This window comes from Pelodiscus sinensis, chromosome 2 (genome assembly GCF_049634645.1).
Source record: "Pelodiscus sinensis isolate JC-2024 chromosome 2, ASM4963464v1, whole genome shotgun sequence".
Taxonomy (NCBI): Eukaryota; Metazoa; Chordata; order Testudines; family Trionychidae; genus Pelodiscus; species Pelodiscus sinensis.
In genome coordinates this window covers 32,621,048-33,754,468 of record NC_134712.1, presented here as the reverse complement: position 1 = coordinate 33,754,468, position 1,133,421 = coordinate 32,621,048, and the positions used below count along the sequence as shown (strand labels likewise).

The following is a 1,133,421-nucleotide window of genomic DNA, read 5'->3' as shown; positions in this document are numbered from 1 at the left end:
ACTGCATTCTCAAAGCACTGTAAAATGTTAACAGATTAATAGTCATAACTATTTGAGGTATTGCATGTATTCTTATGTTACAGATGGAGAACCAGACAAACATGCTCAAGATAAAATCTCAGCAAGTCAATAGTAGAGCCATATTTTAGACCTCCCATGTTCCAGTGCCCCAGCATACACAGTAGTTGAACATGAGCGACAAGTGCAAAGCTGTAGCTAAGGCAGCAAACATGATCCTGGGAGATATATAAGTAGGGGAATATCAAATAGCAAGAGAGAGGTAGGGAGAAATTATTGTGTCAATGTCTGGTATCCACACTTAGTTTGAAAATTGGTCAGGTGCCACAAAGAAAACTGCAAGTTCTTCCATTTTCATAGCCACCAAACTCAGTGTTTCACATGCAGCCAAGCCTTTTAACTGAGCAAGAAACTTTGAACTGGGAATTGTTTAAATATTCCCAGTTCAATTTCTTAAGTGAAACTAAAAAGCAAATCTAGCTTTCTACAAAGCACCGAAGACTTCAGGAGCTGAATGAAATGAGGAATCGTATTTCCCTTTGAAGCTTGACCACTCACCACACAATCGCATAAAGCCACACATCACAGGAAAATGCTGCATGCATAAACTGGCAGTAGCTGCTGTGCTCAATAGTGCTTTGAAGATGTCAAACTGTGTTTTGTTCAGCTCTGTTTATTAGCAAAAATCTTTGCCAAAACTAGCCTTCTGGCACTAGCGAAAACTTAGAGGACTGGCACCAAAGGTGATTTATGGTGTAGAATCTCACATATAAAATGTTCCTTTCTGCCTGTAGCTGTTTTTGCATGTCAACTTGCTTTCCTCTGTCCCCTTCTCACACTTTTTTATTTTTGTCATTATACAAGCCTTGGACTTCACTGTACAGGCAGTCCCCGAGTTACGTGGATCGACTTACGACGGATCCGCAGTTACGAACGGGGCCCTCCCTCTCCCTGGTCTCCAGGCAGGGGCTTCCTGTAGTCAGCCACTGGTCAGTTTCAGCAGCGGCTGACTTGGGGACGCCTGGGGCAGAGCAGCTGGGGTGCTGCTGGGTTGGTCCAGTAGCGCCCAGAGCGGCGCTACGGGACCAACCGGCAGCGCCCCAGCTGCTGTACCACAGGCGTTCGGAGCAAAGGCGCGGAGCACGGGGGCAGTGGGACAGCCCAGACGCGTCTGGGTTGTCAGCTGCCCGCGTGCTCCGCGGCTTTGCTCTGCTTTGCTCCCCGTCCCCCTGGTCTACAGACCAGGGGGACGGGGAGCAAAGCAGAGCAAAGACACGGAGCCCGAGGGAAGCAGGACAGCCACGGCACGTCTGGGCTGTCCCGCTGCCCCCGTGCTCTGCGCCTTTGCTCCGGACGCCTGTGGTACAGCTGCTGGGGCGCTGACGGTTGGTCCCGTAGCGCCGCTCTGGGCGCTACTGGACCAACCCAGCAGCACCCCAGCTGCTCTGCCCCAGGCGTCCCCAAGTCAGCCGCTGCTGAAACTGACCAGTGGCTGACTACAGGAAGCCCCTGCCCCGGGCTTCCTGGAATCAGCGGCTGATCAGTTTCAGCAGCAGCTGACTTGGGGATGCCTGGGGTTCTTAAGTTGAATCTGTATGTAAGTCAGAACTGGCGTCCAGATTCAGCTGCTGTTGAAACTGATCAGTTTCAGCAGCGGCTGAATCTGAACTCCAGTTCCGACTTACATACAGATTCAACTTAAGAACAAACCTACAGTCCCTATCTTGTACGTAACCTGGGGACTGCCTGTAACATAATTTTGTTTAAAAATCAAAGAAGTCCAGCACCTCCCTACACTTCCCCTTAATCTGTTGCCTCCTTTCAGCTGGCAGCTGCATTAGGAGATACTTTTTTATGCAAAACTAGAGAAATGAAATCAAAATCTGATGAGTAAATTTAAGAGCCATTTTCTGCACACTGCAAATGTATCAGTGTATTAATCCAAGTTCATTTTCTATCACTAATAGGAGTGTTAATCATATTTTCAAATATTATACATTGAAATATAAATTTTTTGACAATGACAATTGAGTCAGACTACTTCACTATGTTTGTTCTCTGCAGTTCAAATTTGTTCAAGAAATAAACCTAAAAACCAGCACGCCTATAAAAAAGGAATGCATATAAGAAGAGGGCAAAAGTTTTTATTTTACTTCACTTTTTTCAGATTCAAGTCTTTGTTGGATGTAGAATATGTTTGGGGCACTATTAATGGTAGTAATGTAATTTACTATATATTTGAGAGAGCTCTTGTACATTTCAAAGAAGGAATGCGGACTTCCGCATACAGCCCGGGGCCAGTGGGAAGTCCCACTGACGCCAGGCTGCACGCAGGTGCCTCCTTTGAAATGTACAAGATTCCCCAGGGGGGGCTCTTGTGCATTTCAAAACCATGGAGCCTGGGGTCAGTGGGGGACTCAGAGTCCCCCGCTGACCCTGGTCTCCATGCTATGCTGCATGCCGTGAGGAGCCTGGGGTCAGCGGGGGACTCCCTCACCCCCGGCTCCTCTGGCGGGGGGGTGGACTTCTCCCACACCCAGGAGCTTTCCCCTCCTTGGCTGTGGCCGCCACCCTTTTGAATCCATGACAGCTGCCCCTTTGAAATGCCACCTCTGGCGTTTCACAGGGGCAGTGCCGTGGAGCCCAGTGTCAGCTGAGGACTCCCAGCTGATCCTGGGCTCCGTGGACAGTGGAACCCGGGGTCAGCTGGGGAATCCCCAGCTGATCTCGGGTTCTGGGGAAATGCCACGCAGAGCCCGGGATCAGTTGGGATGTCCCCAGCTGACCCTGGCCTCCATGGCTGCCCCTTTGAAACGCTGTCTTAGGATTTCAAAGCAGCAGCACTGCACCGCTGTGCAGCACTGCCACTATCTCATATAGGCATCAAGGGTGGGCAGAGAAATCGACTAGTCGACAGAGTATCCGATAAGCAAATGCTTATTGGATAGTTGACTAGTCAACTTGTCTTTAGCATCCCTAGGTCTGAGTAGACAAAAGAAATTGAAGAACCAGTGAAGTACGGAGTCAATCTCACAAGCATCAATGCCTGTTCTCATGCTAATGGAAGGATAGACCCACAGAACACTCTCCATGCAATGATCGGTGGTTTTCCTAGCTAACACAGTAAGGCTAGGTCTACATCGCAATGTTAAATTGGAAAAAGAAACGCAATTTGCGATACGCAAGTTGCGTATCTTTTTCTGATTTACTTTTGAAAGAGGCTCCTTCAAAATTTGGCACATCTACATGGCACCAAATGTTGAAAAAAGTGCTCTTTCAACACATCCCTTATTCCTCGTAGAACGAGGTTTACAGGGACTGTGAAAGGGCACGTCTTTTTTTTCGAAATTTTTTTCAAAAAAGCGGACGCCTTCCTTGGATGCAGTGTCGCTTTTCCGGGATACCTCCAGTATCCTGAAAAAGCAATGCAGTCTAGAAGTAGCCTAACTTTTGTGGGACTGTGTGCAGGAGCATCTAGACTTTAGGATCAGATGAGCTTATTTGGCTTTGAACAGTTAGAATGATCAATATTTAAATAGCTAAAAAGGGGAAAACTAGTGACTGCTTAGGGCTGTGGTTATTTCCCACCCATACTTTTTAACTGCTGCCAGGTGCATTGCCTTTACTCTAAATTACTTGGTACTTATTTACTACATTACATTGCCTAGGGAGATTGTGACATCACCATCATTGGAGATTTAAAAAAGCAGGTTAGACAAACACCTATCAAGGATGTTCTAGATAATATATAGTCCTGTCTTGAGTGCAGGGGACTGGACTAGATGACTTTTCAAGGTCCCTTTCAGTTCTATGATTCCATGATTTTAAATTACTTAAATGTGAAAATGTAAGCTATAGCAATATCCTGCCTTTCCAAGAGAGTAAAGCAAATTTTAAAAGTACAAAGGGTGAAGTTAATCTCTTTGCAGACATCCAGCACTAGGTATGTATTTTGAGGACTTATGTAGAGTATAGGCTGTAAACTCTCTACCCAGGGGTGATTTATTGCATGCGTTGCTTGCTTAGAAAGGGAATATATGATAGTTCAAAATTTCAGATTTTTTTCAAAAACAATGTTACCCACTCCCAGGAGGCCACCCCGAGTTCGGGTACGCCAGCGTCCTAAACAGAGGGCTCGCCTCGTGACTGACCGCCTAGCCGCGGTCTATGGCCTGTAGCTTAGTGTGCTTCGGGCCTACCTGGACCCGAGGGGCCGGGAAGGGGGCTCGGGCCCTCCCACTCTCCGAGCCCCGACCCAGGGCCCTAAGACGGGGACGCCTGTCCCTTGTCAGTGGAGGGGGTCGAGTTCCCCAAACCCTCCACTCGCGGGGTTCGCGGCCCCGCCCTGGGTCCCTTCTTCCCGGCTAAGCCTCAGTCGGTTCCCCAGCGAGGGGATAGATTCACTCGGAGCCCCTTCCTTTGGCGAGGGTCCGGCCGCGAAGGTTCCCTCACCCCCGGCTCCTCTGGCGGGGGGGTGGACTTCTCCCACACCCAGGAGTTTTCCTCTCCTTGGCTGTGGCCGCTGCCCTTTTGAATCCCCCGCCCTTCCGTCTCCTGGGCCGGCGTTGTCCCGGGGTTTAGGGCCCCGCCCTTCCTGGCGTCCCGCCCGTCGCCTCCACTGACGTCATCCGCAGGCGTCGGGCTGACCTGCGGATTGCCAGCCGCGTCGGCCCTTGGCGTGGCTCCCGGACTCCCCGCGGTCCGCCCCCCTTCGTCCGCCCCCCCTCTTAGGCGCTTGTTCCCTGCCCCGGCGTCCGGTTCAGTGCGGGGTGGCGTGGACGAGCCGCCTACCCCGTCACAAACAAAAATCACATTCTAATGAGTAAATGAACTGACACATTATAAAATCATTACATCTGCCAACAGAATTAGTTTGAGTAAATTCTTAAAAGGTTACATGTCTTGAAAAGAGCTACTATACATAATCTTATCCAAAAGGCTATACCCCCTAAATCAGGGATGGGCAATAATTTTTGACCGGGGGCCACTTCACAAATTTTTTAAGTGGCCCGGGCTGCCCCAGAAGGGGCAGGGCCAGGACACTTTCGTGCTTCTCCACCCACAGACCCTGATTGGTCTGGGGGTGGGGGAGCATGCAAAGTCTTTGTGTCCCCCCCCCTATTCCTAAGAGAACCGCCAGCTGTTCAGAACAGCTGGTGGTTCCCTCTAGGTGCCCATGCTGCTGTTAGTGGGAGGAGACTTTGCATGCTCCCCCCTTCTGCTCCCCGGTCAATCAGGGCCTGGGGAGGGGGAGCACGTGAAGTCTCTCATTCCCTCCCCCCACCCTGCAAGGGAGTGCTACGCTTATAGAATCATAGAATAATAGGACTGGAAGGGACCTCGAGAGGTCATTGAGTCCAGCCCCCCGCCCTCAAGGCAGGACCAAGCTCCGTCTACACCATCCCTGACAGATGTCTATCTAACCTGTTCTTAAATATCTCCAGAGAGGGAGATTCCATCACCTCCCTTGGCAATTTATTCCAATATTTGACCACCCTGACAGTTAGGAACTTTTTCCTAATGTCCAATCTAAACCTCCCCTGCTGCACTTTTAAGCCCATTACTCCCTGTCCTGTCCTCAGAAACCAAGAGGAACAAATTTTCTCCTTCCTCCTTGTGACACCCTTTTAGATATTTGAAAACCACTATCATGTCCCCCCTTAATCTTCTTTTTTCCAAACTAAACAAGCCCAGTTCATGAAGCCTGGCTTCATAGGTCATGTTCTCTAGACTTTTAATCATTCTTGTCGCTCTTCTCTGTACCCTTTCCAATTTCTCCACATCTTTCTTGAAATGTGGCGCCCAGAACTGGACACAGTACTCCAGCTGAGGCCTAACTAGTGCAGAGTAGAGCGGCAGAATGACTTCACGAGTTTTGCTTACAACACACCTGTTGATACAACCTAGAATCATATTTGCTTTTTTTGCAACAGCATCACACTGCATCTGACGAAGTGGGTCTTTGCCCACGAAAGCTTATGCTCCTACACTTCAGTTAGTCTATAAGGTGCCACAGGACTACTCGTCGCTTTAGCATCACGCTGTTGACTCATATTCAACTTGTGGTCCACTATGACCCCTAGATCCCTTTCCGCCATGCTCCTTCCTAGACAGTCGCTTCCCATCTTGTATGTATGGAACTGATTGTTCCTTCCTAAGTGGAGCACTTTGCATTTCTCTTTATTAAACCTCATCCTGTTTACCTCTGACCATTTCTCTAACTTGCTAAGGTCATTTTGAATTATGTCCCTATCCTCCAAAGAAGTTGCAACCCCACCCAGTTTGGTATCATCTGCAAACTTAATAAGCGTACTCTCTATCCCAATATCTACATCATTGATGAAGATATTGAACAGTACGGGTCCCAAAACAGATCCTTGAGGAACTCCACTTGTTATCCCTTTCCAGCAGGATTTAGAACCATTAACAACAACTCTCTGACTACGGTTATCCAGCCAATTATGCACCCACCTTATCGTGGTCCTATCTAAGTTATATTTGCCTAGTTTATCAATAAGAATATCATGCGAGACCGTATCAAATGCCTTACTAAAGTCTAGGTATGTGACATCCACCGCTTCTCCCTTATCCACAAGGCTCGTTATCCTATCAAAGAAAGCTATCAGATTAGTTTGGCATGACTTGCTCTTCACAAACCCATGCTGGCTATTCCCTATCACTTTATTACCTTCCAAGTGTTTGCATATGATTTCCTTAATTACCTGCTCCATTATCTTCCCTGGGACAGACGTTAAACTGACCGGTCTGTAGTTTCCTGGGTTGTTCTTATTCCCCTTTTTATAGATGGGCACAATATTTGCCCTTTTCCAGTCTTCTGGAATCTCCCCTGTCTGCCAAAGAGCAGAGTCTTTTATACTGTTCTGAGGATCTTTGTAAGAAAATTAAATATATTTCCTAGCCTGCAGTAAGTTTTAGTTCCTAGAAAGCTCATATTTTGGCTTTCCACCACTGCAGTACAAACTGTTCTTTTTTTCACGAATCAAACACAGAGGCTACACAGTACCATTTGAAATACCTCCCTACTCTTATCGGATCACAACCCTTTTAAAAAACCTAACTTTTACACATTTTCACATACTACTTAGACTAGACATATAGAACATAATGAAGAGAGAAACAAGATTCCCTTATATTTAAACAGTCCAACTACAACACCTAGCCCAGAATATCAGCGAAAACAAATACAATCAAAACAAAACAAAAAACCCCTAAGCTAAAACATGTGATCACTGAATTTAAAAGCATGCACTAAATTCCTATCTACAAGATATATTCTACTTCAACCAGTAATGATGAGTTTGATGCAGGAAGTTCTATGGGTTGTAATATGAAAGAGCTCTGCCTAGAATTATCAAAATAGTTCTCTTTGGCCTTTATTATCTATCTATCAATCATGTAATGCAATGTGAATACTACACCTAAACTGTGCAATGATAACTGTTCTGAGATGTGCAATTAGGTAGCACTTAAGTAAGTAAAAAAACCAAAACACCAAACCCATATGTTATGCAGTCTGTCAGGATTCAGACTGCATTAGATCTGGGAGTGTGCCTACTTTCATTTCTCCCAGATGGCAATCCAGAAAGGCAGACAAATGAGAACTGAGCATTTACAGTAGACTACTTCCTGGAACTTGCAGCATCTCTGATGTACACCATTCTTCACTGACTCATTTTTCTCACTCTCAATGCTCAAAAACATCCAATCTTCCTTAAATAAACTGAACATATGCTGTAAACTTCTTTCAATAGAAAAAAGCTCATTGGGCTGTCAGAGTAAGGAAAAAATTCTGAGTGTTAATGGTTTTAGTTCTCAAGGGTTACTAAAACAGATGAGGATAACATAATTCACAATGGAAATACTTACTTCAACCATGGATGCAAATATTATTAAGCATTATTTAATGCCATATATGTATATAGCAGGTCCACATGAGTAATCGTTCCAAGCCATTACTATCTATTGTTGGCCATTGTGAAATGAGTTGGAGGTTTCAGTGCATTTCCCAATGGCTTATACCTCACAAAATCACCACCCCACAGAGCTCTAATTGTTTTTAGCAGGGCACTATATAAATATGAGGCATACTAAGAGAGAAAATGCAGACTGCCCTGAGGTTCAGCTTTGTTTCTTCATCTGAGCCCCTGACAAACTGATATTTCCTGGAGTCAATTCAGTCAGCCTGAAAAAAAATCACAGACACACACTCTCTCTCTCTCTCTCATGGTTTTTCTTGCATGAATATAAAGCACTGAGACTCCCAGGAGCAAAATCCAAACAGAGCTGGCACTGAGTATCTGAGTCCCGGTCTACACTATTTCAAAATAACTCCTTACGCTATCAAATTTTGAAATAATAGGCTGATTATTTTCAAATAATAACTCCTGTTTTCCATGAGGAATAACACTTATTTTGAAATAGTTATTTTGGCATAGTGGTAATGTGGATGCTCCACTGCTGCTATTTCAAAATAACTACTCCCCGCAGTCATTCAAAGTAATTACTCCCCAGTGCTTACTGGGGCTCTAAGTCAAGGTATCGCATCCACATTAAGGGACCCTGCTTGGACTTAATTTCAAGACTTCCCTGTAGTGTGGACACGCTATTTCACATTATTTCAGGAGTTATTATTTTGAAATAAGTTATTTAAAAATAATTTTATAGTATAGACATGTCCTGAATGTATTTCAGCTAGTGGCATAAACCAGATAGAGGGTAGTCAAGAAGGGAAATGCCTATCCCACAATATACTAAGTCCTCTTTGGAAGACTAGGTAAAGAAGATGTCTTGATCCAACGGTTGGAAAGGCACTGCAGCAACATATTGTGGAGGATGTAGGGCTTGACAAAGCACAAAAGATGTGAATGACTATCAACTGTGGCTAATGAAGCTCCTAATCTTTGGAACCTTTCATACCACTGATCTTCAACTTTACCAGCTAAAACAATAAGATGAGTCCCATGCAATGGTTTTCTTACTTAAAAAGCCTCACACCGAGGCATTTGCAGTATGAATATATAACACTAATGTGAAATATTCAGGAATATTTACCCCTGTGGAAACCTTACCTATATAATCCTACTCAGGCTGCTGTCTGCATGGGTCATTTATCAAGTAACTGTCTGATTCTTCCAGTCCTAATGGGCAGTAACATATAATGTAATTTATTTTGCCTTGGCTTTTATTTCTAATATGACTGAATAATAAAATGTTTTAATTTATGCAATGTGAGATGCTTTGTATTGGTTTCAAGTATCAGAGGGGTAGCCGTGTTAGTCTGAATCTGCAAAAGCGGCGAAGAGTCCTGTGGCACCTTATAGACTAACTGAAGTGTTGGATGCATCTGACGAAGTGGGTCTTTGCCCACGAAAGCTTATGCTCCAACACTTCAGTTAGTCTATAAGGTGCCACGGGACTCCTCGCTGCCTTTGTATTGGTTGTACAGTGGATTTCCGATAATCTGGCACCTTTAGGACCCAGGGGGTGCCGGATTATCAGATATGCCGGACTATCGGAAAGGGGAGCTATGAAGGGGGTGGGGTGGGGTGGGGGGGGATGCCGCTTCCTGGAGTCAGCCGCTGATCAGTTTCAGCAGTGGCTGACTTGGGGACGCCTGGGGCAGAGCAGCTAGGGTGCTGCCGGGTTGGTCTCGCAGCACTGCCCCTCGGCGCTGCGGGACCAACCCGGCAGCACTCCAGCTGCTCTGCCCCAGGCATCCCCAAGAGCAGCTGGGCTGCTGCCAGGTTGGTCCTGCAGCCCCGAGGGGCAGCACTACGGGACCAACCCGGCAGCACCCCAGCTGCTCTGCCCCTGGCTTCCCCGATTCAGCTGCTGGTCAGTTTCAGCAGTGGCTGAATCGGGGAAGCCGGGCGCAGAGCAGCTCCAATTGTCCGGCAGCCAGAGCACTTCCGGGTTCCTGATGGTGCCGGAGCATCAGGAGTTCTGGAGCATTGGATGCCGGATCAATGGAGCTTTACTGTAGTTCTTAGTACTGTGGCATTTCCGTGAGCAAGTAGATCAAAAATACTCAGTGGGAGGCAATATCATGTTATTTCATAAAAGTCTAATTTTCTACTGCTGGGAGAAAGGATTTTGTGCCCTCTACATGCCACACCTGTTAAAATGACATAGAACCTGTCATCTAAACATTTATATTAAGATAGTATTTTCAAAATTATGATACTCATGCCTCTTCTGGGAATCTTTGCTGTAGCTAAAATAGCAAAATTCTCCCTCCTATAGAATTAATTGTGCTGTGAGTTCCTGGAGAAATACCTCAAAGATTTAAAAGCGGAATTGTAATAAAGGCATCTATGTCAGACGCATTATGGAAAAATGGAGGAGATATGAAAAGTATAAAGCATCTTCCAAATATAGACCTATGTGGTAATTTTCTCTGTTAGTCTATTTTCTGCATGGCAGCCATATTGACTCACAGGACAGCAACAACTCCACAAATATATTTTAAAATGTAGTTTAAATATGAATTTGCAGAAGACTTTTGACAGTATCTTTGGCAGACATTTCCAACATTTAAAATTAGTTCATTAATATCATTATATGTTTTTAGTGGTGTGACAGACAAGGGTGGCAGAGTCTACCCAAAAGTGTGAGAGAGGGCAGGACCCCTCATTCCCACCCACTCCTTCTGTTTGAGGCTCTGCCCCTGCTACACATGGTTTCCAGAACCCCCAACTCTCTCACTTCAAATGGCATCAGGAATAAATCAATAGGAACATAGCAAATCTGTCTGATTAAGGATTCAATGCAAGAAAACATGCTTTTGTCACACACACACATAAGCAAGAGGGTTAGAACATCCCAGGTATTTAGCTAACATCTGGAATGGTATTGAGTAATTAACAGCAGGTTTGCCGTAGCCAGTTGCTCACCCTTAAAGGAGAAAAGATGGTATGAAAACTGCCTTTCAAATTGGCTTCGGATGACTGCTCCGAAGTACACTATCTTAGCTAATTTTTTACAACTAACTTCTGCAAAACACGTAGGCTACGTCTAGACTGGCATGATTTTCCGGAAATGCTTTTAACAGAAAAGTTTTCCGTTAAAAGCATTTTCGGAAAAGAGCGTCTAGATTGGCATGGACGTTTTTCCGCAAAAACACTTTTTGCGGAAAAGCATCCGTGCCAATCTAGATGCGCTTTCACGCAAAAAAGCCCCAATCGCCATTTTAGCCATCGGGGCTTTTTTGCGCAAAACAGTACACTGGCCCTCTTGCGCAAATGATTTGCGCAAGAGGGCTTTTGCCCGAACGGGAGCAGCATAGTATTTCCGCAAGAACACTGACAATCTTACATGACATCGTCAGTGTTCTTGCGGAAATTCAAGTGGTCAGTGTAGACAGTTGGCAAGTTTTTCCGCAAAAGTAGCTGATTTTGCGGAAAAACTGGCCAGTCTAGACACAGCCGTAGGTTATAATCATCTTTACTGATTTACTGTTTTTCCTAACTTTCAATAAACTTCTGGTATCAGAGGAACACAGACTCAAGGTTTTCCAATCACCAGTTGTTAGTTTCACTTGTCTAATTTTTTGTCCCCCTCCTCCCATTCTGATGAGCAGAAGCTGTTAACTAGTTTTGACCTTGTTTCTAAAAGCCTGTCTTTAAATTAACCCTTCATTATGTGGTGTTTTATTTCATTACTACATGGTGGCTAAATGCACATAATATGGTTACCATTGGTTTAATTATATTCTGGAATATACACCCCTCTTAAATCTAGGGCAACACTCCCAGACAAACTGGAACAAGGTGGGAACAGTGGATAGGGTTGCCAGATGGTTTCAACAAAAATACTGAACACACTTGACATGACATCACAATCTACATTACATCTCATTTAGAAAATATTGGACATTTATATTTTCTCATTTATATTTTTTCAATTTGTTTCCCAAACAGAAAACTCAAATACTGGACTGTCCAGTTCAAAACTGGACACCTGGCAACCGTAACGGTGGACCCTCCATCTGCCTGAGTTCACAGGGTTGAGAGTAGCACCTGGTCCATGTTCCTGTCCCACAGGCTCCCACCCAGGGCAGGTGGAGGGTCCATAGCACAGCATCCCACGGCTGCCCTCATGGTTCTTACCATGGCTAGGCTGCATCCTTCCAGCCAGAGGCAGGACCAGGTAAGAGCCACACTATGCATGTGGGGAGCTGCAGACCCTCCTGCCCCATGGGGTGGGGACTGCTCTCAACCCTCTCCCAATCCCAGGTGGTAAAGGATCCATGGTGCCCCACAGCTGCCCAGTATCCTCATCTGGGCTCCGATAGCAGCCAGCCTAACCAGGGGATGAGGCCTTGGTGGGGAGGGAGGGAGCAGGAGAAAAAGGGGGTCTGGTGGGCTAAGGTTGCCAGGTTTCAACAGGAATGCTTGGTCGAAAAGGGACCCTGGTGACTCTAGGCAGCACTGCTGATTGGGCGGTTAAAGGTCCAGTCAACAACACGACAGAGCTAAGGCAGGCTCCCTGCCTGTCCTGGCTCTGCACAACCCCTGGAAGTGGCTGGCATGTCCCTCTGACCCCTTGGCCCGGGGTTGATCAGGGAAGCTCCACATATTGCCCCTGCCCCCAGCGCAGACTCCACAGCTCCCATTGGTTGGGAACCTGTGGGCATGGGCAGTGTGCACAGCACAGAGCCACCGGCTGTGCCTCTGACTAGAACAGGGGTGGACAAAAGCCCCTCAGCGGGCCAGATCCTGCTGCCTAGGGCTTTGATCTGACCTGTGCATCTGTTCCAGGCTCTTCCCCCAGCGCGTTGCCTAGGAGCCAGACCCTAGGAGCCAGACCCATGAGCCCTTTCATCTGCTTCTATTTAAAGGGCTTGCACTTTCCCTGAGCCTGCCAGCCCTCACACGCCACCCAACCTGGCGTGAGCCACTCACCCCACCCAAACTCCTTGCCCTGCCCTACTCACACTCCAACTTGCACTTACATTTCTTACAGGGACCGTACTATTGTAATCCCCCTGTCCCTACCTTGTGCCTGCCAAGGGGGGTTGTAATATGATAGTACCTATACAAAATTTAAATTACTTTCACCCCTGGGACTCTCACTCCTGGTGGTACAGTTCTGACTCAGGGTGTTGGACACAGGTAGTACAGTTGTCTGACTCAGAGAAGACAGGGTGCGGGGCAAAGGCAGTACAGTCGTCGGTGGGACCAGGGAGCGCAGGGTGCGGGGCACAGGCGGTACAGCTGTCGGGGGACCCAGGGAGCGCAGGGTGCGGGGCACAGGCGGTACAGCTGTCGGGGGACCCAGGGAGCGCGGGGTGCGGGGCACAGGTGGTACAGCCGTCGGGGGACCCAGGGAGCGCAGGGTGCGGGGCTCAGGCGGTACAGCCGTCGGGGGGACCCAGGGAGCGCGGGGTGCGGGGCACAGGCGGTACAGCCGTCGGGGGACCCAGGGAGCGCAGGGAGCGGGGCACAGGCGGTACAGCCGTCGGGGGACCCAGGGAGTGCAGGGTGCGGGGCTCAGGCGGTACAGCCGTCGGGGGGACCCAGGGAGCGCGGGGTGCGGGGCAGAGGCGGTACAGCCGTCGGGGGACCCAGGGAGCGCGGGGTGCGGGGCACAGGCGGTACAGCCGTCGGGGGACCCAGGGAGCGCGGGGTGCGGGGCACAGGCGGTACAGCCGTCGGGGGACCCAGGGAGCGCGGGGTGCGGGGCTCAGGCGGTACAGCCGTCGGGGGACCCAGGGAGCGCGGGGTGCGGGGCACAGGCGGTACAGCCGTCGGGGGACCCAGGGAGCGCAGGGTGCGGGGCACAGGCGGTACAGCCGTCGGGGGACCCAGGGAGCGCAGGGTGCGGGGCACAGGCGGTACAGCCGTCGGGGGACCCAGGGAGCGCAGGGTGCGGGGCACAGGCGGTACAGCCGTCGGGGGGACCCAGGGAGCGCAGGGTGCGGGGCTCAGGCGGTACAGCCGTCGGGGGGACCCAGGGAGCGCAGGGTGCGGGGCTCAGGCGGTACAGCCGTCGGGGGACTCAGAGAGCGCAGGGTGCGGGGCTCAGGCGGTACAGCCGTCGGGGGGACCCAGGGAGCGCAGGGTGCGGGGCACAGGCGGTACAGCCGTCGGGGGACCCAGGGAGCGCAGGGTGCGGGGCACAGGCGGTACAGCCGTCGGGGGGACCCAGGGAGCGCAGGGTGCGGGGCTCAGGCGGTACAGCCGTCGGGGGGACCTAGGGAGCGCAGGGTGCAGGGCTCAGGCGGTACAGCCGTCGGGGGACCCAGGGAGCGCGGGGTGCGGGGCTCAGGCGGTACAGCCGTCGGGGGACTCAGGGAGCGCAGGGTGCAGGGCTCAGGCGGTACAGCCGTCGGGGGGACCCAGGGAGCGCGGGGTGCGGGGCTCAGGCGGTACAGCCGTCGGGGGGACCCAGGGAGCGCGGGGTGCGGGGCTCAGGCGGTACAGCCGTCGGGGGACCCAGGGAGCGCGGGGTGCGGGGCACAGGCGGTACAGCTGTCGGGGGACCCAGGGAGCGCAGGGTGCGGGGCACAGGCGGTACAGCCGTCGGGGGACCCAGGGAGCGCGGGGTGCGGGGCTCAGGCGGTACAGCCGTCGGGGGACCCAGGGAGCGCGGGGTGCGGGGCACAGGCGGTACAGCCGTCGGGGGACCCAGGGAGCGCAGGGTGCGGGGCTCAGGCGGTACAGCCGTCGGGGGACCCAGGGAGCGCGGGGTGCGGGGCACAGGCGGTACAGCCGTCGGGGGACCCAGGGAGCGCGGGGTGCGGGGCACAGGCGGTACAGCCGTCGGGGGACCCAGGGAGCGCGGGGTGCGGGGCACAGGCGGTACAGCCGTCAGGGGACCCAGGGAGCGGGGCACAGGCGGTACAGCCGTCGGGGGACCCAGGGTGCGGGGCTCAGGCGGTACAGCCGTCGGGGGACCCAGGGAGCGCGGGGTGCGGGGCACAGGCGGTACAGCCGTCGGGGGACCCAGGGTGCGGGGCTCAGGCGGTACAGCCGTCGGGGGACCCAGGGAGCGCGGGGTGCGGGGCACAGGCGGTACAGCCGTCGGGGGACCCAGGGTGCGGGGCTCAGGCGGTACAGCCGTCGGGGGACCCAGGGAGCGCAGGGTGCGGGGCACAGGCGGTACAGCCGTCGGGGGACCCAGGGAGCGCAGGGTGCGGGGCACAGGCGGTACAGCCGTCGGGGGACCCAGGGAGCGCGGGGTGCGGGGCACAGGCGGTACAGCCGTCGGGGGACCCAGGGAGCGCGGGGTGCGGGGCACAGGCGGTACAGCCGTCGGGGGACCCAGGGAGCGCAGGGTGCGGGGCACAGGCGGTACAGCCGTCGGGGGACCCAGGGAGCGCAGGGTGCGGGGCACAGGCGGTACAGCCGTCGGGGGACCCAGGGAGCGCGGGGTGCGGGGCACAGGCGGTACAGCCGTCGGGGGACCCAGGGAGCGCAGGGTGCGGGGCACAGGCGGTACAGCCGTCGGGGGACCCAGGGAGCGCGGGGTGCGGGGCACAGGCGGTACAGCCGTCGGGGGACCCAGGGAGCGCAGGGTGCGGGGCTCAGGCGGTACAGCCGTCGGGGGACCCAGGGAGCGCAGGGTGCGGGGCTCAGGCGGTACAGCCGTCGGGGGACCCAGGGAGCGCAGGGTGCGGGGCACAGGCGGTACAGCCGTCGGGGGACCCAGGGAGCGCAGGGTGCGGGGCTCAGGCGGTACAGCCGTCGGGGGACCCAGGGAGCGCAGGGTGCGGGGCACAGGCGGTACAGCCGTCGGGGGACCCAGGGTGCGGGGCTCAGGCGGTACAGCCGTCGGGGGACCCAGGGAGCTCGGGGTAAGGGGCACAGGCGGTACAGCCGTCGGGGGGACCCAGGGAGCCGGGCACAGGCGGTCCAGGCTGTGACTGGTGCCAGTGCTCAGGGTCAGTGGCAGCCCGCGCCCCGAGGTGCCGGCTGCCCTGGGCCTGTGGCGGGCCGAGCAGGGGCGGGACCCGGCGGCCTGTGGCTCTGGCCTGGCTGCCGGGTGGGAGTCGCTCTGCCGCGTTGCAGAGAGGCTGGAAATTCCTGGCGTCCCCAGGGAAGCAGCTGCGGCGCGGGTCTGTGAAAGGCTCATTCATGCAGCGCGCTGCCGCGGGACGCTGCAGACACTGACTCACCGCCCCCTCCGCTCCCAGCCTGCGCGGCCTCCCTGCCCGGCTCCGCGAGCCCAGCCCCGCACCATGCGCTCCCCGCGCGCCGCCGCCGCCTGGCTGCTGCTGCCCGCGCTGCTGCTGCTTGCCCCGCCGCTCGGGGAGTCGGAGAGCCCGAAAGGGAAGCACAAGCTGCTGCGCCAGAAGGAGGTGGTGGACGTGGTGAGTCCGGCCGCGGCTCGGAAATAGGGGCCGGGGAGGGCATAGGATGGGGCTAGGGGTATGGGACGGGCAGGGCGGGATGGCGGGAGGCTGGAGCGGGGCTTGGGCCATAGGGGCCTTGGGGAGCGGCTGGAGTGTGGGCCTGGGGACAGAGAGTTCTGAAGTGGGGGAGCTGCTGGACAAGGTTAGGGAGATGTGGTGGATCTGAGGGGAAAGTAACAAGTGAGAATCTTCCCTGCTGCTTCTTCGTTCCCACCCAGTCCTCTCTATCCCAGGGAGGGCTAGTCCAGCTCTGGGGTCCGGTCTCTGCAACGTGTCCATTGCTGGGAGAACAGCTCTTTCTGCCAACCAGGACAGTCCTCCTCCCAAACCCAGTTGTAACTTAAAGATGTGAACATAGTCTCAGTTATGCTGGGTCATATGCTGGGGAGGATGAATAATTTGATTTTTTCTTCTTTTCTGCATTATATTGCTCACTGATTGTGATGATGCAGGGAAATGATATCAAATGGATTTGTCTTCATGGAAGATATTTATTTCCAGAGGCAGATGGTGTTTCTTCAGATTTGTACATAGCAGAGTCTGGAGTCTGTGGTTAAAGTAATGCATACCCTTCTCTCCAGTCATGTCCGCAGGAGGAAGCAAGGCCAATTTAATGTGGCTGGACTAAAAGAGTGGACTATGAACTGCTATTCTTCCTTACTTCATCCAAGCAAAACTGAAATTTTAAGCCCTAATTAACTAACTTAGAATAGTAAATAAAGGACAAGATAAAGCTAAAAGGTTACTTTAAAGCTAAAAATCTACAAACATTGCAAAACTCTTATTATATTAAATGCCGTGTTCCCATGTAAACAAATTCACATTGGTGTTTATACATGGCACATTTCTAGATTCTGTTTCATTGTAACTACCAATTATAATTCAATGAAGGCTATAGAGTAACATGCTGTTTTCTTCCCTCCAGACTAAGGCAAGTCTTTGCAGGGACATACTCACTAACAATTTTATTTTCTTTAGGATGGAGAGGATGCTGCTGTTTTTGGTACATTGATAGCATTATCAGCACATGTATATCGACCATATATACTTCAATGTGAGGGCTATCATTGGTTTTAGTCTGAAAGCCATCTGTGTTCCATGCAGCTTTGATGCCATCTCACTTTCATTATTTAACATTTTTTGAATATAAGGAATAATGAGGTAATGGGAAATTAAAGGTGTTAAATCTTGTATCTTAAGCTGTCTGTGAGCAAATGGTTTTTGTACCCTTCATTTTGAATATTTGCCTGACACAACATTCTGCTTTTCAGCCTTGGCTGGCTGAGATCTGTAACTCAGATGACTTAGTGGAAGCTAAGGAAACATAGGATATACTGTGTCAGCTAAAATGACTTTAACACAGAGTCCTTCAAAAGTAGAACCATAAACATGACAAACGGCTGCCTTGCTTCAACAGACACTACATTGTCATTTTGCAACCAGATGTTCGTTTTACTTCAAAAGCATATTTGAAAAAAAGTGATCTGGTCAGTACAGATTCATTTGGCTGAAGAGGAGACTAAAGACCGTGTAATTCTTTTGCATAGGGGAGTTGCTGCGTCTGCAATGTTTAAATCACCATCTCTGGGTCTATTCAAAATGTCTTTAATGTTAAATCTCTATAGAGCAACCTCTTTTTGGCTAGTGCTGCCCCCTGATGGAATCTAAAACTAAAATGTCCAGATCAGTTAAAATATGCTCAAACAGGGATTTATCAACTCATCTATTTACATAGTTTTGCAACATTCTGCATAAAAAGCACTAGTAAAGTCAGTACAAACTAAAATTTCATACTGTAAAATTTTGTTGATATTGTTCTATAAACTATACACTGAAATATAAGTACATTCTTTATATTCCAATTGATTTATTTTATAATTACTGAGGGGCTGTGCCCCAGGCTTGCTATGCTCACCAACCCCCTTTTCGCCGATCGCTTTTGTGGCCAGAAAGCCTATTAATTTTGCACTGAGCCCAGTGTAGTAAGGTTACCAATGTAGTAGGTCACTGATGTAGTAAATCAGGATTTACTGTTGTGGTGTCCTGACAGGCCTCCTGTGCCATCAAGTGTGCCCTGTTGACTTGCGCAAGTAGTCAATCCAGCAGACTCCAAGAAAGCCCCCAAAGACCACAAATCAGATAAGGATCTAAGATGCCAGGTTTATTGTTAAGCACTGTACAGTAATAGTTGTCAGTGACTCTATCAAACCACTACTTATATGTACCCCGTAACAATGGACTCAGCTTAATCAGTGGGAAGCTCCCACTGCCCCCTCAGACTGTCTCCCCAAGACACCACTTTATATACAGGTACAAGCAAATTACACGTCTCTCCTGCTGTGTCAGGTTACCACCCTCTGATGCTACTTAGATACTACCGATCACCCTGTACCTCGTGGTTTGATTAGATCTTCTCGGTTACTGCCCATCTTTGCTGGGTGGCAGCGCTCCAGATGTGCCCTTCCAGCTGGCAGACGAGCTCCTGCTGCAAGGCTGAGACATGCTCTGTGCAGACAAGGCACAATGGAGAGACATGGAACCATGGGGGCGCCCCCAGCTTTACATGCCTGCGCTCTACTGAGAACTAGATTTGGGTCACATGGGAAGAGAGCCTGGTAATCTGGGGCGCTAGACCTTGTCCCAGAGCTCCATGCCCCAACAGCTCACCCTCCTCCTTCCATCCCTATCCCCAACTACAACCTCCATTCCTACATCCCCATCCCCTTACCTCAGTTCCTACAACCACCCATCCTCCCTAACTCTTCCCTCTCCACCCCATACTACATATCCCTCCCCCACCTCCTTCTTCCATTTCTATATCCCCTTTACCCCCACCATCTGACAGAGGTGGACGGAGGGATGCAGGAAAAAAATTTTATATATGGAGAAAGAGAGAGATGGTAAAAATAAGTAAGCAAGACATTTTTCAGTAATAGTATGCTGTAATACTTTTGTATTTTTATGTCTAATTTTGTAGGCTGTTAGTTTCTGAGACTGAGGTGACACTTCGGGGTATATAAGACAAATCAGACTCCTCAAAGGGGTAAGGTTGAGAGGCACGGATTTAAAGCAAAGAATAGCTAAACAGCATATTTTAGTTGTAAGAACATTCTTCTCACACGTTCTAGGTAGGGGGCCCAATCCTGTAAAGAGCTGAGTACTCCCAAATTTTACTAAGTTAAACTTGCGTATTATTTTTTCTATTCATCTGTCATATTAAGAAATCAGAACCAGACATTACAACCAGATTCAATATTAAACGCAAAATGTATCAAATAAATTAGTACTGTAAGAAATGAAAATGTCTTTATATAATTGTGTCTTGCTTATTAGTTTTCTAGATGCCTCTGAGACCACACTTAATAGTCATTGGGCCTTATGTTTTACTGTCATGGTTCTTGTTACGCTGAGATTGGGGCCCTCTAATGCTAAACTTTATTCCAGGGTTTCCCAGCCTATAGGCTGGGACCCAAATATGGGTCGCCATTAAGTTTCAAAAAGGTCACCAAGTGTCTCCCCAGGTACGTCTGCCCTCTCTCCTCCCCCCATTTTTGAATTGCCTTGGGTCACCAAGTCTTCCTGAATTGTCAAAATGGGTCCCCATCTGGAAAAGGTTGGGAACTGCTGCTTTATTCAAATATAGGCTGAGACAGTCCCTGCCCTGAAGAGTTTATAAACTAAATAGACAAGTAAGACAAAAGGAAGTGAAGAAGGAATGTAACACACAAGCAGAAGGAACTATGTTATGATTTGAAGGTGTCATGTTAGTTGCATAATTCTCTTTCCATTGTCTGTGTTTTTGGGTTTGGTGGATGGGGATTGGCTGAACAAAAGAACACAAGGGAGGGAAATAAGCATGAGACAGAAGTTGAAAAAAGCATGAGAGATTAGGTGACTCCTATTGCCCTTCCCTATGGAGGGGTGAGGATTGGAATAAGTACCTTGTCAGCAGATGGGAAAGAATGTTCAGGATAAAAAAAATGTAGTGGACACCAGCAGTGTCTGAAGGTTCTTTTTGTAGCTTCTAGGTATGCTTCTCCTGGCTTTGCCTGCACCCCCACATTGTTTCCTCCCTGGACTTATTACTCCCAATTTGCATGCATAGGAGACAGATGACACTGTGTGGGGTCCACCCTGCACAACTATCGGTCCTAAGAATTGTTCAGGGTTTGGAAGTGGGCGGAGAGAAGAAATAACCCTATTAGGATTTCATCATCTTCTCTACTAAATGTTATGTTTACACTGTTAATAGAATAGTGTACCTAAAATGTTAAAGCAAATACTATCATAGTTTGAGGCCTACAATTGACAATATTAATATTGTAATCTGGGGAACATTTTTGCAATTATTATTGTATTTCCATTGCATTGTTATACACTTTTCCATGTCATTTTGTAGTTAGCACATACGAGTTTTTTCTATTAATGAACTACCATCCTGCCCCAATAATAGCAAATTCAAATGCCAGTTTTAACACATTCATTTAATTGTTACTGTTTGAGAAGCAATGTCATTTCTTGTCACTCTTTCCTAATAAAGGAATTTTTATGGCTTTTTATAGAAGTACTTCTACAAAGTAAGCAATATTGCTTTTGAGCCTTAGAATCAATACACGAAGTGTGAAAAATGTTTTTTTTCCCCAGTATAATGGAATGTGTTTACAAGGACCAGGTGGTGTTCCTGGACGAGATGGAAACCCTGGAATCAATGGAATCCCTGGGACACCTGGAATCCCTGGTCGGGATGGACTGAAAGGAGAAAAAGGAGAATGTATGCGAGAAAGCTTTGAAGAGTCTTGGACACCCAACTTTAAACAGTGTTCATGGAGTGCACTGAATTATGGCATAGATCTTGGGAAAATTGCAGTAAGTAATCATCCATGACGCTGCAATCTGATGTTAAAGCAACATCACAGCAGATAATTGGGTACATCTACACAGCAGCACTATTTTGGGATAATATCCTTTATCCTGAAATAGCATTCTGCACATCTTAACAGGAAGCCCTTTATTTCAAAATACATTCGAAATAATGGGCTTATTATTCCAACATCCTGTAAAGCTCATTGCACAAGGATTAAGGGACTCGTCGGAATAGCACTCTATTTTGAAATTAGCACTATTTAGTCAGCACCAAAATTTCTAAACAGGGTATCTTGATATAAGCTACACAATTTGCATAGCTCAAATTGTGTAGCTTATTTCAGACTACACGCTACTGTGTAGACACATCTATTGATGGATTCACAACAAAATACTGATGGAAACTTTCTTCAACATTCAAGGTTCTTTAACAAGGTTCAAAAAAGAGCTAGATAAATTTATGGAGGTTAGGTCCATCAATACTTATTCTCCAGGATGGATAGGAATGGTGCCTGTTTGTCACAGGCTGTAAATGGGTGACAGGAGAGGAACCACTAGAGGATTACCTGTTCTGTTCACTCCCTTTGGGGCATCTGGCATTGGCCACTGTCAGAACACAGGATACTGGATCTGACCCAGTATGGCTGTTCTTAAGGTTGATCCCATCTAGACTTTTAGTTCAGGCCCATTTCTGTTATATGTAATAACTGTTTGGACACTCCAGGTAGCTTATTTCAATAATAAAGCTTCAGGTGAAAGAGCTGTGCTGTTCTGGGTACATACAGCAAACCTGTATTCAGAAACAGAAATGGAAGCAAGGTTTTTCCTACATGGACTGTAAAAGTAACTGGCTAACTTACTGTTGAGATTGGTGCAGCACTGACAAATCCTAACCAGTTCAATAAAAATATTATGGTACTTATTACAGGCCTCCAAGTATGAAATTTTAAAATGAGAAAAAAATGGAACTATTCATAGATTCAGAAGATAACTGGGAAGAAAAAAAAATCCCAGACCTGTAGCAGCTACATGTCAAGCCTGAAATTGGCACCCTTACTTTGTTTAACTAGTACAGTTGCAGCCACAGTGTTGAGAATCAACTTAATAGATACCATAAATATCTGAATTTCCATTTACTCTAGAACTGCCCCATAGTGGGCCCAATCAGCAAAATATTCAGCAAAGGGTAGGTGGAGAAGCATCAGACTGGACTCACTTTAAGTCACCAGTTTTAATCAAGATATTAACCAGCAGGCAGGAAATCTTGATTTCAATAATTGATTTTAGTGTGTTTGATTTTTATACTATTGAGTCATATTGCTAAAAGTTTATTCTGAGTGGTGGGTAACCATTAAAATGTGTTAATTGGCAACTAAATATACTATTTACATGAAATTTTATAATTTTGCTATTTACATGTAAGAAATTATACAGCATAATTTTTATTTATTCAGATTTTTAATTTTTACATTGTCAGAAATAATGGTGTATTTCTTATTACAAGATTTTTTTTTACTTGTGATTTTAAACTTTACCTGAATGGAAATGGGAATTCAAGTAATACATTCACACATTTTATTAAATAAAACTAGAATAGGGAGCGCACGCACACACCCTCACCCCCAAAAACATGCTTTCCATTTACCTGTTGTTGTTGACGTGATTATTTCTAGTTGTCATGTCCTTCAAAATTTTAGAACTAGGTGATATCTTCTGAGACCATTTCCTTTTTCATAAACTGGAAAAGGAAAACAGGTTTTCTGCTTTTTCTAACTCCTAATCAGCTTCTTAACTTTCAAACAAATCAGTGAATTGAACTAGTTAAATACACTGTAATGAAAATATTCTGTACCTTCAGAAAAGGCTACTGCTGTCACAGGATGGTTTAACACTGCAGCAAACTCTAGTGTCTATATGCTGAGCCAGTACCGGTAGCTGGATGCTTTTTAAAAATAAGTTAAGGCTTTAATAAAACTGGTCATAAGTTTAATTAACTTTTAAAAGCAAATATTTTAAATTTTGAAAATCTGATTTAAATAATCCTTATTATAAAAAAATAAATTTATCCATCCTGTACAGCATCAAGGTAGATTGTCATCTTTCCATCAACCTCTCCTGGCTAACCTTTTGTGCCAAGTGTGGACTGTGAGAGCTGGTAACACTATCCTCTCCTGCAAGGGAGTTTGAAAAAGAAGGGGGAAGGGAAAACCCCAAAGATATTTAGATACCTAGCTTGACAGCATATATTGTCTATTAAAATAGAAGATCTTAACTTCACCCATCTTTTGGGGTGTTTGGAACACAGATCAATCACTGTCTTGTGGCATTGACTTATTTGCCAACATGCTTAAAAAAAAAGGCAGAAGAATGAAGGGGGGGGGGGGAGAGAGGAACAGTGAAGGAGATTAATATATTTTTAAAATATAATTAGTAAGTGGATTCAAAAGTCACAGCCAACAATTTGTTCTTATTTTCCTTAGGAATGTACATTCACAAAGATGCGCTCTAATAGTGCTCTAAGAGTACTCTTCAGTGGATCACTTCGACTCAAATGCAAAAATGCATGTTGCCAGCGTTGGTATTTTACATTTAATGGAGCAGAATGCTCTGGGCCACTTCCAATTGAAGCCATAGTTTATTTAGACCAAGGAAGCCCAGAGCTGAATTCAACTATTAACATACATCGCACTTCTTCAGGTATGTATGTCAAAGCTATGTGCTCAAAAATGGCATTCAAGAAGAAGGTAACAGTGACTCAGGGAACCTCATACGAATCTTCATTTAGAAGTCCAGGGCTCATAAAGGGGAGGCAGAAGTACAGTTGCTAGTTGCTGATTTTTCACACCTTTGTCAGAATTCAGTACCAGTATTAAAAATATAGTAACTGCATTTTTTGTGGCTTTGGGTTTATTACCACTCAATGTTTATGATTTTACTAGATTTAATGTCACTTTAAGTACATTCAACCCCCCTCCCTCAAGCTTTAATATGATTCAAGATACAAAAGATGTGTGTGGCAACTGCAGTATAACTAAATAGCATCGTGCTTTGGTAAGACTGGAATACCAGTGTCATCTTGGACATGTGTTGTCTTTTGTAAAGTTTTGTACATCAGGTATGGAACTGTCTTCCCAAGAATTTTGCATACAAGGCTAATTTCTGCAGGAATTTCCCCATATACACCCATCTTCACCAGTGAAACCTATCATGTTAAAAGTTACCTACATCTTACATGAAGCCATCTTTGAAGAAAAGGGCAAATCACAACGCTTCTTATTGATCTTTTAATATTGAACATAGGGAAAATGGGAGTAACCAGTAAACAAATGCCTATACCACATACCCCCTTTATACCTTGAACTATAGCCAGGGCTACTTGCCCATGGTGAGTAGATTTCAGCCGGTCGCTCCGTGAGCCCCATTTAACAGCGCTGCGCGCATGCGCGATGTCGGTCTGGCGCATGAGCGGTTCAGGCCTGGCGAGTAGCTCTCACCGTGGTTTGTCAAGCTCTGACTATAGCCATATAAAAAAGAAACAGGAAGCAAATGGTCTGGTGGCACTTTATAGACTAACAAAACATGTAGATGGTATCATGAGCTTTCATGGGCACAGCCCACTTCTTCAGTCGACCGTGCCCACAGATGGCTGTGCCCACGAAAGCTCACTTGCTTGCTGTTTGTTTTCTGTAACAGACCAACTTGGCTACCCCCCCTGAAGCTCCTATAGCCATATAGTGAGAGATATGTATATAAAACCAGATGCTGCAGTACAGAGAATATTCACCACACAGCGGCAGAATAGACCACAAGATTTCACAGGAAGACATCTTTTGCTGGTAAAAGGCCATAGGGTATGGGGAAGCTAGCAGCTCAGCTCTTTGCCTATGACAGAAGGCCTCTGACTATCTGGTCTCATTCCCCAGGATAATATTTCTCCACATAACAAGAAAATCCATTAAAAACTTGTACTATGGCCACAGAGCATCAGAATGGGTTTGTTACCATTGAATTCATGTCTCTGATTAGCACTACCATTGCAATGAGGACTGTTGAAAAAGTGAACAGAAACAAGAAACTGTGTCTGGTTAAAAACTACTCCTATAGCAGAAGATCATTAAAAATCAGTTAGTTTATACCGAGGCCCTTGGTAGAATACAATACCTGCTCCCTCCTCCCCCGAAGATTTAAACAGTAGCAACATACTAACCCTAATTAATGCAGTTTCTACAGAGTTACACTAAACTGGTGTTCTTTGGCATATTAACTAAGTCAGGATATGAGAAAAAAAAATCAGTGAAATAAGTGATATTAATTATTTGAAATAACATGTTTGTCTTTAAACAGTTGAAGGTCTGTGCGAAGGAATCAATGCTGGTTTGGTGGATGTTGCTATCTGGGTTGGTACTTGTGCAGATTACCCAAGAGGTGATGCTTCTACCGGATGGAATTCAGTTTCTCGTATCATCATTGAAGAGCTGCCAAAATAGAAGTTTTTTTTCCAAGTTGCTTTATAACCTCCATTGTTCCCAAGCCCTCATATCAATTTTTATACACATTTTGTACAATGTATTTTGAAATTTAATATTTCTGTAAAGCTTTGTAAGCATCTGGCCAGAATGGACAAACGTGGTTACAAGCACCCTCGTTGAATTTTTCCAGCTTAAGTGTTAAACATGTAGCCACATAACCATTAAATATACCTGGCAAGTTTTCGTACCATAGTTTTAGAACAAACATTAGTAACGGTCGTCCAATAATTTTATTATACACTCAATATCTACCATTGTAAAAACTGTAGATTAAATCTTTTTATATCTGTTAAATAAATAAGACATTTTACAAAGAGAGCCAAAAATCCAGGCTAATTTATTGACAACAAAATGCAAAGGGTTTTTACATGGCTGTTATGAACATGTGTTTTAGAGTAGCTTAACAATTAGACATGAAAGTAACAACTATGGGGAAAATACTAGACATTCTTCATTTTAGATTTCAAGAGCATTACTCAAAAGCATTAAGTCACATTATATGAACCTGATTATACTACTGTAGCACCAGATTATTCAACTTTACTATAGTTGATTCATCTTTCATTAATGTCAGAGTGTCAGATCCAGGCCAACAGTAAACATCAAATTGCAGTTTAAAGATTATGTTTGCACCATACCATTTGAGCACTCTTCCCCTGCAGTAAGTTAAATAACTCATTAAGAGATTCTCAACACCCAATTTCTTTTTAGTATGAAGGTCAAAAAAGACTAATAATGGTGAATACAGTGGACAATTTTACTGCAGCAAACATTGATTTACCTTAATTAAGGTATTTCATTTCCCCAACAAAGTAGTTTACATCATAGTCTTCTTAGCCAGTCACCACCTAATTTGCTGTTAAGATAATTATAATTTAGCAGCACAAAATGGAAAAAATAAGTATTTAAAAGTGGGTGTAAATACTTCACACTACATGACCTTCAGAATAGTTTTGCAAGTAGCAGAAGCCAATCGTGCTACAAAAATGATGTGTTCAGTCTTGTAAAACTAGATAAAGAAAATAACCACACTGATTATTCAAGCATTTCTCATAGCTAACTGTAGCATTCCAAGTATTCACTCCCAAGTGCACAGTACCCACAAAAATGGGGTTCTTGTATTAGTACAATTTAAAAAATGCTATGTCGTTAAAAACTCACATTTTACATTAAGGACACAAACCAAAGGAAAAGTCACAAAAGCATGTATGACATGCAGAAATGTAGAGACTAGTTTTCTCTAGAATAAAAAAAAAATCTGCACAGCTTAAATTTGGGTTTTGACCCAAAAATGGCACCCAAAGAGTATCCCATCCCTGCTGAATGCCAGCAATTTCATAATTTAGATATTTATATTCTCAGGACTGTATGAACCACTCTTAAAATTTTGAGCACTCTCAATTCAAACATCTGAACTTTTTCAATGTTCTCATTCTAGGCTTACAAAAAGGAAATCAATTCCTCTACTCCAAATTAATTCTAATGTATAAAGAACTTCTCCAAGTTTAGGTTGGCTTGCTATCAAAGGGTGAGCTTTCAGAATAATCAATTTCCTGAGCAATATACAATGCAAATCAGTTGCAGGGCTCCAAGTTATTTAACTGAATAATTCTTGTATTAACATTTATATTTCCTGCCTCTCATTTGATACTTTGTACAAAACAATTGAATGTTTTCATGGTGTATATACAGGAATAAATCTTCCTGATGCACAGTTAAGAATAACTAATGTCTGCTAACTCTGAAAAGCATATACCTTGATCCTGACCCAGTGCTGACGTTATGACAATCAATATCCTAAAAGGCAAGATGGCTTTTTCCCTTTTATAAAAGGCAGGTTCTCTAATGGACAGTGAAAGACAGCAGAAATGCATGAATTTCTACACAGTGATTTCAAGCAATACTCTGAATAAATAAGACCAACATTTTGAAATATATATGTTTAAAATAAGGCTTTGAAAACTGCTGTTACTTACAAACACTAGTGCAAAAACAGCCAAGCTGTGTGTTAAACAGGTCTGTGTGTCTGTACATGTGCACTGACTTCAATGTGAACTCAACATAGAGTTTATATGTACTCTCCATAACTAAGAGCTAAAATTTGCCTTTCCCTCTAAGAGGAAAAACTGGAGACATGGTCCATAACAGCATGATTTAGGCCTGGTACTACAAAATATTTGCAAGATGCCTTGGACATTACACTAAAGTTGGGAGTTTAGCAAATGTTAATATAATGGTCAGGGTGAACAGTACTTTTCCTCACCTTTCTCCAGCCACTCAGTACCGTGAAGTTACTCTAAATGTTGGTGCAGTCCCCGTGCAATCTCTCCAGTAAGCCAGAGTTTGCACAACTGCAAATCAGGGCATTCATAATTCTGAAACCTGACAAATGACACATGGATGGGATTTAGAAAACTCCAGCTCACCACGTGTTCAAACGTGTACTATAGGGCAGGGGTGGGCAATAATTTTTTGCCCAGGGCCACTTCAAAAATTTCTGAAGTGGCCCCAGGCCACACCAGAACGGACAGGGCCTCAAGCGGAAGGGGTGGGGCAAGAATGCTTCGAGCTTCCCCACCCCCAAACCATGATTGGTCTGGGGGAGCCCATTTATCTACCTCTTCCCACTAAGCACCCATGCCCCTGGCAGTGGGAAGAGACTTCCAGTGCTCCCCCACCCCCAGGCCAATCAGGGTCTGGGGGCGGGGAAGCACGTGAAGCCTCCTCCCAGGAGCACGCGACACTTTGAAATGCTGTGTGCTCCTGGCAAGGCAAAGGAAACTTAGTGCACTTCCCCACCCCCAGACCCTAATTGGCCTGGGGGTGGGGGAGTAGCAGGGCTTCCACAGGACAGATCAACTCGCTTGGTGGGCTGGATCCTGCCCGCTGAGGCCCTTTTGCCCAGGGAGACAACTGAAGAGAGGCCCTGTGTTTGACAGATCTACGATATCAAAAGTTGTGGCAGGTTGTCCTTATAACCCCACTGAATTAACCCTGGATATTATCAGCTTCTTGCTTTGTAGAGGAAAAGCTGATTTAGAAAGATCAGTTCATTGACGGACAGAGCTGTTGCAAGTCTGCTTTTATACAGTCACTGTTCTGTTTTAAGGTTGGGATGGAGATGATGTTTCAGGCAGAGAGAGGCTGCTGATTCAGAGACAAGAAGGGAATAGAGTGGGCAGGACAGCTCCAGTAGAACAGAAGTCCATTTGGATTGTTTTGGTCTTCAAATTCTTGCACTGATTACTGGTGCAGTTCACAATCTCAAGACAGAAGTATTGTACAACAGTCTCACGGATTACAAGTTTCAAAAAAAGGACAGTAAACTCCTCTTGATGCAAATGCCTCACTTTAATTTAATCATTCTCTTTTCTAAAATTTAGCAAAAAATTAGATACATTTTCATACACTACAAATGTAATACAGCAGGCAGGAGTCACTCTGAGTAGATTAGGGATGATTCCTTTGTAAAATCCATGAACTCCTTCTTTCCTTTGGTGGGGAAAAAGGGCATTTTTAAGCACATCTGAATGATAATCACTGAGACAAACGTGGAAGTCTAGGATGCCTTTCCCCACCCTCAATATGCAGTCTTACACGTATTCATTGTCATCAAGGGCTAGACTTTCAAAACACCACTGCCAACCCACTAGAGGGTTTATATAGATTTAACTAAATCCAGGACAGCAATATAGACCCACACTCCTGAGTAATGTAGTTATACTGACCTAACCCTGAGCAGAAACTGCTATGTCAATGGGAGACCTTGTCCCATCAATATAGCTACTGCATCTTGGGGAGGTGGATAACTACTCTGATGGGAGACACTCTTCCCAGTGGTTTGTTAGCATTTTCACTGAAGTGCTGTAGCAGCTCACCACCCTGGCCAAAGAACCTCTGGCATCAGCTAGGCCAGGCAGCCAGGGAATCTGGCCCCAGCTGGGGAACCTCCAGCTATAGTGGGGCTTCTGGTGACAGGTGGCCTGGCTGGGGACCCTCTCTCCTGTGGCAGTAGGGCTGGGGGCAGCAGAGCGGCCTCAGCTGGGAACCCCAGGATATCCCTGATGGCAGCGGAGCCGGATCGGGCAGCACTGGCTGTGGAACCCCGGGCTGAAGCACAGCTGGGGAATCCCAGGGAGTCCAGGCTGGGCAGTCCCGGCCGTGAAACCCCCAGTGGCAGCGGGGCTGGCAGTGGTTGGGTGGCCCTAGACCAGGAACCCTGGAAAACACCATGTGACAGCACTCCTGGCAGTGGCCAGGCTGTCCCATACAGGTACCCCAACGGATCTTGGGTCAATGTTCAGGAAGTAGGGTGGGGAGACTGTGCCAGGTCAGCATTAGCTGGGCCAATGGCAAGGCAGGGAGCCCAATGGAGAGGAACCCAGGAGCAGAACAGCCAGCAGGGAAGCATTGACCTCCCCTGGTCTGGCAAACTCCTTGGTTTGGGACAGCTCAGGTCCTGAGGGTGCTGGACCAGGGATGTCTAACCTATAATAAAAAGCAGTAATAAAAACGCACCACTGAAGTCAGCAGATACAACACTGACTACATACTGGGAGCAGATCTGTTAATTAAGGTGATGTCATTTTCACAGAACTACATTTTTACTTCTCTGTGCCTACCTCCAAGTCCTGCGAATAACATCAACCATTCCAGAGTACCTATTGTGTTGATCCTGAAGTCGGGCTCGCACTACTTGATATGGGTACGTTGCTGACACAGCAAATATTTTGGACAGTGCTGCCATGGTAATGTATTCTAATGAAGTCTAAAATTATAACAAAAGTTACCAATGTTAGTTTAAGTCAAATTATGAACAACTGAATAAAATGCTGGAAATCAAAGTGCTTTCTACACCATAAACAAAACAGTAATTAAGATTTTTTTCCCTCTAAGAAGGGTATTCAGCAGGGGTGGAGAACCTAAGGCCTGGAGTCGGATGCAACCGCTGGCTTGCCTGGATCCGGTCCCCAAGGCTCAGGGCTCCCCCCAAGCATTGGGGAGCCCACACTGGCCCTCCATTCCCTCTCCCCTCACCCCACACAGGGCTGGAACACACAAAATCTATTAGCTTGGGCCCCCCATGGCTCTGGTGTACAAGAGGAATGGGGGGAAGCGGGGCAGTGTCTTATTCCTTTTCAGTCATGGGCCACGTCAGTGAGGGGTTTTTTTTGGTTCCTCTCACTTGTGTGTGGTCCCCCAATTAATTTTTCTGTAGGTCATCAGTCCCCAACCCAAAAAAGATTCCCCACCCCTGGCTTACAAGGTCCAACAAGTATTGATATTTATTACACATTAATACTGGTGTTAGAGATACTTATTTTGATGTAAAAATATCAATACTGGATGTTCTCTTTTATACCACAACCGTAATATAATACTTAAGTAATATACTAAGAAAGTAATCTGTAATATACTTTTAGGATAGTTACTTTTGTATTTGTTTATACTTGTGAAACTATAGTTAATTAAATACAAATTAATTAAAAGAAAAGAAAAAAGGATTTCCCAAGTCTCCAAAACTAGAAATGGTAAGTGGATTTCCGCAACAGGTAAAAACAGTGCTGATGGGCTTGTGATGAGGTAATTTGTTCTAAAAGTTGAAATTTTCTTTACGTGATCTGCCAAAAAAGGTTACCATAACATTAATAGTAATAAAATTGGCAGTTTGTGGCAATTACAAAACCAGTACATTGTCATCTGATAGGCATTCCAGACATACAGTTCAGGATTCCATATACTCACATACTATAATGTACAGATGTTTCTATTTCAAGACAGCTTACCAATTTTGTATCCAATAGTCTGTTTCTATGTTTATTGTATCTCAATTTCAGCTCCTCATATGCCATGAACTGAAGTGCTCCATGTGAAGTTCCAAACAGACCAGGCACAAATCCCTAAAGAATTTTTATAAAACAAACAAACAAGTTAACCTGTAACTTTTGAAAGCTAGACAACCTGATGCATCAGTTTATTCCAACATATGCTCTGCACTCCGCCCATCCCAATACACAACTCATACATTTATAATGTAGAAGAATTTAAAGGCTACAGCCAAATTGGGCTCCACTGTGCTACACACCATACAAACATGGAATAAGTAACAGCCCCTGCCAGAAAAAGCTTACAGCTGTAATGTCCCCACCTCCTTCCCATAAGAGGCTGAAACTTATCCAGGATAGAAGACTGCATCCCAGAAGTGTTGCTGCTCTGGTATCAGGTGACCTTCTCTTGAGCAGAGAGGAGGCTGGAGGGAGGGAACTAAACTAACAGCCCCAAATGTCCATACAGAGGCGAGCGCTGATTGGAAGAGAGAAAATGGGTCTATATCCCTCTGGGGTGACAGTTTAGATCCAGGGTGTCTAATATGCTAGCCACATGAGGCTATTTGGCCAGTTGAGTGTGGCTAGTTCACTACAGCAGTAGCCATTATAGTAGCAGCCATTATAGTAGCTGCTGTTTCAGAACTGGTTGGACACCATGGGTTTAGATGGACAAGGTGGCTGAGGCAGTATCTTTTATTGCATCAACTTCCATGGGGGCGGGGGGAGGGGAGAAACAAGCAGTGTTCCCTGTAAATTGTACACTTGTGCAGCTGCTCAGAAGAGATTCCAATGCCACACAGCTGATTAGCAGAGCGCCTGCAGCTAGTTTTTGTTTCTACTGGTGGTGCACATTTGTATTTGCCTTGGTGCATATACCACAATTTATTCTGCACATGGATCGAAAAAGATTAGAGAGAACATTGGAAACATGCTTTCCATCTACATGAGCTCTTTTAAGTAAAATAAAAATAAACATATTACCACATCCATCTTGTCTCTAATAACCTGGGGTCAGCATAGCTACAACACTGCAAATAGTTGAGAAATACGCTGGTAGGAGGTAGCCCCACCTTTGAGGTGACCATGGAAAGGGCCCTATCTCATTTGACATGGAGCACTAGAGAGGAAAGGACCATCCAGCTCCACTCACAGACTGACTTTTCCCCCCTCTAATTTCCCCAATTCTCATTTGGGAAACTCCATCAAACTGTGTTCCCATAGGGCCTGCCATGCCATCATGAGAGCAGGGACAGGCAGTTCAGCTGGCTGCGACAGCCTGATCGCTGACAGTTATCACATCCAGAAGGAAAAATAGAAAAATCTCATAGCTAAGATTGTTACCCCAGCAGAGAAGGATTCAGACCATTCCTTGGTGCTGAAAAGATATCCACAGGTAGCTCTGTGGATCATCAGATCCCTCAGACAAGAAGGTCATCAGCCCACAGTGCCTTCAACGTACACAAGTACAAGTAGCTGGACGCAGAACTGAAATGGTACGGGGATGACATAATGAGAGTCAGGGAGACTTTGTGGTTGGTTGTATTAAGTGACCAAAAGAAAATAAAGAGGGTTATAGATTCCTTTACAAATAGTGGTGTCCAGATATTTTAGAAATCTAGCCATGTTCATGTATACTTATTTAGTATATCTTCTTCCTGACATTTTTTGTCTTTACAATTTTTATTGTTTAATAAAGCTTACTGGTGTGATTTGGACATTTGAGAATTGTGTACTTATTAAAAAAATTAGGATATCCCTTATTAGGGTGGGTTACCAATCACTTCCCAGGAGGCACTGCCATTGGGGTAGAAGTCTGAATAATCCAAGTCTCTTGTAGGGAATCGTCAGTTCAACACAGTCACAAAGGCAGAATAACCCTGGACCTCAAGAGACCAAGCAAAGTCCACCCCTCCTGAGAGTGACAGCACTTCTGAGGTGCTTGGGTGTGTGGAACAGGGAGGAATAGCAGAATCTAAAAGATAGGACAGGTGAACAAGGCACATAATTGGCCGGGGCAGACAAGATGACAACTCATAGGATGGGTTCAGGTTCTTAGCCAGTCACTAGCAGTGATTACTACTTGCCAGTGCCTGCAATGTCCACGATGCTATCAGGTTGTGTTCTTGTGAATACAACACAAAATGTCTGGCCCTTTAAGGGAAGTAGGGTCCAGCAATTTATTAAGTTTAATCATTAGTTATTTTATACTATTAGTCACTGATGAAAATGTTGAATAGCATTGGGCCTACTACTAATCCATGAGGAACTCAACTAGAAATACTAGTATATTTAACAAGTTTTTCATTGTATAAATACTATATAATTTAAAAAATAAGCACTATATAGCTAGAGTAATGCAAAACCTGATATTGGATTCAGCTGATTGAGTAGTAAAAGATATGAATATAATTAATGCTAGTCAACATGGGTTTCATCTCTGAGATGTCAAGTTTGGTTGATAAAGGTAATTGTGTAGCACTAATTTAGTGCTAATCCACATTTTCAACAGTGACTAATAGTATAAATTGGTGATCAGTACCTTAGAACTTTAGTTGTTCTAATCAAACTACTGTGGAAGAATAGGTTTACTGGCTCTTAGCTACTATGGATAGGTTACTGAATATTCATCTTCCTTATTTGCTGAGGGAAATCTGATCTCATCATTCTGAGACTGTTATAACAGGTAGGGATGTTAGATAGCTTGTAATTGAATAGTTGTGTAACCACATGAAACCAGCCTATCATTATCCAGGTCATCCCATTTGCCCCCCTCCTTTCTAATATTGGCACAATACTAGCACTCTTCCAGTCCTCTGGAATTTCCCTGATATTCAAGGTTTACTGAGGAAAAAAAACATTAGCAGTACAGATTCTCTCAGCCAACTCTTTTAGGACACCAGCAGGCCTGGATAACGTTCACTCAAATGTAGTTATCAAAGGCATTTTCTTTCACAGTTACTAATGTACTTGGAAAGCATTATCTCTGCCAAATACAGAACGGAAATATTTGCACTTCTTCATTTTCTCCCATCATCATCATCATCATCAACAATTATATCATTTCCATAGGTCTATCAACGATTGCTAGGATTTTGTTCATAATATAATTTAAAACACCTTATTGTCCTTCGCCCTGACAATCATCGATTTTCATTGATTTCAAAGAATACAAGGGGAATTGCAAATGATGTAGTGTAGAAGAATTGATAAGGGAAGCCTTCCTTTTCCAATTGTTACATATTGCTTTTTTATTTCTAATTGCTGCTGTCATTTCATCACTGACCTGGGATGAACCTGAAGATGCAAGTTTGGAGGCACCAAGGCCACAGAGGAGATTACACTAGCAGAAGCATGAGAATTAAAAAAAACCTCTGTTAAGGGTTTACATATCCTCTTGACAAAAGAATTTATTGTTAATCAGCAGCTTTAATCTATGGAAAAAACCAAAATGTGCTATGCAGTTGGCATGCTCAAACCAAGTGATTTTTATTTTGAGTTTCAAAATATATTTGGGATTTCTCTTAAAACCCCAGCACCTTAGGGTCTTGTGATTATATTTACTTACTTTTTAATTTTTTATACCTAACGGTTATGGAGAAAAACTAGAGAACACGAATCTTGAAGAAAACTAAAACATTAATATAGGTTTAAAACCAATCGTATGACATTTTGGGGCCAAAATCTTGATTTCTTATGCTTAGGTTCTGGGACTAATATGATGGCTCTTAATACTTGGCAATACCATCCTACTGTTTACTGGGCCTCAATCCTTTCAAACAAAGGAGTTCTGACAGATGAAGTCTCCTGGAGTTTGCTGCTGGGCAAGGCATATTATGTGATAGCTGGACTATAAGAAAAGAGCCGTTTTTGCGTCAGTTTGGCAGTCTCTCCCTGGTCTTTCCACCATAGAAACAACCTAGTGTCCCTTTCTCTGGTCTCTTTACCCAAAAAAGAGCCTAAAAGATGGAATACAGAAAGAAGGTGAACAGAACAGAACAGAACGAACCTTAGTGTCAAGCATCTGAAGGAAAAGGCTTGAGGCAATACAGTAAGGGTGCAGGCGTCAAACCTCGCACTAGGCACTTGAGCTTATTTTAGGGCTGCAAGCTAGGTCAAACGAAGCCTCCTTCACCCTGCATCAACAGAATGACTACTGACTGGGCCTGGGGAGAATCAAGAAACAACACTTTAGCTCAGGGAACACAGGTTATTGAGAAACTCTGTATAAACAGGGAAAATGAACTACCAATCCCAGACAGGGCAGAAAATTGTAGATGCAAAGCCTTCTCTGCAACAGGCTAGAGAGAAAGCTCCTGTTTCAGGGCATGCTTCAGAGCAACTCTGCATCACTGAGGTGTGAAAGATACGCATTTTGCTTTTGGGGTAATTACAGTCCAGATGGGAGATATCTTTACTGTCCTTTTGCTGGAGGGCTAGATTCCAAGTCTCTCACCCACCAGATGATGACTGCAGCCCACAAGGTATAGAAGAGGTAGTGAAATATGAGAAGTAAGAACTGGTTAGACTCAACTATGGAGAATGAGGAAGGGTAACCTTATCTGCAAACAGTTATCTGAAGATAATACTGAATACACATTTGTATTCCTGGATCACAGAATCTCTACTGCATACTAAATAAAGTTTCTTTGCTTTACACCTCATTGTTTTAAAAAAAAAAGGCCTGCAGGAGTCTATATTAGAACAACAGGCCAAGACAGCCTTAATCTCAAGCAAATATTGCTTGGTGTTGATATTTACATAGGTTGCCTGCTTTAGATAACAGCTATTACAGGATCTTTCAAAAGGAAGTACCTAGCTTATATCCCTACTCTTGTAGGTAAGGTTATCACTAAAGGGAGGCATCTAAGATCAAGACATATGCTAAACACATGGAAAATCTGAACAGCAATTCAATGGAACATAATTTAAGAAGTTAAAACAGATGCAAGAAATGAGAACTGATCAACATGGAACCGAACAAACATTTATCCAGGCACACACAAGCATCTCAGTGTCTTCAGGTTAAGTAGTAAGTGATGTACCGTATATTCCGGCGTACAAGACGACCTCTGATGTTAAAAAACATCCCCCAAAAATCGGGGGTCGTCTTGTACGCCGGATGCCCCGCCGCCGGAGCCCCTCCGCGGCTTTGAAAGCCTCGGGGGAAGCCGGCGGCGGGGCATCCCAGGCGCGCATGGGCTGCCCCCCCGCCGGAGCCCCTCCGCGGCTTTGAAAGCCTCGGGGGAAGCCGGCGGCGGGGCATCCCAGGCGCGCATGGGCTGCCCCCCCGCCGGAGCCCCTCCGCGCCGCCGCGGAGGGGCTCCGGCGGGGGGGCAGCCCATGCGCGCCTGGGATGCCCCGCCGCCGGCTTCCCCCGAGGCTTTCAAAGCCGCGGAGGGGCTCCGGCGGGGGGGCAGCCCATGCGCGCCTGGGATGCCCCGCCGCCGGCTTCCCCCGAGGCTTTCAAAGCCGCGGAGGGGCTCCGGCGGGGGGGCAGCCCATGCGCGCCTGGGATGCCCCCCCGCCGGCTTCCCCCGAGGCTTTCAAAGCCGCGGAGGGGCTCCGGCGGGGGGGCAGCCCATGCGCGCCTGGGATGCCCCCCCGCCGGCTTCCCCCGAGGCTTTCAAAGCCGCGGAGGGGCAGCCCAGGCGCTCCTGGCGGCTTTGCTCCCGGTGCCTCTGGTCTGCTGGGGACCATCTCCAGCAGACCAGGGACACCGGGAGCAAAGGAGGCGGAGGGGCGCTGGGGTATAAGATGAAACCCTATCTTTTAATTAAAAAGATAGGGGGTCGTCTTATACACCCAGTCGCCCTATACGCCGGAAAATACGGTATCTTTTTTCAGAGTTACAGAACTTGGCATTCATTGATTGGTACCTGCTATTAGGGATTGTCAACATGCAGACAACTACATGCACTCCCTCCCCCCTTGCTGCCCGTGTCAGTGGCAGTCGGTGTCCATGAGGAACTGGCTTAAAGCTGCCTGCCCCCCTCACTACCCATGCTGCTGCACAGGGAGCCAGCTTTCAAGCAGGCTCCCGACACGTACCGGCTCCATAGACCCACCTTCCCCCCTCTTGCTGCCTCCTACAGAGGCAGTGGGGTTCGGAGGGGCAGGCAGGAGCTGGTACTTGGTAGGGATGTAGCCACTAGTCGACTACCCAATAAGCAAATGCCAGTCCCCCCCCCCCCCCAGCACCATCTCCACCGGGGGCAGGGGAGGCAGAGGGAAAATAATGTGAGTGGGGACTGAAATAGTCCGGCTTGCACTGTCCCGACTGCTGCCTGTGGCTCCTGTAAATTTCAAAGCAAGAGGCGCAGAGGAGAACCTGCTGCCTCTCTCCTTTTGAAAGGTATACGAGTCGCCCATGGCTCCTGTACCTTTCAAAGGGAGAGGCGCAGCCGGGGTAGCGAGTGTCCTCCTTAACGACTAATTGATAGAAATTCCATCAACTACTCAATTAGCCGATTAACTGAAATTTAACATCCGTAGTGCTGGCGGCACTGGTTTAAAAGCCAGTTTCCCCGTCCCCCCCCACCGGCTCCACAGTGCCACTTATCCCCCCTGCATTGCTGCCTCTAATAGAGGCAGCAGCATTGGGGGGGGGGGGGAGGGGAGATAGAGGTGTTGTGTGCAGCAGGGGGGCTGCTTCGTGGCAGCAGCCTCTGTCTATGGGGAACTCGGCTCCCTCGCAGACAAGGGCTACAGTTGCCCCACGCTGCTGCTTCTGTATCAGAGGTAACAGTGCGGGGCGGGAGCCAATTATCGCAGGAAGCCATTTTTTAAAACTGGCTCCCCTCACAGACTGGTTCCCGCCTGACACCCCACACTGCTGCCTCTGATAGAGACACAGCTGTGAGGGGTGGCAGGGGGTTCCCTGGGAGTGGGGTCGGCGTGTACTGGCTGCCAGCCCTGCCCTAGGGGCTATTGAATCATCATGTAATAGCATGTAATTGAATAGTAGTGTAACCACATGAAATTTTAGCCATCTAACAACCCTACTTGCTATATCAATCTCAGAATACTGAGATCAGATTTCTATCAGCAAATAAGGGAGATGAACATTCAGTAACCTACTCATAGTAGCTAAGAGCCAGTAAACCTATTCCTCCACGGTAGTTTGATTAGAACAACCAGCGTTCTTCAAGTCTCTAAGGTACTGATGACTATCCAGTGTCATGACCTGAATGAGGGAAGGCAGAATGAAGTTCAAATCTAGTTTTTATTTTTTTCCCTTAAATAAATTATCACATGGGGAGAATAAAAGAGCTACAGCGGCAGTTGGGTAGCTAGTTGCTGTAGCCAAATTTAAAATTCTACAAAATATTTGGATCTTGATGACAACACTTTACAGGCCTCAATGTCTGTAAATGGGATGAGTGAGGTAACTGTAGTATTGTCCATAAAAATGGAAGGAAGATTAATAACTCTGTTTCAGTCATACTTCATTTAAGACAATGATTGGACATTCACGAGATGTCAGAAAGACAAGCAGAGATGGGACTGGATGTGGGGGAACAGTTTGATCAGTAACAGCATCAATCTGCAGTAGAAATTATGCTCTGTTGCTGACACCTCAGTTCTCCAATGACTAGAAGGAATATTACAGAAGAAAAATTCATGATTATTAAGCCAAAGCAGTTCTGGCTTCAACTTTTCCATTTTAGCTATACTCCTCTCACTTTAGCCCATACTGCTTTTGTCCATACACCTCATAGCCTTCCCTCTTCTAGTTTCACTACTGCTTATCTTTTTGCAACCTCTGCTTACCATTATAATCCTTTTCTGACAGCAGTCTTCTCATGTGGTAGAAACAGGCTTATGAGACAATGAAAGGCAGCTTTTAAAATAACATGTTTCTTTCCAATTCCACAAGAGCCACCGTGCTATTACATCTGTGAAATTCCAGAATTCCTATCCATAATGCTAAATTATATTACCTTATATAAGCCACGTATACCCTCCAGCTTGTATATCTTTATTAGAGCATCAAACATTCCTTTGTACTGGTGCTTCGATGATTCAATGCCAGTATCATATTGTAACACAAGCCGCGTCTTCGTTACCCATATCGGGTTTGTGATACAGAGGGTCATGACTCCTAAGAACAGATGGAAGTTACACTAATATTAACAATGCCAGCTATGAAGGTTTGCACCAGTTTGTTCAGTTCAGTACAACATACAAAGTTCTACTATAACATCCATCCATCCTACAAGAGTACTCAACAAGAAAAATTTAGGCAACCTACTCTTTTCCTCTGGACTTTTGAGACAATAATTTATGGGGTCTATGCAGAGGTGCATGCAGCAGACCACAGGACTCCCTGTGTACCCCCTGCATTAGAACCAATGATATACCTCCTTTACTCCACCCTGGTTCAAACAGTGGAATCTGGACATAAGAAGTTTGTTTTATTTTATATGTGCTTTAATCACCACAATTCATCCTTATGGTACACGAATCTTGTAAATTAAACAAATGTGCACAGAAATAAAATATTCATGTAGTGAACCACTTAGAGCTATCAGAATGATTGACCTGATGTAGTTTAACAGATTATTTTAAGTCATAGGACTTTAATGTAATGACAAACTAATACTATTTAATGAGTGGGTGTCTCACTAAACTAAATATTAAAGCAATATTGTACAGCAACAAGAATTCCTTCAAAGCTCCCAGATTAATGTCTACATCAGAAAAACATATAAAAACATTATGAATGATTTAGACTAAAAATCGCCATAAACAAATAATTGTATTTTGTAGGTAAGATATTTTCAGCTGTAGATTGGACCTGTAGTGTCAATCAGATCTGGAATTCAGATCCTTTTAACACCTGAATAATAAAATTGATCTGAATTCTAGATCTTATTGACACTATAGGTCCAAGTCACCGCTCAAAGCCAATGAAGTTATTGCACTGACTTCAAAAGATGCCTGACTGGATCCAATATCTGTGTGTGTCTTCCAAGTTCTCAAAATGAACTTTAATACATTTAATAATTTTTGGCCTTTTATTTCACAGCTGCATATAGTCTAAGCACTAGTATTTGTATAAAATATTAAGAAAAGAGATCTATGCATCCATAAAACATTTAAGGAGTTGCTGTTTATGAATAAAACTGTAGAGTACACAGCTGTCCAATTAAACATTATTATTTATTAATTTATAAGTGAGTGCAGCTGGACTGAAACACTTGCACTTGCCATCTGGAAGAAAAAACAACATTGACAAAGGCAAAAACAACATATGGATAGGCTGGAAGTAAACATTAATCTTGTTTGCACTTTCCTCACCAGCCTCAGCAGCTGACACTAGGTGTTCGGTTGCACCGAGACTTTCCAGCTTTCTTTCTTCCTTGTAGGCTTTGATGGCATTATAACTAGAAAAAAGTAAAACATAGATAGAAGAAATACATATAATTTAGGAAAAGACTGTATATTTCTTTATTCACCCTTACAGAGCAGAGAGAGTCAAAGGCTAACCTGTCTTAGGAGATGCAATACAAGTTGCTGAATTGTAGCTTTCGGCTATTTAAATATCTTTTACAACAGTATCCTTAAAATGACAGAATATTCCTAGATGACAGAAATGGGACTACACCCTGTAACTTTCATCTGAACTCAAGAATTAGTTTGTATGAATTGTAAAAGACTGCTTCTTCATAAAACCTAGGCTGCAGATATCTTTTCTAGCACTACATTACTTAGATCTGCTGGACTGACCTCATGCCCCCAGTTTGAATTCTGGATTTTGGGTGAACTTTCTCTTGGAGGTTAACACGTAGAAGTCAGAAGAGAATCTTAGAATTCTAGAACTGGAAGGGGCCATGAGAGGTCACTGACTCCAGTCCCCTGCCCTCACGGCAAGAACCAAGCACTGTCTAGATCATCCCTGATAGATAAATATCTCCAGTGATGGATAGATAAGAGCAGGTTGGAGATTCCACAACCTCCCTAGGCAATTTATTCCAGCGTTTAACCACCCTGACTGTTAGGAAGTTTTTCCTAATGGCCAACCTAAACCTCCCTTGTTGAAATTTAAGCCCATTGCTTCTTGTCCTATCATCGGAGGTCAAGGAAAACAATTTTTCTCCTTGTAACACCCCTTTTAGATACTTGAAAACCACTATCATGTCCCCTGTCTGTCTTCTCTTTTCTAAATTAAACAAGCCCAATTCTTTCAGTATTCCCTCATAGCTCATGTATTCTAGACCTTTAATCATTCATGTTGCTCTTCTCTGGACCTTCTCCAAATCTTTCTTGAAACGTGGTGCCCAGAACTAGATACAATACTCCACTTGAGGCCTAATGAGCGCAGAGTAGAGTGGAAGAATGACTTCTTGTGTCTTTCTCACAACAGTCCTGTTAATGCATCCCAGAATCATGTTTGCTTTTTTTTGTGACAGCATCGCACTGGTTACTCTTGTTTAATTTGTGGTCCACTATGACCCCTAAATCCCTTTCAGCAGTACTCCTTCCTAGACAGTTGTTTCCCATTCTGTATGTGTAAAACTGATTGTTCCTTCCTAAGTGGAGTACTTGGCATTTGTCCTTATTTCATCCTATTTACCGCACACCATTTCTCCAGTTTGTCCAGATCATTTTGAATTTTGACTCTAACCTCCAAAGCACTTTAAATCTGTCCCAGTTTGGTGGTATCTGCAAACTTAATAATTGTACTCTCTACGCCATCATCTAAATCATTGATGAAGATATTGAACAGAACTGGTCCCAAATCAGACACCTGCGGAACCACTCATTATGCCTTTCCAGCATGACTGCAAACTGTTAATAACTACTCTCTGAATAAGCTCTAAATAATCAGAACAGTTTTACAGAGTTGCAGCAAATAATTGTTCTCTATTTGAATTAGTTCTGGGCAGCGGGGAATCAGTTGCCATTTTACAGTTAATGAACAAATTTAACACTCTATACATTGAACAAAAGACCCCAAAGGGCAAAAAACCATCACCTCAAAAGAAATTTTGAGAAGCTGACTAGCACACATTGATTTCTTTACACGTCTTTCTTTTCAGCTTCAGTAAACTAACTTACAGTGCCTATTTAATCACTAATATCTATTGAAATTCAGGTTCTTATTTTCTATTTAGCATAAATTATTTCAGGTTTAAGAAAAAAGGATTCACAATGCTTGACCAAAAGAGCTTCCATATTAGGTCAGACAGTAATCCATTTTGCCTACTATCCTATCTCTAACAGAGGCCAGTACAAGAGCTTCAGGGAAAAACATAGAACAGGACAAATATGTTGTGAACTACCCTATTTTGTTCTCTACACTCTGGTTACAGGACTTAGGGTTGGTCCTGAACATGTGGTTTCATCCCTGATCATCTTAGTTAATAGTCATTGATGGACCTATTTTCCATGAACCTACCTATCTCTTTTTGGAACCCAGTTATACTTTTGGCCATCACAACATCCAATTACAATTATTTCTACAGATTAATTGTGAGTTTTATGAAAAGTGATTCCTTATTTGTATTAAAATCATTTATTAATTTCATAGAGTGACCCCTGGTTTTTGCATGTAGAATAGTGATAGAAATGTAGCCGTGTTAGTCTGGGGTAGCTGAAGCAAAATGCAGGACAATGTAGCACTTTAAAGACTAACAAGATGGTTTATTAGATGATGAGCTTTCGTGGGCCAGACCCACTTGATCTGAGGAAGTGGGTCTGGCCCACGAAAGCTCATCATCTAATAAACCATCTTGTTAGTCTTTCAAGTGCTACATCGTCCTGCATTTTGCCCTGGTTTTTGGACAGCATGAAATTTGTCTATTCATGTTCTCCACACTATTCATTATTTTATAGACCTCTCTTATATCCCTACTTAGAAGTCTCCTTTCCAAGTGAACAGACTCAATCCTTTTAGTTTCTTCTCATATGGAAACCAGTCCATACCTTTGATTATCTTGCTATTCTCTGAACCTTTTCCAGTTCCGCTATATCCTTTTTCAGATGGGACAAACAGAATTGGACACACTATCCCAGGAGTGGAGATACCATGGATTTATGAAATCGTAATATATCCCCTTCCTAGTAGTTCCTAACATACTGGGAGACTTTTAGATTGCTGTTGTGCATGGAGCGGAAATTTTCAGAGAACTATCCATGCTGACTCCAATATCTCATTTAATTTACCATTTTGTTACCCTCTGTAACTCCTCACAGTAGGGATGTTAAATAGCATATAACTGTATAGTTGTGTAATCGCATCAAATTTTAGTGGTTACATGAGTATTCGATAGTCCCCAGAGGCAGGGCTGGCAGCCAACGTGCTCCCAGCCCCACTCCCGGGAAGCCCCTTACCACCTTGCGCTGTTGCCTCTCTAGCAGAGGCAGCAGTGCAGGGGGGCAAGCAGGAGCAGGTCCACAAGGGGAGCTGGTTTAAAAACCAGCTCTGCATGAAGACCGACTCCCATCTACCACCCTGCACTGATGCCTCTGATACACAGGCAGCAGCACGGGGTGGCACCAGCTCCTGTCCGTGTGGGGTCTGAGCTCCCCACAGACAGAAGCTGCTTCGCAGCAACCTCCCTTGCCTCCCGACTCTGCGCTGCTGCCTTCACTGTTATACAGGCAGTCCCCGAGTTACGCGGATCCGACTTATATCGGATCCGCAGTTACGAACGGGGCTTTTCTCGCCCCGGAAGACGGGAGCGGCAGGACGCCCAGATGCGCCGCGGTCCGCCGCCCCCATCCTCCGGGGCGAGAAAAGCTGCTCCCCGTCTCCCTGGTCTGCAGGGAGACGGGGAGCAAAGCCTTGGAGCACGCCCGCAGCGGGACCAGCAGACCAGGGAGATGGGGAGCAAAGCCTCGGAGCACACCAGCAGTGGGACAGCTGCTGTGCGCCTGGACTGTCCCACTGCCCGCGTGCTCTGCGGCTTTGCTCCGCGTCTCCCAGGTCAGCAGACCAGGGAGACGGAGCAAAGCCATGGAGGACTTGGGCGGTCCCGCCACCCCCATCTCCCTGGTCTGCTGGGTGGGAGGGGGGTGCAGCTAGTGCCCCCCCCCAGAAGACCAGGCTTTTCTTGCGTACCCCTGGGGTAGAGCAGCTGGGGGCTGCCGGGTTGGTCCGGACCAACCCGGCAGCACCCCAGCTGCTCTGCCCCAGGCGTCCTGATTCAGCCGCTGCTGGTCAGTTTCAGCAGCGGCTGAATCAGGACGCCTGGGGCAGAGCAGATGGGGGGCTGCTGGGTTGCTCCAGTAGCGCCGAGGAGCCGCGCTACTGGAGCAACCCAGCAGCACCCCAGCTGCTCTGCCCCAGGCGTCCCCAAGTCAGCTGCTGCTGAAACTGACCAGCGGCTGACTACATGAAGCCCGAGGCAGAGATGCTCTGCCCCAGGCTTCCTGGAATCAGCCGCTAATCAGTTTCAGCAGCAGCTGACTTGGGGACGCCTGGGTTTCTTAAGTTGAATCTGTATGTAAGTCAGAACTGGCGTCCAGATTCAGCCGCGGTTGAAACTGATCAGTTTCAGCAGCGGCTGACGCCAGTTCCGACTTACATACAGATTCAACTTAAGAACAAACCTACAGTCCCTATCTTGTATGTAACCCGGGGACTGCCTGTATACCTGCAACAAAACTTGTGCCAAGTAGGACACATGGCCAGAAAGCATTAAACGATCTCAGGCCAAATGACCCAAAGTCAACCTGTAGAAACAGGTGAGAAAAGCATAAATGCTAATTAAAGCCATACAATGCTTTAAACAGTGCTTTTAACAATAGTTAAACACTGGAAAGAATTGCCTAGGAAGGTAGCAGAATCTCCATCATTGGAGATATTTAAGAGCAGGTTAGATAGGCATTTGTCAGGGATGATTTATATAGTGCTTGGTCCTACTGTGAAGGCAGAGGATTGGACTTGATGATCTCTCAAGGTCCCTTCCAGGTTTAGTATTCTATGATTCTAGCTAGGCTAGAACTTAGAAATACAAACCTATATTAGAAATTAGAGGCAATACTAGTTATGTGTGTTTATCTTATATATGCTAACCATGTAAATGGACATTTCCGGTCTATTGCTACAACTGATGGTTCAGTGATTAAAGGGGAATATTAACATTTAGATGAATCATAATGTCACTGTCAACATTTTGTGATAAACTGCTTAAAGATTATGTGTAATTACTATGAGGTTACATCAAAAGAGTATTGTGTTTCCCAGGCCAATAGGCTGCTGCTGCAAATATATAAAGGCCCATGGGTCCTAAACCTGTTGGTCTCATATCTACTTGGATGCACCTGAGGAAAGCTGCAAGACATAAGATCTCAGGATACTGGGGTGCCCTGGAAAATTATTATTAATCTGGAGTGTATTCATAAGAAAATGGTATGTATGACATAGGAGCTAATTGTTCTACCCCACTCAGCACTGATCAGCAATGGCCATTGATTTAGGATCCCAGATCTGCTTGAGATTTCATACAGGAGAAACCTAAATCATAAGGACTGAGGTCACAGTCATTGGATGGGAATCACCCCGGGTATGGGTTTTGGACTATGACCATGGACTAAATTCTAAGAGAACTTTTGCAAGTACAAGATCACCATCTCTGTTACGTAACACAATTTCAAGAATTGAATCCGTATCTATAAACATACAGAATTTTTAACCAACACTCGTTCTTTAATACATTTTTGTTTAGTTAATAAGAATTGGCTATAACTGTGGGTTTGAGATAAGGTCTGAAATATTTATTCATCTGGAAGGTAAAGTAGCCTACCCTTTGGGATTAGTTGGGATGTTAGAGTAACTGAATAAAAATGATCTTATCAGTTAGTAGCAAGTTAATGGTGTTCATTACACTCAGCTGGTTGCCAGGGAGGTGGCTTTGCAGCAGCAGGGAAGCTACCTCCCCCTGGATCTGGACTAGCAAGGGCTGGCAGCCCCACTCTGGGGAGGCTTCACTGGGGGCTCTCCAGCATAAAGCTTATTTAACTTTTAAAGTGAACAGCCTGCAGCGTGTAACCACTGAGATTTTCAGCAGCTACATGGTTACCTATTTAACTGAATTTTAACATCCCTAGAGATTAGTAGAACTTTATTTGACAGGAGTGTCTGGGTTATGGCCTGAGACTGGGTACTTTAAGGGAACTGAGTGGTTTGGACTGCAGAGTGATCAATAAGGGAATACAGAAGCTGTTTAGTGCTACTAAATATAAGTTTTGGAGTAACCACCATCTTTGGGGATTGTCATCCCATATCTTGAAGTGCACCCTAATTGAGTCACCTCAGCTGGTGCCCCGGGGACTCTGCATATCACAGGGGGTACACAACTGGTTGAAAGACTGCTCCCAAAAAGTAGTTATCAGTGCTGATGGTCGTACCAGAAAAATATACCCAGTGGGGTCCTGCAGTAGTGTATCCTGGGTCCAGAACGCCTCAACATTTTCATTAAGGACTTAAATAATGGAATAGGGAGAATGGTTATAAAATCTGCAGATTATATGAGGCTGAGATGGATAGCAAGTACTATGGAGTATAGGATTAGAATTAAAAATGACCTTGACAAACTGGAGAATTTTTATGAAATCAACAAGATGAAAATCAGTAAAGGCAAATGATGTCAAAGAAAAAACAAATGCAAGTAACTGCTAGACAGCAATATGCACTCTGGGCCAGCATATGATCATCAGGGCTCGACAAATGATACAATCTACTTGCCCGTGCCGAGTAGATTGTAACCCGGAAGAGCTGGGTTCGGGCGATCTGCGCACGTGCAGAATGATCTGCGCATGCGCAGATTGCTGGACAGCGCGGCTGGCAAGCAGGACTCACCGCGGTTCGGCGAACCCTGATGATCATATTGTCGCAGCTGTGAAAGGATGTTATTATTCTGGAGCATATGAATAGGAATGTAGCATGTATGACATAGAAGGCAATTGTTCTACTCCACTCAGCACTGGTTAGGCCTCAGATGGAGAATCATATCTAGTTGTACATGGCAGGTAATAAGAAAACATGGACATATTAGAGAGAGGAGAGTAACAAAAATGATAAAAGGCCTATAAGGAAGGCTGTGTGTACAATAATAAGGCTATGTGGGTATGTTTAGTCCTGAGCTGGAGGTAAAGAGGGACATGACGTAACAGTCTTCAAATAATAAGCGCAATTATAAAGAAGAGTATGATCAATTGCTCTCCATATCCACTGATGGTAGGAAATTAGTAATAAGCTTAAGCTATAGCAAGGGAAATTTAAGTTAGATATTAAGAAACTTTCTGACTATAAGGAAATTAAATAGTAGAACAGGCTACCAAAGGAGTTTATGCAAACCCTGTCATGGAAAGACTTGAAGAACAAATTAAACAACTATTAGGGATGGTCTAAGTGTACTTGAACCTACACTAGAGTGGAGGGATAGACTACATGACCTCTTGAAGTCCCTTTTAGACCTATACTGCCATTTTCTCTATTTGTTGACTACGTTTTAAAGGAAGTCGAACCACTGACCTGGTAAAAAAAAAAAATCACTGGCTAAGCATCTGGAACCCAAGTTTGCTGAAGTGCTAAACTAGCTTTTAAGTGCACTGCCCCCTACTGAGGGTGCAGAATGACTTTTTTCCATTTTAGTCCATTCAAATAGTTCAATGACAAGTTCAATCAAAGTTAAGAATCTGATTGAGAATGAGAAAAACAAGAACAGGAAAACCTGTTTTCCCTATTCCAATTCATGAATAAAAATGGGATGTGAGAAGATATGCTAGTTCTAAAATCTTGAAGGATTTGGTGACCAGAAAATATGTGTCAAATTACTAAACACAGATAGCATTTCCTTAAAGCAATATGTTTTAAATACATTACGTTTTGATAATCTTTTTCTTATGTATCCAGCACATTTAAGGTAGTTTAATTTAATAAAAGCTATTTTAAAATGCTTTTTGATGCATTTATTTGAATTTCAATTACCATTCAAATATTAGAAAAGATGCAAATAACAATTAATCTAATAAATGCATCATTCTTCGTTTTCTAATAAAATGTAAAAAACCAGAGACACTGAATGTGTTTTGCACTACATAATTTCTTAAGAAAGTGTATAGACATATAAACTACCACATTTCCCATCAAGGTTTTATTTAGCTGTAATTTAGCACTTCTGAATGTTTATATTACTCAATGAGAATGAACCTTTCTTTAGGAAAGCTACAGAAGAAATGCAAGACTATATTAAAAGTGATTTAACTCAAGCCTCCTGCTTGCTAATTGAAATAATTTGATTAGCTGGTTAAATTATGATTAAAACTTTAATTTAATCAATTCAGCCTTTTCACTAGAGCACACTACCCTCTGAGGCACGCACTACAATTTACAAGTCCCTATCCCAAACTGCTTACAGTGTAAATAAGACTTCAAATAGCAAGTGATGACAAAGGGTAACTTTTATGTACCCCCTTCCCCAAAATCAAAGCATCACTTACGATCAAGCATCATTTTGCATAGAATATTAATATTCTACAGATCCACTTACAAGAAAAAGTAGAGTCCCCAGGAGGCACCTGCACCCCATATGTTTGGGGTCACTCCTTTATACAGGCCTTGTAATCCTTCTTGCTTCCAAACAGTGGTCAAACAATGTAGAATTCCATTATATTTTGGTCTCAATTCCAACCCATCACTTACTATTAAAAAAAAATAAGAGATTACATTAGAAAAACAACATTCCATAAATTGAGAAATTGAACTATATAAAACCCACAAGGCAAATACCTTCTTCCCTACGTGGAGTGATAAAGGAAGTTATAGTGAACCTCCCGACATAACTAATAATGGTAGAGCCTTGGACTTACAGGAACGGAGAAACTCTAAACAAAACGTTATGGTTGGTCTTTCAAAAGATTACAATGGAACATTGACTTAATGTAGTTTTGAAACTTACTATGCAGAAGATAAATGCTGCTTTTAATCATTTAAATTTAAATAAAGCAAGCACAGAAACACTTTCTATACTTTGCCAAATCTTTTTAAAGACTTTTCCTTATATTTTAGCAGTTTACATTTAACACAGTGTAAACAGAATTGTATTATTGTATAAAATTGAAGACTAGTATGATCATTAATTAATTGTTATGTTATGATGGTGATGAGCCTAATGTAACCTTGTATCTATCTTGGCTGGGTGTGGATATACATATATAATTATTGTAAGAACACTGCATTGCTGACTTATGTACTGATTTGTTTCATTTTAAAGTTCAAACTGTAAATGAATATTCATCAGCTTAAACTGTTAGCTCGATGAATATTCATAGGAACGGTTGTTGTTTCATTAATATGTAATTAATATGTCCCACAACCAATCATTTTAAAGCTATGCAAAAGAGCATCTTGTACAGACCAATCACTTCAAAACAGAACCCTCATGCATATGCATGAGTCTAACCTATAAAGGCCTGAGCAACACCCGTTTTGCTGTTGCGTCGGGCTAGGTGTAGGTTAGACTAGTGCATGAGAGGTGTATGTGTGTGGTCTAACGTCTTGTCCCGGGTTGTATGAGTGAGGTTTAGCATCATCTACGAGTTAAGCCAAGCGGAAGGCTTGGTCTTATATTCTGATAATCTTACTTAATTAGGTTTAGGTTAGATAGTTTAGATTTTAGATAGATTAGATCTCGTTGTCGAGTCTGTCTGTCAGGCAGCGTCGGTCACAGCACGTCTGCCATCGTCGTGCCTCTTCGGCGGGTGCGTTGCGAGTTAGTTAGGGTATTATTTTAGGATAAGTGTAGGATAGGTTAGTTTAGAGTCTAGTGTCCATCGCCGTTCCAGCTGTGCCGAAGTGCAGGAAGAAGCCTAAGGTCTCAGTGCAGGAGAACACATCGCTCCTGATTCCAGTGCTTCGAGGGACCTCCTGGCTGCTCCTCTCCCGAGGCTTTCAACTAGCCAACGGATTGAGGATGAAAGGTTATCCCATGCAAAGTTTGGTTGCGGTAGCTGTTATAGTGTCCAAGTTATTAGTGCACAAACTTACAAACATTCTCCTTTATATATTAGATATGCACACTAACTGTTGGGTGCCACAGTGGCACACATCCAAACAAGTGCACATGACATCAATATTGGTGCACAGGACAAAACTCACTCTGTTCACAGATGGAAAATCTTAGAGGGAACACTGATTCAGCCTTGATCTAAAGATCAAGCTAAAGCAAACACTGTGACTTCTCCAACTTTATTAAGACTTGGTAGCAATTAGAAAGTCAGGTAAAAGTTTTTCAACCAGAATGGCTTCCTGGATTACAGTACTTTTGCAGCAGAACTAAACTCTTTTCAGAAATGGTAGTCTGGTAACAGAAACACAGAAAGCATTTTCTGTTTATTATATCCATTCTTTGATATGTCTCATGTACATAACATGTGACAAAGACTAAGACTGGGGAAAGAAATGGCTCAGCAAGATCTCAAAATAATAGGGAAGCTAGAGCCTGGAACATATATTAGGGTGGTCAGTGAATTTGTTGTTTAGCCATACAATCTTAAACTCATGTTATCAATATCATTTCAACATTCTCCTAATCACCCTAATTAACTGTAGTTAGATATCTGGAAGATGGGAATTCCTACCCAAGCCTGCTTTAAAACTTTCAGGGTACATCTACACTTGCTCCCTAGTTCGAGCTAGGGATGCAAATGTAGGCAACAGAAATTGCTAATGAAGCAGGGATTTAAATATCCCACCCTTCATTAGCATAATCTTGCCTGCATGTTATTCCGCTCAACAGCTGATTCGAACCAGGAAGTGCACTCTGGGACGTGTTAGTTTGTCAAGCCTCGTGGTTCGAATGAATGCTGCTACTCAAAAAAAAAATGAGGAGTAACATTAGTTCGAACCAAGGGATTTGATTTGAACTAACACATTCCAAAGCACATTAGCAATTTCGGTCGGCTACAGTTGCATCCCTAGCTCGAACTAGGGAGCAAGTGTAGATGTACCCTCACTTTAATTAATAAATTCAATTTTTTTAACCACTCCTGATTTCTGGTTGACAGCAGAGGCTGGAGATTTCTGGGCTCAATCCTGGCACAGATAAATTAAACCTATCACCTCCATCTCATGTACACAGTATCAGTGAGAATCCATCTTGGGGTTGTGGACACAGTTTTGGTATTACAGTCTCAGCCAATCTTTCACAGGGACAGCTCAAATCCCCTTCCCCTGGTTGATTAGTGACATTGTGGGGCTAAAACCCAGCACCTGTAGCCACGAACACCAGAAATAAAGAGATTGCTGGAAATCACCTGGACCATAGGAGTTTTTTAATCACTGGATGAGATTTATGTTTCTTTTTGCACCAGAGGCATCAGCATGCTCCTCCAGCCAATTATTTCTGGGGATTAAAAAAGAGCATGTGAAGGGCCCATGCTGGTGACAGAAGGAGCCCAAGTCTCAGAGATTTGGGATACAAACTCTAGTCACACCATAAAGCTCTTGAGAAACAGCCAGCATCTGAGGTTTGGGAAATCACAAATGCAATCTAAAATGGAACTGTCAAACTCCATGAGCAAAGACGGAATGCAAAACTTAGAGGGGTCTGTGGCAGTTAACAGCTGAGCTCATTTACAAGACAATTCTAACTAGCATTGCCGAATTAAGGCCAAAATGTGATATTAGATGTCATGGAAAGAAACTTACAAGGCAGGAAGGAGACAAAATTTAGAGGAAGGGACATTGTCTTGTTAAAAACATTACTTGTATTTCCAGCCTATTGAAACTAGTTTATTTTTCATAATCTATGCCATCTGCTGCGAGTCTATCAATAAGCTTTTCAATATGGAAATAAATCTTGTCAATTTTGTTTCTACTCAGTCAGTTTCACTTTCCAGTATCCTAATGCTATGCAAAATGCTCCATCTGTAAGTTTAGGAAAAAGTGTTTCAATCCACACCAAAAAAGTATAAGTCCCCTTAAATCCATTAAGTGTTACAGAAAACATTATATATTTTAAAACTCTTCAAAATGTCACAGCTTTTAATTTGAGACTAAATTATCCACAAATCAATTTAAAATAAATGCAAAGAAATAAAGCAATTTTTAACCTGTACACAGACAAAATAAAATAGAGGCTTCAAAAGGAAGAACACATTAATCACACCAACAGTAGCACATCTGAAAGATTCAATGGGTAGACAAGTTAGTCTGTACAGGATAAGCGTAAAACACAACAAATAATGTGGAAGCACTTTAAAGACTAACAAAACATGTAGATATGTCTTTAAAGTGCTACCAGATTATTTGTTATTTGTTCTTGCGTAAGTTTTTCATCTGAAAGAGTATGACATCTTTCCTGCCTGAAAAACTGCAATTCTAACTTAACTCTCTGCTGACTAGCACCACATCCTACAACAACTGAACTAAACTAAATACGTTTGCCACTACAATTTCATGTATTGGTTCTAAAGATAGTAAAACTGCCCAGTTACATACCATGAGAAAAGTTAGTATAACACATATGGAATTTAATATTGTATGCCACATCCAAACAAGATAAATACTTATTATAATGATGTATTTAGGTTAAGTGTCCTTTGACAGCTTCTTAGATCTAGTCAGTGTAACAAGATTAGTTACAGTTTAGTACTACTTAGATTCTCAATCCTAGGACCAGGCTGCTCAAGATTTGCTGTAAACATAGGGCCTTCTTAGCTCCCACTCACTCCCTCTCTTCATCTCTCACAAGAAGTGTTGAGGTGTGGCTGATTTCCAGCACCCCATGGCACCAGAAAAGGAGGAGCAGGCAACACCTTTCCCAGTTAGCTAAAAATATTCCAGCTGCAAGGCAAAAATCTATGCCTAATGGGGAGGTGTCCCAGCCTGTTTGCCAGAAGCTGGGAACGGGCAACAGGAGAAGAATCACTTAATACTGTTCTGTCTCCATTCCCTCTAAGGCACCTGGCCTTGGCCACTGTCGGAAGCCAGGATACTGGACTAGATGGCCTCTTGGTCCAAACCCAGAGTGGGCTGTCTTATGTTAGAAGCAGACTACGAGACCAGGCTAGAATACAGATTGTGACTCAGTTTCCCCAACAGGCGGAGGAGCCACGCAAGGAGGATGCCCTTTCTGCAGGGAACGGGTGGGGGGAGGGGACCAGAGGGAGGCTCACCAGCAAAGCGGATCTTCACCAGGTCCAGCGGGTGCAGCACCAGAGTGGAGGCGACCCCTCCGCTCAGACCCGCCACCAGGTTCTCGTACCGCACGTGTCTGAACAGGGGCCGCATGGGGGGGCCCGGCGGGGACCCTACCGAGCACACCGGCCCCCGCGCGCCCGGCGCCGCACTCATGGCGCCGCAGCAGAGGCCGAAAGGGCGTGGGCGGGCCCGCCGAGCCGGCCACGCTCCCTAGCTGGCGGGTGGGGCCGAGCCGCTCACGTGGTCAGAGGTGAGACACGAAGACCTCTGACTTCTGCCCCCGGGTGGCGGCACGCGGGAGGCTTGAGGGCGTGTCACGTGAACCCTACGCCATCCCTTCCGGTCGTTTTTGCGGTCCATGGGCTCTGCCCCGGAAGTAGTTCGGGCAGGTTCTAGTCCATACCACTGCCGCGAGGATGAGGGTGAAGGTGCTGAGCCGGAACCCGGATGATTACGTCCGCGAGACCAAGCAGGATCTGCAGCGCGGTGAGCGCGCGCGCGCGCGGGGCCGTGGCGGTTGCTTGGGGAGCGGAGGGGGCCTCAGCGGTCCGCGCGACGGGCCGGTGCTCGGGGCAACCCCGGCGCAGAGCCCCGTTCTCCCGGGAGCGCGGGGGTGGGTCGGCCGCGTGTGTGTGCAGCGGCCCTGCCTGGGAATAAGTGCAGACAACAGCGGGGGCAGCGCCAAGCCGACTCCCCACCCCGGCGTGTGCGCGCCAGGGACTGGCCTCGAGTGCTACGCGCCCCTGCTGGTGTCGGCAGCGGTCCGGCCCCCGTTCAGCGTGTGGCTGGGCCGTGCTCTGGCGTCGGACGTCGTCGTGTGTGTACTTCAGTGCACGTGGGGACCCTCGCTCCCTGCGCGCCGCCGCGCCTTGCGCTGCCTCAGGACCTTTGTGCCCCCGTGTGGGTCTCCCCCTTGTCCTGGTCGAGTATCTGGCGCGTTGATGAAGTTCCCGTTCCGCTCGCTGCGTGAGGCAGGGAGGTATCGTGAGGCAGGCGCCACAGATTGGTAAATGAGAGGGAGGATAAGCCAGCACCTCTAGAATCATCCGAAATCCCGAGAGCTTCTATAACTAGATGCCTGTGGCTGTGTTGACTGATGTACAGAAATGCTGAGCACTAATAGTTCCTGTTGATTTCTGTGGGAGTTGAGAATAAGGTTATGTCTACACTGGAAAGATTTGGTGACGAAAGTGCTGTCGACATGCAAAATTGCCAAAACTTAAAACTCACCAACCCTGTTTTTCTGCCACATTGTTAGCTCCCCTATTGACAGAAAAAGCAAAGCAATGTGGGTAAGTATTACACACTACCTGGTGTCACCTTCAGTTGCTAAGCACTGTGGGAATGTTAGGACATAACACTAGGCATTTTGGGAACATGAAAAACATTTTGGCAGTCACCTCATCTCTTTGCTTCCCAGCCCTTCCTGGGTTTCTAGCTGACTTAAGCACCACTTGAATGACAGTCCTTGCTGCAAACTCCAGCATCTGCTGTGAGAAATCTTGGATCCCAGACTTTTCTCACATGTTGTGTTCAATGTGTTTAGGATATTGCACATAGCAGCAGAGCTGCTTACGCACTTAATAGCAGAGGATGAAGACTCAAATGCTGACGACAGCATGACTGTGATAGCAGTGAAGTGGCATTGCATTGGGCTGTCCCAGAGAAGCTCTGCAGAGTAGAACTTTGCTTTTGGGCTAGGGAAACCAGCACTGTGTGGTGTGTTCACATTGTCATGCTGTTAGAAGATGAAGACCATGGCTACAGAACTTTTGGCTGCATAAAGTAACCTTGGAGCTGTGTGCTGAGCTGGCCCCTGAACTGTGGCACAAGGGAACCCAAATGAGAGCTGCTGTCTTGGCAGAGAAGCGTGTTGCAATTGCTTTGTGTCAGCGTTTCCCAAACTATGGGCCGTGGCCCTGTATCAGGCCTCAGGAGAAAATCACTGGGCCTCAGCGTGGTTGCCGGGGTGTTCTGCGCTCCCAGAGTGTCCGTGTGGTGCTGGGTCCCCCAAGCCCTTGGCTGGCCTGGGCGGAGTCTGCAGCCAGATGTTCCGACTCCCAACAGAGTCCTAGCTAGGGGAGGAGGGGAGAGCTGGCCACTGGAAGCAGCACTGGACAGGGGAATCGAGGCAGGGTGGGCTGGGGAGATTGGGGGGCTGGTGGAAGCAGGGCTGCCGGGGGGCATGAGGTCGGTGGTAGGAGCTGGCTGGGAAAGATGCGGGGGGGGGGGGGGGGGGAGGAGAAGCAGCCGCCGGAAGCAGGGCTGGATGCGGGCAGCGGGGCTGGCCAAAGGAGATTGGGAGGAGAAGCGGGGGAGAACTGGCTGTCCGGGAGGGGGTTGGGGGAAGTGGGGCTGGCCAGAGGCGCAGTGGGGGGAGCAGTAGTGGGCAGTGAATCGGCCATATGCAGATCTCAGGGCGCTGCCCCTCTCCCCCTTGATAAGACACTTACTCTTGATAAGACACTTCAGCATTTCATTTTGGTCTTCCGATAGCACAAGAGCCGTGGTCACCAACTGGTTGATTGCGAGCGACTGGTCGCTCGCGAGGGCTCGACCAGTCAGTCGTGAGGCATTCAGGGGGGCCCCCGTCCTCCCCCACCCCTGAGAAGCCCCACTACCTACTTCCAGCGAAAATGGAGGTAGTACCGGCTTCCTGCGGAGTGGGCGGAAGTCCTGCAGCTGCGTGCCACTTCCGGGTGTTCTGGAAGTGTTCTGGCTGCTCCCCTCCCTCAGGTCTGTGGCACCGCGCTGGGGTGGGGAAGGGAAGGGGAGTTGGCCCCAGAGGTGGTGCGCACCGGGCCTTCCCTGTGAGGCGGGAGGGAGAGTTGGTCCCGGAGGAGGTATGCATGGGGGCTTCCCTCCTCTGTGGGGGATGGAGTCCTGGGAGGAGGCTGGTGCAGGGGACTCCCTGCCCCCACTGGCACCCTGTCCCCTGCTGCAGAACCCTATTGCCTCTCCCCGGCACCCTGTCCCTCTCTTCTGTTCCCCCACTGGCACCCTGTCCCCTGCTGCAGAGCCCTATCCCCTTCCCATGGCATCCTGTCCCCTCTCTCCTGTTCCCCGCTAGCACCCTGTCCCCTGCTGTAGAACCGTGCCCTCACCCCAGTATCCTGTCCACTGCTACCCTGTTCCTTGCTGCAGAACCCTGTCCCTTCTCCCCTGGCATCCTGTCCCCTCTCTCCTGTGCCCTGTTGCAGAATCCTGCCCCATCTCAGCACTCTGTCCCCTGCCCCAGCACCTACTAGCACCGTTCCCCACTACCATGTCCCCTGCTCCCACCAGCACAATTGGGGCCACATTAGGAGGGTGGGGGGGGGGGATTTGCATCTCCCTTGTGTGGCCCCAATTTACTTTTCTGTGGGTTAGTAACCCAATGACACAAAACAGGTTCCCTGCCCTTCTCATGAATAAAGACAATGCAGAAACTTTTTGTGTTTGACTTAGTATTTTATTTAAAAATGAAGCCTGGCCAATTAAACCCCCAATTGGGGCCAAGCCCCCATCTGGCCGCAGCATTATAACACTCCTGCACCCCAGCCTGACCCTAGATCTGAGCCATCATACACAGGAACCCCCTGCCCTGAGCCCCTCACATACCTAAACCCAAATTCCTGCACCCTCACAACCACAAGCCTATGGCTTGCTTAGTACTGCAACCCTCCATCTGACCCCAACACTCCCTAGCCTGGAACCCCTTCCCAGAGCTTGCACGTCTCACCCCTTCCCACACCCAAATCCCTTATTCCCACCCCAGAGCCCACACATCCTGTCTCAACCCACTGAGGGTACGGCTAGACTGCAGGAGTTTTTCCAGGATTCCAGAGATATCCTGGAAAAACTCTTTTGCATCCAGGGATGCATTTGTTCTGCTTTTTTTAGTGGAAGAGCAAACATGCTCTTTCGGTAACCCCTATATTCCTCGTTCGACGAGGAATAAGGGAGATTCCAAAAGAAGAGGTTTTTCTAACATTTGGTCCAGTCTAGACAGGCCAAATTTTGGAAAAAACCACTTCCTACAGAAGAATTGGAAAAAAAAAGTGGCAGTGTAGAGTGTATAAGGGCTGGGGATAGCAAGTGATGAAGAGGAGGAAAATAGAAAGGGTGGGGCTTTAAGGAAGGGGTGTGGTCTTAGGATGGGGCGGTAGATCTTTGCTTGTTCTGAGGTTTAAAAAGTGATCTTGGGTGTTAAAAAGGTTGGAGACCACTGCACTAGAGCAATTTACTGCCCTGCATGGCTGCTGCTCACACTACTCCTCCTCCCCTGCTTGCACAGCAACTTATCCTGCACCTCTTCCCTTGCTTCGTGACTCTGCATCTCTTTCCTTACTTCATGCTCCATGTCCAGTTGCTGAGTCCTCATAAACCCTGGGATTTGAGAACAATTCCTTACTGCCTGGCATACAGGTTATTGCTGGATTGAGCCCCATCTCCTCATCCACTTCCATCTCCTCATCAGTAACTTCGTCTGTCTCTGGGCTCTCTCATGCTTCTGACTCTGTATTATGGGAAATATCCACCCAGGATTGCATCCAGTTCTTTATAAAAATGGCATATTTTAGGTGCAGCACCAGAACAGTTATTTGCCTCCGTTGCCTTTTGTTACACCTGCCAGAATTCCTTATCTTGGCTGTGCATTGTAAAGTGTTGCTCATGCCCCTTCTCACACAAGGCTCAAGAAATGTGACCATAAATGTTCCAGTTCCTACAGGTCACTCGCACTTGTGATTGCACCAATTCTATACTCCACACACTGATAAAATCCAAAAGCTCTGGAGTACTCCAAGCAGATGAGCATCTTGAGCCATAACCAACCCCGTTTCCCTGAGAAGATTCTACACAATGAGCCGGACACTAATAAGTGGATTTTAAAATTCCCAGGCTTTGCAGTTGGGTTGGGAACTTTGCATCTGTTTGTGGCTGCAGAGCAGTGGAGTTCTAAGCGCTGGCCAGAGTGGCTAATTGGGCATGTGGAAAACATGCTGGAGTTCAATAAACTCAACAAAAACCCTATTTTAGTACAGTGTATGATTGTCAACAGTAAAGGGAGCTGGAAGTTTTTTGTCGCCAGAACTGGGCACTTGTTGCGACTTTTGTTGCATTGCAATGTGAACATTCTCTGGGTTTTGTCACCAAGAAGTGTGTGTGTGTGTATATATTTTTTGCAACAAAACTTGCTAGTGTAGACAAGGCCTGAAAATCCAGTCCTCGGTGTTTCAGATTAGGTAAATTAGAGATTAACAGTTTAACCAATAAGATCATGCTTATCACTTAATGGTGTCAATTAAACTCAGCCAGCTCTTGGGTAGTTAACTTTGCTGCGGCAGGGCATCAAAGCTCCCTCCCCAGGAGCCCAGCAGACAAGGGCTGCCAGTTCTGCTCCCAAGGAAGTAGCTTTGCTGCTGCAGCAAAGCCGCCTCTCTGGGAGTCAGGTGGGTAGGAGCTGCAGCTCTTACCAGAGGCAACTGTGTCACAGGCAATGGTGTTGAGCCAGATTAATTTAAGGCAGCTTCTCACCAGCTCCTGCCTGCCCAGAGCAGCAGGCAGCACTCTTGGAGCCCATTGTTTGTGGGTAGCCAGCTTTTAAGCTGTCTCCCTGTGTGTAGCGGGAGCCTGCCTGTAACCATGAATGTAACCAATGAGCCTGGGCTCATCAGTTAAACTGTGTCAATGGTTACATTTTCACATTCCTAATACTGGCTTTGCTTTGGTTCTTTGAGCAGGGTATGTTTCATGACAGGCAAGGTCATTCTAACATTCAGTTACCAGCCTGTTCACATGACTAGCATAAATCCAGTGTTTAGGGAAATGTGAGCATTTTAATTTTAGCTCTTTGTGAAATAAAACACAAGGTTGATCTCTAAAAGTAAAAATTAAAAAAAAATACTTGACAGTATCCTAAACTCAAAAAAGCTAGTAGAGTTAACTCTAAACTTAAATAAACATTTCAGTAGCAGGTGATCCCATGTATCACTTTGTAATTATCAACCTGACAGAACTCCTAGTGTTGCAGGAAAATGTATTGTTGCCATCATGGCAGAGAAAATCAAAGGGGAATTAATCTGAGTTCCACTTAATCACTCCTTCTGTGGTGCAAGTTGGTTCTTACAATTATCGCTCTTATTCCAGTGCCAAGAAACTATGATCCAGCATTGCATCCGTTTGAGGTTCCACGAGAGTATGTTCGAGCCCTGAATGCAACAAAATTAGAACGTGTGTTTGCAAAACCTTTTCTTGCTTCACTGGATGGGCACAGGGATGGAGTTAATTGTATGGCTAAGCATCCAAAGAGTTTATCTACAATACTTTCTGGGGCATGTGATGGAGAGGTAAGATATTTATTTTTGCAAATTTAATTTTTAAAATATTTTGTAGATAAGAATACCTGTACTGAGTCAGACCAATAGTCCATCTAGACTAGTACCCTGCCTTCCAACAGTGGCCTTTGCCAAATGCTTCAGAGGAATGAACAGAACAGGGCATTATAGAGCGATTCATCCCCTGTTGTTCAGTCCCAGCTTCGGTCAGTCAGAAGCTTAGAACGCAGAGCATAAGGTTAGCTCCTTAGCCATAACATCATGATTTTAGACTTCTATCATATTCTGCCTAACCGGGTTGTGAATATGTACCCATTTATACAATTAACCAATGAGCCTGAGCTCATTGGTTAATTATAACGGTTACATGCAGCAGCAGCACCCCACCACCCCGGCCTCTGTATCAGAGGCAGTGTAGGGGGACAGGTGACTACGCTGGTGCTCATATGCATGGGGAGGTGGCTTAAAAGAGGCAGCAGTATGTAGAAGGGCAGATAAGCACAGGCTCCCATGGAGCTGCCTGCTCCCCACACTTTTGCCTCTGATATGGAGGCTGCAAGGGAGGGAACAGGCATGAGCCAGTTGGCTCACGGAGAGCTGGCTTAAAACTTGGCTTCCCATGAGCACCAGCTTCCATCTCCTCCCCATCTCATGTGTAAACATGTAGCCGCTCTAAATTTCAGCGGTTACAGGTTTACAAAAAATAAACAAGTTTTAATATCCCTACTGTCTAAATCACCTGTTTTCTAAATTGAACAGTCCCAGTCTTTTTACTTTCTCCATCTGAAAGCTGTTCCATATCTCTAATAATTTTTGTTGTCTGTCTCTGTACTTTTTCTATATCTAATATATCCCCTTTTTAGATGATGCAATCGGAACTGCACACAGTATTCAAGATGTGGGCATACCATGGATGTATATAGTGGCATTATGATATTAACTGTCTTATTATCTATTCCTTTTCTAATGGTTTCTAACATCATTACTTTTTTTTCCATGATCTCTACATGAGTGGATGTTTTTATAAAGCTATTCTCAGCAACTCTAAGATCTTTTTTGAGTTGTAACAGCTAATTTAAACCCCATCATTTTGTACGTACTGCTAGATTATATTTTCCAATGTGCATTACTTTGCATTTATCAACATTGAATTTCATCTGCCATTTTGTTGCCCAGTCACTCACTTTTGTGAAATTCCTTTTGAATTCTTTTGTCATCTTTGCACTTAACTATTTTGAATAATTTTGTATCATTTGCAGACTTTGCCATCTCACCATTTATCCCTTTTTCCAGATCATTTATGAATATATGGAACCACACTGTTCCCACTACGGATTCTTGGGAGACCCTGCTGTTTACTTTTCTCCACTGTGAAAACTAACCATTTATTCCTACCCTTTGTTTCCTGTCTTTTAAACAATTAGGGTATGTCTACACAGCGGGGCTATTTCAAGACCTATTTCGGCATGCCTGTAACACTCATTCCACGAGGTGTGAGGGATGTCTCAAAATAGTGCATTATTTCAAAATTTGGCACTGTGTAGATGCACCATATTTCAAAATATGCTATTTCAAAATTCAATCGCAATTTGTGTAGCACTTCTCCCCCCCCCCCCAACATATTGTGTTCATCTGTGTGTCTGATTATTCTGTTTTTTACTAGAGATTCAACCCTTTGCCCGATAATGAAAGTAGGAATTGCTACGGTTGCTTCTGGAGCCTTCTTTAAAAATTGGCATTATATTAGCTATCTTTCTGTTATCTGGTACAGAGGCTGAATTAAGTGATAGGTTATGTGCAACAGTTAGCTTTGCAGCTTTTTGAGTTCCTTTAGAACGGTTGGGTGAATCCAAAAAGACCTCTATTGGCACATCTGAGGAATTGTTTCCTAAAAATAATGGCTCAGGTGTGGGACTCTCCCTCACATCCTCTGCAGTGAAGAAGAATAATGCGGCCAATTCATTAGCTTCTGTCCAATGCCTTTGTCTTCCTTAAGTGCTCCTTCAGCATGTTGTTTGTCCAGTTGACCCCACTAATTGTGTGGCAAACTTCTGCTGATGATCTGTTTAACTATTTTTGCTATTAGTATCTGTCTTTTCCTGGTTGTTCTTCAAATTCTTTTTTGACCGTCCCAGAGTTTTTGTCTTTGAATTTTTCCTGGTAGGATTTGACTTGAATATATTTGTCCTGAGCCTTTGTTCACAGTTGTCATTTTTAAGCTTCTGCATATAGCAAGAAAGCTAAATATTACTCTCTATTTTTGTATTCAAAAGCTTCAGAGGGGTAGCGGAGTTAGTCTATAACAGGAAAAACTTAAAAAATAATGAATAGACTAGTAGCACCTTAAAGACTAAGGTATTGTATTGTTACAGGTATCAAATAAGAGTACTGGTAACTGTTTTTAATTATTACAGAATAAACTCATCATTTTTCTCCCCACTTGATTTACTTTGTGCTCTGAATCTGTCATGTACATTGTTGAAATTGTTTAGTCATTTTATTTCCCGTTATTTATGAGTATTACATATATAATTATGGGGGCGGGGGACAAAACTTTTTTAGAAATGGTGGGTAGATGAATTGAAAGCACGTGCATAAATATATAGGAAGCATTTTGGGACTCAGTATTGTAGAATGAAAGATGTCTTGGACATTAACACAAAATAAAATATAACCTAAGTACATTTTTAATTCATTTCAGTTGGACTAAAAAAAACCCCTGAAATAAAAATATTTATTAGAGAGAAACAGACGTTGGAGATGTAATCAGAAACTTCTGAGTTAACATGTTTACTATGTAACTGTAAAATTGTAAAAGTATTGTTCTTTCCCATTGAAGTATGAAAGAACTATTGAAATGAAATCGACTTTTTTCCATTGTATCCAAAAGATTATTCTCTTGGATTTCTCCTTTTATAAGATGGCTCTATTTTTCTCAGAAAATTTGTGCATATTCTTTTGTATAATTTTATGTATTTAAAGGGAGTAGAAAAATCCCAATGGGACCTGAATTTCAAAGTAGCTACAACTATTGTGATGCAGTATGACTATATAAGAAGTGACATCATTGGTGTCTTAACTTGTTTGTGGACTGCAATGTAATTACAACTTTTCAAAAATATCACACTCTCGGATAGGAACATGCCCTTTGACATGACAATTTATGACATCTTATAATTAGAAAACTACTAAACGGAAACATGTTTTGGTATGCTATTAACAGGTTAAAATTTGGAACTTGACCAAGCGGGAATGTATCCGTACTTTACAAGCACATGAAGGCTTTGTACGAGGGATATGTGCGCGTTTTTGTGGTACTTCTTTCTTCACTGTAAGTATACTGTTGGTATGACCTGTAGAGCAATATTTCAAGGCATAATTGCATTGTTTGTTTTCCAGTCAGAAACTTACTGTAGTGAGGTGACAAGCTTCTCTGTTATAGAATGTTTAAAATGGCAATAGTTTTTAGGAATAGCTTCCACTAAACTCCATTTATATTGCAAACCAGACCTTTTCTGTCTCTAAACAAAAATATTTTGCTCTACAAGAAGTTTGTTAACCAATACTAGCAATTTTTTGGTATTTTTCTTTTAATGAGGGAAATTCAAGTTCTTTTACTTGTTGGTTTTGTATGTAAACCTGGATTCATTGAAAAACATGAATGGTTGCTATAATTGGTTGAATAATTAAATTAAAAAATGTTACATCAATAAAACTCCCTTTTGTTATTTTATATGAAATATGAGTTCAAGTGCACATAAACTGTGATAAAATATTAGCATTTGGTGTTCAAATGAAAACAGGAATAACATCTGATAGTGAATGAAGTACAGAGAACAGAGTGAGTTGATGGGTGTTCTTGTTAACAAAAATCCCTTATGTCCATCTACAACATTAAAACGTGTACCCACTGCTCTGAAGTAGACATGAGGAAGAAAAGAGAGGTTTCAAAAGTTGTATAATTTAGGAGCTTGATTTGTGTAAATAGAATAAATATGTGTTTAAATAATTGAAAGAGCTAGCTGTATACATTTTTCTCCAATACTTCCAGGTTGGTGATGATAAAACTATAAAGCACTGGAAAATAAATGGCCCAGAAAATGGGGAAGAAGAAGAACCACTGCATACAATTCTTGGAAAGGTATACAAACTTTGTTTTGGTTTCACACTTCTATTCTCTTGATGCAATTCCAAAGTATATTGTGTTACTACTTAAGTTACTTATGCGTGAACTAGTGGGATGGAAGCTGATTAATTATATATTTGGGATTTACATTTCTGCATCTGTTCCTGGCAATATTTATGCAGTCAGAGTGAATCTGGAAAAATTTTTTGTATGTGGACAGGATTTGTGTTTGAGGTGACTCTTGAATTACATCTCTCATTAACATTGCTATGAAGACAAGTCCTTAAAGTGCTCTGTTTAGCTTATACAAAAAAATTGAGATTACATTAATACGATGTGTAAGTTCCTTCATGGGGAGAAAATACCAAGTACTAAAGGGCTCTTTATTTTAGCAGAGAAAGGCATAGCAAGAACGGATGACTATATACTGAAGTCAGACAAATGAAAAATAGGAATTAGGACAGATTTTTAACTGTGAAGGAGGTTAACCATTAGAACAAACTACCTGTCCAAGTGATGGATTCTCCATCTCTTGATATCATCTTGTTGACTGGATGCTTTTCAGGAAGACAGACTTAGCCAAATACAAGTTATTCTTAGATAGGAGTTATTGGTATCAGCACTGGGTTAAATGGGTGAAATTATTATAGGTCATCAGACAGGAAGTCAGACTAGATGATGATGGTTTCTTCTGGCCTGCATCTATGAGATGTGATTGTGGTTTTATTTTAAGTATTAAAAGAAAGTTGGATATATGTCATCCTCCACCCAGTGCACATAGTTATTTGTATGTGATGTATAATAATTCTTTTCAAAATATTCTGAGCTTTAGAGAGAGTTAAAAATTAATTATGGGTAAAGCCATAAGGAAAATTGTTAACAGAAGATTCAGCTATACATATAGGAGACCTATTTGACTTAACTGCCTCTGGAAATCAACTAAATATTTTTAAGTTTTTTTCCTTCATATACATTTTAAATATGTTGTATTTCAGAGTAAAATGATCAGTCAGGCTGGTTTCAAACTGTCTGAGTGGCCTCTTAATATGGGTTTCACTATATAGCATCAAAGAAAATTTACAAAAAAGAACTTGCACACAGAAAATGAAAGGCTACAATATTCTTAAAATGGGTAAATATGAAAGATTGCAACATGTCTGTGCAGCAGGAGGCTACAGTTTGGTTATAAGAACGGCCGTACTAGGTCAGACCAAAGGTCCTTCTAGCCCAGTATCCTGTCTGCCGACAGTGGCCAACACCAGGTGCCCCAGAGAGGGTGGACCGAAGACAGTGATCAAGCAATTTGTCTCCTGCCATCTCTCTCCAGCCTCTGACAAACAGAGGCCAAGGACACCTCTGGCTAATAGCCTTTTATGGACCTAACCTCCATGAAATTATCTAGCTTCTCTTTAAACTCTGTTATAGTCCTAGCCTTCACAGCCTCCTCTGGCAAGGAGTTCCACAGGTTGACTACATGCTGTGTGAAGAAGCACTTTCTTTTATTAGTTTTAAACCTGCTCCCCATTAATTTCATTTGGTGTCCTCTAGTTCTTCTATTTAGGGAACTAATAAATAACTTTTCTTTATCGGCCCTCTCCATACCACTCATGATTTTATAGACCTCTATCATATCCCCCCTCAGTCTCCTCTTTTCTAAACTGAAAAGTCCCAGTCGCTTTAACCTCTCCTCATATGGGACCCGTTCCAAACCCCTAATCATTTTAGTTGCCCTTTTCTGAACCCTTTCCAAGGCCAAAATATCTTTTTTGAGGTGAGGAGACCACATCTGTACACCGTATTCAAGATGTGGGCGTACCATAGTTTTATACAGGGGCAGTAAGATATTCTGGGTCTTACTTTCTATCCCTTTCCTAATAATTCCTAGCATCCTATTTGCCTTTTTGACCGCTGCTGCACACTGCGTGGAAGTTTTCAGAGAACTGTCCACGATAACGCCAAGATCATAGCCAAATTAGCCCCCATCATACTGTACATATAGTTGGGGTTATTTTTCCCGATGTGCATTACTTTACACTTTAAATTTCATTTGCCATTTTGTTGCCCAATCACTCAGTTTGGTGAGATCTTCTTGGAGTCCCTCATAGTCTGCTTCTGTCTTCACTATCCTAAACAGTTTTGTATCATCTGCACTGCTTACCCCCTTTTCCAGATCATTTATGAATAAGTTGAAAAGGATTGGTCCCAGGACTGACCCTTGGGGGACACCACTAGTTACCCCCTCTCCAATCTGAAAATTTACCATCAGTAAATTTACCATAGTCATCAGTACTTTAAATAATAAATGTAAGAACTTGAAAAATTCATTATACAAAGATGAGTTGATCATTCTTGTAACTAAGTTTTTTGCCTTTATAGACTGTGTACACAGGAATTGATCACCATTGGAAGGAAGGTGTTTTTGCAACTTGTGGTCATCAAGTAGACATCTGGGATGAACAAAGGAGCAGTCCTGTGTGTTCTTTGGCATGGGGTGTTGATAGCATAAGCAGTGTTAAATTTAATCCCATTGAGGTAGTGTTTTCTTTATACATATTATATGTCAATGTATGATTTAATCAGTACAAGGACTACATTATGTTGATGTTCAGGGGTTCATATTAAACTTTGTTTGTTCCAAATTAAATTTCCCAGACAGCATTTTTAACACCTGATACATAGCTTTAAGTGGCAATATTGCCTGAATAGTTAATAGTGAAGGAGTTTACTGGATGTATCCATACTAAATCAGTGACCAACATGGTGTTGAGGGGAACATTTTTATTGACTGTAGTAAGTATTTTAAATACCCATTTTAAAAAGTTAATCGGTTAAATTATATAATTTTAATAATCCAACTGGTTAACTGTGGAGGGCTAGTGCAAAGCAGCTGGGCTGCTCCAGGCAGGGGCCCCTGTAGCTGCGGTTCTGCCGCTCAGTCCTCCATGGGAAGATTAACTGGTTACCAGTTAAGCATGCCTGTAAGGCTAATGCTTACCAGATAAACAGTTAACCTTTTACAGCCTTAGAATGTACCATGCTTTAGATTAGATGGTGTATATGTGAGAGTCCCGGGGGAAAATGGATGGGTTCTGATTTCTTGTTTGGCACAAAGTTATTTCTAAAATAGCCCTCAGATTCCCTGTGTAGGTACATAAAACTTTTGACACCAACATTTTTTGACAGAGAAAATTCAAGACTCTGTTCCTGGTCTGTGACTGCCTTTCTTCAGAGAGTTTTATTGAAATATCAAGAGTCATGTGTTAGAAAACAATGGCAATATCTGTACTTAAATTAGCAAAACAGCGTTGATTAGATATTTGGTATAAAATATATACTAATTGAAAATATCTACTCACTGTCCTATTTTTGGTTTGCTTTCATCACTTTAGAAAGTGGTACCTGATATAATGGCATAATTATTTTTTAGACCTATCTTTTGGGAAGCTGTGCTTCAGATAGAAATATTGTGCTGTATGACATGAGGCAATCAACTCCATTAAAGAAGGTAACTTTATTTTCTTTGTGTTTTTGTAAAGATTTGTTCATAAAAGATTGATAGCAGTTTTGGTAATTCAACACTTCAGTAGCATGTTCACATGGAAAGACCCCAGATAGTGTAAAGTTAGTTCTTGGCATAGGGCTTGTCTATATTTGTCACTTAAAAAAGAAAAAACATCTTTTTTGTATAAAAACTGGGAGTTATTGTCAATGAATTTTTGCAGTGAGACTCTGAAGTTTCACCACAAAAAGAAAACCACTTCCATGAGAGGTGTACAGCTCTTTCCAGCGATGCTTTTGTCGTGATGTGCAAGTGAAGAACTATTCTTCCCGTTCATAGAACTTTTAGCCTCCACAGGGTATTCCACAGTGCCTGGGTGACCGATTGCTGTAGCCAGAATCTCTACTGTCAGGTAAACTGAAGTCCGACCCATCTCCTGAAACTTTGAACTCTCCTTTCTATTTTCTTAGCAAGTGCACACTTATCGTTGCTCTCATCAGGGATGGAGGTGTTGCAAATGTAAATACTTTGACGCCTGTGACCCTAAGTTAGTACACAAACCAGTGCTTTTCTTTTACCAGTTCCGTATCACTGGTGAAACTGCTCTGCAAGTGTAGACATAGCCAGTAAGCATAGGGGATTTTGAATGAAATGGAAGTTCTTTGAGTGTGTTCTCTCTTTAATTTGAACCTTTTAACCTAATCTGGGGTTAAGATTTGGGGATTTAAACCATGCAAAGGGATAAAAAAGGGTCTTGTTTTCATATCAGATTGACTGTCATGCTCTCTCTATAACTTGTGCCCAGTCTGACACACATTGACAGTGAGTTTTAATTGATTTTGTTTAATGTAATGCTTCTACACCTAACTTTATTTTTCTTAGCAGAGGGGGAGGCAAAGTAACTTTTTTTTAACTCTTAAAAGATTTTCAGTCGAAAAGTAGACCCAATTTAGGCTGTACTGAAAAACTGAGCTTGCACACATTTATAAATGGAAATACATTTTTTTAGCTTGCTTGAGTTAAATACTGTAGTGTGATCAATACATTTCTACTTAACCGAATAAATATTTGTCAAATAATGTTTATATACATTGTTTTATACACACTTGTCTTTACAAAAATATTTTAGGCAAACCATTAAGTGCAAGATAATTCACAGTTGAGTATTTATGAACAGGTATTGTGGTTAATAGATTCAACAACTGACTCGTCTTGATGACAGTTGTGTTTGTATGGAAGCCCAGTATATACACCTATTGTGCCTTTTTTAAAATACTGGCCTTCTTTAGAATAGAAATCAATTAAAGCATCCAATACTTGTCACAATGAGATTCAATCCTTGATGTAGATTGCCTCTGGAAATTAGTGTTTTGTAGTGCAGAATCTGGACTTTCCTATTGAAATGGTCACACACAGAAATATGCTTCTAAACTTCAAGAGATCCATGATATTATAAATCTATAGCAGTATAGTAAGAACTGGGCTATACATTTATTTTTGTGGCTCTGGTGTAAACTGTGCAAAGTTCAATTACTGTCAGTTAGTTAAAAAGACCCTGAAATTTTTATCCACTAATAACAAGCTAAGAAGAAAGGGAGGGGGCAGGGAGAGTTGTATAGAATAAAAATTAAATACAAAACTTTGACTTGGATTACAGTTAACCTACTGAGTTGTGGAAATTCTGTTTGAATTGCTCACTTATTAATAAATTCTGTGTTATCTATTTAATATGTGGCAGGAAGAATCACTATGTTCAGATAACTCTTGTGATATCGTGGTTGGAAGCTCCATCCCTTGTACTTTCAGCAGAGACCAGAGTTAATCTATTATTAGATAACATTAGATTTTTTTCCTTGCCCCCAACAGTTTCCCAGCTGTCATGATCATTGCAGGACTCTACTTCAAGGTGGAAGAATAGAACATATGTCTTCCTAATACCTTTCATCCAATTGGCTATGAGCAAAGTGTGTGTGTTCTTCCTAGGGTAGCTGTCAGCTACATCCCTTGTACTTTAAGATGAAGCTGGTCTCTTCTGTGGCCATCTGGTTTCCACAAGCTCAGGATGCAAAATTCCTGACTGTTGAAGCAATTTACTGCCAGTGTCACAGGGCCCATTTTTTATTTGTATATCTACGGTATTATAATAATTGCACCCACCCAAAACTGCTAAGAACTTCTTAAAACTAATAAAGACATCATCAGTGGCCTGCAGAATTAATAAACAGTATTTTTTGACATAATACAAAGACATAATAAAGCGGGGGCGCGAGGAGTAGTTGCAGAAAGGACGGAGTCAGTATTAATTTGTTGTGGCTACTTAGCAAAGATTAATCCATTGCATCATTCCTCAAAGGTGACTTTTATGAGATAAATACATTGAATAGATAAGTAGACTTTAAACTGTGAAGTTCCTGTTTGCAGCATGGAAGAAGTGGGTCTTCAGGAAGGCATTTAAAACTAGCTCAATGGACCAGCTCAGGAATGGTATTCCCTGCACATGACATAGCCCTTCTGCGTGACACCTCTCTACAGAGAACTTTAATTGCAGTATAGTCTGAAGGAAAGATCTCCTAATTTAAGATAGAAAGTCCTGAGTCCTAATCCTTGCACTGCGACTTAAATGCTCTGTGGCCTCAGGTATGGGACTTCACCTTTCTGCTTCGGTTTCTGCATCTGAGAATGGAATTGTTTACCTGGTTTCCAAATATATTGGGAGATTTAGTGCGTTAGGAGAATGGCCACTATTTATTACTTATAACAATGTAATAATATGCAACTTTTCTCAGGTTATCTTGGACATGAGGACAAATACACTCTGTTGGAACCCCATGGAAGCTTTTATTTTCACTTCAGCAAATGAGGACCATAAGTAAGCATGATTTCACTTTTTAATTGTCCCTGTTAGTTTATTTACCTAAATCTTACTAGTTCATCCTTATTCTACAATATTTTTATAAAGTCACTTTTCATGTTTGATTCACTTAAATATATGACTAATTAGAGAATTATACGTTTTGTTGTTTTTAAAACTTGTATTAAATAGAATGTCACATTTTCCCTATGAAACAATAGCTGGAATTAATACACTGTCTTTTACTAAAAATTAGCCATCATTTTGTTCTCCAGTGGCTTAGCGCAGCAGTCCTTATTTGGCATTAGTCAGTGAGAGAGTTGAAAAACTGCATGACTTGTACCCTACATTTACAAGCACATACTAAGGAGGGCTGTGGGACTATGTATGCACAAGCTACTGTTGTACAGGCAGTCACCGGGTTACGTACAAGATAGGGACTGTAGGTTTGTTCTTAAGTTGAATCTGTATGTAAGTCAGAACTGGCGTCCAGATTCAGCTGCTGCTGAAACTGACCGCCAGTTCCGACTTACATACAGAATCAACTTAAGAACCCCAAGCGTCCCCAAGACAGCTGCTGCTGAAACTAATCAGCAGCTGATTCCAGGAAGCCTGGGGAAGAGCAACTCTGCCTCGGGCTTCCTGTAGTCAGCGCTGGTCAGTTTCAGCAGCAGCTGACTTGGGGACGCCTGGGGCAGAGCAGCTGGGGTGCTGCTGGATTGCTCCAGTAGCGCCGCTCCTCGGCGCTACTGGACCAACCCAGCAACACCCCATCTGCTCTGCCCCAGGCGTCCTGATTCAGCCGCTGCTGAAACTGACCAGCGCTGACTACAGGAAGCCCGAGGCAGAGTTGCGGCTGAATTAGGACGCCTGGGGCAGAGCAGCTGGGGTGCTGCCGGGTTGGTCCAGTAGCACCCAGAGCGGCGCTGTGGGACCAACCGGCAGCACCCCAGCTGCTCTGCCACAGGCGTCCGGAGAAAAGCCTAGTCTGCTGGGGGAGAGGAGGGGGGCGTACTAGCTGCGCGCCCCCCCCCCCCAGCAGACCAGGAAGATGCGGGCGGCGGACCGAGACACGCCGTGGTCCCGCCGCCTGGGTCCTCCGCAGCTTTGCTCGCAGTCTCCCTGTCTGCTGGAGACCAGCAGACCAGGGAGACCGGGAGCAAAGCCTCTGAGGACGCCAGCAGTGGGACAGCCGCGGGGCGTCTGGGCTGTCCCGCTGCCCGAGCCCCTCCGCAGCTTTGCTCCGCGTCTTCCTGGTCTGCAGACCAGGGAGACGCGGAGAAAGCCCCGGAGTACATGGGCGGCAGGACCGCAAGGTCCCACAGTCCGTGTCCTCCGGGGCGAGCCCCGTTCGTAACTGTGGATCCGACATAAGTCGGATCCGCGTAAGTCGGGGACTGCCTGTACTTCCAACTTTCTTTCTCTAACTAAATCTGTTGTTCCTATATTAACAAGATTTGTCTGTCCTTGATTGCCTGTATTATTTATCTGCACTAAAAGTTATGCGTGATCGTCAAAATGAGAGGGACTCTGTCTGTAGGAAGAGGAAATGGGGATATAAAATAGCAGTTCTTGAGTCATTGTTTTAGCTCACAATAAGAAAAAGTGAATAGATATAAGCATAACCGACAATGGCGCTTGGAAATTAAACATCGATTATTCAGCCACTGGCAATGGAAGTGGTTTTTTTTTTTTTTAAACTTACCAGCGCTCATGAATCCTGCCACAGTGTGCTAATCAGCTATTTTGGCATGAATATTTAAAAAAAAAAAATCCCCTTCTTGATATGTTTCACAAAAAGTTTTAGTACTTATCCTTTGGTAGCTTTTCCTGTCTCCCAAAAGCACTGTTTTATTTTTGGAAGGCACTGGCCACTTGAGTGGTTAATATGATGTCGGAAAAAGCCTTCTCTCTCTCTATTGGTGGTTAAACCCAGAAGCACTCCAGATATACTTCATACCTTTCTTTCCAATGAGCCAGGAGTCCAATAACAGAGATCACTGCTTTCTTCCAGAATGTATTAATGTAGTTATTCTTCTTGAGAATTCTTTTCCAAAGACTTGGTAACTGGCCATGTCCTTGAAAAGGGGCATATATTGGATGTTTTGTTCCATCCTTATTTGGTGATGAAGTAAGGCCTTCTAAGCAGCTTAGTACAACTCTTCACTTGTAGCACCACTCAAGTGAACAAATCTTTGCAAAGTTGGCACCACTATTCATTCCTCTAATTTGTGTTTTAAAAATAAAGCAGGTAACAATTCTTGTGTACTGTTGTACATCTTCAACACTTTGTACAAGCTTTAGTTAATTAAATGGTGGAACAGCAGATGTGAGTGGGAGAATTATGAGAAGTGGTGGCTGCCAGTATATATATTTAAAAAAAAAAAGACTTTATCAGATTAATTCGTTATCTATTCAGCTATAGTGGAGAGAGTGAACATTGTAGATTAAGAATGTTAAAAAGTGTGTTTTGGAGGTTTTATTTGTAAATGCGTGGCCGTTGCAATTTTCAGTATTTACATGTTTCCGCATGAGGGGTGGAGCAGGTGGCTCTATGGGAGCTGGTGCATGTGGGGAGCCAGCTTTCCCTGATGCAGAGGCAAGGGGGTAGGGCGGGAGCCAGTACTCGCAGGGAGCTGCCTGGCCCCTTTTTCCTTGCTGGTACAGACGCAGCAGTGTGGGGGGGGAGGAAGGTGGAGCCACATGTAACTGTTTATCCATGTATCCTAATACATCCCTATTATAGAATGTTAGTCACAACAAATGTTCTGTATCATTGTGAATAAAGCACCCTCGAATGCTGGTGCTATGCATTTTTATAATTCACTTAGTGAGTTCAGGTTGCCATATATCATTGTTAGGTTCTCTCTGTGAAGAGGTCTGTCTTTTATATGTGAAAGAGCATTCTTAGGGCTTGAATACAAAGTAAATTCACACCCTACCTTAATCTAAATTAAAAGTACAGTAGTTCTTCCAGAATAACTCTGTGTAGACAAGCCCTTTACTAATTTCTCAAACCCATTTAGGCAGTGGTTGAAAAAATCTGCTTGCTCATTCTTTTGGGGAACTTTCCCTGGTGACTGGGGAGGCGTAAGCCAACTTCTGCATAACTGCCTTTTTTTTTTTAGTTCCAAATATAAACTAAGCTTGTGTTGGCAGAGCTGCAGTGCCTCTGCTCCTGCTACCTTTTTCAAGCAGCAACAGAATTAAATTAACAAGATTGTTCATTTTTACTGATACTATTCTGAACTTGCAATTCAACTAATTTCCTGCTGTTGTTGTATGTATTAAAGCAGCACTTGGAGTGAACAAAATGCTACACAAAGATTTAGGCAGACAGCCCCTGTTGCATACTATTTTCATTCAAGAAAAGCTCTTTTTAAAGGAAGTTTGTGTGGGGAAGAGAGGCTGGGTGATGCAGTGTTACAAGATGCCTCTATCTGCACATATATATTGAAAACACAAACTAATTATCCCAATTCCAGCTCTGGCTAGTCATTAATGTCTGGTTTCTTACAGGTGACATGGTTAAAAGGGGTTTTGAGTAGGCATTTGAATTAGGAGTTGCTTTTAAGCTGGCTTAAAAGCCGGTTCCCCTCCAGCACCATTTGCAGGAGGTAGAGGCACAGCAGAAACAGCATGAGCAGGGTCTGAAGCAATCCCTGCTTGCGCCACTTCTGCAGAAATTCTACTTTTAAAATGTACAAGAGCCCTGCCAGGTCTCTTGTACATTTCAAAGTCTCAGGTGCCACAGGGAGTATGGGGCCAGAGAGGTCCCCTGCTGATCCCACACTCCCTGTGGGGCTTCCTTTTGAAATGTACAAGATCTCCACTGGGGCTGTACATTTCAAAAGGAATCCCCACGCTCCCTGAGGGGCTTCCGTTTTTGAACTCTAGCAAGAGCCCGGCAGGGCTTTTGCTGCAGTTCAAAGGTGGAGGCGCCCTTATACACTAATTGATGGAAATCCCATCGACTGTTTGATTAATTAGTTAATCTAAGTTTAACACGCCTAGTGGAGAGTTTGTGCTATGTGTCCTGTCCTAACTCTTAAATGGATTGATGGTGCCTGCAAGTCTGAGAAACTGGGCTGAGGGGAGCAGATTGCAAAGGGGTAGGTTGGGGAAAGTGGGTGGGTGGGTGCTGGCATCTTTGCAGTCAGGTGGAGTTGGTGGGGCTGTTGGTTTGGGGTGTCTCCCTGACCGACTTTCTGCAGTTCAGATTGCAATCCTCTCTGTTTTGGTTGGAGGAGGGGCGAGAGAGGGGAGAAGCAGGCTGCATGGGTGGGTGTGCGCATGCTGGGATATTTGCATGATTATATTTCAAACAAAGCTTACGTAGTTGTTAATGGCTTTAGGTAAGAAAGAAAAAGATACTTTAAGAGAACTTTTTTGGAGAGTTGTAGATTCTAAAACTGATCTGAATGATTTTTTTTAATCCTGTGTTACTAATTAATACTTGGTAAATTGTATTGCATTAAGGCTGGATCTCTGCTATGTGGTAGAGTTCTAGCTCTTTTCAGTCAGGAGTAGCAAGTACTAGGTGCAATGCTATTTGTTTTGTAGGACAAAACCTGATTTGCAAGCTCTTTGAAACATGCATCTGTCAACAACCCTCATGCCATGTGTTAATTTGCACTGGGGTTTCTACTCTTTGAGTTAGTAACACACAGAAGGTGAAAGTTTCAAACCAGGAAAATTTTTATGTTTTTACCGGTCTGTTTCACTTGTTCTTGTATAGCTTGGAATCTAAACATTCCCCAGAGAAACTGTATAAGCCTGAGTGAATGCCTTTTACTCTCCTTTCCAGTATCAGTAAATATTGTATTAGTATTTGCAAGAAGAGCATGACTATTTCTAGTTGACTCAAATCATAGAATCATAGAATAATAGGACTGGAAGGGACCTCAAGAGGTCATCGAGTCCAGCCCCCCGCCCTCAAGGCAGGACCAAGCTCCACCTACACCATCCCTGACAGATGTCTATCTAACCTGTTCTTAAATATCTCCAGAGAGGGAGATTCCACCACCTCCCTTGGCAATTTATTCCAATATTTGACCACCCTGACAGTTAGGAAAGATTTGTTTAACATCAAAGATTTGTTTAACATCTTAAGCTGAGCTATGTGTGGTTAATATGCATTTTGGTGTGTTTACTAGCTTGAGTTGTTAGAAAGAATGATGATACATGTACTGCAAGATTAATGTTAATTTTCTTTTTACTTAATTTCATGTTAAATATCATCATAAGCATTGTTCCTTGTTAAACTATCCCTTGTTTTAATACACTCCCTCAATATTGGTATTGCACATAAGAAATTTCAACTGCCCAAAAGAAAATTAAAGCATGGTGTCGTCTTAAATAGTGAATGTTTTTTATTTTTTAATTTTTTTACAGCTTATATACATTTGATATGCGCTTTCTGGAATCACCTGTCATGGTTCACATGGATCATGTATCTGCAATTCTTGATGTGGATTACTCCCCCACTGGGAAAGAGTTTGTGTCTGCCAGCTTTGATAAATCTATTCGCATTTTTCCTGTAGACAAAGGTCACAGCAGGTTAGTGACTTTTTTTTTTCAGGTCTATCTCTTGGGTCTCTTCCCCTACAAAGATGCTTAGCTCTCTATTGATTATACAGATTAATGATTCCCATTGCATACCTTTCAACATAGGAATGAATGTAAATAATAAATCATCTACATGTTTATTAAATGTTTGATGGAAACTACTATTTAATTAATAGTAAATTTTATATTCTAGTTTTGGGTTAAAAATATAAGTGGAATCAAGGATTAATTTTTCTAGCCTTTTAAATCATGTGGTTTCTCTTCTCATTGATATTTCTGGTAGTAAGGTGCCATGGGCAGAAATAATAGTCTAAGTGAATAGTCTAAGAGTATTTCATGTGGAACAAATACCCAGGAGACATCACATCATGAAATAAAGAAGTGTAAGCCGCCTATGTTACTTCCTTGCCAAGCAATATATTTGTTGCTAGCACACCTTTGATTTCTGCTCTCACCTCAGACCTCTACTGCTTTCCAGATATGTCTGTCTTTGAGTATCAATTCTGAATTATAATTCCTCAGTGTATTAGTTTGCATTTATCCCAGCCAAATCTCATTTTATTTCCTGCCTTTATTTCTAATCTGTGTAAGTCACTTTGTATTATGTCTCTGTTATCACTGATGTGTGCAGCACCCAAGGGTTTGTAGCATTTGTCTTTTAGGGGCTGTATTTTTCCTCCTTTGAATGATTACATATAATCAGAAATAAAAGATTCCTGGGAAGGCATTTTGGACACTTCTCCTATCTAGTTCATTTCCAATTACTACCTTTTTGTCCAGGCTTCTTTAACCAGGGGTTTTATCTATGTGAGAGTGTTTGTATAAAAAAAAAATAAGATTTTTTTACGTAAGTTTTCATAAAGCAGCATATTAACTACTGCACAAGTTTAGATTTCATCCTCCGTATACTCCTTTCATTATTTTTTCAACTGGATCAAAATCAAAGAAAGTTGTCAGGTTTGCCTGGCATCATTTGTTCTCCGGAAACCTGTTCTGTTTTGTTTGTGTGTAGTTCCATTATTCTTTACTGCTATAGGTTCTTCCTATTTTGTGTTCTTGCTGCTTTATTTTACTACAGAAGTCTTGCCAAATAGCATTTTCAAGACTTACTCTTTTTTTAAAGATGTCTTTTCTCAAAAGTAGTTGCCAGCGGTTTAACTTTATTAATTATTTCCTCTAGGATGTTGGGGTGAATGTTAACAAGCTTATTATGGGGAGTCTGTTTTATTGACAACTTTGTTAACATCTTCTCCAAATTGTTCATTTGCCCCTTTATCTTATTATAGGCCAGCTTTCTTTCGCTCAGGGTTCTTGATAACTAATCAGTGGTGGAATTGTATTGCAGATAGTAATAGAGATGTAGCTGTGTTAGTCTAGTCTAGCTGAAACAAAAAACAGGACTATGTAGCACTTTAAAGACTAACAAGATGGTTTATTAGGTGATGAGCTTTCATGGGCCAGACCCACTTCCTCAGATCAAATTGTGGAAGAAAATAGGCATGACCATATATACCAAAGGGATACAATCAAAAAAAGTAAACACATATAAAAAGGACAAATCAAATTGACACTTTACGCCGGGGTCTTAATAAAGACGCTAATTACCCTACCCATTACAAAGATAGCTTCCCCAATTATCACCTCTAATATCATTACCTCCCAGACATTTATTTCCCCTTCCCCCATCCTCCCTCTGTTCTGAAATTTGATTTGTCATGCCTATTTTCTTCCACAATTTGATCTGAGGAAGTGGGTCTGGCCCACGAAAGCTCATCACCTAATAAACCATCTTGTTAGTCTAAAGTGCTACATAGTCCTGGTTTTTTTTGTATTGCAGATGCACACTGTAATTCCCTGACTGTTTTTTAAATTTTTATATTGCTAAGCTAAGTGGTAGTAGCTGTTCCTCTTATATGTATGTTTGTTTGTTTTTTTTATAGAAGTTAATATAAAAAAGTGGATATCAAGAGAGAGGCAATTGCCTTTGTGATACATTAGTCAGTTAATATCCCTATTCAATCCTCAGTTGATCGTACAGATAGGACCTTACTGGTCTGGCACCCTTGGGACCTGAGCGATCCTGGATGAGGGAATTTGCCAGACCAGGGAAGGTCCCCTGCTGCCTACCTCCAGTTGGGCGACACAGGTGTCCTGGTCCCGCTGTCATAATTGCTGTTCTGGCCCCACTGTTGGCACGGCGGCATGCAGCCCCAATTGGGTTGCCGTTGCCACAGATGGGCTACCCATGCTGGGCTGCTGTGGCTCGGCCTTGCCGTCAGGCCATGGATGTTGCCCGATGAGAGAGTCCCAGTTTAGGGAGGTGTAACCTGTATTGAATTCTTCGGATTGAATAAGGATCTTAACTGGTTAACGTGCTACAAAGGCAATTTCCCCTCTCTTGATATGTACGTTTCCACATCAGCTGCTATGAATGAACCATTTTCACCCTGACTTCGTTAACCTCATATACATAAGTACCCTCTTTCTTTTGGTGTCCTTATATACACTCATGCCTCTATAAACTTCACTCCAGTTCATTTGATGACGTGTTTTACCCATGAAAGCTTATTCCCTAATAAATCTGTTGGTCTCTAAGGCTTACGCCTACATTGCAGTGCCCATTATTTCAAAATATAATTGGCTCACTATTCTGATGTCCCTGTAAAGCTCATTCAATGAGAAGTAAGCAGCCAAAATGAGTAGGGGGCTAGAGCACATGGCCTATGAGGAGATGCTGAGGGATTTATGCTTATTTAGTCTGCAGAAGAGAGTAGTGAGGTGTGATTTGTTAGCAGCTTCCTGAAGGGAGGTTCCAAAGAGGATGGAGAGAGGCTATACTCAGTAGTGACTGATGGCAGAACAAGGAGCAATGGTCTCAAGTTACAGTGGGGGAGGTATAGGTTGGATATTAGGAAAAACTATTTCACTAGGAGGGTGGTGAAGGACTGAAATGGGTTACCTAGGGAGGTGGTGGAATCTCCATCCCTAGAGGTTAAGTCTTGGCTTGACAAAGCCCTGGCTGGGTTGATTTAGTTGGGATTGGTCCTGCTTTCGGCAGGGGGCTGGACTTGATGACCTCCTGAGGTCTCTTCCAGCACTATGGTTCTATGATTTTGAGACATTTTGTAATAGTGATTTATTTCAAAATAAGTGCTGTGTAGACAGCGCCAAATTTCAAAATAAGCTATTTCGAAATTGATTTGAGGTAAGCTGTGTAATTTGTGTAGCTCAAATAGCATAGCTTATTTCAAGCTACGGGTACAGTGTATACAAACATACCCTAAGGTGCCAGAGGACTCGTTTTCATAGCTACAGACTAACACGGCTACCCCCCTGAGACTGTACTTACTCTTTGCAAGCCCATACTGAAGCCTGTACCACTTTACTTACACTAGAATTATTACCCATGCTCAGGGTTTGCCGAACCACGGCGAGTCCTGCTTGCCAGCTGCGCTGTCCGGCGATCTGCGCATGCGCAGATAGCCCAAACCCAGCTCTTCCGGGTTGCATTATTTGTTGAGCCTTGCCCATGCTAACTAAATTAAAATTGCTATAGATTATGTCTATCCCACATGCTTTCTCTCCTAAATGGGAGAAGAGCCTTTTGTGGAAGACCTTACATGTTCTGAGGAAGCTGTAAGCACTCTCATTGGTGTTCTCAAATTCAGCCTTGAAGATACACGTCCTTAAATGTGTACACAACTCCCGCAAATGTACACAGATATGAAAAGGCAAATTTTATGGCCAGACTCTAAGGTGATGTAAATTGGTGCAATTCCTTTGAAGTTTATGGTACTGTGTTTACACAAGGGCTACCTCTACATTACAAGGTTTTTGTGCAAAACCAGTGGTTTTTGCACAAAAACTTGGGGAGCATTCACACCTCAAATAAGCTCTTGCGCAATTAAATGGGCAGTTACATGGCAGGACAGGGGACTTTTCCCACCATAGGTAAACCATTTTTTCCGAGGCATAACTGCTTTTAGAGCTACAGCTATTGTGCATGAAGTCAAGAAGCCCCTATGGAAAAAAGCACAGGTGCTCTGATGGCCATTCTGTAAATGGATATCAGAACTTTTTTGCGCTTTTGCAATGTGCTTTGAGATGTGGATGTGCTCTTGTGTGAGAAGCTTTTGCGCAAAAGTTCTAGCACAATAGTCTTCTTGCGCAAGAAGCCTGTAGTGTAGATGTAGCCAAGGTGAGGTTGTAGCCCTTGATAGATGATATTTAACTTTGTATAGTTCTTGACCAGTGTTTCCTCTAACATTTTCTATGCTTGGTTGGGTTGAATTTTCTTTTGGGTGGGTTGAAATTTCTTATGTGCAACACTAGTATTGAGGTAGTGTGTGGATGTGCACCACCCACCCCTTCTTTTCACCAATACACACACACACACACACACACACACACACACACACACACACACACACACACACACACACACACATTTTAATCAATCCATATGCATGAAAGAAAATATATTAAAACAAGACACCAGTGTCTAGTTGCTGAGAGATACCCTTAGTGCTGTGGTTCTCAACTGGTGGTCCATGGAGACTTTTTCAGTGGTCCGCAGGAACATTGCCCAAAGCCACACGGCGTGAGCAGGCACTGCCATTAGGCTGTTTTACGCCGTGTTCACACACATGCGGCGCATCATCCATAGAGTCACCTAGGACGCAACCGCATTGTGTTGCCAGTGACTTCTGTCTGAGGCTCTGAGTGTCAGTGTAGCAGCCGCTGTCATGCTGAGCAGTTGCTGTGTCATTCGTCCTGTGCTACATGTGCTGTTTTACAGGTATGGTGTAGTTTGTTGTTAATGTCAATGACAGGAAGAAATGTCAAGCGCAAGTATTCGGAGGACTACAACAAATTTGGCTTCACTTGTCAAGAAAAAGGAGGTGTGGATTTGCCACAATGTATTATTTGTTTCAAAGTCTTGGGGAATGACTCAATGAAGCCGACTAAGCTGAAACTCCATCTTGAGAAGTGTCACCCCAACTTGTTGCAAAAGTATGAAGATTATTTTGAGCGGCGGTTATCAGGTCTGAAATGAACATAACATAAGAGCATAAGAACGGCCGTACTGGGTCAGACCAAAGGTCCATCTAGCCCAGTATCCTGTCTACCGACAGTGGCCAGCACCAGGTGCCCCAGAGAGGGTGGACCGAAGACAATGATCAAGCGATTTGTCTCCTGCCATCCCTCTCTAGCCTCTGACAAACAGAGGCCAAGGACACCATTTTTATCCCTTGGCTAATAGCCTTTTATGGACCTAACCTCCATGAATTTATCCAGCTTCTCTTTAAACTCTATTATAGTCCCAGCCTTCACAGCCTCCTCTGGCAAGGAGTTCCACAGGTTGACTACATGCTGTGTGAAGAAGAACTTTCTTTTATTAGTTTTAAACCTGCTACCCATTAATTTCATTTGGTGTCCTCTAGTTCTTCTATTATGGGAACTAATAAATAACTTTTCTTTATCGGCCCTCTCCATACCATTCATGATTTTATAGACCTCTATCATATCCCCCCTCAGTCTCCTCTTTTCTAAACTGAAAAGTCCCAGTCATTTTAACCTCTCCTCATATGGGACCCGTTCCAAACCCCTAATCATTTTAGTTGCCCTTTTCTGAACCCTTTCCAAGGCCAAAATATCTTTTTTGAGGTGAGGAGACCACATCTGTACACCGTATTCAAGATGTGGGCGTACCATAGTGCAAAAGAGATGGTGCGGCTTGTTGTTGGCGAGGAAGCAGCAAGGAAGCTGAATGATATATCTGTCTCTAGTGACATAGTATCAAGACGGATAAATGAGATATCCCAGAACATCAGTGAACAAGTTGTGGATGAAATAAGGAAGTCTCCATTGTTTGCCGTACAATTGGATGAATCGACTGACGTCGCATTGTGCCCTCAGCTATTGGTGTTCACACGATACATGGTTGAAGGAGACTTCAAAGACGAGTTTCTTTTTTGTAAGACTCTTGATACCACGACACAGGCTTAGGATGTGATGGAAATTGTTAATTTCTTTGAAGTACTTGGTCTGGATTGGGTAAATCTTGTGGGTGTCACCACGGATGGTGCACCTGCCATGCTGGGCTCAAGATCGGGCTTCCAAACACTGGTGAAACAGCATGCTTCAATGGTAACCGGAGTTCATTGCTTCATTCATAGGGAAGCTTTGGCATCAAAAACATTGCCTGATCAACTGAACACCATTTTCAAAGGGTTGGTGAAAGTGGTGAATCACATCAAATAATTGGCTCTGAACACAGACCGGTCAGTTTAACGTCTGTCCCAGGGAAGATAATGGAGCAGGTAATTAAGGAAATCATATGCAAACACTTGGAAGGTAATAAAGTGATAGGGAATAGCCAGCATGGGTTTGTGAAGAACAAGTCATGCCAAACTAATCTGATAGCTTTCTTTGATAAGATAACGAGCCTTGTGGATAAGGGAGAAGCGGTGGATGTCATATACCTAGACTTTAGTAAGGCATTTGATACGGTCTCGCATGATATTCTTATCGATAAACTAGGCAAATATAACTTAGATAGGGCCACGATAAGGTGGGTGCATAATTGGCTGGATAACCGTAGTCAGAGAGTTGTTGTTAATGGTTCTAAATCCTGCTGGAAAGGGATAACAAGTGGAGTTCCTCAAGGGTTTGTTTTGGGACCCGTACTGTTCAATATCTTCATCAATGATGTAGATATTGGGATAGAGAGTACGCTTATTAAGTTTGCAGATGATACCAAACTGGGTGGGGTTGCAACTTCTTTGGAGGATAGGGACATAATTCAAAATGACCTTAGCAAGTTAGAGAAATGGTCAGAGGTAAACAGGATGAGGTTTAATAAAGAGAAATGCAAAGTGCTCCACTTAGGAAGGAACAATCAGTTCCATACATACAAGATGGGAAGCTACTGTCTAGGAAGGAGCATGGCGGAAAGGGATCTAGGGGTCATAGTGGACCACAAGTTGAATATGAGCCAACAGTGTGATGCTGTTGCAAAAAAAGCAAATATGATTCTAGGTTGTATCAACAGGTGTGTTGTAAGCAAAACTCGTGAAGTCATTCTGCCGCTCTACTCTGCACTAGTTAGGCCTCAGCTGGAGTACTGTGTCCAGTTCTGGGCGCCACATTTCAAGAAAGATGTGGAGAAATTGGAAAGGGTACAGAGAAGAGCGACAAGAATGATTAAAGGTCTAGAGAACATGACCTATGAAGCCAGGCTTCATGAACTGGGCTTGTTTAGTTTGGAAAAAAGAGGATTAAGGGGGGACATGATAGCGGTTTTCAAATATCTAAAAGGGTGTCACAAGGAGGAAGGCGAAAATTTGTTCCTCTTGGTTTCTGAGGACAAGGACAAGGAGTAATGGGCTTAAAGTGCAGCAGGGGAGGTTTAGATTGGACATTAGGAAAAAATTCCTAACTGTCAGGGTGGTCAAATATTGGAATAAATTGCCAAGGGAGGTGGTGGAATCTCCCTCTCTGGAGATATTTAAGAACAGGTTAGATAGACATCTGTCAGGGATGGTGTAGACGGAGCTTGATCCTGCCTTGAGGGCGGGGGGCTGGACTCGATGACCTCTCGAGGTCCCTTCCAGTCCTATTATTCTATGATTCTATGAACACCAAGCTGTTCAAAAGATTTTGCCTGGACATGGGCTCTGACTTTGATGTGTTGCTGTTCTACACTTCTGTATGGTGGTTGTCAGCAGGGAACGTACTCAGCAGAGTTTTTCAATTGAGAGAGGAGTTGGATTTATTTCTCTAGGCTCAAGGGAAAGAGGAATTCCAAAATGTGCTGACGCAGTCAAATTTAGAACTTGCGTATCTTGTCGATATTTTTGGAATCTTGAACAAACTGAATCTTCAGCTGCAAGGGAAAGGTGCAAATCTGTTCTCTCACCAAAGCATCATCAAGGCTTTTCTTGACATATTGGAACTCTGGATTGTAAGAGTCGAAGGCAATAATTTGGTTCAATTTCCATATGTGGATGCCATGGTCGGGGGGGAAAAGGAAGCCATTTGGACGCTAATTTTCGATCATTTACGGAAGCTACAAGACGAATTGCAACGATACTTTCCGGAGGTGGACAGGACAAGGGATGGATTATCTTTCATCAGGAATCCTTTTACAACAGATGTTAATAGTGTTCCAGAGGATCTGCAGGAGGAATTCTTGGATCTGAAAAATGATTTTGCAGCTCAAGATGTGTACCAGCATGGGAGTTACCCAAATCTGTTAGCACATGCAGTCAGATTTCTTTTGCCATTTGCATCAACTTATATGTGTGAGACTGGATTTTCGTGTTTGTTGCATGTTAAGCCCAAACAGAGGAATCGGCTTGCAGTGGATTATCAAGTACCACTCCAAACATTGAAAAGTTTGTCAGTGAGAAGAGGATCCAAAAATCTGTTAGTAAGAAATAAATTTCAAACCAAAATGTTCATTGTCTGCTCTTTTTTTATCATGTCTCAAAAAGGAGGTGGTCCATGAAAATTTTTTTATTGACCTGGTGGTCCGTGAACTGAAACGAGTTGAGAGCCACTGCCTTAGTGACTACAGAGGTGCTATACAAAGGTAGGGTATCAGCCTTCTTCCACTCAAGGAAGAGTAGAAGCCCCATATTAACATATGACTTCAGGGTTTGTACACATTTGCATGTTTCAAAGAGCTTGCAAATAAGTTTTATAATACAAAACTAGCATCACACCTAGTACTTGCTACTTCTGACTGATAAAAGCCAGAACTCTGCCACGTAGCAAAGATCTGGTCTTAATGCAATTCAGTTTACCATGTATTAATTAGTAACACAGGATTATAAAAAATCATTAAAATCAGAGTTTTAGATATCTGCAAAACTCCAAAAAAAAAATTCTGTAGAAAGAATATTTTTCTTTCTTAAACCACTAACACCTATGTAAACTTTGTGTGAAATATAATCATGCAAATGTCCTCCTAGCACATGTCCCATGCAGCCTGCTTTTTTCCCCCCCTCCCTCAAACCCAACCTAATAGAGAGGACTGCAGTGAGTCAGGACACCCCAACAAACAGTCCCCTGCCTCCACCTCACTGCACAGATGCCAGCACCCACCTACGCCTTCTTTTCCCCACCTACCCCATGCAGCCAGCTCCTTACCTCCCGCTTCCTAGCCCAGGAGGGTTGAAGAGACTGTTGTGTTTCTGCCTGTCTCTCTCTCCTCTGGCAGATGGAACTCTTCAAGCTCTCCTCTCTTCTGACTTCCCCCAAGCCAATTAATTAATTACTTCCTCCCTCCCACTGGCCACTTATTACCTGCTTATCTCATCTGCATTTCTGCTCTGGGAGCTCTTCAGTTCAGCTCCTCGCCAGTCAGCTGAGCTCCCTGCCTGCACGAGAAGCATTGAACCTCTGGGTGGGGCTCAGAAAATAGCTGTGCAGTTGCATAGCCATGTAGCTTTGAGGGAACTTTGTTCTCGACTTACTGTTTTACATACCCAGTAGTTTGGATTTTAATGGAGGCATCTTGGTTCAGTGTTTTGGATGATGCAATGAGTCTCAAGACCTAGACATAATCTTGGCTCTGCAATTGCTTTCCTGTGTAGCTAGATTAAACCACTTAACTTCTGTGTGCCTAAGGGCTTATCTATGTTTGGAGCTATTCGGGAATACCCCCATTTGTTGTTTTAATTCTGTAGTAAGTGTGCCTTGATGTATTTTAATCTAGCCCAATGGATTAAGTGAAACAGGAAAAAAAAAGGCACTTTTACTTTGGAGTGTGTTTACAAATGGATCTGGTCCAGAATAGCTGTTGTGCCTTAAAATCATACCCTAACTTAATTTGAATTATTTTTTTAAGCATAGATAGCATTTATTTTGACAGTTCTAAAATAGCAATAATGGTACTTAGCCACTACTGTAATGTATTTTGGGCCTGATCTAAAGTCCACTTAGGTCACTAGATTCCCCCTTTTTTGTATAAAAGGCACTATAAGTGTTAAAACTATTTTTATCTGTTTTTTTTGTTTAATTATCAAATATGGATTTAAATACTAAAAAAGTTAGTTTGAAGGTTAAAACATGAAGTTTGACTAAATGTTCATTGTTAAATTATAGAACATTGATACATATAAGACATAGTACAACTTTGTTAAATTATTTATGTATCTGAAATAGATTTATTGCTCTGTGTAAATGTTATTGATCCACTTGTTCGCTTAGTAAATATTGAATGAAATCCAAATTGAAGTTTGTTTTCAATGTAACATTTAGACATTTTCACTCATAAGTTAGCTGAAAGATCAAGTTTGTTGAACAAAAAAAAATGGAGCATTTCTGAAGGTTGGCACTGATTTATTTTTCAACTGTAGCTAGTAATGTTGAAGGAAAGGTTGATTTGTTAGTCTGCAGAAATTGATTGTTAGTTATTCGTTTAAAAGCAACATTGCTGTTCTGAATTATTCACCTGTTTGTCAACAATGGTCAATCACCCATGTGTGCTGAACCATTTTTATTTTAATCTGTTTTCTCCTATAGTTCTGCAAATTCCTCATTGACTGACAAAGGAGGAGGCTAGAGTTCTGGGGGTAAAGGATGAAAATTACAGGGAATAAGTAACTGACACATCTCCAAATTCATATTAATGTTTTGAGATTTCAAACCTCTCTATTCACTCATTCACAGTATTGGTGCCAGGCAAACTAAGTTTATCTCTACAATTCCCATACTCAGACTTACTCAGTATGACATTATACTAATAAATACCATTGAAAGTGCAATTTATAAAGAAATAGTTGTCTGGGATTTGTAATTATTGCATGTCCATATGACAGACTTTGAGAGGCTAAAGACAGCAATTCTTCTGCTAATTAGATGTTATGGAAAAGATGAACCTGTTTAAGTATTATCCAGATGATGTTTTGTAAGTAGAGTCTACGTGGAATTTAATTGGAGAACTTGGTATGTATCAATTTTGGAGACTATTCTCTTCTAAACAAAACCATTTTAATGGGTAATGGTTTATTGTAGACCAAATATTTGGACTTTGAAGAGAGAGAGCTTCATGATATTGGAAAGGCAGCAAATAATCAGGAAAGCAATTATAACACATTTTCTAATGTTTCTTCTTGCTTCTTTCAGAGAGGTATATCATACAAAGAGAATGCAGCATGTCATCACCGTCAAGTGGACCTCTGACAACAAATACATTCTATGTGGCTCAGATGAGATGAACATTCGTCTGTGGAAAGCTAATGCTTCTGAAAAACTGGGCGTGGTAAGATTTTGTGCTTGCTTAATCAGTTATCTCAAGATTATTGGAAAAAAACCCACTGTCTCATATATTAAACTTCTAAAAATTCAGAACTTTTAATCAGGAAAATTTTAATTTTTTTGAAAATTTTAAGATGAGCAAATTAGAATACTCAATGTAGGCAAATATTTCACTTTTTAAATGGAGGTTTACTGATACCTCCATTGTTTATAAAAATAAAGAATCACTCATTTTTGCCCTGTAAAATAGTTCTTTATCATATTTATTTAAGTAAACTGTTCAGCTTTCAGGCTGAACAGGATTTGAGCCTTCTCCCTTTATGACACATGTATGAATTCAGTCCTGGGCAGTAGTGACAGAAGTCAAATTCTGTCTCTCTCACCAGCAGAAGTTAGTCCGATAAAAGATATTACCTCACTCACCTTGTTTCACTAATATCATGGACCATAATGGCTATAACAACGCTTTATGCACATTATGGCTTGACTTACATCCAGTGTAATTACATTAGAGTGGGGTCATTATTTTCCAAAGACTGTTCTGTGGTCTGTGTGAAATAAATTTGTATTCTTTGTCTAGTTCCTGTTGAGGTTTGTCCTATATATACTGGAAACTTGCTGTAATATATCTGAATATCTGTCTAGTTAATCCATGAGAACTCTTAATATAGATGTGCGTAAATCAGTCTGTTCAGTGTAGTAAACTAATCTGTTTTAAGTGTGACTTAAAATGATTTTAACCATGTCTGTTAGAGGTTGATATCAGCATAATTAGACAAGCTTTTTATTTACTTCAATCCAAGTTGTGTAGTGTAGAAAAGGGCAAAAAGCAATGCTACCATAGCTGATGCTAATTTGTATGCTCCTGACCAGACTTAGTAAGAAGATCAAGGTTTGAATGGGCATGGAGACTGAAACTGCCCTGTCCCTCTTTTGGAGAAGTCTGTTCAGATCAGTGGAGGCAAATGAGTAGGACAGTTGAGAGATGCTTGCATGGCTGTTGTTTATTATATATCTTTCTGTAGAGCTGTCAGTCTGGTTTGTTTCAAGGTAATGCAATTTCTTCTGAAAAGTCAGGGAGGGAGGAATCTTAAACTATAATCTGATAGGCAAAAATATGTAGCCTATAAACATTTTATAATTGAAATTAAATTTCAGTTAAATGTCGATTGACCATTTTTCTTCATTTGGGCTGCTGCGGTGGTCATTTTGGTCTGTACTTTGGTGTATTTATAGGGAGTTTTAAACACCCCCGGTTTTGGAGAACGTATGATGTCTACATCGTTCTTGTCTAAAAAAACTGAGGAGTCTGGTGGCACTTTAAAGACAATTTATCGGGGTTTTAGAGCATAGGATTTCGTGAGCTACAGCTCACTTCCTTGATACTGAAGAGAAAAAGAAAGAAAGACAGAAAGAGGGGAAAGAAAGGATTTAGAGATGGGATATATTAATTAGCACTGATGTCATGCTCCCATCTCTTTCCTTCTTTCCTTTCTCTCTGTCTCTCTCTTTTCTTTTTCTTCATCATCTGAGGCCAGGGAAAATTGACATTGCTGTGATTGATCTTCTGGAGTTTGATTTAGCTGGTCTAGTTAAGACTCACTAAATCAAACTCAAAGGGCATCCCTATCAATGGCCAGTGCTCCTGCGAGGAGTAAGAGGAGTAAGGGAAGCTGACGTGAGCGTTTGCTCCCATTGGCCTCCTGCTGTGGGGAAAGCAGGGAAACTCGAATCAAGGTATGTCTACTCCAGTTACATAATAAACATAGCTGGAGTAGCATATCTTGATTCAATCTTCTCCATTAATGTAGACTTGACCTGAGGCAATGAGTTGTAGCTCACGAAAGCTTATGTTTTAATACCCTAATAAATTTGTTAGTCTTTAAAAGTGTCACCAGACTCCTTACTGTTTTTGCTGAAACAGACTAACACGGCTATCTCTCTGAAACCTCTGTTCTTCTCTGTTGCTGTTGATTGTGTGTGGAAGGGGCTCAGTGGAGAGCAACATAACATGTTGAAAATAATTAGTTTATTCCTTTGTTTGCTTATCATATACAATACAGATGCATCCTCTCACTTGGCATCACAGCATGAGCCAAAACTCCATCTACTTCATTCATCTATATACTGAGAAAAGCACTGCATTTACTATCTCCATCCTGCATATGGTTCTAAAACTGGTGCTATTCAGAAAAAGGTTTAATGACCACCTTTACTCTGCCCACTCTTCACACAGTGGGCCCAGATGAGTATCTAAAGTAGTAGTTCTCAGCCTTTCCCTTTCAAGAGACTGATTTGTCTTTCATACCCCAAATTTCACCTCACTTAAAAACTCAGGCTTTGGTTTCAGCCCCCTGTACCAGGGCTTGGGCTTTCTGCAAGTCTATCGCTGGCACTGGCAACCGCATTAAAATGAACTTGCCCACAGTTTGAGAGCTTCGATATATTATATAGAATGGTGTAAACAAATCATTGTATGACATTTTAGTTTGTACTGAGTTTTCTAGTACATTTGATGTAGCCTGTGGTAAAACCAGGGAAATATCTAGATTAGGGATGTGAACAGGTAACCAGTTAATCTTACTGGGTGAGCTTACCAGGTACCGATTAACTGATACCTTGGAGCAGCTCCCTGCACACAGGGCTGATGATTGCTCCTGCTGCCAGCCCACTGTGTAGGGGAGCAGGGAGCAGAAATCTGTCCACCCCTGCTATGTGTGGCTGCAAGCTCCTGCTGCCAGCCCCCCACGTGCGGGGGCGAGGGGGTAAGCTGGCAGTGGCAGCCCAGGAGTCTTGCGCAGGGGAACTGGCAGCAAGAGGTTTAACTGATTAAGAGGATTTTACCTTCCTAATCTAAATAGTACCCCATGGAAGACCTCTGTGTACCCCTGGTTGAGAATCACTGATCTAAAGCATACTGATAGATGTATGACTAACATTTGATATGAATGATGTGGGTATTTTTATTACAAAATGTACAATATTCAATAATCCCTGTTAGGTGAACAGAGGAGCTACGTCTACTCTTCAGGCTTCTTGCGCAAGAAGTCTTTTACGCAAGATTTTGCGCAAGAGCACGTCCACACCTCAAAGCGCATTGCAAAAGCCATGTGCTTTTGCGGAAGAGAGCATTCACGCTACATGGACGCTCTTGCGCAAAAATCCTGTGATTGCCATTCACAGAATGGCCATCTGAGCACCTGTGCTTTTTCTGATAGACTTTTTTTTGTGCAAGAAACCCCTGCAGAGCATCCACATGTGCCTTTTTGTGCAAGAGCTGTAGTGCAAAAAGGAGTTATGCCTCATAAAAGGAGGTTTACCTACACTGGAAAAAGCCCTCTTTTCTGCTGTATTACTGCCAGTTTACTTGCACAAAAGCTCATTTGAGGTGTGGATGCTCCGTAGGTTTTTGCGCAAAAACCTTGCAGTGTGGACGTAACCAGGAAGAATACATGATCTGGAGTAAGGTTATTACACAGAATCTTTAGCTGCAGTTTCTTGGAGCTGTATTTTATTGACTACTGGTGGCCGTGGACTATAGTCTAAGAACTGCTGCTTTGAGGTTTTTAGGAAGGGTACTTTGTTTTAAGAAAGTATGGACAAAAACAGCATATCTTTTACATGTAATGAACATTGCTATGTAAAGCTAACTATTCTGAACTATTTTAAAATAATTGAGTTGTAAGCTTGGTATGCAGTATGTTGTTTTCTGTACCATTTGCATAATTTAATGTAAGGATGCCACACTGATTACTATTTTATCATTTGTATTACTGTACTGTCCAACAGCTTCAGTTATGGTATAGCTACTTTGTGTTGGGTGCTGTACAAACACATAGTATGAATGCCCTGTTGAATTAATATGTTCCAATAATTGTATATTTGAAGCATAAAACCCCTCCTAGAAATTGATACCTCATAGCCTCCCCAGATGCCTCATAGCCCCCCCTTCTTCTTCGAGTGATGTCCCTGTGGGTGCTCCACTACAGGTGTCGGGCTCGTCCCGGCGCCGCAAACAGGAAAGTTTTTGCCAGCAGTAGCCCTCTCCGGAGGACCGCGCATGCGCAGAGCGTCCTGCAGCGTTCGCGCCTTTTCTGTGTCGCGCAGTCTGACTCGCCAGTTCCTCCTAACTGTCCACGGCCGCAGACGGACTTGGAACACGCTCCTCTCCTGAGGAGAAATCGTATCGTTTATTCGTTTTTTCTTTCCCAGTTAGCCCCTTCCTACATAGTGTTAGTTAGTAGTTAATAGTTTAAAAAAAAAATTTATCTTGCCGTTATAACCTCTGAGGGCCGCTCTGACCAGCTCCTCAAGTTCTTTCTTCCCCCGGAGACCGCCGCACTAAACATGTCCGGCTCTCCCAGCTTTAAGAAATGCGCTTCGTGCGGGGACGCCATGCCAGTCTCCGATGGCCACTCCCGCTGTATTCACTGCCTGGGAGAGGGCCACATCCCCCAGAAATGCGGTCACTGTTCCAAGCTGACCGCGTGGACGAGGCGGGACAGAGAAATGCGCCTGAAGATGCTACTCTTCAATAAGGCGCTTCAGCCCCCGTCAGTAGAAGAATGGGAAGCTCCAGCCCCGCATAAGTCCAGGGACGGAAAAAGCTCCGCTCTGTCCAGGAGCCTAAGTGCAGGAGAGACACAAGGCTCATCAGGCTACCCTCCCACATAGGGAGTGGACAAGTTACCCAAAGCCCGTAGTATGTCGGCGCCGAGCCCCGCACTCTCAGTGCTCTCGGTTCCGCCAGGTCGCCCGGAATCGGCACCGAATCTCTGAGCGGCACCGCAGCCAGATACCGTTGCCTCATGAAGACTCTGACTAACCCGGCACCGAGAGTCAACCTGGCACCGAAGCCTAAGCAGGCACCGAAGACTAAACCGCAACCAGTGCAGACACTGGAGATGGCACTGAGAAAGCACTTGGCACCCAGATCAACCCGCCCTCATTCAAGACCTGGGGATGTGGCTATGCTGCACATACAGGGCACGCCTGCACCTGCCCGCACCGACCACCCATTGTGTGCGGCTGAACTGGCACCGTCCGTCGTTTCGGCACCGGCCCCTACGGGCCCACAACCCCACGGCTCGGGGGACGATACGGCACCACCATCCCCATCCTCCGCACTTCGGTCACCACGCCTCCCAGAGGAAGTTTCTGACTTTGCCTCGGTCGTCTCCATTCCGTGTAGTCCAATCCCCAGGGCTCCCCCATCCACGGGGGTACCGACTAAGGCGCAAAGGAAGACTCACCATCCCCGTACACCATCCCCCAGTCCTGACAGGGAAGCGTTTTCCCCTGAGCCATTGCTCTCACCTTGCCAAAGACGGCGGGACCACCATTACGGTTATTCTCCTACATACCGTTGCTACAGATCCCCGAGGCAATCTATTACATCGCCGCATTACCACCGTACGTACTACTCGAGATCTCCATATCACCATTCACACCGCTCACGATCCCCGCGATCTCCTCCTCGCTCCCGTTACTATCGCCACAGGAGCGTCGCTTCTTACTCTCCATAATATTCACACCGTGACTCTCGTTATCGTATGTACACCTCACCCCATCGTGATTGTTCATGTTCAGTTACAAGACGCTCACCCTCGTCTCCAGAGCGGCAGCAATTATTCTCACCATGACCAATGACTCAGGACTCTATTCTGCCGACTCAATGCCCACCGACGCCTACTGGTGATGGGTAAACAGCCTCTGCCCCACATTACGATATCACTCAGTCACCTGTAGCAGAGCAACAGCCCATGGCTTCTCCAACAGATGTCTCTTCCTCTTCCCCGGATGACGCGGTGTTCAATGACGAACCCTCTCTCATGGATGATTACAAACAATTCCATGAGCTTTTTAAATGGGTAGCATATTCACAAAACCTACGTACCTCCGAGGCGCCATAGAAGCAGCATGCCCTCCTCAGAAACTTACAACAATCCAACAAATCGAAACTAGCTCTCCCTTTCAATGCCGCTATCCTTGAAGTAGCTAATGACAGCTGGCAAACCCCGGCATCTGTGCCCCCTACCAATAAACGCACAGACAGGAAATACTTTATTGACGCCAAAGATGCAGAATTTCTTTTTACTCACCCCGCCCCTAATTTCATCGTTGTCGACGCAGCACAGCAAAAGGCAAAGTCCGCGCAATCGAGAAACTCTGCTGCGGACAAGGAAGCTAAGCGTCTGGACTTGCTCGGCAGGAAGGTATATTCGTCGGCAACAGCCACACTGAGGATGGCCAACTACTCCGCCCAACTTGCTAACCACGACTTTGATAATTACTCGAAGTTGGTGCCTTTGATACAACATCTGCCAGACTCCAAAAGGGATGTACTGAAATCCATTGTTCAGGAGTGTTATACAGCAGCCCGTAATGCACTCCAGATATCTCTGGATATTGCCGACTCGGCTTCCCGCACTACGGCGACATCGGTCGTCATGCGACGTGCCTCTTGGCTCCACCTTGCTTCTGTGCCAAAAGATCTACAGCCCAAGGTGGAGGACCTTCCATTTGATCGAGCCTCCCTGTTTGCCCAGAACACGGATCAAGTGTTCCATTCTGGAAAAGACTCCCGAACTACATTAAGAACCCTCGGGATGTACACTCCGCCTTTTGGGTGCAGGAGAGCATGGCCGTATAACAGACAAAGGCCTTATTATTATTATTATTCCACCCAACGCTTCAGGCCCTTCCACCAACATAAACAAAGGCAGCGCCCCCAACATCGCAGCCAGCAGCCTAATAAGCATCCGAATCAACAACAACCTCGGCAGCAAGTTTGACGCCCTTGTCGAGGGTCTGCGTACCATCCCCCTATTGGAGTCTCCATCACGAGTAACCAAGCTTTTCCACCGCCGCCTGAACCCTTATTGCCGCCGTTGGTTCACCATCACCATGGACCGTTGGGTCAGGGAGATCGTAACCTCGGGACTCACCATTCCCTTCTCCACTCTACCTCCCACCAACCCCCCATCCCTGTCCCTTTTCAGGGACCCCTCTCACGAATTTCTGTTACGTCAGGAGGTCATGCACCTACTTACCATAGGTGCGGTAGAAGTAGTTCCTTCCGAGTTCCGAGGCAGAGGCTTCTATTCCCGGTACTTCCTCACCGAGAAGAAGTCTGGCGGATGGAGACCGATCCTGGATCTTCGTGGCCTCAACCGCCACCTGCGAAGACAGAAATTCAAAATGGTTACCTTGGGCTCCATCATCCCAGCACTACACAAAGGGGATTGGTTCGCGTCCCTCGATCTACAGGACGCATACTTCCATATTGCCGTCCATCCAGCTCACAGGAGATTTCTACGCTTTACCGTGGGCAATGATCATTACCAATACTCGGTGCTCCCCTTTGGCCTATCCGCAGCCCCAAGAGTGTTTTCGAAGACCCTGGCAGTCATAGCTGCGTACCTTCGTCGAGCCGGCATCACCATCTTTCCCTATCTCGACGACTGCCTCCTCATGACCCCCTCGATGCAAGAGGCCGAGACCGCAGTTACCGCTACAAGAGGTATCTTCGAGACTCTTGGACTAATCATCAATCTACCAAAATCTTCTCTGGTCCCGTCCCAGTCCATTGTTTTCATTGGAGCCAGACTAGATTCTACAACCGCTATGGCGTACCTACCCATAGACAGAGCCCACGCCATCCAATACCTATCGAGCGTCCTGCTTACTGCCCCAGCAGTCTCATACCTCACCTGCCTGAAACTGTTAGGCCACATGGCCTCCACTACGTATGTCATAGCCCACGCTCGCCTTCGCATGCGGTGCCTGCAACATTGGCTTCTCGCAACCTACAGACCCGGTATTACCAATATCAACAGGCTCACGCCTGTCCCTGCCCGCGTCAAGGACTCGCTCGCATGGTGGCTCCACCCTGCCAATACTCTTGCTGGTGTCCCCTTCCGGGCTCAACCCCCGTCAATCCAGCTTACCACGGATGCGTCCCTTGTAGGCTGGGGAGCACATATGCTACAACACCGGGTTCAAGGCTTGTGGTCCCACCAGGAATCCCTACTCCATATAAACTTCCTGGAGCTCAGAGCAGTTTTCAACGCTTGCCGCCACTTCGTCCACCAGATCCAGGGAACCACACTACAGGTCCTTATGGACAACATATGCACTGTATACTACATCAATCGACAGGGCGGAGCCAGATCCAGGACCTTGTGTGCGGAATCAGTGCGCCTTTGGAACTGGGCGATTCGCCACAGTGTCACTCTCACAGCCTCTTATCTCTCCGGCAAGGTCAATACAATTGCAGATGCACTCAGCAGATCCTTCCAATCCCAACACGAATGGGAACTCCTCGACTACGTAGCCCGCGATCTGTTTCAGTTATGGGGCTACCCAGAAATCGACCTCTTTGCCACTCGCGACAATAAGAAATGTCGCGCTTACTGCTCAAGAGCGGGCATAGGCAGCCAATCGATGAGAGATGCCTTCCTGCTCAATTGGGGGACATACCATCTCCTATACGCCTTTCCCCCGATTCCGCTGATACCCTGAGTAATAGGGAAAATACTATCCGACGCAGCGACAGTAATCCTGGTGGCTCCCTTCTGGCCTTGCCAGACATGGCTGATGCAACTCATGCAGATGTCGCTATCCAGACCTCAACGACTTCCACAGCTGAGCAACTTGATCTCGCAGCAACGCGGCAATCTTCTCCATCCGAACATCGACCGTATGCATCTGACAGGTTGGCTCCTAACTGGCTCCTAGGCCTTGAGCTAACCTGCTCCCAAGCAGTCAGAGACGTACTGGTACAAAGCAGACGTCACAGCACTCAGAGATCTTACCTCTACAAGTGGCGTCGCTTCTATATTTGGTGCCAATCACAAACCATCGATCCTCTCAAAGCACATATCCAATGCATCCTAGACTATATACTCCATTTACATTCGCAAGGCTTGGCAGTCGCTTCCCTAAGAGTACATTTGGCGGCGATTTTGGCCTTCCATGCTCCGATAGAGGGTTTTTCCGTCTTCTCTCATCCACTTACGAAGAGGTTCTTTAAGGGTATTTCCAATTTCTACCCACCGCATAGGCCTATCTCAGAACCATGGGACCTTACCCTCATACTGGACACTCTTACCCGTCCACCATTTGAACCACTCGCAACTTGTGATTTACAGACTCTCACTATTAAAGTTGCCTTTCTCCTTGCGATCACTTCAGCTCGACGAGTCTCCGAGCTCGCAGCACTCTCCGCCAATCCTCCCTATACAGTATTCACTCAACAGGGCGTCTCACTGAGATGTCACCCAGCCTTCGTGCCAAAGGTTAATTCGTCATTCCATGTCAATGAGCCTTTCCTACCTTCTACCCCAAGCCACATGCTACACCTGAAGAAGCCCGCTGGCATACGTTAGATGTCAGAAGGGCGTTGGCATTCTATTTGGACAGAACGCGTCCCTTCCGGAAGTCTCCACGATTACTATTATCAGTGGCGACCCGCTCTAAAGGTCATCAACTGTCGTCACAACGTATATCGTCGCATATCGTTAACTGCATCACTCGCTGCTACACCCTCAGGGGCAGGCCCCTACCCTGTCCACCAACAGCACACTCAACCAGGAGTATGGCTGCCTCCACAGCATTCCTAAAGAACGTCCCGCTACGTTACATATGCCGTGCAGCAACATGGTCGTCCTCATCCACGTTTGCTCGACATTATGCCCTTGACAGTCTCAAAGCTGCAGACATAGCAGTCGCTCAGGCAGTTCTTTCTTCTGTGCACACATAATTCCGAAGCACGACCAGCTGTTTGGGTGATTGCTTCATACTCACCTGTAGTGGAGCACCCACGGGGACATCACTCGAAGAAGAAGAAATTGTTACTCACCTTGTGCAGTAACATCTGTTCTTCAAGATGTGTATCCCCGTGGGTGCTCCACGACCCGCCCTCCTCCCTGCTTCGGAGCTCTGTCTTTCTCTGTTTCAGATGTTCCGGCTAGGAGGAAATGGCGAGTCGGACCATGCGATGCAGAAAAGTCGCGAACGCTGCGGGACGCTCTGCACATGTTCGGTCCTCCGGAGGGGGCTACTGCTGGCAAAAACTTCCCAGTTTGCGGCGCCGGGATGAGCCCGACACCTGTAGTGGAGCACCCACGGGGGGACACATCTCGAAGAACAGATGTTACTGCACAAGGTGAGTAACAATTTCTTCCAATAGTCCGGCTCTGCCCCAGGCGTCCCCGATTCAGCTGCTGCTGGTCCGTTTCAGCAGTGGCTGAATCGGAGACGCCTGCGGCAGAGCAGCTGGGGTGCTGCTGGGTTGGTCCGGTAGTGCCGCCCCTCGGCGCTGCGAGACCAACCCGGCAGCACCTCAGCTGCTCTTGGGGACGCCTGGGACAGAACAGCCGGCGTGCTGCCGGGTTGGTCCCGTAGCACCGAGGGGCGGCGCTACGGGACCAACCCGGCAGCACCCCAGCTGCTATGCCCCCGGCTTCTCCGATTCAGCTGCTGGTCAGTTTCAGCAGCGGCTGAATCGGGGAAGCTGGGCGCAGAGCAGCTCCAATGGTCTGGCTGCCCGAGCGCTTCCGGGTTCCTGATGGTGCCGGACCATCAGGAGTGCTAGAGCATTGGATGCCGGACTAATGGAGTTTTACTGTACAAGAGTAGGCTTCCTACGAGCCTGTGGAATTGAATCTCTGTTGTTGGAGGTTAGATGTACATCTGCCAGTAATGGTCTAAGTTTACTTGGTCCTGGGTCAGTGCAAGGGTCTTGATTGGGTGACCTGTCAAGTGACCGTATAAGAGCTACTTCTGAGAGAAAATTTTCAAAAGTGCCAAACTGTCTTAAATCATAAACCCCATTGCCTTTCAGTGAAACTTTGGAAGATAAGTCACTTAGACCCTTTTGAAAATGTTCTTTATGCTAGTGTATTGCTTTTGGTTAAGATCATGTGTATAACAAGTCAAATAGATGAAGTTAAATTCTGAAGTAATGATAAATTCTAGCTGGTTTGATGCATAGATGCATGATAAAGAAGACCAGGCTTATTAGCAGAAGTACCTAGGTTTTGGCCACGTACTAGGTAGAAGGGCATCACCAAGCTGGCAAAAGAGTTTTGAGCTGTGGTGTGCATATTCTTTGACCTAGCAACAATCCTGCACAGATTTTTTTCTTATTTAGATTAGAGGGTTAATACCTAATGTGCCTCTCAGTGTGGTATCTAAGCATAGGAGTATGTTGAAATTGGAGACACTGTGTGGGTCTCTAATACAATGTGGGTTCTTATCCATATAGTTTTTGTTACATTCATGTGTGACTGTTTGTGGTATGTAGACTAACCAAAATTTGGCCCCACCAGCTTTTGTGACTGAGCTTGTCACTTCAGTGCATAGATGTACGTATCTGTTACATTGCATGAGCAACAGAACTGAGAACAATATAGAAATTCTAATGCTGTTGTATATCAATCAGAAAACCAGTGTGCACCCTCATCTGGAATTTTATGCCACTGTGGTAAAGCAGAGCAGTCCAGCTGGGAGATGGTGGGAAGGTAGAACAGGCTGCTGGGTTGCTCTGCTTCCTGCCATTGCGGTGAGGGTGAGGGTGGGGGAATGATTTCTGCTGCCCCGCCACCACGACTAAGATAAAGGCTCATCACGTGGTCCATAGGATGGTTGAGGTGGCTGTGTCTGATAATTCTGCAAAAAATGTCAGGCATATATGTAATAAATCCTGGGGTGTTGTGGATGCAGTATTTTTCTTTGGTAGGAGGGCTTGATTGAATGATGCATACAAATATCATTCCATTTCAAAATGAGATACTATATTGAACTAAGATTAACATATGCTGCGGAGGCCTTGGTCATTGTGGTGATTTATAATTGCTAATAACAATTTACTTTTTTTCTTATAAAATTCTTCTTTGATTTGTGCATAGTCTTTTACTTCCCATTAGGCACAAGAGAAATGAGATGTGTGATGCTTATTTTGTGGCTGATGAATGTCTGATTGGAAACTTGTACTTGCAGCACTGTGGCTGCCCCACTATTCATCAGTTCTGATATGCATGTTTCCTTTGTTTTGTTAATGCATTTGGCATTGCTCTCATTACGCAAAATCAGTGAAATGTTCACGAATCAAAGCCTCTGCAGGAGCCAGAGGCATACCATGTCTGCACTCCGCTGACAATTAAATCTACGTGATTGTGTATAAGGATTGGAGTTACACTAAACCTAGTTGTTAGAGCCACAGGAAAGATTGGCCTTTTAAATACAATTTTAACACTCTGGTACTTCAAAATAGAAACTAAACTCTTTTCAGTAGCTACACAAAAGTAAATTTTAAAATAGGTCTTTGTAGCTTAAAAAAACATTCACCATAGGCTTCATAATAGCTACAATTTACAATTCAGGTTCTTTAGAGTCCTATTACAGTATAATCTGGAGTACTTCAAGTGACTTCTAATGTAGAGGTCTAGGAATTTAAAGGAGGGGACTGACTGCCTTTAGTATGATTTTGAGAAATAAGCATTTAACAAAATTTACATCTGAGTGAAAAGTGGAAAATGCAACATTAATGGAATAAAATAAATAAGTATATCTTGGAAGTGCTCTTGTTTTCTGAATTATAGAACAGGGCACACTGAATCTTCACCAGCGGTTGGCAACCTTTTCAAACCAGAGAGCCAAACTACATCAAAATTCAGAAGTAGAAGTCAAAAAAGTGCCAGTATAAGAGTGCTTATTTGCATGACTGAAAATACACAACTTAATATTATTGATAATTGACATGATGATTAATAATAGCATAAATGAAACATTATTCTCACAGACTTTATTTAATGGGACTTCTGCTGTTGCTGGGGGTGCAGTTTGTGGGTATGGGGTGCAGGAGTCAGAGTTGGAGTGCATGAGGGGCTTAAGGCAGGGAGCTGGGATGTGTACGAAGTGCAGGAGGCAGGGCAGGGCACTAGGGATGGGAAGTAGAGTATGTGGGTTGGCCCTAAGGCCAGATTATTTTACCTGGCTGTGTTGAGATGTATCAAAATGAATAGGGGTCTGGGATTGACTATACATCAATGGGTAAGGGGTCTAGCCAGAACAAGCGTTGTCATTGCCCTTTAAACATGTTTTTCACCTTTGTTCTGGCAGCCTTGAAAGATGGTTGCACCGAACAGTGTCTTGTTTTGCCTTCGCATTTGTCTGTAAAAACATTTTCAGGGTTGAAGCGCTTTCTCCCTCCCTATAAGCTACTGATTAAGACAGTAAGTAATACTGATTCAACTAAAAACCAATAAACAAGTAACAGGGGTGGGTAGAATTGTATTAATCACCTACTTATTAATATTCATTGTTTCGGAGTTAACATTACTTACTACCTTATTTAGTAGTGATAGACGTGTGAATTAACATACTAAAGTAGATAAAAGGGTGTGATTGGCACCAGGTTGTTGTCACTCGGACGTTGTGTTGAATGTTCCATTTACCCCATCTGCTCCTGGGTTGCCTGTTTCTTCTCTAACCGGCTGAGGCTGGGCTACTATGCCCAGGCAGCAGTGGCTGTCCGAGGGACTGGGCCAGGGTCGCTGTAGCTGGATTGTGGCCTTCCCTCAGACCCATGCCACACAAGAGGGGGGCCAATGCCAGCCCGTCCTGCAGCCAGACGGGGGGCCAGACTGCGGGATCTGCCCCAGGATTAGGGCCAGGGAAAGGAGGCTGTGGCCAGGTGGGGACTGGGCCTTGATTGGGGGCCTTGTTGGCCAGGCAGCTGCGGCTGGATCCCAAGCTGGGCTGCTGCGGCTGGGCTGTTGCAGCTGTTGCAGGCTGCCGTGGCTGGGCTACAGTCTGCCCCAGGAGCATGGTGGCTGGGGACAGACTGGGGCTGTCAGGTGGGCTGAAGCTGGGCCACTGTGGCTAGATGGAGGCATCTGCTGCTGCCAGCCCCTCTCACTATCCTAGCTTGGAGCGTGCATGCGTCCCCTAGAGTGCACCATCTGCCGGCCCTTTAAACGAGCAGAGTCCTGCAGCCAGCTCTTGCCAGAGTGCACTGCCATACTTTCACCTCTGGTTAAAGGAGAAATAGACAAAAAAGGCCATCTTGACATGAGTAATTACACATTTTTTAAATTTTGAATTAATTTTTCATTTTGATTTTAAAAGTTGCATGTATTTTGGAATGACAGGAGAGCCATATTTGGTTCTATACTGAGCCACAGGTTACTGACCCCTGATCTACACTGAAGCTCTGAAGATCTTTACTAAACTTGGAATTGTTAAGGCATTTGGTAACTTCTAATTCAGCAATCCATAAAAGATGAATCTTTAATGGGATTACTGACTGAAGTAAAAGCAGCAGAGCTGGCCTCGGGTTAGTTCTGTTATCTCTCCTATAAATATAAGGAATAGACTGAAAACAGAGCAGGAGACTAACCAAATAAAGTGCTTTTTAGGAATGCTTTGTATTCTGTAAATGCAAAAGCATTAGCGTGAGGAGAAACCTGGTGGCACTTAGGGTTGCTGTTTACAATTGCTATCCTATAGGAGATACGGAATCAGCAAAAAATTGTGATTTAAGGATTGAGTGAGATTTGAAGGAAAGTGCATTTACAGCCCCTTGTTTCTTGATTTAGCAAATCACATTGGCAATCGAGCATTAAGATGTGTGCTTTCAATCAACAGTATCAGTAATTTTCATTTTGTGAAATAAAGCTAACACATAAGTAGTCCTGTGTAGTATGTGTGACGTGCCATAGCTTTAGGAGTGATTTCTTGAGCTTGTGATGAAATGTAAATGTTAATTAGCCACTTAGCTGAAACTTCATCCTGCTGTTTAACAAGTCTGTGTGAGTTGACATTGTTAATCAATTGTCCTTTGACAGAAGGAAAATTTTGCTAAATTGTAAGTAAGCTTTACATCAGGGTGGGCAAGATATGGCCAATGGGCCAAATCAGGCCCACCAAACCATTTGATCTGTCCTGTGGCCTGCCTCAGCAGGGAGGGCGGAGGCAAGAGACTTTGCATGCTTTGCCTCTCCCAGGCCCCAGTTGGCTTGGCGACAGGGTAGCAAAAGAAGTGTCCACCCCTTGCCTGCCGCCACGGGTGGTTGGTACATAGCTGGAACTGTGCGCTGTTCAAAATGGCTGGTGGTCCCCTCTATGCTCCGTGTGCTCCTGGTGGCAGGAGGGTGAGTAGGAGATTTTGTGTGTTTTCCCCCTGCCCGTGGCCAATCATCACAGTTGGAGGCAGGGAAGCGTGCAAAGTCTCTCGTCCCCTGCCAGGGTTGCCATCCTGGTACCATCAGCCATTTTGGACAGCTGGTGGCTTCGTCTATGTGCCATGCGCCGCTGGTGGAGAGCGAGAGACTTTGCGCGCTTCCCTACCCTCACCTGCGATGATTGACCTGAGGGCAGGGAAGCATGCAAAATCTCCTCCTCTACCGCACCAGGGGCATGTGGCATGTCGCAGGAACCACCAGTTGTTCAAAATAGCTGGTGGTTCCCTCTAGATCAGTGGTTCTCAACTCGTTTCAGTCCACTGACCACCAGGCCAATCAAAAAATTTTCGTGGACCACCTCCAGCACATGTAGCACAGGATGAACAACACAGCAACCACTCAGCACGACAGTGGCAGCTACACTGATGCTCAGAGTCTCAGATGGAAGTTACTGGCAGCACAATGCGGTTGCATCCTAGGTGACAGTATGGATGATGCGCTGCATGCTTGTGAACACGGCGTAAAACAGCCTAACGGCAGTGCCTGCTCACACCATGTGACTTTGGACAATGTTCCTGTGAACCACCCAGTGGTCCACGGACCACCAGTTGAGAATCACCGCTCTAGATGCTGCATGACCCTGGCAGGGGACAAAAGACTTCATGTGCTCCCCCATCCCTAGAACTGAATTAGCTTGGGGGCAGGGGAGTATGCCCCCCACGGAAGCATGGCTCTAAGCAGCACATGGAAGGAACCCATGTGGCTGGGCTGCTACAGGAGGGAGCCTGCCTCAGGGACCCCGTTGGACTGCTGGCTGGGAGCCACCAAGGTAAGCAACTCCCGGCCACAGCCTGCCTCTTGCATCCCAGCCTTTGCCGTTTCTTAACTCCCTGCCCCAGGTCCTCACCCCTCTCTGCCCTAGGTTACCCAAATTCTCTGCATGCTGCCCCAGATCACAATTCCCTCCAGACCCTACACCCCCTGCCACACCCATCCCCCAGGTCAAAATTCATTCCTGCACCCCTACTCCTTCCCAGGCCCAGCACCTTAATCCCCTGCCCAAGGTCACAACCCCCTACTTCATCTAAACTTCCTCTGATCCCACACCCTCTCCCGCACATCAATCCCCTACCCCAAACTCACTTCCAACCCAACATCCATCCTAAACCCCTCTCCCAAAGGAAATGGCGTGTGTTGCCTGAACAGCTCGGTCTGTGGCACCCAATAACTTAGTTCCACGGCCTTTCTGCATGGTGGGGGTAAGGGGGGAGGTCAGGAGACCTGGGTCTGCACATCTCTGACTGTGCAGACAGCGCTCTCTGCCCTGGGACTCCCCGCACCCTCCCTTCCCCTCTCCTCCGCACAGGACGGCATCATGGAAGTAAGTTGCTGGAGTGCAACAGCCCCGCTGTTCACGCAGCACGCACACCAGCTGTTTGGGGAGGGGAAATGCAGTCCCACACTTCCTGGAACCCAGAGGTGCTGCAGGATTGCCAGGTACGGGTCCCAGCTGCCCCTGTCCCGTGTCCAGACCCCCCAGGAGTACCCTGTCCCCACCAGTACTGTCCCTAGCACCCTGTTCCCGGCCCCAGCATCCTTCCACCCACCCCAGCAGCACCCTGCTTACCCTGTCCCCAACACCCTGCCATCCACCCTAGCACCCACCATCACTCTGTTCCTTGTCCCAGTTCCTTGTCCCACCCCAGTGCCCAACAGGACCATGTCCCTGACCCCAGCATCCTGTCTCAGCACCCCGCCACCTGTGCCAGCATCCTGCCACCCAGCAGCACCCTCTCCCCGGCCCCAGCACCCACTAGCACCCTGTCCCTTGCCCCCACCAGCACATTTGGGACCACATTAGTGAGGCTTGGGGGTTTTGGAGGGTTTTTTTTGCATCTCACGTGTGTGGCCCCAACTGATTTTTCTGTGGGTCAGTGACCCTTGACTCAAAACAGGTTCCCCACCTCTCTCATAAATAAATGCTAATACCTTTTGAGTTTGACATAATTTATTTAAAAATGAAGCCTGGCCAACATGCCCCCACTTGGGGCCAAATCCCCATCTCACTGCAGCATCATAACACTCCTGCACCACCTGACCCCAAACCTGAGCCTATCATACACTGGAACCCCCTGTCCTGAGCCTCTTACATCCCCAAACTCCTGCATCCCCACATCCTTGGTCTTCTGCCACAACACTCCTGCACCATCTATACATCACAAATCTGTGTCCTGAGCCCATCATACTCACAGCCTCCTTGCCCTGAGCCTGTCACATATCCAACCCAAACTCCCGCACCCTCACATCCACAAGCCTATGACTTGCTCGGCACCCCAACCTTCCCCAACCTTTTTTGATTGACAAACCATGGGGTTCCTTGTAATTCTATGGCCAAATAAAATTGGGAAACACTGCCCTAGATAATCTGGATCAGGTCTCATTGTGCTAGGCGCTATACAAACACATAGTAGGAGATAGGGATGCTAATCATTAACTGGTGGAGGCTGGAGAAGCTCCCTTCCTGCCATAGGGCCTGCCATGTGTAGAGAGCACTCCAGCCAATGGGAGCAGTCCCCATCCATGGTGGGGAGACTGCTTTGCCCCCCCCCCCCCCCCCCCCCGCTCCTGTCTAACTGGTTAACTAGTTAAACTTAACTAATTAAATGGGATTTTACATCCCTAGTAGGAGAGAGTCCTTGCAAACTCTGTAGGGGCAATCTAAACTAAGACAAGATGTAAGAAAGGGGTGTCTCCAACAAATGGAATAGCTTGTGGGCATGGTGGGTAGGTGGAGTCTCAAAGATTTTAAAAAAATCTAATTTGCTGTTTAAATGTCTACTGACTATTAATTAGCTGTAACCATTTGACAATTTGTTATAGGCATTATGGTCAATTTTGAGTATCCTGGCTTTGTGTTGCATCATTCATGAACATTGCTTCATCAATGACAAGTGTTCACAATTTAGGAGGGACTTCCCCTGTGACTGAATGAGGTATCTTTATATGACCCCCGGCCACTTGAAATGGGAGTAAGAAGACACATCTTGAGCCAAAGTTTCTTTCTTGTCCAATTAACTCTGCTAACTCTGGACTAACTCTGCTAGGTAGGTCCATCCATCACTTAACCAGTAACTGTAAATCTGAGCTAAACTAACAAAATCAAATGTTGTAGGTAACAATTGTCCTTGAGCTTAAAGTGTCTTTTTTGTTTTACTCACTTTTACATTTGGGTGCTGAGTCTGCCCCTTAAAAATAATCTGTGTGTAGTTTCTGATGCAAATCAGCCTCTGTGTTTAGGCTTTTTTCTTCATTGTTTATGTTATCAAGGCTTGGTCTACACTACAAACGTACGTTGGTATAACTACCGATGCTCCTGAGTAATGTAGCTAGGCTGACCTAACCCCTGGTGTAGATAGTGCTATGTTGACGACTGAGGGCTTCTCCAACTGACATAACTACTACCTTTTAGGGAGCTGGAGTATCTGTGCCAACAGGAAAAGTTCTCTGTTGTTATAGGTAATGTCTTCAGTAAGTGATGTACACTACTGGTGTAGGGAAGCCCTTAGACTGGGATAGGGATTTAAGCAACTAGTTGACTATCTGATAGGCAACTAGCGTGTCGACTATCCAATAAGTAAAAGCTTTTCTCCCCACCCCCCTTTGCTACCTGTATTAGAAAGAGGCAGTAAGGGGAGGGGAAACGAAGCGGTGCTGGTGGGAGCTGTCTTAAAAGCCAGTTCCCCCAGCTCCAGCAGAAGGGTCAGGTGTGCAGCAGCGGCGTTCCACCTTTGAAATGTACAAGAATCCCCGCTGGGGTTCTTGTACATTTCAAAGCGGAAGCACTGCATGGAGCTTGGGGCCAGCGGGGGGACTCAGAGAGAGTCCCCTGCTGGCCCAGGATCCATTCGGCATTTCAAAGACAGAATGCCGCACAGAACTTCCACCTTTGAATTGTAGCAACAACCAGGCGTGCTCTTGCTACATTTCAAAGCAGAAGCTCCCTTATCAACTAATTGAATAGTTGATGGAAATTCCATTGACTGTTCGATCAGTTGATTAATCTAATTTTAACATCCCTAGATTGGGGTAGGCAGTAATTTTTGATGAGGGAGGCACTCCAAGATTTTGGTAAGTGGCCAAGGGTCACACTTTTCTATGGAAGAGATGCATAGTCTGGGATGGAGGTTGGGTGCAGAAGGGAGCTTAGGGTAGGAGTTTGGGATATAGGAGAGGGTTTAGGGTCTGAGAGGGAGTTATGACCAGGGACAGAGGATTGGGATGCAGGATCCAGGAGGGAGTGGTGACCTGGGAAAGAAGAGTGCAGAGGGTTTGGGTAGTGACCTGGGACAGGGAGTTGGGGTGTGGGAAAAGGTGAGGTGCCAGGTGCAGGCCCTGACCAGGAGGTGCTTACCTAGGCAGCTCTTAGCCAGCAGCCCAGTGGGACTCTCAGGGAGACTCCCTGCCTGCTGCAGCCCCAGTCTTACAGTGGCTGGCTGCTCCCTCTGTGTGCCTCTTGGTGCTGGGGCTGGGAGCTGACTTTGCATGCTGCACCTGCCCCCAGGCCAGTCATAGCAGCCCCTTTTGGGGGCTGAGGCAGTGCACAAAGTCCTTCTCCTCTTCCCAGCACTTGGCACAGAGAGGCACATGGAAGAAGTAACCAGCCACTTTGAGCCTGGAGCTGCTGCAGCAGCCAGGAAGCCTGCTGAGAGTCCTGGTGAGGCGGGCTGGATCCAAAGGCTTGGTGGGCCAGCATCTTGCCCCTGCCTGCCTTAGATGTAGGTCAGATGTACAATAAGTTTCAGGGTAACAAAATAAGTAGCAGTAAATTTAATATCCAGTTAGTTTAATTAGTAATAGGGAATAAGTATAAATAAAAGCGAGCTGCGGTAAGAGCCATTGCCAAAATATGTCTGGTTTCTGATAAATGTTGCCTTTAGAATTTAGCTTTCCTAACCTAAAAGACATTATCTGGGTAGGACAGAGAGTAGTTGAGTTGCCGAAGTCCTACTTTTTTTAAAAGTGAAGTACAAGTGCAGTCGTATTTAAAAGGAGCATGATTTCAGCTCCTTAGCTATTCCCTTTCAACAGAGTGCTTTGGATAAGGACTCTTTTTGAGAAATGCCTGTCTAAATTCTGTGCAGAGTGTCGAGGGCACTCAAAATGATTGGGCTGTATCTCTCATACTAAGGCCATGCCTAGACTTGTCGTGATACAGCTACAGTGCTGAAGCTGTGCCCCTAAAGTGCTGGAGCATAGATGCTTTCCACATTGATGGAAGGGATTTTTCAATTGATGCTGTTAATCCATCTCTACAAGAGGCGGTAGCTAGATCAGTGGACAAATTCGTCTATTGGCCTAGCTGTTTCTACACAAGGGGTTAGGTCAATTTAACTACAGCATTCAGAACATGACATTTTTCACAGCCCTGAACAATCAGTGTAGGGTGGACAACAGTAGAGAGAGTTGATTCTAGGATAGATTTTACCAGCACTGAGAATAAAGATGCCATTTTTAGAGGTTTTTCACTCCACACTTCTGTTCCTAGCAATCACTCCTACAGAAGCACACATTAATCTCCTTCCTTCACTTCCTTCATCACTTATTATTTTTTTTGTCCTTTTTATTTCTCGTTCCAATCGGTTTAGGGATTGTAGAGATTTTTATGGTCAAACCTATACTGGAATTATTTTGCATCGTACTGTTACACTTCTTTTATGAATAGGAGTGGAGTTTTTGTTTGATGAAAATTGATCTTATATTTGCCAGAACACCAGAACACAGTGTCTACACACTGTTGCTGATTATGGATGTGCACATAGATTTGAAGTGCCTTAAGGTAGGACTTGTCACTCATCCATGAAATTGTATACATTCTAATGCTTTAGTCTCTAAACGCTATAGCCCTGGTCCTGCAAGTCTGTTGTGCGTGGGTGGCTCTCTCTCTCCTTGCAGAAAGCACCATGGAAGTCAATGGAATTCTGTCCAGGTTCTGCTTGCAGGATGGGAGTCCATTTGCCTCTTTTTATCCGTTTTCTCTGGTACATGTATCTTCATCTTTGGAGGTCATTTAGTTGTTAATTTTAGCCATTTGGGCATCATTATCTTTGGTGATATGTGGTTAAAGTTGCTATGCATATTATGGAGACAATCATCTACGCTTCGCAATTAGGCAGTACATGTCCAGATATAAGTAAGTGTATAAAAGGCATATAAAGAAATCTGAAAACGATGTAGCAGACTTTAAAATAATTGACTGTGTTTGTATCAATTTTTTTAACATGACATTCTAGATGCTTCATACATTAATTTACAGGATCTTTTTAGTCAGCAAGGTTACACTAAATCAGCAACTATTTGTTCTTCTTAAATTCAATTAAAGAAAATCATTTATTTTAATTAAAATAAAAGCCCATTAATTTGGATTGTGTTGGCAGTTTGCTGCACGGTGACAGTGCCTGAGATTTATTGCAACTGAACCAGCTATTTAGGCTGGCTTAGTAGAATGAACTTGACTTTATGAGGTGGTGGGAGAATTATCCAGTAATCCTGCTGGTTTGCTCACTGATTGAAATTTAGGAAATGATCCCAGATGTAAGTAGAAAGATGTGTTTAATGGATTAGAAGATGTAGAAACCAAATTTTATATTTTTACTACTTTTATATTTGAAAACATGTTTTCTGTTTTAAGACAATGAATAACTGGCAGCAGCACATTTGGCAATCTAGATTATCACTCCGGGGGGGGGGGGGGGATTTTTTGTTAACATAATTAATGAGTTGGAAGCAAGCTATTTCACACTTTTTTGGTCTCAGTCTGTAAGTGAAGTGTATTTTCAGAATTTATTAAACATTTCCTTCTGAGAAATTCTATTAAAGGTGATCTCTAAAAGGGAAAAGAATTGGGGGGGCGGGGGGGGGAAGCGCTTTAAAAGCAAAACCAAAAACATGTACATGGAGGGGTGAGTTACTGTTTATTCTTTTATGTTAACAATTCAGATGTTGTCTGCCCTGGAATTCCCTGTAGTAAGGGCTCTCAAACTTAATTGCACCATGACCACATTCTGACAATAAAAAATTGCTACATGACCCTGGGAGGACAGGGGGATGGGACCAAAGCCTAAGCCCTACCATCCAAGGGTTTCAACCTAGTCATGCCACCCAAGGTTGAAGCCCTACTAGAGAACTAGTGAAACTGAGTCGCATTGAAAGCTGAACAATACAAGCTGTTTACACTATCCTTAATTTTTCTAAAATTTCCCTCTAGTTCTAAGTTGAAATATTTAGAGGGGAAGGAAGGAAGACAAATGTATGTACCTCCTAACAATGGGAAGGGCTTTTAGTCAAACTCTGGGAGAGCTGGGGAATAAGGATGTTAAATTACTGAGTAATTTACTAGTTGAGTAATCGATAGACTGTTCATTGACTACTCAACTAGTCGATAGGGCTCTTGTGCATTTCAGAGGAGGAGTGCGGAACTCCATGTGCAGCCCGGGGACAGTGGGAAGTCCTGCTGACTCTGGGCTCCATGAGGACGCTTACCCTTTGAAACGGGGACTGGTACTGTGCTTTGTGCAGCATTTCCGCAGAATCCGAGGTCATCTGGGGACTCCCCAGTGGACCCCGGGCTCTGCTCGCTTTGAAATTCTGCACTGAAATGTGGGATCAGCTGGGGAGTCCTTAGCTGATCCTGGGTTCCGTGGAAATGCCATGCGGAGCCTGGGGTCAGCTGGGGACTGATCCCAGGCTCCGTGCGGCATTTCCTCCAAACCTGGGGGCTCCACTCAGCATTTCAAAGCAGCAGTGCCATACGGAACCCGGATCAACTGGGGATTCCCCAGCTGACTCGGGTTCCGTGGAAATGCAGCAGGGAGCCCAGGGTCAGCTAGGGAGTCCCCAGCTGACCCCGGGCTCCAGGCTGCACTTCCTCTTTGAAACACCATGGCAGCATTTCAAAGCGGCAGCACCTCACAATTGATCCTGGGCTCTATGTGGTGCTGCCCCTTTGGAGAAAAGACAGCCTCACCAAATCGAGCACTGGCCTTAAAATTGACATGACTGAGCAAATGTTGAAAGAGACTTAACCGAGATGAGCCAGAAAATAGGATGGACCTTGAATAGGATTATTTCTCATTAATCCTTGCAGAAAAGGAGATAAAACAGAGAGAATTTTTTAGCACCGCTAAATCAATATTTAAGGTTTGAAAACTAGAACAAAATGTTATTGAAAACCAAATTGACTGTAGCACTTTTTGTTAAAGCATAGGGAATGTTAAGAATTTATTGGGATGAAGAAACAAAATATTACTTGATGGAATTCTTGATTTATGGACACTAGCAATGCCAGGTAAATCTATTAGTGATAAATAAACATCACTGCATATATGCAATATGATCAAGTTAAAACTTACAGTTCCCAATGGACTAATTCCATTAAAATAGATGAAAATTCTGGGTAGGCCTAGAACATGCCCCATATCCACTGAAGATAACATTCCCGTTGTAAAGAGAGGCTTTAGCAAGACATGTTGATAGCAGTTTCTCCAGGTACAATAGATAAGAACTGAAAAGGCTTTGAATCTTTTGGGTTTCATAACAAAAGCTCATCATTTGGTTAGAGAGAGGTGTTAATATTTTTTTTTCATTTGTTGTTATATACTCCTCATTCTCCCCTAGTTTAACAGGGCTAATCCTTTGCCCTGAGAAATACTAGCAAGTCACTAGTTTCCTTTCCCCCTCCCACCTCTGTGGCAGAATGAAGTTTGCTCATAGAAAAATGTATTTTAACTTTTGTGAAACTTAAAATTATAGTACTATATTCTGCATGCAAGCAGTGGGTAACAAAATAACAATTTAAAAAAATATTTACTAGTATTATAGTTTCTTCTTTTAGGTTTATAACATAGAGAGAAAAATGGCCAGAAGAAACCACTTTAGCTGTCTAAACTTGTTTGTAGAGAAGTTCATGTTATTGCAACCTGTGCTGTTTATAACACATTTATGTCTTCTGTAGCTTGCACCACGAGAGAGAGCAGCTATGAATTACAACCAAAAGTTGAAAGAGAAGTTCCAACACCATCCTCAGATCAAACGCATAGCTCGTCACCGTCACTTGCCCAAAGCTATCTACAGCCAGGCCAAGCAGCAGCGCATCATGCGGGAAGCTTGTCGGCGGAAGTATGACTCTTTTTCTGTCTTTTTTTTTTCTTCATTATGTATTGGTAAAAGAGATGTTACCCCATTGTTGTGGCAACAGTCCATAGGGACTCTAACAAGGGAACAGCTCTTATGAATGACTAGTATCAATTTGGTCAAGCAAATAAATCAGCTATTAGACTGATAGTTAGAGTCTGTGGAGTAGTAAGTGCAGATCCAGCTGCCAGTAGGAGCAAAGACTAGCTTGCTTCCTGGGCCCTCTGAAAGGTTGAGAGAGGACATAAGGTCATAGATGGAGACCGCATCCCCTATCAGCTCTTTTGTGTAGTCATGTCAGAGGAATTAGGGTTGCTTTGGGAGAATGAGGGTGTTCTGGCTCCTTGGCTGTGCTCAGTCTTAGTATCAGTGTGAAAATTTTCACTTTACTGGAGCACCTCTATCGGTTCCTGGGAGTAGAAAGCATCTGTGCATGTCTATTGCCATTGTACTGAAAGAGAAGTTGGCTGACACATGCATGGAGGAATGGGAGGTGCTGTGATTGAACATGTTTGTTACACTCTGGTGTCCACGCTTCCCAGCTGATCATCCTGTTTACAGCTATCTATAAATCAATCAATCAATCAATCTGTGCACTAAGAAAGGAGGCTCTTAAAAATGTGAACTTTAGTAAGTTTTCCAATTTAACACAGTTTTAGATGGACACTGTTCTTTTTTAAAAGGAATTTTTTGTAATACAGGCAGTCCCCGGGTTACATGGATCCGACTTACATCAGATCCCTACTTACAAACGGGGTGAGGCAACCCCACACTAGCTGCTTCCCCCCAGCAGACCAGGGAGACGCGAAGCTAGCGTGCCCCCCCCTCTCTTCCGCAGCAGACCAGGGAGATGTGGAGCGGCTTTTCTCAGCAGACACCTCAGCTTGAGAATAAAGGACTGAGGGAAGTGAGGTGTGGGAGAATAAAACTGAGCTCTGGAGAAATGTTTGGCTAGAGTTTCCCCTATAATATGTACCAGTTCCGACTTGCATACAAATTCAACTTAAGAACAAACCTACAGTCCCTATCTTGTACGTAACCCGGGGACTGCCTGTACTTAATAATCTCAATTGATTTTGATTCTGAAATCATGCATTTTTAGGAACTGTGGAACACTTTGCCATAGTATCCTAAGCAAAAGCTAGAATTTCTGACCTTGAACACCTATTGCTGATATTATCAATCTCACTTTTCTCTTTGTCATGTCTGTTTCCAGGGAACTGAATCGCCGTAAACACAGCAAGCCGGGGTCCTCACCATTTGTGTCAGAAAAGAAGAAGCACATTGTGGCTGTAGTGAAATAACTTTTTTTGCTGGTTTACAGCATTGTGTGTAATTTTTGTATTTAAACAATTAGCTACACTGTACAAAAGTAAGGATCTGCTGCAGACCCAGCCACAAGTGATGTGGCTCATTTTTCTTCTTTGTATCCCCCTCCTCCTATTTCTCAAGTCATTATCCAGTTTGAGAATTCAGAATACTTGGTTTTATAAAGTCCTGTAATCAAACTTGTGGCTGGTGTAAATTGACCCAGCCCTATATATTTCAGTGAAACTTCACTTGAAATATCAGCAGAGAATTTGACTGTTGGGGTGATATATCAGTATATCAGCTCTCTCCCCTGCCACCTTCTCCTACAAAAAAAAAAAAGGTGAACATATTTCATCATTGCCTATGGCAAATAGATTTCCCTGATGTTAGAAATTATAAACTATATATTTTTAATGACAATTATAAAAAAGGAAAAATATTTGTTAGAAATGAAGAAAATGAATATCACACACAATGAGATAAATCAGGATTACATTCTATGTCAGTAAGGGTATGTCTACATTGCATTCCTCTGCCGAGAGAGGAATGCAAAGGAACGAAATTGCAAATGAAGTGCAGATTTGAATTTCCCGCACTTCATTTGCATAATCACGTCTGGGCACTATTTTGAAATACCCTATTTTGAAAAAAATGTTGTCTAGATGCGTTTATTTTGAAAGAAAACCCTTCTTTCGAAATTACCCTTAAACCTCATTTTATAAGAGGAATGCAATGTAGACATATCCTAACTTTATACTGTGCTTATTATTGTGCAGCATATTCTTTTTTTCTCTGATTGAGAGGGATTGGACAGTACTCAGAGCAATGTAAATAATAGGGCTGTTGTATGATGATCATATTAATAATTGTTGAATAAATGTGTTTACACTTCTCTTAAAATTACTCAGTGTATCTCTTTCATCTGGGTCTTAGAAAACCTTGAAATTTCCTTCATGTGAGATGCATTGTAAACCTCTTGTTTAAGGTAACAAACAATTCTTTCATCCCAAAGTTCTTTAATTTGTGTGTGAGTATCACTTCACACCCAGCAGTGAATAGAAGCAGCTTCCTATTGAAATGACAGAATAATTTAGTTGGACAGATTGTAATTTTTCACACTGGAATTCAAGAAGGCTACTTGGTCTAATAGCTCTGTCCTTGGAGAAAATTTTGAGATATTTAACAGCCATAAATATTAATTTGATACTTAAGTTAAAAACATGGTGTTGAGAAGCACTGTGCTGCTGGAGATACAGTACTGTCTTTAGAATGAGTATTAACTGAGGCCCTTAATCTTTTTTGATTAATAAAAATTCTGTGTAAAATTTTCAAAAGCACCCATGTCCCATTTTCAACAGTGACCTAAACACTTAAATATCATTAACTTTCAATGAGGCTTAGGCGCCTCAGAATTTGACTGTGAGGGTCTAAAGATACAGAAGGATGTCTAGAGCAATGGTGCCCAAACTTCTGTTGCATCTCCTCCTTAGGTGTAATGGAACCACTACATGCTCCTCCTCCTTTGACTGCACAATTAACTTATCAGTAGAGCTTGGGCTGAAGGTGAAGCTGGGGGCTGACCTGAGGTGGGACTGCCCACGGGATCAGAGGGAATGAGGGTGAAGCTCAGATGGGCCTAGAGTTGGGATGGAGGCAGAGCATGGGATGTAGTAAAGTCTAGGGATGGAGTAGGGGGGAAAAGTAGAGCTGTGTCTGAGCTGAGCTGGGTTCGGGGCTGAGTGGTGCTCCCCATTTCCCATAGAGGCTGGCCTGGTCTCTGTCATGCAACCTTCCAAATATTCCTCCGTGCTCCTGAGGGAGACATGTCCCACAGTTTGGGGACCACTGGTCCAGAGGGATTTTCAAAAGCATTTAGATACCAGCCACCACTGATTTCAATAGGAGGTAGGTGCCTATGCACTTTTGAAAATTCCAGAAAAAGCCTGCCATTTTTAAAATAGGACTTCAGGTATTTTTGAAAACTCTGTCCCCTCTAACACTTTTTACTGATAGCCTTCAGAACCTGCCATAGCCCCAGTTTGGAATAACTTTATTTTGCTCCCTTTATAGCCTCCTCTTTATTTAACTGTATGGGTAAAGCAGTTGCAAAGTATTTGTCACGAGAATATGAAAAACAGTTACAGTTTAAAATAGCTGAGTGGATAGAGTAGAGATTACTGTTCTTATCCTCAGGACAAAGTAAATATAGTCTTTCAAAGCAAGGCTGCAATCTTGATAGAGTAACTTCTACTTCATGACTTCCAGAAAACATCAAATTAGAAGTGGAACTGAGTAGCAGCCTCCATATACAGGCTGCCTAACACTTTCCATTATAAAAGGTTTTTCAGCCTTTGCTAAGGAGGTCTAATGTACCTGTGCATTATGACAGTCTCTAATTACATGATCATACTGGTTTTGCACTTTCAAAGCTCCTGGCTTAATTGTAGCACAGGCTGGATACCAAAGTGAGCAGAACCAGGGTTGTATGGGCAACTTAGAAGTTTGGAAATGACGGATTTTGAGGGCTGTACTTGGCAATTTAACCAGCATTATAGAAGTTTGAAAATGTACTATATATAGTCACTGTACTACCAATATCTCAGTATTTGTTTGTAAAGTGATTTTGATGGCTACTTCTGAAGATAAAAATGTTATGTGCATGTGTTGATTTACATAAACATTGTATATGGGATTTTTAGTCTTGAGTCCATTCACAAGAACATCACAGTATTTGCTGATCCATTTGAGTTAAATTGCAGATATTAGCCTTTTGTAAACAAAACCAGGATAAATTCTTATTGTTTTTGTAAGATTTGGGGAACTATCAGTCAGGATGCTTGTATTAATGTAGTTCATTCTAACTATCTAATACATCTGATAAAGCTAACCTCCATTTACATATCTAGTAGCCTTTGCAATTGGCCTTTTGTAATGATTGTAAGCTACAGTTGTTGGTTGTGTATTCCAGACTGAGTCCACCATAGTGGACTTCTTTTTCTTTGGAGAAGCATGTGTAACCTTATCCTGGGCAGGGGCCAAGTGGTGACTCCACAAACATGGCAATGGGGGGCATAAGAGGTCATTTGCTCTGTTGGCTGCCCACATCACAGGGCTCAACATAGCAAGGAAAGCTGGCTCTGCAGAGCAACTTGTGGGTGGATGGGAGGGAATGACAGGACAGGATAGGCCCATGTGCCTGAGAATATACTGTGTTATAAACCTGATGCAGTTCACTCCCTACCCAAAGCCACGGTTAATTCAGTAACAGTAAGCTGCCATTGGGTATGACAAAGCCATGGTTCATCCAAGAGCAACTTGTCTGTACAGCCAGTATTAATAGGTTTTTGCAAAAATTATCAGCCTTTTTAATTTGTGTTTTACTTGTAATTTCGAAATTGCCACATAAGAGCATCCCATAGCTCTTTGATGCAAGGACATTTTAGGGTACATTTGAATTCACACCCAGGAACCTGTAGTGATCCTCAAACCCAGTCATCAGACTTTGGATTGTGGGGCTCACACTAGTGCTCTAAATATAGCTGCTTAGATAGCACTTTGATGTTGCAGCTCAGGCTCTGAAGCATAGGGAGGGGGTAGGTTTCAAAAACTGAGCTCTAGCCTGAATCAAAGCCCCATCTACCCAGCTATTTTTAAAGAGCAAGTGCGAGACCCACAACCCAAAATCTGATGATTCAGGCTGGGAAGGCTCACTGAAGCACAGATCATAGACTTATGACATTATGCAACTTTTGAGTTGGGACAGGGGAGTTGTATCTTGACTTGTAGTAACTTGGAAAGGATATATAGAAATCATCCCACAGTTACTAACCATAACATGTTTTCATTCAGATCTATGGTGGAGCTTTGTGTGTTTGGATTTGTCCAAGAATGTAGAATAGTAATAGAGATGTAGCCATGCTAGTCTGATCTTACTGAAACAAAAGACAGGACTATGCAGCACTTTCAAGACTAATAAGATGTTTTTTTAGGTGATGAGCTTTCGTGGGCCAGACCCACTTCCTCAGATCAAATTGTGGAAGAAAATTGCCGTGACCCTATATACCAAAGGGATACAATTAAAAAAAAAAGTGAACACATATAAAAAAGACAAATCAGATTTTAGAACGGGGGGATGAGAGGGCAAGGTTCATGTCTATGAGGTAATGATGTTAGAGGTGATAATTGGGGAAGCTATTATAAGATATCTAATAGCTTCCCCAATTATCACCTCTAACATCATTACCTCATAGACATTAACCTTGCCCCCTCATTCCCCCTCTGTTCTAAAATCTGATTTGTCTTTTTTATGTGTGTTCACTTTTTTTTAATTGTATCCCTTTGGTATATAGGGTCATGCCAATTTTCTTCCACAATTTGATCTGAGGAAGTGGGTCTGGCCCACGAAAGCTCATCATCTAATAAATCATCTTTTTAGTCTTGGAAGTGTTGCATAGTCCTGTCTTTTGTCCAAGCATGTAGACCAAGCTCTCAGTTGTGTGGTTCATTATGGAGCTATTACTAACCATTTTTAGCATAAGGATAGTAATGCAAGTCCCCTGCTAGATTAAAAGTTAAAATAGCTCTTCATTTAAATTCCTGCAAAGTTACTGTAAGCCTCTAATGCCACAGCACCGTACAAACAAAAAAGGCAGTTCCTGCCCAGAGAGTTTACAAGAGGAGTGTCAAGTACTTTGTCTGTCTACCAAAACCACAACTTAAAATAGAAGTAGATTTTTATCATTAGCTCAAGCATGGTGTATTTTTTTAAAATTAGAATAATAAAATATTTATGAAATTGAAACCAAGATGGACGCTCCTAGAAGACAAAAGCCAGTGAAGACTATAGTCTGCTGCCTGTCAACTAATTATTTCAGAGTTTGATTATTGAAGTCATTTGCAAATCTTCCAGTGATTTAATGGGTCAGGATCAGGGCCACAATGACTTTAAGCAGAGAGACTGGGATGATGTGTTGTGTAGTGAATGTTTGCTAATGGATTTTTGTACACAATTTTCAAACTAAAGGGATCATTATGATGTTTTTAGCCATTATTAACTTAGTCAGTTTGCCTATTCCTTTAACAATCTGGTTATCCCTTCTTCCTACATTTTAAAAACTGCAAAAGAGCAAAGGATTTCAAAAGAAGGAAAAGAGGAAATGTCTAAAAGAAAAATGTTCTCATTGCTTAACATTTCTTTTTAATATTGTATTTTTAAGAAGTGATCTTAAATTCTAGTTTGTCACCAGGCACCTGAAATGTGATCTGTTCTTACAGGTGAAAAAATTGTGCCATGGATTGTGTTTAGGGGTCTTGAATTCTTTGTCAGTTTCATTCAATTAAATCCTAGATGCATATCTAGTATTTTATCTTGAGCACCACTGATTTCTTTTTAGAAAGCTCCGGGGCTGCAGCTCTTGATTTCATCACAGCTATTCTGATTGAATGTTATCTGGCAGTCTATTTTCAGTATCTTGCTCCATGGTACAAAGGTCATCTTAAGCTAATGTTCCAATAGAGATGGAGGATATTAAACTAGTGATTGTTTACACTGAGAAGAACTTGGCATTGTTCGCCAATTATTCATTTGTGCACAAGAATAAAATGATATTAAATGATATTCCAGAAATTAAAAATTACTCTTTCAAGTCATGGTCACTTACATGAAATTCTACACTGGCTAAAAGAGACACATGGATTTATAGAATTTACAACTTAAGAAAACAGCAGATTTGTGCAGGTGTGCATGCATACAAATGCTATAGAATATGTATGTCAGCTTAAGTATTTTGTATCTTATTTGAACTAAAAGAAAATGCTGATATCCTATTTCCAGGATTTTGCTATACAGGCAGTCCCCGGGTTACATGGATCCAACTTACATCAGATCCCTACTTACAAACGGGGTGAGGCAACCCTGCACTAGTTGCTTCCCCCCAGCAGACCAGGGAGACGCGAAGCTAGCGCCCCCCCCCCCCCCCCCCCGCGCAGCAGACCAGGGAGACAAGGAGCAGCTTTTCTCAGCAGACACCTCAGCTTGAGAATAAAGGACTGAGGGAAGTGAGGTATGGGAGAATAAAACTGAGCTCTGGAGAAATGTTTGGCTAGAGTTTCCCCTATAATATGTACCAGTTCCGACTTACATACAAATTCAACTTAAGAACAAACCTACAGTCCCTATCTTGTACGTAACCCGGGGACTGCCTGTATATGACATAATGCTTATAAATAAGCAGAACGACAGAAGATATGGGAAAATATGCAAATATCAGCTGAGTCAAACATAGGTGCCTGAATCCTACTTAGGGAAATTTTCTGTATGCAGAATCTAGGGTGTATATATACCATCAAAAGAAGTTACTTGTCAATTGTAGGATCAGTGTTAATGAAGCTATTTAAGTCAGGCTGGATGTGTCTCATTCGCAGCATATAATATGGAGATTTGAATGTCAAAGGCTGAGAAATTGCCTTCGTAGTACATTAACCAGTTCAGATCTTTATTCAAGCCCAAGTTGATAGTGTTGAACTTGAAGCCCCCCAACCCTGTGACTCCTTCATACCCCCACAGCTCCATCCCTTGCACTGAGCCCCTCCTTACCCCCAACCCTGACTGCTGCACCCACCACACCCCCACGCTTCTGCCCTGACTCCTGCACCCTCCACATCTGCCCTGAAGGAGCTGGAGCAACACCAGGTAAATCTTCTAGAAATGTCACATTAAAGGAACTGTGAGGTTGGCTTTCCAAGCAAGTTAGATCCGCATCATTATTCACGTGTTTCCAGCTGTCTATTTTATCCTAGTGAGTTTAAGTAAACTTGACATATTAAAAATAAGCACATTTTTAAAGTTTGAATAAACTATTTTTTTCACTGTGGATGCATGTGTTCTGAGGTTCTGCATATCTGGAACCAAATAAATTGCTACAGAATACTCTGAAAATAATGTAAGGCAGTAGAAGTTAAGGCAAAGTAAACTTCTTCCTTCAAATTTTTGCCAGTATTCCTATATGAGTAGATGTTATTTATTTTGTGACAATATTTCTTTTGCAAACTTAAAACAACATTAAATCAGGGAGGCAAATCCACTAGATTAGAGCTTGGGAACTAATATTCAGATACTCATTTTTAAAATTTATTTATTTCCGTAGAGCTATTTTCTATCTGTGGATCTATCTGTCTATATGTTTTTTCAAGAACTCCTAAACAATAAGAGGTGGGACCACCAAATTCAGAAATCAGTTTGGTAGTGCCAGGAAAATGGGATATGCCTGGAATGGGATTGCTGCTCATACAATCATACAGAAAAGAGACAAGAATCATCAGGCAGGTGAAAAGAGCTGGCTAGGGGCACTCCTCCCCCACATCTGGGACTGTCTCAGCCCCGAGCCTCCCACACCCAGGTGTCCTTTAGAGAGGGCTGAAGCCCTACTCCAATTCATACAGGAACATTGCTGGATGCTCCCCTTCATCAGGGAGCAAAAGGAAAGTGCTCAGTTTGCTGCATTCCTCACTTTGGCTGGGGAGCGCAGGGGACAGACAAACCTGGACTTGCCCCAGCTGGGGGACATGCACCTCTTCTTTGGCTGTGCCAGCTGGAGCTGCAGTGGCTAAAGAGAGGTGCTTCTCAGCTGGCCCCAAGATGCTGCAGTGAGAGAGGGCTGGGGTTTCCCTCTCTCCCCAGGGCAGCCTGCGTCCTGAACCCCTCATCCCTAGCCCCACCCAGAGCAATGATTTAAATGGGAAAAAAAATTAAGTTGAGGACCCAAGCAATGCCTGGTAAATCATCTAGTAACTTAATCTGATGAAGATTTGAATGTGAGTTTCTGTGTAGAATTGGCTTATGATGAAAGTCTCTTTAATTTAGATTGCTGAATAATTAGTGCTAGCTATGCTGCTTAGAAATAGGTCTAGCATGAAATGGATAATGATACAGTAATTGTGTAGGAAAGACAGGTGTTCTTATCTAACCTAGATGTCTTGGTTTGTGTGGTGAAATGGTCACTAGACTTTTTACAATACACATACATCGAGTGTACGTTGAATCCCTACTGAAATTGTGTAATATGTGCAATAAAAGGGAAGGGATGAAAGAACTTATTGATGGATGTGATTTCCATCCAATTTAATTGTCTTTTAGCAAATGCCCACACTGGGAATTCAGAGCCTTTTCGCAACTTGATTATTTTGTCGTTTCACATATTTGATTAATTTACAAAACATTAATGTGTTAACAATATAGAATGAATGAGCATGTATTTATATTTTAATTGAAAGCATTAGCCAGAAAGACTAAGCATATTCTATCCATATTAATGTATTCTATTTATGTTGATTGACTTAATACAGACCAACATAGGCTGGACCAAGTGTTAGAAACAGTCTTCAATGTGGAGGAAGTAATTCACAGGGTAAATTTTAAAATATTTTATCCTAAACAGATCTAGGTTTAATATTTCTCTAAAAAGATACATTTGTAGCCTCATGTGAGGACACAATTTACAGGCTTTTTAGTTACATAAAATAACTATCTAGCAACAACATATTATTCCCATTATTATTTAATTTGGCTGTACAGCCAAACAGTTGTTTTGGAAAGTAATAATCATATTTAGGGAATAAGAGTTGAGTGAGAAGAAATGGAAAGATTTGACATATGGCAAATGCTGTGATATGATGCGTCAAAAGACAGTAAATGCCATTTTCCGTCTGTGTGTGAGTGTTTGCCCTGCACTAGACCTTTAAGGGCAAAGCCCCAGCCCTGAGTGAGGGCTCTTGCTAATGAGGGCCCAGCTGGGGCCTATATGAAGAAGGGCTCCTTGAGGAAAGGGGAAGCTCACTCTTGCTCTGGCTAAAGAGCAGGAGGGGCCTGGCTGCCTGGAGATAGAGCAGGGCTGGGGAAGGAAGGCGGGGCTGGGGAAACTCTGGCCAAGCAAGCCCCCAGGCTGCAAGGCCTGAAGCTACTGGGTCTGTGAGGAACAGCCATGGTAGGCAAAGGCAGCAGGTCCACACCCCTTTGCTAGTGATGAGTGGCCATTACAGACTGCACTTTGCTCCTGAGGCAAGGGCTAGATGAAGTCTGGCAGTGGGTCACTGAGGCAAGGTAGGTACAGGTGACCTGAGTGTTTCCTGGGAGGAGAACAGGATGCCCTGGGGAAGGGAGGACCCTGGAGTGCAAGCAGGATAAAGAACCCCTGCGCTCAGAGAGACTGAGTGGGCACTGCCGGAGGGCAGTGTCCTGAAGAGGATGCTGCGGTTAAGGAGGAACATGGGGAGACACTAGCTAGAGGGAGGCATCTCGTGAGTCAACAAGCTAATTCCCAGAGCAACCAGCTGGAGGCGCCATGGTGGTAAGTCTGTCCCGTGACATGATCTATGGGAATATGACAAAATTTCAAATAAGATTAATGAAACCTCAACTGAAGTTTGACATAAAGGGTATTTCCAGACACATTGGCTATGTCTAGACTACAGGTTTTTTCCAGGATACCTCCTGGAAAAACTGCTGCATCCAGGCAGCTCGTCTGCTCCACTGCTTTTTTTGTGGAAGAGCAGATGCGCTCTTTCAAAAGCCTCTTCCGAAAAAACTATTGGAAAAAGGTATGCAAATTGTGGAGCACAATTTGCATACCTTTTTCTGATAAAGCCCTGTAGTGTAGACATAAGCATTGTGTAGACTGAGATTTCGAAATTCCTCTCCAGGCCATTCTGTGTCCCTGTAGGAAGCTTCTAGAGGATAAAGGATTCAGGGTCTTTTGTGAGATGACCGTGAGTGAGAGAAAGGAGACAAAGGGGGCGGGCTGATGGTGATGGGGAAAGGACAAGAAAGCACAGAGAAGTGACCCAGGTTAGAATGTCCCTATAGAATGAAATAAATTGCCTGAGACAATTCAAAGCCTGTGCTAGCTACTAAGTCAAAGTGTGTGTCTGACACCTTTGTAATCAATATCCAGGTCAGAGCAACCAATCACATATCAGAGGTTCCAAAATTGTGTTTCATGGATTAATTGCTAACAAGATACAGAAATCCAGTTACATGATGTTGGCATCTCCACTTGTTTCCAGCTGCTAAATTTCATTTAAGACAGTTAAAAGTATACTGTCCTAGAATTATTTTTCCAAGTAAGCAGTTGTTAGCTGTGCTTGCCACAGTTAACTTATGTGATTTTGAGTGGGAAAGGAACTGATGCTTTATTAAGATGTGATCTATATGTTTTTGGTTATATTATTTAGCATATAGGAAATACTTACTAGATTCTCCTAAATTTCACTTTGCTCTGATAGCATCAAGCCAACAATTTCTATATTACCATTTGGAAACTATTGCTTTGGTTATTTTCCATCCATCATCAGCTCCAAAACATATTCAAAAGAAAATAAATTAGGGTACATCTACAGTACAGTGTTATTTCAAAATATCTAATTTCAAAATAGTTAATTCGAAATAAGATATTTTGAAATAACGTGTCTACACACTATGCATTTTGAAATAGCATTTTGCTATATCGAAATAGTGCTTCCACACTGATTGGACGCTGAATCGTATTTAAGGGCAGGCGAAACCACTTCTGGCAGGGCATCAGGTCAGGAGTTAAATTGTGTGGCTGCTGCCTGAGGCTGAAGCCTGTGCTTAAAGGGGCCCCCTTGGACAGCCGGTTCTCAGGTTTCCTTGCTTGTTTGCCTACTTCGCTGAGGGACAGAAAAGCATTTTTTTCCTCTGTGAGCTCTGGTTGCCCTCACTCAGGACACCACAGCACTCTGCAGCATGGAGCCGGAGCTGCCCCTGGGCGCACTCATGCTTCTTTTGGATGTGTTGCTGTGAGCTTGGCAGCAGTTTCTGCAGGTTGCCTCACAGCATCTGCTGCAGCCCGACCCCCAGGCTGTCATCCGGACCCTCCTGGGGTACATGGAAGAGCAGCTGCAGCTCCTGGATGCCAGTGGGCTGTGCCCAAGGCCAGATTAAGGGGGGGGGGCTTGCCGGGCAGCTGCCTGGGGTGCCAACCCATGGGGGGGCGCCTGATGGCAGCTGTAAGGTGTGCAGCGCGCTGGGGGGTGGGGCTGTGCAGCACGCTGGGGGGCAGGTCTGCACATCCACTATGCGCCCAGGGGTGGAGCTGCGCATGTGTTGCGTGCCTGCTGCCTGGGGCGCAGGAATGGCTCGAGCCGGCCCTGGTCGCTCTGCATCTGGTGTCTGGACACCAGCAGCAACTGGTGAGACCACATTGTACTGGAGTGCTGGGGAGACCTACAATGGACCCAAAACTTTAGGCTGAAGAAGGACACTTTCATGGAGCTCTGCGAGTGGCTTGTCTCTGCTCTACAGTGACGGGACATGCACATGAGGCCTGCCATTCTCCTCCAGAAGCATGTGGCCATCCATGCCAGATAGCTACCGATCTGTGGGGAACAAGTTCAGCATGGGGAGATCCACTATCTGAGCAGTGCTCTTGCTGGCCACTGTGACAGGAGGGGGTGTGTGCAAGGAGGGGATGGGCTGTCCTAGGGAAATGAGGGGGAGGTGGTGAAAGTCCCCTACCTGGGAGGGTTTGTTCTGTCCCGTCGTGGCCAGATTACAGGGGGGGTTGCTCCTGGGGCACGGGGAGCGGGGCAGTGGCACGGAGGGGGCACTCCCTGGCACCCCAGTGACTCTCAGTTTTGTGTGTCACTCTACAGGTGGTCAAGGCCACCACTAGAGTGCTGCTCCGCAGAGTCATCTGCCTCACTGATGTGGATGTGGTGATAAGAGGTGTTTGGCAGCTTGGGCTTCCCCAACTGCGGGGGGAGGCATACACATCCCCATCCGTGCCCCAGACCACCGGACCTCCCTGTATATAAACCAGAAGGGATACTTCTCCATCATCCTGCAGGCTGTATCTGACCACCGGGGCCACTTCATGGACATTAATGTGGGCTAGTCTGGCAAAGCACATGATGCACGGGTTTACCGCAACTCATCTGTGTGCCAGAGGCTGCACACCGGGTCAGTCTTCCTCTACCTCCACATCAGGGTCAGGGACATGGACATGCCTGTGTGGCTGATGGGGGATGTGGCCTATCCCCTACAACCCTGGCTCATGAAGCCCTACACAGGACACCTCAACCCTTTCCGACAGGCCTTTAATGCCAGGCTCAGCAGGGCCTGCATTGTGGTGCAGGGTGCCTTTGGCTGGCTGAAGGCCTGTTTTACATGCCTCCTCACCCACCTGGATCTCTCTGAGCGGAATATTCCGCACGTGGTGGCAGCGTGCTGTGTGAGGCACAATTTGTGCAAGAGGAAGGGGGAGGCTTTCTGCCAGTTTGGATGGCAGAGGCTGACCACTTGGCCGGCCTGTACATGCAGCTCTGCACAGCTGCCAGCCGGGAGGTCCATTGGGGGGCTGTCCGTGTCCAGGAGGCCCTGCAGGAGAGCTTCCAGATGGAGGAGGACTACAGTCTCCCTGGTGTGCCCCACTGAGGGTTTGTGCCTCATTCCAACCTCACGTCTTTCCACTTACCCCTCCCTAGCCCCCCTTCCCAATGTAAAATAAAGACGTGTTGAAGAAAACAAACTCTCTTTATTGAACAAAACTGGGGTGAGGTGGGGGAAAGAAGGTGGGAGAGAGGAGGCAAGAGGGTGGAAAGGGGAGGGGTAAACATGGGAGAAGGGAGCTGGCAGGGGGAGGCATGGGGAACAAGGGGAAGGAGAAGCTTGGGTTGGGGGTCTTGCTGGCCCACCTGCCTCCCAGCACTGCGGGTGCAGGGGCCTTGGTGTCCCCGAGGGAGTGGAGGAAGAAGCGGGAGGGGGAGGAGGAGTGGGAGCAGGGCTGGAGCAGCAGAAGGCACCAATCTGTGCACCAGGGTCTGCAGGTGGTCACACATGGCATGGCTCTGGGCTAGCGGCTCCTGCCAGCTCTCCCGCCGGAGCTGCAGGTCTTCATGTACCCGGGAATCCAGGGTGAGGTGCTGGCCTTGCAGTATCCCCAGGTGCTGCCACTGGTATTTCTCCTGGTTACAGGTCAGTCTGCTGGCCCTGGTGCGGGAGGATGTCCTGGGCGGGGTGGTGCGCCCTGCACTCGCAATGGCTGTGGAAAAACATGAGAAGTGGTCAGTTATCCCTTGGGACACAGTGGGTGAAGCTCAGCCCCCCTCTGCAAGGTGAGAACGGCAGGTCTCTGCACCATCGAAGCCGATGTGCTTGCACACAGGCCATGTTTGGCATGTCCTGCTATCCCTGGGAGTGGGAGCTGGCCCAGGACTGCACCCATGTCCCTGTGCTGTATATAGTGTGGGAGGGGAGATGTGCCCTGCCTCTGCATAGAGGGGGCTCGTGGAGGGAGGGCATCATGCAGTGTCCCTCCCTGGGGTCAGGAGCATGTCATGTGCCTTCATACATACAAGCGTGTGGGTAACAGGCCAGGGCCCCAGGGTTGCTGGCTCATGCTGGGCCGGGGCAGTGACTGCTGGCTCTGGGCTGGCAGGCTTGCAGCTGGCACAGGCACTGTGGCCAGAGTCTACCCCTTTAAGGGCTCTGGGGCTGTGGGGGGGAGGGGAAGGAAGAGGAGGAGAGGAGTTTTCCTGGTTTGGCCCAGAGTGTCCAGCAGGACACCCTGGGAAGGCTGCACCCATGCCCCTGTCCTGTATATAGTGTGGGGGTGGTGGGGGGAGATGTGCCCTGCCTCTCTGTAGAGGGGGCTTCTGGAGGGAGGGCAGTGTGCAGTTTCCCACCCTGGGGTCAGGAGCATGTAATCTGCCTTCATACATACACGCGTGTGGGTAACAGGCTGGGGCCACATGCACAGGTTGCTGCGTGATCCATGGTCAGGAAGGGCACGCCGTCTCTGGTCTCCCTCTTCTCCCCCGCCCCCCACTTCCCGCATAAGGGGACAGTGATGGCACTCTCATGCCGTTGCCTCCCTGGCCTCGGATGACACCGGTGACAGGCCCGCTGGGACGGCTCAGGGGTCCTGGGTGCATGGCACGCTCCCTCCAGGCTCCTGCGGCTCCTGGGCCCTTCTCCTTCTTCTCCTCCATTTCCTGGTCAGGGCCCTCTGCCCCAGGGTCGATGACCACCTTGGGGGCATGGACCATCCTGCCCCTCAGGATGTGGTCTAGGGCATCAAAATAGGGGCAGGGGTCTGGGTCTGCCCCTGGTTGGGAGATGCCCCCTATGGCCTTGGCATAGGTCTGCCGCAGCTCCTTTATTTTCTTGCAAACCTGCTTCTAGGTTTGCATGTGGCCTTTGGTGGTCAGGCTGGCAACCATCCGCCTGTAGACGGTTGAGTTCCTCCATTTAGTACGGAGATCATGGATGTTGGCGGCATTCCTCCAAACCTGAATTAGGTCCATGATCTCCGCACTGGACCAGGCAGGCGCCTGCCTTTTCCAGCCCCTGGCAGGCTCCTGGGAGCTGGCAGACTGGTCCTGGGGACCGGCGAAGGGCTGGCTGGCACTGGCTGCCTGGTTCATGCTGGGGCCACTGGGTCAGGTGCAGTGACTGCTGGCTCTAAGCTGGCAGGCTTGGAGCTGGCACGGGCACTGTGGCCAGAGTCTGCCTCTTTAAGGGCTCCGGGGAGCCGGGGGAGGAGAGGAGTTTTCCTGTTTGGGGCCAGAGTGGCCAGCAGGGCACCCTGGGAAGGACTGGAGGCCCCCTATTTCAAAATAAGCATCTGCACAGTGCTTATTTCGAAATAGCAATTTCGAAATTGGTGCTATTCCTCATGAAATGAGGTTTACCAATTTTGAAATAAGCCCTCCGCTATTTTGATTTAATTTTGATTTAGCGGTTTGGCTGTGTAGACACTGGTAAAGTTATTTTGAAATAACTTTGCTGTGTAGACATACCTGAAGATTCTGTAAGGAGGGAGTGAAAGTTTCCACTGATGACAGTTTGTGGGAAGTTTGAAGAAGAGCTCTATGGAAGGGTAAAACAAGTTGTGAAGGCAAATGAGGCTGCTGGATTGAATTAAACAGATATGTATGAAAGGACAAACTTAGTTATGGATCTTGGTCATAAGGCTGAGAAGAAATGCACAGAAATCTAGAAAAAGTGAAAGTCGTACTTCAAGTGCTACACACTAAATATATATCAAAACAGATGCAGTTTAACAGTGTGGTAAACATTTTGGTGGAAATTCATACCATGTCTCCTCTGCTGCCCATCCATCAGCCTTTATGTGCTTCCCCTCTCACTGTCCTCTGCCTGCTTTGTTTTTTCATTCCTCCCCTTCCTCCATTTGGTGCATATCCTGCTCCCAGCACTGTGTGGAGAACCAGCCCCTTAATAGAGCACTGAGCTTACCAAGATGCCTAGCCAGAAGGCTCCGTCTCCGTCCTTCTCCCACTGCCTTTGGCTGGGCCAGTGCATCAGGAAAGGCCAAGACCCTCTGGCCTAAGGCACTGACCAGGAAGAGCTAAACCCTGTATATGCTGAAGTCCCGCACAGTGCTGGCATGGGGAAGCCTCTCCACTCGTCAGCTAAACTCTGGAGTGGTGGTGGTGGGGAGAGGAGGTGATTTCCAGCCTGTTCACCTGCAGGCTTCCCACCAGCCCTTAGGACAGAGGCTAACCATCCTCTTCACCCACTCACCGTGCTGAGTCCTGCTCTATCCTGAAGCTGCTCTCCCGTGCTGAGCCACCTCTCTGACTGGGTTCGCTGAAGCCCCTCCTTCAGCGTTCCCTGGGCCCTGGTGTACAATGCCTCCTTATGGCTTAATCCCTTCCTGCCTATGCTGTAGCCAGGGGACAGGAGATGGCTGGGTAATCTGGGGGCCATCAGCAGCCTGAAGATGTTAGCTGCCTTTTGACACTGTACAGGCAGGAACAAGTTGCTTTCAGCCACATTGGAGTTGTGGCAGGGAGAAGAGATGAGCTCTGCTTCATCATCCTTTCTCCCCACTCCTCTCCTGCAGCAGGAAGCAGCTTATCCCTTCCACCCCACACATCCAACCCTGCATTCCCCCCCACCCACATGTTACCCCTGGAAGAAGCTGTGCCAGTTACCAGGAGAGGTGGGTCTGTCCTGGGAGCCCAACCAGGCTTGGAGGGCAGAGAGTGCCATACAGGAAGGATTGGATCAGTCAGTCACGCTCTCCCTTCCCACATGTGAGAGAAGAATATGGGAGTGTAATGATGTTGATTGGCATTAATTATATTACCTCCTTTTCACTTTTTTATTGAGTCCTATGTGTGCCATTCCATTATTATAGCCTGATAGGCTAATAATTACCTGAGTAATCCTATTAATCTTTTTATTTAAATATTGGCAAAACATTAGCTTTCTTCCAGTCTCCTGGAAGATCCATAATTTTCTAAGACGTCTTGAAAAAAATCAACAGTATTACTCCTCGGCCAGATCTTAAAACTCTTGGATGCAAGTTATCTGGACCTGCTGATTTAAAAATGTCTAATTTTGGCAGCTGCTGTTAAACAGCCTCTTGACTATTGAAAAGGAAAGTATTTTTTTGTCGTCATATGATATAACTACATCATCCGGCTTTTTCACAAATATAGGACAAATATTTATAGAATATTTCTGTGTTGTCAGCAGTATTATTGACAATTCTACCATAAAATAGTCTGAGGAATATTCTCCTAAGAAAGGATGATCTTTCAGTTCTTAAAAAAAAAATTCCTGAATATCCCACTATGTGTTTGGTCTTATCTATGCACTTTCAGGTGTCACCCACTATGACTGCTTCCCTGTTACAAGGCAGAGAGAGCCATAAGCAGCTTCTCCCAGATAATTATTTCTAATTGGCAGTGGGGTTGCTGGTATGCAAGTCTACACCAAAGGGAATCAGGTATCTTTAGTGCCATGAGAGGACATCAGGGAAGACAAAATCTGGCATCTAAAACTGGAGGATCAGAGGAGAGAAGAGCCTTATGGGTGGAGGAGTGATTAGCATAGTGCAGCAGTGGTTTTTTTGGCATGCATTGAGGTGGCCAAAAGGCAGAAGTTTGGGTTTGTAGGGCGGTAGGAGTATCAAGTCACAGAGTGGGAGAGAAGGACCATACCAGCAGTTTTTCTCTCTAAATTTGAGCTGTGCTGACAGGAAACATCAGTAAAAAAATTTCTATTACCATCTAAGATAAAATCTTTTTCTAAAGAGGGAGGAGGAGGTATAATCTAGTACTCAGTTGATGGTGAAAAAATTCAATAGTTCAGCTGATAGCTGAGGGTGTATCTATTCTAGACTACACTTTTTTTTAAAGTGGTCTTTATTCGAAAAAAACTTCCCCTGCGTCTAGACTGCCACCAAGTTCTTTCAAAATTAAATCAAAACCTCATTTTACGAGGCTACGTCTAGACTGAAAGCCTCTTTCAAAAAAGAATGTCTAGACTACAGCTAGTACTTTCAAAAAAGCAAACAACTTTTTCAAAAGAGAGCACCCAGGCAGTCTGGATGCTCTCTTTCAAAAAAGCCCTGTTTGCGTTCAAGAACGCCTTTTTTCAAAAGAGCACTTTTGAAAAAAGGCATTCTTCCTCATAAAATGAGGTTTACCACGGTTGAAAAAAACGCCGTGTTCTTTCAATTTAAGTTTGAAAGAACTCAGCGGCAGTCTAGACGCAAGGGACGTTTTTTCGAAAAAAGGCCACTTTTTTAAAAAAAACCACTGTAGTCTAGACACACCCCCAAGGAAGAACGTCTAGACATAGCCTAAAGGTTTCTAGACCAGCTATTTCAGGAATAGTGCCTTCATTGTTTTTGTATCACTTAAAGCAAAATGTAACTTTGGCAAAGAAAACCACCAGCAATACTTGCAGTTGCATCATTGTCAATAGAGAAATTAAAATCAGGAAATATGAGGACATTCCTAATAAACCAGTTCTTTTAAATAATCCTTGTTATGGCTGTCTACAAGAATCCAGCTGCTTCAATACAAATATTTTTTTGCATGGAGCAGTAAATTGGATTAAGATATTTGTGTCAGAACTGTGGAATACATTTAATACAATTGTTGGGAAAGTTCAACTTTGACTTCAAATTATGGTTTAGTAAAGATTTTTTTTTCAGGAATAAAAAGAGTAAAAAAGCAAAATTCTGGTCCAATGACAATTTTTAGAATTATGAAGCAGCATGTGCTAATTTGCTGCATCAAACATCTATCTTTTTTGTTTTTGCAGTTTTATTTTATCCCGTTTATGCCAATGGTATGCTCAACATGTAATTTTACTGAGCTGCAAATGCAGCAGACATGTCCTCATAATGAAGATTGGGGCTGGGTCAAAATGTAACAGGATACACTGAGATACCAGCAAGCTCAGATAGCAAGGTAATGGGCATGGTATAAAAGCCCAGACAGAATAGATTAGACATTTGTCTTCACTAAATGCAGCATACGAAAGTTGTTTTCTTTTTTTAAAGGTTTCTACTAAAATATTGCTTAATAAGCAAGAAATTGATACCCAATTTGGAAAGAGTTAACATCATACTAGAATGCTAAAATAAGTAGTTAAATCTTTTATAGAGAGAGTGCTACTAGAATAAAATTGCAAATTATTTAAGCTCTCATTTTTTAAAATATATATAAAACTCCAGAATAAAGTTGGTTATTTTAGCTCCTGCTATTATTTGCTCATAATCTAAACTTCTAGTCTGGCTTCATTTGGTTTAATTTACATAGGAAGCAACTTTTATGTCTTGCCTTGTGCACTTTTTAAATGTTGTTTTACTCCACAAACTTTTTTTTTCATACATTCTCTGTACTCTTCTGAAGTAAAAGAAAATTCTGACTTATGAAATATGTCTCTACAATTCTTACAGCTGCAGGATGTGTGATTACTAATTTTGTAAGCTGAAACTGTTTTGTCTTTCAACTGATTCTTCAAGAAATTCCTAAAGGTTTTTAGTAGCTACAATAACGTCAACCACAAACACGAGACAGAGTAAATATCAGGCTTTTAAGCATAATATAAAAATAACAGAAGTTGCAGTGATGTCAAAACCCCACAAGAATAAGATCATATGGTTTACTTGTAATTACAAGAAACTCTTAATGGAAGTATAGGCCGATATGTAGTCTATATAAATATAGTCTGTATAAGTATTAGATAGTAGTTTGTATATATAGTAGAATAGTGTTTTGCCTATACATTTTGTGTGCTTCTGTTTTACCCTGCCAGCCACCTTACCTGACTAGCAGGTAGTAACAACCTGTAGGTAAGCGGCATACTTCTATGTTAAGGCAGGAAGAGACCGTAACTTAGTAAGATTGTTTCTTTTATCTTAGATTGGTGTCTCAAACTCATGACCCATGGACCAGAGAATATTTGCAATCCAGTTGGGAAACCTGACAGCAACCAATCCTCAAAAGTCAGGTGGGCATGAAAGCTACAGGCACAACTACAAGAGATCCAGCTCGTTAAAAAAGAATCTAGAGTTCATTGGAGGTAAGAGAGATCTTATAGCAAGACAGAAAGACTTCCACCTGATCTCACAGATGGTGCAAAATAGAAGAGATTCTCCATTTACATGATGCAACAGCAACTTTTATCAATATCCACTTCAGTCCCAAATGTCCTGGACTGTCTATTCTTCCTGAACCTGTCTAAGCTCTATCAGCTTGTTTATAATGTGCCTACTGACCATTTGCAAATCACCCACCAGTACAAGATTATCCCACAATTATCCCTCATTCTACAGCACTGAAATTCCTGAAGGGCCTCTCAAGCTTATTCCCATTTCCAGGGCTTCAATTTTGTTCTAACTGGCTTACTGGCATTGCCCCCATCAAACTCCTAGCAACCTGCTCCTTTTATCACCTATCCACAGAGATGGCATTGCTGGGAGCCGTTACCTTGGCCAGAAGAATCAGTAAAATACATAAGAACGGTCATACTGGGTCAGACCAATGGTCCATCTAGCCTGAATCCTGACTTCTCACAATGGCCAATTCTAAGTGCTTCAGAGGGAATGAATGAACTTGGAAATTATCAAGTGATCCATGCCCTAACATCCACTCCTAGGCTACATCTACACTACAGAGTTTTTCTGAAAAAACTCCACTTTGCAATCGCATTCTTCACACTGCAATCGCATTCTTTCGGAAAAAAAATGGAAAGAACAGAGGTTTTTTTCTGACATTTGTAAATCTCTTTCTGCGAGGGAGGAGCGTTTTTCTGAAAGAGCTCTTTCAGAAAAAGGCATGTGTGGACGGGGAAGAGGGAGTTATTTTGAAAGAAGAGGAAAGAGGAAAAAAGCACAGGTGCCCTAGTTTTTTCAGAAGATCTCTTCCGGAAAAGCTTCTTCCGAAAGAAGCCTGTGGTCTAGACATAGCCCTAGTGTCTGGCGATTTGAGGCCGGGGCACCCAGAAGGTAGGATTTCATCCTGGACCATATTGGCTAAAAGCCATTGATGGATCTATCCTCATGAACTTATCTAATTATTTTTTAACTCTGTTATACTTTGGCTTTCACAACTCCTTGGCAATAAATATCCCCAGGTTGATTGTGTGTTATGTGAAGAAGTACTTAATTTTGTTTATTTTAATCCTGCTGCCTGTTAATTTCATTGAGTGACACCTAGCAGTTGTGTTATGGGAATCATAGAATACTAGAACTAGAAAGGACCTCGAGAAGTCATCGAGTCCAGTCCCCTGCCCTGACGGCAGGACCCAGTATCATCTAGACCATTCCTGATAGATGTCTATCCAACCTGCTCTTAAATATCTCCCAGAGATGGAGGTTCCACAGCCTCCCTAGGCAACTTATTCCAGTGTTTAACCACCCTGACAGTTAGGAAGTTTTTCCTAATGTCCAACCTAAACCTCCCTTGCTGCAATTTAAGCCCATTGCTTCTTGTCCTATCCTCAGAAGCCAAGAAGAACAATTTTTCTTCCTCCTAATTGTATGGAAGTAGTAAATAACACTTCCCTGTATACTTTTCCACATCATTCATGATTTTGTAGGCCTCTATGAATTTCTTCTCCCATCCACAATGATCTCTTCTGTAAATTGAAAAATCCCAATCTTTTTAATCGCTCCTTCCATGGAAACTTTTCCATACCCTCATTAATTTCTCTCTGCCATTTTTGATTCTAATGTATCTTTTTTGAAAGGGGCAACCAAAACTGCATGTAATGTTCAAGATGCTGGTTTGGATATATATAATGCTATTATAATGTTTTCTGTCTTCTCTATTCCTTTCCTACAAGCCTTCACAGTGGACCCTCCTTAAATTATATTCCATACAGACACCATCCACATTTAGGTACCATCTGATGTTTCATATTTTTACCTCGGGCAGTAATCCACCTGCTGGTCTTCTTTAAGAAGTTTCACTTCACTTCAGGTGAGATAAAATTTCACATTCTGGATATGGCAAGAGTTTTATTCTTTATTGGTCAGAACAAAGTAATTTAAAATGTCTCCCATACTGTGTGGCTGTGTCTACACTGCACCCCTTTTTCGTAAAAGGGATGCAAATTAGACATATCGCAATTGCAAATGAAGCGGGGATTTAAAACTCCCTCACTTCATTTGCATAAAAATGGCTGCCGCTTTTTTCCGGCTCGGAGCTTTGCCGGAAAAAAGCGCCAGTCTAGACGTGGATCTTTCGGAAAATAAAGCCTTTTCCGAAAGATCCCTTATCCCTTATCATTTTAAGAGGGATAAGGGATCTTTCAGAAAAGGCTTTATTTTCCGAAAGATCCCCGTCTAGACTGGCGCTTTTTTCCGGCAAAGCTCCAAGCTGGAAAAAAGCGGCAGCCATATTTATGCTAATGAAGCGGGGGAGATTTAAATCCCCGCTTCATTTGCAATTGCAATATGTCTAATTTGCATCCCTTTTACGAAAAAGGGATGCAGTCTAGACACAGCCTATGATTTTACCAGAAAGAAGTATGGGATAATCTATTTCCACCCAGAGATTATCCAAGTGAATCTTCAATTGTATTTAAATTTGCTATCGGATGGCCAAAAATAACTCTATAGGCCAAAATCAGGGTCCATTCTATTAGGAGGCATGTAACCCCAGCAGCTTCCCTAGGTATTTCCCAATAGCTGAAATAAGCAGAGCTGTGAATTGAAATTCTTGTCACCCATTCACCTTTCATTTTCTTTAGTCCAGGCTTCCAGATCAGATGCCAGATTCAGTAGAGCTGTCCTGAAGTCACTCTTTCAACAGGAGCAGGGTGAGGAGTCTTTAGAGGCTACTTGATGGTGATGAAGTGGAATCAGTGTGGACAATCACTCACAACAACAACAAAAACCCAGTTACTTCTCACTGTGACAGGCCCAGGCCCCTGGAATATCACCTGAGGTGCTTGGATATCACTGAGTCCCCCTTTTCTGGCAGCCTGTGTCATAATCAGGAATGCTGACCAGCACCTGGTGCCTATGGGGTTAATTCATGTACCTAGCCAAGGTGTTGGGCAGTCAGCCAATAACAATGCAGGTAAGAAATTCAAACTGGAAAAGAGGGGTTTCTCTCTTCTTTTTTTTGTTTTTTGTTTGAGTTTCAGAGCAGTTTCTCCCAGCTATTGAGGGAGATGGGTGACACTTCTTTCTCCAAGAATGGACTTCTTAAAATGTGTAAGTAAGGAAAAGTTCAGATAGTCTATCAGGGTTTATTGTTTTCCTTATTTGTGGGGTTGGAAATAATGTCTGAGCTTGCTCATTTTTTTTTCTCTTTCGTAACTAAGTCTTACAGCCCAGGGGGGTTTCCTTGAGTATCTATAGCAATGATGGCTCTTTCCACCTAGCCAAATTACTATGCTTGCTTTGTTTTGTTTTGATGATAAAAGTTTTGTTTTGATAATAAAATATTGTGTTTTTTAAATTTCAATTAACTGATATTGGTTGATTGTTGTGTCCTTAGGACTCAGTGCCTAGTTACAAGGTCCATTGTTGTCTGTGGATTCCCTCTGTTTTTCACAACTCCAAGCAAGTTTGACTTTAGGGAGGGGATTTCTCAAGTGATCTCTTCCCTCATTTTCTTGGAATTACTTGGGTGGTGGCAGCGAGTCCCCCAAAATCTGGGTATTAGGATTTTGTGGGAAGAAGTTTTTGTACCAAAGCCTGCAGAGGCAAGGTTTTGGAGTGTTCTTATGGACCCCCAACTTCTGCATGCATTGTGCCAGAGTGGGGAACAGCCTTGACAGCCTGGGATCCCTTTTACCTAGTCTTGCTGAATCAGGCTCTCCAGCCTCTTCTAGAAAAACCCACAGGCAAGGCCACACTCAGTTGTAGATATAGACACAGAGATCAGCTCTGGGAGGACTCAGTGTAAGGGATTTACTCCAGTACCCAGATGTTCACCCCCTCTTTAAGGTACAAACCCAAAATTAAATTATGATCTCTCCTTCCTTAATGTGAAAGAAAATATACACAGCTTCTTGACCCCCTTCTCCAGCTGGAAATTACATAAACTGGATTATAAACAAGAAAAATGTATTAATTGAAAGTAGAAGGTAGATTTTAAGTGGCAATAAACAGAACAAACAAGGTGAATTCAGGAAATAAACAAAAACACTTGCTATCCATAGTACATTACAGAAGTTGGCTGCTACTAATATTTTTCACTGTAAATATTGTTCAAGAAAGATTTTTCACAGGCCAAACAAATCTTTCCAGCCTGGATCAGTAACTGTTCCCTTCCTCAGTCCAATCTTTGATCTCAGGTTTTTTCAGGTATTCTTTTGGGGTGGAGATGCATGAAATGCCTTCTTCCCTCACTTTATACAGGCAGTCCCCGGGTTACGTACAAGATAGAGACTGTAGGTTTGTTCTTAAGTTGAATCTGTATGTAAGTTGGAACTGGCGTCAGCCGCTGCTGAAACTGATCAGTTTCAACCGCGGCTGAATCTGGATGCCAGTTCTGACTTACATACAGATTCAACTTAAGAACCCCAGGCGTCCCCAAGTCAGCTGCTGCTGAAACTGATCAGCGGCTGATTCCAGGAAGCCTGGGGCAGAGCAACTCTGCCTCGGGCTTCCTGTAGTCAGCCGCTGGTCAGTTTCAGCAGCGGCTGACTTGGGAACGCCTGGGGCAGAGCAGCTGGGGTGCTGCTGGGTTGCTCCAGTAGCACGGCTCCTCGGCGCTACTGGAGCAACCCAGCAGCACCCCAGGTGCTCTGCCCCAGGCATCCTGATTCAGCCACTGCTGAAACTGACCAGCAGCGGCTGAATCAGGATGCCTGGGGCAGAGCAGCTGGGGTGCTGCCGGATTGGTCTGGAGCGGCGCTGCGGGACCAACCCAGCAGCCCCCAGCTGCTCTACCCCAGGGGTAGGCAAGAAAAGCCTGGTCTGCTGGGGGGGGGGGCACTAGCAGCACCCCAGCACTAGCTGCACCCCCCCAGCAGACCAGGGAGACGGGGGGTGGCGGGACCGCCCAAATCCTCCACGGCTTTGCTCCGTCTCCCTGGTCTGCTGACCTGGGAGACGCGGAGCAAAGCCGCAGAGCATGCGGGCAGCGGGACAGTCCAGGCGCGCTGCAGCTGACCCACTGCTGGCGTGCTCCGAGGCTTTGCTCATCTCCCTGGTCTGCTGGTCAGACCAGGGAGACGGGGAGCAAAGCCGCGGAGCACTCCCGCAGTGGGACAGCCTTGGGCTGTCCCGCTGCGGGCGTGCTCCGCGGCTTTGCTCCCGGTCTTCCTGGTCTGCAGGGATGTCCCGTCAGATCCGCGTAACTCGGGGACTGCCTGTATATAATTTCCATAAGGCAGGAAACCTTTAGTTGATTCCCCCCACCTGCTTGAGGGAAAAGTACAGAATTCAAGATGGGTTCAAGTATCAGTTAGGGCTCCTGTAGCCATTCTTCCTAGGTTGACCTACACATTCACAGGAAGATTAAGCTCTTTTACAGTTTATTGCTTTGCCATTGTTATACCTGAAGGTCTGATAATAAGCTTCACCTGGCATGAACACATTTGCAGTATAAATCTACAGTTCATATTCCTAACTTCAGATACAGAAATGATACATGCATACAAATGGGATAGTCACATCCAACGATACCTTACATGAGCCATCGTGCATAAAGCATGTCTTAGTTATGACATATTCATATCATAAGCATATTTTCATAAAGCATATGGAATGCCACATCACACTTACTATATGTTTCAGTGTTTGAAGAAACAAAAACAAGTGAAGCTAACACACAAGTCACAAAGCTATTGCATTAAAAATGCAGATCCCAATGTTTTACACAGAGAAATATAAGAGGAAAATATGATTATGCCAAATAACAAGTGCCACAATCAAAGCCACACCAAACAATTTATCAAGCAGAAATAAGATGATAAACAAAACTATGTGAGAGATCTCTAGCCATGTACCCAAACCTCCCTCATTGCTAACTAGATGTGCGAGCCCACTTTTGCTATTCTGAGGAGTCACACAGTAGTCTGTTACAAAGATCCATTTTGGGTATCCTTTGCAGCATTGAAAGGTTTTGAACTCTTAGGCCCTGACTATTGGGTAAGACAGTGAAGAAGGACGCTTGCTCCTCCATGATGGAAACTATGGTGTATTGGCCAACTGAACTACTTTGAGTAACAGTTTGGCAAACTGTGGCTGTTGCTGCTTCCACCTTGAAATGGAGTGGAATATTTTCTGCCGCAAGCAATCTTTATCTGCATAGATGACATCATTTGGATTTGGCGTGAATTAGCTGTATTTTTAAAGGCAGAAATTAGGAGACAAATGTCCTGCAATTTCTGGTTGAATGTTGTTTACTTGAAATGCCAGAGATGATGCTGGGAGAGCATCAGCCTGCCACCTGCACGTTGGATCCATCTGACTTATGGTTAGTGAAAGGAAGTAGAAAACATCAGCTCCATTATTGCTTTAGATCATTGTTTTCTTAGAGAAGGAAGTTTGCCGGCTTCATTGAAACAAGGTGGTGAAACCATTTTTGTTGGTGTGGTCTTGCTAATTTTCAGTGTGTCCCAACCTTCTATCTTTGGGCCCAGGCATTGTAAAATTTGTAGGAAAAAGCAGCACTGTCATCTGTAATCTTCAAACTTGCTTTATCTTTTTAGTCAATTTTAGGCCTGTAGATTAAATATCTAAAGATAAATAGAAATCAAATGTTCTTTTATGTCTGTCAGGAGTCTGTAAACCTTTGACAATAGAAGACTATGAAGGAGGAGTCCCTGGGAAATTCTTGACAGTCCCTGTTAAAATGCCAACAATTATAATTGCTAGAGTATTAGTTGTTCACCACCCCCTATGTGCTTGTCACTATAAGACACAGTGAAAAAGACAGTCTTTAAAAGAGTATACAGTCTGAAAAGAAGATAAGACATGCTGACGGAACCAGAGGAAGGGGAGGTAGTGAGAGCTTTCTTTCTTTCTTGCTCTTTCTCTCCCTCTCATGTACTAATAGGGAAGAAAGGGCTATTGAGGTGGGCTAGGTTTAAGGCATATGAGATACTATAGTAATTTTCAGACATTGTGAGCATCTGAATCATATCACTATAGCAACCTATGGGGTCTAGGATTTGTAAGTGTATAGAACCAGATACACCCACACCCATACACACACCACATTTTGTGAGCCAGAGTAGATCTGCTGGCCATGCCCCAGGCTTCAAAGCCTATCCACTTTTTTTTCTTGTGGTAAACCATGAAACTTGCAATGAATATCTTCTCCATGGTACACAGAAAGCTGTATAGTCTGAGGGTACGTCTACACTTGCTCCCTAGTTTGAACTAGGGATGCAAATGTAGCCGACCGAAATTGCTAATGAAACGGGGATTTAAATATCCTGTGCTTCCTTAGCATAATCTTGCCTGCGTGCTATTCCACTCACCAGCTGATTCAAACCAGGAAGTGCACTCTGGGACACGTTGGTTTGAATCAAACCCCGTGGTTCAAACTAACATTGCTCCTCAAAAAATGAGGAGTAACGTTAGTTCGAACCAAGGGGTTTGATTCGAACTAACGCGTCCTGGAGCACACTTCCTGATTCGAATCAGCTGGCGAGCAGAATAGCACACAGGTGAGATTATGTTAACAAAGCACGGGATATTTAAATCCCCGCTTCATTAGTAATTTCAGCCGGCTACATTTTCATCCCTAGTCTGAACTAGGGAGCAAGTGTAGACGTACCCTGGTGTGCATTGTGTCTTGTTTCGGCCCCCAACCATATCAGAATTTTAACCTCCTTTCTTTGTAACATTCTGTTTGAAGAAATATGAGCCATATAGCTATTCCAATACACTTATGTAGGCTTTATAAGTATTAGTACAGTTACTCATTTTTTTTCCATCTCAAAGAAAACTGATTTTGAAAGCATGACCCACTTTATGTAAGATGCAAAAAGTGCAAGGCAGGCTTTGAAAGCTGGCATTCTGTCTAATGTAATCTCTCAATGATAAATACATCAGTCTCACTGAGACTGAGGGAACTGCCTTCAACTCTAAAGAAAGTTCACTTAAACTTTTTTTAAGATGCAAGTTGCAGTCGCAAAGATGGAAACTGATATTTTATCATCCCTTTTCCCAGTTTCCAAAACCAACCATGTGGACAGACTTCACCTCTTGCACAGAGATAAACAATGTATTCAGGTTACTTTTTAATATCCTGTACAATCAGGAAAGCTGAAAGACAAGGCAAACTCTTAAACCTTTCAACTATCAAAACGAATACTTAAATTACATATTATTTTTAGCAGTGCACAAATCCTAAAGTATATTTCTCCCATAATCTTTTATGAGATTCTAATGGACAGTGTATAATAAAGAATGGTTTGACTTCTCATCTGTACTTATTAACTTTCTTATAATGAATGCAAATATTTCGGTGGAAATAGTATTAAAATATAACCATACAGTGAAATCTTTTGTGAGTCTTTCCATTACTATCTGGCAGGACACTTGTCTGGAGAGAAGTGACTATAGTATTACCATGCATTTGCTGACTCTAATTTGGTCTAATGCAATTTTCCCCTTAGCATAGTAAAATGTCAGATTTGATTAATGCTGGTCTTTATAAACTTTCAAGCTGCACTTTTATATTTGATTTTAATCTGAGGTATGTCAGTGAGCACCACAGGGACCATCTTCAGAAAAAGGGACTAGAAAGTGTCAGATGAGCACTAATGGTCTCTGTGCACAAGGAAAAAATTGTAGTCCAATTAGATATTAACCTTTATAATTCTAATGACTCTGCCTTTGGAATATAAAATGAACTTGTATAATATACTGACTCCTTTCCTCATGGTACACCACGCTAAAATTGTGATGGTGAACTCTTTTTGTTTTAAATACAATGGATTTAATTGTTCTCTTAACAGATCTGCTGCTGGAAGCAGTTTAGCGATGTTTCCATCTCCGACTCCCCCTGTCATCTGAATTAAATGAGGTGCATGATATGTTTTTGTGGCTTCTTGGCAGATGTGGAGTCCAGGCAGGAATGACATTTTCTATTTAGAAATTTAGCTACAAAAATATTTTATGACCGTCTCTCTCAGGTACATTCTCATTGCAAAGAAAACCATATGCCAATTCCAAGAGAGTTAACTTTATGTGAAAACCTCAGATGCTTTAATCAGAATTGATACTGGGATTTGAAATACAATGGACAAATTCAAGCTGAAAAATATCTACCTCTCACTCACCCACAGGCAAAAACATTAACACTTAGGGTGTGTCTAGACTACAGAGTTTTGTCGACAAAAGTGGACTTTTGTCGACAAAACTATACCTGCGTCCACACTACCGCTGAGTTCTGTCGACATAACGTCGACAGAACTCAGCAGTTTTGTCGACGTATGTAAACCTCATTTTACGAGGAATAACACCTTCTGTTGACAGAGTTTCTGTCGACAGAAGGTGTTATTGAATGGAAACTGTCCTTTGCGTCCAGACTACCATGTCGACAAAAGCAGCTTGCTTTGTCGACAGAACTCAATGTAGTCTGGACGCGCTTTGTCGACGGAAGTTTTGTCGACAGTATCTGTCGACAAAACTTCTGTCGACAGAAGCCTGTAGTCTAGACGTACCCTTAGATACATAAATTAGGCATATACACCCATATTAGGTGCCTACATAACTGATGTAATAGACCCCCTATGTTTTATTAAGTTTGGCTTATGAATATAAATATGCATAATTTGAAGATGCTTTAAACAAAACACATGTAACTTAACAATTTTAATCTTACCATCAACTGGATCTGTATATCCTATTTTTGTGCATGAATCATTCTTATATGAAAAGTTAGAAATGTGAAATCTGACACTGTTTATAGTTTTAAATGTGCTACTGACAGTCATTACTGATGTCTCCCAGCCACCCCAGAAGCCTTAACAATTGGGTGATCAACTTAATGATTTGTAAATAGCCTTGTTTGTTCTGTAAGTCCGAAAGTGATTGGATTAATAAGTTATGTGGCCATACCATCTGGTACTGGGATTTCATTTTTGACCAGGTACTCTTCCATGGAAGGGAGAATGTAGAACAAAAGATTCCCCACCTGGGGAGAAGACTATTTAAGAAGGGAAAGTTATCAGGTCTTTGTCTTTGGCAGGCATGACACACTCCAAAAGAGGACTGAGGACCCAGGTCAGAATGAAAGATCATCTTTGACTTGAAGATTATGCCTAGAACAAGGATGGCTCTTCAGGGTGAGAATATGCTTGCAATACAGTTTTTAGCGTAATAAAACTAGCTATGCATTTTCTTTTTCTTTTTAGTAACTTTGATTGGTTGCAAGTGAAAACAGACCTATTAAAATCCTTCAAAAACACTTTTGTTTACTATCAAGACCAGTGTAAATAATTGTTACTTGAGGAGGGGGCACAGGCAATCATTGTACATATTTCTCTTTCATTGATAAAGACGGTGGATATTATCATGAGCTTTCTGTGTGTAAAACTTTTACTCAGAGAAAGACAGATTTATTTGGGGATTTTGATCCCTTTTGAAGTTTGGTTTCCTGGGTGCTGAGCTCTAGAACTACATCCTCACAGAGCTGAAGTGGTTCAGTGTCTGCATTCAGGAGGGCAGTAACCCCAACTCTGTGCCTTGTCTGTGGGAGACAAGAGAATCTGGCCCAGCAGGACAGGGTGATGGGAGCACCAGAGAGTAACAAGGCAGGTGTCAGTGGCATAATCAGCACACTAGGGAACAATCCCAACAGGTATTCTGTGACCACACCCCTCTCACAACTGATTTTCACAGTTACTGATTTTCACAGATGCTGAGCCTCCATAGTTCCCACTGACTTCATTGGTAGCTGTGGATACATAGCACCTGTTGAATGGGCTGGAGTGATACCAAGATAAAGAAAAAAAATCTAATATATATTACATTTCTTTTTAAAAAATAAGCAAGGTCTGAATCAATGCTTCCCTTACAGCCAGCTGGAATGGGAAGGAAATCCTGGGTGTGGTTATGTAAATACAGTTCACTCAGTTTGCTTAGGCCTGCTAGATATTCAACGGTTAGAAGGTGTTTTGCCCATTGTAACCAATTTGGCTGTGGGGTCACAAACTATGTTAATGCTAAATGCAGGAAATGTAAGATATGAACACCAATGCTTGCAGTTATTAGGGGAATGCAAAAGTCAGACTGTGTTTAACTCAGTTCAAAGGAGAGACACTGTCAGTGTAAATACACTTAGATGTTCAGAGGCTCCTCTTCCAAAGCCCTATAGATTAAGCGGGGGAGGGAGATGAGTCAGCAGGCTGCATGTCCTCCAGGAATGAGCCATCAGACTGGTTCATCCTGTTTCTCCCCACTGTTTCAATGAGAAAGTTAAAGAAAGGCTCCATAAGGAGTCTCTTTTGTATGTAAATTTACTCCAGTGGATGCTGGAATCTCTTGTGGCTGATCTGTTCTTTGGGCTAAGAGCTGAAATCACTGAAAGCTGAAATGACTAGGTTTGGCCCAGAGCCAAATCCACCACAAGCCAGCAGGAGATGCAACAAGGAGCTAGCAGGGTGGTGATGGAGAGGTGTGAGGAGAAGCTAGCAAAGCAGCGGCAGCGAGAGGTGACGAATGGTCAGCAGAACGGCACCAGAGGGCAGCGAGCAGGTGGATGGTGATCAGCAGAGTGGATGAAATGCCTTCTAATCTCTCCTACCCCCACTCAGGATGGGAGGTGAACTCTGCAGATCATCTCTGAACTATGGTCTGCCCTGACCAAGGGCAGCAACTGTGAGTGGGGTGCAAAGGAGGGTTGGGTCTGTGAAGAGGACATTTATATTTCTGGACTTAAGAGGAAAAAGACATTGCCCAACCCACTTGAGCTGGGATGTTTACTCGTGGTTTTGGTTATAAACTTTGTGGTGTTTTCCCAAATTAACGCCACATTACTTCTCTCCCCTTTTATTAAAAGGTTTTTTTCCACACTCGGGCTCCGTGCTTGCGAGTAGGGAAGCATTGCCTCTCAGAGGCACCCGGGGTGCTCTGAGAATTTCCAGGTTATTGGATAGGGGCTCAAGCCAATTCTGTGATGGATGGATGGTGGGGAACTCCTTGAAATTGAACTCGGCTCTGGCTGCTGCTGGTGCTACCTGGCAGAAGGGTTACAAATATAATCTGGGACTATAAACATTAAAATGTCTTAATTTTATAGCCCACAAACATAAAAATATGGTGTGACATGGGAGGGGTACAGGAGATGGTAGAAGAGAAATATTAGCTCTAGATTGAGTAAATTTCTGTTCCCAAGGTAAACTAAAAGGAGCTAGTGCAGAACCAGCAGGAACATGCTAGAATCAATCAGGACAATTCAGCACCTGGAGCCAGTTAGAAGATTTCCAGAGTCAAGGAGTGAGAACATGTAAAGCCAATTAAGAACCAGCTGAGACTGGTTAAAAAGAGCTAATCTTAAGTTATTTCAATGTATGTGAGGAGTTTGAAGATAGAAGAAGCTGTGGAGACTCTGAGGCCACATCTATGCTTACCAGTGGATTGACACTCCAGAAGTTGATCATCTGGTATTGGATTTAGTGGGTCTAGTAGAGACCCATAAATTAAATGCTGAGTGCAGCTTTGGCCAGCATTTGGTATTTCTCCTTTGTGAGGAGTAAGGGAAGCCAATGGGAGTGTTCACTCCTGTGGGCCTCCCACTGTGTGGATGGCGCAGAAACATGATTTAAGATACGTACACTTCAGCTACGTAATTAACATAGCTGAAGTTGCATATCTTAATTCAACCTCCCGCTGTAGTGTGGACCAGGCCCGAGAGGAGAAAGGGTACGTCTAGACTACAGGCTTCTGTCGATAAAGAGCATCTAGACTACATTCAGTTCTGTCGACAAAGCAAGCTGCTTTGTCAACATGGCGGTGTAGACGCAAAGGACAGTTTAGATGCAATAACGCCTTCTGTCGACAGAACTCTGTCGACAAAAGGTGTTATTCCTCATAAAATGTCGACAGAACTCAGCAGCAGTGTAGACACAGGTTTAGTTTTGTCGACAAAGTCCACTTTTGTCGACAAAACCCTGTAATCTAGACACACCCAAAGTGAAAGGAGGTACCAGGAGGAAGAACCTGTGGTAAGGAAGATGCTGGTGGGAGGGCTGTTGGGAAGTGACTCAGAGATTCGTAGCTGTCATGCAGCTGTTACCAGAACAACAAGAAGTTCTTTGGCACCTTATAGACTAACAGATATATTGGAGCATAAGCTTTTGTGGGCAAAAAAGATATATGCTCCAATATATCTGTTAGTCTGTAAGGTGCCACAGGACTTCTCATTGTTCTTGCAGATTCAGACTAACACAGCTACCCCTCTGACACCTGTTACCAGAGACATCGCAGACATCTGCTATCAGAGTCTCTGGGCTGGAACCTGAAGTAGAAGGTGGGCCTGGCTCCCCATTTCAGTGCTAGAAAGAGACTGGATTCGGTACAAGGGTTTGTCCTACCCTGTACCACTTGGAAGGGGCTATTGACATTTGGTTTCCTTTTTTTCCCATGCTGGCCAATGATGAGAATAGCTCAACAAACAACAAGTGTCTAAACTGAGGGCTGCTGTGAGCTTCTGAGGCAATTAATATGCCTGAACGTGCAGGACCCGCCAAGGGTGAGGAATAGCTTTGTCACAATGGCTATTGCAAACTGAAACTACAGAGCGGAAATAAGGTTGTTTGGGTACCCTAACTGTGCATTTCCATAACTAAGTGTGGTTGGATTTCTGTTAATTTGAACTTTAATACTGAATTTCCTAGATATATGTTGTTTGATTTGAGGACAATTATAGTATGCCTATGATATATATTAGCCTAGCTTACTGATAAATATTCTTAGCATTATTGTTATTTTTGTTTAAAAATTGATTAATGATCTGGAAATGGAGCTGAGCAGTTTAATAGCAATTTTTTGATGCAAAATTACTTGGGTAAGTAAAATCTAGGATGATGTAAAAATTAGAATAACCTACCAAAGCCTGTAAGCAGGCAATGTAATGGCAGATGACAACTAGAATTTTTCCACCTGGTGAGTTAGTTTGTGGCACGCTGGGGCACCAGCTTGCTAACTCACCATGTGTACTCTGCTAAAGCATAGTGCAAGTCCCACACTGAAGCTTAGCCCACTGCACTTTTTAAGCAGGTGCACTCAGGGGAGCTGACAGAATTGCTGGGCAGATGAGGTAGGGCAGAGGTGGAAGGGGCAGGACCTTGGGTAGAAGGAGCAGGACTGGGGCAGCCAGGTCCCAATGCTGCCTGGACTGTGCTGCCCCCCCCTGTTGCCAGCCCTTAATGCTGCCTGGAGTGTGCCACCTGGAGCTCATGGCTCTGGCCACCACCACTGCTGCAGTAGCAGCAACCAGGAGCTCTGGGCCCCAGTGCAGTTGCCCCTTTGCATGGTAAATTTACCCCTGGTTGCCAAGCATTAATTTGCCATGTAAAATACAAAAGATTTTGTATTTTGTGTAAAAGAGGAATTTAGTTTCCATACCTGTAACCCTGTGGGCCCTGGATAGCTTCTAGACATATTGCAGCATCAGACATGAAATGTTTGCTATAATTTCCTGGATATAGTCCCCGAGGCTCTGGGCTTCCCCTCCACCCGAGCACCCCCCCCCCACCAGCATTGAAGTTCCCACTCTGGTGTTCCTGCCCCTTCCTCCTGCCATTCCTCATGGAGTTGGAGCACACAACATCTACTAGCCTGGGCCCCCCTAGGCTCTGGTATGCAAGGGGAATGTGAGGAGTGTCTTTCTCCTCAGCTGGGGCCCATGCCAGTGAGGGTTTGTTTGGGGTTTTTTTGCTATTTGTGTGCAGTCCCCAACTGATTTTTCTGTTGGTCAGCGGGCCCCAACCCAAAAAAGGTTCCCCACCCCAGCGCTATTGCAATAGAGAAAGTCTTACTGATATTAACTCTAGTGGGCAAAAGTTGGTATAGGTTGCCATTCCTCTTGACACAGCAGAATGCTGGTTCTATTGTTGTGAGAGAAACACAGACAGGTGGACTACATAGTTATGCAGCTACGGGAGGATCAGCAGTGGCTACAAATCTTTTGCACGCTTAAGGCCACTTTAATGGATATTTGCAAATTGAGTTCTCTTGTCCTGAAGCACACCAATACCAGAATGAGACCCGTTCTGACAATTGAGAAGTGAGGGGTAATAGCCCTACGGAAGCTTGCAGTGCTAGATAGCTACTGGTCAGTTGGGAATCAATTCTGAGTGGGTAAATCTATAGTGGGGGCTGCTGTGATCCAAACAGTCAAGGTAATCAATGCCCTTATGCTACAAAAGGTAGTGACTCTAGGAAATGTGCAGGACATAGTGGAGGGCTTTGCCAAAGTGGGGTTCCCTAACTGTGGTGGAGTGATAGAAAAAATGCACATGCCTATCTTGACACCTGACAGCCATGTCAAGGAATACTTAAATCACAAGGGGTACTTCTCAATGATTCTGGAGGTGCTGGAATCAGAAGGATGACATTAACATGGGGTGGTTGGGAAAGGTGCATGACCCACACATCTTCAGAAAGCTGCAAGAGGGAACTTTCTTCCCAAACTGGAAAATTACCATCAGAGGTGTTGAAATGCCAATGGTGATCCTTGGAGATCCAGCCTATCTACCCCTTGCTCCCATGAATCATGAAGTTGTACACAGGCAGCCTTCACCATAGTAAAGAACAGTTCAACTACAGGCTGCGAAAGTGCAGAATGGTGGTAGAATGTGTTTTTGGATGTTTAAAGGGAAGATTTCACAGTGTATTGACTAGGTTAGACCTCAGCAAAAGCAACATTCCTATTGTTGTGGCAGCCTGCTGTGTACTCCATAATATATGTGAAAGTAAGGGGGGAAATTTTATGCCAAGGTGAAGGGGTCAAGACAGAGTGCTCAGCCACTAATAATGAGCAGCCAGACGCCAGGGCAATAAGAAGAGCACATTGAGAGGCACTGCAAATCAGAGAAGCTTTGTGAATGGCCAGACAGTGATATGACAGTCATGCATGTTGCTCTTAACGAAGTGTTCCCCTACATTGTGAGCTTGCCTGTAAACTCTGTATAATGATACACCCTATGCAACACAAGCAGGAAGGTGCTGTTGTTCAGAAATGGTACATTTTTATTTAGGAAATACAAGGAAGCATGAACAGAAAATGAGTTCTGGGTGGGAGCTTTGAGGAAAGGGGACGAAGGGAGGGAGGGAGGAAAGGAAAGCAGTGTATTACAATTCTCCTGTTCAGCAATCACACATGTGTGAGAATGACAGCCTTTTGTTCTGGGAAACATCCTGGTGGATTGAGTGTAAGACTGCCCTTGACGCTCTCCTCTTCCCGAAATGTAGGGCACCTGGGAGAGGAAGCTATGGAATTTGATGAGGAGAGAATGTGGTTCAGACTAAGCTTCATCTTTACAGGGAAGAATTGGAGATATAATTATTTAATTGACAAAGTTACCAGCTCATTTATTGTTAGCTGCTATGAAGAGGTAATGGAAACAAATGTAGGTGGGTCTCTATTAAATGAGGGTTTTCGAAACCAGATTGAAGTTCTGATAATTCATAGGAAGCTCCCTTTGTACAGCAGTGTTGAGGAACCTGAAGACAGCAGGATTGATTTTTCTAGGAGGATGAGACCAGAAAACTTGGATTAATTACTCAGAGTATATACGAGTATACCTTTGGGCAATTGAGATTTGATTCTTTATGGAGGCCACCCAAAAGATATGGAGTATGTATCTGACCACAGTCAGTTGGAGTGAATTTAGACGGAAGGTTATAAATGTCAGGTGAACAAATCCAATAGAACATTGAAAGAGAAAGATTAAAAACTGGGAATCTGATTTTCAGATGTGCCCACCAGTCCAGTTGAAGTAAACAGGAGCAGTAGGTACTCAGGACCTCTGGAAAACAAGCTCAGCATTTTTAGAAATGTCACGAATGAGAGAATAACTAATAAATGTTTCTTGAAAAAGAGTTCCAAAGCTAATAGAACCCAGTGTGGATATTTTGTTTGTTTGGTTAATTATCTATTGCTGTTATTGCTGTTATTCTGGACTGTGTGGGAAGAAGTTTGCTTCATGTCAAGTACATTTTCAACAGTAAGTCATCCAGCTAACATAGTTATCAATAACAGCATGAGAGAAAATTATATGCAAGATGACATTGACATAAATAGATAATGTTTCCCCTTAATTGCAGGAAAATGAGAACAATGATGGCTAGATCTGATGACTGAAAGAGAAAGTAGATTTTTTTTTGAAAACTACAGAGTATTAAAAGATTAAGTGGGACCATTTCTATAATGAGTCATAAAATAATTTCTGTTCTCGATCTTACTTTGCTTACAAAGTAAATACCTGGATAAGGTTCTAAAGATGTATTTGATTTTGGTTCCTATTCTCTGATTTAATTTATAATAATTTTATTGACAGAAGATATGGAAGGAAGAGGTAAAATCTGATGTTTAAACTAAGGTTGAGAATACTTATCAGTAATTTAAGGGCTAAAAAAACCACAGGCATATTGAAATTTTCAAAACCAATCATTATAAACATAGAAAATTTAGAGTTAAGAAACTTAAAAATAAATGTAAACATATCAATGTATATAATGCACACAAACAACCTTAAATCTGCCTTATAATGATATCATGCTTTAACCATAGCTACGATTAATGCAATTTTAGTGTTTGTAGTCTCAGATTAGAGTAAACTGATTTTATAGACATTTTTTCATATCCTTTCTGCCTTGTGACATTGGCAGTTGCTAATACAACATCATGACCTGGCAGAGTGGAGAGAGTTGTCATAGTAGCAGGTTCTACTGATTTTTCAGATTGTTCTTAGAGTGTGGTGATGAGTGATTACTTCTCCTTCCTGAACGCTAAAGTGGAGAATCTGACAGGGACCAGTCCTGTTGACTCTTCTCTTCAGCACTTGCTATCCCATTAAGATCATGAGATGCTATGTGCGCTCACTAATATATTCCCTGTGCTCATGATACTTATCTCTACATTTTCTGTTACTGACTCAGACTCTTATGCAGTGTCTGGAAAAAATTGGGCATTGCAAGAAAGACGCCCAATCTGGAAAGACGAAGTCCAATCTGGAAAGACGAAGATAATGGTTATTGGCAGTTGGAAGTATTTTGAGGATCTGGCAAAAGCTATAATTCTATCATTTGACTGCATCTGCTCAACTAGTCAGGGCCGACAAATAATACAATCTATTCACCTGTGGCGAGTAGATTGTAACCCGGAAGAACTGGGTTTGGGCGATCTCATGCGCAGCTCGCCGGACAGCCCTGAGCATAAGAATGGTTCATAATCAAGGGGTCGTACAGACTCCTTACTATCCCTATATGTTCAAGTCACATCAGGTAACAGAATATCTTTCTTTCACCTAAGGCTGACAATTAAGAACATAAGAAGGGTCATACTAGACCAGAGTGATCTAGCCCAGTATCCTGTCTTCCCACAGTGATCAATGCCAAGTGGCCCAGAGGGTACAAAAAGACTTACTAGGGGAAATTCAAGATATTGGTTATCTTTCAGATAGTTACACTTGAATGGTCTAGGCATAGAGTGTTGAAAGGACAGCTCTGCCATTTTTAACTTACCATAGATCTGTGTACCTTCAGACTAGAACTTAGTTGTCCTAAAGATTTAATGCTTATGAGTGCTGGTAGCAGAATGTTTTGATATTTAGACTATTGCTTTAGAATTCATGCCTTGTGGAAACACAATTAAGAATAAATCTGGCCACTTTTAGAAAGAGACATCATTGTGCTCAGGCTAATCAATGTGGCTACATTTTTGTTTCCTAGCCCAGTAGAAAAGATGCTGGTAGCAGAGATTATACTACTTGGTCTCTTACTGGGATTTTGAATCTCTGTTTAAATTTTTTAATATCATGTTGATGGACACTAAATAAAGCTTGTCATAATAATCAAACTGACCAGGAACACCTTCTATTACACATCATGTGGAAGAATGTCAACTGACTATATTAATGTACTTGTAATAAATATATTGAAAATCAATAGATTTGGACTATGTGATTCTCTAAGTCTTCATCCAGATATGTTGTTTGCCATTTATTTTTGCAAAATGGCACTTTTCACCAACCATTGTTCTTTTCCAAGATATGATTGCTTCTTACAGAAATTATGGGTCAGGGAGAATGAGTATATGGCAAGAGAGCTTTGACAGTCTTGCTCCAGTGTAGTGGTTCTCAACTCTCTGCCCATGGACCACTTGCAGCTCCTCAGCATACAGCTGTAGCTCATGTGACATCCTCAGGACCATACAGGTAGTATTGGATGTAGCCCACATAGCATATTGTGGACTGCATATGTGACCCACAATGATCACTAGGTTGAAACCCTGTGTTTGAAACTTGTTCCCTATCATACAGGAAAGATTCAGTTATGCATGAAAACTTTCACCTCTATGCCCTTTCTTTTCCATTATAATGCCCTTCTGAATTTCTGCTTTTAAGACTCAAAAGAACCCCAAACCATACCTTTCTTGGCAAATCTTATCCTTTGCATCTGCAGAATGATGATCCAATTATGAGTCTGTGGCATATAAAGGTAGTTTAAGTAAACTGAGATGAAGAACCTCTGACAACTGACAGAGAAAGCAAAGCAACTAAAAGGAACAAGGGAAAGAAATAAATTGAAAGTATTAAGAAAAAAAGCACAGTACTATATGTAAAGGGAAACAAGAAAAATAGGAAATTAATTTGAATAAATTAGTATGAGACAGAAAATAGATGTTAGATATATTAATCAAAGCAGAGTATTAAAACGGTACTTAGCATAGTAGAAGCCATGGGAATAACATTATTTAAAGAAACATAAAAAATGTTCCTGTAGCACTTTAGGCTACGTCTAGACTGTAGGCTTCTTTCGGAAGAAGCTTTTTTGGAAGAGATCTTCTGAAAAAAACTTCTGAAAGAGAGTGTCTACACAGCAAAAGTGCATCAAAAAAGTGATCTGCTTTTTCGAAAGCTAGCGTCCACACAATGTACGCTATATCGAATTTAAGCTGTGATTACTATGGACGGAGTGGCCACCACTAGGGCACATGTGCTTTTTCCTCTTTCCTCTTCTTTCGAAAGAACGCCCTCTTCCCCATCCACACACACCTTTTCCTGAAAGAGCTTTCAGAAAAAGGCTTCTTCCTCATAGAAAAAGATTTACCCGTGTCAGAAAAAATCCTCTGTTCTTTTGATTTTTTTTTTAAAAGAACGAGATTGCAGTGTGGACATAAGTGAAGTTTTTTTTTGGAAAAATGGCTGTTTTTCTGAAAAAACTCTGCAGTGTAGACACACCCTTAGAGACAAACAAAAATATATAAATAGCATCATGACCTTTCCTGGGCACAACCCACTTCCTCAGATGACAAATATTTGTCATCTGAGGAAGTGGGTTGTGCCCAGGAAAGCTCGTGATACTATTTATATATTTTTGTTAGTCTCTAATGTGCTACAGGACCATTGTTAGTTTAAAATTATTTTATTTTCGTTACAGACTTTTCGTTACAGACTAACATAGTTTCTCGCTGAGATTAAAGAATATACATTTGTTTTGTTTCATAGGACTCGCTGTTGAATTAATCTTTTTAGTAGGCTACACTGATTCTAGACAAACATCATTATGGTACCTCGGTAACTAAGTACAAATTTGAACTTTTCAGAGTTTGGATTGTGGGTGGGTGGTTTTTTTTTTTCATCCTCTCCTACACTTTTTGTTGGACCTAAGTGATGGGTCCTTGTACTGTTTTTTGGCTTCTGAAGGAGAAAAAATGAAATCAGTAAGAACTGGAACCATCTCCACAAGGACTCCACCATCTCCACGTGTTAACAGCCAGGCTGACAGCGACCGTTCCAGAACCCCTCAGGTCGCGGCAGAGCTCAGCTCAGACGCTTTCAGTAATTGTACTGTTGTGACTCTTGTTATTGGTTATGTCCCTGTGTGTGAATAAAGATAGTGGCGTGCTCCCCTCCATTTACCGGTAGACTACACTCGCCCCCGGTTAGCTCCTATTCCCCTTTGTACTTTCGCTTCACCGCCCTTTAGCCTCCAGCTCTCCTCCTTCCCCAAGGGCTACTGCAGCTCACCAGCTTCCCCAGCCACTTCGCCCTCTCGTAACACCCTTCTCCCTAATCCGATTTCTCTGGCCGCCTTTCCCACTCTCACTCTCTGCCTCCCCGCCCTGCCTCCTAGCTCCTCTCCACCTCCGCCTCTCCGAAGAGCCCGGGCAGCGTCTTCTCCTCGCCTCCTCCCTCCGTGCATCCGCCCCTTGAGCAACTGGGCTCGGTACTCCCAGCGCGTCGCTGGCGCTTGGCTCCTCCTCATCCTTCCTCGCGTGATTTTTATCGCGTCCATTTTTGTGCATTTATAAATAAATAACAGTCACATTAATTACTCTTCCTCCACCTGGCGTCGATTGCCCCGGGAGCCAGAGCTCCGCACCAGGAAGCAGCGTCGCTCCGGGCCAGACGGGGAGGGGGCGGTGCAGCGAGCCGGCAGGAGGATGTGGAGCGGTCTCCCGTGACTCCAGCTCTCAGTGCGGCGATGGGTTAGGCGGCGTGCATCCGGCAGCCGAAAGAAGAGCAGCCGAGCGCGGCGAAGGCGGCGAGGCCCGCGCAGGAGCAGCTGCAGGAGGCGGCGGCGGCCGGTCGCGGCGCCCCCCACACAGCGCCCTCCATGGACCTCCGGGTGGAATTATGAGCCGGCTCCAGCTGCCGGCGGCTGGGACTCGCGCAGCCAAAGGGGTTTGCCCCCGCCCGCTCGGCGCTCTGTGGAGGCGGCTGGGCTCCTTTCTCACACACCTGCAGCCGCCGCCGCCGCCCTCTTCGGACTCTTCCCCCGGTGCCGCCGGGGTTAGCGTAAGCTGGCATCGCGCCTTCTCCTGGGGTGAATCCCGTCTCTCCGCTGCCTGTGTGGCCGGCCCTCGCTGCCCCTGCCCTCAGGTCTCCGGCCGTTCCATTGCCCCGGCCCGGGTCCCCAGGCTGCCTCTTCATTCTGCTTCTGCCCCCTCCCCGCGCCTCGCTCCCCTGGCCCTGCTTCCTCCCCTCCGGAGTAGGCAGCGTGCGTGTGAGGCCGGGCTTCCCCGGTCAGCCCCCTCCCCGGGGCGCTGTTGATTCATCAGGCGGGCCATTGATCAGCCAGCGCTGACTTGTATGTATTGCTCCCCGCGCCGGCGGCTGCCGCTCCTGCCGCTCCAGCGAGCCCCGGCTCTCCTGTCGCGTGGCTGAGCTCCGCCAAACATGTCGGCTCCCCTCGGACCCCGGGGCGGCCCTGCGCCGCCTCCGCCTCAGGCTCCTCAGGCGGAGATGCCCGACCTCAGCCACCTCACGGAGGAGGAGAGGAAGATCATCCTGGCCGTCATGGAGCGGCAGAAGAAGGAGGAAGAGAAGGAGCAGTCCGTGCTCAAGTAAGGGCAGCCCCTCGTCCCCACCCGCTCAGGGCCGCGGAGAGGGCCGGGCAGGCGGTTTCGGCCCCAGCCCCGGAGGCGTTCGGGTGGTGGGCGCTTGAGTCTGCCGGGGGCCTCGCCGCCGGGCGGGTGCCGAGGAGGGTGAGGAGGTGGGGAAGGGAGGCCGCTCGCCTGTGGTATTTGCTCCGTGTCCCCGCTGCCTTGCCCTATTCCTCCTCCCCTCCCCGCTCTCTGGGGGCAGGGGGAGGCGGCTGGCATCGGGCAGGGACTGGGGCTAGGCACCCAACATGGCCGCGCAGGTGCTGCTGTTCTAACCCGGCGCGGGAATGGCAAAGGGGCTAGGCAGTGGGGGAGCGGCCGGATGGCGGGTGAGAGGCCGCGGACTCGGTCCTGGCTGCGAGCCGGGCTCTGAGCTTGGGGCGCGACCCTGGTGCCACTTGCCCCCGCACCCCGGGCCGGAGATGTGTGGCCGGGGCCTATGCTCTGACTGTCGGTTTGCAAGAGCCGCCATCTTCCTCTATCAGCGTCGCCCACCCGCCCCTCTCCGCGGCTCTTCCTACCCAAAAAGGGGTCTCCCCCGGGTGGGGACTGAGCCCCTTGCACCTGTGGGTCCTTAGTGCCCTGTCCCGGCTGCCAAGCACACGCAGGGCGGGGGCCTGCATGCTGCCGGCGGCCGAGAAGCTGAGGAGAGAAGCACGTTTCCACAGCGGCTCTGTAACTTCAGCACCCGGGAGCTGTCCAGATTGGGGCGGGGGAGAGGAGAGGGAGAGCGGTTTATGGCCCTGCTTGCCTTCCTTGTCTCTCCATCACCTTACCCCTTCTGTCTGCAGGCGGACCCTGCTCTCAGCAGTTCTCAGTGGTGGTGGTGGTGGGGGGGGGGGGGGTCTTGTCTCGGAAGGCTTTACAGTTTGAATACATTTTTGTTTCTTGGAAGTGCAGTGTGAAGTGAAGGCTGCTAAGGAAATGGAAACTTTTTCTTGTAATCTTCAGTTATTTTTTACCGAAGGCAGGTGGGGAGTGGTTCATAGCTATTGCTTGCAGGTTAATGTGAAGATTTTGGGTTTGTAATCTGAATCCATATTGTTGTCTCATGTGTCTGCTTAAGAAATACATGTAAATACTCACCAACACCACATTCATCTCTAACAATTTAAAAGTATAAAACCACACTACTGTATATGGTGTTATGTTTGGAAATATGAAAAGGCCGGAAAAGAGCAGGACACTATTTTTCACAGTACCTGGACTTAATGCAAAAAAGAGAGAACTTGACTGGTTGTGAAGGGGCTCAGTCACAGAAGTCCCATTGGGATTGTATTCCAGTTTGCTTATTATGCCACTGATGCCCGCCTCTTTGCTTTACCATGGTGTCCTGCTGGGCCAGATCCTCTGGTCTCCTGTCAGACAAGGCACAGAGTCAGGGTAACTGCTCCCCCTGAAAAGCAGTGCAGACACTGAACTACTTCAGGTCTGGGAGGATGTAGTTCTAGGGCTCAGCACCTTAAATGGGACCAAAATCCCACAAATAAATCCGTATTTTTTGTATAAAATGTACAGAGGGGAAGCTTATCAAATAAGCTCCCTTTATTAATGAATGAGAGATATGCACAGTGCTTGCTTCCCCACCAGGTAACAATTATTTACACTGGATCTGATAATAAATAAAAGTGTTTTTATTAAGTACAAACAGTAGGATTTAAGGGGTTGCAAGTGAAAACAGACATATCAATGTAAGTTACTAATGAATACAAATGAAAAGAAAATGCATAGGTAGTAGGCATGTGAATGGGTAACTGATTAATCTTAACAGGTGATGCTTACCAGGAAATGGTTAACTGCTACCTGGGAGCAGTCCCGTGCCTGTGGCCCACTGTGGACAGAAGGCTGCCCCAGCCTTGTGGGGCTGCTGTCTTTCAGCCCGTGCAGTCTGGGAGTCGGCAGCCTCGTGCAGTGCTGGAAGTGGCAGTGCCCCCACCCTCGGCTGCCCCTTCCAGTCCCATGTGAGGCTGCCAACTCCCAGCCTGCAAGCCTGTATGGGCTGGGAGCTAGCAGCCTTACCCCACCCCGCTGCTGCTTCTGGCCCCTTGTGAGGCTTCTGACGCCTAGCCCACATGGGCTGGGAGCTGGCAGCCCAGTGCAGGGTTGGAAGCAGCTGGCTGAAGCAGCCCCTGCCTGCGGCCCAGGGGCCACTCCAGCCTGCCTGTCCTGTTTATTCAGTTTAGTGGTTAAACTTAACAGTAAATTGGATTTTACATCCATAATAGTTAGTTCTAATTCACTAAGAAACGTATTGCCTGCATAGTCTTACCCTAAAGAACTGTTCTTATTTCAGACCTAATCTTCAAGTCAGAGACAAACTCTTTTACCCTGACTTGGGTCTTCAGCCTCTTTAAAGCTTTCTGTCTCCTTTGGATGTGCCAGGCAGTTTCCCAGGCCAGATGAAGATAAAAGGGGATTGCTTCCCCTTGCTTAAATAGACTCTCCCCCAGGGTGGGAAACTTTTATTTTACATCCCTCCACTTCCTGGAAAAATATCAGATTCAAAATGGATTACAGCAGCAGGTGGTGTGGTCACATGTCTCTCCTGATCAACCACCTTCCAGACTTACAGGACAAACAAGGCTGTTTACAAGTCATTGAGTTGATCACCCAGTCATTAGGCTTGTAGGACACCAGTGATCACTCTCATTAGCGCATTCAAAACTTTAAAGAGACTCACCTCTTTACTAACTTCACATACAAGAATGATACATGCACCAAATTAGGATATACAGATCTAGCAAATTGTAACATTACAGTTGATAGGTTATATGAGGTATTTTGTCTAAAGTATCTTAGAGTTATGCATATTTACATTCATCAGCCAATCTGATACTAAAAGTTATCTCTGGGCCTTAATGCTTGTTTGGAAATGTGTGTGTTTCAGTCCTTGTTTCATTAGAAACATGCCAGTGGAAATTTTAAATAACAGTTATTAAAGGCAGAAGAGTTCTCCACTTCTTAAATCCTTTTCTATGTCCCTCTACTTTAAAAAATTCTTTAATATGTCAATGTTTTGAAGAACACCAGTGTGAATTAAACAGTGAAAATTAAATTGCATATCTAATTTTGTCATTCTAATTCCAAATAATCAAAAGTAATTCAGAGTATTAAATAGTTGACTTTTTAATATTAGATAATTCACACTATTGTGGCACCATATCTTAAAGTAATTAAAAGATTTGTTTTATTTTTTTTAACAAGGCGGTTAATGGTTAACTGGGGGCACTTCGCATAGGCCATTGTTGGCAGACAGGATACTGGGCTAGATGGACCTTTGGTCTGACCCAGTATGGCTGTTCTTATGTTCTTTCTTGGGCTTAATCAGTGAGACTTACTGGTTATCGTTAACTGGTAGGGGCTGCAGCAGTCCCCCACATACTGAACCCCCAGCAGGAGCAGCCCTTGTCTGTGATGGGCCCACAGTGCACTGCTGGTAGAGGTACTCCAGACTGACCGGAGCAGCCACCCATCTACCATCTGTAATTAGTTAATCAGTTACACTTAATGTTTAACCAGTTAACCAATTAGATGGGATTTTACATCTTTATTTCTGAGTAATATGGGAAAATCAAAATAATAGAATGTATATTTGTAATTTAAAAATCTTGTTGTGTTTTAATACATTAACAAAAGTAAAATAAGTTATCAATCATGGGGATAGCTTCAATATATAATAGTGTAGTTGCATTAAAGATTAACATATATTGTCAGCAATTTTGTTTTGGATTCCATATTGGTTGTGTTTTTATAAATTGTATTTACTATAAGAAAGTAAGACTATCATTGACTTTTTACAGTGAACAAGCATATTTAATTCTAAAATCTAAACATATGTTGTATTATGCATGGCTAGGTGCTGGAACTAGTGCTGCTGCACTCCCTGGCTTGGAGTGGTTTCCATTATATACAGTGTTTACAGTTTGGATCTATGGTCTCTATCAAAATTGTTCGACACCGTTGCATGCATGTTTTAAATGTGTTTTATATGCATCTAATTTTTTAGAAATAAGGTTGTTACAAGGCTAAGAATTGTGAACATTAACTCTAATATGAATATTACAGGCAGGGTAATTTCTCAGTATTTTAAGAAAGGGAGATGCTCCAACTAACATCAAATGATTTAAGTGTAAACAGATTTTCTATTCTTTTTTAATTTAAGTTTACTCTGTTATCTGAGAACACATTCAGCACAGAAGGAAGTTTGTGAGGGAAAGGAATGCATGCAGTTGCAAAATAAAGTAAGGTGATACCACATCTTTCGTTACTTAGAACTTTGAAAGAAGCTATGAAGCTTAATTTCAATTTGTTTTCACACTCAAATCTATTGCTGGAGCTATGTCAATTTATACCCGCTGAAAAGCTGACCCAACATCTTCCCATTAAGGAATGTCATTGCTATATTTTCAGCTTTTCACTTGACACGGGAGTGTGTTGATGGTGCAATGGAGGCTGAGAGTTGTGAGTAAGGAGTTGGAAAGACTGTATGCCAAAACATGTATGTACAGGATGGACTGAAACAACTATTTTATAGAAGTATTGTTGTCAATGGGAATTATATAGTGCGGGGGTTCCCAAACTTTTTGACATGGGGACCAGTAAATCCATTCATGAGTTTTTGGAGGATGGGTTACATTCATTTGCATATTTGAATATTCATCAAGCAAATGATGAATATTCAAATACGTTGTTTCTGGTCCTCTCAAAGCCCCCAGTGCCAGCTTTTGATATGGTCTTCCACAATGTTCTTCCCAGCAAGTTAAGGGAATATGGATTGGATAAATGGACTGTAAAATGGATAGAAAGCTGGCTAGACCAGGGTTTCCCACATTTTTTTTACTTTAGTTGGAACCCGTTTTTTTTCAGTACTCTTTTTTGCATCTCAAAAATATAAATGCATATAAAAAAAAGAATTAAAAGTGAATACATTTTCAGTGTTTCACCCGGTTGCATCCTCCGCTCAGCCTTGGCCAGGGCTTGGGGGATCTGGCGCCGCATGGGCACTCCAGGAGGCGGGAGCAGGAGCAGATTGGAGGCAGGGTATCTGGCTAGGAGGAAGGGTGTAAGGTGGGGTAGGATTGCCAGGTGTCCAGTTTTGTACCGGACAGTCCAGTATTTGAGGGTTCTGTCCAGGAAACAAATTGAGAAAAATACCGGACATATAAAATGTCCGGTATTTTCTAATTAGGCAAGTTTTATTATAATTAGATGTATCAGTCTGTAGCTGCAAACTGCCTGGCTTGTAGATGTGCTCATGCTTTGTGAGTGTGTCTACCAGCCAGGCAGTTCACAACTACTCAAGGGAGGCTATGGGCGGGGGCAAAATGAAATCCCTGGGGCCAGACTCACTCATGTGCCCAGGTCTGCATGTGCCTGGGTCAGTCCCGCTTCCCAATTCATTCCCCCCGACATGCTTCTCCTCCTGATCTCCCCTGGCCAGCCCCACTGCCCCCATCCAGCCCTGCTTCCGGCAGCTGGTTCTCCCGTCCTCCTCCTCCTGATCTCCGCCGGCCAGCCCCCCCCCCCCCCCCCGCCCCCCATCCAGTCCTGCTTCTACTGCCCACCCGCCCCAATCTCCACCGGACAACCCTGCTGCCCCCAACCCTGCTTCTGCCGGCCTGCTCCCAGCCCTGCTTCCGCTGGCTGGCCGTCCCCCCGCAATCTCCACCAGAGAGCCCCGCTGCCCCCAACCCTGCTTCCCGGTGGCCGGTTCTTTCCCCCTCGCCCCGCCACACACTTCCTTCCAGCCCACCCCGCCCTACTCCCCTGCTGGCAGCCACACTGAGGCCCAGTATTTTTTTCCTGTGGCCTGGTACTGGGCTGCAGCCCATAGTTTGGGAAACGCTGATATAGTGGATTAATAGTAATTTATAGGACCTTGAAGTAATATGGTTTCATGTAAAAACATTATCAGTGTTATTTTCTAAAGACATTTTATACATTTTATTTAATGTGAAATATGCACTTGATAGTTTCAAAGCACTGTCTATTCTGTATTTGCTAGAAAAATACCATACAAAAACTTGTTCTGCTTTCTTAGGTAAATATTTTGCAGTTTAACTTTGTTGACAAGTATGTTCCCCAATTTCTGAAAGAATACAAGAACATTAATATAGCATATTTTAACTATTCTTATTGTTACGATGCAGGTAGTCAGAATCAAATTCTGCCCTTCTTATTCAATCAAAATTTCCATTGAAGGCAAACTTCCTTCGAAGTGACTTTTGTCTGAGTAAGAAATGCAGGCTGAATCATTCCATTCAATGAAAATAAAACATAGGATGGTAAAATTATGTTGGGAATTCTGAGCTGATACTTGAAGAGATCTTGTAATAACAATATTATTAGAGAGTCAAGGATGTGTAACTGCCACCACGCATATTTGAACTTAGGAGCTCTACAGCTTGAACTATAAAGCCATTTGACTCTAAGCCAAGGCTGTAGAACTCCCTTGTTCTAATCTATCATTGTAAGTGGTCTAAGTGCCACTACATGGAACAGTGAACCACACTAGGGTTATGTCTAGACTGCAGGCTTCTTTCGGAAGAAGCTTTTCCGGAAGAGATCTTCCAAAAAAACTTCTTCCAAAAGAGAACATCCATACTGACAAAGCCCATCGAAAAAGCGATCTTTTTTTGAAAGATAGCATCCATTTAATGTGGATGTTATCTCGAATTTAAGCTGTGATTACTTTGGACAGAGTGGCCACCAGGGCACCTGTGCTTTTTCCTCTTTCCTCTTCTTTTGAAAGAACTCCATCTTCCCTGTCCACACACGCCTTTTTCCGAAAGAGCTCCTTTAGAAAAAGGCTTCTTCCTTATAGAAAGAGGTTTACTGATGTCAGAAAACCTCCCTCTGTTCTTTCGATTTTTTTTCCCTAAAGAACACGATTGCAGTGTGAACGTAAGTGAAGTTTTTTTTAAAAAACAGCCATTTAAAAAAAAAAAAAAACCCCTCTGTAGTGCAGGTTTGTGGGTTACAGATGGTCTTCCTGTAACTTTTGTGGGAATGTATGATAACAATGTCAGTATGAGGGGCTGGCCACTCTCTCCACACTGCTACTCTTTTCTGGAGTTGGGGTACCTGCTGTAGAATTTGTATCTGAAAGAGTTAATTTTGATAAGGTCAACATAAACTCCTGCAGAGATCTGTTGGAAAATGACATATAAAGTGGCTGTTTACTAGATCTGCTCTCTTTTGGCAGGCCCTACCTCATAAATGCACACAGTTGTAGCTATGCAGTATTCCCATGAAGCAGGGGTAGGGCACGATACTGTGCTGCATTTCTTTGAGCCGCCCCTCTGGAAGTTTTGATGCTACTAGTGTGGGGTTTCTGATTTTTTTTATCTCTGCTTTGTTGCATGTTGATTTGATTTAGTGTAAGAGTTGCTGCAGCTGGCCCTTAGTTAAGTTTGCTATTCTATAGTTAGCTTAGGCTATGTCTAGACTACAAAGAAATGTCTGAAAAAGATATGCAAATTGCGAATCACAATTTGCGTATCTTTTTCACTTTTCTTCCAAAAGAGGCTTTTCCAACGTTTGGCCTGTCTACACTGGGCCAAATGTCAGTAAAAAGCCTCTTTTGGACATCCCTGCTTCCTCGTAGAACAAGGAAAAACGCGTCTGCTTTTCCTGAAAAAACGCGTCTGCTTTTCCGAAATTTTTCCTTGGACGCGGCAGGATTTTCCAGGATCCCGGAAAAACTCTGCAGTCTAGATGTACCCTTAGTCTGTTGTGTGTGTTTTTTCCTGATCAACTGTAGACCTAAACTTGAAATTCTTTGCTTTTGGTGATTAGTGTTTCAACTGTTAACCATTTAAACATATATTATTATAATTTATTTGTGAAGCAATGTGTCTTTACTAAAAATTAGAACTATGTTTTGATATTGAACTTTCATTTTAATCTGGAAAAATGCACATTTAAAAATGATCTTTCCATAGAAAAAACACTTTGCTGAGTTCTAACAAAAGTATTTGAATTAATAGGCAAAGCAGTGTGGTATAAAGATACAAAGTTATTTAATTTAGGCAACTTGATAGCAAAAGATTATTGAGCACCGTTTAATATATATAATGTCTATGTAATATTGACAGGCAGAACTGAACCTGGCACCTCTTGAGCTTAGCACATGAGCCTCTACTATATGAGCTAAAATAAAAGCCTGATGACTTTCAGCTAAAGATGTAGAGCAGGCCCATTCTTTGGGCTCAACTAGACTACGCTGAAGTTTCGAAAGAGGATATGCAAATTCCGATCTCACTTTCAAAAGCGGAGTGGTTTTTTTGGCAACCCCTCCTTTTTCAAAAAGCTGTATAAACCTAATTTTTTGAGGAAGAGCAGCTTTTCAAAAAAAGGGGGAAAGGGTTTTCGAGAAAACAACTTGCTTTCAAAACTGAGATAGGAAGAAGATATGCAAAGTCCTCAGGAATTTGCATATCTTCTTTCAAAACATCAGTGTAGTCTAGATGAGCCCTTTCTGTTTGTTAGTGGTATAAGTGCCACTACTTGGGACTAAAAGTCTTAGAGGGGTAGCTGTGTTAGTCTATAAGGGCACGTCTACACAGCAACATTATTTTGAAATAACTTAGTCCGCGACTACACATCCAGCTGTTATTTTGAAATAATGTCAAAATACTGTTGAACAGGAGGATTTCTTACTCTGATTTCTGTAACCCTCATTTATGACCCCAGTCTTGTGTGGTCCCGAGCGTGCTTTAGTTTTCACTGAATTGGTTGGCATTGAGGATACTTTGCAGGATTGGGTCCTGTTTTTAGGAAAAAAAGGTAAATTAAGTCGCTGTATGAATCTGACTTTTGTGTGGAAGAGCAACTTGAGGGGAATGCTCACTGGGAGGCCTTACACAGGGTAGTAAGGGGACAACATTATTGAATAAAAAATTTGGGAGTGGTCCGTAATGTGCTTGTCCAGGTTAACTGCAGTGTCATCAATGGTTGGGAGCTATTTCAGGTGACCAGGCTCTTATGGTCTATAAAAACTGGGATAAAACATTGTTCTGTGTAAAAACCAACAGTAACAGGTTCTGAAAACATGTGTATTGTGTTGTTTCAGAGATATATGGGGACTGGAAGAGGAGGTAGATATGGGTATGCATCTAGAGCAAAGAGAATATATATGCACCAGCAGCAGGACAATCGGCATCAACAGGAGCATCCTCTCAATTTGAATTAGGGTTTCTTCACTAGACCTGCTTATCTGTAGTATAGACATGGCCTAACTGAGCACTGTCTGAAATATGGGTGTTGTCATGCTACTTCCTTTTTAGGAGTTGGGAAATAGAGCCCTAGAAGGATAGAGTTGCTCTGTCATCTTTTAAATTATAGAGAACTTTGTCTGTCCCATTGCTTTGAAGAGGCTTTCCCTCAAATGGGAGTTCCTCAGTTATTGTCTGAACCTCTGAAGGAATTGCAGAGAACTGAAGCTAGGACCATGACCGCCTGTTTATTTCAGTAGCCATGGTGTGCCTTACTGCAGTGGTATGCAACCCATGGATTGCAACCCCCCAAGGGGGTTGTGGATATCTTCCTGGGAGGTCGCCATAGTGGTGGGCATAAGCCCTGGCTGCCCGGATCTTAGTGCCACGCTGCCGCCAACAACTGGGCCCAGCCCCCAGCCAGCCAGATCTAAGCACTGCGCAGCGGGGCTGCTAACATCCGGGCCCAGCCCCTGGCTGGTCAGATCTAAGCGCCAAGCCACTCAAATTATGATGGGGGTCGCGACACGAGTACAATAAAATATGGGGGTTGTGGTTGAAAAAAGGTTGTGCACCACTGCCCTACTGTATCATGTGTCCAGTGAAGTTTGTTGAGATGTTTGATCAATTATTTGGCCCTAAGCTATTTCAGCAGCTCTTGCTGTTTCTTGAGTAACTGATAAACTCAGACAATTTGTTCCACATTAAAAAGCACTCGATAATTTGCTGTTTTCATTTGAAGGCTTGCTGAAAAGATCTGGGTTTATGGGATCTGTTTTCCTTGGGGTGACTTTATTGGATGTAGCTATTTTATTCTCTCCTGTATTGCTTGCCTGATGCAGGATGAGAGTAAGTGTTCAAATCCTTTGCCGTTTTAGAGGCAGTTGAGATGGAAGAATACCTATGCCAGATGGATTTGGCAGGTTCCAGAGGGCCATTTTTTTCCTGGTGTTAGTTAATGCAATATGTTTAAGAGCTTGTGGTGTTTTTCTTGAATAGCCCCCAGGGAAATGTCTAAGATTTCTACCATGCACTTTAAGTACCTGAAAACTTTATTAATCTGCAAAGACAAATGTTGGTAGATTTGCTGCCTCATCCAAAGAAGATGAGGATATTACAGATAGGACTGGATACTCTTTCTCTGGAATATTCTTCAGTACTTTCTTCCCTGCCCCCCAAAAAAAGTTATGCTGCAGGCTTTATTTTGAGGAAGTTCTATGGCTGGTGTTATATTGGAGATCAAAATAGATGCTCACAATGGTCCCTTCTGGCCTTGTAATCTATTAAATTGTAATTGAGGTATATAATAATTTAGGACTGTAGTCAACATTTCTTATTCAGGTAGTATTCCCATGATTTCATTGTGTGTGTTGTTGAGTAGAGGGTGAAAATTGGAGCATTCAGGTTTTACACTACTTGTTGTTTTGTTTTTTGTGTATGTGTGCTGTACAACACTATGTATATGGTGAAAAGATTACTTTAAAAGTAACGTCTTGAAACAGTGGAAAATAGAAAGTACAAGAAAATATAAGAGGAAGGAACTTGAGTGAGGAAGGGCCTGACACTGCTTTTTCCTGTCTTTTTGTTTCTTTTCCTCTTCTCTCGTTTTCTCCTTGATTCTTCCACGTGCCTTTGCCATCTCTTCCTCCTTTCCATAAAGTTTCTAGAACATTTTGGATGCTGGATAAATAAGAAAGCAGTGAACTTACTTTCTGTCAGTGACTAAGCAGAATGTGTTTGTAGATCAGGCACAATCCAAATAGGTAGTTGTGAATAGGAATAGAGAATTGATTTTACAGTGGATATAGTGTTGATGAGACTAGTACTGGAATAACATGTACAGCTCTGATATCCAAATTTTTAAGTTGAAAAATTAGAGAGGTACAGAAAAGAACCACAACAATTATTTGAGGGCTATAGAAAATGAGATGAGAAACTTAAGAGTTAAATATGTTTAGTTTATCAAAGAGAAGGTTGATAGGTGTTTGATTACAAGTGAGTATGTACTTTAACAGGAGAAAATACCAGGTAAGAGAGGGCTCTTTTTTCCAAAGAAAAAGACAGGACAAAAACAAGTGGCGTGAAGCCATAGCCAGAGAAATTCAATCGAAAAATAAGGTAACATTTTAATAGTGAAGATGATTAACATGAAAACAAAATATCAAGGGAAGTGATGGATTCTCTGTCATGTGATGTCTTTAGATTAAGACTTGATGTCTTTCTATAAATTATTTGTTAGTCAAACACAAGTTTTTCATTCAATACAGGGGTAACAGTAAAATTTAATGGCCTTTGATATATACAGGAGTCCTGACTACTTGATCATATCACCCATTTAACATTAACCTCTATGAATATGGTAGGAGACTGGATTGGCTTACCGGGGAAATCCTTGGTGAACTTAAGCACAAAAAGGGAGCTTACAAAAAGTAGAAACTTGGACAGATGACTACGGAGGAGTATAAATGTATAGCTCAAGAATGCAGGGGAGTTATCAGGAAGGCGAAAGCGCAATTGGAATTGCAACTTGCAAGGTATGTGAAGGATAACAAGAGAGGGTTTTTACAGGCATGTTAGCAAGAAGAAGGTGATCAGAGGGTGTGGGCCCCTACTGGATGAGGGTGGTAACCTAGTGACAGATGATGTGGGGAAAGCTGAAGTACTTAATACTTTCCTTGCCTCTGTCTTCACGGACAAGGTCAGCTCCCAGACTAATGTGCTAAGTGATGCAATATGGGACAAAGGTGGACAGCTTTTGGTGCGGAAAGAACAGGTTAGGAACTATTTAGAAATGTTAAACATACATAAATCCATGGGTCTGGACTTAATACATCTGAGGATACTGAGGGAGTTGGCAAATGTAATTGAGGAGCCTTTGGCCATAATCTTTGAAAAGTCGTGGAGTTAAGGAGAGATCCCGGATGATTGGAAAAAGGCAAATGTAGTGCCCATCTTTAAGAAAAGGAAGAAGGACAATCCAGGGAACTATAGGCCAGAAAGTCTTACCTCAGTCCCTGGAAAAATCATGGAGGGGATCTCAAGGAATCCATTTTGAAGCACTTGGAAGAGGGGAAGGTGATCAGGAATAGTCAGCATGGATTCATGAAGGGCAAGTCATGCCTGACCAATCTGATTAGCTTCTATGATGAGGTAACTGGCTCTGTGGATATGGGGAAGTCAGTGGATGTGATATACCTTGACTTTAGCAAGGTTTTTGATACTGTCTCCCACAATATTCTTGCCAGCAAGTTAAGGGAATGTGGATTGGATAAATGGACGGTAAGATGGATAGAAAGCTGGCTGGAAGGTCATGCCCAGCGGGTAGTGATAAATGACTCAATGTCAGGATGGCGGTTGGTTTATAGCGGAGTGCCCCAAGGTTCAGTTCTGGGACCGGTTGTGTTCAACATCTTTATTAATGACCTGGATGAGGGGATGGATTGCACCCTCAGAAAGTTTGCAGATGACACTAAGCTAGAGGGAGAGGTAGATATGCTGGAGGGCAGGGATAGAGTCCAGAGTGACTAGGCAAATTGGAGGATTGGGCCACAAGAAATCTGATGAGGTTCAACAAGGACAAGTGTAGAGTCCTGCACTTGGGACAGAAGAATCCCAAGAATTGTTACAGGCTGGAGACCAACTGGCTAAGTAACAGTGTTGTGGAAAAGGACCTGGGGATTACAGTGGATGAGAAGCTGGATGTGAGTCCACAGTGTGCCCTTGTAGCCAAGAAGGCTAATGGCATATTAGGTTGCATTAAGAGGAGCATTGCCAGTTGATCCAGAGATGTGATTATTCCTCTTTACTCTGCTCTGGTGAGGCCACATCTGGAGTATTGTGTCCAGTTCTGGGCTCCCAATTACAGGAAGGATGTGGATGCATTGGAGAGGGTCCAGCGGAGGGCAACCAAAATGATTAGGGGGCTGGAGCATATGATCTACGAGGAGAGGCTGAGGGAGTTGGGTCTATTTAGTCTGCAGAAGAGAAGAGTTAGGGGGGATTTGATAGCAGCCTTCAACTTTCTGAAGGGAGGTTCCAAAGAGGATGGAGAAAGGCTGTTCTCAGTAGTGACGGATGGCAGAACAAGGAACAATGGTCTCAAGTTGCGGTGGGAGGGGTCCAGGTTGGATATTAGGAATAACCATTTTACTAGGAGTGTGGTGAAGCACTGGAATGGGTTACTTTGGGAAGTAGTGGAGTCTCCATCCCTAGAGGTGTTTAAGTCTCGGTTTGACAAAGCCCTGGCTGGGTTGATTTAATTGGGATTGGTCGTGCCTTGGGCAGGGGGCTGGACTTGATGGCCTTCTAAGGTCTCTTCCAGCTCTATGATTTTATGAATCCATGAGAGAGAAAATTTAAAACCTATTAAAACATTGACTTTTTTTTGCATTGAAACTAAAGCCTCATTATGGTATATGTCATAAGTTCTAAATTGTATAAAACAAAATTGTCTAACGGGATTTAAATAGTTTATTTCCCTCAAACCACTTTTGAAATATTTGTAGTGAACATAACCATTTTCTCTTTTCATAATGAGAAGAAAAATGTAATTAAGTTCTATGTTTGAAATTTAAGGTAGTGGGATTACTTATGTATAAAGGTATTCGTGGGCATAAAGCTTCATTCTGCATTTTAATGGTAGGCACAAGAGCTCCGTGGGAGTTTTTTTTTTCAAGCTGGGTGCCAGCATCCCCTGCTGGCATGCTTGAAATACCAGAGATTATTGAGAGGTGAGCTCGGTACACTCTTTATCATCTCTCTGTTTCTGGAAGGCTGTTTTGCCTTTCTGTGTCTCTTTCTCTCTTTCTAGTCTAGTGGTTCTCAAACTGTGGTAATGGTCTGCAGCTGCCTTACAGGTGGTCTGTGGCTTGAGGCTCAATCCCCTTCCCCCCTTGGAGTGAGGAGCCCTGGCTGGGGCTCCTGCCTTGCACCCACTCTCTCCCCCAGCAAGGTTGGAACACCAGCACCGGCTTCCCATGGTGGGGGGAAAGCCCCAAGCCTCGCTGCAGGATCTGGCTCGAAGAGGGAGCAAGTAGTTCCACACACTGCTGCTTCCCCTCTTCCCGGCTGAGATAATGGCAATGCATGGATGCTCTTCCTGGAGGCTTTTCAGCTGCTTCCATTGGCCAGAATAACAGTGAATGAGAGCAGTGGGAGGTCGTGGACAATGGAAGCGGTGCCTGGCACCCTCCATCTCTCTCATGCCCAGACCTGAACCCCTGTCCCACTCATGTACCCCCTCTCCCTACTGAGACTCCACACCTACAGCCCATTCCTGCATTCTCCCTTGCTCCTGCTACTTCCCTTACTCCTGCACTCTCCTTCCTGGGCACAGAGTCCATCCCCAGACCGCTCCTGTACCCTCTTTCCTGGCCAGACCTCAGGTACAATAGGAGAACAGCAACGTATGGTTTACAACAATGCAATCCTTAGGCCTGGAGAATGAACACATTTGTCATCACCCTGGATTGGTCTTCTGCTTTTATATGTACCAATGATAATCAGGGTGGCATGGAAGATATATCCGAACTGAGCAAAAGTAACAATGATTTCCCTCCATATTGGCCCTGACATCCATGGTTCCCCAGATTTCTTCTGATGTCTGTTCTCCACCCCTGGTCCCAGCCAATCTTTCAAGATTTGATTCATCAGGGCACTTTCACTCACCCTAACCTCCAACATCTGAGACACATTGCATGGAACCTGAATATTCTTTTCTAAACAAGGTCTGTTCCTAATACAAATATATTTCTTGCTCAAATTCTAAAAATGGTCATTGAATCATGCTTGTAAGGAGATTTGGGAAGTGTGATGCTTCTGAGGTGTATGACTATGCCTCTACCAGAAAGAGTTTGGAATTCCTCATAGATGGCTTTTTCAGTTTGGGTTTAACTACAAGCCCTTAGGGTCTGTCTTGCTAAGGAAAAATTTCTGCTCAATGGAGCTGGCACCCTTGAAAGATAGGAAGGATAAGGGGGCTCCTGAAGGTAGTGAGGTCAGGGGGCTCCTGCAGTGGCCCCGTGGATAAGGTATTTGCCTCTGGAGCTGGAGGTTGAGGAGAGTAGATAGTGGCTACTTCAAGCCAGAGGCTAGAACAATGTGGATGAAGCTTGTCCTATCTCTAGGTTAAATGTTATAAATATTGGAGAGAATTTTTCATTTAGATTCTTCCTCCTAAGGAGACAGTTTGTTAAGACTGTGACATAAACCAGCAGTTCAATTAACATTGTAATTTCTCTCCTGAGCTCACATATTGTCATTCTCCCCCTCTGCCAATATCATGTGATAAAGAGATTACAACTTTGGATGTGAATGTCTTGCTTTCTGTAAGTTGGTCATTGCCTTAATACTAACATTATACTGTGGCTACATCACCTATGCACAACCTTTTGACTTTTAGTCTGTTTCTGTAAGTTTAACATGAATACTGCTAAATAAATTCTAATATCTGCAACATCTAAAGGGTAAATTCAGTACTGTGGACAACTAGAAAAACTTGTATCTGCATCTTATGTGGCATGGAAATCAAATGACTTTTTGCCAAATCAAGCCCTCAGACAGTGTTTAAAAATTCAGTATGCTGTCATTAATTTGGTTAGTCATTGTGATTATGATTCACTCCATTCTGTGTAACCAACTGCTGCACAGTGACAGCTCAACTATACATTACCTAACAGCTAAAAAACCAGCATCCTGTCACATTAAGAAGGCTGAGAATTATATTCTACTGAACACTGATGTCTTGAACCAACATAAAAGTAATTAATGAAAATCCTTATTTTTCTAATGAGTGATACACTATATTTGAAAGATAGCTACAAAAAGTTTAATCTATTTTAGAGTAAATATTCCCTTTTATTTTCATGCATAGAATATTTCTTTTTGCTTTTTAATATTTTTTTTCTGCTTTTATCACTTTCATTAGTTGGCTTGTGAAATATCATCAATATTTGGAGGGGCATTGCTAATAAATGTGTTTAAAATATAATACAAGCTGTAGATTCACAGATCTAAATACACCAGAATTGGAGACATTTTCTTAGCATTCATATCTTCTATATGGCATTGGAAGAGCATTGTCAGAGGATAATTCTGTTACCTATCACCTTAATAGATGAGTGTTTTGAAAATATTTGCAAATACATATTAAGTAATGTAGAGGTAATCTGTCTTTATGAAACTTTAAAATTACCCCCCCTCAATGTATTTTGAAAAAAAGTTATATTTTCCCCTAGTATCTATGTGTTAAATATTCCTGTGGAAAGGGATCTGGGGGGGCATAATTGATCACAAGCTAAATATAAGTCAATAGTATAACACTATTGCAAAAGAAGCAAACATCATTTTAAGATGTATTAGCAGGAATGTTGTAAGCAAGCCACAAAAAAGTAATTCTTCAGTTCTCTAAACTCACTAGACCTCATCTGGAGTATATGTCTAGTTCTGGGTGCCACTTTTCAGGAAATAATTAGACAAATTGGAGAAAGTCAAGAGAAGAGCAACAAAAATGATTAAAGATCTAGAAAACATCTATGAGGGAAGATTTAAAACATTGTTTCTGTAGTCTGGGAAAGAGAAGACAGAGGGGACGTGATAATTTTCAAGTGCATGAAAGGTTGTTAGGAGGAGGGAGAAGAAAATTGTCTCCTCTGAAGATGGAACAAGAAGCAATGGGTTTTAATTGCAGCAAGGGCAATTTAGATTGGACATTAGGAAGTTCTTTATAAATGTCAGGGTAGTTAAACATTGGAATAAATTGCCCACCTATCGGGGATGGTGAGATTATACTTATTTTTTTCCTTGAGTGCAGGAGACTGGACTAGAAGACCTATTGAGGTCTCTTCCAGACCTACAATTCTATTATTTTGGCTGAATTATGTTTTTCAGATTCAAAGAAATGCATGACAGAAAATCAGAGAGGAAAGGGCTGAAAGTTTTATGCCTAGTACTGGCATTGATAGAGCAGGTGCTCTGTAGGCATTCAGCCAAGAAGGGATATTTCAGGGTAGAGTTCAGAAATAATGCTTTAATATATTGGGTGGCAATGAGGCATATTCTCTGTGCAGTTTATTAATATCGCAGACAAAAAAATCAGAATTTATATAGGCCTCTGCATAGGAGCAGCCCTAGATGAACTGCTGGCAACTGGCACCCTAGGCGAAACACGTGATCGGTGCCCCTATCTCCAAACCCCTCAATGGCCGTTTAATTTGGTGCCCTAGGCAACAGCCTAGTTCACGCCTATGCACGGGCCACCACTGCATGCAGGCAGTCCTAGGTGAATGGATTATAGAGGAACGATGATAGTTCTATGGCAGCATGGTGGAATATAGCTCTTAACAACTCCATACAGGCAGTCCCTGGGTTACGTACAAGATAGGGACTGTAGGTTTGTTCTTCAGTTGAATCTGTATGTAAGTAGGAACTGGCGTCCAGATTCAGCCGCTGCTGAAACTGACCAGCAGCTGACTACAGGAAGCCCGAGGCAGAGTTGCTCTGCCCCGGGGTTCCTGGAATCAGCCGCTGATCAGTTTCAACAGGCTGAATCGGGACGCCAGTTCCGACTTACATACAGATTCAACTTAAGAACCCCAGGCGTCCCCAAGTCAGCTGCTGCTGAAACTGATCAGCGGCTGATTCCAGGAAGCCCGGGGCAGAGCAACTCTGCCTTGGGCTTCCTGTAGTCAGCACTGGTCAGTTTCAGCAGCGGCAGAATCAGGACGCCTGGGGCAGAGCAGCTGGGGTGCTGCTGGGTTGCTCCAGTAGCGCCGCTCCTCGGCGCTACTGGACCAACCCAGCGGCATCCAAGCTGCTCTGCCCCAGGTGTCCTGATTCAGCCGCTGCTGAAACTGACCAGCAGCGGCTGAATCAGGACGCCTGGGGCAGAGCAGCTGGGGTGCTGCCAGGTTGGTCCACTAGCGCCCAGAGCGGCGCTGCGGGACCAACCGGCAGCACCCCAGCTGCTCTACCACAGGTGTCCGGAGAAAAGCCTGGTCTGCTGGGGGGGAGGGGTGCACTAGCTGCCCCCCCCCCCCCAGCAGACCAGGGAGACGCGGAGCAGCTTTTCTCACCCCGGAGGATGCGGGCGGAGGGACCGCGGCGCATCTGGGCGTCCTGCCGCTCCCGTCCTCCAGGGCGAGAAAAACCCCGTTCGTAACTGCGGATCCGACCTAAGTCGGATCCGCATAACTCGGGGACTGCCTGTATTGTACTTTTGCATTTCTGTTATCCACATAGCATGTTTGAGACATACTACAGTAAACTGTTACTTATATATCTGAAAAATATTCCCAAACACAAATATTCGCTTGTATGAAACTGATTTTATATTCAGATCTGTTTGTGTCTAGGAAAAAAAATTAACCCTTTGCCAGATAATTGAATTAACAATTAATAACATCAGGTAAGGGCACTTTTCTGTTTAAGGATACATTTGTTTGATAGAAACTGGACTTGTAATTATCACAATTGGAAATGCATTTTGATTGATCAGATAAAAATAACTTTTTTTTTAGTACTTAGGCCCTGATTCTGCAAACACTTATGCATGTGCTTAACTTTGTGCATAGGAGTAGTCCTACTGAGTTAAATGGAATTAAGTTTTCAAAGGGGATATTGTTTAACTGGTTAACTGATAAGAGGGAAGGTGGCTGGTGGTGGTGGTAGTGAGGTATGCTCCAGCCTGGCTGGAGCAGCCCCGTTGCCTGCTGTGGCTGGGCTGGAACTGTTCATCCTCCTCCAGCTGTGGACAGAGGCTGGCCAGGTTGGAGTGCCCCTGCCTGTGGTGTGCCTGCATTAGCCCCACCTCTGATAGATGCTGTTCCAGCCGGGCTGGAATACTCCCCACCCATGGTGGGCCCTGTGAGACTGAAGCAGCCCCCACTGGTTAACTGAAACTGGTAAGCTTCACCTTTAATGGTTAATTGGTTAAACATTCACATCCCTAGTGTGCAAGTGTTTACACTACCATGGTTGTAGTCATTTATAAGCTTCTATTTATACAGAGTCTAAAACTGTGGTAGGTATTTTACAGCACAGCATTAAAGAAGAAAAAAATGCCATCACACCTGCTCCAAAGAGCTGTCAATCTTTTTATGGAAGCAACACTCTTAGTTTGATGGTTAATAAGGAGTAGTTTGCATTTAAAGCAGGAATTCAGCCACTTTGTTACAAATGAAGAATATAGCCAATCTTTTCCAAAATTATAACAATTATTTTTTGAATACAGAATGCATTTAATTAATTTAATATATATTTGAGTTTATCTGTGAGCAAGTGAGTGTCTGTCTGTCTGTCCGTTCAAGAACACTTAAATGATAAAAGCTAGGACCACCAAACTTGGTATGCAACTTCCTTTTATCATAAGGTAAAGCAAGGTAAGGGCGCGCGTGTGTGTGTGTGTGTGTGTTGAAGCTCTCCGCTCATGTGTATGGGGATGCATAAATCCATATAGAAAAGAGACAGAATCACCAGGAAGGTGAAAGGAGCTTGCTGGAGGTGCACTCCTGCCCCATCTAGGACTGCCCCGGCCCCGAGCCTCCCACCGCCAAGGTGAGCTTCAGCTCTCCTGCTCTTCCTAAAGAACCTCTCCCATTTGTATGGGAACATTTGCTCTCTATTCCTCTTTGTCAGGGAGCAAGGGGTAAATGCACAGTTTGCTCCATTCCTCAGTCTGGCTGGGGAACACAGGGGGATCTTCCCCAGCTGTGGGATATGCACCTCTTCCCTGGTTGTGCCTGATGGAACTCCAGCAGCCATGGAGAGGTGCTTCTCACCTGGCTCCAAGCTGCTGTGGTGAGAGAGGATAGTTCTTTGTTCCTGGGGAAGCCTGCATACTAAACCACTCATACTCAGTCTCACCACAGATCCATGATTTAAATGAGGAAATCCAAAAATTAATTGAGTTAAGGACCGGAGCAACACTGGTTAAATCGTCTAGTAAGGAATACAGGTTAATTAATTTGAGTACATGGCTCTTTTAATAAATTGAGCATTGATAGAATTTTTTTGTTCTCAAGTGATCTTAGAAACAGAGTAACACAGACTGGCACACTTCCCATAAAATTACAACACATTGAAATCTCATGCATTAGCTACATTGCAAGAAGTTTTCATATGGTTGTTCATTTTTTGCCATTCTTTATAACTGAGAGCTTTTTCTTGAACAGAGGCTGAAGAATAATATTCTATTTTAGAGAAATCCATGAAGATTTTCTTTTTCAAAGTTGGCTGCCTTTTCGTATTGCTCTGAATGAGTGAGGCTAATAAGTCCTCGGTAAAGATGCCTTTTTTTAAACATGGTGACTATTGTTTCCATTGGGAGGACAGCCAATGGCAACCTTTTCTCAGGGAAAATGGTGACACCGGATTCCAAGAGGGAGAAAAAAAAAATGAAAAAAAAATCTAATGTGCCTTAAAAATCAGTTAATCTAAACTGGGATATTTATGTAATAGTCGTAATTGTTATTGCCTGGTGTCATTACTGTGTGAAATTAAATTTAAGTAGGTGCTTTACTTGCACACTTCTATACTTTTTAAACATGTTTGGACCTCCTTTAATTTTAACCTTAATTCTGAGTTTCCAATGCTCATTTTGGTGATAATTACAATACCCCATTCAGTATTTTTACCTTCAAATGACTGATACATATTTCAAACTTAGTTCCAGTTTAATCTATTTTTGTATCTGGGAATCTGAGGTGGTGGCATAAACAAAATGGGGGAAGGCATTTCAACATTTTGATTCTTTGGATTAAAAAAACCCTGTATTGGTTAGCATTATTATTGAACTCTTGCCTGTTGGTCTGAGTAGAGAGTGCCCTTGAATTCATAATTAATTTTGCATTGGTTTAACATGTTAACATTTGTACAAATGAGAACTTATTACATGTATAATACATGACATTCATTATTAACATGTGCATTGTTTTTTTCTGGTGTGGAATAATATTACTGCACACTTCTAGTGCCTTTATTAGAAGATCTTAAAATGCATTGCACACACTAATGCATTTCACAGATGCCAAGGCTGTTCACCATTCTGCCACTTTGAGTGCAGAAGGTGGGGGCCTACAAGAATTTTTTTAAAATTGTCTCTATAGGCTTCTGCTTAAAAACTCCCCAAGATCACAGATTCCTTGACCTTGGGTGGCATGCTGCTACCACCTAAGTGTACAACCCCTTTTCCTGATTGGACGAAGAATTACTTGGGAAATTCTTCTTGTGGGGGTACCCTAAGCTATTTTACCCTCCCTCAAGAGAGAGCTTGAAAACAAAGTATAATTTTTAATAGCTGACCTCTCAATCTCTGGCATGTGTACAAAGATCTTACTGGTTTGTAGGACACAGGAATCAGATAATAGCCTTAAAAAGATGATTTTTACAAACAAAAAATAGCATACTTGGTAAAGCATACATAGTTGCCAGGTGTTCCGGAACAACTGAGAAAACAGATTAAAACACAGGGAATGGTTTACTGGGGATTCAGCTTTAGTTACAGAGTATGGAAGGGGCACATGGACTCAGCACAGAGGAATTGAACTGAACAACAATACAAAGAAAATAACCTCATTGTGTCTGTCTAAAATATTCCTGATTTACTCACATATCTGTAATTCCCAGGTTCAGTCCTTTTCTAGGTGTGTGTATTCCTTTTCAAGACATAGGTATCCCTGCCTGGTTCAGTTCATCTTTCTCCCCTAGAACCTGGTTTGAACTCACAAAAGAACCTGCAGCAGGAAGATTCTCTTTCAATACAAATCTCAAGACTTTCTTCCATTGGTACTCCTGGCTTCCTGTCAACACTTCCTTGATACCCAGTGTTCTGGGTTTAACCCTTTAGTTACTGAATGCTGGGATGTTTAGAAAAGAGTACTACCCCTCCTATCTATCACAACAGAGAAGTAAACGGAAATATAGAGTGATAACGTGATTTGTATTAGAATGATCTGAAAATACAATATGGATAATATGAGGCTCACTTTTTTCAGAACTGGCCTTTAATTTTAAAGGAAGTTAACAAAGAGTAGCAAGTATCAGAGGGGTAGCCGTGTTAGTCTGAATCTGCAAAAGCGGCGAGGAGTCCTGTGGCACCTTATAGACTAACTGAAGTGTTGGAGCATAACCATCAGATTATAGAGTAGCAGAACCATCAGATTACTTTAGTTACATTGTTCTGGATAGATTGTATATGAGTAGAGTAAGATGTATGGCGTAAAATAAACTTTTTCATTTCCTTATAAGGTGTCTGTGTACCTGTCTATAGCACAGATGCTGCATCCATGCTGCATATTATCTAGCACAGTGGTTTTGAAACATTTCCAAGCCATGACACCTCTTTGGATCACTAACATTTTTATGTTTCCCTCCCCAAAACTGCAATCACTGGTAATGATTAGTGATGTTAGACTGACTGAGAAAAGCTGAGGCCAGCATTTTCATAGCTGCTTCTATTTTTTAGTGCTCAATTTGAGTCATTTGTGGTCTCATTTACAGAGATGCTAAATAAAGTTGTCAGTTTCATTCACTGCAAAGTTAGTAGCAAAAGAAAAGAAAAAAACTCTTCTAAAATAAACAACCCCAAACAAGACCACACACCCATGGAAAATGCGAAAGGGGGGGGGGGGGGGGGGCATCATTAATTTCATTGCACTCAATGGCAAAAAAAATATAGAAATGTTGGAAAAAATAAAGGAAAATTGTTTTATTTTGAGTCCTATGAAACAGAAACAACTTATTTTTTTCCATTTTTTTACCGCATCTACAACTGAGGTCTTGTACTTCCCGTTTGACTTATGTCTGGACATGTGGGTGCAAAGATCTTAACACGAGCATTTCAGATTAGAAGCAACTTTGAAAATTTTGGTCTGGATGCAGCATAGTATAGGCTTCTGTGTACTATTTGGGCAATTGAAAGGTCTCTTGCATGTCATGTCTCTTATATAGTGTCATGAATTTTCACCTTTTTTCTTACTCAGTTTATTCCAATATGCTGCTGCTACCATTGTCATTCCTAAAGTTCCTGTTGTATTACCATCCTCTCCACATTTGAATGTGACTTTATTACTTAGATGTTAGAGAAGCCTGAATATTTTGTCTGTAGGATTCTCATTCCTGGGTGTTGACTTTCAAATTGGTCTAGGTTGAACTTCCCACTGTTTTTTATTTCATGGGTCAGTGATAACCATATTAGACTATCTTGACATGCCACTCTTGCAATTTTCAATCATTTTCTTCTTAGCTATGGTCTGTAAAGGAGATGTCTGCAGGAGCTGCACTTGCTCACATACTGTTCTGGCTTTTCTGCATCTAGCCATATAGTCCGAAAGTGTGCAGTTTAACCCCACCTGCTTCAGGCAGCGTTCTCTTCAAAGCAATAAACTTTTTTGACAAACAAATTACATTTATGCTGCAATCCTGATTTGGAAACCACTATCCTTTTTAAAAAGATAAATATGAAATTTCGGTTTTTAGAGGCATTGGTAATTTAGCATCTTCTTCCTATAAGCTCAGATTAGTTTAAAATATCTCATTCTTTTATTGTCAAAATAGAAATCTTAACTCCCAGTGTGTCATGCAATTCCTTTAACTGAGATCAAAACAAACACACACATGCACAATAGCTGTTTTGTAAATACAAAATCCAAATCTTTCTGAAGAATTGACTGTTTTGGAAAGTTGTAGTATAAAGTTATGCTTTTATAATGAACTATAACAGTCATTTCTTGGGGGAAGCTTATCTATCTGCTCCATACATGCAACACCCTGTTCTCACTCTGTGTTGCATGTTAATAACTAGTGTGTAGGTGCACTGGAGTGTTTATAGTAATCCTATATTTTCCTAAGGTTGATATAAAACTCTCCTAGGTTTGTGTGCCTAAATTCTGTGGAAGTCAACAAAATGTAGGGGATTAATTTCCCCCCATTTAAAAATATGTAGAGGTATTGATGTTCAAATCCCTATGTGTATTTCAGTGGTTAGGAAGAGAAAAAAGTAAGAGCTTTGCTTTGAAATGAGTCTAGAATGGTGTTTTTTATTATCCTTATCTGTTTTCATGTATGAGTACTGCAACCCCCTCTCCTCTTCTTTGGCCTTTATTAGGGATCATGGCATTATAGATACTAGTACAGGAAGGGCAGGGTCAGCCCGAGCCATTCTTGCGCCCCGGGCAGTGGGCGTGTAGAACATGTGTGGCCCTGACCCGGGCGCGTGGCACCTGATTAACATGTACAGGGCGCTGCGTCCCCAGGTGCACGGCCCATGTGCAGCCCCGGACACGTGGTGCATGCGCAGCCCCACCCCCGCGTGTGCAGCGCATGCGCGGTCCTGCCCCCAGGTGGCAAACTATGGAGGGGCGCCTGACATGGCTCTTCTTACCACTTCAATCAGGCGCCTCCCATAGGCTGGCACCCTGGGCAGGTGCCCCCCCTAATCTGGCCCTAAAGAAGGGACCTCAAGAGCTCATCAAGTCCAGTTCCCTGCCCTCACAGTAGGACCAAGTGCCATCTAGATCATCCCTGAAAGATGTTTATCTAACCTGCTCTTAAATATTTCTAGTGATGGAGATTCCACAACTTCCCTAAGCAATTTATTCCAGTGTTTAACCACCCTGAGGGTATGTCTAGACTACATCTCTGTTGGCAGAGGGTTGCAGATTAGGTAGGTAGACATTGCAAATGACGCAGGGATTTAAATATCCCATGCCTAATTTGCAGGAGGCATAAGGGATCTGTCGAAAAGGCTTTCTTTCTCAACAGATCCCCCTCTAGAGTGCCACTTTTTGCCGACAAAGTGCTGAGTTGGCAAAACTCGGTGGCCATTTTTATGCAAATTAGGCATGGGATATTTAAATCCCTGCCTCATTTGCAATGTCAACCTGCCTAATCTGCATCCCTCTGCTGACAGAGGAATGCAGTCTAGACATACCCTGAGAGTTAGAAAGTTGTTTCTTAATGTCCAACCTAAACCTCCCTTGCTGTAGTTTAAGCCCATTGATTTTTGTCATATCATCAGAGGCCAAGGAGAACATATTTTTTACCTCTTCATTTTAATACCCTTTTAGATACTTGAAAACTGATATCATGTCCCCTCTGTCTTCTCTTTTCTAAACTAAACAAGCCCAATTCTTTCAGTCTTCCTTCATAGCTTGATAGTTGGGAGATTTCAGTTATCCCTATATTGAGTGGATACATGTCACCTCAGGATGGGATGCAGAGATAAAATTTCATGATACGTTAAATGACTGCTTCTTGGAGCAGCCGGTTCTGGAACCCACAAGAGGAGAAGCTATTCTTGATTTAGTCCTAAGTGGAGCACGGGATCTAGTTCAAGATGTGAATATAAGTGGAAATAGTGACCATAATGTAGTCACTTGGAAATAGTGACCATAATGTAATAAAATTTAATTTTATGTGTTGTTTAATTTGTTGTTAACGGTGCTAAATCCTGCTGGAAAGGGATAACAAGTGGAGTTCCGCAAGGGTCTGTTTTGGGACCCATACTGTTCAATATCTTCATCAATGATGTAGATATTGGGATAGAGAGTACGCTTATTAAGTTTGCAGATGATACCAAACTGGGTGGGGTTGCAACTTCTTTGGAGGATAGGGACATAATTCAAAATGACCTTAGCAAGTTAGAGAAATGGTCAGAGGTAAACAGGATGAGGTTTAATAAAGAGAAATGCAAAGTGCTCCACTTAGGAAGGAACAATCAGTTCCATACATACAAGATGGACTGTCTAGGAAGGAGCATGGCGGAAAGGGATCTAGGGGTCATAGTGGACCACAAGTTGAATATGAGTCAACAGTGTGATGCTGTTGCAAAAAAAGCAAATATGATTCTAGGTTGTATCAACAGGTGTGTTGTAAGCAAAACTCATGAAGTCATTCTGCCGCTCTACTCTGCACTAGTTAGGCCTCAGCTGGAGTACTGTGTCCAGTTCTGGGCGCCACATTTCAAGAAAGATGTGGAGAAATTGGAAAGGGTACAGAGTAGAGCGACAAGAATGATTAAAGGTTTAGAGAACATGACCTATGAAGCCAGGCTTCATGAACTGGGCTTGTTTAGTTTGGAAAAAAGAAGATTAAGGGGGGACATGATAGCAGTTTTCAAATATCTAAAAGGGTGTCACAAGGAGGAAGGAGAAAATTTGTTCCTCTTGGTTTCTGAGGACAGGACAAGGAGTAATGGGCTTAAAGTGCAGCAAGGGAGGTTTAGATTGGACATTAGGAAAAAATTCCTAACTGTCAGGGTGGTCAAATATTGGAATAAATTGCCAAGGGAGGTGGTGGAATCTCCCTCTCTGGAGATATTTAAGAACAGGTTAGATAGACATCTGTCAGGGATGGTGTAGACGGAGCTTGGTCCTGCCTTGAGGGTGGGGGGCTGGACTCGATGACCTCTCGAGGTCCCTTCCAGTCCTATTATTCTATGAAAATTTAACATCCCTGTGGTGGAAAAAACACCTCAGCAGCCCAACACTGTGGCATTTAATATCAGAAAGGGGAACTACATAAAAACGAGGAAATTAGTTAAACAGAAATGAAAAGGTATAGTGACAAATGTAAAATCTCTGCAAGATGCATAGAAACTTTTCAAAGACACCATAATAGAAGCCCAACTTAAATGTATACCCCAAATTTAAAAACACAGTAAGAGAACCAAAAAAGTGCCACTGTGGCTTGGCTTAACCAGGTAACAAAAGCAGTAAAAAGATATCTTTTAAAAAAGTGGAAGTCAAATCCTAGTGAGGAAAATAGAAAGGACCATAAACTTTGTCCAATCAAGTGTAAAAAATATAAGAAAAGCCAAAACATAGTTTGAAGATCAGCTAGCCAAAAACTCAAAATGTCATAGTAAAATGTTTAAGTACATGAGCAGCAGGAAGCCAGCTAAACAACCAGTGGGGCTCTTTGACGATCAAGATGCTAAAGGACCCTCAAAGATGATAAAGTCTTAGCAGAGAAGCTAAATGAATTCTTTGCTTTGGTCTTCACGGCAGAGGATATTGGGGACATTCCCAAACCTGAGACATTCTTTTTAGGTGACAAATCTAAGGAATTGTCTCAAATTGAGGTGTCATTAGAAGAGGTTTTGAAACAAATTGATAAACTTAACAGTAACAAGTCACTAGGACCGAGTTCGGAAATAACTGAAATGGGAAATTGCAGAACTATTAACTGGTTTGTAACTTATCCTTTAAATTGGCTTCCATACCTAATGATTGGTAGATAGCTAATGGGACACCAATATTTAAAAAGGGCTCTGGAGGTGATCTTGGCAATTACAGACCGGTAAATCTAACTCCAGCACTGAGCAAATTAGTTGAAACTATAGTAAAGAATAAAATTGTCAGACACATGGATGGATATAATTTGTTGGGGGAAAGTCAACATGGTTTCTATAAAGGGAAATCATGTCTTACTAATCTGCTAGAGTTGTTTGAGGGGGTCAACAAATATGTAGATAAGGGGGATCCAGTGAATATAGTAGATTTAGATTTCCAGAAAGCCTTTGACAAGGTCCCTCACTAAAGGCTCTTAAGTAAATTAAGTTGTCCTTTGGTAAGAGGGAAGGTCCTTTTGTGGACTGATAACTGGTTAAAAGACAGGAAACAAAGGGTAGGAATAAATGGTAAGTTTTCATAGTGGAGAGAGGTAACTAGTCTGTCCTGAGACCCATTCTAGTCAACTTACTTATAAATGATCTAGAGAAAGGGGTAAACAGTGAGAAGCCAAAATTTGCAGATGATACTAAACTGCTCAAGATAGTTAAGGCCAAAGCAGACTGTGAAGAGGTTCAAAAAGATCTCACCAAGCTAAGTGATTGGGCAACAAAATGGCAAATGACATTTAATGTTGATAAATGTAAAGTAATGCACCTTGGAAAACATAATCCCAACTATATATACAGTATGATGGGGACTAATTTGGCTACAACTACTCAAGAGAGATCTTGGAGTCATTGTGGATAGTTCTCTGAAAACATCCACTCAGTGTGCAGCGGCAGTAAAAAAAGCAAATAGAATGTTAGGAGTCATTAAAAAAGGGCTAGAGAATAAAACAGAAAATATCTTATTGCCTCTATAGAAAACCATGGTATGCCCACATCTTGAATACTGCGTACAGATGTGATTGCCTCATTTCAAAAATGATATGTTGGCATTGGAAAAGGTTCAGAAAAGGGCAACAAAAATGAGTAGGGGTTTGGAATGGGTCCCATATGAAGAGAGATTAAAAAGACTTGGACTTTTCATCTTAGAAAAGAGGAGATTAAGGGTGGACATGATAGAGGTTAATAAAATCAGGACTGGTATGGAGAAAGTGAATAAGGAAGAGTTATTTACGTATTCCCACAATATAAGAAGTAGAGGTCACCAAATGAAATTAATAGGCAGAACGTTTAAAAGAAACAAAAGGACATTTTTCTTCACTCAGTGCACTGTCATCCTATGGAACTCCTTGTAAGAGGATGCAGTGAAAGCTAGAACTAGTTTCAAAAAAAGAGCTAGATAGCCACTGATGGACCTAACTTCCATGAATCTGTTAGCCAGGATGGGTAGGAATGGTATCCCTATGCTCTATTTCTCTGGAAGTGGGTGACAGGGGAGGGATCATGTGAGGAGTCCCTGTTGTGATCCCTTCCTCCGGGGAATCTGGTATTGGCCACTGTTGGCAGACAGGATACTGGGCTAGATGGACCATTGCTCTGACCCAGTACAGGCAATCCACAAGTTATGTGGATCCGACTTATGTCGGATCCCTACATACGAACTGGGCTTTTCTTGCCCTGGAGGACACGGGCGGCGGGACCGCCCAGACGCGCCGCGGTCCTGCCACCCTGCCACCTCTGTGGCGAGAAAAGCTGCTCCGCGTCTCCCTGGTCTGCTGGGGGAGTCCCCCCAGCAGACCAGGGAGATGTGGAGAAGCCATGGAGGACTCAGGTGGCGGGACTGCGGCGCATCTCGGCGGTCACGCCGCCTGCGTCTCCCTGGTTTGCTGGGGGAAGTCCTGCCGCCCGCGTCCTCCGCAGCAAGAAAAGCTGCTCCACGTCTCCCTGGTCTTCTGGGGGGGCCTCCCCAGCAGACCAGGGAGACCAGAGCAAAGCTGCAGAGGACGTGGGCAGCGGGACCGCGAGACGCGCTGCGGTCCCGCTGCCCGCGTCCTCCGCGGCTTTGCTCTGCGTCTCCCTGCTCTGCTGGGGGGGGGGGGGGGGCGCAGCTAGTGCGCCCCCCCCCCCCCACAGCAGACCAGGCTTTTCTTGCCGATGCCTGTGGCGCTACTGGACCAACCCGGCAGCACCCCAGTTGCTCTGCCCCAGGCATCCCCAAGTCAGCCTCTGCTGAAACTGACCAGTGGCTGACTACAGGAATACTGTAGTCAGCCACTGGTCAGTTTCATCAGCAGCTGACTTGGGAACACCTGGGGTAGAGCATCTGGGGTGCGGGGACCTACCCGGCAGCACCCCAGCTGCTTTGTCCCAGGCGTCCAGATTCAGCCGCTGTTGAAACTGATCAGCGGCTGATTCCAGGAAGCCCGTGGCAGAGCAGCTCTGCCTCGGGCTTCCTGTAGTCAGCCACTGGTCAGTTTCAACAGCGGCTGAATCTGGACGCCAGTTCCGACTTACATACAAATTCAACTTAAGAACAAACCTACAGTCCCTATCTTGTATGTAACCCGGGGACTGCCTGTATGGCCGTTCTTATGTTCTTATAGGTCATGATTTCTAGGCCTTTAATCATTTGTGTTGCTCTTCTCTGGACCATCTCCAATTTTTCAACATCTTTCTTGAAATGTGGCGTTTAGAACTGGACACAATACTCCAACTGAGGCCTAATCAGTGCAGAGAAGAGCAGAAAAGTTACTTGCATCCCAGAATCATGTTTGATTTTTTTGCAACAGTGTTACACTGTTGACTCATGTTTAACATGTGGTGCACTCTGACCCCTAGCTCTCTTTCAGTAATATTCCTTCCTTCAGGGTTATCTGAAGAAGTGGGTTTTGCCCATGAAAGCTCATGATACCATCTATATGTTTTGTTAGTTTTTAAGATGCTACTGGACTATTTTTTGTTTTTTAAGTTTTTCCTTCCTAGACAGTCACTTTCCATTCTGTATGTGTGAAACTGATTTTTTTCTTCCTAAGTGGAGTACTTTGCATTTGTCCTCATTAAACTGCATCCTATTTACTTCAGACCATTTCTCCACTTTGTCTAGATCATATTGAATTTTGCCCCTACTCTCCAAAGCATTTGCAACCCCTTCTAGGTTGGTATCACCTGCAAACTAATAAGCGTACTCTCTATGCCAATATCTAAATAGTTCACAAAGATATTGAACAGAACCACTCCCAGATCAGACCCCTGCAAAACCCCGCTTGTTATGCCCTTCCAGCATAACTGTGAACCATTAATAACTACTCTTCGAGTATGACAAGTAGTCCTGTAGCACCTTATAGACTAAAAGATGTATTGGAGCATAAGCTTTCATGGGCATCTGATGAACGCATCTTTGCCCACAAAAGCTTATGCTCTAATACATCTTTTAGTCTATAAGGTACTACAGGACTACTTGTCGCTTTTGCAGATCCAGACTAACATGGCTACCCCTCTGATACTTGTCTCCGAGTATGATTATCCAGCTAGTTATGCACCCACCTTTTAGTAGCCCCATCTAGGTTGTATTTCCCTAGTTTATTGATAAGAAGGTCATGCTAGATCATATCACATCTTTACTAAAGTCTAAGTATACCACACCCACTGCTTCTCCGTTATCCACAAGGCTTGATATCATATCAAAGAAAGCTATCAAAGTGGTTTGGCATAACTTGTTCTTTACAAATTCATGTTTGCTGTTGCTATCATCTTATTTTCTTTCAGATGTTTGCAGATGAATTTCTTAATTACTTGCTCTAGTTTCTTCCCTGGAATAGAAGTTAAACTGACTGGTTGGGTTGTTATTTCCCTTTTTATAGATGGGCACTATATTTGCCCTTTTCTACTCTTCTGGTAACTCTCCTAACTTCCATGACTTTTCAAAGATGATAGCTTAGGTCTCCGGTACCTCCTCTATCAGTTCCTTGAGTATTCTAGAATGCATTTCATCAGGCCCTGGTGACTTGAAGACATCTAACCTGTGAAGCAAATTGAATATAGTGCCCTGGAGATTCCAAACTCATTTACTATGGATTCAAGGACCTGTGGTGAGATCTGAGGCATGGGGAGCAAAATACATATATCTATAAGAGGTCCAGTGTGCAGTAGCAAGGCATATGAGTTTTAGTATTTTTTCATAGGTTGTTTAAGGACTGATGGATATGTTTCTTGATTGAAAAGAGGGATCTGGTTTCTTGGAATTAAATTGCTGGTGGGGAAAATGACCTTTCAATTGTTCCTAATTATATAATGAGTTTTATATTAATGTTTTGTAATGTTTCCTTAATATATGCCCATATATTTTAAATGAATACACATGAACAATTTTTGTTGTAATTTAACCTGCTATCAATAAATTAAAATGGCTAGTTCTGTACATTACAAACCTTATGGATAGATTAAAAATACAATTTAAAAGTCTTGGGCTATAAAATTTAGTATCAATTAATTCAAAACTTTTTATTTGTTTAGTATTTGTCTAAGAATCCCAGGCAGGACCCAGAACCTTACTGTAATAGGAACTGTGCAAATGTATAATAAAAAGATGTCCCTACCCCTTAAAATTTACAGTCAAAGAAATTGTAAAATGTCTAATTGATCTGTTTAAAATTATGGACATTTTTCTTAAGATTCTGGTCTTGCAAACTGATCTGCATAGGTGTTGTGGAGGCCCATGTATAGTTAATAGAAGTATTTTTAAAAATAACTATTTATAGCATAAGCAATTTAAAAAATATCATAAAGCACTAATACATGTACATCATATCATAAGAGTGATATCTCTTTGTATTTCTAATTATTTCTCTAATTTAGTGTGACTTTGCCTGTTCCAGTGGAAAACTATCTATTGTCTAGCAGCTGCTTACAGATGTGAGATTAATTCTTCAGGTCCTTTAGTGAATATTTTCACTGGGAAGCCTCAGTAGGATTACCAAAGATCAGATAGTTTTAAATACGTATTCAACAATTTGTAATATTTGGTTATAAATAGTACCCAATATTCTTTAATAACTAGACATAACCTTTATATATGTATGAAATCATTTCCCTCTACTTTTTAAAATATCTATCCCATGATAATGTTTAGCTTAAAGGTACTAGTACCACTGAAGAAGGGGTCAATTAAAGTTTGGTTTTCTTTTTTTTTTTTTTTTTTTTAATAAGAAATGTTTCTTTGGTAGACAACTTTTCAACCTTATGTATTTCAAGGCTCTTCAGTCTTCAGAACTCTGTGGGTTAAAATCTCAATTATTTGGATTTGGTTTAATTGACGACAGTAAATACAATAGAACTTAATTTTTCCAAGCCTCCATTATCTAGGTGTCTGTTTTAATGGAAATGGATGTTGGGGCTGATAGCCTATGCCCCAATGTGCAAGAATTGGGGCTTTATATATATTCTTTTAAGATGATAAGGAGAGGATATGTTTTCATGCTTTTCTGGGAGGTGTAAGCTAGTTTAAAATCAACTCTGCATCTAAAAATAAGGGAAAGAAAGATCTTTGTTCATTGTTCTGATCATCCACATTTTTTTGGTCTCATCCCCAACTACATGAAAGAAACTTAAAAATATATACCTTATTTCTAGCCTGAATATATATATATATATATATATATAGCTTCAATTGCCAGATATTTTGCATAATTTCAGAGTGTGGAGAATCTAAGCTATGGAGATTATGGTAATAAAAAGTGTTATCGGCAGACATTTCACAAGAGCGATTCAACTTTGGGGGAGTCAAATCTCAAAAAATACTGACTGTACAGCAAAGTATAATATATATAAATTCACAATGAAGGGAATGTTAATCTCAATTTCTAAATTATGAAATAACGGGTCTATTATAAATATTTTCAGATACAGCAATTGGCTTAATTGGATTCATAATGAAAGTAGCTCATCTTTGAATATAATGCTTCTCAGTTTAATTATTGATTGTTAATTAGACCTTCAGTAGATGACATTTGCGTCAGTTATTCAAGCCATTCTTTGTTCAATTTATTCAGGAAGTTTTAATAAAATGCTTGAAAAAGATTTCTGGATTGTAAAGGTAATATAAATCATATTACATCTCTCAGAAGTGGTAATTATGTAATAAGTATTTGACCAACATTTTAATTTTGGTATACAAAAGAGATTATAATCCTTTCTGTTAAGGATAATGAATACTTTCCTAAAAATATGCAATAACAGATGAATACCTTTGCTTTTGCTCTGAGAGCCCTTTTCTCAAACATTTTGGTACCCCAATATATATATTTTAAAATACACTGTTCTCTCTTACTTAATTAGTCCAGTATATAAAAATGGTGTCTGATTGCCTTCACAAAAAACAGGACTATGTAGCACTTTAAAGACTAACAAGATGGTTTATTAGGTGATGAGCTTTCTTGGGCCAGACCCACTTCCTCAGATCAAATAGTGGAAGAAAATAGTCACAACATATATACCAAAGGATACAATTAAAAAAATGAACACATATGAAAAGGACAAATCAAATTTCAGAACAGAAGGGGATGGGGGAGGAGGGGAAGGTAAATATCTGTGAGCTAATGATATTAGAGGTGATAATTGGGGAAGCTATCTTTGTAATGGGTAAGATAATTGATGTCTTTGTTTAAGCTTAGGTGTAAAGTGTCGAATTTAAGCATGAATGACAGTTCAGAGGATTCTCTTTCAAGTGTAGTCTTAAAAGGTCTTTGAAGCAGAATGCAGGTAATCAAGTCGTTGAGACAATGTCCTTTCTGGTTGAAATGTCAAGAAACTGTTTTTTCTTTGTGATTCTGTCTAATATCTGTTTTGTGGGCATTGATTCTTTGGCGAAGTGTCTGAGACGTTTGTCCAATGTACATGGCAGACGGACACTTTCGACACATGATAGCATAAATTATATTTCTGGATGAGGTATATATGGTTGTGACAATTTTCTTCCACTATTTGATCTGAGGAAGTGGGTCTGACCCACGAAAGCTCATCACCTAATAAACCATCTTGTTAGTCTTTAAAGTGCTACATAGTCCTGTTTTTTGTTTCAGCTACACCAGACTAACACGGCTACATTTCTATCACTGACTGCCTTCAGTTATTCTTATCCCAATATTTTATTTCTAACTCTTTAGTATGAGTTCTTTTCCCCACTGGAATGAATGTGGGTAGTAAGGACAAGAACACAACCCAACTTGGAATTAAATACATCTAATTCAATCAAGTATGGTACAAAACAGATAAATTTGAAAAGGAGGTTTTTAAGAGGTACATTTGATGTTTGTTAGCTTAAACCTTTATTTTGTACCCATTTACCAGTTTAGATTGAAATGATGTTCTTCAATACTTATGATGAACAGGCAGCAGCACCAATCAAAAGTAGATGCTGAATGCTATCAGTTTCTGATTGTGTACATGCTCACTCTCTTGTGCTGCTGTAACCTGGCTTTTGCATTCTCTCAAGCTCTCAAAGATGCTTATAGCAACTCTTAGGACTGGTTTCTGGAGCAGTTGTATTTTTTCCTTGGTTGTTTTATTCCAGATACATGAGATCCAGTTATTGACAAGGCAAAGATAGAGTGCAGGAAAGTAAGAAAACATTTGTGGGACTGCTTGTATTATTGTTTGATGGGAATGATCTTGGAGCCCTTCTAAAAATTTCATGCTCTGGAGATAATAACCAGGGAATTGGGCCTTTTTGGCACCTGAGCTTGAAGACTCACTGTGTATTGAGCTTCCTGCTGCTCTAGGGTTGTTACACTCTCTTTTTGTTTCAGGTAGAGTCCAGTCTTCATGTTAATCTAAAATCTTAAAAAAGCCTGCATCTATAAACAGATGGCACCTGTAATAGTAGTATGAAGTGCTGAACCAGAGCAGTCCTTAGGGGTTGTAGGGCCCATGGTGGAAATGACAACACTTGGACTGATCTGTGAGGAATAAGGATCTTGCACAAAAGGTTTTTTTTTTTTGCGCAAAACGGACCTGTCTACACTGCTTGTTTTTGCACAAAAACCTCTTGCACAAAAAGCATTGACAGAGAATATGCAAATGACAGCATGACAAATGCTAATGAGCACTTCATTAGCATACTCTCTGCCAGAAAAGCCTGCAGTGTAGACATAGCCTCACTTCAGGGTCCAACTATGCTGGTCTATGGCATGGGGCCTGGAGCAGCTACCTTGATTTGCCATCCCCCAGGAACAACTCTATGCTGAATACAGTTTAAGGGCACAACCATGCTCTAGGTTGTGCGCCCAGTAAGAGAATAAGTCTCTTCCTACTTCCCTGAAAGGATTATTTATATTGTAGAGTACTGCTGCCTCTTCAGGATTGCCACTCCCTCTTCTGTACAGGTGGGTTTGGAAGCTTGAGGGACAGAAATGGGCTTTGAAGTATTTACTCTGCCCCTAAATATGCCAGCCATCTGAAATGGCATGGAGAAAGAAGTGAACTGAAAGTGGAATAGGATTGGTGTGGATTACTCTTTAACCCCCCTATTCTCTTGCCTCTCCTCTCCACATACCCACTTGTTCTAAATTGGGAATGGATAATTTTTAGTGTGCTTCTGGGGTATCATAACTAAATACGATCTCTTTCCCATGACAAATACAATCTAACTATAAGGTAGCGCTTACATTGTCCTCAGACAGGAGGTCTTTTTGCCTCCCTATTGCTTTTCTATTTATTCTCCCATTGTAATCTATACTTGAGAAAAGATGCCGTTACCTGGAAGTTTCACTGAAGAGATGGGTCATGCATTTTAACCTAAACAGTTGAATTTGGGTTTAGTCTAATGACTTCCGATAAATACTCAAAACTGGTGTCCCAGAGCTGAGAATGCTCTGCACTTGGTCCTGAGAATCTTGCCTGGGATTTCCTTTTCTGCATTGGGTTGGTGGGTTTTTGATTAATCAGAAGAGTCTAAAATAGCAAATTTTGGAATTTTGTCCTGAACTTGAATTTGTAACCATAGATGCTACGTCTAGACTGGCATGATTTTCCAAAAATGCTTTTAACGGAAAAGTTTTCCATTAAAAGCATTTTCGGAAAAGCACATCTAGATTGGCAGGATGCTTTTCTGCAAAAGCACTTTTTGCGGAAACGCGTCCGTGGCCAATCTAGACACAGTTTTCCGCAAAAAAGTCCCGATCGGGGCTTTTTTCGGAAAACAGTATTATGCTGTCTACATTGGCCCTTTGCGCAAAAGTCTTTCGGAAAAAGACTTTTGCCCGAACGGGAGCAGCATAGTATTTCTGGAAAAGCACTGATGATTTTACAGGAGATCGTCAGTGCTTTTCCGGAAATTCAAGTGGCCAGTGTAGACAACTGGCAAGTTTTTCCGCAAAATCATATGATGGAAAAACTTGCCAGTCTAGACACAGCCACAGTGTATGGCAAGATATGTCCTGACAGATCTTTCTTACCTTCTAGGTATGTTGCTATTTGTTGTACAAGCCGTTACTTCCCGTGGCTTTCACTTTCAACCCCAGTAGTAAAAGCAATCTAATCAGGAAGCGATAAAAGAATGAAATATAATACTAGTATCCTCATCTAAGAGGAAAGAATGAAGTTTCCTGGCTAGTTAAGGTTGTAAAGAAGACACCCTTTGTCACTGCTTCAAGCTATGCTTCCTAAAGATGTGAGGAGATCCAGCATGATCTTCAAGGCTCTTCATGATGAGGTCACTCTTAATAGTATAATTTTTCTATTGTAATGGAGTAATTAGTTCTGATCTCACACCCACAATGTTTCATGGTGCTTGGGGAAGCAAATCAGCTGCCACAGGATGTGGTGTGAGGAATGGTCGGAGCTGGGAGTCCTGGCACCTGGAGTGAAAAACTCAGACCACACCATCATCATCACGACCACCAGAACCATTTTGGAAAGGACCTTGAAGGACACCATCCGCTGCCACTATGCAGACAACCTGAAATGGAAGCAGGACCTGAGCAGAGTCTTTGAGGTAACTTGCAAATGGGATGCCAGCAACCTCTTCCTCCCTAGGGGTGGCTTCACCCGGTTCACAAATGGGTGGTTCATCTCCTCAACAGAGCTGTTCATCATGGGAACAGGGACAAGTGGTGCAGGGAGTGTGGCTTTGCCAAGGAGACTCTGCTCCAGGTCCTAATCAGCTGCTAGCTCCACTCTGAAGCTTGGAAGCTGCACCACAATGCCACTGAAGATTGACTCGTCAGTCATCCTGCCATCCCTCAGGAAGATTTCTGTCAACTCTGCCATCCCCAAAACAGCCAGCAATGCCCAAACATCATTGTCATCAACAAGGAGCATCAGGGTGGAGGTCATGGTGCTCTTTGAGAACAGGACCTGGCCTTTTCTTGGGGCCTGATATCAGAAGGTGGAGATGTACCCCCTCTGGCTGACACTCTCAGGTTCTGAGGTGCAAATCCATGCCCTGATCGTTGGAGCCCTGGGTGTTTGGGTTCCTAATAATGAGCTTGTGTTGAGAGCATGTGGAGTTGGTTGATGCTACGTGTGGCAGCTCATGGTGTCTGATGCCATCAGATGGTTGAGGGACATATACATGACAGTCACAGAACATTGACAGTACCAAGATGGATGAGCAGGACTGCTGATGAGGAACACACAGAAGTAGCTCATATTCTTCCTTGTCAGACCATATCTTCCTACAAAGAGCCTATACCAGATACTGATTGACTGAAGGACAATCTGCACCCATTTACATTAAGGATATTAACGGGTAACAGGTTAGCTGGTAAACCTCACCCTTACCACATGATGCTTATTGGACAACAGTTAACCAGTGCCTGGGAGCAGCTCCCCCACCTGTGGCTGTGGGTGGAACGCTGCTCTAGCCCTGCAGGGCCCACCATGTTGTGGGCTGGAGCAGCAGCCCTGCAGAGCTGGCACAGGCAGCAGCCTCCAGGAGTCTTGTGTGTGGCCAATGCAGGTGGCAGCCCACTTGGACGCCTGTTTAATCTATTAACTGGTTAAACGTAATCTTTAACTGGTTAACTGATTAATTGGGATTTTACATCCTTAATTTACATACCTGCTTACCATGACTAAATCTGTAAAATTTCCAATGGATGATGTACCCAAGAACTTATTCACTACCACCTAAAAACCTGCACACTTAAATCTGAGTCTAAACTGGTTATATACTATATGTACCTTGTGACTTTCTAAACATGACTTTAAATGTTTGATAATCCAAGCATAACCCACAACGTATGGAGCCTTTTCTCTAAAACTATGTAACATATACATTTTCATTTCAGACAGTGTGAATAAAAATTTCTTTACTCACCTACTGGAAAACTATTGCTTTCCTATTTATGATCTAAAATTATCCCTCAAATATAGGATAATTGAATGCTTTAATATCCTGTACAAATAGAGACTAATGACTAAATTTTGCTCTTTTCCTGTGCAATACCAATGAATTCAGTGTGGTAAAGTGTACTTGGCAAGAGTACAATTTGTCTCATTGTATGCATAATCTGGGTCTTTCACTGGTTTATCAAAACAATTAAATACAATCAGTCCACACAGCAATAGTTGTTATTCATTCTGACTCGGGTGTATTGTCCGACAGCAGAGTTAGAAAACCTCCAGCCATCTGCTAAATCAAACATGTGTAAAAGAGACAAAAGCGTCCATCCAGATTGAGCATGTGGTTTCAAATAATATCTGTCCATTCTAGCTACCTAGCTATCACTTGATGAAATCAACACTTTGCCAACATGTGACGCTGATAAGACGCTGGGCTAGGTACTCGGGTATGTAACCTGTCTCCTTATCTAAAACTTATAATATTTAAATATTCTTTTCCATTTCTAGTATCAGAGGGGTAGCCGTGTTAGTCTGAATCTGCAAAAGCGACGAGGAGTCCTGTGGCACCTTATAGACTAACTGAAGTGTAGGAGCATAAGCTTTCGTGGGCAAAGACCCACTTCGTCAGATGCATGTAGTGGAAATTTCCAGAGGCAGGAATAAATATGCAGGCCAGGATCAGGCTGGAGATGATGAGGTGATCCAATCAAGGAGGATGAGGCCCACTTCTAGCAGCTGATCTGGAGGTGTGAATTCCAAGAGAATAGAAGCTGCTTTTGTAGTTAGCAAGCCATTCACAGTCTTTGTTTAATCCAGAGTTGATTGTGTCAAACTTAAAGATGAACTGTAGCTCAGCAGTTTCTCTTTGAAGTCTGGTCCTGAAGTTTTTTTGCTGCAGGATGGCTACTTTTAGATCTGCAATTGTGTGTCCAGGAAGATTGAAGTGTTCCCCTACAGGTTTTTGTATGTTGCCATTCCTAATATCAGATTTGTGTCCATTGATTCTTTTACGTAGGGACTGTCCTGTTTGGCCGATGTATATAGCAGTGGGGCATTGTTGGCACATGATGGCATATATTACGTTGGTGGATGTGCAGGAGAATGTACCAGTGACAGTATGGCTGATCTGGTTAGGTCCTGTGATGGTGTTGCTGGTGTATATATGTGAGCAGAGTTGGCACCGAGGTTTGTTGCAAGGATTGGTTCCTGAGTTCGAGTTATTATGGTGCGGTGTGTAGTTGCTGGTGAGAATATGCTTCAGGTTGGCGGGTTGTCTGTGGGCAAGGACCGGCCTACCTCCCAAGGCCTGTGAGAGCGAGGGATCATTGTCCAGGATGGGCTGAAGATCGCTAATGAGGCACTCTTACTGAAGGACTGTCTGGCTATGTGGACTCTCTGCTCAGACCCTACGCCACCAGCACTCCCAGTTACCTTCGTGACACTACGGATTTCCTGAGAAAACTACAATGCATAGGTGATCTTCCAGAAAACACCATCCTAGCCACCATGGATGTAGAGGCTCTCTACACTAACATCCCACATGCAGATGGAGTACAAGCTGTCAGGAACAGTATTCCTGATGATGCCACAGCACAACTGGTGGCTGAACTCTGTGAATTTATCCTCACACACAACTATTTCAGATTTGGTGACAACATATACCTCCAGACCAGTGGCACTGCTATGGGCACCCGCATGGCCCCACAATACGCCAACATTTTTATGTCTGACCTGGAACAACGCTTCCTCAGCTCTCGTCCACTTACACCCCTTCTCTACCTACGCTACATCGATGACATCTTCATCATCTGGACCCATGGGAAGGAGACTCTGGAAGAATTTCACCATGATTTCAACAGCTTCCACCCCACCATCAACCTCAGCATGGACCAATCTACACGGGAGGTCCATTTCCTGGACACCACGATACAAATAAGTGACGGTCATATCAATACCACCCTATACAGAAAACCTACCGACCGCTATACTTACCTGCATGCCTCCAGTTTCCATCCCGGACACACCACACGATCCATTGTTTACAGCCAAGCACTGAGGTACAACCGCATATGCTCCAACCCCTCAGACAGAGACCTACACCTACAAGACCTTCAACAAGCATTCTGTAAACTGCGATACCCACACGAGGAAGTGAGGAGACAGATTGACAGAGCCAGACGTGTACCCAGAAGCCTCCTGCTACGGGACAAGCCCAAGAAAGAAACCAACAGAACACCACTGGCCATCACCTATAGTCCCCAGCTAAAACCTCTCCAACGCATCATTAGCGATCTTCAGCCCATCCTGGACAATGATCCCTCGCTCTCACAGGCCTTGGGAGGTAGGCCGGTCCTTGCCCACAGACAACCCGCCAACCTGAAGCATATTCTCACCAGCAACTACACACCGCACCATAATAACTCGAACTCAGGAACCAATCCTTGCAACAAACCTCGGTGCCAACTCTGCCCACATATATACACCAGCAACACCATCACAGGACCTAACCAGATCAGCCATACTGTCACTGGTACATTCTCCTGCACATCCACCAACGTAATATATGCCATCATGTGCCAACAATGCCCCACTGCTATATACATCGGCCAAACAGGACAGTCCCTACGTAAAAGAATCAATGGACACAAATCTGATATTAGGAATGGCAACATACAAAAACCTGTAGGGGAACACTTCAATCTTCCTGGACACACAATTGCAGATCTAAAAGTAGCCATCCTGCAGCAAAAAAACTTCAGGACCAGACTTCAAAGAGAAACTGCTGAGCTACAGTTCATCTTTAAGTTTGACACAATCAACTCTGGATTAAACAAAGACTGTGAATGGCTTGCTAACTACAAAAGCAGCTTCTATTCTCTTGGAATTCACACCTCCAGATCAGCTGCTAGAAGTGGGCCTCATCCTCCTTGATTGGATCACCTCATCATCTCCAGCCTGATCCTGGCCTGCATATTTATTCCTGCCTCTGGAAATTTCCACTACATGCATCTGACGAAGTGGGTCTTTGCCCACGAAAGCTTATGCTCCTACACTTCAGTTAGTCTATAAGGTGCCACAGGACTCCTCGTCGCTTTTCCATTTCTAGACACACAGTCATTTAATAGAGATTTCTCACTGTTGTTTGCACCTGTAACAAACAACTTTCAGTCATCTCATTTGGAATAAGAATCCTGTTTAAAATCCTCAGAAAATTAATTAGTTATTCCCATGTTCACACAAGAGTAAAGAGATGAATTAAACTGGCATCCCTTTCTGCTTCTTCACCTGATTTAATTTAGATTCTGAGCTCTTCGGGGCAAGGACAGACTCTTTGTCTTCTGTGGGTACTAGTTTAGTAATTGTTTACCTTTCTGATGATTTTATAAAAATGTAACACTAACTTCCTTTTGTGATTAAAATTTTGTGCTCTCTTGTGTGTACTGCTCCCATTAATTTTTAAAACACCCAGAGTAATTGATTCATCGAGAATACAAGGAAAAGCAACAATAAATATTACAATTGAATAAAGAAACAGAAAATAAATGTATTCTTAGGATTAACAGTCACTTAAAACCAATATTATTTTAAAGATGAGTAGTCCTGTAACACTATATACATATTTTTCCTAGTCTCTAAAGTATCATGAGCTTTCATGGGCAAAATCCACTATATACATATTTTTGTTAGTCTGTAAGGGCATGTCTACACTTGGGAGTTATTTTGAAATAACAAGGCGAATGTCCACACTACCAAGCCCATTATTTAAAAATAAAAGGCTTGTTATTTTGAAATAATTCCTGCTTGTGAAGAGGAATAGTGCTATTTCGAAACTGTTCTTTCAAGAGTTATTATTTTGAAATAACCCCTTAGTGTACACACGCCCTAAGGTGTTACAGAACTATTTGTTGTTTTTAAAGTTACAGACTAACATGCCTACCCCTCTGATTCTTTCAAAGAACAGCAGGGTTTGTTTTTCTATGTCTTTAAATAGAATAGACGAATTCTATGCCTTTAAATAATGCTGACTGCCAGGCCAAGGCACTCCCCCCCCGCATGTATCACTGACTAGAATTCAAACAGATTAAGGTGAGATTTTTTTTCTTTTTACTTTTAAATGAAAATACCTTTGTCATTGTAGCAGTTACCAATATTTGAAAATTTTAACCAGCAATAGTTTTCTGGACAAGCTAAGGTCAGAGCCAATGCCTTCTGTCCCCATCTCCACTTTCTTATACCTTCCTCTGCCTTTATGGAGTAAGCTTGATGCGCATTCAGGCTCCTTTCCTATTAATAGCTCAGTGGCCCATTCACATAGTCCTTACTGAATGTCCTTCACTATCAGTAGTATCAGTTCTAATTCTGCCTTTTTTCTTCTGTTATGAACAGTCAAGAAGTGGCTGCAGGAGGAGGAAATGGAGTTGACAGCTATGTATGTCTGAGGGGAAGAAAGAAAAGTAGTCAGGGGCATGATGGAGAAGGCTGCTGAGCTACATGTAAGGGGACTGTTAGCCCCTTACTAAAACTCTGTGGGAGTCTTTGGTTCGCCAGCTCCCAGTGTCAAAAGGGGAAGTGTCCATGAGAAATCAGGGCCCTGAGACTGACAGACTCCAGAGACAATGGAAAGCAGCCAACACTCCAGCTCGGCCTGATTGACAGGTTGGATAGGCCAGTGAGGAAAGTGAGAGGCCAGGCCCTGTCCTCCCCGTGAGCTGGGATTTTTTCTGGATCTCTGAGCAAGGAGAGAGCTGAGAGACAACTAAGAGGAGCAAGCTGTGCTGAGGGGCAGTCCTGCAGCAACAGAGCCAGGCACACACAGCTCAAGGAGTGCAGACCCTGTGTTGAGCAGCAGACAGGCAGTGCTCAGAGAGCCAAAAGGGACAGAGAAGCAACACAAGGAGCTGGAGACTGGCAAAGCAGCACAGCCTGCAGCTGGGTGTGGTGAGCAGCTGGGACCAGTAAAGTGCAGGGAGAGGCTCTGGGCAGGGAGATATCACCAGCCAAGAGGCCCAGCAGGCCAGACTGGGAGAGGGGTCTGGCCACTTAGAGCTTGAGGCTGTGTGGTCACTGCCAGAGCAAGCGTGTCCAGCCTGCAGCCCCCCTGCAGCACATCCAGGACTTCTAAGGGGCCTATAAGGAAGAGACTGTGGACTGTCCTTACACTCTGCAGACTGCTGTTTTGATGTCCCTGTGCTACAGAGCAGGGCTGTGTGTTCTCATTTAACCATTCTAATTTTTTCTTATTCTTTTCTCTTTAATCAGTTGATGTTTAATAAATAGTATTTCCTTTGAACCTTATGAAATGATCACTGGGCCAAGAAAGCATGCAGTGTGAAGAGAGCACCTCGGAGTGGGGACACCCTAACTCCTGCCCCCAGTGACTACAAGGTCGGGGATTAAGCCCCAGGAAACCTGAGCCCAGCCTTGTTGGGGTTTCGAGGACTCTGCTAATCAGGAGAGTGGAGGGGGAGCCCTCAGGATCAGGGAAGCCGAGGGGTAAAGGAAGTGGGAGCGGGGACTCAGATCATTTGGCCGGGGTGGTATAGAAGCCAGGAAAGTTCCCCACAATAGCAGGACCATTCCCCCGCTTACATACAGAGAGATGGACAACTTGGTGAAGAAAAAACCTTCTTCTATACAGTGCTGGGATGTTAGCTGAAACAGCAGTACTCTGGGTTAAGTATTGAAAATTTGAGCCTGTCCTGGCCAAAAAGATTCTGTTGGAAGATGCTGACTTAGGGTATGTCTAGACTACAAGTCACTTTCGAAAGAAAGTGTCAAGACTACAGCCAGTACTTTCGAAAAAGCAAGCTGCTCTTTTTTTTTTTTTTTTTAAAAGCACAGTTTGCTTTACAGAGTGCCTTTTTTCAAAAAGAGCACTTTCGAAAAAAAGGTGTTATTCCTTGTAAAATGAGGTTTTCCACGGTCCAAAAAAAACCTGCCAGGTTCTTTCGATTTACTTTAGAAAGAACGCAGCAGGAGTCTAGATGCAGGAGAAGTTTTTTCGAAAAAAGGCCACTTACTGTACTAGCTGAATGCCTGGTCCTCTGCCCTTATGAGGAAAATGTTCAAGCTCTAAGAGAAGCCTACACTCGGTTTCCCTTTTTCATACCAATAGGAGATTGTCAAGGTGTCCTGAGAAAAGCCACAGCCTTTTCTTTTCCTTAGACTTGTTTATTTAATCAGTTTACCTAAGATCTGTAAAGCCCTGCATGTACACAGATATCTGCTTTATATTCAGAGATGTGGTTGCAGATATCCGTAGCTCATTTTTGTGGACATGGATGCAGTTAACATTTTCTATCTAGAATCCTGCAAATTTGCAGATATCCACTTTTTATCTGCGGGTATTCACATCTGTGGATGTGTCTATTCACAGATCATTTTGCAGGTGCAGATCCCAATTTTGTATCTGCACAGGTCTCTAAAGATATAAGGAATGCCTCCTACATATAATGAAGCAGCCACTTTTTTTGAAAGTCAGCTGGAATCGTGAGCTCTTTTAGAAAGCATTTTATGGGGTGGAGGTTGTATTTCAGTCATGGCTTTATACTTTATGTATTAACCATTTGACTTCAGCCTCTGCATCTGGTTTCCTTGGCAAATCGCAAATAAGTGAAAGCTGTCATGGCTAACTTTTATTTAGTTTCCAACTTCTTGATTGATGCCTTGCTGTTGCCCTGCCCCTTCTACAATGAATACATTCATGAAGAGATGGACCCTCTTGTCAAGGCCCTGATGTCACATGTTTCTGATGAAGAAATTCATCATCTGCTTTTAAAGATGGGAAGCTTCCTTATCAAGGAGGTCTGAGATCAAACTATTTAGGGCCTCTGTATGTAAAAGACTATCACACTTTAACCCAGGAAGTTTTCTTTGCTGTCCTTTTCACCCTGATTTGTTTAAGTCCACAGAGATACCTTGTCTTCTAGAAAAATTTAAAAATGTATCAGAGGGCCTTTTATGCAAATCTGATGGAACAGACCCAAGCTGAAATAGTCTATTAGATTGGCTCTGGAGATTTGATTGTAGGGAAGTAAGCTATCCCTAGCCTCCTCTATTTGAGGAATAGACATTGTTTCTTCTAGCAGCAATGCAGAATACAGTAATTCCTTGCTTAACACGTGCCTGCTTAACACATTTTCGTGATAGCATGATTTTTTTTTTAGGGAACTTTTTCGAACACCACAACCCATCCCTGCAATAACACGATTTTCCCTACCGGCTGGCCGGTTGCCAGCAGCTGTGCGGGGCTTCCCCTGCCTCCTTACAAAGTGGTGGAGGTTCACTGCTCACCACTCCATTTCCCAGTGACCCCTCCTCGCTGGACATGAGGCATCCAGCCAGAGGGGGTCGCCGGGGAATGGCGCAGAGCGGCAAACCTCTGCCGCTTTGCAGGGTGGCAGGAGAAGCCCTGCGCAGCTGCCGGCGACTGGCCAGCTGGGGAAACCCAGCCACTGGCTGTAAACGGGGGGCAGAAGAGAGGGAGTGAAGCATCTCCAGAGGGGGTCGCTGGGGAATGGCATGGTGAGCAGTGAACCTCTGGAGGTAGGGGGAAGCCCCACGCAGCTGCCGGCGACCGGCCAGCTGAGGAAATCCAGCCGCCGGCTGCAAGCCCTCTTCCCTGTCCTTCCCTTCCCTTCTGTAGAGCCAAACACCTCCCCTCCCTGCTATAACCCAGTCCTCTTTCTCCCCCAACCTTATGTCCCGGTCCCAGCTGCCAAAAAGTACAGGCTGGAGTTGCGAGCACACGTGAGCTTGAAACGCAACCCCCACCTTTTCCATTATTTTCAATGGGAAAACTGACCCCTCATAACATGTTTTCACTTAGCATGATCATTTTCCGAAACTTATCTACCATGTTAAATGAGGAATTACTGTATCATAAAGGACTATTGGGCGCTGTCGGTGATCTCTCCAGGATACTTTGTGATGTTCTAGTTTTTCTCATTCCTGCAGACTTGTTCCAATTCTTATTTCCTACTAGACAGAGAAGCAGGTAGTAATGGGGTTTAATCTCCTGGATCCCAGCTTTGTCTCGGACAAGAATTGGAGAATTTTTTGAGGGGAGGGGTTGGTGGTCTTGTTTGTGGTGTTAGAGATAGTGAAGTTTCGATCCGTCCTTAGTCTTGATGTGGCTCATTCATAGATTCCAAGGCTAGAAGTGTCTACTGTGATCATGTAGTTTGACCTTCTGAATTATATGGGACACAGAACGTCTCAAAAATAATTCCTAGATTTTATCTTTAGGATAAACATCCGATCTTCATTTAAAAATTGCCAGTAATGGAGAATCCATCACAGTTATTGGTAAATTGTTCCAATGGTTAATTAGCATCACAGTTAAAAAGTCTATTTCCAATCTGAATATGTATAGCTTTAACTTCCAGCAATTAGATGGTATTATGCTTTTGTTTGCTAGATAAGAGCCCCTTTTAAAATATTTTTTCCCTTGTAGGTACTTATAGACTGTTGTTAAGTGACTCATTAACTGTCTTTCTGTTGAACTAATAAGATTGACCTCTTTGAGGTTATTAGTACAAGGCATTTTTCCTAATTCTGTAATCATTCTTGGCTCTTCTCTGAACCCTCTCCAATTCATCAACATCCTTTTTGAATTGCAGCCACTTGAACTGGACACAGTAATCTACTTGCAGTTGCTTCTGTGCCAAGTATAGAGGTAAAACAACTGCTCTGTTTCTACTTGAGATGCCCCTATTTTTGTACCTCAGATTTGCATTAATTGTTTTGGATATATCAGTAGAGTAGAAGATCATAGTCAGCTTCTTACCCATTGGTCTTTTAACCCAAAGCTCTCTGTAACTTTACTCTGTGCAAGGTGGTATCAGGAAACAAATCTATGAAGACATGGCTGTCCAGCTGATAGATGTTTTGGGCTGTATGCCAGCCAAGAATACTCTTACTTATCGCTCTACTTTTCTTAATCTCAAGCACATGTCCACACCCACAGTCCTCAATAATTATTGAAATTTGATGTGGTGCTCAAGTGGTTAATGGCAGCCTTCTGACTGACCCATCTTTCAGTTACCACTGAGGAATCTAAACTGTATCTATGAAAAGTCCCCTTTATTTATCCTATCAAGTCGAAAATGACATAGACATAAAAAATCTTGTTAGGTATGCAGTCTCAAAGCCAGATGTATGCCTTGAGGCCCTGACAAAACACATTTCAGAAGACAAATTTAGAGACTGTTCTTGCTCTTGTCCTAAAAGACCCCAACACATCAAAGAGAGATGTCATCACCTTAGATTGGGAAAATTGATGTCCATGTGGGCAGGTGACTTCTCCAGATATATGGTATCACATTATCTTTCATATACCTGGTCCTATGGTCTGGGCAATGTGTTTTGCTCTTACTGAACTATCTTCTGGTTCAGGGGACTCTGTACATGAGAGAGCGACAGACCAAGATAATCCTCAAGGCATACATCTGGCTTTGAAACCTTCATAAATCTCAGTTTGATAAGTTGAATGTAAAGGCTGATCCCCTTATAGATCAGGATCCTTGATCTGAGCGAGGTCTCATGGAATTTCCAACCCATAAAGACTAGGGACTTTGTGGTGTTCATTGATCTCTGAGGTTCCCACAGAAGAGGCATCTTTCTGGAGAGAAGTGAGATTGTCTTCCTAAGGCTTCAAGTCATGGGTGGCAAACCAAGTAATAGCAATTTCAGTTGAAAAGACTGAGATCATGTTATGAATCAACAATCAGATCAGCACTAGGAGCAAGAGGTGAGTGTACAAAAATCTGTGTTCCCGAGGAACTAAACACAATGCAGTCTGGTATAGGTCCAGATGATTCACTTGCTTGATATGCTCAGTCAGAGTCAAAATTCTTTCTTCCCTCCCTCCCCCAAATGGGAATTGAGCCAAATGGACTTTTTGCAAGTGCTGTGGCAAGCTATCACTTGATTTGTTTTTGACACCAAGAGACCAATCTTCTCCTGTTTTGCAGTTGCTACAAAAAGGAAATGGCCTGAGTGACCTACACATTTCGGGTATGTCTAAACTACATGGCTCCGCTAACGGATCCATGTAGATTAGTTTATGCGAAAAAGGGAAATGAAGCTGCGATTTAAATAATCGCCGCTTCATTTAAATCAAAATGGCCACCATGCTGTGCCGATCAGCTGATTGTTGGCACAGCGCAGCAGTCTAGACAGGGATCTGCCGACCCTAGAACCCTTCATTGGCAGATCCTTTATGCCTTGTGAAATCTGACCCTAATGGTAAGAGATTCCTGTCTATATCCCAGTATCCTAGGCCAAGGGCCAGTGTGTCTCAGGACCCCAGAAAAGTGATATTTAAAAGCCTTTCTCCCTAAATATATTTCCCAGATTTCTACGTGCTGTTAAACAGGTTACTCTATTTGCTTAAATTCAGAAAGACTTCTGCAGATGGAATCTGACATTTAAAAAAACTATCAACTGCTGGTGTGCCAGTTAAGGGTTGAGAGCACTTTCTGGCTCTCATCCCAATTACTGATATGTATAGATCAGGAATATTTGCAGAGCACTTGGTACTGGTCTGCAGAGTGCCAGCCTGTGACATGGTGTTTAGCCCTCCTGTTGGTTTCTACCTTCCAAATAGCATTACAAAATAGCTGAGATGCTTAAATATGTTGCCAATTTTTTTTTTTACCATTTATGCCATTGGCTCAGGGATGGTACTTGATTGTGAATGGGAGGCTCTATCTATTAAGGTGTAGTCTACACTATCAAAAGCTTTGAAAAGTGTTGTAAAGTGTGAGGAAAGCGAACTAAATATAGAATTAAATATTCATTGGTTAAGTAATTTTAATTAACCAATTAAATTACACTCATAGTTTTCTCAGTTCTATAGATCTATGGTTTAACAGTTTATATTAAGAATCCTTAAGAGTTTAAATTTCTTTAAACTAAATATTACAATACATAGATTAAAAAGGATCTATTTAATGTGAATAAAAACGGTTGATTCTTAATACAAATATTTGATTAATTTTTTAATCAAGCTAAATATAACAGTACAATCTATGGGATGAGTTCGGACCCAATCAACAAAATACTCCAAATTAAGAATTTAAAGAGTTGTGTACTCCAAGCCAACCTTTTCATTCCCATTCATCAACACAGATAATGCAGATAGTAACTTAAAACTATCTTTGCTATAAATAATCACAGATTTCCAGAAATTCTGGGAACTATTTAACTGAAAGAAAATACAGGTATGGCAGTCTATTCTATTTATCAAATACAGGTGGTGTGGAGGTAGATTACACAGATCATCTTAGCAGTAGGCAATGACAAATTCTTGAAGAAAGAAGGAAATTCAGGTCAGGTTTCATCTATGGCATTATTGACAGCTATGGTGGTGTTCTGGAAATCAATAGCAAGTTATCTTAAAACTGGACTCTGAAAGGCAGACAGTAATGATTGATATGGTATTACTATTTTGTAAGTTACAGTTGCCATAATTTGACTTCTTTCTTAGGTGCTTTGTCTTGGAAACTCAGCATCAGTTAAGGAAGTTCTGATGTTACTTAAGATCAGTCTTTATCCATGATGATCACTTTCAGTCATTCTCTGATACCTCTTTCAGGAGTCTTCAAGAATTCACCACAGTTTTAGTGTCATTGGAAATCTAATTTGATCATTTACCTCCTAAATCACAAGACCTTCCAGATTAGTAGGCAAAGTAGCATTTCAGAATATTTTATTTACCATGATCATTTGTAAAAATGACATGGCCGGACATGACCCAATGTACAGACAATGATCTTAGTGTATTTATATTTTGATATATATTTGGTGCTTATTCCAATAAATACTTAGTCAATGAATAGCTATAATAACTCTGCCAAAATAGTTTTAGAAGAGAAATATAGCACTTTCACTTCCCTATTTACCCCCCAACTACCCAAAACAACAACAAAAAAAAGACCCCCTCCACCCAATTTGTTCTTCTATAATCCGCTTCTTTACTGTCCAATTTAACTTGATAGTTCATAGAGATTTTAAACCTTCTATTTAGTGGTTCTCCAAAAGTATGTAAATTGTCCTCACAAAATAGGTGACATATAAGATCACTCAGTTCTGGTAATAATCTTAGTTATGATTTTGACTGACAGAAACAAAATACTATTTAACTTCCAGTCAAGAACAAGTATTTTTCATATAAAACTACCTAAGGCAAATCTGGTAAAATTTGGAAAATTTACCTTTGTTATAAAATTTCCATTTTATTGGTTAGGATTTTGGTAAAGATTTTCTGTTTGCATGAAAGGAGCGATATGGGTGACAATTAGAATACAGAACGTCTATATATGGTTACAGATTACTTCACTGGGAATCTTATTACATTGGTATATGTGCCTATAATTCAGATAACAGAACAGATGGAGGTCTGTTCTTTCCAAGTGTTGTTTTGTTTTAATCTTTCAATAGAAATTTCAATTTTTAATTGTAAATTTGGGGAAATTTGGCATTGTTGCATTTTCTACCATAGAGAAGCTTGTAAAGCTTTAAAAATACTGATATATGTCTGTATTAATTTGTAGGGAATTCTAATTCTAATAAGGGCAGAGCTTGAATACCTGCCAGCCAGGCTGTTTAATCTAGTACTCAGAAATCAATGTGGAAGAGTAGGGTGTTTGTCCTAAGAGTGAGTTCCAGGATCAACAACCTTTTCAAAAGCTGAGGACTCCCACTGTTAACTGTTTGCTGCTGAGAAGGGTGTGTGTGTGTGTGTGTGTGTGTGTGCGTGCATATGGCCTGTTTTGCCTCCATGATTAACTCTTTCCTTTGTGCACTAAAGGTGCACAGGTGGCTACTCCTCTACATGGCCTGGGCATTGTGGCGTGACCATTATCTCTCTTGTGCTTGCAGCTGCCTGCTCTCAAGTCAGGTGCCAACACTTTGACTGGGTATAGCCCACAGCAGCCCAGAGCTGCAATTGCATGGAGAGTCTACTCAGCTCTAGGCTGGAGCATGCCTAATACAGATGTGGAATTTTTGAAGAATTTAGCTACTAAAATACTCAAGAGCATTCACAAACTGCAATTTTTTTAGCAGCTTATCAGTTGGTTAGCAAAAAGCACATAATTGATTCTAAGCATCCCCTGACCCTTCCAAATTTGAAGCCACCAGAATTGTTTAAACATGGGTAAAACATCAAACTAAACCATTTTTCCTTAGGCATGTTCTTGGAAATGGCTGAACCAGTTTACCTGAAAAATATATATTTAAAAAAAAGCCAATCTAAGGCAGTCTTCCAGCATGGACATACTTACCCAAATGGATGTAGTTTAGCAAAAGGGTAAACAACTGAAAACAGGATCTTGCAACATTATTAATAGGCTGCTATTGATCTTGCCTATAATTAAATATATACACACACACACACCAAATTTTTTTGTTTTACTGATACACCATTTGGCGTTTGCATTCTGTTAGTTTTCTAAAATTTTCTATGATAGATCTTAAAGATGCTCATCCTCTAATACAGGAATTATTCTGTGGACCCAAGTAGTATATTTACATGAAGCGGATGAGAAGTATTTAAATGAGAATATTTAAAAAATCTTCCATATATATGCTAGTGGATTGCAGAGGCTAAACATATTAATAATGTTTACTGCAACAAGTAATATATCTACATTTGGTAAAATTCTCCTTAAAGCAACATTAAATGGTGATTTTGAATAAACCTAAGTTTTTACTCCAGTTACAAACAGCATTTTTTTTTCAAAGCTGTTTGATTTTGAAGAAACTGATGGTGGTGATAATTTTAAGTTTAAGTATGCATCTTTTAAACAAGCATGTTTTAGTATAGTTCAAGAAATGTAAATAATTACAGCACTTCAGAGCTTAAGCCCTTCATTTTGTTTTCCCTTCCAGAATGGATATTATAGTGGTTCTGCTTACAAATGTCTTATGTTAGGTTATTTTGTAGTTCTGTAGTGTTGTAATTTCCACTCATAAAAATACATCAGTACTAAGAATATAGTTTAAATGAAGTTTTTAAATCTCTGTTGATTCATTTGGTTTGCTATGAAAGCCCAGTCATTTTGGGAATATAAAACAAGCACAAATATTAAGTTTGTGTGTGATATATTGCCACAAAGAAGATTTTGATTCATAAAAATAAACTGGTTCATCTTTGATATTTGTCAAAACACATACAGGCTAGCTCTCTGCAATCTGGAATATCATGCCTCTAGTAGAGAAGGTTTTGGAACAACTTGATAAACTAAACAGTAACATGTTACCAGGATCAGATGGCATTCACTTAAGAATTCTGAAAAAACTCAAATGTGAATTTGAGGAACTACTAATTGTGGTTTGTAATCTATCCTTTAAATCATTATCTGTACCAAATGACTTGAGGATAGCTAATGTGACGCTAATTTTTAAAATAGGCTGTGGAGGTGATCCTGTCAATTATAAGCTAGTAAGTAAGTCTAACTTCAGTACTGGGCAAGTTTGTTGAAACTAGAGATATCTTGGAGTCTCTATGGATAGTTCTCTGAAAACATCCATTCAAAAAAAGCAAACAGGATGTTAGGAATCATTAAAGAAGGGATAGAGAATAAGACAGAATTGTCAGACATATTGATGAACATAATTTGTTGCGAAAAAAATCAACAAGGTTACTGTAAAGGGAAATCACATCTCATCAATATACTAGAATTCTTTGAGAGGGTCAACAAGCATGTGGACAAGGAGGATCCAGTGGATATAGTGTACTTAGATTTTCAGAAAGTCTTTGACAGGGTCCCTCACCAAAAGCTCTTAAGAAAAGTAAGTTGTCATGGTATAAGATGAAAGATCCTCTCATGGATTGATACCTGGTTAAAAGATAGGAAGTAAAGGGTAGGAATAAATGGTCATTTTTCAGACTGGAGAGAAGTAAGTATCGGTGTCCACCAGGGATCCTTTTTGGGACCAATCCTATTAAACATATTCATAAAAATCTGGAGAAGGGGGTAAACAGTGAGGTAAGCAATATTTGTAGATGATAAAAAACTGTTTAAGATAGCAGACTGAAGAGCTTCAAAAGGATCTCACCAAACAAAGTGATTTGGCAACAAAATGGCAAATGAAATGTAATGTTGATAAATGTAAAGAAATGCACATTGGAAAAAATAATCCCAACACTATAGACAATATGGTGGGGAATAAATTAGCTATAACCACTCATGAGAGATCTTGGAGTCATTATTGATAGTTCTCTGAAAACAAGCCCTCAGTGTGTAGCAGCAGTCAAAAAAGCAAACAGAATGCTAGGAATAATTTAAAAAGGGATAGAGAATAAGACAGAGGATATCTTATTGCCTTTATATAAATTCATGGTATTTCCACAGCTTGAATACTGTATGTAGATGCAATCACCTGATCTTAAAAAAGATACCTTGGCACTAGAAAAAGTTCAGCAAAGTGCAACCAAAAAAAAAATTAGGGGCATGAGACAGCTGTCATATGAGGAGAAATTAATAAGACTGGAACTTTTCAGGTTGGAAAAGAAATGACTAAGTGGGGATATGACAGAGGTCTATGAAATCATAACTGGTATGGAGAAAGTACATAAAGAAAAGTTATTTACTTGTTCCCATCACGCAAGGCTCAGAAGTCACCAAATGAAATTAATAGGTAGCAGGTTTTAAACAAACAAAAGGAAGTATTTCTTCACGCAACACACAATCAACCTGTGGAACTCCTTGCCAGAGGATGTTGTGAAGACCAGGACTTTAACAGGGTTAAAAAAGAACTAGATAAATTCATGGAAGATAGGACCATCAATGGCTATTATCTAAGATGAGCAAGCAGGGCCTGTCCTAACCAATTGACATCCCCAGGCAAATTTCTTTTTGTGGCTCTTACAACAATAGGCTGTGTTAGCCCAAATATTTGAAAAATTTTCTTTGATCTTTAAGTTTGCATATATGGTAATGAAATATTTTAAAGAAGCATTTCAAATTATTTTTATAGATATATTAATTATTACAGGTAGTTAACGTTTGGTCTCGCCCTGGGCGACAAAATTCCTTGCTGTGGCATTGCATCTCATTTTCATTTAAAAGAATTAGAGACACTCACCTACACCTTTCTGACTGTCGGATGAGATGCACTTCTGAAGAATGAGAACTTATCTAGTGTGGTTGATTGATTTGCTCTTCAAAGAAAGGCGACGAAAAATTGCCACAGTGATTTTTATGCAATTAATAGGGTTCCTGTCTTGCAGCTGCTCTTGCTGCCTTGCACCCTGGGCCCGGCTGGGAAATACAGACACTAGGGGGAGCTGTCCGGAGACGTGAGACTCTCCCGGGAGTGTCTGGTGGGGAGGGAGAGGCAGATGTGGGGAGCCAGAGGTGGGTTCCTGCACCGGAGAGTGAGAAGCCGCCTCAGTGCAGGGCAGAGCGCTGGGCAGGGCAGGCGGGGCAACTTGTGCTGTGAGAACACAGCCTGGGGCTGTAGTGACATAGGAACAGTCTGGAGCACATGTTGGGGGAAAGGTACCGCTGAGTGCCAAGGGCTTTGCTGTAGCAGGCACACTGCTGACAGAGGGAAGGGAGACAGACAGATGCTGGGCCTTGCTACTGGGAGTGAGACTTACTCTGTGGGGCAGCGTCTGTCAGGGCTGGATCCCGAACCGCCCTTCCTACCGACTAAGCAAGCCAGCCCGTGACTTCACTTTGAGCTTCCCTGGCAACCTGTTTCATATATTAATTGCTGCCAAGAAAACATGAAAGACATCTGGCCAAAGCTCATGCAATTTTTCCCATTATATATACAATTCATTGTTACATTTTGGCGGCCCCTTGAAAATGGCGGCCCCGGGGGACTGCCCGGCTCGCCCACCCCTAAGACCAGCTCTCTGAGCAAGAATTATGTTCCTATCCTCTATTTGTCAGAAGCTGGGAATGGGTGAGAGGGGATGGATCACTTGATATTTACCTATTCTGTTCATTCCCTCTGGGGCACTAGGCATTGGCCACTGTCAGAAGACAGGATACTACATTAGATGGATCTTTGGTCTGACCCTGTCTGGCCACTCTTATGTACAGTTTTCCAACATGTATCAATGCCATTCTTAATACAGATTCTATTATGTTTGAATATACAATTTCTGCATTATTTAGAAATTCTACAAATGTGCAGTAGAATAAGTGTTCAGAATGACCATTTACTAGCTGGCATGCTGTTATTTCTTTGCATTTTAGTTATGAATTGAAAAAGTATCAATGCTAACAAATTCTAACATTAGTGTATATTTGATGCAGATTAAGTCATGGTGTTCTGAAATGCTGAAAGCCCTATGTTTGAGAAGAAAAGTCTTTGTATATCAGTTTAAATATGCTTAAAGAAAGTTGTGTAAAATCATGATCAACTGGCTATTATGAATTCACTGAGAAATTAACTGCAGTGTGAAAAAACAAATACTTTGATGGTTTGTGGAAGCAGTGTTTTTACTTCCTCATTTTTATTGAGATTGCCATTTTATTTAAACTTTATATGATCCCTGCAGCTTTTTTCAATATATATGCACTAAATACACGAGGGAGGGGTGAATTCTGCACCAAAAAGTTAAATTATGCATTTTTTTAAATAAAAAAATAACAGAATACAATCACACCAGTTTTAATTAGGTATTTTTAAATAAATTACAAAGTATCAGCAAATTTATCTGTAACAATACAAAGAGTAGACAATAAAATGGCAGCAGTTTACTATATTTATTTGTGTTTCTGCAGGTACAGGTGATTGGTGATTGTGGCCAACGGGAGCTGCATTCTCAGCCAATGGGAGCTGCTGGAAGTGGTGCAGACTGGGACTCTGCTTCCTGCAGCTCCCATTGGCTAGGAATGGTGATCCGTGACCAATAGGAGCTGCAATTGCCTGTACCTGTGGAGGCATAAGTAAATATAGCGGCAGTGGCCCACCAGGGGCTAACCAGATCCATCTGTGGGCCAGTATTTGTCCATCCCTGCAATACTGACAAGATAAAGTTTCCCCTCAGGAGTAGAGAGTTAAAGAAACCCCTATGACAACCCAGTTCCTGTTTCTCTGTTATGCTTTTCTTGTGTGCTTCCATCTAGATGTGTCACATGTGCCATATCGGGGGAGGGGGCTCCTATTTCAGACACCCACATCCCATACCTTGAAGAGCCCAGCTTTCCCCAGCCTGTCCCCCCAAAGCTCAGTTGTAGGACATCCCCCTGACCGGACACCTTCACCTCCTGCCTCCTCAAATTCTAAGAATCCAGATAGAAACAGCCTGATGCTAGATCCCAGACTTATCTGGAGTTTATATTACCCCATCTACTTTCTTCAGAATGTGCTGGAAACTCTCCAGCTTCATCTGCCCCTCGATAGTATCCTGTATTGAAAGCAGGAGAGCTAGGCTCTGCTGGGTCCATCATCACCAAGTGATGGCCATCTGCTCTAAAACACCAATTCTGTGGGGAAGAATGAAATTCTGTGTACAACTATATGCAAACTCTGCAATGCACAGTGGTGCCGAATTCCCAGACTCAGCAGTAACTAAATCAAAACTGCCCCAGCACTTGAGATTACTTTAATGGGACTGAAGCCACAGGCTATTTGTCATTCAAGATAACTGCTGTTTTTCCACAGCTGTTGCATGTTGAAGTGAGGAAGGGAGGAAACTGAGAGGGGGATGTGGGCACAGGGGGTTCATGAAGCAAACTGAGAGGGTGCAAGGGAATATGGAAATGTGGAGGGCAGAAGACTGATTAGAAAAGGTCAGAAGTCTGGGTTTAGGTGAATATAGGTAGCCGATATGGATACTTCTGTGGTGTTTAGAGGGAACATGTCAGTGGATCAGGAAGGCTGGCAAGGAGACTGAATACTAAAAGAAGAGATTGCTGTGCGCGCTAGAGATTTGACAATGGTATCTGTAGTTCCTCCTTCCAAAATTTTTTGTATTGGAAGGAGGATCTTCTAGTTTAAGAAATGCCATACTAATGGCGTCTCCTTTTGAAATGTTGCAGTACCCTGTAAAAAATATTTAGGGGCATTTTAGAGGCTTGTAGATGCTGGTTGCTGTGGCTTAAAAGGAAATTTGGTCAACTTACACAGAAGGTAAAATTTTGCAAAACAACAACAAAAACCACTCCTACAATTCAACGAACAGTAGTTCTCTTTACCCTCTACTTTATAAGTATAATCAAGCACTCTATATCCAACACCAAATGCTTTTTACTCTGATTTTAGATCTGTTTTAAAGGTGATTCTTTGAAGTGTAGTTTCAGCATTACAATAGCTCATAAAATGGAAGATTAAATGACTTGTTCATGGTGTGACAGGGTCAGAGCAAAAGTCTATGAAAAAAGGTAGTGGAGGAGAACTATATAAGCCTCAGACTGAGGAGATTTCTGTTCCCAGAGTAACAGGGAGAAGTGGGTTTAAACCAGCAGAGGAGACAGGGGCAGTAGAACACCTGGGGCTAATTGAACAGGCCTGCAGTCAGGACAGCCTGAGCTAATTAGGATATCTTGGAGTAATTAAGAAAACCAGTTCAGACAGTCTATAAAAAACTTTGCCTGCTGTTAGGGTGCACATGTAGCTGAGAGGACAGAGGAAAGTGCTGCTGAGAGTAGGAGGAAAGATGACAACTGAACACTAAAAGGATGAACCGGAGAGAGGGAAGGTACTGGCGAAGTAGCCCAGGGGTCTTGGAGCTGTCTTATAGCAGGTGTCTGGGATTCACACAGGCAGCTACTTTTACAGGAACCTGGGCTGGATCCCGGAGTATAGTCAGGCCCAGGTTCCCCCCAAAACCCACCTCTGCATTTCCACTCCGGGAGAAGGACTGTGGAGTTTATTCTCCATTTTACCATATATTGGCTGATGATGAAAATAGCTCAACAAACAGCAAACTGAAGACCTAAGCATGGTGCCTAAAATTGTGGGCTGCTGTGAGCCTCTGAGGCAAGCAAATCCACCAGGAGGCACAGGACGCACCAAGTTTTCAGAGGAGCATTGTCACAATCAGTGTTCCCTCTAAGATTTTCCATCCATCCTCTCTGATCCTTGCACCTGCCTTTCCCTTTCCCTCCTGTGCCCACTCCATCTCTAGCCCCCAATCCTTCTCCTACCACCTCTCTCTACCCACCTGTCCTGCCTCTCTCCTCTGCCCTCTAGTGCCTGTCCCTCCATTCCACTCCAGTCCCCATGTCTGCCCTTTTGTTTCACCCTCACAGTCCCTCTCGCACCTGCAGCTTACTTTACCCCCTGTACCCTCTCCTGTTCCTTCTCTCACTGCCCCTGCCCTCCTAACACCTGCCCCCTTGCCCTCTTCCTCCCTGGTGCCCACCCCCTCACCATGCTCTGCCCCAGTTCTCCTCACATCCCTCTATGCCCTCACACATGACTTGCTCCAACACCTCCTTTCAACCCCTTTTCTCCTGGCACTGAGTCCTCCCCTCTCCTCTTCCTTCCTCTTGCCCACATTGCCCCTCCCCTCCCCTCTCCTAGCATCACCCTGTCCCCTCCCCACTCCCACCACCACTGACACCTTCCCATTCTTTCCCACCCCCTCTCCTCCTGCATTTTCCTCTCATCTCCTCTTGGCCCCCTGGAATTTGTCTCTTCTCCACCCTGCCCCTTGGTGCCTTCCCCTCCTCTCCTCACCCCCCACTTTTCCTTTAGTTATCCCACTGCCCCTTCCCATACCTTCTGCCTTCCTGAGACCTGCTGAGTGGGGAAGCATGTCAGGTGGCTGCCCTGTGTGCCAGGGCTGGAGCTGGGGCTATGGTGCTATTTTTAGTACTGTAGCCCTAGCCCAGGAGCAACTGCACTGTGGCCCGACTCCAGTCCCAGAACATGGGGCAGCTGCCTGCCCACCTGCCCAGGCCTGGAATAGCTGGGGTTGTAACCACGGTACAAAAAATAGCACCGTGGTCCTGGCTCCCGTCCTGGCACACGAGACAGTGTGTTCCTTGTGCCAAGATTCAAGCCAGGGCTGTGGTACTATTTTTAGTACTGCAGTCCTGGCCTTAGCAGCTCCCAGGGGCTGGGCCACACAACGGGTGTCTGCTCTGTGTGCTGGGACTGGAGCCAGGCCATGGTGCTATTTTTAGTACTGCAGCCCAGGCTCCAGCTCCAATACCTGCCATGCAGGCTGTGTGGTGGCTGCCCAGCTGCTCCTGGGGTGGGCAGTCATCTGCCACGTGGCCCCACCTCTCATTTGCATATATATTCTTTGATTCTCAGGCCAGGAAGGACCATAGTGATCATCCAGTCTGAACTCATGCATAATGTAGGCCACGAACTTCATTGTGCTTTATTGTGCTCCACGCAAATGAGGCCATCCCTCCCATCCCTGAATGACTTCAGCCAGGGGCTTGGGGCTTCCCTCCTACCACCCACCTTCCCCTCCATGCTGCTTTTGCCTGGGGTTTCCCTCTCCCCTCACGTGGCTTTTGCCTGGGGCTCAGGGCTTCTTTCTCCTTCCCCTTCCATGTGGCTTCTATCAGGGGCCTGTGGCTCATGGCTCCTCACCACACCATGTGGAAATGTAATACTCTATACCCTCACACCATCACTTTTGACTAATATCATTTGTGTAAAATATTTAAATTCTAAAGTCTGAGATTGTCTACAAAGTTCCCTTTTGTGAGGTTTGTTTGTATTTTAGTCTTAGTAGATCTTCATCAGCTTTTCAGTGGGGTACAGTTCCCATTGACTTTTGATGTTACAGGTTGAACCTCCCTTGTCTGGTACCCTGGTCCCAAACAAGGGAATTTGCCAGACCAGGTGAGGTCAGGCATCTTGCCTGTCCTGGAGCTCCCTGCCTGGAAGCTGCCCCAGGAGAACCTGGAGACCTGACCTCCTTGGGCCCACCTGCCTGAGTCTGCTCCCCCAGCCCACTTGCAGGGATCTGCTCCTTGTCCCAAGCCCTGCACAGTGTGGTAGCTGCTCCCAGCGGTTCCCCGGTCCGCATGATGCAGCAACAGCTGCTCCCAGGGTTTCCCATGCACGACAGTGGCAGCTGCTCCTGGGGTTCCCTGGACCCATGTGTGGTGGTGGCAGCTGCTCCCAAGACTCTATACTCAGAGTTCACTGCCCCTGCAGGCTGTCACCAACGAAACTGGCTCCGCTCCCAGCCACTCTCAGTGTCTGCTGCTGGGCTCTCTGATGCCAGACCAGGGAGTTCCGGACAAGAGAGGCTCAACCGGTACTCAAGTATTTAAAAATGTAGCTTCTGAGCTGGATGTAGTGCAGCTTGTATTTGTTTGAAACGTCTTTTTTTGATATAAATATGCAAACCCTGCTACTTGTGTGTGTGCATGGGGGGATGGGGTAGGGTAGGGGAAGGCAGGTTTGTATATTGAAATAGGGATTTTATAGCGTAAATGTGTAAATGGCTCATCTCTTAATCTTCATGGTTACATACAGCCTCCCTCTCCCCCCCCCACGCGCACTGCTGCCTCCGAATCAGAGCAGTTATTGTGTTTTCTAATCTTTGGCCAGGTCTTTATTGTAATTTTTATAAGCTTCGGCCAGGTCTTTATTGTAATGTTTATAAGGAGGTGATCCATAGGGGGAACTTGGAAATAATCACTTATTTTTAAGAAATAAATTGCCTGTGTCACTTTATTAAACATTTTTTATTTCCAGGCAAATGCTGTCCATGAACTCTTGGGCCCAGTTTGAAATGTATTTTAATTTAGCGATAGCCTAATATCTCCCTTTGTTTTGGGAGTCCATTTAACTCAATATGTGATGTATTCCTCATGCCTTCCTTCCATAAGAAAGGAGTGTCTGTGACAGTTTCCTCCACCCTGACTTTATGAAATTGACTTAGACACAAATATGCATAACTTGAAGATGCTTTGGACAAAATACCTTATGTAATCTATCAATTTTAATGTCACAATCTTCTATATCTTATTTTGGTGTATGTATCAAATTTGTATGTAAAATTAGAAATGTGGAGTATGTAATGGTTTTAAAAGTGCAAATGAAAACCATCAAGGGTGTTTCCTTCAATGTCTGGGTGATCACTTGTGAACAGCTCCTTGCTATGTCTAGACTGGCATGATTTTCCACAAATGCTTTTAACGGAAAAGTTTTTCCATTAAAAGCATTTGCGGAAAAGAGCATCTAGATTGGCACGGACGCTTTTCCGCAAAAGCACTTTTTGCGGAAAAACGTCTATGCCAATCTAGACGCGGTTTTGCGCAAGAAAGCCCTGATCGCCGTTTTTTGCGCAAGAGGACTTTTGCCCGAACGGGAGCAGCATAGCATTTCTGCAAGAACACTGAGAATCTTACATGAGATAATCAGTGTTCTTGCGGAAGTTCAAGCGGCCAGTGTAAACAGCTGGCAAGTTTTTCCGTAAAAGCAGCTGCTTTTGCGGAAAAACTTGCCAGTCAGACGCAGCCCTTTCGTTTAAGTTTTAGCAATGGTTCCTCTAAGTAAGACATGTGATCACCCTAACTGGTAGAGTCTGACCAGCTAATTTTCCATGGAAGGGTGAAATGTAGAGACATACAATTCCTGTCCAAAAGGTAGGTTATTTAGGATGCAAAGTTTTCAGGCCCTTGGTCTTTGGCTGGCAAGTCACTCCCAAGAGAATGAACCAGAAGACTTTCCCTGGTGTCACAGGACAGACTCACTGCTATGGCACCTCCACCCGGTACTCCTGGGAATTAGCACATCGATTCACTGGATACCTCCCTCTAGCTGGTGTCTCCCCGTGTTCTTGTTTCCCTCTCTAGCCCAGACCCATGTCATTCTTGGACCATGACATTCTCTTCAGGACACTGCCCTCCGGCAGTGCCCACTCCAGTGTCTGAGCCCCCTTCCGGGGTGGGTGTTTATCCAGCTTTGCACTCCAGGGTCCTCCTCTCCGCAGGGGCACCCAGTTCTCTTCCTAGGCAACACTGAGGCTATGTCTACACTGGCGGGTTCTTGTACAAGAACATCTTGCGCAAGAGTTCCTGCGCAAGAATTCTTGCACAAGAACTCGTCCGCATTGCCATGTTCTTTTGCTCAAGAGCATCCATGGCAGTGTGGATGCTCTCTTGCTCAAGAAAGCTCTGATGGCCATTTTAGCCATAGGGCTTTCTTGTGCAAGAAACCCCTGCCGCGCGTCCACACTGCCCTCTTGCGCAAGACGGCTTACACTTGTTAGAAAAGAGTGTAGCTCTTGTGCAAGAAGCCCTCTCTTCCCATGCTTTACTGTAAATCTTATTGTGCAAGAGCAGGCGGGCCGTGTGGACACTCTGTAGGATCTTGCGCAAGAACCCACCAGTGTAGACATAGCCTCAGTTCCTCTGTACCCACCTTGCCTCAGTGACCCACTGCCAGTCTTCACCCAGCTCCTGCCTCAGGGACAAACTGCAGTCTGTAATGGCCACTCATCACTGGCAAAGGGGTGGTGACCTGCTGTCTTTGCCTAATACAGCTGCCTCTCTGCAGCCCTAGTGGTTTCAGGCCTTGCTTCGGGTCCTGCAGCCTGGGAACTAGTTTGGTCAGAGCTTCCCCAACCCCACTTTCCTTCCCCAGCAATGCTCTGCTTCCCTAGCTGCCAGGTCCCTCTGGCTCTCTATTCAGAGCAGCAATAAGTTCTCCCCTCCCTCCAGGAGCCCTTCTTTATATAGCCCCCAGCTGGGTCCTCATTAGGACAACTGTCTGAGTTACCTCTTTGCTCTCAGCCCTCACTCTGGGTTGGTTTTTGCCCTTAAAGGGTCACTGCAGGGCAAGTACCCTGTCACACCTGGCTTGGAGATTTAGCTGAAATAAGAACTGTTTTAGGGTAATTTTATACTGAGGTTTTAGTGTGTTAGAACTAGCTGTGCATTTTCTGTTATTTTAAATTTGTAATTCACTTTGTTCTGTTTTCACTTGAAACCACTTAAATCCTACTGTTTGTATTTAATAAAATCACTTTTATTTACTATGATAGTTACCTGGGAGAAAAATAGGGTTGCCAAGTGTCCGGTTTTCTATCGGACAATCTGGTATTTGCGCCCTCTGTCCGGTAGAAAAATTCAGAAAATACATGTGTAATGTCCGGTATTTTCTGAATTTCTGGCTGGGCGCTGACGGAAGCCTGGCAAGGGCGGGGAAGCAGCTGGGAGGCGGGACTGTGATTGGCGCTGGGAGCCCTGTGGTGGAGTGCAAAAGCAGGGTAGGGTAGGGTGGGGGCAGTGGCTGGGACTCCCAGCCACTCCCCCCACCCAGCTTCTGCACACAACCAGAGGCTCCCAGCACTGATCGTGGCCCCGCCTCCCAGCTAGGAGCCTCTGGCTGCGTGCAGAAGCTGGGGGGGAGTGGCTGGGAGCCACTCCTCCCCTGCCCTCGCCCGGCTTCTACTAGCAACTAGAGGGAGTGCCTGCCGGGGGCACAGCCTGTTGGACTCCAGCTGCGGCCAGTGGCTGCACCCCCCACCCGCTCTCCTTCCCACCACCCTTCCTCCCAGCCAGGCGCACGGGCCCCCCCCTTCCGCCCCCCACAATTAAGTGTGTCCCCCACAATTAAGTGTGTCTGGTTTCTTTTGGGGGGGGGGTCCTACCTGGTAACCCTAAAGAAAAATCAGTTTATACATCTTCCTTTCATTGTTAAAGGGGGCTTACCTGAATGATTTATTTGGGATTCTGATCCCATTTGGGAAGTAGGTTTCCTGAAAGCTGTGCCCAAAATTTCATTGTCCTCAGTTGTGAACAGGTTCAGTATCTATATTGCTCTTGGGGAGGAGGAGGGTGGGGAGAGGGGTAGTGATCACCCTCAGCCAAGGTACAGAGCTGAGACCAGGAGATCTGGCCCAGCGGGACAGGGTGGTGAGAAGTCTCAGAATGCAAAGAGGCAAATATCACTGGATTAGGGGTGCTTCCTGAAGTGCTGCCAAAGGGGTATTCTGTGACCGCACCCTGTCAGTGATAATTCCATTTAAGTTAAAAGAAAGTACTTACATTAACATGAGGTAATGGGATAGCATATAGTATTTTGGGCAGAGTATTCTTTTATTACAGTCCTTTACTCAATAGAAAAAAATCCTATCATTATCCAAGTAGTTATTTCTTAACTGCTGCCATAACAGTTATCATAGAATGTTTATACAAATCCTTTAATTCCATGAAAAGTCATATTCCCAAGTATATAGTTTTCTCCTTTGCTTTTTTAAAAGTGAAATGAATGAGATGGGAATATGTGTTTAGAATGAGAGCTATTAAGAGTCAGAGCATTTTATTTTATCCCTGAAGTATGATGCAAAAAAATATCAGATTTGCATTAATCCTGAGACAGAGAACTCAGCTTTCATTATGCAACCAAACAACTCATCATCACAAAGGAAGTTTGAACCCTTACACATTTATATTGATACTAGCCATAAAGTCAGACACTTTTGGTACTAACTAGAAAGGGATGTAGTGGTTGGTTATATGTTGTGAATGGAGTTAACTGCAAAATGCTTGAGAGAAATTATACAAAGTTTTTACCAGGTTTGAGAAGCTTCTTCATTAAATTTCTGCACTATAGTCATCATAAAATCTCTTTCCACTATGCCAAAACCCTTTTCAGCATCTGTAGGTATAATCAGAAATTGCTTAGCAGAGCATTTCACATGGTAAGATATATTCAATAGCCCTTTTAATGTACTATCAGGCTCTCCCCTTGTGACAAATCCTGCTTGATAAATGTCTACAAGACATTTTAAAAAACCTTCCCAGATAATTTTATTTCTTAACCAACAATCTTTGCAGCCACATGTATTAATGGTACCTGCTTATGTGATGCACATTTGGTTAGGATCTTGGCTTAGCTTTGGTATTAGTGTTATACATGCTTCATATATGGAAGATGGAAGTTAATAACGCTGATTGAATATTCTTCAGCAAAACAGTTTTTCATTGTAAAAAGCATGTTAGTCAAAATCTCTAAACGTTTCTGTGAAACATGTTGAATTTGACAGATATTAGAAGGAATAAATTAAATAAATTATTAAAATTTCCAGATTATGGCAGCTGCTTCTTGTAACCAGATTTGTATGGTAATGCCACTTTTCCAATTTTATATGGATTATTTTGTCTGTTTTGGTGACAAAGAAATGGACTATTTAGGTGTCAATGTTTACATTGTGAAAAAACAAGCACCACATCACTTATTTTGTTGTTTCTTCACTGAGTATGTCTGTCGTAGTGCTGCAACTGCTTTAATATTACCTGGTGCTGCTTACCCCACTGCTTACTTTCTTCCTTCCTTTACTATGAAGCAGTGTTCTGTAAGGAATACTCCCCTCTCCCCCATAAATCAGATAGGACTATCTTCTCCTGACATTTAGATTTTTTTCCTGGGGGTGGGAATCAAGAGGTGATATGTCAGCAGAATTTTTATTATAAAACAAGAGAGGGTATTCATAGGACCTCCTGGGTGAATCTATACTGCACAGTAACTCAAAATAAGATACACAAGTTGAACTATGCAGAATGCGTACTTTCAAATCTATTTTGAAATAGCATCAAATGATGAAATAAGCTATCTATACAGAGCCAAATTTCGAAATAAATTTTGTCTATTTTGAAACATCCCTTACTCCTCGTAGAATGAGGTTTACAGGGACATTGATATAGCAAGCCTGAAATAAAGGACATGCTGTGAAGACACAGGATAGCTATTTCAGGATACTCTGGTATCCTGAAATAGCATTGCAGTATAGATGTAACCCCTGATGCTGAAATGAGCACATCACATGATCCCTTCCCCCCCACCCAGCCTCACAAAAAATCTCTGTTGCATAAATTTAATTGCTGAAATTTTTGATCCAGTGGAAAAATCCCTCCTTATAAAACCTGTTCTGGGCTAAGAATAGCACAAGGATCCTGCTGTCTATTGTGCAGAATGTTAATAAAACTGGAATCATTATATTTTTGAATCAGGAAACTATTTAAGTACTGAAGTCCATTTATTTCAGTTGTTTTATTTTAATCCTATGAAATAGCTCTAGTGCTGTAGTAATACTAAGCCTTTTCAGAAATAGAGAAATTATTGATTAAGCCACAGTGATCTAGAACACACATGAAATTTTAACCAGATTGGCCACCAGTCAAACACTCCCACAGGGCCAGAGGTCATTTTTTCTCTCCTCTCTTAATAGCACTTCAAAGCTGTTTCAAATAATCCCTACAAGAAGCCCCATTTATTTAGTCCTCTGGTACATACTATCCCTCTATGCCTCAAACTCAGGTCAGTGTCTCCTGATTAATCCAAAATAATACAAAACAAAAACTCACAGTCTTCATCCCAGCTGGCCTTTTAAGTCTCTGTACTGCTTGCATAGCATCTCTTACAGGCTTCTGTGCCTGGAGAATTTTTCTCCAATCTCTCCTGCTTCTTAAGCTTTTCCCTTGTTGATTCAGAGCCCTACAGGAACCTTCTTGCTCCCCACAGTGTCCTCATTAAGGGTGTTAAGAGGTGGGTAATTGACTAATCGTGCAGTCAATACAATTTGTATCAAAAACATGATTATTCAATAAGGGAATGCACTCTCAGCTCATGCTGGTCCAGGAGTTACCCCCACTGCAGCATAAATGTAGTGGGAGCTGAGTGCATAGGCATCCCAGCTGCTACTACATTTAAACTGCAGAGGCGCAGCTGGGATAGGTCCCAGACTGGCACGAGCTGGGACTGCTGCAGCTCTGCATTTTAAATGTAGTAAGAGCCAGGCTGCTTGTGTGTTTGGCAGTCTCTTCTATAACCCCCGCTGCTGCCTTTGATAGAGGCAGCAGTCCGGGGTGTGTGTAGGGCGGGTGGCACTACAGAGATGGTGCTGGAGGGAACCGGGACTTAATACATTTAAAATGCCAGCCGGCTCTTACTACATTTAAAATGCAGAGCTGCAGCAGTCCTGGACTGGTATGAGCTGGAACTGAGTTGAGCTGGCTGGAGCAGCCTCTGTTCACTGCAATTGGAGCTGGCTGTGAACAGGAATTACTGCCTGCCTCTCCCTCCTCAACGTCCTCATCCTCCCCTCCTCAATCTCAACACCCCCCCACCTCAACCTCCACACCCTCCTCCCCATCCCCTCAGGGACGCCGAGGCCCCCACACCCGTCGTACTGAGAGACATGTGGCCCAACGAGACCCCCACTCCTGAGTGCTGAGCTTCCCCTCCCCTTTCCTCCCCTTGCTTCCCCCTTCCAGTTCCCTCCTCCCAGTTTCCCGCCTCCTTTCCCCAGTCTCCCCAGAGGTTCATCCCCCCCGCTCTCCCTGCAGTTTTGTTAAATAAACAGAGTTTCTATTTTTGAAAAAAAAAGTGTATTTTATTTGACATCAGGAAGGCGGGGTTTGAGAGGGGTAAGTGGAAGGACATGAGGAAGGAATGGGGCACAAGCCCCCAGTGGGGCAGACCAGGGAGACTGTTAATGCTCCTCAGGGAAGAAGCTCTCCCGCAGAGCCCCTTGGATACTGACAGCCCCCTAATGGACCTCGCGGATGGCAGCCTGCAGCAAGTGCAGCTGGGCTGATGGTAACGACCCCACAAGATGCACCAGCGTGCTATGGGGCAGCTCTGACTCCATGTGGCCGAGTGCTGTGGTGTCCCTAGTGCAGGCACTCAGGGCACTCCAAGACAGGACTGCTTTGCTATCCCTCATCGAGGTAGACAAGCAAGCGGGGAACCCTGAGAACTGTCTGTCCAGGGTGGGGGTAGGGTCCCTTTAAGCACGGAGCTAAGTTAGCCTCAGGCAGCACACCCAACACTAAGTCCTAACCTGATGTCCTGCCGGCACTGGTTCCGGCCAGCCTTAACTTTGGTTCAGGGTCCACTTAGTGTGGACTTGCTATTTCGAAATAGCAAAACACTATTTCAAAATAGTTTGTGTATAGCTGCGTTATTTTGAATTAGCTTAATTTGAATAAACTGATTCAAATTAAGTTAACTCGAATTAACACTGTAGTGTAGACATACCCTGAGACTAACAAATATATCATGAGCTTCCATGGGTAAAATGACATCAGATGAGTTGGAGTGGAAATTATGGAATTTAGAGTATATGTAACAGCAAAAGCAGTTACTTGCCAATTGTAGGACCAGTGTTAATGATGCTAATAAAGTCAGATTGGTGGCAGTTGGGCCACTCAGTTTTTGAAATGTAAATGCGAAATTACTATGGGAAATTGCCTTTGTTGTGTCTTAACTCAGCTTTGATAAGTAGAGCCTACAAACCCTTGGATATCCGGATACACTAATAAGATATCTGCCAATAATTTTTGCACATCATGGACTGGATGCGGATACACATTTTTGTATCCGCAAGACCCCCAACCATCAGCAGCATCATGAGTTAAGCAGAAAGGTCATCACACAACATCAGAATTTACTGGGTTTAAAGAGGGAGAGAGAAAGTTTCATTTATTCTCTGTCTACTTATTTGAAGGCAAGAAGTTTGTTTAACTAACACTTTAAGTACTATGAAGATTTTATCTAAAATTTGCATACAATCACAATCAATACATATTCAAATTTAGCCTTATAAAACAGCAGTATTCACTTACTATAGAAAAAGAAGAGTTTGGGAGAGAAATATTTATCAGTAATGCTGTTTGGGAACACAATCCATGAATTATAAGTGAAAAATGTAGTGCAAAAAGAAGTCAAACAATTGTTTTTAATTTAAATTAAATAGTTCCTGCTTCTCAAATTTTCACACTAAAAATGAGAAATGTAATTTTACATAAAAATTATTTGCAAAGTTTTACATCTGAACAACTAATCACATTTTTCATCCATCGTCTAGTTAAACAATTCATAAAATGTAGAATGTAAAATGTATGGGTGTGTCTAGACAGGCAAGATTCTTCCTGTGCCCACTGCTCCATGATGTGGGTCAGGGCTCTCAGGGCCCCCAGGTGCTTCTCTCAGTACCCCTGCTGTGTTGCGGTCATCCTATGGAGCCCTCGGGTGTGGGAGCATGTCCCAGGGTGGGATGGTGTGCCCTGCGCATACAGCTGGTGTGGCTGTGGAGAAAGAAGAGAAGTGGTCAGTTCTCCCTGGGGACACAGTGGGTGAAGCCCAGTCCCCCTCTGCAAGGTGAGGATGACCGTGCCCTGCACCGTCACAGCCGTTGTGCTTGCACAGAGGCAATGGTTGGAATGTCCGGCTATCCCCGGGAGTGGGAGCTGCCCCGAGACCGCACCCATGCACCTGTGCTGTGTATAGTGCAGCCGAGGTGAGGTGAGGGGATGTCCCCTGCCTCTGTGTAGAGGGGGCTTGTGAAGGGAGGGCATCCTGCTGTGTCCCGCCTCGGGGTCAGGAGCATGTCAGGTCTCTTCACTCACATGTGGCTATCAGGCCACAGCCCCTGTGTGGCACGCAGCTGGAGCCACCTGCCCAGGGGTGGCATGGCATGTGCTTGCACGTGCACAGGTTGCGGCATGATCTGTGGTAAGCAAGGCCCACGTGTGCAGTCCCTGGTCTCCCTCCTCACCGCCCACCCCCCGGAAAGGGGACAATGATGGCACTTACATGATGTGGCCTCCCCAGATGACCCTGGTGACTCCGCTGCTGGGACAGCTCGGGGGTCTGGCTGGTGTGGCATGCTCCATGGAGGTTCTTCCTCTGCCCCCTGGTCAGGGCCACCTGGTCCGGGCCCTCTGGACCCAGCTCGCTGCCCCCTGGAGTGGCATGGAACGTCCCACCCCCCAGGATGCGGTCCAGTGCCTCGAATGAGGTCCAGGTGTCTGCCCCTACTGAGGAGCTGCCCCGAGTGGCCCTGGCGTACCCCTGCTGCAGCTCTTTAATTTTCAGGCGCACCTGCTCCTGGGTGCTCCTGTGGCCTTTCTGGGCCATGGTGGCAGCTATGCGGCCGTAGACAGCAGCATTCCTCTGTCTAGCGCGGAGATCATGGACATTGGGGGCCTGCCCCCAAACCTCAATGAGGTCCATGATCTCCTCACTAGTCCAGGAGGGATCGTGGCGTTTATGACCCCTGGCTGGCTCCTGGGTGCTGGGGGACTAGGCGGGGGACGGCTGGCTGGCACTGGCTGCCCGGCTCATGGTGGGGTCACTGGGTCAGGGGTAGAGACTGCTGGCAGGCCTGGATCTGGCACATGCAATCTGGCCAGACTCCGGGGCTGGGGGGAGGAGAGGATTTTTCCTGGTTTGGCCCAGAGTGTCCACCAGGGGAAACTGGGAAGGGCTGGAGGCCAGCTAATTCAAATTAAGTGTCTACACAGCAGTTATTTCAAATTAGCTATTTCAAATTTGGCATTACTCCTTGTAGAATGAGGTTTACTAAATTTGAATTAAGCACTCCGCTATTTCGAAGTAATTTCAAAATAGCGGTTTGCAAGTATAGATGCTATTAAAGTTAATTTGAAATAACGGCTGTTATTTTGAATTAACTTTGCAGTGTAGACATACCTTAAGGTACCACAGGACTGCTCATTGTTTATAAAGTTACAGACTAACACGGCTACTCCCTGAGTATTTTTAGCAGGATAGCTTGATAAAAGGAGGTGTGAGAGTGTCTCTTCCAGCTGGGAAGCATACCCTCATCTCTATGCGTAGATGTACCCATAAAATAATAATCTGTTCCTGTCCCAAAGATCTGACAAGACTAATTAAACACAGGATATACTGATACAATATATAGCAAAGTGATCCAGGTGATGACCTTCAATTATCCTATTAGTGCCATAATTTTTTCCTGACCCTTTTATGAGTAGTGGGGTGGCTTTGTTTTTATTCAATGCAGTGTTGTTAGAAGTGGAATCACTAGATTACAAAACCAAAGGAAATCAGAGGGAACTTGGAAGGGACAGAAGAAAGAAGAGCGGTATGAAGGGTAGGTGGAGTGAAGCTCAGGTGAAGAGAAACTGAGAGAGAAGATAAAAGGCATTTGAGGAAATAGTCAATCAGTACAGGCAGAAAATGAAGTTAAAAAATGTACAAGTAGTATCCTTGTACTATGGAGAAGGACTATCCCTCTGTGTTGTGATGGCTCTATTTATGTGACTGAAAATTACATTGGAGTGTTTGCTGTCATGTTGCACTATGAGAGACAATGTAAATGAGATAAATATCTTTTAGTGTACCAACATCCATTGGTAGAAGCTATAAGCTTTCAGGCATCACAGAGCTCTTTTTCAAGGTCTAGGTAAAGGAAATCAGAGTTAACTATAAGTTGGGACGATAGTTAAGCATAACGCTGTGGAGACCACTTAAACCTTAATTGCCCGCTTCTTTTTAACAGACTCTGAGGCTATATTGTCTCACTGTAATTTTCCCTTTATTTTTCACACCTAGTGTAATTATTCAAAGTACTTTGCACTCATTTGATTCATTGCCATATTACATCACAAACACTTCAGAAATACTTCGGACATATACTACTAGACCTCCATCTCTTCTCATTTTTTCTTTCTTCTGTGTAAATTGTACCTATCAGTATTTATAATCCACTTATAATCATATAATCAGAATTGTTACACACTTCAAATTATAATCTCTGCCTTTAACACTGCAAGTTTGTTAGAAATTTTTTATAGAAATTAAGGCTGTCAAGCAATTGCAAATTAATATTGATTAATCATGTGATTAATCATGCTGTTAATAGAATATAATGTATTTAAATATTTTTGGATGTTTTCTACATTTTCAAATATATTGATTTCAATTATAACTGAGCAAAAATGCTCACTTTATATTATTTCGATTACAGGTATTAGCAATGTAAAAATAAATACAGGTTGTACCTCCTTTAACTGGTCCAGAAATATCCTGGTCCAGCAATATCCTTGGTCCGTCATGGACCATGGACGTTCCTAGACCACAGAGCCCAGGAACAGGGAGTTCTGGTGGCAGGGCAGGAGAGCTGTAGGTGATTCAGCTGTGAGTGTAGTATGTATGGGTATGTCTACACTACAAAGTTAGTTCGAACTAATGTCCGTTAGTTCGAACTAACTTTCATAGGCGCTACACTAGCGCTCCGTTAGTTCGAATTTAATTCGAACTAACGGAGCGCTTAGTTCGAACTAGGTAAACCTCATTTTACGAGGATTAAACCTAGTTCTAACTAGCTAGTTCGAATTAAGGGGTGTGTAGCCCCTTAATTCGAACTAGTGGGAGGCTAGCCCTCCCCAGGTTTCCCTGGTGGCCACTCTGGCCAACACCAGGAAAACTCTACTGCCCCCCTCCCGGCCCCGGACCCCTTAAAGGGGCACGGGCTGGCTATGGTGCCCGTGCCAGGTGCAAGCCTGCCAGCACCCAGCCAGCAGACCCTGCACCTGGCACGGATTGAGCCACCCACCCGATGCCCCCCAGCCCTCCCCCTCTTCCCGGGACAAGGCTGGCGGCTCCCGGGAGCTTGCCCGGGACCGCAAGAGGCGGGCACCCGCCTGGTCTAGTGCAGACATCGTGGACCTCGTCCACGATCTCCGCACTAGGCACAGGAAAGTGGCCGGCTTGGGCAGGATAGCTGCCAGCCTGGCCACCCAGGAGCAGGTGTGCAAGAGAATCAAGGGCGTCCACTGAGACCCCCGACCCTGAGCCCTGAGCTTACAATGGCCGTCCTGGGTCAGACCAAAGGTCCATCTAGCCCAGTAGCCTGTCTGCTGACAGCGGCCAACCCTAGGGACCCTGGAGGGGATGGACCGAAGACAGTGACCAAGCCATTTGTCTCGTGCCATCCCTCTCCAGCCTTCCACAAACCTTGGGCAGGGACACCACTCCTACCCCCTGGCTAATACCACTCCATGGACCCAACCTCCATGACTTGATCTCACTTCCCTTTAAACTCTGTTCCAGTTCTAGCCTTCACAGCCTCCTGCAGCAAGGAGTTCCACAGGTTGACTCTTTGCTTTGTGAAGAACAACTTTCTGTTACTACTTTGAAGCCTGCTACCCATTCCTTTCCTTTGGTGTCCTCTAGTCCTTCTTTATGGGAACTAATGAAGAACTTTTCTGTATGCACTCTCTCCACCCCACTCCTGCTTTTACAGACCTCTATCCTTCCCTCCTCCGTCTCCTCTTTTCTAAGCTGAAAAGTCCCAGTTTCTTTAGCCTCTCTTCATATGGGACCTGTTCCCAACCCCTGATCATTTTAGTTGCCCTCCCCTCTCCCAGCCTCTCTCTTCCCCTCTCCCACCTCCTTTTCCCAGTCTCCCCCAGTTTTGTTCAATAAAGACAGATTCCATTTTGGAAGACATGTTATCTTTATTTTGTACATCAAGAAGAGGGGCTAGGGAAGGGTAAGTGGAAGGAGGTGAGGGAGGAATGGGGTACGAGCCCCCGATGGGGAGGACTGGGCTGGCTCTGCAGGCTTCTGGGGGTGGAAGCTCTCCTGCAGCCCCTCAATTCCCCCTCTCTCCAGATGGCAGCCTGCGGCAAGTGCAGCCGGGCTGATGGCCGAGTGGTGTGATGTGCCGAGTGTGGGCACTCAGGGCACTCCAAGCCAGGACTGCTTTGCAAGCGGGGCACCCCTGAGAACTGTCTGTCCGGGGTGGGGGTCGGGACCCGTTAAGCACAGCCCTCGGCTAGCCTGAGACAGCATCTGCATGCTCTAAGTCCTCCTTTGATGCCCTACCGGCACTGCTTCCGGCCATCCTTAATGTGGACGCGCTAGTTCGAATTAGCAAAATGCTAATTCGAACTAGTTTTTAGTTCTAGATGCGTTAGTTTGAATTAGCTTAGTTCGAATTAGCGCTGTAGTGTAGACATACCCTATGTGTGTGTGGGGTGGTGGGGAGGACAGATGACATGGTGGGGAGTTCTGGTTCTACCAGAACTCCTTGACCAAAGCAGCCAGGGAAATCTAACCTGGCAATAGCTGTGGAGCTCTCGCTGTGGCCAGGGAGCTCTGACCCCAGTGGCGGCCAGGGAGCTCTGGCCTGAGCCCTGGCCTCGGCTATGGAGCTCCAGCCCCATCCTGGCTCCAGCAGCTGGAGAGCTCCAGCCCCAGCGGCAGCCAGGGAATTGTGGCCCAGGCCATGGAACTTTGTCCCCATTCCTCCACTCGGGCCCCGGCCATGGACCTCTGGCCCCAGCCTTGGAGCCAAGCAGCTACGGACCTCTGGCCCAGTTGTGCAGCTCTGTTCATGGTGCTCTGGCCCTGGTAGTAGTGGGGCCAGTGGCATCTAGAGAGCCTGGGAGGGTCTGGGGCAACAGTGAGAGCAGACTGGAGCCTTAGCCCAGTGGCAGTATGGGCCACGAGGGGAGGGACCTTCCCTTGTCTAGAAAACCCCTCGTTCAGGACCAGTTAGATCTCAAGGGTTCTGGGCCAGCTAGGTCCAACCTGTACTATGTTTCAATTCACCTGATACAAATACTGTAGTGTAATCTTTTTATCATGAAAGTTGAACTTACAAATATAGAATTATGATAAAAAATAACTCAATTCAAAAGTAAAACTATGTAAACATTTAGAACCTAAAGTCCACTCAGTCCTACTTCTTGTTTAACCAAATGCTCAGACAAACACATTTATTTACAATTTGCTGGAAGTAATCATAGAATACTAGAACTGGAAGGGACCTTGGGAGATCAAGTCCAGTCCCCTGCTCTAATGGCAGGACCAAACTCCGTCTAGATCATCCCTGTTAGATGTCTATCCAACCTGCTTTTAAATATTTCCAATGATAGAGATTCCACAACCTCCCTAGGCAATTTATTTCAGTGTTTAACCACCACTTAGGAAGTTTTTCTTAATATCCAACCTAGCCCTCCAGTCTGTTGCTTCTTGTCCTATCAGCAGAGGCCAAGGAGAACAAATTTTCTGCCTCCTCTTTGTAACAGCCTTTAAGATACCTGGAAACTGCTATCATGTCCTCTCTCAGTCTTCTCTTTCCTAAACTAAACAAACCCAATTATTTCAGTCTTTCCTCATAGCTCATATTTTCAAGACTGTTAATCATTTTTGTTTTTCCTCTCTAGACCTCCTTCAGTTTTTCCACATCTTTCTTGAAATGTGATACCCAGAACTGGACACAATATTCCAACTGAGACCTAATCAGTGCAGAAAAAGTACTTCTCCTGTCTTGCTCGCAATACTCCTGTTAATGCATCCCAGAATCATGTTTGCTCTTTTTGCAACAGTGTCACACTATTGACTCATATTTAGCTTGTGGTCCATTATGACACCTAGTACCTTTCTGCAGTACTCCTTCCTAGACAGTGCACTTTCCTTTCTGTACGTGTGAAACAGATTGTTCCTACCTAAGTGTAGTACTTTGCATTTGTCCTCGTTGATGTTCATCCTGTTTACCTCAGACCATTTCTCTAGTTTGTCCAGATAATTTTGAATTATGACCTATGCTCCAAAGCAGTTGCAACCCCTCCCAGCTTGGTATCATCCACAAACTTTACAAGTATACTCTTTATGCCAATATCTAAATTGTTGAGGAATATATATAACAGAACCAATCCCAAAACAGACCCTTGTGTAACCCTACTTGTTATACCCTTCCAGTATGACTGTGGACCATTTATAACTACTCTCTGAGGTATGTCTACCCTACAAAGTTAATTCAAACTAACAGCCGTTAGTTCGAATTAACTTTAATAGGTGCTACACATGCAAACCACTAGTTCGAACTTAATTCGAACTAGCAAAGCGCTTAATTCGAACTAGGTAAACCTCATTCTACGAGGACTAACTCCTAGTTCGAATTAAATAGTTTGAATTAAGGGCCGTGTAGCCACTTAATTTGAACTACTGGGAGGCTAGCCCTTCCCAGCTTGCCCTGGTGGCCACTCTGGGCACAACCAGGAAAACTCTTCTGCCCCTCTCCCAGCCCTGGAGCCCTTAAAGGGCCACGGTCTGGCTACGGTGTTTGTGCCAGTTGCAAGCCTGCCAGCACCCAGCCAGCAGAACCTGCACCTAGCACGGCATGAGCCAGCCACCCGCTGCCACCCAGCCCTCCCCCTCTTCCCAGGACCAGGCTGGCGGCTCACAGGAGCCTGCCCGGGGCTGCAAGAGGCGGGTGCCCGCCTGGTCTAGTGAGGAGATCGTGGACCTCATCGAGGTTTGGGTGCAAGCCTCCAACGTCCATGATCTCCGCACTAGCCACAGGAACGCGGCTGTCTACAGCCACATGGCTGATAGCCTGGCCGCCAGAGGCCACATGCGGACCCGGGAGCAGGTCCGCTGCAAGGTCAAGGACCTGCGGCAGTCCTACTCCAGGGCCCCTCAGCCAGAGGCTGACCCAGAGGCCTGCCCCCACTTTGAGGCCCTGGACCGCATCCTGGGGGCTCACGCCGTCCACACCCCCCGGGTGGTGATCGACCCCGGGGAAGAGGGACCCGTCCTGGACACGGAGGAGGAGGACGCCGAGAGCCAGGAGCCTGCAGGGAGCCTACCCAGGACCCCCGAGGCACCCCACAGAGCACATCAGCTGTGTCATCCGAGGCCACGGAGGGCTCCACATGTGAGTGCCATCATGCTCCCCTTATGTGTACGGGGGCTTGGGGGAAGAAGGAGCCCAGGGACTGTGCGCTTGGGACTTGCCCACCATGGAGCAGCTGCTGGGTGTCATGCAGGGGCTCTGGCCTTGCAGAGGGGGGCTGGGTTTCACCCACCGTGTCCCCAGGGAGAACTGACCACTGCTCTTGTTTCACCACAGCCGCAGCACCTGGAACTGCAGGGTGCACCACCCTGCCTGCAACAGCCACCCGCACCCGGGCCAGCAGGCACGCCAGGAACCTGGAGGACTACTAGCGGCGGCACCTGCGGCTACTGGAGCACCAGATCTGCATCCAGGAGCACTGGGTCCAGGAGGACCTGCGGCTGCGGCAGAGGAGCTTGGAGGTGCTGGAGGAGCAGAGCCGTGCCCTCAGAGGTCACCTCCAGACTCTGGTGGACAGGTTCCTGCCTCCTCCTGCTCCAACCCCTGCGGCCGCCCCAGCTCTTGCTCCTCCTCCCATCCCTGCTCCCCCTCCCGCTTCCTCTGCACCCCCTGTCCCTCCTGCCCCACCCTCCACACCCACTCCCCCCCGACGCCCCTGCACCTGCAGTGCTGCGAGATGGGAGAGCCAGCAGGACCCCCCAAGCCTGAGCTTTCCCTTCCCTTTCCTTCTTCCCCTTCCTCCCCTTTCCAGCTCCCTCCTCCCAGGTTTCCCCCACCCTCACTCTTCCCTCCCCCCACCCCAGTTATGTAAAATAAAAAGAGATTTTGGTTGTCAAAACAGGTGTCTTTATTTGACATTAGGAAGGGGGCTTAGGGAGGGGAAAGAGGAAAGGGGGGAGGGTGGAAGAAGGCCCCAGTGGGGCATGCAGGGAAAGTTCAGTCCTCCTCCTCCACCTGGAAGCTCTCCCTCAGGGCTTCCCGGATCCGGATGGCCCCCCGCTGGGCTTCCCGGACGGCGGCGGTGAGGGGCTGAGCGTAGTGGCCAGTCATGCGCTTAGCCTCAGCCATCCAGGCTGGCAGGAAAGCCTCCCCCTTTCGCTCACACAAATTGTGCAGCACACAACATGCTGCCACCACGAGAGGGATATTGTGCTCGGTAAGGTCGAGGCAGGTGAGGAGGCACCTAAATCTGGCTTTCAGTCAGCCAAAGCCTCCCTCGATCATGATGCGGGCTCTGGTTAGCCTGGCATTGAAGGCCTGGCGGGAGGGGTTGAGGTGCCCCATGTACGGCTTCATGAGCCAGGGCTGTAGGGGATAGGCCGCATCCCCCACCAGGCAGAGGGGCATGTCCATGTCCCTGACCCTGATGTGGAGGTAGAGGAAGACCGACCCGGTGTGCAGCCTCTGACACACGGAGGAGTTCCGGAACACCCGTGCGTCGTGTGCCTTGCTGGACCAGCCTACATTAATGTCCGTGAACTGGCCCTGGTGGTCACACACAGCCTGCAGGATCACGGAGAAGTACCCCTTTCGGTTGATGTACTGGGAGGCCTGATGTTCCAGGGCACGGATGGGGATGTGCGTCCCGTCGATGGCCCTCCCACAGTTGGGGAAGCTGAGGGCGCCGAACCCCCAGATGATGGTGTCCGGGTCAGCGAGGAGGACCACCCTGTGGAGCAGCACTGGGTTGATGGCCTTGACCACCTGCAGAGGGACACAGCAAACCGTGAATCATTGGGGCGCCCGGGTGGCTGGGAGTGTTCGTTCCCTGGCTCTGCCCGCACCCCGCTCCTGGAAGCAACTCCCGCAGGTGGCGTGTAGTACGGCCGGGACAGACGAAACCCTCTGGTGTGGGCACTTTCGCCTCCTCCCCCCCCATTTTCCCTGGGGCGGTCCATCCCCTCCTTGCAGCCCCCCTCCCCCCCGGCCCAGTGGCCGGTGGGTGCTGTACATGCATGAGCACTGCTCCGACAGTGGATCTCCCCACACTGAACTGGTTCCCGACGGATCGGTAGCTGTCTGGCGTGGAGAGCTTCCAGAGGCCGATGGCCACATGCTTCTGGAGGGGGATGGCGGGCCTCATGAGAGTGTCCTGTCGCTGCAGAGCAGGGGGAAGCCACTCGCAGAGCTCCAAGAAGGTGTCCCTCTTCATCCTGAAGTTCTGGGTCCACTGTCTGTCTCCCCAGTGCTCCAGGATGATGCGGTCCCACCAGTCACTGTTGGTGTCCAGACGCCAGATGCAGCGGGGCACGCTGGCATCCGGGCACTGCTGCCGCTCCTCCACAACCTCCGGGGAGGCCAGGGGGAGAGGCAGGGGCCTGATGTGCACCAGGTGGTGCAAGGCAGCCTCCACCCATTGCTGGCAGGCTTGCATCAGCAAGTCCAAAAAGTGCACCAAATAGCCCAGGGTGAGCTCTGGCTCCATGTTGCCAACTGTGGTGGCATCCCCAATGGGAACCACTGACACAGACAGGTGAAGAGAAAAACACTTTGCTGTCCCTCGGTGAGGTAGGCAAGCAAGCGGAAAAGCTGAGAACTGGCTGTCCGGGGGGGGGTCGGTCCCTTTAAGCACGAGCCTCAGACAACAGCCACACAAAGCAACTACTGACCTGATGCCCTGCCGGAACCGGTTTCAGCTGCCCTTAAATGTGACCCAGCGTCCAATCAGTGTGGACGCGCTAGTTCGAATTAGAAAAACGCTAATTCGAACTAGTTTTTAAGTCTAGATGTGCTAATTCGAAAGTGAAAGTGAGAACTTGTTCTCGCATGGCACTGTTGTAGCTGACATTGCAAGATATTTATGTGCTAGATATGCTAAAGATTCATATGTCCCTTTCTGCTTCAGTCAACATTCCAGAGGACATGTGTCTATGCTGATGATGGCAGTTGTTCAATAATAATCCAAAACAAAGTGGACCAGCAAATATGTTCATTTTCATCATCTGAGTCAGATGCCACCAGCAGAAGGTTGATTTTCTTTTTTGGTGATCAGGTTCTGTAATTTTCACTTTGGAATATTGCTTAAGACTTCTGAAAGCATTCTCCACAACTTCTCTGATTGTGGAAGGCACTTGAGATTCTTAAACCCTGGGTTGAGTGCTGTAGCTATATTTAGAAATCTCACATTCATGTTTTGTCAAATCTGCTGTGAAAGTGCTCTTAAAATGAACATGTGCTGGGTCATGATCCAACATGAAATATATGGCAGTTTGTGGGTAAAACAGAACAGGAGACATGCAGTTCTTTCCCAAGGAGTTCAGTCACAAATTTAAAACATTATTTTTTCAACGAGCATCATCAGCATGGAAAGAAGTCCTCTGGAATGGTGGGCAAAATATGAAGGATATATGCATAGAATATTTGGCAGATAAATACCCTGCAGTGTGGGCTATAAAAGAGCTTTGCAAATGCCTGTTCTCACTTACAGGTGAGATTATAAACAAGAAGAGGGCAGCATTATCTCCTACACATTGTAACTAAACTTGTTTTTGTTTAGTGATTGGCTGGACAAGAAGTAGAACTGAGTGGTATTGTAGGCTCTAAAAGTTTTATGTTATTTTATTTTTGAGTGAAGTTACAAATGTAGATCGTTTTGTTATATAAGTTATGCTTTCACAATAAGAGATTGCCCTAGAGTACTTATTTTAACTGAATTGAAAAATACTGTTTCTTTTGTATATTATTTCATAGTGCTAATATTTATAATCAAAATCATAATATAAAATGAACATTATGCTCTTTGTAATAGAAATCAATATTTGAAAATGTAAACATTCAAAATATTTATTAAATTCAATTTATATTCTATTAACAGTGTAATTAATTACAATTATTTTTAAAATCACATTTTATTTTTGAGTTAGTCATATGAGTTAACTGCAATTAATTATCAATCCCAATAAAAAATTTTCAGTATGTCGGTTCTCCTTTTCTTATACTTAATCTTCTACAAAGAAAGGCCACATTATTTGACTTAAGTAAAATTTTCCAGATGCCAATGTTCTGTCTGATTTTTTTCCATCCATGTGTGTATTTTTTCCATCCATTTGTAGAATAAATTTTTGTATGCGCATCAAGACAAGTGCAAGTGTGTGCCACCAATAGAAACAAAAAACCTAGCTGTGGGTCCTCTGCTAATCAGCTGGGCAGCATTTAAATCACTCCTGAGTGGCAGCCCAAGTGTTCAACTTACAAGGAACACTGCTCCATACCACTCTTTCTGTCTAGCCATTTTTATCCTGCCACTTTTGAAGCCCTGACATCAGTATCCCTCAAATAGAGCATAAATAGTATTTTCTTGTACTCTTTGTGGCAGGGTTAACTTCTTGCTGTTTGAATGTACAGTGCCATGCACAATGGGGTCCCAGTTTTCCTTGAGATTCCCAGGTGTTACTCTAATACTAAAAATCAAGTCAAAATGTTGAAAAAAATATTTTTCTGGGAAAGGTCATACAAAATAGGTAAACCTGAAACTAATAAAAGCCTAACACTTTGAGATACTAACACTTTAAAAATATAACAGCAATTTTAACATGTTTCTAAATAATGTATTAAAAAAAAAGTAACTGCTATGACAGCTGTAACAACTTGCTATGTCCAACTATTACCTAGAGGGTTTTTTTTTGTGTTTTGTTTTTGTGTGTGGTTTTTTTAGAATTCGCTTCTAGCAGGTTGAGTTTGATCATTGTTAGCTTACTGAAGCTTTAGCAGGAACTGGGTTTCTGTAGACTTTAAACCAGATTTGCCACCGTGCTGATGCAGCATCAGAAGGGAGATGAATTGTCCCTACCTTCTTAAGGGGCTCCTGGGAAGTTGTGCAAAGCCCCAGTCGGCTCATTCTGAGGTGCAGGTTCATCCCAGGCATACTGTCTTTGGTCACAATCTATTTCTAGTCGACTCTCACTTTCTCAGAACCCTGTCTTCCCCATCCTCCTGCCGTGTTGCTATTCAATGCAGGGAGTATAGTTACAGGTACATTCATATGTCTTGTGACTCTTATGTACTTGGGTAGTTAGCACAAATAGACCATAAAGAAATGATGAATGGTGCCCTGGATCTCTTTGCACAATGGTACTGTCAGAGGGTTTTGATGGGGGATGTCATGCAGTACCCAGCAGGTCTGTTAAAATGCGTTTATTCAGGTAAATGTGTAACTTCTGAAAATGTCAGCAGTTACACATTTACATGTTTGTGCGGGGGAGGCAGCTCCCTCAGAACTGCCCCTCCCCCCCCGGACTGCTGTCTCTGTATCAGATGTATCAACGTGGGAGTGGGGGCAGGAGGGAGATAGTGGTTGCAGTGGAGTCCTCTGCATCTGTATCAAAGGCTGCAGTATGGGAAGCTTGGGAGCGTGGGGGGAGACTACTCCATGGGAGCTGGTACATGTGGGGAGCTGACTTAAAAGCCTGCTCCCCACAAGTACTGGCTCCTACCTGCCCCTCCCCCCCATATTGCTGCCTCCGATACAGAGGCAGCAGCACCAGGGTGGGGGATGAGTGTAACTGCATGTTAATCGATGAGCCCAGGTTCATTAGTTAACCTTGTACACATTTACACTTTTACATCCCCAGTCTCCAGATGTATTACCCTTTTTTTGTATTTGAGGAAATTAAGGAAAGCATCATGGACAGTAGCACTTCCTCATCTCATTTACACAAATAAGAGTTCCCATTGTGGGGAAGGTGCAACAGCTGTCTTATTTTCAGGTAGAAAATCAGCTGCAAACGAAGGCACCTTCCAAGTGCAGATCAATTATACGTGGTTATTGCTAGTACTGTAGAGTGAAGAGGAGGAAATACCTATCTGACACCCATGAACATTAAGATGATGTATTAGTATTTTTGCACATCTTGCAAACTGTATTTAAGGTGTTGCTGAGGAATCCTTACATGACAGCTTTTACTGCTTGTTAATGATCACGTGAAAGAGAATATTTTCATACTTGTATTAAATAACAGCTATTGGAAGAAATAATTTCAGAATTAGGTCAGCTTACACACTAGCCATTTTCAGTAAATTTTGTGAACAACAAATGTTAGAAATGCTTTGCTCACTTATGTATCTCAGTAACAGCTCATTCCATATTAAACAAAGAAAGATCAATGGCATCTGTCACAAACCACCTGTCAGGTTGCCTGGTATTTCTGATTTTAGATGTGTTTTTGCTTTAGGCAAGAACTCGTTTATCGGAAGTATGTTGCAAGTTTTAGTACAAATATTTGTCCTGTTTTAATAAAATTCTACAACCAGTATATTTATATGTTCAATTCCAAAAAACTGTGGCATTAACTTTAAACATAATTGTAATGTTTTCCACACTTATAATTCCAAAAGTATCCTCAACTCCTCTTTGAAAGTGAGAATTGCTAATTTTCAATCCCTTTAATTCTCAGAGAAAATTTCCTACCATCCTCATCGAATTTCTCTGAAAAGATTCATTAACAGTGTTAAAATGCTAACAGTCTTTACAAAATACAAAATAGTGTATTTACTGTTATTATATACTGTGTGCAGCACTGTGATTTCACATAGAATATTATATGACATCAACAAACTGTAATATTAAAAAGAAATGAGTATTAGTCTGGGAGCAGAAGCAGCTACTTTCCATTGAAATACACTTGGAGAAGCACTAGTGATGGTGTTTCACTGGGAAACTGCTGCTTTCTGTCTGAGTCTTAGGCCTTGTGTTCACTACCAAATTTTGTGTCCAAATATTGCTTTTGGATGACAAAACAGTAAGACCATATACACTACAATGTGACTTTTGTCAGGAAACATGCATGGTTTTAGTGACCAAAATTTTCCATCCCAACAAGAAACTTTTCTTTTACCCTTTATTTATTGTTTACAAACTGCCAATGTGGACACTACATCTGCTTTTATCAGCCTCCTCTAAGTATCTCACAATGCCCATGCTGACTGCACTGGTCAGCAGTTTAAGCTCTGCTGCCCTGCAGGCAGGTGAACAATTTGCCCCTACCCCTTGCAAGCTTCAGGAATTTTAAATTTTATTTCCTGCTTGCTGGCTTGGCAGGAGATGTCTCATTGCGCCATCCCAGATGACTATAGCTGGCTATTGCACAAAATGCTCTCCTACTTGGATCACTGCAGAGCTATTGGATTTGATCAGTTTATGGGGAGAGAATACTGTGAAGTTCCAGTTGTGCATTACCCGTAGGAATTGGGATACCTCTGAGCACATTTCTTGAGGCTTGTGCAAAAAGGGCTATGATCAGGACACTACTTAATGTAGAGTGACGATGAAGGAGCTGAGTCCAATGTACCAGGAGGTGAAGGAGGCAAACCTTCACTTTGGAGCTGCATCTAAGACCTGCTGTTTCTGTTAGGAGCTGGATATTGTCCTTGATGGTGACTGCCAGGAGCCCCATGGATACTCCAGTCACTTGTGCAGGTACCAAAGTGGCACACAGGTGAGCTGCATATACAGCAGGGTGGAAGCTGCGAGTATGCAGTAGTTATACCCTTGTTTCTCTGTTTACCCTCACAGTGAGATGTCTCAGGGCTGTAACAAGGGGGGACAAGTGGGGTGCTTGCCCCAGGTGCATCATAATCAGGGATACAAAGATGCATCAGCAAAAATAATAAGCTGCAAAAGTAAAGAGCATGATGCATGCTAACCTAAGGAGAGGGGGCGCATAAGTAATATTTGCCCTGGGCAAACTAATCTGATATCTGAATTAAAAAATTAGCCAGCTAACAGTATCTATAGTAAGTTACAATCAGTCTTGTTTATGTTTTTTATATCAACGTTGCATAAATGAAGCTGATATTAATCTTTTACTTTGCCAAGGGTATATTTACCAATTCATTAAATACAGTATTTAATACAGTAATGGGTTTCTTCATAGATATAAAGGTGAGAAAGGACCAGTATTATAATTTAGTCTACTTCCTGAATAACACAAGCCTTTTTACTTCACACATTAACTCCTGCATCAAATCCAGTCTTTTGAGGCTGATCTAGAAAGACATCAAATCATGATTAAAATATTTCAAGTGGTGGAGAATGGTTCCAGTGTTTAATTACTCCTTCTGTTATATTTTTACATCTTATTTATAGTCTGAATTTGTTTTCCAACTCCAGATTTGAGTAATTGTATACAGGCAGTCCCCGGGTTATGTACAAGATAGGGACTATAGGTTTGTTCTTAAGTTGAATTTGTATGTAAGTCGGAACTGGCTCCAGATTCAGCTGCTGCCACTGAAACTGACCAGGGGCTGACTACAGGAAGCCAGAGGCAGAGTTGCTCTGCCCCCAGCTTCCTGGAATCAGCCTGATCAGTTTCAACAGCTGCTGAATCTGGAGCCTGGGACAGAACAGCTGGGGCGCTGCCCGGTAGGTTCCCACAGGACCAACCCGGCAGCACCCCAGTTGCTCTACCTGAGGCGTCCCGCAACAAAAGCCTGGTCTGCTGGGGGGGAGGCACACTAGCTGCACCCCCTCTCCCCTCCCAGCAGACCAGGGAGACCCGAGCAAAGCCGGCCAGGCGGCGGGGGTCCCACTGCCTCGGCGGCTTTGCTCCTGGGCAAACGAGCAAAGCCGGCCAAGCGGCGGCTTTGCTTGGGTGTCCCTGGTCTGCTGGGGGGGGTCCATCAGCTTTGCTGGACCCCCCCGCCCCAGCAGACCAGGGGGACAGGAGCAAAGCTGCCCAGGCGGCGGGGGTCCCGCTGCCTGGGCGGCTTTGCTCCCGGGCAAACGAGCAAAGCCGGCCAAGCGGCGGCTTTGCTTGGGTGTCCCTGGTCTGCTGGGGGGGTCCAGCGGCTTTGCTGGACCCCCCCCAGCAGACCAGGGGGACCGGGAGAAGCTTTTCTCGCCCCGGAGGACACGGGTGGTGACCCGCCGCCCGTGAGCTCCGGGGCGAGAAAAGCCCAGTTCGTAAGTCGGGGACTGCCTGTATTATGATACTGTTTGCTAAGTTATTTTCCTTTCATTGAGCTTAATAGATCACGCTTCTTAAGTCTCACCATGACAAAGTGATGCATCAGCCAGTGTACTGCTTTATGAGTGGCTGAGGAATTTTAAAGTTTTCCTTCTTTGTGGCCTCACTAAGTAGCCATTCAGGTCTGCTGGTGGTTCCCATTGTTTTATGACTTTGCCTTCTAGCCAGGTCACTTTTTCACTCATCCCTTTGGATATGTCTAGACTACATGCTGGCAGAGGCATGTAAATTAGACTACCTGACATAGTCAATGAAGCAGGGATTTAAATATCCCCTGCGTCATTAAAAGAAAAATGGCCACCACGCTGTGCCGGCTCAGCTGATCGTCGGCACAGCGCAGCAATCAAGACGCAGATTGGTTTGCAAGGAAAGCCTTTGCCGACTATCCCTTATGCCTTGTGAAACGAGGTTTACAGGATCGGTCGGCAAAGGCTGGCAGACGCATGTAGTCTAGACATACCCTTTCAGAGTAAGTCAAAGTCAGGTACATTAACAATCTGGAAGTCTTTTGTCTAGGTAGCAGGCTGACTCTAAGCCCAATAGTCTTTATTGCTACCCATGGACTTAAACTCAAAGCAGTGGTAACTTAGCTGTTTCATTCTAGGCAGTGTCAGAAATAAATCAGCGGGAATGTAGTTCTTCTGAATGATGAATTTATATATAGATAAGCATGCTCTTATCTAAAACTGCTATTTATTAACTTCAGGCAGATACGGGCATAAGCAATAGGTCTAGAACATCCCAGATAAATACCTAAAATTTGAGATTACATTGACTAATTAGCAGTTTCCATGTCAGGGAGTAGGGTGTCAGGTAAATAAGTCTCTCTCAGGTTAGCTTCAAAGAACTGCTCCAATAGTCTTCTATTATTTAGTCTTTTTATAACTAACTTTTACCAAACACATTGTTGTTAATGTATTATTTATAAGTTGTTTATTGAAGTTAGGAGAACTGATTTACCCAGTAGGAGTTGTTATGAACTATCTTAGCATAATAAGCTTCTATTCCAAAACTACCCAAGATTGTCTCTATCCACTTCTTTTCTTTCAATAATCAATAATTTGTTGATTCTTTTCCCCCCTCCTCCCATTGTGATTAGCAGAAACTTTAAGCCAGTAGCTCGTGTTTGACCTTGACTCCAAACGTCCTGCTTGTTCAATTTAACCTTTAACTATGTGAGTTCTTTTTCATTAACTAAGCATGGCTGAATGCACACAGTATGGCTTTGAGTAGCTTGACCTAGTTCTTGGGTAAGACTCCTCCACTTAAAGGTCATATATCTTAATATTAAAAATATGGGTCAGACTGCAAAGCTACCCATGGTGCATCACTCTGAGTTGACAACAGGCTTCTTACTGGGACTGCGCTACTTTGGATAACATTTGATTCTTCCCCGTAGTGAGGACATGGACCTTCAGAGTCTCAAAGTCGGTTGCCAAGAAATCAGCCATGTTAGATTTGACCTTATCTTATAGTGTAGATGTGCCCAAAGACTTTTATATATGTATTATAAGTTCAGTTGGTTACATTTGGCTCAAGTCTCTTAACAAAGACCAAGCAAGAATTTTCTCACTGGCACTCTTGGGATTCACCTTGATTTTGCCTTGTTAAAGACCAACTGCAACTTAGGTACTTATCTTCAGGTCTATAGAATTCCAGCTTTGTAACTGATTGATCTTCCTCTTTGTCCACCATGTTAGTCCTAGGAATACATGTAGTAATTCATACATAATTTTGCATATACACCTCCAAAATATTTTCTACAAAATTCATAATGGTATGAGAAAAATATTTTCTAAGCTAAATATTATTATAAAATAGAGTGAGAAAAATAGCTAGCTAAAGCTGAATGTAAATACACCAGGAAGAAGAGCAGATCAGCTAAAACAATCTATACATATGTAACCGCCCCTCTTTCCTCCTTGAGTTACTTGGGAGCAGGCAATGCTCCCCTGCGTGCCTGGGCATCTGATGAGTACCCCAGTGGTGATGTTGGATAGCTGGGGGATCCACCCCTATGCTGCAGTCCCTTGCTTATTAAGGAATATACAATGGCGGTGCCTCCACCTGGCTGGTCCCTGTACACATTTAATGGTGTGCCTTGAGAGCCTCCAGAAATAAATTTATTCCAGTAATAATCTGAATCTATCCCCAAAACAACAATTATAAATAATATACATCTAATTGATTAAATTAGAATTAACACCTTTACTTAACAACTTAAAGAAACAGGGTTTAACAGACTAAAATTGAATACAATCACTTAACAAAGTACACAGAAATAAATGAAACGTATCTAACTGGCATTTACACTGCCACCATTTGTCTCACCGCAGAGTGTGCACTTCTCTGGATCTCAAGAGTCCCAGACACTCACTTGCATGGGTGCGCTTGAATGTCTGCAGCTGGAGTGGAGACAACACTGTGCAGGTTGTGTGTGTGACAATCCAAGCTAGGCAGTCCAGCAGCTCTGGTTCACTGGGCAGATCACTCTGGCTACATCTAGACTACAATGTTTTATCAGAAAAAGGTATGCAAATTGCACTCCACAATTTGCATAATTTTTTTCTGATAGTTTTGTTGGAAGAGGCTTTTCTTAAATTTGGCCTATCTACACTGGGCCAAATTTTGGAAAAACCTCATCTTTTGGAAGAGCCCTTCTTCCTCATGGAAGGAGGAAGACAGGGTTTCCGAAAAAGCATGTCTGCTCTTCTGTACAAAAATAAATAAATAAATAAATAAAAATGGAAGAGCAGACACATTCCCTGGACACTGTGGAGTTTTTCCAGTGTACCTCTCGTATCCTGGAAACCCCCCCCCCCGTAGTCTAGATCAGTGTGTCTCAACCTTTTTTTATAAAGTACCCCTTTAAAAATAAGTACCCCCCAGTACCTTCAGTTTTTAGACACACTTTTTTTTTCTATCATTGCAACACATTTGTTTAAACAATTGTAATTGTAATCGGGCAGATGATGAAATTTTTGGGTGTAAAAGTACAAAAATAATAAAGGGCAGTCAAACTTAAAACAAAAATTCAGTTTTCTTTAAATTTCAGCTGTGTTGATGTACTCCTCAGACTTCTCTCAAGTACCCCTAAGGGTACTTATATCACTGGTTGAGAAACACTGGTTTAGATGTAGCTTCTGCCTCTCTTCAGACCCAGAGTCTTCTGTGCTCTGTCCCAGGCAGCACTTTCCCAAATAGCCACCGTTACTTCTATGTAGGCTCTTCTCAATCATAAGGACAGCCAGGGTCTCTCTCCTCCAAGAACAATCACACCAACAGCCCCTGAGGCAGCTTGCTAGATCAAAGCCCTAGCAGGTTCTCAGCAGCAGGCTCTAGCTTCTAGCAGCAACTCCTCAACTGGAAAAGGCTCCGCTCTACAAATTGAAACCCACCAACCCTCTCTCTCCACTGCCTGTAAGAGAGCAACAGTTTCCCTCCTTTTTCTTCAAGGCATCGTGGGAGTTGTAGTCTCTAGATTGCAGCACAAAGGATCCTCCCAGTAAAAGTCAGAGGCTCCTATAGTAAAGAGAGCAACACATATTAAAAGGTTCTATTCCGCTAGCATTGCCTCAGTGCTTCCTGGGGTCAGGTTTAGTCAGTTATTCATTTTTCTGATTTTAGCCAGGATTTGAGGAAGCTGGGACATGGTCTGTTTTGACCTAAAGGAGATGAAAAGTTGAGTAACATCATTGCCACTTCATCCTGTGTTGTATCAGCTGAATAATGCAGAAACAAGACTGAGGTTTATAAGATTCCATATGTTATAATTTTAAATGCAAAAGAGCAGTTGCCTATTCAGTTCACTTCGAAGAGAAGAACCTGAGACATTTAATAGTATAACCATACGTCTTGTCAGCCTTTTGGCTGCAGGACTATTTTTTTACTAATAATTTTATGGGTGGCTTGGTTATAAAATGGAAGGATTGAAAACTGGTCTGTGGGCTGCATCTGACCCATCAGCCCTCGAACTCTCACTGGAGAGCTGGGTCTGGGGCATGCCATGGCTCTGCACAGCAGCAGCATGTCCCCCTTCTGGCCAGTTCCTACACCTAGGTACAGCCAGAGGGCTTTATACACTGCCCCTCTCCTAAGCACCATCTCCGCAGCTACCACTGGTTACAGGGGAGTGTCTGTGGTTGTGGGAGCAGTGCACAGAGCCACCTGGCTACGCCTCTGCATAGAAGCTGGCTAGAACAGGGACTTGCTGCTGTTTCCAGGAGCTGTTGGAGGAGGTAAGTGGAGCCTGGAACCTTAACCTCCTTTCCCAGGCCTTTCCCCTCCTGCCCTCTGAAAATGTCAGCCCCAATCTGGAGTGCCATCTTGCACCCCAATCTTCTCATACTCAGCTGCACCCCTGAGCCTGCAAGAGTCCTCACCCTCTCATTTACTCCAACCCCCTACTCCAGGCTAGTGGCCCCCCCTGCACCCTGAACCCTCATTTCTGGCCCCACCACAGAACTTGCATCCCCAGCCTGAGTTCTCACCCCCTCCCACACTCAAACCCTAATACTGTGAGCATTCATGACCCTTCATACAATTTCCATATTCTGATGCGGCCCTTGGACCAAAAAGTTTGCCCACACCTGCTATAAGGTGTAGACTGCAAGGTCTTTAGTAGTTTCAGATTATTCCCTATTCTCCAGGCGTATGGAGGAAGACTTGTATAGTCAAGGAGATACTGAGAATATATTTTTAGGGATTTTATCTATTCACTACTTTCTCCATTCAGGAAGGAGAGGGTCAAACTTGTGGATGGTAGCTGTGACTTCCTTGACTGTTGCTTGTATGAATGGACCAAATTCTTCAAAGGAGTTTTATGTTTTTGGTTCTGAGCTTAACTTGTTCATGGTAGTCCATGAAACTTCCAAGTAGCTTGTGAGACTAGGACTTGACCTTAAAATAGTAAATGTAAACATATGCAAGAGTAAGGAAAGCAAAATGTTAAGCTTTTTGTTGCAATAATAACTTAAGCATATGACAAATTTGTATTATTTTTTTACAAGGTAAGCTGCTTGATATACTGTGTGTCCAACACAAACAACTTAAGGATGTAGTGGAAACTATATCTTTTTCATTTACCTGATATGTGGTTGTAGGCCTGTTTAATTTATAATCTCAGGATGAAGTTTTCAAAAGCATATAAATGACTTAAAAGCACAAGTAGTACTGAAAGGAAATGGAACTTGTCCTCAGAAATCATTTAGATACTTTTGAAAACTCCACTTCTTGGCTACGTCTACACTACATGCTTCTTGCGCAAGAAACCCCTCTGGAGCGTCCACACTTGCCTTTTTTATGCAAGAACTCTTGCGGAAAAGGGAGTTATGCCTCTTAAAAGGAGGTTTACCTACAGCAGAAAAAGCCCTCTGTTCTGCTGTTTTACTCTTGATTTCCTTGTGCAAAAGCGCATTTGAGGTGTGGACGCTCCATGGGTTTTTGCGCAAAAACCTTGTCGTGTAGACGTAGCCTTAGTGTTGAGTGAATGTAGGTTTTTACATGTACTCAATATTTCTGTTTCTCAAAGCAGAAATGATTTTTTTTCTTGCTGAGAAGAAAGAGCTCAACAAATGGTGTTATTCATTATGTGCCAACATCATGCACAGCAGAATGCAGAACGAAGAGGAGCACTTTTCTCCAGGAATCTACAGTCTGCACTAGGGATGTAAGAGTAGTCAATTAGTTGACTACCCAATAAGCCTGGGCTTATCAGGCAGGCAAGCTGATTACTCACAATTGCCTCTGTATCAGAGCAGCAAGGGGGGTGAAGCAGGAGCCAGTGCTGGAGGGAACCATCTGAAAAGTGCAGTGGTCAGTGTGCGGTTTAAAAATGCAGCAGCAGTGCAGTAGTCAGGGAAGACTGTTCCGGCAGCAACCCCTGTCCACAGTGTGTCGCAGCTGAGACCCCCTATGGACAAGTGCTGCTTTGATGAAACAACTCCCCAACTCAACTCCCCTCTGAGACCCTCTGGGGACAAAGGTTGCTTTGCAGGGTCTGGCCATGAACAGAAGCTGCTCCACAGCAGCTCCTGTCCACTGGCCTGGGGTGTGGGGAGGTGTCTCAGATTCCCATTGGGACCATCTGGCCAGGGCCTGCTGGACCTGGCCCGAGCCAGGACTGAGCAATCCTGACTCAGTCCTGGCTTGCACTGGCACCAGGAACTACCTCCACTGTGGCTGTCCAGTTGAAATGTAGTAGGAGCCAGGCTGCCTGCATGCCTGGCTCTTACTATATTTAAACTGTACAGCTGCAGTGAGGGTAGCGCCTTCCCTTATCGACTAATCATGAAGTATCGACTACACGATTACTCAGTTACCCACCTCTTAACATCGTTAATCTGCACTATCTTTGCTTTAATGTGGAGTTGGCATATTTTTACAGAGTCAATCCAGATGAGTTTCTTACACTTACTTTTTAAAAAGGTGGTTTTTAAGATTATAAAAAGTTCTCATCCATTGTCTTTTTTTCTTTTATACTACTGGTGTGTGTTAAAGAAAACACTGAAGTGTGAACTTCAATTTTCTGCTGAAGGACATTTACTTGAAATTGTGAATAATTATAATCATGTTTGTGACTGTAAAATAGTGTTCATTACCGGTGATTTTAGTAAGACACTGCTGATGTCCACATTCTTACAGCTGCATTGAACTACTTGTCTATCCTGCTGTTGATGTCATTTTGTATTTACTGACTTTCATTTGCATATTGTTTCTTCATGAATGATAGTCCTATTCATTGTAAATGCATATCAACTACAAATAGACATGAATGAATGTTTCTAATTAGCTAGTAACAGGAACAGTGAGTCCCTGCTTTACAATAATGATTTATGGATTAAATGATCTGAAGCTGTGACTCAGGATTCAGTTATTAAACATTCAGCATTTCTCTTCAAACAGTTTGAATAACCAACCCATTTTTATACAGAGTGACACACACAAAGATAAATATTGTATAGATAGCATTGTATTTATATTCTGATTGTGGAATAGAAGTAAACATTACAGATAAAGCTGATTTATTAGACAAGGGACATGCAGTAGATCTAATTTATCTGGAACAGGCCCACCACTGCGGGGGAACGAGGAGGCCCAGCAATTCAAAGGGGTATAGGACTCCCAGCCATTACCACTGCTGCTACTGTGGCAGTGATGCGGCTGGAGCCCCAGGCCCTTTAAATGGCTACTGGAGTACTGTACTGCATGCACTGTGCAGCTCTGGTGTGTGTCGGGGCAGGAAGTGCTGTGTTCATGTGGTTCTAGGGTGTGGGAGGGGCGCACTGTGTTCTGGGCAGTGCCCCCAGGCCTGCCCTTTCACCTGAGGCCCTGCTTTTTCAGGGAGCATGGAACCAGCTCCCCCCCCCCCACTTTGTGCAGGGGATTGCGAAGGCTGTTGGAGCCCTTGATCTGGACTTTAGTCCAGACCCAGTAGCACAGGGGAAATTATTAGTTAAATTAGAGAAGAGGGGGGAATAGTACCAAAATTGCAGGGTGATTAAGGAACGGGTTAATGAGAGAACAACGGGTTGTACTGGAAGGAGAACTGTTGGGCAGGCGAGAGGGTACTAGTGGAGTTCCTCAAGGATCAATCTTGAGCACCTTATTTACATTTTATTTAATATTTTCATTAATGACCTTGTCATAAAAAGTAGGAGTGTGCTAATAAAATTTGCTGATGGTACAAAGTTAGAGAACTTGTTTACCAATAAAGAGGAGGATTGGAATATTATACAGGAAGAATAGGTAGCCTATAGGACTGAAAAAGCAGAAATAGGGGGAACTTTAGTTGTACAAAGTTCAAGATCAAAAAATTTCTGCTATAGGCTGGGGACTCTTCAGTTGGAAAAAACATAGGAGTAGAGAGACCTGGGGTATTAATCACAGAATGTCTACAATCAGTCAGTGTAACTTGCCATAAAAACGGCAAATGCAATTATAGGCTGTGTAACGCGTGGCATTTCCAGTAGGGATATCACCATGGTTATGGTTAACCAGCAAAGACTGCAGTAGCCCCCCCACACCTGGCCAGAACAGCCCTCACCTGTAGCAGTGGGGCAGGGGGGCCACTCCAGCTAACCCCTGTTTAATCAGTTAACAAGTTAAACATAATGTATAAATTGTTAATTAATTAAACAGGATTTTACATCCCTAATTTCCACTAGACAAGGGAGGTATTAATACTGTTGTGTAAGGCACTAAGAAGAACTCATCTGGAATACAGGCAGTCCCCGACTTACGCGGATCCGACTTATGTCGGATCCGCACTTACGAACGGAGCTTTCTCGCCCCGGAAGTCGGGGCGAGAAAGCCCCGTTCGTAAGCTGCTCCGGTGCCCCTGGTCTGCTGGAGACCGTCTCCAGCAGACCAGGGGCACCGGGCGGGTTCCCGCGCTTCTGAGGCTTTGCCAGAGCAAAGCCTCAGAAGCGCGGGAACCGCTGCTGCTGCCCCTTGAGACCCGGTGCCTGTGGTCTGCTGGGGACGGTCCCCAGCAGACCACAGGCACCTGGACTGAAGCCGCAGCCACGGGGGGTCCCGCGCCTCTGAGGCTTTGCCAGAGCAAAGCCTCAGAGGCGCGGGGAACCGCCGCTGCTGCCGCTCCAGTCTGGGTGCCTGTGGTCTGCTGGGGACGGTCCCCAGCAGACCACAGGCACCCTGACTGAAGCCGCAGCCGCGGGGGGGTCCCGCGCCTCTGAGGCTTTGCCAGAGCAAAGCTTCAGAGGCGCGGGGAACCGCCGCTGCTGCCGCTTCAGTCAAAGCGGCAGCAGCGGCGGTTCCCCGCGCCTCTGAGGCTTTGCTCTGGCAAAGCCTCAGAAGCGCGGGACCCCCCCGCGGCTGCGGCTTCAGTCAGGGTGCCTGTGGTCTGCTGGGGACCGTCCCCAGCAGACCACAGGCACCCAGACTGGAGCGGCAGCAGCGGCGGTTCCCCGCGCCTCTGAGGCTTTGCTCTGGCAAAGCCTCAGAGGCGCGGGACCCCCCGCGGCTGCGGCTTCAGTCCGGGTGCCTGTGGTCTGCTGGGGGCCGTTCCCAGCAGACCACAGGCACCCAGACTGAAGCCGCAGCCGTGGCGGGGTCCCTGCCTCTGAGGCTTTGCCAGAGCAAAGCCTCAGAGGCGCGGCACCCCGCTACCGCTGCGGCTCTGCTCCCCGTGTCCCTGGTCTGCTGGGGGGGGGGAACGCAGCTAGTGTGCTCCCCCCCCCCAGCAGACCAGGCTTTTGTTTTGGACTCTGTGGCAGAGCAGCTGGGGCACTGCCGATTGGTCCTGCAGCGCCCGTGGGCACTACTGGACCAACCCGGCAGCACCCCAGCTGCTCTGCCCCAGGTCCTGATTCAGCCGCTGCTGGTCAGTTTCAGCAGCGGCTGAATCAGGACGTCTGGGGCAGAGCAGATGGGGTGCTGCTGGGTTGGTCCAGTAGCACCCCAGCTGCTCTGCCCCAGGCGTCCCCAAGTCAGCTTCTGCTGAAACTGACCAGCGCTGACTACTGGAAGCCGGAGGCAGAGTTGCTCTGCCCCGGGCTTCCTGGAATCAGCTGCTGATCAGTTTCAGCAGCAGCTGACTTGGGGACGCCTGGGGTTCTTAAGTTGATTCTGTATGTAAGTCAGAACTGGCGGTCAGTTTCAGCAGTGTCTGAATCTGGACGCCAGTTCCGACTTACATACAGATTCAACTTAAGAACAAACCTACAGTCCCTATCTTGTACGTAACCCGGGGACTGCCTGTAACGTGTAAAGTTCTGGTCATCCATCTTCAGCAGAGATTCAAACTTGGACAGATGGCAGAAAGACTGTTTGACTCTCTGTTTCCCTGATCATCCTATCTTATTAGAGTAGCCAAAAAGAGCTTCTCATGGTTAGCAGGTGAGCCTACAGACTTGCTAGGCCCCTGGGTAAGGGATTTGTGTGTGGGCCCAGTTCCATGCTCCCAGAAGGGAAGGGGCAGGGCCGGGAAGCTGGCCCTCAGTGCCATCCGAACTGTGTCATCCCATCCTCTCAGCTCCGGAGTACACCACCCAGGGCTTTGGTGGTGATTTAAAGGGTCCAGAGCACCAGCTGCTGCTAACCTTTGAATTGCCAGGCCCTGGGGCAGTTGTCCCCTTTTTTCTCCCCTCCTCCCTACCCATTGGTGGGCTTGATCCTTAGTCTAGCAAAATAAAGCCTGAGAGGGGATATGATTGCTCTCTGTAAATACAGCAAGAAGGCAATCACCAGGGAGAAAGAAGAACTATGTAAGGAAAAGGACAATGTTGGCATAAAAACAGATTGATTTAAACAAGCCATGAATAAATGTAGGTTAGAAATTAGAAGAGTGTTCAATCAGAAGAGTGAGCAGTAGAGGGACAAACAACTAGTTTTTGATAAAATTTGACATACGTATGACTGGGTGTACACGATATTCCCTACAATAGCAGGGGCTGGGACTTGATGATCAAGGATATATATATCTTTCAGTCCTATGTTCCTATTAGTTGAGGCCACAAAGCACTTCAAATTCTTCCAGAAAAGGATGATGCTGATGGGGGGAAAGCCTCTGGCACTGTCTCTTATTCCTCTGCAGCAGGGTTTATTGGGGAAGCAACCTGCAGCCCAAATAGGCATAATAGAGTGAGCCATCAACAGGTTGATTTTTATAATTATATTATTTAGCTGATTTTTTGCAGCTAGTAAACAATCAAAACAGTAAAAACTTTAAAAACAACAATAGTCTAGTAGCACCTTAAAGACTAACAAAACATGTAGATGGTATCATGAGCTTTCATGGGCAAAACCCACCTTTTATTTAAATTTTGTGGCTAAGTTTAGTGTTTGAGGAAAAAAGTAATAGATTAATAGTACAAGACTGGTGTTGGGCAAGTTTCTAAACACAGAATCAGGTTAATTTCTGGAGCTGAGCGATAGCACCCTCTACTATTTTAACTTTTGGCCTTATCATACGGATAATGATCTAGGTAATGCCATCTTGGAAACAACCAACATAAGAAAAAGACATATCAATTCATTTTCAGTGCAATCCATTAGAGAGTTTATTTATTACATCTTGAATGAAAAAGTGATAGTAAATATAAAATTATTCTAAGCTCAACAGAAAATGAGAGAATAAAACAAAATAAAAGCAAAAATGTAATTTGTTTTAAAGATATATTTTTATCTGTAAAGGATGTATTTTCATGCCCATCTTTGAATTTTTTGTAAACTTGGAATGGATTCCTATAGAACAGCGGTTCTCAAACTTTTTGGGCTCCAGAGCCCTTTACACGTGTAAAAATGTATGTGGAGCCCCAGCGGTCCACTCATTGTATATGTGTTGTATCTATCGATGTTTCCAGTTTGTCAACCTCGTGGAGCCCCTGGAGATGTCTCACGGAGCCCTGGCTCCATGGAGCACAGTTTGAGAAACACTGGCCTAAACAAATATTTGACTAACCTGTTTCATTCAAAATGCAAGCTTTTTTTTGGAGTCAATTGTAGTAATATTATTGTCTCATATTAAGGATCATATCTGTAGAACATGTTTTCCCCCAAACCACTGTGTCCTGTCAGACATATTAATGAAATCTTAAAAAACAACCCAACTCCACCTTCTGGAATAAATTCTATTTTTATCTACTTTGCTGTACTTAAACAGAAGATTCCTCTATTTGAATCATCTGCAGCAGGACTGGCTTGAGCAGCTCTGCAGCTGCAGCCAGTGGTTAACCAGTTAAATAAATCTTTTAACTGATTAACTATTTTAGTGGATTTATACATCCCTAGTCTGTGGTGCATTAGGGCTATGGGGGGCTCCCTATCTGGCCTTGCTCTGTGTGGCTCCCAGGAAGCAGCTGGCATTTCCCTGCAGCTCTTAAGTACTTGTGAGTGCCTGAAGTACCAGTTCAGTAACTCCCATTGGCTGAGAACCACAATCAGTTATTAGGATTTCTTAAAACATTTATTAACAACAGAGGCACAACAAATTTAAACCAACAAAACTGTGCATTTAACATATATGATTTCTCAGAATCTAAACTAATACAGAGGCAGTAGCACAGGGTGGCATCAGTCGCTGTCCATGGGAGTCTGAGCTCTCCATGGACAGATTCTGTTGCAGGGGAGGGGGAGGCTGCCCTGAAGCCGACTCTGTCCACAGTGGCCCAAGCTTTTAAGATGGCTCCCCCCTAGTGCTGCCAGATGATTTCATCAAAAATACTGGACACACTTGACAGAACATAACAATCTACATTACATCTCATTTAGAAAATACCGGACATTTATATTTTTTCATTTATATTTTCTCAATTTGTTTCCCTAACAGAAAGTTCAAATACTGGACTGTCTGGTTCAAAATTGGACACCTGGCAACCCTACTCCCTGCAGTGCTGGCTCCTGCTTTCCCCTCCTCTTGCTGCCTCTGCATCAGAGGCAGCAAGGGAGGGAAAATGTAAGTAGTCGACCAGATAACCGATAAGCCAAGGCTTATTGGTTAATCAGCTAGTCAACTACTCATTCGCATCCCTAGCAGCCACATTCTTTTTTTGTCTTCTCACCTGTTTCTCTCCCTCACTTTGTTTTTTCATGTCTAAATTCTAGAATGTAATCTTACATTCAGGGCAGAGACTGTGTCTATTTGTATTGTAGTATGGTTTTGTTTTCAATGCAGTATAATTATTGGGCTATACTTAATTATTGTGTAACAATATTAGCAATATTACCATTTCTTACCATGCATTCTCAGTGGAGAAAACTATCAGACAGAGGTACTCCTATAACCTGAGGCCGAAACAGAGTTGTTATTGGGAATACATGACAATATGCTCACTGCAACTCATTTTGGTAGGCCTTCGGCTGGCTGGCCAGAAGAATGGGGATTGTTGCCCCACTGAGTGCTCTCTCTAAAGCTGATCACAGAGGGGGGAAAAAGAGGAAACTTTACCCAGACAGAGATGGAAAGCCTTGACTGGAAAATGGTTGGATCATGCTCAGACAATTCATTGACTTAATGTCTCTTTATAACTGTTATATTTATACAATTAGCATGCATAATTTTCAAATTGAGTACTATGATTTAGCAAGTAACTTAAATTGATCTGTTTTCAAACTTATTTTAATAACATACTGTGAAAAATCAAAAAATATTGACAGAATACCTAATATATGAAGTCTTATTAACATTACAAAGTTTAAATCAATTATACTGTTTGAAAATTAATGTTAAGAATTGAATTCAGAGCTACCCGGATGCCCTGAAGCAAACAATCATATTATCATGCACATAGGAAAGTACAGAGTTGGGATGCCATCTGCTGTTGAAGGAGAGGCACAGAACAAGGAACTCAGAAAATGACATAAATGGCAAGAATTGCTTTTTAAATATTTAATTAAGAAATACACTTGTAATGTCTAAGTCTAACCCTATAGTCTTTTATATGTCTCATTAAAAAACAACTCTGTACTACATCTTTAATAGTTATTGTATATTTTATATTTCTCAACTGATAATTTTTTAATTATTTCAATATACTAGTTTTAGCATAATTTTAAAAATGTTTTAATTTTTTTATACAGAGTTTATTAAGAATTACAACCAGTCTAAAAAAGATCTAGACATAAACACGAAAACATTTGAATTGTTTTCCATGTATTTTTCATTTTGAAAGTCACAGCGAAAAAAATCCAGACACTATAATAAATATTCAGGCATAGTCTTTAAAGCAGTACTTGTAACCAGCAATTTAGATCAACTTAAATAATTGCTATTTATGTATAATAATTGTGTTTCACTGTGTATGCCTATGTAGCTCCCTAATTCCGAAAACACACACACACAACGAAAGGGAAACTCCCTGATTGAGCTGCATTGTACATTCTCAAAAGTGTTTCATTTAAATGTAATATTTTTTTAAAAACAATTCCTTCCTGTGATAGAGTAATATAAAATTGCACACTTTTTGTAGTATGACAACCATGCTAGCATTTTGTTGTGAAAATATCATGACCAGTGAGTTTTGTTTTGGCGAAATTGTGCATAGGGACCTTTTGTAGACTAACGGGTAAATCTACATTACAATTCATAGAGACTGAAAAGTTCATGACTTACTAACATGAAGTTGTTACCAAAGAGACATCAATAAATCAGTGACAAAAAATAAAAGAGACACTTGTATGCATTGCTTTCTGTCATTTAATACTGACACTGACATTGCAGAGTAGGGCTAAATTCTGTTAATCAAAATAAAATTATCTGAGAATTTTCAGTTCATGACGGAGAAGTAATAGTACAGTATAACACCATGAAGAACAGGAGAGACAGGAGTAGGAAGTCATACAGAATCTCTATTGTAATTTCTTTCATATGGCTTGTTAACGAGAAGAAAATTAATTGTAATTGAAACATTTTAGTGTATTTAAAAGTTTTTATTCCTTCTACCTAGAAAGGGTTCCACTAAAACAACATACTGATTTTGATTGGGATCTCCTGTTCTCAAAATTGGAGTAGTTCTATTATGGTTTTCCTAATACAAAAAGTATGTAAATGAACTACTAGGAGCTAAATTTGTAAAAGCTTTTAAAAATGATATTTTATACAATTCAGGAACTATTAGGAGCTTGCTTGTTCTTTTCTGACTACTCACCTGAAGCCCATAAAATGTTTCTGATTAGATCTCTCCTCCTAGCAGGTTTTTCACTGGCATTCTACAAGAAGTTAGTTCTGCTTTTGCCTTTAAAAACGAAAACTAACTGATTCTGAATTTACAATTATTTTTCTTACATAGACATAATGTAAGCAACTAGTAGGTTACAGCAAATTTATCCAGTGAGGATCAGATTTATAAAGCTCCTAGTTAAAAGAAATTAGCAGAGAGGCACAGAATCTGTTATTTATATAACATGAAGAAAAATGTGAAAACATTTCCTTTGTCTTTAATTTCTAAAATCTATTAGTATTGTTTTCATGGATCCTTATATACAATATTGGTTTGAGGCAGCAACCTAATACTCAAGTTACCATTGCTAATTTTGTTTCTTTTTGTGTCATGATTCCCTCAGCGGACACAAGATGCCCAAGTGTGAAGCAGCTGGCATAGTCACCACAGGGTGACCAATTACCATACTGTAATTGTGGAATCTGAAATACCATTGTTATTTGCTAAACTTAGGGAAAAGCTGCAATATCTCATATTGAATAATGTGGTAATTTTTTGGCAACTGTTCCATTTTTTTTAACAGTGACCTCTGTATCTCACTTTCTTTAATGTGTCTTCTTGCTCCCATTTTTTGATGATCATCAAAACTTTGAGGATTGATGTTAGTCTTCCATTTATCTGATACCTGAATTAATTTACTGAAATCTCACATAATATGGTTAACACTTAGTGTGGATTTTGCTTCTTATGGCTGTTGCACTGGTTTCTCATCCGTATTTGTTGACTTGTAAATTTGGCATACATTCAGTAGGTTAACAATCAAAACCAAATTGTGAAGGAGGAATGCTGAAAGACTTGAAAGTGAGAGGGGAGCAGCTCAGCATTAAGAAAGAAGAGGAACTCAATAACTCCTGTAGAAGGTGAACAATCATCAATAGAGCCATTCACTGGTCAGGTGGAAGTATGGAAGGTCTTTTCCCAGTTGCAAATACAGTTCTATCTTCAGTGCTCTGCAATGATTGCAATTTGCTAGTCTTTCCCTTTAGCACCGGGAACTTGGGATGTAGGTCCTTGAATAGTTAGGGTCTTCCACAGAAGGGTTCTCTCCTGATATGAAGGCTTCTGTTATCACATCTTCTTGGAGTGGGCTCTGGTTGAGGGCCCAATAATGGGCAGGTATGCTCTGCGTTGCTGGGTGTTCGCAGCCACCCCAGATCACTTCCTACCCAAATCTTCTTTTCATCCAGGCCATTGACTAATATATTAAATAGGTTAGGACTCAGAAGTCAACCTTGTGGGACTGTACTGGAAACAGACCATTTACAATTACATTTTGAGAGCTATGAGCCATTCATTTAATTCATTTAATGTGTGCCAATTTAATTTTATATAATTCTAAAATTTTAATCATTATGTCATTCAACACCAAGTCAAACTCTTTACAGAAGTCTGGTATATCAACACGATGACCTTTATCAACCACACTTGTAATCTAATAAAAAATGAGGTTACTTTATTAGGAATGATTTTTTTCATAAACCTGTGTTGATTGGTATTAATTATACTAGTCTCCTTTAATTCTTAATAAAGCAAATCCTATATCAACCATGCCATAATCTTGCCTGAGATCGATGTCAGGCTGATAGGCCTATAATTAGGTCCTCCCATTTCAATATTAGCACAACATTAGCTTTCTTCCATACTTCTGGAATTTCCCCAAATACCCACAGATTTCTTTGATCCTTATCTAAAACATGGTTTTACTATGGCTTCTTTATTTTGTATTGATTTTCGTGAAAATGTCTCCACTCCAAAGAAGCTTTTTGTGAACAAAACCTCTTTAAAATAGTCACTAACAGGATGTCTAAATATAAGATTCTTGTACTGTATTCCAACTCGTGCCCACTTCTCTGTTAAACATATAGAAGCAACAGTTGACATAAAGATTTAGACTTGATTAAAATGTAATTGAGAATTGAGTATAATCATAAAAATGAACAAAATTAATTAGCAAATTAATTAAAGTTCTATTATGACCTCTACTGTTCTCTGTAACATAATTAGGAAAATCAATTCAGCTTGCTTTTAAGATTTAAATATCCAGTTAATGTGCCAATTATATTTAACCTACTTCACTCTAGTTTAGGAATAAAACATAATTTATTAAACACTTTTAATTACAACTTTTTACCCATGGCAATACTCAAGTGCTCCTTTTGATATTCTGTGTCTTTTTCTGGCTATTTTTCAACTGAAGAGGTCTCTTCTGTCCAAAAGATAGCATTATTCACACAGGTTTGACTGTGTCCTGTTACTTAGATAAAAATAGTCATGCTAACCTGTCAGATTCAGGAGCAAGCTGTGCAATTTCTACACTTTGCTTGTTAATTTCTGAAGGGAGTTTTTGAAAATAAAAAACAAGCAAGCAAAGTTACCTAGAGAAGATACTAAATGCCATTAGGAAAACTTTTATATTGTCCAATTCTCTGTATGTGTTGTATGCACAACATACATTTAATCTTCAGAAGCAAATAGGATGCTAGGAATTATTAAGAAAGGGATAGAAAATAAGACAGAATATCTTACTGCCCCTGTATAAAACTATGATACGTCCACATCTTGAATACTGTGTACAGATGTGGTCTCCTCACCTCAAAAAAGATATTTTGGCCTTGGAAAGGATTCAGAAAAGGGCAACTAAAATGATTAGGGGTTTGGAATGGGTCCCATATGAAGAGAAGGTTAAAACGAAGTCATGGATTCTGTGACCTGTATGACTTCTCAAGTGGCCAGTGTGGCTGAACCCAGGACTACACAAACAGCTGGTAAGAGGGCCAGCTGCTCATGTGGTCTCCAGGACAACTACACTGGCTGCTGCTGGAGCAGCTCTACAGCCAGCCTTTTGGCTGGCCCTGGAGCTAGCCATAGCAGCCGCTGCTGGAGTGGGTAGGGGTCAGCTGCACTAGTAGGTGTGGTTGGCCCAGGGGACACCTGAGCAACAGTCCCCAGAGTGGCCAGAATAGCTGCAGATCTGGTTGCCCTAGCAACTGTAACAGCTGACCCTGCCTATCCCCCAAGCAATGACCCTGCATAGCTGCAGTTCTCTGTGGCGCCTTTTCGCAGTAGCAATCTCCTGCAATAGCAGTTGCCCCAAAATTTAGTCAGGGGTTTTTACAGTATAAATCATGGACAGGTCATGAATTAAAAATTTTTTTTGTCCATGACATTTACTAAAAATACACTTGACTAAATTGTAACCATAGTTATAACACCTTTTGGAATAATAATACATTTATGATTTCTTCCCAGAAAGGTAAAGTATGAGTTAATGGCTGAGATGCAAACTATAATTCAAAAGACTTGGGTCAAGTCCCTGCTTTACCACTGACTTGGTGTGAGTGGGCGCCGCCACAGTCCTGCCGCACCGCTCCTCTATGTCCCCTTGAGTCCCCTTCAAGTGTTCCCCCAACGTCACTTTCAATGTCCCTTTCGCTCACCGCTCCGTCAATACCTCTGTTGTTCATTTTAGTCTGCTGCCTCCAGCACCGTGCCTTCCAGGAGGCGGTGCTCAGACTCCTTTCTTTTCTCTGTCCTCACTCTGGGGAAGAGGGTGCGAGAGAAGAACCAACCGAGCTTCTTCCTTCTTCCTTCCCTCTCCCCACCACTCGCCTGCCTTGGTGCAGTTTTTGAATGCCGGCGCCATTTCCCACGCTGGCATGCCTCCCAGTGCCCCTGCTCCCCCTGGGTCCAACTGTCCACCGGTTTGCAGGCCTGCTGGCGTGCATTCATGCCGTGATGTTGTCTCTCTGTGCGCCGCCTCTGCACATGCGTCGCAAGCCCAAAACGGCGGTGGTCTGCTGGCTGCGAGTGTGGTGCCGCCAGCGGGACTAGTGAAGGGGCTGAGACCCCCATCACACACCTCCCCCTTTCTATCTGGGTTCCCTTTGAAAAGTTCATCTGTGGGCTAGCACCTTGAGAGAAAATCTGCATTACCATTAGTCGTTTCTGACTTATGTAATTCTACAAATCTATAAGGTTGAAGTGCCAAATGCCATCTCATAATCTGTGGATTAGTATCCTTCATCGAGTTTAGCCATTTTAGGGGTGCATGATCTGTCACTAGCTGAAATTCATTTCTCCAGAGGTAATATAAAGTCTCTATTGCCCATTTGGCCGCTAGGGCTTCTTTCTTTATGGTTGCATACTGTTGCTCTCTGGGCAGTAACTTCCGACTTAAGTATAAGACCGGATGTTCTACCCCTCCCTGTTTTTGGGATAAGACAGCTCCCAGCCCCACATCTGAGGCATCTGTTTGGAGCATAAAAGTCTCGTTATAATTTGTTTGTACTAGCATGGGGGCCCATGTCAATTCCTGTTTTAGGGCTCGGAATGCTTGTTCACAGCGGTCATTCCACCGGATCTTCTGGGGCTGTGTATTCTTTGTTAATTCAGTGAGAGGAGCGGCCAGGGTGGCAAAGTTAGGTATAAATTTCCAGTAATATCTGGACAACCCTAAAAAGTGCCGTGCCTGTCTTTTTGTGGTCGGAGCACTATGTCCCCGCACGGCCTCCCCTTTATCTATCTGTTGTTTCAGCTTGCCTCCCCCTACTACATAGCCGAGGTAAGCTACCTCCCTCCATCCAAAAAAAACACTTATGGGGGTTTGCCGTCAACTTTGCCTCCACCAGGGCCTCGAGTACTGCTCTTAGATGTTCTAGGTGTTGTTCCCATGAGTTGCTGTAAACAATAATATCATCAATATATGCAGCTGCATATGCTAAATGTTCGTACAGTACCTTATCTATTAGGCGCTGGAATGTGGCCGCAGCCCCATTTAATCCAATAGGCATTGTAAGAAAGTGGTATAACCCGAAAGGGGTAGCAAATGCCATCTTTTCTTGTGAAGCTGGTGTTAACGGGATCTGCCAATAGCCCTTGGTAAGATCCAGCGTTGATAGATATTGGGCGTTCCCTAGCTGCTCTAGCAATTCATTTACTCCCAGGATAGGGTATGCATTAAAACGGGAGATCGCGTTCATCTATGGAAATTTATGCAAAATCTGGCGATCCATCCGGTTTGGGGACCAGGACTTTGGGACTTCTCCGTCCACTTCGGGATTCTTCAATCATGCCCATCTTTAACATTCAATCCAATTCCGCTTGTACAGGTTCCCATAGCTTTGTAGGGAGGGGCCGTAGTGCATCCCGCATCTTCTGTCCTGGGAACGTCTGGATATGGTGGTACATTAATGGTGTCTTCCCGGGTTGTGTTGACAGGACCATTGGAAATTCTTGCAGCAGGGCTGTCACCTCTTCTCTTTGCTGTGGAATCAGGTCTTCCCCTAGATTTATGTCTGTCACTACCTCCATGTCGCTTTCCCAATGGCCCAACTCCGGTTCCGAGGCCTGCAAGGTAATCATCATCCCCTCCTGTGCTGTCCATTTCTTTAACAGATTGACATGATATATTTGGATATCCTTACATTTCCCTGAGAGTCTGATCTCATAATCCACGGACCCTACTTGCCGCAAGACTTCGAAGGGCCCTTGCCACTTTGCCAACAGCTTGGAGTCTGCGGTGGGCAGAAGCAGAAGCACCCAGTCCCCAGGTTGGAATGTACGGGGCTTGACCCCCCTGATTATAATATTGGGCCTGCCTTTCCTGGGCCTGTATTAAGCTCTCTTTAGCTATCTCACCCACTGTTTTTAACTAGTGTCTTAAGTCCCAAATATAAGACACTGTGCCTTTCACCCTAGAGTCCTGCTCCTCCCAGGTCTCCTTTATCGGGTCTAATATTCCCCGGGGCTGTCTCCCATACAATAATTCAAAAGGGAAGAACCCCGTCAAAGCCTGAGGTACTTTCCGAATGGCAAAGAGCAAGGTGGAGAGTAAAAGGTCCCAGTCGCGCGGGTCTAGGTCTACAAACCGAAGTCTCATTCCCTTTAATGTTCTATTAAACCATTCTACTAGCCTGTCGGTTTGGGGGTGATACACCAATGTCCGCAGGGCTTTAATCCTTAAAAGGTGACATAACTCTCCCATAAGTTTCGTTGATACGTTAGTGCCCTGATCTGTTAACATTTCTCTCGGGATACTCATGCAGGCAAATATCTTCACTAGCTCGGTCGCCAATGTGACAGCCGTGGTATTACGAAGTGGCACAGCCTCTGGGTAACAGGTCGCATAATTTATAAGCACCGTGATATATTGATTGCCTCGCCGAGATTTTTCCAAAGGCCCCACTAAGTCTAGGGTAACTCTTTCAAAAGGCATATCTACCCAAAGGTGCTAGGGGTGCACTAGGCTTTGTCCCCGGGCCTGCTTTCTGGCATTCTGGGCAGGACGCACAATAGTCTCTGACTTCCCGGTAGATGCCCGGCCAGAAGAATCTTTGTACGAGCTGCTAGAGAGTTTTCTCTCAGCCCACATGCCCCACCCACAGGTTCATATGGGCCAATTCTAGGACTTGTCTCCTGTACTGGCCAGTCACTAATAGTTGCCGGACTTCCCCTTGCCTGCTGGGGTGCCCCTCAGTTCTATACAGTCGATCAGCTCTTACCTCAAACTGGGGTGATGTCTTTTGTCCTTGCCATTCCAGGGAAGGTTCCTCTGGAGTTGTCACCTGCTCCCACACGTTCTTCAGAGTGGGGTCTTCTTGCTGTTCCCAGAGGAAATCCTCCCCAGCTGCGATGCCTTCGACCTCCAATGACCGCATCACCTCCTCCTCCCCTCCTGGAGCTGGAGTTACCTCGGTCCCATGTCCTCTCTCCCTGTGGTTTGGAAGGGTCTCTGTCCTTGCCCTCCCCCCCACTCCCTCATGAAGTGTTTAAATCCGTGCCAATCTCTCCCTAATAGCATGGGATAAACTAGTTCTGGCACCACTACGACCCGGCAGGTGCCGCCACTTCCCCATCATAGACTCATAGACTCATAGTCATTGAGGTCAGAAGGGACCATTATGATCATCTAGTCTGACCCCTGCACAGGCCGCAGGCCACAGAATCTCACCCGCCCCTCCTAGAATAATCCTCTCACCTATATCTCAGATATTGAAGCCTTCAAATACTTTGAAGACCCCAAGATGCAGAGAATCCTTCAGCTGTGATCTGTACCCAATGCTACAGAGGAAGGCGAAAAACCTCCAGGGCCTCTGCCAATCTACCCTGGAGGAAAATTCCTTCCATACCCCAGATATGGCAATCAGCTAAACCCTGAGCATGTGGGCAAGACTCACCAGCCAGACACCCAGAAAATTCTCTATAGTAACTCCTATCATCCCTCCATTGACCTATTTACCACTGATAATGAATGGTCAAAGATCATGTTATCTCACCAAACCATCCCCTTCATAAACTGCCTTTCAGCGGTCTGTTGGGTATGCTTAGACTGATCCCCATCCATTTTAGTCATTCAGGGGAGTATCCTGTCCACTCCCCGTTCGTTCAGTGGCTTATAGGAAACTAAATCTACACACTCCAAAGAAGGGGTCTGTTGGGTCTAGAGTGTCAGACCTTATCAGCAGCTCATGAAATAAGGGGAGTCGTCACTCCCTCACATATCTGCTTGGTCTCGAGGTTCAGCTGACCTCCCTTGTGTTCAGAACTCCCTTGTGGGAGAGCCCTGGTGCGGCTGGAATCAGCTTACTTCTCTGAGACCTGGGCAGCGGCATTCACACTCCACTCATTTCATTCACACTCAGCATGCTTTTCACACAGAAATTTTCCTCCCACATTTAGATGCATCTCTCTTTATGGACCTCGTCCACATTTGGGGCAGCAACCAACACTGTTCCCCCCAGGGGCAGCAAACAACACGTTTTCCCCCAGAACCACAGCAGTTCCCAGCACTGCATAAACCTAGGTGCCTTATGTCCGGACGCAATACAATTTTCTTGCCGTATCCGGGGCGGCACCACCAAAACCACAGCAGTTCCCCAGCATTGCATAAACTTAGGTCTACTCGGGGGTAACAAAACAACCTCCCCGGAACCACTTTGCGTCTGACCTTGTTGTAGATTCAAGAAGTTCGGATGGCGTGAGCCCACAAGAAGCAGACAACCCTACAGGCAGTCCTCCGTCACACCCCAGTAGAGATTTCTCTTACCTCTCATTTGGTGCCCCGGGAGTGAAAGGAGACGGTCTGCTGCCGCTGTCGCTGTCGCTGTCTTCAATCGGGCATTGCCATCCAAATCACGGCATCAAATTGTGGAAGAAAACATTGTCCTCACTCTGCATTTGTAAGCAACAAGTAGCCAGAGGCAGTTTTATTACGAGCTGCTGCAAGGGAAAAACTGGTTCGGACCGGGAGGGTCCTGAGGCAGATCTTCGAATACAAGCAATTATGAAGCAGTTTATATACTATCCATTAGATATAATAACAATAACAATCTCCTTCCCATTACAAACACCAATGGCTAACAGTTATTTTAGTTCCACCCAGATACTCCTTATCTCAAGATCCCTGCCAGAGTCAGCATTCTATCCTTATCTCCTTATGGAGGCGAGAGGCAAAGGCAGCGTCTTATTACAGCTCTCAGGTTGTCAGGCCACAGACTTAGCCTGGCTCTTGTTCTCTTGTTAACAAGACCAAGATGGCTGCACACAAATTCCCTTATTCCCTTTTCCTGCCTCCACACAAGTATGTTGTGCGAGTAAATACTTGTGAAATATTGTGAGGTGCCGAGATACTTTAGTGCTGGGGGGGGGGGGGGGGTCCTATAAGTACCCAAATGACCATACCACAAAATCTTTTAAAAATACCAAGATTATGTGTAAGGATATTTCTTTGACCTTGATTGTTCTTTATTTCAGTCAGTCTTATGAAATCGATAACCTTTCTTTCCATGACTAAATTGCCATTAATGTAGGGGTAGGCAAACATTTTGGCCTGAGGGCCACATTGGGGTTCCAAAATTGTATGAAGGGACAGGTATGAAAGGCTAGGGAAGATCACGCCTCTCCAAATAACTGGGCATGGCCTAGCCCCCATGCCCTGTCTGATCTCCTAATGCAGATCAGCAATCAAGAAAATGGATTTCCTCTGGTGTCCTAGTTCCACTCATCTTTTTTCTGTAGATTGATAGTTCTGCATTGGTAAAGTCAGGCTAATAGAGGTGGCCTCCATTACGGTTTTCATAGTTTAAAAAAAAAAACACCATATCTTTTCAAGAAGAAAAAAATTCAAGATGGGTATGTCCCCTTGCATCTTTGATTTGAGATTTTTGGTAGCAGTGCCCTTTCTTCCTGCATAGGCTTCCTACATATCCTGTGCCTTGTAAACAGGTAATCTGCCCTTAGTTCTTAATCACCTTAGTTCAGAGATGGAGTTGAGCATGTGCTTGTTATCTGCATACCTGTTTTCACCCTTTGTTAGTGTTTTACTACTTTTTAGTAGTACTGTAGTAGGTTTAATGCCATATAGTTGGAATGTTTGTTCCCCGTTTGTTTTCCTACACACGTTTTCCTCCCTCGTTGAGGGTCTTGAACAACTTTTTCTTCTGTTGGAGACACATTGGATTTAAAAGATGCATCTCTTGTTGAGAAACAATCCAGATCAGTGATGTGCAGTCTCACTGCATTTATTTCTTGAGAGATCTCACATTCATGAGAAGTTTAAAATCTGCTCTTCTTTTAAGGGAAGACACTGTAAAACCAGGGAGCTTAAGTATATGCTATTTAGGGCTGTGTTTCTCAAAGTAGGCCCACTTTGAGAAAGCTGCTAACAGGCCTATCCTATTTGTTTACTTAATGGCTTTACAGCCATGGAGAGTAGTGGCTCTCATTGGCTGCAGTTTACAGTTTGCAGCCAAAGGGAGCTGCAGGAAGCATCAGCCCATGCCATGCCCCTTCCAGTGACTCCCCTTAGCTACAAATGACAAACGGTGGCCAATGGGAGCCAGAAGGGTCTGTGGCTGCAAAACCATTAAGTAAACAAACCAGAGTAGCCCATTAGCAACTTTCTCAGAGTGGAGCTATGGCCCACTTTGAGAAACTTTGATTTAGGGTGACCAGATGTCCCTATTTACTCTATTTTATCTATTTTACCCAGCTGTCCTTATTTACCAGGAATATTTCTGGTATTTAGGGCTTTGTCTTATACAGGTGCCTATTACCCCCCACCCACATCCCAATTCTTCATTTTCAAAGTCTTCCAAATGCCTGATAGTCAGCATTCCTGTGCATTCCGGGACAGGCATAAGGATCTTGTGCAATACGGGGTTTTTGTGCAAAAACCCCGTGTGCAAAAAGTAACAGCAGAAAATATGCTAATGATGTCACAAAAACATGTAGTGTAGACAAAACCATAGAGTAAATGACACTCAAGGTTATTTAAGAGATAGCAGCACCAAATTTAAAACTCCTTAGTTATGTTTAGAACGTTCTTTCATTATCTTTATATAGGCATTACAACACTGATTATCAAAAGGTCTTTAAATCATTGAACATTTTTGATAATCATGGACTTGGTTAATTAGGAGAGTCAGAATGAAGTTTCCTCTCAGAGCTTTCATGCTGGCAGCCCTCCTCTTCAGCTACCTGCTGGTTGTTCATTACCATCTGGGTTTTGGGAACCTGGAGTGCAATGCAGTGCAAATTACAAATCCTGAGGACAGTGCTGAGTTTAATCAGCTTTGTAATGCATAATGCATATGTATGTCAAATAATTGGAATGCATGCAATTATGTTTATTACAAACAGATGCACTTTTACAAGTTTTTACATGGAAATCAACATTTGGACAATATTTTCTCAGGCTTCGTCTACACAGCCGGGTTTGCCGGCAGTGAGTATGCAAATGAGGTATGGGTTACCATATCGCCGTTCCCCGTTTGCATAATTTATGCAAGCCAGTTTTGCACAAAAGGTTTTTGTGGGGGGTAAAAAAGTAGTGTAGACGGGGGGGTTTTTTGCACAAAAACTCCGTTTTCCGCAAGATCCTTATGCTTCTCCCATAGAGGCATAAGGATCTTGCACAAAATGGGGTTTTTGCACAACACCCCACCCGTCCACACTACTTTTTTTTCCGCAAAAACCCTCTGCGCAAAACCGGTGTGCATAAATTATGCAAACGGGGAACGGCGATATGGTAACCCATACCTCATTTGCATACTCACTGCCTGCAAAACTGGCAGAGTAGATGTAGCCTCCGAGCTGCACTATTTGGTTCTACAGGGCCAGAGGGACAGGGCTATCTGGGCCCATTAATTTCCTTTAACTCCTTTCAGCTGAGTATGGGGTTTGTAAACCCCATCTCAAATACTTTATGAACTTTCACTCATTTTTTACAGTTTAACTCACATTAGTGTAAATTTATAGGCCTTGTTATCAAAACAGATCTCACCACCTCATTTGTACTAGTAGTATGGTATGTAGTGAATGAGGCAGGGGATTGCAGGAAGAAACAGAATGGCTTCATGGTTTACGTAGTTGAATGGTGCCCTGCAAAACTGATTTCTATCCCTAATTCTGCCACAGAGTGCACATCCCTTTTAATAAAAATTGTTTACTAGTTGCGTGTCCCTTATTTTATTAATGCCCAACTAGAGTTTCCTGAGATCAGATTTGAAGAAGTGTACTTATGATAACAATTGAAATCCACCAGAAAGATGTACTAAATATATAAAATGTAAAATACTTTGAAAAATCAGTTTCTAGGCGGCTCAGATTGTGCATTCAGACTTAGTGTGCATTCAGAATTAGTGGACATTTATATCTAAGTCAGCTTAATTCTTCTGTGCTTCTGCTGCCCATCTGTAAAATGAACATAATTTTATCTTATAAGTACGTTATGAAAATTATTTTGTTAATATTTGTTCTGAGCACCAAAGAAAAGTCCACTTGAAAAGTAATTATGAGGTATTCAGTGCAGAGATGGCATGTGAGAAAAAAGGCTTGAACCTTAGGTTGAATGAGGATGGTAAAAAGAAATATTGAATAGCTACCCATTTAATGGGCGCTATTCATTCTGGGCACTGATCGAGGCAGGGTTCTTGTGGAAAAAGTAGTATTTGATCATCTGAGTAAAGACTTCTTAAGAATGCATAAATACACTTCACTAAAAATATATGGGCTGAATCAAAGTTGCACATGGGAACGTTAGTACAGACATTTCCTAGTTTGCATCTGTATGCTTGATTGTTCAACTGGAACTTTCTTTTAAGCCATGTCTAATATTGTGATATACAAAAGAGGAAAAGCCGTGATAGGACGTTATTGATTCTGTGTGGTATGTCATGTCTCTGATGTAGTAAATGAATTATTTTTAGAATATCATGTTCTAACCTGATGTGTCACTGGCTCTTCTCATGGACCACTCTCCTAGTTCTGTTTCTTCTGGATATTCTTTGAACTTTTTTCACAGTAGTAATTCACTATGGCATAATAGAAAGCAGGAAACAGTGTGAATTTTTGGCACCAGTTATAGTAAACTTTTATGACTTTCTGTAGTTCAGAAAATGAGACCATAAGGGTGCATCTACACTGCAGTATAACTCAAAATAAGATACACAATCTGAGCTACACAAATTGCGTATCTTATTTTGATGATATTTTGAAATAGCTTATTTCGTCATTTGGCACAGTCTACACAGTACCAAATTTCCAAATAAAGCGTTATTCCAAAATGTTCCTTACTCCTCATAGAATGAGGTTTACAGGGACATCAGAATAGCAAGCCCAAAATAATGGGCTTGCTGTTAGACATGGGATAGCTATTTTGGGATATTCTGGTATCCCGAAATAGTGTTGCAGTGTAGACGTAGCATGTGTATGTGGCCCTTGTTGTGTGAGATGGGAGTGTAATTAGGTGTTGGTAGAGCACTGACTAGCATACTCAAATCTAAGCATGTACGTCAACTGAAATGTTTGTCAAGGATATTTGTCCTTATTAGAATAGTCAATATATATTGAGGGTAATAAATAGCTATTAGCCTTTTTCAAGTACTCCTAAGTTTTATACAACTAAAACTGGCTGCTTTAATTTTCATAGCTGTTCTGTACACTAATGTTTATGAAATAGTGAAACAATCTTCTAATGTAATCTATTGGTTCAGGAAACTAAATTTTAAATAATTGGTTAAGAATGTAAATTCATTTTGAATTACAGTCAGTAAGAATTTAACTATATATGTAGATCGTGAATATTTGTATCCCTCAGATATATAAAAAGTATAAATATTAATATATTATCTTATGATTAAAAAACCATCTTTTCCCATTTCGTAGGTTAATATATTTCTAAAAATGTTCAAATGTGCTAAATTATTTTGTCTAAAAATTAGGAATAAATCACAGTACATCACTCTACTCATTTTCAACAGAATTTTAGATATTAATATTACCGGGGTTTTTTTTAGTCTTAGTGGAAGTTAATAAAGAAAAAAGTTCACTACAAATATATGGGCATGTATCAAGTAAATCTAGTTTAATAGAAAATTAAACTGTTTTGCCCATTGGATATAGATTATAGAACTGCAGGTAGAAACTGTTTTCCAGTACATTGCACTCAGTTGTGCAAACTTATTTTTTTAGGATCAAAGAAGAGCAAAAACCACAGCTGGCACAGTAAGTAAAATATCTTAAAAGTGCAGTAGGCTTGACTTTTCTACCTTTGCCATGTTCTGCTTTCTGCACCTTTGATGGTATTAGCTTTCACTAATACCTGATAGGCTGCAGCTAGTTTGTCATCTGCTTACTGATTGGCTTGTAAGAGAGCTGCCTGCAGCTTCTTACTTCATCCACATGTTAGCTGGATGTAGTTTCCTGCTGCCTGCTTGTGGATTGGTTCAGTGCAAAACTTTATATTTCCCTTACATCCTTAGTGGCTGATTTATTATTGCAGCTAACATTCCCATTGGCTATAGCTTTTCCGCCTGTATATTTCTATTATTATTGGGTAAGAAAACATTTAAACTAGTATGATTTATTTGGTTATTCAGTCACATTATTTGCTTATTTAAACAGGTGGTTTCCCTTTAGTGGGATCACTGAGCTGGTAAATAACGTTCTTCAGCCACAGCAAAAACAACAAAATGAAAAGGAGCCCCAGACGTAAGTAAGCTGCTCTCTGCAGACTAATTAATGTCTCTGTAGCATTAAAACATACTGGAGAGTATGTGTAAAATACTTTCCCATTCATAGCATCCTTATAAGAACATTTACAAGCTGACACTAACTTTGCTTTCAGAGCTTTGATTGGCAAAAAAAAAAAAAAAATATGAAAATTAAATGAGAGCCCACTTTTACCAGTCAGTTAGATTAGGGGAAAAAAACTTAGGAACTCTCACTGCTCCATTTAAGGCCTTTCCCTGAAAGTGCTCTTTGGAAAAGCTTCCAGTGAAGTTAACGTGAGTTATGTGCATGGAAAGCTTGAATTACCAGACATGTAGTGTTATATGTAGCATGTCTATGTTGATACACAACATTTATAATATGGGTCATGCATAGAATGCTATAAAATATACATAATACATTTGAAGAGCTGGGAAATTTCCATTTCATTTTTTCATTACATTGAAATATCTGTAAAGTTTTTGAGCTTTGATAGATATGAGGTGAAATCCTAGTGCTATTGTAGTCAATGAGAGTCTTACTGTTGACTTCACAGACCAGGATTTCACTGATTGTCTTTTTTACAGAGCCATGCCATGATGGATTTCCTTTAAAGAGAACCTTATGAGAAATTAACTGTTTTTGCCATTTGAAAATTTTAAGCTTGAACAGAACCTGGCAAAGCTAGGAGATTCAGACTTACAGTTAAACTTAAATCATGCAGCTGCAAATACAGTGAAAAAAGTTAAGAATAACTTTAATTTCATAGTTCCTAGATTTTCTAAATGTTTCAAGCTTAATGTTACCCAAGTATAACTTTTTAATTTGTGGAGCTTTATTTTGTTTTGCTTATTTTATGGAAAAAAATCTTGTTGATTTTTCTAAAGAATTTGTATACTTTTTAGGCACATCAGTATGTGGTTTTAAAATATGCATTTTTATTATTATAAGAATATTTAAAAAATTGCACAGGAGAACAATTTATGGAATTGGATATACCTGCGAGTGTATCAGAAAACTAATTGAGTGCAAAATGTCATGTGAAACTTTAAACATTTCATCCCGAAATTTTTTCAAGGCAAGCAATAGCCTCCTACAGGGAGTAAATAATGGAAATGTTGACAACGTAGACTACAGCAGCAGCAGAAATGTTTTATTATAAAGTTATACATTTTTATTACTTATATGTTCCCACACATGCACTTTATTTCAGTTTTATTCATAATTTTCATTGATTCCTGAAGTATCTCATTACTGTATCTAATTTTACTTAATTATACTGTAGGCTGTATTATTTTGCAGTGATCAATTGAGTAATATTCACTTGTAACTGATTATTATAGTTGGCTGATAAATAGCATGATTTAGTATATGCCATTAGAATCAGAAAAAATGGGAAAATTAGAAAAATAGTCATCATAATCCAACTATGATAGGTTATCCATTAAAAATTTCTATAGAATAGTGTCTAATTTGTAATACTAAAACAATACATTTTGGTAAAATGTATAGAAGATGGCATTATTTCTTCATGGAATATAACTGTTTTAGTTACTGCTTACATTCAGCTCACTTTGCTTAGAGATTACTGAAAACACTGAGACATTTATCCTAGTGAACATTGAGCCAAATTCTATTCTGGTATATGTGCAATTCCCATTGAAACGGCATCATGACAGCAGAGCTCCTAGAACTCAGGACAGAGCTGGTCAAAGAGTTCAGAAAAAATTCTGCAACATTTTTGAGATTTCAAAGTTGTTTTCTGTTTTATAGGGTTCAAATTTGTTATTTTAAATTTGTTTTTAGCCACAAAATATTTTGGAAAAAAATACAAAATTTTGATTTTTTTTTGTTTCTCCTCCATTTTTCTTTTTCTTGTCAATGAGTACAATAAAATGATGTCCTGGTGTGCATGCATTTTCTCCACTCTGCAACTTTTCAAAGGTGAGAGAACTTTGAAAAGTTACAAAATGGCTTAAAGAAAGAGAAGAAAAATGAGGAAATGGGGGGAAAAAACCCAAAACATTATTCATTCTGTTATATTCAGTAATGAAAATCAAGGAGGATAAAAGTGTGAAAGGCAAAAATGTCACAATTTTCAATTTAAATGAAAAAGTGGAAACTTTTTTTAAACCAACACAAGTTTTCATGAAAGTTTTATGTTTTGGAAAAAGGCCATTTTTCAGGACAAAAAAAGCCTTAATTAAGAGTAAAATTTGGTGACAATCTATGAACAAAGTGGTAAAATATAAATATTACATTTTTTCACTATTTAAAAGATGTTCTTTTGATAGTGACAAGTATCTTCAGACAAAATAAGCTTACAAAATCTGATAGAGGATAACATTTTTAAAATTCAGTTATGTCGTGAAAACTTTGTATGTGATTTCTTCAGATATTCAGTAACAATTATTCAGAAGTCATAGAAGAATCTGATCTTTTAACCATTATTTAGCTGAGGTTAATGGGATTACTTGGATGAATTAGGGCTGTTAGTTTGATTGTAATATGTTTCTTTAACAGGAAATATAAAAAACTTTAGAAAGTCTACTATTTTTCAAGACATAAAAGTACTGCATTTTGTATTATTTCAGAAACGTTATTGAACACCTTAGTACCTATAATATCTGAAAACCTGTGTATAAAAATACTACAGTTAATCCAGTTGTTTTTGGCAAACAGGGCTGTGTGCAGATAGCAAACAGGGGTATGTGCAGATGAGAAGAGGGAGAATTAGGGGGCTAAATTTATTTCTGCAGTTCCTAAGATGAAATCAGTGGGGAAAGGGAGAAAGGTGTAGCAGAGGCACTGAGGGTATGTCTATACTACCCCGCTAGTTCGAACTAGCAGGGTAATGTAGGCATACCGCACTTGCAAATGAAGTCCGGGATTTGAATTTCCCGGACTTCATTTGCATAAGCGGGGCGCCGCCATTTTTAAAACCCCGCTCGTTCGAACCCCGTACAGCGCGGCTACACGGGGCACGAACTAGGTAGTTCGAACTAGGCTTCCTAGTTCGAACTACCGTTACTCCTCGTGGAATGAGGAGTAACGGTAGTTCGAACTAGGAAGCCTAGTTCGAACTACCTAGTTCGTGCCCCGTGTAGCCACGCTGCATGGGGTTCGAACGAGCGGGGTTTTAAAAATGGCGGCGCCCCGCTTATGCAAATGAAGCCCGGGAAATTCAAATCCCGGGCTTCATTTGCAAGTGCGGTATGCCTACATTACCCTCCTAGTTCGAACTAGGAGGGTAGTGTAGACATACCCTGAAGGAATTATCCATTTCATTAGGGTCTGAATTCCACTTCTGTGTCTACTGGAAACATATACAGGAAACTATGGGAATGGGGAAATGCAGACTAGATGAAGAAGTCAGTAAAGCATTCCATGCATGTATTACAAGCAAAAATAAACTGCCAAAATTTATATATGCATAAAATACTCTGTAACTGACACTTAATATAGCAGTGCTATTCATAAGTGCTACATAATGTTCTTCTGGAGCATATGGGAAATAATATACAGGTTGGATCTCCCAGGACTGACACTCTCCGGACCTGACTGGTTCTGAATGAGGGAATTTATTGGCCTAGGGGAAGTCTCTTTCCATTGGTTCCCCAGCCCGCCACCAGCTCTGATTCGAGTTTACCTGGTCACCATGCTAATGTCCCCAGCCGGGCTTCCTGCCACTGGCCCCTGCTACCCTGCCAGGCTGCCATACTGCCCCAGTCCCAGGACCCTCCAACTGGGCTGCTGCACTGCTGTGGCCCCACCTGGTTTCCCATGCCGGGCTGCCATGATCCTGGCTCCTCTGCTGGGCTGCTGCGGCCCCGGCTCCTCTTCTGGGCTGCTGTGGCCCCAGGCCTAGCTCTGCTGCTGGGCTGCTGCTAGCCCCACGGGCCCCAGGCTCCCAGCTGCTGGCTCTCCTACTGCCTGTCTCCCGGCTACCAGGGCTCTCTGGCCTGGGAACATTCACAAATGTTTCCAGATCAGAGAGTCCCAATTTAGGGAAGTGCAACCTGTAGAAGAATTTCTAGATAAACCAGTACATGAACATGATGATTTTGCTATGCTGCTGTATATGAACTAGAAGTACCATGGCCTACAAACAAACTTTCTCATTTGAACTAAAAATTACGGTACGTCTATCAGAGATATCCCAAAATAGCTATCCCATGTCTACACACGCTGCCCGTTATTTTGAAATATTTTTTAAAATAACGGACATGCTACTTCACCATCCCAGTAAACCTTGTTGTACGAGGGTTAAGGGATGGCTTGAAATAGCTCATTATTTCAAAATTTGGTACTGCATAGATGCGCCAAATTTAAAAATAAGCTATTTTGAAATAGATTTGAGATAAGATATGCAATTTGCATAGCGCAAATTGCGTATCTTATTTTGAGGTTAGGATGCTGTGTAGACACACCCTTAGTGGATAAACTGAAAAAAGGAAAATCCAATTGAAACTTTACTTTTCTCATTTATTATTGGTAACATAATTAAGTTAAAGTGTTTGGTTTGTGTTTTTAAACTGATTTTTTTAGTTGACAGGCATTTTTATAAATATAGGTTAATTTGCCTGGGTCAATATGTCTTCTCTGTGAGGGCTAGCTCAAAAAAATAAAAACAAAAACAAACCCAGACTCCCCCTTCAAAATGACTGACTTAGGTTGTACCCAGTGTGCTATGTTCTCCCTAAGACATATCCCAAACTACTCTGTCATGCCAGCATAGAGAGGTGGAGAAGAAGAAATAGGTGATGTGCTCAGAATTGGTACATTTGTGAAAAAGTTAATGTAATCCTGTATAGAAATGTCTTGTTAAATGGGAAAGAGAAACCTGCAATGTTTTCTCAGTTAGAACTGTGGTAAAAGGGGAGACATACGGATTCCTGAAAGGACTGACATTATTAACACTACAGAATTCTGACCATGGTTACATTCCATGGTTCAATTCTTACATTCCATGGTTCAATTCTGAGGCATAAGTAGTAATGCCAGCATTTCAATTCATGTTGATTCTATTACTGGTATAACTGAGCTGGGTTCCTTAACTTTTTTTTCTGCATATTATTCTACAGATTATTGTTATAGCTGGAGATTGATGGGGGAACCTGGGAATTAGCATGGAGCTGGCTATGCTAACTCTGTCTAGAGTTTTTGACTAATGCATGCCACTGTAGTATCTGAGCACCTCATACTGTACCAAATTCTGCTGCTTATGTATCTGAGGCAACAACACAAGGATGGCAGCCAGGTCACTGGGGGCAAGGGCTTCAGGCAGGAGCTGGTGTGTTCTGGGAGCCAGTTTATAAGATTTTCAGAAGTTACACATTTACCCAGGGTCGGCCCAAGCCATTTTGGCATCCTGGGCCCCAGGTGCATGGTGCCGCCCCCGGGATGCACGGCCCCACCCAGGGGCAGATGAGAGTGCTACGGGGCCCAGGGATGTGACGCGGGACCCCGGGCAGCGAAATTTCGCGGGCCTCCCCCTTTGACACGGCGCATGTGCGGGGCCTCGGGAAGCGCAGGGCCCAGGGCAGCCACTCCACTCGCTCTGCCCTAAATCCGCTGCTGGCCCACCTCCAGTTGCACGACGCATGCGCAGGCCCAGCCCTGGGGCATGTGGGCAGACACACAGTGCATGCGTTGCCCAGTTGGCCCGCCCACCGCCGATGGCACACAGCCTGGGGCTGCCTGCGGCGGGCTGCTCCTGGCCGTGCAGGGCCCTGAGGCTGCAGGGGGAAGGGCGCTGCTGGCCGGTGCTGCGGGGGTTAACACGGCCCCCCCCCTGGGCTGCCGCTGCAGCCCACCGGGAGTCGGGCGCCCCCCATAGGTTGGCACCCTGGACAGCTGCCCGGCTAGCCCACCCCTTAGTCCGTCCCTGTGTTTACCCAATTACAGTAAACTTCCGATAATCCGGCACCTTTAGGACCCAGGGGGTGCCGGATTATCAGATATGCCGGACTATCAGAAGGGGGGGGGGACTATGAGGGGTCTGGAGTGGGGTGGGAGGGGATGCCACCCCAGGCCCCTCATAGCCCCCCCTTACGACAGTCCGGCTCTACCCCAGGCGTCCCTGATTCAGCCGCTGCTGAAACAGATCAGCGGCTGATTCCAGGAAGCCCGGGGCAGAGCTGCTCTGCCCGGGGCTTCCTGGAATCAGCCGCTGATCTGTTTCAGCAGCGGCTGAATCAGGGACCCCTGGGGCAGAGCAGCTGGGGTCCTGCTGGGTTGGTCCCACAGCGCCGAGGGGCGGCGCTACGAGACCAACCCCCCAGCACCCCAGCTGCTCTGCCCCAGGCATCTGGATTCAGCCTGCTGGTGAAAGTGATGCTGCTGGTCAGTTTCAGCAGCGGCTGAATCCCGACGCCTGGGGCAAAGCAGCTGGGGTGCTGCCGGGTTGGTCCCGCAGCGCCGCCCCTCGGCGCTGCGGGACCAACCCGGCAGCACCCCAGCTGCTCTGCCCCAGGGGTCCCCAAGTCAGCCGCTGCTGAAACAGATCAGCGGCTGATTCCAGGAAGCCCGGGGAAGAGCTGCTCTGCCCGGGGCTTCCTGGAATCAGCCACTGATCTGTTTCAGCAGCGGCTGAATCGGGGACCCCTGGGGTAGAGCAGCTGGGGTCCTGCTGGGTTGGTCCCGCAGCGCCATCCTTTGGCGCTGCGGGACCAACCCGGCAGCACTCCAGCTGCTCTGCCCCAGGCATCCCCAAGAGCAGCTGGGGTGCTGCCGGGTTGGTCCCGCAGCTCCGAGGGGCAGCGCTATGAGACTAACACAGCAGCACCCCAGCTGTTCTGCTCCCGGCTTCCCCGATTCAGCTGCTGGTCAGTTTCAGCAGCAGCTGAATGGGGGAAGCCTGGCTGGCTGCCCCAGCACTTCCAGGTTCCTGATGGTGCCGGACCATCAGGAGTCCCGGAGCATTGGATGCCGGACTAATGGAGTTTTACTGTACTTGCTTTTTACATCCCTAAATGTCCACTTATCATGAGTATGGCCAAGTTTTTCACAGTTCTATAAAGTTTGTTTACAGCCACCAATCTTGGCTTTCAGTGTTCTGTGCTATTATTTAGCTCTAATTTTCCCCAAATGTCTTCTAAGAACCCAGTAAACAGTGGAAGTATTAGTAATGCTGCTTGCTAGATAATATTGACCTCTGGTGTTCCAGCAAATTCTCTGGTTCAGCACTCGTTAGGTCATGAGAGTGCCAGACTAGAGAGGTTCAACCTGTAATGGAGTCTATAGTGGACTGCATGTCTCTTGTTCTCTTCCCTTTTAGGAGTAAAACTGATCCAACTTCTGGTGCTGTCTATTTGGGGAATATATAGTGTTAATACTGTGAATGTCATTCTTGTTATGTTGTAAAGGCTTTTTCTAATAGAAAGTTTTCATAGCATTTTCTAAACATAGTCAAACTACGAATTTGCTTGCTTGACCCTAGGAGTTTATTGCCTGCCCTCTTGTCTGAGAATGCTTTGTACCCCAGGTCTCACATACTTCATCTAGGGTTCTGTGTTTTGCATTGTCCCAGAAGTTTGTATGTCAGCCAAGAATTTTTCATACTGAAGACATCATCAGCTGCCCAGCTAATTCAGCTTTATGGCCTCCCTTTCACCTTCAGCATATGGCTCATTGTTGATTAATGCAAATAGATTTAGTGTATATATTCTGTAAAAAGCATATTAATATGTTTGACTTCACTGGGAGTTGCAGGTACTCAGTATACCTTAAGATTTGGGCCTGAGTTTACATGTTATGTAATTGTATTCTGTAGTAAGCTCCCTTCCGAAAAGAAGGTTTATGAAATTTGTTTCTTAAAGGAATGTTCAGAATATAAATATTTTATTTCTTCATGTGGACATGTTGGTTTATGTTTTGTAGGGTTGCATAATATATTCATTATTATTTTAGTAAAGCAACTTGTATTATTAAAGACAATTTTAGAATATAGTAATGCCATATTTTAAATATATTGAGGTGCCTAAATAACATTTAAGGTTAAAAAGTACGTACAAACACTTTAACAATTTTCAAAACTATTTTTTGAAATACGTAAATATATTTTTCTTTTGGTGCACATGTGTAAAACCCACTATTACTAAAGAAAGTTTAGGAGTAGAGGAGAATATACACTTAATCAATGACTGAAAAAACTTAAAACATAACAAATAGTCTTGGAGCACCTCAGAGAATAACAAAAATGTAGATGGTATCATGAGCTTTCATGGCACAATCCACTTCTTCAGATGAATAGAGTTTTGGGGTCCAGTTTTGAAATAAATAGCAAAGAAAGAGAGGGGATGGGCGTGGAGAGAAGGAAAAAGAAGGGGGGGAAAAAAGTCAATTAGAGTGTCCATGCTAAATGAAGCTGAGAGAATGGAGACTAAGTCCTCTTAAGTACCCTGTACTTGTTTTTTTATGTCATTAGGAGGTGGAATGTAGCAGGCCATCCATTCAAGGTCTTTGTTTAGACCTCTGTTGCAAGTATGAAACTTGTAAATGAATACGGTAACTTTGAGATCTATTAATGAGTGTCCAGGCAAGTTAAAATAGTCCCCCAACAGGTTTCTGTGTGTTACCTTTTCGAATTTCTGACTTGTGTCCATTAATCCTTTGTTGTAGAGACTGTTCAGTTTGGCCAATATACATGGCAGAGGGGCTTTGCTGGCACTTGATGGCATGATTACATTGGTGAATGTGCAGTTGTATGAGCTTCTGAGGTGGTGGTTTATGTGATTAGGTCCTGTGATGATGTCACTTGTATAGATATGTGGACAGTGTTGACAGCAGATTCCGAAGTGTGACAATCTGTAGACTCAAAAGTCAGTTGGGTTAGTGTGAAGTGATAGGAATTGCTACAAGCATGATTGGAGGTCTTTTTGATCCGAATATTACCAGGTTCTGTCCAGGGGATTTGTGGTCCCTGGTATTTGTGACAGCAAAGCATATATTGATGCCATGCGATAAGTTCTAGACCGCTGGGATATCATAAGTAACTCAACCAATCATTACCCTTACTTTACAGTTAATTTTCATGCTACAATTTCTTTGTTGTATTTATTATTTGGCCCAACTGTCACAGTTCTTCAGAATTATCTATACAGTAGCACATACATTAATCCCAAACACACCTCAATACAGTATACACCCCTCACTCACCAGCTCTAATGCACACAACTCTCTCAGCACCACACAAACCACACACAGACTAACACAACTACCCACATAAGAGCAGAATCCATACACACACACAGTAATCCCAAATATTACATTGAATTCTAGAATGCATGAAGAGTCAGTGTGAACCAATGAAAATTGTGACAAGCAAAGTCGAGAGTTCTTCTTTATTAGAATATCACTAGGTTCAATCATCACACATGGTGTGTTGCTATCTGATTTTTAAGTTTTTGGTTATTTTGAGGTTTTTTACTTACATGATTTCATGAATTATATCTGTGACAGGATTTCAGCTACTAGTTTCAAATAAAACCTCTGTCAGAAGGCATTATGAATTATTTATGTATATATTTATTCATTATCTAAACAATTTGACTCAAGAAAGTATTTTCTTGTACTTGTAAGATTAGTTTTGAGCAGAGGAGGGTAGTTAGTAAAAGTACACTAGGTATCACAAAACAGTGACCGCATATGGAAAAAGATTTCTCAAATCAAGCTTGTTAAATTCCATGCTTTCTGTCTGCTTATAACAATAGTATGTTACTAGACAGATACCTTGAGTTTTTTATGAGGTTATTGTTACTTTTGTAGGGAGATGATGATGGATGAAATTTGTTACAAAATGAGATGTTACAGGATCTTAATTTTTCTACAAGATAAATCTCCACAAACCAAGGTAATTCTTTTATTATTAGCCAAACCCAATATATTATAAAGCAAATATTTTCAGTAAATGTTCATTTATTAAATATTTGTGCTATCACTGGCCAAGAACCTTAAATAAGCAGTTAGGGGATTGTTTATTAATTTTAGTTTTGTTTCTGGAAATAAACTAAACCTTGAAATAAATGGATGTTCAATCACTCCAGAATGATATAAAAGTTTTTCTAGGCAAGTTTTTGAGTAATATTTGATTTCTACATACATACTCATTCACTGAGATCTGCTGCTCACAGTCTTACACTTTCATTATGTGTATCCTGCCCTACTGGAATAGAGTGGCCTCTAGTTATAGTGTGAAAAATTTGGGATTATAAACATTTATCTTATAGTCATTATGTACTGTATCTGTACAGCAGACAATATCATTATTTCATGGATCTCCCTCAAGTCCTGTTGCATAAAATAGATCAAAGAAGTGAAATAAATTATACATCTTAAGAAGCTATAACATTGCTTCAGTTTATGACCTCCATGCCATCTTATTAACCCCCTTGCAGAACACTTGACAAGTAGAGATTTTTGGTATGATATACATCATTTTCTGTGTAAAAGTACAAAATGGCCATTAAAGGAAATGATGGGAATATGTTTATCAGTGTCTGAAAAAATTCTTTAAAATAGATTGCCACATTGATAGTTAAAGTAAAATATATCAAAAAAGATATATTGAAATGTCTCAAACAATTAATAGAAACAAATGGTTGATTATTGTTTGAATTTTGGACATGATGCATAAGTGTTTTCATAACTTTCAAATAATTGGGAAGTCCACCAGTAGATTATTTATTTCAAGAACAGAAATAAATGAACATAGATAACTAATAAATGATTGTGGTGTATTTTATTGATATCATGTTTAGTTCCTGGAAAAACTGGTTTTCAATAGCAATGAATTTTCACTGCTTTTTAGTAGCACTTTATAAAAACAGCACTTAAGTTCGTGTACTCCCTCTGCGGCAACTTTTCTTAAGAAGAAAATGTGTCCGTTTAGCTGACATATAAGATAGTACAAATATGCACCCTTGTTCAAATCCATTGTTTACATTTGCAAATAAAAACTACATTAATATTAAGGTAAAGTTGAAAGTAAATATGAGTAATTCACAGTAAGACAAAAATACAGCGATGTTCTAATTATCCCAAAAATGAAAAATATATGACATAGAGAATTAATCTTAACTTTAAAAGAAATCTAAACATAACATATGGAAATGCAAATATAAACACTCAGACAATGATTGCAACACATCTTTAAGTGCGAGTTGGTATTGTCCAGCTTGCTGTGGTGACGCTGACTCATCCCTAGTGACTAGAAAGGCTGGAGAATTGAAAAGGGGCAAGCCTGGAAGGAGAAGCCCTTTTTCCCCAAACCAAGTGGAGTAGTATACACCATTCCTCTCCTTAGAGAAGGCACAAATACCAAGTTTAGTCAGGACCTGTTGTGGACATCATGCCAGTTTTCTAGAGAGGCTGGGAAGGAATTTTTTTGGTGACTACTAAATTGGCCAAGGTTGGAGTAGGATTTTTTTTTCACAGTCCCCTCAGAGGATTTGGAAAGACTCTGCTATGTTGAGTAGGGAAGGGAAGGGAGTGAGGCTATGGCAGGGGTGGACAATAAGTTTTTTGCTGGGGGCCACTTCGGAAATGTTTGAAGTGGCACCGGGCCTCATAGGTAGGGACAGGGTATTAGGCAGAAGGGTTGTGGCCAAGATATTTCCAGATTCTCCATCCCCGACAATGATTGGTCTGGGGATAAGGGAGTGCCTTTCCCCCTACCCCATGTTCCCCCAAGAAGCCCATGCCCCTGGTGTGGGAGGAAATTTCCCTCGCTCTCCTGCCCTTAAGCCAATTAGGGCCTGGGGGTGAGGGAGCACGCAAAGCCTCCTGTGCTCTCACCCCCCACCCCCTGCAAGCAGGACATCAGTTGTTATAATTTACTCTTATTTGTTACAGTCATAAAATATATACACTTCTGTATGCCATTTATGGATTTAAAGAATGCAGTAAGTCCAACAATATTTGATTTCAGGAATGAAAGTTTTGGAAAATTAAAACATCTAATGAATAACATCTGATTAAAAGAATATAAAATCCCCACAATAGGAAAAACCTGAAGAATCTTAAAACACCATAATTGCTTAAAATAAAATAAAATAAAATAAAAAAAATAAAAAAAAATAAAAGGCAGTGTGGCTTTATCAGGAACTGCTTGAAGATTAAAAGAAAAGATAACTTACACTGAACATGGAAAAAGGAGGAGATAACCAAGCAATAATACTCAGGTGAGACTTTCTGTAAAAGAGAGGAAGAAAATATATTCTATTCTATTCTATTCTATTCTATTCTATTCTATTCTATTCTATTCTATTCTATTCTATTCTATTCTATTCTCAGGAAAATGATAAAAGCAACAAAAAGCAGAATGAGTTAATCCTAGCTTCCGTAGCATAAGAAAGGTTTTTATAAATAAAATAAAAGTTATACTAGAGAGAGAAAATAATTTCATTAAAGAACAAGACAGGACTGAAATGTGTCATTTTAAACTGTCTAATATACCAAACTCATTATTAACTATCTAAAAACTTAAAAAACAGTGAATAGTCCTGTAGTACCTCATTTTGTGAGGAGTAACGTTAGTTTGAACCAAGGAGTTTGGTTCGAACTAACGTGTTCCGGCGCGCACTTCCTGGTTCGAATCAGTAGTGATTCGAACTAGTGCACCGGAGAGATCATGGTAATGAAGAGTGGGATATTTAAATCCCCACTTAATTGACTATTTTGAATGCCTGCATTTGCATCCCTAGTTTGAACTAGGGTACAAGTGTAGACATACCCTTAAAGACTAACAAAAATGTAGATGGTATCATGAGCACAACCTACTTCTTCAGATGAATGGAGTTAAGCGGTCCAGGGTGCAAATAAATAGCAGAGAAAGAGAGGGGATGGGGAAGAAAAGGGAAGGGAAAAAAATGTAGAAAAAAAATGGTCAAATAGTGTCCATGCTAAATGAGGTTAATAGAGTGGTCTCTAAGTATTTCAAGTACCCAGTACTTAGCTTTTTATGTTATTAGGATGTGGAAAGTAGCAGCCCATCCAGGTCAGATGTTTGTTTAAACCTCTATTCAAGGTGTTAGATTTGTAAATTAAACTAAGTTCTGCAGTTTCTCTCTCCAAGTGATTTTTGAAATTATTTGAAATAATATAGACACTTTTAGATCCATTAGTGAGTACCCGGGCAAGTTGAAATGTTCCCGATCAGGTTTCTGTGTGTGTTACCATTTTGAATATCTGATTTGTGTTCATTAATCCTTTGTCATAGAGACTGTCCAGTTTGGCCAGTATACATGACAGAGGGCATTGCTGGCAGAGGATGGCATAGATCGCATTGGTGAATGTGTATTATATGAGCCTCTGACGTAGTGGCACAGCCTCAAAAACAATTCTAACATTATAATCAGAGGCTGATAAAACTACAAGGGTGCTGTAGTTACCATGAACAGAACAGATTATGAACAGGAGACTCGCAGACAACTCACCAACACCAGATTCTGCAGGCTTCTCTCTTTTGATCCCACTAAAGAATACCAAAAAAACCCCAAAGCCCACCTGCTCATGAAACTTCATGCTACAACTCAGGACCAAATCTACACAAACATGCTCCCCAAAGATAGGGTATGATCTTATTGATAGTGTTTAAATGCAGTCTCATCAATACAATAGTTTATAAGTTGCTTGTCTTTTAGAATGTTCTAAGGATGTTGAAGACTAGTCAACGAGTTGACTATCTGATAAGCATTTATCAGAAACTCCAAGGCAGCAGCTGCATTGCTGATCCTCGGATCAGTTGTGTGGCGGGATGCCCCTTTAAAACACCGCCTCTGTGGAGATTTAAAGGAGCAGCCCTGGAGCCAGGGGTCAGCTGGAAAATCCACAGCCGAGCCCGGGCTCCCCTCCTGCCCTTTTGATTCACACAAAGGTGGCATTTTAAAGGGGTAGCCTGCTGCACAGTTGATCCTTGGATCAGCTTTGCAGCAGGCTGCCCCTTTGAAACTGCTGCCTCCACATGATTCAAAGGGGCAAGAGGGGAGCCCAGGCTCAGCTGGGGACTCCTAGCTGACTCCAGGCTCCCCTCGGCACTTCCCCAGGACCTGGGATTAGCTAGGGAGTCCCCAGCTGACCTCGGGTTCCAGAGAAGTGCTGAGTGGAACCCTGGGTCAGCTGGTGATTCCCCAACTGATTCTGGGTTCACAGGGAGACTGGGATCAGCTGTGCGGTGGGCTGCCCCTTTAAAATGCCACCTCCATGTGAATCAAAGGGGAAGGAGGGGAGTCTGGGGTCAGCTGTGGACTCCCCAGCTGACCCCAGGCTCTCCGTGGCTTTTCCCCAGCACTTGGGATCAGCAGAGGAGTCTCTAGCTGATCCTGGGTACACAGGGAGCCCCGGGGTCAGCGGGGGACTCTGAGTCCCCCGCTGATCCTGGTCTCCATGGCTTTGAAATGCACAAGAGCCCACACTGGAGACTTTTGTGCATTTCAAAGCAGGCACCCGTATGCAGCCCGGAGTCAGCAGGACTTCCCCTGGCCCCGGGTTGTACGCGGAGTTCTGCATTCCTCCTTTGAAATGCACAAGAGCCTTGCTGGGGCTGTTGTGCATTTTGAAGAAGGAATATGGAAGTGCCTATCCACTAGTCGACTAGTTGATGGAAATTCCATCGACTAGTCGACAAGTCAATTATCCACATTTGAACGTCCTTAGAATGTTCATTTGTCTCTAATTTCAAATTCAAGCAGATCACTAGAGGGTCCTTTAAGAGCAACATTTAAAATGAACTGATATTGAGAGCAGCGCTTGACACAGAAAAATGTCCAAGGGTTGTGGGTAAACAGTATTTCACATAGTCATCTGTTCAGCATCATATGACGTATACTCATCACAGTGTTCTTGATCCCCCCACTTGCATACAATGCCTGCTATTATCTGTGTATTAATTGTAATGGATCTTGGGTAACAAAAGGCATGTTCAGCAGCCATAGTGGTTGCTCAGTATTGCAGTCTTACAACCCTCACATATCCTTAGTGATTGATGAACTTTAATTGAGAGGTAAATGGATTAAGTATATAACTGGATTTTAATCCTATCTCTGCTGCCATTTTGGGGTTGGCTTGGACAAGTCATTTAACTGCTGTGTCTAGGTTTCTGTATTTGAAAAATTATGATCATACTTTTCAGAAATACTGTGAGATTAATGTTTACACAGTACTGTGAAGATTTAAAGCAGTAATTACTAATTATTCAATTCCTACATATTTTGATTTGGCTAAAATAGAAAAATTGTCACATATCTTCAATTTATTTTAATGTGTTCATTTAACCGAGTAAAAGTTGGGAGTGAGGGATCACTTTTGGGATAAAAGGAAGGTCCAACCTTAGAAGTTAATAACAGAACCAATTGTTCCTCACCTTACTCATGCAAATAGTCCTACTGAATTTGAATAATGTGAATAGGATTTTCTGCATAGTCACCAAATCCCTTGCTAATACAAAAATGTAATTTCTTTAATTTTAATGGCAAAATAAATGGTTTGAATTGCATTTTCACTTTATTTACAAAGGTTTATTCCTTTTGACTTACTGGAAGATCTTGTTATAAAAACAAATGGTGTGTTTATGTGCATACAGCCTGTTTTAGGAGTATGAACGCTAACAGTCCCCTGGGGATGATTTCAGGAGCTCTCTCACTATTGCCCTACAACTAGTGTAGCTCCACTGCTGCAACAGTAGGAGTTCTGGTGTAGACAAAGCTCAGGCCTTCTTTAATTTCATGAATTCTTTAATTCATGACCTGCTCTGGGCAAGGTTAAACAACAAGGTGGTACTTCTAAGCCCTGTCTACACTAGGGCTCTTAATGTTGCCCACACTTCTCTCATGTTCATTAAAAGGAAAACCATCAAGATAAGAACAATACTGTCACAGTAGTAAAAGGATAGGGGTTACTTAATAATTGAAAACTCTCATGAAAGTTGCAAATGATGTGGAATGATGTCAAGGGGCGTTAAGTTTCAGAGCTAAAATAGAATGACCTACTACTTTGTACACATTTATTTCAGTTATGTTAAATAAAGTATTATAGAAAGTTTTGTATACAATAGTAAGGGTAAAAAAATCTTTAACACAGCAACTTTGTACTATTGTTTGTTTTTCTAATAATATGGACACAATGGTTATAACTAGCTAATGCACATCTACAGATGATGCAAATAAAGTAACCTGAGTGACTTCTTAGAAATATTATCTCTGGTAGAGAGTCTCTTCATGAATGCAATAATGTTTCAATGTACTTAAGAGTCAGAGACTCTTTGAAGTACATTTTGTAAATATTGTATGCCTCTTAAAAGTAACTGTTACTTTAACTATTATGTAAAGTAAATAAAAAATATAACTTACTGAAACAGGTAACTGTGGCCCTTTTGTATGGGGAGGCTTACAGAACTATGATGATAAAGCAATAAATGGAATAGTTGTAAAGTAGTGAGACTGAAATTTTAAAAAGGAAGGTGTAGTAATTTAAACCGTGCCAAAAAAGAAACTTTTGCATGATGAAACTTTTTCTTGCTCTCTTTATCTGAAATAAAGTTTGATTATTTAAAGATAAAGTTGGTGTTAAATTTGCCAACACAGGCTAAAACCTTCTTCAGCCTGTCTAGTTAAGGTCCTGCTTTCTTGATTGCCAAGATTCAGGTGATTATGGAATTCAATAGGACGAGTAAAATCTAAAAGGATCAGACAGGTGCTTTTATTACTGTCTTAACATTTTAATTATAAAATACGTATGACCAGAGAAGTGTGTGTGTGTTGTGAGAACTGGGAGTTGGGAGGAGCACATATAGTAATGGTCATAGAAGTAAAAAAGTTAGGATTTATAAAGGCAAGAAACATATTGATGCCATAGATATGCCCTCATTTGTGTTCAGTTCTGGTGACCCCATCTAAAAAAGACATAGGAAATAGGAAACACTTAAAGACCTTTTACCTCTTGGTGAGATGTTGCACACACCAATGGTCATGCTACCTGGATAATACCCAGCAGTATGTCTCATTATGCAGAGGCAAACCAGTAACAAAAAGCTTTCAGAAAGACTAGAAGGCATCAGCTCCTTGATTAAGTATAGCTGGCTCAAATTAAATCGATGCAAAACTGTGGTGAGACTGTTTAGAAGGAGAAAATGCTTTGAGTAGTTAGATAGGATTCTGTACTGTACTTCCACTGAGACATCTGCCCTCCTTTCCCAAATAATCGAAGTGGTATTAAGCCTTAGAATTCTGTCCAACTTTATCCCTAAATCTAGATGATCAGGGTGACACGACTAACAATATCCTGGATGAACTGTATGCAATTAAGATAAACTTTATTGAATTTAAGCTTTACAAATTAGGTATAATACATTTAGCATACATTGTGTTAAAATGCAATTATGTACCTATTTTTGAGTAATTATATGTAACTACTCGAGGAAGAAGAAGGTGCTCATGTAATTCCTCTAGTTATCAGCCCTTTGAAGTCATCCCCCTGGAGAGTTTGGTATACAGTACTTCAAACTTCAGGGACCAACTGACAGATAAAGTATTTTTGGATAAGTAGTCTGGTTTTAATCAGTCTCAAGACCTTGTTCCTGATCCAGCAAATGCACTGGACTTCTTGTCCATGGAGAAGCACAATCCTTAGGGGAATGAGTTGGAATGACTTGGTCTACTGAAGTGCCATAAGGTTGTGTGTTGGCTATGAGCTAAAGCTGTGATGAACTTGATATCACAAAGAAACCCGTTAGGTGATGTATTGAAGAACTGCTCCTGCCAGAGCCAGTATTAGGTTTGGGTGATTTCTGGTAAGCATGGTAGCTTGGTTCCTTTATTGTATTTAATACATTTTCTCTGAAGTGCCTTTAGCTTAACAATAAAACAGGCTTTTAAAAAAAGAGCTGTATGATAATTAACTGTGGGCAGTACTTCTTGGGCAGCCTCTCTCTTCTGGGAGTAACACAGTGAAGGCAGGGAACTGTTCATCCTGGAGATACCCTTATTTGGAGCAACTGACGTGCTTGTCTCACTTAAGGCGGATGACGGCCAGGAGAATCAGAAGCCTGAGAGTGGGTGCCCTTGCTGTAACATAAAGGGTGAGTACAGGTGTGGTTGCCCTGAATGGTGACAATCAGTTAGCTTTCAGCAATAATAAGCCATTAAGGCTCTTTCCACTTGCAGTTTGCTAGGAAATTCTAATCCTCCTTCCTAGAGGAGGAGCTGGCCAAAACGATCCATGAGCTTTGTCACTTAGAGTCTGGACTACTGTAACTCAGGGCTTGTCTCCACAGACATTACATTCAAAACAAGCTTCAGTGTGAATCTATCAAGCACTGACTGACCATGTGGAGCTTGCTGACTCACACTAGCAGTTCCTTAGTGTGCTTTGGTCTACCCCACTTTCAGTGTTTTACTAATAGCAAAAGGAAATGGGTAAACTAACCTATACTAATCTCCACATTCCTCAAAAGAGAAAGGGGTTTATCCACATTTACCCTCTACTTACTACAATCCTGCCTACTTTGAAACGGGAGTAGATCAAAGCTCACTAAAGAACTGTTAAAACAAAAAACAGGACTGTGTAGTGTTACACAGTCCTGTTTTTTGTTTCAGCTGCACCAGACTAACACGGCTACATTTCTACCACTAAAGAACTGTTAGTGTGAACCAACAAGGTTCACACCTCCTTAGTGAAACAAATTGTTGTGAGCACATCACCTCTCAGCTATGGTCCCTCCACTTTCCTGTGTTGGTCCTGATTATCTTCAAAGGCAAGAATGATTCAGTACTCAACTACATCAGCAACCCACCAAGACAATTCCTTTGGTACAGTGCAGCTTGCAAATATCATGAAGTAGCATGTGAAGCTGGTAATAATGGATTTTCAGGCAAGGGAAATTGGCTATGAAACAAGCTTGCAGAGTTTCCTGAAATTGGTCAGATACTAGATTTTCCATTTAGAAAAAAAAAAACATTTTCACTATACCTAACATGATGATTATATAAAGAGAACAAAAAATGTCCAGAAAACATGCCTTATCTATGAGAAGAAGAGGAGACAACTTCTTGAATTCTGTTAGGCTATGTCTATACTGCAAGCCTCTTTCGAAAAAGAGCATCTAGACTGCAAGCAGTACTTTTGAAAAAGCAAGCCACTTTTTCGAAAGAAAGCAGCAAGTGAGTCTGGATGCTCTCTTTCTAAAAAGCCCTGTTGGCATTCAAGAACGCCTTTTTTCGAAAGAGCACTTTCGAAAAAAAGCGTTCTTCCTCGTGAAATGAGGTTTACCACCGTCGAAAGAAAAGCCGCATTCTTTCGATTTAATTTCAAAAGAACACGGCTGCAGTCTAGACGCAGGTGAAGTTTTTTCGAAAAAAGGCTACTTTTTTCGAAAAAACCCCTGAGTCTGGACACAGCCTTAGGGACAACATGTAGATTTAATTTACCTGGTCAATGCTTAGATAATAAAGTAAGAAGAACTATTGAGAACTCTACTACAAATCTGAAAGGTCCAGAGATGGATGTCAAAATGACTATTGTCTTGAAAATGCATCACACATATGCCTAAATGTTGCTGAGAGAAAGAGGCATTTCCATTGGCACCCCCCACTGTTTCAAACCCGTCCATAAGCTCTTGAATATGGCTCCTCCATTTAGTTAGATTTCAGTGCTGCTCAGCTCCTGTAGCACAGGAATTTGGAAAATTCCCTGTGCAATTATGAACATTTCCCTACATTAGGAAATTATTTGAAAATAACAAAATTTGACATAACTCCTGATTTAACAACATTGAAATAGTGTATCCTCACTGCAGAGAAGTATCAAAATTAGTGAGAATCATGTTGAAATAGTGTGTCCATACTGATAGGAGCCTGCCTCAGCCTTAGAGCCCCTAGAAGCATTCTGGGCACCAGGAGGGTGGAGTCATCCTGTGGTTGCTTGGTCAGGCAAGCTGCAACACATGCTTATAGGGGCTCCTCTATAAAGCAGCGCTCTCATGCCACTCCTCCACAGCTTTCCCCTCATGAAACACAAAATGGATGCAGTGTGCTCTGGTTGTTGCAGCACTCACAACATAGAGCCAGAGCTGCTGCAAAGCAGCACTAGGTTCCCAGGCCTCGTGCTGCACTTCATGGCACAGTTCGTCCAGACTGCCCTCATGCTGTTTCAGCAGGACAAGGACCAGCCTGGACCACAGGCCCTGCTCACCCAGGTTCTGGCACTCCTGCTGCTGCGCATGCCCTTCACTCCCCTGGACACTGTGTAACACCGCATCTGGTGGCGGGAGACTAGTTCGGGCAGGTGGGATCACATCGTCCTGCAGCTATGGAATGACCAGCAATGGCTCCAGAACTTCCACCTGTAGAAGGCCACCTTCCTCAAATCTGTATAATATATACTTTCAAATAGAAAATATTAATAAAGGAGAGAGGCAAAACATATGGGCTGTGTCTAGACTGCATCCCTTTTCCGTAAAAGTGATGCAAATTAGACAATTGCAAATGAAGCGGGGATTTAAATCCCCCCCGCTTCATTTGCATAAACATGGCTGCCGCTTTTTTCCAGCTCGGAGCTTTGCCGGAAAAAAGCGCCAGTCTAGACGCAGATCTTTTGGAAAATAACGCCTTTTCTGAAAGATCCCTTATTTCTCTTAAAATAAGGAATAAGGGATCTTTTGGAAAAGGCTTTATTTTCCGAAAGATCCGCGTCTAGACTGGCGCTTTTTTGCGGCAAAGCGCCGAGCCGGAAAAAAGCGGCAGACATTTTTATGCAAATGAAGCAGGGGGGATTTAAATCCCTGCTTCATTTGCAATTGCGATGTGTCTAATTTGCACCTCTTTTACGGAAAAGGGATGCAGTCTAGACACAGCCATGTTGTTTAAAGTACATATAGTTGTAGTTTCATACATGACCTTGAAACAAAGTTAGAGGTGATTAGTAAACCAAAGTGTACATATGTATGGCAATGCAAAAACTATTTGCATATATTTGAATTATGGAATTGCAAAGGGATAATGGCTTTTACGTAGATAAGAATAAATCAATAAAACCACTGACGACAACAACAATATAATTAATAATAATGCTCTGCACATTACAAAGAAGCACAATACTTAATGGACTAAAATATACACTCAAGGTTAATTGTAAATAACACATTTTAAATAAGAAACACAATGTTTGGCAGGAATAAAGAGGCAAGCAAGCTCTCAAAGATTGCATGTGTTATATGGAAATGTGCAATGCTGCTAGTATAATTATAAACTATACTTCCAGAGTTAAATTCTGCTTTCATTTACACCCATGCAGCTCCACTGAAATCCAGTATTCCATAGACTGCATTACTGTGTGTGTGTGTGTGTGTGTGTGTGTGTGTGTGTGTGTGTGTGTACACATTATCATAACTTAAAATAAGGTAAGGGTATGGTTGTGCCAGGAAAATGGGATGCTCCTGAAATGGGATTGCTTCTCATAAAACCGTACTGAAAAGAGACAGATTCACCAGCCAGGTAAAAGGGGCTGGCTGGGGCACTCCCACATTCAGGACTGCCCCAGTCCCAAGCCTCCCACCCTTGGGATGAAGAGGAGGTCTGAAAGTTCCTTCCCCCTTTCCGACTCCTTTTACAGGAACATTGCTGGCTGTTCCCCTTGGTCAGAGAGCAAGGGGAAAGTTCACAGTTTGCTGCATACCTTGCTCTAGCTGGGGGACACAGGAGACAGACAAACCTTGATCTGCTGCAGCCCGGGGACATGCACCCCTTCCATGGCTGTGTTCTCTGCAGTTGCAGCCGCCACGGAGAGGCACTTCTCACCTGACCCCAAGCTGCTGTCCTCTCTTCCTGGGGCAGCCTTCATACTGAACTCCTTATCTCCAGTCCCACCCCAGAGAAATGATTTAAATAAAGCATGTACATTTTCATTTTATTTAAAAAAATAATTGAGTTTAGTACCTGAGCAATGCCAAATAAATCTTCTAGTATTTAATAAAAGAAAATTTAGTTCATATAAAGTCTTAGAGCAACCACTATGGCAATTTTATTCATTTACTATCTTTACAATTCAGGAAAGACATTTGTATTAAAATTCTTGGTGCAACTAATTTAACATGGAGTTTAATATGCTTGTGAACAGGCACATCATATTAACTATATACAGGCAGACCCCGAGTTACGCGGATCCGACTTACGTCGGATCCGCAGTTACGAACGGGGCACTTCCTCTCCCTGGTCTCGAGCAGACCAGGGAGAGGAAGCAAAGCGGCGGCGGAACGCGCGGCCAGCTGACAGCCCAGACGCGTCAGCTGGCTGCGCGTTCTGCCGCTCTGCTCTGCTCCGCTCCGCTCCGCTCTGCTCCGCTCTGCTTCCCCTCCCCCTGGTCTGCAAACCATGGGGGGGGGGGGGGGGGAAGCAGAGCGGAGCACGCGGCCAGCTGACAGCCCAGATGCGTCTGGGCTGTCAGCTGGCCGCGCGTTCCGCCGCTCTGCTCTACTCTGCTCCCCCTCCCCCTGGTCTGCAGACCTGGGGGACGGGGAGCAAAGCAGAGCAAAGCCACGGAGCCCGAGGGCAGCAGGATAGCCACGGCGCGTCTGGGCTGTCCCGCTGCCCGCGTGTTCCGCCGCTTTGCTCCCCGTCCCCCTGGTCTGCAGACCAGGGGGACGGGAGCAAAGCAGAGCAAAGCCACGGAGCCCGAGGGCAGCAGGATAGCCATGGCGCGTCTGGGCTGTCCCGCTGCCCCCGTGCTCCGCAGCTTTGCTCCGGACGCCTGTGGTACAGCAGCTGGGGCGCTGCCGGTTGGTCCCGTAGCGCCGCTCTGGGTGCCACTGGACCAACCCAGCAGCACCCCAGCTGCTCTGCCCCAGGTGTCGCCTAGTCAGCAGCTGCTGAAAATGACCAGTGGCTGACTACAGGAAGCCCCTGCCCCGGGCTTCCTGGAATCAGCCGCTGATCAGTTTCAGCAGCAGCTGACTTGGGGATGCCTGGGGTTCTTAAGTTGAATCTGTATGTAAGTCAGAACTGGCGTCCAGATTCAGCCACTGTTGAAACTGATCAGTTTCAGCAGCGGCTGAATCTGGACGCCAGTTCCGACTTACATACAGATTCAACTTAAGAACAAACCTACAGTCCCTATCTTGTACGTAACCCGGGGACTGCCTGTATGTAACAACAAGTATCATCATTTTCTGACTTTTGGGATTTAAACATTTTCATCTTTTGTTTTTCCCCTCTCAATGAATATTGGTGTAGAAATGCACCACGAGGAGTAACAGTAGTTTGAAATAGGAAGCCTAATCTGAGCTACCTAGTTCGTGCCGCGTGTAGTTGCGCGGCACGGAGTCCGCACTAGCGGACATTTAAAAATGGCGGCACCCGGCAATATGCAAATGAAGCCTGGGAAATTCAAATCCCAGGCTTCATTTGCAACTCCGGTTGCCTACATTACCACCCTAGTTCAAACTAGGGTGGTAGTGTAGACATACCCAATCTGCGTTATAGGGTAAAATCATGGCTCCATTTAAGGTAATGGGAGTTTTGCTGTTGACTTAAATGAAGCTAAGATTTCACTCCTAATATTCAGGTGGAGCTCCTCTGAAAATCATATTATATGTGTAACTAGTTAGAAATCTTACGAGTCAGTGTAGTTCAAATTTACTGAGGTGGTAATGTTTTTGGAGTGCAAAAGTAGAAAGATTGCTGTTTGTGTTGTAGTGACCAATTAATAGATCCACTTTGTTGATAATCACCAGGATCCAGGCTAAAAGAAACAGATTTTAAAAATAATAATGGTAATAGTACTTAGCTCTAGAATTGTAGTCCCTGGACTAACTGGTTTGCTTCTAACCCATGTTTTTCATTCTACTTGTGAAAAAGTTAGGCAGTACTATTTTCAGAAGGTGATGGAAGGTGTGTATATCATCCCTAGAATGGCTCTTCTTTCTTCCTAAGAGCTGAAAAGAATTTTCTTGGGACATCTTAGTCCAGTTGAGGGCTACCAGTGACTTTGCAAAAAAATAAAATAAAATAAAGGGTCTATGTTTGTGTGTGTGTTTCTGAGCTAGTGAGCTGAGCTGCACTAGGGGTAAATGTTTCCTTTGGGTGGCAGGTTTCTCCCCATAGGGGAAGCAACCAAGCTAACTGAATGCTTGAGAACAGGCTGGCACCTATTAGCTAGTGTAGCAAGGCAACACTTCTGAAGAGGAGGCAGGGAAAATATTCCCTTTTTGTATTATTAATTTGTTTCTTTTGTTTGACTGAAGAGTGGTGTTTGGCCCTACTCTGAAGTAGGGATGTTAGATAGCGTGTAATTGAATAGTTGTTTATCTGCATGAAAATTTAGTGGTTACACGACTATTCGATAGTTGCTGCGGGCAGGGCTAGCAGCCAGTGTGCTCCTGGCCCCACTCCTGGGGAGTCCTCTACCATCCCATGTTGCTGCATCTCTGAGAGGCAGCAGCGTGGGGTGGCAAGCAGGAGCTGGACCATGAGGGGAGCTGGTTTGAAAATCAGCTTCCTGTGCAGTCTAGCTCCCCTTGCCACACTGCACTGATGCCTCTGTATCAGAGAAAGCAGCGTGGGGTGACAGCAGCCCTGTCTGCAGGGAGTCTGAGCTCCCCGAGGGACAGAGGCTGCTCCAGCATGCCATAGAGGCTGCTCCATGGGATGCCAGAGAAACCTGTCTCCATGGGGAGCTCGGATCCCCGTGGACAGGTGCTGGTGATGGGGAGCAGCCTTTGCCCGTGACAGTTTCCCCTGCCCGCACCGCGCACTGCTGCCTCTGCTAGAGACAGCAGCACGGGGAGTGGAGGTGGAGGTGGCACTCCATATCCGGTGCTGGGGGAACCGGCTTTTAAGTCAGCTTCCCCGAGCTCCTGCCTGCCCCCCACTACTGCCTCTGTAGGAGACAGCAAGGGGGGACAGGTGGGTTTGTGGAGCTGGAACACATGGGAAGCCAGCTTGAAAGCCAGTTCCCAGCATATATTGGCTACTGCCTGCCCCCTCGTTCTCTGTGCTACTGCCTGTCTATCACAGGCAGCAGTGCAGAAGTAGTGGTGGGGAAGTGGATCTGGTGCTCACGAAGAGCCAGCTCTTCACAGGCATTGTGTCCCATTTTCTCCCTCCCTTGCTGCCTCGGGGCATGTCTAAACTACTTTTTTTTCTGAAAGAAGAGATGCAACTTCAGTGCTAATTTGCATATCTTCTTCTGATCACATTTTTGAAACCAGGTCTTCTGAAAGTGAAAGTAGTGTGGACGTGAGTTTTTTTGGGGAAAAAAACCCTTTTCAAAAAACCGCGTATACCTCCTTTTTTTAGGAAGAGTGGTTTTTTTTGAAAAAGGGTTTTTTTTTCCAAAAAAACCCCCGAGTCCAGACTACTTTCACTTTTGAAAGACTTGCTTCCAAAAATGTGATCGGAGAAGATATGCAAATTAGTGCCGAATTTGCATTTCTCCTTTCGGAAAAACAACAATGTAGTCTAGACTTGCCCTCGCTATCAGAGGCAGCAAGGGTCGGGGGAGGGTAATGCGTGTAGTCAACAAGATTAACTTGTAAGTCCAAGCTTCTTGGTTAATTGTGTAGTTGTCTACACGATGACATCCCTATTCTGAAGCCCATTTCGTAAATATTGAAAAATAAAGCAAAATGAGGAATAAAACATTCTAAGGAGGGGAATTGACTTACTTTAGGCTCTGCCTCTCCAAACAGCAGAGGGAGAAATGCTAAGCCCAATGAGGCAAAGGAAGTGCTTAGCCACATACTTGAAGCCTTAATTTTTCCTACATTATCTATTTGGATTGAAAAAGAATTGTTATTCAATATAAATAACCAAATGCAGTTTTAGGTGTTATTTTTCTCTTTTCATATAATGATAGTGGAACCATGAAAGCAGCAGTTAGAATTGTATCTTAGGGTTTTATTTAGTCCAGAGCAGAGGAAATAGCCATGTGAATGTCTGAGACGCCTACAGGAATTTTCAACTGAAGTTGTATGATAAAAAACTATTTTATTTTGGAAAAGGATTGGAGTATTTTGGATCAAAGTATTTTGTATCATTGATTTATATCTTGATATTCAATGGCAGTTAAGGAAATTAGTCTCCCAGATTTAATTTCCTCTTGGAGACTGGTTATATTGCTCTGTATTCTGCTTCATGTATATTTGTTTTATAATCTCATCTGTGAAACGTCTGAGAAAGATAAAGAACCAAACAAATGTGAAGCTTTCATATACATTCTTCATTTTGCTTAAACACACTATTTTGTATGTTTTGGATTATAAACTTAGTGGGACAGAAACTATGTCTTCTTGTGCACTTGCAGAGTGCCTAACACAATGTGGTCTTTCAGGAACACATATAATCAATATTAATATATTACCTGCATCTTTAGAAGCTAGATACAAAACTCATTCCGCTGGAGTCTAGGTATCCTTGGTAGCATCACTTAAGCACCTGCCTATGTATGGTTTCTTTTTCTTCTCATTGGTTTTACAGAGCAGGAGTCTATCTAGTCTTGCTTTTTATGGTCACTTGCTTGAACACAGAAAGGCTTTTGACTTCAGGGGGGTTACTTCTATGCTAGAGGGTTAAGCAAATGCTTCAGTACCTTGTTGAGTTTGGGCCTATGTAAGGATGATCATGTTATATATGTGCACTTTGAGACTTATTAATAAATGCAATGTATAAATCAAAATGGCAAAGTAAAAACAATATGTTAGTATATTCAATATCATTATTGAATTAGCGCACATTGGCACTTTATAAAACCCAGATTAGACAAGGGCCAGAGTTTTCTAACCTGAGTGCCAAAAGTTAGCTTCTGAATCACATTTAGAATCACTGAAAACCTGCAGATTCCATTTTCTTCTGTGTGAGCTGCACTGTGAAAGAGAGCACAAAATTTCCTCCTTAGGGTTTAATTTAGTTAGATACACTACAAATAACTAAGGAACAAGCTATATTTTTAGCCAAAAGAGGTGAATTTATAGCAAGAAAGAATCAGTATGAAAAGAGGCCTGAAGATGAAAGTGTGAGAATACTGCACTGAAGAAAGAGGGTTAGCAGAAGAAATGAGAGTTGAAGCGTTGTTAGGGGTGGAGCTGTACAGATCCTTAAAGGTGAGGACAAGGAAAAAGAGTCAGAGTATGAAAGTGATTCTATGAGGAGGGAGGATGAATGGCGTGAATGCAGAGACAGATTAATCATTGTTCAGTAGACCCACAATATTTCATAGTAATGACTCAAAACATCTTAATAATACTACCGTTGTAACTGTATTTGTATTGTGATTATAGTGTTTTGGAGCAGTACTGTAGAACAATGGTTAAGTGCTTCCTCTGGATTCGCAACTCCCAGAATGCCCCCCAAAATCATCCTGCAATGCCTCACATTTCACAAATCTGTGGGATAGAGATCATGGGAATAAGCAATGGAAGACTTTTGGGTGTCTGGAGTGGGACAGTTTCTTCTGCTGTCAGGAGATAGTGTTGCTGAGTACATGGAAAAGCTCCTGTGGGCTCTTTCGGAGGTGGATGGGTGTCTGTCAATGTGCTTTTTTTTTTACCATGAAAATGAGCATTGTATTGTCTGGAAGGCTCAGCAGCAGTAGAAAGCTACTTCTGTAGAATTCCAGAGGATTATTTTTCTTCTTTTAATAAGCATCAGACCTCTTAACTAGAGTCCCTTGTAGCTGTTGGATGTCAGCTAGGATATGCAATTTCCAGTCTACAATATGCAGCCTTATCAGGGATATCAGATGCCTAGTCATAAAGTCACTAGCCAGTCATACCAAACAAACTCTTGTTTCTTTCTGGCCATTTGTATGAGTGTGTGTATGTGCATAATATATACTATAATGTTATGTGCTAAAACAATCCAGTATATATGCACTGGGTATGACACACAATTGTCCCTCCCCTTACACGGCATACATATAAAATGTACATAAATGTTGTGAATGACAGGAATGAAGCAGATCTGAATAACCTGGCAGCTCTTGGGAGATGCTTCCACTATCCATATCTTCTAAATCCTGTTTTTAAATACAATTTTTTTAACACTTTTTCTGCATGGTATTGATTTACTTGGTGATTCAGAAATATTGTGTACAAATCACTATCATCTCCTCCTTTTTCTACCACCAACTTTGGGTAGGACTGAAGTAATGAGCAAATTCCATCCTGTTTTGAGCTGCCATTTGAGCAGGCATTTGGAGGGTTGCCTATACTGTGTCGTACCTGTTTCTTTGGACAGCCACAGCCTCTCTCACTGTGCACTCTTCCATACAGAGCTATTTTAGGTTGTCAGTGTGGGTCCAGACTAGCAACATGGCCAAACCTGTAGTTGGCACCTTTTAATGATTGTAGCCACACTGCACATTGTCTTTTATGAGTGTCATTGTTTCATTTGTCATAGTGAATATGATGGGGTAGAGTAGCCCGGAAGCCCTGTGTTGGAGACTTGTAACACCCTGCCTCAGGGAAAAGAGCAGAGGAGATGACCTTCAGGCAAGCTAGAGTGGCTGCTTCCACTGTAGCCAGTCAGGGCCCAGCAAGCCAGTATAAAGAAGCTGCTTGGGTCAGGGCCTAGCAGTTCCTCTCTGGAGCTCAGGATAGGCAAACCCAGGGATTGATTGACTGACCGAGAAGGCAGCAGTATATTGGATAGCTCAGTGTGTAGGGTGGATTGCAGATGCAGCTGAAGCCCAAGACTGGTGTCTGAAAACCATGTGTGGTGAGTTAAGGAGAATTGCAGGACCTTTGACAAAGTGCTATGAGGACTTGGAGATAAAGCCCTGAAAGTGGGCAAGATTGGAACAGATTCTTGGGCAAGTAGTGCTGGGAGCAAGTAGCAGTGGACAGTAAGGACACTTAGGATGTGTCTACACAGCAAAGTTATTTTGGAATAATGGCCGTTATTGCAAAATAACTATGGGTATGTCTACACTACCACCCTAGTTCGAACTAGGGTGGTAATGTAGGCAACCGGAGTTGCAAATGAAGCCCGGAATTTGAATTTCCCGGGCTTCATTTGCATAAAGCCGGGCACTGCCATTTTTAAATGTCCGCTAGTGCGGACTCCGTGCTGCGCGGCTACGCGTGGCACGGACTAGGTAGTTCGGACTAGGCTTCCTAGTCCGAACTACCGTTACTCCTCGTGAAACTAGGAAGCCTAACCGCTAGTGTGGACTCCGTGCTGCGCGGCTACGCGTGGCACGGACTAGGTAGTTCGGACTAGGCTTCCTAGTCCGAACTACCGTTACTCCTCGTGAAACTAGGAAGCCTAATCCGAACTACCTAGTCCTTGGCACGGAGTCACAATGGGATGTTGGAGAGAGGGTAAGCCCTTTACAGTGGCTGTGTCTACACTGGGCCACTTATTCCAGAAAATCAGCCACTTTTCCGGAATAAGCTGCGTGCTGTCTATACTGGCCCTTGAATTTCTGGAAAAGCAACGATGCTTTACTGTACAAAATCAGCCGCTATTCCGGAAAAACTATTCTGCTCCCGCTCGAGCATAAGTCCGTATTCTGGAACACTGTTCCGGAAAAGGGCCAGTGTAGACAGCCCCGTAGTCTTTTCCGGAAAAAAGCCCCAATCGCGAAAATGGCTATCGGGGCTCTTTTCCGGAAAAGCGCGTCTACATTGGCCACAGACGCTTTCCCGGAAAAGGGCTTTTCTGGAAAAGCAGCCTGCTAATTTAGACGCTCCTTTTCCGGAAAAACTGAAAAAGGAATAGTATTCTGTTTTAAGCATTTCCGGAAATTCATGCCAGTGTAGACACAGCCAGTATGTTTAGCCTTGTCAAGCTTAGAATATGGTGGATGCCCCCGCCCATTTCAAATATTTGTAGCTTTTGCTTCAGGTACTAGTAAAATCTACCATGTTTCATTGGAAATTCTAGTGGGAGATAATGATGACAGCTTGAGTATTATTGCCTGCTATGTGCTTCTTACTCCTATGTGAATGAGTTTTTGAGCAAACATATTGCCAGGGAGCAGGAAACAGTGAGTGGAGCAGGTCATTATTGCCCATGCCTAGAGAGCCATAGCATTTTTGTGGGATTACTCAGTGTATTTTGTGACATATACATTTTAGAGTGTAATGATCCCTTTTATCTTCTCAGAAATAGGGATATAAGAGTTTAACTGATTAACCAGTTAACCGACAAGCTGATCCTAATGCTTATCAGTTAAACTCGAAGGCAGCCTGTGGGGGCTGGTGGCCAGCAGTCTTCCAGCATCTTTCCCTCTTTAGGCCTGTATCTCCAGGTAGCAGCAGTGGCAGCCAGGAGCCCTGGGCCCTGAGACAACTGTTTCTTTTGCCCATCTCCCTCACTGGCCTGCAGCTAGCCCTTTTTTTCTGATTTCACTTTCAGGATATCTCACTGCTGTTATATCCAATAGCTGGTCACACATTAGAGCAGTGTTATTAATCAGTGAAGCCCCCTTTACAGTAGCTGGACTTACTTGTTATGTATTTTGCACATGATCACTGCTGAGAGTCCACAATCTCAGCCCTTATGTTTAGTCGTGTTAAAATGGATGATGTAAGGTATAGCTTTGTGTAACATATGAAGGAAGTGCGTTCTGCTAGCCATAAATTAAATCTTTTCAGATTTTCTTTACTGTAGTATTTCTTATTTAACCTTTTTTGAAAAGTTAAGCACAAATTTATGCATGAACCCGAATAAAACTTTTCATTGATCTATTTCCTTTTGCAGGAAATTGCATCAACAATTTGAAATGTATAAGGAGCAAGTGAAGAAGATGGGTGAAGAATCGCAGCAGCAGCAGGAGCAGAAGGGTGATGCCCCCACCTGTGGTATTTGCCACAAAACAAAATTTGCTGATGGCTGTGGCCATAACTGTTCATATTGCCAAACTAAATTCTGTGCACGTTGTGGAGGAAGAGTATCTTTACGCTCAAATAAGGTATGGAATTTATTTATAATAAGTATTGCTGAATTTTTCTACCGATGTTGCTTAATGTAAAGTGTGATGTAAGTTGGTATAGAAGTTCTTTGAAGATTATTATTGTAATTTGTGTATGGTTAGTTACTTTAGTTATAGAAAATATATCAATAGAAAAAATGGCTCTCATAGGACATACCTGTGCCTGTCCACAAGTTTGATATCTGTTGTTCAGAATCATTAATAATGCCTTTTAGTTATTGTACAAACAACTTTTCCTTCAAGGAGGAAACTTCTTTAAGACTTTTGTTCCTTTGAGATAAAATCTTCATTAGAACTGTGGTCCACCTGTGGATCAGTGAATATATTTTTTTCAATTTATTACCTAATTCAATTTTGCAAATGGATAAGAAGGCCATGCTGGGTCAGACCAACAGTCCATCCAGCCCAGTTTCCTGTCTGCTGACAGTGGCCAATACCAGAGGGGTTATCCCTCCCCTGTCACTCATCTCCAGAGAAACAGAAGCTAGGGACACCATGCCTACCAATCCTGACTAATAGCCATTGATGGACCTAACCTCCATGAAACTATCTAGCTCTTTTTTCAACCCTGTTAAAGTCCTGGTCTTCACCACATCTTCTGGCAAGGAGTTCTAGAGGTTGACTATGCAGTAAAGTGAAGTAAAACTTCCTTTTGTTTGTTTTAAACCTTCAGCCTATTAATTTTATTTGGTGACCCCTAGTTCTTATACTGTGGGAATAAGTAAATATCTTTTCCTTATTCACTTTTTCCATACCAGTCCTGATTTTATAGACCTATATCATATCCTGCCTTAGTCTTCTCTTTTCTAAGCTGAAAAGTCCAAGTCTTTTCAATCTCTCTTCATATGGGACCCGTTCCAAACCCCTAATCATTTTGTTGTCCTTTTCTGAGCCTTTTCCAATGCCAATATATCTTTTTTGAGATGAGGCGACCACATCTGTATGCAGTATTCAAGATGTGGGTGTGCCATGGTTTTATATAGAGGCAGTAAGATATTTTCTGTTTTATTATCTAGCCCTTTTTTAATGATTCCTAATATTCTATATGCAATTTTGACTGCCGCTTCACACTGAGTGGATGTTTTCAGAGAACTATCCACAGTGACTCCAAGATCTCTCTCTTGAGTAGTTGTAGCTAAATTAGTCCCCATCATATTGTATGTATAGTTGGGATTATTTTTTCTAATGTGCATTATTTTACATTTATCAACATTAAATTTCATTTGCCATTTTGTTGTCGAATCACTTAGTTTGGTGAAATCTTTTTGAAGCTTTTCACAGTCTGCTTTGGTCTTAATTGTCTTGAGCTGTTTGGTTTTGTCTGCAAATTTTGCCACCTCACTATTTACCGCTTTCTCTAGATCATTTATAAATAAATCGAATAGTATTGGTCCCAGGATAGACACTTGGGGGACCCCACTAGTTATCTCTCTCCACTCGGAAAACTTACCATTTATTTTCACCCTTTGTTTCCTGTCTTTTAACCAGTTATAAATTCATAAGAGGACCTTTCCTTTTATCACACGATAACTTACATACACATGGATAATTGTTCCTCTGTGGATCCAATCACAGAATCAGGGCCTAAATTTGGAAGGAAAGAAACTTATTTAGTTACAATCATTTTGAGGTATACATAGTTAGAAGTTAGAGTAAGGAATTGTTCCTGGCTCTGTCTGACCCAGATTCATTTGGACAAGCCTTTTAACTTTATCTTATCTCAGTTTGGTAATGGGTATTATCAGGGCTCGATGATCATGGCGAAAACCACTCGTCAGCCCCGCACTACACATGTGAGACCTGCACTGTGCATGCATGGACTGCCAGTGAACGGGGAGACTGGCTGAAATCTCCTCGCCACGGGCGAGTAGATTAGCATATTTGTCGAGCCCTGGGTATTATATTTACATACCTCCGTAATATCAGTTGAGGGAGCTATTTAAATGATGTTTGTAAACTACTTTTTTCACTGCACTGCTGCACATTTAGATGTGGCCTTAGAGTAGGGGTGGGCAATAATTTTTGGAGGGAAACCACTCCAAGAATTTGGTAAATGGTCAAGGGCTTCACTCTTCCATGATATTAATGGAGGAAATGCAGGGTGTGGGACCTTTGGTGCATAAGGGAGCTTGGGGTAAGGAGATTGGGGTGTAGGAGGGGGTGTGGGGGTGTGGGATCTGAGAGGAAGTTTAAGTGTGATATCAATGGGCCTTATGCATGCATCTTGAAAGGTGTGTTCTGTGGGTTTCAACAATTGTATTAGTGGAGATGTCATCAAGTTTTGCAACTTTTGTTCTTGCAGAATCTGGTGCTGCTTTGAGTAGGAGTGTCTTGGTCTGTCGGGATCTTGCTTCTGATAAGGTTAGAGAGGTTGGGGGTTGTTTGAAGACCACAAAAGAGGGATCAAGTACAGCTTATAGTTGTTTGGTGGTAGTCCGTATGGGTTCCAGTGTGGGATGGTAAGTGACAACTAAAGGCATACTGTCAGAGAGGGGTTTATTTCTGTATTGAAACAAAACTCCCTCCGACCACACACTGCTAATTTTCACAGGAAATGATATGATACAAACATACCATATCATTAGTGCATGAACACTTTTCACAAAACAAACCTTCTTTATCAGACCGAGCAATCCATAGTCTCAAAGGAAATGTTCGCAACACTTTCAAAAGTGGTGCCTAAGAGCTTACATTCATAACTTTGTTAGACACTAAAATTCATGGTCTTAAGACACTGGATTTATGGTTTATTACAATAATTGGTAACTCATTAATCCCCCCTTTTTGTCCTGTTACTATGTGGGTGCTAAAGGGCCACAGCATCTCAAAAAGTCCCTTAGAATTTGCTAATTGTGTATGTTAAATGATGTGTTTGATCATGTATTTAGCTGAGACACTATGAGTGTCTTTACCCAGATCTGTGGAAAAGCTCTGTGTAGATCGAAAGCTTTTCTCTATTGCCAACAAAAGTTGATCCAGTAAAAGATATTGCATCACCTGCAGTGTCTTTCTAATATCCTGGGACCTTCATGGCTGCAGCAACACTTTATACTTCTTTTAGGTCATGTCTACACTACAGATAAGATTGAAGCAGCCAGAGTTGATCTTCTGGGCTATGTCTACACTCGCGGCTTCTTGCGCGAGTAATATGCAAATGAGGCTAAGCGTGGAATATTGCCGAGCCTCATTTGCATACCTAATGAGCCACCAATTTTTTCAGAAGAGGCTCTTGCGCAAGAAGGAGCGTCCCCTTCTTGCGCAAGAAAAACCCTCTTGCGCAATGCTGTTCTTCCTGAAAAGTAATAGGTGTAACGGCATTGCGCAAGAGGGTTTTTCTTGCACCAGAAGAGGCCGTGTAGATGCTCCTTCTTGCGCAAGAGCCTCTTCTGAAAAAAAAGGTGGCTTATTAGGTGTGCAAATGAGGCTCGGCAATATTCCACGCTTAGCCTCATTTGCATATTACTCCCGCAAGAAGCCGTGAGTGTAGATATAGCCCTGGTGTTTGAATTAGCGGGTCTAATGAAGACACACTAATTCAAATTGAGAGGGCGCTCCCATTGATGCTGCTAGTCCTGCTTTTACGAGGCATAAGGGAAGTCTAAGGGAGAATGTGCTCCCTTTGACTTCATGCAGTGTGGATGGTGCCAAATTTTGAGTGAAGATACTTTGACTTAAGCTACGCAATGAATGTAGCTGAAGTTGTGTATATTAATTCAAACTTGTTCCCTAGTGTAGAGCAGGCCTTAGAGTGGCCACAAAGGGCCACTACAGCCTAAAAGGCAGATGATTAATGGATATGAATGGAGCATGCAACGTGATTGGAGAGTATGCTGAAAGTATTCCATGGAGCAAACCTTTCAGTAAACCTAGTCCTTGTATTGTGTAATTTTATTACTTTTGCCTTCATTCATCTAGTGATAGTCATGCTCCCTAGTTGCCCTAATGTACATTCAGGGAAGAAATTGTCTCCCTATGTGTACATACAATACCATGTATAAAGACCCTCCTATTCTATTTGTGGCCTTTTGGGCATAACTGCAATACAAATGAACTTAAATTAGCTAAAGACATAAAGGGTAACAAAACATTCTAGAAATATATTTATTTATTTTGAGTTTCACCAAGAGGGTTGGTAGTGATTGGATGCCTAAGATAGGGAATGTCAGTGAAAATGAAATAGATTTAGAAGTTTTAAAATAGTAAAAAAAAAAAAAGTTAAAAATTACTTATACATGCTAGATGTCTTCAACTCACCAAGGCCTGATGAAATGCATCCTGGAATAATCAAGGAACTGACTGAGGAGATAGCTCAGCCATTAGCTATTGGTTTTTTAAAAGTCTTAGAAGAGGGAAGAGATTCCAGAAGACTGGAAAAGGGCACATATAGAGCCCATCTATAAAAAGGGAAATAAGGGCAACCCAAGGAACTACAGACAAGTCAGCTTAACTTCTGTGCCAGGAAAAATAATGGAGCAAATCATTAAGGAATCCATTTGCAAACATCGGGGAGAAAATAAGGTTATATGTAACAAGCTAGCATGGATTTTTAAAGAACAAATCATGTTAAGCCAACCTGGTAGCTTTCTTTGACAGGATAATAAGCTTTGTGGATAACAGGGAAGTGATAGATTTAGTATAACTAGACTTTACTTAAACCTTCCATACAGTCTCACATAACCTCCTCATTAAGAAGCTAGGGAAATACAACTGAGATGAGCTCCTACAAGGTGGGTGCACAATGGGTTGAATAACCATTCCCAAAGAGTTATCAGTGGTCCAAAAGATATTCTGGGAGGGCATAATGAGTGGGGTTCTGCATGGATCAGTTTTGAGACTAGTTCTGTAGAACATCTTCATCAGTGATTTAGATAATGGCATAGACAGTTTGCAGTCAATACCAGGCTATGAGAGTTTGCAAGTGCTTTGGAGGAAACTTTGAATATTCAAAATGATTTGGACAAACTGGAGGAATGGTCTGAGCTAGATAAGATGACATTCAACTGGGATAAATGCAAAATACTCCACCTAGGAAGGAACAATCACTTGCACACATACAAAATGGGAAATGACTACCTAGGACAGAATATTGCAAAAGGGACCTAGGAGTCATAGTGGACCACAAGCTAAATATAAGTCAACAGTGTGGCATTGTAGCAAACAAAATAAACATAATTCTGGGATGTATTAGCAGGAGTGTTGTAAGTATGGAAGAAAACAAGGTCCTCACTCTGCGTTTAGCAAGCAATAAGCCAGAGGCAGTTTATTTTGTGCAATTGCAAGGGAAGCTGTGACTGGACAGGGGGAGGGGATCACCCCCTTCCCTGGGCAGATCTTCCAATACAAAGAGTAAAAGCATCAGTGTTACAGTACATACAACAATGGCTAGACAATTATCTCTTAGCTCCTCCCAGATGCTACCTTATCTTCAAGGTTCTCACTGGAGTCTGCATTCCATCCTTATCTCTGTATGGAAGCGAGAGGCAAAGGCAGCGCTTTTTACAGTTCTTGCGCTGTCAGACTACAGACTTAGCCTGACTCTTGCTCTGTTACTGACAAACCTAAGATGGCTGCACACAAATCCCCTTTTCCCCCTTTCTCTGCCTCCACACTCCCCCCTTTTGTGCTTTCAGCACAACTACCTGTTTAAATCTCTATATTCATTAGGTGTGGTATTTGTTTTCAAATCAATGGGATTGGTCTAATAGATTTTGGTTGGTTGCAATGGCAATACATGATTAGTATAAACATAAAACTATTTCTATTATTACACCTCTTACAATAAAATGTGCCTAAAATAAGTAAAAGCAATAAAATCATTAATATCCCCAATATAATTTTATGATGGGGTTATTTCCTAATCTTAATAACATAACACAATAGATCATAACTAGTACACAAGAGAGATGTTCTATAGACTGTATGGAAAGCATGCTTCTGAATTTGATATGCGTTTTGGAGTACATGAATTTGACCTTGTAATTCAGAGATTTTCTGGACCTCTGGTAGGAGTGAAGGCAGATTTTGGAATCGGTCAGGTATTAAAGTAATCTAATTAAAGGGTATTGGGAACCTAAGGATTAATTGCATTTAAAAGCCAATTGGGGAGCCAATTAATTGCATTTAAAAGCCAACATGCTGATGGTACCTGTCCATAAGCACAGAGCCCGGACCCTGGAAGAAACCCAAACCACCACTCAATATCACATTCCCAAGATCAGACCCCACAAGTCTCTCCTTGTCAGTGTACAATACTTTGCCTCTTCCACCAGGGCCAGTTCTTAATGTCTTTTGTAGACAGAAATCTCTGGGTTTTGGTGGTGTCAGCGGAGCGGGCATTCCTTCCTCTTTCCTGGAGTAGTTGTGGTTCAGCATCATGCAGGGGAGAGGTTACTAGCACATCACCCTATAATATTTTGGTTCTTCTGGCAGACATCGAATGTATGGTAATTCTGTCAGTGGATAAGGGAGAGGTTACTAGCACGGGAAGTAATTCTTCCCCCGACTGTGAGCTAATTAGGTCTCAACTGGAGTATCAAGTCCAGTTCTGAATGTCACAGTTTAGGAAAGATGTGGACAAATTAGAGAAGTTCCAGAGAAGAGCAAGAAAATTATAAAAGCTCTAGAAAACATAGCCTGTGTGGAATGACTGAAAAAATTGGGCTTGTTTACTGTGGAAAAGAGAAGACTGAGGTGACATGATAACAGCTTTAACTAACTAAAAGGTTGTTATAAAGAGGAGGGTGAAAAACGTATTCTCCTTAACCTCTGAGAATAGGACAAGAAGCAATGGGAGGTTTAGGTTGACCATTAGGAAAAACTTCCTAACTGTCAGGATGGTTAAGCACTGCAATAAATTGACTGGATGCTACACAGCAGCAAAGATTTATGAAGTACCCTTGGCATGTATACCCCACTTTATCAGCATAAGTGGTACACCCCATACAACCGTAACAGATATGGACAGTATAACTAACCACCACAAAGGTCATACAAAGACACCTGACCAAGACAATGTCCATATGTAGGATTGGGATTTTATATTTATATTTCAGGTTTAATAATGTAGTAATGTATGACTTAATTTCATCCTGCCAGCCACCCTTTTTATTGGGTTTGAAGGTTTATAAATCAGCAAATATTTTGCCAATTTGTCTTCCAAATCGGCTATGGTGTGGCCATCAGGTATTGCTTGTTCTGTCCATGGGCTGTGGCCAAACTTCTGTAAGATTTGTTTAAAAGGGGTAGTCTCTTGTACACACGGCAGCTTTTTCAGCTCCACCTGAGCATTGTCCTTAGGGGACTACTTTCGTCTGAACATTTTGTATTCATGTTCTTTGGTTGTTATTTCTAATTATTTTAAGATCTCGTATTTGCCCATGCCAGTGCCAGGGCTTATGATCTTAACCTGTTCTGGGCCAGAGGGAGAGACGTTAAGCTTCCCTCTGTATTACTCAGCCTACTACCATCAAGGGTTCATACACCAAACATAAAAATCCCTCCCAGGATCAGAACAAGAAACACTAAGGGTATGTCTACACTACAGCACTAATTTGAACTAACTTAATTCGAATTAGTTAATTCGACTAAACTAATTCGAACTAGTGCATCTAGACCTAAAAACTAATTCGAATTAGCATTTTGCTCATTCGAAATAGCATGTCCACATTGAGTGGACCCTGAACCGAAGTTAAGGCTGGTTGGAACCAGTGTTGGCAGGGCATCAGGTTAGGATTTAAAGCGTGGAACTGCTGCCTCAGGCTAGCCGAGGGCTGTGCTTAAAGGGACCTGAACCACACCCCGGACAGACAGTTCTCAGGGTTCCCCTCTTGCTTTTCTACCTCGATGAGGGACAGCAAAGCAGTCCTGTCTTGGAGTGCCCTGAGTGCCCACACTCGGCACATCACAGCACTCGGCCATCAGCTCGGCTGCACTTGTCGCAGGCTGCCATCCGGGGGAGTCAATCGGGAGGCTGTCAGGATCCAGGAGGCTCTGCAGGAGAGCTTCCACCCCGAGGAGCCCGCAGAGCCACCCAAGTCCTCCCCATCAGGGGCTCATGCCCCATTCCTCCCTCACCACCTTCCACTTACCCCTCCCTAGCCCCCCTTCCTGATGTAAAAAATAAAGGACGCGTGTGTTCAAAAATAGAAACTCTCTTTATTTAATAAAACTGGGGGTGGTGTGTGTGGGGGGGATTAACCTCTTGGGAGATTGGGAAAAGGAGAGGGTGAAGAGAGGGGAAGAGAGAGGGTGGGAGAGGGGAGAGGGAAACCTGGGAGGAGGGAGCTGAAAAGGGGAAGCCAGGGGAAGAAGGAGGAGGGGAAGTATAAAACTATGGTATGCCATGTCTTCAGTACTGTGTACAGATGTGGTCTCCTCACCTCAAAAAAGATATTTTGGCCTTGGAAAGGGTTCAGAAAAGGGCAACTAAAATGATTAGGGGTTTGGAACAGGTCTCATATGAAGAGAGGCTAAAGAGACTTGGACTTTTCAGCTTAGAAAAGAGGAGACTGAGGGGGGAGTATGATAGAGGTCTATACAATCATGAGTGGTGTGGAGAGGGTGAATAAAGAAAAGTTCTTCATTAGTTCTCATAATAGAAGAACTAGAGGACACCAAATGAAATGAATGGACAGCAGCTTTAAAACTAATAACAGAAAGTTCTTCTTCACACAGCACATAGTCAACCTGTGGAACTCCTTGCCACAGAAGGCTGTGAAGGGTAGAACTATAACAGAGTTTAAAGAGAAGTTAGATAAATTCATGGAGGTTGGGTCCATGGAGTGCTATTAGCCAGGGGGTAGGAACGGTGTCCCTGGCCTCTGTTTGTTGAAGGCTGGAGATGGATGGCATGAGACAAATCGCTTGGTCATTGTCTTTGGTCCATCCCCTCCGGGGTACTTAATGCTGGCCGCAGTTGGCAGACAGGCTACTGGGCTAGATGGACCTTTGGTCTGACCCAGTACGGCCATTCTTATGTTCTTATGTTCTAAGCTCAGTGCTCAGGGTCAGGGGTCTCACTGGACCAACTTGATTTTCATGCAGACCTGCTCCTGGGTTCGCATGTGGCTTTGGTGGCCAGGCTGGCAGCTATCCTGCCCTAGATGGCTCCATTCCTGCACCTAGTCCAGAGGTCGTGGACGTTGGAGGCCTCCACCCAAACCTCGATGAGGTCCACGATCTCCGCAGTAGACCAGGCGGGCGCCCGCCACTTGTGGCCCCGGGCAGGCTCCTGTGAGCCGCCAGCCTGGTCCTGGGAAGAGGCAGAGGGCTGGGTGGTAGCGGGTGGCTGGCTCATGCCATTTCAGGTCCAGGGTCTGCTGGCTGGGTGCTGGCAGGCTTACAGCTGGCACAAGCACTGTAGCCCTACCGTGCCCCTTTAAGGGCTCCGGGGCTGGGAGGGGGGCAGAAAAGTTTCCCTGGTTTGGCCCAGAGTGGCCACCAGGGCAACCTGGGAAGGTCTAGCCTCCAACTAGTTTGAATTAAGTGGCTACACAGCCCTTAATTCGAACTACTTAATTCAAACTAGACGTTACTCCTCGTAGAATGAGGTTTACCTAGTTTGAATTAAGCGCTCCGCTAGTTCGATTTAAATTCAGACTAGCGGTTTGTATGTATAGCTGCTATTAAAGTTAGTTAATTCGAACAGCCGTTAGTTCGAATTAACTTTGTAGTGTAGCCATACCCAGCATTCTCCTTTTGTGCTCAGTCTTGCTACAGTTGAGAGTGTATGCACCTAGGATATTTTTTGGTTTGGAGTGAGGATCTCTAAGTCCTCCTCCTACTGCCCAACCTTGCTACGATCGGGGGTATACCCACCTTCAATTATTCTGCCTCCCCCAGCAGTCTGGGGTAGAGAGAGGGATGCTAAACCTTTCTCCTGTTACTCAGCCCTGCTATGACTAAGGGTGTGTATACCTTGTAATAAAAAATTCTCAATTCATAAAATACCAACAACGAATACAATATTGATCACAAATGGTTTATTGACCGGTATCTCTATGACTGGGGGTGTGCATGCCTGAATGATCAATCACCTTTAAGTATATGGTATATCTTTTTAGCAATATTGTCAATAATTACAGCACATATTCTTCCCCTTTTTGCAATTCTCCACCAAAAATTTTATGCTCATACAAAGTACACAAGATCTTTTATAGTGGAGAAGGCAGCACGCCGCATTTATCGAGAATACAACAGTTAGCATCTGCTTTTCAGTCACCCACACATAAACACACCATGCACATAATCCTGCCAGTCGAGCCTAGATCAATCTAGTGGCCAGCCAGATTGATCGCAGAGGGGAGCTGGACTTTGTCAGTCACGATCTGATGCTCTTGGAGTTGGTGGCAAGACGAACCCAAAGTCTCATGGCAAAGCACCTCTTTTTATAGTTCTTTTTTTCTGTTGAAGTCTATGGATTCTGCTGTCAGTTTGTGACTGGTTACTCCTTAATTGGTGTTATCTTTTGATGTTAACATTCCAAAACAACTCCGAGAGGGTAATCCTGTCCTGGATTGAGTTAATCAATTGTCTTTAGGGGTGCCAGCATTCACCTTAGGGTCGTCAGTCTGCCCTTCCTTAATCATGGATGTGCGTTGATGGTTCTCTGGCATCGATAAGTCTCATTAATTTTCTTCACCCTTCCTCTCTTGACCATCTGGTTTTAACAACGGCCTTCACACCTTATCTTTTTCTGATGCATACATTCCTCATTCACACAAACAGTCTTTTACAGAGACCTTCAAAGGTATACCAACAACCGTGTTTTATACTGAGCAATAAAAAAGCATTGTAAATTAAACCATACTAAATCTTGTAATCAAAACAGTTCACATTGTGGCCTGGGCCTTCAACATTCCTCTAATCTTATTCACATAGACACAATACAAGATCCTGTCTCTTACTTACTAAACCTTAAAACCAAGAAATGTATATTTAACTAAAAGGCCTAATGGTCTGTCCCTGCCTTAATATTAGTACAGATACTGGCAGTCTGTCACGTGTTTCTACCAATGCCCCAGAGTGTCACAAAAAAGGGTGGCTGGCAGAATGAAATTAAGTCATACATTACTACATTATTAAACCTGAAATATAAATATAAAATCCCACTCCTATACACAGAGGAGGCGTTCTAACCGGGGCTGCCCTTCTGGTACCCAGTCCCCAAAACAGCAGGTTTGAGGGTGTGGTTGAGGATCTGCACGACCTCACCATTCAATGCCATCACAGCTGTGCCATCTTTTTTCTCACCAGTTATGCCCCTTTCTACCACACGGGGGCTATGTCTAGACTACATGGCTCCATCGTTGGAGTCATGTAAAATAGTTTACTCGGCAAAGTCAAAGAAGCAGGGATTTAAATAATCCCCGTGTGACGGACTGGGCCATGTCTGGGCACAGCTGAGGGCGCCTGCTCAGGGCGAATGTCTCAACTTTGGGGCTCCTTACTGCCCCCAGACTGGTGACCTCTCCAAACAGGCCACAAACCAGTCCCATAGAGCGCTTCAGCAACCTGCCTGAAGCCTCCCGAGCAAAACCCCTCCGACACCCCAGCAATATCCGTGCCTCAGATGGCCCCGGGCCTATACACAGGTGGGGGGGTTTTAGCATCCAATCCCACCTACCCCGAACAAGTTCTGTCCAGTTCCAAGAAACCAGCCACAGATCCTTGGTCAATTTACCCTCTGGACCTTACCCACGCTGGGCCAATCCTTTAGAATCTATATCTAAAGGTTTATTATTACAATAAAGAAACGCATGAGAGTAAGGTTGTTAAAGAATAGTATGTTACATGCACCGAATCTCCCAGTTCTCGATGCAGGCTCTAGCAGAGATGTTACAGCTGCTGGTTTAAAAGTTCTTGTTGCACATCCTAGGGTCAGGATGGGTTCACAGGTCTTCCGGGCTCTTCGATCCCTGCAGTGCTGCCTCTGGGATGAAGTGCTGAGCTGAGAACAAAAATGGCATCGACCACATGGCCTCTTTATACCCCCTTCCTGGCCTCTTCTGGTCTCAGCCGGTCACTTGGTCCTCAACCTCTCTCTGCTGGCAGCTCTTAGGTCTCCGCCCTCATGCTTTAGGTGTGTCTTTGGCCCATCAAGTGCCATTGTTCCACAGGGCTTCGCTAATCAGCCTGTCCATAGCAATGCTCAACCACATTCGGAGAAATATTCAGCTTCCACACGGATTACAGATTCCTATCTACACACACAGACATTATACACTCACATAAATAGCGTACACAGGATCAGCAAACAACAAGTTCCATTCAATACCCCACATGGCTCCCTTTTATACCAATTTCTGGGGCCAACACCCCCACCTACGGGTGCAGCAGCGATCTGGCTGCTTCCCTCCAATTCGGTAATGTGACACCCCGCTTCATTAAAATAAAAATGGCCGCCGTGCTGTGCCGACGATCAGCTGAGCCTGCACAGTGCGGCAGTCTAGTTGACCACACAGTCAACAAGGGAAGTCTTTGTCTGGTATCAGGTCAATGTATGAGTGGGAGGCAATGACCCAGACAAAATCCGTCACAACTGGATAGAGTAGCATTGGTCTACAATCCATCAACACTGGAAAGCATCGATCTACATTCCATCGGTCTACACTCCAACTCTGGATAGCATTGGTCTACACTCTACACAAGAGAGTTACTATGCTCCTAGATGATCTTCTGTCTTTATGATGGTGGACGTGAGCAGACAATCTTCTAATAGGGATCCCCTTCCACCAGCCCCAACCAATGGTGCAAATTACAAAGGATGTAACCCTTCTGGGATGGGGTGCCCATCTGAATGACCATTTGTCCAAGGCAAATGGTCTCCACATGAGACATCGCTGCACATCAATCTTCTGGAGCTCAAAGCAATAAGAAATGCCTGTGCATACTTTTCTCCCAAGATTTCCAACCGTACAGTCCAGATCCTCACGGACAATATCTCCACAATGTTTTACATAAACAGACAAGGTGGTGTGCGTTCTTGTTCCCTATGTGCAAAGGCCATCTGCTTGTGGAATTGTTGCATCCGTAATCGTGTTACACTCGTAGCATCATACCTACCTGGGGCCAACTATACCACTGCAGACTCTGATCTGCAGTTTCTCCATAGATCATGAATGGGGAGCTGCATCATGATATCATAACCTCAATCTTCTCCCGATGGGGTTGGCAGCCCAAAGACCTCTTTGCTTCTCCCCAGAATGCTAAATTCCCCCAATTCTGCTCCTGAGTAGGATTTGGAAAAGGCTCCCTCAGAGACATGTTCCTAATCTGTTGGAGCACCCTACTACATTACACCTTTCCCCATATACTGCTTATTCCATGAGTCCTCCACAAGATCCACACAGACAAGGCACGTGTCATTTTAATAGTCCCATCTTGGTCAAGACAAACCTGGTTTCCATACCTGCACCGACCATCAATTCAATCTTCCCTACCCATTGCCACGCTGTTGTGACCTCCTCTCTCAGAATCGTGGGATGATGCTGCATCCCCAGCCACACACTCTTCATCTTCAAACATGGCTCCTATCTGGTTCTGGAACTTAGAGACCCGATGTTCCCAGCAGGTGAAGGATGTTCTCCTCCACAAGAAAGACTTGCCTACAAAAATGGGCATGCTTCTCTCTGTGGTGCCAGAGGTTGCTGATTGACCCTTACACATCCCCACTCAATGCCATCCTGGACTATATATTAGAACTCGAGACATCGGGGCTATCACAAAGGCTATCACTTTCTTCACTAAGGGTATGTCTACACTACCCCGCTAGTTTGAACTAGCAGGGTAATGTAGGCATACCGCACTTGCAAATGAAGCCCGGGATTTGAATTTCCTGGGCTTCATTTGCATAAACTGGGCGCCGCCATTTTTAAATCCCTGCTCGTTCGAACCCCGTGCCGCGCGGCTACACGCGGCACGAACTAGGTAGTTCGGACTAGGCTTCCTAGTCCGAACTACCGTTACTCCTCATTCCACGAGTAGTAATGGTAGTTCGGACTAGGACGCCTAGTCCGAACTACTTAGTTCGTGCCGTGTGTAGCTGCGCGGCACAGGGTTCGAACGAGCAGGGATTTAAAAATGGCAGCGCCCAGTTTATGCAAATGAAGCCCGGGAAATTCAAATCCCGGGCTTCATTTGCAAGTGCGGTATGCCTACATTACCCTCCTAGTTTGAACTAGGAGGGTAGTGTAGACATACCCTAAGAGTCTACCTCTCGCAATAACAGCATTCTGTGCTCTTGTTGACGGACTCTTGATATTTGCTCACTCTGTCAGAAAAAGATTCCTTAAAGGTTTCTGGAACCTGTACCTGCCTCATAGGAACCCACCATCCCCATGGGACTTGAACTTTGTTCTAAATTGCTTGACCAGGCCTCCCTTTAAACCTATGGCCATCATTGCACTTCCCTTCCTTTTTATGAAGGTCTGTTTTCTGTTACCTCAGTAAGGAGAGTTGATGAACTTGGGGCCTATGGCAGAGCCCTCCTATGCGGCCTTCACAAAGGACAGAGTTACTCTAAGACCGCATTCCTCATTTCTATCAAAAGTTTCTACGGCATTTCATGTGAATGAACCCATCATATTGCCTACTGTCTTCCCAAAGCCTCATGCATTACCTACAGACTTGATGCTGCACACATCTGACGAACACTGGCCTTCTTTTTAGAGAGAACACAAGCCTTCCATAAATCTCAATGACTACACCTATTTCATCCCAGCATTTCTTGAAATGGATATCGACTTGCATAGTCAAATGTCACACTATCGCCAATAAGCCTCGATAAAACCCACTATGAGCACATACTACTCATGCTACAGTGGCCTCCACGGCCTCCTTGAATAATGTTCCCCTCAGAGACATTTACTGTGCTGTTTTGTGGTCATCAGACCATACTTCCACCAAACATTATGTGATCCTACCACAACTGGCATCTGAAGACTGCTACTGCAGTCTTGTCCACCACCACTAAACACTGACTCCAACTCCCACTATCCAAGTCAAACACTGCTCTCTAGTCACCAACAGTGGAGCACCCGCAGGGACATAACTCAAAGAAGAAAAGGGAGTTACTCATTTTGTGCAGTAATGACTCTTCTTCGAGATGTGTGTCCCTGTGGGTACTCCATAGCCCTTCCTCCTCTCTACTTGGAGTCTTAATTAGTTGAGCATAGATGAGGAACTGAAGGGGAGGGGTTGGGCCACGCACATCAGGCGCTAAGGCGCGAACGCCACAAGACATCTCCTGTGCATGTGCAGCTCAATGAGGTAAACTGCTTTGCAAGGATCTGATCTGCAGCACTGGGCAACCTGTCACCAACAGTGGAGTACCCACGGGGACACACATCTCTAAGAACAGTTGTTATTGCACAAAGTGAGTAACTCTCTTTTCTGGATCCTGACATGAGTACAGGAGGCTGGCCTTGATGAGCTCCGGAGGTGCCTACCCTGTCTTTGGTCTTTCTGTTGCTTCTGATGTATTTGTAGAATGTTTTCTTGTTGCCCTTTATGTGTCTTGCTAGATTGAGTTGATTTTGTGCCTTAACCTTTCTAATTTTGTCTTTATATGCTCATGTTATGTGTTTATTTTCATCCTTTGGAGTCTGACCTAGTTTCCACTTTTTATAGGACTCTTTTTATGTTTAGATAATTCAAATCTCCAGGTTAAGCCAAGGTTGTCTCTTGCCATACTGCCTATTTTTCCTACACAGTGGAATAGATTGCTCTGGTGCCCTTAAAATGTTCTTTTGAACCACTGCCAACTATCTTCAATTGTTTTTTCTCTTAAACTTGCTCCCCATGGGAACTTACCTACCAGCTTCCTGAGTTTGCTAAAATCTGTCTTTTGCTGTTTTTCCTGCTACCATATCTTAGAATCATGAACTCTTATCATTCCATGATCAATTTTACCCAAGGTACTTTCTACTTTCTCAACCAGAATTTGTTCTTTGACCCTTATCTTTTAGAGGGAGGAGAGATATTTTTGTATTACACATAAAATATACATAGACTAGAAAATTTACCTGGTATTGCCTGGATCTCTCAAAGCAGGGGCCTGGTGGTGTGGGGGATGCAGGGCATGTGGGGCTGTGTGTGCAGGAGGTTTTGGGTGGGGTGTGTGTTTGGGAGTGAGGGTTGAGAGTGTGGAGAGGGTCAGGGCAAGGGATGGGAGGTGCAGGAGTCAGGATAGGGGATGAGGAGAGGTTCAGGGCAGGGGATGGGTATGGCCGCTGGCTTCTCCTCCAGGGGTGGCCCATGGAAGCAGGGACAGCACACACCATCTCCTGGCTCATCCTCGGAGGTCAGCAGGGGCTCTCACCCATCTCCCTCGTCCAGCCCTGTTTGGAGAGTGCTTTCTCCGTCCTCTCCCGGGCTGGCAGGGGCCATCTTCTTCCCTGGCCCCTCCCTGGGTGGAGGGAGGCTCTTTTCCTAATCCCCCAGCCCTTCCTGCTGTGGTCCCTGCTGTGTCAGCTCTAGCCAAAACTGCACTCCTGGCTGGGGCTGTGCTCTCCACCACCATCCCCAACTGGGGCTATATTCCTCACTGCCAGCCCAGCCCCTGAACCTCTCTGATCCAGCAACATCCATGGTCCTGCTGGACTATGGGTAGATTACTTCTGTATATAGATATAAAATATATGTACGTGTGTCTACAGTTATATGTGTAACATACACTGTACAAAAATGTTTTTAGTTTTGTACAGTGCCTATTGCAGTGTTTGTTGTTACTTTGGGACAATATTCAAGCTAGTAACTATGAAAGAACAAGATTTTTGTAGAGATGGTGTACCTCAAGGTTTCAGCTAACTACCTGGCAGGGATAGGATGTTTCCCCTCAAATGTATTCTGTTACTTGTTATAATCTCCTTCCTCTAAATCCTATGCTTCACACGGGTTTCTCACTCATCCACCACAGTCTGAGATTGAAGGGATATTTCTGAGATGTTGTGTTTTTCCCCCTGGATTCTATTTGTGTATACTCCTAGCTATTTCTTGACCAGTTTCCTTTATTGAAACTAAAAGTTGGACATTGTTGTGACCTCTTGATTCTAAAATGGTTCAGCATCTCATGGAATGATCTGGTCACCAAAGTACAGGCAGTTGTTGGTGTGCACCTTTTGTAGATTTACCACTGTCATTAAGAGGGTTAACATTTTTGAGTTGTGGAAGTTTCATTCTGGAAGCTACAAAACCAAAAGGAGACTGCGTGGCACATCACCTCTACCATTAAGTTGAATTTCAAGAACTAACTTATTTAACAAATATTACACTCTTTAATATATTATCTATCTTTGGCAGGCAGGTTTATTATGAACAATTTTGCATTCTTTAAAGAATTAAACATGTCATGCCAGTTGTGAATCTTTTCTGTCATTGGTTTGGTCTATATACAATAATGCTATTTTTGCTCATCTGTATTGACTTTTCTCCTCCTCGTTGTGTATTATGAGTTATTCTTCTTGAAGGTGAATTTAAAAAAATATTTTATCTAAAAAAAACTAGTAAATGTGAAACACAGATCAACAAAACAATTAATATTGTGAAAAGGTACCATGTTCTAATTGTGTAGTTAGGTTGATATATAATTGTTAAAATATTTCACAGTTAAAAAATAGAAAATAAATGAAAATTATTATAATAATCAGGGCTCACCGAACCACGGCAAGCCCTGCTAGCCAGATGCGCTGTCTGGCGATCTGTGCATGCGCAGATCCTTCTGCATCGCCCAAACACGGCTCTTTCAGGTTGCAATCTACTCGCCATAGGCGAGTAGATTGCATTATTTGTCGAGCCCTGATGATAATCATATTTTTAAAATAGGTATCTGAGTTTGGCATACATTTATTTAGGCCACTGGATATAATTTATGTTGGCTCTAACTTTTGAAATAAACTCAGGTAAGAGTGAGAAAATAATCCATCTTGGTTGTAAGAACAGACTTCATAAACATATATACATGACCAGACTCAGAGACTGATTAAAAAAACTGATAGTCTAATGGCATAGTATCTTAAAAACGGAGGGCATGATTCCAGGTTACCTCAAAGAATTGTCTGTGCAAATCATAGGCAAGGTGGGACCCTTATTCTCTTTAAGAGAAAGTACTTTCAAAACTCTTATTCAGCATAATTTCCAGTCAGTTTCTGGAAATATTGTTATAACAGTAGCACATTCTCCTGAATCTCAGTAGAGTTCATGTACTGTAAGCAAGAAGAGTTCTTTTTAGTGATGAATAGGGAAAGATAAATGTACAAAATGAGAAATTAAAATGTATTATTTATTTTATTTTTAAGTAGCAATAAGGAAGAAACAGTTCTACCTCAACACACATTTATAGTCTGAACCAAAAGAATAAACTGTAAGGCCTGGTCAACACTAGGACATTATTTCAAAATAACACCTCCCCTCAAGTTCGAATTTGCAAGCAGTACATCCACAATACCAACTCAGTTATTCCAGAGTAAAGGGCTGCAGATTTCTGTACTCCTGCTTTTCATGAGGAATAGTGTTAATTCTGAAGTTATAAGTCCAAAATAATGTTAGCGTGGATGCTCTGGTGCCTCTAATTTGAAGTAATTGGCCTCCAGGAAGCCTCCTGCAGCTCCCCAGGGTGTTTCCTGCGACACTAAGTCCGAGGTAGAGTGTCCACATTATCAGAGCCTGCCTTGGTTTATGTTAGATTCTTCTCCATAGTAAGAACATGCAAGTTTGAATTTGTAAAATTGGGAGTCCAGAAGTCGAATTTAGTAAATTTGAAATAATCTGCTAGTGTCTAATAGGTCTAAAACAAGCAGATTATATATGTGAATAAACATGAGCTCAAACATCTTGTTTTTTAACCTCTTTCCTTTTTTATTTTTTTTAAATTTTAAACCTTGTCCATCCATTTTTTTTTATTTCCTAGCCCTTGTCATTAGTTTATTTTACGTTTTAAAACCATTGGCTATCTTTTCAAAAAATATTACTCGTATATGTTTTACATTTTTGTATATTACTTTTGGCCTTTCCGTTTTTCTGTTTTTGCACAGGTTTAACTTTAACCATTCCTTATGCTTTAAATGTTTAAAATTAACCTTTTAGGTAATTAATTAGTCATGTCAAATTTCTATTTTAAAATTTAAACTCATCTCCCTCGCACCTATCTATTTCCAATAACTTGTGGTTTTGATTTAATTCCATTTTATTATTCGTCTTCACTGTCACTTGTCTGTTCAGAATATTTCACTTGTGGCTGTCACAGAAAAAGAATCCAAAACCAGTTGGCACTTTAAGGTTCCTTGTGTCCAAAGGTGTGCATGGCCTTTCCTAGTCACCCTGAATCTCGTTGCTAGAAGCTCCTGGCATTGTTCATGTTCCTATAAGGTGGGGAGTATCTCTTTGGGACTCAGTATTGGAGTTAGGACATCCTAGGTATGGCTACACTGTGCTTTTTTCCTGAAAAAGGTATGTAAATTGCACTTGTATTTGCATATCTTCTTCCAATTCTTTTTCTGGAAGAGGATTTTCTGATATTTGGCCTGTCTACATGAGGCCAAATGTTGGAAAAATCCCCTGTTTCGGAAGCCCCATGTATGCCTCGTTTTACGAGGAATAAGGGGGCTTCTGAAAGAGGGCTTTTTCCGAAATTTGGCCTCGTGTAGACAAGCCAAATATCAGAAAATCCTCTTCTGGAAAAAATCAGAAGATACGCAAATACAAGCACAATTTGCTTACCTTCTTCGAAAAAAACCCAACAACCCACCGTGTAGCCGTACCCCCTGACATCTCATAGGACATCCACATGGTTTCTCCTTTCCCAATCTAAATCTCTCCACTCAGGCTCCTGTGAGCCAGGGAGTCCTGCCATGAATCCAGGTCAAGGGATAAACATGGCCTTTTGCAGTACAACAGATACAGTAGTCACACTTTAAAAATTCTATATTTTAAAAGTCTTTATAATTTTCAGTGATATACCTTACCTATATAATAGGGAATACTACTAGAAATAGTTAAATCTTTGAAAATATTTAACATTTAACCTGCCATACATTGACATTTTCAACAGCTAGTATATAAAACAAAACTGTTTGTATACTGATGCCTGAATGAGAGCCCTAATGGAACAAATAGAAAGTGTCCACCTATTTAACTATGCAATTAAGTGCTTAATAGCATACCTAAGTTTAGATTATGGGCAAGTATAACTAACTTGAGTTATCAAAAAACTTTTCATTTATAAAGCTTTGTTCTCTTTTCACATCAGTTTTGATTGAAATAATTTTGAATACTTTTTATTTTCTAAAATGTCTCACCAAGAATAATAATATGGCAATATTAATACAATCATATATTTTCGTAAGTCTGCAAAGGAAAAAAAGCACAAGACAATATAGAGTAATGTATATCCAACATAACATAATAAACAGCTGGAGAAAATGTGTCTTAATTATATCTAGGATTTAAACTCTGATTTTATGATTGATATGAAGTTATGTCACTGTCAGTCTTTTATTTGCAACTGCATTGGTCTATAATCCTTCTAAATGATTTTCCCACACAGATTCCCATTGACTTCAAGCCAATGGGCTTCTCTGCAAGCATGCAAGGGTTCCATCCATGCTGATCATTTGCAGGATTAAGACTTAACATATCTGGGCCAAATCCTGCATTCTGTATTCATGTGACTGACTAATTTGTTTTAATAAAGCAGGTGGAATTTTACTGTTCAGTTGCTTTTATTACAATATTTTTTTCTTTGTGCATGTATATATATCTCAACTTTCTTTGAAAATGTATCCTAAAATAATTTGAAGAAAACCAGTAAAGTAACATCCCTTTCACCATATACTTTTCATGATTAAAAGAAAGAAAAAGCTGTATATCAGTCAATTTTTTTGAAATTCATTTATTTTATACTAACAAATACTAGTGCTTGGTTTCAATATGAAAATAACTATCTTTCCTTCTTTGTCTTTTTCTGTCCTTTCTTTCTTGCTTTCATGGATATGAACTCCAGGAGGACAAAGTGGTTAGAGCCTTTTTCTGTCTAACATTTATTTTTATGAGTATTCTTAATGCTTAAAGGCTAGATTTTGCCTTCAATTTAAACTTTAAAGTGTTGTAAATACTATGCATGAAAATTCTTTTAAGAAACCTATGAGCATGCACTTGTTTTCCTTTTTTAATTTTTCAATATGATATACCATCATGTGCATTTTAGAACAAGAAAAGGGTTCATTGAGTCAATATTTATATTTTTTGGTCCAGAAGTATTTTAAATAGTTTTACAACTTCATAAATTTGTATTCATAAATGTGATAATATCAGTTTTGTTCACAATGATAGCTTGGATTACATTAAGAATGCCCCCACGATTAACATTTAATTTTTTATTTAATTTTATCCTTCTCATTTTGATGGAATGACAGCTCAGTAGTTTGATTTTCAGAGTAATTCAAAACATTAATCATCAAGTATTATCAACAAAGCATATCTGTCCTAAACTTTGAAGAATGAACAGCTTATTAGATTCTATTTAATCACTATAATATTGTGGAGTTAAGAATTAGCAGATAATTTATATTTGCCCTTTAAACTGTAAGCACAAGTCCTGCACATAATATTTTGAGCGTAATGTTGAAACAATGTTAAAAGTTATGCATGCCACTAATACATTGCTAGTTTGTTTTGTGAATACTAACCCTAAAATATCCTGTTAAAATACTGATTTTATTATAGTTATGCTTAGGAGAGGGTGCGTAAGAGTATACGAATATGCCTGAACAGCTTTAAACATTTATTGAAATGAATTAAATTTCATTTAAAAATACAAACAAAAAATCTTGACTAAACTAAATCTACTTTTACAGGAGAGTGACAGCAATGCATTGTAAACTCAACTGCCAATATTCAAGCCCATGTTCTCTGGTGCTTAGCAATTAAATCTCTGTCAGTTGCAGACTAAAAAGTTCTTTACAGTTTACACATGTCCAAATGGGTACACATAGAACAAATTCTCCCACTTAAATAAATAGAGGTTTACTTCCACTGTTCATTGGGAATTGCTTAGGACCCACAAATTATGTCTACACTGGGATTAAAACACCTTACTGTCCTATGTGAGCTGACTAAGCATGATGGGGCTTGGGCTATGGGCCTGTTTAATTGCAGTGTAGCTGTTCAGGCTCAGTCTGAATCCAGGCTCTGGGAACTTCTCTCAGAAAGTTCCAAACTTTGGGCTTTGGCCTGGGCCCAAACATCTACATAGCAATTTTACTGCCTGTCACCGTGCCTCTGTGGGTCACAGCTAAGTATCAGATTTGGGATAAACTGCTAATAAATGAGTCAGACTCACCTCAAGTGCTTATTCTTCCATAACATATACCAAGCCAGTAACAAAAGTAAAGATCTGTCTCATTACTGTAGTCTTCTTTGGCATCCCAGCCCTTGTTTCACCACCCAGACATTAGATTTGATGTGTGTCTATATAATACCAAATTCACCAGACAAAAGGTTCTTTTAATCCAAGGAGATCAGGCACACAGCCAGGTCAATATATAACTCAGATCTTACCTAATAATCAATCCCTTAGAATCTAATAACTAAAGGTGTATTTATAAGAGAAAAGAAAGAGAAGTCAAGGAAAACTAATATATACAGGCATTGCAAAGTTTTTGGATTGGGATTGTAGCAGTGATGGAATCTTGATCCATCATTTACAAGTTACATCTTGTAAAATTTCTCGTAATTTACAAAAGATTGGAAGGTCCTTAGTCTATTGGTTGGAATGCTCCTTTTACTGTCCAGAGATTAGTTTAGTAAGGGTATGTCTACACTACCACCCTAGTTCGAACTTGAAGGCATTCAAAGTTGCAAAGGAAGCCCGGGATTTAAATATCCCGGGCTTCATTTGCATCTTGCCGGGTGCCGCCATTTTTAAATCCCCGTTAGTGCGGACTCCGTGCCCGCGGCTACACGCGGCACGGAGTAGGTAGTTTGAATTAGGCTTTCTAATTCGAACTACCGTTATTCCTCGTGGAATGAGGTGTACCAGTAGTTCGAATTAGAAAGCCTAATTCGAACTACCTACTCCGTGCCACGTGTAGCCGCAGGCACGGAGTCCGCACTAACAGGGATTTAAAAATGGCGGCACCTGGCAAGATGCAAATGAAGCCCAGGATATTTAAATCCCGGGCTTCATTTGCAACTTCGAATGCCTACATTAACCACCCTAGTTCGAATTAGAGTGGTAGTGTAGACATACCCTGAGATAGTAAGCCTTCATTTAAAAAATGCTGTGAAGGGGATACCCAAATATCTGAGTTTATGATGTATGTATAATGATGGTTACATTTCAGGAGTAAAGGGGCTGTGTGTGAATTTTGGGAGCAGTTACTATTTAGATTACCTTTTAATAAGTGCATTTTAGATTGCTTTAAGTATCCAGTTCTACTGATTTTAGAATTGTATGCTTGGAAATAAAGAAGATATAGAGCTGAATGCATATTTTGGGAAAGACACTCTCTGTTCCAGAGCAGTGTGAGTCTAAGGAAGGGTACAAGAAGCTCTCCTTCCATTTACATCTGTGAAGGGAACAGCAGTAATCTTGGTTTTGTACTCTGTACCATGAAGAGAGCTTCTGTATTCCTTAGAGTCTTGCACTAAAACATCCACAGAATGGATATCCTGTATAATGTTTGGTGTTTGTGACATAAGAAATGGATTATATCATTATTATTATATCATTATTATTATACCGACATGGAAAAGTCATATTATTTGTTGTCCCTCATTTTCCAGTACTACACGAATGTGACATAAAATTGAGTTAAGTCCAACATCTTAAGGGTCATGTTCTGTTTTTGGTAATGATAATATGGTGTCTTGAACCCAGAATATTCTTAAATATAGCTATAGATACTGAGGATAGCTAACATTGATTGAACACTGACCATATGTGATGTGCATCAAGAAACTCCTCCCATAATTTAATCTGCAGCACCCAGATCCATGCAGAGATGAGAAACAGAGAAATAGTTTACCCAGCCTTGTGCCATAGGGATCCTGTCAGCAGTGACAAGATTTCAGGAGAAGGATTGGGGCACTGTTCAGTGTGCAATGTGCGTAGAGGTAGGCTGTTGATGGTAGCATATGCAACAGTTAGATGGGGACTGCTCATAGCCTCTGGGTGTCAAATACAATGCCCATTCTATTATTGAATGTGTATGATTAGGATTTAGTTAGATGCACCTAGTAAGACACTCACATACATTAAAAAATCCTGCTTTGCTGTTCATGTGGAAGGTTTCTGTGCACTCCTCTTTCTTTTTCTTACAGCACCCCTCTTGCTTTAAATCATTGTTTCTACATATTTGTACTTCATGTGCACATTTCTGCTAATGTTAACAATGATGATGATGTTGGTTTGATGAAACAAGTTAAAAAACAAAACCAAATCCCAGCCATGCCTCAGTATTGTATAATTGGATATAACAAAATATGTTTGCCTAATGGAGGACCAAACTTATAAGGAAAGAAACAATCTATTCTTCTTTGAGTGATGGTCCCTAAATGGATTCCAACATGGGATCTGGAAGGTTTAGTTGATGCACATGTGAGTAGTGGAACCCCTCTTGCTCATAGAGGAGGATATAATGGATTGTGCAGGTCAATGCCTCTCCAGTTCCCTTTTAATGTTACCTGACTAAAATTGGAACCCCTGTTCCTTTCCTCTCTTAGCTTTACTAAGATAGTGACTTTGTCTGTTTTGCCTTCCCTGTATGTAGTTAAATTTTTGTCTTGTTTTGTATCCTGAGTTTAGTGTTGAAGTTAGGTTCTTCATCAAGTCATGTCTCTATGGGTGCTCCAATGTAGGTATGGTAGCACTCCTGCACCTGGGATTAGGGGAATCTTCGGTAGCAGTATCTGTTGGACTGCACCTGTGCTCTTCCCCATTTCATGCTATAACTGTGGCTATAGAGTGCTGTCATTCAACCACCCTCAGTTCCTTCTCAACTGCTCTTGGAATCTCTAGCAGAAGCCTTCATACACCTGTAGAACCTTTAGTGATAATAGTGCCTTTGTTGCAAGTTCTTAGTAAGTACACGTTACCTTTATTCTTTTCTCCCTTTTCTCTCATTTTTTTTCTTTTGCTGTTTCCTCCCTGTTACATTTTAGATTAGCATAGGTTTCCTTTTCTGCACCTTTCGCTATTGGGAAATTCTCCCTACGTGGGGTTATGCCAGGATCCTCCAGGGTTAGAAGGTGCCTCTTCTGTCCTGAGGCCATCTCTGTGAGTGGTGGCTACTCACAGTGCAGCCATTGTTTGCATGAGGGGCCTGTATCACAGAAGTGTACCCTTGTCTCAAATTGAAGGCATGGTCCAGGAAGGACCATGAATTGAAAAGAAAACCTTTACTGATGGAGAGCTTGTGACCAGCCTCACACTCTGGCCCCAATATCTTTCCTCCATAGTGGTCCATCAGCACTGGCATTTGCTGACCCCCAACTACAAAAAGAAAATTTACGCTGTCACCAAGAGTATGGCTAGACTACATGGCTCCGTCAATGGAGCCATGTAAACTAGTTTATCTGGCATAAGCAAAGAAGCGGGGATTTAAATAATCCCCGCTTCATTAAAATAAACGTGGCCACCATGCTGTGCCGACGATCAGCTGATCCGGCACAGCACAGCAGTCTAGCCATGGATCTGTTGGCTGGGGACGCCTTTGCTGACCGATCCCTTATGCCTCGTGAAACAAGGTTTACTGGATCGGTTGGCAAAGGCTTCTCCAGCCGACAGATCCACGTCTAGACTGCCGCGCTGTGCTGGATCAGCTGATTGTTGGCCCAGCACAGCGGCCATGTTTATTTTAATGAAGTGGGGATTATTTAAATCCCCGCTTCTTTGACTATGCCTGGTAAACTAGTTTACATGGCTCCTTCGACGGAGCCATGTAGTCTAGACATACCCCAAGATGAGAAGGGACATATAAAGACAAATTAAAAATCCCCAAATTGGTGCCAACTGTTTCAACAGAACAAATGACTTTGAGAGTATTGGCACCAATGACACCTCCAACATAAGCATAGCACTTGGTGTCATCTACTAGTCATTAAACAGAATGCACTCTAACTTTGACACTGTCAACATCCAAAACATCTGCACCATTACTTAGACCTTCCACAGCACCCATATACAGAACCACCAGTATCTATGATCTTATGCCAGTACTGCAAGAGTCCTGCTTTCCAAGAGTCCTGATTGTTTCTGACATTCCATAGTCTCTGTTCCTCTGTACTGAGCAACCAATGGTTAATGCCTCTCCAGGACTAGCCATAAGGAAAATGTTGCTCTTAGCAAAATGTTGGTGCCCAGAGTGGTTGTGGTACCCCTCCTATTGCATATGGCCTCATGAGCTCCCCAGACTCACACCCTCTTTTGCCTCTAAGCTGTGTCCCCTTTGCCTCAATCCTAGGGTACATCTAGACCACAGGCTTTTGTCGACAGATACTGTCGACAAAGCTTCTGTCAACAAAGAGCATCTAGACTACATCCGGTTCTGTCAACAAAGCAAGCCGCTTTGTCGAGATGAGAGTGTAGACGCAAAGGACAGTGTAGATGAAATAACGCCTTCTGTTAACAGAACTCTGTCGACAAAAGGCATTATTCCTCGTAGAATGAGGTTTACCACCATCGACAAAACTGGCGAGTTCTGTCGACGTTATGTCGACAGAACTCGGTGGTAGTGTAGACAGAGGTATAGTTTTGTCGACAAAAGTCCACAGCGGTATCCGTGCATTACTACTCCTCCCCTCAATGTTCCTCCAGTAACACAAAGCAGGGAGAAATCTGTCCCCTCCCCCATGCAGTGCTCCTTTGCCAAGTGGGAGCAGTTTCTGACCTTCTATGATGCTGCATGATGCTTGACCATGGTACCCCTAGGTGGTCACCCGGGTGACCAACTCCAAAGGTCAGTGCTGGAAATTCAGCTTATACCATACCATTCTCCTTCACTGTCCAGGATGACACCATTCTTATCCAGCAAGGAGGAAGTGAAGGAATACTCAGTTGTGCCTCTCTCACCCCACATCATACTATGGGGCTCTCTCTACACAGAGAATTATACTCTCAAACTTGATATCCAGAGACCAGAGGGTGAACCAGGTCCTTGGTATGGGCCTCATTGATATAACCCCATGTGCTTATTCCCACACATTGGCCCTGTTGGGCAATAAACCCATCATCCCACTACTTCCAACATCAGTTGATGATTCAGGTTCGAGAATTGTTGCAAAGGATTGCTAACTCTCTTCAAATTCCACTGTAGAATGATAGAGAGCAACATCAGAAGTTGCTTGACATATTGCAGGCTTCCATGTTGGCAAAGATGGTACTTCCAATCAATGAGGCCTTGTTGTATCCGTGCAAGAACGATCTGGCAGAGCCCAGAATCAATATTGCCTACTTGTAAGTGAGCGGAGAAGAAGTATGTCCCTGCCAAGGATATGGAATTCTTACACTCAGATCCTACTCCAAACTCCCCCATGGTCAATGCAGTGCACAAGAAACTGTGCTACTGTTGTCCTAAGATAACTATATGACAAGGACTGCAAGACACTAGACCTCTTTGGTCACAAGGCATATTATTCAGCTATGCTCTAGTTTCAAATAGCTAATTATGAGGCACCTCTATTCAAATGTAATCACATGAACTATTCCAAATTCAATTAGTTTAGTCAACATCTCTCAGAGGACAAGAAAAGCAGTTCCAGGCACTAGTGACAGAAGAACAGTTGGCATATATGATGTACAAGCCTCTTTGTATGCTGCAGATACAGTGGCCTGATCCATTGTGATATCTCTTGTAATGAGACGGGCTTCATGGCTTCACCTCTGCAGGGAAATGCAGACCACTGAAGGAGCAGAAGTTCGACACCGTATAGATTCAACCACAAGGGCTTATTACGCATAGCGCTTGCAGAGTGTCACTTCACTTATTAAGCTCAGTGAGACTGCCAAACAATGGATTACTATAGATTACATAGAGTGCTAATGGGCGGAGAGAAGCAGGTGGGAGTTCCCGAGTCCCTGAATAGGTCCTAGCAGCAAGACATAATGAGCACAGTAAGCCAATAATCTAAAAGGTTACATCATTGCTCCATCCATAGCTCAGGTTAACGTTTGCTAATACACAGGTGTTATCCCTCAAAATTCTCCTCTTGCAACGTGGAATTTAAATCCTGATTTCAGGTCCTTAGAAATGACGGTGGCACTTCCCAGATGGGTTGGCCCACAGGTACATTCCTAGAGGGTTTTAAAGCAAAAAGAACAGTAAACAGTACATAGCAATGACAATTGTGTAGAGTTTATCAATGCATCCTCTTGAGCTTGGGTTGGCATCTGTGAAGGAGGATGCCATAATTCAGGCTGACTCTGGTTGGCATTCAGGGAGTATGTACTTGTTATCTCTTTCTGAACCATGAGACTCTGAGGCCCCTCTCTGTGAATTAAGTGCCCGTAACTCATGATAAGTCCCCAATTACTGCTCCCCACCTGGGGTTGTGCTGTCTTAGCTTGTTTATGGCTGGTTAAACAAACATGTCTGTTTCTTACTTATCTCAACCTTTCTTTAGCCATGTATTGTCCATTGTTAACTAGGCCTCAGACCAGGCCTGTGGAGTTTGTGCATATGTGAAAGATTCTTAACAGAGACTGTGGTCAAGATCTTACATATATATTATTGGGATTTTGGTCCTTCAGCCACTGCGGAAGATCTTCTGTTGGAAGGATTCAAACTCTTTGCCGAGTACACCGATGAGTCCCTTCATTAACTAAAATATTACAGAGCCACATTGTGCTCACTCAGTATCTATACACCAGCACTAAAGAGAGAAAATAAAGGTAGATATCAACCTGCTCCAAGATCTCAGCATCCCACATTTCACCCCTCAACAGCATTATGATTTGCATTGCAAGTGACAGAGACCTCCTCTCAAACTTCTCTATCCTTTTTTAGAGATCTTTCTTACAAGTACAGGAGACGAAATAGCCTACCTTCTGTAACTGGGAGCCATAGAACTAGTCCCATTCCAACACAGAGGGAAAGGCTTTTATTCTTACCATTTTCTAATTAAATCCAGTGGGTGGAAACCTATCCTAGATTTGAGGAATCTCAACAAGTTTGTCAAACTACAATGATTCAAGATGGTCACACTATCAACACTGGAACAGAGGCACCGATTCTCAGTCCTCAACCTTCAAAACAAGTATTTCCAAATTACCACACACCTTTCCCACAGGAGGTTCCTCAGATTTGACTTGGAATCTGATCATTATCAATACAAGGTACTATCCTTTGGCCTCTTTACAGCACCCAAAGTGTTTTCCAAAGTCCTGGCAGTGATGGCAGTGCACCTCCTCAAACAAGGGATTATAATATTTCCATACCTAAAAGACTGCCTCATCAAGGCTCCATCCAAAGTTGGCAGGCTTGAAGCCATAACAAAAATGATGGGCTTTTCTCAAAACTCAGAATCCAGATAAACATACACAATAAATGGGACACCAATTTAACAGCAAGAGGCTCCTACTTGATGCTGTAGAGGCCAGAGCTTCTACTTTATTGAGGCTCCTACTTGATGCTGTAGAGGCCAGAGCTTTCCTCCTGACTCAGATTCTACACAATAATCAGTCTTACCTCCACCATGAGAACCAGTCCACAGATCTTCACCAGGAATTGCCTATACTTGCATGCTTTTTGTCAGTGACCAAATTTGTGCCAGATTACATATGTATTGCCTCAAGGGATGTCTTCAAACAGCTTGAACAAACTTCTCTCTATACATAGCTTGAACAAATGTCTCTCGATACAGCTCAAGGTCAAGGAATTATTAGAATTGTGAACACAGCCCCAGAATGGCTACATATGGATTCCTTTTGTCCAACCTCCACCGCCCTTGATACTGATGCATCCCTGCTAAATTGGAGAATAGATCTACAGATCCAAATAGTATAAGCCATGTAGTCCATATCACAACATATTCCTGGAGATTCTGGAAAATAAATCCACTCACCACACTCAAAATCACCAAATATGCACAATTCTGTTCAAGAGCACATCTAGGTCACACATCTCTGGGGAATGCCTTATTTGTTACATGGAATGCACTCCTTTTCTACACATTTACACCCTTTCCTGTACTATTCAAAATTATTCATGAGATGCAAGTGGAACAAACCAACGTAATTCTCATAGTCCCACCACAGCCATGACAGGTCCTTACATCTTGTACATCTTGTACACGATGGTTTGTCCACCTACGATTGATTTCATACCTTCTCTTGCAGGATTAAAGACAAATTCTCCAATTCTCCATCTGAATCTCTACAATTCCTCCATCTAAAGGCCTGGCTCCTTCATGGAAAGAATTGGGTTTGTTTAGTTTAGAAAAGAGAAGATTGAGGGCGGACATGATAGCAGTTTTCAGGTATCTAAAAGGGTGTCATGAGGAGGCGGGAGAAAACTTGTTCATCTTGGCCTCTGAGGATAGAACAAGAAGCAATGGGCTTAAACTACAGCAAGGGAGGTTTAGGTTGGACATTAGGAAAAACTTTCTAACTGTCAGCGTGGTCAAACACTGGAATAAATTGCCCAGGGAGGTTGTGGAAGCTCCATCTCTGGAGATATTTAAGAGTAGGTTAGATAAATGTCTATCAGAGATGGTCTAGTCAGTACTTGGTCCTGCCATGAGGGCAGGGGACTGGATTCAATGGCTTAGTATTCTATGATTCTGTGATTCTATGATCCAGAGGTGATCTGTTTAAAAGAATCACCTTTATTTCTTCTGAATAGCAGACATTCCACAAGACACTATACGTACCTATGTAAGTGAAAACATTCTGGATGTGGTATGACAATAAACATGTCTCAGAAATGAACACTCCTTTACCACTCATTCTGGATTACATTCTAGAGCTCAAAAAATAAGCGCTATCCATAAACTATATTCACATACAAACTGTCTATTATTGTATTCCTATACAAGACAGAAGGTCATTTGGTATTTAACCACCAAATTACAAAAAGATTCCCTAAGGGCCTTGAAAACCTTTATCAGAAATATGAGATTCCATTTCAACTTGGGATCTCAGCCTAATTTTATACTGTCTCACCAATTCCCCCATTTGAACCTATTGCAACCTGCTGCTACACAGACCTGTTCATGAAAACAGTCTTTCATAGGCATTACATCTGCCCAAAAGATAGAAGAAATAGGTTTACTCATGGTGTATCCCCATTCACAATTTTCTAAAAAGTTAAGTTCATATTACAACTAGGGCTATCAAATAAGTAAAAATAATTTCGATTCATTGCAGTTTTAATCGCACTTAAAAATAGAATAATACCATTTATTTAAATATTTGTGGGTGTTTTCTATATTTTCAAATGATTGATTTCAGTTGCAACACTATGCAGAGTGTACACTTGCTCACTTTATATTTTTCTAACAAATATTTGCACAGTAAAAAGATAAAGAAATATTATGTTTAAATTAATTTAAAACAAATACGGTAGCGCAATCTTTTTACTATGAAAGTGCAACCTACAAATGCATATTTTTTTACATAACTTCAATAAGAAAAAACAACAATGTAGAAGTTTAGAGTCTACAAGTTCACTCAGTCCTACCTCTTGTTAAGCAATCACTAAGATAAATAAGTTTAACTATAATTTACAGGAGGTAATGCTGCCTGATGTTTGTTCACAATGTCACCTGAAAGTGAGAACAGGCATTCACATTGGACTTTCGTAATGGTGTTGCAAGGTATTTGCATGTCAGACATCTTAGCTGTCAGATGACCTCTTTCTTGTCTTTTACATTGACAAAACCAAATTGTTCTGAGAATTGCAACATGTATGCCTCTCTGGGTACATCTAGACTGCAGAGTTTTTCCGGGATACCTCAGATATCCCAGAAAAACTCTGCCACATCCAAGGAATGCGTCTTCTCTTCCGAAATTTTTTTCAGAAGAGCAGATGTGTTTTTTCGACATCCCTGTAAACCTAGTTTTATGAGGAAGAGGGATGTTCCAAAAAAGTTTTTTTTTTTTTTTTCTGACATTTGGCCCAGTATAGACGGGCCAAATGTCGGAAAAGCCTCTTCTGAAAAAAGAAGCAGAAAAAGCTACACAAATTGCAGTTTGCGATTTGCGTATCTTTTCCGGAAGAACTGTGTAGTCTAGACACAGTGTCTGTTGCTGAAAGATCAAAGGGATTGACCAAATCTAAACAAAAGCTTTCTAAATGAATCTCAGAGTGCATCCGTTTTTGCTACTGATGACACAAACTTCAGCCTTCACTTGGAACTCAGAGGCATTCCACTTGATCACTATCCATGTTGATACTAATAATGTACCTATTATGGACATTTATAAGGCAGCTACTTAGGTAACCAGGGACACCTTCCAACACTATGCAATCATCTACAACATGGTATTAACACCCTACTAGGACTCAGTGTCTTATGCTCCTTAGTAGATGTTACTTCAAAGTCCCAACCTTCCAACTAGGGACACTGTTCTACAGTCATCTACAGTGGATCTCCCATAGGTTTACTACTTGCAGAAGAGAGGGTTATTCACTTTGGCTATGTCTACACTAAAGGGTTTTTGCGCAAGAAAATCTACAGTCAGTTGACAGAACAGAGGGCTTTTTGTGGTGTAGGTATACCTCCTTTTACAAGGCATAACTCCTTTTTGCACAAAAGTTCTTGCACAAAAAGATGTGTGTGGACGCTCATCAGGGGTTTCTTGTGCAAAAAGAGCCTATCACAAAAAGCACAGATGCTCTGATAGCCATTCTGTGAATGGCAATCAGAACTTTCTTGCACAAGAGTGTCCATGCAGTGTGGACTCTCTCTTGAACAAAAGCACATTGCTTTTGTGATCTGCTTTTGCGGTATGGACGCGCTTTTGCACAAGAAGTTTTTGTGGAAGTTTTTGCACAAAAACTCTGCAGTGTAGACAAAGTCTCTGCAATTATTGAGGTTCTTTGAGATGTGTATTCCTGTGTGTGCCCCAGTACCTGCCCTCCTCTCCTCTACTTCAGAATTAAAGTGTTAGACTCTGTGATACAGTGGTTGAACCTACAGTGCTATATAGCCATGGCTTACAGCACAAGACTAGGAATAGCACTTGTGCAGCCCAGTAGATACTGCTACTGAAATCTCTGATTACAGATGAAGGGATGCTTCTACATCTGCAAGTGAGCACCCATAGGAACATAAATATTGAAGTGCCTGTAACTGCACAGAGTAATCCTTTCTTAGCTCAGTCCCAGAGTATTTCACCTACTGGGACACCTTCCCTCCTGAGTATATGCTTCAGGAACCCAGATTTTAAAACTGACTCCACCTGCAGGCACTATGCTTGCAACTCCCATTAATCATGATTTTCAGCTAATGTGAGCTGTAGAACTGGAGCCTGAGGTGGAACTGAGCTAGCACCTAGATGATATGTCTAGACTGCATCCCTCTGTCGGCAGAGGGATGCAGTTTAGGCAGGTCGACATTGCAAATGAGGCAGAGATTTAAATATCCCGTGCCTAATTTGCATGAAAATGGCCACCGTGTTTTGCCAACTCAGCACTTTGTCGGCAAAAAGCGGCAGTCTAGAGGGGGATCTGTCGAGAAAGAAAGCCTTTTTCGACAGATCCTATAAACCTCCTTGTGCTGAGTCAGAAAAATGCGGTGGCCATTTTTATGCAAATCAGGCATGGGATATTTAAATCCCTGCCTCATTTGCAATGTCGACCTGCAGAGGGATGCAGTCTAGACATACCCAGAGTTAGTTGCCATTTACCAGGAGCAGGGGTAGGGAACCTACTCAAGTCCTGTCAACCTTCACCTTCAAGCCATATCCCTCCTGAGCATCTGCGATACCCCAGGGCCACCCACATGAACTGCATCCTCCCCAAGTTTTAGTCAGGGGTATATAGCAGATGTCATGAACAGGTGAATTTTTGTGTACTGCCCATTACCTTCCATGATATTTGCTAAAAATACACATGAGTAAAATGTAACCTTAATGATCAGCACCGATGGTGCTTGTACTGCCTTGGTGAAGCTCACATGACTACCTGCTATTCCATCAGCCACTCATTCCCATCCTGGATGTGGAAAGCCAGGTAATTTAATCTCTAAAAGCTCCTCATGGAGCAAGCTATGTGTCCATGTCTGCAGTCAGATCCAAGATTGTCCTGTCAGAAGAGAAAAGCAGTTTTGCCTCCCCGACCCATGACTGGCCAGGAGCGAAGTTGTATGTTGACCTCACTGCTCAAAGTCTTAGGATGCCCTTGATAGAGTGTAAAGTCAATCACCAGCAAGATCTGCTGGCACCACCCACAGTTCTGGTCATTGCTCTGTCATAGCCACCATTTGCATGGCCAACACCACCCAGACCCTGTGAGCCTGGATGCCCAACCACATGGAATGGCTGATATAAATTGAGGAGTTGCTCTTGCCATATCCAAGTTTCCCCTCTACTGTCCAGACCAGTCACTGCTGTCATGTCATCTCTGGAAGATGAACTGTTGCTCCTTCTGCCCCAGAGGCACATCCCTCCCATCTACTTTGGACTGCTGCTACCAACAGCTCTGCCTCTTCTGGACCCATCCTCCAATTTCAAGGACTTTTCAGAGCAGAAGCCTTTGTTCTCACTAGCCTCCAGATGGAGTCCAGGCTCATGGAACAGACCACCTAACCTCCTGGCAAATGACACAACACACCTGGGTGATGCCTGTTACTGCCCTTACTGGCTGTCTTGGGACCCCTACTGTGTTCATGCCATTTTGTCCACAACATCATGCTATATAACCCGGTGCACCCCAAGGTGCTGTTCATCTATAAGAAGGAGGAAGAAGTGACACTGGTACTACCAGTGCCCACTGCAGCACTTTCTTCCTCAGATGAGGTGCTACTTCCAGCCTATCTCTCCCCACTGACAATATCAAGAGCTCCTGAAATGTGTTGGTGAATATCGCCCTCTCTTTGTGATATACCTTTGGAGGTTAAGGACACCCAGCATGAGTTGTTGGATATCCTCCAGCCTCAGGGACTCTTGTCTATGGCCCTCCCCCTTACCAAGGGTGTCCTCTAGCTGACCAAGACAGTGTCACATATGTACAATCTCCAAGGCTGTGTCTATACTGGCACCTTTTCCCGGAAATGCTTAAAACGGAACAGTTTTCCGTTATGAGTATTTCCGGAAAAAGAGCATCTACATTGGCAGGATGCTTTTCCGGAAAAGCCCTTTTTCTGGAAAAGCGTCCGTGGCCAATGTAGACGCGCTTTTCCGGAAAAAAGCCCCGATCGTCATTTTCGCGATCGGGGCTTTTTTGCGGAAAAGACTACTGTGCTGTCTACACTGGCCCTTTTCCGGAACAGTTTTCCAGAAAAAGGACTTTTGCCCGAGCAGGAGCAGCATAGTTTTTCCGGAAAAGCAGCTGATTTCTTACAGTAAATCGTCACTGCTTTTCCGGAAATTCAAGGAGCCAGTGTAGACAGCTCGCAGCTTATTCCAGAAAAGCGCCTGCTTTTCCGGAATAAGTGGCCCAGTGTAGACACAGCCCAAGAGTACAGAGTGATGATACTTTGTTCTTACCAAAAGGGCAGAATTTCTCATTACCCATCTAATCCTTTATTCCTTGGTTGTCCATGCCAGGGTGGAGCAAAACTGTCAACACCCCCACAAATCCACTTCCCTGGACGGGGCAGCCAAATATGTGGACTTGCTTGGTTGCAAGATATACTTCTCTGCAGGCTTTCAGTTCAGGATTGCCAGTGACCAGGTTTTCCTGGCAAATATGATTTTAATAAACTTAATAAGCTGGTGGAGTTTAAAGACCATCTTCCACTGGATCAGTAGCAACAATTCCAGGTTCTCCTTGATGAAGGACACCTGGTGGCCAAAGTGTACCTATAGATTGCAGTGGATGCAGAAAATACAGCCTTCCATTCACTGGCTATTGTTCTCATGGGGGACTTTAATCACCCTGACATCTTTTGGGAGACCAATACAGCAGTACACAGACAATCCAGGAAGTTTTTGGAGAATGTTGGGGATAACTTCTTGGTACAAGAGCTGAAGGAACTGACCAGGGGCCATGCACAATTTGATCTGCTGCTCACAACAGGGAGGAACTAGTAGCGGAAGTAAAGATGGGTAACAACCTGGGAAGCAGTGATCATGAGATGATAGATTTCAGGATCCTGACCAAAGTAAGAAAGGAGAGTAGCAAAATACACACTCTGGACTTCAGAAAAGCAGACTTTGACTCCCTCAGGGAACTGATGGGCAGGATTCCCTGGGATGCTTACATCACGGGGAAAGGTGTCCAGGAGAGCTGATGGTGATCAGAGAGGGTGTGCGGCCCTTATTGGATGAGGGAGGTAACCTACTGACAGATGATGTGGGAAAAACTGAAGTACTCAATGCTTTCTTTGCCTCGGTCTTCATAGAGAAGATCAGCTCCCAGACTAATGCACTAGGCAATGTAGTATGGGAAGGAGGTGGACAGCCCTTGGTGGGGAAAGAACAAGTTAGGAACTATTTAGAAAAGCTAAACATACACAAATCCATGGGCCTGGATTTAAGGCAGCCGAGGGTACTGAGAGAGTTGGCAAATGTCATTGTGGAGTTGTTGGTCATTATTTTTGAAAACTCATGGAGATTGGGAGAGATCCTGGATGATTGGAAAAAGGCAAACGTAGTACCCATCTTTAAAAAAGGGAAGAAGGACAATCCAGGGAACTACAGACTAGTCAGCCTTACCTCAGTCCCCGGAAAAACCATGGAGGGGATCCTCAAGGAATTCATTTTGAAGCTCTTGGAAGAGAGGAAAGTGATTAGGAATAATCAACATGGATTCACGAAGGGCAAGTTGTTCCTGACCAATCTGATTAGCTTCTATGATAAGGTATCTGGCTCTGTGGATATGGGGAAGTGAGTGGATGTGATATACCTTGACTTTAGCAAAGATTTTGATATGGTCTCCCACAATATTCTTGCCAGCAAGTTAAGGGAATATGGATTGGATACATGGACTGTAAGATGGATAGATAGCTGGCCAGACTGTTGGGCCCAATGAGTAATGATCAACAGCTCAATATTGGGTTGGCGGTCGGTTTCTAGTGGAGTGCCCCAAGGATCTGTTCTAGGACCTGTTTTACTCAACATCTTTATTAATGACCTGGATGAGGGGATGGATTGCATCCTCAGCAGGTTTGCAGATGACACTAAGTTAGGGGGAGAGGTAGATACTCTGGAGGGCAAGGATAGGGTCCAGAGTGACCTGGACAGATTAGAGGATTGGGCCAAAAGAAATCTGATGAGGTTCAACAAGGACAAGTGTAGAGTCCTGCACTTGAGATGGAAGAATCCCAAGCATTGTTACAGGCTGGGGACTGACTGGCTAAGTAACGGTTCTGCAGAAAAGGACCTGGGGATTACAGTGGATGAGAAGCTGGATATAAGTCAACAGTGTGCCTTTGTAGCCAAGAAGGCTAATGGCATATTAGGGTGCATTAGGAGGAGCATTGCCAGCAGATCCAGAGAAGTGATTATTCCCCTTTATTGGTCTTTGGTGAGACCACACCTGGAGTATTGTGTCCAGTTCTGGGCCCCCCACTATAGAAAGGATGTGGATGCATTGGAGAGGGTCCAGTGGAGGGCGACCAAAATGATTAGGAGGCTGGAGCACATGACCTATGAGGAGAGACTGAAGGATTTGGGTTTGTTTAGTCTTCAGAAGAGAAGAGTGAGGGGGGATTTGATAGCAACCTTCAACTTCCTGAAGGGAGGTTCCAAAGAGGATGGAGAAAGGCTGTTACCAGTAGTGATGGATGGCAGAACAAGGAACAATGGTCTCAACTTACAGTGGGAGAGGTCTAGGTTGGATATTAGGAAAAACCATTTCACTAGGAGGTTGGTGAAGTACTGGAATGGGTTACCTAGGGAGGTGGTGGAATCTCCATCCCTAGAGGTGTTTAAGTCTTGCCTTGACAAAGCCCTGGCTGGGTTGATTTAGTTGGGATTGGTCCTGCCTTGGGCAGGCGGCTGGACTTGATGACCTCCTGAGGTCTCTTCCAGCACTATGATTCTATGGTACTGTACTCCTGGCTGCAGCCCTCTGGTCTCCTCCACAGGGGGCTTGTCTTTCAAATGACACAGTCTTTTTAGAATCTTAGAAAATTAGGATAGGAAGAGACATTAGTAGGTAATCTAGTTCAAACCTTTGCTTTTAGTGACATAACTGAGTCTTTGCACTTTTTCAAGGAGTCCTGTGCCACACTGCAGTCACTTGTATATACACTCCTATGGTAAGACACTGCCTGCACTGTCAGTCATACCATCCCTGTTGGCCAGACTCCTACTCACTTTACTGTCAGTGCCTGTAAAAGGAACTGAATTGTTGACAGTACTCCCAAAGGCAATGCTACCCCACTGTTGCCATATCTTTGTCTCTCCCTTAGCAATTGCTTAAGTTTGTTTTGTTGACCATGTTGGGAACTGCAACCTTTTCCCCACTCCTGTTATGGTGCCTCCCATGTTATTTTAGCAGGCCATCTTGCCCTTTTCATCCACCGACAGATTACCATGGATGGTTGGGTATTGGAGATCATCCAACTTGGAGACCTGTCCCTCTTCCTGGTTAGGGATGAGCCTGATTTTATTTCTGTTCTTAAAACTGGGTAGCATCCACCCAGGGGTGGCCCGTGGATTCAGGCAAACTTGGCAGTTGCCTAGGGCTCTGCATTCAATGGGGCGCCCAATGATGACGTCCTGCCATTGAGGGCTATGGAGGTGGGGGCGCCGATCGCACATTCCACCTAGGGCACCAGCTGCTGGCAGTTCAACTCGAGTTGTCTTCCGGACAATGGTTTTTCAACGCTTCAGCCCTCTAACTGAGTCTCATACACTGTGTTTCCAGGGTTTGCAGTATTTTTTTCATTGCCCTGATATAGAGCTGTAAACACTGCCACCTTTAACAGCCCAACAGGGCCCCTTCTCAGTACTCTTCATAGGTGTTCTTTCAGTAACTCTCACCTTGATCAGTCTTCAGCCAGACCAGCATGACCTGTCATGGTACCCTTGCCTGGTCTAGCTAAGTTCTGGGCTCAGTCTGCTTGCACTGTCCTGTCCAAGGTCCTGCTACTCTTCCAGTCAGTCAGGCACCAGGGCTATGTCTACATTTGCGGCTTCTTGTGCGAGTAATATGCAAATGAGGCTAAGCGTGGAATATTGTCGAGCCTCATTTGCATATCTAATGAGCCACCATTTTTTTCAAAAGAGGCTCTTGCACAAGAAGGAGCATCTACACTGCCCCTTCTTGTGCAAGAAAAACCCTCATGCGCAATGCCGTTACACCTATTACTTTTCAGGAAGAATGGCATTATGCAAGAGGGTTTTTCTTGCGCAAGAAGGGGCAGTGTAGATGCTCCTTCTTGCGCAAGAGCCACTTCTGAAAATAATGGTGGCTTATTAGGCATGCAAATGAGGCTCAGCGGTATTCCAAGCTTAGACTCATTTGCATATTACTCGTGCAAGAAGCCGCGAGTGTAGACATAGCCCAGGTGTTTGGAAGAGGTTTAAAAAAAAGCAAAGAAAATAGCAGCCTCTCAAGTGCAACACTCGTGGATTGCTGTATTTATAGGGCAAGCAATAATGCAGCCATGGATGTGGCTGATATTCTCATTATGACCTTTTCCTGCCTATTATTTTTGGGAAGATTAACAAGTAAACAACCTGCAATAATTTCTTGATGTGACAGAAACTTCAAATATCGGCATTATGAGTAGTTTCTGTAAGCTTTAAAGTTCTGATTTCACGTTATTCGTTAGCACTGTAAGTGGCATCATCCCATAACTTACTTGTTAATGAATTCTGAACATGCAAAACACATTTATGTGTGTTCCTGACTCCCACCGATTATGCTAATTTTTGGTTGAAATCTGGCATGTAGTTAATTAGGGTGCAGATGTGAATATCTTCTCACAGCCAGATACAGATACTGGCATTATGCATTTGTAATAGCAAAGAAATAAGAAATACCTGGCCTGATCATGTAGGGAACTGAACCAACCAAACAAAAAAGGGATCAATGGAAAGCCTCCTTTAAACAAAATTACTGCTTTTAATATTAATAACTAAACTGCTATTCTGCTGGAAAAAAATTCTAAGCACTGAGAGATTTTTTTAATTACCAAATTACAAAAAAAATATGCATGTCTCTTCCATATTTCTTCAGGTTATTTTAAGATGTTGCTTTGTTACTAAAAAATAATATAATATCATAAGAACATATATAGTTAAGTTGCATGTGATTTTTTTCAAATGTAGAGATCTTTGCAATTATAGAGCAAGAAGTCTAAACAGTTCTTGAGCATTAAGTTATATTTGCCACCTGTTGCAGTATTCAAGAAACCATATCAAGTGCGATTAAGTTCCAAGTGTAGACCTTTATCAAAGTTAGTTCAGCAAATCCCTTGTTTCAGTCACAGGTGTGTAACTGCACACCTAGGATTCTTTGAGCACAGTTGGACATTATGGCACAGCAGGAGACTCTATGAATATTTAATCAGCTAAATTTGGCTTCAGTGGCTGGAAACCAGCACCTATATATATATAAATAATGAAGTCATTACTAGTAATAGAGTAAAGTAGAAAACATACCCTCGTTTTCTCTTTTTCTTGAGCTGTTTGTTTAGAGCTTTATTTGTATAATGTCTGCAAGGAGTACTTTGCTGATAGTCTGAGGAATTAAGTGAAAAAGGTTTGACTTACACTTGGAATAAGATTTCTGATTTATACCAAGTCAATGTGTTTGCCTTTTGTTTCTAACTGCTGTGTGAAAATAGGAATTTATGTGTCAAGCACATCGTAACTGGAGAGGCAAGTGCAATAGCTAATACAAGTGGCTTTATGCAGATTTCTGTGTTTTAACAAGGTTTTGCCAAAGTTTAAAGAATTAGGATTTGAAACCTACACATTCCTTGGCTTTTGTAATTATGGAGATAACTTCATTCAGGATAAAGGAGCTCCACGGAGAAGCCTGGATTTCAGGTAGTTAATTGAATTTCCGTCAATTGATGTGTTCTCATGTTTGTGGATTCTTGTAAACATAGTTTCAATATAGTTAAGATATTTTTGTCACTGTCAATCTTTAATACATTAACTACATAAATGTTTTAAACAGTATGCATAAGATCAATAAAAATCTTGAGTCATTCTGGTGTAACAAAAAGCACCTTAAGTATAAATATTACTAAAAATTTGTAATTATGACAGTCATAAATGTCATCTTGTTACTTGAAATTAAAATATTAACTATCAATGTGATAAATTTGCCACTAATATGTAGAGGCATCTACCACATATCTTTACATATTTGAGCATCTTGGGAACCATTCATCAACAACCTTCTTTTATCTGCTCATCTTCCACTTTACCTCAATAGACCCATACCTTTACGGTCATGACTGGTTAATTAAGGCATTCCTGCTCCTAAACATTTCAATCATGTGAATAGCAAGGGGTATTTTGAGTATTATTACCAATTTTTTTGCATAGCTTTCATATAGTTTTTACATAGGGAAAATATAAATTATCTATAGTGTCTTTCCCAAAGATCAAATCAGCTTCTACAGTGTTTTGGGAGTTCAGGTTTAAATAACTTTTTCACAGCTTGTATAGTAGTGCATTGATCTTGGGTTTTAAATCATCTTTAGTACTGTAAACCATGTGGGGAAACTTACATATTCACTAATAACTTGTTTTTTTTATTCTGTCTATCAATAGGAAAATTGTATTGCCTTCCTAAGTTCGTCTCAGGTGTGGTTTTGTTTGTTTGTTTGTTTTTTGGCAGACAGTACAGTACTGGGAAAGTTAGAAAAAAACTGCTACATATCAGATATCCTGACCTTAATTGTTTCAATAAAGGAATATTGCTACTGAATGGATGTTGTAAACATACATGCTTTTAAAGGAACAAGTAAAATTGGCTAGTCATTTATCATATAGGTCCATCAACCTCACTATTGTATAATATATTTTAAAGAAATATCCAAAACAGAGCAAAGTTAGTTTACTTTTCCTCTACAGGTCAGAGTTGTACTTTTGTTTTTGAATGAGAGGCAAACAAGATTTACTTTTTGAGGTAATCCAAATGTGCAGGGTTTCTTAACTTATTTACCTTAATTGCATGTGTGGTTGATTAGTAATAATCATAATAATTAATACATAATTAATAATACTGTGATCCAAGAACTTTAGACTTATTTTAATCTAATTATGCCAAATGTTATTTTTGGACAGTATGTTTAAACCACTTTGCAAAGAACGATATTGAGGCAAGTATACATTGATCTCATTATGAATTAAAAGTTGCCTGCAACAGTAACAATTTAGAAACATTTAATCATTTATTTTTATTATTTTTTATTATTGATAGTCATGTATTAATTATTTTTAGTATGCCCTTCCTGGTGGTTTCTGGGTGCCTCACAAATTTATGAAGCAAACTAGATTTTTAAAAAATGACCGAGTCATCACTGCTTCCTGTTTTAGTACATCACTTCTCAGGATGAATTATAAAGAGGTTATTTGGGAAATGACTTTGTAAGTGGATGCATTTTAATCTGTGTAGTAAAGATGAGGAGACTTGGATTCAGCAATATGCGTCATAATATATAATACTTACATAGGCATGTATCTTTATTCAGAAGTGTCCTGCGTCTCATTTCCAGACAGCTAAACCTGATTGTGTCACCTTTTGAGCACAGTTGACATGCTGATTAACAAATCTTGAGATAGTCGCTAAGATAATTGGGTCTTTACCCAATGTATTGAAACCCAACATAGAATCTGGAACAATGTTGTACAGTGATGAGGTTAACTCAGGAGATGGTTTTCTGCAGAGTATACCAACTCAGTTTTCAGTCATTCACTGGTAGAAATCATTGCAATTAGGGATGTTAATGATTAACTGCTTAACCAATACTCCTTATCTTTAATGAGTGAGGCTTATTGCTTACATTTAACCAGCGAGGGCTTGGGTGGACCCCCTGCCTGCTGCGGGCAGGGGACTGCTCCAGGTGCACAAAGCCCGCCACAGGGAGCGAAACGTCTATAATAGCCCACTTGGTGCTTGGTTGTGGGGGCGCGATAGTCTCTCAGGGCTTGCACCTTATCTATCACTGGCTTAAGTTTTCCTCAACTTACCGTGTATCCTAAGTACGTAACTTCTCCTTGCCCCAGGTGGTACTTCCCTGGGTTAACCGTCAAGCCGGCATCCCCGAGGGAGGTTAACACTGCCCTCAGGTGCCTCAGATGGCCCTCCCAGGACTCACTATAAATTATAATATCGTCTATATCGGCCGCTGCGTAGAGGTTGTATCCTGGGAGGACCCGATCCACTAACCGTTGAAACGTTGCTGTGGCCCCATGTAGCCCGAAGGGCATCCTCACAAATTGGTATAGCCCAAAAGGGGTTGAGAACACCGTTTTCTCTTTGGACGCGGGGGTTAATGGTATTTGCCAATACCCTTTTGTTAAGTCCAGTGTAGAATATAACGGGATCTCCCTATCCGCTCTAGCAGTTCATCTACCCTTGGCATGGGGTAAGCATCGAACCTGGAAATGGCATTTACCTTCCTAAAATTGATGCAAAACCGTATTGCCCCCCCGGGTTTTGGCACGACGACTATGGGGCTTCGCCACTCACTCTTTGACTCCTCGATTACCCCTAATTTGAGCCTGTTTTGGACCTCCTTCTGTATGGTCTCCCATAATTTACAGGGCAACGGGCATATTTGATCTCTAACTTTCTGCCCCAGCACGGTTGCTATGTGGTGGCTAGACCATCTTGTATACCCGGGGGTCTCTGATATCACCCGGGGGAATTCTTGCAGGAGCTGCATTATTGCCTCCTGCTGTTGCGCCTCTAAGTCTTGCCCCACATCCACCTCAGGACGAGGCCCCTCCTGGCTGGCTCAGGGACCCAACTTGGGTTCAGGCGGATGCGGCATGATAAACAAGGCCTCCCACGGATACCACCTTTTCAACAGGTTCACGTGGTATATTTGGGTTCTCCTACATCTCCCTTCTAACTGGATCTCATAATCAACAGGGCCCACCTGTCTAACCACCTCGAAGGGTCCCAGCCACTTTGCTAACAGCTTTGATTCCCTGGCGGGTAGTAGTAATAGAACCCTATCTCCGGGTGCAAAAACCTGCATTTTGGCTCTTAGATCATAATTTCTCGTCTGTTGTTCTTGTGCCTTTAAGAGGTTTTCCTTAGCATACCTCCCTAGTTCTTGGAACTTTTCCCGCAGCTGCAAGATATACTGCACTGACCCCGCAACCCTTGTCTCTTGTTCCTCCCAAGACTCTTTTAAAAGATCGAGTATACCTTGGGGATTTCTCCTGTATAGTAGCTCAAAAGGGGAAAAAACGGTCGAGGCATGGGGGACCTCTCTGGTTGCAAACAACAGGGCTGGCAACTGCTGGTCCCAGCCCTTCTGGTCTTCCTCTACAAAACGCCGCAGCATTGCCTTCAAAGTCTGGTTAAATCGCTCCACCAATCCATCTGTCTGTGGATGGTAAACCAAGGTTCATATCGTCCGAACGCTTAACAAGTGGGCCAACTCTGCCATCAATTTAGAGGACACATTTGTCCCTTGGTCTGTTAAAATCTCCCTGGATATGCCTACTTGGGAGAAAACGACCACTAATTCATTAGCTATCACTGATGCCATCGAACTGCGCAAGGGGATCGCCTCTGGATAATGGGTGGCGTAATCGACAATCACTAATATATATTGGAACCCATTCTTTCCAGGGGTCCTACCAGGTCTAGCCCGATCCTTTCGAACAGGACGCCCACCACGGGCAAGGCCAACAGCAGCGCCTTGTGGGGTGGGCATAGATCTGCCTGCTGACACTCCAGGCAGGATTCACAAAACTCCTTAACCTCCCTATGGATCCCCGGCCAAAAGAAACTCCGGGTTATTCATTGGAGTGTCTTTTCCTGTTCCAGGTGCCCAGCCCAGGGGTTCGTGTGTCCCATCTCTAAGACCGTCTGCCTCCACCCCTTCGGGACGAGTAATTGGGCTACCTCCTCCTGGTCTTTCTGCCCCCTTGTAATTTGATAGAGGCGGTCTGCACGTGCCTCGGGCCTGGGGGTCTCTCCATGGGTCACCTCCTGGCTAGTGGTTTGTTCCCATGCCCAGGTTAAGCTGGGGTCCTCTCGTTGTTCTCTCATGAAGTCCTCGCCTCCGTCGGTCAGGGTCACTTCCCTCAGATCCCCAGCATCTGAGCTTTCCCCTGCCAGCCCCCCTTTGGGTGGCTCCCCTCGGCCCTCTCCTGGAGGGCGGACTTTACGGGCACCAATCTTCTACTGCCTGGAGGAACCCGGGCCAGTCCCGTCCCAGCAACACTGGGTACATCAGGCATGGGGTCAAGGCCACCCGAGCTAATCTCTCTACTCCATCCACCGCTATCATAATCCAAGTGGTGGGTTAGGTTTTCATGTTCCTGTGAATGCACTGCATGTGGACTGGATCCCCCGCGGGGCTGGGGTGCTACACTAACTCAGTGCGTACCAGTCTGGCTACTGCCCGAATCTACTAATGCGGGTACCTCCTTACCCTCTATCTTTACGTGTACCAGCATCTTTTGGAAATCCAGGGGTCGCGCCCGGGCTGCTACAGTGATGGCACGTACGTGCAGTCCATAAAAGCGCACTCCCGGTGGAAATGTCCCTCTTGGCTGCACTCGTAACAAGCAGTCGTTGAGGGGGGGTTTGCTTTAGGGGCACCATCCCCCTCAGTTGCGGGGGGAATTCTGATTCTCTCCCTCTCTCCTACGGGGGGGCTCTCCCGAGGCCATCCCAGTCTTCGAAGTTCCCCCTTTTGCCCGTTGCCTGGCCTGCTCCTACCTCTTGAGGCCCGCCTGTGTAACCCTAGGCTTTCCTTACCTCCCTTGGTTGGGGCTTCCCTACCTCCCCGCCCTCTCCCATCCACATCTTCGGCCACTAAATAATCCTCCATTAAGGTCACGGCCTCTGGGAGGGTGGTGGGGTGGTTCCGCTTTACGAAGCGCTGGGCCTCTGTTGGGAGGGTCTTCACCAACTGCTCCAGGATGATAGCTTCTGCCACCTGGGCCGCAGAATGCTTTTTGGGTTCTAGCCACCGCCAAGCCAGTTCCTTAAGACACTGTGCGAAAAGTCGGAGGCGTGTCCCTGCAGTATAGTGTTCTTGTCGAAATTTCTGACGATATGTCTCGGGCGTTATCTCGGTCTGGTCTAGGATAGCCTCCTTGACCTTATAATAATTCAGCACCTCATGTTCATCCATACTTCTGTAGGCTAACTGGGCTGGCCCGATCAGGTACGGGGTGAGGATAGTAGCCCACTACTCAGCTGGCCAGCGGGCCGCGGTGGCCACCCACTCAAACATCACCAGGAAGGCCTCAGGTTCGTCTTGGGGTCCCATCCTTGCAAGCCATTGGGGGAGGCAACCCCGGGTCAGATCCCTCCTCCTCTACTATCTGCGCTCCTTGGCTGGATCGGGACATCGTCATCCACTTCTGGAACCACTGGTCCTGCTGGGCCCTTTGTTGTTCAGCCAGCTCACATATCAGCTGCCTCTGTTGCTGGGCTGCTAGCTGCTGAAATATCTGGGCCTGCTGACGCTGGTTCTCGGTCATCCACTCTAACACCTTCGCGGTATCCATTTCCCCCTGTTCCTGTCAAGGAGGGTGTCTATGTCCCCGTACCCCTTCTCGTCAGGGTATGAGATCGATACCCGCATTCTCCACCACATGTCGAGGGGCGTGCCGCGGAGGTTCCACCTACCTCCTCCTGGCACCGCCTCCCTTTTCCTCTTTCCCTCTGGGCAGGTGGGCAAAAGGGGCATGGGGGGGCCCAGCCCCCCCTCCCTATGCCTCCTGATCCCCTGGGCATGCTGGCTATTCCACCAACCCTTCGACCGTGCTGCCCCTGCCTAGTGGGTCTCTGTCCGAGGGGCCCCCACCCAAGGAGGGGGGTATTCTGCCCAGTGTCCCAGATGGGCCATCACACTCGCCGCGGCCCCTCCAGGTCACTCCGCTCCTTTCTGTCTTCCCTCTGGGCGAGGGAGGGGGAAGAGGAGTGGGTAGGGGGATCCGGGCCTGCCCTCACCTCCGTGCCCCAATCCAGGGTACTAGGGGTCAGAGAACACCGACTCTTTAAGGCTGGAGCAGGATTCCACTCTGCAAGTCTCCAGCCACGCGGGACAAGCCCGCCTTGGGTTCCTTCCTACCCCTCCCTTTCTCTCAGACTGGGGTACCTGGTTCTCTGGCGTCTCCAGCTGGGACGCCGTCTGCTTCCCCAGGGGGGCGCTGCCTCAGCCCATCGCTCGGCTGCAGGCTGCTCCTCTCCCGGCCAGGGGGTCAGACCGCTCCCCCCGACAGGTGGACCCACCGGCTCTTTGTGCTGCCGGTAGGGTGCCTCCTCCGTCGCCTCCGGCTCTCCCCTGTCTCCTGCTCCAGAGGGCAGTCCTCTCCACCTTCCCCCAGTTGTGCTGCCGGCGTTTAAAGTGCCCGGCATGTGGTGCGATCATGTGCCGCACGTGTGCGGGGGAGGGGCCCGGCAACCAGGATTCCCGGCTGCTGCGTCTGCCCAGTGTTGGGGCGTCCATGCTCCATCACACACTGTCAAATTAAGTGTAAAACTGTAATATGAAAAGCAAGAAAAGATTTTGAGGAACAGCTAGCCAAAAACTCAAAAAACAATAGCAAAATGTTTTTTAAGTACATTAGAAGCAGGAAGCCTGCTAAAAAACCAGTGGGTCCCCTACACAATCAAGATACAAAGGAGCAATCAAGGATGATAAAGCCATTGTGGAGAAGCTAAATGATTTCTTTGCATCAGTCTTCATGGCTGAGGATGTTAAAGAGATTCCCAAACCTGCACCGTCCTTTGTGGGAGATGAATTTGAGGAACTGTCCTGGATCAGTAGAGGAGGTTTTGCAACAAATAGAAAAACGTAATGTTAACAAATCACTGGGACCAGATAGCATTCACCCAAGGGTTCTAAAGGAACTCAAATGGGAAATTGCAGAACTGTTAACCATGGTTTGTAATCTATCCTTCAAATCAGCTTCCATACCTATTGACTGGAAGATAGCTAATGTGACACCAATATTTAAAAAGGGCTCTAGAGGTGATCCTGGCAATTACAGACCGATAAGTCTAACGTTGGTACAGGACAAATTAGTCAAAACAATAGTTAAGAATAACATTGTTAGGCACGTAGAAGAACATAATGGCTGTGTCTACACTGGGCCACTTATTCCGGAAAAGCAGGCGCTTTTCCAGAATAACTTGCCAGCTGTCTACACTGGCCGCTTGCTTTTCCGGAAAAGCAATGACGATCTACTGTAAAATTGTCAGTGTATTTCCGGAAAAACTATGCTGCTCCCATTCGGGCAAAAGTCCTTTTCCGGAAAAACTATTCCAGAAAAGGGCCAGTGTAGACAGCACAGTAGTCTTTTCCGCAAAAAAGCCCCGATCGCGAAAATGACGATCGGGGCTTTTTTCCGGAAAAGCGCGTCTACATTGGCCACGGACGCTTTTCCAGAAAAAGTGCTTTTCCGGAAAAGCATCCTGCCACTGTAGACGCGCTTTTTCCGGAAATACTTATAACGGAAAACTGTTCCATTTTAACCATTTTCGGAAAAGGGTGCCAGTATAGACGTAGCCAATTTGTTGGGCAAAAGTCAACATGATTTCTGTAAAGGGAAATCATGTCTTACTAATCTATTACAGTTCTTTGAAGGGGTTAACAAACATGCGGACAAGGGGGATCCAGTAGATATAGTATACTTAGATTTTCAGAAAGTCTTTGACAAAGTCCCTCACCAAAGGGATAAGAGGAAAGGTCCTTTCATGGATTGACAACTGGTTAAAAGACAGGAAACAGACCAGGAAAATGTCAATCATGATAAATTGTATGGGTTCCTATATAAGTGCTGGCTCCTATTTCTGCTATACCCATAGTTGTACCCCATTGACCAATCTGTGAACAATTGTATCTATGAAATCACACCCTATACAACATTGTAATAAATTTTGTGCAAAATATGCCTTGTGAGGTATCATGAAAATTCATAATTTGTTGGTAAGTAATATCATAGTTTAATGTAGAAACATTAAATGTAAAATTATGAACATAAGCAGAAATATGACTGAAATGTGTTTATCAGAAAAGTTTGGAAATGAGGTAAAGCTGTTATTCAAAAACAAAAGATAAGCTGATCCTTCTAGCCAGGTGTTATCAAAGCTGATTGACCATCACCAGTCAAGTGACTATTTTTTGGCAGTGAAAGTGACAGGAATAGCAGGAAGTTAGCTTTGCATTTTAATAAACAACATGAGCCTTTTTTACAACAAGACTCTATGCCTTCCTCTTTACATCTGGAAGGAACTTTATCTTGGGTAAGTATCAGGAAAATACATCTCAGAGGGTGACTGGACTAAAACAGTGAGGTCCAAAACACCCGAAGTATTCTCTCTCTCTTTCTTTCACTCTCACTCTAGTTCTTTCAACTAAGCAGACAAAAGAACTAGCCCTGTGGACTTTGAGGACAGATGGGGTGTGTCTAGACTACCTAGTTTTGTCGACAAAAGTGGACTTTTGTCGACAAAACTATACCAGCGTCTACACTACCGCTGAGTTCTGTCGACATAACGTCGACAGAACTCAGCAGTTTTGTCGACGCTGGTATACCTCATTTTACGAGGCATAACACCTTCTGTTGACAGAACTCTGTCGACAGAAGGTGTTATTGCCTGTAACATTGTGTCCAGACTACGGAGTTCTGTCGACAAAGCAGCTTGCTTTGTCGACAGAACTCAATGTGTCTGGACGCTCTTTGTTGACGGAAGTTTTGTCGACAGTATCTGTCGACAAAACTTCCGTCGACAAAACGCGGTAGTCTAGACGTACCCATGGTGACTTGAGTATTTAGTCAGCAATTTGCTGGGAACTTGTGGTAAGGGAGTTTGCCTTGAACCAAATCTAGTTTAAATTTTAGCACTAGAAAACTCTGATAACCATTTCTGATTGGTTTCTGATGTACTAATTGAAAATCTTTGTAGTTGAATAAATTTATTTAATTCTTTAATCAGAGCTAATCCAGTGATCTGTTTAAACTGAATTGTTTGGCAGTTCCAATTAAAGTAGTATACACTTGTGCATTGACTCGCTAGAGGCAACAGACTTCTGACTCCCAAACTGTCCAGGGAAGGACTGCAGAACACATGTTTTGGGGAAAACTCATAACTGAGAATGTGCTGTGGTTATGCTGCAAGTGGTAATGTAGGCTGCTAGAAGCCAGAGTGTAACTAAGGCACAGCTGGCAGATACTCAGGTATGACCTGCATGGTTTTTGGCTGTTCATTAGGGGCCCAGGTTGGGAGCTACAGCAGTAAAATTTTCAAGGCAGGTGGTGACACAACCCCTCATTAGTCTGGATTGCACCCAAGTGGGATTGATTATTAACCTGCTTAGAATCACTGGATGCCTTAATCAACCTGTGCATCAAGATCAATTGCTTAACCAAATGCTCCCAAGGAAAAAGATGATCTTCCAGATTCCTGCCAACTCTGATTGAGTTCTGCCTCCGTTGCTCAAACCCATGCAAGTTGATCAGGCCCAACCCGACCTCTGTAATGTGGAGAAAAAATGATGCTGAGTCAATCTATGCATTTATTGTAGGGAGCCAGAACACTGCATAAAGCTGCCCTGCTGAGGTCCGATCTGTGCTCTGGTCAAGAAATGCCAAGCCTGAGTCTTGATTGGTGTGTATGTGTGTGTGTTGGGCTGAGTGGTGTTCATTCTTTCTTCAATTATGTTTGACGCATGCATGTTTTACATCCCCAGGATATTCCAGAAAGCCTCTGGATGACGTTAATTCTTGAATTTTATCATTTTTTGGGTAGTCAAGGTGTTGGCAATAGCTCAATGTCTGAATGAGGGTAATTCCAATATAAAATGGACTGTGGTCAAGTAAAAGGTGGACCACTGAAGTACATTTTAAGTTACACTTTGGCCTCACAGGCTATGTCTACACTACAAGGTTTTTGCACAAGAATGGCTGTTTTTGTGCAAAAAATGGCAGAGCGTCCATACCTCAAGCTCGTTTTTGTGCTCCCCCCCCCAAAAAAACCAGTAAATCGACAGGATAGAGGGTTTTTGCCAGTAGAGTTATTCCTCTCCCCATGAGGAATAACTCCTTTTTGTGCTACAGCTCTTGCACAAAAAGACATGTATAGACGCTCCCACGGGGGGTTCTTGCGCAAAAAGACCTTATTAGAAAAAGCATAGATGCTCTGATGGCCATTCTGTTAATGGCAATCAGAGCTTTCTTGTGTAAGAGCTTCCATGCAGTGTGGACGCTTTTTTGTGCAAAAGCACATCACTTTTGCGATACGCTTTTGAGGTGTAGATGCGCTTTTGCGCAAGAAGTTTTTGCAGAAGATCTCTTCCACAAAAAGCTTCTTGCGCAAAAACCCTGCAGCGTAGACAAAGCCACGGTTTTTCAAGTGACAGAGTGAGGGTTTTTGAAGCACTGGATTTCAGTCACCAAACTTTGAAATACATATCAAGTATCCATGAACTTTTCAGTGGCCTTCAGAGAGGATGCTTGCACTGAAAGCCCAATGTCATCTGCATAGGTGAATTTACGGGATAATGTGAATATATGGAATTTTGCTGGTATAGTGCAGGCACTAAAGTGGATCACTTCAAGAAGCTGTATTCAATCTCCATCGTTTGCACTATGGTCTATGGTGAATTTTCTGTTACTCTGCATCTTGGTGATGAATCTGATAGTTGATTGCCATGAGAAAACTAATACTAACTTTGGCAGGAGACCTTTGCACCATACAGTTTCATGTGTAGAAGAAAGATCAAAGAATGCTGCTGCTGTTTTTAATTGTTGCTGAAAGCCAGATTCTATATACGTACCTAAGCTAACACCTGATCACAGCAGTTGTGAGCAGTTCTAAATCTGGCCTATTCTTTGGAAAGTAGTTGCTCCAGGATCATCTGTGACCTTTGAAACAGGAGCTGTTCCAATAGTTTATAATGACTGCTAAGGAGGAAAGATGGGGCGTGTGGCTTTTTGGCTTCTTTTTCAGGCTTTAATATGGTTGATGTTGCAGAGAGAGTCTGCCAGTCACCTTCTTGCATTAAGACCAGAGTTCTTCAGGAAGTTTAGATATATTCAATTCATTCCTTCTGCTTTCTTAGACTTAGTACTGGAGACAACTTTGCTCACTTTATCTATTGTATGCAGGCAGAAAGGAATGAAGACAACTGGCACTGATTCAGTGTTTGATAAAGTTGGTTACGGACTTGCCACATAATGTTCTCCTTATCAGCTGCCTCATGAAGCATGGATAATGACCATTGACATTGTTCAGTTTGATGCTTTAGCAGTCATAAACCACTGGTTAGCATTAATCAGAGAGTGCCCACTAAAAAGTAGTATTTGTTTCCCCAGTAATTCAAACTTTTTTTTCAAGCAATCTGTGTACAATAGGTTCAGAAAAGGGCAACAAAATGATTAGAGGTTTGGAAGGGGTCCCATTATGAAGAGAGATTAAAAAGACTTGGACTTTTCAGCTTAGAAAAGAAGAGGCTGAGGGGGATATGATAGAGGTCTATAAAATCATGACTGGTGTGGACAAAGTGAATAAAGAAAAGTTATTTACTTATTCCCACAATATAAGAACTAGGGGTCACCAAATGAAATTAATAGACAGCAAGTTTAAAACAAACAAAATGAAGTTTTTCCTTGCACAGTTAACCTGTGGAACTCCTTGCCAAAGGATGTGGTGAAGACCAGGAGTTTAACAGGGTTCAAGAAAAAACTAGATAGATTCATGGAGGCTTGGTCCATCAATGGCTATTAGCCAGGATGGGTAGGAATGGTGCCCATAGTCTCTGTCTGGAAATGGATAACAGGAGAGGGATCACATGAGGAATACCTGCTATATTCCCTCCCTCTGGGGTATCTGTATTGGCCTCTGTTGGCAGACAGGATACTGGGCTAGTTGGACCTTTTGTCTGACACAGTATGGCCCTTCTTATGTAATATATTCTGAAATTAGTTTCCTCAACCACTATAAGCAAACTTGAGGTCAATAAAAATATGAAAATTCTTTTGATTCAAAAGGCTTCTTAAGGTACATGCTTGTGCACTACAGGAAAATACTGAACACTTTATGACCTCTGTCTTGCACCAATAGCATTAGAATGTCCAAAGCTGCTGGTATGTTTCTGAAAAGCTCTTGGAAGCTTCAGTGTCTTAGAAAGAAACTGAGGACTAGTCAAAACAACCTTCTCAAGAATAATAGATTAATCTCTCATTTTCTGAGTCAGACTATGTCCAGAAGTAACCCCTGCCAAGAGAAACAGAGGTTAAACAATCATTCACAAAAATCCCTTATCATTATTTTGAAAATGTGCAAAAGAGGAAAGGCCCAGAACAGTTTGGAATCAGAGAGAAGTATGGAAAAGTTGACCCAGTTTGCAGTAGGAAAAAATCAGATATGTCCACTTTGTCCAATGTAACAGATTTGAATTTATACATAATCTTAACGTGTTAAGAGACTTTTCTTATATCCTCCAAGGACTGTCCTGAAGCAGCTGACTCGTGCTTCTGAGTCCCAGTGCTGTTTCAGCAGTTTATATTTCAAATTTCCAACAGTGACCAAAACAGAAATTGAACTTGTCAAAGAAACCTATTTTTCATAGGATGACTTCATTTATTGTGCTATTCCAACATGGCATTGACTCCTTTAGCATCAATAATAGGTAAAAAAGACTGACATTAGTAAATCTGATTAGTAAAATTGGTGCTTGGCCAACTACAAGCTCATCTAATTGAAACTAACATTGTAGACCTGGCATAATCTGGATTCAGGCCAGGTTTTCCTGTTTAAATAAGTGTTTTATCGGGCTGGAATATGATGAGAAAATAAAATGTTTAAAAAACTTTGCCACATTCTGGGAAACTCCATGGCGTATAAGCAATAAACAGCACATTATTTCAACCTGCTCCTGGCACCTGGGATCCAGTTTTTTGGCCTAAAATCCACCTTTAATTTATTTTTATTATTACAGCTAAATTGCCTAAATACTGCAATAACGTTATAAAAATAATTATACCAAATAAAAGGTAGAAAGTGTTTCTTGTTAAATAGATCCAAAACAGCTTTTGTTAAATATGGTTTAGCTTTATTTAAGTACCTAATTTCTGCTACAAACATACAGGGCAAGTGACAAACTCAACATGTGTTTGGCCTTTTTAAAGATAAATTTTCATCTCTTATTTAAATGTAAGCAGGTTATCTGGCCTGATTGTTCTTGGAATATAGGACACCTATGATCCCAGTCAAACTTGTAACTAGAACACAAACAAATAAAAGATCTGTGGTTTTGGTTATACCCCTCTATTGATAATCTCAAATATGTTGAAATTATTATAAAACCAATATTTTTCATATAATTTAATGTGATATGTTCTGTATTTTTACTATTATACTGCAGAATAGCAAATGGCAGTTATTTGTAAGATATAGCAGTCTTAACTTTCGTATAATTATTGTAAAGATATAAAATAAAAGTGACTTGGAATTTCAATCCATTTGATTAAATTTAAAATGTCTTTCTATTTTAAAAGAAATCTGGAGGCAGAGATTATTTAAAAATAAGCAATATTTTATGTGTTTCAATTACAAACAAATTTAAAATAGTGGATATGTTTTGGTCCATTGCTAAGAAGAATTAGTATTACATACTGCCAAGTGGTAAATTGCACTATAAGAAAGTATATGAAGTTCACAGGTCTTAGTCTAGCTATGTCTGATATTGCTACAGCTGTGTCACTCTAACCCTTTATGCAAATATTCACCGTCCTTCTTCAGACACTGGCTGATATTAGATACTAGAGTGATATGTATGTCTTTGGGGGGTCTGCTTGTATTTCTAATTATATTAAAATAGTTGCTGTGCGAGTAGGGAATCAAGTTATTTATTCAAAAAGCTTGATGCAAATGTAGAAGTACTAGCAACCAGTGTTCTTCAGATGTGATGATAATCAGAATCTTATCCTATTATGTCCATTAAATATTGATGGAGTAAAGGAAACCCCATGCAAACATGGTTTTTTTTTTGGTATAGTTAAGACTATATAGTCCAAATAAGGTAGAGATTTGAGGTAAATCTATATCTGAACTTCAGTTTTGGCAAGTATTTGGCTGAAAACAGGTAGTTATGTACAAAAAGAAAATATATTTTGAAAAATAAACTTAATTAAGAATTAATAGTGAAATGTCATCTTTGATAAATCTTCTGTAGTTATTGACAAGAATATCAGCAATACCTATTGTAGGCACTAGATGGTGCTTCAGCCTTTAAAGTGAATTAATATATTTCTGTTTCAAAAGAGACCAGCAACCTTTTAGGATGCAAGTTTTTTTAATAATTTCCAAAAATGTTAATTATTAGAAGTGTAATAGAGCAGAGTTTTGTTTTCCCCCCATTTAAGATGGACACTGTACTAGTATTTTATAATAATTCACATCCCGAATCTTCCATTGTGGTATAGAAGATAGGCAGACATTGTTTTCTTGTTTGTGTTTTTTCCCAGGCTGTTGTTAATCAATGGATAGAGAAGTTAAAATGTAGTTTGCAAATTGTCATAAGATTATGATTTTATCAAAGTATTAATCTGTCCTCTTTAGTTTTAAAACAAAATATAATCTTAGCATATTGTGTGTGCTACTGTAATAAATATTTAAAATAAATATTATATAAATAAATATATAAAATAAATATTTTTGTAACAGGTATCAACTCTCTCCTCTAATAAATCACAGCCATAGTGTCTTTGTGTACGTTAAAAGTATGTTTGCATATGTGACAGTGACATTTTGTTATTTAATGTTATTTTATAATAATACTGTAACTACTTATCTTAACAATCTGCACATCCAAATATAAGAAGCAGTTTGCCTCATAAATAAATTATAGAATGTATTTTATAATAAGGGTTAGTTATAGCTGGTATTTCTCATTAGCACTCTTGTAAAATGATGAAAAACGTCTGAAAAAACAAAGGTCTATATATTTTGTTATGCTGTATTTAAAAGTTTATTTTAGAATGGAACTTTAATATAGCTTTTTATTTTCAGTTTCCTTTATTTTCATGTTTTTTAGTTTTTTTTTAACATTTATAGTGTAATTTCATTTAGGTCTGTATCATTTTTCTGTGCAAGTCTATAAGAAACATTGTGAAATATCTTTGGAGACAGTTGGATTTTGCTGAAAGTCAGCTGTATATGTTATGATTGCTTCCCTGGAGTGTGATCAGAAACAAAGGAGCTGATGCAGTCTCAATGGCCGTCTGTGAAAAACAGATTCCAAACTTTAGAGATGAAAATAAAATGACAAACCAGGATATCACAGATTCCTATCTCTAAGGTTGGGTGGTGCCTTTAAAGAAAGGGGCAGATGTTGATCGAAATTTTATCATGAAAATAGCTGTTTCCTGAGCTGTCTAGTGGCATTGGCAACTGTTCTGCCATGTGCTGAGCTAGGCTTTCAGTTACACAGTGCAGTAGAGGGTGGGATTACTGCAGAGATAGCTCATTAAATTACAGAGGGCTATAAGGGAAGAAATTTGGTATGTTTCTAACTGACAGCCACTCTGGCTAACCGGAACACAATGGATAACTCCTGGAGGGGGCAATCTCCAACAATCTTCCATTGAAAGAACTCATCACTATACCACATTGCAGAGGTTCCCAAACTTTTTGACATGGGGACCAGTAAATCCATTCACAAGCTTTTGGAGGACCGGTAACATTCATTTGCATATTTGCATATTCATTAAGCAAATGATGAATATTCAAATAAGTTGTTTCTGGTCCTCCCAAAGCCCCCAGTGCCAGCGTTAGCAAAGCTTTTTATACAGTCACCCACAATATTCTGGCCAGCAAGTTAAGGGAATATGGATTGGATAAATGGACTGTAAGATTGATAGAAAGCTGGCTAGATCAGGGTTTCCCAAACTTTTTACTTTAGTTGGAATCCATTTTTTTTCAGTACTGTTTTATGCAGCCCAAAAATATAAACACATATAAAAAGAAGAATGGAAAATGAATAAATTGTCAGTGTTTCACCGGGGTGCATCCTTCACCCAGCCTAGGCCAGGGTTTGGGGAACCCGTCGCTGCATAGGCACTCCAGGAGGCGGGAGCAGGAGCAGATTGGGGGTAGGGTATCTAGCTAGGAGGGACGGTGCAAGGAAGGGTAGGGTTGCCAGGTGTCTGTTTTTGTACAGACTGGTATTTGAAGGTTTTGTCTGGGACACAAATTGAGAAATTACCAGACATATACAATGTCCGGTATTTTCTAATTAGGTTTTATTATAAATAGGCGTATCAGTCCTTAGCTGCGAACTGCCTGGCTGGTAGATGTGTTCATGCTGTCTGAGTGTGTGTCTACCTGCCAGGCAGTTTGCAACTACTCGAGGGAGGGTATTTTGGGGGAGGGGGGGCAAAATGGAATCCCTGTCCAGACTCACTCGTCTGCCAGGGTCTGCAGGGTCTGCATGTGCCCAGGACAGTCCTGCTCCCCCCCTTCTCATCCCGATCCAGCCCTGCTGCCCTCGTCCAGCCCTGCTTCCGGCGGCTGGTTCCCCCCACCCCCCACCAATCTCTCCCGGTCAGCCCCACTCCCCCAACAACCCCCCGGACCAGCCCCGCTGTCCTCGTCCAGCCCTGCTTCCGGCAGCTGGTTCTCCCATCCTCCTTCTCCTGATCTCTCCCAGCCAGCCCCTCCGCCCCCCGGACCAGCCCTGGTTCTGCCGTCTACCTTCCCTGATCTCCGTTGGACTGCCCCACTGCCCCCAACCCTGCTTCTGCCACTTGCCCGCTCGCCCCTCCACCCCATCTCGGCGGGACAGCCCTGCTACCCCCAACCCTGCTTCCACCGGCTGCCCACCCAGATCTCTGCAGGACAGCCCCGCTGCCTCCAACCTTGATTCCGCCGGCCGCCAGCCCCCCAGCCCCGATCTCCAAGGGACAGCCCTGCTGCACCCAACCCTGCTTCCGCCAGCTGCCCACCTACCCCCCATCTCCGTGGGACAACCCTGCTACCCCCAACCCTGGTTCCCGGTGGCCGGTTCCTCCTCCCCACACCTCCTTCCAGCCCTCTCCACTCTGCTCCCCTCCCGGCAGCCATGCTGAGGCCCGGTATTTTTTTCCGGGCCACGGCCCATAGTCTGGGAAATGCTGCCACATTGCTTTGTGGCAAAGATGAAAATACTAGTCATAATGAAATGCCTCTTTTTATATGAAAAAATGTAGCTAGGAACTAAGGAATTATATGATGAGTGGTTCATCTTGTGCTACTTTGTTTCAGTGACATTTAAAATTTTTGACAATACCAACAAAATATTGTGAGAAGACTTTCAAGGATCAGATATTGCAGCAGGTTACTCATTTAAAATTGCCACTGACTTCTATGCCTGATTAATTACAGTGTCATACATTGGAAAAATGTAGTGCTTTATTCGGTGGAAACACTGCCTGTGCAGAAGGTAGTAAGACACATTATAGCTATTGCTGGGTGGAAAATGGTTTCTTTGTCGAGTGATGTCCCTGTGCGTGCTCTGCTCTGGGTGCTGGTACATCCTTGTGCCAGTGACCAGAGATTTTTCTAGCAGTACCCTGCCTTGCTGCACATGTAGGGTATGTCTAGACTGCGTCCCTCTGTCGGCAGAGGGATGCAGATTAGGCAGGTCGACATTGCAAATGAGGCAGAGATTTAAATATCCCGTGCCTAATTTGCATAAAATGGCCACCATGTTTTGCTGACTCAGCACTTTGTCAGCAAAAAGTGGCAGTCTAGAGGGGGATCTGTTGAGAAAGAAAGCCTTTTTCAACAGTTCCTGTAAACCTCCTACCGCAAGACCATTTTTATGCAAATTTGGTGCAGGATATTTAAATCCCTGCCTCATTTGCAATGTCAACCTGCCTAATCTGCATCCCTCCACCGACCGAGGGATGCAGTCTAAACAAACATAGAGTCTCCTCATTCCTTTTTGGTGTCTGTTAGGTGCGTGCACGGTGCCTCAGTTCCTTCTCTACACCCTCAGCAACAGAAGGAGCTCTCGGTCAGTTGCCATTTTTGCACCTGAAATAACAACAACAAAAAAAATGGTTAAATTCCTAGTTTTCTCTCATATCCAAGTTTTTTACACCTACTTTACCTGTTTGTTTCCTCAAAAAAAACCCCAAACAAACTAAAAAACCTGAACAAACAAAAAAACCCACCTCAGTTCATTCATCATTCTTTGTTTCAACATGCCCAGCTCCCCAGGTTTCAAACACTGCAACTCCTGTTGAGAGGCCATGCCAATGTCGGATCGCCATTCTTCCTATATGAAGTGCCTGGGAGAGGCACATATGGTACAGAAGTGTTTGCACAGTTCGAACATCACGGCCAGAGCTAGGCGGGATCGTTCCAACAGGTTCAAAACATACTTGTATGAGAAATCACTAAAACCACTCCACAATTACTTTCCTTCTAGGACCAAGGACACAGACAAGGCCAGAGGTATGGACAAAAATCATCCCGCTACCTCTTTGGATGAGGCAACAGTGAAAGGCTGGGTTTCTCTGGCTAAATTACTGCCTCCAGCATTGAGCTCATCCAGAGTGAGTGTAGGCGACAAGCCCAGCACCTCAGGCATAGCACTGCCTAAACAACTGGGGCTGCATACAAGGTCTCACTTTAAACCAAGGCACCTATGGCACAGCCATCCACCATACTGACCAAACACCATAAATTGGCACAGAAGATGGCACCAGAGACAGTGCTGGACATGGCACCCAGGAAACTCTGCACTGACATGCCTCCTCTTTGGGTGCCAACGCTGACCCCATCTTCGGCACTGTCGGCACTGCCACGTGACTGTTCCAGGCACTCTACAAGATTGGCAACCCACACTTCCTCGGCATCACCTTCACCAGCATCTTTGGTGCATTCAATACATTTGCCTCAATCACCAGTCCCATCGCTCTCCCTCAGCGAGTTAGACACAGGTCAATAGTTGTTTATCATCTCAGAACTCTACTCCTACCCAGAGGCATCCCCCATGGGAGTCCCATTCCACAAGACCACCACACGGTCCACCACCACCTCAATGATACTGTCATCATTGGCCTTATCTACTGCCTCCATACCTGGGTCAGTGGAATCCTTGGGACATGTGGTCCTCTCTAGGAGCCACTATAGTGCTCTGTCTACACAAGCCAAAAGACCGCCACATTCTCCCAAGCCTACACCTAGAAACGTGGCACTGAACTCCCCTAATGTCTGCTGTCAGAAGAGGAAGACTCTCTCTCCGAGGGTGTAGACAGATCTCCACTTCACAATTCCTCTTCATCCCTAGACAGGTCATCATTCCTACCACCCCACCACCAACAGGTGACACCAAACGATTCCAGGAACTGTTCAAGAGGGTGGCTTCAGCACAGGTACTGGATTTACAGGAGGTTCACTCTCCAACCTGTCCCTTGGCCAGGAGTGCTCTTCCTATGGATGAGGCCATCATGGATCCTCCCAATAATATCTGGCAGGCAGTAGCATCTGTCATGCCCACCAATAAAAGGGCTGACCAAAAATACTTTGTCTTGGCCAAAGGGATGGACTTTTTATATTCCCACCCATCACCTAACACACTGGTCATGGACTCAGTCCGACATAAAGTGAAGCACCCAAATATGAGGTTTACTCCCCAGGATATAGATTATAAGTGCTTAGACATCCTGGGTAGAAAAGTTTACTTGTTAGCGACTTTACAACTCAGGGTTGAGAACTTGCCAACCATGACTACTCTAACTATTCCAAACTTCAGGAGTGCTCTCAATTCCTTTGTGAGCAGAAAAGAATCGAGCTCAACAGCATTATTCAGGAGGGTCGTACCATTGCCTGCACTGCTTTACAGTTGGCAATGAACGTGGCAGACCCATCAGCTTGCACTACTACAACTGCCATTGTCATGAGTAGAGCCTCATTGCTCCAAGCTTCAGGAATCCCACAAGAGCTGCAGCAGAAAGTAGAAGACCTTCCATCTGATAAAAAATAACCTGTTTGCAGCTAAAATAGATGAAGTTTTACACCCCCTGAAAGATTCCCAGTCAACTTTAAGAACCGTAGACATGTACACACCGCCTAACAAGAGACTCAAGTATAACAACTATCCGAGACCCAGAAAGCCTTACAGACAAGCACCATGATATGACGTTAGTCAGAAATATAGACCTCAGAGATGCAAACCTCAGCATCAGCAACAGTTGTAGCGATCCAATTTTCATCTTCCAAACAACAAATCTGAAGGTTTGGTTGAGTGCCAGAGAGAAATCCCCACTGCTTCAACACCATCATCTTCCCATCTACAATTTACCCACTGGCTTCAGTCCTTTGTACACCAATGGACAGAGATAACATCTGACCACTGGATACTATAGATCATCAAAGTGGACTATTCCATTTCCTTCATTTCCATGCCCCCAACCTCCCCCCTCCTTCTCTCTCTTCAGGGACCCTCTCACGAGGTCCTGTTCCAACAAGAAGTTCAACACCTCCTGCAAACAGGAGCCATAGAGCTGGTGCCATTGTTTTTTGAGGGGAGAGGGTTCTGCTCAAAGTATTTCCTAACACAGAAGAAAACAGGCAGATGGAGACCCATTTTAGATCTCAGGAAACTCAACAAGTACGTAATGTACAGGAGGTTCAAGATGGTGACACTAGCAACAATTATACCTGCATTCGATCATGGGGATTGGCTCTCGACCCTCAACCTTCAGGATGCCTATTTCCACATAATGATTCATCCAGTGCACAGACAATTTTTACTTTTCATAGTGGGCAACCAACATTATCAGTACCACGTTCTCCCATTTGGTCTCTCGACAGCACCCAAAGTTCTCTCAAAAACTCTGGCTGTAGTAACTGCACATCTCCACTATCTCGGAGCAATAATATTCCCTTATCTGGACAATTGCCTTATAAAGGGTACTTTGTTCTAGGAAACTCAGGACATGGTCAACACAACCATTTCTCTTCTACTCAACCTCAGATTCCACATCAACTATCAAAAATCCATGCTCCAGCCAACACAAACTCTTGAGTTTATAGGAGCGTGCCTTGATTCTACATCAGCCACAGCAACATTACCTAGATAAAGATTCAAGGCCCTCACAGCCCTTACAGCTGTGGCACACACAATGCTGACTATGATAGTACACTAATACCTCCAAATTCTAGGTCACCACATATGTGGTGAGGCTGGCCAGACTGCACATGAGACGTTTACAAGCCTGGCTCACCACAGTCTATATCCCTTCCAGGGATTCCCTACACAAAACTGTTACCATGCCACCACATGTCTTCACTTCATTGCATTAGTGGATATAGCTTCAGAACATGTTACATGGAGTTTCCTTTCAACAATCTGTTCCCACAGTTACTGTTACAATAGACACATCTCTCATAGGATGGGATCTCAACTTGGGCCTCATATGGTACAAAGGATGTGGTCCTTCCACGAACAACCTCTCCACATCAACCTTCTCAAGCTCAGGGCTGTACATTATACCTGTTGCCATTTCCCTCCGTTCATAACCCAGAAAAAGATCAACATCATGACAAACAACATAGCATGCATGTATTACATCAAGCGGTATGGGGGAGCCTGATCCACCTCCCTCTGTACACAGGCCTGTTGAAACTGTGGGATTGGTGCATCACACACTGCGTTGACCCAATTGCCACGTACCTACTCAAGGCACTCAGGCTGTGTCTAGACTACACCCCTCTGTCGACAGAGAGATGCAAATCAATCACGTCGAAATTGCTAATGAAGTGGGGATTTAGATATCCCGTGCTTCATTAGCATAAACATGGCTGCCGTTTTTTTCAAAATGGAGCTTTTTCGAAAAAAACCCGGCAGTCTAGATGTGGATCTGTCGAAAAATAAACCCTTGTTCAACAGATCCTGTAAAGGTTTAAACGGATTTATTTTTCAACAGATCCACATCTAGACTGCTGGGGTTTTTTTTCTGAAAAAGCTCCATTTCGAAAAAAAAGCAGTGGCCATGTTTATGCTAATGAAGCATAGGATATTTAAATCCCTGCTTCATTAGCAATTTCACTGTGCTTGATTTGCATCCCTCTATCAACAGAGGGATGCAGTCTAGACGTAGCCTCAGTGTGATGGTGGACAACCTCAGTTGCATCTTTTCAGACTAGCATGAGTGGGAACTAGGTTCTCAAGCCCTTCAAGATATCTTTTGCAAATGAGGACAACCAGACATAGACCTGTTTGCAACCAGATCTAACTGAAAGTGCCATCTATTCTGCTCCAGAGTAGCCCTGGGCAGGGGTTCTCTAGGAGATGCTTTCCTCCTATACTGGGACACTCCTCTCCTATACGCGTTCCCACTGCTACCTCTTATCCACCAAGTAATAATGAAAATCAGACAAGACTGAGTACAGGTAATACTGGTTCCACCAGCATGATGGAGATAGACCTGGTTTTCTTAGGTTGGTGGCCACAGAGCTTCACACCTTTCCTCCGCATCAGATCTCCTGACTCAACATCATGGCAGAACTCTCCATCCTGATCCCGGGAAACTTCCCCTGAAGGCATGGCTCCTCCATGGCTCCAGGATGCTGAAGTTACCAGCTCAGACAGGGTAAAACAAATACTTATCAACAGTAGGAGAGAATCCACCAGAAAGACATACGTCTACAAGTAGACGGGGTTCTCCCAATGTGTAAGACAGAACCACTGTATGTCACCTGACACTATACCTATTCCAATGATATTAGACTACCTTTTGGGACTAAGGGAAGCAGGGCTCTCTTCAACACAATAAAGGTTCATGCAGCAGTGATAACAGCCTTCCACAAAACCACTGATAGCACTTCAATTTTTGCACATCCCATCACCAAGTGTTTTCTTATGGTACGCCCACCAACTCCTATATGGGACCTGAATCATGTCCTGAAGAGCTTAACTAAACCACCCTTTGAACCATTAGCAATCTGTTCCTGGCTACATCTCTCCACGAAGGTGGCCTTTCTAGTGGCCATAACTTCTAGCGTGAGAGTGGGTGAGTTAGAGGCATTAATGGCTGACCACCATACACGATATTCGCTAAGGACAGAGTAACTCTCCAACCCCATCGCAAATTCCTCCCTAAGGTCCTAACTCCTTTCTATATCAGTGAACCCATACACTTACCTGCATTCTGTCCCAAGCCGCACACTGATCCATTGCAGACAGCATTGCACTCCTTAGATGTCCAACGAGCACTTGCCTTTTACCTCGGCTGAATGAGACCCCGAAGGAAGTCAACAAAACTCTTCTTATTGTTTGCAGAGCACTTCAAAGGTCAAGCTGTCTCCTCTCAATGAATGTTGAAATGGATCTCGTCTTGCATTCATACTTGCTATATCATCCAAAACAAGCAACTGCCAAGTATCATAAATATATCACTCCCCCAGAGTGGTTGCTTCTACAGCTTTCTTTAACAATGTACCTCTAGAGGACATTTTCAAGGCAGCAACTTGGTCATCTGAGCACACTTTTGCAAAACACTACACTCTTACTTCCACTATTGCTCCATCAACATCAGTGGGATAACTGGTGCTGTCCACAATTTCAGGGGCAGGGTTCCAAACCTGCCTCCATGATACGAACACTGCTTTGTAGTCACTCAGAGTGGAGCACCCATGGGGACATCACTCAAAGAAGAAAAGAGAGTTACTCACTCTGTGCTATGGGGGTTCTTTGAGCACCTACGGGGACACACGTCTCAACTTCCCTCCCTGCTTCCCCTACTCTAGCCCTCTTTGGGGGCTAGAACCAAGGTAAAGAAGGAACAGAGGTGCCACACCATGCGTGCACCTAACAGACACCAATGGCATGAGAAGACATTATTGCGCATGCATGGTGTGGCAGGGCACTGCTAAAAAAATCTCCAGGCACCGGCACGAGGATGAATCAACTCCCAGAGGAGCACACATCTCGAATAAACCCTGTTATTGCACAGCAAGAGTAACTTTCTCTTTCCCATTCCATGAACATTTTTAGTTTTTCCCCCTCTCTGTTACGTTGCCGCAATGGAAACCTTTCTGATTTTTTCATGAAAAAAAACAGAGTTAGAACAAGAAGATCCCATAATAACCTAATGGTTAGTATAGTCATCTGAGTTGTGTAAGACCTAACTTCAAGTCTCTGCTCTTTCTCATTCTGTAACTATTTAGCTATTGTAGGCCAGTGGCTCTCAACCTTTCCACACAACTGTACCCCTTTTAGGAGTTTGATTTGTCTTGCATGCCCTCAAATTATGCCTCACTTAAAACCTACTTGCTTGCAAAAATAGACATGCAAATAAAAAAGTGTCACAGCATGCTATTACTGAAAGACTGCTTCATTTTTTATTTTACCATATAATTATAAAATCAATTGAAATATAAATATTGTACTTAAGTTTCAGGGTTCAGTATATAGCACAGTATAAACAAGTCATTATCTGTATGAAAATGTAATTTGTACTGACTTTGTTAATACTTTTTATGTAGCCTGTATAAAACTAGGTAGATATCTAGATGGGATGATACCTCCTGAAAGACCAATGCATATGTCCAGGGGTTCACATGCTTCTATTTGAGAAGCACTATTCTAGGTGGTCTCTTGTACTTTCATTCATTTTGACTAGAAATTCTAGCTCAGACTTGAACAACCTTCGGGACAAAAGTTTCATCAAATCTTTCCCATAAAAAGTTTTGATTGATTGTTTTGTATTTAGAAGACAGTCAAATCTGACAGGTCAAGAGATTCACTGGTATTCATTGTGGGAAAATAATGCCTATCTCAAACATATACCTGAGGGAGTTCATCTACTTTTGACACTTTGATAAGCTTCATATAGTTTGTCATGTCAATAAAATCCCACTTAGTTGAACTGAAATGAGTTCTTAAAACTTGAATATTAATATGGGGATAATGCCACAGTCAAAATGAAAAGGAAACTCCTTCATAATGAAAAGGAAAAACTATCTTTTCAGTTTGATGCCTTTCTCTGTACTGGAGCTCTCTACTTGACTAAAACAGTGAGGGTACATCTACACTACACGCTTATTTTGAAATAAGCTATTCCAGAATAGTCATTCTAAAAGAGTTTATTTTGAAATAGCACATCTACGCTCCAAGAAGCCTTAAAATTAGTCTGAGGCAGGTTTCCCTAATGTAGACGTACTATCTCAATTTAGAGCCCCAGGAGATACTGGGAAGGAATAACTTATAATGGCCTTGGTCAGGGGCTATTTCGAAATATCTATTTTGGAATAGGCATTATTCCTCATAGACTCGTAGACTTTAAGGTCAGAAGGGACCACCATGATCATATAGTCGGATCCCCTGCACAATGCATAGAATGAAGTTTACAGATTTTGGAATAAGCTGTCCATTATTTCGAAATTATTTCAAAATAATGGAATGGCTGTGTAGACGTTCGCGTTGTTATTTCAAAATAATGCTAGTTATCTTGAAATAACAGTGCAGTGTAAGCGCACCCTGAATATTATACCTTACTGGTTTGATCATCTAGTTAGTTACATTTACTAAAAAACTAGTTAAGAGCGTTAAGCAAGTTCTGGTTGAGTGTGTTATTGTGCAAAATAAAAATGAATGGCAAATCAAACTATGGTTAGTGGGGATTATCAGCCATGTATACGTCTAGGTGTGGTTATCCTGAAAAATATCTACATTACATATATAAAAATGTCAGCACAAATACCACAAAATAGGAAAAGGAAGTGTACAAAAAAGAAGCTGATAGTTGAGACATATAAAAAGAGGAAGGAATTAAAGACCACATTAGTGAATGAGTACTATATAAATGAATTGTTTAAAAAAATCTGAAACATATGTTATTATAATGGGTTTATAAAGTATTACTTTTGGTTTTACTCTTTGTACCAGTTCTGCCATATAGATGTACATGTTTGCTTTGTACTGTGATAAGATTAGGTCCAAATTACTAAGTGCTGGAAATGACCTGAACTAGTGTAATCAATTACAATCTCAAGACCCTGTGGGCAAGCATATTTTATTATAACAAAAATAGTTAAATAATAGTTATGTAATCGTTACATAATTGAGAAGTTTCAATAAATTTTTGACTAATCAGTTATTAATATAAAACAAGTTAAATAATCTCTTCACTTCATTGTTAAAAATCATTCTAATAAATATTGACTTTTTACCTTTGTGTCTATTAAATCAATTTAATTTACAACAGTTTAAAAATCAAGTCAGATGCCCCATTTAGCCCTAAATTAAACATAGAGGTCCAAGTAGTAAGCTTGTGACATTGGCATATCAAAGCTGAAGTCCGTCGAATTATATTTATCTGCACATCTGAAGATCTAATCTAAAGTTTGTAACCCTGATTTTTCTTTAATTTAATCAATTTTCTTATATTTTATCCCCTCTTATTGCTTCTATCACTTTACCTTTATCACTTAATAATAATCCCCCCCCCCATTTTCACATTTTACAAATCTATCTAGCCTCTTTCCAATTACTGTAAATGCAAAAGCAACAATGAAAGCAAAAATAGTTTCTTTCATAGTATTTTACTGAAGGAACTTTTCTTTCCACATTTGTCAGAATATATTTTAACCTTTTTTTTAACTTGTTTGTAACTTTATTTTAAATAAGTGAAGTTATACTTATTTTTTGTACTAACAGAACTAGCAGCTCAAGTGACACATGCTTGACTTAAACATTTTTATTTTTGTATTCTTTGAGAAAACTGATATGTTTTTCATTACCTTATGCACAGGTAATGTGGGTATGTAATTTGTGCCGAAAACAACAAGAAATCCTCACGAAATCAGGAGCCTGGTTCTACAACAGTGGATCAAATACACCTCAGCAGCCTGATCAAGAACGTATTAGAGGGCTGCGGAACGAGGAAGCACCTCAGGAGAAAAAAGCAAAGCTGCAGGAGCAGGCTCAATATCAAGGACCCTTAGGTGATATAACCACACCAGCTTTGGACAAAAATAGATCTCAACCACTCACAAGACAAGACTCAATTAAAAATGGCTCAGAAATGAAGCACCAGGTTGCAAGTGATATAACTTCGGACAGGTAAGGAACTGTTTCATTTTTATACTGATAAGAGGGTTCAGATTGTTCTTTTAAGCAGTTGTAATTGGAATTGGTAGCAACTAAAGAGCCTTTCACTGTGTTCATTAGAGTGCAGACATCATGTTTTCTTCTTCATTCTCTTCTTTAAATGTATGAGCCAAAAAATGATAGTCATGACACGCTTGAAAATGTTATGCTGAAAGTGCACATTGTGCTTAGGTCATTTTCCCTGTACAAAACATTCTTTGTATACTCGTTATAAAATATTGAGTCCAAAATTTTGTGTGATCACTAACTTTCTGGCATTATTATTGTGATTATTGCCAGTATTTTAAAAGTAAGGCATGACAAAGTGTGTTGTTTTTGGAAGTTAGTAGTCATTCAGATTGTCAGGATGTTATTTTGCCTAATGCCTGCTGTATTTTAAATGCAAGATTGTAATTCCTTTGAGTGATGACATCAGTACTGCATCTTCTTCAGATTTTCCAACCCCAGATTTAAACCTCATTTCCCTTTGTTAATTAAAAAAGTCATGATTCTTTCATCTTAGTGTCATCTATTACAGGCTGAAACGATAACTATTTTAAACATTAATATAATTATAACTTTCTTCCGACCCACCTCACCAAATTCTTATTCCTATTTTCTGTCTTGGTTGAAAAAAAGTTAAATATAATTAACTAGATCTTTTTGCTTCACCTATTCTTGCTGCTGCCCTTTGCTCTGATTTCAGTTGACAGGTTCAGCGCTGAGTGGCTCCAAGTGCTCCTTAATTATATTCACTGTCTCTGAGCTGCACAATACTGAAGCTGGCAGTTGGACTCATTGCTAAAGAGCAGCAAGCACAATGGGAGACAAAAAAAGAATTATTCTATTTCTGTTTTTTTTCTTAATGATTCCTAGTAAATGAATTTATGCATTCCTTATAGCAGTATAAGAAGAGAGGTACCCCATCTCTTCATGTCTAAAACTCTAAGTATAGGTATAATATAAATATGCACAGTTCAAAATAAAATAGACCAATAGAAAAAATACTCTGTCCTTAATTTTCATCCATTCCCATTAAAGCATCAATACCCAAATTGCTGATTAACTATATGGTGAATTGCTTGACTACACTTGCTTCATTATAAAATATATTCAAGAGACAAAATAATCAATATCAGTCATGTTTATTGCTAAAAGCCATTAATAATATAGTGTGGGGAAAAAGGTTCAATACTATACAAGTCTCCGGGAAACTGTCTCACACAGTGTTGTTACATTTACCTTATATGGAAGATATGCTCTCAAAGTTAATTTCAGTTAGGAGTGTTTATAAAATCCATTTAATCCCTTCCTCCTGATCCCTTAAATTTTCTGTTCCTTTCCTTATCTTGTTTTAGCATTCCCGGTTCTGGTCCATGAAGTTACTTCCCCCAGCTTGTACCAAATGTATATTGATTTTTTTCCAAGTTTCCTCTTTCTTATGCCAAATACTGAGCTATACTATTGTAAGTTATTATGAAATGTAGCTTACCATAAGTGAACAGAACTCTGGGGAAAAAATACAGGCCCATTCAGCTTTTATTATTGCAGGCATTGACATTGTGGTATATACTAACCTAATGTGTGTTGGATGACAAACACTGCTCTTCAGATACAGTCTCCTCTTTCAGTTTTATTTGGATACTTAGTCATTCTATTCTATCTTATTCTATTTTAACTAAATACAATCGTGTGTAACAACCACACCTAAAATTGTATCTATGATAAGTGCTGCACACTCTTAAGTTTTAGAGGGTCTTCTAAGTATGGAGAAAATCTCCCTTAATTTTTCTGTGATTGTACCATCTTCATGTTCATTGAGACAGTCTTCCTTCCATGAAAGGAATGCTTGAAAAAGGATACCTTCTGATGCATGAACATTTCTTTCCTGAGCTGGCCAGAGTGTCTGTTAGAGAAGGATGCCAGTCTCTTCCTCTGTTAAGGTCTCTAAGAGGTGCTGGGTTAAAATACAGGGCCTGAACTAAGTTTCAAACATGAATCTTTATGTGACAGTGTGTTGCATTACTAATGTAACAGTCTTAACAGTATCAATTTTTCTATAAGGAAGTATTATTTTATTTAAAACAAAATATTAAAAGTAAAGGCTTTCATTTCATTTCATTTTATTTTACATTTATTTTTTTATTAAAAGAGTATTTAGTATTTTATTAATATTCAAAAGTTTTTTAAATTATAAAGTACTTTGGGGGTATTGACCAATGGAGCAGTACTTATTAGCCTATAAGTATTATTTCTCCTTTTTGATTGCTGATCATACTCTAAGAACCTCTTTCCATCTTCTAATCACTCCTAGTTTGGTAAAGCTAGCATTTCCAAAATATCAAAGAGTGTGGAGCTTGATTTTGTATCTTCTATTAAGAATATAAATTAGAATGCTGAATAATTAAGATATTGTATCTCTTTAATAGCAACTAAAAGATCAAAATGACCAATCACAAGGTAAGCATATGGATGTGATATTATCTTGGATAGACTTTTATTGTAAAAGAGCTCAATCAAGGGAATGAGTTTTTCCTGACTAGAATGACAAGCTACTTTCGTTCCTTTCCACTTTTCTGAAAAAGATAAACCCAAAAGAGAAAGAAACAAATCAAAATGACCCCACTGACAGTGAAGTAGCAATAATGGGGCCAAAATTTTAAGAAGGAGACTTGTATCCAGAGCACAGTAAGTACAGTAATCAGAAAGTGAACAAGAATATAAAAAATATCACAGTATGTTTCCTGGCTTTTTTCATTGTCTCCAAATTTGTTAGTGTGTTTACATCCAGACTTAATTTTCTAAAACAATAAAATAAAATAATTTATTTTATGTGTGAGAAAACGTTCATTATCCCTAAAGAATCCCCAAGGCTGGGGTGCATTGTTGCTTTCTTATGAACCTGACATAGTGTGCTGAACTATTTTCAAAATGCTGCATAAGAGTTATAGGTACCCTTTATAAATAGGTACCCAACAACACATACAAAGGCTATACAATTTTTTATTTTCTTAAAATATTAATTTGTTAGTGTAGACTGATGTATTGTATGTAATTTTAAAGTGTCAAATGTGGATTTTAGTTTGTGAGAGAGATTTGGTTCATTATTTTTCCTGTATGTACAGTAAGTAGCTAGTACAGTATGGCTGAGGATATGAATTTTATACTGTCTGTTTCTTCATAACATATAAGAAAGAACAGGTATGCTTACCAGATGATTATACTTTTCTAGTTACGTATGAAAATTGGTGCCTTTAATTTGTTTTGAGTCTTTGCTTACGGAGACCCACAGCATCCATTAATCTCAGTTGCAGTAGTCTGCACTTAACACTTGAGTATTATCAGGCTCCAGTTGTTTCAGTTTGGGCACCCAGAAAATGAGGACTACACGGTTAGTGGCCTTCTGAAAAAATACTATTGTAAGTGACTTGCTCAGCATCATATGAGAAATCTGTGGCTGAGTTAAGAATAGAGCTGAGCTCTTGTGTGTAGCATTCACCTTCTTAATCATGAAACCATAATTGTTTATGCCTTGTTCTCTATCACTGCCCAGTTATTCCTTTCTCCCACCTTTCATCTCTTTGTCTTTCTTCTTTGGTTGCAAGTTCTTTGAAGTAGACATCATATCTTCTTGAATATCTGTTTATGTTTTAGTGCTACTGCGATAGTAATAATCTTGATTAAAACAATAGTCAATATTAACAGTACCTTGACTAATATTTTGTTCCTACGACATGCACAAAACTCCCATTTGATATCCATGTGTACACTGTGGCTGTAGGAAGAGCTAGGAATTGGAGTGGAGATGCTGTTTTATTGACTCAAGAGCAGAAGTTTGCCTTAAAACTCTGAGATGGGTTTTAAGGCAACATTTAGATTTGACCTTCCTCTGGACTGTTAGGAAAAGTGGTTTTAGTTTGGGACCATGCCTATCAGAAACAGAGGTGAATGTCTACATACAGAAAATTGTACTTGTCACCACAAGATCAGTCTTCCATTATTGAATCTGTTTCTAGTCTATATTTGGTAGTTAGTTTAAGGTATGCCTTAAAGTATTTTATGTTGTTGTTTGTGAAATAAATCTATGGAAAAGTTAAAGCCAGAAGGATTATGATTGGATTCAGTATGGCATTGGTTTGGATCAGTGATCATTCATAAATGCTAGACTGACATTGTTTGTGTTGTGCAGAGATTTTATGCAACATGCAGACAGGAAGTATATAGTGTTGAAAGATTTAACCAGATTTTGAGCAAAGCATAGGTATTGGTGGGGACAGAGAGCCATAGCCTTGGAAAACTAGGGAGGAATGTGAGTCTAAGAAAAGTAATCTAAAAACGTTAATAGAATCTAAACAGTGACAGCAGAAGGTCCATTTTGAGGTCTGCTGTGCACAGATGGGTTATTTATGCTGCTAAACATTGCAGTTATTCAATTTGTATTATCCATTTTATTATTTTCCGGGATTAATCAAAAGGTTTCTTTTTTATTTTACTTTTGTTAACAGCACTATGCAGTCTGTCATTGTCCTCCAAACCAACTCTAAAGGGCTACGTCTAGACTGGCATGATTTTCCGCAAATGCTTTTAATGGAAAAGTTTTCCGTTAAAAGCATTTTCGGAACAGAGCATCTAGATTGGCACGGACACTTTTCTGCAAAAGCATTTTTTGCGGAAAAGCGTCCGTGGCCAATCTAGATGCACTTTTCCGCAAAAAAGCCCCGATCGCCATTTTCGCGATCGGGGCTTTTTTGCGGAAAACAAATCTCAGCTGTCTACACTGGCCCTTTTGCGCAAAAGTTTTGCTCAAAAGGGACTTTTGCCCGAATGAGAGCAGCATAGTATTTCCACAAAAAGCACTGATTTCTTATAGTAGGAAGTCAGTGCTTTTGCGGAAATTCAAGCGGCCAGTGTAGACAGCTGGCAAGTTTTTCCAGAAAAGCGGCTGATTTTCCGGAAAAACAGGCCAGTCTAGACACAGCCTAGCTGTTTTCTAATATAATGTATTTCCATCCCTGCAATTACTATGATCTTAATGCCATCTGGATAGAAATACTTTCCTTTTTGAAGCAACCTGTAATAGTTCTTCATTAATCATTTTGCAGTGGACATTCAGTCTTTCCCCTCCTCTTCCAAAACCAAGACATATCAAGATAACACTCTGCAATTAAAGAGAAGGGAAGGGAGGTTCTTGTGTTTGCTCCCAAATTCAGTCTGTGTGCATGGCACCACAATCTTGTTTGTCTGGAGTTCAGACATGGAGTTATTCATGTGGAGTGAGTAACAGATGTTTTATTTGAATACTATTATGAGCATGAAATAAGAAGCTACGCCTCCCCCTGTGCCGATACGGAAAACATAACCTTCAGAGATGACATAACAGAGACTCAGCTACTCAGTAGGAATGGGTTATTTAACTGAGACAAATAAGAGTTGGCTACATACTTGTTCATCCATTGTTCTTTCCATCCAAAAGCCAAACACTTTCAAAGGTTTGAATAAGATTGGTTAACTTCTTTTAAAAAATATTTCTCATATATCTGTACTTACTGTATCTGGCCAAAATACTATAGGGAAGGCTATTCTGAGACTATATCCTACCTAGTTCAACACAGTGAAAATATCGTAAGAAATTTTTTCATGAAATTTCCAGTGTTGAATTAACTTTGCTTTTGCAGCATCCATTTAACAATCTGCCATGTTGAAGAAAGAGAGAAGGTGTTTATTTTCTGGATGAAGTGGGGAGTTATCACGGTGAATTGGTTTGGAGAAAGATTAGTAGATTGGGTTCTCTGTCTCTTTTTCACGCTAACAGAAGGGAAATAAAATGAAATCAGTAAGCCAAAACACTTTTTTTTTCTGGAGTGATCAAGCAACATTATAACAGCAGTAGCTGCTTTCCAGGCCAACAGACATAGATAGCACAAAACCTGTAGTCTTTCCCTTCACATAAAAACAGATGCACCTGTATTCTTAATATACACTGTCTCTCTGCTTCTTGTTTTTCTGCAATAAAAATTGATTGCTCATAGTGGCTTTCTTTACTAGGAGCCAAAGGACAATGTTTACATTCCGTTGTCTACATCAGGCAGCTGGGATAACTGAACCTGTCTTCTACATCCCAGGTGAAGGCCCTAACCTCTGGGCTACAGGTTATAAAAGGAAGCATCCAAAATCATGTTTTATTTGACTAGACATGGACATTTTGACTTGAGTTTTTTTCAGTATTTCATTTTTTGTCACTGCAAGCAAATTTTAAAAATAATCCATTATTTATTCATCTCTACTGCTAAAAGGCTCAGCAGTCATGGAGCTTGTCCAGTCTTCATGTATACTGGATTATGGTATATAAATAAATAAATAAATAAAATTTAAAACAGCACCCTGCCTTGCAAGTATAAAATGAGCAAGTAGCCTAGCCTATCTAGTAGGAGGTTCATAAAGTACCTCAGAAATTTTCTGTGTGGAAGATTATTTAAGTTTCTTTGTTTCTCAAGTATCACCAAGATCAGCATAAGGAAACTGATGATAGCATCACATTTCTCATAGTTATGATGTTCCTGCTGGTGCTAGAGTAGGGGTGGGGAACCGTTTTTGGTCGGGGGCCACACAAGTGAGAAGCAAAAAAGAAAAAACAAACCCTCACTGATGTGGCCCCTGGCTGAGAAGGAGAAAGACACTCCTCACATTCCCTTCACACATGAGAGCTCAAGCAAGCCGGGGGCTGCATCCGGACCCTGGGACTTGGGCTCTGATGCACCTTCTTACTAAAGTCTGAGGTCCTATGATCTAGATCCTGAGTGCTTCCTGACCTGAGTCATATTGATTTGTGTGTGGCTATAAGTTGGGTTTGGGCTGAAACCTGACTCAAAACCCAGGCTTCATTTGCAGTGTAAACATACCCTTTGAGCACTCTGAGCACATTCTGTAACTTAAAACAAAATCCATAAAAGCCAAATTTCACCCCATATCCAAGGTTTTTCTTTTTCTATTCCTGGGTCTCAGCAGATGTGTCAGACTCTTCTGAGTTAACTGTTATTTTAAAACCTTGTTCCCTGGGATATTTTAGAGGCAGATACAATACATTGCAGCTCATCTTTAACCCTGGGAAGATATGAAGAATGCAAGATCTGCAGACTGCCATAGCTCAATTGTTACTATGTGATCTGATGAGGTTCTATAACCCACACATCTAGACTACGTCTACACTGCTGGTTTTTTGTGTGTGGCAGAAGTTATGCAAATCGTGCTCTCATTTGATATCTTCTGTTGATCCTTTTTGTGGAATATGTTTTGCTGCTAAAAAGCCCCAGGTAGACGGGAACATTTGTTGGGGAAAAAAAATCCTTTTGTGCAAGAGCCGTTATTTCTAAAAAATGAGGTTTACAGGATCTTGCGCAAAAGGTTTTTTTTTTTTTTTTTTTTTTTTTTTTTTTTTACAAATGGCCCTTTCTATACAGATCTCTTTAGCGGCAAAAAGGAATGGCAGAAGATATACAAATGAGAGCACGATTTTCATATCTTCTGCCTCAAAAAATAGCAGTGTAGACATAGCCCGTGTGGTTCACTGTCCCATGGTAGTGGCACTTAGACCACTTACAGCGAGAGTTAAGAACAAGGAAGCTCTACAGCCTAAGCCAGGGGTCTCCAAACTTTTCAGCCCGAGGGCCGCATTAACTATCAAACAGCAGTTCGGGGGCCGACTACACTCTTGAGGTCCAAATAAAAAACAATCAAAACATGGATGTTGTTTTTAATTATTTATTTAATATTATTTTATTCAGTTATTATTTAATAACACATTGATACACTACACATGAACACCTGTATTAGTGTGAATGGTGAAATTGTTTCCTGGATGCCAAAATAGCAGACATTTCTGGCTTTAGATTTGTTGTCCCTAACATCAACAGTGACCTGAGATTATCATCGGACAAGTTTGTTCTCAAATTGTTCTTCACGTATTTCATTCTTGAAAATGTTTGTTCACACAGGTATGTTGTTCCAAAGATTGAAAGGTACCTTGATGCAAAAATTTGACTGTGAACGGAAGTAGAAAAAGTAAGCAGCGAATAAGGTTTTGCAATGTAATGATCGGTTGGAAAACATAACGCACTACTGCGTGCCTCTATTTTAATTCGGTAAAAACATAACGTCCACGTAAGCGGCGGCTGATCTTGGCAGGATACACGTAAATTTCCGTAATTTTTTTTCCGTGGACAAAAAGGTCTCCACGGGCCGGATGAGAGGGCCTCGCGGGCCGCATCCGGCCCGCGGGCCGTAGTTTGGAGACCCCTGGCCTAAGCTGAGAGCCAGCTGGCTTTATAGCTCAAGCTGTAGAGGCGCCTACACTAAGCTCCAAAGATCCCAGCTTCAACACCATCTGGTGGTGGTTACACTTCCATAGTGTCATATTGGCACAGAGAGAGACATGGTAAGAAGGAGAGGGCCAAGAATGTGGCAGAAGAAAGGGATAATTGGAGTAACAGAATAGAGAATGGTACTCAATAGCTTTATGGTGAAAGAGACTGCTCGTGTGAGGGGGACGGTTAAGAGTCAGAGAGCAAATGTATTTTGAAGAACTGATCAGTATTCTGTATCGGGTTAGGGAACTTGGTGAAGGATCTGGCTGAATTGAGGAGGAAAAAAGGGGAAAATATGAGTAATTATAGAGAAGGGTGGAGGAGGAATTATAGAATCATGGAATATTAGAACTGGAAGGCACCTTGAGAGGTCATTGAGTCCAGTCTCCTGCCCTCTTGTCAGGACCAACCACTGTATAGACCAGGGCTACTCAAAATGTGGCCCATTTGTTTGTGGCCTCCAGTGCGGTTTGGGTTTACGCCAGGCTCAACATGCAGCCCGCAGATGGGATCCTTTGAACATGGCCTCCACTGGGAACACGCTGCACAACGGTGAGTCAATATACAGGCAGTCCCCGGGTTACGTACAAGATAGGGACTGTAGGTTTGTTCTTAAGTTGAATCTGTATGTAAGTCGGAACTGGCGTCCAGATTCAGCCACTGCTGAAACTGATCAGTTTCAACAGCGGCTGAATCTGGACGCCAGTTCTGACTTACATACAGATTCAACTTAAGAACCCCAGGCATCCCCAAGTCAGCTGCTCCTGAAACTGATCAGCGGCTGATTCCAGGAAGCCCGGGGCAGGGGCTTCGTGTAGTCAGCCACTGGTCAGTTTCAGCAGCGGCTGACTTAGGGACGCCTGGGGCAGAGCAGCTTGGGTGCTGCCGGGTTGGTCCAGTAGCGCCCAGAGCAGCACTACGGGACCAACCGGCAGCGCCCCAGCTGCTGTACCACAGGTGTCCGGAGCAAAGCCGCAGAGCACGGGGGCAGCGGGACAGCCCAGATGCGCCGTGGCTGTCCTGCTGCCCTCGGGCTCTGCGGCTTTGCTCTCCTTTGCTCCCCGTCCCCCTGGTCTACAGACCAGGGGGACGGGGAGCAAAGCGGCGGAACACGCGGGCAGCGGACAGCCCAGATGCGTCAGGGGGACGGGGAGCAAAGCAGAGCAAAGCCGCGGAGCACGCTGGAGACCAGGGAGAGGGAGGGCCCCGTTCGTAACTGCGGATCCGACATAAGTCGGATCCGCGTAACTCGAGGACTGCCTGTAATGGTCTTTTCTGTTGATATGCGTTTTAGTAGTTGAATTCCTGGACTGTCATTGCTCATTAAAAGTGATATCATATGAGTGGAAATTGGGTAAATATTGCATTTTATTAATATGAGCAGAACTGACTTAAATGGGGCCTGCGTATTGTGTAGTCTTGCCTTAATCTTTCACACATGTCAGTGTGAAAGAAGCTATTTGCATATATTTCCATGTATATGCAACCATATTTAAATTGCAGCCCTCAGCATGTGCTGTGAGTATTATTGTGGCCCCCGGGGCTTCCAAAGTTGAGTACACCTGGTCTAGACCATCCCTGATAGATATCTATCTAATCTGCTCTTAAATATCTCTAGAGATGGAGATTCTACAAACTCCCTAGGCAATTTATTCCAGTGTTTAACCACCCTGGCAGTTAGGAAGTTTTTCCTAATGTCCAACCTAAACCTCCCTTGCTATAATTTAAGCCCATTGCTTCTTGTCCCATCCTCAGAGGGCAAGGAGAACATGTAGGCTGCTCTTGCGAAGTCATTGTTGCTTGACACTTACGCCTTTTATTAAGATCTCACTAATGATTAACCAGGCAAAAGTCCATCACAACAGATGGACCTGAACACTGGGAGCTCAAAGTCCACGTATGTGCAGGGAATATGGTGTTGTGTGCAGAATCTTGCATAACCTTCATGCATCTGACGAAGTGGGTCTTTGCCCACAAAAGCTTATGCTCTAATACATCTGTTAGTCTATGAGGTGCCACAGGACCTCTTGTCATTTTTGCCTAACCTTCTCATTAACGAACTGGGAAAATATAGTAGATGGAGTATATACTATAAGATGGGTGTACAACTGGTTTTATAACCTTTCCACCAGAGTAATTATCAATGGTTCATAGTTATGCTGGAAGGGCGTAATGAGTGGGTATGGCAGGGATCAGTTCTGGGACTAATTCTGTTCAATATCTTCAAAAGTAAACTTGATTTGACTAAATAAAAAATTGCTTATCCTCTTGTGGGTTTCAGAACCAGCTGCTCCAAGAAACAGTCATTTAAGGTATCAAGAGACTTTATCTCTGCATCCCACCCTGAGGAGTTGTGTACCTAGTCATTATGGGGAAAGTTGAAATCCCCCACTATTACTGAGTTTTTTATTTTTATAACCTCTCTAATCTCCCTTAGCATTTCATAGTCACTATCACTATCCTGATCAGGTGGTCGGTAATATATCCCTACTGCTAGATCTTATTATTAGAGTATGGAATTACTATTCATAGAGATTCTATGGAAAAGTTTAGTTCATTGAAGATTTTTACTTAATTTACTTCTACATTTTCTTTCACGTATAGTGCCAGTCTCCCATCAGCATGACCTGTTCTATCCTTCCTATATATTTTGTACCCCGATATGACTGTGTCCCATTGATTGTCCTTATTCCACCAAGTTTCTGTGATGCCTATTATATCAATATCCTCCTTTAATACAAGTCATTCTAGTTCACCCATCATACTTTTTAGACTTCTAGTGTTTGTATGTAAGCACTTTAAAAATGTGTCCCTATTTATCTGCCATTTCCTGATGTGTTAGACACTTTTTCATTTGACTGTTTCTCATCTGATCTTACCTATATTTTATCATCTTCCATCCTCTCCTCCTTGCTAGAACATGAAGAATCTCTATTGATAGACCCTCCCCCGGAGATATCTCTGTCCAAGCCATGTGCTCCTCCATACCTGTTGGCTTTCCCCAAGCCCTTAGTTTAAAAACTGTTCCTCAATTTTTTTAAAGTTAAGTGCCAGCAATCTGGTTCAATTTTGATTTAGATGTAGCTCATCCTTCCTATATAGGTTGATTTTCTCCTCTACTGTAGACCTGGCCTTAGGAAGGAACAATCAGTTGGACACAATCAAAATGGGATATGACTGTGTAGGAAGATCTACTGTGGAAAGGGATTTGGGGATCCTAATGGACTACAAGCTAAATATTAGTCAACAATGTAATGCTGTTGCAAAAAATGAGAAGCCAACATCACTCTGAGATGTATTGTCAGGAATAAGCAGGTCACAAAAAGTCATTCTTCTGCTCTATTCTCCACTGATTACGCCTCAACTGGAGTATTGTGTCCAGTTCTGGGCACCACATTGAAGAAAAGATGTGGACAAATTGGAAAAAGTCCAGAGAATAGCAACAAATATGATTGAAAGTCTAGAAAACATGACCTATGAGAGACAATTGAAAGAACTGTTTTTTTTTAATCTAGAAAGAAAAAGACTGAGAGGGGATGTGATAACAGTCTTCAAATGCGTTGTTGCAAGGAGGAGGGAGAAAAGTTATTCTCCTTAACTTTTGATGATAAGACAAGAAAGAATGGTCTTAAATTGCAGAAAAGAAGGTTTAGATTAGACAGTAGGAAAAACTTTCTAACTTTCAGGGGTAGTTAAGAACTGGAATAAATTGCCTAGGAAAGCTGTGAAATCTCCATCTTTGGAGATTTTAAAGATTAGGTTAGACAAACATATTTCAGAGATGGTCTAGATGGTGCTTGGTCCTACCATGAGTGCTGAGAACTGGACTTGATGACCTCTCAAGATTCCTCCTAGTTCTGTGATTCAATGAACATGTTGAAATGGTTGTTGTTCCCAGACTTAGTTAACTAAAGTGGATATGTTATTAACAATTCAGTTTTGATCAGTATTGACTTGAACAATCAAACAAACAAAAACTCAGCCTCCCCTCTAAATAATTATAATTTATAAATAGCACCAGTATAGGAAAAGTCAATGGGACCGAAAGGAGAATTCAAGTGTAGATTTGGCTTTAGTTGCTCAGTGGGAATTGTCTTTAGGTGGGACACAACAAATGTCTTCACCTAAGTGACTTCAGATTCTATATTGACAAGGTGCATAAATGAATTTCATAGGTGTAAGGAATGTGTAATATCAAGTCTAAGTAAAGCTATTGAAATGAAAAGCAATCCAGTAAGAAAAGAGCATCTGCTACATAAAAATCAGGAACAATAGGTAAAGTTAAGGTTAAAAAATATGGATGAACTAACATGTACCTGTACAGGATAATTAGCTGTGGGAAAAGAAAAACTGCCAAAGCCAAGCTGTCAAACCATAAACTACATGAAAATACAAACTGTCAAATACAAGCTGTTGAGGTTTTTTTTACAGTGACTTAATGACGTTTTTTGCGTAATATTAATTAAAAGCGTGGCTTCTAAGTGGTAGTTGAGTAAGGGAGTATCAAAATTTCATCAGATGTAGGTTCTATAAGCCATTTATGTATCAAAATTATCCATATGTTCATATTGTCTCCTAAATATTTGGGCCAAAATATTGAAATGCTGTTTGCCTGGCATGAGAGGTCTTTGGCCTTTATTTCCAATATACTGAGCCAAAAAAAGTCCATTTGGCAATGCAACAGTCCTGAGTCAGACTCCAAGCCTGCCATCGCTCCACATGATTCTTGGAAGTAGTGAGATGCTCCCACTCCAGGTACTATGTTTAGGGGCCGCCAGTAGGGTTGCCAGGTGTCCGGTTTTGAACCGGACGTCCGGTATTTGAGCTTTCTGTCTGGGAAACAAATTGAGAAAATACCGGACATATAAATGTCCCGTATTTTCTAATTAAATAAGTTTTATTATTATCATGAGTATCAGTACATAGTTGCATACTGCCTGGCTGGTAGACATGTTCACACTGTGTGAGAGTGTCTACCCGCCAGGCAGTACGCAACTACACAGTAGTGAGGAAGGGTGTGGGGGTGGGACTGGGGCAGGATGGAATCCCCGGGGCCGGACTCACCCATGCACCTCGCTGGGACCGTGTGCGGGACGGGCGGTGCCCCAGGATCTGCGTGTGCCCGGGCTAGCCATGCTCCCCGCTGGCCGGTTTCCCTCCCCTGCTCCTCCCTCAGCCAGCCCCGCTCCCCGCCGGCCGGTTTCCCCCATTCTCCCCCAGCCAGCCCCACTCCCCTGACCCCCTCCTGGCCAGCCCCACTCCCCGCCGTCCAGTTCCCCCCCAGTCAGCCCCACTCACCCCCAATCTCCTCCTGGCCAGCCTTCCTTCCTGACAGCCATTCCCCTCCGATCTCCCCTGGCCAGCCCCGCTCCCCCCAACCTCTTCCCGGCCAGCCCCCTCATCTGAGATCAAGTGTGTCCAGTATTTTTTTGAAACCATCTGGTAACCCTAGCAGCCAGAGGGCTCTGTATGTTGCCCCTCCGCAAGTGCTGGCTCTGAAGCTTCCCTTGGACAACAGGAGCTGCAGGGGAGGTGCCTGCAGACTGGATAGCACACAGAGCAGAGACACTTGGCTGTGCCTCCACATAGGAACTAGAAGGAGGACATGTTGCTGCTTCCTGGAGCTGCTTGATGAAAGTGCTACCTGAAGCCTGCACCCCCAAGTGCCCAAGCCCTTGTCCCAGTCCTGATTTCCCTCATACCTTCCAAATCCCTTAGTTTCAGCCTAGACCATCCTCTTATATCCCAAATCCCTCATTCCCGGCTCCACACCAGACTCTGTACCCCCAGCCAGAACCCTCACACCTCCCCTCACCTCAACACCCTGCTCCACCCTAGAGATCTTTCTGCACCCTGAACCATGCATTTCTAGCCCCACACTGGAACCTGTTAACCCAGCCTAGAGCTGGTTCTTCCTTCTACAACCCAATCCCCTGCCTCAGTCCAGATCCTCCTTCCATAGGATGATTTCCTCAGCTCTACTCCTCACCTCAGAGCCTGCCCTGCACTCCAACACCTTAATCCCTTGCTCTATCCCAGAGCCTGTACCCACAGCCATAGCCCTCACCTCCTTCTGCACTCCAACCCCATAGCCAGCCAGGTAAAATAAGTAAATGAGTGAGGTTGGAGAAAATGAGTGACTGTGAGGGAGGGAGGATGGAGTGAGCCGGGGCATGGCCTCAAAGAAGGGGAGGGACAGGGACATGGCCTCAGAGGAGGGATAGGGCTGGGGGTAGGGAAAGGGTATTTGGTTTTGTCTGAGTAGAAAATTGGCAGCATTATTTAACAATGAAGACCGTGGGGTCTCAAGTTGAGCAAAACAGAAGCAAACTCAGAGGCTACATTTTAACATTTTGCCTTCATCTTTTTTGAAGAAGCAGTGATATTTTCAGTTTTTTTTATCAGATGACTATAAAAATATTAGTCAAGAATCAAACTGACAATGCAACATTTACATTTCTAATATTTATAGTTCATAGCATTGGCAACTGTGAGAGGTATCATATAAAAAAACTGGTACACAAATACAGTATCTGCAGTCTGTAGATCTGTTAATTTGCATATGTAAGTGTCTTCTTGTTATGAACTTTGTTGACCATAATAAATAAGAAATCAGTTGTCAGGTAAACAGAAAAATGTATTGAAAATGCTGACATTTCATAAAATTAGCACAAATATTCAGGCAATTTTTATAGGTAAGTTTGAAATTAAGTCTTAGGGCTGAAGTTTGTCCTTGGATGGGGGCACAGAGTACCCATTAATACTAATAATGCCTATTTCATGTATAACACTTTCCATCAGTAGATTTCTAAGCGCATCACAATCTTTTAATATATTTATCCTCATAACACCACTGTGAGGTGGGGAAGCATTATTGTCCACATTTTACAGATGGAGGACTGAGGCATAGAGAGGATAAATAACTGGTTACATAGGGGCTGTGTCTAGACTGGCAACTGCTTTTGCGGAAAAACTTGCCAGCTGTCTACACTGGCCACTTGAATTTCCGCAAGAACACTGATGATCTCATGTAAGAAATCAGTGCTTCTTGCGGAAATACTATGCTGCTCCCGATGGGCAAAAGTCCTTTTGCCCAAAAGCTTTTGCGCAAAAGGGCCAGTGTAGACAGCTCAGATTTGTTTTGCGCAAAAAAGCCCTGATCGTGAAAATGGCGATCGGGGCTTTCTTGTGCAAAACCGCGTCTAGATTGGCATGGACACTTTTCCGCAAAAAGTGCTTTTGCGGAAAAGTGTCCATGCTAATCTAGATGCTCTTTTCCACAAATGCTTTTAACGGAAAACTTTTCCGTTAAAAGCATTTGAGGAAAATCATGCTAGTCTAGACGTAGCCAGGCAGTCTAGAGAAGAGCTGGAGATTCAATCCAGATCTTCCACCTTTTAGGCCCATGCCTTAACCACTGGACAGTCCTTCCCCATTGATTGACTTAAGGTCATCGATGCGCAACTTCACCCTAGTGAGTGGGCCTCTTCATCTCAGTGAAACACAAGAATGTTGTAACTAAGGGTGCATCTTGACAGCATCCCCCTTATTTTGAAATACCTTTCGAAATAGTGGGTGAGCTATTCTGATGTCCCAGTAAACCTCTTTCCAATAAGGATTAAGGGACATTTCAGAATAGTGCTGTATTTCAAAATACACTAAAAATAAGGCACGCAATTTGCATAGCTCAAATTATGTAGCTTATTTTGAGCTATGAGTTAAGTGTAGACTCACCCTAGGCTACCTTCCCAGGATAGAGTAGTTTTGCTAACTACACTTGTGTAACTAGAATTTGCGGGTTGTGCTGACTGAACCATAGCAGCACTTTGATTGGATACAGAGGGAGTGCACGGCTCTCACAGTCAGTGTTGTGTGAAATCAGCATACACCTCACTTCATGTGCCTTTTTTTTATGTGCACGTCATTTGAGTAAAACTGGTAGGATAAAAACAAATCTGGCAATTCTTCGCGTGGGCAACGTTAAAAAAAATGTCTCACAGGCTATACATAGAATCCTGATGGGTTACATGCAGCCCTCAGACCACAGGTTGCCCATCATTGACTTAGATGCTACAAGAGAAGGAAAAATGCATAATATCAGAGGAACACATCCAATGTTCTCAGCATCTAGTTTAAGACTGAGAGTGGGGCAACTCTCATACCAGCATCTTAGGCTTAAATTTGTCCCTGTCTCCCCCTCTCTCTTCAATCAATTCATACCCCCTGGTATTTAGCTCACTGATTATCTTTATAACTAGCTCAAAGGAATCCCCTTTTAAGAATTCTGAAATAAAATCTTTATATATGCAGATTGCTGTTTCAGTATTTCTCTGCATTTTGTGCTGTGTCTCAATTAGAGAGATAATGATAGTCAGACTAACCCCTTTTAATAGAATCTCCACACCTCTTTTAGACATTTCTAGTATATAATAATGTGGATCTGTTTCACTATCACCCATATGGCTATTTCCAGTTTTTAAATACTGGCAGTACTTTTCTTTTCTCAAGCAAGCAGGGTTTAGTAGCTCACTGAAGCTGGAAGTGGAATGAAAGTAAGTTCAGTTCTGGTCTTGGCTGTAGGAAGGAGCTGCAACATGAAGGAAGGAGGTAGGCAAAGAAAATCCATCTCAGATACAGTGGAAGAATCAGCAGCTGGATGTTGGTGAAAAAGAAAAAAAGAAAAATCTTTCATCATGTCATTGCAACAGACAGAAAATTAAACAAAACAAAACATAACAAAACAAAAGACTTACTAGACATTTACCAGTCAATGGACTAAATCTACTAACAAGAAGTAGATATAAAAGGCTATGAGGGAGATGGCACCTGTCTACAAGATTTAGTTGCAGAGCTCTTATGAGAAGTCCAGTCACCATTGCTGCTGGTGAAGAATTGTCATTTCTACCCACAATTCTGTCTTTGACCTTGTTTTGAGGGCTTAATCTTTTATATCTCTAGCTAGTAGTTTATAAATTGCAGCTCCACCTCAATCTAGTTTCTGGAAGGATGAGGAAGCTTTTCAGCTCTTCTACCCATGGTATTCCTTGTGTGCTGTAGGGCTTTAATTCTGTCTGCTACTCTATTTCCTAACTGCTGCTACTCATATAATTTAAAATAGAATCAGAAGTAACTATGACTTCGACAAAATTCTAGACAATTTTATTTCTGCATGCGTATAGAACCCTGCAAATCTGCAGATATCTGCATTACATCCACATCTGTAGATGTGGATGCGAGTGCAGATAAGAGCGGCCCATGAGTATCCACAAATCATTTTTGCAGACGCAGATACCAATTTTGTGTCTGTGCAGGGTTCTACCTACCTGACCTGTATGTCTGCAGTGAAACTAACCAGTCTTATTGGTTTCATGCTGCTTTTGCTACTTAGCAAAGCTATAAGCAGCAGCAAATATGTTGAGCAGTCAGGAAAACAATACTGCATCGATTTACATTAGATTCACATATGGTTATCTTCTGAGCAAAAGGGGAGAAATGTTTTAAATTAAAGCTTAAATTCTGCCAAAATTTATATCATAGGCCTCAGACTAAGTTTCCTTTGTGCCACTAACTAGTACGTAAGTAGATTTTTAAGGTTCTTTCATCAATAAATTAAATTATTTTTCCCAAGTAGAAACCCACTATAGTGCAATATGAAAAATAGGCCTAAGTATACTGTTGTTTTTTTAAAGTTAATCAGTGTTTTGAAATGAATTTGAGTAATATATGTATAACAAAGAAGCCGGATCCCTACATTAAATGCAAATCTCAACTTAGCCTTAACCATGGAGCCATGACCATTACCTTCATAACGAGCACATCTGTGTTTATGATTATATTAATTTAAGGGAATTTAATTTTTATTATTTAATGTGGTTGTCATTATTTCTGATAACTGTAACTTAATATTTAGCTTTTTTCCCTTTTCTATCTTTTTGGATGTTATGACCAGGGTTCCAGGGGAACCAATTGAGGTTACACAATTAGAACCAAACTGCAAAGAGTGGGGCAGGCAATTTCCCAAACTGGTGGCTGTTTCAAAGCTTAGATTTAACAAGCCAGCACAAAACTGCTTTTGTAACACCTTATTAGTTTCCCAGAATCCAACAACACAGTTCCCTTAAAGTATCCCAGCTTTAGGCCTCTACCTAGACACTCAACTCAGATATGATGAGGATCTCTGAAGATCTTATTCATCATATAAGAAAGTTCTACCAGTCACAAAGGTTCAAAAACAATTCCTCGTAGATCAATGAATATTTCAGATCTTACTCCAAATACATTCTTACAACAAATTCTTATTAACTAAACTAAAATTTATTGAAAAAGAAGAGAGAGAGGTTATGGTTTAAAAGATCAATATACACATAGGCATGAAATAACCCTTAAACCTCATTTTTTAAGTACTAAGGGTTATTTCGAGATAAGGTTTTTTTTTTTTTTTTTTCAAAATAACTCTGTCTAGACTGCATTTTTTCTTTCAGAATAGGGTATTTTGAAAAAGTGGCCAGCCACGATTATGCAAATGATGCACGGGAAATTCAAATCTGTGTTTCATTTGCAATTTCACTCACCTGCATTTGCATTCCTCTCTTGAAAGAGGAATGCAGTGTAGACAGACCCAAGTAGTCCTGCAAAAAGGCTTTCTGTAACATGAATGTCTAGAATAAACACAGTTTCTTTATTCTTAGCATTGAGCAGAATCAACACAATTTGTGATCTCATTATTGTTCTATTGGAGCACATCTCTAGGGCTATGTCTAGACCAGGTAGCATTTTCAAAAGAGGATATGCAAATTCCATGGAAATTTGCATATCTTCTTCCAATCGCACTTTCAAAAGAGAAAGTAGTCTAGATGTGTGTTTTTTTTTAAAAAAAACCTTTTTCGAAAAAGCTGCTTTTCCTTCAAAAAGGAGATTTACATGGTTTTTTTGAAAAAGGGTTTTTTCCCCAAAAAACCCCCGCATCCAGACTATTTTCACTTTCGAAAGATCCTCTTTTGAAAGTGAGATTGGAAGAAGATTTGCAAATTCCTGTAGAATTTGCATATCCTCTTTCAAAAAAACCCAACAACATAGTTTAGACGTGCCCTAGGAATTTTATGCTGAATCATGTCTTTGATTGCGCTATGACAGTGATTTGTTTGAGTATTATCTTGATGGCATTCTTTATGCTGAGTCAACTTCTTGAATCAAAGTTCAAATTGTTATTAGAGGAAAAATGTGGCATGGTAGTTTATTTTCTGCTCTAAAGGGAAAAAAACCCTATGAGTATAAAAGAAGACATTAGTTTGCAGGTACCAATGAAAAGTAAGATGAAATAAAATTTGCACGTGATACAAAATTACTGTCAGGATCCTGACAAGGGTAATCAGGCCCAATGGTAAAAGTTGGCTCAAAGTTGAGGCTGAGTGTAGCAGAGGAGTTTGTAATCAAGTTATCAAGTTCCAGGCTGGGGTCAATTCCAAGGATCAGAGCCTGAGTCAGGTTTCAGAGTCCCAAGTTAGCAGGCAAAGTTGAAGTCAGGACTTCAGAAGCAGAAATGGTCATAGCAGCTTCAGGAGATGCCCATTGATGCCCAGACATTTCCTGGAACACTTTCTCAGTTTATATAGGCTGGGGAGACAATAAAGAGCTATGAATTTGCTGCCTGTCAGGCCCCTTGTAGGTTGTGGGTAGTGAAGCATGAGCAAGTTATAGCACTGGTAGGTGGAAGCAAGAAGACATCTGCCATCTGGTAGCTCTGAAGGCCTCAGTCTGAGACCTGCTGGGAATAAAAATGTAAAATTGGCCACTAAAGCATATAAGCGTAAATAGAAAAAAAATCCAACTTTCTTTGCTAAAACTGGGGGCCAAAGTCCTTGGATCAGAAAGTACTAACCATGTACATAAAGTACCTTTATTTGCGGACATACTTAATTCCATTAATCCTGACAGCCATGTCATCAAGTGATTTCCTGATGTTAATGAACTTTGCTGAATCATACCTTTAGACTCCTAACAGCCAGAATCATAAGAGCTATTTTAGTTTACAGTAGGAATCATTACTAATTCAATAACTTTCCATTTAGCCTTTCCACAGCATTGAGAAATTTGCTCCTCAATAAAATCCCGATAATCATGTCTGCTTGAAAAGGAACGTAGGGTGTATAACAATTTCCATTCTTAGATAATATCCTTGTAGGAGAATAGTCCAAACAGAACCATTACATACATCCAACTTATAACATTTCTAGAGAAAAAGCCCTAACTTTCTTGGCCTTCTACATTTGGGAGTGTAAATATATTCCACATTTGTGTTGGTTTGTTTGTCTTGGAGGAGATTTTCTAAATTCTAAACTATAATTCCTCAAGTAAAGGAAACATAAACCCAAACTATTTGATTTAAATGCTAAGGAGAATGGTTCCTTGCAGAGAGATTTTTCTCTAGAAAAGACTTCTACATGTGAAAACAACAAAGACTGAACAATTTGATTCTTCCTAGGGGAGAAATGTATCATGCCAGAAGAATGGGGGGAAGAGAAATATAGAATCCCTTAGCTAATTTAATTATCTTGTAAATGCTCAGATTACATGGTAAAGATAGCATAAATACAGAAAAGACAAAGAAAACAGAGAGAACCTGTACAGAAAATTATTTCCCCCTCTTCCTAACTCAGATGCTTTCATCCATGGGTTTCAGAGACAGTATTAATGTAGGAGATTACACTATAGAGTCAATCACAAGATCATCATGATATGTGCTATTTGTCAAAGGATAGAGACTCCACTTGGAATCACATTCATCATGTGCTGGGGAATTGGCTCAAACATCAGACCATTTGTTTAGCACGTGAAAAGTCGCAGGACCTATGCCTCCATATTCTCTGGTGCTTAAAAATGGTGATGGACATGCTATAAGAAACTCTATAGAACAAAAAACTTTAAGATAATAATTTGGCCCACGGAGTATTCTCTAGAGAGTTTTTCAAAACTGTTTGGTGTTCAGCTTAATTGAAAATAGCAATACCAGCATTTCAATCTTATTTAACAAAGATGCTCTGGACAATATAGAACCTCAGTGTTGTAGTGAATGATGCACTGTCACAGAATCAGTCTTACTAACTCTCATATGCTTATCTTGTGACTTTTATACTCCCTCAAATAGTTCAACAAACAAACAAACAAACAAACAAAAGGTCTCAGTTGTATTAATAGTTGTTCAGTGATTCAGGAGGCTACGATTCTCAGAAATAATCATGGAGAAAGTGACAAAACTTCTGAAAAAAACTTAACCCCCCCCCTAATAGTCTAGCAACACCTTAAAGACTAACAAAACATGTAGATGGTATCATGAGCTTTCATGGGCATAATCCACTTCTTCACTTGAATGGGGCATTAAAGGTCCAGTTCCAAAATAAATAGTAGGGGATGGGGGGAGGGGAGGAAGGAAGGGAAAAAGGGAAAAAAAGTAAATTTGAGTGTTCATGTTACATGAAGCTGATAGAAAAGATGCTAATTGTTCTTAAGCACCCATTGTTTGTTTTTTTAAGTCACTACTGAAATTTCCCTCAAGTGCAAGCTTGTAGAAATAAGGCTCTCTGTGGCAGGTGCATACATTTTTCCTGAGCCATTTTTCTCTAAAATGAAGTTTATTTATTTGGAAATTAATATTGTTGAACATCACCAAGCAAATTGTGCATTACAATGATAAAAAAATCAATTATAAAATACCAAAATCTGTACCATTCAATTTAAAAGCAAGTAATGGAGCCACTACTACTTCTACTCAGTGAGATGAAAATCCATAGTATTACAGGCAGTCCCCGGGTTACATACAAGATAGGGACTGTAGGTTTGTTCTTAAGTTGAATCTGTATGTAAGTCGGAACTGGCGTCCAGATTCAGCCGCTGCTGAAACTGATCAGTTTCAACAGCGGCTGAATCTGGACGCCAGTTCTGACTTACATAGAGATTCAACTTAAGAACCCCAGGCATCCCCAAGTCAGCTGCTGCTGAAACTGATCAGCGGCTGATTCCCGGAAGCCCAGGGCAGAGGCTTCCTGTAGTCAGCCACTGGTCAGTTTCAGCAGTGGCTGACTTAGGGACGCCTGGGGCAGAGCAGCTGGGGTGCTTCTGGGTTGGTCCAGTAGCACCGCCGCTCCTCGGCGCTACTGGACCAACCCAGCAGCACCCAAGCTGCTCTGCCCCAGGCGTCCTGATTCAGCGCTGCTGAAACTGACCAGCAGTGGCTGAATCAGGACGCCTGGGGCAGAGCAGCTGGGGTGCTGCCGGGTTGGTCTAGTAGCGCCCAGAGCGGCGCTACGGGACCAACCGGCAGCGCCCCAGCTGCTGTACCACAGGCATCCGGAGCAAAGCCGCGGAGCACGGGGGCAGCAGGACAGCCCAGACGCGCCGTGGCTGTCCTGCTGCCCTCGGGCTCCGCGGCTTTGCTCTGCTTTGCTCCCCGTCTCCCTGGTCTGCAGACCAGGGGGACGGGGAGCAAAGCAGAGCAAAGCCGCGGAGCACGCGGGCAGCGGACAGCCCAGACGCATCTGGGCTGTCCGCTGCCCACATGTTCCGCCGCTTTGCTTCCTCTCCCTGGTCTGCTGGAGACCAGGGAGAGGGAGGGCCCCGTTCGTAACTGCGGATCCGACATAAGTCAAATCCGCGTAACTCGGGGACTGCCTGTAGAGGAAGAAATTTTGCAAAAAGTGAACACTTGCATCATACTTTAATGCGTGTTAATCTCATGCTCTGGGGGAATTACTATAGAGAGCAAGTTCCAAAGTATGCTTTTCAGTGAAGTGCCTACTCCTATCTGTGAATTGGTTTAAACCCTGCAACTGAAAGCAAAAGCAACCTTGGGGATCAGAATTCCAATGATGAAAAAGGAAGTAAAGTAATCTCTGCAATGGGATCCCAGAATACATACAGTTTTAGAATGTAACCAATAGCTTAAATTGCAGTAAAAGTAAATAATCAGTTCAGTGCATAGAGAGAGCATTTGTGATTTGCACTAATACCTCCCCCATTCAGTGGAAAATAAATACAGTCAAGGGATCATCTCTCACTTTCATTCAGCAAAAACTCCACTTCTCATTTGTTCAAAGATTTGCTTATGATTCCATTATGATTACGCAAGATTTCACAGACCACAAGAATCTGTTGATACTTACAGGTCTTTATTTCTGTTCTGCCTTTCTGAGGTTTGAGTATATATGATGACAGTAAAAGTTTTTTGAACAAAGTCTCTGGACTATTCCGTTTGAAATATTTAAAGTATCTCATGTAAGGTTTTAGAATACAGATTAGCACTTGCTAGGCTTTTGCACATTAATGACCTGCCATAAATTTTCATTTTTATTTTTTCTTGCTCTTTTAAAAACATTTGGATCAGGGCTCTTGCTACATTTCAAAGCAGAAGTGCCCTGGGGAGCACAGGGACAGCAGGGAACTCAAACAGTCCCCTGCTGGTTCCATGCTCCCTGTACGCTTTGCTTTTGAAATGTGCAAGAGCCCCACAGGGGGCTCTTGCACGTTTCAAAAGCAGGGAGCAGGGGGACTACTTGAGTTCCCTGCTTGCCCTGTGCTCCCCATGACACTTCTGCCCTTAAAATGTACAAGAGCCCAGAGGGGCTCTTGTATGTTTCAAAGATGGAGGTGCCCTTATTGACTAATTGAGTAGTTGATGGAAATTCCATCAAGTATTTGATTAGTTGATTAATCTAAAGTTAACAACCCTATGCTAGTCATAAAGGTATTATAAAATTTGGCTTTGTCTTAACATAATGAGATATAGTAAAATTATTTTAGAAATATGAATATGAAGTCTCTCCATATTTTAAAGCTTTTTTGAGTCATATATGATGAGTTAAAACCTAAAAAATTACAATGTTGATTAGATTTCAGGTTACAGAGAATCCACCATTTCCACTAGTTTTAAGGGTGCAAATGATTTTGTGCCCCTTTTCACCAAAGGAAGGTGAAAAGCCTCTCTGTCAATCTGACCCAGAGGAAAATTTCTTCCTAACTTCCAGCTTCACGATGGTCATACTACCCACCCTCATATATATAGTAGCCCAATGTCAGTGACTCTGTAACGCTGAAACACTGCCTGTTGCCTCATGCCGTGCTGCATGGAGAGCGTGAGGCCCAAATGGCTGCTTGCACCGCTTGCTCCTGCGCGGTGGCCTGGCTGAGTGGCGCAGAAGTCAGCCGAGCACCACAGCGGGAGGTGAAGAGGGGCGGGGCATTGATGTTCATGGCCAGGGGGCGGGGCCTGGAGCTGCTGTCATGCTGCACATCACCGTCCAGCCCCCCTTCGCCTTCCGCCGTGGTGCTCAGCTGACTTCTGCGCTGCTCAGCCAGGCTGCTGCGGGAGAGCCCAAACAGCCGCTTGCTCTGCTTGCTCCCCCGTGACAGCCCAGCTGAGCGGTGCAGAAGTCAGCTGAGCACCACGGCGGAAGGCCGAAGGGGGGCTGGACGGTGATGTGCAGCATGACAGCAGCTCCAGGCCCCGCCCCCTGGCCATGAACATCAATGCCCCGCCCCTCTTCACCTCCCGCTGTGGTGCTCGGCTGACTTCTGCGCCACTCAGCCAGGCCACCGCGCAGGAGCAAGCGGTGCAAGCAGCCATTTGGGCCTCACGCTCTCCATGCAGCACGGCATGAGGCAACAGGCAGCGTTTCAGCGTTACAGAGTCACTGACATTGGGCTACTATATATATGAATATGAAATGGTGTAGGTAGCCGCTCAGCTGGGCTGCCACGCAAGAGCAAGCAGTGCAAACAGCCATTTGGGCTCCGCACTCCCCATGCAGGAGGAGGAGGAGAAGAGAAAGAGAGAGTGAGAGGCAGGAGGAGGAGGAGAAGAGAGCATGAGAGGCAGGATGGGGAGGAGAAGAGAAAGAGAGATGGAGAGAGAGGCAGGAGACGGAGGAGAACTGAGAGAGAGGGGGGGAGGTAGTAGGAGAAGGGGAGAGAGAGAGAGAGAGAGAGAGAGAGAGAGAGAGACGGAGCGAGAGACCAGAGGCTCAGGAGAGAAGACCGAGATAGAAAGGGAATAGGATGCAGAGGAGAGACCTGAAAATCCCGTTTTATGACCGGCTAATTGGCTAGTAATCTCAGAATTAGAAAGAGGGGACTGGTTTTCTGCCTTTGATGTTCAGGATGTGCATTTTCATATAACCACCCATCCCTCATTCTGGCATTTTCTCTGATTTGTAATAGGCCCACATAATTTCCAAAATGATCGCCTTTCTTTTGGCCTAGTCACTGACACTCAAGCTCTTTTTTTTTTAAGGTTCTTGCCATTGAGTCTGTACATCTATGCAGGATTTTCTTCTATCTGGATGATTGCCTGCTCAAAACACCAACATAGTAGGTGGTGAGAGTTGCGGCAGAATAGATATTCACTCTCTCTATGTGATTAGGCCTCCATATAAATTCACAAAATTCCAACAAATAGAGTTCTTTGGACCTCCCTCAACTCTCTTGACATGATGCCTTCTCTGTGATAACAGCAATTCCTCATATTGACCAACTTGATTGCTTAAGTACAAATCAACCCACAAGCCACTGTCAGAACATGCCTACACTTATTAGACTTCTTGGCTTCTATGATTTATTTTGTCAGATACTCACAACTCCCTCTGAGTTGCAGGCCAGTCAGCTTAATGTCTTTACCAGGAAAAATAATAGAACAAATAATTAAGGAATCCCTTTGAAAACTTCTGTAAGATGATAAGGTGATAAGCAATAGGCAGCATAGATTTATTAAGAACAAATCATATCATAGCTTTCTTTGTCAGGGTAACGAGACTCATGGATAAGAAGAAGCAGTAGATGTGGCATTTCTAGACTGTAAGTAAGTCTTTTGATACAGTCTTGCATGACCTTCTCATTAATAAATGAGGGAAATATAACTTAGATAGAGCTACTGTAAGGTGGACGTAGATCTGATTGGATAACCATTCCCAGAGAGTAGTTATCAATGGTTCACAGTCATGCTGCAAGGGCATAATGAGTGGGGTTCAGCAGAGATCAGTTCTGGGTCCAGTTCTGTTTAATATCTTCATTAATTATGTAGATAAAGGCATAGAGAATACATTTATATGGTTTATGGATGATATCAAGCTGGGAGGGTTGCAGGTATTTTGGAGGATAGGATGAAAATTCAAAACGATCTGGACAAACTGGAGAAATGGTCTGAAGTAAATAGGATGAAATGTAACAAGGACAAATGCAAAACACTCCACTTAGGAAGGAACAATCAGTTGTACACATACAAAATGGAACATGGCTGTTAATTAAGGAGTACTGTGGAAAGAGATCTAGAGGTCATAGTGGACCACAAGCAATCTTTTTCAAAGATAAAGTTTCTTTGATACCATTTCCTAAGTTTTTGCTCAAGATCAGCTCATCATTTCCTCTGTCAGCTTATCCAATATTCTCCCCTAAACTTGAAGGCTATGTCTACACTGGCCCCATAAAACGGAAGAGGCATGCAAAGCAGGTAAGTCAGAAAAGGGAAATCCGCGGGGGATTTAAATATCCCCCGCGGATTTAAATAAACATGTCTGCCGCTTTTTTTCCGGCTTGGGGAAAAGCCGGAAAAAAGCATCTAGACTGGCGCGATCCTCCGGAATAAAGCCCTTTTCTGGAGGATCTCTTATTCCTACTTTTTTGAGTCATATATGATGAGTTAAAACCTAAAAAATTCCTACTTTCAGGTAGGAATAAGAGATCCTCCGGAAAAGGACTTTATTCCGGAGGATCGCGCCAGTCTAGACGCTTTTTTCCGGCTTTTCCCCAAGCCGGAAAAAAAGCGGCGGACATGTTTATTTAAATCCGCGGGGGATATTTAAATCCCCCGCTGATTTCCCTATTCTGACTTACATGCTTTGCATGCCTCTTCCGTTTTATGGGGCCAGTGTAGACGTAGCCAAACAGAATAGGCTACAATCAAGTCTACATACCCTGGATATAGGCAGGGCAATTGCCTTTTACATAGATAGAACAAAAGCATTCCATGGATCTCTGAAATTGTCTCAATCACTGAATGATCCAAAGGAAATGCCATATCTACACAGAGACTTTCCATCTGGATTTCAAATTGCATGAAACTGTTACTCCCAATATGGTCTACAACCATGCGGATTTACACACATTCCACCAGGACCTTTATATCATTCCTTAACACTGTCCCCATTGCAGAAATCTGTGCTACAGAGACTGAAAGCCGGGCTTCAGCACATATTCAATATTCAGCACATACTCAATATTTACTCAATATTACACTGAAGAGCAACAGGCAACCTTAGATGACCTGTTTGGATTCACTGTACTCTCATCTGTTATGATTTCAACTTTGAAGCCCCCTCCTCCTGCCGAAGGGTACTGCTCTGATGTCCCCTACAGTGGAGTATCTACAGGGACATCACTTGAAGAATGAGAGAAAATTACTCACCTAGGCTATGTCTACATTGCACTCTCTTGTGCAATAACATATGCAAATGAGGCATGACAATAATATCTCTGCACCTCATTTTAATACCTAATGAGCTGTCATTTTTGTGCAAAAACCCCCTCTTGTGCAAGAGCCGTTCTGTCTGAAAATAAGCAGCCGATATTCCTCGCCATATTACTGCACAAGGTACCTTTCTCTTCCATATCCTTGTTCCCATTAACAAGCCTACCACTACCATTAAATTCTTCATTAGCAATATTAAAAATGGAGGCTAAGTATTTGTTTATGGGACATGTCTGGAGTATCTTTAATCTCCATTCCATCTTCAGTGTTTAGCAGTCCCCTTTCTTTCCTTCTTTTCTTTTTATTTATATATCGATGAAACCTTTTACTATTGGTTTAAATTCCCTTTAAAAGGTTCAATGCTTGGATTTTTGGCAATTTTTACTTTTCCTCCTACATTTTCTGACATCCAAGAAGCAGCTTTCCTTGCTGTTCCATCCCATCTTCCATTCCTTGTAGGTTTTCTGCTTTTTCTTGGATTCTGTCTACACTACAAGATAAAGTCAAATCTATTAAAATCATTTTCTGGTCAGCTCTTTTTATGAATTTGAAGGTCCATGACCCTACTGTCCAGAAGAATTCAACTTATTTCGAAGTAGTGTGTGTCGATTAGGGAGACTGCCGTTGGCTTTGAGAGTAATATACTCTGGGTAGCTATGCCACTGTGCCTGCACCACTTTGCATTCTGGGTTATGCTCAGTGCACGCTGGGACCAAAACTGTGCAGCAGTTGGTTATGGGTTCATATCATCAGCGCCCCATAATTTGCTCATTAACTCCCTCCCCATTTGCTTGAGATCAATGGGAAGCAGTCTTTTTGCATCCTTTTTGGCCCTTTTTACCTGGGCAGATGCCATAGCAGCACAAACATGGCCCCCCTCATGTATCCCATTTTGCATCAAACCATTGTGATGTTAAAGTCTACCTTGGTGCACCTAATGGTGCAGGATTTTGATTTCCTCCATCTCGGGGTGCCATAGGCATGCTGTACATCAGGAGTGGGCAATAAAAAAGACAGCCCACAGGGTTAGTTCCTGATGGGCTGCCACCTCTAGGTTTACCTGCACCTCCATAGGTATTGGAGGATTACAGCTCTGCTTGGCTGGGAATCACTGTTCATGGCCAATGTGAGTGGTGGGAAGCATTGTGGCCTAGGATGCCACTTCCTGCTGCTTACATTGTCCACAAATGGTGATTCACGGCCAACGAGACCCACAATCCTCCAATACCCACAGAGGTGCAGTTAAACATGGAGTTGGGAGCCCACCAGGGACTAACCTTGCAGTCCGGCTCTGGCCTGTGGATCGGAATTTTCCCACCTCTGCTCTACAGGCAAGCCCTTGAATTCAGCAAAATCGAAACACAGCTGGAATTTGATCCTATAGAAATAGTGGAACACCAGTTCTGGTGCCATGAGACAAGCACAGACTGATAAGACCATATAGTGCTGCAGGTTTGGGATGATCAACATTGGCTGCAAAACTTCCACATGTGCAAGGACACTTTCATGGAACCTGAAGTGCAGGGAAACCCAAATGAGACCTACTTTGTCCATGGAGAATGATAGAATCATAGAATACTAGAACTGGAAGAGACCTTAAGAGGTCATCGAGTCCAGTCCCCTGCCCTCATAGTAGGACTCAATACTGTCTAGACCATCCCATATAAATATCTATCTAATCTGCTCTTAACTATCTCCAGAGATAGAGATTCCACAACCTCCCTAGGCAACTTATTTCAGTATTTCACCACTCTGACAGTTAGAAAGTTTTTCCTAATGTCCAACCTAAACCTCCCTTGCCGCAGTTTAAGCCCATTGCTTCTTGTCCTATCCTCAGAGGCTAAGGAGAACAATTGTTCTCCCTCCTCCTTGTGACACCCTTTTAAATATCTGAAAACCGCCATCATGTCCCCTCTCAGTCTTCTCCTTACCAAACTTAACAAGCCCAATTCTTTCAGTTTTCCTTCATAGGTCAGTATGTGGCAATTGCCTTGTGGAAACTTGCAATGCCAGATAGCGACCAGTCAGTTTGGAATCAATTTGAAGTTAAGAATTCTACAGCAGGGGCTGTTGTTATACAAGTAGCCAACACAATCAATACCATTCTGCTATGGAGAGTAGTGACTCTGGGAAATGAGGATACCATAGTGGATGGCTTTGCCATGATGGGGTTCCGTAACTGCAGCAGGGTGATAGATGGAACGCACATCCCCATCTTGCTACCCGACGACCTGGCCAAGGAGTACATAAACCACAAGAGGTACTTCTCAATGTTGGTGCAGGTGTTGGTGGATCACAAGGGCCATTTCACTGTCATCAAAGTGGAATGGTAGGGAAAGATGCATGATGCACGCATCTTTAAGAATTCCTGCCTATTCAGAAATATGCATGGTGAAACTTTTTTTCCCAGACTGGAAAATTAGAATCAGGCAGGTGGAAATGCCAATAGTGATCATTGACGACCTAGTCTACCCCTTGCGCTTGAGGCTCATGAAGCCCTACATGGCAGCCTGGACCCCAGTAAGGAACAATTCAATTACAGTCAGAGCAAGTGCAGAATGATTGTTGAATCTGCTTTTGGGTATTCAAAGGAAAGGTTTAGGAATCTACTGACTAAGGCCGTGTCCAGACTCAGGGGTTTTTTCGGGAAAAGTAGCCTTTTCCCAAAAAAACTTCCCCTGCATCCAGACTCAAGCCGCGTTCTTTCGAAATTATTTCGAAAGAACGTGGCTTTTCTTTCTATGGCGGTAAACCTCAATTTACGAGGAAGAACGCCTTCTTTCGAAAGTTCCTCTTTCGAAAGAAGGCGTTCTTCAATGTAAAGAGGCCGTCTTCGAAAGAGAGCATCCAGACTCGCTGGGTGCTCTCTTTCGAAAAAGCGGATTTCTCTTTCGAAAGATCCGCCTGCAGTCTAGACGCGATCTTTTGAAAGAGGCTCTTTCGAAAGATGCTTTCGAAAGAGCCTCTTTCGAAAGAAGCCTGCAGTCTAGACATAGCCTAGGTGAGACCTCAGTGAATGCAACATTCCCTTTGTGGTGGCAGCCTACTATGTGCTCCATAATCTTTGTGAGAGTAAGGGGGAAAGTTATCTATCGGGGGGGAGAGGGGGGCTGAGGCAGAGCATGTAGCCAGAGATTTAAGCAGCCAGACACCAGGTTGATAATGAGAGCACAGTGTGGGGCAGTGCAAATCAGAGAGGCTCTGAAAGAAGGTTTTATGAATGGCCAGTTTTGAGAGTTATGCATGTTGCTCTCGGTGAGAAGCCCGTGCATTTAGTGTGTTTGCCTTCAATTCCCCACCCCACGACTGCAATATAAGCCATAAAGAGAGATTTTCAGAAATCATGCCTTTTTATTTAGGGAAGACATCAGGGACAGAAAATAAGTTCATGGTGGGTTCCAAAGGGGTGTGTGTGTCAAAAACATGAGAAGGACAGCCTTTTGCCTCCCAAGCCCATGAAGGCTAAGTGTGAGGCTGTCCCTGAGTTTCCCCACCCTGTGACTTGAGACCCCTGGGGGTGGACGCTATGGAACTCTGTGAGGAGAGAAAGTTGTGCATGGGGTGGGCTGTGTTCTTTTCCAGGCTCTCTGCCGGGTGCTCCATCATTGAAATCGGGGATGAAAAGATAATTTCCTGTTGCTTCACTTGCAGTTCCCTGCATGCTTTCCTGTCCTGCTGCTCTACTATCCTCTCCTGCCTCTCTACCTCCATCTCCCCCAGGAATGTATTTCTCCATTCTACTTGCTTCTTGAGCATATTTTCTCTTGTCTGGTTTTGCCAGTGGATTTGTGCAAGACAGACAGCTGCTGGAGCCAGGGGAGTATGCATTAAGCTGCCTGCTATTCCCACTGTAATAAAAAGTTTCAAGGGCACTGTGATGTGGCCACTCTGCTGCCCCGCACTGCTGCTGTGCTGTCCCCAGAGGCAGCCCTACGCTCCCTGCTGGGACCCAAGGAGAAGGGGAAGAAGCGGCGGGGGCATCCTGGCCACTGCCGAGACCGCGCATGCCCGGGATTGTCGGCAGTGCCGGCCCAGGCAAGGGCCAGCAGGGAATGGGAGAGTGAGAGGAGCCAAGGATGCTGATGTGGCAGTGGGATGTTCAAAAGAGGTGCTGCTGCCAGGAGAAGGGGTCGCCGGAAGGAGACTGGAGGGGCGACCCTGAGTCACAGCGTGAGAACCAGGAAGGTAGGAAGTGACCCAGAGCAGGGTAGCAACCTGCGGGGTTGGTGCGTTGCAGGGTGGAACCCCCACCAACCGGAACTGGGACACTGGTCCCAGTCCTTATGGCCCTGGGTTGGGGTTCGGAGGGAGGGCAGGCCCGAGCCCCGCTACCTTCCCCTGCCGACTAGCCAAAAGTCAGATGGGAGGCGGAGGATTTTGGGACGACGGCGTTGTCAGGCTGTTGATGATGCAGGTGATGGGGAGCACAGAGAGGGTACTTGGCCCGGTGGGGCCACGGGCAGCGAGTGAACTGACGGAACCCAGGCGGGGTAGCCCCCTGCCCACTGACAGACACATATGACAGGAGATACACTGTGGAGCCTAAAACCTAATCTGTTAACCTACAGTGAAGGTCTCTGTAAAGACAATGGCGATATGTTCTGTGCAAGACCAAAGTCATGCTTTAAAGCAACCACTGTACAGCAAGTATACAACAGAGTTCTAAAGGGAACATCTGGATTCATGTGGTTTGGAGGCAAGCATGGTAAGGGGCCTGCCAGGGAACGATCTTGCAGGTGGGAGGAGGGACAGGGTTCAGTCATGTTGGGGTGGCAAGGTGGAGGCTCACACAGCTCCCTCTTCTGTGTCCACCACACCGTACTTCCCAAGAGAGTGCTACTTTCCCATCACGCAGAAGCCTGCAGATAGGAGGGTGGAGAAAGAGAGAGGGTGCCAGAGGCTGAAGCCAGACTAGCAGCAGAGGAACCAGCTAATAGCTTCCCCATCTTCATCCAGGTTGCCACACGAGATATCAGTGTTCTCTGAATCACACAGAGTGATAGGGAGCTCATGCTGACTGAATGTTGCCAGAAACCCAGGCCTTATGTTACAATGCTGAAAAGTTCTTGGCTCTCCCCACTCACTGGCTGGCCATTCTCCTCATTCTCCTCCTCCCCATCCACCACCATGCTGTCTTCTGTGCTGCTGCCTGAAATGTCTAGGGTGGACTCTATAGTCTGGTCTGGGAAGCTGGTTGGGTCCCTGCTAAGAGTTCATGTATCTGATTGTAGAATTGGCATGTTTATGGTACTGTGCTAGACCATCCATTTGCTTTCTTTGTCCTGTTGTAGGACTACCTCAGCTCCTTTATTTTAACTCAGCACTTCTGAGAGTTCCTGGAGTATCCTTTGTCCACAAGCACTATGCTATCTTAGCATAGATATCGCTGTTTCTTTTGCTGTTTCAGAGCTTAGAGAGAATGATTCCTCTCCCTACATCTCAAAATCTCCTGCATACTCTGTGCTGGCACTCTTTTTCACCCTTAGGAATCGGCACTTGAACTTATGGAAGTCATGGCCACATGTGCTGCTCAGGTGTGCCGCCTGATCTGAGGTGTGTTCTTTGCACTGGCCATGCAGGAAATGAAATTCAAACTTTCCCAGAGCTTTTCCTGTTCACTTGGAGAGCAGTAGAGGCATAAGTTCTAGTCACAGTGGGACACTGTAGGATGCCTCATGGAGGCCAAGATCCTTTTTCAACACTGGGTCTATATTACCATGAATTTGACTATGCCAAGTAGAATTTTCCATTACTCTTTGTGAAAAGCAAGAGTACCAAAATTAACTTCAATGGCCCTTAAAGTCAATGGAATGCCCTTGGTTGTGTGGACTCTTTGTTTAGAAAATTGACCCTAAGTGGTTAATCTAAACTCCTAGGGTACGTCTAGACTACAGGCTTTTGTCGACAGAAGCTTTGTCGACAGATACTGTCGACAAAGCTTCTGTCGACAAAGAGCGTCTAGACTACACCCAGTTCTGTCGACAAAGTAGCTTGCTTTGTCGACATGACAGTGTAGATGCAAAGGACAGTATAGATGCAATAACACCTTCTGTCGACAGAACTCTGTCGACTAAAGGCATTATTCCTCGTAGAATGAGGTTTACAGCCATCAACAAAACTGCTGAGTTCTGTCGACGTTATGTCGACAGAGCTCAGTGGCAGTGTAGATGCAGGTATAGTTTTGTCGACAAAAGTCCACTTTTGTCAACAAAACCCTGTAGTCTAGACATGCCCCTAGTGTAGACCAGGCCTTGATCACTTGTTTTATTGCTTGTTCATCCAGCTTGGCTTGCAACCCTTCCCTATGATTTTTTTTTTCATTTTGCTTGGGAGGGAGGCACCAGAAAGTTTCTGTAGCTCTGTCTTACAGTAATTCCAAGATACTAATATTGCAGTGTTGAATACCTACAGAGGCTCAGACTAAGATTCAAGCATTATTTTGAAATTTTCTAATTAAGGATGTATATGATAAAGAATAACTGTAGGACATCTGGAGTACATATTATGTCATTAATATGAATATTAAAATTAATCGATAATAACTCCTGGAGTCTTTATGGTGTATTAGTTTAAGTGCTTTTAAAATATATATCTACTGTACATGATTAATTATAACAGTAACCATAACAATAATATAAAGAAGAAAGAATAAATAATGATTTTAAGCTCTCTCTGTCATTTACATACACAAGAGACTTGTTCTTCCTATTTATTACCTGTCTACAATTCCTGAGCCCTATAGTCCTTTCAGAAGGGCAAGTAAATTCTGGTCCAGTTAGAGTTCTAAGTGAAATTCTGCTGATTTGAAGTTTATAGGGAGCATGCACAAAGACCTGCTGATTTCCAAGTCCAGCCTCTTCCTGTACATCTCTAATTGTGAGTTATCTAGTTATCTATAAGCTCCCAGATACAGGGAGTTATTACAGAACCACCATGCCTATACTATGACTTTAACCCTTTTTTCATGTTTCTGCTCTGTTCCACCAATGTAAATCATAAGTAACTTATTTAACACAATGGAGTCACATTAATGTACAGTATAAATAAGAGTAGAATTAGGCCTTTATGGTTCTTTGCTCTCTTTTGAATTGTATTCCTTAACCACTAAATATAGAATAGGAATCATGAAATCTTTATGAGGATTAGATATGAAAAATAAGAGGGAAAGTTATACTTTTTTTTTTTAAGTTGTAAGTGTTGGCTGACATTTTGTATTGGTTTTTATTTTATCTGGAAAGTTTTGCCCATTTCTTCCTTCAACTTATATGTTAAGGTACTTGAAAATTCCATTGAAATTTTGATCTAAGGAAGCTTATCTAAACCTAGTTTTTAGTTAAAATATTTTGGAAATAAGTATTGTTTCAGGCTTATTTGGTCTCAGGCAACTCATATATTTCTAAATGAAACGCCTACAGATAAAAATTAATAAATACTCTGTTTGTATAAATGACATTAATATTGAAATATTTATAAGGAATATGTTACATTTTCCCATTTGTGTTGGGTTTCTTTTGTTTGTTTCTTATATCTCGCTAAACGTGGAAAATAAAACTAGAATGGTAAGGCCAGTTTCTGTTTCTCATGCAGGGTCAGAATAATATCAATCAGAGGACTTTCTGCATGGGGAGAAGCATATTTCCCATTGATTGTAGTGGGAGCAACATTAGACTCAATATTCCATTGTTTGGGTTTCCAGCAGTTCAGGGAAATGTTAAAAAAATCTGAATTAATTCAAATTAAAACAAAAATTATTTAAATATTTCTATTAAGATTAAATTATGTAATTATCTTCTCTCCCCCCCCCCAAACAAATTTTAAATTTGGCCATATATAATGGATTTGTGAACCTCTGAAATTTGGTGACAGCAAAGTCACAAAAATAATCTAATTTCCTAATTATGTACAATTTAGAGGGCATTCCTTTCCAAATTGTAACAATTAGGTAAATTTTGTGTTTAAATTGCTTGATGTCACCTATATATCAATTTTAAAAAGCCAGAATGGTCAGTAGTTAGTAGTTAATCCCCTACTCTTTACCTCTGAGACTGGGACTAGTCATTTGGAAATGAATTATTCAATCTCATCACAAAACTGCAGCACATAATTAGGCATAGTTGGCATTCTCTGCTAAGGAAAACTCCAAGACTGAACTGGAATCTGTTATCCAAAGCTGACTTCTGGGATTTGTGAAATCTACATTTATCGACTTTTGGGGGGAAATGTCAAGGTTAATTTCAGCTTTCATTAAAAAAAAAAGGCATTTTCTTTTCTTTTTTTTTTTTGCTGCACATTCCTTGGGCTCAAATACATCAATGATGATCACGTTAAAAAGATCTAGATTAATTTCAAGGTCCAAAATGTAAACTGGTCACTAGGTGAAAAGTTTACCCTTTTGTTGTTTTCCTATAGATAAATGGATTGTTCCTGGTCTCTTTATAATTATCCAGGACTAGTTTTTCAGCTTGTGAAACTCAAGATCTTGAGTTATTTTGGTGTAACCACCTGACCTGGCAGTAGAGTGCTGCCCAAAGTGCCTCCATCAGCACTAGGGACATAATAATACCTTCTCTGAAGCCTAATGACAGCCTTCAGGTGAGCTTCTATTTCAGGGCCTGATCTAAAGTCAATTGAAGTTAATGGGATGATTCCTACTGATTTCAATGGGTTTTGGATCAGAACTCTGCTGAGCAGCAAGTGTGGATTCTGGCCACAAAGAAAGGGCAGCTCAGAATCTCAGAAAAAATACAATTTAGCGGATTATGCACACTAATTGAAAGGAAAAGATTGGGATTTGTACCTCTGAAACCTGGCTCCAAAACTTAGTTCCATTTATGGCCTAGCTCAGATTATTTAAACTTCAAACATTGGTTTTCCTAAGTTAGTATTCTTTGTAACCATGCTTATCTTCATTTAGTATAGTTAGTAGTTAAAATAATTAGTTAAATAGCTGTCCATTGGCAATTTGTTATTAATTTAGTTTTTCCTGAATTAGGCTTCTGGTACTGGTATGGCTTCCTCTAGGTTCCAGAGAGATTTAAGTGTTGTTCTTTGTAACATAGCATATCTGCTGCAGAACAGATTCCAAAATTTATCTTCTCTGATCTCACAACTTGAGTCAAATCCAGACACCATGCCTTGCCTTTCTCAGATATGTAGTCTTTATGATATCGAATGCATGCAAGTCTGGCTGAAATAGTTGTTTATCCAAGAAGGGATGGGATTAAAATGTGACCTGGCTGGGGGGTTGAGTTATGGAAGAGGTGGCCAGCCACAAAGGAGCACCACAGCAGAGAATAAAATTTTCTAGTGCGTTGAAGACATCATTTTTGATGCCTATCACTTCAGTCAGAAAGAAGGGAGATTCAAACCCTAATAGCTGTCCCTCCTAATAGGTGTCTCTAAAAACTCATCCATAGTTTCTTCCTGACATGAGTCACCAATTCCATAAGAATTAACAAATTCACCTGTGTATTTTCTTTCCCAAGCCACATACTTCCAAGATAGAAGTAACAATCTTCATCTTGACATTCCATCTTCAACATACAAAGTGGATCATGTCTTTGTCAAGACTCTTTGCTGCTATAGTGGAAAGAATGAAAGACAAAGCAATCTCATTTCAGACACTATCAAAATGGATGCTTGGCACTATAAGAACCCTATCAATTAACCAAACTAGTACCACCTACTACTCTCAGGGCTCACTCTACTAGAGCTCAAGCAGCTTCAGTGGTATCATTGAAGAACGTTTCTACCTTGGACATTTTTGTTTCAGCCATCTGGGAAGGTCTGTTCATACACTTATGAAGCATTATTCTATTATTGAAGTCTGCAGACCCAATGTTGTGCTGCACTCCTAAGACTCCAAGCACCTACCTCCATTGCTCTGGCTCACTGCTTGGGCATGACAAGAATAATTAAATGATTAAAAAACATGCTTTTATAGTGGTAGAGTCACGGAGCCAAATTAATTTAGTTTAACAAAGAGAAGGTTAAGAGAGTGAGTTGTTTACAGTCTATAAGTAAACACATGGTGAACAAATATTTAATAGTAGGCTCTTCAGTCTCATGGTGAAAAGTATGTAAGGTCCAGGACTTGTTCTGGTTCAGTCTTTGTTTCTCAGGTGTTTACAGGAGTCTTCTTGTGTGGGGCATGAAGAGTAACCGATGATGTCACTCCCTACCCTATATAGTTTTAGCATATGGCAGGAATCCTTTGTTTCCAAGCGTGGTTCCCAGAGCAGTTTGTGGAAAAATATAGTCATTTCAAGATGAAGTACAGATTTATGTGGGTCTGTGGCCTAACTAGTACCCCGGTTCTAGGGAATCTACAGTACCCCTTCTGGGCTTGCTGTCTGAGTCGCAATCTCTCCACCCACTCCAAGTCTTTGATTCTTCCGATGCTTAGACTACATCTAGACTACAAAGAAAAATCGGAAAAAGATACACAAACTACGAACCACAATTTGCGTATCTTTTCCCGTTTTTCTTTCGGAAGAGGCTTTTCCAAAATATGGCACATTTACACAGTGCCAAATTTCAGAAAAACCTACTCTTCTGAGCCATCCCTTCTTCCTCGTAAAACAAGGTTTACAGGGATGGCGAAAGAATGCGTCCAGTTTTCCAAAAACATTTTTTTGAAAAGCGCTGCAATCTAGATGTACCCTGTGTCTCTTTGTCCAGCCTGTCCCAGTTCCTCCCTCACATTTCTTCTTCTGATCTGTCTCTTGTAAGATATGTTCCTATATAGAGAGATTTTATATATAGAGGTATATAAAATCATGAGTGGTGTGGAGAGGGCAGATAAAGAAAAGTTATTTATTAGTTCCCATAATAGAAGAACTAGAGGACACCAAATGAAATTAATTTGGTAGCAGGTTTAAAATGAATAAAAGAAAGTTCTTCACACAGCGTGTAGTCAATCTGTGGAACTCCTTGCCAGAGGAGGCTGTGAAGGCTAGGACTATAACAGAGTTTAAAGAGAAGCTAGATAATTTCATGGAGGTTAGGTCCATAAAAGGCTATTAGCCAGGGGATAGAAATGGTGTCCCTGGCCTCTGTTTGTCAGAGGCTGGAGAAGGATGGCAGGAGACAAATCGCTTGATCATTGTCTTCAGTCCACCCTCTCTGGGGCACCTGGTGCTGGCCACTGTCAGCAGCCAGGCTACTGGGCTAGATGGACCTTTGGTCTGACCCAGTGCGGCCATTCTTATGTTCTTATGTTCCTCTTCTGTTTGCCTTAATTTCCATGATAATGATTCTTAGTCCCGGTCTCCTTGTCCAACTACTTGCAATCTTTCCAATTGTGTCAGATCTTCGTCTGGATCTTAGTGTTCCCCTCTCTCCCATCCTCTTGGCTCCCAGCCTCCCTACCCAACTAGTTTCATCCTCCCCTCTGGCTGCCAGTCCCAGTCTCTTGCCAGCCGGTCTTAACCCCATTTTCTCTTCCATCCCAGTTTAACCTGCCTCACTGTCCCAATATACTTATTTCTTTCCACCCTGCTTGTGCTTTTGTGCTCTTTACCATAGCAGAAAATGGATCCACTTTTACTTTCTTCCAGTACCATGTAAGAAAACTCTTCTCACTCAACCCTCCTTGTCAGGACCCCCTGTGTAAATAGATAGGTCTTAAATGTGCCCTGAAACTGAACAAACTGTGATTCTATCATACATAAGACATTCAAGAACATGTACTGTCTGAAAGATAGTGAGGTCGATAGTAAGGTCATAATCTTAAAGCGGTAGTTCTCAAACATTTTGGCCCATGGACCGTCTGGCTTTCCACAGACCCGCAGTTGCTAATGGAACCTCACCGTTAATTACATAATTATGCCAGAGCCATGTTGCTAGTGCTACAGCTAGGGAGAACAGTTTAATTTAAGTTATTATACAGATTATGTGTTTTAACTTTCTCGCGTTAGTTTATCAAACTTCATTTTAAATAAATTAAAATATTAAGTCTAGCACTAAAGGTTTCAATGTTTTCTTTATTTATGGCAGAGGTGGGGAATCTTTTTTTGGGTCAGGGAACACTCACCCACAGAAAAATCAGTTGGGAACCACACAAGTGAAAAGCAAAAAAACTCCAAAACACTCCAACCCTCAGTGATGTGGCCCCCACTGAGACACCTCACCCCTCTGATGCCCCAGCTCCACAGGGTGAGGGGAAGGGACAGAGAGGACTGAGGTTCAGGGCTTCCCACAGACAAGATTTACTTTTCTGGGCTTCCAGTATTAGTGAATTTATGGACCTCCCCTTAGGCTTTGGGATGGGGACAAAAAGGAGGGGTTCATTGAGTAGGACAGGGCTGCCAGTGAGTGGGTTAGGGATGGGGGTGAAGGATATGGGAAGGAGCTGGGGTGCAGAAGGGGGAGAGGTTGTGAGATCTGGGTGGGAAGTGGGGTGCAGAAGCAGGCTGGGAGTAGAGTGTCTGGCCAGGGTGAGGGAGCAGGATCAATGGTGGATGTAAGAGCAGGATGCGGATAGGTGTCTGGCCGGGGGAAGAGTGTTGGAGCAAGCTGAGGATACGTGGCCTTTGTGGGGGGAGGAGAATGAGTGAGAGGGATTGGAGTGCAGGGGTCTGGGTGTGAGGGGGGATGCTTACCTGGCTTTGTGCCCCCTTGCAGAGGGCACACCAGCTAAGCTTGAGTTCATCTCACCCCGCAGTGTTCCAGCTGGGCTCTGTGCAGCCCTGGCTGGCACTGAAGCAACAGTTCTAAGGCACTGTGGTCCAGGAGCAGCTCCACCAGCTTTGCTTTGGACCCACCTTGGCCTGTCCTCCCTCCTATCCTTTATGCTGCCCCATCCTCAGCCAGTCTCCCAAAGGCCCATGGTCCTGCTGCTCTTTTCAGCTTTCTCAGAGGACCCAAGGGGATTGGAAACTCTCTCCCTCGCCTATGTTATATAGGCCAGGGTTCGAAGCTTGTTTCAAGCCAACCCCCTGGTTTAGCTTTGCTCCTGGGCAGCCCCTCAACAGCAACTGTTCCTGGCAGTGGCGGCCACTGTAACAAAGAAGAGGAGGCCTGGATATGGTACAGCTGGACTGGGGGGCCCATGGTCCAGAGGCAGTCCCATGAGGGGAGGGAGGAGACTGCACAGCACATGGTAGTGGGGCAGGAGGTAGCGGGGGCTTGCTGGATGGTGGCGTGCTCTGCACTGGAACTCAGGGAATGCTGTGGTGTGAGCCATAGCTGGCAATGAGGGGTCATTGGTGGGGGTGGGCTGCCATTGGAAGACACAGCACCTGCCCAGGCTGGCAGGGAGAGTGAGCAGCCAGACCCTCCTGGCCTACAGCATGGCAATTAGAGTAATGCCATATTTGGGGCATCTTTCCTGAGGACCACCTATAAAACCACACTTTGAGAACCACTGTCTTAAAGAGTTTATAATGAGGAGAGTAGGTGGAGGTGGCATATTCAATTATTTCCTCTTATCAATTGAATTTTGTGACCAGTACTTCATTCAAATTTACTCAACTATTGTTGTAGTGCAGAGATAATAAGTTAGCTGAAAGCCCATGCTATTGCCTGGGTGTATTTCTTAAAACATTGAAAAAGGCTGAGAGAAAAAAACTTGGATGATAACAGACTGAAAATACTAGTGTTGAGCGAACCTGGTGATATTCTAAACATGGGGACTGTGTCTAGATTGCACCCCTTTTGCGGAAAAGGGATGCAGATTAGCCACAGTGCAATTGCAAATGAAGCGGGGATTTAAATCTTCCCCACTTCATTTGCATGAACATAGCTGCCGCTTTTTTCCAGCTCGGGGCTTTGCCGGCAAAAAGCGCCAGTCTGGAGGGGATCTTTTGGAAAATAAAGCCTTTTCCGAAAGATCCCTTATTCCTGGATGCCAACTATGAGCATTTTGAGTTGGGTGATGTGAACAAGGTCACCAATCAATGTAGTCATGTAGTTGAAATTGTGACTAAAACATCCATACTACCAGTCTTATACCTTATCAGAGGACCACACTACCTCAGTACTATTAACAGACTGTCACAAGCCTAGTAATTGTATGAGGCTTGGACGATATTTAACAAGAAGCAGTTATGCATCTTGATTGATATAATAAAATCTACAGCTGCGCATCTTTGTGATGAAGTGTAGGTAGACTAATTTCAATACATTACATTAAAATGTCATTTTCCCACTCATCCAGGTTAGCTAGGGTTCAGGAATCAAGTTCTCATTCTTTTTCTTATAGTAAAATATTCAGAAATAATGTGCTTTATATTAATGAGTTACTAGAAATTGTCCTGTGTAGCTATGCTTCAACTTTGCCTCCTCTTTTTCACCATTTGCATGGCAATATGTTTATCAGATATTAACATAGTTCAGTGATGCATGGTATCTTGCTATTGTTTGAATTAAAGATACTACAGACTATTTCTCCCAATATTCTCTAGTATGGACTTTGATAATATTTGTCTTGATTTAGTTCATAATGTTTCTCCATTGTGTTTTCTGAAACATTATTTAAGATAAGTATTAGTGGGGAATTCTCTACATCCCTTGCACAAACTTGGAAATGTTTCCCATTTCCCAACCTTTTCCTGTAAAAATTCTGTGTCGTGGCTGCCATCCTTCTGGCCTGGGAAGACTGGATAGGGACTCCCTTCTGAGCCCTTCAATGCAGTTTTTTAATTAGTTGGAAGGTTGCTTATTTCCTTTTCCCTGGGGGCTAAATCTCTTTCCTTGCTCAAGCTTAATAATAGCCCTCATTTTACGATCATTTATTTGGGGATTTTGTAATTAGCTGGTAAGATGTTTAAAGCAGCACATAGACAATAAAAGATTCTAAGGAAAATCTTATTAATTGATAATGTTCAGTTTGACAGTAGTCAGATATATTGTGATATTCTGGTATAATTTGACCTGATTATTGAAAAGAAAAAAACAATTTGCAATCATGAACAATTACTTGTCAGATTTTAAACAGTGTTCACTGAGCAGCACATTATACTGCAAAATCTAACTGTATTCCATCAAATGAACAGTTCTGTCTCCTGCTCACTGACTTACTCTACTGCACATGCACCAAAGCAATAGGTTTCTAAGCCTATAGCTTTCCCTGGGGTTAAGCAGGCCTGGAGTACTTGATGCAATGGTTGTCTTGATCACTACTAACATGGCTGATTATGTGTAATAAACTTTGAAAATGTGCTGAATGCTACTTATTTTGGAGTATATTGTAAATCTAAATGACAATTCATTTTGGATTATTTTTTAATATCTGTAACAAATCAGTGCCTCAATGTATAGTGTGTTACTGAACAGTATTACAAAATAGAATTCAGAATAAATGTAAATAGTTAAGAGCTGAATAGCCTATTATCTCATGCAAGGTACAGCATAGCTTTTCAAATATTAGAGAGAAAAGGCCTATTCTCATTATTACATATAACCATATGAAGAGTACAATAGCTATTTTAGCATGGTCTGTCTGTCCTGTATTGCTGTCTTCACATTAAAAAAAAAAAAAAAAAAGAACGACATATTTGGTCAGTAGGGTTGGTCATTTTTATAGGAGAGGGAAAGATGAGAAAATGCAGAAAGCTTCCTCCTCTTCGACAGTAGTGATACTGTGAGGATGCCTTGTCCTCATTTTTATTACTTTTGAGATTTTATTGCTGGCAGCCAGATGTGCTGAAACTCCTGACGGCAGCATCTATTCACTGCGTGTTTTTAATAGGCTTAGAGAAATATGAGTAGAGTACATGAAAGCAGCTCAGCTTCACACTTCAGCTGGGAATGCCCAAAAGCTTACTGCTGTTTAGAATTCTTGCTACAGTCAGGAGAAAGCCGCACCGGTACTAAATCTTCTACGACTGAATTAGAAGAATAATGACTGTACAATTAACTATCAACCCCTGCTCATTTAGGCACAGTTTTTACAGAGATCAGGAGAAATATGGAACTTGACTAGCATGTTTGCATTTGATGGTGTCTGCAAAATAGATGACTTTTAAGACAGGCGGGGAGAAAAAATAAAAGGGAAGGAAAGAAAGAAAATGCAATTTGAGACATTGCGCCAGGTCTGCAATTCTGTTTTATCTCATTTTCATGGGGTTTTCTCATCCCCTCAAAATGTTTTACAAAATGATCTTTTTGGACAAACACTGAACAACACTAGGTAAGTAGAAATAAAGCATTTTTCCTTTAGCATTTCTATGCTGATGACAACATTATATCTTTGTGTATATTTTCTGGTAGAGAACCTCTATCACTTTTAAATATTAATATTGGTAATATCATGCTTTATATAAGTATTTAAATGAAACTTGTTTTGCAGGAATAAAACCAGCTTAATTAAAATAATATATTTAAGATGTATATGTCTCTTTGAAACCTATTAGCTACCATTACCAGGCAGCATTATTAGATGTAATCCTAAAAACATACTAAATATTCAGACAAATATATCTGAGAAAACAATTTTTATGCATCTATGGCACTGAACATATTACAGCTATAAGGATATGGCTATTTAATCATAAATAATTTGCTGGAAGATGTATATCAAGCAGCCCTACATATCATTTGCAAAATATACAGAAAACACTTTCATGTTTTCAGAAGACTTGTATTTGAGTATAGTGATTATCAATAATCCTTTTAGCTAGCCATAAGATCAGAAGATCAGTAGATGCTTTGCAATAGGTCAGTCAGTTCTGAAGGCTATTTTGTTATGAACAGCTATTGCTTTATGGGAAGTGGAGACAGCAGAGTGGTGTTGCTTATCCTTGTGATGGGGTAGTTGAATTCTAAACAGGTTTTTAGTTTATTTTTTTGCGGTGAATTCTATACAGTATTACTAATTACTTTTATTGCATTTATTCAGTAAACACATTCTATGCAAATAATGTCTAGAACTTTTCCCCTATGATTATTAAATATTAAAGATTAAAGGAATCCAGTTGTGTCTAAAAGAATATGTGGAGGCAGAGGAAGGAGAGAAAGAATTCTGTAGTTTTGCATAGTGATAATTCATTAATGGAAACATTCTGGAAAAAGGGGAAAGTAATGGTATACAGAGCATATAAATAACATTTAAATATTCCCTTATCTATCAGTAAGAAAGGCTCCTGTTAAAGTGAATTTTCTTTTTCTTAAATACCATCATATTTCCACTTAAAAATAAAAAAAAAACTATTGTCTGTTTATTTCACAGATTGAGGATTTCCATTAATGCTAATATTTTTATATAAATTAATATATTTATTTAATGTTGTTCTTCACAAGTTTTACTATGTAGAAGATAATTTTATAATTAGGCATAGAAATTTATAAAGCTGGCATTTGTAATCATGTTTAATTTAGGGACAATAGCAAAGTAAAGTTAACCCATGTAAGGAATTTAGATATCTTTTCAAGCATAAAAGAAAATCTGTAGTAAAAGGTAAGATATTTTCCTAACATGGCTTTTTTTTTTGCATGCTTTGGCATCTTTAAAGATCTACAGAATGGAGCAATAATTTGTCTATTATCAACTGTGCTTGTAAAACAGTGCACATCCTCAAGTGCATAGTCTTAGGCCTGCAGCTACCAACAGAATAAGCAACTGTTCTCAGCATCCATAAACCTATTCCTGATTTGCTCATTTCTGCTTTTGCAGTAATCAGAGTGCTTGCTCTCTCTCTCTCTCTCTCTCTCTCTCTCTCTCTCTCTCTCTCTCTGTGTGTGTGTGTGTGTGTGTGTGTGTGTGTGTGCGTGTGTGTGTGTAAGAGAGAAGCTTCAAATGATACAGTTTCAAATAATAAAAGACATTCAGAAAAATATTTTATCGCATTTAATATGGTTGAGACTTAAAAATTGTTTATTCCAAGGGACTGGTTAATGAAAGATTGCCAGGAAACTCAAACTTAAACTCAAGATTATTTATAATTTTAGATGAGGATACTTCTACCTCTTTAGACAGTAATTTGGTGTTTTTTCACACTGGTGATTTTGGGTTCAGACAGTCTTGCTGCGGTGCTCTTTTTAACAGCATAGAGAGACTAAACTATGGTTACTGTGATAATTAAATTGAAACTGTCTGATTAACTGAACATTATTTAAGACTATTGTGTAAATAGGGTTTTTCTGTCTTTTGGATAGGTATCAGTATTTTAAACTTGCTCCTTGATGCTATTGTTCTATAGAAATGATTTATTTAATGGACACCAAAAGTAATAGGTTTTCCCTAAATTTGTTTTGGGAGTTACTTACGTAAGTGATTTTTATTGCTCTAAGCTAATTGCTCAAACACTGAGTTAATTTTTTAAGAACCATGGGGAGGTAAGCACATAAATATCTTTACAAATAACAAGTTGTGTTTTGAAATGTAGGAATGTCCCAAGACCTAAAGTTAATTGTCAATTTATGGGATTAAACAGAAATAATTCTTGTGCTTTTTCATTTATTTTTTCTATTCAGTTTTCAGTTTTTATATTTTCAAAAGTCAGACTATAGAAAGATAACTACTGACAGATTGAGCATTAAATAATTGTGTTAATACATAAACTAGAATAGGAAAAAAAGCATACTAATGCAGCATAAAATACATTATAAAATGCAAACTAAGGATCGCAAGGAGAGAAAGTAGATGCATAAAACCTTAGCAAGAGACAACATTTATTACTGTCTTAACATGTTCTATGTTCTTAAGTTAGAGGACTTTAGACTTTTTTGGAGGGCATAAGGAAAGCTGCTATTTTGTTCTGAGAATCATTGAGCATCCCAGCATTGGCTCCCCAAATCTACCAACACCTACTAGCAAGAATGTATATATCAAGCTTGAAGTTAACCCCCGCCCCCCACCCCCCACCGCTGCCTCCCCTTTAGAAATCTTACTTGGACTGGCTGTCGTTTTAATATTTATTATTTATATTATAGCATCATGTAGAAGCCGCAACTGAAATTAAACTCTTGTGGTAGAATGATGCTACAGGTACTATTTAGCTGGGAGTTTAGTTAGTATCCTCTAAATAAACTTAAACTCTGTTTCATAAGCTGCTTTGGTGGTGTGCAAACATGCAATGTTCTGTATGCTGTGCCCTCCTCCAGATGTTGAGTGTCACTTCCCTGACATTCACAATTCCAGCTAGCAGAAGCAGTAAGAGAACTTCAGAAACTCTGGTCTTCTGGATTGTGGAACATGTTGATACATACTTGTGCATAGGTTTACATAGGATCTTTTGATCTAACTGTGATTATTATTGTGATAGTCACTAGAATTTTTCTGCATATGTTATGTATTTGCTCTCCAGTTGGCAACTAGCTAGTGCATGGAATAAAGCTCCCTGATTTTTGTTTTTATCTTGCAGTTGAAATAAAAAGTGCACAAGCAGCAAATCAATACATCTTTATCCTGTTTTTTTCTTTAAAAAAACTCATTTGTCTTTGTCATTTGTCTTTATAACAAAATACTTATATTTGCCCCAATCCAATTTTAAAGGCAGAGTCTAAATGACCCTTTGATTTTTGGCCTCTAAATATTTGTGATGACTAACCTAATTTATTTTGAAGTACTGAGAATACCAACTCTGAATGGTAGTTAAGTCTTCTAAAGCTCTTAATCATTGGATATATTTATTGGATTTTCAGGTTGTTATTCTACATTTAAAACTGAGTGCAAAAATACTCTATTGTCAGATGCTCTATTTGTAGCAGCATATTTTTTGCACTGCATTGGAGTTAACAATTGCTTTGGGCAATATTCAAATTAACACACCACTGCATAATTATGACCAAAATAGATATAAACTGCACACCATAACATCAGTGCAATTTACCATTTGCAGTGTATATTAATAGGGGAGGGGTTTTTTTTAGGAATAGAAATGAAGTAGTACTACTCCCCCTTCTATTTTATTACTTTGATACTTGCAATGTGAAAGCAAATTTGTTGTGCGGATTGGCCACACAGGGGCATAAGACATCTAACATTTTCCCAGAATAGATAGCAAAAAGGTTGCTTTTACCACAGAGGCACAGTAGTGATTTGTATTTTCATGTTATAGGATTAGAAGGAATAAAATTAAATAAGTAAGCAGTAAAATACGTTTTATTTAACTAAAAACAAACAGGCTTGGAGTTTTTTAGGATTATGTGCTTATTGAAGGGGAGTGGATGATAAGCATGTTTGGAGGTGATATTTATTGTTATATGCTTTTTTTTTTCAGAAGAGGTTAACTATCAGCTCTAAAATATAGCTTGCAGGTGAAGTCAGACTTTTAACTGAATACAATAATTCTGGGAGTAAAGTGTTATTTAGTTTGCAAAAGAATATTTTGGTCCATGGCTTTTGTCTTCCAAATATAATTTACTATCAGTTTGTGTTATAATGAAGCCATCATGTGATGTCCAGGATTATTGGCATAGACATTTGTTATTCATCATAGTGCACTAATGATTACTTTGACATTGAAGGAGCAAGAGTGCTTGCTTTGTTTTCTTTTATTAATTTGGAAATAGTTTTGTAGTTATATATACACAATATGCACCATTTATGTGATTTGGACTCATTAAAACACAGCCATATGTGTGATATAACTCTGAGGGTATATTGTGTTGATATATTCTATGATTCCAAAACACAAAGAGAAAAACATGCTGTTTGCATTAGAACTGAGAATATTACCTATTCTGACTATACTAACACACAATAATAAGCAGCAACTAGATCTGCCTCCCCATACTTTCAAAATTTGGCATGCCATACCTCTTTAAAGATTTTATTGCTGAGTTTTTCATATCTTCCTTGTTTTTTTTATTTTTTACTGCATCAAGGTAATTCTATTTTAACTATGTCCTGACAGCTGTGACTGATCAGCTTGGTCGTATACAAAAACCTGCAGTGTTGGACAAAGTGTTGTTCCCATTTTAAGATGTAGATAATTTTAAATGATTGACAGGATGAGAATGTGTACAATTTTATTATGTTTTTTGTTCTTTTATCAGTTTGTGTCTTGCACAGTAAACATGGCACTAAACTAATACCAGTAGTATCATCTCCGTTTTGCTTCAGTACAACATTTGCAAAGCAGTAGCTTGTGATCAGGTTGTGTACTGGATTATTGGTTATTCTTATTGTTGTGTCTGGTTCTCATGGTTTCACAATGCTCATTGACCTTTGACATTGATTGAAAACCAGAGTTGCATAAAGATGTGTGGATAATTTTAAAGCCAACACAGAATACTGTAGTAAAGGCAGTCCCTGGGTTACGTGGATCTGACTTACGACGGATCCCTACATACGAATGGGGCTTTTCTCGCCACGGAGGACGCGGGCGGCGGGACCACCCAGACGCGCCGTGGTCCCGCCGCCCGCGTCCTCTGCGGCGAGAAAAGATGCTCCGCGTCTCCCTGGTCTGCGGGGGGGGGGGGGGCGCCCAGCAGACCAAGGAGACGTGGAGCAAAGCTGCAGAGGATGTGGGCGGCGGGACTGTGCCGCGTCTCGGCTGTCCTGCCACCCGCGTCTTCCTGGTCTGCTGGGGGTGGGCACAGCTAGTGCGCCCCTCCCAGCAGACCAGGCTTTTCTCACCGACGCCTGGGGTAGAGCAGCTGGGGGGCTGCCGGATTGGTCCCACAGCGCCGAGGTGCGGCGCTGCGGGGACCTACCTGGCAGCGCCCCAGCTGCTCTGCCCCAGGTGTTCCCAAGTCAGCTGCTGTTGAAACTGATCAGCGGCTGATTCCAGGAAGCCCGGGGCAGAGCAGCTCTGCCTCGGGCTTCCTGTAGTTAGCCGCTGGTCAGTTTCAGCAGCGGCTGACTTGGGAACGCCTGGGACAGAGCAGCTGGGGTACTGCTGGGTTGGTCCATTAGCGCCGAGGAGCGGCGCTGCGGGACGAACCCAGCAGCACCCCAGCTGCTCTGCCCCAGGCGTGTCCGATTCAGCCGCTGCTGGTCAGTTTCAACAGCGGCTGAATCTGGACGCCTTTTCCGACTTAGATACAAATGTAACTTAAGAACAAACCTACAGCCCCTATCTTGTACGTAAGCCGGGGACTGCCTATATTGAAAAGATGGTTTCTTGATTGAAGAAATAACAGCACTTTGCATTTGCATAACATTTTCCAAAAAGCTATGTACATATTAACTTATTTTTACTTGCATACAAAAATTCTGGAATCAAAGTCCTATTTAAAAGAAATTACTTTCAAAGAAGATGAATTATTAAGAGTTGTAAACAGCCAACACCAGCCTTAAAAACATTCTGATTTCTGGAATTTTAGGAGTGACTCTCTCTGAATGGTTTACTACTGTGTCCATTGCAACCTTTATGCAAGGGGATGTTTGGCTAGCTGAAAGAAGAGGAGCATTGCTTCTTTAAGGATTTCTTACAATGTGTGTGTGTGGGAATTTACAGGGATGGACAAGAAATAGTTGGAGTACAGTCAGGGGAAGCTCACTGCTTTTCATATTGTTTGGAAGAGTGAATGTGTTTTGTGGGGAAGATATTTATAACTCATGCAGGCTAGAGAGGCCATTTTTTACTGGTATAGGACAGGCATCACCCACCCACCCGCCAATGAATTTGGCAAAAGGACTGGGTTCTCTCTTGACCCATTGTGGGCATTATGCTATTTGCCCTTTTCAGAGGGGTCAACATCCACCACGGTCCCAGGGGCAAGGTGGAGGGGGGGTCGGCTTTACACCCCTGAAAGGGGTAGGGTTTTGATCAGAAAGGACTGGGCTGAAGGAAGTCAGCCCTTAGTGCCTGCTCTTGGAGTGGCGCTCTGGTGACAATTCAAAGGGGCCCAGAGCTCTGGCTGCTGCTGCTGCCACAGTAGTGGTGGCATCCAGAAGTTCCAGGTCCCTTTGAATTCCTGGGGATCAGGATAACTGACCCTTTTGTCCCCTTCCCCCCATCAGTGGGCCTGGCTCCTTTCCTTTGGGAGGTGGGGAAGGAATTTTTCTTTCACTGCCAGAATGACTGAGATGCCATAGGTTTTTTTCACCTTCCTTTCCCACAACAGGTCTGGGACCCAGTGAAGTGGAGTGGGGGTTAGGTTATAATTTTGCAACTTAATATGTAAAACTTGTGGCAGATGTCCCATGCAGCTATTCGGTTATTAAGGGGATATACGAAATGAACTGCAAAAGAATCTGAAGGAAAGCATCCCATAAGGGAGTGGAGGAGGGGAGTTTAGGGCTCCTGTGTCTGGAACAGCTGCTCAGCTTTCTGTTTTCTTGAAAAGAATAGGAGCAGAATGAGAGGCATTGACTTTCTGGTTCCCCCAGGGGTGCTTGACATCCATTACACCCCAAACCCGACCCCCACCCAACAACTTCCCCCCAGGCTCCACTATACCTCTTCCTATACCTGCTCTGCCCCTGCCCCACCTCTTTGCATCCTGTTCCACCCCTCCTATAAATGCACCCGGCCCTTGCTCTGCTTCTTCCTGTCCCTGCTCATCTCATCCCCCACTACCTCATGCACTGAATAGCTGATCACTGATGGATGGGAAATGCTGAGGGGGAGGTGGAGGAGTTGATTGGCAGGGTGTGCTGGTGGGCATTAAATGCTGGAGGAAGGGGGTGGACCTGATCAGGCTCACTGTGGATGCTGAGCACCCTCTATTGTTTTTTCTTCAGTTGGTACCTGTGAGTGAAGCTGCCACTCATTTATCTGCCCTCAGATTATTAGATTAGAGAGATTCTTCTTCCCAGTGGTTCTGTTCTCTCTTATCTACTGTCCATTGCCACTGTTAAAAATAGGATCCCCCCATTCTGCCATAGATAACAGGAGGGTTTCTTCCAGAACATTCCCAACTTTCTGTCTCTTCCAGTTATGAGGGGAATGTCGCTTCCTGTCCTTTGTCTTAAGAGCTACAGATTTCACAGTAGGCACAAATGCTCTGCTTCTCAGACTCGATTAGAACTGAGGGCTTTTGCAGTACCAGGTTTCTCAATGTACTCTTCAGGCAACAAATGCTTTTCTTTGTTGATCATATAAAAGTCTACCTGAGCTATTCCCTTCCACCTGGAAGAAAAAAAAAGAGAGGTAGCTTGCTATCATGTCCATAAGTAATATAATATATTAAATTAACACATTTCAATGCTTATAATTTTAAAACTGCTAAAATATTTGTTCAGATTTGATGTGATATTTGAGTCTTGGTAAGATCCATAAAAGTTCAACTATTTTTGAGTTATCCAAATTCATTTCTGATAAGAACATTTTGGGTTTTATCTCTGAAAACTCATGGCCTAATAAATTTGTTAGTCTCTAAGGCCATATCTACACTACAGATAAGATTGAAGGAGCCAATCTTCTGAGGTTCAAATTAGTGGGCCTAGTGAAGACACTCTAATTTGAATAGATAGGATTCTCCCATTGATGCCAGTAGTTATACTTCTATGAGAAGTAAGGGAAATTCCTGCACCAAATTTGAGTTAAGATACTTTGACTTTATGCAATTAACCTCACTCTTCAAGCAGTCCTGTCCTGCTCAGTAGTTTCTAAAAATGAGGCCTTTTTAAGATATTGCAAGTTGTGCTTCCAGAATCTGAGGCATTCAAAATCACCAATCATTTCTGAAAATCTTGGTTACAGAGCTTAAAGGATACTTGCTGTGCACAGAGTACACAAGAAAGTAGTGGTAGAGTTGGTATTAAAACCCATTTTGTCTTTCACCATTTCATTCTTATCCATTCTCTGTCCTTTTGTGTCCTTTCCAGGGTCAGAGGAACTCTGAAAATTTATGGCACTATATAGATGACAATGATAATGATTATTTTCCCCCTCTGTAATAATAGTTGTAATGCATCATAGGAACATGATCTTCTGGGAAGTAAAATTTTCCTTACTTAGACTGTAAATAGGTGTAAATTTAGCCCTGGTCTACACTTTGAAGTAATAAGTGGAGCGTCCTCACTACCAAGCCTGTTATTACATAACAATGGGCTGGTTATTTCAAAATCTGTCTTAGTGTGGTCGCTCTGCTGCTGCTATTTCAAAATAACTACTCCCCAAAATAATTTGAAGTTATTACTCACTAGTGCTTCCTGGGGCTCTAAGTAGAGGTAGTGTATCTACAATAACGGAGTTTGCCTTGGACTAATTTCAAGCTCCCCCAGAGTGGAGACATGCTATTTCAATGTTATGTTGGGAGTTATTATTTTGAATGTAGTTATTTTGAAATAATTTCCTCATGTAGAGATGCCCTTAAAGTTTTATGGCTGTTCCTTTCTGTCCTAACAATGTGCATAAAGGGGGTGCTCAGAGTCATTGATTAAACAGTAAACCCGGTATATGATGAGAACCACTGCAAGGCAGGGGTTGTAGCACTACTCCCAGCACCTTAATTCCAGCACGTATGGTAGTTCCCTAAAGAAGGCACTAGATCATTAAACATGCTCACACTGACAGTACTTTAAGAGAACAATATGTTCAATGCACACAAATAAACATATATACTTCTAATTAATATCAAGTGTTACAAAACAAATGTTTTCTGTTTTTTTGAAACAACAGCTAAGCAAAATGCTGTCCTCAAAACTATTCTAGGATGTGGAACCTGGGTGGAGAAAGCTGCATAATTGATCCTGCTTCCATTACTGGCTTGCTGAAGCAGTCAGTGGGATGCAAAAGGGTTGCTTCCTACAGTGTGGGCTCTCCTGCTATTGATTTCTGGATTTACTGGCTTTTTTCACTTCTGATCTACTTGGGCTGGGGTGATATTGCATAAGAAGATAAAATTGCACAGGAAGCACTGCCAAAGCAAAAAGCAAAACAGAGCAAAAGCCCCTCAGCCACTACTTGAGCTCAGAAAGATGCTATACAAATAAGTAAGGGCAATTTGGATGCCATTGCTCTGAAAAAAAGTGAAAATTGAGACTTTTCCTAAACAAAATACAAATGATGAACAAAGATCAAGAAAGTGACATGACTTACTACGTCACATTAAAGTCTTAACATTGCTTCTGGGGCTTTAACAAAGAAAAGGGTAACTATTGCAGAATAAATCTAGAGTCCAAAATCATGTCAAATCAGTCTGATAGCTTTCTTTTCTAGGATATCAAGCCTTGTGGATAAGAGAGAAGCAGTGGACGTGGTATACCTAGACTTTAGTAAGGCATTTGACATGGTCTTGCATGCCCTTCTTATTAATAAACTAGGGAAATGCAACCTAGAGGGGCTGCTGTAAGGTTGATTATCCAGCCAGTTGTGCACCTTTCTAAGAGAGTAGTTATTAATGGTTCACAATCATGCTGGAAGGGCATAATAAATGAGGTTCCGCAGGGGTCTGTTTTGGGACTGGTTCTGTTCAATATTTTCATCAATGATTTAGATGATGGCATAGAGAGTATGATTATTAAGTTTGCAGATGACACGACATTGGAAGGGGTTGCAAGTGCTTTGGAAAATAGGGTCAAAATTCAAAATGATCTGGACAAACTAGAGAAATGGTCTGAGATAAACAGGATGCAGTTTCATAAGGACAAATGCAAAGGACTCCACTTAGGGAGGAACCATCAGTTTCACCCACACAGAATGGGAAATGATTGTCTAGGAAGGAGTACTGCAGAAAGGGACTTAGGGGTCATAGTGGATGACAAGTTAAATACAGGCAGTCCCTGGGTTACGTACAAGATAGGGACTGTAGGTTTGTTCTTAAGTTGAATCTGTATGTAAGTCGGAACTGGCGTCCAGATTCAGCCGCTGCTGAAACTGACCAGCGGCTGACTTCAGGAAGCCCGAGGCAGAGTTGCTCTGCCCCAGGCTTCCTGGAATTGGCCTCTGATCAGTTTCAACAGGCTGAATCTGGACGCCAGTTCCGACTTACATACAGATTCAACTTAAGAACCCCAGGCGTCCCCAAGTCAGCTGCTGCTGAAACTGATCAGCGGCTGATTCCAGGAAGCCCGGGGCAGAGCAACTCTGCCTCGGGCTTCCTCTAGTCAGCGCTGGTCAGTTTCAGCAGCGGTTGACTTGGGGACGCCTGGGGCAGAGCAGCTGGGGTGCTGCTGGGTTGCTCCAGTAGCGCCGCTCCTTGGTGCTACTGGACCAACCCACCAGCACCCCAGCTGCTCTGCCCTAGGCGTCCTGATTCAGCCGCTGCTGAAACTGACCAGCAGTGGCTGAATCAGGACGCCTGGGGCAGAGCAGCTGGGGTGCTGCCGGGTTGGTTCAGTAGCGCCCAGAGCGGTGCTGCGGGACCAACCTGCAGCGCCCCAGCTGCTCTACCACAGGCGTCCGGAGAAAAGCCTGGTCTGCTGGGGGGGGGGGGGGCGCAGCTAGGGAGACACGGGCGGCGGACCGGGACGCACCGCGGTCCCGCCGCCTGGGTCCTCCGCAGCTTTGCTCCCTGTCTCCCTGGTCTGCTGGAGACCAAAGCCTCTGAGGACGCCGGTAGCGGGACAGCTGTGGCGCGTCTGCTGCCCGCGTGCTCCCCGGCTTTGCTCCCCGCCTCCCTCAGCAGACCAGGGAGACGGGCAGCAAACCCCGTTCGTAACTGCGGATCTGACGTAAGTTGGATCCGCGTAACTCGGGGACTGCCTGTATGAGTAAACAGTGTGAGGACAAGTTAACATGAGTCAACAGTGTGACTAAATGAATTGGGCTTGTTTAGTTTGGAAAAGAGAAGATTGAGAAGGGGACATTTTTCAAGTATCTAAAAGAGTGTTACACGGAGGAGGCAGAAAAATTGTTCTTAGCCACTGAGGATAGGACAAGAAGCAATGGGATTAAATTGCAGCAAGGGAGATTTAGGTTGGACATTAGGAAAAACTTTCTAACTGTCAAGGTGGTTAAACACTGGAATAAATTGCCTATGGAGGTTGTGGAATCCCCATCTCAGGAGATATTCAAGAACAGTTACCCCTTTTAAGAAAAAAAATAAGTATCCTCCATATCTACAATTTTCAGACACTAAATGTGTCTACACTAAATGTGACTTGCAGGGAAGGTCACATGCATGCTCCTGTGGGGAGGTGAAGTGCCAGGACACTCCAGCTGTCTGGAAGTGGGGGTGCTACAAAGTTTGACTCTGAAATTAAATTGGACCCCCCCATGAGAACTCCTTGACAAGCCCAGCCACATGCACCAAGACTAGGGATGTCAATTGACCTGTGTTAATGCCTACAGTTAACGCAGGACAGGATCAACATGTTAATTTTTAAATGCATTAATCGCAGGTGTTAATGCTGCACTGCTCCTTTGAAGTGCTGCTCCCCAGCTGATCCCTGGCTCTGCTGTTGCAAAGCCCTTTTGAAGTGCCGGCACTCCAGCTGATCCATGGCTCTGCTTGCGCTGCCCCTTTGAAGTGCCATTTTGGTGCTTTAAAGGGACAGCACATTAGGATCTGGGGATCAGCTGGGGACTCCAGCTGATCCCTGGCTCCACTGTTGCAAAGCCCCTTTGAAGCACCAGAGCGGCACTGAAAAGGGGCTTTTCAATGTGGAACCAGGGATCAGCTGGAGTCCCCAGCTGATTCCAGGCTCCTAATGTGCTGCCCCTTGGAAACAGCACTTTCAAGGGGCAGCACTGCATGGAGCCCGGGGTAAGCTGGGAATTTCAGCTGATCCTGGGCTCTGTGCAGCGCTGTCCCATTGAAAAGCTGTGGCAGCATTTGAAATGGGAGGCACACACAGTTAATCGTGCAATTAATCACTATTAAAGTTTTTTAATCACTTTACAGTCCTAACCGAGACTCTTGTCTTTTCTCCTCACATGCTACTTGGAGCGCTGCTCTCTCCCCACCCCCACTTCTCTTCCCTGGGCCCTGCTGTAACGGGTGGCGAAGGGATTGCAAAAAGAAGACAACCAGCAGCCCTCACACATGGGGCGGATATCGCAGCATCAGTCGCCAGGGGCTGAAAAGGAAAGTTTTCTCTCCTGAGGGAGGAGTCTCCATAGCCCGAGGTGCCCCTGTATTCACAGCCCCTAGGAGCGGCCAGACCAGTCTCCCACAGCCACCTGCTACAGGCCAGGGATAGAGCCCTCCATGGAGAAGGAAGACTCCTCCCCTCCCCACAGCAGCTGCCACTGCCATCCTCGCCTGCCCAGATAGAGCTGCTGCCTCGCTCTAGCAATCCACATGCGCTCCCCAGGCACTGGCTCCCTGCCCCTAGCCTGCTCCTGTCCCCTCCACCCTGGCCAGACACCGTGCCCCCAGCCTGCTTTTGCCCTCTCCCCTGTTCCTGCCCCCTCACCCTTAGCCAGATAGCCTGCCCCCAGCCCGCTCCTCGCCCCTACCCTCAGCCAGACACTCTGCCCAATTGGGGCCCAGCACTCATCTGGCCACAGTGTCCTGTCCTCAGCCCCAATCCTGGGGCAGGCCCCATGGTCCAGCTCCCATCTGGCCGCAGGAAGGTCTGGTGGCAGTCCCTCTCCTGCTGCAGCACAGGTAGGAGGAGAGGCAAATGATCCATCTGCAGCAGAGAGATGGGGGTTGGTGAGGGTAGTGAGCAGTGGGTACAGCCCCCCTCCAGTCTATTTATTCACAAACAAGCTGATATTCATACTATAACGTATATTCATAACATATGCTTTAATTGGAAAGTAAGTCCATTAATAGAGTAAGAATAATTGTATGCATGGATTATCTGTAATGGTAACCTAAATCTATATTTTTAAATAAGTCTTGGGAGAAAGGAATATGTTGTTGTTGAAGCACAGGACTTCGTGCCTCTGTCATACTTCTTTTATAATGTTGGACAAGTCACTTTGCTTCAGTTTACCTATATATAATATAGCGATAATACTTCATGAACATTGCAAGGTTTTATAAATATTTGTAAAGTGTTTTAAGATTCATGGATGGAAGGTGGTATAGAAATATTGGAGAATTTAGATGTTTTGTTTAGGGTTTTATTACATTTTCCAATACTAGACTAATGTAAAATAAATAAACCTTAAATATAAGGTTTGAGTGTTTTTAAGAAAATTCTTTGTAAGAGAGCAGAGAAGCTTACATATTAGTCAAATTAATGGAGATGTAGAAGGCTAGTACAAGGCCTAAGTAAACCTAGCATGTAGGCTATGCAGATAATCTGCTGGCTGCACCCTTCTCTATATGTTACAGAGAAGAATTCCACACTAGCTTTTCATTTGTCACTATGAATTGTAAAGGATTGCAGATCTGAATTTCTATACATTTTTTGGCTCCAGTACTTCTATGCAAATGGTTCCAAGAGATAATGGCTGTTATTCTAGCTCACTGGCTATAGCAGTAGCCACCCAGATATAAGAGCAACCCTACTGAGTCAGGTCCATCTACCCCAATATCCTGTTTTTGGACAGTGGCCAATGCCAGATACCCCAGAGGGAGTGAACAGAACAGGTAATCATAGAATCATAAAATACTAGGACTGGAAGGGACCTCGAGAGGTCATCGAGTCCTGTCCCCTGCCCTCATGGAAGGCCAAATACTGTCTAGACCATCCCTGATAGACATTTATCTAACTTACTCTTAAATATCTCCACAGATGGAGATTCCACAACCTCCCTGGGCAACTTATTCCAGTGTCTGACTACCCTGACAGTTAGGAACTTTTTCCTAACGTCCAACCTAAACCTCCCTTGCTCCAGTTTAAGCCCATTGCTTCTTGTTCTATCCTCAGAGGCCAAGATGAACAACTTTTCTCCCTCCTCCTTATGACACCCTTTTAGATACCTGAAAACTGCTATCATGTCCGCCCTCAATCTTCTCTTTTCTAAACTAAACAAACCCAATTCTTTCAGCCTTCCTTCATAGGTCATGTTCTCTAGACCTTTAATCATTCTTGTTGCTCTTCTCTGGACCCTCTCCAGTTTCTCCATATCTTTCTTGAAATGTGGTGCCCAGAACTGGACACAATACTCTAACTAGCCTAACTAGCACAGAGTAGAGCGGAAGAATGACTTCTTGTGTCTTGCTCACAACACACCTGCATCCCATAATCATGTTTGCTTTTTTTGCAACAGCATCACACTGCTGACTCATATTCAGCTTGTGGTCCACTATAACCCCTAGAGCCCTTTCTGCTATGTTCGTAACCATCAAGTGGTCCACCCCCTGTCATCCATTTCCAGCCTCTGACAACCCTTGTTAAAGTCCTGGTCTTCACAACATCCTCTGACAAGGAGTTCCACAGATTGACTATGTGCTGCATGAAGAGAAACTTCCTTGTTTGTTTTAAACCTGCTACTTATTAATTTCATTTGGTGACCCCTAGTTTTTATGTTATGGGACTAGGTAAATAACTTTTCTTCATTCACTTTTTCCATACATGTCATGATTTTATAGACCTCTCTCATATCCCCCCTTAATTTCTTCTTTTCTAAGCTGAAATCCAGGCTTTTTAATCTCTGCTCCTATGGTACCTGTTCCAAACCCCTATTCACTTTTGTTGCCCTTTTCTGAACCTTTTCTAATGCCAATATATCTTTTTGAGATGAGGCGACCACATCTGTATGCAGTATTCAAGATGTGGGCATGCCATGGACTTCTATACAAGCAATAAAATATTATGTCTTATTCCCTCTCCCTTTTTTCTTGATTCCTAACATTCTGTTTGCTTTTTTGACTATCTTGTATGTATACTTGGGATTATTTTTCCAGTGTACATCACTTTGCATTTATCCGCATTAAATTTCATTTACCATTTTGTTGGCCAGTCACATAATTTTGTGAGATTCTTTTGAAGCTCTTCACAGTCTGCTATGTTCTTAACTTTCTTGAGCAGTTTAGTATCATCTGCAAATGTTGCTACCTCACAGTTTACCCCTTTCTCCAGATTGTTTATAAACAGATTAAATAGGACTAGTCCCAGGATGGACCCTTGATTGTTTTCTTTTAACCAGTTATCAATCCATAAGAAGACCTTCCCTCTTTTCCCATGACAACTAACTTTACTTAAGAGCTTTTGATGAGGTACCTTGTAAAAGGATTTCTGGAAATCTAAGTACACCATATCCATTGGATCCTCCTTGTCCACATGCTTGTTGACTCCCTCAAGAACTCTACTAGCTTAGTAAGGAATGATTTCCCTTTGCAGAATCCATGTTGACTTTTCCCCAACAAATTATGTTAATCTATATGTCTGACAATTCTACTCTTACCTATCATTTTGACTAATTTGCCTAGTATTGGCATTAGACTTCCTGGACTGTAATTGTCAGGATCATCTCTAGAGCCCTTTTAAAATCACACTAGTGATCTTCCAGTCATTAGGTACAGAAGCTGATTTAAAGGGTAGGTTACAAACCACAGTTAATAGTTCTGCAATTTCACATTTGAGTTTTTCAGAACGCTTGGGTGAATGCCATTTGGACTCAGTGACGTTTTACTGTTAAATTTATCAATTTATTCCAAAACCACCTCTAATGACACCTTAATCTGGGATAATTCCTCAGATTTGTCACCTAAAAATAATGGCTCAGATTTGGGAATCTCCTTATTATCCTCAGCTGTGAAGACACCACACAGTAGTTTCCCTCTTTACTCTCAGTGAGGAGTGAGAGCAGGGGCATGCTCAGAAATTTAACTTAGACACCTTATGCTCTGTACCACCCCTTTGCCTCTTGACAGGATATCATTCTTCTTTTCCTGACCACTCCAGCAGCAGCAGCTCACTTTCCTTCCCACAGCCTCAGGACTGGGAGGAGCATGATGGGGCAGGAGGAGTTCTGTGGCACAACGATTATTGGGGGTATGTGCCCCTGCTTGACTCTCTGTTTGTACACTCCTGTGATGGGATGATTAATAATTTGTTTTGCTTCAAGCTCCTTGCTTGAATACAGCCAGCGCAAACTTCATTGCTTATATACAGCAAGTGAAAGTTTGAAGCAACTGTTTTAGTTCAGACTGAGGATTCATTAAGGTGAGGGAAACCAGATTTCCAGCTTCAGTTGACATGAACTAAGTTTAAAAAAAAGTAGAAGTTAGGTTTCTAAACCTTTATCAGGTATATATGTGCATACATTACATACGGTTTTGCAGCTTCAGTTCAACAATTTTCAAATTTGGAAGTCAGAGGATAATGGATTGGGCTTATTTGTGCTTCAGAAATGCATTTCTTTGTAGTTCATTATAAGTGCTACAAAAATTGATGAAAAATTAATCTTTGATTTCTGGGAGAGAAAGTATGGAGAAGGAATGGAATTTCTTGTTCCATGTATCACGAAATTTTGAAGATTTTAATAACTGTACTTAGACATCTTGTAAACCAGAGCTACTAAACTTTGGAAGCCCCAGGGGCCACAATGGTACTCCTTGCACATGCTGAGGGCCAAAACTTAAGTGTGGTTGCATATACATGGAAATATATATGCAAATATATGCAAATAGCTTCTTTCACACTGACAGGCATGTATAGAAAGATTAAGGCAAGACTACACTGCACACAGGCCGCATTTAAGTCAGTTCTGCTGATATTAATAAAATGCAATATTTACCTAATTTCCACCCATATGACAGCACTTTTAATGAGCAATGACAGTCCAGGAATTTAACTACTAAAATGCATACCAAGAGAAGACCATTATATTGACTACTTTTTTGTTTTGGCTCCCACCCGCAGGTTACATGTTGAGCCCCACGTAACCCCAAACTCCACTTTGGGCCACAAACAAATGGGCCACAGGCCATATGTGGCCCACAGGCCACATGTTGAGTAGTCCTGTTGTAAACAGTTAAATCCACAATTGCTCTATGTAATATAATATGGGTTTGATAATTATATTAAGTAACAACAAATATGCTGCCTGCAAGTAATTTTTTTGTGCACAGATAAAAGAGAATGCTTCAGAATTTTCCAGATTTCAACTGGCAAAGAGACCGAGGACAGGTCTACACTAGAGGATAATTTCAAATTAGCATACACAATTCCAGCTACATTAATTGCATAGCTAGAGTCGATGTACCTTAATTTGAACTTTTGCATTGTTTCGACAGTGGGAGGATGATGGAAGAAATGATTCTGTCAACCTCCCTAACTCCTCACAAGCAGTAGGAGTACAGGCATCGATGAGGGTCCCCTCAACATTTGATTTAGTGGGTCCTTACTAGACTCACTAAATCAAACGCTAGAAGATTGACCTCTGGAGCATTGACCTCTGCAGGCAAGTATAGATATGGCCTGAGCAACAAGTAGAAAATAATTTCATAAATAGAATGTATTATCTGTAAAGGTCAACAGGCCATAATAATGTGTCCTGTTCTGCTCCCACTATGCCAGTCAGGGAGCACCAAAGGAGCAGAAACTATTTTCAAGTACCTTGCTGTGGATTCCTATAGCATAAGCTAGTCCAAATAGGAATGAAGACCCTATTGCTGGCTATTATGCCTCCCTTTCCACAACTACTGCAGATCTTTTTCTCCTTTGTCACCTGACGTGGGTAGGGAAAATGGGAGCCATCCGTGGCAAGGATCTATTTCAGTCTCAAGCAGAGTTATTAGACTTGTCTTATTCTTCCTTAGGCTCCCACAGCACATCAGGGAAGCAGGCACTGAAGAAACAGGAGCTACTTTTGCTTACTCCTCTGCCATGTAGCAATAACCAGTTGGACATGACTCCCGCCCCCTCCATTGGCATCTAGCCAGCTGAACATACCCCTCTGCTTTCCCCCTTCCCTTGACCCTAGCTGTTTTAGCTACAGCTTATTTTAGGTGTTAAGCAGTATGGTTTATGTTAGTTTTTTTGCCATGTTTTCTTGTTATGTTAACCCATACCATTTATGTTAGGTTTATTGTTGTTACATCAAGGACATAAGGCCAGACTTTGCTTAGAAACCATATTGCGTACTGTATTGCTTATGAATATGTGTGTAGCCTGTGGAATGAGTGTGAAGTGTGAATGAGGAATACCCAATCAAAGGTAGTTTAGGATTTATAACCTTTTAAGGCATATAAGGACCCCACAAAGTATATAAATCAACTGGTGAGTGGCCAGGAAAATCTCTCTCGGATACAATGTAATAGCACAGCAGAAACCTGGGACCAGCCCAGAGAATATAAAGCCTCCTGCAGATCCGAAGGGATTACCCAGGGAACCTCATGGCTAAGTCTCCGGGAAGTTGATGCCTGGCCAGCACTCCAGCCACCTGCAAAATCAAAAGTAATCTACACCACACTTGCACCCTGCCTCTAAACCAGCCAGCATGAATGATATGTGTGTGTGGGTGTGAGTATCACCTTACCCTTAAGAATCTGTACCAATAAACAACCCCCAAAGAAATACTGCTCCCGCTGGCCTGTTCCTCTTCTTGATCTCCCTGGCCAGTGCCGCTGCATCCCTCCCTGCCAGGTCTGCTTCCCGCCCCCCCCTTCCTCCCGGCCCCCTGCCCTGCATCCCCCCTGCCAGCTGTGCTTCCCCCTCCCCCTTCCTCCTGACCCCCCTTCCTCCCGGCCAGTGCCACTGCACCCCTCTGCCCCCACCAGCTCTGCTTCCTGCTCCCCCTTCCTCCCAGCCTCCCCCGCTGCACCCCCTCACCAGCTCTGCTTCCTGCTCCCCCTTCCGCCCGGCCAGTGCCGCTGCATCCCCTCTGCCCCCGCCAGCTCTGCTTCCCGCTCCCCTTTCCTCCCGGCCACCCTCACGGTTCCCGATCCCCCACAGCTGTGCTTCCTGCCCCCCTTACTCCCAGCCAACCCCACCCTCTTCCAGCCGGTCCTCCCTCCCCCGATATCCCGCAGCCAGCCCCGTTCCACCTGACCTTCCCCACAACCAGCCCTGCTTCCCGTTGGCCCCCCATCTCCCCCAGCCAGCCCCATTGTTGCGCCCCCCCTGTTAGCTGTTTCCAGGCCCCTCCCCCCTTCCCAGCCAGCACTGCTTCCTTCCTGCCCCTCCCCCCATGAAGCTCAACAACTTAGGTCCCCCCTCCCTTTTTTTTTCCTTACACAAAATGTTTTCCTGGTGGTTTTTTTTTTTGGGGGGGGGGGTGTTCAGTATTTTCTTTCAGCCATCTGGCAACCCTATCCTCAGCATGTCCGAGGAAGTGCAACAGTAGCAGGCATCAAGTGGCAGAGCTGCTGAACTGCTACTCAGTTTTGATCAGGACATGTATATGAATGAAGACAGATTCAAGGACTAACTCATGATGTAAAGGTGGTGAGAGGCAATGCCCCTTGTCTCCTTGCCATAATGATGGGGCTAATTCAAACACATTTGACTATTACTAGCTTGGGCTAAGGGAACATATTTTCAATTCATAATGAAGTGCAAATTTTCTTTTTAATCACATTAGAAGTCCACAAGGCTGAGCTCTGAGGCAAAAAGATTCATAGATTGGCAGATTAATATAGACTATATCACTGCTTATAGGAACAAAGTAGATGAGGTAATATGTTTTACTTAATCAGCTTCTGTTGGTGAGAGATGAGCTTTTGAGACACATACAGAGATCTTCCTCAGGTCTGGGAATCAGAATCAGAAGTGTACAATTGGAAGGAATCTCAATAGATCATCTAGTCCAGTTTTCTGCACTCACGGCAGGACTATGTAATAACTATAGCATCCCTGACAAATGGCTGTCTAACCTGTTCTTGAAAACTTCCAGTGATGAAATTCCACAGCCTCACTAGGTAATTTGCTGCAATGTTTAACTCTTTTGATAGTTAAGAAGTTTTTACTAATGTCCAACTTAAACCTCTCTTGCCACAATTAAAGATCACTGCTTTTTGTACTATCACCAGAAGGTAAGGAGAACAGTTTTTTACCGTCTTCCCTGTAAAAACATTTTATGTACTTAAAATGTTTTACCTCTACCAGTCTTCTCTCCTCCAGACTAACTAAATCAATTTTTTCAATCTTTCCTCATAGATCATGTTTTGTATACCTTTAATTGTTTTTTGCTGATCTCCTCTAGACTTTCTCCACTTTGTTCACATCTTTCTTGAAATGTGGAACCCAGAACTGGTCACAATACTCCAGCTGAGACCTTATCAGAATGGAGTAGAGTGGGAAAATTATTTATTTTGTCTTGCTTACAACACTTATGCTAATACATCCCCAGAATGATGTTTGTTTGTTTTTCCAACGATATTACACTGTTGACTCATTCAGCTTGTGATCTCTACTTAGCAGTCCTTATTTCCCAAACTGCATGGTATGGTTAAAAAAGCCAAGCCCTCTTGATGATACTATCTACGCAGCCATGCATTCACCTCCAGAATGCAAGTCTCTGCATAAGCCCCTACCCTTAAGAATACAAGAACAGCCATCCTGGGTCAGACCAAAGGTCCATCTCACCTGTCTTTAGATAGTGACCAATGACAGGTGGCCCAGATGGAATCCATTCAATGTGAAGCATCAGTCAAAAATGCTAATAAAATTATAGAAACTATTAGGAAAGTAATAGACAATAACACAGGAAGAATATTGCCTTTACAAAAATGCACAGTAAGCCCACATCATAAATATTGAATGCAGATGTGGTCACCTCAACTCAAGAAAGATATATTGCAATTGAAAAAGATTCAGAAAAGAGCAACAAAAATTATTAGGGATATGGAACAGCTTCCGTATGACAAGAAATTAATGCGACTGGGACTATTCATCTTGGAAAGACATGACTAATATGATAGAATTTTACAAAGTCATGACTAATATGGAGAAAGTAAATAAAGAATGTTATTTACTCCTTATAATACAAGAACTAGGGGGTCACCAAATGAAATAGGCAGCAGCTTTAAAACAAACAAAGGAAGGTTTTTCTTCATACTGTGCATATTCAATCTGTGGAGTGCCTTGCTAGTGGATGTTATGAAGGCCAAGATTAAAACCAGGTTAAAAAAAGGACTAGATAGAATACATCCATCAATGGCTGGACATGTTCTTATCTGCAGGAATGATGTCCCTACCTACATTGTGTCAGAAGCTGGGAATGGATGACAGGAGTTGGATTACTTGATGATTACCGTTCAGTTCACTCCCTCTGAGGGACCTGGAATATGGTCACTGTCTGGAGACAGAATACTGGACTGATGAACCTTTGGTCTGACCCAGTGTGCCATTCTTATGTTCTTCTATCTAAACCCCACCCCCTGAACATGAAAGCTGGATACAGCCAGTCCCCGAGTTGTGAACGGTCGACTTACGGCCATTTGCAGTTACGACTGAACCTGTCGTAAATGGCGGACCCCGAGTTACAAACACGATCCGCACTTACGAACAGCATGGTTGTGTGTAATTCTATGGGTCCCACTTACGAACAAACCGAGTTACGACCAATTGCTTGGTCCATAACCGGTTCGTAAGTCGGAGAGAAGCTGTACATACAAAGTGAGAATTTTATATTAGAGCAGTGGTCCCCAACCTTTTGAGGTTGTCGGGCGCCAGGGGGCGTGGCCGTTTGCCCGCCGGGCGTCAGGGGGCGGGGACACTAGCGCGCCCGGGGGCAGGGCCCCCTCCAAGGGCCACGTGCCCAGGGCCGGCGCTCCCCCCCGCCCCGCCGAGTGCCACGCGCCCGGGGCCGGCGCTCCCCCCTGCCCCGCCGAGTGCCGCGCGCCCGGGGCCGGCACTCCCCCTCTCCCGCCGAGTGCCGCGCGCCCGGCGCTCCCCCCCGCCCCGCCGAGTGCTGCGCGCCCGGGGCCGGCGCTCCCCCACTCCTGCCGAGTGCCGCGCGCCCGGGGCCGGCGCTCCCCCCCTCCTGCCGAGTGCCGCGCGCCCGGGGCCGGCGCTCCCCCCGCCGAGGGCCCGGGGCCGGCGCTCCCCCCCGCCGCGTGCCCGGGGCCGGCGCCCGCCCCCGCCGAGTGCCGCGCGCCCGGTGCTCCCCCCGCCAAGCGCGCTCCCCCCGCAAACGCCCGTGCGCCATGTGCCCGGGGCCAGGCCAGCCCCGAGCACCTGGCGGGTGCATTGGGCACCGTGTTGGGGACCACGGTATTAGAGTATAATTTTACAAATTAATTAGTGCTCTTCATATCCCAAGAGTTAACTTTAATATTAATGTTTAAAGAATTAGATTATTATTTTATTAAACATTTAGAGAACAACTATGCCATGACTTATATCTGTTCAGTGCTACTAATGTGAATGTAGTTGCACGGGTTTAAATACATACCAAAATTAAATTCTTATAAGCCATTAAAAGTACACATATCATTCTGAAATAATAGTGGAGATAGACAGCCCCTGAAGACCTTAAAATTTATTGCATATATAATAATGTCTTACACCATCAATTCAGGTAAAAAGACGATGAAGCAGTCCAGGGGTCAAACTGGATTAGTTTGCAGCAACTTGGCAAACCAGTATTTTGTTTTTGGTGATGACACAGATCATACATTCCATAATCTGAGATTTAAACAAGTGAGTAATCAATCTTGTATTTCGTCCTGGTAGCTGTAAAGATGTGAACTAAATACTATCTCTAAAGACCAAATGCTATTACATTTGTACATAGCAGTTTTGGCCAAACTTGCTAACCCTCTGAGCCACATTTGACAATCTTCACAAGTTCGAGAGTCAAGAGGGTGCATCTGGCAGGGCTCAGGGCTTCAGCTCTATATCCCTCTTATACCATCCTGCTACAAGGCAGAAGTCCCATGTTTCCCCTGCCTATTTCTGGTAGCTGGAGAATAGGAGGACATGTGGTGCTCTGTATGCCACACTTTAACTATAAAAATCTGCATGCAGCTCACAAGCCACAGTTTGGCCACCTATGGAATATAGCATTAGTAGGGCCCTTGCTAGTATACAGTGTTCATTTGTGGTGTTCACATTCCCAATGAATGTTGACAAATTGGAAAGACTTTAGATAAGACTTACAAGAATTATTCAAGGTCTGGAAAACTTGCCCTATTATGACAGCCTAAAAAATTCGGATCCATTTAGAGGTGATTTGATTACCATCTATAAATAATGAGGGGCTGTGCTTCTTGCTCTCTATGCTTACCAAACCCCCTCTCTCTGGAGGGCAGGGAGCTCCAGCTCTCTCCTCAACCGCTGGGGAAGGCCAGGCTCAGGAGTAGTAGCCCTGGCCTGCCTCTTCCTGTCCCCTGGCTGCCGGGCCCAGGCAAGTCCAGCCCCTGCTCCCCACCCCAGCCGGCCTGAGGCCACGCCAGCCCTGGCTCTCTTCCCTTGGCTGGTAGGGTGTGTGTGTGTCTGGGTCGAGGCCTAGCCAGGCCTCGTGCTTTCCTCCCAGCCACCAAGGGGGGTTCGGGCCAAGGCCTTGCGAACCCCAGCTCTCTCCCTCTGTCTGCTGGGGGGAGGGGCAAGGTCATGTCGAGGCAGCCCAGGCTCCCCCACCCCCAAGCACCAGAGAGGGGTAAGGAGGGAGGCTGTGGCACAGCAGCCCGGGGTCCCAAGCAGAAGGGGAAGGGGAAGGGGGAAGGCAGGTGAGACACAAGAGTGATGAGATGAATCACTTTGCCATCTTGCAGGAATTTTTTTTATATATACATAGAGGCTACGTCTACACTGGCCCCTTTTCCGGAAGGGGCATGTAAATTTCACTAGTCGTCGTAGGGAAATCCGCGGGGGATTTAAATATCCCCCGCGGCATTTAAATAAAAATGTCCGCCGCTTTTTTCCGGCTTTTAAAAAAGCCGGAAAAGAGCGTCTAGACTGGCCCCGATCCTCCGGAAAAAGCGCCCTTTTCTGGAGGCTCTTATTCCTACTTCAAAGTGGTCAAGACTTAGAGTCCATTAATTGACTTCAAATTCCATTCCTCCACTTTCCCCCCCAGTTCTTCAAAGTAGGAATAAGAGCCTCCGGAAAAGGGCGCTTTTTCCGGAGGATCGGGGCCAGTCTAGACGCTCTTTTCCGGCTTTTTTAAAAGCCGGAAAAAAGCGGCGGACATTTTTATTTAAATGCCGCGGGGGATATTTAAATCCCCTGCGGATTTCCCTACGACGACTCGTGAAATTTACATGCCCCTTCCGGAAGAGGGGCCAGTGTAGACGTAGCCAGAGAGATTATATGTGGAAAACATTTCTAATGTTATTAAGATCTTTAAATTAGTAGGAAAATAAATGGAATAATCCTGTGGTTGGAAACTGAAGCTAGACAAATTCAGGCTAGAAATCAGGCACACACTTTTAATAGAGATGATAACCAACCATTGAAACAATTTATGTAGGTATGTGGTGAATTGTCCATTACTTGAACTCTTTATATTGAAAGTGAATGCTTTTCTAAAAACTCCATTTTTCCCTCCAGGTTTTTCATCATTTCTTTGTGCTAAAATAAATTCCTTTTGACACAGGGGATTATATAAACCAGGTGATTTAAATTTTTAATGGGGAAGAAAAGCAGATATATTTTCTTGCACTTTAAGTGCTTCCCTAGCCCAGTTCCTTAAATATAAGCACTCTGAGGCTTACCTTTCCGGTTCAACTTAACTACATCTGCTGACCTGAATAGCAAGATTCAGTTTCTACTAAAATCAATAGAAAGACTCTAATTGACTTCACTGGCAGCTGGGTTAGACCCTATAATCATATCCTCTAGATCCATTCCCCCTTCATAGTTAGTCTAATGTATTTCTGACAATTTCAGATCTACAAAAGGAGTTCCTGTGAAACAACCTCTCAGTTTAACTCAGACAGTTGCTTATATCCGAGTCTTTATCATTTTAAAAAGTCACAGAGAAGTTGTAGTGAAGTGGGAAAGGACATGGGATATGAATCTTCTAACCTTAAAAGGTGTCAACCTGTCATTTGCTGTCTGTTAAATCCAATTTCAATTTATGGCAAAATAATAGAACAAATATTGAGAGAATATCTGAAAACATAACGGCTGTGTCTACACTGGCACCTTTTTCTGGAAATGCTTAAAACGGAACAGTTTTCCGTTTTAAGTTTTTCCGGAAAAGGAGCATCTACATTGGCCCCAGAGTTACCGTTATAACGATGCACTTTTCCAGAAAAGCGCGTCTACATTGGCGGCGCGCTTTTCCGGAAAAGTAGAAGCCCGGAGCCATTTTGAAGAGGACAAAGGCCACCAGACCTTTCCGGGGGTGGGGCCAGAGCGCTGTTCAGACACGTGCTTAAAGGGGTCTCGCCGGACAGCCGTTGGTCTCCTGCTCCCATGCCTTGGGGCCTCTGCCGGGGACTGACACCCTTCGCAGGGTCGGTGGTTGCCCTCTGAGTTTTGGGGACACCACCCTTTGGCCTCCAACTGCGTTTTGTTTTTTCTGCCCTGCTCTGTCTGCTATGGAGCCGTGGGTGGCCGCGTACCTGCTCGGGCCCCTGTTTCAGCTGTACAAGTGCCTGCTGCTCGTGCTGGAGGCCGGTGCCATTGTGTACATGTACCAGGAGGCAGAGATCGCCTTGGACTCCCTCACCAGGGAGTCCCTGGCAACCATGTCACATCAGCACCCCACCGTAGAGAGGCCCGTCTGGAGTTTCGAGAGCAGCACCGACTGGTGGGACCGGGTGGTCCTCGGATTATGGGACGACCAGCAATGGATCCGGAATTTCCAGACGAGAAAGCGGACCTTCCTGCAGCTGTGCACCTGGCTCACCCCCGCGCTGCAGAGAGCCGCCACCCGGCTGCGGGCACCCATCCCTGTGAACAAGAGGGTTGCCATCGCGCTGTGGAAGCTGGCCACACCGGACAGCTACCGCTCGGTGGCACAGCAGTTCGGGGTGGGAAGATCAACCGTCGGAGTGATTGTCGTGGAGGTAAGTCCCAGGGGGAGTGGGGTAGGGGGAGGGTGCTGCACTCTAGGCCCAGGGACAGCAAGATTCCAGGCTGGGTCACCCAGGGGTTTGGGCCGTCCCTCCCTTGCACAGGCCCGCTGGTGGTGGGGGTGGCCATGGGGGCCCTGGTGTGTGTGTGTGTGTGCGTGTGTGGACAGAGGGAATCAAGGGGGGGCCCAAGGGAGTGCACTCTCACCCCTGCCATATGTGATGTGTTCCCTTGTGTTTCTCTGCACCCTTCTGCAGGTCGTCCATGCCATCAATGACGTCCTGCTCCCGCAAATCATCTGCCTGTGCGAAGTGGATGATACCATGGCCGGCTTCGCTGCCCTCGGGTTCCCCAACTGTGGGGGAGCCCTGGATGCCACCCACATCCCCATCCGGGCCCCGGAGCATCGAGCGGGCCATTTCATGAACCACAAGGGGTACTGCTCCATTGTTCTGCAGGCCCTCATGGACCACCGGGGCTGCTTCGTGGACATTTACGGGGGCTGGTCTGGCCGGGCACACAACGCCCGCATCCTCCGGAACTCTGGACTGTTTCGCAGGTTGGAGGCGGGCACCTACTTCCCCTGGCGGGACTTGACTGTCGGGGATGTGCCTATGCCCATCTGCGTCATCGGGGATGCGGCCTACCCCCTGATGCCCTGGCTAATGCGGCTGTACACGGGGCAGCCAGACCAGAACCGGGCCCGGTTCAACGACCCCCTCAACTGGGCCCGAAACCCAGTGGAGCTGGCCTTTGGACGTTTAAAAGCCCGCTTCCATTGTCTGCTCACCCATCTCGAGATGGGTGAGCAGAATGCAACGGAGGTACTGGCCGCGTGCTGCGTGCTCCACAACATTGTGGAGTGCAGTGGGGAGGCCTTCCTCCCTGCATGGATGGCAGCCGAGGCACAGACCTTGGAACAGCCTGACACAGCTGCCATCCGCCAGGCGCGCCAGGATGCAGTGCGCATCAGAGAGGCCCTGGTGGACATGTTTGCCTAAGCCCCGTAGTAGGGTCGCCTGGGTCTCCCCAGACTACTCCCTCCCATCCCCTACCTTTCCCCACCTTCTCCCCTTACCTCCCCCCCAATTGTAAAGCGTCCTGTTAAAGCACATCGTGACTGTTCTTCGGGTGCATCGGGCTTAGGTAGGGTTTTTCTTTTTAGTTTAGGCTAGGGTTTAGGCCACAATTGCCTGTCCTGAAGAACAGCCAAGAGGATTCGGGGTTCGTGTGGAAGGCTCAAGTCAGTGTACCTGATTCCACTCGTCTTCCGTCAAGGGATCTCCTGGCTGTTCCTCTCCTGAGGCCCGGAAGGACCAAAGGATTGAGGTGGCCAGCAACACTACCCAATTGTCCTCCCTGCGCCTAGACTATGTTTAATAATCTGTAGTGTGCATCTTTTCACCGTTCTTGCTTGTTTGTTAGCTATGTAAATATAGTTTGTGGTTTACATTTTACTGAAAAGTCTCAGTATTTCTTTATGTGCCACAAACCAATGGCCACTTACAAAGGGCCCCCCCAGTGATAGAGTAAAGAAGTTGTTGTCCACAGTTTGTAACCCTGTTAAATTTAAGTGGCTAATTGGCATCTCAAATCATTTCTTACAGTTACTAGAGTAACACAAGAACCAACACAAGAATGAACTGAAAAATAGACAACTTTTTATTTACAAGGGGGGGGGGGAAGACCTTCAACTGGGACAGGGAGGGGGGGCAGTTACTGCGACAGGCGGCCCCTGCGAACGCTCCTCCGGGGGGGGACCTGCATATGCTGGGCAGACCGCATCGGGGCAGCCTGCACGGGGAGGTTGCCAGGAGCAGGGGCAGGGGCAGGAACAGGGGCAGGAGCTGGGATAGGAGGGGGCATGGGCTGTGCTCCGGGAGGGATGGCGGGGGCATGCGGTCCGGCCATGCCATAGTGGATGGCGTGCACTAAATGTGCCGTGAGCATGTCCATCGAGCTGTGCATCCCTCGGCACTCAGTGAGGAAGGCAGCCCAGCTCTCCTGCCGCCACTGCAGGTCCCTCTGCACCCGCTCTTCAATGGAGTCCTGGATTCCCTCCATGGCGGTCACATGGTGGCGCAGAAGCTGGTCCCTCTGACGCAGCCTGTGCCTCCGGGGTTGGCCAGCTGGGGGTGCCGCTGCTGCCGCAGTGGAGGGTCTGGTGCTGGGTGCCACTGCAGGGAAGAGAAGAAAGGATGGGTCAGTCAGGCAGGCCGTCCACTGTCCCCACACCTCATGCCCTCCACCCCTGAGCCCAGGTGACCCCACAGTTGTGTGGGTTGGGCCCACTCTCTTCCCCTCCTGCCCCCGTGTTGTATGTTGGCAAGGAGGACTGCCCCTGGAGTAGGGTCCTCCCTCCAGTATTGTAAGCACCGGTCTGTATCCTGGCCCCATGGAGGGCGGGAGGGTTCTTGTACTGCGTTCACCTGTGGAACTCCCTGCCAGTGGAGACTGTGAAAAGCTTTGGGCTAATCAGTGGTGTTTGACAGGGAGCGAGATGCATCCCCACACAGTGCCTGGGAGCACATCTGGCAGAGGCGCTCTGGGCTCTCAGATCCCCTCGCGTGGGATATCTCCTGAACGGAACCAGAGGAGTGAGTGGGTGAGGGGGGGTGTCCCATCCTTGCAGCAAAACTCAGGGGCCCTTCTCCCTCCCACTATCCCTCCCACAAGGCCCACTCAGGACATGTGTAGCCCAGGGACATGTGTGGCCACAGTGGGGACTTCCCTCGGGGAACCAGCCACGGCACCGGGAGCAGGCGAGGGACTGTGACGCTGCGGTTTTCCCAGGAGCAGCTGGCTGTGCCTCACAGCCAGGCATGGGACAGTGTGCCGTTCTCCATGCTGCACCCTTGGCGGAGGTGCGGGCTTGGGGCTGAGTCCCTGGGGCCCTGGCCGGTTCCAGCCGGCATCCACCCTTCCCCCTGGTCCCGCCAAATGTGTGTGAACAGCACGGTCCCAGGCATGCCCTGCAGCTGCCTGCCGCGCCCAGGTGCTGCTCAGTCACCAGACTGCACGTGGTTGCACGTGCTGCTTGCTGCCTCATGCTACGCAGCGTGCAGCTCACGTGGCCTGAGTGACATGCTCTTCCCCTCTCCCCTCCGGGCGCCTGGCTCTCCCCCCCCCCGCCCTCCACCCCCTGCCCTTTGGGGGTGCAATCTGCAAACACTCACCAGTGGGTTCCTCCCCGGCCTCGGCCTCAGAGGAGCTGCTGGAGGGGTCCTGCTGGGTGGCAATGCTGGCCTCCTCTCCAGCCGCCGCGCCGCCGCTGTCCTCTCCCTCCTCCGGCTCGGTGGGTCGGATGATGGGGGGGCGCTGGCAGGTGTCCACTGGGACTGGCAGACCTTGTGGGGCTGGCTGGCCCAGAAACGCATTCATCCTCTCATAGTAGGGGCAGGCATCTGGTCCTGCCCCCCTCCCCTCGCTGGCCCGCACGTACCCCAGCCGCAGCTCCTTCACCTTGGAGCGGACCTGCTCACAATTGTGGCTGGGGTGTCCCTGCTGCGCAAGGTTGTTGGCCATCTGGGTGTAAATGTCAACATTGCGTCGGCGTGAATGCAGGTCGTGGAGACCCTCCTCCTCCTGTCAGAGATCCAGGAGGGTCTCTAGCTCCCTGGGGGTCCAGGATGGGGCCCGGCTTTTGCGGCCCCTGGGGGCCTCTTGAGCTGGGGGTGCAGGTGGCTCAGCACCCGGAGCTGCCATGCTGGGCTGTGAGGTGAATGCTGGGCAGCACAGAGGCACATGGCAGAGCTCAGGCCGCAGGTCTGAGGCAGGCTCCTGCCACGTGCGCCCAGCTGCCTCCAAGCTCTTTAACAGCTCGGGTTACCAGGAAGTCCAGGGCTCCTACGGGGTCTCGTGGCGTCCAAACCACTTTTTTCCGTTTCTTCTGCTTTTCCGGAAAAGCTGTCTACACTGGCCCTTTACCAGAAAAGCTTTTCCGGAAAAAGGACTTTTGCCCGAGCGGGAGCAGCGTAGCTTTTCCGGAAAAGCAGCTGATTTTGTACAGTACAGCGTCGTTGCTTTTCCGGAAATTCAAGCGGCTCAGTGTAGACACAGCCCTAGAGGTTAATGGAGCAAAGACAAATAATCTCTGAATTTACAGAGATTAATCTCCTTAGACAAACTCTATTGTTATTTTGATAAAAATTAAATTAGTGAATAAAGAAAATGCAATAGAACTGTGCTCTAAAATTGTTCGGTACTTTAAAAATGAATTCCAATAGATCTGAATATGAGTTCTATTACATGTATTGAAAAATGACAGAAGGACTGTTAAAAATAGGTGAAAAGTTGTGGCAATGCATGGAATGGGAATGCCACAGAGATTAGCTGATCTAAATCAACATCTTTATCAACATCTTTATTAATGAACAACAAAGAGGGGTAAATATTTTAATTAAATGCACAGGTGATAGTAATTGGGATTGTTGCCAATAGCAGAGAGGAAATAAATAATTAATAGAATGAAACTGTTTATTGCTAGAAAATAAAATGAGATATATCTTGAAAAAATGGAGGTTAAGAAACCAGTTCAGCAAGGTTTTTGAGCATGTGCTTTGCTTTAAATTTGTGATTAGTCCCACTGAAGTCAATGAGACTACTGCAATTAGGGTGAGGCATTTGATGATTGCATGTTCTGTTCATTCCCTTTCAAGCACCTGGCATTGTCTCTGGCCACTGTTGGAAGACAGGATTCTGGCCAGATGAATCATTGATCTGACCTATGCTTTTCATATGTTTTAATAGGCCTAGACATGTGTAAAATAGGCAGGTGCTTCTTGAATCAGAGCCTAAGATCTGTGGGTGGAAAAAACTGGGTAGAATCTATTCAGTGGTAGAGTCAGATTTGGTTTTAGATGGTATCTGGCTTCTATGCTCATATCCCTTCATTGTGCCTCCTCCAGACACACACCTGGAGCCTGGCATAAATTTGAGGAAAGATCTCTAGGAAGAATCAGGCTTCTGACTTCACTCCTTTCCATTTCCCTGCCTGCATTGGGGAATATGAGCTCTTCACTCTTTAGGGGTGGTAGAGTGGCTTTAGTCCCCAGGTTCTTTAGGAGACATGACTGTTTGGTCTTATATTAGGTTCATGATTCTCTGCCATGTTATGGCCCTAGTCCTTTTGTAAAGCAGTAATACCAAAAGTGAGCTGGGTACTTAAGATGACCTTGCAATGTTGCATGGCAGCAAAACAGGCAATCCAGTATTGGGTTCATTTGCAAGTTCGAATGTCTACATTAGCCACCCTAGTTGGAAGTAGGGTGGCTAGTGTAGCCATATCCTTGGATACAGCTCCACTGAGTATTAGAGAAAATGATGTCATGTCTGAAAAGATTTAATATAATACCAACAAAAATGATATGAAACTAAATAATTGACTTTAATGAGGTGAAATTAAAAATGCTATGCCTGGCTTTCTTATTTAGTGGTGTTATTTCAACAAACATTTGTTTAAAGTTGTCCAACAAAATAAAAATGGACTGGAATTTCGCTATGTGAAATATCTCTTTCTTTACATCTGCTTGGGACAGTTAGGCTATATCTAGACTGCAGGCTTCTTTTGGAAGAAACTTTTCTGGAATAGATCTCTCGCATATAAGGCCACCCAGAACCACTTCAGGCAGGGTTTTAGGTCACCATTTGCTTCCGGGTGCTGGTGCCGAAGCCTAGCTGAGATGCGTGCTTAAAGGGACCCCTCTGGACAGCCATTCCTCTGCGTCTGCTGCACACTTGCCTACGTCTTTGAGGGACAGCAAAGCTCTTGCAGTGCATACTTTGGTTTCCCAGCTTTTTTGGATGACACAGCATTTTTCTTTGTGCCTGGGCATGCGATGGCCTCATATGGCCATAGTGCAATTTCTGCAGCAGTTTGTGCAGGCTACTTTCCTGGTCCTGCATGAGCTTGACTCAGAGCTTGTTCTGGAGACCCTCTCCATGTGTGTGGGAGCAAGACCCGTGCAACCGCACACAACAGTCAAGAGGCATTTTTGGAGTCTGGACACCACTTCTGACTGGTTGGACCAGCTGGTCATGGAATGGTGGGACAATCAGCAGTGGCTCCAAAACTTCCGCATATGGAAGGCCACCTTTTTGGAGCTGTGTGCCTGGCTTGCCCCTGGCCTCTGACGACGCGACACCTACCTGTGCCCCCACCCCCACCCAGGAGAAGTGGGTTGCAATAGCCATCTGGAAGCTCGCCGCCCCAAACAGCTACCAGTTGGTGGGCAACCAGTTTGGCGTAGGGAAGTCCACCATCGGGGCTCGCCTCATAATGGTAAGGAACTCTTGGGCTGCAGTCCCTGCATGGGGCGGGGAGGAGTCCTGGAGAAGGGGGACTGTAGGGAAAGCGGGGTAGGGGAGTGGAGAGGCCTAGGGATGGGGGGGAAGCCCTGTCCCTGGGAGTTGTGTCGTTCTGCCCGCACACAGCACTGCTGCTGGGGGGGGTGGCCTCATAGGGGGTGGCTCCAGGGGTTTTTTGGGGAGGAGGAGAAGGAGCAGGTACCTCCCAAGGGCTCAGACACTCCCTCTCATTTTCTGTTTTGTGTGTGGTTTTGGTCTCCTTCTGCAGGTTGTTAGGGCCATCAACTCCATCCTACTGTGCCATGACATCTGCCTGGGAGATCTGGACCCGATTGTCACAGGATTTGCCACCCTGGGGTTCCTGAACCGCGGTGGAGCCAGTTTAACTCCCACCTCAGCAGGTGGAGCCATAGATGGGACCCATATCCCGATCCATGGACCTGAACATTGAGTGGCCCAGTATATCAACCGCAGGCCCTGGTCATCCACCGTGGACAGTTTATAGACATTTTTGTCAGTGGTTGGGCAGAGCACATGATGCCTGCATCTTTCAAAATTCCAGCCTCTATGGCAAGCTGGAGGCGGTCACATTCTTCTTCTGCCGTGACTTTGCAGTTCGGGATGTGCAGATGCCACTGTGCATCGTGGGGAATGTGGCCTACTCCCTGATGCAGGGGCTGATGAAGCTGTACAACAGCCACCTGGACCCCAGCAGGGACCAGTTTAACTCCCACCTCAGCAGGTGGAGTGCACCTTCGGCTACCTCAAGGTGCTGTTCAGGTGACTCCTGACCCACCTCGACGTGGGGGAGCACAACATCCCCGAGGTTGTCTCAGAATGTTGTGTCCTTCACTACATTGTGGAGAGGAAGGGGGAGGCATTCCTTCCGGGGTGGGGGGCAGAGGCCAGCTGCAAGGGGAGACCCTTTGAGCAGTCACAGACAGCTGCCATCCACCAGGCCCATCAGGCCGAAGTGCGCATCCGGGATGCCCTGCGGGAGAGTTTCTCTCAAGGACTCCAGTAATTTTCCCAGGGCTTCTCCAGTAGGGGCCTCTGGCTTGCTCCAATATCCATTTCCCACCACAACCCCACCTTTCGCCCCTTCCCTGACCTCAGAATAAAGACACCTGTTTGGATTTGAACAGAACAAATTTTGTATTAATCTTTCATTAAAAAAAGCTGGAGATGGGGAGGGAGCTAAACACCTGGAGGGAGGTTCATAACCTGGAGTGGGGCTCAGGGCTGGGAGTAGTGTGGGGGGTGGCTGGATGTCCCACTTCGGGTGCAGGGACCTGGTCGAATTTGGGATTGGGTGGGTCCTGGGATCACAGGGGAGTGGTCGGGGGGGGGGGGGGGACCTGGAGTGGGGTCAGGGATGACAGTGGATCGGGGGGGCATGGGCATTGCTCGGAGAGGGGACATGGGCATCACTTGGGGACAGGGAGAGAGGGAACGAGCATAGCAGGAGGGGCAGGAGGGTTGGAGGCAGGAGCAGGGACAGCATCCCGGTGTGTCATCATTTTCCACATAATGGCACACACATTGTCGCCCTGCTGCATGAGCTGATCCCACATGCAGGTCTGCTGGTCTGCGTCCTCCCGGACCTTCTGCGCCACCCTCTGACAAACAGAGGCCAGGGACACCGTTTCTATTCCCTGGCTAATAGCATTTTATGGACCTAACCTCCATGAAATTATCTAGCTTCTCTTTAAACTCAGTTACAGTCCTAGCCTTCACAGCCTCCTCTGGCAAGGAGTTCCACAGGTTGACTACATGCTATGTGAAAAATAACTTTATTTTATTAGTTTTAAACCTGCTATCCATTAACTTCATTTGGTGTCTTCTAGTTCTTCTGTTATGGGAACTAATACATAACTTTTCTTTATTTGCCTCTCCACACCACTTATGATTTTATATACCTCTATCATATCCCCCCTCAGTCTCCTCTTTTCTAAACTGAAAAGTCCCAGTTGCTTTAACCTCTCTTCATATGGGACTCATTCCAAACCCCTAATCATTTTAGTTGCCCTTTTCTGAAACCTTTCCAAGGCCAAAGTATCTTTTTTGAGGTGAGGAGACCATATCTGTACACAGTATTCAAGATGTGGGTGTACCATAGTTTTATACAGGGGCAGTAAGCTATTTTGTGTCTTAAATATCATCCTTGCAGACACTGTCCCTGAGGCCAGATCCTCCTCTGTGAGCACCAACCGTCCTCAGGCCAGAGGATGGGGAGAGTCCCAGGAGCAAGGCAATGTGTAGCCTGCACTGCAGGCTTTGCCTCAGAGGGGCCCTCAGGGGCCCAGGGATCTATGCTGGCTGCTGGCCTCACTCCATGGACAAGCAGGCAAGGGAAGTGTCTGGCCACTATGGGATCCCAGGGGTGCCGGAGGAGGAGCCAGGAGCAGCCTGGCCCTCCTTGGAGCCTGCACACACACCTGTGCCTTGCAGCACTGTCCACAGGAGTGGGTGGTGCCTCGGACATGCAGGCCCACCCGTGTGCTATGTGCAGCACTCCTTGGTGTGTCTGGGGTCGTGTTTGTGCCCTTGTGGCTAGCCTGCTTCTAGCTGTGGTAGGTGGTGGGAGGGCATCCCCCCGGGACCAGATGTGTGTGTGGACTCCCCTGAGCCTGGGAGCAGGAGCCTGGGTGGGCTCAGGGGCTGCTTGCTGAGTCTACATGACACACACTAATGCTGCACATGGTTCCACATGCATGGACTGCAGCACAATGTCCAGCCCGAGCAGACCAAGCAACGCTTGCACTCCTCCCCCTCTTCTCCCACCTCCCCCACCCTGTGTGTGTGACAAACTGAGAGTACTCACCTGAAGCTCTCACCCTGGTGTCAGATGAAGCCTGAAACACATCCTGGCTCATGGCAACCTGCTCCAGGACAGCATCACTGTGGCCGTGTTGTCCTCCTCCTCCTCCAGCCCTTGCTGTCCCTTGTCTTCCTCCTCCTCCTTCTCCTTTTCTGTGAGCTCCGGCCAGGTGACAATGGGTGTCTCCAGCCCAGAGTCTATCACGACGGGTGGGGAAATGGCTTCCCCACCCCCCAGGATCTAGTGGAGCTCCTGGTAATAGAGGCAGGTGTGGGATCTTGACCCGATGTGCAAGCTGCGCTCTCTGGCCCTCACATATCCCTGGTGGAACTCCTTCACCTTACTCTGGATCTGTTCTAAGGTCTGGGGTGGGTGTCCCCACTCCTCCAGGGACTCCGCCATCCAGCCATAAATTTCTGCATTGCAGCATTTGGAGCAGAGACCCTGTAGGGTCTCCTCCTCCCTCCATAGCTCTAGGAGGGACAGAATCCCCATTCCAGACCTTGAGGGTGCCTGCCACTTGGAACCCTTCAGTGGGTCCTGGGAGCCCAGTGCTGCGCCTTGCAAGGTCCAGAGGGAATCTCAGGGGGCTTGTGGCTGTGCCATGGGTCAGCAGACCTGTGGCAGGGAGAGCCGCATGGTCAGGGTGCCGCTCCAGGGCCGGCTTCCAGCCACAAGGCTTGTCCAGGGTGCCTGCAGTTTTAAGAGGGGCCAGGAGACAGGAAATGAGTTCTGATTACTTTGGATGGATTGGCCACCAGGGCACATATGTTATTTCCTGGAGGCCGCTTCTTTAAAAAAAAAAACCCTCTTCCTCATCCACACGCCTTTTCCAAAAGAGTTCTTTCAGAAAAGGCGTTCTTCCTCACAGAAAGAGGTTTACTGCTGTTGGAAAAACCCCTCTGTTCTTTCAATTTTTTTTGAAAGAATGCAATTGGAGTGTGAACATAATTGAAGTTTTTTCAGAAAAACAGCCATTTTTCCGAAAAAACTACCGTTACTCCTCATTGCAGGAGTATAGCATATCCATTGAGTATAGCATGCCCATTGATAAGACTGGTAATGGCACTGCCTGTATTGCAGGAGGAGTAATGGTAGTTCAAATTAGGAGCTTTAATTCGAACTACCTAGCCCGTGCCGCGTGTAGCCAGGGACAGGTAGTTCGAACTATGGGGCATTTAAAAATGGCGGCGCCCGGGAACATGCAAATAAAGCCCAGGATATTTAAATCCCGGGCTTCATTTGCAAGTTCGAATGCCTACATTAGCCACCCTAGTTTGAACTAGGGTGGCAGTGTAGACATATCCCAAGAGACTTAATCTCCTTTGATCAAAAGGTTTACTCTTTGATCAAAAGGTTTGCTTTGCAGTTCAGGATCTCAAACTACTCAGCTCTGCTGGCTAAGTATGATTTCCACAATTGCTCCAAACTTAGGGACTTTGTGGATGATATTCTGTGGACAAAGAGGCCCAATTTGCAGCTATTGTTTCCAAGGAACAAGTTATTTCTCAAGCTGCCCCCCTAAGCAGCACTTAATACTGCAGATAGAACCACGGTCACCGCTATTGTAATCCAGAGAGTTTCCTGGTTCTCCCCAGCCACCTTCCCTTGAGAAATACAATCCACAGTTGAGGACTTGTCCTTTGACCACATGAAACTGTTTGCGGCCAAGTCCAACAAAGTCCTCAATACCATTGAGGACTCTCACGCAGCTCTCCATACTCTTGACATACATACTCCCATCAATCAATGCAGGCAGTACCATTACCAGCCTTATCAATGGGCATGCTATCCTGCCTGACGGCAGGATAACAATGCCAGCAGGAATAGAACCCAGCCTCAGAGATAGACAGTCGTCAGGCTCGGGCCCTCAACCACCGCTGGCCAACAAACACATTTTAGCCTTGGTCGAGGGCTCTGAAAACCCCCTAAAAGTTTCAATACCAACAATGACCACGCAAATCTTCCTAAACCACCTCCGCCCATTTACTACCAATGGGCCTCCATCACCTCAGACAGATGAGTGCTTGACATCATTCTATGAGGTTACATCATCCCATTCCTCTCCAAGACCCCCACCAACTCTCATACCCCGTTCCCCTTCAGGGAGCCTGCTTCAATAAGAGCACCTGTTAAATCTAGGGACCATAGAACCGGTCCTGCAACAGCACAAGGGAGCAGGCTTCTATTCTTATTATTTTTAGGCCAATTCTAGACTTACACAACTGCATAAGTTTGTCAAGACTCAACATTTTTGCACGGTCACTTTATCAATAATCATTCTGGCATTGCAACAACGGGACTGGTTTTCAGTCCTCAACCTCCAGGATGCTTACTTTCATGTTTTAATACATCCTGCTCACAGGAGATTCTTAAGATTCAGGGTAGGCATGGAACACTACCAATATCACATTCTACCTTTTGGGCTGTCCACGGCCCCTTGAGTTTTCTCCAAGGTGCTTGCCGTGGTCACAGTGCATCTTTACTCCATGGGAATAACTATATTCCCTTATCTAGATGGCTGCCTTCTCAAGGCTACATCTTAGAGTCGGCTCACATAACAGCAATAACCATAGAGTGCTTCCAAAATTTGGGCCTTTGCATAAACTGGGTAAAATAATCCCTTGACCCTTCCCAGACTATACAGTTCATTGGGGCCAGCCTGGATTCCTGGGTGGCATGAGCCTTCCTACCTCATGACAGATTCCTCATCATTCAGACTCTGGCCACAACAATTTATTTTTCAACACGTACCACAGCCAAGGACTGCCTACAGCTTCTTGGGCACATGACTGCTACAACCTTTGTGGTGTCACCTGCTCGACTCCACATGTGCTGCCTACAGCTCTGGTTCACTGCCTTATACAAGCTGTACAGACATCCCATGTTGCTCCCGCTCACCATACAACACAAGGTCAAGATGTCTCTCCTCTGGTGGACCAAAGAATCCAATCTCTGTGCAGGGGTCCCATTCCTGTAATGTTCCTCTTCCTGCACAATTACAACAGATGATTCACTAACTGGCTAGGGCACTCACCTTCTAGACCAGACTGTCCAGGGCCTTTGGTCAACACAAGAGAGGTCCCTACTTATAAATCTCTTGGAATTTCGCACTGAACACAATGCTTGCAGGCACTTCCTGCCTTCCATTGCTGACAAACATGTCCATGTCTTCAAAGACAACATTGCCTGTGTCTTCTATATCAACAGATAAGGGGGAGCCAGGACTTCATCCCTGTGTACCAAGGCCTTAAACTGTGGAACTTTTACATCACTCACAATATCCACCTGTTTGCAGTTCAAATACCAGGTGTCAACAAATGTAACAGTGGACACTCTCAGCAGGCACTTTCCGCAGCATTACAGATGGGTACTCAATAGTGTGATTCCTGTTTTGCAAATGGGGTTGCCCATCAGTAGACCTATTTGCAACACCTCACAATACCAAATGCACACAATTTTGCTCCTGAGTGGGCATAGGGACAGGATCACTTGGAGATGCCTTCCTCATTCCATGGAATCACAAGCTCGCTTATGTCTTTCCCCTGATACCACTTCTTACCAAAATCTTTCAGAAGATCAGAACAGAAGGGTCAACAATCATACTGATAGACATCACATAGCCAAGACAACCATGGTATCCATTCTTGCTCAGGATGTCAGGCTGTGCTCATGGTATCCATTCCTGCTCATTTACAGACCCATCATTGTCTCTCTCCAGCACAATCTCATCACACTGTAATCTGTAGTTTACAGCCAGGCCCTAAAATACAAACAGATTTGCTCCAATCTCTTAGAAAGAGACAAACAACTACAGGATCTATATAGATACGGTGACCATATTTTCTGAACCAAAAATAGTGACACGTTAGCCATACCCCTGGCCTCATTAGCCATCTCCCTTGATTCCTTATCCACAGCTGTCCTGTGAAAGAGAGAACAACTCCTGCAGCTTGAGGTCAGGTGAGACGCGCCTGTCCGACAGACACGCAAATAGACAAACTGTCTGAAATATAGAGTAGATAGCTGTTTCTTTCTCCATCCCTGCCTCCTGCTGGCTCAGTGAGGTTACACTTGTCCTGGTTCCAATCTCTGGCCTCTTGCTGCTCCCCTATGATCAATTCTACAGTATAACTGTCACTCCTACCAGCTTCCTCCCTTTCCATTTTATGAGAAACAATCAAATTCCAGGCACATCCCATTGTTCTGTCATAACCAAACCATTATCTTGCTTTAAGTTATAAGAGGAAGCTGCATACCAAATTTGGTGGTCCCCATTCCACCAAAAGGAGCTGAACTGAGATTTGACCCTCCTGGAACGCTGGTATCAGAGGATTAAACAATAAATGAGGAGTATCCAAAGAGGAAGCCCTGGGGGTGCTGCTTCACTCCGGAGCAGGAACCTATATGTAAACTTGCTAGCTAGGATTAGGGATGTTAGATATTGTGTAATTGAATAGTTGTGTAACTGCATTCAATTTTAGTGGTTACATGACTATTCGATAGTCCCCAGGGTTGGATCTGGCAGCCAGTGTGCTCCAGCCCCACTCCCAGGGAGCCTCTTGGTACCTCACACTGCTGCCTCTCTATCAGAAGAAGCAATACTGGGTGGTGGGTAGGACTTGGTCCACAAGGGGAGCCAATTTAAAAACCAGCTCCCCTCGCAGGGTGGCTCCCCACAGGCAGGGACTGCTGCCAAGAAGCACCTTTTGCCTGCAGTGGGCCCAGGCTCACCGTGGACAGAGGCTGCTCCGTGGGATGCAGAGCAGCCTGTATCCTCAGGGAGCTCAGACCCCCCCCCCCATGAATAGATGCTGCTTGTAGCAGCCTCCTCTGCCCTTCCCTCCCCCCCCTGCTACCTATGATAGAGGCATCAGCATTGGGTGGGGGTGGAATACAGGCAGCACTGTGAGCTGGTGCTGGGGGGAACTGTCTTTTAAGCCAGCTCCCCCCAGCACTGACTCCTGCTTGCTCCCCCTCACTGCTTCCATAGGAGGCAGTGAGGGGTGGGGGCAGGTGCATTCACAGGAGCCCATACATGATGGGAGCTGGCTTGAAAGCCGGCTTCCCATGTCTGTTGGCTCCAGCCTGCCCCTCTCACCCTCTGGGCTGCTGCCTCTCTATCAGAGGCAGCAGCATGGGAATAAGGGTGGGGCAGGTGGATCCAGTGCTCATGGGGACCTACTTAAAGCAGCTCATCACGGGCACCAGCCCTCTCTGCCCCACTAGCAGACTGAGAGAGTCCTGTTGGTCAAACTGTACTGAACATATTCAAAAATCTGTCCAGTTCAATGTGGCCCACTTGTGGGTGCTGAGCTCTTGAAATTCTAGGCCATCATGCGAAGATGCCAGTACATCAATAAGATAAATTAGAGCAGTTTTCTCAGAGCTACTGAGCTGAGGATTATAACCCCTCAATTCTACCTTAAAAGTCAACTAATATTGAAAATGAGGGAGAAGTGCAGTGAATGAATGTGACATATACCTACTCGAATGCTCCTCATATGGTTCGTGGCTGCTTGATACTTGTTCCGTAAATGTGGAATCTAGAGAAGTAAAGCTTATAGAACCTTCTTACTGGATGTTGAGATGATATATCCAGCATTTGAAATGATTGTGCTTAGTGAGCATAGCAGTCAAATCTTTATTTAAATGTGCTTGGTGTTTGAATGTTCAGAAGAAAATCACTATTTATAAAATGCAGAAGTTAATAAGCTTTATTCTTCACCATGTCTATCCTCCTTTATATCACTGCAAGTCCATTGGCTCCAATGAAGTCACATTAGTGTACGAGAGTAGAGAATCAGGCCTAATATTGTTACTTCTGTTGCACATGACCCACTTGATATATACTTAAAAACTGAGTACATTCTAGGGACATTAATAATTTCCATAAAAAACTGTAGTGCTTTTCTTACAGGTAGATAGTGTTTTTGTTTCACAGGAAAAGAAGTTCAATTAGAGCTGGAACTAGTTTATAAACTGGATTTTTGTGATTTGTTCAGAAATGTATTTTTATTTTAAATGCCTTTAAACATATGCATTAATTGTTTTTGCATGCCTCATAATTAGCTATTAAAGGCAGCCTCAGCTTTGGCTTTTTCATTTTTGTAAGAAATTCACTATTGTGGCATTGTATAGTTCACTTCAAGTACTGGACATGTCATGCATGTATGATGTTTTATGCAGATGTAGGATGTACATAATATCTTCCACTGTCTTTGCTGGTTTATGAAATTACTCTGAGACACAAGATTCTGATAAAAGATGGATCAATAGTCAGTGTTTGCTCTGTTAGCGTTGCTGTGAATTTTGTAAATGTAATCATACTGTGAAGTAATTAGTGCATCATGTTTTCAACATGGTAAGGTATTCATGTAGCCTCTGGCTTCAACATGAGTATTCTATACATGAAAATGCTGTTGATGAGACAAATATAAGTCAAGTATAATTTTAATTTTATCTTTTAACATTTACAAGTTTATATCATAAAGGAAAATTGTTCACTTGACAAACTGTAGTATGAAGGACCAAAAGATTAAATGTCTTCAGGCAATACATCTATCCTAACCCTTACACTATTTTTGAATATTTAATGGTTGAGTAGAGTTTTCAACCACAAGCAGAGGTAAACTAAACTAAACTAAAACAATTATATTGTATTCAATTTAAGTCTGCTAAAGAACAAAGTGCCTTTTTCTAATTAGAGAGCAAGGACATTATTCAGGTTTTACTGTGTTTTAAGTGCTTTATTAGTTATTTATAAGATGCTACAAGAAGCATTATTCTCCTGCTAATTTCAAAAGATGCTTTGCAGACTCCATAAAAATGTCAGAGGAAACTGATGTTGTTTTGAGGTGGAAACACTGACCTTAAACTTAATAATGTAGCAGTTATAGTATAAGATGAGAAAGCATGATGTATTCAGCTAATGAGAATAATCAGAACTTGAAGTATTTTATATCTGTATATATTTCAATTAACAGTCTCCAAATAATTGAACCAGCCCTAATTAGATCAACTAATCTGGATTATCACATTTAAATAGGTTTGTATTTTCTAAATAGACATATTTCTTCGAGTGAGTGCTCATGTGCATTCCAATAGGTGTGTGTGCATTCCAATAGGATCATTGGAAGGTTTTTCCCCTTGCAGTACCCATTGGGTCAGCTATGGAGCCCCCTGGAGTGGTACTTCCATCATGCGGTATATAGGGCTTTGCCGATCCCAGTTCTCAGTTCTTTCCTACCACCAGTGATGGTCAATGGAATACTTGTTCTCTTGTTCTACAAGACAATGCTAGCTGTTTTTGATCTTCGTATATTTAGTCAGTTAAGTGTTAATTGTTCCAGTAGTTAGGATTACCAGGTGTCTGGTTTTGAACCAGACAGTCCAGTATTTGAGCTTTCTGTTCAGGAAACAAATTGAGAAAATATAAATGAGAAAATATAAATGTCCGGTATATTCTAAATAAGATGTAGTGTAGATTGTGATGTAATGTCAAGTGCGTCTGGTATTTTTGTTGAAATCATCTGGCAACTCTAATAGTAGTAGATAGTAGACAATAATATCTTGTTTGAGGGTTGCCCCCCATTTATTTTGTTCTTCTTTTGGTGCTTCCCCTGGGCATGCAGCAGGGGTTCAACCACTGTGACTTTTGTGACAAGCCTATTGCCTATGGGGGACCTGTATACAGCTTGCCTAAAATGCTTAAATGAAGGACACTAGACTGATAAGTGCAGTATTTGCAGGAGTTTCAAGTTGAGAACTAAGGGAGAGGGGGACCAGCACTTGAAACTCCTGCTTATCGAGTCAGTATTCAGACCCTTGGTGCTGACCTCTTAAGTGTGCAGTATACTGGCCTGATCAGCACCAAGGAAAGAAGGAATCAAGGAGCACTGGCACTGTTTCCCAACCCATAAGGCCAACTTCTCAGTCTGAAACTACTTCCAGTCCCTGATGCTGTAAAGAAGTCCACGTCAGACAGAGGTCGCTCTCTAGCCCGGAAGACCAGTAGTCACTACGTCCTGGTACATCCCATGATGGGATGCCGTAAAGACAGTGTGGCAGCCCCAGCACCATCGACGGAACTATCAAGTCCAAGCTAGATAGATTTGTGTGTGAAGTATTGGAGGAGGATCTGGACCACCCTCCACCACGAACACTTTTGAGGCCTCCAGGGATCTTCTCCAACAGTGGATCAACACTTGAAGCTCATGCCAATGACTGCCCAGAAAGCAGCACTGCTGTCAGTGCAGCCCTCTCTTCTGGTATCAACATATCCAGCACTGACACAGGAGCTTATGGCAGTGGTCCTGCTTCAGCACCAAGGCAAATCAGTCACATTGTGGAGACACTCCCCAGTGCCATTGGGCACTGCACCACCTTGTTCCAGCTCTGAGTATACATCAGAGTTGGAGGCAGTCTTCTGTTTCCTGTAGTGTCCAGTACCACTCCCGTTCTCGATCCCACCACCACTCCCGACACTGACATTGGAAAGCTCCCGTGCACTGTAAGCTTCTAAGAACATAAGAATGGTCATACTGGGTCAGACCAAAGATCCAAATTCCCCAGAGGGAATGAACAGAACAGGTAATTATCAAGTGATCCCATCCCTGTCACCTACTCCCAGCTTCTGACAGAGGCTAGGGACACTATTCCTACCCATCCTGGCTAATAAGCATTGATGGATCTATCCTCCATTAAATTATCTAGTTCTTTTTGTAACCCTGTTAAAGTCCTGGTCTTCACAACATCCTCTGGCAAGAAGTTCCACAGCTTAACTGTGCATTGCGTGAAGAAATATTTCTTTTTTTGTTTGTTTTAAAAATAACTCTTAAAATGAGTGAGAATGCTAAGTAGATCTAACTAGTGCATGGCAAGCCAAGCTCAGATAATTTATATGGAAAAGTTTTCTGTCTGCTATTAAGAATGATAAGAATCTTTACATGCAAGTCAAATCTGCTTCTGTGTTCAGAAGGAGAAAAATGTTGGTAATTACTATTAACCTTTACTTGTATAATTATGGATTCTATTTGAGTTAGGAGATTCACTATGTTTCCCTGCAATTAACGTCTAAACTAGTGCAAGCAGTCATTAGAATTAATTCTTCTACTATTTTTTTTTAGTTTTTTAAATAAATAGGGAGGAAGGGCTCAAACCAAGATTATAAAGTTCCCAGCATCTCACAATTCTTTATCTTCTACTGGATTATACTTTGAATATTCGAGGCTGTATCTTAATCTGAAACATGTGAGTTCACATTAATGAAGAGAAATGTATTTTAATTTAAATCCTCAAATTAGTAGGTTAATTTTCTATTTTGCTTTTGTGATGCTCCCCAAGGTTGTGGGGCTCTTCCCCCACTACCTGCCCTTATCATGAAGACATTTATGGTCCTGGACACTTGTTATTATTAAAAACAATGGCACTTCTCATAAGAATCAGATTGCTATCTACATGTTATGTCCAGATTGCATCTCTGTAATTATATATCTCACTCTTTACATTTCCATAATAGTTTTAATCAGCAGCCTAAGTTGTGGGGTCATCATATGTACTAGTACATCTGCTCTGTAGCTGCTGGTAACCAGCCTTCCTTCCACTGCATTTTTGGATATAGGTAAATTAATTTCTTTAAATCCTTTAAAGCTCTCAAAGGGTGTTATGAGACTTAATTATTTAACGATTGTAAAACACATGCTCTTTTTGGAAGGAACAATATAGACATAAAGATATTTATTATTCTCTTTCTTTTCTTTGCACTGTTCTCTGTCTCCCAGCACAATTCCACAATTCCTGAAAAAATGAGGAGTACGGGTTCTTTCCAAAAAGGGCTTTTTTTCTAAAGAACCCCATCTAGACTGCGGTTTCACTTTCGAAAACCCCTTTTTTGAAATAGCGATTGGACCCGAATATGCAAATGAAGCACGGGATATTTAAATCTCTGCTTCATTTGCATTTTCGATTGGGCTCATTTACATTCTTCTTTGGACAGAGGAAGGTAGTCTAGAAGAGCCCTCAGTGTGGACACTATCTTTCAAAAAAGCAGATCTGTTTTTCTATGTGTTTTTGTGTGTGGATGCTCTCTTTCGGAAGAAGTTTTTTTCGGAAGATCTCTTCTGAAAAGCCTGCAGTCTAGACATAGCCTCTCTCTGACTCTGCTGCTTCACCATGGCTACATCTATACAGTGGATACTCCCGGTATCCCAAAATAGCTATTCCATATCTTTTCAGTAAGCCTGTTATTTCAAAATATAACAGACTCGCTATTCTGACCTCCCTGTAAAACTGGTTGACGAGTAAGGGACATTTCAGAATAGCGCTCTATTTCGAAATTTGGCACTGTGTAGACAGCACCAAATTTTGAAATTAGCTATTTTGAAATTAACTCAAAATAAGTTACACAATTTGCATAGCTCAAATTGTGTAGCTTATTTTCCATTCCAGGTGCAGTGTAGAATGCACCCCATTGGATTAGGAAGAGGAGAAGCAGGAAAAAACCCTGCTTTCTAATTTAGTGCATCTAAACTTTGAAGCCTTGTTCACAGACAAAAGAGAACATTGCCATTGTGTGTGTGTTTATGCAGATAAAATGATATAATGAATTTTATTTACATGAGTGGGCAAAAGAAAATGTAAAGAGTTTGAGTTCAATAGACTGACAGAAAAATAAAATTCTTGTGGAGAATGTCTTGGAGGAAGGACATGTTCATTATGCCCATGAATGCTACATTTTTGACTGTCTCCCTGAAAACATGATTCAACTTTTTTTTGGGAGGGGTGGGGTGGCTTGGGGGTAGATGAAGGGAAAAATCTATTTAGATAATACAGGGGCACTGTCAACTTAAAATCTAGTGAGTTTTTTAAAATAACTTGTTATATAGGCCTGGCTGAGTCACCCTGGTGAATGCTCAGCAGCATAATTGGACATTAACTTGGGATCCTACATGTTTCCAAGCTACTGGGTAGGGGCAGAATTTAGTCATTGTTTCTAACTCTGGATTCCTAAAGTCTTGAGTGCAGAATTCCTCTTTGATCCCCTTCCATGGGATGTGGGGCTCTGCAGTCCAGCTCCCCTATGCCCTAAAACTCATGCAGAGCACTCCCAGGCTGTGTCTAGACTACATCCCTCTTTCGACAGAGGGATGTAAATTAGACACTTCGAAATTTCAAATAAAGCGGGATGTAACGGAGGGGCCCACCCTCCGTTTCTCTCAGTTTCTCTCAGTTTCTCCACCGCTCCCCTTTGTTCGCTGTGGCACCCTCGATTTTCTTGCCAATGGGGAATAGGGGGTCCGGGCCCACCCACTCTCCCGGACCCCAGCCCAGGGCCCTAAGGACAGGATCACTGGGTCATGTCCTGCTGGTGGGGCACTTGCCCGAAACTCACCAGCACGCAAGCTCCTCGCCCTGCCCTGGGCTGCTTCCTATTCCCCTCTCCCCGTTCAGACCCTCCGGCTCCGGCTCCCCCGTGACTCCCCTACCAGTCTTGGTCCCAGCCGCGTGGGTCCGTCTTCTCTCCTCCCTAGTCTGTTTCCTCTACCTCCTCCACTCCCGCGTCCTCCGCCCCCTTCTCCCCTACTCCTGGCCCAGCTAGATTTTAAATGTCCACGCTGGCATTCCGACGTGGTGACGTCGGTCACCGTGCACATTAGCTCTGCTTCTTCCCCCGTCACCCAGCTCCCTGCCAGTAGCGGACCTTTCATGCCGCTCCTCAGCTGGGCGGCAGTGGCAGAGCACGCGCCGCACATTGCCCTTACCCCTCGGGCCGTCCCGAGGAGTGTTAGGGCGACCGCGGGTTCAGTGCGGGGTGGGTCGGCATCCGGGGGGTGGAGGCAGCCTGCCCCATCACATGGGGATTTAAATATCTTGCACTTCATTTGCATAATCGCATAATGGCGCTCTTTCAAAAAAGCACCATTTTGAAAGTAAAACTGCAGTCTAGAGGTGGTTCTTTCGAAAACATCAGGCTTTTTCGAAAGATCCTGTACTCCTCAAAAAATGAGGTTTACAGGATCTTTCGAAAAAGCCTGCCATTTTCGAAAAAACCATGTCTAGGGTTAGAAGAATCTTATACAAGAGTTACAGAAGAACAAAAACATATGCCCACTACTCTTTTGCTGAGTTTATGCTCACTCTGCTTTGTGAATCTACGTGTTAGCTAGGTAGTCCCTCCTGCAGTTCTCCTCTTGTCTGAAGATGTTTGGTAGGTGAGAGAGTAGGAGAGCTTGGACAGCTTCTACTTTTATATCAGGTTTGTCCCTCTGTTGTATGAGTGATAAGCTTCAGTGCCTGGTTAACCAGGAAGACTTCCCCAAGTGAAACTGGTAAAAACAATACACTTTAAGTTGGTGACTTCCTTTATAACAACACAATTGTTAAAACAAATGGTGATGGCTTTTGTGTTAGTCACTGAAGAGAGCACCAGTCCTTGGTCTGTGCTTGACCTCTTTAGGCAGTTATAGTTATATATTCAAAATGTAAGCCATGTCTTCTTCAAATTGATGGCTCTAATGTCAAGTGAAGGTCGCAGTTTGATATACAGCTACCAATCACTCTCAGAGCTAATGGTTCAGGCATTTATTGATAATAAACTATGTATTGTTTAAATAAATGTTCATAAAAGTCAGATTGGAGCCCATTGTTCTAGGAACTGTAAAAATCCATGGTAAGAGGCAGTCTATGTCCTGAAGAGTTAAAGCCACAATATTCATACACCTCCATCCAGGCACATCTCTGCATCCATGCAGAACTAGTGGAGTAAGTGGGATCTATGGAGGCAGAAAAATCTGCCCTTTTGGATCCAATTGCAGAATCTGGGCCTAAATTAAGATGATTCAACAGTTTGTTGTAAGAAACGAGCAGGTATTGAAAGAGAGGGAACATGAGGGTATCAATTACAGGAGTAGTTACATAGACTAGGCACAACATGTAGTATTAATGTTTTTTTATAAGGAAGATATACATTTTGTGTCAGAGATCTGGCTGTGCCCACGGGTCCTATGCTTCTGACAGATAGTATTCAGCCTCAGAGGCTTGCTGTGACTCTCCACACAGCCTCTTCTTTTTTCGAGAGGCTGGGGTCACAGCCTATTGAGCCATACTCATGACAGGCTAGTCCATAGTATGGGTGAAACTCCTTTATAGTCCTGATCTCCCTACCCAGGGACAGACTCTGTTGTGGCACGGAAAGGGTTGAAGGGAAACCCGGGCCTTCCCAATACTCTGGGTTCCGGCACAGGGATCCTAAGGTAGTGGCAACAGGTGGGGAAACCCTCCACACCCAAGCTGGCAGCTTCTTCTGTCAGCCACTTCCCCAAATCATCCCTCCTAGTACCTTTCCTCTGGTACCTGAGCAAGCACTCTGCCTTGCTCATAGTCTTCAACTCTCTTAGGGTATGTCTACACTACCCTCCTATTTCGAAATAGGAGGGTAATGTAGGCATACCGCAATTGCAAATGAAGCCCGGGATTTGAATTTCCCGGGCTTCATTTGCATAAGCCGGGCGCCGCCATTTTTAAATCCCGGCTGGTTCGAACCCCGTGCCGCGCGGCTACACGCGGCACGAACTAGGTAGTTCGAACTAGGAAGCCTAGTTCGAACAACCTAGTTCGTGCCGCGTGTAGCCGCGCGGCACGGGGTTCGAACCAGCCGGGATTTAAAAATGGCGGCGCCCGTCTTATGCAAATGAAGCCCGGGAAATTCAAATCCCGGGCTTCATTTGCAATTGCGGTATGCCTACATTACCCTCCTATTTCGAAATAGGAGGGTAGTGTAGACATACCCTTATAGTAGAGCTCCTTTCTCTCAGACCTTGGGCTCCTTCTCTCTTCCGAAACTACTTGCACATCATTGAACCAACAGAAGAGGAGCCCTTTTAAGCTAGTCCCAATTGGTTCTTGATTGGCCCCAGATGTTCTGATTAGCTTGACTCCTTTGGGTCTGGAAGGTTCCTAATTGGCTTTAGGTGTTCCAACTGGCCTGATTGTTCAGACTGATTCTGGAAAGTTCCTGCTGGTTCTTGGCAAGCCCCTGCCAGTTTACACAGGGAACAGAAACCTAGGGTATGTCTACACTAGCCTCCTAGTACGATCTAGGGAGGCTAATGAGGGTGACTGAAATTGCTAATGAAGCACGGGATTTAAATATCCTGTGCTTCATTAACATGTTCCCAGACGGTCGCCATTTTAGAAATTGACTAGCCTGAAGTAACTGCCCGCATCTACATGCAGCACTGAAATGGGATTCCGAATTAAAGCCCTAAATCAAATTAGCTGTTATTCCTCCTGGAATGAGGTTTACCAGCTAATTCAATTTAAGGGCTTTAATTCGGAATCCCGTTTCACTGCCGCGTGTAGACATGGACAGTTACTTCAGACTAGTCAATTTCTAATGTAAGCGGGGTCAGGGTAAACTCTATCCTGACATCTGGTGGTGAACTGTGGCAAGTGGTACAAAGAGACTTCAGGGGCGGAGCCCAGTTTGCATAGACACACCCACCCAGTCTAGTATGTGCTCATAGCAGCCCAAATGGTCACTTTGGCCACTGTGGGATCCCAGTCTCTCTGTTATTGAGGCAGGGGGGATAAAAGTGTTGTTACCCTGATTATGCGAATCAAGGTTAATGGACTGGTGGAACTGTTTATGACAGAGGGATTCGCCATAAACTAAGTAGCACTCGCTAGACAAGGGGCATGGGTTCCAAACCCAGTCAAATTGAGAGAGGCTGGGGACAGGTTTTTGTACCTGGTGGTGGGGCCCTGTCTGAGGGCCTGAACAACAGCAATTGCACCTCCTCCTCTCTCCACTGTGGCATATCAGAGTTCATTTGGATTCCATTAGGAATCTAGTTGTGAGCTGTAGAGTTAACTTCATTGTGGGCCAGTGGAGCACTAGTGCTAAGGCTCCTCTGTTATGAGCTGAAATCACTGTGTGCTGAGGGGAGCCTGGCGCTGTGCTGCGGACGAGAGCTGAAATCACTGTGTGCTGAGGGGAGCCTGGCGCTGTGCTGCGGATGAGAGCTGAAATCACTGTTGCTGTGGAGAGCCTGGCGCTGTGCTGCTGGGCTACTAGCAGTGCAGCTTGCAAGGGACAACCAGCAAAGCGCAGGCGGACAGCAGAGCAGTTTGCTGGGACGACCGGTGAGTGCAGGTGGACAGCAGATGCAGCTGGCGGGGGCGACTTGCGAGTGCGGGCAGACAGCAGATGCAGCTGGCGGGGACGACCTGCGGCTGGTAGGAGCGGCAGCAGACAGCCGGTGGAGCAGCGGCAGGAGCGACCAGCTGGCAGCCAGGAGCGTGGACTGAGACGGTTGGCAGAGCCCGACAGTGAAGGCGGCTCACTGGACGACAGGCGGAGCCACCACCGGACCACGTAAGGTGCATCGATCCCCACCCCTCCAGGTTGGGATGGTGAAACTCTGCCAGGTGAACTTTTGAACCCTGGGGCGGCACTGACCCGGAGCAGAGACTTTTGGGGTGTTGGACTTTTGGGACTTTGGGGGGATTTGTGGCTGGGGGGAGGGCCTTTGCTCGTGTTTGGTCTGTAAATTCGAGTTGTGGTGTTTCCCCAATTTAATGCAGTAGTCAGTTACCTCATGTTATTAAAGGTTTGCTACTATACTGAGGCTCTGTGCTTGCAAGAGGGGAAGAATTGCCTCTTTTGAGGCACCCAGAGGTGTATGTAAGATTTCCCAGGTCACTGGGTGGGGGCTCGAGCCGGTGTTGTATTACCTTGTTGGGAGGAGACCCCTAGATACTGAACCCGGCCCTTGCTGCTATTTACTCTTGCTGCTATTTACTCGGCCTGGCAGAAGGGTTACACTAAAATGGTGACTACCCGGGAACATGCAAATGAAGCACGGGATATTTAAATCCCGTGCTTCATTAGCAATTTCGGTCACCCTCATTAACCCCCCTAGATCGAACTAGGGGGCTAGTATAGACATACCCCTACTTAATGTTGTACTAACATATTTCCCTTCTAGTTCTCTCCTGTAGATGGGAGAGGGTCCTTTAGATGTGGGCAGGCTTATGTCCTCCTACCTCTCCAATCCTAATAGGATCACTCTCCTGTGGCCCTCTGGCCTGACCCTATCACAATGCATAGTGACATTATTGGTCCCTGTCTAATCATTGTCTTCCAACAGCAAGTTCCTCTGCCAGTTTTGATGGTTTTATATAATATTTTCTTCGAGTAACTGTTAATAGATATTCTACTATTTACCCCATGTGCTTGAGATCAGAATCTTTTGAACAGTTGTGGCCATGTCTATACCTGGAGTACCCTCGTGCCCTTCCAAGAGCATAAGGGGCAGAGCAGGGCCAACTGTCTTTCAATTCCTCCTTACCATTTAGCTCTGTGTGATAGGAGTATGAGTAGAATGTCTTTTCACTCTTGCATTTGGCTAGCTTTTTTGTTATATAGTTTTAAATCTTAATACACATAGTAGTTGGTTTATGATTTTTTTTTCCACAATAAGCTTTAATTTAGATTTTTTATGCCCAGTATGACACTTCAGCGCCTATGTCTGAGCTCTCCAGTTTATATATGTCTTCTGGCAACAAAAATTATTGCAGAATCCCAGAAAGAGGGATTGAAATCTGAGCTTCCCTGAGCCCACTGCCCCAGGCTGGATGTAGGGAGGGGGTAACACTAAAGCCTGGGCCCCACTAGTGCAAAGGGTCAGGGGGAGACCAGTGGGAGGCTTGGCTCAGGCTTCAGCATTGGCCCTGGATAATGGGTCTTGGAGTCTGGCTTCTTGCCCAGTGTGGTGGGGTCCCCAGCCCTCCACCTCTCCTCCCCTCCATGAGGTTAAAGCAGGCCCTGAGTCCAGCACAATTCACAGGCCCCAAGGCCTAGTCTGTGCCCTGAAGGGATGGGGTAGGGGGATCTGGGCCCTCCCTCTCCACCAGACCCCAACCCAGGGCCCTAGTAGTGGTGGGTGGTTCCCACCACCAACTCAGTGGGGAGTTCTCCCCGAAATGCACCGAGCCCACTGGGGGGTTACCTGCCCCTTGCCCTGGGTTGCTTCTTACCCCAGCCCTGTGGCCAACGGAAACCCCACTTGGCAACGCTGGGCTGGCAGCGGCAATTTCAGCAGGTCGCATGTCTGTGGCAGCAGCGAAGGGGTTGTCCACTGCAGCGGGGCAGGCAGCCCCCCAGAGTTGGCATTGTTGGTGTGCTCAACCCAGGGATGGTAGCATCAATGGCAGCGGCGGTGGTCCCAACGGCTCTGTTTCCAGCAGCAGGTCTGACTGTGGCTCTGCAGTTTGGGCCAGAGCTCCTTCCTCCCCAGAGGTCCACCCCAACTGAGCAGCCCGGCAGCCTTTTATACTGGGCTGCACTGCGAGCATGCCCAGCAGGGCTGTGGGGGAGGGGCGTATTCTACCCAATAGGCGGGCTCTCCTCCCCCCTGTTCAGTGCGGGGCAGGCTAGCCCGTCACACCCAGGTACTAGCAAGTCTAATGCAAGCCTTGGCAAGCCCATTAAAACAGGATCAGAATCTACTTTGGGGTCCCAACCCATAGGTTGAGAATTGCTGACTTATTCCCTTTACCTTCAGCTATAGACAGTTTTAAGATGGAAAAGGCTCCTTGTTTCATGGTCTTAGATGGTATCACGGTAGTAATAACTGTCATTCTAGTTGATGTTTGGGATTCTGCTGGAGCCTGTAGGGGTGACAGTATCATCTGGGTCCCTTTTTCTCTGTCCAGTTCTGGTCAGGACTCCTTTCAGTATCAGGATGGTCAAAGCCCGGAGTCTCAGGAAATATAGGGGGTGGCAGTCATGATATTGAAGCATGCTCTAGCTGTGTTTGTGCCTATTCTTTCTGTGCTTCTTATTCTTTTGAACTTTCCCCACAAAATCTTTTTTCTAAGGACTCAAAAAGGGAGTGATGATGCACAAGGCTTTCTCCTCATTATTTTGTCCACCAATTAGAATCAATATCCAACATATCAGTTCTTATTCATTAATTGTGGGTACTACATCTCCTATTTTTTACAAACATAGTTTCAACATAGTCCTTGAGTATATCAGCTTGGACTTCTCATTGCACAAATACAGTCATAATCCCTTTTGTACATTTTCCTGGCAACATTTGTTCTTATAGGTTACTGTGACATCTTAAGAACTTTTTACAGTGGAACTCAAAATTCAGCTACATTTCTAAGCCTTGCTGTGTCAACCTCCCCTCAGATTAGTTCTCTATGTCAGTGCATACAGTGACCATCTCCACACGTCTGGTTTGAAGTTGTAGTTGAGGACTACATGTACCCATTACTGATATCCCATTTGAAGACCACTTATTTTATTTACTGGAGGCAAATTCTGAAATAGTTATTTTGAAATAATGGTAGTGTGGATGCACTGGTGCTGCTATTTTGAAATAATTGGCCTCCAGAGGCCTCTCACAGCTGTAGCTCTGACCACTTTAGCCACACCAGGTGTCTCTACTGGTCTCCTACCGCGGAGCTATGAAAGTCCCAGCAAGAGGAGAAGGGCTTCACACATGTGGCAGCTTTACATGCCCTCTGTGAGAGACCATGACCCGAGGCAGAGATTAGTGACCCCAGTGCTCCCTTGGACTCTCCAACAGTTGCTAGCGTTTCTGATGCTCCCACACTTCCTTTGCACAGGGATACAGGAGAACTCTGGCCTGGACTGGTGCGGAGATCCTGGACCTCATTGAGGTGTGCAGGGAGGAGTCCAACCTCTAGGACTTCCGCACCAAGAAAAGGAATATGGATAACTATGGCCAGATTGCTGCCAGCCTAAGGAAGGGCACACTAGGACCCTCAACCATTGTTGCATGAAAATAGAAGAGCTGCGTCAGGCCTAGCACAAGGCCAGGAAGCAAAGCAGGTGTGCTGGGATGGCACTGCACACCTGCCACTACTATGACCAGCTTGATGCCATCCTGATAGGGGGGGGGCAGTCACCTTTCCTGCTGTCATCGTTGAGTCCTGCTGAACACACCTGGTGTCAGCCTGCAGGAGGGTGGGATGGTGGAAGAGGCCAGACAAGCAACCATGCCTGCCAGTCAGGAGCTACTTCTCACTTTAGATCTGGTCTCCCCATCCCAGGATGTCGTCCAGGCTTCTAAGGAACCCAGGGAGGGCAAAAGAGCACTTCAGATGACAGGCTGTGAGTGTCTTCATGCTTCTGTTGTGGCCTATTCGGTCTGGGGTTGCACAACAGCCTGTTCACATGGAGTGCCAGTTAGGAGTACTCAGCTTCATAATGCTCTCACATAGGAACCTCTTAGTCCTTCTCACAAGGTTTCTACAGAGGCCTACCTTATTCTGCCTTCCATGTTGGGATACCTTCCCACAACAAGCCACCACTATGTAGTCTGTGGTCATGGACCCACACAGCAGTGCCACACACGACACAGGGTCATGCCCGTGCTCTATCAGCATTCACTCCCAGTCAAGTGTAGTGATGAGGAGGAGACTGAATTTGTGCATGGGAACCCAATGGAAGGAGAAAGAGAAGGAAGGAAGCCGAGCTGCCCCATCCCCCCATTCCACCCGCATGATCCTGGCCTGGCTGGCACTTCCCCAGGCCTGCTTGCCCCTGGGCAGTCAGTGTTGTGATGCTCCCCTAGAATGTCTGTGCACCTGCTGGAAAGTGCCTGCTGTCTAGGCAACATATGGCCTTGCTTGAAGCACATCACCATCGTCTGAACCGAGGCCTTTGATGTCAGTGCAGAGATTAGGGCTAGGCTTCATACACAGTGTCTCCTGTGATGACTGCCCTTGTAATTTTTCTTCACATCTGGGGGAGCTGCGAGCTTGGTGTGTCCCTCACCTCCCACTCCATCTACCTGATTGAGCAGGATCCGCAGGTGAAAATGCACCTGGGAGGAGCACATGTGGGACCAGATGGCCTGCCTGCAGTCCCTCATCCAGGGACTCGAGGAAGAGTGCCAAGAGTGGGCTGCCGACTGGGAGGAGCCCCAGGCTGACTGGGAGCAGTGCCAGGCTGACTTGGAGTAGTGAAATGCCACCTGGGATGAGCTGGTATGCCTCGGTAATGGAAAGCATGATGTCATGCATAGAGTGGGCCACCAGCCACCTCCCCACCTGCCCAATGGCTGCCCCTTCAAAGCTCCTCAGGGACCACTTCAGCCCCTAAACACAGGGCAGCAGTCCCTCGAGGACAGCTGAAGCTTCTATACCATTGGGAGTGGCAGGTGCCACTCCCAGATCCATCCCCTTATTTCTCCCCCCTCCCCGTCACCCATGCTAAGTTCTTTTCTGAGTCCCACCCTTGTTGTATGTCCCCCAAATAAAGACTCCTGTTTTTCTACAACACTATTTACAACCACAGGACTTCTTGTTCTTTACACTCTTTATTGTTTGCTCTACAGGGGAGAAGGTGTGGTTGGAAGGGAGGGCAGGGGAAGGTAGGGATGGAGGATACAAGGAACACACAGGGAATACAGGGGCACCTTGTGGAGAGGCATGGGAGAGAGCCTCAGAACTGGCCTTTCATGAAACTCTTATTCAAGCCTTCTCTGATGAGCACTGCCCCTTGCTGTGCTCTCCTGATGGCACTAAGGTCTGGCTTCTCAAACTCCCTGCCCAGACATTCAGCCTCAGCCTCCCACCATGGCAGAAACATCTCCCCCTTGCTTTCATACAGGTTGTGGAGCACACAACAGGCCACTACTAAGAGGGGTATGTTGTGCTATCTGAGGTCTAAATGGGTGAGGAGACTCCTTAACCTCCCCTTTAAATGGTCAAATACACATTTGACACACATGTTGCACCTGCTCAGCCTGGCATTGAAGTGCTCCTTGCTGGGATTCAGTCTGCCCATGTAGGGTATCATGAGCCAGGAGAGCAAGGGGTAGGCTGCGTTGCCCAGGATGACAATGGGCATGTCTACCTCTGTGACTCTGATTGTGCAGTCAGAGGAAAAAGTGCTCGTGTGCATCTTTTGGAACAGGCAGGAGTTCCAGAAGATGTGGCTGTCATACACCTCTCCCAACCATCCAACATTGATGTCGGTGAAGTGTCGGTGAAATGTGATTTATGAGGGCCTGCAATACCATGGAAAAGTACTCCTTCCTGTTGACAAAATCCGAGGCTCAGTGGTCAGGGGCCAGGATGGAGATGTACCTGCTTTCTATGCTCCTCTCCCCCCTCCACAGTTGGGGAAGCCTATGGCTGCGAAGTCATTTCCAATGGTGTCCACATTCCCCAGAGTGATGATCCTCTATAGTAGCATGTGGTTGATGGCCTTGGCTACTAGTATAAGCATGGCTGTGGATTTCCTCACACCAAACTGGTTTCCAGTAGAGCAGTAGCTATCTGGTGTGGCGAACTTACACAGGGTGATGGCTACACACTTCTGCATGGGGATGATGGGTCTCATGCAGGTGTCCTGTCACGTGAGGGCAGGGGTGAATCACTCACAGAACTCAAGGAAGGTGGCCTTCTGCATGTGGAAGTTCTGCAGCCACTGCTGATCATCTCATCCATGCAGGACGATGCAGTCCCACCAGTCCGAGATTGTCTCCCTCTGCCAGAAACGGCATTCCACAGAATCCAGGGGATTGGTATGTACAACAGCATGAGCACCAGGACCTGTGTGAGCAGGGTCTGTGGTCCATGCTGGGGTTTGTCCTCTTGGTCCTGGGCCTCATCCTGCTGGAGCAACATGCAGGCAGTTTGGAAGTACTGCGCCATGAGGTGAAGCACAAGGCCCATGAGTCTGGCATTGCTTTGCAGCAACTCTGGCTTCATGATTTGAGAGCTGTGGCATCTTCAAGGGCAACCAGAGCACAAGAAAGCATGTGCCCACTGCATCACTTTTGTGTCATGGCAGGGGGAAGCAGTGGAGGAATGGCCTGTGAGATGTGGCTGTAGAGAGGAACCCCTATAAGCACGCATCGCAGATTTCTGGACCAAGCAGCCACAGGAACTATCTGCCCTCTTGGTGCCCTCCCCAAAGTGCTTCCAGGGGCTCTAAGTCTGAGGCAGGCTCCGTTCATTGTGGATGCTCTATTTTGGATTAATTTGAACTAATTTCGATGCTTCCCTGTAGTAAGGACAAGCTAGTTTGAATTTGTTAAATCATGAATTAAGTCGAATTTATTCATTTCACAATGGTTTCCTAGTGTAGTCATGGCCTTAGTTGCATCTAGGTTGGACGTCCATCTTGGCAGAGCTGTCTCACAGTCATTAGAATGGTAGAGTCTATGCAGCCAGGTCTTGCACATCAGGTCACTGCTTGTGAGTCACCAAGAGTGGAATACATATGGACAACCACTTGAAGAAGGTTACATAACTTACAGTAATTGGGGATCTACCTGATATGTTGTCCTTTACTATTTCTTCCATTTCCCACTGCCTTGTCCCTTGTGCAGTTTGAAAGACCCCAATAAATAAGGGCAACTAAATGTTTATACAGGAGAAACTGTGAAACTGCTTATATATGAAGTGCTGGCAAATGCAAAAATAAACTAAATGAAGGAAAAGAAAAATTATTCTCTCTCTAATTCCTTTCATTTATAGTAATTTAGGCATTATTTGTAAATACCAGGTAAACATGTCAAATAGAAGTGTGATTAAGATGATGTACCTTTTAAAGCTTTTTCCCTACTGTAAAAATCTTCCATGTAGCTGATCAGTATTTATCCCTCTACTAAGAAATCTACCATATATTTGCATTTCAGTCTGTTTGTTCAATAACTCCTACTAAATGGTAAGAACTAGGACCACCACAGCGTCATAAGAACAGCCATACTGGATCAGACCAAAGATACATCTAGCCCAGGATTCTGTCTGCTGACAATGACCAGTGCCAGATGCCCCAGAGGGAGTGAACAGAACAGGGAATCTTCAAGCAGTCACTCTCCTATCACCCATTCCCAGCCTCTGACAAAGGCTAGGGACACAATTCCTATCCATCCTGGCTAATAGCTCTTGATGGACCTGACCTCACAACCTCCTCTGGCAAGGAGTTCCACAGGCTGACCATTTGCTGTGTGAAAAAAACCTTCCTTTTGTTTGTTTTAAACCCACTACATATTAATTTAATTTGGTGACCCCTAGTTCTTATGTTATGGGAACAAATAAATACATTTTCCTTATTCACTTTTTCCATACCAGTCATGTTTTTACAGACCTTTATCATATTTCCTGTTAGTCTCCTCTTTTCTAAGCTGAAAAGTCCCAGTCTTATTAATCTCTCTTCATAGGGGACCCATTTCAAACCACTAATCATTTTTGTTGCCCTTTTCTGAACCTTTTCCAATGCCAATATATCTTTTTTTGAGATGAGGTGACCACATCTATATGCAGTATTCAAGATGTGGGCATACCATAATTTGATATTGAGGCAATAAGATATTCTCTCTCTTATTCTTTATCCTTTTTTAATGATTCTCAGTATTCTGTTTGATTTTCTGACTGCTGCTGCACATTGAGTGGATGTTTTCTGAGAATTATCCACAGTTACTCTAAAATCTCTCTCTTGAGTAGTTACAGTTAAATTAGTCCCCATTATAATGTATATATAGTTCCTCTTATCATAACTTAAAGGTGAGTGTTTGGTTGTTCCAGGAAAATGGAATGTGCCTGGAATGGGATTGCTTCTCATAAACCTATACAAAATGGAGACAGAAATACCAAACTAGTGAAAAGGGCTGGCTGGGGGTGCCCCCCATCTAGGACTGTCCCAGCCCCGAGCCTCCCACCTCTCAGATACCCTTTATAGGGAGTCGGCTCAGGCTCCCACCCCAGTTCATACAGGAACATTTCTGACTGTTCCCCTTCATCAGGGAGCAAGGGGAAAGTGCACAGTTTGTCACATTCCTCACTCTAGCTGGGGAGTGCAGGGGACAGATGAACCTGGACCTGCCTCAGCTGGGGGACATGCACCTCTCCCGTAGCTGCAATTGCTGGAGCTGCAGCGGCCATGGAGAGGTGCTTCTCACCTGGCCCCAAGCTACTGAGAGGGGACTGGGGTAGTCCTCTCTCCCTGGGGAAGCCTGCATACTGAGCCCCTCATCACCAGACCCATCCATGAGCAATGATTTCAATGAAGCATGTACATTTTCATTTTATTTTCCAAAATACAAAAATTAATTGAGTTAAGAACCTGAGCAATGCCAGGAAAATCATCTAGTACTGTTATATTTATTAAAACACCTAAATAGAACCAGCTTGTGATGGCTATATGTTCAGGTCAATTGATATGTCCTGAAGTACATTACTCGCAGCACATTTCAATTTTGTAATAACTTTTTAACAAAGCTTTTAAGTTCTAGCAAAAACCAGATTCTTCTGATCATATATATAGTAGCCCAGTGTCTGAGAGTCTGTAATGCCGAAATGCTGGCTGTTCCCTCTGGGGGGTGCTGTTGCCTGAAATTTTGGCTGTTCCCTCTGGGCGGCGCTGTTGCTGATATGCTGGCTGTTCCCTCTGGGTGGTGCTGTTGCCTGAGTTACGTTCTTTGCCTCCCACCTTGGCCCTCGGCTGACTTCTGTGCCAAGCACCTGGGCCACTGCAAGGGAGCAAGCAGCACAAGTGGCCGCATGGGGAGAGCGGGGCCCAAATGGCCACTTGCGCTGCTTGCTCCCCCGTGAAGGCCCGGCTGAGCGGCGCAGAAGTCAGCCGAGCACCATGGCGGGAGGGGAAGGGGGCGGGGCGGTGACCTACACAGCCAGGGGGCAGGGCCTAGCCATGTAGGTCACCACCCCACCCTCCTTTACATTCCCCCTTCACCTCCTGCCATGGCACTCGGCTGACTTCTGTGCCACCCTGCTAGGCCACCGTGGGGAAGCCCAAACAGCCGCTTGCTCTGCTTGCTTCCCTGCAAAAGCCTGGCTGAGAGGTGCAGAAGTCAGCCAAGCACCATGGCGGGAGGCGAAGGGGGACGTGGCGGTGACGTACACGGCCAGGGGGCGGTGCCTCGATAAGCGTGCATCCCCAACGGAGACAGAGGAGAGCGGAGAGAGAGTAAGAGGCAGGAGGGGGAGAAGAGAAAGAGAGAGACAGAGAGAGAGGCAGGAGGCGGAAGAGAGCTGAGAGAGGGGGGGAGGCAGTAGGAGGAGGAGAGAGAGAGAAAGAGACACGGAGCGAGAGACTGGAGGCTCAGGAGAAAAGACCGACATGGAGGAGAGATCTGAAAATCCCGTCTTATGACGGGCTAATTGGCTAGTTTAAAATAAATACCCAAATACTCATTATTTTCTTTTTCTTAAAAACAAACCATAAAATCTGGTTGGCTGTTCCTTAGATTTTTCATCATCTTGTATATCTGTAGTATATAAGTACTGAATAAATATATTATTATTAGTCTTTATGAGACTTCTGTAGAAGAGACCCCTGTGATGATGTAAAATACTTGGACTTTTACAGAACTGGTAAAAACCAAAAGCTTTCTAAAGCCTTTGAACTTCTTTCTAAGCTTTTAAATTCAGGGTACTATTAATAATATTTTGGAATTTAGTGCTCCACTACATTTTACCTTCATTGCAAATTAAATACAGGCAGTCCCCGGGTTACGTACAAGATAGGGACTGTATGTTTGTTCTTAAGTTGAATTTGTATGTAAGTCGGAACTGGTACATATTGTAGGTGAAACTCTAGCCAAACATTTCTCCAGAGCTCAGTTTTATTCTCCCACACCTCACTTCCCTCAGTCCTTTATTCTCAAGCTGAGGTGTCTGCTGAGAAAAGCCGCTCCGCGTCTCCCTGGTCTGCTGGGTGAGGCGCTAGCTTCATGTCTCCCTGGTCTGCTAGGGGGAAAAGCAGCTAGTGCAGGGTTGCCTCACCCCATTTGTAAGTAGGGATCCGATGTAAGTCGGATCCATGTAACCCAGGGACTGCCTGTACTGTACATGAAAAAAATCCCGTGATTTCTGTAGCTACTATTTCTGTTTGACTGTTTTCAAAAATAAGACCAAAGCAGAATACTTATATTCTACAATATTTTATATGATCTTTTTATTTTCATTTACAAACTGTGAGGCCTCCACTAAATATGGTTTTGTTTTACAATACATAAAATGCTCCCAAACAATCCAGCCATGACTGGATATATCTCTCTTCTTTCTCTCTCTTTTTTTTGACCAGTTGCATACTTTTTCTTTTTTTGAGAGAGAGAGACACAAATATAGGCTGAGGCATATCATTTTACATTCTTTGATTAAATTGGGTTAGCTACTTCTTATTTTTAAAAGATTTTTTTAAAAGAGCTTGCTTTTGTAGCAGTGCACATGCCTTTACATTTTGTGTATTCAAAGTGACCAAGTATTTTGTTATATTTATAAGTGCAATACGAGAAATTAAACAAAGTTTAAATACATGGGTTATATGCTGGAAAGATATTTATGTTCATATTTTTATTGTATCCCTTAGCATGAACTTTTTAAAATATATGATTTTATTGTGGGTTTTAAGGATCTTTTTCAAGTAAAAATCAGTAAATCTGCAGGGTTTTTTTTTTTTTTGTTCTTTCAACTGTTAAAGTATAGCATAGTCCTAGCATGTATTCAAGTTTTGATGACGTGAGAAGTTTGGAGTGTCAGAGACAACAGGCTAAATACAGTCATTATTTAAAAAACTTTATCCATTCCCCAATAAAAAATTCTTTGAATGTTTCCAAAAATATGTGCATTAGTAGACTATAAAAATACTTTTACCCTAAAACTACCATATGTAGTTTTTTCTTAGGGGTGCTGATATTTAAGAAAACCAGTTTAGGGAAAATGCGTTAAATAATTTATAGCAGAGATGTTAACACCATGATAATAGTGTTACAGCTATTTTAACAGCCAGGAAAAACAATTTGCATCTAAATATTAGAAACCTTTTTAATTTTTTTCAGTTAGATAGTTCCTTCAACAATGTGTTTTTATGACCTGATGATACGAGAAAGATTGACTCGTATCAGTTGCCTTCATGAGATGAATGCAATGGATAGATAGCTCCTAGATAATTACAGTGGTCCCAACAACCTTCTCCTTTAGTACATATTTAAACATTATTTTCAATTGGAATTTAAATTGAGGTGTACTGAGTTATGGTAATGAAGAGATTTTTAAATAGATTTAATTAAGAGTTCTACTCAAGCAATTCTATCTAATTCTTGTGTTTACCATTGTATAGAGAGTAGCCTTTGTAGAGACAGAGAAGATTCCATTTGCTATATTAGAAAAAAATAACATGAGCTGTAATAGTAGATATTTGGGATCTAAAGGTGTTAAAATTCATATATCCTGCATAAGGTCACAGAGCAGTTTTTAAACTAAGAGATGGGGGAGAGCTGATTGGTACAGAGGAGCACATGGATCGTATAGAGACTTCTCTTAGAGGAGAGTCTCTTGATAGAGATTCTCTAGGTTTTAGTCAGGAGGAGAGGATGGAAGAGGATAAAGTATGGGCCAGATCAGATGAAAAACATTCACATAAAAAAGAATCTGGCACATCAGAAAAGGGCAGACAAATAAACAGTGACAAGTTTTTAAAGTGATTGTACACAAATGCTAGAAGTCTAAATAATAATATGGGTGAACTAGAGTGCCTTGTGTTAAAGGAGGATATTGATATAATAGGCATCACAGAAACCTGGTGGAGTGAGAACAATCAAAGGGACACAATCATACCAGGTACAAAATATATTGGAAGGACAGAACAGGTTGCAGGTTGGGGAGTGGCACTATATGTGAAAGAAAATGTAGAATCAAATGAAGTAAAAATCTGAAATGAATGAACACGTTCCATAGAATCTCTATGGATAATAATTCCATGCTCTAATAAGAATATAACACTAGGGATCTATTATTGACCACCTGACCAGGACAGTGATAGTGACTATGAAGTGTAAGGGAGATTAGAGAGACTATCAAAATAAAGAACTCAATAATAGTGGGGGATATCAATTATCCCCATGCTAATTGGGTACATGTCACCTCAGGATGAAATGCAGACAAAATTTCTTGATACCTTAAATGACTGCTTCTTGGAGCAGCTGGTACAGCAACCCACAAGGGGAGAGGCAATTCTCAATTTAGTCCTGAGTGGAGCGCAAGAACTGGTCCAAGAAGTAACTATAACATGACCGCTTGGAAATAGCGACCATAATATAATAATATTTAACATTCCTGTAGTGGGAAGAACACCTCAGCAGCCCAAGACTGTGGCATTTAATTTCAGAAAGGGAAACTATGCAAAAATGAGGCGGTTACTTAAACAGAAATTAAAAGATACAGTAACTAAAGTAAAATCTCTGCAAGCTGCATGGACACTTTTCAAAGACACCATAATAGAGGCCCAACTTAAATGTATACCCCAAATTAAAAAACACAGTAAAAGAACTAAATAAGAGACACTGGGGCTTAACAACTATATAAAAGAAGCAGTGAGAGATAAAAAGGCATCTTTTAAAAAGTGGAAGTCAATCTGTAGTGAGGTAAATATAAAGGAGTACAAACATTGCCAAATTAAGCCAAAGCCAAAAAGGAGTTTGAAGAAGAGCTAGCCAAAACCTCAAAAGGTAATAACACATTTTTTTAAGTACATCAGAAGCAGGAAACAATCAGTGGGGCCCCTGGACAATCGAGATACAAAAGGAGCACTTATAGATGATAAAGTCATTGCAGAGAAACTAAATGAATTATTTGCTTCAGTCTTCATGGCTGAGGATGTTAGGGAGATTCCCAAACCTGACCAATCCTTTGTAGATAACAAATCTGAGGAATTGTCCCAGATTGAAGTGTCATTAGAGGAGGTTTTGGAATTAATTGATAAACTTAACAGTAACAAGTCACCGGGACCAGATGACATTCACCCAAGAGCTCTGAAAGAACTCAAATGTGAAATTGCTGAACTATTAACTATGGTTTGTAACCTATCCTTTAAATCAGCTTCTGTACCCAATGACTGGAAGATAGCTAATGTAACGCCAATATTTAAAAAAGGACACTAGAGTCGATCCCAGCAATTACAGTTAGTAAGTCTAATGTCAGTACCGGGCAAATTATTTGAAACAATAGTAAAGAATCAAATTGTCGGACACACAGAAGAACCTAATTTGTTGGGCAAAAGTCAACATGGTTTCTGTAAAGGGAAATCATGTCTTACTAATCTATTAGAGTTCTTTGAAAGGGTCAACAAACATGTGGACAAGGAGGATCCAGTAGATATAGTGTACTTAGGTTTCCAGAAAGCCTTTGACGAGGTCCCTCACCAAAGGCTTTTATGTAAATTAAGTTGTCATGCGATAAGAGGGAAGATCCTTTCATGGATTGAGAACTGGTTAAAAGACAGGAAACAAAGGATAGGAATAAATGGTAAAATTTCAGAATGGAGGGGGTAATTAGTGGTGTTCCCCAAGGGTCAGTCCTAGGACCAATCCTATTCAACTTATTCATAAATGATCTGGAGAAAAGGGTAAACAGTGAGGTGGCAAAGTTTGCAGACGATACTAAACTGCTCAAGATAGTTCAGACCAAAGCAGACTGTGAAGAACTTCAAAAAGATCTCACAAAACTAAGTGATTGGGCAACAAAATAGCAAATGAAATGTAATGTGGATAAATGTAAAGTAATGCAAATTGGAAACAATAACCCCAACTATAAATACAATATGATGGGGGCTAATTTAGCTGCAGCTAATCAGGAAAGAGATCTTGGAGTCATCGTGGATAGTTCTCTGAAGACGTCCTCGCAGTGTGCAGCGGCAATCAAAAAACCAAACAGGATGTTAGGGATCATTAAAAAAGGGATAAAGGATAAGACAGAGAATATCTTATTGCCCTTATATAAATCCATGGTACACCCACGTCTTGAGTACTGCATACAGATGTGGTCTCCTCATCTCAAAAAAGATATACTGGTATTAGAAAAGGTTCAGAGAAGGGCAACTAAAATTATTAGGGGTTTGGAACGGGTCCCATATGAGGAGAGATTAAAAAGACTGGGACTTTTCAGCTTGGAAAATAGGAGACTAAGAAGGGATATGATAGAGGTCTATAAAATCATGAGTGGTATGGAGAAAGTGAATAAGGAAAAGTTATTTACTTGTTCCCATAATATAAGAACTTGGGGCCACCAAATGAAATTAATGAGCAGGAGGTTTAAAACAAATAAAAGGAAGTTCTTTTTCACACAATGCACAGTCAACCTGTGGATCTCCTTGTCTGAGGAAGTTGTGAAGGTTAGGACTATAACACGGTTTAAAAGATAACTAGTCATAAAACTGGTCATAAAACTCTTGCAATTTATGGCATTTGGTTACTCTTGTGTGATTATGGAGTGGATGCTTTGGGTCTTTCATCTGCCATGATCTTTCACTTTGGCTTGCTACCTTACTCCTGAGATCAGGTGGTGCTATGCCAGCTAATAAGTGGAGGCTATCATATGGTGTTGGTTTCAGACATTCTGTTAATCCATGACAGCTGTTGTTTAGAACAGTCTAGTTTCTTAGCATGGCTGAATTATTCCCATACTGTACATGTGTGTTTTGTTATGGAGTAGCACAAGGCAGTAGAAGTAGTTTGCTGAGTAGCTGAGTTGGTTACCTCAAATTGGAGGGCCAACTTTCAGAGGCTGTTTGTACAATTGCTAACTTTCCTTTTCATCTTTTCTACATGGGCTGTGGAGGAAAGTGTTGAGAACAATGTCATTCCCAGATAGACAGGATTTGGGTTATTAGTCACTAGGATTCTTTCCCAGGTGATGGTTAGTTTCTGCTTGGGTTCTGGATGGTGCAGTTGAAAGACCATCGCCTGTGTCTTGGTCAGGTTAGAGTGAAACTTGTTCTTATTGTAATGAGAGACTGCTCAATGCACATGCCAGTATGGTCTCAACATTGGTGAGGTCCAGCTCTTGTGACATGATGCATAGTTCATCATCAGCATATATTATGCTCTTTGTATTGCTTTGTATGGGCTGCTCATTGGAATATATGTTGAAGAAGATTACCCGAGCAGAAGGATGGGCAATAATTTTTGTAAGGGGGACCACTTCACCAATGTTGGTAGTGGCTGCTGGCCAGCCCCAGAAGGGGTGGGGCTTTGGGCAAAAGGGGTGGTTCCCTCTAGGCACCACGTGCTGAATGGGGAGGAGAGACTGCGTGCTCCGCCGTGGGTCAGAGGATGATTGCCCAGAGGGACCTGCCAGCCATTTTTGAACAACTGGAGGTTCCCTCTGGCTCTGCACATCCCTGATGGGAGAGGAGACTTTGTACACTCCCCTGCTCCCAGGCCCCAATTGACCCTGCCAGGGCATGCAACATCTAAAGGGAATCATCAGAGAAGGAGGGGAGGAGACTTCTCATGCTCCCCCACTCCTGAGTCTTGATTGGCTTGGGGATGGGCCTCCAGCTGGATCAAATGGCATGGTGAGCTGGAGCTATATCTTGCCCACTGCTGGCCTATTGTCATCCCTGTCTTAAAACTTTCTTCTATATTCTGGGTGATATTTAATATTTGGCCTGTACAAGACTTTTCTGGTCTAAATCTGGCATGTTTCTGTTCTAGATACTCTTTCATATGAGGTAAAAGGTGAATGAGGATGAGGCATTCATAAAGTTTATGGAGGAGGCATAGAAGTGATAATGGCTTAAAATTCTTTGGATCAGAGGCATCCTTCCCTGGTTCCAGTAGGGCTATTACATGGGCTTGTTGCCACAATTTAGGTAACCTAAGAGTTGATGTGCAATTATTAAAAAAATATAATACCATAACTTGGTTATGTGGTCAAAGTGCTTAATTTGCTCCTTCCATATGTCATTGAGACCTACTGCTATACCATTCTTCAAGTGTTTTATACTGCCATTCCTTTAATTTGATATATGAGGCTCTGAAATTATTTTCTGCTAGATCAATTTGCCATCTGATTAGTATTTTAGGCTGTTTGTTGAGAGCTTTCACATTAAGCAGAAAGAAGCTGGTGTGCCACCTAGTTGGCTGTGATTTTGTGGTTTTGCTCTACTTTCTTTGGGTCAGAATTCAGCTTACAAATGGTCTACCATGTTTTCTACTAATGTGAGTCATGTTTGTTCCTTCAATCAATTCTTTCCATTTCTATTGCCTTTCTTCTTGGAGGTTGTTAGTTAGGACTGTCCCTGCTGCAATAGTGTCTTCAGAAAAAGTAAATTGTTAGTGGTAGTATGGCATATGTTTTACTGTACCAAAAAAAAATTACAACTCAATCCTGCAATTAGATCTATGTTGTTGTATTCTCATGTTGAGAATACAACAACATAGAATTCCTCTAATTACATAGAAATTTTCATGGGCATAAGTTTCCTCCCAGTGTGGAATCTTAGATATTTAACAACTCAAAATGATCTTAAAATGTGTCTGTCTAGCTGAATTGCCAGCAGTCTACCAATTAAAAGGGTTGACATTATCATTTTATTTATAGGCATAAATTACCTATACATTGGCCCATTTTTATCTTCCTGACATACTTCTTGTGATATACTGAAAATTTGCCAATATCTTTAATTGTTTCTGGAATTGCAAAAAGGTTATTTCTACTTGCACATCTAAGTGCTTCTAAAAATTTGGCTCCTCACATCTTACAATATATTTTAGAAATGTGTGTCTGTCTGTCTGTCCGTCCCTCTGTTTGTTCAAGAACTCCTCCTAAATGGTAAGAACTAAGCCTACCAAATTTGATATGCAGCTTTCTCTTATCATAACTTAAAACAAGATAAGGGTTTAGTTTTGCCAGGACAATGGGACGTGCCTGGAATTCAATTGTTTCCCATAAAATGGAAAGGGAGGTGTCTGGTAGTAAGAACATTTATACTATAGAATGACCACTGTGACGGACTGGGCCGGGTCTGGGCATAGCTGAGGACATCTGCTCAGGGCGAATTGCTCAAATTCGAGGTTCTCTATAGTCCCCAGACTGGGGACCCTCCCAAATAGGCCACAAACCAGTCCCATAGAGCGCTTCAGCTGCCTGCTTGGCCAGCCAGAAGCCTCATGAGCAAAACCCCTTCAACACCCCAGAAATATTCATGCCCCAGATGGGCCCAGGCCTCATACACAGGTGAGGTGTTTTAGAGCCCAATCTCACCTTCCCCAAACAAGTTCTGTCCAGTTCCAAGAAACCAGCCACAGATCCCAGGTCAATTTACCCTCTGTACCTTACCCACAAGCTAACGCTGAGCCAATCCTTTAGAATCTAAAATCTAAAGGTTTATTACTGAAAGAATGAAAAGCATGAGAGTAACGGTGTGTCTAGACTACTGAGTTTTGTCGACAAAAGTGGGCTTTTGTCAACAAAACTATACCAGCGTCTACACTACCGCTGAGTTCTGTCAACATAACATTTTGTCGACGCGGTATACCTCATTTTACGAGGCATAACACCTTCTGTCGACAGAGTTCTGTCGACAGAAGGTGTTATTGCCTGTAGGGTTGCGTCTAGACTACAGGGTTCTGTCGACAAAGCAGCTTGCTTTGTCGACAGAACTCAATGTGTCTGGACGCTCTCTGTCGACAGAAGTTTTGTCGACAGATACTGTCAACAAATCTTCCGTCTACAAAACCCTGTAGTCTAGACGTACCCTAAGATTATTAACGTATCATACTTTACGTGCATTGAATCTCCCAGTTCTCGATGCAGGCTCGCAGCAGAGATGTTGTAACTGCTGGCTTAAAAGTCCTTGGTATACATCTTATGTCTGGATGGGTCCTCAGTCCTTCCTGGCTCATGATTCCCTGTGAGACCGCATCTGGGGTCAGGAACAGATCTGAAGACAAAAGGGAGGCTGCCACATGGCATCTTTACACCTCCTTCCTGGTCTCTTCTTGGGTGCAGCAGGTCACCTGGCCCGTGGCCTATCCCTATGTCCCCTGCTGGTAGCCCTTAGGTATCAGTCACCATTCTTGAGGTATGTCCTTGGCCTATAGAGGGCTATTGTTCCATGGAGACTTGCTCATTAGCATGTCCATAGGCTGAGCATTCTTCGTCTATTGCTCAATCCCATACAGAGAAACTTCCAGTATTAACACAGAATACACATTCATAACTCCACACACAGACATTATACAAATATATAAAGAGCATATACTGAATCAGTAGAAGGCAAGCTTTCATTTGACACCTTACATGGCCCCCTTTGTACCAACTTTTGGGGCAACCCCTCCCCCCATGGGTGCAGCAGTGATATGGCTGCTCCCCTCAAAATCCAGTTACGTGACAACCACATCGGGAAGGGGGGGGCAGCAAGAGGGCAGAGACAGAGACCAGGACAGCTATAACCCCATTTGGCCAGCAGGGGGAAGGGTTAAATAAAGGGGCAGCTATCTACTCTATATTTCAGAAAGTATGTCTGTGTGTCTGTCTCCGCACTGAGGGGCATGCTCCCCTGCTGTGCCTGCTGCAGTAACCATGGACCGGTGCTTCTCTTCCTGGCCCAAAACAGCAGCAGGGAGAGAGGGCTGGGGTTGTCCTCTCTCCCAGGGGCAGCCTGAATATTAACTCCCTTTCCCTCAGCCCTACCCTAGAACAATTATTTAAATTAAGAAAAACAAATGTTATTTAAGTTAAGGACCTGGGCCACACCAGATATATCTTCTAATAAGGAAAATTTAACCCTTGTGAAAGAAAGAAAGAAAGAAAGAAAGAAAGAAAGAAAGAAAGAAAGAAAGAAAGAAAGAAAGAAAGAAAGAAAGAAAGAAAGAAAGAAAGAAAGAAAGAAAGAAAGAAAGAAAGAAAGAAAGAAAGAAAGAAAGAAAGAAAGGGTCTTTACACACAGATATTTTTCTTGGCTGTCAGCAGTGATGCTAATAGAAAGTGTTCAGAGATAAAGCAGGTCAAATGAAGCTATGGTATAACTCGACGGTATTGGTTTGAACTGAATTATACCAGAGTTATATTTGCTCAGTATCTTTAATTTTCAGCCTCCTTTTACTTCCAGCAACAAAATCAACTAAATTGGAAGCTCTAGTAAAAAGGAAAAGCATACAGTGATCCATGGAATAATTATTTCCAATTCAGTCAGTGTTTGCTGCTGAAAAAAATATTCCCAGTTTCCTTAAAGTTTAAAGAGATTGTGTCTCCTTTCTGTTTGATTCTATGAACAAGTCTTAATAGGTCCCTTGAAGGTATTTGTTTAACTCTTGTGTCAGTATGTATTGCATTACCAAATGCTGGAATGTGGGGATATTTTCTCTCAAGGGAAATGTGTGACATCTTTAAGGTTGTGTAAAGGGTAAAAGCTATTTTGTAATCCCAGCACATGATACCAGACAGATATCACTCTCTGTATTAATAAAAGAGAAAATCTTTAATAATACTTTGCACCATTAATCATATTAATTTTATATTTATCAGTGTAAGATCAACTGCAAAACATTCTCCCCTACCCATCCAGTTTTTATATTACCTAACATTGAGCATTTCGTAAGAAAATGATAATTCTGGCAGTTTTAATAGGTGAGGTGTTTCTCAGGAAGATAATTAATTATACCACAGATTTTTAAATAGATTTTTTATTAAAAGCAATAATTTCAGCTTGATTTCTGAACTTCTGACACTGATTTGTCTTCATTTGGTAGGAAGAATCTCGATTGGTATTTAAAAATCCCCAATAACGACAGCATTGCTGCCATTGAAATACAAATATTGAAATTACAATTCCTTAACTGTTGAAGATGATCCTTTTTAAAATAATAGCTTTTCTAGACCCTTTATAGCAGATGGTTGTTAACTATTTATTTTTATTTTTCAAAAAAACCCCATGATTTTTCTGTATTTTTTTATGAATGTTGTAAATATATTATATTTTCTCCCTTAGGAGATTTTCCTATTATAATCTCAATAATTCTTATTATTTATTAGATAACAATTAACATCATAATTTGTCAAAAGATAAACCTAAAAATGTTCACAAAAATAGCAAAAGAAAACAAAAATGAAAATCACTTGCTTCTTAACAAGGATTTAAGCAGAACATTAAGGTTAAATTTTATATTACCAGGGCAATAGTGATAGGCTCAAGAAGCATAGTAAAGCAATCTGAAAAACCCTAAAACAATATACAAAGAACTCTGTCAGCCTGATTATTCTCTAGCAAATTTATCTCTGCTCGGTTTTGCCAAGAAGTGGGGGGTTAAGCCACCCTAATATATTGTGGCTGTGTAACCGGTTCAGTCCTGTCAGCAAGCGCACCTTAGCGGCTTCAAGGGGGCTCGCAACAATGACCTAGCCCACTCGGGGTGAGATACAGTCCAGTTGGAGGTGGCTTATTTCCCTGACCATGTCCCTCATTGGCAGTCTTGTTCACTCATCCTGGATCTGATGTTGTCCCATGACATGCTCAGTATAGATATCTCTGGACCCCCGAATGTTACACCCCAAATTAGTCTGGAAGCCCTGTGCTGCTGTTATTTATACTAATGCAATCTGACTAATTCACATTCTAATGGTACCACACTTTAGCATAGATGCCCTCTGACAGAGCAGAAGGGCAGAGTTGTATTAGAAAAAGCAACCAGCAAGAAAATATAAGATAAAGTAGAGGACTATTGAATTGCTTGAATTTATCAGTCTAAATGAGTGAGAAAGAAGGAAGGTAACTCTATTTTCAAACAGAGAGTCAGTATCTCTTTCTTATATTTCTTACAACAGAATTACAAAGAGATGGTCACTAGTTCCCTTTGCTGGCAAACAGATGTTTCCTATTCTACCCATACCTCTACCAGTTTCTGCAAAATGCCTAGATTCAGATCTGTGGTTGTGTACATATAGCTAATATTTGTCAACATAATCTGTCACCATGTTCTTTGTTCCTGGAACATGCACTGTTTCCAAATATAGATTTTTTTGTTCACAATTCTTTGGATATTTGCATTAATTGATTTCTTATCCATGCAGACTTATACTGTTCTTTCCTGATCAGATAAGGTCTGTATACTGTATTAGAGACTTTCAAAAGCCACATATGAATAATATGCAGAATTCTGAAAGCTGCTAAAGTCTTCCAGATTATTGATGCTCATTAGTTGATAGTCCATTTTTCTCTACTGCAGACCAGTAACCTTACCTGAATTGTCCATTTAGCAATACTCTCCGGTACAGCCTTGGAAAGCTCTCTCCAAAACAATGTGTGATGAAAGTGACTGAAAACAATAAAACTGAAGAGTTATCATTAGTGACCTCCAGCACAAGTCCAGCTGCAATTCTCTTCTCTTAGACTAACCTTGTGATCCCAATTTTTTGTTTATTTCTCTCCTGGAGCAGACACTTTTGCAGCCCACATAATAAAAGTTGTCATCTAAAATATTGGTAGTGATGATAGATATAATCTTAGGAGAGAGACTAACTTTCATTAACTAAAGTGTCTTTTTCTCTAGTTATGATTTTTTGGCACAGCTATAGTTTTTCCTCTCTTTAATGAAAGAATTTCTGTAGGTGTGTGGTGGGGTAACCTGCCCCGCCTCCTTCAATCCCAAGGCCGGGACCTTTAACTGCCGGCCCCGCGGCCTAGTCCTTCATTCACATGCCCAGCGGGCTAGTCCTTCATTCACATGCTCAGCGGCCTAGTCCTTCATTCACAGGCCCAGCGGCCTAGTCCTTTAAATGCAGGCCCAGTGGCCTAGTCCTTCAACGGGATCCCCTCATCGTCCGGGATCTGGGAGGAAGGAGTACGGGGGCCCAGGCCCTCCCTCTCCACCGGCCCCCAACCCAGGGCCCTATCAGTGGCGGGTGGTTCCCACCACTGGTTCAGCAGGGAGCTCTCCCCGAAACTCGCTGAGCCCGCTAGGTCCTTTCCTGGTTCCTGCCCTGGGTTGCTTCCTACCCCCTCACCCTGGCCGACAGCGGTCCCACCTGTAGATGCAGGCCTGGCGACAGCAGCCACATTGGCAGGCGTGGCTTGGGCGACAGAAGTGGCTGGGGCAGTGACGGCTTCTAGGGGGCTGCACAATGTAGCTGGGGTTGCAGGCTGGCTCGGCCCAGAGACAACAGTGGCAGGGGTAACTGTTCTAGCTCCTCTGGTCCCAACTACACTGGCTGTGGCTCCGGTCTCTGGAGAGGAGCTCCTTCCCCTCCCGCGGCCACCCCCAACTGGTCAGCCCAGCAGCCTTTTATACGTGGGCTGCACTGTGAGCATGCCGAGCAGGGCTGTGGGGGAGGGGCGTTTTCTACCCAATAGGCGGGCTCTCTGCCCCCAGGTTCAGTGTGGGGCTGGCCCGCCCCGTCACAAGGTATGTAAACCAAATTAATAGTTAAGCTCCAAAATTCCAACTCTCTAAGTAGCATTGATTTTTCTTGATTTACCACAAGCCCTAAAGCAGTAAGGAAGTGGCCGACTACTTTGTAATGAAATGATAAGAAGTTCTTGAGACTGCTATTAATAGCATATCAGTTAAATATACCAATAATCTAATTCCATTGCTTGGGGAGACATCACCCTTATGATTAAGGTAAACAACCTCATTGCCACAGACAGGCTACATACAATTCATTCAATTTGGTACATTTTCCCTTCCCAGAAGTCTATAACCTATATATTGTACCTGTCATACATTAGTTCACATGGCTATGCATTTAAACAAAAAATTGTGTAGTTCATGAATTATTCTGTGCAACCTTCAAATCTTTCAAGCTATCCATTCTGAATGTTTTCATTCTTTAAAAAGTTAAAAATCAACCTGGCTGCACATTCTCCTCAGGTTTTCTTTATTGTAAAAAGACTGCTCCCCACTTTCTGCTTCATATGTCACCTCAAACAACCCATGCTTCATAATGTCTTTCATCTCCCCACTCAAAGTTGACCTGGACTCCTTGTCTAATGAAACATCCTGAGGCTGTCATACTTGGAAAATGCTTCCTTGAAATACATATTTATCTTTTCTTGCTGCCTAAGGTAACAATGTGTATATTGACTAACTTCTAAATGATGATACCTTCCAGAAATATGCCAGTAGGTGTGCTGATGTACTACTGCTAGTAATTTAAAAGCTGTTGTTAGCAGCTTCACAGTGTTTTAACACATCTCTTTCTTTATCAGAATGTATCATTTTTTGTTAACTGATCATAAAATCATAGAATAATAGGACTGGAAGGGACCTCGAGAGGTCATCGAGTCCAGCCCCCCGCCCTCAAGGCAGGACCAAGCTCCGTCTGCACCATCCCTGACAGATGTCTATCTAACCTGTTCTTAAATATCTCCAGAGAGGGAGATTCCACCACCTCCCTTGGCAATTTATTCCAATATTTGACCACCCTGACAGTTAGGAAGTTTTTCCTAATGTCCAATCTAAACCTCCCCTGTTGCACTTTAAGCCCATTACTCCTTGTCCTGTCCTCAGAAACCAAGAGGAACAAATTTTCTCCTTCCTCTTTGTGACACCCTTTTAGATATTTGAAAACCGCTATCATGTCCCCCCTTAATCTTCTTTTTTCCAAACTAAACAAGCCCAGTTCATGAAGCCTGGCTTCATAGGTCATGTTCTTTAAACCTTTAATCATTCTTGTCGCTCTTCTCTGTACCCTTTCCAATTTCTCCACATCTTTCTTGAAATGAGGCGCCCAGAACTGGACACAGTACTCCAGCTGAGGCCTAACTAGTGCAGAGTAGAGCGGCAGAATGACTTCACGAGTTTTGCTTACAACACACCTGTTGATACAACCTAGAATCATATTTGCTTTTTTTGCAACAGCATCACACTGTTGACTCATATTCAACTTGTGGTCCACTATGACCCCTAGATCCCTTTCCGCCATGCTCCTTCCTAGACAGTCGCTTCCCATCTTGTATGTATGGAACTGATTGTTCCTCCTAAGTGGAGCACTTTGCATTTCTCTTTATTAAACCTCATCCTGTTTACCTCTGACCATTTCTCTAACTTGCTAAGGTCATTTTGAATTATGTCCCTATCCTCCAAAGAAGTTGCAACCCCACCTAGTTTGGTATCATCTGCAAACTTAATAAGAGTACTCTCTATCCCAATATCTACATCATTGATGAAGATATTGAACAGTACGGGTCCCAAAACAGACCATTGAGGAACTCCACTTGTTATCCCTTTCCAGCAGGATTTAGAACCATTAACAACAACTCTCTGACTACGGTTATCCAACCAATTATGCACCCACCTTATCGTGGCACTATCTAAGTTATATTTGCCTAGTTTATCAATAAGAATATCATGCAAGACTGATGGGAGACTGAATTATAGCCAATGGCTCTAGTCAATCCACTGCACTTCTATTTGATAGTTGGGCATTGTATAAGGCACCCAGCTGCCACACCACTGAACAATGCTGACCCATGTTTTTTCCCCATCAGGCATTTGGACTTTTTGATGGCTTAGGTTGTCTTCTTTAATTATTTCTCAGAACATTTTCTAGAGGTCAAATAAATACTCAGGTGTCCCATTCTCAGTTCTACAACAGTTCTTATACCCCAGCAGCTGAACGGGTCAACAGACATCTTTCAGATAGTTACAAATCACTCAATGGTGATGCCTCGAATTCCCCCAGTATTTTTCATTCAGAATAGGACAATAGAATATCAAAATCAAACAGCTGGGAATTGGGTTTGAAATATACTGATTGACTTTTTTCTCCTCTTACTGTGCGTCTTCCTATATCCACAGCTCAACTTGGCTTCTAATTTTCTTCTTTAATTTTATTCATCCTGTTGGTATTCCTGTCAATTTATTGAATAGAAGATTTAAATCTTGTACCATAACAAACTGTAATAGTAAAAACTACTTCTCATTTCCATAGTGCTTTTCATCCAAGGCTCTGTAAGCCCTTACAAATATAAATTAATTATGCCTAAAATCAGCTTTATAGATAGAAAATTTGAGACACAGAGGTCTTTCAGTAATGTATCTTGGTTCATAGAAGAAATGACTGAGAACAATAAATGCATCCCAGATATTCTAATTCCCATTGCTGGGCTTTAGCCATAAGCTCATGCTTCATATCCTGACTTTGGATGATCCTGAAAAATCCAGTCTGTCAGATAGTTACAAATCACTCAATGGTGATGCCTCGAATTCCCCCAGTATATGTTTGTGACAGGATTGTGAAGATGTATTACTATTTGTGTATTGTGGATGCTATTTATAATTACTGATGTATACAAGCAAGTTTACAAATATGTATTCTGTAATCTCACTGTGTGAGAAAATCCAGGTCATTCTTTTTTTTCTTTAGGCTGGTTTGAGGAATGCTGAACCATATTTTTCCCCAGCAGAACTCCAAAACATTAGCTTGTACATTCTACTTCACTCATGGCTTCATACGTGCAGTACTTGAGCTCTGTTTATGCTCTGTGTAGGGTCCTTGTGGTTTTACTAATTTTTTATGGTCATCTGTTCCTATTATACATTTCGGCTGTGTCTAGACTGCATCCCTTTTCCATAAAATTGCAAATGAAGCAGGGATTTAAATCTCCCCCACTTTATTAGCATAAAAATGGCTGCCGCTTTTTTCCGGCTTTGCCGGCTTTGCCGGAAAAAAGCACCAATCTAAACGCACCAATCTAAACGTGGACCTTTCGGAAAATAAAGCCTTTTCCAAAAGATCTCTTATCCTTTATTTTAAGAGGGATAAGGGATCTTTGAGAAAAGGCTTTATTTTCCAAAAGATCCGTGTCTAGACTGGCGCTTTAAATCCCCGCTTCATTTGCAATTGCGATATGTCTAATTTGCATCCCTTTTACAGAAAAGGGATGCAGTCTAGACACAGCCTCCCACTTTAACTTTTCTTAGTTGTGTTCACTTTATACTGTCATATGTAGCTTCATCTTTTGGTTATGTTTGTTATCTTGTGAAAAATCTGGATTTAGAGCACCGTGAAGAAAAGTTAATCAGTTCTTGCTGCTATGGTTCAAGTGTGAAGAGAATCATACCCTAACAAGACATATCAATATCTTCTTATGAGTCATTTGATTTATGATTGTGTAGATAGTTGTTTGCATTTTTCATTTGTCTTGTCATTTTTAAGTGGATTATTTCTTTATAATTACCCTTTCCACCAACCATAAGACTTTCCTTGCAACATTCTTAACAAAATATAAAATGCTTCAAAATGTTCAGAAATATCTACGTGGTAAATGGTTCTGGTAGTAAACTAACTAAACACAGTTTACCTTTGAAAATTAGCAGCAATATATATGATGATGGACTTCCCCTAATAGTTGAGAATTAACATACCCATGAGAATGCCATCTCTTCATGCTCCTTGTCTTCACCACTCTCCCATCTAAGGTGGGGAGAATCTTAAGCTTTTTCTGAATCTGAGTTTTCCTGTGAGATACCACATTGTCATGGCTAGTATGTTTTCTAAATGACATTTAAACTGAGAGGCTGTGCTTTCAATCCACAAATTCTGTTAAAGGTGAAGTCTGTTTTTAGTAGATAGACGGAGTCTTAATTATGAAATAATAAAAAGAAATTGGCATGGGCCAGAGTACTTTTTCAGAAAGTACTGCAGAACTCTTTATTATAATGCAAATGAGGATATCCATGTATTTGTTTTACATTCTTGTCACATTTCTATCTGCTTCTGAAGGTGTGTTCTGATGCTTGCCAGTTGTCAGAAATTTTCACTGATTTTTCAAATTAGCTAATATAGCAAAAATAATTTAAAGTGAGTATTTTCAGTTCAGCAATACATTCAGCACATAAAACTGAAGTAGGTCCTGTAGCTGGTTTTAACCTACGTTTTCAAAAAGAATATCAAAATGTATCTAACAAATATTTTAAAATAATAAATATTATGCAATTTTATGAGACAAATATCACAACACGATGAGAGGTTGAAAAGGTGTACCATTAAAATACAAATATTAAAATCAGGCAGTTGCAAGCACAGTTTTTAAAAATGCTTGGGCCTGGCATTTTGCAGGCAGTACTACTGTAGCACGGCACTAATCAGCTAAGTACCATAATCCTCCTTGTAGGGTAAATTCTTACTTGACCTCCAGCTATATACAGCACATGGTAACAGTATTAAACTATAACCCTTCTCTCATACTCAACAGCTTAACCACTGGGTAAACTCTCTGACTTGAATTATTAGTATAGTTTTGTTTTCCGCACTGTAGCTTTTTCTACTTGCTTTATATCTTGTAATTGTATTTTGGAGGGAAAAGGAGAGTAAGCAAATACCCAGTAAGTTGTGTCTACTAATTAAGAGACTGTTCATACGATTACATTGAAGCTAGAAGGATTAAATGAAAGTGCTAGTCAGCACAGAAATTGATGTATTCTAATGATCATGATGCTTCCCACTTCCCAGATGTGCAATGGCTGATCAAAAGGTAATTCCAGGAAAAAAAAAATGCTGAATGTGCTTTGTGAAAACAATGTATTATGCTCAGTATTTATTGTCCTTTTTGGGGGGAATTAGGAAATGTTATTTATTTTAAACAAAAAAAAACTTATTTCAGGCATTGGAAGATAATTTACTGAGCAGTGGCACAGGAATGCAGCTGTTGTGTCTTTAGCAAAATCTCAAACCCTTGCTAATTTTTAAATGCAGTATTTTAATTTGAATGACAATATATGCAAGCTTACTGAATTTCTTTGCAAAACTGCATTTGGTTTAGTTGTAGTTTATGCAAACTTTTGTAATTCTAATATTAATATTTTGTAATTCTAATATTAATATTAGTGTTTTCCTGTGTCTCAAATTCCATTTCTTTTCAGTTCAGTACATAGTTTGTGGACATACTCCCTTTGTATTTATGTGATCTCTTTTATACTGAGGACTCCATTATTGTTTAACAAACTATCTTTTTTTGTTTTTTACTACTGTATTAATGATAGACAAGCCCCATTCTTCTCTCACAGATTACAATCAGAGCAAGATTGAACCTAATAATTTCCATGTGCAGTTTGACTAGTTAATTTAGTAAAGGAATTTAGCATTTTAGTGTTATATTGAACACATTAAATACATTGTTTTCTGGAAAAAGTAGGTCAACTACAGTTCACATAGCTATAAAACAGAATGTTTAGTGATCAGTAACTATGAAAATGTTTGCAAAACACTAAAAAGCAAAGAAAATTTCTGGAATATTTAATCTATGTTATATGGGAAAAGTGTTCATCAGTGAAACTGACTTATAGACTTTGAAATATTTAAACTATTAATTTATATCTGTTATTATTTTCATAGTTGTTTGTGACATTGAATTCTCAAGTGTGTGTGTGATGTTTCCAGTTACTTTCTAAGCATGGTATATCAAATAAAATCAAGTTTGGAGCTACAGTTCAAAATTACCATATGATCTTCAAAGAGGACATTTTTTAAACTTTATATTTCAACTATAAAAGTAATTCTGCTCATTTATCGAGGTTAATTCTATTTGCATTTCTCTAAGTTAAATAGTTAAATTAATAATATTTCTTGTAAATATTAGTCATGATATGTCAGTATCATTTCCCCACATGCAACGTTCTTTGATGAAATAAAGAAAATGTATTAGTAATGTACTTGAAATTTGTGATTTTAAAATAAAGGAATAATGGATAGAAGATTTGCAGTCAGCAGAAGGACTGTCTAAAATTTTTTTTTTATTTTTAACTGGCAGAATACTTTATTATTTTTGTTATAGGCAGCAACTTCTCTTTCTCAGTTTAGCCAGTTATATACAAGTCCTATACAAGTTAATGATTCTCTACGGAATGAGTGGTATTGTGGAATAAACATGTATAGGATGCTGCATTTTTATAAGGTGTATATGATTTCACAATTAAAGTCCAGGTTGTTTTGTATACCTCTGCAATCACATCCTGTTCAAAATGAGGTTGTTATAAGTTACAAATGTCATTATGTTAATAATTTAGTTACCACAAACTTCCTTTTACTTTGTTGATACCAGATTGAGCCCATATAGTCAGTGTTTTCCTATATTCCAGTTAAAGCGTACATAGATTATCAACTGCAATGTGATTTTTCATGCTTCAGTAAATTTTATAACCTTCCTTGCAGGCTTAACTCATTATTGTTTGAAAATTCTGAGATATAAAGCATTACTGAGGTGCAAGGTATTCTTACAAAATGTAGTTTCTAATGAGATTATGGAATTGAGAAATTAAGAGATAGTTCAGATAAATTTTATTTAGTGATTTGCTTACACAATTCAATGCTGGACCAACTGTAGCACTGTCTTCTCAAAGGAATATTAAAGAAGTCTGTAAAATGAATATATTTTCTGTGTATTACACTGTAGCCTGTTGAATTGATTCAGCATAAAAAACACAGGGTCATCTGCAGTGTTCCCTCTAAAATTTTCCATCCCTGAGTAGAATGGGTTTTGTCTTGTGCACCAATATTGAGGTCATGTGCGCTTATTCGGATGCATGCCTCTGTGGCACCCAACTTATTAACAAATACCTTATAAATATCTTAGGGTATGTCTACACTACCACCCTAGTTCGAAATAGGGTGGTAATGTAGGCAACCGGAGTTGCAAATGAAGCCCGGGATTTGAATTTCCTGGGCTTCATTTGCATAAAGCCGGGCACCGCCATTTTTAAATGTCCGCTAGTGCGGACTCCGTGCTGCGCAGCTACACGCGGCACGGACTAGGTAGTTCGGACTAGGCTTCCTAGTAGGAATAAGAGATCCTCTAGAAAAGGGCTTTATTCCGGAGGATCGCACCAGTCTAGACGCTTTTTTTCTGGCTTTTCCCCAAGCCGGAAAAAAAGCGGTGGACATATTTATTTAAATCCGCAGGGGATATTTAAATCCCCCGCGGATTTCCCTATCCTGACTTACCTGATTTGCATGGCTTTTCCGGAAATTGTGGCCAGTGTAGACGTAGCCTATGTGATAATCAGGAGAAGGTACATCTGGGAAGAAAGTGAACGTAGTTTCAAGCATTTTTAGAAGAAGAGGTTAATAGTCTTATAAACTGGAGCAATATCAGTTTATTGAAATGTATGCAAAATGGTAACTTATACAGAATATGATTCAGCAATACTGCATTAGCAACACTATGTACACAGAATGAGAAAATTACTGAAATTAATACAGATACAGCAGTAACACTTACAAAACAGATAAAATTTGGCTGGATTAATTAGTTTTAAAAGGGAAATATAAGGAAATCATATATATAGTAGCCCAATGTCTGAGACTCTGTAATGCTGTAGCATTACGTTTTGCCTCTGAGGGGCACTGTTGCCTCTTGCCATGACGCTCAGCTGACTTTTGCACTGCTTGCGCCGCTTACACGGAATGAGGTTTAACTGTTAATTCGAACTAAGGGGTTTATTTTGAAATCATGCTTCTCTGCCGCATGTAGATGCGGGCAGTTATTCCGGGCTAGTCAGTTTCCAAAATGGTGACTGCCTGGGAACATGCTAATGAAGCGTGGGATATTTAAATCCCATGCTTCATTTGAAATTTCGGTCACCCTCATTAGCCTCCCTAGTTTGAACTAGGGGGCTAGTATAGACGTACCCTTCACAGGGGAGCAAGCGAAGGAAGTGGCTGTTTGGGCTCCCCCACGGCGGCCCGGCTGAGCGGGGCACAACTCAGCCAAGCACCACGGCAGGAGGCAACGGGGGGCAGGGCAGTGAAGTACATGGCTGGGCCCCACACCCTGGCCGTGAACAGAACTTGGTCAGGTGATGGGGCGCAGAAACGAGGGGGAGGGGGAGGGGAAGGAGGAGGAGGGAGGACAACTGGGAGGTTGCAGGATCAGTGCTGGGGTGAAGGGAAACAGTGCAGGGGGGCAGTTGGAGTAGGCAGCCGCTCTGCCGGGCTGCCGCGCAGGAGCTAGCGGTGCAAACAGCCATTTGGGCTCCGGGCTCCCCATGCAGGAGGGGGAGGAGAAGAGAAAGAGAGTGAGAGGCAGGAGGGGGAGAAGAGAAAGAGAGATGGAGAGAGAGGCAGGAGATGGAGGAGAGCTGAGAGAGAGAGAGGGGGAGGCAGTAGGAGGGGGGGGGGGGGAGAGAGAGAGACAGAGCAAGAGACCGGAGGCTCAGGAGAGAAGACCGAGATAGAAAGGGAATAGGACATGGAGGAGAGACCTGAAAATCCTGTTTTATGATGGGCTAATTGGCTAGTATTTTAATAGAAGAATCTCATTGTAGAAGCACAGAAAAGACCCTGAATATTTCAGCCTGATCTCAACTGTGCAGGATTCTCTTTTTAGATCCAGATCCATGATGTTTTGAGCATTCAGCTTCTACTCTTTCAGTGGCATTTGAGGATTTATACCCTGCATAGAGAATTAACTAAAATCAGGGGTAACCCCTCAGAATTTTTTTACATAATAATGACCATCAATTTCTGTGGAGTTATATCTGCTGCAGCTATTTACCTCAGTTCCTCACTTGACAAGTTCATGCAATACTCAGTCACTGCCTTCAGCTTCAGCCTCTCCATCACTGAGAGGTGACATGGGCTGCTGGAAATGGAGCAAGTCTGGGTAGGTTCCCCAGGGTTAGCCTTGGTGCAAGAGTTGTCTTATAACTACCCACACTGACCACTCTGGTTAGGCCCCGTTAGCTCTTCCTCAGATGAAAGGCATGGTAGGGCCAAAACTTAGTGAGTTGCATTGCAGCCTAGTTCAGAGGGGTTGCAGCACCCTCTGACATGATGCAAAGCCAAATCTGAGCAGTGCTCCAACACCATGTATTCCATGTTTCACTACCACTCCCTGAATTTTACTCCCTCATGTTGACAGAGGTCCAGTGGGCTACACATGAATGGGCAGTAGGATGGCTTGTTCTCCTCTTTCCCAATATAAATGGACAAATAGCACTTTGTCACTTGGGTCCAAGTATCGTATGCATCCTTTTGGGATCCAAACATGGAAGGTTAGGGTTGCCAAATTGTTTCAACAAAAATACTGGTCACACTTGACATTACATCACAATCTACATTACATCTTACTTTGAAAATACTGGACATTTATATTTTCTCAATTTGTTTCTCGAACAGAATGCTCAAATACTGGACTGTCCGGTTCAAACCCAGACACCTGGCAACCCTATGCAAGGCCCGAAATGTCTCCAGTTCAGGTCCAGGCACTATTTTTTGCATATATTTAAGGGATGTTTTCTTAGCTACTTCCCTAAATCTTACTGGAGGTTAGGAACCTCTGCATTTTTGAAAATCTCACTAGTGCCTGTCTTTATCTTTAGGCACCTAGATACCTTTAAAATATGGCCCTTAAAACCTATTAATTGTTAAGCAGTCACTCAAAAGACCCAAAATATTAATAGCCAAATAAAGTGATTATCTAATAAAGGAGGAAGAAAGTGTGTTCCTTATATTTGGAGACTTTTTGGGGGTGGTCTCTTACAGCAGAGCAGTATATAATATGAAATAAATAATATAATATAAAATATAAAAGCAGGCCATATATAATATAAAATAAAAGGGGAAATGACTTTTCCCCTTTACTGAAACAAATGCACCTACAGTAAAAAGTCAGTATAGTTTTTCTGATGCTGGATATATGAAAAGTATTTCTCAACAAACTCCTTTTAAGTCTTCATAGATACTGAGGATAATTTGTCAGATCTATAACACTGAAATATTTGTAACTTTAAAAATCCAGAAAAATTAAATATTTTTTTTACAACAGACACACCAACGAAAACCTCAATAAAGTAAATACATCATCTTTCCAATTCTATTGCATTTATGTATGATGGAAACCTTTTGAAATTGACTTTCAAATTTATATTTGTATTTCAGTAATTTAGTTTTGTAAGAAATGAAAAGCAAGCATTTTGTTAAGTATAATGAGACTATGCAACTATGCAACTAATGATTATATTTATTAATAGATTACTATAGTCTAGGCTAAACCAAGTTTATGTTTATCTATACAATAACATCTCAGCTTTGTGAAAACTGTAAGCATTTGTATATACATTTGGTGTCCAAACCAAAGTACAACTGTGGATTTTCCTTTTGGAGTCTCATCAAGCTTAGGCTGCTTCCCCTGAAATAATTACCATCAGAGGAGGGGGGAATTATTCCTTCTCTACATTGCTTTAAATATTTACCGTCCAACTTTTCCAGCACAGTGTGCGGAAGAGAATTGAGTAAATTCACTGTTTGAACAGAAAAACAGCTGAGCTTCTTGCATTTCTATGGTACTAGTGATGTCACTGGCATGTTGTCAACAAGCCCCCCCCCCATATGAAGTTAAGCCTGAGACACACAGCTAATGTCATAGGGTATGTCTACACTACCCTCCTATTTCGAAATAGGAGGGTAATGTAGGCATACCGCAATTGCAAATGAAGCCCGGGATTTGAATTTCCCGGGCTTCATTTGCATAAGCGGGGCACCGCCATTTTTAAATCCCCACTCGTTCGAACCCCGTGCCGCGCGGCTACACGCGGCACGAACTAGGTAGTTTGAACTAGGCATTCCACGAGGAGTAACGGTAGTTCGAACTAGGAAGCCTAGTTTGAACTACCTAGTTCGTGCCGCGTGTAGCCGCGCGGCACGGGGTTCGAACCAGCCGGGATTTAAAAATGGCAGCGCCCCACTTATGCAAATGAAGCCCGGGAAATTCAAATCCCGGGCTTCATTTGCAATTGCGGTATGCCTACATTACCCCACTAGTTCGAACTAGCGGGGTAGTGTAGACATACCCATAGATCTGTAAAAGAAAAAAAAGGAAGACTTTAAAAATATGCTAGTGTGAATTAATAGCAAACATATGTGAAGGTTGATAGGATTTTTTTTCTTTGCAGTTCATCTTTGATCTCTCAGTTTTCACTTCTGTAAAATTAAGATAATATTTATCAAATGTGCCTCATATCTGTGTTTAAATACAGTATTTGTGAAACCCTTGTAAGTTGAAAAATACTATATTTGTTATTTAAAAGGAGCAGAAATCAAGCTGCCTGTGCTCATTTTATAGCCAAATCTTGACCTTTTCAAAAAATGTGTTAATTTGCACATCAGAATTATTTGCAAGTCTGGTTTAGCTTTAAATGTGCCAATGGACTTCTATGAATACAGCAGTAATGATTTCCCTTGGTGCGTCTAAGTGAGGGAACAAAATGAAGGGTTTTTATAAGACACCTTAAAAGTAGTTAACAGCAAAGAATGGATTAGTCAAAAGCTCATAATGATCAGCGGGAATTAGATTGTAATCTAAAAATAACAACAGCTCTATAAGGTGGTGTTGTAGCCATATCGATCCTAGGATATTAGAGAGATAAGATGAGATTCTACTCTGAGAAAGGTGAAGTTGCAGGTAAGGCACCTGTGTGGGTTCACTGTGAGACCAGGAAGTGGTCAAATTATGAATGGTAGGAGAGAAAGCAGCAAAATAAAGACAGTAGACTTCAAAAAGGCATGCTTTAGCAAATTCAGAAGTTTGGTAGGAAAGATCCAATGGGAAGCAAATTGAAGTGAAGGAAAGAGTTTAGGACATTTGGCAATTTTTTAAAAGAGACATGATTAAGATTGGAAGAGCAAACAATGCCTATGTATAGAAAAGACAGAGAGAGGCCACCCTGGCTTATCCAAGAAATTTTCAATGACCTGAAACCTAGAAAAGAGTCATACAAGAAATGGAAACTAGTTCATATTACAAAGGATTAATATAATAAACCAATACCAAGTGTAGGGACAACATTAAAAAGGCCAAATCAAAATTGAGATTAAGCTAGCCATGGATATAAAACATAACAATAAAGCATTTTACAAATGAATGGGAAGCACAAGGAAGACCAGGAACACTATTAACTGAGGAGGGAAAAAACAATAACAGAAAATGCAGTGATGGCCAAAATGTTAAATTCTTCTTTTGTTTTATTTTCATCTAAAAAGTTAGCTTTGTTTGGAGGCATAACATAGAGAACATGGAACACATCCAGCCCACTTAATTAGCTTCATTAACACGGGTCCTGAAATTGACAGGCACTTCTTTGGCTATTTTATTTATATATATATATATATATATATAGGTTTCTGTTATTTCCACTGCAATTCGTCTGATGAAGTCGAGTTTACCTATGAAAACTCATGATTCTATCTATTATGGTTAGTCTCTAAGGGTATGTCTACACTAGTCCCCTAGTTTGAACTAGGGAGGCTAATGTAGGCATTCGAAGTTGCAAATGAAGCCCGGGATTTAAATATCTTGGGCTTTATTTGCACCTTCCCATCCGGTCACCATTTTTACATTCCACTAGTCTGAAGTAACTTCCCTCGGCTACACGCAGCGGTGAAACGGCAATTCGAACTAAGTCCTGTTATTTTGAAATAACTTTGCTGTGTAGAGGTACTCTTAGGGTGTGTCTAGATTACATGGCTCCATTGATGAAGCCATGTAGATGAGTTTACTCGGCAAAGGGAAATGAAGCAGTGATTTAAATAATCGCCGCTTCATTTACATCAAAATGGCCGCCGCGCAGTGCCAATCAGCTGTTTATCGGCATAGTGCGGCAATCTAGACGGGGATCTGCTGACCCCAGACCTCCTTCATTGGCAGATCCTTTATGCCTTGTGAAACGAGGCTTACAGGATCTGGTGATGAAGGGTTCTGGGGTTGGCAGATCCCCTTCTAGACTGCTGTGCTGTGTCGACAAACAGCTGATCGGCACAGCGCGGCAGCCATTTTGATGTAAATGAAGCGGCGATTATTTAAATCACTGCTTCATTTCCCTTTGCCGAGTAAACTCATCTACATGGCTTCATCAATGGAGCCATGTAATCTAGACACACCCTAAGAGTACCTCTACACAGCAAAGTTATTTCAAAATAACAGCCGTTATTTCGAAATAACTTTCCTAGCGTCTACACAACCAAACCACTATTTTGAAATTAATTTGAAATAGTGGAGCGCTTATTTCAAATTGGGTAAACCTCATTCCACAAGGAATAATGCCAAATTCGAAATAGCTAAATCGAAATAAGCGCTGTGTAGACGCTTAATCTGCAATGGGGGCCTCCAGCCCTTCCCAGGGTGCTCTGGTGGCCACTCTGGACACAACCAGGAAAACTCTTCTGCTCCCCGCCCAGCCCTTAAAGGGGTAGACTCTGGCCACAGTGCCTGTGCCAGCTGCAAGCCTGCCAGCACAGAGCCAGCATTCCATGCACCTGGCCCAGCATGAGCCAGCAACCCACTGGCACCCAGCCTTCCACCACTCCCTAGGAGCAGGCTGGCAGCTCCCAAGAGCCTGCCAGGGGCCGCAAAAGGCGGGCGCCTTCCTGGTCTAGTGTGGAGATTGTGGACCTCATTGAGGTTTGGGGCGAAGCCTCCAATGTCCATGATCTCTGCACTAGATGCAGGAATGCCGCCACGTACAGGCGAATGGCTGACAGCCTGGCCACCAAAGGCCACATGTACAGCCAGGAGCAGGTGCGTATGAAAATCAAAGAGCTGCGGCAGGCCTATGCCAGGGCCTCAGGGGGCAGATCCTAACCAGAGGCTGACCCAGACCTCTGCCCCTATTATGATGCCCTAGACCGCATACTGGGAGGTCAGAAGGTCCATGCTCCCCAGGTGGTCATTGACCCTAGGGCCGAGGGCCCTGCCCATGACACCGAGGAGAAGGAGGAGGAGGACTACGGCCAGCAGTCGCAGGAGCCTGAAGGGAGCATGGCACTCACCCAGGACCCCTGAAGCATCACAGAACCCATGTCACCAGTGTCATCTGAGGCCTGGGAGCCCTCGACATGTGAGTGCCATAACTATCCCCTTATGAAGGGTGGGGGGAGGGGAGGGAGAGGGAGACCAGGGACCGCGTGTGTGGGCCTTGCTGACCACGTTGCATGCAGCAACCTATGCATATGCTGTGCCACCCTGGGCATGTGACCCCGGCTGGCTGCCACACAGGGGCCCTGGCCTGTTACCCACACGCGTGTACGTATGAAGGCACATGACATACTACTGACCCCGGGGAGGGACACTGCACGATGCCTTCCCTCCACGAGCCCCCTCTACACAGAGGCAGGGCACATCTCCCCTTCCCCTCTACCCTGACAATAGATACAGCACAGTGGCATAGGTGCAGTCCTGGGCCAGTTCACACTCCCAGAGATAGCAGGACATGCCAAACATGGCCTGTGTGCAAGCACGTCGGTTACGATGGTGTGGAGACCTGTCGCCCTCGCCATGCAGAGGGGGACTGGGCTTCACCCGCCGTGTCCCCAGGGATAACTGACCACTTCTCTTGTTTCTCTACAACTGCAGCAGCTACAATTGAAAGGTGCACCACCCTGCCCAGGACAGCCTCCCGCACCCGGGCCAGCAGGAGGAGTAACCAGGAGGAGTACCAGTGGCAGCATCTGGGGATCCTATGAGGCCAGCACTGCACCCTCGACCACTGGATACATGAAAACCTGCAGCTGCGGTGAGAGAGCTGGCGAGAATTGCTTGCCCAGGGCCGTGCCATCTCCGACACCTGCAGACCCACCCTGGTGCAGAGATTGCTGCCTCCTGCTGCTCCAGCCCCAGCTTCTGCCCCAGCTCCCACTCCTCCTCCCACTTCTTCCTCCCTCCCGCTACGTACCCCACCCTCCATACCCGCTCCCCCTGGGAACGCCGAGGCCCCCTAACGCGCAGTGCTGGGAGACAGGTGGGCCAGCAAGACCCCCAACCCTGAGCTTCTCCTTCCCCTTCCTCCCCTCACCTTCCCCTTCTAGGTTTCCCCCTCCCACCTCCTTTCCCACCTCCCCCAGTTATGTTCAATAAACAGAGTTTGTTTTTGTCAACACATGTGTCTTTATTTAATAGGAAAGGGGGTTAGGGAGGGGTCAGTGAAAGGATGTGAGGGTGAAATGAGGCACAAGCCCACAGTGGGGCACACCAGGGAGACTTTAGCCCTCCTTCAGGTGGAAGCTCTCACGCAGGGTCTCCCGGATACGGACAGCCCCACAGCTGGCAGCCATGCGGGGCTGCGCATACAGGCCAGCCAAGTGGTCGGCCTCTGCCATCCAGCCTGGCAGGAAAGCCTCCCCCTTCCTCTCGCACAAATTATGCAGCTCACAACACGCTGCTACCACGTGCGGAATAGTCCTCATCCCCCACCAGGCACACCCACGTCCACAACCCTGATGTGGTGGTCGGGGAAAAAAGTCCCGGCGTGCAGCCTTTGGCAGATGGAGGAGCTGCGGTAAACCCGTGAGTCGTGTGCTTTGCCGGACCAGCCCACGTTAATGTCCACAAACTGGTCCCGGTGGTCAGACACAGCCTGCAGGATGACCAAGAAGTATCCCTTCTGGTTGATGTACAGGGAGGCCTGGAGGTCTGGCGCACAGGTGGGTATTTGTGTCCCGTAGATTGCGTTCCCCCCCCCCGCAGTTGGGGAAGCCCAGGGCACCAAACCCCTTGATCACTGCGTCCACATCAGTGAGGCGGATGACTCTGTGGAGCAGCACTCTGTTGATGGCCTTGACCATGTGCAGAGGGACACACAAAACCACCAACAGTCACTGGGGTGCCTGGATGGCTGAGAGTTCTCTTTCCCTGCCACTGCCCCACGCTCCCACTCTCAGGAGCAACCCCCCACTGCAATCCTGGCCACCGAAAGCAGTCCATAGTGCGGGTGGGACAGAACAAACCCTCCCGTGGAGGGGACTTGCACCCGCCCTTTTCCCTAGGGCAGCTCATCCCCTCCTTGCACCCCCTCTCCTGGCACAGTGGCTGGAGATTGCCATACCTGCATGAGCACTGCTCCGACGGTGGAACTTCCCACACCGAACTGGTTCGCCACAGATCGGTAGCTATCTGGCATGGAGAGCTTCCAGAGGGTGATGGCCACATGCTTGTGTAGGGGAATGGCAGGCCTCATATGCATGTCCCGTCACCGCAGAGCAGTGACGAGCTACTCACAGAGCTCGAGTGTCCTTCTTCATCCTGAAGTTCTGGGTCCATTGTTTGTCTCCCCAGTGCTCCAGGATGATGTGGTCCCAGCAGTCGCTGCTGGTGTCCAGACACCAGATGCAGCGGGGCACGCTGGCATCTGGGAGCTACAGCTGCTCCTCCCTGTCCCCCAGGACAGTCTGGAGGATGGTGTGGGGGTTGGGCTGCATCAGATACTGCGAGGCAGCCTACAGAAAGCACAACCAGGCTTGCAACAACACGTCCAAAAGAAGCACCAGAGTGCTCAGGGGTAGCTCTGGCTCCATTTGGTGTCCCGAGTCAGGGCAACCAAAGCAGACAGAGACAAAAATGCTTTGCTGTCTGTCAGGGGGTGTGCCCCTGACAGGGGTCACGGCCCCCTTCTACTGGCCCGTGCCTCGGTCCAGGCCCTTCTCTCAGGGCATATACAGTACTCAAAGTCTCAAAAGTCCCAGCCCCTCTCTCAGGGCATATACGGTACCCAAAGTCTCAAAAGTCCCGGCCCCTCTCTCAGGGCATATATGGTAGTAGAGGCCTAGCCGCTCGAAGAAGCCTCTCCTGGCCCGGGGTTTGATTATCCCGGGCAGGGGGAATGAGTGGTAGGGGGACCCGGGCCCTCCCTCTCCACTGGGTCCCAGCCCAGGACCCTTTATGCAGGGCCTATGGCTCCTGCCGGCTCAGCGGGGAATCCGGCCGATACACGCCAAGCCAAACTTTGTATCCTTTGCCCTGGGCTGCTTCCTACCACGCCCTGGTTCCCCTGGGGTCCATTTGCCTCTGAGGCAGTACTTGCCGGTGTTGTGGGCATGCTCCTGTCACCCTGGGGCGGTGGCTGCTTTCTCTGTGTCAGGGTCAGGCATGAGCAGCGACTCCAGTCTCAGCGGCTGCAGAAACACTGGCCCGGCCTGGTCTACCCCCTCACCCTGCGGTCTCCCTGACTGCAGGGATCCCTCTACTTTTATACCCGGCCTCTGCTGGGAGCATGCCCAGCAGGATCGGAGGGGCGGGGCCTTCTCAGCCAGCTGGGCCTGGGCTACCCCCTGTCCGTCAGTGTGGGGCCTGTCCGCCCCGTCACACTGTCCCTCAGCGAGGTAGGCAAACAAGCAGGAAAAGCTGAGAACCAGCTGTCCAGGGGGATCCCTTTAAGCACAAGCCTCAGATAACCTCAGGAAGCAGCCACAGAAAGTAACTACTGACCCGATGCCCTACTGGACGCAGTTTCAGCTGGCCTTAAATGCAATTCAGCATCCAATCAGTGTGGATGTGCTATTTTGAAATAACAGAATGCTATTTCAAAATGCATTTTGTGTATAGATGCGTTATTTTGAAATACTTTATTTTGAATTAACTATTTTGAAATAAGATATTTTGAAATAATGCTGTAGTGTAGACATACCTAAGGGTATGTCTACACAGCAAAGTTATTTTGGAATAATGTCTGTTATTCCAAAATAACTATGCAAGTATCTACATAGCAATAGCATTATTTCAAAATAATTTCAAAATAATGGGAGGCTTATTTTGGTGTTAGTAAACCTCATTCTATGAGGAATAATGTCTCTTCCAAAATAGCTATTTTGAAATAGGAGGCTGTATAGACAGGGCAGATGCAGTTACTTTGCAATAAGGGTCCTCCAGTCCTTCCCAAGGTGCCCTACTGTCTGCTCTGTCCACACTCAGGGTACGTCTAGACTACATGCCTCTGTCGCCAGAGGCATGTAGATTAGGCTACCCGACACAGTAAAATGAAGCGGCGATTTAAATAATCGCCACTTCATTTAAATTTACATGGCTGCTGCGCTGAGCCGACAAACAGCTGATTAGCTGTTTGTCGGCTCAGCGAGATAGTCTGGACGCGCGGGTGTCGACAGCAAAGGTATTTGTCGACCACCCAGGTAAACCTCATCCCAGGAGGTTTACCTGGGTGGTCGACAAATACCTTTGATGTCGGCAGGGGAGCATCCAGACTATCGCGCTGAGCCGACAAACAGCTGATGAGCTGTTTGTCGGCTCAGCGCAGCAGCCATGTAAATTTAAATGAAGCGGCGATTATTTAAATCGCCGCTTCATTTTACTGTGTCGGGTAGCCTAATCTACATGCCTCTGGCGACAGAGGCATGTAGTCTAGACATACCCTCGGACAAACTCTATAGTCCCTCCTTCCCCTGGAGCCCTTAAAGCTGGCACCTCAAGGGAAAAGGCTTGTGGCTAGCAGGAGGCCCCGACAGCCCTGAACCACCAAGCAGCTGCCACAGCTTCCCTTTGGGTGACATGATCCAGTCTGTAGCTCCCACCAAGCCCTCAACTGGCTCCCAGGCACCTGCCCAGAGCCAAAAGAGATGTGCACCTTCCTAGTCTCGTGCGGAGATCCTGGACTTATTAAATTTTGGGGTGATGAGACCAACCTCCAGGATTTCCGCACCAAGCGCAGGAATGCTAATGTCTATGACTGCATGGCCGAGAACTTGACCAACAAGGGGTTCATCCGTACCCAGGAGCAGGTGTGGATGAAAGTCAAAGAGCTCTGTCAGGCATATGTCATGGCCAGGGAGGCCAGCTCCCACTCTGGGACAGAATCTCATACCTGCCCCTGCAATGAGGACCTGGACTACATCCTGGGGGTGCACAGTCCCATCATCCCTTTCCCCTGGTAGTGGACTTGGGGCTCGAAACAGTCCTCCTCCTCCTCCTGAGGGACAGAGAAGAGGAGGAGGAGGAGGAGCAGGACGACACCAACACGATGACTGTCCTGATCCTGGAGCCAGTACCCCATGCTGTGGACGTGTCCCAGGCATCGTCTGAAGCTGGGGAATGGACAGCACATGAGTGCCATCACGTTCCCTTCACACGGGGTGGAGGTGATGGGTGGCGAGGGGTAGCTGGGCACTTCTTGCTTGGCCCATGGGGCCTAGGGATCACACAGAAGCCTGTGTATGTAGGAGCTCATGCCATGCCGCTCCTGGCCACTCAGCATCAGGGGGCTGCCACAGAGGACTCTTGTGTTATTGGCCACAGGGTGTCTGTAGAGGCTTGCCGTACTCATGATACCGGGATGGAACACTCTCCCTCCAAAAGCCACCTACGCTCAGGATACGAGAGTGGGACACCCTCCATCCAGCATCTGAACTGTGCCTTCAAATGCCCAAAGGCACCCTCAACAACCATGCGCGCTCTGCTGAACCTGGCGTTGAACCGTTCCTGAGGGTGGTTGAGGTGGCCAGTGTATGGCTTCATGAACCAGGGCAAGAGAGGATAGGCTGCTTCCTACACTATGCACATGGGCATGTCCACGTCCCCAACCCTGATGGTGCAGAGGAAGAAAAATGTTCTGGCATGCAGCTTCTCGAAGATGCTCGAGTTGTGAAAGACACGGGCATCATGTGCCTTCCCTGATCACCTGACATAGGTGTCCATAAACTGGCCTCGGTGGTCTGTGATGGTCTGCAGGACTATCAAAAATTATCCTTTCTGGTTGATGTAGAGAGATGCCTGGTGGTCAGGGGCCTGAATGGGGATGTGGGTGCAATTAATAGCCCCTCCTCCCTCCCGCAGTTGGGGAAGCCCATGTGGGCAAAGCTGGCGACAGTGGTGTCCATATCGCCGAGCTGGATGACCCTGCACAACAGTATGGTGTTGATGGCCCACACCACCTATAGAAGGAGACAGACAGTGAATCACACCGGAGCCAGGGCTCTTGGGAGGTCCCCCAGCACACCCCTGCTCCCCCCACACCAACAAACACCAGAAGCAACCCCCCCACTTACCCCATCCCCAGGCAAGGCTTTGTGAGGGCAGTTCTGAAAAGGCTCCCCCCCCGCCATCTCCACTTTTCCTAGGGAATCCCATTCCAGCAGTCCACCCTCCCTCCTGTGACAGTAGCCTGAGAGCAACATACCTACATGAGGAGAGCCCCGATGGTCAGTCTTCCCACGCTGAACTGGTTCCCGATGGATCGGTAGCTATTCGGTGTGGCAAGCTTCCAGAGAGCTATGGCAACACACTTCTGGAGGGGGATGGCAGGCCTCATGTGACCTGAGGGCAGGGGAGAGCCACTCAGAGCTCCAGAAATGTGTCTTTCCTCATCCTGAAATTCTGAAGCCACTGCTGGTCTTCCCACTGCTCCATGATGAGCCGGTCCCACCAGTTGGCACTGGTGTCCAGACATCACAATCAGCAGTGCACGGTGGGAAGGTGGGATTCGGTTGTATGAGCTGTACCTGCAGAGATCCAAGAAAGGTCTCCCAGAGGAGCTGGGGGTGGGCTTCCCACACAGCCTGGCTGGCAGCCTGCAGAAACTGCTGTATTACTTGCAGCATAAGCTGCAATATCCATAGACTGCCAAGAGGCAGCTTTGGCTCAATAGCTGGCAAGCTGAGGTGTCTGCAAGGGCAACCACAGCAGGCAAAAGGAAAGGTTTTGCTGTCCCTTGAGGAGATAGGCAAAGGGAAAAAAGCTGGAAACACTGCTGTACAGGGGGTCCTTTTAAGCAAGAGCCTCAGATAGCTTCAAGCAGCAGCCACACGAAGTGGGTGCTGACCTGATGCCTTGCCTGAAGTGGTTCCGGGTGGCCTTAAGTGTGATTCAGTGTCCAATGAGCGTGGACACTCTATTTTGAAATAGCTAAGCACTACTACATTTGGCATTTAGACACACTATTTCAAAATATCTTCTTAAATAGCGTATTTCAAAATAAATGTGCCATGTAGACATAGCCTAAAGTGCCACAAGATTGCTCATTGTTTTTATAGAGAACATCAGTATAACTGGGGTAGGAGCTGATACTAAAATAGGGAAGGAACAAGCTAGATATCTTCAAGTTGGCAGGCCTGTTGAAATACATCCTAAAATACCCAGGAAAAAGGATGAAGAAATCCCTTAGTCATTGGTGTTTATCCTTAAGAAATAAGGATGGAAGACATAATTGAGGACTGGAAAAAAAGCAAATATAATACCTGTCTTTTAAAACAACAATAAAGACAAGCCATCTTAACTTCAGTGCCTGGAAAAGTAATGGAGCAATTAATCAAACGTTCAGTTTGTAAGCACCTAGAAGAAAATAAGATAAGTAACAGTCAATGTGGATTTGTAAAGAACAAATCATATAACCCAATCTAATATTCCTCTACAGGAATGGTGGGAAGTGGTAAATATGGTATATCTTGGCTTAAGTATGGCTTCTTATACTATCTCTCATAACCTTCTGTAAACTAGATATAGACCGAGTCTAAATGAACCTACTATAAAGTACTATGAAGTGCACAATTGACTGGAAAACCTCACTTGCAGAGTAGTTATCAGTTGCTCACAATTGAGCCAGAAGGGCATATTGAGTGGAGTCCCACAGGAATCAGATCTAGGTCTGGTTTTATTCAATATCTTCATGAATTATTTAGATAATGGCCTAGAGAGTACACGTTTAAAGTTTTTCAGATGGTATCAAGCTAGGAGGGGTTACAAGTGCTTTGAAAAACAGGATTTAAATTTAAAATGATTGTGACCAGAGAAATGGTCTGAAATAAATAGGATGAAATTCAATAAGGAAAATACGCAGCACTGTAATAGGGAAGGAAAAATTGTAGAAATACAAAACAGGAAATGACTGCATAAAGAGGAGTACTGCAGAAAAGAAGCTGGTTTTTATTGTGGATCACACACTAAGTAAGGCTCAACAGCATAATACTGTTGCAAAAAAAACCCCACCAAAAATAAAAAAAAACAAAGAACAAACATTATCCTGGGATGTATTAGAAGGAGTGGTGTAAGAGACACAATAAGTAATTCTTCCATGCTAATGCCTCAGCTGGAGTAATGTGTGTAATTGGAGAAACTATAGAAGAGAACAACAAAAATAATTAAAGGGCTAGAAAACATGACCTACAAGTAAATATTGGAAGAAATGGGTTTCTTTAGATTGTAAAAGAAAAAAAAAAGATTAATGGGGGACATAACAGTCTTTAGGAACATAAAAGGATGTTTTACAGGAAATGATAAATTGTTCTTTTTTTTACCACTGAGGACACGTTATGAAGAAATGGGCTAAAATTTAGAAAAGGAGATTTAGGATAATTATTAAGAGAAACTTCCTAAGTGTAAGAGTTGTTGAACAGTAGAATAAATTACTCTACAATAGGGGAAATGTGAAATCTCCATCATTGGATGCTTTAATCAACAGGTGAGACGAACACATGTCAGGGATGGTGTAGATCAGGGCTACTCAACTTTGGAAGCCCCAGGGACCAGAATGATACTCACAGCACATGCCGAGGGCTGCAACATAAGTGTGGTTGCATATACATGCAAATATGTATGGAAATAGCTGCTTTCACACTGACAGGCATAAATACAAAGATTAAGGCAAGACTGCACACCACACAGGCCTGATTTAAGTCAGTTCTGCTGATATTAATAAAATGCAATATTTAATCAATTTCCATCCAATTGACAGCACTTTTAATGAGCAATGACATTCCTGGAATTTAATTATTAAAACACATATCAACAGAAGACCATTATATTGATCAATTAGGTTTTTTTGGCTCCCGCCTGCTGGCTTCATGTTGAGTCCCTCGTAAACCCAAACTGCACTGTGGGCCTCAAACAAACAGGCTGCAGGCCACATGTAGCCTATGGGAGGCGTGTTGATTAGCTCTGGTCTAGATAATATTTAGTCCTGCCTAGGTGCATGGGACAGGACTAGATAATCTATTGAGATCTCTTCCAGTCCTATATTTCTATAGTATATAATTAACTTATACTTTTATTGGCTTTACATTTACACGATGACTTATGTCATATAGAAGTTTGTAAGATGGCTGTCACGTTATAGAAGTGGCATGAGTACTTACATTCTGTTTTTGAAATGTTTAGTTGTTATGGCATTAACAATTTTTCTTTTTAATATTTTTGGCTTCAGTGAATTGTGAACCTTTAAGAAATATACAACATGGCAAATTCTCTTTAAGTTTCTGCAAAATAATAAAATAAAATAAAATAAAATAAAATAAAATAAAATAAAATAAAATAAAATAAAGAGGTGCGAGCACACATGCAATCAGGAAAGAAGTATGGAATGATTGTGTTTGAATCCGCTAACCACAGTACCTTCTTAGTCCATGTTAAGTAACAGATATATTTATGTTATTGGGAGCATGGTCAGAATTCTCTTACCTGTTGTTTGTCTTTATTACTTAGGAAAAGAAGCCCATCAGTATCGAGAGATCAGAACAGAAGATACGACCAAAGGGACGAGAGAGACGAATACTCACAATATGCTACATCAGACAGTGCAATGCCAAGGTCACCATCAGATTATACAGATAGACGATCACAACGTGGGTCTCAGCTATACGAAGAACCTGAACTTGGTGACTACAGAGATTCTAACAGAAGAATTCACAGACATTCCAAAGAGTATTCTGTAGAGGAAGATGATGTGCAGAACAGAGAAGAATATGAGAGGCAGAGGCGAGAAGAGGAATACCAGGCACGGTACCGAAGTGATCCTAATTTGGCTCGTTATCCTGTCAAACCACAACCATATGAGGAACAAATGCGTATTCATGCTGAAGTGTCCCGAGCACGCCATGAACGAAGACACAGTGATGTGTCATTGGCAAACACTGAACTGGAAGAGTCCCGGATATCTATGTTGAGGATGGAACGACCGTCAAGGCAAAGATCTATATCTGAGCGCAGAGCTCCCATGGAAAACCAACGTTCCTATTCGGTGGAAAGAACTAGAGAGGCTCAGGAACCAAGTCCCAATCGTCAGAGGACAACAAATCATAGCCCTCCAACACCTAGGAGGAGTCCAATTCCTCTGGATAGACCAGACATGAGGCGCACTGATTCATTAAGGAAACAGCAGCATTTGGATCCCAGTTCTGCTGTTCGGAAAACAAAACGTGAAAAAATGGAAACTATGTTAAGGAATGATTCACTCAGCTCAGATCAATCTGAGTCAGTAAGGCCTCCACCACCAAAGCCACATAAAACAAAAAAAGGAGGTAAAATGCGTCAGGTTTCATTGAGCAGCTCAGAAGAAGAATTGGCTTCTACTCCAGAATATACGAGCTGTGATGATGTAGAGATTGAAAGTGAAAGTGTTAGTGAAAAAGGTAAGATTTAAAACCTTTTTTACTATTGCAATATTTAATATGGGCCATTGTTTATTCCATTGTATTTTTATTTTATTTAATATACCAGATTAAATCATGTGACCTATATAGCAGTTCCCATGTGCTTTTCAGTTTCAATTTTCAATTTTATTTTATTTTTTGCTTTTTTTATGTTCAAATATGTTTAATGACAAATTTCAGTAAGGGTCACATGGAAAAGAGCAGTGCAGTTTATAAATTCATTTGGATACACTACTTATTTTTGAAAGGGACAACTGTGTCTGTGGAAAATTTTCAATTAGCTCTTTCAAATATCTGGGTTTTGTGGTCACATAAGATTTTCTTGGTCGAATGATTGGATGAAATCACAAATCTGTCAAAAGGCTACATTTTTAATGATGTTGGCTGAAACAGTAAAACATTTAGGATCAAATTCTTCCTTCATTTATGCTTGCGAAAGGTGAGTGACTTCAGAGTGGTTGCAAGGGTGAAAAAGAGAGAAGAATATGACCCCTATTTGTTAAATATGTGAATCTATTTAGCTGAGTGAATAGGAGATGAAATTTTGTGGTTCATATGGATTGTGCTTCAGAGTAAACATTCTAATTTTATGTTCCTGTAGTAGAAATGCTGATCTGACCACTCTGTTAATCAGAAAGTCAATTTGACTGTTTGTTAGGTGCATGCAAAAATGACTCTATTAATCTAACATTACAAAAATATCATTTCTTCCCCACTACAGACTAGAATGGTTTGAATTTGCTGATGTAAAAACCATATGAAAAGTCAGAACAGCAAAACTGGACTTGGAGTCTGAGTAGTCTTTAGGGATGCAAACTTTTTGAGTGCAGAAAATAAAACACCCTTGCCACATCCCTGTCCTGCCCCTTCTTCAAGGCCCCCCACTTCATCTCCCTCCTTTGCTCTCTCTCCTCCAACCTTGTTCACTTGTATATCTACACTACAGCATTTTTTCAAAATATCTTATTTTGAAATAGTTAATTCGAAACAAGATATTTCGAAATAACGCGTCTACACACAAAACACATTTCGAAATAGCGTTTTGCTATTTTGAAATAGTGCGTCCACACTGACTGGAGCTGAATTGAATTTAAGGTCAGCCGGAACCAGGTCCGGCAGGGCATCAGGTCAGGAGTTAATTTGTGCTTAAAGGGACCCCTCCACCCCCCGGACAGCCGGTTCTCAGCTTTCCCTGCTTGCTTGCCTACCTCAATGAGGGACAGCAAAGAATTTTGTCTCTGTGTGCTCTGGTTGACCTCACTAGGGACATCACAGCACTCTGCAACATGGAGCCAGAGCTGCCCTTGGGCACTCTGGTGCTTCTCTTGGACGTGTTGCTGTGAGCCTGGCTGCACTTTCTGCAGGCTGCCATCTGGGATGTCCATCGGGGGGCTGTCAATATCCGGGAGGCCCTGTGGGAGAGCTTCCACCCTGAGGAGCACTAAGAGCCTCCCTGGTCTGCCCCGCCCCACTGGGGGCCTGTGCCTCATTCCTCCCCCATGTCCTTCCACTTTCCCCTCCCTAACCCCCCTTCCTGATGTAATATAAAATACATGTATTTTCATGAACACAAACTTTATTTAACAAAACTGCGGGGAGAGAGGAGGTGGGAGGGGCGGGGGATGAAACTCTGGTGAGACAGGGGAAAGACGGTGGGAGAGGGGAGAAGATAGGGTGGAAGAGGGGAGGGGGAAATCTGGGAGGACGGAGCTGGAAGGGGAAAGCAAGGTAAGAAGGGGGAGGGAAGCTCAGGGCTCAGGGTTGGGGGTCTTGCCGGACATACTTGATTTTCATGCAAACCTACTCCTGGGTTCGCATGTGGCCTTTGGTGGCCACGCTGGCAGCTATCCTGCCATAGACGGACGCATTCCTCCATCTAGTGCGGAGATCATGGATGTTGGGGGCATCCCCCCCCAAACCTGAATAAGGTCCATGATCTCCACCCTGGACCAGGAAGGTGACCGCCTTCTCTGGGCCCTGGCAGGCTCCTGGGAACTGGCAGACTGCTCCTGGGGAGCGGTGGAGGGCTGGCTGCCAGTGGCTTGCTGGGTCATGTTTTGGGGCCACTGGGTCGGAGCAGTGACTGCTGGCTCTGGGCTGGCAGGCTTGGAGCTGACACTGTCACTGTGGCCAGAGTCAATCCCTTTAAGGGATCTGGGGAGGAGGGAGGGAGAGGAGTGTTCTTGGTTGAGGCTGGAGTGGCCACCAGGGTACCCTGGGAACGCTGGAGGCCCCCTATTTTGAAATAAATGTCTACACAGCACTTAATTTGAAATAGCTATTCCAAATTTGGCATTATTCCTCATAGAATGAGGTTTACCAAACTCGAAATAAGCACTCCACTATTTCGATTTAATTTCGAAATAGCAGTTTGGCTGTGTAGATGCTAGTAAAGTTATTTTGAAATAATGGCTGTTATTGCGAAATAACTTTGCTGTGTAGACAAACCCCTGCTCATTTTCACCAGGCTGTGGCAGAAAACTAGGGGGCAGGAGTGGGTGAGGGCTCCAAGGTGGGGCTGGAGATGACGGGTTTGTGGTACAGGAAGAGGATCTAGGGATACGTCTACACTAGCTTGTTAGTTCGAGCTAGGTAGGGTAATTAGGGCAAGCGGAGTTGCAAATGAAGCCTGGGATTTAAATATCCTGGGCTTCATTTGCATGTTCCCGGGTGCTGCCATTTTTAAATCCCCCTTTGTCCGAACTCCTTGCCCGCGGCTACATGCAGCACGGACTAAGTAGTTGGAATTAAAGATCCTAATTCAAACTACCGTTACTCCTTGTGGAATGAGGGCAGCCCCAGCCCTGGAGCATGGAGAGGGAAGAGGACATGTGGCTCCAGCCTCTCCACCATACACTGGCAGCAGCAATGCTCCATCCCCAGAATGCCTCCTGTAGAATGAATCCTGTAGAATGAATCCGAACTACCGTTACTCCTCGTGAAACTAGGAAGCCTAGTCCGAACTACCTAGTCTGTGCCGCGTGTAGCCGTGCGGCATGGAATCTGCACTAGCGGACATTTAAAAATGGCGGCGCCCGGCTTTATGCAAATGAAGCCCAGGAAATTCAAATCCTGGGCTTCATTTGCAACTCCGGTTGCCTACATTACCACCGTAGTTCGAACTAGGGTGTTAGTGTAGACATACCCGCAGTTTGGGAAGGCGATGCCTTCCCCCGCCTAGTATACTGGAAGCCCCTGTACACATCCCTTTTGTTCCAATATTTTTTTAAATAGCAAATTTTCTAAATGTCTTGACTGCTCCAACAAAATTAGCCCCAAACAAAATATGCTAACTTTATGCTCAGAACTAGGATTAGAATACAGTAGTACCTTGGTCTCAGAGTTGTATGTTTGGTCTACTGCACAAGCCAATCTCTTGCTTGCTAAGCTTCCCTGTCTTTTCAACACTGGCAATATTGGCAACTAATCATAGAAAAACAGAGTTGGAAGAGTCCTCAGGAGTTCACCAAGTCCAGTCCCCAACTGTATCATTCCAGGCAAGGCTTTGTCAAGCCGGGATGTAAAAACCTCTAGGGATCGAGATTCCACCACTTCCCCAGGTAACCCATCCCAGTGCTTCACCACCCTCCTATTTAAATAGTTTTTTTTCTAATATCCAACCTAGACCTCCCCTACTGCTCCTCCTTCTGTCATCTGTCACCACTGAGAACAGCCTCTCTCCATCCTCTTTTGAACCCCCCTTCAGGTAGTTGAAGGCTGCAATGAAATCCCACCTCATTCTTCTGTAGACTAAATAAATCCAAATTCCTCGGCCTCTCCTCATAAGTCTTGTGCTGTAGCCCCCTAACCATTTTTGTTACCTTTCACTGGACTCTCTCCAGTGCGTCCACATCCTTTACGTAATGGGAACCCCAGAATTGGACACACTACTCCAAAAGTGGCCTCACTAGTGCTGAATAAAGAGGAATAATAATTTCCAAAGATCAACTGGCAATGCTCCTATTAATGCACCCCAACATACTGCTAGCCTTTTTAGCTACAAGGGCACACTGTTGACTCATATCCAACTTCTCATCCACAGTAATCCCCAGGTCTTTTTCTGTGAAACTGCTGCTTAGTCAGTTGGTCCCCAGCCTATAGCAGTGCTTTGGAATCTTCCATCCCTTGTCCTTGTTGAACCTCATCAGATTTCTTTTGGCCCAATCCTCCAATTTGTCTAGGTCACTCTGGATGCTATCCCTGCCCTCCAACGTATCTAACTAGCTTAGTGTCATCTTCAAACTTGCTGAGGGTGCAATCCATCCCCACATCCAGGTCATTAATAAAGATGTTGAACATAACTGGTCCCAGAACCAACCCTTGGGGCACTCCACTTGAAACTGACTGCTAACCAGACATCTAGCCGTTGATCACTACCTATTGGGCCCTATGATCTAGCCAGCTTTCTATCCACCTGATAGTCCATTTATCCAATCCATACTTCTTTAACTTGCTGGCAAGAATATTGTGGGAGACTGTATCAAAAGCTTTGCTAAAGTCGAGGTATATCACATCCACTGCCTTCCCCATGTCCACAAAGCCAATTACCTTGTCATAAGACGGAAATGTGTTGGTCAGGCAGGACTTGTCCTTGCTGAATCCATGTTGACTATTCCTGATCAATTTCTTCTCTTCCAAGTGCTTCAAAATGGATTCCTTGTAGATCCCTTCCATGATTTTTCCTGGGGACTGAGGTGAGGCTGACCAATTTATAATTTCCTGGATTCTCCTTCTTCCTCTTTTAAAAGATGGGCACTATGTTTTCCTTTTTCCAATCATCCAGAATCTCCCCTGATTGCCATGAGTTTTCAGAGATAATGTCCAATGGCTCTGCAGTCACATCAGCCAGCTCTGTCAGCATGCTCAGATGTTTTAGATCTAGCCCATGGATTTGTGAGAGTCAAGCTTTTCTAAATAGTTCTTAATCTGTTTTTTCTTCACCGAGGACTACCCACCTTGTCTCCATACTGCTCTGCCCAGTGCAGCAGTCTGGGAGCTGACCTTGTCTGTAAAGACACAGGCCAAAAAAAAAAAAGCATCAAGTACATAATCTTTTCCCAAATCATCTGTCACTAGGTTACACCTTCCCTGACCACCTTCTTATTGCTAGCATGCCTTTCTTGCTACCCTTCACCTGCCTTGCTAGCTGCAATTCCAATTGTGCTTTGGCCTTCCTGATTATACTCCTGCATGCTCAAACAACATATTTATACTTTTCCCTAATCCTCTGACCAAGTTTCCACTTCTTGCAAGCTTCCTTTTTGTGTTTAAGCTCGGCAGAGATTTCATTATTAATCCAAACTGGTTGCCTACCATGTTTGCTTTTCTTACTGTACATTGAGATGGTGTGTTCCTGCATCTTCAATAGGTCTTCTTTAAAATACAGCCAGATCTCCTGAACTCCATTCCCCCTCATGATAGTGTCCCGGGGATACTGCCTATCAGTTTCCTGAAGGAGTCAAAGTCTGCTTTTCCGAATTCCAGCGTCTGTATTTTGCTACTCTCCTTTCTTCTTTTAGTTAGGAACCTGAACTTGACTGTCTCATGATCACTGCTGCCCATGTTGCCACCCACGTCGATTTTCCCTACCAAATCCTCCCTGTTTGTGAGCAGCATGTTGAGCTGAGCATGTCCCTTGTTGGTTTGTTCAGGAGTTGTACCAGGAAACTGTCCCCAACTTTCTCTAAAACTTCCTGGATTGTCTGTGTGTTGCTGTGTATTGTCTCAAGTTCCCTTTGAGAACCAGGACTTATGCTGAGAAAGCTTCTGCTGGTTGTCTGAAAAAAGCTTCATCTTCTTCATGCATGCGATCTGGTGATCTATATCAGGGTATGTCTACACTACAATGTTAGTTCGAACTAACGGACGTTAGTTCGAACTAACATTCATAGCCACTACACTAGCGCTCCGCTAGTTCGAATTTGAATCGAACTAGCGGAGCGCTTAATTCGAACTAGGAAAACCTCATTTTACGAGGATTAAGCCTAGTTCGAACTTACTAGTTCGAATTAAGGGGTGTATAGCCCCTTAATTTGAACTAGTGGGAGGCTAGCCCTCCCCAGGTTTCCCTGGTGGCCACTCTGGCCAACACCAGGGAAACTCTATGCCCCCCTCCCGGCCCCGGACCCCTTAAAGGGGCACGGGCTGGCTACGGTGCCCGTGCCAGGTGCAAGCCTGCCAGCACCCAGCCAGCAGACCCTGCACCTGGCACGGCACAGAGCCACCCACCCGATGTCCCCCAGCCCACCCCCTCTTCCTGGGACCAGGGTGGCGGCTCCCGGGAGCTTGCCCTGGACCGCAAGAGGCGGGCACCTTCCTGGGCTAGTGCGGACATCGTGGACCTTGTCTACGATCTCCGCACTAGGCACAGGAAAGTGGCCGTCTAGGGCAGGAGAGCTGCCAGCCTGGCCATCCAGGAGCAGGTGTGCATGAAAATCAAGGGGGTCCACTGAGACCCCCGACCCTGAGCCCTGAGCTTACAATGGCAGTCCTGGGTCAGACCAAAGGTCCATCTAGCCCAGTAGCCTGTCTGCCGACAGCGGCCAACCCTAGGGACCCTGGAGGGGATGGACCAAAGACAGTGACCAAGCCATTTGTCTCGTGCCATCCCTCTCCAGCCTTCCACCAACTTTGGGCAGGGACACCACTCCTACCCCTGGCTAAGACTACTCCATGGACCCAACCTCCATGACTTGATCTCACTTCCCTTTCAACTCTGTTCTAGTTGTAGCCTTCACAGCCTCCTGCAGCAAGGAGTTCCGCAGGTTAACTATTTGCTTTGTGAAGAACAACTTTCTCTTACTAGTTTCAAGCCTGCTACCCATTCCTTTCCTTTGGTGTCCTATAGTCCTTCTTTATGGGAACTCAGGAAGAACTTTTCTGTATGCACCCTCTCCACCCAACTCCTGCTTTTAGAGACCTCTATCCTGTCCCCCCTCCGTCTCCTCTTTTCTAAGCTGAACAGTCCCAGTCTCTGTAGCCTCTCTTCATCTGGGACCTGTTCCCAACCCCTGATCATGTTAGTTGCCCTCCCCTCTCCCAGCCTTTCTCTTCCCCTCTCCCACCTCCTTTTCCCAGTCTCCCCCAGTTTTGTTCAATAAAGACAGAGTCAATGTTGGAAGAAATGTTATCTTTATTTTGTACATCAATAAGAAGGGGGGCTAGGGAAGGGTAAGTGGAAGGAGGTGAGGGAGGAATGGGGTATGAGCCCCCGATGGGGAGGACTGGGCTGGCTCTGCGGGCTTCTGGGGGTGGAAGCTCTCCTGCAGCCCCCCGATTGCCCCCTCTCCCCAGATGGCAGCCTGCAGCAAGTGCAGCCAGGCTGATGGCCGAGTGGTGTGATGTGCGCAGTGTGGGTACTCCGGGCAATCCAAGCCAGGACTGGTTTTCAAGCGGGGCACCCCTTAGAACTGTCTGTCCGGGGTGGGGGTCGGGACCCTTTAAGCGCAGCCCTCGGCTAGCCTGAGACAGCATCTCCACGCTCTAAGTCCTCCTCTGATGCCCTGCCGGCACTGCTTCCGGCCATCCTTAAGCCCTGTTCAGAGTCCACTCAATGTGGACTTGCTAGTTCGAATTAGCAAAACGCTAATTCGAACTAGTTTTTAGTTCTAGACGCGTTTGTTCGAATTAGCTTAGTTCGAATTAACTAATTCGAACTAAGTTAGTTCGAATTAGCGCTGTAGTGTAGACATACCCTCAGATATCCACCATGACATCACCCTTGTTTTTCCCAAAGTGTTTTTCCCACTTCTAAACTTAACTCAAAGACTCAACAGGCTTTTCTCCCATTTTATACTGGAGCACTGAGCAATCATACTGCATCTTTTCTCCCTTGCCTGTCCTTCCTGAACATTTGATACCCTTCCATGACAATGCACCTTCCTACCTGTATTTCTTTCCAATATCCGACTTACCTTAGGGCTTAGGTGATCATCTCCCAACAAACGTAGTTTAAAGCCCTAGTTTAAATCAGAAAATCCTGCTCAGCTGTCAGAAATTTACAAGACAGAACTTACTGTAGCAGTGTTTTATATCTATAAATGACTTGACTTAAAAAAACTTGGACTTTTCGTCTTAGAAAAGAGGAGACTAAGGGGGGGATATGATAGAGGTTTATAAAATCATGACTGGTGTGGAAAAAGTGAATAAGGAAAATTTATTTACTTATTCCCACAGTATAAGAACTAAGGGTCACCAAATGAAATTAATAGGCAGCAGGTTTAAAAAAAACAAAAGGAAGTTTTTCTTCACTCAATGCACATTCAATCTCAGGAACTCCATGCCAGAGGATGTGATGTAGGCCAGGACTTCAACAGGGTTCACAAAAGAACTTCATAGATTCATGGAAGTTAGGTCCATCAATGGCTATTAGCCAGGATGAGTAGGAATAATGTCCCTAGCCTCAGTCTCTTTGGAGGTGGATGACAGGGGAGGGATCATGCCAGGACTACCTGTTGTGTTCCTTCCCTCTGGGCATCTGGTATTGGCCACTGTCGGCTGACAGAATACTGGGTTGGATGGACTGTTGGTCTGACCCGGTATGGTCATTCTTATGTTCTTATCAATCGTTCTGGGGTCTCCTCAGAATTGAGTTCTCTGCGGTTGAGAGTTTTTACAGGCCCCAAACATCTGTGTTAAATGTCTACAGGGAATTCTGTGAATAATCCTCAAACTTTAGGAAAAGTTGCATTGACAAACTTTCAGTTTTGTCAGTCATTTTGTTTTCAGTGAAGTCCTTGAATGGGAAAGAGCTATCCTGACTTCTTTTTTTCAGAAAAATCTGAAATTCGTCTTGCTATTTTAGGTGCAAATGCAGTTACAACCTGCAGCCATGGGCCTGAAAAGCTTTCTCTGTGTACATGTAAGAGCTTCAGCGTGAGTGCTTTAAGAAGTATTGAATGTCTTTGAGTTCCGTATATAGTATGTCCCCTTTAAGACTGAGTGCGGGGATAGGAACAGGGGAGTGGTTGAGCACTAAGACCCAGGGAAAGCATTGCTTTCCCCTTGGTTGGCAGCCATTTTGTGCTGGCAGCCTTGTGGAACCAGGTAAGCATGGGGTCTAGGGTCAAGGGGTGTTGGGAGCCAGGGGGGAATCGGGGGTGGGGGGGAGGCTGGGCACTGAGTGTTTGTAGGGTTGCCAGGTGCCTGGCATTTTCGCCTCATGGCTGGGGAAAAATGCAGAAAATACTGGACATTTTAGGTGACCGGTATTCTCTGAATTCTTTTACTGAACAGGAGGCGAAAATACTGGACTGTCCAGGTGAATATCGGACACCTGGCAACCCATACGATTTAATTTCACTTCATGGAGGGAAGGAAATGTACAGATATAAAACAATTTATGGAATTTATCATTGTTAATATTCTGGCAATAAAGTATAGTATCTATGTATACTACTAGACTATGTTTTAGATTTTTATTAGAGTTCTTCACTTTCTAATTAGATGTCAGCCTATATAAGTAATGGAATATTATATGACTTAAACCAAGCATTGCATTTGCCTCTTCCCCATCACGCTTTTAAACTTAAAGCTGATCAAGCTTCATGGCATAAATTAAGTCAAGGATATCTGCCTTTTCTTTTGAATTTCATGGCTTATATTGATTACAGCAGGGTTGGGGAGCCAAAAGCCCAGGGGCTTCTGGAATCTGGTCCCCGAGGCTTGGGACTCCCCCCTCCAGCATTGGGGAGCTTTCACTAGTGCTCCAGCCTGCCCCTCCCCCTCCCTCTGCTGTCCTTCTGCAGGGATAAAGCAGTCTGGGGCCTCCTAGGCTGTGGTGTGGAAGAGGAATATGGGGAGTGTCTTTCTCCTTCTCAATTAGAGGAGCCTCATCAGTGAGGGTTTTTTTGTTTTTGTTTTTTGCTTCTTGCTTTTGTGCTGCCCCCAACTGATTTTTCTGTGGGTCAGCAGCTTCTGACCCAAAAATGGTTCCCCAGTCCTGGATTATAGCCTTAGGCATTTTTCCTTTTTCATAAAAGTAATTACAAAAATGGTAACATAAGAACATTTAAAATTTTTCATGAACCAAGGTCTCTGCTGCATTATCTTTATCTGTCTTTATAGTTACTAAAATGGTCAAGGCTCTTCTGCTGGGCATGGACTGCTCTCCCAGTCTGGCTATGGCCATGCTTCAGCCCCTCCCTAATCCAGTCAGTCCCCTGCCACAGGTTTGGGGCACCTTTGGGCCTGCTTCTCCCAAAAGATGAAGCACTGCATATGACCTTGTCTCAGCAGTCTCTCTAAGCCTGCTCCAGCATCAACTATTTGGTCCAGAACCAAACAAATATTCTGAAACCAGTTCTTTATCCCCACTTGGGCAGGCCTAAATTCCACCTCTGGACTGGCATTCCTCTCCTTCAGTGAGAAACTGGCTGGCAGCAGGGGTAGAATTTACCTTCTGTTCCTCTACTCAGCCATGGCTCTGGGGCCAACCCCTTTCTCTGCCTGACCCATAACTACTCAGGGCTGCAGGGACAGAGCTAGTCCTGGTGCACTCCTGGTTATTTGCTCTGGGGGCCTCACAAATCATTTTGCACAATGTTTGGTCTATGGTACTATTACTGTTATGTTACTTATAGGTCATATTACTGTTATGTTCACATCACAGACAGAGAGAAGTATGATAAAAATATAAAATACTATTGATGGAAAGTTGCAACATAACATTACTTTATGTGTTAGAATTCAGAACAGTAACACTCAAGAATCCCAAAACAAAGAGGGACAAAACAAGCTGTTCTCTAAAGCAGAGATGCACATTTCAATCTATTTTATCCTAGGATGGTTCTCTGCAGACTGACTGCAGCTAGACCCAAGTCACATGCTTCTCTACAGAGCCCCCTAATCTTCAAATAGGACCATGTGCTCCAATCTCCTTATTTAGCTCAGCAGAAAGGTCATAACTGTGACCTAATTATAAAGAGAAAGGCACGAATTTGGAGCACATGTGCAGAGAAAAGGTAGTGTTCTCCACCAGTGTGGAGCCACTATCCAGCTCCCATACAGAAGCTCAACTCCATTACTGCCAGGTGGGACATGACTAATTCAACTAGAATAGGGTCATTTTGTGAGGAATATGACATTACTGAGTACAGTATCTTCCCCGTCAAGGCATTATAAGATTCAGTGTAGTTTGCCTTTTACATTATTATTGGCACAAGAAGCTGCAACTTCCACTCTGTGGCCATTGAGAAGACAGGTTAGGAGCAGTGGGATCCAATTGGGGACAGAATCTGAGATTCATGGAGCCTTCACTTTCATTTTCTTCACGTCTCAGGGCTGTGAGATTTCTGGGTCATGCCTGCCTTTTCAACACTGCTGTCAGTCCTGAGGGGATGATGTAGCAGACTGTCTGCTGTCAAAAGGCCATATCTGGAGGGCAGACTTCCCTTCTGTGCAATTCTAAATGTGAACTTGAAATATGATATACACATGCCATTTCAGATTTAAAAATGTTTAGAATATGTACAGTAGCAACATATGGAACTTAAACATTACATACATTTATATTTTCCCTATAATTACAAGACCAAAAGCTATTAGTTAGTTGGACAAAAACAATTCCTCAGGGTATGTCTACACTACCCCGCTAGTTTGAACTAGCAGGGTAATGTATGCATACCGAACGTGCAAATGAAGCCCGGGATTTGAATTTCCCGGGCTTCATTTGCATAAGCTGGCCGGCGCCATTTTTAAATGCCGGCTTGTTCGAACCCCGTGCCGCGCGGCTACACGCGGCACGGGCTAGATAGTTCCACGAGGCGTACAGATAGTTCGGAATGGCTTGCTAGTTCGAACTATCTAGCCCGTGCCGCGTGTAGCCGCGCGGCATGGGGTTCGAACAAGCCGGCATTTAAAAATGGTGCCGGCCGGCTTATGCAAATGAAGCCCGGGAAATTCAAATCCCGGGCTTCATTTGCACGTTCGGTATGCATACATTACCCCGCTAGTTCGAACTAGCGGGGTAGTGTAGACATACCCTGAGATATCAATGTTTTTATCACAGCATACGTGAGTTGTAAATAAAAGATCTTAAATCACATTTTTTAAATTGTATTGTTTTATACTAAGTTTAAAGCAGCATAGTTGTAGCCATGTCGGTCCCAGAATATTAGAGACAAGATGGTGTCAAAGGGTTATATATAGGGAGACCTCAGGTATGTTTTGTTTCTTGCATTTGTTCAGAAAGTAGATGTTGCTTTTACATTTTGTTTCTTTTTTTCATGTTATGGAATTTCATATAGTGAATAGAAAAAGCTTATTTCTCTCATCAACAGAAGTTGGTCCAATAAAAGGTGTTACTTCATCCACCTTGTATTTCTAACAAGGTGAATCATAGAAGCATGGAAGAGAAGGGTTGGAAGAGACCTCAGGGAGTCATCTAGTTCAACCCCAACTGAAAATAGCTTCTCTCCATCCTCTTTGGAACCTTCCTTCAGGAAGTTGAAGGCTGCTATCAAATCCCCCTCACTCGTCTCTTCTGCAGACTAAATAAACCCAAATCCCTCAGTCTCTTTTCATAGGTCCTGTGCTCCAGCTCCCTAAATCATTTTGGTTGCCCTTCACTGGACCCTCTCCAATGCATCTTCATCTTTTCTATAGTGAGGCCCCCAAAACTGGACGCAATACTCCAGATGTGGCCTCACCAGAGTCAAATAAAGGGGAATAATCACTTCTCTAGATCTGCTGGCGATGCTCCTAATGCATTCGATTGAATGCAAACAGAATGGTCAATTTGTCCCGAAAGCTATTGTTAGGGCCTATATTTTTTATAAATGTAATGTTGGGTCACATCCTTAAGAATGGAGAGACATCAGCACTTGTTGAATTATCAAATGGTAGAAAGCAAGGATGTGTCCTCTCCTGTACAGAATCTACTTTTTGATTATGCTGTTAGTTGCTTTCAAGTATTACAGGTTGGGCATACCTATTCAGTTCCAAATGGACAGTAGAATTTTCAACTTCTGAAGACTTCAGGCTTGCACCAAAGTGTACACTACTACTATCCATGACCTCCTCTTTGCTGATCACTGTTCATTGTCTCAGTTGAGGATGCACAGGAGCTTTTTGATCATTTTGCTACTTCTGCTCACTGTTTTGATCTCACGGTGAGCCTCAAGAAGATAGAGGTTATGTCTCAGTCTGTTTGGAAAGAGCCCAGCACTCCAGTGATCCTAGCTGCTGATATTGTGGTTAAAGCTCTTGATAAGTATCTTGGAAGCATACTGTCCTCCATCATACACACTGATGATAATGTCTTTGCTTGAATAGCCAAAGCCAGTACTGCCTTCAGATGATTGACCAATTGCTTATGCAATGACCATGGTATTAAGTTTCATATGAAGGTAACAGTTTATCAGGCAGTAGTCCTGAATATCCTGCTGTATGGCTTGGAGTCATGGACCATATATCACCACCATGTTTTGAAACTCAGTTCCATATGCTCTGCTTCAGGAAGAATACCAATGGGAATTGATTAAACAAAATTCCTAACATGAAGGTCTTTAAGCTGTTTGGTGTCATGGGCTTGGAAGCAGTGCTTATGAACAGTTTCACTGGATTGGTCATGTTATGAGGTTAGATGATACATGGCTACCAGAGATGGTCTTCTATGGCCAGCTTGTTCATGGAAAGCACTCTGTTGGTGGTCAGTATACGTGTTATAAAGATATCTTATGGGTATGTCTAGACTACAGGCTTTTGTTGACAGAAGTTTTGTCAACAGATACTGTCAAGAAAGCTTCTGGTGACAAAGAGCATCTAGACTACATCCAGTTCTGTCGACAAAGCAAGCCGCTTTGTTGACATGACAGTGTAGAGTGTAGACGCAAAGGACAGTGTTGATTCAATAATGCCTTCTGTTGACAGAACTGTATGTCAACAGAATGTTATGTCAACAGAACTCAGCGGTAGTGTAGATGCAGGTATAGTTTTGTCGACAAAAGTCCACTTTTGTCGACAAAACCCTGTAGTCTAGACACATCCTTAAAGACCAACATGAAGACATGCGGCATATCACCCAGTGAACTGGAAATCATAACTCAGGATGGATTATTCTGGCAACAAACTATTGTACGGGCTCTCAAACACTTTGTGAGTCAAAGTATCCAGACATTTCAAGAAGAACGTAGGATCCAAAAAGAATGTACATGAGGAATGGTGGGTTTTTATGTGACTGGTGTATTCAGATTTGCTGATCAAGGATTGGCTTAGTCGCTCACCAATGGAGTCATAGAACTTGAAATCTATTGATCAACAGGCTCAGTCCATATGTGTGTCCTAGGATGGGATTGAAATTTTGGCATGCTAATCACTCTGCTGTACTAAATCCTTAAGTGAGCTGATTGCGTTCATTACCGTGGTAGCATTGAAGGGATTGAGGTCAGGCTGCCAATTTTCTAATTACAGAAAATCAAACACCTTGCCCTACCCCTTCCTCAAAGTCCCACCTTTTCCCCACCCCTTCAATGAGCCTGGGTCCCTGTTCCCTCCATCACCCCTCTCTCCATTGTGTGCTCTTCCCCATCCTCATTCACTCACTCATTTTCACCAGGTTGGGTCAGGAGGTTGGGGTGTGCAAGGGGGTGAGAGATCTGGCTGGTAGTGCAGGTTCTGGGGTGAGGCCAGAGATGAGGGTTTGGGTGCCAGAGGGGGCACCAAGCTGGAGAGGGAGGGCTGAAGGGGTTGGGAGGTGGGGGGGAGGGTGTCAGAAATAATGGGTTCAAGGTATGGAAGGGGACTCTGGACTGGGGCAGAAGGTTGGAATGCAGGAGGGAGTGACAACTGTAGCAGGGTGTGTGGGCTTTGGGGCAGGGCTAAGGATTAGGAGTTCGGGGTAAATAGATGGTTCTGAGGGGGCTGAGGGGTTTGGAGTGTGGTAGGAGGCTCAGGGCTCGGATAGGGTGTTAGAGTAGAGGAGGAGGTTTGGGTATGGTTCCTGGCCAATAGAAATAACGGATCTGGTACTAAGGGGGTGACTGCAGGCAGGAGAAGCATGCAGAGCCCCTCTGGCTTCCCCTCCACCTCACAGGAGGAGGGACATGCTCGCCACTTCCCAGGAGCCACATGGAGCCAGGCACATAGCCAGAGTCCAGTTTTTTAGTGGAAGTGGCCATTGTTACTTTTCTAAATGTTTCCACTGGAACATGGACTCCTAGCACTTTAGACTGAGGCTGACAGTGCTTAATGACTTTAACAGCCACATAGATGAAGAATCCTTAGCCCTGACTAAGGATTTCAGGGCTATCATCACGATGACGATTAGCTATCCTACGGCTCACGTAGCTGGCCAGGCTTTGGATCTAGTGCTTGAGACGTGATAGGATTGGAATTGTGAGGCTGTTAAACCATAGGCCTTTGACATGGACTGAGTATTCTTTCTTGCATTGTTAGGTTGGGACACATTTCTGCTGGGGTGATGCACATGTTGCAATGCATATCTTTGTTTGAAATTTTGCAGATGCTGTGATGAGGCCATAGCATCCTCAACATTTTAAACAAAAGATTAGAATGGTAGACTGCTATGTAATTCAAGGTGTTTCTAGTGGGTCTCATCCATTGTGAGGTCATTTGAAATTATTTGGTCCCCTTGTTCACAAACTGCTGTTGAACCCCCAATGTTAGAAAACCAGAACAGCAGTGTCCTTGTTTTATGCTAGCATTGCTGCAATCAAATAAGGTGCTCTCTCTGGATCCCATTTGATGTTCATAATGCAGGTGGTATAGTATTGTCTGGGAAGGGCTCTTTAATGTCTGCAACAAGCTCTCAGTCAGCTTGGCATTAGCTCTCAGGGCATGCTGCAAGCTGCATCTATTTGCATAGGTTGCTGTGGAGGTGTTGCAGAGATGAGGTTTGTGTTTTATAATTTGTAGGGGTTTGAGTTCTGTTGACATCTGTTTAATTTTTAAACTGTATGAGGGGCTCATAGAACTCTGGATAACAGCCCCTTTATTATTGTAGAAATCCAAATTTAAAAAAACCAGACACATACTTGTATGCATTGAACTCTATATTGTTACATCATAATATATTAATAACGTTGTAATTATTAAAAGAAAACTGTGTGAAGACTACAGAACACAGGTAGTTGTGCATGTTCGTGTGGGTGCGTGGGCACACATAGGAAAACCCAAGACTCAGTTTTTTCTAGCTTTATCAGTGAGTTCCATTGTGACTTTCAACAAGTCAATTAACCTACCAGTGCCTCACTGTGCTCATATCCAAAATGTGGCGCTGTTGCTTCCTGCCGTGGCGCTCGGCTTCTGTACCGCTCAGCCGGGCTGCCGCATGGGAGCAAGCGGTGTAAGCAGCAGTTTGGGGTCCGCACTCCCCATGCAGCATGGGGGTGCTGCATGGGGGGTGTGGGGCCCAAACGTCCATTTGCGCTGCTTGCTACCGCGCAGCAGCCTGGCTGAGCGGTGCAGAAGTCAGATGAGCACCATGGTGGGAGGCAACAGCGCCACCCAGAGAGAACAGCCGGGGGGAGGGGGAGGCTGGACAGGCAAGCGTCTTTGACATCAGGAAAGGGCACCGGATTCAAAAGGAGGAAAGTGGAGCAGACACAGGGGATGCGGAGAAGACAGAGAGGAGAATGGAAGAGGCAGAGGACAGCGAGAGAGAGAGTGAGAGAGACGCAGCAGGAGGAGGAGAAGAGAAACACAGAGTGAGAGGCAGGAGGGGGAGAAGAGAAACAGAGAGAGATGGAAAGAGAGGCAGGATGCGGACGAGAGCTGAGAGAGAGAGAGGGCGAGGCAGTAGGAGGAGAGGAGAAAGAGAGGCCATTTGTGCTGCTTGCTCCCGCGCAGCGGCCTGGCTGAGCGGCGCAGAAGTCAGCCGAGTGCCACGGCAGGAGGCAAAGGAGGGAGAGGAGGTGATGTACAAGCCCAGGGGGCGGGGCCTGGACAAGCGTGCATCCCCGATGGAGATAGAGGAGAGCAAAAAAAGAGTGAAAGGCAGGAGGAGGAGGAGAAGAGAAAGGGAGAGTGAGAGGCAGGAGGGGGAGAAGAGAAAAAGAGAGATGGAGAGAGAGGCAGAAAGCGGAGGCGAGCTGAGAGAGAGAGGGGAGGTAGGAGGAAGAGGAGAGAGAGAGAGAGAGAGAGAGAGAGATGGAGCGAAAGACCGGAGGCTCAGGAGAGAAGACCAATGTGGAGGAGAGACCTGAAAATCCTGTCTTATGATGGGCTAATTGGCTAGTTTACAAGATTTGAACAAAAGAACTTGTGAAGTGCAGGCAATATTTAGTTTTAAGTAGACTAATATCCACTCAGAAACAATTTATTTTTATAATTTTGAAATTGATAGTTTTGCTCATTACTTGAGGAGAAAAAAAGCTTACTTTATATTCCTGAGTGCTATTGCAAGTGCAGTGAATGATTTCCTTGTTTGAACAGTGGGAAGCAAAAATGAAGTATTATTACTCCGAGACAATGTACTAACAGTGATTTCACTTCAAAATTTTAAGTGACAACGGGCCTGATATTGATAGCACTTGTATCAGTTTTATGCCTACGTAGCACTAACTTCAAAGGAGTTATTCTTTATTTATACTGATTTAAATTAGATTCAGAATCAGCCATGTTGTTTCAGTTTTTTGGACAAGGCTAACATCTGAGTAACAGCTGTGAATTGCCACATAAGAGACAATTGCAACACACAGTGTCTTGAGCACCTATGGCTTTGAAAATTGCATAGCATCTCAAGTGCCTCAGCAGGGGGTTATTTAAGAGGTAAAGATATTAAATTATGAAGGAATGTGAGGCAGTGTGATTGTTTTACCTATTCAAAACCCTCAGAAATCTTACAGGTATATTTTCATTTTAATTAACTAGCTTAAAGGAGACTCACTCCAACTAATTTCAATTTTTGCTTAACCTTGCAGTGATTCAGGATGGAAAGTCCTTTGCATGCTGTGTAACCTGCCACTGCAGCACAGTGTTTAAAATCTAGGATTGTAAGTGTGGCAATTTGGATTCTATTTTTGTCTTTGCCATAGCTTCTTTGTGTGATCTGGAGAAGTCTCTTAAGCATGCCTCAGTTTCAACATCTGTAGAATAATAAAATTGTATTTTCCTAAGTGTTGAGCATCCAGCGCTCAATGGGAGCTTTGAATGATTTTCAGTAACTTTGAAAATCAGGCCATGCATTTAGCTGTCATAATATGGATTTAGAAGTCTAAGTTTAGTCACCTGTTTATGAAAATCCTGTCCTATATTGTAATCAGCTGTAGCTTTTCTTTAGAAGAAAAAAACATGTTTTCAAGTTGTGTTTTTCTTTTACATCTTTGTGTTTTCAGCTGAGAATATCTTGTAATGACTTTTTGTGCTGCTTGATTTCAATTTTATTTTGGGGGGTAGTTGTGGGGCTTTTTGAGGATAATATATTTTGCTATTTTCATTTGATTTAAAACTCCAATTTTGGGAGGGTAAAGTACAAGAGTCATGCAGTAATTAAATGTTTTTTCTTTCAATAAACGGGAAAATATTAAATAAAGAGATTACAAAAATTGACGTGTTGCAATTTATAAAATTGGTAGTTAGCAGTTGTGTTGTAAACTTCCATGTATTGATATGTGTTAGACGCCAACTACTTCAGAAGCAATTTGTCCCCTGAGTATGAAATTTTAAATGTGATATGCTTTTTCCAGATATCTTTCCTATTTGATACGGAAGGGTTAAGGACAGGATAGTATACTGTAGCAGAAAGAAAATGAAGACACCTTTAAGAATGAGAGGAATATGTTTGGGTATTATATTGTCTTTTTTTGTTTAACTCCTACTTTTGTGTTTTTGTTTGCTTAAATTGTGTCTCCATATGAGAGTTTAGGGTGGAATAAGATATAAATCTAGTCATCATCTAACTTGCAGCACTCTTCTAATTGATTTGAAATTGAAATGAGAATGCACTTAACAGCTATAATTTGGTTTATTTCTGTGGTGTTTGTGGTAGAATTTATGAGCTTCTGGTATAAAATAGTTATATTACAGTAAATCCAGAAGCATTTAGTGTAAAGTACAGCTGATGTGTTTCTGTCATGAAAAGTAGATGATTGTGGATGGGCATTTTATTTAAAGGTATCACAAGATTAAAGGAAGAACATATAAAAAATCGGTTGAAGTTCTTAAAGAGAGATTTGCATTACTTGCATATCCATTTGCTGCTTCTTAGTATTACTTATTCAGATCTTAGCACTGTTGAATTTATCTATTCTTACACAGTTGCGTTTGGTCTCTCTAGTTACTCTCTTTCTTATTCCCATTAGGAAAACATTTAGTTTAAGCAATAATGTGACTTGTGTAACTTCAAGGATTCCACATTTTAAGAAACTTTGAAAATATACACTTCAGATTAACCTGATGAATTGTCATACGTGCTGGAATCTGCTGTTATGTTGGTTGGTAATCAGTTACTTTATCCAATGTATTTTACTACACTACTTCACATTTTGTATTTAATCGTTCATTGCCAAGCACCTGGTGAACACCACTTTCCAGCATAGGGATTTACAGGTTATCCTAAAGCACTTTGTGGCACAGTTTCTGGATTGCCTTTTTAATCTGGTGTCAATGGAAAATTTAATCCAACAGCCTGTATTAATGCAGTGTTCTCTGTGTGAAGACGTGGTGACTGACTGTTAAAGATTTATAAAAATATATGAAGTTAGTGGAACTGTGAAGGTGAAAATAACTTGAGTTCCTCATGAAACTTTGTCCAGATTGGAGTGGCATAATAATTCTTAATGAATGTTTATAGTTCAATAATATTGTTAAGAAAAAATCCATTGAAATTAGTTCCACTGGCACACTATATGCCTTAATAAACATTTAGATTATGATTCTCTTTGAGGGCTTTAGTTATATAATCTGTTTACTTGAAAACTGGAGAATATGTGGACATCAGTTATATAATATGAGTTAGAGCCAAACTGCTGTTATCATCACAAAGCTCCATGATTACTTGCTACTGCATGTACATGTTCCTTGACCATATATATATGTAGATCAGGGTGATCTACAGTAACAAGGAAGGCCCCTCTACATCCAACTCCAATTGCGTGGCACCGGGCCATCTATATCTACTGATCAGATGACAGATGATACACTGCCGATAAAATAAATGCTTTTATGCTACAGATTCCACAAATTCTAGAATTATTTGGTACTTTATCATTTCAGTACATGAGGAACACATTTTCAAATGTTCTTAACATGTTGAATGCTAAACCTTTTAGAAAATCAGGGCCTTAAGGCTTTATCCTGCAAGTCAGACATACTTGAAAAAAGCAAGCTATAGCAAGATATATCATTTAATTTTTCAAACAAATATATTGCTGAATTATGAGTGTTTACATTTGTTTCTTGAATGTTTAAGGATAAAGAATGCCGCCAGATATTAGGAATGTAAAAGGTTAACCAGTTAACTGATAAGACGCTGTTTATAAGTTTCTATTACTGATTAAATTCTGTCCTGCTGGAGAGCCAGCTGCCCTGCGCTGTGGGCTCTGCAGTACATAGGGTTGCCAGGTGTCCGGTATTGAACCAGACATCCCGTATTTGCGCCTTCCCTCCAGTAAAAAAAATTCAGAAAATACCGGACATCTAAAATGTACAGTATTTTCTGTTTTCCCTGGGTGTCCTACAGAAGGCCTCTTGGGACACGTAGCACAGCTCGTGCCGGCTAGGGTGGAGGGAGGGGGGAACAGCCTGGGAATTAAAGGGGCTGCGGCTGCATTTCAGTTCCCATTTCTTTATTTCTCAACAGAATTTTTTCCCGGTGTTTTTTTTGGGGGGGGAGGGAAAGGGTTAGGTATATTTTGTGAAATCATCTGGCAACCCTAGCAGTACAAGCTAGTTTCTGGTCCACACTGGGTCCAGGCTGCCAGCCCACTCCTTGCGAGTAGTGATGGCAGAGCCAGCAGTGAGGGACAGTTAGCTCCCCAGGAGTGAGGCCAGCATCCAGGAACCAATGTGCACTGGGAGCCGGCTTGTACTACAGAGCCCGCAGTGAAGAGCAGCCAGTTTCAAGGAGTGGGGCTGCTTACTGGGAGCCAGAATGCACCAAGAGTACCCCTCCACCACCCTTCTCTCTCAAGTTCCACTGGCCAAACATCCCCAGGTAAAACAGTTAACTACCTAATTGTTGCAGGTTTTTAAAGATGTTTTAAAGTGATATATATCTGAGTCTCAGAGGGTATATCTAGACTACATGGCTCTGTCGACAGAGCCATGTAGATTTGTTTGTTTGGCAAAGGGAAATGAAGCCACGATTTAAATAATCATGTCTTCATTTAAATTTAAATGGCTGCCCCGCTCTGCCGATCAGCTGTTTGTCGGCAGATCGGGGCAGTCTGGACGCTCCCCTGTTGACATGAAAGCCCTTTATCGACCTCCCCAGTAAACCTCATCCTACGAGGCATAACAGGGAGGTCGATAAAGGGCTCTCAGGTCGGCACGGGAGTGTCCAAACTAGTGCGCTGAGCCGACAAACAGCTGATCAGCTATTTGTCAGCTCAGCACGGCAGCCATTTAAATTTAAATGAAGCCGCGATTATTTAAATTGCGGCTTCATTTCCCTATGTCGATCAGCCTAATCTACATGGCTCCATCGATGGAGCCATGTAGTTTAGACACACCCAGATAGATTAACTTGGTTTCTGAGGACAGGACAAGGAGTAATGGGCTTAAAGTGCAGCAGGGGAGGTTTAGATTGGACATTAGGAAAAAATTCCTAACTGTCAGGGTGGTCAAATATTGGAATAAATTGCCAAGGGAGGTGGTGGAATCTCCCTCTCTGGAGATATTTAAGAACAGGTTAGATAGACATCTGTCAGGGATGGTGTAGACGGAGCTTGGTCCTGCCTTGAGGGCGGGGGGCTGGACTCGATGACCTCTTGAGGTCCCTTCCAGTCCTATTATTCTATGATTCTATGATTCTAACTAAATCTATATTAATAGGATACAAAAACACACTCCTTAAAATATGAAAAGCATATTTTGTGAGTCTGAAAAGTGCTTATTTTTGTGTAATTATCTAATTAGTTGCCTCATATCAAATATTATGCTTGGTTACATAGAACCGATGTTGATCTATAGTAAAGATTCTCACAAATTTATCCACTAATGCTGAATAACACAGATCTTTTCTGACGTCTTTTCTTTTACAACTGCAGATACAATAATTCTCCTCTCCAATGTCTGCTCTCTTCTATTAAGAGCTATACTGCTTTTTACTGATTTGGTGGTTCTACTTTGCAATTATAAACAGCCTTCAAAACTTTTTAAAAACATTTTTGTGATGTAGTTAAATGTTATCCATTTTACAGAGGACTTAACTCAAGCATAGAGAAGCTGATTAGCATAAAAGTATACTTTCTGTCTGAAAATATTTTACAACTATTGCTGCAAGAATAAAGATTACTATATCTAAAAGAGATTAGAGAACATTATATTTTCTCTGTTTTTCCATTTATTTACTTTGTGTACTTTATATATAGTCAATTTCCCTTTGTAAATAGCTGGGGCTTTTTTTCATTATTTGTGTGTCTTTAACACTGTAACAGAGGAGTGAAATACATTTTAAAAATAGAAATTTTATTTGTAAATCCACCAAAATTGTAAATAAATAAATCTATAAAATACTAAAGCCAGGTGGAGTGCATGGTATTGCTTTTTAATTCTTTAAAAAAATGATTAAATGTCAATGTGATGGTGTCCTTTTAAAATCATTTACCTGAGGAGGCAAAATTTTCAGGATCTATGCAGAGATCTGTTTGCTAACTAGTAGGTAATGCTACCACTTGTAAGAACTATTTGGTAGTATAGACAAAAGTGTAAATTTACAGAGATGGTGGAGCTAGACAGGTCTCATAATGGACGTGTAGATGATTAGTGCCATTTTATAACAATGTTTTCATAACATTAAAGTGAAAGAAGCAACTTTTGGCCCATGGCATAAAGAGAATGAGGAACCTTCAAATACAGAAGTAGTGTGTGTGAGCAAATCTGAATACATTAGGATAAATTGCAACTCTCAGAAGCATATTTGGTGGTGAAAGTGGAAGCACTGGCTACTAAATCAATAAAGCAGGATGGTCGGCATGAAGGGAAGCAAACTAATTCTAAGGATTTTTTTCACCTCTAATCTTGTTAACTCTCACAAAACAAAATTCAGCGTTCTGTGAGAATTAGGTCTGCTTATTGTCATGAAGCTCCAGTAATATAGTCTTCTGATATAGTTGTTTTTCTGACTATTTCTTTTCTAATGTATTGAATATAAATTGATGGGATGGTCCACTCTGGATAAATTACTCATTGAAACCCAGTCATTGGATAATCATATTACAGGAGATACACTCTGGCTGTGTCTAGACTGGCCAGTTTTTCTGGAAAATCAGCCACTTTTCCAGAAAAACTTGCCAACTATCTACATTGGCCGCTTGAATTTCCGCAAAAGCACTGACGATCTCATGTAAAATTGTCAGTGTTCTTGTGGAAATACTATGCTGCTCCCGTCTGGGCAAAAGTCCTTTTGCGCAAAACTTTTGCACAAAAGGTCCAGTGTAGACAGCTCAGATTTGTTTTCCGCAAAAAAGCCCTGATCGTGAAAATGGCGATCGGGGCTTTTTTGTGGAAAAGCGCGTCTAGATTGGCACGGACGCTTTTCTGCAAAAAGTGCTTTTGCGGAAAAGCGTCCATGCCAATCTAGACGCTCTATTCCGAAAATGCTTTTAACAGAAAACTTTTCCATTAAAAGCATTTCCAGAAAATCATGCCAGTTTAGATGTAGCCTCTGTGTACGTTCAAGATGAAATTCAGGTTAAACTATCACTCCAACTATTGCTAAGGATAGAGTTGGTTGTTTCTCTGTTTTTTGAAATTCAAAATGATCACAGATCAGTTCCAGTCAAAAACTGCTTAAGACCTGTTATATATTACCATACACCATCTTCACATATGCAACGTGATTATTAAGTGGATATACAACACTACCCTTTTAATTTGTGAATATTTCATATTCACTTAACAGGGCTTAATGGCTACACTTGGTAAAAGGCAGTGGGAAATATAGGCCTGACTTTTCACAAGTGCTGAAGTTTCAAATTTAAATTGAATTTAATGATGTTGCTTACCCAACAGTTTCATTTTTGTTCAAATATATTAAAGTTAAAGAAAACTTTACACTGCAGAAAGAAACTGTGGACTAAATCTCCATCTTGTGTTCTGTACAGTCCTTTACACTTGTGCAATGTGAGTATAAAATTCTACCAGTCTGATACAGTAGTGTTTTACATTCACTTTGCACAGGTATAAATCACTGAATAAGCTGCAAGGCTATGGTGAACCAAGTCTTATTTGTTTCTGTTAATTAATTGTTATAAAAATCAAAGTACTTTGAAATAATCAGTTAATTGTTGCTTACTAGAGGGCTGTCCTCTGCTCGCTACACTTGCTAACCCCCCTCAAAAGCAGCCAGACAGTCTGATGACATCATTCTGTTACACGTCTGGAAAAACATTTTATATATAGAGAGAGAGAAATAGATGAACACAATTGTCAACAGTATTTTTTGCCAATGGTAAAAAAATGTTGGGACTATTTCTTTGAAATGCTCTAGCACCCGCGGTCTTTGGAACAGGGCCTTGAAGTTTGGCAGGGTGTGGCCTTTGGATCAGGGATGTACGTTTTTCTTTCCTAGTAAAGATCCACCTACATTTGGGCAAATTTCTTATCTTTTAGAGACCTCTTCAATTTTAGCAGCTTAATATCTCTAAAGACTGCATCCTCGCTAATCAGTCTCCAGCTTCACACTGCTCCAGTGTGTGCCCACACTGCACACGTACTATCACCACAGAACAACTGAATATGCTGTAGCACAATGATACAGGAGTTTCCATGTAATTGATGCTCCTAGATTCTCTGGACCAGTGTGGAACCTGGCATTGAAACTGAGATCAAGGAACCTTTCTCTCTTTTGCTCTCTGAGGCCTTCTCTACACTTGAGATGGAATGTAGGATAAGTGCAGCTACAAACCACAATGAAAAGCAATCTTGAGTCAACATTGCAGTGTGTAGCTAGATGCACAGTAAAGGGTATCACTGTTCTCCCTGCTGTCGGACCCTTTCTCAGACACTGGAAAAAGCTTCATCATCATCATCATCATCATCATCATTATCAACAACCATGGGCTCAACGCCCATTGGTGTCCAATGCCTTCCTCACTATTTCCTTCCATCTTTCCCTGTCCAGTGCGGAGTGGCTTTGTTTCTATAGACTAACTCCACACCAATCTACTATATCATCTACCCATTCTCTATGGGGTTTGCCTCTCTTATTTGGACCATCCATTATGCCGAATACCAGGGTCTTAACTTTTCGCTCGTCATTCATTCTGCAGAGATGCCCGCAAAGCTATAACTTCCTTTGTATAACCTTCTCAGTGGTGGGAAAAGGCTCTTTCAGGAAGGAAGCAGTGGAGAAAGCTCAGTAACAAACAGAGAAAGGCTCTGACAGCCAGTCCCCGGTGGTGGGGAAAGATTCCAACAGCAAGGAGGCAGTGGAACACTACCCTTTAAAAAATAGCTGTATAGACACAGAACACACTGTTTGGGCATGGGTCTGATGTGTCTTTACTTACCTAAACAGTCCCTTACTATCTACACTTCATTTACTCATGCTAGGGGTGTATGCAGTGTATGTACTTTACATGCCTCCATATAAATAAACATGGCTAGTGACATCCCTCCTGGCACTCAAGCATCATAGAAGAGGAAGCCATTTGATTTGAATGCAGATGGGACAAAAGCCAGAACAGCAGAGGAAAAGAAGAAGATTGGGATAAGGAGTCTGGGGAGATTGGGAGTGGAGAGTGGAGGAGAGAAATGAGGCCTGGGAGCTGACGATAGGGAACCTAGCACTGGCTCAGGGCAAGGAGGCTGGACTTGGTTGTGTGGGTGAGAGGGGCTGGGAGATGGGGGAAAGGAGGGGAAATTGGATCTGAGGAGCTTTAGAAAGATACTGGAAATGGGAGCTGGTGAGGGAAATGGAGGTCTGGGAACAGGTTGACTGGGTAATAGGACACTGAAATGAAATGAGGAGAATAGACTGGCTGGAGAAGGAGGCTGGGAAAAGGAACCAGTGGAGGGAACAGGGATGAGGGGATATCCCTGCCTGTGTTATGGCGTTCCTATGTGATGCTAAGTGAGCCATTTAAACCATACATTTCAGAGATGGTCACTTACTGTATGTTCATTTTCTGAGGGTCCAGTGTCCCTGGGTTCTGATTTGCAGAAGTGCCTGAGTATTCACAGCTGGAATGGAAGTCTGTAGTAGCCATACTTTAATATTTAAAGTGCTATATAATGCTACATACTTTGAAAGATGAGATCATTGGCATCTCAAATTGGGAACCCACCAAAAATGAGTGGATACTTCTTGTTCCTCAGTTTCCCATCAGTTAAGTGGGGATACTATTATGCCCTCATCTCACTGGATGTTATGAAAAGAATGTTTGTAAAATACTCAGATACTACAGTGATGAGTACCACAGGAAAATCCATGAAGAAATTAATAATTCTTTCTTTGTATCAGTTTGAACAATGTATAGTAAATAAAGCTTGACGTCATTCTTTGAGAAATAAAGAGAAAAAATATTGACTAGCTTTTAATTAGTAAAGCTCTATTCATCCTGCACACTGTGTGAGGCAGAGATCCAGAGGAAAAAAATACTATGTGACGATGTAATTAAAGACTGTGATAATGAACATGCGCCAAAGAGCCCAGTTAAGTTTACGCAGGCAACCTGAATTTTCACATATCCTAACTTTTCATTGCTTGAGATTTCAACCTCACTAATCTTCTTTTAATGTAGATTTTATATATGTAATTTTATAAGCAGTAATAAAGAACTCATCAGTATATAGACTCATAGACTTAAAGGTCAGAAGGGACCATTATGATCATCTAGTCTGACCCCCTGCACAGTGCAGGCCACAAAATCTCACCCACCCCTCCTAGAATAATCCTCTCACCTATATCTCAGATATTGAAGCCTTCAAATACTTTGAAGACCCCAAGATGCAGAGAATCCTCTAGCTGTGATCTGTACCCCATGCTACAGAGGAAGGCGAAAAACCTCCAGGGCCTCTGCCAATCTACCCTGGAGGAAAATTCTTTCTCGACCCCAAATATGGCGATCAGCTAAACCCTGAGCATGTGGGCAAGACTCACCAGCCAGACACCAAGAAAGTTCTCTATAGTAACTCCTATCTTCCCTCCATTGACCTATTTCCCACTGATAATGAATGGTCAATTAGTTACCAAGATCATGTTATCTCATCAAACCATCCCCTTCATAAACCCATCTAGTTTAATCTTGAAACCAGATAGATCTTTTGCCCCCACTACTTCTCTTGGAAGGCCGTTCCAGAACCTCACTCCTCTAATGGTTAGAAACCTTCGTCTAATCTCAAATCTAAACTTCCTACTAGCCAGCTTATATCCATTTGTTCTTGTGTCCACATTGGTATTAAACTTCAATAATTCCTCTCCCTCCCTGGTATTTATCCCTCTAATATATTTAAAAAGTGCAATCATGTCCCCCCTCAGCCTTCTTTTGGTTAAAGTAAACAAGCCAAGCTCCTTGAGTCTCCTTTCATAAGACAGGTTTTCCATTCCTCGGATCATCCTAGTGGCCCTTCTTTGTACCTGTTCCAGTTTGAATTCATCCTTCTTAAACATGGGAGACCAGAACTGCACACAGTATTCCAAATGGGGTCTCACCAATGCCTTGTATAATGGCACTAACACATCCTTATCCCTACTGGAAATACCTCGCCTAATACATCCCAAGATCGTATTAGCCTTTTTCACGGCCATGTCACAATGGCAGCTCATAGTCATTCTATAATCAACCAGGACTCCAAGGTCCTTCTCCTCCTCCGTTACTTCCAACTGATGTGTCCCCAGCTTATAACTAAAATTCTTGTTATTAATCCCTAAATGCATAACCTTACACTTCTCACTATTAAATTTCATCCTATTGCTATCACTCCAATTTACAAGATCATCCAGATCTTCCTGTATGATATCCCAATCCTTTTCTGAATTGGCAATAGCTCCCAACTTTGTGTCATCCACAAATTTTATTAGGACACTTCCACTTTTGGTGCCAAGATCAGCAATAAAAAGATTAAATAAAATTGACCCCAAAACTGATCCCTGAGGAACTCCGCTAGTAACCGTCCTCCAACCTGACAGTTCACCTTTCAGTATGACCCACTGTAGTCTCCCCTTTAACCAGTTGCTTATCCACCTCTCAACTTTCATATTAATCCCTATCTTTTCCAATTTAACCAATAATTCCCCATGTGGTACTGTATCTAAAACGAATTTAAAAATGAATCATTAGAACACTGCAAATTCATGGATATCTTCTTTACATCCATGTGGGTATCCGCAGATGTGGATATCCACAGCTCATTTTTGAGGATACATGTGAAGATGTATATACAAATTTTGTATCTGGAATCCTGCAAATTTGCAGAAATCTGCTTTATATCCATGGGTATCGACATCTGCAGCTGTGGATGTGAATATCCACAGCTAATTTTTGTGGCTACAGATGTGGATACAAAATTTTGTATCCATGTAGGCTCATTGAATCGCTATATAATCAATTGTTTTGTTCTCAGTTCACATCACTTGCTTCATTTTCTTCTTAAACAGATATCAGCTGTTAACTTGTACATACAATAATTCTATTTCACTTAAATCTTGAAATCCTGGGCCAACATTTCTAGAGTGAGCATGTTTTGCACATCCTACTCTCTTTTCTTTAAACCCAGATTCCAGTCCCTATTATATGTTTGTTCATATAATAAATCATCACAAAATTCAGTGCGATTTTACCCATTTTTGCTTAAGAGAAATCGGAGGTTGAGAAAAATACAATGCTGCAGAACCAAATTGAGAACCAGAACCAATGTTGCAGAACCAACACAATTTTTAAAAAACTTGCCTGTGCAAATGGTCTGTCCTTCCCAACAAAAAGAAATATGCTCACATTAACACAATTTAAACCATTACATTAAACACTTAAAGTTTGTTGAGTAAGAGAGCTGAATTGATATAGAAAATTAATATTCATTAATTTTCAAATTAGTATCCTTTCCCAATGAAGTTAAGTGTGTTTACTTAGTTCCTTATGTCACAGATGATTACATGTCATGTACTATTCTCCATTTTGTCCTGCACAAATTGTAATACAGGCAGTCCCCGGGTTATGTACAAGATAGTGACTATAGGTTTGTTCTTAAGTTGAATTTGTATGTAAGTCAGAACTGGCTCCAGATTCAGCTGCTGCCACTGAAACTGACCAGGGGCTGACTACAGGAAGCCGGAGGCAGAATTGCCCTGCCCCCAGCTTCCTGGAATCAGCCTGATCAGTTTCAAAAGCTGCTGAATCTGGAGCCTGGGACAGAACAGCTGGGGCGCTGCCCGGTAGGTTCCCACAGGACCAAACCGGCAGCACCCCAGCTGCTCTACCCAAGGCGTCCCGCAACAAAAGCCTGGTCTGCTGGGGGGGGGGGGGGGGCGCACTAGCTGCGCCCCCTCCCCCCCCAGCAGACCAGGGAGACCCAAGCAAAGCCGCCCAGGCGGCGGGACCCCCGCCGCCTGGGCGGATTCGCTCCTGTCCCCCTGGTCTGCTGGGGGGGTCCAGCAAAGCCGCTGGACCCGCCCAGCAGACCAGGGACACCTGAGCATAGCTGCCGCCTGGCAGACCAGGCGGACAGGAGCAAAGCCGCCCATGCGGCGGGGGTCCCGCTGCCTGAGCGGCTTTGCTCCCGGGCAAATGAGCAAAGCCTCCCAGGCGGCGGCTTTTCTCGGGTGTCCCTGGTCTGCTGGGGGGGTCCAGCGGCTTTGCTGGACCCCCCAGCAAACCAGGGGGACAGGAGCAAAGCTGCCCAGGCGGCGGGGGTCCCGCTGCCTGGGCGGCTTTGCTCCCGGGCAAACGAGCAAAGCTGCCCAGGCGGCGGCTTTGCTCGGGTGTGCCTGGTCTGCTGGGGGAGTCCAGCGGCTTTGCTGGACCCCCCCAGCAGACCAGGGAGACTGGGAGAAGCTTTTCTCGCCCCAGAGGACACGGGTGGCCACCCGCTGCCCGTGAGGTCCGGGGTGAGAAAAGCCCCGTTCGTAAGTGCGGATCCGACGTAAGTCGGATCTGCGTAAATCGGGGACTGCCTGTATGTTAAAGGCTTTTTGGAAAGTGGTTCTTTTTAACTGACTAAATTAGTATTATTTTAATAATAATTTATTAATACCCTTTGCACTTAATTCTGTTATCTAAGGGGTTGGAATTTCTCCTACCACTGATTTCAGGCCACTAGTGCTAATGCAATTAGTGTTAGCAAATAATCATTCTGGCACCCAGGTGAAAAGATAGACCATGGAGCAAATTCATCTGAAGAAATGGATTGTGCCCATGAAAGCACATGATACCATCTACATTTTTTGTTAGTCTCTAAGGTCATCATCAACAACAACCACCATGGGCTCAACACCCGTTGGTGTCCGATGCATCCATCACTATTTCCTTCCATCTTTCCCAGTCCTGTGTGGAGTGGCTTAGTTTCTGTAGACAAGCTCCACACCAATATACTATATCATCTACCCATTCTCAGAGGGGTTTGCTTCTCTTATTTGGACTATCCATTATGTTGAATACTAGGGTCTCAACTTTTCGCTCGTCGTTCATTCTGCAGATATGACTGAATAGCTGTAACTTCCACTGAATAACCCTCTGCAGTATGTTCTCATTTGGCTGTATCTTCCTATATAATTCCTCACTGGTGACCTTCTGCATCCATCCTGTTCTCAGGATCTTTCTATGACTATTCATTGTTTTTTTTATTTTTTCAGTTACGGATTAACATGCTTCCTCTGAAACCGGGAAGCATATAAACATTCTTATCTTTTGACACAATCCTCGTCAGAGTATTGCAGTGGGATCATCAGGCTAACAAATGGTGCTTCAAATGCTGACTACAGTAAAATAGGTTTCTAAACAGTTTGTTCTCTTCTACAGATGTAGTGTTTTCCAGTAGTTCCTAGTCCTTTAGATATTTCAGGATGAGAGATCTTTCTTTCCTCCAATTTCCTTTAGAAAAATCTTTTGCTGGGAAAATTAGAGTTGCTAATTGTCTAATCACACAGACTAAAACACCCTTGCACTATCCCTTGCACCTTCCCTGAAATCCTACCTCTGCCCCATCCTTTCACCAAAGCCCCGGCCACACTCACTTCATATCTGCTCCTTTCATTCATTCACTTTTTCCCACCCTCACTCACTTTTACCAGGATGGGGCAGGAGGTTGCAGTGTTGGAGGGGGAGCAGGCTTTAGGGGCCAAGGTGCTTGCTTATGGGAGTAGGCTTTGGACTCAGTCTGGGGCAGAGGGTAGGGTAGGGTGCAGGTTCTGGGCGGTAGTTTGGATGCAGCGGAGGGTTCAGGGCTGGGAAAGGGAATTGGGGTACAGGAAGAAGTGATCATGCAGGGTCTGGAATGGAGTTTGCTGTGACAGAGAGTTCAGGGCGGGGGTAGGGAATTGTGTTGCAGGGAGGGGTGTGAGCTCTAGGAAGGAGCAGAGGGTTGCTTCAGGGGTTTGGGATGTGGGCTCCAGCCAAGTGACTCTTACTTCACGCAGCTGTGAGTCCCTGTTGTTAGTGCATTGGGGCTAAGGTGGGCTACCTGCCTGCTCAGGTCCTGCATTGCTCCTGGAAGCATCCTGTACATCCCTGTGGCTTCAGGGGAGAGGGAGACAGGTGGCTCTGCATGCTGTCCCTGGGCTGCAGGGAGGGACATGCCAGCTGTTTCTGGAGCAGTGTGATGCCAAGGCAGGCAGGGAGACTGCATTATCTCTGCTGTATCATTGGATTTTAGTGGACGATCTCTTGGTTTGGCTTCACAAGTCTCTGGGAGATCAAGCCCAATTCCAAGAGGCTTCTAGTGAAACCAGAATGAGACAATACTAGGGAAAATGCAAGCTGATTAAAATTTATTCTTATAATTAGCACCTTGGCTATGTCTACACTGGCATCCTTTTCCAGAAATGCTTAAAACGGAACAGTTTTCCGTTATAAGTATTTCCGGAAAAAGCGCGTCCGTGGCCAATGTAGACGCGCTTTTCTGCAAAAAAGCCCCGATCGTCATTTTCGCGATCGGGGCTTTTTTGCGGAAAAGACTACTGTGCTGTCTACATTGGCCCTTTTCCAGAAGATCCCTTATTCCTTATTCTTTCAAGTAGGAATAAGGGATCTTCCAGAAAAGGGCTTATTTTCCGCAAGATCCCGTCTAGACTGGCGCTTTTCTCCGGCAAAACCCCGAGCCGGAAAAAAGCGGCAGCCATGTTCATGCAAATGCTGCCAGGGATATTTAAATCCCCCGTGGCATTTGCAATTCCGACTGGTCTCATTAGCATCCTTTTTCCAGAAAGGGGTGCCAATGTAGACACAGTCGTTATGAATAGACCCATCACATTGAAGTCAATGAGAATACTGAGGGTACCCCAGTAAAGCATCAAGGCTTAATGAACAGGATTCATGCTTCCATTCTATTAGTGTTAATCAGATAAATTAGCCAGAAAAAGGCAATTCTTATAGTACAGTACCATACTGTATACTTTTAATATATTCCCAGCTCTTGAATAGATCTGTTCCATGATTATGCAGCTGTCTTTTTTATAATTTAAAAAATATTGCTGAAAAGGAGAATTAATGCAATGTTGAATTTTGGGCTCTATTATTTTTGTTAAGGTTATTCCTTCTCTTAGTAAATCATGACAAACACAACAGAGGATGAAAAATTATATATATATATATATATATATATATATATATATATATATATATATATATATATGGAAACTTCTGTCTTCCTTGTTCTTGCTTTGGCATGTGCTGTTGACTTAAAACATGCATAGGTCATTCATGTATTGGTGCAAGTTAGCCTCTGAACCTCGGCCTTCTTCCCCACCTGGGACATACGGCTTGCTCTTTTCTCCTCTCGTCTTTTCCCATACAAGCTGCGACAAGACTGCCTTTTGTGTTTTAACTTGTCCTGGTGGTTATGATAGTAGAAGCATGAAATTAAGTTTATTCCCAAACTGGTCAACTTTGGATCTCGTTAGACAGGAAGGAAAAAAACAGAAAATAGAATCTGGTAAAGAGGTACAGAGGGAAGTGGATAATGATTATCATCAGCCTAACATCCCAAAGTAAATTACTAGTGCTTGTAATGAAAAAAATTGATAATTGTTTTCCGTGAAAATTGGTGGCTAATTGAAAACAAATTTTGGGGAAAATATTTTTTTCTAAAATATAGCAGGGAAAATGAAATTTTGTACAGAGGGAAAAAAAATTAGTTTCAACAACCTCTAGGCACCACATGAATCCTGTATGTAAAATGAACAGCTGCTGTCTAACCGGATGCTTATCTGGTCCTCATAACATTCTAAACTTCTTTCAAATGTATTCCTTTTTCTCTCTGCCATATTTTTTCAGTCACACATATAGGATCCATGTGGTGCTCTAATAATTTACTTAGGGAGAAAAAATAGACAAGCTGACAGTTATGTTATTCTCTCTCACTATAATGGAAGAAATTTGACAGTAGCAGATTACATCTTTTCACAAATGCTTGTACAGATGTAGCTAAGTGAGGCACTTGCAGATCTCTACTTGAAAAACATCTCCACATCATTACTAATTGCTTCAGTAGCTATATTGAAACTTTTCTTATGTTCTTCTTTCAACATAGAATGAGATCCGGTCATTTTCTTACATGAAAATTCATTGATATTGTTCATAACTGATAATCCCTGAAGCATACTTATGTTTGTGCTGCAAGTTCAGGGTCCTAATGAGTATTCCTAACTCATGTTAGGCAGAATTTAGTAAAAATGGCATCACAAAAATCAGCTGAAAACATGTAATTGGAAATCTGTCTAAAATAGTGTAATATTAAGGACAGAAAAATCCACACAGTGATATAGCAACCAGCACTACAATGTATGGCATCTATCTGGTAAGTTGTAAGATTTGCAGCATTTTGTGGAATACCTGTGTGCCTGTGAAGTTAGAGGCCTGTCACAGAAAGTCTTTTAGCTGCAGAAGGCTGTGGCATAACAGTGTTGGTTTATGGCATGATAAGGGCTCTAGCAAATACACGGTCCATTTTTTATCAATTCCAAGGCCAGAGGATTTAAATTGGTCAATGTAATGTTTTCCTGTTTCATCTGAAGTGTCAGTGTTGTAGCCATGGGTGTTTGATGATCTCCCCCCTCCTACTCCTCTGAGCTGCCATGCAAAGGAAGAAGTAATCCTGTCTCTTCCCAGCCTGGCTGGGATTCACAGCTAGGAACTATCTAGATGGTTGCTTCCAGAAGCAGATCCACCTCTACAAGCCTCCTTGAGCTGCAGAAACCTCTGGGACTGGAGCTTCCTGAATAAGGAAGAGACTCTCTGAGGTATGTCTGATCTCCCCCTGAGAGCGACAGTGGTCATGCAGGGGAAGGACAAATTTTCTTCCTCCCCAAGCCCAGTTGGGACTGGTAACTGGGGTCGTCCTGACTGAGACACTCCCAGTAGCACGAAGGAGATTAGATTTCAGGGGGAAGGGCTTCTATCATGGTCTGTGCCACATTTTTCATGGATGTGAAATGGGAGGACTCTAGGCATGATCCAACATAGATGTCACTCACACCATAATTAAAAGCTATGTGCACAAGATGTCCTCAACTTTCTTGAAGTGCATTGCATATAGGACAAAATGTTAAAGGGGGAAAAATGATCTGTTTCATTTTTTATCTTTCAATACTTAGCAACCATTGAATAAAAATTGTTTTACATCTACACATTGAGTATGATAAATCAGTTGTAAATGATTTTTTAGACTTTAAATATTAAATGTCATGCTCAGTCAAAAAAATGAAAACATTGCATTGTAATAGACATTTATTTAAAGTATTTTCCTTCTTTTCCATCCTAAAATAGATTGTAATATTAAGATGCTTATGTCTATGAAGGAACATTGTTTCTCTTAACCAGTATTTTAATTCTTCTCACTAATATACTTACTATGTATTATTATTCTTTGTTTGATATTATACATTTTCACAAGGCAGATTTTTTTCCCCAATAGATTGTCAAGTTAAGCCACTGAGGCAAATAACATGAAACAGACCTTTTAGGGAGAGCAATGAGGACTGAAGGATATACAGTGATAATGCAGGAGAGGGATTGAGATGAATTTAGAGGACAGACTTGTCAGGCATGATGATCTTATTTCTGTCCCCATTGATATGATTGAGTCCTTATGTTTCTTGTTATCAATTCAAATCACAAAGAATTGCTGTAGATCACAATTACATTAAAATATATAATATAGATGTACTTTGAGTGAGCAAATAAAGTTGACAAATAAATAGGGTCCCCATTGTAGTCTCACACTTACATTTACTAAGCACCCCACAGTTCTAAAATACGGTATCTTCATTTTTACTAGCAATTGTGGGGATTTCTAATTTGTAGTCCCTACAGAGCTATGCACATTCCTCTTTGTTTGCTTTGCATGCTGTGTGGCATGAATAACAAACTACCTGTCCTGTACAATTCCCATGCTGTTACATAACGACTGTTTGGAATTAACCATATTTTATCTGAACAAGTTCCTGAATCTAATTTTTAGTAGTTACTATTCTTTCCTCTCTCTCTTTCTCCTTCTATTTTTAGTGTCAAAATATTGTTGTAAAGATCTGCAAGGAGACTGTCTTTTTAATATAACAGCCATCTTCTAGGATTTATATATTAATGTCAAAAAGATTCTACTTCGACCTTCTTCAGATTTTTAAATTGCAGAGGGAGACAGTGACACTGGATTTTGCTGTCCCTGTAAAATAAGTGATGTGATTGTAACCTGACTGAACTTTTAAAAATAATGAAACTATTGGATAAGACTGACTAAAGCAAACTCTTTCCAACTGCAAATAATGTAAATTACCAGCACACAATCTGCAACCTATAGGAGTTGAAAACAAGGAACCATAGATGTGATAATTATCCTGAGCCATGGCTTGAAGTGCGGGGCAGGGATATATGGCTTTCAACATTCCTGTCAGCTGGCTTGGGTTGCTGTACTCAACTGCACAATGGATGTCAGTTTAGCAGCAGTAGAGTTCTGACAGGTGCTTTCTTTGAAAAGGAGCCAGTGTGGGCGAATCTGATCCACAACTCTGAAAACATCATACAGTACCTCTGCCACCATGACCAGGAACGACTGATGCACTGAGGAGACCTTTAACCACACACATCCTATTAGGGGAAAAGGATAAAGGCAGGTGAAATGGAGAGCAGATAGGAAAAAAGGAGGCAGCAGGGATCAGGGATAATAGTGTGAGATCTGTGGAGCAAGGGGAAAGGGCAAATTTGAAAAAAAAAAAAGATATCATGACAAAGTTAAAGTTAAAGGGGTAATATACGAGGAGCTTCTGCATATTGGGGGGGAAAAAGGCCAGTAAATCCCTTATGTAACCCAGGTTTTGTCTTCATAGATATAAAATTACCATGATGTGAATGGATGGGTGATGATCATAGAATCATAGAATCATAGAATAATAGGACTGGAAGGGACCTCGAGAGGTCATCGAGTCCAGCCCCCCGCCCTCAAGGCAGGACCAAGCTCCGTCTACACCATCCCTGACAGATGTCTATCTAACCTGTTCTTAAATATCTCCAGAGAGGGAGATTCCACCACCTCCCTTGGCAATTTATTCCAATATTTGACCACCCTGACAGTTAGGAATTTTTTCCTAATGTCCAATCTAAACCTCCCCTGCTGCACTTTAAGCCCATTACTCCTTGTCCTGTCCTCAGTAACCAAGAGGAACAAATTTTCTCCTTCCTCCTTGTGACACCTTTTTAGATATTTGAAAACCGCTATCATGTCCCCCCTTAATCTTCTTTTTTCCCAAACTAAACAAGCCCAGTTCATGAAGCCTGGCTTCATCGGTCATGTTCTCTAAACCTTTAATCATTCTTGTCGCTCTTCTCTGTACCCTTTCCAATTTCTCCACATCTTTCTTGAAATGTGGCGCCCAGAACTGGACACAGTACTCCAGCTGAGGATGAGATATGCTTTAGATTCTTGAAGTGAACAAAACCAGTCCTAATACTACACCTTGTGGTATGCCTCTGCTCATGTCCCCCACTCACAATTGCTGACTTCTTAGACATTTTTTCTCTGTGGTACTGTATTAATTTTTTAACATCCAGTAATTTTTATGTATAGGTTCCTTTTTAGTCTTCATAAAGTTTACAGTGACTCCACCAACTATAGACGTTGTCCAGATATTAATCTCTGAATAGTTTTCACATCCGCCTCCTCCTTGCCATTGCTTTATGCTAATACATTTCACCTGTCCTGAATTCTTTAAAAAAATTGTGTTACAATTCATCTTTTTTATTTTCCCTTATGGATTCTGTCCCACAGGATTCTCTCAAATTGAAATTCTGTATTGATTTTTGGAACTTTGCTCTCTCCCAATATATATCAGAAGTTGAACTTGCTGAATTCTAGGTTATTTTCCTGGACATTAGATGAGGGTTAAGTTGAGGTATGTGATTCTGGATGGGGCAAATTGTGATTTATAGTGTGAGCTTAGTAGATGGGATTTGATAAAGTAGAAACATCCTGCTTGAGAACTTTAGAGTTTAAGAGTATTTATTTTGTATGTTTGGCATTTAATGTTGATAATTTCTGTTTTAATTATTATAAAGTGTTAATATTTTTAATCTTAATCTCTTTTCCCATTCTGACCTTCCCTATTTCTTCACTGTGAACATTGAAATCTGCAAAAATGAAAATAAATGCTTAAAATCCATAATTACATGCAAATATGAAAATTTATATAGATAAAAAAAATCTTAAAATAAGCATTGATATTTTGAGTTGAAATTATAAAAAGAAAATAGAAAACAGTTGAATTCTGTCAAGCCTAGGTATAAGCCACTTGAAAACATGGCTTTAAAATAGAAAGAAGGAAAAACAAATGGTTATTCAGCTATACAAATGACTGAGCTACAATTAAGTTGGGGAGGGGTTGTCTTGGCTTACCAGGGAAGGATGGCTCTGTTTTATAGCTGAAGTGCAGAGTGGGGGAGAGGATAATGAGGTCAGTGACTGCTGCAAAGAGGTGGACAGCACAACTGGCAGCACTGAATCACCTCCTCAGCGATGTGAGGTTAGCACTGTATAAAGGTACAAGCACTGGGTGGGGGAAGCCTTTTTTGTTTTCTGTTAATGAGTTCTGTTAATTGAAGGTTCTGGAGTTCACCTATATAGCCCACCACGGAGGTCTTTTTTTCTTTCTTTTTTTGTTCTGTGGTCAAGGACAATGCACCAGCTGCACTCCTTGTTGATCTTACATGGAACAAGAAGCGCTTCTCCAAAAAGAACTGTTCACCTATCAGGGCCACTAAGCAAGAGGACATTGGGAGATGTCTGAGAACTGTGTGGGTAACCAGAACACAAAAAGGTGCAAGCACACTGCCTCCCACTGATCTCATTTAAGGGGGGGAGGGACTAGATGAGTGCATTATGGGATGCGGAGGACATGAGCCCATAACCACCTGCTGCACAGTTTTGGTCACAGTGGACACCATAAGCATAGCCCACAATGCAAAGCTACCCATGGTGCATCTCTCTGAGTCAACAGTAGGCTCTCTAATGGGAAGGCGCTACTTCAGACTACATTCAATTCTTCCCCGTAGCGAAGACATGGACCTTCAACTTTGCAAAATTGGGTGCCCAGAAATTGACCATATTAGAGTCAACCTTATCTTGTAATGTAGACATGCCCTAAGTGATTTATTTTCATGATTATCATGGTATGTTGTATGACCTAGAGCAATAAGCAAAGCCAAACTCTGAAGTTCTTCCTTCCCAGTTTAGCGCGGAGATTTCAACAAAGAAACAGTGAGTTCATGTGGGATGTTTCATGAACACAGTCTATTGTAATATTTTCAAAAGTTGCATGATCTTCTTTGTGTGCAGCTGAAAATGTGGTTCTCCTCTAAAAATATCTGGGTAAAGAAGAAATCTTCTTACTCAGGAGACCTATTGATCATAGTCAGATATGCTCTGTGTGTAAATACATATTTACTATAATTCTTGTTAACATTGCATAGCTATCATAATTATAGGAGTATTATCTGGAGCAGGAGAGGGCAATAATTTTAGCTGGGGTCTACTACATGAAGTTTTGTGGTGGCTCTGGGCTGCCCCAAAAGGGGCGAAGCCTCAGGTGGAAGCGGAGGGGCCAGAACACTTCTGTGCTTCCCCGCTCACAGACCCTGATTGGCCTGGGAGTGGGAAGAGCAGGTGAAGTCTTTGCTCCTGCCCTCCCAGAGAGAACCACCAGCTGTTCTGAGCAGCTTTTGGTTCTGTCTAGGCACCTGTGCCCTGGTGGTGGGAGGAGACTTCACACATTCCCCCCACCCCCAGGTCAATCAGATTAGACAAATATCTATCAGGAATGATCTAGACAGTGCTTGGTCCTGCTGTGAGAGCAGGGGACTGGACTTGATGATCTCTCGAGGTCCCTTCCACTTCTAGTATTCTGTGATTCTCTGATTCTATGTTTCTAAGTCTTTCGCTCCCTGCCCTCGCCCTGCAAGAAGGCGCCACACTTAGAGTCAACCAGAAGCTGAGCAGCAGCTGGTGGTTGACTCTAAGCACTGTGTGCTCTTTGCAGGGCGGGATAAGAATTTGCGCGTTCCCCCCACATCCAGGTCAATCGATGTCTGGGTGTTGGGAGAGTGCGCGAAATCTCCTTCCTCCTTGCCCCTGCCTGGTAAGGGGCACGTAGCACTTAGAATCAACCCTGGCGGTTGACTGTAAATGCTGCTGGGGAGGGGAGGGGGAAGAGACTTCATGTGTTCCCCTGTCCCCAGGACCTGATTAGCCTGGGTATGGGGGAGCGGCAGGGCATCTGCAGGCTGGGTAAACACACTTGGTGGGCTGAATGTGACCTGCAGAAACCCTTTTGCTCATCCCTGATCATGGTGGTGCAGCTGGGGTGGGGAAGACAGGCCCCTAGTACCACCTACAGCCCCATCCCCTCTGCTGAGGCCTCGCCCCCACCATGGAGAGAAGAGGAGCAGTGCACCGAGAATGTGTGCACCCCCGACAGGAAGAGGAAGAGTTCACACTTGCCCCAGCATCCCCAGAGCATCGGGGAGGAAAGCAGCTGCACAGCACGCAGGAGCATCGAGAAGGGAGGCAGCCATGGCCTGAGCTGTCCCAAGCCTCTGCTATCCCAGCAGCAGCAGAGAGGGAGGAGGCTACATGGTTCCAGGCTCACCGTCCTGGAGCAGCGGGAAGGGAGGTGGCGGCGCGGCCCAATCTGGCCCAAGCCTCCCTAGTCCCAGGAGGAGCGGGAAGGGAGGCAGCCATGTGGCTCCATTCTACCCGGCACCTGGAGCACTGGGGAGGGAGGTGGCGGCATGGGCTAAGCCATCACAGAGCATGGGAAGGGAGGTGCTTTGGGGCAGCAAAACCACCCCCAGTCTGCCTACAGCAGAAGTTCTGGATACAGAGCCTGGCAGTTTGAGAAGGCAGAGCCTTCCCCCACATAAGCAACCGGACCCCCATACCCCTGATCTGAAGTCTAGTCTGGCTCACATATCGTTATTAATAATTCTGTTAAAAGTCCTACCAACAGAACAATTTACTGTTGAAGATGTGAGAGCCAGAGAGAACTCTGACTGACTTTCAGATTGCTGATTGAATTTACAATACAATTACTAAAAAGAAAAAGGTTTGTAAACCAGGAAAATTTGGTCAGTAAATCATTGAGTCAATGCATTTGGAGCCCTGAAATGCTTTTCTTATACAACTACTGTTCAAATGAGAACTGCACTTGAAAATTCACTCCTCAGTATGTCATAATAATAGCCAGCACTTCCATTTTCCCCTGATTTCAAGGGCTGTGGTCAGTTGTGGTTCTAGTCTCTGTTCCACTTCACCATTGAAAACTGGCTGAAAATCAGAGTGCTTCCAAATAAAAAATGGATATCCACGTTTTAATTAATTTTGTTAATAATGAGTCTACTTTTGAGAAAAGACTCTTAATTTAAGCAAGCATATATATAGTGACAAATTTTGCCTGTATTACAAAATATTGCCACTGGCAGAAGGGAATACAAAAATGTGAATTCATCTTTCAGTTAGAAGTGTTGTGAGTTAGAGTTCATTAATATGAGCCATGAATAAAGAACATGACATACCAGAGGACAAAATGTGTAAATCAATTTTTTAGCTCTTAACTGGCAGTTTCTCTATGTCCTTTGAAAACACTTAACATGGATCTTTCTAGCAAGTACAGTGCTGATTTGAAATACAATTCTGATGTTTAAATGATTCATATATTTGTACCATAATTTACCCGCCACACCCTTCTCCCCCTAGAAATATATATATCATTCTGCAAATATATACCCATGAAGAGAGTGAGAAAAAAGGGAAAATGTCAGTTAGTGCTGAATATTGGCAGTGGTGTGAAGATGAGCTATAATACCTGTCTCTTTTATTAATCAGTTGTATTACAATCTGCAAAAGCTACACAGTACAATATTTGGACATGTTTTAAATTGCTAAATTAAATGCAGATTTGAGTAGTTTATTGCATGTTATATGGAATAATTAAAAGTTAAGGAATATAATTTTTTGAAAAAATAGTGTAAATAAACACTTACTATACATTAAACATCAATCATTCAATAAACTAGAGGATGTATAATGCTTGTTTTTCTTGTGTATTGACAAATCCAGATCTTGCAATAGCTTTTGAATCTATTTGCCTCACCCTTAGTCCAATTGTTTTCTTTAGGAGCACATGAATGCATACTAATGAAACACATCTGAATTAAAACAAAAATAGAATGCATTTACAATCTAATAGGAGAATATTAATTTGAACTGCAAATAAAATATTAGTAAAATACATGGATTTTTAACTTTAAACCTGGGCTTTTTCTTGAGAGAAATATAGAATCAATTTTAGCATCCATGAAATTACTTATGCAGTACGGTATGCTGTGCAGCAAGATACCAAAGATTGTTAATAATAGTTTTTGGAATGATATCATCTTACATTTTTTACATTATTGTTTCCCTAGGGCATAATTTTTCAAACCCTAAAAATAACTAACCTTATAGATGAAAGCATGATAGGTTAATTTATATAGTATTTTTCCTTAAATTCTACCTGTATATTTTTGAAAGTATGATGAAATGCATTTTTATTATTATTGTCAAGCTGTCTGAAGTGGCTCATGAATGTGAGTGGCAGTCTCAGGATAGGCTGTTACAAACCAGATCACAAACATCAAAGACATTTTGGGTTCCATCATTCATCAACCAGTGTCAAGTGTGAACTCTTCAAACACTATAACAACATTAACACTCTCTCTCTCTCTCTCTCTCTCTCTCTCTCTCTCTCTCACTCTAATATTTAGATTATTCCCAACCTCAAAGGACCAAGTACGGTACTTAATCCAGTTTAATTGTACCTTAGGTCTCAGACCAAAGATAATGCTTGTAGGCAATCCTACATCAAACTAGCTGAACATGTATTAATTAGAAAATAGCAATGAGTCAGGTTAAAGGAAGTAAATGCACACACACAAATGAGACATAGTCTTGGATTTCAGAAAGTAATTGACAATGCTATTATATGCCAGCTTTGTGTATCCTTTAGGGCTAACCCAAGTTAAACAACAAGTAGTCATGTGGCACCTTCAAGACTAACAAAAATAACTATAGTATCATTAGCTTTCGTGGGTAAAACCCACTTCTTCAGATGAACTCATCTGAAAAAGTGGGTTTTGCCCACAAAAGCTCATGATGCTATGTGTATATGTATATATATATATATTTGTTAGTCTCTAAGGTCCTACATGACTACTCATTTCTAAAGTTACTGACTAACAAGGCTTCCCCTCTGAGTTCAAGTTAAACAGTAAAGAATCCCTTGCTTATGCTTACAAATTTTGATCTTTCCCTGAAATGCGTGCAACATAGAGATAGCAAGTTCTTCTGGATAGTGATTTTTATTTTCTTTCCCCAGAGCTCAAGCTGATGGGAAGAGTGTTTTGTGCAGGTCTCTTCTTTATGAATGTCAGAGGGAGCAATCAACAAAATATTTTATCCTCTGATGTGCAATGTCTTGTCTAATGTCAATGGGCATTCTTTTGTTGGAAAAATGACACCTTCTGTGGTAAACTAGCATTTTACACCTGGGAATTCTTCTCCTCTTATGTCCAGGTTTATAGTTTTAGAGCAAACACTTTTATAATTTCAAAGCCAACACTTAAATATTACTGTGATCAAGGTTTGAGGTGGGGACATACTGAGATTGTAAACTGTAAAGAATGAGGAAGACCCCCCCCCCCAAACTAAACTGGTGGTTGCTATAATACTTACATCCTAGCTAGCAACAAAACAGGTTTTGTAATATCTTAGGGTATGTCTACACTACCCCGCTAGTTCGAACTAGCGGGGGTAATGTAGTCATCCGCAGTTGCAAATGAAGTCCGGGATTTGAATTTCCCGGGCTTCATTTGCATGAAGCTGGCCGGCACCATTTTTAAATGCTGGCTAGTTCGAACCCCGTGCCGCGCGGCTACACGCAGCACGGAGTAGCTAGTTCGGATTAGGCTTCCTATTCCGAACTAACTGTACTCCTCGTTCCACGAAATTCAAATCCCGGGCTTCATTTGCAACTGCGGATGACTACATTACCCCCGCTAGTTCGAACTAGCGGGGTAGTGTAGACATACTCTTATTGGTTACCCAGAAGCAAAAAATGCACTTTCCATAAAACAACTCAGCTTTGGACTTCTATCCAGACAACCAAGTGAAATATGAGGCTTATTAAAAATTTTAATAGAGATGTAGCTGTATTAGTCTGGTCTAGCTGAAACAAAAGACAGGACTATTCAGCATTTTAAAGACTAACAAGCTGGTTTATTAGGTGATGAGCTTTCATGAACCAGACCCACTTCCTCAGATCAAATTGTGATAATTGGGGAAGCTATTTTACAAAGATTACAAAGATAGCTTCTCCAATTATCACCTCTAATATCATTACCTAATAGACATTAAGCCCCCCCGCCATATCTCCTCTGTTCTAAAATCTGATTTGTCTATTTTATATGTGTTTGCTTTTTTTTGTTTGTATCCCTTTGGTATATATGGTCATGCCAATTTTCTTCCACAATTTGATCTGAGGAAGTGGGCCTGGCCCATGAAAACTCATCACCTAATAAACCATCTTGTTAGTCTTTAAAGTGCTGCATAGTCCTGTCTTTTGTTTCATTAAAAATCTTGTTCCTCAAATGAAAAGTTCTACCAATCCCAAAGGATCAAGCACATTGCCTCTCTCAATGAATATTTAAGATCTTATCCATATACAGGCAGTCCCCGGGTTACGTCAATCCGACTTACGTCAGATCCCTAGTTACGAACGGGGTGAGGCAACCCTGCACTAGCTGCGCCCCCCCCCCCCCCCCAGTAGACCAGGGAGACGCGGAGCGACTTTTCTCGCTGCAGAGGCCGCGGGCGGTGGGACCGCCAAGATGCGCTGCAGTCCAGCCGCCCGCATCCTCCGTGGCGAGAAAAGTCGCTCCGCGTCTCCCTGGTCTGCTGGGGGGAAGTGCCCCCCGCGCTGCCGGAGGTGGCGACAGTGGGGGAGGCACCCCGCACTAGCTGCGCCCCCCCCCCCAGCAGACCAGGGAGACGTGGAGTGGCTTTTCTCGCCGCGGAGGACACGGGCGGCGGGACCGCTGAGATGCGCTGCCTGACAGGCGGTTCAGCCGGCGCTGCCTCGAGCGCCGCAGGGGAAGCACCCCCCGCGCCGCAGGAGGTGGCGACAGTGGGGGAGGCACTCCGCCCCGCCAGCTTTGGGTCCATTGGCTCCGCGGACGCCCCTGGGCAGCTCCAACACCCCCCGCTGTTGGCTGGAAGGAGGGTCAGTATCTCATCTTCTTTGGACATGTTACATTCAAATCTGGTTTTAGGTGAGAAGTGGGTTTCCCTTGGTCCTAGTGACTATTGCCCAAATGCTGGACAGTTTGTTACAATTAGCCATTTCCACAGCATTATCAACTAATCCTGACTCATTCATTTTCTGTCTGATAAGCAGCTGCAACTAATTAAAAATGTCTTTGCCATATTTTTTTTTCAAGCAAGCCAGCTAAATGTCCTGTCCTATCATCTTGATATTAAAATCAGTTTTTGATAGTTAACTTTTGATATCCAGTTCTGTATATGTTCTCGTACTATGCTTATCAACATGGTATCCAAGCACTTTGTAGTACTGCATTAAGCAATACGACTGTGTCAAAGTAGAAAATTTTGGTAATTTTATGAACCCTATATCTACCTCAGTTTCCCATATATTTTGTGTTGCTACCCAGGGAGGAAAACATGATGGTTTGCTCTCAGGACTGGCTAAGAGATGTAGGGCTTGTCTTCATGTACAGTGCTACTGAAGCACAGCTGTAGCATTTTACTGAAGATGGTCCTTCTCTAATGGGAGAGCTTCTCCTCTCAGTGTAATTAATCCACCTCCCAGAGAAGCAGTAGCTATGTCTGTGGGAGGAGGTCTTCCCTTGATATGGTGCTTGATGTAGTTTTCATATCCCAGAGTGACATAGTTATACTGACGTAGGTCTGTAGTACAGACCCAGCCACAGGTAGGCCCGCGTGTGTGTGTTGCCTAGCTCTCTGAGCAGACTGAATAGGTCACTAAAGAGGACTGGTCTAAGCTGACCCATTATAATGAAAAATCCAAAAAGATAATGGAAGCCAGATCACCAGGACATCGACTTAGGGAAGAAAGCATAGCAGACACCTCAGCTTGAGAATAAAGGACTGAGGGAAGTGAGGTGTGGGAGAATAAAACTGAGCTCTGGAGAAATGTTTGGCTAGAGTTTCCCCTACAATATGTACCAGTTCCGACTTACATACAAATTCAACTTAAGAACAAACCTACAGTCTCTATCTTGTACATAACCCGGGGTCTGCCTGTACATGCTTACAGACAATTCTTATTAACTAAACTATAATGTATTTAAAAAAAGAAAAGAAAAAAGGGAGTATTGGTTAAAAGATACATACAGATATGCATAGAGTTCTTATTTCAGTTGCATAGTAGAGATGGTGAGTTTTAGCGTTGCAGAGTTCTTTCATTATTCTGTAGGTTCACTCCAGTGTTTAATATCAGAGTTATCCAGAATGGAACTGGAGGCCTCTTGATCTCATGGCTCAAGCTTTCACTGATGAAGCATAAACATATTTGAGATGAAAGGACTAGGTTCAAAAACCCTTTATGCATTTTCTGGGAGCCTTTTGACAGCATGCAGTTCTGGAGGTGAAAAATAGTGTCTTTGAAGTAACTTCCTATTTCCTAAACATCACTGGTAATTAATTAGCTAAATGGATTAACATAAGGCAGTTACCTATTTCCTGCCATTTGCAGGTCATTTTCTATATACTTTCAAGAGAAACTGAACCAATCAAATAAGTGATCACACTGGGAAATAAGCAATATTTGTATCTTTGCATCTGAGGAAAATATATATTTATATGAAGCATGATCAGGGATATTCCTTAGACAAATGGTAAAAAATAAAGACTCTTTATGTTGAGAAATGTTGATTAAATTTCATCTTATGTTAGTGTTTATAATGCCAGCTGATGTCCTACATAATCAGATTTTGTTGTTGTTGTTGTTGTTAAATAAAACACAACATCCACTTTGGCCGAATAACAATTTCTTAATATTGGAGCAAATAATGTCCCAGTTTTAGATAAATAATTAGGTATGCATAAACTTCAGATTTATGTCCTGTAAATACTTTTAATTACCACATATGTTTGCAAATAAATAATAGTCAAACATGTTGACTAATTATTGTTGCAAATTTGAAAGACACTGTGGCAACAGTTGAGTTAGGTTATTATTTGCATACTGTGCCTTTCATCACTGGTATAAATAATCCTAGTAGAATGTGGTTTGACTCAGAAATTAGATTGTGAATGTGAATTTAAATCTTGTCAAAAGAGCCTCTGTGACACACTTGTCCACGAGTCTTCTCTTTTTTGCATTTACTGGATTAAGCACTGGTAATGGCAAAGTAAGCTGCACCATGTTGCCCCAATGTGTCTCAAACATAAGCATCTGCCTATGGGAGTTAGGCTGTGGTTCTGTTTCCCATTCAGTCTTTGCTCTTTACTCAGACTGTTAGTGAGAGTGCTTACTGTAACAGTCTTCTAGAAACTAGATGGAGGCCACAGATTAATTTTACATCGGCCACAAAACAGCCTTCCTATGATAACAGCTTTCAGAAACCTATACTGGATCAAAGCTTATGAATTAGAAGTGAAAAGCTCAGTGTTCTCATTCCTGGAGTTATCTAGTCTCCCTAATTAGAGTGCCTGTGATAATGATCAGTTTCAGTATCTCAAATCACAGTATATTATAATAATTCATGAAAAGTAAATTAAAATAATATTATTTAGGTTTCAGAATCAAACATTCTAAAGTTAGGAAATGCCAGAATTTAGGTTGGAGGTGCAATCTTATTTCTGCCTCCCTGTGCACGTGCAGTATGATACTTTCTCTATTTACATGATCATATAATACTTTTTAGCAGGGTGCCTGCATTAGCCAGTGCACTGGGTAGGTAGAGCTCAGAAAATTAGATAGCTGTTCAGTTTTTTCATCCTCATCATTCAGTTAATACCTTGTTTACTGCGTCCAGTTAAAGCCTACATTAAATACAGAACTATTAATTTCTTTTCTAAGAAAAGTTCTTTTCTAAGATGCACTTCATTGTCTGAGTGCCTCACAAAAATCAATTAATCTCCATGCGAGATGAGAGTGTTATCTCAATTTTACTGATAGGAAAACTGAGAAAAGACACTTGTCTTTGGTAATGTAGTGCATCACTGACAGAGTCAAGCTTAGCGCTCTAGTCTTCCTGGCTTTCAATCCTTCCACTCATTCCTCCAGGCCATGATGTCCAAAGAGCTGAGCAACCAGTTTCTTCAATTTCAGCTGCAGTTGTTAGTGCCCATCTCTTCTCCATATCAAGGCCTAGATGACTCAAGTTAGGCATGCACGAAAAGAGGAACACACAACTTGTGGCCACCTGTGAAATTTTGTCTTATTGCTTGCTCAGCATCATACTGGAAGACTGTGAAGAGAGGCAGCAACAGAACTGAATCCTGCTGTGTGACTTTAACTTGCTTTCTCTAGAAAACAATCCAACCATCATTACTCTTCCTGCAGAAGCTTCCCTACTGTCTACGTACCTTTCAATTGGTTCAGCAAATGAGGCAAGGATCCTACAAACTCTTTTGCTACAACAGCCTTGATTCATACCCTGAGCATTATTGATCCTGTGCATGGTATGAAACAGAGGTTCTATGGGTGAAAAAAACCCTACTATGTAACAGTGTAATTAAGCACTGTGTCATTAAGGTGGCACATGCAAACTTAATTCTGGCATTCTCTGTTTAAGTACTTGACTTTGCACCTCAAGTAACATACTTTTAAAGTATTGCCTAAGTTTTTTAAAGTAAAATCAAATTCTATTATGTGTCACTTTGACAACTTTGCTATCATGCATCACAGGCAAAGTTTGAATTCTGACCCTTCAATATTGTAGTGAAGCTTGAAATAAAGAACTTACTACATTTAGCTGGAAGCAAGATAAGATTGTTATTTCAGGTGGGAATACTGGAAATTCCCCTTCCTACCTTTATCTAGTAAGGACCATGTCCCATGTTGCGATGTGGGAAGGGTGCTATAGTTGGAAAGCCTTATGTTATAACTGCCAGTTGCTACTGATAATACATTTTTTAAAATAATTTTGCTAACAATACCATAACCTTTAAAGAAATGAGTTGAAGAGAACAATCACAGGACATTGTCCTTGTAAACACAGAGCCATACATGGAATATCTTTAAAATAGAGTTGTATTTGAAAAAAATAAGATAAAACAAAATGTGATTGAATTGTGCAGAGAAACAGTTATATTCTATACATGTTTCCTTTGAGACATGCTGCTTGCCAAAGTTGTTATTCCAAAATAAGTCATACTTTCCAATTTTCCAATGGATATGACAGAAGATAAAGCCCCTAATAAAAAAAATAATAAAAAAACCAGGAAGGAACAGCAATATCACACTGAAAGGTCATTAACTGCTTGATATGTTGTTTACATTAGAATACTGATGAACACAGCTGAGCTTAGGCTTGCTAGAAACTTGTGGTGTTACCATATTAGAGAAATGAGAGGGCTAAAAAATATAAAATATTATACATCGTGATCTGTTCAAAAATCCTGACAACAAATATTAGTGATAACCAGGATGATCTGGCTTTCTGTATAATGCAGATCACCAATTATAGGCAGGAAAATAATAAAAAGTTAACAAATTCTAGGCAGCATATTGCTATTCAGTATACTTAGTAGTTAAAACATGCATTATGCAATGTTTTATATCTAAGTTTATTTTAAATTTCTATAAAAATATAATTTATATTAATAATTTATATTTCTATAATAATAGATTTTTTGTTTTTTAACCAATAATCAAGACATTCAGAGCAAACTTAGGGTTCTATTCTATAGCTGCACACAGCATGAGGAGCTCTTACTGAGTTCATTGTGAATACTGCGCACAAAACTTGAGAACCAGGCCCTTTGCCAATTTGTTGAGATCTCCATCAGTATCGCTGCATCCAAAGCTAAAAGTACAGAGCCTTTCTAATTCCCAAGTAGAAAACAACTGAGCCAACAGTGGCTGAGATGAGCTGGAAGTCAAATATTGGTCCTAGTATTTTATATGAGAAATCGTGCAGAGATTGTTTCACTTTTGAAATTTATTAATGTTCACATTGATTATTTATAAAAATATATTTTCCATGGTTCTTTATTTCATTAATCTGCTAGAAATGCTACCTTCTAATTGTTAGCTGGTTACCTTATTCTGGTAATTAAACTAGGACATCAGTGCTTTTAATTCTAGTTTTTGGTTGCAAAATATCACTGAGTCTGACTAGAATGAGAGTAGAGGGAGAAACCAGGTTTGATCAATAAAACAACTTACTGATCTATCACATTGTGAGGCGGGCTGTTAGGTACAGATGAGAATTGATTCTAGATTATAGTGTTCCTACAGTAGCGGACATCTTTGTGTTAGCAGTGTCACTTTTCATTAAATTATTTCTATGGGATTTAAGGGACACAACTATACAATGCCCTTATGAATTAATAATTTTTTTGTAATATTTTAAAATTTTATTTTCATTGCTGATAGTAAATCTGAGCTTCACTATTTCACCTCTACTTGTGACTGATTCATTCTGTGCATTGAAAAATGGGATTTGAACAAGTAGTGTTATAAAAAAATATTTAAAGATAACAAACCAAATTTGATAACTGGGGGAAACAACAATGAGATGGAATTGTTAATAAATTGTATTTCTCATATGACTAGTTCAGGGAAAACCAAAATAAAAAGATGAAATGATTGATACAGGCTAGTCATTAGACCATATCAGTGGATGTGACTTGCACTATTTTAGTCACAGAAATTCTTTTAATGCATTACACCATGCCTCAAAATTAGCAATTGAACTAGACTTTGAAAAAAGATAATATTCATTCAAGTAACTATAAAGAACTCCATCATAAAATAATAATGAGTATGCATATGAATTAAATAAAGGGTAAATAAATGAGTAATACAAGCTATTAACACTTAAATCAACTTTTAATGAAATACAATATACTAAAACAACAACAAAAATCATAGCCAAATTCAGTTTGTGATAGGAATGCTGTTATAGAATGGTACATCTTGATAAACCAGAAAATGACAGCCATGAAAATGAGTCTGGTTTGGAGTGCACTTAAAGTCAGCATTAAAGTATCCTAAAATGTATACACGTTGCACCTCTATAAATCAGAGGTGAGATTTGAAAGCTAGAAGATAACTTTTCTCAATTACAAATACACTGAAATATTTCAATCTGTGGAGGCTTCTATTACCAACAGATCATTCTCACTCACACATGTAAAGAAAGCCCTGCTGCAGCACAAATGAGTTAAGAAGGCTCTGTCTACACTAGAAACTGAAGTTGAGTTATATTTGGTTTACTTATAGTCACTGTAGTAACAACTGTGGTAGCTCATGTGCACACTACCCTCCTGCTGCTAGTGATGTGTGTCCTCACTAAGGCTATGTCTACAATACAGAGGTTTTTTTGGAAAAACTTTAGTTTTCCTGAAAAAACTTCACTCACACTGCAATCACATTCTTTCTACAAATAATCGAAAGAACTGAAGTGTTTTTCCAACATTGGTAATCCTCATTCTACAAGGAAGAAGCCTTTTTCTGAAAGAGCTCTTTTGGAAAAAGACGTGTGTGGACGGGGAAGAGGGAGTTCTTTTGAAAGAAGAGGAAAGAGGAAAAAGCACAGATGCCCTGGTGGCCATTCCGTCCATAGCAGTCACAGCTTACATGTGAGATAGCATCCGTTCAGTGTGGATGCTTTGTTTCAGAAGAAGTTTTTTTGGAAGATCTCTTCCAGAAAAGCTTTTTCCAAAAGAAGCCTGCAGTCTAGACGTAGCCCAAGAGTGCTTCCACTGACTTAAAAGGTGCAGTATGGGGTTGAGAAACTGGGCTGTCAGTCCCACTTGCAGCAACCCATCTTGAATCTGGCCTGTGTAGATGGGCCAAATGTCAGAAAAGCCTCTTCCAAAAAAGAAAAAAGTGGAAAAATAACACAGTGTAGACATAGTTTGATAGAGGAAGTGTGTGGGCGGGGGAGGGGGAGAAGGAGGGGGAAAGGGGAGAATCAACTAGTCGACTAGTTAACTGATGAGTTGATTAGTACTTAACATCCCTAATGGGGAGCTGGGATCCTGGCAGTGGGTAGTCACTAGCTTCTAGGCAATAGAGGACCAAGGAGCCTATAGGCAGCACAAGGGCTCCTTGCGAGGAGCCAGGATCATATGGACAGAAACCTGGCTGGCAGTATCAGAGAGTGGGAGGTGGGTGGGTGCAGCTCAGTTAACAGTGAAGAGCCCATGTAGCAGCTGGACTGGGAAAGGGGAGCTGGGGAGGGGGACTGGGCTCTAGCTGGAGTTCCCCACCTGGATCAGTGCCAGTTTGGTGGTTTTGTCCATTTCATACTCCATCACCCAGTAAACTGACAAGATTGTCAGCTAAGGGCTGATGTAAGTAACCAGTGTCTACACAGGCACAGGGTTGCTCTAACTACACTAACATAAGCTATATGCCTCTTGTGAAGATGTGGAGTTATTATGTTGGTGTAGCACTTGGATCAGCAGGAGCAAGGCTTTAGTGTGTATATTGACACAATAAGGATGACATAAGCTGTCGTATGCTGATATAACACTGTAGTGTAGACCCATGTTTCTCAAAGTGAGCCATAGCTTTGGGAAGGTGGCTATTGGGCCCACACCACTTTGTTTATCTAACGGGTCGGTAGCCACAGAGTCTCGCAGCTACCATTGGTTCTGATTTGCCATTTCCAGCCAAAGGGAGCCACAGGAAATGGTCTGCGTCTCTCCGCTTCCCACACCTCCCATTGGCTGGAAACGGTGAATTGGAGTCAATGGGAGCTGGGAGGCTCTGTGGCTATGGACCCGTTAGGGAAACAAAACAGCACGGGCCTGCTAGAGGTTTTCTCAAAGCAGGCCTGTGGTGCATTTTGAGAAACATTGGTGTAGACCAACTCTAAAATACATGGTGAAATAGAACAGTGATTTAAGTGAAGTTGCTAATTCTCAGTAGCACTTCATTTTAAGACTCAGACAGCAGAACAAAATTAATCTACATTTTTGTATAAGCACAAGAGACTTATGAGTGGAAAGTTAGTTCTTTAAGAAATAACAAAAGAGCTTCAGTAAGCTGGTAACTGCTAGGTCAGCCATAACATACTGAAAGGCAAATATTATATCCTCATAATTACTGGCTTTCTAGGTGAAAAATAGACAATTGAATTAGAATCATAGACTACTAGGACTGGAAGGGACCTCGAGAGATCATCGAGTCCAGTCCCCTGCCCTCCTGGCAGGACCAAATACTGTCTAGACCAGTGGTCCCCAACCTTTTCAGGTTGGCGGGCGTCAGGGGGCGTGGCCGTTCGCCCGCCGGGCGCCAGGGGGCGGGGACACTTGCCCGCCCGGGGGCGGCCCCCCCCCAGCCGCATGCCCGGGGGCGGGGCCCCCCCATACCCACGGGGTCGGGGCCCCCCCCATAGCCGCGCGCCAGGGGAAGGCGCCCCCTGGCAAGCGCCGCACGCCCGGGGCCGGCGCTCCCCCCGTAAGCGCCGCGGGGCCAAGGCCGGGGCCGGGGCTGGGGCCGAGGCCAGGGCATGCGCGGCGCCCCCGGGGGTGGGGCCAAGGCCGGCACCAGAGCCGGCAAGGGCACGCGTGGTGCTCCCGGGGGCGGGGCCAAGGCCGGCGCCAGAGCCGGCAAGGGCATGCGCGGTGCTCCCGGGGGCGGGGCCAAGCCCGGTGCCGGAGCTGGCAAGGGTACACGCAGCGCCCCCGGGGCCGGGACCGGCCATGCACCCGGGGCTGGCACCTGCCAGCCCAGATTGCTCCGCGGGCGCATGTAAAGAGCCCGGCGGGCGCCATGGCGCCCGCGGGCACCGGGTTGGGGACCACGGGTCTAGACCATCCCTGATAGACATTTACCTAACTACTCTTAACCATCTCCAGAGATAGGGATTCCACAACCTCCCTGGGCAATTTATTCCAGTGTTTGACTACCTTGACAGTTAGGAACTTTTTCCTAATATCCAACCGAAACCTCCCTTGCTGCAGTTTAAGCCCATTGCTTCTGATTCTATCCTCAGAGGCCAAGATGAACAAATTTTCTCCCTCCTCCTTATGACACCCTTTTAGATACCATACATTTAGGCTGCGTCTACACTGGCATGATTTTGCGCAAATACTTTTAACGGAAGAGTTTTTCTGTTAAAAGTATTTGCACAAGAGAGAATCTATACTGGCATGTGCCTTTGCGCAAAAGATTTGCTTTTCTGCAAAAGCATCCATGCCAGTGTAGACTCTCTCTTGCACAAGAAAGCTCCGATGGCCATTTTAGCCATCAGGCTTTCTTGAACAAGAAATTGATGTTACCTGTATACACTGTCCTCTTGTGCAAGAACACTTGCACAAGAGGACTTATCCCTGAGCGGGAGTATCAGAGTACTTGCGTAAGAAGCACTAATTTTGTACATTACAAAGTTAGTGTTCTTGCGCAAATACTCGCGGCCAGTGTAGATACTTAGGAGCAGATATGAAATCTGAAGGCTACGTTAAGTCTCTCTTTCATACTTCTAGTATAATCTCTCATAGGCCATATCTACCCTATGCAGTGGATTGAAGCTGCAGCAATCGATCCACCAGCTGTCAATTTATCACATCTGCTATAGACATATTAAATTGATCTCCAACACAACAATACCAACAGTCCACCAAAACAAGAAGAATAGTTGGTGTCAACAGGAAAGCAGCCCCCAGCAATCTTACCTCATGCAAGACATCACAGTGAGTATGTTGAGAAGAGTTTCCCTCAAATTATATTTAAACAAATTCCACTTTAATTATAAAATCAATCTCTTAACTCCAAATAGTTAGAATATTCCAGTTTATTTTACTCATTGTCCTAGATACTTCAAGAGAGTTAATTCTTACTAATAATATTCCAATATAATATCACAATTGCTACTCCTTATACAATATTTCTAGATTTACTAATATATAAGCGCAAACAGCAATTGTATACACCAAAATCTTTGTTAATATAAAGTCTTTTCACATGTAAATGAACTTAAGAAGAGTAATATCTCAATGGTTCAGAGTAATGCTGGAAGTGTGTAACAGATGGGGTTCTGCAGGGATTTGTTTTGGGTCTGGTTCTGTTTAATATCTTCATCAATGATTTAGGCCTGGTCTACACTGCGGCTACATCTACATTGGCATGATCTTGTGCAAATACTCTTTAATGCAAGAGTTCTTACATTAAAGTATTTGCTCAAGAGAGCGTCTACACTGGCATGGGCCTTTGCGCAAGAGATGTGCTTTTGCGCAAGAGCATCCGTGCCAGTGTAGATGTTCTCTTGCGCAAGAAAGCTCCAATGGCCATTTTAGCCATCGGGCTTTCTTGTGCAAGAAATTCATGTTGCCTGTCTACACTGGCCTCTTGCGCAAGAACAGTTGCACAAGAGGGCTTATTTCTGAGTGGGAGCATCATAGTTCTTGTACAAGAAGCACTGATTTCACACATTAGTACATCAGTGTTCTTGCGTAAGAACTCCCCGCCAGTGTAAACAGGCAGCATGTTTTTTGCGCAAAAGCAGCCACTTTTGTGCAAAATCATGCCAGTGTAGACACAGCCTAGGAGTTTAGATTGAATTTAGCTGCATAAGGATGATTTTTTAAATGATGCATCCACACTACCAAGCCTGTCATGTCAAACTTAAGGGCCACTGAAGTTGATATTGGTTATTTCTGGTTTCACAAGAAGTAATGCTATTCCAGACCTTTCATGGTCAAATTTATGGTAGTGTAGACCCAATGTTAGAGAAAGTCAAAGTTATTGGCCTCTGGGAGGCATCACACAGTGCCCTGCTCTGGCCAGAACTTGTGCCTCTACTGATCTCAAGTTGAACAGGAAAAGCCCTGTGAAAAATTGAATTTCATTTCCTGTGTGGCCAGTGTTGAAGGACATCTCAGAGTGAGCATCACACTGTGACTCATGTGGCCATGACATCAATCAATTCAGGTACTGCAATGACTTTGAATACTTCTGCTCCCATGGGCTTCAGTTCCCATGGATGCAAAAGAGCACCAAGATGAAGTGTCTGGGAGATCTCGGACCTCATGGAGGCTTGGGGAGAGGTATCCATTCTCTCCGAGTTGTCTGGCGTTGCAAGCTTCCAAAGGGCTATTGCCATGCACTTCTACAGGGTCAGAGTAAGTCTCATTCAGGTAATCTGGCACCTCAGCATAGGAGAAAGCCATTCGCAAAGTTAAAAGAAAGTGGTCTTACACATTTGGAAGTTTTGCAGCCACTGCTGATCATCCCATCTCTGCATTACAATGCAGTCCCACCAGTGTGTGCTTGTTTCATGGCGTTCCACTGTATACACAGGATTGACTGGAGGCTGTGCTTGCATAAGTGCCAGGCCTTACATGAGCAGCGACTCCATACCAAGCCAAGATTAGATTTGTCCTCTTCCTGGTGGAGCAACATGTGCATTCTCTCAAGGTATTGTGCCATTAGGCACCTCACAGCACACATAAGCATCACTATGGTTTGCTACAAACCAGAATCCATGCTTATGCTGCCATAGCGTCTGCATAGGAGACAAGGGCACAAAAAACTCTAACAGACTGTTTCCTGTTGATCTCGCACAAGGGAGGAGGGACTAAACAAGTGCATTATAGGACACTGCCAACATGAGCCCATAACCACCCACTGCACAGCTTTGGTCCCAGCGGGCACTGTAAACATAGCCCAAAATGCTAAGCTATCCACAGTGCATTGCTCTCTGAGTCCACAGTAGCTCCCAAAGGGGGACATGGTACTTTGGACTGTATTCGATTCTTCTCCACAGTGAGGATGTGGAGGCTCAACTCTGCAAAATCGGGTGCCCAGAAATCAACCATAATAGATTTGACCTTATCTCATGTGTAGACATGGCTTAGATAAGGGCATAGAGAGTTCACTTATAAAGCTTGTGGATAATACCAAGCTGGGAGGAGTTGCTAGTACTTTGGTGGATAGAATTATAACTCAAAATGATACAGACAAATTGGAGAAATGGTCTGAGGTAAATAGGATGAAATTCAATAAGGACAAATGCAAAGAACTCCACCTAGGAAGGAAAATCTAGGTTTCATAGCGGACCACAAGCTAAATATGAGTCAACTGCGTGGCATTGTTGCAAAAAAAGCAGACATCATTCTGGGATGTATTCACATAAATGTTGTAAGAAAGACACAAGAAATAATTCTTCCACTTTACATTGAATTGGCCTCAACTGGAGTATTTTGTCAAATTCTGGGTACCACATTTCAGGAAAGATGCAAACAAATTGGAGAAAGTATGGAGAAGAGCAACAAAAATGATTAAAAGTCTAGAAAACATGATCTATGATGGAAAATTCTTAAAAGAATTGGGTTTATTTAGTCTGGAAAAAAGCTTTTAAGTACCTAAAAGGTTGTTACAAAGAGGAAGGAGAAATATTATTCTCCTTAACTTCTGATGACAGGACAAGAAAAAATGGGCTTAAATTGGAGCTAGCATTAGACTTAAATGGGCTTAAATTGTAACAAAGGTTAGATTGGAGATTAGGAAAAAGTTTCTAAATATCATAGTAGTTAACCACTAGAAAAAAATTGCCTCTCTAGGTTGTATACTCTCCATCACTGGTGATTTTTAAAAGCAGTTAGACCTATTTAGGAATGGTCTAGATGGTATTTGGTCCTGCCATGACTGTAAGGGACTAGACTTAATGACCTCTCAATGTTCCTTCCAATTCTATTACTCCACAAAAAACTACTCTACTACTGAAAGCTTTTGGTTGAACACTTGGCACTTTTAATAGAAATGCCATAAAAAGTGATTTGGTGTTAAACTTTTATTTGTTCTTTGGATGGCTAAAACATTATTTAATTGTCTTAATGTTATGAATTAGGGAATGTTGTGAAATTACTTCTTAAATTGATGGTTCCTCTCCACATTGCTAAGGGGTGCATTAATGGTTGTGATTAAAACCATAGTGCCTAATTTGTTCAAAGAGATGTTTATTTTAGATATACTTAGGTTTATGGTCTCATTTTGCTGGCTAAGCTTTAATTGTACGGCTTCTTTGTGTGGGACCTTGATCCTTTTAAGCAAGGAGATATTGTCTGCAATGACACAGAGAAAACAAATTCCAACATCATTTGTGTAGGCTTCTTTGTCACTTATTAGGAAATGAAACATCTGTTTTGAAATCAAGTATATTTTGAGACCATATGGTACATTTTGTCTTATTTCCAACTTAAAGGAGACACAGTCCATTTCCTCTCTTATTGTGCTGATCTTCTATCATCTAGGGCCTGAGACTTTAAGTTTAATTTCTTTTGTGGATGTACTTAATCAATATAGTTTAGGATTTTTAAAAATCAGTTAGCATTGATTTTATAGTACTAAAAACTTGGAACTAGACAAATTGAATAGGAAGCTACTGTACTTTAGATGTGTGTGTACTCAAGCCCTATTAATATGGGGTATGTGTGTTTTATAGAGATGTAGGTCTTGTGTTTACTTGCATTGACTCTGACTACTGTAGTAGCTTATAATTCTTTAATAGGAGAAAATATTGCTACAGTTTAGCTACAAATGTGCAAGTCAGTTTCAAACCTAGATGAATTTCATTTGCATCAGACTTCAATAAGCACAAATGATTAAAGGAACAAGAGAAGTGTTGAGTGCTGAAAAGCCTAGTCTTGAGGTTTCTGTTAGCTTCTTCAATTACACTCAGCATCTCAGAGTAAACAGTACAAATGGCTAGCTCAAATGTTACTATGCAGAATTTTCCTAAAGCTAATTGTTTCTTCCTCATTTTAGTCCTTGGTATTCATAGATAGTGTTTGGGGGTAAACTTTTCATAAACTTTTAAACCATCAGTTAAATTCCCTAGTTTATGCCTCTATTAGTAACAATATATCTTTCTCTAATACAGTGACACAATCTAGATCTGCCCTAGCTCAGGGTTTGCCTGTGCCTTCATTATAAATCTTGTTTTCCAGAGTTTTATAAACAACCATAAAATATTTTTCTTGACAGAAACTTGGCAGTAAATTTTGAGCTAGAGAGAAAATCCATAATCTGTTTGTCTTTTACTATATTTGATTTAACTTGGTTTGATCATTTTTGATTTGTAGAAGGGCAAAAAAGAAGATGTTTAAACAAATCTTTGACAGCTCCTACTTCTGGGAAAACACTGAATATTTTGTCACTGGCTTCAGTGAAAGCAGCTCTTGACCCTGGTTTTATTTGCAATCCCATAGTTTAAAAACAGCCTCATTTGAAAAGCTAGCAATAGGTAAAGTATTTGTTCATTATGGACAAGATTGTCGCAGGCACCTGCTTAAAAGGGAGTATAATGCCTAACTTCCTCAGGCTCCTTTGAACATCCCACCTTTGTAGACTATTTGTTTTTGGGCATTAAACTGTTATTCCTTAAGATTTTAGCTGGAATATACTCTGTTGTGTTTGTAGTATAGTATTAATAGAATCATAGAATTGGAAGAAAACTTTTGAGATGACCTCTTGAGGTTATTTAGTCCAACCCCTTGCTAAAAGCAGGACCAGACCCAACTAAATGATCCAAGGCATCACTTTGTCAAGACAGGACTTAAAAACCAGTAGCGTTGATACCTGCCACCAACCAGACATTTAGTCATTGATCACTATCTGTTGAGCCAGATAATCTAGGCAGCTTTTTATCTACCTTACAGAACATTTATTTAAACCATAGTTCTTTAACTGGCAAAAATACAGTGGGAGACCATATCAAAAGCTTTGCTAAAGTCAAGGTATATTATGTCCACTGCCTTCCTTATGTCCACAGAGCCAGTTACCTCGTCATAGAAGATAATCAGGTTGGTCAGGCATGACTTGTCCTTGGTGAATCCATGTTGACTATTCCCGATCACTTTCCTCCCTTCCAAGTGCTTCAAAATGGATTCCTTGAGGATCTACTGTATGATTTTCTGGGGTCGGAAGTGAGGTTGACTGGTCTGTACTTATCTGGATTCTCTTTCTTCTCTTTTTAAAAGATGGGCACTACATTTCCAGTTGTCTGGGACCTCCTCTGATCGCCACGAGTTTTCAAAGATAATGGCCAATAGCTCTGCAATCACATCTGCCAACTCCCTCAGCACACTCCAGTGCATTAGATCTGGCCCCGTGGGTTTGTGAATGTCCAGCTTTTCTAAATTGTTCTTAACCTGTTCTTTCTCCACTGAGAGCTGCCTACATCCTTCCCATGTTATGCTGCCTAGAAGGGATGTAAGTGACTAGTCGAGTAGCTGACTACCTGACAAGCCTAGCCTAGGCTAGGCTTATCGGGTAGTCAAGTCACTACTTGACTAGTCGTTTCCCCCCTTCACTTGCTTCCTCTAATTAGAGGCAGTAAAGGGGGCAGGAGCCGGTGTTGCAGGGGGGACGGGCAGGGGAGGCAGAGGTACAGCAGTCTGGGACCAGCATGAGCTGGGACTGCTGAGTCCTGGCTTGTGCCAGGTCCCGGACCTATCCCTGCCTCTTAAAATGGAGTTTGAGTTGCCCAGTTCTTACTACATTTAAAAGGCAGACATGGAGTGGACTGGTGCCCAGCACGAGCCAGGACTCAGCAGTTCCGGCTCACGCCGGGTCCTGGACCTACCCCTGCTGTGGTTCTGCAGTTTAAATATAGTAGGAGTTGGGCTGCCTGCAGACCCAGCTCCTACTACATTTAAACTGCAGAGCTGCAGTGGGGACCCTTATCAACTAATCATGGAATCAATATAAATTGTATCAGCTATATGATTAGTCGATTACCCACTTATTAACACCCTTACTGCCTAGTTCAGTAGTCAGGGAGCTGATCTTGTCTGTGAAGAGAGAGGCCAAAAAAGCATTGAGTACTTCCGCTTCTTCCACATCATCACTCACTAGGTTACCTCCCTCATTCAGTAAGAGTCCCACATCTTCCCTGACGACCCTCTTATTGCTAATATGCTGGTAGAAAGCTTTCTTACTTTCTTGTATTCTTGTATTCTGATTAACTGTGAGCAGAGAAGCTGTCTCTTGCTGTTTGATTCCTACTGTGGTCTGGGAAGCAAGATTTTATTCACATTATTTTATTTAAATATGATTGCTTCTGAGAAATACTAATTCCATTCTAATCATTTTCTCCTTTTAATGGTAACAACCTGGAAGAACTCCAAACTTGGCTAACCAGTTGGGCCAAAAGGGTAATAGTATATCATAGTCAATAGTCTATGTCTCACTTGAAGGTATTTAGATACCATTTCCTGCTTGTGATATACACATTTTAAGAGAATATAATATATTCTGGGAATAGCTAATAATTAAAATACCTCACTGTTGAAAGGTTATTTTTATACAAATCTGCTCTTATAGAAGGCCATTAAAATATCTCTGGGTATGTCTACACTACCCCGCTAATTCGAACTAGCGGGGTAATGTATATACCGAACGTGCAAATGAAGCCCGGGATTTGAATTTCCCGGGCTTCATTTGCATAAGCCGGCCGGCGCCATTTTTAAATGCCAGCTTGTTCAAATCCCGTGCCGCACGGCTACACGTGGCACGGGCTAGATAGTTCGAACTAGCAAGCCATTCCGAACTATCTGTACACCTCGTTCCACGGGTGTCTGGCTGGTGTCTGGCTGGTGAGTCTTGCCCACATGCTCAGGGTTTAGCTGATCGCCATATTTGGGGTCAGGAAGGAATTTTCCTCCAGGGTAGATTGGCAGAGGCCCTGGAGGTTTTTCGCCTTCCTCTGTAGCATTGGGCACAGATCACAGCTGAAGGACTCTCTGCATGTTGGGGCCTTCAAAGTATTTGAAGGCTTCAATATCTGAGACATAGGTGAGAGGATTATTCTAAGAGGGGTGGGCGAGATTCTGTGGCCTGCACTGTGCAGGGGGTCAGACTAGATGATCATAATGGTCCCTTCTGACCTTAAAGTCCATGAGTCTATGAGTTCGAACTAGGAGGGTAATGTAGGCATACCGCACTTGCAAATGAAGCCCGGGATTTGAATTTCCCGGGCTTCATTTGCATAAGCAGGGAGCCGCCATTTTTAAATCCCCGCTGGTTCGAATCCCGTGCAGCGCAGCTACACGGGGCTCGAACTAGGTAGTTCGGACTAGGTTCCTATTCCGAACTACCGTTACTCCTCGTGAAATGAGGTGTACCGGTAGTTCGGAATAGGCACCCTAGTCCGAACTACCTAGTTCGAGCCCCGTGTAGCCGCGCTGCATGGGGTTCGAAGCAGCGGGGATTTAAAAATGGCGGCTCCCCGCTTATGCAAATGAAGCCCGGGAAATTCAAATCCCGGGCTTCATTTGCAAGTGCGGTATGCCTACATTACCCCGCTAGTTCGAACTAGCGGGGTAGTGTAGACATACCCTGAGTCTATGAGCCCTCTTGCGCAAGTATTCTTGCGCAAGAGGGCCAGTGTAGACAGCCAAGTTAATTTCTTGCGCAAGAAAGCCCGATGGCTAAAATGGCCATCAGAGCTTTCTTGCGCAAGAGAGTGTCTACACTGGCATGGATGCTTTTGCACAAAAGCAAATCTTTTGCACAAAGGCACATGCCAGTATAGACGCTCTCTTGCACAAATACTTTTAATGGAAAAAACGTTTCTGTTAAAAGTATTTGTGCAAAATCATGCCAGTCTAGACGCAGCCTTCATGAACATAAGTTTCTCATAATGGTATTATTATGAACTGAACTTGCATACCAATAAGATCAATAAACTCCTCCCCTATTCCCAACCCTGAATTTATTCATTTGAAGTTTGAATATTATGATCATGATACTAATATTGTATTGTACTTGATAATAAACTGGTTGATTTTGGGAATTAGTATTGAAAGTGTGTTATACATTTTTATATAAAAAGTTTGATACAAAAACATATAATTTATCTGATATTCTGACATTTTTCCTAGACTCATTTCTGCTGGTTACCATACTTACCCATGGAATGCACTTACTTTTAGTAATAAAAAGTCTTCTGTTAGGGCAGAGATGTTTATGAGTAAACACCAGTAAGTGATGCTCTCCACTAGTCAGAATTGGCAACTGAACATATTTTGTCTTAATATACAAAGATTTGTGATATACAAGTCTTTTCTGTAGGAAGCTAAGTATGTTATTTTTCATGCATTTTTCTTAATCTGAAGATTTCATACATCATAAACCCATTCAAGAGTTTAATATTGATGGAATTTACTGTGCAGAATATATATGCTTAGTCATTTCACTCAAGTTATTAATTGCATTTTAAAATACTATGTGTGTACAAGGCAATACATGTCTCCCACATCAATGGACAGTTATTCTCTTCGTAGGCAGGCCATTTGCTCAGTTGTAAGCCAGACAGTCCTGCATTGGTAAGATTTTTCTTTGTCCACTACTAGGTATGTTTTTGTCTAGCATCAGGACACACTGCTTTCCCCCATTGCCATGATCTTAAATACATGGTGTATGTGAGGTCATGGCAGCAGGGGGAGGGCAGAAACACATTCTGCAAAATGGCATTCTCTATATAATGGGACTTCACATGTGCTGTGCCTGCAAAGTTTTGCCAGAGGGAGTGGGATTGGTGTTGGGGTTGTGCTGTTCTGGAAGTACCTGCTAATAAGTCTGGTATTCTGGGGATACATTAGTGACCACAAGATCTTTGTGTTGCCTGTCAGATACTACTGCTGGGGATATAATTAGTTTAATATGCTTTAATAAATAATAATTCTACTCTATTTTAATTAACTTGCATGGTGTTTAGAGTATTTGTTTGGATGTGTCCTTTTGCACTGATTGGGGCAAAATATGGATGACCAAAAAGGTCTTTTTCATTGGAAAATATACATTTCCAATGTACAGATGAACCTAGCACAGGGCTCTGTATGATAATTTTGGAGTTAATTGAGGCTCCGTCCATAATAACTTCCAGTATCAGGTGTACAAAGTTCTTTCAAGTTTGAAAGGAAATAAAATATAAAAGGCCTTGCCCTATGAAAATATTCTTTTCATGGGTTTTGAAAAAGAAAATTCAAAGTGTTAACAAAGGATAGAAAATACTGATGTTTATTTTTTTGTTTGTAAACATCAAAAAAGTTAATTTTAAACTAAAAGCTTTCACTCAAGAAATTAAACAAGACTTTTGTGTTAGCATGTTGTTAAGGTATCTGAGACAAAGAATACTTCAGACATATCCTGATTATTTGCCTTCAGAGATCCTTTTTACAAGGTCATATATCTACACATCCTGGGGTCTTTCTGGTTTTACTCTGAAAATAGGCAAATACCGGCTGCAAAAATAGTCCTATCTTGCTCTATTGTGTGTGTGTATTCTGGCTAGTTCAGGATTGCCTGTATAACCATCACAAATGATATCTTTAATATTCAAAGTGTATATTCAAAGAGGGATATTTTTTGACTGTGAGGACATTCTTGTGAAAGCATGAAGATAACACTCTACTCTAAAACACTTCACTGGGATCTGCCATTCAAAAGTGTGTTTGTGTGTATGTGTGCATATGTGTGTGGGTGTAAACATTGTTGATTTTTGTGGAGGTAGGATGAAGATCTAACATCTCTGCCTCTTGTTCCCTCTTCATTCTCAGGCTTGCTGACAGTAGTTCTGGCACCAAGACAAAACAATCAATGGGGCCCCTGCTCCCTCCCTTGGCTGAAGCCTCCCTGCCCAAAGAGGTCCTGAGCACTTCCCCTGGTCAGAGGACCCTTGGCCCTGCTGGTTGTACCTCAGTACCCCTCTGCCCAGAGGAGCTCCAGGTCAGCTGCAGCTGTTCCTCCCTTTTCTTCTCCAGACCCAACCTGCTCTGGGGAAAAACATCTCTCCAAAGACACTTTTGATATGCCATATGCAGGCTTTAGGGTGACTGAGTAGTGAATGCCACACTCTGCCATCCTGGAACCTACAAAATAGTTTATCAAAAACATCTTTGGGGAGATGCTTTCCCCCAGAGCACATTGGGTCTGGAGAAGGGAGGAGAAGCATGGCAGCAGTCAGTTCAGGGCTCCCCTAGGCACCGGGGTTTCCCCTGTGTCCAACCTAGAAGCTTTCTCTAGCTGGAGGAAGGAGGCACTCAGAAGTTATTGCTCTGACCAAGGAATGGGGGAACAGTGGTTCTCACAGCTCCAGACACTGGGGGAGGGGGAGGATTGAAGGAGTGGAGCTGAGGGTTAGCCTCCCCAATGGGAAGGCTCCATCCTCCACCCGTGTGTCCTGTCGATGTCTGTAGCATGCCCCAGTGATTTAAAAGGGACTAGAGGGGTTCCCAGCTGCTGTTGTGAAGATAGGCCTATTTAAATCACCCTGGCTCCTGGACACTAGCCCCTTTTGCCCCCCAATCAGGAGCCCTGTTCATGCTGCATGTTCTCTGGCATGTTCATAAGTCAAAGCCAGGATTCAGTGCCTAGAATTTTAACACCATGCTTTGTCCAAAATCTTCAGTGTTTAATGTTAAGTACCTCTAAGGATAGGTAAATCTAAGGTTAGGCTATAAATGAAAGTGGCCTGGTTTTCTGAAGTGTTCAATATATTCAGCTCCCTATGAAACTCTTTGGAACAACAGGTGCTCAGAACCTTTGAACACAAGGCAGTTTTATTTAAAGGCTTACGTCTGGATTGAGGAGTCTAAATTTAGGCACCTGAATTAGAAAACTATTGACCTGAGTCTCGATATGGAGCACAACAGTTATATAGATAGTAGAAGTAATAATTGCTTTGAAAAAAAGTGTAATTTATTATACATATAGTTCATACACTAAAGAGTCTTAAGTCCTCATCAGAGTTATTTAATTAATTTCCCTTTCATATTGAAATTCTCTTTTGAATGTATGTCCAAACAGGGAATTAGAGGATATATCTATGGCTAGAAGTAGTCTTGCTATGTATTAAGAAGAAGAATATTAATTTCTAGAGAGCCCTAACTATATATTAATATGGTATGGATGAAATTTTCCAGTAGTCATTGCTGACACAACACTGCTTGTCTTGCAGCCCCATCAGAAGGGTGCAAATGTAAGCCAATAGTGAATGCTTTAGAAAATTCCACCCTACATAGTTACTCAGGAAATAATGTAGGTAGAATATAGTGGGTGCTCTTATGAAAATTCATTTTTTTCTTTTTTTACAGTTAAGGAGCTTTCAGTTTTAGCTGTATTCCCATTTTTGGGAATACCAGAATTATTGTAAATATCTTATTAAATAGTAATAAATTTAAAATGTTTTTAGGTAATTTAAAACTAATTTACATGAATATAGAATCAAAGATATGTAGGGCTGGAAGCTCTTGAAGAGCTTGAGTGGTTATCAAGTCCAGCCTTCTGTCCAGCCTTCTGTGCTATGGCAGGATCAGATAGACTTATACCATCTCTGACAGGTGTTTGACCATCCTGTTGTTAAAAACCTCCAATGATAGGGATTACACAATCTCCCTTAGAAACCTGTTGCAGAGAACTTAACTATTATAGCTGGAACATTTTTCCTGGTAACTGATATGGCTGCACAATGATTAAGCCCATTGTTTCTTATCCCATAACCAGTGGACACAAGGAAGAATTAAATCCCAACTTCTTTATAACAACCTTTTGCATATTTGAAGAATGTTATCAAGTCCCTCCTGTATCTTTACTCACAACGTCATATGTTCCGTTCATTTACTCGTTCCTCTGTAGTTAGGTTTTCTAAACCTTTTGTAGTCTTTATTCTTCTCCTCTGGAATCTCTCCAATTTATTCACATCTTTCCTAAAATGTGGCACCCAGAACTGTACACAGTACTACAGCTGAGACCTCACACATGACAAATGGGGGAGGGAGAGAGTTACAACCGGTGTTTTATATATAACACCTGTGTTAAGACACCTCAGAATGACATTAGCATTTTTCTCAGTTATGCCACATTGTCTCAACAGTAATTACCACCTTTCCAATTATTCCCCACTTTGTAGAGAAATGCTTTGCACTTGTCTTTACTGAATTTCATCTTACTGAATTCAGACTAATTCTCCAATTTGTCCAGAGCATTTTGAATTCTTATTCTCCCCTCCAAGGTGCTTGTAGTTCCCTCCTCTCATCCCCAGATTAGCATCATCTGCAAATTTTATATGCATACTCTCCACTCCCTTATCCAAGTAATTAATTAAAATATTGAACAGTACCAGACCCAGGACTGACCCCAATGAAACCAAGATATATCCTCCTACTTTGGCAGAAAACCACTGAAAACTAATCTTTGAATATAATCTTTCAACCAGTAGTGCACTTTATAGTAATATCATCTGGAACATATTTCCATAGTTTGCTTAAAAGAATGTTATAGGGCATTGTGTCAAAAGTCTTACTAAAATCAAGATATACCAAGTCTACTGTTTCACTCGCCCCACTTCTCTCTTCTCTACTAGGTCAGTCACCTTGTCAAAGAAGGAAAGAAATTAGGTTATTTTGGCATGATTGTTCTTGACAAAACCATGTTGTTATTCCTTATAACCCTATTATCCTCCAGATTCTGTACAAAAATGATTGCTTAATAATTTGTTCAAATATCTTTCCAGGTGTTAAAGTCAGGCTGACTGATCTATGATTCTCCAGGTTGTCTTTGTTCCCTTTTTAAAGACAAGTACTATATTTACTCTTCTTCAATCTTTTGGGACATCACTCATCTTCAAGGAACTCTCAAACATAGCTGATAAATGTTCTGAGAATGCTTTAGCTAGTTCCTTAAGTACCCCAGGATAAAATTCATTAGGTCCTGCTGACACAAATACATCTAAATTATCTAAAGCTTCTTTAACTTGTTCTTTCCCTATTTTGACTGCATTCCTTCCCTGTTGTTAATAATTGTACTGAGTGTCTGGCAAGCATTGATCATTTAATAGTGAAGACTGAAGCAAAACAGTCATTAAACACCTTAGCTTTACTTATGTCATCAATTATTAGCTCTCCTTTACCAAGTAGAGGAGCTATGCTTTCCTTCATTTTTCTCTTTCTCTTAATATTTTAAAGAAACTCTTATTGGCTTTTGTGTGCCTTACTAAATGTAATTTTATATCTTTGCCTTTCTGATTTTATACCTACATGCTTGAGCTGCTATTTTATTCTCCTGAGAAATTGTCCATGTTTCGAAGTTTTGTTGGCTTCTTTTTTGATTTTCAGGTCATTAAAGTGCTCTTTCTGGAGCTATATTGGTCTTCTTCTGTTCTTCCTATGATAGAAGACTGGCTTCCTAAGATATACAGATGGCTTTGAAGAAATCCTTTCATGGCAGGGTCTAATCCCATTTTCAGTTAAATCAAGCAAAATTCCAGTTGATTTGAGTGACTGCAGGCTCAGACCTTTAAATAATATGTAAAGTTACAAATACTTTCATAAGATTTGTTTTCAATGTGAGTTAAATTTTATGAAATTAAAGAAAACTTCACATGCTAAACTATGTCACCATAACATCAAGGATCAAGCTTAACTTGCAACTCACCTCTGAGTAATGACTGCAAGAGTAGCCCCCATATATTCAACAGTCTTGTTGCTTTAAGTGCAGTTTCACTTTGACCTTAACCACCATTTGCATCTCTGTAATGTATGTGTTAGTTAAACAGACTTATCTGGACTTTCAGGTTTCAGGTTACATCTGTAAGATTGTCAGTTAGAACTGAACCCCACTCCCATGATCTTTCTTATTTATAATTTGAGCAAATGAGATTGGAAATTGATGAGGATCTTAAATATAACCAGAAATACTGGTCCAACTGATTTAAAATATTTTCCAGTGAATCTCAGAATAATGGGGGATATTATATATGCTATATGGACTGTATAATGAATAGACAGTAGGCTGTGTTAAGAAGAGATTTTCATATTTTCCTCCTGAATTTTGTCCTATTCAGATCTTAAAACCAACTCTTAAGCGGGTTTTTGTTTGTTTGTTTGTTTTTTAAATGTGAAGACGTTTGCACATCTTAGGGACTGATGCTGAAGTGTGAGGGTAAATGTCAAACTTTCTGTTTTTCATGCAGTGTTTATTGTGTACTAGGGAGTTATATACTTCAAAACTTGAGCAGGCTGAGCTTGTTGCACATGCCTGCTGATCCTTTCATTATTTCGTTCTACTATATGATCTCTGTGTATGCCAGTCTCCCATCTCCTCCTTTTCAGGGACTCCCTGCTAGTCCCTCCAGTCATTTCTCTGTCAGATTCTCTGTGTACTTCTCATCTTCCATAATAGGTTCCTCCATTATCTCCCCCCAAAACAGTACACTGGGTCACCTCCATTCTCATTTCTTCCCATGCTCTCTAATCGCCTCCATGACAAGAGCTCTGTTTTCCCCATTCCTTCCTCCTGCCAAACAAGGATCTCTCATTGCTCCCCCCCAAACCAAGATTGGTATGTGCCCCTCTTCCTCTTTTCTTCCCTGGCCCCCATTCCACTCTCCCCCCCATACCAGTGTTCTCCAATCCCCAGGGGTTCTCATTCCCTCCCCACATTAAATTGCATACCAAGATACCCATTGTACAGTCCATCCCACGAGTTGCTTACAATCCTATTTTCCTCAGTCCACCATGTCCCTCATACCAGGATCTCTGTTTTTTCCTCCACCCATGATTTTGTGTACTTCTGTTTCTCCATCCACCTAATGTAGCATCCTTTATTCTGCTCCCTGGATATCAGACTCCCCTGTTCTCTTCTTTGGGTTGTGTGCCACCTGTGCTCCTCTTCTCCTTTTCTCCTGCTGTTATTCTTCTTTCTGTCTGGGAGAGAAGTCATTCTACCTGTCAATACGTGGTGCTATTAACAGGAATCACCAGAGATAAACAGTGGTATTGTTTGCTGGAAGCCATAACAGGTATTATCTACCAGTTCTTCGAAGTTGTACTAGAGATTTTGTGGCTCCGAAGAGCTCTCTGGGGCTCCATTTTTCTTCCATTATCCCACTTCTGGTTTTCAGATTTTCATAAAAATTAATGAAATTTTGACTGTTGATGCCTACAACATTCCCAGAATGTTGACTGAATGAATTGTTCAAAAATACAGATAGGGAAATTCCACTAAGTTGAGTGTAAGGCCTTTGGAAGCTCAGCTAATAGCCACACTGAGAATTAAACCCTATCACACTGCAAAACCATGAATTGTGTAGCATAATTCTCTGAAGTCTGTATCTGTGCATTCCATATCAAAGGTGTTTTGGTCAGTGGATCAAAGTGTTATCAGACTCACTGGTCATACTCTTCCCTGTCACCTGATGTGGCCACAGAGGCCATCATCCAGCTGTACTCTGTGCTGGCCTGGGGGCAGCAAGTCTGCCACCGGCACTCCCTGGATCCAGCTTAGGGGCTGAAGGGGGGAGGCATGCAGGCCTCCTGCTGGTGCTCCCTTGCTCTGATCTGGGGTAGTGGTGGCTGCACTGCGGCTGGCAGTGGCTTTCTGCTGGGGCACTTGCTGCCCAACTATAATCATTCCACAGTATAACTCCCTTCTACCAGACCCCTCTTTTTCCATTTTATGAGAAACAATTGAACTCCAGGCATATCTCATTGTCCTGGCACAACCAGACCCTAATCTTGCTTTATGTTAGGGTAAGAGGAAGCTTCATACCAAATTTCATGGTCCTAGCTCTTATCATTTAGGAGGAGTTCTTGAACAAACAGACTCACGGACAGATAGACAGACAGATGCACATTTCTAAAATCTATAGATAGATGACACTTACGGTTCTAGAATACAAGGAAAATGTTATAAGGCCAAAAGACATGGGTGTATTCTATAATTTACAGGACCTATATAAAAGGGAAAATATTTATATAGCGCAGAACCATTTATTATAACCCCTTTTTATTGACAACAGCATTAATCCTTGGGAACAACTGTTCAATAGCATTAGTGTCTCTCTATTTATCTAATAAATCAAATTTCTGGTATAAAATTTAGATGTATATGGTGTGAAAATATTTTAAAATGTATCAAAATACAGTCCATTGATTCCATATTTAAGATAATAATACAACAATAATAATTTTGCCTGCATTAATTAATTAATGTTCATTTTTATGAATTTATGCAAAGTTAATATCAGTCAATTCTAAAAGTTTCATATTTTTATTTTTCTTAATGATCTATCATCTCTTGACAGGTGTTTCAACATTCTGAAGTTGGCACTTCACTGTTTACATAGTTTATTATAGCTGCCAGAGAACAATTATTTTGATCAGAAAAGGCAAGAGGGCCTTCAAGCTAGACAAATGCATTATTAGGTTAAGATTGACAAAGATGATACAAGTTACACTTAGTGCAGTCAGTTTCCAAAAAGTTTCTAATGTATACACAATAAGGTGTCACATGTTTCTGTGATATTTGTAGATATTTTTGTAAGATCGTCAAAGTACTGTTAATAGAATTAAATCACTTTTTTATATTTTCATATGTTGAATATGTATACAGACACACAGTCTTCCACGTTCCATGTATTCCATTGATGCAGAGTCTCAACTTTCTCTTGAAAACATTCCAGCAAGTGTTACAGTCAAAGGTTATGAGTCAGTCAGGATAACCACAATTTTTAAAAAGTTTTTATTATATCTGTGTCTGTCCTTTCTTCCGCTTTTCCTTTACTTGCACTATCTTGTCTGTCTGATTCTCACAGGAGACATGGATTACAACTGGGTGGACCATACGTCTTGGCATAGCAGTGAGGCATCCCCAATGTCTTTGGTGAGACATGTGGAGCCTTACCATTCAGTTTACTTTATCATTTCACTTTTCCTTTGTTTTATTTACACCTTTGCATGTTTTCTTTTTTGTATCCCTTTTTTTATCCCACACTTGTAGGGGACAGTCAAAGGGGAAAAAGAAAAACTAGTGAGCAGGCAGTTTTTTCGGACTCTAACACCTTATCTGAGAGACAAAAGAAAATGGTGTGCTTTGGAGGCCACTCTTTGGAAGAGGACTTGGAATGGCCAGAGCCTCAAGTTAAAGACTCTGGGGTAGATACGTGTAGTAGCACAACTTTAAATGAGGAGCATAGCCATAGCGAGAAGGTACTGAGCTTGTGGAGCTTACATTTTAAACTTCTCATTTGGTCTTCGTGTGCTCTGTGTCACTCATTAAAACAGTGCATTTAATAAAAAGATAGGGTGTTTTTAGAGACAATGTAGCATTTCTTAAGGTGCAGAAAAGAAAAACAAAACTAAAAATCCCCCCTTACTTTGTCATTTTTACTATTTGGTAGCATAAGAAAAAATATTCAGGCACAAAGGAAAGTTTGGTCTTATGGTCACATGCTAGTACTTGGTGATGTTATCTGCAATTATAAAGTAATTAACAATGAGGATTCTGTTGAATTGGCTGATATGATTTCCTGCATATGTGCTCCTGGGACTAAAATAAGTTAATAGTTTAAATCCCAGGTTAAAAAAGAGAGAAAAATTGGTCGATTTGCACAGAAAATTGTTTTTCTTTTTTCCCTTTCACTGTCATGTTTGTTCTTTTGTTGTCATGCCATTTTTTGTTTGAGTATTGTATAGTATTAGAGTCTTTGCCATTTGCTTTGATAATTATTAGTTTTGCCTTTTGTTTGTGGGGATCGTGATAAATCTTTGTAGAGTTATTAGATGTAATTGGAGGGGAAAAGTTGTACTGTGCCAGTTAATTTTGCATGGAAAGAAGCATGAAACTAGTGTATAGTTGCCAAAAAGTACTATGATTACACCAAATAAGTGATAAGTTTGTTTACAGTTTTCCTTAATATGTTATAATATACAGTAATAATACATGTGTGTATGTATCTATATCTATATCTATATATTCACACACACATACACATGGTAGTGGGATGATGGAATACTCAGACTCAGTGCTGACTATGTTTATTATGTATGAACTATTAGAAATGCTAATATTATTTCAATAAACACTACATTAGAAAGGGGAGCTAACACATAATATCTTTACATTTAATTTGATCTTTTGATAATTTTAGAGCACTGAGAGAATATAAAGGAATCTGAAAAACCTTACATACTCACAGAGAGGAAAACTGAGATGTTTAGAAAGGTGAAAAATAGTAGGTCTGAGCCTCAGTGTATCAGGCTTGAGTTCTGAGTTTTACAATGGAACCTCGGAGTTATGAACACCAGAGTTACGAACTGACCAGTCAACCACACACCTCATTTGGAACTAGAAGTATGCAGTCTAGTGGAAGCAGAAGCAGACAAACAAAATCAACTACAGTACAGTAGTGTGTTAAATGTAAATTGCTAAAAAAATTAATGGGATTTTTTTTTTTAATTTGACAAGGTAAGAAAACTGTTTCCATGCTTTTATTCATTTAAATTAAGAAGGTTGGAAGCAGCATTTTTCTTCTTCATAGTGAAGTTTCAAAGTTGTATTACATTAATGTTCAGTTGTAAACTTTTTAAAGAACAACCTAGCATTTTATTAAGAGTTACGAACAGCCTCCATTTCCATAGTTTTAGTCAGCAGGGTCAACAGCCACTGTGGACCCTGGGGTAAGTTACCCAGGTGCAGGGCTGAGGGCAGTCAGCCCTTAGTGCCACTCACATCACAGTGTCTTTCCCCCACCCCCTAGCTCTCAGAGACTTGTGGAGCATGTGGCACTGCTCTTGAGTATCAATTCAAAGAGGCCCCTGCTGTCGCAGTAGCAGCAGCGGCAGCTAGGAGCCTCAGACCCCTTTGACTTGCCAGGCCCTGGGGCAATTGCTCCCTTTCCTTCCCCCCTCTCCTGTAAGTGCATTTAGTAACTCTGAGGTTCTTCTGTGCTTCATATTCAGCATCAGGATTAAATGTAATCACATATATCAAAGATCTGTTCTTTTCTATTGTGTACAAAAAAGACCAGGTAGGCGATATAATATCTTTTATTTGACTGACTTCTGCTGGTGGAAGGGACAAGCTTCTGAGCATCAAACAACTCTTCTTCAGGTCTAGGGTATGAAACCAGAGATCCCAAGCTATATATAAGGTTGGACAGATTGTTAAACATAAGGGCTATGTCTCCACTGCTCCCATTTTGCACAAAAATATGCAAATGAGGTGAAGCATGGAATATCGTTTCACCTCATTTGCATAATTAATTAGTCTCTATTTTTGCGCCAAACCCCCCTCTTGTGCAAGAGCTGTGTAGACGGCTCCTTTTTGCGCCAAAGCCTCTTGCGCAAAAACAGAGCCTAATTTATTATGCAAATGAAGGGATATTCCACGCTTTGCCTCATTTGCATATTTTTTCCACAAAATGGGGGCATTGTAGACATAGCCGTTGGGTTCAGACAAGGTGTAGGAGATCACTTAAAATGAAATGGGCGATTTTCACCTCTGCACTTGGAGGCCACGGGAGGCACAGTAGGCAGCAGGGTCTATTGCAAATTGTTGTAATGGGACATAAAGTTAGTGTTAAAGCCATGGTTTTTAGTGTCCAGCAGAATTATGAATTTAAGCTTTCAGCCTTGCCCTTTGAGGTGTTATGAGGTTTCCTCAGAGGATGAGGTCAGATATCGAATTATTGCTTTGTGAAAACTGTTGATCTACAAGCACATTTTCATGTGTAAGTTCATTTGATAATGAAATGATTGTCTAGTTTTATTACTCAGGGTTTTTACAATCCAAAATAGTAGTAACTTTACTGTTACTCAAGGAGGTGTCAGGAATAAATCAGTGGGATACAGCTCATCCATCTGATAAACAATTAGCACAGTCCAAGTGCTTTTACCTCATCTTTTATAGCTAATCTCAAACAAAATACATCAGATACAATGACTCCTAGTGAGTCACCCATTTTCCTAATTTCAGCAAAATACTCATTATCTCTTAACCATCAAAATGTTTGGTGTCATAAACACATGGAGCACTTAAAACTAAGATCTCACTTACTTGGTTCCATATTTGTAATACTGTATATTAATCTTCTGTCCCATCCCCCTATTTCGATAGCAAAGCTGCAAACATATAGCTATTTGGCCTTGCCTCTCAGGACTTAAGATGTTCCTAGCTTATGTGATGATTGGCTTGTTAGTGGCAGTGACTGAACATACAGAATTGTTGATTGAAGTACTGTTTCATCTGGGGTAAATATAGGAATGCCAAATTCTTGAGTAAGACTCATCTCCTTGGAGATTATCTATCTTTAACATTAAGAACTTCACAAACTTACACAAATTCAATGTCTTATAAGAGAGACTCAGCATAGGCTCAATGCTCTTTACTGATACTGAGCAATAATTTTCTTGCTGACACTCTGTTTTCATCCCTGAATATGCCTCATTATAGAGCAGACCTCATGTAAGTTCCAGGGCAAGGAAAAATGTGGGCTTTGTAACTGATTATTCTTCCTTTGAATGCAGCATGTCAACACCAGGAACAAAACATTACTATCTAAAATACAAGATTCACCACAATTGGTACTAAATACAGATTTAAAATCCCTGTTTCCATGAGGGACCATCCCACCACTGTCTGCTTACTATTTATATTCCAATTTTTTGCTAATCCTCTCAATTACTTATTTAATATCACTAGTAGAATGATGGACTGTGACTGTAATCTTACATGCCTCCTGTTTAGTAGCATGTAAATAATTCTTCACAAGCTGATGCTGAAGCAATATCTGTACAAATAGTTAAATTCATTCCAATGGGTGCAAGTATTATATTTGAACACAAAGTGTATTTCACTTTTAATTTGCTATATTTCAATTCAAGCATTGAAGTTTAAAATCACAACCTTCAATAACTACAATATGGCAAAATCATCTGTTTCGATGAGGTTCATGAGATACATCATGTACATAATTATGATAATTGGGCACCAACTTCTAAGACCTATACAATTATCACCCATATACACAATCACAGATTAATTTACAAATGGATGAATAGCATAATGACATTTTCCATCTATCATTTCTAAACATACATCCTGTGACTGCAAAGTATTTGTGGTCCCAGGGACAACTGGTGAGGTCAGGCATAGCGGGGGGAGAGGGAGCACTGGCCACATGACACTGCCCCTCCAGCCTGGGGAAGGGCCAGGAAAACCCCGTCTGTCCCCTAGGCCCTGCTTTTCCCCGTCCTTGCTCTGTCCCGCCCTGCCTCTTCTCCCAACCGATGCGGCCCAGGGCACTGCAGGACACTGAGGCTGTGTCTAGACTACATGCCTCTGTCGGCAGAGGCATGTAGATTAGACACATAGGCAAAGGCAAATGAAGCCACGATTTAAATGATCGCGGCTTCATTTACATTTACATGGCTGCCGCGCTGAGCCGACAAATAGCTGATCAGATAGTCTGGACGCTCCCCTGCCGACATCAAAGCCCTTTGTTGGCAGCCCCGTTATTCCTCGTGGAATGAGGTTTACCGGGGCTGCCGACAAAGGGCTTTGATGTCGACAGGGGGAACGTCCAGACTAGCGCACAAGCCGACAAACAGCTGATCAGCTGTTTGTTGGCTCAGCGCGGCAGCCATGTAAATGTAAATAAAGCCGCGATCATTTAAATCGCGGCTTCATTTGCATTTGCCAAAACAACAAATCTACATGGCTCCGTCGACGGAGCCTGAGTGTGAAGTCCTCGCATACTTAGGCTGCATCTAGACTGCAGGCTTCTTTTGGAAGAAGCTTTCCCAGGAGAGAGCTTCCAAAAAAATTTCTTCTGAAAGAGAGCGTCTACACAGCAAAAACGCATCGAAAAAGCAATCTGCTTTTTCGAAAGATTGTATGCGCACTGAATGGACACTATCTCGCATTTAAGCTTTGATTATTATGGAGGGAGTGGTCACCAGGGCACCTGTGCTTTTTCCTCTTTCCTCTTCTTTCGAAATAACTCCTTCTCCGTCCACACATGCCTTTTTCTGAAAGAGCTCTTTTGCAAAAAGGCTTCTTCCTCATAGAAAGAGATTTTCCAGTATTGGAGAAACCCCTTTGTTCTTTCAATTTTGGTTGAAAGAACATGATTGCAGTGTGGATGTAAATGAAGTTTTTTGAAAAAGCTCTGTAGTGTAGATATAGCCTCACTGGTAGTGGTGGGAGAAGCAGAGTAACACAGCCCCAGCTCACTCTGATCCCAATGTTGCTCCACTTCCTGATGGCAATTGCAGAGGCAGTCCTGCCCTTTCCCTGATGGACACACCAGGAGAGCAGAGAGAGCTGGGGCCACATTGCTTCCCTTTGCCCACTGCTGCCTGTGAGTGTAGGTGCATCAGACCACTGTTATGGGCACAAGCCAGTTCCCATCCCCGCTGCTACTACCCCTAATGTCCAGAGGCTCTGGCCTGGCCAGATGTTAGCTGGCATCTTGCCACTTCTGCCCACAGCTTTTGGGATGTATGTGCATGTGACCCTTAGTGACCCCCACATACCGCCCCTGTGTAGTACATTCATACCCAATTTCAGGTTTTTCTAAGCAGATTAGCAGTTCCAACCCAGACCTCTTTTGTTACCTATAACCTATGACCCATGGGCTCCATCACTATAGGATTAGGATTAAGGCCCAGCACTACAAAGGGAGAAGCCCACCTTATTTCTGCTTCTGAATTCAATAATACAAATACATTAATCTCGCCAGATCTTTTATCGTAGGTAAAATTCACCATTTTCCACCATAGTAAATCCCTCTCAGTAGATGGAATTTTTCAAAATAATGCTCTTATTTTCACTTATCATCTCAAATCATATCCAATAGAGTGTCATTTTTTCACATCAGTATTTGTATGCATTCCAGGGCTAAGGAGGGCACCAGAAGGGTGCAAGGGGTGGAGATCGCCTTTTTCTTGCGATTGCTCCCATTCATCTGATATATATGCCACCCCATCCTGTATTGAGCATTAGCGATCTAAAGATGCCCTCAGGGATGTTGCTAAACCCTTTAGACGGTGCTCCACTGAATTTCTTTTATTCACAATCATTTCCACCTTTATAGAATTAAGAACATCTAACCTTGTGCCAAAATGTTCCCAGAATGTACCTTTTTATTCAGTTCTTGCATGGTCTGGGGACATCGTGAAGATTAATGCAATTTTTCAGTGCTCATAGAATGGTTTGAAAAACTTTCAAAATGGGTTCTATTGCCAAGATATTTGCTAAAATGAGGCCCACAGTAATCTTTTTCAGGGTGTGGGTTGGATCAATCACCAATTAGTTTTTTTCATTGTTTTGAACTGCATATGCTCTGATCAAATTAATTACAGGTGGTTCCAGAGTCCACATTTCTTTTCCTTTTATTCCATGGGGTCCTTGAAGGAGCCATTTTCCTGTCATATTGGGCCGCATATTAATAACCATTTTATTAAGGCACTATTTAACTTTATTAGCTAATCATCCTTTGTCCCTGTTAAAAATTTCTTCAGGCTTCCAAGGTTGGGATGTGAACTGGTAACCAGGTACCTGGTAAGCAACACCTTTAACTGTTTCTTGGGAGCAATCCTCCACCTGTGGCAACTGCCAGCTTCCAGTATTTTTCTGCAATTGCCAGGACTTCTGGGGGACTACATGGGCCATTCCAATTCTTCAGATTCTATTTTACCTATCACATTTTATTTTATTCTTGACCCATGCCTCCCAGTATTTTTCTGCAATTGCCAGAAAATGGGTAGAGGGCTGCTAGCCTGCAGCTTGCTGATATCTCCACTGGTTCCCAGGATGAGCCAGGAGGCATTTCCCATAGGACCCTGTTAGCAAAATGAACTAGCAGTCTTAATTCTCTCAAAACGTCAATCCCAGAATCCCTTCTCTTTCCAAATCCGTTAAGCCAAATTGCCCTTTTATTTCCCTTCTTTTCTACCCAATACAGTATGTGCCTGCAAAAGGGAACAATACTCTATACCACATTAAATCCTTGTAAGATTTTAACTCCAGCTGGATACTCAAACAGGGTGTAATTCTGAAATAAGTGGCAGCTGTATCTAACAACAAATTCTGTCTGAATGCCCCTCCTTCAAACTGCACATACTCTTTGAAGCTTGCACATCCAACAGTGTCCAAATCAGGCAATCTAGTCCAGTCTTCCAAAGCACGGTAACAGGAGGCACCCTTGGGGTCTTCCCTTTGTGCTCAGCAAGTCTTAACAAAAATTACAAGGTGGAAAATTCATCTATCTTTTCTTCTGTTTCAATCTGCAGACTTCCTGTTCTAGCTTTTCATTCACTCTCTCTCTCTCTCTCTCTCTCTCTCTCTCTCTCACTATCACACACTTGCTTTTGCATTGCCACTGTCTCAGTCTGGAGAGTCAGGCTGGTTATTTTTGTCTTACTCAGTTTTATCTTTCTCTAATTTCTCCACTTTTGTCTTTAACTGATTTATCTCTTTACCATCATTACCATCTGCCTAATGAGCTGCAGGAATTCTCTGGACTTCTAAAGCTCCCAGGCTTCCAAAGACAATTACTATGCTGTTGTACAAAATTAGTCAAGCTGTTTCCCAAAATCATTTCCAGTTGTTCTCTTTTTCTAGATATTCCCTTTCCTTTCGACATAATCCCTTGACCAGGCTGCCATCTTGAGGCACTGACCCAGTAATGAAATATAATAATAAATTGGCTCATGGACCACAGAACAGAGAAATTCCAAGTTGCTACCCTGCCCTTCATCCTCTCTTCTTGCCCAGGACAGCAAACTGTTTGTATCAATCACTCTTTTCCTTTTTATCGCTCTGAGAAAATGGCTTGCCAGATTTTTCACCCAGGATTTTCAGAACATAAAGTAGTGGCAATTTGACTGTTTCTCTTCAGACAGTGTCAGAAATAATCAATGGAGGCACAGCTCATCTGTGTGACAAATAATTGATACAAGCAGAGTGCGTTCACCTAATCTTTTATAACTAACCTCAAACAAAGCACATTTTCTATAGTAACTTCTAAGGATCACCATAGTAACTTCTACTGGGTCACTACTTTTTCTAATTTCAGCAAAATTCTTTATCTCTTATCATCAAAACATTCCTAATCATAACACCATGCTGAGGTACAGGCAGTCCCCGGGTTACATACAAGATAGGGACTGTAGGTTTGTTCTTAAGTTGAATCTGTATGTAAGTCGGAACTGGCGTCCATATTCAGCCGCTGCTGAAACTGACCGCCAGTTCTGACTTACATACAGATTCAACTTAAGAACCCCAAGCTTCCCCAAGTCAGCTGCTGCTGAAACTGATGAGCGCTGATTCCAGGAAGCCTGGGGCAGAGCAACTCTGCCTCAGGCTTCCTGTAGTCAGCGCTGGTCAGTTTCAGCAGCGGCTGACTTGGGGACGCCTGGGGCAGAGCAGCTGGGGTGCTGCTGGGTTGCTCCAGTAGCACCGCTCCTCAGCGCTACTGGACCAACCCAGCAGCACCCCAGCTGCTCTGCCCCAGGCGTCCTGATTCAGCCACTGCTGAAACTGACCAGCAGCGGCTGAATCAGGACCTGGGGCAGAGCAGCTGGGGTGCTGCCGGGTTGGTCCAGTAGTGCCCAGAGCGGGTGCTGCAGGACCAATCCGCAGCGCCCCAGCTGCTCTGCTCCAGGGTCCAAAACAAAAACCTGGTCTTCTGGGGGGAGGGGGCACTATCCGCGCCCCTCCCCCCCAGCAGACCAGGGACATGAGGAGCAGAACAGCAGCGGCAGTGGGGTGCCGCGCCTCTGAGGCTTTGCTCTGGCAAAGTCTCAGAGGCGCGGGACCCCCCCCCCCCACGGCTGCGGCTTCAGTCCCGGTGCCTGTGGTCTGCTGGGGACCGTCCCCAGCAGACCACAGACACCGGGCCTCAAGCGGCAGCAGCGAGCGGGTTCCCGCGCTTCTGAGGCTTCTGCTGCTTGAGACCCGGTGCCTGTGGTCTGCTGGGGACGGTCCCCAGCAGACCACAGGCACCGGGTCTCAAGCGGCAGCAGCGGCAGTTCCCCGCGCTTCTGAGGCTTTGCTATGGCAAAGCCTCAGAAGCGCGGGAACCCACCCGGTGCCCCTGGTCTGCTGGAGACGGTCTCCAGCAGACCAGGGGCACCGCAGCAGCTTACGAACGGGGCTTTCTCGCCCCGCAGCTCGCAGGTAGCAATCCACTACTTCGACCTCCGGGGTGAGAAAGCCCGGTTCGTAAGTGCGGATCCGACGTAAGTCGGATCCGCGTAAGTCGGGGACTGCCTGTATTTAAAATCAAGGTTGCTAGTCACTCACTCTCTTCCATACTTATTTATTAACTTTCTAATACACCTCCCATTCTGAAAACAAAGCTGCAGATTTGCAACTGTGTGGTCTTGCCTCCCAGGGACTAAGATTTTTCTTGCTATATGATATTTGGTTTTTAGTGGAAGAGGCTAAACATACAGAATTACTGACTGCATTACTGTCCCATTTGGGGTACATGCGGGAATGACAAATTCTGGGTCTCAAAGGTGTTGCCATGTTAGTCTGTAACTTAAAAAACTGAAAAAACAACCAATGGTCCTGCAGCTTTCTGAAGAAGTGGGGTGTGCCCATGAAAGCTCATGATACTAGCTATGTTTTTTGTTTGTCTCTAAGGTGCTGCAGGACCATTCATTGGTTTTTTAAATTCTGGGGTAACAGTTTTACCCACATAGATGTTGATGTGGCATTTGATGTGCAGAATGTGGTACCCCACATATTATAATAGGCAAGTGTAGGAGCCATGGATCTTGAAAGGTGGGTTGGGAGAGAGTGTTGATGATTGTAGAGATGGAGATACGGCTATGGGTTTTAAATCTGTTGTTTCAGCACAGTCTGTTTTGAGTTGATGTGTCCTGGTCTGTGGAGAGATTGTGTCTTTTGATGAGGTTGGTGAGATTAGGTTTCTGTTTGAAGGATACAAGAAAGGGGCTGGGAAAGATTTTGTTCAGGATGGGTCCTCATCAAATCTCACACTGTTTGTTATCTCCATCACAACTTCCTGACACAGTCTGCTGAATACTAACTCTCTATTATCTTGTGACTGCAGAGGTGTTAATTGCCCACTTGGTTTAAAGTATTTTCAGATAACATCTATGAACCCCTTATGCTTAACAATATGGCCCACCTATTTAGCTTGGACATTTTAGTTTCCTTCTCCAGACCTGAGGAAGAGCTGTGTGAAGCTCAAAAGCTTGCCTCTTCCACTGAAAGAAGTTAGATATTATTTCACCTACCTTGCAGCTCATGTCCTCAGGTTAATACAGCTAAAACAACACTGTAAACAACATGCTATGTGTAAATATAGCTATAAATATTCCACAAATTGGATGTATGAATGTATTTGTGGAGTAGAGATTTTATGCATACTTTAAATGATTTAGGGATAGAATAAATTACCTAAGAGGTCTTTCGCAGGTCTTAGTTTTATAATTTTATTAAATTAATGATGGTGTAATCATACTACTTTTAAAATTGTATACTTATGAGGAAATAAAAATAATATTGAGATTTTTTTCAGAGAAAATATATTCACTATATTTTCCATTAACATTTTATCATAGCACCCTGTGACCTGGCAGCCATCCAAAGATGGAGAACGTCTAATTGGACGAATTTTGTTAAATAAACGGCTGAAAGATGGAAGTGTGCCTAGAGATTCGGGAGCAGTGCTTGGATTAAAGGTTAGTAATGGACAATTGTTACTTTTTTAACTAGATGTTAAGTAATAACATTTAAAGTTTAGTAAACTAGGTTAATATGCAAGAAAAAATATTTTAAATGTTGCCAGTACACCCAGAAATACAGTATAGTGACAGTTTATTGTTAATTACCAAAATGATTATTTCTCAAGGTCTTAGATGTGCTTAATAAAATGTATACTGGAAGGGGGGTTGGAATTTTGTTCAAGTTAATTCTATATTGTTTTACATTTATGGACTTTTATGTTTTAAATAAACCAAGTTGTGATTTAATTTGTATTTATTTATTGTATATGATTGTTTAGCAATAAGGTTTCACCTTTACTATGATTTGATGTCTAGTATTCAGGCATGCCAACAGACTCACTGGGTGCTTGGGCAAGGTGGGGGGAAGAAGGGGTACCACACTTCTGGAAGAGGCGGGGACTTGGGCAGAAGGGGTGGTGCTGGGGCAGCCACTCCTTGGTGCTGCATGGTCCATGTTCTACCCCAGCACACACCGGAGTTATGCCAGCAAGCCTCCAGAACGATTTAAAGGGAGCCCTGGATCCTTTGAATCGTTGAGCCCTGGGACAGTTACCCCATTTGAACTCTCCATTGGCGGGTGTGTTAGTACATATATGTCCATTTATAATTTATATATTTGTATCTCATGTTTTATTCCATTTCATGTGCATCTTGTGGACTTTGAGATAATTGTTTGTGACCCTAAGAGAATATAAGAAGAAATAAAATTATGTAAAAAAAAAAAATGCCACAAAACCTGTAAATGTGATTTGAACTTCGTTATGGCAAATTGTCAACACATTTGATTATTCCATTATTTTTCATTTAACATAGTACTGGCTTACATTCAAGTGCACAGCTAACTCTATAGTATGGGATACTGTAAATAGAGATTATGTCAGCACAATTATGAGCTATATTAATCTGCTTTAGAATTTTTTGGAATTTGTATTTAATTGGAAAATGGCTACATTGTGAGAGGACAAGGTCAGTGAAAAAGGAATTGCTTTGGAATGTATTTCATAGTTTGAGGATCAGAAAAATTAAATAAGGGTATAATAGTATCACTCTGTCAATAATTATGTTTAAATATGTTGCCTTCTGTTACATTGATGTCCTGTTTGTTTTAACTGTCTTTACTTTGAGCACAAGAATTGCGATTGTTTTAACCAAAGTAAATAAGTATGAAAAATTATTTTAAATGATTTTGCCCTCCATGGATTTTAAGTTTATTAGTTTTGTTTCTTTAAGCTGTAAATTAACCTTTAAAACAGATTTGATATTACAATTGTATTGCTTCATAGAGCCTGTTAAAAAATCTAAGGTATAGAATTAGAAGACTACACTGTATAATACATTCTTTCTTGACTCTCAGAGATACATAGTAAAGTCAATGTACCATCTTTCCACACAGAGAGAAATCCTTAATATAGGTATTGTAATAAACTTAACAAATTAACACAGATTTAATTAATAATTTGATCCCTTTGAATAAACTCCCCTGCTTAGTAAAATTATTTTGCAAATTACTTGTATGTTAAAAGAAGAAGTTTATATTAAAGGGAAATAGTATAACTTCTATCGTTATGCAGTTATAGGTTCATATCACTTTAAAATAGATTGAACATTTTCGTACAGATTCTTCATCAAGCTGCTCCCTCTTAGAGCCAACGAAAATCAAAGAAAAAGAATCAACAGTACTATAGAATATTATATTTTTCACTAAACGAGGCACTAAAAGATTGGGGAATTTTTTGTGTAAAACCGTATACGGTAAAAACAGTCATTTACTGATTAAATATATTTTTACTGAGACTGGTAAAAAAATTATAAAAATATTAAATATTTGGAGACTTATTTACTTGTAGTGATAGTCAAAATTTATTGTATTTTGCCTGAAGGAGAAAAATAATGTAAAATAGAGCTTACAAAATTACTCTTTTTTGTAACTAGCTGATTTAAAAAAAGATTAAATCTTCAGTTAATAACAATGAATTTTGTGCCTTCCTGCTACAAGTTAAGAAGTATACTCTCTTTGGAATACCTGTCCCTAAAATCTTAAAACCAATCTGAGCTGTGTGCATGCAATTAGAACAGCATACACTAAGATGTCCTTGCCTAACAATTACAATTATGAAGGTAGATTTTTTTTACTGAAGTAAACAGTCTAGCCAATGGTACCTTAAATGTTGGGAATTTTTTTTATAGTAGTTTACATTGCTGTGAGACTATCAACTTATTCTGTTTACATGAACTATAGAGTTCATGAGCTTTAAAATTCTGTATTTGCATTGCATTATCGTTAAACTAGGGATTTGGATTTCCTTACATGTATATCAGTATCAGCCTCATATATGCTGCATTTTAAAAAAATGAATCACTGAATTATTTTATTTATATTGTCATTTAAGTTTCAGTCATTAAACAATAATTCTATTTATGTGACAACCCTTTTCTTCCAAACAGGTGGTAGGAGGAAAGATGACTGAAACTGGTCGCCTGTGTGCATTTATTACCAAAGTGAAAAAAGGCAGTTTAGCTGATACCGTGGGGCATCTTAGACCAGGTATGTGTCTGCTTTAGAAATGAGCTTTTGTACAGAAAACAATAAGCAAGAAAATAAGTTCTTGTAAGTTTGGTTTGAAGTAATTATGTACACTTGATAGCTACAGCAATGCAGCTGATACATTTGAAACCAACCCCTACTTTCAGTCCCTAGATTATCCAGTTGACACTTTTACAGGTTCTATTCATTCTCACATTTTTTTCAAAAAGCAACTTACTTTAAAAAAAAATACCTGCAATAACAATGCTTTATCTGGTTAGTAACTGAGTTATTTTTACTAGGCAGTAGTTGTCTTAGTTTTACTATTAATATTTGCTGGCATTATTCAAAGATGATGTACGAGAAGCTTTTAGTACTCCAGACTTCTCTTATTTTAAGACACTAAGCTTGTTCTGCAGTACAGATTACACAATTCAGAAAGTTTGTAGTAGAGGAGGGAGGTTGTCTCTATCAGTGCAGTTCACAGGATAAGCTTTTTTTAATAAGAAGGTAATTATTACTGTAATTGCAGGTGATGAAGTGTTAGAGTGGAATGGAAGGCTATTGCAAGGAGCCACTTTTGAAGAGGTGTATAACATCATTTTAGAATCTAAGCCTGAACCACAAGTGGAGCTTGTTGTTTCAAGGCCAATTGGGTGAGTTGTTTTCTAAAATTTCTTAGGGACTAAAATAAGGTGCTGTTACATTTTAGTTTAGACCCAACACACATTGAACAGATTTTACACAGATGGTACCCAACATTCTATAATCAAAAAGCGTGAGTGTAGGGTGGAATTGTCCCTCTTATACATGGATTCAAATGGGTGGTGGTTGAAAGAACTCTAGGAGGCATTTTGGAGTTTCCTGACGTACAGGTTGGTCACACGTGCAACCTCCCCTCTTGAGAGGGATGAAAATATGCTCTCGTCAATAGATGGCAAATCCCTGACCAGGGAAGTACAGGCACTACAGTTATTGTTGGCTCCTGCTTAGGGTAAGCAACTTGTTCCTTGTCTCTGCTCCACACTTTTGCATCCATACATGGATATGTCAAAATGTGACTCATAATAAATCCATCCCCATTGCCTGATATCCTGCATTGTCACCAGAGTATAGAATGATTATATACCGGTTGGACCTCCCTGGTCCAACACCCTCAGGACCTGACTCGTCCCGGATAAGGGATTTAGCCAGACGAGGAGAAGTCATTTGTGGCCCCATCCCCTGGCTATCCTTCCACCAGGCTTCTCAGCTCCCCAGGGCAGCCCAGCTGGGATGTGTGTCATGCTTCTCCACCCCACCGCCTTGTGAAGTCCAGCTGAGGCACATGCCAGCTCCCAACTCTCCCGCCTCTCCCACCACCTCCTACACAGCCCAGCTGAGCTACACGACTGGCTTCTCACTTTGCCCCATCAGTCCAACTAATCTGCATGCTTGTCTTCCCACCTCCCCCTGCAGCCCAGCTGGGCCATGCTCCTTCACCACCCACCCCTGCATCATGCTGGGCTCCCAGCCCTCCTACTCCATGCAGTGTTCTGGGACTCTGATTCTGGAACATCCATAGTTCTTCCAGTCCATAGATATTGCTGGACCAGGGAGTACTGGTTTATAGAGGTGCAATCTGTAAAACATGGGGAGGAGTCTTTCACATAGTGAAACCAGAGTATCTATTCACAGCTGAGCAAAAAGAAAATCTAATAAATGATTGATTAGCATCTAGAGCATAATATATTTCAATGAAGCATTAACACAACTCACTACATCATTAACACCAATGTCTTATCTACACTGTTCTCCTGTCTCCTATTTAGTGTCTTGTGTTGTCCAATTGTTTTTACCTTTGAGACTTATTTCCTAATATTTAGCCTAAACATTTTCTTTCTTAGCTTCAGGTTATTTCTCTTTGCTTTATTGTTTTTAGAGACAGTGAAAAACTCCCTTTCTTCATTTACACAGTTTCTTGAAGGTATTTACAGATGATGGCAAAGTCCTCTTTTTCTTAGACTCCATAGACTCAGGCTACGCCTAGACTGCAGGCTTTTTTGGGAAGTTTTCCGAAAAAACTTTGTAGTGTAGACATAGCCTTAGCTCCCTCATTTTCTCCTTATATGGTGTCTTCTCCTGTGCTTATAATATTTTCTTTCCCTCTAATTTTCTCAGTTATGTTTACATTTTTCCAAGCTTATGGGTCCCAGTAGTATATGAATTATTCCACATGGCTGTGAAGAGGGACATTATAACCTCCCTAACTTATTTCCTCTCCCTAGGTATATGACTTTGCATAATTAGTGTTGTATCTAATGTTGTTGCATATAGCTCTGTGTGTCTGATAATATCTCTTTGGTTTTGAATGTATAATTACAAAGTTCTTCTCGCTTCAAACTACTGATTAGTGATCTCTGAATGTCATGGGGATGAATATCCAAAATTCCAAAGAAAAAAGTAATTTGGTTTGATATTCAGTTGGCATATTTCCATGTGGGTTCAGTTTCATGTTACAGTATTTGTAGGAGTTGAATTTGAGGATATATTGTGCTAAAGCTAAATTTAATAACGAGCAAAGATTTTAATGCCTCTCTTATCTGTAGAATAGCAGAGTATCTCAAATATTGCAAAAGGCAAGGACCAGAGTTTTCTATTTGTTCTGTAATACACCTAGGACATTTTGGGGTGCTGTAAAAATCACCAGTAATAATGATAAGGCATACACTATCATGCATACATTTTTAGATGGGCACGATTGACATTTTTTTGGAGAGGAGTAAGTTTTATATCTCAGTTCTTTTAGCTGTAATACCTACCTTTTATACATTTATTCACTAACAAGATAGACTACAACATGATTTATTGTGCCAGCTGCATCTCCTGTGATGCATTTGGATTCATTTGTATATTTAAATATCCGGCACTTGATTAGCTTATTCGTGGCTGGTCACCATTTTAAAATGCCAGCAGACCGAATTAACTCGCCGAGTGTAGACGCGGTAGTCCAATCCAAAACCTTTCCCTCGAATCAACTGTTACTTCTCATTGCACGACATAGGCTATGTTACTCCTCATTGCACAAGGAGTAACAGTTAATTCGAGGGAAGGTTTTTGGATCGGACTACCGCGTCTACACGCGGCGAGTTAATTCGGGCTACCGGCATTTTAAAATGGTGACCAGCCACGAATATGCTAATCAAGCGCGGGATATTTAAATCCCATGCTTCATTAGCAATTTCGGTATGCTTCATTTGCCTCCCTAGTTTGAACTAGGGGGCAAGTGTAGACATACCCATAGTTGGTACATGGGCTGCATCTGATATAACATTTTGCCTCATATATTAACAGGTACATGCAATAACATTAAGTTGTTATATCTGCCATGTTAGCTTGCACAATGAAGATTCTGGTTTGGGGATTCAAGTTAAATCTTTATCATTACTTAGGCATAAATGTATTTGTGATCTATATGTTTTGTATTATGTGAATTCACATCCAGCTTGACTGCCGATAGTTATCACATATTAGAGGATAATATATGTTGAACCTCGCTAGTCCGGCACTCTGGTCCAGCTGCATCTGTGGTCTGGCATGATTTTAGTTAGTCTATTTTCCGCTTATTGTGGATATGACCACAATTCCTGAAGTCCTGTAAAGTTTGTTTGTAGTCACAAGTCCTGGCGCTCAGTTTTCTGTGCTGTTGTTTAGCTCTAAATTACCCCTAAATGTCTTCCAAGAGCCCAGTAAACTGCTATGTGTACACATTTTTATGCTTTTTCTACTTATTTCCTTGTGCCAATACTGTAAAATTATGTAACAATACTAATACTTATGAAGAGCTTATGAAGACAGCTGATAAGCTTTGGTTAGGCATAGGCTTATAGAATATATTAGTAGAGACATACATTATTAAGCAAGAACTGTTCCATTTATTCACCTCCGTGAAATATAAATAAAAAGACCCACACACTACAATAGTGACCTTCACCGGTTTGGCATTGGTCAGGTCCCGAGGGTGCCAAACTAGAGATGTTCAACACTATTCCTGCTATTTGTCCTGTTGTCAAACAAAATTATGCACTTTTACAGAAAGAGTAAGATTTTATCAATGTCATGACTGTTGCCAGTAATGAAGAGACTGAGACAACCAATGTAAAGGATCCACCTTGTTTAAGGTGGTTTAAAGTCTACCACTCACAGGTCTACTTTGTGTTTAACTTTGGAATGATTGGATTCTTTCTTTCATTTTATTTATTCAGCCATTTTATTTTATTTTATTTTATTTTGCCACTGTATTTGAGTACAACTGCATTCTTAGCTATTACATTAGTCATTACATTATTTGCTGTGGCTGAGGAGATAGATGTATGGTTTTCTCAAGGTCTTATGTGGTAATTTGAATTGTGTTATAGTTGACTGACGTTTTAAAGCTATTGTTTGAGAAAAGCTTAGACTATCTTGTTTTCTCATGCTTACAGGGATATTCCCAGAATACCTGACAGTACACATGCACAACTGGAATCCAGTAAGTTTCATATTCTGAGTAGAAAAATCTTACATCTCCCTTATGTGAACACAAATTGAAACAGTCATCTATTAAACCATCTTGTTAGTCTTTAAAGTGCTACACAGTCCTGTTTTTTGTTTCAGCTGCACCAGACTAACACGGCTACATTTCTACATCTATTTTCAGTGTAACTCTTGTTTCGGTGTCTATGAAATTTAAAGTGAAGTTTGACATTCTGTTATAAAATCATGCTGCTCTTTAATAAAAAAAAGAAAAATATAATGGTAAATAGTGTGGATAAAGCAGAGGTGGGGAACCTATTTTGGGCCTGAGGCCACTGAACCATAGAGAAATCAGTTGGGGGCTGCACACAAGTGAGAAGCAAAGTGAGAAGCCCCTGATTGAGAAGGAGAAAGACACTCCTCACATTCCCCTCCCACACCAGGGCCTAGGGGGGCACAGGCTAGTGGATTTTGTGTGCTCCAGCCTCTCAGGCGGGTGTCAGGGGAGCTGAAGCACCAACACACACTCCTCAATTTTGAGGGGGGAGCCCTGAGCCTCTGGGGCCAGATTCAGGCAAGCCAAGGGCCGCATTTGGTTCCCCACATCTGGGATAGAGTTGAGTTGATATTCTAATGTTTGATTTTCTGTACTTTGTTGTTTTGCATTTCAATAGTAATACTATTAAACAAAACAATTTTGATGACGATTTTATTAGTTGGCTCTAGGGGATGGGTATTTTCAAATAAGCACATTTTTGTTTTATTTAGGCCATTCAATATAAAACTGACTAAACCAGTATTTCAGGGGGGAAAATGTACCTTGGCTTAGACCTTTCATGTCAAATTTCAGCCAGACTTATTTTTATGGCTGTTTTACTGTGCTGATATAATTAATGCTAGTAATTAAAGCGAGGACACAAATTTAATTGTAGCAATGTGAACAGGCTTCTACAATAACTCTTCACAAATGAGCTAAGCTTTACAATAAAGTATGTTTTTGTGAGATGTAAGATATTAATATCTAGTGTTCTATATTGTATAACTTGATATTCTCCTCTTACTCAACATATAACATCACAAACATTTATCTCCCACTTTGCAGAAGTCATTGAAGCCTCCAGATTAAAATCTCCAAACTCTAACATTTTCATTCTCATATTTCTGTAAAATTTGCAAAAACATTTAGGCTATGTCTACACAGCAGTGTTATTTCGAAATAACTGATGTTATTCTGAAATAACAAAGAGTGCACCTACACAGCAAGCCATTATTTCAAAACAGTGGCGAGTTGGAGGACCTCTTATTCTGACTCCTGGTAACCCTCATTTCACAAGGAGTAAGGGATCAAAGGAAAAGTGTTCTTCTTTCAACTTCCTGCTGTGTAGACAGCGCCAAAAGCCGAAGTAAGCTTTTTCATCTTTAGCTACGCAATTGACTTAGCTGCAGTTGTGTAGCTTAATTAGACTTGAGCCCTGCTGTGTACGTACCCTTAGAGTCTGATTCCACTAAGTGCTGAACACTTGTGCAATATGATGAATGCCCTCAACTTCTGGTGAAATCAATGGGAATTGAGGATACTCAGCAGATAAGCATAAAACAGTCAGAAATAGTGGAATTTTCTACTTATGCTATGTGCTAGACGTGAATGTTTACAGCATATTTTATTATATTTGCTCTTCTTGTGAGAAATTTGGTCATTCTCAACACATTAAAAAAGGTTCCAGTTTTCACAGTCTTATACTCCATGTTTATAGTATGTGTGGCCTTAACTGTATTCTATAATATATAAAAATGAATGGTTCTACAGAATTCTAAGAACATAAAGCAAAACTCATATGTCAATTGCTCTTATTATTTATAGATTAATTTTACTTGTAATTTCAGGTTCTAGTTCCTTTGAATCTCAGAAGATGGACCGACCATCTATTTCAGTAACTTCTCCCATGAGTCCTGGCATGTTAAGGGATGTCCCACAATTCTTGTCTGGACAACTTTCAGTATGTAAACATTTATTTAATCCTGTTGTTTTGTTTTTATAACATATACAGTTTTTATGCAAAATGACAGATAGCTGTAAAATAAAGTTCCTGTTAGAACCTAATTCTCTTCTTTAGTGCCATGTTTCTCAGTATAGGCAAGGCATAGCTTTTAAGTGCAGCCAATCATCTGTGGGGATTTATATATATATCCATTAAGTTATTGGAGTGATATTCTGAGATTTGTAGGTCCAGATTTTCAAATGTTCCTAAATCTTGTCTCCAGCTGTATTTGTGCAATTGAGAGAACATACTTTTTTTTAGCAATAATATTCGACAATTTTTTTCACCACATGCATGGGTGTTAATACCTGAAAAATCCCCACACAGGTACTTTTGTGTATAAAATTACAGATACTTTGCTAGGATCCACCAAGGGCGCCATTTTGAAAGGACAGGGGGACAACAGCAAGATGTATGGGATGCTCCTTGCTCTTCTTCCATTTCCCCTTCCCCTCACTATCAGGGAGCAAGAGGAAAGTACACAGCTTATGTGCATTCCTTTCACTTCCAGCTGGCAAAAGGAGGGGTTAGAGAAGTGATGCAAGCCATGTACTTTCATCTTTCTCAGTGATAGTGAAGGGAAAAAGAAGAAGAGCAAACAGAATTCCAGTATGTGTGGCTGTAGCCCTCCCCCATTGCAAACCGGAGTCCTTGGTGTTTGTTCTTTACAAATTTGGCCCGTGTTCTCAACAATTTGAAGTCTACTGTTTTCTCTACTGATTCCTCATTGTGCTCACTTTCATTCTTCCATCCTCACTGTGACCAAAACTCATCCAAAGAATTCATAAATACATCATCTGAAATTATGATATTTGGACTAAGCTACACTTTGGTGGGTTTTTATGCTCTCAAATGAGATTTAGAATTCTAGGGCAGGATTTTCCAAAGTGCTCAGCATTGGCGTAACTCTATGCATTGAAGTCAATGATGAAATTACTGATGATTTCAGTGGGAGCAGAACTAAGTTGGTGTTGAACATATTTGAAAATCCCATCTTTATAGTTTTAAAAATATTTATAGAGATATGATCAATGGAGTACAAAAATATGTAAAGAAAATGTTCATAAAATTCTCACAACTGATGCAATGGAATGTAAAGATGAGGCAGGTAAATATTTTTCTGTAGTGGGGTTAGTTGCCTTTTCTGCTATTTTTTAGCTATGGATTATTTTACTTATCAGTCCAGCTATCTGTAGCTATTTTTCTTTAATTTCCTGTATTTCTCTGTTGTTGAACTATTTTGCAAGTCTGTGTTGTTTGAAAAAACGAGATTTAGATATCCTCAGTATAGAGGGTCTAGTAGGTGTGCAGACTACAAAGTTCTTTGCACTTGCTTAAACATGAGAAGGGGTCACAAACTTGGCCTATCAAAGACAAAAACATTAAAGTTTCTTTATTTAAGGATTAACTTAGAGTAACTTTTTCAAGTACAGCAAAAAATAATGAAAACACAAATTAAAAAGGACTTAATCATATAAAGAAAAGAAAAGAAAAGAAAAGAAAAGAAAAGAAAAGAAAAGAAAAGAAAAGAAAAGAAAAGAAAAGAAAAGAAAAGTAGGGGACATGACAAGAGTGACTTCCTGGTTTTCCTAATTCCAGAAACACTAATCTGTACCTAAATACAAAGTCTGCATAGGTCTGTAGTGAGATTTTTCAGATGAAGGGAATAATACTATTTTTTAGGGATGTTAGATATTGGGTAACTGAATAGTTGTGTAACTGCATGAGCTCTTATCGGTCACACAATTATTCGACAGTCCCCAGGGCAGGGCAGGCAGCTAGTATTTTTGTGGTCCCACTCCTGGGGAGACCCTGCCACCCAACACTGTTGCATCTGTATCAGAGGCAGCCGCATGGAGTTCCACGCGGGAGCAGTTAGTGAGGGGATCCAGTTTAAAAGACAGCACCCTGCACAGATGGGCTGCCTGCTGCCCCGCGCTGTTGCCTCTGATACAGAGGCAGCAGCCGCGTCCATGGGAATCCAATCTCCCTATGGACAGAGGCTGCTAGGGAGGAAGGGAAAGGGGGACGTGGATGGGATTTTGTATGCATGTTTGTGTAACTGGGCAGTACTAAGAGCCTGGAGGTTTATATTGTCCTTAGAAAAATCAAACCACAGAAGGGAACCTGTTTAAATCCATAAATTGCTATATTCTTTGGCTAAAATATTCAAATTTAACTGAAAATAGATACTCAAGATTTTGAAAAAGGCTGAGCATCCACAGCTCCCATAAAAGTTAATAAAGCCATGACTACTTGGCATCTTAGAAAAAGGGGACAATTATTTAGGTGTCTGTCTGTGGAATTAGGTTCCTAACTTTGTATATTTCTTTTTGCCACAATACATTGATTCCCACACAAAAGTAAGAAAATCTTTAATGCATGTTTTTGGATGGAGTAACTACTGAGTTGATTCTCAGCTCTCAAAGGCTGTGATATAAATGTTGGTTAGACATTTCAAGTGTGATGCAGTCATCCTATATTTTGTACTCCTAAACATTTCCCTGTTTATTCATGCCCCTATTCATTTCCCCTTCATTGCAGTTAATGTACATATCTGCAATGGGAAAGACAGATTATGTCCTCGGGGGATACAATGTAAAGGGTATGTCTAAACTACATCCCTCTTTTAAAAGAGGGATGTAAATTAGACAGATTGAACTTGCAAATGAAGCTGGGATTTGAATTTCCCGTGCTTCATTTGCATAATGGCAGCTGCGTGATCTTTCAAAAAAGGGCTTTTTAAAAGTAAAAACGCCATCCAGACGCAGCTCTTTCGAAAAAAAATCCCTTTTTTAAAAGATTCCGTACTCCGCAAAAAATGATACAAAAATGAAGAATGCGGGATCTTTTGAAAAATGTGGGTTTTTTTCCCAAAAGAACCACATCTAGATGACGGTTTTACTTTCGAAAAGCCCTTTTTCGAAAGACCACGTGGCTGCCATTATGCAAATGAAGCACGGGAAATTCAAATCCCGGCTTCATTTGCAATTTTGATCTGTCTAATTTACATCCCTCTTTTGAAAGAGGGATGAAGTTTAGACATACCCTAAATCCAGAACTTGCCATTAGGGAGTATGGAATTTGTTACTAGCCTCACCTTTCCAAAAAGAAGCTGAGAGAATGAGCAGGATATAATCTTGACTAATAAAAAACTCCTAGCTCCATATATATTTACCATGTTTAAATGCACATTTCATTTAAACCAATTCTGTGTAGTTACACAAAAATGTTTATTATCATTTGCTAATTTATTTGAATAATTTATTTTCTACTTTTGCAGAAGTTTGGCCTTTTTGCAGGGAGTAATGTGTTGTAGTTATTATTTTCATTATTATTTGCTTTAGTTGGTGCCCTCCTGTTTACATTTCACTTACTTTCCTTCTTATTTATTTGCTTTTATTTGCTCCAAAAATGCTGCATTTGAGCATTAGTGCTTTTTGCTTCATCACTTTGTTCTCACTATTTTTTTAGTGCTGCATGAAAAGAATTATTTGAAGACAGTACTGCTGGTAGTTAGAATTAAAGATTGAAAAAATTCTCTTTAGATCTCACAAATGAGTAGATATGTAAAATCACAATTACTCTTGCACCAAATGGAGAAGCACCGCAAAAAAGAGAGATCTGTCTTGTATAAAGTATATGACTATTTGCTTATACAGTTGATTTTCATTATATTTCTATGCATCTTTTTAGATATACCATGTATAGACAGCTCTTAAAAACATTTTAACAAAGGTATTTTTCATCACAAATTAATTTCTGCGGCAATCTGGAAAGGAGATTGATGCAATAGTCATAGTGATGTGCATAGACTGCATGTTTGCTGAGGGAGATGTGATTTAATTGGTTTAGTGAAATAAGGGGGAAAAACTGGAATAAGTTGGTGTTTTTAATTGGTTGGTTTATGTATGGAGATGGCATTACCTTTAAAAAAAACCCTATTTTAACAAAGGCTGTATTTTTGTTTTAGAATTGTTTTTTAATAGCATATGGTAGCATCTAAGATTGTTTTAGGAGAAACAGTGATGGATTACCTTTGTTAACCGAGGACCAAGCATCCCGGTCTCAGTTACTACTACAGAGAGTGAGAGTTGAGGACATTCAGTTCATTGTAAGGGTGATTCAATGTCTTAGAAATGTAATCTGTGAGGCTAAATATATGGGAGCAGACCTATATAGAGGAACTGTATATTTTTAAATTTGTTACAATGTCAGAGAATCATGAAGACCTTGAAAACCTATTTTTCCCCTTTTTGACACCTTCGTTCACACTAGGCTAGATAGTAACTTTTCAGTCTATCTTGAGTATGGGGCAGTGTGTAACTGTGCTTCTGCAGGAGCAGACCACAGGATAAACTGTGTCAGAGGATCTGTCTACAGTAGAGATGTAATTTCCAGCTTGGATAAATGTGTGTACACTAGGTTTGATTGAGCTAGTGTTCTAAAAATACAAGTATAGCCACAGTGGTGTAGTCAGCAGTAGGGATGTAATAGTATAGTTGATTAACAAAGGCAAAAGCTTATAGGTTAATGCTATAGACCTTAAGCTTTCCCCTCCCCTCACTTGCCAGTAAATTTTTTAGCAGTCCTGCCAGCAGCTTGCCTCAGTCCTGGCTTGAAACGGTTCCAGGACCTACTGCTGCTGCAGCTCTTCATTTAAAGTGTATTAGAGCCAGTGGCAGGCAGCCTGACTCAGTTCTGGTTCACGATGGATCTGGGAGCTCAGACTCACCCTAGATAGAGGCTCCTGCCACCCCATACAGCTGCCCCTTTATTAGAGGCAGTAGCACAGAGTGCAGGCAGCTGGTCCACGAAGGGAGCTGGTTTTGAAACTGGCTCCCCTCACAGACCAACTTCCACCTGGCACCCTGTGCTGCTGCCTGTGATAGAGAGGCAGCAGTGTGGAGTGGTAAGAGGCTCCTCAGGAGTGAGGCCAGAGTGCACTGGCTGCTGGCCCCGCCCCCAGGAACTATAGAATAGTTGACTAACCAATAAGAATTCTTGAGGTTACTTGACTATTCAGCTAACGGATATTTAACATCCCTACTTCAGCTGTATGAACTAGCCTCCTGAATAAATACCCAATATGCTGATTGGGTTTGTACATATACCCAGTGTCCTGCTATTCACATTTCCACAGCTTGACTTCTATTTTTAGCATGGCAGCTCAATCAAAGTTAGCATGCAGATGTCTACCCAAACTGGAAGTTACACTTCTAGCTCCAATATAGATGTACCCTGAGAGTAACAACTTCTCTTATGCTACCCCTTGTTTTGGTGTGAGACAAAGTTTCTTCTCTCCTTTTCATGGAGCAGCTTATTCCTCCTTGAAGCTGTGGCCAGCAAGAAAAGGCACCCTTCCACTCCCTGTTCCTCTCCACATCACATCTACTACTCCCATTTTCTTACAGGAGGAAGTAGTCCTCTCTTTCTTCACCAGGTAGTAGAGCAACAGTCTTAGCTGGCCCAACTGATGGACAGTGGTGTTGGAACCATTTTTATAGAGGCATTGCTGAGTCATTGAAAATTGTAAATGCTGCATGTGATAGAGAACACACCATAAGCTGAGAGTGCAGCAACACCCCCAGTACTACCAGTTCCAGCAACTTTGCTGGTGGAGTGAATGTGAGTTCCTTTTTTTTTTTAACTTCCTTTCACGGCCATATTTAGCTCATTGGGATTTTTTACTTCCCTGAATGGGCATATCCAGCCCATTGGATAATACCGTAGTCTGTTAATAGTTACTGAAATCCATGGAGATATCTGCAGAATAAGATGTGAATAAGGTATCAGAATGGTCAAATTGTGTAGAGTGTGTTTCCTAAGTACTGTTACATTTTTCAGGGCTCATTTCAAGCAAGAATTTTCTGTACACACTGTATGTCATTTCTGTATGACTGGTAGAGAAGGGAAATACATTATCAAGAATTTTCCCCCCTGCTAATATCTTAACTGCTGCAACTTCAGTTTAAGAGTTGCTTCAGCATGTATGAGGGCTGCCAGTACAAATGCTATTTTAAACTGTGGAAAAGTGGGAAAACTGATATTATTTACATTGTAAGGCATATATAGATGCAACATGCAAACCGTATTAGTTTCTAGTCTCTCAGTGCACACTTTAATATTTCTGACAGATATTCAGGCTGAATTAATATTTTCTATTCCTCTTTTATTTCCCACTGTATTCATTTTTTGCTCTAGATAATATTATTTCTTAATCACTTTTAAGTGTAATCAGTAGACAGACATATAGGGTGAAATCCTGGCTTTATTGAAGTTAATGGTAAAACTTCCATTGACTTCAGTAGGGAGAGAATTTCACCACAGAGCTTTGACATGCTTCAGTAACATATCTGCAGATTTAATTTATGCACTGCATTAAAATAGTTTGTTTTAGATAACTGTGTCTTTGGTGTAAAGTTGTTTAAAGTAATAGTTGTGTGTCTTTGTTTTTACTTTTGGTCTTTTAGTTTCCAGCGTGTTGTCTTTTTGGTTTTGTTTTATTGCTTTTTCTTTAATTTTGCTTACCAGAGCCAAAGCCTTAGTAGAAGAACAACGCCTTTTGTTCCTAGGGTTCAGGTAAAGGCCTCGTCTGCCTGACAGAAACTAAAGTTGTGTTTTTTTCTTTTATTTTGGAAAATGCATAGTAGGAAAACGTTACATTTTGGGCCGTTTTCCCATTTTTTTAATGTGTTGCTTCAAACCATGTTAACAAGTTTCATATCATCTTGTGAGGAGCTTGTAAAATTCTGCATGGAGGTTAAATATTAAATTAAAATTTAAAGAGACAACTAGCTTTAGTTTTGCTACTTTTGTGATATATTTATTTAAACTCACATAGGGTTAACAGTGACAATGGCTATGTGTTTTGCTTACATACATACATACATACATACATACATATGTTATACAAGTAGTAAATAATTTTGTGCTGTGGATGTTTGATCTCATTATACCAAGGTTGATGTCTCTTTAAATCATTCATTCTCATTACTTAACACATTTTTTGCATTTTCCAATTAATAGTAGTTCCTTCAGTGGAAAATTGGCAAATACATTTGTACCTTGTCTAAAAAATGATTTTTTTTGTATGTTATACTCAGTACTTGCATTTTGAAAAATAGGTTGATTTACTCAAAACCTAATGCAATTAAAAATAATTTCTGTCTACCTTTTATCATTGAGTTTGTTGAGTTTTACAGTGCTATTTGGGTACAAGTTGTTTGCCTTTTTTTCATTAGGAAACCCTTAAGGTACTGTAGATTAACTCAAATGTAGGTTGTACTAATATGCAACAATGCTTTTGTTGTTTTGCTGCATGTTTTTTCAGTTTTTTGTATGTAGAATATTACCTGCTTTTATTACAAAATATTTTTATGGAAATGTTCATCTTTTGTTTGAGAATTGTATATTTTTTTTATATTGCTCAATCACTGCTCACGGAAAGCTGAAAATGAAAGGTTCCAAATAATTATAGTGAGAGTTTTAATTTTCATATTGAAGTGGAAAAAATGATGATAGTATTAACTTGAAGGGAAATGTTACATGAGATAGATTAGACAGCAGAAAATGGGTCTGGATTGGATTAGGGATTAATAAACAAAGCATACTGTTTAATTTTTCCTCCATAATTTATGATTTTTCTAAAATGGCGTATAAGTGTCTAATTAACTTCATAATAAAAATGTGAGGAAAAATTCAGTCCAAAATGTTAAAATCTTGGTGATATTGTTTACAATAATTATTTTTACCGCATGGTACTGATATATATAGGGTATGTAGAAAAAACTTCACAGAGATCCATTAATATGTGACTGATAATGCTGGTTTCTCAAGGTGGTAATAAAAATGGAAACAAATTTAAATACAAATTCAGACACAAAATTGTTAGAAGGCCAGGGAAGCCGAGTAATGACCAAAATTTAATATATAATTTTTAAATAATTCAAATTAATTTATGTTTCTCTTCTGCTTAGATATTTTCGAAAGAAATTATGAATTAGCAAGCAGTTGTATCTGAAAACAAGTGTTCAACTGAAATGCAAAAAGCATCCATGTCGTAGCCCATTTTTATGTATATTATATATGGCAAAAATCCTAATATAAATCCCATTTAAAATAATTTATTTAATTGAAGAATGAAAGGCATCTTGGTTTGATCAAATGATCATGTCATTCATGATTAAAAGAGAACAAATAATAATTCTGTATACAGAATACACAGCAAGGCTGTGTCCAGACTCCATGCCTCCGTCGACGGAGGCATGTAGATTAGCCAGCTCGGAAGAGGGAAATGAAGCCGCGATTAAAATAATCGCGGCTTCATTTAAATTTAAATGGCTGCCCCGATCTGCCGATCAGCTGTTTGTCGGCAGATCGGGAGAGTCTGGACGCGATGCCCCGACAAAGAAGCCTTTCTTCATCGACACAGGTAAACCTGGTTTCACGAGGCTTACCTGTGTCGATGAAGAAAGGCTTCTTTGTCGGGGCATCGCGTCCAGACTCTCCCGATCTGCCGACAAACAGCTGATCGGCAGATCGGGGCAGCCATTTAAATTTAAATGAAGCCGCGATTATTTTAATCGCGGCTTCATTTCCCTCTTCCGAGCTGGCTAATCTACATGCCTCCGTCGACGGAGGCATGGAGTCTGGACACAGCCCAAATGACATGAGTGTATAAGAAATAAGTATTTCTAGCACTGATAATTTATTACAGTTTTACTAATTAAGGGCTCTATTCAGATGAAATTTTTATTTTAGCACATTGTCCATGGAGCTTTACAGACTTCTCTGCATAGTCTTTTACAGAGTATAATTCTGGTCAGAGTCAAAAGTTGCTTAGTGTGGTTCTCAGGTAAGTCAGACTCATGGCTTTGACAACATCCCTCCTAACTAGCATGAGAGACAAAGCCATGAGTCCCAATATGCCCATATTCAGTAAGAGGCTAGATGGCTTAATCTGGATTAGTGTACAGACCACAGAAATGTTCAGACATCACTGTCAACACCTATTCATTTAAGTACTCTGAAAGGTGGTGTGTGCCCCTGATTTCACTGTCAGCTTCCCCGCTATTCTCCCATACTCTTCTGTCACCACCACACTTCCTCTCTGTCCCCTGAGTCCCTGGGTATTTTTTAACCTTCAATATTACTTTGATGTAGTCCACACGTGGTATGAATGTATGCACACCATGCACCTGAGTCTGGAAATTTTGGTAAGCAATTTACAATGGTCCACACATGACCAGTTATTCTTTAATAGAAGCATATAAAGGGCAGCATGGACCAACATCTCTCTAGTTCCTTCTTATTGACCATTGCCTGTCTTGAATTGGAACCTCCCTGTCTACCTCAATCTTCCTTTACTGTGAATGCAATTTGGAAATACTTTTTGACAGTTTAGTATTTTCCTGTGTTTAGCAGATTAGTTAGTTCTGTTCTTCCTACTATAGGGAGCTTCTCTGTTTGAAGAGGGACTTTACCAAGAGACCGGGGATTCAAGAACTGTGTCCTGCCCCTCTGTTCTTTCTCTGTTAATGGTAGTCTCCAGGCTCTATTGCTTTGGGGAGGTTCATATCACCTCCACTTTGCAATATCTGTAGTTCTTTCCCTCTCTAATCACATGAGGGACCAGAGTGTGGTTTGCAGAAGCACTCATGGAACAGGCCATGAGACCCCATTCAGATTTAGGCTGGAAATACCTGCTTGTACGATTGTTATAAACCATGATGGGGATAATCATGACTAGAAAACAGAGCCATGGCAGTTGGCCATAGTGGTCAGAGCCAAGGTCAGGACCAGAACTGGGAATCCAGAATGGGGTTGGAGCTGTGCTCAGGCCACTGACAGGAAGGAATGATTTCCAAGCTCAAGAGTGATGTTGAGCAGACTGAGATTCTCTTTTCACCAAGAGATTCCATGTCATGAGTGATCTAAATAAAACAAGTTATCCTCAGGCTGTGCTCCACAGTCAGGGCTTGACTTCCTTCTCCATCAATTCCAAAGTAACAATTCCAACCACAGTTTTGGCTTCTCTTGCCTGGTGGACAAATTTGAAGAAAATTTGGGTGGGAATTCCTTTCTTTGCACCTACACTGAAGCCAATTACAATCACAGATATCTTCCTATTGGATTGGGGAGCTCATACGAACAATCACAATACACCAAGCAACTGGATCCTTCAAGAGGCCAGAATGCACATCAATTTACAAGAATTATGAGCAGTCTGTTGGGCCTGCAATGCATTTCCTTCACTCCTCTGATCCTGACATAGCCATGTAATGTCAGACAATAGTGCCTAATGTGTTTCACATAAACAATCTCTGGGAACAAGATCTTTCCCCCTGTGTGTACAGTTGATATCTGGAAATGGTTTGTCAATTATCGCATAACTCTATCGGAAGTATACTTACCAGGCACTCAGAACTCCCTAGCAGTCTCAGCAAATATTTTTCAACAGGCCAGGAATGGAAGATTCATTATTCTGATCTTGAGGAGATCTTCTACCAATGGGAACTCTATCCTGGGATTTCTTTGCCTTATAAGGGTAACAGTAAACTCACCCATATCTCTCCAGAGCAGCTCTGGGCTCAGGCATACCTTCCCTCCTATCCCACTGATATTATAGTCTTGAAAAAGATCCCTCATGACAGGACTTGGGTAATTTCTCATTGTGCCCAACTGACCAAGGCACTTTGGGTTCTCGGGCCTCCTGAGAATTTCATTGAGGTATCATTTGCTCCCAAATGACTCAAAATAAGAAAGAGTGTATTATTTCAGCTACAAAACATTATATGACGTAATTAAGCAGCTCATATACCGAAGAAGAAAAAAGAGCAAAGCTCAATACCACCCAAAGTTGGTGGTGCTAACCATGGTCATCTCAGAGCCAGAGTTTATATGGGAGAGGATGCCAGGAAAGTTAGTAATCACCTTCAACTGTGACCTCTGCATGCAGTAAAGTGAGAGTACACCACCATACCTTGAAATGAGAGTGCAGCCATAATTGGAACAATCAATAAAGAAATCAAAGTTACCATAATGTATATTCTACTTTTACATTTGGAAGATACAACTGTTTATGTAGCACATCATATATTACACACACACAACATGTGCCTCTCCCCAACATTAAAAGAATATTATTAAGGTTGCAAAATCAAGCACACAAAAGTTAGGAAATGTAATAATTAAGTCTGTGCAATCTTAATCCAGTCCCCTTATGCATATGCATTATGCTACAGTCTTTCATTATATGATCACATACTGTATTTTTAGTGGGTTCTCTACCATATAGTGCTCTACTAATGAGCAGTTATTCAAAAGCCATTTCCTTTCCATTTTTCAGTGTTTGGCTCCAGGCCTTAATGCACACTACTCAAATCCTACTCTGAAGACAGAATTATCATGGAAAGTTCTGTGCTGCTCATTACAATAATATCTGACCGTTTCACAAATATTAATGAATTTATTTTCATACCACCCCTCTGAGATGAGGGGGTGGCATCATACCTATTTCACAGGTTTCCCTCTCAATCCTCTTCCTCAGCTTTCAAAACAGGTGATTTCCTCCTTCCTGCTGCCCTACTCCCATTACAAGGGGCTTTCAGAACACTTGTGGGACTGGCTCCTATCTCTCTCCTTTGGTGCTTGGTTTGGTCTGCAGGAGTCCAGACCAGAGAAAATCCTGTTCCACTGTGGTGGTGGTAACAGCAGGGGAAACCCATATAGTATTCTTTGGTTAGGCAGAGATGATGCTGACGGTGCTGCAACCCACAGACCTCCCTGGTTGGGAGTGATGTGGTGAGACAGAACTTTCCCCTTCTTCCTTTGAACATCCACCTGAGTAGAGCTGGCTGATTTTCAGCACCACATTGATAGACTTGGGAGAAGAGAGTCCCTGGCCTGCCAGAAAATGAGATGAGGGTCTGTGGTCATGTTCTCCATAACTCACTGAAGTGCTGGGAACCACCGAAGCTTGGGCCAGCCTCTTCTGTTCTTGTCATATTACCAGAGAAGTATGCTAGCTACTAAGGCCTATTTCTGGCTGTCTGACTACTAGGAGCTTAGGTGCCCTGTCCTCTGGCCTAATATAAGAGTTTGAGTCAGGATCCAGAAAGATGGTTGTCAGCCCTCAACCTCCTGCTCATCATTGAGTTGTGACGATAGAACTCCTATCACAAGATTTACCTCCGCTGGGAAGTGCCTATGTTGGAGATCAGCTGCAAAGGTGGGTGTGGAGTGACAGGATTGAGCACTCTCCTCCCCAGCACTAGGGGGCACTACTAGTAGCTGCTGCTTACATTAAAAACTCCAGCTCTTCCTCCATCTGGAGTAGTCTTTTTTGTACAGATAGTTTGCTCTCCCTGTCTTCAGTGAAGTGACAGTGATGTTATCACACAATCATATGATATCCTGGTTATTTTTAAAACGTAATCCTTCTCTGGCTGCACAATTTGCCTCTGAAAGAGTGCAGTATTTTAATGTACCTATTATCTGCATGGGAGAAATATATATTTGGAGGCATAATATTTAGGCTGGAAGGTCTAAATCACAGTTTGTTATGAGCTTCTAATGCTTGTAGTTAACTCCATGCCTAATCCACTGTGAGATTAATAATGAAAAAACTGTATACTGCTATATAAGATTTTTTGCCATGCTGTTTTGGTTATAATGCTGAGTCGGATTGAGGAGGTAATCATCATAATGAAACATTCACTCACCCTTTCATCTATTTATGGAAATCTCTTGAAAATTGAACAAAAACATGCCTCCACAGCTATTCTGAATATCATTTGAACAGATCCATAATGCTCATGGCTTCATTCCATCATCTTTCCATCCCAACAGGATATGAAACATTCATTCATTGTGAATAGAGCCCTTTGAGATGGCAAAATATTTAAAAACTTAATGTAGCTGAATATTAAACAGCAGAACCCAAAACTGTAACAGCAACATAATTTTAAATAGTTCACTACGTGGAAAGCATCGAGAAAAAAATTACATGCATATATGTGGATTTTTAAATGAAATAACTTTTGATACACGTTGAAATTATTACAATATATCCTTTCATTTTTCTTCCTCACTACAATTTACAAACTAGAATACAAATTATCTTCATTGTAATAATAAATAAAAGAATCAGAGTTGAGAGGCTGAAGATAAAAATGCATTGAGGAGGAAATAGTATGCTTGATTGTTGAAGAAATGAGCTGACTAATGTATATTTTCTCATTACAGATAAAGCTGTGGTATGACAAGGTTGGTCATCAGTTGATAGTCACAATATTGGGAGCAAAGGACCTTCCTTCAAGGGAAGATGGGAGGCCAAGGAATCCTTATGTTAAAATTTATTTTCTTCCAGACAGAAGGTAGGGTCAAAGGAAAAGTGAGGGATATTTTAGTAGAAATAAGTTTAGTAGAAGTTAAACTAGATAGTCAGATAGCATGCAGAGTTGAGTAGAGATAGCTAGCTAATATTGGTCATATAGGAGATCCATATCTAAAGTAATCTTAAAGAATGGGATTTAGCGACTGAACATGTTATAAAACAGTGAAGAATAGGTTTTATATTTTCTTGAATACTATTTTCTATTGAATAGATTAACTTCAGTTGGATTATTTTTATCAAATATTGAGTGGCAAACGAAAAATAATCCTATCTGATTTTTACAAAGAGCTCTTTTTTGCAAATAGTATTGTTATCTCCTAGCATATTCCTGAGGATTAGATTCATGGAGTTCCTGACTGATAATTTCTTCAAAGACATTCATTGTCCGTCCATCCTCTGCCCCACAGCAAACAGGAATAGGGCTTGGCATCCAAAAACCATGGGTCTCAACTTGTGGTACTGTCACATTAATGCTGATAAAGACTCAAACCTGTGACATGCTGGGAACCCTCAGCTGTGATTGAAGGCCCAAGGTGGTATTGATATTAATTTATACCAATAATTTACATTGTATTTAGGGGGAGATGATGGTGTGATGGCCTTTTCCTCCCCTGCCCCTTAATTCTGTGAATGGAGTTGTTTCCATTGGTTTGGACAAAAGGGAAAGAGCTGTCAGAGTCCCTTTGTCTGGATCTGCTCACCTGTGTTTCCTTTGCTCTTGCTGGAAAGAAACATTTGGCTTTATTTTGTGATATGTTGCAAAATTCAGGAGAGATTTGTGGAGTCAGTATATGAAGAACATATTAATGGAGCTAAAGAACAATATGTATTTTTTAAATTAGTATTTTCACTGAATTTGTTATGCTATGCATAAATGTTTCCCAGCCTGGGGATTCTGCCTCCCTATCCATCGCATCTCAGCCAGTTAATCTTAAGTATTTAATTAGAAAGAATGGTCTACACATGGAAGGTGCTAAGTACCTTCAATTTTCATTGATTTCAGTAGGAATTGAGAGTATTCAGCTCCTTGCAAGACTGTCCTTTCACCTTCACCATACATATTATGTTGAAGTAACTTGAAATAGGATAAATTGGAGAAGTTAACTGAAGACAAATGGTTTATTCATTTTATGTCAACTTGTATACTGTGATATCTTTTATGGCAATACGGATTGAACCTCTCTAGTCCAGCATCTGAGACCAGACCGACGCTGAACCAGAGAATTTGCCGAATCATGGGAGATCAATATTGTCTGATAGAATTATCAACACTTCCGGTGCTTACTGGGCTCAGAAGACATTTAGGGGTAAATTAGGGGTAAATAATAGCACAGAACATTGAGACCCAGGATTGGTAGCCGTAAACAAAATTTATGGGACTATGGGAAAGTTAGCCACACCCATGATAAGTGGACATCTGGCTAACTAAAATCATGCTGGACCAAAGATGTTGCTGAACCAGAGAGTGCCGGACTAGAGACGTTCAACCTGTATCATATGCATTGCTGTATCTCAAAAGCATTTCTTACAAAAAGGCACTTGTTGGGATTTATTACCTTAAATTTTTGTAAACCATTGGCCTAATAAAGTATAGTGGCTTAGATCCTCAGCTCAGACAAATTGATATAATGTCATTGAAGACAATGTAATGGGTGAAGATCTTTATTAACTAGGAATCTGATTCTTTGTTTCATTATATTTAACTTGATCACTTTTTAACAATCAATATGCCCACCAATAATTCCTTTATTCATATTTTTAGCTAATTAGAGCTCTTACCATGCACTGAGACATGGGTATAAAAATTCTAAGTGGGAAATGGATGATCAGTTGATAAAAAGAAAAAATCTCAAGTATAAAACAAAATAAATGGAAATATTTTATTAAAATAAAATAATAAATAAAAGTCCCTGTAATAATATACTTTGGAAATTGTACTGTGATTTGATATTGTTTTAGAGGAAACACATTCTGGTATTCTTTTTTTCTTTTATGTGAGGAACAGAGAATTTTTCCTTTAAATATTCCTGGTATTTCCTCTCCTATAGAAAAGGAAAATTAGTTTTCTTCTGACAGCCAAACTGCTTTTTCTTTCCTTTGAAGAATAAACCTGGTAGGCTAAAATAAATCGCTTGTGCATGGAAAAGTGACCTGCTATAGGAAAAGTATGGTTAAAACATCTCAGGCATTTAGTTAGGTGATCATATGAAGCTCTTACTAAAAAAATTTCCTTTGAAAAACTTGTCCAATGTAACTTAGTTCTCTATGGTAAACAAATCTTTAGTATTGAAATACAAAATTAAGTTCTTTGTTTTAACGAAATGGATAAAATGGAACTACATATTTAATATGTTGTTCTAATATCTAGCTACTAGTTCACAAAAACCACAATTGTTATCCATATAACTAGTATGCTACACTTAAAGTATTTGCAAATGTGCCAGTATCTTCTTGATATTAATATATATATAATAGTATAGCATTTGAATCATGCAAAAAGCCTGGCAAGTTTTAAACTAATGAATTTTATAAACATACTTGATGAATACAAAAGAGTAAATTATGACCAATTCCAAACCCTAATCTTTATTTCACCAGAAACTCCCTTAATTCTGATTCCTTCTGGTTTATTGTTAGTCTTTCAAACTACACACAAAATATCACTGTTCTAAGAAATCATGCTTCGTACAATGTAATAGGGTTTTGAAGTCTTTAATATTTAAATTGTTCTTTGCAGTGATAAAAACAAAAGAAGAACAAAAACAGTAAAGAAGACATTGGAACCCAAATGGAACCAGACGTTCATTTATTCTCCAGTTCATCGGAGAGAATTTAGAGAACGAATGTTGGAGATTACCCTTTGGGACCAAGCACGTGTTCGTGAGGAAGAAAGTGAATTTTTAGGAGAGGTATTTAGAACTTCTTCGATTCTTCATATTCAGTCAGAAGTTTAGTGACTTTGTCATTAGAATGTGGATGACTGATGATTTCCGGGGCTTCTTTGAACAACATATTTTTATTGGATGTAAAAATAAAAAAGCTGACACTTTTGCTCTGCTTAATAGTAACTCTTCCTAAAAGTTTCCTGAAAGTTCCAATATAATTCTGGTATCAGATACATTCTTTAGTTGTTCTGTTTTAATAACAGCATACATATAGCTTCAAAAAGTTGTAGTGTTTGAGGGTTGTTGATATTGGTCCAAATTTGTTCCTGATGTAACTTTACTGAAGATATTGAAATATGATTGTTCAATTTTTCCCAAGATGTCTAGATGATGTTCAGATTCTCATGAATGTGCTAATTTTGTCTTTAAAGCTAGAACTGTTTTTACTTTATTAAGTATCAAGTTTTGCTACAGGTATCTGTAAGTTACTTGATGGCTCATTTTTGAGTGAATTGCAATAACTCTTTTTAATTTCAAATGTGTATGTTAACATTAAAAGAAATAATAGACTAAAATGTGGTGAAATGTCTGCTTTAAAATAGTGGGGGTTTTTGTAACACCTTTGCTTGATGCTTTTGTAGATTCTTATTGAGCTAGAGACAGCACTATTAGATGATGAACCTCATTGGTACAAACTTCAGACACATGATGTTTCCTCGTTGCCTCTTCCCCATCCCTCACCATATTTGCCACGTAGACAGCTCCATGGTGAAAGCCCTACCCGGAGGTTACAAAGTAGGTTATTGATATTACTAATGCTCTGTATTTTTCATCTAAAGTAGTGTGTACAACGTGTTACATTCTAGGCTAAAGATGTGTAAAAGCAGAAGTTGACATTTTTGTGTTTGTTTTTCATTAGCATTAATCAGTGCCTTTTGTAATTGCCAATGAGCATCTGAAATATTCATAATGCTAATGTGAGTGGTGCACAACAATGCATTGTTTCTTAAAATATATGTGCCAGATCCTTAGCTGAAGGTAATTAATTTAGTTAATGAAGTTATGCCATTTGGCACCAGCTGAAGACCTTATAATTAGATTCTACACTGGAGAAGTGAAAGCACAGTAGTTTTGTCTTCAGTCTGAACTTTTTAAAATATTTAAGCACAATGGCTTGTATGTAACTTCACAAGTATTGAATGTATACAGTTTGTTACTGCCTTTCATTTCTACTACTACAGTAAAATGGGCATGTTCAGAAATTTGGTTTAATTCTGACAATTCTGAATTGTCATACTATTTGCCGTGCATAGGTTTTTGTTTGATTTTGTAAGTAAAAATTTGCTTTGCAACTCCATTTTCAACAGTACAATATTAAAGATCAATGTAGGTTGCAGAAAATAGCAGAAACATTAATAAAAGCACTTACCTTGAGTTGGTAGAGGAAAGTGTAAATTGGATACTTAAGGCAGTATACGTGGTAGTGTGACCAAATCTTGTTTAATTACCTTCTTTGTTTTTCAATTTAAATTGCTGAGGTCAGTGTTTCAGAGTTTTCCTTTGTGATTTACCTTTACAAAAATTATGTAGGCATCTATTTTACAAATATTTTTGTAAAAAAATACAAATCAATTCATAAGATTTTTTTGGCCTCTTTCTCTCTTTTCCTCTCTCTCTCTGCATATGTGTGTTTCCCTATGCACACCTTGAAAAGATCATTATTTTTAAATTTTGTTTTTGACAGTAGAGCGTAAATAATATTCAATATATTCATAAATGCAAGATGAATTTTCTAGTAATTAAGCTTATACACATAAATATTTGTAATAGTTGTCCACTTTGAGGGACTGGAATGCTCCATATCATAATATTCTGAAACTGATTAATTACTGCACCAGGTTGCAGTGCTTAACTTTCTACCAGTGAGATTATCAATATACTTAGAAGTTTTTCTTTTTCTGACAGGTAAGGATCTCCTTTTCAATCCACTGTCTTTTTCAGTAGCTATGTTCTTGTATTTTTATAATTTTTAATTATTTTATTCTTTTTTCATTTCCTTCAGTTAATTCGTCTGTAAAATGCTTAAATTTTTAAACTTTACTTTTCTGGCCTGTGAGAGTAGTTTTGCATCAGCATTTTGTTCTAGATTGTAGAAAATATTTAAATCCTGAATAGTAACTCCATTTGTGTTTTGCATTTGGAATATATACATTCAAATTTTTGCCATTGTGAATTACCATAACAGCTAGTTGCTTTGTTTTGGGGGAATGTCATAGTGATGTTAGATCTGATCAAATATTTTGCCTCAGGCCTTCAGATCTAAAGAGTGTCTTATGTCTTTCTGGCCTCACCTGAACAATCTTGTAACATTGAATAGGTACATCTACACTAGCTCGTTAGTTCGAGCTAGGTAGGGTAATGAGGGCAAGCGGAGTTGCAAATGAAGTCCGGGATTTAAATATCCCGGGCTTCATTTGCATGTTCCCGGGCACCGCCATTTTTAAATCCCCCTTAGTCTGAACTCCGTGCCCACGGCTACACGCGGCACGGAGTAGGTAGTTTGAATTAAAGATCCTAATTCGAACTGCCGTTACTCCTCGTGGAGTAATGGCGGTGCCCGGGAACATGCAAATGAAGCCCGGGATATTTAAATCCCGGGTTCCATTTGCAACTCTGCTTGCCCTCATTACCCTACCTAGCTCGAACTAACGAGCTAGTGTAGACGTACCCTATGGAAGCAAGTATGGAAAACCTTATCAAAAGCTGTATGGTATCAAATACTTGCTCTGGTTGGAGACCAGGACTTCATGCAGAAATTCTCCATTTCAATGTAGCTTTGAGCCATTTGGACCCTAAGCAGTATTTGACAACCTCAAAATATTCTGCAAGTTTCAAAGAATTAGAGGAAAGGAAGACACTGAAAGTGCTCATTATAATTGCTGGAACCTTCACACATTTCTCTTTACAACACAAAACTGTCCAAATTTTCATAATCATATGTGTGTACAAATTGAGATGAAAAGCCCACTCAGAAAGATTTCAGAATCATAGTCCAAATTTCTCTTCACTGTCCTAGACTGTATGTACTTCAAGATTTAGAAACCTGGTGTCCCATAAATTATTCCGAATTCAAATTGATATAGGTTTGAAAGAACAGAAATACAGAACAATGACTTTTAGGATGGAAATTTTCCAGTTTGGGGATTAGGAAGATGTTCAAATTGAAATTCAGATTATTGATTATGAATTCTTGTAGGAAAAAGGACTAATTGATAACTAAAGGGAATGCCTACACTGAGAAGTCATCTCAAAATAACTCCCTTATTTTGAAATAACAAGGGGTATGTCTACACTGCAAAGTTAATTCGGAATGACAGCCGTTATTCCGAATTAACTTCCATAGCGTCTACACAAGCAAACCGCTATTTCAAATTAAATTCGAAATAGCAGGGCACTTAATTCGAATTTGGTAAACCTCATTCTACGAGGAATAATGCCAAACTCGAATTAGCTAATTTGGAATAAGCTCTGTGTAGACGCTTAGTCCGAATTAGCTGGCCTCCAGCCTTCCCAGTTTCCCCTGGTGGCCACTCTGGGCAAAACCAGGAAAACTCTTCTCCTTCCTCCCAGCCCCAGAGCCCTTAAAGGGGCAGACTCTGGCCACAGTGCTTGTGCCAGTTCCAAGCCTGCCGGCCCAGAGCCAGCAGTCACTGCCCCGATCCAGTGGCTCCAAAACATGAGCCAGCAAGCCACTGGCAACCAGCCCTCCACTGTGCCCCAGGAACAGTCTGCCAGCTCCCAGGAGTCTAGGGTGTAGATCAGGGTGGACCGTACTCAGGTTTGGGGGGATGCCCCCAACATCCAGTATCTCCACACTAGACAGAGGAATGCAGCCGTCTGTCACAGTAAAGCTGCCAGCCTGGCCACCAAAGGCCACATGCAAATCCAGGAACAGGTCTGCATGAAAATCAAGTTGGTCCGGCAAGACCCCCAAGCTTGTTATTTTGAAATAATAACTCCTTCTTGTGAAGTGGATTAAGCTCATTTTGAAATAGTTATTTCTGGAGTTATTATTTTGAAATACTTATTTTAAAATAGCCTGATAGTGTAGACATAGCGTAAGAAGTTCCATTGAGCAGTGTAAACTTAAAAAACAACAAATAGTCTGGTAGCACTTTAAAGACTAACAAAACATGTAGATGGTATCATGAGCTTTCGTGGGTACAGCCCACTTCTTCAGATGACCAGAGTGTTGGATGTCCAGAACTAAAATAAATAGGGGACAAGGGGGGAGAGCGGGAGGGGAAGGGGAGAGAAGGAAAAAAATGGAGGGGGGAAAGGGGGACAAGAAGAGTCAGTATTTTATGCCCAACAAGAAGAGGCAGTGTTTGTACAGGAGCAGACAAAAATCCCTTAGGAAGTCAGTCTAGTGGTTTTCTTTCATTTGGTACTTATTGCTTTGACTGTGTATTGCATAATAAATCCTGATTTCAGCTACTGGGATTACAAAAGCTGTCTCTAGGTTGAGACAAGAGTAGTTCAACCCTCCCACTTTCTATTTGTACTTTGAATGACACTAAGTATATTATTGTTAGTTCATATAATTCATATATACAAAAGCTGTTGCTGTCAGAAATATGTTATTCCTCATTTTAAAAATATAGATATTTTTCAATTGATACTTTATATTTTAGGTACTGTATGTCTCTCAAAAGGATTTTGAATTACAAGTATATTTGGTGTTTTTCACATGCAGCTGCGTCTGTGCTTTAGACTCTCCAAATTAGTGTAGCTCTATATTTAAGAACATTATTTAATTTTTGTTCTTTGAAGGTAGTATGAAAGTGTCGCCTACACTCATCCAGTTTCTTTTCTTGCTAGAGTCAGGGATATGGTGCTTTACTTGTGGCACTTTCAATTCTCTTTTTAGCTTCAGTGAATTTTAGTGCTAATGAAAACTGCTAGATTGACAACCCTGAAGAATGCAATTATGTACTTATGCATAGCCAGTGATGTAGTGCAAGCTTCCTACAGTGCCTCATATGCTATTTTATGGTGACCAACATTAACAGAGAGTGGTTCAGTTTCCATACCCATTTATTCCTTGAATTCTCTAAATACTTAGGTTTTGTGATACAGACCTGTCCACTTGTGGAATGAGGAGTAACGGTAGTTCGAACTAGGAAGCCTAGTTCGAACTACCTAGTTCGTGCCCCGTGTAGCCGCGCTGCACAGGGTTCGAACCAGCGGGGTTTTAAAAATGGCAGCTCCCCGCTTATGCAAATGAAGCCCGGGAAATTCAAATCCCGGGCTTCGTTTGCAAGTGCGGTATGCCTACATTACCCTCCTAGTTCGAACTAGGAGGGTAGTGTAGACATACCCTTATTGATTTTCGCTTATGTCCCTAAATATATAGCAGAGATGGTAACAAATGTCAATCATCTCTAGCCTGTGCTATATTTGAATTGGTGCAGATGAAGGACTTTGTATCCTTAACCAATCCTCCCATGCTAGCCAATCCCTGGACTTTCTATTGAGAAATGCAGTGCATTTTATCTGGAGGTATCTCATATATATATATACTTTCACATTACAGCTATGCAGAACACTCAAATGTACAACTTTAAAACATAAACAATATATCTTCTTAAGACCCTTCAGACAACAAAATTCATGGTGCTACATTACACAAATGCCACTGTTTGTCTTCTATACAATGACTATGTTTTAAATCTTTTTCATATAGCATATAAAGTCTATGGTAACATAAAATATGAATATCCATCTCACTGATCATAAATGGACTTTTGGGCTACATTTTTACAACAACTTCAACCCAGCCTACAGTCATGCATCCAAAATCAGTGGCGCATAAAAAATTCCAGGCAAAATTAATCAAAATTATTGATAATTCTGTAGAGAGACTGGTGAATTATTTGTATTATTTTCCTTCTGACAACTGATTGTGGACACAAAAGTATAGTTAATTTTTTAAAAATTTGGCATTTACCACCTGTTGATCATTATACTATGGTATTTGAGACATTTCTCATACAATATGTCAAAAATATCACAAATTTCATAAAAATGTAAATAAGTAAAATAAATATTGTAGTATGGTATAATATTTAGTGCATTACAGAGGTTCAGTTCATGCAGGGGTGGCCAACCAATTAGAGACAAAGAGCCAAATAGCTGTGGATAGAGTGTGAAGAGCCACGTATTATATATTTATTTTTATATATTTATATAGAGATAGAAAGATAGACATAGTACACAAAATGTAGTGATAAAAATAACATTACAGGATATTTTGGACAAAAACCAATTAAAAAGTGTCTAGTCACTTAAAAAATTCATGGCCAGTCCATAGACCTTCAGAGAACTTGACAAGGAACAAACATCAAATTTTAAAAAAACAAACCTTTAATAATACAGTAGTATTCTCACACTAAAAAAAAAAAAAAGCATCCCCGCCATGTATTTAAAATTTAAAACTCCTGTGAGTGTTTTAAAATTAAACTGAACTGAGAAGTAAATTAGCACAATTTGAAGTGCTTGTTTCACTCCAGCTTGCTGATCTCTGGTATGGTTTCCTGTTTTTTTTTTTTTACTTTATGAAGATTGTGGCTTTTTTATAGTTCTAAAAATTCAGGTGTGTCCCAGACTGCAAATATGAGAGGTTAAAAAGCAATAAAGGAGAGACTCATATCTCACAATAATTGCTTCAGCCTGGCAAACAATAGCCTTTCAATTTTCTTTAAAGAAACACATTGTAAACCAGGTACATGCTGATATATATATAAATATATATATATATATATTTTGCCCTGGAATTTAAATATGACATCTGTGTTGCCTGCCTTATTCTGCATCCATGAAGACTTTGAGTTTAAGTTGCTTCAGCCCTGCCACCCGCTCTAACCCAATGCCCTCCCCCTCCAGCAGAGACAGGCACTCCCAGAACCCCTGCTCTAACCCAATCTTCTCCCCCAGGGTATGTCTAGACTACAGAGTTTTGTCGACAAAAGTGGACTTTTGTCGACAAAACTATACCTGCGTCTACACTACTGCTGAGTTCTGTCGACATAACGTCGACAGAACTCAGCAGTTTTGTCGACGCTGGTAAACCTCATTTTACGAGGCATAACGCCTTTTGTCGACAGAGTTCTGTCGACAGAAGGTGTTATTGCATCTAGGGTTGTGTCTAGACTACAGGGTTTTGTTGACAAAGCAGCTTGCTTTGTTGACAGAACTGAATGTAGTCTAGACGCTCTTTGTCGACAGAAGTTTTGTCGACAGTATCTGTCGACAAAACTTCTGTCGACAAAAGCCTGTAGTCTAGACGTACCCCCAGAGCCCAGAACCTCTAGCCTCCCCCAGAGTCAGACAGCCCCAGCCCTCCCTCCGCCCCCCACTCTAACTCAATGCCTAGCTCCTGGAGCCACGTGCGGCTCCCTCCAGGCACTGGGGCGCATGTGCAGAGCGGCCATCCGTCAGCAGTCCGGGCATGCGGCTAAGAATTAGCAAGAGCCGCATTTCTTTAAGCAAAGAGCTGAATGTGGCTCGAGAGTAGTTCTACAGTTTAAACTCAAGAGATCGAGAAGCAAGGTCTTCTGTATTGTGTGCTTGCTAATCTGGAAGTTTTCTTTGCATTGAAAAGCAAGCTATATCTTTTCACATTTTATTATTATTTGCAGTTGTTGAGGAGAGCTAAATTGAGTCACATGTGGTGGTATTAAATACTGAATGAAGATGTAAGATTATTGAATATTTTGAAGGACATTCAGTGTTATTTTCTACTCTGTATTAGTTCTGCTTTGTTTATAGAGATGTATGTCCTTTGTTTATTAAAACGTGTCTTAGATATTTTAAGAGAATTGAATTATTGATGTTTATTTTTACTTGGTGTTAAAAACAACCGATTAATGTTTTCAAAGTCAGTTCTTACAGCTTTAGAATTGCACTCTTCCCTGAATTATTGATCTGCTAACCACCGAGTGTGGGTGGACAGCGTTGATAATGGTAAAATGCAAAAAAAGAAAAATACGTACAACACAGAATTTTTTAGTCCTTCTGGAATGCAGCTTTTCTAGCACTTCCACAGGGATGGAAAGCTGGAGACAGAAGGATATATAATATGGCCTTGATCCCGAAAGAGAAAAGTTTTAGATTATGAGCACTTTCACTAGAGAGAAAAATGAATTCATATCAAACTGTGGCCTTCAAAGAAAGACTTAGAAGTTTTCAGAAATAATAGCATTTGGAAATTAACTGTATCAAGTTAATGATACTCCAAAATAATGAATAAACTATATTATCTTGAAACGATAAAAGTGAAAATAACAGCCAAAAAAAAAAAAAAAAGAGTATCTGGAAAATCACATCAGAGTCCTCAAAACATCTGAAAATAAGGAAATTCCTAAATGTTTTTATTACATGAAGAACCTTATTTTATTTATTTTTATAATTAATGTTAATGAGGACCTAATTTATCAACCTACATCATTTCAAAGTGAAATACTGAAAAGAACTCTGGTAAGGAAGGAATTGTGGCCATCAGCATTTCAGAACAGAGACAAAGACTGCATGTAGCATCTGTATCAAAAGAAATCTGGATATAGTATATGAAATCAAAACATTCCTTTTTTAATCTATCCTGAGTAATCTGGATGACAAGAAAAGAACTGACTAAAAAAACATCAAGCTGAGGGTATAAATTCTGCTGTTCTCTCCATGGCTAAACATTGGGCCAGGAGGCAGGCTACTTTTTCTGGGCCTATGCTTCAAATTTTAAATTACTGAAAATCTTCAGGTCCCACCAGGAAATTAGGGAATGGAACAAATTAGAAGACTTGGTTCACAGGTAACTCATCCAAAGACTTTTACTTCGTGGCTACGTCTACACTGGCCCCTTTTCCGGAAGGGGCATGTAAATTTCACTAGTCGTCGTAGGGAAATCCGCGGGGGATTTAAATATCCCCCGCGGCATTTAAATAAAAATGTCCGCCGCTTTTTTCCGGCTTTTAAAAAAGCCGGAAAAGAGCGTCTAGACTGGCCCCGATCCTCCGGAAAAAGTGCCCTTTTCCGGAGGCTCTTATTCCTACTTTGAAGTAAGAATAAGAGCCTCCGGAAAAGGGCACTTTTTCCGGAGGATCGGGGCCAGTATAGACGCTCTTTTCCGGCTTTTTTAAAAGCCGGAAAAAAGCGGCGGACATTTTTATTTAAATGCCGCGGGGGATATTTAAATCCCCCGCGGATTTCCCTACGACGACTAGTGAAATTTACATGCCCCTTCTGGAAAAGGGGCCAGTGTAGACGTAGCCTGTCTGTTTCTGAGAAATATCAATGACTGCTTTTGTGATCCTGGATTCACTTCTTTGGCATTTAGAGGCAATATTTTCCCTCTATCTTCAGCAGACAGTGGACGAATGGAATTTTATAGTGTAGATTCAAGCCATCTCTTCTAGTGTTCTGTAATATTAAAGTTTTCAAATCAATATTGTTGTGACTTTTGAAAAACAGGATACTTTTTACTGGTACTGCTGAACTGAAAGGCTGTGTCTACACTGGCATCCCTTCCGGAAAAGGGATGCTAATGTAGCACTTTGGAATAGGCAAATCCGCGGGGGATTTAAATATCCCCCGCGGTATTTGCATTAACATGGCTGCCGCTTTTTTCCGGCTTGGAGATAAGCCGGAGAAAAGCGCCAGTCTAGACGTGATTCTCCGGAAAATAAAGCCTTTTCCGGAGGATCTCTTATTCCTACTTATTGAAAGTAGGAATAAGAGATCCTCTGGAAAAGGCTTTATTTTCCGGAGAATCACGTCTAGACTGGCGCTTTTCTCCGGCTTATCTCCAAGCCGGAAAAAAGCGGCAGCCATGTTAATGCAAATACCGCGGGGGATATTGAAAGTAGGAATAAGAGATCCTCTGGAAAAGGCTTTATTTTCCGGAGAATCACGTCTAGACTGGCGCTTTTCTCCGGCTTATCTCCAAGCCGGAAAAAAGCGGCAGCCATGTTAATGCAAATACCGCGGGGGATATTGAAAGTAGGAATAAGAGATCCTCTGGAAAAGGCTTTATTTTCCGGAGAATCACGTCTAGACTGGCGCTTTTCTCCGGCTTATCTCCAAGCCGGAAAAAAGCGGCAGCCATGTTAATGCAAATACCGCGGGGGATATTTAAATCCCCCGCGGATTTGCGTATTCCAAAGTGCTACATTAGCATCCCTTTTCCGGAAGGGATGCCAGTGTAGACACAGCCAAAATGTTTATTAATAACTGAGAAAAGCATTTCAATGTGCTTAAGACTTTACCCAGTAAAAACAGGGCTGTTGTACACATTGGTGCTGATTCTGCAATGAGATCCATTCTGGCAGAAACCTCGTTGACTTCACTGGGATTCTGCACAGGCAAATGTCTACACAAGTACATCTGAGTGCTAGATCAGAATCTTACATATCATGTATATCTCTACATTTTTTTTCACTGTAATATGCATATGGAAAGCCAATAAAGTAATTTTAAATCAACAAAAGCACAACTACCACCAAATCTTCGCTGAGGTAATTATAACCATTCTACCTCACTAGTCAATAGATGAATGGCACTTAATGGGGAGGAGGCATATCAATGATTTTTTAATATTATAATATGGAGCATTTCACATACAGTAACAGAGGCCCCTAAGTGGAGATTATATTATACATATTTAACTACAGTGAGCAACAATAACATCTTTTTTCGTTCATGCATTTTACAATTTATTTTTTTACATAATATGCCTTTGGGCATGATATCTTGGTTTGCATGTATGAGTGTTTTCTTCATAGGATATGAATAAAATATAAATATCAAATTCGTATTATATATTGATGTGCTATTAAATCCTTTAACAAAAAGGTATTTAACATGAATCAGGGATGTCTGAAAGTCTTTAAACTACCCATTTTTTCCCTATGAAAAGAAAACTGGTTAGGTGCTATGAATTTTCTACCATTTTGGATAATTAAAAAGAGGCTACAGTAAAGTGTGATTAAACCACAAAAAATTTGAAGGCCCAGGAAAAATTTGCAATAAATGAATGGGACATTGGGTATTTTTATATTTCTCTGGTTCTGGTTACTTTATATAATCAGATTAATAAACTGTTCTCCTCCCATTGTAATTTCATTCTGATTCAAGAGAGCCAAAACTGGAAATTGTGAGAGAAAAAATGTTTTCATGAAAAATCCGCCATTTGGAGGCTAACTTTACCTTGCTAAACACAATACAGGTAGAAGATTGTCACCTTTAAACTTATTTTAAAGTATCTGGGTCCAAAAGGGGACATTCTGTTCTGAGTCTTGATATAATGACTGTGTAATAAACTAGCATGTAATTTTATAATAATTTCTGAAAAAATATTTTAAAAGTTTAAAACTATTCTAATGTTACTGTTTCTGTCTTGTAACTATGCAAAGGCAAAGGTGGCTGCTCAGTAATCATAGGACCCAGTTCTGCAATCATCTCCACATAGGCATAGACCTGTGCCCCTCTGGACGTTAGCTTCTGTACAGCTCTTTGTAGAACTAAAGCCTTAGAAAGTCCATTCTTTTGTAATTACATCAAGGAATTTTGGCCCAGATTCACAAAATATTTAGGTGCCTGATTCCCTGTTAGAGAAGTGAGTGAATACAGTGGTTGTGGGTCCTTGGAAACGATATTGTTTAGTGGAAAGAGCAGCGTGCTCTTTTAATTTTAATTCTATTTACCAACAACAAAATTTGATTATATACAGAACTAAAGATTGCCTTATTAAGTCAATTAGTAGCATCAAATCCAGCTTACATATTGGGAAAATGAGACTCAGAATCTTATTTCGAAATAGCTGATTTTGAAATAGGGTATGTCTCCACTACAAAGTTAGTTCGAACTAACGGACATTAGTTCGAACTAAGTTTCATAGGCGCTACACTAGCGCTCCGTCAGTTCGAATTTAATTCGAACTAACGGAGCGCTTAGTTCGAACTAGGAAAACCTCATTTTACGAGGATTAAGCCTAGTTCGAACTAGCTAGTTCGAATTAAGGGGTATGTAGCCCCTTAATTCGAACTAGTGGGAGGCTAGCCCTTCCCAGGTTTCCCTAGTGGCCACTCTGGCCAACACCAGGGAAACTCTTCTGCCCCCCTCCCAGCCCTGGACCCCTTAAAGGGGCACGGGCTGGCTACGGTGCCCGTGCCAGGTGCAAGCCTGCCAGCACCCAGCCAGCAGACCCTGCACCTGGCACGGCTCGAGCCAGCCACCCGATGCCCCCCAGCCCTCCCCCTCTTCCTGGGACCAGGCTGGCGGCTCCCGGGAGCTTGCCCGGGACCGCAAGAGGCGGGCACGCGCCTGGGCTAATGCAGACATCGTGGACCTCGTCCACGATCTCCGCACTAGGCACAGGAAAGTGGCCGTCTAGGGCAGGAGAGCTGCCAGCCTGGCCACCCAGGAGCAGGTGTGCAAGAGAATCAAGGGGGTCCACTGAGACCCCCGACCCTGAGCCCTGAGCTTACAATGGCCGTCCTGGGTCAGACCAAAGGTCCATCTAGCCCAGTAACCTGTCTGCCGACAGCGGCCAACCCTAGGGACCCTGGAGGGGATGGACCGAAGACAGTGACCAAGGCATTTGTCTAGTGCCATCCCTCTCCAGCCTTCCACAAATCTTGGGGAGGGACACCACTCCTGCCCCATGGCTAATACCACTCCATGGACCCAACCTCCATGACTTGATCTCACTTCCCTTTAAACTCTGTTCTAGTTCTAGCCTTCTCAGCCTCCTGCAGCAAGGAGTTCCACAGGTTGACTCTTTGCTTTGTGAAGAACAACTTTCTGTTACTAGTTTGAAGCCTGCTACCCATTCCTTTCCTTTGGTGTCCTCTAGTCCTTCTTTATGGGAACTAATGAAGAACTTTTCTGTATGCACCCTCTCCACCCAACTCCTGCTTTTAGAGACCTCTAGCCTGTCCCCCCTCGTCTCCTCTTTTCTAAGCTGAAAAGTCCCAGTCTCTTTAGCCTCTCTTCATATGGGACCTGTTCCCAACCCCTGATCATTGTAGTTGCCCTCCCCTCTCCCAGCCTCTCTCTTCCCCTCTCCCACCTCCTTTTCCCAGTCTCCCCCAGTTTTGTTCAATAAAGACAGATTCCATTTTGGAAGACATGTTATCTTTATTTTGTACATCAAGAAGAGGGGCTAGGGAAGGGTAAGTGGAAGGAGGTAAGGGAGGAATGGGGCACGAGCCCCCAATGGGGAGGACTGGGCTGGCTCTGTGGGCTTCTGGGGGTGGAAGCTCTCCTGCAGCCTCCCAATTGCCCCCTCTCCCCAGATGGCAGCCTGCGGCAAGTGCAGCCGGACTGTTGGCTGAGTGCTGTGATGTGCCCAGTGTGGGTAGTCCGGGCAATCCAAGCCAGGACTGCTTTGCAAGCGGGGCACCCCTGAGAACTGTCTGTCCAGGGTGGGTGTCGGGACCCTTTAAGCACAGCCCTCGGCTGGCCTGAGACAGCATCTCCACGCTCTAAGTCCTCCTCTGATGCCCTGCCGGCACTGCTTCCAGCCATCCTTAAGCCCGGTTCAGGGTCCACTTAATGTGGACATGCTAGTTCGAATTAGCAAAATGCTAATTCGAACTAGTTTTTTAGTCTGGATCCGTTAGTTCGAATTAGCTTAGTTCGAATTAACTAATTCGAACTAAGTTAGTTCGAATTAACGTTGTAGTGTAGACATACCCATAGATAGTTTCTATCCAGCACTTGTTTTGAAATAGAGCACTCTTCCTCTGACTTCCCTTATTCCTCATACAGTGAGGGTTACAGAGGACGGAATAAGAAGTCCTCCACCTTGACAGTATTTTGACACTATTTCAAAATAACTGCCTGCTGTGTAGATGTGGACTAAGTTATTTCAGAATAGCTCTAGTTATTTTGAAATAGTATTGTAGTGTAGACGTACCTTATGTGACTTGCTTTTGGGGGCACACAGATCTAGCAGATTACTGATAAGTCTACCTCTCTAGAGCCTTGGGTTCTGATCTAGATTCTGACAATGACTTGCTGGGTGACCTTGGACAGATCACATCCTTACTTAATTTCAATTTCCTCATCTTTAATACGGGGACAATTATAAGGGTGTTGCAAAGCTTAAATAATATTAGTAAACAGTTATCCATGCAAAATATTATTAGAACCCCTTAATGGCAAAATAGAACTCAAGACTTCCTGGCTTCCAACACTTTTCTCATTGTCTTGTGGATACAGTGATATCAATACCCCCTATGGTAGCATTACAATTTTGCAAGTGGCTTTTCAATTTTTCAGAAATGTTCAAATAATGAATTTTGTTCCCCAAAATCATAATTTTGGAAAATATGTCCAGCTGCATAGGAGCTTGAGACCTATAAAAGAGACAAAATATATTTAAAAAGTCACTCAAACATAACAGAAGTTTTATCTGCTAAACTGTTAGGTGAGGAAGCATAGGAGGAATACAAACACTAACCTAAATTCTGCAAGCTTTTTCCTGCATTAATAACTATGTTCATCTCAATAGTCTCAAACTCTGTGAGGCTATTGAGAGGAATGGAGTTATCCATATGTGTAAATGCTTGCAGAATTCAATTTAATGAGTTGGTGGAAGGAGGAGTAGATTTATATTTTTGGTGTGGAAAATCATGAAGAGGACTTTTAGGTACCACCGCATAATACAGGGGTAGGGAACCTCAGGCCCGGAGGCTGGATGCGGCCTTCAGCTTGCCTGGATTCAGCCTCTGAGGCTCAAGCTCCACCCCAGTATTGGGGAGGGAGCTCGTGATGCTACAGCCCCCCTGCTGCCACCCGGGAAGCTGGAGCACGCAAAATCTACTAGGCTGAGCCTGTTAGGCTCTGGTGTGTGAGGGGAATGTTGGGAGTGTCTTTCTCTTTCTCAGTCAGGGGCCACAGTGAGAATTTTTTTCTCGCCTCTCACTTGTGCGTGGCCCCAGACTGATTTTTTGTGGGTCAACCTACACAAAAAGGGTTCCCCATTCCTGCCATAATAGCATGCAGAATTGCCACCAAGTTAATCCTGCTGATAATATTCTGCTGGAGACCCATTCAGTTCAAAAGCAGTGCCTAATCACTTAAGGCCAGGATAGCAATTTATTATTCTGTTCTCTTAAAATTCACATCACTGCATATTATTTGAACAGACTTGTCACCATTAAAAAGTAAACATTTATTCAAAGTTATAGCTTAGAATTGGCAACAACTGGAATATCTTTGCCAACATTGTATGAGTACTGGGAATAGAAGCTGACTTTCTGTTGGTGACCAAAGTAGCATCGTTGTGGTTTAATTTCTACTATTACTGTGGTTTACTTTGGTATTTAATTTGCTTTGAAATACATTCTTTTATGGAAATTTTTAAGAATTAGAACGATCAGCAATAACTTTTCCATTCTAAACAGAAAAGTGATTGAAAATTCACAGGTACTAAGCATCCCTGTTACATGTATAGATTTCATGTATTTTTTCCTGACATCACTTCATTTTAATATTTGTTTTGCAGATAAAGGCTTATATTCATATAATTCAGGTAATTTTTAGCATGCCTGGAGTGTTTATTGCTTGCATATATATGCACAGTTTAAGCTGACATTTTATTGATGTGCTTATGCTACATACTGTGCATATGTTAAGTTGCTAACATGTTCCTGGCTTTTCTGTGTGCTTTTCAGTCATGTCACTATGTACTGGCTTTATTTTTTCAGCATCTTAGCATTGGGAACACCTTGCTGAAATTCCAGTGACTTTGAAAGTACAATATTTGTTTTGTCTGTCTCTATTCGAGGAGAGATAGAGCTTTATTACAAAAGTTGTGGGATGCTGTACTAATTATACGGGTGAAATATTAAGTTATTTTAGTCAGAGTTTCATTGTAATTGAACACTTGTACTGAAGGTGTTTGGTGAGCTCTTTTAAATAGTGAAATAATGCAGAAATGTAGTAGTAAGAGACTGTTAATATCAGCACAAGTATATTTATATATAACTGTATTATAATTCCCCATCTGCAAATCACTTTCCTATATTTGAGAGATAGAAGTGATCATCTTAGCTTTCCTTAATTAAATATAAATAACCCGATAATGTAAAGCTTTCCTAATACAAACTTAAATTCTATCAAACATTTCATGTGGGACTTTTCCCAGGTCAAACAGTTTTAATTACATGAACTTCACCTGAGATTTGGTTCACCTAATTATATTTTTGTTATGTTTAATAATGTTAATAATAAGAAAGATAATACTATAACCACAAAAATCTCTATAACCACTGATATGGAGGCTGAGAGAAAGAAAGCTGCATAGTAGTCATTCCCCTAAGTCTAAGGCTATTTCTGTTTCAAGCCTGGCATAAATTAGAATAATTTAGGGGTGCATTAAATTAGACCAGGGGCTACATTCATGTCTTCTGCTCCTACTCCTCCTCATGTGTAAGAGGGGCCCAATCTGGTGAGTGAGCTCTCAGTCCACTTACCATATGAGGCCTGAAGGTGAGTTGGGCAGAGTGGTTTGTGTATTACTCTGGGGCTCAGGTGTCAGGACACCGAGGCTATGTCTATACTACAATCCTCTTCTGCAAGAGGAAATGCAAATGGAGCACTCATTTACATATATCACACTCTCATTTGCATTTACTCCTCAGATCCCTATTGTGCAAGAGGTTTTTGTGAATAGTTTTTTGAAAGAAGAGGCCTCCTGGAAAAAGCACAGGTTCCCTGGTGGCCAATCTGTCCATAGTAATCACAACTTAAGTGTGAGATAGCGTCCAGTCAATGTGGACGCTATCTTTTGAAAAAGCAGATTCCTTCTTCAATGCCCTTTTGTTGTGTGGACCCTCTTTCGAAAAAAGTTTTTCTGGAAGATCTCTTCCGGAAAAGCTTCTTCCAAAATAAGCCTGCATATAAGGCTTCTTCCAAAATAAGTCTGTTCTTCCAAGACATAGCCTCTGGGATATTGATGGCAGAACCATGCATAGGTCCCTGTGTCACTGTCTAATATCTGATCCAATGTGGAAAGTAGTTTCAGGAGGTCTTTCAGAATTCTCTGTCTGCTGAACTGATTTGTCTTCAAAACATTTGTAAGTACAGAGTGCTTCATTCATAATTTGGAAGAGGCTGGGTAGCCATCTATCTTGGATGGTTCAGATAAAACAAATCCTACATCTTGGCATGAGGGTTAGACTAGATGCCTGTTATGGTTCTTCTAATCCTATGAGTCTAAGAATTGTAGTCTTGTAGGGTTTGGTAATACCCAGAAATGTGACTTTAAAAATGTGCCATTTAGATATGATATATTCATTCTTTCTCAATGACTTATATATCATGTTCATTCAAGTCAGAAGAAAGAGGTTTTTCTATCTACCAAGACAATAGGCTCATTCTAACATAGCCAGTCAAAAAGAAACTTGTATGCATTTGATGTGAAAAACAGAATAACATAGTTTTCTTCAATTTGGTATTGTATTACATGCAATAAGATAAAGAGATATGTCTTAGAAGAAACATAGGAAATGCATAAGTTTCCATATTTATAGTCATTTTTATCCCTAACACTTCTATTTTTAAAGATTGATTGTGATATTTGGGTAATTCCTATTAGATCTGACCCAAAAGATTATTGAAGCCAATGAGAGTATCTCCATTGTCTTCAGTGCAATCTGGGTGAGGCCATTTATGCCATGAGGTAATTTTTGTGATCCTTCTTTCATGAGAGAGACACACTGTTTGCCTCCTGAGTGAAGAATTCTGAGGGTTTCTCTTTGCACTCCATAGTATGCCAGACAAATCGTTTATCATTATTCCTAAACAGGACCATAAACAGAAAAACAGCTGTTTTTCTTTCTGTAGATTTCCTCTCTTATATAGAGTGAAATATTTTAACATGCACCTGACTCAATATGTGAGTAGATCTGTGAGGCATACACTACATAAATGACCATAGGGAGATAGGCATTAGTTACCTACTGCCTGAAAGAAACATTTCTGAGGTATGTTACCTCCGGGTGACTATCTTTTAAGAATACAATTGTTAGCATAGATGCATAATTCCTTAAATATTATCAACATACATTTCACAATGATTTTGTTTACCAGTGGTCTACTGCCTCTCAGTATAGACCTCACATGCCACCATATCAGTAAATATTGTGCAGATTTCTGACCTAGGGGATCCCAATAAAAACATGCAGTCTGTGTGTACCCTCTGCCAGTTGGCACAAAAAGGCTCTAGGGTCACAGAGTAGTTTTGCGGTAAAGGTGTGTTATTATTCAATTTTTGTGATTGTGGCAGGGAAGATGGAAGCAAGTACCTCTGTCCTTTTTCCACGCTGATGTTAGTCTGAGTACCATATGGAAGGTCCTCTACTGTATGTAATACAGAAGGGACAATATTAGAGTATGTGTGATTCTCTTTCTCTGTGGCTTAGGATGGATTTTCATAGATGGTACCCTCTGGTGCACTACAGTTAGGGAATGGTCAAATCCAATATTGCCTTAAATTTAATCTAAGTATTCTCCTTAATATTGTTGTTCTCCTTCCCTCTTGCTCTGATCCTCTGGGTCTTCTATAGTGGTATTTTTTTAATATCTAGTTTGCTATTTTTCCTTGTGTTAATTCAATTCATTGATGCCAAAACAAAACTACATACCATGACTATTTAAAATTATGTACATAAGCTATTAAACTATCTATCTTAAAGTAATACATCACAGTAAGACTAGGCCTGACTTTCCTTTCTTAACTGTGCTTAACTATTATTATATTATATTATATTATATTATATTATATTATATTATATTATATTATATTATATTATATTATATTATATTATATTATATTATATTATATTATATTATATTATATTATATATTAACAATGACAATTCACATATTTCTAATGCAATTACAAAATTAATTTGGTAATAAAACAAGTTAACCTTTTATAACACTTAAAAGTGAAATTTACATTTACAAGTATTTCCAAGCTAAAAGCTTTATTTGAGCAGTGAAGTACTGAATTGTAGATTGTGGGCTTTGAGATGAAGGGGAATGAGCATCAATCAAATATAGTGATCAGTTCACACCCTTCATCCAAAATTCCCCACTGTAAAATGGCATGCATTATGCAAAGGGGGGTAAATCCTTTTTCATGAGATTCCCAATCCAGCTACATACTCTGGTTCTATTACAGTAGGGTTATCCACTCTTGTGGAAAAAAGGGCTAGAAGCCACGTAAGAGATATATGAATAAACTCCATTGCCTTGAGAAGTTATTTTTCTTAGTATCTGTGTTTTGATTTTACCCCTCAAAGCTACTACTTTATCCACATCTTCCAGGAGGATTAACCATCCCTTTCCTTCCCATCAAAAACCTAGTGTACGTGTCAAGGACTGATAGCAAGTAGTCTAAGTTTCTGAGCTAGTACCTATTGGGTGTCTACAAACAGCCTGATCTGATACACAGTTGTGACCATGTAATCATTTGCTAATATGTATTACTACAGAATGCTCAAAAGTACAGCTTTCCTTCTCATTTCAAAAGAACATTCTCTTTTATGAATGGGTATCACCCACATGTTAGTATACAGATTTTAACATTCCAATGTCAGCAATAGAACCGGTTGGTCAGAACATGCATCTCTCCTGTATTTAGAAGATGACAAAGAAGAAAAAGATAAGTATGTGTAAGTAAAGTTGAGCCAAACAAAAGCTAACACATTTATTTGTCATACATGATTTACATTTCAGGTCTAATTATGGACTTAGAATCTGCTTTTGCCAACTAAGCTCTAGCTATATTAACAAGTATTGTGCTTGCTGTGGTAGCATTAAAATGCCTCTTTTCCTCTGAATTTTCACAGCTATCATTTGTCTTGCAGGATGCAAACTATGCAATGAAGCTGTTAAGCTCTAGTAATGATTATCATTACCTTTTAGAAAACATAGTATTCATTTAATATAATAGCTATAATTCATCCTTCAAGTGTTTGTATACAAGTTTAGCTATATTTCAAACAAGTACAAAAATATGATAACATAGCACAACTTCAATATTTTCCAGTTGGATTTTGCTATTTCAGTTTTGAGTTATTACTTTATAGATTTAGAGGAAAATAGTTAATGTGCCGCCAACTAATACACATTAAAATAATGTACATATATTTCTGTTCCAAAGATTCTGTATTGATTCTCCTTGTATTTATAGTGTAGTCTGAAATTTATTTCATTGTATTACTTTTGCCAGAGTAGAGCTGACTTAGAATAATAACACTGATACATTTGTGATCATTCTTTTTCTGCAGGGTCCAAAAGAATCAGTGATAGCGAAGTTTCTGACTATGACTGTGATGATGGAATTGGTGTAGTTTCAGGTATGAATTTATCAATGCACTCTTCTAGGTTCAGCAACAAGCTTCTTATATTTATAATTTCCTATGATTAATTTAATGTTGCTGTTCTCCTGGTAAAAAAATAAATCGGCACTCAATACACATTCTTCTAACAAACATCAGGGTGCTGCAAGCTAGCTTTTCTTAATGCATGATTAACTACAAAAGTGACTTGTAAAGGGGAAAAACAATGAGCTCCTTTCCTTTTTTGTTTCTTTATGATGTATAAAGAAAAACCTGAATGTTAAAAAGAAAAGAAAAAGAGTTTTATTTTGTTCTGCTTTCTTTATAACTCAGAATTCAGGTCTTATGTTATTTGGAAGACTTTATAGTGAAATAGTGAAAACATCAGAGTCATGAAAAGCTGAACATTTGAGAAAGGAAGGGAATGTTAGCCATGTTTTTAAAAGTCTATTTGTTTTGTTAACAGGTATTTAATTTCAGTGCTTCATGAGTATTTAAGACAAAAAATGTTATTGACAAAGATTCAACATGCCCACCTCTAATGCTGAGCTAAAAAGAGCTCACAAAAAACAACTCTGAGTTCTCCAAGATGTCCATCAGTAAAACCAGAGGAGACTACATTTTGCATTTCTGGATATTTTTAAGTGGATAAAGTGAAAAAAAAACAATTGTTTTTATAAAGAAAAAATAACACACCAGTAATAAAACTCCCATACCAACCTGTTGAATCTTTAAACATCCCACAGAAGGAAAAGGGATATCCTGTGACAGGAAACAATCCTTTGCTGGTTATGACTCTTTCTTTTGAATGAGGCATCATTCTGGGCTGCAGTGTGTTTTGTAATCATCAGGATGGTTAGCTCAATCCCCAGTATTTAAACATTTTTTCTCACCTACTATCACCTCTTTGTTTCAGCCCCTCTTTGGTTCCATATCTATCACTACCTCATGGTCACAGGCCTTATCTATAGGTGAGAAAGGAATTAGGTTAGAAACCATTATTAAGTAACTCATCTATCCGGTGGAATGTAAAACATAAGCTTAGTATCTTTCCTTGAAAAAATGCTCCTGTATTCACTAATTATGATATATTTGAAGGTCCTCGCTACCCTACCAGAGAATACTATCAAAGAAAACTTTCCCTCCTTCTTTGAGTAACGTCTTTATGGGTACTCTACTGTAGATGTATGTGTACCCCAGCATCTTTAATTGGAGAGTTTTGGTTGCAGTGCCTTTCTGAGCTGTCACTTGTGCTCCCTCCCTTGTTGATGTGCCTCAAGGCTATCTAATACTGAATGGGCAAAAGCCTAGTACTTCCTTCTCAACTGCCTTTGACCTCACATAGAAAGAGCAAGTGTCCTTTCCTTATCTGTATAATTATCATAATTAGTAGCTGTTTTTATTTCTTTTGTTTTCCCTAATAGTGTTTCATTTTTTAAATTTCCTTGGGATTAAAAAGAAGAACAAAACCTTTGTTTTTTATCCTATCTAGGGGCATCTTCCTTCTCTCCCCACTCTTCCCCTCCCCCACCCCCCGCATTTTACTCCCTCTGGTAAAATAAAAGAAACAAAAAAAAGTGGCGGAATAAAGATGACTTGCTTGCTTCTGCGTTCCTTATTGCTAGAGATTGATCTGTCTCCAACCCCCACCTGGGGGCATTCTTAGCTCTGCCAGCTCTGAGAGGTGGCTCTCCTGTAAGCAGTTTCTGTAACAGGCAGACACTGTCACTATGTCTAATGCCTGGGACAGCCTCACAAAAGTGCTTCAACTACCACAGGACCTGGTAGCTGAAGTTTACAACTCCCTCTGTAGAGAGAAGGCACTTTAGTCTCTAGGGGACTCCTGACGGATCCCCAGAGCCTTTATCTTCAACAAGGGTAAAGTCCTTAAAAATCCACAGTAGACTCCTCCTGCAAGTTCTGAGTCATCAGAAGCTAGCAGGTGTGTGTGTGGGTGGGGGAGAGTCCTTTGGGGTGCCACCTTGGCACTGACAGGAAAACCAACGCCAAGTGACTGATAGCCTGAGTGGGGTCCCCATAGATGCCACCTTGGCACCGAGTGATTGGCAGCCAAACGGGAGTCCCCAGAGCTGCCACCTCTGTGTGGACAGAAAAACAAGCTTACCATGGCACAGACAGCTCAGAAGCAAGGTACCTAGAAGGGCCTCTTCCCCCTCCGAGCTCTACTCTGGCACAAACTGCATATCACTTGATAAGCCAGGGGTAGTCAGGTTTCCAGGCAATGTTAAAGTAACACAATTACTGTACCACCTCTAAAAGAAAAATTTATATATCCTGGACACCTGTGGCCTGGGTACCCAGGGAAAGCGAGTTACTGTACCATCTCTAAAAGTGTGGCACTAACAACTTTCAGTACCTGGTTTCACAAGAAGACTTTCACCAAGGGAGGACTCTGTGCCATCTTAATCATTGGTACCGATAAAGTACCATGGATATTTGTCCATGGTACTGAGTGAGCCCAGGGTTCTACATGAACTTTGGTACCCTGGAGACCTGATGTGTGGGGAAGAACTGCAATCCCCATTATGCAGCCCCAGGACCCCAGGACCGAGTAAATCCAGGCACCTGAAATCGCTCTTGGTACAGGGCCATATACTGCCAATACCCCTGTTGGTGCCGCCCCTACCCAACGGCAAGTCTGACAGTAGCCAGCAGGAAGTCATGGTCCATTGTCACAATACAAGGATTCTTCCCAGTTCCTTTGAGCCCATCTATAATCAAAGTATGAGACCCCATCATCCATGTCTCCCTCCCTACTGCAATCCATGGGCAATGTACATACACAGGTCAAAGTCATCCAGTGTCTCTCAGGGTATGTCTACACTGGCTCGTTAGTTTGAGGTAGGCAGGCAAATGAGGGCAACTGCAGTTGCAAATAAAGCCCGGGATTTAAATATCCCGGGCTTCATTTGCATGTTCCCGGGTGCCGCCATTTTTAAATCCCCCTTAGTCCGAACTCAGCGCCCGTGGCTACACGCAGCGCAGAGTAGATAGTTCGAATTAGAGATCCTAATTTGAACTACTACTCCATGCCGCATGTAGCCGCGGGCACGGAGTTCGGACTAAGGGGGATTTAAAAATGGCGGCACCCGGGAACATGCAAACGAAGCCCGGGATATTTAAATCCCAGGCTTCATTTGCAACTCTGCTTGCCCTCATTACCCTACCTAGCTCGAACTAATGAGCCAGTGTAGACATACCCTCAGAGTGGTTGGTCTCCTACAGAGTGGCTGTCCAGAGTCTCTGAGGCCTGAGCACAGGAAGCTTTTTCAGAACAGGAGGATCTTGCCAAGAGGATGGCAGATTTCCCTACAGGATATGGCGGATACACATCAGAATTGGGGGTATTCTGCACACCTCCTCCTCATCCAGAATTGCCTTCCCAATTAATGAGACAATTCTAGATCCTACCAACTCCATCGTTGTGGATGTGGTTAATGCCTGAACAACATAATGCCAATTTAGCCCCACACAATCTGGTTTGGCAAGATGTAGTAGTTGTTGCTGACATAACTGTTTAGCATTGTAAATTAACAAACTGTTATGATTTTATTAATTATGGGAACTAAGAGTGTTTTTGGAACATTTACTGGAGACACAAATGTAACAATTTCAGGCCATCCTTAAAGAGGATCAGTTGATAACCAGATTGGTGCTAGTGACAGCACTACATGTAGCTGATAAAGTGATCTGATTGCTTTTCATGACAGTGGTACTGAGGCGGGCTTCTTGACTACATCTTTCTGGATTGCCCAAATTGTTGCAGAAGACAAACGCTTTCACAGAGAAGACGGTTTCTTCTCCCCAGTCTAGATTCCCAGACCACATTATGCTCCTAAGGAATCTACTCTTCAGGGCAAAAAGATGACCTACCTCTCAGCCAGACAATACCTACCATCTCAGCACTGTTACAAGCCATAGGGTTCAAAAGAGGAAGCAACCTGCACTGCAATCCACTATTTCTCAAGCCACCTCTTCTAAGCACTTTTCATGGAGCAGTCAAGAGCCTGGTATCTTTCAATGTCAGCTGTCATTCATATACCTGGCATGCCCCTTTGAAGTCACTTGGCCCTGTTTCCCAGCAACTGTATCACCTCTGACAGATAGGTCCTGGGGATTATTTTGAAAAGTTACACCATTCAATTCATGTCCCTTTTCCATTATAAACTTTCTTCTCTGTCCCCCATCAGGGACCCCTCTCATAGGAACTTACTTCATCAGGAAATATATCATTTGTTACTCCATTGACACAGTCCTGCTGCAACTCAGGAGTAAGGGAGTTTACAAAATGAAGGGAGGTTGAATTCTCATTCTAGATCTAAGAGCATTCAACTAATATGGAAGATACAGATGTTCAAGATGGTCATGGTCGCAGCTAAAGATTTCCTACACTTTACTTCTGGGCAGGATCATAATCAATACAGAATGTTCCACCCAGGTTATTCATCACAGTTCTTCTCATTGAATTGGAGCACTAACCCCAGTACAGCAACTGAAGTTTTCGGCACCACCCTCAATGAAGTACAAAGAGTCACCACATTAGGACAGATGCCTTCCTAATATGCTGAAGAGTTCACCTACACAACCATGAGGTTCAGGGCAAATAGCTTTCCATAGAAGTTATCATTGCACTCTTTTGGAGCCAAGTATTGTCAGGAACGCCTGTATGCACTTTCTGCCTTTCATCAAAAACACCCATGTGAAGATCATGATGGACTTAAAATGACCTCTGTGTTTTACATAAATCACCAAGAGGGTGCCAGATCACTCTTGCTCTTCAAGGAAGCACTGAGACTGTGGAAATGGTGCATCCCTCATTATATACGCATCCCAGCTATCTGTCTACCAGGAATATAGAACATGACAATCAACAATTTCAGATGGAATTTCTGTCAGGACCCTGAATGTGAATTGAATTCAGAGGTGCTTTGACATATATTTGCCCTTTGGGTAATCCTATTTACAGATCTCTTCTCTATTTACAGGAATAGGAAATTTCCTCATTACTGCCCCAGGCCTGGCCTGCGTAAACATTCATTGGGAGGTGTCCTCATTCTCTTGTATACCTTTTCCTGGTTTTCTCTTCTATCCAAGATCCAGTTGAAAATCCAGCAAAACAAAGTGAGAGCTATTCTGATTGCACCTTTTGGCTACACAAGTCTGATTCAGATGGCTATATGCCCTTCTGTTCCCCCTTGGCTGATTCCTCATTTGATCTCTCAAAACAGAGCTCTGCTTCTTTACCTCAAACTGTAAATCCTTCACCTGCATGTGTGGCTCCATCTTAATTCCAAGGCTTAGAAGCAGAATTCTCTGATGAGCTAAAAGAGGTGTTACTACACAGCCAAAATTGACCACTTAATATACTTACCCACAAAATGGAAATAATACCAAGTTGTTAATCTAAACATAGACCCAGTCTCACCTTCCCTCCCTCTGATTTTATACTACATTTTAGACCTCACTCACTTCCATTAAGATACATCCCACAGTGAAAATCTCCTTCCAGGGCCAGGTAGCAAGCTGTGCAGTACTGTCTGGGGAAGATTTGCTGCTCTGTCCTCAGCAGGGAGCTGCTGCTGACACAGAGGAAGATTCCCTTCTCCCAGCCAGGTGGCTCCATGTGCAGACCCCTGAGCACCTGACTGGGAAGGGCTGATTAAGCAGCTGTGGTGCTGTGCTACTGAGCATCTTAGAGGGAACCTTGCTAGCTAGACAAATACGCAGTGTCTGCTTAGCTGCTGATGTGTAGATTCCTTAAGGACACTGGGAATCTCTTCCCACATGTGATACCATCCGCTTCAGCCTGAGATCTTAACCTAGTTCTCAGCGCTTTGACTAGACCTCCCTTTGAGTCCATGGCAACTTGCTCTCTTGTACACGTGTACATGAAGACACATGTACGAGAGATGGTCAATTTCTTTTTTAAAGACAAATTAACTCTAGGGCCAGGTCTCAAATTTTGCCCTACCGTCTCTGCATTTTCCATATGAATCAACAGATCCATCTCTCTGTTTTTTCCCAAAACCACTTTGCAACAACAGGGCAATGATTCTGCATATGCTCTGCACTAGAAGAACACTAGCATTCTACTTGCAGAATACTAAGACATTAGGAAATTCCCTAAACTCTTCCTTTTATCCATAGAAAGATCCCAAAGCTCTGCAACATTGGCTCAAAGACTTTCCAAATGGGTCTCTGGTTGCATTAATTGTTGTTATCAAGGGCACAATGTGCTTCCATCCAGAGTCCATATGCACCCCACAATGTCAATTTCTACGTTGGTCACATTCCTTAAAAATATTCCTATCTCAGTAATCTGCAGAGCAGCGAATTGGGCCTCTGCTCACATATTCACAGAACATTATGTGATCATCAAAGATTTATCCCCATGCGATCTGCGATTCCATAGTACTCTATATAGTAACAGACTCCACTCCGAAGTTCCAGCCTCCAGTTCTGAGTACTGCTCAGAGTAACCTAGGCTATATTTAGACAGAGGAGCTATTTTGGGATTCCAAAATAGCTATTCTGTGTCTTTAAAGCCGTCCTTTATTTCAAAATATCTTTCGAAATAATGGGTACACTATTCTGGCATCCCTGTAAACCTCGTTCCACAAGGGTTAAGTGAGGTTTTGAAATAAGCTATGCAATTTGCATAGTGCAAACTGCGTACTTATTTCGAGGTAAGGGTGCAGTGTAGACACACCCCTACAATGGAACATCCATAGGGACACTACTTGAAGAAGAGGAAGTTACTCACCTTGTGCAGTAATGAGTGTTCTTTGCGATGTGTGTCCCTATGGGTGCTCCACAAACCCCCTTCCTCCCCTCTATTTAGGAGTTCTATCTAGGGCTCTGCGGTAGAGAAGGAAGTGAGAGGCTTTCGCCGGTGCAGTGTTAGATAGCCTTGAAGCACATCAGGAGGAAGGGAGACCACATGTGCAAGCTCCATGGGCACTGCTACCAAAAATCTTTGATTAGAGGCACAAAGGCACACATACTTCTACAGTGGAGCACCCATAGGAACACACATCTTGAAGAACCATCATTACTGCACAAGGTGAGTAACTTCCTCTTGTCAACATTAGTTGCTACATATCATATTAGTTAACATATTTCTAACATGATGCATATACCCGTCTAGACAAGCTACGAGAGGGGATTCTACTGCATAGTTGACACAAACCAGTAGCTGTTTCAAGGATGCAGCCAGTCCTTGTTCTGCACTCCCCATTAGCTTCTTTAGAGTACAGGAAGGATAGTTATATGTATTTCTCCTCACCCTGCAAGTTGTTCTTTAGGATTTTCTTCCCCCTTATCTTTGGCCCTATTCTCAGCGGTCAAAAGATCATAGGTTTCCCATACCTTAAGCCTGTTTTCCATACAAGAAGGAAACTATGGAGGAACCCTGGGAGAACCATGACTTGAAGCTAGTTTTTCTTAATGTCTCCCTGGACCAGATGACTTTTTCCTCTCTTCTGCTTTCCAAAACAAAAGGAAAAACTATGTAGCACTTTAAAAACTAACAAGATGGTTTAATAGGTGATGAGCTTTCGTGGTCTAGACCCACTTCCTCAGATCATATTCTGGAAGAGAATTGGCATGACCATATATACCAAAGAAATACAATGAAAAAAGTGAACACAATTATTAAACTGACAAATCAGATTTAGTACAGAAGGTGGGGTCAGGGAGATGGAGGGAGGGAATAGCTATTTATGAGTCAATGAATGGCTAATCAGGGGTGATAAATGGGGAAGCTATCTTTGTAATGGGTAAGGTAATTAGCATCTTTGTTAAGGCCCATTCGTAAAGTGTCAAATTTAAGCATGAATGAAAGTTTGACGTTTCCTTCTGTAATCTGGTGTTAAAGTCTCTTTGAAGTAGGATACATGCAGTAAGGTTGTTAAGACTATGTCCAGGTAGGTTGAAATGAAAAGCAAGTGGTTTTCCTTGTGAAGATGTCTGATGTCTGATTTGTGGGCATTAATTCTTTGGCGAAGTGTCTGAGAAGTCTGTCCAATATACATAGCAGAAGGACACTGCCATCCTCCTCCCAGCATAAAGAACACAGTTTGCTGTTAGTTTCCTTTCAAGTCTCACTAAAAGACCAAGGTTCCACATATCTCACCATGAACAAATCAAAACTGGAAGAGTTTGCAAATCAAGCCATGGAAAGGTTTGGATACCCCAGGTTCTGAAACTTTCTCCTCTCCTTTCAATAGAAGACTTCTGCTTTCCTTCTTCAGACAGCACTTCGTACAGATGCCATCTTTTGTCAAAAAAGTGAAGTGCTATAGGGAGTGAGTGACAAAACCAGCCCCACACAAGGTGGGAGATAGGGTTTGGGCTGCATCAGGCAGGATTTGAGTGGGCAGTGATGCCAATGTCAGTCCTACAAAGAGGGGAAGGCAGGACTCATATAGGTGATAGGCAGAGCTCATGATGCCAGCCCTGTGTGTGTGTGTGTGTGTGTATAGGGAAGGGGCTTTGGGTCAGTTGCTTGGGCCAGCCCCACGTGGTGTCTCATTTTCCCTAATATGGTCACTCTAATGTTAAAGATTCAAGGAAACAGCTTGCCCCACTCAGACCATGACAGCCTCCTCCCTCTCTATTCACCGAGAGTCAGAGGGGCAGCTGGTACAGGAAGCAGAAGAGCCACCTCTGTGATCTTTCAGCTACAAAAAAGGGAAGTTTCCACTGAACATCTCTGGCTAATTTAAATCCATTATGTGGCAAATTGCAACCCTTTAATATTACTGTACTTTGTAATGTATGTTTTGAGCACACCAATTAATTTTATGCATGCTGTGATTTTTTTCCTCAGATTTCATTCGGTTCAATTACTGTAGTAGTCAGAGATGCACATGGTAGGCTGAAAAGTAGAGCAAAGAAGGATAGCAGGGTGTGAAAAATCTAGCTACATAGAGGATAGAGTTACTTATATTTAAGAAGTCTGGTTCAAAATGGCGCCCTCCCCACACTACAAGAATTTTATTTTACAAGAAAGACCAAAGTCTCCTTTATTTTGCTTGTTTTCTTAATCCTTTTTGTGTTAGTTAAAAAGAGTACTGTGACCTCATAGTGCATGTAATGAAAAATGAATAAATTCCATTTGAAATCTTTCAACATAGTAACAGTTAATTTTATAGTATTTATGGTTTGAGTGGCAAAGTTCGGACCATACTTTTCTCTCACATAAATGAGTGCAACTCCATTTTTTTTAGGTGAGTAGATAGCATTTGTGAAATTTTCCCCTTCTTTTGTACATTATTTGAAAACAAGTTATATCTTTCAAAATGCTACACTATCCCTGTTGTTCATTTTGAGTGTTGATTCTTAAATAAAGCAGATAATGACCATTCATCTATTTCATCTGAATTTGTTCTTATGGGCCTGCCAACAGGCAGGGGCAAAGGGGACAGTTGCCCCAGGGATTCCGGCATGCGCTCCAGGCAATACTAAGTGTGAGGGGTCGGAAGAGCACACTGCACTCTTGGCAGTGCTCAGGACTGCCTGGGTGCTGGTGCAATGTGCTCCGGGTTGCTCTAAGGGCTAGCTGCCCCAGCCCTTCTGCCTGAGACTCCATCCCCTTTGCCCAGGGGCCTGCGGAGGTTGTCTGTACCTCTGTGTTTAGCCATTTATGACATCCACTTTTTCCTGACACAGAGTAGCAGATAATATGTTGAGCAATCACATTCCCTAGAAGATTAATGAGATTGTTCTTCATGTATTTTATTTGTATTAGTCTCCTATTTTAGATACTGATTTAAGAATTGATTGGCATTATCTGTCCATTCTCAAAGACCTAGATGTCTTCACTGATTTTATAAAGTCGTGTTATACAGCCACAAGAACATTCATTAAATTAAACACAGCTATACAGTAAATAGATTTAGATTTATATATTTAAGTTCTTTTTTGATATATGCACGTCTGCACAATTCTATGGTTAAGTTTCTACTCTTAACTGAGTTTGCAATATACCTTGGCACATTTCTTTTGGGGCTTTTTATCTTTGGTGTTCTGCTGCCTTGGTTTACATTGTAATTGGGACTGGTTGTGTGGGTGGGAATGGTATGAAGTTCCTGTGGCCTTAAAACATCTATGTAATTGCCTCTCTTTTTCACTACTGCTGTCACTTTATGTACTTTTTAAAAACGTATTCCTTGTTATCTTGTCTCTTCATCCACATACATCTCTCATCTAAGGTTCTTGTATTCAGTTTGCAAACTCATCACGTCATCTTGATTTAAATATTTGCCTTCATTTCATCAGTGTTACCTCTCATTTTCTTTCTTCTTTCCTCCTTATCTCAATTATTTCATTTTGTGTTCTTGGTTTTTATTTAACATCAGGTTTTATTTAACATGACAGCTCACTTTGCTCTTTGTTCCTTCTGTCATATAAATACTGTATCACCTCAAATAAGTTTGCTAACATCTTTCAAGTACTTGTCTTGATCCTTTCCATGGCAATTCTTGCTTATTCCAAGTATTGCACATGCAACCTAAGCCCGTCAGAAACCTTTCAGCTTTGTCTCATCATGTTTTCATATTTATGCATAAGAAAGAATTATACTTGTCTGTTTTCCACTTGAATGGTATTCTTGGCCTAGTGTGCAAATTTCCATTTGGCAATACATTCTTCCACCTGTTAAGGACAAAGCCTCCTTGGTTTGCTGTATGTTTATTTTTTTTTTCAAATACCATATATGTGAACATGATAAAATACATAGGACACTGTTTTGACACCATTATGCATCTACTTATTGTCTACCAGATGACAGATTGACAGATGATCTTTCATTCACTCTAGAGGCGAGGAGTCCTGTGGCACCTTAGGGAATGTCTACACTACCACCCTAGTTCGAACTAGAGTGGTTAATGTAGGCAACCGGAGTTGCAAATGAAGCCCGGGATTTGAATTTCCCGGGCTTCATTTGCATATTGCCGGGCGCCACCATTTTTAAATGTCCGCTAGTTCGGACTCCGTGCCCGCAGCTACACGCGGCACGAACTAGGTAGTTCGGATTAGGCTTTCTATTCCGAACTACCGGTACACCTCGTATAATGTATAATGGCTCTCAGCTAGTAAGTGATGTTTTAAACTCTATAATCAATTTTACAGAATTTTATGGTGTGCTAATGAAAGATAAGATTTGAACATCTACATTCTGGACATTTTATATTCAGGAATTTCTGAAAGTAAAAGATTTCATTAGTCCGGTCTTGAGAATACAGCAGCATTTATTAGTGACTCTGCGCTAAATACTTCTCATTGTGGAAAAGATAATTAGATGCTTGATGAGCAAAATGAGAATACAAATGAGGTATTATTCAGATGTTCAGAACCATCTTGAATAGAAAAAAGTTTGAATGTGTAAAACTCTTGTTTAGGTGTACATCTATACTGCAGGGGTGCGTCTAAACTGGCAAGATTTTGCGCAAAAGCAGTCGCTTTACACTGGCCGCAAGTATTTACTCAAGAACACTGACTTTGTACTGTACAAAATCAGTGGTTCTTGCGCAAATACTCCAATGCTCCCGCTCAGGGATAAGCCCTCTTGCGCAAGTATTCTTGCGCAAGAGGGCCTGTGTAGACTGTCAAGTTGATTTCTTGCGCAAGAAAGCCCGATAGCTAAAATGGCCATCGGAGCTTTCTTGCGCAAGAGAGCGTCTACAGTGGCATGGATGCTTTAGCGCAAAAGCAAATATTTTGTGCAAAGGCACATGCCAGTATAGACGCTCTCTTGTGCAAATACTTTTAACAGAAAAACTTTTCTGTTAAAAGTATTTGCGCGAAATCATGCCAGTCTAGACGCAGCCCAGGGCTAACATTGAATTAAGCAATGCAACTTCAGCTATGTCAATTACGCGTAGCTTAAGTTGAAATAGCTTAATTTGGCGTTTAGCACTGTCTACATAACAGGAAATCAAAAGGAAGAACACTCTTCCTTTGACTTCTCTTACTCCTCATGAAATAAAGGTTACCACAAGTCAGAGTAAGATGTCTTCCAGCTCGACATTATTTTGAAATAAGGCTTGTAGTGTATACATGCACTATGTTATTTCAGAATAATGTACGCTATTCCGAAATAACGCTGCTGTGTAAATGTGCCCTAGTTCACAAAAGTACTCTTTCGAAAAGAAGAGGAAAACCACTTTTTTCTCTTTTCAAAACACCTAAGTAGTCCTTTCGTTCAAAAAACTGCTCTCTTTATTTGTGACATTCCATTGTTCTCTGTATTCGAAGCAAAAGGCTTCTTTTCTAGTAGCATTTGATTTTCCATATGTGGGTTCTATAGGGAAATTACTGTTCAAAGTAGATATAAAACACTAGAGTTCTTTAATTACTTCTTGAAACCAAATGCAGTTTGAAAGTTTTTTAAAAACAAAATATAAATATACAGACTGTGTTCAGTTTTGGCCCAATTTTATGTCATTGGGAGTTTTGCCACTGAGTTCAGTGGGGCCAAAATTTCAAATGAGATCTCCGATTTGTTTCAGTTAGAAAGCCCAATATTACCAATACAAAAATTTCCCTAATTCTTAGGGTCCATGTCCATAATCTAATATTGTTTAAGTGAATTCCTAGGCTGGTCTTGTTGACAGTAACTCGCTTCTGTGTAAAGGGGAAGTACATGTGTACTACCTAAACCCCACTTAAACTACCTAAAATAGTACTGAAGTGAAATGTAAATGGTTAACAGGCAATATGCTGGCCTTTTACCCTTGAGTGAGTTTCATCTTACATTCATATAATATGAGACAAGAGTGACTTTTAAATGTCTTTGCAACTATCAGAACACAGTTATTAACACAGTATATGTTGGTGTAATTATTAATGTTTAATTATTACTCAATGGTTATTGGACCCACTGTTAATAATTATTGCTCAAAAATATTTGTTTAGAACTTATCAGTTATCGAATAAATTTTATCTGCATATTTTAACAACACATAATTCTTGGGTGTACAATTATGCTAAGCTTCTGACTCAAAATGTACTTTTATGCTTTCCATAAGAGGACCATCATTTTTTATGTGTTTACCTCTGTGAAGTAGAGGATCCAGCGGGGGAAGTTACTTATCAATAAACTAAAATCTTAATCATTTACAAAATCCATACGTTTATTTTAGAAATCAGTGTAAGGCCAGAGTAATTTATCAGCAATAATCAATACTCTTTCTTGTCTCTAACTCAGAAATAAGTGGTTTTCTAGATTCATGTGTCTATTATTGAGAGAGGCAGAAATAATTTAACTTTTTTGCGATGTTTCAGCAAGCTTAAACTGTGAACTGCTGTCAGCTCATCTTCTGGACTAATGAAACTCTGGTGCTTCTTCAAGAGAGTTTTTATGTCATCCTTGAATAGTTTGTGCTTGATGGGTTCTCCCTGATGGCTGGTTACCTCAACAAGCAGTCCCCCTCCCCACAAAAAAAATTAATTTCAGGTTGCCTTGACTGCAGATTCTGCAGCTAAGAGTTCATTAAGTCCCTTCTATTGTGGTTGTCATTTTTATGCAAGACCACTAACATTTTGGGGTATTCTTTTAAATGTCATTTTTGGTTTTCATTGTTTTCACTTACTTTAGATAATATTATCTTAAAGGCATTAGCTTAATAATCTTATTTAAGTTATTTATCATGCCTGTATGTTGAAAAGACTTAAAAAAACTTTACTTCCCTTCTTAATGTTAAAACATTCAATAGGTGCGTTATACTCCTTTCCTCACCATAGATTTCATGTCTGTAGCTTTATAGAAGTCTTTATTTTTAAAAATTTCATAATTTATTTTTATAAATATTCACACTTTTTTCATCAATGGTTAGGGTATGTGTTCTAAGATCTCTGCCAGATGTATTCATCTTTTTATTCAAGGGAGCTTTAATTATGTTAGCTTTTTTTCAAGACTGCACAGCTTTTTTTTTTTTTTTTCAAAAAAAATTTCCCTTTCCTCAAAACTAAAGTAATATCTTTAACTTTAATATATTATATGTGTTAAAACAACCTTCAATTTGATAATTATAAAATGCACAAAACCTAAACACACATAAAGTTTCATTTTTATTTATACTTTCAAAAACTTATTTAATTAAATTTGTTATTTTCCACAATTATCAAGAGCATTCTTCTTTTTTCTATAAATCGTAACAAAAGTAATAGGCAATTGTTCAATTGAAACAAAACATACTCAATTTCATAAAATTTATCTTTAAAAGAGAAACTCATATTGTTTGCTAAACATTTGCCATCACTAAAAATTATTTATACTTTTTTACATTTATTCATTCACTTTATGTACACTGCATTTGAGCACAATGAATAAAAGGTAGTGTATTTATATTTACAGCTTACTTATGCTTGATTTATTTGTGGAGCTGTTGTAGCTGGTCCTAGGATATTGGGGAGACAAGATAGGTGTGGTAATATTTAAAGAAGACTTCTATGTTAGCTCAGCATATAAGCAGAGCATGCATGTGGCTAAAAGTACTTACATGGATATCCAGAAATGGGATTTGAATTTCCATGATGTGCCCACATATGAAACTTTAATATATTGAATATTTTGGCAACTTGATTATAATATTGTTTTAATTAGTATTTGCTTTACTAATTTTAATAGTGGAGTGTAAAAAAAATAACCAACATATAAAGATAATGCTGGTAGCCTCAGACAGTACAGATAATAACAAAGGGAATGACATTTAATATCACAGTCTGAAACAAGTGAATTATGGGGTCTTTGGTATGTAGTAGTATTGCTAATGAGTTTTTTAAATGGTTGAAATCTATTTTTTTCCAATAGAAAAACAATCAAAACATTTTGTAACTCACTTTAAAGGTTCATACAGGCTCTGCCACTGGTATTGTCTGCTGGTTCAAGCACAAAATATGTAAAAATTATTAATGCGTGAACACTGACACTGTACATGGAACTGTACATGATAACAAATCCTCCTATATAAATGATCTTCCCTTCATTAAGTCACTTAGGGCATGTCTACACTTGCAGCCTATTTCAGAATAGGGCTGCAAATGTAGGCATTCGGAATTGCAAATTTAAATATCCCACGCTTGAGTTGCATCTTCCCATCCGGGCGCCATTTTTTAAAATTTACAAGGCCGGAATAACTGCCCCCATCTACACGTGGCAGTGAAACGGGCATTCGAAATAAAGCCCTATTTCGAACTACCTGTTAAACCTCATTGCAAGAGGCATAACAGGTAGTTCAAAATAGGGCTTTATTTCGAACGCCCGTTTCACTGCCGCGTGTAGACACGGGCAGTTATTCTGGGCTAGTAAATTTAAAAAATGGCGCCCGACCGGGAAGATGCAAATCAAGCGTAGGATATTTAAATTTGCAATTCCGAATGCCTACATTTGCAGCTCTATTCCGAAATAGGCTCCAAGTGTAGACATACCCTTAGAGAGAGCGAGTCTACATCTAGACTACGGATTTCATTTGGAACAAGCTTTTCCAGAAGTGATCTTCCAAAAAAACTTCTTCTGAAAGAGAGTGTCCACACTGCCAAAGCGCATCGAAAAAGCGATCTGTTTTTTGAAAGATAGAGTCCACACTGAATGGACGCTATATTTCATTTAAGCTGTGATTACTATGGACAGAGTGTCCACTAGGGCAACTGTGCTTTTTTCCTCTTTACTCTTCTTCTGAAAGAACTCCCTCTTCCCCATTCATACATGCCTTTTTCTGAAAGAGCTCTTTCAGAAAAAGTCGTCTTCTTTGTAGAAAGATTACTAATGCTGATTTTCTTTTGAAAAAACGCAATTGCAGTGTGGATGTAATTGAATTTTTTTTTGGAAAAATGGTCATTTTTCCGGAAAAAACCCTCTGTAGTGTAGACATACTCAGAAAGAGAGAATTATTTAAAACCTAGTGAGCTGTTTCTATGGCCAGAAATAAAAATGTCAATATACTGTGCATAGTTTAATAAAAAGGTAATCAAACTTATGTTCAAAGAAATGAATCATATTTCTTAACATATGGACAAGACAGCAGTAGTCTTTTTGGGGGATGTGCAACAATGTTTCAATGGTGTCTGTAGGCTTTTGCTTTATTGTTTTCATTGCAGTGAGATTGTTAATATTTACTATTGTATAGTATTAATATGAATTGCAATAATGGCCAAACACCCCAATTATGACTGGGTGTTATTATGCTGGGCACTCTGTAAATACATCAGTCACGTCTCCTGCCTTCAAAGAGTTAACATTATAATTTAAGACAAGATGCAACCAATGAGAGTGACAAACATTGGTCAGGACACAGAGGTGAAAGAAATAGAAACATAGGGATAGATTTTTAAAAGGTAGTCTGCAGCTTTCTTAGGGCATGTCTAGACTACAGGGATTTTTCGAAAAAAGTGGCCTTTTAAAAAAAAATATTTACCTGCATCTAGACTGCCGTCGCGTTCTGTCAACAGTAAATTGAAAGATTGTGGCGGTTTTCTTGACTGTGGAAAACTCGTTTTATGAGGAATAACACCATTTTTCAAAAGTGCTCTTTCAAAAAAGGTGCTGTGTAAATGCAAACTGTGCTTTTTTGAAAGTACTGATTGTAGTCTAGATGCTTTTTTTTAAAGAGGCTTTTTCGAAAGTATCTTTCGAAAAAGCCTCTTTCGAAAAAGGCCTGTAATCTAGACGTAGCCGTGCCCAAACTTTTAATTAATGGTACTTACTTGAGGTTTAGACAATACCAGGAACTGAAAAAATAAAATAGAATATGTATATGGAAATGATTTCTGGCTTACGGAATGATGAAAATAAAATGCCCTTTTCATAAACTTTGTGTGAGATATGATGTATGTCTCCTGTACCCCAAATCACTCTCGACAGTCTTGTTTTGCACTTTCTCCCTTTCACATAGACTGTTGAGAAAAAAGGAGATGTTATGCTTATTCGAAGCACACAGGTTCTTTTTTAGAGGGAAAAGGCAATATGCCATGTTTATTGCAAATACAGCATGTGCATTCACTCATTCATTCACTCACTCACTCACACACTCACACACCCACACACACAAGTCCTGCAGCTGGTTACCAGTCTTATCTATGCTTGTGCCAGCCTAGCAGCTAATTAGGGTGGGCACGAGGAAGGAGCTGGGTTCTCTCGGCCATGGTCCAATACTCTGAAGTTGTCTTCACAGGACTAACCCAAAGCTTCATGACTACACATCCCACTTTTAAGATTCTAAGTCTGATCTTCAGTGTATGGGTTTTGTAGCATCATGCTGAAGTCATCTAATTGTTTTATCTCAAGATTGCTTCCATAGTTACATTTCAGCAGTACTTTGATGAATGTCCTGGGAGTGACTGCAGTTGGTTTATTTCCTTCACAAATCTGGTTCATAGGTGTAAGCCCTCACTTTAGAGTGGTTAATTCTGCCTATCTTGGGCTAACTTGAATTTGATGGACACCTGAGTTCGCACCACCTTGTTAACCATTCTGACCCTCTGGTACCAGAGTCTTTTGTTTCTTGTCTTCCCACATTCACACACCCCTTACTTACACAAAGGACAGTTCATTTCAGAGAAAGCAATTTCTCTTACAAAGGAACAGCCAAGATTTCTTACACACTTACAAAGTTAAGAAGACAATTTAAAACAATTTTTTATTACCTTCTAATACCTATAAAAATTTCTCACCAACTTATAATGCCTAAAACAGAATATATTTCAATATCTAGCAGCTGCTATAAAATACGTCTTATTAAATAAAATCATAACTACATCAAACAAAGCTAAAATAAAATATCTATATAACTACTACTCTGTGTCAGGCCTAAAGAGATACCGGTAAAATGTCAAGACTATACAATTAGATGTTATTGAGTTCTCCTTCTTACTGATGTCTCCTTTTTTTCTCTCCAAGAAACCTGCACAACAAATATTATGAATATGAAATCCAGATTACATATTTAAAATTCTTTTATTTTAACATCAAGAAGGCTCCTGTCCTTACACACACATACACATTTCCGTTATAACCAAACATTTCTATAAGAGTTGATTTGGTATTCATGTGCCTGTATTAGATTTGGAGTTCCAACAGAGATGATTAAATATTCATAAAGTTATTTTCATGAAATTATGTAGCTAGCAAAGTCATTTTTGCATGTGCCACTGAAAGTCAAATTAAAAAGGTGACTCACTTTAAATTGCATCATGGTCCCTGGGGAGTACAAATTAGATTACAAAGCATTTTAGAACAAATAATTACAGGAGTTAAGGCAAATATAATCAGACTGCACATTGGCAGTATGCATTAAACTGTACAGTACTTTTTAATGCAATATAAGATATTGGTCACTAGTAATATTTTCTGATTTTAAAACAAGTTTCTTGGGAAAACGATTCTGATTCTGTTAGTAATTTATTGATATTTCAGGAATCAGTCATGCAAGCTGCTGTTTACTCTCAACTACCATTGGCATTTGTTTCAGGGAGAATTGAGGACATTCAGCACCTTACAGGAAATATTTACCACTCACACATTTGGACCCTAGGTAAATTTTTAACAATATGCTTTGATCCCTGCTGGATTTTAAAACTAATTTTGGTTAATGAAACCAAACAGAGAAGAAAAGTTGCTGACACTTTTTTTCTGTGTCCTTCTAAAGACTGGCCTATACGTGAGAGTTAACGCAGATTATCCTGGAATAAGAGTGCCCTTCAAAGGGTATGGCTACACTACAATTAGAGATCCATAGCTAGCTCTTGCAAGCTGACTTCTGCTTGCCGGGCTTGTGCTGCACGGGTGTCTAATTGCTGTATAGATACTTTCCAGATACTTTCTGTATAGATTCCAGAAACTTTCAATGCACCCAACAACATCATCAACCTATCGAACCACTCTTTTAGCCCAGCAGAGGAATCTGTCCTATCCCGTGGACTCTCCTTCTGCTCCACCACCCTAGAAATATGATTCAGTTCTGTGGGGATCTGGAATTCTATTTCCGATGCCTCTGCCTGAAGGAATATTTTCAACACACCGATGTACAACACACTGACCTTACTGCTCCCCCCTGCCAATCCCACAAGAGTAAGGTTTCTATGTGCCCCCCCATTAATGGTTGTAACGAAAGTCTTAATTTCTACATTGCCTGCTTCTGCAAATATGCTCGAGCTGACATTATCAGCAAACAACAACATAGAACACACAATCTCAGTCATGCAGAACACAATGCTATACACAGCCTCAAAAACAATCCTAACATCATAATCAAAGAGGCCAACAAAGGAAGCACTGTAGTTATCGTGAACAGGACAGATTATGAACAGGAGGGAAACAGACAACTCACCAATACCAGATTCTACAAGCTTCTCTTCTGTGACCCCACTAAGGCATATTAAAAAAATCTGAAAAAATTGCTCATGAAGCTCCCTGATGCTGCTCAGGAACAAATTTACACTAACCACCCTCCCCACACACAATCCCTGACCAGGAACTTTCTATCTGCTACCCAAAATACACAAAGTTGGACATCCCAGATGGCCCATCATCTCAAGCATTGGCACATTTACCACAGGATTATCTGGCTATATAGACTCCCTCCTCAGACCCTATGCTACCAGCACTCCTAGCTACCTCCACAACTCCACTTACTTCCTGAGGAAACTTCAAAACATCAGTTAATCTACCTGAAAATACCATCCTGGCCACTATGGATGTAGAAGCCCAGGCCATCAGGAACACCATCCCCGATAACAGCACTACACACCTAATTACAGATCTCTGCAACTTTATCCTCACCCATAACTACTTCCAATTTGGAGACAATTTGTATCTCCAAGTCAGCGGCACAGCCATGGGCACCCGCATGGCACCACAATATGCCAACATCTTTATGGCTGACCTTGAACGTTTCCTCAGCTCTCGCCCCCTGACACCACTACTTCACTTATGCTACATCGATGACATCTTCATCATATGGATCCACGGAAAAGAGACTCTTGAAGAATTTCACAAGGATTTCAACAACTTCCACCCCACCATCAACCTCTGCCTGGACCAGTCCACACGAGAAATCCACTTTCTGGACGCTACAGTACAATTAAATAATGGACAAATTTCCACCACCCTATACCAAAAGCCCACCGACCACTACACTTAGCTTCATGCCTCCAGCTTCCATTCCAGACACATTTCTCAATCTATTTTATACAGCCAAGCCCTAAAATACAATTGGATTTGCTCTGATGCCACAGACGGAGACAAACACCTACAGGATCTTTATAGAGCATTCCTAAAACATTCCTTCTCCCACCTAGAGAAGTGAAAAAAAAAAAGATTGACAGAGCCCAAAAAGTACCCAGACATTAACTACTACTAACTTAGAATACCTATAATCAATCAGTGAGTGCCTTCAATTTAGCAAATGAAAGAAACTGATGCTGGAGTCAGGTATCACTAATGCCGTCATGTTCATTTATAAATAATGTACGAAGACCTGTTTGCTTGGAAAACAAGGTATACAGGATCTATTGGAAAAGGCTTTCTTTAGCGATAGATCAGCCTCTAGACTGCTGCTCTTCTCTGACAAAACACCATGCCGAAAAAAGCGGCGGCCATTTTTATGCTAATGAAGCATGGGATATTTAAATCCCCGCTTCATTAGCAATTTCACCCAACCTAATCTGCATCCCTCTGCTGGCATACCCTATGTCTAGACATACCCTTTGTTGTTTTTTAAGGTTTTCCAGTTACAGACTAACTTGGCTACCTCTCTCTGCTAAATTGATTTATTCCTTGCACATCCGAGCCAACACTATCCACTTTTGAAGCTACATTAGTTAACTCCAAGTTCACTACCAAACTTCCCAGCAAAGCAGAGGGAGGGAATGCTTTCTGTCACTGTAATTGTCTCCAGGCTTTAAGAGTATAGAGGAACCAGTGATTTCCTAACTTCTCCCTCTGCAGTTGCCAGCGGAACAGTGTAAAATGCATATTTCCTCCACGCAAAAATTATTTTACCTAGCAAATGTTAATTGCAGCCAACGTGAATGGGACCAATTATTAGTGGAATAAAACTATAAGCGAATGAATAATTATTGACCTTATCAGCAGAATTTTGCTAGATTGGAATTCACTTTAAGTTGATTTCATTGTAGTTTGTAAACAGTTTGCTCAGTAATATTTATAGTGCTGTCACTTAAAGTTCTTCAAATGCCTCTACATCTTCTGATGTTATAATTTTGGGATGAAATTCATTGAAGTCGATGACAGTTTTCACTAATGACTTCAATGAGGCTATAATTTCACCCTAGCATAACAAGACAAATAGCACATGGGTGAACTTAATATAAATCATATGTCTCCCTTCCCTAGACCTTGAACACTATGCAAAAAGTGAATTAAGCATTACTATTGTATTGAAGTCTACGAAAAGCAAATACTGAATAACAATACTGTTATCTAGGATTTACAAATTAATATTTTATTTTTATATATCTTCATGATATTAAATAAAGAAGACCTCTGTCAAAATGTAGTTAAAGGAATAGTCTTTACATATTTAACTTAACAGAAGCAAATATTGTCTATTAGCTATTTCTGGCTTACTTGTTTTTTATACATTTTTGAGAGATTTAAGAGATATCTTTGAGTCATAAAATTTATGGGCGTGAAATATGGTCTTTCACCTCATTAACATATTATGATATTCTAAGAATCACAAGGAAATTCATCTAAGGATGTAAAATAGGATTGCCTTACCAATGTCCATAAAAAGCTTTATAAAAATTAAGAATAATGGCTGGGTATTGTAGGGAAGAAAACCAGAAAAAGTTGTGTCAGATATTTGATACTGCATACCAATGTTTCTGTGTTTGAAATATAAATCTATTTGTAAGGAATCATTCATTCTCCCATAAGAATTATCCATATAATGTTGTATAGAAGAGAATGATATTGAGTTATATGACAAGTACTTGGACTAACACTGTGTGGAGCCAGTTTAAATGGTTTAACCAGTAATTTTTTAAATTTAAGAAATAGGGTACATCTACATAACAAGGCTAAAACAGAAATAAGCTATGCAACTCGTGGTATATAAGTTGTGTAGCTTAAGTAACAATTGCTTATTTCGGGTTTTGGTGCTGTATACACAGCAGGAAGTCCGAGGTAGAACATTCTTCCTCCATATTCCCTTACTCCTTGTAAAATGAGAGTTACAGGAGTCAGAGTAAGAAGTCTTCCAGCTTTACATTATTTTGACATTATATCGAAATAACTGTTTATAGTGTAGTTGCGGATTATGTTATTTTGGAATAACATCAAAGTTATTCTGAAATAAAACTGCTGTGTAAATGTACCCTTAGGCTGTGTCTAGACTGGCAAGTTTTTCCGCAAAAGCAACTGCTTTTGCAGAAAAACTTGCCAGCTGTCTACACTGGCCACTTGAATTTCCGCAAGAACACTGACTTCCTACTGTAAGAAATCAGTGCTTCTTCTGGAAATACTATGCTGCTCCCGTTTGGGCAAAAGTCCCTTTTGCGCAAAGCTTTTGTGCACAAGGGCCAGTGTAGACAGCTCAGATTTGTTTTGTGCAAAAAAGCCCCGATCGCGAAAATGGTGATTGGGGCTTTATTGCGGAAAAGCACATCTAGATTGGCACGGACACTTTTCCGCAAAAAGTGCTTTTGCGGAAAAGCGTCCATGCCAATCTAGACGCTCTGTTCCAAAAATGATTTTAACGAAAATCTTTTCCGTTAAAAGCATTTGCGGAAAATAATGCCAGTCTAGACGTAGCCTAAGTGTTCTGTGTTACTTTGAGTTAGATTTCTTTTTCATTCCTCATTCTTAATCCCCTTTTGGAGTGTTGCATTTTCTTATACAATGTGAAAGTGCACTCATATACAGTGAAGAATCCATGTGAAAATACAGATTTATTTTAGAAATGTATTAATTGAATTCCCTCATTTTAAAATCAAACAAGTCTGGAAATCAGATTTCAGTGATGTCATAAACCCCCACAAAATAAATGATAAAAAAATATTTTACAACAAATAGAACATGCTGCTAAAAGATACCTATATATCATCATCTTCCTCAAAATATATCATAAGTCCATTTATTAACTAATCTGTAAGCCTCTGTAAATTTAAATTTAAACACATTTTAATGTTCTCTGTTATAGCAAGATACAGAATACCCATTTTAATGGAATATTAATTTTAACTGATACAAATGCTGGCAGAAAGCCAGCTGTATGTACCGTTGAAGCCAGCCATATGTTTTTTCCCAAGTGAGATATGGCATGCAATTTTGTATGCTATGATGGTTGACTTGTTGGCACAGGATTTTTTTTTATAGGAAATAGTCGCAGATAGATGCACTGACTCCTACATAGCTGAGGGACTACTTTTGTATTAACTTATGTTAATATAAAATGTATCAGGATGTTGCTACTGTTTAAAGTGATACAATTTGGCTAATTATTAGGAGTTTAACTGTACAATCATTACTCTTCTGAGTGAATTAATCACAAATTTAGTAAGATTACTTTCTGGCAACAAGGCATAGGGCATATTTATCCAGCCTAAAGCAATATCCAGTATCTGTTAGTTACCTGTATTCATATTGAATTGAATGAAGAGCGATGTACTTGAAGTGGTTGCTTTTTAAATTTATAATAAAGGAATTTTACTAAGAAACACTATCAAGTCTACTCACATTTGAATGTAAAACATTCCAGATCGAGCTTTTCCTCTTTGAGTGGTTGCAGATGTGTATTCCTTTCATATGTGCAAAGGCCTAGAGCAACAAAACCAGATAATTTTGCTTAGTGGTATCTGTAGAAGTGGCACTTATACCCTCTGACACTCATAGTTCATCCCATGGCTCCATAAGGATGGCTCCACCTTCAGTTCTTTCTTACCTCAAATTTTTTTTAAGACTCTGAGATTCTTTCAGCTTTTGTAAATAGTTATTTTCTCACCAGCTTTCAAAGACTGCCCATTGTGTGGGGGTAGATATTCCAAATAATGAACTCCACACTCAGTGTTTATTGTGTTTAGGAGAGGGCCCATTAGGGAAGCGTGCTCTATTAATGTCTCCTTTAGGAAATAGACACAGCTTGCCCTGAACATGTATTTAAAAAACCCAGCTTGGACTCATTCTCCTTCCTCTGGTTTCCATAAGAAAAGACATCAGAAGACTAATGGGAGCCATTTCAGGGCTCAGAGACATTCTTCTACCAGTTGTAGGGAGATTGGAGGACATAAGCACAGCTCTCTCAAGTGTCCAGTGTAGAGCAAGGATGCTCTTTAGTACAAAGGCAGGGTCAAAATGGCACCATATGTTTACTCCAGCAATATCTGTCAAGTGAGTCCAGTACTGACCATGGTTTCAACTTGACTCTGCTTGCTTATCAGATGACTACTGACTTCTCTGCCTTTCTTTTCCCCATTTTGATGACGGTGTACTTAGCCCAAAGGTCCACTGCTGGAGACCTCATGGGTCTACCATACTCCACCTCAGAAAAAGAACAGAAGAGTGCAGTCCTCCTAGTTACCTCAAGAGCCTGTGTGGGAAGCAGCCAATCAGAGACTGCAGAGAGCAGCCAATTAGAGCCCAGCAGGCTCCTCTAAAAGGAGCTGGTGGACAGAGAATTTAAGTCTGCTGGCAGGGACTAAAGAAGCAAATAAGGAGCTCCTGGCTAGCCTCTGGGACTCAAGAGCAGTTGCCGGCTGGGACTGGGGGAGAGATGAAGGTGCTCGTGGCTGGCTGCCAAGACTCAAACATGAGAGAAGAAGGTAAAACATTCACAGGGAAGTGGTACAGGGGATTGTCGTGAGAAGTTCAAGGGATGCAGCAGATGACTGCTTCTTTTAGGGTCCCTGGGTTTCCCCCAACAGCAACTGGGGAAGTGACTTAAAAACTGAGTGCAAAGGGAGTCTAACCGGGCCTCATTTGGGAACTTGGATAAGCCCTGGAAGAGAACAGAATTGAAAGAGTTATTCATCTAGAGAGCTGGGCCACAGAGTAAAGAGTCTCCAGGGAGGAAGACGTCGAGGTGCTGCTTCATACCAGAGTAGATACCTTTGCAAGCCAGCCCACAGAGGGCCACAGATCAATCAACTGAGAGTACCACAAAGAGCCCTATTAGACTGATTAAAGACCTGAGCTCAAGGACAGGGCTACAGGCTGATACCAGCAGAGGATATGGAAATAGGCCCTGTTGCATGGGACAAGGACAGAGCCTGGGAAAGTCTACACATGAAAAATCCAGCCAGGATACTGTGATATCCCCTGTTGGTCAGATTGAGGACTGAGTCTGGGGAAGGCTGACAGAAGTTTCAACTTTGGGTACTGCTATAGGCCCTGTTGGACTGTTTACTCCAGAAGGAGTCAGTTTCTTTGTGTTCACCATGCTGAGAGGTAAGGTTGAATCACTGAAGATCCACCTAAAGTGGGCAGTAGTGGACAAGCAACACTGTGAACATAGAAAGCAGCTCTCCTCTGTTTCAGGAATGTTCTTCTGTAGGGTGTTTTCAATGTTATTAATACCAAGGCATTCTTTCTCTACACAATTGCAGTTTTGGCACCCATGGACACATTAGTCCAGGCCTCTGTACAAACAGGACCAATCTCTACTCTGTTAGGGTGTGTCTACACTACCGCGTTATTTCTAAATAAGCTACTTCGAAATAGTTAATTTGAAATAGCTTATTTCAAAATAACATGTCTACACACAAAATGATTTCAAAATAGCATTTGGCTATATTGAAATAGCTCATCCACACTGAGTGAATGCTGAATCACATTTAAGGCTGGCCGGAACCACATCTGGCAGGGCATCAGGTCAGGATTTACTTTGTGTGGCTGCTGCCTGAGGCTATCTGAGGCCTGTGCTTAAAGGGACACCCCTGGACAGCCAGTTCTCAGGTTTCCCTGATTGCTTGCCTACCTCGATGCGGGACAGCAAAGCATTTTGTCTCTGTGTACTCTGGTTGCCCTCACTCGGGACACCATAGCACTCTGCAACATGGAGCTGGAGGTGCCTCTGGGCACTCTGGTGCTTCTCTTGGACATGTTGCTGTGAGCCTGGCTGCACTTTCTTCAGGCTGCCATCTGGGAGCTCCATCGAGGGGCTGTTAGTATCCAGGAGGCCCTGTGGGAGAGCTTCCCCCCTGAGGAGCACTAACAGTCTCCCTGGTCTGCCCCACTCGGGGCTTGTGCTTCATTCCTCCCTCACGTCCTTCCATTTACACCCCCCCCCCATGTAAAATAAAATGCACGTTTTTTCATAAACATAAACTTAGGGGGAGGAATGAAACTCTGGTGAGACTGGGGAAAGGAGGCGGAAGAGGAGAGGAGAGAGGGTGGGAGAGGGGAGGGGGAAATCTGGGAGGAGGGAGCTGGAAGGGGGAAGCAAGGGGAAGAAGGTGGCTTGCTGGCTCATGTTTTGGGGCCTCTGGGTCAGGGGCAGTGACTGCTGGCTCTGGGCTGGCAGGCTTGGAGCTGGCACTGGCACTGTGGCCAGAGTCTACCCCTTTAAGGGCTCCGGGGAAGTGGGGAGGGAGAGAAGTGTTCTTGGTTGAGGCTGGAGTGACCACCAGGGCATCCTGGGAAGGCTGGAGGCCTCCTATTTCGAAATAAGTGCCTACACAGTACTTATTTCAAAATAGCTATTTTGAATTTGGCATTATTCCTCGTGGAATGAGGTTTACCAAATTCGAAATAAGCGTTCCGCTATTTTGAATTTATTTCAAAATAGCGATTTGGCTGTGTACATGCTAGGAAAGCTATTTTGAAATAAGGGCTGTTATTTCAAAATCACTTTGCTGTGTAGACATGCCCTTACTGAACTTAGCCTTGATATTGCTTCAGCCATGGTACTGAGGCTGGCACTGAATGATAGGATGGCTTCAGGTCTCCAGCCTATATGGACACCATCTGCAGTACCATCTACAAAATCAATGCAGCACTTGCCCTTGAATTGATTTGGTGTATGATAGCTTCAGTAGGCTTGGCCACTCCATTACCTATAAACTAGTTGGGTACTTCTCATTCTCGAGTCTAGGATCACTTTCTTCATCCACATTTGCTCTCAGGGACTGGTCTCAGAAGTCTTCTAGACATTTAGTGGAGAACTGACATCAGTCTTGAGATCAGTGTGGGGACAGCTGAGCTTGGACCAGAATCTAATGATCTTCAGTGTCATGTTTCTTTTTGAAATGCACCCCTGGCATATATGGTGTTCTGTGATTTCCAAGATCCCAAACAACTGCTCATTCTTGGCAGAGATCCCCAAATTCTCCAGCTGTTTCTCCTTGTGCCCCATCTAGATGGGAGATGACCATTGAAGCTACGTCTACAGTGAAGGCTTCTTGCGCAAGGGCCTGTCCACATCTCAAAGAGCATTGCAAAAGTGATGTGCTTTTGCACAAGAGAGCGTCCACACTGCATGGACACTCTTGCACAAGAAAGCTCTGATGGCCATTCACAAAATGGCCATCAGAGCATCTGTGCTTTTTCCCACCTGTGCTTTTTCTTGCGCAAGAAACCCCTCTGGAGCAATAGCTGTAGTGAAATAGGGAGTTATGCCTCAAAGAAGGAGGTTTACCTACACCAGAAAAAGCCCTCTGTTCTGCCATTTTGCTGCTGATTTACTTGTGCAAAAGCACATTTGAGGTGTGGACACTCTGCAGGTTTTTGTCCAAAAATGGCCGTTTTTGTGCAAAAACCTTGGGCTGTGTTTAGACTGGCCAGTTTTTCCGGAAAATCAGCTGCTTTTCCGGAAAAACTTGCCAGCAGTCTACACTGACCGCTTGAATTTCCGCAAGAACACTGACTTCCTACTGTAAGAAATCAGTGCTTCTTGCAGAAATACTATACTGCTCCTGTTCAGGCAAAAGTCCTTTTGCGCAAAACTTTTGTGCAAAAGGGCCAGTGTAGACATCTCAGATTTGTTTTGCGCAAAAAAGCCCCGATTGCGAAAATGGCGATCAGGGCTTTTTTTGCAGAAAAGCGCGTCTAGATTGGCATGGACGCTTTTCTGCAAAAAGTGCTTTTGTGGAAAAGCGTCCATGCCAATCTAGATGCTCTTTTCCGAAAATGCTTTTAACGGAAAACGTTTCCGTTAAAAGCATTTCCAGAAAATCATGCCAGTCTAGACACAGCCAATATGTCCCACTGGTTATTCTTCCCTATATATATTAACTTGTGTTTTTCCAGGTTAAATCTAATTCTGTTCATATTTGCAGCCTCTCCTCAAACAAACTATATTTTTCTTTCCTCCCTAGTGCTGCAACAACTTTGAATTTAATATAATCAGCAAATTGAATTAGCATAATGTTTACCCCCTCTTGAAATTTTTAATGAAGATGTTAAATATTACTAGAGGTAACAGGATCTCCTGTAGAACTGAAAAATGCACTGTAAGCATACTGGCTAAAATACATCAGAAATTAATATTTTTGTGATAACAGTGCATTTTTAATTCTGATTTTTGCAGATCAGTCTTGAATTTCTATTATAAAACTGATTTTTATGTTGTTATTATTATTTATTATAATTTATTTCAAATTTAGTAAGATAATATTAAACATTTTTTAACTCTTAGACCTTTAAACATATTTTGCGTTATGTTTACAATACCATTTTCTCAAATTGATGAACAACATTAAATGTATATAACAAATAAAAAAATATTTTACGAGAGCATCTGCTGTGGAATATAAACTATCCAAGGGTACGTCTACACTACAACGTTAATTCGAACTAACTTAGTTAGAATTACTTAATTCGAACTAAGCTAATTCGAACTAACGCGTCTAGAACTAAAAACTAGTTCAAATTAGCGTTTTGCTAATTCGAACTAGCAAGTCCACATTGAGTGGACCCTGAACAGGGCTTAAGGATGGCCGGAAGCAGTGCTGGCAGGGCATCAGAGGAGGACTTAGAGCATGGAGATGCTGTCTCAGGCTAGCCGAGGGCTGCGCTTAAAGGGTCCCGACCCCCACCCCGGACAGACAGTTCAAAGGGGTGCCCCGCTTGCAAAGCAGTCCTGGCTTGGAGTGCCCAGAGTACCCACACTGGGCACATCACACCACTCGGCCATCAGCCCGGCTGCACTTGCCGCAGGCTGCCATCTGGGGAGAGGGGGCAATTGGGGGGCTGCAGGGGAGCTTCCACCCCCAGAAGCCCGCAGAGCCAGCCCAGTCCTCCCCATCGGGGGCTCGTACCCCATTCCTCCCTCACCTCCTTCCACTTACCCTTCCCTAGCCCCCCTTCTTATTGATGTACAAAATAAAGATAATGTTTCTTCCAACATTGACTCTGTCTTTATTGAACAAAACTGGGGGAGACTGGGAAAAGGAGGTGGGAGAGGGGAAGAGAAAGGCTGGGAGAGGGGAGGGCAACTAACATGATCAGGGGTTGGGAACAGGTCCCAGATGAAGAGAGGCTACAGAAACTGGGACTTTTCAGCTTAGAAAAGAGGAGACGGAGGGGGGACAGGATAGAGGTCTCTAAAAGCAGGGGTTGGGTGGAGAGGGTGCATACAGAAAAGTTCTTCATGAGTTCCCATAAAGAAGGACTATAGGACACCAAAGGAAAGGAATGGGTAGCAGGCTTGAAACTAGTAAGAGAAAGTTGTTCTTGACAAAGCAAATAGTTAACCTGTGGAACTCCTTGCTGCAGGAGGCTGTGAAGGCTACAACTAGAACAGAGTTGAAAGGGAAGTGAGATCAAGTCATGGAGGTTGGGTCCATGGAGTAGTCTTAGCCAGGGGGTAGGAGTGGTGTCCCTGCCCAAAGTTGGTGGAAGGCTGGAGAGGGATGGCACGAGACAAATGGCTTGGTCACTGTCTTCGGTCCATCCCCTCCAGGGTCCCTAGGGTTGGCCGCTGTCGGCAGACAGGCTACTGGGCTAGATGGACCTTTGGTCTGACCCAGGACGGCCATTGTAAGCTCAGGGCTCAGGGTCAGGGGTCTCAGTAGACCCCCTTGATTTTCATGCACACCTGCTCCTGGGTGGCCAGGCTGGCAGCTCTCCTGCCCTAGACGGCCACTTTCCTGTGCCTAGTGCGGAGATTGTGGACGAGGTCCACGATGTCCGCAGTAGCCCAGGAAGGTGGCCGCCTCTTGCGGTCCAGGGCAAGCTCCCGGGAGCCACCAGCCTGGTCCCGGGAAGAGGGGGTGGGCTGGGGGACATCGGGTGGGTGGCTCTGTGCCGTGCCAGGTGCAGGGTCTGCTGGCTGGGTGCTGGCAGGCTTGCACCTGGCACAGGCACCGTAGCCAGCCCGTGCCCCTTTAAGGGGTCCGGGGCCGGGAGGGGGGCATAGAGTTTCCCTGGTGTTGGCCAGAGTGGCCAGCAGGGAAACCAGGGGAGGGCTAGCCTCCCACTAGTTCGAATTAAGGGGCTACACAGCCCTTAGTTCGAACTAGCTAGTTTGAACTAGGCTTAATCCTCGTAAAATGAGGTTTTCCTAGTTCGAACTAAGCGCTCCGCTAGTTCGATTCAAATTCGAACTAGCGGAGCGCTAGTGTAGCGGCTATGAATGTTAGTTCGAACTAACGTCCGTTAGTTCGAACTAACATTGTAGTGTAGACATACCCCAAGATACTATCTGCACCAAATTTTCACTCTTGTATATTATGTTCCTAACATGCTCATAGTTTTTATTTTTCCTATTTGAGATTGTAGATGATAGACAATAAAATCCCTCACTGGTCAGTTAGGCTATGTCTAGATTATGGAATTTTTCCAGGATACCAAAGATATCCCAGAAAAACTCTGCCACGTCCAGAGTGTGTGTCTGCTCTTCCAACATTTTTTTCAGAAGAGTAGATGTGCTCTTTCAGAAGTCTTGTCTTCCTCATGCTACGAGGAAAAAGGGCTCGTCCAAAAGAGGAGGTTTTTCTAAAATTTGGCTCAGTATAGATGGACCAAATTTCGGAAAAGCCTCTTCCGACAAAACTATCGGAAAAAGGTATGCAAATTGTGGAGGATACTTTGCATACCTTATTCCAATAGAAAGCAGCAGTCTAGACGTAGCCTTATATGCCACCAGTTGGTCCTATCTCACCAACAAAACTTAATTTCTTCTTTATCACAGTCATATAAAGATCTTTGTTCAATACCTGATCATTTGTCTGATTGGTTTGTCTTATCCTATGTGTGTAGGAGTGTTCAGCTGTATGCTTTCTGGTACTCCTGACTACCAGACAGCCCCAATAAAAGCTTAATGTACACGACATCTCTCATATGCCAACCGTCTCTTTTTTATGCATTCTCTACAAATACCAATTTCATCAATAAGCATTATTTCATTGTGCAGAAGAATCTTTCCTTGTTTTGTAGAGCAGCATGTGTTTATATGGCACTACTTAAGAAATAAATTATAAAACAACGAATGGTTTCACAGAACCTTAAAGACTAACAAAACGTGTGTTTTTGTTGGTGTTTTGAGGTATGTGATCATAGAATATAACTTTCTTCAAATCTGTGCCTTAAACTGCCTTTTCCACTAATTTTTTTATTTTCTGAGCATCATTGTATCTTCTACTTTGACTTGAGGAACACATTAAGTAGAAATTTGATAAAAAGGTTCACATAGTTCACCAGTTTCTCATGCTGTTTAACAGTATTGCAATTTCTTATTGGGGTCCTAAGGCCGCATAGACCTTGAGAAAGTATATGAATAAAACATGTGAATGGCTAAGCAACAACTTTTCTAAGTCAAAGGTTGGTGGGTAAAAATTAGGTCCAGGAAAGTCACCAGGACCTAATTGTCAAGAAGCTGATTAGGAACTCTGTTGATTCAGATAAGGGGAGCTGAGATCATTTTGGTGGAATCATCACCTCCCATTGTTCCCCTAATATTGCTTGTTTGGGAAAAACACACAGACTTGTCGATATGACAAAGAACCAGTACTCTAGGAAGCAGGGCCCCAAAAGGGGACCAGAGGCCAGACCCAAACTCACTTGACCAGAACTGGACAATGCATTTGGAGTCCAAAATATGTGATCCTCTGATTTGATCAGAAGACTGATGAGGAGATCCTCTGGGACATTATCAATCTGGGTTTCTCTCTTTAAAAAACATGGTAAATGAGAAAGAAAGTGTTTCTCCTGAGGTCACCATGATGACAACCAGATGGCTGATACGCCTACCTTCCCTCTGAAGGAAAGTAGAGACCAAAACATTGTAGCACGGCCAGTTGATCGGAGGATGATGCCTACTAGCTTCACAATACCTCGGCCACAAGACATCACCTAATTCTCCAAACTGCATTTTCTGACTGTCTATAAAGCTCCAGAGACCAAGCAAGGTGAAGATCTAATCCTTTATCTTTTTCTAAGTAACTTTCTTATTTTTGTTTCCTTAACAGGATATTTGAATACCTGTGCAGAGATGCCTGCCAGGAAAATACTTCTTATGTTAGCCTTTTTAGGGATGCGTGCATACTTGTTTATGGCCTGTAATAGTGCATGCATATAAGCCCATAATTCAAATTATCATTGAGGATTGATTAATCTAGGTTGAAAGCAAAATATACCACAGATCACAAGAGGTCACCTGTGGTATTTAACACATTAAAGCTTAACCCATTGTTTCTACAAGGGAAAGTATAAGCTGTTAAGTAAAATGCATAGAAAAAGAAAGACCAAGTAAACCATTTAATCTTTGGTGTTTTGATAACTTTCTGATTTGATTACTGATTTTGATCATGCAATGATTTGATCAGTTGTCGATCTCAAGTTGTTTTCTCCAATTCTAATTTGTATTATTGTTAATTATTTTATTTGGCTCTCTTGATTTATACTGTAAGAGCAATCTCATTTTCATTTTTTTAGTATTTTATGGAAGTATAATAAATTAGTAAATCTTTTGTTTATGTTCTTGAATAAAAGCTGTAAAGTTCATCAGATTTGTTTTCTCTAATCAAATGCTGATGAGGAAAATGCAATCTTAATTAAAGGGATATGAATTAAATATTTGACTCAAGTTCTGAAAACCCTATTGTTACAAGGAGTTGTATTGGCACATTGATGTCAAGGCTTTGACGTGTCAAAACTTTGTTCCAATGGCCTTCCACACATAGATATGTTTGTCGGCTCTCAACATTTGAAGGCTTGTTTCTCTTGAACAATTCAATGAACATTCTATTGGACATCTGCTACACTGAGAGTTTTGGTGTTTTTTACATTGATACATCTTTGTTGTTAAATGCAGCTAGTATTTATACTGTTTTCTTTTACAGGATGGCATCTCTCTCCCTTGATCCACACAAAGAAAGAAAGAAGGAATTTTAAGACTTGAAGATGTGTGGATGTAGCAGGAAGAAGTTGCTTGCAGATTTACGTGATTGCTACATCCTTTGTCTTGGAGTCAAGCATAATATGTATGGGTACTAGACATGCTTGACAAAGTCATGCTTCATGGGAGCCATGACTTTAAGTCATTTGGATTTGGTTTAGTTTGTTACCAGAGGCCAAGGTTAAGAAGTACCTGGATTAGGAGCACATTGGAATAATATGGCAGTATCCTGTTCCTGATGAGTTAATGAAGATATGACAGAGACTTGAATTTAAATCCATCTGAATCTGTAAAATTGGACTTCAGAACAGAGTTTTAATGCTCCAGTCCTTCTGGAAACAGATTTACTGTTTTGCAGCTGCTCTTTTATGGACTGCAGTCTATAAGGCCAGAAAACAAAATCCATTGTGGACAAATGCTCAAGCTTTAATTGAATTTCTTCTATAGTCAGGGAATGACAGGATAGATGACCAATTTTGTGCATGGCTCAGTAAGATGTGTGGGCAGCCTTTGTTGAGTGTGTTATATTGCCAAGAACTATTGGCTGAAGAGTGGATATTTGAAGGTCTACTTGTTATAGGCATCTGGATTCCAAATGCAGGGCCAAAAGCTGCAAGATCTTCCATTTACCAGAAAGGATAACTTCAGAATTAGGTGTAACATCTGTACAGAATGCAAAGAAACGTGAGGTCTCCCTGTCTCCTGATCACCCTGGTTTCCTCCCTGTGAGAGGTGAAGGGGAAAGCAAAAGTCATTAACCTGTATACCATTGTACATACTGACTGGATTCAAGTTATGCCTAGTGCCATCCTGCAAGGCATTCAGGGACAAGAGCAGCGAATCTCTTCCTTTTATCCACAGAAGAACTACTAGACTTCTGCTCGTTACACCAAGAAGAGACCAGACTGTTAAGGGACAGAAGTGGTGATGGTGGTGGCTGCATGCCTCTCTGTCAGTACCTTTCTGTTAGCAAAGATCCTGACAAGCTCAGATGTGAGGGTTTGATTATCCCAGTAGTCAGATATAAACTCAAACTTGTATGACTCTCAGTTTGGTTGCAGGTAGCAGGGACCATTCTCACAGATAATTGCTCAGAACCAGATTGTCTTGCTCTTTCCCATGCTGAGAACCCTAACTTTTAAAAGTTTGGTTCTTGACAGGGAAGAGTTGCATATGTTGTATCTCAAGTCCTCCTGTTATCTTAGATGTTGTCTGCCAGAAGGATTTATAATTTTAAGTGGCAACATTTTTCAGTGTGGTGCAATCAGACTATTTTGGTGCCTCTAAGTATCCCCTCACCAAACTGCTTGACTACCTTCTTCTGGATGAAATACCAAATCCATCCATGTTTGTTGGGTAACAACTATGGCTTGTCATAAACTCTTTGAAGACCACTGTCTCTGCAGGTCCTTGTCATCAGGATTAGTTTTAAAATTCTTCCATCTCTTGTGACACGGCTCCCTGTCACTGGATATGAGTGTGGTCCTGACAAACCTCATGAAAGCTCCTTTAGAACTGCTCAATATCTGTGATCCCATACGTTTTACCTAGAAGGTAATGTTCCCCAGGCAGTGACCTCAGTTTCAAGAGCTGACAGATTAAAGTAGGACAGTATGATGGTATTTACTTATTTGCAATTTCTTCCGAAGCTGGAGATATATTTCCACTCTAATGAGTCTATCATCCTTCAAATATATAGCTCATATTCATATGCTCATCCTACTGAGTCTCTTCTCCATAAATGTGATATTTAATGGGTTTCTTCTTTGTGTGTATGAATTACCTTATAAAGTCTGACCTTCTCTTTTCCCTCTTTGATTCCATTTATTTCTGTTCATGTCTGTAGAATGGATACAGCTGTCATGAAAAGGACCATTTGTTTGCATTTTGCCATCTGATTGCACTTAGTATTGTTATAGGTTGGTAGATTTTCTGTTAGGACTTTTCATGACTCATACTAACTAAACATCAAAGATGTGAACTACAGGACATCCACATTTTCCTTCTTACATTTATAAAGTTAACACTATTGCTTAAATTTGATCCCAAGAGTGGAGTCCCATTTCTCTATGTCAGTGCTGTGTACCTGTTTCTGAAGTAGGAGCTCCCACACCTACTCCCTCCATCTCTTCAGAGTATTATTTTTCATTTAGGATCACCGATTTTTGAAGGATTTTGAATTATGAAAATTCCTCTCTGCGCCGCATCATGACAGTACATCATTTCTTAAAAAATTGCAGTAACTTATTTTTTTATCTTTTTGTTCTAATAAAAATCCTGTTTTAAATTAATGTAATTAATGAATCATATTCTTCAGAGATCATCTTTTTCCTCTAAATTAATGTTTGGAGAGATGCCAATTTAAATGGAATTTTAAAGGAAATTTAAGTGGCAATTTAAAAGGAAATTCTATCCTAACTATAGGAAACATACTCATATTTTATGTTACACACATTTTGAAACAAATGTATCATAAGTCTGTCAACAGTCAAAACAGCATTGCCTTATTTGTCATCTTTTATGACATATTTAACAAATGCAACATATTTAATAAATTAGAAAGTAAACAAATCCAAATGTGATTTCAGTTTTGCTGATCTTTTATATTTTCTTTAGATTACCGACATAATGGAAGAGATCTTCAGAGTTCAACGTTATCAGTGCCAGAACAAGTAATGTCATCCAATCACTGCTCTCGGTCAGGGTCCCCTCACCATACAGATAGTATAGGTCGGACTAGATCTTGGTCTCCTAGTGTTCCTCCTCCACCAAGGTAAATCACTATATAGATTCAATATCTGTGAAATTATGAATGTAAGTGTTACTGAAATCCTTGAGGCTATCTGTACTAAGTGTTATCCCAAGAAAAATAGTGAATGACTAAAACACAGAGCAATTGTTTTGCTCTTTATGAAATAATGATTTTTTAAATAATATAACATTGTGTAAATTAGTCCTTCCCTTTTTTACATCAGTCTGTCAAAAGGACTTTCTAATCTAAAACAATAGAAATTTGTATCATGTTTCTTCTAAAAGAGAAATATACAAGGTTAAAGGTTTTATGATCTGAGGTGTTCTTGTTTTCTATCAGTGTGTCAATGGCTATTTTCTGTTTCTATGTTTATAAATGACCAGTGACTAAGCCTTGGGAAATCCAAAGGTTCTCAGTGTTCTATTACTCATTTTGGAAGCAACAAAGGTAGATTAACACTTCTATAGCGGCTTTATATATAGAAAAGAATTTACATCCTTTTTCTGCAGCAGCCTCTGGTGCATCCTGTGAAAGAAAGATTAGAACATCTGCCTTACACTCCAACTATATAAGATAATGACTATTACAGGACTTAAAATACCATTTAAGAACAGTCTTGTTAAGAATGGATAGACACTGCCTTCATGGGAATGGTTTCCTTCAAGAGATGCAAAAATAGAGATCTAGTCTTGAATGGGTTTCCTCTTGGTGTTAGTTATCATTTTCGAGTGCCAGGCCTCAGCTGCACAATTCAGTATAGCTATACTAAAAGTGTAGTTGCACTGATTTAACATGAGATGATGATCTGGCCATAATATATATACTGCCTATTAAATATTGAGGCCTGGTCTATACTAGGACTTTACACCAAATTTAGCCACCTACACTCAAATTTTCTAAGTGATGTGTCCACAGTACCAAGTCTGTTGCACTGCCATTTGTTATTCTTAAAAGAAGCACATGGGATCTTTTTCAGGGGGATAAGACAACACACTGTATTTATTGATAATATAACAAAATATTTTATGCATTTACACACACACACACACACACACACACACACACACACACACACACACACACACATATATAAACACACACGCCCTGCTGATGGAATAGTTGCCAGTCTGTTGCTCAGCCCAATCTATTGGCCAGATAGGTCGGGTGTGAGGAAGGAGCCGAGTTTTTGTCTGTCTGTACTGATACGCCATAGTCATAGCAGGACAGGAACCTGAAAAACCATACGAGACACTCCATCCTTTATAGGATTTTTCTTCCATGCAAGTCTATGCACTTTGCCTTGTCAGGCCTTAATCAGTCATTTAGCATCACAATCAGTTTTTCTGCGACATATGTTTATCTAGAGGTTGTTCTCACAGTCATCTGATATCAGTATGCATACGACCCCTCCTGGGAGTTGTCTTCTGGCAAAAGTTGTTGTTGGTTCCCTATCAAGGGGTACTTGCCACTAACTTCAGGGTTCGTCAATCTGCCTCGGTCTAGTTTGCGTCTTCAGTGTGCTTTAGCTTAGTTGATAATTATTTGGTACTTCTGAGTCTCTGGCCCTTCCTCTGACCATTTGAGCATGCAGTGGCCTTCACACTTATCTCTCCTAAAACATTCTTGCTCTTATTCACACAAACAATACATTTACAGAATTCCAGCATGGAACTTCTAGTCACTTTAAAAAAGTTGTAAAGTCTTTCAACATAATTTTTTTTTCTATCTACTACAAGGCTTTATCTAATGCTGACATCATTATGCATTACAATACTCTATCCCTTCACTTCAGTATGCTAACATCCAACAGAGCTGGAGCTAAGTTAACAAGCTGCCTGTCCTGTCTGAGGCCTACATCTTGTATTTAAGTTTAATCCAAACCTTTTGTTATAACACACATTCATTATAACTAACTACTAGTTACAGAATTCCAGGGCTACAACTTAGGTGCCATGAAATCGATTCCTGTATTTCTGCTTTTCACTAGGAATAATGCTATTTCTAACCATGCATGGTCAAAGTGATGGTGGTGTAGATGCAATGTTGCTGGAAATTCAACGCTATTGGCCTCTGGGAGGCCTCCTGCAGTTGTCCACTCTGACCGCTCTGGCCAAAATTTCCACCTCTACTGCTCACCTGTTGAGCTAAAAAAAATCCCAGGAACAGAAGCCTGTCCCATGTGGCCAGCTTTGCAAAGGCTTTGAGAGTAAGCAGCTCACTGCGGGGCACATGGACATGAGTTCCTCAAACAATCTGTTGACACTCTGATGAGAGTGAATACCTCTGCTCCCATGGGCTCTGCTTCCCACAGGCACAGAAGAGCATCAACCTAGAGTGTGCAGAAGATCTTGGACCTCATTGAGGTGTGGGGAGCTGAGTTAATCTTCAATGAACTCTGAGCCAGCAAGAGGGATGCCGAGATCTGCTGCAGAACCACAAGTTGCCTCAGGGAAAAGGATTTGCCAAGAATGCCCAGCAGTGCAGGGTAAAAATCAAGGAGCTCAGGCAGTAGTATCACAAGGCCAAAGAGGAGACCGCTTGCTGGGTCCAAGCTGCCCATGTAGGGCTTTACGAGCCAGAGGAGTAAAGGGTAAGCTGGGTCATCCAGGATCAAAATGGGCATGTCAACCTCTTCAACTCTGATTGTCTAATTGGGGAAAAAAGTGCCAATGTGCATCTTTTGGAAGAGGCAGGAGTTCCTAAGGATGCAGGTATCTTGACCATCTCACGTTGTGGTCGGTGAAGTGGCCCTTGTGATCTAGGAGCGCCTGAAGCACCAAGAAGAAGCATCTTTGTGGTTGATATACTCTGAGGCTTGTTGGTCAGGGGCCACGATGGGGATGTGTATCCTGTCTACGGCCCCACTGCAGTAAGGGAAGCCCATGGTGGCAAAGCTCTTCAATATGGTATCCACATTCCCCAGACAGCATAGTATGAGAACAGCCCCGACTGTAGATTTCCCAAACTGATTCCCGACTGATGGGTAGCTTTCTGGCGTGGCAAATGTCTATAACACAGTTGTCATACACTTCTGCACAGTCAGAACAGGTCCCATGTGTGTATCCTGGCATCTCAAGTCAGGGCAAGTCATTTGCAGAGTTCTAGAAATATGGCCTTCCACATTTGGAAGTTCTGCAGACACTGCCGATCATACCATCTCTGCGTCACAATGCAGTCCCATCAATCTGAGCTTGTCTCCTGATGCCAGAACCAGCTTTGCAATGTGTCCATAGCATTGTCTGGTGACTGCACTAGCACAAGTTCATGGCCTCCATGCCATGCCAAGCTTTGTCCTTGTCCTCTTCCTGGTGAAGCACTGTGCACAGGTTATCAAAGTACAGTTCCATGAGGTGCACGACAACACTTATTAGCACAACGATTCTTTCTAGCATCCCAGACTCCATGCTCACAGTACTCTGGCATTAGCACAGACAACCAGGACACCAAAAGGAATGAGCATACTGCATTCCCTTTATCTCACATGAGGGGAGAGGGACTAGAGGAGTGCTGTATAAGACGCAGCCAACATGAGCCCCTCTAATCACCCGCTGCCAAATTTTGGACCCAGTGGACACCAGAAGCTTAAGCACGACTGCCTACCTCACTCTCTGAGTCGACAGCAGGCTCCATAATGTGGATGCACTACTTCGGACAACATTTGATTCTTGCCCGTAGTGAAGACACTGACCTTCGCCTTCTCAAATTCGGGTGCCCAGAAGCTGTCACTGCATGTGTCTTGATTTTACAGTATAGGCCACAGATTCCAAGAACATGGAAATACCTCATTATTCTGATTCATCTAATTAGAATGATTTCCTTCATTGTATGATAGTCTGTAAACATTTTGCCTAATATATTATGTGAACATATAAATGAAAATACAGTATCCTATTCCATTTACCTAATAGTACTATTAACCAATACGTTTATCTTCCTTTCTTCCTAGTATTGGTGCTACAGGAAAAGAGGGGTTATTGAATGCCAACGATTATCAGTGTTTATGTTGAATAAAACATGGGTGAAATCTTGGCCCCACAACTGAGGTTAAAGTCAGTGATAAAACTTCATATTACACAAGTTAGTGGTAAAACTTCAGTGTAGCGAAGATTTCACTCGCTATAATAATTACTTTTTTGCTACTGGAATATAGAAAATGTTTAGTTAAAATCCATCTTCTTCCTTTAGTTTCCTAAATTATGCAAATTAAATTGTTGCGCTACTTCTTCATTACAAAGCAGATATCTAGTAATTTCTAGAAGTAATATTTTACTTGGCAGGCTAAATTTTCCCTTAGTAGTCCTCATATCATTCCATAGTAGATTGTCTCTGCTAATATGGAGAAACACCATCTGGAACATTCTAGTTCCCTACAATAAGTCTCTGAGGGTATGTCTACACTAGCCCCCTAGTTGGAACTAGGGAGGCTAATGTAGGCATTCAAAGTTGCAAATGAAGCCCAGGATTTAAATATCCTGGGCTTCATTTGCATCTTCCCAGGCGCCGCCATTTTAAAATCCCCCTTAGTCCAAACTCCGAGGTGTACTGGTAGTTCAAATGAGAGATCCTAATTCGAACTGCCTATTCCATGCCGCGTGTAACTAGTGTAGACATACCCTGAGTTAGAAAGCAGATTTCTGCTACAGTGCATCAGTCTATAAGTGCAGTGGCTGAAATCACTTCCTCTGCTAAAGTCACAGTATCTGTGACACTAAGGTAGGCCTTTTCTCCTTAAATAATGATAGCCATTATGTCAGCAATTCACTGTGAGGCTTATAATTATGTGACAGTACAAGTATGTGAAAGATAGACATCTTAAAGCTTTTTAATGGCTGACATTTTCATTAGCAGAACTAAATTTACAAATCAATATAAGGACATGGTCTACTGCTCACCCTAAGACTTTGATGGCTTTTATGTCCTCGGTAGGAATGTGGAACAGGGACCTCGAGGGATTCGATCTACTCCTGCACATTATAATACCATGAACCGAATGGATAGACATCGTGTAAAAGATGACCACTACTCCCCAGACAGAGAGAGGTAAAAATTATACAGGATTAGAAAATCTATAGTCTATAATCTATAGTCTATTGTCATCACAAGAGAGTTATTTCAGTGTGATATATTAATTCTAAATTTCAGGTCACTAAAGTAAACAAAAAATCCCACATAAACCTACATAGCCTCATAGTTCTATAGATGATATGTCTTTAGTTCTTTTTAGTGGATTAATATTTAAAATTCACAGTGTGTTCAGGGCTGCCTGAACTGCCATTTTGTATTCTCTTCATAAGAAAGAGAACAGAAAAATCTTTGAGGTTGTGGCTGTTACACTAGCAGTAAAACTGATTCTCTCTTTGATTTTATTTTGATTATTTTCAGTTTTTTAAACAATTTTTGTTTTTTACTGTTTTTGTAAGGTCTCCAGACCAATGAATATGTTGAACAATATGTAGCAGTATTAATTGATAATTTTCATTGCTTCATGAAAATCACATAGAAGGCCATATTTTGCACTCTGTTTTTGTGCAAAATGCCCATTGGGTTTCAGTGGAAGTAACATCCATATAAAAATGGTATATGGCACAAGCAGTTCTTAACTATTCTTACATTAATGAGCCATTTACCATTACAATAATGCTTTGCCATTCTCTGAGATCAGAATTGGGCCTTAGAGTTTAGCCTTACTGTTTAGAGTGCAAATCTCTCCATGATAGATTTTTTTTTGCAGAACAGGGCTTTATAAATTGTGAGCAGAGACAGATCAACCGATCTAAATTTTAATGAATTAGAAGAGAGATGCAGTTTATAGTTGGCTAGTATAACTCATTTTGCTATATTACTTGTGATATCTTCTGGAGTTGTTGGAGTGCCATGGCAGGCTGCTTACCACCAAGACTTTGGGTCATAAAATAAAATGAGAAAGCATTTGTATCACTTAGTTTTAAAAATACTCCTGCTTTTGAGTACATTTTGTGCAACAAGATGGCAATATACTCCTCACAATTATATAGATAACATTGCTAAATATCGTAGCATTTGGGTTTTTTTCAGAGCCCAATGAGCAATCATATGTTGTCGTCACTTATGCAATTGCAGTAAGACAAGTTAATATTTTTGCAGATTATTGATGAAGATGAACTATCTCATTAATGATATCAGAATTACGTAACTGAATTTGTTAACTTTAGAACCTTTAGGAATTTAGGAAACCACATTATTTTATGATAAATATATTGAACAGAAAAAAACATTGTGTTTTATATGGACATTAATGCAATGGTCCATAAATGTGAGGCACACAATCCCCAGGCAAATTGCAAATATTAGGGAAAAATTACCAATTTTTTTTTGACAGAACAGAGAAAATGCAAAAAGTAAAATACCCAAAAGCAAAGAGATCTTTCTTGTTCTAGATTTTCTAACTATGTTTGTAAATACACTTAGGTTGTATCTTTATATTCACAGATTTCTTTTATTAGAATCTTTGCCTAAGTATCCCATCCCAGGGAAAAACATTACATAGCAAGGTATTGAGGCCATTTCATTTAATTTTGATGTCCTAAAGCAATGAACTCAGGATTCTAAGTGATGACTGTCTGGTTTTTTTAAATATGGAGGAAAAACAGAGTGCTCTTGAGTGTTGTTATATAATCAAAAGACATGAAGCACCACATATAGCTCTTGTAAAAACTGTTTTCAAGTTTGAATTTGGTCTGAGACATACATACACTATAAAAACACACACATTCCTACCATACAAACACACATACAACAATGCAGGGACTGCTGAACAGAACCATTACAATCCATTCTCATTACTTCAAGCAGACACATCTTGATCCAGTCAATAATCAGTGAAGAGCATTTGAAATTTTGTTAACTGGTATGTCAGAAAATACACAAGAGTTGTGACACTGGCTACGTCTACACTGGCATGATTTTCCGGAAATGCTTTTAACGGAAAAGGTTTTCCGTTAAAAGTATTTCTGGAAAAGCGCATCTAGATTGGCAGGATGCTTTTCCGAAAAAGCACTTTTCCCGGAAAAGTGTCTGTGGCCAATCTAGATGTGCTTTTCCGCAAAAAAGCCCCGATCGTCATTTTCGCGATCGGGGCTTTTTTGTGGAAAACACTACTGTGCTGTCTACACTGGCCCTTTTCCGGAACACTTTTCCGGAAAAAGACTTTTGCCTGAACGGGAGCAGCATAGTTTTTCCGGAAAAGCACTGATGATTTTACATTAGATCATCAGTGCTTTTCTGGAAATTCAAGTGGCCAGTGTAGACAGCTGGCAAGTTTTTCCGGAAAAGCGGCTGATTTTCCGGAATAACTTGCCAGTGTAGACACAGCCACTGAGTTTTGGTATGACATTCAGATGTTTGCAGCAATAGCATAGTGTTGTATTTATACAATGGTACTCTGTACTGTGATCTTGCAATATTATGATGCAAACATGACAATAGGGTCTCAGGGTGATGATGTTTCTTAGTTTAGGGCACTCTGAAACTTCATTAGCTGACAGAGGTGCTCACCAAAAGATTTTTGGTTGCTTGTTTATTCTTATGAAATTCTTGAGCTCACGTGTCAATACTTGAAGAATTATTTTTCTTGTTTTTCCCTCTCCAAATACTTTATATATTGATCTATATTTTAAAACAAACAAACAAACAAACAAACAAACAAACAAACAAACCATAACATACCCTATCTTCCATGTATTATTTGAAGTATAGCTCAAAGATTCAAATAACTGAAATTTCTGTTATGAAATACATTCTCTCAAGTATTATTGACTGAGAGTTATAAAGGGGGAAGAAAAAGAATAGTCCAAAACCTTCCAAAGTTTATATTCTTTTGTATAACTAACATCAGGACTCTGAATGGGAAGGTAATTAAAGAATCAAAACAATAGTAGTGAACATATTTCAGATGTTCTTCTTGTGTTCTATAGTCTATCTGTTCACACTAAATTCCTAGGGTAAAATCTTGGTTCCACTGAAGTCAATGGTAAAACTCCCATTGACTTCAGTAGAGCCAGGATCTGTGTCCTGGATCTGAGTTCTTATTTTATTGTTATTGTACTATTCCTTCTGGAAATTCTTAGTTACTGCTGAATAACATGCAATGTTGCTAGATACAACAGAGAAGTTTCTGTTTCGAAGTCTCTGATAGACTTCTGGAGTCTGATCAGCTCTTGACATTGCTGAATAGTAAAGTAAATTTCAACAGAAGGAAAATTGCTATATTTTCGTACAGTTACACCCTTTATTTTTGCTGCCAAAATTATCTTGAGTTTGTCTCACGTTTAGTTGTAAATGGCTAAGTGCATACTTTACATTACTGTGTTTTGATGGCTTCATATGAATCAATAAGGTTGCACTGCATCACTCTGTGGTGATTGGGGTGTATTTAGGACTGCTTGGGAAATGGATTCATCTGTATAAGTTTCTCACTCCACCTCAAACTACTCTTCGTTACCTGGCTAACGTGTGGGAGTGAACTCTGCCCTCCATGTTGCTTGCTCATTTTCTGGATAATTCAGCTTATGGTTGAGCATGCATATCCAACATTAAGGAGCTATGCTACTGCCATATAATACAGGCCCAGGATTTGGAGCTCTGTAGGATTACAGTTTGGAAGGAAACACAAATTGGAAGGAAACATGAGTCTTAGCCCAGGCTGAGTGGTTAATAAAAATCATATGAAAAACAATTTATTAAGAACATATGATGGTCTACACTGGATCAAACTAATGGTCCATTTAGTCCATTATGCTGTCATCCAACAGTGGCTGGCACCAGACACTTCAGAGGGAGTGAAACGAACTGGACAAATTTTCAAGTGAACCATTCCCTGCTATGCTGTCCTATTTCTAGCAATCAGAGTTTAGGGACACCCAGAGTATGAGGTTATATCTTTGACCATCTTGGTTAATAGACATTGATGGGCCTAACCTTTATGAACACATCTAATTCTTTTTTGAGCTCATTAATACTTTCGTCTTTCACAGCATCCTCTAGCAATACGTTCCACAAGTTGACTTTGTGTTGTGTCAAATTGTGGTCACTGCTTTATTAAAAAAAAAGATCTAGAGGTGAGCTGCTTCCCATTACTGGCTCACATTCAGTTTGTGATCCATTATAATCCCCAGATCCTTTTCAATAGCACTGTTACCTAGCCAGTTATTTCCCATTTTGTATTTGTGCATTTTATTTTTCCTTCCTAAGTGTAAGTACTTTGTACTTGTCTTATTGAATTTAATCTTGTTTATTTCAGACCAATCCTTTTGCATTCTAATCCTGTCCTGTAAAGTGCTTACAGTGCCTTCTAGCTTGGTGCACATTTTTAAAACATATTTCCATACCTATGTCCAAGTCATAAATTAATTATTGAATAGTATTGGACCAGCAGAGCATGTTAGACCCCAGATGGACCTACTAGATATGTCCACTCCCCTCACTCCAAGGGCAGAAAACCATTGATAACTAATCTCTGAGTGCACCCATTGTATACTAATTTTATCTAAACTACATTTCCCTATTTTGCTTTTGACAATGTCATATGTGGGACTTCATCAAATGCTTTATTAAAATAAAGTTAAATTACATCTACTGCTTCATTTCCCCTATCCACTGGGCCAGTAACCCTATCAAAGAGGAAAATTAGGTGGGCTTGGCATAATTTGTTCTTGAAAAATCCTTGTTGTATATTACTTATCATTTATTATCCTCAACTGCTTTCAAATTTATTAATACATGAATATTTAAATCAGCCAGTACTTGCTATATATTTAATTTGTTACACATTTAATTTGTGAAATTAATTAAAGACGGTAAAAAACCAGAGGTTACTAATCTGACTAATGTAATTAGTACAGCAATTGAAGGGAAAAATGATTGGGCATCACATTGGAAAAGACAGATAAATAACACGAGTAAACACCATGCAGATAATACTTGTTTTTGGTTCAGACAGACAGTGCTTAGTGAACACCCAAAGGAGGCACATAAAATTGGCTTTATGCCACTGTTAAGCCCCACACTAAGTGCATTTATTTTGCTTCTAGTGGTTGAGGATCTTCAAAATGTAACTTTGCTCCAACCATGCCCCCTTCTGACTCACCAGCTTTGCCAGTCTGAGGACAAAATATTAGGCAGTGGAACAAGGCCCAGTCAGAGCGGAATGGAAACCAAAAAGAGGATAATTATTATCTAAGGGCTTAGTTCTGTTGTTAAAAAAAAAACCAGGCATCAAAAACACAGTTAACTCTTTGCACTAGATGAGAAAGGACGGTATAGTGCACATACTACCTTTTAATGTTAGTGTGTATTTGTTTACTGTGTATGTTCAGATCTGGACTTTGGTTAGTTGTGTGATTTGTCACCTGAACCACTTAGTATTGTTTCTGTGCCCTTATTGGTTACATGAGCCTTTATCAAAAAGTGTAGTTTTCAAAGAAACACTTGGATCTTTTAAAGATGTAAGGAGCGTCAAAAGGAATTTGTGCAGAACAGGAAATTAATGAGACCAGGAATTTTTAAAGAGACAAGTGGGTGAGGTAATCTCTCTTATTGGATCAGCTTCTGTTGGAGAAAAGCTTTCAAGCCACACAGAGCTCTTCTTCAGATCTGCAAAAGAACTCCCAGCATCACAGCAAAATACAAGGTGGGACAGATTGTTTAGCATAAATAATTAGCACATATTTTAAGGGACCATTCAAGATAGAGTGGCTCCTTAAAACCTCTAGAGTCATAGGACAAAAACAGAGGTTAGTGGGCTACATATTATTGAAATTGTATGAGGAGTACCAGTTAATTCGAGCTAAGGAGTTTTTCTCGGAGTATCGTGTCTATACGCGGCAAGTTAAATCGGGCTAGGCACTTTCCAAAATGGCGACCGGCTGTGACTATTCTAATCAAGCGTGGGATATTTAAATCCCGCACTTCATTAGCAACTTCAGTTGCCTTCATTTGCCTCTCTAGTTCGAACTAGGGGGCAAGTGTAGACATACCCTTAGAGAGTAATGCTAGAATATAATTTACCTTTATTTTAATAAAGCTTTTAACAAAATCCCACATATACCATTGTCATAAGCAAACTTGGGAAATGTAGTCTAGATAAAATTAGTATAAAACTAGAGCCATTTTATACTAAGACACTCCAAGGTTTATGCTCTCGGGCTTGTCTTTTGAAAGAATTGGTCAGGTTTCCTTTGGAGATGAGGACTGATCGATCAGATATAAGTGATTACTTTGGGAAAGTGTTCACTCATAGGTGATTGAGTGGTTTTGTCTTTTTATCATTTTCCTGTGTGAGTTCATTCAAGAGCATAGCGATTTTCTGGTTTGACCTACATTGTTATTATAAGGCATTTAGAGCAGAGGTGGTGGGTATAATAGGCGGGGGAAGGCATTGCCTTCTCAAAGCACCACCCCTGCTCTAAATAAGCACCACTCTGGCTCCACCCATACTCTAGCCCCAGAATGCCTTCTGTAGACATACTGGGGGCAGAGTGTTGCTGCCCCCAAGTTTCCTCCCTCTGTGTGATTCAGGGCTAGAGACGCTGAAGCCACACACCCTTCCACCTCCCTGTGCTCTGGGGCAGAGGAGGTTAGGGCTGTGTGTTGCCCCACCTCCGCATTGGGTTGGGGCCAAGGAGGCTGGAGCCACGTGTCCTCAACCTTCCCTGGGCTCTGGAGTGGGGAGGCTGGGGCTGTGTGCCACCTGCCCTGCCCATGCTCCGGTAAGGCTGGCTCCCAAAGTAGGGGTGTGTGTGTTAAACTGGGTGGGGTTGGAGGCTTGCCTCCCCGAGCATGTCTACACTGGAGAATTATTGTGAAATAACTCCCCATATTTGGAAATGACAAGGTGAGTATCCACACTACCAAGCCTATTATTTCAAAATAATAACTCCTGCTTGTGAAGAGGAATAAACTTATTTTGAAATACTTGTTTCAGGAGTTATTATTTTGAAATAACGTATTTCAAAATAACCTAGCAGTGTAGACACAGCCTCCCAGTTGACCTTCAACCACCAATCATACACGTTGTTGATCATTGTGGCAGTGGAGTTATGTTTCCAGGCTTTGCATTCAGGGTCTGCTGGTGTGTCCTGGACTGTGGGGAGATTGCTTCTGATGATGAGCTTAGAGAGGCTGGGGGGAGGGTTGTTTTGAGGCCAGAACAGGGGGTTCAGAAAATATTTCTTTCAGGATGGGGTCCCCATTGAATAACATTTTTTTAATGATACCTCACATGAGTTCAAGTGTGGAGTGGTAGGTGTGAAGTCATAGAAGGATTTATTTCTATATTGAGCAGGTTTTCTCAGGTATTTAAGACATTTAAAGTCTTTTCCTGTCCTTTTTTTTGCATACATTTGGCTATATATGTAGAACTCATGTATAAAAACAATGAGATTCCTTCCTGACTGAAGGAGAGGATAAGATATGTCTGATTTATTTACTGTGTAGCAGACCTTGTTTTTACACAAAGTATTTGTGTATTTGTGTATATGAAAGGTCATATTTATGAGCATTACAACTACAGCCTTATCTTTACATAGATGGAATTGAAATTAATTGCTGTCATGTATTCTCTTTCCTATATACATCACAATGCACATCTTTCTATATATCTGATAAGAATATGGGCTGAATGTGCTAGTCTCTATTATTGTCAAACTAGCCTGTCACTTTAACTTACATTCACCAGTTATTCACCACGACCATTGTTATGTAGTATATACTGAGCACATGTGAGAAAGGTGTGTTGAAAAGGGGCATTCAGTTCTACTGCTGAGGCAGTTTCTCTTATCTGATCTGAAAAGGTTCCTGTGCTTTATGTTCCCTCATCCCCTTACTAACAAACCCACAAAACCTGGGTGCAAGGTTCCCTCTAAGCTGTGCTACCTAATAACCCTGCACAGGGGCTCAGGGCTGCAGCACACAAGAGCTGACATGGCTGGGAGAGAGGGTCCTCTCCATTAGCCCTATAGTTCCCTGCTGGTGCCAGAATAGCACGCTGCTCCCCCGGCTCCAGCAGGGAGCTGGCACAGCCAAGGGGAAAATGTGTTCCCTGTCCGGCTGCAGCAGCAGGGCCAAATTAAGAATGGGGCTTTAGGAGCTGAAGCTCCTAACACCTCTGTGTTCTGGGCCAACCCTTCCTGATGGGACAGGAGAGAGGCAGCTCCACACAGTTGTTCCTTCCCCCATCTGGAGCTGTGGCACCATGCCAGGAAGCTCTGTTTCCCCAGCTCCCATTGGCTGGGAATTGTAGCAATTGGAACTACAGGGGCCAGTGCCTGCAGGTGAGCATGGGATAGCATGTAGCACCCATTCCCCCCACCAAATGGGAGGTGCCCAAGGGCCCATGGTAAATGCTCTGCGCCTTAATCTTTTGCTCAAGCACCCGCCACCACTCTTGCTCCTTTCTAGACTCCACACCCAGCCCTAGATCCCCTCCTGCACCCTAACCCCTCCTTAGACTGTACACCCCCACCTCAACCTCCTACCCTGAGCCTACTCCTACACTCCTTGTCTTGGCCTAGACTCCCTCTCCTGCACTCCAAACATGTCATCCCCATTTACACCCCATAGCCTGTACCCCCTCATATCTTAAAGTATAATAGAAACCAAAATAACCTGTTGCAAGCTCTCAAGTATAGTTTTTTGCTTAAATATTCAAATATATATTTTAGGAAAATTATGGAGAATTTAGTTTTTAATGGTCTGGGTGTTATTTCAACATCTTAACAGTTTTCTGTCTGACCTAATTTTTGCTTTAACATGGCTGCTTGTGTAAGCTGAATTAAGGCTGCTTGTGTAAGCTGAAAGTCTTGACTCCTATGGAAGAAATGTCCTCAGTTGTCTTTTTGGGGATTGAAAAACTTTTAATAATAACTTGGTTAAGACATAATTTTTCAAATTTAAAACTCTATTAAAATACTTCTGTAAAGTAAAATGCTTTCTGACTGCTGCTGCAAAAAAATAAAAATAAAAAATAAAAATGCAGCATTTGAAAACCTTCTCTGAAAAACAGATTCTTTATGAGTATTAGTTCTCACCTCAAAGGGTAGTAGATACATCATTAGGACTTTAGATTATGAGAACAATCACTGTAAATGATCAGTTTAAATAACTACAGGTTGGACCTCCCTGGTCCAGCACCTCGGGACCTGAGCTGTCCTGAACCAAGGAGTTTGTCAGACCGGGCAGGTCAGTGTTCCCCCTGCTGGCTGCCTGCTTTTGGGATCCTCTCCTTGGGGCTCCCTGCCCTGCCCTGGATCCTCTAATGCTGGCCCGGCAGGCTGCCTCAGCATCCCTTGGGGCTCCCAGCTGGGACTGCCTGGCTGCTGTGGCCCCACTGCCACAGGGTGTTCCCCAGGATTCCCTGGAAGGGGCCGCCCAGCTACCCCACCCCTCTATTAGGGCTGGCCCCCCTGTTGCCTGATAATTCTTTGGGGTTCCCTGGTGGGGCCACCTGCCTCCACCAGCCCAGCTTCAGCCAGGGCATTCTTGGCCAGTGCTGCCCAGTCACCCCAGCCCCGCTGTCACCAGGAGTTTCAGAGGGCTCCAGCACGGGCTGCCTGGCCACTACCAGTCCTACTGCTGCTGGAGATTCCCTGGCCAGACCTCCCACTGCTAGTAGCTCCTCCGCAGCTGGAGGTTCCTTGTCTGGGACTGGGACTCCCCAGCCACTTGGCCCACTGACACCGAGGATTCCACAGGCCAGGTCAGGGGCTCCCCAGCTGCTGTTGGGTGCAGCTGCTGTTGGTCCAGCCTGAGCTCCCCAGCTCCCACATTGTTTCTCACTACTGCTTCTGGTGCTCTTTGGTCAAACAACATCCGTCCCAGATTTGGGAGGTTCAACCTGTAGTACTTAATGTATTTACAAACTACTTTAAATATTGCATTTTCCTTAATATAATATATTTTAATAGTATAAAGAGCAACCATATAATAAATGAACAATGTGCAATAAATTAGTTATCTTTCCAAGTTACTATGTATACAAAGTTTTAATGGAGGTTTATTATATATGTAACCCCTCCTGTTACCTAGCCCAGTGTGGGGTTATTAAGCATAGGGGAAGCCTTGTGACTTCTTACACCACTGTGGGAAGTTAGGCCTGAGGCTGCTTGGTGTGCTTTCAATTGTGTGTGTATGTGTGTGTGTGCACCTCAGACCAGACCCACTCAGACAAATCACCTGGAACAGGCTTTATTCCGTAACAATCATAAAACAAGATCACAATTCAGCAGCCCTTTCTCTCAGCATGCAACCTCTATGCTGCTTCTAGCACAGTCCCTGCTGAGGGCACAGATTACATCCTGGCAGGAACCAGGAAGTTCTCCCAACATGCTGCAGTTTGTAGTCCATAACTTGTACTTCTAGGGCTGCTGCTGAAACACACTGGACCTTGGGCTACATATGCGTTGTAGAAAGCCAGTAATCTGCTTGACTTCCTCAGAAGGAGGACTGTGAAGATGCTGATATTGCGAGTGAGGAAGAAGACATTTTAATTTATGTAATGATACCTGAAAAAATCAGAAAAACATTGTGGTGTATCTAACTATAACAACTAGCTAAAAGTTATCAGTGACTATAAACTAAAATGCTTAACATTTAATGATCTAGCCAGCTAGTAATTGCTTAATAGGAGTGGATTCACTATGTAATAAACATCCATACCTCTGATAAATTGAGAACATGGAATCAGTCAGATGTGTGTTTTCCCTCTACCTAAGAAATCCACTAGTATGCTTTATTCTTATCCTCCACTGTAAGTTATTTTGTTAATTTTCTCTTATGTCCCTGTGATGCAATTTATTACTTGCTGCATCCAAGCATAGCACCATTGAAACTAGGAGGATCTGCATGGGTGCAGTAATTGTAATTTGCAAAATTGGGGCCTTAGACTGTAAACTGTTTTGGATGATGACGATGCATTTGTATGTGTTTAGAAAACACTGAACACAAATATCTATGCATTATTTCAACTAACCTCATATAGCTATGAGGAGTATCTACTTTTTTGAGGTTATGTTGTGGCTCATGGCATATTTTGTCTTTATCATAATGGGAACCTGGCAAATATTTATGTAAAATATGCTATAGTTCTGCAAGGCTTTCCTTTAATAGCTGTGTCTGCCTGATTAATGCCCAATCACTTATTATTTAGAAAAAGAGCAATTGAGAAATACATATATTTAGACAAAAATTGATCCAAAGGAATTTATTTTTATGTATTTCTGATAAAATTGGTCTGCATATCTAGGGTGGCTTTTTACAATGTCAGTGTGTACTTTGTTGTTACTGAAATAGGAATATGATTTTGAAAATCTGCAAAATCTATTTCATGTCACTTTCTGATAGAATAGTAAGCCTGCAGTGTACTCTGTCTTGATAAAAATAAGATATAATGATGTGGCATTCTCCTGGCAGACAAACCAGGTCCTGTGAGGTGAAAGACAGTTTAGTTTTTATGCAGGCTTTAACTATCAGTCTCTCCTGAGACTTGCAAATCATGCTGTATTGCACTAAATTATGAGTAGTTAGTTTGTGATGAGGGCTACTGTATGTTACAAAGTATACAGAAACTGCCAAAATGAGATTACTGAAATGAAAGACTAGCGCAGGGGTGGGCAATAATTTTTGATAGGGGGCCACTCCAAGAATTTGGTTAGTGGTCGAGGGCAGCACTCTTCCATGACATTAATGAAGGAGGTCTGGGATGGAGGTTGGGTGTATAAAGGACCTTGGGGTAAGGGATTGGGGTGTGGGATCTGGGAGGGAGTTTGGATGAAGGAGGGGAGTGTGACCTGGGCTAGGAGTGCAGGTGTTTGTGTTGTGACCCGGTACAGTGGATTGGGGTGCAAGGTCTGGGAGGGAGCAGGAGAGGATTATGGAAGTGGGAGGTGTGTACAAGGAGGGAGTGCAGGGTCTTGGAGGAGGTTGTAACCTGGGGCAGGAGTTCGGGAGGGGGTGCAGGGATTTGGGCTGTGACCAGGGATAGTGGATTGGGATACAAGGTCTGGGAGGAGCTTGTAACCTGAGGAGGGGTGTAGGAAGGGATCCAGTGTCTGGGAAGATGTATGGGGGCTGAGGCAGGAGTTCAGAAGGTTTGGGTTATATGGGGTAGGGATGCAGGAGTGGGGCACAGGTTTGGGGGAGGGAGGGACTTGGGTGCCAGAGGCAGGCTCTGGCTGGAGACCTTATCTGGGTGGCTATCAGCCAGCAGCCCAGCAGGTTCTTTAACCAGGGTTCCTGCCTTCGGGTCATGTTTGCTGCTGCAAACACGGTGAGCCTAGAGGTTGAGGGGGGAGGGTCACTTCACATGCTGCCTGTCCTGCAAACAGGCAGCTGCTATTGGACAGAAACCGGCCAATGGGAGCTACTGGGGGGCGGGGGAGGGGGAATAGTGAGAAGCCTTTTCATAGAATCGTAGAGTACTAAGACTGGAAGGGACCTCGAGAGGTCATCGAGTCCAGTCCCCTGCCCTCATGGCAGGACCAAAAACTTTCTAGACCATCCCTGATAGACATTTATCTAACCTACTCCAGAGATGGAGATTCCACCACCTCCCTGGGCAATTTATTCCAGGGCTTGCCTACCCTGATAGTTAGGAACTTTTTCCTAATGTCCAACCTAAACCTCCCTTGCTGCAGTTTAAGCCCATTGCTTCTTCTTCTATCCTCAGAGGCCAAGATGAACAAGTTTTTTCCCTCCTCCTTATGACACCCTTTTAGGGTATGTCTACACTACAGTGCTATTTCAAATTAACTTAATTCGAAATAGTTAATTCAAATTAAGCTAATTCGAAATAACGCATCTATACACAAAAACTATTTCAAAATAGCGTTTTGCTATTTCGAAATAGCACGTCCACACTGAGTGGAACCTAAATCAAAGTTAAGGCTGTCCAGAACCAGTGCCGGCAACGCATCAGGTTAGGACTTAGTGTGTGAGGCTGCTGCCTGAGGCTAACTGAGCTCCATGCTTAAAGGGACCCTACTCCCACCCTGGACAGACAGTTCTCAGGGTTCCCCACTTGCTAGTCTACCACGATGAGGGACAGCAAGTAGTCCTGTCTTGGAGTGCCCTGAGTGCCCGAACTCGGGACACCACAGCACTCGGCCACATGGAGCCAGAGCTGCCACTGGGCATGCCGATGTGTTTCATGGGGTCGTTGCCATTAGCCTGGCTGCACTTGCTGCAGGCTGCCATCTGGGGAGTCCACTTGGATGCTGTTAGGATCCAGGAGGCCCTGAGGGAGAGAATCCATCCTGAGGAGCCCTCAAAGCCTCCCCAGTCCTCCCCACCGGGGACTTGTGCCCCATTCCTCCCTCACGTCCTTCCACTTACCACTCCCTAGCCCACCTTCCTGATGTCAAATAAAATACATGTATGTTCAAAAATAGAAACTGGGTTTATTGAACAAAAGTGGGGGGGATGAACCTCTGGGGAGACTGGGAAAAGGAGGTGGAAGAGGGGAAGAGAGAGGGTGGAAGACTGGAGGGGGAAACCTGGGAGGAGGGAGCTAGAAGGGGGAAGCAAGGGGAAGAAGGTGGAGGGGAAGCTAAGGGCTCAGAGTTGGGGGTCTCACCAGACCAACTTAACTTTCATGGTAACCTGCTCCTGGGTTCGCATGTGGCCTTTGGTGGCCAGGCTGGCAGCTATCCTTCCATAGACAGCTGCATTCCTCCGTCTAGTGTGGAGATCATGGACTTTGGGAGCATCCCCCCCAAACTTGAATAAGGTCCATGGTCTCCGCCCGCCTTCTCCAGCCCCTGTCAGGCTTCTGGGAGCTGGCAGACTGCTCCTGGGAAGCGGTGGAGGGCTGGCTGCCAGTGGCTTGCTAGCTCATGTTTTGGGGCCACTGAATCAGGGGCCCCGGTGGCCACTGCTGGCTCTGAGCCGGCAGGCTTGGAGCTGGCATAGGCACTGTGACCAGGGTCTACCCCTTTAATCTCTCCGGGGCTGGGGGAGAGAAGAGTAAGTTTTCCTGTTTGTGCCCAGAGTGGCCACCGGGGTCCCTGGGAAGGACTGAAAGCCCCCTATTTCGAATTAAGTGTCTACACAGTACTTAATTTAATATAGCTATTTCGAATTTGGTGTTACTCCTCGTAGAATGAGCTTTACCAAATTCGAAATAAGGGCTCCACTATTTTGAATTTATTTTGAAATAGCGGTTTGCCTGTGTAGATGCTATTAAAGTTAATTCGAAATAACAGAAGTTATTTTGAATTAACTTTGTAGTGTAGAAATACCTTTAGATATCTGAAAACTGCTATCATGTCCCCCCTCAATTTTCTCTTTTCTAAACTAAACAAACACAATTCTTTCAGGCTTCCTTCATAGGTCATGTTCTCTAGACCTTTAATCATTCTTGTTGCTCTTCTTTGGACCCTCTCCAATTTCTCCACATCCTTCTTGAAATGTGGTGCCCAAAACTGGACACAGTACTCCAACTGAGGCCTAACTAGCACAGAGTAGAGCGGAAGAATGACTTCTCATGTCTTGCTCACAACACACCTGTTAATGCATCCCAGAATCATGTTTGCTTTTTTTGCAACAGCATCACACTGCTGACTCATATTCAGCTTATGGTCCACTATAACCCCTAGATCCCTTTCTGCCGTACTCCTTCCTAGACAATTGCTTCCCATTCTGTATGTGTGAAACTGATTCTTCCTTCCTAAGTGGAGCACTTTGCATTTGTCTTTATTAAACTTCATCCCTTTACCTCAGACCATTTCTCCAATTTGTCCAGATCATTTTGAATTATGACCCTATGCTTCAGAGCAGTCGCAACGCCTCCCAGCTTGGTATCATCTGCAAACTTAATAAGCGTACTTTCTATGCCAATATCTAAATCGTTGATGAAGATATTAAACAAAGCCAGTTCCAAAACAGACCCCTGCGGAACCCCACTTGTTATACCTTTCCAGCAGAATTGTGAACCATTAATAACTACTCTCTGAGTACGGTTATCCAGCCAGTTATGCACCCACCTTATAGTAGCCCCATCTAAGTTGTATTTTCCTAGTTTATTGATAAGAATATCACGCGAGACCATATCAAACGCCTTACTAAAGTCTAGATATACCACATCTACTGCTTCTCCCTTATCCACAAGACTCATTATCCTATCAAAGAAAGCTATCAGATTGGTTTGACACGATTTGTTCTTTACAAATCCATGCGGGCTGTTCCCCATCACCTTGCCACCTTCCAAGTGTTTACATATCATTTCCTTAAATACTTGCTCCATTATCTTCCCTGGCACAGAAGTTAAACTAACTGGTTTATAGTTTCCTAGGTTCTTCTTATTTCCCTTTTTATAGACGGGCACTATATTTGCCCTTTCCCAGCCTTCTGGAATCTCTCCTGTCTCCCATGATTTCCCAAAGATGATTGCTAGAGGTTCAGATACTTCCTCTATCAGCTCCTTGAGTATTCTAGGATGCATTTTATCAGGCCCTGGTGACTTGCAGGCATCTAACTTTTCTAGGTGATTTTTAACTTGTTCTTTTTTTATTTTATCTTCTAAACCTACCTCTTTCCCACTAGCATTCACTATGTTAGGCAGTCCTTCAGACTTCTTGGTGAAGACCGAAACAAAGAAGTCATTAAGCATGTCTGCCATTTCCAAGTTTCTTGTTACTGTTTCTCCATCCTCACTGACCAGTGGGCCTACCCTGTCCTCGGTCTTCCTCTTGCCACCTCCCTTGTACTCTCAGCATTCACAGAATCACATGGTGCAGCAGCAGCCAGCTTTCCTGACTGCTCAACGGAGACTGGGCAGGCAGGGAGCCAGCTGAGGTTCTCAGGGACTGAATCTGGGGCTTGGTGGACCAAATCTGACATGCAAATCATATTTTGCCCATCCCTGGACTAGTGCCTGATGTATGACTTTGTCCATGGTTTCAAAGTGTTACTGGGGGGGAAGTCACCTTGATAAGACTGGTACTGGAGTGGAAAAATCTAGTTTTATGCATTCTGGCCTTCAGAAATTGAAATAGACATTGAACTCTGATTTGAGTGAAAACATAGTCACTCACTAGAATTTTCCTATAGCAAAGAAGCATAAAGGAATGTTCGCTTAAACTGATTCTGGAGGGCATGACTATATTTAGTGCTACTTTTCCTTTTTTCCTCAATGTTGCACATAAAACAACCTGACTGTTGTATAACAACACTTATTGCGATTTTGCTTATCCTTCATTCCTTGAAAATCAAACCTAGGAATTAGTCTATTTTTTTTGTTTTGTCCCCTGAGAAAAATATTAAAATCCAAAACATGGACCATAGTGTATTTAATTATTAATTGCTAACCATCTCTTTTTTCTCTATAGCTATCTTTATTTTATTCATCTGTGAATTTTCTTTAAGATGTTTCAGACTATAGTAAAATCATTTTAACAGTATTTTTAAAAGTCAGTGTAAAATTTTGAAAGAGAAGAATCAATTAAAGTCCCACTTGTCTACTTATGAGATATGTAAAAAACAATGATCAGAAAAAAGTTATTCACACAGTTAATTTCTTGAAATGTTTTTTACTGACCATTTATTCTTAAGATGTGATCTTTAGGAACCTGTAAAGGATTTGTGAGCATATTAGACTTCAAGGGTATGTCTGGACTGCATCCCTCTGTTGGCAGAGGGATGCAGATTAGGTAGGTCGACATTGCAAATGAGGCAGGGATTTAAATATCCCACGCCTAATTTGCATGAAAATGGCCACTGCGTTTGCCGACTCAGCACTTTGTCGGCAAAAAGCAGCAGTCTAGAGGGGGATCTGTTAAGAAAGAATGGCTTTTTCGACAGATCCCTTATGCCACATGTCAGCATGTGTTCATCATGATCATGGTAACAGCATAACATATTTGTTCATGTTGTTAATTGATCACCCTCCCCAGTAAAGAAAATTCCAGGATTGTCAATCTGTCTCTATCACTCTAAAACCTAGAATGTCTGTTCAGCCTTTTCTCAAGACTAAACATGCCCATTTATTTAACCTTTTCCTCATAAGTTAGCTTTTTCCAAACCTGTAATGTGGTGTGACTCACCACAATGGCACTTCCTACTGGCCATCCAGGGAATTAGCTTGGTGCAACCATGCTCCTCCTCAGGTGGTGTCTCACCCACCGTCACTTCTGCTGTCTTTACCACTCTGGGACCCATGGCTATGCACCATTCCATTCATTTCCCTCCCCTTTTCAGGAGACTGGCAATCCTTAGTTCCACCACTTAAGTCAGAGGACTCTGTCAGTCTAAGGTCCAACCCCTCTCCTCAGGGGCAAACTGAAATGTGGATGCACCCCACTTGCTAATGAGGCAACTGGATGAAGCAGGGAGGAAGGGAGGGAGATTTGCCAACTGCTTTGAATCCTAACTTAGCGACCCTATAGCTGACAGCCACCTACTGTCCCTCCTCCAGCCTCTGCTGCCTTTTTCCCTTAGCCACATCCTCATAGCCCAGCCAGAAGCTTCTTTGTCCCTGTATCAGGGTTTCAATCTGGCAGTCAGTTGGACTGGAGCTTTCTCACTTCCCTGACCCTGTGCAGCACTGCTCAATCTGAAGGGCTATTTCCGCAGTTAGTTCTTCTGTCTTGCATTCCAGAGAGAGACTGCTTTCTGCTCAGCTGAGCAACCCTTCTTATATGGCCCTACCTGGCCATGATTGGCTGCTCTAAAAATCCTTTCTCTAATTGACGGGCTCTATAAGCCTTCTTCCCATTGATTCGGGTTGCTCTCTGAGGGCTGCTTTAACTCCCCTGTTATCTGTGTGAGGCAGCCTCCCCACACTAAAACCTTTTAGCACTTTTGTTTCCATCCTCTGGTCTCTCCAATTTGTCCACATCTTTCTGAAAGAAAGAAAGAAAGAAAGAAAGAAAGAAAGAAAGAAAGAAAGAAAGAAAGAATCAGAGACTTTTAATTGTGTCAGTGAAGCAGAACTATAGTCAAGGGCTGTGTCTACATTGGCACCCCTTTCCGGAAAAGGGATGCTAATGTAGACTTTGGAATAGGCAAATCCGCGGGGGATTTAAATATCCCCCGCGGTAATTGCATTAACATGGCTGCTGCTTTTTTCCGGCTTGGAGATAAGCCGGAGAAAAGCGCCAGTCTAGACGTGATTCTCTGGAAAATAAAGCCTTTTCCGGAGGATCTCTTATTCCTCCTTCCAAAGTATGACTGCTTGCAGCTACACGTAGCAGTCAGAAATTAATCCGAACTAAGTCCTTAGTTTGAATTAACTGTTACACCTCATTGCAGGAGGAGTAACAGTTAATCCGAACTAAAGACTTAGTTCGGATTAATTTCTGACTGCAGCATGTAGCCGCGGGCAGTCAGTTTGAACTAAGGGGATTTAAAAATGCCACCCGCCTGGGATCATGCAAATGAAGCCTGGGATATTTAAATCCCGGGCTTCATTTGCAAATTTGAATGCCTACATTAGCCACCCTAGTTCAAACTAGGGGGCTTGTGTAGACATACCCTAACATATTGTTCTCTCCCCATCTCTATAGGGGTGTCTCTCAGAACACAGAGTGCTCTTTGCTCCAGACATATAACTGTAATTTAAATAGGAAATTCAAGACTTTATGTTGGTGCTTCTTATTCCATAGACTGTAGTGTTGCCAGTTTCCAGTTTCTGGTGTCATACAATGCCTCCCCATTCAGATGACACTTCCAGATGGTTGGAAGCAGTCTGAGGATTACATGATCGAAGTTGCTGCTTGGAACTGATGGTCTGGAACAATATGTACGTGTCCCCAGAAGTGGGATGGGGGGTTCTAGCACATGAATTCATCTACATATTTGCCTACTTCAGTGTATCTTAAAGTGGGCTATGGGACTTTGAGAAAGCTGCTAATGGGCTGCTCCACTTTGTTTACCTAAAGATTCTGCAGTTACAGAGCTTTGCAGTTCTCATTGGTTCCAGTTCATCATTTCCAGCCAAGGGGAGCTGCAGGAAGTGTCAACCCAGGCAATGTTGCTTCCCTTTGCTGGAAACAGTGAACCAGAGACAATGGGAGCTGTGAGACTCAGTGGCTGTGGAGCCTTTAGATAAACAAAGCAGAGTGCTCTGTTAGCTTTGAGAAACACTGGCCTAGTTTTACAACAGGTTATATAAAAAGCATGAGCAAAGTAAGTACAAACTAAAATGCCATAGAATGACTTGTTTACACTGCTCTATATTCTGTACCCTGAAATGTAAGTACAATATTTATATACCAATTGATTCATTTTACAGTTTTGTGGTAAAAATAAGAAAGTAAGTAATTTTTCAGTAGTAGTGTGCTGTGACACTTGTATTTTATGCCTCATGTTGTCAGCAAGCAGTTTTTAAATTGGGTGAGACTTGGAGGTATACAAGACAAATCAGACCCCTAAAGGGGTACAGTTCTTTGGAAAGATTGAGAGCCACTGATCTGGAGGACTTATCTGAAGTTAAATTCACATTCTCTGTGGAAAAATACCAACATAGTCATGGTAAAGAGCACATTTCTACTTTTCTCCAGTTTTTGCAGAAATCATTCAAGGATTTTGAGTTAAATTTTGTACAGGAATGTACACAGGCTACAACCAAGAGATACCTGGGCAAGAAATCACTGACCAGGTAGAGTTGCGATGTCATTGCAGCCTGTTTTGACTAGCTGCTTCCAAGTTTATAAAGAAAAAGTATAACTACTTTAAAGACAATGCCAACTACTCCTCTCACCCTTCTTATAAGAAGCAGGTTAGAACGGAGGCTCCAGTTCTTTTCCCAGAATCCTCATCTTGCAGTGCTTGTAATCATTTGTATGAAGGGTTTACTTTTTGTCCTTATAACCCTTCACATTGTGAACTACCAAACCTAAATGGTAGTCAGATTGTAGCCTTGGTCATTGATTCTCTTTCCAAAGAGAAATGTAGGACCTAGGTCTGGGCTGAATTAGAACCAGGAAGATTTTAGAAGGCTGCCATGTTTTTGGATACTTCTCCCTGTTTTCATTAAATTTGAGTTATAAAATTTGTAAAATATTTCCACATAGCATTTGGGCCAGTTTTTAAAATCAATATTATTTTGATTAACACACTACTTTGGTAAGGCTACTCTTTTCTTTTTGTTTATCTAGAAATTTTAAAACTATAATATACTAGTTGGGACTGCTTTTTAGCCTCTTTAGATTTGCTGTCTATGGATGGATGTTATGAAAGTGGGTTGTTGATCTATAACTTGAATTTTCATAAATTGTCACAGTCATAATTCTATATGTGTTTCCGATATCTCTGCTTGCATGAGAATCTTCATTCTTCCCTTAAGTGGAAGCTGCCTGATAAATAAAGAATGGTCTGTTCGACTTTGAATTTATAGTCAATGCTTTGTTTCCATATCACACATGGAGCTTTGCAATCAACATTAAAAAACCAGCTTATTTTTTATTATTTTCTGTTGTCCCATATAGCCAGGTTATGCACGCTCTAGTTATTGGACTCTATGGAGGAAGTAAACTGAAAAAATTAATTACAGAAAAGTAATCTAGTTTTTTCAAAATATTCATAACTTCTCCTTTAAAATGTATAAGTATTTTACCTAGTTTTGATGTTTGGTACCACACTTCAGATTTAAAATTAAGTGGTTATTTGAGTACATCCAGGCAATATTTTATGAATGGTCTGTCCACAAGCCACCTGACCTTCATGTTTCTGTTGTGTGATGTAAATTATTCCCTTTTTATTTCATTGTCTCACATTTGCATTTTTGTTTCTGCCATGCTTTCAGTCATTGTTTCACGCTACCTCGCTCTCGATATACTCAGTCATTTGACCACCATCACAGAGATACCAGGTACATATTTTCCTCTGTGTGATACTGTGTGGATAAAAGAATGTACCTGTGTTTACCTACATGATATAAAATTCAGAAGAATTGTTCTTAGTACCAAAATAACTAATGTGTTTATAGAAAAAAATGGTGTCTGGGTTATTAGTTGGTAGACAGCTAGGCTATGTCTAGACTGCAAGCCTCTTTCAAAAGAGGCTTTTTTGAAGGATACTTTTGAAAAAGCCTCTTTTGAAAAAGAGCGTCTAGACTACAGCCAGTACTTTCGAAAAAGCAAGCCGCTTTTTCGAAAGAGAGCACCCATGCAGTCTGGATGCTCTCTTTCGAAAAAGCACAGTTTGCATTATACAGCACCTTTTTTCGAAAGAGCACTTTCAAGAAAAGGCGTTATTCCTCGTAAAACGAGGTTTTCCGCAGTCGAAAAAACTGCTGCGTTCTTTCGACTTACTTTCTAGACACAGCTGCAGTCTAGACGCAGGTGAAGTTTTTAAAAAAAAGGCCACTTTTTTTGAAAAAATCCTGTAGTCTAGACACACCCTACGATAGGATATTATTTTATAGGACATTGTATGTTTTTACATTTTTCAGCCCCAAAGTCTATAATTGGTGCCACATAAAAATGAAACTACATTTTTCAGTTGCAAGGTCTCTCTTCAAGAAAGTTATTTAAAAAAACTATTTAAAATCAACCAACATAAATACTCAATGGAAATACATCTGCCATATACAGTATTTAAACTTTAAGGTTACAACAGGCAAATTCTAAGTATGATTTTTTTAATATTCTCACCTGCAAGTTAATTTATCTTATATATTTTTATTTCCAGTAATTGCTAAATTGACCAATCCTCAGTTTCTCATTTCAATTTGTATTGGCTGAGTTCTATTTCTGATTATTACCTTATTTGCTGAAAGTTCCTGTTTTTTCATGTTAATTTGTCCTCATCTCATTATTATGTTGTTTTTCATTGTGTTCGCCCTTTATGTTTTGGCAGCAAGGATTGCACAATGTATCCTCTCTTTTGTGAAGATGCAATCAGATTACTTCATTCCCGAAAGATGTGTCGTACTTATTCTGAGGGTGCTTACTATGATCTTGAGAGGTATAATCAGTGGGGAGTATATTATTCATTCTCCCACTTATACTTAGGTAGACAGTAATCCATTCAGGTTCTGAACTAAACAATGTATGTTTTTCAGCAACAAATTTATGCAATAAAGATACTGTACAATATACTATGATTATTTGACAAATGTATTAACCTAAGATTTATTAAATATAAGTATATTTCTTTTTTTAAATACTAAGAATATCTGAATGGTTTGCTAAGATAAAAAGGCAAGTTTAGAAAACAATATATTCATAAATATAAAGGGGTTATAATAACTCATCGTTTTATCTGGGATTTTCAAAAGTGCACGTTGCTGTCCTCACTCTACTCCCATTGGAAACAAATGTTTAACTCTTGAAAATCCCACCCTTTGTTTGAAAAATTCTGGCAGAGATTCATTTTAATACTTGTAAAAAAAATTTGTTCATTCATTCATTTTCATTGTAGGTATTTGTAAATTTCAATATTTGCTGCATATCTCACATTCATAATGAGTTTAGTTTCATAACACCCATGTATGGTAGGGAGTATTTTAGAGATTGTGACGATGTTTAGCTCATAGTAGCTAATATTTAGCCAATATCAGTGAATAGGAAATATTGTATGTGGAACATAGCTGCCTCCAAAGCTTGTCTACATGGGGAAATAGTCTGGCATGACTAGTGCATTTGGAAGCTAAACTGCAAAACACTCTGGCACAACTAGTGCATTTGAAAGGTAAACTGCAAAAAAAGGCACTTTTTATTCAGAGTAAGAGTGTTATTAATGTGGTCATTTTATGCAGAATAACTATTGTACTTTAAATTCTCACCCTGGCATATTCTGCACTGCCTTGCCGGTGTAGATAAGCCCTCAGAGAAGTGCCAGTATGGCCTAGCATTTAGAAGGCTTGTTAGTGTACGGTTCTTTCAATAAAACACTAAATATAAGGAAAATGAATGTTTTTGTGGGAATGCAAAAATATGGGGATATCACTTCAAGATGCTATGAAATTATTAAAGCCAGATTCTAATCTCGTTTAGTGTTCTTAATGGTAGCTATTGCCATTTCTTTAAAGGAAGAGCTGATATGTAGCTCTTCTGTACTGGTACACTGCAGAAACTGAAAAATCCCTGCTACACTAGCTTATGGTTGCTATCTTAGGGTATGTCTAGACTGAGTTGCTATTTCGAGATACCGCAAGTATTCCGAAATAGCAACGCCGCGTCTTTAAAAGTGCCCGCTATTTCCCAAGTATAGTGGGCACATTATTCCGGTGTCACTGTAACCCTCATTCCACGAGCATTAAGGGATTTGTCAGAACAGCCTTATTTTGAAATATAAACTCTTTCAACTTAGATTTGAAAAAATAAGCTCTTTCAACTTAGACTTGGAATAAGCTTAGCGCAAATTGCATATCTTATTCCAACAGAAGGGTGTTGTCTAGATGCACCCTTAGTCTCACTCAATCAGAAGGACAAATCCTTATCTAATTTTTAATGTTTTGCTTTGTATTAAAAAAGTGTATTAGTAGCTGTAGAAGTAGCTTCAGAGATATAAAAGAAACAAATAAAACGGTATCCAGAACTTTTACAATCCCACAGGAATCTTTAAATCTCCAAGATACCTTGTTCAAATATTCTTTGTATACATTTCCTTGACATGACAATTCCTCTCAGGAGTTTTCCAAGTCCACACTGCTTAACCAGCTCCAAAGTCCGCACAGCTTAACAAACTCTGCCTGCCTGCTTGGTTATACACAGTTTGATTGGCTGGAGATGGGATACTAGATGGGGAGAATGCTGAGTTACTGCAGAGAATTCTTTCCCAGGTATCTGGCTAGAGGGTCTTGTCTATATGCTTGGAGTCTAACCAATGGCCATATTTGGGGTTAGAATTTTCTTCCAGGTCAGATTGGTGAGACCTGGGGGAGAGGTTGCCTTCCTCTGGTACATGGGGCATGGGTCACTTGCAGATTTAAACTAATATAAAAAGTGGACTATCTGTAACTTGAAATCTTGATTTGAGGACTTCAGTAACTCAGTTATAGGTTATAGTTCTATTAGAAGAGTGGGGGGAGGGAGAAGAGAGGTTCTGTGATTTGAAATATGCAGGAGATCAGACTAGGTAATCATAATTGTCCCTTCTGACTTTAAAGTCTATGAGTCTATGAGACTGAACACTCTGAAATGCTTTTACCTAGCAAGCTGCCTACAGTAGAGTTTGTCTATTCTAAATCAAATTATTAATAAATCATCCCCATAGACTTTGTGGTTTTGTGGCTTGTGCCATCTTCTTCAAGTGATTTAACAGTAGGTTACTTCTGCCATAACTGAATAGACAGACTTATTAAAGCGGTGCTACTGTTATAAGTATAACACAGAGAGCTGGCAGCATGCATTCATGTTACATTCCCTGGGTATGTCTACACTACCCTCCTAGTTCGAACTAGGAGGGTAATGTAGGCATACCACACTTGCAAATGAAGCCCGGGATTTGAATTTCCCAGGCTTCATTTGCATAAGCGGGGAGCCGCCATTTTTAAAACCCCGCTGGTTCGAACCCCGTGCAGCGCGGCTACACGGGGCACGAACTAGGTAGTTCGAACTAGGCTTCCTAGTTTGAACTACCGTTACTCCTCGTGAAATGGGGTTCGAACCAGTGGGGTTTTAAAAATGGCGGCTCCCCGCTTATGCAAATGAAGCCCTGGAAATTCAAATCCCGGGCTTCATTTGCAAGTGCGGTATGCCTACATTACCCTCCTAGTTCGAACTAGCGGGGTAGTGTAGACATACCCCCTGTCAGTTCCTCGCCCAGGCCAGGGAAGCTAATGATCCAACCAGAGGATCAAATTCAATGGTGAATTCTAGTCATATGCCACTTGACACACATTGCACATTTACTAAAAAGAAGATTGACTAACAATCTCTAATCAAAGACTCTGCTTTCAGATGGTTTCAGCTTTTCCAAATCTTAACAATTTTGGCTAAAACTTTCCAGGACCACTTTCAGCCTCGGGCAGATTATATTATTGTTACCGCTGTTTAAGTTTAAGATACAATTTATCTAGAAAAACACTGCACTCAGTATGGGTTGCAAGGCCTGAATAGGGCTTTCCTTATATTACTCCCGGAGAACTAAAACTGAGAGCAGAGAGACTGTTCCTCTCTGTCATCACAACAATGCACTACAGCATGAACTCTGTCCCCTATGATGCCAGTCTTTAATCACCCACTTTAACTGGATCACTTTTACCACATTACCAGCCTGTCTCCAAACCAAACCATCTTCTGCATCCTCCATTCACAACTACTTGTATAGGTACTGTGTGTGGGAGGTAATCTGGTCAAGGCATGTGTGTAGAAACAAGAAAGGGGGACAGCATTTAAAGTTATAGTGCTTGGTGTATAGTGGGGATGTGACAATGTAAAGAAGTAAATGATTAACCGATGTGCCTGGGCTCATTGGTTAACCCTCACGGTTACTTACAGCCCCTCCTCCTATATCAGAGATAGCACTGCAGGTGTGTGGGGCAGGTGAGAGCCAGTGCTCATGGGAAGCTGATGTTTAAGCAGGCTCCCTGTGAGCAGCACCTTCGGAGAGCTGCCTCTTCTACCCTCCCCCCCCCCCCCCCCCCATCTGCCTGTAAACATATACCGACTGAAAATTGTGATAATGGTAAGACTTGCACTTGTAGGTGCAAGAACCCAAGATTATGTATTGTTAGGGTGCTTATGTTTTCACGCTTAAGTTTGTTACATTAGCTATTATTGGTGGGTGTACTAGTTAATCAAGTAGAGCAGGTCTTTTTTTGCATGGAAGTGTTCTTGGGGATCATTGTCCTGACAAGAAAAAGTTCTCTACTTTGTTTCTAAGAACCATAACACTAGTTAAGCAATTTCACTGTGCAATTAAATGTCTACTTTTGCTCAGCAACAAAACAGAATACATTTTTATATAAATGGCAATATGCTCTGTACATCTGAGATTAGAATCTGACTCCTTCATGAAAATTTGGGATGCTTATGAATTTTTTAATGTAGCTATTTATTTGCTTTCTTATGTTTACTTCTTTTAATGAATTGTGTGTGTGTGTGTGTGTGTGTGTGTGTGTGTGTGTGTGTGTGTGTGTGTGTGTATGTTAAATAGTAATCACTTCACCATTTCATATAATTTATTTTGCCTAATTGGAAAACTGTGATTTCTTTTTTTGAAAAGTATTTTGGATTTATATGCAGATTTTTATCAAGGAATTTTGGTAAAGCTTCTAGAAAACATAAAGTGGGTTAATAGGAGTTTAGAGAGATTTACAAAATATTGTTTGTAACCTGTTACAAGTTTGTTATTTTTAATCTCAAATAATTAAGGAGTCCTTCTATCTAGTTAGGGATTGTATTTTTGTAGCCTTTGAACCTGTTGATTATTATGGTGTATGCAAGTAATTAATGGCCCGAAGTACTAAGCATCCTCATTATTCCCGCATTCTCTGTTAGTTCCCCCGCACTCATAACCAGATGATCCAGACGCATTCTTCTCTGCTTGAATCCTTTATTTTACTTATTAGCCTAAGGCAATCTTGTTCATTAAATATTCCATGGCGATGTTTTAAAGGGCTCCCTTACATCTTTCAGACTCAGGCAAAACTTTTCATTGAAGTTGTGTTGCTTTATGGGTATGATTCTGGGGGATTTAACATGACGTAATAGTAAAAGTAACCTGCTTTTTACAGGTTAGATCAAGATGTAGAGCCTAACTTTTGTAAACAAGTTAAGCAACAGACACATTAGTGTTACCTCCAAATTACACCGAATAGTCAAAAGATACCACCGTGTAACCAAATGGAGAAAAATAACATCAAATTACAATTTCCAAACTACCTTCAATTTGAAGCCTTCAAGATTGCTTACAAATTTAATTCAAGCCTCGGCATATTCAGATGTATGTCATTATCCCTTGTTTTCAAATGGGGAAACAGGCACAGAGATATGGGGGTATGTAGCTTTCTAGAAATCACATAACAATTTCACAGCAGAGCTGGTAGCATATTTCTGAGGACAGATTTTCAGCTTGTATAAATCTACATAGCACCATTAATGTCATTGGAGCTACACTGCTGCATAACTGATGAGAATCTAGCTTGAGATTTTCTGAATCACTGTCTTGTGATTCAAGACAGAGACAATTTAATCAAAGTTTTGCATATGTAAAGCATTTCTTGAGAGTATGAAAAAAAATTAGCCAGTTAAAGAAACTATCTTAATTAATTAGTTATTTTTATATTTTAGTATAAATCATTTACCTTGGTTTATCTGGGACTCGTTTCAGACTATGGGGTAGATCTTCAGTGGGTATAATTCAACATAGCTGAAGAATGAAGCTAAATCGATATATACAAGAGGATCTCACTCAGGCTTGGTCTACATTAGGACCATAGTCTGAAATTTACTTCCCAAGGCTGATTTTGTAAGCAATACATCCACACTACCAAGCTGGTTATTCCGGAATAAGGGACAGTGGAATTTGAAATCTGTAGTCCTGCTTTTTGTGAGGAATAATGGTATTCCTGAACTTGTAAATCCAAAATAACATTAGTGTGGATACTCCAGTGCTGCTAATTCAAACTAATTGGCCTCTAAGAGGCCTCCCGCACCTCCCCAAAGTGCTTTCTGAGCCTCTGAGTCTATATTATGTGTATTCACATAAATAGTGCTTGCCTCAGATTACATTGGATTCTTCCCCATAGTGAGGACACAGAACTTTGAAATTGTAAAATTGGGTCCCCAGAAGTTGAATTTAGTAAATTCAAAATAATTTTCTAGTGTAAACATGGCCCCAGAGGGTTATCATTTTAGCTCCTGTGCTAGTCATCTAAAAGAGAAAAATCTAGTAAAGCAAAAATAGTATTGTGTGGGCCTAATTCAACTATTAAAATGGTGTACAGAGTGCCCTCAGATTTAAGGAATGTTTTGATCTTTTCAGTCCAAGTAGTCTGGTATCTGTCTTTGATGATATTTCAGTTATGAGAATCATCTCACCAAGTTTTAATTAAACCTCCATCATTTATCCTAGGTATTCTTATTTTTCTCCCATACTCTGACAGTTGTTCATAGACACGTGTGCCAATTAATACACTGTACTTTTCTTCTTCTTCAATGTCTGTTAAAATATCCAAAATAATTTAAATCTTTCTTATTTTGAGTTTGTATTTTGGGAGTATATGAGAAATTGCTTCAATTTAGCAAAATCTTCCCTTTTCTTCTCATATTGCCTAGTTTAACACTTGTCTAACAAGCACTATCTTGTCACAATCCAATTACAATCTGGTGAAGACTCGCTGATTCATGCAATCACCTCTCATCAAGAACAGTTTCTGAAATCCAGACACCTCTTTTTTTATATTGTTAGTCTCAGACGTCTTTCACTTTGCTTAATACTGAATGTCTGCAAAAATAAGCTACATCAATCCCAAATTCAGTTCCTAAAGTCATTCTTGATTATATTAAATATTCCTTCACAGGTGCCATTCATTCAGACATGGATTAAAATCATGTGGAATTTTCCACAGTTCATTAGGATATCAAGCATAATTTCATAATATATTTTGTGCTGACATTCAGAAAAAGGCAGGCAATCCTGCCTTCATCTGGCCCAAAGATGTCTTGTAGTATATTTCCCACTATGGAGTCATTAATCAGGAGTTATTTGCTGTTTCTTTCTGTTTGATGATTGCAGTGCAGTGCTTGTTGTTCATCATTCAGGGCAATCTACATACCTCCCAGGGCCTTTCCTCATTGGAATCTTTTTTCTTGTCAATCAGAGAAGCCATTGTGGATATTAGCATGACATAGCTGCCTGCATATTCCTCTTTTTCCTTTCCTTTAGCTTCTAGTCTTTCTAGAAGTTATAATCTTCAGCCTTCCTTTATTCTATGTTTCCATCCCATACAGCTTTTCATAACTTTCCTGATAATCATTCTGTTAGGTTTCTTTCAGTTCTTAAGTACCTCACCTACTTCCTGACTTCCAAAAGCTTCAGAGGGATAGCCAAGTAGTTGACATCTTTTAATGTTAATCCCAGATGGTTGCACTAATCAGTACCCCACTACTAATAGGTAGTTCCTAATTTTTCCTCAGATCAAAGTCATTTTAGGCACTATCTCAGCTGGCCTTCTAGAGTTTTACTTGCTGTTTGTTAAACACTTGGGGAATCATTCAGTTGCTTTCTTCCTACATTTCTTTCCTAGTTCACAAATACAGCACAAGGATTTTGGTTCAGATCACAGTTCACACTTCCACAGTCACTCAATTTAAATAGGCTGACACTCAGATTAACTAAAATGTACAGCATAGTGTTCTCAACATTTTAATTACAAATTCATTTTAAAAGGAAACTGGTCTGTCTATCTAGTCTAACTATTCCAATACTCACTAGTCACGTGCATGTCAAACTTGTGTTTTGTTTGGACTCACATTGTTGAGTGCTTCCATTCTCATTTGGCATCTCAAAGCCCAGTTTCACCCTTTAAAGGACTACACTGTTTTTTATTCTTTTAAAATTCCTTCAGGACCTTTTATTTTCACCCTTTTTGTTTATATTGAAGAGATTGTGCTTGGAGATCAATGAAAGCTAATTTATACATGTAGGTGCAAGAGATGTATTTTTCATCTTTTCAGCTATTTTATTGTTCCACTTTACAGCAAGAAAATGAACTTTCAATTTCTGTTACCAAGCATGGAATTTCACAGCTTCCATATCTTATTTTTGCTGAAAAACTCACCTGCTTAAACACCGCTTACATGGTGAAATGACTGAGTTATTAGAAAAAAATCTTTGAATAACTCACAAGGCTTGAATACATTATTCATTATGGTTGAATACTAACTGAACGTAAAGCAGTTTTAAAAATTAATTTGGCTTTGAATATTTATGTTTTAATAGATATTACTGTACATAAGTGTCCAATCTTACTGTACGTACATCGTCTCTATGAGACAACAAGGAAAAACACTCAGTTATAAGGCCCTATTAAAATGTCTAAAATATCTGTGCTATTTATTTCATATTCAGGAGGACTAGGCAGGAGAGAAGAGTGCCTAATACATATTATGACGACTCTGCCCATACTCCTGAAAGGTATTTTGATTTATATAGTAGAAATAGATAAATTTTAATAATATAACATTTTGTGAGCAGTGAACTGTAGAATCACGAATTGGCCAACAATCACGATACTTGAGCTTTACAATGCATTTCATGGAATATTTGTTTAAATTTGGAACACTCATTCTTCATGATTGGAAATGCTAAATGTTATTTTAGTACTACGTGAACTACTCTCTGTATTTTAAGTACAAATGTTCCCTGGAAATATGTTTATTGGTAAGGAGGGATGGGGGAAATTACCAACAATATAGGTGAGTTGGGTGGTTCCCCCTTAATTGAAATATGCCTCACATAACATATTCCACAATTTCCAAGTAAGTTTATTGTGAAAAGAGTTAGTTTACAATCACCCATCATGAGCAAATACAATCATATTTGTATCCCTTTTTGTAAAATTTAGATTCATATTTACACATTACAGTTGTCTACAGTAAAACACCTCTATAGTATTTTAAAACAGATATGCTGTTTTATTGATACAGGTATTAAAGTTTAATTGATCCAAACAATGTTCTAAAATCAAGAGTGTGTTGATAATTTCATAACCAGCCTCTGTTACAACCTTATAAATAATATAGCACTGATTCAGTTTTAAATGACATTAATAAAATTAAAGATACAAAAAGAATTGAACTGAAGTCAGGTGGAAAATCTCTTGTTCTCTAAGGCTACGTCTACACTGGCCCCTTTTCCGAAAGGGGCATGCTAATTTTAAACTTCGTAATAGGGAAATCCGCGGGGGATTTAAATAAAGATGTCCGCCGCTTTTTTCCGGCTTGTAGAAAAGCCGGAAAAGAGCGTCTAGACTGGCCCGATCCTCCGGAATAAAGCCCTATTCCGGAGGATCTCTTATTCCTACTTCAAAGGAGATCCTCCAGAATAGGGCTTTATTCCGGAGGATCGGGCTAGTCTAGACGCTCTTTTCCGGCTTTTCTACAAGCCGGAAAAAAGCGGCGGACATCTTTATTTAAATCCCGCGGGGGATATTTAAATCCCCCGCGGATTTCCCTATTACGAAGTTTAAGATTAGCATGCCCCTTTCGGAAAAGGGGCCAGTGTAGACGTAGCCTAAGTGTTCAGGTGTTACATCTCCTTCCCTCTATCCCCGCTTACTTTATGATGTAGAACTTCAGCTGGATTTCCTTCAAAAATGTCACTTCTCTTCCCAAAATTAATAAGTTTTAAAAAGTGAAAATAAATTTAATAATAATAATGTGTGAGAAACATCCTTTAATGAATGGACCACCATGTTCTATGCAAGCTATGGTTTCACAGCGGTCCTAAGAAGTAGCTTGCTATAGTTTCAGCAAAAACCTTGTGTTCAACAGTATCAAAATCACTAAGAGGGTCATCATGGACGCTTAGCCTGAGATTTTCAATAGAGTCTAAAGAAGTTAGGCACACAACTGCATTTGACTTTCAAGGATTCCATAGCCTTCTTTGGAAATCCCAGTCTTAGTTCTTGTTCACCATTATCTGAAGATTCATGGAACCACTGCATTCTCAGTTCTACATAACCGGTGCTTGCAGGAGATCTGAGGATTCCATGTATTACCGAAGTTGATTTGCTCACCCTGTCTCTTACCCAGAGTTATATGAATTGCACATGCTTCCAGAGTTTTAGGATAATAAATGATAAAATAATAAACAATAAGTATATTCTCTGGAAGGACAGGTATTTCGTTAGTAACATTTTGAGATCATGACTTCACCTTCCCAGAATCTCTTTTTCAATTTCTTCTTCCATTCAAACAGAACCTTTCTACAAATCTCTTGATGTTGTTTTTGACTGATGTTGCTGATGTCAGGCTGCACATATATAAATCAGGTAGCTCACCTACACCACTAACAGTGATTATCATTTCATAGATTTTTTCATTATGGGAGCTGAATGGAATGCAGCACCTTACCTCCTTCCAAACAAATATAATAATTCAACAAAAAATCTTCAATAGATAACAGTAAACAGAACTTTTAAGTTGCCTTACTATTCAGAGGTGTTTTAGGACATAGGTAAAGAAAGTGGTTTGTCTTAGGTATATCTTTCTAATTTGAGAGTACTCTCTATGGTTTAATCTTTAAAGTATTCCACATGCACTAAAAGAAAATGGATTTGTTGCATGCAAAAGCATTGAAGGATCAAACCTTAAAGAAAGAAGTAAATGGTTAAGTAAACTTCTTGAAAATTATATAGTTACCTTACTGAAATAAATTGGGAATTGTATCTGGAAAAATATACATAACTGTTGCCAGAAGGCACCTGTTTTCCCTGATACCTCTTAGCAAAGAAGAGGAAACACAGAAAACATATTGGAAGCAATTGAAAAAAATCTCTAGATTAGTGAGAAGCAAATATGACACATGAATTATAGTGTTATTAATATTACCTATGTATATTTATAACACCTCTTTATTTTAACTGCATTGTAAAGGTGGTACAATGGTGCAAGTTCATGGGCAGATCATGTAGTCAATGGTTCAGCTGAAAACTATGGGTAAGTAAAGAGTGTAGTGCTACCAAATGTGTGTTCCTAATCTGCTTCTAGAGTTTACTAATTGTAGTAGCAAATTTGATTTCTTAGGTCATGTAAATGATCCTTCATTTCTTTCTTTCCCCACTGACCCCAGAAAAGGTGTATTTCTTGGCCTGTCTCTTTCCAAGGTTTTCAAGATAGAAAGAACAGGGATGATTCTAGAACTTCTTTATGTGAATGTAGTAATATGTTGGGTTGTTCTTGAAAAGAAGGACTATGGAGTACAAAGGACATACAATTTGGAACAAGATAAATTGAAGTCTTCTAGCTCTTATTGCAGAAATAGCCCCTTTGATACTTGTTCAGTTTTTCTTGGGAAAGCAAGCACATCATTAAAGGCATATAGTGATCATTTCAGAAGTTCTCACTCCCATTGACTTACTGGGAATTTTTCCATAGTGAGGGTTGGTTAAGGCGTTCACCAGTGGACATGCTTTTCTTTGATTTGATTTGCTTTGCCCTTTACCTTTACCTTTCAACAATTTGTGGGGCCCCCACCACTTTGATTTATTTTAGGATACATTTGAATTCATTATGTAAAATATAACTACCATTTATCTGTCTCAAACCTATAATATGTTAAATCTAAAAACTGTTTTAAACTATACAAAAATAAAGCCTGTAAGTATAATGGATATGTTAAATGCTACATGTGTTGTGCCAATTTTTGAATATATAGTACTGTAGAAAAAAATCCAAAACTGTTGAAAGAGTGCAAATTTATATTTTCATTTTTTTCGTTAGTAACATTATTAGTGGCTTAGTTTGGAAATAGTGTATTTACTCATTTTTCTTTAGTGGCAAAAAATAGATATTTAATTTTGCAGAAATATTTAGTTAAATGTTATTTATCTGTATAAAATGGATGAATGAATATTTTAGATGCTACAAGCATGAACAATTTAACCCTGTATATTTAAAGAAATTAAAGATCCATGTTTCCATATTTTAGTATCTATAGATTTAACTAAAATAGTAATTTGTATTTGCTCTGTATGGTCCAGTGTTAATGGAAAGTTTTCTGTCAGCCATCTCGTCTGACATCCTTGTAACTCAAAGGTCATCAACTCCTCCCAGCACTCACACACTAAACTCAACAATCGAAGTTAAATCAAGTATCACATCTCACAGATGACTAGACTCTTATGTGCTACATGCATAGAATAGGAGAGACTGAGGTGCACCAGTGCCCAAGGGCCTTCACAGTGGCAGGAAAAAGGTTGAGATATACCCAGATAATCCTGGCAAGTGACCTCTACCCACAAGCTGCAGAGAAAGGTGAAAATCCCCCAAAGTCACTTCCAGTCTGACATTGGAGAAAATTATTTCCTAACCTTAGTTAGATCTTTACCATGTCAGCAAGGAACAGCCAGCCAAGCACTTGAGATAATTCTCGGTGCCACCTCAGAGCTCTGCCTCACTTTGTCCAATGTCCCCTTTTCCAGCCTTTGTCATTCCTAATCTTTTACAGGAAGGAGGTTAAAGAACCCTACTAGAATATATTTTTTGGGGGGAGGAGGTAACCTCTTTCCGACACTGCAGCCATGTGAAACCCTGAAACATGAATAAGACCAGCACCCCCGACCTTTCCCAGCAATCCTATCATGATTGCACTTAAATTTGTCCATCTTTCTTTTAAAACTAAGTTGCTGTCCCCACATCATTTTCCAGGAGGCTGTTTCAGAGCCTCACCCTCTAAAAGTTAGACATCTTATTTTTTCATTTCCAGCCTGAGTTTGCTGATGAGCATTTTATATCTCTTTGGCTATGTCTACACTACAAAGTTAGTTCGAACTAATGGACGTTAGTTCGAACTAACTTTAATAGGCGCTACACTAGCGCTCCGCTAGTTCGAACTTAATTCGAACTAGCGGAGCGCTTAGTTCGAACTAGGAAAACCTCATTTTACGAGGATTAAGCCTAGTTCGAACTAGCTAGTTCGAATTAAGGGCTGTGTAGACCCTTAATTCGAACTAGTGGGAGGCTAGCCCTCCCCAGGTTTCCCTGGTGGCCACTCTGGCCAACACCAGGGAAACTCTATGCCCCCCTCCCGGCCCTGGACGCTTAAAGGGGCACGGGCTGGCTACGGTGACCGTGCCAGGTGCAAGACTGCCAGCACCCAGCCAGCATACCCTGCACCTGGCACGGATCGAGCCAGCCACCCGATGCCCCCAGCCCTCCCCCTCTTCCCGGGACCAGGCTGGCGGCTCCCGGGAGCTTGCCCGGGACCGCAAGAGGCGGGCACCTGCCTGGGCTAGTGCGGACATCGTGGACCTCGTCCACGACCTCCGCACTAGGCACAGGAAAGTGTCTGGCTAGGGCAGGAGAGCTGCCAGCCTGGCATCCAGGAGCAGGTGTGCATGAAAATCAAGGTGGTCCACTTAGACCCCCAACCCTGAGCCCTGAGCTTAAATGGCCGTACTGGGTCAGACCAAAGGTCCATCTAGCCCAGTAGCCTGTCTGCCAACAGCGGCCAACCCTAGGGACCCTGGAGGGGATGGACCGAAGACAGTGACCAAGCCATTTGTCTCGTGCCATCCCTCTCCAGCCTTCCACAAACTTTGGGCAGGGACACCACTCCTACCCCCTGCCTAATAGCACTCCATGGACCCAACCTCCATGACTTGATCTCACTTCCCTTTCAACTCTGTTCTAGTTGTAGCCTTCACAGCCTCCTGCAGCAAGGAGTTCCACAGGTTGACTCTTTGCTTTGTGAAGAACAACTTTCTGTTACTAGTTTGAAGCCTGCTACCCATTCCTTTCCTTTGGTGTCCTCTAGTCCTTCTTTATGGGAACTAATGAAGAACTTTTCTGTATGCACCCTCTCCACCCAACTCCTGCTTTTAGAGACCTCTATCCTGTCCCCCCTCCGTCTCCTCTTTTCTAAGCTGAAAAGTCCCAGTCTCGTTAGCCTCTCTTCATATGGGACCTGTTCCCAACCCCTGATCATTTTAGTTGCCCTCCCCTCTCCCAGCCTCTCTCTTCCCCTCTCCCACCTCCTTTTCCCAGTCTCCCCCAGTTTTGTTCAATAAAGACAGATTCCATTTTTTACCACAATTGTCCTTTATTTTGTACATCAAGAAGAGGGGCTAGGGAAGGGTAAGTGGAAGGAGGTGAGGGAGGAATGGGGTACGCACCCCCGATGGAGAGGACTGGGCTGGCTCTGCAGGCTTCTGGGGGTGGAACCTCTCCTGCAGCCCCCCAATTGCCCCCTCTCCCCAGATGGCAGCCTGTGGCAAGTGCAGCCGGGCTGATGGCCGAGTGCTGTGATGTGCCCAGTGTGGGTACTTTGGGCAATCCAAGCCAGGACTGCTTTGCAAGCGGGGCACCCCTGAGAACTGTGTGTCCGGGGTGGGGGTCGGGTCCCTTTAAGCACAGCCCTCGGCTAGCCTGAGACAGCATCTCCACGCTCTAAGTCCTCCTCTGATGCCCTGCCGGCACTGCTTCCAGCCATCCTTAAGCCTGGTTCAGGGTCCACTCAATGTGGACATGCTAGTTCAAATTAGCAAAACGCTAATTTGAACTAGTTTTTTAGTCTGGATCCGTTAGTTAGAATTAGCTTAGTTCAAATTAACTAATTCGAACTAAGTTAGTTCGAATTAACATTGTAGTGTAGACGTACCCTTTGTTCTTTTGTTAACAGTGTTCTTCAGTTTATATAGCTCTTCATCATTTACCTCCCAAATGTATTTAAAGAAAGCAATTATGTCTCCTCTTAGCCACCTTCTGTTTTGGAAAGATAGAGACTAAAAGAGACTAAAGGAGCCTATCAATGTGATTTTTAATATATATATTTTAATAGACAAGTATGAGAAAATAAAAAAAAAAAACCTGTGTTCCTATTCTGTAGCTACAGTAGGAGCAGACTTTTGGATGGGCTCCAGACAAAGATCATCCAACACACTTGGGACCACTCCTTCTTTCCTGTCACTTTTTTCTGTGCACTTACCCTGCCAGCTGAGACTTCTATTTTAGTTTTACTGGTACTGGGAGCATCCTCTTGCAGAGCCTGAGGAAGAGCATGCATGTGAGGTCCCCCTAGAAAAGTGTGTTAGCATCATGAAAATGATCATCAATAAAACAGTGAAACAAAGTGCTTTCAAATGCACAAAGTTAACAAGCTGAAATGAGAGAAAAATGCTTTCTCTTATCCCTTTCTGTTCTAGATGTAAAATATATTACTTGTGATAGTATTAGGCACAAAATGTTCCACTGATTATTTGCTTTCCAAGTTGACAGCTTCCCTTTAATACAAGATTCCATCAGCATATCTGTAATTAAATGATCTATGAGTAGTTGAATTATAAAAACATATATTTGTACTGTAAATTGACATACCACATCCTAGCTGCTTCTTGTTTTCTTTTAACTCAAAATTAGAAAAATAATATTAATTTGGTCAATTTAAACTTATGCTATGGAAAAAAAAGTTATAGTTCTAAACTGCTTTGTTGCACTAGAAACTTAAAATATATCTTTACTATTTATGTGATTTTTTTTTGGCTCAGCTCATAATTGAGGTTGATATGGTTAGGTATTAAAGGAAAAAAATCAAAGTTCGTTATTCAAGAAACAAAATGTGTTGGTACAATGTGTTTGTTATTCAAGAAACCATTTCCATGATGATTGGTATGGGTGGTACAACAAAGAAAAAGTTGTTTTGAGGCAGCCGTGATTCAATCTGACATTTAAATAGATGAGAGAATATTTTTAATATTTTAAAAATCATTAATAATTATGCAAAATTTTCAGATAATGAAACAAATTCCATTAATATCAGTGAAATTAAACAAGGGATTAATTTCATGGACTTTGGGTCAAACTCTGACCTTATTAAAATCTGTGGCAAAACTTCCATTGACTTTGATGGAGCCAAGTTTATACTCTATGACTAATCCCACTAAGATATGGCACTATAGCCTAATGCTTAAAGTTAAATAGATGCATATATATTTCCAGGAAACAAGTCTTTTAAAGCAATTACTAATGGAAAATAAAGGAAAATTAAATCAGAAATTGTGTTATTGCAACTTGCAAGTTTTGGAACAAAACCCCTTAAGCAAGGAAATTCAGAGCAGAGGTTGAGCCTTTGCCACTAATGACTTGTAGGCTGAATTATATGCCATGTGTTTCATCCACATATATGTACTGTTCAACCCTGCAAGATGCTGAGCACTCAAGCTTAGTCCAGCAAAACATTCAACTGTAATTCTGAGCTTCAGAACAGTCCCATGGACATCAATAGAAATACTCATGTCTTTTTGCTGGATTGTACTAGAATGCTCAGCACCTTCAAGGAATGAGCCCTTATTGGGCAATGTTTCTGTTTGTATTGCTTGATATTGCCTTTACTCCTCTTTCATTAAATTACATATTCAGTAGAGAATTTTGACAATTGCTACGGTGCACCACAGTTTTCCATTTTAAGGTGCCATTTTAATTAAATATTTCAGAGCTTTCCTGTGAGTGGGTGAATTTACATATACTCTGAAGTATCTGGGGGGAAAATAGTGTTTTAAAGATATAACGTATGACTTAGTTCTGGATTTGAATGCTCGTATAATTTTAGTACTTCCACTAACATTTATCTGATTATATTTTTATGATGTCTAGAATACTTAGTTATAGGAATGGGCTATGGGAGAGGGAAAGGCAGTAGAAGAGAAATTAGAAAGTGGTTGTTGAGATACAAACTACTGCTGAAAGAACTGTGTACCTGTAGGTGATGGGAGGAGGGAAAAGAAGTCCCTTGAATATAAAAAATCTGGGATAATTTGTTTTCTAAATAATATACTAAAAATTTTAGCAAAATGGTGTGTACATTTCTTCATGTTCACAGTGGAAAAAATACTTTGCATAAATGTCCTACGATTCGAATTGATTTTCCAAAGATTTTTATATTAAAATTCAAAATTGAATTTAAAATTAAGGAGCCATATTGAAATAAAAATGTGCTCATTTTTTGAGAAATCATCTTAGGGCTTGTCCATACAGAGACACAATGTGTGACAAGATGGACTGTAAATGTACCTTGCAGTAGCAAGTACTAACTGAACCTGCGGATCCCATTACTGCGCACTAAAAGTTCTGTAGTGCAATCTTATACTTTGCTGTTTAAACAGCTGTAGGTCAATGTGCACTACAGAATGGTTAGGACTTGTCTTCACTTAGCTTGAGTTAGTACCCTAGGCTATGTCTAGACTGCAAGCCTCTTTCGAAAGAGCCTCTTTCGAAAGATACTTTCGAAAGAGCCTCTTTCGAAAGAGAGCGTCTAGACTGCACGTTGAACTTTCGAAAAAGCGGCTTGCTTTTTCGAAAGAAAGCATCCAGTGAGTCTGGATGCTCTCTTTCGAAGAAGCCCTATTTACATTGAAGAACGCCTTCTTTCGAAAGAGGAACTTTCGAAAGAAGGCGTTCTTCCTCGTGAAATGAGGTTTACCGCCATCGAAAGAAAAGCCGCGTTCTTTCGATTTAATTTCGAAAGAACGCGGCTTGAGTCTGGATGCAGGGGAAGTTTTTTCTGAAAAAGGCTACTTTTCCCGACAAAACCCTGACTCTGAACACAGCCCTAGTGTCCACAGTTCAAAACAGCACTTGAGTTCCACATTATTTGGATTAGCAGTTTAGTGTTTGAATTAGCAAAGTAATTGAATTAGCTGCTGTTGAGTTGCAATAATTTGAGCTGATGCATCCTCCCTGCATTAGTAGCTGGACCATCAGCTTCACTCAGGCTTCAACCCTCCTTCTTCTGAAAGGTCATCTATCCCAAGGCCAAAGCACCACTTATTTCAAGATAGAGATTTTTGTGTGGACAGGAGTCAAATTAGGGGCAATGCTACAGTTATAACTCCAGCTAACTATGCTATGAAGATACACCCTTTGTGCACTATAGCAGGGCCTGCAAGATCAGTTAGTGTGCAGCAGGCTAGTGTGTGCACATTTGTACCCAGCTGGCTTTGTATCAAGTCCCTTGCTGCAGACAACTCCTTAAAATCTAAAAGTGGAAAGTGAGATTCTTTAACTTAACCTAACAATGTCAACGCCTCACGGTGCTGTGTCTGCTTTCATTTGAAAATAGTATTAAATATAATCTGTGGCAACTGGAGATTTATTAGAAAAATTATTAATAATTAGAACGTCCTGAATCCTCTTTCTGAACAGTACACTACTCTACTTGTACTAAGTCTTGGAAGACAGTGAGATTTTTTTTTTAATATTAAACTGAGATATAATGTAAGGAAAAACTATTAAGGTAACTTAGAAGTATTTTTAAAATGAATTAGTTATTTTTTCTCTTTTCTTCCAAGATATACCTTGTTGAACTCACATTATTATGAGCTGTGTAAAACATTGTAATGAGTTAAAACCTCATTCAAACTGATGTATGAATGCACTCTTCATTTAAGATTCTGTAAGAGATATTTAAGGGGGCACACCTAAAACAAGGCCAAATAGAATTATCTTGGAAACTAGCTTTATGTGGGTAGGAGATTCCACTGGGTATTATGAGTGAGGCTATGTCTAGGACTTGCGCTAGCACTTGATTGATAAAACTTTTGTCATTCATGGGTGCTTAACCACCCTCCAATGAATGACAAAAATTCTGCCACTGCAAGTTAAAGTGCAAAGGCTGCTTTGCTTTGATGGCAGGAGTGCTCTGCTGCCAACAAAACCAAACCTCCTCTTTGGGGGTTGGAAGTATTTTGTCTACACAAGTGTTAAACAATGTTCACACAGGCTGAATTTTAGTGATGGAGCTGTGTCAACATAGTCTTATTGCTTAAAGCTGTGTAGTACAGACATATCCCTAGTGCAGGGGTGGTCAACCTGTGGCTCCAGAGCCACATGCGACTCTTTGGAAGTTAATATGCTGCTCCTTGCATAGGTACCAAATCCAGGGCTGGAGTGACAGGTGCCAACTTTCTACTGGGCCAGAGGGTTCTCACTGTTCAACCCACAGCTCTGCCCTAGGCCCTTTCCTCCTAGGATCCTGCCACTTCCTACCCTCTCCACTGAGCCTGTCACACTCATGCTTCCCCTCCAGTCACTCCCACTGAGAAAGAGCTGATCATTGTGGGCAGGAGAAAAAGGAGAAGGAGGCACTGACTGGTGGGCGGGGGTATGCTGAGAGTGGTGCTGGGGAGATGATCAGGGCTGGTGACATAGAACTGTTGATCTTTGGCAATGAGCATTGGAGAACTCTGGCTCCTTTTCAGGTTTAGGTGGGCCACCTCTGCCCTAGTGTATGAGTGCAGATGTGTGTGAGGGAAAGCAGAACACACACAAACTGAGAACAGAGAAAGAGGAAGAGTCAAAAACGCAAGCAAGTCCAACAGTACCTTGTTAGCACCATGAGACTCTGACAAAAGTTAAATAGACAGATTCTCAGTATGTTGGCTTAAGAGATTTGAGGCTTTAATCTAAGAAACTGAACTTCTTTCCTTTGGTTCCTCCATCATTTGCTGAAGCAAGACATATATTCCTTGTAAATAAACTAGGATGCATCAAAAATACTAGGCCATCAATTTCTGCTTCCAAGTAGAATGTTCCCTGGGTCCAGAAATTTGGCTAACCACTCAGGTCAAAGATGGCAGCAGTATTAAGTGAATTGGCTTCATAGGAAGAAGAAATAGGAAAAGATTATTTTAAAAAACTTGCTAAAATATTTCTGTAATAGCATTTCTAATATTAACAGATGCCATGAGACTGTGATGTGGTATAAAGATTTTATTCGTACTTGCTCAGGATGACTAGTATAATTCAGTCATGGCATTTTTCATTTGTAATGAAACCATTCCGAACTGGTGTAATGAAGAGTCAGATAATGAATGTGGTTCTACTGAAAATCTTTATACAATATCATATCTTATTCTCTATTCAATTATCACCTATACACACACCTCATAGTTTATTATATACATGATTGACTATTTACTAGAGTCGATGCAAGCATTGAATTCTTTTCTGCACTAAATACCAACCAGAATGTTCTTTTATATTATGTTAAGCTACTTTATATGTATTTGATTATGATCTTCTTAAAAATGAAATTAACCTGCTGCTGCTAACTAGTTATTTCTTTATCTCTGTGCCGTAACAATGAACTGCTACTTCACATCTTCACACATTTCCTTTTACAATATTCATGATTCAATGGTTATTACTAGAAATCTCACTTTTTGCAGACATGCTTATTTATATTGTGCTAACAGAGGATCTTGTGTCTGTGACTAAACAGCAAAGTTCCTATAGCTAGTAGAAGAACAGAATGTCCGAGGATTGAAATCCAGCAACCTTCCACGGACACTGACAGGTATCCCATTTGATAGCAGCTGCCCTATTCTTGAAGTAGTGACAATTAGTTATTGTACCTTGCTTATAGAAGTAGTGAAAGCCTGATATGATCATAAAACTTTTATTAAAAACCCTTGCATATTACATAGTAATTCTGCTTCATTTATACATTTTTGTCTTCAGTTCCTTTTTAGAAGGACATATTAACTACTTCAGAAATTTTCACAAGCTGATTTTAATTGGCCTGCTGCTATAACCTGGTTTTAATGTACTGTGCAGAGTAAAATTAATATTTCACATGGAATATCAGCTAAAATATTGGAAGAATGTCCAATTATTTTGGTGATAGAGATGCAGCTGTGTTAGTCTGGTCTAGCTGAAACAAAAGACAGGAGTATGCAGCACTTTAAAGACTAACAAGATGGTTTATTAAGTGATGAGCTTTCATGGGCCAGACCCACTTCCTCAGATCAATCAGGTTTAAGAACAGTGTCTGAGAATTTTGTCTGTCTGCTATGTCTACTGGACAAACTTCTCAGACACTTCGCCAAAGAATCAATGCACATAAAACAGACATCAGGCTCTCTCACAGAGAGAAAACTGTTGCTTGCCATTTTAACCAGACTGACCATTCTCTCAATGACCTTAAAACATGCATATTGCTTCAAAGAGGTTTTAACTCCAGACTTCAAAGAGAAGCCTCAGAACTGTCATTCATGCTTAAATTTGACACTTTGCGTACGGGTCTTAACAAAGATGCTAATTATCTCACCCATTACAAAGATAGCTTCCCCAATTATCACCCCTAATGTCATTACCTCACATACACTAACCTTCCCCCCTCACCCCTTCTCTGTTCTTAAACCTGATTCGTCATTTTTACGTGTTCACGTTTTTTTGATTGTATCACTTTGGTATATATGGTTGTGCCAATATTCTTCCACATATTGATCTGAGGAAGTGGGTCTGGCCCACGAAAGCTCATCGCCTAATAAACCATCTTGTTAGTCTTTGAAGTGCTGCATACTCCTGTCTTTTGTTTCAATTATTTTGGGAAACAGTGAGATGTCTGTGTGTTTGCACTGACAGCTTTTATGATTATTCACTGTTTAAAATTTTTGCATCCTAAAAGTCTTTCTGTATGAATGTACTTACATAAATCACTATTTATTCATTTCATGAGTATTCTCCTTTTTTATTTAAGAAAAGTAACATTAATTTTTAAATAATTAAAAATTAGAAATGCTAACTTTGTGCATCGAAAAAACTATGAACTTTGGACATTCTCAGAATGTGAGCATGAACCAATGCAAGTTAATAGGTAACTAAAGACATTATAGCCCCTCAGGTTAGATGCCAGTGAACAGAATTCATAATTATTACTGAATACTAGGGGTAACGTCTTGGTAATTCCAAATTTTGGCCTTTTAAAGTGTTTATTTTAAACTTACTTATAGTGCTGTTCCACATGGTGTCTTACTGAAACTTAAACTTTGTCAATGTGGGTATGTCTACATTGCAACACTGTTTTGCAATAACTAGCACTATTCTGAAATAACTTAGTCTGAGGCTGTGTCTACACTGCACCCCTTTTCCGGAAAAGGGATGCAGATGAGACAAGTCAGAATTGCAAATGAAACGGGGATTTAAATTTTCCCCGCTTCATTTGTATAAACATGGCTGCCGCTTTTTTCCGGCTCGGGGATTTGCCGGAAAAAAGCGCCAGTCTAGACGGGGATCTTTTGGAAAATAAAGCCTTTTCCGAAAGGTCCCTTATTCCTGATTTTAAAGAGGAATAAGGGATCTTTCGGAAAAGGCTTTGTTTTCCGAAAGATCCCCGTATAGACTGGCGCTTTTTTCCGGCAAAGCCCCGAGCCGGAAAAAAGCGGCAGCCATGTTTATACAAATGAAGCGGGGAAAATTTAAATCCCCGCTTCATTTGCAATTCTGACTTGTCTCATCTGCATCCCTTTTCCGGAAAAGGAGTGCAGTGTAGACACGGCCTGAGTGTACACAACAGGCAGTTATTTCAAAATAGGATCAAAATACTGTCAAGCTGGAGGATTTCTTACTTCAACTCCTGTAACCCTCATTGTATGAGGAATAAGGGAAGTTGGAGGAAAAGCACTCTATTTCAAAATAAGTGCAGTGTAGGCACTTCCTGGGTACGTCTAAACTACGTTTTATTTTCGAAAGAGGCTATGGGAATTTGCATATCTTCTTCCAGTCTCACTTTCAAGAGCAGAGCTTTTGAAAGTGAAAGTACATAGTGTTAAAGGAGAAGTGGGAGGCCATACTGACATTTCATTAGATTTAAAAATGAAAACTTTTTTTTCAAAAACCATGTAAATCTCATTTTTTAAGGAAGAGTGGGTTTTTTTTGAAAAAGGGGTTTTAAGGAAGAGTGTTTTTTTTCGAAAAAGGGATTTTTTCCCCGAAAAAACTATGTCCAGATTACTTTCACTTTCAAACTTTCCACTTTTGAAAGTGAATTGAAAGAAGATATGCAAATTCCCATAGGATTTACATATCCTCTTTCGAAAATACAGTGTGGTCTAGACATAGCCCCTATTTCAAAATAAGCTATTTTGAAATAAGATACGCAATTGACGTAGCTCTATTTGTGTAATTTATTTTGAGTTAAGCTCTGCAGTGTAGATACACCCTGTGATAGATATGCTTGGTTAAGATATAAACACCGACTATCCATTCTTTATCGGTGTGTGGAAGAATTATGTGCACAAATCTCCCACGCACTGATAAGAGAATAGACCACTTAACGTGAATGTTCTTTGGCATTAGAGATAGAAGGATGGTGAAGTACATAGTGTTAAAGGAGAAGTGGGAGGCCATACTGACATTTCATTAGATTTAAAAATGAAAACTATTGCACAAAGTCTGTTGATATTGCACAGGAGTTTTAAAAGACTTTACTGTTGTGGGTGTTGGGTTGCTGTAATGCTGACTGTCAGTTTTTCCTCTTTAAAAATGGCTTTCAGTAGTTCATACACAACAAGTTATGATCATATTTGATGGGCTTTGCAAAAGCACCTTAGTGACTTCAGTACTCATGACAGTAGGAGTTATGCCCCAAAGTCATTTAGGAATTTTAAAAATTTCATCCATTCACTATTATGGCCAGATTGTGACCAATTCAGCCATATATAGTAAGTGATTTGGAGTTCCATTTCTGCAGCTGGTTCTTTGGCTGGCATTGTATCTCTTCTGCAGATTATAGCATGTTCACCTCTTCTGAAGAGGGCACAAGGACCAGGTCCTGGTAAATCCCAGACAAAATACCTAACTCCTATAGTAGGCAGACACTGCCTCTTTTATAGAAACAAGCACAGGAAGCATCTCTAGTCCTCCAATGTTTTCATTCTCCCTTTGCATAAGAAATGCTGTTGTGCTTGGCCCTTCTGTAGCAGGCAGAATAAAGAGAAAGAACTTTCATGTGCCAACTAATTCTTTGTCCGAGCTGCACAGGGACTAGGCATAGTCCCGCTTCAGTCATGTGCTATTTATATAATTCAGGTCCAGGAGGGAATTGCTCCCCTTAGAACTTATCTTCAGTAGCCAGAAAAAGTTTATTTTGTCATCAGCATGTGGATTCTTGGTTCCCTTCCTCATCATTTGTAGCACTGGCAGCCTTCTTTAAATGGTTATCTAACCTAAGCAACATCTATTACAAAGCTAAGGTTACACTTTTTTGTTTATCCACAATGTTAAAGAAGCGAGACAGTGGATGTTTTGGCAGATCAAGCTTCCCATTCAGAAACAGAATTGATAGAGCCAGAAGAAGACATGAGGTAATCTTGTAGTTTTGTGTCAGGCTAGTTTTACTTCTCCCCTCATTGTTAGTGCCTTCAGTTTATAATTACCGTTGTGTGTCTCATTGTGGTGTATTTGTTTATTAGGAGCTTTAGAAGTAGGGTAATGGTGGCTGATATTATTCTGGGCCTATCTGTGGGAATTTCATTTTCTTTTCTCAGAGTCCAATTACTACCTCATGGAAAGCACGAAGAAACATTCATTTTAATGACTCTTTTATTGAAACACTCAGCAAAGTTAGCAACCCCAGAGAAAACTTTGCTCTGTCTCAGTACAGTCTTTTATAAAAATAATGTTGTTAATAATGTTAAGACTCTTCATAATGAGGCTTCCTGTGGTATCTCTCTCTATTTAAAATACTAATTAAAACTTGACTTTTGGTTACATTTAATCACCATCCAGTCACTCATTTTATTAACTAACTTCATTGTAAAATACCAGACTTACCTGTAGGGAGAGCCTTGAAAGGTAATATTAAATTAAGAGTTTGTAATTCGCTGGAGATTCCATCAACTCCATTGGAGGTGTGTGGGTTACAAATCTACTCAACCAATATGTACAACTTCATTTTAAAATTTAAAATAGATGTGTATATTTAAGAAAGTTGCTAGCCAATTTTTCCCCATTGTATTTCCCTTTGCAAGCAAAAGGATCAGATTGTAACCTGAGATAAAAAAGTACTACAAAAATCCAATAATTATTTAAGAACAAATGAAGCTGAACCCCACAAGTTATTTTGAAATATATCTTCATTTAGTCAATTTTGAAACCTCTTTATTTTCTTTTGACCATACTTTTTCCTTCCACTTCTCAATTTTTCCTCTTCCTGTCATTACATTGGCACCACAGGTTAGATGAAGGAAACAGGAAGATCATTTTTGCAAGAGACAAATCTTGTGTTACCTTGTAGAATATCTAAATATGTACTCTTCTAGTGGTAGTAGAGGTTTCTAATGACCAGAGCACTGAATACTGACTGTATGAAGCCATCATAAATGCATGGCGTATGTATTAACAGATGTTCTTTGTTTCTGAAGTTAAATCTTACAGATGACATCAATATATATAGCTTGTAAATACTGACTCTGGGCCCTGTCCTGCAAATCCTTTTTTATGTGTATTCTGATACTGAAATTAATGTAATTGGAAGGAACTACTTTTATGAGCAGAACCAGCAACTTATTAATATTAACAAGGCTTAATATTCTCTAATCAAATTTTTCCTTCAATGCTTGGTGTATTGGTATAGTTGGTTAACACTATATTAATGTTTTTACTGAGAAATTGTAAGGAAACAGATTATGGCATGGAAAGTTGTTATTGAGACACTGAAAACATGTCAGACCATTTATGAAGCTTTTTGGATGAGACAGCATACATCTATAAATACTGTATGTTATCAAGAAGCGAACTCAGAAAAGTTACCAAAATGTATATAACAGTGATTTTTCTCCAAACCAATACCATGCAGTATATTTATAACTAACAGAAAAATTAAAGGTCAACTGAGCTGCTTTTTGACTAACATTACAGGAATTGTGAAGCAGCAGCTAGACAGCCATATCAAAGATCCAGATCAACTGAACAGCGTCCTGTGCTAGAGCGGACCAACTCCCGCTCCCGATCCACAGAGCGTCCTGACTCAAACCTCATGAGGTCGATGCCTTCATTAATGACTGGAAGATCTGCCCCTCCTTCACCTGCCTTATCGAGGTGAAACAGACAAGTCAATCAAGCTAATTCCCTTTTGCCCCACCAACTCACATTTTATTTTCCCAGTAGCTAATGGTATTGCCTTCCATCTTTGGCTGATCACTAGTAGCAATAGATACTAACCCTGTCAGTGCCAACACACTACTTATATTCTATTGTGGATATAATGGTGTGGCTGCCATTGTAATTTGTTTACTAACGTATTTAACTACATTTGTTTTGTGATTTCTCATTTATCAGGAATCCTGGGTGGTTTCCGACATAAAACACCTCATAACTATCATGTTCTTCTTTTACAGAATGAGAAATTATTTGTGTTAATCTGACATCGCTTATGGAACAACCATCATAACAACATCAAATGAAACTATTTTTTAAAAAAAGTTTCTTTAATTAGATTGTTCTAATGTTGTGTATTAACCACTGTTTTTTCTGACTACATTTTACTGTGCCATAGTCTGTATTGTTCCTGTTTAAGTATATCACATTACTACAGATGCAGAAATTTAATAATTATGTAAACTCCTTTTAGTACAACTACAAGAAAGAAAATGTAACTATACATGGAGCTAATTTGGTTGAGTGGGAAATCGAATGAAACATCATCTTATTTTAGGACTGTAAAATATATTTCTTGGCTTTTTATAGTAAAAGCTAATTATATCAAGAAACAATTCCCAATGTAATTTTTCAGTATTTTACTTAATTTTCACTTAGTTAAACCCTCATAACTTCATTGTCAGGCAGAGGAGCTTAAATGAGTATAAAAAGGAATAAGAATCTGAGCATGTGGCCCCTACATGGTTTTGTATCTATGCATGTATTTAATCAATGTACACATGCACATACATGCATACATACACACAGAAAATATGCCGAGTCAGCTACAAAAACATATTACATGTCAATATTTAGTCTTATTTTGGCTTTTTGCTTCAAGCAGAGTTTTCTCTGTTTAATTGGCAGCTAGTTCTCCTATGGAAAGGACAGCAGTGCCACTACCGTACCTCAAGTGTTCTAATTGTACCAAAAATGTCTTACTCATTTTATTAATTCTGTTTGTATTTAATGATTAATGTGGATTTTAATGGGCATGGGTTTTTTTGTGTGTGTTCTGTAGGGCACATCCTCGAACTGGGTCTGTCCAAACAAGTCCATCAAGTACTCCAGTAGCAGGACGAAGGGGCAGACAATTACCACAGCTCCCACCAAAAGGGACACTGGAGAGAAGTAAGTGTTATGTTTATGTGACTTCAGAATTGCTTGTGGATTGTTAAAAGGAAGGAAGGATTGGTTAGTATTTACTATCTTTCTTTTGGAATTTGAACCTCGCACTCTTCTTGCTGTGTAGAACCAGTATTTGCCAATAGTTTTGTGTTTTATACCATCCACCATTTATTTTAAAATCTAACATTTACTGGTGCTTGTATTAAACTGATCTGTATAATCAAAACAAATAAACGAGACCAAAGTGGCCTAGGTATTGACTCAAACCTGTTCCCACTCAAGTTAATGGGCATTTTGCACTGCTTTAATAGGAGCAAAGGGCCTTATATCAGTGTCTTAGTATTTTATTGATTCTAGTGTAATGAATATGCTTAATAAAATGTCAAATCCTGAAATGTTTTGAGTGCCCACTGTCTTCACTGGGAATTGAGAATGTAGCAACCTTTTTAGGGTAAAAAATCAGTATGTGATAGAATAGCAGTACAAACTCCTAGGCTAATAATAAAGGGAAAACAAAGGGTGATTAACTCATTCATAAGTATAGCGATCACTATACTAAGAATAAGAAAAAGGTCATCATTTTTAACAACAAAAATAAATACCAGCAAGATTCTTGGTGATGCGTATTTTATGGATACAGTCAATACTATTACTTTAAAAGCCTCACGAAAGCTTTATTTAGTAGACAAAACATTTTCAGGAGTCTTGAAAATCATAGGCATAAAGCTGCATTATTGGCGTCAAATATATTTTCAGCTTTTCCATTGATCATATCCATACATGCTTTGCAAAATCAGTCTAAATGCCCATACACTTTTTTTTCTCCTTTTGAAGATGTATGTTATACCTTTTGTAAAAGTACTGTTGTTTTTAATCCCTATTCTTTGGTTCCCTTTTTTTGTTTTATTTTTATTCTCCCTAGACAATGGAGACAAGGAGATAGAACCTTATGAAGGTCTGTACAAAAAGGAGGGTTTGTTTTCTGCTTGAAAGTCTTGTAGGAAGGCTGTATAAGCAAAAATAAACCCAACTGCAATTGATGTTGCTTGATTGCATAGATTTTGTTAGGTCAGTGGAAGGATTTTTATGATAATTATTCACTCATGTATTTTTCCCCATTTGTAGTTCATAAATTCTACGGTGATCACCCCTAAAATGTAGTATTTTGCTTCAAATAACATTACTTAAATGTGGCCTCAATTGAGCAAAATAATTAAACATGTGCCTAACTTTCAGCACATAAGTAGTCACTTTACATTAAATGAGACTCCTCCATGTGTGTAGGCATATGTGCTAGTATCTTACAGAATGACGTTGTATATGATTCCTTAGAAAATATAGAAAATATTTAGGCCCTGATCATACACAAACTTACATGAGTTGTCCTACTGAAATCATTTGGACTTCTCATGTGCGTGAAGTTAAACACAAGTATTGCTACTTGCAATATCAAGACCTTAGGAATATATTTAAATTGAAGCACGACAATAGTCCATTAATTTCAACTGGCTACTGAGCATGCTTAATGTTAAACCTGCACATACATTTGTATATGATTGGGGCCAGAGTGTTCACTGCAAATACACATGTAACATTATTTTGTTGTCTAAAGCAATTGCTGAAGTTTAAGTCATATCTACTGGACTGAGAAGTAAAAATTCCCTGAACCAAGGTAGACTTAAAACTAAAAGCAATAAGAATTTTCCTAAAAATTAATCTCCCCACATGGAAGTGAAAAATATTTTATATAATTAATGCCAGCTTTGATACTCGATTTCCTTCATGACAAACCAGAAGATATCAATTGCAGTCCTTTTTTATGTCACTGAGGGTCTATTCATATCTGTCGCAACAGATTTTTATTTAGTGTTTATGATGTTTATTTCAGTTTTGGAATCAAACTTTCTATGGGCATTACCCTGATGTGCACTTTTCTGAAGTGTCTTTTGTGTTGTGAAAATGCATATATTACAGCTAAATATAGTAAGGTTATGCCAGGAGATAGTATACTAACATGGAATCTGTGCTATTTTTCACTGTTTGCATATTCTATCCTTTTCCCTTACTCTTTGTTTGTGTTATCTGTTTAGATTGTAAACTTTTGCGGCCAAGATTGGCTATTATTCTGAGTTTGTATAGGACCTACCACAATGGGTACTCAGTCATTTTCTATGCCTCCCCATAATAAATACATTTTAAATGTATTTATTTAATAAATGTTTATGAGAAATCTAGAGTTCTTGATTGTACTAATATTATATGAGAAAATACACTGATGGTTTCAAAGCATAAATTCTTATTTTGTTTTTACTGAATATTAGTCTAAAAAGTAGATTTTTCTGAACATTTGGATTACAGGCAACTGTAAAGTACATAGACATTGGTTTTTAACATACAAAGTATGATCATATATTCAAGCCACAATGGCTAGACCTATACAATGGCTAGACCTATAGCATTTTACATTTTATACAGATGTGTACTTTTTTACACAATTTTTTCTATAATTTGTGAAGAAAAAATATAAATGTTGTTTTAGAGATTCTGTAGAATGAGTATAAATATTTTACTTTTATATCCTAGTTTATAAACCATACCCTTAATCTACTGAATCTTTGTCTCAATGGTCTACATAGGGTTTTTGGGGTTTTTGGTTTTTTCAGTGTGGAAAGAATAGCTCATGTTCCAATCAGAAGCCAGGTAACTCCATTTTGTGACTCATTGTATGCAGTTACTCAAGTCATAAGTAACCTCCGTCAGTGACTGAATGAGATTGTGATTACTATGCAGATTCCAATGTTCATATTGAAAACAAGTCTGACTTAATTGACAACTAGTGGTACCCAGAACATTGACCAAAATGGAAACTTATTTAATTAACAAATAATGAACAAAATTAGTAGAACACTGAGGCAAAAAAAAAAAAAAAAAAAAAAAACCAGCAGCACTAAAGGCAACAGCAAATAAAATTGAAAGTTGTCAGGCATTCTGCAGATTATTATTTATCATTATATGTTGTGTGATAGTACGCAGAGATTCCTGGCAAGCTCAGATACTTGTGCTAGGCATTGTACTAACACATGGTAAGAACTGGTCTGTAAGGGTATGTCTACACTGCGTCCCTAGTTCGAACTAGGGTAGCTAATGTAGTCATTCAAAGTTGCAAATGAAGCCTGGGATTTAAATATCCCGGGCTTTATTTACATGTTCCCAGGCACCGCCATTTTTAAATGCCCCATAGTTCGAACTACCTGCCCGCGGCTACACGCAGCACGGGCTAGGTAGTTTAAATTAAAGCTCCTAATTCGAACCACCGTTACTCCTCATTGCAGGAGGAGTAAAGGTAGTCCAAATTAGAAGCTTTAATTCGAAATACCTAGCCCGTGCCGCGTGTAGCCGTGGGCAGGTAGTTCGAACTACCGGGCATTTAAAAATGGCAGCACCCGGGAACATGCAAATAAAGCCCGGGATATTTAAATCCCAGGCTTTACTTGCAACTTCGAATGACTACATTAGCCACTCTGAACAAGGGCGGCAGTGTAGACATACCATAAGAGTGATGTAAATGTGGATAGACAGAAGACACATTTTCCCATGATTTAAAAAAAAAATGGCTGCACAGCATAAGATTGAGTACTGTATGTTGAATATGCTGGATTATTTATCTTTTTTGCATTTTAAAAACCAACCTTTTATCTTTGACGAGTTGAAATGTAGATGTTAATGTAACAAAAGAGATAATTAAAAATGTATCAAAGGGAAACAGACAGAAGTTAGTCCATGTCATCTCTCTATTGCACATGAAGGATAAAAGGTTTTTAAAAGATCATGATCTGATGATCCTTAATGTTGTGACTAATCTATATTCATTTCAGGCTTAGTACTTATTACACATGTCTGAAGAAAATAGTAAAAGTGCTATGATTCTAGATGGAAACAAAGCATAGCTCCTCAGTCTAGGTCCCCTTTTGCTGTAGCTGAGTATTCAGCTTTTAGTGTGTAACAGTGTGAAAACTTGCTTTACACTATGGTGACTGCTGGTGGCGGCAAGGGGCCATTCTCTTTTCAAGAGTTTAGTTGGGAAACCATAGTTGCTTTGGCTAGCTGCTATATTTATGATCTTTTTGTGTTGATGAGCCAGTACACAAGTCTTGTACTGCACTGAAGTGTCTGGATCTAGAAGGTGGCTTTGTTTGTTTTGTTTGTGTGCTTTTTATGTATGTAATATTTCAAGGGAATTTTCACATTTGAAAACATTTTTTAAGGTTGAATTCTGCATATGGTATGGCACTCCTTAGATTCATAGAAAATTATTTCTTTCTGGTTTTCTGTGTGTCTGTCTTTCTCTCTAGTGTAACCATTAACAAGGAATTAGAAATAGAACATCATACTCAATGAGAAAGCAAAATTCAAATAATTATTTGAAAATTCTGTGAGAAACTGTAAATAACAATGAGAAAATGCAATGTATGAGTAAAAAACAAATTAACTGAATGCAAAAAAATGGACTTATAGAAAGACATGTCCAACTCAGCATGCTTTTTTACTCTTCACTATAGCTACTATGTTCACAGATATGTTATATAGGAAGAGTTCTGGTTCTTTTTTATGAGTACTCATTAGTACATGAAATAGGTCAAATACAATTTATATTTTAATAGATTGTTTATCTTATACCGGCTGATGTAATTAATGACTCTTTTGCACTTTTTCATATGGCAGTAAAATCTACATGTACTTATCCTAGCACTTCCATTTTAATTGTAGTTCCTAAACAAAAGTTAATTGAGCTAATATTTTTGTTGAATTCTGGGTTTTCTGAAATTCAGCTAACTTGCTGTTTAGTTGCAAATTGATTAACATCCTCTTTTTTATAATTTTGCAAGTGAAAGAATTGGGTTTGGGGCATTATTTACATTGCTCTTAGTGGGCATATGCAGGTAACTCTCAAATTTGTAGTAATGATTTGTCCACATAATTAAAACAGCTGTTGACTGATTCAAGAGTTGTTGCAAGAAAAAACAAAACCAAACTAGAGTGGATGCTTTAGCTTTAGATCTTTAAAGCTTATACCGTGCCTGTTTTTCTCTGCTTCAGTAATTATTATCTGCTTTCCTATGCATCACTAATTAATTCAGAAACCATCAGGTCAGGAAAATTAAGGGCCACATCCTTCCTTTTTCCTTTCACAAAGCTTTCATTGAACTAAGTGGAAGTCATGCATAAAAAAGCAAAAGAGAATTTTGCGCTACTTGAATTAAGTGCACCCACATACACAGGATTTATTTCACCTCTGATTGACTTAACAAAATTATTTGTGCCAAATAGTGAGGAATTGTCTATTATTTGTTTGATATTTGTTGTTTATTTGATCAGCTTGTAACAACAAATACATGTTTTTGTCTCACTTTTTTTTGTTTTGTTTTGCTTATATGAATGCAGAAGGAGATGAAGAAAACAAGCATATTGGAGAGCAGGGGTCAGAGGTTGAGGCAGGTCTGTCTGACCACATCTGCATATCCCCTTTAGATATATTTCCCTATGAGCACATATGCAAAATTCTCTAGGTAGCTTGGAAATATATTAAGATGCAAAAACCAGACAGTAATAATTTCATTTAATTTAAGACCATAGCAAACAAATTCAGTGCATCACGGATTATTCACTGATTTTAAAATGCTTAAAGGGACCATGTAGAGCATTTCTCAACCAAATGTTTAACCTAAAAAATTTTTATAATCGTATCCACTGGCTAATAGATATCCATTTTTATTAAAATCCTCTACGCTGCCACAAAGAAGAAATCTCACCAATTATTATATGCATAGTATTGAAATATTTTTCTTGTGTTTCCTCCAATCATCAGAATAAGCCCAGGTTAATTAACAAATCCTGACCCAGACACATGCTAACATTCATAATGCTTTTGAAAAACAAAGTCAAGACTTTGCCATATTGCTGTGTTGTCTGTAAAAATAGAGATGTGCAGCTAGGACACAGATAGTGTTTACAAAGTATAAAACTGGTAGAGAAGATTATGTTATTTTAAACTCCTAATTATGTATTTCTAACAATGGCCCTGATCTAGCTTGCAAGAAATTTCACTTACAGTAACACACAGAGCTCAAAAGGATTTATTCAGCCATCTATACTTTTGCACCCTGCCTCTCAGCAATGTAAATGTATAGATACACATATTACAACTCAAATAGGTCAAAGGCAGTCTATCAATTACAATTTTCTGGTTAAAGCTCAACTCCCAAATAGTATAGTCTGTGGATATAGTCTTTGACCTATAGCATTTATTTAGTTTCATAGTGCAATTAGTAGTATAATGTAGTTGTCCCTATGTGATAATAGACACCCACTGTTTTTATTAAATTGCATATTTTACATTATTGTTTTTTGTTGTGTCTTTGTATGTATTGTACTGTTTTGTGATAGTTCAAACATAATGCATGTATTTGTGTTTGCATAGTTTGCACTTTCCTCTTGTGTGCTATGCATAAGTTATTCCTATTGTTATTTGTGTTAATTATTAATCATCGTTGTCTGTTTTAATATCATAAAGATTATGAGGAAAAACAACAAAATCCACCGATTAATGGGAAAAAAGGCAAGTTTATAATATAGTGGATTTTGGTGTATCTGGAGATTTACCACTTGTATTTTTAACTGCCCGTATCTGTGTTTCTTAGCTATATTAGTTTAAAATAAGTAACACCTTTCATGTTTAATTTTTATGTTGTCTTGCTTTCTTGAACCTTTTTAAAATTATTTTTATCTGTGTGATTTTAAAATATTTCATGGAATCAGTAGTTTAAATATTTTTTACCTTTATATATGACATGATATAGAAGATAGAATTTATACCATTTTCATGTGTAGTTATCTATTTACAGCAGGGGATCATGTTTTTCCATCTTGATGCTTTCCATTAATCCAGATGCAGAAGCTCCCAATCTGCTGAGTGGGAAGGGACTGAATAAACTTTATAATAATTTACAGAGTAGATTGCATTGTCATCCAGGTTTTACCAGTCATTTACCTAATTAGGCTATTTATTTTGCAAATTTGGCACAATTTTACTAATCAGAGTACAGTAGAATCCTCTTAATTGGTGCATCCTGGTGGAAATAGGTTCATGCCATTAGACAATCTTCCCAATTATCTGGATCTCAAAGGAATACATTTTTCTTGTAAATATTCACTTCTGTTTCATTAAAATAAACATAGTATAAAGCACTCAAGATTCAAACAAATAAGTTGACTTATCAGCATAATTGGAACAGGAAAGGAACACAAAGTACTCACGAGGTTTCACAAGATTTTTACACTAGAAAACACTAGTTTGTTTCTGTAAATTACCATTCTAGATTTGAAGACATCACGTGTGCCATTCATTTAGCTTTTAGAGATATAAAAAAATGCAGCATACTTCATCCATTAAGAAGTCTCTCTTTTATCAAAGGGCTACTGCACCTTTAAGCAAGGAGCAAGGGGTAGGTGTTGGCTGGTTGGCTGAATGAAGGGAACAATGCTTTATGGATGGGAAGTGTGTGAGGGGTGGGGAATAAAAACTGCTGCAAAAGGGGTCAGCATGGTCACTAACTCATGCCCTGTGAATGCAGTGTTTACAAGGGGCAACTTTGCACCTGGAAGCCTCCTTAGAAGGCTGAAACAGGTCTTACCTTCTAGATAAATTACTAGATTTGAACAAATTCTATAATTTTCAGGTTCTAGATGAACTTATGTAAATTAATCATAGACATAAAGATACACAATTGTGTAGAGAATACTTTCTCAAATGTGCCAAGAAATACATGTAGGTGGATCACAATGTTATATTTTCAGAATTTGTAAAAGATCTTGTGTACAGATTCATAAGAACATAGGAATGGCCATACCGGGCCACACTGAAGTTTCATCTAGCTCAGTATTCCTTCTTCCGGCAGTAGCCAGTGCTAGGTGCCCCAGAAGGAGTGAACAGAACAGGTAATCATAGGATCATAGATAGGGGCAAATGAGGATTTTGTGGGGCCCAGAGCAGCACAATGTTGCGGGGGCCCCCCCTTTGACACAGTGCATGCATGGTGGCACCACGGCACATGCGTGGTGGCGCCACGGTGCATGCGCGGGGCTTCTTGAAGCGCGGGGCCCAGGGCGGCCGCCCCGCTCACTCTGCCCTATATCCGCCACTGATCATAGACTACTAGAACTTGAAGGGACCTCGAGAGGTCATCAAGTCCAGTACTCTGCCCTCATGGCCGGACTAAATGCCATCTAGATCATCATTGATAGATGTCTATCCAACCTGATATTAAATATCTCCAGAGATAGAGATTCCACAATCCCCCTCGCCCCCAGGCAATTTATTCCAGTGTTTAACCACCCTGACAGTTGGGAAGTTTTTTCTGATATCTAATCTAAACCTCTCTTGCTGCAATTTAAGCCCATTGCTTCTTGTCTTATCCTCAGAGGCCAAGGAGAACAATTTTTCTCCCTCTTCTTTGTAACACCCTTTTAGATCCTTGAAAACTGCTATCATATCCCCTCTCAGTCTTCTCTTTTCTAAACTAAACAGGCTTTGTTCTTTTTGTGTTCCCTCATAGATCATGTTTTTTAGACCTTTCATCATTTTTGTTGCTATTCTCTGGACCTTCTCTAATTTCTCCACATCTTTCTTGAAATGTGGTGCCCAGAACTGGACACAATATTCCAATTGAGGCCTAATCGGCATAGAGTAAAGTGGAAGAATGACTTCGTGTGTCTTGCTCCCAGAATCATGTTTGCTTTTTTTTTGCAACCATGTTGCAACGTTGACTCATATTTAGCTTGTGCTCCACTATGACCCCTAGATCCCTTTCTGCAGTATTCCTTCCTAGACAGTTGCTTCCCACGTTGTATGGGAAGCAAAACTGACTCCTGTGGAACCCCAGATGAATTCCTTAATTGTTTGCTTCATTATCCTTCCTGGCAGAGAAGTTAAACTGACTGGCCTGTAGTTTCCTGGGTTGTTCTTATTTGCCTTTTTATAAATGGGCACTATATTTGCCCTTTTCCAGTCTTCTGGTATCTCTCTTGATTTTTCAAAGATAATAGCTAAAGGCTCAGATAACTCCTCTATCTGTTCTTTTAGTATTATGGGATGTATTTCATTAGGCCTTGGTGACTTGAAGACATCTAACTTTTCTAACTAATTTTCAGCTTGTTCTTATTTTATTTTAACTTCTAAACCTATTCCAGTTCCACTAGCATTCATTAGGTTAGGCATCCCATCACCATCAATCTTCTTGATGAAAACGGAAACAAAGAAGTCATTAAGCACTTCTGCCATTTACAAGTTTCTTTTTATTGTTTCTCCCCCTTCACTGAGCAATGGGCCTATTCTGTCCTTGGTCTTCCTCTTGCTCCTAATATATTTGTAGAATGTTTACTTATGTCTCTAACTGAATTGAGCTCATTTTGTGCCTTTGCCTTTCTAATCTTGCTCCTACATACTTGTGTTATTTGCTTATATTCACCTTTTGTAATTTTACCTAGTTTCCACTTTTTATACAACTCCTTTTTGATTTTTAGATCATGTATGATCTCCTGGTTAACCCAAGGTGATCTCTTTCCATACTTTCTGTCTTTCCTGTGCAGTGGTATAGTTTGCTTTTGGGGCCTTAATAATGTCCCTTTGAAAAACTGCAAATTGTCTTCAGTTGTTTTTCCTCTTTGTCTTACTTCACATGGGACCTTACCTACCAGCTCTCTGGGTTTACTAAAATCTGCCTTTCTGAAATCCACTGTTTTCATTTTGCTGTTCTCCCTTCTACCATTCCTTAGGATCATGAATTCTGTGATTTCATTATAACTTTCAACCAGTTGCTCCCTATTTGTTTAAATCAAATCTAGAACAGCTTTCCCCCTCGTAGCTTTCTCATCCTTCTGAAATAAAAAAAATATGGTCTCCAATACAGTCCAAGAATGTATTGGATAATCTGTGCCCTGCTGTGTTAGTTTCCCAAGATATGTCTAGATAGTTAAAGTCCCCCATCCCCACCAAATCCTGTGCTTTGGATAATTGTGTTGTTTAAAAAAAAGCCTCATCCACCTTGTCTGCCTTGATAGGTGGTCTATAGTAGACCCCTAGCACAGTGTTTCTCAAAATGGTCTGTAAATAAACACGCAGTAGTGCCTAGTTAGCAGGTTTCTCAAAGTGGTTTCATGAACCATTTTAAGAAACACTTCCCTAGCATGACATCGCCTTTGTTGTTACCTCTTTTTACTTAACCCAAAGACTCTCAACAAATCTGTCTCCTATGCTCATCTCCACCTCAGTCCAAGTGTATACATTTTTAATAAAAGGTAACACATCCTCCTTTTACCCTTCTATACCAATATTCCAATCATGTGTACAATCCTACCAAGTCTCTGTGATACCAGTGTAGACACCAGCTTTGTCATAGTTGTGTTTATTTATGAGGACTTCAAATTCTTCCTGCTTATTCTCATACTTCTTGAATTTGTCTATAGGCATCTAAGATACTGATTTGATTTTGCCCCTCCTCCCAGTTCTGCCTTGTCCCTCCTTTATCTCTGCTATTATAGCCCATGCTCCCTCCCATTTCTGATCCATCTCACAGGCCTCCATGTTTTTCACTTACCTGTGCGCTTTGGTCACCTGCCCTGTCAAACCTATTTTAAAGCCCTCCAAGCGATCCATTCCCTGTTGCTAATTTCTAGATTTCTGGCGAACAGAGGCTAGCTTACACCATTCCTCTTCATCCTGGCTAATAGTCATTGATAGACCTATCCTCCATTAGTTTATCTAGTTCTTTTTTGAGACCTATTATAATCCTAGTTTGCACAATATCCTCTGGCAAGCAGTTCCACAGGATGACTGTACATTGTTTGAACAAATAATTCTTTTTGTTTGTTTTATACCTGCTGCCTATTAATTTCATTTGGTGACCTTTAATTCTTGTGTTTTGAGAAGGAATACATAACACTTCCTTATCCACTTCATCTGCACGCTCATGATTTTATAGATCTCAACCATATCCCCACTTTGTCATCTCTTTTCTAAGCTAGTGTTATTAAACTCTTATACAGAAACTGTTCCATGCCCTAGTCATTTTTGTTGCCCTTTTCTGAACCTTTTCCAATGCCAAAATATCTTTTTTGAGTTGAGAACTATCATCTGCACACATTATTCAAGATGTTGGCACACCATGGATTTAGATAGAAGCAATATGATATTTTCCGTCATATATATTCCTTTCTTCATGATTTTTTGTTTGCTTTTTTGACTTGAGTGTTAACAGCTACTTTAGACCCTATCATTTGGAATGTATTGTTGGGATTATGGTTTTTAATGTGCATTATTTTGCATTTATCAACTTTAAATTTCATCTGCCAGTTTGTAGCCCAGTCAGCCAGTTTTGTAAGATCCTTTTGTATCTCTTCACTGTTTGCTTGGGACTTAGCTATCTTGAGTAGTTTTGTTTCATCTGCAAATTTTGCAACTTTGCTGTTTACCCCTTTTTCAAGATCATGTATTAATATGTTGACTAGGATTGGCCCCAGTACAGACCCCTGAAGGACACCCCTGTATATATCTTTCCATTCTGAAAACTGACCATTTATATTTACCCTTTGTTTCCTATCTCAAATCAGTTTGCAATCCATTATCCCATGACAGGTTACTTTGTTTAAGAACCTTTGGTGAATTCTTTAGAACTCTTGAGTGAATATCATCTGATCCTGCTAACATTTCTGTTCAGTTTATCAATTCCACTTACATATTAGATTTTTAATGTACAGGCAATGGCTCTTTGAAGTACAGGTTGAACCTATCTTAACTGGGACTCTCTGGTTCAGCAACATCCCTGGTCCAGAAGGACTATGGATGTTCAGGGTCAGAGAGTCCCATGGAGGGCTGGTGGCTAGGAGCCCTGCAGTGGGTCTGCAGTCCACTTGTGGGGCTGTCCTCTGGCAGCAAAACCAGGAGCCTGGCATCAAGGCTGCAACTCAGTGGCAGCACTGCTGGGGGCTGGGAGACAGGGAGCCCAGTAGCAGGGCTTCTGCCTAGCAGCAAACTTACTGCCCAGCGGTGAAAGCATCCAGGAAGACCAGGAGGCAGTAGGGTTGTCCGGCAGTGCAGTTGGGAGCTGGCAGCACAACCAGGACCTGGCAGCCCTGCTACTGTCCAGTGGCGCGTGCAGCTGTGCCGTGGGACTAGGAGGCAGTGGAGCCTGTGGTGGGGCTAGGAACTCAGGAGTGCCCAGCAGTGCAGCAAAGAGCCCAGCAACCCTGCTACCACTCAGCAGTGCTGCCTGGTGAGGCCAGAAGGGAGTGGGGCTGCCCAGCGAGGCTGAATTTCAAACAGGGCTGCTGCCTGGCGGTGAATCTAAGCCCCAGCAGCAGGGCTGCCATGGGGGTCCAGAAGCTTTGTGTGTAGAGCAGCCAGCAAGGGGAGGGGAGGCTGGGAGGCTGACAGCCAGGCCATGGCTGGGGTTACTGGTGGTGGAGAGTGGGGGGTGGCGTTCCCTGGTCCAGCAAAGGCCCTCATCAGGGACCAGTCAGGTCCCAAGGGTACCAGACCAGGGAGGTTCAACTTGTATAATTTGCACCAATATTTGTAGCAAGCCTTCTGCAGTGTGGGTCTTTAATGCATATTCTAATTTGAGTACATGCATGGAATTTTCGATGACATTTGTGAAAAAGCTCAATGCAAAATGAATGTACAACCAAAATCTGAACTAGTGCAGAACAGAAGAGAGAATTCCAAATTTTTTTGCCTATGTGTACACTACAAAGATAAATCGGAAACAGAAATGCAATTTGTGGTATGCAAATTGCATATATTTTTCTGATTTACTTCCGAAAGAGGCTTTTCCAAAATTTGGCCAGTCTACATGGGGCCAAATTTCAGAAAAAAAACCCTCTTTTGGAACATCCCTTCTTCCTCGTAAAACGAGGTTTACAGGGATGCTGACAAAATGCATCAGCTTTTTTGACATTTTTTTTTGGAAAAGCAGATACGTTTTTCAAAAAAAATGCAGGAGAGCTTTTTTGGGATACCGCTGGTATCCCAGAAAAGCTCTGCGTCTAGACATAGCCAAATTTGTTACGTTTGCCAGATTCCTTGGCTATTATTAACTATTATATATGTTATTATAGACCACTCTGATGGAGACTGTTGGCCCAGTCCTTCTCTCTAGAGTCAGGCAAGACTTGCTGTGAATTTAGTAGAAGTTACAGCTGTATCGTTAGTCTCTGAAGATTGTTGGGTTTTTTGCTCTCTCCTCGCCTCTCATCCACACCCCACAAAAAATCCTACAGAAAAATAATCCAAACAAAATGTCATTAAATAATCATTTTGATTTGGGACCTGCTCCCATAGTGCTGACCTACAGAAATGACTCATATTACTTTAACAGGATTACTCATTTGAGTAAAGTCTACAGGATCAGGCCATTAGGCCTGCTGTATCATACTTACTTCTAATGTGTTATGAACGTGTAACCAGAAGAGGGAGCAAAACTTCTATCTTTTAAAAACAGTCATGATATTTAAAAAACTAAATAACCTACTCAGCTATGAAGAAAACAACTCAGTGTTGGCTTAAAAACAACACATTTGCTCATATACAACAGCTCTTGGTCAAATAAACAAAACTACCTTGCCCCCCTTGTCTCTCTAACATTTGTTCCTTGTTATTTAAATATAGTCATACAACTTAAATGTGCCATTTATCCATTAAAGTACTATTTCAAATCTATTGAATTTATAATTTTATAAAATGTATCTAATGTTTCTTAATATTTGGTCAAATAAATATTTATATTAACCATAGCAATATACTTTTTTATTGGGAAGAGGCGATATCAAGTAAGCAGTGTTTAATATATTTTGCTAGAGTACAAGTAATTTCTTTTAAATTATTTTAAATTCTTGAGGAAAAGGAGAATCTTTATACAATCCCCCCCCCCCCCAGGGAAGAACCCACCAATATAACATTATATAAAAAAAATTAACAAGACATGGATAGTCTTTTCATTTGTAGAGTATTATCATAGAATCATAGAATAATAGGACTGGAAGGGACCTCGAGAGGTCATCGAGTCCAGCCCCCCGCCCTCAAGGCAGGACCAAGCTCTGTCTACACCATCCCTGACAGATGTCTATCTAACCTGTTCTTAAATATCTCCAGAGAGGGAGATTCCACCACCTCCCTTGGCAATTATGATAAGGATTCACATTCCATCCCCAAAATTACTAAAGGTACATCTGCACAGCAGTGTTATTTCACAATAACTGACATTATTCCAACATAACATAGTCCACATCCACACTACAAGCAGTTATTTTGACATAATGTTGAAATAATGGTGAGCTAGAGGATTTCTTACTCTGGCTCCTGTAACCATCATTGTATGAGGAGTAAGGGAAATCAGAAGAAGAGAGCTCTATGTCAGACTGTGTAGACAGAACCCACACCCAAAATAAGTTATTTTGACTTTAGCTACACACATGATGTAGCTCAAGTTGCTTTAGCCCTGCTGTGTAGACATGCCCCAAGTGATTTACTACTATAAATAATTGAACTACCTAAAGTCTGTCAAAGATAATATAACTGGATGAAAAAGTTAAACCAGACTGTTTTAGAATACTAGCAATAGTGATAATATAAATATAGATAGATGTCTCTGGTTTTATCAGTGCCCACTGGATTTACACTAAAACTCTTCATAAACCCTAATAAATGTTGTTCATGTACATTTCAACTAGAGTCATGGGGGAAATTTAGAAGTTGATTGCAGAATGTATAGACTCAATCAAGAAAATTCAAGCTAGAACGATAAACAATTGGGAGAGAATGTCTTGTAGATATATTTTCTATAATACTAAAGATAGTTTTAACTATTATGCAAGAAAAGATTTTACAATGAACACAGAATTATTTACATAATAGGAAGAATGGCTGTTAATATCTGAACCTTATGGATTGGTCTCTTTTAATGAGAAATGATTTGACAATCAATGTCACAATTTGTTGAAACAATGAGCTCGTGCAAAAGGCATTAATTGATAATACAGTATCTATTATAAGTCTTTAATAAGAAAGAAAACCTATTCCATGATGTGTTATGAAATTTCAGCTTTACACATGCTATGCCATTTTGGAATTAATCCTAGGAATCTAGTTTACTAAGATAAAAATAGTTAAATAGATGAGCTATGATAAGTTTTATAATGTCAGATTTGTAATTTCTAAACAAAGAACATGGTAATAAATTGATAGCAAAATGAAATGTATAGAAAATGAATATATGCAATATATGTATATTATGTTACCAAGGATAGTCATTGAAGAGTTAATGAATAATCCATAAAAACGTGTAGCCAAATTATGAACTGTTGATGAGCTCTGTAAGACAAAAATATTTGGGCATTGCTGGGTGACTGCACTGTATTGCTTGGGTGAAATGCTCTGGTTAAAAGTGTGATAGGATTTTCATTCTAAAATCCTATTATCAGAATTTATAATATGACTGAATAAAACTTGGTGTATGATGCAGCCCAGAGAAATCGTGTTAATTTTACTAAATTTTAATGTAATTATACTAATTAGACTTTTATAAGATACTCTGCAGAAATATTATTTATATAACAACGAGAAAAAGCTTAGCACATGTTCCAGCAGTACAAAGAGTCTGGAAAGCTGTCTTCATGGGGCCGCTGCAGATCCTTCTGGTCTGAGGGAGTCCAAAGCTGGCATAAAGCCAAGACAGCTGATTCTATGCCATTCCTTCCAGGCTTTCATGGCATAAGTTACATGTAGAGATAGAAGGTGGGATTGGAGTTGTTCTTGGAGTATAATAGGTGCTGGCAGCCTCAGATATCAGGGAGGCACATAAGTGTCCTAAAGCCACTTTGACCTTCTCCATGCTGCTGTGCAAGTGGCACTCTGGCACACCTGAAAATGTGGCCTGAAGTGTACATATGTATTGACCAGAATGGCTTTTCTGTTCTCTTAACATTCGAAGAGAACTTTTCAGCATACAGTAAAAAGTTGTATAATGTGGAACAGGCCTTTTCAATACATCTATCCCTAAACCACATCATTCTTCTTTTGTACTCTATTAATGCATGAACATTCGATGTTACATGTAATTTCTCTGCTTTTGACAAATTATATGATTGTGCTAATAGCATTTCAGTGTTCTGCTTTGTATTTCACCAGGCACCAGTTAAAACTACTCTTGATTAATTTTTATAGCAGTTGTCTCCTTACATTATTAATACTATAATTCTTTTGGGGGGCAGGGATTTGTTTTATTGTGTGAGGAATAGAAAGAAGTTCTCAGGTTTTTCATCTGTAAGGGAAGGCCAATGCATTTCGTTTGTTATCATTAGAAAAGTGAAGACATTCTGGTGATCTAATTTGACATTTTAGACATTTTTAATTGAATTGTCAAGTACTGATTGAGAGAGAGTGGATTTAATCTCAAATATTGGAAATTTGGATAAAATGGAAAGTGCACAAGAAAGGATTTGACGCACAGGGTAATTTGCATATAATTTTAGCTTACCATGGGACTGCTTCTACCCTATTGCTGAAAAGCAAATAGAATGGGGAGACATTACATAGGAATAATTAATAGCTTTAGCAGCCTGGCAATTTTGCTGCATCATCACTACCACTGCAGTTTTGCTCCCTCATTTCAACTCACATGCAAGATTGGTGGGTGCTAAATAGCGGCCAAGGGCATGGAGAGAAAGTCATAAATCAGAGGATCTACATGTTGTTATTTTTATTATTTTGATGTTGCCAACAGAGTGTTCTAAACAGCACATTGAGTAAAGACATGGGAAACCCAGTGAGTACAAAAGCCAGTGATTGCATCTCACATGTCTAATAGTAAGCATCCTGCATTTGTCTAGCTTACAAATCTTCCTAGTCCAAGAGTTGCTTTTGGGGGCTATAAAACTTTGGCTCTGTTGTGTGTTTTTTCATTGATCTAATATTTTTCTGTAAACATAAAACAAACATTTGATACAGGAGAGACTAAATGGTCTGATTACGTCATATATTGACTGTGCTTTGTGTGCACGCATTGGATAAGAGAGAAAGGGAATAGTCAAGAAGCCCTTGCCTAGTTATCTGAATAAAATAGTGCAGTTTATCATTATTTTTTGCATGACTAATGATAGTATGGTTGATAAACAGATGAAAGGGCACTGGAAAATTCTAGAATTTCATTTACATCTTTTGTTCAACTTCAAAGAAATCCAGGAAGTGGTTCAATGAGATCCTATTTATAGCTTTTTTTTTCAAACTAGAAACAGCTAAAACGGACTCATGCCAGTACCAACCAGCTTTATAGAGTCTCATGGGATAGCAGAACTGATATTACAGTGCTCCATAAGAGGTGGGTCTGATTCTGGAAAAAATGTGCAGGGGCTGCATAACCCTGATTCAGAAATATAGCTGAGTACACATAAAGAAGACAACAGGTAATCTGCTACTGTGTGCATCCTTCAATGCCTACACTTCGGGTGGGGACATGTGAGTGTGTGTGTGTGCATCACTACATTATTGGGCTGAAGTAGCTGAATAGAAAGACTGACTAGTAGCTCTGTAGTCATTCCAGATTTAGGGGAAGGATGCCTCACATATTTTCTTTAGGCTGCAGTTCAATGCTCAATTCAGTTAGCTGTCATAGGAACTCGATTCTGGATTTGGTCCTAAATGCAATACCTACATAATGCGATGTTAATGGCTAGATGTTGGGGTGTATCTGAGCTGCACTTGGTGTTGGTCAAGATGAGAGCAAAGGTCACTGCATACCATCTCTATGTCCTCCCCTCTCCTGGAAGTGGCTATCTAGCAATCATGCCTTTGGCATGAAGAAGAGAAGCCTTCTGGGTTGATCTGCTTTCCACCATCTTCCATCAGACCCCCAAAATCATCCCTGTGTCTGATTGTCTGGGATTCTTTACCCATGCCCCCTTAATGTTCATATCCTCTAGCCTAGTGGCATGGGAGTTGCTATGAATTCCACTAAGCAAAGGGATTTTTTCACTGGCTAGATCCATCATTGTGACAGTCCCTTTGGTGTGGTGGATTGCAGTGCCTCAGAAGATTTTGGGCTGAACTCAACACAGTTACAAAATTAAAATGAAAGAAAACGGAAACAATACATTCTCCAATCCAAGTTAATTGCTTTTTTTTAAGTTTGTCTGGTTAAATATTTAACATTAATGTACTTCTCTGCACATCTGATCTTAGAGAATCATTGCAGACTTACATGGCCGTGAAACATAAAGTGATTATAAATGCACTGCAATAGCTTTAACATGGAAATGCCAGCCGTTATGGAAGATGGAATTATACATTCTGCATAATCTGCTACATAAGTGATATCTACACTAAGAAAGAAGGTTCCCTCTCTGCGGTTGACCATTACTAGCTAACACATTTTTAAACATGAGTTGTCCTGTTTATATTAGGTACAGAGTGCTGGTTAAAATACTGTTAATGAAAGCATGTTGGCCGATATACTTCAGAAAACAATCTGTTTTCCTAGTTTAGATATAGCCTTACTGATAATATTCTCAGAGAAGTAGCTGTGTTAGTCTGTAACTTAAAACGACGAGTGATCCTGTGGCATCTTAAAAACTAACGATAGATAGATAGATAGATAGATAGATAGATAGATAGATAGATAGATAGATAGATAGATAGATAGATAGATAGATAGATAGATTCATGAGCTTTCGTGGGCACAACCTACGTCTTCACTCATCTGAAGAATTGGGTTGTGCCCACGAAAGCTCATGATAATATATGTATATATATTGTTAGTCTCTAAGGTGCCACAGGACCAGTCATTGTTCTTAGTGATAATATGTAAGTTGCTATCTATCTTGTTTTTTCTACAGCAAAATAGCATACATTAAGAACAAAAGAGCAGTCATACTGAATCAAAGTAAAGATCCATCTAGCTCAATATCTTCCAACAATGGCTAATGCTAGATGCCCCAAAGGGAATGAAAAGAGCAGGTCATCATCAAGTGATCCATCCCCTGTCATTCATTCCCAGCTTCTAGCAAACTGAGACACACTTCAGAGTATGCTTTTGCACCTCTGCCCATCCTGGCTAATAGCCATTGATGGACCTAGCCTCCATGAATATATCTAGTTTTTTTTTGAACTCCGTTATATTTTTTGCTTTCACAACATCTTAAATGTTATGTCTATAGCATCAAAAATGTGCTGTGATGTGACTGGAAGAACTTCCATAGTGACTACTCTGTCTAATAATGTCTGAGTGAATGACACTTTATTCTTAATACCATGATTAGTTCAAGGTCAGCACAGATTTTTTACCAGCACTGCATTGATAGTTCAAATGGCACTGCAGATGTGCATATGGTCTAACTGGCAATAGGATAGACATGGTTAGAACTGGAGATGATTATTTCATGAAATTAATACTTTCAGAATTTTCAGAAGTTGAATTACAGAATCTGTTTAGTAATATAATTCAAAATGAAGACAAAGATTTTTTCAGACACATAAAGGAACTAGCATATGAGCATATGCAAGTCCAATAGCAAGGGCTTTTAATTAATCTGTAAATTTGGGGGTTGTATCCTGGGAAGTAGAGTATTTCTTATTTAGTACCTTTTTCAGAATGTGGGAAAAAGTGATCCAGGAATGAGAGGGCCATTAGTTTGACCTCCATTGTATGTAAGACCTTGGTACATGTTTTGAAAGAGGATATAGAGCAGCAATGGGCAACTTACGCTAGTGAACGGGATGCATGAGTGGCCCTCCTTCATCTCAGTGGTTCTTAAGATTGTCATATCCAAGACAGTCTCCAGGGATAGGCTAGTATTGCTAACTGTGTGTGTGCCCCTAGAATTTGCATAGTGTGGTGATTGAATCTTAGCTGCACTTTGATTGGATGTATAAGGAGAGCAAGGCTCTCACAGTCAATGTTGTATGTAATCAGTAAGCACCTCACTTCAGATGCCCTTGCTGTATGTGCATGCCACTTTAGTAATAGCAGTAGGAAAAATCCTATGCAGATGGAAATCAGTGGACTCTGGCAACCCCGCAGGTGGGCAAAGATAAACGAAATGTCTTGTGGGCCACACACAGATTCTGATGGGCTGCAGGTTACCTACCATTGGTATTTGTCTTTTATATCAATATACAGAAAAATGGTAATTGCGATAAAATAAACATAATTTTAAAAAAGGTAGATTGCACCAGAGCAACCTGGTTTTTTTCATTGCAAAGATAACTGATTTATTCAGCAATGGAAATGAAATAATCTACCTGCATGTCAGTAAGGCATTTGATACAGTTCCACATAGGAAATATTAAATTGGAGAAGATGGGAATTAATATGAGAATTGAAAGGTGGGAAGGAACTAGTTAGAGAGGAGATTACAATGGAGCATACTGAAAATGAACTACTAGGCTAGAGGGAATTAGTAGTGGAGTTTCCCAGGGATCAGTCTTGGGACCAATCTTTTTTAATATTTGCATCAATGACATTGGCACAAAAAGTGGGAGTGTGCTAATAAAATTTTCAGATGACAGGACTGCTTTGCTGTCCCTCATTGAGTTAGACAAGCAAGTGGGGACCCCTGAGAACTGTCTGTCCGGGGTGTGGTTCGGGTCCCTTTAAGCATAGCCCTCGGCTGGCCTGAGGCAGCAGCTCCACACTCTGATGCCCGGCCAGCTTTAACTTCGGTTCAGGGTCCACTCAATGTGGACATGCTATTTCAAATTAGCAAAATGCTAATTCAAATTAGTTTTTAGGTCTAGATGCACTAATTCAAATTAGCTTATTTCGAATTAACAAATTCGAATTAAGTTAGCTCGAATTAGTGCTGTAGTGTAGACATACCCAGGATAACTAAGCCCCAACTGTGATGTGGTCATGAAAAAGGCTAACACAGTCTTAGGATGCATCAAGTTAGGAATTTCCAGTAGAGGTAGGGAAGTGTTAGTACTATAAGGCTATATCTAGACTGCAGAGGTTTTCCTCGATACCAAAGGTATCCAGGAAATGCTATGCCGCCTCCAAGGAATGCATCCGCTTTTTTGGAACAATTTCCAAAAAAGCGGACGCATTCTTTTACCATGCCTGTAATCCTCATTGCATGAGGAAGAAGGGATGTGTCAAAAGAGGATGTTTTTCTGAATTTTGGGACCATGTAGATAGGCCAAATTTCAGAAAAGCCTCTTTCAAAAGAAAATTGTGGTTTGCAATTGGCATATCTTTTTCTGACTTTTCTTTGTAGTGTAGACATAGCCTTATACAAGGCATTGTTGGTGACTTGTCTGGAATATGATGTGCAATTCTTGTCTTGTGTCTTTAAGAAATATGCATTCAAATGGGAACAGGTGCAAAGGAGGATTACTGGGATCAACAAAGGAATGAAAAACATAACTTTATCACAGAAGACTCAAAGAGCTTTACTTGTTTAACCTAACTAAAGGAAGGAGAGGGAAGATATGATATGGCTGTAAATACATCAGGGGAATAAGTTCCAGGAGGAGGAAGCACCAGTCCTGCCACAAAAACAAATTGACATGAACTGGCCATCAACAAATTTAGACTTGAAATTAGACAAAGATCCATAACTATCAGAGTAGTGAAGTTCTGCAAGTAGCAAATAGCCTCAATGGCTGGAAATGAGATGTTAGATGGACAGAGCTCTGAGTTCCTGAAGTTAATTCTTTCTCCATTGTGTAGCTGGTAGGTTTTGCTAACAAGATGAGAATTTAATTGATTGCCATATTTGGGGTTGGAAAGGACTTGTCCCCTGGTTAGATTGGCAGAAACCCTGGGATTTTCATGTTCCTTTGCAGCATAAGTCTGTAAAGTGGATTCTCTGTAACTTGAGAGTTTAAACTAGTCTTGAGGACTTAAGAAACTCAGCCAAAAGTTATGGGTGTACTCCAAGAGTGAGTAGGTGAGTTCTGTGGTCTGTGATGTGCAGGAATTGAGATTAGATGATCATGATCATCACTGTTCCCTCTAATTTTTTGTGTTCATGTGCAGAATGACTTTTATTATGTGCACCAATATGGAGGTGATGTATCGTATCATATAAAAAGTCATTCCACACACAGTATGTGAAGGGGGTGGTGCCAAGGGGATTGGAGTTCAGGAAGAGGTTCAGGGATGGGGCAGAGGATTCGGGTGTGGGTTGAGGGCTCTGGCTGGATCTGGACATGCAGGCTGCCCCAGGATAGAGGACTACCCAAAGCCCTCTCTCACTGCAGCATCTTGGGGCCAGGTGAGAGACACATCTCCATGGTTATAGCAGCTGCAGAGGACACAACTGGGGAAGGGGCACCTGTTCCTCAGCTGGACAGATTTGGACTAGACTGGGGAGGGGCCAAAAAAGGGGTTCCTGTCCCCTGACAGCAGCAGCTCTGGGTTGGGCACTGTGCCCGGGGGAGAGGTGCCTCTCTCCTGACCCTAGCATGGAGCTGCTGCTGCTGGGGGAGAGGTACCCAGCCACTACTCGGGGAAGGAGTCCTCTCTTCTGACCACAAAATGGAGCAGCCAGGAGAGGGGAGAAGTCTAACTTCCCCTTTTGTAACAGATTATTTTTTAAAATTTTTAAACAAAAAAAGGAGATTGCTGAGGTTAGATTAACCCTAGCAAAAATGGAGAGTAAACCTTTAGCCTCAAAATATTATCACAGTCAAAGAAAGAAAGTTTAGAATCCTTCAGAATCAAAAGAATGATTCAGGCCCAGCCTTAGAGCCAGGTGAGCAAGGGTATATAATCTTCTGTTGATAACTTACCTTGGTGTTGAGGTCAGATATGCTCTTTTACATTGTAGAGGAGTGCGGATTGAGAGATCTATACCTCTAATTGTACCAAATGAAAGATAACAGAACCCAAAACTTTATTATAAACTGTAAGTTAAAATATTGAATATTTATGAATTTTTAAAAAAAATGGAAACCTTGACTATTTTAAGCATAAATACTTTAATAAAGAATGCAGGTAACTCAAATAATGTATTTGTTTGAAATAACCTGTTGATTTAAAAAGGAACATACATGGTTTATAATTTCATTTTTTGTTTGTTTGAATTACAAATTTACAAAGCCTTTTTTTACCAAAATTACTTTTCATTTTTAATGTGTTTTTAATTTAAAGAAATATAAGAATATCCTAAAACTCTGTAGATTATAAACACGCTGATCTTTAAAAATTGAATAATCACTGTCCAATATAATATACATGTTTTCTTAAGAAAAATGTTAATTATAGCAGAGAGAACAACTGAAATATTTGATAGATTGTATGGGGATTAATATACATGGTATGTCCTGTTCTGTATTTTAACACATTTGATGAAAACAATTAATTAAAGAACTTAAGTTTTACCCTGGCAGATAAAGTTTACCTGTTTAGATTAAGCTGTTCCAAATGATGTTAGGTGTTAAATGGAAGTTAAATAATGTTTCTGACAAGTTCTGATTTCTTTTGGTTTATGCTAGAAGTTACATGGGAGGACCAGCAGAAAAAGGTGAATGGTACAATAACTGATGACAAACCATTGCCGAAAAAGAAACACCATTCTGAGCCAGGTTTGTCAGGGTTTGGAAAACCACATGAAAGCATGAGACTATAGAAGCATTACATTTCATGCTTTTGTAATGAGTGTGTGCTTGATGTACCTTATTTTTTTCACTTTGGTGTGAAATTTTTAGTATGTAGAGACATTTAGTTTAGTGATGTACACAGTTCTGTTTTAGATTAGCAAAAGTAGATCCACCCGTGTAAGCAATTGTGTTAGACTGCACATGCATTAGAAAAAGAAATAATGTGGCTTAATATTGGCATTAGCTTGCTTTTCAGTTTCAATTCTACTTTGACTTATATATGTGTGTGAGTCTCAGTTCAAGTCAGAATTCTGCCAGTTCCCAGAATCCAAGTCTGAGTTCTGCCAATCCTCAGAATTCAAGTCTGAGTTCTGCCAATCCTTATTTTAGTTAATCCCAACCAAGTGATACACTGCATATAAGAAAGTGGGATACTCATCTCCTTAAGATCTTAAGCAGAATCCTTTCTGCTCTCTCAGATATTGCATAAAGCATAAACAAGGTTCATTTATCCCTGTCTTTCCAGTGCCACTCTTTGCATGACTTTAAGACAGGAACTGAGTTTGGAAATATAGCCCCCATCCTTATAGAGCACAACATTGAGCTCAATGGGTCTACTCACATACTTAAAGTTTAGAATGAACTTAAGTCTGCATACCCTACTGTACAATATGGATAAAGCTCCTCTGTGCAGAAGATAGACATTTCTCAGGGGCTAGTATAAGCCTGTGGAATGAGCTATCCAACTAATGACTACTGCAAGCCTCTCTGTCTTCTGCTCCAAGTGCATGGTACTGAGATAGTACAGTGATATGTACAGTATATGAACATACATAGACTAGGATACAATATGGGGCCTTAGGCTATGTTTACACTACAAAGAAAAGTCGGAAAAAGATACGCAAATTGTGAACCACGATTTGCATATTTTATTCTACTTTTCTTCCGAAAGAGGCTTTTCCAACATTTGGTCCAACTACACAGGTCCAAATGTCCAAAACCCCCTCTTTTGAAACATCCTTTCTTCCTCATAGAACACGGTTTACAGGGATGCCGAAAAAAATGCATCTGCTTTTCCAAATTTTTTTTTGGAAAAGCAGATGCATTCCTTGGATATGGCAGACCTTTTCCAGGATACCTCCAGTATCCCAGAAAAGCTCTGCAGTGTAGACATAGCCTTAGTTTGCAAAGGTTTAGCCTTCGGATCATGGTAATCAAAGTACTTTAAAGTCAATGGTTGTCTTTCCATGGACTTCCATAGACTCTGCAATAGGTCCTAAAATTCTGAGATATATGACTTCAATCATTGTCAAGTTTTATGAATATGCAAAAAGAACTTCACTGATTGTTCATGTGGTATGTGTTTTGTTTCTTTGTTATGATATTTGTATAAGTTGAAAGAAGTCAAGTTATTGGATTGAACTGAATTGCTTCTATTCTTAATAAAAATTTAATACAGAACTTTTAGTTTATAAATTTAGTATCTATAGATGGCTAAATTCAGCTTTTAGTTATACATTGTCTAGGTAATTCTTCTGTATATCAAAAACATTACTAAAACAATTGAAATTGTTTTGAAAACAATCACTTGGCCAAATACATCATTGTCCTGTGAAATAGGATAAAAAAGACTGTAATTGTTTAAGAGTAGTAGGAGCTATCACTGTTTCTCTGGTCACAAATATCTAGGGCCAGATTCTTTCCTTCACCAGGATTCATTCTCAAATTACACCAGCCCTGACACAAGTTAGAGCAGCCTTGTAGCTCCTGTAATTTATGACAACTGAGTATGTTCACTGAAGGAATTGCTATAGAGTGTAGGGTTCTTCTGTGTGCCCTTAATCATCCCTGCCATCCCTCCAGTGCCAGCAATGGAGAGGTGACTGATGTAAGAGTTGGTTTCATTACTTACATTCCAGTTGAGAATTCTCTTACACTCAGCTGTTCAGCTACAGTCAATTATGTCTCCTTTGTGCTAATTACATGACACAAAGGAACTGGAACTGAGAATCTGGCTCAGTTTTAAGAAGACCTTAAATACAGATTTGGGGCTAGTCCTGCAAATCCTTACTTATGTGAGAAATGTTCACTATTTGTCCCATTGATTCCAATAATGACTATTTATGCAAGTAAATCTTTGTAGGACTGGCCTTTGTGTAACAGTCCAAAAATGTTGCTGTCCATTGTGTGCCTAATATGAGACAACTGGGAAGGTTTTACTCTATTTTTATTCAGTCCTTGCTCATCAGTGGGGGATTTGTCTGTGCAAAGACTTATTAAGACCCATTAGGAGCTGGGTAAAAACATACATATTTTTTGGAAAATAATATTTTAACAATTATGCATGTGTGAGCCTGCTAAATATTCTGAACATGATCTATACTTTATCTGTCTTCTGGTGAAGATTTTAAATTGATAAACTAAACTGACATTTAACCATTTGTTTCTGCAATCAAGAGAAAATTTTGAGATACAGTATCTTAAAAAAGATGCAATTTGAGAAACTACTGGGTTACATTATTAATATATTTCTATATATGACATCACATGTCATCTATTGAACATACTGTATCTCAAAATTCTTTGCAGTTGCAGAATTGTTAGACATTAAGATAAATCAATATAAGGAGAAAATATAGATTTTCATATTTAAAACAAGCCAAGAATGTGGAAGGTAAAGAAATAGTAGAGAGGTATTCCAAATGGTAAGAGCTGCAGAGGATAATGATAGTAAGACTGTAAGGAAGATAAGATAAGAAATAAATGCCAGCAAGTTAAGAATTGATTAAAGATGCAATATAGACCAGGGATTGTGAAGATGCATGTAGGAAGCCCTTTTATGTTTTTAAAAATGTAGGACCAGTTTCTGGGCTGCATTTTGATAAGTTTTGTGTTATTATCTTACTGCAAGAGTGTAAAGCTAGCTTGGCCAATCACTGGGGGATTACCCCTATGCAAAAGGGTCATCGATCAATAACAAAGTAGTGACATAAGGCACTGTTATTGAACCAAACACTCAACTGATTGTTTCAGTCCTCCAACTTGGGTGGTCACATGACCAGATTGGAGGACTAAAAAAAAATTTCTGAATGTTAGTTGAATAAGTTGAATTAAATAGTCTTGCAAGTAACTGTGTTGCTATTTACTGATTATTAGGATCGACTCTGAGATTTTGGTGATAAAAAAATTAGTTGAGGGATGGTCTCAGTCTTTTTATTTCTTGAAGAGGAATGTAGCAAATTTTAGATAAACACAAGACATGCTAAAAGAGAAGTAATTTGTGTTGACAGAATTTGCTGAAGGGGAAACTAGTTAGCCATACACATTCCTTACTCATATCTTCTTTTGATCGCAAGTCAATTCCCAGTAAACTGAAAATCAGGCAGATTGAGTTAAATATTAAGATCAGTATGTTGTTCCTTGTATGATTAGATTTGATATGAAAAATAGTAAAATCTGAATAACAGAAATGTTCAGTTTTTAATTGCCTCCAATTTTCATTTGAGGGTGCCACAGAATTTTTATTCATTACACATAATAGCACTGTAATATTTCTCAGGGTAAATAGGAGGGTTTGACAGCTGTATAAATAGTAGCGGCATTAAGGGACATACTTTAAGAACGGTGGGATGCAATTTGGGTTTTTGAACCCATGAAATGATTGAGGCTTTTGGTAATGGGGAAGAAATACTTTTTCTCTTTCTCCTGTTGTGGATCAAGGAAGATTGCACCTCAGTTTTTTGGGGAGCCTTGAAGTGTTAATTCCCTGTATTAATAAGTAGTACTAGTAATTTCCTCTGATCTCTGATTCAGTCCCAATCTCTGCACCCAGAAAATTTGGATAAGCCCATGATCTGAATGTTTATGTTAAAATAATCAGCACTGAAAAATTACTATATTGCCAAGTTAAATTCAGACTCTACCATTTATTCTAGTAAATGAGACAGTTCACACTTCTCTGAAAGATATCTTTTTCAAGTCAATAACATAAGAATTGCCATACTGGGTGGCTACGTCTAGACTGGCCACTTAAGACGGAATAGGCATGCAAAGCAGGCAAGTCAGAATAGGGAAATCCGCGGGGGATTTAAATATCCCCCGCGGGATTTAAATAAACATGGCCGCCGCTTTTTTTCCGGCTTGGGGAAAAGCCGGAAAAGAGCGTCTAGACTGGCGCGATCCTCCGGAATAAAGCCCTTTTCCGGAGGATCTCGTATTCCTACTTGCAAGTAGGAATACGAGATCCTCCGGAAAAGGGCTTTATTCCGGAGGATCGCGCCAGTCTAGACGCTCTTTTCCGGCTTTTCCCCAAGCCGGAAAAAAAGCGGCGGCCATGTTTATTTAAATCCCGCGGGGGATATTTAAATCCCCCGCGGATTTCCCTATTCTGACTTGCCTGCTTTGCATGCCTATTCCGTCTTAAGTGGCCAGTCTAGACGTAGCCGGTAAGAATAAAGGTCTACCTAACCCGGTATCATGTCTTCCAATAGTGGCCAATGCCAGGTGCCCCAGAGGGCATGAAGAGAACAAATAATCATCAAGTGATCGACCCTGTGTTGCTCATTCCAAGCTATTGACAGTCAAAAGCTAGGAACACAATTCCTGACCATCCTGGATAATAGCCTCCATGAATTAATTTAGTTCTTTTTTGAATCCTGTTAAAGACCTGATTTCAACAACCACCACAGGTTGATTATGTGTTGTGTGAACAGATACTTCCTTTTGTTTGTTTAAAACCTGCTACCTATCAATTTCATTTGGTGACTCCTACTTCTTGCATTGTGGGAAAAAGTAAATAACTTTTTCTTATTTACTTTCTCCACATCTGTCATGATTCTATAGACTTCTTTCATATCCCCCTTATTCATCTCTTTTCCAAGCTGAGAAACCCCAGTCTGATTAACCTCTCCTCAAATGACATTCCATGCCCTGATCATTTTGTTACCTTATTTTGAACTTTTTCCAGTGCCAAGATAACCTTTTTGAAATAAAAAATACTACATGTATGTATCTGCATGTAGTATTCAAGATGTGGGCATACTGTGCATTTATATAAAAGCAATAAGATATTCTGTCTTATTCTCTATCCCTTTCTTAATGGTTCTTTTTGCTTTTTTTGACTGCAGCTTCACATTGAGGGCATGTCTATACTTACCAGACAATTGACGCTCCGGAGGTCAATCTCATAGCATTAGATTTAGTGGTTCTAGAATAGACCTGTAAATTAAATGCTAAGGGCAGCCCTCCCCTTTCAGCATCTGATACACCTCCTTCTCCAAGGAGTGAAGGAAGCCAACAGGAGTGTTTACTCCCATCAGCCTTCCACTTTGTGGCCGCTGCCACTGCTTGATTTAAGTAAGCCAACTCCAGCTACGCCTTTCATGTAGCTGAAGTTATGGACCTTAAACCAACCTGCGTGGTCTAGAATAGACAGGCCTGAGTGGATGTTTTCAGAGAACTATCAACAATGACTCCAAGATCTCTCTCTTCAGTGGTGACAGCTAATTTAGTCCCCATCATCATATAGTTGGGATTATATTTTTCAGTATGCATTACTTCACATTTATCAAGATTAAAATTCATCTGCCATTTTGTTGCCCAGTCTCATTTTGTGAGATCCTTTTGAAGCTCCTCTCTGTCTGTTTTGGATTTAACTATCTTGAGCTGATTGGTATCTTCTGCACATTTTGCCTCTTCACTGTTTATCTCTTTCTCCAGCTCATTTATGAATATTTTGAATAAGATTGGTCCCAGTATAGACCCTGCAGGGCACCATTAGTTACTTCTTTCCATTCTGAAAACTGATCATTTATTCTTACCCTTTGTTTTTTATTTTTTGACTGATTACCAGTCCATGAGAAGTTCTTTCCTCTTATCCCATGACAGTGTGTTTTGCCTAAGAGCCTATGTTGAGAGACCTTATCAAAGGCTTTCTGGAAATCTAAGTATACTATATCCTCTGGATCCCACTTATCTACATGCTTGTTCACCCCCTCCAAGAATTCTAGAAGATTGGTGTTGCATGATTTCTCTTTACAGAATCCATGTTGACTTCCCCCAACAAATTATGTTCATCTATGTGTTTGACAATTTTGTTTTTTACTATAGTTTCAACCAGTTTTCCCAGTAATGAAGTTAGATTTACTGGTCTGTAATTGCCAGAAGCACCTCTAGAGCCCTTTTAAAAAATTGGCATCACATTAAATTTGTTTCAGACCTCTTCTACTAACACCTCAATCTGTGTCTGTTTCTCAGATTTGTCACCTACAAAGAATGGCTCAGGTTTGGGTATCTCTTTTACATCCTCAGCCATGAAGACAAATACAAAGAATTCATTTAGATTCTCCACAATGACCTTATCATCCTTGAGTGCTCCTTTAGCATTTCGATCATCCAGTGCTCCCCTCTCCCCCCCCCCCCCCCCCGGCTGTTTAGAAAGATTCCTGTTTCTGATGTACTTTTGTTGTTAAGCCACATGCCACTTTTTTTTTTTTTTACTATGTTTTCTAATTTGGGATATACGTTTAATTGGAGCCTTTATTATGGTGTCTTTAAAAAGTTTCCATGCAGCTTGCAGAGATTTCACTTATGGCATTGTGCCTTTTCATTTCTCTTTAACCAAACTCTTCATTTTTTCTGTTGTTCCCCTTTCTGAAATTAAATGTGACAGTTTTGTGCTGCTGTGGTATTTTTCTCACCACGGGGATGTTAAATTTAATTATATTGTCTTTTTGTAGACTCAATAACACTGCACTGCATCAGTTTATACTTGGTTCACATTCTGATTGTTTTCTGCACAAAAAGAATCTCTAGTAAGCTCTTTAAAATAAAACATTAGATATAGTAGCCAAAAGTAATCAGAAAATCAAATTTATGGAACTAATTAGGACAAGAATATGATCTCTAATGTGTTTTAAGTAGAAATAGATGAACCTTATATACTCGTACATAATCCCATTCATTTTTAAAATGAGCCCCCCAAAACTTACAGAGAAAAAATAGTAAAAAGTCACTCACCTGTTTATAAGCTGACTCCAACGTACAGATTTCCAGTCCCAGCTCATCAGTGTCAGTGCTGGCTGAGGGACATGCAGGCTGCAGGCGTGTAGCCTCTCCGCTCCCATTGGCTGCTGTTTTCTGTTCCCAGCCAATGGGAGCTTAGAGGCTCCATGCTGGCAGCCAGCAAGTACTTCAACCAGTACTGCTTCCTGAGCAATGGGAAGAACACTTTCATAAACCAGCCCCCATTCTTTATAATGGGATTTTTTTCTAAAAAAAAAAGTCAGTTTATAAGTGAGTATACACAGTAACTATTTCAGGTAATTGGAATGAACAGCATTAAGGAATTCAGATAGCCCATCACATTTGAGAAATAGAAATTCCATCAGAAATCTAAACAAATATGATCAGAGATGATAATACAATAATGGAGATGGAAATGAAACTATGTTGTAGTCCCCAAATGGTCATATTTCAAGCATAATGAAAGAAAATATAACTAGCAGGAATTTCACCATTAAGTTACACAAATTAATTACCTGATCTTAGCCAGATCTTTAACATAGCCAAGATGTAAGTACCAAATTCTGAAAGTATCTTTAATGAAAAGGGACTAATTTTGCAATTATCTAAACTTAAATATTTTAATTATTTATTTATTTTTTTATAAGATGGTCTGATAGAATTAACCTGAATGATATTGTTCTGTATGAAGAGATTCAACAATGCTCACTAAATTAAATTTTATATGATTCCCTATATATTGTTTCCAGAGGAGTGCAGCTCCTATTTTATTATCTATTCTGTCTAATCTATTTAGGCTCTGATGCTACACATATCACCATGATATTGCAAAATCTCAAAATCAACTATTTAAATTAATCATTCTAGAAAATCTTATTTTCTGTCAGAAACTTAAAGAGTGAGGAACTTAGCTGTCTGGAGATAGTTCAAAGCTATGCTTAAAAGGTGGTTCTGTTCTGAAAAGTGGCTTTTAAAAATGTGCATTATGGAATATATTTATTGTGTGACAGTGATTCCATTTTAGTTCTGTTCTTTTACAGATAAAAATGATTTAATTTTTTTTGTTAGCCTGGTAAGGTTAACCTACATTCTGAAAATCAAGCTGGATTCACTCCACTTAGACATCATTACCATTACAAAGCATAGCAAGTCAAATTTTGCTGTCATTGACATACCCTATCTTCCAAGCAGTTGCACAGCATTGGCCTTTGATGGGGTGAAACTTGCATTCAGGTTACTTGTGGACTAGAGGGAATGGAACTAACGAGTAAAGGGGGGGTCATATGATTACTCAGCAGGCACATACTGGGGCTCATACATGGAGAGTTCATGCAAGCTCTTATGTGAACAGCTCTAGAGCCAGATAGTTTGAAGGAAGAGGCCTCAGGAAGGCATACACTAGGTAGGAAAGTGATCGATATAGATTCTGAGGAAAGGCACTTGGACCCCAGGAAAGGGATAGATATTAGTGAGCACCCTCAAGTTGAAGGCACACTATAACATGGCCCTGTACTTGGAGCTTAGTAAGTTTTCTGTTAATACGTGAAATAGAATAAAATGTAGCTCATGTCATCTATCACTATATTGACTTTTTACTGATGAATAGGAATGAAAACTGGGAAAATCTTATTTTTCTCATGAAAGGAAACAGGTAACACTCCAAATACACCTAGGGAGTAGATCTGAGTAATAAGAAGATTTTTACACTGCATTTTTACATGCCATTTTTACACAGCATTTTTTGAAATACAGTAAACTTCCAATAATCCAGCACCTTTGGGACCCAGGGGGTGCCGGATTATCGGATATGCTAGAGTATCAGGAGGTACTCTGGAAGAGGGGCTGTGAGGGGTCTGGGGTGGGGGTCGGTGGGGAATGGCGTGGCATGGGGCAAACCCTCCACTGTTATGCAGGGAGGTGGGGGAAGCCTCGCGCAGCCGCTGGTGACAGGCCAGCTGGGGCTGCAAGCGGCAGTGGTGACTTGGGGAAGCAGCGGGGCAGAGCAGCTGGGGTGCTGCCGGGTTGGTCCTGCAGCGCCACCCCTGTGCGGCACTGCAAGACCAACCCAGCAGCACCCCAGCTGCTCTGCCCATGGCTTCCCCAAGTCTGCCACTCATCAGTTTCAGCAGCGATGCAGAGTAGAGCAGCTGGGTTGCTGCCAGGTGCCGAGCAGGGTGTGAGTGGTGGCGCTGCGGGACCAACCCAGCAGCACCCCAGCTGCTTTGCTCTGCACCTCTTCCCCAAGTCTGCCACTGGTCAGTTTCAGCAGCGGCAGCAGCAGACTTGGGGAAGCAGCAAGGAGCAGCTCCTATTGTCCGGCTGGTTGGAGCATTTCCGGGTTCCAGTGGGTGCCGGGCTATCGGGAGCGCCGGACCACTGGATGCCGGATAATTGGAGTTTTACTGTAGAGTGATATTTTCCAAAATCTATCACTTGTTCTTAGGAATATTTTTATCTGATCTGAAGAATGTCCCAAAGAGTATACCTGCCCTGTTCAAAAATCCATGCCCATAACTGCCAAAAGTATAGCTAAACTGCACAGATACAAAGGTGGCATAAAATTCATATTTTGCACACCTACAATCCTTTGTCCTCTGTGTACAAGGCCAATGCCTGATAGGTTAAAATAGTCACATGGAACATTCCATATTATTGTAATAGTTTATAAGGCATCTTTTCAAAAACTAGAAATGCTGGTTGAATTATAAAAAGAAATAGTTCAGAATCACATTAAATATTTTAAAAAGCCTATAAAAGCATTAGATGCCAGCTGCATGTTTGACTAGAAATGTTTTAGAATTGAGCAAGAATATTGGGGTAACAAGTTTATATTATAATTAAAATGTGGAGAATCGAAACAATTACAGTAAAACTTGTGTTATCCAGCATGCTAGGGGATTAGCACATTCTGGTTATCTAAAAATTCCGGTTATCTGAGAGTCCCATCAACCTAGGAAAAACCAATGGACAATAATAATAAAACTCAAGTTTTTAATATTGGTAGTTTTATAGTGTGAGGCAGTTGGTCTCACATTTCTATTTTGAGTTAAAGATGATTAGTACTTCTTAAATAAAAAATTGTTAAGCCAATCATGGTAAACCAAGCCAGGCCTGAGCTCCTGAAGATGTGACAGTATTGTGGCTGGGGGCAATGCCAGTTAACAAAGTTTTCTGGTTAATAGAGTGCCGGATAACACTGTAAAAGGATCTGTCTCTAGCATAGAAGAAGATGGGAAATTTATTATGCTTAAGATATTCCTAATGGGATATCAATGCATTTTTTAATTTAAATTGAAATCTCTAAGTAATGGAGCAATTCGGATGGCTATCGTTCAGTAAATCACCAAGAGTAGGTAGTATTTATCTATAGGTTTTAAAAGGAATTTAGTGCAGAATGGCAGAGATATTGATTGAGGTAAGCAACATATCCTCAAGAACCATAATGACTGAAGGCTAGTGTGGTGCTTTATTTTCAATGGTGTCCTGGCTCTGTGAGAGAATGTTACACAGTCAGTGTACCACTGACTCAACACCGACAGTACTCATCTTTTGTCCTTAACTATTGCTAGTGTGTTTAGTGCTGTAAACACTGCCTCCGTCTCACCTATGAAGGATGAAGCATGAAGGCAGGGGGTAGAGTTTCAGCCTCAGAAATCTCTTTCTGAGGCCTTGAATCCTCTTTTTTTCTTATGCAGTGCAAGGAAAGGGACAGGGCCTTACTCCTTTACTGTCTAATGTAAGTTTGAGCGGAGGTCATGTTTGGGAGCTGTGCTAAGTACTCCATAGTCCCCTGCATTGATAGGTAGTAACTCACAAGCCCTATTTATGCCTGATTTATTACTCTGTAGAGTGTGAGGTAAAAGATGTGGGCAGATGTGGGCAGAGAATAGGGGTATTCTATGTTGATGGACATAAAGTAAGGCAAGATGCCCGGAGTGGTCTATTTTGATGTTGAGAATGTTGCTACTATCATCCTATTTCTAATGTTCTGTTTATCAAGAAGGTATTTGGTAACATTGTGCTGATAAAGCTCTTGATTTTTAGATTCCCTGAACTGCCTAGTTTTAGAATAATGATACAGACATAGCACTAATCTATCAATGGTCATCTGCCAATGTTCTCTTGTGAATGGACAAAATCTATGTGGCCACATTGTTTACTTAAGATCTGTCATATTCCTTTAATACTATATATCATGGTGATATATTGTGATCATTGTTGTACTCTCTGGCCAGGATAGATGAAATGTTGTGCAAGGGTGATGATGGGGTGTCTAAACCCTGAGAGAGACCAGAGGATAGTATCATCCGATCTCAACAGATCTCTTGGGCGCATCCTGTAGGCCCCCATTATTTCAGCTTTTTTGTTCAGTGTGAATGTGAAGATACTAGAGAAGAGACTGAAGTGTTTAGATTACCAAGCCAGTCATATGCTAGCAATATGACTAACATGTGACACAGAAATGATTATTTGATTTATGCAGTCTTTCAGATTTTACAGTGTCCAGACCAAACGGGATTGAATGAGGTCTGGCTAGTTAAAGTTCAATCCACAAATGATTAAAAGTGATTCAGAAAATATCCAGATGAGAGAACAAAGTAACAAACCTGATTTTAGGGTTTCATCTGTTTTTATAGTAAGATGGGCAATCAGGATCCTGTTCTATCCCTACCTATATTGTAGCCAGGACTAGTTCCCTTCATCTTTCTTGTCAAGGAAATTACAGCATTTAATCAATGATGCAAACCTTGCAACAAGCACTCATAGATTATAGGCCACAATTAAGGAACATGAACAAACAATGAATAACTTTCCCAGGATGAGCAGAAACATCTTAGCATTTATTAAAAAGAAATTAAACAATTGAAGAAAAAGAGTAATTGAAATGGATTTCCGCCTTTCAGAATATAAAGAAGTTAAAATTTCAGCATTTCAATTGTCATTTTTGGGGACCAATATTGTTTAATGTATTTTTAATGATTTAGAAGAGAGTAGCACAATAATAGACTGAATTTAGCTAGAATAAGAGAAAGATAATGAAAATTCAAAAATAGTCTAAATTCATATATGTTGAATGTCTGAACTTAGTGGACCATGTGAAACAGAAATCTTAGGAATCATGGATAGCTCAGTATATTTAGTGACTGAATTTAAAATTTATTCCCCAGTTGTCTACAGGAAATATCCTACAGAAATATTTTAAAATGACAATGTTTATCTACTGTGTAGCAACAATTTAAATAGAATGCTTGTATTTGCTAAAACAAGATAGAAAACAATACACCAGGTATTAGAGGTGATTCTTTTATGTGTTTCCCAACCTCCTTTCCATCTATTGTCCATATCTTTGTACAGGATTGTCTAGGTTCTCCATATTCCTGTTCTGGTTTTACCTAGTCATATATTTACATTTAAAAATCAAACTATAAATATAGTGTGCCAATTCTTTGTGCTCTGTGGAGATATTTACATCATAGACCTTTGTTTATTGTTTGGTACAGAAAATCTCAGTATTGGTCCAATCTGCTGTAACGATTGTCAATGGATACTTCTGAACTTTTAAGAATCTATTAGTGGGGATCTTTAAAAAATTAAAAAAAAAATGCAAGTCTGTGTGTGGCGGTTAGTATACCTACAAGATTTGGGGGGGACTAGATTATCTGGTTTTGTCTCTGTTTGGCTGGGAGATTTTACTGAAATCTGATTTTTTTCCCACTTGATTATAATTGACTGTCTAGCTATTCTCCCAACTTCCTCCTCTAATAATTATCTCCCTGCTCTTAATCTACTCCCAGATCACCTACAGGATCCCCACCCTTTCTCAATTCACATGGTCTCAGGGATCAACTTACTTTCTTTAGCCCAGGAAGTGGGGTGCCATGTGCCTTTTTTTCCCCTTATTTAGTTATATGTGTGCTAGTCACATGCATTTATGAGACATACACATTTCTGGATCATCACTATCCAAGAATTTTCTCCATATTCTAGGATTTTGCACATGAACTTGTATTAATTAATTAATGCTGTCCTAAAAATAACTGTATTGTGAGGACAGCATCAGGTAGTGAAGCACTGCAAAACTGGGAACCGTAGAAGCTGCTAAGCCTCAAGATATAATGGAATATTTGTATATGTGAGGAGTGGAATCAAAATCTGCCTGGATGGAGAGATGTTTGCCCTTTACTTCTCTGCCTTGTAACTAACATTAGTGTTTAATATGGGCATATCCGATGAGTGTAATTATCCTGCCACGTGGCAAATTAAAGCAAAGTTTGACCTCAGTAAAATATAGTTTCAGATAAAATTGATTGTATAGTGAGATTGGTACTTTTAATTTAAATATTTTTATAGTAATGCACATATTATTTGTCATGAAAACCATTACAGAATTTTGTATCAGAGCAAGATAAAAGAATCAGCTAAGTTTTTTGTTTTATTCATACTTATGGTACAATAATTGGTATTAATTTTCTTTATAAATATATTCAGTAGAAGACACTCGTTTCCTAAATTCTATGCAATAAGCATTTGTACATTGTTCCACATAAGAATGAACAATAGAGCCAAAAATGCTAGTTTACAATATGGGTGCTAATCAATGAGCATATATGAAAGCAGTAAAAAATTAAATACACACATACACCAAAACCAAACCAAAACCAAAACCACAGAGCAGCTGAAAGCTTGGATAAGGTCTATTATATGCCTACATTTTGATAAGATAAAATGTTAGGATGAGTATATATCCTTCTAGAGAGGCAAGGTATATATATATCATAAACAAAGATGTGAACAAGTGAATAGAAACCTCAGCTTTTCCTTAGTACTGTATATGCTGTATAGATAATATGGGAATATAAATATCCATATAAAAAGTCCAACTTTGTTAGGCTCTTTGAATATGTTTCATGTTATATGTACATATCCCTGACAGCCACACTTTTACCTCAACTAAAGGTATTATTAGAAAGTGTTACAATGAACATGGAAAATATAATCCAGCTCTCCGAATGTCCTTATATTTTTCACTGATTATTTTTAATATCCAGAAGTATGCTTAGCTTACAAAAAGATATTTGCAGTTCTCCTGAGTAAGGAATAAAACCCTACATTTGTGATGGAATCTACCCATGAGTCATTCTAGCAAACAGGACCCTGCGTGGGCATAAGAGTCAATGAGAGAAACTCCTTTGCAGAATCAAGGATATGATTTAGGCTCAAATGATCAATACTTAGCTTTAACAATATTAGAAACATGTCACAATACTTGCTGCCAATTTGCTACCTAAACATCACTAATCATGAACATATGGATGTATTTTATTTGAATTTTAAAAATCTCAGTGTCATTATCAATTATCAATTATGCTTTTATTACAAGACAAAGTGTATTTGAAGCCCAATATTAATACAACTGGCAGGAAAATAAGAAAAAGTTACTTGTTTATTTGAGGAAATCTGTTCAGCTGGTATCTCAAGAACTGAGAAGACTTTGCCATTGGTAACCTTTTACTTTTTGATAATAATTGATTCATAAAGTTCTGTAGCAGCTAAATTATTAGGACTGCCTTCAGCTGATGGTTAACTGAAAGAGACTGGTGTATTGCCATGCCATAACTTTCTATGAGTAATCCATGAATATTTATAATAATTTCTTTTTTACTAAGAAGCTATGCCATACACCCCAAAAAGTAGACTTGTAAATCTCTCTCTCTCTATTTCTTTTAATCTACCAAATTAAATATTTATTGATACAATTTATTAGTATGTAAAAGCAAAATTAAAGGTTGAAATACTGTGAAATTTGCAGGGTAGTAATATGCAGTCAGCTCATTTACAGTGTCATTGGTTTGGTAAGATACATATTCTTATTCAAACATATTCATGTATATATATAATGTGTCTTTTACAATTTGATTCACTGTAGCGGATTTGCAGAATCTTGGCATTTGACAGTATGTAGTAGGCATGTATTTGTATGTATTAGTACTAATACCAGATGTAGTTTAATATGGAATAAAGTTAGAATGAAGTCATTCAGAGCACTTAGACCAGACAACATAAATGTAACAGATAACATTAACATTAATTAGCATCATTTTCAATTTTTTGAGTTATGCAGATATGTTCTAATTTGAAATCACAACACTAATTGCAAAAGAATTGCCAAGTATTTTCTGGGATTCTTTGAATAGTGCCTATGGATGAATTCTGGTTGGGGGATGAATTTGAGGGAAGTCTCAGGAGCAGCATGGATTGCAAGTGAAAGGTAGTTTAGGATACTTTGGCTCTGCTTACGTTTTGGAGCCAAGAATGCATTTATATTGCTGATATTGGCAGATAACCAACATTTGTATAATTTTGATTACCTTTGAAGATTACTTCACTTTACCCTCTAACTGGAAATAGGTATATAGCACACGGAGTAAAACTCACACTCTCCAAATACACGTCTTTAATAGAAGTGCATGTTTTTGAATGCTATATTTAATGTAAATTACAGGACACAGTTGCTTTAAGCAGTTGGCTTATATAAATTTCCTGTTCTGTAGTGCAAGACGTATGAGTCATATATATGTGAAATACAATGATGAGACAAGAATGTTATCTACTCATTTGAATGCAAGAGTAAATAAGTATACATTCTGGTTTTTATTGTCTTGTGTCATGTTCTGCAGTTTGGGATATACAGTATTACGATAAAACATTGTTTTCAGGATTACGTGTTATGTAGATTCTGGAAAATATTGGGATTTTTGTCCTTTTCCAGTTATTAATTTGTTTCTTTCTAAAATTTTGCATATATAGAAGTTTGGTTCAGCATAAATAAGAAAGGAAGAGAAATAATTTAAATACTTTAATAATACAGTTCCTAATGTTGGCAATTTAGGAATGAAATTGGGGTTCCTTACTTTTGAGATTAATTTAAAAAAAGAAAAAAAGTTACTTTCTTTTAAATAGATACTGTTTCAAGAACCTGAATAATCCATGTCATGAACAAAGTGGTAACTGCTAGTTAGTTTACCATTTACTAACTAACTCTTTCCTCAGCTTTGCTGCCAGGACTGGCATGCAGTTTACTGTAACATTTGTTATTTCCTCATCTCTTATACTAACTTTGTTTTTCTGGTCCCTTTTCTCCAACAGTAATTTAACCAGCTTTTTTTTAGCTTTCTTTTCCTTTTGGTATCTGTTGTGTTAATTTACCTTACCTCCCATATAGTAATACTGCACTACAAGCATCTCTCTAAAACACTTTTCAGACTTTCCCTCAGTGTCAGTTTTTACCTTCTGAGTACATCCACTCACGCCCATCTCCTTTGTCTATGTCTGTCCATTATATGATGTGATCACAGAAGAAGTGGAATCATCAAGGAGAAGAAACTCAGGTCTGTCTCTTCTACTGCTTTTTTCTGTGTTATTTTTTCATTTTACTTGTCCTGTAGATTTTATCGTACCCCGTCTCATATACTTTCCCCTCTTTTCTCCCCTCAACGTCAACACTTCTATGATTGTAAGAATTTAATTTTAGATGTTTACCATTTGTATATAGATAATTATTTTTACCAGTACATGTAAACTATGTGCTGCACAAAAAATATTAAGTGTTAAAAGTAAATTGAATGGTGACAAACACAAAAAACACCTTATTTTACTCATTCAAACTACTTATTATAGTTATTCCAACTCTCTGTTTATTCCCCATGTTCATTTTGTTTGCATATTAGCTTATAAAATCACTGTCACCTCACATTTCCTACTGGTGATGTCTGGTGTATTACTAGATTTGGAAACTGTTCTATGTGTACCAGCACATAGTTTAGAGGTGTTCAGGAAACCAGACCATAAAATAGTCATGCAGCAGAACAGAAACTCAAATATTTTAGCAATTTATTTATTTTTTCTTGGGGAGGAAAAAAACTGAAGGTTTTCATTAAGTTGCATTTGATGCTCTGAGATTCTGATCTTAGCTTAATCAACCACAGCACTGCTTTTAAAGGGTAAGTTTGTTAGAGTCCAAGTATGTTCTCCCATACCAAGAAAGGAATGATAAGAAAATAAGGATGTAATGAGTATACACAGGAGCGCTGTTTATGTAGTGAGTAATAGCTATATCATTCAGTGCTTTTCTCAAGGCACTGTGTACCTTTTATTTCTTCTGGAGATTTCATCATTCATATCAGTGTGAAATCTGCCATTTTACTGAGTTTTCCATCTACTTGTTGAGGTTTAAGGAACTTTTCATATACAAGAACCAAATAACTGAAAACACTGAAAATACAGTACAGGCAGTCCCTGGGTTACGTACAAGATAGGGACTGTAGGTTTGTTCTTAAGTTGAATTTGTATGTAAGTTGGAACTGGCACATATTGTAGGGGAAACTCTAGCCAAACATTTCTCCAGAGCTCAGTTTTATTCTCCCATACCTCACTTCCCTCAGTCCTTTATTCTCAAGCTGAGGTGTCTGCTGAGAAAAGCCGCTCCGTGTTTCCCTGGTCTGCTGGGGGGGAGGGGGAGGTAGCTTTGCGTCTCCCTGGTCTGCTGGGGGGAAGCAGCTAGTGCGGGGTTGCCTCACCCCGTTTGTAAGTAGGGATCCGATGTAAGTCGGATCCATGTAACCCGGGGACTGCCTGTAATTGTAATAAACTCACACAGAAAAATGATAAAAGACAAAAACACCTACGGACAAATACTTTTCACATTGTGATCATTCCATGTCTGATCTTTCAATACTTGTCCTCAGAAGGTAAGCTTGGTAACTTTAATTCATAAAGCTGATATATATTGAAATCATGAACTTAACAGACACACTGTTTTCATGGCTCATTACAACAATCTGTAAAATATTCCTGCCCACTAAACCAAAATGGTCCACTTCAAACTACTTTTGTATATCAATCTAAACCTTATTGCTCACTCCATTTCAAGTGACCTTTCACATCATTACCCCTTATACTTAACTGTATGTCCCAACTTGTTTTGTTCTCAGAGGCTCTGATTTCTTTCCTGAGAAGAACTGTTTGTAGTTTGAAAACTTGTATCTTCCACCAGCAGAAGTTGGTTCAACAAAAGATATTATCTCCTATATCTTACAGCTGTTATGCCATAAAGTAGTAGATTCAAAAACCATAACTATTATTTAATGTTAATTATATAAAAGTTTAAGGAATGTTCAATATGTACCTTTCTTGTGGTTTCTCTACTACTCAGCAACACAGAGAAAGGATTTGGGTCCATTTAGTCTCTGACATCATAAGCAGCACTTTTTTTGAACATCCCGGAGGAGGTACAACAGCCCAGTGAAATGATATTTGATCCATTTTTTTATCTAGAACAACCATAGAAGATATGGGTAGGAATAGACCTTAGGATTTCATCTATTCTAACCCCTCTGCTCAAAGCAGAGCCGGTCCCAACTAAAACAACCCACCCAGGATTTTGTCACTCTGAGGGCAGCCTAGCACTTTCCTCTTTGGAATACCCATTCAACTACATGGACCTTAATAGAAATAACTCTGCTTGAGCTCAACAATATCCTTGCCACAATCATCAGATGTTGGCACATTCGCCTAGAGGTAGAAATAATTACTATGTATCTTTTTGGAACCTAGAATTCCAAGCATTCAGGTCCTACCGGTCATTACTTCTATGTCTAGCAGTTTGCAGGAGAGCAGTCACTCAAATCTGGTCAAAATTGAAATTGAGGGTGGAGCTTTGGAGAAAGTGAAGTTGGTATTGAGAATGATATGAGTTGAGGCAGCTCTCCTTGAAATTCACCAGCATTAGATACTAATAATATCCACTCTTGGAAAGTTGAGCTTGCTTGTCTAGCATTGTTCCAATGATGTATTGGATTCATTTCTAGTTCTAGCGCAGTGTTTCTTAATCTCATTCACATGGTGACCACATGCTAAAACAGAAAAAGTTTAGGAACCTACCTTTTCTCTATCCATAAAGAAAAGAGAAGTGGGAGTACCCACCCAGACCTATACATAAGTATCTAAAAGGTGTCACAAGAAGGAGGGAGACAAATTATTCTCCTTAGCCTCTGAGGATAAGACAAGAAGCAATGTGCTTAAACTGCATCAAGAGAGGTTTAGGTTGGACATTAGGAAAAACTTCCTAATTGTCAGGGTGGTTAAATACTAGACTAAATTGCCTAAGGACACTGTGGAATCTCTATCTCTGGTGATATTTAAGAGCAGGTTAGATAGACATATATCAGGAATGGTCTAGACGGTGCTTGAGGGAAAGGGTCTGGACTCAAACACTTGTGGTCCCTTCCAGTTCTAGTGTTCTGTAATTCTATGATTCTATAAACCCCCTTCTGGCTACCAGCACATACTCTAGGGCTATGTCTAGACTGGCAAGCTTTTCCGCAAAATCATCTGCTTTTGCGGAAAAACTTGCCAGCTGTCTACACTGGCCGCTTGAATTTCCGCAAAAGCACTGACGATCTCATGTAAGATTGTCAGTGCTTTTGAGGAAATACTATGCTGCTCCCGTTCGGGCAAAAGTCTTTTTCCAAAAAACTTTTGCGCAAAAGGGCCAGTGTAGACAGCAGAGATTTGTTTTCCACAAAAAAGCCCCGAACGCGAAAATGGCGATCGGGGCTTTTTTGCGGAAAAGCGCGTCTAGATTGGCCATGGAAAGTGCTTTTGCGGGAAAGCGTCCTGCCAATCTAGATGCGCTTTTCCGAAAATGCTTTTAACGGAAAACTTTTGCATTAAAAGCATTTCCGGAAAATCATGCCAGTGTAGACGTAGCCAAGAGGTGTGCAAGAAACCAGACCATAACATAGTCATGGGACACAACAGCATTGCTACATTGGCACATATCCAATTAATAAATTAAGTGCTGACATTTATATCTGCTTAATTTTTAATTCTAGCTTTGAATCTGCTACTTTCTCTTTTACTTTTGATTTAAGGATGCATCTTTCATTTAGTGAGTTGATTTTTATGGACCTCTGTGAGAGAGGGTGTAAAGGTGCATTATTATTAACTTAGTGATAGAAATGTAGCCGTGTTAGTCTGGTGTAGCTGAAACAAAAAACAGGACTATGTAGCACTTTAAAGACTAACAAGATGGTTTATTAGGTGATGAGCTTTCGTGGGCCAGACCCACTTTCTCAGATCAAATAGTGGAAGAAAATTGTCATAACCATATATGTGTTCATTTTTTTAATTGTATCCTTTCGTATATATGGTTGTGACAATTTTCTTCCACTATTTGATCTGAGGGAGTGGGTCTGGCACATGAAAGCTCATCACCTAATAAACCATCTTGTTAGTCTTTAAAGTGCTACATAGTCCTGTTTTTTATTATTAACTTGTGTGACTATTTTTGTTCTGCTGTGCCATGTTTTTAGCACAGTGCTGTTTTGCTTAACGAGAATGTTTGATAAGCAGGTATTTTAAGCACTTGAAAAAGTGGCTGCCTGATACAAATTTAAGGAGAGTTACATGTTATCATATTCAGGGTTTGTTTGTTTCCCATAGTCAGTCCTAACTTGAATGCATATGCTTCCTTCTGGAGTTGCATATGAACCTATGTCTTTAGTTTAAAATTTGAAGCATATACCTTGACTTGTGTCTTTCATGTCAGTGATATTTATAATATTATAACTAAGAAAAGTGACTTGGGGAGAGTGTTAGAACCATTGAATCATAGGGCTGGAAGAGACCCAGGAGGTCATCGAGTCCAGCCCACTGCCCAAAGCAGAACCAATCCCAACTAAATCATCCCAGCCAGGCTTTGTCAAGCTGGGACTTAAAAACTCGGGACTAGGGGAGAGTGTTAACAGACAGGTGTACAGCAAAATATAAGTGTGCCATTTTCAAAGAGCAAACATTTATAAGCTTTAAAAATTTGCATAACAGAAGATGGATTGTGTGCATGAATTAAACAGTTTAGTCATCCAGTGTTTGCTATGCTACCAAACATTTAGATGAATTTAAACAGCTGGCTATTGAAACTATATATCAAGGGTGGGCAAATACCAGCCAGCGGGCTGGATCTGGTCTACCAGAGTTAGCCCTTGATGGTCCCCCATACTTGCCTTATTTTCTTGCACTCTGCAGATACTGGGGATCACAGCTCCCATTGCAGTGGATCACTGTACCTGTGAAGGTGCAGATAAATTAGTGGCAGCAGACCACTAGAGGCCAACCTTTATTCAGTGTAAGTTTAGCACAGGCATCAGAAAAGCAAATTATCCATATTGTCCTGCCAATGAGCCGCATTCCTGATCTGTAAAAATCAGCTTTAGCAGTGAAAATGTTCAGACTTTGTGAACATTCAGTCTTTTCTGAATCTGCCACCAAATTGTCAAGAGTACTAATTGTATCCCCCAACTTAATTAAAGGCAGAACATATTTGTCGGCTTATTGTCATAACACGTACCTATCTGTTTGGTTATGAGAGGACCTGGGTAACTTTATACCAGTTAGCCTGTCCTCTGTCCTAGGTAAAATCATGGAAAGATTGATATGGTTTCAGTCAGTGTTCCCTCTAAACTGCAGGCAGCACAGCTTCACACGTGATTAGTCAGCCCCGTGCAGGAGCGCTGAGCCTCTGACTGGTCTGGGCAGGGCTGATTAATCACCTGTGAAGCTGTGCTGCCCTGTAGCTTAGAGGGAACACTGCAGTGAGTACAGAATGAAAGCTGGTAATGCAATTAATCCCAGTAAACAAGGTTTGATTCAAAACAGACTGAATCAGAAAACTTTTCTTTTTTTATGAGATTACACATTTGGTTGATCGTGTCAAGTATGTTGATATAATTTACATATATTTCTGTAAGCCCTTAGCCCTGCATAATTTAGCTCTGCATAATCAGAAAAATCAGTCCTATACGAAGAAAGTGTAGCCCATAAAAGCTGATTAATTTTAAATGGGTCATCACTATCACAGCTTGTCACTCTAAAAGTATAGCCAAGTATAGCCAAGATCTGGTATTGTCATTTCTCTCAAATAGTTCCTCAGGGTTAGGGTTATTGAGAGCAGTCACTGCATCAGGTGGTGTTCAAGAATACACCCTCCAGACCTATGTTTGGGGTCGCTCCTCAGATTCAGTTTGGTCATATTGTCACCAGTATTTGCCACCACAGGTCTCACTCGATTTAGAGTACACCAATGTGTTTTTTTGAGGTCAATGCCTTGGGGCTGTTGTTTTGATGGAACCATGAATCTCCATGATCATCAGCATTTCCTACCATTTTATTACTCTGTTGCCTTAAATACTTGTATTTTGGTATAAAGGATTTTCTGAAGCAAAGTTCTGTCTGGACTTCAGCCTCTCGGGTGAGGGAGTGTGTCAACACAGTGAATTGGTTGGCTCTTGTTCCTATTTTTGTGTTTCCTGTTTCCAAATTGCCTCACTGATGGTGCTGGATTCCCCAGGTGACCATGTAGTGACAGTGTGGGAACTAGGTTCAGAATCCATGTGATGAATCTTAAAAATTGATCGAGTTACAGTATCAGTTTTGTGTTCATGGATTGAGTAAAACAATACTGGAGCACAGTGCTACACAGTTGAGTAAAATAGGGTGAGACTGGTGGTTCCAAGTGTTTTGGGATTAGCTTCAATTTTTGTTGGACATTTCTGCAATACACAATTCTTGGAGTTCCTTTCTTTTTCAGCTTCTTGTTGTGCTCTTTGAATGTCAGTGTCCAACTGTTGTGACCCAAAGTTGTGATACCATACTGCTCACGGATTGTACCATGCCATTGTATGTGGCATTTTTGCTTAGTATGAAAGGGTTTCAGATGGAAGGTGTACACTGGCTTTTGAAAGTTGCCATTCTTAATGTCTGATTTGTGTCCATATATTCTTTTTAGTAAAGACAGTCCAGTTTATCCAATATACATGGCAAAGGAGCATTGTTGGCACGTTATGGCATATATTACAATATTAGATGTGCACATGAATGCACCCTTTGATGGGATGGCTGATGTGATTAGATGTGACTTAGGTAAATGTGTAGACAAAGTTGGCGATTGGGTCATCTATGATTGGTGGTAGATCCTTAATGATGTTTACGAGAGGTTTTAGCAAGGGGCTGTAGGTAATGGCTAGTGGTGTTCTGCTGCTTACTTTGTTGGGTCTGTCCTGTAGTAGTGACTTCTGGGTATCCACTTGGCTTTATCAATCTGTTTCTTCACTTCTCCAAGGTGGTACAGTATTGTGGTTTTAAGAATGCTTGATAGAGATCCTGTAGGTATTGTCTATGTCTGAAGGATTGGAGCAAATGTGGTTGTATATCATGGTTTGGCAATAGACAGTGGATCGTGTGATGTGTTTTAGATGAAAGCTGGAGGTGTGTAAGTAAGTGTAGAAGTCTGTAGGTTTCTGGTATAGAGTGGTATTTATATGACCATCAGTTATTTGTACTGTAGTGTCCAGAAAATGGATCTCCTGTGTGGACTGGTCCAGGCTGAGATTGATAGTGGGGTGAAAATTGTTGAAATCCTGGAGGAATTCTTCAAGAGCCTCCGTCCCATGGGTCAAGATGATGAAGATGTTGTGAATATACCATAAGTAGAGGAGGGGCACTTGAGGATGGTAGCTGGGGAAGTGTTGTTCTGAGTCAGCCATAAAAATGTGTAATATGGGGCCAAGCAGATACCCATTGCAGTGTCTCTGACTTGAAGGTATGGATCATCCCCAAATCTGAAATGATTGTGGGTTAGAACAAAAGCACAAAGTTCAGCAACTAATTGTGCCGTACAGTGTTCCCGCTAAGCTGGACGGCAGAAAATCTTCACAGGTAATTAATCAGCCCCTCCCAGTCAGAGGCTCTGGGCTCCATGCATGGAGCTGATTGACTGGGCGAGGCAGATTAATCACCTGTGAAGCTGTGCTGCCACGCAGCTTAGAGGGAACACTGGTGCAGTGGCATCATTAGGGATACAGTTCCAGATGGCTTGTAGTTGATCTTTGTGTGGAATGTTGGTATAGAGCGCTTAACCATCCATAGTGGCTAGGATATGTTTTTTGGGAAGATCACCAATGGATTGTGGTTTTTTCAGAAAGTTGGAGGTGTCCTGAGAATAGCTGGGAGCATTGGTAACATAGAGCCAGAGGCAGGAGTCAATATAACCGTTCAGTTCTGCTATAAGAGTGCCAATGCCTGAAATGATAGGTCATCCCAAATTTCCAAGTTTATGGATCTTCGACAGTAGATGGCGTACCCATGGTCTGAGTGTTAGAGGGGGTGTCTGTGAGAATTAGTTTCTGTGCTTCTTCCGGTGGTTTCTCAAGTAGATGGTGTAGTTTCTTATGGTACTCCTCAATGGGAGCAGAAAATAGTGGCCTGTAGAATGCAATGCTAGACAGTTGTCTAGAAGCTTCCCATTCATAATCTGACATATTCATGATGGCTACAGCACCTTCATTGTCAGATCCTTTGACTATAATATCAGAGTTTTGTTTGAGACTGTGGATGGTGTGGTATTCTGCATGGCTGAGGTTATGGGACAAGTGATGTTGCTTGTCTACAATTTCAGCCTGTGCATGGTGGCAGAAGCTTGATCTTGGTTTAGAAATACCTATGTAAGAGGAGATTTCTGACAGGAGAGCCAACTTTAGCCCAGGAGGAAAAGCCATAAGAAAGTCCAGTGTTTGTTAGACAAACTTAGAAACATTCAGATTAGAAATGAAATGAAAATTTGTAACAGTAAGGGTAATTCACTACTGGACAAGTAATTAGAAATATGCTTGATTCTCCAACAGTTGAAGTCTTTAAATCAAGATTTGATGTCTCTCTAATATGTATGCTATATATCAAACATAAGTTATAAACTTGGTACAGAATCTACCAGATGAGGCTTTGTGGCCTATGTTATGCAGGAGGTCAGATTAGACAATCACAACAGTCCCTTCTGACCTTAACAACTACACATCTATTAAATCAACCTCTCAAATTGAGAGTATCTGAATTGATATTCAGATATTCAGGCAAAAGGATATTTTGTCAATCCAGGACTTAAAGACCTGTTTGGGTAAGGTGGACAGAACTTTTTCCTGCACAAATGGGCTGAATGAGGCTAGGGAGCGGCTATGTCTTTCTCAGGATGGGTGGGGAAGGAAATAAGCAGCATTGCCCAATAACTGCTGCTGTTTTTAATAGTAAGTCGTGAGGGGAGGGAGATTAATGACTCATCCCCTTTTTGGGGGCCGGGGGGAGAAATGGAGGTTTGGGAACATATTTCTTTTCTGGGACCTGTAACAGCTGAATTGCAACTTATCCTTTAAAAAGAGTAGGGAAGGATTGACTAGAGCCATTTCTGGTCTTCTAACTAAGGATTGGGAATGGACAGAAGAGGAGTCAGGTGGAGAGAAAGTCCTAGGAAAGTGAGGGTATGTCTACACTACCCCGCTAGTTCGAATTAGCGGGGTAATGTAGGCATACCGCACTTGCAAATGAAGCCCGGGATTTGAATTTCCCGGGCTTCATTTGCATAAGCGGGGAGCCGCCATTTTTAAAACCCCGCTGGTTCGAACCCCGTGCAGCGCGGCTACACGGGGCGCGAACTAGGTAGTTCGAACTAGACTTCCTAGTTCGAATTACCGTTACTCCTCATTTCACAAGGAGTAACGGTAGTTCGAACTAGGAAGCCTAGTTCGAACTACCTAGTTCGTGCCCCGTGTAGCCGCGCAGCACGGGGTTCGAACCAGCGGGGTTTTAAAAATGGCGGCTCCCCGCTTATGCAAATGAAGCCCGGGAAATTCAAATCCCGGGCTTCATTTGCAAGTGCGGTATGCCTACATTACCCTTCTAGTTCGAACTAGGAGGGTAATGTAGACATACCCTGAGAGCTCACTGTAAGCCGCAATATTGTCAAATACTTCAAAAATTGTAAGTCGGACTCTGAAATCAGAAGCCTGGCTTAAAAATCACAATGTTTTAAAACTAACAGATGTTCCATTCTAATGTTTTGAGTCTTTGGGGTTCAGTTTTTCAAGTGTTATCTTCACAGCTGTGATGGCCAGACATTAAAAACAACAAGCAAAATGAGAGGTTTTTATGTAATAAAAGACATTGGAGTTGGGACTTTAGATCAGGGTGTGCAATAATTTTTGCAGGGGGGCCCTTTAATGAATTTTGGAATGTGGTCATCTGCCAGTTCCACTCCTCAGAATGGGTGGGGTGTGTGGTGGGGCTGAGGACTAGCCTCCTCCCAGAGTTGCCTCCCTTCCCTCACAACCTACTATTAAGTGAAAACATAGCAAAGGGCTTGTGGCTACTGGGTCCTCAGCTACTGCATTTAAATAAGTGTACAAGAGATCCACCAAGCCTGCTGTAGAGCATGTGCCCAGAGAGGTCACAGTCCTACAAATAAGCCCATTTAAGTAACAGGCTTTAAGTGCAGCAAGAGAGGTTTAGGTTGGACATTAGGAAAAACATCCTCATTGTCAGAGCAGTTAAGCATTGGAATAAATTGTCTACAGCCATGGTCACCAACCAGTAGATCACGATCTACCGGTAGATCTTAGGGGCTTTAAGAGTAGCTCTTGAGCCCTTTCTGAACTGCGTGCCTGTGCAGTACATTTACATTAGATTTCCTCATTTGAGGAGCAGCTACTCACCGAGCAACACCACAGGTGAGTAGCTGCGAGGAATGGTGGGAGCTGGGAGGTCAGGAGGGTTGAAACACCCTAGCCAGCTGACTGTGGCTTTCAGCTGAAAGAGGCTGCCCTGCGCTCCAGCTGATCGGTGACTTCTCTGCTCCTGCCCACATGGAGCTTGGTGCACCCTGGCTGAGCGCCATGGCCAGCTGGCCGGGCAGCTGCTTCTCTTCCCTCCAGCCCGGCTGCCCTGCTCTCAGCCCAGGGAGGCTGCGTCAGGCTCCAGCTGTGCTGGAGCGCAGTCCAGCCTCCTCTGGGCTGAAGGCCACAGCCAGCTGGCCAGGCAGCTTCTCCTCTGCGCCAGCCCATTTGGAGCGTGGTGCACCCTTGCTGAGCTTCAAGGAAGGGGCAGGGCTTCAAAGAAGGGGCGGGGCGGTAGATCTTGGCTTGGTCTGTCATTTAAAAAGTGATCTTGGGTGTAAAAAGGTTGGAGACCACTGGTCTACAGAGATTGAGGAATTTCCATCATAGGACATTTTTAAGATCAGGATGGATAAACAATTTAGATAATATTTAGTTCTTGCCTGGAATTCAGGGGACTGGACTAGAAGACATTTTCAGGTGACTTCCAGTTCTATGATTCTGTGAAATCTAGCTTTCCTCAATTATTTATTTATGTGAAGGTAAACAAATGATTTCTTTCTAGGCACAAAGTCAGACACAAGTGTGGGCATTTCTTGTAATTCTATGATATAGTCTTAATTGACAACACTGTTTTCACATACTCAGATGTGAACGTATCACCCATAATTCATGAGTAGATGACTTAGTAACCCATAGTTCAACATTCATTTTAGTCAGAGACAAGGCCTAGATAATTTTTTTTCAGAAAAGTATGAATGCAAATGATCTAGGACAGAAATTCTTAGCCAATTTGAATTCTGTCTATCATTCCAGCTGTATAGTATATTGCAGACAATAAAACTACATTTAACCAGTTTTATGAAACAAAATTAAGCTTTCAAAAGTTACAAAAAGACAGAATTGAGGTAGATCATGCAACCTTTTTTCTGCCCTATTGTGTGTATGCATTATGATTCAGTCTTTAATTACATGATGACATACTACTTTTTTCCAAAGGATTCAGCATTATTCAGTGCACAGAATGCATAGATTTCACTAAATACATTAGGGCTGTGTGGTGAATGAGGCTGAAATGTGTAGTACTGCATCATATTTACTCTAGAAATTTGGAAGTGTTAAAGAATAAGGTAGAGAAAAGATGATCTTGTGATTACATGAAGTGAGTGCCATCTTGGAAAGCTTGATTTTCTCATTACCTCTGCCACATACTAAAACTAGATTTCTACTGTTTGTTCCTCATGTTCTGGTAACTCATCATGAGACATCTAGGGCCTGATTTTCACAAGTGCTGAGCACTCACAATCGCAGCTAAAGTAAGTGGGGCCTGTGGAACCTTTTGCAGCAAGTAAACAGTATCTTGAGGAATGTGCACACAGTTGGGAGTCAGGAGACCGGTAAATCTAATCTTGACTCTGATAGTGATTCCCTGTGTAACCTTAACTAGTTCACTGTGCCACTCTAGCTCAGTTCCCTATCTGCAATTCTTAATCAGCAACCTCTCAGTCAGAAGTGTTGGGACATTTATTTATTATCTGTACAGTGCTTTGAAACTATAAAATGATAAGTACTTGAAAAATTATGCACCATAATTAGTCAACATTTGCAAATTTTGTTCGTATGCTCCATGTGTTTGTAAAATAGTGGTAAAAGTTTTGTATGTCAAAGGGGAGTTTTAGAGCTAAATTAACATTTGTGAAGCACTCGGACAATTCAATGATGAGTGCCATGGAAAACCCTGTCAGGAAATTAATAATTCCATATTCAGTGCAGATTTTGTTTGATGAACACTAAATAAAATCAGGGGCAACACACTGTATGAAGAGAATAAAAAAGAAATATTGAACATTTGTCTTAGCACTGTCCATCTTGTAGACTCAATGAAGCAAGAGTCCCATGGACAAAATAGTATGTGATCATGTAATTCAAGACTGTACTGTAATGAATACACACAGAGACAGAACTTGGGTTGCATGGGTAATCTTACTTCTGGTATTTCAAAACTTTTGAGAGCTTGATTTTGCAAATTTAATAACATATCACTACATTAGTTTCTGGTAATTTCCTAGTGTTGTTTGGTTTGTCGATTTGTTTAAAAAAATATGTAGTGTGTAGTTGCAATATTTCCTCTAGGGTCATCAGAAAGACCTGAACTCTAACTCTTCAGCAATACAGCATAAACATCTACCACTTAAAACTAAAGGAGTAATTACAATGGCTAGCAGCTAGCGTAGGCTTTTGTCTTCTTTGGAGCCACCACTGCTGGGGGAAATATAACAGTAGTGAAATAGTACATAGAGAGAAGTTCCATTTTTCAGACATCATGACCAAGCACGGGGGTTTTACAGGTACATTCAAAGAGGCAATACATCCAAATAGATGAGAATTGGATCTGTACTATTAAGGATTTAGATTTTGCTTCTAACGCTGCTAAAAATGGTTTTATATAATGTCTAAGAAGAAGGTTCCAACAAGGGCAGAACAGGAATAGGAGTCCACCTAGTTCTGCCATCCGGCAGCAATATGATCGGCCACTGAATTATCCAGTTTTGCATATTACAGGCCACTGTACTGGCACACTTATCTTGTCTTTTCTCTTCTACTTCCTCTTAATGTTTGTAACACTCATTTGGGTCTTGCATTACATAAGCTAGTAACTCTTCTGAGTAAGTATTGCACCTTTCTACTGTAAGTATACAGCACTTAGCGCAGTCAGGACCTCATTTTTAAAGCCTCATCCAAAAGATAATTTGCCACCTCAATGTATCTGGTCCAGAAGAATATAGATCTGAGTTGACCCTATCATTTTTTGAACTTGTGGTTCTAGTGAGTAGGATGGGGTGGGCAATAAAGGAGTGATGTTTCACCAGTGTTAGCCACTGGTGGGCTGCTTCCACTATATTTACCTACACCTCTGCAGGTGTTGGTAATTACACCTCTGATTGGCTGGGATGGCAATCCGCAGCCAATCACAGCTGTGATGGCAATCCGCAGCCAATCACAGCTGTGATTCCCCCATATCTCTGATCTAGGATCACCAAATTCCCTTCAGTGGTTTTACTAAGTAGTATTACTTATATTACAAATTGAAGTTAATTTAAAGTAACAACATTAATATGTTTCAAGAACTGTGATAGAAATTGCTGTAATTGTTGAGAAATATCCCATGGTGTCGGGTTTTTTTTAATATATCAATTTGAGGCCAAGAAAATACATGTTGGCTTGTTCTCAGATAGAACATACATGTTGGCTTGTTCTCAGATAGTGGTGTCCTATGGGACACCACTGACCTAAAGAGTTTTCATCCCACCTTTTCCCTGCGTGTGTTATAATTAACTCTTCAATCTCCTTTAAATTTCCTTTAAAAATAGTAAAAGAGATATTTCTTTAAAAAAATGTTTCTTATACAGAAACATTTAACTTCTTCCTTCTACAGCTACTCAAATTATCTGAGCTCAGATTGTATGTGGGTTATAGCTATGATAAATATATAATCCCCCTGGAAAGAATAGGTGCACATAAAATCTTTGCAGAGATAAGGGATCAGATATCTGTAAGTCTTGCTGAAATAGCTTTTGCCTACTTTGTCTGTACAGCCCCTGACTGTAGTACAAAAATCATGAAAACCAGTCAGCACCAGCAGTCTCTTTGCAGGAATAAAGAGCATCAGGACAGATTTACAATGCAAATTGGAATATAAATGAGGTTTGCCAATCTTCTTACCCCTGCATCATGCTCTTTCAGGTAGAATGAATAGTTTAGTCAATATGCTTGTTCCAGAAATGCAGTGTTAGTTTCCTTGCAGGCTGTCTTTAAAGGCCTCAGCTGGCCTATTCTTAGGAAAAGTTTACTGTTGTAAAGTATGTGATATTCATGGGATATGAATAAAAGTAGTGGCAAAGAGCCAGTCTCTCTCTTGAATCAGGAGTTAAGTGTGCAGTGAAATATTTTTTAGGAACACAAAGAGGGATAAAAGAGAGGGGAAATAAAAGTGGAAATTGAGTTAGTTAGAATGCTTTAAGAACCCAAGGAATCTTAACTCTTTCTTATTGCTTGTCAAAGGAGTACAGAGTTGTCAATATGTCCTAGTTTTGCTATTTGAAACAAACACTTAAAAATAAGACCAAAACTCTTGTAAAATATCTAGCTGTTTTAAGAAGAGTATCATTTTAGAGAGTTGTTTTAATACAAAGTTGCTATTATACTCTTTATAAAGTAAGTTGCATTTTCTACATTGTATGAAAATGAGCGTGGTAACTTACAGTGGTTTTGTCTAACATAATAAAGTGGGTATCTAAAGTTAGGTCCCTAAACCAGTATTGAGGCACCTCAGTGAAGTGGAAGTTGTGGGTATTCAGCACCTCTGAAAATCAGCCTCCTATTTTTTTTTAATTAGGCACCTAAATGTGGATTTAGGAGCTAATTTGATCATAGTTACTGTAGTTACATCCTTTATTTTAGCTTTAAGTGTTTAGAAAAATACATTATAAGATATTTATATTTTTTTCTTTTGGGATTGGAAAATGACCTAAGTGCTGAAATATCTATTGAGAGGTTGCTGCTATTGCTTGGCCATAATTTGTATTTCTGAAGAACTTTTAGTTTATTTTTATGTTTCAATTATTTTTATGTTTTAATCATAGTCATTTCCTTTGGAATTAAAAGTTTAGATTTTCTCCTTATCAGGTTGATATTAGTATAATTCAACAACATGCATAAAGCAAAGTTCCCCATTCATTTCACAGTCACCTATCTAATGTATGTTCATGTAAATTTGATGAAAAAAACAATTGTATTGCAGTAGCTAATGATAGCCTGAATAGGAGGTGAAAAGAACGTCCCACTAAACCTGCACATTTACACAGGGACCAAGAATATTAATACCCCTTGCAGTATACTAGAATAGCATAGTAGAACGATAGCTTGCCATGTTCTCCTCCACAATGACCCGCAGAGCTGGTCTCCCACAGAAAGGTGAATGCCAGATGGACTGCATCAAAGGGTGATTCACCATGCTTTTCCTTCATTCCAACTTCCAAAAGCATATATTTGCCTGGTGCTCAGTTACCTTGACCCTGTTCTGAGTTGTTGGTACAGAGGTGGTCTATGCACTATAAATAACAGTAATGTGGAAACCCTTCCCTAATAAGTGGAATGTTTAAAAATTTGAACAATAAAAAGTATTCAGGATTTGTAACTTGCAAGAGGTTTTTTGTCCATTGATATTTCAATGATTTTTGTTTGCTTGTTGTTGGTAATGTTTTGGTTTTGGTGCGGTTTTGTTTTTAATTAATTTTATTTTAGTTTATGATGAAAAAGAGAGGGGTTGAGTTGAAGAATAAATATACTTTTAATTCTAAGTAAAAGTAAATGTCCTTTTGATTTTGAATGCTTATAATTAATTGCCAAAAGATTTCAAAGATATTGTATGCATTGGCATATCTTTTGGATAAATTAATTTTCATTTCCTGTTTCAAGAACACTTAGGTACATATCAGCTCTTGATCTACATTCAAAATGTCCATTGACATCAGTCAGTAGGAAGTATGTGCAAAAGCTGAGAGCTGTAGATTGCCTTTAGTATCTTCTGTTTTATTTTTTTCTCCAGTTCTAAGATAAACTATAGTAGAGTAACCTGTAGGAGCTACAAGAACTGGTTATCTAAAGGAAGGCTTAACATAGTTACTGGGAAAAAATCGAGACATTTAATATTCTTGCTTGCGTAACTGCATCCGATATATGCTTCATAAAACGTGCAGCAAAGGGACATTTTTGGTATTTCTTTATATGATACACTATTCATGAGAAACATGGATTATGTTTGACACCTGCCTTGCTGTCTTTTGTATGGAATGTGTTAGTGAGATTGGAAGTGAATAAGCACTCATGGGTTCCCCAGTAAATCTCTAATAAGGGTGCAAAAATATACAAGATAGTATGCAGTGAATAACTTTCTAAGTGTACAGCACTTCACTTGGATAGTTGACAAAAGCCATGAATTTAAATGAATTTCATGGATTTTATTCACTTTAATGCATGGTTTCTATTATGTTTATTGTTAGTTTCTGCATTCTTTTTCTCTCTTTTTTTTCTTTTGTGTGTGTGTGTGTGTGTGTATACACGTTCTTTCATTTATTTGTAGAAGAAAAGAAAGGAGATCCAGAAAATGGGAATACAGGTAGGGTAGCTTTTAAAAGATCTCTTAGCATGTTTGCCTTATATTATGTTAAACTACAATATTTAGGCAAAATGTGTATTACAGAGCTGTATTTCCTTTGATGAATACAAAATTAGGAGTAGAAAACATAACCTAGGAAATACATTTTTGGCTTTTCCTATAAAATGAAACTTCTATTTGACCTTAATAGACAATAAAATTCGTATTGTCCCACTCAAATGTCAATTAGATGAGAATTGATCTCCTTTAATACAAAAAAACTGACTCTATGAACAGTTGGTTTGGAGATAAATTAGATAAGGCTCAATATAAACAAACTAAATATGAGTTAACAATGTGACACTGTTGCAAAAAAAATCGTTTATCTGGAATGTATTAACAGGAGTAAGCAGGACAAAAACGTAATTCTTCTGCTCTACTCTTCATTGGGTAGGGCTCAACTGGAGTATTGTGTCCAGTTCTGGGCACCACATTGCAGGAAAAATGTGGACAAATTAGAAAAGTCCAGAGAAGAGCAATAACTATGATTAAAAGTCTAGAAAACATGACCTATAAGGAAAGATTGAAATAATTGGGTTTGTTTAGTCTAGAAAGAAGAAGACCGAAAGGGGACATGATAACAGCCTTCAAGTACCTAAAAGATTGTTACAAAGAAGAGAGAGAAACAATATTCTCCTTAATGGTTACCTCTGACGATAGGACAAGAAGCAATGGGCTTAAATTGCAGAAAGGGAGGTTAAGGTTGGATATTAGGGAAAAATTCCTAACTGTCAGGGTGATTAAGCACTGGAATAAATTGCTTAGGCTATGTCTACTCTACAGCATTATTTCGGGATTCCTCTGGTATCCCATAATAGCTAGTCCACATCTTTTGAGTGTGCTCATTAATTCAAAATATAGTGGACTCACTATTCTGACATCCCGGTAAACTTCATTCTATGAGTAGTAAGCAAGGTTTCGGAATAGCTATTTATTTCAAAATAAGTGCTATGTAGACAGCACCAAATTTTGAAATAAGCTATTTCAAAATTAACTTGAAATAAACTATGCAATTTGCGTAGCTCAAATTGTGTAGCTTATTTTAAGCTATAGGTACAGTGAAAATGCATTACTAGAGAGGTTGTGGAATCTCTGTCTTTGGAGATTTTTAAGATCAGTTTAGATAAATATCTATCAGAGATGGTCATCTAGATGGTGCTTGGTCTTGCCATGAGTTCAGGAGAGTGGACTTGATCTCTTGAGGTTCCTTTTCATTTTCTTTCAATTCTTTGTTTCTATGATTATTTCTATTATAAGGAAAACATTTTCTCCAAATCATGATAAAAATTAGAACCCCAATATTTTGAAATAGATCAGTCTTTAATTCAGGATAAAAACAAAATATTGGATTGTAAACTACATTGAAGCAGTTCATCTGGTCCCTGCTCTAAGCCAGTTCAGCCCACCTGGCTGTCCCTTGTCCTGTCCTGACCCTGGGGAGGTGGGATTTGAGCCCATGACCTAGTCCTCCCTAGGTGAGTGCCCTAGTCCTTAGGCCACATGGGAACCTGCCCCCACCACCTTACTAGCCCTTTATCCTGCCTGCCCCTGGGCCACTCGGCACATTTTCAGGGCTTCTCTAAACTGTGGCTATCTTCAAACACCTCTAAGCAGCCATTCTGAAGATTGGCATGCTGAATTTTAGCAACACTACAGCTGTGCTTATTTCCTCTGGACACACATTTTCTGCCAGGGTTGGGAAGGAGGTACACAGGGCCAGCTATTTTGGCTCTTTGCTGACTGTTTTGGATCTGTTATTTATAGAATATTAGTTATCAGTAAAATTCTGGGATGAGGTGCAAAGTTTAAAATTGTCATAGTTATCAACTTCATCTGTTTGGGACTTTAGCCTATAATAGCTTACATGCAGCTGATTCATGCCCAGTACTGCAGGCTGTGTTCAGAAGTAGCAGCACTGCTAATGAATGCTACTCTCCCTATACAAATCTTTTTACACCTATAGATCTTGATACTGTAGCCACACTTTTTCTCTTCTGTATTCCCACACATTGGGTTACAGATTAACTTAGCCTGTCGCACTCAATTACGCCTACAGATCCTCTATGCTTATCATTTTCATGCAGAGTAAAATCATGGCTGATTGACTGCATCATGAACTTTCTACTACCCCCTGATTTCTGCTTTGTGTATACAAGTTATTCATTGAAGATGTTTTCATATTAGCTAAAATATATTGTAAGTCAGATTTTGATGAATGCACTCTTATAAGAGTCCTGAAGAACCTACATTTTATAATTTTTGCTTCATTTTTCTCCGGGGCTGTGTCTACACTGGGCCACTTATTCCGGAAAATCAGCCGCTTTTCTGGAATAAGCTGCGAGCTGTCTACACTGGCCCTTGAATTTCCGGAAAAGCAACGATGCTCTACTGTACAAAATCAGCCGCTATTCCGGAAAAACTATTCTGCTCCCACTCGGGCATAAGTCCTTATTCTGGAACACTGTTCTGGAAAAGAGCCAGTGTAGACAGCCCAGTAGTCTTTTCTGGAAAAAAGCCCCGATCGCGAAAATGGCGATCGGGGCTCTTTTCTGGAAAAGCGCGTCTACATTGGCCACAGACGCTTTTCCGGGAAAAGGGCTTTTCCGGAAAAGCAGCCTGCCAATGTAGACGCTCCTTTTCCGGAAAAACTGAAAACGGAATAGTATTCCGTTTTAAGCATTTCCGGAAATTCATGCCAGTGTAGACACAGCCCATGTGGCTACTTTGATTATTGTTTCATAAATATTTCTTTTTATTGAGACCGCAATGAACCACCATGATTGACTTTTTGTTTTTGACACATGGGTCATTCAGCCATCCTGCATTCCCTTCTTGCTCCCAACCAGGATATGGATCAAAATATCTGTCAATTCTCAGCATCTTCCAGCCAGCTATAAATCAGAAATAGGGAACAACATCAATAGGAATTGTAGAGTTTTCATTGATTTACTAATAAAGTTGAAGGTTCCTTGGAGGAAGGAATTAAAAAATTTAATAACAATGCGAAAACTCAAGGGAGAATCTATAAACACTATAGGTTGTCAAAGTTCTCTTTTCAATAAACAAGAAGTATCCACACATAATTACTTTATAAGTCTATAAATATGAATATAAAATAAACAATAACTTTTAAAATATTTTTATATTGATAATCTTACTTAATCAGCTATTTCAGGAGTGACATTCACTGCAAAGAATCAGGAGAAGGTGCTCTATGCTAGCTAAGTACATGTCTATACTAAAACCCAAAGTGGCAGTTGCACTACTGCCATGTAGACATGTACTGCTGCAACAGAAGAAGTTCTTCCATTTCTGTAGTAAGGGTATTAAGTAAAGTATTGGCCTTGAGCAGGGCCTCTGAACTTGGCATATATTTGTAACTCATTAGAGAAGGACAGAAATAGAGCTGTGCATAGTAGCTTTCACTTTTTCATGTGTTCATATAAAAAACCAGATATTCTCACAAATATTTCTGAGATTTATAATCAAAAGGTAATATTTCTCCATTTCTGACTTCTATCAACTTTTTATGGCAAGAATGATAGAATGTGGATCCTTCCAAGTTCAATAGAAATGATGATTTCATAATAGTGCTAAACTAAAATGCTAATATTTTACCTTACACCCTTTCCCCCTTTTAATTAAAAACACCAAAATATGGGTTAATCTTCAAAGTATTCAATTTTATGGAATATTTTTAACTAGGAGTTAGAGTATTTTCATTCATCTTTAGTGACACCAGTGTCTTTTTTTCTCTCATTGAAAAAGAAGACAAATATTTCAAGAGAAAATGCATGTAGCTGCGCTTGTTAGAAATGATCAAGAAATTTAACTACCTTTCAATCTATTAATCAAAGCATTTGCATCTCCCTTTTCAAAGTAGGAAATAAAATAATTTTTGAAAAATAAAGTTAATCATCATTAAAAGCACTTTAATTAAATAGAAAATTAACAAAGAATCAGTGTGGCTCCTTGATGCTTCCCAATTATTGTTTCAGGTTTATATAGTAGCTGATTTAAACATTGTGGGACACATTAAACTTATCTTTTTGTAGAGTTTTTCTTTGTAGCTACGTATAGACTACAAGCCTCTTTCGAAAGAGAACGTCCAGACTACAAGCAGATTTTTCAAAAAAGAGAGCTGCGTCTTTTAAAGCGAGTCTAGAAGCTCTTTTTCGAAAAAGCACAGTTTGCATTCAATGGCGCCTTTTTTCGAAAGAGTACTTTTGAAAAAAGTGTTATTCCTCGTAAAATGAGGTTTACCACGATTGAAAAAACTGCTGCGTTCTTTCGATTTACTTTCAAAAGAAAGTGGTTGCAGTCTAGACGCAAGTGAAGTTTTTTCGAAAAAAGGCTATTTTTTTCCAAAAAAAACCCCTGTAGTCTAGACAAGCCCTACCCTGTGGCTACGTCTACACTGGCCCCTTTTCCGGAAGGGGCATGTAAATTTCACTAGTCGTCGTAGGGAAATCCGCGGGGGATTTAAATATCCCCCGCGGCATTTAAATAAAAATGTCCGCCGCTTTTTTCCGGCTTTTAAAAAAGCCGGAAAAGAGCGTCTAGACTGGCCCCGATCCTCCGGAAAAAGTGCCCTTTTCCGGAGGCTCTTATTCCTACTTCAAAGGGCACTTTTTCCGGAGGATCGGGGCCAGTCTAGACGCTCTTTTCCGGCTTTTTTAAAAGCCGGAAAAAAGCGGCGGACATTTTTATTTAAATGCCGCGGGGGATATTTAAATCCCCCGCGGATTTCCCTACGACGACTAGTGAAATTTACATGCCCCTTCCGGAAAAGGGGCCAGTGTAGACGTAGCCTGTATGTTTTATTAGCTCTTTCTATCCTTGTAATAGCATTTTCTTCTTCTTCATTCTTTTTTCTCTACAGGCAGTCCCCGGGTTACGTACAAGATAGGGACTGTAGGTTTGTTCTTAAGTTGAATCTGTATGTAAGTCGGAACTGGCATCCAGATTCAGCCGCTGCTGAAACTGATCAGTTTCAACAGCGGCTGAATCTGGACGCCAGTTCTGACTTACATACAGATTCAACTTAAGAACCCCAGGCATCCCCAAGTCAGCTGCTGCTGAAACTGATCAGCGGCTGATTCCAGGAAGCCCGGGGCAGGGGCTTCCTGTAGTCAGCCACTGGTCAGTTTCAGCAGCGGCTGACTTGGGGACGCCTGGGGCAGAGCAGCTGGGGTGCTGCTGGGTTGGTCCAGTAGCGCCGCTGCTCCTCGGCGCTACTGGACCAACCCAGCAGCACCCCAGCTGCTCTGCCCCAGGCATCCTGATTCAGCCGCTGCTGAAACTGACCAGCAGTGGCTGAATCAGGACGCCTGGGGCAGAGCAGCTGGGGTGCTGCCGGGTTGGTCCAGTAGTGCCCAGAGCGGCGCTACGGGACCAACCGGCAGCACCCCAGCTGCTGTACCACAGGCGTCCGGAGCAAAGCCGTGGAGCACGGGGGTAGCGGGACAGCCCAGATGCGCTGTGGCTGTCCTGCTGCCCTCGGGCTCCGCGGCTTTGCTTTGCTCCCCGTCCCCCTGGTCTGCAGACCAGGGGGACGGGGAGCTGTCCGCTGCCCGTGTGTTCTGCTGCTTTGCTTCCTCTCCCTGGTCTGCTGGAGACCAGGGAGAGAGAGGGCCCCGTTTGTAACTGCGGATCCGACGTAACTCGGGGACTGCCTGTATAGATTTTCACTCCCAGAATTAATATTTGTGGTGTGCAATTTTTAAGTTATTTTGTTTTGTTTTTTTTTAAGGAAAATTAATGACCAAGAAGGCATGCTGATGACAGTTTTTTTTCCACACCCTCCATCATCCTATAATTTACTTTTAAGAATTGAAAGTTTTGTAGTCAACAAGCATCTCTTGTACCACATAATGCCATCAATAGAACTATTATTATATGATATTCAAATCATAGTTCTGAGGGCCTGCACATAGACCTGTTTTACAACTTAAGATTTCTCCTTAAGACACATGGTTAGGATTTACATGTGAATTCAGTGGTACAGGAAGAAAAAAGTTAGGCGTCCCCCAAACCCATGTTTAGGAGATTTAAATAAATGGGCAGATTTTCAACAATGCTTAATACACAGCCCTTTCCATTCAGAAAAGAAATTTTCCTTTGCAAAACTTCATCTTTCTTGGAAAAAAGTTTAAGTATGTGAAGTATACCAGTCAAAACTAATGTGACTTAGTCACAATACTTTATGAAAGGTAATGCTATTAGTTACATTGCTTCAATTAGAAACATTGGGTCTGATTCTCCACTCCCTTCTTTTTGTTTACATTGGTATAACTCCATTGGCTGCAGTGGAGTTACTCTTGATTTACATCAGTATAAGTGGGAGGAAAATCAAATAATTTTTTGAAGAGTAACGTTAGTTTGAACCAAGGGCTTTGGTTCGAACTAACATGTCCCATTTGAAACAGCTGACATTTGGAGTAACATGCCTGCGAGATCATGCTAATGAAGCATGGGATATTTAAATCCCTGCTTCATTGACTATTTCGATTGCCTGCATTTGCATCCCTGGCTCGAAGTAGGGTGCAAGTGTAGACATACCCTAACAGAAACTAAAATCAGTCATTTCATATTAAAGAGCTAAAATCACCCTAATAGAATATAAGATCAATATCTCCTTTGGAAATAGAATCATAGAATCATAGAACACTAGGACTGGAAGGGACCTCGAGAGGTCATCGAGTCCTTTCCCCTGCCCTCATGGCAGGACCAAGTATTGACTAGACAATCCCAGACATTTATCTAACCTACTCTTAAATATCTCTAGAGATGGAGATTCTACAACCTCCCTGGGCAATTAATTCCAGTGTTTGATCACCCTGACAGTTAGGAACTTTTTCCTAATATCCAACCTAAACCTCCCTTGCTGCAGTTTAAGCCAATTGCTTCTTGTTCTATCCTCAGAAGCCAAGATGAATAAAAAGTTTTCTCCCCCCTCATTATGACACCCTTTCAGATACCTGAAAACTGCTTTCATATCCCCCCTCAATCTTCTCTTTTCTAAACTAAACACACCCAATTCTTTCAGACTTATTTTGAAATAACAGTTTGCCTATGTAGACTCTATTAAAGTTAATTCGAAATAACTTCTGTTACTTCTAATTAACTTTGTAGTGTAGACATACCTTTTAGATACCTGAAAACTGCTATCATGTCCCCCCTCAATCTTCTCTTTTCTAAACTAAACAAACACAATTCTTTCAGGCTTCCTTCATAGGTCATGTTCTCTAGACCTTTAATCATTCTTGTTGCTCTTCTCTGGACCCTCTCCAATTTCTCCACATCTTTCTTGAAATGCGGTGCCCAGAACTGGACACAATACTCCAGCAGAGGCCTAACCAGCGCAGAGTAGAGCGGAAGAATGACTTCTCGTGTCTTGCTCACAACACACCTATTAATGCATCCCAGAATCATGTTTGCTTTTTTTGCAACAGCATCACACTGTTGACTCATATTTAGCTTGTGGTCCACTATAACTCCTAAATCCCTTTCTGCCGTACTCCTTTCTAGACAGTCGCTTCCCATTCTGCATGGCTACGTCTACACTGGCCCCTTTTCCGGAAGGGGCATGTAAATTTCACTAGTCATCGTAGGGAAATCCGCGGGGGATTTAAATATCCCCCGCGGCATTTAAATAAAAATGTCCGCCGTTTTTTTCCGGCTTTTAAAAAAGCCGGAAAAGAGCGTCTAGACTGGCCCCGATCCTCCGGAAAAAGTGCCCTTTTCCGGAGGCTCTTATTCCTACTTCAAAGTAAGAATAAGAGCCTCCGGAAAAGGGCACTTTTTCCGGAGGATCGGGGCCAGTCTAGACGCTCTTTTCCGGCTTTTTTAAAAGCCGGAAAAAAGCGGCGGACATTTTTATTTAAATGCCGCGGGGGATATTTAAATCCCCCGCGGATTTCCCTACGACGACTAGTGAAATTTACATGCCCCTTCCGGAAAAGGGGCCAGTGTAGACGTAGCCCAAGTGTGAAACTTATTCTTCCTTCCTAAGTGGATAACTTTGCATTTGTCCTTATTAAAATTCATACTGTTTACCTCAGACCTTTTCTCCAATTTGTCCAGATCATTTTGAATTATGAACCTATCCCCCAAAGCAGTTGCAACCCCTCCCAGCTTGGTATCATCTGCAGACTTAATAAGCGTACTGTCTATGCCAATATCTAAATCGTTGATGAAGATATTGAACAGAGCCGATCCCAAAACAGACCCCTGCGGAACCCTAGTTGTTATACCTTTCCAGCAGGATTGTGAACCATTAATAACTACTCTCTGAGTATGGTTTTCCAGCCATTTATGCATCCACCTTATAGTAGCACCATCTAAGTTGTATGTGCCTAGTTTATTGATAAGAATATCATGCGAGACCATATCAAATGCCTTACTAAAGTCTAGGTATTCCACATCCACTGCTTCTCCCTTATCCACAAGACTCATTATCCTATCAAAGAAAGCTATCAGATTGGTTTGACATGATTTGTTCTTTACAAATCCATGCGGGCTGTTCCCTATCACCTTACCATCTTCCAAGTGTTTGCAGATGATTTCCTTAATCACTTGCTCCATTACTTCCCTGGCACAGAAGTTATACTAACTGGTTTGTAGTTTCCTAGGTTGTTCTTATTTCCCTTTTTATAAACAGGCACTATATTTGCCCTTTTCCAGTCTTCTGGAATCTCTCCTGTTTCCCATGATTTCCCAAAGATGATAGCTAGAGGCTCAGATACCTCCTCTATCAGCTCCTTGAGTATTCTAGGATGCATTTCATCAGGTCCTGGTAACTTGCAGGCATCTAACTTTTCTAAGTGAGTTTTAACTTGTTCTTCTTTAATTTTATCTTCTAAACCTACCCCCTTCCCACTAGCATTCACTATATAAGGCATTCCTTCATCAGACTTCTCGGTGAAGACTGAAACAAAGAAGTCATTAAGCATGTCTGCCATTTCCAAGTTTCCTGTTATTGTTTCTCCCTCCTCAATGACCAGTGGGACTACCCTGTCCTTGGTCTTCCTCTTGCTTCTAATGTATTTATAAGAAGTCTTCTTGTTTCCCTTTATTCCTGTAGCTAGTTTGAGTTCATGTTGTGCCTTTACCTTTTTAATCTTGCCCTTGCATTCCTGTGCTGTTTGCCTATATTCATCCTTTGTAATTTGTCCTAGTTTCCATTTTTTATATGACTCCTTTTTTATTTTTAGATCATGCAAAATCTCGTGGTTAAGCCAAGGTGGTCTTTTGCCATATTTTCTATTTTTCCTATGCAGCAGAATAGCTTGCTTTTGGGCCCTTAACAATGTCCCTTTGAAAAACTGTCAACTCTCCTCAGTTATTTTTCCTCTGTCTTGATTCCCATGGGACCCTCCCTATCAGCTCTCTGAGCTTACCAAAATCCGCCTTCCTGAAATCCGTTGTCTCTATTTTGCTGTTCTCTCTTCTACCCTTCCTTAGAATTGTGAACTCTATGATTTCATGATCACTGTCACCCACGCTGCCTTCCACTTTCAAATTCTCAACCAGTTCCTCCCTATTTGTTAAAATCAGATCTAGAACAGCTTCCCCCTGGTAGCTTTTTCAACCTTCTGAAATAAAAAGTTGTCACCAGTGCAGTCCAAAAACTTATTGGATGGTCTGTGCCCCACTGTGTTATTTTCCCAACATATATCTGGATAGTTGAAGTCCCCCATCACCACCAAATCTTGGGCTTTGGATTATTTTGTTAGTTGTTTAAAAAAAGCCTCATCCATCTCTTCCACCTGGGTAGGTGGTCTATAGTAGACTCCTAGCATGACATCACCCTTGTTTTTTACCCCTTTTAGCCTAACCCAGAGACTCTCAACACTTCCATCTCCTATGTCTATCTCCACCTCAGTCCAAGTGTGCCTTTGCATTACTGTTTATTTTCTTTAAATAAAGGTCTCCTGTTGCACAAATACACTATTCTTTAGTGAAACATTGTATTCCATTTACGTTCTCTCCTCATTTGAATGTTTTGTTAATATTAATTGTAGAGAATAAAATATTTGTCAAAGTATTATTAAAATACGTCATTCTTTTCTACTATTTCTCGCACGTATGACTTTCTCCCAGGTTTTCCACCAAAGGACAATTCTGAAATGTTTTTATTTACCTGGAAATACGTATACAATTATTTAAGCAAAAGTCAGATTGTATCGCTTCTGTTAGAAATTGTATGAGTACCACTTTAAACTCAGGATTGAAAAATAATGTAATTTTTTTTTACTCAACAGGTGGTATGGATGTAGAAGAAAGAAATCGCCAAATGAAAATAAGCAAGTACAAACAGGCAGCAGGATCAGACTCCAGGCTGGAACAAGATTATCATTCTAAGGCAAGGGAGTTTTGTTTTCAAAAGCAGCAGAATTGCTAATCTGAAAGATTTGATATCCTTTTAGGATGATATAGACAAGTGAACGTTGCATTGGGAAGGACCTTTTTAATTCACTAAGAGGTTCTTACACGTCTGTTGTAATTTAAATAAGTGCAAGCAAACACACACACCTCTATAATATAAGATATAATATAAAACTACTAAAGTTTAAGAGTTTATGAGTTAATTGATCAAATTTATCTGCTTCAAAATGTGAGAAATGACCATTTAGTTGGCCAGTGGTATGAGCAATTAAGACCCTTGTTTAGAAAAGATAGAGGAAGCAATTGACCTTAGAATGAGATCCACTAAAACCTGTGCCTGTCAAGCAAATAGATAGCCCTCAAAAATATTTTTATTCATAGTTTTTTTTAACCTTCCAAAGAATTCTATAGCACAGACATCATAGCTTATATTTATTCTAGTTTAGCCATTGGATATATAATCTTCCCGGTCAAATCAGTACACAAGATTCCAACTTAATTGTGTCAATTTGCCAGAAATCAGGCTGGCTGTGTAGTAATGCCATTCTAGAGTCATGCTCCAAATTTCATATTATTTGGAACAGGGTCTCTAAGACCTGATAAATCGATTTGAGACTGTAAATGGTCAACATAAATCTTCTTAGCCATAGTGGCTTGCTGAGGAAAAGAATTTTGTTGCAGACATTGTATGTTAATTGTGTAGTTGATTATTCCAAGTAATGAAGAAGATAAGGTAAAATTAGGTTATTTAATGTGTGAAAATAAAGAAGCCATTCACTGTATTAAGTACCATTAGTTTTATAGAAAAACTAGATTAATGTAGTAAATTACTTTCTAGTTATGTAATTCCTCTTAGTAAAAATGGGCATAATATTGTGGGAGTATTGCATGAGGGCCTCATGAAAAGTCCTAGACAAAATAGAAGAATCTGTTACTGAGTAGATACAGAATTTATTGGAACGAAGGGAAAACGATATTATCATACTCTGAACACTTAGACCAATAGAAATATTGTTTGACTTAAAGGATGTGTTCATAGAAGAGTCTGTTACTGAAAAGATTTAGAATTTATTGGAACAGAGGGCCAACTATATTGTTATCTCCTGAACATTTAGACCAATAGACATATTGTTTGACTTAAAGGATGTATTTAACTTAAGGGATGTATTCGCTGCTATGTAAGGGTACTTCTACACTTGTTCCTCAAAAATGAGGAGTAACGTTAGTTCGAACCAAGGGGTTTGATTCGAACTAATGCGTCCCAGAGCACACTTCCTGGTTCGAATCAACGGGTGAGCGGAATAGCATGTGGGCGAGATTATGCTAATGAAGCACAGGATATTTAAACCCCCGCTTCATTAGCAATTTCTGTCAGCTACATTTGCATCCCTAGTTTGAACTAGGGAGCAAGGTTAGACATACCCTACGGTAATAAAATTTATAAGGGGATTTGGGTCAGGAAATAGTCTCATGTTTATTTTATATGGAAGCATCACTTTTACATTAATCAGTTATGCCCTTTCTTGAAGGGCATTTATCTTTTCTTGTACAGGAATGGACTTGATGTGACCAGTCTTCCCCATTAATAACTGCAATGATCTTATGTACTATATAAGGATGGTGAATATATAAATAGATCTAATTATTCTGCCAATTCAGTTGCTTCCTCACTGATTCTATCTCCTTTGGTCGCAGTGTAGTTCCTGTCTCCGTAAGGCAGCAGTGGTACTACAGGTATAATAAAGTGCACCCATGAGCCCTCAGAAGGGTTTTTCAAGGGAAACCATATGGAACTCAGGATGACACCGTGTCTCTCTGCATCATCATTTCTGCTCTGTCACCCTATATTTCCCCTGCCCCCCTGCAAAGTTTGATATCGGACTGATTTCATAAAAATAATCATTTCTGAATTATGCAGTCTGTCTCTAGAGATAGACTGTCAGATTTATTTCCTTGCAAGGCTCCACTTTTTACTATTGGAAAGGGAATAATCTGCCTTACCAGTTAGCCCAGACAGACTGGCCATGGCACATTCACAAGCTTCACTGAGTATGTAGCAACTGAATCTCATAGAATCCCATAAGATCTCCTAAATACATTTCTTCACAGAAAGAAAGAAAAAAAGATCTCTTAAAGTCATACCCAGAGAGTTCAAACTTCTTTTTCTCACCATTTCACTGTTGGTTCAGATTTTATGAGGTAAATATTAATATTACTTAGATATAAGAAAATTAATTAGCACATGTGATATATCTGGTTTCTACTAAATATCTTCTATATTGCTAAACTGATCTGGGTGTGTTCAATAACGGAAAGCTCCTAATGTATGTCTATTGCCACTGGCTTTGATTTTCTAAATTTCTCACCTAGCTCAATGTGAATTGTGCTTTTTTTCTGTGAAGAAATGTATTTATTCTGATCAGGGTCATAGCCATAGGTGAACTGAGGCTGGAAACTGGGGCAGCAGTGTATGGTGCCAGCAAGCAAAGGATGCAGCTGGACTGACAAACCCTGAGACTGGGTCTGGAAGGGTAGGTAAAGCTAGAACCCAAGCAATGCCCCCTCTTCCCCATGGGCACTCCCCACAGCCTATGTGCTGAGGATGCCTGCTGAGCAGAAAGGGAAGGCAGGTCCCCTATCCTTCCTGACCCCTTTCTCTGGGGCATTGGAACCCTCCTGCCTCCTCTTCTTCCTGACCCCCTTCTCCAAGGGGTTCAATCTTTCCTGCATTCCCAATCCTTCCTGTCCCTTCTTCCCAGGGTCCTCCATACTTCCTGCACCATTCTGCCCTTTCCTCCCACCCACCATCATTGCTTGCCCACTTGAAGTCTGGGCCCACCCAATTTTCCTGTCCTAGTAACCACTGCCCTGCTTCAGCCTCTTATTTCAGGGCAAGTTTCTTTAACTAAGCTATAGATGGCATACAAGTGGAGTTTAGCAGGAGGCATTTTCTGTTGTATCTGCATTCTATGTTTTCCTTTTGATGGAAATAAACATAATTACTATTTGTTGGGGGACAATAACTGTCCAGTTATCATTGCTAAGGAAGTGGAAAGGTATACCAACAAAAATAGGACTAGTCAAATAGAATTAAACCAATGGTCTATCTAATATTGTTCCATCTCTGACAGCTGCCAGTACCAGATGCTTCAGAGGAAGCTACAAGGAAAAAAGACAATTATGCAATAATAAGCCTGTAGAGGAAGATTTTTCCTAAGCCCAGGTCTCTTAGCTGCTGAAGTATGAAGTTATCTTTTCTTTATAACATTTTCATTTAGCTGGTATGTCCGTATATTCCAAAGTTGTTGTAGTCTTATGCTGAAGTTAAGCATGACCACTGATGATAGTTACTCATGACCACTTTTCAGTATGCATGTAGGCGCCTTTTTTATATATTTTATATGCTTTCTTTCTAACTTTTTTTGTTAAAAGAACAAATGTGCTTGCTCAAAAAGTAACTTGAGTGGTAACTTGGAACTGCTGGCAATACACTAGTCTTGCTTTGAGAGAGAAAACAAAGCACAGGAGTGGGTTTTTAGACAAACCAGCAGGCTGGGTATGTTACAGTGTAAGGTAGGCAGCTATGCAGACTTAAACTCCCCAGTCAGAATGAAGTGAGACGTGGGGCTCTGCCCAGGAATAGTGATGGCTAAGAGCTGAAAAACCTTTAAGTGATTGACCTTGAAGGACCATGGAGGAGGGAATACAAGTGTAGTTACCATGCAGCTATGACACTTACTACCACAGAATAATATTGAAGTAAAATGCTTAGTAGGATTCCAAAAAGGATTAGATATATAAATAACCATGCACTGTACTACTTCTGATCCCCTGGTAACATTAGGCAGAGAGTTTATTTCCCTCTTAGAAGAAGGAGGAGAAGGGATAGGGCACACTTGGAGGAGGAGATAAGTAAGAGGCTGGGCACGGGTGGAACAGAGGCAAGAGAGTCAGGGTGGTGGGTTGTGAGTAGGGGTGGAGTCAGGCATGGTGGTGGAGGGTCAAGCAATCCCCAGCAAGATGAGAAGTCAGCTCTTATTCATGTGATAACATCAGTAGAGCAAAAAATTATACTTCTAGACATAAATTCATCCCTTTCCTAGTATTGATTATCACATGCAAACTTCCAAAAATAATTCTATAAACAATAATATTTGTGGCACAGGTACTGACATTGCAGATTGGTGTCCTGCTAAATCCTGTTTAATTTAGAGCATGCAAACTTGTAGTTCTCAAGATTTATATGAGCTGAAGCATTTTTGAGAATTCTAGGTTTGAGTTTCAAAGGAAGATAGATGGCAGTGATGAAGATGGTTCAGGAAATGTCTCTCCTTCCACTGATAAACTATATCCACAACCTTCCTCATTTTTTACAATATTTATCTAATGTGTTTGGATAGAAATGCAGACTAATGAGATTGTTTATTTTTCCCTCTGTAGCTTTAGTCTTTCTTCTGATATTGTTGAAATCCAAATTAAGCATTATTTTACATTGGTGTCACAAATCAGATTAGCTGTTTCTTCTTCATTAGCTGATGTTGTGTTTATTCTGCTTCCACTCCTTTTTATTTTATTTTTTAATTTTCTAATTTTTGTCTTCTATATTATAGGCTAAGCAAGAATACTGTTAAATATTATGTAGATATTTTCCCTTGAAATTTTTGTTTAATCAAGAATCTAATTTTCCACTGAAAATCAGTTTTGATTAAAAATTTTAATCAGCTCTACTAATGATCAAAAAAGACAATGGCATGGATACTATTGTCCTAGCCAAATTCAAATAAGGGCAATCATACTCTGCCTACCTGATTTCTTCTCACAATTTTCATTAAAATATAATGCCTTCATTTTATGTCCAAAGCTATTCTGTTGTTATGACCTGATAAGATATTAGTGCATTTTAGATCAGAGATGGCTATATTTTCATGGTGAAGTAAATGATCTCTGTATATATTTTATCTGTTAGTTTAATCTGTAAAATCCTTGGTGATATCAAGTGCTATATACAAATAATTTCCTTTCACATGGAAAAAAAAGCACTGTCAAAGTAACTTGTTTCACTTGTATAAGGCACACAGAATCCACAGTTATATTCTTTATTGTTAATAAAATGACATCCTATATGTATTAACAAAATCTGAGAAACTCAAGGAATAGAATTAGCTTGATACAATTTAGATAAATACCTGATGATGAAGTGAAACACTCATAAAATAGTAAACTAACAGTTTAATGAGTTAGTTGAATTGATGGAGGGGCGAACATGTCAAGAAAGGAAACATGAACATTGTGTATCCAGTCCAGACACTTTTAGTACTAATTAGGTTTGTGACATCCATAACAAATGGGCTACGTCTACACTGGCCCCTAATTCCGGAAAAGTCATGCAAAGCAGCTAAGTCAGAATAGGGAAATCCGCGGGGGATTTAAATATCCCCCGTGGATTTAAATAAACATGTCCGCTGCTTTTTTTCTGGCTTGGGGAAAAGCCGGAAAAAAGCATCTAGACTGGCGCGATCCTCCGGAATAAAACCCTTTTCCGGAGGATCTCTTATTCCTACTTGAAAGGGCTTTATTCCGGAGGATCGCACCAGTCTAGATGCTTTTTTCCAGCCTTTCCCCAAGCCAGAAAAAAAGCGGCGGACATGTTTATTTAAATCCGCGGGGGATATTTAAATCCCCCGCGGATTTCCCTATTCTGACTTACCTGCTTTGCATGATTTTTCCGGAATTAGGGGCCAGTGTAGACGTAGCCATGGAGAAATAAAACTATGGATATGTAATGAAGGTCAGAAATGTCAAAGCAATGGTTGTTTGTATTCCCAAACTGCTAGATAAATCAGAAAGGGTATGTCTACACTACCATCCTAGTTCGAACTAGGGTGGTTAATGTAGTCATACGGAGTTGCACATTTTTAAATACGCGGTACGGACTAGGTAGTTCGGACTAGGCTTTCGCGAGGAGTAATGGTAGTTCGGACTAGGCTTTCGCGAGGAGTAATGGTAGTTCGGACTAGGAAGCCTAGTCCGAACTACCTAGTCCGTGCTGCGTGTAGCCACGCGGCACGGAGTCCGCACTAGCGGACATTTAAAAATGGCGGCGCCTGGCTTTATGCAAATGAAGCCTGGGAAATTCAAATCCCGGGCTTCATTTGCAACTCCGTATGACTATATTAACCACCCTAGTTCGAACTAGGGTGGTAGTGTAGATATACCCAAATATATTTGCCGGAATCAAGTAGGGATTTTTTTCCCATATGGAAATGTCAAGTCAGTCTTTTATTCATGTCAGCAAAAGTATAAAATGTAAAGTAAGGCATCATTGTACAGCAATTACATCGAATATACCAAAGTGTGGGGGATTGAAAGTGAAGGACCAGGATGTTTGGTCCATGCTAAGTGGTTCCAAAGGGACCTTTCAGCTGTCCAAATTAGGTCTTGTAAAGCTGGTTTTATACCAGGTTCTTACTCCATTCTGCTTGAACTGGGATGCCAGGATCAGAGTGCACAGAACTCTGTAATGCTTATTGGTTTAGTAGCCACTAGGGAGCCACTAAAAGCTGGGCAAGTTGGAGCAGCTCCTAGGCATAGCTGAGATTTCTGCCCCACATCTAGGTGTGTTATGTCAAGAAACCACTGGGCGGCATATTTTACCTATACATGTGTATGGAATTATGCATACAGTTACATTAACAATAAGTAATGTATTGGGCCTTTTCCTCTCATATACATTTGTTTAACCGCTTTGTAACTATACTGAATTCAGTGCAGTTACTCCGGATTTACACCAATGTAAGAAAGGGCAGAATTGGGCCACCAGCATGCTGGTTCACAAAAGACAGTTTGACAATAAGAGTGGCTCATATGTAATATTTTTATCATGGTTGCTGGGCTATCATGGAAGAAAGACTTCTTTCTTTGTCAGTACTAAATTAACAAACTACAGTGGTGTTATGTAATTTTGTGCTAAGGGAGATGCTATATTTTAAATGAGATATAAAACAAGGCTTTCTCCCTTTTTGGTCAAGAAAATTCCCAAAAGATTTTCACGAGTGTAAATGCATCAACCCCAGTACCTAGTCACTAGCACCGAGAGGGAAACAGGGATCCTGAAAGAATACGTCTACTTTTTCAGAAACTGTTCTGAAAAAGCGGATGCATTCTTGGACGCGGTAGAGCTTTTCCAGGATACCTCTGGAATCCCGGAAAAGCTCTGCAGTCTAGACATAGCCTGAGAGACAGGTGAGTGAGGCAGTGTCCTAGAGTAGATCTTACTTCTGCTGATGAGAGAGAAAGTTTATGAGGCACATAGAGCTCTTCTTCAGGCCTTTCCCAGAATTTGGTCCAATAAAAAAGTTATTATCTTATCCGCCTTGTCTTTCTAATATTCTAGGACTGACATGTCTACAACGATACTGCATTCCTCCAATTGGTTAGTTACAACATGCACTGCTTGTTTAGGTTAATTTTAAAAATCACCTCAGTTTCAGCTTGAGAATGAATAAAACAATCAAATTAGAATATTTAGGAAGTGCAAGGTGGCTTTCACCAGCCTAAGGGTAAACCATCTCTCTCTCTCTCTCTCTCTAGTTTCTCTCTTCTGCAGAGGTGGAATTCAAGATATAGAAACAGTGACATATTTTTCCAATCCCTAGATAAGAAAGACTCCAGTCAGAAGATCTATCCCCATAGATCCTTTCCCCCCAAGTTTTCAAGGTAAATAGGATAATGGTGGAAAGGAAATCTACCTGCATGGAGAACAGTTTATCTTTGAATACTACATATTCTGCATTGAGAGATTCCAAATTAGGAGATAGTATGTGCCTTCTGCTGATTTCATCCCTTTGCTCAGACACATGATTCATCAAAACACCTGTAGCCAAAGAGCAATCTTGATCTGATATTTTCTGCAGGACTTTTTCAAGGTTTGTCCTGAGTGTCCATAAAAACAGGCACCCAGGGGGAATAAAGATCTGTAATCCTAGCCCCTGCTTGATGGGATGGACATTTGAGGACCCTTGGGGTGGAGTCACATAAACACAAATTTGTATCTTGTTCCTGAGCAATTGTGCTACACATTTCACAAAGGCATTTTTGCTTTGGGGAATAAACTCTCACCAGATGGTTCTTGTGTGGTCCAGCTTTTCTCTTAGGCAGGAATGCCATTGGAGTTGCTGACATGTCTGGGTACACATTTTATGAAAAGCATGATCACACTTTTGTATAAAGAATTGAGGGTTAACATGATTAAAACCTCCATGATTAAAAATTCCAGATTGTTGGGAATTTTACAAGGCCTCAAAGAAAATTTGGTTTGTTTTAAAAGGAAAGTGTTGGTGTTGGTGTGTCAGGAAAGATGATTGTCCTGATTTCCTTTTGCTTCACTGGCAGACCTTGAAATGTTTTTCACATTTTGTGGCAGGTGATAGGGCCAACAGATTTAATCATGAAAACCACTGGTAAAAAAAACAAGTCTCTGAAGAGTGTGGCTTAATACAGCCTGGAGATGTTCAATTCCTCTGAATGTTTGACTCTGATAAGGGAACTTGCCCAGAAATATCTGGAAGAAATCCAGTCCATCCAGAAAATCATAGCCAGAAGAGGGATTTTAAAGCAGACCAGAATATCATAGAGTGAACTGCTAGCAAAGCAGCAGACTTTATAAAGTCCAGAAGAAAGTGAGCACCATCATCTATTAAACATGTATGGCGGATAGATTTAATAAATATGACACATGAACTTTCTAAGAGATGGGAAAGGAGAGAATCCAAGAGCTCCATTTGAAGATGTTTATCCCAAGCCTCCTTGTGGGAGGTAAAAGGCCAAAAGGAACCAAAATGGAACTGCCAACCATCAGCAAGAAGTAACTTGATTAACCAGTGGGTTTACTACAGATTGTGCCAGCAAGCATCTGATATGTGGGCATTACAGTAAACCCTAATACATATGCTTGGGCTCATCTGGAGTTAAAGTATTTGGAATTCATGTTGAAAAATTAAACCACAAAAGTTAAACCTTAACCCATCCATTGAACACCAGGGCTACATCTACACTGGCCCCTTTTCCAAAAGGGGCATGCTAATTTTACAGGTCGTAATAGGGAAATCCACGGGGGATTTAAATATCCCCCTCGGCATTTAAATAAAAATGTCCGCCGCTTTTTTCCGGCTTTTAGAAAAGCCGGAAAAGAGCGTCTACACTGGCCCCGATCCGCCGGAAAAAAGCCCTTTTCCGGAGGGTCTCTTATTCCTACTTTGAAATACTTTGAAATACTTTTCTAAAAGCCGGAAAAAAGCGGCGGACATTTTTATTTAAATGCCGCGGGGGATATTTAAATCCCCCGCGGATTTCCCTATTACGACCTGTAAAATTAACATGCCCCTTTCGGAAAAGGGGCCAGTGTAGACGTAGCCCAGATGAAAGAATGATGATGGAAGAGATTTATTGGGCTTTTTAAGTTGAATTACACAATTTACTCTGCATTTTCCACCATTGCATTTCTCCTAAAAGATCTGTTCTGGAAGCAAAATCTAATAAAGTAAAGTATTGGGGATTGTGAAGAGACTTTCAGGCCCAGGAAAACAGCTTGTACATGACTATCCTGGACTGAACAACTCAAATATTTAGCAGCTAGCTATTACTGTGTCCAGGATAATAAATTTCCAGTGGAATTTGGGACAATGCTGTCCCAGAAGACTAAAGAACTGCTTATCTCCTCCTTAAAAAAAAAAAAAATCCTCCAGAGACAAATGATGTTTGAGTCAAAAAATTTACGTGTGTCAATTAAAATAATGCTGGTGGGTGGAAGCATTATCTTTTAGGGGGAGAATTCCTCAGGCACTAGAATAGTTTCACTTTATGAATAAACAGAATGCCATACTTATTGGGTAGTATGTTTTTAATAAATCTTGTAAGTGAAATGAGATGGAGGACTATCCAATCTCTCTTAAATGGCAGTTGACAAGGCAGGAAATGACCTAGTAGTGTGAATGGGAAAGCTGATATGCCACCTGTTCCAAATAATTCCAAAAAAGTGTTTTTGGTGTTTTTCCTTTTCTCCTGCTTTTGTCATTAATTTTGAATTTGGGGAAGGGCTGGTAGGACAGAGAGTACACAGTGTTCTGCCTAATGCTGCTCCATAAAGGATTTTTCTTCTGAAGGTCCTGTCTATTCCTCTCTTAGGGAAAGTCTACACAGCAGTGTTATTTAGGAATAACTGACATTATTCTGTAATAACATAGTCCATGTCTACACTACAAGCAGTTATTTTGACATAATGTCAAAATAATGTTGAGTTGGAGGACTTCTTACTCCAACTCCTGTAATCCTCATTATATGAGGAGTAAGGGAAGTCGGAGGAAGAGTGCTCTTTCTTGGGCCTACTGCAGTGTACAGCGTCACAAGGGGTATGTCTACACTACCCCGCTAGTTCGAACTAGCGGGGTAATGTAGGCATACCGCACTTGCAAATGAAGCCCGGGATTTGAATTTCCCGGGCTTCATTTGCATAAGCGGGGAGCCGCCATTTTTAAATCCCCGCTGGTTCGAACCCCGTGTAGCGCGGATACACGGGGCTCGAACTAGGTAGTTCGGACTAGGATTCCTATTCCGAACTACCGGTACACCTCGTTCCGAACAGGAACCCTAGTTTGGAATAGGAACCCTAGTCCGAACTACCTAGTTCGAGCCCCGTGTAGCCGCGCTACACGGGGTTCGAACCAGCGGGGATTTAAAAATGGCGGCTCCCCGCTTATGCAAATGAAGCCCGGGAAATTCAAATCCCGGGCTTCATTTGCAAGTGCGGTATGCCTACATTACCCTCCTAGTTCGAACTAGGAGGGTAGTATAGACATACCCAAGCTTATTTCACAAATGACGCAGCTCAAGTTGCGTAGCCTATTTTGGCTTTAGCCCTGCTGTGTAAATGTGACATTATTGACCATGTTTTAACTTTTCAAATCTCTAGAGAAAATTCTCAGCGATCTCTTCCTCTCAAAACTCAGAAGGCCTGAAATTGTCTAAGTCACTGTGGGGTCAAAAGGAGCAACTCCATTGATATTTGTGAGGTTACACTGGTGAAAAACTGGTGTGAATGAGATCTGTATCAGGGCCATGAGTTTAGATTTCTTCTGGATAAGTGCTGGTTCTTGCGTAGCTGGAATGAGGAGTTATCTTCTATTTATGTTCATCTCTTTCTTGGAAATGAATGGTAGAGCTGGGAAAATATTTTGTTCAAATTGCTATTCTCAAAATAACACATTTACAGGTCAATCAGAACTTTTTGTAAATGTATGTCACGGTCACTAAATATTTTAGCCAAACTGAAAAAGTAGAAACATTTCACTGATATCAAAACAAAATATTTTTTGCTTTGCTTTGACCCCAAAAATTAGTTCTGAATTTCAGGCACTTTGACAAAAACAAGCAAAGGTGTCACAAAATGGCAAAAGGGGGAGGAGGCAATTGTGCCATACTCCCTTCCCGTGTGAGCTTTAGTCCAGGGGCTTGGGTACTCCCTGTGATGTACAAAACCTAGGTTCAAGTCCATTTTCTGCCTCTTGTTAAGGAATTTAAATGTGGTCATACTGAACTATAGGGGACTTACATGACTGCTAGGCATTCTTGTATGGAGCTTTCTCAGTATCTCCTCTTGAAGCTTTTCCACTTTTTATCAACAATTAAATAGTTATTGGAGCAGAGACTTGATCTTGGCTTTCACTCACCTAGATGAGTGCCTAACTATTAGTTTATGGTCAATCTCCTTCTCTTTCCCTGGCCCAGTGACTATTCATTGTTATTATGGATGACTATCAACTGCCTCTTTGAATGACTGGGCTAAGTCTGTAGAGGGAGGCAGTAGCAGCAGTGCCATCACCCTCTTCTCCTCCTGTTCCAGGTGTTTTATGATTCTTTTATTTGCTTTTGTTGAAAGTCCAAATGATTAAACTCAAAGGTGTCTATGTCAGAGTTGTTGAAACATGTCAGTTAGTTTTGACTTGACCTTTTTTCAATGTTTTGATTTGCTGAATAATTTCAAAAACTGTCATTTTTTGTTTGCCCCAAAATCAATTTTTTTTTCAATTCAAAACTGCCAGTGACCTGAAAAATCCATTATTTACCTACTTCTAATAAATAGTTGTGGCAAGAGACTACTCAGTTTTCTGAAACTGAGCAGCCAGATTTGGGTGTTATCAAGTTAATTCTCAAACTTGTTGAAAACCCTTTTGAGTTCTTCTACTTCTCTCTCATTTTAGGATCTACCTTCATGCTCTGGATCTTCTGCTTAATGTTGTCTGAGAGTCCACTATAGTAATGCTTTATTTTTATTTCAAATTGTCATTTGTATCCAGGAAGTCCTTAAAGAACTGCACCATCTGCTTGCATATCTGAAGCAGATGGTGCTTTTCTGGCTTATCTCCAGACTGTTTCCCTCTAGGTTTGCTGTTCTTCTCAGTCAGTGCATCAGGCATAGCTTCAGTAGCAGCTGTTGAGCTTGCAGTTTCTCCTTCAACTTCCAGAATTTCCTAACTCAATTGCTGATTCTCAAGTTCAGGTTTCAGTTGCTCCCACACCTGGCAGTAGGATGCTATTTTCAAGATAGTCAAGATCAGGTAGTGGAGGTATGTTCCTTAGACCTCCTTGTTGTTTTAGGGCCTCTTACACAAGACAATCCTACACTTATATGCATCTCTGGTTCCTGAGAGCAAGCAGAACTGCTAAGTACTAGGCTCCAAATCCCAGGTGAGAATGGACTAGGGATGTGAATGATTAACCGGTTAACCAGTAAGCATTACCCTTACCAGGTGATGCATACCGGTTACAGTTCACTGGCAGGGGCTGAAGTGACACCCTCCCCCCTGGACAACGTGGTCAGAGGGCTGCTTCAGCCTGGCAGGGCCCACCAGGGGTGGAGGGGCACTCCAGCTCAGCTGGAGCAGCCCCTGCCCATCCCCATTCAAGCAGTTAACAGATTAAAGATAACGTTTAACCAGTTAACCAAATAAACAGGATTTTACATCCCTAGAATGGACAAGGACCATTGAAATGAACAGTGTTTTCCCAAGTGATTGGCTGTTACACACACATTGGATTTATTCAGTCAGAAAGTTTCTTATGGAATCTAATTTAGTGGCCCTATTTTCAGAGTGGCTTTGCACATGGTGTTGCCATTGGTATTAATGATACTTGGGGGTACTCAGAACTTCTGAATATTAGGTCATTTATTTAGATGACAAAATATGGATTTAGGTGCCTGTTTAGGCATCCCCATTTGAAAATTTTAACCTAAGATCCTGATGAAAATTATAATTAAGCCACATTTAATATTATTTCCAAATCCCCTCAAATATGTAGCTAATATTTTGTATTAAAATAGCTACCATAATATTAGATACCAGTGTGAAACCTTATCACATCACTTACTTAACTTTTTGCATGTATTTTGTGAACATATAGTTACATACAAGCATGTATCCTGATTGTGTATTCCACCTCTGTATATGTTAGTAAAATGGGTGGGAATTCTTTTTGGTTTATGATGCAATATAAAACGAATGTTATTAGTAGTATTGGTATTTATCACTACTGTCATTTTTATTTATTTTATTGGCTTTCTTTGTGATGCAGCCATTATCAAGGTATTAAATAAAAAATAATATAATTAGCATAATTGTAGTGTGGTATTGCATAAATTACATAGCCCTTTGATGTTGTAAACTGGTCCAGAAGTTGCTCTTCACATCCAAAAGTAGTCCCTGCAATTGTTGAGCCCTAGTTACTCATGGAGCATCTGAAGATTCTGCAGTCACAGACAAATTTAGCAAACATAAATCCCTAAAATTGTTGAGACAGTTACTTAACCTTGATATGGTGGTGCAATGTACTATAGTCTGCAGCAATCCCACAACAATCTGATCCATTAGTAAGAAAGTAGAAGGATTGACCAGATCGATATGTTCCAGTATAAATGCTAACAAATTAAAACTGATGACAAGAACATGAAAAAGAAACTGTAGTAATCAAATAGGAAGGGAGTTGGAAATCCCTGCAAATTTCAATTGTCTGGGAGGTGAGTGATTATCTGGCTCCTAAACTATCTAATTCAACCTGGAAGGTCAGTAATTACTGTATTAAAACTGAGCAAAAGCAATTTCATTAATAGTGTGTAGGGTGCTCCAGGGTAGTTAACTTCAAGAAGTGAATATAAGAAGGTTTCAGATTTATACACAATCAGTTGCTCATGTAATGGCAGTTTGCAGATGAACCAGAGACTGTACTTCTCTTAAAAGACCATTGTTATAGAAAACTGAATGACTATTCCTTTTTCAGATTTAATACTCTTGCCTGATTTGTCACCAAAGAAAAATATTCACTTGCCCATGCAAGAAGTCAGAAATCACAAAATATATGAGAAATCATCATCTGGGCATGATAACAAGCAATGCCCAAAAACACATCTTATAAGTATAAAAGAAAGGAAAAAACAACCCCCCCAAAAACAGACTTGAAAAATTTACACAGATATCAACACACACTGTTGGAGAGAGATCAAACCCATTATAACAAAGATTAACAAACTCAAGGCTTGTTAGAAGCATTCCTCCACAGGGAGACAAAAACCTAGACTGGCCAGTTTTTCTGGAAAATCATCCGCTTTTCCGGAAAAACTTGCCATCTGTGCTGTCTACATTGACCGCTTGAATTTCTGCAAAATCACTGACTTCCTACTGTAAGAAATCAGTGCTTTTTGCGGAAATACTATGCTGCTCCCGTTCGGGCAAAAGACCCTTTTGCGCAAAACTTTTGCGCAAAAGGGCCAGTGTAGAAAGCTCAGATTTGTTTTGTGCAAAAAAGCCTCAATCGCGAAAATGGCGATCAGGGCTTTTTTGTGCAAAAGCGCGTCTAGATTGGCATGGTCATTTTTTGCGGAAAAGTGCTTTTGCGGAAAAGCGTCCGTGCCAATCTAGATGCTCTTTTCCGAAAATGCTTTTAACGGAAAACTTTTCTATTAAAAGCATTTCCGGAAAATTGTGCCAGTCTAGACGTAGCCATTGAGTTTGCCAAGTGTCTACATTGCTGCCTCTATGGCAAGTAAAAGATTTTAACAAACTAGGCAGGTATTTCAGCCACCAAATAGTAAATGTTCTAGTGAATGAAAAGTGTGAAAGTTTATTTGATCTGACAATTTTCAAGACTGACTGGTGCAGGCTGAAAAGAACACAAACAAAATTGTGTTAATTGATACTGAAATACCAGGAGATAGAAATATAGGAAGGAAGGAAGGAAGGAAGGAAGGAAGGAAGGAAGGAAGGAAGGAAGGAGAAGAGAAGAGAAGAGAAGAGAAGAGAAGAGAAGAGAAGAGAAGAGAAGAGAAGAGAAGAGAAGAGAAGAGAAGAGAAGAGAGCTAAGTCTGAATAACTTTGATATGAAGTGGAAAGATTATGGAAAACTAGAACAAAGATGATCACCATGATTACTGGAGAACTTGGCACAATCATTAAGGGTTTGATTGAGCAGTGTAAGAACATGCAAGGAATGCAAGACATCACAATCAGTGACAAACCTTCAACAACCTAGGCACTGCAAGAATTCTAATGAACGTCAGAAAACAAAAGCATTTGTGGGACTAAAATGTGAAATTCAGGAAACTTCTGACTCCCCAAACCTGTGGATTCATTTGTAGTCAGGATTTATTGGTGACTCATGGGAATACATTTTAAACTGTAGTTTTCTCCTTTCTATGCTTAAAGATCTTGTGTGCTGTGAAAGCTGTTTAAAATAAATAATACCCATGATGTAATACTGAGGGATATTACTACTACTACTACTAAATATTTTTACAGATGCCTAAGGTATCTTTTAGTATATTAGGACGTACCTGCTTGCATCAGTTCTAAATGTAAACCTCATTACATTACAGGAGCAGTTATTAGCTGTCAGAATAACAAATGATAAAGTATAATTGAGGATTCACAATTGTTTTGAAAAAGGATTTGGGACATATTTAATATTTGTCATCCCATTGTTTCTTCTGTGTGTGCACATATATGTGTGTGTGCATATTTAAGTGCACTATAGAGTGCTGTGTATCTCATAAATTTTGTAGGGGATTTTACTTAAAAAACATTAAAAAATACTAGGGCTGAGTTGTGGCATTTAGGCACAGCTCTGCGTTAGATGCACTGTAGAGCCTCACCACCAAGGAAGAGTATCAGAAAACATTCTGCTTCAGAAAAGTACAGTACTTCATAAAACATCTAAGAGGCATAGGGGCTGCTGTTTGGGGCAGCCTTGATATTGGCTGCACAAGGTCGGGGTGAATGTCCTCACTCCTTTCTCTCCCATTGCCAGGTGCTTAGGGCTTGCCATGATTTGACTTTCATCACCACTCTAATAAATTGGGCCAATAGCTAGGGAAGAGAACCACAACTACTCTGTTAGGTGTCTCTGAGCAATGTATTGAAGGTACACAATAATATGGAAAGTCATTTGCTGGATGTGGTCTGCAATCCTGTTAACCAAGGGCATGTCTACACTGGGGAGTTATTTTGAAATAACTCCCCTTATTTCAAAATAACAAGGTGAGCATCCACACTACCAAGCCTGTTATTTTGAAATAAGGGGCTTGTTATTTTGAAATAAATCCTGCTTGTGAGGAGGAATAAACTTACTTTATAAATAGTTATTTCAATAGTTATTATTTCAAAATAAGTTATTTTGAAATAACCTCATAGTGTAGACATAGCCCAAGTGTCCTATTGTTCACTTTATGCTTCTTTCTGGCTTGCCTATACCTGTCAAATGACCTTTAAAAATATTTTGAAATGCAGTTATATTCTGTAACATGACTCTCTCCAAATTCTGGTACCACTTGACAACTTTTATGCCATTCTCATTTGTTCATTTTATAGTTTTTCCCCCCCTGCTATTGATGCAAGCTTGATATGGGATCTGTTAGTCAAGTTGTGTTAATGCATTCATTACCACAAGTAACTAAATATCCTAATCAGTGGAATTCAGTTAACAATTTTGTTCATGATTTAAATTTCAAAATATAATCCAATTTACTTCACCATATTATAGCTCCATTGGGTCTGAAATGCTAAGAAGAATCAAATGGAATAGACATAAGTAGATATGACTAAGGGTATGTCTAGACTGCAGAGCTATTTTGGGATACTGGAAATATCCCAGAATAGCAATGCCACATCTTTAAATGTGCCCACTATTTCCTGAAAATAGCGGGCGTGCTATTCTGGCATCCCTGTAACCCTCATTTCCTGAGGGTTAGGAATTTGTCAGAATAGTGCCTTATTTTGAAATTTGGCTCTGTCTACACAACACCAAATTTCAAAATAAACTCTTTTAACCTAGAGTAGGGTAAATTGCGTAGATTATTCCGACAGAAGGGTGCTGTCTAGACAGAGAAGAGACCTTCTTAGTAAGACTGTAGTATTTTTATAGTTACCTCTCTTATATTAATGTTTTACATTCCTTATTTTAATAATCTCTAATACACAGACTCTCCTAGAATAATGTGTTCCGGTAATTCTGAAGGTCTGGACAGATGCTTAATTGTCAAATTTCTGTTTCCACTGGGATTTGCCAGGAAAGAGGGCTTTATTTTATTTTATTAGGGAAAAAGGTTTGACTATGTGCTACCATGCAAAACAATAAATCCTCTGAAAATTCAAATTCATGGTGTATTCCAAAATGTATGGCTAACTATATGCAACCTCCCCCTATAAAATTTAAGGTGACAGAGTTGTTGAAGCTTGGAATCTATATGGGTAGAAATGACATTGTTCCTATCTTTGGTTCTGCACCCTAAGTTCCACAATACATCTTAACTGTTATCTGAACTAGCTTGCTTATAAGCATACAGGTTATACCTAATTTATTTTAGGGGCCATGCCATGGCCTTTATGCTACACACTATCATAACTAGCTGTGTGAGAAGGCTGATTTAGCAGACTATGCACTGGTGTGGGACTCAAGAAACCCAGGTTCAATTTTTGGGTTTATCACAAACTTTTTGTGTGACCTTGAAAATCACACTGGCTACGTCTACACTGGCCCCTTTTCCGGAAGGGACATGTAAATTTCAGCAGTCGTCGTAGGGAAATCCGCGGGGGATTTAAATATCCCCCGCGGCATTTAAATAAAAATGTCCGCCGCTTTTTTCCGGCTTTTAAAAAAGCCGGAAAAGAGCGTCTACACTGGCCCCGATCCTCCGGAAAAAGCGCCCTTTTCCGGAGGCTCTTATTCCTACTTTGAAGTAAGAATAAGAGCCTCCGGAAAAGGGCACTTTTTCCGGAGGATCGGGGCCAGTCTAGACGCTCTTTTCCGGCTTTTTTAAAAGCCGGAAAAAAGCGGCGGACATTTTTATTTAAATGCCGTGGGGGATATTTAAATCCCCCGTGGATTTCCCTACGACGACTAGTGAAATTTACATGCCCCTTCCGGAAAAGGGGCCAGTGTAGACGTAGCCACTGTGTTTAGGGCCAGATTTATAAAGGTATGTAGGTGTTTACGGCATCTTTCTGGCCACTAACTCCCTTAAAAGCTTTTAAAATTGCTTACCTAAATAGTTCTACAGATTAAGTTTGCTCTTGCACTATTGCAATTTTGTTCCCAGTTTTAGTTTAATAATCTAATCTTTCCATTCCTTTAAATTAAACAAGAGTTAATGTTTGTTAGAAATTCTTTTGAAGATAAACAATATAGTTCCCTAGAGTACCAGTGTTACTTAGCAGTTAGAATGTGAGTTCTGTCCCCAGTTCTGCTTTTTGTTAGCTTAACAAGCTTGGGCAAGTCACATATCTTCTCTATGACTCTATTCAGATTTTTGTAAAACAGGTATAATAATTAAATGCTTCACAATGGTGTTGGGAGTCTCCATTAAAGTTTGTAAAGCCCTTGAAAATGCTCAGATGAAATGTGTTGTATAAGTTACTGAAATATGGCCTATGGTAAGAACCTTGATGTAGTATCTTGAATTGGAGAGTGCAGTAAGTATATAACTGAGATATTTAAAAATGAGATTTGCATTCCACACAGTATGACCAGATAAGAACTTTGTTGTAAGAATGCAGATAAAATTTGGTGATGGAGTCAAATAACAGTTGTGGGGAAGACATTATGGTGATTTCACTATGTCTGTCTCTTTGTCATTCTGTTTTTATAGTATCGTTCAGGACGAGATCCTCAACGAGGCTCAGACAATGTTTCCAATAAGTCTTCAGACAGTGATGTCAGTGATGTGTCAGCTGTATCGAGGACAAGCAGTGCTTCTCGTTTCAGCAGCACAAGTTACATGTCTGTCCAATCAGAACGACTGAGAGGGAACAAGAAAATAAGGTGATTAATGGGGAATGGAGAAGTTAGTCATTTGTATCTATATTTTAATGTGTAAGATAGTTTTCTAGCGAGTGCATGGGAATATTATGCTAAACTTTAACATATATAATATAATGAAAACTAATAGGCTGTGTCTACATTGGCACCCCTTTCCGGAAAAGGGATGCTAATGAGACCAGTCGGAATTGCAAATTCCGCGGGGGATTTAAATATCCCCCGCGGCATTTGCATTTACATGGCTGCCGCTTTTTTCCGGCTCGGGGTTTTGCCAGAGAAAAGCGCCAGTCTAGACGCGATTTTCCGGAAAATAAGCCCTTTTCTGAAAGATCCCTTATTCCTACTTTCAAGTAAGGGATGTTCTGGAAAAGGGCTTATTTGCATCCCTTTTCCGGAAAGGGGTGCCAATGTAGACACAGCAATAGAGTTTTCCAAAATACAAGTTTTAGTTTATTGGGTTTCTAACACTCTTAATTCCCTATGCTAATATTTTTTGTAAGTCAACAGAGAGATTTTATTATGTGCAAACTTTAGAATCTTGAAATGAGTCCTGCTAGCAGAAGGTATTTGTTACACTTAGTTCTGCATCTTTTTTGGGGGTGGAGGAAGACTCTTGAACAATACTGAACACTGTTTAAGGGATAATTTTATTTACAAAATACTCACCGGTAATCATAGAGATGTTACAACGTACTTTATAAACTGGAGCTAAGACAATCCTGCTGTATCTCTATGACTGAATTGCCCGACTTTTAAAGTCTCACGTAAAGTGTTTATATACATGCACACATACCAAACTCTGCTCTAAATATATTGCTGCGCAACTCCAAGGGTATGTCTACACTACAAAGTTAATTCGAACTAACAGACATTAGTTTCGAATTAACTTTGATAGGCGCTACACATACAAACCGCTAGTTCGAACTTAATTCGAACTAGCGGAGCGCTTAATTCGAACTAGGTAAACCTCATTCCACGAGGACTAACGCCTAGTTCGAATTAAGTAGTTCGAATTAAGGGCTGTGTAGCCACTTAATTCGAACTAGTGGGAGGCTAGCCCTCCCCAGCTTTCCCTGGTGGCCACTCTGGGCACCACCAGGGAAACTCTTCTGCCCCCCTTCCGGCCCCGGAGCCCTTAAAGGGGCACGGGCTGGCTACGGTGCCCATGCCACGTGCAAGCCTGCCAGCACCTAGCCAGCACCTGGCATGGCTCGAGCCAGCCACCCACTGCCACCCAGCCCTCCGCCTCTTCCCGGGACCAGGCTGGCAGCTCCCGGGAGCCAGCCCAGGTCCGCAAGAGGCGGGTGCCCACCTGGTCTAGTGCGGACATCGTGGACCTCATCCACGACCTCCGCACTAGGCACAGGAAAGTGGCCGTCTAGGGCAGGATAGCTGCCAGCCTGGCCACCCAGGAGCAGGTTTGCATGAAAATCAGGGTGGTCCAGTGAGACCCCCCGACCCTGAGCCCTGAGCTTAGAATGGCTGTACTGGGTCAGACCAAAAGTACATCTAACCCAGTAGCCTGTCTGCTGACAGCGGCAAACACTAGGGACCCTGGAGGGGATGGACCGAAACAATGACCAAGCCATTTGTCTCGTGCCATCCATCTCCAGCCTTCCACAAACAGAGGCCAGGGACACCATTTCTACCCCCTTGCTAATACCACTCCATGGACCCAGCCTCCATGAATTTATCTAAATTCTCTTTAAACTCTGTTATAGTTCTAGCCTTCACAGCCTCCTGCAGCAAGGAGATCCACAGGTTGGCTATTTGCTTTGTGAAGAAGAACTTTCTTTTATTAGTTGAAGCCTGCTACCCATTCATTTCATTTGGTGTCCTCTAGTCCTTCTATTATGGGAACTAATGAAGAACTTTTCTTTATGCACCCTCTCCACACCACTCATGCTTTTATAGATCTCTATCATATCCCCCCTCAGTCTCCTCTTTTCTAAGCTGAAAAGTCCCAGTCTCTTTAGCCTCTCTTCATATGGGACCTGTTCCAAACCCCTGATCATTTTAGTTGCCCTCCCCTCTCCCACCCTCTCTCTTCCCCTCTCCCACCTCCTTTTCCCAGTCTCCCCAGAGGTTAACCCCCCCCCCCGTTTTGTTCAATAAAGAGAGTTCCTATTTTTGAACACCCGTGTCCTTTATTTTGTATATCAGGAAGGGGGGCTAGGGAGGCGTAAGTGGAAGGAGGTGAGGAAGGAATGGGGAACGAGCCCCCAATGGGGAGGACTGGGGTGGCTCTGCGGGCTCCTCGGGGTGGAAGCTCTCCTGTAGCCCCCCGATTCACCCCCCCCCGGATGGCAGCCTGCTGCAAGTGTAGCTGGGCTGATGGCCGAGTGCTGTGATGTGCCAAGTGTGGGCACTCAGGGCACTCCAAGCCAGGACTGCTTTGCTGTCCTCCATCAAGTTAGACAAGTGAGCGGAGAACCCCTGAGAACTGTCTGTCCGGGGTGGGGGTCGGGTCCCTTTAAGCACAGCCCTCGGCTAGCCTGAGACAGCAGCTCCACGCTCTAAGTCCTAACCTGATGCCCTGCCGGTACTGCTTCCGGCCAGCCTTAACCTCAGTTCAGGGTCCACTCAATGTGGACATGCTAGTTCGAATTAGCATTTTGCTAATTCGAACTAGTTTTTAGGTCTCCATGCACTAGTTCGAATTAACTAATTCGAATTAAGTTAGTTCGAATTAGTGCTGTAGTGTAGACATACCCTAACTGTCTAGTCTTCAACAGGAGTTGCACAGTGTATCTGAAAGAAGAAATGGGCTCAACTTTCATTACTTAAACACTGCAAACATCAACCAAATGCAGTAGGAGTTTGGGCATACAAGGAACTGGGCCCTACATAATAAGTTAGTAGACAGGTGTATTCGGCAATAGTATTCCTATTTCTGGGAAATTTCCTCTCACAAGAGAAATGCTGTTTTCTGGTTGCATTTTAATCTTTGTCTAGCTTGTGTTAGAAGATGGTAAGCATGCTTTTACCTCTCACTACATTTTGTTTTCTGATTTTTTCTTTGACTTTGTTGTGTATGTTTACACTGCATGAATGCTTCTTCTCAACAACCCTAACTTTACTTTGTTTTCTTTTTTGTTTGCATGCCTTCCTCAATTTGTGTTGACTTCAGGTCAAGGGATTTAGAGGGGGGGGCAAAGGGAGAGCAGGAAGGGGATGAACATGAGGAGATATTTCCTGAGGAGGAGGAGCAGGAGCTTGAGGAAAAAGTGAAGAAAGAACAAGTTAATGAAAAGGGGGAAGGGCAAGAGGTGACAGAAGACTGTGATAAGGAGGAAAGCAAAGAATCAGGAGATAATGGAAAGACACAAGATGATCAAACCGAGGAAGGGAAAGAGAAAAAACAGAGGGAAAAAGAGGATTTGCAAAGGCAATTCTCACAAGATGATGTCAGGTAAAATATATTTCTGTTTGTAGATAGTTCCCTTCAGTTCTGTCGTACTTTTACCCATGTCTGGACCCTTTTTGTTTTCTCTTTTATATTTTATTTGCCATATTTTCTTGTTTATGTTCCCTGTGGCCCCCTTCACCTTCAACCATAATTCTTTAATAGTGAACAAATATATCTCTTGACTTTAATGGAATGGTTCTGCAGCAAGAATAACTAAATACCTTTATTAGACTGCTTAGGATGCAGGCAGTCACAGTCTTTTGTTCCTTTTGAACTGGTTTATTGTTTACATTTGACTGTGTGACATAGGGCTGGGGAGCCAACAAGAGAGCGTTATAGTAGAATCACAGAGTTACAAACACCAAAGTTACAAATTGACTAGTTAACCACACACCCCCATTTGGAACTAGAAGTACACAATCAGGTAGAAGCAGAGACCAAAAAAAAAAAAAAAAACCCAAAACAAAACAGTGCACTACTGTGTTAACTGCAAACTACTAAAAAAGGGGAAGTTTAAAAAAATGACTAGGAAGAAGACTGTTTCTGTGCTTGTTTCAGTTAATTTAACATGGTTAAAAACAACATTTTTCTTCTGCATAGTAGTTTCAAAGCTCTATTAAGTCAGTGTTCAGTAGTAAATTTATGAAAAAACAATCATAACACTTTTTTCTAAATTATGAACATTTCAGAGTTACACGCAACCTCCGTTCCTGTGTTGTTTGTGACTCTGAAGTTCTACAATATTTAGGTCTCCTAGAACCATCTGTTTGGACACTGGGATGAAATTTAATTTAATGAGGTTGGAAGTCTGAAGGTGCTAGAAGGGTAATTAACCTATTATCTGAGGAACCGTAAAAACGCATAAGAGGCAGTGCTGGGTATAGGAATAGGGCTAACTGAGTCCAAATTCAGAGATCTTAAGGAAGGGAGACATTTTCTCTTCTTGGGCCCTAGGAAGAGGGCAGACAATACAAGGGACACTGTAAATAGTACTTCTACATAGAACTTTAAAAGGGATGTAGAGGGAAATTAAATAAACTGCATAGCATGGCTAATCAGACTTCTAATCAGTGAAGTCTCAGAAGTTTCTGTGGGGCAAGAAGGCAGGAGGAGAGCATGCCCTGCTACATAATAATAATAGTGATTTTAAGTTTCCTTTTTCATAATCCTACCTTGAATTACTATTTCAGGGAACTTATATTAAAAGACTGTGATGCTATAGCTGTAGAGCTTTTAAAAATGGAAGCTGGAATTTTATTGTAATGTTAACACTTACCTGTACTGAAATTACTATTGAGTAAGATGGCAAATGTGTGTATGGATCTCTTGAGGACAGAAATAATCAAAAATGGTTCTTTCACCCATTTACATAAATGGTTTGGTGTGGTGTGAGGCAGTAGAGCATTGTGGATTTCTCCTGCAGTAGTAAGCCTAAAACATTTTTAGGTGCCTGTGGCCAAGTATCCTATACATTTGCTGTCCCCTGCTGGAGATCCTGCTATCTTGGTGTGCCATGTCCTAGAACCTAGGAAAAGAAAGATTGAAGAGTTTGGACTTTCAGGAGTTGTCTTGAAAGACCTCCCAGGTAGGGTTGCCAGATGGTTTCAACAAAAATACCGGACACACTTGACATGACAATCTACATTCCATCTGATTTAAAAAATACCGGACATTTATATTGTCTCATTTCTATTTTCTCAATTTGTTTCCCAAATAGAAAGCTATACTGGCCTGTCCGGTTCAAAACTGGACACCTGGCAACCCTACTCCCAGGGTCAGAGGCTGGTGGAATCAGTGAGACTTCATAGAGGGGTAGGGAACTTTTGGGGGCTGTAGGCTGCTGACCTACAGAAAAATCAGTTGGGGGCCACACGCAAGTGAGAAGCAAAAAACAAAACCCACAAAACCCTCACTGATGTGACCCCTGACTGAGAAGAAAGATACTCCCCACATTCCCCTCCTGCACCAGAGCCTCAGAACCTACGGTGCCCAGCCTGGTAGATTTTGTGTGCTCCAGCCCCATGGGGAGATGGCAGGGGAGCTGGCATGCCAGCACAGGTTCCCCAATGCTGGGGGAGGAAGTACTGAGCCTCAGGGGCTGGATCTAGGTAATCTGGGGGCCACATCTGCCCCCTGGGCCTTAGGTTCCCCACCCCTGCTTTACAGGAGGACTGGAGCAGGCAGAAGCCATAGAAGGCTCTGCAAGCCAGATGAAAAGGGCTGGCTGTTCAGAGTGAAGCCAGGAGAGGGGAGGAAAGAAGGATTCTTCCTCTGCCTTAGTCCAAAAACCCAGTCTTGGTCAGTGCCTAATTCTGAGTGCACTTTGCATTTAGGTCAGTGAAAAACTGAGTTAGACATTCATTAAATTATTGAAATTGGAGGATGAACTTCATGCAACACCCACAGACTTAGTCAGGTCTGTGACATTTGCTTTTACCAGTGAAGGTTTTACTTCAACACATTTAGACTTACACTATGTCTACAATTAAATAATCTGCAATTGTGATATTTAATATACATTTATTATATTTGCTATGTTTTCCACTTAGTTTGTAATGGGAGAATGCAATATTCCTTATCTGATTTACTCATTACAAAAACATTTGGATTTTTTTATTAGAATGTTTCAGCCTCTCTTTTTGACACACACAAAAAACCATAATCACTTTTTTTTAATGCAGAACAAGGTATCTGGTCTGCCAAGCCACTGGTTCTGGCCTCTGGGAGCCTCAGCCAGGTTTCCTTCCTGCCCTGCCCCTACACACTGCTCAGAGCAAAAAACTCTCTGAATGCTGCAAGTCTGCTGGGAGGGGGGGGCAGAGGTTTCATGTGCTGCTCCTGCCCCAGCAGCACAATAGTTTGCCCTCTCCCTGTGGGATCACAGCATTTAGATCCACACATGTCTCCAGCAACCTGTGTGGAGGCATGGAAGGCAGGGACCCTGACTGAGAAACTAGCAGGGCAGCTGACTGGGAGCCGTCCCATATAAGTGCCTCCTGGCCAGAGCCTACTTCTCCTGCACCCCTGCCCTCTCCCAGACACTGTACACCAATCCCCTGCATCCCTTCTACACCCCTGCCCCAGGTCACAACTCCCTCCCTGTCCTTGCATTCCAATCCCCTACCACTGGTCACTCTCTCCTGAACTTCCCTGCATCCTCTCCTGAATTTCTACCCCAGGTCACAACCCTCTTCAAGACCCTGCACTCCCTTCTGCACCACTCCTCCTAGTCAGAATCCTCTCCTACACCCTTACTCCCTCCCAGACTCCCTCCAAAGTTTTGTTTGGAAAAGCAAACACCTTCCTTGGAGAAAGCAGAGTTTTTCCAGGATACCTTTGGTGTCCTGGAAAATCTCTGCTGTCTAGATGTAGCCTCATAGTGGTCACTGGAGGCAACAAGGCTGCATGGGAGAGCTATACTGCAGAATGACCACTGGGGACAGCCATACTCCCAAGGAAGTGGCCAGTAGGGCTGGGGCTCCACCATCTTTCCTGCCACCAAATTGAGTAAGTTGGGGGCCCCTGTCTGTGAGAGAGCCCCTGCGAGCTCCCTACCACCATGGGAGTGGCCAGGGGAAAGGAGAAAGCCCCTGCTGGCCAGCACCCCATCCTGAGAGAGGTCGGGGGAGGCAGAGAGCCCCTGTGAGTGATCCCACCTTGGGCCGGGGGAGAAAGCCCTCATAGCCCCCCCATATCCCAAGCTGGAGGAGGGGGGAAGGGAGAAAGCCCCCACTGGCCTCCAGGGACAAACTAGTGGGCAGGGTGCCTGGTCCCCACTGCCCTGGACTACCCCTGGGGTGAAGCCAGAGGCCACCCACACCCCCTGCCCTGAGTACCCCCTTCTCCCAGTTCCTTGCCCTGTGCTCCTCCTCACTCTCTGCCCTGACTCCCATACCCCCACCCCCTGGCCAAGCCCCCCCCTTACCCCCTCAACTCTCACTCTCGCACCTCCCATCCCGTTGTCTTGAACCCTCTAACTCAGCCCCCCCCGACTCCTGCCCTCTGCCCTCTGCCCTGACTCACCTCCAGCCCTCTGCCCTCAGCCTCCCACATTTTCAGGGTCCTGCCCTGATGCCTATAACCCCCACACCACCAATGCCCTATCCCGACGGACCTGGGCAACACCGGCTATAGTAGTATATATAAAAGAATAAATTGAAGTCACCTATTTATTCACTGATTAATTTCTCTTTAGAGAAAGAGAAAAATATTGCATGTTGAGATCATTCTTTTGAACAAGCATTCTAGTTATGTGCTCAATTGATTTCAGTCAATCTTTGTAAGTTTATTTAAATAAGTCTAATAATTATGATTTAAAGCGCAGCTGTTAAAAGTTTACACCACTTGTATAAATAGGTAAGAATGAGTCAATACAGTATTTTTAGGCCAGATGAGGACTCTGGGATCAAGTCATTATAATTTCACATTGTAATATCTTTCTCTGATGTGAATTGACAGAAGAACACATGTCTTAGCCTGAAGCATAGTTTCCATGGAAATGTTATTTTCTGCATCATAGTTGTCCGAAAAAAGCTGTTATTGTTCAATTTCTTCAGCAAATCAATGGAATGAAAGCATCTTTGAACAGAAAACATTTATTAAGATTTAAATTCCTGTCTTAGTTGTAAAATGGTGTGTAAGAAAAACTTGATGGGTCTGCTGACCTCATAAGAGACAACTATAATGACATTTCTTTCTGCAACAAGAAATAATTTCCCCTGAAAAATTCATAGTACATTAGTTCATTGTCAGACCCATTCTATGACAAAATGAGCCTCACCTCAGTCCCTTGAAAAATCATAGGTCAGGTCTTCAAGGAATCCATTTTGAAACACTTGGAGCAGAAGAAGGTGATAAGGAAGAGGTGACATGGATTCACCAAAGGCAGGTCTTGCCTGACCAATCTAATTGTCTTTTATGATAATTGGCTCTGTGGAAATAGGGGAAGCAGTGGGCATGACATACTTTGACTTTAGCAAAGCTTTTGATACAGTCTCCCACAGTATCCTTGCCAGCAAGTTAAAGAAGTATGGTTTGGATGAATGGTCTATAAAGATAGATAAAAAGCTGACTAGTCCGACCAGCTCAACAGGTAGTGATCAACAGCTTGACGGCCAATTGGCAGCCAGTATCAAGTGGAGTGCCAAGGGTCGGTCCAGGGGACAGTTTTGTTCAACATCTTCATTAATAATCTGGATGATGGGATGGATTGCAACTTGAGCAACTTTGTGGATGTGTGGAGAGGTCAATATGCTGGGGTATGTCTACACTACAGCGCTAATTAGAACTAACTTAGTTCGAATTAGTTAATTCGAACTAAGCTAATTCGAACTAACACATCCAGACTAAAAAACTAGTTGGAATTAGTGTTTTGCTAATTCGAACTAGCATGTCCACATTAAGTGAACCCTGAACCGGAGTTAAGGATGGCCGGAAGCAGTGCCGGCAGAGCATCAGATGAGGACTTAGAGCGTGGAGCTGCTGCCTCAGGCTAACCGAGGGCTGCGCTTAAAGGGACCCGACCCCCACCCCGGACAGACAGTTCTCAGGGGTGCCCCGCTTGCAAAGCAATCCTGTCTTGGAGTGCCCTGAGTGCCCACACTGGGCACATCACAGCACTCGGCCATCAGCCCGGCTGCACTTGCCGCAGGCTGCCATCTGGGGAGAGAGGGCAATTGGGGGGCTGCAGGAGAGCTTCTACCCCGAGAAGCCTGCAGAGCCAGCACAGTCCTCCCCATCGGGGGCTCGTACCCCATTCCTCCCTCACCTCCTTCCACTTACCCTTCCCTAGCCCCCCTTCATGATGTACACAATAAAGAAAATGTGTGGTCAAAAATAGAATCTCTCTTTATTGAACAAAACTCGGGGAGACTGGGAAAAGGAGGTGGGAGAGGGGAAGAGAGAGGGTGGCAGAGGGGAGGGCAACTACAATGATCAGAGGTTTGGAAGAGGTCCCATATGAAGAGAGGCTAAAGAGACTGGGACTTTTCAGTTTAGAAAAGAGGAGACTGAGGGGGGATGGGATAGAGGTCTATAAAAGCATGAGTGGTGTGGAGAGGGTGCATCAAGAAAAGTTCTTTATTAGTTCCCATAATAGAAGGACTAGTGGACACCAAAGGAAAGGAATGGGTAGCAGGCTTCAAACTAGTAACAGAAAGTTCTTCTTCACAAAGCAAATAGTCAACCTGTGGAACTCCTTGCTGCAGGAGGCTGTGAAGGCTAGAACTAGAACACAGTTTAAAGAGAAGTGAGATAAAGTGATGGAGGTTGGGTCCATGGAGTGGTATTAGCCAGGGGGTAGGAGTGGTGTCCCTGCCCAAAGTTTGTGGAAGGCTGGAGAGGGAGGGCACAAGACAAATGGCTTGGTCACTGTCTTTGGTCCATCCCCTCCAGGGTCCCTAGGGTTGGCCACTGTCGGCAGACAGGCTACTGGGCTAGATGGACCTTTGGTCTGACCCAGTACGGCCATTGTAAACTCAGGGCTCAGGGTCGGGGGTCTCAGTGGACCACCTTGATTTTCATGCACACCTGCTCCTGGGTGGCCAGGCTGGCAGCTATCCTGCCCTAGACGGCCGCTTTCCTGTGCCTAGTGTGGAGGTCATGGACGAGGTCCACGATGCCCGCACTAGACCAGGCGGGTGCCCGCCTCTTGCGGTCCCAGGCAAGCTCCTGGGAGCCGCCAGCCTGGTCCTGGGAAGAGGCGGAGGGCTGGGTGGCAGCGGGTGGCTGGCTCAAGCCGTGCCAGGTGCAGGGTCTGCTGGCTGGGTGCTGGCAGGCTTACACCTGGCACAGACATCGTAGCCAGCCCGTGCCCCTTTAAGCGTCCGGGGCTGGGAGGGGGGCAGACGAGTTTCCCTGGTGGTGCCCAGAGTGGCCACCAGGGAAAGCTGGGGAGGGCTAGCCTCCCACTAGTTTGAATTAAGGGGCTACACACCCCTTAATTCGAACTAGTAAGTTCGAACTAGGCTTAGTCCTCGTAGAATGAGGTTTACCTAGTTCAAACTAAGCGCTCTGCTAGTTCGAATTAAGTTCGAACTAGCGGAGCGCTAGTGTAGCACCTATGAAAGTTAATTTGAACTAACGTCTATTAGTTCGAATTAACTTTGTAGTGTAGACATACCCCTGGAGAGTAGAGATAGGGTCCAGAATGACCTAAATCAGGGATCTCAAACTTACAGTCCGTGGCCATCTATGATTGGAATATTTTTGCAATGTGGCCCAGGAGTCTTAGCAGCTCAGGGAGGGGTGTATCTGTGTCCGTCTTCCAAGACCCGCCCTTTCACACTACTGTCCCGCCCTCTCTTCCCATTGTACCGCGTTCCCTGAGAGACATGACATTGGGGATAACTGTGGAGGCCTGGTGTGGTTGCCTCCTCCTGCGCCCCCCCCCCCCCCCGCACTCCACGCGGTGGCAGAAGCTCCTGGGAAGCAGAGTGAAGTGCAAGTGCAATCCACTTCCCCGTGGCTCCTGCCACTGTGGGGAGTGCAGGGGAGGGGAGGCTGACAGCTGCTGCCATCCCGTGCTAGCCGCCCTCCCCCCAGTAAGCCCTGAGGTCACATTCCTCAGGGGACAGGGTGCAATGGGAGAGATTGTAGAGGAGCGCAGAAAGGGTCGGGGCTAAGGGGATGAGGAAGGACATATCCCACCACCCTGGGCTGCTGGGAATTCTGAACGGGAGTGTGAAAATGCTCTGACTGCAGGTCATGAGTTTGAGATTCCTGACCTAGACAAATTGGAGGACTGGGCTAAAAGAAACCTGATGAAATTCAACAAAGAAAAATGCAGAGTCCTGCACTTAGGACAGACGTCTCCTATCACCATTGCAGGCTGCAGATTGTCTAAGTGGCAGTTCTGCAGAAAAGGGTTGAGGATACAGTGGACAAAAAGCTGGACATAAATCAACAGTGTGTCTTTGTTGCCAAGAAGGTTAATAGCATAATGGGTTGCATTAGTAAGAACATTGCCAGCAGATCAAGGGAAGTGACTAGTCCCCTTTTTTGGGCCCTGGTGTGGCCACATCAGGAGTATGTGTCCAGTTTTGGGCCCCACATTATAGAAAGGATGTGGACAAATTAGAGAAAGTCCTGCGGAGAGCAAAGAAAATGATTAGAAGCGTGGGGCTCATGACTTATGAGGAAAGGATGAAGGGATTGGGCTAATTTTATCTGTAGAAGACATGAATGAGGGGAAATCAGATAGCAGCCTCTCTAAAGAGGATGGAGAGAGGCTATTCTCAGTGGTGAAAGATAACAGGACAAGAAACAATGATCTCAGGTTGCAGTGTGGGAGGGCTAGGTTGGATGTTAGGAAAAAGTATTTCAGTAGAAGGATGATGAAGCACTGGAATGGATTTCTTACGGAGGTAGTGGAATCTCCATCCTTAAAGGTTTTTAAGGTCAGGCTTGACATAGCCTGGGCTAGCATGATTTAGTTGAGGTTGGTCTTGCTTCGAAAAGGGGACCAGATTCTGTCACATTTAGTAGCCCTGTACTCAGAGGTACTATCCAAGAGGCAAGGTATGAGGTCATTTGAATCAGGTGTCCACAATCTGTCTCTGTCCCCTGAATCAGCAATATTCAGAATCTGGACTCTAGCAATATCATCATGAATTACAGAGAGAAAGAAATTACATAACTAACATATACCCTTATATGTAGGCTTGACAGAATTCAATTTTTTTGTATAATTTGATGTGATACCAATATTTATTTTAAGCATTTGAATATATTTATTTTTAAATGTTCACAGTTGCTCAAAATTATGTGTTTTAGCATATTATTATTGATTTACATTTTCACAATTGTTATTGAGGATCAGACAATAGGAAGGGTCAGACATTTATTTACTGATAATAAACATTGAGATTCAAAAGGTTAAAGCTTTATAACAGTGAAAACACTAAGGGTATGTCTACTCTACAAAGTTAATTCGAACTAACAGCCGTTAGTTTGAATTAACTTTAATAGGGGCTACACATACAAACTGCTAGTTCGAATTTAAATCGAACTAGCAGAATGCGTAATTCGAACTAGGTAAACCTCATTCTATGAGGAGTAACGCCTAGTTTGAATTAAGTAATTCGAATTAAGGGCTGTGTAGCCACTTAATTCGAACTAGTTGGAGGCTAGCCCTCCCCAGCTTGCCCTGGTGGCCACTCTGGGCCAAACCAGCGAAATTCTTCTGCCCCCCTCCCAGCCCCGGAGCCCTTAAAGGGGCACGGTCTGTCTACAGTGCTTGTGCCAGCTGCAAGCCTGCCAGCACCCAGCCAGCTGACCCTACACCTGGCACAACACGAGCCAGCCACTCGCTGCCACCGAGCCCTCCACCTCTTCCCAGGACCAGGCTGGCGGCTCCCAGGAGCCTGCCCGGGGCCGCAAGAGGCAAGCACCCACCTGGTCTAGTGCAGAGATCGTGGACCTCATCAAAGTTTGGGGGCCTCCAACGTCCACGATCTACACACTAGCCAGAGGAACGCGGCCGTCTACAGCCGCATGGCTGCCAGCCTGGCCACCAGAGGCCACATGCAAACCCAGGAGCAGGTTTGCATGAAAATCAAGTTGGTCCAGTGAGACACCCGACCCTGAGCCCTGAGCTTAGAACATTAGAATATAAGAATTGCCATACTGGGTCAGACCAAAGGTCCATCTAGCCCAGTAGCCTGTCTGCCAACAGCAGCCAGCACCAGGTACCCCGGAGAGGATGGACCAAAAACAATGACCAAGCGATTTGTCTTGTGCCATCCATCTCCAGCCATCCAAAAATAGAGGCCAGGGACACCATTCGTACTCCCTGGCTAATAGCACTCCATGGACCCAACCTCCATGAATTTATCTAACTTCTCTTTAAACTCTGTTATAGTTCGAGCCTTCATAGCCTCCTGTGGCAACGAGTTCCACAGGTTGACTATGTGCTGTGTGAAGAAGAACTTTCACTTTTAGTTTTAAACCTGTTGCCCATTAATTTCATTTGGTGTCCTCTAGTCCTTATATTAAGGGAACTAATGAAGAACTTTTCTTTATTCACCCTCTCCACACCACTCATGATTTTATATACCTCTATCATATCCCCCCTCAGTCTCCTCTTTTCTAAGCTGGAAAGTCCCAGTCTCTTTAGCTTCTCTTCATATGGGACCTGTTCCAAACCCCTAATCATTTTAGTTGCCCTTTTCTGAACCCTTTCCAAGGCCAAAATATCTTTTTTGGGGTGAGGGGACCACATCTGTACACAGTACTTAAGATATGGTGTACCATAGTTTTATACTTCCCCTCCTCCTTCTTCCCCTGGCTTCCCCCTTCCAGCTCCCTTCTCCCAGGTTTCCCCCTCCCCTCTTCCACCCTCTCTCTTCCCCTCTCCCACCTCCTTTTCCCAGTCTCCCCAGAGGTTAATCCCCTCCTCCCCCAGTTTTGTTAAATAAAGAGAGTTTCTATTTTACAAAAGGATATTTGTCCTTTATTTTTTACATCAGGAAGGGGGGCTAGGGAGGGGTAAGTGGAAGGAGGTGAGGGAGGAATGGGGCACGAGCCCCCGATGGGGAGGACTGGGGTGGCTCTGTGGGCTCCTCGGGGTGGAAGCCCTCCTGCAGGGCCTTCTGGATCCTGATAGCCCCCTGATTGACTTCCCTGGATGGCTGCCTGCGGCAAGTGCAGCCGGGCTGATGGCTGAGTGCTGTGATGTGCCGAGTGTGGGCACTCAGGGCACTCCAAGACAGGACTGCTTTGCTGTCCCTCATTGAGTTAGACAAGCAAGCAGGGAACCCTGAGAAATCTCTGTCCGGGGTGGGGGTCGGGTCCCTTTAAGCACAGCCCTCAGCTAGCCTGAGGCAGCAGCTCCACACTCTAAGTCCTAACCTGATGCTCTGTTGGCACTGGTTCCAGCCAGCCTTAACTTCGGTTCAGGGTCTACTCAATGTGAACATGCTATTTCGAATTAGCAAAACGCTAATTCAAATTAGTTTTTAGGTCTAGATGCACTCATTTGAATTAGCTTAGTTCGAATTAACTAATTCGAATTAAGTTAGTTCGAATTAGTGCTGTAGTGTAGACATACCCTAATTGATTATCATATGTCAAAATATACAAAGTAAATATTTGATGCTTATGACACTTTCCAATAAAAATCTAACCCTTCCAACCTTACTTATATGGGAGGTAGCTTGTGATATAATTCTGAGTCATGCAATTAGAGAATGCAGATTCTAATGTGGAGAAGGGACAAGCAAGTACAGGTTGATGAAAAGTAATATTTCATCAGATTTAAAGGCTATACATAGTTTGGGTTTATTTCAAACAGGCATTTGTATGCTTTGGGGTACGATATTTGCAAATCCTTGGATTGGCTATAGTTACCAACATCATTTAGCCTTATGAAGAAGAAGTTTGAAGAAAAGCCAGTCAGCAGGATCTGGGTTACAAGAAGAAACTGTCTAGTGTAGCAAGTGGGTGAATTAACTGTAGAGCTGGAGAAAGACTTGTATTGATTTAAGTTGATATTGCAACTGTAATGTTATTTGAATAAATCAAATGTGAAGAAGGGTTATTGTTTGACTTACAAGAATCAGGTTTTAATTTCGAGAACTCCAACAAGCGAAAACTGAGGGAGTAGCAAGGTCTGGTGCTGGATTAAATACAATCCTATCACAATCTGTATTCATGGAAGAGTTGTGGTATGACAAGTGATGATATCTTTAAAAGATGTGCACATGCCCCACGAAGTCAGACATTTGTCTTGAAAACAAATACATAGATTGGTTCTAATTTGTATTTGTCCCACATCAAATGGCATCACTCACTTTGATGTTTAGTTGTAGTGGCTGATTAATTTTGTTGTATTGGAAACGGTATAATTCAATACTTTTTCTTGGTTTGTTTTTTGGTCTCCTGGCTACTGGATTGTAAGAATACAGAGTAAGTGGGCAGTATTTCCATGTTTTACAAATATGATGCCCACATTAATCTCAATGAGCTTCTCATTTACTTTGGACTATATAGCTAATTTGTATAGCAGCAAAATGTTTGTGGACTCAGTGCCTTGCATTTCTTCAACATGATTCTGGTTGGTTTGCCACATATTGTACATTTGAAATGGCATAATCAAGCATAAGGAGATACATGATGTCAATGTTTCACTGGCACAGAGGAAAGGTTTTCTGCAGAAATTTGGCACTTGCAATACTTTCTAGACTGCATATGTAAAACAATTTCTGACTGGAACTTATTTCTTAAGGCAAGAATCTGAGTAGCCAGTGAGGGCACAGTGCTCTTAAAGAACTGGGCAGAAAAGTAGCAGTCAAAAGACAAAGTATGTTCTTCAAATATGGATGAGGAGGAAATATTTCCCATTTGAGAACAGTGAAACAGATGAGGATTCTGAGCTTTGGTGACTGCACTAAAAGAGAATGTGCCATCAGCCGTCAGTGAGTTTAATTAACTCTAAAATAAGTAACTTCTGCAGGCACATAAGGTGCCTGTGAGGCACTAATGAATCAGTCAGAGACAGGAAGAGTTGGAATGATTAAGTTTCTGCCTGATTTCTCTGTTTAAGATCCAAAAAATGAGCTAAAATAAATGTCCGCAAAAATCCACCAGCCTGAAATCTAGACTGCAGTTCCCCAATGCTACATGTTTTGCAAGCTCTTACCCCCTTCCCCCACTCTCAGCAATTATTAAGCTTTTGACTCCTAATGGAGCCTCATTTACATTGTACAATAGCTCCTAGGACCACTGCAACACACTAAGGTGCTTTTGCAACTTTGTAGCAGGTCTAATGTCTTCTGTGGCCCTTTTGCCCTATTAGATCTTCACCCTCCCTTCAGAACTAGGAAAGACCAGATTGATTGATTGATTGATTGTATTAGATGCTTTTGTTCTTTCTGACACACAAGGCAACTCAGTCTTTCCATCTCCATCTTGCTTCTTGCTATGTGATAGCCTTTTACTATGACAGCACCTTCTTTCTCAGGGGTTTCTTATATGTCTACAGGCAGATAAAGAAGAACATAATCTTATGCCTCCAGTTACCTAGGAACCAAACTGTAGTGAACTAGCTGACTTTTCTAATACATAGTTTTAATGAGGTACAGTATTTTGTGGCTAATGGAATTGTAATAACTGTGCTTGACAACCATTTTAAGCACCTTGCTACAGATTTATTTAATAAGGATGATTGTTTGAACGTCTTCCATTTAGAAGGAACTGAATAGCTTAGTGTGAGGATTGTTAATGGAATATTTCTGAGCCACGTAGAAGCATTAGCTGCTGTCCATATGTTATGGATAAGCAGAAGACTCCAGTTTGGAGTGCTACCACTCTAGAAACTTTCTGCAGGATGACTTTCATATATTAAATGATGCAATTTTTATTTGATATTTGGAAATTATTGGTTTTTATCACACAATCTGGATATTTTTCCCTAAACCATTATAATTGAAAAATGGCACCACAGGATGTAAGTATCTCTTTCTGAGTCTTGCAAAGATTTTACTGTAAGATAATCATGAAGATCACTGCTCTTCCCAGCATCAGCCTTCTTAGATCTTACAAGGAATTTATGATGCAGATGGTGCTATTACTGATCATTACTTTGTGTGAACTGAATTTCCACAAAGGTGTTCAAAGTAGACACAATTGGATTTAGAGGAGAGCTTTTAAGTGGCCACAGGCTGAAAGGCCCTTGTAGTAAAGCCACTTCATTCCCTTGCTATCCTGTCTCATTCCAACACCTGTTAGGTTTCTGTTCAATTCTTGGAGAACACCTTACATGTGTTCTAAATTTGGGGTGGCCTTTAAGACCACAGCCTTGTTTGTTCTCAAAGTAAATTTCACTTGCCACCAACACAAAATTCTGACTAGGATACTGCAAGTTCAGACTCAGAGTTTCTTAAATCTACTATGGGCTTTTCTTGCACAGGGTATAGTTTGTTCCTGAGTTTTTAGATGTTCCTTCCTACTTAATCTCCATCTCTTATGTAATAAACACAGGCAGCAGCCTCTCTATACCTAAGGTTGCAGCCAAGGTCTTAATCAAAGGCTGATCATAGCTGTCTTTCACAGCTAGAGATCAAAAGCCTCAAAAATGGTGCTTTTTCCCCCAAATTGCCTACCATTTCTATGGCTCCTTTTTTGTACCTACTTATCTGATTATGTGGACTAATAGATATCCATTCCATTTTACAGACTTGCTAACCTGAGTCACCATTCACTGGCTTCCAAGATTTTTTTTCACCTACAATTGTCTTTCCTCTATCGGCTAGCTCCTGGACTTTCCTCTGCATTTTCTCTGCTTTGGTTCCAGGCAGAGAGCTTTGCCTCCTCATGTAGCAATCAGCCAGATGACAGACCATTATAGATCCTGAAAGGTTCTTGATGTCAAAATTTAAACCCCCCTCTCATTATACCTTTTGCCTATGTGGAAGAGGCCTAGTCCCACACTTTCCCTTCAATCGTATAACAAAGGCCAGAACAATGTTGGAAAACCACTAGGCTCCTCTGAGATCCCAGTTTTTGTGTTTACCCTCATCTGCTCACCTCAACAGGCTGCATATGTTTGGACCTAAGGATCCTGTTTCTCCTCCCATGTCACAGAAGATAATGTATTTCACAAGTTTTATAAACTGTATTCTGATGTCCCCACTCTCCAGTCTTGCTCCTTCTTTAGGGCTAGGGGTACTCTTTATTTGCTTAAAAAACAACAAATAGACTAGTAGCACCTTAAAGAATAACAAAACATATAGATGGCATCATGAGTTTTCATGGGCACAACCCACTTCTTCAGATGACAGGCTGCAATACACCCATATACCTTTCTGCAGGGACAGAGCACCTCTGCTGTATATATTAAGTTGGGGTCTTGTGAGTACTCTCATTTTATCACTCCTCTTCCTTCAGTGGGACAACAGGGATTGTTGTCTGAGTCCCTTACTCCTAAAGCATAGGCTTTCAGTAGGAAAAGAGTGACTTTCAAGCACTAAGAAATATTTTTCTGGAAGTTTATTCTAAGATTTTATCCTTAATGGGTCAAGCTGTGTAAACATCTAAGATGTCTCTTGCTAATGAAGCTATCCTGTTTCTATATAGTTACTCATCACCTCTTTTAATTATGATTCATCTTCTGTTCCTCAGTCAGACACTGTAAATGTAAGTCAGGATAAAAAAGAAAAAGCTCTGTAATTTGCATATTTTATCTTTCCTCACCCCCCCCCCATCTCTTTACTTCCCTGAGAGAAAAAGGAAGTATCTTCTTTATCTTCTATCTTCTTGCTCTTCAGAAGAGCCTGACATTGCTACTCTTTAATTCTGATTTGTGTTCATTAACCAAACCATATTGATTCTCCAATGAGCTTCTCAGCCTTTGAAAAGGACTCAAGGATTCACAGAAGGATAAGAAGTAACATTTCCTTGATACTGAAGGAGAGCACATTTCCTCTCCCCTAGAACTTGGCCAAAATAATCACTGAGATTTGCAGGTTCCCCACCTCTTAATTCCTATGTCTTTTCTACGTTCCCCTTGGCTAATAAACCCACTTAATCTTTGGGACATCTGATGTTCATTCTCCCTTCCCTTGTGGTGATCATGTTGAAGTGAGTGGCTAGACCACCTCCTTGTTCAAGGGGCCAGAACAATGAAGGGAGAACTCCCTAAAACTATCAAGATACTGGTTATTGTCTTTCCATTGGCTAGCTCTCTGGGGTAAATGAATTCAGACTTTGCTTTGCATTAATACTGACTGAAGATTTTTCCTAGAATGGGGAACCCTTGCCCATTAGGGGATTGGATTTCCCTGACCTCGGACCCATTAACAGCCCTTACCATCTCTCCGGAGTCTCTAGGCATATAAGATGCAGATCTGCTCTGAAAATCTTCATTTTTCACAATTAAACTTATTCAAGTATGCAGTGTTTCCCCAGATGTCTGCATTTTACTCTTTATAGATAGTGCCTAGAGATGCCTAGTCAGGCCACTCTTGCAGATTAGCATATAAAGTATGTGACCAAACAGACTGGTAGACTTCCAGTAATGTGAACTGATGCACCAATTTGCTTTGTTCATGCTGGATTTTTCTTTCTCCATTAAGGGGGGGACCAGAGGCAGTCACCCAGTGCAGTAGAAATTGTATTTGTGTGAATGTGTAATAATGGAAAAGTGTGTGCCCTCTGGCGGGCACTATAGAAATTCGGTGGATATGTTTATAATAGCATAACATCTGCGGTGGAAAATGCAAGAGGCAAAGATACCAACCCTGCTTTTTCAAATGACTGTAGAACTAAATAACTATGGGCAGGAGAGCTGCTGTTCACTTGTGCAGAGGCACAAATGAGAGTGATACAGCATTACCTGAGTAGGGGTGAGGACAGTTACAGCCTCACTATTCATCCCAAAAGCAGTAAGAGGATGGCCCAAATCACTTTTTCACTAACTAACAAAGCTGGCAAGCTACACAGGGATCTGTTTCTGGAACCCCTCAAGTGAATCCACTCTCCTTGAGTAGGAAGAACTCCAGGAGGCCTCACTCCATAGGAATGTAACTAAAAGATGCACTCCTTATCTCAAATCTGTGTTTAAAGCACACAACAAACAAAAATCTTTGTTAGCTTTGGGGTGTCACTACAGGCAGTCCCCGGGTTACGACCAAGATAGGGACTGTAGGTTTGTTCTTAAGTTGAATCTGTATGTAAGTCGGAACTGGCGTTCAGATTCAGCCGCTGCTGAAACTGACTGCCAGTTCTGACTTACATACAGAATCAACTTAAGAACCCCAAGCGTCCCCAAGTCAGCTGCTGCTGAAACTGATCAGCAGCTGATTCCAGGAAGCCCAGGGCAGAGCAACTCTGCCTTGGGCTTCCTATAGTCAGCGCTGGTCATTTTCAGCAGCGGCTAAATCAGGACGCTTGGGGCAGAGCAGCTGGGGTGCTGCTGAGTTGCTCCAGTAGCGCCGCTCCTCGGCACTACTGGACCAACCCAGCAGCATCCCATCTGCTCTGCCCCAGGAGTCCTGATTCAGCCGCTGCTGAAACTGACCAGCAGCAGCTGAATCAGGACCAGAGCAGCTGGGGTGCTGCTGGGTTGGGGGGCGTACTAGCTGCGCTCCCCCCCCAACCCAGCAGACCAGGAAGACACGGGCGGCGGACCGAGACGCACCGCGGTCCCGCCGCCTGGGTCCTCCGCGGCTTTGCTCCCAGTCTCCCTAGTCTGCTGGAGACCAGCAGACCAGGGAGATGGGGAGCAAAGCCTCTGAGGACGCCGGCAGCGGGACAGCCGCGGGGCGTCTGGGCTGCCTCGCTGCCCGAGCCTCCCCCCCCCCCCGGCTTTGCAAAGCCGCGGGGAAGCCGGCAGCGGAGCAGCCCAGGTGTGAACCAGTAGCACAATCCTGCCGACTACGCCAATTCTGTCAGCCGACGGTCAGGGCAGTGAGTCCCTCATGACCGGCTGAAGTTCTTTTAAATTGTGACTCCTTCAGTTGCTGTAACAGAACCAAGCACAATTTAAAAGAACTTCAGCCGGTCATGAGGGACTCACTGCCCTGACCGTCGGCTGACAGGTGGGTGGCTCTGTGCCGTGCCAGGTGCAGGGTCTGCTAGCTGGGTGCTGGCAGGCTTGCACCTGGCACGGGCACCGTAGCCAGCCCGTGCCCCTTTAAGGGGTCCGGGGCTGGGAGGGGGGCATAGAGTTTCCCTGGTGTTGGCCAGAGTGGCCACCAGGGAAACCTGGGGAGGGCTAGCCTCCCACTAGTTCGAACTAAAGGGCTACACAGCCCTTAGTTCGAACTAGCTAGTTCGAACTAGGCGTTAGTCCTCGTAAAATGAGGTTTACCTAGTTCGAACTAAGCGCTCCGCTAGTTCGATTCAAATTCGAACTAGCGGAGCGCTAGTGTAGCACCTATTAAAGTTAGTTCGAACTAACGTCCGTTAGTTCGAACTAACTTTGTAGTGTAGACATACCCTATGAGAGGCTGATCATTTTGCAATTGTCAGACAATATAACCAAATGTCAATATAGGGCAAATAAGTTTTAGTATGAAGAAAGAGCTTACTCAGAAAAAAGAATCCTATGCAAAAAATGACTCATCTACTCAGGGATTCTGCAGCGCTAGATTTTTAGTTTAATAAAATAACATTACAGATGATATTTTTTATCCTGTATTTGCTTTGCCAGATGTAGGCAACCATTGCTTAATAGAGTTGCAGAATCTGCCTCGTGATAGACTGCAGGAACAGATGTGTTCAATTTGACTGACCAAGAGCTAAATCTGGAAAGAAAATACTGAAATAATAAACTGTGTAATACATATGAAAATACATGACGTTTTTCCTACATTTAGAAATTGTATACGAGTATATTTGTCATTATGCTAAATGCACATAATATACTTTTAAGAACTTTCATAAATAGAAAGCTTTTCAATTTAAAAAAAATGTAACAAGTGAAGTACAGTATATTGTTAAAGAGAGAACACCACTAAACTGCAAGTAGGAACTTGACCATTAAAGTTGTTCCTTTTTACTTCTAACGAAAGCAAAACTCCGCCTGTGTGAATTAGTTGCTTTCCCCTTATAATCTCCCAAAACTTTCCATCTGAAACCTGTCCTTTTCTGTCTTCCCCTTTTTACTCTTATGTCCACACTGTCGTCCATCCATCGGCTGACAGTGTCTTTACATCCAAAATGCAAAGCAGACAGATGGGCGTCTCAGGAAACAACATGACTAAGAGCACCAGCATTGGCGGGGATATGTACACACTAGAGAAGAATGATGGCAGCCAGTCTGACACAGCAGTGGGCACTGTGGGCTCTAGTGGCAAAAAACGACGCTCCAGCATTGGTGCAAAGATGGTGGCGATTGTGGGTCTGTCACGAAAAAGCCGCAGCACTTCTCAGCTCAGCCAAACTGGTAGGAATCAGATATTTTTATTTAATATGTTGTGATTTAAATATGCATAACACATATATATTACAATTTAGTTATTTAAATGTAATGCTAAATTTGCCTAATCAACCCTATTCTAGGGGAAAAGAGGAGAGTGGAAACTTTTTATCCAGCTGAACATTTACCAAACTGGTTATTTTTTTTAGCAAAGATCGTCCTACAGATCGGACTGTGGCTTCTGATTTTATGCTTATTAGAGCACACCTAATTCAATAACTCTTTACTTCTCAGGAACCAATGAATGCTGTTATGCTTATGTTTTGGGGGGTCTGTTATTAATGGTTTGTGAAGAGTGGCTGAAATTGCATTTGCAGAATTGTTTGTTGTTTGTTATAAATATTCTTTGTATATTTCAGTCCTCTTTTTTCACATTTTAACATGTTAAATGTATTTGATGTGGAACAGTTTTCATTATCAAGAGTGCATCATATTTTATTGAATTAGTATAACCATTTTATTGCTTAGTGTTTTATTTCTTTTCAATTTGCAAACCCATTTATCATTGGTAGAAATTCTCATCATTGCCTTTTGCATTTACCAGTTAAAATTCAGTACCTCATGTTCTATATAAACTGGGATAGAGCTATTTTCTGACTTAGAACCAGGACATAAAGAATCGGTGTTAGATACTTTATGTTTATTTCATTCTGACATCTGGAAAAAATCACATATAAAATTTGCTCTGAAAAGCTGCCATTAGCGATTAAGAAAGTGAGTGAAACCAGTGTTTCTTACCAAGGAAGCTGGGTGTTATATATTTAAACATGTGTGTGTAGTATGCAGTATATAGTGTATGCTTGTTAATATACAAAAGTACCATGTTACATTGATTTGTGGTTTATACTAAATACAGTAAAAAATAGTTCATTATCCTCTGTTCATAGATGCATGGAGAAATTATTGCTTATTATTTGTATTTGTGGCAGCACCTAGCACTCCCAAATGGGGCCAGGCCCCTATTCTATTAGGCACTGTTCAGACATGGAATTAGGGAAAATCTCTGTATTAAAGAATTTATAATCTAAATAGACATGGCAGACAAAGGAAAGGAGAGAAGGCATACCACATACAAACAGAGTGAACAATAGAATGATTTACAAGTGTGTCAGTTTTTGGTTGTTTTGTTTCTAAGTTTTTTTGGGTGGTCTTTTGTTGGGAGGGGATTAGCTGAACTGAGAAAGGGACAGGGGTCAATGAAGGGAGGAGATGCAGAAAAAAAGAATAGTGGAGAGGAGCACGGAGTGCGGTTCAATGAAGAGAGTGGGTGGAGGGGACCAGAATGGAAAAAATATCCAGAGTGAAAGCTATAAAGACTCAAACCCTTGTGACATCATTAGCAGCCTAAGATCGCTGCTGCAGTCAGTTGTCTCAGCTCCTGCCAGTTCAATCTCTGGCTGCAGAAACTGCCATGCTTTCCGCTGTTTCTCTCTTCCCCATATGCCTGATTGGGAAAGGTTGGGGTAGCAAAGGGCTGTGTGCCACATTATGGAAGCTCTCCTTTGCACAATGGTGGTAAATCTTGAACGGATGTGTAATTTTTGCTTATGGCTTGATGCAGGGTGACTAACAGACTTGTTGGGCCCCTGGGTAAGGTGTGGGGAAGTTTAGTGCTCCCAGAAGGGGCAAAGCCTCGGATGGAAGGGTTGGGTAGCCAGCCTTCAATGCCGCCCACAGTGTGACACACTGCACTCTAGCGGTGAGCTAAAGGGCACAGGGCTTCATTCACCACCACTCCTGCAGGAGCATCTGCGAGCCCCAGACCCCTTTGAATTGCTGGGCCCCAGGGCAATTGCCCCCTTCTCCCACTGGCTAGATGCATTCCCACCTAGACAGGATGTGCAAGCAAATCCAGGATTTGTACTTGCAATAGTATTCATTTAATTAAAGGGCTGATGTTTTAGTGCTGAAAAATAAGGTACTATATGATTAGGGATGGTCTCTCAGGACTCCCTTACTGTGTGAAGCATATAATGATTTCAGGATGGATGTTTAGTTCATGATATATTGCTCCCTTAGAAGAGTCTGAAGATTGTCATAGCCTGGATCTAAAGTAAGATTAGATCAGACTAAATATCATGTTGAGATATTGATGTGGCACAATATTGTCAATATGAAGTATCTCCATCACTACTTTTTTAAATCAGTTTTTCACAATTTTGTATCCTGTAGCTATAAACAAAGATTGGGGTAAATTTTTCAAATATGTCAGATATGGAGCTTAAGCGCCATTCATTTTCCTGGACTGAGAAGCAGATGATATTTTAAATAATTTGCAAATATAAAAAAAATAAGTTCACTATTAAAGTTATGAAAGAAACCAATTAAGTTAGTACAGGAATGACAGACAGGCACACTTTTCTTTGACTTTTCCCCTTTTGGAATGAGGACCTAAGCTAAGAACAGGGGGCTCGTCTATACTACATCTTTCTTTCGAAAGAGGAATGTAAATGAAGCACTTCAAAAGTGCAAATGAAGCAGGGATTTAAATATCTTGTGCTTCATTTGCATAATCGCATCCCAACGGTCTTTCAAAAAAGAGTATTTTGAAAGTGAAACTGCAGTTTAGACACGGTTCTTTCAAAAAAACAACAACCCCTTTTTCAAAAGTTCCCATACTCCTCATTTTTTCAGGAGTATGGGATCTTTCAAAAAAGGTTTTTTTTCCCTGAAAGATCCACATCTAGACTATGGTTTCACTTTCGAAATGCCCTTTTTCGAAAGACCACTTGGAAGTGATTATGCAAATGAAGTGTGGGATATTTAAATCCCCACTTCATTTGCACTTTTGAAGTGCTTCATTTACATCCCTCTTTCAAAAGAGGGATGTAGTCTAGACACAGCCAGGGTGTTAAACTTTTCAAATTTAATGTATTTACAAGTAGTTGTGAGTTCCATCTATTTCATCCATTGGGTCATTTTCTAGTCTTTACACTATATGCTCCTTGAGACTGGAGCTATGCCATTTACATATACAGTGGCTACAAGACCTAATGAAAAAACATTGGAAGTGCTGTAAAATACTTGTAGGTTAAATTTAGTATAAGTAGGAAGCAATGAATACTAATAAAATAGCAAAGAACTATCATGGTATGATAAATAAAAATAAAAACTGCCAGAAGTAAAAGGAGTAGGAAATTAATTCCCAGCAGTACCAATAGAGTTCAACAGGTATCATGCTTAAGCTTTAAGCTAAGTGGCTCTTAAATTGGTACACCAAGGCTCAACCAGCAATCATGAAATAATAACACAGCATTTTCTGAAATTGCCATCACACTTACAAGTACTTCATTTTTACTTTCCAAAACATGTTAGCAAATGTAAGTCATTACATAGCAGTAGATTAGTATCACTCTAAATTTGCCTTCTGATGTCTCCAGTTATATTTTAGTAGTTGTCTTCTTTTATTATTAATGGCTAAAAACTATGATTCAACATGGCTTTAAGAAACAGAGGTCATCTCATGACTGTTTTGATGGCTATGAGTTAAACATACTTTATATTCATAATATAATTATATAAAAGAACTAATCTCTATTGTCGTTTGAATTTCATGTTGTGTTACAAACATTTTCATTCTTTGTTGTTAGTAGATGTGGCACTGGGAAATTTAGATTCTAGGAATGAATAAAGTAATGTAATTCTGAATTCTAACCTTTAATATTTATTTAATTATTCATATACTTTCGTTATTGTTTATTTTGAGCCACAAAATTGTGTTGTTACACTTGAAAAGAGCCATTGCCCTGAAAAACATACTAATTCATTCACCATGTGATGTAAGAAGTGAGTGAACAAATCAAGAAAGGGGAGAAAATGGGGCAGAGAGACAATAATACAGGTTGGACCTCCCTAAACTGGGACTCTATGGTCCAGCAACATCCATGGCCCATCAGGACCACAGTTGTTTCTGGAGCCCAGAGCCCAGGGACAGTGAAGTCTGTGGTAGCGGGGAAACTCTGGCCCCAGGTAGCCCTGGCTGGGCTAACGGTAGGGGAGCTGGGGTCAGAGCCTGGCCCAGGGGCAGCGGGATCAGGCACTGGCCAAAAGGAGCTGGCAGCGGGAATAGGAGTGGTGGGGTGTGAGGCCAATGTCAGTGGACCCCCTGGTCTGGCAAATCCCCTTGTTCAGGACCTGTTAGGTGCTGAGAATGCCAGACCAGGGAGGTCCAAGCTGTAATATCATACTACTACCTGAGGGTGTGTCTACACCGCAAGGCTTAATTCAAAATAAGCTATGCAAATTGAGCTACATCAATTGCGTAGCTTATTTCAAAATTGGGAGCATCTACACAGCACTTATTTCAAAATAGAGTACTCTTCCCTTACTCCTTATACAATGTACAGGCTACGTCTACATTGGCCCCTTCTCCAGAAGAGGCATGTTAATTTCCAACTTCAGAATAGGGAAATCCGCGGGGGATTTAAATATCCCCCGCGGGATTTAAATAAACATGGCCACCGCTTTTTTTCCGGCTTGGGGAAAAGCCGGAAAAAAGCGTCTAGTCTGGCGCGATCCTCCGGAATAAACCCCTACTTCAAAGTAGGAATAAGAGCTCCTCCGGAAAAGGGCTTTATTCCGGAGGATCACGCCAGTCTAGATGCTTTTTTCCGGTTTTTCCCCAAGCCGGAAAAAAAGCAGCGGACATGTTTATTTAAATCCCGCAGGGGATATTTAAATTCCCCGCGGATTTCCCTATTCTGAAGTTGGAAATTAACATGCCTCTTCCGGAGAAGGGGCCAATGTAGACTTAGCCTGAGGGTTACAGGAGTTGGAGTAAGAAGTCCTACAGCTTGACAGTATTTCAACATTATTTTGAAATAACTGCCTGCTGTGTAGATGTGGACTAAGTTATTTCAAAATAATGTTGCTGTGTAGACATACACAAAGAAAGCATGTACATTATCTTTATGGTTCTGGTTTATGGGTGTGTTTGTACATAGGTGTTTCCTTTCTCCACTCTCTCATAATAAGCTTTGTAGCAAATGTGATTACTCGGGAAGGCTTTGATTATGGCAAGTTAGGTGGCTTCATGAATAGGTTGGAAAAGGGCATCCCAAGAATAGAAAATGGCAGAGATGTCTGAGGTTGTGAAGGCAATATTGTAGGTTGAGCCGAGAGGACAGGGGGCAACAATAAAGTAGAGCAGGTCTAGGATTTGTGGCCATAAAGGCAAAGCAAGCAGAGAGACTGAATTTTACTTTAAGTATTTTGTTATATTTAGTTTAAAAGTGACTTTTCAGTGCTCCTGATGGGTGCTGTCTTGATAGTCTCACAGCACTGGAAAACAAGATCCTGTCTCCACAGAACAAATACAACACAAGGATTGTGCTTCTTAATACTCCCCTACTTTGACATAGTCTCAAGATCCACCGTCAGTAGTGAAAGAACCTATTTGTCAATTAGTTGCTGAGATTGTCTATAAAAGTGCCTGGCTTGAACTGAACCTTCTGCTCACAAGTTACCTTCTGTGAATGGTCTTTTGACCAGTTTGGGTATGTTTACCCTACAAAGTTAATTCAAAATAACAGCAGTTATTTCGAATTAACTTTAATAGCATCTACACAGCCAAACCACTATTTCAAAATAAATTCAAAATAGCAGAGTACTTCTTTTGAATTTGGTTAACCTCACTGTACGAGGAATAACACCAAATTCGAAATAGCTAATTCAAAATAAGTGCTGTGTAGACAGTTATTTCGAATTAGGGGGCCTCCAGCCCTTCCCAGTTTCCCCTGGTGGCCACTCTGGGTCAAACCAGGAAAACTCTCTCCTCTCCCCCAGCCCTGGGGCCCTTAAAGGGGTAGACTCTGGCCACTGGGCATGTGCAAGAGCCAGGCCTGCCAGCAGCCACAGACCCTCAGCCAGTGGCCACACAATGGCAACCAGTGGCAGCCAGCCATCCCCCACCCAGTCCCCCAGCACCCACGGGCCAGCCAGGGGCCGTAGACAGCACTCACCCTGATGGACTACTGTGGAAATCATGGACCTCATTTGAAGTTTGGGGGGAGGCCCCCAACGTCCATGATCTCCGCAGTAGGTGGAGGAACGCGGCTGTCTACAGCCGCATAGTGGCCACCATGGCCAGGAAAGGCCACAGGTGCACCCAGGAGCAGGTGCGCCTGAAAGTGAAGGGGCTACAGCAGGCATACGCCAGGGCCACCAGGAGCAGCACCGCAGCAGAGGCTGCCACCTACCCCTACTTCCCCGCCCTTGACTGAATCCTGGGAAGCGGTCCACACTAGCCCGGGAGGCAGTGAGCCAGGAGCTGAGGACCCTGACCCAGGAGCCACAGAGGGGCCACCACCAGCTGTCCCAGCACCAGAGTTGGCAGAGTTGTCCGGGGAGGCCATACCAGGTAAGTGCCAGCACTGTCCTCTACCTGGGGGGGAGGCAGGGAGGGAGACCAGGGACTGCGCACATTGGCCATGCCTCCCATGGATCATGCAGCCACCTGTGCACGTGCGCACACGTGCTATGCCACCCTCGGGCAGGTGGCTCCAGCTGCATGACACCCAAGGACCGTGGCCCAATAGGCACATGCATGTGTGAAGAGACCTGACATGCTCCCAACCCCGGGGTGGGACCCAGCAGGACGCCCTCCCTTCACATGCCCCCTCTACACAGGCAGGGAACATCTCTCCCCCGCCTCGGCCTCACTATAAACGGCACAGAGGCATGGGTGCGGTCCCAGGGAGAGCCAGACATCCCGACCACGGCCTCTGACCATCTCGCAGGGGGCGCTGGGCATCATCCACTGCGTCTCCAGGGAGAAATGACCACTCCCCTTCTTTCTCCACAGCCACACCCCCTGCACGTGCAGGGTGCACCACTCCACCTGGGACATGGTCCCGCACCCGAAGGCTCCTCCGGACCACCAGCATGCGGCCGGGGTACCAGGACCAGCACCTGGGGGTCCTGCAAGCCCTTCACTGCACCATCCAAGCCTGGGCACAGGAGGACTTGCAGCTCCGCCGGCAGCAGCTTGCCCAGGACCATGCCATGTGCTCACACCTGCAGGCCCTGCTACAGTGCATGCTGCCCCGTGCTGCCCCAGTGCCTGCTGCCCCCCCAGCTACTGTTCCTCTTCACACTCATGCCCCCCTCCCACCTCCCCTCCCACCTCTCCCTCCTCAACCTCCTCACCCTCCTCTCCATCTCCCTGGGGACGCCGAGGCCCCCGCATCCGCCATGCTGGGAGACATGTGGCCCAACGAGACCCCCACCCCTGAGTGCTGAGCTTCCCCTCCCCCTTCTTCCCCTTGCTTCCCCCTTCCAGCTCCCTCCTCCCAGTTTTCCCCCTCCCCTCTCCCACCCTCTCTACTCCCCTCTCCCACCTCCTTTCCTCAGTCTTCCCAGAGTTTCATTCCTCATCCCCAGTTTTGTTAAATAAAGACAGTTCATGTTTATGGAAAAACATGTATTTTATTTGACATCAGGAAGGGGGGCTAGGGAGGAGTAAGTGGCAGGACGTGAAGGAGGAATGGGGCACGAGCCCCCAGTGGGGAGGACCGGGGTGACTCTGAGGGCTCCTCGGGGTGGACGCTCTCCCACAGGGCCTCCTGGATCCTGACAGTCCCCCGATGGACTTCCCGGATGGCAGCTTGCTGCAAGTGCAGCTGGGCTGATGGCAACGACCCCACGAGAAGCACTGGCATGCCCAGGGACAGGTCTGGTTCCATGTTGCAGAGTGCTGTGGTGTCCCGAGTGAGGGCAAGCAGAGCACTCCGAGACACAAATGCTTTGCTGTCCCTCAGTGAAGTAGACCAGCAGCAAAGAAACCTGAGAACTGTCTGTCCGGGATGGGGGGGTCAGGTCCCTTTAAGCACAGACTTCGGATAGCCTGAGGCAACAGCCCCACACATTAAGTCTGACCCTGATGCCCTGCTGGCACTGGTTCTGGCCAACCTTACCTTCGATTCAGGATCCACTCAATGTGGACGCGCTATTTCGAATTAGAAAAATGCTATTTCTATTTAGTTTTTGTGTCTAGATGCGTTGTTTCGAATGAGCTTAAATTGAATTAACTAATTCGAAATAAGTTAATTCGAAATAGCGCTGTAGTGTAGACGTACCCTTTGTCCTTTATAATTTAAAGCTGTTTGTTTACAGTTTAGTTATTCTCATGGTGCTTGCTCCTGCAGAAGCTCAATGCCTTTATGTAGATGCTGAGAGTGCTCAATTGCTCTAAGAGCTGTCAGACTTGGTAGATATCTTTCTGACTGTGAATGGCTAGCTAACTACAAAAGCAGCTTCTCCTCTCTTGGTATTCATACCTCCAGATCAGCTACTAGAAGTGGGCATGATCCTCCCGGATTGGATCCACCTCGTCATCTCTAGCCTGATTCTGGCCTGCATATTTATACCTGTCTCTGGAAATTTCCACTACAAGCATCTGATGAAGTGGGTCTTTGCCCACGAAAGTTTATGCTCCAACACTTCGGTTAGTCTATAAGGTGCCACAGGACTCCTCGCCACTTTTGCAGATTCAGGCTAACCCTCTGATACTCGATATCTTTCTGATTGTTCCTTGAGAGTGATGATGGGTAACTGCTGGTTCCTCCTCCTTTCCCGATCATCCCATGTTGATGTCGGTGGAACAGCCTTTGTGATCCACCAGTGCTTCCAACACCTTTAAGAAGTACCCCTTGCAGTTTATGTACTCTTTGGCAAGGTGTCCTGGTGTCAAGATAGGATGATGCATTCCATTTATCACCTCAGTGCAGTTAGGGAACCTTCCTGCAAGAATCACTACTTTTCCTAGCAGAAGGGATTGCCCTGGCTATTTGGATTGCAGCAGCACCCACTGTAAATTTACCTACTCTTAATTGATGCCGTACTGACTGACATTGAAGCTTCCTCCGGACTATCACCACTGGCTTCTCAGCTGTCAGACCAGGTCTCGTTTGGTATTGATTTTCAGAGCAGGGGGAAAACAATTTGCAAAGTTCCATGAAAGTCTCCTTGTGCATGCAGTCACTAGTCCTCATTCCCTACTTGCTAAACTATGCGGTCTCACCAGCCCATGTTCTTTCCTAAGGCCAGAATTAGTTTTCCACAGTATTAAAATGTCCAGCTGATGCCAACATATGCCGATTGCTCCATTCCATGGCTTTCAGCATGTCTGCATGCGTGAGTTCCTCACATTCTTCCTTGCACCGGCAGCTCCTGGTTAGAGTCTGGACCTACTGCAGGATAAAGTGTGATGTGTTTCAATGCTCACAAGAGCAGTGTACAGTTGAGTGGGGTTCAGGTTTGCCATGCCCCCATTACCCTCCCAAAATGGTGCCCTTGGTGCTCAGTTGAGTTGGACAAGGACTAATAACCAACACCCTTCTTTCTTCTCCCGCAACTCCAAACTGTTGTAATCTCTTAGGGGAGTGTCAGCCGATGGTCAGGGCAGTGCATGTGTGTGTGTTACACCCGAGTCTTCAACTGCTGAGACACAAGGCCCCAGCGCAGTGGGCAGTCTAAGTGAGACTGACGGGCACCCCGAGGAGTTTAACGTCCATGTCTTTACCGCTAGGATCACGATTCCTTCGCGGCAAGCAGCCAACAGGCCGACAGACACCCCAGAGTTTACAGGGAGAGCCTATTACACCTCAGATTTTGACTGCTAGGATACACGATCCTTTCGCAGCAGGCAGCCTGGGGAGGCTGAGAGATGCCCCAACGGATCTGTCCCCTGGAAGCGACATGATCCAACGCTCAAGCTCTCCCTATATCTGTCCCTTATGACCGGCTGGAGTTCCTTTTAAAATTGTGCTTGGTTCTGTTACAGCAAATGAAGGAGTCAGGTCACAGCTTAAACAGTTACTATTTTATTGTTACAGGGTAAACTTAGCTGTTAAATGCTACTGCTGTGTTACAGATAACACAGCCACTACAAAGAACAGGACAGAAATTACTCTAAGAAGTCACTTACAGGTACCATGAAACCCTTTTGGTTCTCTGAGCTCTTATTAAATGCATGCAAAATAGACACATAGCAGGTATAGAACGCCAAGCACTGAGGTACAACCGCATATGCTCCAACCCCTCAGACAGAGACCTACACCTACAAGATCTTCAACAAGCATTCTGTAAACTGCGATACCCACACAAGGAAGTGAGGAGACAGATTGACAGAGCCAGACGTGTACCCAGAAGCCTCCTGCTACGGGACAAGCCCAAGAAAGAAACCAACAGAACACCACTGGCCATCACCTACAGTCCCCAGCTAAAACCTCTCCAACGCATCATTAGTGATCTTCAACCCATCCTGGACAATGATCCCTCACTTTCACAGGCCTTGGGAGGTAGGCCGGTCCTTGCCCACAGACAACCCGCCAACCTAAAGCATATTCTCACCAGCAACTACACACCGCACCATAATAACTCGAACTCAGGAACCAATCCTTGCAACAAACCTCGGTGCCAACTCTGCCCACATATTTACACCAGCAACACCATCACAGGACCTAACCAGATCAGCCATACTGTCACTGGTACATTCTCCTGCACATCCACCAACGTAATATATTCCATCATGTGCCAACAATGCCCCACTGCTATATACATCGGCCAAACAGGACAGTCCCTATGTAAAAGAATCAATGGACACAAATCTGATATTAGGAATGGCAACATACAAAAACCTGTAGGGGAACACTTCAATCTTCCTGGACACACAATTGCAGATCTAAAAGTAGCCATCCTGCAGCAAAAAAACTTCAGGACCAGACTTCAAAGAGAAACTGCTGAGCTACAGTTCATCTTTAAGTTTGACACAATCAACTCTGGATTAAACAAAGACTGTGAATGGCTTGCTAACTACAAAAGCAGCTTCTGTTCCCTTGGAATTCACACCTCCAGATCAGCTGCTAGAAGTGGGCCTCATCCTCCTTGATTGGATCACCTCATCATCTCCAGCCTGATCCTGGCCTGCATATTTATTCCTGCCTCTGGAAATTTCCACTACATGCATCTGACGAAGTGGGTCTTTGCCCACGAAAGCTTATGCTCCTACACTTCAGTTAGTCTATAAGGTGCCACAGGACTCCTCGTCGCTTTTGCAGATTCAGACTAACACGGCTACCCCTCTGATACTTGATAGCAGGTATATATTCTCACCCCTGCGTTCCAGACTTGGCGTGGCCAGCGTCTTTCTCTCAATCCCTCGGGAAGAAGTACGGCGAGGTTGGACATCCCACAGACCTCAGGAGTCAATCAATACCTGCCAGCAGGTGTAGATGATTGGAGCTCCAATGGGGTAGGCTACTAAACCCCTCTTTATACCCCTTGGGTCACGTAGGCTTCTTCCTGGTCTCAAGTGGCCAATTAGGAAAAATGGCTTTGAACACCAAGTTTCCTAAAATGAGTGCAAAGCATAATTCACACCTGAGAAAATGCAGACAATGGGCACCTCTGGTATGTGATGGGCGAAGATTCCTCTCCTGGGACAGTGCAGGCATGTCAATTACTGGTACTAGCCATCAGTGTGGCGGGAGGCCCCAGGTAGTCAGCTAGCCCATTTACTGTCTAGTTTCTGTTTATGGTAGAGTTAGGGACAGGCAGCACACCTGCCTTCCCAGGGCATCAAAGGCTGACTGCCCTTCTCTTGCTCTGTGGGTGGGGGGGCGGGGGAAAAACAAGATGGGGTTCATATCTGGCTACAGGGAGATATCGTTTAAGGGTGGCATTTGATCAGCTATGGGGATGACTGCTTTTCACCAGTGTGGGCCATAAGGTCCAGGCTGCTGCCCTTGAGAAAGCTCCATACCATCTTTAAACTCAGGATTTGAATCTTGTACAGGGCTGGGAAGAAGTGAGTATCTGCTGTGGAAGGCAGCAGTAACTGAAAGAGGAGTCTTCTTCCCTCCAGTTCTCTCCTCCTAAGCCCTAGCAACTGCCTCTAACCAGCAGGATAATTTTAAAAAGTAAAAATAGGAGTATGTTGATTTTCTACTCATTACCTTCCCCTCTTGATCTACTCTGAGGGATGACCCCAGTGATGAGGACTGTTGCTACTGGAGCAATAAAGGAATCTCCTTTTCACAGTGGATCAATACAGCATATGTACAATGCTGTATTCACAAAAACATAGTACAGGCAGTCCCCGGGTTACATACAAGATAGGGACTGTAGGTTTGTTATTAAGTTGAATTTGTATGTAAGTCGGAACTGGCATCCAGATTCAGCCGCTGCTGAAACTGACCAGCGGCTGACTACAGGAAGCCCGAGGCAGAGTTGCTCTGCCCTGGGCTTCCTGGAATCAGCCGCTGATCAGTTTCAACAGCGGCTGAATTTGGACGCCTGGGACAGAGCAGCTGGGGCGCTGCCGGGTAGGTCCTCGCAGCGCCGCACCTCAGCGCTGTGGGGACCAACCCAGCAGCGCCCCAGCTGATCTACCCCAGGCGTCGACGGCGAGAAAAGCCTGGTCTACTGTCCCGCTGCCCGCGTGCTCCGCGGCTTTGCTCCGCGTCTCCCTGGTCTGCTGGTGGGGGGAGCAAAGCCTCGGAGGATGCAGAGCAGCTTTTCTCGCCCCGGAGGATGCGGGTGGTGGGACTGCGGCGCATCTGAGCGTCCTGCCGCTCCCGTCCTCCGGGGCGAGAAAACCCCGTTCATAACTGTGGATCCGACGTAAGTCAGATCCGCGTAACTCGGGGACTGCCTGTACTGCTATTATTCTAATCTGAAAGACTGTATAGTCAGTCATCAGGCCCATCACTATATACTTCAATTGGAATTCTGTTGAGTAAAAACTGAATAGGATTGGTCCGGACCTTTTGGTCTTGGGATACCTGAGTTCAATTCCCTGCTCCACCACAGACTTTTTGTATGAATTTGGGCCTTTCTGTGCCGCAGTTTCTCATCAGTAAAATAGTGATAACAGTACTTCTCTATCACACAGGTGCTGTGAGGATTAACATATTAAAGATTCCAAGGGGCTCATTTATACAAGTAATGGGAGATATATAAGTACCTAAAACAGAGGGATATCCTTCAGGATATGGACTGTAGCATGAGAAATCTCTCAACTTTTTTTTGCTAAAGATAGCAAGAGAGGATTGCCCTTCCAAATATAAGACTCTTCAGGCCAATAAGTAACATGGTCTTTTTGCAGTTTCTGCTGCCCATTTGAATACTGGGTTAGGCTCCCAATGCCTGATGGGATAAAAATATTATTGCAGGTGGATTTGGGTACATGTCATCAGCCTTCCATGATGCACTTACTTCCTCTCTCCCTCCCCCCGTCCCTCCCGCTATGGTGAGCTCCCTTCACCAGCCAAGTGCGAGAGGCATGCACAGAATGCAAGCACTTTCCCCTCACTCCATTAGCATTCTGGGAATGGGATGAAAAGCTAGCCAGTCCCGGAGTGCACAGCTGCTGCTCCTCCCGTCCCTCCCAAATGGTGTGTTTGCTGAGCACCCCACCCAACACTAATTCTCCCACTCTCAGCATCTAGCATTCTTCCCAGTCCCCCACCAGCAATGTTTAACATAATTGTTGAGTACATCCCACCCACCATCAATCTTACCCCGCATGCCTCAACTAACACTCCACCACCACTACCAACAACAATCAGAACAGGCCTTGGTTCTCCCAAACAGTCTTGTGAGGTGAGTCCTTACTACTGCGTAGAATCCCATTCATTTTAATTGGATTCTTGTGCAAGAAAATGTATGTTCTGGGCTTTAGTTTGCAACACTGAAGTCCCTACTCATGTCCAAAAATTCAGTGAAACAATACAAATAAATGTTTTAGCCTATAACTTGTTCAAAATTAGAAGTTAAAAATCTAATTTAAAAACTACAAAAAATCATCCAGCCAACTATCATCAGCTGAAAATGTTAAAGGCCAGGAGCCTATGGATGCATCTACACAGCACCGTAACTCAAAATAAGATACTCAATTTGAGTTATGCAAATTACATATCTTATTTTGATGCTATTTCTAAATAGCTTATTTCATCATTTGGCGCTATCTACACACTGCCAAATTTCAAAATAAAGTGTTATTCCAAAACGTCCCTTACTCATCATAGAATAAGGTTTACAGGGACATCGGAATAGTGAGCCCAAAATAGTATTGCAGTGTAGATGCACCTAAATGCTCTACCTATTGTGATGATGAATTCATGGTCAAATAAATCATCAGCAGACAGGATGTGGCATAGCAGTAAAGCATGGTAAAGCCTTTAAAATAAGATACATGAGTTAATGCAATGTCTTAAATACATTTGCAAACATTTAAAAATGTATACAGTATTTAACAAAAAGCTATTGTATATTTATCCATCCAAGTAAAATATGAGAAGATAATTAATTAATGTTAAATCCTGGCATAGGCATTTTGAATTGGTTCAGTTGTAGCCAGTGTATATTCTGGCGTGGAAGGACTCCAGAGAGAGTTGCTTTAATCCATCTGAAATGTAACATAAGCCTACAGAAGCAATACTTTGGTCTCCCGAGAGCAGTAATAACACAAACTTGCAGTGCTTTGGAGAAGATAAATTGCCAGCCTACTTCACCCTGCTGACCAAGCCCACCAAAAGTAACTTTCCAGTGAGGCATTAGGACTCAGACAGTTATGAGAGATATGAAAGCTCGCGTGACTGAAACAATTAGTAAGCACTGACCTTCCTTTAAGTTGATCATAGGAGACAGTACTGTATGTGCAGCAAATATGAGTGACATTTGAGCATATATATATACATAAGACCTGAAACAATGCCAGACTGTTCTATGTGCAAAAAGAAATAGAACAATAGCCAAAGGGAAGATGATGACAGTTCAGAAATTATGAAGACAAATAGAGGAGGCTACTTATTGGATACTTACTGGTTTCAGTTTGTGCTTTTAAGTATAACTGCAGTTTATTGTTAGAAAGTTTGTAATTTTCTCTATTTGTACAGATGTGCAAATTGTCAGTGTGTTATTTCATGACAGTTACTGGATTTAATAAAATATTTAATATTACTGAATGTACAGGGAACATCCAGTTTCCTCATTTGATTTGTGACAAAGCAATGGATAAAAGAGACCACAGAGTTTTGAAATTCCTTTAACTCTTAGGAACTGGATAAATGTTTGGATAACATTTGGAAACTAACTAATTTTGACTGGTTGCGAGAAGGCTGCAAATGTGTGCAGGTCAAAGTATGAGACAGGATATCTTAGGGTATGTCTACACTACAGATTTAGTTCGAACTAATGGACGTTAGTTCGAACTAACTTTAATAGGCGCTACACTAGTGCTCCGCTAGTTCGAATTTTATTCGAACTAGCGGAGCGCTTAGTTCGAACTAGGTAAACCTCATTTTACGAGGATTAAGCCTAGTTCGAACTAGCTAGTTCGAATTAAGGGCTCTGTAGAACCTTAATTCGAACTAGTGGGAAGCTAAGGCTTCCCAGGTTTCCCTGGTGGCCACTCTGGCCAACACCAGGGAAACTCTATGCCCCCCTTAAAGGGGCACAGGCTGACTACAGTGCCCGTGCCAGGTGCAAGCCTGCCAGCACCCAGCCAGCAGACCCTGCACCTGGCACGGATCGAGCCAGCCAACCGATGCCCCCCAGCCCTCCCCCTCTTCCCGGGACCGCAAGAGGCGGGCACCCGCCTGGGCTAGTGCGGACATCGTGGACCTCGTCTACGATCTCCGCACTAGGCACAGGAAAGTGGCCGGCTTGGGCAGGAGAGCTGCCAGCATGGCCACCCAGGAGCAGGTGTGCAAGAGAATCAAGGGGGTCCACTGAGACCCCCGACCCTGAGCCCTGAGCTTATAATGGCCGTCCTGGGTCAGACCAAAGGTCCATCTAGCCCAGTAGCCTGTCTGTCAACAGCGGCCAACCCTAGGGACCCTGGAGGGGATGGACCGGAGACAGTGACCAAGCCATTTGTCTCGTGCCATCCCTCTCCAGCCTTCCACAAACTTTGGGCAGGGACACCACTCCTACCCCCTGGCTAATACCACTCCATGGACCCAACCTCTATCACTTGATCTCACTTCCCTTTAAACTGTGTTCTAGTTCTAGCCTTCACAGCCTCCTGCAGCAAGGAGTTCCACAGGTTGACTCTTTACTTTGTGAAGAACAACTTTCTCTTACTAGTTTGAAGCCTGCTACCCATTCCTTTCCTTTGGTGTCCTCTAGTCCTTCTTTATGGGAACTAATGAAGAACTTTTCTGTATGCACCCTCTCCACCCAACTCCTGCTTTTAGAGACCTCTATCCTGTCCCCCTTCCGTCTCCTCTTTTCTAAGCTGAGAAGTCCCAGTCTCTTTAGCCTCTCTTCATATGGGACCTGTTCCCAAATCCTGATCATTTTAGTTGCCCTCCTCTCTCCCAGCCTCTCTCTTCCCCTCTCCCACCTCCTTTTCCCAGTCTCCCCCAGTTTTGTTCAATAAAGACAGATTCCATTTTTGAACACAATTGTCCTTTATTTTGTACATCAAGAAGAGGGGCTAGGGAAGGGTAAGTGGAAGGAGGTGAGGGAGGAATGGGACACGAGCCCCCGATGGGGAGGACTGGGCTGGCTCTGTGGGCTTCTGGGGGTGGAAGCTCTCCTGCAGCCCCCCAATTGCCCCCTCTCTCCAGATGGCAGCCTGCTGCAAGTGTAGCCGGGCTGATGGCCGAGTGCTGTGATGTGCCCAGTGTGGGCACTCCGGGCACTCCAAGCCAGGACTGGTTTTCAAGCGGGGCACCCCTGAGAACTGTGTGTCCGGGGTGGGGTCGGGACCCTTTAAGCACAGCCCTCGACTAGCCTGAGACAGCATCTCCATGCTCTAAGTCCTCCGCTGATGCCCTGCCGGCACTGCTTCCGGCCATTCTTAAGCCCTGTTCAGGGTCCACTTAATGTGGACATACTAGTTCGAATTAGCAAAACGCTAATTCGAACTAGTTTTTAGTTCTAGACGCGTTAGTTCGAATTAGCTTAGTTCGAATTAACTAATTCGAACTAAGTTAGTTCGAATTAACTAATTCGAACTAAGTTAGTTCGAATTAGCGCTGTAGTGTAGACATACCCCCACAGAGGCAAAACAAGGTGAGTGTGGACTGGCTTTAGCCCTGATTCCCATACTAACTCATTGCTATAAGAAATACCCACCCTGTGTGCTTGATGTCCACTTTCCTTGGACATGATCTTTCAATCAGACCCCAGGGTAGAAACTGGTTGCTTGGGGAATTTAAGGCAATGAGACAGAGAGGAACAGTATGGAAGCCAGCAAGCTAGAAGTGGGGCTTGTGACAGTGAATTGATCCCCTAGTATACTAAGTAGGTGAGATACTCACCAAAGGACGTCAGAGGTAGGTTTGCCATATTGTGGCTGAGATGCAAGTGAGCAGGGAGAGCATCTGTAGAAGATGGTAGGACTCCAGTTGGAGAAAGAGAATATTTCTGTTCAGTCATTTACACCAGTGCATAATGTGTGTAAATTACTATCGACCTGGTAACATTTCAAAATATATATTGGCTCAGCAGGTACCAAATTGATCTATGTCCATGGAACGTCAAAATGATACTTATGAAATTATACCAGTGAATCACTGGTTTGTAAACAGGAAAATAAGATCAATCCACTGCCAATGAAATAAGGCTGACTGATTTTTGTGTCCTATATAGTGCATGGAAAACACTGCTGTTATAATCAGTTAATTTGCAGAGCTTTCTTAGCGATCCAGCATGCAAATTTAGCAAAACTGGACAAAATGCTGGACAAAAGCCTTTTACAATTGTAATTTGTCAAATATGCAAATATATTTTACATTCTCTAGAGCACTTGGGAATAATGGAAGTGGGAATAGTTATTTAGATGATGAGGATGTAGAGTGCGGAAACCCAAGTGGAGGAACCTTAGGATCAATGAAGCACTGGGAAACTGGTTTGAGCTGAATTTTATCTTGCTGTAAATGTCTGTGTTAATATCACCGAATCGCAGAAAACTGGAGAGTTACTACCATTGTAGCTATGATGTTTTAGTTATGATGATATATGTCCTGAATTAAACATATAGTATATCTGGATCCAGTTTCACAGTCATGGGAATAGTTGAAAGAAATTAATTTTCAAGTACTGTCACAGTCATGTAGGGATCTTAAATTTCTCATCTCAAATTTGTATCAGACCTTAGATTTTGTACAAACAAGCTGTTACCAAATGTGCATTAGAAATGTTTTTTTGTTTTTTCCTTTCCCCCTATCTCAATTCCAGCTGATGCAGTCACTTTTAAACAAATGTTTTGTTTACTCTCCTGCAAGGTTAGCAGTTATAACATTGAAACTGAAAGGGAGTCATATTTCAGTTGGCTGTCGTACAAAATAAGGGAAATGTAAAAAAACCAACACAACAACCCAGAGTTTACCTAGGGAAAAATCAAATTTAATTTTATAATCTAAACCAGGGGTGTTGAACCTTTTTTGGGTCGGGGGCTGTTGACCTGCAGAAAAATCAGTTGGGATCAGTCGGGGAGGTGGCAGGGGGGTGGGGTGGAGTGCCAGCATGGGCTCCCCAATGCTAGGGGAGGCCCTAAGCCTTGGGGGCCAGATCCAGGCAACCCAGGGGTCGCATGTGGCCCCTGAGCCTTAGGTTCCTCACTCCTGATCTAAACTGTTGTTGGTAACATAGGTACAATAATATGAGGCTAATTCTTGACATGAAGAACTGACCCCTAATTTTTAATTGTGTACCTTTTACATTCTTAAAGAAATCTTTAAAGGAATGAGTACAAAGCTCTTTTTTCCACAAAGAAATGTAAGTAAGATTAGTAAATTATTTGTGCTTATAATACTGTACTTTTATAAGCATTTCTAAAGTTTATTCTGATTTAGTTTCAAATAAAAAGATATATGCTGAGATTCAGAGTAAGAAATATCATCTTAATTATTGATAAGACATTAGGGCTATTTTTTTCAGTTTTTACTTGTGAAATGTGACCTAGCGCCTTTATCAAGTAGAAAGTATAGGTATAATAAAAAAATGTACCAAAAAGAGTAATCAGCTTCTATTAAACAGCATGCAGGGTCCTATAATAAAAACATTTACTTGTTTAATAGCAAAGTTCAAAGGCTAGTAAGACAGGACTTTTACCTGTATATTTTCAGATATGTGGTTGCGGGAGCTGCATCAGATTTTTCCCAGTGATGGCAGGGAGAGGAGGTGAGCTAGACAGAAAATTATATATAATCAGCACACACACATGCACACTCATACTATGCCACCCTTATTTTTCATAGCAGGATAACAGGCCAGCAGCCACCACTCTCTCTTCTCTGTCCTTATAGCTGGATGGCTAGAGATTAGCAGCTGCTGGCCGACCACCCACCTCTGCAGGTAACGCTGCCACCATCAGCCACCCTCACTTCTACATAGTGCTAGACCTTTTTACTGAGATTGGTGGTTACAGGATGGGGACTAAGGCAAAATATGGGTGACTATTACTCCCAGCATCACCCTGTTTAGTTTATTTTAATTTCATTTCATATTTTTAACCTGTAAGTAGAAAAGTTACACATAAGATGTCTCTCTTTGGACTAGAAAAAGAGGAAATGAAGTAGAATATCAATGGATTCATGTGTCTCAGTTATTTTCAACAGAACCAAATTGCATATTTGCCTATGAGTGGTTGCACTTGCTAGGGCTACCTACATTAAGAAATGCATGGCGCAGGACTCAGTGCAGAACTCTATACTTGGGCAAACTAATGTTGACTTTAAAAAAGACCAACCATTGTTATACAAAAGTGGTTTTGTAGCCAATCAGCCATGGAAGTGCCTTCACTCATATAAAACATAGGGTATTCCATATGCCATTATAGGTTGAAGATGCAGGTATATCGGAAGAATGTTCTCTGAAGGCAGTGGAAAGAAAAATAAAAGGATTGATCTTGGGAGAAGATAGGTGTATGTGTGTGTAACTAACTGGCAATCTGGAAAATATTGGTTTTCTTAGATTGTTTTTTGTGTTCTGTGTAGCTTGGTGCTTCCAAACAGAGGTGCCCAAATCAAGGAGTTCCATGGACATAGATCAATTTGGTACCTGCTGAGCCAATATATTTTTTCTTAAAAGTGCTATAGTTTTTCTTATATACCAGAAGATTTATCCAGCGTTGCTCAGGTACTTAGCTCAATTAATGTTTGTGTTTTGAAAAATAAAATGAAAATGTACATGCTTAATTTAAATCATTGCTCTGAGGTCGGGCTACAAATGAGGGGGTTAGTATTCAGGCTGCCCAGGCAAAGAAAGAGGACTATCCCAGCCCTCTCTTACTACAGCTTGTGGCCAAGTCAGAAGCACCTCTCTGTGGTTGCAGCAGCTCCAGCAGGCACATCCAGGGGAGGGGTGCATGTCCCGCAACTGGGGCGGGTCCAGGTTCATCTGATCCAGGCACTCCCCAGCCAGAAGGAAGAATGTAGGAAACTGCACTTTCCCCTCGCTCCCTGACAAAAAGGGAACAGACAGCAATATTACCATACAAATCCCTACCCTCCCTAATGGCATCTAGGGGTGGGAGGCATGGGGCTGGGATAATCCCAGATCTGGGGGAGAGCACCCCCCCAGCCAGTCCCTTTCGCCTACCTGGTGATTCTCTTCTCTATTTGGATTCATGAGAAGCAATCCTATTCCAGGCAAATCCCATTTTCCTGGCACAACAAATCCTTACCTTGCTTTAAGTTATGATGAGAGGAAGCTATATACCTAATTTGGCAATCCTAGCCCTTACTGTTTAGGTGGAGGTCTTGAACAAACAGAAAGATAGGGACAGTCAGAGACAAACTCTCTCAGATATATATTAGATTTATTTTCTAGTATTTTAAAATTTAGCTATACAAAAGATCTATTCTGTTAGCTAGCTTCCAATTCTTCATCTTGGCAGGGGTTAAACTAGATTACCCTTGCAGTCCCTTCTTGTTTCACTAAGGTTCAGTTCCAGAGTACACAAATATCCATAGGAGTATTTCCAATGACTTCAGAAAAATGGATCCTGTAATACTTAGGGCCCAAACCACTTAGACCCATGATTAATGTATGCATATAAGTATTCCTTTTTACTTCAGTAGTAGTAAAGTTAAACCAGGCATAAGTGTTTGCAGAATCTGGATGGTATTGACTAGGAAACCAGAGCAATATGTTCTGCAAATGATTTTCAATGCTGTCAGCCTCTTCCTTAAAAAAACCACACTAATAAGCTCTATATTCTTAAAACAGGTGGTCTATTTTATTATCAAAACAAAACTGAAATATGGAAAAAACTGTGAGTAAAATATAAATTCTAGCTTGACCTTCTTCTACCAGCCTTCTTTTTGTTTTGTAATTAGCATTATGAGTAGTGAAATGAATGTAGCGTGACATTTGTTGGTAAAAGGATTGCTAAATTAGCTTGTTTTTATTCAGAGCTTAGGAATTCTCAAGAGATCTGTGGTTAAAAAATATACACACCTCATCATAATAAGTCTTCAGCTTTTTTTATATCTGTTTTCACAATAAAACAGGTTTTCCTAAATTGTGTTACATAAGAAAGTCTGTGATGATTCCTTATAATCTAATTCATCTGGGCCCACAGCCTAGCATCTCAGATGTTGATTTACAACAGCTGAGGATATGGCCCCATTTTTATCTTTTTATCTGTCAGATGAGCTCTAGTTTATAAAGGGACAGGCCACACCATTGCTGATTTTCAAAGCTTCTTCCTAAATTGATTTAGTACATATGAATTTCTTGACAGAAATTCTACAGTGTAAGAGCATAATAAATACCTTTATAGATTACTTTTATACTTTTCTTCCAGTGAATATTCACGTGTGCAATCTGCTAATATTCCCAAGATACTTGAATTCCAGATCACTGTACTGTGTATAACTTCAATACATTATTTATACTCAGTAAATAAGCTTTTATTTTTTCTTGTTTTTAGATGGAGCAGTATTTCTGTGATTGCTTTGGGTTTACATAGCCATTTCCAGAAGTCAAGATTTGAATAAACTAAACTCAGTATTCCATAGAATGTGATATTTAATCACTCACGGAGTGCCTGTACAAACCCTTCTGCACTGCAGAAGTGCTGGTATATAGGATACCAGAGTGATGGGTGGCAGACCAGCTACACTGGCTGGCTCCATGCCGTGGAGGGAGACACTACTGTAGCTCCAAATACATTGGTGAAGAGAAGGCTATTAGGTTTGGACAATAAGAAGAAGGCTACTGGGTCTATTTGTGTAAAATATTTGTGTGAATACTTGTGTGAAAATTACAGCATTTAATCTTTGATGCAGTGAATATTTTGAACAGTGCTCAAAATTTGAGTTACATTCAGTATATTACATGCTGTGTGAGATTATTTCATGGAGTTATTTTGATAATTGAAACACTGGAGTTTTATAGGTCTGTATATTTTTACCGTAAAAGTTGTACTTTCAAAGAGGGAGATATGCAATACTTTTTAGAAAGTGAACTCTTACTAATAATATTATATTTAAACATAATCCATGCAATCAGCAATATCATAATGCTCATATGGTAAATGGGGATTTGTTTCTAAGGACAAAAAGTAATTTGTAAAATAATTGGTCTCAACAGAAAATAATAAAGATGGTCATAAAAAGTAAAGCCCAAGTTAACAAACATCCTTTGTAGAATAATTCAAGTTAATATTGCAGACTCAACCTGTGTATACTATACAGTGGTTTCAGGACTTCTCTCTGCTTATATTAACCAGTGTTGTAAGTGGGATTTTACATTGATGCCCTCCTCATCCAATTTGAAGACAAACAGTATTCATATTAGTTACCCAAACTACACCCTCCAACACTGTATCCATGACACGTGACTCAGTGTGCTTTGTGCAGGTATTCAAAATGTGATTGTGTGTGCTCACTGACTCTACTGAGATCCATGAGCATGACTTTCTCTCAGAGTATATCTATACTGCAATAAAACACCCATAACTGGCCCGTGTCACCTGATTTTGGCTCACAAAGTTCAGTCTATAGGACTATAAAATTGCAGTGTATATGCCCAAGCTTGTGATGCAACCCAATCTGTTGGACCTTCCCTGCTCATGGGAGCCCAGAGCCCAGGTTCTAGCCCAAGCCTCCCATTAAATTGTACAGATTGGTGATCATCCCTTTCCTCCCCTACAGGAGGAAAGAAGCGGGCAATAACAATGGTAATATTTCCCAGAGGACTAGTCTTGTTAGTCTGTATCTACAAAAACAAGTCCTGTGGCACCTTAAAGACTAAGGGTATGTCTATACTACAAAGTTAATTCGAACTAACAGGCGTTAGTTCGAATTAACTTTGATAGGCGCTACACACGCGAACCGCTAGTTCGAACTTAATTGGAACTAGCGGAGCGCTTAATTCGAACTAGGTAAACCTCATTTCACGAGGACTAACGCCTAGTTTGAATTAACTAGTTCGAATTAAGGGCTGTGTAGCCACTTAATTCAAACTAGTGGGAGGCTAGCCCTCCCCAGCTTGCCCTGGTGGCCACTCTGGGCACCACCAGGGAAACTCTTCCCGGGACCAGGCTGGTGGCTCCCGGGAGCCTGCCCATGTCCGCAAGAGGCGGGCGCCCGCCTGGTCTAGTGCAGACATCGTGGACCTCATCCACGACCTCCGCACTAAGCACAGGAAAGTGGCCATCTAGGGCAGGATAGCTGCCAGCCTGGCCACCCAGGAGTAGGTTTGCATGAAAATCAAGGTGGTCCACTGAGACCCCCGACCCTGAGCCCTGAGCTTAGAATGGCTGTACTGGGTCAGACCAAAGGTCCATCTAGCCAAGTAGCCTCTCTGTCAATAGAGGCCAACACTAGGTACCCTGGAGGGGTGGACCGAAGACAATGACCAAGCCATTTGTCTCGTGCCATCCATCTCCAGCCTTCCACAAACAGAGGCCAGGGACACCACTCCTACCCCCTGGCTAATACCACTCCATGGACCCAACCTCCATGACTTTATCTCACTTCTCTTTAAACTCTGTTCTAGTTCTAGCCTTCACAGCCTCCTGCAGCAAGGAGTTCCACAGGTTGACTATTTGCTTTGTGAAGAAGAACTTTTTGTTGTTAGTTTGAAGCCTGCTACCCATTCATTTCATTTGGTGCCCTTTAGTCCTTATATTATGGGAACTAATGAATAACTTTTCTTTATGCACCCTCTCCACACCACTCATGCATTTATAGACCTCTATCATAACCCTGCTCAGTCTCCTCTTTTCTAAGCTGAAAAGTTCCAGTCTCTTTAGCCTCTCTTCATATGGGACCTATTCCAAACACCTGATCATTTTAGTTGCCCTTCCCTCTCCCACCCTCTCTTTTCCCCTCTCCCACCTCCTTTTCCCAGTCTCCCCCAGTTTTGTTCAATAAAGAGAGCTTCTATTTTTGAACACACGTGTCCTTTATTTTGTACATCAGGAAGGGGGGCTAGAGAGGGGTAAGTGGAAGGAGGTGAGGGAGGAATGAGGTACGAGCCCCCCAATGGGGAGGACTGGGGTGGCTCTGCGGGCTCCTCGTGGTGGAAGCTCTCCTGAAGCCCCTTGATTGACCCCCCTCCGGATGGCAGCCTGCGGCAAGTGCAGCTGGGCTGATGGCCGAGTGCTATGATGTGCCGAGTGTGGGCACTCAGGGCACTCCAAGACAGGACTGCTTTGCAAGCGGGGCACCCCTGAGAACTGTCTGTCCGGGGTGGGGGTTGGGTCCCTTTAAGCACAGCCCTCGGCTAGCCGGAGGCAGCAGCTCCATGCTCTAAGTCCTAATCTGATGCCCTGCCGGCACTGCTTCCGGCCATCCTTAACCTCGTTTCAGGGTCCACTCAGTGTGGACATGCTAGTTCGAATTAGCAAAACGCTAATTCGAACTAGTTTTTTAGTCTGGATGCGTTAGTTCGAATTAGTTTAGTTCGAATTAATTAATTCGAACTAAGTTAGATCAAATTAGTGCTGTAGTGTAGACATACCCTAAGAGATTTATTTTGGGCATAAGCTTTCATGGGTTTATTTAAAATATCATCACTGAGCGCATAAGTGATCACTTCCCTGAGATGAATGGGTCAGTTTGCACCTCTCCTCTCAGAGCTATTGTTCCAAACTGTCTACATACTGATATCTGCATATACTTGCTTCATGTTTTTAAAGTTTTATTCTGGAGAATAAGATGATAGTTTCAGAAAAATGCCAGTGTGGAATATGGGCGTTTCAGCTGTTTTCCTATCATAGGGTACGTCTAAACTACATGGCTCCGTCAACGGAGCTATGTAGATTTGTTTGTTTGGCAAAGTCAAATGAAGCCGCGATTTAAATGATCACGGCTTCATTTAAATTTACATGGCTGCCGCGCTGAGCCGGCAAACAGCTAATCAGCTGTTTGTCCGCTCAGCGCACTAGTCTGGACGCTCCCCTGCCGACATCAAAGCCCTTTGTCGGCAGCCCCGGTAAACCTCATCCCACGAGGAATAACGGGGCTGCCGACAAAGGGCTTTGATGTCGGCAGGGGAGCGTCCAGACTAGCGCGCTGAGCGGACAAACAGCTGATCAGCTGTTTGTCTGCTCAGCGCGGCAGCCATGTAAATTTAAATGAAGCCGCGATCATTTAAATCGCGGCTTCATTTGACTTTGCCTATGTGTCTAATCTACATGCCTCTGACGACAGAGGCATGTAGTCTAGACACAGCCATTCAGTAATGAAAAGGTCACTCAAGAACATATAGTACAGTGTGTAGGGAAATATGTCAGGGTTGCATTCAAATATCAGTATTATTATATCAGTTGGGGACTCTATTGTAACTATGTTAGTACAGAAATTAACAGATTTAGTTTGGCAATGGCTTTACATTATCCAAGATATGTTAACATTTAGTTACTTTAGTATGTTTTAAACAATTAACCTTAACCCTTTCATTTATTGTGATTCTGTAGTTTAACAGCACTGGAGTCAGCTGAAGTAAACCAAGGTTATGTTTTCATCTCTGTCATATTTGCCAAGTGATCTGGGGAATGCCACTGAACTTTTATGTCCCTTATTTCCCAGTCTGCAAAATGGAAACATAATTACTTTATAAAGTAGAATCAAATCTCCTGAGAAATAATGGAATATAAGTAATATTCCTGCTGAAATAGGAATGTCATATCATAGCTGAAGCAAAGGTCAGATCTTTGCTGGATTTATGTCCTTTCCAGCTATATCAAGGCTGGTGTCTCAGCCTGGTTTAGTGGCCCTGGTCCTGCCTGCCTACTGGCTGTTCAAGGGCATGGGTCATCCCCTGATCTTGATTCTTAGAATTTGCAAAGATTTTTTTAATGGCCTTTTGCCCTTTTTAAAAGGTATATAAAGGAATCCTTAAAACCTGAAAACTCTGTGGCTGTGTCTACACTGGCATGAATTTCTGGAACTGCTTAAAACGGAATACTATTCTGGAAAAGGAGCGTCTACATTGGCAGGCTGCTTTTCCGGAAAAGCCCTTTTTCCGGAAAAGCGTCTGTGGCCAGTGTAGACGTGCTTTTCCGGAAAAGAGCCCCGATCGCCATTCAGCCCGAGGAGTAACGGTAGTTCAGAATAGGAAGCCTAGTCCGAACTACCTAGTCTGTGCCGCGTGTAGCCGCGCGGCACGGAGTCTGCACTGGCGGACATTTAAAAATGGCGGCACCCGGCAAGATGCAAATGAAGCCCGGGAAATTCAAATCCTGGGCTACATTTGCAACTCCGGTTGCCTACATTACCACCCTAGTTCGAACTAGGGTGGTAGTGTAGACATACCCTTTGTCTTTAAGGTGCCACAGAATTCCTTGTTGTTTTTGCAGATACAGACTAATGCCTCTGAAAAAAAAATGTTTTTTTTGTTTTAACAAGCTGGTTGTCACTCTGTACTTATAACACGTCAATGTGTGCTATAAGGATTAGAATCACTTTCTGTAGGTTTGTTTTATAATGCATATATTTACCCATTTATATATTCAGTATATTAGTCATGAGAACAAGTTGTCTTGTAATAAGCATACTTACAATACAGTACCCACTTGATTTAAATGTCAACACATTATAATTTGAAATCAGTTGAGTCTTTTAATTTTTTCAGTAATGTCAAGAGTGAGCAAGATAAGTTAGTGTTTTTCAAGCTCCATATCCAGTAGTTGGAATAATTTATCTTTTATAATTTATGTGCTCTGAAAAAGGTCTTTAAAATTAAGTAAAACCACTGTTGAACTTGACATTGTAGTTCAAAGTATTGCCAGTAATTTAACACCCCCCAAAAAATACACCTGGCTTCAGCACTGAGACAAGGAAATTGATTTTTGTAGCGACTCTGCTTTCCTGATGCTTTGTTGCATCAGACTCTTCCAGGCTGCACCCACTCAGATGCAGTCAGGTGTTTTTCAACATGAGGAAATTTCTGTTTGTTTCTCAGATAAGATAGATCTCATCTGGATTTCACTGTGCTGGGGGCATAGCGGCAGCAGTGTATTTGAAGAAATTTCAGCATTGTGCTTAAAGCACTGCTTCAGCCTGTGAGCTGCATACTGGATTAGTGTACTTTACCTGACCTAGAAGAGACTCCTTCCCTTCTTGCAGCTTTTATGAATATGTAGCACTGTCAGAAATGAATGAAATGTAGGGGATGTAGAGCTGAACTGTGTTATGATTTATGTACGACACAGGCACTCCGATATTATTTATGAGCTGTTCAGGCTTAAAAGATGCTGAACACATTGATTCTAATCCAGAAAAGCATTTGAGTCTCAGGCACCTGAAGAGCCCCATTGAAGTCAATGGTACTTGCTGCACAGCATGTACCATTTTCAACTGCCTGTCTCTGCTAGAGCCACTGTCTCCTTGAGCTTCACCACTTTGAGCAGCCTCAAAATACTCCATTACAGTAAGTAATGTGACTTGTAGTTTAACTCTTCCCATCATATTTTATATGTTAAATGAGTTCTTTATTGGCGAAGAGATTCAGCTACCCAAACATAAGGGCTACGTCTAGACTGGCATGATTTTCCGCAAATGCTTTTAACGGAAAAGTTTTCCGTTAAAAGCATTTGCGGAAAAGAGCGTCTAGATTGGCACGGATGCTTTTGCGCAAAAGCACTTTTTGCGGAAAAGCGTCCGTGCCAATCTAGATGCAGTTTTGCGCAAGAAAGCCCCAATCGCCATTTTCGCCATCGGGGCTTTTTTGCGCAAAACAATACTGCGTTGTCTACACTGGCCCTCTTGCGCAAAAGCATTTGCACAAGAGGGCTTTTGCCCGAATGGGAGCAGCATAGCATTTCCGCATGAAGCACTGATTTCAGACAGTAGGAAGTCAGTGTTCTTGAGGAAATTCAAGCGGCCAGTGTAGACAGCTGCTTTTGCGGAAAAACTTGCCAGTCTAGACGCAGCCAAGAGGTATAAAAAATACTTCTGTGTTTAATTACTGATGGTAAAAATGTATTAGTAACCACACTGAGTTATAGCTCATCAGTTACTTACACAAACAGCAATGCACATTACTTTGAAACTCACAAAAAACAATAAAAATACAAAGAAAAGAGACAGGAACAGAGATTTTCCTTTTCTCCTAGTTTCTGATCCTTATCCCACTGTCTTGATGCTTGGTGTGACTGACCATTAGGCCAGGCAGTCCGTTATCCCTACCTCCACCGAGCTTCGAGGTGCCCTTCACCCAACCCTAAGTCTCTTTTGTCTGTTGCAGACCGCGTCAGGCGAGCAAGTCTGAGCCGGCGGCGCGGCTGTAGTAAGTCTACCGGTTGCGTCTCGATCCGGCTCCCCGGTTGAATCGCGGGGAGAGGCGGGTCCGGGCCCTCCCCCTCTCACGGGCCCCAGCCCAGGGCCCTAAGGACACGGACCTGGCTGTGGTCCTGTCTGGTTGGCAGGGCTTCTCGCTGTAACACGCCAGCCCTCAGGCTCTCTCTGCCCGCCCTGGGTCACTTCCTCTTCCTGCTTACCTGCCATCAGCGAGAGTACAGTTTCTCAGCTCGGGTCCCCGCTTCACCTTCTGCCCTGGGAGCCCGCTCTTCGCCCATCTTCTCAGGCTTTTAAATCTCCCAGCCGGGTGTCCCGCGTCTATGCCCAGGTTCCGCCCCTCGTTGGTGTGCCAACATCGATGACATCATCCTGCGTCCGCCTGCCATTTGCTCCTTCCCCAGTCAGCTGCATCTCCCAGGCAGCTAGTCGCTGTGCACATGCTGGGTGGCCGCCGAACAGCTGGCGCACTGCCAATATCGTGCCCCCCGGGTCGCCACACAGGCGGGTATCAGTGGGCCTCCGGTGCAGGGCAGTTCTGCCCCATCACACTTGGCAATATGCAGGTTGCATCAAAAAATCCTGCAATAAACATATAAACTAACCCACAAACAAAAGTTGCACTCCAGCATGTATGCCAAGCAGATTTGTTGTCCCCAAAAAGGAGAAGAGTCAGAGAGCCTGTGACATCTACTAGAAATTTTGTTATTGCTATTGATTTTATATGAAATCATCTACTAAAGGGAGGGATGGCACTACAAATTCTTGAGAGAGAGAAAGGGATGGAATTATCTTTATATCAGTGGTAGTTCTGGAGATCTCTTAAGCTACATCTACACAATGGAGCTATACCTCTGGTATCCTGAAATAGCTATTGCACATCTTTAACACAAGCCTGTTATATCAAAATATAACGCTATTATGACATCCTAGTAAACCTCATTGCAGGAGGGATAAGGGACATTTCAGAATAGCACCTTATTTTGAAATAACATTGAAATAAGCTATGCAATTTGCATTGTGGAAATTGTGTTGCTTATTTGGAGGCAAGGGTGCTGTGTAGACACACCCTTAGTGACTACATACACTTGGGCTGATAATAGATAATAGGAGTGATTTGTCCTAGATGATTGCAATTTTAGTCAATTTTATTTGTCTTTATAATTACTATAGTAGACTCACCCATGTTTAATTTCAACAGCTTGACAATAAAACAAACGTATGTTTCATTTTAAAATATACTATAAATTTCAGTGTGTTGTACTGACCACCATATGGGTTCTCAACCTGGGGCTAATTCACCTCATGATGGGCACTAACAAGTCTAAAGAGACAGTAGCCTCTTTTTCTCGAAGGTTAGGTGGGAGGGGATGGATCCTGAAAGTATGGGAGAAGAGTTCTGAAGCTTTTTACTTGTATAATATGGGGTCACAACATGAAAAAAATACCCAGTGATCTAATGCAAATCTTTTAGAGACAAAGGGTTCAGGATTGTGGTTTATTTTACACAAATTTCGCTAAGCTATCTACTGCCATAGTTTATGGAAATTTGTTCCTTCTCCTCACTAGCTCCTTTACTACATCTGAGAAATGTATTCTTTGGTATTAGAAAAAAAACCCCTCTTCTGGTAATATGATCTCAAAAGTAAAAATATAAGAAAAGATTTCCAGTCATTCATCTTGTTTCTTAAAAAAAAAAATCAGATGAGAATTTTGTCTCTTTCTATTATCAGATCTCTCTTCTGCTATTTCCTTCTTCAATTTAATTAAAAAATAATGTAATGGAAAAATCTGTGATGACACTGCCTAGTTTTTCTTCACATAATTAAAATGTATTAAATAGTGTTCTGTGCAGTGTAAAGTTATACATTTTTAATTAAATATATTCCATCATCTGATAGAGATTCCTCATGTCTATCCTGTCAAGGATTACTTAATGTTTTCACTCCATACAAGCACTCGGTTAACCTAGTGTTGAGCACCATAAAACGTATATTACATTAATAAATAGAATAAACACAATGTTAGGACTAGGATACCTTTTATTTCAGATTGTATAGCGTCTGACTCTTTGGTCTTTACGTAAGGCTTATGTAATTACAATCAATTTATCGGCTTCTTACATCATCCCTACACAAGAAAGAAATTTTATTTTCAACTGTTAATTGAAGACTATAGTCTTAAAGACCTTGATTAGGGAAAGAACTTAAGTATGTGATTAACTTTTAACACTCAAAAAGGTTTTAAGCAGGTACTTAAAGTAATACATGTGTTAAGATGTTTTCCTGAAAAGAAAGGCTTTCCTAAATTGAGACCTAACTGTAATTTAAGTTGACTTTCTTTTCTGTTCTGTATGAATTGGAATTTTTTTTTTTTTAGTATTCCATTTTATTCTTGCAGCAAGAGTGTTCAAAATCAGTGGTTTTAGAGCAGTTGGTTTTCATTTAGCTGCACAACAATCTTTGTTGGTTATTTTTCTGTTTGTAAACTATGCACGTGTATTGGCATGATACTCAGCATTTAGATAACCTCATATGCATCATGGATTTTGAAGGTCTTGGCACCCTGCTGGGCTACTGTGTTTCTCCTATGATCTACTGTAACCACTGACTTGCCTAAAATGGAAGTAGTAATTGCATTGCAACTCCCAGCAGTCACCAGACTTGCCTATTGCCTCCATAAACTATGTTTTCACAACAGTTTTGAAACACTTAAGTTCAGTAAAGATTCAGCTGTTGTGAGAGAGGTCAAAGTAATATTCTGATACCAACTAATAGATTATATCCTATTAATTAATTATCTTGGAAAAGGTAATGTAATAAATTATCCACACCACAAATATTCAAAAGAAATCACAAACTATAATACCAAAAAACAAAGGAATAAGAGTAGATAACAAATTAATTTGAGTTTTCAATGGGACATAGATGCAAAAAGGTCCAATACAATGTGCGGTTGCATAATTAGAAGTGTCATGTGGATAGAAGGTGATATTTTCCCTTTCCATTCATCTCTTGGTGTGACCATACTTGGAAAATAGTTTTTTATTCTAGATGCTATATTAAGAAAAAAATATTAACAAAGTGAACACTTTGAGAAGAGTAAAAAACAATTAGTGGCTGAAGATTCTGATTTATGAGGAAAGATGAAAAAAACTAAAATAACTGAGGTTTACTTGGGGATAGACTGTTCAGCAAATGTTTATACAACGTGTCTGATGTGTTTAACATGTCTGAAGGCAGGTCTACACTACAGAGTTATTTTTGAAATAACAAGGTGAGCATCCACACAATAAGCCCATTATTTCTAAATTATTTCAAAATTGCTGTTTCAAAATAGGGTTAGTGTGGATGCTCATTTGCTGTGATTTTGAAATAACTACTCTCCAGAGTCTTTCAAAGTAATTACTCCACAGAGCTTCCTGAGGCTCTAAGCTGAGATAGCACATTAAGGGAGCCTGCCTCAGACTAATTTTGAGGCTTCCCTGCCGTGTGGATGTGCTATTTAGAAATAGTTATTTCAGGTGGTATTATTTTGAAATAACTTATTTCAAAATAACCTGGTAGAGTAGACATAGCCTAAGAGACAACTAAGGGGAACAAACCAATTGCAAATATTTGAAAATGCTAAGGAAAAAAAGGAATCAAGTTTGGCAGTCTTGCTTCAGCTGTTCTTTAATTCTGAATAAGAAATGGTAGAGCTGACTGAGCAGAAATTTTTTTCTGAAGATTTGTTTTTAATGCAATTATGAATATTATGCATACAATGCAGCTTTCCCAAGCATAGAACCTAGGTAAATCAGTAATTGTTTTTTGTTTTGGTTTGGTTTTTTTGCTGGGTTTTTGTTGTTGTTTTTGCTACTAGCCATTTTAGAAACAGACTGATGTAAAAATGATAGTGGCTAAAAAGCAAGACTTCACTGAAAACCAGATGCTGCGTTCCTGGCCCCACTCCCAGGGAATCCTCTGTCACCCTGTGCTGATGCCTCTGTATCAGGTGGAGCAGCCTCTGTAGGAGGTAGCAAGTGGGGGAGCAGTCAGGTCCACGGAGCTGGCTTAAAATCTGGCTTCCCATGCATATCTGCTCCCACCTGGGCTTAAAAGCCGGTTCCATATGGGCACCGCTCCTGCTCCCTCCTGCCCCTTGCTGCCTCTGATATGGAGGCAGCAAGGAAGGATATGTGTACTTGATAGGATTAATTGATAAGACTAGTCTTATCAGTTAATTGTATAGTTATTTACATATTTACATCCCTAATAAGAACAGTCACACTACAGCTCTCATTGTTTCACAAGCTGTTTCACTCAGCTTTGTAAATTAATATGTCATGTCCTAATCTCATCTTTAGAATAAAATATTTTAACATCCAAGAAGAAATGAGTAAGCAGTTAAGGGAAGTTAAGGAAACAAAGTAAGCCAAGAGGGAATGAAGCAGTGCAAGAACGTGAGGAAATGAAGTAAGTGCCAGTTACTGATCTTGTGTAATCAAAAGTTTAAGCAGTAGGGCTGTCAAACAATTTTAAAAAATAATCGTGCGATTAATTGCATCATAAAACAATAATAAGAATACTATATATTTAAATATTTTGGATGTTTTCTACATCTCCTAATATATTGATTTCAATTACAACATGGAATACAAAGTGTATAGTGCTCACTTTATATTTTTTACTACAAAACATTTATACTGTAAAAAAAAACTTCACTTCACCTCACTGAAGTATTGTAGTGCAAATTCTATCATGAAAGCTGAACTTAAATTCTTCTATATAATCAATATACTTGTGTCCTATTCAAAAGAGTCCTTTTTAGCTCAGCCCCAGCTGCGGGCAGCACAGGGCCGGAGGCGGGTAGACTCTGCCGTGGGCAGTGCAGAGTTCAGGGGGCTCAGCCCCCAACTGCAGGTGGCATAGGGCTCAGGGGAGGGGTCAGCTCCTGGGGGGAGTAAACCCCACCATGGGCAATGCAGGGTTCGGGAGGGGAGACTCAGCCCCAGAATTAGATGTGGTGGGAGGGTCAGTCCCAGCCCCAGGAGGCAGAGGGTGGCTTGGATGAGCCCTGCGGGGAGGGGGGACAAGGGACAGTTTGGGCAAGCCCCCCCGCTTCTTCCCCCGGCTGTTTTATTTTAAAACATATGATCACCTGGGAGGGGAGCGGGATGGGTGTCAGGGTCTTTACTTTTCTGGTTTACTTCTCCGCTGGAGCTAGAACCGGGGCTTCAGGTTTTTTTCCTCCTTTCTGGCTGCTTTGTTTTTCCGTGCGCCCTCTGGTGGCGGTTTGCATTACTGCGCCTTACCAGAGACGTCTCTGAAGCAGCTCATGCTGATTTGCTGACTTCCGAGATTAACGTGTTAATTTTTTTAACATGTTAATTTTGCCCTGCATTAATCGCAGGCATTAATGCCCACTAATTGACTGCCCTATTAAGCACGCTACAAGTTGGCTATTTGATTTGTAGACTTACAACAAGGTGATTGAGAATTACTCTGTTATGAACCTTCCATTTGCATGGAAAGTAATTGAGAACATCAATTCTGACTACACTTGGATTCCTCTGCTTTATTTCTTCCCTATACAGCTGAGTTAAATATGGAACTGTGACTATTGATAGTGTCCATGATGTTTCGTCAAAATATTTCGGCAATTTTTGATAGCATTTCCCACAAAGGTGGCTTAATACTTTATAAAACATAGCTTGAAACAGGCTATATCTACACAACAGCATTATTTCAGAATAACGGTTGAGCTGGAGGACTTCTACTCTGACTCATGTAGCCCTCATTTCACAAGGAGTAAGGAAAGTCAAAGGAAGAGTGTTTTTCCGTCAACTTCCTGCTGTGTAGACTGCGCCAAAAGCCAAAATAAGCTATTTTGACTTCATAGAATCATAGAATCATAGAACTGGAAGAGACCTCAGAAGGTCATCAAGTCCATCCCCCTGCTCTAGGCAGGACCAATTCCAACTAAATCAACCCGGCCAGGGCTTTGTCAAGCCGAGACTTAAACACCTCTAGGGATGGAGACTCCACTACTTCCCTAGGTAACCCATTCCAGTGCTTCACCACCCTCCTAGTGAAATAGTTTTTCCTAATATCCAACCTGGACCTCTCCCACCACAACTTGAGACCATTGCTCCTTGTTCTGCCATCTGTCACTACTGAGAACAGCCTCTCTCCATCCTCTTTGGAACCTCCCTTCAGGAAGTTGAAGGCTGCTATCAAATCCCCCCTCACTCTTCACTTCTGCAGACTAAACAGACCCAAGTCCCTCAGCCTCTCCTCATAAGTCACATCCTTTTTGTAGTGGGGGGCCCAGAACTGGACACAATACTCCAGATGCGGCCTCACCAAAGCCGAATAAAGGGGAATAATGACATCTCTGGATCTGCTGGCAATGCTCCTCTTAATGCAACCTAATATGCCATTAGCCTTCTTGGCTACAAGGGCACACTGTTGACTCATATCTAGCTTCTCATCCACTGTAACCCCCAGGTCCTTTTCTGCAGAACTACTACTTAACCAGTTGGTCCCCAGCTTGTAACTATGCTTGGGATTCTTCCGTCCCAAGTGCAGGACTTTACACTTGTCCTTGTTGAACCTCATCAGATTTCTTGTGGCCCAATCCTCCAATTTGTCTAAGTCATTCTGTACCCTATCTCTGCCCTTAAGCGTATCTACCTCTCCCCCCAGCATAGTGTCATCCGCAAACTTGCTGAGGGTGCAATCCATCCCCTCATCCAGATCATTAATAAAGATATTGAACAAAACCGGTCCTAGAACCGAACCTTGGGGCACTCCGCTAGAAACCGACCGCCATCCTGACATCGAGCCATTGATCACTACCCGCTGGGCCCGGCCTTCTAGCCATCTTTCTATCCATCTTACCGTCCATTTATCCAATCCACAATCCCTTAACTTGCTGGCAAGAATATTGTGGGAGACCGTATCAAAAGCCTTGCTAAAGTCAAGGTATATAACATCCACTGACTTCCCCATGTCCACCGAGCCAGTTACCTCATCATAGAAGCTAATCAGATTGGTCAGGCATGACTTGCCCTTTGTGAATCCATGCTGACTATTCCTAATCACTTTCCTCTCATCCAAGTGCCTCAATATGGATTCCTTAAGGATCCCTTCCATGATTTTTCCAGGAACCGAGGTAAGACTGACCGGCCTATAGTTCCCTGGATCATCCTTCTTCCCTTTTTTGAAGATGGAATTTGCCTTTTTCCAGTCATCCGGGATTTCTCCCGATCTCCACAACTTTTCAAAGATAATAGCCAAAGGCTCCACAATGACATTTGCCAACTCCCTCAGTACCCTCGGATGCACTAAGTCCGGACCCATGGATTTATGTACATTTAGCTTTTCTAAATAGTTCCTAACCTGTTCTTTACCCACCACGGGCTGTCCATCTTCATCCCATCTTGCGTCACTTGGCGCAGAAGTCCAGGAGCTGACCTTGTCCGTGAATACAGAGGCAAAGAAAGCATTGAGTACTTCAGCTTTCCCCACATCATCTGTCACTAGGTTACCTCCTTCATCCATTAGGGGCTGCACACCCTCTCTGATCACCTTCTTCTTGTTAACATGCCTGTAGAAACCTTTCTTGTTATCCTTCACATCCTTAGCCAGTCGCAATTCCATTTGTGCTTTTGCCTTCCTGATAACCCCCCGGCATTCTTGAGCTATACCTTTAAACTCCTCCCTGGTCATTTGTCCAAGTTTCCACTCTTTGTAAGCTTCCTTTTTGTGCTTAAGTTCACCAAGGATTTCCCCTGTAAGCCAGTCCGGTCTCCTACCATGTTTGCCTCTCTTGCTACGCGTCGGGATGGTTTCTTTCTGTGCCTTCAATAAGGCTTCTTTAAAATACTGCCAGCTGTCCTGGACTCCTTTTCCTTTCATGTTAACATCCCAGGGGATTCTGCCCATCAGATCTCGGAGGGAGTCAAAATCTGCTTTTTTGAAGTCCAAGGTGTGTATTTTACTACTCTCTTTTCTTCCTTTGGTCAGGATCCTGAAATGTACCATCTCATGATCACTGCTTCCCAGGCTGTCACCCACCTCCACTTCCCCTATTAGTTCCTCCCTGTTTGTGAGCAGAAGGTCAAGCTGTGCACGGCCCCTGGTCAGATCCTTCAGCACCTGTGTCAAGAAGTTATCCCCAACATTCTCCAAAAACTTCCTGGATTGCCTGTGTACTGCCGTATTGGTTTCCCAGCAGATGTCAGGGTGATTAAAGTCCCTCACGAGAACCAGGGCCTGCGACCTGGAAGCTTCACTCAATTGTCCGAAGAAAGCCTCATCTACCTCATCCACCTGATTCGGTGGCCTGTAGCAAACACCAACCACAACATCAATGCTGTTGTTTGCTCCTTTAAACTTAACCCATAGACTCTCAACAGGTTTTTCTTCCTCTTTATACTGGAGTTCAGAGCAATCGTAGTGCTCTCTTACGTATAGTGCAACTCCTCCTCCTTTTCTCCCCTGCCTATTGTTCCTGAACAGTCTATACCCTTCCATGACAGTGCTCCAGTCATGCGAGTCATCCCACCAAGTCTCTGTTATCCCAATTAAATCATATTTCTTGGTGTGGGCCAGGGCCTCCAGTTCTTCCTGTTTGTTGCCCAGGCTTCTCGCATTAGTGTACAAACACTTCAGGTAACCAGTTGATCGTCCTATCTTCTCCATTCGAAACATGGGTCCTCCTTTCTTGCCCCTTCCTCTCTGCATTTCTTCCCAGTATCGGACTTTCCCACTCCCCTCAGGGTTTTGGTCACCGTCCCCCGACGAACCTAGTTTAAAGCCCTCCTCGCTAGGTTTGCAAGCCTGCCCGCGAAGATGCTCCTTCCTCTCTTCGTTAGGTGGATCCCATCTCTTCCCAACAATCCTTGCGCCTGGAACAGAGTCCCATGGTCAAAGAAACCAAAGCCCTCTCTGCGACACCATCTGCGCAACCACGCATTTACGTCCTCAATTCGACGATCCCTGCCCAGTCCTTTCCCTTCAACAGGGAGGATGGAGGAGAATACCACTTGCGCTCCAAATTCTTGAATCCTTCTTCCTAGCGCTACATAATCTGCAGTAACATGCTCAAGATCATTCTTGGCCGTATCATTAGTTCCCACGTGGAGAAGCAGGAAGCTTCAAGTTGCGTAGCTTATTTTGGCTTTAGCCTTCCTGTGTAAACACACCTTGAGTATGTACCATTCGCCATGAAAAGAGAGAATTTTCATCAAGAACTTCACACCAATTCTTGTTTCTCCAAAAGAATTAAAGGACATGGTGAAATTATGATGAATCAAAATGGTTGATGTTAAAAAGTGAGATGATATAGCTGAATCAATTCTACTTTTGGACAGAGGTCAGAGGGAGAGTCAAAGAAACTTGAACAACCTATTGGTAATGCTCTTCCCCATGGATACAGAAATCAGATGTGGTGGGAGGGTCAGTCCCAGCCCCAGGAGGCAAAGAGAGGGTGGCTTGGATGAGCCCAGCGGGTGGGGAGGGGAGAGGGTTATATCACACAGGTTATAACCCCTCTCCCAAAGATTATAAAACAAAAATGGTATAATTCCTGAGCAAGCGTTCACCATGACATCACTGTACCTACATGCTTGCTGAATGCAAACACCAGCTCAAGAGTCCCTGTTGTAGGCAATACTGACTAGCTAGAATTTAAGCCAAGAGATTTTGCTTCTTCAGTGGACACACTCAGAACAGCCAGATGACAGCAAAAGTAACAAAACAAAGGTTAGTTTGAATAATGATTATAATGAGCAATGAACAGTCTGCAAATAAGTAGGTAACTGTCTTTCTTAGGGAAAACATCCATATGCAGTGCAAGTCATTAGTTTTCATGCTTTTTTCTATTCATCACTCTGCATTGTAAGCTGGGGGGTTGGCTGGAAGAAGAGAATGATTCTTGATGGCTTGGGGGGAGGGGAGATGTAAACTGCTGGAAAGGGTCCAAAGTGGTGGCTGACCTCATAACCCAGGAAAGACAGTTTTTAAAAGGTCAGCCTGCGCTGGGACTGTCCCCTCTTATTTGCATAGCATGATTGATAGCACCACCATCTCTCACTATTCTGGCACTAAATATACCAAGTTATTGTCTATCTCTGCTGTGGACATGATACTAGCTGCCCTGTGGTGGGGGACGGTGGAAGGAGTTTTTTCCATTTCCACCATCTTGTCCCACGTGCAGTTGGGGTTTTATCACCTTTCTCACAGCAGGTTTGAGTGGGCCTTGTTCACGCAGAACATAATGGGCAGTAGGCCATATGTTACAACTCATTATTTAAGTGTATAGCAGATGTACAGTGCAGGTATCCCATAAAAGAAGTCATACAGTAATGGATAATGTCTTGAGGAAAGGACTTAATGGAGAGGTGCTTGGTAATTGAGAGCACTGAGGGTAGTGGGGACTCCTATGATTTGTACAGGATGGCGCCACCCCCAGCATTTCCCCTCCTACAAGGAGAGTGGTTAGTAAGGTCCTGGCAGGGGAGTTGCTGGAGGGACCTGGGTGGAAAAACGGATTAATTTTGGCAGAAAATAAGAAGGAGTTATCTGTACTGTGCATGCTATCTGATGAACAGCTCCAGACATCTATTAATAATGTTGTGGCCTGATTAAGCTCATATTGAATGTCTCCTCTCCTTCTTTCAGCATAGTCAGACAATTCATTTACTACCTGCTTTGATGCTGTGTATAGTGAGATTCAGCAACACATTGGATATTACCATACCAGGAAGGTGCTTCTTGGCAACTATTTTAAATGAGGGCTTTTTTGTCTGTGTTCAGTGGGGAAATGAGCATAACCATCTACAACAAGTACATCAGTATAATTTAAACAATATTAAACTCTGGAAAATAAGTCTCTGATGAGTAACAGAACAAAAGCTTCATTGTGACTGAACTCTGGTTACACTCCCCACAAATTACCCCAAAGTCATAACCAAAGAAAAAGAGAGAGACTGCTGACAAACTTTTCCTAAACTTACTCAGCTCTTGTGGTATGCACCTGGGAAACCAAACCTCTCTAACAGCAAGTAAGTGGCAGCAACATAGTCATTGGCATGGGCTGCTCAAGCTGCACTGTCCTCTGGTTATGGACTCATGTTGTTAGCCCATTATCATTCATTGTACAGAGGTCCAGAAAAAGGAAAGTTTGGTTATCAATATTCTGAAGGTTGAGTCCTTTCAGAGCCTAATTAAATAACAAAAAATAGATCTGGCTAGCTTCGCGTCTCCCTGGTCTGCTGGGGGGAAGCAGCTAGTGCGGGGTTGCCTCACCCCGTTTGTAAGTAGGGATCCGATGTAAGTCAGATCCATGTAACCCGGGGACTTCCTGTACTGGATAAATATAGCTTATTGTGAATATGGTTTCACAAAGGCTTTTTTTCTTTTAATTTCAATATGTATAAGAGGAGAAGTGCTAGCAGTGACTGAAGACTGAGATAATGCAGGTGAAATCACGAAGCACTCTAAATTAATTCTGAGTTACATCTTTGGCACATCACCACGAGTCTTGTGGCACTGAAAGTACTTCATTTCACTTTTGAGTGTTCAGCATTTTTTATTTAGACATTAAAAATAAATGTAAGGCATTCCATGATCATTGTAAACTTGGCTACATGGGATGGGAGAGGGCCGGACCACTGAGGCAAGTGGTAGTATTAGCAGATGAGAACTGATGAGAAACTGCTGTGTGTATGGCAGAGGAGGAGGAGAAGAGAGGTGTAACAGGGGAAGGAAAGGTGTGTCAAGGGGAAGGGGAAAGTCATGCCATATTTTGTCAATTTTCTCTTGGAAAGAACTAGCAAGATCCTATGTGCTGAGAGAAGTGGAAGCAGAAGAAGGGGAGGGTTTCAGGAATGAGTCAAATGTAGCCAGAAAGGCAGATAGCCTTAAGGACAGGGATTTCAGTAGAGTTGGAGCATAGTTGTAGAAGAGGAAGTCAGCCTGGTCATGGGATTAAACTGCAGAACAAAAGCAGGAGCAAAGGAAACAAATGTTGAGGGTTAGGCAGGAATCAGCATAATGGCAGGTCCAATGTGTCTTTCCAATTTATCATATTAATGAACATTAACTTTCCTTAATTCCATAGTGAAACTAATTTTTGGCATTTAGTATCATTCATCATTTGTACCATCACTATGGATTATTTGATATGCAAGAATTGCAAGAGTGACTATTAGTAATTAAGATGAATAGCAGCTAAGGGATCATTACTTGTTGGTATAAGATACGTAGTACAGATTGTGCTTCTCTAGTCTGGCATACTTTGGTCTGGCAACATCTGTGGTCCGACATGATTTTAGATAGCCGGATGTCCACTTATCATGGGTGTGGCCAAGCTTCCCATGGTTCCATAAAGTTTGTTTACAGTTACCAGTCCTGGCTCTCAGTGCTCTGTGTTGTTATTTAGCTCTAATTTACCCTTAAATGTCTCCTAAGAGCCCAGTATGTACGGAAGGTGTTGGTAATGTTGCTAGACAATGTTGACCTCCCATGGTTTGGCAAATTCTCCAATTTGGCTCCGGTCAGGTCCCACGGGGGCTGAACTGGAGAGGTTCAACCTGTATATTAACATAAGTCCATCCTCCAAACTGCAGTAAATAAAAAGGAAGCAACTATGTTAAATATTTTTATTTATACATAAAAAAATTTCTCTCCATTTGTATATACTATATTCAGATAGTAATGCATAGGATTAGTATTTAAACAAGCACCTCCAATGTATCTGGGGGCAGTAATCCCATGTAAACCAGCATCAAACAGTAAGTCATCTGCTCTGCTGAATTGTCCAAACTCCAGTACTGTGATACAAGCTGAGTGATGACAGTGTGTTGTTCCAAGGTCCTTAAGAGCAGAGAAATCAGCCATTGTTTTATATCTTTAACTGTGTATATTAACAGCCTTTTTATCTGACTTTGTTCCTTCTTAAAACATTCCTTGTAATCCATAGATCTTAGGGATCTATATTGCTGTCCAACACCCTACTATCTAAGTACTTGTAGTACCAAGATAAAAGGTACTTTATAGAATAAATGCATAAGATGGAGTTTAGTGTCGATAAAAATGGGGACTGATAGCACTAATTAAAGGCCCAGTGTAAGCATCTTCACATACTTAGTGAAAGTGAATGCTCTTGGCAAGAAGAATCATTTTATTGTTGTATGTTTGCACAGTGCCTCGCACAACAAGGGAGGGGGCATCTGGGCACTATTGTGATACAAATAATAAATAACACATTAATGCTCTTATTATGCTATTTGGTATATCTCTGTCCTGACTTGGAAGTCCCATATTGTTCCCCCTCTGAGCCTTTGCTGAACAAAGACTGCTATTTGGGGATTTGCTGGTCATTGTGATTGTTATATTTTCCTAGGGATTAAACTGATAACACAGAATTCACTTCATTTCTGCCATAAACCAGATTTAAAATCAGCTCTCCAGAGGGTAAACCTGGTGTGGTTGGGTTTAAAACTCTTCCCAAAGTGGGCTGTGAGCCAGTTTTAATGGGATCACCAGGGTTGGTACTAGACTTGCTGGAGCCCTAGGCTGAAGCTGAAGCCTCAGTCCTTTCTCTTGGGAGATGGGGCTCAGGCTACAAGCCCCACCACCTGGGAATGAAGCCCTTGGACTTCATCTTTATCTCCCCTACCCCACCTGAGGCCTTAAGGATTGGACTTGGGTCCCTACCCAAGCTAGTAGAGCTCAGGTGAGCTCAGGCTTTTGCCCCCCTTTCCTGGGTCATATAATAATTTTTGTTGTCAGAAGGGGGGTCACACTGCAATGAAGTTTGAGAAACCTCTGACCTAGTCTATTGCCCACTTTATTTCCTAGCCCCCTTTTAACCATTAATGCTGCATTGTAGTCAAGATGAATTGTATAAGAAAATACAATTAATGTGCTATACATGAGCATCCACAAAACCCTGCCCTGGGACTGTCAATGTGCTGTGAATATTCTCTGTTCTATACTGCAAAGACATTATGTTCTGTAGGGAACAGTCTTGCATTGGCAGTGGGATAGATTATCTTTGACCTAATAGGCTTTTTTCTATTCCTAATTTCTATAATTCTGCTTTCTGAAATATTGTATTATACACATTTATGGGTACATGCTGTTCTGCTTTAATTTTCCACCCTCCTCTGTTTCCTCTAAAGTGAATAGTTAACTCTTGGAAAAATCCGACTTTGTCAAATCTGAGTGTCTAATCAATCAGATTTTGCCATCCAAGAGCCAGGCAGCAGTGCCATTTGTATAACAATTGTGGCTGATATTTTCTTATGTACGGTGTTGCTTATGCAGGCTGTTTTGTAATACATTTGCAATAAGTAAATAGGGTTGTTCTTCTTTGTCCAGTTTATAAGGGTCTTTGACTAATCCCTCGCTAACACTCGGATTACTGAATTCACAAGGAAGTCGGTATGGGTCCAGGGACATAGGTGCTGTGGATGCTACTGACTCATTCCACATGGAAAGAATGAAATACAGGTGCAGACATGGTCCTGTGGGAATACATCCTAAGGGAATGTTCTCCCACCTAGGGTTGGAAATACACAGCGGTCCCCATTTGCTGAGCTGTGGGCCCTTGGAAGAAAGAAAAAGTGAAAGTGTGAGAAAGTCATTATTAATTATTATCCAAATTGTTGTTGCTTTGACTTTATTTAGATCTTCATAATTGAATGTTTGGGGGCAAAGGTGTTTACTAATGACTGTTATATGGAATATATATTTTGGTAGCTGGATGAGGATCAAGTTCTTAGGATAGAAGTCAGACAGTCAAGAGACCTTGACTCACATTTGTAATCTATAAATTAGGGGATTGAGAGGTTTAATCAGTTGGAATCAAATTATAGTTTTCCCTAAGGATGCAATAGAGTAGATAAAGCGTGCAATAAGATACCCTTCCTCACACACACACAAACTTGTTCAGGAGGCAGCCATAATTTGACTGGCTATGCTTAGGAGCTCGGAGGTTGGAGGCTGGATAGCACTGCAAGTAGAGTATATTGACTTAGTAGGCATGAAGCCATAGACCTACAGGAGAAGAGACAGTGCTGGCATTAGAATATGGAGAGAAATTTAGGCTACAGATTGTTTTAAATATATGCCTTTCATTGCATGAGCTCTAGCATCCCTTGCTACTGCTAGAACTGCTATCCACACCAGAGTGCTCAGATCAGGGGAACCTCCAGTGTGCCAGCCACACAGGGTTCATCAGCGTTAGCCGCTGGCAGGCTGCCAGATGGTTTGTTTACCTGAGCATCTGCAAGCATAGAGCCCCACATTTCCCAGTGGCCGCAGTTCACCATTTCTGATCAATGGGAATTGTGGAAAGTGATGTGGGCTGGACCACCACTTCCTCCTACAGCTCCCATTGGCTGGGAATGGTGAACCGTGGCCACTGGGAGCAACCATACATACAAATGCTCAGGTAAACAAACCGTCTTATGGCCAGCCTGTAGCTAAGCCTGATGAACTGTGTGTGACCTCTGGGCTAGAAGTTCTCTACCCATGCTCTAGATGCTCAGCAAATCATACTTTGGCCCTTGCTGTTTATAAAATTCTTTGAGCCCATTTCAAAAGAGGCACTCTGTACAAACAAAGGAAGAGAAATGGTATTTAAAATGTTTTAAAATCAATGTGAGTAAAAGTATTGAGCACCCACAATTCCTCTCCTTTATCAAGTGCTTTGAGAGCTGAGGAAAAGCACTATATAAGAGCTAAGTATTATTACCAGGGTAGGAGTGAGCGTCCAAAAGCAGTGATATGGTTAAAAATTACTTATTTTGTCAAATGACTTAATTCATCCATGAAAATCACTTCAGCCATTTAATTCCATTCACCATTTAATCGGTCTAGGAAAAAATAATCATGTGTCAGGCAGTTGCTGTGGACACTGGCTCAGATTCTTCTTAGTGATTTTGGTTCAGCTGTAACTCCAAAGAAGTCAGTCATGCTAGTTAGATAGATGACACTAAGAGCAATTACTCTGCCTATGTATGAAATTGTAAAAACAGGGCATAGGAGGAGGGAGTTTGTGCACAAAATAATATTTCTAAGGAAAAGCAGGGGAGAATGAGCAAAAATAAGTCTTTTCTAAATGTATAATTCTACATTGCATACTTCAGTTTCCCTTTTGATTCCTTCACTTTGCTTCTTTATTTTACTGTATAGCTGCACCACCTTTTCTCTTTGTGTCTGCAAAATGCTACTGCTAAAATCACCTTCCTTAACCACTGATCTAACCATATTACCTTGCTGGCTCCCTGTTTTCTACTACATCAAAATCAAGCTTTTTTGTCTTCATCTTCAGTCCCCTTCAGCATCCAACTTCATGGATGCTGGAAATGAGAAGTTTATACATGGTTTAGTTAATAAAGGTTATTTTAGTTTCTAAAGAATCTTTTCTAATTTCTTATTCTAAACTTCGCATTAGCCCATGCTGGGTTTTATTTGATTCTTTATTAAGTTTGACCCAACTTATCTTAAGGCTAATTCTTCAATGCCCTGAGGTTTAAGGATTCATTTTGTTGTTTCTCTGTTAAACAATTCTTTAAACAATCCCCACAACCTCTATTCTGAATTTGTTTGTACCAATATAAGCTTACATTTCAAAGCAGCCAAAGGGCATTAGGAACCCAACTCCTGCTGAAATTCATTGGAATTGGGCATCTAAGTACTTTAGTCTCCTTGCAGGGAGAGACAAAGTGGGTGAGATAATATCTTGGACCAACTTCTGTTGTTGAGACAGAAGTGTTTGAGCTTACACAGAGCTCTTCTGAAGTCCATGGAGTAACTCCAGGCTTAAGTATATGTAACCCTTTCAGAAGGTGGCCTGCAGCATTTCTATGGCATGGGACAAGTGGCAGGTAGCTTTTGTATAAAACTACATTTCTCTCTTTCATCTAGCTGAGTTTCAAGATTAATCATTTGATTATTTTTATCTGTATTAATCCTTAGGTGAGAAAAATCTATATATCTTTGTTGATGCCCCAAGATCTGAAACTGGGTTTTTTAATACTATCCTAAGAGCACATTACTTCAGAATATTATATGTTATTGTCACATTGCAGGAACTAAAATAGTGTTAATGTTCATTTGTTACATTCAAAGGTACAAGTTATTTTGTTCTATTTTCATATATGCAGAATTAATTATGTGTTATATGACCCAAAGATTGACGATATATCCCAAGTTGTTCAACAGCACATGGCAATTACTAAATGTGGTCAGAATGTTTGTACCACATGTAGGAAAAGATAAGTGAGCCATTTTCGTAATTCACTAAGTTATAGTAGAAACATTAACTAAGAGTACAGGATTGTAAAATTTAAGGCAATGGGTTGAGAACTCTCTTTGGTGCACTTCATAATGGGCAGATGCAGGAAAGTTATATTCAAATAATCAATTTGCATTATTGAGTTATATCTATTCTAACTGGATTTTGAAGAGGTTCCTCAGCATTATTAGAAGTCTATACCTGAATGCTGGTTCAAAATGCGAGTAAGTGTCTGGCATTTGTTAAATCTGCAGAAGACTTTTTGAGGAAATGACAAACACCAAAGAGGTCTTTCAGCACAAACATTTTAATTTACAAAATACTGTTCTTTATTCCAAAAAATGATGTATTTTTAAATTTTAAACATAATATAGTTGTATTAAAATATTATTTTCATTTATGATTTTATTCATTAACATATTATTTTACATGCTGTTGTTAGAAGGTGCCTTCAAAAATATATATCACCATGAGCTATTAGAAAGGTAAGAGCTATAATTCTAAATGCTGTTTTCAGTCTGTTCTATCTACTATCTGTATAGCCTTAGGTCTTCTTTCTTTTTCTGGGTTAGGTTCTTATTTATGTGACTGCTTGTAGTCCCTTAAAAGGGTCTAGAGAAAATCATGGGTTTTTTCTTCCACTAACTGATACCAAGGGTTAACTGAAATTTCTTTTATTTACCATAACCAAAGTTCCAACAATAGAGTTGATTTCCAGAACAATTAAATTATGGGTAATGTTTTCAAAAACATTAATTGACTCAAGAGCCCCAGTCCAATGGAAATTCAGTGGGACTTTGGCTCCTAAACCATTCAGGCACTTTTTTTAAGCTTCCATGTGAGTCATGCACCATATATCACTTATGAAGTAAAAACTTTGTTTCTGCTTAAAGGAATTCTTTATGAGCCAATACTTTCCCTGGGTCATAGTGGACCACAAGTTAAACATGAGTGAACAGCATAACACTTACAAAAAAATCAATCATGATTCTGGGATGCATTATCAGGAGTATTGGAGCAAGACATGAAAAGTCCTTCTTCTACTCTACTCTGTACTGATTAGGCCTCAGCTGGCGTATTGTGTCCAGTTCTGGGTACTACATTTCAGGAAATATGTGGAGAAATTCGAGAAGGTCCAGATAAAAGCAACAAAAATGATTAAAGGCTTAGAAAACATGAGCTGTGAGGAAAGACTGAAAGAACTGGCTGGGCTTGTTTAGTTTAGAAAAGAGAAACCTGAAAGGGGACATGATAGTGGTTTTCAGGTATCTAAAAGGGTGTTACAAGGAGGAGGCAAAAAATTGTTCTCCTTGGCCTCTGAGGGTAGAACAAGAAGCAATGGGCTTACATTTCAGCAAGGAAGGTTTAGGTTGGACATTAAGGAAAACTTCATAACTTTTCGGGTGGTTAAACACTGGCATAAATTGCCTGGGGAGGTTGTGGAATCTCCATTCTTAGAGATATCTAAGAGCAGGTTGGATAGACATCTGTCAAGGATGATCTAGACCAGGCCTGGGCAAAATACAGCCCACAGGCCAGATCCAGCCCACCAAGCCACTGTATCCAGCCCGTGGAGACAGTGGGGAGCCCCAGGCAGGCTCTCTTGCTTGCCCTGAAGCCCCAAATGCTGCTCAGAAACACGTCAGCGGGGCAGTTTCTTTTTATGTGTCCAGAGAGGAGTGGGGAAGATTCAGATGCTGTTCCTGCCCCCAGCACAATCCCATTTGCTGGTTTCTGGACAGAAACTGGCCAATGGGAGCTACCTGTTTGAATAACAGGCAGCCACGAAGCATAACCATCCTGCTCAGTTACTCACTCAAGCACAAGGCCAATCAGGCAAAAACTTTTTAAGTTCTACAAGCCTTTAGCTCTGCAGGCAGGCAGGCAGGCTGGTTTGGCTGCTGGCTGGTAAGTCTCCTGGCCCGAACCTGTCTCTGGCACCCAAGGAGACTTACCAGCCTCATTAATTATTAAGCCCCTTCCTTCCTCAACCCTCTGCCCCATGCTCCTTCCCTGCTACTCCACATGCACCCATACCCCCTTCCAGATCTGGCACCTGCCTGAGATCACAATCCCCTCCTACCTCAAGTCACATCCCAAAACCCTGCACCCCAGTTCCCTGCCCTTAGTCACAACTGCCTCCTTCACCCAAACTCCCTCCCAGCCTACATTCTCCTTTCTGCATCCCAATCCCTTATCCCAAGCTCTCTTCTTCACCTGACCTCCATCCCAGATCCCGCACCTCCTCCATTAATACCATGTAAGAGTGCAGCCCTCGACCACTTTCCAAAATCTTGGAGTGACCCCCCCCCATCAAAAATTATTGCCCACCCCTGATCTAGATGGTGGTTGGTCCTGCCGTGATGGCAGGGGACTGGACTTGATGATCTCTCGAGTTCCCTTCCAGTTCTGGTATTCTATGATTCTATATATTATGATATTATGAAAGCTGATTAAAATTCAAATTACATGGCAAATATGCATTTGTGCAAGTGTTAAAAATGCTCAACTCCATACATAGATGCACCGTCTTGCACATTAGCAAGTGGTGGTAGGAGGTTGAAAATGTATCTCAATCTGAATTGCATCAGACACACTTATTTTATTCTTGTCACCTCTTTTTGGTTCCATTGCAGGGAACAATCTAAATTATATATGAAAAATTTTGTACCAATCACCTGTGCTTTTGAAATTCAGCTTGCAAGTCTATTTGGGGTTTGGACAGTTGATGTAAACTATGTGTTTGTGCATTGTAGGGGGGCTTAGGAGTGAGAGGACAAACAAACCCAAATAAAGAATATCTTCTAATAATAAATGCCTTGCATAATGACAGGTTTCAGAGAGGTAGCCATGTTAGTCTGTTTCAGGAAAAACAAGGGGTCCAGTGACACTGTAAAGACTAACAAATATATTAGGATAATTAGCACTGATGTCACACTGCTTTCTCTGTATCCTTTTTTTCTTCTTCAGCATCTCATTAAGTGAGTTGTAATGTTTATAAATTCATTTAAAGTACCACCAGACTCCTTATTCTTTCTAATATTAAGGGGTATGTCTACACTACAAAGTTAGTTCGAACTAACGGACGTTAGTTCGAACTAACTTTCCTAGGCGCTACACTAGCGCTCCGTTAGTTCGAACTTAATTCGAACTAACGGAGCGCTTAGTTTGAACTAGGTAAACCTCATTTTACGAGGATTAAGCCTAGTTCGAACTAGCTAGTTCAAATTAAGGGCTGTGTAGACCCTTAATTCGAACTAGTGGGAGGCTAAGGCTTCCCAGGTTTCCCTGGTGGCCACTCTGGCCAACACCAGGGAAACTCTATTGCCCCCCTCCCGGCCCCGGAGCCCTTAAAGGGCCACGGGCTGGCTATACAGTTTGTGCCAGTTGCAAGGCTGCAAGCACCCGTGCCAGCAGACCCTGCACCTGCCACAACATGAGCCAGCCATCCGAGGGCTCCCAGCCCTCCACTGCTCCCCAGGACCAGCCTGGCGGCTCCCAGGAGCCTGCCCGGGGGCGCAAAAGGCGGGCGCCCGCCTGGTCAAGTGCGGAGATCGTGGACCTCATCGAGGTTTGGGGGGAAGCCTCCAATGTCCACGATCTCCGCACTAGCCACAGGAACACGGCCGTCTATGGCCGCATGGCTGCCAGCCTGGCCGCCAGGGGCCACCAGCGCAGCCGGGAACAGGTCCGCTGCAAAATTAAGGACCTGCGGCAGTCCTATTCCCAGGCCTGCCAGCCAGGGGCTGACCCGGAGGCCGGCCCCCACTTCCACGCCCTGGACTGCCTCCTGGGGGCTCATGCCATCCCTGCCCCCCAGGACGTGATTGACCCCGGGGCAGAGGGACCGCTCCTGGAGACGGAGGAGGAGGAAGAGGGCTCTGAGAGCCAGGAGCCTGCTGCCAGCCTGCCCGGGACCCGGGACCCCCGAGGCACGCCACAGAGCCGTTCGCCTGTGTCGTCTGAGGCCGGGGAGGCGTCCACCTGTGAGTACCCTCGTGTTCCCCTTATGTGTACGGGGGACTGGGGCGAGAAGGAGCCCCGGGACCGTGCGCCTGGGCCTTGCCCACCAAGGAGCAGCAGCTGGGGATCCTGCAGGGGCCTTGGCCTTGCAGAGGGGAGCTGGGTTTCACACACCTGGGCCCCTGGGGTAATTGACCGCTGGTCTTGTTGCACCACAGCCGCAGCACCTGGGACTGCAGGGCACACCACCCCGCCTGCAGCAGCCGCCCGCGCCCTGGCAAGCAGGAGAGCCAGGAACCTGGAGGAGTACCAGAGGCAGCACCTCCGGTTCCTGGATCAACAGCTCCGTCTCCAGGACCACTGGGTCCAGGAGGACCTGAGGCTGCGCCGGAGGAGTCTGGAGGCCCTGGAAGAGCAGGGCCGTGCCCTGCGAGGCCACCTCCAGAGCCTGCTGGACCGCTTCCCATTTCCTTCTCCCCCTGCTCCTCCTGCTCCCCCTGCTCCTCCTGCTTCTCCTGCTCCCGCTCCTGCTTCCGCTCCTGCTTCCTCCACACCCCCTGTCCCTCCTGCCCCCCCCCCCCACAACCATTTCCCACCGACGCCCCCGGACCCGCAGTGTGGCGAGACGGGAGAGGCAGCTGGACTCCCACCCCTGAGCTTTCCTTTCCCTTCCTCCCTTCCCTCCCCTTCCAGCTCCCTCGTCCCAGGTTTCCCCCTCCCCTCTCCCACCCTCATTCCTCCCTTCCCGCACCCAGTTATGTTAAATAAACAGACGTTTATGTTTCAAAAACAGGTGTCTTTATTTTACAGTAGATAGGGAGGGGAAAGGGGAAGGGGGGTAGGGTAGAAGAAGGCCACAGTGGGGCATGCAGGGAGAGGTTAGTCCTCCTCCTCCTCTACCAGGAAGCTCTCCCGCAGGGCTTCCCGGATCCGGACGGCCCCCCGCTGGGCTTCCCGGATGGCGGCGGTGCAGGGCTGACCGTAGTGTCCAGCCATGCGGTCAGCCTCAGCCATCCAGGCTGGCAGGAAAGCCTCCCCCTTTCGCTCACACAAATTGTGGAGCACACAACATGCCGCCACCACGGGAGGGATGTTGTGCTCGGCCAGGTCCAGACGGGTGAGGAGCCATCGAAAGCTGGATTTCAGTCGCCCAAAGGCCCCCTCCACCACGATGCGGGCCCTGGTCAGCCTGGCATTGAAGGCCTGGCGGGAGGGATTGAGGTGCCCCGTGTAGGGTTTCATGAGCCAGGGCTGCAGTGGGTAGGCGGCATCCCCTACCAGGCACACGGGCATGTCCACATCCCCGACCCTGATGTGGCGGTCGGGGAAGAAGGTCCCGTCCTGCAGCCGCTGGCACACGGAGGAGTTGCGGTACACCCGGGCGTTGTGTGCTTTGCCGGACCAGCCCACATTAATGTCTGTGAACTGGCCCCGGTGGTCACACACGGCCTGCAGGATCACGGAGAAGTACCCCTTGCGGTTGACGTACCGGGACGCCTGGTGTTCCGGGGCACGGATGGGGATGTGCGTCCCGTCGATGGCCCCCCCGCAGTTGGGGAAGCCCAGGGCGCCGAATCCCTGGATGACGGCATCCGGGTCGGCGAGGCGGACCACCTTGCGGAGCAGCACCCAGTTGATGGCCTTGACCACCTGCGGAGAGAGACACAGCAAAGCGCCAATCAGTGGGGCGCCCGGGTGGCTGGGAGCGTTCGTGCCCTGGCAGTGCCCCGCGCCCCACTCCCAGTAGCAACCCCCCTGGCGGCGTGTAGTACGGCCGGGACAGCCCGACCCCTCTGGTGCAGGGCGCTTTCGCCTCCTCCCGCCCCCCCTTTGTCCCTGGGGCGGCCCATCCCCTCCTCGCAGCCCCCCTGCCCCCCGGCTCGGTGGCCGACGAGTGCCGTACCTGCATGAGCACCGCTCCGACGGTGGATCTCCCCACGCCGAACTGGTTCCCGACGGATCGGTAGCTGTCCGGCGTGGAGAGCTTCCATAGGGCGATGGCCACCCGCTTCTGGAGGGGGATGGCGGGCCTCATGCGAGTGTCCCTTCTGCGCAGGGCAGGGGCGAGCCACTCGCAGAGCTCCAGGAAGGTGTCCCTCCTCATCCTGAAGTTCTGGGTCCACTGTCGGTCCTCCCAGCGCTCCAGGACAATGCGGTCCCACCAGTCGGTGCTGGTGTCCAGACGCCAGACGCGGCGGGGCACGCCGGTGCCGGGGCGCCGCCGCGGCTCCTCCACGGCCCCCAGGGCGGCCAGGTGGAGAGGCAGGGGGCTGACGTGCACCAGGTGGTGCCAGGCAGCCTCGAGCCATTGGTGGCAGGCTTGCAGCAGCAAGTCCAGAACGTGCACCAGAAGGTGCAGGGCGAGCTCTGGCTCCATGTTGCCACCTGCGGCGGCGCCCCCCCGAAGGGAAGCACCGACACAGACGGGCACAGAGACCAACGCTTTGCTGTCCCTCGGCGAGGTTGGCAAGCAAGCAGGAAAAGCTGAGAACCGGCTGTCCAGGGCGGTCCCTTTAAGCTCGAGCCTCAGATAGCCTCAGACAGCAGCCACACAAAGCAACTACTGACCTGATGCCCTGCCAGAACCGGTTTCAGCTGCCCTTAAATGCCCCCCTGCGTCCAATCAGTGTGGACACGCTAGTTCGAATTAGCAAAACGCTAATTCGAACTAGTTTTTAGTTCTAGATGCGCTAGTTCGAATTAGCTTAGTTCAAATTAACTAATTCGAACTAAGTTAGTTCGAATTAGCGCTGTAGTGTAGATGTACCCAAGGTTATTTAAGTGGCTAAAATTTATTTAAGGGGCAATTTTTAACCATTCTCTTCTTCTCTGACAGTCTCTTGTAGAAAAATCCAGCTATGGGGCTAGATTGCTGATGGGTTTTAATTTCATGATGTCAGCAGAGAGCACAGTGCAATTCTGAAAAAAATACTTTATAAATGTTTTACCATTTTGTAGTTTAACCTAATATCAAATGCTCTCCTGTAGCATTATTGTAAAGTATAAATATCAGAGAGTGGATAATTTAGTGCCAGAAGAATAAGTTTGAAAATCTTAGCTCTTTTTTGAACCAAATGTTCAGTCCTTAGCAAGGTCCATTCAGTGCATTATCCTTTTGAATCATCTAAAAAGAGTGCTATGCTATTTACAGTATGGAGGTCTTTGAAAGAAACCTTAATAAACTAAGTACCTGTCTGATGTGTAGAGATATTAGCAATTCCATAGCACTTTTCACAATAGTAGAGGTTTGCCCAACTGTACTTGGCCAAAATTTCCCATTCTCATTGTTGTCTTGTATGACAGTCAGTTGTTTGATATCTATAACTACTCTGTCAAAGTACATTGCATAGGCTGAATATAATGGAAATATAGTCAGTCTATTTTTATTCTCTGTGTGATTATCAGATCCCTGCATGTAGTTCAAAATGACAGTCACAAATGTCTGATTTCTGCTTGAGGAGTTATATTAATTGTTCCCTGGCTTAATTTAATTTCTACATGAATGCCCTCAGAAAGAGTAAATGCAGCTGTCATATGTGTTATGTGATGAGATTTCAGACCTGAAATTGACCTCTCTGAAAAGAGCATCTACACCTTATGAAGAATTTCTATATCATTACATGATATAGAACATTTTTATTTATAAATGGTTTATGTTTATATAAAACATTTAATGCACCATTCAGTACGTTCTCTAAAATCTCTAATGTGTCTACACAGCAGGACTTAACTCAAAACTATTGCTACATTGCTATTGCTGCACTCCTGGGTCAGAGGCCTGCCCTCTTAGGACTGAGAACTTTCAACTGCAGGTGTTGCCTGCAGCCATTACCAGGAGTGGACTTAAAGTCAGGAGGCCAACACTGGTGGCGGGCCTCTGGTGGTCTGCCCCAAAGGTGGCTGCCCTTTGGGGAGCCCTTTGGGGCAGACCATGGGCAAGGGTGTGTGTTGTGGTGGTGATGGTGGTTTGTGTGATATAGTATAATTTTTGAGTGTGTGTTTCTTGGTAAGAGCCCCTACCTGCCCACACTGAAGGTCAAGGAAGGGTTGTGTGATTGTGCTCCTTTTTCGTTACATTATGGCACAGATGGGGTGGCTAAGGGGGAAGGTTCAAATAGCATTATGGCAGTTGTGACCGGTAGGGGAAGATATGGCAGTAAGATCAGGACTGGCCAGCAAAGAGGAACAAGACTTAGACAGTTATGTGCTATTCCTTGTTCCAGTCCTGTTCCCAGCTTCAATGACTTGGGAACCTTAAGACCTGGCCGTCAGTCCTGAGGATGGTGCTGCTGAATGCCAGGTCGGTATCCCACAAGACAGCTGTCATCCATGATTTATTCCTGGATGAAGAGGCTGGCCTGGCTTGTATCACTGAGACCTGGCAAGGAGTGGAGGGAGGTGTTGATCTTTCCCAATTGTGCCTGGCTGGGTTCTTGATACAGTACCAGCCACGACTTGATGGTCGAGGAGGCGAGGTGGTGATTGTCTATTGGGATACCATTTCATTGGCCAGGGCCTTGGTCCAACAAAGTGTTAGATTCAAGTGTTTGTACCTGATTTTAGGTGGCCAGGAGAGACTGAGTGTTCTACTTAAATACTGATTTGAATTTCCTGCACTTTATTTGCATAATCACGTCATGGTGTTCTTTTGAAAAACGCTGTTTTGAAAGTAAAACCGCAGTCTAGACATGGTTCTTTTGAAAAGAAAAGCCTTTTTCGAAAGATCTTGTAGACCTGTCAATGTCCTAGTCGATATATGGAACATTGAGGTAGCTCCTGCGGTTGACATGATTGCTCCTAAGTGCCCTCTTTGGGCTATTCGAGCCAAGTTTGCTCCCTGGTTTTCTGGGAAATTGATGGTGGCAAAATAGTCTGTGCGATGGCTAGAACGCTGCTGGAGATGAACTAGAGCTGAGTCTGATCGATTGCAGGTTAGAGCTGAATTGCGAGCTTACCCTCTAGCCGTGCTGACAGCTAAGAAAAGCTACTTTTCCACCCCTATTGCATCTGCACGGTGCCTTCCAGTGGAACTGTTTAGAGTGGTGCGGGGCCTGTTACAGTCTGGCACTCATGACGAAATGGAGGAGCTCTTGACTCCCCGCTGTGATCTGTTCGCAAAGCACTTTGCAGATAAGATCACTTGCATCCCATCTGATTTGGACTCTGGCTGCAATGTAAGTGGGGTACAGAATGTGTTGAGCGCACCACCCAGTCATTTTTCTTTGGAACAATTTCAGCTGTTGCAGACTGAGGATGTGGATAAGATGTTTGGAGGAGTGCAATCGATCACTTGCTCACTCTACCCCTGCCCTTCATGGCTTATTAAATCTAGCTGGGAAGGGATGATTGGTTGGGTCCAGGGGATTATTAATGCGTCTTTTAGATCTGGTATGGTTCCCACCATCTTGAAAGAGACAATAAAAAAACAACTACTTAAGAAGCCTCCCCTGGACCCACATGATTGGAGTAACTATTGCCCAGTTGCTAGTATTCCCTTCTTGGGCAAGATACTCAAGCGGGCGATGCCATTGCAACTCCAAGCTTTCTTGAAAGAAAGGATTATTTAGATCCATTTCAGTGTGGCTTTAGGCCAGGTTTTGGAACTGAAACCACCTTGGTCACCCTGGTAGACAACCTACACTGAGATAGATGAGGGAGAGTTTCCCTGTTGATTCTTTTGGACCCTTCAGTGGCTATTGATACCATCGGCCGTGGTATCCTTTTGGAACACCTAGCAGAGTTGGGAATCAGAGGCACTGTTCTGCTGTGGTTTCGGTCTTTCCTGTCAGAGGGTCTTCAGAAGGTGGAGCTAGGGGCCTGCTATTCGACCCCGTGGCGATTGAGGTATGGGGTCCCGCAAGGTTCTATCTTGTCCCCTATGAGGTTTAACATCTACATGAAGCTGGGAAAGGTCATAAGGAATTTTGGAGGATGATGCTATCAATATGCAGATGATACCCAACTCGATTTCCCTGTGATAACAGAACCCGGTGTGATGGTGACTGATTTAAACTTGTTTCTGGAGGTGGTGATGGACTGGATGAAGTCAAACAAGCTGAAGTTAAACCCAGATAAGACTGAGGTCCTGTGGATCAGGAGGCCATCTCTTCAGGAATGTTCAGGAATGTGGCATTGTACCTGTTCTAGACAGGGTTACTTTCCCCCTTAAAGAACAAGTGCGCAACTTGGGAGTTCTCCTGGATCCTTTTTTAACATTTGAGAACCAAATTTCTTCAGTAGCCAGGAGTGCTTTTGGGCAGCTTTGTTTGACCGCCAGCTTCCTTCCTGAACAAGCATGACTTGGTCACAGTGATCCATGCTCTTGTTAAATCCTGACAGGATTATTGTAATGCGCGTTATGTGGGGCTGCCTCTGAAGAGCCTTTGGAAACTTCAACTGGTTCAGAATGCGGCTGCTCAAGTTTTAGCTAATACTCATTATACGGAGCTAGCTGCACTGGCTTCTGGTATATTTCTGGGAACAATTTAAAGTCTTGGTTATGACCTATAAAGCCTAAATGGATTGGGTCTGGGGTATCAGAAGGACCATCTTCTCCCATATGAATCTGCCTGAGGATTGAGGTCAGCTGGGGAGGCTCTGCTTAGTGTTCCCCCACTTATGGAGATAAGATTAACATCTACGCGGAACACGGCCTTCTCAGCCTTTGCCCCCAGGCTGTGGAATTCTCTTCCCCGGGATATTCGCATGGTGCCAAAGTTAGCATTGTTTCTGCATCATACTAAAGCCACCCTTTTTACTTGTGCTTTTATTGGTATTTGAGTCTGTATGTGTGTGCGTGTGTCCTGTCTTATCAGGTTTTATGTCCCCCTGGGGTCTCATATTTTAGTTTTGTATATATTTATATTGTATTTTTAAAAATTTTGTAAGCTGCCTTGAATATTTTAAATAGAAAGGCAGGGTAAAAATATTCTAAATAATTAAATAAATAAAATAAACTACACAAATTGAGCTACCTCAATTGCGTAGCTTATTTTGAAATAGCCTTTTTCGAAATTGGGAGCATCTAGACAGCACTTATTTTGAAACAGAGAATTCTTCCTCCGACCTCCCTTATTCCTCGTACAATGAGCGGTGCAGGAATTGGAGTAAGAAGTCCTCCAGTTTGACAGTATTTCGACATTATTTCAAAATAACTGCTGGCTGTGTATATGCAGACTAAGTTATTTTGAAATAATACTAGTTATTTCGAAATAATGTTGCTGTGTAGATGTACCCAGGGCATTTACCTCAACATTTCAGTCAAATGCTTAACACATTTTGTATATTTCCTGTGGTAAATTCCACTTTTATTACATTATTCTAAATTAACAATATATTTTTCAAGCACTTTGGCTATGTCAACACTGCCCCCGTTGTGCACAATAAATATGCAAATGAGGTGAAGCATGGAATATCACTGCACCTCATTTGTATAATTAAAGAGGCTCCATTTTTGCGTAAAAAGGAGCCGTCTACACGGCTCCTTTTTGTGCAAAACCCCCCTCTTGCGCAAGAGCCGTTCTTCGGCATTTTTTTCAGAAAGAATGGCTCTTGCGTAAGAGGGAGTTTTTGCACAAAAAAGAGCTGCGTAGATGGCTCCTTTTTGCGCAAAAGCCTCTTGCACAAAAACAGAGCCTCATTAATTATGCAAATAAGGCATGGTGATATTCCACACTTCACCTCATTTGCATATTTCTTGCACAAAATGGGCATAGTGTAGACATAGCCTTTGTGTTTGAGATCTTTCCAGACCACTGTGTGTAATATGTATGGCATGCTATTCTGAAAGTCATTTTTTGCATATGAGAGACACAAGGTAAGGTATCTCTTATCAGACCGACTACCTTGCTCACCTTTGCTCTCTGATATGCTGGGACTGACATGGCTACAGTGACATTTTATACATTATCAGATATAAACATACCTTTTCTTTGCTATAGGCCTGATTCTGTAGAGTGCCTTCAGTGAAAGCTGAGAGTGTGCCTCACGTTGCATAGGATTGGGCCCACATATGTGAACACAAAGGGCCAAATTTTTTATTTCAGGAACACAATGAGGTATGATACTACAAATATCCTTCATAACGTTTAACCCTGTTCAGAAGTTATTTGTGGAAAACATACAGGAGTTCCAAAACAACAACAAAAATGTCTCAAAGGGATATCCATATTAGTTGGTAACTTAAAAAACAATGAGTGGTCCTGTAGCACCTTAGGGTATGTCTACACTACCCCGCTAGTTCGAACTAGCGGGGTAATGTATGCATACCGAACTTGCTAATGAAGCCCGGGATTTGAATTTCCCGGGCTTCATTAGCATAAAGCCGGCGCCGCCATTTTTAAAAGCCGGCTAGTGCGAACCCCGTGCTGCGTGGAACGAGGAGTACAGATAGTTCGGAATGGCTACGTAGTTCGAACTATCTAGCCCGTACCGCGTGTAGCCGCGCGGCACGGGGTTCGCACTAGCCGGCTTTTAAAAATGGCGGCGCCGGCTTTATGCTAATGAAGCCCGGGAAATTCAAATCCCGGGCTTCATTAGCAAGTTCGGTATGCATACATTACCCCGCTAGTTCGAACTAGCGGGGTAGTGTAGACATACCCTTAGAGACTAACAAAAATATATATAGTATCATAAGCTTTCGTGGTGCGTTTGCTATATGCTGTTTTTAAATTTCAGTACCCATAATCTTTTTCTAGCTCAATACAGGCAGTCCCCGACTTACGTGGATCCGACTTACGTCGGATCCCTAGATACGAACGGGGTGAGGCAACTCCCGCACATGCGCAGCAGCATTCCTGGGGCTCGCTCACCTGGGTCCTAGGATCCTCCTCCTCCTCGGGCCGGCTCCGACTGGGGTCCCGCAGAGCTGCCGGGCAGAGGAAAAGTGCCTCCCCACGCCCGCTGCGCCCCCCCCCAACCCCCTGCCAGCAACAGGCTGCCCCCTCCCCTGAGCAACAGGCTGCGGAACAGACAAAAGCAGCCTCTCTGCCCCTCCTCCCCTCTATACATGCAGGGCTCCCGGAGCGCAGCAGCGTCCCCGGGGCTCGCTCACCTGGGTCCTAGAATCCACCTCCTCCTCCTCTTCGGCCGGCACCAACTGGCCTCTGCCTGCAGCAGCTGGCCACAGGGACAGGGATCCCGCAGAGCTGCCGGGCAGAGGAAAAGTGCCTCCCCACGCCCGCTGCCCCCCCCCGCGGCCTCGCATCCTGCACGCCTCCCCCCTCCCCCCCTGCCAGCAACAGGCTGCCCCCTCCCCTGAGCAACAGGCTGCCGAACAGCAGACAAAAGCAGCCTCTCCGCCCCTCCTCCCCCCATACATGCTGGGCTCCCTGGGCAAACAAAGACTCCACCAAAACAAACAAAGTGCTGGCCTCATTGTGTTAGCAAAAAAAGGACCCTCCTCCTAGAACCCTGGGTGGTGTGTGGAAATAAAGCTATTAGCTCAAAGCATGGTGCAGAGCTGTTTGGTATTTGATGAGTTACTCCTTTAGTCCTGAGTTTGTCACAGGGACAGAAATAGATGTGAAATCTTCTGAACAGGGGAACAGACAGCAAAACAAACATTAGAGGGGAGTTAACCTTTCCCTATGCGATCCAAAACTAAAAAAAATGTTTGGCTAGAGTTTCCCCTACAATATGTACCAGTTCCGACTTACATACAAATTCAACTTAAGAACAAACCTACAGTCCCTATCTTGTACGTAACCCGGGGACTGCCTGTAGTTTCAAACCTATGGCAGTGTCTGACTTCTGAGAGCAAATTGATTGCCAGAATTGTATACAACTTTCCCACATGCCATATACCCTCATTCTTTTTACACTTTTGCTTTATTAACACTGTTTAAAATCAGAATTTTAATGGAAATGGACTTTTAATTTTAGAGGATGATATCCAAAGTCTATTAAAGTTAATGAGATTCCTCCCACTGACTTCAGTGGTTATTGGACCTTCAATAGATAATCTACTGTGTGGTATACTGCTACACATTACTATAGTTTCTGAGACTTCCCATGTAAAATCTGTAGCAACAACGAAATCCCTACTGGACTTATTGGAGTTTCTGGAACTTCTCCCTTTTCAGGATTAAAACTCTGTTTAGCGGAGGGCTTTTAATTTTTTACCTCTTGATTAATTTACTTTTATTGGGGGTTATTTAAGTTGATTTTGTATCAGGATTTTATATTTGGTTTGGTGGGACAGTTGTTTGTGTGTTGGTTGGCTGAAGATCTTGAGTAGAAGAAGGGAGTGTCAGTCTTATGAATGCTACTCTTCAGGTGAAAAGTCCTTTTGGGATTAAGGCTTGAAAATGCTGCCAGAACTCAGCTACCCTAGTACTGAGTGCAGTATAGTACTAAAATAGAACAGAACAACAATTGTGAGATCTAAAAAATAAAACTAAAATTTGGGATTCTGTCAGTTAAAAAATATGTTAGTAGGATAAAACTGCTGAATATTGGATAGGTCCTGATCTACACTGACATCTTTACAAGAACTGGAGTTTATAGTCAGTGAAAACGCTTGTGGGATTTTCCCACAAAAGCTTATTCCCAAATCCATTTGTTAGTCTCTAAGCCCTGGTCTACACTGGGGAGTTACTTCAAAATAACTGCCCTTATTTTGAAATAACAGGCAGAGCATCTACATTACCAAGTCTATTATTTTGAAATAAAGGGCTGGTTATTTCAAAATAATAACTCTTGCTTTCCATGAGGAATAATGCTTATTTCAAAATAGTTATTTTGGGAGTTGTTATTTTGAAATACATAATTCCCTAGTGTAGATATGCCCTAAGGTGCCATGGGACTTCTTTTTGTTTTTGCAGATACAGACTAACACAGCTATCCCTTTGAGACTTGTAGTCAGTGAGTTAATGGATGACTTTTTATATTAAGATGATCCTTTAGAGAACTAAATTTTTGGAGATGAAATCCACCACCCACATGCAGACAGTCCTATGTGCCATACAAGGTCCTTTGTACTTTCAGCCAAAAATAATGTCCTCAGTCCTTCTGGTTCCACACTATAGACTTCTACATCTACTAGGAGTTCTAGTAGAGCCACTGGGTCTAAATGATTCAGGGCTAATAGCATGAAATACTCCCGTGAGGTCCTGATTGCTGCCAACATCCACTGAAGTCACAGAATCAAAGACTCACAGGTTGGAAGAGAAATCAGGAGGTCAAATCCAATCCCTTGCTAAAAGCAGGATCAATCTCAACTAAATCATCCCAGCCAAGGTTTGTCAAGCCAGTACTTAAAAAGTCAGTGCAGGCACTTTGAGGGTTCAAGCCCTAAGTGACATTTGCTTTGGTGCTGAGGTATTGTGCAAGGCCCTATATACCAAAAGAAATCTCAGGACCATTTATTTGATGGCTAGTCAGTAAAGCAATGCACTGTACTATAACATGTTAGAGTAACTAGAGGTCCTATTTTTAAAGGGACAGTCTCATATTTAAGCCCTCTTGGAGGTTTCCCTACTTTTTCTTAAAAACGGAAAAATTGTCCCATACAGTATTTTGTCTCTCTTCTCCTATCTGTACGGGGGGGGGGGGGGGGGGGGCCAGGGAGGCGGCGCGGTCCTACTGCTGGCCATATCCTCATTTGCCAGCAACCTATCCACCAGTGATGAGTCGCGGGTTCCAGTGAGTGACGAGGGGGATGGGGTATGAGGGGTGTGCAAGGCTGGTGGCTGGACAAGTTTGCAGTGTGCAGGGCCAGCCACTCCCCCGGATGGTCCATCAGTGTATTCCCTGCTTAAGTGCCTCTTCTTGGTCAGCAGGCCCTCCACCTTCGCCACTGTTCCAGTCAGCACTGAGGATAGTTATGCGTCACCTCGACTGCCCACCTATTGGACCTTTACATGCTTCCCTTCTCACTCTCTTCTCTTTGCTGTGCCCTCCACCCCCAGAGCCCTGCTGCTCCTGCATATCCCTCCCAGCAGAGTGCAGCCTGTTCCCAGCACCTTGCAGAGAACCAGCCCCTAATCAGATCATTCAACTCACTCACAGCCTGGCTGACAGGCTCCTTCCTTCCCCCATTACCTCTGGCTGGGCTGGCAGCCTGGGAAAGCTCAAGGCCATCTGGCCCATACACTGGCCAGGAGGAGCCAAGTCCTGTATGTGCCAAAGCCCCACACAGCACTGGCAGGGGAAGCTTCTCCACCCCTCAGGAGGAAGCTGTTTCCAGCCTGTTTGTGCTCCAATCCTGTAGGCTTCTCTGCAGCTCCATGGACAGGGTCTTAGCACACTCCACACACTTCCTCCACCTTATGTCCTGCCCCAAGAGAGTGTGGGGCTGCTCTGTCCCCTAGGCACCCTCCCATGCAGAGCCACCTCTCTGGCTAGGTTGGCTAAAGCCCCTGCAGTCAGGTTCCCTGGGCCCTGGTGCACACTGCAGCCTTAGAGATTAACCCCTTCCTGCCAAGCTATAGCCAGGGAACAGGAGGTGGCGGGGTTACATCAGTGTCCAGCAGCAGCTTACAGGTGTCAACTGCCTTTCTATGGGCAGAAAGGGACAAGATTCATCTGGCCACAGGGAAGCATGAGGGGAGAAGAAGGAGGAGATGATCTTTGTAGAGCAGTGGTCCCCAACCTTTTGGGGATGCTGGGTGTGCGGGGGCGGGGCCACCCACACGCGGCACACCCGGGGTTGGCGCTGCCCACATGCCACGCAGCCGGGGGCGGAGCTGGCACCCCCCATGTACCACGCGCCCAGGGGCCGGCACCCGCCATGCGCCATACGCCCGGAGGTCAGCGTCCCCCATGAGCCACATGCCCGGGGGCGGGGCCAGCCACAATCACTCGGCGAGCGCACATAAATGCCCCAGTGGGTGCCATGGTGCTCGCGGGCACCGCGTTGGGGACCACTGTTGTAGCGACAGGGGCCAAGTCACCCCCAGTCCCAAACCCTGTGGCTACAAGCAACTCCCATCCCTTCCCTCCTGCAAAGTGCCAAAAGGCTGCTGCTGGCCATGTTCTGGTGTGAACTGGGTAGGAAGGGCTGGGTCAGGTTGGTCAGTTACACCACCCTTGTGTGAGAGAGACAGATGCTCGGGAATACGTGTGTTAGCTCTCCTCATTCAAACCTTAAAAATAAAGATAAATACAAAGATTCTAGCTAGAGATATTTTTAACAAGGGCTCAGTAAATTTGATGTCACATAGTTCTGACTGATGGCTGTTGATCTCACTTGAATACGAGTAATTTTCCAGGTGTCCCATATTCAGTATAGGGAAATATGGCCACCTTATAAAGCATCCAACACACAGTATCTGTCATGTAAAGAAAAAGAGATCATTTCATTATGCATAAAGGCGCCTGAAAGAGAGCTGCTTCTATGATTTGCACTTAGAGGACTTTTAAGTTTCTAAATGTGATGTCAAAATTAGGGCATATAGACTTTCACATTCTAATGTCTCATTTAAGTTCTGACAACTGGATTCTCCAGAAGCTTTCATTGCTTGATGACAGTGAATTTTTCTTAACTTGGAATGGCAAGGCTGACTGAACATGAACTCCTGCAACAAAATTATCAGCAAACCTTGTATATCCTTCTGGATAAACATTACAGTGCTTATCTTAGTTGGAAGCATGATGTGGTATGTATACTATTTTGTTTTCTGTGTCTTCTTTTTCTTGCCATATTGTTTTCATTTGTTACTTTCTTGTGCAACTAGTAACAGCATTACACTGGAATCTGTTTCTGTGGCCAATTACTATAAAAAATACCAGCATACAAATCAGAAGGAGCTTTTCCACAGTATAATTAAATAATGCCACCAGCCTGCCGCATTAACAAAGCTAATGTAACTCTGTGCAGCATACATCACATGCTACTATCAGATCAACATTTATAGGCAGCTTCTGCCATTTCTGAAGCTTCCTGAATTATGGGTGGAGACAACTCATGTCTCATAAAGCTATGGTTTCAGGAACCAAATTAAATTACACTGTAGTAATGTAATATGTGTTGGATATCTATAGTGTAGAATACATGCCGTTAGCTATGAAGAAATAAATAGGAATTTTTCTTTTGTAAATTCCTTCACTTTATTTTTAATCGGAGGGTTCTAAGAGGTTACAGGCCTTTGAGAGGTTCAGACTGTCTGGATTAATGTGCTAATAAGAAAGGTGAACTAGGGTTGAATGAAGAGAATGGATAGGCAGTGTGAATTTGCAATTCTTTAAAATCATTTAATATTTTATATAATTTTATTTATCCTGTTTAGTGTTTTTTCCTCAAATATATTTATTTTTAAAAAGTATGCACTTTGATTTCTATGTGCCTTCTTTTCCATCTTTATAGAAAACACTATGAAGTAGGATATTTTGCTGATCTCCTCCCCAGTTTGAAAATTGTTCTGTGATCTTCAAAATGCAATATTATTTTAATAAAAAAAGCACTATTTTACTTGACTTAAGTATTCTGCTTCAGTTCAGAATCCTTAATTACTGTTAAGTTATACAGAGCATGTCAATTAATGTTTAGACCATTCACATGGTCTAATTATACAGTGCGTGACTTACCCTAATTTGTAGTTTTGCAAATATTAAATAATCCATAGGGATTTTTCCAAGTTCCTTAATGGTCATTGAGGCATAATAAAGGAGGAAGGGTCATGTGCAGAGCTAATAATTCTGCTGTGTTATTATTTTTAAAAATCTAAACATCTAACACTTACTTGGATCTTAAAATGTCTAACTTAGGTTATGTCTAAACTGCAGAGCTTTTCTGGGATGGTATCCTGGGAAAGCTCTGCCATGTCCAAGGAATGCATCTGCTTTTCCAAAGAAAAATGTTGGAAAAGCAGATGTGTTTTTTCAGCATCCCTGTGACCTCATTCTATGAGGAAGAGTGGATGTTCCGAAAGACGTTTTTTTCCCAACAATTGGCCCATGTAGATGGGCCAAATGTTGGAAAAACCTCTTTCAGAAAAAAAGCAGAAAAAGATATGCAAATTGCAGTGTAGACATAGTCTTAGAGTATTTTTTTGTTCTTGTTTGTGTTTGGGGTAGGGGGTTTTATACAGAAAAATAAAACATTTTAATTACTTTTCCATCTCAAAAGTTCACCTGTAGAGGTTGAGACTTACGTATTCTAAAGAATAGCAGTCAAGATCACTTTGTGATCATCAAATAATTACTGGACCGATCAGACATTTAATAATCAGATTTTTCAGATTGTTATTGTCAGGGCTAAAGTCATCCATTAACTTCAGTAGGCTAACAATTGAGATGAAGTTGATCCTCAAAGTAAGAAATGAATGAGAATCAAGAGAATGGAACATTTCTGTGATTTGTACAATAGCAAAAATATGTAAGTGTTGATATCAAATTACTAAACAGCAGATGCTCAGAAAATGGCTATTAGCCAGGATGGACAGGAATGGTGTCCCTAGCATCTGTTTTTCAGAAGCTGGGAATGGATGACAGGGAATGGATTTGTTAATGATTACCTCTTCTATTCATTCCCTCTGGGGCACCTGGCATTGGCCACTGTCAGAAAACGGAACACCGGGCTAGGATGGACCTTTGGTCTGACTCAGTATGGCTGTCCTTATGTTCTTAAAATATTAAAGAGCATTGAAAAAAGAATGGAATCCAGAAAAATGACATCAAAATGATTGCTATACAATTATTCAAGATATGATGTGGGGAGAGTTCCTTGTATTGGGAAACTACATGGAGATAGGAGGACTGTAGCTAACCACTGAAAGCTAATCCTGTACTGAATGTAACTTTAGATTGCAATTTTAAAAATTCTTTATTTACTAATTCAAGAATAGTCTATTGAATGTATAGGATTTGCTAACAGCATTTTTAAGTCAATAAACATTTTATATTGCAGTAAAATCAAATCTTTGTCAGTGAGTAGTTTAAATTAGGAATAATCTTAGGTTCGCGGCGAACAGAAAGCTATATCTATTACCCTTTCTATTACATATGTAAACCAGTATATAATTATTGCACTTTAAGTTTCGGCGATATCAGCTATCTCCAATTCCCACTGTTATCGGCATCTCTGAAAATCAAATCACCAAAGCATAATAGTGACAGCTGTGGGTGCTCAGTTCTTCTGAAAACTAAACCACATACATCTTATATTCAGAATTTCCTTTACCAAATGTAAATTTGAGTATTAAAATAAGTGCACAGTATAGTCCCTATCATACAGCATGTGGAATACCTTTAATGTTTTTTTGCTATTTCAGGTTTTTGAGATCCTGGTCTGGATAATGTTCTAATGAGTTCAGAACATGACAGTCTCCTGTGGGATGTGAAAAACTCTTTTTTGAGAGCCAGAATATTCTTTTGAGAATATATATAAAATATATTTATTCCATGCAAGTTCCAATAGTAGTGTGGTACAGGACCTTAAGGAACTTACTTTTGTGTAGCCCTCTATTTTATTGTTTTGGTTTAGCGGAGTTTAAAGGTCACATTTAGCAAACTAAAATTTTATTCTGAAATTATCAATTGCTATGATATCATCAAAAGAAATGTACATGCCATAGGATATTCAGAACCACAGTCTCTCACTTGACCAGTTAAAAAAAAAAAACAATCTGCACAAATACAAATGTGGAACTCACTATAAAATAGCACACATTGAAATTCTGACTTCACAAAATCCTTTGCAGCATTCCAAGGTAACATTATCAAAGAAAGCTTTTACATTTTGTCTAGTGATAATCAATGTTCATATATTGAAAGAATTTGATGAGCATTTTTTACTTCTATTATGAATGTTCTGCCATTCATTGCTTTTCAATGGCATGTCCAGCACTATTTTCTGCAGACTAAAATCTAAAGCAAAGTCTTCAGTGGTCTGAGTCACTATATACTGTATGCGGTTAGATTTCTTATTGTATTAGCCTGTGAACCCCCTTCTAGACCTTTATCAAAACATTTTTATGGTAAGAAACAAATGATTTTCTCCTTCTGCAACTGCACTGGCAGTCTGAAACCACTGAAAACAATTTGCCAAGGTCTGGATCTAGTGTTGCCAGGCCTGTGGTTTTTGACAGGAGTGCCTGATTGAAAAGTATCCTAGTGGATCCAGTCAGCACTGATGACCAGGCCACTGAAAGCCCAGTCAATGGTGCAGCAGATCTAAGACAGGCTCCCTGCCTGCCCTGTTAAAACTGCTTGTCCTGCAACCAATAGATGGAGGGGTAATTAGGAAAGCTCTGTGCCTTGCCGTCAGTTTCTGCTCCACAGGTACCACCCACAGGCACTGCCACCACAGTTCCCATTGGCAACCAATGGGAGCCGTGGGGCAGTGCCCATATGTGTGGGTAGCATGCAGTGCCCCCTGGCCTTTCTGCATAGGAGCCAGACCTGGTGGCCACTTCTGGAAGCTGTGCAGTCAGGGAGTCTGCCATAGCCCCTCTGTGATACCAACGAGGAGCCGCTTGAGGTAAATGCCACCCAACTGAAGCCCACACCCAATCCACCTCCCACACCTCTATCCCTTGCTTCAAGTTGGAACCCCCTTCTATGCCCCCAACTCTGTGCTCCAGCCCCAAATCCCCTCCCACATCCAAACTCTGTCCTGCAACCTACACCGCCCAATACCTTCCCAGAGCCCAATCACCTGTCCCAGCCCTGAGTCCATTCCCCCAATCTGTACCTCTCGGTCCCAGTCCAGTGCCCCCTCCTATACCCCAAACCCTTCATTCCCAGTCCCCACTCCAAAGCCTGCACCCTTTATGCTGCCCCAGTGGTGTACAGCAGGTAGGGAGGAGGTGTCTAAGCATAAATGACACACAGGCTCATGTAGGTTTATCATTGACAATGCATAGGCATATTTTAAAATGTACTGCATGGAGTATCTGTTTTTTGTTGATCAGTGTCCTGTTACAGGCCATTTGCCATAGAGTATGTCTGCACTGCAATGTAAGCCGAGGATTTGTAAAACTCAAGGTAGCAGATTTAGGGGCTTAAGCATCTACATTCATTTGTAACCCTAGGTTGGGAATAGCTGAACTCTGGTCTCAACCTGGAACTCTAGCATTGCTTTATGCAGGCCTGAGTCCAACCACATATATCCCAGATTTCCTAGTGCTTTCCCAAATGTAGCTGTTCTAGCCTGTGGTTCATGGCACAGTATGCAAAACATGACTGTCCAGAGGACAAAGAAAGTGAGACGGTGGGATTATGGAATAGTTTTGGCAGACTACCAAAGCATGAGTGCAGTGAGGCTGTGTCTACATGGCAAAGCAACAGGGCTTGAGGCTGGGACTCAGTTTGAGTCAGGTGCAGACCTTCCACTCCCATGGGATCCTGGGTCCAAGCGCTGGGTTTGTGCAATTTGTCTGTAGCCAGACAGGGGAATTAGGTTTGAGCTTGATTTTGAACACTTGGTTTTTACATTGCAGGGTAGCTCACTTTAACATTCAATGATGTACTCTCTTGTGGAAATTTTAATGTCAGGTTCTTTTCTTATTTAGTTACTCATGAAAGAAGAAAGCAGGGGTTTCTCCATTTATTTGACTTGTCTTCTGTTTATAATTTGGTACACCTAAGATATAACTAATCAGGAACATTAGATTAGCATGATTTGGAAATGAAAATGTGAAGCACACTGTATAAATAGCTAGCAGTATATGATTACAATTAGTTCAAAGTGATCACATGTTCCATCCTAAAGTGATTCTTTAGCACAGTGGAATAATAATAAAATAATAATAATAATGACAATATAGAACCTCTTATTATGTAGGTAGGAATATTTCTTTCAAGAGACTAACCCTAAATATTTGCTTTAGGGACCTTATCCTATAAGCATTCTGTATGAACATTAGGCATTTTGCATGCAGACACTTTATTATTGAGGAGTTAATACATAAAATTAAAACAGTTAAAGTTTCATTTACTGGGCATTATAAAGATGGGTATAAAATAGCCAGTCCGAAAATCCCACTTGTAATCTGAGTTCTAAAGCAGTTTGTCAACTTGATGTCTCTTTTGCATTGTCTCAGAGATCGTTGAAGAATAATTCATTAAACACAGTGAAAGATTTTCAGTAGTAAATAGCCCTTTTTTATGCCAGCCAGTGCTTTGGGTTGTTTTGTACTGAATATCCAACTACCACAGATGCCGTTAATAATACTAACAGATTGCACCACCAAGGAGACAGTGAGTCTAAATGTTATGATACCATTTAACAACGGTGGGGTGAAAAGTGAGGACTACCAACAGCCAACTATGATGTAACAGTCTGTCCAACAGGCGTGCTAATACCAGACACACGTGCCGTTAGCGAATGATCTGGCAGTAGCCCCCTATCGAAAAAAGTAAAGTAAAGTAGACAGAGAAATATGGGAGGGTGGCGAACCTTGACACCAGCTGCTCGCTCTAGCTCTGTCTCATCTCATCTGCGGCCCCTTTCTCGCTGCTCTTTGGCGGACTCGCTCGCTCTGACCAGAGAGACGAGGGGCTGGGGACGCCGAGTTTGCGGGGGGGGCGCTTGGCGGGCGAGCTGCACATGACATGGGCCAGGCTTTGGCTCCGACCCCCGGCAGCAGTCCTGCAGGCAGAGCTCGCTGACGCCTCATTCCCGGGCTTGCCCCTCGCTCTCCCTGAGCCAGCAGCAGAGCAGCTGCGGGCGGGAACGAGTTGGGGCTAACGCCCACCTGCTGACTGGCGAGGCAAGCGGACCCGGCTGCACCCCGCTTAGCCCCCGCCCGCTGCCGAGGCTCCGTCGGCACCTGCTGCGGAGCTCCGCCAGCCGCCAACACGCCTCGCTTCTTGTACCGCGCCAAAGGCGGGTCCCGCTTGTCCAGGATGGGCCGGCAGGGGCCGGGCGCGCGGCGCAGTGTGCAGAGATCCCCGAGCCGGAGCAGCCTGTCCGCCTCCTTCGAGGCGCTCGCCGGCTATTTCCCCTGCGTGAGCTCCCTGGAGGAGGACGATGACGGTGAGGAGACTGGCCCGGGGAGGCTAGCGGCGGCCGGGGTCTGGGGATGGGAGCGCGGCTGGAAGGGAGCGGGGCGGTGCCCCGTGCGGTTAGGCAGCAAGAGGTACGGGGGACGCTTGGAGCCCGGGAGTGAGTGCGGGAGGCCGGGGTGAGATCAGACAGCGGGGGCCGCCCGTGTGCCACGCACCGCGCTGTAGACTCCGGCAAGTGGTGAAAAGTGTCGCTTTAAAGCTGGGGTTGTATTATTGTAGGGTAAGGCTACCAGAGGGCAAAGCCAGCTCAGTGCTTAGCTGTCAAGCCTTAGCTGAGAACAGTGCTGAGGGACCTCGGCGGTAGATTGTTTTCCGTTTTAAAATTGCTTCTTGGTCACCTTGTGAACGCCCCAAATATATATCATTGTGTGTCGTTACAAACTGTTACCTGGGAGTTCTTTGGGTAATGACACACTGCTTTCTAAATCAAAGCTGTAATTTAGAAGAGCCCGTTTACACGGTCAGTGAAACCCATAAAGATTAGCTCTGACATTAGATCATTTATCAAGTATTATTTATATAGGAAAGTGGATTTTTCGCTTTTATTTTCTTTACTAAACTGCCTGGAGGCCAGTAAATGCAGTCTTAAGACTTTGTTGGTAGCACTGAACTTGCCAACAGTTCTCCTTACTGTGTAGTTAAAACACAAATTCCAAAAGTTACAACTTGTTTTGAATAATTAAATATTATTCCTATTTAACACTTCTTTCATAATTCCTTTTATGGGTGTATGCAGAAGACCCACTTTTAGCCAGATCTAGTATATTCTGGCTCATGTAAAGAATCTCAGTAGCCCCAGTCGGTTCAGTAGAACTATTAGCATAAGTATGATTTACTTACCTGAGGTACCTGATGAGACCCTTATGTGAAAAGTAATGAAAATATATTTTCCCAAATAACAATAGTGAATTAATTAAATTAATTCAAGATTTGGATGAAGTTAAAATAGATGATTATAATGGGAAATTAGGCAAACTGAGCTATTTAATTAACTTTAAAAAACCCCAAAATTGTATTTTTTTTTATTTACAATTTGGAGTGAATGTATAGAAAAAGTATATGTTTAAGTAAATTTTTGCTATGCTACAAATGATTTTTTTGCAGCTCATATTTTGAAATTGATTTCAGAAAAAAATGGCATTTTCATAAATTACAATTAGAACAATTGACATTTAAGCATTTAAGGAATGTAAGCTTTATGACTTCAGAAATAGTAATTAAAATATGTTCCAAATTTTTCTATTCTTAAAAACATGTTGTTTTTAAAGCAATTCCATTACCATCAATTAGACTGAATGCATTTAGATTTTATTTTAAAAGAACATCTCTGTACATTCCAGAACAATTCTTTCATTTTCTAGTCTGGGTTACAATTATTATATGTATCCTGTCTCATCACCAGCTTATAAGCGCAACCAGTTATTTTATTGTGGCCTACTTATTTTGTTTCAGGTAGGCAAATGATTGTTATTTAACCTATAAAGTGCAACCTTTATATGTTAAAAACTGATTATTGATATTTTAATGAAATTTCAATCACCTTAAGTAATTTTTTTTCTATTAATTGATAATAATTCAGCGCAGGAACAACTAAAATATTAATTAAAATTAATATGCATATATATATATATATATATAAAATCCTTCCTTTACATACTTTGTAATATCAGTTTGTATGTTTTCCCTTCATGGTTGTTTTTTTATTTTCTATCTGAACAAAAAAAAAGCACGTACATTTTTCAGTTTTGAAAACCTCTAAATAACTGACCATATTTTGAGTTCCGCTCTATATAACAATGATTTCCATGCAATTTCTGTGTATTTGGATTTCTGCTGCCTAATACTTTGGATATACATGAGATTATAAATGGAGTGAAAAGGCATCGAAGTCAAATCCATCTCTCAAACATACTCAGTGAACCTGTGAAAACAAACATTAGATGTATTTCATAGGCTACAAGTAGCACACAGATCAGGTTTGTCATATTCTGAAAAATTGCATGTCATTACTTCTGTATGTTGTCAGATCTTGTAGGTAGTTGTGATTTGATCCAAAGTGACCAGAATACACAAACAACCTCTCTCCCTCCCCCCCCCCCCCTCTTTATATGCAGTGGTCTGAAAAGGCAGATTACAAACTCACTTCATGAGTAAACTGTTCCAGCCCTCAGGAGGAATAACTCAGCTGCATGTGGTGCGTAGGCAAAAGAGATGTCTCACCATATGAGTTTTTACACATTTTTTTCACCTACATCAGACATACTAGTACAAATGGGAAATCTGCCTTTCGGAACATTTATGTGGATTGTGAAACTGACTGGAGGTCCTTTGTAAGTCAGTCAAATGTATTAATAAGAGTTAAGCTACTATTTTAATACCATGTTTGAGAAAACATAGCCCACTGGAAATTGATTATAGAGAAAAAAAATAGGTAATGACTCTCCACTACATCCAAGTTGTGCTCAAATATAGTAGAGAAGGAATTAATATGGGAAGCTCCCGGATTCGGACTCTCTGTGAAAATTAGGTTCTGCCCATAGGTAAGCCAAGCTATTGTCACAGGAATTTATAACAGTGGACAACTGGGAAAGCTTGCTCTGCTTTACCACATCCCTTCCTCTGCCTGTCCCACATCCCTCTGAAAAAATGCCCTCTTGGGATTGAGCATAGAAGGTGGCAAAGGCAATTAAGGCCAGGCCTACACTATGAGATAAAGTCAATTTAAGATAAGCAACTCCAGCTGCAAGAATTGCGTCATTGGAGTCAACCTACCTTGAAGTTCTCTGGCATACTCCTGTGTGAGGTTGACTGGAGAAACTCTCCTGTCAACTTCCTTTACTTCTCGCAACCGGGGTTGATGAGGACACCATCAGATTCAACTTAGCAGGTCCTTACTAGACCTACTAAATCGAACCCCAGAAGATTGATCTACAGAGCATAGATGCCCCTATAAATATAGACAAGGCAACAGAGTTATAAGAACATAAGAATGACTATACAGAGTCAGAGCAAAGGTTCATCTAGCCCAGTATCCTGTCATCCTACAGTGGTTAATGACAGGTATCCCAGAAGGAATGAACAGAATCAGCAAGTGATCCATTCCTTCTCACCCATTCCCAGCTTGACAAACAGAGGCAAGAGACACTACCCTGTGCATCCTGGCAAATGTATGGATCTGCCCTCCAGGACCTCATCAGGTTCTTTTGTGAACCTTGATATAATCTTGACTTTCTCGGCACCCTCTGGCAAGGAGTTCCAAAGGTTGAACGTGCAATTTGTGAAAAAAATACTTCCTTTTGATTGTCTTAAATCTGTTGCATGTTAATTTCATTTGGTGACTCCTAGTTCTTGTGTTATGAGAAGGAGTAAATAAGACTTTCTTGTTTACTCTCTTCCCAGCAGTCATGATTTGATAGACCTATATCATATCCCCCTTATTCACCTTTTTCCAAGATGAAAAGTCCCAGTCTTAATCTCTCCTCATATTGGAGTGTTCCATACCCTTGCACAGGGAGAATTCTCCACTAGAAATCTCCATCCACTTTAAGGGCACTTTGAACACTTAACAGACTTAGTATTTAGCAATTAAATTGTATTACTGAGATATAATGATGGTAATAATCCTGAATAAGGTATAAGCAATTGATCAAATTTTACAGTAGACAGAGTGCTCTGTGTTTTCTAGCTGCCTCTGTGTCAAAGAATCTGTGTAGACACTGTAGTTTCAGACATTTATTTATTCTGAATATGTCATTATTATGCTTATCTATGGCATGTATATTATGAAGACACTAATTCTAGGCTAGACAACCAGAGAGAAGTGTGTGGTGGACATACACACATCAGTTTGCATACATATGGTATTAGAGCAGGGGTAGCAATAATTTTTGCAGGGAAGCCACTCCCAACAATTTTGGTAAGTGGTCACTGTCTGCACTTTTCTATTTTATTAATGGAGAAGTGTGGTCTGAGAGCGAGTTGGGGTGCAGGTGGGGATTCTGACTTGGGGTGGAGGTTGGGCAGCAGGATAGGTGAGAAGTGCAGGCTCTGATGGGGGTATGTCTACACTTGCATCCTAGTTTGAACTAGGATGCAAATGTAGGCATTCGAAATAGTCAATGAAGCGGAGATTTAAAGATCCTGCGCTTCCTTAGCATGATCTCACTGGCCCGTTACTCTGATCAACAGCTGTTTCGAAAGTGAAAGTCCCCTTGATTCGAACTAACCCGGCGTGCACTTTCACTTTCGAAACAGCTGTTGATCAGAGTAACGCACCGGTGAGATCATGCTAATGAAGCGCCGGATCTTTAAATCCCCGCTTCATTGACTATTTCGAATGCCTACGTTTGCATCCCTAGTTCGAACTAGGGTGCAAGTGTAGACATACCCTCTCAGACTCTTACCATAGGTGGCTCCCAGCTGGAGGCACAATGTGACAGGCAGGCAAGCAGGCTGCCTGCTTGCCATGGTGGACCCACGCTGCTCAAAGCTACCAGTTGCTGTACTGCTGGGCCATGCCTGCAAAAACTTAAAAATAGTGTTTGATATTTGATACAATTGAATTATGTTTAGCATGGAGAAAGGTTTGGGTGACAATCTCAACCTATTTAATACAGTCACTTTTGAATGTGAAATCCTGCCCCCATTAAAATTAATGGCACTTTCGACGTTTACTTCATAGAACTCAGGAATTCGCCTTGTGAATTGAGTTTGTTAGAGACCTGTTTTGATGCTCATATTGCTACAGTGTGAGATTATTCCATTATGTAAAAGTGGTGAGTTTCAGTTTGCTGAACTTTTTCTGGATTCTGGCAGAAGGAAGGCCTGATTTTCATTACAAGTAGCTACACATTAGGGATGTGCATAAGCTTATCAGGTAGTATTCAACTACTTGCTACCCCCACGTCCACCCCTTGCTGCCTCTGAATGAGAGGCACTAAGTGGGGGTGAGGTGGGGAGCCAGCTTAAAAACCGGTTCCCCCCAGTACCATCCTCATGGTGCTGCCTCCCCTTCCCCCCACTGCCTCTGATAGAGGGAGGGTGCTCCAGCAGCAGCCCCTGTCCGCGGGGGGGTCCCAGCTGCTCTTACTACATTTAAAATGCAGAGCTGCAGCCCTTCTAACCCCCCGCCCCCGCAGCAGCTCTGCTGAGTGGTTCTTATTGACAAATTGTGTAGTCGATACAAACTTCTATCAACTACACGATTAGCTAGATAACTGCAATTTAACATCTTTACTACACATCACAGTGTGGACTAGGAATATTGGATAATTGAATGGCTGTATAACCGCATGAAATCTTAGTGGTTACACAATTATTCAATAGTCCCCGAAACTGGGGACGGCAGCCAGCGGGCTTCTGGCCCCGCTCCCAGGGAGCCCCCTGCCAACTTATGCTGCTGCCTCTGTATGAGCCCTTCTGTACTACATGCTGCTGCTCCTATATATGTAAATTTTACATATATGTCAACAAGGCTGCTTTTAGTGTAGATAAGGCCTAAGTCGGGCACTGGTGGGATATATGTGTTAATATCATACAAATGTTACCTGACCTAGCTAGAAAGCCAGCCTTCACTGACACCAGAAACATTTAAGTATCTCTGAGATATACTGCTAGGGTTGATCCTTCCACATATATTATAGGGACATGTTCATGGATATAATCCAGCTACTTTTAGCCATTTCATTAAACCAGGTCTGATCCACACCTAACATTAGGTTGATCTAATTATTTTGTTCAGGGGTGTGAACTAGTTGAGCTGATCTAAGCCCCAGTAGGGTATGTCTACACTTCCCTCCTAGTTCGAACTAGGAGGGTAATGTAGGCATACCGCACTTGCAAATGAAGCCCGGGATTTGAATTTCCCGGGCTTCATTTGCATAAGCGGGGAGCCGCCATTTTGAAAACCCCGCTGGCTTCATTTGCAAGTGCGGTATGCCTACATTACCCCGCTAGTTCGAACTAGTGGGGTAGTGTAGACATACCCGTAGAGACATGGTATTGTGGTATTAGTGTATTATGTTAAACTGCAGCTTGGCAAAGCTAGATATACTGAAGCAGCAAAGCTCTCAGTTGCCCTAGACCTTGCTCGTCGGTACCCAGCATTATTTGCTTTTTTTTTTAACTCTGTTCTGGTTGGCTCCATCATTTGGACAAAATTGGAGGTGATTTAAAGCAGCTTGCACTGCTGTCCCTACACTCAAGTGGACTTAACCTAATATATTCAGATACTGTGATGATAAGTGTGACATAAATGTTTATTTAGATAGATCTTCTTTAAAAGAAATACTGACATAGCTTGAGCAGAACTAAAAATTTGACTGAAACATAAAACTTGCATATGCTGGGACCCAAGTCTACCAAGAAAACAAAGGGGCTACGTCTAGACTGCATCCCTTTTTCGTAAAAGGGATGCAAATTAGATGTATCGCAATTGCTAATGAAGTGGGGATTTAAATCTTCCCCACTTCATTAGCATAAAAATGGCTGCCCCCTTTTTTTGGCACAGAGCTTTGCTGGAAAAAAGCGCCAGTCTAGACGCGGATCTTTCGGAAAAGAGTGAGATAAATAGAAAAGAACATAAACACTGTCAAATCAAACCTGGTGGAATGAGGAAAATATGTGGGACACAATCATACTGGGCTATAAAATATATAGAAAGGATAGAGCAGGCCGGCTGGGTGGCGGAGTGGCACTGTATGTGAAAGATAATGTAGAATCAAACGAAATAAAAATATTAAGTGAATCAACATGTTCAATAGAATCTCTATGGATAGTAATTCCATGCTCCAATAATAAGAAATTAGCAGTAGGGATATATTACCGACCACCTGACCAGGACAGCGATACTGACATTGAAATGCTAAGGGAGATTAGAGAGGCTACCAAAATAAAGAACTCTGTAATAATGGGGGATTTCAATTACCCCCATATTGACTGGATCCATGTCACCTCAGGAAGAGAAGCGGAGATAAAATTTCTCAATGGCTTAAATGACTGCTTCTTGAAGCAGCTGGTACAGGAACCCACAAGGGGAGAGGCAATTCTCGATTTAATCCTGAGTGGAGTGCAGGATCAGGTCCAGGATATAACCGTTACAGGACCGCTTGGGAATAGTGACCATAATATAATAACATTCAACATTCCTGTGGTGGGAAGAACACCTCAGCAGTCCAGCACCCTGACATTTAATTTCAAAAAGGGGAATTACACAAAAATGAGGAGGTTTGTTAAACAGGAATTAAAAGGCACAGTGACTAGAGCCAAATCCCTGAAAGCTGCATGGAAACTTTTTAAAGACACCATAATAGAGGCCCAACTTAAATGTATACCCCAAATTAAAAAGCATAGCAAGAGACCTAAAAAAGAGTCACTGGGGCTTAACCACCATGTAAAAGAAGCAGTGAGGGACAAAAAGGTATCTTTTCAGAAGTGGAAGTCCAATCCTAGTGAAATAAATAGAAAAGAACATAAACACTGTCAAATCAAGTGTAAAAATGTAGTAAGAAAAGCAAAAAAAATTTTGAGGAACAGCTAGCCAAAAACTCAAAAAGAAATAACAAAATGTTTTTAAGTACATTAGAAGCAGGAAGCCTGCTAAAAAACCTGTGGGTCCCCTAGATGATTGAGCTATAAAAGGAGCAATCAAGGACGATAAAGCCATTGCAGAGAAACTAAATGATTTCTTTGCTTCAGTCTTCACAACTGAGGACGTTGGGGAGATTCCTGAATCTGCACCATCCTTTGTGGGTGATGAATCTGAGGAACTGTCCGGGATTGAAGTGTCATGAGAGGAGGTTTTGGAACAAATAGAAAAACTTAATGTTAACAAATCTCCGGGACCGGATGGCATTCATCCAAGGGTTCTAAAAGAACTAAAATGGGAAATTGCTGAGCTGTTATCTGTGGTTTGTAACCTATCCTTTAAATCGGCTTCCGTACCTAATGACTGGAAGGTAGCCAACGTGACTCCAATATTTAAAAATGGCTGTAGAGGTGATCCTGGCAATTACAGACTGGTAAGTCTAACTTCAGTTCCGGGCAAATTAGTCGAAAGAATAGTAAAGAATAAAATTGTGACGCATGTAGAAGAACATAATTTGTTGGACAAAAGTCAACATGGTTTCTGTAAGGGGAAATCCTGTCTTACTAATCTGTTAGGGTATGTCTACACTACAAGGTTAATTCGAACTAACGGACGTTAGTTCGAATTAAGTTTGATAGGCGCTACACTAGTGCTCCACTAGTTCGAACTTAATTCGAACTAGCGGAGCGCTTAGTTCGAACTAGGTAAACCTCATTGTACGAGGACTAAGCCTAGTTTGAACTTACTAGTTTGAATTAAGGGGTGTGTAGCCCCTTAATTCGAACTAGTGGGAGGCTAGCCCTCCCCAGCTTTCCCTGGTGGCCACTCTGGCCAACACCAGGGAAACTCTATTGCCCCCCTCTCGGCCCCGGCCCCCTTAAAGGGGCACGGGCTGGCTACGATGCCCGTGCCAGGTGCAAGCCTGCCAGCACCCAGCCAGCAGACCCTGCACCTGGCACGGCTCGAGCCAGCCACCCGATGCCCCCCCCCTTTTCCAGGACCAGGCTGGCGGCTCCCGGGAGCATGCCCAGGACCGCAAGAGGCGGGCACCCGCCTGGTCCAGTGCAGACATCGTGGACCTCGTCTACGACCTCTGTACTAGGCACAGGAAAGTGGCCGTCTAGGGCAGGAGAGCTGCCAGCCTGGCCACCCAGGAGCAGGTTTGCCTGAAAATCAAGGTGGTCCACTGAGACCCCCGACCCTGAGCCCTGAGCTTATAATGGCCGTACTGGGTCAGACCAAAGGTCCAACTAGCCCAGTAGCCTGTCTGCCGACAGCGGCCAACCCTAGGGACCCTGGAGGGGATGGACCAAAGACAGTGACCAAGCCATTTGTCTCGTGCCATCCCTCTCCAGCCTTCCACAAACTTCGGGTAGGGACACCACTCCTACCCCCTGGCTAATACCACTCCATGGACCCAACCTCCATGACTTGATGTCACTTCTCTTTAAACTCTGTTCTAGTTCTAGCCTTCACAGCCTCCTGCAGCAAGAAGTTCCACAGGTTGACTATTTGCTTTGTGAAGAAGAACTTTCTGTTATTAGTTTGAAGCCTGCTACCCATTCCTTTCCTTTGGTGTCCTCTAGTCCTTCTATTATGGGAACTAATGAAGAACTTTTCTGTATGCACACTCTCCACCCCACTCATGCTTTTATAGACCTCTATCCTATCCCCCCTCAGTCTCCTCTTTTCTAAACTGAAAAGTCCCAGTCTCTTTAGCCTATCTTCATATGGGACCTGTTCCAAACCTCTGATCATTTTAGTTGCCCTCCCCTCTCCCAGCCTCTATCTTCCCCTCTCCCACCTCCTTTTCCCAGTCTCCCCGAGTTTTGTTCAATAAAGAGAGATTCTATTTTTGACCACAGATTCTTTATTTTGTACATCAGGAAGGGGGGCTAGGGAAGGGTAAGTGGAAGGAGGTAAGGGAGGAATGGGGTACGAGCCCCCGATGGGGAGGACTGGGCTGGCTCTGTGGGCTTCTGGGGGTGGAAGCTCTCCTGCAGCCCCCCAATTGCCCCCTCTCCTCAGATGGCAGCCTGCGGCAAGTGCAGCCGGTCTGATGGCCGAGTGCTGTGATGTGCCCAGTGTGGGCACTCAGGGCACTCCAAGACAGGACTGCTTTGCAAGCAGGGCACCCCTGAGAACTGTCTGTCCAGGGTGGGGGTCGGGTCCCTTTAAGCACAGCCCTCGGCTAGCCTGAGGCAGCAGCTCCACGCACTAAGTCCTCATCTGATGCCCTGCCGGCACTGCTTCCGGCCATTCTTAACCCCGGTTCAGGGTCCACTCAATGTGGACATGCTAGTTCGAATTAGCAAAACGCTAATTCAAACTAGTTTTTTAGTCTGGATCCGTTAGTTCGAATTAGCTTAGTTCGAACTAACTAATTCGATCCGTTAGTTCGAATTAGCGCTGTAGTATAGACATACCCTTAGAGTTCTTTGAAGGGGTTAACAAACATGCGGACAAGGGGGATCCAGTAGATATAGTATACTTAGATTTTCAGAAAGCCTTTGACAAGGTCTCTCACCAAAGGCTCTTGCGTAAATTACATGGCCATGGGATATGAGGGAAGGTCCTTTCTTGGATTGAGAACTGGTTAAAAGACAGGAAACAAAGGGTAGGAATAAATGGTAAATTTTCAGAGTGGAGAGGGGTAACTAGTGGTGTACCCCAAGTGTCAGTCCTAGGACCAATCCTTTTCAACTTATTCATAAATGATCTGGAGAAAGGGGTAAGCAGTGAGGTAGTAAAGTTTGCAAATGATACAAAACTGTTTAGGATAGTCAAGACAGAAGCAGACTGTGAGGGACTCCAAAAAGATCTCACAAAACTTAGTGATTGGGCAACAAAATGGCAAATGAAATTTAATGTGGATAAGTGTAATGCACATCAGGAAAAATAACCCCAACTATACGTACAGTATGATGGGGGCTAATTTGGCTACGACAAATCAGGAAAGAGATCTTGGAGTTATCGTGGACAGTTCTCTGAAAACTTCCACGCAGTGTGCAGCGGCGGTCAAAAAGGCAAATAGGATGCTAGGAATTATTAGGAAAGGGATAGAAAATAAGACACAGAATATCTTTCTGCCCCTGTATAAAACTATGGTACGCCCACATCTTGAATACTGTGTACAGATGTGGTCTCCTCACCTCAAAAAAGATATTTTGGCCTTGGAAAGGCTTCAGAAAAGGGCAACTAAAATGATTAGGGGTTTGGAACGGGTCCCATATGAGGAGAGGTTAAAGTGACTGGGACTTTTCAGTTTAGAAAAGAGGAGACTGAGGGGGGATATGATAGAGGTTTATAAAATCATGAGTGGTGTGGAGAGGGCCGATAAAGAAAAGTTATTTATTAGTTCCCTAAATAGAAGAACTAGAGGACACTAAATGAAATTAATGGGGAGCAGGTTTAAAACTAATAAAAGAAAGTTCTTCACACAGTGTGTAGTCAACCTGTGGAACTCCTTGCCAGAGGAGGCTATGAAGGCTAGGACTATAATAGAGTTTAAAGAGAATCTAGATAATTTCATGGAGGTTAGGTCCATAAAAGGCTATTAGCCAGGTGATAAAATGGTGTCCTTGGCCTCTGTCTGTCAGAGGCTGGAGAGGGACGGCAGGAGACAAATCGCTTGATCATTGTCTTCGGTCCACCCTCTCTGGGGCACCTGGTGTTGGCCACTGTCGGTAGACAGGATACTGGGCTAGATGGACCTTTGGTCTGACCCAGTACGGCCGTTCTTATGTTCTTATGTTCACCCTCTGTTAAAACTTATTTAAACATACTCTCTACATTGCTCAAAAATGTTACACAGATCCTGTGTATAAAGATCCTTTGTAATTCTAACAATAAACAAGAGTTGGGTAGTGACTAGTTTTATTATGTTTATAGCATGTTTCAAATGTATACTTTTCTAATATGTGTTATAGTAATAAAACAGCAAAACAAATAAATTTTTAAAAGACAGGATTTCTCCTAAATATAAACAACATTTATAATTTATAGAAGTATATTCTACCCAGACACTACAGAATTCCTGTTAACATTAATGTGCCCATGAAAAGACCATTATTTCCTAAAATGTATTTGATTCATATAGCAGCATAACCCAGAAATGCAATGATCTTAGTAAATTTGACATAGTCTATCTCTAAGCATGATCAGCTTTTGACTCTCGAACGGGCAAAATTAAAGTCTGGAAGCTGAATAGTTTGAGTGATGGGGATATATTTCTACGTCTCTAATCCTTTTATAGATTGTATATAAAGTAAGAATTTTATTCAACAAAATTACTTGCTCTGATTTTTTAGAAATTTTAGTAGTTTGGAGTGGACATGATTCACCACTGCTTTGTACTTTGTGTATCCTGTACATGGTGCAACGTGGATACAAAATGGTACCATTCTAAAATGGTAGCATTTTAAATGCACTCTGCACAGGCGTAGATGACTACACAAAGTACAAAGTAGTTGTGAATCAGGCCCATGGTGTATGAGGTTTGAGAACATCAGTCTGAATTTGGAAAATTGCCAAGGAGAGTTGCTGTGAGGAGTTGTACTGCCTGTTCATATCTTATTATCAGGAACGGTACATTTGTAAAGAAAAATAGATTAGGATAATTTAATAAACCTACATCTGCCATCATTTGACAGAAAAAGAACAGAAATAAGCTCCTTCTTGGGTTCTAGTGCATGAACCACTCAGTACTGTAACAATATCAATAAGTGAGCCATAGCTGGGTTTAAGTGTTTAGGAGTAAGTTAAAAACAAAAGATCAGACATTGTGAGTCTATTTAGTCACTGTCAGGCTTATGTGTCTCAAGAGAACATTTCCTCAGTGGTTTTATAAACCAGCATATTCCCAAATCAGCAGACATATTGTAATTTACCTTGCTGCTGAGTGATGAATTGAGGTTTACTTCTTATAGCTGTGGGCAAAAATTTCAGAAAGTGTTCCATCATAACTGTTATGAGTATATCCTTGTTTCATTATGGCTGAATAAGCCACTGAAGATTTAGCACAAATTGCTTTTTTTGTAATTGATATTTGTGTCTTAATGTTAGAAATACTTTTTCTGTACAACTATAAAATGGAATTCTTGGTTGGTAAACCGTTCTACTTCGATTTTTCTTAGATAAATGCTAATCACATGAAATATGAATTATCCCTATTGTGAGTTTTATATTTGTTGTATCTTACAGTGAGTCACTTAACAACAGTATCAGAGAAATGATGAAATAGTAAGGGTTGAATTATGAAAGTAATAAGGAGCAAGACTGAGGAATATATTCTCCTTATGGGTGCAGAGGTATAACTTTCACTAATGCCAATGCAAATACAAGTGTGTACTGATAGGAAAAAAGAAAAAGAAGCTGCTCAGAAATAACCAGGGGATAGGGTTGTCAGGTGTCTGGTTTTGAACCAGACAGTCCAGTATTTGAGCTTTCTGTTCGGGAAACAAACTGAGAAAATATAAATGTCCGGTATTTTCTAAATAAGATGTAATGTAGATTGTGATGTAATGTCAAGTGTGTTCGGTATTTTTGTTTAAACCATCTGGCAACCCTACCAGGGGAAAAAAAGGTGTGATGTTGTGCAGTTAAAAAGGCAGGCAGTCTCTTTTGAGACCATAAAACAATTCTCAATTGACTTCTATTGAGCACTTACTAGTGACTCCTTACACAGCTTTCTCTCAACCCCATTCAAAGGCTGGGGATGATGGTCTTTAGAGTTATTCCAGAATCAGAGGTGATACATAAATATACAGTTTTAGTTAGCTTTGGTCTGGCAACTTGCATGCATCAGCAATGATTTTTCTCCAACTCATCCATTATTCTGGCTTCTGATCTGAACTGAGTCACTTGTTTCAGATAAAATGAATATGGGCAAAGAACACTATTTTAATATGAGAAACCACAGTAGCAACTCCGAGCAGCTGGTGAAACCAGGTGCACATGTTCTAAGCTTTGAGCAGCTGTTGCTCTGCAGATTCTTATATCTCTGCCATCATTTTACAAGTAAATCAAGTTGCAACATATGTGTTCATTCTTAATGTAAGTTTTGTTGAAGAATCAAGGCATATAGGTTTAGAATGTCACTCCTCCTTACATGATTAAGAACAGCTAAGGATACAACCCTATCCCCTGATACAAATGGCCATTCCGAAGTGACCTTGTAGAATCATGCATGGTGAAAGTGTTCTGTCATGTTTGCTTTAGAGAGTACAACAATGCTGAATTGGGAAAGATCAACAATTCAGTATAAGCAGAATGAAAACTAACAATGAATGGTGCAAATAACATTTTTAAAGAAGTGTAATATCACAAGTCCTTTAATGTAAAGAGTATGAGGCTTCCAATATTGTGAACTTTTTATATGGCCTCCTCTTTAAGGCAATGTACAATAAATACATAAATGCTTATTTGGCCAGGTAGTTGTAAGAATATTCTTTTCTTTGTGTCATAGTAACTGGATTTTAGATCAATTATGGACCAATGTTGGAAGTCGACTGTCAACTTACATTAGTTTAATCTAAATAATAAAACCAGTAGGCATTTGGAAGAGTACAAGCAGATATAAATGAAATTGTCACCCTTTGTCCTTCATTTTTCAGATCTAATACAAAGCTCTTAGCTTCTTGTATTTATGTTTATTGATATTGATGGATTGTAATTAGTTTTGATGTAGCAATAACTGATTTTGCTTTATTGGATGTTACATTCACATGAGTGGCCAACATTTTGCAGCAAAGTTAATCATCCTATTATTCATCAGATCACTGTAGTGATTAAAAGTGAAGGCTTTGGGAAGTATACAGGCTGAAATAAGCTATTTATCCATAGAACAGGGCCAAGCAACTGGAATTTAAGCTTCCCTACACCATTTGTTGTGATTAAAGATACCATAGCACCTCAGACACAATCAGGAATGACCACCTCTCATCATGAAAGAGAGAAGTTCAGTCTCTATGCTGCTTTAGTACTTAGCTTTTTTGTCAAGACTATCAAAAAGTCTGGCACCTGGAGACTAGATCATAATCCTGAATGTCAGAGCACTACATCCAAATTCTACACCATTCATTATGTCTTCTCTGTCTCAGTTTCTAAAATTAAGAGAGAACATACATAAATATTGGTGTCTACTTTTAGGTATAGAGATAGAATTCTCAAATTACTGTGTGTAAAAGTAAGCACAAGCTGTATTTCTTCTGCAATACATACATAAAATTAACTAACTAAAAATAATAGGAAAGCAAAAGCAGAGATCTGACAGAGGGATTGTACTTTGTTGTTCACCATCCTAGTAGATATCTACAATTTCATGTAGCAAATGATGACCAAGTGCTTTTCAACCTGAATAGGAACATTTCTGAAATAGCTTCATAATATTGACATTTCAATGGAATTGGTGCTACAATATTACATAGTTTCATTTTGTCAAAGTGTCTGGTGCTCAAATATATGCACATGATCTTTAAAAAGATTTGTTATATATTTGTTTATTCCTATGTGGCATCTTTCTGTAATGTTTATTGTCTATATTACTGCCCTCTGAGTACCTCTATTTATTATAGTGAGATGCCACTATGTATTCTGGTCTGTTTTCACAGAAGCGGGTGGTAAGAAGTTACGGAGCACTGTCCAGAGAAGCACAGAAACTGGGCTGGCTGTGGAAATGAGAAACTGGATGACACGTCAGGCCAGCCGGGAATCCACAGATGGCAGTATGAACAGCTACAGTTCTGAGGGAAAGTGAGTAAGATTTACTGTTTAGACTGTTCTTGTATTATGTATCTCTGCAAAACTAGTTCTATAAAAAAAATGAATTGAATCGAAGAGTCCATACTCTGGGCAGAACTTCACTTTAAATTAGTTTGCTTGAGGGAGATTTTCCAAGTAAAAACAATGTCTAAAATGTTCTTCCTGCCTTTTACAGATCATAAATCTCCTATTGCCCATGTGCCCAGTAGTTAATGTCACTTTGCAGAGTTCTCAGTGGGTCTAGGATCAGAGTATACAGGTTGGGAGAGACACAGGTGGGTGTACTAAGTGCATCATTTGTACCTCTTGTAAACTGGTAGAGAATCTGCCATCAGGAGTCTTTCTATTTTGGAAATCTCCTTCAGAGAGGACCTCTAGCATGTTCCTGTAGTCCACAAGTTCTATTATCTGAACTTACCTTTTTCCAAAAAACCCTACTTGTACTGATACAACCTGTAGAAAGTCATCAAGGTGACCTTGTGGGTATTTTTGAGTGGGCATGTGTAAAGATTTGGCCCTGTATTTTTAACTACCTACACCATGCTTTTTCAGAGGGCTCAAGTTAAGGTTGTTAAAGTAGCTTGCAAAGTGGTAATTTAAACTGTTTTGTTTCCTTTAGTTTGATTTTCCCAGGTGTGCGGTTGGCCTCTGATAGCCAATTCAGTGATTTTCTGGATGGACTTGGCCCTGCCCAGCTAGTAGGACGCCAAACTCTGGCAACACCATCTATGGGTAAGAATTCATGTCTTGCAGTAATCAGTGTGATGTAGTAATTTAAGAACAGTACTAGGAGTCAAGAGAGATGAATTCTAATTCTGGCCATGCCATGGATTTTTTGTATGATCTAGAAAAAGTCACTAAGGGCCAAATTTTCAGAAGCGTCTTCTAACTATAGCACCACACTTTCAGATGACATTGGTGATTGTTTTGGAGGCTTGACAGCTCTGAAATCAGCACCTAGGTGACTAAAGTTGTGTATTGAAATATTTAGACATTTAAAACTAGAGACCTGGTTTTGAAAATTTGGTCTTTAATATTCCTGTACTTAAGTTTCCCATCTATGAAATGGAGATATTACGTACCCACTACTATGAGCAGTTGAAGATTGTCAAGTGAAAAGTGCTATTTAAGTGTAAGCAATTGCAGTTATTGTTCATATAATCTTTAAATGTACAAACATCTTTTGATGCATATTTCTTTTTAACTATAAACATGACAGAAATAGTTTGCAAAAATTTTACAAATGTATTTTAATGGCTCTTAGCTCACTGAAATGTATGTAAAGGGAAAAATAAATTTAATTTAGATTAGGGGAGAAACCAAGATGAGGATATTTTCTGTAATGGGTTTTGTACTGTGAGACCTCAAATAGCAGTGGGAAAAAAAGCTTTAAAACATATCTGTTATAGTTAATTCCTTATTTACTTTGTTGTTGTTATGTGAATGAAGTAAGCTGTCACACATTAATTCCATAAAATATCACTTGTTTAGATATGATCTAATATTTTTTAATTGCAATGTCTCAAAATTTTCCTCTCCCAGGTGATATTCAGATAGGAATGATGGACAAAAAAGGACAGTTGGAGGTAGAAATAATACGAGCCCGTGGCCTTGTTGTAAAACCAGGTTCAAAGACACTGCCAGGTAAGAAAAGAAGAATATAGCTATGTGAATAGAAGTAAGTGCTGTCTGCAGCAAAATTTCTGAGGTTTTACTGTTCAAGTGAAATCTATTAACAGATTGCTAATAGCACCGGGCTATAGCATTCACTGTAAAATGAAAAGTAAAAATGTGCGGCCCTCATATAAAAGCCTACATGTAAAGATTCGGTTTGAACCCCAACTTCAGGAGAAAATGTTAACTGCAAAAGTGTTTGGTGGTGCTGCCACTAAAGGACTAAATCTGTTTTTATAATAGCAAATGTCTCCTTGGCTACGTATGGGGCAGGGAAATGAAGCATGTATTGAAGATGTGACACAAGTTATTTAATAGAGAGGAGGAAGTTAACAAAATTCTCAAAACAGATACACCTCCTAGAAAGCAGAGTGGAACCTGATGTTTATTTTCTTCTCTTTTTACAGTATATTGTCCTACTGTTTTAATGTACAGTGTTGAATGAAGGGGACAATACAATGACACATTTAGCAAGTTTTTCTACCAAAGTAGAAGTTAGTTCAGAATCTTTCTCTCCTCAGCTTTTTGTGTCACAGATTATGTGAAAGCATAAACAATTTGCAGTTTGATCCAAAGCCCACAGAAGTCCATGTCTTTTTATTTACTGGTACTTAACAGGCTTTGCATCAGATCATAATTTTGTGGCACATGCTGTGCATTGGAGAAAATTTTGAAATATAGAGAAGATTTGTTATCTGTTATACATGAATATGTTACATAAGAATAAAGGTTCATAATTATTTAATGCTGTATTCAGGGACTTGTTTAATTGAGATATTTGTCTATTAAATAACAGGACTCAGCAAATGGTGATGGAATGTTACAGCTAGCTTGCAAAATTGGATTAGCTTTTTGCTTACTCTTATTCATTTTCTTCCCCTCTTAGCACCATATGTAAAGGTGTATCTATTAGAAAATGGAGCCTGCATAGCCAAAAAGAAAACAAAGGTAGCAAGAAAAACACTGGAACCTCTTTATCAGCAGCTTTTGTCATTTGAAGAAAGCCCCCAAGGCAAGGTTTTACAGGTAATTTACATCAATATTCTTATCTACCTGAAAATGTTTCACTTGTACAATTCTTACTGAATGAGGCCAAGACTTCCTTCCACACCTTCTTGTACAAGTCCTGTTACTTCAAAGCCTTGCTGAGCAGATATGTTCTATTGGTGGCAACCAATAAGTGGTGCTGCACAAACATTGATCAAGAAATATAGGTGAATGAGGCCTCTTCTACACTAACCTTCCCACCCCCAACAATATACCCTACACAACTTCAGCTACACAAATAACATAGTTGAAGTCGACATACTTATAACGGTGTCTTCCACACGGTAAGGTCGGTGGGGGTTGTTCTCCCATTCACTCCAGCTACTCTTCTCGTCCTGGTGGAGTACTGGAGTTGACGGCAGAGCACTCAGAGATTGATTCATTGCATCTAAGCGGACACAATAAATCAACCGCCAGTACATCAGTTGCTACAAAATTAATCCACTGCATGGTGGAGAGAAGACCTGACAGCAGGCACAAGAATGGATTTAACTGTCAGGCTGCAACTTTATTAAACTTAGTCCCTGGGTGGGATATTATCTTCCCCATCTCCCTGTACTAGGCCTTTATCTGGGTCAAGTGCAGGGTTTACAGGGCTTCTCTCAGATAGTCCATAACACACGGTCAACTTTTCGCTGCTTACCCCTATGATTCAGCTCACTGAAGAGGAGGGGTCTAGCCCTGGGAATATTCCCTCTTACATTCCAAAGCTGTCCAGCACTTTGTAAATTCAGTCAAGCCTCCAACCCATTAAACTATGTGGGTGGCATAAGTTCAACCATATTTTGCTTGTAATAAATATATGTGCTTAATTTTACACTGGATCTCAATATTTTAGCTCTTATATTTCATGATTAAATGGGTTAATAGCCCAGAGGACTCCTCTGGTTGTACCACTCTAGCGGAATCAGGGCTAATAGGCTGTCTTTCTTTAGGATTGCTTGTTTGTGAATAAGTAACTGGTTACAGCCAAAGAATTGATTGCATCAGATCACAGTTTTCATATTTGTTGCTGAAACTTCTCTATCTTTTGTTTCCTTTGCCAACAGATAATTGTTTGGGGAGACTATGGACGTATGGATCACAAATCTTTTATGGGAGTGGCACAGATACTTTTAGATGAACTGGACCTGTCAAATATGGTGATTGGATGGTTCAAACTTTTCCCCCCTTCCTCCTTAGTAGATCCAACTTTGGCTCCTCTGACTAGACGAGCTTCCCAGTCATCGCTTGAAAGTTCAACAGGACCCTCTTATGCTCGCTCATAGCAGCTGTGAAACTGTTGTCATAGCAACCAGCGTTACAAAAAATAATTACAGGTCGCAAACCCTGGTAACACTGCATGCTTAATGTTGTGTCTTCTGAGCCTGTTTCTAGGGCTACCAAGCGATCCTGTGTTCTCAGAGGAAGTTGCACACATTGTGCACTAAGGAAGGCCCTCAGGTGAAAGAGTGGAAGTGTAAAGAACTAACAGATTTGGAGTTAAGTGACATTTAATTTTGATCCAATCTGAAGCCATGGATTAAACTAAAAGAGTTAATGTGTTTCATGCAACAAAAGTCCTTTTCAATGGCATATCTATTTTGTTGCTCCCTTTTAACTGCCCCCAAAGCCTAATAATACCACAGAAAAGAAGCTATATCCCTCCTCCATGAAGCCATGTTACAAATCAGTGGAATAGTAGACATCAGAAGAACAACAGAAGAATGTAAGACCATTGAAAAAGAAATGCCAGCTGTCATATGGAGAAGAGACCAGAGAAAACTCTTCGTATTAGAATGCTTTAAAAGTTATTGTGGCAGGCTTCATAACTCCAGCTATTGCTACAGTGAAAGCCCAGATGTGATGGACTCTCTGAAAAATAAAAATTCTTTGGATATACTGTACTGTATTGAAATTAAAGAAACTTTTTTGCATGGACACAGATTTAGCTGAACACTTAAATTATTTTCTTGGGGCTGCAACTTGCAAAAAAAAGAATAAATCAGCCATTTTCAACAATTTATATTATTTTTAAAAGTAAATTTCACTAGTGCATGGTTTTAAAGGGGAGAGAATGCAACAGGGTGATACCGAGACACACCACCTTTTTCATTCTTTAAACCAATCATGATCTGTGTTTTTGCAGACATATATTAAAAATAAAAGATGATAATTTCTAGCTAATATTTACAATTCTGTTTGTGACAAGAAATAAGTATAATACATTAAATTTATTTAATTGTAAAAGGTACAAACCTTGTAAAGTTCGACATTATGTGCAAATTGTACACTTCTTCCTCCTTTCTCTCCTGAATCTTCCTTTCACTCTTTCCCCCCTCTTACTTTCCAGGATGATCCATTATATCCTAGAACTGCTACCTTTTGACATATTACTCTCTTATGCCCCATATTCAGTTCAAGGTTGCAGATGATCTGCATTTTTGAATTCTTGGACAAAAATATTGTTTAAGAGCTTACTTTTTTCAAGCATGTTGAAAAGGATTTTGCAACATGGCTTGGGAGTACATTAAAGTAATTCAGCATGTATTTGATAAAGAAGATATTTGAACTTTTTGCAATTAATTGTACAGTGCATGGTAACTTATTTTCATTTTTTTCTCACCTTCAAATTGAATTCTACAGCAAAATACTGGAGTTACGTGGCCATTGTAAGATGTCATTAATAAATTTTGTTTTCAGTACCAGCATCATTCATTCAAGGATTGAACTATAATTTCTTGAAGGTTTTGGAGAGAGTAAATATGAACCAATTGTTTGATTTTTAGGAACTAAATTTCACCATTTTTTATTTGCACTGAGCCAAACAAATAGCTACATATTTGGAGTCATAGCAGCTAACAAAGGTTATAAAATTCTTCATTATTCTTCTGCTATAAATTTCTGTTTTTCATTGTCTCTATTTGTGATAGCCGAGGTTTAATAAGTGAACATCGGTCTGCATAAAAATATCAAACTTTGATTTGTAATTGCCTTAAAAACAGTAGAACAAGTACAATCAAACAGTTATTTGACAACATCACCACGATTCTAGATGCAAAGTCAACAGATGATGTCTCCAGGCAGCAGGTATTTATTACCATTAGGTGGTGTTGCAAGTCCAGATTTCTCATTCATTTCTCATATAAAGGGAAGGTAACTGGCTAACATTTAATGATAAACTTTCTCTCTTTTTCTGCGTCTTTAAATGCCTTTAATACATACTTATTATTTAATGTTGAAAACTTGCAATAATTATTGAAATATACATTGCATTTAACTTTAAATTAAGGCCATGCACACAGAATTATTCTGATTTTGTTTGAAAATGTATTAATGCTGCCCATTAAAAACTGTCCATGTTTCATAAGAGGGCAAAAGTAACAACAGTATCACTTTATATGCCTTTTAATTTATGTGGTGCAATATGATACACATCAAGAATGTGTCTTGTCATTCTAAGATTATATGATGGAACAATGTTATGCTAATGAACAGACTGGTAAAACTGTTTACTGAAATAATTTAGACACCTGTGTACCAGCAACAAATAAATGCTAAAGACATACAGTCTATGATATTCCCCAGAATTTTTTTAAAGTACAACTGTTTTCCTAATACTATCAGATGCAGTCACACTTTCTTTTATTCATATTCCTATATAAATGATTTCTGATTTTGAAAAGGAAGACATGACCATATGGAAGGATTGTATATACTTGCATTATGCAGTATTTATTTTAAAATTTAATGTATTTTTTTTTAATTTTCAAACATCTGCAATTCTACTTATGGTTTAGTCATGTAAATAGCACTATTCCAGTGATCACTGCTGTCTTGTACATAGTACATTTTAAAAATTAAAGGGAATTACAGTTGGGAGAAAAAGGGCAGATTAGGCCTGTAATGAACACCAACTAATGTAAATCAAGTTCATTCTGGTGATGGTATTCAACACTTTAAATAAAACATTTTCTTTACAGAACTGGTACCAGATGCTTTGTTTTTTTCCTAAGAAGAACCATTCTTTAAAAGAGGTTGTGATCTTCATAACACAGAGAAACAAAATAATGTAGCTTTGAGTTTCAGTACAGCAGTGATGTACATGAAACACCGTTCTTAATACTGCAGCACTCTCGTTGCCAGAAATGGCATTTTTCTTCATTTTCTATTCACTGAGCTGTAATATTATACTGTAAAAAAATTAAGCTTCTAAGGACAACATTTTGTACCACTGCTAAATGCAGTAGAAAACTAGCACAGAGTTGCAGCCTGGGATGAGACAGCACAGGTCAGCCTCACTTGAGTCCCTTCATGGCCTCTCTGCCACACCACAAGCTCTAAGCAGCTGTATGCAGTAGTTTGAAAAAGGAGAGGAGAATGTTGCCAGTGCTTCCTTTTTAGATCTATTGGCAAAGCCCCTAAAAACGGGAAGCTGGATAGCACTGCAGCCTTGAGTCAGCAATAGCAGCCAGGAAGAAGCTCTGAGCGGGGGAAGGGAGGTCTTGCTTGTTCTACCTGGCTCCCTTCACAGTACGAAAGCTGTTTGTGCTTTGACCAAAATAGAAGTGTTCTGTGCTAACAAACTCAGTCCTGTATATGCTACTTTTCACTAATGAATGGTTAAAGGGACTCTCAAAGGAAATCATTACAGACACAATATAGCAGTTAAGAATTTACCCAGCTTTCATGTCGTGAATGCCTTGCAAACTTGTTTAGTGGGATGTGAATGATGTGCTTTACTGGGCACACACTACATAGATACAAATACCAGTGAAATCTTTATGAATTCATACATTGGTTTCCAGGCCGCATCTCTTGAATTGTGAGCACTACATTAAGAATATATATTGTTATGCCGGAGGGTATTGGAAGCTGCCAACAAGGGTGTATGATTTATGGGCAATCAGAGACCTTGCTGAAGCTGACGCATGTGCATACTGCCCTTCCTTCTGACTCAATGGAAAAAGCAATTAGACTCCTTTATTAAATAAGATGGCTGAAATAAAAGAAACCCACATCAGAGGTTACATAGATGGCCTGGGAACTCACTCAAGGAGCATAAGGGGTTTCATTGGGACCTGATTGCAATGCAGGGGGGCTAAGGCATTTCTTGGATTGCAGGTGAGTGTGCCTGTATCTGAAGCAGAATGCCAAGAGAAAGCAAGAGAAACACCTGTGAATGTGACCCTGAGAGAAAGCAGAGAGAGCTGTTTTTGGGCGGAGTGCTGGTGGGAAAGTCAGGGTTAGATTTGTGAGCCAATAAATTATCTCCTGTTGTTAGTGCCTGTGTTTTCAGGGAAACGGGACTTTATATTTCTTCTTTGCAAATAAGCAGGACTGTGTCATGAAACCACCTGACCTGACTATCTTCAATTTCTCCATCTAACAGAAATGCTTGGAAGACCCTGAAGAGTGGCTGTGAGGGGAGGGGGAGGTGCATACAGAGGAGCAGGGACGGGGCATGTGGGGGCACTCCATTTCACAGTTAAAATATTGGTGGAGGTATGGGGCGGCTACCACGTCACCTCCAGCCCTGAATATTGCCTATCCGCTCAGCTTAAAGGGGGCCACAATATGGAACCACTTGTATATATGCTACATGGTCACAGGATTTGATTTTAGTGGGGGTGGTCACTGGTTTGCTCTTTTCCTCTGTGGCCTTTTTCCTTCCCCGTATCCATTTTGCCATTAATTTCAAACAAAACCAACCACATATCACAATCTTAAGCCTAATAATCTAGCCAATGGTGTTGGCATGTGACATTCTCTTCCAAGCAATTGTTAGATTGTGCGAAAAGCACTTTGCAAATGGACAGTGCGATGTAAATGTAAATGTCAGGTTAGTTGTGTGATTAGTCTATAATTAGTATGTGCACTACTGGTTTTCAAATAACTTAAAAATTAAATCAGAGATCATGCTTTATACTCATTCTTGTAGCAATCAGGCAAATTAAGTAGCATAGAAAGAAAAAAATATTAAAGCTAATGTTTCATATAAAGTTTACAGGATACACTTTAAAAAGGAGGCACTACACTCGTGGTCAAGAGTGGGTTTTGGAAAGTTACAAGTATTGGTTCTCACAGTTAATGAGACAAAGAGTGTACATAACCAGCATTGTGCCAGATTAAGGTGGGTGAGTTTTTGAAGTATCAGTGAATAATGTTCTTGAGGACGTCATCCATAGAGGGTATAGCGTCACAGTCTGTGGTGGTAAAGCACATAGGTATATGGGTATGGAGTGCATCCCTTAGTCAGTGTCTTGTGGGTCTTCTATGGAAAGAAATACAGTCTGTCAGGGAAGGATGCGGGTTATGTTCTTGACTGCATCGCGCATCGGTGGTCTCCCTGGCTTGTCTGTGTCCCTTATCGGCAGTCTCATTCACTCGTCCTGGTACTGTCGGTGACCCATGACATGTTCCATGTAGATGTCTCTGAACTACCGGATGACATTGGACACCATCACGCTAATTGTAACTGAGAGAGGGACTCCGATCAATGCTGGTAGTCCTGCTTCCACGAGGAGTAAGAACAGTCGAAAAGGGAGTGTTCTCCCTTCAACTCCCTGCAGTGTGGCAGTGCCAAAAGTTGAGTTAAGGTACTTTGACTTCAGCTAAGCAATTAATTTAGCTGAAGTTGCATATCTTAATTCGACCTTATCCCATAGTGTAAGCATACCCAGAGTGATCATTCAAGTGTGCCTATCTTCCCTGACTTTTCCTGGGAGTATATAAACAGGCTTTTAGAGAGTGATTTGCAAATGTTTTGCCACACACACAAAGGGAAAGTAAAGCATGATAAAGTAAATGTACTTTCACTGAGCACCTTTAATGTACCTATGTAGCGTTTGCAGATGTAAGCTCTGTGCAAGTCAGTTGTGGCCTAGTGTGTATTTGGCATTCTACTAAGTTACAAAGATGCCACTAGACTTAAAGGGGTATAATCAGAAATGTCTGCCCTTAATAACAACATCTGCGCCCAAAGTTGGGTTCTATTGGTTGACCCAAAATGTCCTTAGCACTGCTACTGGTGATGTGCTGAGAATGAAATTGGCTGGAGAAGAAACCAGAGATACTAGGTTTAGAGTTACCCTTAAACCCTCAGAACCCCCACTCAGCTCCTGCCTAACCTAGTAAGCACCTAAAATTTTGCTCCTAAAGGTCCATAGATGCCTACATTTCTGCTAGTAGTCATGCACAGTCACCTAGTTGTGCCAGAGTCCTCCCCCCCACATTGCACCCAATCTGGTCGGCAGTCTTAGAGGCCATTTACTGCATCAAATTGCACACAAAACAGAGGAGGAGCTGGTGATGCACCCTCATGCACCCAGTATGTCTCTTCTTATGTTCTCACACATATACTCCTTATAGCTAACAGCTTAGCACTCACCCAGGATGTGGGAGATCTGGTTTATTATCCCTCCTCTGGAGCAGGATTTGGATGCTGGTCTCCCATCTGCCAGGACAGGGCTTGTACCACTGGGCAATTGGGTAAAACTAGGGTAGCACCATTACCTCCTCAGCCTTTGGCAAGAGAGGGCTGGCTTGGCTTAGGTGTCCAATTCCAGGAGAGGGTCATGGCTGAGGGCTTGTTGACACTTGGAATGGTACAACAGCACAGCTGTAGTGCTTCAGTTTTCCCATCACTGAGGTAGTAGCAGGACTCAACAGACGAAACCATCTGTCAACCTAGTACTGCCTGCACTAGGGATTAAGTTCACTTCATGCTCACAATTGTAGATTTTTCACATCTCTGAGCAACAGTTAAACTGACAATTTTCTAGTGTAAACCAGGCCTGAGAATCCCAAGTGGAAGAAGGAGCTTCCCATTAGCTATCTTATGTCTTGAAAGGGTAGGGCCTAAGTCCAATCTCTCTCCTCAGGATTTCCCATTGGCTAGTTTAAACAGCTCCCCACTCAGCCTGCTGGCTTTTGTGAATCCCATTCAAAGTTGCCCAACCACACCCTTTGTGTTGTATAGGGAACCTGGGCACCTGATTCAGGGCTGTGGCTCCCATCAGGCAGAACAGTGACAAAATGTTAGCCTTCACCCAGCGTCCTCAGCCAGTAAGGTACAGTCATTCTACTGCCAGACTTGCCAACATGATTGTTACCTTCATTTGTATTGGCACTACCTGTCCTCTTGATGCCCATTCTCCTACCACTGCTGTTCCTTTCTCCAGTGTGTGTTCTTTCTTTCTTGATTTTTCATCCCGCTCAATACTGGAATTGGGCGTGGAGATTTATATGAGCATCTCCCAACTGTCTGTCCCAGGTTCCTAATGTAAAGCTCTTTTAATCAGTTGCTCTAATCTCCATCAATAGCAGCAGCGGCTGGGAGCATGGGGCCAATTTAAATCCCTGGGGCCTGAGCAGCTGTCTCGCTGTCTCCCCTTCGCCCTGCATCAGAGGGCCTGCTTGTATGTGTGAGTCTTGACTTTTCCCTTCAGCTTCCTCTCATGAGCCTCATCTGCTCAGATTCCCTTTCAAACTCAACCATAGTTTCAACCTGCATGTCCAAACCTCAGACCTTCTCTTTCATCAGCTCTACCAGGTGGCACTTCTCGCTCTCTCTCTCTTTCACACACACACACACACACACACACACACGCACACACACACACACACACACACACACACAGCGTTCTTTTGGGGTACCTGCCCCACAATACTGTACATTCTGCAGCTTCCACATCCAGTCATCTTCACTGTGTCTTCCATTGCTGCACCACTGCTGCCTCTTTGTCTGCCATGCGAGGGGTGGGCATATACTAGCCCATGGGCCAGATCTGGTTCCCCAGGGTTAGCCCCTGGTGGGTTGCCATCACCGTATTTACCTGTGCCTCTGCAGACGCTGGCGATCACAGCTTCTTTGGGGTGGCTGACCTGATTTGTCTGTAAGTTTTCATTGGTCAAGGGGCAGGACATAACACCAGAATGCTTCAAACAGACTCAGCCAGGGGCACACCTTTTAAGCTGCAAGTCAAAGTAAGGGCTGGCTGTATCCAGAGGAGAGCTCCTGATGGGGTTGGTGAAGGGGGAGGGTCTAACAGACTGGATGGCGGGGAACAGATACTCAGGGAAGCTCAAGCAGTAGCGTGGGTGGGGATAGTAAGACGACTTACAGACCTGAATGCCTGAGAATGTCCCAGAAGGGAACAGGGTAGGATGGTCAATGTATGAACTACAGCAGTAAATGGGAGGGATAGCTCAGTGGGGGTATGTCTACACTACAAAGTTAGTTCGAACTAATGGACGTTAGTTCGAACTAACTTTAATAGGTGCTACACTAGCGCTCCGCTAGTTCGAATTTGAATCGAACTAGCGGAGCGCTTTGTTCGAACTAGGTAAACCTCATTTTACGAGGACTAACGCCTAGTTCGAACTAGCTAGTTCGAACTAAGGGCTGTGTAGCCCTTTAGTTCGAACTAGTGGGAGGCTAGCCCTCCCCAGGTTTCCCTGGTGGCCACTCTGGCCAACACCAGGGAAACTCTATGCCCCCCTCCCGGCCCCGGACCCCTTAAAGGGGCACGGGCTGGCTACGGTGCCCGTGCCTGGTGCAAGCCTGCCAGCACCCAGCTAGCAGACCCTGCACCTGGCACGGCACAGAGCCACCCACCCGATGCCCCCCAGCCCACCCCCTCTTGCCGGGACCAGGCTGGCGGCTCCCGGGAGTTTGCCCTGGACCGCAAGAGGCGGGCACCTTCCTGGGCTAGTGCGGACATCGTGGACCTCGTCCACGATCTCTGCACTAGGCACAGGAAAGTGGCCATCTAGGGCAGGAGAGCTGCCAGCCTGGCCACCCAGGACCAGGTGTGCATGAAAATCAAGGGGGTCCACTGAGACCCCCGACACTGAGCCCTGAGCTTACAATGGCCATCCTGGGTCAGACCAAAGGTCCATCTAGCCCAGTAGCCTGTCTGCCAACAGCGGCCAACCCTAGGGACCCTGGAGGGGATGGACCAAAGACAATGACCAAGCCATTTGTCTCGTGCCATCCCTCTCCAGCCTTCCACAAACTTTGGGCAGGGACACCACTCCTACCCTCTGGCTAATAGGACTCCATGGCCCCAACCTCCATGACTTTATCTCACTTCCCTTTAAACTCTGTTCTAGTTCTAGCCTTCACAGCCTCCTGCAGCAAGGAGTTCCACAGGTTAACTATTTGCTTTGTCAAGAAGAACAACTTTCTCTTACTAGTTTCAAGCCTGCTACCCATTCCTTTCCTTTGGTGTCCTCTAGTCCTTCTTTATGGGAACTCAGGAAGAACTTTTCTGAATGCACCCTCTCCACCCAACCCCTGCTTTTAGAGACCTCTATCCTGTCCCCCCTCCGTCTCCTCTTTTCTAAGATGAACAGTCCCAGTCTCTGTAGCCTCTCTTCATCTGGGACCTGTTCCCAACCCCTGATCATGTTAGTTGCCCTCCCCTCTCCCAGCCTTTCTCTTCCCCTCTCCCACCTCCTTTTCCCAGTCTCCCCCAGTTTTTTTTCAATAAAGACAGAGTCAATGTTGGAAGAAACGTTATCTTTATTTTGTACATCAATAAGAAGGGGGGCTAAGGAAGGGTAAGTGGAAGGAGGTGAGGGAGGAATGGGGTACGAGCCCCCGATGGGGAGGACTGGGCTGGCTCTGCGGGCTTCTGGGGGTGGAAGCTCTCCTGCAGCCCCCCAATTACTCCCTCTCCCCAGATGGCAGCCTGTGGCAAGTGCAGCCGGGCTGATGGCCGAGTGGTGTGATGTGCCCAGTGTGGGCACTCAGGGCACTCCAAGCCAGAACTTCTTTGCAAGCGGGGCACCCCTTAGAACTGTGTGTCCGGGGTGGGGGTCGGGACCCTTTAAGCGCAGCCCTCGGCTAGCCTGAGACAGCATCTCCATGCTCTAAGTCCTCCTTTTATGCCCTGCCGGCACTGCTTCCGGCCATCCTTAAGCCCTGTCCAGAGTCCACTCAATGTGGACTTACTAGTTCGAACTAGCAAAACGCTAGTTTGAACTAGTTTTTAGTTCTAGATGCGTTAGTTCGAACTAGCTTAGTTCGAATTAACTAATTCGAACTAAGTTAGTTCGAACTAGCGCTGTAGTGTAGACGTACCCTGGTTTGAGCACTGGCCTGCTAAACGCAGGGTTGTGAGGCCATCTGGAGCAAAAATCTGTCAAGGATGGTACTTGGTCCTGCTGTGAACACAGAGGACTGGACTCAATGACCTTTCAAGGTCCCTTCCAGTTCTAGGAGATAGGCAATCTTCTTCCATTTTGTTTCATTTAAAGTGATCTTAGATACAGTATTAGGTGTTGTCTTTGTCTTCTTATATCTGCAAAATTCATTTTCTGTACTCGGAGACAACACAGACTACGCCCAGTCTCTTTTCCCTGCCTGCTGCTTCCCTGTTGAGTGTCCACTTCTACAATAACCTCATTTGTAAATGTGCATCCATTGTGCTAGCTTACAATGCCTTGTTTCATCAGACCATGAGCAAGAGAGGTGACTCAACAGCTCTTGTCTGACAGAAAATCTGTTTCTTTTCCACTGCCAGTGTCTCATGCCTGGATACAAAATCTCAAAACATATGCTCAATGTATATATGCATCATTGCTTACTTACATCATCTCTGTGCATACATTTCACAGCAATGCTAATGACCAATCTGACCCTAACTTTCATTTAGGACCTCATGTGACATTCCTTGAGAATGAGCATTTACCTACAAGATTTAGAACATTCCTGTAGCCTCCTTGTCACATGGCATTAAAGGGTTCTTGGGTCACATCTCCACTCTGTTGTTTCCCTCTTGACACCATAAGATTACTGTTGTTCATGGAATATCAGTTTTCTCATAGGCTATGTCTAGACTGTAAGCCTCTTTCGAAAGAGAGCGTCTAGACTGCACGTTGAACTTTCGAAAAAGCGGCTTGCTTTTTCGAAAGAAAGCATCCAGTGAGTCTGGATGCTCTCTTTCGAAGAAGCCCTATTTACATTGAAGAATGCCTTCTTTCGAAAGAGGAACTTTCGAAAGAAGGCGTTCTTCCTCGTGAAATGAGGTTTACCGCCATTGAAAGAAAAGCCGCGTTCTTTCGATTTAATTTCGAAAGAACGCGGCTTGAGTCTGGACGCAGGGGAAGTTTTTTCGGAAAAAGGCTACTTTTCCCGAAAAAACCCCTGAGTCTGGACACAGCCACACAGTTGCATCTGAGTCTGCATGTAGAATGCCAGGAGTAGAAACCTATTCAATGGGTTTTTTAGCTCAAAGCACTATCTTAGTGAATCCCAGTGCCACATGTTGATTTTTGTACTTTATAAGATGCCTGCTCTGTAAATCACACATAGATAATCCAATAAACAGAATGTAATTATAACTCTATAACTCAGAGTGCAGCCAAAAAACTCCTTGGTCATGCAATGCCTCCTCTCAGACCTGGAAAATAATGATGCTCTGTGTACTGAGCCCTGAAGGGCAGCAAATTTGAATTTTTTGCAGAGCAGGATAGAAGGAGCACATTCAAGTGTCAGAGCCCCTCACATGTTAACATTAGCACTGTCAGCTCTACTGCATTGACTCTCTTCATCCTCAGTGACAAGTCAAGGGGTGCAGGCTGGCTCCCAGATACCCAGGGAGTATTGGACTTCATAGTCCAAAGCCAACACTTGAATTTCACTGAGGAGCAAAGAGGAACTGGAACAATTGCCAAAGAATTGCTATTGTATATTCCCTGGTGGATAACTATTGTCCAGCGATAGTGTCTGAGAGGGCTTTCTGTCTAGCCACCATTTAAAGTTCATGACAACAATTCAGTTTCAAGGTGATAAAGGCATAAGTAACTCTGGTAGAAGCTAGAGTTCAAAGGAGAATCAAAAGTACCAACACAGGTATAAATTTAAAAAGGTGCTCATGGGTGCATCTGCTGGCAGGAATCTTAAGAGAATTCCCTCCAAGGAGGAAAGCATGAGGCATATATACCTTCAAGATCAGATCACCTGTCCGCCATCTAATATAAACACCTTTATGTCCAGCATTGAAGGGAGAGGAGCAGCATTCAAAGACATTTGAGGAATGGGAAATCCAGTAATAAGGATTGTTTGTAGAAGGAGCAGAGAGTTCCTGCCCTATTAATCTCTGTTAATCAGGATGACTCCTGCATGCAACGCTAAATAACAAACAGTAAAATTGAGAGAAAACAATAACATTGTTTAGACTCAGTCCTTTGGCCCTCCAGCTCCCTTCAGCACGTTCTTCACTGTGTTGTCCAGTTTAATTTGTAGGCATTTGAAAAATACAACTGAGACAGCCCCGATTGTTTAAACAAATGAGAAACCAATAAATAAATAAAAGCCAGCATACAACATGTAATTAAACTGTGGAACTTATTACCACAGGGAGTCACGGAGGTCAAGCACTTCAAAAGGGTAAGTATTTATATGGCTATCAAGAATACCCAGGGGTACCAAAATTAATTACAACAAATTTCATAAGGCATCTTAAACCTTGTGCTTCAGGTAGAAGCCAATCTATAGCCCTGAGACCAGGCTGAGACATTCATGGCAGGGGGCTGGCCATTAATTCATGGCAGGGGGCTGTAATTAATTCTACATCTCCCTGGTGCAGTGTTCTTAAACCTTCCCCTGAACCCTCTGGGTTGTGCCACAGCTGGAGATGGGACACTGGACAAGAAGGTAACTCAGTCTAGAAATCACAAATGGCCTAAAAGTGTGGAGGGACACTCACCCCAGAGACCCTGCCCTCACACCACTGCTATCCCTAAGCCCCAGCCCATGCACTGCCCTGTCCCACTTCTACCCCTGAGCTCCCACACTGCCTCTTTCCCCAAAAAACCCTGCCCTCTGCTTGTTCTTCTTCACCCCCTCTTTCCAGACGACCAAAACTGGGCCAGTCGTAACTCCTTGCCTCCGCCCCCCCAACCCATTCCAGCACCTCTTCCTTTACCCTCAGGGCTCGTCTACATTGGCCCCTTTTCCGGAAGGGGCATGGTAATTTTTGAGATCGTAATAGGGAAATCCTTTGAAGTAGGAATAAGAGATCTTTGAAGTAGGAATAAGAGATCCTCCGGAAAAGGGCTTTTTTCCGGAGGATCTGGCCAGTGTAGACGCTCTTTTCTGGCTTTTCTAAAAGCCGGAAAAAAGTGGCAGACATTTTTATTTAAATGCCGGGGGGGATATTTAAATCCCCCGCGGATTTCCCTATTATGATCTCAAAAATTACCATGCCCCTTCCGGAAAAGGGGCCAGTGTAGACGTAGCCTAACATTGCAGCACTCCTTACTCTTGTCTCTGAGCTGAACACTTTAGGGATGCAAGACACTATATACTTTTCTGCTGAAAAAACTGAATTCTGAGTATCCACCTGACTGCTGACCACTTTCCTCCAAAACACTTGTAATACATTTTTTGTTCAGTAGCATATAATTTACTGGCGCTATTTATCTGGCTTATCATAAGTAATACAGTGTGTGCCTTTTGCTAATGTTCAAGAAAAATACACAAAGGTTTGGATAGTGAGAGGAATAAAATGGCAAATGGGAAGGGAATAGTGAAATGCCCAGGCTGAAATGCCTTGCTGAAGTATATTCAGTAGTGAAATTAAAGGAACAATATTAGACTAACGCCATATAATTTACAATACTCAAAGGAAGGCAAATTTCACTCACTATTCCTGGAGGATGCTACTCCCATAGGCTTTTTTTTAACGTAAAATATGGTTCAAAATTTCTCTACTGGAAAGAAACATTACCCATCTCTCAGGAAATTCTCATGGGTGGGGGGGGGGCGGTTGTACCAAAGCCTGAAGTGGCAAGGTTTTGTAGTGCTCTTGTGGGCCCCCAAATTCTGCATTCGTCATGCTAGAGTAGGGAGCAGCCTTGACAGCTACTCTAACTGATGTCACTGTTTCCAGCCTGGTTTGTTGCACCTACGGAGAACAAACACTTTACCTCATCCAGCTCCTGCCTTCGTGGTTTCCTTTTCGTTCTCAGAATACAGGTCAAAATTCTCCTCTTCTCTGGTTTCAAACGCATCCACAGACTTTCTCCAGACTAGTTCCAGCCTCCCTCTCTCTCGCTCTCCAGCCCCTCTTCACTCCCTTTGCTTAGCTAGAATTAGTCTATGTGCCTTCACACAAACTTGCAAATATTAGTACACCATGTGTCAGCTCTTGTCAACTGGAACACTTTATATCTTTAGGGATAGGATCTCCCAGTCTGAACTGAAATCTAGCTAACCTAGTTATATAGTCCCCATCCCTGGCTAATTGTATGCCCCACAATCTTTTAATATATTTATACTCAGAACACCTCTGTTAGGTAGGGGCACACTTAATCTGTTTTACATATGGGGCTTGAACCCTAGGGAGACTAAGACTCAAACAGGGTCATACAGACTATTTGTGGCAAAGGTGGCAATGAATCCCAAACTCCCAGGCCAGGCTAGCCTTCTAAGCACTGGACCCCCAAGCTACATCTACACTGTCAGCTTCTTGCACAAGAACAGCCGTTCTTCTGCAAAAACTTGCCGTCTGTCTACACTGCATGAGTGTTCTTCCAGAAGTAAATTTAAAGTATAGTGTTGTAAAACAGGGCTTCTTCCAGAAGAGTTATTCCTCTTCCCATGAGGAATAAGCCCTCTTGCGCAAGAGCTCTTCCAGAAGAGGGCAGTGTAGACAGGCAACATGAATTTCTTGTGCAAGAAGCCCCTATGGTTAAAATGGCCATCAGAGCTTTCATGCAGAAGAGAACGTCTACACTGCCATGGATGCTCTTGTGCAAAAGCTCATCTCTTGTGCAAAATCACATGGCAGTATAGATGCTCTCTTGTGGAAGAGTATTTTCACAAGAACTCTTCCACAAAAGAGTTCTTGCACAAGAAGCCGCCAGTGTGGACATAGCCTCCAAAGTTTAGGAGGAAAATAGTGATGAAATAAGTTGATGAAATTAGCATACATTTGTTTGGTTTGGACAAGACATCCACCATGAGATGTTAATGGTTTAGCTGAGGTGTATATATATTTGTGGAAATGCTGTGCATGAAGAAATAATTGAGATATTACCAAAGAAAAATCAAACAGCAAAGACATCCTTAAAACTATGAAGAATTTTGTAAGCAAGAAAGAAATAAAGTTGGATAATCTTGTATTGGTGAGTAAGTATGGTGCACCTACAATGGTTGGCAAATTAAGGGGTTTCCTTACTTTTGTCTGAACTACCCACTTCTGATCTTTCATTGATTGTGCATTTGGAGGCACTTTGTGTGCAATCTTGTGAAACCGAAATAAGAAATGCAATGGGACTGGTCATTCGCACTGATGCACAACATTTGCTGGTTACCTCTTTGATTTGAAAAAGTTGCTGACCCCTGTTTTATCTCCATGAAACACTTTGGTTACAGGTGGCATGAAAGCCTTTCTCTGGAATAATCATCTACTGCATTTTGGATCAGCAATGAAGCAGTTCTCACAGTTCTCCTCTTTTCCAAAAAGTCACATCCTGTGTGAGAGAAACATCAATTTTTACACCTTGAGGCAACACTTCTGAGAAGAGAAAGTTAGAAGCAAAACATGAATAATGATTAAAGGCTGATATATAGGTTTAGCTTTATGCATGCATTTACACTTTTACACTGTGCTTTTATTTTTCTATATGGATGCAGACCTTTTGACAAATGAAAAAATGTTTTACATGCAAACAAGTGTCTCAGGACAAACCCATCTGAGCAGAGAGATTTGTAACACATGAGCGAAATATGAGTCTTGAGAGAAGTAGCTGGAGTTTATTTTGTTAAGTTATTAGAGGTTTATTACATTCTCTGAAAGGGTGTGTCCTGCACATGTATATTTCTCATAATTTGGTAACAAATCACCTCTAAGAAATACAGCAAGTTTCCACATCCTCAAAAATGCCTCCCACAATTAAAGCACAATTGTAGTCACCTTCTCTCTGATCCTCACTTGGTTTTAAAAAAATGAGTTCAAACAATTTTGACAGGTATCGGGATTTTGACCTCCCCCTGCCGGCAACCAGTGAAATCGTCACCAGATGACAACTAGGGTTCCTTTATGGCATCAGCTAGGGGAGGCTGCCCAGCTGTCAAACAAAAATGCTTTTATACAGCTGTAGGATGGAGGGAAGAGGACTGGAAGGGCCCCTGTAGGAAGACTGGGAGTGAGGGATGGGGAAGTCAAGCACTTCTGGTCTGAAAATGCAAATATCATAATACGAGAATGGGGCTTATTATTAAATAGTAATGAAGGGGTCTGACTCCTCCCTACTGACAGATTTACATATATTTAAAACATATCCATAGGGTCTGTTATTGGCCTTCACCCTTCACTTGTTACTAAAGATCCAAGACACACATGGCAAATCAGGCTTGAGACTAAGGCCAGGTCTTATGTCAAACATAATTGAAAAAACTGGAGTTCCTACCCTCTGAGGGTATGTCTACACTATCCTCCTAGTTCGAACTAGGAGGGTAATGTAGGCATACCGCACTTGCAAATGAAGCCTGGGATTTGAATTTCCCGGGCTTTATTTGCATAAGCGGGGCGCCGCCATTTTTAAAACCCCGCTGGTTCGAACCCCGTGCAGCGCGGCTACACGGGGCACGAACTAGGTAGTTCGAACTAGGCTTCCTAGTTCGAACTACCGTTACTCCTCATTTCACGAGGAGTAACGGTAGTTCGAACTAGGAAGCCTAGTTCGAACTACCTAGTTCGTGCCCCGTGTAGCCGCGCAGCACGGGGTTCGAACCAGCGGGGTTTTAAAAATGGCGGCTCCCCGCTTATGCAAATAAAGCCCGGGAAATTCAAATCCCGGGCTTCATTTGCAAGTGCGGTATGCCTACATTACTCATCTAGTTCGAACTAGGAGGGTAGTGTAGACATACCCTGAGTGACATACAGCTTGCTGGCATAAGTGGCAGTGTGCACAGTGCTGTGTCAGTGGGACAGTTTCTCCCACCCACATGACTTACTGAGGTGGTTTTATGATGAGAGCTACGTGAGAGATCTTACAGTGGCACAGCTGTATCAGTACAGCTTGCCACTGTAAGCTTATTTGTGTGGCCAGGCCCTAAAACACCACCACTTCCCCACCCACAGCTACCTGAGAAACTGCAGAAGGTAGTTTAACGTGTGAGGGTGAGCAAGCAGACCCTGTAGACATGGACACACACAAATACAGGTGGGAAAGAAGCAAGTGCAATACTGCTATTTAATACACAGCCTAAAACAACTGAGAACCAGGTTTTACTACTCTTATTCAGCTTGAGGAGTGTTCAAGCCCTAACATGAGTTATGCTGGCAGAATCAACTTGTCCAGAAAGGTCATAGCCCCACACCTGTGTACAAACCTAATGCTGGGCTTTCTAATGCCCCTGAAAGTTCTGCTGGGCTTAGGAATGAAGAATGGGCCACAACTTATTTATTTAGAACTAGATTAAACCTGAAGTACCTTGGCAGCAAAGACTTTCGGGGAAAAACAGTCTCAGTACCTGTTTCCAGGGGAATTTTGTGAAAGAAAGAATTGCAGGCCCTAAACTATACATGTGGGTGTCAAACACAATGGGCAACCCAAGATATCACATCAGTAAGCAAGATTTGGCCCAGTGCACTGAGAGCAGCACCTAAATCGTGTCTGTTGGCTTAAGGCAGCCCAGTGCAAAGTATTTCCAAAGAAGCTTTATAACATGCTTCTAAATCACTGTTGACAACTGCTGCTGAGTGCAATGCATTTTCGACACTAAAACCTATTGGACTACTTCAGAATTCCAGAAAGGTAAATAAAGATGAGGCGATGCTAGTGGTTCTCAGATTGGTGGACCAGTAGCAGCAGGGTGAGAGGCTTCCTGGACAGACTCTCACCTTGCAGTAGGCTGACAGTAATTGATATGGTGGACTATTTGCATTGAGTGTGACTTGTGCGGCTTGATTTCTGTAGGGGTCCTACTGAGCTTAAGGAAAAGGGAGAGTTATTACAGGTATATGTGTCTGAGTTGGACTCTTTTCCAGTTTGTCCACATTGTCCTTAAAGGACACATTACACCAATTGAGGCCTCACCAATGTCAACAGAATAGGACAATTAGCTCCCAGGTTTACACACAACACTCTTATGCACCCCAGAATATTCGCCTTTTCTGACGCTCCATTGCATTGTCGGCTCATAGGCTGTGAGCCTCTATAACCCCAAGATACTTTTCAGCAATATTACAGCTTCATCAGTTATTCCCCCATTTTATAGTTGTTCATTTGATTTTTCCTTCCTCAAAAGTATGTCCTTACTTAATTTAATCTTGATGATTTAAGATCTATTCTTCAGTTTTTCAAAGTCATCTTTAATTCTAATCCTGTCCTCCAAAGTGCTTGCAACCTCTCCTAGCTTGGTATCATCCACAGATTTTGTGGCTTTTGTAAGCTTATGCTCTACTCCATTATCAAGTCATTACTGAAAATATTGACTAGTATTAGAACCAGGACAATACCTTATGGGACTCTACTAGATACGTCCTTGCTATTTGACAGCAAATTATTGATAACTGCTCTCTGAATGTGGGTTTTCAATCAGCCGGGTTCCCACCTCATAGTAATTTTATCTAGACCCCATTTCTCCAGTTTGCTTCTGAGAATGTCATGTGGGGCTACGTCAAAAGCTTGACTAAAATCCATCACTACTGCTTCCCTCTTAGCCCCAAGGCCAGTAACGCTATCAAACCAGGAAACTAGGTTGGGCTGACATGATTTGTTCTTGATAAATCCATGCTGACTATTCCGTGTAATCCTATTAGCTTGTAGATGCTTACAAATTGATAATTGAATTATTTGTTCCGGTATCTTTTCAGATATTGAAGTTAGACTGACTGGTCTATAATTCCGCAGGTGCTCTTTGTTTCCCTTTTAAAGGTCAGTACTATATCTGCCCTTCTGCAGTCATCTGGGGCTTCACCCATCTTCACAGCGTTCTCACAGCTAATCATTAATGTTTCTAAGTATGTTTCAGCTAGTTTCTTAAACACCTAAGAGTGAATTTCACCAGGCCCGCTGATTTGATTACATCTACCTCATTAAAATAATTCTTTTACCTGCCCTTCCCCTGATGTAACTTGTGTGCCTTCCACTTGGATAATATTGTGTTAAGCATCTGGTCCCAATTAACATAGCTGGTGAACACTGAAGCAAAATAGGCATTAAAGAGCTCAGCTTTTTGGTGTTTGCCTTTATTAGCTCTCCTTCCCTTCTAAGCTGTGGACTTATGCAATAAACCAGTGTTTCTCAACCTTTTTTTGCTCATGGCCCCCTTCTGAGCCTCATTTACCTCTGTGCCCCCCCTCATAGCCGGGGCCAACTCCCTCCCATGGTGTAGGGAAACCCCAGGACCAAAACCCCCGTGCTTCTCCTCCGGGGCCGACTCATCCCTCCTGAGGTGCAGGGAAGCCGCCATGCTCTTCTTCCAGGGCCAAGGGCCCCTCCTGCAGCGCGCCCAGCATGCCACAGGCACGAGGGAGGGGAGCAGCCAGCGCACTTCTGGAATGCCTGGAAGTGGCGCAAAGCTTCAGGACTTCCGTCCACCCCGCAGGAAGCTGGCACCACCTCCGTTGTCACTAGAGGTAGGTAGTGGAGCTTTTCGAGGGTGGAGGAGAAATGGGAGGCGGGTCTGATCACTTTTCAATCGACTGGTCGAGGCCTATTGCAATCGACCGGTTGGTGACCATGGGTGTATAATATACTTGATCCGAAAAAGTAAGATTACTAAACCATATTACTTGATCCGAAAAAATAAGATTACTAAACAGTAGAGAGAAGTTGTCACATGGACATTAGGCAGTGCATTATATACTTTCTGCTACTTTATAGCCTATTAACATCATCCTCATTAGGGGGTCATACCTTCTCAGGCTTGTTTTAATAATAGCAAATTAATCTCTTTACCCAGACTTTAGTATTTTTCAAAATTCATGGATGTCAAGGCCAGAAAACATCATTGGGATCATCTAGTCTAACCTCCTATAAAACATAGGCCATAGAACTTCCACCAAATAATTCCCCGAGCAACATATATTTTAGAAAAAAATTAAATCTTTATGTAAAAATTGTCACTGATGATAGAGAATCTACCATGACCCTTGGTAAATTGGTCCAGTGGTCAAATACTCTCACCACTAACAAAATATGCCTTACTTACTAAATCTGTGTAGCTTCAACATCTAGCCATCGGATGTTTATAATGCAAAACAAAACTGGAGGCTTTTTGTAATATTTAATTTCTTAGGCTGTAATGGCACCTGGGCAATTTAGACTGTCCTGAAAACAGAACGAGTCAGCGTATCACAATACTGACAAGGAAGGAGCAGAGTAAGAGTCCATTGTAAGCCCTGCATCCTTGCATCTACACTATCTAGACCACCCACACAAAAATCAGCACCAACAGCAACAGAGAAACAAAGCTGTTAGCTTTGCTCTGTGGAAGAAAACAAATCCTCACTCTGAGTTTGTAAGCAACAAGTCAGAGGCGGTTTATTCGAGCAATTGCAAGGGAAGATTGCGGTCGGACAGGGAGTCTCCCTTCCTTAGGCAGATCTTCAAAATACAAGCAGTTAAAAGGCAAATATATATACTTTCCCATTACATGAATCAACGGCTAACAGTTATTTTGTTGTTTCTAGATGCTACCTTATCTCAAGGTTCCTGCTTAAGTCAGCATTCCATCCTTATCTTCTAAAATGAGGCAGAGACAGCATCTAGGCAGAGACAGCATCCCTTACAACTATCGCGTCGTTAGGTTAGGATTAGCCTGTCCTTTTGCTCCACTTTTTACAGCCCTAAGATGGTTGCATGCAAGTCTCCTTTTTCCCTTTTCCTGCTTCCACAGCTCTGAAGGAAGTCAAAGCAGGTGTGTGACATGTTTAGTAGTGAGGAGAGAGAGTACACAAACTCAAGCCATTGATGGTTAATGCTCTTCTGAATCCCTGTTCCCTTCACTTAGGCTGTGTCCAGACTCCATGCCTCCGTCGACGGAGGCATGTAGATTAGCCAGATCGGAAGAGGGAAATGAAGCCGCGATTAAAATAATCGCGGCTTCATTTAAATTTAAATGGCTGCCCCGATCTGCCGATCAGCTGTTTGTCGGCAGATCGGGAGAGTCTGGACGCGATGCCCCGACAAAGAAGCCTTTCTTCATCGACACAGGTAAACCTGGTTTCACGAGGCTTACCTGTGTCGATGAAGAAAGGCTTCTTTGTCGGGGCATCGCGTCCAGACTCTCCCGATCTGCCGACAAACAGCTGATCGGCAGATCGGGGCAGCCATTTAAATTTAAATGAAGCCGCGATTATTTTAATCGCGGCTTCATTTCCCTCTTCCGATCTGGCTAATCTACATGCCTCCGTCGACGGAGGCATGGAGTCTGGACACAGCCTTAGGGTACATCTAGACTACAGGCTTTTGTCGACAGAGGCTTTGTTGACAGATACTGTTGACAAAGCCTTTGTCAAAAAAGAGCGTCTAGACTACAGCCAGTTCTGTCAACAAAGCAAACTGCTTTTTTCATAGAGTCTAGACTCTCTCTTTTGAAAAAGCACAGTGTGGATGCAATAGCACCTTTTTTTGACATAACTCTATGAAAAAAAGGCTTTATTCCTTGTAGAATGAGGTTTACCGCCATCGACAACACTGCCTCATTCTGTTGACTTACTGTCAACAAACTCGGCGGTAGTGTAGACTCAGGTATAGTTTTGTTGACAAAAGTCTACTTTTGTTGACAAAACCCTGTAGTCTAGACAAACCCTTAGATCAAGCCAGTCTCAATAGTCATCATATAGCAATCAGGTCAGCCTTTCATTAATTTTACAAATGGGAGTTGATTTGATTTGGGGATTTTTCACAGTAAACGAAACACCTTCTTTCTGGCAAAGGATATCTAAAAAGGGAAGATAAGCACTGGAGCGTCAGAGAAAAGAGAAGGGATAGATGAATGCATGGGTAAATCCAGCCTTCTGGTTCATTCTGTTGATTTGAGTCTTGATTGTGAGAACTGTACTGCTGAGATAGAGAGAGACTGGAGAGGGTGGTCACAAGCAGAAATGAGCGAAACAATAGGAAATACATTTATTAATAATTGGCTGCAAATAAGAGTAAGTAGGGACTGAAGGACTGCTGCAATGTAGCTAACTGAAGTTGTTTAGCTCTGCAAGATAATTGACTGTTGATATGTAAATACAGCTCATGATGGGATGGGGAAGGAAGGCGGGGTGTGGTTATGTAAATCTAATTCAGCCAGGGCTGATGGAGGATCGGTTGTTAGAATGGAATGTGGAGTATTGTAACTAATGTGGCTGTTGTGGGGTCACAAACCATGCTACCCTTAAATGTAGGAACTGTAAAATATGACACCAGTGCTTTCAGGAGAGACACCATCATTGCAAGGGGTCACAGATAAACAAGCCTCCCCCTTCCAGAGTTGAGTGAACTGAATGGGGGGGAGGGGAAGGACTGGAAGGGCTTAAGCCAGCCTGCATCATGCCTGCCAGATGTGAGCTTAGGGTTCAACCTGTTTCTTCCCCCTCTCCCCCCCCCCCCCGTTCTAAGGCTAGACCTAAAGCAGACTCCATCAGGAGTCTTTTTGTTACTCTAGTGGAAGCTGGAATCTTTTGGCCAGCCTAGGTGGTGGCTAAGAGTTGAAATCACTAAGAGCTGAAGTCATTGGCTTGGCCTGGAGCCAGACCCATTGCGAATGGTGGGCGGTCCGTAGGAGCAGCAGCTGGTGGGAATGACCAGCAGGCAGCCAGTAGGAGCAGTAGCTGGCAGGAACAACTGGCGGGCGGCCGGTAGGAACAGCAGCTGGTGACCAGCAGTGCGGCTGGTGGGAATGACCCGCGGGCAGCCAGTAGTACCAGCGGCAGGTGACCAGCAGGGCAAGCGGCTGGCGGAACAAGTGGACCACAGAAGCAGCACAAAGGTGGCATGGCCTCAGGCTCAATGAGTGGAATCATCAGGGTGATGTGTCAGGGTCCGCACTGACTGGACAGAGCTGTAAGTGGGGTACATAGAAAGTTTGGGTATGTGAATAGAACCCTTACATTGTTGGACTAGTGAGCCTGAGAGGCAAAGGACATTGCTCAATGCATTTGAGCTGGGAAGGTTACTCATGGGGGGTTATGAACTCTGTTCGTGGTATTTTCCCAAGCTAATGCCATGTGACCTCTCTCCCTCTTTCATTACAAGTTTATTTTCTACGCTCAGACTCTGTGCTTGAGAGTGGCAAAGCCTTGCCTCTCAGAGGCGCCCAGGGGTGTGTGAATTTCCCAAGCTACTGGGTGGGGGCTCGAGCCAGTTCTGTGTGAGAGGGATGAAAAGGGACTTCTAGATATTGAACCAGGCCCTGGTTGCTGCTGGCACTCCCTGGCAGAAGGGTTACTTAATTTCACATTTACACTGAGTGAGACTGTGTTGAAAAAATAATTAATTTCACCTGTGGAAAAACACAGTCTTGCATGACCTTATCAATAAACTAGGGAAATACAATCTAGATGAGGCTACTATAAGGTGAGTGCACAATTGGCGGATCAACTTCTCCAAAGGAGTAGTTATTAATGGTTCACAATCATGCTGGAAGGGCATAAAAAGGGGAGGTTTCTACAGGGATATGTTTTGGGAGTCATTATATTCAATATCTTTATCAATTATTTATATGATGGCATAGAGAGTATGATTATTAAATCTGCAGATGACACCAACCTGAGGGGGCCTATAAGTGCTTTGGAAGATAGGGTCATAATTTGGAATGATCTCAACAAACTGGAGAAATGGTCTGAAGCATACAGGATGCAGTTTAAGGTAAGGTCAAATGCAAAGTACTCCACTTAGGAAGGAACAATCAGTTTCACACATACAGAATGGGAAATGATTGTCTAGGAAGGAGTACCGCTGAAAGGGATTTAGGGGTCATAGTTGAGCACAAGCTAAAAAGGAGTCAACAGTGCAACACAGTTGCAAAAAAAAAGCAAACATGATTCTGGGATGCATTAACAGGAGTATTGTGAGCAAGACACAAGAAGTCATTCTTCCGCTCTACTCTGTGCTAGGCCTCAATTGGAGTATTGTGTCCAGTTCTGGGCACCACATTTCAAGAAAGATGAGGAAAAATTGGAGAAGGTCCAGAAAAGAGCAACAGGAATAATTAAAGGTTTAGAGAACATGACCTATGAAGGAAGACTGAAAGAACTGGGCTTGTTTAGCTTGAAAAGGAGAAGACTGATGGTCAGAGGAGGTTGGGTGGTTTGGGTTTTTCAGACACAGATTCATACATTTTTCATTTAAATTCAAACAACCTTTACTGAGATGACTGTCAGAGGATGCAAAAGTGGCGAGAAGTCCTGTGACACCTTATAGACTAACTGAAGTGTGGGAGCATAAGCTTTCGTGGGCAAAGACCCACTTCGTCAGATGCATGTAGTGGAAATTTCCCGAGGCAGGTATAAATATGCAGGCCAGGATCAGGCTGGAGATAACGAGGTGGATCCAATCAAGGAGGATGAGGCCCACTTCTAGCAGCTGATCTGGAGGTGTGAATTCCAAGAGAGCAGAAGCTGCTTTTGTAGTTAGCAAGCCATTCACAGTCTTTGTTTAATCCAGAGTTGATTGTGTCAAACTTGAAGATGAATTGTAGCTCAGCAGTTTCTCTTTGAAGTCTGGTCCTGAAGTTTTTTTGCTGCAGGATGGCTACCTTTAGATGTGCAATTGTGTGTCCAGGAAGATTGAAGTGTTCTCCTACAGGTTTTTGTACGTTGCCATTCCTAATATCAGATTTGTGTCCATTGATTCTTTTACGTAGGGGCTGTCCAGTTTGGCTGATGTATATAGCAGTGGGGCATTGTTGGCACATGATGGCATATATTACATTAGTAGATGTGCAGGAGAATGTACCAGTGACAGTATGGCTGATCTGTTTAGGTCCTGTGATGGTGTTGCTGGTGTATATATGTGGGCAGAGTTGGTACCGAGGTTTGTTGCAAGGATTGGTTCCTGAGTTCGAGTTATTATGGTGCGGTGTGTAGTTGCTGGTGAGAATATGCTTCAGGTTGGCGGGTTGTCTGTGGGCAAGGACTGGCCTACCTCCCAAAGCCTGTGAAAGCAAGGGATCATTGTCCAGGATGGGTTGAAGATCACTAATGATGCGTTGGAGAGGTTTTAGCTGAGGACTGTAGGTGATGGCCAGTGGTGTTCTGTTGGTTTCTTTCTTGGGCTTGTCCTGTAGCAGGAGGCTTCTGGGTACACGTCAATCTGTCTCTTCACTTCCTCATGTGGGTATCGTAGTTTACAGAATGCTTGTTAAAGATCTTGTAGGTGTAGGTCTCTGTCTGAGGGGTTGGAGCATATGCGGTTGTACCTCAGTGCTTGGCTGTAAACAATGGATCGTGTGGTGTGTCCAGGATTGAAGTTGGCGACATATAGGTAAGCATAGCGGTCAGTAGGCTTTCGGCATAGGGTGGTATTGATGTGACCGTCACTTATGTGCACTGTGGTGTCCAGGAAATGGACCTCCCGTGTAGACTGGCCCATGCTGAGGTTGATGGTGGGGTGGAAGCTGTTGAAATCATGGTGAAATTCTTCCAGACAAAGTGGGTCTTTGCCCACGTAAGCTTATGCTCCTATACTTCAGTTAGTCTATAAGGTGCCACAGGACTCCTCGCCACTTTTGCAGATTCAGACTAACACGGCTACCCCTCTGATACTTGTCAGAGGATGGTATGTTTTCCCCAGAGGAGGGCTGAAGGGTGTTTTGGGGGTTTGATCTACTGCATTAGAGAGTTTGAGCTCTGTACACTGGAGAGTTGACCTCTTCTCCTACAGACAGGGGTCACCCTCATCATCGAAAGCATTACCAGCATGGAAGACGAATCCTTCTACCAGAACATAGATTTTGTCTGTAGTTGACAGAGATTGAACAGAATTTACAGAGGCAGTTCATAACAGATTCCACAGTACAGACCTTTTGTAATTAAATACCAATTATATATCAGCATTGAAGGTTATTCACATCGCATCATATGTATGTATGAGAGTTGGCAGGTATGACTCAAGGTTGCTGCCCCCAGGAGCGTGGGGCCACTTACCTCAGTTTCACATGTAGGCCTCTGAATTTATTCTCATCTTCTCTCTTCATCTCAGCCTTTCTTCTGGGTTACCCAGTGTGTAACTGCTATGCATAGCAATTGATTCCTTCTCAATGGCAAACTAACTCCCTAAAAGGAAGAAAATAAAAATAAAATTCCCCACAGAGACCCCATAGGGGACATTTACCACAGAACGATACCATTGTTAACATACTGAAGAGGTAGGCCATACCTGTCAAATGTCCTAATTTTGCTGGGACTAACTTGAGTGGTCTCAATCCCAGATGAAAACCAGGGGAGCTAGCTTAGCTCATTAGATAACAAAGTGGACTTGGGATGACTAGTGGCCATAGGGAGCAGGGAATAGAACCTGCAGTTTTCTTCACCCTCTTGTAAATGATGAGGAAGATGGTAGCTCAATTTTCTCACCTCTCCCCTCTTCATGGAGAAAGGAAGACCTAGTAGGAGATATTAGAGGATATGAAGCACGTGGGAGAGGAACAGAAAGTTTTCTAGGACACTCACAAAAGAGGAACGCTAGCAGCAAACACACTTGGATTCACATTCCAGGAGATGAAGACACTGGGAAATGAAGGAAACTTCAAACCTCTCAAATAGGCAGGACAGAGACAAACGGGAGACAGACGAGGAAGCCCATCATCCTCTAGGAAAGAGATCAACCTGTCCCCTAAAGACTCCAGAGAGGAGGCAGACCTATTTCTTCTCTCTGAAGGTTCAGGCAAATGGCCGATGCACTGGGTCACTGCACCAATAATACCCACACAGGAGCAAGTGTCATTTTAGAATGCATCGTATACATGGATCAAATAGAGTTTGATACTGGACTGGCTCTAGCCTGGGGTAAAGATGTGAGATGTAATAGGTGACAGCTGTCAGTAACTCCTGCTTAAAGGTGACATCAGAATTGAAACCAGGTCTCTAGTTTTGAACTGGCTTGTAAAGGAAATTCAGCTCAGCATTCAGCATCAGCATTTTCCCAAGCAGCTAACAGCTAACCCTGTGCAGGTTAACGTCTCTATGTGGATTTGTGTTGCACATTCATGCTGACTCATTATACATTTCCTTAATGGGGGAGCACTGAGCGGTTTGGGGTAGACAGTATGCATTTATTATATCATTCTGTGGGGGAGGGTTAACCTATTCAGAAGAAAGATAGAAAAGCAATAGCTTTCTGCAACAGTTGTTACTTGCAGATAAGGCTTTATTGGCTGCCTAAGACAGCCATTTGCAGTGGAACCACAAGTCCATACATTCAGTACCAGAACACTTTAAATATGTCTTTACTACCATCGGGTTGGTGAGACATGCTAATGTTTCAATGGGGTTTATGCACACATTGCAGAGTAATTGTGTGCAATTGCTATTTTGGGATTACATGGGGGGGAAGTTGGTTTTATGACTAAAAGCACTGGACTGGCATTCAGATGTTTGGGGTTTTATTCTTAATTCTGCAATAGGCTTCCTATGTGATCTTAATCAAGTCATGTATAATGTGTGTGTGCCACAGTTTCACTTCCAGCAAAATGGGTCTTTTAAGGCTTAATTTATTAATGTTAATAGGATGGGGTTTTTAAAAGCACTCAATGTGGCCTTATTCTTTTCCCATTGTGGTTAATGGCACTTTGTCACTGACTTCAATGGAAATATAGTTAGGGCAATGATACGATTTTTTGAAAAACCCACCTGATAAATCCATTTGAGATCCTCAGACTGAAAACTTCACAGCACTGTGCAATTCTTCCCTTGTACATACACTCCTTCTAAATCTTTTTCACAGAGACATCGCCCTCTGTGCATGTTTCCATTACACCCCCACGTTGGGAAGACTCTCCTTTCTGTGTTTGTCATGTTACCACCCTCCCCATTATCACTGTTACTGGGCTAATGGCAACTCTTACCCTTCCTACTCTTTTTGGAGCATGAGCCATCTCAGGCACCAGGTTTCTAGCCATCCCTTCTCTTGGGGTGGCATCAGGAAACTCCCCCACTCAGGCTAGCCCCAGGGCTGGAGTCCCCTTTGATCACCTCAGGAAGCCTGATTTGGGTTCACTATCTGTAGTTCATCTGCTTCTGGGAGCTATGCCAGTGGTATCCAGTAATGAAACAGCCTTCTTAAAGCAGGGTATTAATGAATTCGCACCAAAGCATTTAAGAGGAAATCTGTATTAAAATAATACTTCCGTCCTACACACATATGGAATTTACGAGGTGTCTATTCTATCCGCTTTCCATATGGGGACACCTGGTAGGCCCTAAGATTCCTATAGCCCAGGGATGGGCAAAATCAGGCCCAGGGGCTGAATCCAGCCCACCAAGCATTTCTCTGTAGCCCACCCAGCTGATTAGCAGAGCTGTCCCTCTGCCCCCCCCCCCATACTGCAGCCAAGCTACTCCAAGGATTCTCCTGCCAGCTGTGCAGAGCGGGGCGAGGGAAAGAGAGGGAAGTGTTGAAGTCAAGGCGCTCCCCTGCCCCTGTGTACCCCATCTCTGCAGGACAAGGGTCAGGGAGAGGGAGACACACAGCAGAGCTGTTCCAGTCTGAAGCATGGCTGGTAAGTGATCCAGAGGAGTACAGCACGGGAGTGGGGAGACAATAGAGAGGGGCAGATTTCCTTTAAAGAGACAAAGTATGGTTTCCCCCAGAAACTTACCCAGCAGCAGCCAGCACACACATTCTGTGTCACTGTCACATACCTCCAGTATGTACCACACTGTCTGTGTGCCACACACACAGTCACTGACACATACACCCTGCCACACACAAACAATCTGAGTCGCAAAATCTGTCTCTCACACAAAGTGTCTCCCACACTCACATACTCTCTTTGTCTCTCTCTGTAGCCCTCAGCCCCACCTACAGCAGGCCCGTGACCAGGTTCCACAATTTGTGAAGTGACTCCCCACCCCTCCGAAAATTATTTCCCACCTCTGCTATAGTCTCACTCCCTTGAGACCTCTAGGGTCTAGTTAAAAAGCTGTTTAGTATTTTTGGTCACCCTCTTTCCTAGAGACTGTCACTTTTTAAATGCTTCTATCCCACTAGGCTGATAGTTCCAAGCATTGCCAAAAGATCGGTGTCACTTTGGGCTGTAGGCAGGATATAGAATCCTCAAAGCTAATAGCGTAAGCATGTGCTGGGAAGTTCTGATCTTGAGAATCATTGAGGGTATGTCTACACTACAAAGTTAGTTCGAACTAACAGACGTTAGTTCGAACTAACTTTCATAGGTGCTACACTAGCGCTCCATTAGTTTGAACTTAATTTGAACTAACGGAACGCTTAGTTCGAACTAGGTAATCCTCATTCTACGAGGATTAAGCCTAGTTCGAACTAGCTAGTTCGAATTAAGGGCTGTGTAGCCCCTTAATTCGAACTAGTGGGAGGCTAGCTCTCCCCAGGTTTCCCTGGTGGCCACTCTGGCCAACACCAGGGAAACTCTACTGCCTCCCTCCCGGCCCCGGACCCCTTAAAGGGGCACGGGCTGGCTACGGTGCCCGTGCCAGGTGCAAGCCTGCCAGCACCCAGCCAGCAGACCCTGCACCTGGCACGGATTGAGCCAGCCACCCGATGCCCCCCCAGCCCTCCCCCTCTTCCCGGGACCAGGCTGGCGGCTCCCGGGAGCTTGCCCTGGACCGCAAGAGGCGGGCACCTGCCTGGGCTAGTGCGGACATCGTGGAACTTGTCCACGATGTCCGCACTAGGCACAGGAAAGTGGCCGGCTTGGGCAGGAGAGCTGCCAGCCTGGCCACCCAGGAGCAGGTGTGCAAGAGAATCAAGGGGATCCACTGAGACCCCCGACCCTGAGCCCTGAGCTTACAATGGCCGTCCTGGGTCAGACGAAAGGTCCATCTAGCCCAGTAGCCTGTCTGCCGACAGCGGCCAACCCTAGGGACCCTGCAGGGGATGGACCAAAGACAGTGACCAATCCACTTGTCTCGTGCCATCCCTCTCCAGCCTTCCACAAACCTTGGGCAGGGACACCACTCCTACCCCCTGGCTAATACCACTCCATGGACCCAACCTCTATGACTTGATCTCACTTCCCTTTAAACTCTGTTCCAGTTCTAGCCTTCACAGCCTCCTGCAGCAAGGAGTTCTACAGGTTGACTCTTTGCTTTGTGAAGAACAACTTTCTGTTACTAGTTTGAAGCCTGCTACCCATTCCTTTCCTTTGGTGTCCTCTAGTCCTTCTTTATGGGAACTAATGAAGAACTTTTCTGTATGCACCCTCTCCTCCCAACTCCTGCTTTTAGAGACCTCTATCCTGTCCCCCCTCCGTCTCCTCTTTTCTAAGATGAAAAGTCCCAGTCTCTTTAGCCTCTCTTCATATGGGACCTATTCCCAACCCCTGATCATTTTAGTTGCCCTAAGTTAGTTCGAATTAACGTTGTAGTGTAGACGTACCCTGAGTTAGTTTCCCATTTGTTCTTTCCTCAGCCCGATGGAAAGAAGGCAATCTAGGAATAGTGGAATAAACATCATTATAACATACAGACTGTCTGGACAGCTAGGTTACATACAGTGTTCATAACTTTATTACAACTCAAACCCCATCCTGAAAGTGCATTTCTACTTTGAAAAGTGCCTGTAAAATTGACATGCCTGTTAATGATTTTCATAGCAGGTTTGCTCAGTTTACAATTAGGCCGTGTCCAGACTCAGGGGTTCTTTCGAAAAAAGTAGCCTTTTTTCGAAAGAACTTCCCCTGCGTCCAGACTCAAGCCACGTTCTTTCGAAAGTAAATCGAAAGAATGCGGCTTTTCTTTCGACGGCTGTACACCTAATTTTACGAGGAAGAACGCCTTTTTCGAGGGAGATCCGTCGAAAGAACGTGAGTGTGGACGGGGGGAGCCCTTTCTTTTGAAAGAATTGGCCTCCAGGAAGAAGCCCTGGTGGACAATATGGGCCATGGGTTGCACGTCTGTGCTTCCTGGCTGCAGCCATTCCTTAAAGGGACAGGCACCCTCACAGACACTTGTTGCAGACAAGGAGCCAGAGCACACGGCCACTTTGCTGCAGCCAGCCCCAAGACCGTCCTGGCCCTTCCACAGAGCCTTCTGGGGACCCAGCCAAGGGCTCCAAGCGCCGGGCACCATCCTGGTCTGGCGCAGAGATCAAGAGCCTGCTGGAGCTCTGGGGAGAGGAGGAGGCCTTACAGGCCCTCAAAAGCCGGCGGCGAAACGCCGACATTTATGGCCGCATGGCTGAAGCCCTGGCCCAGAAGGGCCACTACCCCCGCACCCAGGACCAGGTGCGCTCAAAGGTGAAAGAGCTGCGCCAGGGGTACGTTAAGGCCAGGGAGGAGAGCTCCCGTTCTGGGGCAGCCCCCCACTACTGCCCCTACTACCCCGAGCTGGACCAGATCCTGGGTGGCAGTGCAGAAGCACGCACACCACGGAGGTTCGTACAGTCAGGCTTGGCAGACCCCGTGGTGGACGCTCCTGAGCAGGACCCAGAGCACTCTAGAGATGGGGACATGGTCCCAGAGGAGGAGGACAGCGAGGAGACGGCGACCCTCACCACCTTGGAGCCAGTCACCCAGTCACTCAGACCTCAGAGGCCTCCCAGGCGTCATCTGGCGCAGGAGAGGAAGCAGCAGGTGAGTACAGTGAGGTTGTGTCACACCCGGGGGGGGGGGAGGTAGATGGGTGCACAGTGGGTGATGCACAAGGGAAACCTGTCATGCTCAGGCTGATGCCCAGGTCACACACACACACACAGTGTGACCTTCAGAATGTCTGATTCCCCTGTCTCAAGGGAGAGGGCATGCCCTTTTGGACAGCTGTTGCACACATGACTGATTGTGATAGAAATGTAGCCATGTTACTCTGATCTGAGGAAGTGGGTCTGGCCCAGGAAAGCTCATCCCCTAATAAACCATCCTGTTAGTATTTTAAGTGCTACAGAGTCCAGTTTTTAGGACTGATTGTGTCTTCTTCTTTTCCTCCACAGCCGGACCAGCCGTGGAAGAGGGCCGCAGCACCCCAGCCCCACCTCCATCTCCATCTCGGGGACATGGGAGCCGCAGACACAGGCGTGTCTACGCGGACATCTTCAGGCAGCACGTGGAGGCCGTGCAGGAGCAGAACTCCATCCTGCGAGAGAGGGCGGAGGCAGAGGATCGCTGGCGTGACTGGCTCATGAACGAGCTGGTCCTGCAGCGCACGGTCCTGAACGCTACTCTGAGGGAGGTCAGCGGCTTGCCTGCTGCTGTGCCTGGTCCTGCTCCTCCAGCACCCCATGACCCCACCCCACCAAACCCCCCTTCCACAACAGCATCCCTTTCCCCCCTTGGACCTCCCTCTCCCCCAGCCCCCCCAGTTCCCCAGCCCCTCTCTCCCCCTGGCCCTCCTCTCCCCCAAGCTTCCACGTCCCAAGAGCACCCCAGCCAGCCAACCGACAGGTGCACCACCCGATCCCGCAGCCGTGGAGCACCCCAAACACGAGGCCCAGGCAGGAGAGGGAAATCTGGCAAGCACCGTTCAACCTGATCCCCTTCCCCCCTCCAGGTTTCCAGTCCTCTTCCCCCCTCCAGGTTTCCAGTCCCCTTCCCCCCTCCAGGTTTCAAGCACCCCCATCACCCCAGTTAAACAAAGGGTTCAACGAAATGTTTCTTTATTGTAAATAGTTTGGCAACAACAAAAATGAAAAACAATTTGTTATGTTTGCAACATTTATAATTTTGTACATATTATCAAACAATAAGTAAACAGAACATTTTATTTTGAAACACACCCTGGTGTAACTGATGTGTCCAAACAGGGTCAGGAGATGGGTTGTGGAGGGAAGCTTCTATTGGGCCAGGGCCCAGTCCCCAGGCAGAAGCCCCTCAGTGCACTCAGTCAGTGGCCTCCACTGGAGAATTGCTCCCGGAGGGCCTCCCGGATGCCAACAGCAGACCGGTGAGCCTGGCGGATGGCAGCTGTCCGGGGCTGGGCAAAGAGCCTCTCCTGGGCATCAGCAGCTCTACCCCACCCTGGTAGGAAGGCATCCCCTTTCCTCTCCACGAGGTTATGGAGGACGCAACACGTGGCCACCACCTCGGGGATGTTGCTCTCCCCCATGTCGAGGCGTGTGAGCAAGCACCGGAATCTGCCCTTTAAACGGCCAAACGCACATTCGACCTGGTTGCGAGCCCGGTTAAGGCGAGCATTAAACTGCTCCTTGCTCGCATCCAGCTGGCCGGTGTAGGGCTTCATCAGCCACGGCATCAGGGGATAGGCGGCATCAGCCACTATGCACACCGGCATGTGCACATCCCCAACCGCAAACTGGCGATGGGGGAAAAATGTTCCTGCCTGAAGCCTCCGGTAGAGGTACGAGTTCCTGAAGATGCAGACATCGTGTGCCCGCCCTGACCACCCAACACAAATGTCCGAAAACTGTCCACGATGGTCGACCAGGGCCTGGAGGACCATAGAAAAGTAGCCCTTTCTGTTTATGAATTGGGCTGCTCGATGGGGCGGTGCACGGATGGCAATGTGTGTCCCATCGAGCGCTCCTCCGCAATTTGGGAAGCCGAGGGCAGCAAAGCCGGCCATGACGCTGTCCAGATCTGGTAGACAGATGAGCCTGTTGAGCAGCTCCGAATTGATGGCCCTCACCACCTGCAGAACGAGACAGACAACAAAATGTTAGAAGGGGTGCCTTATCTCTTAGGAGGAGAACCCACCCTTCCCTCTCAAACACCCCGGGAATCCCCTCCTCAGAATCCCCCCCCCCCACAATTCAGGGTGAGTGGAGGAGCTCCCTCCCACTCCCACTCCACTTGGCCCTTCCTGACAGTCTTCCTTCCCCCCACCCCAAACTGTGACTGTCCCCAGACAATGACTTACCTCCATCAAGACGGCCCCGACAGTAGATCTCCCCACGCCAAATTGGTGTCCCACGGAGCGGTAGCTGTCGGGGGTTGCCAGCTTCCAGAGGGCAATGGCGACCCTCTTTTCCAGGGGGATGGCGGGCCGCAGGTGGGTGTCTTGCCGTTGCAGAGCAGGGGCGAGCCAGGTACACAGCTCCTGGAAAGTGGTCTTTCTCATGCGGAAGTTCCGTAGCCAGTCTTGGTCATCCCAGATCTCCATCACGAGCCGGTCCCACCATTCAGAGCTGGTGTCAAACCTCCAAACACGCCTGTCCACAAAAAAGTTTGGAGGCAAGGGCAGTGCGGCTGCTTGACGGAGGAGCCCCTCGTACCTCTGGTCTGGGAGCAGCTCGGGAAGTAGCCTCATGACAGTGTCATGAAGATGCAGCAACAGCTGCAGTATGGTGGTGTGGGGCCATCGCCTGCCCAGGGGCAGCTCTGGCTCCATGCCAAAAAAAAAGGGTCTGAAAGCAGAAAAACCTCCAGAGAAAAAAGCTGCTGGGGTGTCCCAGGAAGCTGAGCACTCCAAACCAGCACTGCAATGCCTTGCTTAATTCCTCGAGGGACAGCAAAGGCAGCTGCAGGAGCAGAGCAACGGGTGTTCAGGGGCGTCCCTTTAACCACGCGTCTCTGCAAAGGGCAGGCAGGCAGCACCCGGAAGGAAATGCTGCCCCCATGCCCTGGCAGAAGCAGTTCCAGGTGGCTTTCAATTTCGAAAGAGCGTCCAGCAGTCTGGACGCTCTTTTTCGAAAAAGCGGATCGATCTTTCGATCCGCGCATTGTAGTCTAGACGCGCTCTTTCGAAAGAGCCTCTTTCGAAAGAAGCCTGCAGTCTAGACATAGCCTTAGAGAACTATAAACTCAGCCTGGAATCTGAGAGTCAAACTGTCTTCCTTCCAGTCCATGCCTCAACCCCTCAATACAAATGCCATCAATGGAATGTCACTAACAATTCTGTTGATGATGCATGAACCAAAAAATAATCATTGCAGAAGTCAAATGAAGTAAATGTGTTTGTCTCTACAGTCAGCATCTTTGGCTCTCTCTCTATACATACAATGATCTATTGAGTAGGAAGGAGCCATTTTAATACGGTCACTTTTCCTATCATGACTGCGCTTGAACATCTGCTTCTTCCCTACATCCATTAAGTGAAAATCCACTAAGTATAATTCACATATTATATTATAGGAGGGGTTAATATCAAGGTTGCCTGACACTTTGCATTATAAAAGACTTTTTGCAGTTGTTTATAACTTTGTCAGACTTTAACTATTTCAGCTGAAGTACTACATGCTAAGTGGATTTTTCAAGCTGAACTTTTTTTTTTTTTTCATGTCACACAAAATGGTTTAGCCATTCCTGAGAAAGAGGCAAGGAAGAACTCTCTTGGTTGGCCAACATTAAACATTGTCGCCATCTTTTTTATTTTGGATCAGCTCCAGAGTGCCCATGCTGTGACTTTCAATGTGTAGACTTGAGAGTCAGCAAGTGGGATATGTCAGGGACTGGCTTTTTGCCGGCCCCATGAAACTCCATCCACATTTGGCCACGTTATAAACCTTTGAAAAACCACAGTTTGGACATTCTCAGTAGAGACTTGTTTTATTTTAGCAGATACCATTTCCAGACTTTATCTTCACTGACCATGCTTGAGCTTCTCCCAGCAGCCAGTTCTTGCACCACTTTTGTTGGTAAAACGTTTGTCAGTTCAGGGAGGAGGAGGAGATTGGAACAAGGAATTTGGTGAGAATGGAACTGGAGTGAGGAAGAGAAAAACTGTGAATGGGACAGGCTGGGAAAGGAGATAGGGACTGAGAAGGAGGAGAGACTGCGACTGGGAACTGTGAGGGGAGCAGGGGTTTTGGCCTGAGAGCTAGAAACAAGGGAAGAGGAGGCTGGATTGGGAGCTAGTGAAGGAAACTGGGGAAGGTCTAGGGTCCAGTTTATCAGGGACATGCCACTCAGATTGGGGGGGGGGGGAGAGGTTGGGACTGAACAAAGAGAATAGGAATCTGTGGGTAGCAGGAAGAGGGCAAATGGAAGCAAGATGGAGCTTACAAGGAACTGGGGTGTGGGCGAGAAATGGGACTGATTGGGCTAAGACCCTGGGACAAGGCTCCAGGAAGAACATAGGAAGGAGACTGCGATTGGATAAGGGATTCAGGGAATGAGATTAGGATTGGGAACCAGTGGAACAAGAAAACTGGGCATGGTATGAGAAACCTGGGAATAGAAACTGGCCCTGAGTAGGCAGAGTGAGACAGAAACCGGGAGGCCAGAATAGGTAAAACACAGAGCAAAGGACAGGTTGGAAGGATTGGGGCAGGAGGGGTTGATCTTGCGGCAAATGAAGGGAGATTCTCTGTACCCATTAGAGCATATTCCGCTCTGGAGCCTGGAATGGAACCTAAGATTATTTGGGTGTCATCACTCCTCTACTGTCAGTAAAGTTCTGGTAAAGTGTCTGTCTCATTCTCCTCTCATGCTGGTCCACATAGAGGACAACAACCTACTACTGCTGTCAGTTACTCTATTACTTCAAGTCACAGAGGGCCTGTGAGACTGACCTAAGGATTCGCACCTTGCAGATGAATGGTGTGGGTGTCAACAAACTGCCACATGATGACATTTATGTTTTTACAGTTTGCTTTTTCAAAAATTAAGGAATTTACAAACAAGCCTCCTATGTTCACAGAACATTATTAATATTGCAAGTCAAAAGCTAGGAAATGCCAGAATTAAGTCGCCCATGCAACCTAATATTACTAGAACCTTATTTATGGCCAGGGTAGTTCCCTGAAATTGTTTGGAGAAGAATAAGTTAGTTCAAGAGAAAATAAGGACACAGAAGACCTGATTTTTCTAATGCCTTGCACTTTGTGCCCTTTATGTTCATGTAAAATGAATCCAGAGTGGTTGTCAGATGCTACTGGTTCTGAATAGCAACATCTTCCTCTCCCTTCACAAGTGTGTAAGGCCACCAGTTCAGCAGGATACTTAAGAATATATTTAACTTTTTTCTCTTCAGTAGGGTCATTTATATCAATGGGACAACTCATGCTTAAAGTTGAATTGGAAACTAAAAGCCTGATTTATATTTTACAGTTGGGGCACACACTGGAAGAATACAGGGTATTCAAGGTGGGTGCAAATGTAAATTACAGAGTAATACTGCCACTGCAATGTATAGCATCCTTCCCATTCATGGGAGTCAGGCTCTAGGTGTCCGCACAGGTGCAAGGCAGTGAAGAATCAGAGCTGAAAATGGATTAAATAACAGGAAAAGCTGGAAGACCTCAAGTGCTATTTTATATTATTACTGTTTCTCAGATTTTACCAAAATACTGCAGGCTGATAACTTTGGACATCTATTTGTACCTATTTAAATTATATATATATATACACACACACAAATAATATATAATACAAATTAACTGGCAGCAGTAGATATATATACAAATTAACTAGCAGCAGATTATGGAAATATTTAAACAAAGCAGGAGCAATACAGATGCAGTATGCAGAGACCTATTGAACCAAAGAACTGTGAGCTTATCCAAAAGGTTACTTGGCCTTTTTCAAACATTGTTCATGTGCATCGTATCTTTTTCTTTCTTCCTGACCATCTCAAATGCCTTGAATACTGGGAACCAGAAGTGGAACTGGGAAGACAGAAAAGGTATGTTAATGACATGTTATCACCAAGCCCTTCACAGACCCTTCATCAAGTATCTTAAATGCTCAGCACTATTTTTCCATAGATATCCAATAAGATATATATTTGGGTAGTTCTTAGGTTTTTGCATCTGAAAATAAAAAGTTCTGCTTGTTTTGTGCAATTTGCAGTCTCCATCAAATAGTGTTTACAAACTGAACTGCATTAACCATAGTACGGCCATGTCTAGACTACAAAGTTCTATTGGAAAAAGATATGCAAATTGTGTATCTTTTTCCGCTTTTCTTCCAAAAGAGGCTTTTCTGACAATTGGCCCATCTACACTGGGCCAAATGTTGGAAAAAGGCCTCTTTTGGAACATCCCTTCTTCCTCATAGACTGAGGTTTATGAGGATGCCAAAAAAACGCATCTGCTTTTCCGAAACTTTTCCTTGGATTCTGGAGGCATCCCGGAAAAACTCTGCAGTCTAGATGTACCCTACATCTTGATCTGCTAGAAATTAAACATTGCTCTTAACAGTGAGAAGCTGATTATCAATACAAGTTATTTCATGTTTGGATGCTGAGTACACCATTTAAAAACTGGGCACGTTCGACACATACATGAAGACTTAGTCTCTGCCTTAAAGAGCTCAGGGTCTAGGAAATCTAATTGCGCCAGCACATGATTACCAGGCCTGTGTTGATGTGTCTGTGTTCTCATATAGGTCATGTGTTGTATGGATACGACAACAGGGAAATAGAATTGCAACTTATCTCTGGCCCCAATACAAGGAAACACTTACACATGTGCTAGCGTCCCGTCTTATCCAGCATGTGCTTAAAAATAAGCTAATGTTTAAATACTTTCCTGGGCTGGGGCCTTTATGATCAAGCAGCCCAAAACCCTGGTTTCAACTATACCTGGACATTGGAATAGTTCTGAGCTACATTGGAATTTAAATTGTGCAGTTATTCTGAGAGAGAGAGAGAGAGAGAGAGAGAGAGATCTTTTTCTATAGTATCATGGCTTACCATTGTAGCAAATGAGTTCAATTTCCTTTTTACATTTTTCTGCGGAAACTTTGATCTTTTTCTCAGGAGTTTTGCATGCAGATAATGTATCCGTTCCATCTCTATTTTGGGATAAAATGAAGTTGACACAAGTATTTTAAGTTGTGTCAGAGTGGTGGAGAATAACACAACTATTATTAGAAAAAAAATGATGCATCCAAGTGGGATCCATGTTGAGGAAGGTGAAAACTCTGGTTTAGGGAGGCATTCACGTTTAAACAGAGAAATGTTAAAGGAATCATTTGTTGTCTTCAGCTTCCCATTGTTGACAATAAACTTGTTTTCATTGTTCTGTATGAGGGAAAAAAGCTGGTTTCAGTACTAACTACTTTCTTTTATAACAGTTATTGCATTCTGTATTCAGCTGTGCGGTCATCTGTATTAGACATGATTATCTAGCATCTCCTGTCATAGAACATCTAGGTGGAATTGTCTTCCTAGCACACAAGCTTGTACCGGTTAGCTAACAACTTGGGTGGCTGGTGATGCTGTTCTTATCAGTAAAGCAGTCCAGAATAAAGTGTATAAACTACTAAAATTGTCTCCAGTACAGAAAGTACTGTGTATAGAGGGCAGGAATCCTTGTGTGCTTAAAAGGAAATGAAGTTATTCATAAAGAGGAATTACATACTAGCGCTTTCTTCTGAGACACATTTTCCATCTGTTTCCCTCTGCTGTGATAAAGCAAGGGTGTCACCATTTTGTCTGAACACTGTTTCTGTTTAAAATATTCTGTGATGTTAGTTCCTCTCCTAAGGCTATGTCCAGACTATATTTCTCTTTTGAAAGAGGAATGTAAATGAGGCAAATCGAAAGTGCAAATGAAGCAGGGATTTAAATATCCCGCGCTTCATTTGCATATTCATGTCCGAACGCTTTTTCAAAAAAGGATTTTTCAAAAGCAAAAGTGCATTCTAGACATGGTTCTTTTGGAAAAAAAACCTTTTTCGAAAGAACCCATACTCATTTTTTCAGGAGTACGGGTTCGTTCGAAAAAGGGTTTGGTTTTTTCAAAAGAACCATGTCTAGACTATGCTTTCACTTTAAAAAAACCCTTCATTCACACTTTCGATTTGCCTCATTTACATTCCTCTTTTAACAAAGGAATGTAGTTTAGACGTGCTCTTAAGATATGTTCTTTCAATAATGTCATGCTCCCAAGAGTTTGCAGTTAAACACTAGCTGAAACTCCAGGGTAACTCGTTGCCAGAAAGTTTCTGGTGATTGATCTCAAGTGGCACAAATTTATGAAGGAGAAGCAGTTGTGAACAGAAACCAAAGTGAGGCTGGAAGTTCCTGATGGAAAACATAACCTGGAACTTACTTGGTATAAGAGTCTAACTAGAATAAAGTTGCCACCTCACCTGTTTACCTGACTTATTTTGTTTGGTGCACCCTACTTTTGGACAACTGCAAGTTGCAGGGCAGTTCTTCCCAATGGGAGCTATTTCTGTTATAAGTGCTCTTTTAATAAAATGTGGCCACAGATCGTTTTCCTTACTTGTGCAAATCCATGATGGAGACTTTGTGGAATACATGTGTTAAGTGTCACTGAGGAATATACTTGCGGAACATAGGAGGGTTGTTAGTTTTAATGTTTGCTCCTAGGCAATGCAATAGTCTGTTATATGATAAAATATATCTATCAGGGATGGTCTAGATGGTGCGTGGTCCTGTCATGAGGGCAGGGGACTGGACTCAGTGACCTCTCAAGGTCCCTTCCAGTTCTAGTGTTCTATGATTCTATGAAAATCTTTCAACTCAGCTGCACACAGACACTTTTCTTCTGGCACTTTCATGATGGTATCATTTACTGTAGAAGTAAATTATTATCACTGATGAGCTTCATGGATGATACTCTTGAGAGCAAAGGACAGAGTTTGAAGCAAAAGGACCTCTTTGTGGAACTCCATATCACCACACAGCATCTTGTTAGAATACAAAATGTATCTCTTTGGGTGACCCTTCCCCACAATACATCAAGATACAGAATGGCTGGTGAAACTATCTCTTCTCCTATATAACTTCCCCTAGAAATATGAAACCAAAGAGGAGCATAGAATTGTCTGGTCCCATTCAGCAAAATTACTTGAAGCATAATATTTGATGCACAGACACTATGGTAATGGCCCAGCTAGAAATATATCATAGATAGGAAATGGTGAATTCTCTGGAATGAAAGAGTTGGGGGAAGAATCTACAGGACTGACTGAGAATTTACTGAAGTCAAGAGGAATTATTCTGTAGTAAAACATATTAAGAGCACAATATTATCTTATAGGTAAGGTACTTACATGGTAACTGACTTTCAAATTAATCTCTAGCTCTGGTAATGCTTGGAGATACTTGCTCACAGAAAAAATTAGCAAGTAAAGCAAATAATCTACTGCTGCAAACAGAACCCAGATGCAAAGATTAGTAAATGCAGGGATTAAAAAGCGTCCTATTCTTTTCCTTTCTTTGTGTTGTAGACACAGGGATGGGATTCTCACATACTTCTTTGTTTCTTTTTTACTGAGTGGAAGAACACAGGGCCTTTGTTGCTGCCTTTGGTGCTCCTCAAATTCAATGAACCGTTTTGTAATGTAAATATTTTTAAACTTCTCTCTCTGAGTGCCCAAGAATTTTCTGAAGAAAAGGTATGTGCCAAGAAGAACCAGAAGAATTCCTACGATAGGCAACAGTCTCTGGCTTATAGAAAGCTGTATAGCCAGTACAGAAGATATCTGGTTAGCAACACTCTGGATTTGTTGTTTTGTGTTGTTTAGCTTCATTTTCAAACCTTCATCTGAAATTAAGTAAGAAGCATTGAATTTGTCATTCAGTGATACTATTCCTGTCAGTGGGTTACTTGAATGTAGCATCTGATTATGAATCCACTTAATTATTTTAACATATTTTTTTATCAAGGCAAATTGCTCAGCCTCCAGATTGCAAGTTATACTGTCTGCCAGCATCTTTAGGTTGTGAAAAATATTTTGGATGTTAACAGCTACCACAACACCAGTGCCAGCAGTAATAAGTATATTTCTACCATTCCGCAAGCTGAAAGAAAGAAAAATCAGTGTGCCAAAGCAGCGCATGTACTTGAAGGAACACAGCCCAACAGACAAGCCAATCCAGATGAATCCAAAAATTGCTAAGAAAACCAAAGGATAGTGTGCTATAAAGGAATACAAGCCAAGAAGTAAGAGGCTGCTTATGATGAAGCTAACAGTACAGCAAACTGTGAAAAGCTGCAACAGATTCTTCCAGCCTGGCTTCTTCTCTGATACATAAAGTCCCCAAATGTGTTGAGTTATTGAGGCAAAAATTCTCATTTTCTTCTGAAGGCTGGTAATCCACTGGTGGCTCATACTAGAACTAGAGGAAAACAAAATGTCATTAGTCACAATGAGCCACAGCTTATTAGTAATATGCTTTCAACTGACTGACAAACAACTCTTTGCATTACCAAAACTGTTGGGGGGTTATGGGTGGGAAGGACTGGGGCAGCCAGAGAGGACTCTAAACCAGAAAGCCCATCTTGATAGTGCAAAAGGAGCTCTCAGTCTGTATGTCCATTCAGTCCTTCACTTCTCACCGATTCTACTGGCAAAGCAAGTTGATCTGAAAGATATTTTAGCATTTTTTCAAAATATATGTGACCTTTTTCTTCAATGGTACCCATATAGATTTAGTGTTTGTCTAGCCACAAATGAATACATAGAAAGTCAATGTCTTTGTGCTGTAGGGCAGTGCATGGGAGTAAGCCCTACTCTTCCCCTCCAAGACACACATACAATTAGGTTAGCCTTGTCAGACACTGCCTGCCCAGTACTTCCCATTGTGAGCAACTGAGTGGGTTTATTCTCTTCCCCATTGCACAGTGAGCTGGGGATGAGGGAGTGCACAAGTTCTCCTTTCCCTGGTCCTGCTGGAGGAGGAACCGTACCTACTCCCATGGCAGCACAACTACACAACTCCTCTCAATATACTTACCATGTTTTAGGCTCCCATAAGAGGACAATGCTGGAGCGGGGAGAGCTGTAGGAAAAGGCATAACTGGGGGCAGAGAGGGGAGAGGAAGCTGGAGGAGGTACTGGTGGGGGGTACTCACTAGAAGCGGGGGGCAATGTCAAGGCAGTAGGGTGGCTGGCACAAGCCCAGGATGCAGCAAGAGCTGTTAGTCCACACTTCCCTGTGGGCTGGCAGCTGGGCCTGGGTGGGAGGGATCCAGCAGCTACAGCTTGCAGAGGAACAGACCAGTCAATTGCAGATACACAAGAAGGATCAATTGGGAAGGAGTCTACTCAGGGCGTTTTCTGAGCTGCAGCTTGCCTGCTCTGCAGTAACGTGGACATTGCCTCGTATTTGAGAAATCCTCCCAGACCGAGAAAGGCAAAAGAGGCAGTGTCAAGGAAAACCGGGACATATGGTAATCCATAAAACCTCACTCTGGCCCTTTATAATCTTCCTAGGAGAGAGACTTACCTGGCATGTCAGGTCCTTCAGGGCAGGGGGCTGGCAGTGGGGAGGGGCTGGGGAAGAGTCAGGACAAGGGCTTGGGGATATGGGAGTATGGGTGTACAGGAGTCAGGGCTGGTGGGTGTGGAGGGACTCAGGGCAGAGGGTGGGGATGCGGGAATCAGGACGGGGGTTGGGAGAAGAAGGGCTCAGTGCAGAGGGTGTGAGTGGCTGCTGGCTTCTCCCCAGAGCCACCCTGGGGTCAAGGGGGTGCGCCCCACCCACTGGGTTCTCCCCAGGGCCAGCCCCAGGCAGACAGAGGGATCATGCAGCCTGCCCTCTGGCACTCCCCAGGGGCACCCCAAGGTGGTGGGGTGGGCCATTGGTGCTCCGTAGGGCACACCAGGGTAGTGGGGACTGTGCAGCTGGCTAGCAGCTGCTTGCTGGGGTGTTTGCTGTCCCCCATGGTCATTAGTGAGTATAACTCTCCCTGCTATCATAACCCGTCTTTTCTGTTTGATATGAAACAATCGCATTCCAGGCACATCCCATTTTCCTGGCACAACCAAACCCTGACCTTGCTTTTAAGTTATGACAAGAGAAAGCTGCATACCTAACTTGGTAGTCCTAGCTCTTACTGCTTAGGAGGAGTTCTTGAACAAACAGACTCGCAGACAGACAGACAGATGGAGAGATGCACAGTTCTAAAATATATAGTAAGATTTCCTATGTTCTACTGCATGTATTTGAAATTAGAGCATTCCTGCAAAATTACATCACAATTCAACATTTGCTAGGTAATATATTTCCTAGAACAACATATATTTTCCTTTCATTTTTTACAATATGTTCTTTATAGTGAGATTTCTCCAAAGATGCTGGACAAAATTATATGTGTATTAATTTTTTAACATATTATGTCGCCAGATACCAATTAAATAAGATAAACTATTGTAATTTTGTCCTGTAATAGGAAGCTGTTGTCTTTACAAATAGCACTTGAAGATATTACACTGGATCTTCTTTTCCCTGAGCACAGTAGGTTACCTGTATTAGGCTAGTAGTTCATACAAATACAGCATTTTACTTGCACTTGAAGTTTGTGAATTCACTGGAGCGTTCATTGCATTGCTGATCTCTTCCTCTCCTTGTTTTTTATGTATTTGGTTTTAGCAGTACCATGTTTGCATACAATACAAATTTAAAGAGGGGAGCAAGGTTTTAGTGGTTAGAACAGGGGGCTGCTTCCCGCTATGTTCTAGTCAGAGTCTTATTTGTTCTATTCTCCACTCTGTCACTGCCTCACTGTGGCTTGATCATCCAGGTGCAAAGACTAACCTGATGGCAGCTGAATGCTTCCAGTGCTTATTGACGTTCAATGGGAATTTAGGGTGCACCACAACTCTTTGGAAGTTCTGAACTCCTACTTATGTCAGACTTGGATAAGTCATTTAATCTCAGTTCCAGAATTTACTCATCTATAAAATAAGTGCAGTAGCAATTGGTAGTTACAAGTCAAGTAGTTTTGCTCACGAAAGCTCATGATACTATATATATATGTGTTAGTCTCTAAGGGTATGTCTACACTAGCCACCCTAGTTCATTGCAGGAGGAGTAACGGTAGTCCAAATTAGGGGCTTTAGTTCGAACTACCTAGCTCGTGATGCATGTAGCCGTGGGCAGGGAGTTCAAACTACAGGGCATTTAAAAATGGCAGTGCCTGGGAACATACAAATAAAGCCCGGGATATTTTAATCCCGAGCTTCATTTGCAAGTTCGAATGATTACATTAGCCACTCTAGTTCGAACTACGGTGGCAGTGTAGACATACCCTAAGGTGCTACAGGACTACTTATTTTTATATCCAAGGAATGTTATAATTAATAGCTTCAGAGGGATAGCAGAGTTAGTCTGTACAGGATAAATTTAAAAAACAACAAATGGTCTGGTAGCACTTTAAAGACTAACAAAACATGTAGATGGAATCATGAGCTTTTGTGGGAACAGTCAACTTCTTCTTTGTAATGTATTCTGGGATCCTCAGGAAGAAGGTATCATGTCAGGTTTCAAACAAGAGTCTCAGGGAATCATAGAATCATAGAATGCTTGGACTGGAAGGGACCTCTAGAGGTCATTGAGTCCAGTTCCCTGCTCTCCTGGCAGGACCCAGTACTGTCTAGACCAGGGGTGTCCAAACTTTTTTCAAAGAGGGCCAGATTTGAAGAAGTGAACATGCGTGAGGGCCGTCCCCGCACTCTCAGCCCCAAGGCGGAGGGCCCGCAGGGTTGGAGGTGGGCGGAGAGCGCAGGGCACGCCGGCCTCACGGTGGCCCAGGGGCAGGGCGAACCCGCAGCCGAGCGGGGGAGCGGGGCTGCGGACGTGCCCTACAGGGCAGGCTCTAGGACTGCGGAGGCCATGGGCGGCGGCGGCGGCGCGGCCGGAAGCGGTGCGCTGGGCGCGCCAGTTCAAAAGAGCGCCGGGGAGCCAGGAGAGGGGGAGGAAGCGGGGGCCATATAAATCAGAACACGGGCCGCAATTGGCCCGCGGGCCGGACTTTGGACATGCCTGGTCTAGACTATCCCTGATAGACATTTATCTAACCTACTCTTAAATATCTCCAGAGATGGAAATTCCACAACCAATTTATTCCAGTGTTTAACCACCCTGACAGTTAGGAACTTTTTCCTAATATCCAACCTAAACTTCCCCTGCTGCAGTTTAAGCCCATTGCTTCTTGTTCTATCTTCAGAGGCCAGGAAGAACAATTTTTCTCCCTCCTCCTTGTGACACCTTTTTAGATACTTGAAAACCGCTATCATGTCCCCTCTCAATCTTCTCTTTTCCAAGCTAAACAAGCCCAGTTCTATTAGTCTTCCTTCATAGGTCATGTTCTCTAGATCTTTAATCATTCTTGTTGCTCTTCTCTGGACCTTCTCCAATTTCTCCATATCTTTCTTGAAACATGGTGCCCAGAACTGGACACAATAAGCCAACTGAGGTCTAATCAGCCAGAGTAGAGCGGAAGAAGGACTGAGAAGAGAACATAGGAGAAACCAAACCTTTACTTTCGCCGCTAGAAAAGATACTCTTGTCTGTCTATCTATCTATCATCTATATTGTATGTGAGCATTCTCATTTCCTTACATATTACTCTGTGAGCTTGTGATCTCCTTCCTGGTGGGATAGAACATGTGGACAGCATCCTGGAATATCGACACAAGCTCAGTAACAGCAGAACATGTAGTTATTACTGGGGACAGACTCACTCCCTGATGCTGCAAAATTCCCCTCAGTGTTACTCTATGGCTGTGTCTAGACTGGCCAGTTTTTCTGGAAAATCAGCCATTTTTCCGGAAAAACTTGTCAACTGTCTACACTGCCGCTTGAATTTCCACAAAAGCACTGACGATCTCATGTAAGATTGTCAGTGTTCTTGCGGAAATACTATGCTGCTCCCATTCGGGCAAAAGTCCTTTTGCGCAAACAAAAGGGCCAGTGTAGACAGCCCAGATTTGTTTTCTGCAAAAAAGCCCCAATCGCAAAAATGGCGATTGGAGCTTTTTTGCGGAAAAGCGTGTCTAGATTGGCACGGACGCTTTTCTGCAAAAAGTGCTTTTGCAGAAAAGCGTCTGTGCCAATCTAGATGCTCTGTTCCGAAAATGCTTTTAATGGAAAACTTTTCCGTTAAAAGCATTTCCGGAAAATCATGCCAGTCTAGACGTATCCTATGAGTATAGAGTCCTTCCAGATGGGAGGAGCCACAGCCTTTCATAGACTGTATACGGACATGATGCACATGCATAGATCCAGCCAGGCCAATAACTCTAGTATAGTATGTAGTCTAATTAGCATAGGTAAGGGTATTATTGTAGAAGGATTTTGGAAATGGATTATTATAATTCCACATAACATGGACACTTTTAATATACACATTAGAAAACTAATACTGATATTTGTTTTAATATTATCCACATGCATGGTAGCGAGATAGAGGTGGGTCAGCAGAGTGCCAGGGAGCAGAGGATTTGCAGCTTTGCAGGTTCTCTAGCCTTTCCCCTCAGCAAAGGGGATGGGTCCCGAACTATGGAAACTCCTCCACCTATTAGGCTGGTGTAGCATTGATTGAGCAGCACCGATTTCACCCCACAGCTTGTGCAGGAGGATTCTTGACCCCCACCTCTCCCCACCTCCACATCATAGAATTCCAGTCCCAAATGAGTTAGATGAAACTTTGATATGTTGTTTGGGTCAGATCCATCACTGGTGTAAAGTATTATAGCTGCACAATGAAATCAGACATAGAACCAGAAGGCCACAAGGCAGCTATGACAATTTATACCAGATGAGGGTCTGACCCAGGATACTAAAAAACTCTGGATTTCTCTTCTTTAATAAATAATCATATAAATCAAAATTTTTAAAAAATTAGCATTAATGTAAAATTAAGGCATTTAAATGTAAGATCATCCCAAATTAGAAGGCTGGTTTCTCTTGTATTGTCTCTTTTACACAACCATATTTTCTATTCCTCTTCTTCTTGCTGTATAGATAATTCAATGCATTATTATTCGTTAATGATTATACTCCCTGAAATATGTAGGCTGTGATACATGGCTGGGAAGCTCGGCATACAGCACAGAAAAGATTCCCTGGATCTAAGTTAACTTCAGAAATTAACCGGGGGGAGGAGGGGAAGGGGGAGGAGAAAGGGGGGCAAGAGCGTGCAAGAGAGGCATACCAAAGTAGGATGTTGAACACACATTGCTATGAGACACAAACACTGGCATATAATTTGGCTAGAGTTTAGTAAATGCAGGGCCAAACTGTCCCTAGTCTTTGTGCTGATACTCAATGGGGCATTCACAAGGGACCATTAATAGTCGGAGTCCCAAAGCCCCATTTTCCTTCTATTGTCACCCAGGGCAGTCGGTACCGTGCCTGCATTTGAAAGTGCTCGGAAAACGATTTTGACAATCCCAACTCCAGTCCCTTTTGGGACTGTGCTGCTCCACCTCACAGCCTACTCAGAACCGTGCCAAAATCACACTGTCTAGATCACTGATTGAAATCCTCCAGCACAGGAGCTGTTTGCTTTATTCCCCCACTACCCTAGACTCAATTATAAAATGTCATCACCTGTGGTGCCTCAGTAAAGCAGGATCGCTAAACAGGGTGAATGCCAGAGACTTTCTATTTAAAAAAAATAGAAAGAGCCTTGGAAGCCAAAAATTCTTTTGAGTTGAATCAGCTGCTCACTCTATAAAACAGCTGATAGCCCTTGGGGCTGAAAATTAACACCCTGGTTCAGAATTAGAAACAGATCTGTGTCAAATGGTTCAGCTAGAAATCATGATTCAATCCTTAAAATAAGTGCTAAATTCTGAGAGCTTTCTGGAAGTTCAAATATGAAAAAAGTAAATGCTAAAGTAGGGCTACACTGCATTTTAGTAGGCCGGAGAAAAACAGTTCCTCTCTAGCTACTGTAAAATTGAAGCAAAGTGCTCCCTACCAAAAGGCCTCATCCTTTCGTCTGTGCCTAGTTTCAGAGAATTTTGCCTGCTAGAGACCCTGCACTTTCATTTTTCAAGTCCTTTGTCCTCCTTTGTCTCATAAGAATGCAACATGGTTATTCGTGTCTTCCCCAGCATGCACAGATTATTGGGACGTTACCATTACACATAACAAACAGGGAAACCAATCTGGAAAAACAATTCCCCACTCCCCCAGTTCTTGTTTCCTATCAGCATCCATATAGTGCTGAGGGAAGGTGGAGCCAAGTGATCTGAGCAAACAATGAGCCAGAGACCCCTGAGTTCTGCTCCAGGAACTGGCCTGATTCTTCAGTGTCAGCAGGCAAGTCACTTAGTCAATCCATGCCTCAGGTTTTCCATCAGTAACGTAGCTATTTGAAATGGGAATCATCGATCATCTGCTATCTGGGGACTGTAAGGGTTAATTATGGGGACAAATTCTTTACAGGAATTATGCCTGCAGAAAGTGTGACCTATGGTATTTAATGTTTGTCATGTGCTTTGAGGATGGAAGGATTACATACTGTAAAAGCTGAAAATTCTTATTTACTAGGATATTGTGAAAGGGCTTTTAGGCCAGATAGCAATCTTCAGACACTGTCCACTATTGCTGGAGTAGGGTGAAGAACAACTGCATGGTACCAGTTGCTCCTGGAGAAAGTAATCTCATTCAGCCACAATTCCTCTACTACACAGTGGCCAAATTTTTTGGCCTGAGGGCCACATTGGGGTTCAGAAATTATATGGAGGACTAGGAGGAGAGTCCAACCCCTATTTCACTCCCATTCCCTGCCCCCTGGACCTCCCAACTCTTATCCACCCTCCCTGCTCTCTGTCCTCTAGAACTCCCCTGCCTCCTATCCAACCCCCCTCCTCTGCACCCCGACCATCCCCCTAGGACTCTCCTGCCCCATCCAACCCCTCCCTGCTCCCCATCCCCTGCCTGCCCACTAGAACTCCCCTGCCTTATCCAACCTTTGTCCCTAACCAGCTCCCCAGAACTGCGTCACCCATATCCAACTCCACTGCCTACCCACCTGGGACTCCCCTGCTCCATCCAATCCCTCCTGCTCCCTGCTCCCTGCTCCCTGATCATACCACCCGGAGCATCAGGGCTGGGGGTACAGCAAGCTGGGGCTGTGGGAGGGGGAAGAAGGGGAGAGCTAAAGGTTAGCTTCTGTGAGTGGGAGCTCAGAGGATGGACAGAAAGGTCCAACAGACCATGGTTTGGGGACCCCACTGCTCTACTAGACAGGAGCTCTCAACATCACCTGTTCTAGCTCCTTTCCTCTGTCTGGCGTGGCAGTTCTTAGGCAATAAGATTCCTCTTTTCGGGGAGTCTAGCATGTGACCAGCCTGTTCTCCACAGCTCATTGGAGCTATCAGCCATGCAGAGTCACAGACAGCAGAGGCTGCTTCTTGTATCTTCTTCCAATCTCTTGTTCACTCATAATCTAGCCCATAATTTATATTTCACATTCACATTTCAGAGCTAAAACCAAAACAAGGCATATCAGCTATGCCAAAGTGAAAGGAGACCAACAATGGAACATTTCTGAAAACATCTCTACATACTATAGTCTGCTACATATATAATGTAATAAGAGCTATATTTCTGATATACAGCTTCATAACCCTTCCAAATTCTTTATTGCTTTTTTTTTAAATGACTTTCACCTTGGGAAGGACATGCAAAATTTGATCTCATGAAAATGTAAAATGAGAGAATTAATGGAAATTGCCAACTAACATAAACTAGCTTCCACAAAATACTTTGATGTGTCGATGCAAATTCTAAATCAAACTACTAAACAGCATAAACATGGCTTATTTCAAAGCCATGACTGTGTATCATAAAGGCATATGGTCAAAAAAAATCAAGTTATTATTCCATTTTAGCAGTCTTTTCTCAGAAAAAAACACAAGGACTATAATATTGCTTGGTCCATACACAAGTTGTCTACGGTGGGGGAGGAGAGTAATTTGCATAATCTCACTCTTCTTTATGCCCACATAACAGTCAAGTATAGTTTGGCCACAAATGGACACATTATTTCAACAGTTACTTGAATGGAAAAGGGGTACTCATAACGACAAAGGAGGGTATGTCTACACTACCCTCCTAGTTCGAACTAGCGGGGTAATGTAGGCATACCGCACTTGCAAATGAAGCCCGGGATTTGAATTTCCCGGGCTTCATTTGCATAAGCTGGGTGCCGCCATTTCTAAATCCCGGCTCGTTCAAACCCCATACTGCGCGGCTACACGCGGCACGGACTAGGTAGTTCGGACTAGGCTTCCTAGTCCGAACTCCCGTTACTCCTCATTCCATGAGGAGTAATGGTAGTTTGGATTAGGAAGCCTAGTCCGAACTACCTAGTCCGTGCCATGTGTAGCCGCGCGGCACGGGGTTCGAACGAGCCGGGATTTAAAAATGGTGGCGCCCGGCTTATGCAAATGAAGCCCGGGAAATTCAAATCCCAGGCTTCATTTGCAAGTACGGTATGCCTACATTACCCCGCTAGTTCGAACTAGGAGGGTAGTGTAGACATACCCGGAGGCATTATGAAACCATTGCTCCATGCAATACACAATATTTTTATACAAAGCAAAAGTTTTATTAATGGCTGCATGCTACATTGTGATTTTGTCTCACACATTATACTTTGCATGCAGTCTAATTCAGTTTTTTTAAAACCACAGAATACATAAAAATAGAAAAAAGAAAATCACATGACTTTCAAAATATTCTCCTCCCACACCCTCACTCCATTTCAGCAGTCAGGGTTACACTGAAACATGGCGTAGATATTTCTTTGTTGTAGAAATACTGGAAAATACTATGAGAGTTTTATGAAGAGGAAAAAATGCATATAGAAAAGTAGGTTAAAACTTCTGCTGCTTTGTAAATGTGGGTCATTAAGCATGGACATTAGAGCTGAGCCCAGAAGCCCACTAAAGTCAATGAAAAGACTCAGAGTGTATGTTTTCTCTACAATAAAGTATCCACGGCTGGCCCATGGCAGCTGAGTTGGGCTGTGAGACTAGAGAATTAGGGTATGTCTACACTAGCTCGTTAATTCAAGCTAGGTAGGCAAATCAGGCAACTGGAGTTGCAAATGAAGCCCGGGATTTAAATATCCAGGGCTTTATTTGCATGTTCCCGTCTGGCCACCATTTTTAAATCCTCCTTAGTTCGAATGAACTGCCCGCGGCTACACGCAGCAGTTTAAAGTTAATCCGAACTAAGGACTTAGTTCAGATTAACTTTAAACTGCTGCGTGTAGCCGCGGGCAGTTCGTTTGAGCTAAGGGGGATTTAAAAATGACGGCCAGATGGGAACATGCAAATAAAGCCCTGGATATTTAAATCCCGGGCTTCATTTGCAACTCCGGTTGCCTGATTTGCCTACCTAGCTCGAATTAACAAGATAGTGTAGACATACCCTTACAGTGTAGATGTTTGGACTCACTCTGGTCCCAGAGGTTACCTAATCCCAAACTCCAGTCAGAGCCAGAATATCTATACTGTAATTTTACAGCCCTACAGACCCACAAGCTGAAGTCAGCTGATCCAGGCCAGTCATTGGGGATTTTTTCAAGAAGACATACCCTTCCTGCCTTCAGTCAGACCCTTGCAACTTAATGGAAAGTTCATATATTTAAAAAGTATTTTGAGAGGGGAGCAATGGCAGCAAACACATTTGTGAATTACAAGGCATAATGATACACACATATGTAACAAAAATACGATCACATGGCAATACACAGAAAATGAGGTACAATAACTATCCATATACAGACAAAACCAAAAATGTATCTAAACAACACACATTCTTTATAGGGGCAAGGTCAAGGGACAACAGACCACCATTGAGGTATATGGCTCAGAAAAGATAAGCAATAGTACAAAGTAGAATGGATTTATTTTCTTTTTTAGGGTAGTTTTTCCACTGTAATCACATCCAGTACTGAGGTATATGAGCACAGAAGGTATATAGTGGTTATGCCATGAGAAAGAAATAGTAAATCTTGCAGCTACCAAAAGAAAATGGAGCAGGGAATACATTTTTCTAGAAGAAACATTGCTATCAACAACCTGCAATATTATGGACACAGACCCTGATGCTGCAGCCCTTTAGAAACACATTTAATGTCATGCACATATGTAAGTGTTTGCAGCCATAGTTAATGGCATGGGAATCCCAAATGTAACCCGCATTTAAATTAATTCCCCAAATATTTGTATGATTGTACAATCACATTATGTTCTTGAAAGAGCCTAGTCTGAACTGTAGAGCCATCATTTAGAATCAGATATTCAGCTGGTGTGATTTGCTGTTGCTTCTCTAACTTTACCGGAGCTACCATGATTTACACCAGCTGAGGATCTGGTCCTTAAAGTGAATGCTTAGTACTGGAATACTAATTAAAAGATTCACAGTGCAAATCAATACTTAATAGTTACAAAAAACTAACTGATTTCCCACTTAACCCCCTTTTTAGAATCAAACCCTAAAGATTTACTTACAGGCTCGTCCGTAAAGACATGAAGCGTCTTCGAGTTGCTGTACTTCTTGATTTTGGTGAAAAAAGGGACTAAAAGTTTCACATGAGTCACTTGTTCCCCCCATCCCACCCCCACCCCTGCTCCCCTCCTGAGTCAGGCATACCACAGTTGTGAAATTATTCTGGTTTTGACAAAGATAAATGAGGGCGTAACTCACACACACAGCTGAAATAATGTATAATTTGCAAGTGCTTTTATATGCATTTTAACTGTAAAAAATGTCTTAACAAGAAACAGAATAATATCCAAAACTAGGTAAGGGTTTTATATTTTCAAACTTGTTTTCTAATATGAGCTACCTACTACTTCTCATGACATCTCTGAGCTAATTAGGTATGTTGAGTAGGCAGCTTTCATAGGCTGCATAAAAACATAGTCTCATGCTATCATAATTAACATTTATTATTTGTATTGAAGTAGAGCTGGAGCTGTTAGGCATGAGTCAGGACTCCAGTGTGGTAGACACTGTACAAATATACAACAAAGAGGTTGTCTCTACCCCAATCCAAGCATGACTAGAGACAACCGGTGGATACAACTGATAAGGGTAGCACAGAGAGACAACACTAATCAGCAGTGGTAGGCTTAACCAACCCTGACACACACCCTGATCTTAAGGACAGCCATGGATCAAATTGATTTTTGATACACATAGGCTACATCTAGACTGGCATGATTTTCCGCAAATGCTTTTAACGGAAAAGTTTTTCCATTAAAAACATTTGCAGAAAAAAGCGTCTAGATTGGCACGGACGCTTTTCTGCAAAAGCACTTTTTGTGGAAAAGCGTCCGTGCCAATCTAGACGTGGTTTTGCACAAGAAAGCTCCGATCGCCCTCTGGGCTTTTTTGCACAAAACAGTTTTCAGCTGTCTACACTGGCCTTTCTGAGCAAAAGCATTTCCGGAAAAGGGCTTTTGCCCGAATGGGAGCAGCATAGCATTTCCTCAAGAACGCTGACAATCTTACATGAGATCGTCAGTGTTCTTGCAGAAATTCAAGCGGCCAGTGTAGATAGCTAGCAAGTTTTTGCGGAAAAACTTACCAGTCTAGACGCAGCCATGAAGTTGCACATGGCTGCTATGGCCCTCAAGGGACTCTGGTGGCAGAGGGGTTAGTCAAAACATAAGGATGGCTAGTCACCATCTCTTTCTCACAGACATGACCTGGCACCAGCTTATATGAGTGGGAGTTTACCAGGAGCCAGAACTACCAGTTTTATCAGTTTTGTACGGTCAAATCAGCACCAGGCTGGCAGAGTAAGGACTGGAATCTAGCCTGCAGCCCACACATTGGAGTAGAAACTCTCTGCTTATCTATCTAGTGAGAAATGAAGGAGCAGGCAGGGAAGCTGTATAGGTCACGTGATTAGATGATTCATTTCTATACGGAAGAAAGAAGACAGAGAAGTGCTACCTCTTTCTGGATGGTTTTGTGTTTTGTGTCACCTCTGTTATGTCCCAAAACATTAGATGGGAGTCTTTCGGTGTGGAGTTTCTATTAGACTGAGCTCTAAATAAATACATTAACTCACTCTTTAGCCTTATGCTATGGAACATTTTTGTCAATGTCCTGGGGAGAACATAAAATTTGCAGGTGACATAAAAATTGAGGAATATTGACTAATGAAGAGGACAGATAATGAGTAGAATGATCTGGCTCACCTAGTAAGCTGGGCACAAGCAAATGAGGTGTATTTGATATGACTAGATGTAAATGTATATATCTTGGAACAAAGACTCTTGGAATAGGTGCCAACTCTCTGGGAGCTCTGGAGCTGGAGCACTCCTGGGGGAAAATGGTGGGTCTGAGCATGCACTGGAAGCCCCCCCATCAGCACTTCCCCTCTCTCAGTGCCATTGGACCTCACTGAGCAGCATCTCTCCCTGCCTTCCTGAACCTTCCACCCACCGCAGTCGACTGTTTCACGGCATGCACAGGGCTCTGAGGGGAGGGGGAAGGAGTGAGGATGCTGTGCACTCAGGGAAGGGGGTGGAATGGGGCAGAAATAGGAACAGCAGGGGGTGGAGCGTGGGCAGGAAGAAGTGAGATGAGGGTAGGAAGGGAGAAGGGCCTTGGGGGAAAGGGTAGAGTCGGAGCTTGGCCTGGGGCTGGGGGTTGGGGAAGGTTGAGCATCCACCCTTGGCACATTGGAAAGTCAGCTCCAGTGAATGTAGGCCATACTTGCAGAGCGGGGGCGTGAATCCTTGGAAGCAGGGATACCGAAAAAGACACACGTGTTAAGGTGGTTGATCAGCTGAATTCTCAATGCAGTGCAATAGCCAAAGGTTCTAATGCAGCCCTAGCATGCATAAAGAAGGGACTCTCTGCTGGGAATAGAGAAGTCCTTTTATTTCCGCCTTTGACTTGGTGAGAATGCTGCTGTAATACTGCGTCTAGTTCTGTGTCCTCAGTTCAAGAAGGATGTTGATGAATTTGAGAGGGCTCAGAGAAGCAGACTGCTGAGGAAGGCCCTAACCCTCGGGGGCCAGATCCAGGCAACCCAGGGGCTGCCTCTGGTCCCTGGGACTTACATTCCCACCCCTGATTAAAGGGGTAGATAGAGCACAGTCCGTAAGAACCTACATGGGAAACTAATATTTATAATGGTCTCTCCAGCCCAGCAGACAACAGTATAATGAGATCAAATGGCTGGAAGCTAAAAATAGACAAATTCAGGCTGGAAATAAGGCATAAGGTGGATGATTAACCATTGGACTAATTTACCAATCCTCCATCACTGGCAGTTTTTAAACTGAGATTGCATGTTATTCTAACAGGTCAGCTCTAGGGATTATTGCGGGATGTTCTATGGTCTGCGTTAGTCATAGGCAGGGCTTGACAAATACACTCGCCTGCTCACCCGTGGTAAGTAGATTTTGCCAGCTGGCTAGTGCAGGGGCAGACTGGCCTGCTGGGCCATTGTAATGGGTTGGCCAAAGCCCGCACTACGGACGGCGCGGCCCCATCCAATCCGCCAGCCGGCAGAGGAGCAGAGTGCTTCGTGCAGCTGAGGTGCGAGGAGGCAGAGCGCCGGCAGATGCCAGGACGCTGGCGTGACGTGTCCCCATCAATTTCAAAGGGCTGCGGCAGCTCAGCTCTGTCTGCGTGTCCCCGGCAGCTGGCTGCGGCGTGCGGCGGAGCCAGGCCCTGCCCCACCGGCTCCAGTCCTGCCACGGCCCCAGTCCCTCGCTGGCGAGAGACTGCTCCCTGCCGACTGCCCAGTTCGCTGCACCCGCTCCACGCCCCATCTGGCTCCTGCTGCCCATTCCCCATGCCGCCCCTGCGCCCTGCACCCTGGAACCCCTGCTCTCCCTCTGGCTCTGCACTGCCCTTGCACCCCGCACTCTGCTCCCCCGATCCCTGCTCCCCCCCCAGCTCTGTGCTGCCCGTTCCCTGCACTGCCCCTAGACCCCGATCCCTCTGCGCCTCCCATTCCCCATATCCCATTCCCCATGCCTCCACTGCACCCCTCACACTGCTTCCCCCGATCCCTGCGTCCATCTGTCTCTGTGCCTCCCGTTCCCCGTGCCACCCCTGTTCCCCCCTGCCACTGTTCCCTGCACCCCTCTGGCTCTGTGCTGTCCCTGCACTCTGTTTCCCCAGTGAGTTGGGAGTGAGGGGTGCTTGTCCATAGGGAGGGGCGGAACAGGGCAGGGAAAAAGCTGCTGTGACCCAGCAGTGAGTGAAAGGGGGAGTTCACTTGAAGCACCTTTGCCTTTATGGAAAAAAAATGAATGAAAATGCTATTTGCTATTTATAGGGCTAAAATGCTGGGACAAAAATGAAAACTAACAAAAAAAAATTGCAAAATGTAAACGTGTAAAAGACAACAAAAATCTGGGGGGGAGGGGATGTTTTGCTTGGCCCTGGGGGAGGGGAAGTGGCTGGTTGGGCTGTGAGGAGGGAAAGGGAAAAATCTGGGGAAGGGGCTTGTGCTGAGGGGAGAGGAGGAGGTCAGGAGAAGAAGAAGAAAAAGAAAGGGGAAGGCACCAATGGACAGGGGTGCAGGAGAGACAAATCCCAGGGGGCCAAGTGGAGACAATGAGGAAAAGGGCAGGAAGGGAGGTGTCAGTGGGAGGGGGGACAGGGTGATGCTAGAAGAGGAAAGGGTAAGGGCACTGGGGCTAAAGGGGAGAGGAGGTGCTGGGAGAAAGCTTGAAAGAAGGGGTGGGCATGAGGAAGGTGGGGATGGAGCAAGGCATGTGTGAGGGCACAGGAGCATAATGGGAACGGGGGCAGAGGGTGTTGAAGGGGTGGGTATCAGGGAAAAAGAGGGCAAAGGGGGCAGGGGCAGTGAGGGAAGGAGGAGGAATCAGGAGGGTACAGGTGCCAGGAGATTCTGGGGGTGAAGCAGAAGGGCAGACACCTGCAGGGGAGGGACCAGCATCAGAGGAGAGAGTCAGGGCAGGTTTGTAGAGGGAGGTGTTAGGAGAGGGGATGAGGAGGGGTAGCTCACCTGATCAGATTGGGGCTACTGGAGGAGTGGGCACAGGGGGGAGAGAAGGGCTGGTGGAGGGGGGCAGGTCTCAGGAAGGCTGAGGGCAGCAAGAAGGGCAGGATTCAGGACAGCAGAGGAGGGTGAGGGGTTGGGGGCAGCTGGCACTCGGGGAGCTGATGGAGTAAGGGGAGGAGACATGGCAGCAGAGGGAAAAGATAGAAGTTTATAAGATATTTATTAATAACTTGGGTGATACTTATTAAGAACGTATTAGTAATTACTGTTTTTATTCTTATTAGAAATTTATGCCACTAAAAAAAACCACTTTTTTGGGGAGGGGGATGGTGAGTCCCTTTTTTGTCTGGCGAGTAGGGTTTTCCATAATTAGTCGAGCCCTGGGTCAGGTTAGGTGATCACAGTGCTCCCTTCTGGCCTTGGAATCTATGAAAGTTTATTAATCTACACTGGGATTTCTCCATGACCTATCCATGTGGCTTTTCCAAAACACCTCATACAGTTCTGGACGAGCTCTTCTTCCAGTTTCCCAGGATCCAAAAAACTCAGTTTGACTTCAGCTTATCATTCGGGTTGCTTTATTATGCATGTAACAGCTCTTTGCCCATGCAGGTCAGGCCCAGATGCAGGGATTTGGTACAATTCCAGTTCATGTCACACACTACAGTTTATATACATCTTCCCTAGCTACTGACATCTATACTTCTTGTACATAAGGACCAATCTCATTGTAGATTGCATAAGCTAATCAGTTCAGAATGTACCTGCCTACTTTGTTTTCCATAAACATACCCACACTAATTAGTTTCTGCCTCCCTTATTTACTATCAATATAGTCACAGTAATTAACTGTTTTATCCATTACTTGTTCCAGCTTCTTCAGCCAATACTTGGTCAGGTTTGGCTTGTTTTAACCTGGGCCTGCTCACGTCAGCTAAAATAGCCCTACAGTGAAGAGTGCAACACAAGTTCACTCAATTATTCTCATTAAATTTGTCTACTCAAGAAACTCCTTAGGATTGCTCTGGCTACACTCTATACACACTCCCGTCAGAAAGCCGCTCCCACATTCCTTATATCAAAGTAGAATGACAAGTCACCTGCCTCACTGAATCAGCAGAACCTACTCAACCCCAGTGTCAGTGGTAGGTTTAGAACTCAGGACTTGCTGGTTTCCACTCCCAGACTGTGTCTACACTGGCATGTTCTTGCGCAAAAACGGCTGCTCTTGAACAAAAACATGCTGCCTGTCTACACTGGCCGCGCGTTCTTGCGCAAGTAAACTGACGTTGTGCTGTATGAAATCAGTACTTCTTGCGTGAGAACTCTGATGCTCCCTCTCGGGAACAAGCCCTCTTGCGCAAGAGCTCTTCCAGAGGAGGCCAGTGTAGACAGGCAACATGAATTTCTTGCACAAGAAGCCCCTATGGTTAAAATGGCCATCGGAGCTTTCTTGCACAAGAGAGCGTCTACACTGGCACGGATACTCTTGCGCAAAAGCACATGCCAGTGTAGACGCTCTCTTGCGGAAGAGTTTTTGCACAAGAAATCTTCTGCAAAAGAGTTCTTGTGCAAGAAGCTTCCAGTGTAGACGTAGCCCCAAGTTTTAACCACCTCCCTCAAAAAACTAACTTATCCATTTGTTACATATGAGCCTAATCCATTATTCATAGTGCATGACAAACCTCCAGTGATTTAAGTGAGAGTTTTGCTTAGGCTCTGGCCGTACAAAGAGTGTTTGGCATTTGAGTATAGAAAGTCAACAATTTGGAGCAAAATGTGTATTTTCTCCTAGTGCAGGATTAAACACAGGGAAGGCACTTACTAAATACTAATTATAAGCAGCAGAGAAGAGACACCGTTAAAGGCACACTCATAACTTATGTTAGTCACATAACAAACATGAGCAATGATTTATAACCAAACACGTCAGGGCTGATTGACTAAATGATACCAAATCATTTAGAATCCTCTTATGATTTACTTCATTTCATGTACAGTATCCCAGGTATACATGCTGTTCTTGTGTCATGTTCAGTTTGCATGTGCAGCATCCCAAACCAAACTTTAAAAATGCAGAGCCTGGCACAGATATTTATGCCTGTTATTTTCAGTAGCTTGAAATTCTAAAGGCAGGCTGGGATATTTCCATCTTCTAGGAGTTTGTTCTAATAACACCCGAGTACTGATTTTGGGACTTGGCCGTGGTGTCTTAAATATCTTAAATCCTTTGTAATGTGAATACATTGGGATATGGTCCATTATTTTGAAAGAGAAAATATTTCCACCTTAGAGGAATGGAGTTAATTTGAGGTGGCAAATGGATGTATTCCTTCCTTGTTCATGACACCTAACACAAAAAGATGAGCAGAGTGATAATTTGTATGCAAACATGAGGAGAGAGTTTAAAATGTGGCAGTGTGAAGGGGACAGAATACACAGTAGAGCCTTTATTAGCCACTAATTCATGCAGTAGTTGACAGATAGTTTCGCATATCTTACATCTTGCTGGAAAATCAACAGAATTAACCAAATGAGTTCAATTCTTTAAACTTCCAAACATATGATAGGCTTGACACTTTTGGTTTAGTGGGAGGGGGCAGCAGAGAAAAAGAGAGAGGATGGTCCCTCCATCCCTTCATTCTCCTGCTGCTGAAGTGGATCACAGGTGCATATTCCTTTCAATTCTAGCAATTAGTTTGTAGCAGTATGCATTTTTACAGCCATCTTAATTGTAGAGATTTACTTCAAAAATGAAAGCCGTAGCTTTGTAGCTACTGCAGAAGAAAAGTGCCTTCAACTTCCATTGAATTTGATGAGAACTGGGGCCACTTAGCATATAACGAGAGTGCCAGGAGAAACTCAACACCTCACAGGACTAGACCCCAAATTCATCAGCAGCCTAAAAATGATCCCTGAACTAGTTATAAGTTGAGAATGTTTTTATTACCCTGTTTATTTCTCATCTTGTTTCTTTTGTGCTATTATCTTTTCCACCAATGCAATGGGCAGCAGGCCAAGGAAGCGATTATTCTGAATGGATCTAAAATCAAAGTAAATCAATTATAATGCAGCTGCAATACGTTTTTTCCCTAGGCAATTAAGCATAAGTGATTGATCAGAATATTCCAATCTAATTCTCTTATAATGTATGCAATTTTAGATAAGTAAGCTCAGTAGACAAGCACATACAGTTCAGAATGCCAGCGTGATGCAGAAAAAATTATATTAAATATAGAAAAATTTAATCATAGCTTTTGATGGAGATTCTGAGATATACCAGAAGATCAGATACATTACTAATACTTTGCTTACTGCATGCCTAAGGATCAATAAGATAAAGAAAGAAAAAAGTTGACCAATGTACAATAAGTCAACAGTAATTTTTTATAAATAAAATGTATAATGGATATTTCACAGTTGCTGGCAATGCTGCTACTAAAGCAGTTCTTCTGTCAGTATTTCCATAATTTTTTCTCATCTGCCCTTTAAGAATGTTATAACGTCACTGTTTCTATACAGTATTAAATTAAAATATTGTTTCCTAGATGTTTCTCATGGTTATCAAAGGCCTCAGAAACAGTTGTGGGGATGGAGCTTGCCATGAAATGGGTGGGTAGGTTGCAGAGACATGATTCTTAGGTTTGTGGATGTGTAGAGCTGTTAGAACTTGCATTTGTAGATGGCTAAAAAAGGACTGGATAGAGCAATGTGAACTGATTGTAATATTAGCAGAGAGACACTAGACTCCAAGTGCTCAAAGAAGTAGTGGTTTACCTTAAAAAAAGAAAAGAAAATAGATTGCACAATATTAGTCCTTGTTTACAGCACCTATTTGATGCTATGTATACACTTGGGATTTGCTACAGCTAAGCAGAATGGCTCCAGTAAAGTAAGAAGTCAAAGAGTGGTGCCCTCAATATTTGGGAAAATGCATTGTGGAATGTCTGATTTTACAGGGTTATGGACTGAGGTAGGTTCTGATTTGCCAGTTTCAATGACATTTATTGTCTCTTCTGTAAAATAATTGTGTCTAGCCTCTTACAGCAACCACATTGTGTTAGACTAGGCATCTACCAGCAGCAGTGGTAAATGTAAAGATTCTCTAACCATTAAACAATTATTAACCATGAAACACATGAAATGTGTTTTTAGACAATCATGTCTCTACTCCAAGAGATAGATGGCAAAGAGTTACTGTTTGGTGATACAGAATAGATGTGGGAAGGTTTAGGAAATCCAGCTTTTTAAGGTTTATGAAGAAGAGAAAGAAAGCAGGAAGAGTAAACAGTACCCCATTTTGTATCAATATTATTATACACAATTTTTTCAATTTCCATAAAGAGAGTGATGTGATGTGATTGTCCTTAAAGCAGATGTGTAGCCTGGAATAACAATACTTGAAGAGTGACTAGTGATGCTGAAAACATAAATAGTCAGAGTTGTTAAGAAAGTTCTAGCATTTCTATCAGGACTCTGAGGGTACGTCTAGAATACATGCCTCTGCTGACAGAGGCATGTAAAATAGGCTACCGGACATAGTAAATGAAGCCAGGATTTAAATATCCTCGGCTTCATTAAAATACAAATGGCCGCTGAGCTGTGCCGGCTCAGCTGATCGTTAGCACAGCATGTGAGTCAAGACATGATCAGTCGACAGGGAAGCCTTTGTCGACTGCTTCCTTATGCCTCGTGAAATGAGGTTTACAGGAGAGGTCGACAAAGGCTTCCCTTGTCGACCGATCTACGTCTTGACTCGTGCGCTGGGCCGACGATCAGCTGAGCCAGCATAGCGCAGTGGCCATTTTTATTTTAATGAAGCTGGGGATATTTAAATCCCCTCTTCATTGACTATGTTGGGTAGCCTATTTTATATGCCTCTGTCGGCAGAAGCATGTAATCTAGATGTATCCTCATAGAGACCAGAGAGACCCCTGAGGGAAAACAGGAAGGAACAGACCTATAAGGGTTTGGGGAGTGTGTAAAGCAGATTACTAGATGAAACAACTATAATAAAATGAGGCAATCAGCTTTAGTCTTTAGGGGAAAATTGTGATATGATGAATATGAAATAATGAAATCTGCTATGAACTGTAACTAGGGTTGGTTGTGACTGGCAAGAAAGAAAGAAAGAAAGAAAGAAAGAAAGAAAGAAAGAAAGAAAGAAAGAAAGAAAGAAAGAAAGAAAGAAAGAAAGAAAGAAAGAAAGAAAGAAAGAAAGAAAGAAAGAAAGAAAGAAAGAAAGAAAGAAAGAAAAGGTAGCATGTTTATTTTTAAGGGGGAGTTACATTTCCGAACAGTTCTGAGCAGAAGCTCTTGAATCACAAATGAGAACAATAAACAATGAAGTGTAAAAACTGCCCACTGGCACAGCAGGAGTTTGAGAACACCTTTGGGAAGGAGATTACCTGGCTCAATTTGAGCTTGAATGGTGAAGAGGCAGGAGTGGGTTACCTCCTACTCGAGGAGAAGGGTGACTAGCCTAGCCAAGAAGGAAGGACCATCTCCCTGGTTAAAGGAGACAGAAGAAGAAACTTAGGTACACCAGCCTAAGAGGTAAATGAAGTACTGAGATCTTGTAAGTTTCCATCCCTGCTAAATTTACAGCTGTCCAACCCAGAGGAACCTGGGACAGGAAATGTTGTCAATTGTCCTGGGGGGCGAGGGGTGGGCAGTGCTGCTATTAGACACAAACAACTTGCTATAGAGTCCATGCCCCAAACTGAAGGGGCAACAGTAGAAAGTAGCCCAGGGCAGTGGAGAGAGACTCCCCAGTAGGACTCCTTCTTAAGTGACCACTTGTCCTTAATTGGCTGGGACAGTTGCAAAATGTAGATTTCAAATCCAGGCCCCTGGTCCCTGGATTCTCCTCAACACAATTCAGATTTACTGCTTAGCAGTGATCAACTCACAGCAACAACAGTGCAGTGCAAAGCCCTGCCAGTACCACATCATTCACAGTGCTACACAGCCCCAGAATGACTGACACATTATGTGGCCAATTTAAGACTATTTATCATCCCAGTATCATGTGATCTGTTACGCTTCTCACATTTTCCCAAATGGAAGAACCTAATCTCCTTTGGCAGTGCAGATGGAAAACAAAATATACTTCATCCGTAGTGGTACCGTTATTTAAATTTCAGACTGGTCAATGTTTTCTTTTTTTTTTTCATGTAAAATGGCTAACTCCAAAAGTGGAATATGGATGAACAGTGAAACATCAGACTCAGAGAGAGAATGATTCTCCATCTCCACAACTCCTCCAAAGAAAAAAAGGAAGCGCCTGTGTAAATTGAGAGAAGAGTGAGGAAGGTCATACACAGACATTCAGAAAAATTCAAAAGATTCAACTACAGATTTTTGTGCTTTATGTAGAAAAGATGTTGGAATTGGATACAGAGGTGAAAATGATGTCAAAAGGCATTCATTGTTAGGCATAAAGCAAATGTTATTTCTGATAACAGGCAGTTGCTGATGACTGAATTTGATGTTAAAACAAATGATGTAGATCAGATAAAGAAATGTACCGCACTAGAGATAACCATCACACAAACAAACATCTCCTCTGTTAGAGATCTAGTTAGCGGTATGTTTTGTTGTTCAGTTGTACCAACGAAAATATGTAGAGATTCAAAAGCTGTGACCATAACCAAAAATATATTTACAGCATAGAGTTTATGCCAAATGAATTGAAGAAGCCCTACATGTTTTACAGTGTATCACCTTATGCATCAAATAAAGGAAACACTAAGCTCTTCTCCCATTGCTCTGAAGTATTTTGTACCAACACAGCATGTTCAGACAGGTCTGTAGGATTTTAACAGAGAACATGAGACAGCAGTTGATTTCAGAGATGATAAAATGTGTGGTAGATTCTAATGGGATTGACTTGTCCCTTATATTTGCCTATTGTGCTGACAATGCCAGAGTGAATTATGGAAAACACCATTTGGTATATCAATTGCTTAATAAAGAAAGCAGCAGGCTTATAGCTGCCAACTGCGTAGCACACATAACCTGTAACTGTGCAAAATTTGCTGCTGATCAACTGAAATATGATGTGCAGACTGAAATCATTAACATTGTCAACCTCATTGCAGTTTCAGCAAAGAAAGAAGACAATTTAAGGGATATTTATTAATTTCTTGAGATTTTCTTGGGTAAAGTTAGTAAAACATGTGCCATCTCAATGGCTTTTGCTTGTTCAGCAGGAGACAAAATTTTAAAGTCCTGGCCAGTGATCTGATGTTATTTCCAGTCACTGAGAAAGAAAGAGTGCCCCATCACTATTTGAATGTTCATAGCTGATGAAACTGGTCAGCTTATTGCTACATCCATTCCAGAGCTCTACATGCTGTTTCTGCAGAATGTGTAACAAATTCTCCAAAAAAAAAAACCCTTTTCAAACTTGTTTGCACCTTACAATGGTATCATTAAGAAACAAACCAAACAGAAGGAAAGAGGATTAATTATTTGTTTATTTGGTGAATACAGTGTGGAAAAACTGGCAGACAACAATGCTAAAAAAGATGGAAAGTGATTTTTTTTTTGACAAAGTGCTAAGGTATCTTAAAAAGTGGTTTGGCTTCTCAGATGCCAATCTCTTAAACATTTTGAAGTACTGTCACTGGAAAAGGACTGCCTGTTGTTCTAGGGGAGCTTGTGCAAAGTTGCAGAGACATTACATTTGACAGATTCCTTAAAGACTGATTTGGATGAACTTTAAGAAGTTGTTTCAGGTATTTCTCTGATACTTAGTTGTATAACAGAGACTAGTATGACCAGGGCCCAAAGATTGAAGAATATCTTTGATAAGTTAGGCCCTGATGGTGAGCAGAATTTGAAACATCTTTTTAAAAAATCATTTCATGTGTACTCAATACACCTTGCTTCAATGCCTAGGTTGAGAAAGTATTCAGCTTGATTAATATGATATGAAGAGAGCAAAGAAACAGATGTCCCGTGGATCTGATAAAAGCTACACTGCAAATAAATCTAAACTTCTGGTTCACTTGCTTTGAATGCTGTTGATTGGTCAGATCAAATACCAAACTCTTGAAATCTGCAGGCTCAGTAGGACGTACACATTTAAACCAAAATGAGCATGTCTGGTTTTACTTTTTATTTTATTTTTTACATCTGCCAGAGAACTGTACCTTTTTTACTGCAAAAAACTTGAACCTCTGAAAAATAGTCTGATGGATTAAAGTCCAATGAAGAACAGGACACACTGATAAATTGATATTTAATTTTTAATTATCATTATTAAATATAGACTATAAAATGTGCGCACGTACTATACCTCCTCCCCCGATTTTAAAAAAAATAGCATGTGACTTGTTTTTGCGTTTTGAAAAGGTAGTCATCCTAGGTCCCCTACTTGGGGGTTGACTCACCCAGGGTCCTGACCTAGGATCTTATGGAGGTGGAGGCCCCAAGTCCTCCTAACCCCTTTGCCTTAAAGACTGAGTTACCTCAACTAAGGAGGAGGCCAGAAGTTAAGAGTTCCAAACACAAGGCTGCCTGCCTTCCAAGACCCTCTGTTAGTGAGTCTCAGGGTACGTCTAGATTGTATTATTATTTCAGAATACCAGAAGTATCCAGAAATAGCAACACCATGTCTTTAAAAGCACCCATTATTTCCCAAAATAGTGGGCATGCTATTCTGGCATCCCTGTAACCCTTGTTCCACAAGGGTTAAGGGATTTGTTGGAGTAGTGCCTTATTTTGAAATTTGGCACTGTCTACACAGCACTAAATTTCAAAATAAGCTCTTTTGACTAGGGGTTCATCTCCACTGCATAGCTATTTCAAAATAAGATATTCCAGAATAGTTATTCTAGAATAGCTTATTTCGAAATAGCACGTCTACACTGCAGGGAAGCCTCAAAATTAGTCCAAGGCAGGCTTCCCTAATGTAGACGTGCTATCTCAATTTGGAACCTCAGGAAACACTGGGGAGGAATAACTTGGAATGGCCTTGGTGAGGGGCTATTTTGAAATAGCAGAAGTGGAGCTTTATTTCGAAATAGCTATTTCAGAATAGGCGTTATTCCTCATGGAATGGGATTTACAGAAGTCGGAATAAACCATCCATTATTTTGAAATAAATTCAAAATAATGGAATGGCTGTGTAGTTGCTCACTTTGTTTTTTCAAAATAACATTAGTTAGCTTGAAATAATGGTGCAGTGTAGATATGCCCCTAGACTCAGCATAAGCTACGCAATTTGCACAGCGCAAAATGCATAGCGCAAACGGCATTGCTTATTCCAACAGAAGGGTGCTGTCTAGATGCACCCTCATTTATTTCTGACTAGAGTGTGAAATAATCTTTCAGATGTGCAGCCTTTTTACAGATCTATCTTAATTTCCCTCTCTAAAGCTAGTTAGTTATAATTACATTTACAAATGAACTATGAGTTCATGAGTATTAATATTCATTGACAAACTTAAATGAGATTTTTGCAAACTTCTGTTTTAAGATTGTAATAGAAATGGCCTTTCACAGCTCTGTTTGGAAGAGGGAATAACTCAGAAGCTAAAGTTAAAGATGTTTCGGGAGGAATTTTATAAAACGTAATTATTGTTAAAGTCTATTATTAGTAATTTAAAAAGACACAAGAAACATTTGTAATAGATAAAATCTTACAGTGAATATTAAAATTATGGTAAGGTAGGCTAAAACCTCAGGTGCAGCAATTGGTACATCTAAAAGGACAGCAAATGTATCTTGCCGTCTTTACGCTCCTCCCCTGCATTGATCTTATAGGCAGACATGGGCTGGTTTTGCCCTGGATGAAACCTAGAAACTCAGGGCTGCTTTAATTTTCACTGCTGGGCAATGTTTCCTATGTTCCCTATAATTTTTTCCATTCATGTGTGCAATATATTTTGTCTTGTGCACCAAGGTATGTGCAGATGTTCACCACCAATAGAAATGCTGCCAGCTGTGGGCACTGGCACATTGCCGATGTGGGCAGCTGGGCACTCTGCCGATAAGCTGGCCAGCACTTGGGTGGCCACCCAAGCAGTCAACTTACAGGGAACACTGCTGGTGGGAAGTAATCACCTAATATTTGTTAGAGCCATAGGGATTGTCTGAATGCAGCATGCTTGAGTCCAGGCCCCTTTACATCTTTGGCATGCTCCATATAATGGGGATGGGTAGTCTGGAGGGAGAAAGTATAGAAATGGATATGCTGGTTCCTCACTAGTTGAGGATTCCCCTACACTGGTAGACACTATGAAATCCCTTCGCAGCACTAAAATAATGCAAAAGGGAATTAGAAAGGCCAAAGCTCTGGATCATATTCAGAATAGGTTAGGTACTAAATGCTCCAGCAAAAGCTAATTAAACCACTAATTGTTGATGCACATGTTAATTCCAGATGCAGCATGGGCTTCTATGTACATTTCAAAGCATTTTCAGATGCCTCAATGGCAATACAGGGTTAGTGTTTCCTGTTCCCTTTTGTGGACTATAAGGGTACACCTACACAGCAACATTATTTTGCAATAACGTCCATTATTCTGAAATAACTATGCAAGAGTCTACACAGCTAGCCCGTTATTTCAAAATAATGGGCAGCTTATTTCAGTGTTTGTAAACCTCATTCTATGAGGAATAATGCCTCTAAAGAAATAGCTATTTCGGAATAGCAGTATTGTGGACACTCCACTGCTGCTATTTCAGAATAGCTCCTCCCCAAAGCCATTCAAAGTATTTACTCTCCAGTGCCTCCTGGGGCTTTAAATCAGGATAGTGTATCCACATTAGGGAAGCCTGCCTCGGAGTAATTTTGAGGCTTCCCTGTAGTGTAGAGGCGGTATTTCAGAATAAGCTATTTTGGAGTATTTCTTCCGGAATAGCTTATTCCAAAATAATCATGCAGTGTAGATGTAACCTAAATGTTTATATCTGTGAGGAGGAAAAAACTCAGTACTCTGCAATCACCTTTCTCTTTTCCCCGATCTGGTTACTGTCATTGTGCAGTCTAAATATTCCTGATGGAGTTTTTTCTCCCTCATCATAATTATATTAAAAGCTTTCAACAAGATCAACTGTTCTGTTTCTGTCAGGTGGACATTATATAAGCATTGCTGGGTGCCATGTCTGTGAGGTGAAATATCAGCCAATCCCTTTAGAAGCAGAGATAGTAGAGCACCAGGCCCTATTTCAATGATGTTTCATAAGAAGTCACTTAACTAATAGGTGGGCAGCACAGACTGAGATCAGTGAAGAAAAAACTCTTTGCAATACCTTCAATAATACTGATTTTCTGCTGTTTGTTTAGCCTCCCCAATGTACAAGAGAGTTCAACCTCCCTTTCATATAATGGGCTTTGTAGATAAGATCTATTATATATTAACTCTTTGTTTCCTTTAACTCATTGAACATGCATTCTGCTAAGGGACAAGTGTATACTTTGGATGCTCATTGGGGCTATGGCATTCACCAAAACCTACCAACAGAGCATTTAATATGAGCTTAGAGGTTAGCACCTTTCATGGGGAAGGATCCCAAAGTTCATTACAGACATTTATATCTAGGAATCAGTTGAAGCCCGACTGCAGGTGTCCCTTCTTTTTTCAAAAAATGGGCCAATTGTCGCATATTTTCTGTCTCTCCCTCCCAGACAGTTTTCAAAACTGGTGATTTTTAAAAACGTTGTTTTCCACTGGGTCATTTGTTTGCTCTTTGCCGTTATTCCATCCTGGAGGCTGAGAGGGGATTAGTCAGTTTCATTTTTTGTTTCTGGTCAGTTTCATGTCTTGGTGGCCATGGAGTAGCCAAATGCAACAGTGTTGAAGACTGCAGGTGAAACTCAGGTGTTTGAATCTGTCTCATGGAATTTGTTCTTTTAAAAATTTAATGGAAACATCTTGGGTGCTGGAAATGGCTCAGTGGGCGGGGCACAGAACAGGCCCCCAAAGACATGAGCTCTCTTTCTGAACTGGCTTGCCGAGTAGTTTGGTCAAGGTATTTTCCCTCCCTGAGCTGCATTTGGCCCAGCTGTACAATGAGAAGAATGACCCTGCCCTCCTCTAAGAGCTGCTGCTGACTAGAGCTGTGTAAAAGCCAAGTTATATTGAATGTGATTGTACAGGACTGGGCTGTGTCCTTCTGATGTTGATGATTTCCCATCACAAGTTCTGGCTCTGTGAGTGAACATGGGGAAGCACTAGGTGATGCCTCCTGCCTCCTGTCTTACTCAGAAGAGGGAGGAGTAATAAATAAATGAGCAGAGTGCAGAAGGTTTATGAGGCAGAATGCCTTTTTCGAAAGTACTCTTTTGAAAAACGGTGCTATGTAATGCAAACAGTGCTTTTTCAAAAGAGATCATCCAGACTGCCTGGGTGCTCTCTTTCGAAAAAGCGGCTTGCTTTTTCAAAAGTACTGGTTGTAGTCTAGATGCTCTTTTTCAAATGAGGCTTGCAGTCTAGACGTAGCCTCACAGAAATGGTGATGATGAATCGGTGGCATTCCAAGCCGCTCCCATAAGGTCCCCTTTTTAAAGAAATAGTCCCATATTTAAGCCCTTCTACTGGGGCCTTTTTTTTAAGGCAAATTGGCCTTATTTTCAGTCTCTGCACTTCCACTAGTATTGGTGGGGTTGACTGCTGGCCAGACCCTTGCTTTCCAGCTACCCCCTCACCAGCAGCGGGGCAGGGAAATTCCAGTGGCTGGTGGCTGAGCAAAGTTGCAGTCTGCAGGGCCAGTTGTTTCCCCTGCTGGTCCGTGAGTGCAGTCTCTGCTGTGTGCCCCCTCTCGGCCAGCAGGCTTCTCTCCACCCCATTTCCAGCACTGACTGGTGGCTGCAGTGGTTGGGTGAGTGTGGGCAAGTGATGGCTGGTTACATGTCACCTCTGCTGCCCACCCACCAGCTCTTTACATGCTTCTCCTCTATTCTCTCCATGCTGTGCTCTTTCACCCACCCCCAGCCCCTCTGCTCCTCCATATCCCACCCCGTGAGGTACATCCACTCCTGGCACCGTGCAAAAAAACAGCCACTGGTCGGATCATTCAGCTTATTGGCTGGGCTAGCACCAGGAAAAGTTCAAGGTCTCTGACTCGGGGCTCTGGCCAGGAGGAGCCAAGCCCTGCATGTGCCAAAGCCCCACACAGTGCTGGCATGAGCCTCGGCTCTGCAGTGGCAGAGAGAAAGCCCTTTCCAGCCTATTTGCAGCTTGATCTTGCAGGTCTCCCGGCAGGGGCATTTAGCACCTTCATCACAAGGGTTCCACTAGGCCCCCTCCCCTGCTGAGCCACCTCTTTGGCTGGGATGGCTGAAGCCCCTGCAGCCAGGTTCCCCCCTCTCCTCTGTTCTGCTGGAATCAGCTCCCATCCCTTCCCTCCCACATAGGACTGAAAGGTTGCTGCTGGATATATTCTGGTGTGAAACATGACAGAAATCTGGAGAGGAGGGCTATGACCAGCGGAGCTGACAGCTTCTGCAGCTCCCTGGGCAACATAGGGAGTCCCCAAGCTTCATGTTCCTGGAAGGAACAGGGATGAGGGCAGCTGGCCCTCAGGACTACTTGGAGCATGGCACACCCCCCATAGCTCTTAGTGCTGCTTGGAGCGCACGGCCCAGCAGATTTAAAGGGCCCCGGGGCTCCAGCTGCCTCCATTGCTGCTATGGCAGCGGTGGCAGGCAGAGCTGCAGGCCCCTTTGAATTTCTGGGTACCAGTGCAACAGTCTTCTCCTCATCCCCCAGTCAGCGAGCCCACGTGTGACCCTGCCCATTCCCCACATATTGCCTTGAGAAGATGATGGTCCAGGTACCAAGAGAGGCATGTTCAGGAAAGTGTGTGTGTGTCACCGCTCCCCATACATTCCAGGTGTGTGGCATTTCTTTTTAACAGGGGCACAGGCAACTTGATGTTAATTTGAACAATTGTACCACAGAGTTCTGAGTGATTGCCATTGAACTCACTTGACTACGAGTACTTTTACCAGATGTCCTTTATTGAGCATTGGGAAATATGGTGACCTTAACTGGGGGCAATTTTGTGGCCTGTGTTGTGTAGAAGATGAGACCAGGTGATTATAAATGGTCTCTTGCTGGCTGTAATCTGTGAATTTGTGAATAGAGAACTCCTCCCTAACACGTGAAATAAGAAAATTAGACTTAATCTTCTATGGCTTTACAGAGCAAGAATACAGGAAGCTCATGTTTAAACCCTAGAAAGCAATATAGCACCTTTCTTATTTTGCTATAGTAGGTAATGTTTTACAAAGTAAAATATAAGGAAATATCATCCCAGCAGTAAGAGTTTTAGGAGTTTGCAGAGTAGCTGTCATGTTAAAGTAGCTTTGTGCGTGTGTTACTTTGCTGTTAGAAATGTTTGCTTCAGTTGGCTAAGTTCATTTAAAGCAATTACTAGTATAATAGCATGAAGTCAGTAAAGCATACTAAGAACTTATAGTGCTTATTTTTGCAGCTGGTAAATTTTGGCTCTTCAGAAGTTGATGTTGGACTTGCTCACAACCGGCATCAGAATGCATTGCCCAGATGGGGCGAGCAGGATCATTTTCATCCAGCTTTATCTGCAGAGAAATGAGGAAGATAATATGATACAATCTTTCAAAAGAAAGACTTGCTACTTCGCCATTGTCTCCCAGAGTGGCAATAACAGAGGGAGAGGACTAAGAGCTGGAAAGAATGATTACAGCTCCCTTGCTGTATTGCAGCTTTAGCCTTTGTGGCTTCTTATTACAAGCACTCTCTCTCCTCAATAAGACAGAGGAAAACAAACAATGTGCTGTTCATTGTTGCTGCTACTGGTGCTCTGGATGAAGCTTCACACAGCTGGAGACTTTCACAGAATCATCGAAATTAAAGATGGAAACAAGTCCATAATCTTGCCATTGCAGGTTTCTTCCCAACAGTAGATTTATTCTTTAGTGCCTTGCAGAGCTGCATTTTACATGAGGCAAGTAATAGAGCTTCTTTCCTGTCTCTTGGGTTGCTGTTCTACAGGCTAGCTGACCTCACTATTAGCAAATTTCTCCCCCAACGTTCAGCCTTAGTTTCTCTCTGCTTAGTTTCATCTGATGATTCCTATGTGCCTGACTCATATTCAATTATTCCCCTGTCAGGGAGCATACACTCTTCACATACTTGTTTGCAGTTATTTTGCCCTCTTAGTACTAGTTAGTGAAATTAGCAGTTATTTCTTTGAGTAAATCCTTTCTGCTTCTTATACACGTAATGGCATTTTTCTGTAGAAAAGATGTGACCACCACCCTTCTAGTGAAGCCCATCTTCCTGGAGGCAAAGGTGCTGAAATAGATTCATAGAATACTAGGACTGGAAGGGACCTCGAGAGGTCATCGAGTCCAGTCCCCTGCCCCCATGGCAGGACCAAATACTGTCTAGACCATCCCTAATAGACATTTATCTAACCTACTCTTAAATATCTCCAGGGATGGAGATTCCACAATCTCCCTGGGGAATTTATTCCAGTGTTTGACTACCCTGAAAGTTAGGAACTTTTTCCTAATGCCCAACCTAAACCTCCCTTGCTGCAGTTTAAGCCCATTCTGTCCTCAGAGGCCAAGATGAACAAGTTTTCTCCCTCCTCCTTAGGATACCCTTTTACATACCTGAAAACCGCTATCATGTCCCCTCTCAATCTTCTCTTTTCTAAACTAAACAAATCCAATTCTTTCAGCCTTCCTTCATAGGATAGGTTATGTTCTCTAGACTTTTAATCATTCTTGTTGCTCTTCTCTGGACCATCTCCAATTTCTCCATATCTTTCTTGAAATGCGGTACCCAGAACTGGACACAATACTTCAACTAAGGCCTAACTAGCGCAGAGTAGAGCAGAATAATGACTTCTCATGTCTTGCTCACAACACACCTGTTAATGTATCCCAGAATCATGTTTGCTTTTTTTGCAACAAATAGAGCTGGAGTAGTCATCACCAAAAAACTGACAATTACCAACAACTGCCACAGGATGGTATCTGAAATAAACCTGCTTTTCCCTGTTTAAAATAGGGAATAACAAAGGAACTGTAACTTAAATACTAAAGTGCTGCAACTTAGTTAATGCAGCACACTTTACTAATGCACATTGTACAAGTTTGTGTATTTGGCATGTTTACTAAAGATTATGAAATGTATAGCATCATAATTAATCCTGGGCCATGACATGGGGTCTTCCATCACCAAAGCATTTTATACACAAAGACACATGTAGGAGGGTAGGGCCTTTGTATGGGGAAACTGAGCCATAATGGGAGTCATGTAATATGTTTAAGAAACAGAACGGGCATAGAGGAGTTTCCTGCTCTGTGGCTGGGGAGCACTGCCTTCTCATACATTCCCATCAGCTAATATTAACTCATTCTGTCTTGAATCTTCTGAGTCACCTAAAATGACTCTGTGACCCGGAGCTCATCTGTCACCTCCTGACAGAAATGTATGTGCTTGCCAGAAACATCATAGCCCTCAGTGAGTTTAATGCTTGTGAAACAGGAGGGGCTGGTAATTTTTTTAAAATAAAAAGCTCATTTTACATGCTGAAAGGAACGTAGGAAGGTGTTACCTGGAAGAGCCTCGTTTCCAGGGTGTGCCTATTTTCCTCCGCTGCTGGCATGGTCTGAGCACACTTCTTCATATGGTGCTCGTTTGACAGGGACAGGCTGGCAGACCTGTAATAAAACAGTTCAGTTCTCTCTTATTGATTTCCCTCTGCATTTGCAAATTGTACACAGACAAAACAGAAACCTGCCATTTCCTAGCTGAGTATTTTACGCCTCACAACATTTTCATTCTCTTGAAAATCCCAAACTACAGTATTTTAAAGTGTCCAAAAGAGACTGACACTCTGCTCCTCTCAACCTTTAGTCAGGGTTGGGTGGCCAAATCCTGGCCATAAGTGCTGCTGAAGCCATATTTAGGAACAGCTGGCCTTCTGCATTGTATATACTATCACTCCTGCTCACTCCAAGCCTGTAGCCCAACAGGGCCTATCATGTTGGAAGCTCCTTCAATAGCCAGTCAGTGTTTTTCTGACTGCAGGCAAGACAGATGGGTGAACACTGAAAAAAACAACAAATAGTCTGGTAGCACTTTATAGACTAACAAAACATGTAGATGGTATCATGAGCTTTCGTGTGCACAGTACCAGCAAAACTGCACACCAAACCTCCAGCACTTCTAGCTCTTGTGGGAAAAGAGTCAAGCTTGGCCAAAGTCATTTTTAAAGATATTTTCTCTTCACCTTTTCTTTAGGGGAAGTTCTCCCTAGTTCTTTCTGATGGGAAATGTAAACTGGCATAGCCACTGAAGTCTCAGAAATCCTTCAACTGCCAAGTCTGTCCTTAACTGTGAATTTGCCTCTGATAAAATACATACAGGCCAGTTTTGTTCTTTTATGGATCCAGATTTTTTAATCTCCATCCCACATGTGGGTTGCTGATACAGCTATAATACCAGAATCTGGATGCAACAGAGTTCTGATACCAAGCCTCAGTGCTGCAGCACTCAGCCTCTCATTATGCATTAAATAAATCATATACAGGCAGTCCCCGGGTTACGTACAAGATAGGGACTGTAGGTTTGTTCTTAAGTTGAATCTGTATGTAAGTCGGAACTGGCATCCAGATTCAACCACTGCTGAAACTGATCAGTTTCAACAGCGGCTGAATCTGGACGCCAGTTCCGACTTACATACAGATTCAACTTAAGAACCCCAGGCGTCCCCAAGTCAGCTGCTGCTGAAACTGATCAGCATCTGATTCCAGGAAGCCAGGGGCAGAGCAACTCTGCCTCGGGCTTCCTGTAGTCAGCCGCTGGTCAGTTTCAGCAGCAGCTGACTTGGAGACGCCTGGGGCAGAGCAGCTGGGGTGCTGCCGGGTTGGTCCAGTAGCACCAAGGAGCGGTGCTGCGGGACCAACCGGCAGCGCCCCACCTGCTCTACCACAGGCCCCGGGCTTTGCTCCATGTCTCCCTGGTCTGCTGGGGGGGGGGGGGCACTAGCTGAGTCCCCCCCAGCAGACCAGGGAGACGGGGAGCAAAGCGGCGGAGGACTCGGGCCGGACCGCAGCATTTCCAGATCAGCTGGAAGCGCCGCGGGTCTGGCCCGGGTCCTCTGCCGCTTTGCTCCCCGTCTCCCTGGTCTGCTGGCTCCCCCAGCAGACCAGGGAGACGGGGAGCAGCTTTTCTCGCCCCGGAGGAGGTGGGCAGCGGGACCAGGCGTCCCGCCACTCCAGTCCTCCGGGGCGAGAAAATCCCCGTTCATAACCGCGGATCCGACATAAGTCGGATCCACGTAACTCGGGGACTACCTGTATCTTCCCCAGATGTGTAGATGAGCATCCTGTGTATTTGCTGGTGTAATATGGCTCTAGACATGGTTTCAGTAGTAAACTAGCATACACGTTTTGCATCATAAACCCAAAGAGACAAAGATAAACAATGAAGACAGCATACTATAGATTGAACCTCTCTAGTCTGGCACCCTCGGGATCTGACCAGTGCCAAAACAGAGAATTTGCTGAATCATAGGAGATCAATATTGTCTAGCACCATTGCCAACACTTCCACTACTTACTGGGCTCTTCGAAAACATTTAGAATCATGGAATCATAGAATACTAGCACTGGAAGGGATCTCGAGAGGTCATCGAGTCCAGTCCGCTGCCCTCATGGCAGGACCAAATACTATCTAGACCATCCCTGATAGACATTTATCTAACCTACTCTTAAATATCTCCAGAGATGGGGATTCCACGACCTCCCTGGGCAATTTATTCCAGTGTTTGACTACCCTGACAGTTAGGAACTTTTCCCTAATGTCCAATCTAAACCTCCCTTGCTGCAGTTTAAGCCCATTGCTTCTCGTTCTATCCTCTGAGGCCAAGATGAACAAGTTTTCTTCCTCCTCCTTATGACACCCTTTTAGATACCTGAAAATGGCTATCATGTCCCCCCCCCCCCAATCTTCTCTTTTCTAAACTAAACAAACCCAATTCTTTCAGCCTTCCTTCATAGGTCATGTTCTCTAGACCTTTAATCATTCTTGTTGCTCTTCTTTGGACCCTCTCCAATTTCTCCACATCTTTCTTGAAATGCGGTGCCCAAAACTGAACACAATACTCCAATTTGGAGATAAATTAGAGCTAAATAAGAGCACAGAACACTGATGGTACATCTACACTGCACAATTATTTCGGAATAAGCTATTTCAGAAGAAATACTCTGAAATAGCAACGAGGAGTCCTGTGGTACCTTATAGACTAACAGATTTATTGGAGCATAAGCTTTTGTGGCAAAGTCCCACTTCGTCAGATGCATCTGACGAAGTGGGTTTTGCCCACGAAAGCTTATGCTCCAATAAATGTTAGTCTATAAGGTATCACAGGACCCCTCATCGTTTTTCAGATTCAGACTAACACAGCTACCCCATGATACTCTTAAATAGCTTATTTCTAAATAGCACATTTACACTACAAAGAAGCCTCAAAATCAGTCCAAGGTAAGCTCCCTAAATGTGGAAGTGCTACCTCGATTTAGAGCCCTAGGAAGCACTAGGGAGTAATTACTTTGAATGGCCCTGGGGAGGAGCTATTTCAAAATAGCAGCAGTGGAGTGTCCACCCTACAGCTTTTTCAAAATAGCAGTTTCAGAAGAGGTGTTATTCCTCATAGAATGAGGTTTACAGAAGACAGAATAAGCCATCCGTTATTTCAAATTTATTTTGAAACAACAGAATTACTGTGTAGACGCTCATGTTGTTAATTCGGATAACGGCTGTTATTCTGAAATAATGCTGCTCTGTAGACATTCCCAGAGAGCCAGGACTGGTGGCTGTAAACAGACTTCACGTGACCACAAGAAACTTAGCCACTGTTGTGATAAAGTTCCATGACTTCCAGAGTACTGAACGTTTCTAACTTCCAGTGAAATCAGTGGAAGTCAGGGCACACAGCATCTTGCAGGTGATCCATAGCACCTTACAGAATTGGGCCAAATGTAGTATTTTTAAGCAGAGCTCTGGAAAAAAGTGTGACTACTTTAGGAATGTTTGAGAAATTGCAATGTAGAGGCATTATGTAAAGCAGAGGTTCCCAAATACAAAATTCTTGTAAACATTGAAAGGTGGACATAATGCATATAAAAACTTGGTAGATATTTAAATGTAGGGCATGTGTTCAAGGTAATTAACAATCAAAGAATCAAGTATACTTTGGGTCTGATCCTCATTTGGTGTAAAATAGGATAGCTCTGTTCTACCCAATTTACACTGGTCTATACCATCTGTATAAGGTCAATATAGGATCAAACCCTTTTTTGCTTGTTTGTGAAGCTAAATACAGAGTAATCTCCTGTAAATTCTCAACAAAAAGAATGTGTGTGTCTTTAAGAAGTTGGCAGAGAGAAAAAAAAGAGCATTTTGTATTATGTCTGTCTATTAGCAGTCAGGCTACCATTTCCTACAGGAAACGTGTTTATAGAGGGGAAGTCAGTTGCAGTGGGTTGGGGGGGAGCGAGGCAAAGACCAGCTTAACCTTTGGCACATGTATTTAATCAGGCCAGCAACAGCGAAGCACTGGAGCAAATAACACGCACAATTAATTCGGTTGGAAACACTTATACAGCAAAAAGCTCACATGTATGTTGATAAGTTTCCATACTGAGAAAGTGTTATGAATATTACTGATTCAAGGCTGGATTTTCAAAAGCACCTAACTGCTTTTGGACCACAGGTCACTTAGGTATTTTCAAAATCCTCACCAGAGTCAGCAACGCTACGGCAGGAAAAGTATTTCCCATGGGCAGTACATGGTAGACCGTTATAGAATATTCCATCTAAGTGTTTCACAGATTTTCTCCTTTAGTAATTTACACATTGAGAACTTGATAATGGAAATTGCTGAACACTAGTTGGAACAGCAAGCATTAACCATATGCTTAACTTTAAGCATATGTGTAGTCCCACAACTGGTGCATTGCTTGATCATAGAATCACAGCTATGTAGAACTGCAAGGGATCTCAATAGGTTTTCTACTCTAGTCCTTTGCACTGAGACAATGCTAAACATTATCTAGATTAACCCGAACAAGCATTTTTCTAATCCATACTTAAAAATCTCTAATGACCTTCAGTCCACAATGTACCTAGGTAGTTTGAACTATTGCTTAATCTGATCCTCCAAAGTGCTTGCAACCCTTCCCCCCCCCCCCCCCAAATTTGGTATTCTCTGCAAATGTTGTGTGTGTACTCCCTAGGCCATTATCCAAATAATTCATGAAAATATTGAATAGATCAGATATAATGATTCCCATGGGACCGGGCTTCATCTGTCCTTCCTGCTTGATTGTGAACCAGTGTTAACTGCTTTGAGTACATTTTTCCGATCAGTTGTGCACTTACCATATAGTAAGTTAATATTTCCCTACTTTATTATTAAAAGAACACATAAGATGGAATCAAAGCTTTAATAAAGTCAAGGGCTGTGTCTAGACTGGCATGATTTTCTGCAAATGCTTTTAATGGAAAAGTTTTTCCGTTAGCATTTGTGGAAAAGAGCGTCTAGATTGGCACGGACGCTTTTGCTCAAAAGCACTTTTTACGGAAAAGCGTCCGTGCCAATCTAGACGCAGTTTTGCGCAAGAAAGCCCCGATTGCCATTTTCGCCATCGGGGCTTTTTTGCACAAAACAGCTTTTAGCTGTCTACACTGGCCCTCTTGCGCAAATACATTTTTCCCCCATCCAAAAGACTTGTTGTCCTGTCAAAGAAGGATTTCCAGTTGGTTTGACATAATTTGGTTTTGATAAATTCATGTTGATTGTTACTTTTTTTCTTCAATGTGCCTATAAATTGATTGATTATTTGCTTCATTATCTTTTTGAGTACCAAAGTTAAGTTGATTGGTCTATCATTCCCTTGCTTTTCTTTATTCCCCTTTTTATAAGTAGGTACTATATTTGCCCTTTTTCCAGTCCTCTGGGATCTCTTCTGTCCTCCACAAGTTACCAAAGATAATCACTAATGATTCAGCCAGTCCTTTAAGTATTCTAGGATGTATTTTGACAGGCCCTACCAACTTGAAGACATCTCATTCATTTCAGTTATTCTTAACCTATTCTTTACCTGTTTGAGCACCCAATTCTGCAGTGTTCAGCACATTGCAGGATCAAGCCCCAAATATATATTAAAGAGTTAGAAAACTGTTCATCTTTTTTCTTAATTTAGGATCTCATTATGCGAAGTTCTGAGTATCTGTGACTTCCATTAAGTCTATGGCATTTACAGCTGCTCAGAGCTTTTCATGAGTAGACCAGTGTAACCACTGACACAATAAATAGGACCAAGATTGCAAAGGCACCTAATTCCAACTTAATTCCAACCAACTTACATGGATATACCAGAGACCAGGAGTAAGCCTATGGTGGTTTTATATAAAAGGAGGAAGAGAACCTCCAACTTACTTTCTTCAGTCGTGTCTCATTTTGATCACAAAGACAAGTGAAATAACCACAGAAAGCTAGCCCCAAGCCCCGTCCCCAAGCTAGTTTTCCTTCTATTGGATAAAGATTGCAAGTGCTACCACAATATATTGTTTTAATTAACCTCATCCCGCTGCTTGATTCTTTTGTAGACATATTCAGGGAATGGTTTACGTGAAATGTATTTTCCATCTCCTGCTGTGACTTTGAAAATTCCATTTTCATACACCACTTTGCCTCTCGAAATTGTCACAACTGGGAGTCCATGGCAGGTCATTCCTTCAAATATATTGAAATTGTTGGCATGGTGATGTGTCTTTGAAGATATAGTCCTGTGTTTACAAAACAGGCAATTATTATGACTCTTACATTTTTCTCCAACATAAAGTACTGAGAAATAGAGGGGGAGAGAATTTAGCAGCTTTAAGCTGCAGCTTTGTACTATAGATCATGGAAGCAGCTGTAAAAATAGAATTCTGTATTAACATTTCGTTGAAAAGTAATTGCATTTCCAAAGAATAAAGATGGGTTTCAAATGGAAAGAACTTTGCAGACTTAAATGCAGAATTTTTCACTCCAAAGATGTTGGTGTAAAAATTCAGATTGCAAAAAACAGATCTTTATTTTTAGACTACATAATTGCACTCGTTATATCATAATTTAACAAATACATCTATGTTCAAAATTACAGCCTGAATTAAAAATGGGTTCTTTCAACCAAAGTAAACTCACAACCTCAGGTTTGAAAAGTTTGGCTCTGGAATGGAACATGAAAGGTATGAACAAGACTATACCTTGGAGACTCAGATATTGATAATGAGTTTTGGTCATTGCTCCTCCAAGCACCGGCTTCTGCCCCTCCTCCTCTCCCATCCCCTGCTGCTTCTATGGGAGGCAGCAAGTGGACAGCAAGCAGCTCAGTGGGCAGCCAACTTGAAAGCCGGCTTCCTGTGTGTACTGGCTTCCGCCTGCTCCCCTCACCCTTCACACTGCTGTCTCTCTATCAGAGGCAGCAGTGTCCAGGTGTGGGGAAGGGGGACAGGCGACTCTGTGGGATCCAGTGCTCATGGGCAGCTGCGGATATAGGGCAGGGTGAGCGGGGCGGCTGCCCCGGGCCCTGTGCTTCAATAGGCCCCACGCACGTGCTATTACCTGTCAGCTATGGCCATGGCGCATGCATGAAATTGTGCTGCTCTGGGCCTTGCGCTTCAATAGGCCCTGCGCCCTGGGTCCCGCAAAACTCTCATCTGCCCCTGCTCATGGGGAACCAGTTTAAAAATGCATAGCTGGAGTCAGATTACCTTAAGCTGAGCCATGGTGGTGTCCACACAGTGGGAGGCTGATGGGAGCAAACATTCCCATCGGCTTCCCTTTTACTCCTCACAGAAGGAGGAGCATCAGACACCAGATTATACTAGACCCACTAAATCAAACTAGAAAATCGACCTCCAGAGCATTGATCATCTGGTAAACATAGACATGCCCTAAGAGATTAAAGGATTGTATAAATCAGAAATTGACTGGAATAGCTATTCTGTAATAGCTTCGTGCGTGGGTACACTATTCTGAAATAAAAGTCACCATCTTTTGGAATAATTAGTGTGATTTATGGATAGCTTATTCTGCAATAGCTATTTCCATACCAACAAGCTCAATGTGACTACAGAGTCAGTAACAGAGTGGAAATTAGAACTCAAATGTCCTAGCTCTTTGTCCTTTAGCCTGACACCTAGCCTCCCATTAAGTGGATAATAGGAAGTGCAATTTTTATTTAGTGATTTTGTGTTTCCCCTCTGGGTTTTATTTTTACTTGGGCCTTTTGCCTTTTTATTGTTTACATTCACATTTTCATTTACTGAACCTCTTCTGGAAGTAGCTGGAAATTTTCAGGCTTTGCCATTCATGTTGTACAAAAAAAGTATTATCTACATGAAAATACAGCCCTTAATATTATTTCACAGACCTTATTTTGTGAAAAGAGTTTTCAAAAGCAAAGCTAAGATGGCATTCCCTGTGCTCATCAGTTTTCCAAAAAGCAATTAGAAGCAATAATTATATTTTTAATAAAAGCAATACTGAAAATCTTCATATATCTGACTGACTTGGAATAAATATTTTTTTGTGGGTTTACCATTTTCAATACTGTTCATGCAACAAGTACTTTAAAGGATTAACCAGGAAAATCTTAGTGAATGAACTACCCCATTTTTCAGATTTTTTGGAAGAATGTGTGTTTGTCCTTCCATATTGATCTGTAAGTCATGCAGACTTAGTGGAAGCGATTGCTTTTATGTGTTACAGCTCAATCTCACTGGCAGCTGACTTTTCATTAGATGCCTCACATGTGCTGTATTCTCAAAGTCTGTGCTGCCCAAAGGAGAAGCCGCTTTTTATTTAGTATGCTTTGATTAGATAACAGAGACATATCCATACCTCACTGTCAAGATCATCTTCTCCAAGACTTAAAAGATGAAGTAAAAGCTCCAGAGCCTTCTCCCAATATTAATCAAACCTACCAAAATCTTCAAACCAACACACCCACAGAAATTACAATAATTATAAAAAGTGTGTGTGAACAGCTTTCTGGACGCAACTGCCACAGTGCTAAGTAATAGAGTCCATGATGGAATTATCTGTAGCATCCTCGGGGCAGGGCTCATGTCCTATTATACACTAGCATTGAGCCACTACACTTTGGAAAGGTGTCCAAATATTTGGAAGCTCAGAAAAAAAAGGAAGAGGTTTAAAAACCTGACACTCATTATGGAGGCAACTTAAGCATGCTATAGCAGAGTCACACCAGGTAGACATCTCTCTAAACAAAAAGAGACACATTCATGGGAGATGGCACAAGTCAAAGAAATTTAATGGCACTTATAATGGATTTTCTGGACACTAGCTTCTACAATGCTACTTTGCATCAGTTTAATAAAGTATTAAACTTCAGAATGTACAGCACGTGCTAAGTACAGTCTCCTTAATAGCCCTTGGTAAAATTAATTAACTGGCCGGTTTTAAAAAACCCTCCACAGTTACGTATGACCCTGGGGAATCCCCGGTAATAACCACAACAGTTCCTAGAATCATAGACGATAAGGGTTGGAAAAGACAACAGGAGGTCTTCCAATCCCCTTGAAGCAGGACCAAACCCAACTAAATCACTCCAGCCTGGGCTTTGTCAGGACTGACTTTAAGAACCTCTAAGGATGGAGATTTCACCAGCTCTGGAGGTAACCAGTTCCAGTGCTCTACCATCCTCCTGCTGAAATATTTTTTCCTAATATCCAACCTAGACCTCCCCCACTGCAACTTGAAACCACTGTTTCTTGTTCTGTCATCTGTCACCACTGAGAATAGCCTAGCTCCATTTTCTTTGGAAACCCCCTTCAGGTAGTTGAAGGCTCCCACATTCTTCTCTTCTGAAGACTAAATAAGCTCAATTCCCTCAGCCTCTCCTCAGAAGTTATGTGCACCAGCCCCCTAATCATTTTCATTGCCCTCTGCTGGACTCTCTCCAATTTCTTCACATCTTTTCTGTATGTGGGTCTTAAAACTGGACGCAATATTCTGGGACGCCTAAAACTGGATGCAATACTCCAGTGTTGAATAGAGGGGAATAATCACTTCCCTCAGTCTGCTGGCAATGCTCCTACTAATGCATTGACCTTCTTGACAACAAGGGCACACTATTGACTCCTATCCAGTTTCTCGTCTACTATAATCCACAGATCTGTTTTTTCATAACTTATGTTTAGCCAGCTGGTCCCAGCCTGTGACAGTGCATGGGACTGTACCGTCCTAAGTGTAGGACTCTGCACTTGTCCTTGTTGAACCTCGCCAGGTTTCTTGTGTCGCAATTTTCCAATTTGTCTAGATCACTCTGGGCCCTTTCCCTACCTTCCAGCATATCTAACTCTCCTCCTCCTTCCCCATCTTAGTGAATCAGAGAACTTTCTGAGGGTGCAATCCATCCCCTCATCCAGATCATTAATGAAGATCTTGAACAAAACTGGTCTCTGGACCAATCCCTGGTGCACTCGGATACCAGCTGGCAATTAGACATTTAGTCATTGATCACTACTTGTTGAACCTGATGATCTAGCCAACTTATAGTCCATGCATTTAAGCCATACTTCTTTAAGTTGCTGGCAAGAATACAATGGGAGACTGTACCAAAAGCTTTGCTGAAGTCTGGGACTTCTCCTGATTGTCAAGAGTTTTCAGAGATAATGGCCAGTGGCTCTGAAATCACATCAGCCAACTGTCGCAGCACCTTCAGATGCATTAGATCCAGCCCCATGGACTTGTGTGTGTCCAGCTTTTCTCAATAGTCCTTAACCTGTTCTTTCACTACTGAGGGCTGCCCACCTTCTCCCTATAATGTGTTACTCAGTGCAGCAGTCCGTGGACTAACATTGTCTGCGAAGACTGAGGCACAAGCACATTGAGTATGTCAGCTTTTTCCACATCATCTGTCACTAGGTTACCTCCCCCATTCAGTAAGGGTCCCACATTTTCCCTGCCATTCTGCTTTTTGCTAGTGTACCTGTAGAAACCCTTCTTGTTATCCTTCACATCCCTTGTTACCTGCAACTTAAATTGTGCTTTGGCCTTCCTGATTATATCTCTGCATGCTCAAGCTATGCTTTTACATGCCTTCCTGGTCATATGTCCAAGTTTCCACTTCTTGTAAGCTTCCTTTTCGTGTTTAAGAACACCAAAAATTTCTCTGTTAAGCCAAGCTGGTCATCTGCCATATTTGATATTCTTTTTGCATTGTTTCTGAGCCCTCAAAAAGACTTATTTAAAATACAGCCAGCTGTCCTGGACTCATTTCTCCCTCATATTAGCTCCCAAAAGGATCCTGCCCCATCGGTTTTCTGAAGTTCAGGGTCTTCTTTCTTCCTTTTGTCAGGATCCCAAACTCAACCATCTCATGGTCACTGCTACCCAGGTTGCCACCTACTTCTACTCTCCCTACCAATTCTTCCTTTTCTGAGTGTAGTAGGTCAAGAGGACCATGATCCCTAGTTGGTTCCTCCAGCACTTGTACCAGGAAGTTGTCCTCAGCACTGTCCAAAATGTCTTGGATTGTCTGTGTAATGCTGTGTTGCTCTTCTAGCAGATGTCAGAGTGATTGAAGTGCCCCCATGAGGACTAGGGCACATTTTCTAGAAAATTCTGTTAGTTGTCCATAAAAAGCCTCGTCTGTCTCATCCTTCTGGTCTGGTGGTCTATAGAAGATGCTCACAATAACATCAGTCTTATTGCTTTCACTCCTAATCTTATCCAAAAACTCTCAACAGGCTTTTCTCATTTCATACTAGAGCTCTGAGCACTTAAACTGCTCTCCTACATACAAGGCAACTCTTTCACTTTTTCTCCCCTGCCTGTTCTTCCTGAAAAATGTATACCCATCCATGATATGTTACACCAGTTGAAGTGTCCCAGACTTGCAAAAGTAGAAAAATGACTGACCACCTGATTAAACAGAAGCCAGAGCAACATCACTGATTGACCTAAAGAGCATGAAAATACAATTTGCATCAAACTGTCTGCTGTGTTAGGGTATGTCTAAACTACATGGCTCCGTCGACGGAGCCTGTAGATTTGTTGTTTTGGCAAAGGCAAATGAAGCCGCGATTTAAATGATCGCGGCTTCATTTACATTTACATGGCTGCCACGCTGAGCCGACAAACAGCTGATCAGCTGTTTGTCCGCTCAGCGCGCTAGTCTGGACGCTCCCTGCCGACATCAAAGCCCTTTGTTGGCAGCCCCGGTAAACCTCGTCCACGAGGAATAACGGGGCTGCCGACAAAGGGCTTTGATGTCGGCAGGGGAGCGTCCAGACTAGCGCGCTGAGCGGACAAACAGCTGATCAGCTGTTTGCCGGCTCAGCGCGGCAGCCATGTAAATGTAAATGAAGTCGCGATCATTTAAATCGTGGCTTCATTTGCCTTTGCCTATGTGTCTAATCTACATGCCTCTGACGACAGAGGCATGTAGTCTAGACACAGCCTTATTGACAAGATCAGCATTGAGCAGCATTACCAGGAAGCTTCATAAAGTTCCTGCATTTGCTCTGAATGTCTGAATGATATTGATTGCTCTGCTACTGGTACTTTCATCTCAATTGCTGCTGCCAGTTCACAATCTATCACCTTTATTGGACCTGAAAATTGTCCCATTAAGAGCAATGGGATTTCTGGTGGATTAAGGAATTACTCAAAATAAGGAGGGTATAATCTGACTGTGAGCATCCAAGATCTGAACAAAAAAGTATGTTGATGAATCATGTATTCCAACTACGGAATTACATAGGTACTTGTTCCAAGCTAGACATTATCAAATGCAGACTGAGATCAACCATGGTGGGTCAGAATGAACATAGTCATTTGGTTTAATAAGGAGATTATTAAAGTAAAGATTATCACACTTGGCTCTGTTCTTGCTCACAGTACTGTAAGTGTACTGACTTCAGTAAAGCTACTTGGAGTGTGTGTGTGTGTCTGTGTGTGTGTGTGTGTGTGTGTGTGTGTGTGTGTGTGTGTGTGTGTATCAATACAGAAGAACAAAATCTGATGAAAATGGCATTATTACACATGTGCTACACACACATCTGTGTATATTTCCTTGTTTTTTATGCCACCTTTCACACTGGTATCCAACTGCTGGCACTTAATGTATTAAGTATTCAAAATTATGGTCACACTTTCAAAGGGATTAAGAACACGGTCACAGCACAAGTTGCTCTGCTAACGTGTTGTGTATGTTTCTTATGAAAAATAGCAAGTAGTCTCTTGGCAGATTTGTTTATTTGAGGTGGGCTTTCCTTCACGTACAATGGGTGGTGGTGGTGATGGTGAAGACTGTTAAACAATGTGACAGATACAGATTGAAGATTTTTTTAAATGGGTGCCGATTTGTTCACCAACCTTAGATAAATGCATAGTCCCATAGGGTCTGATCCTGGAAGTCAACATAAATGTTCTGACTGATTTCAGTGGGCTTTAGGTTAAGCCTGTTAAAGCCTGAACCAAGGAGAACCTCTGCTCCAATTGTCTTTGCAGGGCAAATCACTACTTCTCAATGTTTCTCCAGCATTAAAAGGCATTAGCAAAACAACATCTGACACTGTGTTCCTATGCTTACATTGTGCATTCCCCACGATCCCTTCCCTTTGGAATGAAACACTTAATTGCTTTTGTTTCACTGGGATTTAGGTTGTCAAAATGCACACACACAACACAACAGCCAATGAGAGCAATCGGCATGGGGTTTCAATCAACGTGTACTGCATGTTCATGGTCAAACCTGAATTAAAAACAATAAAGTACAGTGCTGAACGCCTGCTACCCACACACATTTTCCCTAAGATTCTCCACTCAACACTTTTACCTACAGGGCATACTAGAGTGTTGTGTGTGTGTTGAGGTCTGTAAGAAGATGTCATTCAACATAAATACTATGAGGACGTAGTTCTTTTCCTAGCTAAGAGCTGATTAATGAATACTTCAGTATAGGTTGTTTAAAATAACCCTAAATTAGTAGAAAAGAAGTTACTGTGGCCACCTTAGGCTTCCAGGTAACTTTTATTACATCTTTTTTGAGTATTTTGTAATTAGTTTGTACATTTGACATGTCTCTGCTCAGACTGCTTGCGCCTATGTAGAAAACAATTACAACTAGGAGACTGAGGTTTTTAGATACATACACAGCTGAGAATTGTGCACCATGTCTTTTCTGCAAAAATTACTAGTGAATCCTGCAGAAATAGACCAAAGATTTCAAAGTGAAATGGACCCTTAAAATGAAAGTCTTGGCCAGGCTGGTGGAGTGCTGGAAATGGAACCTGTGTCAAGCGCAATAGCTACTGGTTCGTTGAGCTGTCACTCTGAATCCACTAGATTCTTATAACCTAAGGAAAAAAGCAAAGCCAAACATGCACTCAACATGCACAAAAAACACACCCAACTTGCTGTTATTGTGCAATGACACAGAAGGGCTAATGCAGCTGATTTTGCAGGGTTCTTTTTAACTGCTTCACATCACTGTTGGTAATCTTTCAAAGAGATGTCAGAATCTCCCCTATAGGCCTCCTCCGCCAGTCTCCACTCCCAATTCTCCAGAGTTATGAATCAGCACTTGTCTAGTTCTTTATGCTTGTATATTCCAGTATTTTAAAACTGCAGCTCCTTTGTCTCCTACCAGGAAGCCTGGGCTGAGGCATGAGAGTGATGCTAATGATTGGGCCAGCATCTAACATTTATTAATAAACAAGAACAACGCAGCTATTATGTAATTTCAAAACATTGCCAAATCGCAACAAAGCTTGTGAGGCTGGCTGTGCGTAATATTTCAAATGGTTGAAGGCTGTCAGCTAGCTTCTTTTCTTCAGTAGGCTGTGTGTGCCCTCTTCAGGCGTATTGGTGAAACATGTACAGATGCTGCTAGTGGGAGTTAGCATTCCCTATATACTTGGACTATGTCTACACTACAGAGCCCTCAGTGGCAAAGCTGTACCCACTGCAGCTGCACTCCTGTAAGGTCTCCCATTGTAGCCATTCCATGTAAATAGGAGAGCGCGCTCTCCTGCTCCCAGTGATCAGAAGTAGCTTTGTGAGTGAGAGAGTCTCTTGCTGAGAGAGCTGTCCCCACCAGCGTGTTGGTTGGTGAAATGTATGTCGCTCATGAGGGTGCTTGGGTGGTCCTATGAGGGAGGCACCACTCCATAGGGTGGGGCTGTGCTCAGGGATGTGGGGGCAGGTCAAGCTGTGGGCAGGATGATGGGGAGCCTGCAGACTGAGTAGCACAGCTGGCTAGAGCTGCAGGTTGGGGGGCGGAGCAGGTGGAAGGAGTGCTACAACTGGCTGGAGCTGCACACTCACTGGTGGGGTCTGTGTGTGAAGGATTGGGGCTGGGAGACCAGGAGCAAGGATTTGGGTCCAATGGGACTGGAAATCAGGGCAGGGGACTGAGGGATCAGGAAGTGAAGCAGGGGGCAGGGGCTGGGAGATTGGGGCTGCTGGGGCCAGTGGTGGCCCCAGGTGCATACAGGGAATTTAGTGGTGCCCTATGGCACTGAGTGTGCTGTGTATGCCTAAAGGATGACCTGGGGGTGCTTATTTCATATTCCTGACTGACAGATGTTTTACTGACAAAAGTGCTAATGTGCCTCCAGCCTCAGTAATGTATTGGCCCCACAAACCGCTGTATGGGCACCAGAGCTGGCTCGAGCCATTCTTGCACCCCAGGAACCAGGGTGCGACGCATGTGCTGCCCCGTCCCTGGCGAACGTGCTGCCCCGCCTCCCCCCCCCCCCCCCCCCGGAGTGCTGCACACCTTACAGCTGTGATCAGGCTACAGAGCCTGATGGCAGCTCTAAGGGGCATCACGCGGCCCCCGACCCCGGGTGCACGGTGCCTGATTACAGCTCTAAGGGGCGCTGCATGGCCTGGCGTGCAGCACCACTTACAGCTGCCATCAGGCACCCCCCATAGGTTGGCGCCCTGCCCTTAATCCGGCCCTGATGGGCACAGCCCTCCTCCTGTTCCAGTCAAAGGCAAAACTCCCATCCTTTCAGCAGGAGTAGATCCTAATAAAAATGCATTTTCTGAACTTAAATTTCAACTGCCCACAGATGGAAGCAGAGCCTCGCTGACTGAAGAGACACCCACAGGAAAACTGCACTTTCATAGCTGGAGCCAAAACCTGTTGTGGCAGAGAACTTACAACATGTGCTCACCAGTGGGTGACAGTAATTTAAGAGATTGGGACAGGGGCTTAGAGTAAGTACTAGCCCAGAGCAGCCCTCACCTCCATGAGTTCAAGGACTAGGACTGTGCTAGGGCCCTTGAGTCCTGTTCCCAGCTCAAGCACTTGTGGGAGGCTGACCTGAGCTGGCATGGCTCATAGTTACACAGAGGTCTCAGCGTGGTTAGTGTCATGCACAAAGTAGGTTGCCTGGCTGCTTCTAGAAGGCCAGGCTTCTGTAGCAGATATACACTGACAACAGAGCTTCCTTATCAGAGATACATACCCGAGAGGTGTATAACATCCTTTTACTGCATAGCTTACATGCAGTATGTAAGCTAACCACGCCAATACATACGGCATTCGACAATCAGCGCCACCTAGTGACTGACCAGTATAACAGAGCTTAGCACTAACTTCAGGAGTTAGTTTTATTCCTCAGACACAGGGGTATTTAGTATAATGCATAAAACTTGTTGCTTTTCTATAAAATCAGCAGTCCAGAAAAACATTTACACTCTGTCTAGATGTCTGTTTAGATCCACTATGGTAAGTGCCAAATAATAGCCTGTAAATAATGTATATGCAGTGCTGTTAAAATAAGACCTGCCCTCACACACTTCCCACCCCTGCTGGGGACTTACTGCAATACAAGGTGCTTTCATATATCTTGTTCCCACAGAAAAGTCTGGAAGGACAGGATTTGATTACTCAGACCTACCTTGTAGCTTTTGGGTCCCAAATAACAATGTCAGCATCAGAACCCACAGCAATTCTGCCTTTCCTTGGGTAAAGGTTAAAGATTTTAGCTGCATTTGTGCTGGTAACTGCTACAAATCTGTTTTCATCCATTTTACCACTGTGCTGCAAAACAGTACGTGGAAACAAAAATGCTAATTTTGTCAGGAAGGAATAAAATAAATTCCTGTAATCAAAAACACATGGCTGAGTGATGAAGAGGTCTCAGCTAACACCACACCAATCTTTTCAATGGCTAACTATTAATGTTTACATGAAGCACGTGTGACTATCATGACACAGACACACGCTGGCTACGTCTAGATTGCATCCCTTTTTTGTAAAAGGGATGCAAATTAGACATATAGCAATTGCTAATGAAGCAGGGATTTAAATCTCCCCCGCTTCATTAGCATAAAAATGGCTGCTGCTTTTTTTCGTCATGGACCTTTGCCGGAAAAAAGTGCCAGTCTAGATGCGGATCTTTTGGAAAATAAAGCCTTTTCCAAAAGATCCCTTATCCCTTATTTTAAGAGGGACAATACAGGCATTAACATGGTAACAAGGCAACACTGAACTATGCAACACAGAAAGATGGTCTGTAAATCTTTTCTCTACTGGTATTGCTCAATAAACATACTAAATTAAATTAAGTGGAATGAAGATTTATGATGGGGAGAAAAATGAGAGGAAAGAAATTATGATGGCCTTAAATGTACTGATACTTTGGAAGGAGAACATTTTTTTGCTATAAAAAAAAATCACCATAACTTTCTACAATTATGAAGAGAGAGAGAGATTTAATGAGTAAGTCCTATTTGGTGACTTTTCCTGAAAAGTTATTATGAGCAAGGTGTGGCACTTTCAAAAACAGCAAATGGTGTGTGTCTAATGACTCACTTGCATAGTATAATCTAGAGGCAAATACTGTCCTGATTTACCCCCTTGGAAATCTCCCTGACATTACATAGAGTATAAATCAGGACAGAATACCACCCAGAGGGTATAAGATGATTATTTGCTTTGCATCCAAATACAGATTTACAAAATAGATTATAATACAATCAACAAACTGGATTGAGAGAGGTGGGCAGTTCTTAAATTATAAATATACTAGCTGGAGTTACCCGGTGTTGCTTGGGAAACTGGAGGAACAAAATATAGAAAAACAGTAGTCCGTTATCTTTTTTTGAATGGTAGAAAAGTTGCACTGATTTCTATAGGGATTAAAATATAGGTCTACGTCATTCCTGGAGGTGGCGGGTGCAACCCCAGGTGGAGGGAAGTTTACACGCAGGAGGAGCGCCCCAGTTTGTGCCTGGGGCTGCAGGTGCCGTGAGGGGCAGGGCAGATGCCTGAGCCGTTGTGCACAGGGGGGTCAGGGCATTGCGTGCCGGCGCGGGAGGGAGGGGGAAAGAGGGTCACTTATGTAACCTCGCAGGCAGGAGGGAGCGAGTTCTGGACAGTGCTAGGGGCCGCAGGCAGCGGGCATGGGACTTAGAGTGGGCGGGGCAGCCCCTGCAGCGCAGCACGGCAGGCAACTTTTTGGTCTTTACAGCTTGAGCTTGGGCTCAATTGGGTCCAAAAGTACCTTAAAACCTTCTCCTGGATGAAAGGTTATCCCATGGAAAGTTTGGTTGCAGTAGCTCTTATAGTGTCCAAGTTATTAGCGCACAAACTTATAAACATTCTCCTTATATATTAGATTTTGAACTTACATTATCAGCAAGGAATTCATATTCACCAGGGTAAAGGAGATCAGTTCACCCAACATTCTCTAGAACTTTTAATAGTACTGAACTGGTTAGAGTGTTCTTCATTCCAGTGCCAGCTCACCCAGTGTAAGGTAGGTAATCAACACTTCTGAAAGTCAGGGCATTTATTTAGATTTCTAGCTTTAGTGAAAATAGTTTGAAGAACGTGACTGCTAGCTGTCAGTGTTTGTTTTTGTTTATAGTCCAAAGGGCCTGGGCCTGAGAGATGCTGAGCACCTCTTTTGAGGTCACTGAGAATCTGGAGATAATGGGAATTGAAAATGTGTTACCAAATATTGCATTTGGGCCCAACCATGCTGCTTCATCTAACCAGATTCTCCAAGGGTATGTCTACACAGAAGTAAAATGCAGGACAATGTAGCACTTTAAAGACTAACAAGATGGTTTATTAGATGATGAGCTTTCGTGGGCCAGACCCACTTCCTCAGATCAAATAGTGGATGAAAATAGTCACAACCATATATACCAAAGGATACAATTAAAAAAATGAACACAAAGTGTTATTTCAGAATAACCGCATCAACACTACAAGCAGGTATTTTGACATAATGTCGAAATAATGGCGAGCTGGAGGACTTCTTACTCCAATTCCTGTAACCCTCATTTTATGAGTAGTAAGGGAAGATGGAGGAAGAGTGGTCTACCTCTGACTTCCTGCTGTGTAGACAGCACCAAAAACCAAAATAAGCTATTTTGGCTTGAGCTACATAATTGTCGTAGGTGAAGTTGTGTAGCCTATTTTGGCTTTAGCCCTGCTGTGTAGACAAGCACTAAGGGATTTGAAGAGGTGGTGTTTTTAAGAAATTACATTAGCCTTTGTTGGTGGTATTGGTGGATTTTTCTGCTCCACCATCAGCTTAATCATGAGGAAAAAAAAAAAACTCACCACTCCCTTTTCCCATATGACAGACATCCTGTCCTCAACACCATTCACCCCATTAGGGATCTTGGTGAAATCATCCTTCCCCAGAGCTTTCTGACAGATGTCAAAGGTGCAGTTGTCAGTTCCCGTCACAGTTAGGTCATCACTGTAAAGAAACAAGATATGCCATGAAGTGAAGTTTGCCATCGCACTCCTGTAGATATGAGATCTTGCAAGAAGACTTGCTATGCCCAGCTATTCCTTTTGGAAAGAACCACCAATTTCAGTTCAGTTCCTTGCCTCCATGAAGAGTAGCTTCTGCCAAGTAGAGACATCCAATGTCCCTTTGCAATGCAGTTTTTTCCTGCCACACCCAAAGGGAGACATCCAACTTTTCTAAACTTCGTTTTAGATTATTTCAAAGGTCTTCTGTGTGCAGGCAGCATCCATCCTTTGCCTCAACCAAAGGGACCGATTCTATTCTCTCATTCATTTTACTATACACCATTGTTACTGGAGTTCAGCAGCATTACTCCTAATTCTGACCAGTGTCAATGAGAGGAGAATCAGGCCCCACATCTGCAAATGCTGCAAAATGACAAATTTATCCCCCTCTTGAGATTTGAATTTATTGGTGACTGTACCAACAAAATAAGACTCAACTTAAAAATTCCCTTCATGGCTGGTTTCCTAAGAGTTTCTGAGGGAACTCCTCCCCCTTAGCGCCCCCCCCCCCCCCCCCATCTGCCTCTACTTCCTTCTGAGCAGAGGGTCATGCCTCTGGACCTAAGAAGCCCTAACTGGCACAATGGAGTCTTATAGAATTGACTCAGCAGTTTGATGCAGGGCTCAAACTGCTGTAAACCAAAAGGGTAAAGCAAGAACCCCTGCTTCCCAAGGCATGGTAATAGATCCTGCCACCTGACAAAATACAGCCTTGCTGCCCCACTACTCCTTTGCTAGCAGCTTTACTTATGTATTTGGATACAGAAAGTGCTGAGGCTGTGACCCATTAATAAATCATTTAAATGGCTCTCTTACACAATACAGTAGAACTTGCCATTGCTTTTTAGTCTGCTTACTTGGCCAATAAGTCCATGAGGAAACCAGGTGTTGAAGGGTCTGGCCTCAGTGGAGGTCCCATGACATGTCCTGCGGCATGATGCCATTCCTTATGCCAGTAGTGAGTGCCATCTGTACCAAGACTAGCAGCAATAGGTTCCCCATATACTACCTTCCCTGAAAAACACGAAGAGTTAATCTAATCAGTAAAAAACATTTATGACAACAAATTGCTTATTTTGTAGTTTCTCTTCCCCGTTCTTCCTGAAGAGATTGGATTTAAATTTGAAAAAACATGAATAGTCTCTGTCATTTTAAACTAGATACCATGCACAGAAGAATACAACATGTATACTTGTCATATAGTGCCTGTTGTGAATATAAGTTTCAGAGGGGTAGCCGAGTTAGTCTGTAACAGGAAAAACTTTAAAAACAACAAATAGTCTGATAACAAAACATGTAGATGGTATCGTGAGCTTTCGTGGGCACAATCCACTTCTTCAGATGATCATTGTGTTGGAAGTCCAGAACCAAGAATAAATAAGGAAAGGAGGGGTGCGGGTGGAGGGGTTGGGGGGGGGGGGGGAAGAGAGGAAAAAATGGAAAGGGAGAGGAAAAAAAGGACATTTGGTAGATAAGTTTCAAAGAGATAGCTGAGCCAGTCTGTAACAGGAAAAACTTAAAAAACAACAGTCTATTAGCACCTTAAAGACTAAATAGTTAAAAAAGGCTGATCAGAACCATCGGTTTGCACTAGGAAAGGAAGAGTACTAACATCAGATTCTACAGAGACATCAAGAACCATTCGCACCTTCAGTGTTTGGTTGGTTGATAATGTGAGAGTCATCTGATATCGCAATTTAGACCATTTGCACGAGTTAAACTTGAGAATGAAATGGAGTTCCAATATTTCTCTGTGTATTTAGCTTGTGGAATTGGTCTGAAACAAAATAGCAACTTGTAGATCCCTAAATGAGTGTCCAGGGAGGTTAAAGTGTTCCTCAGCAGGTTTTTGTGTGTTGCCTTTTCAGATATCTGACTTGTGTCCATTAATTCTTTCCCATAGGGACTGTCCAGTTTGTCCACTATATATCACAGTGGGGCATTGCTGGCATTTGATGGCACAGATTACATTACTGCATATGCAATTAAATGAGCCTCTGATTTGGTAACTGATGTGGTTGAGTCCAGTTATGAAATTGCATGTTTAGATGTGTGGACAGAATTGGCACCGGGGTTGATTGCGGGGTTTGGTTCCTGGATGCTTATGATGTAGCTGTATAATGTGGTTACTATATAGGATTTGTTTCAGGTTAGGGAGTTGTCTGTAAACGAGAATAGGCCTTTCCCCCAAGGCCTCAGAGTTAGGGGTCATTTTCCAAGATAGATTGTAGATTGTGGATAATGCATTGGAGGGTGACTGTAGGTAATGACAACTAGAATTCTGTTGTTTTCTCTTTTGAGTCTGTTTTGAAGTAGTTCATGTCCGAATACTTTTTTGGCTCTGTTGATCTGTTTTTTCACTTCACCAGGTGGGTATTTCAGTTTTACTAATGCTCTATATAGATCCTGTAGGTGTTTGTCTCTTTTTGTGGGATTGGAGCAAATCCGGTTGTATTTTAGCTCTTGGCTGTATACAATAGATTAAGAAATGTGTCTGGAATGGAAGCTAGAGGCATGAAGGTAAATGTATCCATTGGTAGGTTTCCAGTATAGGGTAATAGGATCAATATGTTATTGATCAGCTTCTGTCCACACAACAGTACAAGTGACACCATTACAGGACCTAACTACATAAGCCACAACATCAGAGGCTGAACCACTTATACATCTACTAACATGATATAAGCCAGCATGTGCCAGCAATGCCCCTCTGCCAGATATATAGGCCAAACTGGACAGTCTCTACACCAAAGGACAAATGGACACAAATCAAACATCAAGAAAGGTAATGCATAAACCAGTATGTGAATACTTTAACCTCTCTGGACATTTAGTAATAGTAAACATCCATCCTTCCACAAAAAACTTCAAAACCAGATTACAAATAGAAACAGCAGAACTGCAATTCATTTGCAAATTTAATGCAATAAAATTAGGACTGAATAAGGATTTAGATGATCTCTCTAGAAAGTCAGTTTTCCCTCTCTTGGTATTCACACCTCCACATTTGCTGTTGAGAATGAGCCACATCTACCCTCATTGAATTGGCCTTTTTAACATTGGTCCTATACTTGATAATTAATTCCCTCCTTTTGTTATAACCAGTACTTCCATCCCTCCATGCTTTCCTGTCTCTGTAATTTCCATTCTAATTCATCTGATAAAGTGGGATTTATACATGAAAGCTTATGCCCTAATAAATCTGTTAGTCTCTAAGGTGCCACAGGACTCCTCATAGTTTTTGCAAAATATCACAGTGGTCCCTGGTGTGACTACTGTGTTTCTGGGGGTGGGGGAGAGAATGTTATTCTGCTCAGCGGCTACTCTGAAGCCTGTTAAAGGGAATAAACTGTAATGCTTGTTATGGATCTAGGTACAGCATTTTACAAGCATAAACTAATTAGTCCTTACCATACCATTATGAAGGAGATAAGCATGGTTTACTATCCCTATTTTACAAATGGGATAACTAAAGCAAACATGGCTAAGCAGTTCTCCCAGGATTACTGAAGGTTTCAGCATCAGAGCCAGGATTGAACTCAGTAGTTGCTGTCACAAAACTATACTTGTGCTTTTCATGGGGTGTTAGGTATCCCACTGTTGTAGAATTCATCAACCTTCACAGGTGCACCTACAAAGCTTCATGGAAACTTAATTGAATATAAATGTTTTGCTAGTGGAGCAGGAGCTCCATGCTTTGATATGAGTTGTAGTAAAATATAAATGCAAAATTTGAACACATTTGTTTCCTAAAAACTGGTCTTCTGTTTGGCTCAATGTTTTATCTGTACATGGGGATGCCACAACACATCTACACCTGACAGCCAGACTGCTGGAGTTAGGTGTTGTTTATTAGCAGTCTGGTGCGCAGTGACAGGTTGCAAAGTTGCCATGATTTTTAGATATCAGCTTTGTCACTGGAAGATCAGGGAAGAAAGGAAGGATGGTCTGGTGATTAAGGCATTAGCCTCGGGCTCAGGGGACTCTAGTCCAGTTCTTTACCACAGGTTTCCTGCATCATCTCAGGATAAACACTCACTTGCTCTGTGCCTTGATTCCCATCTGCAAAATGTGGATACTAGCACTGTCCTGTCTCAGAGAGGGAGTAGGAAGAGAAATACATTAAAAACTGTGAGATGCACAGGTACTGCCTCTCATAAGGATTGCTGATCAGCAACTTTTGGATGTAATCATTTTTTATTACAAAAAAAAAATCACAATGGGTCAAAACCAACACTCTTGTGGGGGGAAAGGTCTTTTGGGTCCAAGATGGAAATTCTGTTCAAAGCTGCAGCATGAAAAACACTAACATTCAAGCACTGGTCTGGGATGTGGGGGACTCAGGTTTAGAACAGGAAAATTGAACCCCAAACTCCCATATTCCAGGTGAGTACTCTACCCACCAGACTACAGCTTCCGTTCCTTTTTCCCCTTCCTATATTTTTACCACCATGATACAGAGTGGGCAGAATTTTGTGGGACAGAAAAGCTCAGCTCCAATCATAAGCATGTAGACTACAAAAGTATATGTACTATCATATACATCTGATAGATACTTAGACTCATGCTGTAATGGCTGTCAAAAAGCTTTGACCCATACTGGAGAAGCTGTGTCAGAAAATATATTGACATTGCAAACAGCCATGTAACAGTATTCACACAGGTGACTGGATGGATCAATTTCTTTCATTTTTCTCTGGGCTAGAAGATTGTAGGAAATGTTTCTACCTCAAGGGCTTGAATTATTATCCAGTGCTAACAGCAAATGAGGGAAGAATGTGGCAATATTACAGGTGCTATTCTAGTTTCAGGTCTCCTTCAAGGGGTATTTTCTATTTGTGGCTCTTCCAATAGAAATTAAATGTTCATTCACACCTTCTGAAAGGGGAAAGACACAGCCTAATCAACCAGCTATATCTCAATCAACCAGATTCTGATGTGTATATGAATTATGTGACTGTTGTCTTTGCATATACCATAACTGTATTACCAGTCTGAAATTCATTACTTTGTGAAGGCCTGTGAGTTGTCAACAAAAGGCACTAAAAGCAAGCAACTCATTCATTCAATTTCGACGTAATTTAGTAACACCAGGTCAGCAGGAACTGAAATTTTCAGACATACAAGCAATGCCTTTCTTTGGTGATTGGCATTTCTTTAAGTAACATTCTCAGCAAGTGTCATATCATTCCTCAATTGCTTTGTGAAGATTAGGTATACAAAAATGCCTTATGACCATTTTTAAACTTTGATCAATCCCTATATATCTGCAACCAGCATTGCTCCAGTTACACTCGTTACCGGATGGTTTCAGGATTTCTCAGGACACGTATTCTTTATCTTCTCCCATTGGCCCAGTGTTCTTTGCTTTGTCACATACCGTGGAATGTTATTTTTTCTCTTTATTACTTGGCCTTTGGTTTGTGGAGTTTTAAGTTTCTAGTCCCATGTATCTAATTGTGTTATGGAATTAGGCAGAGAGAGGAGGAGAAAGATACAAAAAACAGAAGATGGGCTTTGGGAACCCCAGGACTCTGTCCCAAGACCTAAGCAGTAGACTCTTTTTTATTTTGTCCATTTATTTTCAAATGTTAAAGGATGGGATTCAGCACAGAATTCACAGCCATGGCCTTAGGAGGAGTGTGTTATAATGTGACTTTGGGCTACATTTGTGCTCTTCCAATTCTGTGCTGCTCTAAGGATTTGAGAGATCTCCCAGCTAACAGACAATTCTGAGAGTCTGCTCTGGTTGCAGCAACTTCTCTTCAGCTACCTGTGTGGGGCAGCCCCACTTACATTTTCAACCTGCAACATTCCTCTCCCACACTCATCAGGCTGCTTCCTCTGGATCTTGTGGCAACTGTGCTTGCACAATGCCTGTGCCAGATGGAATTCTCCTCTGGCTAGGGCTGGCTTAGCAGCAAAAGAGAGAATTCTACCCAAAGTAAATGTCACTGTGAATGACTGAAAAAAGCCCACAAAATGGCATTGTACAGTGGTTTGTGATTGTTAGCTGATTGGACTGGATCTGAGCTTCAGCGCACACAAGTGCCTTGATGTTTCCAGTTCTCAGCCCACACTAGGGGAGCGTATACACTGCAGCGTTATTTCAAGATAACTAGTGTTATTTCAAAATAACAATGCAAGCATCTACACAATCATTCCATTATTTCAAAATAATTTTGAAATAACGGACGGCTTATTCCAAAATCTGTAAACCTCATTCTATGAGGAATAATGCCTATTCTGAAACAGCTATTTCAAAATGAGCGTGCAGTGTAGACATACCCTGGGATGCAAGCATCAAACTGGTTATTTCTGGCTCACGTGTCACCACTCACGAGAAAGTTTCTGCAGTCAGAACATAACCTAAGCTGCTCCCATGAGTGGCAAGGAGCAGAAACCTGCAGATTCATTTTCAATAACAACCTTGAGTCTAGAGTGCTACAGCTTTGCCAGATTAAATTTGGACATTTTTGCTGATTTTACTATTCCTTGCATTTCATTCTGACTGACTCACTGCATTTAGAGGTAAAAAAAAAAATCTTAGAACCTGCATTAAACCAGCAAGCAAAGACATTCTGAGGGAAGGCTTTATTAGGTCATATTGCTTGTGCTTATAGTGTAGTGACAGATCAGACCTTTGCATGTGTCACATTTTCTTTTATTTAATACAAATACTAAGCAGGAAGCAAGCCCCTTCTCATTTTTCTCACTACTTCTGCTATACTTTAAAGTCTGCTCTGTTTGAAAATACTTGTGGTTCTTAGTTGTCTCTTCATTAAACATTTAGCTAGGTTGGCACTGGCTTCCACATGAATTGGTGCATCATTAAACACTGTGCCTGCTTTAGATTTATTTTCAAACCTCTCAGCAGTTCAAGGAGAGGTAAAACCATCAATTGAAATCATGTCATACTTGAAAATCTGATCCTTGTATGTTGCTTACTGGGATATAATTTTCAGAAGCATGTAAGTCATTTAGGAGCCTAAGTCCCATTTTCAGAAGTGTGATTTACATATCTGCAGTTCAGAGCCTAATCTGACCTGTTAACTGAGCCTTAGCTAGAATGGTCTCCAAAGATGTTGTTCTATATGATTAGTCCAGCAATCTTACTATGCAGTGACATATTGTTTATAATTTGGCCAGTTTGGGATCAATCTTTTTTTTTTTTTAAATGGTGATGAACTTTTTCATTCATCAAATTCCACTCTCAGGCCCTGATTATAATAGAACGTTTTATTACTTTAACTACAGGGTAAGTGGTACTCCCTCCCCTTCCCACAAAATATGTACAGTTATACCAAAACCAAAGTGCTTGTATTGGTATAGCTATTCCGGAGGAGAGACAGAATAAGCTACTGCATATACTATCTTTATACCAGCACCTACACTGCGGCTTTTACTGGTATGACCGGTTTCCATAAAAAAACCCACACACCTAACTGAAGTAAAAGTTTTTCCAATACAACTTTTAAGCATAGGCCAGACCTTATTCTCTCATGTGAGAATGGAGCAACTCAATGATGTAATTCTAGATTTTTTCAAGAGAGTAGGGAGCAGAATGTTACCAGTTTGTTCTTTTCACCTAGACACCAGTAACCCTGCCTAGACTCCAGGACAGAGATGAAACATGAAGGAGACCTTATAAGTGTGTTACATCTTTTGCCAGTATCACAGAATTCCTGATTGACAACACAGTGCAAAATACCCTTTTCCTGTCATCAGGTCTTTCCAATTTGCTTGTCAACATTTCTGCTTTCGCCTGGACATTTTAACTGATTTTGCAGTTTCTTATATTGGATTCTGACAGCACATCATTGAATAAATGAGCAAAGGCATTACAGCAAGTTGGATTCCACATTACTACCAACAGTGTCACCTAGTGGACAAATCTAGTTTAGCACAGTATTGATAATCCATTGCTGACAGGTAAAAAATTCTTTTACATATTTGCATTAGCAGACAGTCTTATTAGAATACCATAACACAGTTTCTATCTCCAATATGTCTATTCTTCACACTAGGAGGTGGGTAAACATTACCTTAATCCGACCTGTAGCAACATTATTTGGAATTTCTATCGAACTTTCCATCCACTATCTCAAAACGCTTTATACAAACTAATCAAGCTTATAAGGTAGGCTAGTATTTAAAATGCATAGGCAGGGAAATCTGAAGCATCCATGGATCAATTTGGATCAAAAAGGAAGCAAAAGTGCTAGTAATTCATAAGGATTTGAGCCCCTTTCATTATGGTTAGAGCAGTGTGAATAGATGATTTTTCAGTTTGTTGCCAGGTCAGAAAATCTCACAGAAGTAACCGTGATCATCTGTAACTTTAAAAACAATGATTTGTCCTTAGGGTATGTCTACACTACCCTCCTAGTTCGAACTAGGAGGGTAATGTAGGCATACCGCACTTGCAAATGAAGCCCGGGATTTGAATTTCCCGGGCTTCATTTGCATAAGCAGGGAGCCGCCATTTTTAAATCCCTGCTGGTTCGAACCCCATGTAGCCCGGCTACACGGGGCTCGAACTAGGTAGTTCGAACTAGGTACCGGTAGTTCGGAATAGGAACCTAGTCCGAACTACCTAGTTCGAGCCCCGTGTAGCCGTGCTACACGGGGTTCGAACCAGTGGGGATTTAAAAATGGCGGCTCCCCGCTTATGCAAATGAAGCCCGGGAAATTCAAATTCCGGGCTTCATTTGCAAGTGCGGTATGCCTACATTACCCCGCTAGTTTGAACTAGCGGGGTAGTGTAGACATACCCTTAGAGACTAACCAAAATATATAGAATCATGAGCTTTCATGGGCAAAACCCACTTCATCAGACCCTTCAAAATGGTTGGTGAATCCAAAAAGTCAGAAACCTTTTCCTTCCCATTGACTGCCATGGCTGGATTTGAGGCATTTTTTAACTATTTTTACATGTGAAGAAAAATCAGGGGAGACCATGCCCTCCCCTTTAAAGTTCGGGGAGGGGAAACTCACATCTGGGATGTGATGCCCCAAGTTGGGCACCCAAAATGAGTGAGTGCCTTCCTGTTCATATACCAATGTTAACCAGCCTGAATGCAACAGCCCACTACTTGATGAAAAAGCAAGTGCACTAATAATTCAGAACATCAGGGGAAAGACAAGACTAAAGCTGGTGTGGGTAAGGGCAGCATGCAGTTGATGTCCAGGCTACCCGCAAGTGCCCCCATTTTCTGCTTTCTGAATTCCTCAGACAACAAGCAAATAATGAAAATTCGATAGAGGTTTTCCTCTTGCAATTAAAGGAACTATTTTATTTTTATTAAAGCAGCAGCTGACTCTGACAGTCTCAGTATTTTATATTTCTATGCCATGGCATAGCAGTGACCAAATGTATATGTCTAACACACAGAGGACAAGCACACTCAGCCTCCACGTACTGCTCAGAGTGACTGTTTCTCTTCTCCTTTGTCAGCTGCTTAAAAAGCCTCTAACCACCTCCCAACTATTATTCCCATCCTCACACCCCTGACAAAACCCCCAACTAAGGAGCTAGCTAATACACCTTCCTATTACCATCCTTCAGCAAGCAGGGCCATTACTCACAGGTCCTGGACCAAACATGAAGGAGCAGTAGGACAGTTACCTTCTCTTCGTGCATTAGCTATCACGTTCGCTGCAGATTTGCTCATTACATGAACTACATATAGAGGGCAGTTAACTGAGTTTGCTATGGTGATTGCTCTCATTGTGGCTTCTGCTTCGACCTCTTCAGGACGACACAGTTCATGTCCCTCAGGGCCAGTTATCCCCAGTGCCAATATCTTCTTCGCACCCTACATATCACACATGAATACATATATGTTAGTGCTGTTTAATTAGCAGTATCAATTATGTAAGAGCAGCAGTGGCTTGGCCAACTGAGCACTCATCTGATCTGTGTTCTAATCCAGACACCGGGCAATTGACATAGGGTGGGATTTTCAAGAGCACTCAGCACTGGCTTACTTCTGCTCCCACCAAAGCCAAAGGCCAGATGCCAGTATTTAGGGTAAGGATTTAAAAAAATGCCTAACTGACAATTAGAAACATTAGTGCTATTAGCTTTCAAAGCTGCCTAGGTGCTTTTCAAGATCCCACCCCAAACATCTAGGTGCCCAAGTGGACCAATCAGTAGCATAGATACTTATCCACATTATAAAAATACTTGACCATCTGACCTATGTAAAGTACTGGGGGTTTAAGGATGAAAAGGGGCTAGGTGAGAAGCACTAAGTATTATAATTGACATTGTGTTACAAGACCTTAAACACTCTCTGGTTTGTAGTTTAGTGACAAATCCATTCTTTACTCAGGAACTCCAATTACTGAAACGTCTATGGTGAAAGTAGTTGAAGAATTTCTGAAAACTCTTGGGCTGGAGTCTGTAAGTCACAGGGTGGTGCTTAGGTGGTGACACAGAGAAATAGACATGGGGGCCTTAAGACTTGTGCTCACCCAGTGCAGAGTCCAATGTGTGCCTGGCTCCATTATTATTAAACACATGGGTAAAATAGAACGGGGCATGAAAAGGAGACCTGAAGCTAAGTATTGTCCTCATCATGTCACAGGGGCACTTAGCCAAATGTTCCCTTCATTGACCTCAACCCTGCTCTTCTCTGCTCAGTCTTCTTGGCAGCTGTGTAGTAATGCTTTTTATTATAGCAGGATCATTTCCTAACCCACCACAAACACCTGGCCCTACTCAGAGCTCTTTGCTTTCTGCATATAAACACAACACACTAACTATTAAGAGAGATAGACTGTGCATGTAATAAACAAACAATATTAGCCTTTGTGTTCATGCACAGGTGTTTATCTGACATGCCTAAAGGAAATTCAGAAATACTAAGGACCTGATTTAAAGCTCACCAGGGTCATTTGAAAGACTCCTGTTGGATTCAACAGTGTTGGGACAGGCCCTAAAAAGAATTTGATGATTTACTTTGCAGTAAGTAGACTCACTGATCATCAAGGGACTGTTGAAAATCAAATGGGCCACTGGTTAGCACACTTGCATAGCATTCAGGACACCTGAGTTTAATTCTGTGCTCCACCACAGAGACTTTGGGCAAGTCACTTAACCTCAGTTCCCCAGAAGTATTTGGCTACATCACACTAAAGTTAGACAGTCTGATATTGTGGGAATGGGGAGCATTTACGTACCTTTGTCTTCCACATTTTAAAATCACTTCATCCAACACTTACCTCTGCAATCAAATCCCCATTCTCTGCATGGACCTGAGCAATTGCTCCAATTTGCTTACACTGGGAAAAAGCTGCATATAATTCACTATCGCCAACCATATACAAATCTTTATAGGCCATAAACATCTTGAAGGAGTTGACACCTTTGTCCTCAGCAAGAATTCTCATTTCTTCCTTGACCTGAAAGAAAAACAATGTCAGAAATTTCCACAGCGCCACTGTATAAAAGTATAATAGTTAGCTTTCCCACTTCTATCAGCCGTGCTAACGTTCCATGAGGAGATGAGGATAATGAACAAGCCAATGACATTTTATTTGCCCGAAACCTGCTGTGCTCCTGCTGGGAATTAACCTCTAGCACACTCAAACAATAAGGACAAGTCTGGAATGACTAATTGTGCTGTCTGCTGTGACCTGGGGCTATGTATTATTCAGCCATTTGGGAACTTTTGCCCTAGTTTCCATAAATAAATCAAATCATCTACAGGTTCAAACTCTCTTAACCAGGATTCTCTGGTCTGGTAAAATCCATGGGCCGGAATGGATGTTGCAAGACCAGAGAATCCCGGTAGAGGAGCAGCAGTAAGGATCTCTGCGGGGCCGGCAGGGCAGTGGGCTGCCCACAGGGAGCTGACAATGGAGCCACCCAGCGCAGGGTTGGGAGCCCTGGTGGGCAGTGAGCATGCAGTTGCCCAGGGAGCCCCAGCATGTGATGCATGAGGGTGCTCGTGGAGCCCTGACATGGCACACATGGCCACTCAGGAAGCCACAGCATGCGATACGTGCGGCTGCCCAAGGAGCCCCGACACGCACAGCTGTCCGGAGCCTCAGCACGTGGTACATGCGGATGCCTGGAGCCTGTGGATCCACAGCAGTGCTGGTTGCCCAGAGGGTCGGCAGGGCAATGGGGCCAGCAGGAGGTGGGGAGCTGGCTGGGATGCCAGTGGGGCTGGTGGAAGGGGTCCAAAAATGACCTCCGCTTTCTGGAAAAATCCCACATCTGGGACCAGTCAGGTCCCAAGGGTGCTGCACCTGGGAGATCCAACTTGTACATGGAAACCTCCTTTGCCTCTTGCGCGGGGTCTCCAGGTTGAGTGGACTCAAATGGCTGATCACTATCAGTATATCCTGAAGAAGAAAGGGATTCATGTGTCATACCCCTTTCTTCCCCACTGTAAATACTAACTGGATCCAAAGGCTTTCCTTAAGTCCCAAAACCTCTCCTCGGAAATCAAGTGGGTTCTCACAGGCCGGTGCCTTAAAATCTTTAACTTGCTTTTTACATTTTCATTTCTTGTAATTTACTGGGGGGGGTTCCAGGTAACTCCTTTCCGGGCAGCTTGGCAAGTTAGCATACTCTGGACTAACATAAAATGGAAACGAATAGATTCAATGACCCCTGCAGAGGTGTTTGCTCTGTTAAATGTATTAGTTTAAAGGCAAAGGCATCCAGGGAACTCGGGAGAGTGACGGCAACCAGGTGACGATTTCCAGGCCCAGCCCTCGTGTGTTTTGTGGGTGGCCTAATTTATATTTAGGTTGAAAGTAGCTAAATTACAGAATTCTGGAGAGTCTCTTTATTTGGAGGGGAAGAATAAGGGCATGAGCCCCATCTGGGGAGCCCCTCTGTCCAATATCAACATATGTGCCCACCTGAGAAGCCCCTCCTGCCTCCCTTGCCCTTTTTCTGGGGTGTATGGCAATCTGGGAAGCTTTTCCTTCTCCACTCTAGGATGTACTCCTATTTGGGCCTGAATATGGCTGATAAATTGCAGTCTGTGTCATTAGCAAGAATCTCTTTGCTTGGTCTTGGTGACCAGCTACAATTGTTTCTCTACAGTGATGTAAGGCAGTGTCAGGGAACAGTGCTGAACATTGACATCAGGTTCTATTGTAAGAACTGACACAGACTTCCTGGGACCTTAGACAAGTCATTTAGAACCTGACTCTGCCTGGATGCAACCATGGGGTTCTGCATAGGTGTAGGAATTTGGCAACAGCAAGGTTGGAGCATTAACTGCTCAGTCAAATGGAGAGGCTAATACAGTACTTCTGATGGTTAGTTTGCTTGGTGCGTTATGATCTTCTGAGGGTTATTATTATAGATCATTAACTTTATTTCCAACATACTTCTGGGTGGGTCTGCTCCAGGGAACCTGTGAGTTCCATTAGACCCAAGAGAGACTTCTGAAGTGGATAAAAATACTAGAACATATACTCTGGGTCAGAAGAGTCAAACATTTAGCACATTTGCTATACAGGCTGCTCCCTGTGACATGATCAGCTCTGGGGATAGCCTCGCAAGTCAGGGGCATCATAACTCGAGCCTGCATTTACAACAGGCACCGTGCGCCATCGTAAATGCAGGGCTGAGGATGTAAGTCGGGGGATTTCGGCCCCTTTTGCACTTACGGAAAAAGTCGTAAGTGCAGGGGGGTTGTAAAGCGGGCCGTCATAAAGCGGGGGCCTCCTGTAGTCACATAAGTATTGTGGGCAGATGGAGATGACAAACTAATAGGTCTGTTTTGTTTTTGTAATCTAGGATCTGGTAAATGAATTCTAAAGAATTTTTTCTGTTGCATTAAATTAGAATTAGATGCAATAGCTGCTAGAGCACAAGGAGCCTAGCGGCATATTAAGGGGGAATGGCATATGTGCATGTCTTTCTCTGGTTTGCCCAGCTCTCCTGTTTTGTCTGAAAAAAAGTATGGGCTTCCCATTTTTTTCTTAATAGAATAACTACATTTGCATACTGTAGAACTACAGAACGGGGTGGAATTATAAATATAAATCCATAACATTTCACTAATTTACACTTAACTTTAATGGCATTTTAAATATATTTCTATTGTTCTAAGGGTGAGCTTTTAAAGCTCATGCATTAAGCTTTACTGGTTAATTTATTTTATACATACAATTATGTTCACAAGCTACACTTCACAGCTAAAACCTAGTCATAAGTAATTCAGCATTAAGAAATCACTATAACATTCACACTCTATTGTATCTACCTGGCTGCTCCACCATGTAACTGCTACATGCAGTGTGTAATCACAGCAGACTTTAGGGTCTGCCCAACTCCTCCATGTGTCATAGGCTTCAACAAGGGAACAGCCTTTCCGAGGTATTGCAAAATCAATGATCATAGTGGTGCCTCCTGCTAGAGCAGCCTGAAATCACAGGAATTGTAGTTATTTAGCCATTAATTAAGAAAGGTTCCATTCATGCCATCTCCTCCCTCCATGATATTACTACATCTTCAAAGTCACTTTTTCCTTTCCATGCCCATCCCCGACCATGCAGTGAAAAGCTATATGCAATTTAAGACTCACCTTGCATGAAGTCAGAGTACAGAGCACGATGATGTAAAGAACTATTTGGTTACCAGCAAGTAGGAGGCTGACTTTATGCTTAAGTGTGTCACAGATGTAAAGGGCCACGTAATAAAGCAGGATTGAGGACTCAGATGGGCATTCAGAAGGAACACAGGAAACTAAGACTAAAGAAATTAGATTGTTGCATAGGGCCCAAACTGCACTAAAGATTTGAATCTGCAGCATTCCTGCATCATTGAATCCCTCTAACCAACTGGTACACAAAACAGGGAGAAAATCAACATGGATATGTTTTCTCAGGGTCTGATGAGTTTGTCCAAATAAATCCAAATATCAGCAAAATAACAATGGTGACAGAAAAGATACCTTTGAATTATGGTACAAAACAGCCTCTGATTAAAATCCCTCTGGGCTCTGGGGCACCAAAACTATCTTAAAAAGGTGTTTTAAAATGTATATATCAATTGAAAAGGAGGTAACCAAGTGCGGTGGCAAAACTCATAGATAATGAAAAGTTAGTAAGGTAAGTAATGACTAGTGAGGACTCTGAGGAACTTCAGAAAGACCTAATAAAAGGTAGGCAGTGGGCTTCACGGTGGCAGATGAAATTGAGTGTTGAGAAATGTAGAGTAATGCAGAGTGGAAGAAATGCACAGCTGGGTTCTTTCTTAACTGTAACCCCTCAGTAAAAGAGTTTACCTCAGTGTGGACAATTTAATGGAAACCTCTGTTCAAAACAGCAATCGCAGTACTTTTTGTATTAATCAGTGGTACAGTCCCACCTGCAATTCTAGGTTCAGTTGTGGTCACCCAATCTCAAAAGGGTAGATGAGTTTCAGAAGGGATTCAGAGATAGGCAACAAAAATAATTCAGAAAGTGTCTTTGTACACAAAACGATTTAAAAGATGGGGACAATTTATTTTAGATAAAGAAAGACTAAAAGGGGATAGGATATGCCGGGTAAGCAAATCAGGTACTCTTCTTTATCATCTTTCATATAGTATGCACAGATAATAAAACATTCAGTAACAAATTTAGGATTGATACAGGAAATACATTTTTAAAAGAGCCTATATTTAACCTCCGGAACTCATTGCCACAAGATATTGACTGCAAAAGCATGGCTGTATTCCAGAAACGATTAGATAGTTACAGTAGACTTCTGATAATCCGGCACCTTTGGGACCTAGGTGGTGCCGGATTATTGGATATGCCGGAGTATTGGGAGGTCCCGGTACAGCTGCACGGCTTAACAGCTGGCCGGGACCCGATCTCCGTCCCCCTCCCCTCTCCTTTCCTCTTCCCTTCTCCTTGCTGTAACCCAATCCCCCTCCTCTTTCCCCTTCGCTGAAGCAAAACGCTTTTCTCCATGCTGTAACCCGATCCCACTCCCTCCCCCCCAACCTTATGTTCGGTCTGGGTACTGAGCAGCCGGCTTTTTAATCAGCTGGATGGGAGCACTTGACATTTTGATGCCAGAGTATCGGGAGTGCCGGACAATTGGATGCCGGACTATTGGAGTTTTACTGTACGTGGAAAAAAATCTTTTTTTTTTTTTAAAGTAGTGACACAAGCACTCAGACTTCAGACATAAATCAACCACTATCTGCAGGAACTTAGGAAGAAACTTGCCTTCTAGGGAGGATTATTCATTAAATGTCCACTGTGGGATTTCTTGCACTTTCAAGCATCTTGCGGTAGGTCATTGTGAGAAATGGGAAATAGGATACTAGACTAAATAAAGCACCAGTCGGATCCAACACTACCAATGCTCTTATTTAGTTTGAAGCTCTTCTCCTCTGAATAGTATCCTTTTGCATAACTGTTAAGCACAGTTCAGATAAAAGTACAGTGGATTTCATTTTAACACTGTAATACTCTTTTCCTATTTCTGTGACTTCTTTACTTCTAAACCAGTTTTCTGAAGCCATTATCTATATGTCAGAATTGGATAAATTTTTGCCACAACAGCTTTTCTTTTTTTGTGTGTGTGTGTGGATCTTAAAAGAGCAGTCAGGAGATTTTTGAAAAATCAATCGGTCTGGATTTAGCAAACCACTTTTGTCAATGTCAGTGAACCTTTTCACACACATTTGCATTCACTATATAGGGAGGTTTTATTCTGAAACAAAACAGTCCATTTCATAATACAAATACACTAAAAACTCAGTGGTAAACACTTTTTTTAAAAATATGTATTTCCACCTCCTTAATCTGTCTGCCAATATCTTTTCCCTGACATCTACAACTACAGATAAGCAGTGCTTTTATTTATTACACTAGAAGGACAAAATTCAATCCCCTAGCTCAGTGGTCCCCAACCTTTTTGTGTGGCGGGCGCCACACCGGTGGGTGACATCACCCCGCTGCATCGCCCGGCCAGCCGGCCCCATGCCAAGTGCACCTGCACCGGTGCCAGACCCTCCTCTGCAGCCATTTCGCCGCTCCGGACTGGCCGCCCTGCTCCCGCGGCTTCCCCGCTGCACTCCCCAGCAGGTTCTCCCATCACCGGCACTTCCCCACGCCCCATCAGGATGGGTTAGGGAATGAAGGGCTCAGGATGCAGAAGGGGGATCTGGGTCAGGGCTCTAAACTAGGGTTTCAGGCTCTGGGATGGGGTCAGGCCTGAGGGGATTGAGGTGTACGAGGGGGCCTCAGTGACTCCTGGTCAGTGACACAAGCCGGGGGGGAGGGGGGGGGCACTAGTGCAGGCTTTCTGCCTCTCCTGGTATCGCAGACCATGCTGCACACTAGAAGTGGTAAGCAGCAGGGCTGACTTCTAGGTGGAGGCACGCAAGCAGCTCCATGAAGCTCTCACCCAGAGGCTCCACCACCCCAGCTTCCATTGGCCAGTTTCTGTCCAATGGAGGGGCGCAGCTGCTGATTGGGGTGGGGGCAGCATGCAGAGCCCCATGCTCCTCTACCCCCACATAGGTGTTGAACCTGCTGCCAGTCACTTCTGCAGTGACAGAACATAATGGGACTAGCCCCGTGGAGTTCAAAGAGCAGGCCACAACCGAGCCTTAGCCAGGCAGCATGTCTAATGGGACTTTTAACTGCCCAGGCAGCAGTGCTGACCAAAACCATCAGGGGTCCTAGGAGGCTGAGTAAAGTTATCCAGCACCTTACAATCCATGACTCTGCCCTGGTGCAATAGTTCTTTATATTTACCATACTGTGATCCCATGTTACAACAGAAGCCAAAAGGTCCATCTTGCCAAGTATCCTGTTTCCAACCACAGCTTTAGGGTGCGTGTATAGAACAAGGCAGCTATGGAAAGATCCACCTGTCTCCCATTCCCAGCTTCTGGGGTATGTCTAGACTACATCCCTCTGGCGACATACCAACATTGCAAATGAAGCGGGGATTTAAATCTCCCACGCTTCATTTCAATAAAAATGGCCTCCGTGTCTTGCCGAGTCAGCAGTTTGTGGGTAAAAAGCGGCTGTCAAGACAGGGATCGGACATCAAAGAAAGCCTTTGTCGGCTGATCCCTTATGCCTCGTAAAATGCAATGTCAGTCTGTCTAATTTACATGCCTCTGGCGACAGAGGGATGTAGTCTAGACATACCCCTGGTAGTCAGATGTGGCTCCATCCCTGACCATGTTGGTGTAGCCCTAGCAAATTATGACACTGTATATTTCACACTTCTATTCTGTTTATTGATGATCACACATTTTCTGCATTAACACAGATTGTTCCCCAAATTTGGCTACACAGAAGTTTCTCTTACAAAGGATTCTATGTCTCTTTTTCTATAGGAACCAAATATGACCTAATTGCCTGTTTATTTCACAGAAACCAGTTGCTAATGCCCAATCCCTCTACTCCTCACAAAAAACCTTGTTACCTACTTGTTCGTAATTGGTGTTCTTCTAGATGGCTCATGTCCATTCTATTCCAGTTGTGCATGTGGACACATGCACAATTGTCTGAGATATTTGCTGTAGGGTCAGCTGTGGCACCCCTTTGAGTGCTACACTCATGCATCAGCATCAGAGGTGCTGCCAGCCCAAAGCCCTCTCAGCTCCTTCTTGCTGGCAACTGCAACAGAGGGGCAGGAGGGCAGGTAATGGAATGGACATGAGCAACACATCTCGAAGAACAATAGTTATGAAAAGGTAGGTAACCCATTTTCTTCAAGGGCTTGCTCATGTCAATTCCATTGTAGGTGACTCACAAGCAGTATCCTCAGGAGGTAGGCTCAGAATTCAGTCTAGTGGTTTGCATCACTTCTCTCCCACAGCCAGCATTGTCCTTGGCCTGCAGAGCAAGCACATAAATGGAATATAAACATATGGACAGGTGTCTAGAAGGCCACCCTACAAATGCCCTACATAGGCACATGGGCTAGGAAAGATGACCAAGAAGCTTGCACCGTGCATGAGTGAGCAGTGGAGAAGGGAGCCCCTTTGTCTGACCATAGAAGCAGTGAATGCAGGCAGTGATCCATTCTTTGTGTGGATATGGGATGGCTTTTCATCCTGTTGGCCACTGCGATGAACAACTGTTTTGACTTGTGGAATGGCATGGTCCTTTCAAGGTAGAAGGCTAACTCTTTTCTGACACCTAGGGAATGCAACAAACGCTCCTTTGACTTATGCAGCTTTGAGGAGGAAAAAAAAGGCTAGTAAATACCATATGAAACTTCCTAATCACCTTGGGCAGGAAAGTTGGGTGTGGCCACAGCTGGACCTTGTCTTTGTAAAAGACCTGCTGTGAGGGCAGGGGACTGGACTTGATGACCTCTCAAGGTCCATTGTAGTATTCTATATAGGGCAGTTCCGAGGTGAGCACCCTAATCTCAGACACGTGGTAGGCAGATGTTATTGCAACCAGGAATGCTACCTTCCCTGAAAGGAGATGGAGATGGAGCAGGAAGACAGAGGCTCTAAGGTTCAGGTTCCATGGAGGAATGAGGAAATAGAGTCCCTGATAAAGATACTGAAGGCCCTTGAGGAACCTGGCCATCACGACCTGGCCAAAAAACAACCTATCCTCCAGCAGTGTACGGAAGGCTGAGATTGCAACCAGATGAACCTTGACAAATGAAATGGACCAAGCCTGGGAGCTTGAGATTCCAAAGATAGTACAGGAGTAACTGCAGCAAAGCACACTTGCATCAATGCCTTTATCCAACGTCCAACAATGAACTGCTTCCATTTGACCAAGTATGTCACCATAGTGGAGGGTTTTCTGTTGCTCAACAAGACACCAACTGAACACTCCTGCTTCCTTGCATTTAGGTATACCACCTTCAGGTTTGGATGCAGAAGACTGCCATGGTGTGAGACAAGAGGTCTGACCGGAATGGTAGCTGTAACAAAGCACCCGTTGAGTGGTCCAGCTGTGTGCTGAACCAGTACTGGTGCAATCACCTAGCACTATGAAGATGACCTTTGCCCTTTTCTGCTTGATCTTCATGAGGACTCTGTGTATTCATGTTACTGGGGGGTGGTGGAGAGTGTACAACACAGCCTCTTACCACAGGAACAGAAAAACATCCAATGGGAAGGCTCTGTCAATCCCCTCAACTGAGCAAAAATAGTGTCATTTTCTCTTTTGCCTGGACATGAATAAGTCTACCTGGGGAGTTCTCCACCTCTGAAAGATGAAGCTGACCACTTCCAGATGGAGGGACCACTCATGGCAAGACAAAAGCTCCTACTGAAGTGACCTGCCAACATGTTCCTGACCCCAAGGAGATATGGAGCTATGAGATGGATGTTGTGGTGCACACAGAATTTCCAGAGCCTGAGGGCTTCCTGTCAAAGGGAAGATGATCTGTCTATGTCTTACTGGTTGATGTACCGACCTACTTGTAATGTGAGGCAGGAAAGCTTGGCAATCTAGGTGAACCGCTCTGAGCTCCCTGAGTTGATGTGTAGGGAGCGATCTTGACTCTATTAATGACCTTGTGCACTGATATTGCCCACCTCAGGCCCGACACATTGGACACAAAGATCATGGACAGGGATGGAGACACAAAGGAAACTCCCTTCCACACCAATGCAGCATTCTATCACCATGTGAGCGAATACAGTACATGGTCTGGGATTCTGTCCACATGGTCCATGATGTGTCTGTTGGGGACACAGACTGACACCAGGTACATCTGCAGGGCCCTGAGGCATAACCAGAAGTATTGGATCATGTAAGTACAGTTCACCACTTGGCCTGACAAGCACAAGCATGTAAGTGGAGCTGAGAGGGTGGGCTTGCATACATCATATCAGCTCCACTAGGACTTGGGACTGACTCATAGACTCATAGACTTTAAGGTCAGAAGGGACCATTATGATCATCTAGTCTGACCCCCTGCACAGTGCAGGCCACAGAATCTCGCCCACCCCTCTTAGAATAATCCTCTCACCTATGTCTCAGATATTGAAGCCTTCAAATACTTTGAAGGCCCCAACATGCAGAGAGTCCTTCAGCTGTGATCTGTGCCCAATGCTACAGAGGAAGGCGAAAAACCTCCAGGGCCTCTGCCAATCTACCCTGGAGGAAAATTCCTTCCTGACCCCAAATATGGCGATCAGCTAAACCCTGAGCATGGGGGCAAGACTCACCAGCCAGACACCCAGAAAGTTCCCTATAGCAACTCCTATCATCCCTCCATTGACCTATTTCCAACTGGTAATGAATGGTCAATTAGTTACCAAGATCATGTTATTTCATCCAACCATCCCCTTATCATAGAATCAGAACTGGAAGAGACCTCAGAAGGTCGTCAAGTCCAGCCCTCCGCTCTAGGCAGGACCAATCCCATCTAAATCAACCCGGCCAGGGCTTTGTCAAGCCGAGACTTAAACACCTCTAGGGATGGAGACTCCACTACTTCCCTAGGTAACCCATTCCAATGCTTCACTACCCTCCTAGTAAAATAGTTTTTCCTAATATCCAGTCTGGACCTCTCCCACCACAACTTGAGACCATTGCTCCTTGTTCTGCCATCTGTCACTACTGAGAACAGCCTCTCTCCATCCTCTTTGGAACCTCCCTTCAGGAAGTTGAAGGCTGCTATCAAGTCCCCCCTCACTCTTCGCTTCTGCAGACTAAACAGACCCAAGTCCCTCAGCCTCTCCTCGTAGGTCATATGCTCCAGACCCCTAATCATTTTGGTTGCCCTCCGCTGGACCCTCTCCAATGCGTCCACATCCTTTTTGTAGTGGGGGGCCCAGAACTGGACACAGTACTCCAGATGTGGCCTCACCAAAGCCGAATAAAGGGGAATAATGACATCTCTGGATCTGCTGGCAATGCTCCTCTTAATGCAGCCTAATATGCCATTAGCCTTCTTGGCTACAAGGGCACACTGTTGACTCATATCTAGCTTCTCATCCACTGTAACCCCCAGGTCCTTTTCTGCAGAACTACTACTTAACAGGTTGGTCCCCAGCCTGTAACTATGCTTGGGATTCTTCCGTCCCAAGTGCAGGACTCTACACTTGTCTTTGTTGAATCTCATGAGATTTCTAGTGGCCCAATCCTCCAATTTGTCTAAGTCACTCTGGACCCTATCTCTGCCCTTAAGCGTATCTACCTCAAGGAGGAAAGTTCTGGCCTGAGTAGATTCAAGGACCACTCTATGTGTTGAAGTAGGATTAAGGTTGACTTTTTCTTGTTTATTAAGAGCCTCAGGTCACAAGAGGTAGAGAAAAACAGATTTCATTGATGATGCACCTGTTCCTGGGATCAGCCATTTAATAACCAGTCACTGAGATACAGAAAAATATGCACCTTTTGGCACCTCAGGTATATGGCCAACAGTGCTATGAATTTCGTAAACACTCCCAGGGCTGATAAGAGACTGAAGGACAGTGCCATGAATTGAAAATGATGGTGGCCCAACACACAAAAAAGGAAATGTCTATGCTAGGAAATGAAAATACACATCTATTAAGTCAAGGACAGTATACCAGACTCCTGGATCCAGGGAAGGAATAATGAAAGCCAAAGTGACCATGAGAAACTTAGCTTTCTAAGAGACTTGGTGAGGTGATGCAGGTGCAGAATGGGTGCAAGGCCCCTTTTGATCTGGCAATTAGGAAACAGTGGGAGTTGAACCCTATGCCTACCAACGCTTGAGGGACTTCCTCTACCGCCCCCAAGTGTAGGAGTTTCTCAGCCTCTTGAATGAGCAGCTGTTCATGAGAAGGGTCCCTGAAGAGGGAAGGGGAAGGAGGGTGGGAAAAAGTCAGCCACTAACTGCAGAGTGTAGCCTGGAGATATTACATTGAGCAACCATTGGTCTAAGGTCATCTCCAAGTAGGCTGACCAAGAAGCACAGAGGATTGAGGAATGATCATAGGGGTGGATCCTGGGAAGTGACTTGGGGTGCTGTCCTTGAGTACATCTTCAAAAATGCCTGCTTCTGACTTCCTTGGCCTTTGGAAGAGGCTAGGAAGGGGAATGGGAAGATGAAGGGTGATGCTATTTAAATCCTCTGTGTCCTTCTTCCTGTAAGAGCTGAGTCGAGGCACAAATGTCAACTTCAATGGAGGTGGAGGAAGAGAGGGGCAGAACAGCCTTCTAACTTGCTGAGGGATGTGTACACCCTAAGAAATGGAGTATGGTATGGGAGTTTTTAAGGCTGTGAAGCCATGCATCAAGCAGCTCTGAGAAAAAGCCCTGCTCCCTCAAAAGGGAGGTCCTGAAGAGCAGGTCCTGGAGGGCTCTAACCAGGAACTGTACTTCATGACCTCTGCAGAGGTGACTACCATAGCCACCGAGTCCATAACATCCCCACTGGAGAGCACCTGTCACCATTGCTTTGCCCTCTTCCACGAAGGTGGCAAACTCTTAGGCTCATTCATATGGAATGCCCTCCATGAACTTGCTGATGGAGTCCCACAGGTTAAAGCTGCATAGAAGGACCTGATGGTTAAACACTCAGAATTGCAGGTTGGCTGTCAATTTTTCCTGCCAAACAAATTCAACATCTTTATTTTTCAGTGTGTTGCTTGCCTGGCCCTGCCTGTCGCTTTCATTGATGGCACCCCAATGGGGTATGGGTGTACAGTTACTCAAATCCCATTGCCAGGATATAGTACTACTTTTCCACCTTTGTGGAGGTAGGTGGAATGGAAGAAGGGATCTGTCACACAGGCTTTGCAATTTTTAGGGTCTTTGGGTGGATGGGTAAACACAACACAGCTGGGATAGAGGATGGTGTGACATTAAAGAGACAGATTTTGTGTTGTTGAAATTTTTGATCTTGAAAAATTTGGAAAAAATTCATTTTGGGATTGACCTGACATGTTTTGTTTGGTTTCTGAGCATTTTTAAAGTGAGTGAACAAAATAAAGAGCTAGATTAAAAAAGAATTCCTTCATGATCTTTAGCCAAGTGTTTAGGGAACTCACCTGTGATGCATGAGACACAAATTCCAATCCCTTTTCTGGATCAGGGTCTTAAATCCAAGTGTCCCCACTCCTAGGTGAGTCCTCTAACCACCAGTCAATAGCATATTCTAGGGTGTCTTGCTCAATCTCTCCTGTTGGAGCTATTTCACTTTAAATAAAATACCCGGGGCCAGTGAGAAAGAAAATTATTCTATAGTCTGGTAGTTACCACTGGACTAAAATATTACAAAGGATGGCACCCACCAATCTAACCACTCTACCCTGCAATTATTTTAGGACCAAAAGTATGCAGCAAATTCATGTCAAATTCACAAATATTTTGGGGTTAAGTGAACATTATACAACAACATTTAACTATTGTTGTAATCAAACATTTATTCTTGTTGTATTTGACTCTAGAGTTAAGCAGTGGTCAAGAAATTTGGTTTTATTCTCACCTCTGCCACAAACTTACTGTGTGGCAAGTAATTTCTTCCTCTCTGTGCACCAGAAGATAGTAGTGCTTCTCTAGCTTGCTTGGAGACTATGAACATTAATGTTTAAGTGCTGTTAAGAACCTCTTAAAAAAGGACACACAAAAATAAGATATGTAAAATGATATATTCTATTCAAGACCATGGTTGCAATGTGAGGCATTCAAGAAATGTCAAAATTGTTGCCTGTGCATTCTTCAGTCTGCCTGCTTATGAACATGTTTTAAACATGGCCTGCAATTCCACAATCACATAAGTATTTTTGCAGGACCCTGCCTCGTTCTAGGTCTTGAAAGCTGTCTAAACATATGATCTTATTCTTGTAATTCAGCATCTTTCACATGTTTGCTAAAGGAAAAGTTATGGATCCTAAAAACAGAAGTAATAATATTGCATACTATATACATTACACAAAAAATACCACTGGAAGCTGTGAAAAAACTCATATGTAAGATGCATGGGGCAGAGCCCATCTTTCTTCTGTGTTTTTATAGCACATAATAAATATTATATGGCTTCTAAGCATTACTGTATATTTCACAGCTTTAAGATTAGCCTTATGAAATAATTTTACAGCATTAAACTAAATACAAATGTAGCATGCAAATAATGTAAAGCCAGGTATATATTGGCTACATTACTGCTGATGTCACTCACAGTCTCATGTTTCGGCCCAGTAAACACTTACTTTTAAGGGATAGAGGATACTCAAAGGGCATTTTGTCTGGTCATATGTGAATGTGCCCCTGGTACTTAACAAGTGTTCCTGTGACGGGGTGACAGGGGCTGAAGCATGTGCCAGCATCTTGGGAAGAGGGCACCAGCTTTAAAAAGGAGGGTGCCTGCCCTCAGGGAGAAGGAGGGCAGCAACTTGGTCAGTGGCAGGAGCCCTCAAAGTGGACAAGCCAGGACCGGAGTACGGAGGAGCTGCGAGATCCCGAGGCCAGCAAGGCACCAGGCGAGAAAGGTGACTGGAGCGGCCAGGACGGAGTATGGCCCGAGGAAAGGAAGCAGCCCAGGACAGGGCCAAGGAGGACCCAGGGGGTCGGTGAGTTGCGGCATTGCCCCTCTGGCCGAGCAGGACGCAACTTATGCCTGTTCTTAGGGTCCTGGGCTTGGACTTGGAGAGAGGGAGGGTCCAGGTCCCCCGTTCCTCCCGACAGACACAAGGACTCCTCAGGCAACAAAGGGATTATCACAGGACTAACGGACCCTCAGGCGACGAGGGGAGTTGCAGCGACTGGGGAAGGGGTCAACCCCAAAGAAGGGGCTACCCCCTACTAGGGGCGAACCCCTAACAGTTCCATATTGTTTTTTACATCAAGGCAAATTTAAAACACCTAAAACATGGTGTGCACAGATGGGTGTGTGTGTGTGTGTGTGTGTGTAGCAAACAAATAGAAGATTTAGGTGAATAAGCCTAGCTCTGTCACTGTAATGACACAAAACAGCTCTCAAATCTATATTGCTGGCCATTGGAAGTTCATCCCAGTGACAGTGAATCTTCCAGTGACACAGTACCTCCTACACTGGACTGCCTTGCTGTGGGCAGCAGAGGGGGCAATGCCCATAGTATCCCATGCCCTAGCTGCTATCAGCACACTGAGGCTCCTAAGAGCTGGCACAAGTTAAAGCAGCCTTTAATCTGTTCTAATTGATGCCAGGGGACTGCCGTGTCACACAGATGTGCCAGGACTGTGGCGTGAGCATAGCTGTCTCAGAATCACTTGTGCACTCCCATGCCCACGTTGTGTTGTATTTACCTTGACCACAGTCAAGAATCTGACCCAAATAATAGAGGACAATGCATTTTAACCTTAGGGAGACAAGGTGGGTGAGTTAATACTGTAGGAGCGATGTGGCCACAGCTATACTGCATACAGTGTGTGATAAAACCTTGTTTTTCATCAGAATTTCAGCTAAGCCTGCACAGGTTAAAAGATGCACAACTCACTACTTCAGGGACATCCCAAAACACTAGTGCTCTGGTCTTAATTTAGAACCTCTTGATGTATATGTGTTTATAGCCTTGCAATCAGAGTTAATTGTATAACACCTTTTATATGTCTACATCTAGAGAAGCTGCTAGTCTTTATGCATCTGGAGAGTTTTCAAGTTTCTTAGCAACATGGGTTTGTTCTATTGAAATAATGTCCTGTGCCGAATGGAATACCTTTAAATAGACAATTTAGAGCTAAGTTTTATTTTTTCATTTTTATGTGAAATATTTATAGTTACAAAATCATTTGTTTTGGTTTATTTCAGAGAAAGCTGCTTTTACTAATTATTACAATCTGAATAAATACCACTGCATGAATCAGTTACAGGCATGAATTAGACACATACAGGGTCCATTCTTTCAACACATGCTCACCTGGATAAGAGAGGAAGGCTCAGGCCCAAAGTAAACTTCCTAGAAAAATTAGTAACATGCATTAACCTTCCCAAGTTACCTAGCACAAATAATGCAATACCACTTGCTCTGCCAGTTTTCATCATGATCGATTAGAACAGCTTCATAACACAGTTTGCCTGATTTAAGGCTTAGATTTAGGATTAAGATTTAGGAATTCTAGGCTGCTCTGACTGTTGGTAACATGAGGAAACTACAGAGTAAAATTTAATAGACCGATAGCACTAAAGCTACATTGGACTAAATGGGTATCTAGCCCAGAATGACAATTCCAATGTCCTAATGTGACCAAGGCAGAAGTGAATAGGATCACCATTATACAGATTTCTGTGTCTGCTTTAAAACAAGGGTCTCTCAACACCAGGGATCCTTCTTGACTATGTCTAATTAATCATGTCAAAGAAGTAAACAAGATGTGTTTCACTGCAACTCACAAAAGATTCAACCTTTTTTCTAGGTAGTCAACCAAGCAGTTCTGTCTCCTGCAGCAAATATAGATCCATGGGTTCTATCAGCCCATTTCTCAGAGTGGCCTACTCCAGAAACTTAAAAAGAAGCAAAAACTAAATACAATCTAGACTGCAGCTGGCAAACTGTGCATATTCTACAACGGGGGGAAGTTTTTCTCAACCCAGCTGATCAGATTATGGTGAGGCACAAGGACGGACAGTTCTGGCCTATGTATGGGCATCAGCAGCTAGCACATACAAAAATATTAATGTGCTTCCCAGCTGCTTCCAGGTCTGCTCAATGCTCCTGACCTCTCTGCTTGTCTGACCTTTATAGCCTCAAATATGTTTCAGCCCTCCAGCCTGCCTGAGCCTGTCCATGTCACCTATTCACACACAGTTAGTAGTGCACCACTATGTGACTAACCAATTTGGATGTGGGACTGAACATGTCATTTGAGTCATCGGTGTAGCATTTATGTGGCATATTCTTGTTGTTAGCACTATATATCAATAAAGTGCACATTAAATGGATTCAGAGCTATGTAACTAACATCTAAAAAAATAATTGTCTATGGGGAATCATTGGATGGGGGAATTTCTAATGAATTCCTCGGACTGACCTTTGACCCATAGCAATTCGATATTTTGGCAATCGTCTTGATGTAAATATGAAATCAGGGCTGATGATAAAGTTTTCATTGACAAAGATTAGGAGGGGGTGAATAGTGAGGAGGATGGGAAAGTTGTAAAGAACAATCTGTGCTTCTTGGTAAACTGGGCTTATAAGCAGCTGGGTTCCCTCTCCCTTGTGGCCAAATCCCTGTCTTTTCCTTTCTGCCCTCTCCCACTTCCCTCACAGAAACCCAGTGACCCCCACCCATAGCCTCTGATCCCAGGACCAAGGCAGCTTGGGGGAGAGGCCCCACTCCCAGTGTGCCAAGCAGCACAGCCTCAGTGCCCCCAGTCCCTGGGCAGTGTGGTCTCTATGCTCCCCCGCCCCATTACTGGTTCTCCAGACAGTCAGAGCAGTTGTTGTGCTCCTTCCCCCCACCCGCCCCAACCCTGATCTGAGTACTGGAATAGCAGTGCAGCCCCAGCACCAGCTGACCAACTCCTTGAGGAAGAGAGGCTGGTAAGCTCCAACCTGCCTGGCCAGAGGTGGAGCATGGGTGAGGCCAGGGAAGGCTGTTTGCTGAGGCACAGCCTCCACCTGTCTATGATACCTGCTGCCCATGGCTGGAATCATGCAGACAACATGCATTTAACACACACACACACACACACACACACACACACACACACACACGTGTCATATCTAGGAACAAGGAATGCTGACTATAACCACAGAATGAGGGTCTGTATCCTGGAAAATATTACACCTGGAAAGGATTTAGGGGACAAACCAGTCAAAAAAACTGAACCAGGAGCTCTTCCACTGTTATGGCAAAAAGGGCTAATATGATGCTAGGATGTATATATAGAGGAATAGTGAGGAGGAGGAGGAGGGGTGATTTTACCTCTGCACAGGGCAGAGATTGATCCTAGAATGCTGCATAGAGTTCTAGTGCACATATTTTTAGAAGTATATTGAAACATTGGAGGTAAACAAAAAAAAAAAAAGCAAAAAAACATCTAAAAACCCAACAACCCTACTCAATTGACTCAAAGGCTGGAGAGAATGAGGGTACGTCTACACTACAGCGCTAATTCGAACTAACGTGTCTAGAACTAAAAACTAGTTCGAATTAGCGTTTTGCTAATTCGAACTAGCATGTCCACATTAAGTGGACCCTGAACCGGGGTTAAGGATGGCCGGAAGCAGTGCCGGCAGCGCATCAGAGGAGGACTTAGAGCATGGAGATGCTGTCTCAGGCTAGCCGAGGGCTGCGCTTAAAGGGACCCGACCCCCACTCCGGACAGAGAGTTCTCAGGGGTGCCCTGCTTGCAAACCAGTCCTGGCTTGGAGTGCCCAGAGTGCCCACACTGGGCACATCACAGCACTCGGCCATCAGCCCGGCTGCACTTGCCGCAGGCTGCCATCTGGGGAGAGGGGGCAATTGGGGGGCTGCAGGAGAGCTTCCACCCCCAGAAGCCCACAGAGCCAGCCCAGTCCTCCCCATCGGGGGCTCGTACCCCATTCCTCCCTCACCTCCTTCCACTTACCCTTCCCTAGCTCCTTTTCTTGATGTACAAAATAAAGGAGAATTGTGTTCAAAAATGGAATCTGTCTTTATTGAACAAAACTGGGGGAGACTGGGAAAAGGAGGTGGGAGAGGGGAAGAGAGAGGGTAGGAGAGGGGAGGGCAACTACAATGATCAGGGGTTGGGAACAGGTCCCATATGAAGAGAGGCTAAAGAGACTGGGACTTTTCAGCTTAGAAAAAAGGAGGAGGGGGGACAGGATAGAGGTCTCTAAAAGCAGGAGTTGGGTAGAGAGGGTGCATACAGAAAAGTTCTTCATTAGTTCCCATAAAGAAGGACTAGAGGACACCAAAGGAAAGGAATGGGTAGCAGGCTTCAAACTAATAACAGAAAGTTGTTCTTCACAAAGCAAAGAGTCAACCTGTGGAACTCCTTGCTGCAGGAGGCTGTGAAGGCTACAACTAGAACAGAGTTGAAAGGGACGTGAGATCAAGTGATGGTGGTTGGGTCCATGGAGTGCTATTAGCCAGGGGGTAGGAGTGGTGTCCCTGCCCAAGGTTTGTGGAAGGCTGGAGAGGGATGGCACGAGACAAATGGCTTGGTCACTGTCTTCGGTCCATCCCCTCCAGGGTCCCTAGGGTTGGCCGCTGTCGACAGACAGGCTACTGGGCTAGATGGACCTTTGGTCTGACCCAGGACGGCCATTGTAAGCTCAGGGCTCAGGGTCGGGGGTCTCAGTGGCCCCCCTTGATTTTCATGCACACCTGCTCCTGGGTGGCCAGGCTGGCAGCTATCCTGCCCTAGACGGCCACTTTCCTGTGCCTAGTGCGGAGATCGTGGACAAAGTCCACGATGTCCGCACTAGCCCAGGCGGGTGCCTGCCTCTTGCAGTCTCGGGCAAGCTCCCGGGAGCCACCAGCCTGGTCCCGGGAAGAGGGGGAGGGCTGGGGGGCATCGGGTGGCTGGCTCGAGCCGTGCCAGGTGCAGGGTCTGCTGGCTGGGTGCTGGCAGGCTTGCACCTGGCACGGGCACTGTAGCCAGCCCGTGCCCCTTTAAGGGGTCCGGGGCCGGGAGGGGGGCATAGAGTTTCCCTGGTGTTGGCCAGAGTGGCCACCAGGGAAACCTGGGGAGGGCTTGCCTCCCACTAGTTCGAATTAAGGGGCTACACACCCCTTAATTCGAACTAGCTAGTTGGAACTAGTCTTAATCCTCGTAAAATGAGGTTTTCCTAGTTCGAACTAAGCGCTCCGCTAGTTCGAATTAAGTGTAGTGTGGGATGAAGTTCTATGGCTGCTGTTACTCAGGAGCTCAGACTAGATCTCCCATGGTTTTTACTGACCTTAAAACCTACAAATCTATGGCATATTTCATTAGCATGTGAGCAGCTGCATCATATAAGCATTGAACTTCTAAGGTCAGCCTTGCGCACAGCCTTTTACTCTGAGGGGAGGAGAGAAAGAAGAGCATAAATCCCTATAATCTAGAATTGCATTCATTCCGAGTATATGGTGATGAACATGGTCATGGGCACGAATATTTATGGCAACAACAAACCATCAGTTTTGGAGAATATTCACAGACAGTGAATGTTTTGTATACTAACATGAATAATTAGAGCAGAAATCTGATTTGAGAATTTTGCTTTTCCAATCAGGAAACAGAAACATGCCATGTAATCCACATGTCCCAGAAAAACTAACAACTTGAATTTTCAATTTCTGATGACAGGCGATATAAATACTCCACAAAAGTCTACTCATTGAACAGATTTCAAACTAAGAGCTATTTTGGCCATTATTTATAGATTGATGGTTTGGAAGAAAAATGTAGTCAGTTCATGGAGAGCTTAAAAATATAAAGGTATGAAAGTCCCATAATAAATTCATTGCTAATCATTCTCTCGTATCTACCAGCTATTTATTACAGAGCCTGGATCTTGCAAAACACCCATGACTGAGTTAAATTCTCTTTCAGTTTTCAACCTTAATAAACAGTCATGCATATAGAGATCAAATAGTGTCTTCTTTTAACTATTTTATAAATCTAACCAACAGGAAACATGATACACTTGACATACAAGTTACTTTTCTGTGCTAGAAAATTGCTTTGCCGTGATACAAAATCATTCTTTACTGAGCACTTTGCAATAAATTTAAGATCCATCTATTTTAACAGTGTTGGTACAGTTGAGAAAAAAAAACTTTCTTTAATAAGGATAAAAACAAACAGTAGAAAGTTGCCTGTATAAAGTTACACTAAAGTTACACTAAAGTTAATATTGAGAGTACATATTGGCAATTTACAAGATTATTGAAAATTATCCAAAAACCCAAACATTACAAACTCTGAAATTCAGTGTTCAGGTTAAATATAAAAGAAATGCAAGCAAGTTAGTGGGTGAATGCATATTAAGACAGCCTAACAACTTTAAATCTGCTGTATAGCGGACAGGAAATGAAAGTCTGATCTACACTTAAAATCAGATTAACCTAATCTCTGACCACAAATACTAAAATATCTTAAATCATAATTGCAAGGTTATTACATGGCATCACTACATCACAGAACTAAAGTTTAATTTACTTATGTACAATGTCAGGTACATTAAATACGAATTTAATCTAGACTTAATTTAACCCAATCTTCTTTGTGAGGGTACACAATTGGGTTTTTTTCTTTTCTACAACAAGCAATTGTGCCTTTAGAGGAGTGGATGTTTCAAGGACTGGTAATGGGGTACACTCTCAGTTCTGGACATCAGTTTTACGCTAGTGGAGGCAGGTGATGAACCAAATCTACTGGCAGGGAAAAGTGAGGAATGCTGGGCAGCTGCACTACTGTAGCTGCTCTGGAGTCAGAGAACTTCAGTCTCCAGACCATGATATCAGCAAGTTATATAAGTAATTAAGTTAATTAATAAATTGCAATAAACTCTGCTGCACTACAGGAAGAACCAACACCTTGCTGGAGCTGCTTGTGTAATTTGCCATCGTTGCAAAGGTGAAGCAAATAGAATCCAAGTACAAGAACTAGGGAAAATGAGGGCATCACTCACAAATATAAACTGGGTTCAAACTGGCACTTCCTTGAGAGAGATAGAGGGGTAGTGAAACATGGATGAGAAAACCCTCATCTTTCAGGTGCTAACTCTCTAAACAGGGGAAAGGGTGTTCAGGAGATGACTTCCCTTCTTCAGCAAGAGACTTGAGTACCTGGTCATGAATTTTCCTCCTGATAAAGACGAGACAGACAGATTGATTTACCTTTGTTCCCTGGTAGAAGTCATCTTTGGACTGGGTGCCCATGAAGGGGAACTGCATGTGTGTGTGGGTGTCAATCCCCCCAGGCAGCACCAGTTTGTTGCAGGCATCTATCACAAGGAGCCCAGCAGATGTCCCAGGCTGCAGGTTCGGTCCCACTGCCTGCACTACACCATCCTCCACATATACATCAGCCAGCTGTGAGTAGTCCTCATTCACCACTTTCCCCCCTTGGATCAAAATCCTCTGCTGTAGGGGAGCCATCACTTTTGCTGCAGGGTCCTTGCAAGTGTGGGCAGCAGAGGGGCTTGAGCTTTGAGAGCAAAGGAGCAGTGGCACTGTTAGGCACTAGATTCAGCCTTCTCTTCTGTAGGAATATAGCCTCAGCAGGAATACCGAGGAGCAGACAAGAACACACGGCAGGAATGAAACAGACAGATTCCTGCTTCCTCCTCTAAAACTGATCCCAGCAGTTCCTTCTGAAAGGTGCTTTGCTGCCCACTTTCTCACCAGTCTGCTTCTCTCAGCACGTCAAGCTATTGACAAGTGACTCCCAAGCATGACTGACATGCTGGTATTTATAGCTCTTTCAGAGGACTCTCCTCCTCCACCACTAACTCCACCCACTGCCCCAAGTTTAGCACGTAACATCTGCTGATCACTACTCTGCACCAGTCAGAGAAAGCAGAGGCTTCACCAATTTCTTGTAGAATATTTAACTAGCAACTTCGGGGCCTCCTTTTCAGAAGAGCTCAGCTTTTGTTTAGGCAACTAATAAGGACCAGATTTTCAGGGGTGCTCAAACTTGATGCTCCATCTATGATGCTCATAGACAGACTTTCAGAAGTGAGCAGTGCACAACACGCTGAGCTATTTTGCAAACCTGGACACTTATTTTGAGCTTTAAAACACTAGTATTTAGTGCTGATGGGATAGCTCTGGAGTCTGCCTTTATTCAACAGCAGAGCAAGTTTCATTGCTTGACCAGGGCTGGATTAAGGCCAGTCTGGGCCCTAGGCATAGTAATAATTAGGGTTACCTCACCACCCCTCAGGTTTCCCTTCGAGCCGTAACTTGCTCTGGTTGCTCCATTTTAATGGGGGACACCCCCCTCCCCACTGAACTAATTTTCTATGGGGTAGGGAAGGACCAGTATTCCGACATCACCCATTTCTTGGAGGGTACAGGGGAAGTCCTTCAATCTCACAAATCCCTTTGTCCTCTTCAATCCCCTCGCAAGGACCACTACTTGGATAGTGGAGTCACAATCCAAGGACTTTCCATTTGACTGAGGGAAGCTCTCACAGATGGAGGCGGCCCCCACTCCCAATCTTTCCTGGAGCAGGCCAGCTTCCCCACTCCCCAAAATCTATCCTTGTCCCACAAGAAGATCAGGTAGTGGCAAAGTGGTACCAAGCTGCCCCCTTACCTCCTCTCCTCCCTCAAGGAACTTGCCATGTTTACTGGGGGGTATGGAAGTCAGGAATCCTCCCCTTTTCCCCTTTTGGAATAGCTGCTTTCATTGAATGGACTTCATTTAAATAGGGGTTCCATTCTCCTGGATTCAAAATGGGCAAGGCTCATTAGGAAGAAATTAAATAGGGAGAAAAGGAGAATGTTATAGCTTTCCTGCTTGACCTGGGGTGGGATCAGGCCCTAAAAGAAACAGGAGAATGAAAATGAAGATTAAAAAATTCGAAGTTATTGTAAGTATGTGTCCAACAAGCAAAATAAAGGGAGCTTGACCAATGAGGAAGCAATGAAGATCTTGTAAAACCGCTGTTGATAAAGCACACATTAACACACTTGGATCACTTTAACACAACACAATTACCCTCTCCTGCTCATGTGTTTCCTAGGGTGTCAAAATAACTAGCTAAGAACTTAACTGAAAAACAATTCTTGGTGATTTATCAATGAGAAGTACAGAAGTGATTGACAAATAGAATAGAGCACCTTGAACCAACAATTCGCATTTATATCTCACTCTATATAGTAATAATTTAGCCATAAGTCGAACCCCAACAAAGAATTGGCGCACTGCAGAGGTGGTAAGCCCTTCATAACTGGTTATACTGCACCCAGACAATGTCTGCCAGTTAGAAAGGAATTTGATCTAATCTCTACTGCACCAACCAAAAGAGGACTGCAGCAAAGTGTATAAGATGCCTGTAGGATGAATTAAAGAATCGAGGTTCCAATGGCTTCTAAGAGCCAATAATGACTTAGATGCTTTTGAAAGCTTTGCCCTTGGAGCTAACTATATTGCTGGCAGATATCAAAGTTCTGTAAATTTATTTAGCTGTCACAAACAAACAAGAAAATCTTTAACAGCAACATTTATGCAAACTTGGTAAATGTTTGATATGGTCATGGTGCAACAGCATGAAGTTTGATTGACCTAACTTACCCTTACAGAATAGGAAACTCACTGGACTTTATGAGAAGAAAATGCATCATCTTATCCTGTTATTGATGTTTTTCCACAAGAGTGTGATTTTACCTTTGCCTTCCGGTAGGACTTGTCGTCCTACACACTTTGAAAATCAGACCCCAAAGATTTTTCTAAACTTTCCTTCATGCACTTTAAAAATTGTCTGTTATATAATCAATACCTGACCCTGTACCACATAAAAGGGTTTGATGTTGAGCAATGTTTGCTCGTACTACACTCTTATATAGTAATTCAGTAATTTGTGTCCTAGCATTTTTACTTCTCTGGAGCCACAGAAATATTGACAAAGCAAACATGATGGAGAGAAAGATTTAAAAGCCTAACCTGAACCTGACTAATGGTTTTTATGATCAGGGACAAAAGTTTCAGGAAACTATACATACAAATAGAAAGAAAAAAATCATATTAAATTGAAACTGGCATTGGAAAAGTTTCAGAAAAGGGCAACAAAAATGGTTAGGGGTTTAGAATGAGTCCCATATGAGAAGAGATTAAAAAGACTGGGACTGTTCAGCTCAGAAAAGAGGAGACTAAGCCGGGATATGATAGAGGTCTATAAAATCATGACAAGTATGGAGAAAGTGAAGAAGGAAAAGTTATTTACTTGTTCCCATAGAACAAGTAAGCACCTAAGAACTATGGGTCACCATATGAAATTAATAAGCAGCAGGTTTAAAACAAACAAAAGGAAGGTTTTCTTCACACAGCGCAGAGTCAGCCTGTGGAACTCCTTGCCAGAGGAGGTTATGAAGACCAGGACTAACTGGGTTCAAGAAAGAACTAGATAAATTCATGGAGATTAGGTCCATCAATGGCTACTACCCAGGATAGGTAGAAATGGTGTCCGTAGCCTCAGTCAGAGGCTAGAAATGGGTGACAGGAAAGGGATCACTTTTTGATTCCCTGTTTTGTTCACTCCCTCTGGGGTATCTGGCATTGGCCATTGTCAGAAGACAGGATACTAGACTAGATGGACCTTTGGTATGACCCAGCATGGCCATTCTTATGTTATAGTAATATCATGGATCAAGCAGAAAAAACCCTGAAAAAAGATTTGGTGGAACAGATGAAGTATTGATACCCATGTAGTGATGGAAAGTGGTTGGAGAGGATGGATTATTCTTCATAGTATTCTTATGTGTGTGTTATTTATGCCTTATGTTACATGGAATCAAAGATTAGGACATTAAGTCAAGAAATGCCAAGGAATCAGCCACATTCAGTCTATCCTATTCCAATTCCCCTTCTAGTCACACTTAGTTCACCAATAGCACCCATAGTGCTGTAGATAGGAGCTTTATGAAGAAATGCATAGCATAAGATCACATCAAGCACCAGAACCTCCATATGTGTTATATGTCATCAACAGCCCATAGAAACTACCCAAGCCTCCGGACAAAGAAACAGCCAGCCCCCAAGGAAAAGATAAAACTTATATATGTAAGTAAGTTATGTTTGTATTGAATTCTAGAATTTGTGTATTAACATTTCTCAGATGGGGTTATTTTTCCATAATATTCTCTCCATCAAAAGAGGGAAAGGGACTTCTACAAAATTATTTTAATTAAACTTTTAATAGAGGGTTTATTGCATTATTAATCATATTGATTACAGAATCACAGAATACTAGAAATGGAAGAGACCCTGAGAGGTCATTACATCCAGTCTCCTGCTCTCATGAAAGGACCAAGCACCATCTAGAATCATTCCTGGTAGATGTCGATCTAACCTGCTCTTAAATATCTCCAATCATGGAGATTCCACAATCTCGCCAGGCAATTTATTCCAGTATTTTACTACCCTGACAGTTAGGACGTTTTCCCTAATGTCCACCATAAATCTCTCTTGCGGAAATTTAAGCCTATTGTTTCTTGTCCTATTATGAGAGGTCAAAGAGGACATTTTTTCTTCTTCTTGTAACACCCTTTTAGATACTTGAAAACTGCTATTATGTCCCCTCTCAGTCTTCTCTTTTCTAAACTAAACAAAACCAGTTCTTTGTCTTCCTTCCTAGGCCTGCTTTCTTCACCTTTAATCATTTTTGTTGCTCTTCTCCAGGCTCTCTCCAATTTCTCCACATCTTTCTTGAAATATGTTACGTAGAATTGAACCCAATACTCCAATTGAGGCCTAATCAGCAGAGAGTAGTGGGGAAGTACTTCTCGTGTCTTGCTCGCAACACACCTGCTAATACATCCCAGAATTACATTTACTTTTTTTTTTTTTTTTTTACACAAGTGTCACATTGTTGACTTGTTTAGATTGTGGTCCGCTATGACACCTACATCCCTTTCTGCAGTACTCCTTCCTAGACAGTCACTTCCCATTCTGTATGCATGAAACTGATTGTTCCTTTTTAAGTAGAGTACTTGGCATTTGCCCTTATTAAACTTCATCCTATTTACCTTAGACCATTTCTCTAGTTTGTTCAGATCATTCTGAATTATGACCTTATCCTCCAAAGCACTTGCAACCTCCCTTAGCGTGGGGTCATCTGCAAACTTAATAATCGTACTCCCTATGCCAAATCTAAATTGCTGATGAAGCTATTGAACAGAACTGGTCCCAAAACTGATCCCTGTGGAATCTCACTTGTTATGCCCTTTCAGCATGATTGTGAACTATTAAGAACTACTCTGAGAGCAGTTATCTAGCCAGTTATGCACCTATCTCACCGTAGTCCCATCTAGGTTATTTCCCTAGTTCATTTAATGTGATAGCTATACAAAAGGTATAATGCAAGGCATAGAGGCTGAGAACTATATTTCAGCTTACCCAAATCAGGCCTAAGCACTAGACACAAAAGTAGGTGTCCCAGGAATGACACTGTACCAGTAAAGTTTCAAGATTCCTATAGAATAGTGGTTCTCAGAGGGGGCTGTGGGCCTAGCCAGGTAAGCCATTGATAGGTCTGCACTGTTTAGTTTACCTAAACTGTCAGTAGCCACAGAGCCTTGCAGCTCCCATTGGCTGTTGTTTGCTGTTTCCAGCCAAGGGGAGCTGCGGGAATAGGCATGGCCTAGATTGACAATGCTGGAGACTTTGACCCTCTGAAGAATGAGTCCTTCAAAAACAGTTTGTTACGAGGGAAGAAAAAAGACTTCACGATTCAATAATGTCTGGAGGAGCACTCCATACTCAAGCTGATGTGCTTGGTATCAAGGTTCCCCTGTAAGTTGCACAGTAGCATGGCTATGCAGCTGCTTAATAAGCCCTGCCCAGAGGCTCAGGGCTGCTGCACACAAACCTACCTGGATGGGAGAATGGGCTCTATGCTGTGAATGGAGGAGCACCTCTCCCAGCTGGTAGGGAGGGGACACAAGGAAGGAGGGAGTTGCTGGGGAGGGAGAAAAGGGGAGTTTGGGACTTCCTGTCTCCTGACTGGGTGGCCAGGAGAGGAGATATGACTACAGAAACTTAGTACTCTCCTCCAGACTTCTGGGTTGGGAGGGGTTGGATGAGTGCAATTAAAGTTGGATCCCAGATAAGTGATTTTCATTAAGTTTTAAAATTTGTTTGGAAGGAGTCTGCATTAAGAACAGGTCTTTGCTACCTGGTATAGATCTAGCTCTTAGGTAGCCAAGGACATAATGAAGAGAAATGCTAGGTGTTTTGTAGCATGAATACCTTATTTGCAAGCTCTTTGCACAATTTTTGTGTCTACCAACTCTGAATCATATGTTAATATGCTCTGGGGCTTCTGCTCTTTGAGTTGGTGAACAATGTGAAAGTTTCAAACCAGGAGAACTTTTCTGTTTTTACATGTTCTGCTTCACTTGCATACTATGGGTCCTAAAGATTCATGTAAAATTCCCATAACTAACGGTCTGATGTTTTACTTCCCTTCCTATTATCAGTGGTTGTTTGTGGCTTTGCTGTCTGTGTTGCTTTCTAACTTTCTTACTATTCCATGTTTGTGCACTATTAACTGAATTAAGAATTGACATCCCAGAAAAACTATGCAAGTCTGAATGAATGCCTTTTATTCTCCTTTCCAATGTCAGCTAGTATTGTATTAATATTTGCAGGAAAAGCATGACTATTTATAAATTTGTTTAGCATCTTAAAGCTGAGCTACATATAGATAATATGCATGCAAGAGGGATAGTTTTGAACTTTAAAAGTCTGTAGTATGCTAGTGTTTTGGCACATGCTTTTTTCTTTTTTCTCTTAAGAGCAACTTTAGTGGAGATTCAGTGGCCTATTGGAGTAAGTTGTTAAACTGAGGGTCTGATTGCATTTTTTATGCTTTTACATAATGACCATGTCTTATTTATATAGCTGTTTTCAGTATGCTCCACTTTGGTGTGTTTACTAGCTTGAGCTGTTAGAAAAGATAATAATATATATGTAGTCCAAAGGTAGTGCTACTATCAAAGAAAATTAAATAAACATCTTAAGCATTGCTCCTTATTAATTGTCCCTTGTGTTAATATTTTCTTCTTCCATACCTATAAACTGTTAGAAATAAATAAATCTAGATTTTTTGTTGTTCTGGTGGTGCACATCTACACATGACTATTAGAAAAGAACAGATTACCCAGAGGTGGAGGGGGTAAAAGAGCATTGCTGATATTTGTTCCATCCTGGATCTTGCCTACCTGGGATGTGAGTAAGCAACAAATTAACTCCAATCACATCTTTTTATCTTAGTATGTAAATGCATTTAGCAATTACATCACCCTTTAAGCCCAATTTAGTAATGAGAACACCCATATAATGCATAATCATAACCATGGTATTGCACAAGAAAAGTCAACCCAATCAAGAATGGAAAATATTAGGGAACAGTGCTTGGTACTCCGTAGTTACTTAAAATAGGAAGACTCTGAAGATGGCTGCAGGGCAGCCTCCATGAGAAGGTGATGAAGCTTAGTCTCCTAAGTTCAGGGTTTAGTGTTTCTGGAGATTTGGCATATGTCCCAGATGTAACATCACTGAGGCAATTTTAAACATGAGAATGGATATCACTTACCAGCATGGATTTCTGGAGCTGGTGACAGCACTGCTTGAAGCCCAGAAACTAAGGCATTTCCCCAGTCCTGGCTATTAGTACCTAGAACAAACAGGAACACCCAGATCTAATAAAAATTATCTATATACAAGAAACCATTTTCCTGAATGGGTGAAAAGAACTGCAGAAGTTACCAATCACAATCAGTAAGTAGGGGGAAGGCTCCACCCTTTCTACCATTACGCAACAGCATGGGGCAGCAGAGGGCTCATGTGCCACCCAAAGGAAAAAGCTACCTGTCCATTGGATGTGCACACATGTAAACTGAAGTGAAATTGAGCCCATTGATTAATTCCCGGTTGCAATGAAGTATTAACACTCATTGATGAAATGAATATAAATGTCTTAGAATTAGCACAAAGATTAGTAGTTTGAACAAGCATAAACTGCCTGAGGGTTCTGATTTTGTTAGCAGGGTAATAAATAAAACAATAATAAGTACAATTCTAAGGAAATTGCTTTATTTTCAGTGTGTTCTACTGGAATTAATTTTGGAGCAGAGAAGGGTCAAAATATTCATTTGTATTCATGCACATGGTGGACATGTAACTGGAAACCAGATAAGTGAAATACTTGTGTTACAGAGAGACAAGCAAACAACCTTATATTTGAGACTGCATGATAGAGGATGACAGAGAAAAAGTGGTATGTGAAAGGAAGAAATTACATCTACTTGTGAGCTTTCCACATTTGGAAACTGTAATGCAGGAAAACAAATCTCTTACAAAAATATGCAGTCTTCACAGGTGCTGATGTCATATTTAAAGAAAATTAAATGCAAGTAAAAGTTTAATTGGACAACCTATGTATCTTTAGCATTTCTTCAGCTGTCTCAAGATTTCAAAAAACTATTTTTCAGTGGCCAATGTCCAATCAAATCTTACTCCTATCTTGTCTATTTAATCATTCTCCTTCAGAACTGACAACGCTTCACTTCTCCCCTATCAAATCTATATATGCAAACCTGTAGACTTGAATAGAATTTACACTGTTCACTTGTTTGTATGTGTAGTCTGACATATCACGATGCATTGTAGTAGTGCTCGACAGGAAGACTTATCCAAATAGATTTAATTATTCAAATACAGGTGGCACCTCCCAAAACCAGACCTCTCTAGTCTAGCAACATCTGTGGTTTGGTAAGACCATGGATGTTCCAGGATCAGAGATCACTGGCAGCCTAGTGGCAGGAAAGCAATCCAGGAAGGGCCGGGCTGAAGCAGCGGAGCTGGAGCTGGAAGCAGCCTCCAAGAGTCTGCAGCACTGGTTCGGGGTAGCTCCCAGCAATGCAGGATCAGGCTGGCGACAGCCTGTGGCAGCGTGGGGCCAGAGCCTTGGCCATCCTGCAGAAGTGGGGCCAGAGCCTGTGGGCTGCCATGGGGAAGGAACCTGTACTCTCAGCAGCCCACGGCAGAGGGACTGGGACCAGTGGCAGCCCCAGCAGCCTACAGCAGCACGGGGCCGGAGCCCCAGAAAGTGAGGCCAGAGCCTGCGGGCTGCCACAGGGCTGGGACTGAAGCTGGAGCCCTCAGCAGCTCAAACAGGGCAAGAGCCAGCCCCCAGCAGCACAGGGCCAGAGCTTGTGGCAGTCTTTGCTGCTGGAATCTGGCAGGCAGTCCAGCTAGGGCAGCAGCAGTGGAGCCAGCAACCCAGCAGGCAGCCCGGCTGGGGCTACAGGAAGTCCCTCCACTTCCCCCACCCACAGTTGGTAGAGTCCAGCTTGGGGCTGTGGCAGGGAGCTCTCTCAGGTTGGGCAAATTCCCTGGTCCAGGACTGGTTAGGTCCTGTGGGTTCCAGGAAAAGAGATGTCCAAACTGTAATTTCAGAACTTTCCAGTGTCATTGATTCATTGAGGATTTTTTTAAAATTACAATACTAATTTATATCAGAACATGGAGTGAAGAGTTTACCTGGTTTATATGTATTTTTGGGCCAGATAATGCTGCACCTCATTCAAGCTATATAGTACCTTGCTCCACAAGTAGTACCATTAAAACCAACAGAATACAGTATTAGCCAATGAGAATAAGGGCTGCAAAATCTAGAGCCAATTATTTGTACCTTGGGTACAACTGTACTTAATGCTTGCACTTGGGAACTGAAGAGTGACCAACTTCAAAGAATCCTCAACACCTGTACTACACATCGGTTACCCAAAGTTCAAATCTGCAGGATCATACTCTGAGCTAGAAGTAACCTCTTGAGAACAAAGATAACACACAGGTTGCAAACTTTTGGTTCAGTATCTCAGCTTGCTGTCTGAATGAAGCAACAGAGAGAAAGAGAGAGAGAAGGTTGTGTAAACTTTGCAATCCATTCCATTTTTTCTTTCAGATGTGTTCGTGTGGGGGGGGGGAGGTTTCTAAACAAAAATCCAAAAACAAATAGATCTTTGGGTTTATCTTTAAAAACTCTCTCAAAACATAACAAAAAATCATTTTAATTTTGATACATATTAAAACACGTTAGTCAGTTCTGCCTGACAGCATAACATGACAGAAATGCACAAGACTTTAAACATGCTTTAAAATGACATTCAGCAAAGTATTTAAAATTTAATAAATAGCATACAGTCACACACAAATACACTTTTCATACTGAATCATTAAGCCTACTAAAACAGACGGGCAAAGAATAAATAAGACAGTAGTTGACATGTTTTTGTTTTTAAAAGATACATATTCTTGCTACCACGCTAGTTGCCACACATTTACCTGCTTATCACAAAATTGGAAATTATAAACAATTTTTTTCACTGATCTGTTTTGCTCCAACTTGTAATATTACAAAAATAATTAAAATGGATATACTGAAGGGGATTTTTTTGAACAACCAGTCTGAAACCAAGTAAACCAATTTTAAATACAATGAATAAATAGGTATTTAGTAAAGGAAATTAAATTGTAACAAAATGCAACATTCCAAGAAAAGAGCCATGGAAATATATAGCAACTGTATTATAGAATAGTACTTAAAGTGATAGTGCTTGTGCACTAAGCTCATTAGAGACCTCAATATGATTTTAGTGCAAACTTCCTGAATCCAAATAAGCTTTATACCCTATATTACTAGGGAAAGATATATTACCAGTTGGAACATATCCTGTTTAGTATTTGTACCTTTAGCAGACATTTTAAAGTATGTTGTAACATCTTCATCTATTTGATTTTTTGTCCTCAAACTGAGATAACGAATGACCTGGGATTTTATATCCTACTTGGTTGTACCATGTTGTATTGCAATTTACTAAATGTTGGATTCCAATGTTATAAAGGCTATAAAAAGGGCTTTTTCCATCAGTTTATCTAAATATACCTAAATTTCATATATCACTGTTTGAACTTTTGAAAGAAAAAAGTATTATGGTGAAAGTCTCTCCCTTTGAAAAAGTTCATATGATGTAATTCAAGAATATTTAGACAATATGTTATATAAACCTCGAAAGGAAAAATACATATTTTTACATTAACAATCCTTACCAGCATTTAGTATATTAAGTTACAAGTATGTTGGCATTAATACAATGGATTCAATTTCCAAAGGAAAAATTCTGTACAAATTAACCTGTTAATATGGGGTAAACAAACAGGCAGTCAAATTTTGAGTAGCCATGTTTCTATTGTGAACTACAGTACCAAGATAAACTAACTTGAAGCTAACTGGATGAACACTGGTTATTTAGAGTAACTCATTTATACTGGATACATTTATTCCGAGTCATAAAAATGTTCACTTTAGCAGTCCAGAGTTACCCAGTAAAATAAATGTTTATTCAACCACACAGGAAAAAACATGTTAATCACATGATTTTTGCCCCAGACTTGTTTAAAACTAGAATCTAGTTTTAACTATGAAGTACAAAACAATGACTGATATTGCTCCAACTTGTATACAATCTCCCCTATTCAATCCGTACCTAACAAAGTAACAATGCCTCATCATCACTAGTTTCGTTTTTCAGTGCTGCTTCTAAGCATGTGTCGGGTATCTGGGCAGTGTGTACAATACCACAGCGCTCACATGGGCCATCTCGTTTACATGACCTTACTCCATGATGCATTGCACTGTAAGGCTGCCTAAGCCCTTGTCCTTGATCTGAGGAGAGATCAAGCAGGGGTCTTGAACAGTCATTCATATCAAAGTCTGATGCTACATCAGAAACTGGAATTAACATTTCAACATCATCATCTTCATCTCTTCCATTTACCCCATTATCAAGCTGTCTCAAAGGACTTTGGTTCTGATTTACTGAGCTTGATCGCCCTAAAGTAAAGCGTACCCAACGCAATCCTTGAGTCATACGACTTAGTGCACTCGTGAGCTGGTGACGTGCTGGACTTGCACTTGGGGGTTCTACACTTGTAATTTCTCTTCCATTATCTGTATTAGTGCCATTGGTATTCTGAGCTGAAGAACTTCCACATGCTCCTACTGTTGCTTCTATTGCTGTTGCTGGTGGAATTTTTTGAGGCAAAGTGGCAGCAACACCACCAACTGCTCCTGCTGTGTCTCTTCTTTCATTTTCTGTGTCTGTGTCATCAGACTCAACAGAAAATAGACTTCTGTGAGTATTATTTCTTTCGGCTTCTCTACTAGTGTTCTGACTGGCAACATCATCTCCATCTGCTGAGACTAATGCCATTGATCCAGAATGACGGGACCTTGCAAAATTAAATATTCGATTCCAAATATTACTTGACCTGCCAGCAATCGGAAGTCTGATTGAGGTAAATCCAAGCTGAGATCGCACAGCTAGTCTCAGGTTTTCCAAAACTGAAGCCTGAAAAAAATCCACAAATTAGTCACTGACAACTGACTGTCAGAAAAGAAAAAGATACAGCTAATGTCCAAAGGAGCACAATCTAAATGAGAGAAAAATCTAGGTGCTCAGTTATGACAGTGATGAGCGTGAGGCAAGAACCTATAAAAAAAGTCAAAGATAGTCCAGGGAATACACAGGTTATAAATATACACTTGAAATGCAGTTGGAATATTTAGGAGATCAAAGACTTCAGTTAGTATAAATTTTAGAGGGATTTAAACAGAGGTTGGGCATATGAATAGTTACAAACTATTCTAAGCATATAATTGGTATGGAAGATGTGCAGATCCTGCAAGTGTGGAAAATACTATAAACAGGGCAACATGCATGCTTGGCTGAGGGGAGAAGGAAATTAGAACAGTAATGTGTATGGAATGGAGCTTTGCAAAATTCAAGGGCTTGTATAAGATGATTAGACATGAAAAGGGATGGAAATGTGGTAAGGTGAAGGAGGAGATGCACAATGAAATACGGGGAGGCTTAAGTAGTTGAGATGCAAGATAATTAAGATATCAAAATATTTTTCCAAACAACAAGAAAGAAAACAACAGATTTTACAGGTGCTGTTCAAAAGAAGTGACAAGATTAGGCAAATGCTTTGGATTTATAGGAGGATAAAAGGAAACTGAAAATTTCTAAGCTTAAGTAACAGTGATGCCTATACACTATGGCTGTGTCTAGACAGGCAAGTTTTTCCTCAAAATCATCTGATTTTGCGGAAAAGCTTGCCAGCTGTCTACACTGGCCATTTGAATTTCTGCAAGAACACTGACGATCTCATGTAAGATCATCAGTGTTCTTGCGGAAATACTGTGTTGCTCCCGTTCGGGAAAAAGCCCTTTTGCGCAAATCATTTGCGCAAGAGGGCCAGTGTAAACAGCACAGTACTGTTTTCCGCAAAAAAGCCCCGATCGCGAAAATGGCGATCGGGGCTTTTTTGTGGAAAACCGCATCTAGATTGGCCACGGACGCTTTTCCGCAAAAAGTGCTTTTACGGAAAAGCATCCTGCCAATCTAGACGTGCTTTTAATGGAAAACTTTTAAAAGTATTTTCGGAAAATCATGCTAGTGTAGACGTAGCCTATGGTTAAAGTTTTCAAAAACAGGAGTCTAAAGTTAGGTATCTAAATAATAGCTTATTTTAGAAGTGCAGAGCAGCCAGCAGCTTCTATTAATCTCAACAAAACTCAGCATTTCTAATAAAAAATAGTCAAGGTACTTGTGAGGACATCTATACTATAGATTATACAGATGTCCAGACTAGAGTCTACCTTTAGCTTCCTATTTTTGAAAATCACACAAAGTCACTTTTGAAAAATCTTAGTCATCTACTTAAATACTTAAGGCATCCTGATTTAACATTCAAAAGAATACTTTAAAAATCAATATGAAAAATGCTTTGTAACTTTATATATGCAAACTAAAAAACCCAAAAGAATTATCTTTCCCTTCTCCATTTCATGCCCTCATTTTGGACACATTGGATGCAATTCTCTTTTTCACACCAATTTCACATCAGAATAATTATTAACATCAACCGATATTAGGAGTAAATCTATGTTTGTAATTCGAGGAAGACATGGTCCTTTATGATTAGTTCTGGCAAACAGGAATCTTAAAGAATTACCTGATAAATTGGTGGGTAATTTATAAACAGTTCAGGTGATGTTTTCTCTACCTCCTTGCATCTATTTTGTAATGTTGCATCTGTTCCTAAATAAAAGCTTCTCAGTGTTGGTAAAGGAATTGACTTGTCATTTTAAATTTTGCATACTTTTAGCATTGAAGTGTAAATTAAAATTTTACAAGGTATTAAAGGAGGTATGAGTGGTTCTTTGAGAAGTATTCTTCAATGCTCATATTGTGATTGAAGAGGAACTTCCAGAGTCTATGAAAGAAACTGTAGTTGGCTGTCCCTGATGTTGGAGAAGACCTTACCTTATGCAGGTCTTAGAGACTCATATTACTGCTGAATTATGACAGTCTTTAGTAAAAAAAAAAACAGCTAACCAACTGCAGTTTATATTCTCATATATACCTCATACAGGATTCATTGAAGATATTTGTTTAAACATCCATAATGCCAGACCAAAGAGATCGATTTCTTTTGTGATCACTAGACAGAACACTGAGAGAACAGAGTGGAACTTTGTTTCAAGTCCTCTCGCATATAGACTTTGGCTCCCAGTTCCTTCAGTGGATAACTGCTCTTAACACGAGGACAAGAGCAGCTGTGTGAACTAATGGGGTTATTTTACATAGAGGGAGTCACTAGGCAAGGATGTCCACTGTGTCTCTTATTTTCTACAGATGATAAAGGACAATAAATCTATCACTTGAATAAAACTAAAGATTACATCAGAAAGTAGCTTCATAAGCAGATTATGATTTTATGGTGGATGCGTCCAGTCATTATCAAGTATTAGGATACAATCTGAAACGACATATCACAAATTACCATATGATCCTTTGGTAATCCTCCTGCAGCTTGTTCCACCCCACCCCCTCTTATGGTTTGAAAAAATACGGACGATACCAAACAAAACAGAGGAAAAACTAAACATTTCGATATTTGGTTACCTTTTATTCAATAATACGTACGTACGTGTGTGTGTAAAAACCAATCCAGCATGCCTGTCCAATTATTTTTTAATATTAACATTTGATAGACAGGCATGGCCTGTTAGGTGCACACAATCAGATTTCACTCAATTTAATAACACCACCACAAATTGAAAGTTACGGGTGTGGTAATGATGCTTCGTCTGGGTATTTCATAAGTTATATTTGCTATTTCATAAATTTCAATAATCTGCAGTATGTCCTACTTATTAGTTTTTACTGTATTTTACTTCCCAAATGTTTTAATGCACTTATTTGTGGTTTATTAAGAAAATTCACATATACATTCTGATTTCTATTATGTAAATAGATAAACAGAAGAGCTTGTTCATCTGCTTTATAACATTCAATATTCTTTATACTTTTGTCATTCCCTCTTATTTATCCCAACTCAACTGTAATATGGTCTTCTCCTTTGATTCAATATTTGGAAATATATGAAGGGTTACTGATTCAATAAAATGTCTAAACCTGTATTACAGTCAAATTTATTCCAATAAAGGAAGTACAGAGTCCTACAGTCATAGATGTTATGAAATTAACATTTATTCAATTTCCATGCAAAACTATCTTAGTTGCATATGAAACTGGGAATTCCATATCACTAAATAGCTACAGTATGAGTGAATATTAAAAAGTCTAATGTATGTGTAGCTCTGCGTTGAGAGTTGCACCTGAATGTTCAAGTAGGATGTTCTGTCTTGAGAGGGTCTTCAACATTGATTACAAGTAGTACTTATTAGCATCATAACATAATAGATGCACTTCACATTGGTTGGATTGGTACCTGATGGTATTTTCCTTAAAACAGTATGTACTCTGCAGTTCACCAATTTTTCCTGAAAGGCTCCATGACAGAGTAACTAGTCAATGAAGTGTCAAGATATTTCAAGATGTGCAGGTAAAGGGAAGTTTGAGGAAAGACATTAAGTTTTTCTTTAAATATATTCAGGTTTAGGGACTTAGGCAAATATTATAGACAGGGCTGGTAGACAGCTTACCTTTATAAAGCTTTTTAGCTCCAGACTATATAAACATGAATATTCACAAGGGATCTAAATTATGGTTTGCCCACAAAACTTAATTCTAGCTTTTCCCAACTTCTGAGTGCTTGACTTTGCAACTTCAATGTTCTTTATATGTAATATATGCACATCTATATACAACATCCACCACTACACCTACCAGGTGTAACCTTTCACATTACATGGCCTTTACTATTGAGGGATACTGGCATTTCTTTAGAAAATTGTTTGAACAGTGATATAGTTGTTACCATCTATTATGATGAAGAAATGTCCAATATTTAAAAGTAACTGTGGTACAAAAATTCTGAAGTTGCTGAAAAAAGTGACAAACCTGAAAAACCCATAACACAGTAGTTAGAAAGCAGGGTTATAAAAGTTAAGTGAGATGGCCTGCTATGTGGGGATAATCAGAAACAACTTACCTGGTTTGGTGAACAAACAGGAAAATCTTCGACTGGAGGAATTAAGCCTTGAGCAATCAACTGTCCGTAAGAGGGGGGGGCTTCTCTTCTTAACAACTCAGCCTCAACTCTTGACAACTGTGTTTCAAATGATCTTTCAAGAAGAATAAAAAGTTATATAGTACATAAAAAAGATACTATGTTTTCATAGATCGGAGTTAGATAATATAATGATTGATAAGATTCATATTTATGGCAGTAGAATTTTTAATTCAGTTATATTATATGATTGCATAATCCAGTGCTACCATCAGTATAAGACTGATGACAAAAGCAGAATTCTAAGTCAGATTTAAATAAGGATAACATTTAACACAGTGAGAGGTAGACTCTAATAAAAAGAAGAATGAGAAGCACGGTCATGAGTCCAAAACAGAACAAGCAGAATGCAAAGAAATGCTAATAATCATGTCAACAATTTTAAATATTTCATGTACTTCAGAATGAGACCCCATCGGAAAATTAGCATCTTTTCATTTTTATGTTGAAATCTAATGTTTAAACTGACTACAGGGCAAGTGATCAAAATTATACTTTTCAATCATTCCCCTGTACCACTGCCAAAACATTTCAAAAATATGGAGAGGTAAGAATAACTTTAGAAGTTACCACATATTAATAAAACTATTATTATGGATACATGCATTTGTTAAAGTATTAATTATGCAAATTATATCATTACAATACTTTATCCTAGATTTGGGAATGTGTGTTACTTACCTTCGTTCAAACATCCTCAGTGAGTACAGCTTACAAGTACATCCCAGTGCAATGACAAGCAGCAATCCACAAATAAGGCTCCCGATGACTGCTGCTGTTATTACTCTGGTGGGTACAATAACTGGGCAATTCTCTTCATCACTACCATCACCACAGTCATCTTGAGAATCACATACCCAGCTCTCAAATACACAGCGATTATTTTTACAGTGAAAATTTCCAGGCTGGCAAAAGAAGCAATTCTTCTCATCTGAACCATTAGGACAATGATTCTGATAGTTGCAGCGATCTGAACGAGGATAGCAAACACCATTTCGAGAGCATGGAAACTCTTCTTTTTGGCACATACTGCAATTGGTTTCATCTCGTCCATTTGGGCAATGCCAATAGCCATCACAGCGCTGCTGCTCTGTGTAGCAACCCCAGTTTCCACCACATGGAATTTCCCATGGCAAACAGAAGCCATCTACTTGATACGTTGCATTAAATCCTCTTGCAGCATTTACTTTGTCAGCACAAAAATGTACTCTTATCTGCCCAGAAGAGGAAACAACTGTAAGAGGTGCATGAGAGTCAAATGCAGTTAACACCCGCAAAAGCTTGCGTGGATTTTCCTCTAAGCCATCATATATTTTGACATAGTCTCCATAACCAGCGCCATCAAGCTTAAAGTCAGTGAAGCGCAAAATTACTTTGCGATGATCGCCAGTGTCTATTAGCCAGGTGCAATTGCTTCCAGGAGGATAAAAGTCTGGGTAATTGGGAGAACTGAAAGTACCATAAAAATATTTTAACCATTGCCCACATGTTGGAATATCACAGTCTACTTCATCACCTAAGTCAAGACAATCAATATTTCCATCACATTTTAAAGATTCTGGAAGGCAAGTGTAAACTTTGGTGATGCGAGAAAGACATTGAAACTGGTTGTAAGCACAAGGTTGAAAGGAAGAAGCTGTTGGAGGATTAGCTATGGCACAGACTTCTTCATCAGAGTTGTCTCCACATTCATCCATGTTATTACATTTCCACATTTCTGGAATGCATTTTCCATTAGCACAATGAAACTGGTTACAATCACATCTTGGTTCATCAGACTTCCCTGAAAACACATTAAAAAATTTATAAATATAGGTAATTCCTATTAGGTTCTAGAACTGTCTGGTCATCATTGTGTATTAATATAATGTAATTAAAGAGTACCTTATAACTTTTTAGGTCTCCATAAATCATTGTAACCCCAAATACATCACAGTATTTTAAACAGCAAATTCTGCCAATATAATACCTTGAGTCTGAGTCTCAGCTTCAATGGAGCTATGCTGATTTATGGAAGACAGAGCCATGACAATTCACAACAGTAGAAAATCTGGTACCTTGTCTGCACTAAGATATCTAATCATTTTTTGGAAACAAGGGTTAGATAAAAAAAAAAAATCAATTCTCATGCCCATCTAAACCATAAGCATTATCACGCCCCAGTAACACACAGGAAACAGGCTCTTGTTCACCAGAGCAGTTCTTAGTAGGCTCCACTCCCCTGCACAGCATGTTGCATGCTTCCTAGGCTCCTGCTCTGCAAACAGGAATTCACACGAAGGCGACATACTTAGCATCATAGTCTGTATTAAGGCCTATCCCCAGAGCCACACACTATACTGGCTACTAGTGTCTTCCTGAGCCATCTTGTACCGGTTGAGTCTCCCTGGCACAGCACCCTCGGGAAAGGCCCAGTCCCAAACCAGAGAATTTGCTGGACTCTGCTCCGGTCACAGCAGAGGGGCCAGCACTGATGGAACAGGGATGGGGAGCCTCTTGGGGAAACAGGCAGGGTGTCTGTGGATCCCTGCAGGAGTGAAGCTCAGCAGACTATGCTTCTGGCCACAGGCTACACCCTGGCCACTAGACTATGCTCCCACAGGACTCTGCAGTTGTCCTGCCTCTTCCTCCAAGTGCTTCCTGTCCTCACTTCTCCTTCCCTAAGCTTGAATGCTACAAATCAGCTATTTGTGGTGCTCTGTAAGCTCGGGGAGGAGCTTCTGAATGTGAGACCCCCGGTTTTTCCCCATGCTCCAGCCCCAAGAGTATCCACTGATGTTGCTGGATGAGGGAAATCGCGATTACAGAGTTGCAATATCGCTTCTCATCAAGGAATAACTTATTAAAATTCCACCTATACTCAGCTGCACAGCATGTTTTGAGAACACTTATAATCTGGTTCTCCAGTCAGGTTGGGATAAATACATTAAAACCATGTTTATATAAAAAAAGAAGTTTCTGCCTATCCATTTTATAAGCTTGATTAGCTGAATCCGTGTTTACAAAGGTATCAGGTGTTGTGCTGTACAACTTTTAAACATCCTCTAGAACTTATCTTGATGAACATGGCTTTTAGTAGAAAAATATATATGGGATATTTAAAATGGAGTAATATAGAGGCTATATGCTCTAATGGTTATGGCACAGGACTATGACTTAGGAGATGTAGGTCGTATTTCCAGCTTCATTAATGACCTGCTGGGGTTCCTTGGGCCAAGTCACTTCTCTGTTCCTCTCTTTTAACCTAAATATCTACTACCCATCAAAAGATTAAATATGAAGTTTTATGATCTAAGCAATTAAAAAGGAAATAAACAGAGTTCTAGGATGACAACACCTGTGACATTTTTAAAAATCCACAAAAATCTAAAGAGTTTGCTATAAAACGTACACAGAAAAATAAAAAGCAAAACAAGTGCTAAGCCCAATGAGCACTGCCCAAGAGCACTTAACTGACAGACATGTAGTGAAAACAGAGTACAGAAGGGATAAAAAGTTAGTGACTGCACTTTAGAAAATGTTGATCTTGTTATGGCAGCAACTAAAGGAAAAACAGATTTGTTATTAGCGACATTGCCTTGTTTCACTGATAAAATACCCTATTTAATATTAGCACGTCAAAATATTTAACTACATGAACAGACTGAAAATGTTTTTTTTAAAAAAGACAAGTCACTGTTAGTAAAACTCTAAAATTAGTAGCTTGTTGTCTATCCCCACACATTATAGCACACCTACTTGGAGTTACCATCACTCTGAGAATTTGAGATCAATTCCCAAAGAACCAAATGAAGGCCATGTAACTCTACAGACAGATGAGAAACCACTGTGTGAGGTGCTGTACAAACAGAACAAAGACAGCTGCCGGCCCAAAGATCCTATATTTAGTTTGTAAGAAGAGACAACAGATAGGTACAGAGAAGGGAGTACAAAAAAATGACTAGAAATGTTCATGTATAGTTGTTTACATGATTTAACTGATAAGTCTGGGCTCATCGGTTAATCCTAATGACTACACGCTTCCCCTCCTTGCTGCTTCTGTATAAGAGGCAATAAGGGAGGGGGAGGAAGGGCGTGAGATGGTTCCCAGGGAGCTGCCTGCCTGCTCCCCTTGCTGTCTTCCACAGGGCGAAGTCAGTGTTCACTCTAAGCTGCATGGAGCCTTGAGCCTCTGACTGGGTGGGGCTGATTAATCACCTGGAAAGCTGTGCTACCACACACCTTCAAGAGAACACATGTGGGAGCCAGTACATGTGGGAAGCTGGTTTTCAAGCCAGTTCCCTGCATGTACAGGCAGTCCCCGGGTTACATGGATCCGACTTACATTGAATCCCTACTTACAAACGGGGTGAGGCAACCCCGCATTAGCTGCTTCCCCCCAGCGGACCAGGGAGACGCGAAGCTAGCGCGCCCCCGCCCCTCCCAGCAGACCAGGGAGATGCGGAGCAGCTTTTCTCAGCAGACACCTCAGCTTGAGAATAAAGGACTGAGGGAAGTGAGGTGTGAGAGAATAAAACTGAGCTCTGGAGAAATGTTTGGCTAGAGTTTCCCCTACAATATGTACCGGTTCCGACTTACATACAAATTCAACTTAAGAACAAACCTACAGTCCCTATCTTGTACGTAACCCGGGGACTGCCTGTACTGGCTTCTATGGAGTTGCCTCCTCCCCCAATGCTGCCTCTGTATCAGCGGTTACATGTTTATACATATAAACATTTGCTAACATCCCTAACAATGACATAATATTGGCTAGCATCTGTGCACCCACAGCCTAAGTTTCTTTAAGTTTTTGTACGCATATTATGTAAAATGTAGAGCTGGAAGGGACCTTAAGAAGTTATCTAGTCTGTTTTTCTGCATTGAGACAGGATTACATAAACCAAGACCATCCCCAGCAGGTGTTTGCCTAACCTGTTCTTAAAAATTGCCAGTGACTGGGTTTCTACAGTCTCCCTAGGTGGTCTGTTGCTAGGGAAGTTGTGGAATCACAGCACAGGAGAGTTTTAAGGAGGGATCTGAAGGAGGATAACAAGGGAGATTTGTGGGTGTTTACTACAAGCCCTTCCCAAATGTGAAGGACAGCAAGTGAAGATGCATGAAAATGCTTGATTGGAAATGTATCGAGTGGGCAATGGAAACTGGCATCATGAACCAGAGACATGTCAGTTTGTTTTAATGCTGCTGGAAGCTAGAATGAAAATGGATGTTTGAGTTAGCTTAGAAAGGGTTTAGGTGGAGCAGAGTCAAGTAAAACAGTGATCTCCAAACTTTTTACACCCAAGATCACTTTTTAAATGTTAGGACAAGCCAAATCTACCCCATCTCTTCCCCAAGACACCACCCCTTCCTTGAGGCCCCACCCTTTCTGTTCCCCTTCTCTCCATCACTTGCTATCCCTGGCCCTTATACACTCTCAGGGTACGGCTACACTACCGATTTTTTTTATCCTTCTGTTGGAAGAAATGTTTCCGACATTTGCCCCATCTAGACTGGGCCAAATGTCAGAAAAAACCCTTCTTTTGGAAGCCCCCTTGTTTCTCATGAAGGAATACAGGGGCTGCCAAAAGAGCGTGTTTGCTGGAAAAACTCTTGTAGTCTAGCCGTACCCTCAGTGGGTTGAGACAGGATGTACAGGCTCTGGGGTGGGAATGAGGGATTTGGGTGTGGGAAAGGGTGAGAGGTACAAGCTCTGGGAGGGAATATGGATGCAGGAGGATGTGGAGAAGAGGATGCTGGCTCAGGGAGGGGCTCTAGGCTGGGGAGTGTTGAGTTCAGGTGAAGGGTGGCGGTGCTGAGCAAGCCACAGGATTGTGGATGTGAGGGTGCAGGAGTTTGGGTTGGGATGTGAGGTGTTCAGGGCAGGGAGGTTGGGAGTATGATAGGCTCATGACACAGATTTGCAGTGTGTGAATGGTGCAAGAGTGTTGTGGCAGAAGTCTGAGGATGTGGGGGGTACAGGAGTCTGGGGATGTGAAAGGCTAAGGACAGAGGGTTCCAATGTATTATAGGCTCAGATTTGTGGTCAGGAGGGGGTACAGGAGTGTTATGTTGCTGTGGCCAGATGAGGGCTTGGCCCCAATTGGGGGCTTGTTGGCCAGGCTTCATTTTAAAATAAAGTATTATGTCGAACACAAAAGATTTCAACATTGTCTTTATTTATGAGGCGTGGGGAACCTGTTTTGAGTCAGGGGTCACTGAACCACAGAAAAGTCAGTCGGGGCAACCCAAGTGAGATACAAAAACACAACCCTTCCAAACCCCTCAGGCCTCATTAATGAGGCCCAAACTGTGCTGGTGGGGGCAGGGGACAGGGTGCTTGTAGGTGCTGGGGAAGGAGTTCTGGGGCAGGAGCTAGAGTGCTGGGGCAGGATGCCAGTGGGTGCCAAGGCAGGGGACAGGGTGCTGGTGGGTGCTAGGGCAAGGGACAAGGTACTTGTGGGGGTCTGGGCAGGGGAAAGGGACAGGTACAGAGTCCAGTACCTGGGGATCCTGCAGCTGCACGCCAAGGCCCAGGAAGTGCACAGGCTGCTTCCCCATCCCCCAAACAGCGGTGTGGTACACCTTCTGCCTTCCTGCAGATGGGAGAGCGGGGGTGGGGGTGGGGGTGGCGGTGGCGGTGGGGGAGAGTTCTGGAGCACGCCAGCTCCAACTGCTCAGGCAGCGCGCACCTTGCTCCTCCGCTCCGCATGGCATCGCACGCTGCCTGAGCAGTTGGAGCTGGTTCAGACCCGGACTTCCACTCCCTCCCCTCCTCTTTCCCCCATGCACAGGAAGTCAGCAGAGGAATAAAGTCCTCAGTGAGCAACATTTTAGGTACCACACCGGCTGTTTGGGGGGGAGAGGGGGGAGGAGGAAGAGCTGCCCAGGCACTTCTGGGACCTGGCGCAAACTCCCCCCGCACCCTGCAGGAAGCCAGTGCTATCTCCGTTGTCCCTGGAGGTAGCATCAGCGCGGCATTCATCTTGGGGGTGGAGGACAGTGAGGGGGGCCTCCCCGAAAGACTCGCGATCGACTCGTTGAGCCCCCAGGATTGACCAGTGGATCGTGATAGACAGGTTGGTGACTTCAGAAGTACAATATCCAGAGCTAGAGCAGACAAACCAGAATGCAGAAAATAGCAAAACTCCCAGGAGATTAAAAAAGGCTAGTAAGCCATACTTGGATTTACTAGGAACAAAGCATGCCAAAGCCTCTTGATTTTCTACTTTGACAAAGTACCTGGCGTTGTGTATAGGGAAAATGTGATGGACATAATGTACGAGGACTTTAACAAAGCTTTTAACAGTCCCACATGACCTTCTCTTAAGTAAGTTGGAGGTATGTGGGCTTGATAAAACTACCATTGAGTGGGAAAATACTTGATTAAACAACTGAAAACAAGGAGTATATTAATGGAATGATGGTCAGATTGGAGGTAGGTCTCAAGGGAAGTTTCACAGGGATATTATTTTGGTATCATGTTTACTATCTTTATTAATTTCCTGGATATAGGAAAAGAGAGCATACTGGTCATACATGCAGATGAGATAAAGCAGGAGAAGGGAGTGAGGGGGAGTGAGTATCAACACTTTGGACAATAGAGCTAAAATTCAAAGGGATTTTGAAAAATTGAAGAACTAGACTTTAGACAAAATGACAAAGACAAAGGTGCCACACTTGAGAAAGAAAACCCAAATGGACAAATACAGAATGAGAGAAGACTAGCTTTAGCAGTCAGTACTGCTGAGAAGGATCTGGGGATTGTGATAACATAAGATACAAGGATGGCCATAGTGGGTCAGACCAAAGATTCATCTACCCAATATCATGTCTTCCAACAGTGGCCAATGCCAGATGCCCCAGAGAGAGTGAACATAACAGGGAAGCATCAAGCATAATCATGTTATTTGTTTCCAGCCTCTGACAGACAAAGTCTTTTGATGGCCCTAACCTCTATGAATTTATCTAGTTCTTTTTTTAACCCTGTTAAAGTCCTGGTCTTCACAACATCCTTTGGTAAGAAGTTCCACAAGTTGACTGTGTGTTGCACGAAGAAAAACTTCCTTTTATTTGTTTTAAACCTGCTACCTATTAATTTCTTTTAGTGACCCCTTGATTTTATGTTATGGGAACAAGTAAATAACTTTTCCTTCTTCACTTTCTCCATACTTGTGATGATTTTATAGCGCTCTATTATATCCTCCCTTAGTCTCCTCTTTTCTAAGATGAAAAGTCCCAGTCTTTTTAATCTCTCTTTATATGGCACCCATTCTAAACCCCTAATCATTTTTGCTGCCCTTTTCTGAACCTTTTCTAATGCCAATATCTCTTTTTTGTTATGAGATGACCATGTCTGTATGCAGTATTCAAGATGTGGGCATACACCATGCCTACGTCTACACTGGCATGATTTTCCGGAAATGCTTTTAACGGAAAAGTTTTCCGTTAAAAGCATTTTCGGAAAAGAGCATCTAGACTGGCAGGACGCTTTTCCGCAAAAGCACTTTTTGCGGAAAAGCGTCCGTGGCCAATCTAGACGCGGTTTTCCACAAAAAAGCCCTGATCACCATTTTCACGATCAGGGCTTTTTTGCGGAAAACAGTACTGTGTTGTTTACACTGGCCCTCTTGCGCAAATGATTTGCGCAAGAGGGCTTTTGCCCGAATGGGAGCAGCACAGTATTTCCGCAAGAATACTGATGATCTTACATGAGATCATCAGTGTTCTTGCGGAAATTCAAGCGGCCAGTGTAGACAGCTGGCAAGTTTTTCCGCAAAAGCAGATGATTTTGCGGAAAAACTTGCCAGTCTAGACACAGCCCATGGATTTATATATAGACAATAAGATATTCTCTGTTTTATTCTCTATCCCTTTTTTAATGATTCATAACATTGTTTGCTTTTTTGACTGCTACTACACATTGATTGGATGTTTTCAGAGAACTATTCACAATGACTCCAAGAACTCTCTTTCTTGATGGATCACAACTCAACATGAGTCAACAATGTGATGCTGTTTCCAAAAATCAAACGCAATTCAGATTTCATTAACACAGGCACAGCATGCAAGCCATGGGAGATAACCGCACTGCTCTACTTGGTGTTGGTTAAGCCTCAGGTGGAGTAGCGTCTGATTTTGGTCACCATCATACAGAAAGAACAGAGAAACTGAAAAGGATCCTGAGGCAATAGACAACAACGATCAAAACGATGAAATGCAAACCATATGAATAAAAGCTGAAGAAACTGGGTTCAAAGGGGAGACATGAGAGTGGTCTTCAAACACTTGAAAGACTTGCAAAAAAGAAGAAAAATTGCTCTCTCTCATGAAGTGGGTGGGAAGGGGGGGCAAGAGACAATACGTTCAAACTACAGCATAGCTAGATTAAATTTTAGGAAAATAATTCCTAACTATAAGAACAGTAGGCCAATGGAACAAACTACCTAGGGAGGTCATGGAATCTCCGTCACTGGAGGTTTTCAGAGGTTGGATAGCCATCTGTCTTGGATTTTCCAGTGAGACAGACCCAGACCAGTTGACTACTGCAGGCTGAGAGAAGGCAGATATACAGACCTCTGGGGTTATGTCTACACAGCAACATTATTTTGAAATAACATAGTCCGCATCTACAAAGCCGAAAGTTATTTCAACATGTCGAAATACTGTTAAGCTTCTTTCTTCAACTCCTGTAACCCTCATTTTATGAGAAATAAGGGTTGTCCGAGGAAGAGTGCTCTCTCTCTCGAAATAAATGCTGTGTAGATAGCGCCAAAACTTGAAATAAGCTATTTCAAAATAAGCTTCGCATTGATGTATCTTAATTTGTGTAGCTTATTTCGACTTAAGCCCTGCAGTGTAAATGTGCCCTGGGTGAATAGTTTTCTGTTCCTTCAGTAACTAGGGCAGGGGCAGCTGCTGCAGTGCAATCAGGAAGATCCTGGGGCCAATTAAGAACTTGCAAGAAGCAACCTGCTAATTGGAACACACGTAGCCCATTAAGAACCTGCTGGGGGCTAGTTTAAAAGGCTTCCCTTCAGGGAGGGCCAGCAGGTCAAGGACTGGGAGTGAAGAGGTGCTCTGTGGAAGAGTGGAAGGATGTGGTCTGGTACCAAGAGAAAGATACTGGGAGGAGTTGGTTGGTGAAGTGGCTCATGGAAAGGCTGCAGCTCTCCCTGCATCACTACAGAGACAATCTCCGAAGGAGGAGGCTAGGACTAAGGAAGGGTTCATCCCAGACCCATTTGACTGGACTGTTATGAAGGTGGATCAGTAGTTTATGACAACTCTCTCCAGTAAAGGGAGAGAGGCTACCTTGAGGGCCAAAGCAAGCCTCTGAGGCAAGTGCCCACTGCCTAAGTGCAGGATGCCCAAGGAAAAGGCAGAGCTCTGCCACAACTGGCGTGAAGGGAGGGATTTGTTCATAGCATGGCAGAGAAGGAAGGATGAAAATTTAAAAATGTGAACCCCAGGGTGTTGGGTTTTGTGTTTTCCCACCCTCTTCTTTGTTTGGTGTTAGCAGCTAATACCACAATGGAGCACTTGGTGAAAGTTTTGGTGCAAGCCACAGCAGCCCAACTGGAGGGGCGGAGGGGCTACACAGTTCTGGGGGGGTGGGAGGGAAGGGGCTACACAGCTAAGGCAAGAAACCAACCAGATGCTAATTAATCAAGTGGCTTCTGATAGCGCACTCCTCCGAGAGGAAGTGGAACAGCTGAAGACCCTTAATGATTGGACTCCTGAGTCCAAAGGGATGCAAACCCTGAGCGCCATGGGCAGTCTACGAAAGATGATGTATGGAAACAAGGTAGAGGTATATCTTCTATTGTATAAAAGAACCACTCAGCATGAGGCATGGCAACAGGAATAGTGGACCAGCATACTCACTCTTTTTCTCTGCGGAGAGGTCCAAAAAGCCTACTATGATCTGCCTGTTGAGGTCACAGCTGATTACTCCCCCAGTTGAAGGAAGAGATCCTGGCATGTTCAGAGATGTCAGCAGCCATGTGGGCCCAGAAGTTCCATGATTGGAAGTTACCAAGAGAGTAAGCTGCTGAGGTCCCAGCTGTTTGATCTGATACACCTTGCTCAGAAGTGTCTGTGACACAAGGTGCATAGCTCTGAGGAAGTTTTGGAGACACAGGGTGCATAGCTCAGAGGAAGTTTTGGAGACACAGATCATAGACCAATTCATGAGGAAATTAACATCTAAACCTTCACACTTGGTTAGGCCAGAACAGTCCATCCACATACAATGAAACGATTGCATTGGTGAAAACACAGCTGATGGCCAGAGACTTAATTTGCCTACCTAAGGAAGGCCCTGTGCAGGGTAGGCCACTAAAGCCAACCCTGGGAGCTGAGGTGTCCAAGTGACCGGGGAGCCCTAGGTGGAAAAGGAAGGTGAGCCAAAAGCCATCTGGGAACCCAGAAGAATGGGAATGGTTTGGATGGAAGGGATCCCAAGATTATACCCCCTAATTTATAGGACAGGAGAAGCAGCAATAGGTGTTTTGGGTGTTAGGAGCTAGCTCACATAACAGCTCAAAGTCCCAACCTCAAAGAGCCCATGCAGTGTTATCTCAGAAACTGGAGCAACCCATGCTCCCTATTCAACCCAGTGGGATCACAGTTTCAGGCCAGTAAAAATAACTAGCAGAAACTATGGCTCTCATAGATTCCAGGAGCATTCTCACTCTGATCTCAAGTAAGCGGGTATAACCCAGCCAGCAGATGCAGACTAAACATGCAGGGGTTACTTATGTCCATGGGACAGTTAGCTACTACTGCAGCAGATCAGTGAAAATAGAAATTCAGGAAAACATTACTAGGGTGAAATTCAGGATGGTCCTACACCTCCCATATTCTGTGCTCATCTGACGGGATTTCCCCGGCTTTGAAGGCATGCTCTTACTGGAGGAGTGGGAAGAAGAGGAGCTCTCTGAACTGAGAGAGGTCCCCCACAAGAAAATTTTCTCCTCCCTTGTTCATGAAGATATCCCAGGAATTATTCCCTGGCCCTGGGAGGGGCAGGTAGTCCAAGTGGGAAAGGACGGTGGGTCAAGGCCTTGGGTACCCAAATCTTGAGGTTAGAAAAAGGCCACCTACATAGGTGGACACACATGGGCTATGGAAGCGGAGGACCCCAAGACATCTGAGGGTTCAGAAACTGGCTCCGACCCAACCCCACACAGCTGGCTGAGAGGGTAGAAGTAGAATCCTCTGAGTTAGGGTTGGTAAGTCCCAAGGGAGTCCCATTAGAATTGCTATGACTTAGCTGAGATCTCAAGATAAAGTCCACACCTGAAGTTATAATCTGGCCAGGCCCTTCAGGAATCAATCTGAGTAGAGAAAATGGACTGCTTTATCCATCCATATACAGAAAGCTGAGATAGCAGCCAAACGTGCCCTTGCAGAAGGAATAGATTCTGTTTTAAACCTAGAATACAGCTCAGTACAACATTAAAAGATGCTTGCCAAGGAGAATGTTTCCTTTGAGACCAAATGAAGAAGCACTTTCATTTAAGACAGATAAGTGATTTTAGTTGAGGGTTTTCTACTATTTAGAAGTACCTCTTGGCTATTCTGTGAGCAGAACATTTGAAAGGGCATCTGTCAAACCACGTATGCTAGATCAGTGCTGGGCAGGCTCAGGGAGGCTAGAGAGAGGTTCCAGCCTGATATTTTAAATTAAAAAAGCTTGAACACAATTTTGAATTTAAGCACTCCTTGAAACTTTTGCAGCTACTCAAACAACAGTGCACTGGTAGAGAAAAAAAAAGCTCTATAGACAATAAAATAATCCAATATCACTTGATTTCTAAACTGAGTAAAATGTATTAAAGATTAAAATCAGCATAAATTACGGATGTTAAACTGTGTTTAATCAACTAATTGACTAGTTGATGGAATTTCCCTCAATTAGTTGATAAGGGGGAGAAACTGCAGAGCAGCAGCAGGGTTAGCTCCCCACTCTGGGAGCTAACCCCGCTACGGCTCTGCCTTGCCTTTTAAATGCTGCCAGGTTCTTAATACATTTAGAAGGCTGAAGCACAGTAGGGAGAGAGGGGTACCAGGTGTGAACCAAGACAGCTGATTCTCAGCTCCCGCTTGGTCTCCCACTATACCTCTGTCTCCCCTTGCCCCCTCAGAGATAGTGCTGGTGGAAACCAGCTTTTAAGCCGGTTCCGCCCAGCACTAGCCCCTGCTCCCCGCCCCACCAGTTGCCTCTGATTCTTATCAGATAGTCGACTAATCACTTACATACCTAGGATAGACATGAGATATTAGGTCTGTATATTTGTCTGTGCATACAGAATTATTTTATTTCCTCAGCAATAAAATCAATGGCATGTAACACACAATGCACCACAGTTTGAAGTACTTGTTTTCCTGTTCAGTTTGCTATATCCCTTTCATTGCATAGAGTAAAACACATTTCACTTCCGCTTCTCTGAATTGCGCTAACATGTTATCATAAAGGACGCAAGTCAAATGATAGTGTTTCTTGCCTTTCTTTTAAAGCTAGAAAGCAACCTGCTCTCTGCCCTTCTACCAACTTCCCTTTCTCCAAAAGGAAAGGTGGCAGCCCAAGAGCTGTTCTTCGGGATGGGCAACGAGTCCTGCCAATCTCTATCTATCACTTACTGAGGATTACCTACTAGGTCATATGCTTACAGAATAATTTATCCCAAAGAGATTAAATTTGTGCATTTTAGCATGCAAAATTGTTTACCCAGTCCACCTACAAATTTGGTAATACAGATTCAATCACACACAGTTTGAAATTTGTATTTATAGCCATTTGAGACACGAAAAAAAAATTAGAAACTAGATATCAACAAGTACTTCCACTTCCCACAAACACTTCAGCAACTTAAACAAATGAAATAATTAACCTGAAAACTTTGCTGAAAATACTCAATTCTGAGATTGAGAATTTCAACTCTAAGCAATTTTTTTTAAATTGTTTGTAACTAAACAGGCTGTTTTATAATGGAGTTATTTTCACTTTGTTCATTCCTATAAACTCTAGGTCTGTAGATATATTTAAATTCTCAAACTATTAAAATACTGCATACGTTGTATGGTTCTCTCCCATTGCAATGCACCATTACCTGAGAGTAAAAGATACCATATTTTGTATGCTGCTAAAAGGAACAGTGCAGGTTTTAATAACTAGACTATACGAATATTTCATATATTGAGAAAACATACGAATGGGTCCTTTTTATAAACATACCAGCAAAGTAGGCCAATCTGAAGCCTTTCCTAGAGATAGTATCATCCGAATGAAATCTGATCCAAACATGGTCTTGTGAGGATATGTATGGTGATGGAATGGAGGAGCCACAAGCTCTATAACCTTCTACATTCTTGTAGGTTCCTATTGTTAACCAATCCAAACTGCATCGTCGTGATCCCTGAACATCAAAATCTTGAAAACTGAAAAAGAGAGTCAAACGTTAGCTAATTAAGAGACTATTTTACATTTCAAATAGCAATAATCTATCAAATAACTTGTAAATGAGTCAAGTTTATACCAGCCTGAAGTTTAAAAAAAGAAAAGAAAATGCCAGTACAGGCAGTCCCCGGGTTACGTACAAGATAGGGACTGTAGGTTTGTTCTTAAGTTGAATTTGTATGTAAGTCGGAACTGGTACATATTGTAGGGGAAACTCTAGCCAAACATTTCTCCAGAGCTCAGTTTTATTCTCCCACACCTCACTTCCCTCAGTCCTTTATTCTCAAGCTGAGGTGTCTGCTGAGAAAAGCCGCTCCGCGTCTCCCTAGTCTGCTGGGGGGGGGGGGGGGGGAGGCGCTAGCTTCGCGTCTCCCTGGTCTGCTGGGGGGAAGCAGCTAGTGCGGGGTTGCCTCACCCCGTTCGTAAGTAGGGATCCGAGTAAGTCGGATCCATGTAACCCGGGGACTGCCTGTAATTCCCTCACTTTCCAAGCAGTTATGCTATTAACCCTGACACTTAGCAAGTGCTGACAGAATTGTGGCTTTAGTTTAAAAATACTGTAATTCTAGTTAAAGATACTTTATATAGGTCTAATCTCTAATGATTTTCAAATCATATTAAGAGATGTTATTTAAACCAAGCCTCAGCATTGTTTCAGATGAAGCACCTTCCTATGGTTGGGCTTGCCATTGTAAATGAAGCCAAACTGTGTGAGAGAATTAGGATTTTAAATATGATACGGCCCTGGTCACACTAGCTCACTGAACTATGCTAGATCCTTACTACAATCAAATATAGCTGCATCATGGGACTCTGTCAAAACAGAATAGTATGGACGAGAACTAAACATATCTTTGTGCCTAGGCTAAAGTAGGCAAGTGAAGAAACAAAGCATTAGACCATGGCATGGCAAATAGAGCATAGTAGATTGATAGAAGAAAGTAAGCATTGATGTGTATCAAATATTACATAAATCTAATTTAGGATAAACGTTAGGAAACTTTTTGTGGTTAAACAGTTACATTAATTGTACTCTACAACTTCATGACATGCCACTACAGGCAGTCCCCGGGTTACTTACAAGATAGGGACTGTAGGTTTGTTCTTAAGTTGAATCTGTATGTAAGTCGGAACTGGCGTCCAGATTCAGCCGCTGCTGAAACTGATCAGTTTCAACAGTGGCTGAATCTGGACGCCAGTTCTGACTTACATACAGATTCAACTTAAGAACCCCAGGCATCCCCAAGTCAGCTGCTGCTGAAACTGAACAGCGGCTGATTCCAGAAAGCCCGGGGCAGGGGCTTCGTGTAGTCAGCCACTGGTCAGTTTCAGCAGCGGCTGACTTGGGGACGTCTGGGGCAGAGCAGCTGGGGTGCTGCCGGGTTGGTCCAGTAGCGCCCAGAGCGGCGCTACGGAACCAACCGGCAGCGCCCCAGCTGCTGTACCACAGGCGTCCGGAGCAAAGCCGCGGAGCACGGGGGCAGCGGGACAGCCCAGACGCGCTGTGGCTGTCCTGCTGCCCTCCGGCTCCGCGGCTTTGCTCTGCTTTGCTCCCCGTCCCCCTGTCTGTAGACCAGGGGGACGGGGAGCAAAGCAGAGCAAAGCCGCGGAGCACGCGGGCAGCGGACAGCCCAGACGCGTCTGGGCTGCCCGCGTGTTCCGCCGCTTTGCTTCCTCTCCCTGGTCTGCTGGAGACCAGGGAGAGGGCCCCGTTCATAAGTGCGGATCTGACGTAGGTCGGATCCGCGTAACTCGGGGACTGCCTGTATTTAAAGAAAAAAAAAAAAAAAAGATTTGCACCAAAATAAAAGTTCTGAATCAAAGCAAAGCACACTTTTTTTTTTTTTTTTTTTTTTTAAAAGATTGCATTCTTAGCCAAGTATTTATTTTGATAGAAACTGCCTTTCTTCCTGGGTCAGCAAGTCTGCACTGGAAACAATCAAAATCTGCAGCTAAAGCAGTTTAATAATCAGCACTATGGACTGAATATAGTCCCAGTTCTAACTTGTAAGTTGAGGTTAAAACACATTTTGATTCCCAGGCGGTGGGAGAGAGGAGTGTGAACTGATAAAAACTTGAATATATGGTACAGAAGACAGGATATTATTTCCTCTAAAAACTTACAAAGTATATGAAATTGATATAAAAATAAAAGTAAACCTTTGCAAATTTTCTAACTGTTGCCTGTGATTATTTTAGATTTCTATAAGATGAGATCTACCAATGTTTTCTCAGGTATCTTTAAAAAGACCCTGACAAAGCAAATGGATTGTCGTGCAACAGAGAAATTAAAAAAGTGTAAAAGTATGAAGAATATTGTGAATTTGTGATTTAAAAAGAACTAACTCAAAGATATTTTTAATGGAAAAGCTGCATAACTGTCTCCACAGCACCAATTACTATATTAAAAGGACCAAATTTTCCATTATAACTCACCATTGAATGTAGAAATACTATTTGACATTTATAAAATTGGTATTATGTTTATTCCTTCTTTTGAGCACTTACACAAACCCTGACTAACTGTTAACTGTGCACTCCAAACTCCCACCAATTCTATTGGAATTTTTATCAGATTTGCAGAAGTGCTCAGACCCAGACCGTAAGCCATGTTTCAGGTCTTCAGAAACACTTTGCTCCCATTCATGCATCTAAATTAAGTGACCAAATTTATAAAAACAACTCAGCATTCAGTAGTTCCCATTGCTTTCAGTGGTAACTGCTGGGTATTGCATTATTTTGAAAATCTGGGCTTTTGAGAACAGAGATTGCAGAATTGGGCTTAAGTGACAAATGCTACAAGCCAAGCAGTAGTAAAATATCAACAGAAAAATATCAACACAGATCTTGGGTGTAACACTACAAGTACTAAATTCTGAATAGAGGAGGTTAAGAAATAAGTAATCCATGGTCATTAATTACATATTGCTAACATTTCAGCACATCAGGATAGTACAATAGTAAAATTACCTTATAGTGATTATTTCCCCAGGGTTTGCATGGATATACCAGCTACAGTTGATTCTGGCAGGATATTCAAAAGGCCAGCCTGGACTTGTGATGACTCCACTTGGTGCTCTAATTTGTTCTGGACTTTCTCCACAAGCTGAAAGATAGTGGAAGCAATCTGACTAACTATATACTTAAACTAGCAAAACAAAATGAATCAAGGTTTACCAGAAATTAAAATAAAAAATCCTACTTCCATAGATTAAAATAATTTTGTCAGTAGAAATCAACAACACTAAGTCTGGATAACAGCAGCGAGTATTGCCCATAAAGAGCATAGGTAAGAACACTTATTCAGAAAGAGGTATTTCCTGGTTAAGCATTACTGGTTTCCAATCCATGTTCAATTTTTAATCCCAACCGTGGCAAACTTCTTCCATATTCTTGCTACAGGTTGTACCTCTAATAAGCCGAGTCTCTCTGGTCTGACAATATCCGTAGTCTGGCAGGACTATGGCTGTTCCAGGATCAGAGAGTTCTGGCACGCTGTTGGGGTTGGAGGCAGGGTGGAGAACCTGGCATGATGTGGGGGAAGGAGGAGGCTGGCCCAATGCATGGGAGGGTCAGAGTGCAGCCAGGAGCTGGGAATCTGCTGCACTGGGGAGGGGGAGGGGATGGCCTCAAGCTGGGAAGCTCGGTGTGCATCTCAGTGGGGCTGCCGTCAGGCTGGGAGACAGGAAGCCCAGGGTGCAGCTCACCTGGGGGGAAAGGAGGCAGGAGCTGGCGCACACCTCAGCTGGGCGAGTTGGAAAGTCCAGTGAGGCAGCAGGTGGGACCAGCGGGGGGGGGGGGGGGGGGGCGGGGGCAGAAAATACCTCCCCTGGTCTGGCAAAATCCCTCATTCAGGATCAGTGAGGTCCTAAGGGTGCCGGACCAGGGAGGTCCAACCTGTACAACCAAGACATGCCTCAGTTTCCCCATCTGTAAAACTGAGTTATTACTATATTACCTATAAGGGACTGGATTACCCCCATAATGGACTGGGTGCAGAATATGACATTTTCAGCAGCAGGCCATTTTCTATAATGCACACTAAATGCTTGGGAAGAGTCTATGTAAACTTTTTGAAAGCATACCACCACAATCCTCCCTCCTTTGCTCAAAGTTTCTCTTAAATATAGGTTGGACCTCCCTGGTCTGGCACCCTGAGGACCCAAGTGGTTCTGAAGGAGGGAGTTTGCCAGTAGACCAGGGCAGGTCAAGCCTCCAGCTTTTCCAGCACTCCCCCAGCCAGTGTGCTGTCCCAGCCATTGGTGGGTCTCCACTTTCGGCTGCTGCCCCACTCTGATCTGTAGGGCTTTCTGTCCTCAGTAGGCACCGAATCCACTCCTCCTCCAATAGGATCTTCCATGCCCCCAGCCATCAGTGGCTCCGCGCTCCAATCCAGCACAGGCTCCATGTCCCCAGCAGGCAGGGGCTCTGTGTCCTCAGCTGGAGGAGCTATGCTCTCGGCTGGCAGGACTCCCCGCCCAGGGCTGCTCTGGCTGCTAGCCACTGTGTCTTGGCTTCCTGACACAAGGACACTGGCTCTCCAGGCTTCCTGGGTGGTTGAGCTCCCTGCCACTGGCAACCTCTGTAGCTGGGGCACTCTGGTCAAGCAACATCCATGGTCTTTGCCAAACCAGAGAATCCCGGGCCACAGAGATTCAACTTGTAAGAGAACTGCAACATCTCTGAAAATCTGTCTTATGATTTCTTTGGGGCATGCTTACCTTTCAGAAAGCACTACTGGCTAATGTGAGTAGCATACAGTAATCTGGGACATGATGCATTCTTTCAGTAAAATTTAACTGGTACTCACATGCTATGCTGATAGATGCATTATTAAAGAGTGCAATAATGAAAAAATAGATAAGTGAAATTGACCGTTGTGTGTAGAGCCAGCACAAGGCTACCCTCCTCTTAAGCTATATTTGGAGAAGTGAGTTAGATTCAAGTCAGGGGTCTCAAACTCCCAGGATGTTGGATATTTCCAGCTGGAGCAATTGTGCAATCTGGCTCAGGCGGCCTGCCCAGTTGGCTGGGGCCTGTGTGTTACCATTCGCCAAGCCTCATCTCTTCCTGCCACTTCCCTTTTCCCACCCATCCCCCAAAGAAGCGGGGGAGGGGGGAATTGGGTTGGCATGGCAGCAGAATTTGCCCTCTCCCTGCAGCAGATGCAGTGAAACACAGCGCATGTGCCTGCCAAGTGCATTCCACTTCCCTGTAGCTCCTGTGGCCATGGGGAGTACAGGGAAGCCCAACACTGCTGCTATGCCACACCAGGCCCTCCTATCCCAGCTCCTGGTAATCTCTGAAGCACTGTCTTCAGGGAATGGGGTGCCACGGGAGAGGAGAAAGAGGACATTACAGTGGCAGGAAGAGGCGGGGCTTGAGGCATGACAATGGACAGCTCTTCGTCCCCCAGACTGGATCATGCAATTGATCTGACTGGGGATGGCTTGCAGGCTGTGAGTTTGAGACTCCTGATTTAATTAGTCTGCACAGAGGTGAATTTCCCTCACATAATAGTGTTTTAAAGGCAAAGTACTGATTGTGCTCAATATCAGAATGAGAGTTCAAAGCTTGACAGATTAACTAGATCATCCAGTCTGACAGCCAGTATATGACAAATCAATACTATCCTACGCCCAACATACTAAATCTGACAAAGGAAATTAGGCCAAAATATTACACAGAAGAGGAGACTATTGTTATAGGCAAACAATAGGAAGGACTGAAGTGCACCAATGCCTGAGGCCCCTATTATGGTAGAGAAATAGTTAAGTTTGATAATCCTGGTGAGTTATCTGATCCACCCTGCAGAGGAGGTGAAAAAAACCACAAGATGACTGCAAACCTTACCTGCTAGAAAAAATCCTTCCCAAATACACATAAGGCAATCAGTTAGACCTGGAGCTTGAGAGCAAGAACCAGTCAGCCAAGGACCTGAGAGAGAATGCTCAGTGCCATATCAGATTCCTGGGCCACTCTGCCCCATGTCTCATCTCAAGCTATGCACTAACATAACATATGACTAATATATACTCTATATAGTTGTGGTAATCCCCCACCCTCTTCCCCCACTCTGACTGTGCCAAATCAAAACACTAATGTAAACATTTCTTTCAAGCACTAGGTAGCTTAAAAAGCCACTCAGATGTTGGCAAATGTTCTCACCTTTTCCCCCCCCCCACCAGAATAAATGTAATCAAGTAAAATAAGTTAATTCTGAGTTTAAGAAAACATTGCTTAATAAATGTAGTATTTTTAAAATAACTTTTTATTAAATAGATGTGTTACACAGAGTTGGCATACTTATAGTACACATAAGATGTAAACTATATGGAAAAAAGCAAATATTAAAACATAATATCTTTTTGCTCATTATTTAATAATTTTTTTCACTTAGCAAATGTAAATTATTTTAGTTTCCAGTAAACCCCATAGGTGGTGCTCTTACCCTATTATACTTTGGAATTATAACTGCATTTCTATGTACTTGCACTGAAATTCAGAGTTTGTGTTTCATACTCCTGTTACTGACATACCCAATGAACAACAAGAAATGTTTTTCAAAAATTACTATTTTCCTTTAATAGCCTATTAAAGTGAAAAATTCATATAAAGTATTTTAAATTAAACCCTGTTCTTTACAATTACTTCATTACTGATAAAATACAGTAGCATATTTCAATTGTAAAACAATTACAACATGCATCTGGTTTGGCATGTTTGCAACTAGACATTAAACTTTGCTAGATGATGCATTTCAAGAAACTTACTATATATGTAAGCAAATTTCAACCAGGGCAAGTGAAACACTAACCTCAAAATATTCACAAAAAACATCTGTACATCACATTAATGAAGCTGACCTTTCTAAAACTCTACGTACATTAATGAATGTGTTTGTGGATATCTTGTAAATAAGAAAAGGTTGTCCCAGACAAGCACTGTAGATCTACTAAGGAACTACGTTTCACAACCACTTCCTTTTCTCAATGCAACATTCCCTCATATCAAGCTCTCCCACCACTCCCAATCAACCTATCCCACCACGCCCAATCAACCTTACTCTGCCATTTGCTAAAGATATTAAATTGTAACAGTAAATAATTTGTGTAAAGAATGGCAACAAAACCAATTTCTACTTCTTATATGAGTCTAAAACACCATCAACATGAGAATTCTGTTAATTTAATATTATATGTTACTATATTTAGTTGGTAAGAAAGTTGCAGTATATATTGGCTATAAAACTAACAAATTCCACAGACCAAAAGGCTTTCTAACATGGCAAAAGACTGTTTCAATGCACTAAAAAGCATGGACAGTAAACTTCCGATAATCCTGCACCTTTAGGACCCAGGAGGTGCCGGATTATCAAATATGCCGGACTATCGAAAGGGAGGGCTATGAGGGGTCTGGGGTAGGGTGGGGGGGGTGCCACCCCAGACCCCTCATAGCCCCCTCTTCCAATAGTCCGGCTCTGCCCCAGGCGTCCCTGATTCAGCCGTTGCTGAAACTGACCAGCAGCGGCTGAATCCACAATGCCTGCAGCAGAGCAGCTGGAGTGCTGCCGGGTTGGTCCAGTAGCGCCGACCTTTGGAGCTGCGAGACCAACCCAGCAGCACCCCAGCTGCTCTTGGGGACGCCTGGAGCAGAGCAGCTGGGGTGCTGCCATGTTGGTCCAACAGCGCCGCTCCTCGGCTACTGGACCAAGTCAGCCGCTGCTGATCCTGATCAGCGGCTGACTCCAGGAAGCCCAAGGCAGAATTGCTCTGCCCCGGGCTTCCTGGATTCAGCCGCTAGTCAGTTTCAACAGCAGCTGAATCAGGACACCTGGGACAGAGCAGCTGGGGCGCTGCTGGGTTGGTCCCCGCAGTGCCGAGGTGCAGCGCTGCAGGGACCAACATGGCAGCACCCCAGCTGCTCTGTCCCAGGTTTACCTAAGTCAGCTGCTGCTGAAACTGATCACGGGCTGATTCCAGGAAGCCGGGGCAGAGTAGCTCTGCCTCCGGCTTCCTGGAGTCAGCTGCTGGTCAGTTTCAGTAGTGGCTGAATCGGGGACAGCTGGGGTGCTGCTCGGTTGGTCCTGCAGCCCCAAGGGGCAGCGCTACGGGACCTACCCGACAGCACTCCAGCTGCTCTGCCCCCAGCTTCCCCGATTCAGCCGCTGGTCAGTTTAAGCAGCGGCTGAATCGGGGAAGCTGAGAGCAGAGCAGCTCCAATGGTCCGGCTGCCTGGAGCACTTCCGGGTTCCTGATGGTGCTGGACCATCAGGAGTGCTGGACCATCAGATGCCGGACCATCGGAGTTTTACTGTACATGGAAGCATGTGTTATTCTCACTGTACATGAGTAGGGCCCTACCAAAGTCACAGCCATGGGGAAAAAAAAAGTCAAAATCAGGGCTTGTGTATGCTTTTCACTATACTATACATATTTCCTGTAGGAGCCCGATATAGATGCGGGGGTGGGTATTAAAATAACCTTACAAGGGAATTGCAGTTGGGATGTTAAATGGAGTTTTATCTGTTTATCAACTAGTCAATGAAATTTCCATAGACTAGTCAATTAGTTGATAAGAAAGAGAAACCGCAGAGCGGGGGAGTTGCCCCGGGAGCTAACCCCACTGCAGCTCTGCTTTCTAAATATATTAAGAGCCTGGTAGCTCTTAATACATTTAAAAAGCACAAGTGCAGCAAGGGAACCAGTTGATTCCTAGCTCATGCCTGGTCCTCCCCCCATGCCTCTGCCTCTCCTGTCCCCCTAAACTGCATCCCTAAATTGCAGTATTGCCACACTTATATATGTGCTGTCTACAGAGCTGGGTAGCGAAGAGTTCTGGCTGCTGACTGTGGGTCCAGTTTTGAAGGCAGCAGTGCAGAAGTAAGACTGGCAGAAGAGTAGCAGTACTGAAACCCTCCTCCCCACCCACAATAACCTTGTGACCCTTCCCCCAAAACTCTCTTTGGGCCATGATCGCTACAATTCTCCTACCATGAAATTTCAGATTGAAATAGATGAAATAATAAAACTTATTTTAAAAATTCTATTACTCTGAAATGGACCAAAATAAATCATGAATTTGGTAGGCCCCTAGGCAATCAGAGGCAACAGCAATGCATTGTAAGTGCTTTTTGTTCTGAAACAGAAACAGCATGGGTGAGCCTGTAACATACATGGTGAGCTGCTATGGCTTTCATTGCTTTCACTGAAAAAGAAATTAAAGCATCTTCGTCCTTCAAGTGTTGGATTCTAATATATATATATATATATATTATATATATATATATATATATAGATGGGTTGGTTTTCACTTGGACAGCTCATTATTTCTGGCTCCTGTCTGGTAAAAAAAACCCAGAAAATACCGGACATGTAAAATGTCTGGTATTTTCTGTTTTTCTTGGACAGAAGGCTGGCAGGGACATTGTTCCCCTGCCACGTCTGACGCGGGGAAGTGAGGAGTGCGGGGATTCTTAAAGGCGCAGCGACCTTTATTTTGTTCTCTTCCCTCCCATCCCCCTCAACAAGTTTGGTCTCCTCTTTTTTTTTTTTTTTTTGGCTCAGCTAAGTTTTTTTCCTGCCATGTTCAGGATTTTTGGTGAAAGCATCTGGCAAGCCTTATTCTTGGAGTGAACAATGCACCTGTGTTTGAAATCATGCTTACATTTCAACTATAATTGCCTTTGTCTAACTATCAACTTGTTAAAAATAGGGATGTCAAAAGGTTAACTGGTAATCATACCAGTAATCATCAGGCTTATCAGTTAACCTGCTCTTCACTGTGAACTCCAGCAGCAGCCAGCTGTCCTGGACAGGAGCAGTCCCAGTCATGGATGGGCTAGTGGGCCAGACACAGGAGCCCACAGCTATGGGGGGGGAGAGTAGAGAAGAGCCATGCAGAAGGCCCTGAGTTGAAACGATTAACCAGTTAAACATCCCTAGTGAAACACAAAATCAATTAGAATGAAATTTTCTGGATAGTTCAGAGTAGACTTGGCACTTACATAAAAGAAATATTAAAAGTCACCACAACCTATTCTTCATTTGAAAATAATTTTAAATTTTACAATGACTGATTAGCCAGCAGAGTTAATCTGAAATTCTAGCAGTGATTTCTGCATATCACGGTGGGAATTTTCCTACTGAAATGAGATTGCTTTTTGCCACAGATAGAGAACTTCAACATTATCATTAGCATTCACATCACTCAGCTGACAACAAAGACAGAAGTATACCAATGTTGATACTAAACCGCTCTGCCTTAAAATATGTACTTAAGACCTATGGGATGGCAAGTAGAATGAGTATGGCAATCAGGAGGAAGAGATTTATACAACTCAAGTTTGTATTCTTGGAACATGCCAGACCATTCTTGGTTTCTTCACCTTAAGAAAGGTATTTCACTGAAGCTTGCTCGTTTGCCCTTCATGTGATGCAAGTAGGAATACATAAATTTGACAGCTCACACATCCAGTTTATTTTGTTAGTTTATATTTACATATGTGAATGTAGATCTCCCTCTGAGTCATTCCTGACATAGAATAGTCTACTCAAATGACTTTCAGGAATTGATATACTGGAAGCAAATGGTAATTGCAAGTTAGACAGAATTTTTTTTAATTGTATCCATTTTTGTTTTATACCAAACATTTTATGAGTTTCAATAATACAGCACTATATGTTATGGTGTTTTTAGAATCACGAGAGTGACAGACAAATTGTGCTGATTAGTGCTAATGCTACAGAACCAACAACAGAGTAGCTGGATAAAAAGATAAGTCAATCAGAAAATTGTCCATGACCTACCTAAGCTTTGTGACAGGGGAATGCAATTTGGTCACAACTGAAGATGCAAAGGAAATCTGCAAAGAACAGTACACATTAGCAAGTGTTGCAGGTTAGCTCATTTTATTATAAGCTTCTGCAAATGGCAAGACTGCTGGGTAAATGGATAGGAAGTGTTCCAACGTGCAAAGTATGCAGCAGTAAGTGACCTTTGTACATGATATCTGGTCCAGCCATCCAGGTAAAATGCTACTTTCATTTTATATGACAGCAACCTGAAGAACAAACTAACACATTTTTAGGATAAGCTGACACGCTGAACAATCTCACAAGAGAGGTGAATGGTGGTTGCATCTTCACAGGAAGCATTAGGGAAAGTGCAATAAAAAGCAAGAACGTCCTGTCGAAAGAATCAAGCGAGCTGGGATATAGTTAAGGTTAAGATTGTGTCAGTTATTTTTAGTAAGTCACAGACTGGTCATGGGCAATTAACAAAAAAACATTATGACTTTATTAAAAGAACCAGGGAACAGGACTGGGTGGAATGACAGCTAAGCCTGAAGAGGGGGCAGGAGGAAGAGCAACACACCATGAGGGAGACAAAGCCCTAGCTGCAGGCAAGATGGGGAAAGAGGCACAGAACCCTGGCTTCAGCCCCAGCTGTGGAGCAGGGGTTCACAGTCCAAGCCACAAACATGTTGTGTACAGAAGCTCCAGCCCTGTGCTGGCTCCAGAATGTGACAGTCTTCCCTTCCAGGTACAGTGATATGCGAGATTTCAAGATGGCCTGAGACTAAACAGTGGTGCTGACCTGCAACGTCCATAGCATGTTTCCATTCCTCTGAAACCAGATGGGACTTCTTGTATATGAAGCTTAAGTTAGTAGCTGTTTTGGACAAAAAAAAAAAAAAATTCATTAGAGAGGCTACTGAGAACCACAGACACTGAAGAGTTCTTAGACAGTCAGGTTCAGGTTAACCCCACTATCCCTAGCTCAAGGAAGAAAGGAGCTAGCCACCAAGGGTTGGAGAGACAGAAACTCAGATGAGGTCTGGCAGTTCATAACTGTCACAGGAAGACGTCATGCGGGCATTTCTACATGGCTGGAGACTGATGAGGATGGGCAGACTGTGGCCACCAGAGAGGAGACCATCCGGGGGAAATGCAATAATAAGTTTTCAATTGATTCCAAACCCTCCACGTGGAAAGTGTGCAAGATACCTCTCAAGACGCAGCAATTCCAAGGAAAGAGAGACATGTATCTGTGGATGCCACATCTGCCCAACAGGAAAGTGTGCTACCTTCTCCGAGCAAAGATAAAGGATATCATTTTAAGACTGGAAAGGCTTGTGAAGTTGTTGGAAAAAAAAAAATCTAGTGGTGAAGGTTCACATAAGCACTAATGACACTGTATTGTCAGGTAGCTCTGATAACAGATTACTTCAGGAAATTTGGAAGTAATATGCTCTGAGATCCTTCCACAAGCAAAGGAAGACGGAGGCAGAGTAGATAAAAATTGGATTTATTAAAAAAAAAAATCAATAAAATACTGAATTTCTCATTTAAATCTCATCACAAACATGCTACACTTAGTCTCATAAAAGTGAACTGGTGCTAGTCTGTCCAGGGTAAGTACTTACTCTTGCTTCTTGAAAGCTCTGGGTCTTCAATTTCTGTTTCCCAGAAGACTAAAAAGTAGCACATGCAACGAAAGACAAGCTGAATAGGGTTGTTTTTATTCTGTGGTTGTGGACCTGGGCCAAGCATGACAGAGTTGTTAGTTAAGACATTGTATTAAAGACAGAGAGACAATATATGGGAAAGGAAAGAATCAGCATAGAAAGGAACAGTGGAGTGTACTGAAAAGAAAAAGGGAAGACAGTATTCAACACAGTTTCCTATATTCCTCTACAGTTTTGCCACAGAAAAACTGTCATGGCTTCTGGGTGTAAGAGACCCTTTCTAGGAATATTTTGAAGAAATTCATTCCCTGGGTAAAAAAGGAAAACATGTCAAATGTGAACAGTGCAAGAAGATGATGCAGGACCTAGTTGCAAGAATGAAACATCATAAGGAAAACTGCTTACTAGGGAAAAATGATGTGGATGAAGATATGGATATGGCTGAGTGGATCAATGTGTTAGCTGAAATAATTCACTTTGCAATGCGTCATTCTTCAAGACTGTGCCTTTTAGTGTAAGTGTGATTTGACAAATAAATTCCCAAGCTGTTTGCTCTGTTTGATGTTGCTAGGGAAAAAAAGTGTATCCTTATGGCTGTTTAATTAGTTAAATAAGTTTACAATCTGTCACTCAAGTACACAATAAAGAAAGCTGCAGTAAGGCAAAATCTAGAGTTGTCAGTTCCCAATTGCTTGGTCCTGCTGCGAGGGGGACTTCTTGAGGTTCTTTCTAGTTCTAGCATTCAATGATTATATAATACATGCCCCTTATTTTGAACATCATGGCCACAGAACATTATGGTGATGCCATAAATCTATTCCCTATTTTACTTTAGCATAACTCAGCTTTTCCAAGGGAACCCCATTCTATAACTGTTTGACAAAATAAAAGTGCCAGTGAATTCAATGGGGCTTACTCCAAAATTAAGTGCATTCTAATTTTGTGCATTCTAAAAAGTCAACTAGCTTTTTTGGTAACTTCACTTAAAAATCAATGATTTAAATTAATCTACAATGACGAAGTAAACCAGTGGCTAAGTTTTGGTTTTGTAGAACACTGGTCTACTTTTCTATGGTGAGAGAGCTGCAGTGCACAGATTCCTCTTCAACTGAGGTGAAGTTTATCCCCTTGGGAAAAGACTAGCTACAATATTCAATAAGGGTATGTCTACACTACCCCGCTAGTTCGAACTAGCGGAGTAATGTAGGCATACCGCACTTGCAAATGAAGCCCGGGATTTGAATTTCCCGGGCTTCATTTGCATAAGCGGGGAGCCGCCATTTTTAAAACCCCGCTGGTTCGAACCCCGTGCAGCGCGGCTACACGGGGCTCGAACTAGGTAGTTCGGACTAGGCTTCCTAGTCCGAACTACCGGTACACCTCGTTCCACCAAGCCTAGTCTGAACTACCTAGTTCGAGCCCCGTGTAGCCGCGCTGCACGGGGTTCGAACCAGCGGGGTTTTCAAAATGGCGGCTCCCCGCTTATGCAAATGAAGCCCGGGAAATTCAAATCCCGGGCTTCATTTGCAAGTGCAGTATGCCTACATTACCCTCCTAGTTCGAACTAGGAGGGTAGTGTAGACATACCCTAAGGTATTAACAAAAGGGGAGGGTACAAAGGAAGATGAGTGCTCAGAAAAAACCCCCAGAGTATCGAAAACAAAAAACTGATCAAGAAATCAAAGGACAAAAAAAAAAAAAATCCATGAACTAACTGAACCCAAATGCAAGATGAATTAAAATTGCTCAGTTATGAAAGTTAAATTAGACATCTTGCTGGTATTACTGAAACTTGGTGTGATGATTCAAATGATTAGAACGTAAGTCAATTATTATAACCAATTTAGGAAGGAACAAATGGGCAGAAGGCTAGGGGAAGAAGCACTCTGTCAAAAATGGTACAGGTTGGACCTCTCTGCTCCAGCACCCTCAGTACCCTGACTGATCCCGAATGAGGAATCTGCTGGACGATAGGAGGTACCTGCTACCGGCTCCCCAGACCATCTTTCCTCCCTGCTGCCAGCCCAAGCTGCCACCCACTCATCCTCAGGCTGCCATGCTCCTGTGATCCTGGCAGCCCAGACTGCCCCTGCCCTGTTATCAGAGCTGCCGTGTCTTCAGTCCCGGTCCCGCTATCGGGGCTGCCATGACTGCCATGTCCCTGACACTGCTACGGGAGCTGCCATAGCCCCTGCTGCACTATCGGGGCTCTGGCGGTGGTCTCAGCCCCACCAGGCTCTGAGCCACTAGCCTTTTAGCCACTGGGGCTCCCAGCCAGGACTCCCTGGTCCAGGAACACCAGTTTTGGAAAGTTCAACCAGTGTTACCTGTGTATAAGTCATCAATAAATCAGAAGAAAATTATCTTGAAGGTTTATGGATCCATGTCCTAACAGATAAAGCACAATATGGGGCATCAGCAAGTGTCTTCCACAGACCATCAAATCAAATTTGTGAATAGATGACTTGCTCTTCAGGCATCTATCTATTTTAGAATGTGTATGAAAAAAAAGTGGTATCATGGGGGACTTCAATTTGAGTGGCATATGGTGGTGGTCTCATGCTTCCATTACTAAAACATCCTTAGAATTTCTAAATATTTTAGATAATTTCCCAATTCAAAATGTGTTGCACCTAACACACAGAAATTCAGTAGACGACCTCATTTTGACATCTGAAGTAGGGATGATAGTGACTAGTCAACTATGCTTATTGGATAAAAAGCTGACTAAATGATAGGTCTGACTAGTGACTCGACTAGTCACTTCCCCACCCCTTGCTGCCTCTATCAGAGAGAGGCAACAAGAGGGGGAACAGGAGCAGGTGCTGGAAGGAGGCTGGCTTAAAAGATGTTTCCCCCCAGTACCGTCTCTGGAGGGGAGGGGGGCAGAGGCACAGCAGGAAACTGGCAATGCTTCCGCCTTTCAAATGTAGCAAAAGTGGAGCTTTTGTACTTTTCAAAAGCAAAGCATGAAGGGGAGAGGAGGCCAGCAGGGGACTGCTTGAGTCCCCTGCTGGCCCCATGCTCCCTGCAGCACTTCTGCCTTTGAAATGTAGCAAGAGCCGGCAGGGCTCCTGCTACATTTCATAGGCAGTGGTGTCCTTATAGACTAGTCAAACAGTCAATGCAAATTCCATTGACTATTTGATTAGTTCATTAAACTAAATTTAACATCTCTAATTTAAAGAGGGACTGATTACAGAACTAAAAGTTAATAGTAGCTGAGGTACAAGTGATCATGACTTGACCACATTTATACTGTGTAAACAAAGAGTCCAGACCAGTAATAAAATAGATACTTGGCATTTTAAAATGTCAGTTTCACAAACCTGAAAACAACTATGAGCTAAATTAGCTGGGAGGAAGAATTTAATCAGAAAAATGTGAATAATAATTAGGAATAGCTTAAGAACACTTTACTGGATGCTTCCAAAAAGCACAAAAGAAAGGGGAAAGACCATATTCATTGAAAACTGATTCAGTTTAAAAGGAGAAGTGATGGCAGCTATATATTATTTTTTAAAATTATAACAAATAGAGGAAAGGAAAGAGATAAAAAAAGAACATAAATCAGAGGACAGTAACTGTAGAAAAATCGATAGAGGAAGCAAACAAACAGAAGGAGAAATATATATGACCAGCAGAAGGAAGAGGAGTTTATAGAAATATACTAAAAATAAAAAGAATCCTGCCAGTAGCATTGGTCCATTACTCAGTGGAACAATTACCAATAAAAATGAAGAAAAGGAAGAAGTGTTCAATACATATTTTTGTTCTGCATTTGGGAAAAAAATATGTAGTTATATAATATCATATCGTATACTAGTCTTATCAACCTCCACAAATACTAGTGGAATGGAAAAAGCAGCTACTAAAATGAGATCTCTTTATCAGCAGGTCCAGATAACATGTGTCCAAGAGTTTTAAGTGATCCAGCTGAAGATCTAACTGGAATGTTAGAAGTTCATTCTCAGCAAGTTCCAGAAAACAAGTTAATGTTGCACCAATATTCAAAAAGCATAAACAGGATGGCATGGGTAATTATAAGCCTGCCAGTCTCACAAAGACCAAGAGCAAGATACTGGAGCAGCTGATATAAAAATATAAAGATAATAGTGTTGATAATAATATTGATAACAGACTTCTGAGCCATTTGACTTAGAACTAACATGGCATTTTGATTAAAAACTAAATGAATATGCAAATATTCAATGGATTAAAAGCTGGCTAACTGACAGGTCTGAAAATATAATTGTAAATAGGGAATCGTTGTCTAGTGAGGTCCCTCAAGGATCAATTCTTGGCCCTACACTGCTTAATACCGTTTATAAAATGAGGCAGAAGAAAACAAAATCATAACTAAAAAAGTTTGCACATAACAAAAATTACAAGAGTGGTAAATGATTAACAGAACAAGTCATTGATAAAGAAAGTTTTGTAAGCTGAATGCAAGCGAACAATACATACACCCTCACTATACACCCTCACTATACACCCTCACTATACAGGCAGTCCCCGGGTTACGTACAAGATAGGGACTGTAGGTTTGTTCTTAAGTTGAATCTGTATGTAAGTCGGAACTGGCGTCCAGATTCAGCCGCTGCTGAAACTGACCGCCAGTTCTGACTTACATACAGATTCAACTTAAGAACCCCAAGCATCCCCAAGTCAGCTGCTGCTGAAACTGATCAGCGGCTGATTCCAGGAAGCCTGGGGCAGAGCAACTCTGCCTCGGGCTTCCTGTAGTCAGCGCTGGTCAGTTTCAGCAGCGGCTGACTTGGGGACGCCTGGGGCAGAGCAGCTGGGGTGCTGCTGGGTTGCTCCAATAGCACCGCTCCTCGGCGCTACTGGACCAACCCAGCAGCACCCCAGCTGTTCTGCCCCAGGCATCCTGATTCAGCCACTGCTGAAACTGACCAGCAGCGGCTGAATCAGGACCTAGGACAGAGCAGCTGGGGTGCTGCCGGGTTGGTCCAGTAGAGCCCAGAGCAGCGCTGCAGGACCAATCGGCAGCGCCCCAGCTGCTCTGCCCCAGGGTCCAAAACAAAAGCCTGGTCTGCTGGGGGGGGGGGGCACACTATCTGCGCCCCCCCCCCCCCAGCAGACCAGGGACACGGGGAGCAGAGCCGCAGCGGCAGCGGGGTGCCGAGCCTCTGAGGCTTTGCTCTGGCAAAGTCTCAGAGGCGCGGGACCCCGCTGCGGCTGCGGCTTCAGTCCGGGTGCCTGTGGTCTGCTGGGGACGGTCCCCAGCAGACCACAGGCACCGGGACTGAAGCCGCAGCTGCGGCGGGTTCCCACGCTTCTGAGGCTTTGCTCTGGCAAAGCCTCAGAAGCGCGGGAACCCACCCGGTGCCCCTGGTCTGCTGGAGACAGTCTCCAGCAGACCAGGGGCACCGGAGCAGCTTACGAATGGGGCTCTCTCTCCCCGGAGCTCGCAGGTAGCAATCCGCCACCTCGACCTCCGGGGCGAGAAAGCCCCGTTCGTAAGTGCGGATCCGACATAAGTCGGATCCGCGTAAGTCGGGGACTGCCTGTAATGAACTCCTTGGGATCTGAGCTATTTGTTGTTATAGGTAAAGAGGCCTACTGAGAAGAGGGGCAGCTGACACCTTGAATCTCTTAACAGAGCAGAGAGGTTCTCTGCCCACCACTCCCCTCCCCCAGCTTGTAGTCCCCCCTCCCCTTTGCAGCCCTGGAGGTGGTCTCTAACATTCACCCCACTCCTTGTTGCCCTACCTTTGTAGTCCTGGGCTGGAGGAGTTCTCAGTCCTCCTCTGCAGTAGGCAGAGCTGGAGGTAGGATCCAGAGATCAGGCTCACTATTACAAAGGGAGTTACAGCAAGGTTGTACCGTGTGCATTTTAATGCACTGCTAAATGTAAACATACACATCTAGAATTAAAGAATATAGGCCGTATTTACACCATGATTGGAACTATCCTGGGGAAAAATTACTCAAAGACTGGGAGAGTATAATTGATAGTCAGCTGAACCCAGTATTATGCTGTGACCAAAAGGATTAATGCCATCTTGGATGCACAAAGAAGGGAGTCTCAATTAGAACATTAAATGGCCATTATGAGTCAGACCAATGGCCACCTAGTCCTGGATCCTGGCTTCTGACAGTGGACAATGCCAAATTCTTCAGAAGAAATCAACAGAACAGAGCAATAATTGAATGATCCATCCTGAGTCATCCAGTCCCAGAATCTAGCAGTCAGGCATACCTTAAGCCTCTACACAGTAATTAAAAACCAATGGCTGGCCCATGCCAACTGGCTTAGATTAAAGGGCTGTTTAACTTCAGTGTACATATATGCACTTGAGGCTGGGCTCCAGGAATTCACGAGGTTCAAGGGCTTGAGGATCCAGGCCCCAGCCCAAGCCCAAATGTTAACACTGCACTTAAACCACCCTTTAGCCTGAGCCCACAAGTCTGAGTCAGCTGGCATGGATCAGCTGGAAGTATCTAACTCCAGTGTAGACATACCCTTAAGGAGACCAGAGTATGCCGCTGTATTCCTGATCATCTTGGCTAATAGCTATTTATTTCTCTCTACAGGCAGTCCCCGGGTTACATACAAGATAGGGACTGTAGGTTTGTTCTTAAGTTGAATCTGTATGTAAGTATGAACTGGTGTCCAGATTCAGCCGCTGCTGAAACTGACCAGCGGCTGACTACAGGAAGCCTGAAACAGTGTTGCTCTGCCCCAGGCTTCCTGTAGTCAGCGCTGGTCAGTTTCAGCAGTGGCTGACTTGGGGACGCCTGGGGCAGAGCAGCTGGGGTGCTGCTGGATTGCTCCAGTAGCGTCGCTCCTCGGCGCTACTGGACCAACCCAGCAGCACCCAAGCTGCTCTGCCCCAGGCATCCTGATTCAGCCGCTGCTGAAACTGACCAGCAGTGGCTGAATCAGGATGCCTGGGGCAGAGCAGCTGGGGTGCTGCCGGGTTGGTCCAGTAGCGCCCAGAGTGGCGCTGCGGGACCAACCGGCAGTGCCCCAGCTGCTCTACCACAGGCGTCCGGAGAAAAGCCTGGTCTGCCGGTGGGGGGGGGGGGGGGGGGGGAACGCACTAGCTGCACCCCCCCCCCCCCCCCAGCAGACCAGGGAGACGCAGGTTGCGGACCGAGACGCACCACGGTCCCGCCGCCCGGGTCCTCCGCGGCTTTGCTCCACGTCTCCCTGGTCTGCTGGAGATGGGGAGCAAAGCTGCGGAGCACGCGGGCAGCGGGACAGCCCAGATGCGCCTCGGCTGTCCCGCTGCCGGCGTACTCTGCGGCTTTGCTCCCCATCTCCCTGGTCTGCTGGAGACAGCAGACCAGGGAGACGGGGTGCAAAGACAGCCGCGGTGTGTCTGGGCTGTCCCGCTGCCCACGTGCTCCGCAGCTTTGCTCAGCGTCTCCCTGGTCTGCTGGGGGGGGCTGGCTCTCCCCCCCAGCAGACCAGGGAGACGCGGAGCAGCTTCTCTCACCCCGGAGGGCGCGGGCGGCGGGACCGCGGCGCATCTGGGCGTCCCGCCGCACCCGTCCTCCAGGGCGAGAAAAACCCCGTTCGTAACTGTGGATCCGACATAAGTCGGATCCGCGTAACTTGGAGACTGCCTGTACTGTGAAAACTGACCATTTATTCCTAACCTTTGTTTGTCTTTTACCCAGTTACTGTTCAATGAAAGAACCTTCCCTCTTCTAGCATGACTTCTTTCTTTGCTTAAGAGTCTTTGGTGAGGGAGCTCAACTGCTTTCTGAAAGTCCAAGTACACCATACCCCCCATCCACACATTTGACAACCCTTCCCTCTCCCCAAAGAATTCTGAAAAGAGAAAGCATGCTTTACTAATCTAACAAAAGTCATATTGATTCTTTGTCCAACAAATTGTGCTCATCTGGGTGTATGATTATTCTGTTCTTTACTGAAGATAGGAATAGAGAAGTTACTTTACATTTTGCAACAACAAGATTGCTGATAGAATATTATATCCAATTCTAGTATCCACAATTTAAGAAGGCTATTGATACAATGGAGAGGATACAGGTACAAACTCCTAAAACGATATAAGGATTGGATAAGATGTTTTATAGTGATAGACTTAAAGAGCTCAAGCTCTTTAGCTTAAAAGGTTAAGGAGTGATTATTACAGTCTATAAATATACACATGGGTAACAAGTGTTACATAATGACCATTTAGCCCAATAGCCTATCTTTCGACAGTGGCTCCAGAGGGAATGAACAGAACAGGTTATCATTAAATGATCCATCCCCTGTTGCCCAGTCCCAGCTTCTGGCGAACTGTGTGGTATATGAAATAATACTTCCTTTTGTTTGATCCCAACAGGCAGCAGGTTTAAATCTAGATTTAACAAGAAGCTAGACAATTTCAGATTGAAATTACATCTTACTTTTTTAACAGGGTAATCAGTCATTGGAACAAGTTTACCAAGAATTGTATTGAATTTCCCATCACCAGCAATTTTAAAACCAAATTTGATTCTCCCCCCCCCCCCAATATATGCTGTAGGAATTATTCTGGGGGAGTCATTTGGCCTGAGTTATACAGAAGATCAGATGAGATTATCATAATGGTCCCCTTCTGGTTTTGGAATCTACGGATAGATCTATGATTTATTCTCAAACAAAATGTAATCCAAAAACTCCAAAGCACTAGAGAAAGCTGTAAAGTCAGGAATATTAATTGTACAGTGGATGCACTTTAAGAAATATGGAATGAAGTTTATAAAAAAAAATCTCTCCTTGCAATGGAGAATTTCACTTAAGGGGAAAAAAGTATAATTTTTCAAAAGAGAAATAACAAAATTCAATATTGTGTATTTTTGATACAGAATCGTGTAAAAATAGGTACATTAAGTTCCCTTGAAGAAATTATTTTTACAGCAGTCTTAGTGATGACAATAAGGGTTTTTACAAGAGCTCCTATAACAAACCAATTCTAGATCATTCCTGGTCCCATCCCCTTTTTTGTGTGCACCTACAATACTACTAATGGTAGTTACCCAAGAGCAGGACCTGTGGAAGAGCATGACTTCACTTGTTCACAAAGTTAATTTGGATTAAGGCAGGGTGTGAATTTAAAAAGCAACAGCTGTTATGGAATAATTGCAGATGTAGACAAGCCCTGAACACCTCTTCATGTAGCTGTGAGCATGTGAATGAAAGTGATATCAAGAAGAGTGTAACTGAATCAACAAAACAGTTAAACTGATTACACACGCAGCAGAAAATACATTGATACAAGTGAATATTTTTTTTACTAATAGCTTTTCAGTTTTAGTTACTTTAGATATTACTTGTAACTATACTGGATACCAAGTTTTCATATATATGCCACTTCAGTTTGACACCAAAAGAAAGCAAGCTTTCTGGCCATTGGTGTAAATTAAGAAAAAAAAAGCAGGAAAGAATGAGCAGAGCATGATATCGGACGAGAAAAAGGAGATACACTGACAACTGTACCAAGCCCTGGTCAGAAGGGGCAATTTATTATAAAAATGTATGTAAGTGTATGGGGTTACACTTGTCCCATACAGGTGCTGACACACTGCCATAGAAGTTGAATAGCTTTTTTTTTTTTTTTTTTTTTTTTTAAAAAAGGTCGCCTTATACCTGTGGTTCCCAACATTTGTGTATTGTTTCCTTTACTTAAAACCCATTAGTGAAGGGGTTCTTAAACTGGAGATTGCAACATTATTACATATTGGGGGGGGAGGGAGGAAGGGGGAAGAGGTATCACAAATTGTCAGTCTCCACTCCCAAACCCCGCTTCTCCTTCAGAATTTATAATAGAGTTAACGACAAAGAATGTGGTTTTAAATTGATTAGAGGCAGTAACAATCAAAGGTGTGCTATGTGAAAGGGGTCAACAATGCAAAAGTTTGAAAACCAATGCATTAAGTGGATGGCTGTCTTCCATCTCAATGCCCCTTCTAATATCCCTTATACTTTTACTAGCATCTTTCTCTTTTCCTGGCATTTATCTCCTGCTTGTAGATATAAGACTACCTGCTGCTTTGGATGAAGCAACCATGTGCTTTGATGACTGAAGTAATTTGCTGTAAGACAAGATGGATGGTCTGCATCACTGCATATATGGACTACTGCTATGCCTAGCTTTAAGTACACATTATAGAGCTAAGCAGCTTTCCCCACATCCACAACTACTGTCCTCTGCTCCCTGCACCTGTATCTGTGTAAGTTGACCATATCCCCAGGTTGGGAAACCATCACTTTCAAGTATGAGTAGAGTGCCTGGGGTGAATGAAGAAGAGAAGGAAAGAGTTCCTGAAAATATCATGACATTAATTTTGCAAGAATTAATATCAAAATAGTAAAGAAAAAGAAAGTGACACTTACCTAGCAAGAACCAGAAAAGTTGCCTGATTTAACAATGAGCAACCTTTCAATAAAACCAGACTTCATAAAAGCAGGGGATAGCAGAATAGATTTACCTTTAATTAGAAAGCCCATTAACCAAAACTCAAAAGCTTAAGTTTTAAATTGCAATGTTGACACAGCCTTACAGTTCCCCTAAGATTATGCTAGGAACAGGCTTAGCTGTGCTGGTCAGACTACTAGAGGATTGGCTGAAGTCTCCATCACTTTCTACCCACCCATACATGAAAATGGGTAACAAAAGATGTTTTCTCCCCCTGCACTGACACACAATACAGGTTGTCACAAGAAGAAAAAGGGAAGAGATCCAGGAGACAAGATCCAGGAAGTTAAAAAAAAATTGTTGCATGAGATTTCACATTTTTTGAGAAGCTAGGTCCACCCCATTTTCAATAAGAGCTGTAAACATCTGTGCTGTTATTTATAAAATGCCAAAAACATGCATGATACTTCATTACTTTGCACATCAATTCTGATGAAATGATGCTGATAATGCAGCACTAGAAAGGTCAACAAAGCCTTAATGTAATTTAATGTGACAAATCTTCACCTGAGAAGCAATGGAAATAAGTAGTCTGATGGAAACTTACCTAGAGAAAAGTATCTTCATATAAAATGAGAATTTTAATCACATGACACTATATCACAAAGCAAACTCCCAAAGATAGGGTTTTCAAGTTTTGTAAACTTCTTTTTCTAAGCAAAGGCAAGAGCTGAGTTTACATCCAGGCGTCCATTCTGAAAAGATGACTTGGAAAAGGAATGTATCCCAGGAACTAATGGGAATTTCCCATAGTAGCTAAATTTCTTCACTCAATTTTACTAGGCTCTGAGAATGCTTCTTGAAGTCTCTTATAAGCCACTTGAGATGGAGTGTCCATACACCACATTTGATGGGAAAGGGTTAATCCCACACTATGGGAGAAAATCCAATCCTTCAGACCCTGACAGGCATGCCCCAACTACTGCGTTAGTTTAAAGGAGAGCAGCTCAGCTCAGCAGGCTGGCTACCAATGAGAAAGTAAGCTCAGTGGATGCTCCAGATCAGGAGCAGCTGTAGCCCACAGTAGAAACCAGACCAAAGACCTGCTACCTACAATCAACTAGCAGGAGTCTGGCTTGCAGGATGCTACCATACAAAGGAACAACCAAGAGACCTGGACAACAGCTTCTGAAACCACAATAGGAAGCAGTCCAGGAAGACAGAGTGAAAGGTATCTCCCACCTATGTAAAGTCAGTGTGTTGCGGTACAAACCCTGTTGGCTGGGTGGTAAATGTAATCACTGCAGAGGGCCCTGGGCCCGGACTGAGTTGAATTGAACCAGATACTCCTACCCAGCTACTATCCCCTCACTGATGGCTACACCTGACTCTGACCACTAAGAAATACAGTCATGTACCTGAGGGACACTCTACTGACTCCGGCCACTAGGCTGCACATGAACCTAAGGGCAGTGACTTTGACACTGACCATTCAGCTGCATTGTCTCAAGTCCCACGACTGTAACCACAGTGCCACCACAACCCTACTCCATCCCAAAGGGAAGTAAGGTGCGCATACGCTGCAAAACCTTTGTGTAGTACAGTGGAAATGTAAAACTTCACCCAACAGACAGTTTGCAGTACTGCATGAGTGCTAACTCATCTATGTTTACAAGTGGTTCAATCACCTGAAGTACAAATATCTTAAATATATGTACTAGCAGTGAAAAGCTCTGCCCACAGCCCAGCTAACAGTATTTCAATCTACTAGCCTTTTATCTCTGGAGACTGAAGTTACCAATGAAGATTACTTGAGAGTCACCTTCATCCTTCCTTTCCTATAACATTTCCTGTTACTCCTCAGAAAAGGCGTATGAGTGACAATAATTAGAAGGCTGCAGGCAAGATTGTGTTACAGTATATTGGTAAAGGAGCATAGCAAGTCTTTAGCACTGCTTGTCCATGCTATTGCCTGTATTACACCAGCATCTATCAGTTCCTCAGTTTCATGAGCGCCTACATTTTTTTATATTAAAGAAACTGTGCAGTCAAGTGAATAGTAGTTTCAGGTACTGTGTCAATCTAATCAAGCAAAATGTATAACTTCTGGATTTGTTATTCTTTGATAGCAAGTGTGTCCAAAATTACATTTCAATAAATTTCATTTCACAAAACTTTGCTGTGGAAAGAAAATATCAATTCAACTTAAACCAACTTTTCTCTTAGTTCAATGTTTGTATGGAAAAATAATTAAGCAGTCCACTTAGAAAAGCATAATCTGTTCATGAGCATGCAGGTATCAATTTTATCTTATGAGAATTTTTCCATGTTCCAGTTGCTTCATTCCTTATTACATGCTGCAAAAGGCAGTAATAATTTTTATAGCCAAATATCTCTTCTTAAGATACCAGGTGGCTTTCAATATTTACCATTTAAGTCATGCATGAAATTTAAACATTACAAAAAATGACTTACCAGTTGACACTCCTGAAATATGCACATTTTCAGAATGTTCTGCAAGAGCACCATTTCCTAAAATTAAACATAATGAATAAACTAATTTCCAAGATAAAATTTGTAAAAATTGTTCAGATACTCTTCTACAGAAGAGAGAACAAAACTGAGTTGCTTTGATTAATATTCAATATTTGAGATCTCAGACCTCTTCTATTACAACACATTTCAGGGAGACTAGAAAAAAACATCTATTGTACAATTATGATGAAAACAAAGCACATTTATCATTCTGTATGGAGTGGTTGAATAAACTGGAAATTAGAAAAGTTTTTAGGATTTTGAGAAACTTCCAGTACATTGAAAAGAGAGAGGATTTGGATCTCATGTAACATTTTAACTTTATTTCAATCATTCTATTTTTCAGGGGAAGCTAGTTTAAATTAATCATTCTCTGTTGTTTTTAAAAGGAAAGCAATTGTTATGCAAACAAAGACACCCATGAGAGATAACTTTGCTAATGAATGCTGCTTGTTCATCTATCCAAGAAGATAAATTTCTATCTAACCAGTGACTAGCCACCAATGTGCACTGCAAATTAAAATGTGCCATGTAAAGACTGTATGGAAAAAGTAAACTAAGGGCTAAGCAAAAAGGATATTTTTATTGCCAGCCACTAGGTCACAAATTTAACATTTTTCTGATGGAATATGTTGATTCCAATGTTGTAGTGGTTTTTTTTTTTTTTTTTAAAGATCTCTTTTCTCTAGAAGGGTATGTTAGTTTCATCCCATTTTATGCAAACATTTTTCCATTTCTACTCCTCTCTTTCTTTGTGCATTTCTCCCTGTGCTACATCAACTTTCACTCCCCCTTCTTTTTCCCTGGAATTTGGTTAACTTTTACAGCTATTTTTGGAGCCTTCTAATAATGACACATGCCTTTTCAGCAGCCCATTTACAGTATGTGAAGCTGACAATCATACAAAACAGCTGTTTTCATGGATGGTGTACATTGTTCAGAAAAAAAGAACCTATAGCTTAAACCAGACCAGTTACAACAAGACTCAATCCTAAAAAGGTTCCTAAATAGTGATTCTTAGAAAGTACTAAACTCTGAATCCTTTAGTGCTCCTAAAATGTTTGCCCAAATTGGATTGCCATATATGACAGCACGTCGGGGTTCCCCTGTCTCCTGCACCCCCGTAATGGCACGGACAGACTCCACCAGCCAGTAGAATATAGGGAGTTTATTGCTTCTCCAGGACACAGCACAGCACAGATGTAATCTGGTTATAGGAACTGGGGCTAGGAGGCCTCAATGCCCCCCCCCCCTTCAGATGGGGGGTGGCTGGGCCCCTAAATCCCAGCCCCTTCCCTAGCTCCTTCTCCTTTCTCCTTCCCAGACAGAAACTAACTCACTTCCAGCCCTGCCTCCCGGCCAGGGCTCCACTCCCCTTCTTCCCATTGTTCCACTCCCTAGGAGATCACTGGTCAGACAGACAGGTTGAAGCCCCCCTTGCATAATGACTCATCCCCTGCCCTGCTGGGCCGTGCTGCAGCCAGCAGCCAGTGGAGGTCACCCACACTACCTCACACCATACTTCACTGGGAAATGCCATGGCATCTAAAGTTCACAAACTGTGCAACCACCCAGCATTCTATCCAGAGCCTTGCATTTCAGGTGCGCCTCAGTGCTGCTTCTGCAGTCTGCCTCGAAACTCCTAACTCACTGCTCGCAGGGGAAAAAGGTAGCGCTGATGTCAGCATGTTTCTCCTCCTTCTGCTCTGGGACCCAGACTCTGCAGTGCAGGGGAAGAGGAGAACACAACAGGGCTCAGGAGTCAAATGGAGGAGCTTTCTGGTTGCTACTGCTGTGGCTGCTTTGAGTGCCAATCTACTGAAAGGGGCAATGCATTTCACTCACACTTTCTAAAATGCCACCCTAACCGGTCCTGGGTTGAGTCAAGTTATGGTAATTTAAAAACTATAATTTATATCTACAGGGTTTTTTTTGTTTTATTTCTACTGGTGATGCACATCCACACATCACCTCTATTTGGTGCACATAACATTAATTCTACCTATGGATGGAAAAAAAAAATAGAGGGAACATGGGATAACCCTGGTAAAAAGTAGAGGAAGCTACAGATTATCTAAGTGTTCTGACGTGTAGATAGGTTCAGTGCAAACTAAAGAACAAGAGAAATTTCTGATGAACAAGGATATCTTGATGGCTGATAGCATATGCCTACAATATTTTTTAAATTAATTCTGCCTTCATTTTCTATGAGAAGTTAGAAATAGTGGTCTGTGCAAAAATATTTTTAACAATGTGGGGCTAAGATTAAAAACAAATAATTGTCTCTCGTTGAAGAGCAAAATGGCAAATGGCGACTTAACTGTAAATTCCTATTATATTCAGTCAAATTGGACAATATATTACATTTATGTAAATCCTGTTTTGAAGTGTTGAATGTTTTTCAGTTCATGCCAATAAATGAAATTTAGAGAAAATGCATACACGTACAGAGAGACTAAAAATGGCATACCCAGTTTAGAGAAATTCCTCGGATTGCAAAAACATAGTATGGTCAAATCGTATTTTGTGTTTGGATAAAGACTTTTTTTATTTCAGTAGACCCAATAATTATTCCCTTCCTCCACAATTTTTGCAGATATGTTTCTCAAAAACTGAAGCCTTCCATGTCAAGATTAAGTCCAGGCCATTATTTTTTTAATATCCAGATTATATAATTTAAAATAGAGGTTTATAAATTGAAGACCTGCCATGGCAAAATTGCTATAACAAGTGATAACTATAGCTAATTTAACGAAAGCTAAAAAGTAATGTGCTAGCATTATGCCGTAACACCAGATTGGATGGAAGCACTTCTGTTGAACATATAACTATCAGGAATAAGGTGTCAAAATGAATAGCTCTTATACAACAAACATTTTTAAACATGCTTTACCACACTACATGCACTTCAACTTCCTGCAGTTTTCAGCAGAATTTACTATGAGTCATTCTGACTGGAAAGCCGTAGGAAATCAACGTCTGCCCATCTTTTTAACTTAACATGAACTCAGGAAGAAATGTGCTGCCAACACACAAAATTTAACCAAACTGCATGTTAAATAGGTTGTCTAAAATCTAAATTTAAAAAATTTCATTAGAGGGGGAAAAATTAGGCTTGTGTTCCTATTATTATTATGCATTCAGCAGTCTTTAAATATTTCTCCATTCAACTCTCTATTCTTCTGCCTAAACATTTTATTCATTAGAAATACAGGTCCTTCCTTATCTGAAGACATCATAGCAATTGAACTACCATGGAGGTGACATCACAAAAGACTAGAGACTGAAAACTGAGCATTTAAAAGGAAAGTATGTTTTGTCACAACAAATACAATTTTCTCTTAGTATCCATTTAACTTCATTGACAAATGACCATTTTGAAGAAAGAACATTATTGTTACAGATTCAATTTCTCATCCTTTCAACTATGGTGAGCCACAATACACTTCCAGGAACTACTGCAGCAAAACCAGACTTAACATACTAAAAATCCAAGCCAGCAACACACAAGAACAGTCAAAACAGAAATCAGGGCCATGAACAAACCTGCATTTTGCACTCTCTCTGGTATTCTTTGGCTTTTACGTGCTTAGTTTTGAAGCCTCCAATTCTTTTAAATTCCATATTCTCTCTCTTTCTCTCACACATAATATATGCAGGTATCCCTCCACACTTTTGGCCCATATCCATGAGATAAATTGCAAAAATTGAGAGCTTAAAAATTTTAAACAGCGCATGCCTGGTCTGAACTCTGAACAAATCTTCACCCTGGGATTTATTCCAACAGCCTAAACCCCTGACCTATTAAAAGCGTAAAATACGATTTGACAATGATACATTTTTTGTCAAATATCCCAGAAACGTCGTCTCCTGCCACAGACCGAGAACATGTAAAATCAATCCTATACCAGCAGCATACTTAATACAGGTTGGACCTCTCATACGGCACCCTCAGGACCTGACTGGTCCCAAACAAGGAGATTTGCTGAACCAGGGGAGGTCCCTCCCAACAAGGTCCATGATGTCTTGCTGCCCTGGCTAGGGCTCTAGCCAAGCCCCACTGCCGGAGCTCTGTGGCTACCGCTCCCATCCCCGAGCTCCATGGCTAGGGTTACCAGATGATTTCAAAAAAATACCAGAAACCCTTGATCTCAGATGCGCGACTAGCCGGGAGAAGAGCAGGGCTGGCCGGGAGGAGTTTGGGGGGAGTGGGGCTGGCCAGGAGGAAGTCGGGAGGGGGGGGGGAGGAACAGCCAGTGGGAAGCAGGGCTCGCTGGGAGGGGATTGGGGGGAGTGAGGCTGGCTGGGAGAGGGTCCGGGGCGGGGGGAGAACCGGCCAGCAGGGAGCAGGGCTGGCCGGGAGGGGGTTGGGGAAAGCAAGGCTAGCAACTGGCCGCCAGAGGAGATGGGGGGGCACGAAACTGGCCGGCGGGGGATTGGGGCTGACCCAGGCGCATGTAGATCCCGAGGTGCTGCCCATCCCATGCATGGTCCCGTCGGTGCACATAGGCGAGTTCTGCCCTGGCCCTGGCCCCGCCCCCACCCCTCTACTGTGTAGTTGCATATTGTCTGGCTGGTAGACATGCTCACGCAGTGTGAGTGTGTCTTCCAGCCAGGCAGTACAGTACACAACTACGTACTGATACTTATAATAATAATAAAACTTACTTAATTAGAAAATAACGGACATTTATATGTCTGGTATTTTCTCAATTCATTTCCTAGACAAAGCTCAAATACCAGACTGTCTGGTTCAAAACTGGACACCTGGCAACCCTATCCATAGCCAGGGCTAGAGTTTTGTGGCTGCCACTGCTATTGCCTGGCTGCAGTGACCAGAGATCCCTGATACCCTGCCCCCTGGATCCCAGCTGAGTCTCTGTGCCCCCCTCTTCCCTCTGTTGCCACTCCTCTCTTGTGGGCCAAACCTCCAAGAACATCTGTGGTCCTGGCAGAACCTGGATATTGCCAGACCAGAGAGTCCCGGTTCAGGGAGGTATAATCTGTACATAAATATCACTACTATTAAGTCTGGTATCTTAACATCCTGCAAAGATAGGATGAGGAACTTCAAGCCATTGAGAAAGGGAGAACCTCAGTTCACTAACTGGAACAACACAGGCTTATAACCCTGGAAAGACCCGAAATATCAAAGCTTGAAACTGTGCCATTTTAGTCACAGAAAAGTTATTTTGGGTGATTCATAAGTTTTAAAGGCTCGCTTCCCGTACTCTGTATATTGTAACTGCTAATAACCAAGGCATTAAGAGAGAAGAGAAAGTTCCAATAATTTTTTTAATATCTAAAAAACTCTCCTAAAATAGGTCTTCTGGAGTATATACAAAATACAGAATGTTGTAGGGTAAAAAAGTTGTAATGCCATTCACTGAAGTGACCTTTGGAAGTCACTTGTGTAGTATGAACAGAACCGAGGAAAAGGATCAGGTTTCAGGGGGGACTTAACTTGGTCAGCTCCCCAGATGCATCAGCTCCAGCCTACCCACTATCCATATTCTGTTGCCTCTCATACAGAGGCAGCAGCATGGGGGAGAAGAAGCTCAGCAGGAGCTAGTGCACACAGGGAGCCGGCTTAAAAGCCAACTCCTTGCGCACACCGGCTCCCACCTTCCTCTCTCCCCCACCCCCACACACACTGCCTGCCTCTGACAGAGAGGCAGCAGTGTGTGTGGGGGGACGGGACAGGAAGAGTGAATTGCATGTACATGGTATATGGTTCCACTTTCAGACCCCTAATAACAATGGGACCTCTCTCCATTGTAGCCGCTGGTCACTACAGTAATAATGATGAACCACACTCTTTGTGTTTCCTAAATACATGCACATAACTATACCCACACAACTACTTTAGGAATGTGTGCAAAAACCTTCAGATTCTCTACTTTTTTTTTTTTACCATCAAAGTTTGTGATGAATGGGAAGGATACTACCCTTTCCTGGACATCTCAGCCCTTCAGTTAACCAAATAGCCTGTGAGGGTTAAAACCACAGACCAGGGGTGAGCAATAATTTTCACGGGAAGTACATGTCACAAATTTTGGTATGTGGTTGTATGCCGGCTCCAGCCTCTCGGAAGGGGTGGGGCCTCAGGTGGAAGGGGGTAGGACTGGGTCTACAGACAGAAAGGAGTGCTTGTGTGAAATAGACACGCTTCGTATGAGAAAGACAGACTGTTACACAGTTTGAGTGTGTGTGGCATAAGAGACAGGAGAGTTTGTGGGGCAGTGGCTTTTTGTGTGGCAGTGGTGGAGGGGCAGTCAAACATATGATGCCGGCTCTAAATACACACCTCTGCTAATCAGCTAGGCCTAGGGTTGTCAGATGGTTTAACAAAAAATACCAACCCCCCCCCCCCCCCCCCCGCCTCCAAAACAAACACACACCACGATAAAATTCTGCTGAGGTAAAAATAAAAAGGCGGGGAGAGAGGGGAGAAAAAAGTTGAGCAAAAAAAAAAGGGGGGGGGGGGGGAGCCAAAGTTGTTAATAATTGCACCACTCCCTCCACACACTAACCGCCAATACACCTACCCCTCCCCCCCCGAGCCAGGCCCTCTCTAGTACCCCCCATCCCAGTGCACTCCTCCCCCCCCCAAGGCAGGAATCCCCAGCATCGGAAGCCCTCGCTCCAATCAAATCTCCCCCCTCCTCCCCACAGAGCCAGGCATAGAGGAACAATCTGACTTTTAAAGTGGCTGCTCCTGTCACCCAGCCCAGCTGCCGCGGCTCACATTGTATAGAAGGAGGCATCATGTGGTCAGCTCTTGGTCTCTGCTGGTTACGTGGGCCAGAGCAGCGTGCGCTCTGCTACCACCCCAGCCCAGCGCCCCCCTAGTGTGGTGCCCAACAAGTCCCCTCTCCTGCCCCCCTTCATCTGTCACGCTCCTCACTCCCCCGCCCCGGCCAGATGCAGCAGGGGAAAATTGTCCCTGCTGGGCTTCCGTCCTAGGGCAACAGGAAATACACATTGCACATGTTTGGTATTTACTGGGGGTTTTTTTAACGGACAAAGCCCGCAAATACTGGACTGTCCGGGTGAAAACTGGACACCTGGCAATCCTAGCTGGGCTAGCCAGGAGAGAAATGCTTAGCAGGCCAGATCTGGCCCTCGGGCTTGACTTTGCCCACTCTTGCCATAGACAGTGGGTCCAACATAGTTTCTAGGAATACTAGGGAAACAGCGTTGGCAGGAAGCTAGGAGAGCCAATGTAAATCGTGTGGATTTCTGAACTGGAAGCAGTGACCTTTCTGTGGCAGCCTGTAAGACCAGAGCAGAGCAGTGAGAGATGAATTGAGACAGAAAAACAGGCATGGAGGATTCAGTGACATACTTGCCTAGGGAAGGATTACATCTTGAAACACCAGATGTGAGAGTAGAACAGGAAAAATTTAGTGATCAAGCTATTTTCTTTATTTTGGGGCTTCTTGGACTTAATTTTTCTTTTTTCAGTTACACTGTAACAAACTTTCAGTATTTAATCTGATTTACAATTGGTTGTGTCAGTCATTGAATTAACTAGGGATGTTAAAATCTGTGTATTTGTGTAAACAAATTTTCAGTGGTTATACATTTACAAGTGAGGGGGAGGGTAGAGTGGGAGCCGGTGTTCATGGGGAGCCAGTTTTTAATCACAAGCACTGACTTCCATTCTACTCTCTCCCTCGCTGCTGCATCTGTATTAGAGGCAGCAACTCAGCAGAGAGCATGTTCCAGGGGCAGCAGAGCAGGAAGAGGAGGAGGAGGAGATAGCTCCATGGAAGATGGTACATGTGGGAAGATGGCTTAAAAACTGGCTTCCTGTGCATACTGGTTCCTGCCTCCCCGCTGCTTCTGATACAAAGGCAGTAGCGGGGAAGGAGAGGAACTGAGAGGGTTAATGGATGAGCCCAGACTCACTGGTTAACCATGTACTCAGATACATATTAACATCCCTACTAGCACCCAAGTAATGTTTTATCACGTCTTTCTTTAGTTAATCACATTTTTAAGTCCATGATCTAATTCCAGTGTTCTAAAAGGCAGGAGGTTGTGTGTGCATACATTTCCTCATGACACAAATTCACTATCACTAAATTTATAGCTGCCAAGCATTTATCAGTACTTTTCACTCCTGCTAGCTCTGCAAAGCTAACAGCACAAGGATGCTAAACTGGGTTCTGCTCTACTCACAGTAGCCTCAATTCTGGTGGTAAACTTCCAATTGCAGAACTTTCAGTATTTAATTTGATTTACAATTTGTTGTGTCAGTCATTTAATTAAAGACTGCAGCATTCAAAAGCAATGTAAAATGCAACAGACATTTTAGTTTACTACAGAATTTAGCGCAATACCTCATAGCAGGGAAAACCAGAGGATTTGACACCTTAGAGAGTGGGTAACGTGGAGGATAGCTGCCAAACATACTTGCTCTGACAGAAAAAGGAACAAGAATTTTGGAAGTTGTGGTAGTTAAAAAAGGAGGGGAATCACATACATATGTTGGGTTCTCTGATTAAGGGGTGTTGGGTTCCTAGAGACAACAGGGAAAGCTTTCTACAGAGATCCAAGCACTCCGTAACTGAAGGAAAATTCAAGGCTCACAAATACAAAGGGACTTAATTAAACCCAGGACATCAAAAAGAAACAAACACAATGTACATGGTCACTTAAACATTATATAATAGAGGAAAATTTGCACTTATGTCCTATGTACTTTTCAGTTTTCCTGTAGCTAGCTGTTTCATGGGAGGAATATACACAGGCCGTTCTCGCTGTAAGTCCAAGATACGTTCCAAAAAAAAACTTGGACTTACAGCGAAACAACTTAAAGCGGTGATTTTTTTTCCCCCGCAGCTGACTTCCATTTAAGCAAATTGATGGGAGTGTTTTGCATGACAGAGCGGGAAATGGGAGGACATATAACACATCAGCTCCTACAAACGTCAATGACATTAGCGTGGAACAGATATATACCGGGGCGACTTATAGTGAGGATGCCCTGTACTTGTATTAAGTATGGATACATTTTTCAATTCTTAAGTGTAACAGTCTCAAAATTTTACTTTTCAGTAAAAATTCAGTATACTTGATCTTAGGGAGCAATTTTTCCTGAGAATTTCACCAAGAACAATTAAGAGACTTTTTTCATACATGACCACTATGAGAGAGGAAAATAAAACCAACCACTTTGTGTTCAGTCAAAATTTCTGAAATCTTGTTATGATCCCCCTTTTTGCTTTTAGTAGGGACTCTGGCTCATGTTGGTGTCTAACATTAAGCATCAAAGTATCCATATATGTGCAAGTTGGGTATATACAAAAATTGCCTCTTTTGTCTTTGTAGATGTTCCATTCTGGTGGTCTTAATAAAATATTTCTAGGCTATATTTTATTTTACCAAGCTAAAGAGTAAAAAAAAAAAAAGAGGAACCTAAGACTGAAAACACTGATATTACTTTCAAGACTGGATATAAATGTTACTTTTCTACTGTCTTTTGAAGGTTATGCATTCATTTTCCCTTATATTTGCTTAAAAATAAATAAAAAGCAACTTTCACAATGGAACTCAATCGCAAAAGAAGCTTAGCTAGAACAAAACAAAGAACAGTTTCTCTGCCCACACATTTCTTAAAAATATCTCCTGAATAAAATTTACACACCTGGTCTTACACATAATAGGATGTAACTATTTTAACAAAGCAACTTGTTAGATGGCATTATTTGAAAGCATTCAAATGCCAAATATGAATATATCATATGACAAAGAGAAAATGCTGAAATTTATTAGGTATCTATTACAATAAAATTGCTGCTTGTGTTCAAAAAAGACCACTACCTATTTGGACTTAAGGTTGATTTTCAAAAACAGTAATCCAAATCCATAATTGTAGAGGAAAAAGTAGTAGCTTATACTAGGGATGTAGGCAACCAGTTGAGCTTACTGGATCGACTAGTGACTCAACTAGTCACTCCCTCCCCCCCTTGCTGCCTCTATCAGTGAAAGGCAGGAAGGAGTGAGGGAAAACAAGAGCCAGTGTGGGGGCAGGGGAAGAGGGGAAGAGCCGGCTTAAAGGACGGATTCCCCCCAGCACCATTCACATGGAGCGGAGCAGGGGAGGCAGAGGCATAGCATTGGACCAGGCACGAGCTGGGAATCAGCTGTCCCGGCTCGCACCAGGTCCACCCCTACTGCGCTTTAACCTTTTAAATGTATTAAGAGCTTAGTGGCTCTTAATAAATTTTAAAAGCACAAGTGCAGCAGGGGGGACAAGGCGCAAGCCGGGACCGCTGATTCCTGGCTCATGGCCAGTCCCCTCACCCTCTGTGGCTCTGCAGTTTCCCTCCATATCAACTAACTGACCAGTCGATTAGCTGATTAAACGTCATTTAACATCCCTAGCTTATACCTGAGAAAATGAAATGTTAGAGCAGAGGCAAGTTTTGACATGTAAGCTGTCAAGTCTTTACAGACTGAGGAACTATGCTGCAACTGCTTCAGGTCTATGCTTTCTCTTGCCACCATGCTGCCCACCTACTGCATGCTTGGCCCATCTTACACTAACTTGGAAGTTAAGTACTCTGCTTTTGCTCTACACAGGGTCAGACTAATTTCACCTTTAATGCCTCAAAAGGTAGAGGAAGTAGTAATAGGCAACTGTTCTCAATTGCAGCATTGTAAAACAGCAGTGAGAACATCTACTGTGATCAGAGAATTGTGGCAGGCTTGCATTAAGAGTCAGGATAACAAATCAGTATTTTACAAAAGTGTTATTCACTAGATACTCTCACAAGATATGAAACTCTGTATTTGCCTGGTTTCATCAATGCCTTGAAATGCTTTTTCTTGAAGAGAAATTCAGATACACAAAATGAGACCATATGACTCAAAACCTTGCATAAGAACAACTACAAAGCTACCTCATGCTTTTCAAAGACTATATCCTTCACCTTTGTAGAAGTGAAGAAGTTACTAACTCTTTCTGGGAGCATACTGAACACCTAAAGCTTCACAACATCTTCAGTAATAAATGATTGAATGACTCATTTTCATAGTGATTTTCTAAATTAGAAGATTTACTTGGTGTTTTATGGGTCCTTATTTCATTTTTGTTTTTCTTCATTTAAATTATTGCTCTGGGGTGAGAGGTTCAGTATGTAGGGAAAGCGGACTAACAGCCCTTTTTCAAAACATCAGCTTGTGGCCACATGAGAAGTGTCTGTTTATGGCTGCTGCCGCAGGCACAGCCAGGGCAGGGTTGCAGGTTCCCCAGATTGGGGGGCGGGGGACAAAAGGGGGCAGGGGAGAAGAGACAGGCAGACTCAGGGACAAACTCTCTGACCCATGACAGCCCAATAGGATTATAGCTGTTCCTGTCATCACCTCTGACCTCTTGCTGCCCCCCTGTGGTCATTCTATACAGTGGTCTCCAACCTTTTACATCAAAGATCACTTTTTAAATCTCAGAACAAACAAAGATCTACTGCCCCATCCTTCCCCCAAGACCCCACCCCTTCCTTGAAGCCCCGCCCTCTCTATTCTTCTCCTCTCCATCACTTGCTATCCCCAGACCTTATACACTCTACACTGCCACTTTTTTCCCCCCAATTCTTATGTAGTTGGGAAAACCTCTACCATTTGGCCTGTCTAGACTGGACCAAATGGTAGAAAACTCCCTTCCTTTGGAATACCCTTTATTCCTCATGGAACGAGGAATATAGGGGTTACTGAAAGAGCATGTTTGCTATTCCACTAAAAAAAGCAGAAGAACAAATGCATTCCTGGATGTGGAAGAGTTTTTCCAGGATCTCTCTGGAATCCTGGAAAAACTCCTGCAGTCTAGCTGTACCCTCACTGGGTTGAGACAGGATGTGTGGGCTCTGGGGTGAGAATGAGGGATTTTGGGGTGGGAAGGGGTGAAAGGTGCAAGCTCTGGGAGGAAATCTGGATGCAGGAGGAGATAGAACTGGGATGCTGGCTCGGGGAGTGGGCTCCAGGCAGGGGAATATTGGGGTAAGATGGAAGGTTGCAGTACTAAGCAAGCCACAGGCTTGTGTCTGTGAGGGTGCAGGAATTTGGGTTGGGGTATGTGAGGGGCTGCCCTCACTACTACCTCTGTATCAACATCTTAATCAAAATAATTGATACAGCTGGTCCCCGAGTTGTGAACGGTCGAGTTACGACCATTCATATTTATGACCAAAGCTCCCACGGAGCAGTCATAAAGGTGGTCCCCGAATTACAAACATGACCCACGCTTATAAACAGCGCAGTCGCTATGTAACTCAATGGGGTCCAAGTTACGAACAGATCGAGTTATGGACACTGAAACAACTTCAGTCAATGCAGCAGCAACATCAGCCCTAATTTGCTGGGTCCCTAGGTCAGGGAATATACTTAACAGGTAAGGCAGCTAGAAAGTGCCTGACATCCAAACATTTTTAGTAAAAGTCTGGGGGCTGTAAGGGATTCACTCATCTGACTATTCACAAGTCACAGCTTGCTCATTCACTCAAACAGAAAAAACAGCAAAGAACAGTTCTCTGAGAACTAAGCATATTAGCATTTGGATAGGAACAAGTTATTAAGCATTCTTCTTCTGAACATATTCTGTTCCTCATTTTCTTTCCTTCTCTTAAAGGAGTAGTGGCTCAAAAGCTGACTTGATCCTCACTCCTCTTCTCCCCACCTGCCACAAATAAAAACAGAAGTGGATCCCTCACTTTCATTCCTTTCCATCCCCCATAAATAAAACAACAAATAGAATTCAAAAGATTAAAAGCAGAAAAGAAAACCAAGCAGAGCTTGGGCCACGTTATCCCCTCTCTCTTTTACTCCCTGGCATCCTCCTGTGCTCTAATATAGAAGGGATAACTGTCCCTTACTGGGAAGGCTCTTCCCAGCTTCAGATTCTCTGCCACCCTGGCTTTTACAGCCTTTGTGAATTGCTCACCCCAGAGCTATTAATTAAACCTTAGTCATGGAATCTGTTGCCTTTTCAGTACCTTCTAACATGAAGCATGTTAGGGAAATAGAAAGATGTGGTCTCCACAACAGAGATGCCTTCACTAATTAAACCCATAATACAATTCTGCCCCAGGATATGGCATCCATCTGCATAACACTGCAATTCAAAGATGTGATTATTTTACATGTCTTTTCCCCAACTTAAATACTCTGAACCACCCTTGCAGCATTCAGCGTTAGCCTTCCTTATATTACCATATCATTGTAAGATTTTCAATGCTGTGTTTCCAAGCCCTTGGTAAATAACTGTCCTGTTGGAAAAATAATTTGAGATGATAGTTGTACATATCGTCTTAAAGATACAGGTTGACACTGTGGTCCAGGAAACTCTAGTCCTTCAACATCCAGAGTCCGAGAGGACCATGGATGTTGCCAGACCAGAGAGCCCTGGGGCAAGGGAGCCTAGTGTTCTGCTGATAGATCCCCAGGAGAGCCCAGAGTCCGTCAGCAGAGGGGCCAACCTCTCTGGTTCAGCAAACTCTCTCCTTCAGGACCAGTCATGTCCCAAGGGTGCCAGACCAGGGAAGTCCACCCATATTTTCATTTAGTTTAAGGCAGGCATGTCCAAAGTCCGGCCCGCGGGCCAATTGCGGCCCGTGTTCCGGTTTAATACGGCCCCACAGGTAATTTGGCAATATCTATCTTTTATGGCCCCCAACGAATCCATATGTATTGAGATGAATACATTGTAAAATCTCAGTTAATGTCAGTTGGTCTAAATCAGTTATAAATATATTTGGACACAACATGTATACTTGGTGTTATGTTCCTGTTCATATTTTTTTAACTTAAAAGTTGATAGACAACCTTTATTACCAATAATATGTAATGTACTTTACAATGTTCCTGACACATATTTCAGCTTCCTGGATTTTTTTTCATCTGGCCTTCAGATATGAAAGGCAGAGTGATTTAACACCTGTTTAGATTTGTCATCCATGTGACGAAATGAAAAGTATGCCGTTTGCAATAAACTTTGCATAAAATAGTTAATTTGCATTTAATTTTAATGGTTCAAAGAATGTCAGGCAAAATGGTCGGCCCTCACGCATGTTCACTTCATCAAATCTGGCCCTCTTTGAAAAAAGTTTGGACACCCCTGGTTTAAGGCAAGCATGCTACAGCAATTTCTTCTCTAAACTCTTGCAACACATATACAAAAAAGGATAAGTGGAAAACTAAATGTGTTGATTTGTCTGGGAAGCAGACCACCTATCCTTGGTGTTCATAATACTACCACATCTTATGAGTTAAACCTGTGAGGCCACTGAGCCTCTAAATATAACTTGATTTAATTCTACCTAAAGGGGAAAAGATCGTTAGAACTATTTTTGATGACACTGAGTTTTGTTATATAAAGGATATTTTTATGCATTTACTATTATGCCCCTAATTATGGACAACTTCAATTATTTACTACTTCACCCAAGCTTCAGTTTCTTAAAAGAAATCATTTTGACTCTAAGGCTCCCTACGGAAGTACTAAAGGCTTGTCTAAATTTAAAATGCTACCGAGGTACAATGTGACGCTGTAGTGCTTCACCACAAATATTACCTAGGCCTACAAGAGGCATTTCCATCAGGCAATCCACCTCCCTCAGAGGCAACAGTTAAGCAGATAGAAGAATTATTCCATCAATCTAGTACTGTCTAGATCAGTCGTACCCAACGCAGTGCCCACAGGCGCCATGGCGCCCACCGGGCCATTTCTGTGCACCCACTGAGCGATCAGGGCCGGCCTCGTCTCCAGGCACGCGGCGCATGGGTGGTGCCAGCCCTTGGGAGCATTGACGGCGCCGACCCCGGGCGCGCAGTGGTTAGGCGGTCCCACCCCTGGGTGCACGGCATGAGGTCTGTGCCAGTCCCGGCCGTGCGGCGTATTGGTGGTGCCGTCCCAGGCGCGCGGCACGGGGATGGCACCAGCCCCGGGTGCACAGCACATGGGAGGCCCCGCCCCCGGTGAGCGGCGTGAGGGCTGTGCCGGCCCCAGGCATGCAGCATATTGGCGGCGCCAACCCGGGCACGTGACATAGGGGCGGCCCCGCCACCAGGCGTGTGGTGCATGGGCGCTGCCGGCTCTTGGGCGCATGGCACAGATGCCGGCTCCGGGCACGCAGCGCATGGGCAGTGGCGGCCCCGCTCCCAGGCAGGCAGGACATGGGTTGTTCCGGCCCCCGGGCGCGTGGGTGGCCCCACCCCGGGCGTGCAGCACAGTTGCTGCACCAACTCCTGGCACGCAGCATATGGGTGGCTCCGCCCCCGGGCGCCCAGCAGCCCCAAAAGGTTGGGGAACACCGGTCTAAATCAACAACTATACAGGGGTGTGGAATTTTCAAAGCAGCAAACTTTATTGATTTATTCTGAAGTGCTCGTCTTCAATTCTCAATAGTTTCTTTTACAATGTATATTTTAAAAGGGGAAAAACCTACATTTCAAGAAAGATTGTTTCAAGGAGAATGGCAGGTCATGTACTACTGCACTTTGACACCGTTCACTAGAAAGAGGTTAGCTCACAATAATTCTATCTATTCAGAACACAAAACTGTACTGTTAGGATAAAATGGTGATAATCAGAATGGGCATTTTAAAAGGGATCTAGAGAAGCATAAATATAGGCAGGAAATATTTAACATTTATATAGAATAGCAACTCCCATAGAAAGATTTTACAAGTCTTTATAGCAGTCAATGAATTAAGCCTCTCAGAAAAGTGTAGGAATATCATTTGGGAAACAAGACAAAGGAAAGTTAAATAACTTGCATACGGTAACAAGAAATGCATGGCAAGGAAGGGAAAACTCAAGGCTTGAGACTCAACCCACACCCCAAAATTACTCACCAATATGAGGCTTTACCTAGGCAAATGTAAACTGATGCATCTATTGTTAAGTATTGTAAAATACATACTAAGCAAGAGGCAGACTCAATTTCTTAATGCAGCCTTTTGTTAAGGCAACCCAAGGTCCTAGACACTCTACTGCCTCCTCCCCACAGGAAAAGCAGCTCTGGTCTTAGCCACCTGTTCCCATATTTAATGGAGTTCTCCAAGACTCACTGCTGCTCTTCCATTTACTGGAGGTTCTAAATCTGCAGGCAACACTGCATCAGTTATACTGGGGTGGGCAATAATTTTAGACTGGGGGAGGGAGGGCACTTCACTAATTTTTGAAGTGGTCCCAGGCTACCCTAGAAGAGGCGGGTGCAGGACACTTCCGTGCTCCCCCTCCAACAGACCCTGATTGGCCTGAGGGTGGGGGAGAACATGAAGTCTTTGCCCTGGCTCCCTCCTGCCTAGAGAGAACTGCCAGCTGTCCTGAACAGCTGGCAGTTCCCTCTAGGCTCTCAGCCCCTTGCAGGGAAGGAGGAGACTTTGCAAGCTCCCTCTACCCCACTCTAATCAGGGCCTGGGGGCAGAAGGAGCATAAAGTCTCTTGCAGGGCACTTGCAGGGCAGGAGCAGGGAGCAAGAGAGATTGTGCGTCCCTTCCGCCCCCAGACCCTGACTGGCCTAGGGGCGGAGGAGTGACAGGGCATCCGCAGAGACCCCTTTGCCTATCCCTAAGTTATATGCAAATTTTTAAGCATTTTGCAATCACAAGGTCCCCAAGCATTTTAAATAAAAACAAAGTACACCTAATCTGGCCCTGATCTCAAAGGACACCTAAGCACAAATGTGAAGAGTAAGTTAGAGTTATGCCTCCAAACACAGAAGATAGTAAGAGATTTTAATCAGACAAATTCAGGGAGCCTTTGTGCAGAACAGTATATTTATGGGTTTGTACCATCCGATATAACCAGGCTCATATATACCATTACATTTATTAATTTTATTTTCAAGGAACACAAAACCACTCATATATTGGCTTTAATAGTTGTGTAATTCGAACAGTAACTGTTTAAGATGGGGTGGGGAACCTATGGCCTGGTGGCCAGATGTGGCCCCCAGCTTGCCTGGATCAAGCCCCTAGGGCTCAGGGCTCCCCTGAGCATTGCAGAGCCTGTTCTGGCACTCCAGACCCCTCCTCCCCAGGGCTGGAGCGCACAGATCTACTAGCCTAGGCCTCCCTAGGCTCTGGTGCCACAGCAGGGCTAGGCAAGATGCAGTCAGCTGGCCAAATCCGGCACACCTAACACTTTGATCCATTCTGCAGCAACTCCCAGCTCAGCTGCTAATGGACTGTCTGGGAGCCAATGGGAAGGCAAAAGCCCTTTCAATCCCTCCCATTCAAAGGGTTCGTTCCTTCCAGGCAGCTACCAGACAATGCAGTAGCTGCTGCTCAGCAGGCACAAACTTTTAAATTGCTGCTATTTAAATGGCTTGCAGCTCCTGGCCCCACTGCTAACACGTTGGCTTGCAGCCGTGAGCCAGGAGCCCTTTAAATAGCAGCAACTGAAAGGGTTTCTGGCTTGCAGCTAGCAGGCAACAGGTTAGCAGTGGGGCCAGGAGCTGCAAGCCCTTTGGTGTGTCTAATTCAGAGGCGGGCAAGATAGGCTCCGTGGGCTGGATCCGGCCTACCAAAACACTGAATTCAGCCCGCAGCCACCTTGCCACTCTCCTGTCCCCAAGCCAATCAAGATCTGAGGATGGGGAAGTGCATGAAATCTTCTCCTGCCACCAAGGGTGTGTGACACCAGAGGGACGGGGGCAAACACTTCACATTCTCCCTTGCCCCCAGGCAAATAAGGGTCTGGAGACAGGGAGCACATGAAGTCTCCTCCCCACACCAGGGATGGGCCACACCTAGAGGGAACAGCCCCATTCAGCCCAAGGTCCCCTTCAAAAAATTTATTGCCCACATGGGAAGCATCTTCCTCCTTCAGTGAGGATTCACTTTTTGGGAGGGGGGGCTTCTCACTCATGTGCACCCCGACTGATTTTTCTGTGGGTCACCATTCCCCAACCCAAAAAAGGTTCCTCGCCCTTGGTTTAAGATATGCTTGACCAATAAACTGTAAAAATAATATTACTAAAAAATGACTGAAGAATCTCAGTTTAGTGCACAGTAATTTAAGCTAAACCATCTTGTTGGGAGAACGTGTTTTGGCTCTCAAATCATCCTACAAGAATTCACATTTCTTTAGGAAATTAACTAAACTAGCCTAGCAAAGTTATTCTCACCCACTTGCTTGAGTCAAGCAATTGTTATTAAATGGAGGAGTAAATTATTATTCTTTCCTTTATCATCATTATAGAATGGTGGGAGAGTACAATTTGTATTCAGAATGGTACGTTTTTATGGCAATTCTGCAAGCTGAACTAAAAATGAAAAACTGACAGATTTACAAAAAAGTTATTGTAAATCAATACATTCTGTTTTCTCTCTCAAACCTGGACTGGTACTGGTCCAAGACCAAACACCTCAAGTCTCAAAACACTAGTACTTTTTCCTCTAGCAATTTATTTTCCTGTTCAGCAGAGGCTGCAAGCACAGTAAAAACACACCCTAATCCCAATGCCTGGGAGGGAGGTATTTTGTTATGTTCATTAATGACCCCTACACAATGGTGCTGAATAGGCACTCATAAGCTTCAATAGAAACTAAATACAGCTTGGAGGAAAGAAGAAATATGATGTACATATCAAGCCTTTATCTTCAAAATATTTTAATGACATCATCTGACTAGTAGGAATAATCTCTTCGATGTTCAAAACACCAGTGATTATAAAGGAAACTACACATGCACAGAGGAAGAATATACTTGTACATCAGGAAGAATTGTCACTATGAAGAGTATCATGAAAGATTTGTGAAGCTGTCCAGAAATCAGCACAAAATTGAGAGCAAATTTTCAAAGCATATTCCATTGCAAGTTGTTCTATAGCTTTTTTTCATTTTATATGCTCTCTTCACTGCAGAAATCCATTCCAAAATCCCAATCCCTCCCACTACTTAGTTCTGAAAATGTTACATTATGTCATATAGAAGGTTTCTATACTTCAACATTTGGGAACCAGAGTCTTGTGAAATAACAATGAAAAGTTACACATCATAGCATTATTTAACTATGAGACTGGCTTAAAGTTAGGGAAGTAAGTGACTCATCGACAACCCAATAGGCATATGCTTATCAGGTAGTCGAGTAGTGATTCAACTAGTCGCTTCCCCCGCACCTCTATCAGAGAGAGGCGGGAGGAGAGAGGGGAGAGCAGGAGCTGATACTGGAGGGAGCGGAATTAAAAGTCAGTTCTCCCCAGCAACATCTCCGCAGGGGGCAGAGATGTCCCAACTGCTGAGCCTCTCCCTGTAAAACATACAAGAGACGATGGCAGTCAGGACCCTGCACGAATGGGGACTGCTTCATTGCCCACTCGCAGCACAGGAGGCTTTGTACATTTCAAAAGCAGAAGCACAGCGGGACTATAAGCGCCCCCCCTTATCAACTCATCAAGTAGTCAATGGAAATTCCATCAACTACTCAATTAGTTGATTCATTGAAATTTAATATTCCTAGCTTCAGGTCACATACAAATTAGCCCTATGTTCAACAAAAAAATTTAAATGATTCTTACTTCCAAGTTTCCCAATTCATCACATCTTATTTTGAAAAACCAGTGCCATCCTAAGCACAAGTTCCATTTTTCTAATGGATGTGTTTAAGGAACTATTTCATATCCTATGCATTTTGTTTTCTTTAAAACAGTTTGTAAAATAACCTTATAGGAAGCACTTCAGCCCCCTCTTTTTTAAAATTTCTGATGAGTAGTAGATTAACAGAGTTATACAAGCTTTGTTTCTTATCACATAAAACTCCTTTTGAAACCTAATAATTCACAATAAAGCCCTAAGTCATAACTAGGGATGTAAACACGTAACCAGTTAACAGGTAAACATCACCGTTACCGGGCGATGTTTATTGGTAATTAACAGGCATTCACCCCACCTGGATCAGCCCCTACCCTCCCTCCCACAAGGTGACTCGGTGAGTCGATTAACCAGTTGAACATATAGTTTAACCAGTTAACATTTCAAACAGGATTTTACATCCCTAGACATAACCTACTTATTTCTAAACTCTTGGTACTTAATATACTATTTCATACACTAGCATCCATCTTCTCAGTTTTCTGTATTCTGATCATAGGATGAAGGCGTTTGTGTTTTTTAAGTAACTACTGGTAAGAGGGAAGCATTCTCTGGATATCATAAGGGGCCAAATATAAAAAACTACTGAATCTAAACTTTCATTCCAAACAGTAGTTTCTACCTTTACAGTTGTCCATTCTGAAGATTGACCTCAAATGGAAATTAATGTAACACGGCCTTCCAATCTTACAAACAGAGAGTTTAAGTGCCTATGAGCTTTACTATGCAGCAACATACCGAAATATATAAGATTCTGGTCAGTGTCAGTACTGACATTTAGAACCCTGTTGGAGTGTGCAAACTATCAAATTCTTTAAGGTGTTGCTAGACTGTTCATTGTTTAAGTTTTTCCAGTTACAGCCTAACTCAGCTACTCCTCTGAAACTATCAAATTCATGTTAGTTTTACATTGCTTTAGTTTGGTGAAATTATGAGCATCAGTAAGAGGAGGAGTCAAACAGTCTAGGAGAAAATAGGGAAACCTTCTGTCCCTTTTTGCAGCAACAGTTGTCAAATTGACAGAGAGGGCTCACACTAGACTGAGTCCCATTTCCTTCCTAGTAGATTATCTTTTCCCTTCCAGAAGGGATAGAGAGATGGAACTTACGGCAATGTTTGCTTATAGTTTTTATAACATTGTACAAATACTATAAAGTGAGATTGAAAACTATTATTATAAACATGATTTCCTTTTTGTTGGGTTCAGTTAGAAAAAAAACTTAGCAATTTAAAAATTAAGTCATTGTAGCTGAGTACTATGCAAACTCCATGGTGAACACACACATTTTTCTAAAAAAAACAAAAACAAAAATCCTGTCTGCTTTGGGTGGAAATTAAAGATCTCATAATTCATTCCATAGCATTCCCCGTGACTTGAGCCACGATTTCCCTACCACTTACAGTGTCCTACAGATCAATTTTCTTCCAATTGCAGCTTTATTTCATTTGTGCTCATGACATCTTGTAAAGAGGAATGTGATCCAAGATCAGGCCTAATTTCATACGCTCAAGTAGTCTCATGCATTATTTAAATAGGATCACTCGTGTGTGTAAATGTAAATAAGGGTAAGAGCTTGTCCACATTCTAGATTTGTACACCACTGCAGTTAATGTAACAGTAGCTACATCAACACAGACCTCTGGGACAGATGTACTGTAACAGGCTGTGTCTACACTGGGCCACTTATTCCGGAAAAGCAGCCGCTTTTCCGGAATAATAAGCTGTGAGCTGTCTACACTGGCCCCTTGAATTTCCGGAAAAGCAGTGACGATTTACTGTAAGAAATCAGCTGCTTTTCTGGAAAAACTATGCTGCTCCCGCTCAGGCAAAAGTCCTTTTTCCGGAAAACTGTTCCGGAAAAGGGCCAGTGTAGACAGCACAGTAGTCTTTTCTGCAAAAAAGCCCCGATCGCGAAAATGACGATCGGGGCTTTTTTCCGGAAAAGCACGTCTACATTGGCCACGGACGCTTTTCCGGAAAAAGGGCTTTTCCGGAAAAGCATCCTACCAATGTAGACGCTCTTTTTCCAGAAATACTTATAACGGAAAATTGTTCCGTTTTAAGCATTTCCGGAAAAAGGTGCCAGTGTAGACACAGCCACAGTGTATACAGAAGCTTGCACTTCTACACCCATTTCCAACTTGCATTAGTGCACTATATCTACCATAGGATGGTCAGCAATGGAAATATATCAAGTGTAGCTACACTGGTGCAAAAATCTCTGGAGCAGCTACTCATAAGGGTATCTAAACCACAGCTTACTTAGTGTCCTAGCCAGCTAATGTCTTCATTCCTCTCTGATAGGAATCAAACTATCTTCCACACCCTAATGACTTAACCAACCAAACAATGGGTACTTAAAGAGGTGCAAATTGTTCTTATAAACTTTTTGTAACTTGAACAATCTAATTCACTATTTTTTTCTCTCCTCCCCCACTCCACCCCCCTTTCCTCCTTCCTTTATTTACTCTTGAATCTGGACTTTTAACATTCCAGTCATCTGAAGAAGTGGTTGTGCCCATGAAAGCTCATGATACCATCTATATGTTTTGTTACTCTTTGAGGTGCTGCTAGATTATTTGTTGTTTTTTAAGTTTTTATACTGCAGCTGTTGCCCTCCCAGTCTGGGTGCACAGTATTGTAGTAGCTCTGCTCTCCCCATATGGAAACTAAAACTAACAACATAGCCATTGTGACTCAGGCTCTGCAGTCAAAGCAAACTCCTTGGTCTGAGCTCCGGTGGTTAGCCTGAGTGTCTGTCTGAGTTGCAGTGTCCACATTGATATTTCTCTAGCAAAATTAGCATGAGTCTTTCAACTCAGCTAGAAGAGTCAATCCTAGCTACAATGTAAATGTACACTGTTTGCAGAATCAGGACTTTAGCTCTGTTCTGTTAATTACTACAATAAATCCAGAAGCCTCAAATTCAACTATATACGTAAGCACATACTTCAGTTTGGGGTTTAGCATGTACCTAAGTAGCTTACTGAATCTGAGCTGCAGTTTGTAGCATAAGACATCCTTTACCTTTAGGAAAGTACTTTCACACACTGAAACTTAATGAAAACAGAAACAGGAGAACCCAGTCATGAAATTCTGTTCTCAGGCAGAACTCTCAAAGAAGCCAAGAGGAATTTTACTTAGTAAAATCTAAGTAACAACTGCTAGATCTGGCCTGCTGTCTGTTAAGTTGCTCTGAAATACTTTTGGAAGAGAAATGCTGTAAGAGATAGGAAAAGATAAGTAGTTCTTTACACAAGACTGAGGGTTAGAAACGAATCATAAGTGTTTATGTTAATAAACAAAAGGTTGAACAAGAACAAAAACAAAACAACAGCATAGACCTCTGGAATAGCCTCAAGGCCTCCCTCTGCATGTGGATGGGTCAAGAACTCATCATACAGTTTTAGCGTTATCATTTTATCATCAGACACAATCAGGGGGCACATCCAGCACGGACCAGGCCTCATGTGTCTCCGGCTGGCCAGGCTGGAGCACCTTGCAGACGTTCATTAAATCATTGTCTAGATTCAGTGGGTTGTTACAGACACACACCAGCTCTGGAGTTTGCCGATGCGTGCACGGGCAGGGGGGTCCCGGGCGAAGTACCACGCTGAGTTTAGGGGAGCCCCGTCGATCACCACGGGCAGAAACAAGAGATTTCGGCGGGGAGGGGGGGGTTAAATCGAGATCTGGCGGGGGGGGGGGGATGACACCGGTGGGGAACCTCTCCCCAGCAGCGGGCGGCGATGCCCGCCCCTCACACACGGAGCAGGACGAGAACAAAGCAGCCTCCATCCGCCAGCCCCCTCCCCCAGGCGGCCCCCCTCAGACGCGGCCACCTACCGCAGCAGAAAACGAGGAGCAGGAGCTGCGCCGACCGCCACCCTGGGGCCCCTTTTGCGCTCCAACAAGGGGCCATAACACCGCCACGGGAGCTGGAGCCGCCGCGGGAGGAGCCAGGCGCCCCCTCAGCCCGGAGCCGGGCGCAGCTGCCTGCCTCGGGGAGAGCTAGCGGCCCTCGCCTCATCCGTCGGCTCGGGGATCCATGAGACGCCGCCGGCCTCCTACTCGCGCGCTCTCCGGCAGGGTTCAGTGCGGCTGCGCAGTCGATAACCGAGCGCATGGATTCGGTCTCCGCGGGCGCCCGCACGGGGAGAGAAGCATCAGCCTGAGGCTGACCCAGCCCCGCCCCCGCTGACGGCCGAGGAGGGGGCGGGGCCTGAGGTACCTGCGTCGCCAGCGGTTCGCAAGCGGAGCCTTCCTGCGCGTGCTGGCGGGAGCCTTCCAAATGCGTCCTGGTGGGGGCGCCCCGCCCCAGGCTGCAGCCCCCGAAGGAGCTGGACCTCATGCCCACTGAGAGAGGCGCGCCAGGCTGT

At 42.5% G+C, this 1,133,421-nt stretch overlaps 8 protein-coding genes across 15 annotated transcripts; 4 read left to right on the top strand and 4 right to left on the bottom strand.

Annotated features, from left to right (window-relative positions):
• The first annotated feature begins 16,003 nt into the window (after positions 1-16,003).
• CTHRC1 (collagen triple helix repeat containing 1) lies at positions 16,004-26,103 on the top strand. The gene is made up of 4 exons (XM_006122394.4): positions 16,004-16,351; positions 21,038-21,259; positions 23,737-23,953; positions 25,601-26,103. The coding sequence occupies exons 1-4, from the start codon at positions 16,220-16,222 to the stop codon at positions 25,741-25,743; spliced, it is 714 nt and encodes a 237-aa protein (XP_006122456.2). The 5' UTR covers positions 16,004-16,219; the 3' UTR covers positions 25,744-26,103.
• Positions 26,104-54,059, bottom strand: SLC25A32 (solute carrier family 25 member 32). Of its 2 annotated transcripts, XM_075920244.1 has the most exons (8): positions 53,742-54,059; positions 49,115-49,265; positions 40,914-40,999; positions 39,554-39,714; positions 31,572-31,685; positions 30,408-30,553; positions 29,184-29,277; positions 26,104-28,167 (listed from the first exon to the last, which is right to left on the bottom strand). In XM_075920244.1, the coding sequence occupies exons 1-8, from the start codon at positions 53,917-53,919 to the stop codon at positions 28,153-28,155; spliced, it is 945 nt and encodes a 314-aa protein (XP_075776359.1). In that variant the 5' UTR covers positions 53,920-54,059; the 3' UTR covers positions 26,104-28,152. The 2 variants fall into 2 exon arrangements, with proteins under 2 accessions (XP_075776359.1, XP_075776358.1); XM_075920243.1 differs by having other exon boundaries at positions 26,104-29,277.
• A 39-nt stretch (positions 54,060-54,098) lies between these two features.
• On the top strand, positions 54,099-113,986 carry DCAF13 (DDB1 and CUL4 associated factor 13). The gene is made up of 11 exons (XM_006122393.4): positions 54,099-54,252; positions 59,896-60,095; positions 63,307-63,414; positions 64,135-64,224; positions 66,586-66,741; positions 67,637-67,714; positions 70,495-70,577; positions 75,954-76,118; positions 87,264-87,399; positions 111,594-111,757; positions 112,989-113,986. The coding sequence occupies exons 1-11, from the start codon at positions 54,183-54,185 to the stop codon at positions 113,074-113,076; spliced, it is 1,338 nt and encodes a 445-aa protein (XP_006122455.2). The 5' UTR covers positions 54,099-54,182; the 3' UTR covers positions 113,077-113,986.
• Positions 113,987-300,011: 186,025 nt separating this feature from the next.
• On the top strand, positions 300,012-369,189 carry LOC142826670 (regulating synaptic membrane exocytosis protein 2-like). The gene is made up of 3 exons (XM_075919740.1): positions 300,012-300,025; positions 300,195-300,405; positions 368,444-369,189. Exons 1-3 carry the CDS (start codon positions 300,012-300,014, stop codon positions 368,756-368,758), a joined length of 540 nt encoding a protein of 179 aa, XP_075775855.1. The 3' UTR covers positions 368,759-369,189.
• A 43,193-nt stretch (positions 369,190-412,382) lies between these two features.
• RIMS2 (regulating synaptic membrane exocytosis 2) lies at positions 412,383-930,177 on the top strand. Of its 4 annotated transcripts, XM_075920242.1 has the most exons (27): positions 412,383-412,783; positions 510,295-511,220; positions 582,851-582,918; positions 593,637-593,756; positions 596,247-596,346; positions 596,858-596,981; positions 600,789-600,835; positions 602,704-602,816; positions 609,393-609,440; positions 616,107-616,237; positions 618,995-619,166; positions 619,784-619,937; positions 639,503-639,571; positions 675,487-675,643; positions 680,549-680,662; positions 710,612-710,677; positions 713,140-713,202; positions 727,900-728,079; positions 729,200-729,309; positions 796,174-796,274; positions 815,484-815,656; positions 837,704-837,945; positions 923,091-923,232; positions 923,861-923,973; positions 924,784-924,885; positions 925,802-925,941; positions 927,012-930,177. In XM_075920242.1, the coding sequence occupies exons 1-27, from the start codon at positions 412,662-412,664 to the stop codon at positions 927,228-927,230; spliced, it is 4,116 nt and encodes a 1,371-aa protein (XP_075776357.1). In that variant the 5' UTR covers positions 412,383-412,661; the 3' UTR covers positions 927,231-930,177. The 4 variants fall into 4 exon arrangements, with proteins under 4 accessions (XP_075776357.1, XP_075776353.1, XP_075776354.1 ...); XM_075920238.1 differs by lacking the exons at positions 412,383-412,783; positions 510,295-511,220; positions 582,851-582,918; ... (15 more) ...; positions 729,200-729,309; positions 796,174-796,274 and having other exon boundaries at positions 815,553-815,656; positions 837,728-837,945; positions 927,012-930,155; XM_075920239.1 differs by lacking the exons at positions 412,383-412,783; positions 510,295-511,220; positions 582,851-582,918; ... (16 more) ...; positions 796,174-796,274; positions 815,484-815,656 and adding an exon at positions 818,875-819,065 and having other exon boundaries at positions 837,728-837,945; positions 927,012-930,158.
• Positions 930,178-959,710: 29,533 nt separating this feature from the next.
• On the bottom strand, positions 959,711-980,255 carry DCSTAMP (dendrocyte expressed seven transmembrane protein). Of its 3 annotated transcripts, none has more exons than XM_075920236.1 (6): positions 980,168-980,255; positions 969,115-969,269; positions 967,955-969,023; positions 965,622-965,951; positions 960,906-964,593; positions 959,711-960,677 (listed from the first exon to the last, which is right to left on the bottom strand). In XM_075920236.1, the coding sequence occupies exons 3-5, from the start codon at positions 969,014-969,016 to the stop codon at positions 964,510-964,512; spliced, it is 1,476 nt and encodes a 491-aa protein (XP_075776351.1). In that variant the 5' UTR covers positions 969,017-969,023; positions 969,115-969,269; positions 980,168-980,255; the 3' UTR covers positions 959,711-960,677; positions 960,906-964,509. The 3 variants fall into 3 exon arrangements, with proteins under 3 accessions (XP_075776351.1, XP_075776352.1, XP_075776350.1); XM_075920237.1 differs by lacking the exon at positions 980,168-980,255 and adding an exon at positions 970,720-973,205; XM_075920235.1 differs by lacking the exon at positions 969,115-969,269 and having other exon boundaries at positions 980,168-980,245.
• An 18,359-nt stretch (positions 980,256-998,614) lies between these two features.
• On the bottom strand, positions 998,615-1,053,734 carry DPYS (dihydropyrimidinase). The gene is made up of 10 exons (XM_006122392.4): positions 1,053,170-1,053,734; positions 1,034,731-1,034,889; positions 1,031,720-1,031,899; positions 1,030,119-1,030,308; positions 1,021,348-1,021,504; positions 1,020,290-1,020,431; positions 1,017,612-1,017,754; positions 1,007,261-1,007,468; positions 1,001,227-1,001,332; positions 998,615-999,217 (listed from the first exon to the last, which is right to left on the bottom strand). Exons 1-9 carry the CDS (start codon positions 1,053,428-1,053,430, stop codon positions 1,001,255-1,001,257), a joined length of 1,518 nt encoding a protein of 505 aa, XP_006122454.2. The 5' UTR covers positions 1,053,431-1,053,734; the 3' UTR covers positions 998,615-999,217; positions 1,001,227-1,001,254.
• A 9,325-nt stretch (positions 1,053,735-1,063,059) lies between these two features.
• LRP12 (LDL receptor related protein 12) lies at positions 1,063,060-1,133,215 on the bottom strand. Of its 2 annotated transcripts, XM_075920233.1 has the most exons (7): positions 1,132,889-1,133,215; positions 1,109,380-1,109,436; positions 1,087,021-1,087,156; positions 1,083,829-1,084,031; positions 1,070,289-1,071,390; positions 1,069,530-1,069,662; positions 1,063,060-1,065,415 (listed from the first exon to the last, which is right to left on the bottom strand). In XM_075920233.1, the coding sequence occupies exons 1-7, from the start codon at positions 1,133,166-1,133,168 to the stop codon at positions 1,064,552-1,064,554; spliced, it is 2,775 nt and encodes a 924-aa protein (XP_075776348.1). In that variant the 5' UTR covers positions 1,133,169-1,133,215; the 3' UTR covers positions 1,063,060-1,064,551. The 2 variants fall into 2 exon arrangements, with proteins under 2 accessions (XP_075776348.1, XP_075776349.1); XM_075920234.1 differs by lacking the exon at positions 1,109,380-1,109,436 and having other exon boundaries at positions 1,132,889-1,133,213.
• Positions 1,133,216-1,133,421: the final 206 nt, after the last annotated feature.

Coding starts and splice junctions, on each gene's coding strand:
- CTHRC1 (XM_006122394.4), top strand. CDS start 16,220: ATGCGCTCCCCGCGCGCCGCCGCCGCCTGGCTGCTGCTGCCCGCGCTG. Junction 16,352..21,037: donor AGAAGGAGGTGGTGGACGTG/GTGAGTCCGGCC, acceptor TTTTTTCCCCAG/TATAATGGAATGTGTTTACA. Junction 21,260..23,736: donor TAGATCTTGGGAAAATTGCA/GTAAGTAATCAT, acceptor TATTTTCCTTAG/GAATGTACATTCACAAAGAT.
- SLC25A32 (XM_075920243.1), bottom strand. CDS start 53,919: ATGAGTGCGGCGCCGGGCGCGCGGGGGCCGGTGTGCTCGGTAGGGTCC. Junction 49,266..53,741: donor GGTGAAGATCCGCTTTGCTG/GTGAGCCTCCCT, acceptor TTTTTTTAATAG/TAAGTGATGGGTTGGAATTG. Junction 41,000..49,114: donor TGGGGACTCTACTTTTTCTT/GTAAGTGGATCT, acceptor ACTTTTTTCTAG/TTATAATGCCATCAAAGCCT.
- DCAF13 (XM_006122393.4), top strand. CDS start 54,183: ATGAGGGTGAAGGTGCTGAGCCGGAACCCGGATGATTACGTCCGCGAG. Junction 60,096..63,306: donor CTGGGGCATGTGATGGAGAG/GTAAGATATTTA, acceptor TGCTATTAACAG/GTTAAAATTTGGAACTTGAC. Junction 111,758..112,988: donor CGGGAAGCTTGTCGGCGGAA/GTATGACTCTTT, acceptor GTCTGTTTCCAG/GGAACTGAATCGCCGTAAAC.
- LOC142826670 (XM_075919740.1), top strand. Junction 300,406..368,443: donor TATCTTTACGCTCAAATAAG/GTATGGAATTTA, acceptor CCTTATGCACAG/GTAATGTGGGTATGTAATTT.
- RIMS2 (XM_075920242.1), top strand. CDS start 412,662: ATGCAATTTGAGACATTGCGCCAGGTCTGCAATTCTGTTTTATCTCAT. Junction 511,221..582,850: donor TGAAAGTGTTAGTGAAAAAG/GTAAGATTTAAA, acceptor TGATTCTCACAG/GAGACATGGATTACAACTGG. Junction 593,757..596,246: donor GAGCAGTGCTTGGATTAAAG/GTTAGTAATGGA, acceptor TCTTCCAAACAG/GTGGTAGGAGGAAAGATGAC.
- DCSTAMP (XM_075920235.1), bottom strand. CDS start 980,187: ATGTCTTTACGGACGAGCCT. Junction 969,024..980,167: donor ATGTCTTTACGGACGAGCCT/GTAAGTAAATCT, acceptor GTTTTCCTCTAG/TTCTAGTATGAGCCACCAGT. Junction 965,952..967,954: donor ATTTGAAAGTCAGTTACCAT/GTAAGTACCTTA, acceptor TCCCTCATACAG/AACAATGAAAACAAGTTTAT.
- DPYS (XM_006122392.4), bottom strand. CDS start 1,053,430: ATGGCTCCCCTACAGCAGAGGATTTTGATCCAAGGGGGGAAAGTGGTG. Junction 1,021,505..1,030,118: donor AGCTAATGCACGAAGAGAAG/GTAACTGTCCTA, acceptor CGTGTTTTTCAG/GGAAGGTAGTATATGGGGAA. Junction 1,001,333..1,007,260: donor GAATCAAGCAGCGGGATGAG/GTTAATTAAAAC, acceptor GTTTTATTACAG/GTCTGCCAGCCTGTCCCTGT.
- LRP12 (XM_075920233.1), bottom strand. CDS start 1,133,168: ATGCGCTCGGTTATCGACTGCGCAGCCGCACTGAACCCTGCCGGAGAG. Junction 1,109,437..1,132,888: donor GCTCCTCGTTTTCTGCTGCG/GTAGGTGGCCGC, acceptor GTTTAATTTTAG/GAAATGGTGCTCTTGCAGAA. Junction 1,065,416..1,069,529: donor CTGTTTGTTCACCAAACCAG/GTAAGTTGTTTC, acceptor GATTTTTTTCAG/GCTTCAGTTTTGGAAAACCT.